The sequence below is a fragment of the Peromyscus leucopus genome, chromosome 3 (genome assembly GCF_004664715.2).
Source record: "Peromyscus leucopus breed LL Stock chromosome 3, UCI_PerLeu_2.1, whole genome shotgun sequence".
Taxonomy (NCBI): domain Eukaryota; kingdom Metazoa; phylum Chordata; class Mammalia; order Rodentia; family Cricetidae; genus Peromyscus; species Peromyscus leucopus.
In genome coordinates, this window is record NC_051065.1 from 38050422 (window position 1) to 38924877 (window position 874456).

The 874456-nt window shown below is 42.2% G+C and overlaps 13 protein-coding genes, 1 long non-coding RNA gene and 2 pseudogenes across 35 annotated transcripts; 10 read left to right on the forward strand and 6 right to left on the reverse strand.

The window, feature by feature from the left end:
• Positions 1–6238: 6238 nt before the first annotated feature.
• LOC114707975 lies at positions 6239–7792 on the forward strand (annotated as a pseudogene).
• Positions 7793–75802: 68010 nt separating this feature from the next.
• LOC114707973 (gamma-secretase activating protein) lies at positions 75803–182881 on the forward strand. 9 transcript variants are annotated; one of them, XR_005091047.1, is made up of 33 exons: positions 75815–76156; positions 85005–85081; positions 86112–86168; positions 94690–94759; positions 95044–95097; positions 103620–103708; positions 108066–108132; positions 109203–109252; positions 112763–112867; positions 113325–113384; positions 114704–114747; positions 115887–115972; positions 123230–123307; positions 124647–124724; positions 128496–128588; positions 128701–128915; positions 132184–132253; positions 132784–132866; positions 137257–137310; positions 147928–148056; positions 148731–148789; positions 149407–149438; positions 151110–151171; positions 153720–153815; positions 157142–157212; positions 157626–157720; positions 163893–164012; positions 164915–164976; positions 166110–166211; positions 166368–166467; positions 166838–166943; positions 180282–180391; positions 180978–181205. XR_005091047.1 is itself a non-coding variant. In XM_037203561.1 (32 exons), the coding sequence occupies exons 1-31, from the start codon at positions 76060–76062 to the stop codon at positions 166927–166929; spliced, it is 2547 nt and encodes an 848-aa protein (XP_037059456.1). In that variant the 5' UTR covers positions 75815–76059; the 3' UTR covers positions 166930–166943; positions 182794–182881. The 9 variants fall into 9 exon arrangements, 8 of the variants coding, with proteins under 8 accessions (XP_037059458.1, XP_037059457.1, XP_028746742.1 ...); XM_037203561.1 differs by lacking the exons at positions 180282–180391; positions 180978–181205 and adding an exon at positions 182794–182881; XM_028890907.2 differs by lacking the exon at positions 180282–180391.
• Ccdc146 (coiled-coil domain containing 146) lies at positions 169526–327188 on the reverse strand. 2 transcript variants are annotated; one of them, XM_028890906.2, is made up of 19 exons: positions 327054–327188; positions 296928–297127; positions 229172–229254; positions 226695–226904; positions 208905–208962; positions 205939–206115; positions 204352–204425; positions 202254–202481; positions 201037–201223; positions 187514–187609; positions 185964–186134; positions 182625–182713; positions 182369–182533; positions 181090–181314; positions 179203–179431; positions 174946–175074; positions 174317–174454; positions 172105–172353; positions 169526–170056 (listed from the first exon to the last, which is right to left on the reverse strand). In XM_028890906.2, exons 2-19 carry the CDS (start codon positions 297114–297116, stop codon positions 169853–169855), a joined length of 2901 nt encoding a protein of 966 aa, XP_028746739.1. In that variant the 5' UTR covers positions 297117–297127; positions 327054–327188; the 3' UTR covers positions 169526–169852. The 2 variants fall into 2 exon arrangements, with proteins under 2 accessions (XP_028746739.1, XP_037059454.1); XM_037203559.1 differs by lacking the exon at positions 327054–327188 and adding an exon at positions 300940–301037.
• Fgl2 (fibrinogen like 2) lies at positions 261529–267112 on the forward strand. Its single transcript, XM_028890913.2, has 2 exons — positions 261529–262171; positions 263973–267112. The coding sequence occupies exons 1-2, from the start codon at positions 261601–261603 to the stop codon at positions 264677–264679; spliced, it is 1278 nt and encodes a 425-aa protein (XP_028746746.1). The 5' UTR covers positions 261529–261600; the 3' UTR covers positions 264680–267112.
• A 157-nt stretch (positions 327189–327345) lies between the features above and the next one.
• On the forward strand, positions 327346–387849 carry Fam185a (family with sequence similarity 185 member A). Of its 4 annotated transcripts, XM_037203565.1 has the most exons (9): positions 327348–328027; positions 330866–330975; positions 335226–335318; positions 340117–340255; positions 348067–348108; positions 352358–352453; positions 356287–356421; positions 373905–373966; positions 387424–387849. In XM_037203565.1, the coding sequence occupies exons 1-9, from the start codon at positions 327625–327627 to the stop codon at positions 387487–387489; spliced, it is 1146 nt and encodes a 381-aa protein (XP_037059460.1). In that variant the 5' UTR covers positions 327348–327624; the 3' UTR covers positions 387490–387849. The 4 variants fall into 4 exon arrangements, with proteins under 4 accessions (XP_037059461.1, XP_037059460.1, XP_028746764.1 ...); XM_037203566.1 differs by lacking the exon at positions 348067–348108 and having other exon boundaries at positions 327346–328027; XM_028890930.2 differs by lacking the exon at positions 387424–387849 and having other exon boundaries at positions 327351–328027; positions 373905–375394.
• Positions 376565–592769, reverse strand: Fbxl13 (F-box and leucine rich repeat protein 13). Its single transcript, XM_028890932.2, has 21 exons — positions 592546–592769; positions 576261–576364; positions 575760–575850; positions 539545–539612; positions 538901–539055; positions 534914–535023; positions 532328–532490; positions 505499–505593; positions 502050–502179; positions 473291–473343; positions 467385–467485; positions 458481–458610; positions 435849–435947; positions 434998–435115; positions 434749–434911; positions 432387–432506; positions 431325–431451; positions 404453–404536; positions 387843–387977; positions 381283–381446; positions 376565–377719 (listed from the first exon to the last, which is right to left on the reverse strand). The coding sequence occupies exons 1-21, from the start codon at positions 592618–592620 to the stop codon at positions 377518–377520; spliced, it is 2487 nt and encodes an 828-aa protein (XP_028746765.1). The 5' UTR covers positions 592621–592769; the 3' UTR covers positions 376565–377517.
• On the forward strand, positions 458155–492808 carry Lrrc17 (leucine rich repeat containing 17). 2 transcript variants are annotated; one of them, XM_037203564.1, is made up of 4 exons: positions 458155–458540; positions 477280–478153; positions 486508–486663; positions 491786–491970. In XM_037203564.1, exons 2-4 carry the CDS (start codon positions 477373–477375, stop codon positions 491872–491874), a joined length of 1026 nt encoding a protein of 341 aa, XP_037059459.1. In that variant the 5' UTR covers positions 458155–458540; positions 477280–477372; the 3' UTR covers positions 491875–491970. The 2 variants fall into 2 exon arrangements, with proteins under 2 accessions (XP_037059459.1, XP_028746760.1); XM_028890927.2 differs by lacking the exon at positions 491786–491970 and adding an exon at positions 491977–492808 and having other exon boundaries at positions 458162–458540.
• On the forward strand, positions 548680–549127 carry LOC114707990 (60S ribosomal protein L31-like). The gene has a single exon (XM_037203567.1). It carries the CDS (start codon positions 548765–548767, stop codon positions 549125–549127), a length of 363 nt encoding a protein of 120 aa, XP_037059462.1. The 5' UTR covers positions 548680–548764.
• A 162-nt stretch (positions 592770–592931) lies between the features above and the next one.
• On the forward strand, positions 592932–610154 carry Armc10 (armadillo repeat containing 10). The gene is made up of 6 exons (XM_028890926.2): positions 592932–593266; positions 596080–596228; positions 598650–598784; positions 600621–600797; positions 608880–608951; positions 609767–610154. The coding sequence occupies exons 1-6, from the start codon at positions 593134–593136 to the stop codon at positions 610019–610021; spliced, it is 921 nt and encodes a 306-aa protein (XP_028746759.1). The 5' UTR covers positions 592932–593133; the 3' UTR covers positions 610022–610154.
• Positions 610155–612438: 2284 nt separating this feature from the next.
• On the reverse strand, positions 612439–663222 carry Napepld (N-acyl phosphatidylethanolamine phospholipase D). 3 transcript variants are annotated; one of them, XM_037203568.1, is made up of 6 exons: positions 663049–663221; positions 662564–662608; positions 643319–643625; positions 626155–626801; positions 621343–621457; positions 612439–614818 (listed from the first exon to the last, which is right to left on the reverse strand). In XM_037203568.1, the coding sequence occupies exons 2-6, from the start codon at positions 662587–662589 to the stop codon at positions 614684–614686; spliced, it is 1230 nt and encodes a 409-aa protein (XP_037059463.1). In that variant the 5' UTR covers positions 662590–662608; positions 663049–663221; the 3' UTR covers positions 612439–614683. The 3 variants fall into 3 exon arrangements, with proteins under 3 accessions (XP_037059463.1, XP_028746758.1, XP_037059464.1); XM_037203569.1 differs by lacking the exon at positions 612439–614818 and adding an exon at positions 620776–621109 and having other exon boundaries at positions 663049–663222; XM_028890925.2 differs by lacking the exon at positions 662564–662608.
• Positions 663223–721889: 58667 nt separating this feature from the next.
• Pmpcb (peptidase, mitochondrial processing subunit beta) lies at positions 721890–738505 on the forward strand. Of its 3 annotated transcripts, XM_037203570.1 has the most exons (15): positions 721890–722278; positions 722436–722505; positions 723556–723681; positions 724069–724209; positions 725723–725809; positions 726172–726301; positions 728023–728221; positions 728666–728745; positions 732152–732264; positions 733805–733948; positions 735312–735472; positions 737745–737830; positions 737940–738028; positions 738171–738246; positions 738329–738505. In XM_037203570.1, the coding sequence occupies exons 1-15, from the start codon at positions 721905–721907 to the stop codon at positions 738391–738393; spliced, it is 1941 nt and encodes a 646-aa protein (XP_037059465.1). In that variant the 5' UTR covers positions 721890–721904; the 3' UTR covers positions 738394–738505. The 3 variants fall into 3 exon arrangements, with proteins under 3 accessions (XP_037059465.1, XP_037059466.1, XP_028746756.1); XM_037203571.1 differs by lacking the exon at positions 723556–723681; XM_028890923.2 differs by lacking the exons at positions 722436–722505; positions 723556–723681 and having other exon boundaries at positions 722148–722278.
• LOC119087582 lies at positions 726599–734694 on the reverse strand. The gene is made up of 2 exons (XR_005091048.1): positions 734395–734694; positions 726599–727235 (listed from the first exon to the last, which is right to left on the reverse strand). It is a non-coding gene; the product is annotated as an uncharacterized LOC119087582 (long non-coding RNA).
• A 117-nt stretch (positions 738506–738622) lies between the features above and the next one.
• Positions 738623–766639, reverse strand: Dnajc2 (DnaJ heat shock protein family (Hsp40) member C2). 2 transcript variants are annotated; one of them, XM_028890921.2, is made up of 17 exons: positions 766402–766639; positions 764270–764460; positions 759760–759835; positions 756725–756823; positions 754801–754942; positions 753569–753649; positions 751967–752032; positions 748772–748863; positions 748564–748685; positions 747561–747710; positions 744238–744326; positions 743912–743981; positions 742031–742215; positions 741286–741386; positions 741067–741174; positions 739108–739262; positions 738623–738755 (listed from the first exon to the last, which is right to left on the reverse strand). In XM_028890921.2, the coding sequence occupies exons 1-17, from the start codon at positions 766463–766465 to the stop codon at positions 738681–738683; spliced, it is 1866 nt and encodes a 621-aa protein (XP_028746754.1). In that variant the 5' UTR covers positions 766466–766639; the 3' UTR covers positions 738623–738680. The 2 variants fall into 2 exon arrangements, with proteins under 2 accessions (XP_028746754.1, XP_028746755.1); XM_028890922.1 differs by lacking the exons at positions 759760–759835; positions 766402–766639 and having other exon boundaries at positions 764270–764355.
• Positions 766640–767957: 1318 nt separating this feature from the next.
• Positions 767958–787219, forward strand: Psmc2 (proteasome 26S subunit, ATPase 2). The gene is made up of 12 exons (XM_028890915.2): positions 767958–768127; positions 773404–773441; positions 774125–774206; positions 775116–775215; positions 777178–777309; positions 777688–777760; positions 778285–778380; positions 778813–778977; positions 780126–780213; positions 786502–786704; positions 786803–786899; positions 786982–787219. The coding sequence occupies exons 1-12, from the start codon at positions 768058–768060 to the stop codon at positions 787137–787139; spliced, it is 1302 nt and encodes a 433-aa protein (XP_028746748.1). The 5' UTR covers positions 767958–768057; the 3' UTR covers positions 787140–787219.
• A 576-nt stretch (positions 787220–787795) lies between these two features.
• Positions 787796–793319, forward strand: LOC114707976 (annotated as a pseudogene).
• Positions 793320–793502: 183 nt separating this feature from the next.
• Positions 793503–834166, reverse strand: Slc26a5 (solute carrier family 26 member 5). 4 transcript variants are annotated; one of them, XM_028890918.2, is made up of 18 exons: positions 833962–834166; positions 833024–833163; positions 827617–827727; positions 824695–824861; positions 824004–824168; positions 821146–821298; positions 818117–818199; positions 806923–807070; positions 805502–805615; positions 804564–804641; positions 803816–803911; positions 803532–803638; positions 799597–799666; positions 798375–798467; positions 797493–797600; positions 796442–796642; positions 795821–795875; positions 793503–793715 (listed from the first exon to the last, which is right to left on the reverse strand). In XM_028890918.2, the coding sequence occupies exons 1-18, from the start codon at positions 834111–834113 to the stop codon at positions 793522–793524; spliced, it is 2235 nt and encodes a 744-aa protein (XP_028746751.1). In that variant the 5' UTR covers positions 834114–834166; the 3' UTR covers positions 793503–793521. The 4 variants fall into 4 exon arrangements, with proteins under 4 accessions (XP_028746751.1, XP_028746752.1, XP_037059467.1 ...); XM_028890919.2 differs by having other exon boundaries at positions 797481–797600; XM_037203572.1 differs by lacking the exon at positions 827617–827727.
• Between the last annotated feature and the right edge of the window lie 40290 nt (positions 834167–874456).

Consider the following 874456-nt stretch of genomic DNA (forward strand, 5'->3'; position numbering starts at 1 on the left):
TGGTTTAACTGATAGATAACTAGAAAAAAAAATCACATGATTTCTCCCAGGACTTTTGGCATCATTCTGACAGAACAAAAACTTGAGGGTAGCTGCTACTTCCTCCTGCTTGTGTAGCAGTTTCCCCTCAGTATTCACATAAATAATTAAGCAGAAAACGATAGAACTTTAAGACTGAGGTTGGAACTTGTCTCAATACAGCAATAAAATTATCTATAGATACTTGGCCTGGTTTTATCAAAACCACAAAATTCAGGTCATTTATAGAGACATTTCTGTTTAATAACTCCTTACCAAAATATAGAATATATTTGTGTTGTTTTTATCAGTAGCATGCCAATAATAATTGAAGTAACTACATTTAGAAGTGTGTGTGTGTGTGTGTGTGTGTGTGTGTGTGTGTGTGTGTGTGTATGTGTGCGTGCAAGTAGACCAGAGGTCAACAGCAGAAGTCCTTCCACCATTTTCCACCTTATTTTCTGAAGGGGGTGGGTGTCTCTCACTGACTCTGGCTGGCCAGCTAGTCCCTGTGGTCCTCCTGTCTCCACTTCTCAGTTTTCTACACGGGTGTTGTGGATCCAAACTCAGGTTCTCACACTTGTCCTACAAGCACTATACTTAATCACTGAGCCACACCTCATTAGACCCTAGAATAACTTTTATGTAGCCCTGGCTGTTATGGACTCTCAATGTAGACCAGGCTGGCGTCAAAGCTCACAGAGATCCACCAGCCTCTGTATTCCTAGTCCCAAGTGCTGGGATTAGTGCTGTAACAACTCACGAGGCTCATAGAATACATTTTAAACATAAATCTACAGTCACAGGGACTGGATAGGGTATAATTTCAATTTATAAACTTTTATTATGATACTTAAGATGATACAGAGAGTGTCGAGAATTAAAATATAGAACAGAGTCAAACTCTTCGATGGAAGCAGAACCGAGTAGAGTTGAAGGAAAGAAGGAGAGAGAGTCCTCTCATTAAAGAGCAGCGTGTTCGTGCATTAAAACAAATGGTGGGATATCAGATCCATTAGGTAGATTTGGGAATTTTTTGGTATTTTGTTTGCTTATTTATTTGTATTTTACATACATTGGTGTTTTGCCTGCATGTATGTCTGCGTAAGGGTGTTGCATGCCCTGGATCAGAAGTTATAGACAGTTGTGAGCTGCCATGTGGGTGATGAGAATTGAACCTGGGTCCTCAAGAAAAGCAGCCAGTGCTCTTAACCACTGAGCCATCTCTCCAGCCCCTGCTTTTTTTTTAATTAGGGATTTTAAAATTCATTTTATGTACCAATCACAAATCCCCCTCTCCTTATTCAACCCACCTCTCCCCCCTCAACCCATGCCCCATTCCTTCCTCCAACAAGGCAAGGTCTCTTGGGGGGAGTCCACAGAGCCTGGTACATTCAATAGAGGCAGGCCCAAGCCCCTACCCCTGCATCAAGGCTGTGCAAGGTGTCCCACTGTAGGTAGTGGGCTCCAATAAGCCAGCTCATGCACCAGGGATGGATCCTCATCCTACTGTCAGGGGGCCCCTTAAGCTACACAACTGTCTCGCTCATGCAGAGGGCCTAGTCCAGTCCCATGAAGGCTCCACAGCTGTTGGTCTAAAGTTCATGAGTTCCCACTAGTTTGGTTTGGTTATCTCTGTAGGTTTCTTCATCATGATCCTGATGCCTCTTGCTCATAAAATCCCTCTTCCCTCTCTTCAGCTGGACTCCCAGAGCTTGGCCTGGTACTTGGATCTGGATCTCTGCATCTGCTTCCACCAGACACTGGATGAAGGCTCTATGATGACAATTAGGGTGTTCACCAATCTGATCACTGGGGTAGGCCAGTTCAGGCACGCTCTCCACTATTGCTAGTAGTCTAAGCTGGGGTCATCCTTGTGATTCCTGGGAACTTCCCTAGCACTCAGTTTCTCCTTATCCCCATGATGTCTCCCTCCATCATGGTATCTCCCTCACTGCTCCCCCACTCCGTCCCTACTCCAGCTCGACCATCTCATTTTCTCATGTTCTCACCCTCTATCTCCCACCCTCCATTTTGCATGCCCCCAAACACTGCCATCCCCAGTTTACTCATGGAGATCTACTCTATTTCCCCTTCTCAGGGTGATCTATACATTCCCTCTTTGGATCCTCCTTGTTACTTAGCTTCTCTGGAGCTGTGGGTTATTGTCTGGTTATCCTTTGCTTTACATCTAGCATCCACTTATGAGAGAGTACATACCATATTTGTCTTTCTGAGTCTGGGTTACCTAACTCAGGATGATATTTTCTAGTTCCATCCATTTGACTGCAAATTACATGATATCATTGTTTTTTACTGCTGAGTAATACTCCATTGTGTATATGTACCATGTTTTCTTAATTCATTCTTCAGTTGACGGGCATCTAGGTTCTCAGCCCCTGCTTTTTGTTTTTTGAGACAGGGTTTTTCTGTGTAGCCCTGACTGTCTTAGAACTAGGTGTGTAGGTCAGGCTGGCCTCTAACTCAGAGAACAGCCTGCTTCTGCCTCTTGAGTGCTGGGATTAAAGCATACACCACCACACCAAGCCCATTAGATCAATTCTTAAAGCATCTCAATATTTTATTTTAAAATGAAGATATTTACAGTATAAATTTGCAGTATATTAACTTGGGTTGAAAAAAATTTAAATGTCAGCTTTGAAGGAACTTTGACAAGCTTGAGTGTGGGGAGCGTGGCTCTGGCAGACCTTGCTCTTCTCACCCACTCCCTCGGCCTTGCTAAAAGCCATTAGATTACAGTCCTAAAGCCAGCCATGAAGCTCTATGCCCTTATTGTCCACTTCCTTCTTCTGAGGCTGAATACCAAGGTCCAGCTATCAAAGTACTGAAGCAATCAGAAGCCCCTTTGGCTCACCTAATTAACATGCCCAGTTAAAATTTAGCTCTTCATTCTAACATGGACTTTTCTCTTTTACCTTTATAAACCGCTATTTGTGTATTGCCACATTTGTCTCCCTCTATCCAGAGGCGGTCCTCTGTCCCTCTGTGACAAATACCTCTGCTCCCTTTCCCTGGCTCCCTTCCCCTTCTCCCTCATCCTTGATCTCCTGTTTTTGTCTCTTACTCTCTGCCCTCTGTCCCTCTGGGGCAAATAAATATCCTTTGTGCTGAGAATATGGTGATATTTTATTTGTGCTGAAATGTGATTTTATTTGTATGTTAATAAATAAAAGTGCCTGGGGGTCAGAGCTAATAGCAAGCCATTTAGCAGAAGTCCGGCGGTGGTGGCACACGCCCTTAATCCTGATCACATGACAGGCAGATCTCTGTGCGTTCAAGGATACAGCCAGCATGGAGACACATGCCTTTAATCTCAATACCAACCACAGAGACCTGGAGGTCTGTATAGACAGGCAGTGATGAGGAGATCATGTGGTTGGGTTTAGAACCAATGAGAAGGCAGAACAGAAAGTCAATAAAAAGACAGATACACAGGAAGTAGGTCTCTTTCTGAGGGGAAGGACGACAGCTACAGTGAGGGGTAAGAAGGCGGTCTTGGTCTTAGCTCTTGGCTGCTGCTCTGACCTCTCAGGCTTTTAACTCTGCATTTGGCTTTGTGTTTCTTATTTAATAAAACCGTTCAGAATTATATCTACACTGAGAACTTGGTCTTGGGGGATCCTGCACCCATAATTTTCTTTTCAAGCTTAGTAAGTTACAACAGGATTCTAAGTTTTACAAAACAAAATTCTTTTGGAAGTGGTTGCAACAAGAAGTTTGAAAACCACTGTTTTAGGAAATCTAGTTCAGGAATCAGTGTATAGAATTGACCAGAATAGGGAAGAATTGGGAGAAAATGGCTAGGACACCAGGCAGAAGACATTTGAAAATTTCCAGACCTGAAGAATTTGAACCATATTAATTTCACATGCATGGAAATGAAGAGAAACAGGCAGAGCCCAAAAGGTACTAGCAAATGAGGATTAGTGAGTGTTCTTGATTCTTCCTCTGAGGCTTTAAATGCTGTTAAAACTGAGTTTCCAGCAGACTTTGACCTGGCCTCGTTCTGAACATCTCCTTCCTTCCTTTCCCCACTGTTCACCTGACATTCTGCTAAATGCTGACTTGCGATAGTTAGGCAGGATACCTGGCCTGGGAGCATGTTTACTCCAGCAGAGCACCAACAGCTGAGTATGAGCCAAGAGACAGATGTGTGGCCCCCAAACTGCACTCCTCTTCCATGCACACTTCAGCTTCTCATGCCTGAGCAGACAACCTTTGCAAACAGATGGAAATGTGACACTTGAGCAGGAATGAGACAAAGGCAGTAGGAGGCACATGGAAACCTGGGTTGTTTGTTTGTTTGTTTATCTGTTTATTTATTTTAATAGTATGGTTGCAGAGCCTGAGGGTCTGCTGCATGCTGGTGTGAGGCCCAGGGATACTCATTTTGCTGGCATGGATCTAATATGGAAGCATTTGAACTAGTTATTTCCTTAGGCCCCAGTTTTTCTATTTCTGTGTTCTGACCACAGCTAACTTGGTACTTATAGCAATCATCTGTAGAATTTTGGAGCTCATTTTCCTAGCCTTTCCAATCATTTTGAATTGTACAAATGCTCCCTGATTTATCCTTAGGTTCCATCCCAATAAACCAATATGAGGCTGGAAATATCATTAAGACAAGAGTGCATTTAGTACACCTAACCTACTGAATGCCACAGTCACATAACCATGGCTCTAAGTACCTTTGGTTATCCTTGTGATCAATGGTTGATGTGCGTTTCTGCCTACCACAACACCAGAGGATCATGTCAGTCTGTATGATGCTTTTAGCCAGGGGCAGATGAAAATCCCCAAACTGAAGTAATATTACATTGACTATTGGTGCTTTTACATCATTGTAAAGCTGAAGAAAAGGCAATATCCTTAAGCCATCTCAAGCTGAAATGTCTCTAAGTCAGGATATCTGTATTAAACCTCTGAGTTCACAGTAGCTAGAATGGCTTCTTTCACTGGCAACCACATTCTGGCTGGCAGGCACTCATTCCTCTAAGCTTCTCTCCAGTCTCCATATTGTCTCTTCGGTCTTTTTATAATCTAGTGGTATTTGGAGCCAACCAACCTGTGCTAATTCTGGAAGGCCAAGTGGTTACTTTAGTGGTTACCTCTCTTTCAGACTAGCCCCTCGCAGGACTTTTTTTGGTTGGTTTTCCTTTTGGGGGAAAAGATCTTTCATGACCTTTCTGGCAAAAGCTATTCATGAATAGATCTGAATGTGATTTCAGCATATTGAACCTTTACATGCTGTCTACACTATTGTCTGCCTGAGTTTAACTCGTCAGTGTGGGACTCCACTGCTCTTTCTTCAGCCTGGGTGACTTACTCACCTGCTCCTTCATAGCAGGACTGTCTGAGTCATTTCCTTAGCACTGATCCTTTTTAGGTGGTTTGAAAAGTTCTCTGGAGATCTAATTTTAAAAATGCCGATTCCTCAACCAAACCTTGAATCAGTAGGCTGAGGCTCTGCTGGAAGTCTGCATTTTAAACAAACACCATGAGGCATTCTGACTCACAAGGACTTGAACTAACCCTGATGTCAGAGCCTTGCCTACGTTAATGGGTAGGGCAGAGAAATTCCAGTTCCTTCCCTCTTCCCTGGACTGTGGGATGGGAAAAGAGAGAGGTGGGAGGTGGCCTGTGGGTTGAAAGCCTGGCTGGCTGGGATTATCATTGTAATTCTGGTTCACACAGGGAAATGAGAAGGGAAACCAGTTTGTGGAGGAAGGTAATGAGCTCACCTGAGGCCAGTTGGGTTTGACATCCAAGAGAAGATGACGTCTTGGCAGCTAGTAAAATGGACTTGATGAGTCAGGTCTGGAGGTTGTTTAGTGGCTAGAGTCTCTGTTCAGGCTTCAGAGAGTCATTGCTGTATCTAATTATTCTTTAATGTGGTTCACTCATGGTTGTCTTGAAAATGAAATAAACCTACTGGTGTCATTCTCAACCTGGTATGGAATCAATAGATTTTATATTTGTACTGGGTTCTCCAAGAGGAAAAATGAAGAGGTTCATACTGGTAAAAATCATCATTATGGGCTGTCTAAGAGATGCTGAGGCTCCGCTCTTTCCCATAGACCTTACTGTCTATTTCCCACGGTCTTTCTTCCCCTTTCCCCAGCCCACAGAGAAGTGCATCATGGTTGTATAAACTGGGGAAGAAGAAAATAATGTAGAATAAGGGTAAGGGAGAATAAAGATGAAAAGTAGAACTATTTATTTTCATTATTTGTTTCAGTTGCCCACAAATCAGGCTAGGTTAAAAAGTAATGTGTCTTTATCCTCAGCAAACTTAATCTCTCCTGTAAGAAATAGAGCAGTCAGGCGCTTTGGTCAAACCAAACAGTCATTTTTCCTTCCTGGTGACCACAGATCCCCAGCTTCTGCCCAGAAGTCCTTCAGCAGGTCCACAGTCCCATTACTTATCAAGAGAAGCAGCAGTGTGCTATGTATGGTCAGAGATGCTAGACATCAGTGTGTAGGAGTCCTTGACCACCTGCGATATCAAAGGTCAGGAGGCAATGCATGAATTATCCTGAGGCAAACAGGGCTTAATCAAAGATCTCAAGCTACCACGACTCCATGTTAAAGCTGTCTACATCTCAGAAGAGGAACCCACACATGCACCTGCTGATTTGAGTGCTTACATACTCGGCATGGCATGCAGATTTGTTGACAAGAATAGAAGCAACCCAGCCTGACCGGACAGTGGGTCTGATGGGTCACATTCTCGTGAACTGGTTACCTGGCAGCAGTCTACAAAGGCTACCGTGGGTGGCCAAGGCTCTTCCGGATCAGAAAAAACAGGACCTACGAATGGAAGACTTTCTCCAGTGCTGACTGGAGTCTCCTTCACTCCAAAACTAGATCTTTGGAGTTTCCTAGATATCCCTCAAAGTCACCTAGTCAAATACCCTTTTCTGTTAAAAGGAATCCTTAAACATACTCCAAGAGACCACCCTGATGTTCAGTTTCTGGAGGAGGCAGTGTTGATAATGCAAGGAGTTTTGATAGGAACTTGAAGAAAGTGAATCTGTGTCAGTATTACATCGACAAGCTGGAGTACCTGGACGAGAAGTGTCCTGGTCCTGAGAGAGGACCCAGGATCATAGTGAGCCCAGGACTGCAGTGCCACGGGGAGCAGACTAAACGTGCCCGTGAAGTACGCATTTTCCTGTTTCAAGACATCTTGGTTTTGATCCCGCCTGTTAGACGAAATGCGCCTCTCTCCCGCTGGGTTTGCCTGCTGACCGGTCCCAGTGCAGGAGCTGGTGCTGGAAGACCTGCAGGACAGGGATGTGCAATTAAGCGGTTCCTTCCGAGGGGGTGTTGGCAACTCAGACAAAGCTAAACATATCTTTAGAGTCCACTTCCAAGACCCCTCTCCAGGCCAGTTCCACACACTGCGAGCCAATGATGTGTTCCATAGGTAGCAATGGTCCTTGTATCCATACCGCCATTGCCGCTTTCCAGCCGGCTCCCATCGCCCCAGAGCTCCAGGGCTGCCGGAGCTCCAGAAGAGGACGGAAGAGATCAACCCCTTTGCTGGAATCTCAAAGGCCAGCGAAGGCTGGCCTGGCTTCTCAGTGTTGCGCAGGTAAATGATGAACGCGCACTGGAATGTGGCTTCAGTGTATGGACAGACACCAGAAGCGTGCAGGCAGTATGGGCACAGCCTGGCTTCCCTAGGGCAAGGACAGAACCCCGTCAGGTGGCAATGGGAAAGAGCCTCTGGTATAATTGTGTGTATTAACTGGTGCGAGGACTGTTTATTTATAAATTGGGACTTTTTTTTCTTATAATGGGAGTATCCTAGGATTACTCTGTATCAGCTATAATATGTTCATGTGAGTTTCTCTCTCTGGCCCCTCTGCCATTGTCATAAATGGCAGCTAACGATATTCAGATTACTGTTAAATTACAGACTGTAAAAAGGTATTTTAATAGATTATTTGAAACATGGCAACCATGTATTTTTTAACTTTCTTTTTATTTATTCTTTGTGTCTTTCACATCATGCATCTCGATTCCATGCATTTCCCGTCCCTGTGTATCTGCCCTCTGCTCTTGCAGCCCCACTTCCAAGGTAAAATTCAAGAGAAAAAAAAAGATAAGAAAAAAAGAAAAGAAAACCTCCTCATGGAAGCTGTCCTGTGACACAGTGAGTCATGCAGCAAGTCCTTTTGTCTATACATCTTTACTTACAAGTGTTCATTGCAAAGAGTCATTGGTCTGGTTCGAGGCCTCTGGTTTCTGCCACACTATTGAAGCTGGGCCCTCACTGGGTCTCTTCTTGGATATCCTGCTGTCATCCTGTGTGGTGGAGATCCTGGAGCTTTGGGTCTGCAGGACAGGTCCCTTCATGTGCTCCAGCAGATCACAGATGGGGTGAATATTGGGGTGGACCAAATCATAACCCTGTCAACCAGGTGTTTTTAATCAATGAACTATGAATGAAATGGGTACACTCCTCACTCCTGATTCACCATGACTTTTCAGCATCTACCAAAAGTGGTATTCACAGTATTTGCCAAACTTAAGGTTTTGCAAACACTGAAATTCTACCAATGTTTGTTGTTAGACCTCAAGTGATGAATGAAACTTTAAGAAAAATGCTGTTTTTACAGTGTGTCATGCTAGGGCAGTAGAGACCCATGAAATGACTTAGTATATTCTAGACTACTGAAAGAAACCACGTCCAGGATTTTGGTGAAAGTTTTTGTGTTGTCTGAAAAGAAGACGAAGGCGGCAGGAGACTGGAACAATGACGAGAAGGGAGGGAAAGGGGAGTGGCCTAAAGAGTGTCTGGCTGTACCACAGGGTCGGAGACAGGAAAAGCCTGACCTGAGGGTGTTAGGAAGGTTCCAGAATCAGGCCAGGGTATGGACTGTATTTGCTTTGGTTTCTCATACCTGCAAATAATGAATGTGAAAAGAAACAGTGAAATGTGTTGGAAATTTGACCATCTTAGGTTAATTCTGGTTGGATTTCTTCATAAGATAGAAAAAAGCTGTTGATTCTTCACTGCGAAATCTTTCTCTAGAGATGGGGTCATGCCCTTTAAAGGGGAGGAGGACCAAACCTGTCTTTAGTTACCCCAGGTTTACTCTGGTGACCAGTCCAAGTCATTGTCAACTGTGTGTGAAATGAGCTGCTGTGGAAAGGAAAACAGGGAAAGGATGTAAACCGAGCTGGCAAATGACTTCTTTGTATAAGTGAATTATACAATTTAAGAAAAAGCCCACCTATAAAAAATGTGCCTGGCGTTGTCCCTCAGGTCTTTGTGTGAACATTCTAGGTGACCTTCCAGCCTTATTGTAAAATCTGTTTTTCTTCTCTCTAAAAATCAAAAGGCTTTAGGTTCTTTTCTCCAGTGAAATCTTATGCAGAAATAGGAAATAGGATTTTGTTAATGTAGGCTGTTGCCTGAGTTTCTTGAAATAAATGAGGTTCTTTTGGTAGAGTAAATATGTAGACTAACAGGCTGGGAATGCAACTTAGTGGCACAGTGCTGGTCTAAGGCCCTGAGTTCAGCTGTCAGCTTTGTGGTGATGGAGTGAGGTTGGGAAGGGAGAGGAGGGCAGAGGAGGAGGGGGAAGGAGAAGGAATTTAAAGTCGGATAAATGGAAGATAAGAAAGCAGATTTATTTCCAAATTTGTAATGATTGTATGATATTGACAGTATTTGACACATTCAGAAAAGTAGCTGCAAATGGAGTAATTTTTTAAATAAAATCCCACATCTTTGTAATCTTGGGATACTGAATATAAGTAGATACAACATCCATAACGTCTCACAGCATGAGCTGGACAGGATGACACCAACACATACACCAAAGTGGACAAGGGAAAGACCATGAGGCCTCAGCTCTCTACGAAGAACCACAGGCAGCCAAGAAATGCTGAGAGAGGGAAAAACGGCCTCTCCAGGGACGAGCCACCAACTGGTACCTAACAGCAAATGGTCAGCCCTGAACACGCACACATAAGTAACATTGTTCAGGCTGAGCAGTTATGTTTATGAATATATATGTTTACACATATATACATGTAGCAACAATTAATGAAAAAAGAGGCCATGAATTTGAAAGGGAGCAAGGAAAGGCATATGGGAGAGTTTGGAGAGAGAAAAGGGAAGGGAGAAATGATGTAAATAATCTCAAAATATAAAACCCACAAAATAAATAAAATATATAAATCTTAATTCTGAGACCTATGCAAAAAATATTTAACCAGTCAGGGATACCCATAGATCCATCAGTTGATATCCACTGAACCTTAGCGTGTTCTACATACTATGATAACATTAGAGAACAAAACAGACGCTTAGAATGAGAGCAAATAGATATTATTAAAAATTAGCAAATAATAATAAGCATAGACAGGAGAAACTAAGATAATGGTAAGTAATTATGAATTCATAAATTTTAAGTTGGAGAATTTTTGAGCCTGTTGTCAGTGTATAACAGGAGACCTACTCATATGAGTGGTAAAAAAATATCCTTCCTAATTATATTTCTATTGAGACATTAAAGGTGAGTACACACTGGGAAGAAGGAAGGCTGGAGGTGGCCCAAAGGTGGGAAGGAGCATGATGTATTCAGGAAGCCAAGTCAGAGTGACTTTCTCTCCATGGCACAGAGGGACTGGAGAGCTGCACAGAGATCCAATAGTACAGGGCATTTTCACTAATGCATGAAGGGTAACTCGTGAAGTATTAATTGATGTGCCTTTAATCCCACAAGTACATTAACCTTCAACCTTCCACTACTCGGGCTTCAAGCCAAAAGCTATTTCCCCAAGAGACAGACAGTGTGCCACCAAGGAAGCCCAGAAGAGAAACTTCAAGCACAGGGCTTTGAAGTGTAAACAGAGCAGGAAGCAGCTAGAGAAACTTGGAAAGTACACTTGGAGTGCAGAAGATTTGGTCCTGAGAGACCCATGGCTGTGGAAAGCAGCTATGTATTTTCCAGCCTGGCGAAAAATTGACACAAGAGCAGGCTGTCCAGGAGGGGCTGGAGGTATAAATGCTGAGGGCAGCAAGCAGTTGGAGAAGAAGCCAGGGCCAGTGTCCTGGAGTGGGGCTGGGGGTCACCACCTGATTTTATATATGTCATCTTGACATATCTGTGTTGTGTTTGTGTACTACTGAAAAACAATGGAGAGTCATTTAAAGATTTTTAAACAGAAAACTGACTCACTAATATCCTTCTGCTTGGATGTAAATAACGGTTTTAAGGAGATGGAACTGGTTTTTGGAAACTAATTGTAATAGGTTAGCCATGGTAGCACAAGCCTATAATACCATAATCCCAGTATTTAGGAGGCAGAGGGAGGAGAATCACAAGTTTTGGGTCAACCTGGGCTACATAGGGTGATTTCATCTCAAAGTGGAGAGAGAGAGAGAGAGATGGAGGGAGGAAAGGAGAGAACATGAAAATAAAAAAAGGAAAGAAGAAAAGGATTGCAATAACAATAGTCTATATCAGCTGGCAGCAGTGGCGATGAATGGAGACAGTTAGCAGGTGTCTGCCTTGGTCTTCATGGGCTACCATAACAAAGTGCCATAGACAGTGGCTTCCACAGCATTAATTTAGTTTTCATTTTTATGTAGCCTGGAAGTACTAGACCAAAGTGTGGCAGAGAGCTCAGTTCTTGGCTTTCAGAGAGCCATCATCTTGTTGTATCAAAGAGAGGGGGGAGGGAGACAGTCACACACACTCACACACACAGACAGATAGACACACACATACACACACACACACACACACACAGAGAGACAGTCAGAGACACACTCACATGCAGACAGACACACAGAGAGAATCAGACACACACACACATACACACAGAGACAGTCACACACACACAGACAGACAGACAGACACACACACATACAGAGAGAGAGAGAGTCAGAGACACACTCACACGCAGACAGACACAGAGAGAGAGTCAGAGACACACACATACACAGAGACAGTCATACACAGACAGAGAGAGAGACAGTCACACACAGACAGACAGACACACACATACAGAGAGAGAGATAGAGAGAGTCAGAGACACACTCACACGCAGACAGACACAGAGAGAGAGAGTCAGACACACACACACACATACACAGAGACAGTCATACACACACACACACAGAGAGACAGTCACACACACACAGACAGACACACACATGCAGAGAGAGAGAGAGAGAGAGAGAGAGTCAGAGACACACTCACACGCAGACAGACACAGAGAGAGAGAGTCAGAGACACACACACACATACACAGAGACAGTCATACACACACACACACACACAGAGACAGTCATACACACACACGGAGAGAGAGAGAGACAGTCACACACACACACACACACACACACACACACACACACACACACACACACAGAGGAATTGGGACCACGGGAGGTAAAGAAGATTTTTGCTGCTGCTGTTTTTGTTTTGAGACAGGATCTTATGTAGTCCAGGCTGGCCTCCAATTTGCCATGCGCCCAAGAATGACCCACACTCCTGATCTTTTTCTTTTTTCTTTTCTTTTCTTTCTTTTTTTTTTTTTTTTTTTGTTTTTTGTTTTTTGTCTTTTGTTTTTTTCGAGACAGGGTTTCTCTGTGTAGCATTGCGCCTTTCCTGGAACTCACTTGGTAGCCCAGGCTGGCCTTGAACTCACAGAGATCCGCCTGGCTCTGCCTCCTGAGTGCTGGGATTAAAGGCGTGCGCCACCACCGCCCGGCCTGATCTTCTATCTCTATTTCCAAAGTGGTACCATACCTAGTTTAAGAAGAATTTTTTTGAGGGGGAAACGTTCTCTAACATTGAATACATTTATTTTTAAGTATCTGTAAGATATCAAAACAGAAATACTGAGTGAGTGGTTGGTTATATGAGCTTGGAATTCAGAAAAATTCACCTAGGGTTCAGATATTGGTTTAGGACTCATTGGCCTAGAGACAGTGTCTTAGCAGTCCCTAAACGATGCTATATCAAACAGCACAGACTGTTCAGTTTAGAATAAAAGGAAATGCATCCTCACTGTGCTGGAGGCTGCTAGCACAAGACCAGGGCATCATCAGGTCAGTGTCTGCTGGAAGCCCAGTTTCTAGTTTATCAGCAGTGTCCTCTCACTGCAACCCCGCATGGGAGAAGGCAGAGAGTGCTCAGAGTCCTTTCAGAAAGAGAGTACCATGAGTGCTCAGCCTCTATAACCTAGTCATCCTCTAAAGACCCATCTCAAATGCCATGTAGACTTTGGGACACAGAAGCATTCATCTACAGTAGGTGGTCAGCAAGCTACAGGTGTGGGTGAAGCATCTTTAGGGCAGTGGTTCTCCAGCTGAAGCTGCAGGATTGCTTGAATGGTTTGTGAAAACAAATGGGCTTCACCCTCAGAATTCCAGATGCTACTGTGCTTTCAGAGGCAGCTGTGACTATCTTAAGGCTTTTGAAATATACTAGCAAATTACTTTGCAGAGACTGCAAAGGAATTACATTTTTACCAGCTGGGTAAGAGAACACCCATCTTTGTACATTGAATATTATAATTGGTTTTAAAAATTAGAAGCCAGGTGGTGATCTCTTTTAAAAATACCATTTTTATGTCTTTTGAGTTTTTGGTTAAAAACTTTTAATTTTTTATGTACCCACATTTTAATGCACTTATTTTGGGAGTCTTTTGATATACCATTGCATTTCATGATAGACAACTCTGGGACAATTCATACAGATATAATCTCCTGATGTGTGTGAATGTCTGTGATTGTGGCAGTGATCCTCCCCTCACTGATACTATTTCAAGTTACGGAACACGTATATAGGGAAGTGAAACCAAGACACGTCCTAGTTGACTCCAGACTGTCCTGTGGCCTTTCACAGGAGCAGGGCCCCAGAAATAATTCTTCTAAATGTAGAACATACTTGACCAGTATTGGCCAACTGGACATGACCTAACGTTCTGTGCAGTGGTTCCCATTGCCAGCCCAATGCTTACTTAGACAACAGTGAGGCTGTGGCTGACGGAACCAGAGCCTACTGGGAGCTCAGCTGTCTTGTCTCCATGGCTTTGTCAGTCAAAACTGAGCTGCTTTGCTGACAGTGTCTTTCAGTCTTCGAGGAAACTCTGCTTCAGCATACGCTTCCAACACTCTGACCTGTCCTTGACCTGAAGCCCCCTTTGCTAATCTACCATCTCATCTGACGTGGGCCTCTTTCATCATCTCCCTTGACAGCTGACAGTTTCAATGCCACAAAGCTCAGATGATTGATGTCTGGTTTGGTGGATGGTTTACATTTCTAGAACACTGAATCTAGACTGAGTTAATCATAGCTAGAGACATTTCCTAGCTCTCTTAAGTAAAAACTAGCCACAAGATTTTCCCAGTGAAATACATAAAAAGATAATATGCTGCTATAGGAAGACCCAATCTTTCCATAACCAAAGCAAAGCAGAGTTCACAATTTATTTTCTATTAAGATGTAGATTTTGGGGTCCTCTTGCAGCTTTTGGAGAAAGAGAAGAGCATGAGGAGTGAACTTGAACTCTGAGCTCAGGCAGACATGAAAGTCTGGAGCCACTGTCTTCTCGTCTCAGAGTGGGTTCCTTCATTCTGAAGTGGGCAATGTGTGCATTGCTGCATCTTTGTGAGAACGAGGAAATGTGGTGTACATAGTGCAGGGGTCAGTTTCCTTCCTCTCCTGACCAGCAAGAGCTATATTGTGAAAGAGATTTCATTAAAGGACTAGGACTCATAAGGTAGGCTCCGCATTAATAAATAGCCTACTAGGATTTAGCCACAAGGGTTTCAGTAATTGTTTTTGGCTTTGGAGTTTCCTTGGCATAGTCTCATTTAGTTTATATGAAAATGAATAGCCCTGAGCAAGCCAAATGTTCTTCAGTGGCAAGCACTCTCAAGACAAATTTGCAAAAGGCGTTTAGTGTTCCAGAATCAAGTAATTATATTTGAATGTTACACATGAAGACAGAGTGTCCGATTAGTCCAACTGTCTTTTGTATGTCATTATTAGCATGGTGACCTCTTTTCTTTCTATATTCTGTGATGAAAGGAGATGATAAGGTTGGAAGATGGGGGATAACAATACTTGAGGCTCCCTTGAAAGCCTCTGGTAGTTTTCAACTAGCTTTCCACCCTCCACCCCATGAAGATTTTTTTACAATGACTGTAACACCATAAGCAGAAGTTCCAAAAATTACAAATTGAATAGACACTGGCTGGAATTTAGATGCCATTGATGCAGAATGAGATTCCACAATTCCACTTTTTCATCATCCATATACAGTTGCTAAAATAAGATCCTTAATATCTTTGGAGGAGACAGGTCAGCTTAGGCTCATTGCTGTTGACTCCAAAGAAAAACATTACTATAATTTATTTTTAACTTAATTTTTGGTTAGTTTAGATTATGTCCCCACCCAATTTCCAAATTTTTACAGTTCAAATTTGACATATATAATTGCTTGCATATATTTTCCTTTACAAATACTGAATAGAAGTAATATTAATCAGAGTTTATAAAATACAGAGTAAGTTAGAGGCTGGTTATTAAGTTTATAAAGGAGAATTCCTTCTCTAGTGAAACTTCTCTGATTTGGTGGAGCTGATGATAAGTCATGGAAGCCACAGGCTGGGAGCTTGGGAAGAGCTCTAACCTAGATTTTTAAGGCCATTACCAACCAGTTTTGTCACCCTGGTCAAATTTGATAATTCTGTAGTCTTTGGTTTCTTAATATTGGGTAGTTAAGCAAAACAATCCCATGGTTTCTTCTCTAAATTTGATTTATAGAGACTCATCTATTGTGTAAACCTTGACCTAAATCTCTATCTTGGAAATTCTGAATCTCTTGTGGAATTTTTAGTGGAGTCAGGAATTTTCCAAAATGAGTTTCCATCATCTGTTCCTTCTACTGTTAAATAATGCTGATAGTAGAATTTCAAATTTTCATTATAGCAACAGTAATTTATCATTAAATTTAAGAACACATGATGGAAAAGAAAGGTTTAAGCTCACAACATTCCTTATAGATCTCATAGGATGACTAACTTATCCAATAAGCTTTAAAAAGTCTTAAACTAACTCACTGTTATTCTTTATAACACATCTCTATACGGCTTAAGCAATGGCTTTCCCATTTGACTTGCACAACTTGATATTAGTGAGTACACTTCAGTTTACCCCATCACAACTCATGACTTGAGTACTGACTTTAAAATCACATTGTGTTTCTTAGTATTTCCTTGCTATTTCTGACACATTGAGTAAGGTTGCTATTAGTCAATCGCTGTTTTGAACATTTAGGATAACTCTTACTATTTAAGAAAAAAACTGGAATGAAAATGCTATGTGCACTGGCTATAAAAGAGGCTAACATATTTGGCAGTCAGCTTATTGTTTTAAAATTACCTTTGAGTGGAAAATTGAGAAAGCTAAAGGCTATTAATAATGGTATGACGTGGGCGTGTGAATACATGTAGTTGATTGTGGTAGCAGATAATGTGAAGCTGTTGTATTTCTAAAGAACCACATCCCTGGTTTTATTTTGACACCTTCTCAGCATATGGTTTCATGATTCGGAAAAAGATGTAGTGAATGCTGAAATCATCAGAACTATTTTCATTTCAGAGGGTGGAAAGATTTCAATTTATGGCCTAGAACTCAAATGTAACAATGAATATTGTTGTAATTTGAATTCCACACAGTGAAGGAGATTATACATTTTTATAAGCATTTATAATGCCCATGACCAGAAAGTCCCTCACTCTTCCCAGGCAGGAAGTTGCCACTTTCTGTGCTAAGTGTCTTCAGATGCCTCCTGTTCTCAGAGTTTTCACCACTAGGGAGGTTGTCCTTGTCCCCTTTTCCCTGGGTGCTGCAGCCGCTTTCCTACTGGCCCGTGTTGGTTCTCCATTCTGCCAACAAACTCACCATCTAAAACACACAGATCTGATTATGGCTCTCTGCTGCTAACACATGCTCCATGGATTCTTACTGCCTTCAGTGTGATGCAAAGGCTCCTTTACCATCTGGCACCAACCCTGCTCCCTTATCTGCCATCACCTTTTCCATCTCTCCACCCTAACCTTTTGGTTGTGTTGAACCCTTGTGGTTCCCTAAGGCTACCTCACTTACTTAGCACACACTTCCTTCACTCCACATCACAACCCTTCATACTTTCAGTGGTTCTGCACCTCTTCACTGTGTCAGACTCAGCCGCCACATCCTTCCATTTGTGCTGTTCCTCAGTGTGCGGTCGCTCTTCCAGTGCATGCACTTTGCATGTCCCCTTTGTCTCTAGAAGACATATAGTCCCAGCGCTGTAGTTTAATTGTCTTTCTCTAGAGTGAGAGCTATGCCCTTCTCACCCTTTACCTCAGACTTGGCACATAGTAGGCATTCTGTAAATGTACAGGAAAAGAGTCAATGCATGGATAGTCAAAAAAAAAAGTGTAGAACATGGAATAACATTAAAATGGGGATATAGTTTTGAAAATTGTTGCTTCAAATTGTTTCTAATGCTACTGATATAGCCTCAACCTACAACAAAAAAGTCAAAAACAGCACTACAAAACCAAAAATTACAGGAAAGATTCTTGTAGAGACTCACACAGGTTTCCTAGTAAGAACTTACTGAGAGTCCAAGAATCTGACCTTGCTTTACCCAGCAGGGTTGCATAAGGGGATGATTTGACCATGGACGTGGTTACCAGGTGTTTGAAAGGGTCTACACTTGGATGTACAGTGTGCTTTGATCTAACAAGGGGGAGGTCTTTTGCCCCACCTCTTCGCATTGTTATAGAAAGCCTTTTTGAATAAACAGAAAAGGCCATTGGATATTGACCCAGGTCCTCCTGAAGCTATCCTGTGTTTCTATCTTTCATCTCATCAACTGGGTCTCTCTTTCTATATAATATTTTCTTATCCTTCTCTCCTCCTCATAAGAACCCTTGAAAAGAGCCTCCCACAGATGACACCAGAACAGGGACTTGGGTATAGAGGATAAGTAAGGGAGAGAAGGGGGCACCGTGGAAGCAGCTGGACATGTCCAGTTATGAATTAAGGTTAAGGCAGTGGTATCCTAGTATTTGGGAGTAAAATTGTAAATACAAAGTGGAATAGTTCAAATTAGGCTGCAGCAAGTATCTCTCTGTCTCTGTCTCTGTCTAGGTTTCTCTGTTTCTCTCTAAAGTTTTAAACAAGTTTTGGTGAAGATTGAGAAATATAGGCTTTAGGGATATGGTGAAGGTTTAAAGTTACTTATGTATGATAAGTAGTTTTCTCCGAGTACACACAGGACCTGGGACACACAAAACAGCCACTGCAAACTTAGTGGTCTGAGTGGCTTCAGAAGCTTCAGAAAGCAGCAGCAGCAGCGGAGCGTGAGCAGCTGCCCAGCCAGGTATCAGTGGCTGAGACCCATGGGGCATCATATCTTCCCAGGCAGCAGATGCCAAGAGACAGCATGAGCAGTGGGAGTCTGCAAGCTTTCTGCCCAGAAGAAGCTGAGGTGAAGAGCCAAGCAGAGATGCCAAGACAAGAGAGAAGCAAATGGCAGACAGTGGCAGTTTCTTGGAGTGCAGCAGAGAGAGCAGCCCCTGGTGGCAAGTGCCCAGCAGAGACACTGAGGGAGAGGCAGCAGCCAGTTGGGCAGTTGAGACATGGTCCTGCATGGAATGGCAGTGAGAACTGCTGAGTGAGGCAGAGCTGAGATCCAGGCTCAATGGCGGAGACATGCTGGAAGCCAGGAGCAGCCCGAGCTCCCAGTGAGCCAGAGCCATGGAGGAGCCTGAGATGGTGTTTGGCCATGCAAATGAGGCAGGACACAGGGGACTTGAAGACCACTGGTGGAGCAGGTAATGGGACCCTTGGAAGCCGCAGCTCATAGCGGCTGGGTTTCCTCCTGGACCTGGAAGGGCTGCTTGTGAACCGTAGCTCATAGCAGCAGGACAGCATTCAGCTGTGCAGCATGAGGCACAAGAGAGCCCTCAGGGCCTCAGGATGCTGGGTTCTCTAGGCAGGCAGACCCAGAGATGGGAGACACAGACAGACTGGGATGGTTAAAAAAAAAAAAAAAAAAAAAAAAAAAAAAAAAAAAAAAAAAAAAAAAAAAGCTGTGCAGCTTGTTTGCTGGCAGTTCAGGCCAGCTGTACAAAGAGGTCTTCCCAGCCAGCCAACAGCTTTTGCCCTGGAGCAGTTTTTACCTAGGGGAAAGCTAACTGAAAGTGCCTCTGTGGCTGGGAGTGAGGCTTCAGAGACACTTGTTTGATCTGAGTTGAGTTGCTGAATTCAGGGGAGTTTCAACAAATTTGGTTATGGGACTCCTCATATTGGGATCTGTTTGCTTAAGAGTTATTATGACTTGGACTGCTATACAAAGACTTCAGGGTGGCTGATGAGCCAGGCCCTGATCTTGGGCTGTCAGTTGAACTTTGGGACTGGTATTAGAACTGGCTTTGCAAACCTCAGAAATGGGACAATTTTCATTTCTATAGACTCTATCAACTGTGATGAGTTGTAAACTGTTTTGTGTATGTATATATGCTTTATTAACTGTGTTGACTTACGAACTTTGTGTAGAAATGGAACTGTTTATGGAACTGTTATATAGGAATGGGTGGAACTGGTTTTGGGTAAAAGTGGAGGTTTGGTTTTTCTACTCAGGCTCAAGATGCAGCTTAAAAAATTATAAGAAAAGGGGGAGTTAATAATTCCTCAGTCTCTTTAATTAGAAAAATTTCTTGTTCTCTGTATGGATAATGGTAACCTGTGTTAATGTACCTTATGCAAAAAGTTCTATTAAGAAATTGCTCTTGGATGTTTGCTAAAGTTTGTAAAGTGTAAATAGTTCTATTGAGAGATTGCTTTTGAATGTAAGTTTGTAAGAATTGTAAATATGTATAGTATTCATGTTAGAATTATATTAGCCTGTTGATATTGAAGAACCATGGTTTGGTGATGCTAAGGGAGTCTTTTGGTTTGATGTGTTTGCATCAGGAGTTTACTGATTTATTTGATGTGGTTACATAAAGAGTTTATTGATTTAAAAAAGGGCTTGGTACAGCTAAGGCTGCTATAGACATCTTAGACCCATTCAAAAAGGACATTCCATCTTGGTCATCCTCTACTCCTTTACTAGAGGGTGTATTAGCCATAAGAATTGCTGTGGTTGTTCCAGCTACTTGCAAGCTCTTAGTGGGGACTTGATTTAGAGCTGTATAGAGTTAAGTTCTGTTCTTTCCCCTGCCAGAGGCTGGTAGTCAGAGATGGTTAAGTCCTTCTTGCTAGCTGTCAACCTAAGATAGCGTATACTTGAAAGTGTATCTCCTTGACAGGTAAGGCTGATTAGCAAAGAAGAAGATGACCTAAGACAGACATAGTATATCTGAAGGGTCTGAATAGCTCTTTAAAATATTAAGAAGGGGGAGTTGTAGAGACCCACAGAGGTTTCCTAGTGAGAGCTTACTCAGGGTCTGAGAATCTGAGCTTGCTTTACCCATCAGGGATGCGTAAGGGGATGATTTGACCACCAGCGTGGTTACCAAGTGCTTGCAAGGGTCTATACTTGGCTGTGTGGTGTGCTTTGATCTAGCAAGGGGGGGGGTCTTTTGTATTGTCCCTTGACATTGTTATAAAAAGCCCTTTTGAATAAACAGAAAAGGCCATTGGATATTGACCCAGGTCCTCCTGAAGCTATCCTGTGTTTCTATTTTTCTTCTCATCAACTAGGTCTCTCTTTCTATATAATATTTTCTTATCCCTCTCTCCTCATAAGAACCCTTGAAAAGGTGGGAGCTGGCCTCCCATAGATTCTTTTCCACATGACTAAAATGACCACATTAAAACAACACCTATTCCCAACACATCTTAATTTTACCTGGATAGAAGAAGGAGAATTTTTTTGAACTCATGATTTCTCCTTTCAGGTTGCAGATGTCACTGGTATAGCAAAACCTTGGAAAACTTCTCAGTCACATTCAAAACAGTGATAAATACTGTTCCTATCTCTCCACCAATTTCTGTGAGAGTTTTAGAATTTGTACTTTTCATGATTTATTTTCTGGAAAAATGCAACTCCCCAGTAGCTTGGCTTTCAGAAGACAAATAACCACCAACTCAGGATGAAATTCCGTAATAAAGGTGTACAGAAAGCTCAACAGATATCCTTCTATAAGCTTGAGGTCTATGTAAGCCCTACTAGTAAGGATAAAGAACATAGAAATTTAATTTGGGTCAGTTGGTGCTTCTTCCCCTTCTAAGTCTAGAAGTTGGTCTAGTTTCTGAGTGTTGAGAGGGAGAGGGATGGGGTGCTTGCTTCTTGCTTCCATCATATCCCTAGCTATCTCTTAAGGCAGTGGTTCTCAACCTTCCTAATGCTGCCATACTTTAATACAGTTCCTCGTGTTGTGCTGACCCCCAGCCACAAAATCATTTCATTGCTACTTCATAACTCTGATTTTGCTACTGTTATGAATCATGATGTAAATATCTGATATGCAGGATATCTGATATGTGACTCCTGTGAAAGGGTTGATGCCCAAAGAGGTCAACCCACAAGTTGAGAACCACTGTTGTAAGGGTTTGGTTGTTTTTTCCAATGCAGAGATGAACAAATGATATGATACAACTGCAAGTCATCCAGTTGACAGTCATCTGAAAGTGGTTATTATAGACAGCTGAAACTCTGAAACTAAAGTGATAGGATAGTTCTCTCTACCTGAACCAAGTGATAGATTTCATTATTTCAGTTTTAAAGCTGTCCTCTAGGATGTTCAGAACAGTTTCAACTAAGTTAGAAATGTCATACAATGTGTATAATGGATTCTAAATAAATAAAAAATATGGTATAGGGCTCAGTGTACATAGCATTATATTAATAAGTGAAGTTAGAAGGATTTCTAGGAAACTGTGACTGTCAAGCAAACCTAATGGTTGTAAACATCAAGGAAAATAATAATGGCTTTGATCTGCACAAAGAAAAGGAAAGAAAGAACTAAAAAAGAAAATTAAAATAAAAAATAAATGCCTCTATACCCACACATTCACAAATTTGAATGAAATAATGGAAAAAGGAAAAAAAAACCTTTTGAGATATTAGCAATTGATTATTTCAGGCAGCAAGATCGTTGGTGGACTTTATAACTTTGTTTCATTTTATTAATTTTTTAAGTCTTCTATATTGCACATGCATGATTTTTAGAATAAAATCAATTGCCTCTGTAACTTTCTGCATTTAGAGATGGTGTTACTGGGCCAGTGTGGGGCTATGTATAGTCACGTTAAGTGTGAAGGCCACGTGAGGGCAGATAACTCCTGTGAAGATGGGTGTGGGGCAGGCAGTGTGGCAGTGTAGGTGGATCATGGAGAAAGGGTGTACTGTGTCTCCAGGGACAGCTAGGACTCATTGACAGCTGACTGTTGCAATGTCAGATTTTCACCAGAAGCAAGATAGCTAATTGCTGTTTGAAAATTGTAATGTTATAAATGAATTATTTTTTAAATCATCAACACCGTTTCTGCCAAATCAAAAGTATCTGCAGGCCACATGTAACTCCAGGAAGTGCATTTTAACTTTTGTTTAGATGTTTTGGTTTATAATTCGATAATTTGGTTTACAGTGCTGCTGTATTGATAATGGGAAATGAGTAAAAATACAGTGACATTTGTGTACCACACAGAGAGAAGCTTCTCCTTGCCTACCAATATCTAAACTCTGGCCTTCTAATGTCTAGGTCTTATCTCTTGTCCTCCAAAGGGCTAAAGCGCTGATGAGCTAAAAACTTAACTATCTCAGATATCCCTGTAATCCCACAATCTACTGCATTAGAAAGCAGGGTGTAGGCTGGAGGTGTGGCTTGTGGTAGAAACTTGCCTAGCACTTGGAAGGCCCTGGATTTAGTACTAGCCTGAAGGAGTGTTGGTAGAATGGGAACGGAATGGTAGTATGTGGAAAAGTTCCCAGAGGAAAGCAAGGAGGGAGTTGGCTGGGCTAGAGGACCTGAGACCTGATCAGCTGATGTAAGTTCTTTGAAGACTATGAGTGTGAAGGTCTTTGTATCCTTGAGGCTTGGCACAGGCCCTGATTTAGAAAAATGCCAAGAAATGTTTGTTGAATGATTAGAATGCAATCCAGAGCTCTGACTCTGGCCTCAAGTTTCTACCACTTTCTGAGAATGAAGGTGGGTTTTCCTTTCCTATTTACCATACTCCTTCCCTCTCTGACCTTCCACTCCAGGCACTGAAGAATTTCCCAACTCCAGAGGGCCACACTGTCTTCTTCCTATAACCTTCAACTCTTCTGCTTGCCTCCCTCTCTCCCTTCCTCCCTTCTCCTCCCCCTCTCCTTCTGCCCTGCACCCCCTCCCCTTCATTTCTTTCTCATTTAGGAAATGCTTATTAGTTAACTGAGAGCGCCCCAAGATCTCCAGGGCGTATGAAAGCCTAGGAGAGTTCGCCAGAGTCCTGGACTTCCGCATTCCTCCGAAGTCTTATCTGTCTTAGGCCCCTTGCAGTGTCTGCCCTCGGTGTTTTCAGCTTCCCTTGCACAATTCCCTCCCAACCACCGATGTTGGGAAACTCTCCACATTGGCAGTTAGGAAACACCAGCATTTAGCAGCCATTGCCCTCGGGGTGGAAGAAGCTCTTAACAAATAGGCAATTTATTCTACTAGTGTGAACAGTGAGAAGTAGGTGATTATAACAACTGGGTAGCAAGTCATTTAGCAACAAACTTAAAGGAGGGACTTTGAGTGGTCAGTTGGTGACTCATTAAAATATAATTTTTAGTTGTACATTACCACATACATGAGAGAGAGAGAATGTCTTACTATGTACAGCTGTGTGATTTTAGACATATAGCTCTAGAGGTGTTCAAATAATTGCAGACCATTACTACAATAAAACTCCCGTTCAACCTACTCATTTACATGGATAAGTTCTTTTCAGAACTTGCATTTAAAAAAGAGTAAAATGGATGTCTAATTATAATAATAATCAATATTAACTGTCAGATACATGAATTAATCAAAGTAGGCTTCACTATCATGTACCTGCACATGCATGTGCATGCATCATAAACACACACATGGCACGTAGAGAACAATCTTAAAAAAAAAAAAAGAATTAAAAGAAAAGCAGAGTCAGAGCTCAGAGATAAAAACTCTGCAGTGCTAATTCGAGAGAGAGCTACTTCCTGTTTGTCTGTGTTTAATAGTTTTCTGTTTTTTCATTTTCTAAACCAACCACATGATGCTCATCACTGCTTAATACTATTTAAAGATATTTAATATGGTTATTGAACACACAGAAATCTACTACTCTTTAACCACACTCTTGCTATGCTCTAATAGCTCTGACAGCAACTTTATTTATTAAATAAATTAAAATTACATTTCAGTACAAATTAAATATCACCATAGGGCACTATTCAAGCTACAACACATGTTGAAGGACAACTTGTGGGAATCTGTCCTCACCTTTCATAATGTGGGTCCCTGGACTCAAACTCAGGTTGTCGGACTTGGTAGCATGTACCTTTGTCTGCTGAGCCATCTCACTGGCTGGATTTTAAATATTTTTAAGAATCTATGATGGTAAGTATAAGCCCTGCATGGTATTTGCAATCTTTTGGTTATGTCTGAGTGATCTAGTAGTTTAACTAAAAACATGTCAGTAGTTATCCTGTGCCCCGAATCCCATGCCTTGCCATTAAGTAAGTTTCTGGTGAGGGATAGAGAAGTGGCTCAGAGGTTAAGCGTGTGTGCTACTCTTTCAGAAGAACGGAGTTCAATTCCCAGAATCCATGTCAAGTGACTCACAGTTGCCTGTAACTCCTGCACCAGATTTGATGCCTTTAGCTTCCTTGGGCAAACAAGTTCATGTACACATGCTCATACAAAGATGTGCACCCTCACATACAATTAAACAATTCAAAAATAAATCTTAAAAAAAGATGAAAATCTGAAAATGTGAGAGAATATAAAGTTTTCGAAGTTGATTTTAGGAGCTATGCAAGCGAACCTGAAGACATCTCACTCATCAGCCAGGCCTCAGACTCAGGACCACGTGGGACCTTGTTTATATTGTCTACAATAAGATAACCTCCATCTTCAGGCTTGTCCGAATCTGTTTTATCGTTTTCCTTTTTGGTAAGCAGATACCAAGGAATGCTACATGGGAATCTCCATCATTGGTCACTACTCAGGAACAAAAAAGGAAGCATCTAAAACATTTAGCTTTAAATAGCTTCTAAGTGTAGATGACTTGAAAGCCTAGAACTCTAGCCCAGGCCTCTTCTGAGCTTCAGATTTCTATTCCAAGCACAGGTGACAGGTCCACGTGGGATGCGCCTTAAACTGCCGGTATTGCAGTTCTGAAACAGTTACCTTTCCCAGCCCCCAGAGGCTTCCTTCTCAGCAACTGCCTCGTTCTCAGTCAGGCATCTGCCACCCTGCTCCTGAGTAGATAGATGGTCCTGCTACCCCTGGGTTACCTCAGAGCAGGCAGGAGACCTCCTGAGTACCTTGGGACAGGGCAGGAGAAACAGAAAAGGGAGAAGGAGATTGACGTCTACTGCTGGATTCAGACAGGGAATTCCTTTGCCTCAGCGCTCCTTCAGCTTCCAATGGAGCTCTTCGTCCTTTTCCGGTTCTGGCTTCCGGTTTCAGGAGGCCTTGAGCCCATGCTGACAACGGTGGAGGGAAAGAAAATGGGAAACTCCCTCCTTCCTGAGCATGATTTCAATTCTGATCTTCTTCAATACACTTATTACCATTTCATTTGTGTTTTATTTATTTACTTTTTAAGATTTATTTATTTTAGTCTACGTGTATGAGTGCTTGGCCTGCATGGATGTCTATGCACTACTTGAGTGACTGGGACGTGTGGGGGTCGGAAGAGGTGACAGGTCCTCTGGAACAGGATTTGCAGGTGGTTGTGAACCACCATGTAGGTGCTGGGAATTGAACCTGTATTCTCTTCAAGAGCAGTCAGGTACTCATGAGTGCTGAGCCACATTTCCAGTCCCTCGTTTTTAGTTTTTAAAATATTGCCATTTTGATTCTGGGGACTGTGTGTGTGTGTGTGTGTGTGTGTGTGTGTGTGTGTGTGTGTGTGTGTAGAAGAGAGAGAGAGAGAGAGAGAGAGAGAGAGAGAGAGAGAGAGAGAGAGAGAGAGAGAGAGAGAGAGAATGTCTTACTATGTACAGCTGGCTGGCTCGGAGTCTACTTTGTAGCCCAGGCTACCCTCAGTAGTTCTCCTGCCTCAACCTTCCAAGTGCTGGAATTCCAAGCATGCACTACCATGCTTGGAGTTAGAATTAATCTCTATATGACTAGATTTCTCTTTAGAAAGATGGTAGTGATTTATATTTCTAAAATATATGAAAACATCTATTTCTTCACACCCTTACCAGTCATTCTCACTTTTAATATGAATTAATTTGGTAGATGAGAGATGACACTTTCTTGTTTTAAACGTGCATTTTTAAAATTACTATTAAAGTGGGATGTTTTCCTTTGTCCCTGGCAGCTGCGTTTCCTCTTCTGTGATTGGTCTGCTCTCACCCACTGCCTGTCTATTTTCTTTGTGTGTGTGCTTCATTTTAAACATTTGACGTTTCATGTCAATTAGGAAAATCAGCCATGGGAATTAATTGAAGTATAATAAAACTTTATTCTTCAGTTTTGAGATGATTTCATTGTAATATTTGAGGTTTACCTAGGGAGCTTTGACAAAATAATATTAATAACTGAGATGTGGAGAGACACCAAAGCCTGAATTAAGATAATGGCCCAAGATTCCTTCTTCCAACTTATTTCATTTTTTAAATGTGTGCACAGGAGCCCGAGGAGGTTAGAAGTGTGGATCCCCTGGAAAAGGAGTTATCGATGGTTGTGACCTTCCATGTGGGTTCTGGGACCGGAACCCAGGTCCTCTGAAACAGCAGGAAGGTCTTTGGCCGCTGAGCCTCTCTAGTCCCACTTCCATCTTTTAGACAAGCATTGAAAGTGCTCTTCTTTCTGCCCTGCCTGCCCTCTGGTGGAGCTGCCTCAAGAGCAGGTCAGTCTTGGGGTCCTGTTTTCCAGGTAGCCTCCCTGGTGATGTGAGTAGCAGTCAGTCCAGTCATCCTTGTTCCACATCTAGTATCCTCCTATGAGTGAGTACATACCATGTTTGTCTTTCTGAGTCTGGGTTACCTCACTCAGGATGATTTTTTCTAGATCCATCCATTTGCCTGCAAACCTCATGATGTCATTGTTTTTCTCTGCTGAGTAGTATTCCATTGTGTATATGTGCCACAATTTATTTATCCATTCTTCAGTTGATGGACATCTAGGTTGTTTCCAGGTTTTGGCTATTACAAACAATGCTGATATAAACATAGCTGAGCAAATGCTCTTGTGGTACGATTGAGCATTTCTTGGGTATATGCCCAAGAATGGATCTTGGGGGAGATTGATTCCCAATTTTCTAAGAAAGTGCCATATTGATTTCCAAAGTGGTTGTACTAGCTTGCATTCCCACCAGCAGTGGAGGAGAGTTCCCCTAGTTCCACATCCTCTCCAGCATAAAGTGTCCTCGGTGTTTTTGATCTTAGCCATTCTGACAGGCGTAAGGTAGTATCTCAGAGTTGTTTTGATTTGCATTTCCCTGATGATTAGGGATGTTGAGCAATTCCTTAAATGTCTTTCAGCCATTGAGTTTCCTCTGTTGAGAATTCTCTGTTTAGTTCTATAGTCCATTTCTTAATTAGACTGTTGGTCGTTTTGATGTCTAATTTCTTGAGTTCCTTATATATTCTGGATATCAGTCCTCTGTCAGATGTGGGGTTGGTGAAGATCTTTTCCCATTCTGTAGGCTGTCGCTTTGACATGGGGATCACCCAATGACGGAGAAATGGATGAGATCTACATGAACAGCCTGGACATGAGTGGGGGTAATGAAGGGCGAGGGTCGAGGGAAAGAGAGTGGGAGATCCCAGCTGGATCAAGAACAGAGAGGGAGAACAAGGAATAGGAGACCATGGTAAATGAAGAAACACAGGAGAAAAGGAAGAAACAAAGTGCTAAAGAGGCCCACAGAAATCCACAAAGATACCCCCACAAAAGACTGCTGGCAATGGTGAGAGACAGCCGGGACTGACCTACTCTGGTGATGGGATGGCCAAACACCCTAATAGTTGTGCCAGAAACCCCATCCAAGGACTGAGGAATCTGTATGCAGACATCCACGGCTAGGCCCCGGTGGAGCGCTGGGAGTCTAATTAGCGAGAAAGAGGAGGGTTTATATGAGCGAGAATTGTTGAAACCAAGGTTGGATAAAGCACAGGGACAAATAACCAAATGAATGGAAACACATGAACTATGAACCAAAGGCTGAGGGGCCCCCAACTGGATCAGGCCCTCTGAATAGGTGAGACAGTTGATTGGCTTGATCTGTTTGGGAGGCATCTAGGCAGTGGTACCAGGTCCTGTGCTCATTGCATGAGTTGGCTGTTTGAAACCTGGGACTTATACAGGGACGCTTGGCTCAATCTGGTAGGAGGGGACTGGACCTGCCTGGACTGAGCCTATCAGGTCGATCTCAATCCTGGGGGGGGGGGGGGTGGCCTTGATCTGGAGGTGGTGGGAATGGGGGGTGGGCTGGGGGAAGGGGAGGGGGGCAGGAAGGGGGAGGACAAGGGAATCTGTGGCTGTTATGTAGAACTGAATAGTATTGTAAAATAAAATTAAAAAAATTAAAAAAAAAAAAAAAAAGAGCAGGTCAGTCCGCAGCTCAAACAGGCTGCCCAGGGGAGCAGAGACCCCCGAAGGCAGCAGGAACAGAGCTGCTGGCTGACTCGGAACAGCAGTGTTTCTCCCGAGACGCTTCCCAGGCTGCGAGTTTTCCGTGGGTACTTTTCTCCTGGTGGTCTTGCTGACCTGGGGATTCCGTCTGTGGAGCAGGTTGGAACGGTGTGAAAGCAGCTGAGTAGGACCTGAGGACTGGCGGAGCGCGGGCTAGCAGGGCATCCTCGAAGGCCCGCGGCTCATGCAGGCTTGCTCCCCTGTGGCAGGCTTGCTCCCCTGTGGCAGGCTTGCTCCCCTGTGGCGGGCTTGCTCCCCTGTGGCGGGCTTGCTCCCCTGTGGCGGGCTTGCTCCCCAGTGGCGGGCTTGCTCCCCTGTGGCGGCAGCCGGGGCCTGAGCGGGTCCGTAGTGAGGCTCCTGAGCGGTGAAAGCGCTTTGTGAATACTGAAGCACCGCAGGGCACCCCGTGGTGCCGACAGCTCTGCTCCGATCAACATTTAACTTCACTCAGTTGTCTGCGTGTTTTAAAATGGAAAATAATCAGTTTATCCTTTTAATCTTTAGCAAATAGTGGGAGCCTTTGGTCTCTGATCCGATCCGTAAGAAAAGCAAATTATACGTCCTGATGTGACTCAGACCTGTGCACAGCTCTCTAGATTCACTTTTATTTTTGCTTTAATTATAGCACAGGCAGAAGGGAAGGTTTAAAATTACACCTTTCAGAACCAGTCATTATTTAGTGACTCTGCATTTCAAAAATATTGCTCATGTCTTTAAAAAAAATTACCAGGTTCTATTATTATTGCTTTGGCCTAAATATAAATTTATCAACAAAGTGGTGATAACTGGCTTTTAGAGTTTTACTTTTAAATATTTTCATGAAGCTGTAATAATTTAGAAAATGTAAGTATGCAAACATATTAAATGTTCAAGTTGATTATTCCTTTAATTTTGTGTGCCTAAAGACACATGTAAAAATACACAGAATTGTGTATCTAGAGGTACAAGTTCTCCACTTCCTTTTCTCCTACACATACAATCTTTCATCTCTCCCTTCCACCTCACTTTCGGGGCATACCCTAGAGAAGGACAGCCACTGCGGCTTTCTGTTAAGATGTAAAACGGCCACGGGGGCGTGGTCCAGGCCGCCCTGCTTCGTTACCAGGTAGTTGCAATAGCCCTGTCTGACTTCCCTTTTAGTGTATTCTTTTTCTTCTTGTTGGAGACCAGGTCTCACAATGCAGCCCTGGCTGGTACTCACTCTCTGTGTAGACCAGGCTGGCCTCAAACTCACAGAAACCTGCCTACCTCTGCCTCCCGAGTGCTGGGATTAAAGGCATGTGCCACCCTACCCGACCTAAGAATGCTCTTAACAATAGCACTCACAACACTGAAATCCAAGTTAGAAAATGTCACGTAAGTGCTCAGAATCCTCAGAGGGCCTTTCCTCCTCAGCTGTCTCTCTCTTCCCCCTAAACCTCACCACCTTAGTGGCCTCACCGACCTTGGTCACGCAGGACCCCACAGCCTCAGGGTCTGGCCATGGGCTGATGCTCTTTCCTCACCTGTCTGCACTGAGGCTTTCTCTTTTCTTTTGATCTGACCTCCTCAGTGGGGTCTTTCCAGTGCTTCTTTTAAAGTGCACCGGTCCTTACATCTCCTTAATGATATTCGCTGCCATCTAACACACAGCATGCTTCCTGATAATCTGTCTCCCCTTTAGAATGTGGGCCATAGTTCCCGTGGGGGCAAGAGCTTTTGATTGCTCCATCCTCAACACCCAAGAGAGTGCTAAGTAAATGTTTACTGAATGACTGAATGAAACAAAGATAAACTGTGACCTTGTTTGATTTGAAACATTACACAAATAGCAAATTTTTCATTAAAACTTTACCAAAAAAGTCAGAAACTTTTGAATTGTTGGATGACGAGACCTGTTATTTTAATGTGAAATTAATGTCCTCTTCTTCTCTTCTCCTTCCTCAAATGACTGGCCCGCCACTGACTGACTTTCTGTTTCTCTTTCTCCTTCGTCTCCACATGTATCACCAAGACACCCTGCTTCAGTTTCTTGACCTGGTTCATACATTCTCTGTGAGCGACCTCATCCAATTCCATGGCTCCCATCGTCCCTTAGCCTTGGATCTCCCTCCAACCTAACCGCTGGTGTTGATGCTGAGCCATGATTCAAGCTCTTAAAACTCACGTTTAAAAATGGATTTATCTTTTTCCGTTTAAAACTGGATCTATTCTGCTAATGATCTTGCCCTCTTCCAAATCTGGAAACATTTTGAGGCTCATAGTCATAAAATGTTACATAATCTGTTTTCACACTGTCAAGTCTGCAGCTTATCTGTCTGGAGAAGGCCTCCTTCTCTTTCTTTATGTGAGACTATTTCAACACACTCTGAATCAGCTGTCCGCACTTGGCCCACCAGTCACACTCTGGGCTAACAGTGGTCTTCTGAAGCTAGCTTTCCCTCCCTGTTTCATGGCTGAAGACTCGATTCTCTTCCAGAAATAAAGACCCGATATGGGAGACACTTGTGTAGCTTGGTCTGTTTGAGGGGCCCATGGCAGTGGATCAGGATTTATCCCTGGTGCATGAGCAGGCTTTTGGATCCCATTACCTATGGTGGGATGACTTGATGCAGAGGGGTAGGGGCTTGGACCTGCCTCAACTGAATGTACCAGGCTTTGCTGACTCCCCAAGGGAGGTCTTACCCTTTTGGAGGAGGGAGTGGAGGGTGGGCTGGGGGAGGATAGTTGGGGGGAGCGGGAGGAGGGATGAGAGGGGATCTGTGATTGGTATGTAAAAGGAATTAAAAAATTTCCTTTAAAAAAAAGAAAAAGCTTTTTCTAGGTCATAGAAAATTCAGCTAGTCACAGACAGAAATTAAAAAGTTCAAATCAGTGCTGCTTTGATGGGTGAACGTGTTTACCATGCAAGCCCAATGACATGAGTTCAATTCCCAGAACCCCACGCACAAGCACACATCATATATACGTGTGCACACATATATACAATAATAAATAAAAATTCAAATCAGCCATATGATTAATTCATAATTGATCATTAACATTTTGATGTATAGCTTTTTAGTTTTCTTTCTTTGAATATGAATGTCTGTTCAAGTTATAGTTGTATTTTTAAAGCATAAAGGGATCATTTCTATCTTTTCTGTTGTTGTCCAGTGTGTGAATCTGCTCCCTGAGTTTGTTAGACTTCTGTACCTTTCTCACTGTGTGATGCTGTTTTTACGTGACTGCTCTTATGAGGGGACTGAGCATTTGGTGCAGCCAAGCAGATGCATCCTCTCTGGACTTTGATTGTAGAGCTGTTGACCCAGAGCAGCAGGGATGACGCAGAGTTCACTGTGGCCAGGGCACAGCAGCTATGGCAGCTGCATCCGGTTCCTGTCGAGGAAGAGACAGCTGTTGCGGGCCAGTATGCAGTGTCCTGCATCCAAGGACTTTGCAGTGAGAGCCATGGGGTCAGTCCTTGGCAGCTGGGGTGATGACTTCATGAGAGTAGCCTGGTGGAATGCTTGGGTGTGGCGCTTGCCTGGATGATTCTCCTTCCCACCTTTGCTTCTTGAATTAGCTTAAAAGTTGACTTAATTTATTGGCCACAAAACTAAGCTGTCAACAATAGCTAGCTTTTGACGGTGCTTTCTGTGTGGCAGGTGCTTGTCTGGATACCTTGTGTATATTAACTTGTCATTTTTACAACAACCCTATGAAATAGAGACAGGGATTAGCCCCATTTTGTGGATGATGAAACTGAGCTACAGGAAAACTAGGTTACCCATCTGAGGCTACACAGTTGTCAGTGGTGGCTCTGAAGCTCTGGCCTAGTTCTTAGGATCCTTGATTGATTCATACCCTGTTTTATAACTTGATTTTTTTTAATGTAACAAGATTTAATGAGCATTTTGTGTTGTTAAATATTCAGTAAAGTTGTATAGTGTTCAAAGGATGATTCATGATTTACTTAACCAACTCCCTCATGTTAAACATTAAGGATATCCTTATGGATACATTTTTTATTTTAATTTTTAGGTTGCCATACAAAGTCATGGATGGTTTCATCATGTCATTTTCACACATGTGTCATTATGCTTTGTTCTCATTTGATCCCTTTAATTCTATGTCGTAACATCTGTGACTTATTTCCTTGCAATAAAGTCCCAGAGGTGGAATGCTTGGCCAAAGGGAAATTTAATTACCTTTTAGAAAGATAATTCCAGTTTTTTATGCACAGCAGCATCTATGAGCATCCTGTCTCACTGAGTTATTGACACTGAACATCTGAGTGGGTTTTGTGTGTGTCATGGAAAATGATAGATTTCCCCTTCTAAATTTGAAATTCTTTAAACACTCAAAAGCACAATTTTAGGGGCTGAGAGATAGCTTACTTGGTTAAGTGATGGAAATGGGAATCGTCGCTAGAACACTGTCAAAGCCAGTTCTGCTGGTGTGTGCTTATATCCCAGCCCTGGGGAGTGGGAGAGGAGCCTCCCTGCAGCCTGCTGGCCAGCTCGTCTCAGTAACAGACTCTGCTTCAAAAACCCAAGTGGATGGCTTCTGAAGAATGGCACCCAAGACAGACTTCTGGCCATAGATAAGCACACATGTAAGTGTGCACACTTGATCACACGTGTGCATTCTCCCACATGAGCACATGCACACACACACATTCTGGCCACTCATTCTGTCATTTTGTAAATTGTTTTCTTCATCATCTACAAGATAAAGTTGAGACTACTTCAAGACTCTTTTTGTTTTTGTTTTTTGAGACAGATTTCTCTGTGTAGCCCTGGCTGTCCTGGAACTCTCCTTGTAGACCAAGCTGGCCTCAAATTTACAGAGATCCACCTGCCTCTGCCTCCTGAGTGCTGGGACTAAAGGCGCGCGCCACCATGCCTGACACTTCAAGACTGTTGACTTTGTTTTCAGCTACATTTCTCAGTAACTTTACAAGTAGTAAATAAACATTCACCCTACACACTTAGAGGGATGATTTTGTGTGAGATTGGATCACATGAATACGCTACTTTTGTAGGCCAGAAAGTAGTAGATTATTGACCATTTTATGTGGTGAAACTGGAGAAATCTTCACAACCTTTGTTCAGACACTGTCAAGCTTTTACAAATGCATTACCCTCTGTGCTGGGTGGCATTTGGCAAGTTGTTTACGAGGCAGAGCTTATGGGTCCAGGACTGACTCCTCAGTTTCCTTGCTCCCTCCTCCTACCCCCAGGTCTTCCTCTCACTCTTCTTGCCATTTCTGTTCTCACAGATGTAAGATGGTCTCAGGGTGTTGTCGCTGGATAACTTCAGCACTTGCTCAGCTGAGGGCAAGCCCCTGGTTTGTCGTTATCAGAAGATGTACAAATGTGTGTCGAATTGAAACTCTAGTGACTTCTAGGCATAGGAATCACCATTTAGATGAGGCTGGTTGCCCAGTGAACTCTTGGGATCTACTTCTTTCTGATTCCCTGGCTCTGGGCTTCCAGAAATGCACACTGAGCCCAGCTTCTATGTGAGTGCAGAGCTTCTGAACACAAGTCTATGCAAACAATTCTACTCACTGAGTTAGCTCCCCAACCCAAATTATAGAACTTTTGAAGATGGAAGAGAATCCCAAGGGTTTCAGAATGTGCTTTTGGTGACAAAATGCTAGATATGTGTCTATGTGTGGTCAGGGGAGGTGCTAGGGGGTGGCTCAATAATGGATAAATTGATTGCTGTGTAACCATGATGATGGGTTCAGATTCTCAGCACCCACATGAAAAACCAGGCACATTGTACATCCCTAGCCCTGGCACTGGAGGTGGATAGGCATGGGTGAGGAGGCAGGAGGGTCCTTGGGGCTTTCTGGCTAACTAATCTAGCTGGATTAATGAGCCCTAGGTTAAGTGGAAACTGTCTTAATTAAAAAGGTGGAGAGCAATGGAGGAAGACCCATGGCATTGACCTCTGACCTCTACATGTTCACCCACAGGCATGGATGCCTGCACCTGCATACACATGTGTGTACACACCATGCTTTCTCATGCATGCAACATACACACACACACACACACACACACACACACACAGAGGCACACACATACGTACACAGGTGCACACACAGGTGTACACACACACAGGCACACAAACAGGCATACACACACAGATCTATATACACACACACACACCACACACACCACACACACACACACACACACACACATACACACACACACACACACACACACACACACACACACACACACACACATGCGTTCTAGTTTCATACTCTGACCAAAATCACCATAAGGGAAGAAGAGTTCATTTGACTTACAATTCCAAATCATAGTCCATTATTATGGTAGGAACTTGAAGTAGAGTAGAGAGAAATGGATATACCATATTGTCTTCGTGCTCTATCTAGCTTTCTCCTATCATATGGTTCAAGACCCCTGCCTAGGTGATGATGCAGCCCATAGTGTCTTCAGCAATTAAGACACTCCCCGACAGGACCACCTGATCTAGATAATTCCTTAATTGAGATTTCCAAGTGAGTCTAGGTTGTATCAAGCTAAAACTCACCAGCACACATACTTTTGAAAAAGTTCCAGGTGGGAATAGAGGAAACAAGAAAGTAGTTTAAGCTTAGAATTGTCTTGTAAATTAATATGAGTAATGTCTCAAAACTGGCTCATCTTCTTTATCTACATGTTCTGTCCTAACCATTCCTGGAATGAGTTCAGATAGTGATATATTGTACATTATGAACAAGCCCAGAAAATATGGGCTGAAAGAAAGCTCAGCCAATTAAAAGCACATACTGCTCTTGCAGAGGACCGGAATTTGGTTCCTACCACTCATGGCAAGTAGTGTAGAACTGCTTGTAACTCCAGCTCAATTTGATGCCTCTGGCCTCAGAGGGTACCTGCATTAATGTGCATATAACCACACACAGACACACACATAAACACACATAATTGAAAGTAAAAATCTTTAAAAACTTGTGGTAAGTAGAAGAAATTTGTCACTAAGAATCATATTGTATGATTCCATTATATGAAATGCTCTAATTCTATAGACAGAAAATAAATGAACAATTGCCTGAAATGGCTGTTTTGGAATATTTGGTCACACCGTGAACCCCAAGATTGTGTTGTTTGCTGGAAAAACCTGCTTCTAGCTGTGGTGTGGCTCAGCCTTGGCACACATCTTTAATCCAGGAACTTTCTGCTTGAATACTGTAAACTGGATTAAATGAAGTCGACCATGGGTCAGGGGAGGCAGAACAAGCAACCAGTTGATAGAAAGGAACCATAGAGAGGGAGGGGAAGTTGGGAAGACAGGGAGAGAGAGACATACACACACAGGAAGCAGGATAGAGGGAGATCTGGTTGGAGGAGCTTTGGTTTGAGACAGTGTAGGAGAAAGGCTCTTTCTGGGATGCCGTGAAGGATGAGGAAGCAGTGGATGCTTTCTCTGCCTCTCTGAGCTAGCAGGTTTTCACCCCAGCACCTGCCTTCTGAGTTTTTATTGATAAAACAGAATATTAGGACTTAATTAAAAACAACATTTGACTAACAGGAGAACAGTTTCTTTGGGAAGTCGTTATAATACTATAAATTTAAATCTAATGAATTTTTTGTTGTTTGTCTTTTTGTTTTTGTCTTTTGAGACAGAGTTTCTTTGTGTAGTCCTGGCTGTCCTGAACTTGTTCTGCAGAGCAGCCTGGCCTCCAACTCACAGAAATCTGCCTGTCTGCCTCCCAAATGTTGGGATTAAAGGTGTGCACCACCACTGCCCAGCTTAAACTCTTAATGGTAAAGCTGCCATGTAGTCAAAGCCCTACGTAGATTGCTAACAACAAATGTGAAAAAATAATACAGGGAGAATAAGTCACTACCGTCAGCCAGTCCCCTGCCTCATTCCATCTGTACTGGCTGGGATACAGTGAGACTGCTGGGTCAACACACAGTCACTCAAACAGGCAAAAGCTCAACTTCTGTAAATTGACAAAGTCTGTAACCAAGGCATTCCCTAGCTTGTGACCTGCCTTTCTCAAAGTGTTGGCTTTGTCACCACAACCTGAAGACACATCTCCAGCACATCACATACCTGTCTGGGAGGAATGGAAAAGAGGACATGCGAAGGCCATCGTGATCATTTGAAAGAGGAATAAGATCCCTAACCAGGACAGGTGTCCAACATGGTTGAGAGTCATTAGATTTAAACAGTCCATGAGCAGTGCCAGATCTTTCTAGGGAAAATATGATCCATGTCTAAGATATCTGTTTCTTTCCTTAAGACAACCATTGAAAGAGGAAGACTGTGGTTTGTCCCCATTGGTGTGGTGTGAGTTAGAGAAGTTTGGCGGCTCACCAGGATTGAACAGGGGTCAGATGTAGATAGTCCTTTTTTTATATTTTGGTTTTTTTCCAGACAGGGTTTTTCTGTGTAGCCCTGGTTGTGCTGGAACTCAGTCTGTAGAGCAGGCTAGCTTTGGCCAGGTGAAACATGGATGATGTGATGTAATGTGACTCAGTGACGGGGAGTTGGGGTACCATGCTTGGTCCTCTCCTTTCGACCTCCTCTCTACCACCTGCCCTCTCTTCTTTAAACATTCATCCCCTGGGAGCAGAAAGGGAGCGAGCTTTCCTTCACTTGCCCTAAGGTAACACCCTACTTCCATAAACCATGAATCCTTGTATCAACATCATACAAAAAAAGCAAACAGATCACGACAGTAGACCCTGCAGATTTGATTGCAGAAGGGAAAGAAAAAAGCATTCAAAGAATAACCTGGATTTCTGCATCATTTCTATTTTGAATGCCAGAAGTTAAGCACTACTTCCATCTTTGTATCCTCTTAGGATTTGCTGATTTCCAGACCCTTCCCAGAAATGAATGCCATGACCTGACTGTGCCAAGGACCCTCTCTTCAGGGCAATAGGAGAAGAACACACTTCAGAGGACTGTGTTACCCTGTGACACAGTGACCTTTGGTATCTGCAGGGAAGTGGTTCTAGAACTACCTGCTACCCAGGATACCCAAATCTGCAGATACTCAAGCCCTTTAAATACAATGGAATAGTGTTTGCTTGTAACCTCTGACTTCACATCCTTTAAATCCTCTCTAGATTTCTTATACTGTCTAATACACCGGATGCTGTGAAGTTGCTAGTTGTTTGACTATACTGTTTAGGGAATGGTGGCAAGAGAAGAGTCTATACATGTTTGGTACATGTGATAGTTTTTTTTTTAAGATTTTTACTGATGTGTATGTGTGTGTGTCATGTATGTTGGTACCTAAGAAGGCTAAAGGAGGGCATCAGAGCTCTTGAAATTCGCGTTATGGGACTTGTGAGCTCTCCAGTGGGTTCTGGGAACTGAACTCTGGTCTTTTGGAAGAGCAGTAAGCTCTCTTAACCATTGAGCCATCTTCCCAGCCCCCGAGATAGTTTTAATTACCAACAGCCCAGTCTGTATGAACTGGCTGACTGTCATAGGAAGACCCGCCCACTGTTGGCGGCACATTCCCTGGGGTTAGATCATATACCATATCTATATAAGAGCAGGAAAGTTGAGCTGAGAGGTAAGTATGTGTGTATTCTTCTCTCTCTGTTCTTGACTGTGGATGTGATGTGACTGGCTGTGTTACGTTGTGGCCTTGGTGTCTCCACAATGACAGACTATAACTTAGAATTGTGAGCTAAAACACACTCTTTCTCCACTGAGTTGCTTTTTGTTAGGGAATTTTTATCACAGCAGTAGAAATGAAACTAGGACGGCACATAGTCAATTGTTTTTGCTGTTTCAGGTCTGAAATAGATGCAGAGCCCTTCAATACAGATCATGCAGCTATGGAGTACTCAGTACAAGGTGTACATCTTCCCTGACAGCGGATCAGCCATGGGTGCTAACAGGTCTGGAATAATGTTCATCACATGATGCCTTGGGAACTGATCATGAGTAACGGTCAGGGCCAAGCCCACAGTATCCCCTTGCACACAGCCTGTCTCGCCTGCCCTCAAAGGCACCACACTGGCAGTTTAGGTGGTAATTCCCACGTTGGCCTCCCTGCTGGTTCATTCTGGCCCATCTCTCCAGTAGCCAGGTATGTCGTACTAAAAGTGCTTGTGAAATTCACATTGAGAACTTGCTGGAAGTCTTCTCTACAGTAGAGACCTATTTTCTTTAAAGTGTGTATCTTAGTGGCCTTCACAATACCCCAGAGTGCCTGGTCACATTCCCACGGCCAGACTTGCTTCTACTGGAGTCAGGACCCACTTGAACCTTCTTGGAATCACTTCGCGTGGGCCTTACCAATAGCTTCTTGGCCTTAGCACTGGGGTCTAGCAGGTTCAGAAGCACAGCAGTGACCCTGCCCCACCACTATGACCAAGCCAAGGTCCAAGACTCCTGTGGTAATCGATGCAACCAGGTCCTTCATGTGTTAACTTTCTTTTCCCAACTCTTCATGAGGCCTATTCTTGCTTATCCTTTATTTCTTAGCTAAATGTTTCTTCATCTGAAGATCCTACTGTAACTTCAGAATTCCACCTCTGACCCTTTCCCTTCATGTCTCACATCACAATTTGTATTACTTTGGTGCTTAGTATTCTTGTCTACATTGTAAGCCCCAAACACCAGTGAGCCATCCATTTGGTTCACTCCCTGTACCTAGTGCTTGTCAATTTGCCTGTCACAGAGTAGGTGCTCAACAAACATTTGGTAATTGGATTACCAAAGAGCTTGTCATACAGCATAAAGGCATGTGCTTCTAACAGGTAAGTGACAAAGTAAGTAGCTACAGTTTAAATTATGTGACATCCTTTTGCATTTGATTTTTTAAATAAATGGGTTATGTTTCAAAATTTACAAACTGGTGACTGGATGGTCAGAATATCTTGCTGCATAGAAAACTATCTTTGCTGATCTGAGCCTGCATCTGTGGAAAGCCATGGTTACAGATCTTGTGTATAAGCTTCCATATAACTGCTAGGGTCATTGGAGTTCAGTTTCCAAGCAGCATTGCTAGCCCTGGGCTTCCATATGACTGCTAAGTAAATTTAAGATAGACATAACTTATTAAGATGATTGTTTAGCCCTTTTTCTCAGATGTCTTTTCCATGGTCTAAATTTTCCACAAGGAAAGAGAACACAGTCACAAAGTTATGCTTAGCATAAGGGGTGGCCTTAAGCATCAGACAAGTGGGCAGGGCTTCCCTGGTCTCCCACTGAGCTATCTCAGCACATCCTGGAGCACAGCATACAGTGGTGACTCTGGGAGTAGAAATGCATTTGTCTGTGTGTGGACCCAGGCAGGGTGGGTGGGGAGAGTGTGCCTGGGGGTTGTCTGCTGGTCGTTTCCTGTTTAGTCACAGTGGCAGCTGCACAGTTCTGACCACTGTTGGAATGCCCTCGTGGAAGCCCAGTCATCAGGCAGAGGGTGGCCACCCACAAATGCAGAGGTAGTTTTTAAAGAGACCAGTGCTAGCTGGGGTTATTGGCTGTAATGCCCTTTGCCTGAGGTCAGTTCAAACCACTTCCAAGTGCCTCCCCCAGATGAAGGAAAGCACACTAAGTGGACAGAGATTTCCTGGCCAGAGAAGACTTTCCTCTGCACCCTGGCAGGGCCTCCTCGAGCCTTTGTTTGCTCACCTCTTTGACCAGACACTTCCTTTTTCAAAGGTCTCACCTTTTCTTCACGGTGCTGTGAAATCTGCCTTCTGGAACTTTCCCCATTTGTTTTTGTCCCACTCCCTGAAGCTACAAAGAATGTGTCCACTGGTTCAACATGACAGTTCTTCAAACACTTGAAGACAGGCGTCATATTGCCTACCTGAATTTTTCTCTTTCTCTGGTAGAATAATTTCAGGTCCTTCTATTGAAGTTCTTACAAACAGTACACAGAAAATGTGTAAGAAACATCTCTAGGCACCTCAGACTCAGCTTAGTTGTTTAATTCAGTTTATTTTCTTGTATTGATTCCAATGAATAAATAATTATTTTATCACCATAATGATAAATGCTATAACACAGAGGCATGTAGTTGTCAGGTGCATGCACTGGGAAGCATTTGGCCCAGACTGGAACTCAAGGTGGTCTTTGGTATAAGTGACCCGAGAGGTGAGGGTAGGAAGTAGTAGGTGGCTGGATGAGAAAGAGAGGATCTACTTTCCAGGGAGAAAGAACAATGTACAGAGTAGCCAGGGGACATGGGATGGAGGTATCACTTACTCACCTGCATATTTACTTTCTGCTTATGAGAAGGAATAACTCCATCTCTCTTATTAAAAAGGTTGCATGAGACACAAATGTGCTGAGTTCTAGGGCAGTGTTCATATGAACCCCATCAGGCTTGACCCTCACTTTCTGGATTTCTACTGCACATCAAACCCTTCCAGAAAGTCTGTCTGTGCATGAGCCCAGGACATCTGAACTGTCAACAAGTGGGCCCTGCTACCTTCCTACTTCCTAAACTGGCCCCAGCAAAGATGGGCCCTCGCAACCTCCTACAAGAGCAAAAGCTCATTCATTCATCCCTGCTTTGGGTGGCAAGTAAAATGTCTTTTCAGAATGTCAGGTCCAAGGTCTTTGTAAAGATCAGTTTGCAGAACATTCCTTGCCAAAAGTCTCTTGACAATTTTAAATAATACAAACAAAATTAATTTAGAAATGACAATATTTACGTTCAGAGCTGGATGGTGGTGCACACCTTTAATCCCAGCACTGGGAGGCAGAGGCAGGCAGATCTCTGTGAGTTCAGGCAGCCTGGTGTACAGAGAGAGTTTCAGAACCACCAGAGCTGCACAGTGAGACCCTGTCTTTTTTATCTTTATACAATTTTTAAATGTTTTTAGTGTGTTTACATTCAAATGAGGTCAACTAGTTGAACCTCTAGCCCTTTGGAAGACTGCATCCGCTGGACTGCTGTGTAGATCCCAGATACTGAGTTTCCACCTGGAAAAAGAAAAGGGCTGTGTGGAATTGCTGAGGGTCTTTACACTAAGATTCTGTATGCTGACAGATCATAGACAACTGTAGTTGGATAAGTCACGTTGTCTGTCTTTCTTTCTTTCTTCCTTTCTTCCTTCCTTCCTTCCTTCCTTCCTTCCTTCCTTCCTTCCTTCCTTCCTTCCTTCCTTTCTTTCTTCCTTTCTCTCTCTCTCTCTCTCTCTCTCTCTCTCTCTCTCTTTCTTTCTTTTTCTTTCCTTTTTTGTAGAATTAAAAGAACTTGCAAAATCGAATTGAGACCAATACCGTGCTTGATTGAACCCCTGACGGCACCACCTACAAGGATTGCAGCTCACACTCCTGCCCTGCTAGCCCAGGGACCGGGAAAGACATTAATACTTGTCTACTCCTGTAATAGATACAACCCACTTAAATCACCCTTTAGAAGGTGCGGTGAAAGATCAATGTTTAGGTCTGGGGCTATCTAGTGAAATCAGACCACTGTATGATAGCCTAAGGAACATAGCACAGGTCACGGGTTACACTCAAAGAAAATCTGTTGAGAAATGGCTGAGGGAAATACTTGATTACAGGTAGTTTTGCACCCTCTTCACCCTTGGTCCTGGGATAACTCCTCTCTGCTGAGATGCAGTACTTCTTTGCCTGCTGACTGGAGTGCTGTCTGTCAGACTTCTCAGGCCTGTTTCCCTTTGTTTTTGAAATGTGGCCTCAGTCCTATCTACCTTAGTTGCTATTTTCACAGATTGTGAAACCAGAACCAATGTGCTTTCTGTGCATGGCAACTGTTCTAATTAGAGGTATTCAATGGTGGAGTGGCATACACCTTGCAGATGGATCCCTGTAAGTTTGAGGAAAGCTACAAAGAGAATTTCAAGCCAGTCAGGGCAACATACTGAAACTTTGTCTTTATAATAATAATAATAATAATAATAATAATAATAATAAGCAGACAGCAAAACTTTGTCTTTAAAATAATAATAATAATAATAATAATAATAATAATAAAGAGCAGACAGCAAAACTTTGTCTTTAAAATAATAATAATAATAATAATAATAATAATAATAATAATAAAAAATAAGAGCAGACAGCAATACATAAAATATCACTGACACACTTTGTTGGAATCCTTTGAAATGTTTAAAAGCACTATGGCCATGCATTTAATGCAGAAAGACATCACCCATCAGTTTAATGCTGACTGATGTTGGCCATTTTACTTTCTTCTGATCCATCACAATAAAAACATGCACTTTATTCCGTTCACTCTTTTTTTTTTTATCTATTTTCTTTAACTCAGTAACCTCTCTCTTTGTTCCCTTTTCCAGTTTTCTCCACTTCTAAACTCATTTTCTTCTGACAGTCCTCTTGAGTGATGGAGAGCAAGTCTACGTTCCTAACACCTTTGTTAAATTAATGTCTTTCACAAGAAGGCAGTAGTACCACAGAGCCAATGCGATCAATGGGACCTTTTTGGCCTTATCCACTTCTCTCTTACTCTTATATTTATTATTTTTCTAAATTGTTATTATCCTCTTTTTTTTCTATTATCCTTTTTTTTCTTTCTGTTTTTTTTTTTTTTTGTTTGTTTGTTTGTTTTTTTTTTTTTTTTTTGAGGCAGGGTTTCTCTGTGTAGCTTTGCGCCTTTCCTGGAACTCACTTGGTAGCCCAGGCTGGCCTCGAACTCACAGAGACCCACCTGCCTCTGCCTCCCGAGTGCTGGGATTAAAGGCGTGCGCCACCACCTTCTAGCTTGTCTTTTTTAAACTCACAAAATCTGTAGTTTTCTTTATTAAATTTTACTTTTGTTTATTTTTTAAAATTAATTTATTTATTGTATTGTGAAAGGGAGACAGACACACAGAGAGAAAGACAGACAGACAGACACACACAGACACACACACAGAGAGAGAGAGAGAGAGAGAGAGAGAGAGAGAGAGAGAGAGAGAGAGAGAGAGAGAGAGAGAAACTCTCAGGAGTTGGTTCTCTCCTGCCACCTTGTGGGAGTCAGTGATCAAACTCAGGTGGTGCCCACATACAAATGCCTCTACCTGGTAAGCCATCTTGCTGTGCACTTACATTTATTGCATGTATGTGCACATGTGTAGATCATACTTGGCACCATGCACGTGGAGGTCAGAGACAACTTCCGGGTGTTGGTTCTCTCCTTCCAACACGTAGGTCCCAAGGTCAAACTCAGGTAATCAAGCTTGGTGCCGAGTACCTTTACCTACTGAGCCATGTCAATGACTCTATTTTGTTTTTTGAAACAGGGTCTGTTTATGTAACCCAGGCTAGCCTCAGACTTGGGTTCATCCTATCTCAACCTCCTAGTCCTGGGAAGACAGGATAGTGTCACCATGCATGGCCTTAATTAATTAATTAATTTAGATTTTTCGTGACAGGGTTTCTCTGTGTAGCACTGGCTGTCCTGGAACTCCCTCTGTAGAGCAGTCTGGTCTTGAACTCAGAGTTCCCTAGAACTTGTCTCTACCTCCCAAGTGCTATGATTAAAGGCATACACCACCATGCCTGGCTGCCTTAAATTTATTTTTAAACTAATACACAAGACTGTAAAAATTGTAATATTAATGGGCTACATATAATCTTTTAATACATGTATAGTTTATGTGAAGTTTAAAACTTATCTAACTCCCATTCTTCCATGGTGGAAAGTTTCATAATCTTTTCTGCTTGCTTTTTACTTGTGTCTTCCTCTTCCTCCTCCTCCTCCTTCTCCTCTTCTTCTTCTTCTTCTTCATGATATTGGGTATCATGCATTTTCATATGATAAGAAATACAATTGAAGCCTCATTTTCTCTTTCATTTGCAATATTCTATTTTGACAAATTCCATACATATGGGAAAGTTGAAATAATTGTACAATGACCACTCTTATATTCACCTGTACATATTTTATAATTAATATCTGGCCATGTTTGATTTATTAGCCAAATGTGCTTATTCGGTCATCCATTTATTCATCCATCCATCCAATCTCTCGTTTTGGTGACATAGGTTGCAGACATTAGGAAGCTTGTCAATAAGAGCTTCAGCATGTGTATCTCTAATTAGATTTCTGTAGTGACTTTCAGTCTTCTTTTCCTTAGGTAATGTGTGCATCTGTAGGAATAGTACCAGTCACTGAGTTTTTATAACTGTCTACTGTCACCTAAACTTTCTCAATACATGAGTCATTATCACCCTAGAAAGGTCTTCATGCCTCTCTTCCAACCTCTCACTCCTCATCTCTGGCATTCAGTGTTCTAATTTGTTTTTCTACCACTGACTGCTTGCTCTAGAGAACGTGGAATCATAAAGTATGAAGTTTTGTGGATAAGACATCTATCATTTAGCATATGTTTTTTGAGATTATTTAACACATATATCAATAGTTTCTCTGTGCTGTTGACTTGTATTCTGCTATATGATGACACTACAGTTGTTTTCCTATTCTCCTATCCATGAGTATGGGTCTTCTTTGTATTATGGCTATGATGTATAAAGCCACTATGAGAATTTTAGTGTATTTTTGTGAACATATGGATATATGATAGAAAAGAATTTCTAATTGTGAATATTTGTATACTTAAGATTATAAAATATGCTAAGCCCATTTCCAAAGTGATTGTAGATGTTGTGCTACAGTAACAATGACTGAGAGTTACGGTTGCTCTGTGTACTCCAACGTTCATCCCTGTTGGTCTTTTGAATTTCCAGAGTTTGTTTTGTTGTTTGTTTTTGTATCTGTGCATAATGTCATTACTGTGGTTGTCTTACTCAGTGTTCTATTGCTGTGAAGAAACACAATGACCATGGCAATTCTTATAAGAGAAAGCATTTAATTGGGGCTAGCTTACAATTTTGAAGGTTTAGTCCATTATCCTCATGGTGGGGAAGCATGGCATCATGCAGGCAGACAGTGCTGGAGAAGGAGCTGAGTGTAACACAAATTACAGTCTCATTAATAAAAAATCTGGAGCCAGACATTGGGGTGAAAACTGAGAGATCAGAGGGGTAGCACAAGTCAAGCCCCAAGTTCTTATTGCTAGGAAACCCTCAGCCCAAGAGAGAGCCACTTCCTGTATACTCATGCCTATATTCCTTTGTATGCCCTGCCATCTTCCTCTCTCTGCCCAGCTACATCACTTCTTCTTTCTGCCAAGCTCTATCACTTTCTGTCTTGTTTGTACAGACCTCCAGACCTCTATGGTTAACTAGTGCTGGGATTAAAGGCATATACCTCCACACCTGGCTCTTTTCCCAGTGTGACCTTAAACTCACAGAGCTCAAGATAAATCTCTGCTTCCTGAATGCTATGATTAAAGGCGTGTGCTACCACTGCCTGACCTCTATGTTTAATATAGTGACTGGCTTTTTCCTCTGATCCCCAGATAAGCTTTTTTGGGGTGCACAAATAAAATATCACCATAGATAAGAGTTCTACATCCTGATCCACAGGTAGCAGGAAAAGAGAGACACTGGGCCTGGCTTGAGCATCTGAAACCCCAAGCTCACCCTCAGTGACACACTTCCTCCAACAAGGCCACACCTACTCCAACAAGGCACCTCCTAATCCCTGAAGCTTCCCAATGACCAACCATTCAAATCTATGAGCCTGTGGGGACCACTCTTATGCAAATTGTCACAATGGTTATCTGTTGACATTTGACTGCTGGTGATGTTCTATACTTTCCATGTGCTTACTAGCCAGTAGCTGACTTTCTTTGTGAAATGTTCAAAAATTTGTTGACTTTTTATCCAGTGGTATATATTATTTGTGAGTTGTGGGAATTCTTTATATATCCTAGACACCAGTCTCTAGTGAGATGTATGGTTATCAATGAGTTTCTTCTTCAGTTTCATCCATCTGTACCTCATTCTATAGCACATGTGAACTGTGACAAGCTTTATCAGCACTGTTCACCCAAAGACCCTTAGGAGTCTGTGAAATAAATGCCAACTAGTCAGTGGGAAGAGTGCTTGGTGGAGCCAGGAGGATCAGGATTTTATCCTCAGATACACAGCGAGTTGCAGGCCAGCCTGGGCTGGGTGAAACCCCTGCTAGGTCATATCTTTCTTTGAAGCTGTAGCAAGGCCAGAAACCTACTAATTGTCAGGAGCTGTGCCTCTCACTCAGGGTGGGAGGTGACGATAATGTCCCTAATTTATTGCAAAACACCAATTTCATCAAGGAGTCTGCTTTATAAGGTAAAAAGGAAAACAAATTTAAAAGTAGTAAAAAAGAAAAACCATTTTTCTGCTATGTAATTACCTAGGGAAGAAGTAGTACTGTTTAAGATGACACTCTCAGCTGTCCTTTCCTTTCTATGAGTTTCCCTATACGGTTTCCATTTATACCCAAACTGGATGACCACAACATCCCCCGGCTGGGTCACCCAGCCTAATCTTTTCCCTCGGGTCCCTGCTGCACTCTTCAGTGTCATTAGTTTTCTTATTATAGGCCTTTATCAGGCACCCTTTGCTCCTGGAGCTTTAGTGGTTTCGTTGAACTAGTACTGAGTTCCCTAGGCTCTCTAAGCCAACTGCTCTGCCTCTGCATGCCTCATATCCAGGAGGGTTCTCATGGCTGATGCCGTTACCATCTTCTTTTGAATAAATGAAAAGAATTTTATAAAATATGACAGAACACAGTTTAATATCTATCATCTTTAAGTTATCAATTTGTACACCACCTCATTTATCAGAATATTTTAGGTTTTTCTTTTTTTTTTTTTGGTTTTTCGAGACAGGGTTTCTCTGTGTAGCTTTGCGCCTTTCCTGGAACTCACTTGGTAGCCCAGGCTGGCCTCGAACTCACAGAGACCCACCTGCCTCTGCCTCCCGAGTGCTGGGATTAAAGGCATGTGCCACCACCGCCCGGTATTTCTTATGTAAAATATATGCTTTAAATAAATTCATAACCCAGTAAAAAACATTTTTGCCTGGGTGGTGGTGGTTCAGGTGAGGGTTGGGGCTGGAGAGATGCTCAGAGGCTCAGAGCACTTGAGTTTGGTTTCCAGGATCCAAGGTGGGCAGCTCACAACTGCCTGTGACTCCAGCTTCAGGGGACCTGACACCTTTTTTGGCCTCTTCTGGCACTTGCACACATGTGGCATAGACACACAGTCACACATACATACACATGAATAAAACCAAAAGATAAATCTACAAACAAACAAACACCAGGCCTGGCACATACCTGTGACCCCAGCACTTGGGAGCGGGGGGAAAAAGGAGGATCAAGAGTTTAAGGTCATCATTGATGTGCAGTGAGTTCAAGGCTACCCTGAGACTATGCTTCAAATAGAAACAAACAAACCAGAAGCTCCCTAGGAATGCCTATTGGGATTTGGAAAGTGTGGGCCCACTGCAGTACTCCCTAAACTCAACTGGGAAAAATTGCCTGTGCCGTCCGTGAGACACAGGTTTCCTCAGCTTTCTGAGTGGGTGGCCCTGAAGGCTTTCTTGTTTTGTTTTCTTTCTTTTACTATATACACTTTTTAAAATTGAAAATAGATTTTTCTCTCATATAATACATCCCAATACACAGTTTCCCCTCTTTCCACTCCTCGTAGCTTGCTCCCATTTCCCCTATCTCCCAGGTCCACTCCCCCGACACCCCGTTTTTCTTCAGAAAAGAGCAGGCCTCCAACAGATGACAAACAAAAAGGACAAAACAAGATACAATAAGACAATATCTCATACATATTGATGCTGGACAAGGCAACCCAACAGGAGGAAAAGAGTCTCAAGAGCAGGCAAAAGAGTCAGAGACACACTGGTTCCCACTATTAGGAGCCCCAGAAAAACACCAAGATAACAGCCATAACATACACAGAGGACCTGGCAAAGATGTGTGCAGGCCACGTGCTTGCCGCTTCAGTCTCTGTGAGCCCATAGGTGTCATCTTAGTTAGGGTTTTTATTGCTGTGAAGAGACACCATAACCATGGCAACTCTTTTTTTTTTTTTTTTTTTTTTTTTTGGTTTTTCAAGACAGGGTTTCTCTGTGTAGCTTTGGAGCCTGTCCTAGAACTCACTCTGTAGCCCACACTGGCCTCGAACTCACAGAGATCCGCCTGCCTCTGCCTCCCGAGTGCTGGGATTAAAGGCATGTGCCACCACCACCCGGCCTCCATGGCAACTCTTATAGATAAAAAAACATTTAATTGAGGTGGCTCACTTACAGTTTCAGAGGTTCAGTCCATTATCATTATAGCAGAGAGCATGGCAGTGTGCAGGCAGATATGGTGCTGGAGCAGCTGAGATCCTACATCTTTCAGGCAACAGGAAATCAACTGAGATACTAGGTAGTATTCTGAGTATAGGAAACCTCAAAGCCTGCCCCCACAGTGACATACTTCCTCCAACAAGGCCATACCTACTCCAACAAAGCCACACCTCCTAATAGTGCCACTCCCTATGAGATTATAGGGGCCAATTACATTCAAACCACCATAAGTTCCCTTAATTGATTCAGTAGGTCATGTTCTCCTGGTGTCCTCCATCACCTCTGACTCCTACATTTTCTTCCCCCTGTTCTTTGGGATTCCCTGAGGTTTGAGGGGAGGAACCCAAGGGAGACCTCCAATTTAGACTCTCTTTCTGCATTATGTCTGGCAGTGGGTCTCTGCACCTGCTCCCATCTACTGCCAGAGGAAACCTCTCTGATGATGACTGGACAAGGCACTGATCTCTGACTATAGAAGAATATCATTAGGAATCATTTATTCTATTTTTTATTTTATTTTATTTTTTTGCCAGTCATGTTTGGTTCTACCCTAGGTCTCTGGGCTGTCCCATTTTCAGTTCCTGACCATTCAGGTAGTGTGGCTTCCTTTCATGGAGTGGGCTTCAAGTTAAACCAGACATTGATTGGCCACTCCCACAAGTTCTGAGTCACCATTGCCTCAGCACATCTTTTAGGCAGGACAGAGTGTAGGTGGAGGGTTTCATGGCTTGGTTGACATACAGATTTCTCATTCTGTAGCCTATAGAGTACCCTCCTTGCACCAAAGGGACTAGAATATAGGGGTGAATACTCCAAGCTTGCACCAGCTTGGCCTCTCTACATTCAATGAGCCGAGTGGAAGTTGTCCTTGGCAACAGGCCCCCACTGTTAGTTTTCAGAGGGCGACCTTCTGTACTATCATCAGCTTGAGTTGTTTAGGGATCTCCACAGGACCTCCTTGGCCAACAACTCAACCGAATGCAACCCAATCTCACCTCTGGAAGCCTTGCCTGGTTAACAGAAGATGGCCACTCAGACTCCATATCCTCCATTACTAGGAGTCCTCATGAGGGTCACCCTCATAGATTATAGGAAGTTACCACTGAACTAGGTTTCCACACCATCCCCCAAGTATCTCCCAATTCCAGCCATCTCTCCCACACTCTCTCCCTTCCCCCAACACCTGCAGAATCTATTCTATTTCCTCTTCCCAGGGAGACTCATGCTTCCCCCTAAAGACATTCTCTTTACCTGACCTCTCTGTGTCTATGGATTGCAGCTTGATTATCATTTACTTAACAGCTATGGATACATGTAGATGTAACCAACTGTCTTATTAATTAAGAAACACAGAACCAATGCAAAGAAGAAAGCCAAGAGAACAGAGCTAAGAGCCTTACCGCCTGCTGCAGCTAGCCTCTTCAGCCAAGAGACCTCTCTGAAAAAAGACCTACTTCCTGTGTGTTTGTCTTTATATAGTCTTTCTCTTCTGCCTTCTCATTGGTTATAAACCCAAACACATGGCTGCCTCGTCACTGCCTGTCTGTAGAGACTTCCAGGTCTTCTATGGTTGGTATTGAGATTAAAGGCGTGTGTATCCAATGCTGGCTGTATCCTTGACCACACAGAAATCTACCTAGCTCTGCCTACCAAGTGCTGGGACTAAAGGCGTGCGCCATGAATGCCCAGCTCTGCTATGGCTTGCTATTAGCTCTGACCCCCAGGCAACTTTATTTATTAACATACAAATAAAATCACATTTCAGTACAAATAAAATATTGCCATAGATACATATCATATTTGTCTTTCTAGGTCTTGGTTGCCTCACTCAGGATGATTTTTTTTCTAGTTGCATCCATTTGCCTGAAAATTTCATGATGTCATTTTTTAAAAATAGCTGAGTAATATTCCATTGTGTAAATGTACCAACATTTCTTTATCTACTCTTAAGTTGAGGGACATTTAGGTTGTTTTCAGTTTCTGGTTGTTATAAATAAAGCCTCAATGAACATAGTTGAGCAAGGGTCCTTGTGGTAGGATGGAGCATCCTTTGGGCATATGCCCAAGAGCGGTATAGCTGGGTCTTGAGGTAGATTGATCCTTAATTTTCTGAGGAACTGCTGTTTGGGTTTGCATAGTGGCTGTACAAGTTTGCACTCCCACCAGCAATGGAGAAGTGTTCCCCTTGCTCCACATCCTCACCAGCATGAGCTGTCACTTGTATTATTGATCCTAGCCATTCTGACAGGTGTAAGATGGAATCTCAAAGTCATTTTAATTTACATTTCCCTGATGGCTAAGGATTGTTTGGGTGGGAGTTCCACCTCAGTCCCTGGCACCCTGGCATCCATATACCCAAAGAGTCTGGAATGTCCTGGTGGAAGATTCACAACTCTCCTCCCCCATCTCTTTCCCCAAATTCACCCCTTCAAATCCTGCCAAACACACCTCCTTTCCCAGAGAGGCTCAAGACTACTCCCACAGGGTATTTAAGCTGCATTTCAGAAAACAGACATGTGGTTTTCTGTTCTCTCATCCCCATCTCCTCTCTGAGGGGGCTGGAGAATCACCCAGGAATGTTTTACCCATTAAATTGGGGCTTTTCTAATCCAGTCTGATTTGGATTGCTGCATCAACAGAGAGGCCTATTGGGGTGCAAAAACTTATGATGGATGTTGAACAATTCTTTAAGTATTTCTCAGCTATTTGAGATTCCTCTGTTGAGAATTATGTTTAGATCTGTACCCCATTTTTAAATTGGATTATTATTTTTTGATATCTGGTTTCTTGAGTACTTTATGTGTTTTGGATGTTAGACCTCTATCAGATTTAGAGTTGGTAAAAATAAAATCTTTTCCCATTTTGTAGGCTGCCGTTTTGTCTGATTGATGGTGTCCTTCGCCTTACCAAAGCTTTTCACTTTCTTTTTTCCAACATCATATTTTTATTAATTATTTGAGAATTTTATACCATACACACTTACCACACTCACCTCCCATTCCCCCCAGGTCCACCCTCCCACCCTTTCCTCAAAAAAGAAGAAAAAAATTACACCAAGTCCAATTTGTGTTGCCCATATACTCACTGGAGCATGGTCAAACTCCCAGTGACCAGCCCCCTTAAAGATAACCGAGTCCTCCCCGCCCCACCCCATCCAGAAGCCATCCACTGAAGAGCGACTCTTCAGCATCTTTATCACAATGTTTAAGGACTTTCTTCAATGGCTTCCTGGCTGAACTGTTTCATTTGTGTGTGTGTGTGGTGGTGGTGGTGGTGGGGCGGGTTGGGGGGGTTGTCACAGAAGCCTTCAATGCTTCCCATTCTCAATTATGAGTCTGCAACCATCAAAACCACTGCAAAGAGATTTCCGGTAACAGCTAGTGGCAGCATGGATCATGGACTTGCACATGGTCCCCAGAGGCCACATAGACCATGGACATCCACATGGCCTCCGGCAACAGCAGCATGAAACACAGACACTAGCACAGCCCCTGGCTATAGCACGGACATCAACATCGCCTCTGGCAGTAGCACGGACCATGGCAATCTTTGAGGAGTCCCAACCATTCTCCATCTCAGACATCCTGCTGTTGCTCAGAGCCAGGGCAATCATGTGGCTAGGCTGCAGGTCCTGAGGCAGAGCCTGGGAGTGCTCCAGGCTGCTGCAGACTGCCTTGCCTGCCCTACTCGGCAGCAATGTACCCCCACATCCATCTTCTCTGCCACAGCAGCATCTCTTGTTCTGCCTCTCTCCATCAGGAGTCCCGCCGTCTTTCCTACCTTCCACTGCACATTCATTCATCAAAGCGGCATTGCAAACCGCCCTAGGGCACACAGTATTTTATTTTTTTATTTTTTGCTCAAACAGTTTTACATGCAAAAATTCACTGCAACGAGTCATTGGTCTGGTTCAAAGTTTCTGGTTTCTGGAGCACCATAAATACTGGACTGTCACTGACACTCGTCTTGGATATTCTGTTGTTGCCAGAGTCAGGGTGATCTTGCCACTGGGCAGGGCATCTGGGGCCAGGATCCTCTAGAGCTCCAGGCTGCTGCACAGCTCTCTGCCCTTGTTGTCCTGCCAACTCACCCGGTCCCACTCTCATGCTTGCAGCCTGTGGGCAGCCTGGCCCATGCCCTCCTCCCCAAAGCAGGGCAAGCATCCTGAGATGCTCCCGTACTGGTCACTGCTTTGTATCTAGTTTTGTTTCTCTCCATCAAATGCATGCCTCTGCTCTGCCATCTTTTTTTCTAAATTCATGCAACCACTTCTTTTTTCTTTTTTAAAGACTTTTTATTGATTCTTTATGGATTTTGCATCATGCACTCCAATCCCACTCATCTCCCTGTCTCTTTGTATCTGCCCTCTGCCTTGCAACCCCTGTCTTCAAATAAAATAAAATCGTTGTAAAGCTGGAGTGTGTCACAGTGAGTCAGTATACCCTTTAGTCCATACATCTTTACTTGGAAATGTTCATTGCCATGAGTCATTGGTCTGGTTCAGGGCCTCTGGGTTCTACTACACTATCAATATTGGATCCTTACTGGGATTCCTCTCGGATATCCTATTGCTGTCCTGTGTGGAGATCCCCTTCACATGCTCCAGCAGTTCATAGATGGGGTGGATGTTGTGGTGAGCCAACTCATAGCCTTGGATCTGGTCCTGGGGGGTAGCTGAGTTGGTCATCCCACCAGCTCTCCCCAGTCTTCACCATCAGGGTGAGCTCTCCAGCATTTCCCCAGTTAGCTCACCCAGTGCAGCAGGCAGCAAGGGGCATAGGCAGTTCTCCTGCTCTCATGCCCTTGGGGCTGGCTCACTGGTGCTCACCACCAGGGCCAGCTCTACCATGCTGCCCAGGTGAGGTGCAGAGCCGGCTCTCTGGCTCTCATGACCTCAGGGCCATTTGCTCACTTTTTAAAAGCACCTTTTCATAAGACCTGCCTTTCTTTCTTCCTTTTTTTTTTAGTTGCCCTGGGGATACTGCAAGTTGTGCAGACTCATCCTCGGCTGCTGCTTCTCCTTGTGGAGCTTCTGTGGGTCTCTCGGCCTCCCCAGAGCTGCTCTGTGATCCTGAGGAGTCAATGCCATCTTGACTTATCAATTACCAGCTTCTCAGTTTCACGAGGTCCCGTTTATTAATTGTTGATCTTAGTGCCTGTGCTATCAGTGTTCTGTTCAGGAAGTTGTCCCCTGTGCCAAAGAGTTCAGTGTTATTCCTCACGTTCTCTTCTATCAGGTTCAGTGTGTCTGGTTTTATGTTGAAGTCTTTGATCCACTTGGACTTGAGTTTTGTTCAGGGTGATAAATATAGATCTATTTGCATTCTTCTACATGCTGACACCCACTTTGACAGTACTACTTCTTGAGGATGCTTTCTTTTTTCCCAGTGTGTATTTCTGTCTTTATAAAAAAAAAAAAATCAGGTGTCCATAGGAGTGTGGATTTATGTCTGGGTCTTAGATTCTATTCCATTGATCAACCTGTCTGTTTTCATGTACCACATGGTTTTTATTACTGCATGTAGAGCTTGAAATCGGGGATGGTGATACCTCCGGCAGTTCTTTCATTGTACAGGGTTGTTTTTTTTTTTTTTTTTTTTTTTTTTTTTTTTTTTTTTAAGCTATCCTGGAGTTTTTGTTTTTCCATATGAAGTTGAGAATTGTCCTTTCAAAGTATATAAAGAATTGCATTGGGATTTTGATGGGGACCGCACTGACTCTGTAGACTGCTTTTGGTAGGTTGGCCATTTTTACTATGTTAATCATTCCATCTTCTGATATCCTCTCCAATTTCTTTCTTCAAAGAGTTGAAGTTTTCAATCATATGAGTCTTTCAGTTGCAGTTATCCCAAGATATTTTACATTATTTGAAGGTATCGTGAAGGGTGTTGTTTCCTCTATTACATGGTTCATTTGACCTTAGGAGTTTAAGGAAAAACTTTGTAGTGTACACAGTGACAATGAAGATATGAGAAGCATACTGACATAAACTAGTGCTGAGATTTTAGGCATGGATCACCACACCTGGTTTTTGTTTTGTTTTGCTTTTGAGAGGTTTATTTATTTATTTTTGAGTCAGTGTCTTACTGTGTTAACCTCAAGCTTCTACGTAGACATTTGTACGTGTTTGGTATAGATGCATCTTTAAAATATTTTACATATTAAGCTGGTTGAATTTGCAGATTTTAGAACCTATTGATATGAAGAGCCAAGAACTCACAACCTTATGAAAAATGGAGTCTATTGATAGACAGGCTATTTATTAATGTGGATGGTGTCAAAAGATTTTGAACAAAACAACAACAGCAACCATAACTAAAGACCTTATACAAACCCAAAGCATTACCAGAGTAGCTCATCATCATGTGGCTTAAATTGCAAGCTGGATTTGCACAGTAGAATCATTCTCCTTTTATAAAGGAGAATATATCCATTTGTTTATTATTTTAAATGTATATTTATATATGATATAATATATATTTATGTGAATGGCTGCTTTGCCTACATGTACATCTGTGCACCATGTGTATATTTGGTGTCTGTGAAAGCCAGAAGAACGCATAGGGTCCCCTGGAACTGGAGTTACAGATGGCTGTGAGCTGCCATGTAGGTGCTGGGAACCAAAGCAAGTCATCTGCTAGAGCAGCCGGTGTCCTCAGTGAGCCCCTGAGGCACCTGCTCGTGTCTTCAGTGGTCGTTGCACAGTAGGCAACCTTCTCAACCTGACAGCGTCAGGAGGAACAGCACGCTCCTAAGGAACTTATAAACCCTTCTTTGATCTTTAGGTTCTGAATTCACACCCAGCAGCTTGCCCATCCTATCATCTACCTTTTTTGAGAATTTCACTCATTTCTGTCCCATCTTTGAACTGAATTCCACATTTAAAATGTACTCTACTTGGCAAAGAACACTACTTATAGAAAGGAAAACCCTGAACCTTTACAGCTGGAGACTTCCAGCTGCCTTTTATTTCCTGCAATCTCTGGACCTTTGGCATGGGACATGTCTGGGAAGATCAGTGTTTGGGAGCCACTGTAGGTGGAAGGTAGGAGGAAGAGATGGACAGCTGTGGGCCCTTCATGGAAGCTGGAGGTCCAAAGATGGCCAAGCCTGATTATGATCTTGCTTTAGTGTCCATGACTTGAAGGTGAGGGTACTAAAATTATTTTAAAATGTGTGTTTGTATGCATGTGTAGTATGCATGTATGTACCTGTGTGCATGTGTGTACACATATGTATATGCATCAGGTGTGTATATGTGTGTTGTATGTTGTGTGTGTACGTGCATGCTCATGAGTACATGTGTGTATGTGTATGCATACACTGGGTATGTTGTGCGTGTATGTGTGAGTGTGTGTATATATGTATGTATGTGCATGTGGGGTGTGTGTGTGTGTGTATGTGTGTGTGTAGACTTGAGGCCAAAGTCAGGTATTGCTATCTCTCTACAACTTTATTCATCAAGGCAAAGACTCACACTGAGCTCAGAGAACTAGCCATTTCGGCTCATCTGGCTAGCCAACCTGGTCCTGGGATCCTCCGAGTGCCTCTCATGCACTGAGATCACAGGTTGGCCACCACACCCACCCCACACGGTCTTGAGTGCTGAGGGTCTGACCTCTGGTCCTTGCACATGTTCAGTGACCACTCTACTCACTGAACCATTTCAGCAGCCCTGAGGTTATTAAAATTAAGGAGTCATAAAGGTCCTAATTTTTGTACTATTAATCTCTTCTAAAAACCAAGGCACAGTAGCAAAGAGGGTTAATAGTGCAGGCTTTGGGCTGTGTTTCTCTTCTTCCTGGGGTCTGTGGCTTTGTTCTGTAGTATCAGTAATGTGGCATCTGACCAGCGACAGCACATTTTCTAAGCCTGCTACACTGAAAACTATTACAGTTTGGAAAAACTCCTGGTTGCATAGTCTTCCCACATGCTGAGTGCGTTCCGAGGTTTGCAGCCATGCATGTCTGTTATTTAGGACCACCCATTCTCTGTCTGCTTCTCTATCAAATAGTATGGCATGGGCTGATTACAGCTGATGGAATTTAGCTTTGGAGAGCCCTGATCATATTCTCCATAGAAATCCAATTCGGCTTCCACAGCCTGGGACTGCTGCTGCCCACATTTATTAGTCTTATCATTTCTTTGCTGCAGATGACCCCGCAGAGTTTTGTTTTTCACTGCAGCAGAAAATGGCAGAACGATGCCTTCTGAGGTTCCCACTGCACAAATAAAAGAAAACAGGCTCATATGAGAGGTGGATTGGATTGGAGCCGTTTGGGCCTTTTGTTTGATTTCCTTGTATTTGCCTGCCCATGTGTGAAGAGGACATAATTACACCTCCTCCTTATTTGCCTCAGAGGAATGTTACAGAAATACATTTCAAGAGCCTCTAATGTCCTCAGAGTGTGGAGAAGTATAATTACATGAAAACACATCATCGTTGAAACAGTGCTGCAAATCTTGGCTAATTGTGACTATCAGGATATTAATGAAGATGTATTAGTATATATTACTGTCTTCAATTTCACTAAGTATCTCTGAGCTCTGTGATTTGGAACTTTAGTGCATATGTCTAAGAGGATAGTGTGGATACTCAGCCACAAATGTAGTTTTGAAACAGGCCCATCTCCTTTAAACTCATTTGTGTTGAGGCTTAAAATGGAAAGGGATGGACTAAGAAAAGAATACATAGTGAGCAGCAACCCTAACCTTCACCATGTACACGCTAGTATTTTTCTGATTCATGACCAAAAATGGTCACTAACATCAGGAAAGATTTCTTCAATTCAGAAATGTTTGTCTCACTGGCTCCCTCACAAGGTCATGCTTACTGCCTTTCTGAAACAACCCAGGACCATTGTCTAGGGATGGTGACATCCACAGTAGGCTGGGATTACACCAGTTATAATAATCAAGATAATCCCCTGAAGACATGCCCGCATGCTACTCTGGTCTAAACAATTCCTCCATGGAGGCTTTCTGGTCAGGTGACTATAGGTTGTGTCAACTTGACAGTTACAGCAAACCAGGATTACTGAGAAAAATCAAGTTATCCGATCCCTATGGTGCAACTGTTAGTTAAGTAAACAGCAAGGCTATTACAGACACATAGTGTGTACCAGTTTCCTCCAAAGTCTCATTTTAACTATTATTAAACTTTCACAAGGAAAGCAGTGTGTGTTTCCTGGAAATTGCTGAAATAACATCAGAGGTGTGGGTAACAGTAAGGAAAAGCACAGGGAATATGTATAAGTTGGAAGTCCAGAGTGGGACAATTCCTACTTCCTTCTATCCCATAGCACTCACCCCTCACCAGAACCACTGACATGTGTGAAGTGTCTTCCCTAGACCAACAACATTAGCATCAATTTGGAACTTAGTAGAAATGCAAATCAGAAACTCTAGGGATAGAGCCCAGCAACCAGTGTTTTAACAATTTCTCCATGTCTACAAAAGGAGCCTCTTGGAATTAGAATCCTAAATTGAGGAACTGGACAGTCTGTGAGTTTGGGCTGATCACAGACCTTTCCCCTTGACTCATGAGAGGGTGCTCCTCTTTCTGGTCCAGCTCAGGACTTGTATTTAGGGACGGTAATGATTCTTCTCTCTGTCACAGTTCATTCCACATCAAATGCTCAACTGGGAGACATTCCAACTTGCTATTAAACCTGTGTGCCATGGAAACAAAGCTTCCCTCTATGGCTTTATAACACCCAGTGATGGAGCTTGAGAATCGGCCCAAGGGGAGAGAAAACAGCCCAGAGGGCCTAGGAAGGATTTGATCTCTCACATTTGTGATGCTCGTCTCTCCTACTGCTCCCAGTACACTCTCCCTCTGTGCTTTTGAGCCCTCACTGTGAGATGGGGAGCTGGAAGCACAGGCTCGAAGCCAGTGTGACTCACTCCAGGAGTGAGCTGCACCTTGCCTGGTCGTAGCTTTTTGGTATCCCACTCCCAGCTCCTCTTTCCTCAGACGAAGATCAATTTTTGGAAACAGAGTCTGTCTTTCACTTAAACGGGCTAGGACTCTTATTTCCACTGTTGGTGACCTGGCTCTTCAGATCCCCCCACTTCACTCTGTGTGCCCAGCAGTGCAGCCTGCTCCCCCAAGTTTACATTGAGTGACAGTCCCACAGACTTAGCAGTCACATTGGAGGGTGAATCATACGTAGAATCAAATGTCCCAGGGGAAACAAACCTTCTCTTAGGAAACTTTGTGGCATCTCTTTTTAATATCAAAGAGGACAGCATAGGGCAGACTTTAGTTTTCATCTACGCCTTAAAATGAATGTGAAAACTAGGGGAGGAGAACCAGGAAAGAGCAGATGGAACCACCTGAGGCATCTGGTCTTTATTCTATGTGGGGGTCCAGCTCCCACCTTTTGAAGGGTTCTTAGGTGGAGTAGAGAGGAATGAGGGAATAACAGATAGAAAGAGCCATGAGGAGAAAGACAGAAACATAGGATAGCTTCGGGAGGGCCTGGATCAATACCCAACAGCCTAAAAGGTTTTTTATAATATGCCACAGGGAAAGGCAGAAGACCTCCCCCTAGCAAGATCAAAGCACAGCCAAGTGTAGACCCTTCCAAACACCTGGTAAACACACCTGTGACCAAAGCATCTTGTTATGCAGCCCTGCTGGGTAAAGCAAGCCCAGATTCTCTGACCCTGAGTAAGTTCTCACTAGGAAGCCTCTGTGGGCTCCCACAGTTCTAATATTGATTTGTTTATGTGATAAGATGAATACCGGAAAAAGACTTGTGAGTGAAAGAGAATAAGAGGCTTGGCTTACCTCGGATGATTGCTGTTCAGGGGGAAGCTCCACCTCAGCACCCTCTCATCTGTCTCTCTCCAAACCCTGCCTCAGCTCAGAACACCCACCAAATGGTGGCTCCTCCCCCAGAGATGCCCAAGTCCACACCTACAGGGTATTTAAATTGCCCACCAGAGAACGGCCACATGTTTTTTCAGTCTCTTCTCCCCATCTCCTCTCTGGGGGCCGAAAAATTCCTCTAGGAGCATTTTACTCATTAAACCTGGACTTTTAATTCTTAATTTGGTTTGATTCAGTTTGATTTGGATTACTTCGTTGACAGAGAGTCTTAATATTGGAGTATGGAAACCTTTAAATTACCTGGAACACGTACCTTGGATGGTTATCTGGGATGCTGACCTGGGATGCTTACCTGGATACTTACCTGGGATGCTGACCTGGGATGCTTACCTAGGATGCTGACATGGATGCTTACCTGGGTTGCTGATCTGGGATTCTTTGATCCAGTACATAATGGCTCACAGAAAGAAATTTCTACCAAGGCTTTATTCTATTTATTTATTATTATTTTTGACACAGGGTCTCCTGTATTCCAGGATGTCCTCAAACTCATTATGTAGTTGAGGATACCCTTGACCTGCTGTTCCTCCTGCTTCTACTGTAGGTGTGTGACATCACATCTACCTCTTATTTTACAGACACAAAACCAAGTCCAGAAAAGTTAGGTGACATTTCCCAATATGACAGAACTAGCAGAGGCAGGTCCCTGACAAGATTCAGGCCTTAGCTTCTAGGCTATGGCTGGCTCCCCTCCCTGTCAACATTCAGTACCTGACATCCATTACCCTCCTGAGTGAGACTCAGCTGAGCATCTGGCCGCCCTGGTGTCAGTATCAGGCTTTTTTCTTAAGTGGCAAGGCTTTGACACTATGAGACAACACTCAGACAAGGAATTCCCCCAATGGCTCCCACGAGTGGATGCAGGTTAGAATGGCGTTCGGGAAGCCAGAGACTGGAGAGAAAGTGACACAGGAGAGGCTTCAGGTTGCCGTCATCCTGAGACTGGTGGTATTGTTTGTTTTTGCTCTTCTGGGGGGCCCGCCACCCAAATCACACACAGAGGCTTATTCTTAATTATAAATGCCTGGCCTTAGCTTGGCTTGTTACTTATCAGTTTTTCTTAAACTAAATTATCCCATCTATCTTTGGCCTTGGGGCTTTTATCTTTCTCTATTCCTGTATACCTTTTCTTTCCTTCTTACTCTGTGTGGCTGTGTGGCTGGCCCCTGAAGCCCTCCTCCCTCCTCTCTCATTCCTTGATCTTTCTTCCTCCAGATTTTTCCTTCTATTTATCCTCTCTCTGTCTGCCAGCCACACCTACCCTTTCTCTTGCCTCACTGTTGGCTGTTCAGTTTGTTATTAGACCATCAGGTGTTTTAGACAGGCAAAGTACCATGGCTTCACAGAGTTAAACAAATGCAACATAAGCAAGAACAACACACCTTAAAATAATGTTCTACAACAGACTGGTGATGATGCTTTAATTTCATGCAGGAGATGGAAATTTATTTCTTGTCACTATTAATTTGTCACCCTGAGCTCTCTTCCAGCAGACTGAGATGATAAAAATTTCTCTCTCTAACATGAATCTTTTATTTATTTATTTATTTATTTATTTATTTATTTATTTATAAATTACACTCATGATATTAATCACATTTGTGGTATTCATAGATTACATTCGCAGTATTCATTCAAATATATATAAAATTTTAAATGTCGTTTTGGTTTTTCAAGACAGGGTTTCTCTGTATAGCTTTGCGCCTTTCCTGGGACTCACTTGGTAGCCCAGGCTGGCCTTGAACTCACAGAGATCCTCCTGGCTCTGCCTCCCGAGTGCTGGGACTAAAGGTGTGCGCCACCACCGCCCAGCGGTCATTTCTTGAAGGGGGTAGGAGGTCTTAATTACAGGCTTACAGCACAATGGGAGGACCCCGGAGGGCAGAAGTTTGCTACTGATGTTTTACAATCTTGCATCTAAGCTGTTAACGTCCATTATAGGATACACAGACAAGGAACTTCCCTTAAGCATTCAGGAGGGTGGAACCTGGCAGGGAATTAGCATTCAGAAGATATCAAGGTCAAGGTCCGCAAGCAAAGCAACAGTTACCCAAAACGGGGTCCAGGACCCTTCAGGTCCCCCTTTTATTAAAAAATGAGCTTTTGACTTGGGTTGCGTGGGTCATCAGCAGATCACCTTACCCATCATGTAGATGCCTGCCCAGGCCACACAGGTGCTCTGTCTTAGGTTGGTGAGTACTCCCCCCCCAGGCATTACCTGAATACTCATTATCAATCGTGTGTGAGCTGCATGGTTAATTGCTGCCAAAGATCTCAAAGTGGCACTGGACTTGCAGTCTGTGTGTTCGATACAGAAAAGACCAACAGAGGTCCTATCTCACCCATAGTCAGTAGGCTAAAGGCAACTGAGCCATTCCCTTCCTTATCAAGCCATACTGTACGTTGGAGTCCTTGTAAAATAGTATCCCAAAAGCAACTGGAACTTGAGCTTATAAATTTATAATTTTCAAAGCCAATCGAGATGTATATAACTACTGAATTAAATTTATCATGCCCAATAGAATGAAAGATTAACTAACTGTGGTAGCTACTTTTGTTGCCAGGGTCTCCACTGTGCTAGCTGTAGTAAGCAATTATGAAATGTAATCCCAGAAACAGTAGCAGCAGTGTGTGCCATTGTTATAACAGCAACAGTGGCAGCAGCAATGTCAAATTCTCTTCTGGAGCGTGTGGACATCCACTGGCATGGATACAACTCCAGGAACACGAACCACCAAGGTCCGTTTTTCTTGATCTGAGCATGACTTTGGCTGGCAGCTCTTCTGGAGAATCCAATCTCATGGCTACAGTTCCTAGGCTTACATTAATGCTTGCCAAAGCTGGCCATATTGGGCTCTCAATCTCCATTGGCATCAGAAGGGTAGATTTTTTCATGATGACCCATTAGATCTCTGTCATGTTGGGCTTCAGCAGCAGCCACAGGGCGCATTCAGTGCTCAGGAATCCAAAGAAGAACCTCATTGTCCTGAGGAAAGACATAAACCAAACTCCGGGGCCACACCAACACTAGATCAGGTCTCCTCCACGTGCTAGTAGAAAGATCCTTCCATCGCTCCAGAGGGTGATTTGCAACAGGAGCCCTCCAGTACTTATCTGCATCAGATCCTCCAGCAGAATCCATTGAAAAAAAATTTTTTAAATATATAAAACAAGGGAAAGAATTGAATGTGGGGAGGAATGATGAGTCCCTAGTTCTCCCTTTTTTTAACTTTAGTAAAATGTTTGTTTGTTTAATATTTCAAATTTTTCTATTTTTAATATTTTTTATTGTTTAAACTTAATTAATTTTTCTATTATCATCTTGATAGAGTATGTATTCTTATCTTAATAGTTAGATGTTTCATTGAGGCTTGCTCAGTAATTGAGTAAAACCGAAATTTATTATAAGCCACAGTCGTCCTAGGGAACTCCATGCTATATAAATAGCCTCCACGGTTCTGTGGGTTGTGGTCTGATTGTTCTTTATTTTATATCTAGAATCCACTTATAAGTGAGTCCTGGGCTTTTTATTGGTTGGGAGACTTTTGATGACTGTTTCTCTTTCTTTAGGTGTTATTGGTCTATTTAAATGGTTTATCTGGTCTTGATTTAATTTTGGTATGTGGTATTTATCCACAAAATTGTCCATTTCTTCCTGGTTTTCCATTTTTGTGGAGTACAGGTTTTTGAAGTATGATCTGATGATTCTCTGGATTTCCTCGTTGTCTGTTGTTATGTCTCCCTTTTCATTTCTGATTTTGTTAATTTGGGTGCTCTCTCTTTGCCTTTTGGTTAATTTGGCTAGGGGTTTGTCTATCTTGTTGATTTTTTCAAAGAACCAACTCTTTGTTTCATTGATTTTTTGCATTGTTCTCTTGTTTTCTATTTCGTTGATTTCAGCCCTCAATTTGATTATTTCCTGGCGTCTATTTCTCCTGGGTGAGTTTGTTTCTTTTTGTTCTAGAGCTTTCAGTTGTGCAGTTAATTCATTGGTATGGGATTGCTCCATCTTCTTTATGTGTGCATTTAGAGCTATGAATTTTCCTCTTAGCACTGCTTTCATAGTGTCCCATAAGTTTGGGTATGTTGTACTTTCATTTTTATTGAATTCTAGGAACTCTTTAATTTCTGTCTTTATTTCTTCCTTGACCCATTGATGTTTCAAATGGGCATTATTCAGTTTCCATGAGTTTGTGGGTTTTCTATAATTTTTGTTGTTATTGAGGTCTAACTTTAAGGCATGGTGGTCTGATAAGATACAGGAAGTTATTCCAATTTTTTTTGTATCTGTTGAGATTTGTTTTGTGGCCAAGCATGTGGTCAATTTTTGAGAAGGTTCCATGGGGTGCTGAGAAGAAGGTATATTCTTTTGTGTTAGGATGGAATATTCTGTAGATATCTATTAGGTCCATTTGAGTCATAACATCTGTTAGGTCCTTTATTTCTTTGTTAAGTTTCAGTCTGGTAGATCTATCTTTTGGTGAGAGTGGTGTGTTAAAATCTCCCACTACTAATGTGTGGGGTTTGATGTGCATTTTAAACTTTAGTAGTGTTTCTTTTATGAGTGTGGGTGCTTTTGTATTTGGAGCATAAATGTTTAGAATCGAGACTTCATCTTGGTGGATTTTTCCCGTGATAAATATGTAATGTCCATCCTGGTCTCTTTTGATTGATTTTAGTTTGAAGTCTATTTTATTAGATATTAGGATAGCTACACCAGCTTGTTTCTTAGGTCCATTTGCTTGGAAAGCCTTTTCCCAGCCCTTTACTCGGAGGTAGTGTCTGTCTTTGGAGTTAAGGTGTGTTTCTTGTATGCAGCAAATGGATGGGTCCTGTTTTTTTATCCATTCTGCTAGCCTGTGTCTTTTTATAGGTGAGTTGAGACCATTGATATTGATGGATATTAATGACCAATGGTTGTTAATTCCTGTTTTTTTTTGTGGTTGTGTTGTGTTGTCCTTCTGTGGTGTATGTTGATGTGGGATTATCTATTGCTTGATTTTTCATGGATGTGTTTAGCTTCTTTGGGTTGAATTTTCCCTTCTAGTGCTTTCTGTAGGGCTGGGTTTGTGGACAGGCATTGATTAAATCTGGTTTTACCCTGGAATATTTTGTTTACTCCGCCTATGGTGATTGAGAGTTTTGCTGGGTATAATAGTCTGGGTTTGCATCCGTGGTCTCTTAGTGTCTGCATGAGGTTTGTCCATGATCTTCTAGCTTTCATAGTCTCTATTGAGTAGTCTGGTGTTATTCTGATGGGTTTGCCTTTATATGTTACTTGGTCTTTTTCTTTGCGGCTCTTAATATTTTTTCTTTGTTCTGTGTCTTTAGTGTTTTGATTATTATGTGGTGAGGGGACTCTTTTTTTGGATCCAGCCTATTCGGTGTTCTGTAAGCTTCTTGTATCTTCATAGGTATTTCTTTCTTTAGGTTAGGAAAGTTTTCTTCTATGATTTTGTTGAATATATTTTCTGTGCCTTTGAGTTGGTCTTCTTCTCCTTCTTCTATCCCTATTATTCTTATGTTTGGTCTTTTCATGGTGTCCCAAATTTCCTGGACGTTTTGTGTTACGACTTTTTTGTCTTTAGTGTTTTCTTTGACTGACGAATCTATTTTCTCTATTGTGTCTTCAGTGTCAGAGATTCTCTGTTCTATCTCTTGCAATCGGTTGGTTATGCTTGTTTCTGTAGTTCCTGTTCATTTAGTCAGGATTTCTATTTCCAGCATTCCCTCAGCATGTGTTTTCTTTATTGTCTCAAATTCATTTTTCAGATCTTGGAATGTTTCTTTCATCTGTTTAATTGCTTTTTCTTGGCTTGATTTGATTTCTTCCCATTTTTTGTTCATTTTTTCTTCCATTTCTTTAAGGGAGTTTTTTATTTCCTCTTTAATGGAGTTTTTCATTTCCTCTTTAAGGGAAGTTTTTATTTCCTCTTTAAGGGAGTTTTTCATTTCCTCTTTAAGGAAAGTTTTTATTTCCTCTTTGAGGGAATGTTTTATTTCTTCTTTAAGGGCCGCTATCATCTTCTTAAAGTCATTTTTAGGGTTGATTTCTTCTGTTTCTTCTGTCATGGTATGTTTAGGTCTTGCAGGTGTAGAATCACTAGGTTCTGATGTTGCCATATAGGTCTTTATGTTGTTGCCTGTATTTTTGCACTGGCGTCTACTCATCTCTTCCTCTGTGCAGTGCAGGTGGTTTCTGTGTCTGAGAGTGCCTCTCTTGTTCTAATTTTTAGTCTTGGTTTAGTAGGGGTTCTTGGTTAAATTGGTGCTATTGGGCTATTTCTTCAGGGGCATCTCATTTCAATCGGTGAATTATATACTTATGATTCTGGTGATCTGGTTTGGTGGCTGGGTAGCGCCTTCTTCTGTGTTCCCAGGTCATGTTTTGTTCATTTGTCAACTCCTCAGCTGATCTTGTTTCTTCAGACTTCAAACTGTAGGCATCTGAATTCTCTCCCAGATGGGTTTCAGCTGAGCAGGGTAGTCTCACCAACACCTCCAAGTTCAACAGGATCAGCAGCTGGGCCCTGGGTTGTCCTCAGACGGAGTGTTCAGATTTTTTCTGGTTCCGACCCACGGAGATAGCTTCTTCCCCAGGTGTTGGGGTTAGGAGCGTCCCTGTTCCAAGCTGCATCTGCTTGTCTCCGTCCCTGGGCCTGTCTACCTCTGCGGTCCGCTGCCGGGCCTGTATGTCCCTGTCAACTGCCGCTGGGTCTGTCTGCCTCTGCGGGCCGCCACCAGGCCTGTATGTCTCTGCCGGCTGCCGCTGGGCCTGTATGTCCCTGTCAGCCGCCGCTGCTGGGCCCGTCTACTTCTGAGGGCCGTCTCCGCGGGCCTACCTGCGTCTGCTTGTCTCCGTCACTGGGCCTGTCTACCTCTGTGGGCCTCCGCTGGGCCTGTATGTCTCTGCTGGCTGCTGCTGGGACTGAATATATTTTTACTCTTATTTGAAATGTTTATATATTGATACAAATGTAAAATTATATTGTCATACTGTATGTATGTTCTACCTCTATTTAAAATACTTTGCATATTGATACATATTTAGGATTATTGTCATATTGCATATTGTACTACACATTCCTACCTCTGCTTTAGCTATTTTGTGTATTGTCACAATTTTCAGGTCATTGTCCTTCTACTGTACTTTTGCTTACAGACTGTTTACCTTGTTTACATAAAGCCTTAGCCTTTAGGTTATCTAGGTAGATAAGACTTACAAACTTACAGTCACCTATGCTTGTCATCTCTATAGTTATGTTAGTTAGGTTCTCCAGATTTAGAGAAACATATATCAGATGGATAGGTAATCTTCAAACACTTCATAGTTGGTATTTAAGTGTTTTGATAACTTAGAATTCTGTTGATGTGGGACACAATTGCTCCTGGCAGCACCGATCTGATTCAGAGCGAATGTTGGGCTTCTGAGACATTTCCATTTGGAAGTTTGTCTTCTTCCTGGTGCACAATGGCCTGCTGGGCCAAGAATTGCCCTTGCCTTGATTGCTAACAGTACAAATGCTGTCCTTTCTGGATGAGCAGGACACAAGGAAAAGCAACTACTGAACTCTGCCAAGACAGGGTAAGATGATCTTTCAAAATTCCTGCTTCTGAAAATGGTTTGGCAAATACTCTAGGCCTGTGGCCAATTTGAATGTACCAACAATGCTGAGAAACTTTAAGTGACTGTCCAGACTGCCAGCTGTCCTCTATCTACTCTCGCACAATTCCCAAAAGCTGCTTGTGTCTATCTCCCGTTTTCCCAGGTATTACTTTGTTCCTTCTCAGGTCTTTGATGGAGTTGAAGACTAGATAGTTACAGTTACAATCTTCTCATAGAACAAATTAGTACTAGAGTCAGAATCTTCAAGATAGGACAGCTATTGTAATCTCGGCAATTTGCCATTTACCTATGTTCTGGACATTTCTGGACATTAAGCATGTCTTTCTTGTTTGATGTTATTCTTGTTAGTTGTAGTTCCATTTTTGTTTATGTTATTACCCTTTGTTTTTCCTGGACAATACTTGATAGTCATTATTATTGTATATAGTTTGCATTAAGATTAGAACCTTCTTAGACAAAAAGAGGAAATCTAGTGGTATTTGCTCTGCCCATGACTTTGGGCTATACAGCCCAAAGGAGGCAGTGTTTCCTGTTGTTGTCCGTGACCTCTTATAAGGGTTGGAGAAGGGTCATATATCCTTTTCCCTGCCTGCTTTCGAGGTGGATTCATTCCCAGTCAGATCCGAGGACAACTTCTACTCCGTTTTGTAATCGTGAGTGTATTTCTTCAACTTATATCTTAATAAATTCTGTTATCCATTTAATTAATAGACTCATGTGCATTGATTATAATAGGTGTGACTGCTCCTAGGTATGGTAGAGGAGAAGATTTACTGTGGTTAAAAGGGAGAGCATAGCCAGAGGCAGGGACATCTGGGAGAGTTCAGAATGGATGTGACCAGACTTAGCCAGGCCATGTGAGGAGATGGGGAGGGGAGAGGGGAGAACCAGGCCAAGAGGCCAGGAGGGTAAAGGGTCGATCAAAAGGGCCAAAAAAAGACAAGCATAGCAAAATGGTTGGATTATATAGGGTAGGGGAGCTGAGGCCCTGGGCTGGAGAAGTTTAGGGTAGGGGATTGGGTATGCCAGTCAGGAGGGCCCTGTAATCAGCAGAGACTGAGGGATACTGGGAGAACCTGGTGGCCAGCATCTTCTTTGATATGTTAAATGGACATCTGAGCCATTTGTCCCAGGCTTGAGGTCTAACTTGGTCACATCTGGGATTTTTTTTTAAATGGTTGCTGAGTCCTCTGCACTGAGGTCCTTATGTTTGTGCAGAAAGAATTTTACCAACTGAGCCCTCTCCCCAGCCCCACAGAATAGGTTTTTAAAGAGAAACTGTGTGACAGAGGAGGTAAGAGTGCAATGTGTGCAATGGTACAGAGTTTAGAGCATGAAGAGGCTTTAAATACACTAACACACACACACATATACATTATTATATAACAGGGAACATTAGTGAGACTGTAATAGAAACTTTTAATGATTACTCACAAATCTCATAACTTTCATGAATTATTGTCAGAAGATGATAGAGGTTTTTAGGTGAGCCGAGATGGGGCATTTTAGTGATTAACTGCTTGGGTCCTCTTTTTTATTAAGAAGAACACAGAGAAAACTCTAAAGGTTCACTTTATTGGTACAGCAAAGTCCTTCTCAAAGAAATTTTCTATGATATGGTTACTTTTTGAAAATATACCTCAGACCAGATCACATTCTTTGTACACAGTGATTCATGAGAAATAAAAAATAAACCACAATTGGAATTTTAAGAGAAGCTGTTTAAGGAGGAGTGATCTTTAGCCATTGAGTCACTGTGCACTCACAGAACTTTGACCAATGTTTGCAGGGACTATTCTGTGCTGAGAACAAAGACACCAAAGATGGGTGCTGGGAGGAATCGGGTGGGGGAGGCTCCGTGGAGAAGTGGAGTCAGGAAACATTTCCTGCTCCCATTTAGCAAAGTCAGGTGGAAGGAGGCGCAGGCACTGGTAACCACACGCAGGTGAAAACACTCAGAAGATGTGATGCTCTTTCCTTTAAGATTGTCACCACAGATTTCCACTGTCAAGTCTTTCCAAGAGAAGCGGTGGTGTGATTCAGCAGCTGCAGGGACCCTGTCATTACCCCCCCCCCCCCAGCTGACAGCCGCAAGGACACCAGATTCCCCTGCGATGGAGCGTCGTGCGGCACAATTCCAATCAAATGTCTTTCCCTAGGGCATTCAAAAGAGCACACATCTCTCTGGAGATGGGAATTTTACTTACTCAGCTTTTATTCCAGACCCTCAGTAGCTAACTGGGTTCCTGCAGAGAGAGGCTGCATGGACAATAGGCCTTCTGTGGAGGCACCCACTGGGAGAGTTCAGCTCTAGTAAAGGCAGCTTTCAGGGGAAGCTGGCGCTGGGACTTGGCTGCCAAGGTTTTAATGAATTACTTTAGATATTCTCTTGGGTGTTCAGAAATTTGAAAAAAAAATCTATGTACAGAGCACATGGCAGTTGGACATTAAAAATCTGCCTCACACACTCAAATGTCTGTTACACATTTCTTTTAAATGTCTAAGTGCTGTTTATGGAACACACAAAGAACTTTTATGAAGTCAATATATACTTCTGAATGAAAAATCTCTCTGTAACTGATATGTATTCTTTGTCATCAATTTCCCTAGGAAATAAAGTCGTATGATTGATGCATTTGGCAAAGATAAGTTTAGTGTTAAGAATTTTTTTCCCTGGAGGCTAGTTAATGGAAGTTTCCTACTCAGGAGAAAAGACAGTTAAAAAAAAAAAAAGAGGTAAAAATTTCCACTATGCTTCTTTCTGTTTTTTGACTATGAGATATTTTTAGCCAGTTTTAGAGAATGACCTTCATCCAGCAGAGGTTTATAAGGATGCAACTTTCTTTAGTGCTTTGCAGTAGGGAAATGCAATACAGTTTCAAACACTTGGGTCTACTAATAACCGAGTGTTTTGATTCAAACCACCCACATCACTGTTTTGCAAGAAAAAACAGATTATCAACTGAAGATGATAATGTCTCATAAGGAACAAAAACCAATTTACAAACCTTCTGAAACAACTATTCTGATAAAAGTTTGGTTTTAAAAATGCCTTCATTTTGAAATAATCACAAAGTTACAGAAAAAAGTTTTACTCTGAGTGACGATATTGATAGTCTGATGTCTACTTACTCCCAAATATATTAATATGTATGTATTTATTTACAAACAAGAGCATCTGGCAGTCCGATGTCCACTTACTCCCAAATACATTAAAATGTATGCATTTATTTACAAACAAGAACATTTTCTTAGCTATTGCATTAACATCAAAATCAGGAAATTAACTTCGCTACATCAACAAGGTCTAAATCCTCAGATCCACTCGAATTTATTCAGTTGGGTTACTAATGGGTTTGACCGGACAAGGCCCTGGGCTAAGGCACGAGCAACAGCTCTTGTCATGTCTTTTCAGAGTGCTCTTTCCTGTCAGCCAGTGAGCCTTTCCTCGATGTTCACAACCTTCCTGTTTCTGGAGACTACACTTCAGTTATTATGTGCATGTCTTCAGCTGGGTTTGTGTGATGTTTCCTCATGGTTAGATTATGGTTATTTATGTTTTGAGCTGATACCATCGTGTGACAACCATCTGTTCCGCACTGATAACGTTCACTCGGTATATTCCAGATTTACTAAGTATGTTGGAAGCTAGGTATCCTTTCCTCATCAAACTTTCAGTTGATCTGGTTGGTGTACCTGTATTCTTTTGACCACTGGTTTCCTGTTTTATCAAGTCACACAGTCTCTTAGTGTATTTACTCAACAGACCCATTCCCAGGTAAACAGCCAGACATCCAGCTTGGCTGCCACATCTTCTCGAAGATGTTTTCTCTGAGTGGCTTGAAATCTGATTTCCCAGCCTGACTCCTCCCTCTCTTGCCCCCCTTACCCCCTCCAGACAGCCTCTGACAGAACATCTCATGCTGAGGAACATACCCTGGCCTAGATTATCTATGCTGTTTGAACTCTGGCATCCAAATGTTGACCATCACCTGCTCTCAATTCCACCTGCACAGACACTTTTCTTGGCCTGACCTGATAGCTTTAGGGACTCATTCAGAAAAAAAAAAAAAAAAAAAAAGAGGAGGGAATAAAGGGTAGAAAGGGAAGGAGGAGGTGAACATTGTTTAAGACACAGTAGGCAGATTGGAAAATGATCTATTTTTAATAATAACCAGATCAGCAGCTTAAAAGGAAATGATAGAATATGAATACCGCTTTCTTTTTTTTTTTTTTTTTTTACTGAAAATAGATTTATTTCACTGGGCGGTGGTGGCACATGCCTATAATCTCAGCTCTTGGGAGGCAGAGGCAGACGATCTCTGTGAGTTTGAGGCCAGCCTGGTCTACAAAGCAAGTTCCAGGACAACCTGGTCTACAAAGCAAGTTCCAGGACAGCCACAGCTGGTACACAGAGAAACCCTGTCTTGAGAAACTAAGAAAAGAAAAAGAAAAAAGAAAAAAAAGGGTGTATATATGTATATATATAATAAAGTATTTATCTATAAAAATAGATTTATTTCATATAGTATATTCTGATTATGATTTCCCCTCTCTCAAACTCCTCCCAGATCCTCCCCACCTCCCTACCCACTTAAATCCATGCCCTCTCTTGCTCTCTATCATTAGAGAACAAGCAAACATCTTAAATATATATATGATTTAAAAAAAAAAACAAACAAACAAACCAGAATAGGACCAAACAAACAAAAGGGGAGGGAGAGCTAAAGAAAAGGCACAGGAAATACATTCCACAGGGACACAACATTCACACACACAGAAATTCCATAAAAACACAAAACTGGACACTTTATAATACAAGCAAAAACAGTTAAAAATGTGTAGACCTTCTGGGAGGTATCCTTTTAACCTCCATCTTCCTTTTGATTTCTAGAACGTAAGCACGATGGGTGAATTGTTACAATCACCTTGACCCTTGAGGACGAGTGTTTAGTCAAAGTCTGATGGAGCAAGAGCTAAAATGAGCCAAGGCCCTGGGGACTGCAAGAACCTGCCCTCTGAGCTTTGGACTACCCTCTCCGGGATAGGTGAGGAATAAAACCTGTGTGTTTAATTTATGGTTAATTTTGGTTTTTATTAACTTCTTGGGAACTCGGCTCTGAGTGCCATTCCTATGCCAACCACTGGCAAGAGAGCTGTTACCTCCTGACTGGGGCAAATGGGTTTTGGAAAGTCATAGTGACTATTACAGCAAATATTTATCTCTTAAACCTGTTTTTTTATTTCTATTAAAAGTAAATTGCAGCTGGACATGGTGGCACATTCCCTTAATCCCAGGACTCATGAGGCAGAAGCAGGCAGATCTCTGTGAGTTCAAGGCCAGCTTGGTCTATAGAGAGAGTTCCAGGACAGCCAGGACTATACAGAGAAAATGTCTCAGAAAAAAAAAAAAAAGTAAATTTTGTCGAGATAGCAGCATTCTTCATACCTATACAACAAACCACCTTATTGTAAAGGACTATTATATCTTTGGTATGGACCTTAATCATTTCCTAGGTGGTGCAGAGGAATTTTGTCATGACTATTCAGAATCTAATATTTTTAAATGACTTCTATGACTTTAAAGAAGCTCTTGACCATCCTTTCAAAGGCATAATTTCCCAAATGCAAAGTTTGATTTTTAGTTTATTCAGATTTATTTAATTCAACACATATGAGTTTATTTTTAAAATGTTCTTTTAGACCTACCAGGGCCTACACCCTTAAAGAAAACCGACTCTCTCTTCCCCAGAAGCCATCAACTGTCAAGAGTTCATGTTCCCTTCTCACCTCTATGCTAGGAATGTTCTATACCTGCTGATCTGCTAGAGGTCTTGTGCAGCCAACCACAGCTACTGTGAGTACAACAGTCACGCACGTCTATAAGATACTGTTTGGGTCCAGTCCTCCCGACCTCTGGCTCTTACAATCTTTCCACCGCCTCTTCCTCAATGGTCCTTAAGCCTTGGATAGAAAGGATGTGATATAGATGTCTCATTGTAGCCATGCACTCCACAGACAATGAGTGGTGAGTTTCTGCATTAATCACCATCTACTGCACAAAGAAACTTCTCTGACGAGGTGTAGGTACAGAGACATGAATTTAGAAAGCAGTTTGCTACTGTGTCCATTTAGCAAAATATAGTAGGTTCATTCCTGGGGCCCACGATCTCCTCAGCCATGGACTCTTGGTTAGATTTACTGTACCAGACCCGACTTTCCTGTGGGAGAGCCAGAAAGCCATTGCATCCCTCCATAACACTCAGGCCACTATCACACCCATGATCGGTGTCTGAAGTACAAAATTTTTGTGGTTCCTATCCCATCTTATCCTCTGATCTAAGGACCACCACAGTGTATTCTTCAGCTGCTTAAGGAGCATCCATCCAGGCATGGTGGTGCATGCAGTTTTGTGGTGCCTGGCTATATCTTTCTGCTCTCTTGGTTATTATTTTTTAGACTCTTTACTTTTTTTAAACTTAGTTATTTTCAGGAGTTTTATGCAAGCAAGAAAATCTTTTTTTTTTTTTTTTTTTTTTTTGGTTTTCCGAGACAGGGTTTCTCTGTGTAGCTTTGCGCCTTTCCTGGATCTCACTCTGTAGACCAGGCTGGCCTCAGACTCACGGAGATCCTCCTGCCTCTGCCTCCTGAGAGCTGGGATTAAAGGCATGTGCCACCACTGCCCGGCAGAAAATCTTAATTTAAGAACTTTTTCTTGGTCAGGATAGTGTAGTGGACATTTAAGTGGAGCATTCCTGTTAAATAAACTATCTTCCACACACAACCAAGCCATCTGACTTGACAAGCACAGAAACTGCAAACGTGAAGACAGAAAATTTGAAAAACAGGCAAACGTGCGTAACAAAGCTCGCAGGCTCCGCTTGTCATAAAGTCGGAGTCTCTCCTCTGTCTGCACCCGTTAGCCACAGCCAGTGGTAGCATTAGACTTCTCTGAAATCTTCATGCAAATTACAAACATATGCAAGTAGTTGTCAGCACCAACTACTCCAGCCACTGCCTCCCTCAGAGAGACTCTCAGAGGAAAATCAAGACTTCTACACTTACCAAGTAGTTTTCAGATCACAGCAAGACTTGGGTTCCAAGGCTGGGGGAAAACATTTCTGAGCCTTGTCCAACTCCAAGCCAGAAAACACCCTGCACTCTAAGACAGTTCCTCAGGGTAACTCTGGTACCCATAGCTGTGAAATCCCAACTTTGAGACACCAGTGAAAAGAGCGTTCTTTAGCTTATTAATACAACCGTTCATTTCTTCCAGGGATCCTATTCGGCCGTTGGTGGGGCAGAAGAGCTACCCTAAGACTCAAGATTGAATTTTCCTGTCTCAGAAGTCTACCTCCGGTACAATGAAATGGGTTAGCAATGCCACTCTAGGGGCACGAAGGTCACCGTGGGCTGCAGCCTGAGGAGGGGGCTCTGTGGAGCCAGGGCTGGGGGGACCTGGAAACTGTTCTAGGCAGAAGGAGGGTGGGAATGACCGGAAAGGTTCTGGGAGCCGATCAGTTGGGAGTTCACGTTCTAGGCAGAGAGGGTTCCAGGGTTGGGTAAAGACCAGGCAGTTTTTTTCTAGGGCAGTAAGTTGTTGGTCTGCCTTGAGATAGGAGACTAGCTCCGGAACTGTTTTTGACATCAAGTCTCACTCTCTAGCCTAGGCTGGACATGACCTCCAAGCTATTCCCCTGCCTCAACCTTGTAAGTGCAAGGATTATAAGCATAAGACACTGTGTAGGTTAAGGCTATTTCAGTGTTAGTAACAGTAATTGATAACTGGACACTGATGTACAGGATGGATGGCATGTCACAGGGCCAAGCTTACTAACTGTGCGTTCCTTGAGCAGAGTAAGCCAGAGTGCTAGATTATGAAAACACTGGATCTACTTGTAGAAGAATAGACGGGGTTGGGAAGGAACCCTGGAAGAACGAAAGTGCTCACAGATCTCTTCAGAGGCCACTCACTCCTAGACAAGCCAACTTCCTCAAGCCACTGTGAAGGAACTGGAATACAAAGAGAACCCAGACTGGTAAGCAAACCCTCCTCTTAACACAGTACCCTGTAGTTTACATGCTCCCTGCTGCTGTTTATTACCTAAACACTACAGCTAAAACACGCCAGCCCACTTTGTGGTAACCTTGAGTCTCCTCGGGTGACCCAGCCCTAGCTAAGAGGTGGAAATGACCTGAGGCTAAAAAAGAAACCTCGGCCTGGGCACAGGCGCAGGAAGCCGCGGGCTAAGCCACCCCGTCGGGCCCTGCGACAGCTCCCTGCCAGGGAGAGGCCTGGTCCCCCGCGTCGTCTCAGGCTGCGGCCTGGAAGGGGCGGTGCTCGGGATCCTCCTGGCTGGACCGCCCAGAACCGAAAGCAGCAGCGGGGCGGTGGGGAGGAAGGAGAGGCGGCTGCAGGGCTGGAAGGTGAGAGCCGGCCCGGAATGTCCACCCGGCCGCCGCCTGCGGGCCATGGCTCTGCGGCTGGGCGTCCACTTCGACGTGCGAGCAGACGTGCTCCCGAGTCTGCCGGCCCAGGCGGCGGCAGCGGCCGGAGGAGGCGGCGCAGGTGCGGGGCGCGCGTCCTGGAGGGGGCGGGCGGGCCGGCCGGGGCCCGGCATCCACAGAACCTCCGGGGCTCAGTGGAGCCGCGGCGTCCCCTCTGAGTAGGCGAGTGGTACCCGATCCCTCGTCACTGGGAAGGGGAGGCGGGAGGCGGCGGGATGGTTCCCCCTTGTCTGCCCCCAGGGCTCAGCTAGAGCTAGGAGCGCCTCGAAGTGTAGGTTGACAGAATCCAGAGCTGTGGTGGTCAAGAAAACGACAGTTAAAAATAGCCTGTCCCAGAGAGGATGCTGAGCGTTCCCGGCACCAATCGGCTTTTAAGAAGGGGAATTCAGAGGTTTAACTCCCCTTCTTTTTAAAAAGACGTTTGCTGTATATCTGGGGAACAGATTCTGTATTCCTGGACCGACATTGGTGGCTTGGAGGGCATGTCCCTCCAGATGTGATATATAGACAGGGCAGGGTGCCCTTTCAGGATGCACGCAGTGAACTGAGGGTCTGCAGGGCGCTAAAGGTACAGCAGCTTGCTCAAGAGCCCCCAAGCACACACCCAACACCCGCCCCACCCCACCCCTGCACCACAAGAAGCAGGGAGGCAGGGATGCTCAGCTTCCTGCCCTCGTCTATTGGCGTTCGTTCCTGATACTGAGGCTCTTCTGGTGAGGAAGTGAAAAGTGACTTTTGTGCATTTCCAGAATTAATCTATCTAAAAGAAGAGGGTCTGTAATTTCCTAAGATTTTCCTTTCTTTTTAAAGACCGTAAGTGAGGAAACATCTTCAGGGCTCACCTTGTGCATAGGAGCTGTGTGTGCCTGTGTGCTCACTTCTTTCTATCTTTGGTTTTCCTTAAACACTGTAGACTGCCAGTGGATTGTGTGTGTGTGTGGGGGGGGGGCAGACATCAAATTACCATGTCCACAATTTCTTTCCTCTGAGCTCTTATGGAAGTTTTGCCTGTGTGATTCCTTGTCTTTGTGTATTGACAGCTAGTCACACATAAACAACTTTAGAACTTACGGAAGGTTTATTCAGCTTCCGATTCACTTGCTTTGTTAATGTTTTGAAGGTTCAACTTTTTGAAATATTATAAGCAACTCCAAGTCTGTTTCCCATCACAAAAATAGTCCTTTCCCAGCTCCTACTTTATTTTGCTAAATGGCAGGTGATTGCAGATTAGAAGCTGGGTGAAATATAAAATGCCCAGTCTTATGTTTCAGTAGTGTGTGTGTGTGTGTGTGTGTGTGTGTGTGTGTGTGTGTGCGCGCGCTGTGGTTAAAAAGCTGTGTGTGGCCCAGCTGGATTTTGGCTTCCTTGCATTTTTCATTCATTTTCACTCACTTTCATTCATTGTGAAGAATTACAAACCTGTGTGTTGGTGTTTCGGTAAAATTTTACTGTTTTTTTTTTGGGGTGGGGGCATTGTATTTTAAGGTTTCTCAGAGCACTGTGGTAAGTTCTTCGTCCTGTGATTCCCATAGTCACCACTGAGTGTAGCTTAAAACAAACAAAACCAGGGGCTGGAGGCAGCTCCTTTGAAGAAGAGCGTTCAGCACAAGCGTGGGGACCCAAGCTTGAACCCCAGCTCACAGAAGGGGGTGTGCAGCACACTTGTCCTTCCAGGGCTGCTAAGACAGACAGCAGGATCCCGAGGCTTGCTGGCTGGCCAGTCTAGCTGAATTCCTGAGAGCTATGTTCAACGACTGAGGAGGATACCTGTCATCAACTTCTGGCCTACACAGGTGCATTCACCTGTGTGAGACCACACACACACACACACACACACACACACACACACACACACACACACCATCCTTTGCAGGAAAATATGAAATTAAACTTTATTTATAGTGTTACTTATACAAATTATTTTTTGAAGTTCCAGTTTTCAAAACTTAAATAGGAGTGACACTGTCAATGCCTATGTGTCTGCTTTCTGCATACCTAAACTTTTAAAATCTGAAGTGTTAATATCCCCCCAAGTTACTTCCTTTTGTTGATTTATGGTGCATTGTGTATGTGTGCATGTGTGTGACACTTAGTGACACCAAGTATTTCTCACGAAACATGACATATTCTTGCCAAAATAGCCAGTGAGCTTGGCAATGCCAGTCAGGGAACTTTGGCAGCCATGAAATAGAAAATGTGGTCAACAAAGGCTTGAGGGCTAGGAGGCCAGGTCTGATTATTGTCTACTCTTGGTTCTGTGTTGAACTTTGGGAATATGGTCTCTCTTGAAACAAAATGAGAAATCTTCACAAAACTCAGAATAGTTATATAAAATACTTTAACATACTTTACCTCTGAATAGTGATTTTAAAAAAGTCCATGTGCCTGCTATCCACCTACAAAATGAGAAGTAGCAGACCTTGAAAGGCTTGTGTGCATGCACCCTCACAGGACTCTTCATCTCAATCCCCCAGAAGTCTAAATATTTGTATTTAACATTCTTTTCATTTTATTGATAGTTTTAAGCCATTTTTAATCTAAATTTCAAGTAAATGAAAAGCATACTATACTTTCTTTTCATTTTAATCTCTTCTTAATATTGTAAGATTTATTCAAGTCAACTGGCTACACAGAAATCATTATTTTTCGCCAGGCACAATATTTCTGGGGAGGCACTGCAGCAGGGTATAAAAGGCCTGACTGTTGACTCAATGTGAGACTACTCTGGCAATCAGGTTGAGTTCTGGAGCTCCTGCCCCCTGCCCCCATCCCCCTTTTCCCCTCTCCCCTGTCCCCACCCCCCCTCCTCCCCTCCCCTCCCCCACCTCCCTCCCCAGGCTTCAGGCCCATCTGGAAGCTTGACTGCTCCTCCTTCTAGGACCGGCTTCTTTTCTCTGTCTCTTACAGGAGTGATCCCACAGGGCTAAGTGGTTTTTGGGAAACAGTGCTTCACAGGAACTCAGTTTTACTTAGCTTACAGAGAACTTTACTTAGTTCTCTGCAGAGATGGGGCTGACATGTGGGAGGTCTCTGAGTTTGCCATTCCAGTCGGTGTCTTTACTAAGTATTTTGGATTGCTTCGGCACCACTTTAAAAAAGCATACGTTGAAATGTTGTCGGGGACCATATGACCATATGCGTAATTCCAGAAAGAGCCTGAGTTTTCTTTCCTGTGCTTTGCTTAGGCTTGAAGTTGTGGCACACCAGACTGATTTTAAGTCTCATGCTCTTTCATGGACAGTGATATATTTTGCCAGGTAACTTGAAAACTAGCTTTTCTTTATTTCCTCTTTTATTTCATCTTGCAGACTGATGGGGGGCTGGAGGGTGGCCTCAGTCATGGTGTTTTCTCTTGCCACTGTCCTCCCTGTTTACTTTTCCTTCCCATGTCCCTGGTCTCCTTTTCTAATTCTCAGTTCTCTTTTTACTGATTTCCTGATGAATCATCCTGTGCTTGCTCCTTCTCATTTCATTCAGAGTGTGAGATACGTCACATCACAGTATTCCTGATTTAGGATTATAAAACCTGATCATTCTGAGCCTGATGGACTGGGGGGATTGTGTACAGACTAAGAACAGTCCTGTTTCACCATCTTTTGGCCTGTGTGTTGGGAACTGGCTCACATTTTTTTTTTTTTTTTTTGTAAGACTGTCTGATGCCCCTATCCAAGTACTGTCATTAGGAAGACAAAATTATTTCAATTCTTGTCTCATAGCAGTTTGGACTAAAGCTTATACATTTGGGGAACATCTTCCTGTGATGTGAAATCACTCTGCTTTAGCAAAGAATGGATTGAAGTGAACAAGATTGTTTGGGAAGCCAACTTCTGTTTCTTCTTACCTCAGTCATCACAATGCTTTATATGTTTCAGACTTTCTTTAGCAGGTTCACTTATGCAAGTAACTTCCTTATCAAAATGTGTTATTGTGATCCCAGAGTTTACTGAACTGTAAAATTCAACCACATTTCCTCATTTGAAATAGTTAAACTTCCTCCTCTGGACTTTCCAGAGATACTTTACTGGGGGAAGAGTCAGAATAAGTAAATAAGCAAAGATGTTACTGAATACTTCTTAGGGAAGGGTGTGTTAAAGTGTGAGCAACTCCCCCAGAGAGGAAGCGGCAAATGATTGAGGGTGTGGTGAGACATCATTCTCCATTCCCAGCATTGCCAAACACCGCATCCATTTCACACACCCTTGAAATGAAAGCCGAGAGTCCAGCTATAGCTGGTGCCAGCTGATGTGTCCACAAAGACATTTTTATTTCTTTCAGTCCTGTGTACTGTGATTGTACCATGTTCTGGCCAGGGTTCTAGCTGTGGTAGCTGATATATGTTGTGCAATGAAAAATATCTAGGGGAACCACACACACAAGAGTGGTCCCCACACCAGTCTCCTAACAATCAGAACATCTTGAGTTAGTGGGATGGCCCTGTAGGTGGAGACACTTGCTCCAAGCCTGATGATCTGAGTCCCTCAGGGTGCAAGGAGAGAACTGACTGCTACAAGGTGTCCTCTGCCACATGTGTCTCAGGGTCTCATTCTTACTCCCTCCTTCTCTATTTCTCCCCTCTCCCTTTCTCACACACCAAATAAACAACTAAATAATAATATATATATATATATTTTTTAAATATTTATTTATTATGTATACAGTGTTCTGCCTGCATATACGCTTGCATGACAGAACAGGGCACCAGATCTCACTATAGATGGTTGTGAGCCAGTGCTCTTAACCTCTGAGCCATCTCTCCAGTCCCATAATATATACTTTTTATGATGAGAGTATCTTGGTTCTTTTGAAGAGCAACAATGTTACTTAAAAAGCTCCCCTCATGTTTCTAATATGGGCAGAGATAAGTGCCCGTGGTATGTATTATGTATTTATGTATGGATATATATATTCCTGTGCATGTGTGTGTGCATGTGTGTGCATGCACACACACACACATGCACACACACACACACACACACACACACACACACACACACGATAATTATAATCTGTATTTGGTGGAGACTTTTTTAGTAATTTAAAAATAGGTGTTTTGCCAAGAATTTTTTCAAGACTTCTTGTAGAGGAATTTCTTATCTTAACTGAAACCTTTTAAGTATACTTTTGTGAAGGTCTGTCCCAGTATCCTTATACTCTTGAAAGAAAAAAAATTCTCAAAATATTGACACATTGCATTCCAGAAGCTTTACGTCATTGCAGGATGGGAATGAACTTACAGAATCCCCTGAAAGGGTAATTACTCATCTTCCTGTCAGTGGACACAGGGCACTAGCCCACTGTTCTCTTTGTCCTTTTTGGGTCTGAGATGACCCTGCACTGTTTCTTCACTGTGTGGGGTTGGCCTGGTCCTCACCTTGCTGAACTCAGTTGTCCTTTAAGTACAATGGGCCTATAACACCTGAGCCAACAAGTGATTGATGTGGAAATGAGAAGACATTGTGAGGTGCTACTTGGCAGTCAGCTGACTGAACCTTGTCTGCTTAAGATCCATTGATTATCCATATATTTTAAAATCAGTGTGAAGTGATTCTGACATCTCAATAGAAGTTTACACCTGTCTATCAAAACCACTTCTGCACCCTCTCTGCAGATCTCTGACACAATGATGTCTTGGACAGGCAGGAAGAGAGACTTCAGGGTTAAGGCCATGCCGCTGTGAAACCCGCGCTTTCTCTGAAGGGTCCCACACCAGCTCCAGCTGTGGTGTCCAGTTCTTCCGTATCCCTGCTTTTATTCTGCTCTTGTTTTCTTTTGTATTAGAAATACAAACAGGATGTGCTGTAGGATGTTTTGCATGCTTCATCTAAACATTTGAAAATTCCATAACCAATGCAATACTGTTTTAATATCTGTATACTCTATTCATAAATGAGGAATTAAGTTTAAGCAAACTGTGGACAACTTTTGAGGAAGCTAAAAATGTCAGTTACTCCTCAGTTAATGATAATCAAGAATTCTCTACAAACCTCTGTTTATTTAAGTCCTTTACCTGTAGAATCAAGACTGTCCTTGTAGATGAAGATGGGCAGTTCAATTTTAAGTTCAATGTTTTGTATAAAGGGTCTTTATGTCTTGCTCTAGAATATGATTTTGTTTATTGCAAAGCACACAAGTTGTAAGGACACACAGTTCAGTCAATTTCCCTAGAGTGAAGCCCCCAAAGGCAGCACTCAGAGAAGGAAAAAACACATTAGCTTCAATAGGTCCTCTGTGCTTCAAGGCAGTTAGTTGCTTATTTAGTTTCAGAGACTGATTTCATCAGTTTCAGAAACATACCAATCAAGTAAAGCAGTTGGTATTCAGTGGTTATGGGGATTTTGTAGTTTGCTCAAATTTTTTTTTGGTCCCTATGTGTAGACCAAGCTGGCCTCAAACTTATAGAGAACTGCCTGCCTCTGCCTCCTGAGTGCTAGGATTAAGGGCCTGCACCACCATGGCTGACTTTGCTCTGTTACTTCTATGTGTTGCTATGGTTAGTTCTTTTTCATTGTCATAGTGTATTCCGTTGTTTAGCTCTTGGTAGGCATTTTGGGGGATTCAGTTTGGGCTACTATGAACCACAGTAGCTCAGATTTGCCTTTTGCTGAACATATAGATTGCTGTTGGGATACTGGTGCAAGGGAGCTTCCTGAATCATCTGTTTTCAGCTTCAGTAGATACTGCATCATATTCTTGGGTGCCATGTAACATTAAAGCATACTGCTGAGCACCCATGCTACAAGTCTTGGTCTAACTAATAAGAGGATAGGAAAAGAGCATGTAACTGACAAGTTAGTAACCAGGAGGAGGAAATGTCAACTCCCATCTGGAAGGAGTAAATAAGGAGTCACTGAAGACAAATAGTAGTGCAAGTGTGACCCGAGAGAGCTGCTCTAAGTGAGAGTGGACTATTAATCCTGCGGAAAGCTGAGTGTCAGCTGGGGGCGGTGGGGAGGATGCAGAGGAACCAAGAGGTGATTCTGCTCACAAGTCTCATACTGTAAACATGAGTGGCAAGGGGTTAACAGTAAAGGACAGAAGAAGTTATAACACGAGAGCCATATCCAGAACATCCATTTCACTGTGTAAGGACCAAAAAAGGGTTTAAAGAGGAAAGAAAAGAAATTCTTCAATGAATAAAGTCTAATTCCTGCTTAAGACTTAGGTGTGCTTTTTCACACAGGCGTACATACAATTACAAAGCTGTACTTGGAAGGCCTCACAGGAAATTGCCCTCTCCTAGCTATATCCCTTGTAGGGAATTGCCTTCAGGACTAGGAATCTTAGGGAGGCTCCTGGCAGAGACCTCTCTGAAGCCTGGTTTTTTGTTTTTGTTTTGTTTTGTTTGGTTTGTTTTCACTCTTTGGCTCTTTGGGGGGCTTGCCACCCAGCTCCCAAGTAAATACATGGAGACTTATTCTTTCTTATGAATGCCCAGTCTTAGCTTGGCTTGTTTCTAGCCAGCTTTCCTTAACTTAAATTATCCCATCTACCCTTTGCCTCTGGACTTTTACCTTTCTCTATTCTATATATATTTCTTTCCTTCTTACTCTGTGGCTTGCTGTGTAACTGGGTGGCTGGGTGGATGGCACCTGATGTCTTCCTCTCCTTCTTTTCTTGTTCCTCAATCTTCTTTTTCCAGATTTTGCCTCCTATTTATTCTTTCTGCCTTCTAGCACTTTCTATCCTGTCTCCTGCCTAGCTATTGGCTGTTCGGCTCTTTATTAGACTATCAGGTGTTTTAGACAGGCACAGTAACACAGCTTCACAGAGTTAAACAAATGCAACATAAAAGAATGCAACACGTCTTTGCATGACTAAACAAATATTCCACAGCGTAGAAGAATGTAACACATCTTTAACAAACGTTCCACCACAGAATCCCCTTCAGTAGGGGATGGAATGTTCTTTACTCTGACCAGTACTTTTCCACTCCTATTTCCACTTCCCTCCTCTCTTTCTCCTCCTGGGTGCTCACCTCACACAAACCTTTACGGGGTGGAGGTGGTTCTTGACAGCAAGAGAAAAAACATTTTCTAAGTTAACACCAGTGCTAACTCTCAACATCGTTCATCAAAGGCAGCATCCCATGGGGAAGATGGAAGAGGGGTGTCTGTACTTTCTCTGGTTTAGCCTGTTGCTTATGACATCATATTAAGTGAGGAAGGGTTTGACTGTTTCCCCGTGTGTATGTGAGTGGAATGTATGCATGCACATGTGCATGGGTAGAGGCTAGCGGATGATGTTGGGTGTCCTCCTCTATTATATGCCATCTTTGAGGCACAGTCTCTCACTGAACCTGCTACTCACTGGCTGGCTGGCCAGCAAGCTAGAGGGTTCATCTGGATCCACTCCAGCAGCAGAGTTGCAGATGTATGTTGGCATGCCTGCTTTTGACAAGCATGGGTGCTGGGATCTGAATGCAGGTCTGTATGCTTGTTGGACTGGCACTTTGCCAACTGAGCCATCTCCTCAGTGCCCTGCTTTTACAAATCTTATTATTTTAGTTACTACTCAAACACCTGGAACTCAGCTGAGCACCTGGCAAGGGGTGAATCTAGCAGGAAAGTATAATAATTCTAAATGGTATGCCACTAATGATGTAGCCTCAGAATGCATAAAGAAAAGTTAGTATACAATTGACATGGTTAAGATACAACATATAGAAGAGTGTGTAGTCAAGAGGTCAAGAGGGTAGAGCCCAGTGAATATCTCACAAGCTTATCAGTGTGCTCAGAGTACCCCTCCCCCTGCTTTGGCTTCTAATGGGATAGATTGTTTGCCTTATTGTAAACTCTGTATAACACAATCATCAGCTTATAGTTTTGAATTTAATTTCTTTCATGAATACTCTATTTATTGGATGTGTTAAAAGCATTTTCTGAATACTAGCCTGCCATTATGTGTTCCAGGTGTTTTAGAAACAGCTCAGGAGAGCTTACATGTACTAAACATTGAAAGAAATGGAAACATTATTTATACCTATAAGGTGAGTCCATGCTGTCTTCTTATTGTACAAAGTATATACAATGTATGGTTTACTGTTTTCATCGTTTATATTATCCTTTTACAGAATTTTTTTTTGAGACAGGATCTCACTTATTAGCCATAGTAGCCTAGAATTCACCATGTAGACCACAGAAATCTGCCTGCCTCTACTCCCCCAGTGCTAAGACTAACTTTTTACAGAACCTGTACTCCACTTTATTGAAGGGCAGCACAGACTTTTCGGTACTTAACCTTTGGCATCCTTGGCTTCTGTGTAGGTGGGATTGAAGAGCGGCTGATAGTCCATCTCATGAGTATTTTCTCTTCTAAAAATCAGATGAAACTACATATCTGAAATTCACAGAATTTGAATGGATGGATAATTTCATTTTCTAGAGGAAAAAAAGGCTAAGATATTTAAACCTAACTAGTATGTTAAAATTTTGTCTTTGAGAAAATGTTAGCTATGGTTACTCTGTACATTCAGATGTAAGTATAACCATAGTCGGCACTGTGAGTGTTTAACAACATCGTCAGATGTTGGATGTCCTAAGAAAAACTCAATTTTTACTGACAAATCTGCTAATAGGGACACATGAAGGAGGAATTCCAGCAGTGAGTTCTAGACATTTATCCCACCATACTTTGTTTCCCTGTTGATTAAAAAAATTCTTACGTTATATTTAGGGATGATGCATTTAAAGATTCAGTTTTACTTACATGAATATTATGGATTTTGTTCAATCCCATTATCTGCCATATTTATTCTCTTAAGGACACAGCTGGAGGTCCATGCTAAGGCCTTCTAGCCAGTCCCCAGATTCTCTAAGCTGCTCAGTGATGACTGTTTCCTCTCCAAGTTCCAGCCACCAGCTGAACTAGGTCTGGGTCTTCTGGATAGATGTGTACAGTAGGCTTCCCTTAGAGTGCCTGCTACTAAAACTGTTAGAGTTACTTTAGGTTTGTTTAAAAACCAGTGACAACCTAATTTCCTGAACAATGACACTAATAAACATCTAATTGATTTTTAGGATAATAAGGGAAATGCTGTTTTTGGATTATATGACTGCCAAACCAGACAGAATGAGGTAATTGTAGATTTTTCACTTGGTTGTCTTTTTCTTTCTGTCTCCTCTGTTTTCTAAATACAACCTCGATTTTATTTATTTTCATTTCTTTCCTTCTCCTATTTCTTTAGTTTTTTATCCTTGTTGCCAAAAAAAAAAAAAAAAAAGAGAAGTGTAATGACCCGGAACCAAAACAACACACACAGTGTTAATTCTTTGAAATTTAACTAAAGTTGGCTCAGACTAATTTAATAATATTATGGGGAAAAAATAAAAGTAGGAAGTCCATTTCCTTCTCCAAGAGCCATGTGTGCCCCTAGGTCATTTCCACAACGGCCCTAGACCCTGAGTTCTGATTCTGGCTAACTTCCACGTCATTGTTTCTGTGCTTTTCAGTAACAATCCAGGTTTGGAGCTGTGCTCCTTAATTTTTTCCAAAGCTACTCCTGTTAGTTCCTGGTCAGTGTGGACAAGTTTTTATCTAACTGGGACATTAGGGAGGGAGGGCAGTTTGTGCTTACATAAGAATAATTGAGAAGTGACCCTTGTATATCTTTTATCCATTCTACGTTTCTCCCAGGTCACCTTTCTCTTTTGGCTTCCAATGTGGTTCATTCTCTTCTCCCGTCATCCACTCATTGTCCCCTCAGCTCTTTGTTCATTCACTCATCTGATTCCAAAACCACACCACTCAGTGTTTCCCCTGTGACAGTCCAGAGTCACATGGATGGCCAAGGCAAATCGTGTCCAAATACAGTCTGGAAAAAGAGGCAAATAAAACTCTGAGTGCTAGTACAGTCCTTTCTACAAGGTCTGAATTTTGAGAAGATGCATTTGGAAGCAGCATTATGTAAAATTTTAGTCTGATTTCAGTGGGGGCAAAGCCTTTTATGGATCCGTTTCTCTTCCCTGGGGCCATGAGCAAGGGGTGAGGGGTATTTGCATTTGATTTGTTTCTTCTTCACTGCTTTTTTGGCTTTTAAGATATGGAGATTGCTCGGGAAATAAGTTGGTTAAGGCATACATTAGTGGGAAATTTAACCAGCCTTGCTGTAATAGATGGGCGCATCTTTCTTCAGCCAAAGTTGCTGCCATGGCCATAGCCTGCTTGCTGCGGCTGCTATAACCTGTTATCACAGAGAGTCTGAGGTTTGGTGTTTTTGGTTTTTGGGTTTATTTATTTATTTTTGTTGCTGTTGTTGTTTTGTTTTTGTTTTTGTTTTGAGACAGGGTTTCTGTGTAGCCCTGGCTATCCTGGAACTTGCTTTGTAGACCAGGCTGGCCTTGAACTCATAGAGATCCGCCTGCCTCTGCATCCCAGGTGCTGAGATTAAAGATGTGCGCCACCACTGCCCAGGAAGATTTGGTAATTTGTGAAGAAAAGATGTTTAGTTCTTACAGTTCCAGATGTTGGGAAGTTGAAGCTCAAGGGTCCCAGCAAGGGCTCTCTTCCTCTGTCATGGCACAGTGGAAGTGTGAGAACAGGAGAGTAAGAGGTGTCTAGACTCACCTTGTAACACTCTCCCAGTAACTAACCCAGGCTGGTGAAACAGCAATAGTCCATTGGGAGGGCAGAGCCCTGTGACCTAACCACCCTTTTCTGGGCCTCCCCCTCCAGGACTGCTGTACTGGGATTCTGTCTCCAACCTACGAACTTGGGAGACATAGTCAAACCACAGCAGTTACTAACTAAGCCTCTTCTATCTTTTCTATATATTCAGAACACCTTACAACCCACGTTTTCCTTTGGTTTTGTTAAGGAAATGGATTTGCATATCAAGTCATCTGGACTTTAAATTTTCTTTCAAGTTCTGTATTTTTGTTTTGAAACTATGCCACCAAGAGAAAGACAATGCTTTGCTCTAGTGATAGCGCTCCAGGCTGGGTAGAAGGCTGCACAAATCTTAATGATTCCCCACCTTCCTAAGTGATTTTGTTTTCAAATGGGCAAAATTGCCAAGTTCCATGTACCCTTAGCCTAGTTTTCTTCAGTTGTTACGTCTTGTGTAACCAGAGCATGACAGTAAAGCCAGGCAGGTGACACTGGTAGAGTGTAGGTGTTAAGGTTCTGTGCCATTTCATCACCTAGGCACGCTTGTGTAGTGACCACTGCAGTCAGCATGCACACTGCTGCCATCAGAGAGCTGCTGGTGACCAGCAGTGACCACTGCAGTGAGCATGCACACACTGCTGCCATCAGAGAGCTGCTGGTGACCAGCAGTGACCACTGCAGTGAGCATGTACACACTGCTGCCATCAGAGAGCTGCTGGTGACCAGCAGTGACCACTGCAGTCAGCATGCACACACTGCTGCCATCAGAGAGCTGCTGGTGACCAGCAGTGACCACTGCAGTCAGCATGCACACTGCTGCCATCAGAGAGCTGCTGGTGACCAGCAGTGACCACGGCAGTGAGCATGCACACACTGCTGCCATCAGAGAGCTGCTGGTGACCAGCAGTGACCACTGCAGTCAGCATGCACACACTGCTGTCATCCAGAGAGCTGCTGGTGACCATTTACCAGTTTCAGTGAAACTCAGGAACCTTGCTTTTTAAGTAATTTAGTTTCCTAAACGTACAGTTGTCTCCAACATTTTGTCCCTCTTTAAACAGATTTATCTGTATATTTATTTACTTAATGTGTGTGTGTGCCTGTGTGAGTTTATGTGCGTCATGTGCAAGCAGAAGCCCACAGAGGCCAGAAGAGGGCATTGGATCTCCTAGAAGTGGACTTGTGAACTACCATGTAGGTGCTGGGAACTGAACCTGTGTCCTCTGCAAGAGCAGTAAGCACTCTCAACTGCTGTGCCAGCCCTCCAGCCACCCTCCCCTTAGAAAGACCTTGTTGGTGGTAGGCAAGTGCTGTACACTGAGCTGCGGCCTTCGCTTCTGGCAGTTTTCAAGATCACATTTGATGACATGCGTTTGCCTTTGCTGTCAAGTACGATTGAGGAAATACAAAGTAAGGAAATCCACTACGGCCTGCCTGCATTTTTCTCTTTCCATTGTTGCATCTTCCTCCCTGGTGTCCTGATTTCCTGATTCCTTTTTTAAAAAAATCACTTTCCTGGTCTTTTAAGAATTTGCTTTACTCACAGTATTTAGAGTTGGTGTGCAGGTCATACACTCAGTTTTCTTTACCTGAGCATTTCTTTCCTTTATTCATTTTGAAGGATGACTTTGTCAGGTCTAGAATTCAAGCTGACAGGTTCCTGAAAAAATGTTTCCCCTCGTCCCTCCCTTCATGGCCTCTTATGGGAAACCTGTCTTTTAAAATATTTTTCTCCCGTATTTAAGGTTTTATTTTCCCCAATCACTTTTGAAAAAGTTTTTTTTTCTCCTTTGCCCTTTATTTTCTGAAAATTTACTTGACTGTGTCCCTATGGATTTGTTTGGGTTTTCTTTCTTTTTATTTATTCTTTGAGTCTTTCACATCATGCATCTCAATCCCATTCATTTCCTGTCTCTTTGTATCCGCCCTCTGACCTTGCAACCTCCCCCAACTCAAATAAAATAAAATAAAATTTAAGAGAAAAAAATAAAGGAAAAAAGAGGGGGAAATCTCATCATGGAAGCTGTAGTATAACACAGTGAGCCACACAGTATACCCTTTAGTCCATTTATCTTTACTTGTAAATGTTCACTGCAAAGACTCATTGGTCTGGTTCGAGGCCTCTGGTTTCTGCTACACTATTGATGCTGGGCCCTCACTGGGATTCCTCTTGGACATCCTGCTGTTGTCCTGTGTCCTGGAGATCCTGTGACTTTGGGTCTGCAGGACTGGTCCTTTCATGTGCTCCAGCAGATCACAGATGGGGTGGATGTTGGGGTTGGCCAACTCATAACCCTGGTTCTGGGTCTGGGTAGCTGTAGGGTTGGTCAGCCTGCCAGCTCTCCCTTGTCCTCACTACCAGGGGGAGCTCTCCTGCATTGCCCTGGTGAGTTCACCTCTTGTAGGATGAGCAAGGGGCGAGGCCAATTCTGCTTTCACAACCCTCAGCGGTGACTCTCCCAAACCTACACCTTCATGGCCAGGCACAGGGGCCACTCTCCGGGGATCTGCAGCTGGTGAGGGGCAGGGACAGCTCTCCTGCTCTAATGACCTCAGGGCCAGCTCTCCCACCTTCCATTGTTTGGGTTTTCATTCAGCTTCTTAAATCTTTTGCCCAATTTGGGGTAATTCACTCATCAGCCACTATGTTTTCAAACACTTAAAAAAGTTCCACTTTTCTCTTTTTTTGAGCTTTAATTACATCAAATTAGTCAATCAGATATTTGTGATAGTCAGGAGTCTGTGAGGTTCAGCTCTTTGGTCCCAGTTTATTTACTTTGTATGGTTCAGATTAGGTATTTTTCCCTTCAAGTTCCTGTATTTTTTTTTTTTTTGGTATGTTGCTATCATTTGAGATTTTAAAAGTTGATTATTGTAATTTTCTGGAGTAAAATTTCTATGTATTTTTCGTTCATATGTCCTTGTTAAGATTTCCACTGTTTTTATTCAATCACATTTTAAACTTCTTACTGAAGGGTTTTGTTTTGTTTTGTTTTTTGAAACCATAGCTGCTTTAAAATCTTTGCCGCAGCATCTAGTATTTGCCACCCCAGTGCCTAACGTCTGCATTTTCTCACTCAAGCTGAAGTTTCCTGGCTCCTGGCATGACTCATAGTTTGAGCATCTCTCAAGAGACTCTAGGTCTTATTTAGTTTTCTGTTTTAGTGTCTCCTCTGATGCAGAACTTGTTGAGGAATAAAGGGTGGCACCCCACTCCTGCTGTGGTCGAAGTGAAGACTTCTGCTCCTCTGCTTGGCTTCCTCTCATGACTCCCAGCTGGGGCCAGGGGTTTGCAGCTTTTGACTAGGGTGAGGAGTCAGGGACTGATGGGTGGATGTTGGGAAAGGTGAGAGGACAAGTCTTGGCTTCCGGTTCAGCCCTTTCTGACAATGCTGCACTGTTGAAGAGCCGGGTCTCCCCAGCACTGGGTCTGGGTGGATGTCCACCATTCCTCCATAGCTTTCAGTGTGCTGCAAGGAGATAGATTTCTACCAGGTGTGATGAAAGTCTTGATTTCTACTTGATCTTTTCTGATTCCATCTAGCAGGAGTGGACCATGCTTGGGGCATCTGGATGGAGTGGGATTCTAGTCTCCCCTCTCAGCCTTGTGGATAAAGGGACAAGTGAGGTTGTGTTTTTCCCAGACTGTTTCGATAGAGTAGGTTAGGCAGCCCCCAACAGTCTCTGTCTTACTGGATTTCTTGTTTCTTTGCTTCAGGGGGTGGGGGTGTGCTTCTGTCTATTCCTGGCATCGTTTCTGTTATGGTCTCTTCTCTAGCTTCAAGTCTAGAATATATTATGCAAAAAAGTCATCACCGCCTCATTTCTCAGAACGTGGAGTCCCCAGAGAGCCTGCATACCCTCACCCCCTGGAGGTTGTAAAGCGAACCCACAGCTTTCTGCTCATGGCAGAACCATGTATCCAACCTGTGTTTTCTTCACTCCACTTCCTAGGCTCCTTAGTTTCGTTTTGTGGACAATGTTCAGGGGGTTAGCTTTCCTGAGTGGGGAGAATAGAGAGGAGTGGGTCTTTTTCATCCTGGTCTTGCTGTCTGCAGGGTTTGGCCAAACAAGAAGCAGCACATTACTTAGTCAGAAGTAGGCAAGCTCTCTCCTCCCTACCCTCTGTCTCTTCTCTCCACTTCCATCCCTGCTGGTCTACCCTCGTGCATGCCGGAGGGAATAAGACCCATACTGGGGGGATACAAGCATCTAATGGACTTTTCTGAGAATCTGAGACTATTCTTCTCTGCTTCTGCTCATATGGAATGTGAGCTTGGAACAGACATGGCTTTGGGGACCAGAACTTAGAGTTTTGTCATGTGGAGGTTGAAAACTTATTAAAGCCAGAAAATTAAGAGAATGGGTATTTCCAGTTCTGGATTAAACCATCCCTAAAGCCCAGACCTGCCTTATATTATCCAGTTCCATGAGCCACTGTGTAATGTGTTTTTGCAGAAACTAGTTTGGTAGATATTTTTGATGTTTACCATAGCTGAAGTTTTCTCCAGTCCTGCCTGGCCCACAGTCAGGACAAATCTCTCTCACCTGCCAGTCCCACAGCTGCTCAGACCCAACCGAGTAAACACAGAGACTTATACTGCTTACAAACTGTATGGCCGTGGCAGGCTTCTTGTTATCTATTCTTATATCTTAAATTAACACATTTCTACTAGTCTATAAGTTGCCACGTGGCTCCTGGCCTTCTGGTACCTTACATCTCACTTTCCATGGCGGCGGCTGGCAGCGTCTCTGACTCAGCTTTCCTGTTCCCACAATTCTTTTCTCTCCTTGTCCTGCCTATACTTCCTGCCTGGCTACTGGCCAATCAATGTTTTATTTATTAACCAATCAGAGCAACACATTTAACATACAGAACATCCCACAGCAGTTCACAATTGAAGAATTCTGTACTTATATTCCTTACGGCCCAGCAATTCTTCCATAGGCTCACAAAGATGTGTTTGAGGTTTAGAAATGTATCTCAGTAGTAGAGTACTTGCCCAACTGGTACAAGCTTCTAGGTTTGAGCCTCAGCACTGGGAAATAATATATATGAAATGCTAATTGGATAATTTTATTACCTAAAAGTGGGAGCTAAATCAAATTAATGCCCACCAATAAGTTACTTGGGAATAAATGCTGAGGTGTTAGCAGTCTATTAAGTTGGGCTATGTTAGAAGAACATATGGTGAAGCGCTTGCTGGACAGACAGAGTTCACATCCCCAGCACCTACGTGAAAAACTGCATGGTGGCGTGCGTCTGCAATCCCATGCTACAAGTGTGACAGGCAGGGCCTAGGGACCCATGGGCCGGCCTGTCTAGTCAAAATGGTGGAGCATGATAGAGGAGACACTTGACCCTGACCCCTGGCCTACTTCACAGCACAAGCAAAGGCACACACACACACACACACACACACACACACACACACACACACACTCCCCTGTAAGTGCATACTGGCACAGAAGGCTCTCCAAAACATTTTGCTACATGAAGAAAAGCATTTGATAGGACAGCACACTTCATTCATGTTGGAAAACTAAGAAACGTAAGGCACAGTCGATGTGGAAATAACTTTAGACAATCTGGAAGGCTCCTGCACAAGTCACAAACTTCCCTCTCGGAATGGAGTTGACATTGCCTGAGGTTTAGAAGGTTTGATGTTGTATTTGACAACATTTGCATCTTTTAAGCATCAAGATTATTCATGTGTGATTCCTTAGTTAAAAGAATAAAATACTAAAAACGAAGTATATAATCTATGATTTTTCTTACTTATAAATAAGACTCACTAGAGCAAAAAGTTAAAAAAGCAAAACTTCTACAGAAGTTTAGTACCTTCTTTAGAAGGGTTTATTACTAAGTGGTGTGTGTGTGTGTGTGTGTGTGTGTGTGTGTGTGTGTGTGTGTGTGTACACGTGCGCGCTCAGGAATGCCCACGGAGGTGTTGGATGCTCCTGGGTTGGATGTACATGTACATGCAATTATGGGTGGTCTTGGGAACTGAACTTGGATCCTCTGCAAGAGTAGCTCATACAGCTGAGCCATCTCTCTAGCCCCAAATTTAGTGCCTTCATATCAACTCAAAGCTCCCGTTTGGTAGCTGTTTCCCGTGGTGACGGGGTGACACACTTAAGTCCTCAGTCCTTAACATCTTCCATCTACATGACTGTTTCCATGTTCCTTAGCATCAATGAAATGGAATCTTTTGATTTTTTTCCCCGTTGTTGTTAAGACAGGGTTCTACTACATAGTCCAGGATAGCCTCCAACTTGTCACCCTTCTGCTCAGCCTCTGCATGGTTGGGGTTACTGGTGAGCACACCATGACTGGCTTCTCCTGATATTTTGAACATTTCAAACATTCATAAAAAAGGAAAGACTAAGTAATGGAAGATTTCTTAGCCACGTCTTTAAATATGAGACATACTTGTGGCACAGCCAATGGTATCATGGTCAGGTGTGTGATCTGATTAAAGCCTTTCTCCCTCATGCTTACAATCTGAGTGGCACAACACAGCCTATGTTGTGCTAAGTGCTTTGTGAGTATTGACCCTCTTCATCCTCATCATAACCCAGGAGACACTTTGGCCATACCACTCTGGTATTTCTGAGTGCTTATAATAACACAAGATGCATGTTATAGTCCTTTGCTAAGTATGATGGATAGATAAGCTGAATAACGCGTCCAAAGTCGCACAGCTGGAGAACAAGTCAGGATCTGACCGGGGGTGTTGGTGTTTTGAACCATGCTGTTTGGTTGTCTCATAGCTAAGTTTCAGTGCTAAATGTGGCATAACATATTAAACATTTTCCCTGAAAAATAATCCAGGCCATATCAGCATAGACTAGTTCACTGACGGTTCTTTAGGAATGATTCATTTAGGAAATGCTTTGCTAAACAATGTTTGGTATAAAGTTTAATAGGAATTATCTCCATACAGTTGTTATTTACCATAATCCTCCTTTTTTGGGTTGTTTTAACAGCATCTGTACACCTTTGAGAAGGACATGCAAGCTGTCAGCTGCTCTGTCAACAGCGAGAGAACCTTGCTTGGTGAGTTGAGAGCTCATGGCTGCCCATTAAAACTGCATCTTTCAAGGCGAAGCATTCTGGATTTTGCAATATTTGATTATAATGACAACTTTCCAGAAAATACATGTTCTAGGTAAATCAAGTTTGAAATTGAGAAGCTGTAGGACACAGCTATAGGAATTAATGGTTTCCGTTTGTCTACAGTGTTATAGTGACAGATCTCATGGATTCCAGGTATAAAATGATAAACTTGAACAAGCTGCCATGTGGATCAGTTGCTAACTGATTTTTTTCTTTTCCATTAGCTGCAAGTTTCATTCAGTATACTAAGGAAGGAGTAAGGAATGAGCTTCAGCCAGGTAATGAAATTATTCTTCTTTCATATGTATTGATAGATAAAGATCTGTTGGACTAAGCCAAATTTCAAGCCTTTTAGAAGTGCCTTTATCTTAGAATAGAAAGGCTGTAGCCATTTACATACAAGCAAGACTTTAAATTTTGTTTGTCAAGTAGGCAAGAAGGTGTGAAAAATAATATAATGGGAATTGTAGAAAAAATGAGATAATAATTAGCACCTGAAGACTAAATAAATGCCAAGATTATATTTGGCTTCCACGGCCAGAAGCTAATGTAAAAGTAGGGAAACTTACAGTGCTACTTAAAAAATGTCTGGTGAAATATCGATTAATCTCTAAAGCATTGTGGATAGTTCATAAATACAAAATAAAACACAGATCTGTTCATTTACACAAACCTACTTTGTAGTTTATTGGCCATGTGGAACCTTTTGCTTTTTAAATTTCAAAAGGCATTCTGTGTCATCCTCCTGCCCCACAGCTCAAGTGTTGACCGCATGTGTGTGGTCAGGCCCCTGTAAAGTACCACAGACAGAACTTCTGGAGAGTGGTGAGGTGGGTGGCTACCTTCATGGAGCCTCCAAGCTAGTACCAGGCGTCAACTACAAATGTTCACAGTGGCCAGAGGCCATATAAATAAATAGATTTGGTGGGAGGAAAATGAAGTTTTGCTGTGTGAGCATGAGCACCTGAGTGTAGCATGAATCTTAAAAGGTCTTATTAATAAAATCAAAACCAGTGCCAGTTATTGGGGTGAATGCTGGAAGACCAGAGAAGCAGAACAAGTCACAGCTACCTCACCTTGCCAATTCCTCAGCTGATCCTGTTTCCTCAGACTGGATGCCTCTGTGTCCTCATCCTGAATGAGTCTCAGCTGAACTGCTGCTCAAAAACCTAAAAGCTTATCCAGCTCTAGTTCCTGGTCCTCACGCCTTATATACCTTTCTGCTGTCTGAAATCACTTCCTGGGATTAAAGGTGTGAGTCACCTTGACTGGCTGTTTCCAGTGTGGCTTTAAACTCACAGAGATCTGGATGGATCTCTGCCTCCCAAGTGAGAGGATTAAAGGCATGAGTGCCATCATTTTTTGGCCTCTATATCTAGTGACTGTTCTGTTCTCTGACCCCAGATAAGTTTATTGGGGTGCACAATATATCAACCACACCCGAGTTCAATCTTTAAAATCCATGTAGACAGCCAGGTATGACAGTGCACTCCTGTAATCTCAGTGCTGTGGAGGTGGAGAGAGGCCATCCCTGGGGCTCACTGACCAGCCAGCTTAGCCTGCTTGACCATCCTCAGCCCAATGAGAGACCCAGTCTCACAAAACAAGCAATGGTGCCTGAGAAATAACATACAGTTTGACTTCTGGCCTTCACATGTACACATTAACATGTGTACTTGTACAGATACATACCCACATAAAAAAGAAAAATGAGGTGTTTTTATTGTTTCCATTGTTAAATATTTCCATTACATTTTGTTTATTTATTTTGTATGCCTGTATGTATATGGGCTTGTGTGTGGAGGTCAGAGGACAACTTATGGTTCTCTCCTTCCACCATACGGGTCCTGGGGTTGAATTTAGGTGGTCAGGCTCCTGCTGAACCTTCTCAATGGCCTTGTTGTTTCCAGTGTTAGCATGGAAACAGAGAAACACTTCAGCTGTTTAATGAGAGGGGCTCAACAGCTGTAAGGACTGGTGAAGGGTACAGGGTCTTGACTCCCGGAATCCAAGAGGAGCCACTTTTTTCTTTTTCTTTTTCTTTTTCTTTTTTCTTTTTCTTTTTCTTTTCTTTTTTTTTTTTTGGTTTTTCGAGACAGGGTTTCTCTGTGTAGCTTTGTACCTTTCCTGGAACTCGCTTTGGAGACCAGGCCGGCCTCGAACTCACAGAGATCTGCCTGCCTCTGCCTCCCGAGTGCTGGGATTAAAGTGTGCGACACCATCGCCTGGCAAGAGCTACTTCTTACTTAGATTTTTGTTTCTGTAAAGGGCAGTTAAGTCCACTGGGACCAGCTTTGCAATTTGTTGAGAACTCTGGACTTTTATGTAAAAATCTAATTTATAAAAGTTGGCTCAACTGGTTTTTAAGACTCTGCCCCAGCAGCAATAGCCACCTGTGGGCCGGAAGCAGCCTGTGAACTGCCAGTTTTCAAGCCTGGTCCAGAGGGCCGGACTTGGGCCCTTGCTGCCCTGCCCCAGGTGCTTTCCCTCTGCTGTCTGCTTGGCGCTTGGTTCCTTCTTTTGTTTGCACAGTTCCCATCGGATGTATTCTGTGGTCACATGTGATGGAAAAACCCTTTGTACATACTCTCCACATGAGGCTCACGAGGCTGTGCTGGCCTCTGAGGGTAACTGGAGCCAAGCCTGGGAAGAGCTTTTGTGAGACATTGGTGGGCTAGCTGTCTTCTCTGAAATCTCATTCCTCTTTACTCCGACTTTCACCTTCAGTGACATGCAGAGAGCTATGACCACTCGTCCCTCTGCCGGCCTCCTCCTCATTCCCATGCACTCTTTACTGCTGTTGGGATTTGATGCAATGCTTGCCTCAAGGGGCCGGATTGGACTGGATTATGTAGGGTGGGCTCTAGAACATTGAGATGCTGACTCCTAAACAAGGGTTTGAACGAAACGGGACACAGGGCTGATCTGATGTACTCTGTTGTCTGGGAAGGCAAGGTTACCGCTGCAGCTCCAAGCTGGTGAGAAATATCCTCACACCGTGGATGTGTGTGTGGTCTGCTGCTTCTTATTCCTTGTGACCTTGAGTCAGAGAAAAGTTCTATTCTGCCAGGAAACTCAGAGCAACTGTAGTTTTTACTTGATATTCATCATTTCTGCCTCAGTGTCATGCCTAGCAATAGTCAGCCCTGGGTGTGTTATAAAATGCACTCCCAGAGAAGATTCAAAGTTGCATCCTGTTCAGATATGCTTGCTTAGCCTTGGACTGGGCACCTGTGATGAGATTGCTTGCTTGTGTCTTTAAACACATTAGCCTGAATATTATTAGTTATCATGCCACTTACAAAGTAGCTTTGTATCCTAACTCACCTTTTATCCCTATCACTGAGGTGAGAACGAGATTTGTCCAGTATAACTCAAGAACATTCCCTCTCTGCTTCTTTAAAGCAAGAAGTTGAAACTTCTTGCTTTTGGCTCAGGATCATTGGAAGACTCTGTTGTCTACATGACAGCCTGGGAGTGTGGATGTATGCACAATAGGGCAGCCCATGACCAGTGGGCATCAGGGAGCTGAAGGGAAATTGTCCCCCATTTCCAGTCTGAAAAGGGATGATTCTGAGGTTCCCTCAAGCAGGTTCAGATTCCAGGTGGCCACTAATGTGCTAATGTTTCGTGTCTACCATGTTTATGACCTTTGGCATACGCTCCCCAGTCCTCACTCCCTCAGGCAAACTTCTCAGGGCTAGAGTGGACCTGTCCCCTGAGGTCACTTCTGGCCTTAGTTTGAATTTCACTGGAAGCAGCATCTGAGGCAGAGAATCTGGTGTTTTTAGTTTATTTGTCATGGAAATACTACTGGGACATGGTCGGACAGGCACCTGAAAGAGGAGAACGGGAATTACATTTCCGACAGAGCAAGGCTAGACTAGATTTTGTAGAGTCACTGTTTTAAGAGAGCGACAGGACCGTGAGATGAGGTGGAGGAAATGGAAGTCAGAGAGAAAAAGGAGGTGAGGTGCAGGGTGGCTGTCTTCATAGCAGAGACCGTTGGAATGACCTGACCTTCTCTATGAGCAAAGGGGAATCATGTAGACTAAGGGATGCATCTGGACACGTTTAGAAAACAGATTTGTCAAGATTAGCACATGCTAATTATCACATGTCAAGATTGGCACATGCGAAAAGGAACAAGTCGAGAATAACTCAGCTTTTTTTCCCCCAGAACAAGTGTGTGTGTGTGTGTGTGTGTGTGTGTGTGTGTGTGTGTGTGTGTGTGAACAGGAGTAGAAGGAAGTGTTTGGTTTTGTGCATTATCAGTTTGAGATGTGAGATGTAAGGTATGGATTTGAATATGAGTCAGAATTTGAGGTGAGAGGAAGCCAGGTTTGGAGAAATACTTTTGAGAATCACCAGTCATCACCTTGGAAGGTTTCTTTCTGCTCAGTTAAGATTTCAGAATCAGGCTGGGCTTGGTGGAACACCCCTTGCTGTCCCAGACCTTAAGGGTAGATGTAGGAGGATCCGGAGTTCAGAGTCATTCTCAGCTACAGAATGTCTTCAAGGCTGGCCTGGGGGCTATATGAAACCCTGTCTCAAAACACCCTTCACCCTAAGAAAGTGATTTCAGAAACGATGTAACCAGAAAGTACTATAGAATATGTCATGTTTTGTCCTTTGAACAGATATATTGGAAAGATTTCTTTTGTCTACTCATGAATGCCTACCTTATAAGTCATTTATTTAAAAAAAAGTAGTCTTTTGCAAAGTGTTATTTAACAATCTATTGTTTAAAATGAGATTTTTTTTCCCATTGCAAAAAAAACAAACTGTAACATATTTCAAGTAAAAGATTCTCTGATTTACCCACTTTACAGTCAGCTTTTATCATCAGCCTCTCTCCTTGGCTATAGTATAGCCAAGCTAACTATAGTATAGTTAATGTTTGTTTAGAAAATGACCTTCCATAGGAAGAGGCCCAGGCTGAGCTCTACATCCTCTCTTGTGGCTGCATTTACTACCAGATACAATAGATACCCCTGGGCAGCAACTGGGGTGGCCATTTGCATTGGACCTCACCATCATTGAACTTCCCAGCGCCTCCATACCATTAGGGACAGATAAGTATTCCACAGAGCTGTGGTTTGGCTCAGGAGCCTCACTGTGGAGCACATGGCACGTCCCTGAGAGACACTCCTGTCATGGTGGTTGACTCCCACCGTTATGATGGTTGTCTAGTTTAAATGCCTGGCCTATGTTGAACGGGGGTGGGGGGAGTGGGGGGGTGGTTAGTGGAGGAAGATAAAGAAACTTTAAATGACAGTTGGTTATTTTGTTTGTACATACATAAATTCATGCTGTAAAAGCCAAGTCCTCATTTTCCCTTAGAGAGTTTCCCCAAACTGGCTTTTTCATGCAGTTAGAACATGTGAATTTTATAAGAGGTAATTGGCTGTCCATTTGTATTATCTAATGTAGTATTTTGGTTCTGCATATTTAACATAGATATTAGTAGGGAAAATTGCTTTCCTTTCTTGTTTTTGTTCTGTTTTTTTTCTTGACTGTCTTTGACACCCACATCTCTCTTACTCCTGGAGCCATGTTTTAGACATCATGCAGATTTCCAGAGTACCTCACTGTCGGTGACATGGCTTGTGTCACTGAGGAAACAGTCTCAGTTGAGGGATTGTCTGAGTCAGACTGGCCTGTGGATGTGTCTGAGGGGAATTCTTTTGAACGTTCATTGTTGTAGGCAGGCCCAGCCCACTGTGGGCATCACCGCTCCCTGGGCAGTGGTTCTGGGCTGTATAAGGAAGCTATCGAGGCATGAGCCTGTGAGCAAGTCAGCAAGCAAATCTTCGGTGGTTTCTGTTTCAAGTTCTTGCTTAAGTTCCTGCTTCCTGCCTGCCCCAACTTCCCTCAATGACGGACTATGACCTAGGTGTGTAAGCCAAAACAAAGCAAAAACACACCCCCCCAATCCAACAAACAAACATAAATGCAACCCCCAAACCTTTCCTCCCTCAGGTCACTTTTGGTCACGGTATGTGTCGCAGCAACAGAATGAACTGGAACATTCACCTTTGCTTGCAGCCCAGCCGGAGAACAGCCTCTGTCAACTGAGGTCCTGTCCCGTCACTGGCTCTTTTGTTTTGTCAGAAACCCTAGTACTCATCAAACGTTTCTTTAGTTTTATACTTGTGATTCAACATAATAGCTCTCCTGCTGTCTTGCCTTCTCAAGTGATTGGTGTGTTCAGAAGGATAGGTGTGCGTGTGTGTGGAGTGTGAGCGAGTGTGGAAGACAGCATTTAGTATCAGGTGCCTTCTAATGTTGCTCTCTGTCTTGCTCTATTTGAGACAGGATCGCTCACTGAACCCAGAGCTCACTGATTGGCCAGGCTGGCTGGCCTGTGAGCCAGATGGATCTGCTTGTCTCACTCTGGAGTTACTCCAGGAGTGGTGGACACTGCCATGTCTGACTATTTTATGCAATGTTTGGAATCTGAACTCAGTTCCTCAGGTTTTCATAGCAAGTACTTTGCACACTGAACCATCTCCTCAAATCCCTCAAGGCATTTTCTTAGTTTCTAATCATACTTTTTATCAATCTGCCATTGATAGAGACGAATACCCAACTGGTGTGTAACAAGCTGTGTGAGAAAGCGTTAATAGGCAACAATAAACCTGTTGAGCTCTGGGCAAGGCGATGCAGGAAAAACTGCTTCAAAGGAGGAGAAAAAAGCCGGCTGCGGTGGCGCATGCCTTTAACCCCAGCACTCAGGGGATCTCTGTGAGGCCAGTCTGTTCCACAGAGTGAGATCCAGGACAGTACCAAAAATCTACACAGAGAAACCCTGTCTTGAAAAATGATGTTAAAAGAAAGAAAATCTCCCACAGACCTCCCCACAAACAAACAAACAAACAAAACCAATCTCACAACACTGGGTAGGTAGCCCAGCATCCTAGAAGGTGAGAGGTAGGAGTTCCAGGGCAGAATCAAAAGCGTGCCAAGTGAAACAAAGTAAACTCCTGTAATCCCAGCATTCCCAGGTACCAGCACAGGGATTAAGAATTTGAGACCATCCTCAGCAATGCTGAATTGAAGATCATCAGCCTGCTCTGACTGAGACCTCTCAGAAAAGAGAAGGAAAGAAAAGCGCAACCATCCACCTACGATGAGGAAGTCAGGCGTGGCCCCGCAGGGTCACAGGATGCCCTCCCTGTAGACTGTCTGCTTCGCCATCTCGGCTTTATTACCAGAAGTCCAGTCAGTCTCTGCAGGGCTTCCAGAGCTTCGGGGAGTCTGGCTTAGGCAGCAGACGGTGCAGCCTTGCCTGCTCCTGCAGGGTTGCAGTAAAGTAGCTGTGTTCTCTGACTTGCAAGGACCACATTGTTGGCGAGGTGACTGGCTCTCCGGCCTTGCCTCTGGCGGTGGGGGTGGAGGGTGAGGAGCCCTTGTGCCCTGAGTTTCCGCCCTTGGTCACAGGTGTGAGCGAGCTGCTCAGCTTGCTCCTCCTTCCTTCCGGCAGGACCTTGCAAGCTCTGCCTGTTAGCTCCAGGACTGCAGCTGGCCTCACAGTCACCAGAACCAGGAAGTTCCCATTTTGACTGCCGCTGGGTTCAGGAGTTTCCCCTCTGGGGATCGTTAAGACATTTTTATAAAAATACCCAGGACTCATAATTTGTTAGGTCATATCCCGGAAACTGGCTCATGTGCCCGGTTTACTCTTAAGAAATGAAAACTGGTTGATTCCAGACTGCTGTGTGATCCCCAAATTGTGCATTAATATTCCCAATACAGTAATTGAGAGAGAACCTAACTGTATTAGAGTCATAAGAACTTAACTCTTGGGAGGCGGGACCTCTGACCTAAATTTGGACATCTGTGGTAACCCCTTCCAGCCCCTGGCCACAGACTGACTCCTAATTGCTTTTATGACATTTGCTCAGCTAGGACACCAGGACCAAGCTAGCTGTTGACTGCGCGCTCCATTGCTCTTGGGGAATTGAGATTATGTGCTACTGATAGGCACTGTCAGCCATGACACATGCGCATCGGAATATCTTTATATTCTCACACACACTGGTTGCCACTGTGCTGCAGAACTGGGCAGACAATGAGTAGGGGCTTTCTGTGTTGATTTAGACTTAGAAGCCAGGGAGTCTACGGAGCTGTGCTAAAAATAGCTTCACTACAGGCACGTTGACTTCTTCTTCATTGTGGGTTCTTTATCTGATTTTTTTTCCTTTTTGGTAATGAAAACTAAGGCCTCCTGAGTCTGGTCAGTTGCCCTACCTATGGCCCCAATTTTGAGTTTGAGAAATGTCATAGTAAACCTTAGGAAAATTAAGAAATAGCTGATACAATAGGAAACACACACTTTCAAAACCCAGCTGCACCTATTTGCAAATGATGCTGTCTGGGAGGAGGGGAACCTGCTGGAGGTCAGTGTGTCAGGCACACATGCCCCTGTGGAGTCAGGGGTGCACTGTGATAGCATCCTTAGAAACCATTTGTATTGTAAATACGGTGCTTCCTGTTTAACACGGGCGGTCTGTGACTGGCTCAAAAGCAGCTTCTCTCAGGTGTGGAAGGATGTGGAAGGCAGGTCGATTGCTCCTTTAGAGCCCCTGGGCCACACATAGCCCCAAAAAAAGGAACTGGGGACTAGAATTAGTTTAACATCACCCAAGAGACATTATGATGATGGTAGAGTTGTTCTGTTAACCCACAGTTGGTGTAAGTTGAGACATCAGGCATTCTTTTTCATGGTTGCTTGAGAAAAGAGAATAATAATGTGCTATCCCAGTTGTTAGGACTGAAATCCTCCCTGTCTCTGTAGGATCAAAGTGCTTAACTTTGCTGGTTGAAATTCATCCTGTCAACAATGTGAAGGTTCTGAAAGCAGTGGAGAGCTGTATTTGGGTACAGGTAAGCAAGCCTGCCACCTATCACTTGTCTCATTAATCAGAAGGTGTGACCTCTACGGAGGAAGGTGCTTGTTTACAAAGTGCTTTCACACACGTTAGCTCATTTGACCCTCCAAGCACAGTTCCAGATGTCAAGGCTGCAGGTTCCAGATGTGAAGGCTGCAGAGTTCCAGATGTGAAGGCTGCAAACATCAATGCTTCCCTTGTAAACATGGAGACAAGAACTCAGACCCGGCTGCCTCAGCTCTGCTATACCTGTAAGGCAAGGTTTTCACATGATAAAACATCAAATATTAAAATAACTCTGTGGTAAGCTTTAGAATTGTTTATTTCACATGTTTGCCTGGTTGACAGACTAATTATCTGATTAATGATAGTAAATTCCTGACTTTAGCAACAGCATGGATTGCTACAGAAGCAGTTTGTGGATAATGTGGGTGGACAAGTCATTTTTTATTTGAAGATTCCATCCACATGCCTGCATTCTTGTGTTTATGAAGGTTTATTTGCAATTCAAAATTACCACTTCTGGCACTTGGCCAGGCATTGGCTGAGCGGGTGAGTCACTTGCTTGTACATCCCCAGCTGAGATGATGCTCTGACTTGTTTCCATGCTTACATTGTAGACAAGAGGTGTTCACTGCCTAGTGCCGTGAGTTTTTAACTTTTGTGCTTTTCTTGTGATGTGACTGAAATGACGTCCCAGTGTTGTGTTGAAGTTTTGTCTAGTGTTTCTAAGAATACAAAGGTTGTGATGTGTCTTACAGTAACGTGTGTGTTATCTAAATAAGCTTTATTCGGGTATGTTATTGATCTGTGGGCCATAAGCTCAAAGTTAATGAATCAATAAGATGTGTGACATGAGGTGTATCTCAACAGAAACACACAGACAAGAGTATATATTCATCTGTTTACAAGAGTGTGAACAGAGGTTTGTAGGGACCTAACCTATTTGGCCTGTGATCAAGTTTAGTATTCAGTACCCAGGGTCCTTGGTGATTACCAAAGCGAGGGTTGATTATACACAAATGTACTAGAGCATCATTTCCTGTGCCTAACTTCACGCTCTGCTGTCTTTTACTCTCTCTTGTGGTATCTGCTTCAGCCCCAGGCTGTAGCTGTTTTATTACTCTTTACTCTCTGGGGACCCTCCACTCAGCTCCCAAATAAACACACATGGAGGCTTATTCTTTCTCATGAATGCCCGGCCTTAGCTTGGCTTGTTTCTTCCAAGCTTTTCTTTAACTTAAATTATCCATCTACCTTTTGCCTCTGGGCTTTTTCCTTTCTCTACTTCTGTATACCTTTCTTTACTTCTTTCTCCGTGTCTGGCTGTGTAGCTGGATGGCTGGACACTGAAGTCTTCCTCCTTCATCTCTCATTCCTTGATCTCCTTCTTCTAGATTTCTCCTTAATTTTATTCTCTGCCTGCCAGCACCTCCTATCCTTTCTCCTGCCTTGCTATTGGCCGTTCAGCTCTTTATTACACCATCAGGTGTTTTAGACAGGCACAGTCACACAGCTTCTCAGCGTTAAACAAATGCAACACAGGTCTGGAGAGGTGGCTCAGTGGTTAAGAGCACTGAATGCTCTTCCAGAGGACCTGAGTTCCATTCCCAGCACCCACATGGCAGCACATGACTGTCTGTAACTCCAGTTCCAGGAACCTGACACCTTCACACAATGCACATGAAATAAATTAAAAAAAAAATGCAACACATCTTTGTGTCATTATGTTCTACAACATAAACAAATGTAACATCTTAAAATAATATTCCACAACACCAACCTGCAGCCAATGGGCTGCCTCTTCCCTCCCCTCCCTCCCCCTCCCGTCCCCTCCCCCTTCCGTTCCCCCCTCCCCTTCCCTTCCCCTCCATCCCCCTTCCCCTCTCCTCCCCCCCTTCCCCTCTCCTCCCCTCCCCTCTCCTCTCCCCTTCCCCTCCCCTCTCCTCCCCTCCCCTCTCCTCTCCCCTCCCCCTCCCCCTCCCCTCCTCCCCCCTCCTATAGGTTCATCTGACCCAGTGTTTGCCTGCCTCTCCTGTTGCTTGCAGACAGGCCCCAACCTGGAGCTTGCAAGCCTTTTCTCTCCCTCTGGGAACGACTTTATCCGCACTGCTGCAGTACGCGGGCAGCTGGGAGGCAGAGCACATTTCCCTTTCCGGCTTGGTTTTGGATTCCCAATATTTGCACCCAGGCAGGGTGAATGATCGTGACAAAATTAAAGGACGAGGACAGACCAGGGAGCTGGGACAGAAGAGAGTGCGTTGTTGTCTTTCATTGTGCTGCACCGGCTGGCCTGCAACGGCTGTGTAGACCAAGCTGGCCTTGAACTGAGAGCCATGCCTCTGCCTCAAGGATGCTGGGTTAAAAGCATATACCACCAGGTCTCACAAGAGCTTTTATAAGTATATGGTTATACAATGTTGCAAATAGATTAAAAGCTACTTTGAAATCATGAAAAGTGGTTAAAATGATGAAATTTCTGTTATATGAATTTCATCTCAGCTAGAATTAATTAAAAGTACATAATACAAAGCTATATTTATTGGCCAGAGACAAATGTCTCCACCCAAATGAAATAAACCCCATGCCCATTCCATGGGCCCACCCCAGCTCCTTGTCCTACCCCTGTTCCTAATACCCTCTCCTCTAGAGGTGAGAACTGCAAGCCTCCGCCCATGGCACATTTACCTTCTGCTCTGTCCCTCTCCCGGCAGAGATGCACCCTCCACAGTCCACCGAGTCTGGTCTGTACTGTGTTCTGTCTCCTTTTTTTTTTTTTTTTTTTTTTTTTTTTATCAGCCATCTACAGTTGTAAATTTTCCTATCTGCACTGGCAGTCTTGGTCACCAATGTCAGAGGAACTACAGTAGAAAGTCCTCACATGCCACCCTTTGAGAGTCCCCTCCTGCCGAGGTACACCAAGAGACACACCTTTCCACACACCTACACTCCATCCAACAACAGATTCTCAGCCTCGCTGCATTTGTGAAGCTGGTTCCCTAACTGCACAGCGACTGCATAGACTCTTACTGTGGATTGATTTAGAATGCCAGAGAGCCGTCCTGAACGCTTCTGTAGCTGTATTTGAAGGCTGTGTTTTAATTTCCAGGCCTTGCTCTAGGACCACCTCATAGAAGATAACTACCACGGGTCTTATAAAATCACTTCCATGGTAGCCTGTGAAGACCAGACAGGCTCACAGATCACAGCTCTATGGTCACATGTGTGGTGCTGTTCACCTCAGACCTTTCCACAGCTCCATTGTGCAGTGCATCTTATCTGTACACACTCTAGAAGTCATTAATAATTAGCTCTGTATTACTTTTGTAGCCAAATTCTATATTGCTGTCTATTGTGTAATTTTAGGGTTGCTGCTGAGAAAAATGTCATACAGCTAGTGGTTTGCTCTGCAGTTCTAGAGGGAGATTCAACAGTGGTTACTTGAAGAAATGGATCTGTCCTACTTCTGGTCTATCATGGAAAGTAAAGGCAACAATAATAGAAAATCCAGTGTCTATGAAACTGAGCCATAAACAGTTATGTCCTTTTATAATGTTTTAAGTTTTGGGTGCCAGGGAACAAAATGCTCTGTTACAACTCCTAGTAAAGCTGCCTTAATATGAAAAGGCTGACTTCTTGTCTGCCACTCTTTTGATGACGAAAGGATTGAGCGTTGGCACCATCTTGTGCCAGCTTTCCTTCATTATCACAGCCGATAGGGTCAGCCTCATGCCGTGGGCAGACACACAGCGGAGAGCGTGCTGGCAGTGTTCTGCCCAAGCTTTCTCTTCCCGGTGACAGCTAGCCTAACTTCGAGCCTTGTACATCTTTAGCCACTTGCCACATCATGACTCCCTGTTCTTTCTTGGAAAGTCCCTGGTGACTTCGTTCTTTGTGTCTCAGATGTGGAAGTCTGGAAATTGCAGCAGGGACTGTGTTTATGTGGTTCTCAATCATATACTAGGCTTAGTTTCTCAATAAATGCACTGACCCCACTTTGTCTCTGTGTGAAATAAAACATTGTATAAATGTCATTTGCATTGCTTCTGATTAGCTTTGGAATCAAATATTTCAAACAGGAACATCATTACTGGAGGAATTCCCCTCTTACGCTCAAAAGAATGGTGATAAAGTTGTACCTGGTGTCAACCTCCCCCTAGAAAACTGAGATCCTTAGGGGTTCCTTCCTCTACTTGCTTGACCTTTGACATGTCTACATATGATTCCCCTAAAATATTTTGTGGTTCTCAGTTCCTTGCATATCATGTAGCAGTAACCGTAATCAAACAACTACCGAAGGACCAGCACAAACAAAATAGTTGCTTATGTTTTTTATGATTCCCTTTCTACAGTTCCTCTACCCACATGTTGAAAGTCATCTTCTACAGAACCACCTGTTACTGATTTCAGAAGAGAAATGTAAGTGTATCTTTAGGTAACGAACAGGGGTGCATGCACACAGTCTCCTAGTGAAAGGGGAAGTCTGTTGAATCAGCTGGATATCTTTACCATTGCCAAGGGTCTGCTTACCTCTGATGTCCATTCGAGACCTAGAATTCCTGTGAGAGCTTTTCTGAACCTCTGCTCAGTTTCCTTGTCTTGGGAAAGGAATAGCTCGTGTACACATACATGTTCAGTTGTTCACTTGTAGAACAGTTACACTGTTTGTTTCCTTTAAGATGCCTATCTGTCAGAGCGGATGACTGTGATCAAGGTTAAGGGGCTTGGGTGGAGAGAAGGAAGGAAAGGCTTGGTTGCTAGAAGAATTCCGGGCAGATCTAAAGCACACAGTCGTATGACCAAACTCAAGCAGAAGTGATGCAAGAGGTTATGGCCTTCCAAGATGTTTTCAGATTTGGGAAGGAGTGCAGACAAAACCCACTGGTACTTACCAACAAGCAGGCTTTCATGTCATGAGGTGAAACTATGGGCTGACTTTCGTTTGGAAGGACAGGTTGCATTATATTTATGTTTAGTTTCTTTGTTTTGGCTCAATTTTTGGTACCACATTTTGTTTTGTAATTAGAACCAGCAGAATATAAGTGTGACTAAACCTAAATTGTTACTGTTACTACAAATTGAATTAAAGTGTTACAGATTTTGTTCATGTGATGTTGCCCCTAAAAATACCTCATATCTATATCTATCTATGTATCTATCTATGTATCTATGTACCTATGTATCTATCTATCATCTGCATTTCTACCTACATTTATATATATATATATATATATATATATATATATATATATATATATGGAAATTAGAGGTGAACCCCACTACTGAGGCTCGTGTTAGGCAGCAGAGGGCTATATGCTTCATGGATTATAACACGAAGGAGAGAAGTAAATGTGGGTCTGGGAACACTGTCAGCAGGGGAGAGTGGTGGCCTTGGAAGTGTCGCGGGATCCCTGTGTAACCGTTAGAAGAACAGCACTGATGGTTTTTCCTGAATGGTAAAATATCTTTCTTTTGGTTTATTTTTAAAGATATTGATCGGTTTCATATCCAGATCACAAGAAAAGATGGAAACAGAGTGGTAAATATTGAAATCCTTTTCCTTCAGAACTCTCTTTAGGAGGGGCTGTGTCTCTGACTTCTAAAGACAGATGGACTCCATTGACACGAAACATTTCTTTGATGTCTTTTGAATGACAGCCTTTCTGTTAGGACATGTGAAGCAGAACAAAGATGTGTGGACGGTTAGGGACCCTCCTTTCTACCGCACCCCCAGTGGACCCTGAGTCCCTCCACACTCTTGCTTGCTTGTGCAAACCTGTCCAAGGGTAGACGCACACACGGGGAAGTCAATTGTTTGTATCGAATAGATATAATATGTAATTTAATGTCTGTCTTCGTGTTTGCTGTTTTACTGAGGTTAGCAAGTAGAAAAATAACTACTCCTCTGTCTCTAACGTTTATGTATGCACACGTATCGCAGAGAGGACCATGACTTCTGTACTCTACCACCCTCCTTTGGTCTGGCATGTCCTTTCATAGTCTTCTCCATGTTTATTAGCTTATGTTTATTCCACATTTATCTCCACCTGTGATAAGCTCTGTCTTGGTTTATTATTAACTCATGTGTGTAATTATCTCTAGATGTCTCTAAGCCAGCTAGAATAGCTTCAGTTTATTTTCTGAGGAAGTGCATGGTAGTTCTTGGCAGGGTGTCTGTGATGTTTTAGCCAGTCTGCTGTGTTTGGACCTTTACATGTTGTATCTGTGTTTACACCTTTACACATCGATACCTTCATTTCTTTGGCCTTAATCCTCAGATATGAATGACTGGGTTGGTGGGATATGCATTTAACAAGTTTCAGGAGGGTCTGCTAGCTGCTTCCCCAAAACCTAGTTTTGGGAAGTGTGAGAGTATCAGGTAAATTTACCTTCAGCATTTCCCGATGTCATGGGTATGAAATCCTACCGCCAGGTTAGTCTGTATTTCTTTTACTGTTTATTGAATTTGGGCATCTTCTCTGTTTACTATTTAAATTTGCTATTAGGAAAATTTACTGATTGTATTTGTATCTGTTTTTCTACTTGGTTACCTTTACTTGAGAATTTTTATGAGCTCTGAATATATATAGATATTAAAATGGTTTATTCAATGTTCAGTCTATGAGATAACCTTCAATTTTTTACACTTATTTATGGTGATTTGTGGTATGTTTGAGAGTGTATATGTATGTGTGTGTGTGTGTGTGTGTGTGTGTGTGTGTGTGTGTATGGGCAGATCCAGATGCAGCTGTGAGGACATGGAGGGCGTTAAGCACACGTTAGATGGGAGCGAGCAGTCTAAGAACGGGTCGGGAGATGTGGAGCCAAAGGTGCTGTGGGGAGAGCGAGACAGGGTTCCTCCCACTGCCCGACAGCACCGGGACCAGGATGGCCCAGCCAGAGTCTGTCCATCCGCTTCTGCCCACACGGGGCGGCTTTGGTGGTGGCTCCTTATGGGTGTGTAATTCCCGTCTTCACCAAACATGACACGGTGCCGCCACCGCTCCCTAAGTGAGTCACCCCAGAGCGACGTGGGCATGCCAGAATCCGATGCTCATCTTGTCACATGGCTTTGGTTGAAAAGATTCCCAAGCCTGTTCCCCCGACCCAGAGTTCATACACGTAGAGACCGGTGGAGTTAGAGGGCACAGACAGGTGTCGTGGGGTCCTTGGCATCACTTCCCACGGCCCAGTGGTGTGGACCCAGGAGAGCCAGACTCCCCTGAGTTCCAGCAGCACCGACAAGTTCCTTTCGGGTTGGAGAGGGTTCAGGCCTGAAGCTGCACCACTGCAGGCTGCTCTCCAGGTCCAGCTCAGGGTCGAGGGTTTATGTTTTACCGTTTGGTGTTTGCTTGGTAGGCATTTTGAGGAAATGTCTTGGGCCTGGAATTTCACATGCTAAGTCACTGAGCCATACCCCTGCCCTTAGAAAGTAAACTCTATTTTTTTTTTCTTTTTTTTAGTTTGGCTCTTGTTTTGTCTCTCAGTCTGGCCTGGAACTTGTGATCCTCCTGCTTCAGTGTCCTGAGTGCTGGTATTATAGATGTGGACTACCATGCCCAGTTCATGAGTGCACATGTATGTAGGTGTGTGTTTTGTGTGTGTGCATCTGTGTATATGCTGATGTGTGCTTGTATGTTGGTGTGTTTGTGTGTTCATGCTGGCAAGTGTATGTGTGTTTGTGTGTTCTTGTGTGTACGTGTGTATATGCTAATGTGTGCGTGTGTGCGTGCGTGCGTGCGTGCGTGCGTGCGTGCGTGTGTGTGTGTGTGTGTGTGTGTGTGTGTAGGCCAGAGGTCAAACTTGGGTGTGATTCTTCAGATACCATCTCTTTTGAGATAGCTCACTGGCTTGGGGCTTGCTAATGAGGCTACATTGGGTAGCCAGCTAGTCCTAGGGGACATCCCGTCTGTCTGCTCACACACGGTGCCTGTTTTTCCCCATGGGATCTGAGGGTCAAGTGCAGGTTCTCAGGGTTACAGGACAGCACTTTACGGCCATCTCCCATCCCCTGGAGCACGCATTCTTAGCTCCTTCTGTGAAGTCATTGTAAAATCTGCTGATATGTAGAGAAAAGTGCCAGACGTTAGGATTCTGGGCTTCACAGCCTAATCTAACCTCTCTGGGTCTCAGTTTCCCCAAGAGTGACCGTACACTTAAGACCCTCCCACGTGCTGGGAGGATAGTCATGTGCCACAGGCCTGGCTTGTGGGGCTGGGTTAGTGCTTCCTGTGTGTTAGGCAAGGACCCCACTGAGCTATGTCCTCTGCCCTGATCCTTTGTTTTTAAATTTCTATTGTTCTTTGAGACATTTTACATTTAAAACATTATTAATGTGCTCTTATTTCATCTTCCTTCATTTCTAGAATCAGTCCTTAAGTAATATTAAGTTCTAGAAACACTTAAGATTCGGAGAGTCAGGAGGTGCTTAGGAGCATGCACGCTCACTGGGAAGGTCCTCAGGTGTAACTAAGAGAAGCACACAAAAGCCCCACGGGAATACAGAGCCAAGGAACTTTGCCTTTTTATAGGGATTCTGAGGTGAGGTTTTGTCCAAGAGGCAATCCAAGTCAGATCTTGAAGGGTGAGAGTCAAGTATTGCTGATGGATGGGAAATGCCATCCCTTTATGTGTTGTGAAACACGTAAAGGAGAGACCATGACCAAAGCCACCAGATGGTGAACAGCTCATCCGGGCTCTACAGTGTTCTCCGTTAGGCCTGGTATCATGAGCCTTTGTCTTTGGAGACCTGATCAAAGGGGTATGATTACAGCAGGAAGTTATAAACTTCTGTTAGTACACGTTTGTGGAAGGTGTGGCCTCTGCAAAACTGCCTGTTAAGCTGAGAAGAACAGAGCGTAGGGCATTAGGAAAGAGGCGATGATGCCTTAAACATTTTATAGGAAAAGCATTTATGTTGTGGATGTGGGGGAGGTGCTAATAATTAAGTAGGGGCATTTACATGTGTCACAGGGATAGGATATGTGTAAATAAAGACTTAAGATGTCATTTTTAAAAATACTTACTTATAAAATCATTTTGTCCCCAGGTGATTAGAAATTCTAGCCATCTCCCAAGAGACAGAATAGCTGAAGATTTTATTTGGGCTCAATGGGATATGTCAGAGCAGAGAGTATACTACATTGAACTGGAGGTAAGAACTAGCCCATGGGTACCTGTTTCTATAGAAACAATATAATTTTGACATCACTGCTGTGTCCTAAAAAATGTTTGAGATTATTTATTTTTATTTTATGCATATGGGTGTTTTACCTGCATGTGTGTCTATGTACCGTGTGTGTGCAGTGTTCAAAGGGGCCGGAAGAGGGCATTGGATCCTCTGGGACCAAGTTACAGGTGGCTGTGAGCCGTAATGTGTGCACCAGGAATCTAACCCAGGTCCTCTAGGAGAGCAGCCAGAGCCCTTACCCACCGAGGGGTCTCTCCAGGCTCTGCTGTAGTATTTTAATAGCTACATTACCATTAATAGGAACAGCCAATGAAGGTTTATTAAAGACAATAAACAGGTTTTGCTGTTACTGCTTCTTGACCACTTTTCTCTTCAGCTTTTTTATTCTTGGAGATAAGATATCAAGCATTTTCTTTTCTAGAAATCAAAGAGTGTCTTGAAGTGCATCCAGTTTTGGGCAGACGAAAGCTTTAATTTAATGGTAAGTACACAGAATGATCTATCTGAGGAAATTTTACTAGAGTTGAAATCATAAGCAGCATTTCTGGTATTTTGAAATTGTGCCAGTCACTTGCATGATCAAATAACTTGGTTTCTGCTGTCTTGAGATCAGATGCGCAGTTGATGCAGGTGAAGAGGATATGATGCATAGGAGAGTATGTTTTGAAAGCAGCTGCCCTAAGAGGGGCTTGGAGGAAGGCAAGTTATTGACTCAAAAGGAATCAGGAATAGAATGGTTTGAGGATGAGGAAGGAAGTCAGTTAGAGTGTATAGTTTAGTAAGCACCTAGCGTCACCCTTGGAAAAGCTGTTGGGGGTTGGTCTGTCTATGGTAAGGCACCGCGTATGTCTTTATCTGGGATGGACACCATTTCCTTTCTTAGGACCAATATTGGTATCAAGCACATATTGGTTTCACACTATTATAAGACTTTCTTATCATTTCCTGCCCCATTTTTAGCTCACCCACTCCAGAAGACATCCCAGGCTCCCTTCCTTCCCTGAATGTCTGTCTTGTAAAAGGTGTGGCTGTTAATTGTCCTACTACACAATCTGTTCATGGTATTCATTGAAGGCAGAATTAGCCTTGTAGGAAAGAAACGTGCACTGAATGTATCTGTAAACTAAGATATTCCCAGTAGACTCCCTGCCCTGTGGGTTCTGGGTCTCGCCTTTGGGGAGGATGGTTAAGTGGACTCTATCAACAGGCCAGCCGAGCACTGGCAGCTTGCTTTGCATTTCACAACCATTATCATGTAATTTTTTTTACTGAAATTTCTTTGAGATTATAATATAGTTATAAAATTTCTCCCTTCCCTTTCTTCCCTCCAAACCCTACCCATGCACCTTCCCATTCTCCTCCAAATCCATGGCCTTTCCTTTCATTCATTCTTATTGTATGCTTATATGAATATGTACAAACATGTCTCTACAATGTTACTTATTGTATGCTTATATGGATAAGTATACACATGTCTGTATAATGTTACTTATTGTATGCATATATGAATATGTATACACATGTCTGTATAATGTTACCTATTATACGCATATATGAATATGTATACACATATCTGTATAATGTTACTTATTGTATGCATATATGAATATGTATACACATGTCTGTATAATGTTATTTACTGTATGCATATATGATATGTGTATATACATGTCTGTATAGTGTTATTTGCATGATTTCAGGGCTGACCATTTGTCATTGGAAATCAGTTGATATGCTCTTCTCTAGGGAAGACCTGTAATGTCATTTTTAATGCTAATCGCCTTCTCATTTTTTTGACAGTTTGAAATGCCCTTGGACATATCATTGAGTGGCTTAGGATTTAAGTAAGTTATCCATAGAATGTTAAATTTCATAGACATTTATAGGTAGCAAAATGATGACATCTTCTTTTAATTGTGATAGGTAGATAGTGGAACAGTCTGATATTTTATGCATGTATTTTGAGATTTGTTTACTTTTGTTTTATATGTGTGGATGTTTAGCCTGCATATATGTCTATGCACCGTGTGTGTACAGTGTTTGCAGAGGCCAGAAGAGGGCGTCAGATCCCCGGGACCTGGAGTCACGGAAGGTTGTGGCCTGCCCTGTGGGTGCTGGGCATCAAACCTGGTTCCTCTGGAAGAGCAGCCAGTGCTCTTAACTGCTGAGCCATCTGCCTAGTCCCTTGTGGATCTATCATTAATATTCCTGTTCTTTACAGACTATAAGCTGATTTGTCAATGGACACAGGATTACACGTGTGAAGTCAGCTGTGTTGATTTTCTCAGCCATGCATTTCTGTAGGGTACCTGCATTTATTCTGGTGTGTGGAAGTGCTTGTCTCCCTGTGACTGACAAGAGCGTCTGTGAGTCAGCATGAATGCATTTAGAGCAAACGTCACAATGCTTCTTACTGCCAACAAGAGGTCACAGGTCAACCCACTTGTAACTCAGCCCAGTTTCTTGCTTTATTTTTTTTTCTTGTTTTCTTCTTTACACAAAAGGCAAGATTTTTCTTTTTACAGAGTATTTTATGTGAGGTAAAAAGCTACAGAATTTAAAAAGAAGTGAAACAGAACAGAGTTCCTCAAAGGTCAGAAGAAAAGAAAGTCCTCCAGAATCAGAGTGATGGCAGTCCTGGGCCATTCAGTGTTTCGCCGGCTTTAAGTAAACGTGTATGATATCTAATTGGGCCTATTTTGAACACATATGTGCATATTTTAGATAACATTTACTATAAATCACAAATATTATGAAAACATATGTTGTAAGTAATAACATTTTCTGTCTATTGCCAGGCCCATATCTTTTATGTAGCACATATATTTTTAATCACTGTTTTACATTTTTTTAAACAAAAATTTTCTGCTGAAATAGATCAGAAACATTTTTCTGCCTCTGTGAGTGTGTTGTAGTGGTTATAGCATGTATAGAGAGAATACCTTTTTAAATGCATTCAATTTCTTTTTCTTTGTAATCTTAGATTTGTCAACTTTGGATATGATTATTATCAAGACCAAGACAAGTTGTGCCGCCAGCCTTCTCTGTGCATTTTTACCAACCACACAGGTAGAGTCAGGATTCTCCTTATCAGTTTTTACTAACTTGAGTTCTATATAAATTACAGTCATTGTTCAACTATGTGAAGCCTGAAAATGAAATAAAACAGCCACATTATTTTAAAAATCATCAAATGGGCCAGGCATTGGTGGTACATGCCTTTACTCTCAGCACTCAGGAGGCAGAGCCAGGTGCATCTCTGTGAGTTTGAGGCCAGCCTGGTCTACAGAGAGAGATCCAGGACAGGCACCAAAGCTACAGAGAAAAACCCTGTCTCAAAAAACCAGAAACAAAAAAAAAATCATCAAATGGATATTTATGTACATTCATATGCCACATTATCTTCTCCACTGCAACCTTACCCTTTTGTCACTGAGCAGGGAACGTAGGGCTGACTCCTAATGGCGTAAGGTGAGTGACACCTCTGTCCTCACACTAGGATTTAATATGTATTTGTATTGATGAGAAAAGCCACCACCAACAGGGTAATTGTTCTAATAGATTTTACTGTTGTTGTTTTAATAGAGTGGGTGGATTCACATTTACTCAATGCACATTTTCCCATAGGAAATGCTTTCTATGTCAGCGTTACTGATGTGCTGTGTTCTAATTATTTATTTTTTGTTACATTGTTTTGCATGTGTTGTGTGTGTCTGTGGGCATGTGTGCCATTGCATGCATGCATGTGGAAGCCAGAAGACAAACTGTGGGAGAGAATTCTTTCACCATGTGGGCTGCAAGATTGGGTTCATGTCAGGCTTTGTGGCAAGCACTTTTACCCGTGGAGCTATCTCCTTGGCCCATGTTTGGCGTCTAAGCCCATGTACCTGGACATAAATGCTGTGTGACAGACTGCTGTTCTAGAGGCTGGAGCTTGACACATGTCTGTTTATGTAGAGAACATGGAAAGGGGGAAAGGGAACCTAAAATGAAAGAGAAATATGATTATATGTATTCAATCTTCTGAGAAAGCATATCAAATTCAATTAACATCTAAATCAACCCTGAAAACAAAGCATAATAGCCATTTTAATATATCAATCTCAGCAGATATATTCCTTCTTGAGTAATTTTTTAATTGAAATCATAGTCTCCATAAACATATACAATTATTTAAAGAAAAAATATGTGTCATCCACATATTAATCTAACATGGAGCATTACTGTGTGCTAGGGTTTTCAAAATACTTTGTTTTTAATCGAGTGTGTGTGTGCGTGTGCGCGCGCACACACATGGATGCAGGTGTTTGTGGAGGCCAGAAGAGGGCATTGGATTTCCTGAAATTAGAGTCACAGGGGGTTGTGAAGCATCTAGCGAGGACACTGGGGACCAAACTTTGGTCCTTTGCAAGAGCAGTTGACTGCCCTCAGGCACTCCTAACTGCTGAGTTGTGTCTCCAGTCTCCCAGACCAAGTTTGAGCAACACAGTGATGAGCAAACATGACCTGACCCTTAGTAGAGGCTACTGTTGGTGAAGATTCTAGACATTTTGTAAGTGCACACATACTATTCAAATAGAATCATAATAAATACTAAGAATGAGAATTACAGGAAGCTAGGAGAGTATATGGTGAATATTTAATAGAAGGTAGCAGAGTTTTGAAATATGTTCGTCTCTGTTTCTCCCTCTCTCCCAGGCATTCCAGCCCGTTCTCCTTTAGTCTTGAAAAGTACTTTTTCCTACCACACTCCTTCACAATCCATCCCATTGTTCATTCTATCAACCCAGTCTTCCTCAGCCACACGCACCCCTCCATCAACCAGTCCTGGTGAATTCAAAGACTGTGATTGTTCAGCTGGAAACTGTCTATGAACATCTCTCACTGTGAGCAGGGGTGGGGAGGAGGGGGACTGAGAGAGGAAGGTGATGATGTAGGCAGGGCTAGATGAAGTAGGGCCTTGCAGACCATAAAAGCTTTTAGGTTTTATTCTAAGATTTATGAAAAGTCATAGAAGAGTTTTTTATCACAATTATTTCATAATGCTCAAGCATATAAAATAATTAAAAATATAACGAATACTTATATGTCTTGTTTAATTATATAATTTTCAGTATTTCCTTTATCATCTTCCCATATATAAGTAAACCATTTAAGAGCAGATTGTAAGTAGGTTGACGGTACACACCTGTTGTCTCAACACTCAAGCAGCTGAGGAAGATGGGCTGTGAGTTTAAAGTCAGCTTGGGCTCAATAGTGAGACCCTGTCTGAAAAACAAAAGTAACGTTCAGACACTACACACTTGACTACCAAATAATTCAGTGTGTATCTAGTCAGATATTCTTTCAGATAACCCATGTTCCATTATCCTTAAAAGAAATCAATTACTTTAACCAATACACTTTATCTGTGGTGTCTTTTAATGTACAATTTCTTTTATACCTCTGTTCCAACTCCTTTTTCACAAATTGAACATATTGAGGAGTGATTTACCTTTGAAAGTGTCCCACATTCTGGATTTAACTCCTTGTTTCCAGGTGGAAGCCTTAAAAATTTCCCACTATTCTTTGTGTCTCCTATAAAACAGAAGTTAGGCATGGTGGCATAGTTAGACACAGGTTAAGTTTTTGTGAGACTACCTCACAATGTGTTATGAAGTTCATTTGCATCAGAGCAGGAGGTACATAATGTCAGGATGTCTTGCAACTGTTTATATAGATGCCAGATTTTGTCATGTGGCTAAGTAGCAACCATGTGTATGTGCCCTCCAAAGGTATATTTTAACCTTGGAATGAGTTAGTTTTGAATAATAATTTGGAAACACATGACTATTTCCTGACAACTTCACCTAACAGTTTTAGGATCCATTAATACTCCTTCACTAAAGTGTAATAAGCAGGCAGTGATATGACTGGATATATATTCTTAAGAGGTGCTCGCAGTAGCCAAGCTACAGAATCAGCCTCAGTGCTTGTCAACATATTATGCCTGGTTAAATGTGGTGTGTACATACAATGGATTGTTGTTCAGTCAAAGAAGAACAAAACCATGTTACCTGCAGAGAAATTGATGGAACTGAGATCATTACGTTAAGTGAAATAATCTAGACATAAAAATATATTATGTTTTCTCTTATATGTGGGAACTAGAACAAAGGAAAAAGATGGCCTGAGATCAGTAGAAGGGCTACCAGGGAAACGTAAAGAGACGGGGGAGCAGGGGAGAAGCTGGCTGGGGAGGTGGGTATGAGCAAACTATCATGTATGGCTGTATAGAAAAATGTCACAGTGAGGCCTGCTACTGTGTGTCATTAACCTGCAGTGATAATTATAATAAAAGGCCATCACTGTAGCTGCTGGATGGAGAGAGGTGTGAGGAGGAAAGAGAACTAGGAGATCAAGTTCAGATGAGATCAGAGTCACATTTGAGATGACGAGGACTTGAACTGCAATGGGCAGAAGAATATAGAGAAGTAGACGGGGGTAAGGCACATTTTGGAGATGAAGCAGAGATACCTTCCTATAAGGAGGTGGAGAGGAAAGATTCTTGGGTTTCTGGCACCAGCAAGTGAATGCTGACGGCACTTACCGAGGTGTAGGAGCCTTTGTGGACGCATGAAGGAAGATCATGGGCTCCGTTTTGAGCATGTTAATAAGAGACCTGGAGCACAGAAGAGGTGTCAGGAGCAACAGTGAATAAATATGAGAGCAGTCAGAGTGTGTCCAGCATTGAAGCCACGGAAGGAGATGAGGTGAGAAGGGAAGGTGCTTGGGAGCTCAAGTGTCAGGAGGAGCATCTAACTGAAAAGGACAAAAGGATAGCACAGGGACCAGAGGCAGAGTGAGGTCTCGCCCAGGAGAAGAGCCGGCAGTGCGGAGGGAGCCATGTTCCCAGGGGCTGGCACCGGGAGCCGCCCGTGTTGGTGTCTGGAGAGAGATCTTGATTCTGCTTAAGTTGAGCAGCACAAGGAGGAAGATAAAGCTGTAGAAGCTTGTGAGAGAGGTAGCAGCCGGAAGTGGGCATGGGATTCAGGGATTTCTTTCTTATGTGCATTGGTGTTTTGCTATGGGTGTAGGGTCCCCTAGAACTGGAGTTACAGACAGTTGTGAGCTGCCATGAGGGTGCTGGGAATTGAATCTGGGTCCTCTGGAAGAGTGGTCAATGTTCTTAATGACTGAGTCATCACTCCAGCTCCAGGATTTTTTTTAACTCCAATTATTTAAATGCTTACAGGATATATTTAGTGGGAAAGGAAAATGGGACAAGGCTAGCAGAAAGAATTTTGCTTTTGAAGATGGGATGAAATAAGATGCGGGGCTCACAGGGATGACCTGGGAGGCTCACAGGGATGACCTGGGAGGCTCACAGGGATGACCTGGGAGGCTCACAGGGATGATCTGGGAGGCTCACAGGGATGACCTGGGAGGCTCACAGGGATGACCTGGGAGGCTCACAGGGATGATCTGGGAGGCTCACAGGGATGATGAACTGGGAGGCTCACAGGGATGAACTGGGAGGCTCACAGGGATGAACTGAGCAGGCTCACAGGGATGAACTGAGCAGGCTCACAGGGATGAACTGGGAGGCTCAAGGGATGAACTGAGCAGGCTCACAGGGATGAACTGAGCAGGCTCACAGGGATGACCTGGCAGGCTCACAGGGATGAACTGGGAGGCTCACAGTGACTCTACCACTTCAGGCTTTACTTCTCTGTGGAGTTTCCCTTTTTATTTTATTCAGAGGAACTCATTATGAACAGTAGCAACCATAACTTATAAAAGGGCTACCACAACTTAACATATTGAGTTCATCTGGTACAAGATGCAGAAGTGTCTCTCTCCCTTTCTTGGCAATGTCTAGGAGGGTAGAAAATGGGCCTTATTCTTTGTAGTCAGTTTTGCAGTAGAAAAAGTAAGTCTGTGTCAAGTGAGATAAACAAGCTGCAGCAGCAATTGTTGTTGCTGTTGTTTTTGGTAGTAAGTTGCCAGTCCCCTTATTTTCCCAACTGGGTTTAAAAAAAGATTTCTTACCTCTATGGTTAAAATAAACAAGATTGTGGTGTGGCTAGGCAAGTTGGTGGAAGAATCCAATCTATAGGCCAGAGTAAATAGAAAGTGGAAGAGCAGCGGACATGGCAGCAGTAGCGGGACTGTGTGGAGAGCGCTGGGAGGCAGAGTCTGGGTTTGGGTGTGAGCCACTTCATGTGCAGTTTCTTGTGATGCAAGAGCACCTTGCAAACAGGAGAAGTTCTGTGATCTGGGGTTGCAGGTAATTTTGTTTGGCTGGGCCATTCTGCTATCCACTGTTTGGGCAGAATGGAGCCATGGTTTTTCTCTTTGGAGGAGTTTTCTGGACCAAGCCTCCCTTTCTGGTTTCCCATCATGGCCTTTCTTCCACTGAGACCTACTCCAGCAAAGTAAGATTAGAGAAAGGTCCCAACTTGCCTAATCCAAGTGTAGCTCCCCTGTGATAGTGTAGATCTGGGACTTGAAGCCTGGAAATGGGGGTTGAGAAAGGAATGCAGATAGATTCAGGGCCGACACATGCCCTTTTTACCTCTCTCTTTCCTAAACGAAGGCGACTTGAAGATGCTTGACAGCTGTCCATCATACCAAGCTAGGGCCTGGGGCCACTGTGTCTCTTCAGCATTAGTTTTACACTCTTGAAGCTTCTTTGTCCTGTATTTTCCTGCTCTAGGCAATGAAATTGGGTGCCTTCCAGGGAATGAAAGGCTGACATCTGAATGATGGGTGTGCTCCTAAGAGTTACTGGAGGGCACAGTGCTACCGCCAGTGCCAGGCCACATGTGAGTCACTTAAGATTGTGAGTTCATGCGAACATTTTTAATAAATCTATTACGGTAGGAAGGCAGACAAATCACTGAAGAGAAAATATCGCTTCTCTATCTGGTGGTCAGCTCTGACTAGGCGCTGTGGTTAGATGAGCATGGAGGATCTAAGTTGGCCACCTTCCCTTCTGTGGGAACCTGCAGGGAGGCAGTGAGTGGGGTGCTGAACCTCCCACCTCCTACTTGCATGATGGCAAGTCCTCAGAATTAGGCCAGTGTTGGAACATTTTATATATCCCTTTAATAATTGTTCCAATGAGATAATTTCCTTGGAAAACTTGTCTGTAATAGTTTTCATTGTCTAAATGGTTCCCCAAAGTGAGCCAATGTGGAGCTGTTATCTTCATCATTGATGGATATTCACTAAAAGTCTCTGGATATTACATTAAGAGCATATTTTGTTTTTTTAAACCATGACTTCCTCCAACTTAAAAATAGCAGCCAAATTATTCTGGAATAATAATAATAGCAGCTAACAGTTGGAACCAGATATAAATATTTTTGTCAGAGATTGATATAGATTATTTGATCCTCATATAAGAACTTTAAGAAGTAGTTTCTATAATTTTAAATGTACAGATGAAGAAACCGAGGCTTGGAGAAGTAACTGGCCAGAGGCAGTGTGCTCTGTAGACCAAGGGCTTGGGAGACAGGGGACAAGAGGAGGCAAAGCTGGCCCACTGTGCAGAGTGAGCTCCGGACCAGCCAGGGCTCCGCTGCCAAACTCTGCTAACACAACAGCAAGACTGGATTAGGGATGCTCGGCCAGCAAAGTTTACTTCAGAATTTGAACGCTTGTGGTCCGCACTGTTGATGAGGGATTCTTAACCAGGATCCGTTGAAGCACAGCATCTTCGTTCGTAGGTAACTGACATTAGCAACAGCTACGAGAGGTAATGCAGAGTTTTACACAGTGAGAAAGATGCAGTGGCTAGTGAAGGTCAGGGAAACCGTGCTCTGGTGTGGGCCAAAGCTCTCAGGGACCCGGCATGGGAGAGTACGGTCTCACAAATTTACTCTCACTGCTCATAGGAAAGGTCCGTAGTTTGCACTTCAATCTTCCTTTAAAATACCGGATGTCTTCTTTAAAAAGAACACAGTTTGGATAGCTGGGATCCAGAGCTCTGAGAGATGACTGAGAGGGGACAGCTAGGTAAGATGACAGTGTGTGCACATTCATCTCAGCTTCATGCAGGGGGACCTTTCCTAGAGTCCCACAGCTTCCCGTGCAGAGGAGTGTGTGTCTGTTCATTTCCCCCGCTCAGTGCCTGCCACAGTGCACTGCCTGTAACTGGATGATAAATGCTGACATGGAATTTCATAGCAACTTGTTAATACCACTCTGTAAAGACTTTAGGAATAATCTATGAAGTCAGATGGGGAAGGATATCTAAAGGAATAGAAGTAGGTGACTAATGGCTCAGGAAATTTATTATGCAGATTACTTAAATGTTACTAAATACCTTCTTTTTCCTAGGGAGTTTGTGTGTATGTTACAGTCCAAAGTGTGACTCTTGGAAAGAAATCACATATTCAGTGTTTTACCTTCATAAAGGTACTTTTTAGTTTATTCTCTTTTACTTTTTCCAAATAGTAACAAATTAGATAAATTGCAAACATCTTAACACTTAGCAAGCAGTATTATCAGTATATTTTATGATTAACTGTGTAGTTATGTTTTATGAAGAAATTAATTAATGGTAAATAGTAAGATAGGTAACTTTTATACTGCATATGTTTTTGTATCAGCATGTGGCTTGTTCTAGACTATGGACCATTTCTAATGGATGTATTTGCCAAAGTGTGTTGGTTTACCAGTTAGTCATTTCTAAATGGAACTTTAATCCACATAGTTACATAGGAATTTAGTTAAAATCTTCTTTGATCTCAAATGTAAACAGACTGTCATTCCAGAGTATGCTATACTATCAAACTAAGATATTTACTTCATTTCAACATTCTGGGGTGTGGGATGAAATGTCGGCCTCTGCCGCTTCTGTGGTCACAGCACACCCTGCAATAGTTTTAGTTTGAACCATGCCTAGGAGGATTTTTGCTTGTTTGTTAATTCCTCAAAATCTACAGTTGTGCCAAGCATGGTGGCGCACACCTTTAACTTCAGCACTCAGGAGGCGGAGGCGGGCATGTCTCCAGGTTCAAGGCCAGTCTGGCCTACACAGCAAGTTCCAGGCCAGCCAGAGCTACAGAGAGAGACTAATGTATTTGTAGAGTACATGTGTGAGTGTGGCTGAAACTTTTTAAAGATGGAATTTCTGTTCCAATACTCAATTTCTTTTATGCCAAGCCACATAAAAGTTTAGAATCCTGGAGTAGTGCTTGATATTACTAGGGTGTTAGAAATCAAGGCAGAAAAGTTTAAGAAATTTTTAATGGAACAACTAAAAGTAACTTCAGAACTAGTTGTAGACATATTCTTAAGCAGTGTAAGGTTGTGCAAGACATTTTTGTGTGTTTCTAATAATAATTCCAAGCAGCACATAGACTAAGTTAGAGGAGCAGAGTGAAGCCAACACAGTTTCATCAGCAGCTTAATCCCCTTTCTCACTAAACGTGGGACTGTGAGTTGGAGAAATCTTAGCAGGTTGGTAAAAACTGTAGAAATGAGCCCTGAGACCACTTCCATCTTAGATATTGAGCAGACCCCATTGGACCCCCTCTTTAGAGCCCCCCCACACACTCCAAGTCTAGGTTTGCCTGAACTGGCACATCTGCTCCACTGTGACTGCCTTCAGATGGTCCACGTTAGTGGGTTTTGGAGAGTGAGGACACCATGAATTCTAGAGGCCAGCAGGTGCTTGTCTGTGTTACACAGTGTGAGGTCAATACTAGCCTTGTTTCTTAACTTTCTCTGGCTTCATGTTCTTCATCTGCAGGATACAGAAAGACCTTCACTGCTGCTTCTGGGAGTGCTGACTCACACGTGGCAAAGGGCATTACTTTTCTCAACCTTGGTGGGTATCCTGGTTTGCTTCTCTGTTGCTGTGGTAAACATACCAAAAGCAACTTGGGAGAAAGACTTTATTTCAGCTTCCACTTCCAGGTAACAGTCTACCATCACCGAGGCAAGTTGGACATGAACTTAAGTAGGAAGGAAGCAGAAACAATGGCGGGATGCTGCCTGCTTACTGGTTGTTCTTCTCTCCCTCTTCTGGATCATGCTCAGCATGCTTTCTTATACCTCTCAGGCCTACTTGCCTAGGGGATGCACCTCCCACAGTGGACTGGGCCTCCCACATCAATTATTCATCAAGAAATACCCTACAGAAGACTTGTCCACAGGCCAATATGATCTAGGCAATTCTTTAGTTCTCTTCCTAGGTGACTCTCCTTTGTTGACAATAAAACTAAGGAGCACAGTGGTTATGGAGATGGGCCTCTCCCTACTCTGTTCTTCCAACATTGCTCTGCTCAATGGTCACACTCTGCCCCGAGCTTCACTTTTTTCTCCATGACTCCATTTTCTCATACCTCTGAGACACGGCTTGTGGTGACAGTCACTGACCCTTTTAAGTCTGAGGGGAGAAGGTTTTCTCTGGCACACACCCCTCTTACTCAGCTCATCAGCTTTTGGGGTTGAAGTGTATCTTCCTTTTTTAGAGATCCCAGGCTGTGAGCTTTCTTGGAAGTAGCCCTTAAAAGGCCATTTGTTAGTATACAAATGACCATGAATAGCATGTCCCCTAAGAGCCTGTGAGAAATCATAAATCATGTTGGCCCTGAATTCTAGAGGAAGAAAGGCCTTTAGACAGTTGTCTGTTCCCTCCCATTGATCATAAAGACTAGCAGAAGCCCCCATTAGTGATGTGTGGACCAGCTGAAGTGAATTGTTTTCTCTAGATACAGTGAGAGGAAACTTAGTCTTGAAGGGAGCATGTGACGGTCTCCACATGGTGAAGAGAGCACAGAAAGGGTTGCATCTCCACACCGAAAGCGCTTTCCAAGGCCACGTGGAAGGGGGGCCCAAAGTGTAAGTGATTGGTGACAGCTCTGGGACCTGCTTACATTTGGGAAGGACACAGCATTTGAAGGGGAAAAGCTTCGGGTTTACAGCTCATGATTCTTTGGTATATTTTCCTTTCCCTGCCTGCCAGTCTATTGGCTTCTATGACAAAGGTTTGACTAACTAGTGTGAGGAAACCGAGAGAAGTGGGGACTAAAAATAAGCCCCCATTTTTTTTTTTTTTATTTTGAATGATTCTATTGGTGAGGTTAAGTATCTTTTGCTGTGTGGTCCAGTGCATGGCACATTTGGACATGATAATGGACCCTGGGAACTGGCCTTGGAGAGCTTGGCTCTGCTGCTTCCTGATGCGGGAGAGATGGAGAGTCTGGCATGGCTACCATCAGCAGTGCTGCATCCACATTCATCTCAGCAGTAACGGGAACCTATCCACTAACCATGCTCTTCCAGGCCTGACCATCTTCCTTTCCTCCTCCTGGGAACAGTTAGAAAGGATGGCATGATTCAGTCCATGGTCTTGCAGAGGGCAGAAATACCAGAGTTTAAAACACAATTTGTCTCACACAGCTGTCTTTTATTCTTAAGCATTATTTATTAATAGCCATAAAGTTGTATCTAAGATTTAAACTGTTCTATTATAAAAGTTACTTTTTTGAGTAGTATGTTTTGTTATCCATTGCTTATAATTTCCATTTATTATTACTCTGCTGAAAAGGGCTTGCATTGATTGGAATACAGAGTCTTAACTTTCTTCTTCTTCTTCTGGACTCTATACATAGCTGTAGCATTATGTTTCCTGGGGAAACAGAGAAATTCCTGTTCACCCAAGACAGAGCAACAACAACCAAAGAAATTATTTTACCCAAGTCCATCTTGGTAAACCAGTGTGTTTACTGCGATTACCTACAGGAACATGGATGAGCCTCTGCCTTTCCCTCTATGAGGGAGGTTTTAACGTGGAGGCAATAGCCACACAAAAGGATGTGTATAAGTCAGGCATATAAATAAAAGACACCATTTAGTAAATAGTGCACGTTGAATATTTTACAACAGCTCTGCCTGTAGAAGATATCCCCATCACCTAGACACAGAAGCTGAGCTGAGAAAGGGTTAGGTTTGTGCCCAGGTTCCTTTCAGTGTCTTTCTTAAGAGGCATCCTACCGTTTTCCATCGCTGCATAACAAATGACCACAAAGTTCTGGGTTAGACAGCAGAAGCATTCTGTTCCCAGGCTGGAGTTCAGAATTGGAAAGGTGTGCTGAGCGACTAAGGTACTTCCTGCCTCCTCCAGCATCTAGGGGCTAGTTCCATCATCCTGGTGGCTTTGTCACTGTGTGGTCACTTCCTGCAGGCAGGTTCCTCTCTCCCTTCCTCTTAGTAACACTTTGATCACACTGAATCCTCCAGGATAGTCCAGGATTCCCTCCTCATCTCAAGGTCCTAGTCACATCTGCACCGGTTTCCTTTCCTCAGAAAGCGAATCTAGGGCAGGCAAGAAAGCTTGATGGGTAAAGGCTCTTGGTCCCAACCCTGACCTAAGTTCAGTCCCAGCATGGCTGACTCCTACAAGTTGTCCTCAACGTACACTCCCCAAACAAGTGAATAAATGTGATAAAAATGATAGAGATTGGCTCAGTGCACGAGTAAGAGCCATCATTGACCTGTCAGGCAGCGGCTGATGTATTGGATGAAGCACTGACTTTTTATGGCAGATTGTCCTGCACACTGTTGGATAGACAAGCCCTAGAGTCCACTAAAAAAATGTTAGTAGGAATCTCCTACCCCACCCCCACGACTGTGTGACTCCACAGTACCTTTCAGATGTCCTCTGGCCTGGGACAGAGCACCACCATGACGCCCGCCATGTTAGGAGCCAGCACAGATCTCTGGACTCCCTTTGTGGTGGGTCCCTCTGCACAGCTCTGTCATTTGCTCCAGCGGTGTTGCCACGGCGATAAGGGCTCTGCAGTTCTCTGCATTATGCTCTTTACGTCACTTCAGCCCGAAGGACACTTCAGTTGGCTGGAGTTTCCTGTCCTCCTTCCTTCCTTTCCACAGCCGTTTCCACAGCAGAGACCAGCGTGCTCCTCTTAGAGGAAGGAGCTCCGCTAGCTGACAGAAGTTTCTTTTATAAAACCACTCCTCTGTTTTTGTGAGACCCGAGGAGCCTATTTTTATATTGTATCTCAATTTGGGCACATATGTTCTGATTACTAGGTACACAGGGAAACCAATGACTATTGCACAGAATGCCAAGGCTCCCAGAGACACACTTGGATAAATACCAACCTTAAAATTCCCTACACAAAACGATGATGAGTCAGTACGGGAAACTGCATTTCATAGCTTCCTCAAGCCATCAAAGAGATGAAGAAAATTCCCATTACAAGCTGTTCCCAGCACAGCACATTGAGGAGTCATTCATGTTGCTTGATATTTTTATTCTAAATTTCTTCCCAGATCACTTAGATTCACATAAAAGATTCTCAGAAACAAAACCATTGGCATAAATAATAAGCCATGACTTAGTGTACAAAGAGGGTGAGCCACACACAAGGCCAGTCAGATCTGCCTGTTCGGATGACAATACTCACATCAATCACATTTGCTACTGGTAATAAATAAATAAGTAAGTAAGTAAGTTAATTAATTAATTAATTCTGCTTTGCCATATTCAAAGTAAAACATGTTGTTCTCGGGTTTATCTGCACCTAGGTAGACTTTATCACATGTGGATGACTCCAATCTCTCTTTCCTATAGGCTACCTTGTGGCTGTTTACTTCCCTGGTCATTTCCTCCATTTACTTAACATTCAGCACCCAGACTTGATCTGCCACAGTCTGTTTCTGACAGGTATGGTGTCTCTTGTGGACGCAGTCTCCTTGGGCTTGCTCTGACTTCAGCACCTGTCTGGGTCAGAGAGGCTCTCTTATTTGACGATCTGCTTTTATTTTTTGTTTGCTAGGAAACAAAATGGCTGCCGTGCTACCTCCCGGTCCTTTGCGGTCTCTGCCAGGGTCCCTGATACTGGACTGCTCTTCTGGAAAGGTCTACAGAGCAGCCCTTGACCAGTCCTACTTGATGTGGCTCCTGTGGAACGCCCGCCTGGACTGTGAGAAGATGGCCGCACTGCACTGTGTACTCTCTTGTGGTCGAGACCCAGGTTTCCAGGAAGATCAGGTGAGCAGATAGCGTGAGTTCAAACACTGGCAACAGACAACACCAAATATACTTACTTGCTGCTTCAGGAGGGTCAGAAGTTATTTTTGCTTGGTGGCAGTGTCTTTACTTGGTGCTTCCTTTCTGGTGGCTCTCTGCCAGGCCTCAGGCTGTGAGGGTACATCTATCTGGCTGTTGAGTACAATTGTTTCTTTCCCTTACCCAACATTTCACTTTCCATGACTTCAGCTAACATACATCAACCCTGGCTTAAATGGAAAATCCCCCAAAGAAGCAATTCATGTGTTTTACGCGGTATGCTCTTCTAAGTAATGTGATGAATCTTACGCCATCTCGCTCCACCTGGCCTGGGATTGTGAACTGTCACTTGGTCCAGTGTATTCATGCTGTATGTGCTACCTGCCTGTTCATATGCAGCAGTTGTCTTGGTTACCAGATCACTATGATGGTATTACGGTACTTGTGTCATATACTCATATTTTACCTAATAATGGTCATGACATTTAGATATGCCAAAGATTCACCATAAAATGTTTCCTTTAAATGAGAACTTGAAAGTTCTTGACTTCATGAGTGAATAAATGATGTCTGTCAGTGTTGCTAAGGTTTGGTGCTATCTGTGGTTTCAGAATTCACAGGGGTCTTGAGTGTACCTCCTAAGGATAAAGGGCAACTACTTACTCTATTCTCCTCTCTTCCTTTATCTGCTTTTCTGAGATGAGGTTTTGCCCTGTAGCTCAGGGTGGTCTGGTACTTACTTTGTGGTTCAAGCAGCCCTCACATTTGAAGTAGTTCTCATCAGTCTCCTAAGTGCTGGGGTATCAGGTGTGAGCCCCCAAACCCAGCACTTTACTGGCTTTTCAATACAGTAAACACAGCCCCCTCCAAGGACGCACAGAAAACAGTGAGTTTCTCAGCTACATGATTTTCTCTCTGTGTCTGTATTTGGTATAACGCATTACCAAAAGGGCCAAGCAAGCCAGGTGTAGTTAGTGTCTCACATCTGCAATCCCAAATGCTGAGACAGGAGTATTTCTGTGAGTTCAAGGCCAGCCTCGGCTACATAGTAAGTTTGATGCTATCTTGGACTATAGAATTAATTCCTGTCACAGCCTTCTCAGAACAAACAAACAAATGCCAAAGGCCTAAGCTCTTCTGATGAATATTTATTAATTTTAATAAGATAGTTTAGTTTGTATCGTGCACTGCTGCTTATGAAGCGCTGTGATCTCCTTGGTCATTTACTTTTGAAGCTATCCTGTAAGATCAGAAAACCTTGTTGTCAATAAATGATGGCCGAGGTGAGAGGTTGACTAGTTAGTTGAAAAAAAGCACACTTTAAAAAAACATAAAATATACATTTATCTGCTTACTTTTAGTGTGGAATAAGGGCTGTTCTTTGTGAATCAGCTAACTAAACCAGTCATTTTCTTCCACAAAACCAATCCTAAACATGCTATCTCTGATTTCCTGTTTCTTCCTAAAAGGCTTGTGTATGTGGATACATATTCATGTGTCTCCATGTGTATATACACACACGTGTGTGCATGCACACCTATGTGCTTGTGTGTGGAAGGCCAGAATTAACATTGTGTTTCTTCTCCAGTCATTCTCCATGTTCATTTTTGAGATGGGTCCCTCTAAACCTGGAGCTTTTCTTTCCTGCCAGGCTGGCCAGCCAGGGAGCATCCAGGATTCTTTTGTATCTGCCCCAGCGTTGGGGTTACAGACTTGTGCTGCACCCTCATTTTTATGTGGGTTCTAGGGATCAGGTCTTCATGCTTCTGTGGCAGTCACTTTACACACTGAGCCATCTGCTCAAACATCCCCTAAATATTTATTTCTAAGGAGATCAATAATTTGAGACCTTTCCAAGTAATTTGTGTAGGCATACTTTTACCTAGTTCTTAATAGCTGTTTCCTCTGCATCTATCATGTAGGGTTTTAGAATCCTCATCTAGTCTTTTCATGTTTGAGAAACATGCCCTTGAGTCTTCCCACAATATACAACTTTTATTGATGCAACAATACTCTTTTTGCATCTGCATTTCACTTGTCTATAGAATTTTTTTTATTAACTTACCTATGTTAAAATAAGTACAACTGGAGCAATAGATTTAGAATAAAGCATCCTGTTGAGAGTGAGCTGTGGCTGGGCATGCTGGACCTGTCAAGTAGGAGATGGGAACTTCCTGTTGATGTTGATTTTTACTCTTTGTTCTTTGGCTCTTTACTCTTTGGGGGCCCCGTTACCCAGCTTCCAAATAAATCACACACTTATCACCTAGCTTATTCTTAATTATAAATGCCTTGGCCATAGCTTGGCTTGTTTCTAGCAAGTTTTTCTTAACATAAATTATCTCATCTACCTTTTGCCTCTGGGCTTTTGCTTTTCTCTATTTCTGTATTTCTTTTCCTTCCTTCTTATTCTGTGTCTGGCTGTGTGATTGAGTGACTGGCCCTTCTTTACTTGCTCCTTGATCTTTCTTACTGTTTCTTTTTTTCTTCCCAGATCTCTCCTTCTATTTATTCTCTCTATCAGCCAGCCCGCATATCCTTTTTCCTGCCTTGCTATTGGCCCTTCAGTTCCTTATTAGACCATCAGGTGTTTTAGACAGGCACAGTAGCACAGCTTCACAGAGTTGAGCAAATGCAACATAAAAGAGTGCCACACATCTTTGCATCATTAAACAAATGTTCCACAGCACAAACAAATGTAACACATTTTAAAATAATATTCTGCAACAACTCTTCCTCAGGCAGTTGAACATAGGGATAGAAACCATGAAAGAGTTGCTGACATACAGGGTCATGTGTGTCAGTAACAAGGGGAGCACAGAGGTGCTCCTCATGGGGAAGTGGAGTGACAATGTTCTCAGTGAATGCTGCACTGAACTTTAAGCCCAGGTTGTTGCCTCCAAACCCTGTGTCCAGTAGCTCTCATGATGGGCACTTTGTATAATACCATCAATTCTTGGGGGGGAGGGGAATGTGTCAGATTGAAGAAGGTTTATCTGGATCCTACCCAAAGGCCCCAGTTAAAAGGGTATGTAAAAAGCACCTTATTTACAATACTGACATGCTCAGCCAGGACTATATTGGATTTTAAGCTGGAAGTTGGTGTATTTTTTCAGATCACTCCAAAATAGATGTAGAATTTTAAAAATTCATTCATGAATGTATTGTTTATTATGTGTTTTATATTGCTTTGGTGGGACTGAGTGTAGATTTAAAAGCTGACAGGGTTCTATGGTCTTTGTTTTTAAAGATTGTTCAATGGATTTGTGAGCATGTCTCTGCCTGCCATTCATTTGACCTCATTCAGGAATTTCTAATTGGTAAGTGCTGCTGATATTAAACTTTAAGCTGTATGTTTGACTCTTTTGCTTGAGAGAAATCAGTAAATTGATAATGAATGCCTCTGTCGAAGTGCTGCTTAAGAGCAGGTTTTTTTTTTTTTTTTTAACTTCATTGCAATCAGTGGCTAATTAAATTTCACTCTCTTGTGGCTTTTGCAAGAAGCTGTGGTTCTCAGAGACTGATGAGATATAAGATCAGATTTTGATTCTTTAATTAACAAAATTTTCAGTAAAATGCATCTTTCCTAGCCTAGTTTTATCTTGGTTGGCTGTGTATAAATGGTATAACGTTATCTAGGCAGAAGCAATACCAAATGGATTTTTAAAAATATTATTCTCATTGTAAAAAAAAGAGAACCTGAACATCTTAAGCTGTAGATAAAATCATAATGGTTAACCCCCAGCAGCATGAATGAGGTGATGAAAACTCGTTGGTTTATTTGGTTTGGTTAAATTACAGTGTTGATTTCTCTCTTCTTATGCCATGTCTCTTTTAAAAATCGACTCAGCTTCTTCCTATTGGAGTGTGTATCCAGAGATGAGTGACGTGGACATGCTCTTACCATACTCCTCTGTGCTGACTTGGAATGCAGTAAGTTAACAAAGTCATAGTGGATTCAGCACTGTGGGCCAGTGGTAGACCATTCCAGTTATGGTAATCAGGGCTATGATTTCACTTCTGTTTTGACTGATAAGGAACTGAATTGAAGTTTCTTGTCAGAATGCATAAACAACCCTAATTAGAAAGTCTAAAATCTAAATGCTGCAAAATCTAGAGTATTTTGAGGGTCAATATGATGCTACTGTGAAAATTTACCACATAGGCTATATGTATATATGTAAATATGGACACACACATATAGTAAAATCCTATCCTGTGTGCATACATATGTACATATACACATATGCATACATGCACACATATTCTGAAATGCAGGGGATCTCTTCCCTTGGCCAGGATTGCATAAAACAGCAGACTTGATGGGGTGGACATAAGGTCTTTCTACTTTCTACTCTTTCTACTGCCAGGCAGAACTAAACCTCCTGACAGTATTTTAGAAAATGACATTTTTACTCCTGTGTTGATCAGACTCAAGTATTTAATAGGTTTTTATGGATGAGGAGTGGCTAGACCACTGTGGTACTGCTTGGTAGATTTTGACTTTAATGACACCTTTCCCTATTTTTATAAGGATTTATGAAGACACTTAGGTAACAAAGCTTCAGGATGAGTCAAAGTCTTAAGTGCTTGCTCTCCCGCTGTTCTTCCTGTCCGTCTGGACTCCTTCCTTCACAGGGGGAAGTGATGCACCAGGGTTGTGTGGTGAGCTCAGTGTGGTATGGCCAGCAGCTTCTGCCTCATCTCCTTTCAGTTACATAGTGGAAGAGTGTGCTTGGTCCTGGAGCAGGAGCTGTATTAAAAAGAAATTTAGAGCAATACATTTAGGAAACAGGCATTGGGAATATGTACTAGGGTAAACTGTGACACTTTTCAGTTTGCATTTTTGTGTATGTCTCGATACAGTCAGTAAAGTCAATAATGAGACTGACGTGTGGCACAAGCTTGTGATTCTACTCATAAGGCAGGAAGATCTTGAGTTGGAGGTCGGCCTGGGCTATGTAGTAATAGAAATAGTACTACAAAAAAGAAATATCCAAGTGCATTTGATTTATTTAATTTTTTTCTGTTTTATCCTCTTTTTGTTTTGAGACATGGGCTCATGTTGCCCAGACTGGCCTGCCTCAAAATCTTAAATTTCTGATCCTTCTGCCTCTCCTCCCAAGTGCATGTATCAGCATTCCCAGTGAAATTTGATTAATTTCTAAATTTTTGATGCCTACAGGAGTAGCTCCCCTACCCCTGAAGGTCTCCTCTGCTTGTCTTTCGGATTGTAGTTAATGGATTTCTTTACGCCTTGGTCAGGCACCCACGCTGTTGTTTTTCTTTTAGATGACTTATGAACGTATAGGCAGATTCTGTGGTTCTGGAGCAGGAAGCCTGCAGCTTACACCATTGGGTCAGGAAATGTGCATCTCAGCTCTCTGCTTGTTAACCACGGCTGCTTTGTTTAAAGCGTCGAAAGGCAGGGTGGGAACCAGTGGTCCCTGGGCTGTGTTCTAACTGGATGTCGTGTGAGGCCACCGTCCCAGTGGGCAGTGGTTCATCTGCTCATTTCTCAAGGCTCTCTGGGGCACAGGAGAGTTGGTAAACACATACACAGTGACATTTGGACATCTCCACAAGAAAATGCAGAGAAACCCACAATTATAACCTCTATATGCTAAACCTATCTTGGGGTTTTCCGAGTTACTTTAACACTCCTTGTGGTTAGAATAAGTTATGTTAAAAGGCCTCCTCTAATCCCAAAGCTCTGTGCATTTATATTCATCTTTAGCAATGACGAATGTAAGATTTACCCTTCCCTTCCATAGTCTACAATCATCCCTAATGCTACAACCTTAAAAACTTTCCACAGTAGGAACTAGCAAGTTCACACATGTGGAGAGAAAGATTGACTTGAAATTTTTTAATTTGATACAAAGAATTCACTATGTAGCTCAGGCTAGCCTATGAGCCTCTCACTGGGACCACAGGTGTGTAACACCACACCTACTAACAACTGGATTTTAAAAACAAACACTGATTTAAAAAAAAAAAAAAAAAGGACTTGGAAAAAACAAAAAACAAAATCCACTCACTGAACTTAACCAGACCCAAAGTCTATACATTTCAATGGACTTCTTCTACACAGGTAAGTAAGATACTAGAAATTAGGATGTTCTTGCTCATAGCTAATTCTAAAGTATGTGTTATAATTATAGTTATTTTAAAATGTTACAGTTGTCCCTTTTAAAATGCTATTTAGAACTTACATAGGTTACTTTTCTAGTTGTTACAACAAAATAATGCCACAAGAAACCATTGAGGAAAGGTATTTTGCTTCCAGTTTTACAGGATACAGTCCTACAGTTTTAGGGGATACAGTCCTTCAGTCTTAGGGGACACAGTCCTTCAGTCTTAGGAGATACAGTCCTACAGTTTTAGGGGATACAGTCCTTCAGTTTTAGGGGATACAGTCCTTCAGTCTTAGGGGATACAGTCCTTCAGTCTTAGGGGACACAGTCCTTCAGTCTTAGGGGATACAGTCCTACAGTTTTAGGGGATACAGTCCTACAGTTTTAGGGATACAGTCCTTCAGTCTTAGGGATACAGTCTTCAGTCTTAGGGACACAGTCTTCAGTCTTAGGGACACAGTCCTACAGTTTTAGGGGACACAGTCCTACAGTTTTAGGGGACACAGTCCTACAGTTTTGGGGATACAGTTCTTCAGTTTTAGGGGATACACTCTTACAGTTTTAGGGAATACAGTCCTTCAGTCTTAGGGAATACAGTCCTTCAGTCTTAGGGAATACAGTCCTATAGTTTTTGGGGATGCAATCCTACAGTTTTGGGGATACAGTCCTACAGTTTTGGGGATACAGTCCTTCAGTTTTGGGGATACAGTCCTACAGTTTTGGGGATACAGTCCTTCAGTTTTGGGGATACAGTCCTTCATGATGGAGAAAGAATCCTGGCAGCAGCTGGTCATGCTGCAGCACAGCCAAGCGATAAAGACCAGCAAACACTCCTGCCCTGTTGGATTCACCCTTTGTGCAGTTCGGGACCCACATCACAGGAATGATGATCCCTGTACGTAGGGATGCTCTTCCCACCTCAATTCACCTCATTTAGATAATGCCTCACAGACATACCCAAGTGCCTGCCTCTGACCTAAACGCTACCAAGCTGAGAATCAATATTAACCGTCCCAGAACCTGGAATTGCAGGTCCATTTTGAGGTGACTCTGTTGCTGACCAGTGAAGCAATGCAGACCCTTCACACAGATGTTCTGTGTTCCTGCGGGGAACTCGATGGCTCAGACGTTCTGAAAGTTTACCTTTCGTCACAGATGACATTCCTCCCGTAAGAATGGTGTGTCAGTAAGAGCCAGCCATCCAAACTCCAACTAGGCATTTTTACAAAACACTCCTAAGCTGTTTTCTCCTTCCATTCTGCATTTGGAAGAAAATCAGAATTGACTGGCAGAAAGGCAGACTATGTAGTTAACATACAATTATGTTTTTCATAGTATCAATGAGGTTAGGGCAATTTGGGAAGTTTGTTCCTTTAAGTTACCCCCACCCCCTTTTAATCTACAGGCTTTCATATAGCCAAGGCTGGCCTCAAACTTACTATGGAGCTGAGGATGGCATTGAACTCCTGATCCTCCAGCCTCTATCTCCCTTGCCTGGGATTAGGTGTTCAAGCACCCTCAGCCCACTAAGCTTGATCCAGTGTTCACTAGTTAGCAGAATGCTGTGGTGGGTTTCCTGGCATGAATTGAGCATGTTTTAGCTTGGCTGTTAGACTGTGCAGAAACTCTTTGTGGGGTGCTCGTGTCCTGAGATCATGGTGGACCTCAGTGTGTTAGAGTCCCACTGATTCTGGTTCCCTCTAGAGAGGAAGTGAAAGGAGAGAAGGACAGAGGATGAAGGTGTACAGATAATGCAATGGTTTCATTTAATTAGGACTTTAATGGTTCAAATATAATTTGCCTCATTTGTTCTTAAGTAGAAACGTCTAGAAATACAGTATTCTATATTTTCTCACAACAATCTTCTCTCCCCTTTAGCGAACCTGTCAGCTATTATTTAAGGCACATTTCCTTTTCCAAAGGCAAGAGACACACTGTGTCCTGTTGTTTTTACACTAGGAAGTTATTTAAAGTAGAGGTTATCGCACAGGAAGCTAGCTGTCCCCGGCTCCCATCTGTGCAGAAGACACTTCCTGAAGAGGCCTGGGCGTAGGGTGGATGATATGTTGTGTGTATGCACCCCCTGCATAGGAAGAGCATGGGGTGGATGATAGGTTGTGTGTATGCCCCTCTCCCATAGGAAGAGCATGGGGTGGTTGATATCTTGTGTGTGTGTCCCTCCCTAGGAAATTCCTGGAATAACGCTTGTGACAGAAGAGCTCCCATTGCCTCTTATGAAGGTAAGCAAGTTCCTTTCAAAGAGGGTGAAGCGGTCATGCCTGAGGAGACCTCTGCTGCCCCAGAGTTGTGGTTCCAAGGTATTGCAGCCTGGCAGAGCCTGCGGCGCTCAGCACAGGGCAGGCTTGTCCTTCTGCAGCGGTGAAGAGTGTGTCAGTCCTTAGGACGCTGTTGAAGAGGGAGGCTTTCTGAAGCTTGGAGAGAGTTCCAGAGCTCACCAACACTTGCCACAAGGCCTTATTTATTGAAGGAACTCTTGGAACATCTTTAGAGGGTGGAAGCTGTTATTGCTTCATTTGTAGTTCCTCCTTCAAATGCGCACACACACACACACACACACACACACACACACACACAAGCTGTTGTTGCTTCATTTGTAGTCCCTCCTTCAAATGTACACACACTCACACACATGCACACACACATACTCACACTCACACATACTTACACATACTCTCACACACACAAGCTGTGGTTGCTTCATTTGTAGTCCCTCCTTCAAATGTACACACACACACACACACACACACACACACACACACACACACACTGGGCTGGGACTACCACATTGATTTCCAGGTAGCTCAAATCAAAGAGCAGCCTATCCATCCCTCAAAGGTGATTGGCAGTGGCTTGCTGTATGGCCTCCTTGCAATCCACTAGTTTCAGAGTACAATAGGGAGGGTGGGGTGGGGTGAGGAAAAAGAAACACATGCATAGTTAAAATGGGGGCGAGCGTGGGGGGTTGGGGAGCAGGGTGCTTTAGCTCAGTCTCCGGCAGCTGCTTTGGGCTTCTAGCAATTACAGCCTGGCCTAGCCAGGAAATCTCAGATTCTGGCAGCAACATCTGCTCCTTGTGCCGAGACCTTTTATTCCTGGTTGATTCTTTTGGGTCCTTGGGGCCAGACGGCTGGGGAGGCACAGTGTGAAGGTGGAGAGAGAGGACGGATGGAGGAGGCTTCGTGGGTCTAGCTTTTGGTCCTCAGAGGCCCTTGAAGACAGACTGGGCAGCTGTCTCCAGAAGCAAGGGTGGGGCCACTGTGAAAGCCTCCTCACTAGGAAGATGAAGGGAAAAGTCCTTTCACAGGCAGCTACAGGGCACGCTCTGTGTTACATCATGGCTAGTGTCTTTACTAGTCATTCTACCAAACCCATGACGCATTGAGCTTACAAACCAGCTCTGGAGTTGAACTCGGGTCCTGAGGTGCTAGAAAGCTGTCCTGCTCTTTTGCTGTCCTCTCAGCCTCCTGTGTGGCTGGGATTCCAGGTACACGATACCACCATGACAGCCAGAAGAGAATGTGTAGAAGAAACATAAGGCACAGTCCTATAGTTTCTAGTATAGCAACTGCCCGTTCCCTATGCTTTGTCCCCGTCCCTGGCGCAGGTGTGTATGTGCGACTTAGAAGCTGTGGTAACCTAGCACATTTGATCAAATATGAATTCATCAACACTTTTCATGTTGTCACATAAAATAATGATTTGCAATGATTCCCCTGAGCTGGTATGTCTGAATTTATTTAATCGTCTTCTGCTTTGGGCCATTTAATTATCTTGATAAGATACAAACATTTTCTAGGGAACTAACTCAGTGGTAAGGTGATTGCTTAGTATACTTGAGGCCTTGGTTTTGATCCATTGTATCACATTTTTTTCCTTTTACCCAGTTAAAGATAATATTTCAATTTTTATATTTTATGTATTTTTATATGTGCAGTTTTTCTTTTGGTTTATTCCCCTAAGGTTAAAAGTTAAGAATGTCTTATGGTAAAACACTATGCCTTTTTTTTTTCATAGCTTTTATTTATTTATTTTTACTAAACTAAAACTTAACAAAAGTTGTGTTAATTTACATGGTCAGAAAGATTTAAGGGCTGAAGAAATGACTCAGAGTTAAGAGCATTTTCTGCTCTTCCAAAAGACCCATGTCAAGTGGCTTACAATGGCCTCCAACTCCAGTTCCAGGGGATCCAGCACTCTCCTCTGGTCTCTGTTGGCACCCACATACATGTGGCACACACAGGGAGAGCCACACATACATATCCATAAATTTAAGAACAAAAGGACTCAGGAGTTTAATAGTTTTATTGCAACCTTATTAACTTTGTTTGTTTTTAAAAATAATTATAAGGAGGAAATGAAAAAGCCCTTTTTGTCTTTTTTCCTCATTGGCTTGTTGTAAGCCAATTAATATTGTCTCACAATTTTCTTACTGAATAATAGTAAGTGTACTCTGATTATACTTCCTCTCTCCTACTATAGTCAAGGGGGCAAAGTGAGACGAGATGGCCACCTTCTGCTCTGTACAAGTGTTTAATCTAGTGCTACAGTCCAGCTGGGTCACCTCAGATTTGTGTGTTGAAGTCCTGACCCCCAGTGTGATGGTTTTAAGAGCTAACAACTATGGCCTTATGATTTGGATTGGCCATTGTTGTTGTTTTTTTTAAAAGATCCATGAAATCCAATTCAATTCTTCCTACCTCATGATGTCACAATGAAGACAGGCCTGTCTAAGAAATGGGCCCTTGGCAGACATTGGATTTACTCACACCTTGATTTTGGATGGCCCAGTTTCAAGATGTAGAGGAATGTCTGTCATTTATAGTCCCTGGTTGATGATATTTCATTATAGGAGCTGAAAGCACTATGACTTGGGGACATGTGGAGGCAGGTACACCTGTCATGTTACAAGAAGATTGTCACCTGAAAGACAAAAAGCCTCTTCATTTTATAAGTGGCTTACCAAATAATCTTTTAAAATTATATAAAACATGTTGTAGGGAAGGGGCTGGAGAGATGGCTCAGTGTGGAGATCATGGCTGCTCCTGCAGAGGACCTGGGTTCAGTCCCAGCACCCATATGGTGGCTCACAACTGTCTGTAACTGCAGTTCTAAGGGCTGGCATCTCCTGGTCTCTCTAGGCAGCAGGCATGCACATGGTACTCATATACCTATATGCATACAGGCAAACATATGCACTTTAAAAATATTAAAAAGCTCTTAAGTCGGCACATGGGAACAAGGTCTGTGCTGAAAGAACTGTTGTCGAAGTGACCTTCCTAAGAATGGCTTTGATCCTTGGTGAACTATGTGCTGCTCTGGGGAAGTAGCAACCATGTAAAAGGTTTAAAATTGCACCTGACTTTATAGTGAGAAGAGAAACCATTAAAACTATTTAACCACAGGAAACCAAAGAGGAAACTATGGCTTGCTCAGATGTAAGGGTAAGGGGTGAGCATGCTTCATGTAGAGGAAATAGGTATTTTCACCAGCTTTTAAAATCAGACCCACCTCCCTCCCTCCCTTCCTTTTTTCTTCCTTCCTTCCTATTTCTGGTTGTCTGTCTTCCTTTTTTAGACAGACTTGATATGTAACCTATACTCACCTTGTTCCTCAGCCTCCTGAGGACTGAGATTGCAAGTGTGCACCAGATGCCCGGATCAAAACCAGACGTCCTTAGAGTATTTAGCCACTTGCTCACCCGTCCTTAGAGTATTTAGTCACTTGCTCACCTGTTACTCAGTACCTGACCCCAAGACTGAGACCAGTCGACTTGAAACGCCACTTGCTTCCAGCCTCTGATGTGAGTGCTGTGAGTTTCTCAGGACACAGGGTTCCTGAGCATCTGGAAAAGTGTGCTTGCCACCTGGGCTCTTCTCCATCCAAACTTTGCTTATGTGCTTCTTCATTCAAAGTGTTTTAAGGCTGCTTTACCTAGACAGAGCAAGAGAAGAATTCATGGCTTGGTGAAGCACAAAACACACTCATTTCCTTGGAGCCCCCAGTGCAGACACATGTCATCGCTGGGGTAAAAGATTTGTTAGTGATCTGAAATATCGGCATAGCCACAATATAACAGCTCTTTAGAATTGTTGCTTTGGCAAAAAAAAACAAACAAACAAACAAAAACAAAACAAACAAACAAACAAAAAAAACGAAGCACTGTTGGAAGTGTTGGCTGATTCTGGGGGAAATACCGATTTTTTCAAAGTTTGGATTGCACGTTTCTTGGGAGAGTGAGTTAAGTGAGTTCAATAATATTGTGAACATAATTTTATGATGCCACAGAGAAATATCCTTCATTATTCACAGAGCCTCAGGCTGGGGAACAGGTTTTTGCCATTTCTGTCCTAGCTATGACACCGAGAGCCAGACCCAGGCTAGAAGATTATTATTTCTGTTCCTTCTTACCAACCACTCTGGGCTGGGCTTCTCTTACCTGTACTTCTGGTTAGAGATATAATGTTCAGTTTCTAAGATTGCAAGGAGGGGAATATCTTACTCAACACTGGCTTTCTGTGGGCATATGCTCCAAGAAAGCTAAATGTGAGATAGATAGCCATAATTATCAATTACATTTAAAAAAAATCCAGCCTATTAAAAACAACACAGAGTGGCTGATAAAACTACCCAGTCAGGTCAAGGAAGTGGATTTTTTTTGCCAGATACTGGAGCAGGAGGAAGCTTATTTATATTCATGAGACTTGAATAAGACAGCTGTGTGCCTCAGGAATTCTAGTCTTTTGTTACATGGAAGGATGCTCTTACACCAAGCTCTTAGTTTAAGTATTGTGCCTTTTGTGCTTCTGTCTACAAAGACATTTTCTATTGCATTGTGTCTATGCCGGAGGCAATGCATTGCTGGATTCCTCTGGACAGTAGAAGTTAGTCCTGAGATTAGATCCACTGTAGATCCTAAGAAGACCTGCACTAGCTCTGCTCACTGAGCCTTGGAACACAGAGTAAAGGGTTCTCTCAGAGTGGGCTTCCTCCCCCAAGAAGATGATGGTTAATCAGCAAAAGTAGGACCAAGCCAGAGGGTCTCTGAGAAATGAGAGGCAGATGTTTACTCCCCAGTGACTTGCAGATGAGCCAGTACCACAGGCCCCTTTTGTTCTGTTTCTGGATCAATTGGCCATCCAAATCCTAAATGGGAAACAGTCCCTTCATGTAACTGGCCCTTTGTTTAATTAATAGTTGTGATGGGCTGCATGCGATGAGTGTTTTATGGCATCCTAAGAGACAAAGCAAGATGATTTTTGAAGAAGAGATGGAAATAATTTTCTTTCTTCCAAAGTAAAAAGTTAAACTTCCCTTTGTACAGGGAAACATGCTTTTTGGCCATTCCTTGAGACCCTGATTGCTTCTTAAACCAGATGCCAAGGACCATCTAAGCTCATAGACACTTCTTTTCACAAAGCATTTTTGTTATGTTTTTAAGGATTTATTTATTTTTGTTTATGTGAGTGCCTGCATGTTTGTGTGTGCATTTTATGTGTGCAGGTGCCCGTGGAGAGCCGTTGAGTCCCCCGGAACTGGAGTTGCAGGCAGTACTGAGTTATCCCATATGCATGCTCGAGACCAAGCCCAGGTTTTCTGCAAGAGCAGTGGGTCCTCTGGACTGCTGAGGCATTGCTCTGCTTCTCAGCTTTGTATTTTTAAAAGACCTCTATGAGGTAGCCATGCTGGTGCATGCCTTAAATCTCAGCACTCAGGAGGCAGAAATCTGTGAGTTTGAGGCCCACCTGGTCAACAAAGGGAGCTTCAGACCAGCCAGGTCTGAAGACACTGTCTCAAAACAAAAACAAGACTCTTCGGTATTCTTTTCAAAGCTGGTATGTGTGTCTTGAGACTTGTGGTTTTCACTCTGCACTGTCATTCTCCATGGCGACAATATCTGCAGCCCTCCCAATTCCCCTTTAGTCAAGTGTCCGCTGAGCGCCCGGGCCACACCCAAGCACCCTGTGAGGTGCTGAGCTGGGCTGAGCGGGTGGGCATGTGCAGGTTCCATTTTCTTTTTCTTCAAAGTATGACATCTAAAATTAAAAGTAAAATAAAAGCCTCATTTATTAAATTTATTAATAAAAGCATTAAAAGTAAAATAAAAGCCTCATTTATTCTCTGGGTCAGTGAACATGCTGGCATTAGCTAGAAGCTGTGATTCTTCGAAGATAGAGCGTAGCATTCTCTCTAAGTCATCTCCTGTTTCTCAGTGACCACAGGTCTCCACAGCTGCCTTATCAGCCTTCAGGGATGCAGTCCAAGGACTGTGTAAGGGGCAGGACTATGCTTGCATGCTCAACCCATGTTTTCAGCCGAGAATGATGATCTATAGGATCATCCCAGGAACTTGAAAAACCCACAAGGCTTCAGACCACTCCCCAAAACAATTAAATTCAGGCAGATGGTAGTGTTTCTAATGGGTATCTGAGGCTGGAAATCCACCACCAACTGTGGACAGCTATTGATCTTTTCTCAGCTTTCCAATGTCCTGACTCTGATCCAAACCCTATCTATATTCTCATCTCTGTTCACTCACTAAGAGCGTTGTTGAACATATCATCTTTAGCCTTTGTTTTCTCAAATCTGTGTCCCTGGGCCTGTGTTTCTCAGACTCCCAAACAGGCCATTCGATGGACGGTCATCTTTGAATGTTAGCAGGTTAAACATTGTACCACTGACCAAATGCTGATGGTGTTTACCAACAGTAAAGAACATGGAGATTATAATAGGCCAGTCTAAAAGACTATCAGTTCATATGAAAATATTTAGGGCACCTTTGACTAGCAGTATTTTCACTAAGTATAAGTTTTAATTTTTGTTTTGTCTAACATACAGATCTTTGTATTCTGTTGTGTGACTTTTCTTGAATAGATATGGACAAATGTCCACTCTCTTCAGATAGGACATCACAAACAGACTAAAGAATATCTACCTAAGTATAGCTTGGTAAACCAGTGAGTTTATGGGGATTGCCTGTAAGAACATGGGAAAGGGGGTTGCTTACAGGTATGTGGGTGACCCCTGGGCAGCTGCAGGTACATGAGTGACCCCCAGGCAGCTGCAGGTTTGTGGGTGACCCCCGGGCAGCTGCAGGCATGTGGATGGCCCCTGGGCAATGCAGGTATGTGAGTGGCCCCTGGGCAACTGCTGGTATGTGGATGGCCCCTGGATGGTCCCTGGGCAGCTGCAGGCATGTGGGTGACCCCTGGACAGCTGCATCAGTGGGGCTCCTGCTCCATGGAAAAGTCTCCTCTTCATCAGGAACCCAGAAAGGGTTTTTTAAGTCTTGGGAGTTTTGTTAGCTTCCTGGGGCTTTGGGCCTTCGTCCTCCCTCTAGGAGGGAGTGTTTCAGTGGAGAAGAACAGGCACACAACGCCTTTTTAACCAGTGGTTTTGAACTATTTTAAATATCTAGTGCAAGATATAAACAGCTCCAGGGAAAATTCTTGCACAAGCACACACTCTCTCTTACCATGGGCATGCTAGCACTTTTGAAGGTTGTTCACTGCCCACGATTTTTCTGTTATTCTCAATTGACTCAAGACTACGAGAAAAACAAGCTTCAAAACATATGTATTGATCTGGGTATATGGTTTGTATGTGTGGGTGTGCAGGTAGAGGTGGGCTGTGGGGGCTGATCCTGTCCTTCCACCCGTGGGCTCGGGCCGGGCCTCGGGCCATCAGTCTTACACTGAGCCATCTTCCTGGCCTCCCAATTTTTTTTTAAATAAAGAGAAGGATTTTTTTTTTTTTAAAGAAGCCGCAGTATGAGTGCAGTCTTCTGTCAGAATGAGTATTTGGCCTCAACAAGCCACAACAGGGCGACCCTAGTTCTCTTCCTGGGCAAGATTGGGGTGAATCCCATGTGGATGTCAAAGCAGGCGTGCCTGTAGCCAAACTGACCACTAGATGGCACCACAACACCAAGTAGTTTTCTGGTTTGGGCTCCGGTGTTCCAGAGCCGGATGTAGGGAACATAAGGCAGTAGAGATGAGTCTGCAGGACTTGTCCGACTTTTATTATTATTATTATTATTATTATTATTATTATTATTATTATTATTATTATTATTATTATTATTACTAACTAGGGAGAAGGATAGCTAAGATAGGTTTACTATAAATAAGGGTCACCTTGCATTCTTCCCTGAAGAAAAGTTAAGGAGAGGGCCCTGACCCTGGCATTCCCGTCTACCCTGGAAATACGTCTTAGTTTTTTACCTCTGGGAGAAGGGCCTTGGCTGTGTGGCCCTTTCTGGTTTCTAAATAAACTATAAAAGTGTCATGTAACTTGCTTAACTGCAACTCCAAAATCCATATGAAACCAATGTTGTCTTTTCAATAATAGCACATAGCCACATTTTAATGTAATATTAGAGCATTTTGTGTGTAATTGAAGTATATTTTATTTAAGTTCTCATTTATTCTTAATTTTTTTCCTTTTTAAATTTACTATTCAAAGAGTTTCATATGTGCATCGTCCTAGTTAAGTTTTTACAATAAACACCATGGCTAAAGCAGCCTGGGAGGAAAAGGTTTATTTCAGTGTACAGTTGCAGTCCATCACGAAGGGAGGTCACGGCAAACACTCAAAGCAGGAACCTGCAGACAGGAACCGGAAGAGTCCATGGAGGAGCCTACTTACTGGCTTGATTTCTTATAGACCCCAAGACTACCTGCCCAGGGACCACACCACTCATGGTGGGCTGGGCCCTTTCACATCAATCATCAAGAAAATGCCTCATAGGCTTGCTGATAGGCCAGGCTGATGATGGGGGGGCGGGCATTTTCTTAATTGAGGTTCTATCTTCTTGATGACTCTAGCATGCCAATTTGACAAACAAAACCAGCTAATATAAGCATGTAATTCGATTAAACCCACCCCATCTCCACCCCCATCTCCTCATTAACCCCCCACTGCTCTGCCCCATCTCCATGTGGTCCTTTGAAACCCACTGAAGGCCCAGTATGTTCATCAGCAGGGGTGTGGGCAGTCTCTGAGGGGCTGCATCCCTGCAGCAAACTGGCACTCTCCCTCGCCCAGCAGCTATCAATTGGCAATAGCTCTTCAGATAGGCCTGGGTTTTTGTAAGATCCTTCCCCATCCATGCTGGGATTCTGGCTGGTTCGATCTTGCACAGGTCTTGTGTGTGCAGTTCTGTGCAGTCACAAACGCTGTGAGTTCAAGTGTCCAGTGGCCCTGTCCTGGCTGGAAAGCATTGCTTTATAGTTATTCTCCTCTCCCTTTGCTCTTACAGCCTTTCTGCCCCGCTCTTCTTGGATGATCCCCAAGTATTGAGGGGTGTGTGTATGTGTTGTAGCTCACTGAGATCACAGCTGGGTAGCACTGATAAGTGTAGCTGGAGGTTTTCTTGTGTCCCGGCCGGCAGGCCGGCTGGCAGTTGGGACAAACCTCTCCCACTCGTGTCCCCCAAGTAAACTCACAGAGGCTTATATTAATTAAAACTGCTTGGCCATTAGCTCAGGCCTACCACTGACTACCTCTTACATTTAAACTCAGCCCATTTCTGTTAATCTATATGTCACCACGTGTTCCCTGGATGGTGGGATGGCATCTCCAGACTCAGCCTTCCTCTTCCCAGAATTCTCCTTGTCTGCTTATCCCACCCATACTTCCTGCTTGGCTACTGGTCAATCAGTGTTTTATTAATCCAGTGTACAAAAGCATTATCCCACAGCAGACAAACACTTTTCTCCTCTAGTAATATGCATAACACCTTCTATCACTATAAAAGCTAGCAAGTATATGCTTATAATTTGACCAGCCAGCAGGAGTCAGTGCTGGCTTGATTTATCCATGTCCTATGACTTGACTATATGGTGTCTTCAGCAATAGGGAGTCACCATTAGGTTCTGGAGGGTAACCAATAACAATGACAATAGCTTGCGTTTGAGGGAGGTCTGTGGGACCCCATTGACCATAAGTTCTCTTATTTTTTTGGATTCTATTAAGTCTGTCACCACAATAAGCAACATCTGTTAGGCTACACAAAAGGTCTTGCTGCCCACTACCACCAGGGTAGATACAGCATACGTAAGAAAGCCCATGCTGTGTGAATGACCTCATAGGCTGGGGTGAAAGTCCCAGTGTTTTGTGCAGGGTTGGCTATTGAGTTTCTAACTCCTCTCCTGGCTCAGGCTCGCTTCTTTCCTTGCATGTGTCATTCATTTAGTAAACTGCTTCTGCTGCTGCTGCTGCCCATGTGCTCAGTGGGTGGTCACCAGACTCCCATATCTACAGATATATCTCTATATTCTTCAACATTAATATACATTAGCATAGTATTTTATTATTAAAGGGTGACTATGATGATTATATTCTTCAATAACTAATAATTCAAAGATCTAAATACCAACCCATTCTCTTTGGAAGAATTTAACAACTATTGTGAAATTAGTTTATGTTATCATTTTGATTACTAGGTTAGGAATGAGTAAGCCTAGAAGAGAAGCAAGCCCATTCCAGTTGCTCTGAGTTCCAGGCACATTTCTGACAGGACATAATGTGGTGACACCACCCAAGCCAGAAGAATTACTCTCTGGGGAGGAAATGCCTCACTACAAGGCTTCCTGCCGAGCCCAACCTGACTAGGAAGTCCTTAGCTTTGGGAAATGAGCTGTAGTTCTCTGTTGTAAATGGGGAGAGGAAGAAGAGAGGTTAGGCTCCCGAGTCTCTGGATTTTCAAATTCTCATTGGGTGTGGCTGTACTATGAAAGATGTAGTGGCTCAAAAATGCCAACACCCAACGGGCGTGCAAGTGAGACACGCTGGTCACTATGCGGTATGAACTTCAGCGCCTGCTTTTTTGTCTACAGGTCTACAGCTTCAAGGGGTACTGGGCAAAGCTGAGTGCCAACCTCGAGTATATCAAGTACACGAAGCCTCACTTACACTATCACAACAGCGTTGTGAGGAGAGAATGGCACAACCTGGTCTCTGAAGAGGTGAGCACACAGCTAGCCCTAGAGACTGAGCGAGGCCAGCACAAGGCTGGCTCCTGCTGGTTGTGCTCTTCCCTGTCACCAGGCTGCCTGCCTCATGGCAGCCCAATGGGCAGCCAGCACAGCTTCTACTGTCTGTTCTTTGAGGAAGAAATTGGAGTGAGGCAAGTGAAGGGGCACGTAGCACATCTATAAGAGAAGCACAGGAACATGTCTCATGCTGTTAGATTTCTTGAGTAGCTGAAAGTTTATTTAGAAAAATGTAGCTGTTCCTCAGTATTTGCTAAAGGTTGGGGGAGAAAGAACCAGTGAGACAGACTGTAAGGGACTGACAGGGAGCTCTCTGGGGAATAGTTCTGTATTTTAATAGTACATAAAGCTATGCACATGATAAAATGGCGTAGGACTAGACACATACTATACAATATCCAATTCCTGATTTTGACATTGTAGTATAGTTGTATCAGATAGGAACATTAACAGAGGCAGGATGAAGGGTTTCCTGTGATTATATTGTTTGAGAACAAAGTTTAATTTAAAACAATAGATGTTCTCATTACATGGGAAATAATATTATTTTTGAAGACTTTAACTACATTGCTTTTTGTTCTTGCTATTAAAAAAAGCTATCCATGAAATTTTCACCTTCTGTATTCCTGACATGTTTTCTCCCCTAGAAAACAGGAAAAAGAAGGTCCACGACGTACGTGAAGAACATCCTGGACAATGCAATCAAGTCAGTACAATCAAAGGACAGCAATGGCTGGCCTGGTGGGGTGCCTCTGTGGTACACCATGGTAGAGTGCCGTCCTTGGTCTCCTCAGACCACTGGGTGCTAGAGTTTCTAGTGGGAAAAGCTTCCTGGTCAAGCCTCTGTAGATTGGTACCCTGGAATGGATGGTATAAGATGGATATAAGATGGTATAAGATGGATAAATGGTAAAGAAGGGAATACTTTTGAGGATGAAAATAGATAGCAGGCTGATTTAAGTTGTTGGTGGAGCTTGCTCTTATTTTGAGGGCATGTTTTCTGAGTAGATGAGTCATCCCAGAGTGCTGGAAGTGGAGGCCCATTCCAGCAGCTGTTCTATTTTCTGCCTCCATTATTTCCAATAACTGAGAGCTGCAATTTTTCTAAATAATTGCCGTTGCTGGCACTAAAGGGCTTTGAGATTTGTAATTGCTTAATGTGCCTTTTGGTACACTGATGTAAGTTTTTTAGTTTCCTGGTAGGCAGAGAAGAGCTTCTGCAGGGGTTTTGTGAGTCTTTAAAGAGGATATCTCTGTATGGTGTTGGGCTCTACATTTTTTAAATGATGTTTCTCTTGTAAATAACACATAATTTCTTTGCAGGGTGATTTCTAACATGGAAACGAGGACGTTGGGTAAGAAAAGACCTGCGCTAAAGTCCATGTCTTGTTTGCAATGTTGTTCTTCCTAACCAGTGGGTTGGCAAGAAAATCACTTGCAGCAGTGTAACAGGGTGTAATGGATACAGCAGCTTTTAACATCGCCCTGGCAGAGTGACCACATAGCCAGGCCCCTGTGTATCTCGGCACTAGGACCTCCAGGTCAGCTGTCGAGTTGTTTTTGCCGAGGGAGTCCCTCCGTGTTGGCCTTCTGGTTTTGCTCACATCTCCACTCAGAGCTGATCTAATTAGCATGGCCTCTGGCTGTACCGCGGGCACACTTGGCAGCTCTCGCCTGAGCAGCCTCACTGATCACATAGAGCCTTTGACTTGGATGTGCCTTTCGTTTGGTTCACGCTGGGCCATGCCCTGGGCTCGGTCCCAGGGGAGCAGTGTGGTTCTGTGGGATGGACACCAGCTTAGACTCCAGAGCTGTCACATGACGACCAGAAGTGCCTCGCACATCGTCCTCAGGGCTAGTGTGAGGGGAAAGGCAGGACGGACTGGTTCGTGTAGAGCATACCGAGCCAGTGCCTCGTGTAGGCGTAAGGGATGTGGGCAGGAAGGGACTTAATGGAGAAGAGAGAGGCGGGGGAGGCTATGTCAGCTAAATTAAGTCTTGACAGGCAAGGAGGGTTTTCTCTGTGGTAACTGAGGAGAGAGAATGGTGAATATTTTCAGGTCCAAGCCTTTGTGATATTGATCATGCTTCATGAAGGCCAGCCTTCATCAAGGAAACTTTTGATCTACTCTTGTTTTATGGGCTTGGATGTTTTCATATATGTGGGGACCATAATGAAAATTAATTTGGAGAGTGTGTAACAGCATACTCAACAGCTGTATACACAGCCCAGTGAACCATGAAGGTGACTTATCTCCTTGGGGAACTAGCCATAACCTAGGTAGCCAAACCATCCTTGCCCATAGCCAGGTACTGTGCCCTACCAGACAGGGCATAAATGTGTGAGATACAAGGTCATCTTCCTGCTGTGTGGGAAACCTTGTCGCTGTCTAAGGGAGGCTTTGGAGCCTGCTTGGTGCCAGGCCTGCCATCGTCTTGCTGGGACAGTGTCTCCCAGTGTGCTTTAAAAACTTCACTTCCTGCCCCATGCTCTGCTTCACATGAAGAATGCTGTTGCTGCCTGAAACTGAATACTTCAAACCGAGGGTTGTTAAGCTCATATTCTGGCTACTTTCATCATAATCCCGAGGGTTAAGATGGGTGGAGAAAGCATTCATCCTAAGGGGCCATAGAGCAGCCATGCCCTTTCAGAAGGAAGCATCAGCTTGTGGGTTCTGCCCTCTCACCTGCTCTGGGCCTCAGAGATCCTGAAAAACTCCTGCCTGCCTGCCCGCCTGCCCGCCCGCCCGCCGGGAAGTGACATTTGGTTTCACTGTCTCGCTGTTGCGATCTTCTCAGTCTTGCGCCCATCAGCCTTGTTTGCCCCAGTTATTGGCTGTGACATCAGTTCAATAACTCTCAAGGCCACTGAACTATGGGGTCAGGAAGTAGAAGGGAACCATGCTGCCGTCCCTAGAGTTAGGCCTCTGGAGGGTAAGAGGCTCAAGTGAAGAACTGGCCTGCGGGGTTCTAGCCCACTTCCTGAACACTGCCCTTCTGATGGCTGCTCCTCTGTTCAATTTCAGAGCCAAAGTTAATACCCCTCTTACAAGAAGAAGATAGGCACCAGAGGCTGCTCATGGGCCTGGTAAGCAGTCTGTAAGCAAGCTTCTGTGGTGCCAGCAAGTGGTCCCAAGTGGGCAGGGACCAATGGCCGCTCGTTCTGAGGACATTTTCCATTAAGTATTCATCAAGTGCTAGCACTGTAGCCCCAGGTGTCCAGTGGTGAGCAGAACATGTGTGATCTCCACCCTCTTGGCATATACAGTCTAGTAAAGGAGACAAATTAGTCACACAAATAAGCATGCATGTAATTAGTCACATGAGTAAGCATGTAATTATAAACTGTGGTAAGGAATACATTTGTATATATGCCTACATTCTGTGGTTCTGGACATATGACCCTGTTTTTAGCTTTAACGTGGGTTCTTGGGATTTGAACTCAGGTCCCCAGGCTTGTGTGACAATCTCTTCTAACCACTGAGCTCTCCTTGGCCATTTTCATTTTTTGACTATCAAGTTGACAAAAATTTACAAATCATATTAACAAATTCAGGATACAGGGAATTGGCTATCCTCATGCCACACACCAAAGATTAGAACAAACTGTTTTGGTGGTGTCTTGCAGAAGCATGAGACCCAGTCAATTTCCCTGCCAGGAACTGAATCTGACTGTAGAGTTGTGGCTGTATCAAAACACTTTTCTTCCCTTCTCTCACTTTACAATGAAACTCTGGAATGAGATGACGTTACTTCTGTGGCCAACTCTCTTGCAAACTTTTCTTTCAGGTATGTGCGTGTGTGCACATGTGCATGCTTGTGTGTAGTGTTACTAACTACTAGAACATGTACGGAGGAAATAAATCAATTTTAGTACTTTTCACAAAATTAAATACATCTAGTCATTAAAGCTAGTCTAAAATGTTTGCTGACACTAGGAAACTATCACATAGAAAGAAACATTAGAGAGTGTGGGCATAGCTGAGCAGGGGAGGCTACGATGGTCATGCACATGCAGAACTGTGAGATGCCTCTATTTTAATTTCAAATTTTATTTTGTCTATTTGTTTGAGATAGGAGATGTATTTCACATAGCCTGTCGGCCTTGAGACCACTGTGTACCTAAGAGTACCTGACATTGAATTCCTGACCCTCCTGCCTCATCCTCCCATATATCAAGATTATATAAGCATTAGGCCAGCATTAATTTTCACCTTTATAGTTATGACAGAAAAGTTAAATAGCACAAAAGTACATAGTATTTCTTAGAAGAAAACTAAGTCTAAAAGGCCAAGTGTACCAGCTCACGTGAGAGGCTGAATTGAAAGATGGTGACATTGTGTCTTGCTGAATCTTGAGGTCACACAGAATCCACTAAGATGGAAGGTTTATGCATGTGTGACGTCCCTGTACAGTCCTCACCAGTTTTCATTGCACAAAGATCTCTTTAGCTAAAACAACAACAACAACAACAACAACAACAAAAACCCTCTTGCTGAGCGGGCCTTTCAGGCCCGGAAGGACAGCAGGAGTGGAGAGCAGAAGGAAGGAAAGGAAAGACACGAAGATGGAGGGCTAGGGATGCAAACTGCGGATGGGAGGGTGAGGCTGAGAGCAGATACAGAAGCCTGGAGACACAAGAATGAATCTTCATTACCTTCGCCTGTGAGGTGGGTGGCGTGGTGCAGATGTGGTGCCTGCTGTATTTCCTTCAATGTCTGTCCTTCCAAGAGTCCCCACTGACACCCCCTCCCCGACACACACACACACACACACACACACACACACACACACACACACACAGAGTCTTTGTCTCCATGGAGCACAGTCTCTCCATGGATCACAGTCTCTCCGTGAAGCACAGTCTCTCTGTGGAGCACAGTCTCTCTGTGGATCACAGTCTCTCTGTGGATCACAGTCTCTCTATGGAGCACAGTCTCTCTATGGAGCACAGTCTCTCTGTGGATCATAGTCTCTCTGTGGATCACAGTCTCTCTGTGGATCACAGTCTCTCTGTGGAGCACAGTCTCTCTATGGAGCACAGTCTCTCTGTGGATCACAGTCTCTCCATGGAGCACAGTCTCTCTATGGAGTACAGTCTCTCTGTGGATCACAGTCTCTCTGTGGAGCACAGTCTCTCTATGGAGCACAGTCTCTCTATGGAGCACAGTCTCTCTATGGAGCACAGTCTCTCTATGGAGCACAGTCTCTCTGTGGATCACAGTCTCTCTGTGGAGCACAATCTCTCTGTGTTGGTCCTGCTATTTTCCCAGAGCTATTGGTGGCGTAGGTTTCAAACAGGTGTAGACCCCAAAGCCTGTGACCTCAAAGCTGGTGCCTTCCACCGGCTTCTTTGGAGGATTCTCATCCGGATTGAATGACTCCCAGTTGCCCCCCAGCTTTGGTTAAATCCTAAGAAGTTCTTCTGATTTGTTTCTGAAATGTTGGAGTCATCGATTTACCTCAGCAGAGGGTAGTTAAAGAGTCATGTTCCTTTGGGATGGTGAGAGAAGAAGGTTTCCCTCGGATCAAGAGTTTTTCATGTTGATATGAAATATTAATAATGGTCCTAATTAAAATCAGCCGCAGGTGTGAATGGGGCTGTTGTGACTTACCTAGTACCTGTTCTGTTTCAGATGGTATCTGAGCTAAGAGACCATCTCTTGAGACACCTACAGGGCATAGAAAAGAAGAAAATTGAACAGATGGTTCTGGACTACATTTCAAAACTGGTTGGTTTCACTTTTTTTCTCCTAATTTCAACTCTACCCTTAGCTCTATGTCTAGTTCTCTAGGTGTCGGTCAGTGATCCTGTTGGTTGTTGTTTAATGTGTGTATGTTTGTGTGTTGTATGTGTGTGCATGTGTAAAGTGGGGGTGGGAGTGCCCATGGGCCACAGGTTGACTTTAAGAATCATCCTCCATCACTTCCTGCCTTGGTTGTGGAAACAGGATCTTCCTGAACCTGGATCTCATCAATGCAGCTAGGCTGGCCAATGATTTCCAGGACTCTACTTGTCCCTCCCTGCCCCTCCACTCCCCAGCCCTGAGGCTACAAATGCTAGGTGCTCTGCCTGACTTTTTACATGGTGCTGAGGATCCAAACCCAGCTCCTCGCTTGGCATGGCAGGCAGTTTGCTGACTGAGACATCTCCCGAGCACTCACCCCCACTTTGTTTTTCAGGTTAGGTTTGGGAGATTTCCACCTTCACACTGGTATATTTGGTGCTAGAGATTGAGAAAGGGGTAAAAAGAACAGCAAACAAAGAACTTGTGGGTGGAAGTGGTTTTCTGTCCCGTGCTCGCTCATCGGAGCACAGACAATGCGGCCAGGGCAGCGGCCAAGCGGCCTCAGTTGGCAACTTCCACCTCTTTATTAAACAGTGAGTGCTGACTTCTGTAGTGAAGGTTTATACAGAGAGGAGAGAGCTTGCACTTTAACCCCCAATTAGCTCCAAAGCCAAAGGAGGCTCAGCTCTGTCTCAGCTTCCAGCTCAGCTCTGTCTCTCACTACATCTGCTAAAGAGATGATAGCTCATTGCCTGTCAGCCATGTATTGAGATGCCATTATTCAAATGAATGACACCTGTTCATATGTAAATAGAAGTAATGTGATGAGGTTGGATTTCAGCCATTTTTGCTTTTTCAAAAAACACTGAAGCTGAAGTCTGGCCCTGTATAATCTAGAAATAATATGCTTGACAAATCAAAGTATTCAACTACAAAGAAAAAGAATGTTCCATTATTTTTCCACGTTTGAGTAAGACTGGTATGCAAATGAACCAGTGTATATGTGTGTGTATGTATATATATATTTTTTGCAGTGACTTTGGAAGATTAAATTTCTTAGCTAAGATCAAGAAAATCTGCTCAATTAATTTTCAAGTATTCTACCTTTATTGTAGTCATTAGTGACTTCATATTTGAAAATCTACTGAAAGATTTGGATTTCATAATTTAAACCTTATTTATTATGCATGTGGGTGTTTTGTATGTATGTATGTATGTATATCTGTGCACCATGTGCATGCCTGGTGCTCTCAAAGGCCAGAAGAGGGTTTCAGATCCCCTACCAGAGTTATAGACAGTTGTGAGCTGCCATGTGGATGCTGGGAACCGAACCAGGGTCCTCTGGAGGAGCAGTCAGTGCTCTTAACTACTGAGCCATCTCTCCAGCCCCAGTGAAGTTTATAATCTTAATATACTAGGAAAGGCTGGGTATTGTCATATAATGATATTTGTAATCGGGCATCCAGCCTCCTCTGTCTCTCTCGATAGAACGACAGTGAGGCACACATTAAGAATATGGTACTGACCCACCCCACATCGACAGAAATGTTCTTAGTCATTTGTCTCTCTCTTCAAATAAAAGTCCTCTTTCATTCTTTTATTCAGCCTTATGTTTTAAAGCAGTTCTGTTGATGAGTGCCAATATGCAAGGCTATTTGCTAGTGTTCTGAATCTTTACAGGAAGGGTAGGTTCCCCAAAGTCTCTGGTCTTCGGTAATGATCAGGAGTTACTTGCTTGAAACCGTACCTGTCATTTTTAGTATTGCTGGTAACCCAGATAGCTCCTCCACCAAACAGCCTTGCCTCCTTATGCCACAAGGCCAGCTGTGAGCACCACTACAGCCACACCTTTGTGATTGGACAGAGTTAGACAGAGTGGGGACGAGGGAGTTTTTTTTCCACACCAGGTATTGGCAGGCAATACATGGCTCTCAGCTCAGGCTGAGACAGGGACCTTCTTGAAACTTAAGTGCATTGGCTTAAAGAACCTGTCATACTGAGGAGGCTTCCTTCTGAAACCATCACCAACAAAGCTGGCGCAGGAGCCCACCTGTCCGTGACACAGGTGCCCTTTGAAGACCTGTGTTTCCCTCTCTGTATGTCTGGTGGCTCTGTCATTTGTATTTCCTTAGTGGGGGCTGTTTATGGTGGAGCTTATCTATAGATCTCATTTGAGCCTCTCTACTTTTTTCTTTTTTTTTTCTGATGTAATCTCGATGATGTCCGTGGCATTTTTTATATAAGTCCATTTGTTCATTTGTGGTATGGTGATGGCTGCAGTCATTGGGAACAGCTTTCAGACCACGAGAAACTTACTGTACTTAGTCACATGTAAGTTTTCACGCTAGTTTGTGCCAACTCCTAGAGCCAAGAGGCCCGAAAATGGTGCCTGTGCTGACCCAGAAACACTGTGCTTCTTACCCAGCTTGCCCAGTTGCAACCAGCCATGCCCACTATGCTGGTCTAAAGAGGGTGGCTAGGCAGTCTTTCTGGAAACACGTTCAAGGAAGTTGCTTAGAGCTTGATGATATTGTCTACATGTAGCTTGCTTTCAGCCAGAGAATCCTGTACCACTGAGGCTGTGCATGGAGTTCCTTTCTTCCTTGCTTCCTGCTCCTACTCTGCATGCAGGATCACTAGTCCATGGTGGACAGCCTTGTGGAGACTGCCCTACTGCTGACAAACCTGTAAATTTAGAATAGGTTTCTAGATAAAGCCTTAATCCAAGAAGGCATCTTGTTTGGGTGATATAGTGCTGATTTCTTGAGCACTGGCTCCAGGGAGTGACTTGACTAATTTTTACAACAACCCCGTGAAAGCACTTCCTCTTATGTCACAGAAAAAGACACTGAGATTTGGAGAGGATGTGCCAGGGAGACACAGTTCCACAGAACCTGGCCCTGATGTCGTCTTTCCCCACAGCTCACATACCCACTCTATGCTACTCTGTCATCTTTCACTCAGCCCTGGCAGTGTGGCAGGCTGACAGTCAGCCATTGGCATCTGACCTTCACTGATGGGTAAGGGTCTGTGTGGATGGAGGAGCCAGTTAGCTGTGCAATGGGACATTGCCAGCATAGACAGAGGGGACTCTGTTCAGTAGGGCATGTTTCCAGTCTCTCCTTCAGAAAGGCTAGTTGTATGGTGTGCCTGGTCACAGCCTGAATGCCAACTGTCTTGGATGTGCAGTCAGAGCTGCAGAGGGACAGCTGGGAGGGCCTTGAAGGAAAGGATGCAAGCTGTGGTTCACGAAGCCTCTCTCCTTCTAGCTGAATCTCATTTGGTGCATGCTGGAAACCAGTTGGAGGAAACACAGTGTGCATCCTTGGGTTTTCCACCTGTACGCAAGTATTTTTCAGTGTCCTTTATCATGGTGTACAAAGAGCTAGTAGTAACTGCCTGTTCTAGAAAAGCCCCTTAGAAATGTTAGTCCAAAGAGGTCCTCTCCAGCCCCGCCACCATCTGTCTTAGTTTTATACTCAGAATTCAAGGGTACTTCAGCTGTCCTCTATGGCATGTGGTTGATGAGGAGGGAGAGACACACGAGCCCACTACTTCCAAGAAGGGAAGTTTCAGTTAATGTAATTTGCAATTATGAGCCCTCTGAGTGTGGTGTGAGATTCTGTGCTTTAGGCTACAGGCCAGTCTCTCATTTCTCAGGCATTTCGTAGGGATCACTGCAGGGTACTCAGAGCCACTGCTCAGGACTAACAGGGTGCGTGGCTGACATCCTACTTCTTTGTTTTTACCCAGCAATGACCATGGCAGTGCTGCAGATTTTGAAGTCTTTCATCTCATGACCAGGATTTTGGATGCTGCTAACAGCCTGTGTTGCCCTCTGCCTCCTGGTGAGTCTTGGCTCTTTGGTTGTTTGCTGTAATAGAGTGGTTTTTCACAAGGTCTCCAGATAGTAGCACCCGTGTGTCCTCAGCAGCAGGCCCTGGTGGAGGGCTCCCCGACTGCTAACTCCACTGTTACTGCCTCTCGGAAGCGGTTCCAGTCAGTGCCCATGTGCACGTCTAGCTGAACTTGCACCCATGGTGCTGTTGCAGGGAATGTGCTCCTTTGCTTCAGGCCTGCTTTACTGTATGGAGAGGCCTGAAGGTAAAAACTAAGGAGGGGTGTCTGGCTGGGTGTCAAGTGTTAGCGTGGCCCTTGAGTGCTTAGGGGCTGGGAGTTTTTTTTCAGGATTTTGAGAAAAGACCTAATCAGGCTTCAAAATACTCTTAGCATGTGTGTGTACAATTATTCATATAAGTGGTCATTAGACCAGTCCGTGAATGTGTGGAGTAACTATTTCATGTCAGGTAATACTTGAGGAATGAAAGCAGTTACAAACACTAGTGGGAGTGGAATAGGATGACGTTTGCATAAATCAGACTGATGTAAGAAATGCATAAGCTCCTGTTTGCCATAAACATCTGCCCTGTGTTTACCGTTTTCTTTCCTATAGGAAGAATATCTAACGGGAGAGCAACCCTTTTAACATTTTAGATGTGCAGTCCAGTGTTGTCTGTCGGCACAGTGTGGCATAATGCCTCTCTAGAGCGTTACCATCTCACAAACAACTTCTCACATTCCACGGACAGCAGCTTCCCTTCCTGTCTCTGGCCTGGGCCACTACCTTTCTGTTGTTTCTGTGACTCTACTTTAGACCATTCTTAAATAGACTCTTGCAGTATTTGTCTCTCCTGTGACTGGCTTATTTTAACCTTCATACTACCCTCCAGATCCATTCATTTGTCATGGATGACAAGATTTCTTTCTTTTTAAAGCTGAGTAACATTACACATTTGTGTATTTTACATATTATTTACCTGTTTATTAGTGAGCTTTTATGTATCTTGGCTAGTGTGAATAGTTTAATGAAATTAGTGTACAAATCTCTTTAAATATCTTGACTTTAATTCTTTTGGGTACTCAGAAAGATTATGGGATCATATGCTGATTCCATTTTTAGTTTCTTTGAGGAGATTCATGCAGTCTTTCGTAGTGACTGCATTATATATTCCCACCAACAGTGTATAAGGGTCTGCATTTCTCCACACTCTTTCCAGTATTTACCCCTGCTTTAGATGCTGAGAGTAGGAGGTGATATTCACTGTGGTTTTTATTTATATTTCACTGATTAGTGATATTGACTATCTCTCCATGTAACTCTTGACTAGTTGTATGGCTTCTTTAGGAAAACAAAAACAAAAAAACCCCCTCTGTTTAGGTCTTCTACATGCTTAATAAAATCAGTTGTTGTCTTGCTATCAACTTATTTATTTTTATGTTTTGGATATTAGCCCCTTATCAGATTTCTGTTTTACAAATATTTTCTCCCTCATTTTGTAGCTATTCTATTATCTGTAAATGGAGGCAGAGTTTTTCTGCCCTACTGACATGTCCCAAATAAGTACACAAAATAAGTAATTATAGAATGCTTGGTCATTAGCTCAGGCTTATTATTAACTAGCTCTTGCATTAAAATAACCCATTTCTATTAATCCATGTGTCTGTAGCTTTACCAGTTCCCTGGCATCTTGCTTCTTGGGCTTGTGTCTCTCTCAGCTCCGCCCTTCTTCATCACAGTCCTCAGTTTGATTGTCCCACCTAACTTTATCCTGCCTTGCTATTGGTCAAACAGCTTTATTATTAACCAATGAGAGTAATACATATTCACAGCATACAGAAGGATCATCTCACAGCACTTTCACCTTTCTGTCTAATCAAAAAGGAAGGTTTTAACTTTAATGTAGTAAAATTACATACAGCAAAAACAGTTATCAAACAAGAATTATAGTTACAATATCCAGTCTATTTGTATTTGGCAAAATTAAATCAATCACCTATCTTATCTTTGTGAGTCTAAAGTTTTGTATCTAATTTATCTTTTATCATAACTAAGGAAAACTATAATTATAACTATCTAGTCTTCAACTCCATCAGGCTACAGAAGGATGTAATGTTACCTAATGACAGGGACATCAAGCTGCATGGACAGTCCCCCAGAGTTCCTCTGTAATGTTGGGGCATCCAACTCTAGTCTTACAGGCCTAGCATATCTAACAGAACGAGAGTGATGTGTATTCATAGCTTATGTATTCTGTAAGGATTTTACTATCATTTTTAAATCATTTTTAAAATCTATGTTTTTCCCCTTTTTTTCTCTTCTTCCCTTTTTCTCCCAAGCCTATGCATATTTTTTAAACACACTGTGACCCATTTAGAGGCCTTTTTGTCTGAATCTGTTCTTACTCTGTATCTTTAACCCTTTTTGTCTGAGCAAAAACCTTAAATCCACCTCGCAGCATGCTGCTGGGAGCCGCCTCTTTGTACTGCAGCCCATTTGAGACTGTGGGAATCCTCCATGCTGCAGCTCAAGCCTGCACACCACAGCCAGGGGATGTGTCTCTATACCAGGGCCCACATGAGAGACATAAACTAGGAAGCTGCTCTTGGTTCCGGTTTTTGTGTGTCTAAAACCCCTGTTTTTAAAGCGTCCTCAGGCTTTATGTAGATGTATGTGAGCCATGTTGGAGCACCATTTGTAAACTGTCCCCACCACCAGATCCCAAATAAACTCACAAAAGCTTATATTAATTACAGAATTCTCGACTGTTAGCTAAGGCTTATTATTAACTAGCTCTTACATTTAAATGAACCTGTTTCTATTAATCTATGTATTGCCACGTGTCCGTGGCTTCACTGGTTCTCTGGCATCTTGCTGTTTGGGCAGGTGGCTTGTGTCTCTCTCGACTCTGCTCTTCTTCATTCCAGTCCTCAGTCTGGTTGTCCCTCCTAACTTTATCCTGCCTGGCTAGTGACCAAACAGCTTTATTATTAACCAATGAGAGCAATACATATTCACAGCATATAGAAGGATCATCCCACAGCATTTTGCTTTCCTTTACCCCTGAGGCCCCCATGCCCCCGGCTCCACTGCTCAGGTAGTTCAGGACGGCTTCAAACTTCTGCAGCCAGCACTGGCCATGAACTCCTGATCCTCTTACCGTTACTCCAAGTGCTGGGATTACAGATATGATTCACCATGCCATACATGGCTTCTCCTTTTCTATTAAATGCTATTATTTTTCATATGATAAGTGGAGAGAGGGTGAAGTGGCACTGGAGTGTGTGCGCGTGCGTGTGTGTGTGTGCGTGTGTGTGTGTGTGAGTGTGTGTGTGTGTGAGTGTGTGTGCGCGTGCGTGCGTGTGTGTGTGAGCGTGTGTGTGTACGTGTGTGTGTGTGAGTGTGTGTGTGTGTACGTGTGTGTGTGTGTGTGTGTGTGTGTGTGTGTGCAAGGGATTAATATATGCATGTGTATAAGGGTGCTTGCTTTTCAGGTTTATAGGACTAGTGAGCATTGAGTTTCAAGAGTCAAACACTTAAATAAAAGAAAGGAGTGAAGAAGTGGCAAATAGAGTTTTGTTTGGGGGTTTCTGTTTGTTCGTTCTGATATTTCTCTCCCTGGCTACAGCAGCCCTGGAGGATGAGGATTGATGGGATGGAACTGATGGCTAGTTATAGTCTATGTGCTCTGCTGAGAGATGACATACAGAGATGAGGCCATGACTAGGCCAGTGCACTTGGGACCATACCAATGGGGCAGATGAAGGGTCACTGGGACGTTCAGCATGTACACAGGATTGGAGAAGGAATTTTGAATCCTGGAATAGGATTTTATGATCTAGTTTAAATGCTTTTTCAGGAATAATTTTTGACTTTATTAGTATGGGAAAGAATTTCCAAGTCCACATGAAAACATTAGTGTTTGTTAGTAATACTATAATTTGTTTTGAACTGGGGACCTAGTGAACTCAGTCTATTTTAGCCCATTTACATCTACTTGAGGACAACATCTGCACATCATCTGACCCTTGATATTGCCAGGAATTAGGACTGTCCTGCTGCTCATGACTCATATGCTCAGAGAGAAAATGCCGTGATTTCTCAGAATGCAAACCCCGCTCACTGAACGTCATTTGTCCTGCCATATATATCCCTGAGAGCAGGCAATGGTTCTCTGTCAGCCCTGCATCCAGTCAGTTGATAAGCATGTACATATTGCCATAGAACTCTTCCTGTACTGGCTAGTTTTATGTCAACTTGACATAAGCTAGAGTCATTTGAGAGGAGGGAACCTCAGTTGAAAAATTGCCTCCATAAGATTGGGGTGTAGGCAAGTCTATAGGGCATTTTCTTAGTTAGCAGTTGATGGAGGAAGGTCCAACCCATGGTGGGTGGCGCCATCCCTAGGCTAGAGTCCTGGGTTCTATAAGAAAGCAGGTTGAACAAGAAATGAGGAACAAATCAGTAAGGAGCACTCCTCCATGGTCTCTGCATCAGCTCCTGCCTCCAGGTTCCTACCCTGTTTGAGTTCCTGTCCCTGTGACCTTTGATGATGAACTGTGATGTGGAAGTGAAAGGGGAAATAAACCCTTTCCTCCCCAAGTTGCTTTGGTTATGGTGTTTCATCACAGCATTAGAAACCCTGACTAGGACACTTGGCTTCCTCTTCATCCTTTGGTGTCCCAGTCCCTCTCGTACATGTCCAGGCCACAGTGTTCTCATGGGTCTAATCCATTCTTTGTCTGTAGGTGTAGTAACATTCCAAAAGTAAAATTCAGTTCTTCTTTTATCATACTCAAAAACTTTCAGTGTTTCCTCAAAGTTTCCTGGATTGATAAATTCCTTGGTAGCATTCAGCATTGGGTCCATGTTGTATGTACACATGGCATGGAACTGGTCACATGTAAATATGTCCTTATTCTTATGATGAATTAGTTGCTACCTCTGTCATACTGCAAAGTGAACAAGAGTGGTGATGTCACTACTACTCACCCCTGCTTAGTATATGAGAGGGTGCTGAATCAATTCACTTTGTCCAAATCTACCATTAATCATTGCTTTCTATCATCAGATTTCAACTCAAATGATCACCTCCTGTTTCTGAATGTACCCATACTCTCTCACCTTAGGTCTGTTCATATCGTTCTGTTAACTCAGCTATTAGTTACTGAGGGAGCATGATCCTCTGGTTAAGAACCACAATCCCACAGTCCATTTCAGGCGATTCAACCTTTTTCTTACTATTTATAGGATACAGGGAAGTTTCCCAGCTCCTGTGAATCTCAGTTTTCCCATCTATTGATTGCATCTGATAGTGTTGGGTGTGGAACAGGTGAGCCAATGCTCACTTAGCGTGTGTCCCGTGTTAACCATGCTGTACCGTGTGCTGGCCTCTATACACCTGCCCTATTCCTTTAATAGCCCAGAAGGAAAGGTCAGTGGCTCCATTTTAGGGATGACGGAAGGAAATTCAGAAAGGCCAGTTACTTAGAGTTGGTTACTTAAATAACAGTAGGATCCTAGCATAGGTCTGTTCTGCTGCCTCTGGCATTTTCAACACACTAAATAGAGATCTCGTCAAAGATCCCCAAGATGCTGACATTCCAAAGAGGGGTTTTCTTATTCTCACTGGGTCTGGAATCTTCTTCTGTGTATCTTGCTTTTGTTCATTGTCACTGGTAAGTGACCAGAGCTCTGGGGTTTAGCCCTACTCAGGAGACTTGGGCTTGAGAGAGAGAGCAAGGCTTCATTTCTACTGAGTTCTTACAGAGTCTGATCTGGTTATGCCATCCACATTTCTTCTTTTCTATAATTTAGTCCAAGTAGACTCCAAAAGTCTTTCTCTATGAGATGACCAGAGAATGGGCATACAAACTGTTGCCATCTGGTCCTAGGTTTTTTTTGTTTTTGTTTTTGTTTTTTCATCCTTCAGCCTAACAACCTTTTAGCTTGGGTCTATGGAGTTTCAACATCTGTTTTGAAAGATGGTAAAATAATACTGACCAGGGACTTATTCTATAACCACTATGGTACTCAGTTGTGGTTACACAGGAAGGGGACTTGGACTTTGTCTTAAGGGGTCAGCTGATCCAGAGCTCAGGCCTCATTCTCATGCCTGAGTCATTTCCTCTGGAGCCGGAAGTGCTGGCCGCTCACGTCTGCGCTTGCCCCATTCACCCTAGGTTTCCACTCTCTGCACGTGATTCTTGGTGTGCACTGTCTCCCTTTGTACAATCTGCTGCACCTCATTGACAATGGGGTCCTGTTGCTCACTGAAACAGCAGTCAGAAGACTTGTGAAAGGTAAGCAGCACTGGGGTTTACCAGAGGGTGGATTTCAGGCAGGACACCCTCAGGATTGCCTTCTGGGTATGACACTCAGAAATGTCCCATTCACCGCTTGATGGTCTGCAGTATATACTGATGTTCTTTTTTCTGAAACAAGGTTTCCCTGTGTGGCCTTGACTGTCCTGGAACTCACTCTGTAGACAAGGCTGGCCTCGAACTCACAGAGATCTACCTGCTTCTGCCTCCCAAGTGCTGGGATTAAAGCCATACACCATCACTGCCTGGAAGTTCTTTTTATTTGAACATGTATCACTTTATTTTCTCCTTTTACTGGGCCCTACAAATTCTTAGCACAGCCCCCTTCCTGGAACCATCCCCTCAGGCCAGCTGAAAATGTGTCAGCTCTTCTAGAGGTCCTGAAGAACTTGAGTCCATGCACTGTTGTTAGGTTTGTTTTCTCTCTCTGAGAGTAAAAAGAGGCTGGGAGACTATGAATTTGTTTTTTAAGAAAGTATTATGAACGCCTTACTTTCAGCTAATTAATTTTGTCATTCTCAAAATTAGACTTGAAATGCGAGAAAAACTAATGAGAGATACAGTGCTTGTGTGAACCTGACCATTATGGTCTGCTTGCAATCTTTCTCATGTAAGTCATTCATGCATGTATTTGTTAATATTGTCAAAGCGTCTGTGTTCTTCAGAGTACCTTATGCTTCAAGTTAGTGGATGAAATCCTCAGTGACTGGCAGCCTATTGCAAAATAAAAGCCCCCTTAAGTCCGAGTCACAACTAAAGCTTTCAAAACATCACTAGCTGTGAATGTAGGTTCTCGGGAGGAAACACTCAGGATTTAAAACTTTCTGAGGTATTAAAATGGATATCTCTATCTTATCTGTTAATCTCTAACTTTCTTGTAGATCTGGACAATTCAGAAAAAAATGAAAAGCTAAAATTCAGCATCATTGTGCGGCTTCCTCCGGTAATCCTGAAATTTTCTCTCCAGCCTCATCCACCCCCTCCTTCCATTTGCCTTTTGTAAGAAGATAGTTTTCTTGTAGGCTGAAATCATTAAATTATTTCACTTTTCAACCCTTTCCATGAAATCCCATCCATCTATTTATGCAGCATGTGGTTCTGGGGCGTCGTGCTGTGGGCACAGTGTATGCAGACAGTTTACCCGTCTCTTCTCTTGGGTAGCCACACTGATATTTACCTCAGTCTGGGTGGGAGGGAGGGGAAACGTGCTTTTGACATTAAGCTGATAAGACATTCAAATCCAGGTGAGGTCAAGGGTGCTCCAGAACTGCGTTTCCCCCTCCTGTTACATTCTGAGCACAGGCAGACATTACCAGGTCAAAAGAATGAAGAGCATGTGAGGAAACTGTCAGGAAGGCACTCCTTGCTCTTTTGTGGGGCTATTAGCTCTCAGAGTCAGAAATGTGAAGAAATTCCACAGCAAGGTCTTTCAACCCTCTGACTGTGCAAACTTCCTGACCCGAAGAACCTGGCCAGTGTGCTGTTTACACCAAGAGCACTGGGACCTTTGGCACCCGCCACCCTCTGCCCCTTGACTTTCTGGACCTGACGGTCTTGCCTTGTGGCTGTCACTCCTGCCACAGGCTTCCTGAGAACAAAGTACCCCCTTTCCATGGCTCTGTCTCCCTGAGGAACAGTAGTGATGTTTAGTTTGGTCTCCAAATCTGACCTTTTTTTGACCCATATTAATTAGGGTGTTTAACGTTTCTAGGGCAGATAATGGGGGAGAAACCGACCTAAGTCCATAGCATCTTTAGTTTCCCGTCAGGGCTGCCATGCTCATCTCTAACTTTGAAGGATCTCAGGTTCAACATCATCCCAGAAAAAAGGAATTTGGCAGCATTGATGTAAAAGTCGTGCTCCTCAAGTTGAGGAAAGTTGAAGGAGTATTTATGAAAACTTCAGAAGCATGTCTCAGGAGCTTGGCCTCTCTCCAACAGTCACGATTCACAAAGGTTCTACATTTTAGAGTAGCTAGCCCTTTGGGAATAACAGTTTGAAGTTAAAAGTAGGTATGTGGTCTGTTCCGTGCACTGTGACCTATACTCTCCACTGTGATTTCCAACTGCACTGCAGCTTATTGGCCGGAAGGTCTGCCGGCTCTGGGACCATCCCATGAGTTCCAACAGCATTTCACGGAACCATGTGGCGCAGCTGCTGAAGAACTACAGGAAAGAGGTAAGTCTATGTGAGACCCAGACAGTGAGTGTTCTGCGGATCCCACCTGACGTTTCTACATACCCCGATAAACACAGTTCTGTTTTTGATCATTTTATTTAAAGTTGGGTATGTCTTGGAGAAGCAATTACTATATAGGGGTGTTTTCTCTTTCAGCCTCGACACTCTATGATTGGCAAGTCATCATTCCCAGTAGAATTTCTGCCTCTGAACTACTTCATTGAAACTCTGACCAGCCTGGAGAGTTCCCACCAAGGTAGCTGTTCCTCTGCTCCTAGGACTTCCCTTGACATGTCAGTCATTCTCCAGTGACAGTCTGTATTGTTTCTTTCCCTAAACGCCCCCTTACAAGTTATGTCCTTCTAACACTGATTTTCACTAGAGAGAATACTGTACCTCCTAAATTACCCAAGGAGTACTTAACTTTGAAGACTGAAAGGGGCTTGAGATGTTTAAGGTCTGTTCTGGATGATGGGAATGCTCTTTAGTGCCAACGTTTAATGAAACTAACAACATATTCTCAGAATAACACATTTCACTAACATATAAAACTATGTTCCCAGTGGGAACAAAGTTGTAAATAGCCATGGCTCCATAGTAACACACACTCTCTCTTACTTCCCCAGCTCTGTGTGATTTTGAAGGCCATGACAATGTGGATGCAGAATTTGTAGAGGAAGCTGCTCTGAAACACACCATGGTGCTTTTGGGCTTATGAAAGCCACTATGCAGGTGGACTGCTTTCAGTGTTTTAATACTGTTTTCACCTCCTTTTCCTGGGAATTCTTCAACAGTCTTTAAAATTAATAACAGTGCTTGGGCTTCACTTGTTCAAACAGAGCCAGCTGCTACATGCCTTTCCAGTGTGAGCAGCCAGTGAACAGTCAAGAGTAATGACAGTTTCTATGTACTGTGACAGGAACAGTTCTCTTCCTGGTGGCTCAGTAGGCTGGGAACCAGTTCTGTGGCACTCCAGAATCAAATAAAAACCATAGGGAACAATGCTTAGGACAGGAAGAGCTACAGATCACTGGAAAAAACATAAAATGAGCAGAAAATGTAAATGCTGTAAAGAGTATTTGAGAAGAACCTGGATTTGGACTAAACAAGATTTGCCATCTGCAGTATTGAGTAATTGTGACAAATTATGATTTGTACACACAGGACTTAAAGCAGCCTCTGCCGTTATGGTGGTTCAGATGGATCTGTATTTAATTTTTATATTTATGGAAGTTTGAGTTAGTAATATCTTTTCAGTAAACATGACCTCAAGCCGGGTGGTGGCGGCTCATGCCTTTAATCCCAGAACTCAGGAGGCAGAGGCAGGTGAATCTCTGTGAGTTAGAGGCCAACCTGATCTACAAAGTGAGTTCCAGGACAGGATCCAAAAGCTACATAGAAAAACATTGTCTCAAAAAACCAAAACCAACCAAACAAACAAACAAAAACATGACCTCAAATGCTGAAAGCTTTGGTCTGACTCTTCCCTAATTTTTGAGCATAGCCCTTTTATTTGCACAGGGCATTTTGAGCCCATCAGCATGTTCCTGCAGGAGCCCATGACACTGACTAGGCGTTCTATCCTTTCTCATCTGTCTTCTACAGCGACGTCACCCTGACCCATAGGGCTCAGCTTCCCGGTTTGGTTCTGCTTTTCTCCTACTGCTGTTTCCCTTTCTCATGGTGAAATTTGAATGATTCTAAATGTTGTAACACAAATGCTAATTCACCTTATTTTCTGCAGGCTTCGTTGTGCTCTCAAAGCTGTCCTAGCCTATAGAAGTTCCCTTTTGTCTTCACATGGTCAGGCAGGCTCAGAATCTTGGCACCAGATCAGCAATGTGGAAATACTGTATATTTGCATTCCTTGTGTTACAAATTCCTCTGTACAGGAGACAGCAGATTTTAGTTATTTAGTTCAAATTAAATAAAAAATCCTCTTTGCAAGTTAAATTCTTACAGAATATTTAATTGTGCTTTCAACAGTTCATCTACTCTTTGCCATTCTCAGTTCATTTCCCTAGGTCTTTAGAGTATATGGATTCTCTTCCATTCATTGCTTTCATCATTTCTGTTCACACCTGCATAGTTCATGTGGTTTCCTAGTTGAATTTATTGGACACATATTTGAGATAAACATCAGTTTGACTTTGACACTGGGCTTATAATTAATTATTCAATAACTTGCTATTCATTGAAGGGTAGCATACAAACTCCTTGGCATTTACCTCTGAAATTTTGACCCTGTAAAACATGAACATTCTTTTGCAGCTAAGCCAATTCATTAGGCCTTGGAACATGAGTTTGGCTTTTTTATTTCTATGGTTGGATCAGGTTTTTTCCTCCACTTGTAATCCCTCTCTACCTCACAAATAAATAACATCATGCTCCAGGGCTAGATAAACACACACACACACACACACACACACACCTGACTGTATCCAAGACATTTCAGTACATGGTGGCATCTACCTTTTCTCAACCAGCAGCACACATTGCAGTGTTTAAGAATCCATCCCTTTCCACTCTTATGGCATTTAAACTTGCTCTGTGCATGTTTCTGAATCCCTAAAGAGCTTACTAATTCCTATGACACAGGAACTGTTTAAGTGTGTAGTATTTCTTTTACTAGCTAAATGGCTTATACAAATGAAAGCACTCACAAGCTGTTTGCTTTGCCATGGTCTTGTAAGATAATGAGCCAAATTCAGGACTCACAAAATGAGAGTAAATTTAAATTCCCATCCAATATGGCAGAATATGGCTTGGAACAGGATGTTGGATTTAGCAAAATAGAAGTATGGTATTTCTCAGTCTCCCAGAACTGGACATGAATGAAATTCATAACTGCAACCAGCACAAGAGAAATAGCTTAAGCATATTAGTGAATGTAAAAGCACAGGTCTCACATACTGGTGAATCATCATGTCCAATAAAACTACTGGAGTCAGAAAACTACATGGGTGAAATGAAAATCTGAGCAAATAAGTAGAACTATTCTTATAGAAGCTGTCAGTATAGAATTTTGGGAGAGATTTTGAAAAATCAAATATCAGAACTTAAAATGATCATGAATTTGTTTGCAGATAATGTGAAAAAAAAAAGTATTTTTAAGAAATAAATTAGGCCTAAATATTTTTGTAGCAAGAGAACCCCTACAAAGTTGAATTGCAGTAGCGTTCCTTGGGGGCAGGCTTCACCATTGCCCTTTATATGGCCTTCAAGCCCTGCTGCGAAGAGGACTGTGCCATGTGTCACGTGGGCCAGTTCCCCTCTCCGGAAGTCACATCGTGGACACATAAATGAGGACCTGCTTTCACTCTAATTTCTGTACTTCTCTGAGAAGTCATTTATTTTGTACTTTTACAGCATCTTGTGTACTGTACATTCCTGAAGCATAGTCAACATAAACAGTGAAAAAGGAACACATGAGCCACGAAAATACACTTTGAAATAACTGTAGTCTGCACCATTTCACATCAGAGAGCAGGAAGCAGTGAACGTTCGCGGAGATCGCGGCCCACTCTGTTGCTGATTGTACCTAGCTGATAGCAGAAACAGTACTAAGATGCTCATTCTCGACTGTAGGTATGAAGCCTGGCTGGAGTCTTCTCTTGAGAAGCCTGGATTGGGTCACATGTTTAGATTTCAATGGGCTTTACGGCAGGTTTCCTTATGTGCCTCCTGTTGGCTCCAGTTTCAGAGGGCTTAAATGGAGCCAGCGCACCGTACGGTTTGGGCAGAGGAAGCGTGGTTTCCGCTTCAGGCATGTAGGCATTGGGACGCTGCTCTGCAGTTGTGTAGACACCATTGGGCAGCTGCCGATAATCCGTTTCCATGTACTCCTGCAAAGGGAGATGTTTTCATTTCAGTTTTCTGAGAGCACTGAACTTATTTCGCCTTGGGTCCTAAAAGAGCAGTTTTAGGCTCTGCTGGCTGATACTCACCTGCAGTCGGTTTTTATTTTTACTCCTTGGGGGCCCACCACCCAGCTCCTAAATAAATACACGGAGGCTTATTATTACTTAACAATAGCTTGGCTTATTTCTAGCCAGCTTTTCTTAACTTAGATTATCCCGTCGACCTTTTGCCTCTGGGCTTTTTACCTCTCTTTATTCTAAATATCTTGTTTTCCTTCTTACTCTATGGCTGGCTGTGTGGCTGTGTGGTTGGTCCCTGGCATACTCCACTCCTTCTCCTTTTCTCACTCCTCCTCTTTCTTCTTCTCCTATTTATTTCCTCTGCCTGACAGCCCTGCCTGATTCTCTCTCCTGCCTAGCTACTGGCTCTTCAGCTCTTTATTGACCCATCCGGTGTTTTAGACAGGCAAAGAAACAGCTTCACAGAGTTAGACAAATGCAACACAAAGAGTGCAGCACATCTCTGCATCACCGAGCAAATGCTCCACAGTGTAACAGAATGTGAGGCGTCTTAAACTAAGACTCCGTGACACCCTGCAGAGGGAATGAGTATAGGAGTGCGAAACCCATGCCCACCTCTGCCGCCCGTCATCTGAAAGGGTGTGGGCATCGCTCAGGCATCATGCTGATGCTGGGGCTCAGTGTGGGTCAGAAACTGCTCGGTGGGTTCCATGTGCACTGCCTCTAACTGTCTGTCACTGAGCTCTTTATTATTTCCACAGTTTTGACAAAAGAAGTAATACTTTTCCTCTGTCACTGGGGAGCAAATATCAATACAGAAATGATGAGAACTGGCGTCAGAAGGACTGGCAAGCAGTGTGTTTGACCTCAGGGTCCTCAAAGTTCTGCCAGTGTTTATGGAAAACAACTGCCTACAGCACTAAAGTGAACTGTGTGGTAGAGAAAGGCAGAGGGACATGACAGGGGAGCCCGGAGTGCCTAGGAAGGATGGTCCCAGGGAGTCCAGAAGTTACAAGTCAGACCCCATGCTCAGGTGTTCCTACCATGTGTATGTACCTTTTAAAGTCTTGGATTAGAAAGTGAAACATGATCTTTGCAGAACCATTCACGTGACAGTCTAAGCAAACTGTATCTCCATGATGTGGTCGTCTATGGAAGAGATGCCTTGTTCTAACCTTAAAACTATTGAGAGATCATGGAATTAGATGGATGAACAGGAAACCAAACTTGCTGGTGGCTTCCATGACTGACCAAGACCTTGGTCGCTGGGGAGGAGAAAGGGGTAGCATGGAGGTCTATGATACATACCAGCTGTGGTTCTGTAGAAGGCTGTAGTAACCATAATATGGCTGTGGAGGCCACGATATATGGACATAGGTGTGGTGTGATGGACATGGTCTGGTGTGGTGTGAGAAAGTGTTTGAGGACAGACAAAGCCATGTTATAGGTAAAGAATGGTCATAGTCATGCTGAGGGAGGCCACAGTGTTCAGTCATGACAGTCCAGGGTATGGCTGGGATGGGACTTGATGCTTGTCGGGGTTCTTCAGAGACAAGGCAGTGCTTTGGACTACTAGTACGACATCTTTTCCACACACCAAACTCTTTTCTACTAATCATTCAGACTATGTGTGTTAGAGTGAGAAAATTTCATATACAGGTTGAACTTGCCTAATATAAAACCCTGAGATCCAAAATGTTTCAAACTTTTTGAGGATTGATATGATGTCACAAGTAGATTATTCCATACCTGATGTCATATTATGACTGCAGTCAAAATATAAATATACTAAAATATTGTATAAAAATCAGCCCATGTGTATGAGGTTTAAATGAAACGAGTGAATCTGGGATTTAGATGTGGGCCCTAAGTATCTCATGGAAATCATAGAAAGTTCAAAACATCTTTATCACCAAGCCTTTGAGATAAGGGGTCATCCACTGTATCATGAGAGGACAGACTACAAAGTCAACCTCTCCTGGTGCACTGTGCAGTATGGGGTCAACACTTACCCGAGATTTCTCAGCAGTGGCAAAGGCATACATTTCTTCATCTCGGAGCACCTTCAGCCAGTCCTTCTCGATCTCTCTGTTGAGTGGCAGGCCCTTTTCTATCCTGGAACTGCAGGAGAAGATGAATTCTTCTTTCTCTCTCACCTCCTTTTGGAGTTCAATGGTCAGGGCTTGTTTCATGGACAACTCAGCAACAAGGGCCATCATTTTCTCAGTAGCATCTTTGATCCTTTTTTGGTAGCCATTCATCTAGAATTGAAGAGCCAAAGGTTTAGTAGGTATAGATAGTCCATGAGGATGTGGAGAAAACAGCAGACTGTTGGCTACCTGGTAATGGGCAGTCTTTCCTGGAGGAATAGGAATTGACTGGAATTCATAGAAAATCCAGGGCTTGAACCTGTTCTACTCACTTTTCTGTTGCTGTGATTAAACAACAACCAAAAGAGACTTGTGGAGGAAAGGGCCTTTGGCACATACTTCCACCATTGGGGGAAGTCAGGGCCAGAATTCAAGCAAAAGCCACAGAGTAATACTGCCTATTGGCTTATTCTCTGACTCATTTATTGGGTCATGCTCAGCTAGCTTTCTTACACAGCCCACACCTAACTGTCTAGGGATGGCACCGCCCACAGAGGGCTAGGCCCCCAACATCAACGTCAGTCAAGACACGTTGATATGGCCGAGGCCCATCTGATCAGAGCAGTGGACGTTCCTTCTTCCCAAGTGACCACAGGTTGTGTCACACTGACGAGACTAACCAGGACAGAACCCAGCATGTCTGTTGTATGAAAAAGAAAAAGCAAGGACAGAAGTGAAAAGAAAGGCTTATCTCCTTCCTAGCTTCCAGGCTGGAGAGCACTGAGCGTGGCTTAGTGTTTGTCTATAAGGAGGAGAGGGGTGTTCTTGACGCCTGAGTGCTGGCCTACTTGTAAGCTCTGGCTCAAATGATAATGCAGGCTTATCAGTTTGAGCCTTTGCAGCCATTTGGGGCCTCTTCTGGCCACTCTGCTTCTCTAGTACTACAAGTAATTTCCAGAGACTCTGCTATCAGCTTTGAAAAATTGTCTCTCAATGAAAAAGCGACTTTCTCTCAAGAGAGGGACATTCCTTGTGCAAAGGAAAGGGAGGAGACATGGGAGAGGGTGTTAGTTCAGACAAAGCTCATTGGCTTAAATAGATCTTCTCATTTCTTTGTTTATGAGCCAAGTTGTATACACTACTGCCCCTGGGCTTCCCAGTGCAGAAATGCAAAGGCCACATGAAAATGGTGTTTTCAACATTTTTTAAGGTGAATTTTCACAGTAGTTTCCAATATAACTTGGCAAAACTGTCTCTAGAACAGGACTGAATGTTTACTTGTTTTCTCAAGATTGTGTTTCTAGCGTCTATTATATGCAAGACACTGAGAAACTAAAAGAGGAGGGAAGTGTCCCTACTGTCTGGAGCCTGGTCTGGGGTGTAGCAACCCTTCACCCTTATCAGACAGGACAGGTGCACTCAGGGTGGTGTGGACGTAGACCCAGTCACCTTCGCCTGTTCCCCTTTCTCACGCCGCTAAGAGAGTGTGCCCCTTCTCTCTGTGTCTGCCTCAGGAATGTGGGACAGTACACAGCAAGTATGCAGCAGCCTCTTCTGGAGAATGCTCAAAGGTCCCCCAGAAGCCGGGCCAGTGCACCATCCTCTACAGTGCATGGCATGATCCTGTCACTTTTAGTCCCCAGCCTGCCTCCTGCTAGCTGTTGCTTTTAGTAGTGCCTCTCCTAGCAGCTTCGAATCTCCAGTCAGCCTGGAATTGTGTGGCTGCTCTTCTTCAACTGTCCCGTTCCATCTGTGGGTTCTGGCTGAATTCTGCATGGGAACAATTCCTACTCAGACCACTGGAAAAGGGAGACTTTCTGCTCAGAAAGAAATAGAAAGGGTTTGTATACAAACTACAAAGATAATAACTGATCTGTTTGAGAAGTTCTCTTGCTAAATAAAACTTAAGTACTGTCCTTGAGAAGCTTAGGCTTCCTTCCGGTGAAGTGGATTTACTTAGGGACTAGACCGAAACTCTTTTAGACTAATATTTACATTTTGATATATTTCTAGACTAATAAAACTTCATCTCTCTAGTGTTTCTCAACAAATTCAGAATGAAAAATGAGAGGAGAGAGCAGAAGTTGGGGCCGGGAGAGAGGGAGGGCGGGGAGGTGGATTCCCTCAGGCAGACCTTCTTGGCTAAGAGCAGCGTGTCCTCCTTGCAAGACTGTGTTTTGCCTCTGAGCCTGTTTGTGAGCTGGGACACCTGCTCATAGATGAAATCCTTCTCCAGTAACTTCTCCTCCTTCTTGGCCAGCTGAAGTTCCAGCTACAGTTGGAAACAATTTGAGCAGGAGTTAAAAAATGATTTATGAATTCACGGTCTCTATTCTCGGTCTGTCCTCCACCCCACAATAGAGACACATTGCTCTCTTAGTTGGGAAAATACCTCTGAAAAGTCCCTGGAGCTGGACCATGTCAAGAGACACTCTGGCAGCTCTTCCGCCCTGGGTGGATATGGCCCTCTGGCTCTTTATGGTACCCACAGTGCTATTCTTTCCAGATGTTCCCACATGGCAAATTAACTTATTCATTCAAGAAGTCAAAATTGGGCTAGGAGAGAATGGTGCCTTTGAATGATCAAACTACTGAGTCTTTACTTCTTTGGGTAAATATCTGAATCAAAGTTAGGATTTAGAACTACATTAAAACTAGGAGCAGCTGTGACTAGAATAATGAAGGTTGGGTCTGTCAGCACAGGGGAGACAGTGTTGCAGTATCTGTGAGCAAACAGATGCACGTTTAAACAAGAGCACTTACCATGTCTAATTTCTTGATCATTTGTTTTTCAGTCGGGTCTTTCCCTGGAATGAAGCGGATTCTTCCCTCACTGTCAGGATTTATAAACCGTTTCTCCAGGTCTTTTATTCTATCTGCACACTGTGAAAACTATTGAACAAGAAACACACATTAGCTGTAAATTAAACTCTCTAGCTTAGTAAATCTTCAAATTATGTAGGCAGGATCTTTAGCTCATTTGTGGAACTATACAGATGGTATGTGGAATAGACCCTGCATGGGAAGGCAGTGTCTGTCTGTCTGTCTGTCTGTCTCACTAGAGAGAAGGCTGAATTCCTAGAAGCCCTTCTGTTGCTTCCAATTGTGTATGACCTTCATGGGGTACTGTGTGGTTAAGGACCGGAAGTAACTGTGCTGCTTCAAGTTGGATTCCTTTGTTGCCAGCGGCCTCAATGGCATCCCAAAGAAGGAAGTCAACTTTAGGGCCAACTCAACATGTACTCTGTGAGGAACAGTCTCAGCCACTTGTATATTTTTTGTTAAAATGCCTTTGAATAGATTCTAGCTGTTGAATCACTGAGACATGGAAGTGAATAGAGATAATAAGAACAATAGTCACACTTAGTTTTAAAAGGGGTGATGTGAGCACAGTGATAATCCAAAGGCCTTGTTTCTAGCTTCCTCACCATTGTGTGGCTGCTTTTCAGGAACTTTTGGTTCCTCAGTTGGCAGATGGCAAAGATGAGGCTTGATCCCATGAGGTGAAACAATAGACATTAGTACTGTGGTTCTCAACCTCTGGGTCATGGCCACTGGAAGACACATATTTCCAATGAGCTTAGGAACTGAGACACCGCTCAGTAGCAAAATTCCAGTTATGAAGTAGCAATGAAAATAACTTTATGGTTGGGGTCAGCACAAATGAGGAACTGTATTGAAGGGCCACAGCGTTAGGAGGGTTGAGAAGCACAGCTTTGGCGCTTTAGACCACACCTGGAGTGACACAGAAGTACAGAATTTTGATTGATAGTATTCTTCTCTACAATCAGAATTTTAACAGGTGACATTTAAAAATAGTGACAGAAATTATTAGTGATACCTCTTAATGTTTCCTTAGTTTTTTAAATTAGGAAACTAAGAAAAAAATATGATACTTTCTTATCAAAACCAGTGCCTCTAGAGGGCTGGACAGATGCCTCAGCAGTTAAGAGCACTGGGTGCGCCTGCAGAGAACCTGGGTTTGGTTCCCATGTGGCGGCTCACAACCATCTGTAACTCTAGTTCCGGGGATCTGCAGCCCTCCTCTGATCTCTGTGAGCACCAGGTGTGCGTATTGTATACACACACGTACATGCAGCCAACACGCTCAGACCTATTGAACAAAATAGATCTAAAACAAAAGCAAACTAATGCCTCCACTTTCCCACTGGGAATTTAAGTGAACATTTTCACTTTCCTTATAAAAACAATGTTCTTGTGTCTTACAATAGCTCATGAGACTTCCAGGACTCCTAAAATGGGGCTGTTCCTACAAGGTCCAGGAGAACATGACATGATTCATGATAACCCTTGGGATTCATCTGTTGGACAGTTAAAAGCTGTTTCAAAATAACCAAAAAGAAAAAGCAATCTGAAAATGATGTAAAACGGGAAAACAAGATAAATGGGGCAGTGAAAGCTGAAGCCAGGATGCAGCAAGAACCCTGGAGACAGAGCGCAAGTGTGGCCAGTCCGAGCTCGGCCTTTCACACCGTCTTCCCAGTGCAGTTTGAAAGTGAGCGGGTGGCCCTTGACACACCTGCTCCCAAGCCTGTGTATGGTCCACAGGTCTATATGCAGTCACGATGGTAAAGGCTTGCCATCAGACACAGAATTAATACATAATCGTTCCCTCTTGTTAAAACTGAATTCTTAGTTCACAGTGGGTAGCTGATTATTTCTAAGACTGAGTAATTTCTTACAATTAAAGCTTCTGAATTATGTAAATGTCAAAAACTCAGGAAAGAGAGGATACTGTGGTGACCTTTCACATGCTTGTCTCTCAGCTCTGGCAATTCCCAGCACAGCTTTCTTGTTTCATCCCCTCTGCCACTTCCTCCACGTACCTGCGGGACCACTTTATCGTCAATCCCGCACATCATCCACGTTCATCTGTGTGTCTCTGAGGAAACCGGCTTCCTTTTGTTTTTTTGTTTTTTCTCTCTCTGATACAGGGTCTTATTGTGTAGCCTCAGCTAACCACAAAGTCCTAGGAATTCTCCTACTTCACCCTCTCAGGTGCTGGGATTACAAGTACGCACCATCATACTCAATTTAACACATAAGAATTTAAGACAAAATTTAACCACAGCATCATTTCTCATATAAAATGTTCCCATCTCTTTTATATATGTCCACTGAGTTTCCAGTTTCTCCACCATTGCATAAATAGAGCATATACTAATGCCTGTAATGTGATATGTTGGACCAAGTTTCTTCAATAGATATATAAAAAATGAAAAAGAGGAAGAACTTTAGTAGGCACATCAACCAAGTACAATAAACGGTAGAAGAATGATTAGCTTTGTCTGTGGATGTCAGTCCTGATTTGCAGCTAATCTGAAAAACATGCTTATGTAATGGGGAATCGGGTCTGTTTGACAGCTTATTAAAGTCCCTTTTAGACATCCTGGAGTTCCTCATGGGCAAAGACAAACCTGAAACTGTATGTCGGGAAAGAGCTAGAGAAGGCCCAATTATTCTGTAGAACAGAGTGTGCTAAGTACAGTCATGGAGTTACACTGCAGGCCGGTGAGGCCCTGAAGCAAGTGGAAAGGGAAAGCTGGAAAGATGAGCCATGAGACACAGAGCGCATGGAGAGCCCTGTGCAATGATGGGGGGCCCCAGAGGACTTCGAGGAGTGCGTTTTTCTGAGGACTGACATGGGGTTCTTTGCATTTCTGGAATGTAGCCTCACACACTGCTCTCAAAAATATTCAGTAAAATCTGTCAGGGGCTTTGCATACATGTGTTGTGTGGACTGAGGAGAACAGCCATCTATAGTCTACCCTGACAGAGCATAGAAATGGAGCAGGTACTGTGTACAGGCTGACCATTTTTTGGAAGTCAGAGTCACGGAATAATGGGGAGATTGTTCCTGAGCCTTGGTGGGAGCAATCTAGTCAATTGATCTAAATAGGAGCAATTATGCCTAAAAATCAGGCTAGCATTGCTATAAATGACCCTGATGAAGTTGCACAAGCTGAAAGATGCTATCTGTCATCTGTATAAAGTTTAACTATCCCAATGCATTCAAGTATGGAAGCAGACCCTGCACAGTTCCACAAATCCTTTGCTTGAAGTTAAGTGAAAAACTGAAGTTAAATGTATGCTGAATGAGGAGGCTTGCTCTCAGATTTCTGACTATTTTATTAATTATTCTTGGGGAAAGATTTTTTCTTTAACATTTTGTCCCTTTTCTACTTTAATGAACTGAACACACCTCAATTTAATAACCAGAAAAAAAATCCAAAAGCAAGGGTGGTACTTTAAAGTACAGGGTAGAATTTGTTCCTGCAGCCTTGAGGCAGAGGGGAAAAGTGCAGGTCACAAATACATTGGTCCAACTTTTTATATTTCATAAAGTTATCATTCCATGTGAAGAAAGTAGGCTTCTGTCCACATTTTTGCCTTTGTTGTTGGGCACCACAGAGGTTAGTGAAGAACCTGCTGTGTGTGACTGCAGACTGAGAAGTGGTAGTTCTAGGATGCCATTCCTCCACCGAGCATCAGGCTCGCCATGGTGGCACTTCCTGTCATCTCAGCATGCTGAGGCAGGGAGGTTGCAGTGAGTCTGAAATTAGCCTGGGCTGTACAGGAGTATCAGACAACAAAGGCTATAAGAGCCCACCTCCACAAGCCAGAAAGACTGGATGTTATACCCTGGTGGTCTCCACAGCATCAATGCCCAAAGTAGGCTGCAGGTATCAAGAGCCTAGATTTCTCTGGACGGAGCTATAGGAATGATGAACTAGGGCTAAATCCTGGGATGGCCCAGATTCCAAGAAGCATGGACAATGCTTCATGCGGAAAAAAAAAAAAAAAAAAAAAAAAGCTGTATAGCTCAGATTCCCAAAACCCCATCCTGAAGGAGCAGTCAAAGCTTGTTCAAACATCCTAGAACTCATAGTAGTTACCAACAGTGGTGTAGCTTGGCTTCCATGTAAGAACCCACATCATCTACAAACTAACAAGAGGGAAAAGACAAGCCTGGGGGACGTGCCCCTGACCATCACCCACCTGGATCTGGAGCACAGCCAGGTCAGCATCAAGGGCCCTCTTGGTCGGCAGTAATTTCTGTGTCACACAAATCTGCCTTTGCTTCTCGGCAATCTTCAGTCTCAGGAATCGGATTTTTTCATCCAGGATGTGGATTTCGACATCCCCATGAAGTTTCATCTTCTCTTGGATATTTATTTTTTCATAAAAAATGCACACTTCTTCCTCACGCTCTATCAGCTGAACACCACTATGGTCAAATTCAGAGCAGGGGTTTAAGTGGGTGCTGAGGCCTCTGTTTCCTAGTTACTGTGGTTCCCTCTGGCTTTGGGCTCACAACATACATCAACACAACAGAATTTCAGAACATAGTTTCATATCCCAATGGATTGCTAGTTAAGCTCTGCACACTGGATTTTCCTGGGGATAAGAGTGTTGGCATCTCCATTCATAACCAATTGTGCAGCAGGATGGCCACAGGATGGCCACAGTGGCTTCAGGAGCTCTGAAAGTTTCCCAGGGTAGGGGAGGTCACTCCCAACATGTGAACAAAAACAAAACTCAAGCCTGATTTTCTGCACATCTTTTTTGGGGGGCCAGACTTGCCAAGCAAGGCTTAGCTAGAAGCCGCAGGCAATGGTCCAGGAACGTGATTCTGGAGTGAGCTGCCAGGCCCACAGGCTCTTTGGAAAGTGAGTGTCCCTGGTGCTGGTTCCCAGTAAGTAACCTGCCCTTTGTGACCATGCTGACAGGTGCAATGGGAATACCCCTCCTTGAGAGCAAGCCACTGGACAGAAACAAAGTGAGAATTTTTTCCTCCCAGCAGCTTGACCAGGGCCTGGGAACACTCTATTTATCTATAAGCTGTGGCTTGTGCCAGGAGCCAAATAGGGTTTGTGTGTGTGTGTGTGTGTGTGTGTGTGTGTGTGTGTGTGTGTGTGTGTGTGTCTTTGTTTTTGTTTTAACCCAGATAACATTTATTAGCCCTTTGAAAGAGTTCTGTTTGTCAGGGACCCTAATGATCTTCCCACACCTCCTGTATAATCCATTTCTGCAACTGCTACCTTTAATTTTCCTAAACCTTCCCTTCCCTCCAATAGTGTGCCTGCGGTTGAACCTGGCTGACCTTAGCACTCCATTCTGCCTGATTGGTTTTTCTGTCAAAGCTGCTTTTTATCAAATTCCCTTGATGACAAAAGCCAACAGCAAGGTATTACCACTCTGTCTCCTCAGGGGCTAGCACCCCACTACTTTACAAGAAATAACACACAGATCTCATGAAATTTGAATTATTTCTGGACTCGGTCATCCCATCTACCAGTTTCTCATAACACAAGCAATTGTGGTGGGGTGGGACTGTTGAAAGAGTAACACTGTTAATGACATGCCTGCAGGCTGGAAAGCACAGGCCTCTCTCCCAAGCCTCAGTTACTTATGGAGAGGTTAAATGCTGCCCAAATGGATAGTTGTCACCAAGACTGACTCACATCAGTTGATGCAGAAAAAAATCATTGTTATCCTAGAGCAGTGGTTCTCAACCATGCCATGACCCCTCTGGGGGTCACATTTCAGATATCCTGAATATAAAATAGCAGATGTTTGCATTATGATTCATCACAGTAGCAAAATTACAGTTATGAAGCAGCAACAAAATGATTTTCTGGTTGGGGCCAGCGCAGCATGCGTAACTGCAGTAAAGGGTCACAGTGTCAGGAAGGTTGAGAGCTGTTGTCCTCCATCTCAGAGACTCTGATCTTCAAATTCCCCAAAGCCTCCTTTTTGCTTCCCTCCCTCAGACAGCCTGTCTTGTTTTCGTGAAGAACACACAGCTCCCTCCCAGAGTAAAGAAAATGGCTCCACCTCAATGGGCTCCCTGGGCGCTCAGCCCGAGCCATTGGCGATTGGTACCTTTCGTTCCGACGCTGCACGGCCTTCTCATACTTTTTGCGCAGCTGCACCATCTCCTCTTCAATCATGGTGATCATGCTGGCCAGCCTGTCCATGCTGTTCAGCTGGGCCTCCTTCTTCTCCTTCATCTCCTGAAGTTTAGTGGTGATTTTGCACACGTCATTCTGCATGCTCTCCCTGATGGTCACGTTGTTGGAATGCTTCAGCATGGCGTTTTGCATCTTTCTTTTAAAATAATGGCACAGTGTGGAAGATCATTATTTTCTTCAAAAGTACTGAAGGTGTCTGAAAAACAGTTCTCAAAAGTGTGTCTTCTGAAATGAGATCACTACACAATGCTTTCAGGACTTCATGGGAACTGCTTTGTTGTGGGATGCCCCCTCCAGCCAGATGAGGATACTGTCATTATGTCTACCACTGTGACACACTCTTTTGTGAAAGGGGCCTTTGCTGCTGTCAGCTCAGGAGACTGTTCTGCGGACAGAGGTGTCCTATTGGCAATGCCTACCAGCCCTGAGGACTCAGACTAGGAGCAGGGGACACACTGCAGGAAATCACAGCCTGTATGTGGTATTTTAATTTCCTTTCGAGTAAGAATCTGAGTAGGAAATTTCTTTTTCAACCACGCTTTTCAAATCTTTATCAAAGTCAACTAGGCAATAATGGCCAAGAGAAAAATCCAGTTGCATAGTCTCAGGCGATCAGGGAGGTGAAAGAGTAGATTTAGGCCTGTGGTGAACATTATTCCTGGAATTATTACATAGATGGACTCATTTAGCAACAAAAGGTCCTACACAATAATGCCAAGGATTATGTATAAGGAAAGAGTCCAGAGAAGTCGAGTGGCTTGCCCAGGTCCCACAGACAGTCACTGCAGAGCTGTGAGTTTAGTCTAGAAAATGTTGCTCTTAGAATCTACCGTAGCTTCCCACATGCATTCCAACCAGGGATGCTGCCTAAGAAGTAATTTGGCTTCTGACTTCAAATGCAGATTATGAGATTCACACTTTTTTTCTTAATTGAGCAAATGAACATCATCAGATCATCATAGTAAACATAGTTTTATGTTAGAGTTCTCCATTCATTAAAATTTGTGACACTTAGATAGAAAACAAGAAGTGTGCCCAGGGCCTGTGTTGTTACCTGAGAAGCTAGGTGTGTGAATAGGCTTCCCCGTTTCTGGAAGCCTTGGCCCCTTCTATGATCAACAGGATATTCTAGAGCCCCAAAGACACCGAAGACAGGGCTTTGGGAGGACTGTGGCTGGCAGGATTCTTACCTTTCTAGAGAGACAGCACTGTTCCTCAAAATTTCCAGTTCATTTAATGACATTTTGTGTCTTTCTTTTATTTCATTTACTTTCTGATGAGCTTTGTGAAGGAGGTTAACAAACTTATTTCTTTCATTTCTAATTGTGTCATACAGCTTGGCAAATTCTTTGAGTCTGTGAAAACATGAAGTGGTTTTTTAAAATTGAAAATTAAATAACACCTTTCCCCTAACCAAATAGATAAATCATGACAAAATTCTTTTACCTCCGATGAATTTCATATTTTTTCTTCTTGTATAGTCTGATTTCAAGGTCCTTTGCTTTGATTTCCTTATTGACATTGGAATGTTTTTGCTGAAATGTAAAAAATTATGTGTGAAATAAAGAAAAACAACCAGAAAGCTAAGTGTGGTGGCTCATGTCTGTGATTCCAGCACTGGGGAAACTGAGGCAGCAGGACTGCAATGAATTCAGGATCAGCCTGGGATACATACTAAGAACCTATCTTGAAAATCCAACAACAAAATCAACAACAAAAAATACAACATAAGAGTACTCTGCTGGAGATGACCGGCCACACTAGTGGAAGCCCATGAACGGTGGACTGGTGGCCGTGGAGCCCCCATGGGACTGGAGACCGTGGAGCCCCCATGGGACTGGACTAGGCCCTCTGGATACCTAAGACGGTTGTTTGGCTCAAACTGTTTGGGGGCACCCAAGGTAGGGGCACTGGGATCCGTCCCTGGTGCATGGACAGGCTTCTGGAACCCGGTGCCTGTGGTGGGACACCTTGCTCAGCCTTGGTGCGTCTGGGAGGGGCTTGGACCTGCCTAGGCTCAGTGAGCGGGGCTCTGCTGACTCCTCATGGGAGACCTTGATTTGGGGGATGTGGGGATGTGGGGTTGGCTTGGGAGGGAGGGCTGGGGGTTGGGAGGAGGGAGGACATGGGATCTGTGGGTGGTATGTAGAGTGAGTAGAAAAATTCTTAATAAAGAAAAATGAAAAGGAAAAAAGTACTCTGCTGAACCCTGCTCCATTCACCTCTGTCCATCTTTCCTAACCTGCTGGGTTGGACAGATGGGGAGAACAGGAGAGAGCCTGGAGCTGCCTGGCCTGCTGATGTGATTCCCAGGGGTGCTTCAGATCTGGGAAGAAGCGGAGAGGAATAGGGAGCCTGCACAGACAGGGTGGGGAAGCTGGGGCTCCATGAGGGAAGAGTGACTGTACCCTGCACTGCTCAGGGAGCACGGTGCTTACAGAGGTCAATGAGGAGGAAGTTTTGACAAATGTCGTGACCTGAACCCTCGATGGCATTTTGTGAGACTGAAGCAATGGTTTAAAGTGCAGTGTGTCCTTATGTACTCCTGGGTGTATTCACCTTTACATCAGGCATCATGTCGAAGCCAGCTGTAAAGCTGTATATAAATATTTAAAAAGAAAGCAGTTATACCTTTAAGGTCCTAAAAAAACAATATACCAAGTGCTGAATGTATTAGTGATGCTCTCTAGATAGGAAAGGCCTGGTGGGTCCTTTCTCTGAGATGCAAAGCAAGAGTCTCTGTGGGGGCATTGGGTGGGGGGGGAGCAGCTTCTGTCGTCCTCCATCAGGGCAGGCAGAGCAAAATCATTTGGCCTGGTGATGCCTAGACAGTCTGGACACACAATGATTTTATTTTGTATAACTTTCACTGAAAATGGGAGTCGACAGGCTAAGCTTCAAGTACACGAAAAGAATAAAGCAGGTGTGAGATGTGGCACAAGTTCTGCTGTTTTGTGGGTGACAACAATGTCAACATGAATCCCCACCCCGGGCACCTTATTTAGTTTTTGAAAAGAGATGTAGATATTACACAAATTAATAAGATCGAATACCTTTTTGTGGAAATACAGTTAACTACAACCAGTGTTTTAAAGGGTAATTCACAATTACCCTTTGAAAATAACACTCAAGGGACAAACAATCTCCTCCCTCGTGATTTCCATATCTCAAAGAGAACTGCCTGTGCTTTATTATGAATGAGTTCATTCAGTGGTGAAGTTCAGCTCAGGCAGATCACTGCCTTGATAACACGAGGACAGACATGGATAACGTAAGGATCAGATATTGGGATCGATCAGAATTTGTCTGCTTTGTAAAACGGACCAGTTCTTTTCTTGGAATAACAAAGTACACCTCTAGCATATCCAAAATTTCTGAAAAGAAAGGAAATTTTCCAAGCAGGAAGTCTCACAGAGGCAGATGCTTCCAACCACAGCAGGTGTTTCTGAAAATGTTGTTCCGGCTAACCCCACCCCAGACCCCGACTTCGGTGGTGATGACCTCAAACCTTAGGTCATCACCCCCCCACCCCCCATGGTCATCTCTGTCTCTTCTGTGCCATCTCTTTCCAATTCCTTAGAGGCTATGCTCTTTGCCATCTGTTTTCTACGAGCCCAACGGCCCCATGGGCTCCACGGGCTTTTGCAATAGAAATCAGACACTTCAGGTGGGTTGAGGGACCTCACCGTCTGCCCTCACCTGCCCTCTGCTTCACTTGACATCTCTTCTCTTCTGTCTGCCAGTCATAAATTTCTCACTTCTCAGGTGTGAATGTGTCTACTTAAACAGTGAAAGAGGTGTCTGGGGAGTTGGTTAATTGATGGTGGTCTGTGTGGTTATAACTTTCTCCTTCCATCTTCGCTACAGAATCTATTTTATGTTAGTCCCATCAATGCTGCATAAGTATGAGTTCCTCCTAGGAATGAGAAAAAAAATCCCACCCCATATAACCTCTCAGAATGAGAAAAAAAAATTACACTTATAAACAGCCAATGCCCAGGTCAAATGACAAATGCATAAGTTCTACCTTATTAATAGTTCATATCATATTTAAATTTTTTATTATTATTAATTTTTGAAACACAGTATCACTATGTCATTCAGGCTAAACTTTAACCTGCTGTCCCCTTTGTCTACTACCTCTTCATTGCATGTCACAATGCACACTTTTATTGTTCGTTTGGCAAGAGATCAAAGCTCACACAGGCAGCCACTCAAGCCTTGAACTGTTTCCCCAGCCTTTATTTACTTTTAACAAAGAACTGGACACAGTCCTTCTGTGAACTAACTGATTCCAATGTTAAAATGTTAGCTACTGTTTTATGATGTTGTTTGTGGCCTTTGTGGGAGTCTGGGGAAATCATGGGATAAGGCCGCAGCTAAGAGTCTCCTGCACTGGTCTGCAGCATGCTCAGCTGATGACTTAGCAGACTCTGCTCTCAAGCTGTCCCAAGGCAAGTCACAGTGGAGTCTGTGGCTCTGTGACTTGCACATTCTCTCTGTGGCCTATGCACCTGGCCGCCCTGGCCCGAGAGATGCTACTTTATTCTTGGTGAAATTGTCATGTGTTCAGACCCTCTGACCGTTTGATTTTTTTTTTAACCTCTAGACTAACTATTGAAAGCTGAACCCTGAGGTTCCCCCCCCCTGTATGATTCAGTGTCCTTTAGTGTCACTGAATTTGAAGGAAATTTTGAATCATTGCTTTCTAATTAATGATGAATTGAAACGAGGCTCCCTCGAACCTTTGTGGTAATTGATGAGTGGTTATAACAAAGCAGTTACCTGGGCTTTTAGGAAATCCTTAGACTTTTGTTCTCGTTCATCAATCTTGAGCTGAGTCATTCGCCCCAGGTTGAATACCAGGTCTCGCATACTCTCTTGCTCCTTCAAGAGCTTGTTCTCGTCTGCAATCTGCTGTTCCACCAGCCTTGCCTCAGCTTCGGATAGGGTTTTCTTTTGGAAAGCACAGGATTAGAACTCATTTTCTGAAGAAGCACCAGAGTAAGGCTAGCACAAAGCACTGTCTTCCTTTCATGCTTAGCAACAGAGAGAGCGGAGTCATGAAGGATGCAAACTAGTGAGTGCGTGGGTCAGCACAACTGACGTTTTCCTTAGTGGGTTGTTAAGTGACTAGAAGAGTTTTACAAACATGCCTTAAAGTAGTTAAATGCTCAACAGCAGTTTGAATGACAAAAGTTTGAAATTTGAAAATAGACATTGATGAAACAGGTTGACTTTTAATGCAATCAATAGCCTTTTATTTGAGAAATCTTAATAGCCTGTAAAAGGATCATCATTTCAAGCACATTCTTTTTTTTTTTTCCTTAGAAAAAAAAACCAGTGGGGATTGAATTTTAAGATGAGGATAGTGCATGTGTGTGTGTACTCAGTAGGGATAGACCACTTGGCTAGATAAGGAATGAGTGTGTGTGTGTGTGTGTGTGTGTGTGTGTGTGTGTGTGTGTACTCAGTAGGGATAGTGAAGGGTTCACAACACGCCCCCACGGTCGCATATACCAGGTAGACACTTCCGCCTAGCCAATTCCAGTCAGGATAGGCATTTCCAGGTCAGGGCGTCTCTCGTAACCAGGATACCCGGCGGACCTGGACACCTCCACCTAGCCAGTTCCAGGTCAAGATAGCCATTTCCGGGTCAAGGTGTCTCGAGTAACCAGGATCCATGACATTTCATGGCCATGTAAGCGCGCAACGTGACCGACCATGTGAACTACGCACACACGTGGAGTAGTGACGTGACCTGGCCACGCCCCCAGACGGTTTTAAAGCGGAGCGCCATGTTCCTGGTTCCTTCTTCTTCTCCACGCACATGTCTCTCCCACAGGCCTGCACACTCCCTATCCCTTTATCTCTAATAAAACTCTTATAAGCGGATTCTGTCGTGCTTCGTGACACTTCCTTGCAGGGTAAGAACACAACGCAGCTAAATAACTAACAGATAGACCACTTGGCTAGATAAGGAGTGTGTGTGTGTGTGTGTGTGTGTGTACTAAGTAGGGGTAGACCACTTGGCTAGCATGTTTGAGACACTGCACTCAGTCCTCAGTAAACTTCCCCATAAAGAAGAAATAGGCCCAAGCAAGATGGTGCTCTAGCGACACATTTACATTTTAAAAACTCTTTGTACATATTATCATACACATGAATGGGTTTCACTGTGGCATTTACATACACACATTATCACAATTCGATAGTCTCTGCCTTCCCAGCTGCCCACCCCTTCCCATTCCCTACTGTCTGTCTTTGATGTGCTTTGGTAGAACATTTTAAAAACTCCATTCTGTGAGAGAAGTGTAAACGAATGCGAAGTTAACCTGCTGAATCAGATTCCTCTTAGCTAATTCCACTTCCTTGTGGAGCTCTCTCCTTCTCTCAGGCAGCAGAAGATCATCTTTAGGGATAGCTTCGATCTAGAAGTCAGAATTTAAAATAGGTATTGTAATGAAAACAGTGTTCAATACTGTACACTCAACCCCACTGTACACTTTTTGAAACAGGCAGGCAAACATGATTCCTGATCTTATAGGAATTTCCTTCTCTGACTATTTTTTCTAAAACTAACATGAAGTAAAATGTGAAGATCTACCAAAAATACACAATTCATTAGCTACAAATGTTTTATCCTTTATAAAACTAAATCTTAATATTGAGCAGCACCTAAATGTGTTGAAGGGTGTGGGGCTTGGATGCATGATCTTACTTATTCCTCACAAACACCAAGAGGCACCCAATTGTTTGGGAGAGAATGACATATGACTTGCCTCAGTGGTGTGGTAGGCACCACACCCTCCGACCACCACACTCTCCATCCACCACACCCTCCGACCACCACATCATGCTGCCTCATTAATTCAACTTGTCGGCTGCAAGAATATATTATAGAGATTCAGCTGTGTATTAAAGCTATACTTTGACTGGCCCAAGGGTCTGTCAAAAGGCAAAGCCATTTACTATGAATACTTGGTGCTATCCAGCCTTTAATATTCTAGCTGTCATCTACTATAAAATCCTTGGGTGCCCAAATATTTCCAGACCTGCTGAACTCTAGGACACTCACTTCCCTGCTGGAACCTGCCCTTGGGTAAGGTCACATAGACAAAGACAAGCTGGCAGGAGACTCATAGCTTTGTTTCTTGTGCAAATGAAGCTCAGACCATCCCCTCACCTGGAGGCCTAGTGGCTCTCCAGAGCAATTGACTGAGAACAAAAGAGGTCTTTACATATCAAGGTGGAAGGTAGGGTGGAGCAACATTACTGAGGAGGCAGAGAACCCAGTGGCCCCTGAGAGGAAGACAGGCATTTTTTTGAGAAATGGCATGGCAAGAGAAAAGAGAGAAAGACTGAGGTTCCATAGAGGGTAGGCAGATCTCGGGGAGAGTTTTCTGAGGGCCAGAAGTAGAGAGTAGTGGGAATGGAGAACGAGGAAACAGAGGACGAAGGTGAGGCTGGAAGCGTAAGAGCTTAGTGTTAGTTATTTAGCTGCGTTGTTTTCTTACCCTGCAAGGAAACGTCACAAAACACGACAGAATCCGCTTATAAGAGTTTATTAGAGATAAAGGGATAGGGAGTGTGCAGGCCTGTGGGAGAGACACGTGCGTGAAGAAGAGGGACTGGGAAGCATGGCGCTCCACTTTAAAACCGGCTGGGGGCGTGGCCAGGTCACATCACTACTCCACGCGTGTGCGTAGATCACATGGTCACGTTGCGCGCTTATGTAGCCATGTGGCGTCACGGATTCTGGTCACGCAAGATGCGTTGGCCGGAACTTGCTAGGCGGAGGTGTCCGGCCTGACCGGAATTGGCTAGGCGGAAGTGTCCGCCTAGTAAATGGGACCGTGGGGGGCGTGTTGTAAACCTTTCACTTAGTTGTTAGCTGGACTATGAGAGGGAACTGGACAGAAATGAAGCTATGGAGACAGGATCTCACCCCAGAGAAATAGAATAGACAGATAAGGAGCTTGGTGCATCTAGATTTATTCTCGTCCTGAATGCCTGGTGGAGCTGTAGCTGTATTGATAGAATTTTGTCCTAGAGGAATAAATTTAACAGACATAAGAGCATAGTGTACGTAGATTTTTTTCCCCTCAGATATCCCACACTGGGCCAAAGAAAAGCAGTTATTAGTTAACAGTGAGAATAACTTGCTACTTAAATGTGATCATTTGATGAGTAAATGGAAAATTCTTACTTAAAAGAAAAGTTTCTTAATCTTTTTATTGAAACCTACATTTTTGTCATTATACTTTCGCTGTGTTAGTTTGTACTTTTGTCCTGTGTTAAAATACTTTGGGGAAAGTATCTGATGAGGAATCACATGGTAGCTAATGAGGGAAGGGGGCATCCAAGGCTGTGGAAGGGTCACCTTGGGGTGATAATACCCTACTTGACAATGTGGGAAGCCAGCAAGTCCAGCCTGATGCAGTTCCTCTCCTCCAGTGACAACAGATTTTGAGTCACCAGACGTGTACACCAGCCATAATACACAACAAGAAGGGAAGGCCATGCTGTTCAGTGGGTTAAAGGTCACCAAACAGAATCTTTCTGAGGTTCAAGATGTTCTTATAAAGTAACTCATATGTATTTTTGGGTGCCCCATCTGTCTCTGTAAGCCAATGCTTCTCCAGTACCACCATCTATACCCTCAGGTGCCCAGTGCTTCCCGATTCTCATGGCTTCAGCTACCATGGACAGCCCTTGGGTGCCTGGTGCTTCCTGGTTCTCATGACCTTGCCTGCCATGGACAGCCCTCAGATGCCCAGTGCTTCCCAATTCTCATGGCCTACCATGGACAGCTAACTGTCAAGTAGCACAGTCTGGACTTCAGAAAATGTGACATGGTATTGTGAAATTCATATAATGATATAAAGACTCATGTTTTTAATGAACAGATGATGCTACAGCAGATCAAAGCAAAGGGAAAGCCTTGATAATTGGGAAGGCTTCATGGGCAGGATGAGATGACCATGAGCAAGAGCTCCACCTCTCCTCTGGGAGAGCCCTGCATCCCCGAAACAAGCGTCCTCTGCTGCAGTTGGGCCTAAAATGGGCTGTTTCCTATTCTCTACTCCCAAGGGCTGGGAGTCTGGTCCTCAGTGCCACCTGGGACCAGGAAATCTTGTAAAAATGACAGAAAATCAGAAGAGTTTACTTAATTTTTCTGCTAAAAGCTCCCAGATGATTTTCCTGGTTTGAGGTCTCAGACATTTTGATTCTTTCCACTGTTTTGAAGTATAAACAACATTATTATGAATTACACTCAATTTTTGATTTTTGGCTTGTGCTTTTCCAACACTGTATGTGTGTGTGTGTGTGTGTGTGTGTGTTTATTTTCTTCATTGACCATTTCATACATGTATGTTGCATTCTGGTTAAATTGTCTATAAAACTCAGCCTCCAGTTTCTGCAGAATTGCATACAACATGGTTTGTATAAGATGCACAGCAGAGCCTTATCTAGCAGAGTCCAGTGGATGTCAACTTTGACCTTATTAGCTGCTTCATTGTTGCTCCAAGTTGCAAGTATCTAGGAGTCCTCAGACTTCTTTGCTACAGGGGTGACTATACAAGCCAGAGAGAACCAGTGAAGTGGAGAAGGCTCCCGTAGGGCTGCTGGGAAAGTAACTATTTTCATGTTAAAAGACCAAGTGACATAACTGAGACCCGGAAAGGCAATACCACATGTTCTTTCTTATGTGTAGTTCCTACCTCAGAATCTTGGAGAAATGCAGATATCAGGAAAGTAAAAAACAGGCCATGGAGAGAGGCTGGGGTAGCTGTGGGTAACAGAGGCTCTGGAGAGGGCAATAGCAGGACACAGTCACTGTGGAAGGGGAAATGGGAAAAACTGGGGGAGACTCACCTGGGGACGGGGAGGCGGCGACACAGGGAGAAAGGGAAGGAAGAGGGGGAGGACACTGCTGGTGTTTGAAAAATCCATAGAGAATCATATTATTTTATAAAGCTACGTATCGTGTGTGTGTGTGTTGTGAGACCAAAATGAGCCATCTTAGAATAAGACCAAAATGCTTTCACCATAAAACTAAGGCCTAAGATTTCTCCTTTTGGGAATAAGCCATGAGTTACTGAAACCAGTCAGTTCAGATTCCAGAAACCAGGAAGTGTAAAAGTACAGAGTCACAAGGTAGTCACGAGGTAATGACTGCCAGACGATGGAATGTCTTCTCCCTGGTTCCCTAGGTAACTGACCATAGAAATACCCCCACCTGAGGGCAGCCAATGAGAAATGGTGGTGGGCAACCACTCCCTTAGAAGTAAGATTAAGCCATGATTTCTAGAAAGTCCCTAGAAGTGAGCCAATCAGAATTGTACCTGTACTAGCACCCCTAAATGATGTAACCTTGTGGTTTTTGCCTTTAAAAACTGAGCTTGCAGAGAGGTGGGCACTTCCTCCAGCCTCCACTGCGTTGGATCTGTTGGACGAAGTCCCTGCCTAGGCTTGTATTGCTTTTGGATATCCAGAATTAAACCCTGCTTTTGCATTCTGGCATGCTCATCTTCAGTGGTCTCTCTGGGGTCCATGATCTGGGCACAACATAGATTATCTAGTAAAAACCCCAGTGTCAGACATGGGAAAGCTTTTGAGTTACTGGTCAGAGAAGTTCAAGAGATTCCCACAAAATGATATAGGCCATTGTTGTTACCTTGGCTGCCTTTCAGAAGAATGGGGGTAAGACCCTCTTGTTGTAGAATATTATTTAAGATGTGTCACATTTGTTTATGCTCTGGAACATTTTCCTTAATGATGCAAAGATGTGTTGCATTCTTTTATGTTGTATTTGTTTAACCCTGTGAAGCTGGGTTACTTTGCCTGTCTAAAACACCCAATTGTCTAATAAAGAGCTGAATGGCCAATAGAGAGGCAGGAGAAAGGGTAGACAGGGCTAGCAGGCAGAGAGAACAAATAGAAAGAACAGAAAGAGGAAGGAGGAATGAGAAAAGAAGGGGCCAGTCACCCAGCCAGCCACAGAGCAAGAGTGAAAGTGAGATTACAGAAGTAAGAAGGGGAAAAGCTCAGAGGCAAAAGGTAGATGGGATAAGTTAAGTTGAGAAAAGCTGGCTAGAAACAAGCCAAGCTAGGGCCAGGTGTTTATGGTTAAGAATAGGCCTCTGTGTGTGATTTATTTGGGAGCTGGATGGTGGGCCCCCCAAAAGAACAAAAACAACCAACAACACTGGATTGTTGAATACCCCACACACATCAGACACAGGATTTGGAAGAATCAAGCTGGAACTGACCTGGAAGCCTCCTCACTGAGGACCAGTTCTCACAGTAACAAAAGGAGCTATAAAAGCTGCCAGTGGAGAAAAGCAATCAATAGTCTTATCCTGCTGTAATGCCTGTGAACTAGACAATGACCAGAATGTCAGGATATTATGAGCGGTGCAATAGTGGCATTTATATCCCAGGGATGTAGTCTTAGCCACCCGATTAGACTTAACCCCTCAGTAGGAGGGGATTCATTCCTGGTGTTATAAACACATGGCTACTCATGACTGATGAGGTCATGGAACCTAGATGAGAACCTACTGCTGCCACCTTCCTAAGTCAGTATAATTTCTAACTACACACAACATACTCTCCCACAGAGAAGTGCAGCTCTCACCTGATCAAGAAGCTCTTCTTAGAGCAGACAGAGACCATCACGGAAAGCGTCAGTTGGTCAGAGTGCAGAGAACAGTTGAGTGAGGAGTGCCCAGCCCCAGCCCATAATCTACAACCTACAGCTGAGGCTCAGAGAAGGTTGTAAATATCAGAGGCCCAGGATATCTGCTGCAGGACAGGGGCTTCTACAAAGACTGTACACAGAGGACACAAAGCAGAGGGAGGAGGGAGGAGGATGAGTGGCACTGGAGGGAAGAGTGGAGGTGAATATGATCAAAATATATAGCATGAAATTCTCCAAGAAGTAATATGAATATTATATTTAAAAAAATGACAAAGCCAGCCAAGCTGGTGGTCACTTTCTTGTGACTGTAAAGAAGAAATACAGTAAGGATGATCAAAAGAGAGCTAAAAGAATTCTGGGTTTTTTTTGTGATGTGAAATTACTTGATGTACCCATGTCTGGGCCTTTTATTATGTGAATAAAATGTTCCCTTGTTTAGTCAAGCTACACTAATCTGGTACTCACTGAAACCAGGCTGCAAATCTATCTGATTTGTCTTTTGAAAGGAAATCTTCTGAAAGTCATCTCCAAAACATGCTGAAGTCCCCATGAAAACATGCTAGAGCCATGCTGAAGTCCCCAGTGAAACATGCTAGAGCCATGCTGAAGTCCCCAGTGACGGGGCAGAAAAATGTCTGTCAATTATAGAATTGAAGATGACTTAAGGAACTTCTGATTAATTTTGAGGCCCAAATTGCATGTCATCAAGTTTTATAAGATTGCATATATTTAATTCTTAGACTTGATTTTATTTCATGTTTTAAAAATATATTCATCATAGACAAACAATAGACATGTGTAAAATAAAAAAAAAAAAAGGTTTCCCTATCTGACCTTTGCCACCAATGCTGCTCCCTAGAAAGTGTTGTTAATGACTGGGTAATGTTCTTCCAGATATTTTCAGTGCATGAGAACTAGCCATAGCTACAGTAAAAGGACGTTAGACATTTTCTCTGGAGTGAACATCCTGGTTGAGACCAGTGAACCTTGGCATATAGTGTAATAGTTGGACATTTATCTGAAACCTTCCCAGTATTTGTGAGACTGTCTTGAGTTGGTGAGAGGATCTTGAGTTGGTGAGGTTGTCTTGAGTTGGTGAGAGGGTCTTGAGTTGGTGAGAGGGTCTTGAGTTGGTGAGAGGGTCTTGAGTTGGTGAGAGGGTCTTGAGTTGGTGAGAGGGTCTTGAGTTGGTGAGAGGGTCTTGAGTTGGTGAGAGGGTCTTGAGTTGGTGAGAGGGTCTTGAGTTGGTGAGAGGGTCTTGAGTTGGTGAGAGGGTCTTGAATTGGTGAGAGGGTCTTGAGTTGGTGAGAGGGTCTTGAGTTGGTGAGAGAGTCTTGAGTTGGTGAAAGGGTCTTGCCACACAATAAGATACTATGGGGACTGGGCGTGGTGCTGCATGCACTCGGGAGGCAGAGGCAGGTGGGTCTCTGTGAATTTGATGCCAGCCTGGGCTACAGAGAGAGATCCAGGATAGCCTGGGCTGTTACAGAGAAAACCTGTCCCCCCAAAAAAAGATACCACAGGGGACTCAGATAATTGGGGAAACAAAGTCTAAAGACTAGCTGGAGCTTCCTGGTCACTTTCAGTACCCTTTACTCTCCTTTCTGGATTAAATGTAATTATGACATGTCCAGTTGGGAGTGGCCAGCCCAATGCTCCTCCCTGTTTCCCAGCTGTGGGCAGTGGCCATCAGGTCGTCAGGTCACAGATGAACGTAAGTGTCACTCACACTGTAGTAACAGAGTTTGGAATCAGTGAGAGAAGATTCGAATGCACTTAAATTTCTTTGAGTTTTATATCCAATGGGTGCTATATTTTGAATTTGACAGGTAGTTGTATCATTATAGAAATAGCTTTCAAATTTTTATAATGCAACAGTTGGAGTATTCCACTGCAAGCCCACTTAGTCCAGAGCATTTCCTCAAGTTTGGTGTATTCCCAGCTCAATGTCATGAAAAGCCTCACCAGAGGAAGACAGTTCCCAGTTAGCTTTACAGTGCTCTGCTCTGAGATATGAGCAGATCACCAAGGGTTGTAGTATATCAGAAGGCAGTTTCTAATGAGAAAGAGACAAAACAAACAAAATGAAACAAAACACAAGCACCAAAATCCAGGAAAAGGGAATTTGAAAAAAATAAACTATTTAGGAAGAAGGAAGTATGATTATGTCTTTGATGAGATAACAAAAGACAGGAAATGCACATAGTAACAGTACAGAAAAAGAGCTGGAGCTGGTGGCTCTTGCCTGTAATCCCAGCACTCTGGAGGCCGATGCAGGAAGATCACTGGTTTAGGCCAGGTCTGACTCCATAGTGAACCTCTGTCTCAAAAAAATACTGTGGAAAAGAAACCTTCAGGGATGGAGCTACAGTTGGCCAAGCAAAGCTTATTGTCTAGCATGTGTGAGCCCCAAGTTCAACCCCAGGTACTGAAAACAACAGCAACCACGAAGAGTCTACCAGAGGACAGAGGTCATGGGAAGATTTGCTATGATGGCAAGATGAAAGACAAGAGCCAGAAGGGAAAGTTGAGGCGACTGACCGTGCAGTGAATCAAAATGACAAAAAATGAATGCAGAAGAAATACAAGGGAATTAGAGAACTCATTCAAAAGGCCCAACATTTACATAATAGGGCCCCAGGAATGACAGAACAGAGAAAATGGAGTGCATAAAATCAAAGAACTGAATGACATTAGAATCTACTGAGTCCTCAACTTGAGTAAAGATAAAAGATCTACTTGTGAAAATATCATTGCAAAATTTAAAAATTCTATAGGTAAGGAAAAGAGACTATAAAATTCCAGCATGAGAAAGAAAGGTGTTGGGAAAGAAAGGTGTTGCAGAATATTACTGTAACTATGTAATGGTGTGCTACATTTGTTTATGTTGTGGAATATCACTTTAACTGTGTAAAGGTATGTTACATTTGTTTATGCTGTATTTGTTTAATGATATAAAGATGAGTTACATTTATTTATGCTGCATTTGTTTAATTATGTAAAGATGTGTTGCTGTTTTGCCTTGCCTGCCTAAGGCACCTGATTGGTCTAATAAAAAGCTGAACCACCATAGCTAGGCAGTAGAGAGATAGGTGGGGCTAATGGGCAAAGAGAATGAGGAGGAGGAGAAGCAGGAGGAGGAGGAGCAGGAGGAGGAGGAGTGGAGGGAGAAAGAGAGGAGATGCCTGGGGCCATCCAGCCAGACAGCCACCAGACAGACAGACATGGAGGAAGCAGTGAAAGTAGGACATACAGAATGAAAGAAAGGTAAAAAGCCCCAAGGCAAAACATAGATGAAGAGAAACATGTTAATTTAAGTTATAAGAGCTAGTGGGACAAGCATAAGATAAAGGTGAGCATATATAGCTAATATTAAGTCTTTGTGTCATGACTTGGGAGCTGATTGGTTGTCCAAAAGAAAGCCTGTTACATAAAAGTTTTAAAACAGAGGACCAAGAATCATAATGACATCGAACTCTCTTTAATAGTGACTCAACAAGCTAGAAGATAACTGATCAATCCCTTGGTCTGAAGGCAATTATTTTTCATCTAAGATTCCACATCCAGTTAAATATTAATTATGTATGCTGCTAGTGAAGGGAAAATATTTTCTATTATGCATTTTCTAACTCACAAAGTTATTTTCCACCCTCCATAACTTCCCACTCCTTCTCCCAGAAAGCTACTAGGAAACACGCTTTCCCCATAGGTAGGAAGCAATCTAACAGAAAATGCATGGAATAAGAGATCCAAGAAAGGAGAGGAGGAGAGCATCACAGAGGGAGATGGCGCAGTAAGGGTTGAGAATGGGGTATGCAGTACTTAAAGACAGGAGACTAGTCCGGAACAGGCCAGAGGCTGCAACACAGAGGCAGACATCTGGTACACCATAGCTGGCTTGCCACTCACAGCTAGTTCTTGGTGTTCTGTTCAACATCAACAATTTCACGGAACATCAGTGCCAGAGAAAGCCACTCTGTGATTTTGATGGGACCAGATGAAAGCAAGACCACCCATAATTGTTTGATTACAAACAAAAATATGAACATTGTCCAAGCCACAAAAATGCTATACATTTTCCATTTAAGTATTCTCTACCAATTACAGCTTTCCTCCATCTAGTCTTTCCTCTTTTGATTACTGTATTATGATTTAATACAGTCAATCAATCAGAATTGCTCTCATTTCCTGGCAACATGCAAACTCATGACAGAGTCCCCTTTCCACAAACTGCCTCCCCAACATATACCATAAGCCCAAATGCTATAAGTCCTTTCCAATGCTCTCTACGGAGACTTCCATAGTCCATTCTCCTTTGTTGAAATGTGAAATAAACAACCTATTCAACTGCTGGTGTGCTCCTTTGGTTCTTTTCTTCAAGAACATTAAATGAATAGATTTTCAAATGTGCTTTAATAACTGAGGAAATATGTGCAGTTTGAGGAGAGCTTGGAGTTAAATTAATGAACACATATAAAATATGAAAATGAGAATCAGGATGTTCATTGTACTGGGTGGTTTTGTGTGTCAACTTGACACAAGCTAGTCATCAGAGGAAGGAGCCTCTGTTGAGGAAATGCCTCCTTGAGATCAGCTATAAGACATTTTCTCACTTAGTGATAGATGGGGGATGGCCCCGCCTACAGTGAGTGGTGCCATCCCTGGTCTGCTGGTCCTGGGTTCTATAAGAAGGTGGGCTGACAAATGAATGGAAACACATGAACTATGAACCAAAGGCTGAGGGGCTCCCAGCTGGATCAGGCCCTCTGAATAGGTGAGACAGTTGATTGGCTTGATCAGTTTGGGAGGCATCTAGGCAGTGGTACCAGGTACTGGGCTCATTGTATGAGTTGGCTGTCTGAAACCTGGAACTTATGCAGGGACACTTGGCTCAGTCTGGGAGGAAGGGACTGGACCTGCCTGGACTGAGTCTACCAAGTTGATCGCAGTCCTCGGGGAGGACTTGTCCTGGAGGAGGTGGGAATGGAGGGTGGGCTGGGGTAAGGGGAGGGCGTGGGAGGGGGGAGAATAGGGGAACCCATGGCTGATATGTAGAACTGAATGATATTGTAAAATAAAAAATGTATATCACAAAAAAAGGAAAAAAAAATAAAAGCTCAAACTGTAAAAAAAAAAAAAGAAGGTGGGCTGAGCAAGCCAGGGGAAGCAAGCCAGTAAGCACCCCTCCATGGCTTCTGCATCAGCTCCTACCTCCGGAATCCTGTCCTATTTTGAGTTCCTGTCTTGACTTCCTTCAGTGATGAACAAAAATGCTGAAGTGGGGCTGGAGAGATGGCTCAGAGGTTAAGAGCACTGACTGCTCTTCCAGAGGTCCTGAGTTCAATTCCCAGCAACCACATGGTGGCTCACAACCATCTGTAATGAGATCTGGTGCCCTCTTCTGGCCTGCAGTCATACATGCTGTATACCTAATAAATAAACAAATAAATAAATCTTTAAAAAAAATATGGGTTTATTTGTTATAAGAGCTAATTGGGATGAAGCCTAAGCTAAGGCTGAGCTAAAAAAAAAATGCTGAAGTGTAAGCCTAATAAACCCTTTCCTCCCCAACTTGCTCTTTGGTCATGGTGTTGGTTGCAGCAATAGAAACCCTAACTAAGACAGTTATAAAGCCCCAGAAACATACCATTTGTAGAACAGCCAACTATGCGTTTACTGTCTGATTCAGGTACCTAATGTGTTCATAGCAGTGTAACTACCAAATTCCGAGGTATCTAAAATTACAAGAGAATATTTGGTGTGTGGAGGAGCAGACAATTGTGTGGTGTGGATGGGGATCTAAGAGAGCCAAATCCTTATCCTTACAGTAAAAATTACAAGATCAGTTGTCAAAATTGATTCTACATCTAATTAAACATTATTTATCTGTGCTTTTCATGAGGAGAAAGTATTTTCTGACACACAAGTTATTTTCCAGTCTCGTTTCTCAGGGACCTACTAACAGGTGCTCTTTCCCTCAAACAGGCGGTTGGATATAAGAATGTCACATAGTATATGAAGAGATCTCAAAAGATTCAGCTGAAGCAATAGCATTGGATTAAAAGGAGGATGTGATTGGGGACAGGGCTTCTTTCTTTCTGAGTCCGTGTGTACAGAGATCCAACTTCACATTCTGGTGGGCTGTGCTGAGGCTAAGGAGTAGCTTGTAATTAGTCAACCTTTAATAAGAATAACTTGCAAAGTGACATTAAAAGTGTGTTTGGAAGAATTAGACTTACAAAGGCAAACAGAGTGAAGGTCTTCAAGGGTTCTAGCACCATCTGGGGATGGTAAAAGTATTCATCCACACTGGGCCCCACTAAGGCCAGAATGACTATTCTACTCAATATGGTAAGCATTGAAAAGGCAAGGACAGTGCAAACCCAACTAGTGAGTATCCAAAATGTGAAAACCAGAACAGTGAATACTGGTGAATCTAAAAGAAAAAAATAAAGGAGAGAAGATAGAACATAGGCAAATGGGACAGAGGAACAGTTACTGTATGGCCATTGTCCAAGTCCACCCACAATTACATTAAATATTAATATTTGAGCTAAATACAAGAGTGCAAAGGTTTTATCTTCTCTGGCAAGAGTTTAAAGGTATGTGCTGTGTACGACGACACACATAAATAAGGACACAGAGAGACTGAAAGAAAATGGACTTCCAGAACTGGAGCTATGGACGGCTGTAAAGCATCATGTGGGTATTGAGAACCAATCCCTTGTCCCCTTGTCCTCTAGAAGAGCAGCTATTGCTCTTAACCCATCATCGCTGAATCATCATCACTGGAGCCCAAAGATGAGACTTCTGTGGCTCAGTATTTCTGGTTGCTCCCACCTTACAGCACCTCCATTCTGTAACATCTCCCAGAGTTACCACAAGAGAGAAATAAAGAGCCAGAAGATTTCACACTGGCAATGAAATACCCTAAGTTAAAAATGGCATGTCACTTTTCCCCACAATCCACTGACCTGAACTAGTTATGTGATTTTTTTAAGATTTATTTATTTATTATGTATACAGTGCTCTGTCTGCATAAATGCTTGCATTCCAGAAGAGGGCACCAGATCTCATTATACATGGTTGTGAGCCACCATGTGGTTTCTGGGAATTGAACTCAGGACCTCTGAAGCACAGCTGTTAAGCACAGCTCTTAACCTCTGAGCCATCATCTCTCCAGCCCATTTTGTGATTTCTTAAATGCAAAGGACATGAGCAATGTAAACTTTCCATGAACCCAAAAGAAGAGAACCAGGCACAGGTTAGGTTCAGACATGTCTAGAAGAATTGGAAATGGTTGTTTACTTCTGAGGTCATGAACATCCACAAGGTCCTGGAACATGACAGTCCAGAAAAGAACAGGTTCTGTGAAAATCTGCTATCTCACCTCAGAGACCTGATCCCATTTTCACCAAAGAATGCACCAACACAGCCTTCAGCATAAGAAGGCAGTTTCTCAAGGACCCTCTGCTTTTCCATGAGCATGGAGTCATTCAGTACAGCAGATGCTGTCTGAAAGAAAGGAGACTCTAGGGTAACAGAGTCAAACTCCTCAGCCCTCAGAGTAGAGACAGTCAGATAACATTATTTCAAGCATCCTCTGACTGGAGACCACTTCTCATGATGCACAAAACTATCCAGGCAGGCCAACCTTGGGTACTGGGCTACCTTTGGCTAGCAGCCCAACCTTGGGTACTGGGCTACCTTTGGCTAGCAGTCTAACCTTGGGTACTGGGCTACCTTTGGCTAACAGCCCAACCTTGGGTACTGGGCTACCTTTGGCTAACAGCCCAACCTTGGGTACTGGGCTACCTATGGCTAACAGCCCAACCTTGGGTTCTGGGTTATCTTTGGCTAGCAGTGGAACTTGTGTTCTGGGTTACCTTTGTGCTGTATACCACAAGTCTAGGCCCTTCCCAAACTGGCTGATCCAATTACTTCCCTGCCCAATCAAAGCAAAACATTCTGCTAGTCTTGGGCTAGAAAAAGAGGTGGAAAATACTACACCAGGAGTCTAACAGGATGCTGCATCCTCGAATTGCTCTCCCACTGTCACCTTCCCTTCTTTTACTATTGATAGCAAAATCCTAATGCCATTTGAAAGAGATCCCTAAGTTTAAAAGCCTAGACGGTGTTTCTCATACCCACCTCAAGTAGAAGTCTTTGATTCAGGGCTTGTGTCTGAGTGAGCGCATCCAAGGACACCTTCAGGAGCAGCTCTGTCTTCTTCAGGTTCCGAAAATCTCGTTCTTTCTCCCTTTGCTTACGAGAAAGTTCATCATGGTAGTTCTGTTTGTCAATGAGGCAGTTTCGTAGGTTGAGATCCAAGATCCCTCTGTCCGGGTCAAGGGTAAAGATGAAAGTGATGTCACCCACTGTCTTTCACACTTTTCTAAGCTTATCAAAGACAGCACTCTCAAGGATATACACAGAATTTTCCTTACATTACAACCATAAATCATAAACAATGCCCAAGCCAGCCAGTTTTGTGTATTGCTATCATTTAGAAATACAATCCAATAAACTCCCCAAATGAAATGATAGGCCAGAGAGACACAGTTCTCAAGTTTCCTTGATTTTTTACTGAAATGTAAGAAGTAAGGCTGAGAGTAAAGTTCAGTGGTAGAGCGCTGGCACCTCAGGAGTGAAGCCCTGGGTTAAAACTCTGGCCTTAAGCAAAGTCAGTGACTCGGGATATTCTGCCATTGGTAAAGGGCTTGCCTCACACACATAGGGATTGAGGCCCCCGTGTCCATGTAACTAACTAGCTGTGAGTGGTAGAACCCACTTGTAATCCCAGTGTGGGGAGGTGAAGACAGCCAGTCCCCTGGAGCTCACTATCCAGCTAGGATAGCCTAGTCAGGCAGTCCAAGGTGCCAGTGAGACTGTCTCAAAAGACAAGGTAGACAACAGAGGTTGTGACCTCTGGTCCCTGTACTCTAGTGAAAACATTGTGTGTGCACACCCCACTCCCACACGTACACAAACTCAGAAGTAAAATGCTCCAATGTGGGATCACACATTGACATCTCCCTCATCCAGAAAAGGTTGGGATTAGATCAGAAATACCACTCATTGGTTGGCAAATTTCTGGACTCCGTAGCACATTCCAGTGATACAATCCCCCACAAACTTAAAGCAAACAATGGATTTTATTCTTAAATTTCGAATCATAGAACTGAGGAAAATTGTGACTGAAGAATAGAAAAACATGCTTCAAAATGTTTTGATGGTACATTTAATTAATGGTAAAAATGGGTTTAAAATTCTACAACTTGCTATTGAATTGCATACAATTAATTGATAATGTTTTGAAGCTTTGAGACTACACTGATTAAAATGAAGATGACAGAAATAGAAGTGACCTTTCTGCTAGTGAGGAAGCTTCGTTCTCTTTGGTTAACTCCAGCAGCTTAAGTAGTTGGTTATATTCTCGTTCTTTGACTTCCAGCAAGGCTCGCTTGCCCTCAACTTCCTTTATGACGTCATCCTTCTCTTCCACAAGAGCATTGACTTTGTTTTCAAGCTTCTTTAAAGACTCATTCAGCTCTTTGACTTCTTGCTCCAAGATGATATTTTTCTTTTCCATTTCTCTGTAAGAACACAGACAGAAGTAAGAGGACTTATTTTGAGTTCATGCTGTCTCTACCTATTATCAGGCAAAAATACACTTATCATAAGTTCATTGAGCTTAGAAGTTTGTGAAGGTCAAAGGTGAGAGGGACTTGGGAGGTGTGATGGTTAGCTTTCATCATCAACTTGAATCATTTGGGAAGAGAGTCTCAATGGGGAACTGTCTATATTGGATTGGTCTATGGCAGTGGTACTCAACCTTCCTAACGCTGTGACCCTTTACTACAGTTCCTCATGTTGTGGTGACCCCCAACCATAAAATTATTTCATTGATACTTCATAACTGTAATTTTGCTGTTATGAATCATAATGTAAATATCTGATATGTGACCCCCAAGTGGGTCATAACCCACAGGGATGTCTGTGGGAGATTGTCTTAATTAAGTAAATGGATGTGGGAAGACACAGTCCCTTGTGAGTGGCACCATTCCTTAGGCAGGGAGGTCCCAAACTGTATAAGAGGGAGAAATAGAGCTGAGTACCAGCAAGCTAGTGAGCACACATTTTTCTCTGCTCTTGACTCTGGCTGTGTTGTGGTTAGCTGCTGGGAATTCCTGTCTTGACTTCCACATGATGAGAGACTGTAGCCTGGAATTGTCAGCTGAAATAAACTCCTTTCTTCCCTATGTTGTTGTCTGTCAGGGTATTCTATCACATAAAAAATGGAAGTAGGATGGGGGATAACTTCCCAGATGCCCCCGAGGACAGGCATGTGCCCATTCTCTCTTCTCCTCATCCCAGCCTCTGTCTCCTGTGCTTTCTGCCCTCATCCTGACTGACCAGCTTCCGGGACCAGTCCTGACTTTTTCAGCTTTACTTCTGGTGATCTTGGATTTTAGAATCATACTGCCCCATTTTCTGGTATTCTTTTAAGACTGGTTACTAGAGTAATCATATTTTTTCTCTAGAATATTTTTATATGCACTAACCTGCAATGAGTACTTCTCTGTCCCACTAGTCAGCTCCGAAATAATAACACAGAGATTTATATTAATTGTGAAACTCAGCCTTTACCTTAGGCTTGTCTCAACTAGCTCTTATAACTTAAATTAACCTTTTTGTATTAATCTATGTTAAATGTTGTGGCATGTTTGTACACTGTGTGAAGATATATTACTTTATTGGTTTAATAAAGAGCTGAATGGCCAATAGCTATGCAGGAGGTATAGGTGGGACTTCCAGGAAGAGAGAAAGGAAGTAGGAGATGAATCCAGGAACATGTCAGATGCCAATATGACATGAAGGAAGTCAGACATACAGAATGAAAGAAAGGTAAAAAGCTACAAGGCAGAACATAGATTAATATATATATTAATCTATAGCTTAATATATAGCTAAGGCCGAGCTTTCATAATAAGAAGTCTCTGTGTCATTATTTGTGAGCAGGTGGCTGACAACAAAGCTTGCTACACTAACCTTTTATTTTCTTTTTGATCACTGAAATATTGAGAATTTCCCAATGATCTTTACATCCAAATCTACTCCGAATGTCTGAGGGTAAACAGGTACACAGTGAGAAGTTGCTATCTTTTGGGCTGCTGGCTGCCTGAGCATTTTTCAGGACAATGACATTCTAAGTTAAAATGGTTAATCTCCAGTCCTAAAGAAGTTGCTGAAGGTCTCCATAGAAATATGATTTGAAAATTGGAACAGAACCAATCATTATCATTTGCTGTATTACTTCCTTTTAAACACCAAATACACAAAGCCCAGGTGGCACCAGAGTCAGATAGTTCCAAGATTATAATTTCCAAAACTTATAGCATGCACACACATTATTTGGGAGAGGGTGGCCTAGGAGGGATTCAGAATAAAAGTATTGAGTCATACATTTTTTTGCGTGTCATTTTTTCTATCTCCTTTGTAATTTGTACAGGAATACTTTGATGGTGGACCACGTCATCCTAGTAAAGAAATACAAGCATGTTATGTAGTCAATTAAGCAAGCAAATTAAATGAGAGGAAAATTAAATTTTGTAGAACTTTTACCGTCTACCCTGTATACTTTATTTCCCCCAATATTCACACTGGCCTTATAAGGTCATTATACTTGTTACTGTCTCAAAAAGAAGACAAAGTGAGGCAACTGCTGTTGGTGCCCTGCTAAGAGTCCCCTTTTCCCTGGGGTGGGAGAAGTATGGAGGAGGCTGTAGCCAGGGCTAGCTCATGCAATGAGATAATACCCCATGCTCCTTGGCTCAGGAGAACAGTCTGTGATTCAACTCAAGATCCAGGGTTCTCTCTGAGACTAGAGTTCTACAGAAAGCCTGTGTCCAGCCTGTCTCCTTCTCTAGCTCTACCCTGCTTCCCTCTGAGCCATATAGGCTTCTCCTGCACTGACTGCCTCAGACGCTGCCTCTGGGGAGCCCTGCCTAAGACTGACAGGAGACACGAAAAACACTGCCTGTAGTCACACATGTGAGCACACATGCAGGGCCAAGGTCAGAAGCTAAACCTGTGGACACTTAGATTCTGCCAGCTGTGTGAATTCATGGACGGTTCAGCTCAGGCATTGCGTTAGCGGTGATGAAAGGGACCCTTTGTATCCAGGGTGTTCACCAGATTTTGGGGTCTGGAGCCACATGTGAGCACAAAGTTAAACCCAGCACTGCACTGACAGGGTGGAATGCTTCTCTGCAGGGTCTTGCTCAGTCCTGGAGCAGACCCAGGTTTATAGGGCTGAAGCTTCGCAATATGGAAGTCCCTCTTCAAGCAAAAAAGTTACAGTTGCTAACTTAGTCCAAACCCTTGAGAGGTTCATGCAGGCGATGGGCCTGAAGCCGCACAGGGCTCTTGATGTCAAAGGACTCTCTTCTTAGAGCCTGTTTCCCAGAGAAGATGGGCGTGCACTGAGAGCTTAGGGAAATGGCCAGAGTAAATCTCAAGTGTTTTCTAAGCCAGTGAATTTTGGGAGCTCTCCCTTAAGTAACTCGAGGTTCTTTAACTTGTCTTGAGAATTATTATATATTTTTCAAAATGAAATTCATTTTGATTCATTATTTCCTAAAACATTAACATAGGCTTCTTGTCACTTTTCCAGTAAAAGGAAGAGTGGAATCGAGCACACAAGGATAAGGCAACAGAGACAAACAGGAAGACTGAACATTCGGTTTCTCACAGGGAATCACGTGTGTCTGTGATGCTCACTTCAGATGCTGGCGGCCAGTTCTCCAGGGGCAGGCCTGCACGTTACGACAGTGTCATCAGGATTTCTCACGTCTTTTCCTATCAAACACCCTCACGCCATTGGTAAATTCCTAGAATTTAGGTTGTCTTTGGCAGGGTCCTTCATGATGCACAACCACTCAGTTAGTGTGACAGCTCTTTTGGTCACAAGCAAGTAGCTAACCTCATCCCGTGGGCTTCAACGCCCACACAGGCACATGTTTAAACAGTCACGGATTGTCCACAGCATACCTTCAGCCCAACCTGGCATTCGTTCAGCTCGTCCAGCTCCTTCTGCTCCTTTAGAAGCTGCTTCTGCTTGGACATCACGTCTTCCCGCAGGATTTTGATTTCCAGTCTCTTCTGTATCACTTCCTTGCGCAGCTCTTCGGTGCTTTCTCTCAGGATTTTCATCTTCTTCTCCATTTCCTGTAAAAGTCATGGAAATGGCCAGTTAGAAAGTCCAGGTGAGTGCTTCTCTACTTAAAGCTAAACTGAAAGTAGGTCCACTTACCATATTGTTGGCACATGTTTGAAGACTCATAAGTGATTCCCAGGAAGGGGGTAACTTACGCCTGGCACCTTCAGTCACAGCATGCCAATTATACCACATCAACTAAGGATGTGACAGTTTTGAAGTACTTTTTAGCTCAGTGGTTCATGTTTTAAATGTTTTCTTCTCTATGTTAATTTATATTTCATACCAAAAAGCACTGTGAAAATGTACATTCTGTTTTCTTGTAGTACTGGGATTTGACAAAATCAGATGCAAACAATCTTTGAATGCCTGCCTGTGGTTAACCTGAGTCATACATGGCAACTGGCCATGAGGAGGCTCACATTTCCACACAGTAGCACCCACATTTATTAATATTACCTCTGTGCATTCTGTTCCTCAGTGTCCTCCCCAGGCTCAGGAGATTGTGCTCCTGTCCTTACTACTGTACTCAGAAAGGCTATCTGCTAAGAATGGCCACGTAGATAGATTTATTAGCCTGTGCTGAGCTTTCTTATTCCCTTCTACTGCCAAAAGAAAGTAAAATAAGTCACCAAAACCACCCCCTCTCTTTCTCTCTTGTGTGTGTGGTGTGACTATGTGTGAGTATGTGTGTGTGTGTGACTGTATGTGAGTCTGTGGTGTGTGTGAGTGTCTGTGGCTTGTGTGTGGTGTGACTATGTGTGTGTGTGTGTGTGACTGTATGTGAGAGAGTCTGTGGTGTGTGTGAGTGTCTGTGGCTTGTGTGTGGTGTGACTATGTGTGAGTGTGTGTGTGTGTGTGTGTGTGTGACTGTATGTGAGAGAGTCTGTGGTGTGTGTGAGTGTCTGTGGCTTGTGTGTGGTGTGACTATGTGTGAGTGTGTGTGTGTGTGTGTGTGTGTGTGTGTGTGACTGTATGTGAGAGAGTCTGTGGTGTGTGTGAGTGTCTGTGGCTTGTGTGTGGTGTGACTATGTCTGAGTGTGTGTGTGTGTGTGTGTGTGTGTGTGTGTGTGACTGTATGTGAGAGAGTCTGTGGTGTGTGTGAGTGTCTGTGGCTTGTGTGTGGTGTGTTGTAAATGGTGGTTAGATGTTATCTCGTTGTGGTTATTAAATACCCCGACAAGAACAATGAAGGGAAGGGAGGCTTTGCTTTGATGAAGGTGTAGTAGGGGAGTCCTGGCAGCATGAGCTTGAACTGGTTGCTCATCCCAGTCAAGAAGCACATAACAGTGAATGCTAGTGCTCAGCTGGCATTCTCCTTTTTATTCGGTGCAGGACTCCGGTCCATGCAACGACGCCACCCCTGTTAAGGTGGTTCTTCCCATCTCCATTAGCCAATATTCCTCATAGTCATGCCCAGAGACTAACCTAATCTAGATGATCCCCAAAAGAATGCTGAGACTTGTCTGCTGGGAGAGTCTACGTCTTGCTAAGTTTACAATCAATATTAACCATCACAGATGTACTTATATAGAATTAACAATATCTTACTAAAAGTTCAGCAGATTTGTGAGCTGGCCATGGAAGTGAACCATTGACAACACATTTTAAAAGCAACGTCCTGAAAGTAGAAACAATGTTTTCTGTTGTAGGTCTCAAAACTTGGCCATACTTTCCTCCTGCTCCCCAGGGTATTCCTGGACCCCAAATGTGTCTTTGTTATTCTTTCCATGGAGAGGGCAAATCTAGCTTCTGTGGACATGATCCTAGCCACTGTTTTGACTAACAGAAGAATATGACCAGAATTTACTCAAATAGAAACTTCAAAAGTTCTTGTATATTGTGATTTGCATGTCTTCAGGCTGGAAACCCTCTCACTATCATGTGATCAACAAGTGATGTGGGACCTTAGATAACTAACCTGCCAATGTAGCTGACCCTGCCCAACTAAGCCAGCTCAGACCAGAAGAACACAGAACTGTAGTAGAAATGCTTATTGTGTTAAGCCTCCAGCTTTTGAGATGGCTTGTTATGCAGGAATAGGTAAGTATTGTGGGGGTTGAATGAGAACGGCCCCACAGGCTCATCTATTTGAATCCTGGGTGCCTAGTTGGTGAGACTGTTTGAGAAGGATTGGGAAACTGTTGAGGAGGTGTGCCACTGGGGTGGGTGGGCTCTGAGGTTTCAAAAGCTCGCACTTTTCTGCTAACCTGCTAACTCTCTCCTCTCTCTCTCTCCTCTCTCTCTCTCTCTGTCTCTCTGTCTCTCTGTCTCTCTGTCTCTCTCTCTCTCTCTCTCTCTCACACACACACACACACACACACACACACACACACACACATTCTGCCTTTCTGGATCCACATACGTTCTCAGTTACTGCTCCGGCACCACACCTGTCTGCCTGCCACGGTGCTTCCCCCATGATGGGCAGAGACTATACTACCCTGTGTAACTGTGAGCTCTAAGTTAAATGCTTTCTTGTATACGTTGCTTGATCACGGTATGACATCATATGACCAAACTCTGAATGCTCAGAAAGTTTGGGTGTGGTAACTACAGAGGAGATGTAACCTACTTTCTTCATAAATGAAGCAGAACTGTCTGACTACGCAGCCTGATGTGATCCTCAACACAGAAAGCTTTTCACCTGCCTCACTCATTATCACTCATGAGGATGCAGATATTCCTCTCCGAATCTGCAATGAGTGTGGATTTTTGGTATTTCAAATGTTTCAGGGTGTGGTGTTATTTTTAAAGGGACGTCTGAATTCAGCTGCATTTAATAAACTCTAATACTTACCCCTGGCTTAGGTATCTTTTCAAATTCCTTTAGTATGAGACTCTTTTCTTCCGTTAAGCTGCCAAAAGAAAATATCATGTTTGACAAAAAGCACAAAAGAGCAAGCGCCTTCTGCACCAGGGCCTTCCTATTTTCTCTTTCAGCTGCGTTCCCAGGCTCTCTTGGCTCTGACTCCCACTACCCACTTCGGTACTTCTCCTGCCCAGTGCTCCAGCAACACCATGTGCACATATCTAATACAGCAGCTCTCTGGGCATGTTAATTGTAACTGTACTAGGGCACAGACCTCCCTGCGGACTGAGACTCCTTCCAGGCAAGCTCAGAGCCTTTTCCTCTCTGCTACCTCCCTAAATTACTACCGGGTCTTCCCAAAGAATCTGCCTTGCCTGCCTCCATCTTTGCCCCGATAGTCAACCCTGTACTTTCAGTGCAGTCATTTTTAGCAACATATAGGAGATTCTATCACTCTTCTGCTCAACAAGATCCCATCAAACCTGGACCAGCCTGAAACTCTGTGTCATCAGCCTCTCTAGTCTCACTGCTTGCCACTAGTGGCTCTGGCCAATTTGGCCTTCTTGCTAACCCTGTTCCAGCCCCAGGGACTCTGGGTCATCCTACTAAAACAGTGCCGACATTTCCCACCAGTCTTGTTTCACTTTTCTGTAGCACGTTGCTTGCTGCCTGGTGTTCTGTTGTGTGCATTAGCTCCACGAGGACAGAGACTGCTGTGTTTACATGGTGCTGCCCTTGCCAGCAGAGAGGTGGTACTCAATAATTAGTAACAGGAGTACACTGGATGACTGAAGTTGGTTGAATTCCTATTTTCATGATTTGAAATACATAATTTATGTACTAAATGAGGATAAAGAGATACATAAAGAAATACAGTTGCCCTTAGAGTGACTGTTGCTTCACTTTATTTACACCTGGATTGGAAACTTTCCATGGAAATCATGAAGGGAAGAGTCCGCAGATGTTCACAGGTGAGAAGTGTCCTTCCAATAGCTCCCCAATTTTACATGACATTTGCATTCCTCAGAGCACCACAGAAAGAGTCATAGAACCCTGGAGCAGAAGAAACTTAGTGGAGATTAGTTGGAGAATATTATTTTAAGGTGAGTTATTTTTGTTTATGCTCTGGAACATTTGTTTACTGATGGAAAGATGTGTTTGATTAAATAAAATTCACCTACAGTCGGGAGACTGAGTCAGCAACTAGCTGACAGGAAGTGGTAGGGAGGAGCCCGGTGGAGAAGGGTTTATAAAAAGGGGCGAGGAGAACCATGAGGGCTTTTGGGAGGTCATGAGTAAGGAGAGGAGGTGAGCTATTTGCTATTCAGCCTCTGAAGAGCAGAATTCCACTTTAACCTTTGAATCTGAGTTCTTTAGAGGGCAGAGGTTTAGGTAGGTTCCCTTCTAAGCTTTGCAAGGGTTGGAGCTGAGGGAACAGAACTCCCTCTGGTTGCGGCCCTTGCGGCCTAACTGCTGCTGGAGGTGGCAGAGCTGCAGTTGCTGATTCAGACAGATGTGGAAGAAAAAAAAAAAAAAAAGAGGACAGCAGAGATCCTTGGAACATGGACACTCAAGCAAGGAAGGGAGTGTTTCAGGTGAAAGACAAGTTTAGACCAGGAACCAAGCTTAAAGAAATATTATCTGGGGGTGTTTGAGAATAATTCTTTCCAATATTGTTTCTTCTCCAAATTATTGAGAACTGTATACGAAATTATGAGAACAGTGGGCATGCTTGTCTACGCTGCTATCTCACAGTCATAGCTCATGGTCATTCAGCCAAGTGCAGCATTTGCCTTTAGCCTCTGTGACAGACACCCTGAGTCTGTCATATCCCTCCCGCTTCCTGAATGCACAGGAAGACTGCGTTTCCTCGCTTCCCTTGCGTTTGCACCAGGGACAATGGGGTGGAAGTAAGCGCCACCTGTCCCCCCAGCCACACCAAATGGATGCACACAGGATGGAGGCTGTGTGACTTTCCCTAAACTATGTCATCCAGAAACACTTTTTACCCCCCCCCCTTAATAAATTTGTTTATTTTACATTCTGGCTGCAGTTTCCCCTCCTTCCTCTCCTCCCAGTTCCTCCTCCCTACCCATCCACTCTGTTCCCACCCCACCCTCAATCCTCTCCTCCTCCATGTCTATTCAGAAAAGGACAGGCCTCCCATGCATATCAACAAAACATGACATATCAAGTTGCAGTAAGACTAAGCACCTTCCCATGTATTAAGGCTGAGCAAGGTGACCCAGTATGGGGAGTAGGGTCCCAAAAGCCAATAAATGAGTCAGGGGAGAGAGCCCCTGTTCCCACTGTTAAGAGTCCTACAAGAGGACCAAGCTACACAATTGTCACATACATATATGCGGAGGGCCTAGGTCAGTCTCATACAGGCTCCCTGGTTGTTGGTTCCATCTCTGTGAGCCCCTACGAACCCAGGTTAGTTGATTCTGTAGTTTTCTAGTGGTGTCCTTGACCCCTCTGGCTCCTACAATCCTTTCTCCCCCTCTTCTGTTGGATCCCCCAAACTCTGCCTAATGTTTGGCTGTGGGTCTGCATCTATTTCCATCAGTTACTGGATGAAGTCTCCCTGATGATAACTGGGCTAGGCACCAATCTGGTCACAGGAGATGGCCAGTTTAGGCTACATATCTGCCATTACTAGGGTCTAAGCTGGGGTCATCCTTGTAGATTCCGGGAGATTCCATTGCACCAGGTTTTTAACCTGACTGTGAAATGCCCTTCTTTCCAGTAATTTCTTTCAGTACTCTCCCCCTCCACACCCCCCAACCTGATCACTCATGTTTCCATCCCCACCTGCCTTCAGTCCACTCATGAAATTTCTTCTATTTCTCCTTCCTGGTGATCCGGGCATGCCCCCATGAATCATCCTTGTTACCTAATCTCTCTGGGTCTGTGGATTGTAGCATGGTTATCCTTTGTTTAGAGCTAATATCCACTTATGAGTAAGTATATACCATGTTTGTCTTTTTCAGTCTGGGTTACCTCACTCAGGATGATTTTTTTCTAGTTGCATCCATTTGCCTGCAAATTTCTTGTGTCTTTTGCTGCGAGCGTAGAAATATGATGTAGGAATTCAGCTGGAGCTGACAAGGCTAAAACCTAACAGAGCCAAGGGCTCTGGTGGAGAGAAGCCAAAATTCAAGGAGTCTTGGTGATATTGGCTTTGGAATGTATCAGCCATTTCCTGCAGTGAATTTCCTGTGTGCTGTTGTAGCTTTCCTGTTTGATTCTTTTCCCAACAACTTCTAACAGTGTGACTGATTATTTATTGGGCATGATTTACCCTACAAGTTTGGAGCCTATGGATGACATCCCTTTGACTATGTGTAAAAACAACCACACAAACAAAGACCCTTTTCCCACAATCGGGCCTTTGTTCCTCTTATTCTAGCATAGAGTCTGCTTTTCTGTAATTATCTTCATTTGCAGACATCTGGCCAGTGCCATCTCTCGGCAAAAGTTATTTCATTTGAGATACTTCTCAGACATTCAAGGGCAGACTGTAGATAAACGAGCACTAGTGTGCCCTGAGCTCATCTTGCCACAGACAAGAGAAGCGAACCTTAAATCCTTAACTCCTTACCTTCACCCCGGTTTATTAACACAAGACACTAATTAAAGAGATTTACACTTGTAATTACTGGGAGTAATCAGCCATCTGCTAGTTACTGATATAAGGTAAACATTCCCACTGATCCAATGAGACAGCCACCGAGGCCAGGTGGATGCAGGTGGATGATAGGTGCCAAGCTTTGTTTCTTGTGCAAATTAAGCTTAAATCCTCCTCCTCTTTATTTTACTTTATTTTTTTTATTTTTGGTTTTCTGAGACAGGGTTTCTCTGTGTAGCCTTGTGCCTTTCCTGGACTCGCTTGGTAGTCCACCGGCGGTGGTGGTGCACACCTTTAATCCCAGCACTTGGGAGGCAGAGGCAGGCGAATCTGCAAATCTTTTTCTTTTATCTCATAGCCTAGGTATTATCCTTAGATCTAAAAGTTCCCTTTAGCAACTGACTCAGAGCAAAAGTGCTTTTATGAACCAAATGCTCCATGTTGTTATGAAGGTTGCCCAGTGACCAAGGACACTTCCCCCACCCTGCTGGAAAATGGCGCTGTCGAGATAGCTGAGCCAGAAGCAGCGCTGAAGGAAGAAAAGACAGTTTTACCTTACTTGTGACTTGTACTAACATACAGACTCCTAACCTTTTACCTAGCTACTTCTAAGAACACAGGCTGAGCACATAAATTTCTTTTTAGATTCCCTAATTGATTTTAGCCCTTAGTTGACTCTACCAGAGAACTTCCATTAGTCATTCCCCTTTGGGTTTGTAAATTGAGAATGCTAGAAAATAAATAAATACTAAAAGTGTTGATTCTTTCAATTCTAAAAGTCACTTGACTCCAGCCAAAACATCAGTACAAGCAGGAGTATTCCCCTTGTTCCACATCCTCTCCAGCATGAGCTGTCACTTGTGTTTTCATCTTTGTATTTGTATGTTTTTTTTGTTATTTTAGCCATACTGATCAGTGTGTAAGTTATAGCATGAGTTCTTGCTTACATTCTGATTCATTGTTTGATTCTGAAGTATTCTTCTCATTTTGATTCGCATTTCCCTGATAGCTAAGGATGTTGAACATCTCCTTAAGTGTTTCTCAGCCATTTGAGAGTCTTCTGTTGAGAATTTGCTGTTTAGATCTGCACCTCATTTTTTGATTGGATTATTTGGTTTTTTGATGTCTAGTTTCCTGAATTCTTTATATATTTTGGAAATCAGCCCCTCTGTCAGATGTGGGGTTTTCCCATTTTATATTTTGTCATATTGACAATGTCCTTTGCCTTACAGAAGCTTTTCAGTTTCAGGAGGTCCCATTTATATTAATTTTTGCTCAGTGTCTGTGCTATTGGTGTTCTATTCAGGAAGTTGTCTCCTGTGCCAGTGCATTCAAGGCTACTCCCCACTTTCTCTTCTATCAAGTTCAGTGTATCTGGATTCATGTTGAGGTCTTTGATTTACTTGGACATGAATTTTGTGCAGGGTGATAGATATGGATCTATTTGCATTCTTCTACATGCAGACATTCAGTTAGACCAGCACCATTTGTTGAAGATGCTTTCTTTTTTCCATTGTGTAATTTTGGCTTCTTTGTCAAAAATCAGGTGTTCATAGATGTGCAGATTTATATCTGGGTCTTCAATCTGATTCCATTGATCCACCTGTCTGTTTTTATGCCAATACCATGCTGTTTTTATTACTGTATAACTCTGTAGTAGATCTTGAAATCAGGGATAGCGATACCTCTAGACATTCTCATATTGTACAGGATTGTTTTAGCTATCCATCTGTGGCTCCTCTTCTTCCTTCAATCTTTGGTATATTGGTCCATGAGGGTAGAGGAACAGGATTGCCTCCATAAGCTGGGAACAGGGTTCTGATGGCTGTGGGTATGATGGAGACAGCCCTCTGGGATATGACTTCAGTGAATCAGCTCAACTTTATTTCAGAATATAAGGAATATATAGGATTGGGAAGCCTGGGGATAAACCCTAATTTGCATTAAGTGACACATTCCTATCATAAGGCTTCCTATGTGGCAGCAGGGTCCTATAGCAAAGCTCCTAGAACAAGTCTCAGTTACCATATCTGCAGCAGGGGAAAGGCTTTAGCAGGAGACTGTGCCAAGAGTCACTCTAGAGATAAATCAGGCATCCAGGCTTAGAGACAGCTTTCAGATAAGGTCTGTGCTCCATGCCCAGAGACATTCTCTAGATAAGGGCAGAGAGTAGGAAGTCTCAATGGGAGGAGGGAGTCCTCATGTTGTCTAGCTTTGGAGAAAGCTGCCAGGCCATGACCAGCAACCTCTGACCAGCAAGGCCTTCCAACATCCTAGGGTTTTTGATTTTCCATATGAAGTTGAAAGTTGAGTATTGTTATTTCAAGGTTGGCAAAGAATTGTGTTGGGATTTTAATGGGGATTTCATGGAACTTGTAGATTGTTATTGGTTGGATGCCATTTTTACTGTTTTGATCCTAGTGATCCATGAGCATGGGAGATCTTTCCATCTTCTGATATCTTCTCCAATTTCTTTCTTTGAAGACTTGAAGTTCTCGTCATATAGGTCTTTGACTTGATTGGCTAGAGTTATGCCAAGATATTTTATAATATTTGTGGGCTATTGTGAAGGGTGTTTTTTTTTTTAAATGATTTCTTTCTCAGACTATGTATTGTTTGTATATAGGAGGGCTACTGATTTTTCTTTTTTCTTTTTCTTTTTTGGCTTTATCTTGTATCCAGGTTACAGAGGCGTTTATCAGCTGTAGGAGTTCCCTAGTAGAATTTTTTATGTATACTATCATATCCTCTGTGAGTAGTGATACTTTGAATTCTTCTTTACTGATTTATAGCCTCTTGATCTCCTTTAGATGTGTTTATTGCTCTATCTAGAACTTTAAATACTATATTGAATAGATATGAAGAGAGTGGACAGCTTTATCTTATTCCTGATTTCAGTGGAATTGCTTTGAGTTTCTATCCATTTAATTTGATGATGGCTATTGGCTTGCTGTATATTGCTTTTATTATGTTTATGTCCCTTGAATCCCTGATCTATCCAAGACTTTTATCCTGAAGAGGTGTTGGATTTTGTCAAAGATGTTTTGAGCATCTAATGAGATGATTGTGTGTGTTATTTTCTTTCAATTTGTTTATATGGTAGATTACACAGACAGATTTTTATATGTTAAACCATCCCTGCATCTATGGAATGAAACCTACTTGATCATGGTGGATGATCATTTTGATGTGTTCTTGATTTGGTTTGCAAATATTTTATTGAGTATTTTTGCATCAATGTTCACAAGGGAAATTGGTCTGTAATTCTCTTTCTTTGTTGATCTTTGTGTGATTTGGGTATCATGGTGACTATGACCTCATAAAATGAACTTGGCAATGTTCCTTCTGTTTCTATTTTGTGGAATAATCTGAGGAGTATTGGTATTAGGTTTTCTTTGAAAGTCTGGTAGAACTCTGCACTTAAACAGTCTGGCCCTGGGCTTTCTTTTGGTTGGGAGGCTTTTAATGACTGTTTCTATTTCCTTAGGGGTTATTGGTCTATTTAAGTTGTTTATCTCATCTTGATTTGACTTTGGTAAGTGATATCTATCAAAAAATTTGTCCATTCTTTTAGATTTTTCAATTTTGTGGAGTACAGGTTTTTGAAGTATGACTTAATGATTCTCTGGATTTCCTTGGAGTTTGTTGTTAGGTCCCCGTTTTCATTTCTGATTTTGATTTGGATATCTCTCTGCTTTTTAGTTAGTTTGGATAAGAGTTAGTATAGTTTAAGGTTTAGTCAATTTGGATTTATCTATTTTGTTGATTTTCTGGAAGAACCAACTCTCTGTTTCCTTGATTCTTTGTGTTGTTCTCTTTGCTTCTATTCTGTTGATCTCAGTTTGATCATTTCCTGTCATCTACTCCTCTAGGTGGATTTGCTTCCTTTTGTTCTAGACCTTTCAGTGTGCTGTCAAGTGACAAGTTGTGGTGATGTTGTGTTCCCCAAAATATTGTGCACCCTAATAAGCTTATCTGGGGTCAGAGAACAGAACAGCCACAATATTAAACATAGAGGTTAGGCAATGGTAGCACATGCTTTTAATTCTAGCATTCCAGAGGCAGAGATATGCCTGGATCTCTGAGTTCAAAGCCACACTGGAAAGAGCCAAGCATGGTGACTCACGCCTTTAATCCCAGGAAGTGATAGCAGAAAGCAGAAAGGCATATAAAGCGTGAAAACCAAGAACTAGAGCTGGTTAAGCTTTTAGGCTTTTGAGCAACAGTTCAGCTGAGATTCATTCAGATGAGGACTGAGAGGCTTCCAGTCTGAGGAAACAGGATCAGCTGAAGAATTGGCAAGGTGAGGTGGCTGTGGCTTGTTCTGCTTCTCTGATCTTCCAGCGTTGACCGCAGTACCTGGCTCCAGGTTTGTTTTTATTAAAAAGACCTTTTAAGATTCTTGCTACAAGTATGAGATCTCTTCAAATTCTTCATGAAGGCATTAGTGCTGTGAACTTTCTGCTTAGCACCACTTTCACTGTGTCTCATAAATTTGGGTTTGTTGTACTTTCATTTTCAATGAATTCTAGGAAGTCTTTAACTTCTTTCTTTCCTTCTTCCTTGACCCAGTGGTGACTCAGTAGGGAGTTGTTCAGTTTCCATGAGTTTGTAGGCTTTCTGTTGTTTCTGTTGTTGAAATCTGGTTTTAATCAATGGTGGTCTGGTAAGATAAGGGGGTTATTTCAAATTTTTCTTTTATCTGTTGAGACTTGCTCTGTGGCACAATATATAATCAGTTTTGGAGAAGGTTCCATGAAGTGCTGAGAAGAAGGTATATTCTTCTGTGTTTGGATGAAATGTTTTGTAGGTATCTGTTAGGTCCATTTGAATCATAACATGTTAGTTCTATTATTTCTTTGTTTAGTTTCTGTGTGGATGACCTGTCCCTTGGTGATAGCGGGGTGTTAGATTCTCCCACTATTATTTTGTGGGGTTCTATAAGTGATTTAAGCTTAAGTAATGTTTCTTTTACAAATGTGGGTGCCCTTACATTTGGGGCATAGATGTTTGGAATTGATCCATCATCCTGGTGGTTTTCCTTTGATGAATATAAAATGCCCTTCTCTATCCCTCTGATTAATTTTGGTTGGAAGCCTATTTTGTTAGATACTAGGATAGCTATACTAGCTTTCTTCTTAGGTCCATTTGATTGGAAAATCTTTTTCCAACCGTTTACTGTGAGGTAATGTTTATCTTTGATGTTGAGTGTGTTTCTTGTATGCAGCAAAATGATGGATCGTTTTTTGTATCCATTCCATTAGCCTATGTCTTTTTATTGGTGAATTGAGTCCATTGATATTGAGGTATATAAATGATCATTGATTGTTAATTCCTGTTGTTTTGTCTTTTGTGGTGGTTGTGTGTGTGTGTGTGTGTGTGTGTGTGTGTGTGTGTGTGTGTGTGTGTGTCTGTGTGTTTGTTTCCCTTCTTTGGGTTTTGCTGGTATGAGATTAACTATTGCCTGTATTTTTATGGGTGTAGTTATCTTCCTGGGATTGGAGCTTTCCTTCTAGTACCTTCTGTAGAACTGGGTTTTTGGATAGATATTGTTTAAATTTGACTTTATTGGGGCTGGAGAGATGGCTCAGAGGTTAAGAGCACCAACTGCTCTTCCAGAGGTCCTGAGTTCAATTCCCAGCAACCACATGGCAGCTCACAACCATCTGTAATGGGATCTGGCGCCCTCTTCTGTATACATAATAAATAAATAAATCTTTTAAAAAAAATTGACTTTGTCCTGAAATATTTTGCTTTCTCCATCTATGGTAACTAACAGTTTTGCTGGGTATAGTAGTCTAGGCTGGCATCTATGGTCTCTTAGAGTCTGCAAAATATCAGTCCAGGCCCTTCTGGATTTTAGTGTCTCCATTGAGAAGTCAGGTGTGATTCTAATAGGTCTGCCCTTATATGTTACTTGGCCTTTTCCCCTTGCTGCTTTTAATATTCTTTCTTTGCTCTGTATTTTTAGTATTTTGATTATTATGTGGCAAGGAGACTTTCTTTTCTGATCCAATCTATTTGGTGTTCTGTAAGCTTCTTGTACCTTTATAGGCATGTCCTTCTTTAGGTTAGGAAAATTTTCTTCTATGGTTTTGTTAAATATATTCTCTGTGTTTCTGAGCTGGGTTTCTTCTCCTGTGTTCCTATTAGTCTTATGTTCAATCTTTTCATAGTGTCCCAGATTTTCTGGATGTTTTGTCTTAGGAAGTTTTTAGACATAACATTTTCTTTGATTTATGATTCTATTTCCTCTATTGTGCCTTCAATGCCTGAGATTCTCTTTTCAATCTCTCACATTCAGTTGATGTAGTTCCTGTTTGCTTACCCAGATTTTCCATTTCCAAGATTCCCTCCATTTCTGTTTTCTAATTGCTTCATTTTCCATTTTCAGGTCTTGAACAGTTTCCTTCATTTGTTTGTTTGTTTTTTCTTGGCTTTTAGGGATTTATTGATTTCTTCCAATTTTTTGTTTTGTCTTTTCCTCAATTTCTTTAAGGGAGTTTTACATAACCTCTTTAAAGACTTCTGTCATCTTCATAAATTCATTTTAAGGTTGTTTTCTTGTGATTCATCTGTGTTGGAATGTTCATATCTTACTGTTGTAGTATTGTTGGACTCTGGTGATTACATATTGCTTTTTCTGTTATTGATTGTGTTCTTACACTGGTATTTAGGCATCTGGATTTGGGATGATTATAGGTCTAGGTGTTTATTTCTGCATTTGTCTTTGTTAGATGGGTGTTTTATTCCTTGGTTTCTCTTTCCTCTTTGGTCTTCTGGCCTTTGGTAAAGCTGAAGTCTTCTTCCAAAGTTGTAGACCAAGATATGGGGCCCAGGGTAGGGGGTGCAGTCTGTGGTCCCTAGATCTGGTTTGGCCTCTGGGGTCCCTATGCCTAGCCTGGCCTCTAGTATAGCTGCCAAGGCTGGGGTCCCTAGATCTGACCTGTGCTCTGGTAAAGCTGAAGTCTGCTTCTGAGTTTGTAGGCCTGGGGTCCCGAGATCCAGGCATGGCCTCTGATAAAGCCAAAGACTTCTTCCAAAGTAGTAGGCAGGGATATGGAGTCCTGGGGAGGGTGTTCAGTTTGGGCTTGTTGAAGAGGCTTAAGGGGGTTTAGCAGGAGGTGAAGTGTCTTCTCTGGGGTCTCTAGGGACCACTCTGGCCTCCATTAAATCTGCCAGGGCTGTAGGCCCTAGTGTGGAACCCGGGGGTGGGGTGGGGTGCATTCTCCTCATTTTTTGTTTTGTTTTGTTTTTGTTTTTTAAAGATAGGGTCTCCCTATACTCTGGCTGTCCAGGAATGTGCTACACAGGCCAGGCTAGCCTTGAACTCACAGAGATCCACCTGCATCTGCCTCCTGTGTGATGGGCCCCCCAAACTACCCAAATTACAGAAAAATTAAAGATAAGAGGAAAATAAGATTATATAAAATTGGAGGAAATCATGTGGTATCTACAGAGAAGCAAGGGCCAGAACCCTTTTAAAAATTATTCAGGCACCTTTCAGGAAACACCATCACAGACATGGTGTGTCTTGAGGCGATTCTGAATGATTCAAGCTGACAATGAAGATCACAAATGTTAACTCAGTCATATCAACTGTCACCTTAATGACAATTAAAACACTGATTGTAAGAATGGATAGGAAATTAGTCCTGCTATAGGTTGTCTATAAGAAACTCACTTTAAATATTCATTTTAATTTATGTATATGTACTTGTCTCTCTCTGTGTGTACACATATGTGTGCATGGGTGCCCATAGAAGCAAGAAGAGGGTGTCAGATCCCCTAGAACTGGAGTCACAGGTAGTTGTGAGTGACCCAATATGGGTACTGGGAACTCAACTTGGGTCCTCTGGAAGAGCATCCAGTACTCTTAACCAGGAAGTACTCTCCAGCCATAGAAACCCATTCTACATACTCATAAATTAAAATGAAATGATGGATAGGCCACACCAATGCTAATAAAAAGCCATGGCCACCACCCAAGTTTGAGTATCTTTAATCTGAAAGTCCAACTTCTGAAATGTTCCAAATTCATAAACTTTTTGAGAGCTGACATGACCCCCAAGAGTTACTAACTTAAGATTTTGGATTCAAAGAGATAATCCCCAATTACAGTTGAAGACTCAACACTTATCTCTCCAGAATTGACAGACAAAAGCAGAAAGTCAGCAAGGACCTCACTGATTTCCAATAGAGCATAGCTCACCTGTCAAGAGATTAACAAACAAAAAAGCAATAAAATCATTAACAAGTATAGATGGTGAATGAGAACAAGCAGTTGCTTGTTCTGTTGATAAGAATAATACAGAAAATGAGAGCACTTGTATTTTTTATTTTAGCTGTTGGGATGAGGTGACATGGTACAAAAATGAGATTTTGGAAATTGCTTTAGTTAGGCTTAGCCCAGACATTCTAAATTAAATAACAACAGCAGGTTTGATATAATCATTTGCTCACTTTCTTCCCTCCACAACCATGTTTTGAGCTCTATTTTGCACAGATTCTTTTATTTTTTTGCATTTAATGATCAAGTAATTTGCCTTAAGATTTTCCAAATTTTTTATCATGAACTTTAAAACATTTCAGAAGACTTAACTATATGATGAGGTTTTGGGGTGAATTTAGTATTAGGGGCACTGGTCCTACTGTATCAAGCAGATCCTACCAGTCAATAGAACAAGGAGGTATACATCTGCACATCAGGTTTTATTTCTAGGACATTTCATTGCAATGATATAAATTAATGATAGTTTCACAATGCATCTTATACTGAACCTAATAGAAATTAGTTGTTCCAAGCACAGATTCAAGCTGAATTTTTCAGTTTTGAGTAGTTATGACTTGGCTTCTAGAATTTCCTTCCCCCTACATTGCTACTATACTTTGGGCACACTGCCACCAGGGGGTGGTCGAGTGCTGCCAGCTATTGCTGATAAAGGCAACAGTGGTGACATGACATTGTAGTCTTCTTTTTGATAAATATAAAATAGCATTTTCTTTGAGAAAACATAGAATGGTTAATTTTCTAGGACTGTTAAAACTAATTGTATTTCTACTATGGAATTACCCCATTGAGAAGCATGGACTTTTATTTCCTTTAAGAGGTATATGCTTCTATTCTCGAAGATCATAACCTTAACGTCTCACACCATGGATGGTCATTTCATTTTTCATATACCGTTAGTAAAATTATATTAACTATGTAGGCATGGCTAAGTTTATTTTCATATAAGTTACTATAATGCTTTCCTAGTTGCTAAACAGATCCCACAACTAGTAATTGAATAATTATTTTCAAGGGTTTCTATTGGGATTAAGTAATACAATAAAATAATTCTAAATATTATTTACCACACACTGGGTCTACTATGTGCAGGAATCTTCACACACATTTCTACACTCCACAGTCTTGCTATAATGGTTTTATATTTGTTGTACAAATGAAAAAATGAACATAAGTATTCTTTCCCAAGTCCAGTCAGGGACTCCAGAGCTTTTTGGTGCCAGGCACCTCTAGAATGCAATATGCTGAAAGACTCTACTGTTTTTCAAAAATTCAGAAGACTTCTAAATTTTCATATTTATTAATAATGTCACAATGTTGAAAAAATTATATTTCATCAGTCTTTCTCCTTTTAGATTTTCATTTTTGCATGGCATTACTAGGACAAGACTTTTGATTTTGGTATGATAATATATGCCGTACATTATGGTATATATTAACTCTTAACCTTTTACACTCACATTCAAATTTCAATCTGATTTTTTTTCTCAGCTTCCCCACTGAAGGAGGCTTCTGCATCAAAGCTCTTTAGGATTAAAGCTCAGCATCAAAACAGTCCTGACAGAAACCATGTCATGGAGGTTTGTGGTCCTAAGGGGTACAGCTCAGAGACGAAGTAGGGAGCCCAACAGTGCAGTCGGTGAGTGAGGGCAATCACCCACGGAAGAACGGCAGGCCTGAGTGGGAAAGCAGGTTTCTGAACTGGTCCCATAATCATCTCACTGTGTGGGCTTTCCAAAGCTGGAGTGGGTCGCTGTGAGAGGCCAGGCCTTGGGGTGTTTAAGCACAGACTGATTGATCTTGAGGGAATCCTTGGGTCAGTCTAGCATTCAGCCAGGGCTAAGACTAACTTTGAGACCAAACGTTTTTGTTTTATTTTGTTCTTTTGAATGGTATAAGGTACATTTAAAAAAATTTTTTTTCCAAACATAATATTTTTATTAATTATTTGGGGATTTCATACAGTGTAACCTGATCACACTTGCTTCCCATTCCTTCCAAGCCCACCCTTCCACCCTTGTTCCCATCCAAACCCCCAAAAAAGAAAAGAAAGAGAACACCAAGTTTAGTTTGTGTTGCCCATACACTCATTGGAGCATGGTCAAACTCCCAGTGGCCAGACCCTTAAAGAAAACTGAGATGTCCCTGTCCCACACCTTCCAGAAGCCATCAACTGTGAAGAGCTACACATCATCATCATTAACAGAACTTTTAAGGACTCTCTTCAGTAGCTTCATGTCTGGACTGTTTCTTTTTCCTTTTGGGAGGGAGGAGGGAGGTTGGTACACAATGTCTCCCATCCATACAAAAGAAGCTTCCCTGTTCATAGCAGTTGGTTGCAGTCAGGATCACATCAACACGGTTTCCAGCAGATCACAAATGTACCTCACCCCAGGTCTGCATAAATCCTTTAAAAGCCTCCAGACTGGCAGCTTGATGGCCTCCTAGTTCCTGGAAGCCTCCTGCTACACAAGAGCTCTGCTCTGCCCCTCTTAAGTTCCCACCTGTGAATCTATGAATTTAATCCGTGAATTGTAAGACAAAAACCCACAGGCTGCTGACGCATTGAAAGTTCATGTGGCCATGAGCTCCTGGCACCCTGACATCTGAGCTGAGCCCACTGAAGAACCAAGAGGCTGGAGCACTCTGGAAGACACCCCAACATTCCTGTATCACATTCTTACTGATGGGTTCACTCCTGGGTTTTTACTTTGATGTCTTTATTGGATCAAGAACAGGAAGTGTGTGAAGGGTCTCTGTGGGCAGCAACGGGGGTTAGAAGAAGCAGTCCCCGAGAGTCAACAAGGACATCCCTGCACATGCTAAGCAGGAGTGTCACCACTCTCTGTGTCCAGACCATGACAGGTGACACTAACCACGGCCTGGTTCCCCAGCTGACCAAGGCTTGTCAGGATATGTCAGAGTTAGCCCAAGAGACACAAGATACTTGTGTCCAAATTTTGGGAATTAGTGGAAAACAGGGAAACCATGAAAACATAACAGGAAAGGCAAAGACTAAAGAGAATATTGAGAAGCCTTTATCAGAGAAAGCTTTCAGAAAAATAATGACTTCCTTGGTGACAAAATAAGTTCCCTGACTATGCATCTAACTACTTCATTATTTAATCTATATTTACTTAGCTTACTTAAATATGTTCCACATTTTCTTCTGAGGTATATATTTATCAAGAGATTATCAGTGAGTATGAGCCCTAAACTAAAACTGTGGAACACATATTCAGTTGTTAACTAATCAAATAAATTTTACAGACCATTAGAATCTATTAAAAACCTTATTTTGTGTGACAACAGAAGTTGCTGGGTGTGGTGGCACATGCCTTTAGTTTAATTTACCTGGGAGGCAGAGGCAGATCTCTGGGAGGAGGAGGGAGGGGGGAGAGAGAACCAGATCTCTGGGAGGAGGAGGAGGGGGGAGAGGCAGATCTCTGGAGGAGAGGGAGGGGGGAGGAGACCGGGGAGGGGAGGGGGAGGGGTTGGGAGGAGGGGGGGGGGGAGGGGGGGGGGGGGGGGAGAGAGACTGGGAGGAGGAGGAGGGAGAGGCAGATCTGGGAGGGGAGGGGGGAGGAGGGGAGGGGGGAGAGGAGATCTGGGAGGAGGGGGGGGGAGAGAGACGGATCTTGGAGGAGGAGGGGGGAGAGAGAACCAGATCTCTGGGAGGAGGAGGAGGAGGAGGGAGAGGCAGATCTCTGGGAGGGGGGGGGGGGAGGGGGGAGGAGGAGGGAGAGGCAGATCTCTGGGAGGAGTTGGGGAGGGGAGGCAATGGCAGCAGCAAACAGGAGACCAGCCAAATTAAAAGGAACTTGATGATGTTCTTGCCAGTCACCAGTGATTCAGAAGTTCCTGAAGACGCTGGGGTGGAGGGTGTTGACAACTTGGGCTTCTATTATTTAGGCACTGGATACAATGAGAGTTTACTGTGTTGTACTGACAAATATCATCTGTATATTTGGATGAATAGCTTTCTCTCATTGGCTTCATTTATTTTTATCAGTGGATGGAAATCCCTACTTTGCCCCCTGGGAGTACTGATTGGATTTATTTCTGTACCATGGAATATCAAACGTGTGAAGGCAATGAAATGCAAAACCCATTATTCCTCCCTGGAATCCCTTTGGTAGCAAAATGAATTTTTATAAAAATGAGTGAATTAATTCCTGAGCTCTTGATATTTGAGGATGGGATACAGTGTAAAGTGTCCCATGCTTTTGATTGTTCTCATTTGGTGTAAGTCGCCACACACTGCCCCTTCCCTATCCTCGGGAACTTGGTGAACAATTTGCCTGTCTATACCTAAAAGGCAAGAGTTCTCCCCCCACCCTGTCCCTTCTTCTTTCTTGGCAAGAATACTTGGAAATTTTAAACAATTTAAAAATCAGCTGACTTATGTGCTTCATACCCTTTCACAAAATGTCACAAATTCCTATTTGCAACACTAACGAACAACCACCAATTGTTTTAATTTCATTATTGTTTTCAGCTGAAAGAACGAGTGCGTACAGAAATAGCTGGGCTTTCTTTCTTTTTATAGCTCTCTGGAGAGTCTGAAATGACTTTAGACTGAAAGACACATGGAAAAAGCTGCCTGACTTTTCTTCTCTCTGAATAGAATTCTCTTCATTAAACTGCCTTCTTTATCTATTCCTCAGCTGAAAAAAAAAATAAGCCACAAGGGACGATCTCAAGACCCAGGGGCCACATGGTTTTCCGGAGGCCGCTCAGGCATTTGTCGTCTTTGGGCAGGGTTGAATTATGTTCGCACTGTCTGAATTCTACATACTGCTAAAAATGCCAAAGCCCTCCCACCTCGATAACAGAGTCGAGGAGGACAGGTTTGGCTTTTTCCCAGGATCCAGGCACAGCACACCACACCTCAAAACTACAATCACATGCAGCCCTAGACAGGCTGAACTTCCACAGGGAACAGGGGAGACAGGGAAATGACTTCCCTCCTGACAGTACCTGCTTGGCTTCACTAAGTGAGTCCTGAAGAAGAGAAAGAATCTGTGAAGCTTTTTCTTTGGTAACAGGACAAAGGTTGAATACACGGTTCTGTTCCCGCTGTGTTAGAAGAAAGAAGTGAGGGAGATGTGCCAGGCAACATGATGTGGGCTGTCAGGAACCACAGGGTGAGAGGAGAGGGGATGAGAAAGAGAGAGCAGAGGAAGGACAGGGGAGCAAAAGAAGCCACCAAGTCCTTGCTCTGTGAAGGAGACAGAAGAGGCCACCAAGTCCTTGCTCTGTGTAGTGTGTTTTTTTGCAGCAGCCTCCAAAGCTCTGGAGTCCCTGACACTCAGAAAACACGGCAGGGATTTCTGTCACCAGACTTATTTTTGCAGCACTTGTGTGATCTTTTAGTGCTGAGAATCAAGGGGGAAACTGCGCGGGGGGTGGGGGGGCACTTATAGTTATTAGGTCATCCTCCTTGTACCTGAACACCTTCCCATCTTAACTGGTCATGTGCAAACAGCCTGCATCACTGTGAAACTGTCTCCAGGATGCCGGGATCTCACCTAGTGGGCCCGCACCTCTGTGGACCTCCCGCGGCGGGCTCGCACCTCTGTGGACCTCACCTCCCGTGGCCGCACCTCTGTGGACCTCACCAGTGGGCCCGCACCTCTGTGGACCTCACGCAGTGGGCCCGCACCTCTGTGGACCTCACCAGTGGGCCCGCACCTCTGTGGACCTCGCCTAGTCAGCCCGCACCTCTGTGGACCTCACCCAGCAGGCCCGCACCTCTGTGGACCTCGCCGGCGGGCCCGCACCTCTGTGGACCTGCCGTGCTTACACCCGTGGCTCACCGCACCTCTGTGGAACCGGCTCCAGGCGGGGAGCTCACCTGTTCAGCCTGTACTGGTTGTGGTACTCCCTTTCTTGTACTGCGGCATATTCATTCTGGTACTTGAGCAGTTGCTCCCTCAGTTTGCAGACCTCAGTGGAGAAGACGTTGGGGAAGTCATCCGCTTGCTGCAGACGGACCAGTTGCTGCTGGATCTGCTCGGTGAAGTTCTTGGCGTTCTCCAGCAGCTGCACCTCTGACTCTTGTGTGCTGGGTTACAGGGAACGACATTGACAGAGAGGGAGTGCACATCCTCAGGACCCCCTTATTCCTGAGAGGGTTTGGGGGTAGGGTGGGAGCATGTCACACTTGGTCCCCATTCCAGAGCCAAGTCTCAGCGCAGTAATGAATGAGGCTGCCCACCCTCTAGCAGGGAGACGGGATATACTCAGCCAGCTGCAGGGCCTGGTCACCAGTACTTCCAGAGGTGTCTAGATCCAGACACTGGGGACAACGGAGAAAGCACGTGATTCCAAGGGAACAGGATATCCCCTCTGACTTTGAAGAAAGACCAGGACTTCCAAGGAAGGGGAAATGAAGAGAGGAAAGCAGGCCCCCCAACAGCCCCAGCAACCTATTTTTCTTGGTGTCTTTACTTTTCTAAATGTGACTACGCCAAGATCTTCTCCCCTAAGACATCAAGCACTCCTCTAATGACCACTACTGGGAAACCAGGAACATTCTCCTATAAAATTATGGACATTAATTAATCAGTTTTAAATTCCACCCTGATGCCTATCTAGAACTAGACTTAAACACCACAGAAAGGAGGAGTCCTACATCCCCAGTTGTATTCTGGGGGCTGTCTAGTGACGTGGTTGCCCCTCTGCTACAGGCAGATCTGGATAGACACAGGAAGTGGACTTGAAATATCCCCAAGAATATTCTAGAACTCGTGCATGCTACGAGCTAGCACTGGCTCAACTTCTCCTAGCCATGACGTATCTGTCCAGATGCCCTCACATTAGCGACCCCCACCCTGAATTCAGAGGCAAGCCTTTGCTATTTGCCAGCGCTGTGTGTGTGTGTGTACTCCACTCCATTTCCTTACCAAGAAAAGCCTCTGGGTTTTAGCTCATTTGCAGAGATGCCCATAACCCGGTCAAGCCTGTCTCAGATGAGGTGACTGGCTCCCCTACATTCCCAGGCTTTACTGTGTCATGTGTTCAGTGGCATCCAGCCACACATTTATTGGAACATAATACGTTCCAGGAACTACAGTAGGTGCCAGAGAGCAAGCAGAGTGATGCTGATGTGAACACCTCCAATTTCCAGGAATGGAAATGGGAGCTATCCTCTTATGCTTCAGTGTTCTTGTATGTTAACAAGCTCGCTGTTCATCTGGCATGAGCTGTCAGTGTTGGATCAGGCCACAGTGCCCCTTCACACAGAAAGGAGGCAGTTCAGCAGTTAGCTCCCAGTCAGAACGTAAGTGCAGTTTACACAAATGCTCTGGACATACAGTGTCAGTAACTTCCCATGTAGTTTTTGTGGAAGACTCAGTCAATGTCAGTTCAGCACCTCCAACCCACATCTGCCTGCCTGCAGCATCAAGAGCGAAAGTATGGAGTCTGCTTCTTCAAGCTTCCCTGTGGGCTTGAGGCAGAGTGGTGGGTTTTGTAATGGGTAGAGAAGGAAGTAAGGAGTCAAGATGAGATAAAACGTGACTAGCAGAAGGGAAGTGGCTCTTTCACAACACAACCTGGAAGCAGAAGATATCACTGGCATTTGTTTCTGAGTAGATCAGAGTTCCTCAGATGGCTTCAATTCCCAGTGGCAAACAGACTCTGGGCAAAGCCGCTGACTTATTCTGTGGACACCTAGTCTGCCGGCCTGGACTCAGCTGCAGAGAGTAGGGTGGGATAGGAGGAGGTAGTGAGCAGTACAGATGGAAGTCTTAGGTCCAAGTCTGAGCTGTCACAGAAACTATAGTTCTGAGTGACAGCTGGGGAGGGGTCCTGCAGGAATGCACATGCCTTCAGTGTTCCACCAAACCCTCTTCTCCCAAGTGTCTTCAATAGATAGTCACCACACATAAATCAGCACCCAGGTCCCTCTGCCTGAGAACTCCTGGCCCTACACACATGCTTGTCATTTGGAAGTTCAAGAGCTAATTTCTCCAGGAGCAATTCTTAAGGAGGGATGGAGACAAGCGGACAAATACCCCACCTTTGGCACTTCTTGGTGGCAGAGCTAAGATTGTTCCAAATACTCAGTCCGTAAATCCCTAAGACTGGGCCCCTGCTGCCCACAGCATGAACCACAGATGAACCCACCCCATCTGGATTCTTCCTTTTCAGTATCACGTCCCTACTCACTCACAGTGTCTTCCCTAATCATCTCTAAAGCCACCTGAACTCTGATCCTTGCCTCAGACTCCACATTTGGAGGGAACAAAAGTAAAGAGAAGTCCCATTCATTATACATGGGAAACAAGGAGACGACATAAGGTGTCTCTGCGCTGGCGGATAGCATACCTCACCACCATGTCGTGCAGCAAGGTGTACTTGGCTTTCAACTCTGCCATTCTGGTTCCAGGAAGCTTTCCCATAGAATGCAACTAGGAAAGAGAACATAGGCTTCTGTTAGCCGTCACTGTCCTTATGCCTACCTATGGAGGAGGTAAAAGGTCTCATGTGTTCTTCTAAAATCTTCCAGCTAAGCATTAGAACGGTTACATGTGCAGCGGTGTGGCACTTTTGTCAGCTGCTGGGTATTCACAGCAGCCCCAGTCTGCCTCTTGTAAGCTCTTTGCTCTTGAACAGGTCTTTAAACTTCTCTAGGCTATGGTTTCTTTATCCAGAAACACAAAGAATCAAATATCTTGTTATTCTAAAAAATTATTTCTGGGCTAAGCAATCATTTTGAATAGTGTAGACTACCAGGACAGCCACCTGTAAGTCGAGAGAAGATAACCACTGTGCATCTTCTGAGAAAGGGTCATCCATCAGTCACTCCATTCTCAGAAATGTCCTAACATCTGAAACCAAAGCTTAGCAAAAGAACCTCTCCAGGGTTTTAGTTAAAACCATCAGGACTGACACTTCTGTAGTCCAGTTTAAAAAATAATCCAAGGTCACACCCCTTGCCTAATGTCCTTGAAGGCAAAGTTTACTATCTATATAATGGGGTATCATTTGTTCCTTTTTTTCTGCAAGCTGTTTTTTAATGTCTATATATGCATGTATATATAAATAAACAAGTATAAAAAATAGAAATGCATTCACTCTGTTTTCATGTAGTAATCCCACAAACTCTCTTGTTAAAGCTAACAGCATATCTTCTTTTACAATTTCTGTGAACACACATAAATCACTTGAGTGTTACCTCTTCTCCTATTTCTGCAGATAGGCTCCTCCCCTTCTTTTCCCTTCCCCCATTTCTCCTTCCTTCCTTCCTTCCTTCCTTCCTTCCTTCCTTCCTTTCCTTTCCTTTCTCTTTCTTTTTATTTATTCTTCTCTCAATACAACACATCCCAACCACAGCCTCCCCTCCCTCCATCCCTCCCCCATCCCCTCTTTTCCCCAGATCCACTGCTCCTCACCAAATATAACAAGATGCAACAAGACTAGGTACAAACCCATATCAAGGCTGGGCAAGGCAACCCAGTAGGAAGAAAAGGTCCCAAGAGTAGGCAAAAGAGTCAGTTTTGGCAACATTCCCACAGTTAGGAGTCCCACAAAAACTCCAAGCTAAACAACCATAATATATATAAACATATTATATATATATATATATATATATATATATATACATACATATATATACATAATATATATAAACTAAACAACCATAATATATATCTATACACACACACACAGAGGACCTAGTGCAGGCTCATGCAGGCTGTATGATTGCTATTTCAGTCTCTGTGAGGCCTGCTTAGTTGATTCTGTGGGCCATGTTCTCCTGGTGTCCTCCCCTCCTATGGCTCCTACAATCCTTCATCCCCCTCTTCCATGGGGTTCCATGAGCTCTATTTGTTCTTTTTTATTTCTCATAAAACATATCTGATTTAATCTCTGAGAAGAGGAATAATTAGTTAATAAATATCATAATAAAATATCAATTACTTAAGCTTTATCTTGTTAAAATCTTAACGCAATGAGAAATTTGGTGATTGAATTATAGATGTTAATAATTCGGTACCATAGAGTAGAAATAGAGATTTATGTTTTTTAGTCCACCCACTTTCCTCTTTCCTTATTCTACTAGGCCAAGTCACACCATCTCTTAGCTGGATGACTACAAAACCTTTTACTTGCCTCTTCTTCCTCTTGCTCTCCCTCTCCTGGTCCCACTAGGGGTTCCCACCTGATTATCTTTCCTAGTCATTCTTTTCAAAAGTTAAACAAAGTCATGTTGTGCTGGGTGCTCAAAATCATGTAGAATGACTTAGTTGGTTTTCTATTACTGTGATAAAATATCATGACCAAAAGCAATGTGGGGGTCTGTAGTTCAGCTTACACTTCTAGGTAATAGTCCATCACTGAGGGAAGTCAGGGCAGGAACTCAAGCAGGACGGAAACCTGGGGGCAGGAGCTGGTGCAGAGGCTATGGAGTATGCTGCTAACTGGCTTGCTCAGCATGATTTCCTATAAAATCCAGGACCACCAGACCAGAAGTGATAACTTCCATAATGGGTTGGGCCCTACCCCTTCAATCACTAGTTTAAAATGTCCTAAAGCAGCAGTTCTCAATCTGTGAGTTACAACCCCTTGAGGGGTGGAATGACCCTTTCACAGGGGTTGCCTAAAATCATTGGAAAACACAAATATTTACATTATGATTCACAACAGTAGCAAAATTACAGTTATGAAGTAGCAACAAAAATGATTTTATGGTTGGGGGTCAGCACAGCATGAGGAACTGTACTAAAGGGTCAAAGCATTAGGAAGGTTGAGAACCACTGCCCTGCAGGCTGACCTACCAAAAGCATTTTCTCAGTTGGGGTTACTTCCTCTCAGATGACTCTAGTTTGTGTCAAGTTGACATAAGTTGACTAATCAGCACACAGAATAAAATTCAAGATCCATGAGATTCAAGATCCAGAGGTCCTACATGGCCCTGCTTTTCTTCCAGGCTGTTTCTCAGCATCTTTTCAAGCTTCTAGTCTTCTGGCACACTGGCTGCCTTTAATTTCCATAATCTCTGTATTAGTTATGGTTCTATTGCTATGAAGAGACACCATGACCATGGCAACTCTTATAAAGGAAAATATTTAATTGGAGTCTTGCTTACAGTTTCAGAAGGTGAGTCCACTATTATCATGGTGGGAAGCAGACAGGCCTGGTGCTATAGCAGTAGCTGAGAGCTTTATATCCTGATCCACAGGCAGCAAGCAAGAGATGACAGACAGACAGAGAAACAGAAAGAGAGACAGAGACAGACAGACAGACTAGGTCTGGCATGGACTTTTGAATCCTAGAAGCCAAGTCCTAATGACATACCTCCTCCAACAAGGTCACACCTCCTAATCCTTCCCAAACAGTTCATCAACTGGTGACTCAGCATGCAAAGATAAGAGCCTCCAGGGGCCGTTTTCATTCAGACCATCACTGCCTCACAGATCTAGTTCCTTTTCCATGGGGTCTCTTTGACCATTGTTCACTCCCTTTCTTCACTCCAACTCTTTCTCATACCTTGGTCTAAACACTGCTTTATGAAAGGCACTCTTGACTCACCAATCCTCCTGCATCCAGAACTCTGCATTTGATCAAATGCAACACACTGTGATCTGTAATACAGCTGTGTGATTGATTTTTGTCTTCCCTGACTAGTGTGTAAGTCTCCACAAGGGCTACAGGAGGAGGCTGAGAACTCTGTGATACCAGTAGAGGCAGAAAAGGACCCTGAAGAATTACAGTGGACACTGATATATCCACACACTTCATGAGGCTGCTAAAAGTCAAAGATAAAGAGGAAAGTCTTGAAAGCAACAAGAAAAGCAACAAATTTAAATGTAACTCATTGTGAATGGGTGATTTCTCACAACAGAAACCAGTGAATAGTAGAGATGGCATAGTCAGAGTGATTTTAAAAAAGAAAGAAAGCAACCATTGGTCGATTAAGCTCTCCGTCAAAAGTAAAGAGAGCACAAAGACATGCCAAGATAACCCACAAAAGAGAGAATAATTGTAGGAGATCTGCTGCACATGAAATGCAGGTCTCCAGGCTGGAAAGGTCATGCTATCAGACAAAAACTCAAAAAGCACAGGAAAGAGTGAAAGTGTGCCCAAGCAAATGGAAAGCACAGGCTCATGTAAAAACTTGGACACAAATGTTTACAGCAGCATCATTTAAAGCAGTTTTAGAAGAAACGATTCAGGGGCTGGGAAGATGTCTCAGCTGTTAAAAACACTTGCTGCTTTTGTGAGAGGACTCAGATTCAGTTCATAGCACCTCCTCCATCACACAAAATAAGCTTTAACCCCAGTTCCTGGAAACCCAAAATTCGTTTCTGGCCTCTGTGAGCACTGAATACATGTGGTGCACACATAAACATGCAGGCAAATACTCATACATACAAAATTTAAAAAGACCTTTATAAAAAACACTTACACCCATCAATTGATGAATGAATGGAAAAACAAAATGAACGTCCATACAATGCAGTATTATTCTACAGTTTAAAAGGAAAGGGGTCCTGACACTTGTTACAGCAAGGATGAGCTTGCACTCATTAAAATCATGAATGCTCAGACACAAAAGACTACATTCTGTGTTTGTCTTACATAGGCAAATCTACTCAAACAAAACAGATTTAGTGATTGTGTAGATATGGCAGCCAAGAGGAATAGTGTATAAAGAAAGATTATTTATTTTTGGTATAGTGGAAATATTTTAAAATTAGAACCTGCTGATAATACAACTGTGTATATATAATAAAATTCACTGGAGTACATTTATGCTATGTGTATTCTGATTGAATAAAACAAAAACACAAGTGGGAATTCAAGATTTCCAATATGAAAGAAAGATGTGCAACTGTAAAAGCCCAAGAAATTAGTACAATTTAATAAAAAAAATTACTATTAGTTTTAAATCCTAACTTTGTACATTAACAAGGTCTAGCTAGTATCAATGCCACATTAGCAACAAGTTCTTCCTAACATCTACAACCTATTCTTTAATGTTACTTCCACTAAAAGAAGCAAGTAAATGTCAAGAAAATGGCCGATTTCAGGCCTGGTGTGTGTGTGTGTGTGTGTGTGTGTGTGTGTGTGTGTGTGTGTGTGTCGGTGGGTGGGGGGGGGGGGTGGGGGACACACGACACAAAGTGAAGCCAAGAATCTCAGCGGGAAGGTAAGTTCTTCACGTGGAACAGGATCTGATTTTACATTTGAGTGTATGACAGAGCCCAAACCAAGATGCTGAAATGGTCTCTGGGTTGTAAGTCTGTACCACTTTCCTATTTCTATTTCTGTTTGCCTGTATACATTCTCTCTGTCTCTGTCTGTCTATCCATCTGTCCCTCCTTCCCCTTCTTCCCTTCTTTCTTTCCTTTCTTGCATTGCCCAGCTACATTTTTAGTAATTAAAGGCTATTAAAATATGCTAGACATGATTGCTATAAACAATGGGACTCAGAGCAGAATTTCAAGCTGGAGCAAGGTGGGTCAGATCTGAGAAGAGACAGCTGGATTACAGCTCTGGCAGAGCTTGGCTGTGGCCTCTGAACACAGGGCCATCCTTGGCAGCAAGCTGTCGGGAGCCTAATGGCAGGTGGGCCAAGGATGCATGTTGGCAGGTTTTATGGCCACAGATGAATCAGGAAAGCTAGAGAGGTTTGCCTCTTAGCCATCTTTATCTCTCCACTGGTCCTTGGTACCTTATGAACTCATAAAAGCTCAGTGGAAAAAAATATTTTATTTGTCTTTGTAGTTTCTGTATAAATCAAAAGTTAAAGTCACAGGTGTCCACGAAGAAATAAAACCTTTTTCATCTCCTGTAGATGTAACCAACCGTCTTATTAAATAAGAAACACAGAGCCAATACATAGATAAAAGCCAAGAGGTCAGAGCAACAGCTAAGAGCTAAAAACCTTACCCTTCACTGTCGCTGTTGTCCTACCTCTCTGAAAGAGACCTACTTCCTGTGTTTTTGTCTTTATAGACTTTCTGTTCTGCCTTCTCATTGGTTGTAAACCCAACCACATGACGGCCTTGTCACTGCCTGTCTGTACAGACCTCCAGGTCTTCTATGGTTGGTATTGAGATTAAAGGCGTATGTCTCCAATGCTGGATGTATCCTTGAACACACAGAGATCTACCTAGCTCTGCCTACCAAGTGCTGGGATTAAAGGCATGCACCACCACCGCTCAGCTTTCGCTACGGCTTGCTAATAGCTCTGACCCCTGGGCAACTTTATTTATTAACATACAAATAAAATCACATTTCAGTACAAATAAAATATCACCATAATCTCACCTACTGAAAACAAATCTCTTTTATAAAGAAAACAATCACAGTATGAAAAAGATATTTGCTTCCTTCAAATCAAGCTGTCAGGGCTGAGGAGAAGGTTCAGTCAGTAAAGTTCATGGCAAACAAGCATGAAGACTTGAGTTTGGACCTACAGTTTCAATGTAAAAAGCCACATGCATGTACCTGTAATCCCAGCGCCGAGGAGGCTGAGACACACAGAACTACTGACCTGTGGTCTTCACATGCATCTGCACACACACACACACACACACACACACACACACACAGAGAGAGAGAGAGAGAGAGAGAGAAGAGAGAGAGAGAGAGAGAGAGAATGAGAGAGAGAATAAATAAGCCATAACGTGGATGCTTATACTCAGCAAAGCTTCCTTTTCTGTGAAGTTGCAGACTGTTTCTTTAAGGTGCTCCATCCGTGGCTAGGAACTTTGGACTCAGTTCTAGTGGATAAAACTGTTTTATTCATGCACAGTATCAGATGTGGGAAAAAATGGTTGCATTTTCACATTGCATGGTACAAGTGGGTCCAGAAACCAAGTGTGTCATGTTTTAAAAATGCAGAATCAAAGAAATACAGCTCGAAAGGCCAATGCTAAACTGTTAGAGAGTACACACATGAAAGGTTAGATAGAATGTCACGAGTTCACAAACATGACTTCACAATAGGAGCTTGTGTTACTGAACTGCCTACTTGGTAATTGTGACCTGAAGGAAACATTTACTCTGTAGCTAAAAGTTTAATGAGAGTTCACGATTTGTGGATGACATGGAATAATATGGAAAAAATTCAAAATGTTAGAACATTCCAAGGAAAGTAACAGCTCAGTAAGATCTTGTACCAAGTGACCTTATCTAAAAGAGGGTCAGCATGAGGAAACAATTAGAGTTTGTGTGGGTGTGCAAGGGACCCGGGTGTGTCCAAGGTGTTCTGGCCTTGCTGAAAGTATCTGGCTTCCCTTAAAAATGCCTAGCATGCTTCTGGATGGCGCTAAAGTGTACATCTTTCCACTTCTACACCTCTCCTGCTCATCTCTCTTTCGCAGCTGGAAATCAGTAGCACAGACATTTGAAGCGATTCCCAAATGCATGCACGCCCTCAGTTACACTGCTTCCCTACCCCGTGGTTGACATTTCTAACCAGACATTAACTGTATCAGCCTTCAGTTTCCCCACCGACCTGAACTCATCTCTGTATCAACAGGTTTATCGCTGTCCACTCCTCACTGATTTCCCAGTTTTTTCTTGGTCAAGTCCAATCCATCTCCCTGTGCTGTCACATGACCCCAGGTCTTCCTGGGCATGAAGCCATCAGCTAGGGCATCTGCCTTACCTTAATAACCTCTCCCTTCATGTTGGCTCAGCACCACATACATAACACATGGGCTTTGGCTTGGATTCCAGCTCTGCTACTTTTAAAATATGTAATGTGGAATATTTTTAGTCAGTCCATAACTCAGTTTATTCAGCTGTAAAAGACAGGAAAAAATAGTCCTCCTGTCTCTGTCAACTTGACACAAACCTAGAGGAACCTGGGAAGAGAGAACCTCAGCTGAAGAATTTGCTAGGATCAGACTGACTTGTACTAATTGATATAGGCAGGTATAGCCCAGTGGGTAGTGCCAGTCCCTATGGAGGTAGGCTGCACTGTATAAGAAAGATAGCTGAACAAGCCAGTAAGCAGTTCTCCATGCATTCTGCTTCTTTTCCTGCCTCCGGGCTCCCATATTCAATTCTTGCCCTGACTTCCCTTTATGATGAATTGTAACCTGTAAGGTGAAATAAACCCTTCCCACCCCCAAGGTGCTTGTGGTCCTACTGTTTATCACAGCAACAGAAAGCACACTGGGGCAATCCTCATCTTTCAAGGTTACAAAGGCCAAGACTGAATGGATGAAGATATCACATACTATCTAGTATTTCGGTTCACAAATCAAGGCTTAATCAAAGACAGCCATTTTATTGTCATTATCCTCAACCCACAAATCTGTTCACTGTTCTCACATAGAAACAAACAAGAACCACCACCACAGATGTTCGGCTCCCACATAATGAACCTACTTTTCTTCCATTTTTCGTCTCTTCTGCTCCTCGCCCCAGTCTCTCTCCTTCCACACACAGGACATACCGCCTGCTCAGCACGCCAGTAGCCTGACTGGGACTTCTTATTCTTCTGTTGTTAGAAGATCTTTCTGTTCATCTCGACTTTTCAGGCTTGGATTGGGACAGTACTTGCTACAGCTGTTCACTCACCTTTTCCTCCAAGTCTTATTTGCTGATTCTGTTCAGTGACTTCTTCATTCCGAGACTGGATGTTTGTCTTCACAAATCTGATTTGGGAATTTTAAAAATTTCTGCTTCCCTTGTTATATGGAGGCTTTCTTCTCCCTTTCCCCAACATATAAAGCATTTATAATAGCGGTTCTCAACCCTTAGCTATCAGTGCTACTATGTCTCTCTCATGGGACACTTTTTCTTGTGGTAGGCAAAATTTTCTTGCTATTTTGCATGCCTAGAAATTTGTGGGGGGAGTGGATAGATTTTTATTTTGAGAATTTCATATATAAACACAATGTATTTTGATTATATCTGCCTCTCCCTGCCTCACCAACTCCTCCTATGTCTCCCCACATCCCTTTCTCAAAGTCATATACTCTTCTTATATAACCTACTGAGTCCAGTTAGTGTTGCCCGTGTGTATATGGGTGTAGGGCTGGCCACTGGAGTGCGGACAACCTGCTGGGGGCTTGTTCCTGATGAGAACTGATGCTCCCTTCCTCAGCAGCCATTGACTGCCCGTAGCACCTCACCTAGGAATGGTACCTCATGGGCCTTCCCCCAGCTCCTGCTGGAGTGCTGACGGTGTGTCTTGTGCAGGCAGCCTTTTGGTTGAGAGCTCATGGATGCAACATTCCTGCGTGTTAAGAAGGTACTGTCTCACTGCAATCCTCCCAGTCTTCTGGTTCTTACAATCTTTCCACTGCCTCTTCCTGGATGTTCCTTGGGCATAGGGGTTGTGCTACTCTTGCTTCCTTCAGTGGCCCTCACTTTAAAAGTTGGTTTCCTCAGGATTTGGCCCTCACCCTATAGAAAACAATGCCATCTGGTATTATGGACATTTCTTCTATAGAGTCTGTTGAATTATGTTCTTCTAGATAGCTTCATAGAATGGATAATCTAGGGTGTGGCACACACAAATCTCCTCACTTCTCATTGAGATGTTGGCAATAACCAACTTTCTCTGCTTTAGGTCTTAACTACCTTGAGTCTGTCCTACAGGCTACCAGCCAACATAGCTCTCACCCTGCTTTAATGGGCTTCAGGATGCAGCCCGGTTCCATCACATGGTGTCCTGGGCCTTCATTACCCAACAGCTACCACTCATCTAAACTTCTCTCCTCCGTCTCTGATGTCCACTGGCCATTTCAGGCCCACAAAACAGTTCCTGTATTAGGTACATTAATGCTCCCACCAAGATGTCCATGTCTTAATTCTGGGACATGCATATTTGTTACTTTCCAGGACCAAGAGAATTCTGCAGATTAAGAACATGGACCCTGATGTAGAGGGGTACTGTGGATTATACAAGTGCGCCCAATCTCCTCACCAGAGTTTTCATCATCAGACAATATTTCCTGACCATGTTAGAAAGATGAAAAGGAAGGAAGAAGGAAAGTTTGGAAAGTAGGCAGGCCTTTACTCCAAACATGGAGGAAGGTGGTCAGGAGCCAAATAGTACAAGAGGCCAAAAACTCCCCTACGCCTCCCTTAAAGAACACAGCCTAAGAAATGATCCAATTTTGGTCATAAGTTGGACTTATGACCTTCAGAGTTCCAAGATGGTAAAACTGTGTTTAAACCACAAATGTGTGGTGATTTGTTATGGCAGTAATAGAAATCAGTACAGTCCCCAAACTGTTGGATTCTCTCCTCTGTGATTTCTTCTCTCTTTTTTACTCTCTACTTTCTTAAAATATCCCAGGAATCAAGCCAAGACACATGCCTGGAATCCAAGCACTTGGAAGATGGAGACAGAACAATCAGGAGTTCAAGGCCAATCTAGTCTGCATGAGACCCTGTCTCAGAAAACAGGCAGCTAAAAAAGTAAATGAATCAATCTCAGTGGCCCCATCTATGGCTCCTTTCAGGTAAAACTTGCCGGCAAAATCCCTTCTTTCTCTCCACTGTACACCTGTGATAGTACACCTTAGCCCTGTTAGCAAGATTTCAACCATGTCTCCGACTGCGCCCGCCTTGAGGACAGCAGGAACAGCACTGTTCTCATCTTTGACTTCTAGCACAGTTTGGCATCTTGTAACTTCTCATTAATTTTGATTAAACTGTTGTTGACTTAAGTTTTTCTTAAAATCAGCAATGTACTTGGGAGATCTTGGGTTCATCCATTTGCTTCTACTCCAACTTCTCTGTCACAGAAGGCAGACGTGAGAGGAGAAATAGAGAACAGAGTTTGACCTAAAATGGGACGAGGAAAGCAGAGATGTGGGGGCAAACTGGCCGGCTTGCCCAGGCTTCTCTTTTTCCTTCTTTGTGGCTGGCAAGGCTCACAGAAGGAGGAGAGCCTGGACTGTGTTCACCCAGCTGTCTGGTTTCTCCTTTGGTGGCCCGCCACAGGAATGTGAGGGGGAGAGAGAAGAGACAAACAGGACCTCCCAGGCATTAAGGTATCAAACGAGATGGACATTGAATAGTTTAGGTGCCTAGCTATATGCATGGTCTCACAGTTAGATGAAAATCATGTAAAGGTAAACACACAGCAAAATTCATTGAATGCATATCTAGCACACACATGCCAATACGTGCTGCATTCTTTAAGCTTCCACAACTGTCCTGGTTAAATTGTAATTATCTGGGATTCTAACAATTCCATTGTATTGGACTGGACAAGTCATTTATTTTTATTAAATTTATTTCCAGGTATTTTAATCTATTATGAATGGGATTTTCTTCTTAATTTCATTTATGGGTAAGTTATTGCTAGTATGTAGAAGCTGTTTGAAAGACCTGTACCACCTCCCAGGGTCCTTGGGAGGGACGGCAGCAGGAGCAGTGGCCCTGAGAGGTAGGACATGAGACAACCCAGACACTTCTTGAAGACCTTCATAGCATGAACCAAATGGTTATCAGCAGAAAACTCAAAGGGTCTCGCATCACCAAAAACAATCACATCATGTCAGATCACAATCGGTCAATTTGGGAAACAGTTAGATTAAAACAAAACCACAGAAGAGCAGGGTAGAGGCAGGTGACAACAGGCGTCCCAGGAGGAATTCTGTTTATGTGACTCTGACCAGTTAGCTTTGAGTCCTGCACACACTGGGGCTTCCACTCCTCTGCACCTGCAAAGGCCTTGAGTGATGTGGGCAGCAAATCTTGCAGGACAGCCAGTGCTCTCTGGCTGGCCAGAGCGCTGCTCATGGAAGGACACAAATGTGTGAGGATGCGCACAGCTGGCTGTTCATTCACTTTGCTGTTCAGATGAAAGCCACCGCCAGACTGCGCTGGGGGCTGTCCTGTAAACACGGATGAGCCCAGGGAAAAACAGACCATATCTCTGGATGTGGGTGCTTCCTGTGCTGTGGAGCAGCCTGGGTGCCCGGCTTTCAGAACCCCCTTGTGTGCTGAGAGTCTCTCCTCTCTCAGCTGTCTGTCAGTCAGTGTATTCCAGTTCTAGGCTGAGGGCTCAGGGAGGGCAGAGGTGCCCCACACAAGAAAGGAAGTCTAGGCCCTCTGCTGCCCACCTTCAAATGTGGAAGATGCTTTTGCCCAGAGAGAGTTTGGCCTGGAAGGCAACTTGGAATACCCTCACTTCCCCTCCCAGAAGGGAGACTGGGATGGACAATGATACCTTTAACTGCTAACCGCGGGCACACTCTTTAAAAAGAACAAAAACCTCAGCTAGGCGTGGGCATGCTCATCATAAAGAACAAAGCCCTCAGAGCTGCAGCTTCTGCACTACTACCATAAAATGGAACCTGAGGGCCTGTGAGTTCCTTCTTGCTGGAGCTGGTAAGGGGTTTTACATCCTGGCATCATTTGGATGAGCAATTTATTTTAATTAAATTTATTCTCAGGTACCTTGCTTGTTTTGAATCTACTGTGAATGGAATTTTCTTCTCAATTTCAGCTTTTGTTAGCTTATGCTACTATAGAGAAGCCGTTCGGTTTTGTTCACTATATTTGTCACATAAGCTGGGGCCTGAACTCATGGCTCCAGCGTGAGGCTTTTCAGGGGCTCTACAGATGTTTTAGTCATTTGTAGAACCCCTGAAAAGCAGCAAGAAAATCTCTGCAAGTATGAAGTGTTATATCTGAAGCCTGGGGAGACACACTCATACAGCCTGATCCTCCGGCAGGTCTAACAGTGAGCAAGGAGACAAGGACGGGCCCAAGGAATGGCCTCCCTGTGGTGGTATTGTGTTTCCCAAAATATTGTGTACCCTAATAAACTTATCTGGGGTCAGAGAAGAGAAAAGCCACTAGATGCTTAGGATAGGCAGTGGTAGCACATGCCTTTAATCCTAGCATTCCAGAGGCAGAAATCCATCTGTTCAAGGATACAGCCAGGCATGGTGACTCACGCCTTTAATCCCAGAAAGTGAGCCTTCAATACCAGGGAGTGGTGGTAGAAAGCAGAAAAGTATATAAGACATGAGGACCAGAAACTAGAAGCATTTGGCTGGTTAAGCTTTCAGGCTTCTAGCAGCAGTTCAGCTGAGACCCATTCTGGATGAGGACTCAGAGGCCTCCAGTCTGAGGAAACAAGACCAGCTGAGGATCTGGTGAGGTGAGGTAGCTGTGGCTTGTTCTGGCTCTCTGATCTTCCAGTGTTCACCCCAATACCTGGCTCAGGTCTGATTTTATTAATAAGACTCTTTAAGATTCATGCTATACCTCCCCAAAGCTCCCACACCAGTTTAGAAGCTGGGCCTTTTTTCAATCAGTTGAATGGCATTTTAAAGGGGTTGGGTGGGTGAATGGGTGGGAATGGATCTGGCACATTTGTTTATTTGGTATCTGCTATTTTAGAATACAGCCTGACACTAAAGTTCTGAAAATGTGTGAGAGATGACATCTATTCTCGGTGAGAGCTCTTATCCCATTGTACAGAATCCATGCTCATCAGAGGGGAAGTGGTGATATTTTATTTGTGCTGAAATGTGGTGATGTTTTATTTGTATGTTAATAAATAAAGTTTGCCTGGAGATCAGAGGACATAGATAACCAGCTATAAACAAAAATCAGGGGGTGGTAGCACACACCCTTAATCCCGATTATGTGGCAGGCAGAGTCTCTGTGTGTTCAAAGACACAGCCAAGTCTTTAATCTCAGTACCAACTATAGAGACCTGGAGGTTTGTACAGACAGGCAGTGACGAGGAAGTAAGGTGGCTGGGTTAAGAGCCAATGAGAAGGCAGAACAAGCAAGGCAATAAAGGTGCAGGTTAGATAGGAAGAAGCTGGTTCTCTTGGGAAGCTACAGTGGCATGGTGAGCTAAGGTTATCCCTATTTCTCTGATCTCTATGACTTTTACCCCTGTATTTGGCTCTGTGTTTCTTATTTAATAAGACTGTTTAGAAATTCATCTACAGGAGAAGCTCTGAGAAGGCAGGGATCATATACCATCTAGGACCCATAGTGCATGCTCAGCACATGTCTGCAGAGTCTGTTGGAATGCTTAGGGGTTGTGGGATGGCTGGAGGGGTCAAGCATACCTGAAGGAAGTCACAATGTGTGGCTTTCTCTTTCTATATACACATGTGAATTGGGCCAAAATGTTCATGTTCATTGAGGGTGTGTGTGTGTGTGTGTGTGTGTGTGTGTGTGTGTGTGTGTGCATGTTTGTATGCAAAGGAAAAAAGGCTATCAACTTGATATCAGTTATGGATTAGTTGATTGTACATAGACTGTATACTCTCTCCATAGCTCAGAATGGAAGAGCCTTTGAATAAAAACTTACCAAATGTTTTGTCCTGACAACTTGCCCCCAGGAAAAGTCCTCAACTCAACATGATCTACCTCTGGAATATATGACTAAGAGTTAGTTAAAACAAACAACTTCAGTAGATCAGTGGACCAAACAAGAAAGTCAAAAAAAGGCAATCGCTGAATGTTTCTATTCAAATAAACACTCCTGGGGTCGGGGTAGAAGGCGAAATAAAAATGAATCTTTACTAACTCAATGGATGTCATAAAGTATTACATTTAAGAAGTTAAAAACTTTTTACTACACTAATATGAACCATTTAGCTGCCTTATAAATTTCTTAAAACACTACAATTAACTTGTGACCAAAAATGGCTATAATTCTTGGCAATTACATAACAAATTATTCTGGAATGTCCCTGGAAAAGCATGGATATTAAAAAATTAACACAGTTTTCCAAGAAATTTAGTTTTTATGATAGAGACCTAGTTATTTAGTTTGTCTTAGTTTTTGAAAAAGCAGAGAAAACTGTATCATATCATTAAGATAACCATAGCTTTCCTTATTTAATACCAACTTTCAAAAACAAAGTAATAAAACTAAATGAAAAAAATTTAAATAGATTCTAGTGAACACTTCTCCAAAGACATCTGTTTCTAGTTCACTAAGTTGACTATTACAAAAAATTTTGATGTGTTTTCTGGCAATCATAAATAGCCTCACTTCAAGGAAGTAACATATTTCCAGTTACTACAAACTGCTTGTAAGTTTAAGGATAAATTAACTATTTATAAATTTCCATATAAAAAATAAAGTAAAACAGCATCTATAATTTTCAAAATATTTAAGGTAGACCTAAATCCATGTCATAATGGTATGATTTGTGCCAGAGATTACAAACTAGCAGCCAACAGTATAAACACACTGGGAGTTAGTGTGTGTGTGTGTGTCTCTGTGTGTGTGTGTGTGTGTGTGTGTGTGTGTGAGAGAGAGAGAGAGAGAGAGAGAGAGAGAGTGAGTGTGTGAGTGTGTGTGAGTGTGTGTGTGTGTGAGAGTGTGTGTGAGTGTGGAGTGTGTGTGTGAGTGCGGAGTGTGTGTGTGAGTGTGTGAGTGTGTGTGAAGATCAGAGGTTGACACCTGTGTCTTCCTAAACATTTTCCACCTTAGTTTTTGAGACAGAGTCTCTCACTGACCCAGAGCTCACCAATTTGGCTAGCCTGACTGGCCAGTGTGCCCCAAGGATCTTCCCGTCTCCCCCTCTCCTGTGCTGGGGTTATAGGTATGCTCTACGCCATACCCCACTTTTTATGGAGGTGCTGGGGATCTGAACTCAGGTCCTCATGCTGTGTAGCAAGTGCTTTGCTGATGACTAAGCCATCTCCTCAGCCAGTACATGTATTTTTAATGTGCATGGTGTTTTTGAAAAATGAGAAAATTAATTGTCAACATTAAAAAATTTTTAGATTTTTCCATCAAAACCTGAGTTTTCAGCTATCTGTGAAAATTTTATTAAATTCAATGACTCCGGGTTCACATTTCAATATTGTACCAAACAACTGCTATTTAAAAGAAACTGACTTTGTGGGTACTAGATGAGGTTGCCCGTTTATAAGGAGTACCATCTGCTCCTTTTGTTCAACATATGTGCCATGCACTAAGTCTCAGGCCGTTTCTATCATTTTGTTATTTTTATGGATCATGTAGATATTTGGTATTGAAACCACCCATCCACCCACCCATCCCCTTTAAAATGCCATTCAACTGATTGAAAAAAAGGCCCAGCTTCTAAACTGGTGTGGGAGTTTTGGGGAGGCCATTTCTTGGGCCTGTCCTTGTCTCCTTGCTCACTGTTAGACCTGTCTGAGGATCAGGCTGTATGAGTCTGTCTCCCCAGGCTTCAGATCTAACACTTCATACTTGCAGAGATTTTCTTGCTGCTTTTCTATAATTTTATGAAAAAATAGCATAAACCTAAATCTGATGCTTTGTTGATGAATTCAAATGTCATAAAAATTATATTTAAAATAGGTTTTGATGTGGACCTTGCTGTTTAGTTTCAGTGGAATAAAACAGAGATGGACCAACAGACAGGCTCAAAATGGTTATAAAGACATGGGAGCAGTCAGTCAGCTAAGTTCTGTTGGGGCTGAAAAACAGGAAACACTCAGTTGACATGAAGAACTTTCCTCTGTTGTAAATGTTATCCTGAAGCTAATGATCTTCTGGGAAGTATAGTTTACGGGTTTTAAAGCCAAACTGTAGTCTGTAAGGGAAATACAGAGAAGTTCTGAACAATCCCCCAGCAGTTTTCATTTGAGTAGAGGTTTGAATAAAGCAGGGACTGAGCAGCACCCAGTAAGGTGGGCAAACGGGATCATTCTTTGCAGGGCGTCAAGCACCAGGGAACTGGAAACAGCAAAGGGGACTTCTCGGAGCAAAGCTGCTGGCTTAGAAATGGCTTTTAGTAAGACAGAAGATGAAAAATTCCGTTGAGGTTGGGACCTTGTCCATCTCTTCCACCACTGTATCACTAAGACCTAACTCATGCAGACTCAAAATCTTGTTCATTAGGAAGTACTTAGGAAATATTATTCATAAATATTCAAAAAGTAAATGAATAATGAAAAAATGGATTTAATAAATATTTACTACATGAATACCCACATAAAAATTATGAATCACCTCTTATAAATTGTTTAAATTGATCAACATTTTATTTACTGAAATATTGCTGCATTATCACATATTATATTATATCACATATTATATATATTCAATACTTATGACATCATTATGAAACTGACATTATAACCCAAAGTTTATACAAAGAAAACTCAAGTAATGGTTGAAAATCCTGGGCAGGGTCACAAAGCTGGTGAGAAACTTTCTGGGGACTTAACCACTGTTCTATTCTGTGGAACAGAAAAATGCAGAAATGAATAACCTTGAGATGGATGGAGACAGTACAAGACAGAGAAACCAGTGGTGTCCAGGTGGAGAGGTGTGAAGACCACAAGGATGCTCAGTGTCTGAAGAAGGAGATGCCATCTAATTAATTCTAGATATAAAGGAAAGGTGGAAGAGGGTACAGTGGACAAAGGCATTAAATGGTCTTATGATAAAAATAACCATTATAAGAAAACTATAAAATTCAGAAGACACCTATGAGTAACAAAAAGGCATTTACAAATATGAAGGAAAGAAAGGCCTTAAAACAGCGTTATGAAAGGAAATGGAGGAAACAGCATGCATGAGCTCTAGGCAGAAGCTTAAATTCTTACAATACTTTCTGTTTTGTGGATATAAAGTTGAATAACACAATGGTTTAACTACAAAATTTAAAAGCGATCACTGAAATTTAAAAAAATGAACATATCCGTTTTGAGCTGGTGCAGAGCCCATCACAATTCTAGTAGAAATCGTGACTAGGTTGTTCCCTAAGGAAAAAGACCCACATCAGTTTCACCGTCACTTTGTTGGTAGAGTTATTCTGAAACAACTATGTCCATTGTGTGATGGTGAATGAGGAATTAAAGCCGGGTAATTGTAAGACGGGGTTTGGGTGGATAACAAGATAAATCTATAAGAATGAAGAGGTTGTGTAAATTTGCTGTGTTACTGACTTAAAATTGATAGTAACATGATGTATTTTTATCTTAAAATATTTATCTTTTCCAGCTCTTTCTACTGAAAAGCATAGAAACAAGTCAATATAGCAGCAACATTTTGAGAGCTGCAGTGCTTGCCTTTTCGATTTGAGTGCTAGTTTCTTGGGCACTGATCTAATCATATATATATGGTTTGGTTTTGGTTTTTCAAGACAGGGTTTCTCTGTGTAGTTTTGGTGCCTGTCCTGGAACTCACTCTGCAGCCCAGACTGGCCTTGAACTCACAGAGATCCACCTGGCTCTGCCTCCTGGGTGCTGGGATTAAAGGTGTGCGTCACCACCTCTCAGCTTCAGCTTTTAATCATATTTTTATACTGTGGAGATTTTAGTGTCTGTATCATAATTCACAATTTCAAATAGTGAAAACTATTAAAAGATATTCTAATTTTTATGAGACCACACAATATGAATGAATGTTTGCATATAAAATTATACCCACAATTACAAATATGCATGTGAATATACAGAATGCACTTATGTTATTTATATTTATAAATAGTTATTAAAATATTATAAAATGACATAGGCAAATTTAACATTCAACAATAAAAGTAAGAAACAAGCAATGTAATTGCAAATGGGCAAAGGAATAAGATATCTATCTCTCTGTGTGTGTGTGTATCCAACAAACATGAAAAAGCTCTGCATCCCTGGTCATTTGAAAATGATGATCAGAAGCCTGGTAAAAACGCACTGGCCGTCAAGAGGAACACACAGAGGTCACCGTGACAGTAAGGATGGAGAGAGGCTCAGCAGCGTCCACTGAAACATAAACTGATCCAGCTGTGCCCAGCTGGTAAAGTGCCTTTGGAGAAAGCACTAGGACCTGAGTTAAGACCCCTAGTACCACATAAAACTCAGTCCAGCCAATGGGTGAGCTCCAGGTTCAGTGAGAAACTCTGTCTCAAAAATAATGTGGAGAACAGTAGAGAGGAACATGTGAGATCAGCCTCTGGCCTCCACACACATGTGCATGTCCACCCATCCACACACATCCACACACAACCACACCCAGATACTAATGATGCAATTGTGGAAACAGTATGGTAGTATGATAGATTTTTTTTTAAATGAAACATGGGATCACTATATTATCTAGAAATTTCACTTCTGAGTATACACTATATACAAAAGACTTAAAAGTCGAGATTTGAACAGGCAGTTGTACACTAAGGGTGTGGATGCCTTATTCACAGTAGTGTTTTTTGGAAAAAAGAAAATGACGCCAAATGACTGTCAATCACCGAATGGATAAATAAGAGACCCATACAGAAGACTGAAACTTGGTCTCTCAAGTACTTCTGTACAAAATCTTGGTACTCCTATATAAAAGTCCATTCAGAACAGATTTAAAAAAAAAAAAAAAAAAAAAAAAAAAAAAAAACTTAATAAGCCCTGAAAGAACTGGGAGAAACCAGGGGAAAGATTTATTGGCACTGCTACAGTGATTTTCCCCCACCCCCACAAAAAACAGGAAGCAAAAGCAAGAATTGAAGTTGGATTACGTCAAGTTAAAAACACTGCATTACAAAGGAACCAATCCGCCGAGTGGAGATAGCCTACAGAAAGGTGGGAAATACTGACCAATGTTTGTCTGGTAAGTGACTTGTATCCAGGATATATAAGAAACGGAAGGAGCAGCAAAATACATGATCTAGGCCGGGCGGTGGTGGCGCATGCCTTTAATCCCAGCACTCGGGAGGCAGAGGCAGGAGGATCTCTGTGAGTTCGAGGCCAGCCTGGGCTACCAAGTGAGTTCCAGGAAAGGCGCAAAGCTACACAAGAGAAACCCTGTCTCGGAAAACCAAAAAAAAAACCAAAAAAACAAAAAACAAAAAACAAAAAAAACAACAACACGTGATCCAATAAAAGTGAGCAAGTGATTGAATATATACTCCTCAAAAAATGAATATATGAAAAGGTGCTCAATGTCATTAAACATCAGGGAAATGCAAACTATAACCATCTGTGTCAGTGAGAATGACTGTTAGCAAAAATCCAAATAGCGAACATTACAGAGGGTTCAAAAAAGATTCACTGTTGTATGTTCTTGGAGGAAATGTAAATGAGCATAGCAACTATGGCTAAAAGCACAGAGGCTCCTCAAAAACTAAAAAATTCCATCAAACTGGAATATGTCAGTGATGGTTAATATTAACTGTCAACTCTACAGCTAGAATCACCTGGGAAATGGGCCCCAGCAAGCGGGTGGGGGATTACCTTCACTCTGTTAACTGAGGCAGGAAGCCCTACCCACTGTGAGTATCTCTACTGCCTGGCAGCCATCCTGGATGGGAAGAGGGAGCTGAGCAACCGTGTGCAGTCTTTGTCCTCTGCTTCCTGACTGTGACTGCTGCCCAAGCTCCCACTGCCTTGATTTCCCAAATGACAGGCTGTATAGCCTTGAACTGTGAGCCAGAATGCATAAACTGTGTCTCCTTTCAGCTTCCGTTGTCAGAGTGTTTTATTACAGCACCAGGAAAAGAAACTAAGACAGTATCCAAAGGTTGCCGGGGTTTATATCCACAGGAAACGACATCACTGTACTAAAGAGATACCTGTGTGCCAGTGTTTAGGGCAGCGCTATTCAGAGTAGCTAACATATGCGTCCGCTTAGGTGCCCGCTCATCAACAGATAATGTGACCTATACACACTGGAGTTTATTCAGCCACAGAGAGAAATGAAATCTCAACAACTGCAGCAGAATCAACGACAGTGCAAGGCATGGCTAAGACCGACAAGCTTGTCAGAGACAAACCAGTGCCCACATCATCCATCTCACATGTGGGGGCCAAAAGCAATGTTGACCAGTGAGTACAATAGTAAGTACTAGAGATTTGGGGTGGGAAGATGGATAGAGACTGGGAAAACCATGGTTGGATTAATGTGCATTGTACATGTATAGAAGAATCACAATGAACCCTATTAAGATGTACAATTTGTAAGTCTTTTTTTAAAAATAAATATTTTTATTTTATAATTAATTTTACATATCAGCCACGGATTCCCCTGTCCTCCTTCCTCCCACCCCCCAGCCTTTCCCTCCAATCCACTCCCCATTCTCACCTCTTCCAAGGCAAGGTCTCCCCTGGGGATTCAGCCCAGCTTGGTAGATTCAGTTGAGGCAGGTCCAGTCCCCCCACATCATAGGCCCTAGGTTCCAAAAAGCCAGCTCATGCACCAAGGATAGGTCCTGGTCCCACTCTCTGGGGGCCTCCTAAACAGTTTGAGCTTGAACAATTTGTAAGTCTTAACAAAGATTTTTTTTAAAAGCACCTATAAGCTGGGTGAATATAATTAACTGCAATGCATTATACAACTCGACTAAAGGCTCTGTCATCCCTCCCTCATCCCCTCCCTCCATCCCTCCCTCCCTCTTTCCCTCCCTCCTCATCCCCTCCCTCCCTCCCTGCATCCCTCCCTTCCTCCCCCACCCAGGCAGAATTTTGCTCTTAGCACAGGGCTGTCTCAAGCTCATGACCCCCATCCCGAGTTACAGGCATCACCACCATACCTGGCTGCAAAAGCAGATTCTGAATGTATTCATCACAAAACATAAATTAAATGAAAAATTTAAGGTCATGGATATGTTAATTATCCCATATTGGTTAATATCCAGTACACAATATAAGTGTGTGCAAATATTAACAAAATTAATTTTAAAAGAATCTAAACACAAAAAAATTGAGATGCACAATGTAGCATAACTCAGCTTTCATAAAATAACAAAACCCTTGATACAAACCAACAACATGGATAGAATGTGAAGACATTATGTTAAAGGAAGTGAGCCAGACACAAATGTAATTATTATACAACTGCAGTTATGTAAGGGTCATTGCTATTTGATGCTTGGGAGAATAAAGAATGGGAAGTTATCTAGATATGGAGTTTCAGTTGAGATGCAGAGGAGACCTGGAGATGAACTGGGTAATGGCTGTAAAGCAGTGTGAATGTACTTAATGGGCCTTAGGTACTATATACCAACAGTCATTAAAATGGTAAGTTTTACCAGAACAAAGAAAGTAGTAGGATTTTTGTTGTCACATCTGCCCCCCATCCCTATTCCTTTCCCCCCCATCTCTCTTTTTGCAGTACTGGGAATTGAACCAGGGCTTCACACTTGCTAGAATTTTTGTGTTTTTCTGTTTTTTTGTAAAATGCACAAGAGGCCAGCCAAATGTCTCAGCTGGTAAAGGCACTTATCACCATACTTGACTTGGGAACCCATACGGTGGGAGGAGTCAAGTTTTAATTGGATTCAAGGCTCACTCCGTGAGTTAGAACATGGCACTGATAAAGTAGCCAAGAACCTCAGATTATGCAGGTCACGGGCGCTAGGGAAAAATCTACTATTGTTCTGCTAAATGCACATAGCAATGAAATGACTCCTAATGATGAACTGCTACAGCCCTGGATCGGTGCATTGCTCAGCCCTCATTAGAGAAACTTCCTGCAGCAGACGTAATTAGTATGGAGACCCACACTGAGCAATGTGAAGAGAATGAGAAACACTGGAGCACTCAGCTCTAAGTGGGATATTCTGTCAATTCTTGCTCCCAGCCAGACTCAGGGATCTATATATGACAGGAGGTGGAAAGATTAAAAAAACCAAAGGTGGTGGATGGCTCCAAGGAAGCAGCGCTTCCAGACACAACAGGGCTGGTGCACGTTCGAACTCAGACTTTGACAGCACACACAGGGCCTACACAGGCTCCAACTAGACAGATCCCAGCGCTGGGAGGGGAGGGGGGCGTGCACACAAAGCCCCACCCCTAACCAAGAACGGTCTGCAATTGCTATCTGCTGGGAGAGGGAACATCAGTTTTGTCTAACGGATGCTGCTGAGTGTAACACACCTGAGGTCAGCCCCTTTGCCCAGGAGGTGCTGGCTGACACAAAATGGACTCCATTATTTTTGTGCACTATTTGTAGTGTTTTGTTATTTTTTATTTACCAGGTTTCTTGTTCTTTGTTTTTTCTTTTTGAGAGCTGAGTAGGTGGAGACAGTGAGGATCCTGGAGGAGTTGAGGGAGGGGAGGAATAGGATCAAAATATATTGAATGAAAATGTTCTAATGTAAGACAAGACAGATAGGAAAACATTTCAGCCTGTTAGTACAGGCTGGTGAAACTGAACCTCCTATCCAGTGAAGTATGTGACTAGCACTTTTAGGAACTCTCAATTACTTTTGAAAGACGTAAAGAAGTGATATCACTTCACATTCTTAAATCTCAGAAGCACTGCACTTAACTTAGATGTGAAGAAACCCTATTTTGTAGATTTTTTTTAGATTTTATAACATTAAAGGCACAATCTAGATGAAATAGTATAAAAATTAGGACACCGCCTCAGTCGGGCTGGTGGCTTCTGGAGTCCCCTTGGCTGTGAGGAATTGATGCTGCCGGATGAGCAGCCCATCCCAAGGCTGTAGATCTGTGAAAAGGCAGCTTAAAGTTCAAGGTGCTGAATAAACTCTACTGGCTACTTGTTCTACTTTATGTTACTTTTTATTTTATTTTATTCTGCTCCTACCTGACAATGTTTTTTTTTTTCCAATTTTTTACACTAATAGAGCTTTCAAGTACAGAAAGCTCAAGAATTCTAATGTATTGTTATGACAGCAAACAATTTCACAGCAGTATTCCTTTCAACATTTGGGGATTGTGTCTGTTGGCTAAAAATGTGCAGTTTGTAAAGTTGAGCTATTTGGAACTTGCACACTCTAGAAGTTTATTTAATTTTGTCAATGACATTATCACATAAGCCAAAGCAGCTGTTACCAAGACTGGCCACTGTCAAGATGGAGAGGATATTTATATTTGATGCCAAAGTCGCTAATTCTATTCATGTCTCCTAATCCTGCTCACTCCTTACATGTTCTGAAAAAAATCCACTTCATGTATGGACTTAATATCTTCATTAAATAAGAGTATAATAAGGCTACCCCTCCCCCATTCAGTTTCTCTTTCTTCTCCCTGTTGCTCCTGTTTCTCTATCATCTTTCCCATTTCTTCATCCCTCTGGGATCAGCTTCATCCCATTCCACCCTCGTCTGCTGTGTCTGGGTGGGAATGGGAGGAAAAATTAGAAAAGACAGACCACATAATGAAGAGCACATGCTGGGATTTGTGGTGCAGTGAGGAGCAACCTACATGGCCTACCAGGCTAGGCAAAGGAGAGTCCCCACGCACACGATATACACATGCCTTTTACTTGCTAAAAGCAACTATTTCTCTACTTTCGCCTAATGCAGAAGCAAAAACCCAACAAGGTGAGAACATAAGGAAAAGCAGCAGAGATAAAAAGATAAAACATAACCCCAAGCCAAGAAACTCAGTATCCATAAAACTGTACTTTTGGGAGGTTTTGTTTGTTTGTTTGTTTGTTTGTGACAGGATCTCACTATGTAGCCCCGGCTGTGCTGGGAACTCACTCTAGATGAGGCTGGCCTGTAACTCACAGTGATCTGCCTGCCGCCTCCTGAGTACTGGGATTAAAGGCATGCACCACTACACCCAGCTAAAACTGTAACTTTGTCCTGCGTATTCTGCAGAGTCCTTCATTTGTGCACTTAAGCCCTGCACTCACTAAATTCTAGACTTTAACATGCCACTTGTATGGAAAATGACTCTCCTTTAAGAACCTTTTCATTCTAAAGAAAAGGTTCATTCTAAAGAATTTCCTTCTGCTTTGTGAATGAGGGGTCTGGGCGACTGCGAGTTAGGGACCAGTGGAGGAGTGGACAGGGGTTCCCTTCTGCTCTGGCAACATAGTCTAACCCAGTGGTGGTTTTAAACACCTGCTGCCAGTCTGTGGTTTAATTTACAGAAAATGATTCTAAAATTTTCCATTTCATGGACAGCAGGGGGGAAAAAGGCCAAATCTTTTAATCCCCATGCTCAGGAGGCCAAGGCAGGTAGATCTTTGTGAGTTCAAGGCTACCCTGCTCTACACAGAAAGACCCTGCCACAAGCAAAGCAAAGCAAAACAAACAACAATAACAAAAATAACTGGGCTGGCACAGTGGTTAGTAGCATATACTGCTCTTGCAGAGGACCTGAGTTCAGTTCCCAGTACCCACATCAGGTGGATCGCAAGTACCTGCAATTCCAGCTCCAGAGGTTCTGACAGTGTCTTCTGGATTCCAAGAGCACCTGCATTCATATGTGCACATAACATATACATACATACATACATACATACAGAATGAAAACAAATAATTATCTAAAAAGTGGGACAATGCAGTGACGCAGTGGATGGACCAGAGGCATTCAGGAAGGTGTGCTCAGTGAACCCCACTTAAAGGGCAAATAGTTCTGCCCAAGGCTGACTCAGGCTTGAAAATCATTGCTCCCAAGTTAAAGACCCCTCCCCGCCCGCCATGAAGTCAGCACGCCCCCATTTTTATTTGTTTTGTCTTGTTTTTTAAAGTCCTTATTGTCTCCAAGATTAGTGCACAGCCTGGGCGAAGTGGAGGGGATGACCAGCTGGAAATCCACAGGCCTTCAGCATTTCTATTGGAACCAATGTTTGGGTAACGTTCAGAATCACAAAATGCTCCACCTGTAAAGGACATCACGGATCTCTAATCTGATCTCCACACGGGTCAGAGGACAATATCAAGCCCTAGCTGCCTAGGGGCATGAGAGTCAGCAGAAGGCTCCTCACCAAGGCTCCCTGGCTGCAGTCCCAATGCTCTTTGAATTCTCACATCTTGGTATCTTTTGAGATGATCATGGTAACAAGTTGAATATTTATTTTAAAATTATATGTGACTGATAAATCACATATAATTGTTACTGTATCATCTTTTTGTATACATTAGCCATCATCGCAAATGATTTGTATCAACTGTCAAAATACACATTAAACCCTTAAACATGCAAACATGATCAAAACAGTTCCGTTAAATGTAGAGGCAGAAGAGGTGGTGACAAGCAGCAGTGGTTCAGCTAGGAGGAGGTGAGGGCCGAGGGGGAGGGGAGGGCCGAGGGGAGGGGAGAGCTGAGGAGGAGGAGGGGAGGGCTGAGGGGGAGAGGAGGGGAGGGGAGGTGAGGGGAGAGGAGGGGCGAGGGGGAGGTGAGGGCGAGGAGGAGGGGAGGGCTGAGGAGGAGGAGGAGGGAGGGCGAGGGGGAGGGAGGGCGAGGGGAGGGGAGGGCGAGGAGGAGGAGGGAGGGCGAGGGGGAGGGGGGAGGGGAGGGGGGGGAGGGAGGGGGAGGGCTGAGGAGGAGGGGAGGGCGAGGGGAGGGAGGGCGAGGAGGGGGGGGGGGGGGGGGAGGGGAGGGCGAGGGGAGAGGGGAGGGCTGAGGGGGGGGGGGGGGGGGGGGGGGGGGGGGGAGGGGAGGGCGAGGGGGAGGGGAGGGCCGAGGAGGAGGGGAGGGCTGAGGAGGGAGGGGAGGGGGGGGGGAGGGGGAGGGGGGGGGGAGGGGGAGGGAGGGCCGAGGAGGAGGGGAGGGCTGAGGAGGAGGAGGGGAGGGCTGAGGAGAGGAGGGGAGGGCCGAGGGGGAGGGAGGGCCGAGGAGGAGGGAGGGCCGAGGGGGGGGGGGGAGGGGAGGGGAGGAGGAGGGGAGGGCTGAGGGGAGGGGAGGGCGAGGAGGAGGGGGGAGGGGAGGGGGGGGGAGGGGGGGGGGAGGGAGGGCGAGGGGGAGGGAGGGCTGAGGAGGAGGAGGGGAGGGCGAGGAGGAGGGGAGGGCTGAGGGGGGAGGGGAGGGCGAGGGGGAGGGGAGGGCGAGGGGAGGGGAGGGCGAGGGGGGGGGAGGGGAGGGGGAGGGGAGGGCGAGGAGGGAGGAGGAGGGAGGGCCGAGGAGGAGGAGGGAGGGCCGAGGGGAGGGGAGGGCGAGGAGGAGGGAGGGCGGGGGGAGGGAGGGCTGAGGAGGAGGGAGGGCGAGGAGGGGAGGGGAGGGAGGAGGGGAGGGGAGGGGGAGGGAGGGCGAGGAGGAGGGAGGGCGGAGGGGGAGGGGAGGGGAGGGGGGGGGGGGAGGGCGAGGAGGAGGGGAGGCCGAGGGGAGGGGAGGGCTGAGGGGGAGGGGAGGGGAGGAGGAGGAGGGGCCGAGGAGGAGGGAGGGCCGAGGAGGAGGGGAGGGCGAGGGGGAGGGGAGGGCGAGGAGGAGGGAGGGCCGAGGAGGAGGGAGGGCGAGGGGAGGGAGGGCGAGGAGGGAGGGGAGGGGAGGGAGGAGGAGGGGGAGGGCGAGGGGGAGGGAGGGCCGAGGGGAGGAGGGGGGGGAGGGGGGAGGGGGGGGAGGGGAGGAGGGAGGGGAGGGCCGAGGAGGAGGGGAGGCGAGGAGGAGGGAGCGAGGAAGGGAGGGCGAGGAGGAGGAGGGCGAGGGGGAGGGAGGGCGAGGAGGGAGGGGAGGGCTGAGGAGGAGGGAGGGCCGAGGGGGAGGGAGGGCTGAGGAGGAGGAAGGGAGGGCGAGGGGAGGGGAGGGCTGAGGAGGAGAAGAGGGCCGAGGGGGAGGGGAGGGCGAGGAGGAGGGGGAGGGCCGAGGGGGAGGGAGGGCCGAAGGGGAGGAGGGGAGGGCGAGGGGAGGGGAGGGCCGAGGAGGAGGGGAGGGCCGAGGGGGAGCTGTTTCACAGCTTTCGATAACCATCATCAGTGGTGTCTTCTCTCTGCCACCCTAAGTAACAGGAAAGAGCCCCAATTACAGATAACATCAAAGCAGAAACAGATAGGTTAATGCTTCATCTCAGAATGTTACATTAAAAAAACCTTTAAAAAAGGATTCAGGTGGGACGCTATCAATGTGTTTCAACACTGGTTATTAGAAGTACATTATTTACTCCAGTTCAGATATTTTCTTAGCTATCAGCAACAGTGGACATGACCTTTTCAAATTATTAAAGGTTTACATGCTGATGTGTATTTCAGGAGATAAACTTTGAAGTCTTTTAAAAGTCAATTTCTAAGAGTATAAGGACAGGCCTTCAAAAGAGGTGTGTGTTGAATAAATTATTCACTAGAACAGAATTAGTTTGGTATTTTTATTTTCCATAACTGAGCAATGAACTAAAAAACTGAAAGAATGTTTTAAGCTAAATTCTACAATTGGAATTACATAGATTATATGACAAACACATTGCATATTATATATAATATACAATGTACCTATATCTTATATACTATATAAATTCATATTAATATATTATTCAAAATGCCAAATGTAGACAAAACAAACCCTTAGGGATGCAAGTTATAAAACAGGTAAAATCAATTTAATCATCTCAGCTTAAAATGTATTTTAAAAAGATGTATAGTCCTCAGTTATTCATGAATTCCACTTTGAAAGTTACTCATCAAAATTTATTTGTGAGGCTAGAAGAATGTCTCCGTGGTTAAGAGTACTGGCTGCTCTTCCAGAGGACCTGGGTTCAATTTCCAGCACCCACATGGAGACTCACACCATCCATAACTCTAGTTCCAGGGGATCTGATGCCCCCTTCTGACCTCCAAGGGCACCAGGTACACCCGTGGTGCACAGACATACATGCAGGCAAAACACTCATAACACATAAAATAAATAAATAAAATTAATTTGCAATCTGTGCTAGTGTTCCACAACTATGATAAATCCCTGACATAATCAACTTGTCATTTTGGGGTTTCAGTCCTTTTACTGATGGAACATAGGGTGGAGAAAACTATCCACCTTATGGCTGGAAGTGAAAAGCTTGGGGTCCCACAATCCTCATCAACAGCAAGCCTTCAAACACCTGCAGCATTCTTCAGGTGACCTTTGCCCAGGACCACCTCTTAAAGATTCCATAGCATCCCAGAAATACCAATCTGAGGACCAAACATATAACTCACAGCATTTCAGATCTACACTAAACAACTCTAAAATCTCTGGGGCCATTTAGGGCCAAATACAGAATAGCACATTATTTTTGAGTTACCTAACACTATATTCCTAGCTCAAGTGAAAGATAATGCTCTGCCTTCTTTTAGGCTAATGCCATGTTTTTACCACCTGTGTGAGTTTTGTTGACAGCAGAGTGCTGAAGGGTTGTCTGCAATGTGCCTGATGGAGAGGATAAGGATTGCTGCAAGCTTCTGTCAGGAATTTACCACATAGTTCTCTTAGCCATGAGTTCATCAACCATATATGCTTAATAAGGTGTCTTTGCAGAGAAACACAATAAAAACAAGATTATATTTTGATTAGTTGAAAAAAATTACAAGGCCAGTCTTCCAGAAACCTAGACCTCAGGGCCCTGGTTCAACACAACATTCGCTGGTTGAGCACTTGTGATGCCTTTAGGATGCATTTACCACAACTAGCAGGGATGAAGGTGAGGCCATAAGCCATACTTCACTGTTGGTAATTTCTTTATTATATTTTATTGTTTGTCTTGTTTCAAGAATATAAAAAAGAAACCAAGATTAATTTCCAATGTAAGACATACATACATATGTCTTGTTTCTTCAATGTTGGTTACATCAACTTCTCCAAGTCTCTGGAAATTTAACTGGCTGACAACAAAATGAGATGCCACAGCCCATGAATCTCCAGGATCCCTCACCTGCCTTCGTTTGGCGCAGAGTTTATAAGAAGGCATTGTGGTGATAAGTACTGGCTAACGGACATCTCAAGGCTCCTGTGGAATATTCCAGTTCTGTTAACATCTAACCTGAGATTCAGGTTATATGAATGAGCAGATGGCTATATATGTCCTGTAGGCTATTGAACAGCAGATTTTGGGCTATTTCCGGTCTATACTTTCTTTTTTGGTTAGAATCCTTAAAATGATCCTAGAGGAGGAGGAATCTGTGTCTTTGTTCAAAGACTTGCCCTGGTTCCCACCTGATCTAAGCACTGATATCAGCACCAGGCTGTTCTCATTAAGGCTCCAGGGTGTTGCCATTCTCTCTGTGGGGCACAGGAGAAAAGCATTAATTTCCAGCTACCCCTTCTCAAAACCATCAACCCACTGGCTCATTACTGCTCAGGTCCCTTCTGTGCTTAACTGCATGGGCAGGTGGTCACAGCCGGACAGCACTGTGGCGGGCCTGGCACAGCTGTGGCACAGCACTCTGCCCCAGGGGTTAGAACTCCAGGGGTGGACTGGGCCTCATTCTTGCGGTAGCTGCTTAGTGTCTGCCTTGTCATTAGGGACTGACGATTTGCTTTATTTTAAGACAGAGTCTTGCTGTGTAGCTCAGGCTGTTCTTGAATTCCTGATCCTCCTGCCTCAGCCTCCTGTGTGGAGATTAGAGGGGAATATCACCACACCCATTTGGGGACAATGATTTTTTTTTTTAAGTTGAGAATCCTGAAGATCACATATCAGTGCCCAGAAAACTGATAAACAAAGCAATTTTCTACTTTCACTTTAAGAATTTCCAGTGGCCCCTGGATAGGCAGCAGCCTGTTTCCAAAGGTACACAGCCTTTTAGGTAGAGCTAGGACATGAGGCCTTGACTAGGTGGATGTAGAGAACTGAAGAGTCAACAGCTGCCCCCAGAGAACAAATCCCTCATTCAAACAGATGAATGATGAGCCATGTCCAGATCAGAAAGCTGTGCTTCTGTCATACTTAGAAAGTTAGAAATGTTTAGGATTTCATTAGAAAGTCCTCCGTCCACACGGGGAGATGACATGAAGAAGAGGCCTTCAGTGTCTCCAAGAAAGGGAAGGTGGTTTTGTTTGTTTGTTTTGTTTTGATTTGTTTATTAGTGTAGCCCAAGTTCTCAGGAGGGTGGTGTGTATTCAGAGAGTATTGTGGTGATATTGTGTCCTCCAATATACTGTGCACCCTAATAAACTTATCTGGGGTCAGAGGACAGAACAGTCACTAGATAGACATAGAGGCCAGAAAATGGTGGCACTCACACCTTTAATCCTATCACTTGGCAAGCAGGGATCTGTCTGGATCTCTTGAGTTCAAGGCCACACTGGAAAACAGAGCCAGGCGTGGTGGCACACACCTTAAATTCCAACACTAGTTAATCATGGACAGGAAGTGACAGAGCTGGGCAGGAAGAGGAAGTGATGCCGCTGGACAGAAAGCAAATCAGATGGCAGAACAGCAAGGCATATAGGTGTGCATAGACAGGAAGTAGCTTGCCTTTGGAAGCTGTGGAGTTGGCAAGGTGAGGTTAGCTATGGCTTTCTCTATTTCCCTGATCTCTCAGGTTTTCACCCCTATATCTGGCTCCATGTTTTTTATTAATAAGACCATTTAGCACGTCGTCTATAGAGTATCATTAGAATATTATTAATAAATAGATCAGCAAGGTTTTGGCAAGCATGTTGTGTATACGGTCTAGCATCATATTGACTAAACAATGATTGAATATGTTCTTGGCTGGTAAACATAGATTTGCGCTCTCGCTTGTTAATGTCCCAGAATCTCATCCTATGTAGGCCCACTTTACAAGGTAACTTCTAATATGTTATTCTTTCTCTTTAAAATTATCCATTCATTTCTCCCTTGCAGCACGGGATGCCATGACTTGAGTGAAGGAGGAGAAATGAAATTGGATATTTTTAAGGGGGAGCTAAATTTTTGGTTTAAAATTTGTTTGAATACATCGAATGGAACAAAAAGGAAAGAAATTTGAAGGCTGGAAGAAGTTGGAAGACAACAAGGCGTAAGGTGTATTTGACAATGTTTTTATATACCACATTTCTCCCTTGTACACGCTATTTCTATATGAGGAAAGAACCTTAATCCCTCCTGCTCTGTAACAGGAATGGGGCCCAGCAAAGCTAATGATCATTATGCCCTGTTGAGGTAGCGCCAGGTCTGGCATCAGAAATAAACACAGTCTTGGGCACAGAGAGTGAGCCTGCCATGTTTTGAGAATTTGAATAGGGTAGTTTAGCTAGAATTAAGAGGTTGTAGAGAAATGTCTTAGGAAATTTGGCTTGAGAAATAAATGAGAGTTGGATGTGGTGGCACATACCTGTCACCCAGCACTTAGGAGACAGCGGTAAGAAAATCAAAGAGTTCAAGGCCACCTGAGCTATATGATACCTAGTTTAATAAATAAGAGATAGATTACAGAGTGCCCTAACTAGTACAAATAAAAAATGGGTTTATCTGTGTCTGTAATGTTGAATAAAATCCTTTTTTAGAAATCTTACGAGAGGTCAATATGCACAATAACTTAATGGAAGCAATCTTCTGCCCCGGCTCCTGGGCAGAATGATGAGGACCGGACAGCAGCTGGCTGTGAGAAAGACTGATGCCCTTCCAAGTGTTTTAGGCACCGACAATTATATATCCTATGCTGTCAGAGGAGAAAAGCCAGCATCATTTCCCTCTTCCAGTTTTCTTCCCTTTTACAAACAGATGAAAGAGGGAAAGAAAATATTCTTTTAAAGAGCTGCCCCTTGTTCTGATCAGAAGCAATTGAAAGCACGTAAGAATTCACGGAAAGTCTAGTCTTCAAGGACAGGAGGTCTTTGGTGCCCCAAACTAGTGAGGAAACGGTGTTTTCCATTTCAAGTCACATTTAGTGGGAAGAAACTCACAGACATTTAGACTTTTAAATCCTTTCCCCACTAGTGGAGGTCGGTATAATTAAGTGCTGTACTTCGAACATTGGTATTACAATTGTTTTTTAAACAGAAGACTTTACTTGTGCTTTACTAAAAACCAAGACGGTGAATCTTGAATAGCAGACGTGCCACCCACGGCAGGCATTCTGTTGTGTGTGGTTTTGACTGAGGAGGGATGACGGCGGCTTTTGGCCAGCTGCATTTGCGGACCCTCTCCTCCTCCTGTGCGGCTTCTGTCACTGGTGATGCAAATGCGCCCGCCCTTTTCTGGGAACACAGAAAGCCTGAGTCAGGCGGGCCCTGGCTATTAAAGCACTGGGTCGGGCGGGGCAGCAGGCACTTCAAGGATGAGGCTTCCCGGCTGGTTCTGGCTGAGCTCCGCGGTCCTCGCTGCCTGCAGAGCAGGGCAGGTGCACAACCTGACTGAGGGGCTGGAGGATGCGAGCGCCCAGGCCGCCTGCCCTGCGAGGCTGGAGGGCAGCGGGAAGTGCGAGGGGAGCCAGTGCCCCTTCCAGCTCACCCTGCCCACGCTGACCCTCCAGCTCCCGCAGCAGTTCGGCAGCATGGAGGAGGTGCTCAAAGAAGTACGGACCCTCAAGGAAGCCGTGGACGGTCTGAGGAAATCCTGCCAGGACTGCAAGTTGCAGGCTGACGACCATCGAGACCCGGGCGGGATGGCCTCCGACAGCAGAGTCCAGGAACTGGAGAGTCAGGTGAACAAGTTGTCCTCAGAGCTCAAGAATGCAAAGGACGAGATCCAGGGGCTGCAGGGGCGACTGGAGACGCTCCATCTTGTAAATATGAACAACATCGAGACCTACGTTGACGACAAAGTGGCAAATCTAACGTTTGTGGTCAACAGTTTGGACGGCAAATGTTCCAAGTGTCCCAGCCAAGAGTTAAGCCAGCCACAGCCGGGTAGGTGTAATGAGGTTCTTACCATTTGTTCGTGAATGCTGTATAGAGAGATAGTGGCCATAAACATTAACCCGAGGGAGTAAGTTAATAAGCCTTTCATCTATTGGTTACAGAAGAAGAAACAAGTATTTTCTCAAGTGAGAAGTGGTAAAGGATCTAATTACGAAAATCCTATTAGTTGTATCCATTTATAGAAACACTTTCAGTCAGTCTCGAGACCTACACAGGAGCAGAAGCAGATTCCTCCCGGGGTTGGTGCATTTAGCCTGTCTCAGTGTCTCAAGACAGATATTGCAAAGTTCCTGGTTATGTTTACTTAGGTCACGAAAATGAGGTGTTGGGTGGCGGCGGGCCACTTCTCAGAGCAGCAGGTGGTTTTGAAAGGCTTTCACAAACAATCTGCTGTGCTCTCAAATACCTAGTGAGAATGGGAGATTTTATACATAGAATAAAAGCAGCTTCATGTGTATGCCTAACTTTTTGGTTTAAGACTTAGTGGCACATCCAGCCTCAACCATCCCAATAATACTATTTTTAAAGACCACAGACTGACGGCCTACTGTGCCCATGGCATTGTCGACTGTGATTCCTGAATTCCCAGGACCTTTGCTGATGGTCTTGCCACACCCTAGCAGGCCACTTCTATGTTAGGATCTGTGCTCATCCTGACTGTGAGGTTAATGGGACATAGTAGAGATCACTTTCATGTGGAATCTCCTGGAGGTCATGGTGTCAAGGACCACTGTCACCAATGACCCTGGTAGCCTGGATGGAATTCACCCTGCATATCACCAGGTAGATGCTGATGTTTTAAGTGATTATCACAAGGTGTATATTAGGTATGGCACTGCACAGTGATTTGTAATGATAAAAAAAAAAGATTCTATTACTTACTTTTCTCCTAAAAGTTTTAGAAAATGAAATATTATGAGTTAGAAATATACATAGATTTTTGTGCCTCACAAGTATCTTACATTAAACTTACTTTACTTGACTCAAATTTTTATAAAAATTGACTGGGAATGAATAGTTAGTCTCTGATCTCTACAAAACCCTGTTGACTGATTATACTGCGCACAATCACCCTGATGCTTCATCTAGAAATCAAACTGTGAAGCATTGGTTGACTATGCCTTCCTGAATAATAAATTCAGAATAATATTGGTATATTATTGGGGAAAGCATTTTTTTTTTTTACTTGAACCTCTTTATATAGTTGTCAGGTAAAATGAAAGTGAGTTTCTGAGCAATGTTGCAGCAGGAAGGTTGACCCTTCATTTGGAACTATCCTAGAACATTTTCTGATTGTGTCTAGAGTGCAGTCCCAGGAGACTTAGACTCATCTCAGCTTTAGGACTGTGGAAAGTGATGGTTATGAGAACAAGTTCTCTGTCAGGCAGATTTGACTTTATGTCCTAGCTCTTCACACTTGTTTGAAGTGGGAAAAATCATCGATCTTCTCTGAGGCTAATGACCTTGTAAACAAGCTGGCAGTAACACCTACCGCACAAGGCTGATGTGTGGATTCAACCCCAAACGTCACAGTGCTTGGCCGAGCTTCTGGAGGTAGTTGGTCATCGTTAAACCTTGTTATAGTTGTTCTACTGTTGTTTGTCGTTAGCATTGTCACTGTTACTACCAACCATGACAGTCCTGTTAACCAGGTCCTGGTGAGAGTATCAGAGCCAAGTTCCATTATCACTGTTAACTAACTTATCAAATTGTTTTTGAGTCTAAGAATTCTTCAGATGAATAACTTTTATTAACAAAATTCCATGCTTTTCTCTCTTCCTTCTTTTAGTTCAACATCTAATATACAAAGATTGCTCTGACTACTATGCAATAGGAAAGAGAAGCAGTGAGACCTACAGAGTCACACCTGATCCCAGACACAGTAGCTTTGAGGTGTACTGTGACATGGAGACCATGGGGGGAGGCTGGACGGTGCTGCAGGCTCGCCTTGATGGAAGTACCAACTTCACCAGAGAATGGAAAGACTACAAAGTAGGCTTTGGAAACCTTGACCGAGAATTTTGGCTGGGTAATGATAAAATTCATCTGCTGACCAAGAGTAAGGAAATGATTTTGAGAATAGATCTTGAAGACTTTAATGGTGTCACACTGTATGCCTTGTATGATCAGTTTTATGTGGCTAATGAATTTCTCAAATACCGATTACATATCGGCAACTACAATGGCACAGCGGGAGATGCCTTACGTTTCAGTAAACATTACAACCATGATCTGAAGTTTTTCACCACCCCAGACAGAGACAATGACAGGTATCCCTCTGGGAACTGCGGGCTTTACTACAGCTCAGGCTGGTGGTTTGATGCATGTCTCTCTGCAAACTTAAATGGCAAATATTATCACCAGAAATACAAAGGTGTCCGCAACGGAATTTTCTGGGGCACCTGGCCAGGTATAAGCCAAGCACAGCCTGGTGGCTACAAGTCCTCCTTTAAGCAGGCCAAGATGATGATTAGACCCAAGAATTTCAAGCCATAAATTGCTAGTGTTCATCTCTCCAGGCACTCACTATCTAAAGGCAATGAATTCCTTCTGACCTTTATCATATGCTTGAGTTTATATTCCTTTCCTATGGCTGAAACACTTCCTTTTAAACTTCACAGCTTTTAAATAAAGCTAAAAATAGCTAAAAAGACCACTTTGTTGCTGTTATACAAGGAATGCTTGAAAGCTCTAGAAATATTGACAATTATACATTATATTTTCAAACCCTTTAATTTTTATTAGTTGAAAAGGTTTCCTACTATAATTATTATTTTTTACAATTAGAAAACTAAATTATTCAGCAAGCTAAATTCTATATAAGCAACTTTTATTTTTACTAGAGCTAAACATGCATATTTGAAAATATATCAGTCTTTTCAGGCCAAAGTTATTCGTGTATCTGTAGCCAAGAACTGTAGTATTTTGTTTGAGCCAAGAAGACCTTAAAGCATTTTATTTCTCAAAAAAGAAGTGGGGTGTGGGGGTGTGGAGGGGAGTAATATGTGTAGCTAAAATTATTCATGTAATATTCATGAAATGTATAATATGGCATTAAAATACCTTAAAATTCGGTAAAATAATGTCTCGTCCCCATCCAAACTGGAAACTGATGGAACCCTGAAGACTTTGGTTTAGAGGTAATTCATTCACTGTCTACAGCCTGTCAGAACCTGATGCAAATGCTGCTTTGTTGTCAGCCTCTGCTCTACATGCACAATAGTTTCTAATGTAAGGTGCTAGACTACTGTAAGGCTTCCTCGGGGGAAAGGCATAGGAGGGTGAAAACATCTATTTATACTTTGAAAGCCAATCCTATACCCTAAGCAATACTATTGTTGAGGGATCAATTTCCTAGGAAGCTGACTTTTCTAGAATAACTTTATTTATTTAAGATGAATTTTGAAATAGTTCAAATGTTATACATTTTAATCCTAGTCAATTGCTTATTTCACTTTCAGAAATTCAAAGAAAAAAGTATACACACACACACACACACACACACACACACACACACTCCAAACATAAGTTCCTAGAACTTTGAGAATTCCTTAATTGTGTAATGCCAAAGATCATATCACAAGGCTTTAGGAGCAGTTTCATTTTTATCATTCTGAAAAGGGACCCCTTCAGAGAGAAACAACCAGCTGCACATTTTAAAATGCTTTTGAGTGGAATGTGAAGTGCTGTATGTGGTCAGTCTTATGAAGTAACTGACTGTACAGTATGCAACATGTAAGCAACAACTATGATCTTTAAAGTTTTGGTGTGGTTTCCAATATACTAACCAAGCTTTAAAATATATTTGTGAAGATTCAATTTCACTTATTCTTTGCATACAATTAGGGAGAACAGTTACTGACTTTACTACTTAAATTTTTGAATATGTAGCCATTGTAGAAAAATCTTTAAAAGGTATAAGATATTATTTTAAAAATATGAAACATGAAGTTTTAGGTAAATACAATGAAAATGAATCTATTGTTAATATAATTAAATTACTAGAATAATGTAAATACATGCTAATTAAGTGACCAAAATATAAAATGTAGATTTCAAAGACTGTTTACCTACTTGGTAGAATATTGAATGTAAGTGGCATAATTGACTTTATTTTTTCTTTTAAAAAAAAGACCAAGAAGATTTTGATATTATACAATATACATGTTTCCAATCTGTCTACTCTATATAACTGTATAGGTCTAAGGATGTTTCAGAAAAGTATACACACATGTGCAGTGTGTCTTTTTCAGGGAAGTTTGGTGAATAACATGTAAATTATCTTTGCACATGCCATGGATCAAAATGTTGTTTTCTGTTATACTCTTATGATGTTTTTCTAATGAGCTCTTTAACACAGAAATTTATTTTTGAAATCATTTTCTGTCACTCATTAAAAAATATATTGTAGATTTTGATAATCTTTAAACTGTTTACTGAAATAGTCCTTTGTCTTAATTGTTCACTAATATATGCCAATGCTCATAAATGTATACTTTTTGCAAATATATATTTCTACAGTCTTGGTTTCATTTGGGTGATTAACACCGATTTTAATTATTACTTTATTGCTGAACATTATTATCCTTTAAAAATGCTGAGTAAAACTAATTTCTTAGGAATTTGGCTGATTCATATATCACTAAATAAAAACGTAATTTTGCTAATAAGTAGTAATGCACCAAATGTATTCATGTATCTGATGAATAGAGCTTGTATATGCAGAACATAAGAAGCATATGAACCACAATACTGGCTGGTCTTCACAATATTGGTAGCTTCCCCTCACCCCTCAAAAAGTTTTAAAGATAAAAATGGATGTATGTAGCTGCAATAAACTCTTGTCTAAAAATTCTCTTCACTGATGTATAATTAAGGTTATGTTTCATGTCTCTTTAAAGCCTGGAAAAATAAAATACTTAATCTTCATATCTATCCTTCAATATGGAAACATGGCTTGTAAAGTGACATTTACATATCTATTATTATCTGAAAAGTTGAATTGTATTTACCTAATCTAGAGAATATCCTGCGTCTTTAAAAAGTACTGAGTATTATTTCTTTAAAAGGAAGTGAGGCAGATAGAGGAACATTGTTATCTATTTCCTTTTAAACGCTGTTAACACACCCTCAATACAGAATTTTCAGTTTGTGGCATTTAGCTCTCTCTCCTCTTTGCTCTCATTCATGTTACTGACAGGTTTAGCACTCCTTTCCTTATGATGCAGACTCTTAGCAAGGTCTTCCTTAATGACTGTGAAGAGCCAGAAATGAGAAAACAGGTTCACTTGGAGAACCTGGCAAACAGCACTCCCCAACATGATTGAGTCTCCCTCCCTTAGTGTTTGTTTGCTTGGAAGACACTGTTGCTTTCTTTGCTAAAGGAATGGTTTAATTTCTCCAAGCTCCCCCATTCTACACAAATCTTTAACAAGGGCATGCTCTGATATCAAGCATAAAACCACACAGGTGGTAAGGTCTTTGCACACCCTTGCCAGTTTAGCAAGAATGTGAAGGAAGATGTATTTACACAGATTTTGAGGTAGTGTGACAAGGAAGAAGAAATTTTAGAAGTGGTTGAGTTTGTTGGTGTATGTACATTCAACAAAATTATCCATTCAAAGATGAGTCAAGGAGAAATGTTTTGCTCTAATAGTTTGCCTACCTAATTAACATAAACCTATATTCAATGTCAGCTTATGTTAATAAAGCTGAGAAGCCAGAAATGTCTTAAAACTCTAAGACGTTTTGGAGGTAAGAAGTCTGTGTGGAGTTTGCCTTAATTAATTTAACAGATACTTGCACGTGTTCCAGAAAGTCTCCTTGGAGAGTAGGGTGTACCATTGATCAACACAGATAAGCCCTGCACTCTGAGTTTAAACCAGGAGAAACTTTCGTGAGGAAAGAGCAGGCAGATGTGAGAGAGTTAGAGGAGGTGCTAATTAGTACAGGGTATGCAGGGGAGACCTCTCTGTGGTGATGACATGCTAACAGATGTAGAGAAAGGACTAAGAAAGATGAGAAAATATCTGAGAAGAGCAAGTTCCAAGCCAAGGGAGCAAGAAGCATCAACGTTTGGAGTCTGGAGAGCAGTTGACACATTTGAGAGTCAGCAAAGGGACCCATGTGTGAAAAGCAGAGTCTAGCCTGCTGGGGTTAAGAAAGCAAGACAAGAGAGAATCATAAAGGGCTGTGGGTGAACAGAGGGGAGCGCCACTGTGCCTTGTGAACAAGGATGCTTCTCATGCTGAATAGATAGAAAGTGATGTTTTGAACAGAGGAGGGACATCATCTCCTCCAGTTCAAAAAGGATGGCTCTCTTGCTGTGGATACAGGGCTTTTCCAGTATGATAGTGTGCTGTGGGATGGTCTGTATGTCAAATTGCTCTGATTGGTCAATAAATAAAACACTGATTGGCCAGTGGCCAGGCAGGAAGTAGGTGGGACAAGGAGAGAGGAGAATTCTGGGAAGCAGAAGGCTGAGGCAGAGAGACACTGCCAGCCGCTGCCATGACCAGCAGCATGTGAAGATGCCAGTAAGCCACCAGCCACATGGCAAGGCATAGATTTATGGAAATGGATTAATTTAAGCTATAAGAACAGTTAGCAAGAAGCCTGCCATGGCCATACAGTTTGTAAGCAATGTAAGTCTCCGTGTTTACTTGGTTGGGTCTGAGCGGCTGTGGGACTGGCGGGTGACAAAGATTTGTACTGACTGTGGGCCAGGCAGGAAAACTCTAGCTACAATAGTGCTTACACTACGTTGCTGAGGAATGACAAAAGCACAGACTTCGGTGTTTATGGTGAAGTCCATCTGTTTTGAGGTGGATCTGACAAGATTTGATGGTCAAAGTCAGTTGTGGATAGCAAAATAGATAAATGAAATAAAAAAAAATAGAGGTGTCACCTCAAACCTCTACTTCAGACTGAGTAACTTTGGAAGATGGAGCTGTCATTAACTGAAACAAGGAAGTCATCTGCAGAGGGAATCTGTATGATGAGTGGCTAAGAGTCAAGTGAGGGTAGGTAGCCACAGTTTAGAACTTGTGAACTTCAAACACCTCCAGGTGGAATTCAGGAAGAACACCTCAGGTTTAGAAATGCATTTGAGAGTTGCTCAGTTACAGATGTGATGAATCCATGGGACCAGAAAAGATAACCCAGTAAATAAGTGGACACGGAACACAGATTTTTCTGCAGGAGACTGGACCAATTCACCTTGCAAAGAGGTTGGAGGTAAAGAGTAACCAGGATCCAGCCATCCTGTGATTGCACCAGAGAGGTCTCAGGGATGTCTCCATCAGAGGGAGGATTTCACTCCCACAGGACGGCGTATGGGTTCTAGATCATTTTAGATTTTCTTTTCATGCTAACAAAAAAGTACTTTTTTGCTGAGTCTTGTTGTATGTCTTAGATAACATTATGGTGTTAGCAATGTTCTTCTGTTGAATTAATTGCTGTCTTAAAAACAAGTGTGGTGTTACACATTGGAAAATACTTATTTTGACTTGGAAAATCATCCACCATAAAAGAAGGAGTCAATGACCTTTCAGAGCCTCAGATTCTGTCCCTCTGGGACTCCAAGTTTGTTGACAGCATACTATCTAGTTTGACAAATCATTTAATATCATTAGGGTACAACATTGTCATGATTATGAATAGTTTAACACATACCAATTTTAGTCCCCCTTTTTTTTTTTTAAGAGATATCACTGATGTTGAATTATTTCTTTCACAAGCATTTTATAAGAATTACCCAAGTTAGAGGTGGCCTGAACTCAAATTCCGAGTCCTTCTCATCATATTAGCCCTGGATGAGGATGACGGCAATGTGCACCAACCCTGCATGGGACACGCTCCCAGGACTCTTCCAGCATTTGCTGTTCACGGTGGTAAAGCTGCACAGGAGGCAATGTCTTCCATCTCACACACAGAAGCTTCCCGGGAGGGAAGCTGTCTACCACTGTCCGCCATTTGTGGGCCATCATCCATTTCCAGCTTTCCTGACATTCTTGGTGTATTTCTAAGAAGGACTAATTTCTACAGAAATGCTCCAACAGTGACCTTCATTATCATTCCTCCTTGACTTTCTTTTAAATCTTAGAAAATGGAAAATAACTCCAAATTATATCTTGTTTGAGCTGAAATTATATCTTATTAAAACAATTATATAATTTTTTGGACAGGAGACATTTTTAAATTAATGTATTTTCAAGGGTGTTAATGTCCTACTTAACCTCGTGTTTAAAAACTGTCCTCCTGAAGCTAAGTCAGATTTGTAACAGTGCTGACAGAAAGGGCAGACAGGTCCTCATGCTGTCCAAACACTACTTGCTCCATGGTTACAAGGCAGGATTCACTGCTAGATACATTTTGCTCAAACACAAAGTACTTTGCAAGTTATCTGAAAGCTGAACAACTTCTTGTGGAAATGTCAAAGTTCTTATTTTCATTTGTTAAAGAAAACAATTTTTATAAAGCTTATCACTTGAAAATAAGTGATATTAGTGAGGGTTACTTTAAAAAAAATTCTATCCTATCTGAGCAAATGTTTAAAATTTTTTGAGATTTCATTTATTTGTATTTTATGTGTATGAGTGTTTGCCTGAATGTGTGTGTGTGTGTGTGTGTGTGTGTATGTGTGTGTGTGTGTGCAACGTGCATGCAGTGCTCTTCGTGGCCAGAAGAGTGTGTTGGATCTCTTGGACTAGAATTACAGAGGATTGTGAGCCTACACATGGGTGCTAGGAACTAAATCCAGGTCCCCTGGAAGGGCAGCCAGTGCTCTTAACTGCTGAGCCATTGCTCTGGCCATTTGGACAAGTTTTAAAACCCAATTAAGCCAACTATTAGATCTCCCCCTCTGAGGGACCCAGACAGTGGGGAATTGTGGAAGTGTGGGGAACAGGACAGATACCTTCATTGTAATTATGGGGTTGGTGTTTAACAGGCTGAACTTCAGGTAGAGATTCTCAACCTGTTTGCAGTGGCTCCACACCTCTATAGACATGTCAGGGTTGTCAAAGAAAGCAGGCCTGGAGAAGTTGAGATGATCTGTAGCCTGAAACACTCTCCCAACTAAAAGAGCTCAGCTTTTCTAGATCTTCAGGTCTTTTACTGAAAGAAACATTTGATAATCACTCCTTCTCTGCCACATGTCCCTTGAGGCTTCAGTTGTGAAATAAAATAGGATAGTTGCATGATGGTTCTAATACGTAAATATGGAATATGAAAATACCAAGAACTCAGGTTGACTTTATATGAAAACCGCATTCAGAAACACAGAAGCCTCTTTTTTACATTTGCTTTTAAAAGTGATGATCATGTGTATCCACTCTTTTGAAAACCCATCACAGCAGGGGCGAGGTTACATAAGAAGTGAGCAAGCGCTGCTTGGAAGTGAGAGGAGTCAGTACAGTAGAGCAGGGGTGAGGTTACAGAAGGAGACACCAGTGGAAGTGAGATCCTTTGAGAAAACGCTGGGACCCCAGCTGGCCTTGGAAAATGGCTAGAATTCTGAAGCACAGCACACTCCCTCCTGGGTACAGAAAGAGCGCAAAGGCGCCAGCAGAGAGGAAAATCCAGGAACTAATTTGGCTGTAGCACGTGGGTTCTGGCAGGAAGCAAGAACAAAAGGAATGGTGGATTCGATTGCTGAGGGATTTGACTGTTGGGGACGAGGAAGTGGCAATGATCAAGCCAGGGGAACTTCAAATCTGAGTGTTTATAATTTCCTCCTGCTGACTGTAGCGATGCTGGGTGGGAAGCATCTGGAAAGAAGTCTGAACACTGCTTCATAAAACAATGAAAGGGCCAAAGATGTCAAGAAGAAAGTGGGTGGAGACGCAAAGAAAAGCACAGCCTGAGGGTGGGGCGGCCAGCGTCTGGAGCTCTTTAGGGTCTGGGAGGCATGTGAAGTTTCCCCTGCTGATAGGAATTTTAGGCAGTTTTGCACTGGATGAGCCATGAAACTCACGCCTCCTTTTCCTGAGAGGACACCTTAGCAGTGCCAAGTGGCTTCTCAAGGCTTTCTGCAGGGAATCTACATTTCCTGCTGGTCAAGGCAGTGAAGGAAAAAGTTTTATTCTACTCACACATAGGTAGCCCATTGAAGGGCTCCTCCAGTGGTCTCTCTGGAGTGAGGGAGGGGGCTGCTGGTGATGTGAATACAGAGTTCCTGTGTATGGATTCTAGGGGTAGGAGAGAAAAGACCAAAACAATCCTGAAATAATGTGAGGCCACCACAGTAAGCAGAGCTGAAATGAGCTGAAAACAATGCTCTGTCAGTAATCTAAGTCAATCCTCAGAGAACTAGCAGCTAGCACACAGCTAGAACTAGGGACTGTTTTGTTCAGTCATTCCCACACCACCTACTGATCTTTTCCATCAAGTTATTAAGATTTAAGCTATCCAAAGCCTGTTTATGCCCATCACAGGTAGTAAAACTGTCTTTAATTCTGAGGACTAATAAAGCTAATTCTTGTACCCCCCCCCATTCACGTTTCTGGCTCTACCCAGGTGTCCCTGTTTGCTTCAGTTTGGTTCATGTGGGTGAGAATATGAAAAGTACTTTTGTGACAAAAGACAATGGACTTGGAATTGGGTTCTAAACTCGTTGCTGGTGTCTCTTTCCCATTTTCCTTCATACTAACTGTAGCAGATGGAGCAAAGGTTAAAATGACTCAAATCATCAAGGTCCTATGAGAAAACACAAGAAACAAATTTATAGCCTCCGAGTAACAAAGGTCTTTCAAAGTGTAACAAAACCCTGGAGCAGCAAAGCAACCATTGATTCAAGTACATAGAAAGATAAATTTCCACACAGGGAACAAACCCTGAGAGCAAACTAAAAAATTAGTCGATAAACTAAAAGGCTTTTATAAAGTATAATATATAAAGAATTTCTATGGGTTTATAAGAGAAAAGTCAAGCCACCTAGTGAAAAATAGTTGTTAAGAAAGGAGGTGGTTGCCGGGCGTTGGTGGCGCACGCCTTTAATCCCAGCACTCGGGAGGCAGAGCCAGGAGGATCTCTGTGAGTTCGAGGCCAGCCTGGGCTACCAAGTGAGCTCCAGGAAAGGCGCAAAGCTGCACAGAGAAACCCTGTCTCGAAAAACCAAAAAAAAAAAAAAAAAAAAAGAAAGGATGTGGTGGTACACGCCTTTAATTCCAGCACTTGGGAGGCAGAGGCAGGCGGATCTCTGTGAGTTCGAGGCCAGCCTGGTCTACAGAGCAAGTTCCAGGACAGGCACCAAAGCTACACAGAGAAACCTTGTCTTGAATGAAAAAAAAAAAAGAGAAAAAAGAAAGAAAAGAAAAGACATGCATACACAAAGGAAGCACAAAGGGACCTCTGCATTAACCACACGCCTAGTTTCTACAAAGCTGATGCATTCCATCTGCCCTGCAAGCATGAGCTAGCTACACCTTGTTCTGTACAACCCGATAACGTGATATGTATGAGTCACCTAGCTTTAGTTTCCTGCTTCTCAACTCATCCTTCCTTTGACCTCTCCAGCTACACCTTTCAAATACAAGCTAACCAATCCAGAGTGCATACTCCATCTGCTTTAAGCACCTCGGAGCCAGGCACTAGACAACCAGCCCCCTGCACATAACACCCCAGAAACCACAGGAATTATTCAGACTGGCTGTTCCTAGAAGCCTGCTTACCCTGTCTCACCTGCTCGTCAGCTCAGACACCACAGTAAAGTTTCCTCTCCAGTCTTTCCTTCCTGTCTGCCTGCTCATCTACTCTAGTACTTTGCCCCTGGCCCCTACCCCATGGTATCATCCTCTCAGGAACTGTGAGTAATAAAATATTTCTGTGGTGATCATCTCCTGACTTGTCGGCCTTCCCATACTTCAAATTTTCTATTACTATGTTATCTTTGTGTGTGTGTGTGTGTGTGTGTGTGTGTGTGTGTGTGTGTGTGTGTGTTTGCCATGGGTTCTCATGTAGCCTAGGCTGGCTTTGGGTTTTCTATGTAGCAGAGGACACCTTAAATTCCTGACCCCCCTGCCTCCACCTCCCAAGTGCTGTGCCACTGTGCAGACTTACCCAGTGCTGGGAACTCTGAACCCAGGGTTTTGTGCATGTTAGGCAACCACTCTGCTAGCTGAGCTACACCCCTAGCCCAGTATGCTGCCGTTTAGAGTAGTCTGATATATAAATAGAAGCTCCTCTCTACTCATTTCAAGGTAAATATAAGGGCTATGGTAAAATAACACCACCCCCACATAACAACGGTCAAAACAATACAGGACATATAACGACAATGAAAGAAGAGGCCATGAATTGGAAAGAGAGCAAGGAGGAATATATAGGAGAGCTTGGAGGGGGGAAGGGAGAAATGATGTAAATATATTATAATCTCAAAAATAAAAATTATTAAAAAACATTACGTGGCATGCAGAGCTGGTTGGAAAAAGGGAGACCCATTTATGGTTGTAAATTGTTACAATCTCTAGGGAAGGCATTGTAACAATGGAGACACATTTTAAATACACAGACTATGTTCCAGCAATTCCATTTCTGGATATATAACTATGTTTTAAAAACAGGATCTGGAAGAGATATTTGCATATCATGTTGAGAGAAGCTAAGAAATGGATGCAGCTAAAGTGTTCACTGACATGAGAGTGGGTAGTCACAACAGGCATCATTAATCTCAGGGTGAAAGTCTGACCTGTGCTCCAGCATGGGGAACCTTGATGACACCATGCTAAGCGAAATAAGTCAGCTACCAAAAGAAAAAAGATCTGTGGTCACACTTACAGGGGTGATGTGGAGCAGCCACACACAGGGAGATGGCGGGAAGAGGTGGTTTCCAGGATCTCCAGGAACGGGAAGTGGGTACTATTTAATGAACTTGAAGTTTCGGTTTTGCTGGTGGGAATGTTCAGGAGAATGTCGGAATGAAGCAATAGGATGCTCAGCTTCACTATAAACTTAAAAATTAATACATTTTATCATAAAGATCCAGCAACCCCACTGTTAGGAATTTGTCTCTTTAATCTGATAATCCCAGTGTGAAATGGTGCATAAAAGGCTATTCAATCTATCATTGTTTCTAGTTGAAACATAAGATTAGAAATGACCAAAACTCTCAGGACAGAGAATTACTTAAAATGTGTTATACAAAATATTATGTGAACCATAAAATAATATAAAAATAATTTGTATGTGTAAAATGCAAGTGTGTATATTGTAATACCACTTCCTTGTTTGTGCATAGACTTCATGTTATGCTACATAAAAGATGGTTCATAACCATTGCTCTGAGGGGTGGACTTCAGACAGTGGAATGGGATAGGAGGCTAACTTTCATTGTATATGGTTTTGTGCCCTTTGAATTCTATGCTACATGCATATTTTACAAATTAAAGATTAGCTTTACTTTAGAAGTTAACCTCATGGTGGAATCAAACTCTGCTGTGAAACTTTTGAACTTCCCAGCCTGGGCGCATCTCACTGCTCAGCACTGACAACTTGATCTTGCTGTGAGAGTGACTGATGGTGTTATATTCTCTTCCTTTCTGGTCCGACTCATTAACTAGTGTCCTCTGCAAATCTGCTTCCCAAATGGTCCAATTCCCAGTCCAATTCTGCTTTGTTTATTGCCCAGGGCTCTACCTATGGATGTCGATACCTTCTGACCATACATTCATACATAATTGAAAAGGGTATTCTTGATTTCAATACTTAAGCATCCAGTTTCAGTTCCCAATATGAGTAGTTCTTCAAATGCTAATGGTACACAAGACATACAATTTCAGAGAGTCACAGCTTTCCAAAGACAACTTATTTCCCTGCAAGGAATTTTCTTTCTTGAAATATTTCTCCTAGTCCTTATTTTCAAAACCAGTATCTGTTCACAATAACTACTAAAACCAAACAACAACAACAACAAAAGAAAACCAGCATCCAATTTTAAAGTCCTCTCCTCCAACCCTGAGGATGGAACCCAGGGCCTCACACAATCATGCATCCTAACACTGAGCCTACACCACCAGCCATTTTATAATACTTTGAGACAGGATTTCCATAAATTGGCTAGGATCGCCTTGAACATGATCTTCCTGTCTCTACCTCCATAGCTGAGAGTATTACACCACCATGTAATGTTTAATCGCTTTCTTATAACAGATAAAATATCAATGAAAAATAGAAGCAACAAAAACTATTGAACTTGAAAACACACACACCAGTGTACACGCTCACACCCCATGGGAGGCCCACATTATGTCAGGAAACATGAAGACACAGATAAAGCAAAAGGGAGGAAAAGAATCCATGTAGATGAGGGTCACATGGTGGTTACTCCATTTTCCTGCATCTTACCCTTGGGCCTGATGAACTGTAGATGTTCAGGGAAGATGTTGAGCATGAGAAGGTAAGAGCCCTTCAGGTAGGAAGGGGTGAGAGGGGAAGAAGCCCTTCAGGTAGGAAGGGGTGAGAAGGTAAGAGCCCTTCAGGTAGGAAGGAGGGAAATGCTAAGTCTTGCCTGCCCTGGTTTTTACTGTTCTTTTGACTCCCACTTGCTCCTTTTTAATCAGTTTTTTTTTTTTTTTCCCAGACCATTTTTCCTGACAGCAACCTAGATTCCGGGCCAGAACCAGCCTTCCTGTCTGGTGAGAGTGAGGCCACCTCACAAAGGACCCTCTCTTCGCTGGCCCTGTTCTGCAGTGTACACTTCATTGGCAGGACTCAGAAGTAGTGATCTGCTCTAGAACAAGCAATAGGGCCCATATAATGGTGATGCAAATAATCTTTATGAATGGACACAAGCCATGTAGATATCTAAATATTGAAGTGCATCCCTGGTTCATCTCAAGTTCTCCTTCCATAATGAAAATCATTTAAAATCTCCATCCTACAGCCAGAGTGAAAGCTACATCAATCAATCAATCCATCCATGAAAATAAATAAAGCCACCTTTATGAGAGTGGTGTGAGACCTGTCAACACTGTTTAGTAAACTATGAGTTTCTTTAAAATTTCTTAGCAGCCACACAAAATCTTACAGTACTTTTGTAAGGCTGCCTGGATGTTTGAAGAAAAAGTGAAAACATGCCAGCAGTACTAAGATTTATAGGAAAATTTTAAAAACCATTAAAAAAGCCCACATCCTCCAAGTGTACCTATTAATGAAGTATGGAAACTAAAAAGGGAAAGGAATGAAAGCTATATGACAAGAACATTACATATTTATCTTTCCCATTTATATATAGTATTTATCTTAAAGGTCAATGTATAAAATCCTAAGTGCTTAAATGTGTGAATCATGAGTGATGTCATGTTCAGTAAGAGTGAAGGTAAGACATGGAAGACAGGTTTCCTTCCTCCTTCTGTGCAGGTATATAATCCAGGGGAAGCCTCCAGGATTGAAGAAATGATGTCAGAATCCCTTCTCCTCACAGAATCCATAGGAAAAGTAATCCTATATCCAAAGCTCCTTTGATAATAAGCTCCTTGTGGTTGGGAATCATATCTGTATCTGTTGTAGCTAGCAAATTTATTAGTTAAGGCATAAAACAAGTAAAAGATATTTTAGTTCTTTAAAAATGATTTTAAATCTCATTAGGGACTGTCTCAGAATCTCACCAGTAGAGCTACAGAATGTCAAACCCAGAAAAACAGTCAAGCTTTGGTAGCACCAGAAAGCCCCAGTATATTTTCAGAAACCAGTGAACACTCCCAATGTATTTATCTGGAACAAGCCCTAGGAGGACAAAATGCATAAAAACTATCCTTTGGATGTGTGAGTATGTAAAGGCAATGGCTTGTAAATCACACAACCAAGTACACAATGGCAATATCATTTTATACACAGTGCCACTGGGTTGTTAGACTCACTGAAGTAGCAAGTTGTGGTCCTCTATGGAGTAATCTGAAAACAATCAAGACCTAACTCTGTTGCTCTAGCCAAGGACTTCTGCAAGCTCCAATCCACATGCTAGACATTCCTCTTAGATCTGCTGTTCTTCTTAACTCTGTCACTTCTGTTACAATAATTTATCCAGTTTCCTAATTCTAAACGTCAAGTTAGATTCCTTCCCTCACCCCATCTATCCAGACAATAAGTCCAGAATTTTCCCTTCTTCACGTCTCTCCTAAACGTGCTCATTCCTCTTACTCACCATGCCTGCCTTAGGGCAGTCCCTTTGTCTTCGTCCTGTCTCAGTGGCCAGGGGGGAATAGAGCCAAAGTCAGGAGACATTTACACGAGAAACAAAGGACAGAACACAAGGGAATCTGCTTGGGAGAATACTGGAGGTGCTCTAAGAAATTTACCTTGGACCCTGAAGATATGCCAAGTACATGTGTGATCAGTGAGGGCAAAATTCAAAGATAGGTCTGGAGCTGTATCTCCTCTTGTTTTAGACTTACTGACTTCAAAACCCTTTCCACATCATCTCTTCCCATGGTGACTGGCTCTCTTTTTCAGTTCTAGTAACACTGTACGTTCTAGGTCTGCAATCATGAATTATCCTTCCTTGACATTTAACATTTCAAGCCACTTTTCCCAAATAAAACTTCTAAAGAACAGAATATTTCCTATGTTTTATCTATGAATCCGTACGGTACCTAGGGATACCACATAGGATCTGTTTAAAAGAAAGGAAGGAGGTTAGAGATTTAGCTCAGTGGCAGAGCACTTGCCAAGCAAGCTCAAGACCCTGGATTCATCTCTAGCACCAGAAAGAAAAAAAGACAGAATTGAAACAAAGGAGTGGGGCTGGAGATTCAGTTCAGTGGTAGAGCACTTGCCTGGCAATCATAAGGAAAAAGACAAAATTAAAACAAAGGAGGGGGGCTGAGAGGTGGCTCAGTAGTTGAGAGTGCTTTCTGCTCTCCCAGAGGATCCAGGTCCCAGCACTCATGTTAGGCTGCTCACAGCTACTTTTATTTAACTCCAGCTCCATGTGATCTGATCCCCTCTTAGTGAACTCAAATAGATGTGGCATACATATACACAAACATGCATGCATACACACGAATACTTTTTTAAATCCTTAAAAGGGGGGAACTGGAAGAATAAGTTTGGTTTCTGTAGCTTTAATAATAACAGTGACAAACATTTCTTAGCATCATGCTGGCATACACTGGGCACTGTATAAATATTTCCGAAGTAGATTAAGATATATAGATTAAGTTTTATAATCTCAATTCTTATCCAATGTAGCACTCAACTAAAATTGTTATACTGAAAAGCTTCTGTATGCCAAAGGACAACATCATTTGGACAAAGTAGCAGCCAACAGAATGGGAAAAGATTTTTAGCAACTGCACATCTGATAGAGGGCTAATATCCAAAATATATAAAGAACTCAAGATATTTGATATCAAAAAAACCAAATAACCCAATTTAAATAATGGGTACAGATCTAAACAGAATTCTCAATAGAGGAAATTCAAATGGCTGAGAACACAAAGAAATGTTCAACATCCTTAGCCATCAGGGAAATGCAAATCAAAACTACTTTGAGATTCCATCTTACACCTATAAAAATGGCTAAGACCAATAATACAAGTGACAGCTCATGCTGGTGAGGATGTGGAGCAAGGGGGAACACTCCTCTATTGCTGGTGGGAGTGCAAACTTGTACAGCCAATTTGGAAATCAATATGGCAGTTCCTCAGAAAGGTGGGACTCAATCTAGTTCAAGATCCACCTATACCACTCTTGGGCACACACCCAAGGGTGCTCAATCCTACCACAAGGGCACATGCTCAACCATGTTCATTGCTGCTCTATTCATAATAGTCAGAAATTGGAAACAACCTAGATGCCCCCCAACAGAAGAATGGATAAAGAAAATGTGGTACATTTACACAATGGAGTACTTACTAGGCTCTTTAAAAATAGTATCACGAAATTTGTAGGCAAATAGATGAAACTAGAAAAAAAAATCATCCTGAGTGAGGTAAATCAGACCCACAAAGACAAATATGTTATGCATTTGCTTATATCTGGATATGAGCCATTAAATAAACGATAACCAAACTATAATCCATAGACTCCTAGAGGTTAGGCTTAGAAGAAGGTACTGGGGGGAACCTGGGTCTCCGTGGGAGAGGGAAATAGAATAGATTTTATGGGGGGTTGATAATGGGAAGGGAAGGTGGAGGGAAATGGGATTGAGGAGAGAGACAGCTAGAACTGAGGGGCATTTGAGAGGCAGTATGGAAACCTCGTCCAGGGGAAACTCCCTATATTATATGAAGGCAATCCTAATGAAGTCTCCAAATAATGGGAGAGATGGAACCCCAACTGGCCATCTCTTGTCACCAAATAAAGCTTCCATTACCAGGACTGGGTTTCATTTAATGGAGTTGTTGGCTGAAAGGGTCCCCTGGGAACCCAGGCTGTTGCCAAGACAATAGGTTCCTTCCCACAAGCAAGGCCCCATTGCTGAAGGCAACACCCACACAACTCATTGAACATAGAGAGGTTGAGCTGGTGCCTACATAGAACTATGTTCTGGTGTTTATGACATGGAAAGTTTCCTCTGTGGGCCACCAAAACAGAAACATAAAAAATACCAACCCAACCTCAAAATCTTTGATCTACAATCTGTCTTGACTGCAAAATATGCTAGGGCAATGGTGGTACAAGCCATGTGGGAGTAACCAACTGATGTCTGATTTGACTTAAGGCACATTCCATGACATAGAACCCATACCTGACACTGCTTGGGTAAACATGAACCAGAGTCTAGACAGCCCAGGGACCTAGGGTAAAACCAAATACTCTTAGTCTAAAAAAAAGTAACAATAAAATGACTTCTAATGATATTCTACTAGACCCATAGGTCAGCATTTATTCAGCTATCATCAGAGAGAGTGCTTCCTGTAGCAAACAGGAACAAATACAGAGAGAACAAATATACCAGGGGAACAGTGTCCTCTCAATCAAGTGCATAAAGCTCGTGAACTCACAGAGACTCAGCAGTGATCGAAGGCCTACACAGGTCTGCACCAGGTCTCTGCATACATACTACAGATTCCAGTTTAATTCCTTGGTGGGACTCCTGAATGTATAAACGAATGGGTCGCTGATTCTGTGCCTTCTCTTGGGGCTCTTTTATTTTTCCGTTGGCTTGGCTTGTCCAACTTTGATATGATGGTTTTTCTTTTGCCTTATTGTCAGGGACAAGGACAGAATCTCTAGTTAGTGGAAAAATACAGACACCCCCCCCCATAAGACAGGGAACTAGATCATCTTACAGTGAGGTTGCCTAGCAACAGGACATTGAGTCAGAGCCCTTGACCCTCTCACCCTGTAAACATCCTATACAAACATCCTGTTAGCTTGCCCCACTTTATGCAGATGACAGCTTCTTGCTCCCCCCCACCCTGCAGGAACTATATAAACCTTTCTGCAAGAGAAATAAAGTGGCACCTTGATCAGAATCTAGACTTGGTGTCTTTCCTTTGTATCTCCTGTCCCTACATTCCCTCCTTAGGATGGTGGAGAACCTGTTGTAGCCCTGCAGGTGCCAACGTGGATGAAACCACCTCTTAAGGTTTGGAACGTCGTCTCCCGGAGGAAGACCAAGGCCTTGGTGAAGTTGTTAGGTCCCCCTGAAATCACCCGGTTCAGGATGTGATCCTGGAGGAGAGCGGAGACGACGCAGGTAAGAAAGTGACGAGCCATGGGACAGGCAACATCGTCACAGGATTTATTCATTTCTGGCCTAAATGAGCCCCTCAAGATACAAGGAACTAGGGTTAAAAAAAAAAGACCTTAAAGCCTTTTTTATTAACGACATTCTTAGGGTCTATAAATATTCCCCTGACATGCAAGAGCTTATTAATATAAGAAAAAAAATCTTCAAAGAAGCCTTTCACTCTCCTTCTACCTGCCCTAAGATCCCCGGAGCACTTTCTCGAGTGCCTTTGGTCTGTCCCTCAGATCAAGACCTCTGCTCAATGGAAGAGGGGATGATCATGACTTTTAAACCTAGGAATCCTCAGGAGTCTGCCCCTGCCCATCTTTATCCCTCTCTTAACAATTTTACTTCTAACTTCCCTCTAGACCCTGCCCAGGAGGCCTCCCTAGAGGGTTGGTCCGAGGGTAGTGATGTTTACAATTGATTGATCACAACTAGTTGCAGATTTCTTTGTTCCTTCTCCACTCCCACTACTTCACTTGAACAGCCGTCCTCAAAAACTTGGATGCTAAAGAAACTTCTCGGTAACTCTCCCTATGATACAAATACAACACAGGCAAAATTCCCTCCGGCCGAGAGACTATTCGGGCCGGACAAGAACAAAAGTACCTTCCTTAAACACTTGACCTTTGAAAACGCAAACCCTGCCTGCCAGGAACTAGGGCTTGGGGTAGCTACTGGTGCTTTTGGGATTTGCCAGGCAACCATGAGTCCCCTGGGTGTCTAGAGGGGACAGGGGACATTTTGTCTCTGGATGGGCATTCGCCTGGTGTGCAGGATGGGGCCGTCTCTGTGATCATGTTTCTGCTCCAACAGAGTAAGGCTGGTCTGGAGGGGGTGATGGTAGAGGATCTCAAAGTGTAGGAGATATTGGCAATGGTTTGTCTTTATGGGGGTGGGGCCAGAGCCGGCCTTGGAGGTCGTTCCTGGGACTGGGGTGCTGATGGGGTCGGATGCTTGTTGTTGTGGAGGGTCAGGTCTTAATGGCACAGGGGTGGGGGTGGGGGAACTTGTGGTACCGTGGAGGGGGGAGGGGAGGGCCTTTTCACCTTGGCACCTGCCGGCTCCTTCATTCATGGGGAGAGAGTCACAGGGGCCAGCAGGGGGAGGGGGAGTCTGGGGGAGCCAGCATCCTTCTGATTCTCATGATGTGAGGTAGGAGAACATTCAGCATTAACACCATTGCTAATCATCACAGAAAGACTAAATCCTGTTAATGGTGCCATAAAAGAGATACACTCTGCTCCCAGATGGTTGCTGGAAGGCCTGGTTAGAGCTCTAAATATACCTGGTCTGCCCAGGAGAGATAGCCCCTCTCCTGAGGAAACTTCTTCTGTTTAAATGCTGTCCCTCCGGCAAGCAATCCAGGCTGTGGTCCTCACCTACAGCAACCCCCACCAGCCCTTTAGCTCTGTTATCACTCTGCTCAGAGTTCCTGTGGTGGGGACAGCGGAAACTTTACAGCAAACTGTGTTTGAGACCTTTCACACAGTATACAAGTCCCATAGTCAATCACATTCTGGGCTGAGCAGAGACATTGCTTGTCACAAATCCAGTCTAACAGCAGGGGTCATGTTTCCAAGGGCAGTGCTGAACTTTCATCCAAAGTGTCAGAAAGGCTTGTTGGACTTGCTGGCCTTGGTGTCACAGGTGGTCATAGCCATGTTGGGCCAGCTTGACACAGCCTGTGGCTGGCAGGTAGCACAGCAAACAGGGCAGCACCAGAGATGCCACTCAGGGCACTTAGGTCCCTTCCACCTAGACTAACCTATTATTCCTCAGATCAATTCCTAGATCTCTAGGAAGAGAAGCCACACTGAGACGACTGCCTTGACGGGAGCCTGTTACTGCCATCACCTTAGCAGTCCTTCTGGGGGTTGGAGCAGCGGAAACAGGCAAGAAAATTGCCTCTCTGGTCCTGTCCAACCAACATTACTCTGAGCTTAATTGTCCATAGATGAGGATATTGCCCAATTTGAACAGGGAATTTCTGCCCTCGAGTCATCCCTTTTCTCCCTAGCTGAGATAGTTTTACAGAACAGGAGAGGCCTGGATCTCCTCTTTTTACAACAGGGTGGCCTTTGTACTGTGCTCAAAGAGGAATGTTGCTTCTTTACAGACCACACCGGGGTAGTCAGAGATAGTATAGTAAAGGTTAGAAAAGGACTAAAAAAAGAGAGAAAAAGGAGAACAAGAGCTTGGGTGGTTCTAGAATTGGTTTTCCAACTCCCCTTGGCTAACAACCCTTCTTTCCTCCCTCCTAGGGCCTGTTGTAGGCCTGCTCCTGGTCCTTGCCTTTGGGCCTTGGGCACTTTCCTGGCTCACTCGGTTCCAAATAACAGACCAGCTGGCCAGACAGATCCAGGTTCATTCCCACTGCTTTGATATGCCGGACTGCAGGGTTGAAATTTCCCCTGAGGAGAGATGCCCCACACAGACCCCTTCACTCGGGGAGGCTGCACCTCTGTGTGGGAAAAAGGCTCACTCAAGGCATGATTGGAGTGCATTTGGGACTGCACAGGCTGGGGACCATGGTATCCCAAAATCCCGAGAGCCTGGATTATATGCCCTGTTGCATAGTGGTTGTGCAGTAACAGCCATGCGCTTACCCATTTCTGCTCCCTCAAAAAACTGCACGGTCCATTGATTCCCGCACTATGGGGATGCCTGTGGTGCTTGAGTCTGGAGAGACATTCCCTCTCGGACCTTTTCACAACCTTTAGAGGGATAGGGCCTCTGTAATCCTCCATGCAAAGCCTCTTTCAGAGCCCTCCTTATAGACCATTCGAACCTGGTTTATGTTGGCCCTTAGATTTATTACTAAGAAGGGGGAGATGTCAGGGACAAGGATAGAATCTCTAGTTAGTGGAAAAACACAGACCCCCAATAAGACAGGGAACTAGATCATCTTACAGTCAGGTTGCCTAGCAACAGGACATTGAGTCAGAGCCCTTGACCCTTTCACCCTGTAAACATCCTATACAAACATCCTGTTAGCTTGCCCCACTTTATGCAGATGACAGCTTCTTGCTCCCCCCACCCTGCAGGAACTATATAAACCTTTCTGGAAGAAAATAAAGGGCACCTTGATCAGAATCTAGACTTGGTGTCTTTTCCTTTGTATCTCCTGTCCCTACATTCCCTCCTTAGGGTGGTGGAGAACCTGTTGAAGCCCTGCAGGCGGGGCACCTTATTATATTTTATTCTGTTTTAAAAAGTTAACAGTAAAGAAAAATTTAAAAGCAGCCAGAAAAGAGACGGCCCACACACTCAGTAGCAAGACTATGACAGTGGATTTCTTGTCAAGAAGTGTCTGCTCCCGAAGACAGCTGCGCAAACGATTTTTTCCCACTGTGATAAATAAAAAGTTTAGAGGATGAGATGCTTTTAAAAACCTTGTTATAAAACCTTATTTATGACAAGTTTTCTAAACACAGCCATGCATAGCTTGACACCCATTGCTTTAGTGAGGGTCATTCTAACAACACGCTAAAACGCTTTATCAACTTAACCCACAGTGACAGGATTCTGGGTGCCATCCTGACTCACACGTGTCCCCGTGACAGGATTCCATGTGCTGTCCTGACTCACACGTGTCCCCGTGACAGGATTCCGTGTGCTGTCCTGACTACTCACACGTGTCCCCGTAACAGGATTCCGTGTGCTGTCCTGACTCACACGTGTCCCCGTGACAGGATTCCGTGTGCTGTCCTGACTACTCACACATGTCCCCGTGACAGGATTCCGTGTGCTGTCCTGACTACTCACACGTGTCACCGTGACAGGATTCCGTGTGCTGTCCTGAGTACTCACACGTGTCACCGTGACAGGATTCCGTGTGCCGTCCTGACTCACACGTGTCACCGTGACAGGATTCCATGTGCTGTCCTGACTACTCACACGTGTCACCGTGACAGGATTCCGTGTGCTGTCCTGACTCACACGTGTCCCCGTGACAGGATTCCGTGTGCTGTCCTGACTACTCACACGTGTCCCTGTGACAGGATTCCGTGTGCCGTCCTGACTACTCACACGTGTCCCCGTGACAGGATTCCATGTGCCGTCCTGACTCACACGTGTCCCCGTGACAGGATTCCGTGTGCCGTCCTGACTACTCACACGTGTCACCGTGACAGGATTCCATGTGCTGTCCTGAGTACTCACACGTGTCACCGTGACAGGATTCCGTGTGCCGTCCTGACTACTCACACGTGTCCCTGTGACAGGATTCCGTGTGCCGTCCTGACTACTCACACGTGTCACCGTGACAGGATTCCGTGTGCCGTCCTGACTCACATGTGTCACCGTGACAGGATTCCGTGTGCCGTCCTGACTACTCACACGTGTCACCGTGACAGGATTCCGTGTGCCGTCCTGACTACTCACATGTGTCCCCGTGACAGGATTCCATGTGCCGTCCTGACTCACACGTGTCACCGTGACAGGATTCCGTGTGCTGTCCTGAGTACTCACACGTGTCACCGTGACAGGATTCCGTGTGCTGTCCTGACTACTCACACGTGTACCCGTGACAGGATTCCGTGTGCCGTCCTGACTACTCACACGTGTCCCTGTGACAGGATTCCGTGTGCCGTCCTGACTACTCACACGTGTCACCGTGACAGGATTCCGTGTGCCGTCCTGACTCACACGTGGCCACAGCACACACGTTCTCCCCTGGCCCTCCATGGCGTCAGTGCTCCCTGTTCTCCAGCACCCACCCAGCCATGTCCAAATGAAACAATCCATTGTTTGTGCTCACGGCACTAAGACAAGTGACTTCATAGCTTCTGTATTGGGCAGAAACAGCACCTGGCACACGTAAAGTCAGTGCGACTTGCACACAGACGGGGCAGCACTGACCCCGCACGTGTATCAGCGTCTACCACGAGGCCATCCAGGGGCAGCACTGCTAAGCCTGATTCCAGACCTCCATTACGACATGGCGGCCTCACTCTTAGGTACATACCATGATAAATGAGTTCATATGTAGAAACCTGTGTAAAACAGTGAGATACTGTGCAGCAGTGAAAACAACCACACGGTTCTTAGACAACGGGTCATTAATGAATCTCACTGATACAATGACAAAGAGAGGATGTGTGGACAAAATCGTGCCACGTGATTTCACGTACACAATGTTGTCAAGTCAGAACAGGGGTTACCTTTGGTGGGGGCAACAACTGGGAAGGGCCCCAGAGAAACTTCTAGGTTACTAGAAATATATTTTGATTTGATTGAGGACATGATAGGAAAAATGATCAATTCAAGGACATTTAAAATGCATATTTAACTCTCAAACTGACAAAGAGAACACAGAAGGAGAAACAAAATCTGAAGAATGACAAATTCAACTCTCCATGTGCTAGTCATAAGCAGTGTGAAGATTTAAGGAGCAGCACACCTAATATTTATGAGTTTTACTTCATATATGTTATAGATGAAAAATTTTAAAACAGAAGTTTTCAACAGGGCAAGAAAAGTCTGTAGAGTACCAGATGCTTAGGCATCAGTGGACAAGTGGATGAGCAGAACTCCACACTAGCCCATAGTCCACTGATGGACTCACACGGGTCAGCTCCCAAGCATTGTTTGGAACAGTTCCTGCCTTGATGGTCTTAGGTAGTCATAATGATGCCTTAGGTAGTCATAATATCAGCAAGGAACTTTGAAGTTTTTTTGTGCAGTATCTTATGAGAAGATAGTCAGTAAATATTGGTTATTGACTGTGTACCAAGTCATGTCCATTTATAAATGCCATGAGAGTGAGAGTTGGGAGACCTGAGAAATTCCTGCAGTGTCCTGAAGGAAGGGGAAGTTCAGTGAGGTTCCGGAAGGTTGGGGATACCTGCAAGAGTTGCAGAGTGTGGTCCATGGAAGGACATCATTGGAATTTAAGTTGAAATGGCACAGATTTTATGTGACAATGTGAGTAGGCAGAATTTTGGAAAACCACCTTATATCACATATTTTAATACATGGAGTTTTCCCCAGGCTTCTGAATGTATCACCTCTAAATTTAGGAAAGTCTCTGATGATTGGACCAATGTCACGAGAACATTAGGGCCTAACTGAATAATTAGATTGAAAAGTTGTCAAGGCCTAAATAGCAGGGGACCATGAATGTCACACTAAACACACTTGAGTCTATGTCTGATGATGGGATCACACCTACACTCTGCCCCCCACAGAGCAAACACTAAACACACTTGACACACGTCTGATGACAGGATCACACCTATACTCTGCCACCCACAGAGCAGATCAACTAACTGTACAACTAGCATTAGCAACAGCACACACCGTGGGTGTGTCTGCTTTAATGTAACATAATTGTGGGTGTTTGGAAGTGGGCTCCTGGTAGATTTCCTTCAGCTGTCATCTGAACTCTGCCTATCTTCAGACACAGCTTCTACCTAAACAACTGAAGGAAAACCAGATACAAAACTTTAAAATCCTCACAGTCTTAGAAAATGATAAAATAATTGTAACAGTTCAGTTATATTGAACTACATCTCTATCTATCTATCTATCTATCTATCTATCTATCTATCTATTCAGAATTTTTTTTCTTATTGAGGAAGGAACCCAGAGTCTCACAAATGCAGAGTGAGTACTCTATAAATTAGCTGTACCCAGGCTCCTTGGTGGTGTTTATTATACAAGTAAAGTAGTGTTCAGCCAATAATTTGTTCTGCAAGACTTTGCACCTTTGAGGAATAACTCATAGGCAGTGGAGTTGCTAATGTTGACACTATACAGTGAGACAGTAAGATGGTTGGCACAGTGGTTGAGACCTCCTAAATGCCCCCCTGGATCAGACTTGACATACCTGTGGTTGTCAATCTCAGTTTTTAACTTGATGAAACCTAGAATTACCTGTGAGATGGGCTTTGGGGCATGCTATTAGGTTAACTGAGGCAAGAAGAGACATGCATTTTGAGTGGCACCATTCCCTGGGCTGAGATCTTGGACTGCATAAAAAGGAAAAAGTGAGTTGGACCCAAGCATTTGCTGCTCTCTGCTTCCTGATCATGGGTGTGATGTGACCAACCACCTCACATCCATCCTAGCTTGACCCCCACTATCACAGACAGCACCTTTGAATGTGGGCCAGATTAAACCCTTTTCCATTAAATTGTTTTGTCAGAGTTTATCTCAGCAACTGGAAAAGAAACCAAGGCTCTTCGTGACAAATAACTTGTACAACAATATGTATCCAGAGATTTATTTATTTATTTTTTTTTTTTGGTTTTTCGAGACAGGGTTTCTCTGTGTAGTTTTGTGCCTTTCCTGGAACTTACATTGTAGACCAGGCTGGCCTCGAACTCACAGAGATCCACCTAGCTCTGCCTCCCGAGTGCTGGGATTGAAGGCGTGCACCACTACCGCCTGGCCGAGATTTTTAAAGTTGTTAAAAATTGTTATGTTGAAGATAAATATGAAAGAGCTATCCCAAATTTTCTTTTGATTTTACAAAACACCTCTTTCGTGTTTCATCTTTGGATTAAAAAAATTCGCTGAGTATTTTACTACTAACATCATATAGCTATTGTCTTAGTTAGAATTTCTATTACTGTGATAAACACTATGACCAAAAGCAAGTTAGGGAGGAAAGGTTTTATTTTGCTTACACTTCCACATCACTGTTCATAACTGAAAGAAGTCAAGTCAGGAACTCAAACAGGGCAGGATCCTAGAGGCAGGAGCTGATACAGAGGCTATAGAAGGATGCTGCTTACTGGCTTGCTCAGTCTGCTTTCTTACAGAACCCAGGACCACCATACCAGGGGTGGCCCCATTCACAATGGGCTGAATGGGCTGGGCCCTCCCCCATCAATCACCAATGAAGAAAATGCCTTACAGCTGGATCTTAAAGAGGCATCATTTCTCAATTAGGGTTCCTTCCTTTCAGATAACTCTAGCTTGTGTCCAGCCAGCACAAATGACCCAGCACAGATGTGTGTGTATGTGTGTGTGTGTGTGTAAATTCAAGTTGTGATGTTATAGTTTTTAATATGATCTTGAGATCTCTCAGCAGAAAGTGACCATAAGCCAAGTGAGATGCTGTGTAAGACACACCTGACCTGGAGCCAAGGTGGAAAGGGGTGTCAGAAAGGTGTGTAGTTACAAGAGTGAAACAGAATAAATGCTTTACCTAACTATCCCAGAGTTAGATATATCAATGAGTGTATCTAACTAAGGTTTCTTTTGCCAGTGGAGACTTTAAATTTATGACAAAAGCTTAGGTTTAGTTCTGATCTCATTATATTATTAAGGGTAAACTACAAAATGTAAAGTTGCGTATATGATGGAGTTTAGTAGGAACAGTGAACTCTGGTCAGATATGAACTGATTTTAAACATACCAAGAGAGGATAAAAATAGATGCAGTTACAAATCTTCATGCAGTTATTTTAACTTTGTCCACAGAGTCAAACAAGCACACGCTGAATGACACATCAGTAGTGACAGTCTCATTTACCACTGAGATACTAATTTCCAAATGTCCATCCCCAGGAAATAACTAGTGATCTCCCAAGAAAGGGCTGATACCAAGCCAGGAGAATGGGGGTGCTGCTGTAGATATCACTCTGTATAAATAAAATGCTGATTGGCCAGTCGCCAGGCAGGACGTATAGGCGAAAAAGCAGAGAAGAGAATTCTGGGAAGTGGAGGCTGAGGCAGACACTGCCAGCCTCCATGAGAAGAAGCAACATGTTAAGATACCAGTAAGCCACAAGCCACATGGCAACTTATAGATTAATAGAAATGGGTTAATATAAGATATAAGAGCCAGGCAGTGGTGGTGCACGCCTTTAATCCCAGCACTTGGGAGGCTGAGCCAGGCGGATCTCTGTGAGTTTGAGGCCAGCCTGCACTACCAAGTGTGTTCCAGGAAAGGTGCAAAGATACACAGAGAAACCCTGTCTCGAAAAAACAAAAACAAACAAACAAACAAAAAAACAAAAAACAACAAAAAAAAGATATAAGTACAGTTAGCAAGAAGCCTGCCACGGTCATACAATTTGTAAGCAATATAAGCATCTGTGTATTTATTTTATAAGTGAGCTGTCAGACTGCTGGGGCTTGGCGGGACCCGGAGAGAAAACTCAAGCTACAGGGTGCAGAAAAACATGGAATACATTTTCATAAAGTAAGAAAGTATACAAACAAACACACACACACACACACACACACACACACACACACACACACACAAAGAAAAATCATGGAGATGGGCCAAAAGGAACCTACTTAAAGCATGAACATTGGACAAATCTGGAAATAAAAATAAACGACAGGAATGGATTACACCCCACTGACTAAAATAAAAATTCGCCAGGCCACACTATTAAATACAGACAAAGAAGTAAATCAGAAAGTGGAGAGGGATCTTTATAGCATACAGGAAGCAACCTAATACAATTGTTGAAGTAGTAGGCACAGTGGCATGCATGTGTAGTCCCAGAACTCAGGAGACTGATACAGAAGAGTCAGTTCAATCCAGAGGTTTCAGACCAGTCTGGGCAATATAAGGAGACCTATCTCAAATTTTAAAAAGAGTGTTTGAGTTGGGGGTATGGGAGAATGTGTGGCTAGCATGTGAGACATCTGGATTCAATCCACTGCACTTCAATACCAAAAGATATTCTGAGCTACAGAAAGGATGACGGAATCAGAAACTATGATTGAGCAACTAGTAGAAGAGTAATTGGTTTTTGTATGAATCCTAAACTGATGTCAAAAATAGGTCAAAATTTTAGGAGGACTAAAATACATATATAGTCTTTAGTATTTCCATATTAGGTGTTTGTTAATATCAAAAAGAAAAACAATTATAATAAATAGAAGAGAAACCTAAAGGTACCGCCTTCACCAGGTGACTAAGATCAGCAACACATCAATGCTCAGGTCATCATCTCATGCTCTGATGTGAAATACTTGGGAAGAGTACAGCATTCTGATATTCCTTCCTAGCCTGCGTAACTTGAACCTAATAATGAAAAAATCAGAAAACCCACACAGAAAGAGAGTCTACAGAATAGCTAGCTTTTCTTCAACAGTATCATGTTATGGAAATTAGAGAAATCACAGAAGCTACTCCAAGTCAGATTTTCTTGACTGGACCTTTTGAGATGAGAATACACACTTTAAATCTGGATCATTTAATATCAGAAGGCCATACCTTCTTGTGGGAGCCTACACAAAAGGCTATTAAAGTAGAAAGCTTTTGTTTTTTGCCTGCTTGCCCTCATTCTCACTAGCAAGTTCATCCATTCTCCTGCTGGTATTCCTTCACTGGCATTAGAACCTACTTCTTTGAAATTCCAACATACACTATAGACAGATGAGACATCCAGCCTCATGGACTAAACAGCTACTGGATTTGTGAACTTTCCATCAGTATACAGACACTGTTGACTCGCTGGGCCACACCCCATAAGCCACTCTTATAAATTCCATATATTTATACATATATTCATCCTATTAGCTCTGTTCCTCTAGAGAGCCCTAATACAGAAGCTTCTGATTTGGTGTGTTAATTTTGTATCCTGTTATTTTGCTGATGGTGTTTAATCATCTCTAGAAGTTTCCCAGTGGAGGTTTTTGGGTCTTTTATGTTTAAATCATATCATCAGCAAATATACTTTAAGTTCTTTTCCTACTTGCGTCCTCTTGCTCTACTGTGGAGCAATCCTTTTCTACACTATGAATATGTATTACTCTCAATGGTTAATAAAAAGCTGACAAGCCAGTAGGTGGGCAGGAAGTTAGGCAGCAAAGCCAAACTGAGAATCATGGGAAGAAGGAGGGCAGAGTCAGGAGAGATACCAGCCAGCTGCCTAGGAAGCAAGACATGCTGGAGGACAGGTAAAGCCACAAGCCACATTGCAATACATAGATTAATAGAAGTGAGTTAACTTAAGTTGTAAGAGCTAGTTAGTAATAAGCTTGAGCTATTGGCCAAGCATTTATAAATAATATAAGCCTCTGTGTGGCAATTTGGGAAGCAGCTGCTAGGTATTTGGGAGCAGGCAGGTGGAAGAGAAACATCCATCCACATTGATCTCCTTCAGTTGTCTCATTGCTCTAGCTAAGGTACAGAGAGAGTAGGCATCCTTGTCTTGTTACTGATTTTGGTGGAAATGCTTTGAGTTTCTCTCCTTTAGAATGGAGTTGGCCATGGGCTTGCTGTAAATTATCTTTATTATTTTGAGGTATATCCCTTGTATATCTAGTCTCTCTAGGACTTTTATCACAAAGATGTTGGATTTTTGTCTCAGACATTTTCTGTATCTAATACGATGACTGTGTGGTTTTTGTCTTTTAGTCTACTAATGTGGTGGATTATGTTTATTGTTTTACATTTGTTGAACCACCCCAGCATCCCTGGAATGAAACCAACTTGATCATGGTGGATTGCAACACAAATCTTAAAAGGTCTTATTGATTAAAAAAAAAACAAAAACAAGCCCAGTGCCAGGTATTGTGGTGAATGCTGGAAGATCAGAGAAACATAACAAGCCACAGCTTCCTCATCTCACCAACTTCTCAGCTGATCCTGTTTCCTCAGACTGGAAGCCTCTGAGTCCTCATCCAAATGGATCTCAGCTGAACTGTTGCTCAAAGCCTAAAAGCTTAAACGGGCTCTAGTTCCTGGTCCTCACACCTTATATACCTTTCTGCCATCACTTCCTGGGATTAAAGTCATGTATCACCATGCCTGGCTGTTTCTAGTGTGGCTTTGAACTCACAGAGATCCAGATGGATCTTTGCCTTAAGAATGCTAGGATTAAAGGTGTGTGTGCCACCATTTTCTGGCCTCTATATCTAGTGGCTGTTCTGTTCTCTAACCCCAGATAAGTTTATTAGAGTGCACAATATATTGGGGAACACAATATCACCATAGTGGATAATCTTTTTGATGTGTTCTTGGATTCATTTTGTGAATATTTTATTGGGAATTTTTACATCTATGGTTATAAAGGGATATTGGTCTATAATTTTCCCTTTTTGTTGACTCTTTGTGTGGGTTTGGTATCAGGGTAAAGGCCACTTCAGAAAAAGAACTAGTAAATATTCCTTCAGTTTCTATGTTGTTATTTCTTTGGAAGTCTATTAGAATTGACACTGAATCCACCTTGTCCTGGGCTTTTACTGGTTGGGAGATTTTTAATGACTGTTTCTATTTCACTAGCGGTTATATGTCCATTTAAATTGTTTATTTCATCTTGATTTAAGTTTGGTAGGTTGTATATGTCATGAAATCCATCAATTTCTTTTAGGCTTTCCAGTTTGGTGGAATAGAAATTATTAAAAATGTGTGTCCTTGTGATTCTCTGAATTTCTTCGCTATCTGTTATAGTGTTCTCCTTTTCACTTCTCTCTATATATTTTGGTTAAGCTGGTTAAAAGTTTGTCAATATTACTGATTTTTTCAAAGAATCAACTGTTTCATTGAGTCTTTGGAATTTTTTTTTCCATTTCAGCTCTGCGTTGATTATTTCTTTCCATCTACTCTTTCAGGGTAGTTTTGTTGTTTTGTTTTTCTAGAGCTTCAATTATTAAGTTAGTAATATGAAATTTCTTCAGTTTTTTTTTAATGTAGTCACTTAGTGCTATGACATTGCCTCTTGGAACTGCTTTCTGCATTCATCATGTCTTATAGGTTTGGTATGTCATGTTTTCATTTTTGTTCAACTCTAAAAAGTTTTTGTTTCTTTCTTGATTTTTTGTCTTGACCCAACTCATTAGTGAGTTATTCAGCTTCCAGCGAGTTTGTAGACTTTCTACCATTTCTATTGTTATTGACATCTAGCTGTAATCCATGATGGTCACATAGCATATAGGGTACTCTTTCAAATTTTTTAGATCTGTTAAGACTTAGTTTGTATTTGAATATGGGGTAAATTTTGGAGAAAGTTCTATAGGCTGCTGAGAAGAAGATATATTCGGAGTGTTTATGTGAAACATTCTATAGATGTCTGTTAGAATCATTTGATTTCTGATGTTATTTAACTCCAGTATTTCTCTATTCACTTTTAATCTGGATGACCTGTGTATTGGTGGGCATGGGGAACTGAAGTTGCCCACTATCGCTGTGTGAGGGTCAGCGTGGGATTTTAGCTGCAGTAGTGTTTCTTTTATGACCTTGGTGCCTTCGTGCTTGGTGCATAGATGTTTAGAATTGTGAGTCCTCTTGGTGGGTTTTCCCTTTAATAAATAGGTGGTGTTCGTTCCTGTCTCTTCTGAATGGTCTGGGGTTGATGTTTATTTATTTTTTTAATATTAAAATAGGTCCATTTGCCCGATTCTTGGTTACATTTGTTTGGAATACCTTTTTCCATTCTTTTACTCTAAGGTGATGTCTGTCCTTGGTGGTGAGGTATTGTTTCTTGGATGAAGCAGAAAGGTGGATCCTGTTTTATAATTCAATGTTTTTTTTTTTAATTGGGGAATTGATACCATTGAGTTAAAAATAAACAGTATTTATTAATTCATGTTATTTTGTGGTTTGTTTGGGTTTTCTCCTCACTTTTGGCTAACTGTTCTGGGATTATTTCTGGTGGCCTGTTGTGTGTAATAAATGTCTTTTCTGTAGAGCTGAACTGGTGGACAGAATTATTTAAATTTGTTTTTGTTATGAAACTTTTTCTTTCTCTGTTGATTCTGACTGATAATCTTGCTGGGTGTATAGGCTGACCTGGCATCCCTAGAGCTTACAGAACATCTGTCCAGGCCTTTCCAGCTTACCTTATATGTGACTTGGTCTTTTTTTTTTTTTTTCCACATTTTAAAATCCTTTCTTTGCTTTGTACATTTAATGTTTTACATGGGTAGTTTCTTTTCTGGGCCTGTCTCTTTGGTGTTCTGTATATCTATTGATAGGCATCTCTCTTTAGATTGGAGACACTTTCTTCTATGATTTTGTTCAAAATATTTTCCATGACTTTGACTTTGATTCTTCTCCTTCTTTTATAGTTATTATTCATAGGTTTGGTTTTTTTTTCATAGTGTTCCATTTCCTGGATTTTTATTTATTTAATGTTTCTTTTGTCTAGACTAGCAATTCTTCTGTCTTGTCTTTAAAACTTGAAATTCTTCCTTCTATGTTTTCTAATCTGTGGGTGGGACTTACCTCTAAGGTTTTTGTTTGTTTTTCATTTCCAGTTTTATTTCAGTTTAGGTTTCTTTAGTGATTCTTTTTCTTTGTTAAATTCTACTTTCATATACCTTGAATTGTTTTCACTATTTCATTCAACTGTTTGTGTTTTCCCAGACTTTATTACGGCATGTATTTACATCCTCTTTAGGTCTTTGAACATATTCATAATTGCTATTTTGAAGTCCTCATCTTATGCTTCAGCTAAATTGCTTTTCTCAGGACTTCTTACACTAGAATTGCAGACTTCTGAGGGAAGCATACTCTTGTGGTTGTTCATATTTGGAATTTTTACACTGGGATCTAGACATCTGGAATCTTAGCATCTGAAGTGTTTCTTGGTATAGGGATCTGGTTTTATCTTTGCTGGTTGAGTGTTCCATTCTTTGGTTGTTCTGCCCACTCTGGGTCCTAGTCAAGTATGGCAGCTGTGGGGTCCTTGGGGATCCCTAGTAGAGCAAGGTTCTGTGGGTCAGCAAAGTCTGAAAGGACTGGAGATCATCTAGAAGGGAAGGCTAGAAGGAGATGCCAGGAAGAACCAGTTGGAGCCTGGGTCTCTGGGGATGAGTGTTGTGACTAGATTTCTTATCTTTGTTTTATGAAAGTTAACGGGTATATAATATACAATAATTAAAGAAAAATTTAGATGTCATGCACCAACTTCTGAAATGCACTTAATGGACAATATGTATGTAAATATTATACTTTAAAGGAGCCTACATACTGTGTTAGCCTAGGGGAAAAGCAGGATCCATTTTGTTTTTAAGACTTTCAGCCTGTGCATATGATTACAGCCTATATGAGCTATGTAACCCAGAGTTTTGAAAATGACATAGATTTGAATTTTTAAGTGGGCAAAGATTAGGTTTTACTCTAGTAATAACATACAAAGAAACATACCTCATTCAGACAGCGGAAAGCTGGTGTTTCAGCTAAATTGACAAGCCTCTCCTCTCGAATGTTAATTGTGGGCATTATGACAGAAGGGTGCTCCTTCTGGTCCTTTTTATTTTCCTCCTCTTCTGTTTCTTCTGCTTCCTCCTTGTCATCTTCATTTTCTTTTTCTGGGTCTGTGCTATCGTCTTCCATTTTTCACAATTCTAAAATAAAACCAGTTCATATTTAACTATTTAAGCATGTCTTCACTTACAAAGTAATAGAAAATTGTACAAAGTAAGCAAAGGTTAACTAAAATAAGTTAGTCTCTGTCTGCTCTCTCTCTCTGGAACAAAACCCAGGCCTTGAGCATGCTATGTAAGTTCTCTACTACCTCCATATGCCCTCAGCCCCAGATGCTATCTACAATACATTCAGGCTATCGATGCACTGAGAAAAATGTATAACTAGATGACAAACAAGCTAGCTATGAGAGACTAACCAATCAGTGAACTCTGGATTTGATTAAGAGACCCTGCCCCAAAGGCTAAGGTGAAAAATCAATCAAAGAAGATTCTGGACATCAACCTGGGGCCTCCACATGCACAGTGCCCCCTAAAATGTAAACGTACATACATGCAAACTGTACATACACATATATCCTAAAATTATTAGCAGTGACTCTGGAAAATATAAACCAGCAGCCATCTTGAGATCCAGGCATGGGAAGGGTGAAGGGAGGCAGAAACAGGCTCTTAGGAAGCCAAGCAGAGAACAGGCAGCAGTCTGTTGGAACATGCTATACTTATCCATTCAAACCCCATTCTTATCCACCCAATAAATAATATGCAGCAGGGTTGGAACATGTCTAATCTTAAGCAGCAGACCCTTTCCCCCATTTAATTCCTAGTAGCAAAAGGGTTACAATAAGAACATGAGTCAAATATGACCACATATGACAGTGACAGGACCTCTCTAGCTACCTACTAGGCTAATCACACTTTGCTTTCTGATACTTCTATAGCACGTAGCTTGTCCATGCTTTTGTAGCCACACTTAAAAATACTGTATGATAATTTATTATTTTTCATACTGTTTCCTGTTGGAGAATATTAGTTTAAGATGTGTTACATTCATTTATGCTGTGAAACATTTGTTGAATAATGCAATGATGCATTACATTCTTTTATGTTGCATTTGTTTAACTCTGCAAAGTTGTGTTACTTTGTCTGTGCAAAACTGTGCCTTCCTAAAACACCTGATTGGTCTAATAAAGAGATAAATGGCCAATAGCTAGTCAGGAGAGGGATAGGTGGAGCTGCCAGGCAGAAAGAATAAAAAAGAGGATAAATCTAGGGAAGGGAGCAAGGAGCAAGAAAAGGAGGAGAGGAGGAACCAGAGGCCAGCCACATAGCTAGACACAGAGTAAGAAGGAAAGAAAGATATAGAATAAATAAAGGCAAAAGCCCAGAGGCAAAACATAGTTAAAGAGAAATGGGATACGTTAAGTTAGAAAAGCTAGTTAGAAACAAGCCAAGCTAAGGCCAGGCATTCATAAGTAAGAATAAGTATCTGTGTATTTATTTGGGAGCTGAGTGGCAGACCTCCAAAGAGTAAAACAAGAACCAACTACAATCTCCCTAATTATACTTCTTAAAAAGGAAACTGCATTTGTGTAGGTATCTTCAACACCCAGCAAGTAATACATATAATAGAATGTGTACCAAGAATATTTGCCAATAGAGCGAACAATTTCAGCTACTCCTCTCATTTTACAACTGCAAATAATTTGCTGGGATTTCAGGCATGAAGTGCTAACGCCAAACCGATGAAGTGACAATAACCTAGTCAACGTGTTAGAACATTAACCCGTCCAAGCAGAAGTTCCGGAGAGCAACACCAAAGCCCCGCCCCCCTTCTGTCACCAGCTTGGAAAATCCTCTGCCCCAGGCCATGCCAGCAGGCTCCCTGAGAAGCTGCCTAATCCAGTGGAAAAGGAGGGAAAAAGCAAGAAAAATTTATGATGAAAATTACCCAAAATAAAAAATTTACCCCTTAAGATGTTTTATTGTTTATGAAATACAATAAATTTTATGATGATACATGAAAACAAAATAAATACAGACTATATAAATTACAAGAAAAAGTTTTATAATAATTTTATATAATAAAATAAATAATAGTGCAGTGACATCTTGCCTGGTCATAAGATTTTTCTGACTTATTTTTTCTGCAAAATAATTTATTAGGTTATCAAAATTTATACTTTTGCAATTTCATTTTTAATTGACATGATTGAAAATGATGTCAGCTGCTCTTGGGAACTATAAAATCACAAGTAATTTTTGGCCATGTTTAATGGAGAAGAAGGTTGATAACATCAAGATAAATTTCTAAAGAGTCATTTTAAAATATAATATCTAGAGTCAATGAGCCTCTTTTGTAGAACACTTTTTCAAGAATAATGGTTATTGCATTCTTTAAAACAATTTTGAAAATTTTATATGCATGGTGTTTTGCATGTATGTTGGTCTCTATGTCTGTACATCACATGCATGCAGTAAGTACTCTCAGAGGCCAGAGGAGGGCATCAGATCCCCTAGAACTAGAGTTACAGAGAGCTGTGAGCCACCGTATGGCTGCTAGGAATTGAACCAGGGTCCTCTGGAAGAGCAGTCAGTGCTCCTAACCACTGAGCCATCTTCCCAACTCTAATTATATTCATGCATGAACTGAATTTCAAGTGCAAAATCATTTAATATTCATCTTAGTGTTTCCTGGCACATTTGTGCAGCTGTGGCGACTACCAGACTCTAAGCAAGGCTTTAGGCTTAGTATTGACACCAAAACACTTCCTTATTGTCTTAGTGAGCCTGTCTATTGCTATGATGAAACACCAGGACTAAAATGCAAGTTGGGAAGGAAAGGGTTTATTAGGCTTACATTTCAGCATTGCTGTTCATCACTGAAGGAAGTTAGGACAGGAACTCAAACAGGGCAAAATCCTGGAGGCAGTAGTTGATGCACAGGCCATGGAGGGGAGCTGCTTACTGGCTTGCTTCCCATGGCTTGCTCAGCCCATCTTATAGAACAGAGAACCACCAGCTGGGGCATCGCCCCACCCACTATGGGCTGAGCCCTTCCCCATTGATCACTAATTGAGAAAATGCCTTACAGCTGGATCTCATGGAAGCATTTCTTCAGCTGAGGCTCCTTTCTCTGATGACTCTAGCTTCTGTCAAGTTGATACACAAAACTACCCAGTATAGTATGTAACCTGTTCCTATAAGTTTATTGCCTTAGTTAAGGTGACTATTGCTGTGATGAAACACTGTGACCAAAGCAATTTTGGGAGAAAGGGTTTGTTTGGCTTACACTTTATAGTACTGCTCGCTGAAAGAAGTCAGGACAGGAACTCAAAACAGGGCAGGAACCTGGAGGCAGGAGCTGGTGCAAAGGCCATGGAGGAGTGCTGCTTACTGGTTTGCTCCTTACAGATGGCTTGTTCAACCTGCTTTCTTATAGAACCCAGGACCACCAGCCCAGGGATGGCACCACCCACAATGGGCTGGGCCCTCTCTCATTGATCACTAATTAAGAAAATGCCCTACAAGCTTGTCTACAGCCTGATCTTATGAAGGTGTTTTCTTAGTTGAGGTTCCCTCCTCTCAGATGACTTTAGCTTATACCAAGTTGACATAAAACTATCCAGTACATTCATTTACAAAGAAAGAACACAATGACAATTGTTCTTCCCTATTAGTTCTTAGTTTAATGAAAAACCTCATATGAAAATATTCATTTCTGTCAAATGCAACAATATTTACATTTAATTTGTATGTTCAAGACTGTGTAATACTGTAGTAGTTTTCAAAACTGGAGCTATTGAAACCCTGAGGAATTGTTAACTCCAATACTGTTTATTGTAGTCTTTGTGTTTCCTTCAATTTTGTAATAATTTACTAAAATGTTTCCAAACTAAAACGTTTTCTGCATGAGTGTCAGCAGTTCTGCCCTTAATGATGCCAATTTGTACCTGAGTCCTGGCCTAACTGCCTTAGGTCTCCACAGTGTCTGAAACCACACTCAAGCAGGCAGCTGAGACCAGGCCACAGGGTCAATGGCTCAACACCCACACTGCTGGCCACAGTTCTTCGCTTGTGTCCACTGCTGCATGGCCTGCCTGCTTGTCCAGTTCAAGTAGAAGCTTGATTGTTCCAATGAAACACAACCTAAAAAAGACAATCATCAAACAGATGCTGACACGTGGCATCAAGCCAGGGATCTTCTGCTCTACAACATACACAACTACCTGGATCACCAATCTACCAAGGCAGGTGTACATTGTAGCTGCTGGTTTGTTCTAAGCAGAGCACAGAGCAGTCTCTAGGAGGGTTTCTACAAGGTGCCGTTGGCCCCATTTAGATGGAGAAGGTGCCTCTCCTGAATGAAAGGATGCCAGTCTTATTATCTGCTCCTTTTGATCTCAGAATTGCATGAATCTGCTCTTAGCTAAAGAAACAGTCCATACTTCATACTCCTTTCAGGAAAGACACTGCCATTGTCTTCCTTTTGAGGTCTGGCCATTGCTGCAGTCTGTACTGCCTCATGTCTGTCTTATGAGGTTTGCTGTTCCTTGATGGCAATGGCACTAGTCTCAAATGGAATGCATGTTGTTAAATGAACCAGAAAGGTTGGGTGGGTTCTGTTCTTGAATTTACTGCTCAAGTGCCCACAGACATATCATTGTCCATTGAATTTTTTCCTCTATCAAATGAGAATACCCGTAGCTAACTCATCTTATTTCAGAAAATCACAGCTTATAGCTTCCACCTGGCCATTCTAATTCCCTCCAGTCATGAGTTATTCATTTCCTTTCTCTGGCTACTGCAAGTTTCCTCATAGTTGGTGACATGTGTTTTCATCAGGAACACCAGATTATCTGTTTTTATGTGATGTTAGTGGCTTCTGATATCATTTAGACACCCCCCTTAAGCACACATATTTGTTCATTGTTTACAGTGCCACAAACCACTCCTTTCATAGCTGTACAATGGGGTATTCAACATATGGGATGTTTCCAGCTTTTTGCCATTACAAAAGCATTATAAAGTATAGCAAACTACTTATTTTATAAGCCCCTAATTATAATGGCACTAAGATTGAGGAAACCTTCCCAAAACATTGTACCCTTGATGTGGTACAGTTTGTGTAGGTAACAGACGAGTAGTGGGGCTGGATTCCGGGGTTAAGGACACTTGCTGCTCTTGTAGAGGACCTGGTTTTGATTCCCAAGACCTACTTGACAGATAACAACTATAGTTCCAGGGCATCCTTCACTAGGCATGCATGTGGTGTACATACATGCATGTAAACACTTACATTCATAATTTTTTAATTAAAAATATTTTTAAAAGATGAATACTATGCTCATATGGACAAATTTCCCCATTTACTGAAAATCTCCATCTTTATTCTCTTAAACATTGTAAATATTTGAATGCAAGCAAAGCATTTCACATCATATAGTTACACTATAACAGAGTTCTAGGAGACATTACCAGACAAAATTCAACATACAAATGCTGTGGATATTGCTCTATATAAATAAAACACTGATGGCCAGTGACCAGGCAGGAAGTAGGTTGCCAGGCAGGAAATAGGTGGGACAAGGAGAGAGGAGAATTCTGGGAAGCGGAAGGCTGAGGGGGGAGACACTGCAGCCACTGCTAGGACAAGCAGCATGTAAAGACGCTGGTAAGCCACCAGCCACGTGGCAAGGTATAGATTTATAAAAATGGGTTAATTTAAGATATAAGAACAGTTAGCAAGAAGCCTGCCACGGCCATACAGTTTATAATAATATAAGTGTCTGAGTGATTATTTTATACTTGGATTGTGGGACTGCGGGGCTTGGGGAAACCTGGAGAGAAGCCCTCCAGCAACAAATGGCGCCAATGGCTCGAGTTTCACCTTAAACCTGAGAATATTTAATAACCAATTCTAAACAGAGCCAAAACCAGGTTCCTGCTTCTTGTCTCATTCGGCAGCTAGACACCGCAAAACGCAGGTTTGAACTACTGGCGGGTTCCTGGCGTGTGTGTTTGACCGGCAGTATGGTGGAAATGAGGTGTCTGCCAGCAGCACATTAAGCTGTGTGGTAGATTTAGTCTTTACTAGTATTTAAAAAAAAAAAAAGAGAGATTTCTGGGCTACACGCTGCTTTGATAAAAGCTTAGACCCACTATTTCTGAGACTTGATGACTCCCAGAGCTGGCGAAAAAACGTACCACTGCCATGTTGGGAAGCTGAAGTGGGCGGAGCCAGCAGACACAGCACCATTTCAGTCTTTTTAAAGTTTAAAACAATAGGTTCAAGGTAATATAAAAAATAAGCCACGTAAAGATGGCTACCACACAGAGAATCTGGATTATGTTGTCTTTGATATTTGTAACTAAAGAAAAACATTTGATTACAAAAGCTGTTAAATTATGCCAAAATGTATATTTTAAAGGTACCTTGACTTCAAAATTTGGATTTAAGGATATGTTGCTTTGGAAAAGAGGTTCTGCTTTTGTTTCCACAGAAAGCCAGAGACTGTGGATTTGTTCCAGATTAAGATACATCAGGTTTCACCAGCCAAGACCCCCTAAAAGATCTCCAATGACACCATGGCCCAGATGATCCAACATCCATAACGGTTTCAAAGCAACTGGCTCCCACAATACAACCTCAAGGACTACCCCATAGGCCTAAAATTTTCTTTGCGTCCCCATAAGATACAGCACCCTCCTCCAGCAGGAAGTAGTAAGAAATGCCACGCCCAAATTCCCAAATATACCAAGCTGGCTTTAGAGATGGAATTGGCTCACTCCCCCTCTAAACCCAGACATATTGCTTTAAAACAAATGGTTAAGAGATTCTTGTGTCCCAAATCAAAAGGGCCCTCTGGTGTGGGACAGAGAAAAAACCAATATTTTTATTTAAAACAGGTTGATTATAAATGTGATCTCTTTCTAAAAAAGAAAAGGGGATATGATATAGATATATAGGAGGATATGGAGATAATAAGATAAAAGGGTAGATTAATGAACCTACTTTTAAAGAACAACTTGTTTAAAATGTTTTACATTGGTATAGATTTTAGTTTATGTTTAAAATGTTTTACATTGGTATAAATTTTAGTTTATTGATACAAACTTGAAGTTAATTTTGTTATACTGTATATATATATATATTTCTATTCTTGTTTGAGGTACTATGTTTATGTAACTCATTTAAAATTGTAATGGATAATTAAAAATAGATTAATAATTAGTCATCTATGATAATCATATCTGTAGCCATGTTAGTTAAGTCTTCTAGGTATACATAGATATATTTCAGATAGACAGGTAATCTTCAAACACTTCATAGACCTAGAGAATATGGTATTTAAATAATTTAAAATTCTGTTGACGTGAGACACAATTGTTCCTGGCTGCACCAATTGATCCCGAGAGAATGTTGGGCTTCTAAGACATTTCCATTTGGAAGTTTGTCTTTTTGGCACAAAATGGCCTACTGGCAAAGAACTGCCCTTGCCTTGATGGCTGACAGTACAAATACAATGCTGTCCTTTCTGGACAAGTGGGACACAAGGAAAGCGACCACTGTATTCTGCCAAGACAGGGTAAGATGGTCTCTCAGAATTCCTGCTTCTAAAAATGGTCTGTCAGATACTCTAGGCCTGTAGCCAATTTGAATGCACCAACAATGCTGAGAACATTAGGTGACTGTCCAGGCTCCCAGCTGTCTTGGTCTACTTTTGCAAGATTCCTGAAAGTTGCTTACATCCATCTACCATTTCTCAGGTACCATTATGTTCCTTCTCTGGTCTTTGATGTGGTTGAAAACTAGATAGTTGTAATTTCCTCAGTTATGATAAAAGATAAGTTAGATATAAAACCTTAAACTCACAAATATAAGATAGATAGGACATCTTCTTTAATATTGTAACTATAATTCTTGCTCGGTAATTGTTTTGTTATATGTAATTTTACCATGTTAAAGTTAAAACCTTCCTTTTTAAAAAAAGAAAAAAAGGGCAAGTGCTGTGGATATTGCTCTATATAAATAAAACACTGATGGCCAGTGACCAGGCAGGAAGTAGGTTGCCAGGCAGGAAGTAGGTGGGACAAGGAGAGAGGAGAATTCTGGGAAGCGGAAGGCTGAGGGGGGAGACACTGCAGCCACTGCCAGGACAAGCAGCATGTAAAGACGCTGGTAAGCCACCAGCCACGTGGCAAGGTATAGATTTATAAAAATGGGTTAATTTAAGATATAAGAACAGTTAGCAAGAAGCCTGCCACGGCCATACAGTTTATAATAATATAAGTGTCTGAGTGATTATTTTATACTTGGATTGTGGGACTGCGGGGCTTAGGGAACCTGGAGAGAAGCCCTCCAGCAACATACAAATTTCCCTCAGGTATATGAAAAGGTGTTCAACATTTTAAATTATGAGGAAGATTCAAATCAAAAGCACAGTGAGCACCACACACCCATGAGGAGGCCTACTGTAAACCAAAGTAAAAGCTAACAGGGGTTGAAGAAGATACGAACTAAATCTTTGTACACTCTTAGCAGAAATCTAAATTAGTAAAATAATTACCAAATTGTGGGGGCCAAGCTCCCACATTTATTTACTCCAGCGACTTTTGAGGAGTGAGGGATTTAGATAGAAATATAGAAGAGAGAGACAGAAACATAGGATAGCCTCTGGAAGGCCTGGGTCAAAAGCCACCAGTCCCTTCTGTCTTTTCTAAAGAGCTTTTAAAGGAATGCCAAGGGGTGGAGCAAAAGACCTCCCACAGCACAGCCAAGTACAGACCATCCCAAATGCCTAGTAACCACGCATGTGGTCAAGCCATCCCCTAATGCAGCCCTGCTGTGTAAAGCAAGCTCAGATCTCACTAGGAAGCTTTTGTGGGCTCCCACATCAATTACATTATGTGGACTTAATAAATCACAAAGCAAATGGCCTTAGATTCAATGGTATAACTTCTGATATATCCCCGAAGAACTGAAATCATGATCTCAAAGATTTATCAGCACTTTCATATTCATTGACAGTCCAGTGTCACTCACAAGAACTGAGTTATAGAATCAATGCAGTGTCATAATAGATGAATGATAAAGGAAGTATAATCTGTTTAAACAATGGACACCAGTCAGCCTTCAAAAGAAAGGGGATTCTGATGTTAGGGTTTCTATTGTGAAGAAACATCATGACCACAGCAACTCTAATAAAGGAAAACATTTAATTGGGGCTGGCTTACAGTTCAGAGGTTTAGTCCATTATCATCATGGCAAGAAGCATGGTGGTATGCAGGCAGACATGGTGCTGGAGAGGTAGCTGAGAGTTCTACATCCAGATTGGCAGGCAGCAGAGAGAAAGTGTCACTGGGCCCAGCATAAGATTCTGAGAACTCAAAGCCCATTCTCAGGGACACACGTCCTCCAGCAAGGTCACACCTACTCCAACAAGACCACACTTCCTAATAGTGCCACTCCCTAAGAGCCTATGGGGCCATTTTCATTCAAACCACCACAGTGATATTATGGATAGACCCAGAGAAATGAAATGAAATAAACTGAAAAGGGAGATGGGGTTACTGTATTCTATATACTCATAGAAACAGAGTTGGGTGGTGGTTGTGAGCAATTATGGGGAATGTGGAGGGTTGGCTACAGGTATAAAGTTAAAGTTATTCTATGAAAATAAGATCTGGAAATTTATATAACACGGTGCCCACAACTAATAATCTAGGTCTACTTAAATCTACTTAAAGTTACCCAGGAAATTCGTAGGTAAGTGTTTGTTTTTGTTTTTGAGACAGTGTCTCTCTGTGTACTCTGGCTGGCTTGAAACTCATAGATCTGCCTGCTTCTGCCTCCCAAGTACTGAGATTAAAGGCTTGTACCACTACACATGGCTGGTAAGTATTCTTAAAACTCAACAACATGATAGTAAAAGAGGAAGAAAGTAACTTTGGAAGTAACAGATATTTCTATGACTTTGATGATGATGTTGATGATGATGATGATAGTGTTATGGGCATATAAAATTTAAATGCTTTTTTCATAAGTTACCTTGGCCATGGTGTTTTGTCATGACAATAGAAAATTAACTAGGACAAACACTCTTTATGAAGGTAGGTAAGATTGTAAAAGCCACTAACTGCCTGAATGCGGACTCTTATCTACAGATACTGGAGAATGGCTGCATTTTCACAACCACCTCCCGTGTCCTGAAGGAACGGCTTGGAAAGAACATGAATTTGGTGACTCAGAAGCACCACAGTGTCATGGTTAGAAACCAGACACCATGGTGAGCAAACAAGGTAGACAGCAATTTGATTTCAGGTGGTTCATAAACGGGCAGCAAGACCAATTAACAAAAGAATCATAAGCACACATTTGAAAACACTCTAACAGAAAGAGGCTCCACACGGCCTGAGCTGCAGCAGCAGGGGGCTGGCTGCACTGCACACTTCCAGGGGCACCGTTGGCACAGCAAGCTCACAAGCATAGCTGTCCTCCGGAAAGCTGGAGGGTTGCAGCCCGCGCAGCTCTTCACTGCAAGGGTCTGAAGGGCGCTTACACGGGCACAGCACAAGCTTCTGATTCACAGAGAAGCAAAAGGCTGCGAGGAAGAAGGGAAGTGAAACGGAAAGGCTTCAGTCCTATCTTAGAGGAGCAGCTTGCTCTGTTTTTCTCACTTCATGTGTGGTGCGGTTAAGATCAAACCCCAAACAGGAAGCTTCACAAAGAAAAGAAATGAAGCAATGAACTCCTCAGCAGGGTCTGCCCCATTTTGTAAGACATGCCACTTCCTCCTCTTTCAAACCTAACATAGATGGTCAGCATTTTGTTTTGATTTTAAACTATTAAGGAAAAATTTCTCGACTTTCAAGGAGCATGTGTAAAAATTAAGTAGCCCATGTTCCAGCAGAGACTGGAGCTGAGAGGGGCTCTCTGGGGTAAGATGGCAAAGCTCCGGGAAAGATACCCTAAGGAACCATGTTCTCTTTCACTATCAGCAGCCACAGGACACATAAGTTTTGGTCACTTTAGAAACAGCATGCTATAACACGTAAGTCACACATGTTGTTTTTCCCTCCTGGGCCCACATACTCTGATCATTCTGTTTTGTGTAACTGAATTCTTCCGATTGGCAGTGCAACATGATCACATGTTCCCTTTCCCAGAAGCCCAGTGCTGTGGGGTACCGGGTGTTTGTTTCTACAGTAACTTGGAGCCAAACATCCTGGAGGAAGGAGGAACTTTGAGAAACTTCCATTCATTTATTTTTGTTTCGGTTTCTAAATTTTTTTCTTAAATCACAGAAATGTCAAATGGCTAGTAAGAAAACAATAGTAAACAGTTGTAAGAAAAGTGCCCCTCAATTTTGACACAACAGCTCTGTGGTCTTATGTATATTTCTTTTAGGGAACACATTGAATATCTTACTGAAAGTCCATCCTAAGGAAGTCCATTTGGTCTGCAAGATGACTGGCTTGGAACACTGGGCAGCCCATCTCAAACGAGGCACACTTGGATTCATTTAATGGACAACAGCAGTATCAGACACTACCAACTTGGCAACTCTAAATGCAACAGGTAAAATAATTGCTTTTTCATGCATAGATCTTTTATTCTGTGTACAATTACCCAAGATTCATTATTATAAAGGCTATGTTAGACTTGAAACATTTTTATAAAGCTATAGAGAGGATTTTAAGAAAATGGGGTAAAAAGCTTTGTCATCCAAAGACCTAGAAAAGCAAGCCACAACTTCTTTCTGTTTCTACAAACAACACAAAAGAAAAAGAAACTAAAAAAAGGTTGTGGTTGGCAGAATCCTATTTTAGTACATATACAGAAGGAGAGAGAGAGAGGAAGAGAGGAAAGAAAAAGAAAGAAAGAAAGAAAGAAAGAAAGAAAGGAAGGAAGGAAGGAAGGAAGGAAGGAAGGAAGGAAGAAAGGAGGGAGGGAGGGAAAGAGAGAGGGAGGAGGTTGTTTCTGAGCGGCAGCTCCAAGTGCACACGGTGGCTGTTAAAGTTCCACACACATCACACAGTTAGCTCTTAAACTATGTGCGTGTGTAATCAATGATGAATCTTCTACTTCCCAGGATCATAGAGAACCCAAGGCCATGGTCCAAATATGGACGGCTGTGCTAGATCCTTTCCATTCACCGTATTACTCTCTGTCTCCCTCTCTCCACATCCACTGTGTTCCAAGCACAGATCTGGGACAACACCTTGCAATCCCTTCAAAGCTTCTTGGGTGTTTCCCCCTTTCTTAGAGTTCATGACAGAACCGCCACAGAAAGAGACATGATTTTTGTCTCCACATACAAGCCTGGTTGCTCTTGTCAGCATGAAGGCACTCTTGCACAGTGGCCATTCACTGTGTACTACCCTCAGAGAGGGTCGAAGATGTGCCCAAGATCAGCATTAATAAACAACACGAGTCATTAAAACTATCTCCAGGCTCACAGTCCTTACACATTCATACTATATTATATTTAAGACATTATCCATAGGCCTGGAGTGACAGGCTGGCAGTTAGGAGCACTTATTGCTATTGCAGAGGAGCCAGAACCCCCTGTAATTCCAGGCTCAAGGGATCCATCACCTTCTGGCCTCTAGGCACCTGCATGCATGTGGTACCCATAAACTCACATAGGTACACACACAGACATAATTTAAAAAAATAATAAATCTTTAAAGGTTTCCCCATGGTATTGGCAAAGAGCCTTATTCTTGGGCCTTCCCTCCTCTGCTTCCTCTTCTCCCTCACCTTACCAAGCCTGGGTTTACCACTTTAAATTAGTCTCCCAGGATGGAAACTGTGATTTGAAGTTCATCAGTTTAGACTTCGGTTTCAATTCTTCCTTCCTGTGTGACCCAGGGCAGAATATGCACCCTCTAGTTACTCCATTAGCTACAAAATGATTTGACAGCACCGACAAAGAAATGGAGTGATGTCTGTGAAGCCTCAGCACAAAGCACAGCAGGTCCTCCGCAGTGTTAGTGTCCACCCACTACTGTTTGGTTCTTTTTTCTTTTGTATATGATGTACTTTAATTGTTTTGACAATTGGACCAAACATTTCAATGGTATATAAGCTACATGAACTGGTCCAGAGTGAGCTGAATCCAGAACTCCAGTCAGATACTGGTGTGAAAGCACAGCACAAGTTACAATGGTGGTCTGCTCTTCAAACTACATTCTAAAGTCTTAAACATAGGATTAGAATTGTGTAGAATGTTGGGTATGGAGAAACAGAAAGTGAGCAACACAGCATTTAAAAAGTCCTTAGTCAACTCCAAGTCAGGAAAGAGCCACCTTACATAGTAAGCGCTGTAGGTCAAGTTCCCTCTGCATGTCTATGTGTTTCATAGCCTCCCTTTGTGGTTAAGTAGTACTCCCCATTTCTAAGCACCCTAAGTGGACCTCTACATCAATCTTCCTCCTCTGAGTAGCATCTCTTACCCAATCTAGTTCCTTCCTCTAGAGGACAAAGGACTATCAATTACAGGGTTAGAAGAACATTTACCAACCAAAATTTTCTACCTTTGCATTGGAAGAAGACATCAAAACTAAAAATAAATTTCTGAGTTAATGATGAGAAAACAATTTCACATGGCCCCTATGAACCCAGAACCTCATCTTAAGAAAGGAAAAGGTTTAGAACTCAAGCATTCAAGAATATCAGGGAGCAGACTTTGTTGTGGCCTCCATGTGCTTCCATTATGATGGCTGGTGGAGGTCTAGAAGTCATGGAGTATCGTGGAATATTATTTTAAGATGTGTTACATTCATTTATGCTGTGGAATATTTGTTTAATGATGCAAAGATGTGTTGCAATCTTTTATGTTGCAATTGTTTAACTCTGTGAAGCTGTGTTACTTTGTACTGTCTAAAACACCTGATTGGTCTAACAAAGAGCTGAATGGCCAATAAGTAGGCAGGAGAGAGGGACAGGTGGTACGGCCAAGTAGAGAGAATAAATAGAAGAGAGAGAAGGAGGGAGGAGCGAGAAAAGGAGGAGAGAAGATGCCAAGGGCCAGCCACTCAGCAACACAGCCAGATATGAAATAAGAAGGAAAGAAAAGACACAGAAATAGAAAAAGGTAAAAGCCTAGAGGCAAAAGGTACATGAGATAATTTAAGAAAAGCTGGCTAGCAATAAGCCAAGCTAAGGCCAGACATTCATAAGAAAAAAAAAGTCTCAATGTGGTTATTTGGGAGCTGGGTGGTGAGCTCCCAAAGAACAAAGACTAAAATAAAAAAAAAAAAAAAAAAAAAAAAAACCTACATTTTGGCATTCCAACATGGGCCCATATTTCCATGTAGGGCCTGAGAAAGCTGGAGAAAAAAGGACAGGGCTCCTTTAAGAAGTTCTGCCATACTGCAGAGCATTTAAACAGCCTTTTCCATGCTAAGTAATGCCTTCCACAGTTCAGGGCACTGGCATTCCAGAACTGGGGGGTTGAATGCATTTCCTGATCAAAAGTACCTCTGACCAGGCTAAGAGCTTTAGGTTTGGCTTTCATGATCCAAGAAGTGGATGGAGCTAGCCATCAAAGCCACTTGGAGGTCCCAGCCATGCTGCTTAGCAGTTTTTTGCTCACACAGAACAAAAAAAAAAAAAAAAAAAAACTATAGATATGAAGATGAAAATAAAACCTCTAAATGGCTTAAGAAGAAAGAAAGAGTATAGACAGTCACAGAACAAAATGAATAGTTTAAAAATAATAAAGTCTTTCCAGAGAGAAGTAAAGTAATAAAAAAAATAAGCCATGTAGATAGAGATGGGAAATACACAAGGAGTTTAAATCCTGCATGTTGCTGTATTGATATTGAATTTTTTGATTGCTGATAAACCAACGACAGTGGCTAAGAGACATGGGATTAAAAGAGGGATTGATGAAATAAACCAGCCCAGATATTTTAAGAATGATTTAACTTTAAAATGGAACTCAAAAAATGCTTTGGAGAAGAGGTTTTGCTTTTGTTCCCATAGGAAACCAAAGGTTGTGGATTCCTTCAGAATTGATATGAATTAGATTTGATCAAGGGAGACTTCCTGAATCCTGACAAGTGATATATATCAACAAAGGTTATAGCTGGTCTTCCCAGGACTTGGCCATTATCTCAATTTTCCCAGGGACCCATAAAGATGCCTTTGCCCACAGACAACAGGAAGCAATCTAGACAAGACAATGCCTACATTCCCAAGAATTGGGGTGTGGGTGGTTTTTGGTTATTTGGTGGGTTATGGATATCTGTTATAATTTAGGGGAATACAGGAATATAGGTTAAAAAGACAACTATTAATCCCAGATATTTTGCATTGGCATGGATTTTAGTATATTGATACAAATTTAAAGTTATTTTGTTACACTGTATATATGTTTCTAATCCTGTTTGGGGTATTGTGCTTATGCAGCTCATTTAAAAATAGAATGTATAATTAAGAAATGAGGTGAGTAGTTAATCTATAATAATCAAATTTGTAGTCATATTAGGTATGTTTTCATGGTTAAATATATATGTTTAGATAATCTTCAAACACTTCAAAGACCTACAGAATATGGCATTTAAAATGTTTAATAACCTGAGACTTTTTATGACAGTGAGACATGTCTGCTCCTGGCAGCACCAATCTACCTCATAAAAGGATGATGGGCATCAAAGAAACTCCATATGAGTTTGCTTTCAATGTGGCAAGGCTAGCTATTTGGGCAAGAAACTGCTCTTGCATTAACTGCCTGACAGTGTGCTGTACAAACCGGACATGCAAGACACATAAGAAAGTGACTGTTGAACTTTGCCAAAACAAGACAGGACAGTCCTTCAAAATTCCTGCTTCATAGAAGAGTCTGGCAGATACTCTAGGCCTGTAGGCTGAAGATGGATGCCCCAATGTTGTAGAGGAACTTTGGGTGACTGTCCAGGCAGCCAGATGTCTTTGTTGTTAGGTAATATTACTTCCTAATGGGGTCTTTTATGGAGTTAGAAACTAAATGGTTAAAGTTATAGTTTTCCTTAGTTATGATAAAAAGTAAATTAGGTATAAAACTTTAGAATCACTAAGATATGATAGACAATGGAGTATTTACTCTAAATTTGCTAAATACAAATAGACTGAATATTGTAAATGTAATTTTTACTTGATAACTGTTTTTGTTGTATATAGTTTTACTATGTTAAAGTTAAAACCTTTCATTTTTGTCTAGACAAGAAGGAGGAAATGTGGAATATTATTTAAGATGTGTTACATTTGTGTATGCTGTGGAATATTTGTTTAACTCTGTGAAGCGGTGTTACTTTGCCTGTCTAAAACACCTGATTGGTCTAATAAAGAGCTGAATGGCTCATAACTAGCAGGAGAAAGGATAGGAAGGGCTGGCAGGCAGAGAGAATAAATAGAAGGAGAAAAGAGAAGAAAAGATCAAGGAACAAGAGAAGGAGAGGAGGACTCCAGGGGCCAGTCATCCAACCACCCGGCCAGACACAGAATAAGAAGGAGGAAAAACAGATACACAGAAATAGAAAAAGGTAAAAGCCCAGAGGCAAAAGGTAGATGGGATAATTTTTAAAAAGCTGCCTAGAAACAAGTCAAGCTAAGGCCAGGCATTCATAAGAAAGAGTAAGTCTCCATGTGATTATTTGGGAGCTGGGTGGTGGGCCCCCAAAGAGCAAAGAGTAAAATAATAATAATAATAATAATAATAATAATAATAATAATAATATATAAAAATTACAATGGGGCCAACTGGTCATGGGCTAAACTCTCAAAATTGTGAGTCAAAACAGCCCTTTTCTTTTTATCAAATATTACCTATAGTGACAGGAAATTGATTAACAGAGCAGGAAACAGAGATAGTCAGAGGCCACAGTGAGCACTTTGCTTCAAATCTGAGATACATATAGAGGAGAAGTGGAGATGAAGTTAGAGATGTAGACTGAGGTTTGTGTAGCAAAGGCCTTGAGATCAAGTATATCAGTCTCCTATTGCTAAACAACAGAGAAATAACATGCTTAGTGTCATAGAACAATCGGCCTTGGATTCAAGATGGTGGCTGCTGCCGCGGCGCCTAAGGGACCTCAAAGCAGCCTCAAGGAGCCTGAGAGACCCACAGATATTCCGAGGGAAGACAAGGCCACAGAGGATGAGTATTCAGAGCACAAAGTATTCCCAGAACAACTAAAAAAAAAGGCAGGTCTTATGGGAAGATGCTGTTAAAAAATGTTCTCATGAAACTGGAAAAAAGGGTGGTGGAAGGGAGCCATGCCCGGTCCTCAGTCCACCTGGAGCCTGGCCCACAGCATGGAGGGCAGCTACTGCAGCTAGAGCTGCTTGCCCTGCTGCAGGAAGGAGAGTCCAAGGTCAACATACTGCCCTTGAACAGAGAGGTGTGCATTGGCTGGAGCTCTCATGGACCCTGCCTCAAGATGGCCTGCCCAGCAGCAAGATCACCCTGACTCTGGGCAACAACAGGATGTCTGAAACATCTCCAGTATTTATGGTGCTTCAGAAACCAGAAACTTTGAACCAGACTAAAGACTCCTTTCAATAAGTATTTGCATGTAAAGTTGTTCGGGCAAAAATATATACGGTGTGACACCCAGCAGTTTGCAGTGCCACCTTGAAGGATACATGTGCAATGGACAGTGGAAAGATGTAGAAGTGGCCAGCAGGGTGGTGTGCAGCAGCCTGGACTGGCAAAGGTTCTGCCCCTCCCCACCCCCCAATGCACAGCAGGATATCAAAGATGGAGAACAGTTCATTTTCTGGATTGGGCCTCCTTGAAAGACCAGATGTCCGTGGTCCATGCTGAAGTGGGGGGTTGGGATGGAAGGCACTCATGGTCTGTGCTGCTGCTTGAGACCAGGTTGATGTTCATAGTCCATAGTGTTGCTATTACTGCCAGAGGACATGTGGATGTCTGTGGCCCAGGTCGCCACCTGAGGTCATCTTGATATCTGTGGTCTGTGCTCCTGCTGGAGGTCATGTGGACATCCATGGCCTATGCTGCTGCCTGAGGACATGTTGATGTCCATGATCAAGGGTGCCACAGGAAACTATGTTGATGTCTATCCTCTGTGCTACCACTGGCTGTTATGGGCAAGGAAGCTTCTTTTGTTACCAATAAGTGCAGACTCATAATTGAGAATGAGAGGCATTGAGGCTTCTATGACCCCCCCCCCAAAAAAAAAGCAGTCTAGACAGAAAGCCATTGAAGAGAGTCCTTAAAAACTGTGATAAAGATGTTGAAGTGTAGCTGTTCACAGTTGATGGCTTCTGGACTGGGGTGGGTGGGAAGGACTCAGTTTTCTTTAGGGGGCTGGCTGCTGGGAGTTTAACCACGATCCAATGAGTATATAGGCAACACAAATTGGACTTTGTGATTTTTTTTCTTTTTGGGGGGCAGGCAAAAGGGTGGGAGGGTAGACCTTGGAGGATGGGGAAATGAGTGTGATTGGGGTGTATTGTATGAAATTCCCAAATAATCAATGAAAATGGGAGAAAAAGAATATCAAAAGACTGATGGGGAACTTGGAGTCAGCAACAAGGTTCCAGAGCTATCACCACTCTTACCCTTTCATATGATAAAGAGGGTTATACATGTCCAGAGCCCTGGAGAGGTCATAGAGTGGTAGGAGACACGTATTGAGTGTGGTAGTGAAAAATGAAACCCTAAGAGTCCTTGAAGGTGTGATATGAGACTGTTACTTCAAGGAGCTTTTGGAACTATACATTTGAGACCAGATGGGGATGCAGAATTCTCAGAGGAAGACAGAGACCATGCCCAAGACTCAGGTAGATGTACATCTCTGGAGGGACCAGTGTGGTCAGACACCAAATACTGACCACACAACCAAAATGTTAATGACCAAAAACTGAGGTATTGTGCCCAGAAACATGAGTGGTAAAAGAAATCAGGACTTAGAATTTATATTCAGTTTTATTGAAATGTAACTTATGCACAATAAAAGTCACAATCATAAGTGTACAATTTGATGAGCTCTTACAACCTGATCACTACCAAAACCTTTTCCATTGTTCTAAAATTGTCCTTTGTGTTCCTTTACTGTCTGTGGTAGTCTGAATGTAATTGGCCCCCATAATCTCATAGGCAGTGGTGCTATTAGGAGGTGTGGCTTTGTTAAAGTAGGATGGCCTTGTTAGAGGAAGTGTGTCATTGTGGGGGTGGGCTTTGAGGTCTCATATATGGTCAAGCCATGCCCAGTGAGATAGACCACTTCCTGTTACCTGCAAGATGAAGGACTCTCAGCTGCAGCATCAGGTCTGCCTGCACACTGTCATGCTCCCCATCATGATGATAATGAACTTTGAACTGTAATTGAAATGTTTTCCTCTATAGGAGTTGCCATGGTCATGGTGTCTCTTCATAGAATAGAAACCCTAACTAAGTCACTGTTCCTCATCCCACTTGCTTTTACACTCCACACCCACCATCCTTGGAGCATCTGAGAATGGCCAGTTACTTTGCCTTTTTTAAAACTTCATATAATAAGCTATGAAGTATATGCTTGTGTTTCATGCACACCCCCATTCATGTTAAAAGCTAATCCTAATTGGTGGTATTGCAGGCATGGCCAGTTGGAATAACGGGTCCTATGAATGAAGCTCTCATAAACAGGACTAGTGCCTTAGAGCCAGCAGAGAAGAGGACAGGGTGCTATTTAGCTCTCTTTCTGGCATACAAGGACACAATAAGTTGGCAGCCTGCAGCTCAGAAGTGGGTCCTTATCTGAACATGACTATGCTGGCACTCTGATCTTAGACTTCCAGCCTTCAGGACCAAAAGAAATCCCTTCTGTTGTTTATAAGTCACCATGTCTACAAGACTTTGTTATGGTATCCCAAAGTAAGACAGAATCATAGACATTTTTGGCTTCTCTCATTTAGTACAAGGGTTATGAGATTCATCTACACTGTTGTTCACCCATATTAATTCCCTTTCTTGTTGAATTCAATTCCATTGTAGATGTACACTACAGTTTACTCATCATTCATCAGTTGGCAGACATTTCACTTGTTTCCAGGTTTGGGTGATTATGAATAAAGTTACTAACACATTAGAGGGCAAGTCCTCTTCATGTGACTATATACTTCTACATCATGAGTAATAAGGTAAATGTTTATTTAATTTTCCAGGAAACTGCAAATTGGCCTCTAAAATACTGCACCTTGTTACATTCATATTTAGCAACATGCAAGATTCCTACGATGCTGCATCCTTGTCAGCATTAGGTATTGTCAATATCTTTAATTGTAAACATTCTAGGGACTGCAGAAGTAGCTCATGGTTTTAATTTACATTTCTATAATGATTTCTTTATTCTGTGCATATTTTCATCTCAGTATTTTTTGTTTTTTGTTTTGGTTTTTCTGAGACAGGGTTTCTCTGTATAGCTTTGGAGCCTGTCCTGGAACTTGCTCTGTAGACCAGGCTGGTCTCGAACTCACAGAGATCTGCCTGCCTCTGCATCTCAAGTGCTGGGATAAAAGGCACGAGCCACCACTACCTGGCTCATCTCAGTATTTTTTTTTTTTATCTTTATATCTTCCTTAGTTAGATGTCTGTTAAGGATATTGGGTTGCTTTTTAAATCTGTTACTGAGTTTTAAGTCTTCTGTATGTTTTGGAAAATAGTCCTTTATGTGTCTTTTGCAATTTTTTTTTCTGTGTTAGTAGCTTTACTTTTTATTCTTTTGGTATTGCCTTTCAAAGTTCAGAAGTTTTAATTTTAATGATGTATAGATTATTTCTTTTATGTATCATGTATTTAGAGTGGTATCTAAGACATCTTCACCATCTCACGCATTTGGATAGTCTCCCACACCACCTAAAAGCATCATCGTTTCCTGGGGCACCACATCCTTTTCATCGTGATGCTGTGTGGTAGTGCACATAGCCAGACACAACAAACCAAGTGACTGCGGGGTGAGACCCTTGAAGCCAGAGTCAAGAGCAATCTTTCCTCCTCGGGTTCTTTTTGTCGGGTATTTTTCTAACAATCTAAAAACGTCTTACCTCACGTTTTGTTGCCTTGGCTTGTTTCCATGTACATGAGGAATACTGTTCAGCAGAGGTTTTTGTTCTGTTTTATTTCTGACAATATCTCTGTCTGGTTTTGTTAGCAAGACAATGCAGGTGAGTAGGTTGTGGGTACACACTTTTAGTCCTGCAAACACAAGTGCGTCTCTGTGACCTGTGGGTTTGAGGCCAGCCTGGTCTACATAGTGAGTTCCAGGCCAGCCAAGACCATACAGAGAAAGACCCTGTCTCAAACCCCACCTCTCCCCCTAAAAGATAATGCAGACGCCATAAAATGAGTTTGGAAGCATTCTCTTCTAACTTTCGGAAGCATTTATGTAGAACTGATTTTTTTTCTTAGAATCTTCAACAGAATTCACCTGCCAAGCCATCTGCTTCAAGATGGGATTCTCTCTGGGTGATTCCTAGAACTCATTTCTGACCTTTACATAGAGCAAACCACTTTTGACCTCTAGTTCTCTGTAGAAATCACGATGCAGACAGATCTCTATTCTCAACACTGAGCTCTCCTGTACCACTCACACTCATGCCCACACTAACCCCAGTGAGAACCCATCTGTTCCTCAGCATCTACATGTTGCCTTTTCTAGAAGGTCATGAGTATAACCACATAGTATGTGATCATTTGAATATGGCTTCTTTTGCTTATTACAATGTTTTTGACATTTATGTTTCATTGTCACCTTTTTATATGGATGCAAGACAATTTGTTTTTCCACTCACATTTAAGAGACATTTGGGTTGTTTCAAAGCTTTCTGGACACCGTAAAGAAAATTTTCTGTTATAAAGTTGGGTCTGTTGATTGTTTTTTGCTCATTGAGAACTGGCCAGACTCTATTCCTGATATGTTGGACATGTTGGGTGATTTTTGCTAGGATGCTGGATATTTTAAATGTGATTGTCTAAAGCGCCAGGTCTCCATCAGACCTACTAATTTTATTTATTCATTTGTTTGTTTTTCATAGGTGAGCAGTCCAGTTATACTCAGACCACAATTATCTGCCTTCCGTAGCAGATAATGGCTGCAATGTTTTTCTTCTGAAAGCTTTTGTTATGCTGTGTGCAAAAGTGAGTTGTCCTGAGAACTTGGTGTTTTATTGTCATCAGTTTCTCCAAGTCTTAATTAATCTTTTGGCTGTCTTCCATGTTTATGCAGGAGTGGAGCCCACTTTTGTTTTGGGTGTTTTGGTGTTTTTTGTTTGTTTGTTTTGTTTTGTTTTGTTTTTTGTAGCAGTCAAAACAAAATGAAGAATCGTTTTCTCGAGCCTTCTCTCGTGTGAATTTCCCCTATACTTTCTAGTTTCATGTGTCCTCTTCATCATGGCCCGAGACTGGGTTCTCTTATCTCTTATAGTCTTTCCTTATGATGTCACTTAGAACCACATAATTCAGGCTGTCCACACCACTAAGAAGCAAGAAAAAGGAGACGAGCATGGGTATCCACTCCATCCTCACCCACTCCCAGTTTCTCTATTAAAGGTTCAGTGTTCTCCAACTCCTGGGTATCTTCATGACCCGATGATGCCAGTACAAACTGGTTTGGAGCCAACCTTGGGGCTGGACCAACAGAACAAGAGCTGACGGGGATTTCCCCTCACTCTCTGTATTTGAGAAGCCTCTTTTCTTCCTCATAGCTCTCAATTCAGCCCTTCACAAAGTGAAGGCCACAAGATAAATAGGGAAAAAATACAGTGGAAGCATCTTAATTCTTAAATTGGATATTTGACAAAAATATGTTCATTTCATTGTATGATTCTTTGTACCTTATACTTTACATTTATTTTCTATATGAATGAATTATTTTATTTAAAAAAGACAAAATTTAAAGACAAATAAAATGATTAAAATTTAAAACTTTCCCATGACCACAAAAATTGAAAGGCTCTGAAAGAGGCTAATTCCTCACCATCCTGGAAGGAAATCATCATAACTTAGCACTGAAAGGATTTTCACAACAGACAACTTCCATTGGCAATGAGAGACTAATCATAATTTTAAAAATCTAGAGGTCATGACAGGAAATAAAGCACCATGAGCGGGAGACCACCTAAGCAGAAACAGCAACCTGCAAACAATATGCACTGTAGTAACTGAATTTCAAAACAGTTAAAGGAGGCAAAACTGAGGCTAAAAATGTGCAGGGAAAAGGGAAAAGCAGAGTTGTGGAAGAACCAACTCAATCCTCTAAAGATGAAGACACAGCCGTTCGGAAGGAAAGGCAGGGCTGGAGAGATGGCTCCGCATAAAGAGACCCACTGCTTTTGCAGAGGACTTTAATTCCAGCTTCAGGGGATTTGACACCCTCTTTTAACCTCTGCAGGTGCCAGGCACTCTTATGGCACACACGTGCATTCAAGAAAAACATTTGTACACGTAAAATAAACTAAATAAATCTTATTTAAAAAAATAAGAAAACACAATAGGGACATTAACTACAAGATTAGCTAAGATCAGGGAAGAATTAGCAGATTTGAACACAGACTTGAGGACATCATCCAGAATGGTGTACAAAGAATGAAAGCATGAACAGCCTGCAAACACAGCCAATGTGCATAAATGAGAGAATGCAAATTTTACAAATATTGAAATAAGAGCTCCACAAACTAGATAGAAAACAGGGAAAGACTAATGGTTTATAAATTGAAGATTTCACATAAAGAAAGCACATTTATTTTTGAGTAAGGCAAATAAAACTAAATCACAATACCAACTAATTCTCTATAATTCTCTCAGCAAAAGAAAAGCTACAACACTTACCTCCTAATTTACCATAACACCTAAAGGATAAAAGACATCAAAGAAAATTTCAGACTAATTAACTCATATAAACATGAAATACAAAAATTCTCATAAGCCATTAGTTGAATCTACTAACTCATATAGAAAAGATAGCAACATGATCAAATGAAGTTTATGCAGGGAATGAAAAATGGTTCAACATTTAAAGGATTAATTATTGTGAGATACCACAGCAATATATTTCAAAAAAACTGATCATCTCAATGCATGCAGAAAAATAATTTAAAATACAATACTGATAGAAAATTAGGAATTACACTTCTTCCAAGGGCCATCTGAAAAATTAGCATCGAACTTCATGATTGCCTGTGAAATGTCAATGCTTCCCCTGAGGTTCCAAGTTGGAGTGGTTCAGTCTTACCACACAGCACAGCACAGCAGGCTGTGGCCAGTGCCCTCACCACACTGCACAGCAGGCTGTTGGCCAGTGCCCTCATCTTCACCACACAGCCCAGCAGGCTGTGGCCAGTGCCCTCACCACACTGCACAGCAGGCTGTGGCCAGTGCCCTCACCACACTGCACAGCAGGCTGTGGCCAGTGCCCTCACCACACTGCACAGCAGGCTGTTGGCCAGTGCCCTCACCACACAGCCCAGCAGGCTGTGGCCAGTGCCCTCACCACACTGCACAGCAGGCTGTGGCCAGTGCCCTCACCACACAGCCCAGCAGGCTGTGGCCAGTGCCCTCACCACACAGCCCAGCAGGCTGTTGGCCAGTGCCCTCACCATACAGCCCAGCAGGCTGTGGCCAGTGCCCTCACCACACTGCACAGCAGGCTGTTGGCCAGTGCCCTCACAACACTGCACAGCAGGCTGTGGCCAGTGCCCTCACCCTCACCACACTGCACAGCAGGCTGTGGCCAGTGCCCTCACCACACTGCACAGCAGGCTGTGGCTAGTGCCCTCACCACACTGCACAGCAGGCTGTTGGCCAGTGCCCTCACCACACTGCACAGCAGGCTGTTGGCCAGTGCCCTCACCACACTGCACAGCAGGCTGTTGGCCAGTGCCCTCACCACACAGCCCAGCAGGCTGTGGCCAGTGCCCTCACCACACTTCACAGCAGGCTGTTGGCCAGTGCCCTCACCACACAGCCCAGCAGGCTGTTGGCCAGTGCCCTCACCACACTGCACAGCAGGCTGTGGCCAGTGCCCTCACCACACTGCACAGCAGGCTGTGGCCAGTGCCCTCACCACACTGCACAGCAGGCTGTTGGCCAGTGCCCTCACCACACTGCACAGCAGGCTGTTGGCCCTCACCTTCACCACACAGCCCAGCAGGCTGTCGCTGTGGCCAGCTCAGCAGCACAAACAAACAGTACAAAGGCAGAATCAAAGTGTCTCTATTTGGAGTTTCATATGGAGATTTCAAATGGCTTTACCTACAGATCCATTAAATACTTCTCAGAAGCAATAGTTATTAGTTTTCTTGAGTGTGTTAATATAAGAATAACAAATCACAAGAGGTATTTGTTTTAAAGTAGTTTATAATTCAGAACATGAGTACAGTCCCACGGCCCTTTCACTGAATTACTAAATCAATGGTCTGGTTACTATTTCTCCTGAAAACTCTCATGCCCTCTGCTGTTCATGAATTGAACATAAAGCAATAATAAAACAGTCACTACCATTCACATTTACTTGGCAAAAAACACTCTACCCACTTGCATATTTAGATGCTAAGAAATTTCTTGAATTTCTGAGACAGCCTTAGGTGTCAGTACAGTCCAAGAAGTCCTTACTTTTTTCCTTATTAAAATGTAAAACATGTTCACTACTGATAACATGATGAATCATTCAATCTCATTGCTTAGAGATAACTACCATTATAAAGTGTTGTACATCCCTCTGGAATTGTTTCTATGAATATAATTCTATATTAAATATATTACTGTTATTACAGAATTGACAGTGAACTATATATAAAGGTTAGTATGCAAAATTTTACCCAACATTGCAGATTATTTCCTATATGATTGACCAACCTTCAAAATATAATTTTTAAATTGCTTTATAATATTACAAATATATAGTCAATTTAACTATCACTCTCTTATTTGGGGTCATTTAGATTATTAAATTATTTCTAACTATAAGTAGCCTAATAAGACCAAAATTCTTGTACATTATGCTTTTATCACTCAAGCCCACAATTTCTGGATTATATTGGCATCATCTTATGTTTCTGAATCTGTTTCCTCACCTGTCATTCAGGGAGAATAATAGCCATCCTTCTTAACAACATTTTGAGAGGATACAGGGAGATGATGCACATTAGCATGTTTTGAAAATTGTATTTGTTAGTCACTATTTACATATAGGTAAATGTAATACTTTTTAGATTGTTAGTTTACTTTAATATCTTACATCAATCTTAACAGCAATCACAGTCTCAATTTTCAACCTCATAAAATCAGAAAGGTAATTTTTCAGTAAGTTTTAGTTCCTTTATTTGAAAGTAATGAAATAATGATTGTATCATATATATATCTCAGTTGTATATACAAAATATGATTGTATCATATATATATGGCTCAGTTGACAATTCCATTAATTTAATTTTTCTCAGAAAAGGGAAAATTACTACAGAAACAGGATAATTTATATTTATTTATTTATTTATTTATTTATTTATTTGGTTTTTTTTTTTTTTTTTTTTTTTTTTTTTTTTTTTTTTTTTCGAGACAGGGTTTCTCTGTGTAGCTTTGCGCCTTTCCTGGAACTCACTTGGTAGCTCAGGCTGGCCTCGAACTCACAGAGATCCGCCTAGCTCTGCCTCCCGAGTGCTGGGATTAAAGGCGTGCGCCACCATCGCCTGGCCAGGATAATTTATTAAGGATGCATATGTAGTCTAACTATATCTAACAATTTTACACAGCAACTCTGAGTTCATTCTCAACTTGCTTGTGCCTTTTCCAAATTCTCAAAAATATGCCTATGGGTTTTCATAAAACAGATAATTTGAAGACTAATCCGAGTAATTATGTCCACATAAAACACAAAGCCAAGGACGTTATTAATGGTGGGCTCTTGCTTAGCATAAAATCTATTTTATATCCTACTGAGGCAAGATAGAAACACAGAAATGATGGAGACATGGGAAAGAAATGGCGCCTTTAGTCTAGAATCTGACCAGTGTCTCTTAACAGCTAAAAACGAAGAATTCTAACACAGTTAACAACATTATCGATAGATAGTCAACAGAAAGATAGTTTTTCCCGCTGGATCAGCTCGCCCCAGCTGAGAAGCCCCATTCCCCGCCTCCAAACCCCGCCCTCTCAGAGAAACCACCAAAGTCAAGTTCCACCCAGTTTGTGGCAGACCCATCATTGCCCTGTGCCTACAGCTTGCTCCACTCCTCCCCCTCAAACCCCGCCCTCTCAGAGAAACACTCCCAGCCCCCAAGCCCAGTTCCATGGTGGCTGCCCAAGCCCTGGCTCAAAAACTTACCATAGCACAAACCTACCTTGGGGCATGCCATTACCCTGCACCCTACAGGGTATTTAAACCATCCCCTTCAGACAAGCCATTGATTTCTCTCCTGCTCCCATTCCCGAGAGTGCTTTGCTCAGATTAAACCTGGCCCTTTGTCTTAATTCGGCTTGATTTGGCTTACTGCCTTGTTGGTGAAGAAACCTACTAGGGTTACAAAAAGAACTATCAACTTGGAGCGGAAACTGGGTAGAGTTGAGTCTTTCCTGCCAACATGTGGGAAGCCAGCCACTCTCCCATGGCTCTGTGCCTTTCTGTCTACCTCAGGCTCAGTTGGATGTATGAATGTATGTGGCCACTGCATGTTTGCTTCTGACCGGTCATAGATGCCCGAGTTTACATGTTCATGACAGAGAAAGTTATTATTTTTTGTTTTGTTTGGTTTTTCAAGACCGGGGTTCTCTGTGTAGTTTTGGTGCCTGTCCGGATCTCACTCTGTATTCCAGGCTGGCCTCAAACTCACAGAGATCCGCCTGGCTCTGCCTCCCGAATGCTGGGATTAAAGGTGTGTGCCACCAATGTCCAACCAGAGAAAGTTATTTTATGCTGTTCTACCTAGCTAATAAACAAACAGCTAAGGAATTGGGAATGGCTAAAAATCTATAACAAAAATTTATCTTAAAACTTGTAACTCCAAGTTGGAACTGCTCTGGAAAACAACACTTGGTCCGCCACCACCTTAATTAAGTACAGCCCCATGAGCAGCCACCATCTAAACTAAGGATGGAGGGAGGTCATATGACTTCACTGCCATCTTAGATAGAGGTGACCGCATGGAATGGGCCCACTAAGGAGACTTCAGGTCTCCAAGATATTTTGGATTAGAATAGATTTATGTATGATAATTCCTGTTCTATCCTAAAAACAGGTTTGTGAAAGATAGGATTTAAAAACAATGCTGGTTTACTGAGGTTTTAAAGCTGTGCTTCCATGCATTCATGTATAGGGATGTATCTTGCTGGCAGCCAGATTTTGTAACCTAAGAGTAATCCCCTTAGTATTGATTTTAGAAACTTTAAATTGTCTACAATGCCAAAACTGAGTTTTGCCTTCTAGAGGTACTAAACTGCTTATACCTAACAGATAATGACTCTTGATCCTCAAATGCTTCAGAGATCTAAGAATATGGCATTTAATAAAAAAGCATTTCATAGCCGGGCGGTGGTGGCGCACTCGGAGGCAGAGCCAGGTGGATCTCTGTGAGTTCAAGGCCAGCCTGGGCTACCAAGTGAGTTCCAGGAAAGGCGCAAAGCTACACAGAGAAACCCTGTCTCGAAAAACCAAAAAAAAAAAAAAAAAAAAAAAAAAAAAAAAAAAAAAAGCATTTCATAATGGAGACATGCCAGCTCATGGCAGCATCCTGTATCTCCTCCAAGGAAGATGAATGGCCACAGAAGAACTTCCACCTGGAGCTTGCTTTAAATGTAGCAAAGCCAGCCACGGAGCAGAAAACTGCTTTGTACCTTAACTGCTGCTAAGACCCTGTCCAGACTGTGGACAAGCAGGATACTGGGGAATTGATTGCCTGCTTTGCCAAGACAAGGTAGGCTGGTCCCCCCAGATTAAATTTTTTCTTCTCAGATCTGATAGTGTTTGATGACTAGGGTACTGATAGATTTAACAGTTTAATAGTTCTCCTACCAACCCTCCAAGGCGATGACCACCTTGGCAGCTCATTAGTTAAGTTTCTTGTTAAAAATACATCCAAGCTTTGAGGTGAGGGCTTCAATCTTTAAAGGTACCATTTTGTTTTAGTTTTTGAGACAGAGTTCTCACTATGTAGCCCAGGTTGACCTCAGATTTGAGATCCTCAGTTTCAGCTTCCCAAATGCTGAAGGATTACAAGTGAATGCCACCACACAGGACATGCATTCTACTAAACCTACTATCTGTATGTAAGGAATTTAGGGAATTATGTGTAGACAGTGGAGAAAGAGGAGAAACTAGGAAAGCACGGCTGAAATAATGCCTGCACCCCACACTTTCCATTATTTTTACTGCCTACTTAATAATAAAGAAGGATAAAAGCCTTATAGAGTTATTTAGTAATCCTATCTTTATATCAAAACTGAAGGAACAGGTCCTGGTGACACAGATAAACCAACAGGGACAGGAAAGTAATCTGACATCACCTCACAAGTCTTATGGCCTAAAAGAAAGAAAAAAAGAAAAAGATTTTATTTTACCACTAAGGCCGAGGATCATTTGTAGTGAAAGAGATCTATGCAGTTCTATAAAATGTTCAAATGTCTCAAAATTTCCTGGCAGCTTAGAAACAATGCTATTCCTAAAACACTACTCTAATTATTTTGTACACTGTGCACCGCTTTGCCAAGCGTTATTTCATTTGATCTTTGTAAAAAACCCTTCCACACAAGGCAAGAAAGATATTGTTGTCGTCATTTTACAAGCAAATCGTAAAACCCAAAGGCACAGAATGACTGACCTAAGGTTATTTACAGTTAGGAGCCAGGATTCTAACACTTTTTCTATCTAGTGCTTTCTAGCTGAGAGGGAGTTCTCTTAAAGGGCAGAGGAGAAGGGAGAGATGGGGCAACAGAATGGGTCTCTTCTCTCCTGCTAAGTAAGGTCTCTCGCTGAGGGATTCTCTGTTCCCAGGGGACTCATCGTTAGTTTGGTAAAGTTTGCTTCTAACAACCTACAGAGGGTAACTTTGCATCTAATCCCCATCTGTAAACACGCTGTTTCTTACCCTTTCTCTTGGTCCTGATCGTTATTTAGACTCTTATTTTTCTCTGTGGGTTTTGGTCTCTGGGGTCTCACTCCCAAACGCCACTCTCTCCAAACAAGTCGCGTCCTTGGTATCCAAGGTAACCACAAAGCTGAGTCTGTCCTGTCCCTTCCACTCTTTCCATTGGTCAGTTGGATTAAGTTCCCCTCCCCTCCGGTCCCTTGGCCAATGGACTTGAAGCAACGACAAGGCTCCTCTACCAATCGGCTCTTGTCTCGCTATCTATTCGGCGCACTGCCTCCTGGGATATGTAGTTCCAAAGCCGCCAGAGTACTTTGATGTCTGGCTCCTCTAGAACTACATATCCCGGCGGCCTCCGCCAAAGGGGCGGAAATAGGCAAAGAGTCAGGATCGCCGTTTCAACAAGGCGCTTTGAAGTTACAATTTGTTACCGGGTTGGTTTTGCAGCTGGGATTTAAATCCTTCAGTTCTGTGCTGAGCCTTGCTGGCTCTTCGTGACTGACCTGAGGCAGCCTCGTGGTGCGGGCGCTCGCGCGACCGGGAAGCCGGGACTGAGGCGTTCGGAGAGGACATGCTCGGCCGCCTCCCGCCTCGCGCGCTCCGCCGGCGGGCGGGCGCCTGGCTCGCGGCTCTCGGTGCTCGGACGCGCGGCTCCGACGGGACGCGGCGGGGAGCAGCGGACGACCCTCGGGCCGGCCTGGCGCGCGCCGCTCTGAGGGAGTGGACGCTGCCGGTGAGCCCGTTCGGGCGGCTGAGGGCGCGGCTCCCGTGCCACCTGGTCGTGAGGCCCCTGGATCCCCTGGCGTACCCCGACGGCGACCGCGTGCAGGTGGCGGTGTGCGGGCCGGGGCGCGCGGCGCGCGGCCTGGACAGCCTGCAGGTCCAGTACGACGCTGCTCGGCAGGAGATGGCCATTCTGTCAGACGACATCGACCCCCAGGCGTCGGTGGAGGTGAACGCACCCGTCAAGTTTGGCAAGTGACGTGAAAACGGGAGTGGGTCGCAGCACTGCTGACTAGGTTCTCTCCACTCTACTTTCTAACCTAATCGGCCCACGCAGGAGCCCTCTTTCCTGAAGCGACACTCTTGGATTCCCGAGTAGTATTTAAGAGTCAGGGTCCCAGTTAAGGAGAAAAAATTAAAACCGAATGGAAGCATGGACTGGAATAACCTGTGTCTTATTACATTATGCTCCATTGCTTCTCAACTTGTAACTAGCCTAGATGGAAGAGGCTGTGCCCTGCAAATGTAATAATCCGAAGGTGCTGGTGAGGCTTTACCATGATACAGGTTAAGGTGGTGTGTTGGTTGAAATATTAAGGCAACTCCACGTAGTTAAAAGTTTATTTTGTGGGGTAACTTACAAGTGAAGGGATAGGCTACAGGGTCTGGGAAAGATGTGGTGCAGTCCGGCTGTGTTCTCTGGAGAACTCTGCTCGGTCTACCTCCAGTGTCCAGGGTCCAGGAAGCAAGAGAGCCCGCCTGGGGTCTTCAGTGTCCTCTCTCGGCTCTGTCTACACTTGTAGGCGTGACCATTACCGAAGCCTCAAAGGGGATGGCACTGCCAGGTCAAAGCTAGACTGGCTACCCACTACAGAGGTGTCTTAGGGTTTCTGTTGCTGTGAAGAGACACCATGACGACAACTCTTACAAAGGTAAACATTTAATTGGGTGGCTTACTGTTCAGAGGTTCAGTCATTATCATCATGGTGGGACTTGGCGTACAGGCAGACACAGTGCTGGAGAGGTAGCTGAGAGTTTTACATCTTGTGCAGGCGACAAGAAGTGGTCTGTTTCACTAGGTGTAACTTGAGCATAGGAGACCTCAAAGCCCACCTTCCTCAGTGACGCACTTCCTCCAACAAGGCCACACCTCCTACCAGGGCCACTCCATTTGGGGGACATTTTCCTTCACACCACCATAGGTGGGTATCAATGGAGGGCTAAACAAAACTTAAAACAGCATCTATGAAAAATTGATGCTACATCTGCTGGCGTTCCGAAAAATCTCGTTACTTCTAACCAGAAACCTGTTTCCGATGTACTATCTCCATGCCTCTGCACCACAGGCCTCTCAAATCTATATAGTTAGTTTTATTATTTGTTACTCCAACTTGTGAAAGAGTGACTCAGTGGAGTAGCATTACTACTGCTGTCTTAGTCCCTCTGACTTCCCGAAGCAGAATGTGTTTAGCATCCCATTCCTCATCTGTATAGTTGTCAGGCCTGCCTGAGCTCTTGCTATGTGACTAGATTCAGTTGGGAAGTAAGCTGTGCAGCTCTGTTTGTATCGATATTCGGCTTTTTATGTGTCCTCACTTCCTCTCACTCAATGTATTGTTGCTAATTTAAACCATTGCCATGCAACTGAGGACATCTGTCCTGTAACTATTGAAATTGTGGCATTGGGTCCCAATAACTTGCTTTAGGGAAACATAGTTGTGCCGGCTATTTATTTATTTTTTATCAGCTTGACACAAGCTAGAGCCACCTGGAAGAGGGAGTCTCAGTTGAAAAAAAAAAAAAAGGCTTAATCAGGCCTGGAGGCAAGTCTGTGAAGCATTAATTAATTAATGATTGAACCCACTGTGATTGTCCTGAGTTGTATAAAAAAAAAAAGTATGCTGGAGAGTCATGGAGAGCAAGGCAGTGTTCCTCTGTGATCTATGTTCCAGTTCCTGTCCTGAGTTTGTCCTGACTGTCCTTCATGATGGGCTGTAAGCTATAAGATAAACCCTTTCCTTCCCCACATGGTTTGGTCAGTGTTTTTCACAGCAACAGTGACTAAGACAGTAGTATTTGTCTCTATACCTGGAAATCACTAATATTAGTGTGAACTGCATAGTCATTATCACTGTTTACAATTGTGTTGTTTTGTTGTTTGTCTTTGAGACAGAATCTCTCTCGAAGCCCTGGCTGTCCTGGAACTCACTATGTGGACCAGGCTGGCTTTGTACAGCTGAGCATGCCACCTGTGATTCCCTATTTTTCATACTTTCTTCAAAAACATTCTTATTTATCCACAGTATTGTAGCTTTGATTCTTTTTTTTTTTTCTTTTTTTTTTTTTTCTAAGACAGGGTTTCTCTGTGTAGCTTTGCGCTTTCTGGATCACTTGTAGTCCAGCTGCCTCGAACTCACAGAGATCCACCTGCTCTGCCCCGATGCTGGATTAAGGCGTGCCCCACCGCCTGGCTTGTAGCTTTGATTCTTATCACTAGGTTTTTAAAGGTGATTCTGGTTATTAAAAATTATTTCGAGTACCCTGTGCTACAGCTATATGGCAATATTCCCATTTGCGGGTTGTGAAAGGCTAGAGTAGAATTTGAAAGCCTAGGTCATAATCACATACACTGATCCATGCTATTTTAATATGCTCTTAATTAGGTGATCAGTGTTTCAAATCTTCTGGAGTATAAGTCAAGGCTAAACAGCTTCTTTGACATTTGATGACTTGTTAATTCACTGTCATATCCTTATTCATTTGTGTGCGTTCTTTTCATAGGATAGGAGCTAAGCTATTCTACATGAGACATGAGTACCTACCTATAAGAATGGCCGACTCAGCTCCTTTATTCCCATCTGTGGCCTTTCCTCTCTTTAGATGATACAAGCCAGGAGATATAATCTCTAATAACTGTTAGAAAGGCTCTGCATTTGATCCTGCTGCTTTGGTAAAGACCTCTTGCTTTCAGGGAGAAACCTTGCTGCTCTCTGACCCAGCACTGCAGTGAGTCCCTGAAGACCTAGGGGATGTTAAAATGCTCTGAGGCTAGGCACTGACTTTTTCCTTTTTTCTGCTTTTGCTTCTAGATTTGAATATTGAGTCATCAGGGTCTGGCTCTGTAAAGGTGCAGAATATTGAATGTGATAGCTGTAAAATTGACACTGCAGAGGGGACCAGCATCTTGCAGTCTGTGAAGGTATGAGCATTTCTCTCTCTTTGTTCCAGTGTCAAAATTATCTTAAACTGTAAATCACAGAATCAAACTACAAGGCTTAATTTGTTATTCAGATTATTATCATTCATCATTTAGAAAGTCTTCAAAAAAGTTTGCCTTAAAAGCACAAATGTTACAGCAACTTTGAAAGTTTTGCTTGCTTCTTTCTTTTCTTCTTTTCTTTTTTTTTTTTTTTTTTTTTTTTTTTTTTCTTTCTTTCTTTCTTTCTTTCTTTCTTCTCTCTCTCTCTCTTTCTTCTCTCTCTTTCTCTCTCTCTTTCTTTCATTCTCTCTTTCTTTCTTATTATTATTTTTAGTTGTCATTTCAAAGTGTAGTTAAACTCCAAAGTATATTTTTAGGATTTTGAGATACTACTATTACTAAAAAAAAATTAATTTTCGCACCATTTTTGTCTACTTACTAAAGAATAAAGAAAGTCTTTATGGACTATAACTGTGCTTTAAAATGTATGACTGTTTCACTCATTTTTAATATTCCAGAAGCTCTTTATAGAGTACTAGGCAGCCAGTTTTGCAGAACAGATGATTCAGCTTATTTATAATTAACAATTTTACATTCCATTTATCTTAAAATGAGATTGGTCTTAGCCATATATGTTTTATATTATACCTCTGTTAGGGAGTTTGCTGTTATTTCTGTAGCAGGCTTTCTTTTTTGGGCCACCAACCAGCTTCCAAATCGTGACATGGAGACTTATGAGTTATGAATGCTTGGTCTTAGCTTAGGCTCATTTCTTGCTAGCCCTTATAACTTAACCTGTTTCTTTTCATCTACGTTTTGCCTCAGGGCTTTTTACTTTTCTTTCCTTCTGTCTGTCTGTCTTTCACTGCTTCTCCTGTCTGTCTGGAGACTGCTGGCTTCCTGCCCGGCGTGTGTCCCTCTCTGTCTCCCTGTTCTCTTCTCTTTTGAGCACCCCCATTCTTCTCCTGCCTAGCTATGGGCCATTTAGCTTTCAGTCAGGTGCCTTAGGCAGGCAAGGTGCAACAAATGCGACGCATCTTTACATAATTGAACAAATGCAGCACAAACAAATGTGACATACCTTTGCCTAGTTAGAGTAATATTCCACAGCATAAACAAAAGTAACACATCTTTGCCCAGTTACAATAATATTCCATAGCAATTTCTAATTGTTCTAGCATTTGCAGGGTCAAGACCCAATCCTTTGACACGTTTCATTGAACTAGGACATCTGTGTTGCAGTTGCAATGCTTTCACTTTGAAAACATTAATTAGAATGATGTATGCATCTGTCTTTACCTCATTCATTGGTTTGTCCATCTTTATCTGGGTACCTGTGTTGTGGAATATTATTTTAAGATGTGTTACATTTGTGTATGCTGTGGAACATTTGTTTAGTCATGCAAAGATGTGCTGCGTTCTTTTATGTTGCATTTATTTAACTCTGTGAAGCTTGTTACTCTGTCTGTCCAAAACACCAAATTGGTTTAATAAAGAGCTGAATGGCCAATAGCGAGGCAGGAAAGAGAAATAGGTGGGACTGGTAGGCAGAGAGAATAAATAGAAGGAGAAGAACATTAAAAAGGAAGAGAAGGAGCAAGAAAAGGAGGAGAGGAAGACTCCAGGAGCCAGGAGCCAGCCGCCCAGCTACACCGCAAGCCATGGAGTAAGAAGTAAAGAAAAGTATACAGCAGTGAGAAAGATAAAAGCCCAGAGGCAAAAGGTAGATGGGTTAATTTAAGAAAAGCTGGCTAGAAATAAGCCAAGCTAAGTCCAGGCATTTCATAAGTAAGAAGCCTCTGTATTATTTATTTGGGAGCTGGGTGGTAGGCCCCCCAAAGAGCTAAGAATTAAAAAAGAACCAACTACACACCTCCTTTTCATACTTGTCTACATATGAGACAGTTTAAAAGAATTTAGTTGTACAAATGTCATAAAAGACAGTATACAAAAGCATTAAATAGACTAGATACTGTAACTGTAATTCTTGCTTGATAACTATTTTGTTATATATAATTTTACTATGTTAAAGTTAAAACTTTCATTTTAATTAAACAGAAAAGGGGAAATGCTGTGGGATAATGCTTTTGTACTCTGGTTTAATAAAACACTGATTGGCCAGTAGCCAGGCAGAAAGTATAGGTGGGATAAGCAGACAAGGAGAAAGCTGGGAAGAAGAAGGCTGAGTCAGGAGATGCCAGCATGTAATGGCACACAGGTAAAGCCATGGGACACATGGGGACATATTGATTAACAGAAATGGGCTGAGTTTAAGTGTAAGAGCTAGTCAGTGGTAGATCTGAGCCAAGCAGTTTTAATGAATATAAGCCTCTGTGTGTTTATTTGGGGAACGCGAGTGGGGAAGATTTATCCCAACCGTGGACCAGGCGGCACACAGCAAAACTTCAGCTACACTTCAGAGAGGCTGAAGAGCAAGTAGCTCACCTCCTTTCCTTCCTTGTGTTTCCAAAAAGCCCTCCTGCTTCTCCTCATCCCTCCTTATAAACCTTTCTCCACCTGGTTCCTCCCTCCAGTTCCTGTCAGCTAGTTGCTGACTCAGCCTCCTGACTGCAGGTGAATTTTATTTAATCAAACACATCTTTCCACCATTAAACAGATGTTCCAGAGCATAAACAAAAGTAACACACCTTAAAATAATATTCTACAACATTATTCCTTTTTAACTTTAAATTTTCAAGAATTTTATGGACTAATACAGAAATTTCAAGATAGATTTAATCCTGTTTTTAAGTACATTTTGTATTTGTTCCATGGAAGACTTGTTAAGAAAGAAAAAAAGCTATGAACTAGCAGTCTTTACAAATAAAATAGATAAAAAAAGAACTAGAACGAAAGCTGATACTAGTGGTGCTGGTTAGTTTGTGGCAACTTAACACAAACTAGAGCCACCTGTCAAGAGGGAGACTTAATTGAGGAGCTGAGTATCAGACTGGCCTATAGGCAAGGCTGTGGGGGTATTTGCTTGACTAATGGTTGATGTGGGAGGGCCCAGCCCACTGTGGGCAGTGCCACCCCTGAGCAAGTGGTCCTGTGCTATATAAGAAAGTACACTGAGCAAGCCAACAAGCAGCACTGCTCAATGGTCTCTGCTTAAATTCTGGCATCCAGGTTCTTGCCTCAGCTTCCCTGGATGATGGACTGTAAGTCTGTAATTCAAGTAAACTCTTTCTTCCCCAACATTGGTTTTGGTCAGTACTTTATCATAGCAACAGAGAAACAAGGACACTAGTCTTGTACTAAAAGAATTATTCTTGCAATGTTAGCCTTAACTAACTCACATTCATAAATGCAGGCACTTTTGTAAAATATCTGGCTTAGGTTTTTAAAAATATGGTACAATATGATCTTGAATTAGTGGTCATCTGTTAATATGTCTACCTTTTACTTATTTCACACCACACATAGAGTTCTGTATATATAAATAGCATTTTAGTAACTAATTAATGCTGATGAATTGTTAGTGTGTACTGAGAATCTCAGCTAAGCCTTGTTAATCTTTGGAACATCTTCATTTATCAAGAATGGAACTCAGAGGCACCAAAAGACTGAGGAACTTACTCACTCCAGCTCACAAAGCTAAAGTAGTTGAGTTTGTTGTTTCCAAGCTTAAATTCTTCCCAGCTCTCTTTATTAGCTAAGGAAGACATATGGTAATGTTGCATTTATTCAGCATCCGAAGTAATAAAGTAAGTGAATGTCACACATCTGCATTTTAAAAAAATGTAGCACAATCATTTTCCTCAATTTCTGACTCATTTTCACTTTTTAAAAATTTCAACATTGTATGGGAGTCAGGTGAGCTTCAGATTACAATAGCTCAGTGTCTTTAAACCTTAGGCCTCTTCAAAAAAAAATCTCATGATTGTTTCTCTCTAAAGAAAAAATTGAATATGTATATGAAAGTTTACTTACAACTTCATAAATTTCAGAGACACTTCAGAAATTCACTTAATTTCAGTTAAGAGCTTTGGATATGAAAACAGAGTTACTTTGGAAATAGATCTTTCTAAAACTTCATTAATACTTGGATTTTAGGTTCACATCTGTGACTATGAGGAAGTTAATCACAGTGTAAGACAAATCCTTGTGAGAACAATTGTTTTGCTCTTCTCCAAACTTTCCTGAAAACTGATTCCTGGGTTATTTTATGGACATGCACAGAAGAAAATGTTTCCTTAGTGTCATGTGAGTTTATTCTCTCTACCTTCTGTGGTCTTTTTGTTTTTCAGAGCCAAGAATTGCATGTTCAAACAAAAGGAGGCAATGTGATCTGTCTGGGAACAATTTGCGGAAATATAGATATTCATGCATCACATCACAGTGTAAGATTAAAACCCTCGAAGTAGCTTCAGCTTTGCTGTTGGTTTCTTGAAAACAGTAGCTTCTATAAAATTTGTTGTGTTTTCTTTTTAGTGATTTAGTTCCTTAATAAGCTCATGTTTGGAACTGAAGTGGTTAAATGCTTATAAATTTTAGTGTGTGATTTAGTACTTTTGATAGTTATTTAGTTTGTTACAACCAGTAAACACTTCATATTTAATTCTGACTTGTCTAAAGAGACTTTTATTTTGATAGTCATGAATTAAAATACCAAATTAAGTACTACCACCAGTGTGGGAATTTGGTTTTTCGTGGGTGCTGGATTTAACTTGAATACAGTGTTCTCCTAGGCCTGCTGCTTTTTGACTAATTGAAGGATAAATTCTGAAATGCTCATGGGTTTTGAAAGAGGACGTGATGTTGGGAGAGGGAATAAGGCAAAGGGGCTCTGGGATGAACCAGATGGGGAATGAGCAGTTGATAAGCTCAAATCCATTGTAGACTCAGAGGATTAATATTAAAACTGAAAAACCACCTGAAAGTTGGCTTCTTTAGTGTTTCCACAAGGTGGCAGTGTGATACAGAGCTACTGTTCTCCAAATCCTCCACCCCCATGTTGCCTCAGATTTGTGTTACAGAAAGATGGTTTGTATTTTAAATCAGCTATTTACTGCTTCCAATTATTTATTGTGCTGTTAATAGTAATTGTGATACATAGTGTTTTAAATCTTACATGAAAAATCTAAATTTGATGGTGAAGGTTATAAGCATATCCTGTAGCATATTGCTGTCATAACTTTTATAATTATATTACATTTTATTTATTTGTGTGTGTGTACACAATGCATTGTGTGTGTCAAGATGCACATGTGGAGGAGGTCAGAGGAACACTTGTAGGAGTCGGTTCTCTCCTTCTACCATGTGGGTCTTGGTGATCACACTGAGGTTGTTGGGCTTAGCAACAGAGACTTCCACTGCCCGTTGCTGGTAAAATTAAGAAAGGTGGAGTGTAGCATTGTTTCTACTGTTGTTAATTTCCTATCACGTTTTTCTTAGAATCTGTGGGAAGCTGTTTAAAACAAATATTTAAATATATAATAAACATTTCAAATTAAACTAGGAAAGTTTTTCAAGAGCCTGTAGACTTCAGCCACTGCTCTTGGAGATGATCTTTAGTTTTTTTTCAGTCAGATTACTATCTACTTAGAGGTACAAACAGGCAAATCGAACAACTTTTCAGTTCCTTCACATTCAACCTTGCATTAATGGATAATACAATAAGATTACAAGTTCTTGGGGGTATGGTGCATGTAGGCTTGGAGGTCAGTGGTCAACACAGGGTGTCTTTCTCAATTGCTTGTCACCTTGTTTTTTGAGCCAGTGCTTCTCACTGAACTTGGAGCTCGTGGATGTTGGCTAGGCTGGCCAGTCAATAAGCTCCAGGGATCTGCCTGTCTTCACCGTCCCAGAACTGGAGTTATAAACTTGTGGCACTAGGTCTTCACATGGGTGCTGGGGATCCCAGCTCGGAGCCCATGCTTGACTGGCAAGCATTGTACTAATGAACTATATCCCCAGCCCCAGGATCATATGCTTTCAATCAGATATGAGTATCAGAAATTTAAATCATGCTATTTTGAATAAATTGACCACATTAGTTTTTAATTTGTTCCAAATGACACATGGGTAATCAATCAAACATTTCTTTACTCCTACTTCCTGTTAAACTTTTCTTTCCTGAGTTTTGTGATGTGCTAAAGACTCAGTATAGAATTTTTTCTAATTTTCCTGCATAGTATTAACTTTTAAAACATTTGAAAGTTTATTTAAAAACATAAAAATATACTTACTGGGTAAGAGCACATGTTGAGAATTAAATTTCCTGGCTCAGCCACTTACTAATTTTTGTGACTTCAGACAAGTTACATAACATTTGTGTGTCTCAATTTTCTGAAAAACGGGGTCATTAGTAATGGACCTATCTCAGAACGTTCACAGGAAGATTCAGGCATCAGTACAAGTAAAGTGCTTAAAATGGGCTCTCGCGTGAGGCTGACTCTGACACAGGACTTGCTCACAGCGAGGGTGAAGGAAAAAGAACCACAGAAGAGATCACGGCACCTTACTTCCCTGAGCCTGCGTCTCCTTGTTCACTTAACAAGATAATGGAAGTAAAAAGACATCATGAACAGTAGCAATGTCAGCTGTGGCTGTTCTAAATGATACTGTGAATTTCAGAATCAGCCTCTATAACTTCACAAGAACATCGACATCCCAGGATGATTGATGACACAGTTGTCACTTTCCTTTCTGTCTGGACTACAGAGTCACAGTACTTCCTGAAGACTTGATTTTTGTTACTTGTAAACATTGTATTATAATAAAGTAGCCAAGTGTAGGGAAAAATCCCTCCTTATATTAAAATTAATTTCAGCGATACCTCTCTCAGGAAGGTATTTATCTTCTGATCTACCTTTTGTCCTCTCTTTAAATAATTTCTGTTAAAAATCAGAGTATACAGTTTAATCTAGAGAGTCTACATGTGACACTTTTATCTAGTAATATTACTGACTAAAAATAAGATTTTGTCAATATTTTGTCAACTGAGCTAACCCAAATTTAATTTTTTGAGTTATTATCTGACATTGTTCAGGTGATATCGTTTAGGTTATGTAGCCCTTGGAGAATTTAGAATTTCTGAGAACTTGCATGAATGATTGGCAGTTATACTGTGTTGGTGATGTGTGCTGGGATTTTACTTGCTTTCATTTGCTTTGGTAGTGCAGGGTGTTTTCTGGCTTCTTAGGGATGTATTTAGTTTTTAACGAACAGTACAGATCCTTGGCCTTTTCCAGATACTCATAAAGAGTGTAGAAACCCAGCTTTATTTCACATGGTGATGGGCAGTATCTCGGTAGAAGTGCTCCTTAGCTAGTTCAAGATGTTTCAAATGTTCCATTAAATGTCCCTCTTTTGGTGTGAAACAGCCCCATTCCCTGTTGAAAGGCTGGAATATTCCATTTTGTTGCTTGTTTTATGGAAATTCTTGGAGAGTGTGAAACCATGAACACTAAGCAAGTTTTCATGAGTAGAGTTTGTAGGTAAAGACTTTCTTGTCAGGAGTTCTATGCCTTTATTGTAAGCCTGTGGAAGATAAAACATTTATGTTCTGGTAAATCCCTTTATAAGTAAAGTACTTGCATTTTTATATTTTTGTTTGTTTGTTTTTTGATTTGTTGAAACTAGATTTAAAGTAAAAGTTTCTGTTAGTCTGTAATCAACTGAAGATAAACAAGTAGTTAAAAATCAGTGTTATCATATACTTTCTAAAAAGTACAGGAAGTTATGTACTTTGAATCCAGAGGGGAAGTAGTTTTACCTCTGCCCCACAAGACCACTGAGTACTTTTTTATACTGTTGTCTATAGTAGTTTGTTCTTGAAACTCAGTCTTGTTTGGTGACATTTGTTAACATTTGTAACAGTTTTTGGAAAACTTGTGAGGAGGGTGATGCTGATAACAGTGTACTACTTGAAATTGTTTGGGGGCAGAATTGTGGCAAGCCATCCTAGTAATTGAGTGTGTAGTGCCAACATTTTCATATTAACACACATTCGTTCATAACATGTTAGAGATGGTGTGAATTCTTAACTGTCTTTGTTTTACAGGGTGAACAATATTTGAAACACAAATACATACTGAATTTTGTTAGGGAAATTTAAGGATGAGTAAGAATTCCTTTCATTTTGTTCACTGGAAAGCTACCTTATTAACTGTAAAGTGGAAAAGTTTTAGAAGGTTATAGTTACTACATCAACATATGATAAAAATCATGTAGCTCAGCAGCATCAAAGCATGTGAAACTCAAAACGCATTAATGAATTCAATATAGAAATGACAATACATTGATTATTTAATCAGATAAAAGATACATACAAAACATCTTCTGTAACAAGCATCATACTCCCTGCTGAGATGTAGTACACTTCCCCTCTGAGAAAAACAGGAAGATAAGGTAGACTGCTCTTCATCTAGTTGCCACTATTCATTGTTGAATTGGAAAATGGATCCAGATATAAGAAAAAGAATGAAAAAGCACAGAGAATGTGATTAGTATGACTATATAATAGAAGGGAAGAAATAGAGTGATCATTTGGAAATAATATAATTATACATGTGGAATTTTTTTCTAATGCAAATAAATTATTGGAATTAGTGAGTTTATTGTGGTTGCTAGATTAAGTTCAAATATAAAAGTCAAGATAACATGAACTTTTAAGAGATACATTGTGTAATAGCACTTTAAAAATAACTAGTAGGAATAAACTAATAAGATAAATTCTACAAAGAAAGCATAAAATGTTAAGAGAAACTAAAGAAGGCATAAATAAATGGAGGAATCTGGTGTTGGCTCTCTTTCACATTCTGCAGAGAATGCATGTTGCCCACAGTCTTGGCAGCTAGAGCTAGGGAGTCAGTTGTCAAGCTGATTGTGTATGTCTTATGGAGTTGGTCATCATTCTATCATTCTAGATAAGCAGTTCTCAACCTTCCTAATGCCTTCAATACAGATCCTCATGTTATGGTGACCCCCAATCATAAAATTATTTCATTGCTACTTCATAACTGTGATTTTGCTACTGTTATAAATCATAATGTAAATATCTGATATGCAGGTTATCTGATAGGCGACCCCCTGGGGGTCGTAACTCACAGATCAAGAACCACTATTCTAGATGGACTGTTTTGGTTGTTTACAGTTTATTTTATAATGAACTGATTACAGTCTCTCTTTTACTAGACTGTGACCGTAGATAAACTTCAGGGAAGTTGTGTAAATATATCTACAGAGGATGGTTTGCTGAAAGTCAAGTATCTTTATACAGAATCTTCATTGTTGTCTTCTGCTGCTGGGGATATTGCATTAGGAAATGTTCATGGTAAGCTGACAAAGACCTAGTGTATCTCAGACATTTCCACATAACATAAATTAAAGAGATGACTGTCACAGGAAGGGTCAGGGAAGTGGCCTTCTAGATAACTTAACTACAAACTAGCTATCTTTTTAAAATCTGTGAAAATAAACTTACAAGCTAACTTAATTTTATTTTGACAAGAATTTGAAAATTATGCTGTTATATCTGAAGCTAATATAGTTCTGATTTTTTAAAAAGATTTTTATTATTTTACAATGTGTGTGTGTGTGTGTGTGTGTATGCATGTGTGTGCAGCATGTGCATGCCATCTTTCCAGTCCCAGTAGTTGTGGTATTTAAATATATTTTTATAAGAAGAAACAATATCCAAGAGATGAAATAAAAGCAGTATTAATAAAGATGGGATTCTTAGTGGTAACCTTTCATGATAGGAGAGGTAACAGTTAAGTGAATTAAACGTTTGAGTAGATCAAATTATAGAAACTCTCTGACACTAATTTTGGGTACAATGCATTAATGTATATTTGTACTGGCAGAGGTCCTCTTAGCAGTGTGCTATTTCAGTTATCTTTTAAGTGTCTTCTTGTGATGTCCTAAATGTATATCTACAGAGAGCAGCGTTACTTAGTTAACGTTTGTATTATGGAAAGAAAAAGAGAGAACATAAAGGTGAGATAGTATGACCAAAGACCTGTTGGTGGTCAGTGTCATTCTGCCTCTTACATTTCCACCGAGCAGATGATTCAAATCCAGGTGTATTCTCTGAAATACACATGAGTAGTATTAAGACCTACTTAGTCCTTGAAAGAAGTGCATTCAGTATGTGCACATCTGCTAAATGTCTGTTGGGCCATCTTCCAGGAAGTGTGGGCTTGAACATTTTCCCATAGATGGTCCACTCATTTCATGTCTTAGTAAGGCTGAATATTGGTGTCTATACATTTTGCAGCACTCCCACATTTTAGTAGTGAGCACAAATTAAGTTGTATTAGAATTGGCTAGTGCTAGTCATGCTAACCATGCTAGCCATGCTAGCCATGCTAGCAAGTAACAAATCGGCAGGTGGTCTTCTGTTAGAGAAAAAGTGCTTAGGTGATTAGAATAACCTTTGTACCTTAGTTTATTGACTAAGCTCAACAATCCCTACACTGATTACATTACTAAAATAAAGCAGAGCTATATCCAAATAAAACAAATGGTTTTCTTACCGTTTTTGTTGTTGTTCAGTGTGCATTTAGTTCTAGGTAGTAGTAATGCAGTAGTGAAATAGTAATAACTTATAATTTCATATTTTAAATTGCTTCTAATAAGGATTGCATTTCTATGATCATAATTAAGGCATTATACCTAATGCACCAAGTAGGTTTCAATGTAAAACAGTCCTTACCAAGTCATATATTGATTGACAAACACTACAGGAAAAACAGTGTGACTGAAATAAATATTGATAGGGACAAGAGTCCAGCCTTTTGTAAAGCCTTTGAATGTTATTGACTTTAATATGAAACCAAGTACGCTTCCTCACGTGGCTTAAGTATAGGTCTCTTCTGCACTGCTGTCTCTAGTAGGTTCTCCCTGAGTAGAACACTGAGAATGCAATGTGTTTACTGCAGAGACCTCTTGGGGCCTGTGCCTTGCCAAGGAAAGGAGAAGCCAGGCTGTGGTAGACCTTCTGCAGCCCCAAGTACAGCTCTGAAGCTGGCGTGGCTCTTCACCCTTGCCTCAAGTTATAGTGATGGAAGCTGGAGCTTTATTTCCTGGGCCATGAGATCCCAGCTGCTCCAGGAAGGAGTGTGATCTTGGGCCAAGATGGCTGGCTTCAGTTGAGGCAGTTTCCAAAGAAGGCTGTCAATGGAGGGCTGTCTGCCAGCAATCCTCTCAGCATCTAAGAAAATAAGCCCTTTAGGTATGACGGGGGCTCTGCATGAGGAATCATAGCCTCTGCTACACTTAAATTTATTCATTCAGCACAGTTATTGACTGACTACGGTGTGCCAGATTTCAGGGTGCCAAGAGTGCAGAACTGGGCAAGAAATGATACCTACCTTTAAAGAACACAGTTGAATGAAAGGACTTCTGTCTCACTTCCTCAGTCTTCCTCCCACCCATCTCCAGTTGTCCCTTGTCACTCAGTGTCAAAGCAACTTTCTCACAACTCCTTTTGCACTCTGTGCATCAGTCAGCAGGAGTAGGGAGGGGAAATTTGATTCAGTTGTCTCACCCTCTATTCTTTGGTCCTCGGTTTGCTTTGGTTGTTTCAGTGCAGACAAGAGAGAAGTTAGAAAGGAACCCTTACCCATCCCTTATGCTCAGTGCTTTGACTATTTTAAATCACTTAGGTAAGCCAAAGTTTTTTGCACCTCTTCTCTGTTGCCTATCCTCCAGCCTTGTTCCAAGAGCTTGTGGGAATGTGCTGTTGAAGCTTGGAGTGTGAAGGTAGTAGGATGGAGATAGAAAAGCAGGGAAGGTTCCACACCCTAGGAAGATCCTGAACATATATTTCAGTGAACCCTTTGTTTTAACCCTGTCAGCAGGTAGTTGTGTAACACAAACTATGTGTGTGTGTTTGTGTATATGTATATGTATATGTGTATATGTATATATGTAATATACACATATATACACACACATATATATATATATGTGCTATATTTAAACAAGCTAGCTTAGGATCCTATAACTTCTTTTTTTCCTTTTTTAAGTTTTTTTTTATTTTTATTTTATGTGCATTGGTGTTTTGCCATGGGTGTTGGGTCACCTGGAACTGGGGCTACAGACAGTTGTGAGCTGCCATGTAGGTGCTGGGAGTTGAACCCGGGTCCTCTGGGAGAGCAGTCAGTGCTCTTAACCACTGAGCCATCGCTCTAGCCCCCATAATTTGTTTTTATGAGAAAATATGTTGCTATTTCTGAGCATCTTTTAAATATAAATAATAAACTTTTAAATATATTCTAAGACCAGCCTGTTTGGGATTTATTTAGTGTGTCTACTTTTTTCTTATGGTTTAAACTGATTTCTCCTTCCAGTTAGAGCTGAAAAAAATCCAACATACAGTTGTTCTAAAAAGCCTTTCTATACAACTCTGAGTGAAAACTGCCTTTTTTTGAGTTCAATTAAGTATGTGTCTATTACCTCTTCCCATATGCCTCTAGACAGAGTGTTTAGAGATGTGGTCTAATTGCAGAGGTAGTGTAGATAGTCCAACATGTTCTATGGAGGGAGGAGAGAAGCATACAGAAATCTATGGACACTGGCAGTCTGTCATGTCTTTAGTTGTTATTCTCCAGGATTGTGTATATCTCTGTTCCACTGGTCATTTATGTACTCTGAGTCTTAACTACTGCTTGCTGTATCTGATGATGCAGTGACTCCAATCATGACCTCCAGTGTGCACATCTCACTACCTGGTACACATAGCCATTGAACTTTCACAGGCATCTCAAATTCGACATTTCTGACGTTTTCCCCACTCCTTCTCCAGCTTCCTGAACTCATCCATATTGTCTCCTTTATTTACAGTTGCAAGTTGTGAGGTTACCATGTACCTCACTCCCCATGCTATGAATCCATGACTTAGACTTACCTTTAATTCTCTCATCTCCTCTTTCTACTCAGTCACTATGATTCTTTAGTCTACCCCATCTTTTTCCTTCTGATTTCTGTCCTTCCTCAGATTCTGCTGCCTTTTGTTGAGGAGTAGTTCTGCCTCTTGCCTTGCCTTCTTCAAGCCCATTATCCTCATGTGGCAATAGTGGTTCATCAGAAACACACATTGAACATACTCTTCTGAAGCCCTCTAACTTACCTCCTGGGATTCTGCCATCTCTTCCAGAGTGATATGAATTCTCATTTTTTCTATTTACACATCAGAGCCTTTGATCATAATGGCCTGCCTTTTATATTCTACGTGAAATGCTTTTCCCAGCTTTTTAAGTCTCTCTCTCTCTCTCTTCTCTCTCTCTCTCTTCTCTCTCTCTCTCTCTCTCTCTCTCTCTCTCTCTCTCTCTCTCATCTTTTTATACTTAGATAAAATATTCTTCCATTATCTGTTTTTCCATTATCTATAAATTGTTGCTTAGTTATAAATCCCTCAAGAGAAAGGATCATATTTTGTTTGCAAATTCTTAGCATTTGTGGCTTGCGGTAGCAAGGGCCGTTCTTCCCATCTCTCCCTTGTACTACCCCCTCAAAACCATCCAAAGGTGTGGTGGTTTGAAAGAAAATGGCCTCCAAAGGGAGTGGTACTGTTAGGAGGTGTGGCCTTGTTGGAGCAGGTGTGGTCTTGTTGGGGGAAGTATGTCACGGTGGAGGTGGGCTTTGAGGTCTCATATATGCTCAAAATACTGCCCAGTGTCTCAGACCACTTCCTGTTGCCTGCAAGATGTAGAACTCTCAACTAGTTTTTCAGCATCATGTCTGCCTGCATGCTGCCATGTCCTGCCATGATCATAATGGACTAAACCAATGAAAATGTAAGCCACTCCAATTAAATGTTTTTCTTTATAAGAGTTGCCAAGGACATGGTGTTTCTTCACAGCAATAGAAACCTTAACTAAGACAAAAGGGCTTTAATTTGAAGGGTCTGTCTAGATCATGAACATGTATGTGCTATTTAACCATGATCATATTCTTTTGCTGAAGAAAATAGTGTTTATACCTTTTAATTGATTCATTTGTTTTCTCTAATCATACTAAAATGAAGGGTTCTGAGATGATAAAAACTGTGTGTTCTTAAATACTGGAATTGTGGAAAAGTTGTGCAACTTGAGAGTATTGGAAAACACATAGTTACCATAGGCCATATGCTTCTGACTTCATGGGGAATGAAACTATTTCACTAAATTTGACTCAAATAGTTGATTCATTTATTCTTTCAGTGATCAATATGAAATAGATGAAACTAAAATGTGGATAATTATGCTAATAATGCCCATTGTTGAGTTGCATACTTTTATGTATTCTGTTTTATTCCACAAAATAGCTAAGACAGAAGTTCATTTTGTATATTCTGATGACTTTGGAATATTTCTGTTTAAGGTAGAGATTTTCTAAATATTTTGGTGTGAATTGAAAATATTTTTGTGTCTTTTAATATATTTTAATTAATATTTAATTATATCACCTTCCACTAACTTTTCCTCCCTTCAACCCCTTATGTTCCCCCATCTCAAATTAATGGCCTACTTTTCTTTATTATTGGTGTGTGTGTGTGTGTGTGTGTGTGTGTGTGTGTGTGTGTGTACATACACATTTTTGTTGTTTGTTCATTATTGAAAACAATTTTTTTTTTTGTTTATTTTTTTTGAGACAGGGTTTCTCTGTGTACCCATGGTTGTAGACCAGGCTGGCCTCAAACTCACAGAGATCCACCTGCCTCTGCCTCCTGAGTGCTGGGATTAAAGGCGTGCGCCACCACCTATTTTTGAAATGTTCTTTATAACTATTCTTTAGTTCACAGTTTTTTGTTTCATTATGTTTTTTACTGTATAGTAGAATTCTAATATTCAAGAGGGAAGTTATTAGATACATGTCACTATAACGAGAAGTAGTTTTCATTCTATGTGGATCTTAAGCTTTTGTTTTATAGCTGTAATAATCATTTCCTCAAGGCTTCCATATCACAACCAATTTTGAAAGGATTGTATTTTCATTTAAAAATAATATTTTGCTACAGTAATTTAAGACTATTTTAAGTGTATAGGGCTCAATTTTCTTGTGTATGGGTGACTGGACTCAGTAGCTATGTGGCTATAAAACTCTTAGTTCTAGAGTAGCCTAGCTGAGTTTCTAATTTAAGATCTCTTATAGGATTATGATCATGATGTCATCCTGGGCTGTGAGCTCTTGTCAGTGTTCAGCAAGGGTAAATATGGCTCCATGCCTACTCATGACTGTTGTCAGACCAGCTCATCCTGTTAGCCAGAGGCCTGTAGCATGAATCTTAACAAGTCTTATTAATAAAATCAAACCTGAGGCCAGTTATTGGAGTGAATGCTGGAGGATTAGAGAAACAGAACAGGCCACAGCTAACCTCACCTTGCCAACTTCTCAGCTGATCCTGTTTCCTCAGACTGGAAGCCTCTGAGTCCTCATCCAAATGGATCTCAGCTGAACTGCTGCTCAAAAGCCTAAAAGCTTAACCAGCTCTAGTTCCTGGTTTTCATGCCTTATATACCTTTCTGCTTTCTGCCATCACTTCCTGGGATTAAAGGTTCACTTCCTGGGATTAAAGGCATGAGTCACCATGCCTGGCTGTTTCCAGTGTGGCTTTAAACTCACAGAGATCTGGATGGATCTCTGCCTCCCAAGTGATAGGATTAAAAGCATGTATGCCACCATTTTCTGGCCTCTATATCTAGTGGCTGTTCTGTTCTCTGACCCCAGATAAGTTTATTAAGTTACACAATATTTTGGGGAACACAATATCACCACAGAGGCCTCTTGAAAGGGCAATTGACAGTGTTACAGCTGACTTCCATGAGAATCGCAGGAGACTAGAAATATAGAATTGTAGTCTTTTTATAACCTAATCATGGAAATGACAGCCCAGCACTTTTCTCCTCCTCTCTTTGTTAAAGCAAGCTACTGAGGTCTGGCCTGCACATGATGGAAGGTCATACAAAGGCATGAATGCTAGGAGGAAGGAATAGTGGGAGCCATTTTAGAGCTGTATGCTTTTGGCTACTGTTCGCATGTGATGGTGAGACTATATTTACTGGGTTTGAAAATTGGAAGAGAGTATATAGAGCAAACCAATGAAGTAATATTTACCTAACACGTTTAACAAGATATCCAAAGCCTTGTAATATCCTAAGACATAAAAATAATTTTATGGGCTTCTCCATTTAAACCATGTTCTTATCCCTACATAATGTACCCCTTGTTCTTGGACTCACATGAAGTGTAGTGGAATGTTAGACCTTTACAACTATTTTTGCCATCACGCATGTCTGAGTATTGGGCAAATGAATCGTGTCTTTCTTTTTACTTTTTCCAGAAGTTGGCATACTATTATTTACAAAATATATGAAATAATTTTGAATTAAAATTGAATTGACTAATTTTGAATTCAAGTTATTCCTTGTTTTCTGTAGTTTTAGATGATATTAGAAGAGATGATGTTATTGTATACATTTTGGGGCGAGAAGCTCTGAATTTCTGACTCTAGGAGTACTTGTACCCACAGACACACATGTGAATAACAGTCCTGTTTTTAAACTAAGGGGCTGAGAAGAACAGATGCAACACCCTATTGTAATTCTGGAAATAGATTCTCATTGCATGGTGGAAAGCTTTTAAGCTTTTTTCTTTGTTAGTTATACATGTGTGTATTCATTATTTTATTGTTATCCTAAACCACTTTAACACTTGGCTCAGAAACTACTTTAATCCAACAGATGTGGCAACTGGCCTGGAAAAAAAAAGACATTTCCGTGAAACATTTGTGTTCCTTGGCTAAAACTTGGTTTTGTGTGGTCTAATTAATGACCTGATGCTGATGTTTTAGGTTGAAAATGCTTGGGAGTACGTTTGTCAGGGTGTCATTTCCTTTTCTCCGTGTATAAGTATGGTTGTTTTGTAACTATTCTATAAACCTTCGGTGTGGGGAGAGGTGGAGGTTATAGGCCCACAGACATTTGTTTCAGAACTGCAAAGAAACCTGTGACTGGATCTCTGATAGTGACAGAAATGACCGCAACAGTAGTAGTACTAAATGACATTGTGGATATGTAGCCTGTGCATTAGGATTCTTACTAACAGTTCCTTCCACATCATCCCTAGTAATTTCAAACTCTGATTTTCTCTCTTTTGCAGGAAATATCATATTACAAAGCAAGATGGGTAACATTACAGTGGGTATGTGTCAAGATGCTGGTTGGTAATGGCTTACAACATCTATAGTTGTGATGCTTTATTAAAATCTATAGTTTGTCTCTCAAACCTCACTTAGGTCATGTGTAGACAGGCCAGTATGAATGTGTCTGCTCAAAGAAAATGCCCTGGATCTAGTATTAAGAAAGAAAATCATATAAATTTTCTCAAGTTCTTTAAATAGCTACATTAACTCTTTGAAAGAAAGGATTACTCTGTGTGTGTGTTTGTGTGTATGAATTGTTTCCAACACTGTTATTATTTGAAGTCAACTATTAGTACGCCAATACCTTTTCCATTTGTGTTTATGAGTGTCTGCTATACGTCAGGAATTCTTTTACTATTAAAGAGAGTATATTAGTCAACAAGGCTACTCATTTTGTCTAGGAGCTGTCCCCTGAGTACCAGGAAGAAAAAGAACAGACATGTAAATAACAAAAGGTGGTTTCAGATCACCATAAGTGCAATGAGGAAATAGGATGATAGCATAGAGATTGCTTATGGAAAAGAGAGTGATTGCAGTTAGGCCATCAGGGAAGAAGAGGGACATTTTAATTGAGGTTACCATAATAACAACTAAAAGGCTTATAAAATCATGCGTACAGAACTCCCACACAGAGGAATGGCAAGAACAAGCCTTAGAAAGGGAAACGGTTTACTATTCTTGAGGATATAGTGGGAGTGATGAGAGATGAGGTGGAACTAGATCTTAGAACCTTGTGTGTGTTGCTTACATCACAAGAAGGTTCAGATGGTGGATAGCATATGTTCAAGTTCAAGACAAGACCATCCCACAGTTAAAATGAGTGAGCAGGAGAAAGCAGGGCCAGCGTGCTGGTGGTGGGATGCCAGTGGTGGCAGATTGCTTGTCCACCTCTGCTTTGTCTCCTCCCTGTTACCTCTTCAAGGCGTTACCAAAACTGTGTTTCATCTTTTAAAAATTGAACGGAGTTTGCCTCCCACATCTCCTAGAGACCTGTTTACCCCTTTCTTACTTATGGAGTATCTAGAGGGGACCTTGTTGTTCAAATCTTAGCTGGTCTTTTAATAAAAAACCCAGAGCCAGGTATTAGGGTTAAGCTGAACGATCAGAGAAGCAGAGCAAGCCACAGCCAACCTCACCTCACCAACTCCTCAGCTGATCCTGTTTCCTCAGACTGAAAGCTTCTTGAGTCCTCACCTGAAAGGGTCTCAGCTGAACTGCTGCTCAGTTCCTGTTTCCTCAGGCCTATATACCTTTCTCCGCCCAGCCATGTCACTTCTGGGATTAAAGGTGTGTGTGCTTCCCAGTACTGGGATTAAAGGCATGTGCCACCACTGCCTGGCTCTGTTTTCCAGCATATCCTTGAACTCACAGAGATCTAGATGGATCCCTGCTTCCCAAGTGATAGGACTAAGTGTATGTGCCACCAGAGTCTGGACTCTATGTCTAATCCAGTGGCTGGCTCTGTCCTCTGATCCTCAGGCAAGTTTATTAGGGTACACAATATTTCACCACAGGACCTCTTAAAATTCTACCTTTTCAAACTCTTATGTCCTGTGTATAAAAGCTGCCTGCTCTTGTACTTTATATAGCTTTAAGAGCATATGAATCAGTCAGAAAACAACTTACTCCTCCTTTATAACTTAAAAGTTGAAATTTAAAAATATTAAAAACTTGCTTTGAACATGCTTATCCAATTTTGAGGAAGTTTTCCATTTATCTAAAAGAAAACAACACATTTAAAATGTTAGTTTTTCAAGCTTAGTTGTTTCCTCCTGTCAACAAAACACGTTATAAATACATGTGTCTTTGCTTGAGTATGGTGTTAAACTGCTAGTTGACATCAGTATTTCTCTTTTGAGTAATTAAAAATAAGACAACTCTATGGTCTCTGTCAGACAACCGGATCTTGGTCCAGAATTCTAACAACAGATAATTCTATGTGAGAGTCTACGTATCTGCCTGTCTGCTCTATATTTTCTGTTCTCTTGCCTACTCTCTTAAGACATCTCCAAGAGCTATAGAACTTCTTCACATAACCTTTAAAGTATGGAATTCTTGTGGATAAAGCCTTCATTTTACTCTTGGTGATTAATTTTCATTTCAGTAATTTGTATTATAGAAAGTTTGTTTTGCTGCATAACTTTTTAAAATGCAAACTATCAGGTTTTTTTGAGTTTCATACATGAGTACTTGTATTTACATCATTCCTACCCCATTCTCTTACCCTAAGAACTCCTCCAGTGCCCCCCTCAAATTCATGACTTCCTCCTCTTTATTTTACACACCACCACACACATATATATGTATGTATAAATACAGCCTGCTGAGTGCACTTGGGTGTGTGTGTGTGTGTGTATGCATGTTTAGGTTTGACTGGGATCAGACAGCTGACTATGGACTCATTCCTGCAGAAGATTTATTGCCCTGTCAGCAGCCATTTATTGCCTACATGTAGGGGTGGGACCCTGTGAGATTTGCCCACCCACATTGGAACATCAGCTGGTGTTGTTATTGTGCAGGTCTTACATAAGCAAACTTAGGTTTGAGATTTCATGTTTGCTACATAGGTTTTAAATATCACATGTCTTCTCTTTATAAAACTCATCTTGAGTCTTTTGACAGCTTTAGAAATGAGACATTAACAAAGCTCAAGACTGATAACGTTCAAACTTTGTAACTTCTCATTATTTCCCCATGGTGAAGGGAATGAAAGCATTGTTTGTAGATCACCTAATATTCTTGTAGAGTCCCTCTTCACCAGAGAAAGAAAGTCAAACAAGTTTTCAAACACTTTGTTCCAGCCGGGATGATACATGTACACGTTAGGTAGCCTACATGTTTGTTGTTACCATAATACATTTTTACATGGCTTCTTTTAAGGTTAATAAGAGGTTTTTAGTGAAGTTTCTCTTGGTACTCACCTAGCAATGATGTAGCCAGTCTCTGTCTCTTATCATTTACCTAATGTCTTCATTTACTTACATTGGTATTTACTTTGACACTTGAAAACTAATAATTGGAGTCTGATAAAGGACATTTTGGTATTGATTGGAGACAAATTATTCTAAATAATCTTTGTGCCAGATCTTGAATAATTCACTTCAAAGTCTGATTGAAGTTATTTAAAAATTTTAAGGAAAAATTTTTGCCTTTGTTGATAATATATTTTCTCTCCATATTTTATAAAACATTATTTCTCACATAATTTTCACCACAATTCCTAGTTTGCTTCTCAATTAAAGTAGTAAATGCTCTTGATAAGTTATACTTTTAAGAGAGGCTCCTGAAAAGAATGTGCTCTGGCCTTCTCAGTACAGTCAGGCTGAATATTACCTTAAAGTTTTGGTGGCGATGGCGGTAGGGAAGACGACCCTTTGCACTGATACTTCAAGTCATTCTCCAGTTTCCTTGTCTCTGACTTTGTTTCCCCTTGACCTAAAACTGTTGTTTTACTGAAAACAGGAGTCATTGACAACATCGGAAGTTTGAATCCGTGTAAGGACTAACTTAGTTATGACTTCCATATCCTGACTTGAAGATACTGATTCAAATCAGGAACTTGTAAAGAAATATTAGATGAAAACAGAAAACAGCCTTCCTTCCCTCTTCCTGTGATGGCTCCACACCCTTGCTGCCCTCCAAGAAGTGCAGTAAAACCTCATGCAGACAACTTGTTACTCTTACTACAGCAGGTTTGCGGAAATAAAAGAATGTGAAATGTCTTGATTTCTCACTAACTTTGCTCCTGTTTATAGAGACTGAACACAGGATAAATGTCTTTTTGGCTAATCCTGGAAGTTTTATTAAATTTGCCAATTTGAGAATAAACGAAATACTTAAGTGATGCTTTCTGGTCTTGGCATTGGCTGCCAGTTGTTACATGTCATCCTTCCTACAATCAGGTTTTAAGAGATGAGCTCTGGGTCAGGAGAGATGGCTCAGTGGTTAAGAGCATTGGCTGCTCTTCCAGGACCTGGGTTTGATTCCTAGCACCCATGTGGTGGCTTACAACTGTCTGTAACTCCAATTCAGGGGACCCAGTACCCTCTTCTGGCTTCTGTGGGTACCCAGCATGCAAATACTTGTTTACATTTTGATAAAAATAATGATATAGTTCTGAGGAAAATACAGAACTTCGCAAGGTTTATAGATTCTTACCCATATGTCAAAGCAGGGCCTTTTATTTCAAGTTTATAATTCCATTTATTCCATTAAGAATAATCATGGGTACAATTTTCTATCTCCCAGATTCGTCCTCTGGATGTCTAAAAGCCTCAAGCCATCAGGGTGCCATAGATGTTTATGTCAGCCAACTCGGGGAAGTGGCACTGACATCACAGGAAGGTGAGCCACTGTCACCACGTGATGTGTCCTGGGAGGAGAGAATGACGACGGACTGTTTGGGGAACAGGTGGTCGGATTATCTGCAGTGACTTCAAGAAATTTTCTTCTATTAGATCCTAATGTAAACACTGGTTATTGAGCTCTCTAAGCCAATCAGAAATCTTTATGTTTAGAACAGCTGGCCATGAAGACAAACTTTCTTTTTGTAGGACAAAGAATTGTTGTGTTATATTTTGACTGATACTGTAGAATTTCTAATGTTCTGTGTGGATTTTTCAGTTTTGTCATGTAGGAAATAGAATATTCTTTGTAGGGGAAAGAATCTCTAAATTAAGGCTTTCTTGCCAGCCTGTGGAGACCCTCCTGCTGTCACTGTAGAACAGTAGTCTTCAAGTGTGGTCCTCAAGTGTTCCCATAAAGGTCCGCAAAGCAGACTTCTGATGTACTTGTCTATATAATTCCCCATCAGGTAACTTAGTTTGAGTTCACATATTTTATTTAAAAATGTACACTTGTTATTCACTGGAAAGCTGAATAGAGTTGTATGCATCTAAATAGTCATCTTAAATATACTTTTTATTCCTCTAAAATCTAACTCTCTCTTTAGGCATGCACATGTGCATGGTAACAAGTGACAGCATAGCTTAGCAATGTGGACTGAAGTACCGAACATTAGGAACTATACTTCTGTATAAAAGACTTAGAAAGATTAAAAACAATAGAGAACCTTTTCCATATTGGCTAGGATGGGACTGTGTATTACAAGGATGATATTTCCTCTCAGAAATTAGTTCCTGCTATTGTTCATTTCTATGTCACGTAACAGGCCTCTGTCCAATCAGGGTTCTTTACCAGCATCAGTGGAGAGCTGCTGAGCACAGGGTAGAACTGAAACCGCTGCTGACACAGGCAGAATTTCTCAGGAGTCTGGCTCGTTGTCTTTCAAATAGGATATGATCTTTGTCTTAGTCAGGGTTTCTACTGCTGCAACCAAACACCATGACCAAAAACCAAGTTGGGGAGGAAAGGGTTTATTAGGCTTACACTTCCACATTGCTGTTCATTACTGAAGGAAGTCAGAACAGGAACTCACATAGGGCAGGATCCTGGAGACAGGAGCTGATGCAGAGGCCATGGAGAGGAGCTGCTTTATTGGCTTGCTTCCCATGGCTTGCTCAGCCCACCTTATAGAACCCAGGACCACCAGCCAGGGATGGCCTCATCCACCATGGGCTGGGCCCTTCTCCACTGATCACTAAATGAGAAAATGCTGGATCCTATGGATTTTCTCAACTGAAGCTCCTCTCTCTAGTAACTCTAGCTGGTGTCAAGTTGACACACAAAACCAGCCCATACAATCTTGTCCTCAAAAAATTGCTAACTTTGTCTCAGTTACTTTTCTGTTGCTGTGGTAAAATACTCTGACGAAGGCAACTGATTAAAGCAGCCATTTATTTGGGGCTCACAGTTGGACAGGGCCAGAGTCCATGATCATCACGGTGGAGAGCATGGCAGCAGGTGGGAGACCTGGCCCTGCAGCAGCTGGGGCTTCACATCTTGATCATGAGCAGAGAGGGGCTACCTGGGAAAGGTGTGGGCTTCTGAAGCCTCACAGCCTGCCTGCAGTGACACACCTCCTCAACAAGGCACACCTCCTAATCCTTCCCACAGTTCCACCAGCTGGGGACCAGGTACTCAAACTTAGGGCCCCATATACAGGGCATTCTCAGTTAAAGTCTTAGCCATATAATTTTACTCTCTTATGAAGACCCAAGAGGGAAACTGTTAACCGTGAATGTAACTAGTAGCAGAATAAAAAAAAAAAGCAGTTTTGAATAAACAGCTCTTCTGTGAAAGATTTTTCTTGCATTGTGCAGTAGATAAAAAATCAAAACAAACTGCTTTTTTTAAACTTTGAAGTTTATCACTCTTCACTCAAAATATTTTTTTTAGTATTAATTATAGCATTGTTCCAACAACATATTGAAAGAGCATTTCAATATGAAATATTGAAATGAGATATTGCAACACTTGATTAGGATTGTAATTTTGTGTTTTCCTACTGTAACCATGTTCCTGGCAGCTTGGAGATAACTAGAAACAGCAGCCTCTATCTCATCTTCAGGGTTCATTTGCTCAGTGTTGGTTAAGGACCTTGGCGATCTGTTCCAGCTTTGCTGTCTACTGTCTTGCTGTGGCTTCAGGGCCAGCTACTTGAGTGTCTGAGGTCTGCACCATTTGCCATGGGGTCTGAGGACACATGTTAGAATGCTTATTTATTGTCCTTGTGAGAGTGAACATGATGGATGACCTTATTTATCCCTTCAGAAAGTCTGTGTTTGAGCTTGGGAGTCAGCTTTGCCTGTGAGTACTGAGATTTCCACTGCACATGTCCTAAAGAAGATGAATAACCCTCACATAGTATGCTTTCAGTTTGTGGCATTATTAGAATTAATTCACTTCTGAATTTTTTGAGAGAATAGTGTCGGCTGGTGATGATACAGAAGTTTATCTACCTGGCTCTCTTCTTTGTATGAATGAGAGTTCGTAAATCTTGTGTGTGTGGTGTGTGTGCACACATGTGTGAATGGAGGCCAGAGGAGGATGTTGGTTGTCTGCCCTGTTGCTCTCCACCCTTTGAGACATGGTCTTTCACTGAACGTAAAGCTAAGCTAGCAGCCAGTGAGATTTCTCAGCAGTCCTGCCTCCCACCCTTTCCCCCAACAGTGGGTTACAGCACACATGGGCATGCCCAGCTTAATAAATGAGTTCTGGGATTTGAACTCAAGTCCTCATGCTGTTCAGAAAGGAGTCTTACCCATTGAGCCATCTCTTCAGCCCCAGGAAATCCATCTTAACCCAAACTTCCTGCTGCCATAAGTGCAAAGCTGGTATCAGTTCAGCAGACTGGAGGGAAACTGTGAGCCTGATGTAAGTGGGTTCTAGAAGGAAGGCGCAGAGTGTCTGCCATCCTGTCTTTGTTCCAGAGGTGAGCTGATACTGTATGGCAGAAGGCTCTAGATTTGATGAGAACAGAAGGAAGCTGGTGAAATAGGAGTGTGCTGGTGAACTTGCACTGAGATTGTCTTGACAGGGATTTCACAACTGATGGAGTACTTTTTCTGACTTATTCCTTTAGAATCTTAAAATCGTCCTTTAGGACAGCGAGCAGACTACACTAAAATAAAGCTGAGTGTGTTTGGCCATCAGTACTTAAACATCTGACTCTAAAGGAACATTAGTCACTGGAATCCAAACCTTGTTTTTTCTCCTTACACTCCAGGCACAACTGAGCATACAGGACCTTGTGGTTGATACGGCATAGTGCCCAGTGAGGACATGGTCCTGCTGGGCAAGGAGGTCGTGGTGTGTGAAACACCAGTGACTGGAAGCACAGGCCTCACATTGCACTAAACCCACATTCTGACAGCAGCTGTAGTGGGAACCTGAACAAACCCTCCACTCTAAAGTTGGAGTGATAATGGTACTTCCTGAAGTTGAGATGGTGGTGATTGGCTGGCTCTTGGCAAATGCTCACTGACAGCATATCCTATTTGTACTACGTGTGTGGTAAATTACTACTCCTTTTTGGTATGGATGAGTGGGTAGGGATGTTAGCAAAAGAAGAGCCAGTAGTTCATAATGTTCTGGTGTCCAAACTCTTGACAGAGTTATGGTGAATGTTTTCAGAGGATACTTTGCCTGGGAGAAAGAAAATCCACTGTTGTTTAAATCAATATGCTGAGGAGGGAAAACAGTAGAGCAGGAGCAATATTTTCAATTAAATTTATAATTTGATTTATTTGTATTGTTTTACTCTAAATTTACCACAGGCTCTATTACTGTCAAGGCCCCATCTTCTCTACGAGCTTATTTACAGTTGTCAGGGAGAGAGGTGATTGTGGACGAAGAAGCTCATGTTGAGGAAGTGGCCAAAGATCAGAAAGGTGGCGGTGTGACGGTCACAGGTAAGGAGACTTGTGATCGTGGATGGGTGGTCCTGGTAAGTGGCAGTGTTAACTGCAGTTTCGTCCTTTTCTGTTCTCGCTCTGCAGTGTTTGACATTGTTCTCCCGGTGATTGTCAATAACATACCGCAAACACTGTGTTAAAAGACCTCCTTCAATCATTTAGGGTCACTCAGTACTTCTGTCCTTATATAAAATGCACTTAAATCCTTTTCCTGGGGGAAAAGTCTAATTCTTGAACTTGAAAATTAGCATGTATTATTACACAAGCCTTAAATTTACTGCATGATTAGACAGGAGTCTTGTTTGCTATGCACACTGTAAATTTGCTCTTTTGGTATGGCAAATTCTCAGTTCCACAACTTAAATAATTCTTGTACATTTTTCATTACATCTAGCTGCAGTAATGGCTATACTATCTTTAAGTATTAATTTTAATGGCTACTGAAATTAATGCTGACATTTCCCTTTAAATTGTAACACAATGTCATCAGGGAGGACCTTGAAATAAACTGCATGTGTACATATGCTACAGACTTACCCATGAGATAATGGCTAAAGAAAGAATATGAGAGAATGTTCTTCATAAAGTCAAATTTCAGTTTTAAAAGTTCTTTTTCTAGGTCATGAGAACTAAGAGTGCAATCTGCTTAAAAAAGAAAAAAAGGATATCGACTAATAAAAACATTACCAGGTCTGACTCAGTGCCTAGTAGGCAGAATCATAATTACAAGATAAAAATGTGATTAATGTCAGAGTATGTTAATTGTGCTAAGAATCAACTTGAGACTTGGGGTAGTTTGTGTCTTTTAGGTAAGGTCTCCCTGAGTAGTCCAGGATGGCCAGAATTTATATCCTGCTTTAGCCCACCAAATACTGCCACCTTGTGTAGCCTAACTTCTTGAGTTCATAAAGAGCCAAGAGTCATCTAGTGCTACCTCAAACTTTATATAGATACAGTTATCTTTCTCTAGCCTAGCTCTTTGGACAGTCACTCAACAAACATTTCTGGAGTCAGACACTGCTAGAAGCTAGGAATGCAGAAGCCATACACAGCTGACCTGCTTCCTGAGGAACTTGTAGTAGGAAAGACACCAGTGCCAGCCAGGTATATGTTAGAGAGCTGTGTGGTGTGAGTGCTGTGTACTATGTGGATACAGCATCTAAAGCAGATGGCATGAGTCGGAGAAAACAGAGTTAAATATGGCTAGAATATAAGAGGACAGAGGGGAAAGTAGATTAAAAGGTGGCTGAAAATTTGAGTGAAGTCAGCTGATTTGGATTTTATATTGAGGGTATTGAAAAGCTTTACCTTGGGATTCACATAATCAGGTTTGTAGACGAGAATGATCAGTTCCTTGTGGGGAAAGGTTAGAGAGAACAATGGTGGGTGAAAGCGGAGCTTGGAGCTCGTCAGAGGTTACAGTGGATTCGGTGGGTAGCCTGGCCTCCACAGTAGCTGCCTCGTGTTACAATAGGTCTTTCACAATTTGGTGGAAGGAAGAGGCCAGTGAATGCTATGAGGACACAGACTATCGATTGATTTTAAAAGCTTATTCGTCCCTTTGTCTTTTTCATGTGTGTGTAGCTCCTGAACTCTAGCTCTGCTTCCTGACCAGAAGAGGTTCACTAGCGAAGAAAGAGCCCTTCTTTGCTCACTGCCACAGTCAGGGCCAGCAGGGTCGTCCTGCCGTGCTGAAGGGTAATCCTACAAGGCTGGCCCCTGGTTAATCTGGCGCTGCCTCTGCCAAGTGCGTTAGAGTGACAGGACAGAGGGCCTCCAGTGAAGCAGGAGCAGTCTCTCTCAGAGCTGTGTGAACAAAACCTCTCAGACTATACTTATACTCATGCTTTGATTCTTAAACTGATACGTTCCCAAGGCCAGAGGCTTTGTTTATGAAGTGCAGAAAATAAAGAGCCTGACTCAAGACATCAAATCACATTATTCTTTTCCACACAGATGTCTAGTTGGAAACCTAATTTTGGAAATAATAAGTAGCTTTACATGTAGCTTATGTTATAAACAGCTGAACTCAGCTCATCTGGGCCTTCTGCATGGCCTATGAGGTAGAGAAACAGAAATACTACCCTTATTTCTAAGAGTTCTGGAATGTATTTGCAGCCTGACTTCTGGATAATTTCTGTAAGAAGCCTTTCCAGTCAGATTAGCCCCTCAGGCTCTGACTTTGCTCAGGGTTTTTATGTGTCACCTGTAATTTGGAGTTCCTGTTGTATGGTTTCCCTCACTCTAGCTGTCACTGAAAAATTATTCTAGGTTGTATAACTGCCATAGTGATTTCTAAGTATCACATGCCTTTCTGAGGTCAAAAGGAAGCTCAGGCTGAAGTGCTGCCGACTGGGTGGTATGGTGAGCATTCTTAGGAGTGCATACTCTGATCTTCATGAGAATTTTGATTCTGCTTTGTGAGCTGTCCATATAATGGCATGTTGAATAAGTTGTAAATGACTTTGGTAATGTCTTTTAAATAAGTTGATTTCTCTATTGAGTGTTAGAATTCAGTTTCATCAATTTAGACATGAAACTTGATTGTGGTATATATAGCCTCCAAGCCCTCAGATGCCTGTGGTACAATAAAGAATGTTAAAGGAAAGTATATTCTGGATTAAAAACTGACGTTTGTCCTGCTTGTCTCATAGGGAAGCCAGCACTACTGCTCAACTATACCTCAGTCAGACTGCAGGATAAAACATAAAAGCCACCCACTTAGAGCCCTCGGAGTATTACCATCTAGAAGGGAAAACTGGGCCTAGAGAAGAGGCTCAGCCGATAAAAGGCTTGCCTTGTAATCATGAGTACTTAAGTTTGATTTTAGATTCCACACCCACATATTTAAATCAAACCAAAAACATGGTAGGTAGCAATCTGCTTATAATTGTAGCCCTGGGGAGGTAGTGACAGGCCGGTTCCTGTGCTCTCTGGCCAGCCAGTCCAGCCGACTCAGTGAGTTCCAGGCCATTTGAGAAAACCCGTTTGAAAATACGAGGTGGATAGGACCCAAGGAACAATTCAGAGGTTGTCCTCTAGCCTCCACACACTAGAGAATCAGGCCAGAGGTTAGAAAGAAGTTGAAATGTGATGTTAAGTCCTTAGGTTATATTTTGTAAAAATCTAAGGATAGATTCTATTGCTCCAAAAGTACAGTCTTTTGACATGACTTTTAGAAATAACTACGGCTTTTAGAATACACAGAAGTAATTTGTTAGTGACATATGTATATTTAGATTATATGGGGGAAATTCAGTAACTGAAAACAATATTATCAGGTTTATGTATGTAAGGCTTTTTTTTTTTTTTAATATTTGCTGGTGTTTTGCCTGTATGTTATGTCTATATGAGGGGTACTAGGATTATAGGCAGGTATGAGCTGCCATATGGGTGCTGGGAATTGGACCTGGTTCCTCTATAAGAGCAGCCAGTTCTCTTAATTGCTGAGCCACCTCTCCAGCCTGTATGGTTTTTAAAGCATTTACTTAAATATGCTGATGGAAAGTTAATGTAGGAACTGTTTTCATATCACTTGTAGTCTTGTTTTATTTCCTTAACAAAGTGTGAGATTTTGGAAGTACCAGGGTAATGGGACAGTTTCTTTGTTGATGTCTACCAAAAGGATCAGGTTTTGCTTCTGTTCATTGTAAGCTTTGTCTGTAAAGGCTGATAGTATTTATATAACATTTTTGAAAAGACAAATCTCCCAGGCAGGATGCAGTTACAGGGATTATCCCTCTTACCTGAAACAATGACCGAGGAATAATAAAATACGTTTTTCATTGGTTTTCAAGACACTGACATCAGGCACTTAAGAAGTGGTCACTGAGTGGTAGAAACAAAGGAGAAGAGTGCTGATTATGGCTTTGATGAGTCATCAGGCTGCCACTGGGAGAAGGAGCTGCTGTGGACTCTGGCCGACTCTGAGCTGAGTTGGCAGCCATGGTCTTTTAGAACTTGGAGTACGTTCTTCTAAAATTTCCATTGAGAAGCCAGCCTCTGGTAGGTTTCCCTTTGTGTAGGACTTGTGTTCTTTCTTTGGCAGCTTCCAGTACTGGGTGTTTTCACTATGCTGTGCTGTGAGGAGTTTCTTTTCTGGTCTTGTCTGTTTGGTGTGCTGTGTGCTGCTTTGTCTGTGTGGGTCTGTCTTTCCTTAATTTTGGAAATTTTTCTTCTATGATCTTATTGAAGAGGTGGTCAGTGACATTCCTGAGGAGTCTTTGTTTTCATCTATGCCTATAATTCAAAGACATGGTCTCTTCTGATGTTCCCTAGTCCCTGCATGTTCTTTTTGTGTATTTTAATTTTTTTCATATGCTTGCTTGTATGGTCTAATTCCTCTACTTTGTCTTCAGGTCTTGATAGTCTTTGTTCTCACTTGGTCCATTCTAATTGTAAGGCTTTTTCCCTAGTTTTCCAGTTCCATTTTGGCGTGCATTTTCTTTGGTATTTCTTTTCTGGGTCAATTTTCAAATCTTACATTTCCTTCCTTATTTCATTCAGTATGTTTGTGTTTTCTTAGGCATCACTCTGGCATTTATTGCTATTCTCATTAAGTCCATTAAAGTTTTTTTTTGTGGGAGGGAGTCTTCTTTAAACTTCTTGAGTTCTTTCAAGTTTATGATTGTTCTTTTTAAGTTGTGTTCTTCTAGATAATTTTCACTGGAGAAAAACCTCTATATGAGTGACGGATTTAGGGGGATACACTGTCTTGTCCTGTCATGTTATGTGTGTTTTTTGTTTGTTTTACTTTTTTCCTTCACAGAATATATTCTTATTACAGTTTCACTTCTCTCTACTCCACCCAGTTCCTTCCCAGCTCTCCTCCCATCCAGATCCACTCCCTGTCTCTCAGAAAACAAAGAGACTTCTAAGGGATAATAATAAAATATAATATGAAAAGATAAAAACTATATCAGAATTGGACAAAACCAACAGAATGAAAAGAGCCCAAGAAAAGCCAAAAGAATCAAGAGACCCACTCATTCGCACATTTAGGAATTCCATAAAAACACTAAACTTGAAGCTTTAGGAGACACAGAGGACCTCGAGCCGACCCTTGTAGACCCTGTGCATGCTGCCTCAGTCTCTGAGTTCATACGAGCTTTGATCATATTGATTTAGAGGGCCTTGTTTTCTTGGTGTCCTCCATCCCTTCGGCACTTACACTCTTTCTGCCTCCTCTTTCACAGGGTACCCTAAGTCCTGAAGGGAGGGATTTGATGGAGACATCACATTTCGGGATGAGTGTTCCAAAATCTCTTACTCTCTCTGTAATGTCTGTGGGTCTCTATATTTGTTCCCTTCTGTTGCAGGACGAAGCTTCTATGAGTATAGCAGAATGTCATTACGAGTCATTTTATTGCTCTTTAAAAAAACAAACAAAACATAGTATCTGGTTTTACCCTAGGTTCCCTGGGCTGTCTAGTCTCAAGTTCCTGGTTACTTAAGCACTATTAGATATGTGTTCCATCTCATGGAGTGGGCCTTAAGTCAAATCAGAAATTAGTTGGTTACTCCCATAAGGTTTGTGCTACCATTGTCCTAGCATATTTTGCAGGCAGGACATCATTGTAGATCAAAGGTTTGTGGCCAGGTTGGTGTTTACATTTCTCCTTTGGTAGCATGCATAGTACCTTTCTGTGCCAAAGACTCCAGATCAGGGGTGAAGGTTCTATGTAGGCAGCAGCTTGACTTCTCCATGTTCAATGAGTTCTGTAGGTGTTGTCTTCAGCAGTGGGGCCTTGCCATCAGTTTGTGGAAAGCAGCCTATAGTCTTGGCAACAACCTGGGTTGTTTGAGGGTTCCTATGGGACCCCTTGAGCCAACACCTCAATTAGATGTAACCCAGTCTGGGTTCATTTGGTGACAAGAGATGCCTAGTTGGGTATCTGTCCTCCCAGACAGATTTTGCAATTTCATTTTGGTGATTATTTGGCCATTTATATTTGGATTTAATTTAAATTGCCTTCAAATAAGTGCATATTTTAGGAAGCTTCTACTATAGTTTCTATACTCCTCCTGTAGTCCTTAATTTTAGCTGTTTCTCCCTGTATCTACTCCTTCATCTTCCTTTCCCCTCCCACTTCCCACTTGATCCTCCTGTTCCAGCCCCTCCCTCATCTATCCTTAACTGTTTTCCCCTTCCTAATGAGATCTATCTGTTTCACCTTGTCTCTTACTCCATACCTAATCTCTATGGATGGTTATCACTGACTTAACAGCAGATATCTACATATAAATGTATACATACCAAATTTGTCTTTCTGGGTTTGGGCTAATTCATTCAGGATGATTTTCCTCCCTAGTTCCATCCATTTACCTGTGAATTTCTTTTTTTTAACAGCTGAGTAATAACTCCATTGTGTAAGTGTACCACATTTACTTTATCCATTCTTCTGTTGAGGGATATCTAGATTGTTTCCAATTTCTATTATGAATAGAGCAGCAATGAACATGGTTGAGCAAGTGTCTCTGTGGCAGGATGAAATGTCCTTTGGGTATATGCCCAAAGTCTTGAGATAGATAATTCCCATCTTCCCGAGGAACCGCCACACTTATTTCCATAGTGGCTGTATAGGTTTGCACTCCCACCAGCAATGAATAAGTGTTCCTCTTACTCTACATTCTCATAAGCATTAGCTGTCACTTGTGTTATTGATCTTAGCCATTCTGACAACTGTAAGATGAAATTTCAATAGTTTTGATTTGCATTTCCTTGATGGCTAAGGATGTTGAACATTTCTCTAAATGTTTCTCAACAATTTGACTTTCCTATTTTTGAGAATTCTATTTTAAATTGGGTTGTTTTCTTGATATTTAGCTTTTTAAATTTTTTTTCTAATTTAACTTTTTATTGATCCTTTGTGGTTTTTACATCATGCATCTTGATCCCACTCATCTCCCTGTCCCTTCCCATCCATCCTCTACCCTTGCAACCTCCCACCAGGATACAACAAAATAAAATTTAAAAGAAAAAAGAAAAACAAATCCCATTGTGGAAGCTGCAGTGTGACACAGTGAGTCACACAGTTTACCCTTTAGTCCATATATCATTACTTGTTAGTGTTCATTGCAATGAGTCATTGGTCTTGTTCGAGGACTCTAGTTTTTGCTACACTGTCAGTACTGGGCACTTACTGGGGCTCCTCTTGGATATCCTGTTGTTGACCTTTGTCATGGAGACCCTACAGCTTTGGATCTGCAGGACTGGCCCCTTCGTGTACTCCAGCAGATCATAGATGGGATGGATGACGGGATGAGCCAATTTATGGCCCTGGGTCTGGGTCTGGGTAGTTGCTGGGTTGGTCAGCCTGCCAGCTGTCCCTCATCCTCAATACCAGGGTGAGCTCTCCCATACCACCTGGGCTTGCTCACCCTATGTAGTAAACAGCAAGGGGTGGGGCCGGTTCTCTTGCTCTCAGGTCCTCAGGGCCAGTTTGCTCACACCTAAACCACCAGGGCCAGTTTTACTGTGTTGCCCAGGTGAAGTATAGGGAACACTCTGCCCAGTGCTGCAGCTGATGAGAGGCAGGGTCAGCTCTCTCCCTCTTGTGACCTCAGGAACAGTTCTCCCACCTGCCATAGGCCTTGAGGGGCACATGGGGGTGGGCACTGTTCTCTCACTTGCCCATGTGCCCATATTGCAGATGAGGTTCAGGGCCAGATCTCTCATGCTCACACCCACAGGGCTGGCTCACCCTTGCCCCTGTCATGGGGTCAGCTCTGTAATGTTGCTGAAGTGAGGTGCAGGGTCAGCTCTCTAATCCACCACAAATGGCAAGGGGTAAGATGTGGAGGGCATCTTTTCCTCGCTCTTGCCACACATAGCAGAAGAGGGGTGCAGAGCCAGCTCTCCCACTCTAACCACCTCAGGGCAGGCTCACCCACACCCTGCTGGCAGGATTAGCACTGCTGTGCTGCCCAGGTGAGGTGCAGGGCCTGTTCTTCCTAGTGCTGCAGCTTCACTCACCCATGTCATCCCATGACGGACAAGGGGGGCAGGACCAGCCCTCCTACTCTCTCACTCTCAGGGCCAGCTCACCTGTGCCCCCACAAACAGGGTCAGCTCTGTCATTCTACAAGGTGCAGACCTGCTCTCTCTTGAGTGCTGCCACCAGTGAGGGCAGGGCCACAGTTCTCCTTAATGCTACAGCCAGTAAGGTGTAGGTCTGACTGTGCAGCCCTATCCTCTTGGTATTTAGTGGTGACAGGAGCCACAGACCACAGACATCAGCATAGACCATGGCCATGTCAGAGGCTGGGCTTGGCAGCAGCCCAGCCCCTGACAACACTGGCCCTGGTGGCAAGAAGACCACCCACCTCAGCCCACTCCTCACCGCCTTCACTTTTGGATCTGCCTCTCTCCACAGGACATGAATCACTCTGTTTCTCTCTCTCTTCATACCCCACCATATATTTGCTCACCATAATATGCTTTGGGATGTTCTGTATGCTGTGAATGTGTTGCTCTGATTGGTTGATAAATAAAATGCTGATTGGCCGGTAGTCAGGCAGGAAGTATAGGCTGGATAGACAAGGAGAATTCTGGGAGTGGAAGGCTGGGTCAAGAGACACCAGCCCGCTGTCCAGGGAGCAGCATGTAATGGCACACAGGTAAAGCCATGGAACATGTGGCAACATAGATTAACAGAAATGGGCTGAGTTTAAATGTAAGAGCTAGTCAGTAGTTAGCCTGAGCTAATGGCCAAGCAGTTTTAGTTAATATAAACCTCTGTGTGTTTACTTGGGTCTGAGCAGCTGCAGACCAGTTGGGACAAAGGAAAACTTTCAACTACAATAATAGAGCCCAAGGCTCCTGGCGATCCTGTTTTTTCCTCAGGATCTGGGGCAAAGAACCCCAGAACAGCATGTAGATCTTTGTCTCCCACTCTGATATCTAGTTTTATTAGTTCTTTATATATTCTGGATATTAGCCCTCTATCAGATGTGTAGTTGGTAAAAATCTTTTCCCATTCTGTAGGCTGCCACATTGTCTGAATGACAGTGTCCTTTGCCATGCAGAAGCTTTTCAGTTTCATGAGGTCCCATTTATTAATTGTTGATCTTAGTGCCTGTGCTGTTGGTGCTCTGTTCAGGAAGTTGTCTCCTGTGCCAATGTGTTCAAGGCTAGTTCTCACTTTCTCTTCCATCAGGTTCAGGGTATCTGGTTTTATGTTGAGGTCTTTGATCCATGTGGAGTCTTCTGTGCTGGTTGCTAAGTATGAATCTATTTGTATTCTTGTACATTCAACCATCCAGCTTGACTAGCTCCATTTATTGAAGATTCTGTCTTTTTTCCTGACTTCTTTATCACAAATCAGATATTTGTAGGTGTGTGGATTTATGTCTGGGTATTCAATTTGATTCCATTGATCAGCATGTCTGTTTTTGTGCCAATACCATACTGTTTTTTATTATTATATCTCTGTAATACAACTTGAAATCACAGATAGTAATACCTCCAGAAGTTCTTTTATTATTCAGGATTGTTTAGCTATCCTGGGTTTTTGTGTGTGTGTGTGTGTGTTGTGTGTGTGTGTGTGTGTGTGTGTGTTTCCATATAAAGCTGAAAAATGTCCTTTCAAGATCTGTGAAGAATTGTGTTGATTGCATTGAATCTGTAAATTGCTTTGGCAGGATGGCAGTTTTTACTATATTAATCCTTTGGATCCAGGAGTATGGGAGAACTTTCTGTCTTCTGATATCTTCTTCAGTTTCTTTCTTCACCATCATTTATATCATATAAGCCTTTCATTTGCTTGGTTAGATTACTCAAGATTTTTATATTATTTGAGGTTATTGTGAAAGGTGTGTTTCCCTGATTTTTTTCTCAATCCATTTGTCATTTGTATATAGGAGGGCTACTGAGTTTTGTGAGTTAATTTGTATCCAGCTACTTTGCAGAAAGTGTTTATCAGGGGTAGGAGTTACCTGGTGCAATTTTTAGGGTCACTTATGTATACTATCTTATCATCTGCAAATAAAGATACTTTGACTTATTCCTTTTGATTTGTATTCCCTTGATTTCTTTCAGTTGTCTTATTGCTCCACCTAGCTAAGACTTCACATACTATATTGAATAGATATGAAGGGAGTGGACATTCCTGTCTTTTTCCTGATTTTTCTGGAATTACTTTGAGTTTCTTCACCATTTAAGTTGGTGCTGGCTCTAAGCTTGCTGTTGGTTTTGCCTTTATTGTGTACCCCTGTTGTCTCCAGGACTTTTCATGAAGGGGTATTCGATTTTGTCAAAGGCCTTTTCTGCATCTAATGAGATGATCCCATGGTTTTTGTCTTTCACTTTGCTTATATGATAGATTACATTATGTATGTTGAACCATCTCTGGGATGAAGTCTACTTGATCATGGTGGATGATCTTTTTGATGTGTTCTTGGATTCAGTTTGCAAATATTTTTTTGAGGTTTTTTTTTTTTTTTTGCATCTATGTTCATAAGGGAAATTGCTTTGAAATTCTCTTTCTTTTGTGTCTTTGTGGTTTGAATATCAGGATGACTGTAGACTCATAAAATGAATTGAAAATAGTCTTTCTGTTTCAGTTTTGTAGAATAATTTGAGGAGTATTAGTGTCAATTCTTCTTTGAAAGTTTGGTAGAATTCTGTGCTAAAACCATCTGGTCTTGAACTTTTTTGGGGGCATCCATCTTCAGCCTACAGGCCTAGAGTCTATAAAAGACTTTAGTGAAGCAAGAAATTTGAAGGATTGTCTCACCTATTGGCAAAGTTCATCAGTCGCTTCTCCCTGTGTCCTGCAGAATGTCTGGCAGTCACCTCTGCAAAGCAGGAACCTGAAGGACAGTCTCTCCTTGCAAAGTTCAGTGGTCATTTTCCTATGGGTCCTGCATGTCCAGTTTATACAACATACTATCAGGCAGTCCAGGCAAGAGCAGTTTCTTGCCCAAATGGCTAACTTTTGCCATAAAGAAAACAAACTCCATATGGAGTTTCTTCAATGCCCATCATCTTTTCTGAAGTAGATTGGTTCTGCCAGGAGCAGGCATGTCTCAATGTCCAGAAAAGTCTAAGTTCTTAAAACATTTTTAAATGCCATATTCTGTAGGTCTTTGAAGTGTTTGAAGATTACCTACTTAATTGAAGTATATCAATTTATACCTAGAAAACTTAACAAATATGACTATAAGTTTGATTATTCTAGAGGACTAATTATTAATCTGTATTTCTTAATTATACATTTCAATTTTAAATGAGTTGCATAAACACAATACCTTAAACAAGAATAGAAATATATATACAGTATAACAAAATTAACTTTAAATTTGTGTCACTAAACTAAAATCCATAGCAGTGTAATATTTTAAAGAAGTTGTTGCTCTTTAAAAGTAGATTCAATAATCTACCCTTTTATCGTATCATATCTATGTCCTATGTTTCTATATCATATCCCCCTTTCTTCTTTTAGAAAGAGATTGACTATTATGGCCAATAACAATTTCTAACTAACTCCCTAAACAAAGACAAATGTCCATAGTCTATTTTTTTTTTTGGGTTGGGGGAATGTGGGCATAGTCCTCTAGGCTACTTCCTGCTGATTGGGGATGTTGTTAATCTTATGGGGATCCTGAGAAAATTTAAGATAATGGTCAAGTCCTGGGAAGACCATCTATAACCTTTGCTGATAGATATCATCTGTCAAGATTCAGGAGATCTCGCTTGATCAAATCTGACCCATCTTAACCTGGAACAAATCCACAGCTTCTTGCTTCCTGTGGAAACAAAAGCAGAGCCTCCTTTCCAAAGCAACATATCCTTAGACCCAAATTTTGAAGTCAAGATACCTTTAAAATATATATATTGGTTTAACTCAGGAGCCTTTACAATCAAATGTCTCTCTCCAGTTAAAAATCCCAAAGACAACATAATCCAGACTCTCTATGTAATTATTTCCATCTTTACATGGCCTATTATATTCTTTATATATTATTTTATTTTTAAGACTTTATTTTTATGACTATCTATATCCTTTCTCTTCTCTCTCTAAAGTTTGTGTACCTTTTTATATACAATGTAAACCATTTAGAGTTTTATTCCATCTGAATCTGTCTCTTTGTGAATCTATAATTCTTCTCTGACCAGGAGAGATTTTAAACTGCTAAACTGCATGGCTAGTACTACCACAGCAGCCTTGGCTGCTGACTCCTCCCCTTTCAGCTTCCCAACATGGTGGAGGTACCCAGGAGAGTCATGCTTACCCTGCCAACTCTAGGGTCCATGCTGCTACCAGGTAGTGTGCAGCTGGCTACAAACCTTTTTTGTCTGTATAAGTAAAAGCTAAATCTACCATGCAGCATGCTGCAAAGCTTGGAGACACCTCTGTATACTGAGTTGGAATTCAAGCCCAAATGCTGTGGTGTCTCTGTACTATGGCCCACATGAGAGACACAAGTAGGAAGCTGGTTTTGGCTGTTATTATGTGTAGAAGCCCTTTTAAAGCTCTTTTAGGCCTTATGGAAATTCAAGAGCAACCAAGTTGGTACGCCAAATGTAGCCAGATGTTTCTCTGGTCCTGTCTGGCCCCTGTCTGGATGAATCTCTCCCACCCTGTCCTGAAGCTGCTTGGTCCCAAGTAAACACACAGAGACTTATATTATTTACAAACTGTATGGCCTATGGCTCAAGCTTCTGGCTAACTAGCTCTTTCATCTTAAATTAACCCATTCCTATTAATCTATATGTTGCCACATGGCTGTGGCATTACTAGACTGCTGGCATCTTGTTGTTCCTTTGGCGGCAGGCTGGCATCTCCTTTTTGCCTCTGCCTTTCTTCTCCCTGGCTCTCTTGGATTTCCTGTCTGGCTATAACCTTATTCAACATAGGCCAGAGCAGCTTCTTTATTAACCAGTCATAGCAACACATATTCACAGCATACAAAAGCACATCCCACAGCAGTTTCTTCTCCTTCTTCTATTCCTGTTATTTTTAGATTTACTCTCTTCATGGTGTCTCAGACTCCTTCGATGTTTTGTGCCAGGAATTTTTTAGATTTAGCGTTTTCTTTAGCCAAGGTATCTATTTCTTCTTTTTGTGTCTTCAATGCCTGAGATTCTATCTCTTGCTGTTGGTGAGGCTTGCCTCTGAGGTTCCTGTTCAAGTTTCCAAATTTTTCATTGTCATATTTCCCTCAATTTCGGTTTTCTTTATTGATTCTGTTTCCACTTTTAGGTCTTCAGTGGTTTTATTCATTTCCTTCCTCTGTTTATGTTCTCATAGATTTCTTTAAGGGACTTATTCATTTCCTCTTTGAGGACCTTTATCATATTCACAAAGGCTACTTTAAGGTCTTTTTCTTGTGTTTCAGCTGTGTTGCAGTACCCAGGGTCTGCTGTGGTAGGGTTGGTGAGTTCTAGTGGAGAAAAATTGTCCTGTTTGTTACTCTGTTTTTACGCTGGCATCTAGGCATCTGGATTTGGGATGATTCTAGGTGCTGAAATCTGGCCTTGTCTTTGTTGGGTGAGTATTTTGTTCCTTGGCTTCTGTTGTCCTCTCTGGTTCTTAGGAGAGTGTGGTATCTGTGTGTTGCCTGGTATGAAATTTCTCCTGGGATCTTGATAGGTGTGGCCACTGGAGGTTCCAGGTAAAATGTGTTTCTAGTTATTGGTAGATATGATGTGGGCAGCTTGAGTGTAGGAGAAGGGGAAAGCCCCGAGGTAGCCTACCTAGGTCTGTGTTACAGTGGTGGCTACTGGGCTCCAAAGGAAGGGAAACAGGCTGAGAGGAAGAGGCTATCCATGGCAAGCAGCCACTGGACAAGGGCTATCAGAATGGAAAGCAGGAGGGGAGAGTGCAGGAAGCCCATCACACCACGTGTGGTGGCTACCACACTGGCCTGTTTCACCCGCCAGACTAGAAAGAAAAGTCTTCACAGAAGCCTTCAGTAAATGGAAGACTTAGTAGTGGGAGCAGATAGGTCTTAGGCTGGCTATAGCTTAGAACTGGCTCACATCGTAAACACAGGTACTTCATCTAAGTGTAGCCTTATAACACTGCAGTTACAGAAGTAAGGCATTTGGCACTCAACAGCTGTAGTGTTCCTGCTGGTATCTGCTTGGGATTATCAGACATTCAAAGAGAAGAGAAAGCGTGATTGTGGTGTCTATACTATACCCCAGCACTAGGGAGGCAGAGACAAGAGGGAAAACATGACCTGTAAGAAGAAAATAAGCCACTGCAGATTTGACATATGTTAGAATTAGCAGGAAAGGACAACAAAAGCATAGCCATTTTCCTCATCTTCAAAAGGTTAAGACCTGCCAAGTATAAAAAAAAAAAGACCAAAATTACATCTTTAGAAACAAAAGCTACAGTGTCTGAGATGAAAAGTGCAATAGGCAGAATTGGATGTTGCAGAGGAAGAGGCCTGAGGAAGAGTCTCTGTGGGGATATTTCTTTCTATGTCTCTTTGTTACTCCGAGTAACTGATGGATAATTTAATAGATGGGGTACCATTTGGACTAGCTCAAAAAATATTTTCTTTTGTAATGACTTCTTGTTAAAATATCTTTGGTTATACTTTGGTTGAGAGAAGATTAAAATGCTTCTAACAGAATTAAAGTTACTTTAGAGTAGAATGTATGTGTTGTTAGGTTTTGTGTTGAAATGTGTATGTTAAAAATGATAAAAGTTTAGAATAATGATTGTACATTGCTTCATAGGTGCAAGATTTATTTCCTAGCCAGCTAATAAATTTTGTGAGGGAACTGAGTTGTCATTTACATTTCTGAATTTCCCTAACATACTTTGTGTGGTGCATCTGCCAGTGTGTGGTTAGTGGCACTTCTGTATGACAGCAGCGTCCTCTGCCCCAGTGCACTACACTTAGTCTGCTGTCTGAGGTAGGAATGCTACCCTGGTGCAAAAGTAAACAACTTCCCGGAGCCTGTCTTAGTCTGTTAGCTTGTGCATGTTAAATCAGTATGTTCTGAATTAACAAGAAAGGACTTGGAAATGACATATTTGGGAAGCTCTGAGTAGGAGGCTAGAGACTAAATGGCAAGGTTAAACATGATGTAGAAAACTGTTCTTCCCACTTATTGAAAGGCATGGGAATTCTTCCATTTCTTAGCCACAGGAAAATTGTCTCCATTTTTAGGCAGACATATAAGGATGAGGCTTTGGACCCAGGTTCCAGTGTGCTGCATGACATTCATCTGAAGGTCCTGTAAGCCGTACAAGCTAGAATGGCCTCTGCACAGACCCAGGCCAGAGGACCAGGAGCTTTAGTGATGTCCTTATTGACAAGACAGGATGATTGCAGCCTATAGGAAGTCTGTAAACTGTCTGGACTTGAGCATGGAGGCTAAACCGAAGTCACTCATCTATCTGTGTGTGTTCCCAGCAGCCTTGCTCTTAGCTTCTCTTGCTGCAGAAGGAGATGAGTAGATCAGCTTCTCACTCCGTAAGACAGACACTTACTGAAGCAGTGATGAGAGATGTATATTAAGGATAAGGCCCAAGAAAGTCTTCCTTTCGTTGATGTTTTATTATCAGTGCTAAACGATGTTCAACAACAAAAAAGTTAAGGATTTCCAGTCTTTTCTCCATGTTTATTTGAATAACAAGAAAAAGAAATTCTGTATTGTAGAAAAAACATCAGTGCAAGGTCACTCAACATACCTACCAACTGTGGCACAAGCACAGCAAAGAGCAGTGTGGAGCTGAAGCCGAGCCTCACTGAAGAGTTGGAGGGACAACTCCAACACGGGTTCACTCCATGCAGTGAGAGGCACTTACTCCAGGATAGCAAAGGGAAGGAGTGGAGGCTTGGTTATATGGAAAACATAGCAAGAAAAGCACACATGAAACTGCACAGGAAGTGGCTGAATACTCCTCTGCAATCTGCAACAGGTGCAGGGAGTTCAAGGACAGACTCAGAACTGTGGCTCAGGGGGAAGGGAAGCAAGAATATAGAGAATTTGCAGTATGGTATAAAGATCATCTATCAAAAGGAACATTTCCTCAGCTGAGAGTATCTTATGGTACTAACAGGGAAACCACTGTAGAAAAAAGAAAATGTTGATGGTGGAGTGAGGAACGTGTTCACAACTCCCTTTGGTTCCGTAGTGACTTTCTTAAGTCCACACTGCAGTGGATCTCAGGAGAGAGACTCCACTGGGTGTTTCGATAGCGGAGGTAATGTACAGCTAGAACACCAATGAGATGAGAAAGAAAGTGTCAGCCTGTGGCTGCCACCCAGTTCCCAGGCTTCAGGACAGGAGAGGAAACAGACAGGGCCCAGCAGAATCCCAGAATGAAGACTAAGCTGAAGCACCAGGGACAATGGGGACCAGGAGGAGTTGTCCCAGAAGTTCTATAGATGCCACCCTTGAACACTCAACAAGTATTGATGCTTTTGGGGAAGCTGCATGGTACAATGTGAAAAATGATACAGCCTCAATTCATTGAAAAAGAGATTTTTTTTTTTTTTTTTTTTTTTTGTTTTTCGAGACAGGGTTTCTCTGTGTAGCTTTGTGCCTTTCCTGGAACTCTCTTTGGAGACCAGGCTGGCCTCAAACTCACAGAGATCCACCTGCCTCTGCCTCCTGAGTGCTGGGATTAAAGGCGTGTGCCACCACCGACCGGCTGAAAAAGAGATTTTTAACAGTACAGTTCCATTTATGTAAAGATTCAGGAAGCACAAATAATCCACAGTGACAAAGGAGACAATCAGTGATTGCTAGGTTGTGAGGTGAGGAGGGATAACAGGCAGGGAAAGGATACTAGTCAGCTCTCTGTTCCCCTCACAAATATCAGAGCTAATCAGCTTACAGTGAGGACAATTGGCTCACGGTTGGGGTGCTCCAGTCTCTGGCCAGCAGGCCCCTTTACCTGTGGGCTTATGCTGAGGCATCACAGCCAGGCACAGCAAGTGGTACCACCCAGCTGCTCACCTCAGGGCTGCAAAGAGAGAAGAGGATGAAGAGGGCTGGGGCCTCACTGTCCCCCTAAGGGCACACTTCAGTGACCACAAGACCTACCCCTGGGCCCACCTCAGAAAGTTCTACCTTTCCATAGTGTGATGAAGCCTTCACCACATAGGCCTCCGGGGAACAGGGAACGAGTGAAAGATCAGAGTGTAAGGAACTGTGGGAGTGGCTGATGTGCCTACTGTCTTGTGGAGAGTTGACTCCCCAGACCAATACACTTGTCAGACTTGACTGTGTTGTAGACCTCAGATGCAGTGGTTTAATTATCAGTAGAAGTCTCTCTTTTAACCTATACTAGAACCAGTACAGACATAACAGCTCATCTCCGTTCTAACGAAGCAAAAGAAGAGGAGCGAACCCACATGACCTCTTTACAGCTTTCCTGATTGAAACTTTGTTTACAAAGGTGCTCTTTTTAGGCATTTCTTCCTTTTTGAGGTACACTAGTAAGATTAGTGTGCTTAAATATTGTTCTTAGCCACTAAACTGAACTTGGTGCAATTTTGTATTTCAGGACTCCTGAATCAAGCAAGCAGACATGAAAGGTGGATAAACGCCGTTGCCCCCAAAGGCACTGTAAGTTATAAACATCAGAGCTGGTTTCAGTCTCTGAAACTGCAGGACTAAGAATGGCTTCAGCTGTATTTATTCATTTTCATGTGGAATAACAGATCTGTGAGTATAAAAATGCAGACACCAGTGTTCCTATAAACATCGATAACAACAGCATTAGCGGGAAATACTGGTGAATGGTCTCGGAGACTTTTGCAAAACGTGTGCTTAGCTGTAGAATTGGTTTTCTATTGCTGTGTTCCAAATTACAGAAGCCCCCCAAATATGTTCTAAGACCTCTGGTGATTCTTGAAACCACAGACAGTGTCAACCACTATACACTTGTTTTTTATAAACACATAAGCCAGCTGAATGCCTTTTCTGTTCAACTAAGCTGTTATATACTCTGGCTAAAACACTTAAACCATTGTAGTTCCAGTAGCAAAGAGACGGCTTTCTTTTTCCTCCTTTACAATTTCACACATGGTATGTCTACCCTGACTGTAGGGCCTAGCAGCCTCAGCATATAATTTTGTTTTGTTTTGTTTTCTAACTAAGTTGAGAACTTTTACCTTTTTCCTTAAAGCATTTGTGGCTTTTTGTCAGACCCAATTGCAAATATCACTGTAATTGTACTTTAGAGCCATTACTAAGATAAAGACTTCTTGAACTCTGGCACTATGACTACCGTGATGGTTGGATGGACAAGATGGCCACTGAGTGACTAACAGATAGATATTATACACATGTAGCATGCATGTGCATGACAAAAGAATGACTCGCATCCTGAGTAGAACAGCATAAGATTTCTTCATGCTACTTCAGGTGACATAATTTAAAACTTATGCATTATTTATATCTGGAATTTATCAACTACAAGTTACTGAAGAGATAAAAAAAAAAAAAGCCAGTCCTTGGATGGGGCAAGAGAACAGTTCTACCACAGTAATGACCTCAGATCACAGTCTTGGTAGCCTTGTGCTTAGTGTGTCACGTGGCTAGAATAAAGGTGTTAACCAGGCTGAGGATATTATCTCCCACATTCACTCACATTATAGGAAAAATGGAATTCCTTATGCCTATATAACATCATTTCCTTCTGCCTTCCACAAATAATCACTCTTTATAAACACTACCCACATGCCCATCTTTTTCCTCGTGTGGACACTCTGTCTTCAAGCAAAACACACGGAATTCTTCTTATGCTCTGAATATCTGACTTTCTTGTAAGCTGGAGAAATCTCTGCTTTTTGGCCAAGATATTTAACATGATTATGGGAATATCACATCACATCCACAGCTCCCACTCAAGAGATGACTATGTAAAGGCACCAATTGTTGGAGTCACCTCAGGATTGTTGGTATTGTAATGCTCATGTGACAGATTTCCTTCTTAATACCTTCTATGGCATTGTCTTAAGTTGTGAATAAAACATTTAACATGTAGATGAAGCAGGTGCTTCTGACTTTAGTGTATCTTGTGTAGGTTATGTTGTACCTCACTATGGGGAAGAATGGTTGGTTTTATCACCACATGTATGAAGATGCAATTACACTTTTATAAGCTGTGCTTTATAGAGTTACTTCATGAATTCCATTTCTTTAGAAATGTCTATATAACATTAAAAACTATACTATACTGAGCAGGTCAATTTGTTGGATTATGAATTTTGATTTGGATAAATCAGTGATTAAACACTGATTTCAAATAAACTTCTAAATATTATTTATAGTAAGTCTTCTTTTACTAATGTTCCATATATGTACATTCTTTCGAATGTCTTATTTGTGAAATAAAGTTAGCCTTGTTGGTCTGTGACTGTTCCCTTAGAATTCACTCTTAATTAAATCAGAATTTATATAAGATGGAATGTCTGACATACTGGGATATTTGTTTGGTGATTGTGTGTTACGCTGTTAAGCAAAGGAAATGGTGAGGCAGCAAGGCAATTTTTATGATATTTTTTCACTCTCAGGCAATTAGAAAAACATTTCATGACTAAAAATAAAGTTGATAAAAGTAGCCAACAATAGCCTAAAAGGTCATGAATTAGTAGAATTCAGCTAAGAATGCTTAAAGTTATTAGTGGAATTGTACATAATGACCTCCTTGCATAGTTTGCTTTTCTAATTCTTACCCTGTCCAATCCATTTCTGTAGCTCTGAAGTTTACCTCCTCAAGATTAATGAACAGTCTCACATTCTTGGTTTTAAAAAGACATTAAGAGTTTGGAACAAGCTTTGGCCATAAAGCCACCTGCTGAGTTTCTCGATAGTATAGCAGGGTATGTTTTTCCTTGGCCTGTTATTCCCCGTGCAGATGTTACTCTTTGAGAAGCCAGCTGCCTCTTTTATGTCTCCCTGGTTGTAGACATGAAACACCCAGGGGTCAGACTTCTGAAGCCAACTTTCATGCAGCTGCCACAAACCTCAGATTTCGTTAAAAGTCTCACTCTTACCATAGTCATTTGGCTCAGATCTTAAAACTTGCTGTTTAACAGATTCCCGTGCTCTTGACTCCCATGAGCCTTTCTGCCACTGATTTCAAAAACATTCAAAAAGAGGGAGGGAAATTATTTAAAAGCATTTAACCAATTCAGAATATCCAATAATAATACGGTGTAGAGGCCTTTTAAAACTTTTTAATATCCTTTAAATTGTTTAACTTTCTTTCAAATTTGTAGGTAAATAGGCTAACCTCATTCAAGAGATAGGTGACTGCTCTCATGTCACAGACACTGCTTGTGTGTAGCAGTCAGAAAAGACCCCTCCTGTTCTGGCAACATCAAATCCTATCATGGTGAAGATAATGGATCGAATAATGGTAAAAACCCATGATAGAAGCATATTAAATTAGTTTTTAGACATGAAATTAAAGGCCATTTCTTCATAGAAGATTGAAAGGTGTTTTGTTTTTGTCTTTTGGCATTTCATAGTTAACATTCTTGTGTAGCCCAGACATGATAAAAAGAGCTGAGATGGTACAGGAGCACCCTTTCTGGTCTTGTTTCTCTTTAATTTACTTCTGTTGGGTATTGAATCTAGGGCTGACTTTTAGCTCTCCTCCTTTGAAAATGTATGTCCCTATCATTTATAGTAAATCTTTGCAAATCCTCAGAGTCATCCATCACCTATCAGGAAAGCAATTCCTACTTGTTAAAAAAAAAAAAAAAAAAAATGTCTTTCCAAGCTGTTTCCTACATTGTAACCTTGGATCTGATCATCTCATCTAAATTTAGTTTGCTCAGAGCTGGCTTGGTGGATAAAAGTCTTTACTGGCCTTGAAGACCCAGGTTCAGTTCCCAGCACCTACATAGCTCTCATAGAATTCTGTAACACCAGTTCCAGGCCTTTGTGGACTCCTGCACACACACAGACACATATACATTAAATAAATAGATGTTTGAAAATAACTTGATCAGGTTACCTTGGGATCTCATTAGATAAAGGTGACATTTGCCATTGAAGTAAGAAGCAGAGTCATGCTGCTTTTTTGTGCTGTTATTGGGAGCCAGCAACTAACAATATTAACATCAAATGAAGAAACATTGTCAGTTCCAGATGTTTTGTTTTTCCTATATGAGGTTGGCGTCTGGACTTTCCTCATCACTGCTGAATGACTCTTTGACTATCAGTTCCGAGTAATTTCTAGTTTGTATTCTACTTTGAGTCTCTTCAAGAGGATTTCCTTCAGAGTCGTAGCCAAACCAACTTGGAGGGTCGTCAGAGCTGTACTCCTGATGCTGGACCACAGAGGACATCCTGTGAGCTGCTGCCCTGCAACAACAGTGCTGAACGTTAGTGAGCTACAGAAGGAATCCCTACAGTTTTCACATTTGACCGAATTTGGAATTGAAAACTTACTGTCACTAGTCACATTTTTTTTTTTTGAATGCCGAATGCCGTTTATTGAAGGAGGGAGGAGGCCTTAAATACAGGCTTACAGCACAATGGAAGAACCCCAGAGGGCAGAAGTTCACTACCGATGTTTTGTAATCTTGCATCTAAGCTGTTAACACCCAATATGCAGGATACACAGACAAGGAACTTCCCTTAAGCATTCAGGAGGGTGGAACCTGGCAGGGATTTAGCATAGGGAGGACGCCAAGGTCATCAAGCAAGGCAACAGCTACCCAAAATGGGGGCCAGGGCCCTGCAGGTCCCCCCTTTTACTAAAAAATGAGCTTCTGACATGGGACATCAGCAGGTCACCTTACCCGTCATGGAGACACCTGCCCAGGCCACACAGGCGCTCTGTCTTAGGTTGGTGAGCGCCCCCCCAGGCATTACCCGTCCTGAATACTCATTATCATACAGGCTCAATCGTTAACTGCAGAGTTAACTACTGCCAAAGATCTCAAAGTGGCGCTGGGCTTGCAATCTGTGTGTTCGACACAGAAAAGACCAACAGAAGTCCTAAGCCACCCATTGCCAGTAGACTAAAGGTAACTGAGCCATTCCCTTCCTTAACGAGCCTTACTGCAAATTGAAGTCCTTGTAAGATGGTATCCCAAAAGCAAATGGAACTTGAGTCTGTAAATTTATAATTTTCAAAGCCAATCGAGATGTATATAACTATTGAATTAAATTTATCATGCCCAATAGAATGAAAGATTAACTAACTGTGGTGGCTGCTTTTGCTGCCAGGGTCTCCACTGTGCTAGCTGTAGTAACCTATTATGAAATGGCAATCCCAGAAACAGTAGCAGTGGCCACTGCTTATAACAGCAACAACGGCAGCAGCGATGTCAAATTCTCTTCTGGAGCATGTGGGCATCCACTGGCATGGACACAACTCCAGGAACACGAACCACCAAGGCCCATTTTTCTTGATCCCAGCATGACTTAAGCTGGCAGCTCTGCCCTCTCCAGACCAGCAGATCAGGTGTCTAGTCCCTAGGCCCTACCCATCAGAGTCCCAGCGACCAGACAGCTACCTTTCCCTGCTCCCCCACCAAAAAAAAAAAAAAAAAAAAAAAAAAAAAAAAAACTAGTCACATTTAATACACAGCTTCACTTGCTGTGAGAGAAAGTTGGGAATTGTACAAAAAAAAAAAAGTCTGGCACCCCAGGCAAAAGTATCTGTAGTTCAACCAATTCAGGGTTTACCAGGCAGTGAGTATGTCCTTACAGGTGCCAAGGAGCAGGAACACCAAAGTCACTTACAGTACTTTTGTGTAAGTGCTCAGCCTGATGTATCTCCAGTTTCTTTGATGAAGTAACAGCCTGGCCCACCCTTCCTGTGAAGGCTAACATGTCAAAAAGGACCTCGTCACCAGAGTTCACAGACCCCTGTGGATGCATGATGGACTCTAGAAAGGTTCATGAGCTTGCTAAAAATCTATATAGTTTTGTCTCCAGTATATATTTTTCTTGGAAGGTTGTGACTCAAAGAGGTTCATAGCCAAATGATTAAAAATAGTGTTAGACTTTCTTAGGAAGAAATAAGGAAGCAAAGAACACATATATGCATGCACGTGCATACACATAGACATACACACATTTCCTGATTCTTAAACAGAGATGCAAAAATTCTCAACAGAATACTTCCAGTCAATTGCAGCAACATGTTAGATCATATACTATGATCAAGGTGGCTTCATTGCAGTGATGTAAAGATGGTATAATACATGCAAACCAATAAATGTAATACAGGGCATCAAGAGATTCAGAAATCACATGATTATTTCAGTAGCCGCAGAAATGGCCTTTAACAACATTAATAACCACTTATGATAAAGCTCAAAAACAAAAACTACTAAGGATAGAAGTAGCATACCTCAATACAATAAGGACTATATATGACAACCTATAACACACACACTAATTGGAGGAAAGCATTTCTTCTAAAATCAGAAGTGAGTCAAGAGTGTTCACTCCCTTCGCTCTTACTCAATACCATGCTTATATTCTTAGCCAAAGCAAGAAAAAGAGATGAAAGGAATACAAGGAGAAAAGGAGAATTCAAATTATCTGTAGACAATATGATCATGTATTAAAAGACACTAATGACTCTTCTCAAAAATTCTTAAATCTGATAAACACTTTTCAGTAAAATATCCAGTTCCAAAAACATCCAAAGCCCAGCAGCTTTATTTATACCAATAACATACTCAGAAGAAAATTAGGGGATGATCTCATTCACGATAACTGAAAATAAAAAGCAAAACCACACATGCACATGTGTGCAGGCATGTGCACACACAGCCTCGGAATAAACTTCACTAAGCAGATAGAAGATGTGTGCAATGAAAACTGAAGTAGTGGAGAAAAATGCGCCAAGGCCGCTGGTGTTGACATTGATAAGGACATTATATTCAGAGACAGCAGTGTCCTTGACTTCCAGGGAAAGAAAATGCGTGTTTAGGGAGCAAAGGACTTGAAAGGTGACCAAATTATATGTTACTTATGGTTTCTGAAAGCACTGGTTTTAAAGAATTGTAGCTAGTTGATAGAGGCTAAGTACTCATTGCTAAGTTTGGGAATATGTAAATAGTGGGTTGTGTAGTACAGTTCTTCAGTCAGCTACAAGCTAGAGTAAATTAAGCGCTTAATTTTTTTTTTTTTTACATTTTAGATTCTATAAAAGTTATGATGAGTACATTATGCAATGTATTGGTTATCCATCTTGTCACATGACAGGAGGTTCTATAAGAATTGAGGCATTAAAAACTTAACAAATAGTAGGGGACTGAGAACAATCTTAAGGAAGTTGCTGTCGACTCAGTACAGAGAAGAGAAATGGACTGGGTTTAGTCACTGCTTGTGGCTGCAGTGTCACAGGAAAGAGTGATAGTAAGCCAAGCATTTATGCACAGCCACAGGCAGTACATGAGAACGTGCATTTCTGTGCTTGCTCTTGTGTGTGTGTGGGGGGGGGGCTTCTGGTCCCCTCACCTCAGCTCTTCCACCATTCCACGCACAGACAGCTTCAATGAAACAACTGCTTAGTGGGTCCCTGGCCCAAACAGCAAGCAGGAAGGCTTCAGAAAGAGGCCCACTCCCCTACTTCCAAGTTCTTCCAGTCCTGGGTAAGGGAGCTGCTTTACTCAGGGAGATGAACCAAGTGGACTGCATTTCACCAGCAGAGCTAAGTGACAAGGAGCAGAATTAACTTTGGTTGTCTGCTTGACCATAGAGAGGAAGGGACTGAAAGTAAAAGTCTTCTGTGAAAGGAATATAAGACCATGAAGTTAATTTTAGAAGGGCATCCCAGGTTCAACTCAGAATGTTGGTTTCAGTCAATCAAAATATAAATTGTTGCATATTATGAATGGCACAGCCACACGCCATGCTGTCCTGGCATTTCCGAGCCCTTTCATATCCAGCTGCCTACTTACACGGTGATGGACCTGCAGAATCGCATCTTGAGGATCCGGAGTTGTTTGCAGCCCATTTGAAGGTCCTGAAGGATCTGGTCTGTAAGTAGGATACAGCCAGAGATATCCAAAATGTGCAGATAATGGCACTTTGCAGATAAGGTCTCCAACCCTCCATCAGTAATCTGAACACACAGCCAAAGTAAGTAGCAGTTACTGAGCGATTCTGTCCCACAGGAGAACAGTATTTTAATTTAGGGTGCTGTAATAAAATATGATAGATTAGGTGGCTCAAACAACAGGCACTTATTTCTTACCATGAAGCCTGGGAATTCCAAGAACAAGATGACTGCACACATGGTATCTGGTGAGGTACAGGTTTGCAGATGTCTGCCTCGTATCATGCTCTTAGTGGGTAGAGAGCTCCAGCCTCTGCCTCTTCTTACAAGGACGTGACCCCATAATAGCGGTGCCCCTTTCATGACCTCTTCTAAACCTCTTTATCTCCCAAAGTCCCCGCTTTGTGACACTGTTACATGGGTAGTTAGAGTCTGAGCATTGGTAGCCAGTGGCAGGGGAGGGGGACAAGCACTCTTGCCATGGCAAACAAATTAAGACCTGGCAGGCTTTCTTTCACCGAGTTTATTCCATGATAAGCCAAGTTTGTGGCTTAACTACTTCCAAATGAGAATGATAAAATACCTGCCTCAAGTGACACCAAGAGGATTTGTGATTTTGTTGTTTTCACTTAAGCATCCTCTGGTCTGCATGAGAAAGAAACACTGTCAAATTTTCTCTTAATTAATAACTGTTGTGTCATTATGAGGAACTTAGGAAATGCTACAGCAATGGGGCTGTCCATGCTTCAAATCCTCTGTAAAGCTTTACCAGTTTGGAAAAGTATGCTTAATAACATTATATCTTGCAGAATTACAAACATACCCTGAAGTCCATCTCCATCCAGGATCAGCTGTCCATGAGAAAGATCTGATCATCTCCAATAGGTCATATGCAAGAATGAGTGGACGGCAGTAGGTGGGAGGCAAGAGGGAGATGGGCAGAAGCCACAGATAGTTCAAGTCCCACTCAGACAAATCTTAGCCAGTGTTCCACAATCATACAAATCTGTCCAGCTGTCCTGCAGAGGTAGTTCAACTCTGTCACTAGTGTATTTCACTGACTGGGGTCTGGCTTTTGAATTATGGATGAGCTGAAACTTGCTGCAGAGTAAACTAGATTCCTCTCCCCAAAGGAATCTTTCAGCTGGATTTAATTTTCTACTTTATATATGAACATTTAGAAAAACATACACTATGAGGCTTAGCTCATTGTTTTTTAACATAAAGTTAAGAGAATTATGCAGGAAAGCCCTTTGGTTTGAAATGTATACTTTTTAAGTATGGGAAAATAGATGCTGTCATTGTCTAGGCATTCCCTGTTTCTGGAACATGCTTGGAACCAAGTCTCAGAATTTTAACTGGTTCTCAGAAAAATTCCTCAGACATCTCTTCCATGCTCTATGAGTCTCTATGGATCTGTTGTCATTGAAAAAAGAATCCTGTAGCATTATAGGACAATGAGGTGACAGGACAGTTCAGGCAGATGGAACTTAGAGTGGAAGGGTTTGACAAGGAGCCCTCATCTGTAGTTTGGAAGCTCCATGTGTTGAATAGGGAGGTGATGGCTGGGGGGTTGTGACTCAAGGGCTGGAAACTGGGGGCGGAGATGAGTTGGCTAATATTCCCAACTTTCAAATACAAGATCCTGGCCTTGGCATACTGGACAGATTGTTATTCCCAACACGGTTCCCTTTGAGTCTTGGAAAACTCTTTTGGTTTTTTTTTAAATAAATTCATTTCCTATTTTGGAAGAAATATAAGTACATTACCTTAACAATTAGCAAAGGAGAAACAATTACAAATGTGTCACCTTAAAACATAACTACTTTTGTACATGCTAAATAACACTCAACATCGTCTGCTTTGACCTCTTGTTTCTTGGGATGCATTGCTGTCTAGAAGCAGCTCAGGGAGCCTGTGGGAGGGCAACACCATGTCCAGTCAAAGAACTAACTCCCTCTCAGCGGAGGACGCATATACAGGCAGCTCTGAGTGGAGCCAGCAGGGGGCTGCAGCTCTGTGAACAATGCTGTAGCCCCTAGTGGGCGTCCACCCAACTGACATGGCCCAACTGCTGGCCCATTGGATTGTGAGCAAATCAGATGGAAGAGGGTGGGCTGGAGAGATGTCTCAGGGGTTGAGAGTGTACTGCTCTTGCAAAAGACCTGAGTTTGGTTCCCAGCACCCATACCAGGCTGCTCACAACTGCCTGTAACTAGTTCCAGTGGGAATCCAACACCTGTGGGCACTGCACTCAAGTTGCACACACCTACATGCTGACACATGTATGTATACGTAATTAAAACTAAAATTTTTACTAAGGTTTAAAAAGATGTGAGTTGTCCAAGTCATCAATTTCAGGAGGTGATTGACTGCATATACATTATCCAACATCACATGTTAGCCATCCCATGCTGATAGATGGTTTAAAAAAAAAATCCATCGATCGTTTTTTATAACTATTATAAAACCTCTGACTGGCTTATGACCATGTTGAAATCTCTTAATGGAAAGAATTTCCAAGATTCCACTTACTAAAGGTTCCATAACTTTTTAAAATAGCACAGGTGGCCACGACCAGCTAGGGACGCACTCACGAGAGTGTTCAAAATGCACTAACAACCTGTACCAGGGGATATTCCATATTGAAACCATAACTTCTCCAATGTATTCACATGCCTATCAGTCTCCCAGTTGGTGTTGGATTCATCCAGGTCCCATCTTTTTCTCAGTTGTTAGTTCTAAGAAGTACCTAGACTACTGGAGCACAGCATCCTGACCCTGAGGGACTGGTTGGATACCCTGGGTTCTGTTCCAGCCCCCCTGCAAACAGGATGACCCTCAGTGATTTATCTTAGCATGTCATTGTCCCCCTTGGGTATAAAATCCATAGTTGGGGCTAAGTAGCTGCTTTCTGGAATCCCTTAGCTACAGTATGAGGGAAATGTCTGGTGGAGACTTCTTCCACTATGGCAGCTGTCCTGTACTGACCCCATTTGCCCTTTGCTATCTATCTGCAAATCATACTTCATGTCACTTGTTGTATATGAATACATTTTTGTCCCAGACAAGTCAGTAACCACTATACAGAGTCTGCTATCCATTGCCTATACCCCCAATACAAATGCAGTTACTAAGTTAACAGTTATCCCCTTGCCTACTTGAGATTTCTTTCCCTCAAAGATAAGTTGTATCAATATCTCATTATTGTCACTGATTTCTTTCTTTTCTCCTTATTCTTCCTTTGTAATTATTACTAACTCCTACCTAAAGCCAATGTTAAAGTCATCATCAAAGGTGACAGCAGAATCACACTGCTAAGAACCCTGCTAAGGCCTGTGCATTAGGCCCATGGCAACCAACTTTCTTCCTGGTCTCAGGGGCATTTTCTTTCCTTGGCATCTCAGTGCCATAAAGATGAGGGCCCAGCACTACTGACTGACCTGAAGATGAGCAGGCTGCTGGAAAAAGCTAGCCTTCCCAGAAACATGTTAAACAGATCTCACAGTTCAACTGTGGGCAGCTGGAATGATGAGGTAGACTCTTAACATATTTTATGGCCTCTCAAAAGCAATGTAAGTAGAATAAATTAGGCAAAGTGAAGCAAGTAAGCTACCAGATTGGCCCAAATAAGTATCCCTACCTCTTCTGAATCAGACACATTTGTGACTTAACTGGTACAACCTGGATGGGAAAGCCAAGCCTGATTTCTTAATGTTCTGAGGAAATCTACTCCACTTCCCTTTTCTTCCCCTACTTGTAAAGTACAGAATGATGCATTTGATGTTAATTCATCTATGTCAAAGCTTCTTTACTATAGGGGAGGGGAGAATCCGTAGGCTTATAGAGGAGCTCTTTCTTTAAAAAAGGAATCCTTTTCTCTCTTTCCTCTGCTCTTTAGATCCTTTTCTTCATGCAGGCTCTTCCTGCTTGCCTTTGTTCACAAAGCCACCAGAAAGCCTGCCTCATCTTCCATCTGCCCTGTGCACTAGCCAGAGTAGTTCCCAGTGAGCCGTGCTGTGAGCGCTCATGGTCCACATGCAGAGTCAGGTGGCCACTGCAGCTGATGTACAAGCTTTTTCATGTAGCTTACTTCCAGAGCCAGGTGACATGGACCAGAAAAAACCATCCACTTTCCCTTGTTCTAACCAAATACATTAGTAAAAGAACTCACATAGCTGGGCATGGTGGTACACACCTGTAATCTCATCACTTGGGAAGCTGAGGTAGGAGAATGGCATCTAGTTCAGGGACAGCCTGGTCTACTGATAAGGTCCAGGCTAGCCTGGGCTAAGTGTAAAACCCTGTCTCAAAAAAAAAAAAAGTTTTTACTGTAAACTTTCTGGCTTTAGTTTGTCCTGGCTTATCACATCTTTCCCCCTCCTGCCTCCTCTTCTTTATCTGATACATTAGTGTAGAATATTCAGGAGGTTCCAGAATCACCCTCAGTCCACTCAAGCCAACAGTAAAGCAGCTGAATTTGTAGCCCAGCATGGGTGCATAGGCCCTGAGAACTGGGGTGATGCCATTCAAATAAAATCCAGTGGATGTGCGCAGCAGAACAAGCTTTTAACAGCTTGCCATTCCCAAGCACTTTTAAGGTTTATATTCTCTTCTGCATCTTTTGCCAACTCCAGGTTCTCCCTGATAACATGTTTGGATTTTTAATCTTCTGTTTAGAGACTTCCTTGCTAATCTTGACTGGCCATTTGTTGTTATCAGTGGAGGGCTAGCCCCTGAGCAGAAGCTAAGTGAACAGTGTGAGCTCTCCTGCAGACCTGAGCGAAGGGTGATTTAGGAGGGTGTGTGAGAGTTTTCACTCTAGAGAATCAGCATCTAATCTCCTGCCTGAAGGAAAGTTCTGGCAACCACATTGTGGATGCCAAAGTGTCTGCTTTCCATGTCAGGGGCCCCACTACCCCCTTCTCTTTTGTTCCCAAACTCACAGTCAAACATGGCATTTCCCCACACAGACACCCTCCTCGGCTTTACTGTGTCTAGACAATGACAATTTTACTCTCCAGGGGACATTTGGCAGTATCTGGAGACATTCTTGGTTTCAAGATGGAAATACAGGGGTCAGGTACTAGCAGCCCAGTGCCTAGAGGGCAGGGTGCTAGATACCCAGTGGTGATAGGTCAACACTCCCTCGTGCAAAGAACTGCCTTTTCAGGGCTTCAGGGCTATCAGGTTTGAGAAAGCTGCATGGAGGAAATGAATGCCCATGCTTCTGGTTTGGTGGGGAGGTCCACCCAGAGGTGTGGGGCAGAGATACCTGGGCCTCTGCTCCTCTAGAATGCTTAATTAGGACTCTAGTCCCCTTCCAACACAGTCCCAGCAGTCTATGGAGCTGCCAAGCTTACAGCCATTGTATGGATGAGATGTTCCCAGCTTCCTCTGCTGTGTCATGGGTTCAGAGCTGCCTCGGGTCACCTAAAATTGTTCACCTGTTTTCAAGTTCCCACAATTTCGTTGCTTGTTTCCTTTCCTGATTTTCTTTTCCAAATGGGCCCTCACTGTTCAGCTGCAATTGTGATGGGGTTTCAAGAAATTATATGTGTATATTTGATCTGCCATATTACCAGACTCAGGTTTCTACAAGACGAAAGAAAGTAGGTTATATTGTACTTTGAAAGTGTTAGTCCATCTTTTAAAAACGAACAAAACACAAACCTATAACCATTCCTGACCTTTTTGTACAAAGAAAAAAAAATCTGAAAAACTAAGTATTAAGTGCCAGCAATTTGTATTTTCTGGTGTATGGCAGTGGGTGCTTCACTTCCCCTGTAAGCATTAGTATAGCCAATGTTTATTATAATACACATTATTTCTTTTATGCATAAGTGTCAGGAAAGTTGTTGAAATTAAGACTGAAGATAATTCCGTGTCCTTTTGTTGGAAACAGAGACATGTCTACCCCACTGAGGAAGTGCCTAGAGACTTCAGCCTTTACTTCACATACTGTTTATTGTTTACTAAGGTCTGGTCCAAAGTCAGTGAAGTTGTGTGTTAACACTAGTTTTTTTTTTTTTTTCCTGTCCAGGAGACATGCAAATTATTTTTGCTGGTAGAAACTCTAACCCAAGATTCTGGCTGTATTGCACTGTAGGATATCAACCAATCTTAGACCAACCTGAGACCCATAATCCAGTGTTCATTCTTCAGTTCTTACCCAGTTTTTTCTAATGCTCTGTGCCATGACTTCATTATTTTGCTGGTTCTCTCATTAATGAATTAAATGAATCTCTAGCACATAATTATGTTTGCATGAGAATAATGTTTTGGATGTTTTTAAATTCTACTTTGGCACAAATAAAATGCTAGAACTATTTCCAATTTGAAGATGTGAAAAAGCATCCAGTGATTCCACCAGCCATGCCAAGCCCAGTCCGACTACTGCCCCGCCCGGCTCCGCTGTCAGTGCTGCCCTTTGACTTGCTACACTCCAGCTGCCATACACACCTTTGGACATCCTGCGATGTTGAGAGATGTGATGTGCGTGCAGAAAATGGCTACTGTTTTTATAATGTCATCTGACAGTTGGCGACAGTAGGAGATATCCAAGTGTTCCAAGAACAGCGAGGTCTTACAGTAGGCCTGGAAGAGATTTCCAAGGTCAAAGGTTTGTTTTGTTTCCCCTTTTAAAATTTTCCCCCTTACTTTCCCTTAGTCTTTGTGGATCTAAATGCTGTGTCTGTCTGAAGCCACCTCACCTGCAGTAGTTTATTTAGTATAGATGTGGGTCCCTTAAATATAGATCTTGCATAAACAAAACAAACAATAAAACATTACATCCAAAATCAGTATAGCTGGAGGGTTGCTTGGGAGGGAAGGCTGGGGGTGGGAAGAGGGAAGAGGTGGGATCTGTGGTTGGTATGTAAAGTGAATAGAAAACTTCTTAATAAAGAAAATAAAAGGGAAAAAGTGAGAATAGAAAAAAAAACAGTATAGCAAAAATTAACAGTTAATCAATACTCAAATTCCTGCTAGCAAAATCCAGTTTTTCTGAAGTTCCCACTGGTGAAATGTGATTGGTGTATCAGTAATTAATAGGGTTCTATTCATCAATGAGTGGAGGGAAGGGGTGTGGATGCGAGATGACAGTGGAAAGAACACATTCTTTTTACTTTCTTTCCATTAGTACAACCTATGAAAACTTACAAACGTGTTCATCTCTTTGGAGCCCCAGTTCCTCTTCTAATCAGGACAATTCATACCTAGAGTGTAGCATTATTCTGAAATGCCAGTGTGGTCATCTGTCACAGAGCTGTTCACTGCTTCCCTATCGCAATAGCAAGGCCATGGAGCCAGCCTGGACAGCCATCAGCAGGAAATGGATAGTGAAAGCATGGTACACAGACACAGGGATTTTGTTGAGCTATAAAGAAAACTGACATCACAAGATTTCCAGGGAAATGGATGAAGCTAGGAGGTATTATATTGAGCACGATAACCCAGACTTAAAAAGACAAAACCCACACATCTCATCTGTACATCCTCGTTTATATGTCTGTCTGTATTTAATGAGTTGCAGTAACTCGAGCAGAAAGGAGCCTGGGGGTGGGTGGGTAGGACAATCCAAGGGGGCTGGGGGGAGAATCCACAAAAAAAAATTTTGCTTAAAAGTCCTATACTGGAGATGGCCTGGCGGTGGAGACAAGCAGACGCAGGTAGGCCCGAGGAGGTGGCCCGCAGAGGTAGACAGGCCCAGCTGCGGCAGTGGCCGACAGGGACATGCAGGCCCTGCGGCAGCCGGCAGAGACATACAGGCCCAGCAGCAGCCCACAGAGGTAGACAAGCCCAGCGGCAGAGACAAGCAGACGCAGGTAGGCCCGTGGAGGCGGCCCGCAGAGGTAGACGGGCCGGCAGCGGCGGCCAACAGGGACATACAGGCCCGGCGGCGGACCACAGAGGTAGACAGGCCCAGGGACAGAGACAAGCAGACTCAGCTTGGAACAGGGACGCCCCTAACCCCAACACCTGGGGAAGAAGCTATCTCCGTGGGTCAGAACCAGAACGAATCTGAACACTCCATCTGAGGACAACCCAGGGCCCAGCTGCTGATCCTGTGAAACTCAACAACTTGGAGGTGTTGGTGAGACTACCCTGCTCAGCTGAAACCCGTCTGGGAGAGGATTCAGATGCCTACAGTTTGAAGTCTGAAGAAACAAGATCAACTGAGGAGTTGACAAATGAACAAAACGTGACCTGGGAACACAGAAGAAGGTGCTGCCCAGCCACCAAACCAGATCACCAGAACCATAAGTATATAATTCACCGACTGAAATCAGCTGCCCCTGAAGAAATAGCCCAATAGCACCAATTTAACCAAGAATCCCTACTAAACCAAGACTAAAAATTAGAACGAGAGGTACTCTCAGACACAGACACCACCTGCACCGCACAGAGGAAGAGATGAGTAAACGCCAGTGCAAAAATACAGGCAACAACATAAAGACCTATATGGCAACATCAGAACCTAGTGATTCTACACCTGCAAGACCTAAACGTACAATGACAGAAGAAACAGAAGAAATCAACCCTAAAAATGACTTTAAGAAGATGATAGAGGCCCTTAAAGAAGAAATAAAACATTCCCTCAAAGAGGAAATAAAAACTCTCCTTAAAGAGGAAATGAAAAACTCCCTTAAAGAGGAAATAAAAATTTCCCTTAAAGAGGAAATGAAAAACTCCATTAAAGAGGAAATAAAAAACTCCCTTAAAGAAATGGAAGAAAAAACGAACAAAAAATGGGAAGAAATCAAATCAAGCCAAGAAAAAGTAATTAAACAGATGAAAGAAACATTCCAAGATCTGAAAAATGAATTTGAGACAATAAAGAAAACACATGGAATGCTAGAAATAGAAACCCTGACTAAACGAACAGGAACTACAGAAACAAGCATAACCAACCGATTGCAAGAGATGGAACAGAGAATCTCTGACACTGAAGACACGATAGAGAAAATAGATTCGTCAGTCAAAGAAAACACTAAAGACAAAAAAGTCGTAACACAAAACGTCCAGGAAATTTGGGACACCATGTAAAGACCAAACCTAAGAATAATAGGGGTAGAAGAAGGAGAAGAATACCAACTCAAAGGCACAGAAAATATATTCAACAAAATCATAGAAGAAAACTTTCCTAACCTAAAGAAAGAAATACCTATGAAGATACAAGAAGCTTACAGAACACCGAATAGGCTGGATCCAAAAAAAAAGTCCCCTCGCCACATAATAATCAAAACACTAAACACACAGAACAAAGAAAAAATAATAAGAGTCGCAAAGGAAAAAGACCAAGTAACATATAAAGGCAAACCCATCAGAATAACACCAGACTACTCAATAGAAATTATGAAAGCTAGAAGATCATGGACAAACCTCATGCAGACACTAAGAGACCACGGATGCCAACCCAGACTGTTAAACCCAGCAAAACTCTCAATCACCATAGGCGGAGTAAACAAAATATTCCAGGATAAAACCAGATTTAATCAATACCTGTCCACAAACCCAGCCCTAGAGAAAGCACTAGAAGGGAAAATTCAACCCAAAGAAGCTAAACACATCCATGAAAAATCAAGGAATAGATAATCCCATACCAACATACACCACGGAAGGACAACAAAACACAACCAAAAAAAAAATAACAGGAATTAACAATCACTGGTCATTAATATCCATCAATATCAATGGTCTCAACTCACCTATAAAAAGACACAGGCTAACAGAATGGATAAGAAAACAGGACCCATCCATTTGCTGCATACAAGAAACACACCTTAACTCCAAAGACAGACACTACCTCCGAGTAAAGGGCTGGGAAAAGCCTTTCCAAGCAAATGGACCTAAGAAACAAGCTGGTGTAGCTATCCTAATATCTAATAAAATAGACTTCAAACTAAAATCAATCAAAAGAGACCAGGATGGACATTACATATTTATCACAGGAAAAATCCACCAAGATGAAGTCTCGATTCTAAACATTTATGCTCCAAATACAAAAGCACCCACATTCATAATAGAAACACTACTAAAATTTAAAATGCACATCAAACCCCACACATTAGTAGTGGGAGATTTTAACACACCACTCTCACCAAAAGATAGATCTACCAGACTGAAACTTAACAAAGAAATAAAGGACCTAACAGATGTTATGACTCAAATGGACCTAATAGATATCTACAGAATATTCCATCCTAACACAAAAGAATATACCTTCTTCTCAGCACCCCATGGAACCTTCTCAAAAATTGACCACATGCTTGGACACAAAACAAATCTCAACAGATACAAAAAAATTGGAATAACCTCCTGTATCTTATCAGACCACCATGCTTAAAGTTAGACCTCCACAACAACAAAAATTATAGAAAACCCACAAACTCATGGAAACTGAATAATGCCCACTTGAAACATCAATGGGTCAAGGAAGAAATAAAGACAGAAATTAAAGAGTTCCTAGAATTCAATGAAAATGAAAGTACAACATACCCAAACTTATGGGACACTATGAAAGCAGTGCTAAGAGGAAAATTCATAGCTCTAAATGCACACATAAAGAAGATGGAGCAATCCCATACCAATGAATTAACAGCACAACTGAAAGCTCTAGAACAAAAAGAAACAAACTCACCCAGGAGAAATAGACGCCAGGAAATAATCAAATTGAGGGCTGAAATCAACGAAATAGAAAACAAGAGAACAATACAAAAAATGAAATAAAGAGTTGGTTCTTTGAAAAAATCAACAAGATAGACAAACCCCTAGCCAAATTAACCAAAAGGCAAAGAGAGAGCACCCAAATTCACAAAATCAGAAATGAAAAGGGAGACATAACAACAGACAACGAGGAAATCCAGAGAATCATCAGATCATACTTCAAAAACCTGTACTCCACAAAAATGGAAAACCAGGAAGAAATGGACAATTTTCTGGATAAATACCACATACCAAAATTAAATCAAGGCCAGATAAACCATTTAAATAGACCAATAACCCCTAAAGAAATAGAAACAGTCATCAAAAGTCTCCCAACCAAAAAAAGCCAGGACCAGATGGTTTCAGTGCAGAATTCTACCAGACTTTCAAAGAAGAACTAATACCATTCCTCTTCAAAGTGTTCCACACAATAGAAACAGAAGGAACAGTACCAAACTCTTTTTATGAGGCTACAATTATCCTGATACCCAAACCACACAAAGATGTAACAAAGAAAGAGAACTACAGACCAATCTCCCTCATGAACATTGATGCAAAAATACTCAACAAAATATTGGCAAACCGAATCCAAGAATACATCAAAACAATCATCCATCATGACCAAGTAGGATTCATCCCAGGGATGCAAGGATGGTTCAACATACGAAAATCAGTCAATGTAATACACCATATAAACAAACTGAAAGAAAAAAAACCACATGATCATCTCCTTAGATGCTGAAAAAGCCTTTGACAAAATCCAACACCCCTTCATGATAAAGGTCTTAGAAAGATCAGGAATACAAGGAACATTTCTAAACATAATAAAAGCAATTTATAGCAAGCCAACAGCAAACATCAAATTAAATGGAGAGAAACTCAAAGTGATACCACTAAATTCAGGAACAAGACAAGGCTGTCCACTCTCCTCATATTTATTCAATATAGTACTAGAAGTTCTAGCTAGAGCAATAAGACAACAAAAGGAGATCAAAGGGATACAAATTGGCAAGGAAGAAGTCAAACTTTCACTATTAGCAGATGATATGATAGTATACATAAGTGACCCCAAAAACTCTACCAGGGAACTCCTACAGCTGATAAACTCCTTCAGAAAAGTGGAAGGATACAAGATCAACTCAAAAAAATCAGTAGCCCTCCTATACACAAATGATAAAAGGGCTGAGAAAGAAGTCAGAGAAACATTAACCTTTACAATAGCCACAAATAATATAAAATACCTTGGGATAACACTAACTAAACAAGTGAAGGACCTTTTTGATAAGAACTTTAAATCTCTAAAGAAAGAAATTGAAGAAGATATCAGAAAATGGAAGGATCTCCCATGCTCATGGATAGGTAGGATTAACATAGTAAAAATGGCAATCTTACCAAAAGCAATCTACAGATTCAATGCAATCCCCATCAAAATCCCAACACAACTCTTCATAGACTTGGAAAGAAAAACACTCAACTTTATATGGAAAAACAAAAGACCCAGTATAGCTAAAAGAATCCTATATGATAAAGCAACCCTTCAGGCATTACCATCCCTGACCTCAAACTCTACTATAGAGCTATAGTAATAAAAACAGCTTGGTACTGGTATAAAAACCGACATACGGACCAATGGAATGGAATTGAAGACCCTGACATTAATCCATGCACATATGAACACCTGGTTTTTGACAAAGGAGCCAAAACTATACAATGGAACAAAGAAAGTATCTTCAACAAATGGTGCTGGCATAACTGGATGTCAATTTGTAAAAGATTACAAATAGATCCATATCTGTCACCATGCACAAAACTCAAGTCCAAGTGGATCAAAGACCTAAACATAAATTCAGTTACACTAAACTTAATAGAAAAGAAAATAGGAAGCACTCTTGAACGCATTGGCACCAGAGACCATTTCCTAAATAAAACACCAACAGCACAGACCCTGAGCACAACAATTAATAAATGGGACCTCTCGAAACTGAGAAGCTTTTGCAGGGCAAAAGACACAGTCAATAAGACAAAAAGACAGCCAACAGATTGGGAAAAGATCTTCACCAACCCCACATCTGACAGAGGATTGATCTCCACAATATATAAACGAACTCAAGAAACTAGACATCAAAGTACTGAACAATCCAATTAAACAATGGGCTAAAGAGCTAAACAGAGAATTCACAAAACAAGAATCACAAATGGCTGAAAGACATTTAAAGAAATGCTTAATCATCAGAGAAATGCAAATCAAAACGACTCTGAGATACCACCTTACACCTGTTAGAATGGCTACGATCAAAAACACCAATGACAGTCAATGTTGGAGAGGATGCGGAGCAAAGGGAACACTCCTCCACTGTTGGTGGGAATGTAAACTTGTACAACCACTGTGGAAATCAGTATGGCGGTTTCTCAGAAAATTAGGAATCGAACTACCTCAAGACCCAGCCATCCCACTCTTGGGCATATACCCAAGGAATGCTGATTCATACCATAAATATACATGCTCAGCTATGTTCATAGCAGCACTATTTGTAATAGCCAGAACCTGGAAACAACTTAGATGCCCATCAACGGAAGAATGGATGAAAAAAATGTGGTACATATACACAATGGAGTACTACTCAGCAGAGAAAAACAATGAAAGCATGAAATTTGCAGGCAAATGGATGGAACTAGAAAAAATCATCTTGAGTGAGGTAACCCAAACCCAGAAAGACAGTTATGGTATGTACTCACTCATAGGTGGATTCTAGATATAAAATAAAGAACAATCAGACCACAACCCATAGAACCATAGAGGCTATATATATAGCATGGAGGTCCCTAGGACGACTGTGGCTTATAATAAATTTCAGTTTTACTCAATTATTGAAAAAAATAGGCAAATGAATGGAAACACATGAACTATGAACCAAAGGCTGAGGGGTCCCCAGCTGGATCAGGCCCTCTGAATAGGTGAGACAGTTGATTGGCTTGATCAGTTTGGGAGGCAACTAGGCAGTGGGACCAAGTCCTGTGCTCATTGCATGAGATAGCTGTTTGAAACCTGGAGCTTATGCATGGACACTTGGCTCAGTCTGGGAGGAAGGGACTGGACCTCCCTGGACTGAGTCTACCAGGTTGATCGCAGTCCTCGGGGGAGGACTTGTCCTGGAGGAGGTGGGAATGGAGGGTTAGCCTGGAGGTAAGGGGAGGGGGTGGGAGGGGGGAGAATAGGGGAACCCATGGCTGATATGTAGAACTGAATGGTATTGTAAAATAAAATATATATTATTAAAAAAAAAGTCCTATACTGAAACCTAATACCATCTATGCTAATTTACTGATTTAGAAAGACTTTCTAACTCTGTAGATATTATATAAAAACAAAATGAGGAGCTGCAGAGATGGCTTAGTGGTTACAAGTGCAGAGGACCAGAGTCTGGTTCACAGTACCCAGGCCAAGCAGTTTGCAACCTCAGGAACTCCAGGTCTAGGGGATCTGATGCCCTCTTTTGGCTTCTGTGGGCACCCAAACACACACACACACACACACACACACACACACACACACACACACACACAATGAAGGGAATAAAAATAAAATAATAAAATCTTTAAAATAAAAATGATATTTAAAGGACAAAATGATCCACAATAATAAAACTAAACTTGTGACTGTAAAAATATAATAATAAATCAAGACAAGTAGAAATCAGATGCCATGACTAATTCAAAGTAATACAAGAGAAGTCTTTCCTCACCAGTGTAACCATGGCAACCATCAGTCACTCCCAGGGTTTTGCATCACTGTGAAGAGGCTCAGGTGCTTAGTATACCAAATCAGAGTCCTCTGTACACGACACCTTGCCATTAACTTTACTTTGAGCATTAGACTGGGAACACTACTGGGTTCTGAGTGAGAGCTCTTATTTCTATGAAAACAGGTGCCGACTGGGCTACATGCCAGTTCTGCTCTCAGGACTGAGGAAGGACGTGAGTGTCAGGTCAGCTCATGGCCACCAGGCTGACTCTTAACATAAGTGTGCCTCTCTCCCTCTGCTTCTGCCATTTGTTTAGAGCTGATGATGAAAAAGATCTAGTACACAGTTATAGAGAAGGGAGGATTTACAGGAGATACAGTCTAGCAAAGAACCCAGGACTGTGGCATCACTTGCAGGGCCAGAACCTAGCTCTGATGCTGTATGGATCTCTGTGGGGGTGGTGCGAGGAGGGGTAGGACCCATCCTAAAGGATGGTTACACAGATTATATGTGTATGTGTGTTTGTATGTATGGTATGGCTCCTATCAAAATCAATCACTTCTTAAGTTCATACTGCCCACAGTATTATCTGAGAGGTACTATACAGGAAGTGCTAGTATGTGGCACATGGTGCCTCATAAAGTTTACTACATGCTTTAGCTACATATGTGCTGAAATTGGAAGCACCCAGACAGGAGTAACTTGATCCATTGTTGAGGATGGCATGCAAAGTTTTTGTATGTAGAAGGAAAAGGGTCAAGCAGTGATACTAGAGTTAATGGTGATGTCATTGTGTTAGTTTGCTTTCTGTTGCTGTGATAAAACACTGGCCAAAACCAGCCTGAAGGAGGAAAGGGTCATCTCATCTTACAACTTCCAGACCAAGTCCATCCCTATAGCAACGCTGACTACTTGCTTACTTTCCACAGCTTCCTCGGCCAGGACCACTACCCCCGGGGTGGCACTGTGCACAGTGGGAGGGGCCCTCCCACATCGATCATTAATCAAGAAAATGCCCCACAGACTTGGCCTATAGGCCAATCTGATGAAGACATTTTCTCAATTGAGGTTCCCTCTCCTGAAATGACCCAAGCTCATGAGAAGCTGACAAAAACCTAAGCAACACAGTCATATAAACTTGAAAATTACAAGTAGATTTAAAAAATTCTCACCACAAAGTAATGAGGGGTTGGATGCTAATGAGCTTCAAGTAGCCGCTCCACAGTGTATACATACATCCATAGACTGTGACGTACTATAGCTCTTGACAACTGAAGCTTTTTAAATCCATTGAAAAAGGCTCAATGTTAGCTGCTGCTCATTTTTGAGTGGCACCACTGTTAATGAATGTATACTTACAGAGAGGACGCGGTCTTGGCAGTTGTCCTTTCCTGACCACAGCAGCCAACAGTGATGACAGCGCCCATGCAGATCATGGATTTTCCACAGGGCTCAGCTCTTTCTGTGCCTGACTCACCCTGGGTTGTGACTAACTTTACACAGAAATCTGTCATGTCTAGAACCAAGTAATGCCAGAAATGGGAAGGAGTCACTGTTCAGGGATAGAAGGGTCGCTGTCACTGGAGATAAGCAAGCTCAGGGGCACACCCGGGGTGGTACATTGACTGGCACCAATGGCTTTGTCTCTCAGCTCCCTTGCCATTAAAGTGCAGTGACTCTCTTGGGGTCCTTTCTGAACTGCTGGTTTTTATATGCTCTCACAAGCATCACATTTAGAACACAGTACATTCTCAGTAAATACTAGGATGTCGATTGGTCCTATGTAAGTGTCTTCCAGAACATTAAGTCTGTTTTAATAATACAAAAATTCTGATGTTGCAAGGTGTGGTTACTATTGTTTCCTCTTAGAGAATGGGCAGAGAGCAAGCACAAGAGACAAGTCCTAGTGAGGGCTGATGGGATGACAATAGTAAAGGTGCTGGCTGTGTAAGCCTAATGGGCGGCGTTCAACAGCGAGGACCATAGTGGAAGGAGAGAGCAGATTCTGAAAGTTGACCTCTGACCGCACACATGCTGTGGCACACCAGGTACACACACAGGATAATAATCATTAATAAAAATTAGAAGCTTGAGAGCTGGCTAGCTTTAAAGGGAGATGCAAGGCACCTCTTCAGCTTCAACTGCCAGTGTCTTTGGACTGCCTGAATCAGTTCCTGCAGTTGTGTGCTTATGAAGACTCTGCTAGTATTTGAAGATGAAATTTTTAGAGGTTTTTAAATTCAATAACTTGAAAAGTAATTTTAAGGTCTCTGATACATTCATAGCTGCATTCTCAGACATGGAAATCCTGAGACAAAAGAGCCATGTAAGTCCCCTGAGGTAAAGTCCATACTTCATCTCTTCTTTAGAGCCGTGTAAGTCCCCTGAGGCCCCAAGTCTGCAGGTGTGACTGAGCTCGGTCACTCATGAAGTCCTCTCTTCTCTAGAGACAACTGCCAGGTGCCCTGCCGCCTCCAGAGCTGCCCCAGTCCCTCACATGGCAGCCTTGGAAAATGCTACTCTATGCTCCTCCCTAGTCGGTCCCTTACAGCAAAGATGGAAAGCGAATGAGATGTCACAGCGATTGGCTCTGTTCCAGTGTATCATCCAATCTTGCCGTGCGTTAACACTTTTATGGAAAATGTCCATGTCTTCTGCACTGAGTCACAGTGTGGGGGCCAATAACCACATTCCTAATTTGGGTATGTAGCTGGGACCGAGTTTCACTCATATTTCTTCGTTTTTAGAGTAGTGTTCTTTCACTCATATCCTGGTTAATCCATCTCAACAGGTGGCAGCTCTTTGTCCAAACCCCGGCCTCTGCCATCCATTCTCACGACTCTCTCTTGACAGCGTGCCTCATTGGGGCCCCATTAGTTGTCCTGCAAAGTTGGAATTTTTCATTTTGTTTTGTTTTTCTCTCTGTTGATAATTGTGGAAAAACCCATTGTGCTCTCGGGAACTAACTTCTGTAATAAAGATGAGTTGAAGTGGCTCAAAGTTAAAAATACAATTTCCACAATTATAAACGATACACTAAATGTAAAACTTCAGTTTCTTAGGCCTCACACAGTCGTGAGATGTGGAGGTCCATTTCCTCAAAGACTGCCTTCTTCCCATCGGGCATCAGAGCAGGTGGGGTGGTCCTGGCTTGGTGCACCCCGTGGAGCCTGGAGCCCTGTTTCCTGACCTCCCTAGCTAGGGTTCCTGTGCACAAGAAGGGAAGGGAAATTAACTATGCTCTAATCCTCAGGCAGGAAGGGCTGCTGGTTCCTATTGAGCCACTCTCTGTATTTTTTTGTCCTTTTTAAAAAATTGTCTCAAAAAAATGGCAACTGAGACCACTGGTTAACTAAGTCCAGCCTCTTGCATTTCAGGATCTCTAAGAAACTTTGTTCAGGGACTGTCAGTACTGCTTCGACCCTTCATTTAGGATATAGTAGAACCAAAGGTGATCTAGTCAAGGAAGGCTTCCAGCCTTGTAGAAAAGCTCAGAGCTAGAATCTGTTGGGTCTATATGACCCTGACACATTTTTAACCTTAACTTTCCTTATCTGTGATATATATATGCATATGTATATCACAGACTTTGGGAAGACAGAAAGAGTATGTTTTCTCTTGGCAGAAACAACACCTATCTTAAAAGCTGTTTTGTCTGTCAGCAGTTGACTGAGGAATCATGGACTGACGGTCTCTGCCTGGGATACTACCTTTAACCCGTAATGCCATGAGGGCTTTAGAAAGGAAATAGAGAAGGAAATTCTAAATGGGCCTGACAGAAATGACCAGTGAACTACAGCTCTTCTGAGCCATGCTGCAGGCACCCTGCTCACATCAGACATGACACACTGGACAAGTCCTGGGTGTGTCACAGAGGGATCAAAAACAGCCATAAACTTGTACTATCATGGGGAAATGGGGGCCCTACACTTGCTTTCCTTGCCTTTTAGCTTTGCCTGCAGGCAATCTGACAGGTTTTGTTCAACTTTAGGCAAATTTCATCTTATATGTAATAAACACGTATTCTGGGGGAGCTTAGAGCAGAAAAGGCCTCCTAAGGATTATCTTGCTTTTAACATGCTCTGCTATAGTTCTTCTCTGTGGACATTTGACATGAAAATAACAGATGTTTGGGTCAATTAGGAAGTACAGAAAGACTTCAGCTGTCCACTGGTTCTCACAGTGGGGGTGGGCAGGAAGCCAGCACTGGTGTGGTAGTTACTCAGCTTCACCTGATTTCTTGCCAAGAAAACATGGTGCCCAATACTCCAGAATCCCTTAGAACCATCTAAGCTATGGGACTCTGAGAAGCTGTTGAATCCCACGTCCTTTGAAGTCTGGCAAGTTTCAAATCCTGTTGGACTGCTTATAATTGGAAACACATTAGCATCAATGAGCAGCAGAATGCTGAGCTCTCTGCCTTTGCTCCTGGCCATTGAAGAAACAATAGTACCCTGATATCTGTGCCCCCAGTTGAATGCACATCCCTGGAGTCTCCTGGCATTTGCTGTTTTATTGTAAAGATCAGGAGACTGTTCTTAGCATGGATGATCGATGCAACAGGGATTTCTAAAATGAAGCTCTTTATTGTTCCAGGTTTTGTGGCTGTTGCCTTTTCAACAAGTACCAAATGACCACCCTTTTAAATCTACCAAGAAATTAATTAGTTCCTCTTCTCAGACACATTTAAAAAATCTACAGCCTGAGTCCTCTGGGAGCTCCATACTTCCCAACAATAACTGGAGTGAAAGATGCCAGCATTAGAGCCAGGTGCTAAAAGAGCCGAATGTCTCCTGTTCTCCTTCCCCACACAGGACAGCTTGGAGCCTCTGCTGCACCAAAGGCCATGATTGAAGCCAACGTGACTAGGAGTCTTGATTGTTTCCCTTTCAACCCATGAACACAACTTTATCCCTGGAGACTAGGTGTAGTATCAAAATCTCATACTTTGATAACTTTTGCATGAGTTAATCCTAGAAACTAAATAGAAATGAGTGTTGATTTTTTTTTTAATAGTTGCTAAGGGGAGCTGACTCATCTAGCCCATCTTTGGCATTGTAAGTCAGGATGTATCAAAGGCTACCAAAATCAATTATAGTTTAGCAGTGGAGGGTGGGGCTATCAATGGATAAAAATTATTGATGAAAATCTTGCATAAACAATATTTTGGAACTAGTTAAAAGTTAATGAATCCAAGTATTTTAAATGAGGAAAGAGTCACAGGAGAGTGGCGCAACTTTGCTGTTAGGGTCCATGAATAAACCCTTCTTAAACTCCAGACATGTCTGCAACAGGCTGGCCAGAGGCCAGTCTAGGGGAAGAGGACAGTTGTTGAACAAGGTAGATGCTTAGACTGTGGAAAAGCCAACACACACACACACACACACACACACACACACACACACACACACACGGAGGAAGTGGAAAAATGGAAGGAAAAATGAAGGAAAGATGATAAGAAAGAAAAGTTTTTCCTGAATAGAACATCTGATCTTGTGCAACTAATAATGAAATAATTCTGCATCCCATGCTTCTTTAAAAAGATACTTTAGATTGCAGAAAATAAAGAACAATTTTGAAAGTTTAAACTGTTTAAAAAGACATGCCAGCATTTCACTGTGTGATGATATAATTAACACATGAGGACACACTTTCACCTAGACTCCTAGCATCTGAAAACAGTATAAACTTAGGCCCCGTAGAAGAGTGGGGAAAGATGCCTGGAGCCAATAGATAAAAAACAAACTGCAGAACGTGATGCTTTACCGATTCTCAGCCTTGTCCCAAGAAGCATCTTTTAAGTGTTGGATATTTAAAGGCTGACATCCCAGCACTGCATAGGATACGTGTGAAAGGTTTAGTTCCTGCTCAAATACAACTGCCTCCTCTCTATGAATGTAACTCAGTATTAGAAATGTCAATATTTTTAACTTTTATTTGGGGCCTTCATTCAGTCAGTAAATGCTAATTTAACATCTATAATTACCTACAACTGAAGTACTACTACTACTACTACTACTACTACTACTACTACTACTAGCTACTAGTTCAAAGAATCAGACTTTTTTGCCAAGCAAACTAGGATCATGGTACAGAGTCTGGCTTCCCAGCTAGAGAATTTAGGTCAAATTGTCCTTTGCTTGGGCTCTGCCATGTACTTTAGGATATGAATCTTACTCCTGGCCCATGGATGAATGTATAAAGGAGTGATTAGGTGGATGGTTAAGTAGATGGGTTCACACTGTATATAAACATTATTAAAATATGGCATTGTATCTCAAATACATGCAAAAATTATTAACAGAGGGAGGGGTGTGTGTGTGTATGTGTGTGTGTGTGTGTGTGTGTGTGTGTGTGTGTGTGTGTGTGTACTGATTTAGGAGCAAGACTTGTCAAGAACAATGTAAGACATTCATAATAATAAAATGTTACATTAATACTGAGTCCTCTTAATGTCATACTTATTTAATATGATGCTTAACTGTTTGGTTTTTTCAAATCTCTGATCTGTCTGTCACCTTTTCAATTTTTTTGAAAGCCTGACTATATCATGCTAATGGATAAGGCTTTGTGTAACTGCATGTTTAACCATACAATTAAACCACAATTTACACTTACACACATCTTTTGGCTTCTTTTCATAGCAGATTATGTGTATCTAAGCATCTATAATTCCTTTTATTATAGAGTTATAATTTTGTCCCATATGAAAGTTTTCAATTCTTTCTGGGCTCTTCATCTTGAAGCAGTATTTTGTTTTCTGAATAACTCTCTATACTAGGCAGAGTTGGTGCCAGGGACTACAATTAGAAGAAACAAACCTTGCTTCACATCACAGCTTTTAAAGAATCTTAATAGTGTTACACTTTGCTCTTATATTACTCCACTGTCCAGACACAATGCGATAAAACAAAGCAAAGCTGAACGGCACAGTGGGGACTGATCCACGTTGCCCAACAGCCGTTCAGAAGAGTGACTCCCCATTTCCATGCTTCATTTCCATAAAACGGACCTGAAGCTGGTTTCCTGAGAAAGTATGAAACCTTGGTCAGTTGTAACCTCTCAGCCCTTAGCTTATCTGTAAACTCAGAAAATTGGTTTACATGTTTCTAAGCTTCCTTCAGCCCCCAAAGTCTGTAATTCTATGCTAAGGTCTACGCATGAGCTGACCAGTCCTCCACTTTGTACATTATTCCAACACTGCTCAATTAGTCATTTAAAATTTCATAATTCATCTTCAAATTTGTCATGCCCAAACAACCCTACTTTCTTTGGACTTCTCAGCCTGCTCTTGCATTATCCGAATGCTTGTGAGATTCATTCTTATATCCCTATGAGAAAATGTTTCTCCATCCTTCCCTCCGATGCTTTTGCTTTGGCGCCTGTCCTGTATCTTGCTCTATAGACCAGGCTGGCCTTGAACTCACAGAGATCCGCCTGGCTCTGCCTCCTGACTGCTGGATTAAGGTGTTTGGACCACCATTTGATGCTTTTCTTTCTTCCTACTCAGTCTAATGTTTTCCTGCATGTTGAAGGTTAACTCCCAACATGCTCTTATGTGATGCTTCCAATGGCTTAGCAGTTTCCATGTCCTAATTTTCAGTTCTTTCTTATTCAGTAATGCTCAAAACATAATTTTGGGTGATGGTCAGTCTCCTTCTCTCTCTCTCTCTCTCTCTCTCTCTCTCTCTCTCTCTCTCTCTCTCTCTCTCTCTCTCATTAAGATGCTTATGGTGCTAAAAAAATTTTCATTGTGGCTTACATGTAATGTGCACTTTATGGCTTCCTGCATGGTACTTGGGCCATCCTTCTCAAGAATTCCTCAAGTATCAGCTGAGCACATAATTCTTCTTACTCATTCACTCACCTCACACTGTCCATTCTATTGAAGTACACTACAAACTATGTTTGGATAACTTAAACTCCCAACTGTTAGAAACCTGGTGTAGTCTGTAAATTTCTCCAATTTTCATGATTATATAGTACTTTAATTTTCCATTTTATAAACTATTTTCTCTATATGTAAAGACTTTGGGCTACATAGAAGTTTATCATCCTCCAAATAGATGCCCTGTCAATCCTATGAGTCTGACACAAAGATGGAAGCAAATAGATGGGGAAAAGATGAGGACACCGCAGTACCTTCAGTACTGCAGGCCCTAGAGGCCTGGCCGAGAGCCCGGGCAGTGCACTGATGACCTTTGTGTCACAGTGACCAAAGACGCTGGCAAAAGCAGTTTAAGGGGAAGGCAGGCGCTGGCTCGCGGGTCCACAGTGGTGGGAAGTCCAGCAGCATCCACCATGGCCACAGTGTGAGGCAGAGGCTGCTCTTCACGTGGAGTCTAACCTGAGAGCCGATGAAGGTCTACTCCACCAGGCTGTGTCTCCCAAGGGCTCCATGCCTTCAAAATGGTGCTGTAAGCTAAGGACTGTGTTTACATGGGAGCTGTGGGCAGCATTTTCGCTTCAAATCATGACACCCAGAGTTGACCTGTGGCTGAGTCCCAGCCCCTTATGTATTGTGAGTTGGCTCCTGTTCTTTCTATTGTGACTTACAAAGTTTATTGAATTTGAACTTAATTTTTAATCTTAACTCTTTAGTGGAAACCCTAATCATCTTACCCGAATTCCAATGTCAGTGATGTTGGCACACTCAGACAGAGAAAGTTCCCTCAGTTTCCTGTGTCTGGAGAGTATGTTCAAGCTCTAAAAATATAAAGACCATTTTGTGATTACAATTTAGTATGGGATGTGTCCAAGAGCCATTTGTACAACTATTGGCTTAAAAGAGCAATCATTTAAGCAAGCTAAATAGAACTACCTACCTTATGGGTCATACTTCTTTATATCTAACAAAGCTGAGCTTAACTTTGGCAATATTGGTCACTATTAAACTATTAAACACAATTTTTCAGTTGTCTCTAATACTTTGCAAAAAAAAAAAAAACAAAAAAAAAAACCAAAACAACAACAACAAAACAAAAACAAAAACAAAAAAAGTCCCAAAGCTAGAAATCACCTGTTGCTACTGTGTCCAGACAAATGCTATCGGAACCAATGGGAACTGCTTTGAGTTACTTGAAGACAATTGGTGCAGTTAATGAATTTGCCAGGTTCTTATTCATTCCTAACCTAAAAAACTCAAAATCTTTAGTTCATTTCATGAGTCTAGTTTCTGAAAGAGAAAGGGAACAGATCTTTATAAAGGTCAGTAGTCCACTTTTTTTCGGGTTTAAAGACAAGACAGCAGATTGCTCTCCTGGCCCTTACATTGTGGTGCACATGGCCATGCTGTGCCGCTTCTCAGCAGCTTCCCCAGAACTGACTGCATGGCCCTCCGACCTGATGAACTGGCTTACAGTCATATCCTGCTGAGTATGTGTGCTTGTTTGCTGGTGCTGAGGATAAGCCTGGGGCCTCGGCATGCTGGGCAAGTGCTCTCCTGAGACACAGCCTCAGGCTCTCTGTCTTGTTTTGTATTAAAGATCATCTCAGAATCTCACAGGATATGCTTCCTACCCAGCCGACATGAGCAGAATTTATTCTCAGTCAGTGAGCTCAAGAAACATTAACGGAGCAGTGTCAGAAATGGCTAGGGATTTGTCTTTTTATTTATTTATTTATTTATAAATTTTCTATTTATCCTCATGGCTAGTTTATATTTTGTTGATCTTAAGTGCAGTGTTTGAGCCATAATGGAAAATAACTATGAAAATGTAAGATCTTGTTTTTTCCCCTTAAATAACTTTCCTTTAAAGAGATTTTATTTTTAAATCCAGTGCTGTCTCAGTTTGTTTAATGATCCTGTACACTGTCTCCAAGTGAAATGACTCTGCTGGGTCCCTTCATGTCATTGTGACTGTGGAGCCTTTTCTAAACCACGTTATCTTTCCCACCTCCTCCTTTCAGAGTAAAGAATCCACCCATGGAGCAGTTGCACACAGACTGCATTCCAGATGCAGATGTTCTTCTCTTCATGCCAGAACAACTGGAGGGGTGGAGCTGTTCCCCCAAAGAAACCAAGTTCTTTGAACAAAAACACCAAGACATGTGGAGTTATCTCTGTGTCCTACCCTTGAAAATAGAAAAAATATAGGACCTTGTGAGACTCTTCTTTCTAAATGACCCCTGAAGCAGTTAGGTTTCACTGCTGTAGCCAAGTCAGAATTTGTAAAGCTTAGCCACAGAAGTTCAGGAGCTAAATACAACGCTTGTCAGTCTGTTTGCTCCTTACCGCTTCACCAAAGAAACCACTGAAAGTTAAGACAGAGGCTTGGAAACATGATTCAGCTGGTTAAAGCCGTTGTCATGCAAGCCTGATAACCAGAGTTCACATAAGCCACAGAAAGGGAAACAGAAACAAACACCACACATGAACTTTGGCACATGCATCCCCATCATATACATCCAGGAACAATAATGAAAATTGCATTAATAATTTTAAAATTAAAATATGAACATGGAATGCTGTGTTTAATACTATAATTACTCATCCATGAACTCAACAGCGATTGAAGATCAGTAGCTGTCACTTAAGTATATAATGAGATACCACACTAATTTACTAAGATGTCTATACTGAAGAAGAGAGACAATAAAACGTGACAGTGAGGAGATGCGAAAACTGACAGGCAAATAATGCTGCAGGAAAGCGAGTGGACCAGCTATTCTGGAAAACATGACTCTGTCTCAGAAAGCAAAGCAGAGTCAGCACATGGCCCAGCAATTAGACTCTTCTAGAGGTTTATAACTAAGAGTAAAACATCCACATGAAAAAATTATGTGTAAGCATTCTTAACAATGGTATTCAGAAATGACCCAAATATCTACCAAGGGATGGAAATGTAAATAAGATACATTTTATTCCTATAATACAATGCTAGTTGATAAGAAAAAGAAGTGTTGGTGCATGCCATTGTATGAAGAGCCTTGAAAACATTGTTCTAGTACAAGAAGCCAGACCCCAAACACCAGACATGATTTCATTGACGTATAAAGTCCAAATAGGCAAATATACAGAAAAGATCTGTGCTTGCCTGAGGCCGCTGGAGGGTGTGACAAGCATAGGAAAGGGGTCTCGTTAGGAGTGATGAAAACATTCTGGGATTAGGCTGTGGTGGTAGTTCCACAGCTCCATAAATAACCCAACAAAATGAAACGTACTGAGGGCCTCAAATCTCAATGACGATTTTGGTAATTGACAATTGTTTGATAAAAACTATAAAATTTTCCTGTCATTCTTCTGTCCAAGATGGATGAAGACATTGCCTATGTGTCACGTATTTTTGTTAGACTCAGACCTGTGCCCATGCTGACACGTTACCATGCAGCCTTGCTGCTGAGTAAACATAACACTAACGGAGAACCAGGAAGTGGAAAGGAGACCAGTCAGTCCTCTGTAAGCACCACCTGCGGGCAATTGGGTTCAGCAAGAGAAATGCACTGTTCCAGCCAACGAGATGTGTTCTGATTTGACTTAGGACCTCTCAGAGAGCTGACCTAATGAACACCTGTGCCAGCTAGGTAAATGTTCTGTTCAGCTCTATGAGATTCAGAAATGCTCCAAAGCAGGAGGGATTCTCTAAAAGAACTGACAGTTATCTTCTGCAATTTTTATTTTGATACTTCAGCATTTCCTAAGACCATGTATAGTTGGGACAGGTTATGTATAGCACAAGGAGGGAGTGGCTGGGATCTCAGGTGAAGGCTTAATAACCAACCCTCCGCCTCCCACTGTGAAAGAATGTCAATAAGCCTGATCTTGTGGGTCTCCTATGCAGCTGCTCTGATTAAAACAGTAGTTGGCTGCTGTATTCGAAGGACATGGTCCATAACAGCATGAAACAGAACGACAAGGTGTAGAACTGTACAGCACAGTGTAAGTGAATTTATAATGGCATTTGAAGATTTTTCTGAACACTGGTCATCAAACTGCTCCAAAGGAGAAATTTCTGGACTTGGTGGTATTACTGCTTGATTTGGTTTAATATCGTCAAGTAAACGTGCTGGGGGTTGGCTGGGTCCAAGGTTTAATTGGGAAGCTGGGGGAGAAGCCAGTAAGATGGGGTTGCTGGGCCGCAGTCAGCAAAGGGCTGTCGGGCCTCCTTCCAGTGAAGTCTGGCAGTATTGCTATGAAAGGTCTTCCTTGTTCGCCCAAAGTCTGCCAAATGCATGAGTCCCTTTGCAGGACAGAGGTCAGGGTTTGTTTCTCCAAAGTATAAACAGAGGCTAAATTCATCATCAGAGAAGCTTCGTCCTGCAGCAAAGTGAACAAATACAGAGACCCACAGCTAGACATTATGTAGAGTGAGAGACCTTGGGACACTCAGTCCTCAGTGGGATGTCTCCAGCAAATCCTTCCCCTCAGGGCTCAAGGAACCCTGCAGAAGAGGAGGCAGAAAGAATGTGAGAGCCAGAGGGATGGAGGACACCAAGAAAACTAGGATCAACAGGATCAATGCACATGTGAACTCAGAGACTGAGGCAGCATGCACAGGTCTGCATGGTCTGCTCAAGGTTCTCTGTGTATGTTATCGCTTCCAATTTAGTGTTTTTATGGGATTCCCAAGTGTGTGAATGAGTGAGTCTGGTTCTGGTGCCTTCTCTTGGGCTCTTTTCCTTTTGTTTGTTTGTCCTGTCCAACTTCGATGTGATTGTTTTGGTTTTATTTTGTTATATGTTATTATTATCCCTTAGAAGCCTGTGTTTTTCTAATAAGAGTCAGGAAAGGAGTAGATCTGGATGGAAGGGGAGGTGGGGAGAAACTGGAAGGAGTAGAGAGAAGGGAAACCATAATTGAAATCTATTATGTGAGAAAAGAATCTGTTTTCAATAAAAGGAAAAAATTAAATTTTTAAAAAGAGACTCAATTGTTTAATCAGGTAACACACGGGGGAAACAGCTGGTGTGAAGGTGGGTGAATTATCAGCAGAACTGCAGGCCGCGTGAGAATTTAAGACTCCAGGTTCCCAGCAAGCACTTTGCTTCTCCATAGCCCACAAAATTGAAGGACATGGATCCAAGATGCCTAGGAATCCATAGGGGAACGTGGCTTACACTACAGTATCATGTTAACTGAAGGATGTGGTCTCAAGACATAAGATTCAAAAGAAAGCAGGCATCAAGTCATCCTAACAAATCTGCATGTCACCCAGTGTGGCAGAGGTAAACAGAGCTCTCCTGGTGTGGGGAACACACTGTTACATCTTACATCAAGAACAAAACGCAAGAAAAACAGGACTTGTGTTTTAAGAGACGTGTGAGGACCACCCAGTATGTGCGACTGCTTCCTACTGGAAGGCAAGGGGGTGGTCTAGCAGAGCTTTCAAAGAGGAAGAAAACTCTGAATTAAGCCTAAAGATTGTGATTTTGACACGCAGTATATATAACAGGGACAGCCTTTCAGTCGAGGAAATGGTATAAGCTGAGACTTTGTTTGGAAAGTGAGTTGCTTGGAAGTAGTTCAGTGGGAGGGAAGACAGAACACTGCCGGGGACAGATGCATGCACACAAGACCTTTGGGAGCTGAAGATTTCTTGAACATTTCTCCCAGTTTTACATCTGGATTTGTTTAGCTAATGTAGATAGACATCGGCAATGAACTGGTTACTGAATGTTAGGATGGGGAGCGTGTTGGGGTGGGGGTGCCTGCTCTGGCCAAGTCATGCTATCCCTGGCTTGGAACACCACCAACATAAATATAAAACATCTTCTTCCAACTCTATATTGAAAACATTCACATTTCCAGAAAACTTCAAAGAAAATTAGAAGGAATACCTTTATGTCCTTTACCTAAATCCTTCAGTTAGCATGTGCGTGCGTAGGCCACAGGACAACCTCAGGTGTCATTGTCCTTAGGTGCTGTTCATTTTTATTTTTGTTGTTGTTGTCATTGTTTGTTTGCTGGCAGGGGGTGGGGGGTGGGGGGCATGTCTCTGATTAGACTGTGGCCTCTGAGCCTCAGGGATCTGCCTGTCTCTACTTCTCCAGAGCTGGGATTTTACAAGTTCATGCCACCGCACCTGGCTTTCCACATGGGTTCTGAGGGGTGAACTTGGGCCCTCATGGGACTGAGCTCTCTCCCCAGCCCAGGATGCTTTTGGAAGCACCCTTGCCAGTTCTTGAATGTCTCATAATCTGTGGGCGCCATGGGCCCTGACCCCCGACTGTGAGTGGCTGCAGCCTTGCTTGCTGACCAGGTGTCCTCCCTATTCAGATTCCCTGCCGGTGTCCTTCTCACCTTAGGATCATCGGAGAGCTTACCCGGAGGTTCTTTGTTCCTACATCCTGCTTGTGGTGTAAACAACTTAGGTGCATCCTGTATTTGGTGTAAACAACTTAGATGCAAGAATGCAGAACATTTGGGTCTAGATTGTAGACCATTGGTAGCGAACTTCTGCCCTCAGGGGATCCTCCATTTGTGCTGTAAGCCTGTATTTAAGGTTTCTTCCCTCTTTCAATAAACGGCATTCGACATCCAATCGTACGAATGACTCGCTGTCTCTTGTCTCTATTTTTTAATCCGCAGCCCTTCGCTCGGACATGGTGAATGGGTATTGGTAACGCGGGCGTTACCGCTACAATAATCTGCATTGTCGGCTTATGCTTTGGCTTGTTTTTGAATGCTGCCACATCCCCCTGGGAGTCTCTGTCAGGCTGTTGCACAACCAGGGATGTCACTGGGTCACTTGATTTAGGGCTGACTGCTACACCACTTCATTAGATACATAGTTTCCTTGAGTTCATAAATCTATAGTGTGGCTCTTTCAGGATGTTAGCATACAGTTGGACAATAACCTTCTGCTCTATGATTTTAGTATTTCTTCCTGGTCCTTGTCTAAGTAAGTTATTAAATGCACCTTTTAATTTCTGTCCTTCATTTTTAGATTCCTTAGCTGGACCTTATTTAAACTTTCCTTTTCTTACTGAACTTTCCCTTTAATTCTGCTAAAATGTTGGGGGGCGCTTTGAATAAATGAAAGCTCTTAGACCTAGTACTGTCCCAAGTCATGTGTGGTGTTACGCAGTCATTGTTTTACATCCTGAGGACTGAACACTGGGCCTCACAGATCTGAGTACACAGCTTTACCAGTGAGCTGTGCTCTCAGCCACTTATAAATACGAGCTTAACTTGCTTAAATTCTTGTTAAACATATTTAGGAGAGAAAATCACTGTCTTTCCTGGTGGAATTATGCTATCTGAGGGAAGTGTTCATGTTCTGCTGATCTCTCAGAATGAGTAGCCAACAATGATTTCTTAAACCATGTCCTGCATGTGAAAATGAGGCAGATGAAAACTGCCTAAACAGATCAGCAGTATGATGATGAGGTTTAGATTTTCATAACTCACATGGCTTTTCTTCTGAGATACTGAATTTTTATAAAGGGCCTGGAAAATAGCCAAGGCATTATGGAATGTGAGCATTAGAGCAAATATAGTGTGGTAATTTATCTGGCAACCACGATGCTATAAATCATCCTTATGAATGGTTTGTTTTAGCTTAGAAACTCACTTTCATTTTTAGATTTTATTTATTTATTTATTCATTATTTATTTTGAGACAAGTCTCAAAATTTTGAGACTGTATAACTGAGGAAGCCTCAAGCTCCAGACCCTCCTGTTCCAGCCTCTTGAATGCCGGGGTTACAAGTATAAGACACCAGGCCTGTCTTAGCAATACATGTTAATATAAGCATGCCAGAACAGTGAGCATGGAGATTTTTAAAATCCATAACATTGCATAAGGTTTCATAGTTTGCCCAGCTTTTAAGTCACTTTTTAGTGGTCTCTAGAAAAGGTAAGTAAGCCCACAGACTCTATGATAAACATGCTAAAACAGAGATCTCATTCACAGCTGCAAACAAAGAGAAAATAGGACATTTTACTCAGGAGTCTGGTGGCTTGATGATGCACCTTGCAAAGATATCCATGGCTGAGCCACAGCATGGTAAGCAGAGAGAGAGAAATCCTTGCATACAGAAGATGTCAAGGCCTGGAGAGGCCTCGTTCTGCAGCAGCCCCTCTCCTGACATAGCACTAGTCTGTTTGTGAGGGTGGCTCCCGATGATGGAACTGCTACCCACTGGACACCATGGTTACAGGCTGCATGACCTCAACACAGCCACAACAGTGTGAAAGTCCCAGAACTCGGTCTTTTGGAAGAATACACCACTTCAAACTCATGGGGCAACAAGCAGCCAAAACACAACAAAATGTTTTGTTCAACAGATGGAGAAACTGAGGGGGGACAATTCTGACTAGAAGACCTTGACAGTAGCAGGAACTAGAGAGGATTAAGAAAATAATGAATTAATGGATACGTTTCTCAAGAAGAGAATAGCTGAGGCTATGGTATATTTGGAATAGTCCACAAACACAAAATGATTGTTGTAAATAATAGTGCACAACATGCTTAGGTTTAAATAGCAAGGTATAAAGTTGCATTTGTGCATATGTACATGCAGTGTGTACATACACAGCACAGTCAAAGAACACTCCTAGAAATATTTTAACATTTAGGAGTCGGCAAACATTTTAATGCGTTTTTCTGTAGCCCACATTTCTTTTGGTGCTGTTAGAATGTTCATGAAAAATAATTTAGAATAATTTGTAGGGAAAATACAACACAAAAATCATTATTACATTTTTTAATCAACAAAGAATTCTATGAAGTATTAACTCTGGGCTCTATTCTTCACAGAATCACACAGTTCTGGTTCTAAACTATACCATACAAATATATCAATAGTTAAGGGAAGTACTAAGCTAGGAACAGAAACACACATCATTTTTCAAAAAAACAAAAATCTTTTTTATAAAAATGGATGAGTGCTTCCTAACTTCAGATTGCGCAGTCCGTCTTGTGAAGCATGACCCTGCTGACCAGCCCTCACTGTCTGAGGCTCCACCTCCCTTGCATCCATGGCATTGTTCTGACCTCCTCTCCCACCTACTTCTTTAGATATTCTTTGGATCTCTGCACACTGCCGTTCTGAGGTCTGCCTTGCCGTTCTCCCTTCTCGCACCCAGGCTTCGGCAGCTCCTCCGCCATGGCTCTTGCTCACATATTCACTAATTGCTGACTCGGCCGCAGCGTGCCCTAAGTACCTCAAAGCAGCACATGACTTTCAGAAGTCTGGTAGCACACCGGGAAGCCGTGGGCTTTCATGAGCTCTTCCTTCTGGTCTGCTAGCTGGTCAGGATCTGTTAAAAGAACTTCCTTTAAGAACTTTGCCCCTCCTCAGCTGTGCTTTCATGGCCTTGCCCATGGGGGCTTCCCTGCAGGGGAAATCTGTGTAACACAGAAAGTTTGGTAGTTACATATAATCTCACTGAATGTGAACTCTGAAATAAAATGGACCGGGTAGCAAGAAGTCTAGGATGACTGAGAAGCCTCTACGAGGGTGTAGAAGAACACGGAGTCTGAAAGAACCCTCAAGTGAAAATGCAGGAAGCCCCACTTCCCAGTGCTGAAGATAAAGAAAACACTTGGTAACTCTCCTGCTTTGATATTCTGGAATTTGAATGCATATAAATCCTGGAACTCCAGACAACCCAAGGAAAACAGCAAAGCCAAACAAAGCAACAGCAGATATTCCAAAAATCAGGCAAGTGTCTGTCTTCTGTCTATTTTTTGTCATCTGGTACCAAAGGAGCCCATGGTAACTGGGATCAAATATGTCCAAAACAGAATTTGGAATCTTGCCTCCAAGTCTCCACCTCTCTCCTAGGTTCTTTTCCTGATTAGTGAGACCTATTATGCCTACACCTGGACAAATAAAAATCCCGAGTACTGCCTGGGATGACTCTCAACACTCCCCACAGCATTTCCCACTCTCCACTCCCAGCTATCTGTCGGTAGCTATCTGCTCCCTGCCATTGTAGCAGCTGCCGTTCTGTAAGAGACCTCCTCTGGGGCCGGACGGACTCTGCATGCAGAGCTGCGTGTGGCTCCCATTGCTTATGTTCTCGCTCTGTTGGTCACCAGAGTACAGGGAAACAGGCAGCATTACAATCATTGCTTGAAAAGGAAGGAAATGGAGACACACTCGCCCAAGTTCTCACAGTGTGGTAGCATCAGTGGGGACACCAGCGAGGACGCTCTAAAGCGTGCTGTTCATAACTTGTAATCACCTGGCCCTATTTTCCTCTTGGTTTGACACTGGGTTGTACCTCGACATAGGGCTGCACCTTTCTGTTTAGTACTTCAGAACTGACAGACAGTTGATAGTGAATAAATAATACTTGTTGGATGAATGGGGAGCTAGTGTAATAATGATTGTGTGTGTCTGCGTCTGTGTGTGTGGTCAGAGGTTGATGGCAGCTGTCTCCTCAGTTGCTCTCCACCTTATTTTCTGAGACAAGGTCTTTTTCTGGAAGCTGGAGCTTGCTGATTAGACTGGCTAGCCAGCCAGTCCCAGAGGTTGTCATGCCCTGACACCCCAGAGCTGGGCTTACAGACATGTGGCACCTTGTCTTGTACACAGTTCTAGGATCTGAACTTGGGTCATCTCCCCGGCCCTGCTGTGTGGACTGTGTTGATTAGCTCTTGTTTTGCTGACACTCTCCGATTCATGACTGGAATACACTTTCTTTTCAATTGTTTGAACTGAGAAGGATTTCTTTTTCCTGGTACTACTTGCAGTCTATTCGCAATAGTGAATCAAACTTGTTCTTGGACTGTGCACCATCTCAGCAAGCCTCCTCCTGAAGCCATAACACCACCCTGTACAAACTGCCAAACTACTTTCCCTTCTATAGTCTAATTAGAAATTACGATTTTAGAAAGAGACTTACCCCTCAACTAATTTTTTTTTTGCTTCTACTCACTTCATTGTTAGTATTAATCATGTGATCATATTACTTTTAGTTGCTTTTTTTTTTTCCTCTCTCTCTCTGAGACTGTCTTACATTGTAACTCAAGTTTCCCTGGAACTCACTATGTAACACAGGCTAGCCTCAAACTCATGGCAATCTTTCTGCCTCAACCTCCTAAATTGCTGAAACTAAAGCTTGAGCCACTACAGACAGCTCTGAGGTAACTTCTTTGTGAGATGTTATCAGCCTTTTTGACTGATTGACAATGAGAAGGCCTGAAGGGACACAGACTCTGCCCAGCACTTAGAAATGTAGACTATATGGGAAGACCAGCATCTCTGCTAGCTGGGCTCATGGCAGTACCCCCTCCAGGGCGGAGGAGAGAGGTTCTGCCCAGGATTCTCTGAGGGAATGGCAGACAGCGCCCCTACTTCTCTTTATAGATTTAGTGGGCACTTCACTGGTCATAGGAGACAAGGCCCTGTGACCTCTGTGAGAGAAACCCAGGTTACCGGTCACAGGATCTGCAAATTTACATCCTATCCTGGCTGGAGAGAAGGACGAGAGGCCCGTCTCCCTGTGGAAGTCACAGCTGGCTTCTTGTTCTGTTTTTGAAAATTCAAGGCCAATTCATTTGTCGCTGAGTTCTCTGCTTCCTTTTAACGCTCATCTTTTCCTATATCCCGAGTCCCAAGTGAATTCCGGGTTTCCTGTTTGGAAGGTTGTGTGTCCCTGAACCTTGAGCTTTATTTGTGTGTGTTCCATGCTGATGGGTGGTCTCCAGCAGCATGTCATCAGATGAAGACATGCAGCTGTGAGTACTCCCACGCTGGCTCAGAGCATTGCTGAGAAAAGGTGGAATTTAAAGAAGCCTTGAGTGCTTGGTGGAGAAAGGAAATGGTGCCAGATCCATTCACTCACTCGCTCATGGATAAAACATCCTGTGCTTCCTATGAAGTAGGCATTAGTACCAGGCAGCTTAAAGATGAGATGGCCCAGCCTCTAGCCTCCCAGAGCCTAGAGTGCATAGGAAGGGGGCTTAGAACAAATATTAAGAATAATGGGCCAATTGTCTTTTAACATAATTTCTTTACTGAATCTTTGAGAATTTTGCTGCAGGCTGCAGGAAAATGTGTGGAATTCAGCTGCTATGACAAAAGCTATGACCTGGAAAGTCAAAGACTTTTCCAGCTGGTCATTCCAGGCCACTGGGGCTGCCTGCCTTAGGTGAGAGAGTGAAGCCAGGTCCCCTAGGCCCATGCCATTAGGGTCAGTTCTCCCTCTCCCATGATGAGGGCTGGGGCACTGAGTGTGGGGGCCAGCTCTCCTGTGAGGGTAGTGGCCAGCTCTCCTGATGTGGTGTCCAGGTAGGGGCAGGGCCAGCAGAGGTCGGGGCTGGCTCAGTGTGGCCCTCTGATTTCATCATGCATTGTTTCTATGACACCCTGAGGTGACACAGGCCACAGACATCAACACAGAACCCAGCTGAGGTAGGACCATAGACCCAGACATGGCCCTCAGCTACAGCTCAGAACAGTTGTCTTTGACTGAGGCCTAGAGACTACTCAGTGGGAATGTGGAGGAAGTCCTAAGCCTCTAGCCATCCTGGGCAAGAAGGAAGATATTCTATCAGACTACCCAGACAATGCATCCTGTAGAACTGGAATTTCCCCCGGAAAGGCGGGGGCCCTGATGTCTACTGCAGTGGGAGCTTATCTCCTGGACAAGAGTTCACACAGTCCTGACAACTTGGTGGATGGTTTTGCAGAAGAGGCCACAGCATGAACAATGGTGGTGGGGACCACACCCCAACCAGACATGTTAACTATTCACCTCTGGCCCTTCATTTAAACCTAAACCTCATGTCAGGACCCTGAAAATGGACTTGGGAGTAGGGTAGGGGATGTCATTGTACTTCTTGGTTACTCGTCCTCCCAATGCAGACAAATTGAATAAATTTCCTTTTTCTGCTTTTCACACTTACTTGTTGGTGTAATTGGCCTATTGTGAATGGTGGCCAAGCATGGCTTCTTGGGGGCTGCCAGGGCCCAGGCTCTGACCTAACAACTCTGTAACAAGCCTACTCAAAAGTGTCCACAGAGCCACTCAGAGCTGAAACTTAAAGACATATCAGAGTGGATTGGGTGGGCAAGGAAGGGGAGACATGGCTGACAGGGGGAATTGTTTATGCAGATGAAGAACGAACGCGGTACATTTGGGGAGACAGGTGGGTCGGTGCCTCTGGAACAGAGGTCGAAGGTGTGAGGAAGCTGCAAGGGGGACAGCAGAAGGAGCAGTGCACACACACACACACACACACACACACACACACACACACACACACCCAAGAGCACAGGCCACCTGCTGCTTAGGCTTTGGGAGACAGCAGTCAGTAAAATACTTCATCGTAGTCATGTTGTTGGCCTTTGTTTTGATTAAAAATATCTTAAACTAGATAGCCTGTGGCTTACAATTCAAATTAACATGGAAAGTGGATTGAATTAGATCTGGATTTTGTGCAATTCTGGTTGAAAATGATTTGTGTCTTCCAAAAGTTTTAAGAAGGTATCTAAGTAGGTAACAAGCACAAGGAAGCGGCACTGTAAAGGGACATCAGGAACTGAACAACACTTCCCTAACAGCTGGACTTACCTCACCGCACAGTTTGTTTTCCTAAAGAAAGAATGTATCACCAGGCCTGGCGGTGTGTGCCTATACCACAGCTCTTCAGGAGCCTGGAGCAGGAGCCTCAAATGTCAAGGCTACGAGGTGAGCTCAAGGCCAGCCTGGGAAATCCAGTGAGACCCTGCCTCAAAATGAAAAATAAAAAGAGGGTTGGAGTGTAACTTGATGGAGCTAGAGAGCTTGCTTGGCCTGAACCAGGCCCTCAGTTTACTCCCTGGCACTGAAAAAAACATTAAGCAAGCATGCAAGGAAGGGAGGGAGGGGGAGCAGAGGGGAGGAGAGGGGAGGGGAGGGGGGAGGGAGGGAGGAAACATAAAAACCCATTTGATATTATCTAGATAGAGAAGTGATTTTCTGTCATTATGGACAGTGTGACCAATGCTTATTATAGAAAAATTATCTCAAAATATTAACAGGCCATCTAGCTCTGTCAAGATCCCCTAATTACCTATCCAGGCACATGTATAAAGAACCTGCATCCCAGGCACATCTGTACAGATCCTGCATCCCAGGTGAATGTTTACAGATCCTGCATCCCAGGTGCATATGTACAGATCCTGCATCCCAGGCCAAGTTTACAGATCCCACATCCCAGGACATGTTTACAGAACCTGCATCCCAAACACATGTATAAATCTTCCTGTTCTACAACTGGTCAATCACCAACATCTTTCAGTTTTACCTACACCTACCAAATATTGTTTAGAGTCCTTTCCATACTAGCTCTAGACTGGTTCAAGGACTCCTTTTCCTTTAATTCCTAAAACACTAATTGGTTCTGTTCCCATAGTCCTTCTCCTAAACACCCACTGTGGTGGTTTGAATGAGAATGGCCCCTACAGGCTCCTATACTTGGTCACCAGGGACTGGGACTGTTTGAAAGGATTAGGAGGTGTGCCCTTGTTGGAGGAAGTGTCACTGAAGGTGGGCTCTGATGTTTCAAAAGCCCATGCCAGCCCTCTCCCCCACAACCCCCAGATCAGGATCTAGTTCTCAGCTCCTGCTCCAGCACCAGGTGTGATGCTCCCACCAGGTGTGATGCTCCCACCATGACGATACTAGACTAAAGCTCTGAAACTGTAAGCCAGCCCCAATTAAATATATCCTTTATAAGAATTGCCATGGTCATGGTGTCTCTTCACAGCAATTGAACAGTGACTAAGGCACCCCCTTTCCAGCTTCCCAAGGATCCACTTAATGTGGCGCGCGCGGGGGTGGAGGGTGGGGGGCGGAGGGGGGGCACCTGTGACTGCTCCAAGTGCTACTGTGGTTCAAGTCGATACTTCTCAGCACAGCATTAGGTTTCCTTCAACACCCCTTTCACGGTACATTCCAGCAAGACTCAACTGCATGGAGTTCCTTGAACAAGCATGCATTTCTTTGTACTATGCTGAATAGGCCAAATTAGGACGTCATTGTGCCTGTCTGCCAGACTACATTAAAATAACCCACATCTTCTCTTTCAACTGAAGCTGCAGAGAACAGGGCTTCTTGTTAGAAACCACATCACCAACCACGTGTTCTTCATCCCACACGTACATATCAAGGCCTGCTGTTCCCGAAGGGTCTAGGAAGCAGCAGAAGGAACCAGTTCTCAGTCCTAGAGATCTCAGTTTGTGGGGCGTTCTAGCAGGTTTCCCACTGAAAAAGCACTCACAGTCTAGGACTCATGAAAATTCTTTTAAATTTGTGCAAATGAAAGAGTCTTCATAAACCACTGTCTGAGGAGCCCGTCTGGAACACTGCTCTGACTCATTTTTCCTTTAAACAGCAAGCATGGCAGTGACCGAGGCAGCTGCAGCAGTGGCCTGGGCTGCCCCAGTTATGGGTCCTGTGGTCTTCGGGAAAGTATAGCTCTTCTAACTAGTAGAAACCTTTTTATATACTCGGAGATAAAGTTATACCCAAGTAATCCAAATTAAATTAAGGACATAATTTGGTTAGATGTTTACAAAGTTATAGAAGATTAAAGATGACTAGAGATACCTGGCCTCTGTCTGCCACACACAGAGCATCCCTTGATACTCTTCTCAGAATCAAGCCACAGCCACACGTGCAGCTGGCCTGATTCCCCCAATACTAACCCCCCATGGCCTTGTCTGCCTGTCCCTGCTCACATGCCCTTTCTCCTCTGCATAGAAATTGAGACATTCCCACACACTCTGAGCCACAGGAGGCCTCTCTTTCCTCATGTCCTATACCCTTTGAGCCTTACAATATGGCCTCACAGAATGTAAGTGCTCGGAGGAGGGGCCAGGGCTGGTGTCCCTAGCACCAGACACAAAGTCACAACAAATACGTGTTAACTGAGTACTAGTGAAATTCTAACTGAAAACTTACTCAGGAGAATTTAAAATGGATTATATTAATAGAAAACGAACTTTGTCCAAAGGCACAACTGGTCACATTTCACCTCTGATGAATATCTGTAGCATCCAGGATTGGAATTCTGAGTGCCAGGGTGCAGGCTAGTGTACCCTCGACCAGACCTGCAGTCCAGGACGGTGTCACCTGCTCTGACACAGGTGACATCGACTCACCTGAGCTCGGCTGAGTTAGCTCCCACAACTGCTGTACCCTTGTCCTGTTTACAGGCTCCAGCTTAGGGAAAGGGCCACCATCTCAGGCCACCTGCTGTACTCAGTTCCAGGAAGGACCTCAGGAGTGTGCCATGACAACTCCAAAGGATACAGAGCAGAATGCTCCTGCGGACATCCTGTCTGCAGTTTATGGCCCTTGAAGATATCTAGATAATCCTGCTGAGCAGTCCAGATAATCCTGTTCACCTGGTTGTGGTTCCCCTCCAAAAGTCTAACCCAATGGTTTCAAATGTGGTTTTGCCCAAGGTCTAGACCAATAGTTTAAAAAAATCACCTTGCCCCATATCCTCTATACCCAACCCCAAGTTACCAATTCCCGACTTGTGGTTTTTCCTATAAAAACCCTCTAACCTGGGCTCGTGGCTGCCGCCACATTTCCTTCCACCTGCCATTCGGTGGCCTAGGTTGAACCTGAATAAAATCACCCTTATGTGCTTGCATCGAAACCGGCTCCTTGGTGTCTGGGGTTTTCGAGAAATGGGTACAACAGTCCTCGTCAACCACTTGCCTTTTAGACGAGTTTGACACAGAGGAAGAAAAAAACTTCAGAAGATTTTCAACCATTTAGTGTTATTTTTAGTTTGGCACATGGACAGCTCTACAGCTGACAGGCTTTCTTCAGGGGAAATAAAAATAAAGAGAACAGAGCGTCAGACCACATTCTTAAGTTTTTCACTTGCTCTTGGTAAGTAAAATTTTAACACATGGTCTTTGGAAATTAAAACTGAGTTCCCTCTAAATGCTAAAGACCCATTTAGTCACTGTTGTTAGCATGCAGACTGTCCTTGGGGACCCGCCCAGCACCCTGACAAAGCACCCTCCCCCTTCTCTCTCTCACCACGAGGTAGTGCACACCTCCTCGCTTCCTTTTCTTTCTCTTCTTCTCCTCTCCTCAGACCCTGCCCGTTTTCTGTTTCTAACCCCCTCCCTTAATAAAGCTGTCCACACAGGGCCGTGTCTGCACGGTGTGACTTTCCACCGTTGCCCCTGGTCCATGCCCTGTGTCTGCATTGCATGTCTCCCTCACCTGTTGTGGGGCACCTTGGCTCCACCCACCAAGGCCTCTCTCCTGCCATTTCACAAAATTGGTGCCATGCTGGCAGAGGCCCTCTTGGCACTTTCTCCTGCCTGCTGGCAGTCCGAGACACACTAGGACCCCTGGAACCTTCAACACGCACTTCATCCAACAGTGGTATAATTGGTAAGGCCCCTCTTCGGGCCATTTTCCATGAGTTACGAGTCGTCTTGTCTTGACTATGGTTTCTCACCTCTCTGCCCCATTCATAAGTCTGGGTACCAGGCAACCTCGTGTCTCTCTGGCCCAGCACTCTTTGCTCCCTGTTCTCTGACAGAACACTGCAGCAGCCTGTGCCATCTCATCTCTCGGACTCAGCTTCCTTGGGCCCCCTGCTCTGTGTTTGAGGAATCGCTCAGCAGCTTGAGTCCTAATCATTCTGCATCACTGTGGACATTAAGTCTACCGCCAAATCTCTACGCTTAATACCCTATTCAACGGCTTCTAAACTTATCTGCCTTCACAGACTTGGTCCCATACCCCGCAACTTTGCAACTTCCACCAGTGATCCAATAGACCCCATCCCTTCCTCCCTCCCTCCCTTCCACCTGCTGCTGGCACCACCACACCCCCCAACCTATCCACGGCTTGGTCTGTCTTGTTCTTCTGTTGTGTCTCTGTCTGCTCCCCCACTCTCGAGGCTGGCAGAATTGGAAGACCTGGGCTTGACTGCTCTGCTTTCAGTCTGCAGGGCCAGCTGCTTCTCTATGTCCCAACTCCTCCTTCCTCCTGGGGCCACCGCTGATTTGCGTTCTCACTCCCCGCTGCTGCCAGCCGCCATCGCCGCCTCCTGTACCTTCTCCCTCAGGTACAAGAAGTGTGAAAGTTTCCCAGGAAGTTTTGTCCATTCTGTTAAAAAAGTCTATTTCATATGTATGTATGGAAATGTGTGACTGAGATGGCCACATGAATGTGTTTCTGACTGATTTTTGAATGCTTGATTTTATATGTTCCATATATGCTCTATTTGTCTTGTTTAAAAAACAAAACAAAACCCCATGTGACCACATGGGCAGGCGCCATCTTGACTGAGGTCAAAGACAGACAGGTCAGGTCACCACCATATTTGATGAGGTCAGAACACATTGGCAGGTGCCATTTTGACTAAGGTTAAAAAGAGTCATAGGACTCCACCACCATCTTTAGTAAGGATGACTGCGTAAATTGGATAGATTTCTGTATGATAGCTCATCTCTTGCCTCTTCTCTCTCACTTAACTTCTGTTGCATGTGGTGTGCTTGTTTAGTGGCACACCCTGACAGGGCCCACTTATCCACATCATACCAGGACCTCACTCCCTGCTCTTTTCTGCCTGTAACAAATCTGCTTTCTCGTTTACCAGCGGCTCCGCCTTCCAAATGTCTCTTGGATACAGACAAGGTTAAAATTGCCCTATGCTGCCTCCAGGGTTGGGTTATGGCTCTTCCCTCACTAGACCCAGGCATGCTTATTTAAAAGTCTCCTCTATGTCACTCTGTCAGTCTGAGCCCTGGCACAGTGACAGGAAGAAGAAAAACACAACAGTCCAGATATTAAACTTTGGAATTGTTTGCACTATTAGAGCTTGGTGTTTTCTCCCTCTTAAAATAAGAGGGTACTTTATTTTTGATATTACAGGAAGATATTTGAGAAATTTTAAACCTTTTCTTAAGAACAGTTTTTAAGATATTTAAATTTGTAAGGCTATGGCCAACTTGTCAGCTCATTTTTATATAAAAATCAAGCCTGACTTTTCTAAAGCTACTAAGTCTCTTGATTAAAAAATTTTCTAAGATATAAAAGTCTATGCAAGATTTATAGAGCTATAGTAATAAAAACAGCTTGGTACTGGTATAAAAACCGACATACGGACCAATGGAATCAAATTGAAGACCCTGACATTAATCCATGCACATATGAACACCTGGTTTTTGACAAAGGAGCCAAAACTATACAATGGAACAAAGAAAGTATCTTCAACAAATGGTGCTGGCATAACTGGATGTCAATATGTAAAAGATTACAAATAGATCCATATCTGTCACCATGCACAAAACTCAAGTCCAAGTGGATCAAAGACCTAAACATAAATCCAGTTACACTAAACTTAATAGAAAAGAAAATAGGAAGCACTCTTGAACGCATTGGCACCAGAGACCATTTCCTAAATAAAACACCGACAGCACAGACCCTGAGCACAACCATTAATAAATGGGACCTCTCGAAACTGAGAAGCTTTTGCAGGGCAAAAGACACAGTCAATAAGACAAAAAGACAGCCAACAGATTGGGAAAAGATCTTCACCAACCCCACATCTGACAGAGGATTGATCTCCACAATATATAAAGAACTCAAGAAACTAGACATCAAAGCACTGAACAGTCCAATTAAAAAATGGGGCTAAAGAGCTAAACAGAGAATTCACAAAACAAGAACTACAAATGGCTGAAAGACATTTAAAGAAATGCTCAACATCCTTAATCATCAGAGAAATGCAAATCAAAACGACTCTGAGATACCACCTTACACCTGTTAGAATGGCTAAGATCAAAAACACCAATGACAGTCAATGTTGGAGAGGATGTGGAGCAAAGGGAACACTCCTCCACTGTTGGTGGGAATGTAAACTTGTACAACCACTGTGGAAATCAGTATGGCGGTTTCTCAGAAAATTAGGAATCGAACTACCTCAAGACCCAGCCATCCCACTCTTGGGCATATACCCAAAGAATGCTGATTCATACCATAAAGATACATGCTCAGCTATGTTCATAGCAGCACTATTTGTAATAGCCAGAACCTGGAAACAACCTAGATGCCCATCAACGGAAGAATGGATGGAAAAAATGTGGTACATATACACAATGGAGTACTACTCAGCAGAGAAAAACAATGAAAGCATGAAATTTGCAGGCAAATGGATGGAACTAGAAAAAATCATCCTGAGTGAGGTAACCCAAACCCAGAAAGACAGTTATGGTATGTACTCACTCATTGGTGGATTCTAGATATAAAATGAACAATCAGACCACAACCCATAGAACCATAGAGGCTATATATATAGCATGGAGGTCCCTAGGACGACTGTGGCATATAATAAATTTCAGTTTTACTCAATTATTGAAAAAAAATAGGCAAATGAATGGAAACACATGAACTATGAACCAAAGGCTGAGGGGCTCCCAGCTGGATCAGGCCCTCTGAATAGGTGAGACAGTTGATTGGCTTGATCAGTTTGGGAGGCATCTAGGCAGTGGGACCAAGTCCTGTGCTCATTCCATGAGTTGGCTGTCTGAAACCTGGAACTTATGCAGGGACACTTGGCTTAGTCTGGGAGGAAGGGACTGGACCTCCCTGGACTGAGTCTACCAAGTTGATCACAGTCCTCGGGGGAAGACTTGTCCTGGAGGAGGTGGGAATGGAGGGTGGGCTGGGGGTAAGGGGAGGGCGTGGGAGGGGGAGAATAGGGGAACCCATGGCTGATATGTAGAACTGAATGATATTGTAAAATAAAAAATATATATCAAAAAAAAAAGTCTATGCAAGATTTGAGGGTCTCAAAAATGATTTAAGATATAAATACTAGTTACAAAAATATAAATAGATGATTTAAATGCTTCAGATTAATTTTTCCTACTATATAATTGTTATATTAAGATTTCAAAAGTTCAGAGTTTAACATTAACAGAATTCTGATACTGTTTGAGTCACAAGCTCAAGACTTTAGATTTTCCTTGGCTGTCTTCTAAATATAAACTTATAGGTAAGAGTCTACTGCTCTTCTACAGATATCCATTAACTGCTTTTTCTATTATCTGAATTTTAATACTGATTGCTAATACTAATATATCTAAAACTTTTATATCCTTTTGTAAAATAAAAATTCATATAAAGTTCAGAGGATCAAAAGAAGTCATAAAATTTGGATCTACTTAACAGAGGTCAAAAGGACTCCAGATAAGTACAGCCTGAGTTTTCCCCACCTGTTTATTCCTGAAGATGGTATTTTTCTCTCTCTTTGTCTTGGAACTCCTCCCCTTCCCAATTACTAAAACTATGAGCCTGAACGTTCCAAATAAGTTCATAAATTTTAACTTCTGTTCCTACTTTGAACTTGTCTCAACAGGTTTCCATTTGACTGGCAAACATATCCAAGCACTGGTTGCTGACTGCAACCCACTCCAAACAACGATGGCTCTGGACTTGCTAAAGGCTAATATGTACCAGCCTAGCCAATGTGACTGTTCCTTGTCTCTACAGCTGGGTCAGATAACCACATACTTCTGACAAATACCCCATCGCCTAAATTCCTTCCTTCCCTTTGACTAGCCTTTCAGTCTTCCTGGGCCCGGATCATCTATATGCCATTTCAGCTTGTAGTGACTATAAAAGAGAGTACATCGTCCCTGCCCCAAAACAGGCTAAAAAGGCTAAGTCAAAGTGAAACTCCCTGGCATAGGGGACACAATGTCTACTATAATACCCATTGACATACTAGGAAACTGGGCTCAGAGCTGTCAATTGATAGATTTATTAACTAAAATGGTTCTGCAATAAGATAAGACACTTGACTTTCTTTATGCAAAACTCAAGAGGTATTATATGGCCTTAAGAAATTATTATTTCTATATAAATCATTCAGGATTATAATCTGGCTGTACTTGAAGATCAGAACTACAGGGCCTTAAAAATGACAGTAGATACAGATATCGCTGCCCTAGAAAAACCTGTTTCACATTTAGAGGAATTGCTCTCCTCTCTAGCTGAAATAGTTCTCCAAGACAGAAGGGGCCTTCCCCTAAAATTTGTTCAATTGGTCCCCCTGGTTATCATTCTTTCAACAAGGGGACCTATGCAAGGCCTTAGGATAGCAATGCTGTTTTTATGTTAACTATTTAGGGGTCATTAGAAACTCCATGGCCCTGATGAAAAAGTGGATCCATGACAGAGAAAGGCAGCAGCAACAAGGAAACCACCCTGGTGTCTGGTGTCTGCCTTAGCCAGCCCCATAATGATCTTGCTTCTTTTGAGCCTTTTTCACAGGGGTAGCCTAGGACCACCTGCATGTCAGATGTTTGCATTGAGATTCACAATAACGACAAAACTGCAGTTGTGAAATAACAACAAGCCTCAAATATTTTGGACTGGTATGGACTTTTTGTATGATGATACAAGTGTAAAGCTATATTTGATTCAAGTCTGGTTTAGAATATACTCTATGTAATAATAGAAATTGAAAGTTATAAAGGTGTATTCAGATTAACAAAAGCTAACTTAAAGATTTACACCTGTATCTTTGCCAAGTGTTCAACACCAAGTTTCTAGAGAATTTAAATACACAATGGCATAGGTTTGATAAATAAGGTATCTAAGAAACAAGATATGTATTCTATAATGGAGTTTCTGGTCCCTTGATAGGACCCTTTTCTCAGAGTTGGGCCACACCCCAACTCACAAGCCCCTTTTCTCCTGTTCTCATTTGGCCCTGGATCTTTCCTCTGTCACTCTTCTTTGCCTTCTCAGGAGACAGTGAGTCCTAGTCTCATGAAAGCAGATAACATATTGGAGCCGTAGGGAACACAAGTTGATAGTCAGTCATTCATACCTGATAGACAGTCCTCAAATGCTCAGAGATCTGCAGAATACGGCATTTAAAATGTTTAATTAAAAAGCTTTTCATGATAGAGCACATGGTGGCTCCTGGAAGCACCCCTATTTCCTCCAAAGAAGATGGATGGGCACAGAAGAACCTCCACCCAGAACTTGCTCCAGAGTGGCAGCACCAGCCACTGAGCAAAAACTGCCTTCCACCTCAACTACTGCCTTTTGCCTCGACTGCTGCCAGGGCCTTCTTCAGACCACGGACAACAGGACTCTGGGGACCCATTGCCTCACTTTTGCCTAGACAAGGAAGGCTGGTCCTCCCCACAAGTTCCTACCCCACAACTGTCGGATCTTCTGAGGCCTGGCAGGCCTAGAACTGGCAGCCGAAGACTGATGTTGCTGCCCCAAGACCTCTGCCCTCAATGACCATGGAGGACCCTGGGGTGGCTGTCTAGGTAGCCAGCAGGTAAGTCTCTGTCACTTTCAATCACTAACTCAGGTAAAATTTGTCCTTCTCAGATCTCTGATGCCATTTGATGACCAGGCTTTGTCAGTTCAACAGCAGCAACCAAGGCTCCAGCTGCTGCCCAGTTCTCTGTGTAAAACCCACGGCCTCACTCTCCTAGAGCTGATACGAAGTCTAGACACAGCTCACCTAGCTACTAGACTCAAAAAGGGATAAACTCACTTTGCAATGACTGCTCTCAGTCTCCTGGTGAATTAGATAAAAAGAAGGTGCCGGGCGGTGGTGGCGCACGCCTTTAATCCCAGCACTCGGGAGGCAGAGCCAGGAGGATCTCTGTGAGTTCAAGGCTAGCCTGGGCTACCAAGTGAGTTCCAGGAAAGGTGCAAAGCTACACAGAGAAACCCTGTCTCGAAAAACCAAAAAAAAAAAAAATTATAAAATTAGATAAAAAGAAGGTGCTTTAAGGTTTGTTTATGTGAAGATGGAAAGCTGTCTCACTTATGCTCATTACTTATCTGTCTCAGATCTGATGGTGTTTGATGACCAGGGTATTAATGGATCTTTGACAATTAACCGCTCTTTCCCTCAACCCCAACCCCAAAGCTACAAGCACCTTGGCAGCTCATTAGTAAGTTTCCTATTAAAAGTACAGACAGGTGTGCCTCATTCACAGACGTCATGATACAGGATAAACTGGCTTCAGATATAACTTCAGAGGTTCAGAGTTTTAACACTGGTAAATGCAGTTTTGATAACCTGATAGAGCTCTGACCACAGACGGTCTTGGGAGTCCTTAAACTTCTATGGACTTTACTGGTCCCAGCTTTTAGAGACAGGCTAGCATTAGAGAGGGTATGGAAGCCTCCCTCCTCCTCCTTCACTCACTCAACCCCTTCCATTCAGTAAATTTCCCCTGGTTAGAGATTGGGCTGAAACCAGGCCCTAAAAAATGTTTATACCTTTTATACCTTTTAACACAAAGCCATAGTTTTTGCTATGACATCAAGATGTAAATCTATTTCAGTTGTTTTACAAATACTTGCAGGTTTCTGCACAAATCCACCTTTCCTGCCAGACTTGTGCCAAGGCCAGACCTTCAAAGACCCTCCAGATACACCACTAACCGTTGCACCAACCAGGCAAATACTGACCGGTTAACTTCAACCACATCTTCACTCATGAAAAGTTCTGTTACCTCTTCCCTCTGACTGACACCTTTACAGGATGGATGCCCTCCCTACTCCAGGGGAACAGCAGAAGTGACGGCTCCTGTACTCCTGGAACACATCATCCCTCGATTTCCCGAGCTCCTGGACCGTCACTGCTGGTACCACCTCTCCAGACTCAAGGGCATGTCTGCTCTTGTGTCTGACTCATCCACTCTTGCCTCTTCTGTACAACCAGGGCACCTTTTCTCCATCCCATTCTTTCTATCAGTTATCACTCTCTCCATGGCTAGCCCCACTCATGAGGCCTGCCTTCTCAGCTCCCTCAAGGAACAGATGCCTGAGGTCTCCACGATGACAGCTGACTGAATGCTCCTTCACTCACACCTCCCGCTGTGCGTGACCCCAACTCCCAACTCCCCCTCCCCCCACACACACTTTGCCCTAAAATCAGGAGGAAGCAGTGGTGAGAATTTGGTGCCTTCATCCCCCCTTGCTATCCATAACTCACCTTTTTATAATAATCAAATAGGGAGGAATGTTAGCATTCAGGCCCACCGCTCGGGGGCCGCCCAGCATCCTGATGTCATCTTACATAAAATCCCCTTTAAGAGGGAACTCCTCCCCCTTCTCTCTCCCTTCCTCTCTCACCACCTCCTCCTTCCTTTTCTTTCCTTTTTTCTTCCTCTTCTCCTCTCTTCAGACCCTGCCTGTTTTCTCTTTCTTCCACTCTCCCACTCTTAATAAAACTTTCCGTGTGTGTGCCGTGTCTGCATGGTGTGAGTTATTTTCTGCTGTGCCCCCCGGGTTGCTGCCCACCATGTCTGTATGGCATGTCTCCCTCACCCACTGTGGGGCACCTGCCAAGCCCTCTCTCCCCCTGTTTTACAAAAACTGTACTGTGCCTTCACTTAGCAGACCTTTCCTGGCATGTGGAGAGAAGAGAGGACAGAAGGGAAGGAAGGGCAGGGAGGGGGAGGGAGGGGAGCAGGGAGGAGAAGAGAGGACAGGAGAGCAGGAGGGAGAGGAGGGGAGAAGAGGGAAGAGCCAGAGGGAGTAAAAGAATGTGGTGCTGGGGGATTCTTTATCATGGGGAGCCTGTCTAGACCACCTCAGATCGGATCAGCTGCCGAGGAAGACAGAGCCTCCGGACAGGTCAGGGAACCCAACCATTCCTTGTAGATCTGGTGGAAGTAAAAAGACACCAGAGTTTCTCTGTGTTCATTATTGTATCTGTTACAATCCAAGGAAACAAACAACCACTAAGTATTCAAAACTAAGGAAACGGGCTAGAGAGATGGCTTAGTGGTTAAGAGTTCTCTTTCAGAGGACCCAGGTTCAGTTCTTACATGGCAGTTCACAAACAGCCCTGGGAGATCCAGTGCCCTCTTCTGGCTTCCGTGGGCACCAGGCATCTACGTGGTGGACAGATGTATATACAGACAAATATCCATACACAAAAAATAAAATTTAAAAACCAGAGGAGAGTTAATGTTAACAGAGAACTCGATGAGTAGATGGTACAGACACTGAGAAGATAAGTAAGTGGGTAGGTGTTACAACCAGACACTAAGAGCCATGGAAGCCATCACTCATGGTCCTGTGCTGGGACAAGGGGAAGAAATGATGTTATTGGAGCTCAGAGGTCAAGGTAATCCAGGGAACTGAGACCATAGCAGGGATGTTCCAAAGGAATTAGAGCATACAGGACACACAGGTGATGGCAATGTGAAGGAGGAGGAGGAAACCCTGGCCTTCCCTTCATGGACCTCCTAGTCACTCTCAAGTGTCTCACTATAAGCAACTCAACTGGACTCTAGCTTACTTGAGGTCAGTCACTCTGCAGAAAAGCAAGAGAAGGCTGAAGCGTGGGTCTCTGTGCAAACAACTGCATGATGAGGAAGCAGAATGTCTGTGGGGTTGTCTGGGACAGTGGCCCTGAGACAGCCTCACAGGGTCACCATGCTCTAGCAGGATCCAGAGGAGCCCTGAGAAGTGGTCCTGGAGCTGAGGTGAAACAGACATTGGAGATCTGCCCAGACATCAATTCCTGCATGCACAGAAGACACCGCAGAGAAGACCAAACAGGAACTGCACCACAAGGAACCGCTCCACACCCCCCTGCACCACAAGGAACCGCTCCACACACCCCCTGCATGTGACACTCCAGAGAAGGAGGAGACCGGCCTACAGAGTGAAGGTCGGACCTAGGTGCGCTCCTAAGAAAGGAACCCAGACCAACGGCGGGCATGTCCTCCATCTAAAGCAGCTGGCTGAAGGCTGGGGAAGGATGTCCGCGGTGCAGTGAGAAACAGATCATGCTAATGATGTCCTGGGGCTGGAGATGTGTGGAGTTCCAGGGCTTGCTTTCCAAATGCAGGGCTTCTCAGAGAAGGTCTCCGACAGGTGACACTTGGCTTTGGTCTTTAAATAAGGATTTAGCAAGCAGCTGGGGGTGGAGCCCTCAGGGCTGCTGCCTTTCTCTCCCATGACATCAAATTTTGAAAGGAATTCCTGCTTACGTATACCATATACCGGTAAGGTCTTTGGGAACGTGCCCATCTCTCAGCAGCTTCCTCCATGGGTGAGGAAACGAGGCAGGGCTGGGGTGGCAGGATGGCCTTGGTCTTTGAAGAGCAGCATCAACTGCATTGGGGAAATCCAAGTCTCCTGGGGCTCTTCCTAGACTTCAGTTTCCATCTCAAAGCTCTGCAGCACTTTACAGGGTGTGACGTTCCCAGGGAAGTGTTATACTCCGCCATCTAGAGCATATTATTGCCACACAACCAAACATCTACGGTCAAAACCAATTTCAGACTGCTTGGTCTGCCGTGCCTTTCCTCAAAATACTAGACTTTGCTGATTTTTTAAACAAAGAAACATGACAATTTACAAATAACATCATTTATTACTATTCTAGGAACAATATTCCTAAATTTTCTACTTGTAATCTAATAACTTAAGAAAGAAAAATATTGTTCTCTCCATTTTCTTGCATACCAGAAAATGATATTACAAAAAAAGAAGACTATTTAAAATATGTGTATATATATATATATATATGTATATATATGATATATATCATTATATTTTTTTATTTACCTCATTTGAGATGAGTGTTCCAGAAAGATCTATTGATACCAATGATAGCATACCGGAAATACATTCAATTGCCAGGTCAGTCAAATGTTCACAGTTTCGTAAACTCAAATAGTGTAAATTAGGGCAGCTGAAAGAAAAGGCCATGGAGGTTAACCTCAGCTCTCAGACCCTCAGCAATGCCAGTTCTTCCATAAAAACTGGGGAGAACAGGTGGTGTAGAAGAAAGGATTTGCCTTTTCCAGCCTAAATGGAAGCCAGAAAACAGGCCGGCTGTTTTGTCTGGTTGATCCAGGGTCTAATTCTATGCCTTAAGCTGGCCTGGAACTCCTTACGTAGTTCTAGGCTGGCCTGGAACTCCTTACGTAGTTCTAGGCTGGCCTGGAACTCCTTACGTAGTTCTAGGCTGGCCTGGAACTTCTTACGTAGTTCTAGGCTGGCCTGGAACTCATAGGAGTGCTCTCTCCTCTGAAGTACTGGGATTTCAGGGTGTGAGTCACCACATCTGGCTAATATTTTGGCATTATAAAGTTGGGGGGACAGAAGGTAGATGAATGTGATGCTTTCTTTAATTTCGTTTCACACAGTAATTTATAACAATGCAAGAAAAGCATTTATCACAGTCAAGTGTGATAAGTCAAGAGCTCAGTCAAGGCTGAGCTCTACACTTGTCTCTCAGGGGTTTGTAACAGGAGCTGAGCCTCCCTTAGTGAAGGGAAGGCCATCACCAAGTCAGGAGGGTCAAGATTACACCAATCAGCCAGAATAGCCCTCAGGAAACCTGGAGCAAGGTTTATACTAGGGATAATATCCTTGGAAAGTGCACAGAAGTCACACTATCTACATATCCATCTCTCCATTCAGAAACAAGCCTAGGTAACAATAAGAGGAAGCAGTACAATGAGATTAGGTTAGTTCAGTCTAATGACTCAATTCTTGAGGGCTATTCCAGCTTCTGGGTGTGCCTAAGGTGATGAAAAGGGCGTGGGCTCTTGGCTTTTAGGTCTATCGCTGATCACTCCTATTACAGCCAATGTTCGAATGCAGAGTGCCCCTTTGTCCTACCGCTCTGACAGTCTAACAATGGAGGCGTCGCCCAGGAGGGAGCAGTTAGTCAAATTGAGCTCTCTTATCCTCACACTTGCAGGACCATCAAGAAATTGCCTCAGGCCAATATCACTAATCCTGTAGAAAAGAAAGAAGCATCACATATGATCTGATTTACAAACATGTGGGCTGGTGGTAACATCAGTTTTTACATCAAATATATTCCCAAGTAGGAAATATCTACATACTGGTATTTTGTCAAATTAAAAAAAAGATTGCATAGTTCATAATATAACAAAAAATGGATAGATGATAGTAATAGGAGGGATATTCACAACATGTTATTTGTGTTCACTTGTTTAATTAGGTGGCATGACTATTAATAACATAGATGTTCTCTTTCTTCCAGTTTAAAATGTATGAAGGCTAAGAAATTCCTGACAGGATATGCAAAAAGCTAAGGCCAAATTTTAGAACAGGGAGAAGCAAGACTCAAGATCCCAGATAGATTTCCATTGCGTTCAAGGTCACCTAGGCTGGACTACAAACACAAGAGGTGACCTATGGAACTCTAGACCAGAGAAAACTTGCATCTGGAAGGAGACCTTGACCTCAGCCTGTCCTCGTTAGAAGTACCTTCGGGGCCAGCACCATCTCCCCGTGGTGTTACTCCTGCATTAACTTAGGAAGCAGTGGACTCATCATCCTCTCTCTTCCAATGTGGTTTTTATTTCTAATTCCACTTGAAGACCACCAGTTCCATTCTTAGAAAGCCTTTCAGCCAGTGAAACAGGACAGGGGATTGTATCAGCTCACGCCACAGAAGAACATTCACACACAGCCAGTCTACAGGAGGGTGTGCAAACAGGAAGAGTACTGAGGGCGATCCAAGATGGCTGCACTCTCCCTTTGTGCCCACCATTTGGTCAGATTTGCAAAGAGCAGAGCAGAAAAGGTAAAAGGCGATTGCCTGTCTGCTGTAATGAAATGCTGTGAGCCAATCAGCTTCTGAGAAGGAGGGTGTATTTGACTTACAGTTTATGGTGACAGTCCATCATTGAAGGAGGTCAAGATAGGAACTCAAAGTAGATAGTCACTTCACATCCAGTCAAAAGCAGAGAAAGCTGAGGGTTACCCAAGGCACCCGAGCTGCCTGCTGGGTATCTTGCTCTCAACTAGCTTTCCATCTCATACTACTCAAGGCCTGTGCTGGTTTCCTTTGCTGTGAGAAAGCACTAACCAAAACCAACTTGAGGAGGAAAGCATTTATTTACCACATCTTACAGCTTAGAGATTAGCCATCACAGGACCCCCAAACCAGGGCATGGTATTGCCCACATTCAGGGTGGGTCTTTCCATGTCAATTAACAAGGCATCCCCTATATACACACAGAGAAGGCCAACGTGACATAGACAATTCCTTAATTGAAACTCCTTTCAGGTGATTCTAGGTTGTGACAAAGTTGACATTAAAAACTACCATAACATAGTGTTCCAGCAAATGGACTAGTTTAGTGAATCCCATGATGCATCTCACCCAGCCACATACCTGGGCTGCTGTACCAGCAGCTAGGAATGCAGTCCAGAGGCTGGTGGGGTGGGAAATGAGGCATGATGAAGCAGAGGGTCCAAACCCAATCAACTTGGTGAACATCAGACTGGAGTGAGTAATGTTTTCATTAACAAGAAAAGAAAATATAGCACCCAACGTGTAAGACAGAGAAATATATCTCTGGAAAAAGATTTGTACACGGAAGCAGAAAAACAGCACTGTGGGCAAGAAAACAGGAGTGAGAGTTTGCAAAGGGAGAACTCGAAGCAGGGGACAGTGTAGTAACCTGAGACTCTCTTTAGCTTGAATTAGCCTAGCTCCTTTACCCGCACGTGTGTGCACACATATCTCCCCGCACACAATGTACCTAGCAACCCCAGACCCCACTCACACTGAGCTATTTGTGCACCTCTCTCTGAAAAACAATGTAAGTTGCTTTTCCCCCAACAACAATCAAACCTAGACAGTTTCCATTCAAACAGAAACCCAGAATGAAAAATAGGCGGGGCCACCTCAACAGGTTTTGGGAGTATATGCAATAAGGCAGAATTGTGTTTTCAATGAACTTTTAGGGAAAATCCTCTGTTTACTATTTTGGGTCTATGCATAATTGGGCATACATATGATTAAAATCAGATGCATTATGAGAAATGACATGTGCAGTGGAAAAATGATTATATAATTATCAGTCAAAATAGAAAACTTACACAGTAAGACTTGGACCCCTGCCTTTCCTAATTCCCTCATTAACATTGTGGAGAGAACCTGGCTCCCTGATAATCTATGTTTCTTGAACACTGAGTTGACACACCCTGAATGATTTCTTACCTTACACAATTGGTCAAGTTCAATACGGTCAATTGCTTCAAAACTGACATTGACTTAAGGCTGCTGTCTGTTAGTGCCTTGCAGTCCACCATGTAAATGTGATTGATACCTGGATAATTCTTGTCTATATATTTGAAGCATGCATCAGTAATCCTTTTGTTTCCTGTTGAAAAGAAGAAAATACAAGTCCTATATTTAAATGTCTAGGGAATAAAATTTAAAAATAAGGTTAAATTTAATATCACAGACCTTCAAATCGGATCTTTTTGAGGTTACAGGAAGAAAGAGCTTTGAAAGCACAATCAGAGAGGTGTGGCGAGCCAATGAAAACCACCGTTGAAATACGGGGACACTTCTCAACCAATACCTTTGGGAAAGGAAGAAATGGAGACAGGCTAACTACTACAGAGAACCAACAGTGAGGGGATACTGTCATTTCCCCCTCAAGATCTTCAGAAACAGACATACTACTACATTTTCCTAATTTTGAGACAAAGAGGACTGTTTTCATATTTTATTAAATCCATGTGCTCATGTTTCAGTAATGCAGAGAAATGAAATTAAATCATGTTACAAGAGCATGGGAACACACGAGGAAATGAAATACTGAAGAAGTCAATTGGCAGTTTGACATGGGGGAATCAGATTTAAGCCAAGCAGAGATGGGTCTGGGTCATAACTAACAGGGAAAATTACAATTGTGCTTTGGCCATAACATCATTAAGTAATTTAAGCATTCAAATGTTTTTGTTTGTTTGTTTGTTTTTAATAGGCATTGGTGTTTATCCTGCATGCATGCCTATGTGAGGGTGTCGAGTCCCCTGGAACTGGAGTTACAGACAGTTGTGAGCTGCCATGTGGGTGCTGGGAATAAGCCCAGGTCATCTGGAAGAGCAGCCAGTGCTTTTAACCACTGAACCATGTCTATAGCCTGTCAAATGTTTTTTAAGGTGCATGCATGTGTGTATGTGTAAACATTTAAGTGATTTTCTAGCTATTAATCAATTCAAATAGAAAGTCAATTCCCATTTCTCCACAGCCCAGGCCATTAGAATACATACTCATATAAACCAAGGGAAAGGCTCTTTCTCACTACCTACTTTTACACAGTTGTCTGTAAGGGTTGGCATGTCATTGATGGTCAGGTGCATGATTCCTGTGCAGCTGCTCGCAATGTTCCTGAAGCCTTGCACTGAGATCTGAATCACAGAGGAGAAAATCATTGGAAAATTTATTAGCTGGGCCACTCATGAAATGCAAGGAAGGATTACCAAGGGCAGCCATGAAATTTTTGCATGTTTTAAAGCTAAAACCATGTGCTGGTGAGATAGCTCAGTGAGGGAGGGTGCTATTGGCAGCCAGACAACCTGGATTCAATCCCCAGAGTTCACATGCTAGAAGATAGAACTGACCCCAGCATGCTATGTTCTGACCCCTCAAGCTCCATATAGCCCATGCACTGAGGCATATTTGCACACACACCCCAAACAAGTAAACAAATAAATGTAATTTTCAAATAAATAAAATAAAATTGAGATAATAAAATAGGACTGACACAAGATGGAAGAATCCAGTTTCTGAATTTTTGTCATTAGACGATGTCTTAATGAAGTAAAAACTCATATAATATAAACATTAACCATTTAAATAACTATTCAATGTTTTATAGTCATCACCTGCATCAAGTTTCAAAACAACTTCATAAGTCAAATGAGCAACCAGGTGCCTGCTCACCATACCTGCCCCTCAGCCCTGGGCATCACTCATATGTGTTCTGCCTCTTTGGACCAACTTATGTGGAATATTTAATACAAATGCAGCTACACAGTGTGAAGCCTTTTGTACCTATCCTTTTCACTTAGCATTTTGTTTATCCACTGTGTTAGCCAGGTTCTCTAGAAGAACAGAACTAATACACACACACACACACACACACACACACACACACACACATTTAACATTATATATATATATATATCCAATTCCCAAATAACCTCACTGAGATTTATTCTTAATTATAAATGATTGGCCTATAGCTTAGGCTTGTCTCCAACCAGCTCTTAGAACTTAAATAAATCCATTTCTATTAATCTTTGTGCTTCCCTGAGGCTTGTTTACTTCATCTATGAACTTCCCATGTTGCTTCTTCTGCATCTGGCTTGCAACTCCTCAGACTCCACCCATCTTCTCCCCAGCATTGTCTGCCCCCAAAATCCTACCTAGCCATCTATCAATCAGCTTTTTTTTTTAAAAAGATTTATTTATTTATTTATTTATTATGTATACAGTGTTCTGTCTGCACATATGCCTGAAGGAAGAGGGCACCAGCTCTCATTACAGATGGTTGTGAGTCACCATGTGGTTGCTGGGAATTGAACAGTCAGAGACACTCCAGAATCAGCAACAGCCAGCTTGCTTTCTTAACCTCTGAGCCATCTCTCCAGCCCCTCAATCAGCTTTTTATTAACAACGAATCTAATCTCCTTTGTTCAGCTTTTCTTTTATTTTTTTAACCATTACCAATACAACTTGTAACCAACTACCCTAGCCAATAACAAATATCCATAACCCATTGAAAGAACAAAAAAACCACCCACCCTACCTCTTAGGAATGTGGGTGTTGTGTTCTTAAATTTACTTCCTGCTGTCTGAGGGCAAAAGCCTCTTTAGGAGATACCGAAAAGAAAATTTTGGGTTAATTGTCAAGTCCTGGGAGAGGCAGCTGCATCATTTGTTGTCCAGTCTCTGCCTAATGGGAAAATGCAGGGCTTGTCTCATGTCCTGGCTATAGCAGTCTGTGAGACCGGACCATCTCAGCTAGCCATCCTGGAATTGTCCTGAGCAGCTTGTAGTCCAAAGCCAATCTTTGGGTGGTGTTGTCAGCTTAGTGGCATTGTCCATGTGCAATCATCACTGTGGGATCCCATCATCTTTTTGGGGACTTCAGAGACCCCATTAGGTCAGATTATTGCTTTTCTTGGTAATTTTTTCAGGGTAGTTCTCCCTTCTTTGGATGTTTTTCTATCCAAGGGTCTTTAAATTCTTTAAGATCGTTGTTTTTATTTTCTTGGAATGACAAAAACAAAATCCTGCCCCAACCCTAGCTTTGGGGAGATTCCAAATCTAATCTTTATCAATTTTGATTTATGGTTTCTCTTGATTTTTTTGTTCTCTCTTCTATTTTTGTTCTATCATCCAGAGCAGTCTGGTTTCTTACAATAGGCATTAGGTTCTTTAATTGCTCTAGGAAGGAGTTTCTTCCACAATGACAGGAAAGGACTGAATGGAATTTGACAAGGGGGCCTGTACGAGGCACCCCAGGGCATTTCCTGATGGCAAAGGCAAGGGATTACCTTGTTGATCTACGTTTGTTAGTCCAGTGCCCACCTTTGTCACCTTCTGCATAATCCAGAAGGGAGGGGCATTTTGTTGGGATTATGTTTTGAAAAAACATTGTTTCTAGGAACGCCCTGTTTACAGTCCCTTTTTAGGTGACCTTGTTTACCACATTTGAAACATTTGACATTATGTTTTTTCTTCAAACCTCTGGTAACCACCTCTCCTATCTAAGCATCATCATGATCATGAGATTCAATATTGATTATATCTTGGATCCATTCCTCCAAGGGTGCTGATCTTGCCTTTTATGACCTAAGTACCCTTCTGCATTGTGTGTTTGCATTTTCAAAAGTCAGAGATTCAATTATTACTTGTCTAGCTTCTGAATTTGGTGTCATTCTATTTACTGCTGAAGTCAATTTTGTAAGAAATCAGTGAAGGTTTCTTTTGGGCCCTGTATAACTTCAGTAAATGACTCAGTTTTCTTTCCTGCTTCTTAAATTCTGTCCCAAGCATTCAAGAATGCTGTTCAGCATAAAGCCAGAGTGTGGTTATCATATAAAGATTGTTTTTGTATATCAGCATAATCTCCCTCTCCAAGAAGTTGATCTTAGGAAATTTCCATACCTCTATCCCTACTCCATTGTTCAATGATCTTAACCTCATTCTCCCACCAGGTCCTCCATTGTAACTGGGGACCAAGACAGCTGTAACCAAATTCCTCCAGTCTTGAGGGATAATTCTATTACAAGTTGACCATGAGTTTAACATCTGCTTCACAAAACGTGAGTGCATGCCATATGAGACTATCACTTCCTTGAATTTCCTCAAATCTGGCATTTGTACAGGAGTCCATTCAGCTCTTACACAGTCTTGGGGGATAACTATCATTTGGTAGTTCCTATAAGATTACTGGACAGATTAAGGTTGGCTATTTGAAAGCCTCAGGTTGTTTCTCTGTAACCTTATAATGCAATGCTGAGATTGGTTCTCCTTTGAATTCCTCTGTCTGGGTCTGAATATCTCTATGATCTGTTTTGACAAGTTTTTCTAGAATTTTTATCTTGGTGCTCATATTAGCCAACTTTTTAAATGATAAAACAGAAATGACCAAACAAGTAATATGTAAATTGATGTTACATAAATCCCATTAACATTAATTATCTCTTATTTAATTGTTCCATTTAGAGACCATCTAATGTGTTATCAGAGACCAAACTCCCTCCATTATATTGTTTCCCATTTTTTTTTTAATGTGGGAAATAAACTCTATTTTAACTAATTCCTCCCTTTAAGAGATCCCAGTTGACTCACCCAGTCTGCTGACAGTGACAGTTCAAATGACAGTGTGGCAGCAGCGGGGGAGGGGACCCAGAGAAAGCCACAGCCCACCAGGAGAGCAAAGAAGAGAGAGCCAGCTGTTGGCACAGGGGAACATGGGAAATGGCTAACTCCTGTGGCTTTTGGAGCCCAATAGTCTATGGAGTTTGCTGCAGAGAAGCTGCAACAAAAATTTAGCTGGTAGGCTAGGAACTCCAGTGTCCAGGCGGGGTAGAGACTCCAGCTGCATGCAGCTCCAGCCTGAGCCGGGGGCTGCAAAGCTACAGGCAAGCAGCTTTTTCATGAATTTGTGCCACACATTGGGTGCCAGATGTTGCATGAATCCTAAATGGTCTTATAATAAAAACTTGGAGCCAGATTATCAGGGTGAAAGCTGAAAGATCAGAGAAGAGAGAAGCAGAGCAAGCCACAGTCACTGCCTCTTACAGCACCAATTCCTCGGCCTAAAAGAGAGTAAGTTCCTCTCTCCTTCTGTCTCATATTCCTTTCTCTGCCCAGCCATATCATTTCCTGTCTCAACTTTCCTAGTCCTGAGATTAAAGATGTGTGATCCAAAGTGCTAGGATTAAAGGTGTGTGCTACCACTGCCTGATCTCTGTGGATAACTCTGTTGCTGGCTCTGTCCTCTGAAAATGACTTCAGGTTATGTTAAGCCACCAGCCACAGGAATATGAGGTAGGAATTCAGCTGATATTGGCAAAGCTATTACCTGGAAAAAGTTATGGGCTTTTCCAGAGGAAAACCAAGACTTAGGGAGTCTTGGTGATATTGGCTTTTGAAGGGATTAGCTGTATCCTGCAATGAATTTCTTGTGTGCTATTGGAATTTCCCCCATTTAACTTTTCCTTCAGGAACTTGTAACAGTGTGATTGATCATTAATTGGGTGCAACTCTACTTATACATTTGGGGTAACTGGATAAATTTTGCCATCTGAATTTATTCTTTATTAGCTTACATCTGGCCAGGGCCATTCCCCAGACAGAAGTATTTCAACAAATACACCTTTTTTACCCAAGGACAAACTGCCCATAGATAAACATTAGCTCATCTCATTTACAGATAAGAGAAAATAACCATTAAATCCTCAGTTTCTTACCTTCTTCCCAGTTTATTTGCACAAGACTTTTTAGCATTCCCTAATTGATCTTAGCCTTTAGTTGACCTTACCAGAGAATCCCCCTTTAGTCACTCCCCCTTTTGGGTTGTAACTGGAAGCTGAAAATTACTGCTTTATGTGTAGATCCTTATCACCTCTCACTGGGACCCTGAAGCTTCAAGCCTTGAATTGCTTTGCCAAAGAATTACAGCTTGTGTATATATACTGGTTCTCTGAGAGCACTGGAGAGAATCGATTTAGAAGAACAAAGATGAGGACAAAGATGGAAAGAACTAGGTAGACATGAGAGAACAGCAGAAAGGACTGAGAGCAGGAGGGACTGAGAGAAGCTAAGAATGAGAACAGAAAAGAAGCTGTGAAGATAGAATTGATTTAGAAGAATAAAGTAAATGAACTAAAGAACTCAGTGTTCTTAGATTCATTTTATAATTAGAATCCTCAGCTGATTGTTAGGATCTTCCATGGACCCTGGGAGAGAACAATAAAAGCAGGACCTTTATTGTTTTCAGTAATGTTAAGATGTTTTGATAATAGCTTTGAAGTGAAAAAAACCTTAGAAGACAATCTAAAGTTCACAAGGACACATAGCTGAGTGATAGATTCATTAAGGTTAGGGAACAAAAACAAAGCAGCCCAATTGTTACTAGAGGTTGTACCTTCCTTTCTAGGATTGGTTATTGATCAAAGATGATGATTAATTCCTTGACCCATTTCTGCCCTCAACTTCCTGATATAAAAAATTGTTGATGAGTGGGTATGCACCCTAAAGATTTAAATGATTATTATATATATAATGTTTAGGATTGTGATTCTTTCAAGATTCCTTATAAGGTTACCTTTCAAGATAAATAATAAAGTGGTTGATTCCTTCTTTGTAACCAAAATATGCAGCCTACCAGTAAAAGAACTGGTTGATAAAAATACCCTGCTTGCTCACACTCTGTTAATTTGTAACAAGTTACTTAGATGTGAATGCATGTAGATTCTTGGGATGACTTTGTTTAATCCTGTAAGGGAAATGGAAACATGTTTTTTTTTTTTTTTAACCTGTATTCATTATAATCATTCACTTGAAAAATAGAATGTAACCACATTGTAATTTTTATATTACTTGAAAGATTCTACTGGAGTATATAAGCTGTAAGGGAAAAAAATAAAGTTAGTTAGAAGTAAAACATCAAGAATAAGAGTTAGAAGAAAAACATCAAGAAAGAGAGAAGGAAAATCCAGCAAAGATGTAGAGAAAAAATAAGAATACAGAAGAATAAAGAAAAAGTCAGAAGAAAACCACCAAGAGAGAGTGTGTCTTTTCCCTCATTCCCTCAGATAAAAAAGTCTTTGTACATTGACTCTGTGGATCCCCACTGAGCTCTGTGCTGCTGGAGGCTTGTGCTCATGGCAGCAGCACCGAGGCAATGCTGCTTTGATAGAGATGTAGCCTCTGCTCAGCTGCTCAACCCATGAAAGGGGAATAGAAAACAAGTCTGTGTGTCTTCGGGGTTCTGGAAACTTGGCCCCTTTGCTAGGCCCTGGGGATCACCCAGACACAGGATTAGCCATTGTCCCCATAACAGAATCCTGTATAGGATAAGGAGTTCAGCCCACACATGATACACACACACACACACTCACACTCACACAGATACACACACATACACACACTCACACATACATACTCACACTCACACACACACTCACACTCACACAGATACACACACATACACACACACACTCACACACAGATACACACACATACACACACACACTCACACTCACACAGATACACACATATTTTTAAATAAAAATACATCTTTAAAGAATCAGTTGGCTGTGAACATATGGACTCGAGGATCCTCACTTTTATTGGCTTACATCTGTCTATTTTTATGCTAATACCACACTCTTGGTAGCTTTATAGCATGGTTTACTTTTCAACTGTTATAAATCTATATTAATGGAAGCAACAGTGGTGGAGGGTGCTCAAAATAATGTCCACATGATAAAATACCTTAAAACAATTAGTTCTTTAGGACGGGAAGCACTTAATGTTCAGCTTTATCAGTGGGAAAATGAGGCCATCAAGGAGCAGATGGATGCCAGTGTGTGTGTGGGGTCATTTCTACAACAGCACAGTGTGGAAAATTGTCACATCTACAATAGACTTCTTACAAGACCTTCAGAGACTTCCCACGTGGGAGACCTCTCATCAGAGCCTCACCTGATAGTAGAGGACTAACCAACAGTTACAGGAATGAAAGTCACATCTTCAAATGTCACTTCTTCAGGAAAAGCCCTGACCCTTAGACTAGACCAGATTCCTACAATGCACCTAAAACACCATGTAATGTCATAAACTAATTGATGATTAGCTATTGAACTAATTCTACTCAGCTTCTGGCAGGCCATCTATGGTATCAAGTAGAAAGATAATCAAGTAATATTATTATATGAGCAGACATGTGAATATATGAATAATTGCTGAGAATGCTCTTTTAGATGCTCCTTAGCAGCAAATTTTGGCAATGTCAAAAACCCATGTGTTATGGGGTAATTGTACACTGTGTGAAGATGTATTTGCTGTGATTGGTGTAATAAAAAGCTGAATGGCCAATAGCTAGGCAGGAGGCATAGGTGGAATTTCTGGGGAAAGAAATGAAGAGGAGATGAATCTAGGCACATAGGAGATGCCAGTGGGACTCTAAAGAAGTCAGACATACAGTACAGATCAGAGGTAACCAAGTCACATGGCAGAATATAGATTAAAATAAATGGGTTAATTTAAGTTATAAGAACTAGTGGGACAAGTCTAAGATAAGACCAAGCTTTCTTAATTAATAATAATATCTTGTCATTAGACAAGACAAGAAAAAGACTCATTACATCATGGAAACCTGGAATCCAGGGCTGAATACACAGAAGCCATGACTTTGGGCGTGAGTGTATTTGGATAATCTTTTTAAGGAAACTTTCTCACTGAGCTGGCGATTACTTTACTTTACAGCTGGTGATTGCTGATCCTTTAGCACCTCCATCCTGAGTGCTAGGGTTACATACATGTCTACCATGTCCCACTATGCAGTGCTAGGGACTGAACCCGCAGCTTTATGCACATTAGGCTAAGCACTCTATCACCTGAGCTACAGCCTCAGCTGAGGAATAGAATATCTGAACAATATACGTACACTGGGTCAAGAGTTTTTCTTGTGGGCTAGAGAGATGGCTCAGAGGTTATGAGCACTGAGTGCTCTTCCAGAGGACTGGGGTTCGATTCCCAGCACCCATATGGCAGCTCACAACTGTCTGTAAGTCCAAGATCTGACACTCTCACACAGACATACATGTAGGCAAAACACTAATGTACATAAAATAAAAATATATAAATTATTTTAAAAATTTAAAAATCATTATACTCATTAAAAAAAGAACTCTTCTTGAACAAAATTATCCTAATGAAATAGAGTTGCATGCTGAGATTTCTGTACATACAAGGATATAGTTATATATGATAGATTCTGAGAAATGTGTTGTTAGATCATCTTGCCATTATGTGAACATCAGAGAGTGTTTTTTATACAAAATAAGATGTAGTAGTTGTTGTTTTTTTTATTCTCTAGGGCCCCAACACCAGCTCCCCAATAAAAACACAGATACTTATTCTTATTTATGAATGCCTGGCCTTAGCTTGGCTTGTTTCTAGCCAGCTTTTCTAACAACTTAAATTATCTCATTTATTTTTAAATATGTTTTGCCTCTAGGATTTTTACCTTTCTTTATTCTCAATACCTTTCTTTCCTTCTTACTCCATGGCTGGCTGTGTGGCTGTGTGGCTGTGTGGCTGGCTGTGTGGCTGGCTGTGTGGCTGGCTGTGTGGCTAGCTGTGTGGCTGTATGGCTGGCTGTGTGGCTGTGTGGCTGTGTGGCTGGCTGTGTGGCTGGCTGTGTGGCTGTGTGGCTGTCTGTGTGGCTGGCTGTGTGGCTGTGTGGCTGGCTGTGTGGCTGTGTGGCTAGCTGTGTGGCTGGCTGTGTGGCTGTGTGGCTGGCTGTGTGGCTGTGTGGCTGTGTGGCTGGCTGTGTGGCTGTGTGGGCTGTGTGGCTGTGTGGCTGTGTGGCTGGCTGTGTGGCTGTGTGGCTGTGTGGCTAGCTGTGTGGCTGGCTGGCCATGTGGCTGGCCCCTCATGTCCTCCTCTCCTCTTTTTCTCGATCCTCACTCTTCTTTCCTACACTTCTTTATTTATCCTCTCTGCCCACCAGCCCCACCTATCCCTCTTTTCTGCCTAGCTATTGACCATTCAGCTCCTTATTAGACTAATCAGGTGTTTTAGACAGGCAAAGTAGCACAGCTTTACAGAGTTAAACAAATGCAACATATCTTTTCATCATTAAACAAATAGTCCACAACACAAATGAATATAAAACATCTTAAACTAATATTCCACAACACAAATGAACATAAAACATCTTAAACTAATATTCCACAACACTAAGATACCTGCAGCCTTACCAGGCACTGTAGCTATAGCTCGAAAGGTTGGCTACGTAGTTTTCCTGTTGAGACTCTGGTCCACAGGGAACAGGCTCAGTGCCTCCTGGGAGCATATTGGAGATATAGATCCACTTAGAACCTAGAACTGAACAAATTCTAGACTTTCCAGGGCATTCCCAAGTGCATTATTGTCAGAGAAATGAGTAATACCAAGATGTGTTCATCAGTTGTTCAAGAAATTACGATGGTGTCTATCCAAGTCTATTTCTAAAGAGAAAGAGATTGATTTTTAAGGATTCAGATCATGCCTGGGTGGTGGCATGTGCCTTTAATCCCAGCACTCAGGAGGCAGAGGCAGGTAGATCTCTGTGAGTTTGAGACCAGCCTGGTCTCTATGGTGACTTGTAGAAAGCCAGGGCTGTGTATATAGTGATGCAGGTTTTTTTGTTTTGTTTTGTTTTGTTTTGTTTTTTTTTTTTTTTTTTTTTTAAGAAAAGAAATCATGTCACATCATTCTAAGGACTGGCTAGTCTGAAATCTATAAACCAAAGCCAGGAAGCTGAAATTCCAGGAAGAGTAGATATTGTGATATTGAATCAAAAATCAAGAAAGGCCTCCATGTTGTAGTCTTCAGGCAGAATTCTGTTTGCTGGGACAAAGCCTGGTCTTCCTCTTGAGCAGACTTCACCATGCGAGGTTCACCCACATGATGAAAGGTAGCACAAGCAAAAAGCACAGCAGTCTGGATGCTGCCAGGGAGGGGTTCTGCCTGCCTGTTTCCGGAAACATGTCAGGAAGCGGTGTGGGAGTGTGCTGCTCTCGGCTCCAGTGGCAAGAAGCTTAGAAGATGAAAGGGGAGGGAAAGCAATAAAGTGAGAGGGAGGCACTTTGTCTTGTTGCCACGGGTTCCTGAGGGAAATTCTCATGACTTTTCTTCCAGGAAAAAGTCCAGGGGAGATGAATGATGAATGGATGGGTAAACACACAGAGGGCAGAGAGGTGAAGAATGATTCTAGACTTGGTCAGCAAAGCTGGGCTCTCTGGCCGTACCCCTTTCACACACAGTAGTGTCTATAGCTTGGCTCACACAGTGCCAACCACACACCATCAGACATAGTCTTGTTGGTCTCTGGACACGTTACTCCTGTAGAAAACAGAGGCCTCAAAACTCCCCTTCTCCCCACAGTGCGTTCCTCACATGGCAAATACAAAAAAAGGCGTGGTGTTTTGAAGACTGGGTTCCTTGTCCACTCCTCACAGCTGTCTCCAGCGCTGAGTAGTGTCTGACACAGATTGGATGAGCCAGAGGAGTCAGTGAAAGAAAGTTCTTCAGTAGATTGTCAACATAAGAGCCTGGTCCAAGGCCACCTCTCCATGTGACCCCCGCAGGCGACAACTGTTGTTTTTGACAGTTCTGACTCCACTCCCTTCATCTCAGCGCCCAGCACTGCTATCTCGAGTTCTGGCTTCTACAGAGCAGCCGCTTCTAGGGGCAAATCAACAACCTTCTCCCTCTTGTCTTGGAAACACGTTTGTGACAAGGTCTCTGGGAAGGGAAGAAGAGCAACTGAGCCACCCCCAGCCCACCGCCCTGGCCGGGCAACCCCTGCAGCAGAGCCAGAAGCTTGGTGCTTCCCACCCAAGGGCCAGTCAGTCCCTCCAGGAGGGGTGGGAGGAGCCTCCGAAGAGAAAGTTTCAGCTTTGTCCTGGCACCAGGCACTTAGTTCTCCAAAAAGTTTATATTACAATAGCCAAAAAGATGTTTGACTATTTTATGGCTCAAATATTTCTGCCAGAATCTTTTAGGCCTGACAATTATTAGTTACTTTCTCTTCACTGAAATAATGGGAGTATAAATCTGAAACTGGTATTTTCTCTCTAAAATAAGGAGAAAATAGAACACACTTTACCATCTCCAAATCCATGGCTTCCTCACAGCTGATAACTTCTGTCCTGTGTAGGGAACTGGGATTTGGTCTCTGCTTAGCTGAGAGGTGGTGGCTCCCCTGCCTCCATGCCCTTGGCTGGTTAGGAAGTTGGGGAGACTGGCCCCACCATGCACTCCAAGCTCATGTCCCAGAAGACACTATGGCTGTTTGTGGTGTTATTGTGTTCCCCAAAATATTGTGTACCCTAATAAATTTATCTGGGGTCAGAGAACAGAACAGCCACTAGATACAGAGGCCAGAAAATGGTGGCACTCACACCTTTAATCCTAGCATTCCAGAGACAGAAATCCCTCAATCTCTGTGAGTTCCAGACCACACTGGAAACAGCCAGGCATGGTGACCCACGCCTTTAATGATGTGATGGAAGGGAGTGATGTAGAAAGGAAAGATATATAAGGTGTGAAGATCAGAAACAAGAAGCATTTGGCTGGTTAAGCTTTTAGGTTTTGAGCAGCACAGTTCAGCTGAGAGCCATTCGGATATGAGGACACAGAGGCTTCCAGTCTGAGGAAACAAGACCAGCTGAGAAGTTGGCCAGGTGAGGTTAGCTGTGGCTTGTTCTGTTTCTCTGACCATCCAGCATTTCACCCCGATAACTGGCCCCAGGTTTGATTTTATTAATAAGAACTGTTAAGATTCCTGCTCCAGCTGTTGACAAGAAGATTCTTCCCAGCTGCTAATGGAGCAGGGCCAGTTACATGGCAAGACCACTTGCACATATAAAGGGCCGTGTGTGGAGAAAGAGTGGCCATGTGAATGAAGGCCAGAGTGCAGCCCAGAGCATGGTTGGGTAGAGGTCAGGCTGACCACACTGTGATAACTTCTCACCAAGCTTCCATTTGCCGCTCCTTCTATAAATGCCTCTGCATTAGTCTGCTCAGGGCACAGATGAATGTGCAGGACCAGACCCTCTGTGACAGACATATCCGGCTTAAAGCAGTTGTGGTACAAACCATGTTCCTGTACCATTTCCAGCTGTTTCTCTCATTCTAGAAGCACTGTGGCCAATGACTAAGAAGTAACGTAATGACTTTGGTCAGACTCATATATCCTTCACAATCTCTCAGTGACCCCAAAGGAACATTGCTTAGATAGAATAAATTGGAGAAAAAAAGCAGAGATTCCCCCCAAAACACTATGGAGCATTCTACTTCACTCATTCAGCTGAAGCTCTCAGCTCTCACTCTGCCTTGTGTGGTACTCACCCCCACACATTTATTAACCTGTCTGAGAAACACAGACAGGGTCTTAGCCATCAGTGTATCCTATCCTATAAAATATAACATACTGGATATATAGAATGTAGAATATGGCCCAACAAAAGCTTTTTAATGGGCCAAGTGATTGCTGAATGAATTGTTTATACAATGTAAATTATAATGGGGGAGTGTCAATATGGCCAGTTAAAAATTGCCATATTTATGAAAACATTTGGATAACCAAGCATTTTTTAAAATAGCTTTATTTTTCCAGTGAGAGTGAAGAACTAAGACACAAGCAGAGGGAGCCTGCAGATGCCAGGAAAGCAAGCATGCTCCGCCAGCTTCACATTCATTCTACAATGACTCAGAGCTCTGATCAGCCAGAAACAGGCTGGCTGGTCTTGAACGTGTGTCCTTGTTGTTGAGCAGTTTCTTCTTCTTTTCCTCATCCAGTGGCCACATCAATCACAGCTTCCCCTGGGCTATAATGGGGCACTCCTCCCTTAATGATTGAGAGAACATGGTGCTTCCTTCTCACAGCACAGTGATGCTCAGAGCTTCTTGGCTCTCCCACACTAATTAACTAGACAGTAGCTTCTAGCTCGAGCTTAAGCTTTGTGCTTTATTCTTATCCAAAGACCAAACCAGAGTTTCTGAATAACTTGTGAACTCTGTGTGTGATAAAGAGTGGAGGAGAAATGTCAGTTAAGTGTGGTTTCCAAAATGCGTGAAACTTTTTAAAAAAAAATTTTTTTTTTCAGGAATGGGAAGCATGATGGACTCTCATCTGATTGAGAATTGTCGCCAGATGTTTCATTTTCACTACCTAAAGTCCTTTATACATTTCACCTGCAAGAACCTTATATTAAACAGTAGACATTAAAAAGCATGCATTCTTATCTTTTTTCCTCTTCACTATGGCCAAGATAGTTATGTGAAACAGCTAACCATATGAGCACCATTTAAGTGTTACGTGCCTGATTTAGAAGATAAATGAAAAGATTTCTATAACCCTGCATTTTTTTTTTTTTTTTGGTACAATTGAGCTATAGTTCTGGAAGGACTAGGTTAAATTACTTCTCCTAAGGGCTGAACTATGAGAAGCAATAACTCGACAGTTTTTCTGACTTACGGTTCTCCTGGAAGTCAGTCCTCCCTGTCAAATGACACTTAAGACCATATGAAATTGTTTTCAAATCCTAAAGGCAAATTTAAAAAATTACAACCCAAGTTTCACTTCAAGTTTTATAAATGATAGATTGCCATCTAAGGGTCCGGTCTTTAGTTCCTGTAACCGTGGCTTTGCTCAGCCACCATAGACAGGGAAGCCTGCAGAAATACTGCTCAGTTAAAGGACAAACGAGAAGAAGGCCAGGAAGCCTGTCTCCCACCCGGCACTCTCCTGTGCACAGGAGGAGAGCTTGGCCCTTTAGAACCCTAATCTACACATATTTTCCATTTTGAAATTTTGACAGAACTGAGAACATATCTGTAAGAGCTCTGAAATGAACTGGGAACTAAATGCTTTAAAGATCCTTTTACTCACCTATTAGTCATTTATGAGGATATTTGAGAAAGACTTAGAGGAAGTTAACCATATGGATAGCTGCAGAAACAGCATTCTAAGCAAGGAGAACAGCCAGTGCAAACCCCAAGGGCCGGAGCTCAGTTTTAAAGAACAGTGAGGAGGCCTGTTGTTGGGGCAGAATTGGCAGGACGGACAGTCAGGAAGATGCTGTCAGAGAGGCAGCTGGAGGACAAAGCGATTACACAGGCCTTCACTCTCCCGAGGCTTTGTTTTCCTGAGCCAGTAAGAAGCAGAGGAAGGATACTGGCTTTGTTTTTAAAGGTGACTCTAGACCCTGTGTTGAGAACAGCCATGTAGAAGGTGGGGTGAGAACACGGAGAGCAGCGTGGAGGAGACAACACTGACACCCAGGGAGGAAATGGGACAGGCCCTTGCAGACCCGGTGACTTCACACATCACAGGGGGCGGGCTCAAGGGCGCCATCCCAGTTTGGTAGGTCTGCCGTAACAAAACAGTACAAACAGCTAAGTTACAAACAGAACATACCCTTTCCAGTTCTAGAGGCTGAAGCGTGAACCAAGTGTCCACAGGCCTGAGACCTGAGGCTGTGAAGGCAGGATCCACTCCAGTTCTTTCTCTTTGGCCCCCTGGTCGCGCCCATCTTACTAGTGTTCTTCCTGTCTCTGTGTCCATACCCAATTTTTCATTTCTTATAAGGACACCAGTCATGCTAGCCCAGGGCCCACCCCAATGACTTCATCCTAATTATACTTGTAATGATACTATTCCTAGATAAGGAATGTCTAGGGTGCTTGTGGTTGGGACTTCAATATATAAATTTGCTGGTCACCTAATTCAATCCATAACAAATGACACCAACATTCTCAACCTAAATAGAGAAAACTGTCACTGACTGAAATAAGGGACAGTGAGGGATTACTTTTAGAGCAGGAATATTTTCCTTAAGAGATAAGAATCCAAGCTAGGAGTGTTAGCTCATGCCTGTAATCCTAACACTTGTGAGGCTGAGGCAGAAAGATTACCCTGAGTTCAAGGACAGCCTGAGCTACAGAGTAAGACTCTGTCTCAAAAGCAAAACAAAATAAGTAAATAAAAAGCTTATGAGTACAAAATTTGGGAGAAAATCGGCTCTGAGACTTATTCATATATAAAATATACATACAGCTTTATAGATACAAAACATAAATACTCCTATATACATGGTTACAAGTATGTATGTACAGTGTGTGTGTGTGTGTGTGAAATATCCATATGTACATATCCATGTGTAATATCAAGTTATGAGATGAGGTCACCAAGGCTCTAGGTGAGGCCTGAGAAGGAAGGGGGAGCCAGAACTGGACCCTGGACTTTCAGTGACTAGTGTCAGAGAGAAAAGTGACTTATGCCGGGCAGTGGTGGCACACACCTTTAATCCCAGCATTTGGGAGGCTGAGGCAGGAGGATCTCTGTGAGTTTGAGGACAGCCTGGTCTACAGTGAGGTCCAGGCAGCCAGGGCTACACAGAGAAACCCTGTCTCCAAACAAAAAGCAAACAACAAAAGAAAGTGGCTTAGACAGGAAATATGGTCAGAAAGCAGCTCAGCAGCATAACCTTGTTTCTGCGTGTGAAGCTGAACATGCACGGGACCACACCGTAAGGACGTACAAGCACGCGGAGGCTTAAGGAACCAGACAGTGTTGGGAGGTGGCTTGGAGGGAGGGAGGCAGCGGAGTAAATGGTGTGAGTCCCAGTAGAGGGCCGTGGACAGCAGACGAGGGAAGGGGCCAGGGCCCGAGGAATGGGACCAAATCAGCTCTTGCTATCTGAGTTCCAAAATAAGCAAAATAAGGGAAAATCAAGCTAATATGAAATAAAAATAGAAATCCTTGCTTATGTTTCTTCCCCTGGGTGTTTTTTCTTCGCTGCACAAAGCTAGAGAACAAACATTGGAAACTCATCCTTTTAATGAGAGTAGTCACAGTCACAAAATTATTGACTTCTGACAGTTTGATATGAGTCCCTGAAAAGACAAGGATTTCATGAAACCTTCTTACCATGGCTGGAAATAAAAGACTGAAATATTTCCTGTCAAATTCTAAAGACAAAGGATTACTTAACAAAGAAACCCACTCTCCTCCACCTCTCATAAGACACTTAATGATAGCGTTACTATGGAAATAAGCACCGAGAGGAACTGGGGACCATAACCTCAGCCTCACTGCAGAAACCACATCTCTGGCTTTTCTAGGGAAAAAAAAAGTCACTGAGATTGGCCCAAACAATTCAGAACAATAACAATATCAAATATCAAATATCAAAACATTAACAATATCACCTAAAGCTAAGCATGCCAGCCTTTGACTCCTCCTTACACACTCATCAGAATGTGTTGTAATATGCATACGTGCACATGCACATCATATACACACACACATCAAATACACATATGTGCACGTACACATGTAAATATGCATATACATGTACACTCACACACTCGCACACACGCATGCCCACACGAACACACAGGCACACACACAGCCATTAGAGCATTCCTCTATTTTATCCAGTTCAAGTCTTAGCACTGGCAAAGCAGGAAGCCAACTCAATTCAGCTTCTGGAGCGTTCGGGACTGCATTGTGGGCGTCACGTCAGTGGCTCCTCTTCTTGGTATCAGAGACCAAATGCCTAGCAAGAAGCAACCTGGCAGAGGAAAGGTTGCGGCCATCCTCGGGGGAGGTGGGGTGGCGGGTCACTCAGTGGCACCAGAGTATGTGGCAATGCTTGCTCACATTTCGGTGGAGGCAACTATGGGACATTGGCAGCTGGGCGGTACAAACCCCAAGGCCAGCCCACCTCACCCTCAGAGACCCACTTCCTCCTATCTCCCAACCATCCCACAGCCTTCCAAAAACAGTGGCCTCCAGCTGCGAACTGAAACACACAAGGCCGTGGGAGACATTTTATATTCAAACAGTAGCAGTCACAGATACGTTCAAAGCAAATTTAGGTAGGTGATAGAGGATGAGCCTTTCTCTTCAGCCTTGGAAATAGAGAGATCTTATTCTTTTACCAAAAGAAAACCTGCATTCAGGCTCAAAACAAAATGAATTTGGTCACTGCTTTGGTGACGGCATTGCCATTTAACAGATACGTTCGTGCCTATGATGGCACTGTACAGCATCTGTGAATGATAATTCCTGGACAGAAGCTGGGTCCCAAAGGTTGACTGACCAGAATTTCAGTGAAATTGACAGGTTGGAACGGTGCGGAACCCAATGACATTCTCTCCTGGGCTGTCCTTAGTCTCCTAAAGAGCCATCCTTTGCCCGCCTCTGTCAGACCTAACATCCCAATAAAGAGATAAAAACGTTACGAATATATTAACCTAACAAATCCTATTCTCTACCACCAACAGGCCAAGACTGCCCTCGGACAGCACCCGAAGCCCAGAGCTGAGTGTTCTCCACTGCACTGGATTGTGCCTGTTTCTTCTCTTGTTACTGTATGAACAGCACAACACTGCTTCTACATTGGAACATTGAATCGGGATAGCCTAAATCTGTATTTCTGGGCCATCATCACTAATATTTGGCTTCAGAATAAATGATCTCTTTGTCCCTTTGGGTGAGAGCTATGTTTTTGGGGTGGACACATTTAACCTTAAAATGATAAAGAAAACACAAATTAAAAATACAAAGTGCCTTGTTTAATGCCAAGCTGACAAAACACTGGGTATATTTACGACACTAATAAGCACATGTTGATGTTGAGTGCAAGCTGGCAACCTTTGCAGAGTAGGGATGGTCTTAAACAGAAATGCATCCTTTCATTAACTTCCACATTCCCAGAAGCTTATGACATGTGCAAAGATGTGGCCGTAAGGAACTTCACCACAGGCTTTATGTTTATAAATTTTGACAGGCTAGTAATGAATGGTTAAGTAAATAAATAAAAATTAGAAGAGAGCACTAGTTCTACTGAGGTCACCACTAAATATTTAATGAAGAAAGCTGTGTTCTTTATGGGATATTGAATGAAAGGTATGCACTCTGTACCACACATTTTAATAAAAGAATGTAGACATCTGTAGAGTGAATACCAGAAAGCTATACCATGAGATGTTGGTAAAATTTGCTATTTGAGTGGTGAAGTTTCAAGTGGTTTAAAAACATTTCTTCTTTTTCTTTATATATTTTCACATTTTTATGTATCTAATAAGAAAAGTCTCCCTTGAGTGGCTGGCTCAGCAGGTAAAGGTGCACGGCACGCAAGCCTGGCCACCCGGGTTCCAATGCTGGAACCCACATGGTAGAAACAGAGAACTGCCTTCACCAAATTATCCTCCGACCCCCACACACACTGTGTGTGGCATGTGTGCACCCACCCCCACACCTCACAACACACACACACACACACACACACACACACACATACAAAAAAAAACAACACACACACACACACACACACACATACAGGGTGGCATGTGTGTACCCATACCCACATCTCACAACACACATACACACACAACACACATACACACACACACACACAACACAACAACAACACACACACACACACACACACACACACACACACACAGAGGCGTTCGTGCACTCCCACATCTCACAACACACACACACACACACACACACACACACACACACACACTGGAGTGTGTGTACTCCCCCACATTTTACAATACACATAATTTAAATGACAAGGTAAGGCTAGAGATTTGCCCTAGTTAATAAAAAAGAGCAGAGGGTTCCCCCTGATTTGGCGCTGGCCATGAGGAGAGACTTTTTAGAGAGGAAGCTAAGTTAAGGCAGAAGGCAGGTGTGTGGACAATCCTGGTACCATTAGAAGAGCAGTCACGTCTCCTCAGCATCTGGACTGCTTACCCATCACAGAGAATGAAGACTGTCCCTAAAACATATGGAATTGATTTCCACGCTGCACTACAGCTCTCCACTATAGATTTATTTTTTCTAACACACATGGCTAAAATTCCTTAATACCTTTTTTGGGGCAGTGGTGACCAGATTTAAGCTTCATCCTTGGCATACTTACATCAGTCCTAAGTTCCCGAAAGAAAAGCATGCTCTCTACCCTTTGCCATGCCTGCCATGCAGCAGACACTTGGCAACCACCAGAGAAAATCACCCAGTGTCTCTTTTGTCTTATTAGGATCTTTCCTCTTGGTATATGTTCACATATAACTTTTTAGGGCAAAAATTCCAAACATAGGAAACACATTCTAGTTTCCAGAACTGTCCTGGTTGGTGTTTTTATTAACTTGGCACAAGCTAGAGTTATCTGAGAAAGAGAAGCACAGTCGAGAAAATGCCTCGGTAAGGCTGGGCTGTAGGAAGTCTGTGGGGCATTTTCTTCAGTAGTAGTTGATGGGGAGGGCCCAGCCCATGGTGGGTGGGGACACCCCTGGGCTGGTCCTGGGTTCTCCAAGAAAGCAGGCTGAGCAAGCCATGGGGAGCAAGCCAGTAAGCAGCACCCCTCCATGGCCTCTGCATCAGCTCCTGCCTCCAGGTTCCTGCCCTGCTTCCCTCAGCGATGGGCTGTGCTGTGGGTCTGTAAGCGAAGGTAAACCCTTTTCTCCCCAACTTGTTTTTGGTCACAATATTTTATCACGGCACTAGAAACCCTAAGCCAGAGACAGAACCTCCTTCAATGGGGAAATTGTTAAGATGGTGGGTGACCAGATTCCTTATTTGAATTCAGAGGAGGCAGACCTACCCCTGGGGGTGGAAGCGGCTGCCCAGAAGCACAGATATGAAGCTTGCAGGGTCCTTTGCAAGGCTACACAGCGACTCCCCGAGACCTGCACCTGGTGAATCGCCCCTTTCTCACTCCCAGTGGCCTCAGATGCCTCTAGTGCTGACACCAAGAACTAAATCTCTTTTGGATTCTCAAAGAAATAGAAATGGAGAAAGGACAAAAAGAAGAGACAAACACTTGTAGTTTGAATTCACAAAACAAAGAAAATTAGGAAGACAGTTTCAATCTCATGTGTATGTGTATGAGTGTGTGCATTTGTGTTCATGTGTGCACGTTTATGTGTGTGTGTGCATGTGCACATGTGTGTGCATGTGGAGGCAAGAGGTCAGCCTTGAGAATCATTCTTCAGCAGCCACTTGTTTCTTCTCTTTTCTTCTTTTCTTTTGGAGATTGACTGGCTTGATGCTCTCCTTGTAGGTCGGTTAGGGTTACTTGGTGGCTAGGGTAGAAGGCAGGCTGCCCAGCAAGCCCTACGGACTCCCTCTCCTGCCTCCCGGTGGGATTATGTGTAAAACACACTCATGCTGGCTTCTGAAGAGGTGTGGTTCTGGGGAATGAACTCAGGTGCAAGGCCTTCTGTTGAGCTTTCTCCCCAGCCGAGTTTTATTCTTACGTGTCCAGTCCAAATTTAAATAGCAGCTGAGGCCAACAGGCACTGAATTACAGGAGTCACTGTGCGTGCAAATACACACACTCAGGGACGTTATCAACAGAGGACGAGAACCTGCCCCATCCCGAAGGGAGGAGGCTGACAGCTCCAGCTTGCCGCTGCCATGCTGGAGTGCACCCCTACTTGGATAGTTCTAGCCTTTGATTGTGCATGCTTATTTTTTAATCCAGGTGATTATGTGTGTAAAAAACCCTACAATTTTAAACATTGGCTCCATTTTCAGTGACAAACCAGGCATGTTCAGTGGTAGAACATAGATTTAAACTTACTCTGACTCTACTGTATCTGAAAAAACTGCCTTTGAGAGTGTATGTGTGTGTGTGTGCATGAGTGTGTGTACAACTGTGTGTGCATGAGTGTGTGAGTGTGCATGACTGTGTATCCATGAGTGTGTGTGCATGAGTATGTGTACAACTGTGTGTGCATGAGTGTGCGAGTGTGCATGACTGTATCTATGAGTGTGTGTACATGAGTGTGTGAGTGTGCATGTCTGTGTATCTATGAGTGTGTGTACATGAGTGTGTGAGTGTGCATGACTGTGTATCTATGTGTGTGTGTGCACATAAGTATGTACACATGTGCATGAGTGTGTGAGTGTACATGACTGTGTATCTATGTGTGTGTGTGTGTACATAAAAGTATGTACACAAGTGTGTGTGTGCATGAGTGTGTGAGTGTACATGACTGTGTATCCATGATTGTGTGTGTGCATGTGTGTGTGTGTTATTGTGTGTTGTGGCTACATGGAAACTATCAAGAACAAGGGGGTCAGGCCCACTGGCGGGGTTGAGACCCAGAATGAGTGGCTAGAAAAGGACTCGAGGATTTACAACTAGGGAGTTTGGCCATGGAATTTGCCGAGCACATGAAGTTATCTCTGTATTTGGAAATACTTTTCTCTGTGATAGGAGTGTCTGTGTTTCCTAATTGGCACTCATCTAAGTTGGGGTTCTACCTCCCTCAGAACCTGGGAGATGAGACACTATCTTCTTTAATGTGATTATGTCACAGGGACAGCTCCCAGATCCTGGACGAAGACATTCCTAGGCTGTAAAACTATCACAAAGATTTTTCAAAAGCTTTTGATCTCAAAGGAGGAAGAGAAAGAATACAGTCCCTGCAGTTCCCTGTTTTCTGAATAAGTAAGTGCTCTAGAAAAAGAGACATCAGAGGGCCAGGGAAGAGAAGCCATCTGAGGTTTAGGCAAACTGAGGTAGATAAAGGTGCCTCCATCATAGGGCCTTGCTAGGGGTGACGCACATCGCAGGCCAGTTTCATGAAGTATCCATTCTCCACATTTCCAACCTTAGCGAGTCCTTGTGCCTTCCTTCTCCCACCTAGAACACTCAAAAAGCACGTCAGGCAGCGTGTGTGTGCCTGTGTGAGAAGTCTATCCATTTGCTGTCCCCACGGTCCCCACCTCCAGGGCTCACCACTTGACCTACACCATAGACTTCTATCAGATGTGTGATACTGGTCAATTTATTCGACCACCTGGAACCTTGGTAAGTGAGCAAAAAACCCACACAAGCAATCCACTGCATGAGGGCTAAGTCTGATATAATACAAAGCAAGTCAATAAATGGTGTCTACAGCTAGTTATGGTTAGACATGCATTTTAGCTAGTTCTCACCCATATTGTATTATAAAGAACGTAGTAGGGCATTAATATCTAAACATACACAGAGACATGTTAGGAAATTAGTTATAAGAAGTACAGCTGGAATCTATGGAAACTATGGAGAGCAGAAGAAACTATGCATGAGGGGGTAAATGCTTCTGCAGGCTATGTGCCCAGTCCTCCACAGCTTTACCTGGCTTTCTGCCCAACTTCCCTAATCCCAGTTCCTTCATCTTAAAGCATTTTCCCACATAGACCTTGAATCTTCATGGTATTTAGCACATGAGTGTAACACAGTTTTAAACATGCACAGTCCTGTCACGAGGTCCTGACTGACTCGTCAGGAGTCCTGTGCTCCACCCCATTTGTCTGTATCTTAGCAGCTCTACAAAGTTCTGGAGATTTGGACTCTGCCCTCTAACTATGCTCAGAAGTGGTCTGTTTCATCATCCAATGAGCTCTGCCTGTTTGTTGATGTGACGCGCCTGTGGACAGAAGCCAGGCGCCTATAGTAGCAATCCTGGAGAAAATTTAAGCAGCTGTGGCCATGTAATTTAAAACCTCAGCAGAGTGTGCTGTGCTCTATGCACAGGGTTAGTGCAACATGAGGGCTGGATGCAGCTGGCTCTCAGGAGGACGTCCTCGCCCGCTGCAAGACAGAGAAGACAGAGACTGAGAGGCAAACCTGGGTGCAGCCGGAAAGGTCCAGATAGATGAGCTTGTGGCATCCGTTCCCCAAGTTCAGGTACTGTAAGCCTTTGTCCGTGAACTTTCGGCAGTAAGCCAGACTGAGATTCTGTAGATTGTGGAAGTACCTGGAGCGATGGGGCAGAGAGGGAGAAGGAAAGCCAAACGCTTCAGCTTTTCTTACATCTTTCCCGAGCCACTGTGACAAAGAGAACTAAAGCCGTGCTCAGCCTGCCCTCTCCTCACAAATGGTCAGCTCTTTAACAGCTGCTGCCCCTCTTCCTGTTAAGTGAAGGAGATTTTAGTGCTAGACCAGATAGTGCATGATTGCATTTCAAAGGAAAAGAAAGAATAGCTGGCTAGGTTTTAAGAAACTTGATGGGATAAGACTTTGTCTGGGGGTAGGAGGAGCCTTGCATGCATATTATTTGGAAGTTAGTTTGTTGCTGAAACCCAAGTTAGAGTTTACTTTCTTGTTTTCAGCTCTTTACCTCTGCCAAACTAATATTTGAAATGTTGTGGAAAAAAACCTTTTATAACATCTAATAGATATTAACTGTTCCATCCTGGTGAAGATTTGGGATAGAGACAAGACAGACCTAATGTGGCAGGCTCTTAAAATGGGTCTGATAAGAAAATGATTTAAAAACCAGAGATTTCAACATGCACAATTTTGTGGGTAATCGTTTCCTTATGATAGTTAAAAATAATTAAGAAAAAACTGATATGCATTCAGGGCTTAAGCATGGGCTAAAAATAGTGAATAACTAAGTGGGCAACACTTGAGAAGAATGAAAATTACCCAGGAGAAGTCAATCTCACTGGAGTTGAAACAGAGGCAATATGCCATTGCCACAAGGGCCAAAAGGAGACCTTCCAGAAGAGTTAGGATGCGTCTGTTATGCCGTGGAAGGACCAGCATTGTGAGGACACTGTGGACAAGCCTCCAAGCTCTCCAAAGCATGGTATTCTTTAACAATGTGAGGACTCTTGTTGCTGGCTCTCAGTTTGGAATCTGCAACAGCATAGCAGCAAATGAGGATGCTAGAAGATGGGGGGAGAAAATGCCTCCTTGCCTCTTATAAAGCTTGCAAATCAGGTTGATTTTCACAAAACGGGAAGTAAAATATGCAAATATTGTCTTTAAAATAGATTTAGCTCTAAATTTGAAACCCACGTCTATATGGCTTAATGGTTCTATTCCATGGTGAATTACTGATTGAGAACACACGTTCCCCTCTGGGAATGGCTGTGTGCATGGGATTCCACAGAAGAGCCAAGGAAGTCTTTGGACCACAGTGTCAGTGGGCTGGACCTGGAAAGAGAAAACTCTCTAACATCCAAAGACACGCCCCCTCCTCAGCCCCACAGTGGGTTGAGAAATGCTTTCTCTTTCTCTCCTTGAGCAGAGCTTGAGATTTCAGTCCTAACAGCTCTCTAATGTGGAGACAGGAGCTATGAGATAGGCAGTACAACACCATGGAAAATAGACAAGAATTTGGACTCAGACCAAACCGAGTTAGAATTGTAGCCTTGATGCTTACTACAGCTCCCTATTCTGTGGCGGACTGTTTTCCTAGCTGCTAAGTGAAGATGATAGCGCCTTCTATTTAGGAGTCCTCCTTTGGAGCCCCCTTAGCAAACGATGGGCTTATAGCTTTCCTGACCCTCAGTTTTCTAATCTGGATTGGATCCCATCTACTCTTGGCTTTGAGAAGTATGAGAAAATTAAATGAGTATTCAGATCTAATAGTATTATCAAGAGGGTTATTTCTGATCATTGAAAACATCAGGAACATGGTAGACTTTAAGAATTTATGCCTTGTTGTTATTGCTACTGCTATCTACAATACACTTCTCTTTTAGTTTACTGTATGTATGTGTGTACTCATGCATGTCTGTGTGTATTTGTGTGTACTCATGCATGTCTGTGTATATCTGTCAGTGTTTGTGTACATGTGCCTGTACCCACACGTACCAAAGGACAACTTCAGCTGTTATTCCTAAGTTGATGTCTACCTTGCCAAGCATGCCCAGGGAATCTCTCTCTCTCTCACTCACACCCCCCCCCCCCCCCCCCCCCCCCCGCAGCGCTGGGATCACAAATGCAATGACCACACTGGCTTTTTTCTTTTTTTGAACATAGTTTCTAGTGGATCAAACTCAGGCCTCAGGCTTGCAAGGCAAGCACTTTATCAACCAAGCTAGGACCCTAGGCCAACATCTTCATGTTTCTATGGTTTGTACCATCCTCTCTCATTGAATGGAGTGGATTCTCTGTAGTGAGTCTTTGTCTGTCCCACCAACCAGCTCCCAAATCATGACATGGAGACTTACTATTAATTATGAAAGCTTGGCCAATAACTCAGGCTTGTTTTTAGTAGCTCTTTTTATTCAACCAATCCAAGTGACACATCTTCACAGTGTACAAAAAGATTATTCCACAACATTGCTCATCTGCCAAGAGTGTGGAGGACATCATACAAGGTCTGTATCTTACGTGAACCTATTACTCCAACTCCTTAAATCCATATGATCAATTAGTAAATATCAAAAATGACAATTAAGTAAGGAACTTACTAGACTATTTTTATAATTCAGATAGTTTCAGTGATCTATAAGATTTATAGATCCTTCCAGTGTTAAAAAATTTTTACTGACTGTGTGTGTGTGTGTATGTGTGTGTGTGCGCGCGCGCGCACATGTGTATTTCTCAGCACCCAAGTGTAGGTCAGAAGACAGCCTTTGGAAGCTGGTTCTTTCTTTCTGCCATGTTGATCCCAGGATTGACCTCAGGTGGCTTGGAGGGCAGTGTCTTTACTCACTGAGCCAGCTCTTTCGTTCCCCTGGCTTTCGGTGAAAGCAGAGAGGATTTCCACACCGTCAAAACCCACAAATGGGCTGGAGAGATGGTTCAGTGGTCAAGAACACTCATTGCTCTTCCAGAGGACTGGAGGCCAGTTCTCAGCACCTGTGTCAGGTGACTCACACACACCTGTAACTCCAGCTCCAGGAAATCAGACACTCTAGCCTTTTGAGGGCACCTGCACTCACATGCTTATACCCATATGCACACATGCACACACACTACACACACACACACACACACACACACACACACACACACACCTCATAGATATCTGAATTCTTGCATTTGGGGGTAGGGGCTACTGGCTGAAAGTTAAGAGCCTCTGCTGTGGACAAGGGCTAAATGGCTCCATGGCTCCCAGGCTGAAGATCTAGAGATCTTCCCTTCGAAGTGAGAACCCAGGGGACTCATCCTGAGTACATAAGGAAGGCATGGGAATCTTAGCAGCCCCATGCACTTTCTAGGGATTCTCAGTGCTGCAGACAGAAAGATGCTAGAGTGTGGACATGTGCTGGCTACAGTGAGACAGTGTGGCAGACTTGGGCATCACTGATATTTAGTTTAGAGCTGGGCAAAGAAATGTTTCTCCTTTTGAGCAAGATCAGGTTCACCACCTTCCCAGCACAGGGAACTGATAATTCCATTTCTGCTTTGAGAAAGACTACTTATGGTGTGTTTTATCTTTCCCTAATTATTTGATAACTTTTTATTGAGGATATGAGTTTCCTTTTTATTTTTCTGCTACTAGTGTAATCTTTAAGAAAACACAGAAATTGTTTTTTGTTCTTTCTTTTAACTTTGTTTCCACTGAAGAACTGATGTATTTTATGTTTCATCTTCAATACCAGAGGTAGTCTACTAGAAAGAGTTAAATGCTATGTATTCAAATGGAAATTTCTTTGAAAACCACCAAGACAAGGCCTAGTCTAGGAAGAGGAGAATTTTGTAGGTAGATTCTGTAAGTTTGGGACTCTGACTTCAAAAAGCAGAATTCTCTAGGATAGGAAGACGTGGCCTCATAATGAGAGTGAACTTGAAGTTGTCCAGTGAGCATGCCAGCCGGCCACGGCTGCTCCTCTTTGATGGACATTGGTGAGACTCCATAACAGATAACCCGGGTATATAAGAAAATCAAATGCCAAAAAGGGGCAATTAATCTATATAAAAATGAATACACACCATTCACTACAGCATGTAAGGCTCCATTAGGAACAAGGTTCAAGCCACACAGTGATGTGGCCCTGGAGTGCCAGCTATTTGGGAGGCTGAGGCAGAAGAATCACTTGAGCTCCAAAGTTCAAGATCAGCCTGAGTAATCATAGCAAGACACACAGGTCTTCTTAAAAAAAATAGTCTTGTTCCTGACTGTGTATCCAGAAGGTTTTGTGCATTATCAAATACCTGTTATCACCACAGGGTAAGTGAGTGAGTGCCTCTGCTGGGATGCAGGAAAAGGAGAACTCGCTGGTCTTCTGGGATGGCTTGGCTTAAGGAGGCTGAGAATTAGGCAGGAAAGGAAAGGCTTTCTCACTGCAAGGAAGGCAACCATGGAGAAAGCTAGCCAGGGCTCAGGGCAACCCACACAGTGTGTTCAACAAGCTGATGTCAGGGACGGCAGGGGGGAGCCAGACAAGACATGACTGCTCCAGGATGCCTTCCCGCGCCATGAGTCAGAGCAGACTGGAGGAAGGGGACCAGAGGCAGGACAGGCAGGACGCTGCGCAAAGAAGAACTGGAGAGTGCTGCCAAGGCTATGGTAACAGAAATGACTAGACAGGATTAAATTCAGAAAATGGTATAAAGGCTGGGTCTGTGAGATGGCTCAGCAGGTAAAGGTGTTTTCTACCAGCAAAGCCTGATGACCCGAGTTCTAGCCTGACAAGTCACTGGTGGAAACGGGGTCGTTCAAGCGGCCCGAACCTTCACAGGCACATGTGGCACAACCCCCAACACCACCAAAAAACAAACAAACAAACAAACAAAAAAAACCCCACAAATGAATAATGAGAAAGAGCTGTGGGCAGCCCTCATTTTTAACTCTAGAAAACTAAGTCTCCAAAGAAGTAGGGAAAAACTTTCAAATAAAACTGTCAAATCAATGCTGCCATTAATGGCAACCATCATTTTGTTTTCTTTCTGGCAAGTGATTTCTTTGGAAAGAAGCACTAAAGGCAGTGAAGAGGTGGGACAAGCAGCAACAGCTGGCACTTCTCTGGCTATTTACAGCTGAAAGAATTCTGCATACCCAAGCATGTTTGAAACAATGGGAAACACAGCAAAAATAGACAATCACTATGAAATGCATTTTTATCGTAGATAATTTACCGCATGTCTTTTTCATATGACAAAAGGCAACAGTGTCAAGAAACTTTATTCTGAATGTTGACTGAATGGAAAAAACTAGAAATTAAAACCAAAACAAAATTCTTATTTGGAACTCAACTTTTCTATCTTTCCCACTAAATTATATATTTGTTTGTAAAATAAATATCCCCCCAAACAGCACTGACTCATAGCAAACCTAATATACTTAGTCACCTAATGGGGAAGGAGCAGCTTAACATATTGCTAGCAAGCATGTTTTAAGTTTAAAAATTGGAAGAGGGAGCCATCTATGGTGGCTCACATTTGGAATTCCTGGATATGGAAGGCTGAGACCGGAAGATGAGCACAGGTTCAAGCCAATCTAAGCTACATAGTGAGTTCCAAGTCACCCTAGGCTATACAGTAAGACCTAGCTTAAAAAAAAAAAAAAAAAAAAAAAAAAAGGAAGAAGAAGAAAGAAAGAAGATAAAACAATTCGTAAAGTGATATAAACTACTTTCAAATCATCTACTTTGTAAATTCAGATTTTAACATATAAATTTTGTATTTTATAATCTTTAAAAAATAAATATTAATCTTTTGAACTTCCCTCTTCAATAGACACAAAGGATAAGCATATCTAAAAATAGAAGCTAGTGGCCAGACAGTGGTGCACACCTTTAATCCCAGCACTAGGGAGGCAGATGCAGGTGGATCTGAGTTCAAGGCTAGCCTGGACTACGGTGTGGTGGGTTGTAGGATAGCCAGGGCTACAAAGAGAAACCCTGTCTCAAAAAACCAAAAATACAGTGGAAGCCAGCTACATGCTACACATAAAACACAACTAAAAACCAGTAACACAAAGGCTTAAGAGACGGGGATTCATAGTTATTCTACAAAAAGCATAAACAAGGGAAGCAAAGGTGAGGGTGTTAGCAGCAGAGTTTTAAAGATTCAGCTGCCTGTAATCACAACACTCAGAAGGCTGAAGCAGGAGGATTGCACGTTTGAAAGCAGCCTGGGCCAATCAGGGAGAGCCTGTCTCCAAAAACAACACAAATCACAAGGAAACATTAACCAGGAAAAAGATATCATTTTATGTGGGGAAAATGCTGTAGTCTATGATAAAGCATGATACTTTATCTTCATACATAAACTAAAAATAAACTATAAGCTTGGTTATAGTCAGTGACAAACACATCACTATTATATTATGACATGTCAAGAAGATCTATGTATAAACATACATTTACACATGGAAGTTTGTTCTCTTAAGCAAATTCTCTTCACTTTAAACATTCTTGGGTATGCTGAAACTAATTACAAACTAGTCCTTGAAGAAATCTGAATTCCAAAAAGCAGAAATAATTCAGTCCATGTTTCTTCTACAATTAAAGACAGAAGTTTAAACATTGAAGCACCAACCACTTTAAACAAAGAATTCTTCTCCAAGTATTCAGTCAAAAAGGAAATAAAATATAGGCTACTTGTTTGAAAAGTGGAAATAATATGTAACAAGTCTGATACACCTTCCCCAAATTCTTATTCAGAAATAATTACCTAGCTCAGTTTGTGTCATTTTTAAAGAAAAGTTTAAAAAGACACTTGCCTCTCACATTCCAACCCAAAAAGGACCATTTGGCAAATAAAGTTAGAAAATACAGTCAGAAAGTCTTCCACTAATGATGACAACTGAAAAGACATCTATAAATAACTTAAAACATTTTTCTGACCAAAACAAAATTCTATTAAGAGATTTATGAACTTTGAAAAATGTAAAAATACTCTGTTCCTAAGAGGATGATTACATATAAATCACTATTTTATCTTTAATTATTAATATAGTGATAAATGTTTAACTACTTCTCCAAAACTGTGTGTAAATATGTTTACTATATTTTTTTTAAATCTTACTACTTCATAGATACAAAGGTTAGGTATCATATGATTTAAAAATAATAAACTACACAATATTAATTATAGTCAATTCCATGTAGTCAATTGGTTCTCACACAATACTTTCATTGACTTTTGCCAAATTCTTACAGAGGTAGCCATCCCAACTGATCACTGCCGTTGAGGCATGAGCAGAGTTCCATGAGTTATGTTACACTTATTTTTCTCAAACATTACATCCATTTATGTCATAGAATGAGTTAGTCAAACTGAGACATGTGACCAGAATGCATACACCTGTCAATAGCATGAGGCTTTTGCTGCTGAATCAGATCATTTTAAGGGACTGAAAAAAAAAAAAGATATTGCCTCAAATTTTGTGCTATTTACAATGTGCTGGCTGCAGGCAAGACAAACACTTGAACTTAATCTGCTTTATAAAATGCCTTTTGCATTCGTTTAATTCTGAACAATTGTCAAAACAATAATTCAAGTCTTGGTTTGTCATTTTCCATGGTGTGAAAGACTCCCATCAGCCCCTTCTAAGTCACTGGGGATGGGTTGCTGAAGCTCCTCCTCCTTCAGCGACTGATCCTCACAGATACTAGGAATGAAAGTGTTTTAAGTACTTATTGCTTTTCTAAAATTCTTAAATATATGAGAAAGAACCACACAGAACTATGGTCAATAGATAATGTTGGACGGAGAATGCAAAACTGTGGCTGATGGGCTACACAGAAACAAGCTTTGGACCACATGGGCATAGTTTGTTGACCTCCAGTCTGGCTCATTGCTTCTTTTATCACCAAAGGAAATTCTACATGGATTATCTGCCTGAGTTTAAAAAAGATACAGTAATAAAAAGCAAATGGTTGCTAAGTGCCTGGCTGGGCGAAGATTCCGTGTGTTTTAAAGGATCTGGAGGACTTCTAAACGGAAGGATTTGCGGAAGTGACTAAAGCTGGAGGGGCTGTGCCACTTTCTGAGGTTTACGCACCTGTGGGAGACTGCTAGAGTTAGAACATAAAGAAGATTGTCACCCAGAACTGTTTCTGTTTAAGTTTTTCCAAATGTCTTATTGTTAATTTTCAAAAGCTCTCAAAAAGTTATAGTCTCAAAAAAGTTTCAGTCTTCCACAATGGTTTGAGGAATGCTTTACCAGTCACATTTCAACAGCTCCCTAGGACCAGATACACTACCTGGTTGGTTTTTCCACAGTAAACACAGAGTAACTGAATAAGAAAAGTTTATGTAAAGCTGAAGATCCTGTGCTTTCCGGATGCTGTGCTTTCCTGTGCCTTCGCCAGAGCTGTGCTGGCTAAGGAACAGCAGCTGCCACATACCAGGACATCAAAGCCGACAGACATCAATCTCAGCAGTGTATGCTCCTGGAAGCAGTGGCCTCTCAGTGAGACACAGGGTACCTGGGACCTGAACAACAGTCTCGGGAGGAGGCATGTTGGAGTTCTCTTAGAGAAAGTTCTCAGACACTAGAAAGGAGTCGGGGGCAGGCTCCACTGCCCAGGAAGGTCTATCTCAAGTTACTGGGTACACTGTTACAAGAGTGACAAAAACACTGGCCAGGACAGAAGGAAGGAGAGACAGACACCAGCTCAGGGTCAGAAAACAGTTATGCCATTATCGTGCTGTCGTGGTTGGGTGCTGATGTTGGCGGATCATCTTTGAGGACAACTACAACAAGCCAAAGCTTAGGAGAATACAATATTCTCAAAACAAGCAGTGTCAGGTGGAGGACAGAGAAGCATGAGTTCAAGGCCAGCCTGGAGCACATAAGAGACCCTATTTCAATCTCACACACAACCACAGCATTACCTGGGCAGGAGTCTCATAGTCCTATTGGTGATAGTTGTATTGGACAGATTGAGATACAGGACCCCAGGACATCCCTCGGAAATGTGTCTCATTGATTCATCCTGCATAACAAAAGACAAACAAAAATCATATCAAACCCTCACAGGCCTCTCAGGTGCTCCATTATCTCTCATTTCTCATCCTGTCCCAGAAAAACATGCACAGAAAAACATGCACATAATACCACGCACATACAACTTGTTCCTTCCTAGTCTTTGATTAAAAAGTAGAAACCAGTCGTTTTGTTTGACGCTTCAGTGCTTCCTCCCTTCATTACACCACAATGGCATTTCATTAAAAAGTGAACCCTTGCAAATTCCAGCATGTGACACAAATATCACAGTGTGACTTCTGATGTCCAGATACAGAAATGTGGTCACAAACTGGCCTGTTCTAAAGTTATTCTGAAAGACTGGAATAGTGAACTTTCTTAACAACTGGACTTCATTGAAAGCAAGGCCATGTTTAGTCCAGGCATGTCATCTGTCTCTGTGACTGAATTTCTGTGGTTCTGATAATGATACATCTAAAAAGCTAAACAAATTTTCACCAACTTTATGATAACTCTTAGAGGGTCTCAATATCTATATTTGAAAAGTAAAATGTGGTGGTTTGAAAGAAAATGGACCCCATAGGGAGTCCATTAGGACTCTATTAGGAGGTGTAGCCTTGTTGGAGGAAGTGTGTCACTGTGGGGGTAGGCTTTGAAGTCTCCTGTGCTCAAGCTACACCCAGTGACACAGTTCACTTAGTGTTACCTGAGGATCAAGATGTAGAACTCTCAGCTCCCTCTCCAGCACCCTGTCTGCCTGCACACCACTATGTCCTGCCATGATGATAATGGACTGAACCTCTGACACTGTGAGCCATTCCATTAAATGTTTTCCTTTGTAAGAGCTGCTGTGGTCATGGTGTCTCTTCACAGCAACAGACCCCCTAACTAAGACATAAAATACACAAGATGCATTGAGGGCACGAGCTCCAGTTGGGACTGGGGTTGGAGAGAGAGGGACTGAAGCCAAAGTGAGCGAAGGCTGTGGATGATGTCAACTGAGAGGCAGTGGTGTCGAGTGGTGGTCTGGAACTGAAGGTGAAAAAGGCCAGATGAGTGTCAAGCTTTGACTGCAATGAACTACTTTGCATATAAAAGATACAGAAAATACAGAAATTACAAATCTGTCAGACATAATGGTGCATGGTTATAATCCCAGCACTGGGAATACTGAGGCAGGAGGATCACCTCAAGTTAAATGACAACCTGGGCTGCATAATGAGTTTCGGTCCAGCTTGGGCTTACAGAGTGAGAACCTGTAAAAACAAAAGGAAAGAGAGAAAGGGGAGGAGAAATCGAGTTAACAATATGGTTCTATTTATTCAGTGATGGTTGCTGGATTTCCCTGGAAGACCACCAGGTATCAGCTAGTTTTAAATAACTGCTTTGAGCACATTTCAGGACACTCTGTCCAGAGAAGGACAGCCTACTGCTAGTATCTGTCTGGAGGAGGTGAATTTTCACTAGCTCTGAGAAGTGGTTTGGAGAATTCAGATGGGCAGGACAGCGGAGACACCACTAGGGACGGAAGCGTTGATTTTCAGTGGCATTGGGGTCCATCCGACATTCCACTCTTCATAGTTTCCAGGATGCATGCATATTTACCACACCAAAACCCTGGGGCACGGTGGCTGGTGGTTGGTCATCCAATGAAGGATTTACTGGGCATCAAATCCTGTCTTAAACAAGACCCAGGGGCTCTGCACAGGGAAGCTTCTTCCAGCTGGTGCTTCATGTGGACAAGTGGGGCCTTTGAAAGCACTGTGTTCTTGGCACTGCACTCAAGCTGTTAGTATTTTTTCTAGTCATTCGATCACCAAGTGTAGAATTCAGATATGTGTAGATAAATACAGTAAATATAGTACAAGTTTCCCTCAAAGCTCAAAGACAGCCATCATCACATGTGGCACCATACTTTAACAGGTTCGAAACTAGTCTTTGAAAATATTAACAGTACCAGTTGCTCACAGAGACTGTGCACTTGTTAAAACAGGTAGGTGAGGATGTGAGTGAGGTGGGACAGGACCGTGAGAGAGCTGGCCTAGCCACCTTTAGAGAGGCCTCAGAAGAAATGGGGCCAAGAAGAGGATAGTGTGTGCTTTGTGTGCAGTGGAAGGTGACTCCCCTGAGCTGAGTCAGCAACCCCTTCTCTACCTTCACCTTTCTCGAGGTGCTTGGCAACCCAAACAAGTTCAGAACACTCCCATTCTCATTAAAGAGAATGCAAGACTCACTATTGAAATGTTTGAACATAAAATGCAAAACTATTTGAGTATGAATACTGCTGAATGGCTCATGAATTTGTCTACAACACATGGGACTCAAATTCTTCAGTGTGATATATTTTGCAAGACAAAATTAGATATAGCCAAGCTCTTTGAATAAATGTTACCCACATCTTTAAATGTAATCCTGTCTCCAGCCTCTGTCTTGAAGGGTAAAACAGCAGTAAAATGGAGCTGGATAAAATTACTAGCCCTTTGTAGATCCCAAACTTGGACAAGACTTTGATGTTCACAAACTCGATGCAGATGGCTTTGTGTTGGCTTTCCTATTTAGAAGGCCAAATTCAAAGAATGCAGTTTTGTATTCATACACAGAACTAATGCTCCCGAGGCAAGAACTGAGAATTAACTCACATTAAAATTCCTTCTAAGCCGGGCGGTGGTGGCTCACGCCTTTAATCCCAGCACTCGGGAGGCAGAGGCAGGCGGATCTTTGTGAGTTGGAGGCCAGCCTGGTCTCCAAAGCGAGTTCCAGGAAAGGCGCAAAGCTACACAGAGAAACCCTGTCTCGAAAAACAAAACAACAACAACAAAAAAAAAAAATTCCTTCTAACACCTAATGGGATAGTTTTAACATAGCAGGTGTTAAAAGTATCTATAGAAAGAATGAATCCATTTCACAACAACCCCATTTTAATCGTCATCAGAGATCTGAAGAATATGCTAGCGAAGATCACCATTTCTCTTGACGAAGGAGCCTTTATGCTCTTTGCTGGTACACAAACAGTCCAACCAGACAGGAAGTAAAATTTTTTTTCTCTTACGGGTTCTATGGCCTGCATGTCTGTCCCTAAAGTAGCAGCTTGTCATGCTGAGGCATGAGCCACTGAGAGCTGAGAGCAGTGGCCTGGTGGAGCAGACAACCAATTTAAAGGCTTCAGTTTTGTATTAGGAGAAAAGAGTTGCAGTGGTCTTTGGGTCTTAGTACTTTTATGTTTATATTTTATTTACTCATAAAATGTCTTCCATCTTTGGGGAAAATAAATGTTCTGCTCTGAAAATGAGAGGAAAACCTTCATGGAAAAAATATGAGAAGAGGATTTTCAAAGCAGTCCTTGTTCTAAAAAAGGAGCTACAATGTAATCATAAATATAAGGGCAGAAAGTATAAATGCTGAGGGACTAAGACCACAGTGCCAACTGGGAAGAGAAGTAAATTAATCCTCTCAGAAGAAAGAGGAGTTGCAAGGTGCTAAAGAGTCGGGATAAAATGAGAGGCGATTTAATGGATGTGATTTCTCTTAAGGATGAAGAAAATGTTCTAAAATTATTGGGGCTATGGTTCCATAATTCTATGCATATACCACAAATTATTAAAGTGTTCATTTTGAGTAAGTGGTAACATCAATTTGTTTTTATTTCTACAATGCTATTTTTAAAGAGTTACTTTTTCTAAAGTGTATGGAAAAACCCAGTGAAGATAAAGCATTTCAAAGGAGGAACAGATGTAGCCAGGGTGTGGTTGTGGGGTTGGAGGGAAGGCATCATTCAGGCAGAGAGAAAAACTGGTTCAAGGACAGATGAAATGGCATTGTGGACTTCAAGTGACTTGATGTGAAAACAGGGCATCTGAGAAGGAACAACTGTGGCCACGAGGCACACTGCTGTGCACATTGCTGGGTCAACACTGAGGAGCCAGTGTAAGATGTCTTGCCACCTGTGCCAAGGGCCTTGGCCTCTGCCTGGTGTTGATGCTTGCTGAGGCCATTACACCATCAGGCTTTTCTACTCTTCTCTGTCTCCACTGGCTTCTGTATACCTGTTGGCCTTTTCCTGACCCTGCTCCTCCTACCCGCTCAGCCATTTTTCTGGAAACAGTAGTTTTTAACTCATGTTTACTTTCTTGTATCTTGTCCATTTCGCAGCTCACTACCATTATACCTCTGCCCCAATGTCCCATTGGAACGGCTTCAGCAGAAGTTAGTGGCCCTAACTCTTGAGTCTGGGCTGCCATGTTCAGTGCATTTCTAACCTACCTTTTTGGGCCACTTCTTCCTAAATGTCTTCCAGCCCACTTTCATTCACATTCAAACCTATTCCCTTCTCTTCCTTCGAGATTCTTCAACCTGGTCCTTAGGGTCAGTGAGACACAGCCCCATGTCTTCCTCCCTGCTCACCCCTCCTCTCTAGATTAACCTCCTTCACTCTTACAGTGTCAAGTACGGCACCCGCACATAGCAACACAGACGGGTTTTCAAGTTCTACCTTCATTGCCCACTATGCATTACCACAAAGTGGTATTGGATATTAAATGGTGTTGAAACCTTATGGTTTTTTTAAGCTAAGGCTTGCACCCAGGTCTTCTCTGCCACTGACGGACATCAGCAGCCTTTACCCCCAGCCCACTTTTGATTTTAAAACAAGCTCTCAATAAGTTACTCAGACTTACCTTAAAGTACTCATAGCTCAGCAGTCTTTGAACCTGCAAACTTCCTGTCTCAGCCTCCTGAATAGTCAAAATTACAGACTTGTATCATTGGCCACTGGGCCCATCAAAGGCGTACTGTGTGTCAAAGTCTGACTGTCACACAAATAAGACACAACCGTGCCCTTATTGTCTCAAGTTTGTGGAGGAGGCAGAACACTACAGTTAGTAGCTCCTTCTGCTGATAGGAAGATAGAGGAGCAGCTATGAAGACAGTCCTGAGAGATGACGGCTTAGAGGAAGTAGCATAATCGCTAAGCCATACCAAACCACAAACCCTGCTTGAGGGCAAGGGTAAGAGCCGAAGCCAGGTGCGGCAGTGCACACCTTTAACCCCAGCACCCAAGAGGCAAAGGCTGGTGGACCTCTCTGAGCTGGAGGCCAGCCTGGTCTACATAGTGAGATCCTGTCTCACAAAAGAAAAACGAGACAGTAGTGCATGAGCAAAACCAAGAGACTGCTCTGGGTAGCCTGGCACATGGTCACTAGAACTTGCTGTATACACAAGAGTGGAACAAGATGAGGCTGCAAAGGGAGGCAGAGGCTACAGAGAGTCTCCAGAGTGCACTAATGCTAAGGTGGTTTGATTCTTTCCCAGTAGTATATGGATGATGGAAGATGGAGTGAGTTGGTCAGACCTGTCTGTAGAAAGGGTATTGTGTACTCACAGCATGGACGACAGATTTGGGGCAGAGAGAAAGATAAGGGGCCAGGGCCAGGAAGGAGGAACCTGGGGTTGTGTGTTCATGTCCATCTTCTTTGGTATAGTTGCTAATTGCCATGAAAACCACCAAAATAAGCCTATCAACCTTGCTGCGACCCAGTATTTCCTGTCTCATATACATACACATGAAACATAAACACAGTTCATCTTTATGTAACCATTGAAGAGCTTCCCTTTGCCAGAGGCTCCAACACTGAGCACATATCCACAAGATTAATGATAGCATTGTGCAGAGGGTAAATGTTTTTGCCAACATTTAATATAGTTTTCTTTTTCCATATTCAACCCCAAATGCACACAAAGTATGTGCTCTGCCCACTGGCTCTCCAGTGTGAGAAGTTTGGACCTACATAAACAACAGCAGAAAATCTGTCTTACTCACTGTGAGAGACTGGCAGTCTGAGACGTTCAACTCTTGCAGGTTTTTACAGTGGCCTAAATCAAACAAGCAGACATCACTAAGCAACACACTGCAAACATTTCGTTTTTCCATCCTACATTCAATGCAACATTTTCATTAGAAAGTAGATAGAAACCTTGGCAAGAAATACGTTCTAAGTATGTGGGTTTCTCCGCTTGGGCAAATGCTTTCTTTAAAAACTCATATATATGTGTGCTTTTTATTGTTTGTAGGGTATAGGAAGAAGGTGGAAAGGAAAAAGAATCACTATTTTGATTTTAAAAAATACTGTATCCTTGGGGCTTTTAGCTTGAAAGTACTTGAGGAAAATAAATTTGATTGTTTTGTTAGTTTTTGTTTTGATTTTTTGACTTTTTTGGTACAAGGTTTTTAACTCTTGTGAATGTGTGCTCATGTGTGGTATACAGGTGTCTGTACACACGCATGTGAGTGACCAAGTTGACACCCAGTGTTTCCTCGTGCTATTGTTTGGGTCTCTGTGTAAACTTGGAGAGCACCCAGGAAGACTTGGTGTCCAGGGAGCCCCAGGGAGCCTCCTGTCTCTCTCTGCCTGTAGTAGTGTGACTGGAATTACAGACACACGACTACATTCAGCTTTTATGGGGGTGTTGGGAACCAGCCTCGAGTCCTTATGTTTGTGTGATCAGTACCCTGCTGACACACTGATGAAGCCATCTCTGCAGACCCATCTTTTAGTGCTAAAATATTTTATTACATCTATTTTTTGCACATATACAAAAATTGAGAGGACTACACCATGAGCACCTATATCTCTGCCACCTGGATTTTATACTGGTTTTATTACATGCCCATTCACCCATCTCTCTCAATTGGTCCTACATTCTGCATTTTTTGATGCATTTCGAAACATGTTGCAGATACCAGCACACTTCCTCCCCAATAGTTAACATGCATAATAATTGAAATAAACTATTTGTTATGACTTTTCAAGTTATATTTACATAGAAATCACAATAAATTGCAGAAAGTGAAGGTTGAGAAAAGTGATGTGTCTTAATAGCTCTTGCAGTACAGACGTTGCATGGCTCGGGGAAGACGAAGCAGGTACAGACAGCTGGACAACACAGTAAGCACCGTGAGAGACACTGGGTGGGGGACACTCAAGTGGGGAGTGTGAGGACCGCTTGACCCAAAGCAGTGGGCAGGAAAGGATGAAGGCATAGAATAGGTAAGGATGCAGGTAAGGAAGGCCCTGGCATTCAAACTAGGATGAACCACATCTAGATGAAGCACATTCGACACTCATAACCATACAGCCCAACACTAATAACAGACACGTTACTCGTTATAAATCTACTGTGGATATTTCTTCCCTTGCTAAGAGTGGACTCTGTCCTTAGTGATAGATACAAACAAGAAATATTTCCAGAACATTTTTACAAAAAAAAAAAAAAAAAAAAGGCAGAAAAGCTCTTGAAACATGCAGATGTTGGCTAGGGTATCACTCTGTCAGGAAAGTGCTTGCCCGGCACATGCAGTGCATCACATTAAGTAAGCAGGGTGGCACATGCCTGCAGCCCTAGCATTCTGGGTCATCCTTGGCTACATAGTGACCCTGTCTCAAAAGAAAAAAAAAGCAGATCTTAGGCATCCCCAGTAGAGTCCCAAATAATATTAGTTTGTGTGTGGTAAATCTTTAGGATAGAATGGCTACAGATATTTAAAAAAAAATATTTGCCATGGAAACATAGTAGCAATAAAATGGACAAAAGTCATTGCCCTTGGGGAAATTGATTTCTAGTTAAGGAAACTGGACAGAACAGTACACAAAGAAGTAAAATGTTTGCTTAGACAGAGGCTGATGACCACTGTGGGGAAAATGAAATAGGAAAGGCAGACGAGGGCAACAGAGAAGACTTCACGTCACCTTCTCAAATAGTGACATTGAGACCAGACCTATATGGGACTAGGACAGGGCCATTTACTCTGAACATTTCTGTGTCCAAATTCAACCTGAATGGTTGGATGACAATGAGGACCTGATGCTCCTAGGCATAGTAGAGGAGAAGAGTTTTATTATATATGAGAGTGGAGCCAGAGGCACCTGGAAGGGTCCGGACTGAACATGACCAGCCGAGTAGACCTGGCCATGAGAGGATGGGGATGGGGAGGGAGGGAGAGAAGGGCGAGAGAGGGGACCAGGAACCAAGAGGACAAAGAGCACCAAGGGAGCGCATGGCCTAAATGGCTGAGGTTGTGTACAAAAGAGAAGCTGGAGGAAGAGAAGTGATGTGCAGGGGCCGGAGCCAGGGGTGAGGAGTGCGGAGGGGAGCAGGACTCTGGAGCAGGTACCTGCGATACAGAGACAGCCTGGCAGCCAGTGGCCAGCATCCGCTTTGATACATTCACAGGTACCTCAGCCATTTGTCCAGGGTTCCTTTGGGACCTGACGGTGGTGATAGGAGAGAGTAGAAGAAAAGGAAGGTCACACCGACATGGCTGTGTGTCTCAGGGCCACAAGAGAACTCCTTTAAGTTCTGTGTTTGCCAGGCTGAGTCTGAACAGTTGAGAGCTTCCTACCGGCCAGGCACTGAGCCCCTTTCATCTGCCCAGGGACCAGGAAACATCATAAGCCCCATTTTACAGACAATGAAGATGAGGCTGTGACCTGGTCCATGGCATATTACAGCAGATGGCAACTAATAATTCAGATGTCATCCCACCAGATGAATAACTCTCTGATGGAGGAACCTGTTTCAAGCAAGGCTTACAGAGCCACAGACTCTGAAAGCTGGTTACTTTTTTGTTATTTCACATGTGCAAAACCAGCTGTGGAATCTCCCATTGCTCTGTATTTTCATGTAATGTGTCCATGTAATCTCAGGATTACATCCCAATTTTATGGGCATTTATTCTGTGGACTGTCTAAAAATGATTTCTTCTTAAGCTGTATAATTTTGATGAATAGAAATAATACTAGGATATTTTTCATAGCTCAGGCTGACATAGGAAAATAACAGTCTTCTCAGCTACAAAGAGCTTTTTACACATTTATCTGACTTAAGACCTCAGAGCAAATTCAAAGTAGACTAGTTGCCCCTGCAAATGACTTGCACAAGGACAGATTCCCAGGTATCTGGTTGTTAAATCAAGGTCAGGCAAGAGGCAATTTTAGTGCCAGTTCTTCCCTTGCAAAATTCTGGCTGATCACATTAAAGACATTACCCCCTGCACAGATTCTCTCAGCAAGTCTTAGTTTTATGATACAAGACTCAAGGTTCAGCCAACTAACTATTTATGTTTAGGTCCCAGGATGCTTTTAAGGTGCTGTCCCTCGAAAAGGTATGGCATACTCAGGCGTTACAGACCTCCTCCTGCTCACCAAGGAGCTTGGCTGACCGCCACTCCTACCCATGCCAGTGACCCGGTCAGCGTAACATTCCAAGTCTGAGAGAAACCATGTGATTTCATGTGTGTTATCAGAATGGCTCCATTTCTTGTTTGCTCAAGAAATGTAATGTGACCCTCAAAATATAACTCATATTGTCTAGTGCTTTCTGTTGGGAATATATAGATATATAACTATGTAAAGACAAATTTTTCAAGAAGAGAGATTTCAAAGTGGAGTAATAAAGAAAGTTAGCATAGGAATGCACATGTTCTTTCCCTGCCCCTTAGTTTGGTTCTTGCTGACATCGTGGGTTTTTTTTTTTTTTTTTTTTTTTTTCCATATCCTAGGTGCAGTCTTGAGCAGGCTCTCTAAAGACCATAAATCTCACAAAAGGAGAGCCTTGATTCAAACTTAGGGCCAAGCTTATGTCTACTAACTAAACTAGGCAAGTAGAAGGGGAAAGAACCTTCTACAGCAGTTTTTACCCACTTAAATTAGGAGACTAGATCAAATGAAATAAATCTGCTGTTTCTGTTATACATTGCTCAAGATAGTACTTAGCTGTTTGTTTTTTCTTTCTTTCTTCTGGTCCACCTAGGAACTCTGAACCCCTCCACTGGGACTTAATCTCCCTGACCTGTGTTTGTCTGCTGCTCCACCTGCCGTGGGCAGGGACCAGCTGGACGTCGGAATGCACATAGTGGCCATCTTGATCCTGCTCTGCCTTTGCAGAGCTGCTGAGCTTCGCAAGGCCAGCCCTGGTGCTTTGAGAAGCCAGGCCAACCCCAGCCGCAGCCGCAGCCAGGCAGGTGGCGGCAGGAGAGGCAGCCCCGCCAAACGCTACGCACCAGGCCTCCCCTGCGATGTATATACTTACCTCCATGAGAAATACCTAGACTGCCAAGAAAGAAAATTAGTTTACGTGTTACCTGACTGGCCTCAAGACCTGCTGCACATGCTGTTAGCGAGAAACAAAATCCGTGTGTTGAAGAACAACATGTTTTCTAAGTTTAAAAGGCTGAAGAGCCTGGACTTGCAACAGAACGAGATCTCCAAAATTGAGAACGACGCCTTCTTTGGTTTAAATAAGCTGACCACCCTCCTGCTGCAGCACAACCAGATCAAGGTGCTGACGGAGGAGGTGTTCATTTACACCCCCCTCCTGAGCTACCTGCGCCTTTATGACAACCCCTGGCACTGTACCTGTGAGTTAGAAACACTTGTTTCAATGCTGCAGATTCCACGGAACCGGAATTTGGGCAACTATGCCAAGTGCGAAAGCCCAGTAGCACTGAGAAATAAAAAACTGCTGCAGCTAAAGACTGATGAGTTATGTGATGAAGAGGATAAGGAGCAACTGGACCCCAAACCCCAAGTATCAGGGAGACCCCCAGTCATCAGGCCTGAAGCAGACTCCACTCTGTGCCACAATTACGTGTTTCCCATCCAAACACTGGACTGCAAGAGGAAAGGTGTGTGTGCATCTCCCTTCTTGTTTCTGCAGGCTGTTAGGAAGGTATCTAGTCTTAGTCCCCTTCCTGTATCTCAGGTGCCTGGAGCTGTCAGGTAGCATTCTCCAACAATAGTGGAATCTATGGAGTCCGATTCAAGGCAGCTGGTAAGCAGGGAACAGGAGAAGAGGACATATGTACCCAAGTTGGTAAGGCACCTGGCTAGCATGTGACAAACCCTGGGTTCAATCCCCAGACCCACATAAACTGGGCAGAGTGGCACACACCTGTAATCCCAGCACTTGAGAAGTAAAGACAAGGGGATCCAAAATTCAAAATTATCCTTGACTACATGATGAGTTTAAGAATAGCCTGGGTTACATGTGACACTGCTTCAAAACACATACTCCTAAAAAATTCACACCCCCGAACAAAACAAAGAATAAGCAAATGAAAACAAGTTCAAGGTCCTCCTCAGTTACCTGGGAGGCTGGAGGCCAGCCTGGGCTTCGTGAGGCCCTGTCTCACATCAGGGGTCTGTGCTGGGCAGATGGCTTAAGAGCACGTAGTGCTTTTCAGAAGACCCAAATTTAATGCCCAGCACCTCTACCAGGCGGCTCACAACAACCCAATGCCTCTGGCCTTGATGGGTGCCTACCCACATGTGCTGTACACATACATAGTAAAACATTTTGTAAATATTTACATACAAAGAAAACAGCAGGGCTAGCCATGAGAGCCGGTTCTTTGGTTCAGGGGAAGCTACAGCAGCTAGGAATTCCTTCCATCGTGATTCTAATATATCTTGGCTACAAGTGCAGATGTCCTCTACACAATCTGACCTATACCAAATAAGTAAAATCCATGCATCTATGGGGAGACAATGTCCAGGGAAGAAAACTCACAGCTCAGGCCAGGGGGGAACACTGAGACGGAGGCCAGCAGAGTGTGGGCTAGGGGGGAACACTGAGACGGAAGCCAGCAGAGTGTGATGACGCTTCTGTACTCCAGCCCCTTAGTCTCAAGGTTCTCATGAATGCTGATAGAACCAGACATCTTAATTCTTCTCAAGTTATCCAGAGTGAACAAAATTAAGTCATTTCCAAGTACTTAGTCTAGGATTTATGAGACTGGGGAACTTTCTAGACTATTACCTACTGTCTGTAAATCGATGGTAGGCTTTATATCCTACACAATCTTGTGCAGTGCTGTGCGAGGTCTCCACATATAAAGTCATAAACTAAGAAAACAGATGGGAAATTTCAGAAACGCTTATGATGTGACAGCAAAGACTGGCACTGTCGCAGAGTCATCCAAGAACTGCTAATCTCTTTATGATAACAGCCCATATGACAATGTGGATGTGCTTTGCTTTTGGCATGCTGTAATCATTTATCTGTAGCATTAAGTTACAGCCAGATGTCCTTGGATTAGAGTCAGTTTGAGCATATTAAAATTGTTTTCTGTCTATCTTAGGAGGTTTTGTTTCAGGGCAAAAGATTAGGACAGTTGAAAGGAATCCTGGCAGATCCTCTCAAGAAGGCTAAAAGCAGGAATTCATTAGTGTTCAAGATTAGACAGCTGGATCCAAGAATAAATTTGTTCACTTTTGGCAAAGCTGTGGTCAGAGCTTGCCACTTTCTTCTTGACTCTGAAATGGCATCTGGTCAAATCAGCCTGAGCCAGGTAGCATGGAGAGGTGCACTCACAGGAGTCATGGCGGAGTCGTGATAATAACTGGGGCTGGCCAGGCTGGCCTCCTCTAGTTTGGGAGAAAGTGCTCACTAATTGAAAACCTACCAACTACCAGGTACCCTCCCTTGCACCCATGCAGTCAGCTTTCAGGCTGGTATCCCCATTTAAGAGATGAGGAAAATGAAGCTCGGGAGGTCCCATCAATCGGCCAAGGTCTCACAGTTAAAGAAAAAGCAAAGAACCTTGGTCTCCCAAGCCAGTGCTTGCAGTCTTCCAGAATTCATCTGACCACATGCAAACGAGCCACCACTACCACCACCACCACCACCACAGGAACACACTAGAGAACTCTCCAGCACTCGGTGGGTGCAGTCTTGCTGTACCAAGGTTGGGTGGACTGTCTGTGGTATCTTTACAGTGAGCACGGGGCTGGTGCCTTCTTTTGCACTGCTTAGATTACAGGTTGGCGAGAGTACCTGGTATTCCTGAGGTTCTGCCCTCAGGGTTGTTAAATCTGCTCTTGCTACACTGGGTGTCAAAGAGTAAGTAGGATCGAGCCCACCAGTCATCTGAGAAAAATACCACCCACATAAAAGACACATGGGACTTCTACAGCAAGACTACACTGTGCTCTAAGAGGGAAGAGTTAAGCTGGGTGTGGGTTCACACACCTTTGATCCCAGCATTCCATAGGCAGAGGCAGGTGGACCTCTATGAGTTTGAGACCAGCCTGGTCTCTAGGGCTATGTAGAGAGACCCTGTCTCCTTTCTTTCTTTTTCTTTCTTCCTTTCTTTCTTTCTTCCTTCCTTTCTTTCTTTCTTCCTTTTTTTTTTTTTTTGGTTTTTCAAGACAGGGTTTCTCTGTGTAGTTTTGGGTGCCTGTCCTGGATCTCGCTCTGTAGACCAGGCTAGTCTCAAACCCATAGAGATCCTCCTGGCTCTGCCTCCTGAGTGCTGGGATTAAAGGCCTGCACCACCACTGCCTGAGAGACCCTGTCTCAAAAAAAAAAAAAAAAAAAAGAGGTGAGAGATAAAGATGCCATGCTCCGTTTTTACTTTACTTGCTTCTGACTCTTGGGCTGCCACCACTACCAACCCCACCAATGAGCAAGGTTCTTATTTTGTCTTTTTTTCCCATAAAATATTTCTCTTGGCAAATATCAGCTATAAAACATATTTTATTGCTTTCCTTTTGCAACTTATTGTTGCCTAAATATAATCTTCCAAAAATACCCCACAAATTAATCCTCTTTGCTACAAAACTGCAGGGAACCAATATGAACAAAGTTTCATTACACATAAATTTAGCACCTAGAACACTGAGTCATACATTAAAGGACAACCCAAGTCCCTCTAATGACTATGTAAAATTCAGAGCCCATACTTTCATTTTTTTTAAATGTTTAATTGCCATGAGGTAGTAATTCTACGTGTTTGTGAGATACAATGCAATATTTTAATTCATGACTATGATGTTTAGTGATCTGTTCAGAGTAACTGATTTATCCACCACCTTCGAATGCATCATTTATGCTGGAAACATTCAATATTCTCTCTGCTAGCTACATGAAATGTACAATGACAGTCTTGCTTATGCTACAATCTAGCACATCAGAGCAATTCCTCCCATTCATCTTTACCTCTGTATCTGTTGACTACCTTCTCCATCCCCAACACCAGGCAGAGCCTCTAATTCTAGATTATAAAATAAAGGCTAATTAAGTCTTCTCATAATTAAGTACAAATGCCTCTCCCTATGGTTTACATAAATCTATCAATTCCATTCATTGTTTATTTTTCATTTTTTCTTTATTATACATTCCTGTTTTAAGTTACTTTTTTTTTTTTTTTTTTTTTTTTTTTGGTTTTTCGAGACAGGGTTTCTCTGTGTAGCTTTGCGCCTTTTCCTGGAACTCACTTGGTAGCCCAGGCTGGCCTCGAACTCACAGAGATCCGCCTGGCTCTGCCTCCCGAGTGCTGGGATTAAAGGCGTGCGCCACCACCGCCCGGCAAGTTACATTCTTATAAGGAAAAGCCTATTAAACTCCTATTTTAGTGTCCAGCATTGGGCACTGGGTGATAATATTCTTTGCTCCTTCAAAGCAGTAACTTAATCAACTTCAGCCACAGAAGTGCACAGCAGTTGAAAATCGTGGTTAGAATTCAAATATGACAACCTTTATCTACTCTAGTTCTTTGTTTTGTTCTATATATGGATAACAAATCTCAAGTACTACAAATGCTCAGTAATGTCTGTTTCTAGGCCCCTGCTGGAGTGTGCCGATGCCTTTGATGACTATACTATACATGTTACACACAACATAGACTCTCAAGAGATTTAAAGCATGCCACCAAGGGGGGACCTAGCAGTGACATTCGTGACCAAGAGCCACTGGTTAAACACACAGTCACTTATTCCTCACAGCCCTAAAGTAGTGCTGCCATAATCGACATGATGAATGTCATGTCATAAACGACAAAGCTGGGTACATCGAAGCTGTCCTTAGAGATCACCAAGACAGCAATAATGCACCATTTCAGCCATGCAGCACCATGCAATACTCTCCCTTCCTTCAAGAAGGGGTGCATCCTCTACACCAAGATTTCACTCATGCTCCCTCCCAGTACTGATGCCTCCTCCTGAGCTCTACACAAGAACACCACATGGTGAATGCAAGCAGGGAACCTGTGTCGTGGATCCTTGCAGTGAGGGAATTCAGCCTTCCCAACAGACCAGCAGTGACTCAGATGATTTGTGCAGGATACTGACTTGTGCCAATTCAACCACATAGACCTCAAAGATCACTGGTTTTGCTTAAACATCTGACAGCAAAAAAAAAAGGAAAAATAAAATAAATAATAGCTTTATTCACTGAGTGACAGGCACTTTGCCAAAAAGCTCAGCCTTTCAAAGGGAATGAGAGTGGGACTGGTTGAAAGGCACATTATGCCATATTGACATAGCTGGATTTGCCAAGAACACAGAGTGTGAGCTCTAAAACTACTTTTAGCTCTGCTTTTACCAAAATAATTTGCCAATTTTACTTTGAGGGCTGGGAAGAATTATATAGGTAAATTGCCTTCAGGTGCTTCTGACATTAGGGCCACAATACTGCCCCTGATTTCAATAATAACTAAGAAATTTTAATTCCTAATAAACAAGCTAATGCATGTCTCTTTAACTACTACCAAGTCTTCGAATTAGTTCTGAGGTTGCTGACAACCAAAAGCCTACTGAATGGGGAAAATGATGTGGAGAAAATTTCTCAATTTCCTCTGCATGGTAAGGTTTGGTTGGAGGAGGGGCAGAGCTCATAAGAGCTGATGGTAGATACAGCATCTATTGAAGTGTTTATCAAGAATGTGACCCCAGTTGCAAACCCAGCACTCAGAGATGGAAACACAGAGATCAGTTGCTCAAAACCTTCCTTGCTCAAGTCACATTGCAAGTTCAAAGCCAGACCCTACCTTAAGCCTTCTCCCTCGCCAACCTCAAAATGTTTTGATTAGTGGCAAATGTGAAATATGGGTGCCATATGGTCCTCCAGAAGTGTCGTCTAGAAAGGAGACATTGATGAAATTTGGCTTTGGTGTGAGGAACTGTGTATTTGTCTGCTCTCTATCAAAGTCACATATTTTGCATCAAATTTGTAATCCTCATTCACGTTCAAGGCAAAAGAAGGATCTGCTTTCCCTCGTCACCATAACCAACGCAATTTTCCTGTTTGTTTCTAGGTCATGGTAGGAAAACTCTTGGTTTGCATTTCCTGCTACTTGTGGATGCTATTTTTATCCAGGAGTTTGCTGACAACTCCAAAGTTAATTCTACAATTTGTATTCTTCTTCTAACACCCACAAACCATTGCTTAAGTGGGGCTTCGGGGTATTTTTATAAACGTCTTTCCTGCCCGTTGATTTGTGGCTAACCCACTTTAGCTTGTTTCCTGAGGTTCTTCTGTGATCTGCCCTCAAGTCCGGTCCAGTAGATAGGAGTTCAGCAGGCAAGTTCTTTCTAGAACTGAGGAAGTGCTGCCTCTGGTGACAAGGACACGGTCTGTGCTTTCCTGACTCCGCCTGTTAGCGCTTCCTCCCCCACATACATGTGTGTTACACGGGGGATTCTGGCCAGGTATCAGTACAGATGAAACAGAAGGCTAGCACAGATAGACAGCAGAGCAGCCGTGGCTTAAGTGCTAGGTTAGCATGTTTAGATTGTGACCATGTAACTATGGGCAAATGATCTAACTATTTTGTTCTTCCATTTTCACATATGTAAAATGAGGATAATAATGGCACTTGTACAATTCTCCTCATTTAATTTTATTAAGAGTACCTAGATCAAGAACAGATAGTAAGAGCCCAACAAGAAGGGGAAAGAAATTTCAGGAAGTAAGACTCCAAGGGGTGCATTAAGGAATCTAGGAATGAACTTCCAATAACATCCCATTAAAGACCAGGATGGGAACATAGATCAGTCAGGAAAGTGCTTGCCACAAAGCATAAGGTCCTGAGTTCAATCCTCAGCTGCCATGTAAAAAGTTGGGTATGGTTGCACATGCCTGGAATCCCGGCTCTAAGGAAGCAGAAACAGGCAGATCCCAGCCAACCTAGGCTAATCAGAGAGCCCAAGTTCTAGTGACAAACCCTGCCTCAAAACAAAAGATGTGGACACCACCTGAGGAAGAACAGCTGAGGGAGACTTCTAACTTTCACGGGCATAAGTATGTACACTCGGAGAACATGCGCGCGCGCCCACGCGCACACACACACACACATGCACACAAAGGCCATGCCATCTGGGCCATTAAGAGGAAAATAAAAACAAGGTCCAAGTCACTATGATTGTAAATATGCCTGAGGCTAAGAAATCATAAATCCCAGAGTTGTTGTGTTTAATTAATATTTCTTTGGAACTATTCACAACTCAACTATTCTGTACCAAAAGAGGCAGTGTGGATAAGGGAAAACCACATTTCATAAATGTGGCTTACAGTTTCTGGTTCTAAGAATTTCTGTTTTCTCAGAAAGCCCTTGAGCCACCCTACTCTGCAGAAGTCAGTCAGTCTGGACATTTTATTGCTGCTTCCGATTTTCCTTCATGAAAACAAGTCTCTCTCCCTCCATAGGCTATAGATACCCTAATGAAAACTAATCCAGGCCTCTTCAGTCTTGCAAAAGACCAAGAGGAAGGGCAAGTCTCATGGCAATTGTAATGTCAGTGTGATTAACAAATTCTGAAAAGCATGAGAGAAACATAAGGAGCAGAAGCTAAGATGAGGCAAGCCTTGATTTCCTATTGCCTTTGAGAAGATGACCCACTCCTGCTGGCATGCTGCTGCGGCTAGCTTGCTCTTCTGAGAATCTGGTTACCGCTGGAGCAGGAAGCTTTGGGGGTGCCAGAGTGAACCCCATCGCAAGGACTTGGGAACCATGTGGGTGAAAAGGGAGTCAGAGTGGCAAAGCAAGCATGAATTTTACAGCATCTAACGAAATCAGAAATCAGACACAGAGCCTCCTTTCCCTGTGTTATTTTTTCTTCTTTTTAAATTTAAGTTTACATATGGTCAGCCAGGAACTGAAAATATTAAGTAGAAAATTCTAGAAATAAACAACTTGTAAGGTTTTAGCAACTTATTAAAGCAAACTTGTAATTGCTCTATTTTCCTGTGTGACATTGTTGCTGATCCCTTACTGTGCCTAGTTCACAGAGTAAATGTTCCCACAGGCATGTGTGTACAGGATTTGGTGCTATCTGTTGTTTTAGGCATCCACTGGGGGCCTTGGGTTTTTCTCCTGGAAAACTAGGGGCCTGTTGCCATGGTTTGAAAGATCAGAAGGTCATGAGTGTGGTATTTATGAGAGTAGAGCCTGAGATCACTTGTTGGCAGGGGATGCCTAAAATGATGGATAACATGAATCCGGGACAGAACGGCAACTCCTTAGGAGAGAAAGAACAAGAGGGAGACAGCAGCTTCCCTGAGAGCTCCCCCAGCCCTGACCAAAAGCAAGGAGAGAGTTTATCCATTATCGAGGAAAGTCAACCTGGAGGCAGCAGCGGAAGCAGAGACTGTGGAGGAACACTGCTTGTTGGCTTGCTTTCCATGGCTTGCCCAGCTTGCTTTTTCAAGCAACCCAGGACCACCTGCCCAGGAGTGGCACCACCCCCAGTTTGTTGGGCCCCTCCACATCAGTCATTAATCTATATTAATTTCTATGCACAGACATGCATTTAGACCAATCTTATGGAAGCAATTCCTCATCAAGGCCCCTCTCCCAGGTGACTCATTTGTGTAAAAGTGATAGAAACTGGCCAGCACACTCTCTTTTTACTTTCCGCCTGGTCTTATTCTGCAGCTCTCTGCTGGCCTGAAACCCACTGTGTCCTGTGCAGCCTCGAATGTGCGCCAATCTTCCGGCCCCTGTCCCCCACGTGCACTGCCAGGCCCAGCCTTTCAAAATGTTTCCTGATGGGCATCTCGGGTCACCAGGATGGAGTCTCTTTGCTTCCCAAATGACTCAGCAGCCTCAGCTGTGACCTGGGGGGTCTTCCGCGTCTCTGACCCTCCCCCTGGGGATTGCCTCCCGCTCTCTCTTCCCCCACTAAGCTGGCACTGCAGCTTTATGGCCTTAATAGAAAATAGGAGCCAAAAACTTGTAACCTAAACACTTCATTTTTCCAGAGTTGAAGAAAGTTCCAAGCAACATCCCTCCAGACATTGTTAAGCTTGACTTGTCATACAACAAAATCAGCCAGCTCCGAGCCAAGGAATTTGAAGATGTTCATGAACTAAAGAAATTAAACCTGAGCAGCAACGGCATTGGATTCATAGATCCTGGTAAGTCCCACGGCGTGCCCCTGGTAATTGTGCTGAGAGTGTTCTTCTACGGCAACGTCTATAGTAACACCATCTAGTTACAAAAACTAAGTTCAAAAAGCATGAGTTTTAATTAAGCATGATACTAAAATAGGACTTGTTTGGCACTCAGAAGTATGTGCCAAAATATTGCCTTTCAAAGGGTGTAGTACTATCTAGTCATCCCTTGGTGTCCAGGGTCATGGTTCCAAGACTTTAGTTAATCACTTGTTGATAATACTTAGTATAACAAAATGCCATATAAAGCGTTGTTATACTATATTGTGTAAGGAATAATAAGAGAAGTCTAGTGAGAACACACTACATATTCAGAACAGATACATTTTTGTCAGCTATTTTTATCTGTGGTTGGTTGAATCTGCAAATATAGAATCTGACAGATGCAGGGCACTGACTACATAGTACTAATCAATGTTTACTCCGTCAGCTCAGATAACAAAAGCATTGTAGAGTAGATATATATACAGAGCAGGAGTGGAGGGATTCTCACAATGTAGCCCAGACTGGTCATGAATTCTTCTTCTCCTGCCCTGGCTCCTCAGGAGCTCCTATTACAGGTGCACACTCCCACACCCGGCTCCTATTACAGGTGCACACTCTCACACCCGGCTCCTATTACAGGTGCACACTCCCACACCCGGCTCCTATTACAGGAGCACACTCCCACACCCGGCTCCTATTACAGGTGCACACTCTCACACCCGGCTCCTATTACAGGTGCACACTCCCACACCCGGCTCCTATTACAGGAGCACACTCTCACACCCGACTCCTCAGATGCTCCTATTACAGGTGCACACTCTCGCACCTGACTCCTCAGATGCTCCTATTACAGGTGCACACTCTCACACCTGGCTCCTATTACAGATGCACACTCCCACACCCGGCTCCTATTACAGGTACACACTCTCACACCCGGCTCCTATTACAGGAGCACACTCTCACACCCGACTCCTCAGATGCTCCTATTACAGGTGCACACTCTCGCACCTGTGTAGATTTTTAGAAGTAGAATATGGCTGAAGAGATGCCCCCTGGTAAAGTGACTGCTGCATAGCACAAAGACCTGAGTTCAGATCCCAGCATCTACATCAAAGCTGGGTGCAGTGGCACACGTGTATAACCACAGCATGAGGAGGGGAGGCCAACAGCTCGAGCCAAATAAGTGTGTCTCCGTTCAGTGAGAATCTCTGTTTCAAAAACAAGACAGAGCCTGAGGAAGGCATCTGATGTTGGCCTTTGCCTCCAGACACATACACACATGTGCATACACCCACATGAACATGTACATACATCACACACACACACACACACACACACACACACACACAGAGTGGAAAATATAATAAAATTAAAGACAGGCATATGTGGCAAGGGGTCATTCACACACTGAACATGTAATGGTTTTAAAAATGGAAATTCAGGCTGGGCAGTGGTGGTGGCACACGCCTTTAATCCCAGCACTCGGGAGGCAGAGGCAGGCGGATCTCTGTGAGTTCAAGGCCAGCCTGGGTGACAGAGTGAGTTCCAGGAATAGGTGCAAAGCTACACAGAGAAACCCTGTCTCGAAAAACAAAGAAAAAGAAAAAGAAAAAAAAATAGAGAAAATGGAAATTCATATTTGACTTTTGGGGACATTTGTTAAGCCCCAACTTGTTTAGTATAAATTCAAAACTAATTGCAAAATGCCGGGTTCATAAATTCAGATAAGACGTGCTCAGATCAGGGCAGGACACACTGGCCATGCTCCTAGATCGAGATCAGTTCGCTTTTCTGCCCTTTGAATCTCTTCTCTTCTCCCTTGCCAAGCAAAGCCTCTGGAGAAAAATGAACGCAGCAAATTAAGTGAACACTAGACCTGGACAGGCCAGGGCTGCTGAGACACTGACTAGGTAGAACACACCTGTGCCTTTGCAGTGTGCTTTCTATCTAAAAAGCCCAGCTTTAAAATGATCCTTTATAAATATAATATTTATTATAATAATGCAGCATAATACTAGAAACATTTTGAGTACAATAGTTTCTCCTATGTAAATAAACTAACTAGAGCACTTGCTTTGTGTCTGTGTGGGTATGCGTGTGTGTACAGGCAGACTTTGACAGCAGCGTCTTTTTCAGTCACTCTGCCCTTTGTTTTTTGAGACACAGTCTGTCAACTGAATCTCAAGCTCATCAGTCGGATAAACTGGCTGGCCTGGCGAGCCCCAGAGACCCTCTGTCTCCAGCTCCCCAGCACTGGAACTACAGGCCTACATCACCCTGCCCAGGCTTTTACATAGGTTCTGAGGAGCCAGCTCAGGTCCTCATGCCTGGCGAGCAAGCGCTTTCGCCTCTGGGCTGTCTCCTCAGCCCCTCTGCTTCCCTTAGTAATAACACAAGCACTAGTAGAACTCCACGATTCAAATGTGATCCAAGTGAAAGCTGAAGATGAGCATCCTGGGGGCACAAAGGCATATTTCAGAATTAATACATTGTTTAAATATTACAAAATTATAACTTAAATTTTTAAAGGAACAACAGTTGCAACACTTACCTTAGCCTGTACACAAATTGCACTTTGAATGGCAAGATTAAAAGCAATTTCCTCTTCATAGTAAATAAAGAAACATTTCTTTCCTACAGTCATTATATTAATGTTCATATCAGACACTGGTATACAGTCTCTACAAAGTCAGGCCACAGGTTGAGGAACCCAGAGGTAGAGACCCTCTTGTGGCCCATGAGAACCATAGATCCACAGAACAAGGATCCCTGTGCAAGCATCTAATTCCTTTCTAATGCTGTCATCCAAAGCTCTAGCTGACAATGCCAATGGCAGGATGCCGGGCGGAGCTTAGTGGTGGAGCACTTGCATAACAAGTGCAAGACCCCGGGTTCAACTCCCAGCAACACACAGACACAAATGCGCACATGCACACAAAGGACGCAGATGACTCTTTTGTTAAAATCGTTTGCTAAACAAAAATGCCAGGTATGATGCAGCCTTGGTTAAATTTGTTAAGGCAGTGAACGCTGTGCTATAGCAGTGGGGCAATCACAACAGAACTATGGGATACAAAGAGCACTCCTCTCTCCCTCCTTCCATCTTCCCTTTGTTTATTCAGCACAAGGGAAGCGTTCTCATTAACAGGTATGTATTGAACCAAGTGCCAAGTACTTTTATTGCTAAGTCCTTTAGAACAAGAGAAAATGGGTCTTAGAACTTGAATAGGACAAAATGAACTACACCCGTTTTTAAAGTAAAAGACCTGCTGTGTTTTGGGATGCTTGGAATGAGGCAGTACCCATTGACTTCCTTAAGAATTAAGGCTGCCTAGTGAGCAAATGTGGGGCAGCAGATGATGGTCCAGTAAAGTGCAGGCAGGGCAACAGTAGCGAAAAGGAGAGAAATCACCCTACTGGGGTATTATTTCCTTCAATAAACAGAACTAGCTCTCCCAGGGGCCCCACATGCATACGCTTTAACAACAACTATAGCTTGTTTGAAATAGAACGTAGGAATATTCATCTGCATGTGCTTTCAGTCCAGAGCACTGACTAGTTTCAAGAGAACTGAATTTGTGACAGTCTGATATTAGAATGCCAGCAGATGATCCTCAAAATGCCTGGTTTTCAGAACTATCATCTCAAGAACTGATCTGTCTCCTGGTCCCTACTCCTCAGTCCTTGCTCTGTCCAAAAATAGAAAGTGGCCTGTTTGGGTTTTGTCTAAGAAAATGTGATATGAAAATAGTTAATAGTATTGGAATGAAGCGTATTTCCAGATTCAAAATAAGGAAACTATGTTCTAACAAGGACATTTTGAAAGAGTAATGTGAAATGCTCAAAATAGAAACAAAACGTTTGAAGTCAGGAGTGACCTGTAAATTCTAGAATATGTGGTTAATCTTTATGTGTACATTTCTTTGTTTTTGGAAAGTTGTTTTATTTTGTTATGTGTTATCTTGTTCTAATTACTCAGCATCCAGCTAAATCAAATGCGTATGAATTCTGATAGCTACCACCACTTACCAAATTCAACCAGATGTTTTTAAAATGTTGGTAGAAATTATTTGGTTTGGGACTCTACAAAAACAGACTCTCACCACTAAACTGGAAAAGATCATTTTGTAGGCATTTAGAATCTACCAGTAACTGGGAGCTGTGGCGGCTTCTGCTCTCCTGCACTAAGGTCTTACCTTAGTGCACCCCCTTACAGTGCAGCACGCCCCGCCCCTCTGCAGCATCTTCCCGGTGAGCACAGAAAATGTACACCAGAAAAATGAATTTTTCTGGAACATTCAGAGCACTGGGCAGAAATGGCACGGTATCAACACCTCTTGCAGGCCTTCCCCAGGCTCCAGAAAAATCAACTGTAAAGACTAGCTTAAAACTGACTTTTTCAAATAAAATATCACACACTGTTCTACATAATCCAGGAAAAGCTTTGTTTAAATAAAGTTATATTTCATTTTTTGAATTTCTTCATATGTTTAGTAGGGAGACACACTAAGAATCAAAAACTCCCAACCCAGAAATCCTCTCCACAGAAGTAGTGTGGAAGATAGCACTTTTCTTACTGAATGAACATTACAACAGAATATGATACAAATCACAGGCAAAGACACAAATGACAAAGTCAGAGAGCAGTTGCACCCTCGTCTACATTTGGACCTGGTGGACTCTGCTCATGGTGCTCATGTTTTCATAATAAGAACAGCTAGTCCTCAAGTAGGAGGCCCTCACAGTGCATTTTGGGGGGTGTTTGTTTTTTGAGGGTTTCTCAGTGTAGCACTGGCTGTCCTGGATCTCACTCTGTAGACCAGACTGGCCTCGAACTCACAGAGATCCACCTGCCTCTGCCTCCTGAGTGCTGGGATTAAAGGCGTGCGCCACCACTGCCTGGCCACAGTGCATTTTTTAATCACATAATTTCACCTGTTAGTAGGGTGACTATGTGGTTTAGCTCAGGGTCTTTATGCAAACAATGCTATTCCTCCTTATTTATGACAGGAAGTAGTCTGTAACTAGAAGCAAAGTCCCGGCAAAGTTAGTTTCCTGTCCTCACACTAGCATCACGATGAAAAGTACTATCCCTTGATAGGCCCTGTCCAGTCTTCAGAAGGACTTCAAGACAGTTCAAGGAGTGGAGAAAGCCCTTGGAGTTGCGCGTGTACTGGAGAGCAGCTGTGACAGCGAGGGCTGAGCCTCTGACCGAAATCTGTGGCTGCCCTTACGGCACATGGGGTACACGTGTACACTCCCCTTGCTCACTGGCTAACACTCTGTTTCTAGCTGCCTTTTTAGGGCTCACACACCTAGAAGAGCTTGACTTATCAAACAACAGCCTACAGAACTTTGACTACGGAGTGTTAGAAGATTTATACTTTCTGAAACTCCTGTGGCTCAGAGATAACCCTTGGAGATGCGACTACAGTATCCACTACCTCTACTACTGGTTAAAGCATCACTACAATGTCCATTATAATGGTCTGGAGTGCAAAACACCGGAAGAATACAAAGGGTGGTCCGTGGGGAAATACGTTCGGAGTTACTATGAAGAATGTCCCAAAGACAAGCTGCCAGTGTACCCTGAGACTTTTGACCAGGACACAGAGGACGATGAATGGGAAAAAATACACAGAGATCACACAGCAAAGAAGCATAGAGTGAGAATCACCATAGTGGGATAGTTGGGACTAGCCTCCCAGTGCTTTGCTGGTGTTGGAAAACCGTATGTTTACATTTTGATCAATTGTGATGCCTATTTATACAGGGTTACCCAGCTACAAAAGCTTCTTTTGATTAGTTCCTAATTGTTACTACGCTGTGGTAATTTTAGTTATCTAGGGAAATCTGTATTCTGCTTATATACCCCTCTGTGGGCAGACTCTGATTACAGGATTCCACAGTGGGCCAGGACTAGTAATTACATGCCTGTAATTCCAACCCTCAAGCTGAGGCAGGAGGATGATGATGCCCACCTGTGCTACATCACCAGAAACACTCTCAAAATAACCAAACTATTCCACACTGGTGACCTGAGGGACTTAGATCTTAATATGATATTAGAATTTCATAGTGTCTTGCATATGTTTTTAATGGCTTTTTGAAATAAAAGTTAAGAAAAAAAAAACAAGTTTCTTTTTTTTTTTTTTTTTTTCGTTTTTTCAAGACAGGGTTTCTCTATGTAGTTTTGCGCCTTTCCTGGAACTCACTTGGTAGCCCAGGCTGGCCTTGAACTCACAGAGATCCGCCTGCCTCTGCCTCCCAAGTGCTGGGATTAAAGGCGTGTGCCACCACCGCCGGCCACAAGTTTCATTTTTACATGTCTTTCTGTAACTCCTTATACAATCTGAAAAGTGATCAAAAGGAAAAGTCACAATGAACTGTCTCCCCCAAATCCTATCAACCCTCTGCTGTTATTAATGCTTAAGACAACATAACTGTCAAGTAGATTGGCATTTTGGATTCCCATATGCTCTAGAGTAAGGTTCTGGCAAACCCAGCTCTCAATCATTTCTCATTGATTAAATAAAACTGCCACAATACGCAACAGAGAATATGACACTTATAGTATGAGAGATTGTTCAGAACAGCTCTGAGAAGCCTGGGTAGATGGTGAGAGTCATAAGCCCTGAAGACCTAGATCCACCAGTAAATGTGGAAACAACACTGCTCACTTGTCCTCATCCATGTCTGGCAGCCACTTGTCTGTCACCCAAGTACTTCCTCCTAAGGTAACAGGGCAAGGACCATAAAATTAGGATTTAGGGTCAAAATCTGGAGTGAAAAAGAGAGCAAAAAAATATACTATCCGTGACAATTGAAGGGAGGATGGGTAGTCAAGAGATCCCTGCAGTCTGGGCCTTTAGTTAAAATTAGATCACCTAGAAAACAGCCAGTAAAAGAGGCTGTGCGCAGAGAAAATAAATCTGACTTCATCAAATGGCACACCAGTGACCAGTGATACTCCACACACCAGGCAAACCACACCGAGGATGTGCATGGACCCTGAGTGAATTTCCTCCCACACAGAACATAGTTTCATTTCTCTTTCAAGACAATGGGTACAAAGTTTAGCAAGTGGTCATTCTTAATTCTTACACAAACTGCACAAGCACAAAAGATGGCATACGATAAATAGTTCTGAGTACTGTACACAGTGCCAATAGATTCTGAGCACTGCACTAAAAGTTTCTCATATTCTTCTTGTAATGATCCCCCTGAGGACCATAATGTTATCTGCCCTTCAAAGATGAGAAATCCACAGCTCAGGGGGGTCGGGTAACTTGGACAAAACCATACAGCTGGCAGGAGGCAGCTATGCAAACTCTTTCTATTGTGCAAGGAAATATGGCCCTTGCCCTTGACTACCCGCATCAGAATTTCCAGAACCAGATCCTGCCCTCACCCCCAAAAAAATAGCAGATGTGAGGGAAATTAAGCCTTCACTTCCAACAACACCAATGAGAGTAGCTGGCAAGAGAGACATTTGAATCTATATTAATATGCATAGGAAAGCAATATTTGGAAAGCCAGAGTAGCTACCAGTGGTGCTGGTTTGGTTTGGGGCATCTGTGTGGCTGTGAGGGTCTGAACACCTTACCAAATTTACCAGTGGTTTGGTTATAGGAAATGCAAATCCCACATTACACACTAGGAGTCATCAAAGACATCTGTTAGCTTTACAACATTGCCCAAGAGATTCAATGGATTTATTCATTGTTGTCCATGGGCCTCCAGGTAGAGCAGTAAGGATGAGGACCCCAAGTAGTCAAGATCTGGTGTTAGAGAACCCAGGTGTTACCTCACTGGCTGGCAGGAGGATTGAAAGGAGGGGAACAGATTGAGTATGATTCAGAAAAGGGTCCAAATTGTTCCCTGCTTCAATTTTTAGAGGCTAGTAGGGGATTTTATTGGTTGACTTTCATAGCCAACATCATCCCTTGGGATGTATTTGGAAATAGGCTCTGGAACACATTATAATAGAAATTAGTCTCAAACATCTCAAAGCTAAGTGAGTTGGAATGTTGGTATTGCTCAAAGCCTTAACTGAAGTTATATTTTTGAAAGCATAAGGTTTGCTCATTTCCAAGTCAGAGCTTCAAGGAACCACAGTCAATTCTTGTACTACCAAGTTCTTACTTAACAGTTACCCCATAGACTGACTTTGGATGTTCCTTTATGTTCAGGATATATATATATATATATATATATACTCAAGGTTACTGGTTTTATTAAATCATTGGTGACAAATTAAAAAAATCACAATAATTGAGACAGGTTGCTTCCTTAAAAATAATATAAAGATTTGGTCAGATTTGCCTATTTAATTATTGCTACAATAAAGATATTTGGGCCAAGAATTACTATATTTTAAAAATATACACAAACATCCCTTAAATTAAGAAAATGTGCTTGGGCGATCTTGATCCCAACACAGGCATCAGCTTCATATATTCTAGTCATCATTTGATATAATGAACACAGTCAATACACCCACTGCAGAGGAGAGAATTTGGCCCAAGAATTTTTATTATCTGAAGATCTCTGGACTCTACATAATCATGTTAACAATGTAGCTTATTTTCTCTCCATCCCAAACTGCTCAGTGGGCCTGTCCTAAACACCAGAAAGCCTTTACATGGAAGTAAGTTTCAAAAATCAAGAGAGGATTATAGCTGTGTCTGTGTTTAAAAAGATAAATAGAAGGAAAGGCCAGTCACACCATGGGATAGTGTATTTACATGACACATTAGAAAATGAACCATCATCTGAAACATCCAATAAGAAAACAAGCTGATTTTAAAACGGGCCCAAAACCTTAACAGAGCTAGATGTGGTGGTATATGCCTGTAATTCCAGTACTCAAGAGGCAGAGACAAGAGGATCACCAAAAGATCAAGGCCAACCTAGCAAGATCCAGTCTCCAAAAGTCAACAAATAAACACAACACCTTAATAGACACCTCACCAAAAAGATGCAAATGTAAGCATACAAAAAGAGTCTAAGCCATCAAGGAAACAGAACCGCAGTGGGATGCCATCGCACACCTACGAGAATGACCAAACTCCAGGACAGTGATGGCACCCTTGTTCACGGTCCTAGGAATGCAAAGGAGTGTTGACACCCTGGAAAACAGTTCAGTGATTTCTTACCAAGTTAAATATACTCTCACTATACAATTACCAATTATACTTCTTAGTACCTAACCAAAAGAGTTGAAAACTTTTAGTTTGGCTCTTCAATATTTCCGAAAGGCCAATTATAAAGGTCTGATTTCCAGCACGTGGCACCCCTGGGAGGTGGGAGAACTTCCAGCCAAACCCAGACACCATGAGTGAAAATAAGCATTTTCTTCTTTTAATTTATTCACCTCAGGAATTTTGTACCGGCAACAGAAAACTAACATGATTTATGTCTACAACAATAGCTAAGCACCTCATGTGCATGTACACAGCTGTAACCCAGGGTGAAGCTTGAAAACATTATGCTAATGAGCTAGTCACCAGACTCTAACTATTCCGTTATTACACTCACATGGAGTACTGAGTCAGCACATCCGTAGAGACAGAAAGCAGGGTGATAGTCAGGAGCTGGGGGAAGGAGAAGTGAAGAGTCGGGGGTTAATGGGTGATGAGATCCAGCTTTCTCTCACAGAATAGTTCTAGGGACAGGTGGTCATGGCTGCACAATGTGAGGATACTTAATTCCACAGAACTGATACATATAGGGGTTAAATTGGTAATTTATATGTTATGTGTATCTTTAAAACCCAAAAATTGGTTGCTTGAAACAACAAAATTAACAACATATAAACTAGCCTTACCAAGAAAAAACACAAACAAGAAAATAGTATTGCTAAAAACAAGACATGAAAGAGAACTTGTTAGTGCCAACTTTATAGAAATAAAAAGGATTTTAAGATAATACTATCAACAGTTATACCCCATTTATAGGAAATGCTATCAACAGTTATACCCCAACTACAGGAAGTGCTATCAACAGTTATACCCCAACTACAGGAAGTGCTATCAACAGTTATACCCCAACTACAGGAAGTGCTATCAACAGTTATACCCCAACTACAGGAAGTGCTATCAACAGTTATACCCCAATTATAGGAAATGCTATCAACAGTTATACCCCAATTACAGGAAATGCTATCAACAGTTATACCCCAACTACAGGAAGTTGACAAATTTTCAGACATTTAAACTATCAAAACTGACTCAAGAAATAAAGTCTAAATAGGTCTATAGTAACCAAAGACTGGCAATAAATAACAAGGAGCCTCCAACAAAGAAGAGCCCAGGACCAAATGGATTCATTGGCAGGTTCTACCAGACATTTAAAGGATAAGTGACACTAACCCTTCTCATAGTCTTTAAGGAGAGAGAGAGAGAATTCCTCCTGAACTCATTCTTTAACACCAGTATTATCCAAACAAGGACACCAAATAGATATCACAAGAAAGAAAGCAAAAGACTAATATTCCTCTAAAAATGTACATGCAAACACCCATTAGAAAATGTTAGAAAATAAAAGGCAACAGTATATTAAAAGGAAAATACATGATGTGTGAATAAGATTGGTCCTAGAAAAGCAGCTGTGGGGAAGGGAGGACATGAGCATAGAAGCAGATTGACTAGGAAGAGGAAGGGGATCACTGGGCAAGAGGTGATGGGGGTAACTATGATCAAAGTAGATCATATGCACATATAAAATGCTATTGTGAGGCCCATTACCATGTGTAATTGGCATGTGCTAATAAAAACAATAAACATTAAAATCTGTAGCAGTGACACCCCACTTTGTTGCAACCAGCCTACCTGATTTCTCTACTAACGTGCCTCAATTTATGGCTTTCTTTTGTTCAATGATTATAAAATTTCAGGTAACCAATTCCAGGGAACATGTTATTTGGGGCAACTCATACCTGTGTTCCTGGTCCACAGTCATTCTTATTTGAATAAAAATAAACTAGCTCTTATTTCCTTTGAGGTGGGGAAAAAGGAAATGCAAAGTAGTCGGTGTACAAACAGCACTCGGTGTGATCTGTGCTGTGTTAACAGAGCGGAGGTGGACAGCAAGTGACAGAGGTGACGCCTTTGATAAACCTAGCACACTCACGGGAAAACTGGTCGAGAACATCAGGCGCACGCCACAGATAATGATCTTACTTATTAGGAAAGTCTGAAACTTTCCTCTGAGACCAGAACAAAACAAAAATGTGAACTTCTAGAGCTTTATCCTCACATTCCTCGGAAACTCATTACTGTGTTCACTACCGCTGTCATCAAAATCGAAAGTCAAACTGAAACTGGAAATATTACTCCCTGATTCTGCCTTCTTTATTCAAAAATTACAGATTTCATAAACAGTATATTTCAATGTGTATTTCTTTCTTTCCTTTCTCTCTTTCATTCTTTCTTTCCCTTTTTTCTTTCATTCATTCTTTCTTTCTTTCTTTTTTTGGAGGGGGGAGGTTTTCAAGACAGGGTTTCTCTGTGTAGCTCTGACAGTCCCAGAACTAACTCTGTAGACCAGGCTGGCCATGAACTCACAGAAATCCACCTGCCTCTGCCTCCCAAGTGCTAGGATTAAAGGCGTGTGCCACCAACACCCAGTTCAATATATATTTCTTATATGTGTATGTATAGAGATATATGTGGAGGGATATAGTAAGACAGAAACAGAGGCAGAGAGAGTAAGGTTTATAATTATTTTATATATTTTTAAGACTATAAAAAGGCCAGGCATTTTGGAAATCAATGTGGTGTTTCTCAGAAAATTGGGAATCAATCTACCTCAAGACCCAGTGATATAACTCTTGGGCATATACCCAAGGAATGTTCAATCATACCACAAGGACACTTGCTCAACTATGTTCATAGCAGCTTTATTTGTAATAGTCTGAATCTGATGCCCCTCAACCAAAGAATGGATAAAGAAAATGTGATATATTTACACAATGGAGTATTACTAAGCTATTAAAACAATGATATCAAGAAAATTTGAAGGCAAATGGATGGAACTAAAAAAAGTGGTATGTATTCACTCATAAGTGGATATTAGTTGTAAAGTAAAGGATAACCATGCTACAATCCACAGACCCAGAGAGGCTCGGTAGCAAGGAGGGCCCAAGGGGGGACTCATGGATCTCCCTGGGAAGGGGAAGTAGAAGAGATCTCCTGGGTGGACTGGGGACAGGTGGGCATGGGAACTTGAGGGATCGGGTTGGGGAGGAGGAGGAGAGTACTGAAAGAGATGGTTGGTTGGAAATGGGGCTTTTCGGGGTGGGGTAGAAACTGGATACAAGCGAAACTTGCACGAATCTACAAGAATGACCCCAGCTGAGACTCTTGGCAACAGTGGATAGGTAGCCTGAACTGGACATCGCCTGTGGTCAGATTGGTGACTACCCCAATTGTTATCAGAGAGCCTCCATCCAGTAACTGATGGAACAGATGAAGTGACCCACAGGCAAACACCAGGATGAGCTCAGGGAATCCTGATAAAGGGGTGGGGATATCACAAGAAAACCCACACAAACAACTAACCTGGGCTCAAAAGAACTCACAGAGTCTGAACCAACCAGTCTGAGACAACCAGGAAGCCTGCTGGGACTGACCTAGGCCTTCTGCATACATGTGACAGTTGTGCAGCTTGATTTATTTGGATTCCTAATAGTGGGAGTAGGGGCTGTCCCTAATGCTTTCGCTGGCTCTTGGGAACCTGTTCCTCATCCTGGATTGCCTTAGCCCAGCCTAAATGCAAGGGGAGAAGCTTAGTCTTATGGCAACCTGATAAGCCATGCTTTGCTGACACCCATGGGAGACCTGCCCCTTTCTAAGTAGAAACAGAGGAGGAGTGGATTTGTGGGGGAGAATGGGAGAACAGGAGGGAGGGGGAATTGTGGTTGGGATGTAAAATGTATAAACCAATTTCTTAAAAGACTACAAAAAGCAATCAATTCAAACGGTGGAATAAAGAGATGTTCAATCTCTCTCTCCAGCCTAAACTCTAAAATAATGAACTTTTCCCAAAAATCTGTAATATGAACCAGGCTTGGTGGTACATGCTTTTAATCCCAGCAACCAGGAGGCAGAGGCACGTGAATCTCTTTGAGTTTGAGGCCAGTCTGGTGTTTATGGCAAGTTCCAGGACTGCCAGGGCTACACAGAGAAACCCTGTCTCAAAGAAACAAGAAACAAAATCTAGACTATAATCAGAAAGGGTTTTGGTGCATCAAAAATTAGTGATTGTAGTGGGTAGCTGTTCCAGCTTTGACCTGGAAGTACTACCCCCAGTGAGACTTCCGGTAACTGTCATGCCTACCTATAGCCTGCCCCTGAGGCGGGGCTGAGACAGGAGCCCTTAAGACCTGAGATACAGATGTGCCAGCTCTCTTGGTTTCTGGTAATCCTGGATGTTGGGTGGTAGACCGATCAGAGTTCTCTGGAGAACACCACTGGACTGCTTCACCTCTCCCAGACCCTGTAACCTATTTCTCTACTTGTTGTAAGTTATCCCTCAAAATAAATCTTCGTTTTAACCATGTGGAATTGCCTTAATATATCCCTCAATAAGTGGTTCCTTAAGAACCAGAGGTTGGCCAGGCAGTGGCACATGCTGTTAATCCTAGTACTTGGGAGGCAGAGGCAGGTGGATCTCTGAGTTCAAGACCAGCCTAGTCTACAGAGTGAGTCCAGGGACATCTAGGAATACACAGAGAAACCCTGTCTCAGAAAACCAAAAATAAATAAATAAAAATTTAAAAAGAACCAGAGACTGATGTGACCAGATGGAATGAGAAGCAAACGTGGGAATGGCTTCTGTGGGAGCAAGGATAACATATTCTTACACGGGCATAGCCTGGAATGCTATGGCTTAGTATGGGCATATCATACAGAGTGTGATAATATTAATATTATTCTCATTAAAAGTATAAGAAAGGGTGCTAAGTATCAGGCCAGATAGCTGCATATCTGTGCTCATTTTCAACACTTCAAAGCGGGGTTCTAAGCAACAAAATTAAAATAGGGGGAAAGACACAAGAATAGGAATGAACAGACATAGTAATAACACGTGATTGTCTACCTGGGCACCGAAGGGAATAAATGATGGACATGAAAACAGGAAGACATTTAGCACGTTCCAGTACAATCCAACTGTCCACAGGGCTACAGTTGTCCTCAGCACCAGCAGCAAGCCAATCTAATGAGTTATTTTTCTACTTATGTCTTTATTTATATAAAAAAAAAATAATGTAGAGATACAGCTGAACTCCTATGCATTTCCTCTGCTTCACCTGTTTGCTCCACACATCCTGCCCCTCCCCCCTCTCCCCTCCCCCATCATGTATTTGGAGCGTTCTATTCCCATGCATGCCTTTTATGTTACTACATGTGTATATGTCCTTAAAACATATATACATCATTGCAATTGTCTCAAAATAAGAATTAAGATATATATATTTTTTTCACATTGAAATTCTTCATATATATTTATGTTATATACAGGGTACAAATGTGTGTGTTTGTCACTGTAACTTGACTCACTCTCTTACTATTGTCATACTTTTCCAAAGTAAGATGTTAAATACATATATGTAATTTTTTTTCTCACTATCTGGAATCAGTTGGCTAAATAGTTTTAAAATCTATTGTTTTCTCTGGGAATATATATGGGGAGTAAAAACCTGAATCTCAAAGAACATGTAGATTAAAGACAAAGAGCACAGCGCAAGCACAGAGTGGCCTTGGAAAACTGGCATGACTTCAATGCCCTCAACAAGAAAGCAGGTAAGGAAATTACGACACATCTATCACACAAAGATTATTTTACAGTCAGTGAAAAGAATTTAGTAAATCTATATGCAGTGAGTGACACAGAAAAATTTTGAAGATAAAGGAAAATGCAAACAGCATGATCTTCTTTATGTTGCAAGATGAACCTATTTTAAGACCTCCAGGGTTAACAGTGGGAGAAAATGGGGACCAGAAGAGTGTGATGCCAATGCTATTCACGTTTAAATTGCATGTCAAGGTAATTTTTGAAAAACTGACAAAGTAGGGAACCTTTCCATAAGTGAATGATGGTCTGAAGAGGAGGGTAGGCAATGCTGTTCCTGCCTAGTGTCGGGCTTTGTTACAGTGGGGATATACGCTTACAGTTTTAGCAGACAAACTGATCATACAGACATGAAGTCTAGACAAAAGAAAAAAGTGATCAAGAAGAATGGACAAAGGTCAAATTCCCAGAACATACAACCTAACAACACTGAAGTCTCCCCTTAATGCTTTTCTCGCTTTGATTGGGCACAGCAGAGCAAGGCAGGCCACTGGTGTGAGCATACTTACTGACAGCTTTCAGAGTTTTTGTTCGGAAGAGACAGCCTCGAAAGTTCAGGCGTAGCACGGTTAGACGCCACCTCTGCAAAGTACTCACTACGCATTTATCTGCAATGTTTTTCGTTGTGGAGAAATCAATCTAAAAGGGATAAATAAAATGCATTAAGAAATCAGATCTATTTCATATAAAACTTTTAAACATTTTAAAGCATCAAATACTAGAAGCTCTTCATGGAGTCATTTCCAAATAGAAAAGGAGTCTAAAATGTTTAGAGTTCTCTAAAACTCAAATTTCACAAAATAAAGACTATACTTGTAAAACACATTTCCAAAAGTATTGGATTTGGCCAATGAAAAACAAAGTGCACTCAAATAAAAATTTTAAACACGTTTCTTCAAGTTGGGGATCAAACCCCCATACATGCTAGACAGGCACTCTATCACTGAACTCAATGTACATACAGCATTCGGTCTCTTTGTGAGTTAAGACATACAAAGTGGAAAACAGTGAAATCTCATATATCAAAAAGCTGGGAGAGCCCAGAAAATTTGTAACAGAAAGTACTCTTTAAGTCTCTTTTGTGGTTATCAGTCAACCCAGTATTTACCCTGACCTGTAAGAATTTACAATAACATGCATATATAAAAGAATGAAGAGCAGAATTTTATTAGCAAGAGGAGATGACCTCATGACTTCCGATGAGACTGACTGAATAAATGGAGAGACTGCATGCAGCAGAACACTAGGCAGGAGGTGAACTTGGGGCAAAAGAACATAATACAGCAAAAGAATGCCTAAACCAATGCAGCCCAACTACGCTACATTCTAACTCAGTCCAGGGACAAAATCATTTACTTAGGAATTTAATGATAAACTGTTTTCATGAATGTTACCTGATGTCATTCTTTTGATGAGAGTTGATTCTCAGACAGAACTCAAGGTTCCATTTTAAAAGAAGCTGGAGAGCAGACGGCGGGTGACAGGTTTCTCCTTCATGTTTAGTAATTAAGGGCACACTTTGTGGTCAACCAGATGACAGTTGTAATTCTAAGCCAGCCACTTACTAATGCGAGCGATTATATAGCTAACTCATTTTCTCCCCTGTCAAATGAGAACAAGGGCAACACCTGTGCCGTGGGTAAAGCGCCTGCTCAGCACCCAGAGTACAGGCTGCGCTGAAATTGCAGCTGTTTGTTACTAGTGCAAAAACTATGATCAATCATCACAAAGCGTGAAGTAAAACACCTTTTCAAAGTGTGCAAGGCACATAAAAAAGCTGCTTGGTCTGTCAGTGCGTCTGCATGCACACAAGACGCCCTTACACACAGCCCAGCGTTTTCTAATGTGCACTTCTAGGCTAATGATTCCCACTGTCATGGTCCTAGTCTTTACATGGTCTGTACTCTTTATAGCTGGAAATGAGGAGTCTTGTGGCCACAATAAAAATGAGGCATATACTGTCCCTTGGTGACTTCTCATGTCTCTTGGATGACACTGTAATCTCAACAACTGGGATCGCTTATGCCATCCGTCCAGCTTCAGAGGCCATTACTTCCCTGCTGTCTAAAGTTAGTTCATAGCTGACTTCATCGCTTTCCCTCATGAGTAATGACTAGAGGACAGATGACACCATGCACTCAGACTGACCTGTGATGGTGGCCAGGCAGTAGGTGCAAAATCTGCTAAACGTTCTTATAGAAGCTAAGAGGAGTGGATGGGGTGCCAGCAACTACAGACCAAAGTCACCTCCACACCCATACACCCGTCAGGACACCATCCAGTCCTGACCAGACTGCTCTGCTCTCCTTCTGTGCAGTGCTGCCAAGGAGCTAACAAATCAGAAGTGCCTGTCATGGGCTTTAGTTTAAGAAAGTGATTCGAAAGCCGACCCCGAAGGGATGGTCTGGGAGAATTATAAAGACCCGCTGCTGAGTGAGCCAGTGGGGAGGCCTAAGAATTTCTATCTCCCACAAGCTCTCCTGTGGTGCTGATGCTCTTGGTGTCAGGACCACACTCTGAGAACAGATGGTTTAAAGAAATAAATCTCTTGTTTATGTGACAGCTGTTAGGGGGTGTTCCTTTTAACTTTGGAAAACTCAAAGAAGAAAAGTGAATACAAATGCTCTGGAGGGGAAAAAATGGCACACTGCTCTTAAAGACTGACCCTGCATAAGCCTGGCAGGCATTAGAAAAGCCAGCACTTCCTCTCAGAGACCTGTTGGATACAGGTGTAGAAAATACCAGCCCATGGCAGGGAAGAACAAAGTCAGAGTCGAGAGTGTTCTTGGGTTCTCCTTCCTCTTATTTCTGCTTTTCCCTGTGAGTGTTCAAGTGTGGCATATTATAAGGAAGCAATGAGATCTTCTTGTTTATCAGTCAGCCCTGGTAACCCAGAGTCCATATCAACCCCTGCTCCCACCAGTTCCACATGCTGTCAGTCACGTACAGTAAGGAAATACCCTCTCTTTTTCAGAACTAGCCTTACAGTTATGAGCTATGAAATGGTCATTACAGATCATACACCCCAAAAGTGCCCCTGGGGGTATGGAGAGATGGTTCAGTAGTTAAGAGCACTTGCTGCTCTTCCAGAGGACCTGGGTTCAGTTCCCAGCACCAACATGGCAACTCACAACCTTCTCTAACTCCAATCCCAAAGGATATAATGCCCTCTTCCTGAAGGTTCCAGGCATGTTGTGGTGCATAGACACACATGCAGGCAAAACACACATACACATAGAATAATTATAAAAACTAATAATAAAGAAAACAATTTTCTTTCTTTTCATTTTTCCCCCCAGGCCAGAAGTGGAGGATGTTAAGACAGGGTTTCACCATGTAGCTCTGGCTGTCCTGGAACCCACAGAGATTCGCCTACATCTGCCTCCTGAGTGCTGGGATTAAAGGCTTGCACCATCGTGCCCAGTTCAAATTTTTCTTTCTTAAAAGTTTCCTTTCTCATGGTCAAGAGCTCATGGAGTCTGTGCTCATCAACCAGAATAAGAACACAAATAATGAAGCCGGACAGTGGTGGCTTTAATCCCAACACTCAGAAGGCAGAGAGGCAGGCAGATCTCTGTGAGTTAGAGGCCAGTCTGGGCTACAGAGTGAGATCCAGAAAAGGCGCAAAGCTACACAGAGAAACCCTGTCTCAAAAAACCAAAACCAAAAAAAAAGCAAAGGACACAAATAATGAAATAAGGATGAGGTACAACTTATCCAGCAAAATGGGTCTTTGCTTTATTCTAAAAATAATATTCAACATACATATCCCACCATTTAAAATTTAAAATATAGATATATCTCTTAAGATAATGTTTTTCTCTATCCTTAGCTATTCCTCCAGGTTTGTGCTAACCAAACTCAATCAACCAACAAACCAAAAACACAAACAAAAAGTACTTACTGCTGGTGGCCACAGGGAAGGGAGAGAATCACGCCTTCCCACATGTCTACTTACGGCATTCCACAAGAAGCCTCTCTGTGTCATCGCCATCCAGGAGCGGTTGACTTGACCACACATGATTGTATCTCTAAAACTGAGGTACAAAAAATCTAAATGCAGAGAAAAGAAACAGATGATTTTGAATGATATATGAATTTTGGTATAGATCTTCCATTGTGTGTGTTAGTGATGACAACATCATCCATATATTAGAAAAGTAGACAAATACACACAATCCTAGAGACCTATACAAGACAATCTCACCAAGTACGGTATGGTCAATAGACTGGATATGATGGCACATATCTGTTATCCCATTACTTTCAGATACAGGAGGATTGTGAGTTCAGGGCCTGGAATGTATATTGAGACACCCCTCTTTCAATAAATAAATAAATGAATGAAGAAATAAACCTTCTCTTTTCTCCCATAAAAGTCACATGGCTACCCTGTAGGAAGCGCCCTACAGACGTAGCCATATATCTATGTCATAAAAAATCAGAGCTCCGAGTCTCACCCAGCCCTTGGAGAGGAATATTACAAGAAACCCAGACTTTCTCTTTCATTTATAAGGACCCTGAAATTTCAAGGGGGATGTCCTGGTAGTCCAGGGTAAATGCCCCATCTCAAGACCCTTAATCACATCTGAAAAAAGTTATTTCGCCATGTAAGGTAGCACATTCAAAGGTTCTTGAGACTAGGAAGGTGATATATTTGGGAGGTTCTGCCTATTGTGCTATGTAATAACAAACACTAAATTTAAAAGAGCAGTGAAGAAAATGCACTTGAGGACACTGTAATTATATTTGTTGTACTTTACTGACTAAACTGGGTGGTGAGCACATGGCTGCTCATTATATTTCTTTGCATGTCTGGAATACCTTATGATCTCACTTTTGAATAAAATACATAGGAATAAATTCAAGTAAGGATGTGAAAGGGTGGTCAGTAAACTGAAAATAATGAAACACTGAAAACTGAGGATGATTAAATAAATAGAACAATAAATTGAAAGATACAATAATAACATAAAAGGAACTAAATCATATGTTTATACCTGCCCATGACATAAACACTAAATACATACAATCCTAGAGACCTATACCAGACAATCTCACCAAGTATCCAAAGAACAGATAGTACGAACAGTAAAAATATCAAGATGTCAAATCTATCTCAAGTCTACAGATTCATTAAATAATGTCAACTTTCCAAAGGCTCCTTTTGTAGAAATGGAAGCCAATCCCGCTGGACTACACCTCACCTCTCCCGGATCCTGTAACCAATCCCTTTACTGGCTGTAAGTTACCCCCAAATAAACTTCCTTTTTAACTACATGGAGTTGCCTTCTTAAATTCCCCACACTTAGGGGGCTCCACATTTCAATGTAGAATAAGCCACTTCAGACCTACACTCTATCATAAATCTCTATTTTCTCCTAAGGAATGGGGCCGTATTACATAATATATAAGGAATTTTCAAATGTTCGTATGCAATAACCTTTGGAAATACTAGAAATTAATTCCATGTGCAATACTGGCTGTTGCCAATATAGTTCACGGGAGGAACACTGGGGTGAGGAACTAGACTTTCCAACTTAATTTCATAGATAATCACCAGTTGGATTATTTTGTCTAAATCAGAAAAGTGACAAGATGAGGCACAGAGAAAAAGAGGAGTTTTAAGAAAACTGTACACCAGTAAAGTCTACAAGATAAGAGGTTATCGATTCTGTTAATATCTCAGTTCCCACTCTATGCCTGAGAACTGGGGGGTCTCAGGAGACAAAAGAGCATCCAGAGATCCATCAATAATGTAGCGAGAAAGGGGAATGGAAGGGCCCACCTCAAGAGAAATAGAGGGATGTAACAAGAAAACAAAAGCTGAAAGGGGAAACTCCAGAGCCTCTAGCAGGGTGAGAACAACAAAGAACCCATGGGTACAAGGAAGCCAGCACACCAGGAGACTGAAGTGGATCGAGTGCTGTCGGATCCAAGTCAAGGTAACAGAGGCAGCTGCAAGAGTCACCCAAAGATCTAAGACTCTTTGAGCCTGTAGCCCCCTCCTCCCCTTCTGGACTTGCGTGGAGAAGAGTGAAGCCCCCAGAAGATCATCAGAACACACTGGGGAGGGCAGTTTGTAGAATGTGAGCAGTACACCAAAGCACCAGAAGTACACCAGGTAACTGACCTTAAATGACAAAATCAGGGTCAAATTTCAGCTTTCTGTTGAGAAAGACCTCTAGATCAGGAGCTCTATGATTTTAAGATTCTATGATTCTTTGCTACCTAAAAGATGCAATACTCTTCATGTAGAAAAGGATGTGCAATGTTCATAAGGACTAATTCTCTTCTCCCATACTCTGGGACTAGCTTGGTATCAGGGTATCAGCATGTGTTCCTCCACATGAGACCAGCAAGAACTGGGGAGAAGCTGAGCAGTCACCACGCACTGTCGTTGTAGAAGCCAGCTCACTAGAGAAGGACTTCAGGACACAGATGTGTCCTCTGGCAGTGCCAGAACCCCTCCGTATTGTTAGACTGCCTGGTTACTAATGCACAGCATGTGAGAAGTCTTGCTTGTGAACACAATAAAAGACAAACAAACAAATCCAAATGCAACTGGATGGAGAAAACATACAGCATAAATCTTTAAAATTCGGCATAATTCATCCATCTCGGAATTAAAGGACTGTGGGCACCAACGAACAATAGTTGCAACATCTCCTCAGTGCAGAACCATCTGCCACGTCTGCTCCCCATTGCTGCCATACAATGAACAGAGCCTTTAGGAGGAGTTTGACTTAATTGTCCTATCACAGACCATCACTGACAAGCCGATGGGAACTGAAGCAGAGACCACGGAGGAACACTGCTGACTGGCTGGCGCCCCATAGTTTGCTCAGTCTGCTTTCTTACACTGGGAGAGTCAGTGCCCAAGGGCGGCTCCACCCACAGTGGGCGGGGCCCTCCCACATCAATCACTAATCAAGAAAATGCCCCACAGACTTGCCTACAGACAGCCCCTCGACAAGCACTCCTTCTCCTCAGATGACTCTAGCTCATGCCATGGTGACAAACTAGCCAGCAGGGTACACAGACCCACACCAGTCAAGGCATTCCACGGGAGCCCAGCGCTCCAGCTACTCAGTCAGATTGATGAAGAATTCCCATCCATTTCTTAAATCTTGTAAAATATGAAGAGGAAGAGATGAAAAATGAAAAAAAAAATCCTATGTAAATCCTTTTGCCAAGCAGGAAGTTCCTTTGACAGCTGGATCCAATGACTGACTGGGTAGGTGGGCCTATGAGTGACTTCTGCCACCAAGAAACTCAAAGGGAAAGAAAGCAAAATGTAACAAAACATTAAAATGTCAGTTTGGGCCCACAGCCTATCAGGGGCCACAGCCTGAATCACTATACCTGGGGATACCAGGATGGAAACAATGATGGCAGGGAGGGACCTGAGTCCCTGCCCCTTCCTAGAGCCGTTAGGTGGAGCTGGGCAAAGAGGCACTGGCATGTGTGTGTGTGTGTGTGTGTGTGTGTGTGTGTGTGTGTGTGTGTGTGTGTGATGGACCAAGGTGTCAAGGCCCAAGCAAAGTGAGGAGACTCTAAGTGTCCCTTGGGAGACTGTACTATTAATGGCTGCCTTTCAGAGGAAGGAGGTGGGTCCACCCTAGATGGTAAGGGCATGGTATGGAATGTGGGAGGCCAAACTGCATGAGGGGATGATCTGGCAGGGGGGTTAGAGGGGAGGTGTGAGGGATGATCTGGCAGGGGGGTTAGAGGTTAAGTAAATAGAAAAGTGATCTTATCAAAAAGAGGGGAGGCCAGGGACCGCAGAAAGAGTATAAAGCAAGAGGAAGGATGGTGGAGTTTGGCAGGGTGAGGATAAATGCCCTTGTGTCATGAGGGGCTAGCTTATACTGTATGCCAGGAAGAGATCATGACGAGGGGAACATTTGCCTAGCAAATGTAACAGGAAATGAATGGTTGGTATCTATGTGGTAGAAATCACCTGAGTAAATGCATCAGAAAGTTGGGAGGAGGTTTCATTCCCTAGGGAGCATTTCAAAGTATGAAAAAGAATACTAGAAAGCACCTTGATGTACTACACTAGAATTGGGTATAGCCAGAACTTTAATATATAAAGCACTGCTTCTGATCAAGAAATTTACTTTACAGAAAAAAAAAAAGCACTTTCACCACTTTTTATTAGGATTTTTAATTTTACATATTAAAGAGTAAACATACTCAATATTTTATCTACTTTTTCTAGAAAGAAGTTATATTTCCATTTACATATAGGTTAATTGTGTCATCTTAGGAAGATTTATTACCTTGCTATTGCCTATAATTAGAGATAAGGAGATTTATATGGATTATCAGTTGTCAGAGGTGGATTTATGATGGTTAATTCTATGTGACAATTGAGTCGGTCATGGGGTAAACATTATTTCTGGGTATGTCTGTGTAGGTGTTCTAAATGAGATTAACATTTAAATCAGGCTGGGGAAAAAAAGATTTCCTTTCAGAATGCCAATGAGTTTCACCCAAGCCACTGTAGGCTGATCAGACTCACCCCTCCTTCTCCCCTTCTCTCTCCCTCACTCTCTCCCTTCCCCTCTCTCTTCTAAGCTATGATATGAGCCTTGCCCTGCCTTTGGACTCACATTTGTGTGGAGTTTACAACATGAATACTCTTGGTTCTCAAGCCTCCAGACTTACGCTGTAATGGTATCACTGGTTCTCTTGGGTTTCCACCTAGACAAATGAAAGGTCTTAGGACTCATAGCTTTCCCAGTTACATGAGCGGCCTCTTCAGAGAGCATGCGTGCACACACACACTCACCAGTCATTGGTTTGTGTACCTAAAAAAATGTCAACTTGAAGGAAACATTTATTTTAACTCAGAGGAAAGATTTATTATAACTCATAGCTACAGCCCATAGTCATTTGACTGTGTTGCTTCTGGCCTGTGGTGAGGCAAAGGAAACATGCTTTGCTTCATGATGGCAGGAGAGGGAGAGCAAGAAGGATGGAGAGAGGAGAGAGAGAGAGAGAGAGAGACAACACCAAATGTACCCTTTGAAGGTATGTTTCCAATGCACCTCTATCAACTAGGTCTCAATTCCGAACAGCTCATTAAGATTAATCCATTGGTAAAGTTAGAGTCCTCGTGATCCAGTCACCTTCTGAAAACTGCATTGAGGTCCAAGCCTCCAATAAACAAGTCTTTGAGCAGTATCTCCTATCCCAAGCACAACATTCTTTCTGGGAAGAACCCAGATTAACATAGGATCAAAATATACAGAATAAACAAACATGAAGGAGGAGCTTTAAAAATAAAAAAGGCCTGGGAAAAGTAAAGTGGCATCTTAAAGCTGGGAACATAATTTTAAAAGGGGGGTGGAGGGGATCCTAGAGAAAAGGGGGAGGGGTCCTAGAGACATACACAGATAATTTCTTTCTGGGGGATAAAAGAGAGTCTTAAAGAAAAATATCTCTGAATGTAATTTCAAAAATGGTGATAGTATTTATTAAATATGATTAATGTGTATTAATTCATATTGATTGCTATCCTTGATCTTTGATTTATTAGCCCTTAGAACTGTGAGAAATAAATTTCTGTTATTTCTAAGCCCTCCAGTCTATGAGCCTGTAGATCTATAGTGGGCCAAATGGACCAAGTTTTGGAAACTGTCTTCTAGGTACAGTACGTCTCTGAGAATAAACTTAAATTAGAGAAGTGGGGGGAGACTGGAAAGTTAGGCATTAATCCATTCACCAGTTTTTCTGTTTGATACCATAAACATGAGAAGTGCATGCTAGTTAGTGTCCTTGTTAGAGCTACTGTTGCTTCAGTGAAACACCATGACCACAGCAAGTTGGAGAGGAAAGAGTTTATTCAGCTTATACTTCTACATCATTGTCATTATTGAAGAAAGTCAGGACAGTCACATAGGGTAGGATCTTGGAGGCAGGGGCTGATGCAGAGGCCATGAAGGGATGCTGATTACTGGCTTGCTCCTCATGGCTTCTTAGGCCTGCTTTTTTATAGAACCCAGAACCACCAGCCCAGGGATGGTACCACCCACAATGGGCTGGCCCTCCCCCTATCAGTCACTAATTAAGAAAATGCCTTCCAGCCCGATCTTATGGTGGAATTTCCTCAATGAGATTCCCTCCTTTCCAGTAACTCTAACTTGTTAAGTTAGATATGAAACTAGCTGTGTCAAGTTGATATGAAACTAGCCAGCACAGTTACATTATTTTATTTTATTTTTGAAACAGGGTCTCACCATGTTGCCGTGGTTGGTATGGAAAATTGCATGCATTCTTAGAATACTATTTCTGTATCAGAAATAGAACATTAAACAATAGCCTCTATATAATATCCTAGTTTGGGCAAGCAGAACAAGATAATGGCTAAGAATAGAGCAGGTGCTATATCAGTATTTAACACTTTACAAGATTAAGCTTAAATAGAATGCACAATTAATCCATGGTGGCAGATTGTTTAACCATTAAGCATTTTATCCTTGGAAGTTTTATTTCTTTGAGATATTGTTAAAATCCCCTCTTAAGTTTCTGGAAGTCAAGGTGTTGTTATATTTTTTTGGCATTAGATACTGTTAGAAATAGTTACTTTAAGCAGAAAACTTTTGACTTTATACTGGTCAAAGTCATTTTAATTTTGAAAAAAAAAAAAGAAGGGTTCCAATAACCCACCAAGGTTTACTTTTTTTGAGCAAAATTTTATTTCAAATAAATGAGTGTTTGTAGACCTTGAACACAAATACCTCCTAGAAGAGTTTGTTATATGAAGTGAATGAACCTGTTGTGATGGAATATGCTAGAAGGATACACTGAAGAGATGTAGGCAGGGGTCACAAGTTCTAACCCATCCTGGGCTATGGCTTTGGAGCCAGTGAGATGGTGCAGCAGGTGAAGGCTCCTGCTGCCAAGCCTGACACCTGAGTTCCATCCCTGGACCCAGATGGTGGAAGAAGAGAACCAACTCCTGCACATTGTCCACTGGCCCTCACATGCTGTGGCACACATGACTCCCCCACCACTGGGGTATGAAGTACTGCTTGGAAGAGGAATGAAGTTTAGTGATGGAACTGGAAGATAAATTAGAAAATGAAACAGGTCAGCAACATTGTAGGAAAGAGGAAACCAAAACAAAGAGGAAGAGAGCTGAAAAGTACCATGGTATGCATTCACTCAGCCACAGAGACAAGCAGCCCAAGAACACAGTGGGCACTCCATGGGACTCAGATCCCAAGGACTTGGGGGTCTCAGCACAGTGTACTCTCCACCCAGCATTGTTTTGACCAAGAACCTCATTTTGGAAACAGCATTATGAGGCAATCCTCCACAAGAAAGCAAACCAGAACTGATGCTACAACTTAAGTGGTCTGGGTATCTCCAGCTGAGAGAATGTGCTTCCCACACAAGAGGATTAACTTGAATCTTGGTACCCAAGAGACACCCAAGGATGCTGTTCCTCCCATTGATTCTGACTCTGTGTTGAGTAATAAATCATATGGTTACATGTTTCTGTGTCGTGTATAGTTTCCTCTCACAACAGGACCAGAACACAGGGAGATTTCAGTTGTAAGTGCATACATAATCCAGGTAAGCTATCATCTAGAGATCATCTCCCCTGTCCTTCAGAAGGTTTGGCCAGCTCAGAATGGGGGATAAACATGGCCCAACCAACATGAGGAACCAACACATTCCAAATTCTTAAAAGGTGGCAAGTGAGAGAACGTAAGGGATGGAGACACAGGAATGAGACTAGAAACTATCACAGAACAATGGAATGACCTGGGAACTAGTGAGTAAAAGAAACTAGAAAGTAAGATAGTAACCATGCTTAAATTCCATGAGTGCAGCAAAAAGAACCAGGGACAAAACACACTGAGGAAGCACTTTATTTGCTTTGATATAAAAACAACTTTCTAATTATCTAATCCTCCCCCAAATGGAACAGAATGTCTTTCAGTTAACAGTCTCCCCAGCATAGAAAGCACTAGATCAGAGCTGCATAAACATTACTTTTAATGGAGACTCTTCATTCCTTGGCCTCCTCTGTACATCTGGAAACAGTTCGGTAACCCTGTGCATCTGTCTCTCCATCCCCAACTCCTCCCCTAAAAGGAAGATACCCAATTATAAACTATGGGGGGAAGAACCAGGACACCAGCTCTGGTCCTGCTCCATGCTACTCTAATCGGAATGCAGGATGAATGCATCCGGTCTGCGCTGGGGGAGTCTACAGGTATTCAGCTGTGCAGTGACCAAAGGGTGAAATTTTCCTGATCTGTGAATGTAGGAATAAAGTCCCAGTCCTGGTCACTGGGCCTATGCTACCATCTTGTAGCAACTGGATCTGCCCATTTTCCAGCTTTCTACTCCATGCTTGGCTCCAGACTCAGATGAAAAGAGCTCTATATTGCTTTCTAAAACTTAAAGAATATCTATAAAGATACTGTCCTGGCAGAGAGATTGGACATGTAGCTCTAAATATGTTCTTTATGTATAATTCTGCAACCCTATAAATTTTCAGCTATTTCTGGGACTTCCTAACTTAATTCTTCATTGTGATTTAAAATTCAATGATTCCAAAATTATATTCCTCTATTCCCCAAATCAGTTTACTTATCAAATATTGCTGTACCTCAGATGTATCTCGAACCTCACATTCTAGATTTAAATACTTAAAATTCCAAAGTGCTTGTGGAGTTAGAAATCAATATCATCATTATAAGTATTAAAAAAGCCTCACTGTCATAACTGAAGTTTTTCTGTGTCCCACCCTATAGCATGAATCTTAAAGGTCTTATTAATAAAAACAAACCCGGAACCAAGTATTGGAGTGACGCTGGAAGATCAGAAAAGCAGAACAAGCCACAGCCACCTCACCTTGCCAATTCCTCAGCTGATCCTGTTCCCTCAGGATGGAAGCTTCTGAGTCCTCATCCAAAATGGATCTCAGATGAACTGTGCTGCTCAAAGCCTAAAAGCTTAACCAGCTTAGTTCCTGGTTTTTCACGCCTTATATACCTTTCTGCTTTCTGCCCTCACTTCCTGGGATTAAAGGTTCACTTCCTGGGATTAAAGGCGTGAATCACCATGCCTGGCTGTTTCCAGTGTGGCTTTAAACTCACAGAGATCCAGATGGATCTCTGCCTTCCAAGTGATAGGATTAAAGGCGTGTGTGCCATCATTTTCTGTCCTCTGTATTAGTAGATCTTCTGTTCTCTGACCCCAGATAAGTTTATTAGGGTACACAATATTTTGGGGAACACAATACCACCATACCACCCAGTCTGCAGCTGCTCAGACCCAAGTGAACACACAGAGGCTTATATTAATTAAAACTGCTCAGCCATTAGCTCAGGGTTTCCACTGACTAGCTCTTACATTTAAACTCAGCCCATTTCTGTTAATCTATATGTTGCCGCGTGTTCCATGGCTTTACCTGTGTGCCATTACATGCTGCTCCCTGGACAGCAGGCTGGCGTCTCCTGACTCAGCCTTCCACTTCCCAGACACTGTGACTACTATGATCTAATGAGAATATAGAGGGAAGCACCATGGTCAACATCTGGAGACAGTACAGACAGCTCAAGTGTGCTGGGGTTGGGAGCATGAACTATCAGGAAGAGAAGAGAATTTCCAGAGATTAGAACTGGACATTTTCATGGCAAAACAAATAAAAAAGGACTTTTCAAGAAAGGAGCATAATCAAAGATGAATAAATAGGCAATGAACATCTAACCATTGTGCACTCAAAGCAACTAAAACTCTGTCTCCAAGCCCAGCAGTACAGATACCAAGAATTACCTCCTGACTCTGGGGCACACAAACTGAGGGAGAGAACAGATCAAAGGAAGACCCCATCTGGAAGAAATCACATCCAAGCTGGGTCTAAGCAGGACCAAGGTTGATGAGGAAGGGGCAGAAGGGGAGTCCTACACACAGAAGTAATGGTGGGCAAAGCCATACAGCCAGAGAATATATCTTCTCCTTGGATAACTGAGGGGCACAGCCGGACGACAGCCAAGGGTTCTAGTGGGGAAGCAACGAGAATGGACCTCAGAGGCAGTCAGGGGCTAAAACAGACCAGCCTCATGCAAGGAGAGCAGAAGACACTCTTACTGTTTCATTTATTTCTTTTAGAGAGGTGCGTGTATGGCGATCACAGGACAACTTGCAGGAGTAAGTCCTCTACTTCCATGAGTCCTCTGAGATCTAACTCAGGTAGTCAGACTGAGAGGCAAGTGCCTTTACCCATGGAGCTATCATCTTGTTGGTGCCAGAAGACACTCTTAACCAGGGAAGCGATGGGAACAAATTTGAAGAACTTTGGTGGGCAAATGAAAAAGGTAGATGTTGAAAAACCAATGAAAGAGTCCCAATAATACCAATGAGTAAGAGGCAATGAAGAGGAAAAAAAGAAAGTAAGATTAAAAAGAAAAGAAAATGTAACAAGGAACACAGAGCAGAAGCCAAAGACCATTTCCAAATACTTGCTGAGTTAGGTGAGTAGACAAGGGTGCCACTCTCTACAAACAGGATGAATGAGAGAGAGGAGAGAGAGCACTGGACAGGATACAGGAGAAAGGAAAGGATGCTTTCCATTTCAGAAACGAGTGGTGCCGCTGGAACACCCAGACAGAGGCTGTTCACCGCAGCCTTTGAGTGAGTCTGTGGGCAGCTGGGAGGTGCTGTCGAGAAGTTGACAGCATACAAGCCTGAGAAATGTTTTTTTTTTTTTTTTTTTTTTTTTTTTTTTTTTTTTTTTTTAAGGAAAAGAGTCAGTTAAACACATTTACAGCACTGGAGGAAAAATTCATAGAAACAAACTGAAGCTGATGGGCCAGGGAAGGTGTGGGAAGTGGTGTTAGCAATTCAACTACAGTACAATCAAAGAATAACCTTCTGAACATAAAGCATGGACTTGGGAGTTAATTAATAAATTGCTTCAGTACAGATCACAAGGCAACTAAAACAGATGGTAAACTGCTAAAGTGAACTAATTTCCATCAGCCATTTAAATGTAACACTGTATAGTGTGGAAAGAAAGTCACGGAGTGAGGCTTCAGGAAGTGAGTCAGGCACTAGGGGCAAGCCATGCCTGTAAGGTCAGTGGAGAAGCTGGTCCTGACTCCTTCCTTCCTGGGCAGGCCATGCTCCACTCACGCCTGAGTGCCTCACTCACCCTTCTGCTCCATCTGGTCTGGGATTCTCTCCACACTTTGTTTCATACCCAAGTGTGGTGGTATTGTGTTCCCCAAAATATTGTGTACTCTAATAAATTTATCTGGGGTCAGAGAACAGACAGCCACTAGATACAAAGGCTAGAAAATGGTGGCACTCACACCTTTAATCCTAGCATTTCAGAGATAGAAATCCCTCTGGATCTCTGTGAGTTCAAGGCCACATTGGAAATAGCAAGCATGGTGACACACGCCTTTAATCCCAGAAAGCCAGCCTTTAATCCCAGGGAGTGGTGGTAGAAAACAGAAAGATATATAAGGCGTGAGGACCAGAAACTAGAAGCATTTGGCTGGTTAAACATGTGGCTGGTTAAGCTTCAGGCTTTCCAGCAGCAGTTCAGCTGAGAGCCATTGAGATGAGGACTCAGAGGCCTCCAGTCTGAGGAGACAAGACCAGCTGAGGATCCGGCGAGATTGTTGGTTACATCTACATCTGGTGCGCCCAACGTTCGTGTTACGAATTCATGAAAAAGCTGTTTGCCTGTGGCCTTGTGAGCCCCCGCTCAGGCCCAAGCTACACTCAGCCGGTTGTGGCGGCGCACGCCAGTTGGATTTGCTGAAGGAGGCAGAGGCAGGAGGATCGAAGTTTGAGGCCGGCCTAGGAGGTTTGGGAGAAGCTTTGGCCCAGACTGAACCACAAACAGTGGTGGGACCATGGAAGCAGTGGCTACTGCTCCACGTTGCCAGCTCCTTCTCATCATGTTGGTGACTGCGGTGATGCTGCTACCTGGAACAAAGGGTTTACTGCTGCTGGTTCAGAGAAGAATTGCCAGGACCATCATATTACAAGAAAGCATCGGCAAAGGTCAGTTTGGAAAAGTTTGGCAAGACAAATGGTGGGGAAAAATTGCTGTGAAGATTTTCTGTTCTAGGGAAGAATGTTCATGGTTCCCAGAGACAGACATTTATCAGACTGTGATTGTTCCAAACCACAGAGGAGGCACAAAAAAAAAAAAAAAAAAATCTGCATGGAACCATGACCGCACCTAACAGCAACTTTGAAATCTTCAAAAGGACTATGGTAAAGCCATTAAGCTAATTAACACCACGGAAAGATCTGCTTTGGACTACAAACTGCTTAGGACAATTTTGAGATGGCTAGCTGAGATGATCCAGCCTGACAGACTACTTGAACAAGGACTTGAAACAAGCCCTGAACTTTCCTATTATGCAGAGACTGGACAAACGATACAGGACTTGATGATTAACCCCAAAATTTTCTTTTCAAGATTCCCTAAAGATATCTTCACCCCTAGAAAGCAAAAAGAAAAAGAGAATATAGATATGAGATAGATCATCGAATCTACTCTGAGAAAAAAGATAAAGAAATAATAGGATAAATAGGTAGATCATTGAATCTACACTGAAGAAAAAGGGGAAGATATAAAAATGACAAAAGGTAGACTAATGAATCTATTATGAAAAGAAAAGAGAAAGAATATGGATATGATAAGATAAAAAGGGAGATTATGGAATCTACTTTTTAAAAGGAACTACTTGTTTTAAATAAGATAAATAATGAAAATTTTTTGGTCTGAGTTTATCAGATGTTACTGGACTGGACATTGTTAATATATATAATGGAGTTTTTATCTGAATCTGTCAAATGTTAATGGACTAGACATCATTAATGTAATTTTTGGCTGTATATATTGTATATACTTATTGGATAGTTTTTTTGTATTAGTTATAAGTTTTTTTAATTTTAGACAAAAAGAGAGGAAATGTGGTGGTATTGTGTTCCCCAAAATATTGTGTACTCTAATAAATTTATCTGGGGTCAGAGAACAGACAGCCACTAGATACAAAGGCTAGAAAATGGTGGCACTCACACCTTTAATCCTAGCATTCCAGAGATAGAAATCCCTCTGGATCTCTGTGAGTTCAAGGCCACATTGGAAATAGCAAGCATGGTGACACACGCCTTTAATCCCAGAAAGCCAGCCTTTAATCCCAGGGAGTGGTGGTAGAAAACAGAAAGATATATAAGGCGTGAGGACCAGAAACTAGAAGCTTTTGGCTGGTTAAACATGTGACTGGTTAAGCTTCAGGCTTTCCAGCAGCAGTTCAGCTGAGAGCCATTGAGATGAGGACTCAGAGGCCTCCAGTCTGAGGAGACAAGACCAGCTGAGGATTCGGCGAGGTGAGATAGCTGTGGCTTGTTCTGTCTCTCTGATCTACCAGCATTGACCCCAATAACTGGCCTCAGGTTTGATTTTATTAATAAGAACTTTTAAGATTCTTGCTACACCCAAGTCCTTTCCTTGGCATGCCCACTGGCACTGCCCTCCCACTGGTTCCTACAGAAATGCCCTGCCTCCAGACTTCATCCACTTGCCCTCTACATGGCAGGTAAAACTGTCCAGGTGGACTGGCCCAAATCATGAGGTCCAGGTTTGGTATGGGACCTTGTCTCAACAAATAGTGATCAAGGAAGACATCCAATGTCAACTTGAGGCCTACACATGCACACACACACACAAGCACACACACACATATACACACCAGCACACATATAGGTCCACATACACATGCACACACAAAACACAACACATATGCACTGACACATGGGTGAACAAGCATATACACATACATACACAACATACACACACACAAAAACTTTAATTCTCAGTGGCATGTTTTTGTGTGCTTGTTGATATGTTTGCTACTTGACTCATCTCAAAATATAAATGCACAGGAGCAAAGCTGTTTTCCCTAACCTGCTGTTTTTTCTCAGCATCCAAAAGAAAGCCCTATGTACTGTGTGCATCCTTAGATAGTTACAAGTAAATGATCAGATCTTCATTGCTTGTGACAGTCTCCTGGGTACTAAAAGTAAAGAAGCAATAAGTGGGAAAAAAAAAATGCCAAGGAGAATACACAGGCTTGCTTTCAGCACCAGGCAGTTGGGCTCTTATGATGAGCAAATGTATGGTGTGACATGGGAGAGAGACAAAATGGTTCCTGTCCTGTGGACAGAGACCTATCTGAAGAGGTGAAAGCAGTGAGGAGCGGGCTGAGGTGGGTGGCTTCATTGCCACCCAGGGCCATGGGCTGCTGCATCGCTCATGTCTGGGTTTATGGCGCTGCTGCTATTGCAGCGAAGGTCTGTGCTGATGTTCGTAGCTCCTGAGAGCACCAAAGGCCAAGAGGAAAAGGATGTTGAGTTGGCCCAGCTCCTCACTGGCTGCAATACTAGGGAGAACTGGTCCTGCCCTCAGCAGCTGCAGCACTCAGAAGAGCAGGCCTGCACTTCACCTGGGCAGCATAGTAGAGCCGACCCTGTTGCAGGGTGCAGCTGAGCCAGCACCAAAGGCGTGAGAGTGGGAGAACGGGCCCCACTTCTGTCTGTCATGTGGAGGTGTGGGCGGGAGAGATGTGCCCTCCTTACCCTCACCCCTCGATGCTATGGCAGATGAGGGACCTGACCCTCCCCTTTATCATTTGCAGCACTCAGGAGAGTAGCCCCTCACCTTGCCTAGGCAACACAGCAGAGCTGGCCCTGATAGTAGAGGAGTGGGACAGCCGACCCTGAGAGCATGAAAGCAGGAGAACCAGCCCAACCCCTTGCTCGTTGCTGCATAGGGTGAGCTAGCTGGGGCAATGCTGAAGAGCTCACCCTGGTGGTGAGGATGGGATAGCTAGCAGGCTGACCAACTATCCAGGCCCAGAACTAGGGTTATGAGTTGGCCCACCCCAACATCCACCCCATCTGTGATCTGCTGGAGTACACGAAGGGACCAGCCCTGCAGACCCAAAGCTGTAGGATCTCCATGACACAGGGCAACGGCAGGATAAACAAGAGGAGTCCTAGTGAGGGCCCAGTATCAACAGTGTAGCAGAAACCAGAGGCCTTGAACCAGACCAATGACTCTTTGCAATGAACACTGGCAAGTAAAGATACACAGACAAAAGAATTTGCTGCATGACTCACTGTGTCACACTGCAGCTTCCATGATGAGATTTTTTTCCTTTTTAAGAAATATTTTCAATTCTTATTTTCTTTTCAATTTTAGTTTATTTTATTGGGGGAGGGGTTGGGATCAAGATGCATGATGTAAAAACCATAAAGAAGATCCCTACCCCAGTTGCCAGTCAGCAGGGAAGACTCCTGCAGGCAGGCTTCCCACCAAAACCCCCCATCGGACCCAGCAATCTACAAGACCCATACCCTACCCCAATACCCATCCCCTTGCAACACCAGTGGCTTCCTGAGACATAGAATCTGCCAGCTCTGACTGGACCAAGAGCCCTGATAAGTCCAAGAGTGGCTCCCTGAGCCATAGAATCGGCTAGCTTAGATTGGACCAACAGCAACTCCCTGAGACACAGAATCTGGCAGCTCCAATTAGACCAAGAGCTAAGATTAGACCCAGAGGGGGCCCCCTTGCTCAGACACAGGTACCTCATGCACCTATTGGAGGAAGAAGATGGGTAGATGCCAGCGCAAAAATGCATACAACAACATAAAGAGCAATATGGCATCACTAGAACCTAGTGGTTCTACAATAGAAAGACCTGAACATCACAATGTAGAAGAAGCAGAAGAAAGCTATCTTAAAAATAACTTCATGAAGATGCTAGAGGTCTTTAAAGAGGAAACCCCTCCCCCTATTTTGTTTTTTGCAAAAATCAAGGTATATTCTAGGGTTTCCTGGTTGACCTCAACAGATAAACTGAGATGATAGTCTTAGTTCAGAAATGATCTGAATGTAGATTTACAGTCTACGTGTACAGCTGGCTAAGTGAGATCGCTTTCACAGTTCTGCATGTATCCCATCGGCTCCCCATTAGTCACTGAACTCTTAAAACTGGTATTGTAACATTATCACAATGTTTTGCACCAATTTTATAAACTTTACAGTACAATATGTGTTCCTTTCCTGAGGCAAACCATAGGTATATTTCTCAAGGTTCTGCTGCTATCAGCAGCGTTGATGGAGGATTTTTTATACATTTGTAATAGATAGAAATAAACCAGAAAAAAAAAGAAGAAAAAAAAAGTGGTGGAGGAAAAGGTGAACACTGCAAGAATACTCAAAAGGGCTGAGAGTTGCAAACGCCAAGAATGGCTTTGCATAGTAAATGGAATAGAACAGCTCTGAACTATAGCTTACTTTTCCTGGTTTGGTCTGACAGAATGATTGAATGCTTTTGTACAAAAATCAGAGCCTTAAAAACAAGGATTTGGTGAGAATGTAAAATGGTGTGCCACTTTGGCAAAACAGTTTGGTGGTTGGTCAAAATGCAAAACATTGTTACTCTGTTATTCAACAATTCTACCCTTAGGAATATATCCTCAAACTACTGAAAATGTGCACCTATGAAACATGTACATGAAGGTTTACAGCAGTGTGTTGCTAATAGTAAAAAAGTTAAAACAACTCAAATAGCTATCAAATACTGGAGAGAAATAAAATGTGGCTTATTCATACAATAGAATGTTATTGAGACATAAAAATGAATGAGAAACTGACAGATTAAATGACTTTGGTGAACCTTCATAATTTCATTTGTAGATCTTTCCATTTCTAATTTATAAATACATTTGGGGTTATAAATTATAAATGTACTGCCTCCTGTCAACATTGTATACTTCTATTTGATGATTTCTGTGTCAAACATTATATGGAAATGTTTCCAAGTATTTTCTGTATTAACTGTGAATGAATAGAACAAAATAAATTGCCTGTGATGGAAAAAAAATAAAATAAAGCACTATGCAGTCTATTTCTAGGAAAAAAAAAGAGGAAATGAAAACTTCCCTTAAAGAAATTGATGACAAGACAAAAAAAACATGGAAGAAATCAATAAATCCCTTAAAGAAAGCCATGAAAAAGCTATTACACATGTGAAGGAAACAGTTCAAGACCTGAAAAGTAAAATAGAAACAATGAAGAAGACACAAACAGAGGGAATGCTGGAAATAGAAAATCTGAGAAAATGAAAACAAGAAACACGGATGCAAGCATACCAACATAATACAAGTGATGGAAGAGAGAATGTCTGGTGTATAGGATACAATAGAGGAAATAGATTTGTCAGTCAAAGAAAATACCAAAGCCAAAAAAGTCATAACACAAAATGTCCAGGAAATCATGGACACCATGAAAAGGCCAAACCTAAGAATAATAGGGATAGAAGAAGGAGAAGAATACCAACTCAAAGGCACAGAAAATATATTCAACAAAATCATGGAAGAAAACTTTCCCAACTTAAAGAAGAAAATACCTATGAAGATACAAGAAGCTTATAGAATACCAAATAGACTAGACCCCCAAGGAAAGTCCCCTTGCCACATAATAATTAAACCACTAAATGTACAGAATAAAGAAAGAATATTAAGAGCATCAAAGGAAAAAGCCCAAGTGACTTGTAAAGGCAGACCCATCAGAATAATACCTTACTTCTCAATGGAGACTTTGAAAGCCAAAAGGTCCTGGACAGATATAATGCAGACACAAAGAGACCATGGATGCCAGCCTAGAATAATATACCCAGCAAAACTTTCAATCACCATAGATGGAGTGAACAAGACATTCCAATACAAAACCAAATTAAACAATACCTATCCACAAATCCAGCCCTACAGAAAGCATTAGAAGGAAAATTCCAACCTAAGGAAGTCAGATACACCCACAAAAACACAGGCAATAGATAACCCCACAGCAGTAAATCCCAAAGAAGGGAAATATACACACACTACCACCAAAAGATAACAGAAATTAACAATCACTAGTCATTAATATCCCTTAACATCAATGGACTCAATTCATCTATAAAAAGACAGAGGCTAACAGAATGGATATGAAATCAGGATCCATCCTTCTGCTGCATACAAGAAACACACCTCATCTTCAAAGACAGACACTACCGCAAAGTAAAAGGCTGGGAAAAGTCTTTCCAATCAAATGGACTTAAGCAAGATGGCATAGCTACCCTAATATCTAACAAAATAGACTTCCAACTAAAATCAATTAAAAGAGATCAGGAAGGACATTGCATCCTCATTACAGATCCACCAGGATGAAATTTCAATTCTGGAATTCATGCCCCCAATACAAGGGCACCCACATTTGTAAAAGAAACATTACTAAAGTTTAAATCACACATCAAACCCTACACATTAATAGCGGGAGACTTCAACACCCCACTCTCACCACTGGACAGATCTGCCAGCTCGAAACTTAACAGAGAAATAAGGGACCTAACAGATGTTATGACTCAAATGAGGTTGATAGATATCTACAGAACATTCCACCCTAACAAAAAAGAATATACCTGCTTCTCGGCACTGCACTTTTCTAACATCGAACACACACTCAGTCACAAAGCAAATCTCAACAGATACAAAAAAAAAAAAAATTGAAATAACCTTCTGTATTCTATGAGACCACCATGGCTTAAAGTTAGATTTCAACAGCAACAAAAATTACAGAAAGCCTACAATCTCATGGAAACTGAATAACACTCAACTCAATCACAAATGAGTCAAGGAAGAAATAAAAAAAGAAATTAAAGACTTCCTAGAATTCAATGAAAATGAATGTACTACATATCCAAACTTATGGGACACTATGAAAGCAGCACTAAAATGAAAATTTATAGCACTAAATGCCCACATAAAGAAGCTGGAGAAATCTCACACTAGTGACTTAACAGCACACCTGAAAGCTCTAGAACAAAAAGAAGCAAAGTCACCCAGGAGGAATAGATGACAGGAAATAATCAAATTGAGAGCTGAAATCAATAAAATAGAAACAAAGAGAACAATATAAAGAATCAATAAAACAAAGACTTGGTTCTTTGAGAAAATCAACAAGATAGACAAGCCCTTATCTAAACTAACCAAAAGGCAGAGAGAGAGAGCATCCAAATTAACAAAATCAGAAATGAAAAGGGAGACATAATAACAGACAATGAGGAAATTCAAAGAATCATCAGGTCATACTTCAAAAACCCGTACTCCACAAAACTGGAAAATTTAAAAGAAATGGGACATGTGCAGCCTTGAGGCAGGGGAAGGGGCTTGGACCTGCCTCTACTGGCTGGGAGGCCTTGCCTTCTTGTGGGGAGGAGTGGGGGGTGGGTTGGGAGGGAGAAGCTAGGGAGACGGGAGGAGGGAAGAGGGGGATCTTTGATTGATGTGTAAAATGAATGGGAAAATTTTCTTAATTAGAAAAAAGAAAAACACAAAAAATAAATAAAAAGAAAGTTAAAAGAATTATTTATAAATGTGACACTGGAATCCAAAGAACATATGATTTGACAGGAGAAACAGACAAAAAAACGAGGATATTTAAAAGAATTAGAAACTGTTCATAATGATAACTGTTAGGTCTCAAACCTTGAACAAAGGTTAACTAAGGTGCTTATTAACATATCAAAGCTGACACTGGCCCCCAGGTTCTCCCAACACCCCTCAGGCCCTACCTGTTAAGGGGTCTTTCTTGATTGGCATACCCCACCTTCTCCCTTAACTTCTCCAGCTCAGGGTCTGGGCGGCCCTTGCCCATGTGTTCTTCCCTGTATAACCCAGTCAGTTTGGCTACATGGTCCTTTCGGCCCTTCTGCCTCTCGCCCTCTCAGCCAGTCTTTTGTTCGTTGGCTCCTCTCTTGCTGTCCACCCCCATCTCCTCACATGGACCAGCTCAGTCTGACCACATCCACTCTGGACTCTTCCAGATATCTGCCTCTGGCTGTGCTCTCCCTCACAATAAACCTTCACCTCAACCCCTTAGAAGCAGTCCTGTCCTCCTTTTATTTCCTTTTTTCATTCAGTAACTATTTCCAAGAATACCAGGCCTCCACAACACAGATGATTTCAGTCATCATAGTCAGGAGAAACCTCTTGGATGGAGCCATGGAAGCCGACACATGGAAAGAACCCCAGCTAAGCTATCAGTGTGGCGCAGCAGCACTCGGGGCAAGAGTGAGCACACACATGAAGCCCCCTCCATGCTTTTTTTCTGAATGTCCTCCCAGTATTTTCCTCTTGTGTGTTTCATGTTTCCATCTCGGGTTTATAGGCACATATAGACACCATGCAGCCCACTCTCATTTTACAGTGGAAAATACAAGTGTATACTCTTTTTGCTAGGAATTCTCAATCTTCAGACTGAGGAGTCGGTGAGCTAAGAGAACCAGCAGAGCTGTGTTTGGGATCCAGTCTTCCTGACTTTCGACCTGATGGCTTCAACTCAGCAGTTAGTTTGCTGTATGCCAGGCATTGTTCCAACCCTTCCTAAATGCTGACTGGTCTTACGAGAACAAATGCAAAGGGTATCCTTCTGCACTTCCACCACTATGAGACACCCTAGAAATAAGAAGATAAGCAGCCCAGGATCACACGGCCAACTACACAGTCAGCCACCCAACTACAGAACACATCCTTCCAATTTCCACCCAGCTGCCTCCCGCTGTGGTGCAGTTTTTCATCTCTCAGATGATATATCACTTTTGAAAGCATGGTTCCTGATGAAATTAATGGAGCTGTAAAACTCTTGAACACTTTGGATTAAAATCAAGTGTAAAGTTGCTAGCATCACTGAAGCAATGAAAACAGTCTGGGGTAGGCAACTCTTACCATTCCTAAAAGCAATTCTGAAATGCTTTGTATCTCCAGCTCTTTCATTCGCACCACAAATCAAGCCAACAAACACATAGTTCCTTGATAGAGCAGTGCAGTTTGGAAACTCTAGTCTGAAGTTCATTCGATACAGAGCCACGGAACTTTCAATCACTTTCTGCTTGGTTAGTTAAGGTCAGACTGACCCATGGGGTTATCAAAACATGGATTTGAGAAGTCATTGAGCATACGCTTTGATTTTACAATTCCAAGTAATTTAACTCAACAAGCCTGAATTATCTGGTTCTTCCCCAGTCTGGCCATGCTTTAATAGCTATCCAGGTTTTAGGGGATTTTTTTCCCAAGTGAGATGAGTCAGCCATGCTGTAACAATCTGAAGGTGTTTTTTAAACTGTTTTTGCAAGTCCATGTGCTTTGCATCTTTTACAAACAAAAAGTCACAGCTACTTAAAGTCATAAGGCAAGATTTATATTGTTAGCTAATCAAACAACTGCATTACTTAGAAACATTTTTCAAACTCCAAATTCATCAACATAAGGCTTTTTTCTGTGTTGTGTGTATTTTCATGGAAAGCTGTCTTTGCCAACACAGTTAATATTCTGATACCACTCTTTGGTGCCACCCTGTGCCCTGACGTCAAAGCCTATTCTTAAGGGAAAACTCCACCCATTTCTCTCTTCTCTCCTGCTTTCCTCTCACAAGGCATGCACCTTGTGAACCCCTTGCCCTTCTTCTCTCGATCTCTCTTTCCCTCTTTCTCTTCCTCCTCCTCTCTCCCCCTACCAAATAAAACTCTTCACTGAGTGCTGTCTGCATGGCATCTCTGTTGCTCAGCCACCATGGAGCACCTAGGCTCTATCCACCTGCACATGTAATATCATAACAAACCCTCCCACCAGCCTTGAGTTTGCCTAGCAGTTTGACTGATAGTATATGAGCACGACCATCTGTTAAGGAAGCAGCATTCCTTAACGAGCAAAAATGATACTAAAGAAATGATCGCAAAAACAGTAACCTGAATTGTTTTCAGTTGGTAGAACCAGACCTAAAAACTGCATATTTTCAACAGTACACACAATTCTGAAGAAATGGTGAATGATCTGCTTGCCAACCAAACTGCACCATTTTGTGTTTTGTTCCTAGGACCCATCCTGAGGTCCTCCTTCTCCTACCCCATCACCAGCACCCCAATGGGCCTTGCCCACAAATGCAGGGTAAGTCCACTGCCCTGTTGCAAGCCACAACAGTTGGAGGAGAGGGTAAGTGACCCGCCTAGCAGCTGGATTGTCCCCACTGCCTAGAACCAATTTCCCCAAGACCCATTGCACTGCCCAACCTCCCCCACCTGATGATCCTCCCTGAGGCCAGCTCTTCCCCCCAACTCTGGCAGACTTCAGTGACTCAGGTAGAGGCCATACCAGTCTGAAAAACAGCACCACTTCTGGGCCATTGCTTGTCCCAGATTTCCAACTCTGTTGGAATCCTACTGCTGGGGTGCACAGTCTGAGGAGGGACTTCAGGAGGGACCACACCAGGGATAGATCACACTCAGGTATAGACCACACCAATTGAAAGAATAGGTGCAGACCACAGCAGCCAGAAAAATACCCCGTGCCAGTTACCAGAAGAGAGACCCCTTCCCCTGCTGCACAACAGGCCAAGCTAAGCACCAGAAGGCCAACTCCCGACTTAAACAGAGACTCCTTACTAGAGCAGAGGTCACACTAGCCACCAGAAATCCAGACCACAAAGACTAGAAGACCAAAAAAGAAACAGAAATCAAGGAATAAAACACCCATCAAACAAAGACAAACTAAAAAATCAGGACCTAGACCTATGATCAACCCCAAGCCAGATGTCTAAACACAGTGTAAGAACACGATCAACAACAGCCAGGGCAATATGGCACCACCAGATCCCAGCTATCCTATTGCAAGACCTGACTATTCCATCACAGTTGAAGAACAAGAAAACAACTTTAAAAACAACTTTATAAAGGTGATAGAAGTCCTTAAAGAGGAAATGAAAGAAAGCCCTTACAGAAACTTAGGAAAAGAAAAAAAATGGATGAAATCAATAAATCCCTAAAAGAAAGCCAAGAAAAAAATGAACAAACAGATGAAGGAAACAGTTCAAGATCTGAAAATGAAAATAGAAGCAATATAGAAAACACAAATGGAGGGAATCCTGGAAATGGAAAATTGGGGTAAGCAAACAGGAACAAACAGATGCAAATATCACCAACAGAATACAAGAGATGAAAAAGAGAATCTTAGGTGTTGAAGACATGATAGAGGATAATAGATTCATAGGTCAAAGAAAATGTTAAATCTAAAAAAAAAAATTTTAACACAAAACATCCAGGGAATCTGGGACACTATGGAAAGACCAAACGTAAGAATAATAGGAATAGAAGGAGGAGGAGCATCCCAGCTCAAAAACCCAGACAATATATTTAACAAAACCATAGAAGAAAATTTTTCTAACCTAAAGAAGGACATGCCTATAAAGGTACAAGAAGCCTACAGAACACCAAATAGACTGGAGCAGAAAAGAAAGTCCCCTCGCCTAATAATAATCAAAACACTAAACATACAGAGCAAAGAAAGAATATTAAAAGCAACAAGGGGGGAAAGGCTAAGTAACATAAAGGCAGACCTATTAGAATCACACCTGACTTCTCAACAGAGACCCCAAAATCCAGAAGGGCATGGACTGATGTCTTGCAGACTCTAAGAGACCATGGATGTCAGTCCAGACTATAATACCTAGCAAAACTGTCAATCACCATAGATGATAATCACTGTAGATAAAATAAGGTAGTTTATGACAAAATCAAATTTGAACAACATCTATCCACAAATCCATCCCTACAGAAGGTAATAGAAGGAAAACTTCAACCCCAGGTAGTTAACTACACCCACAAAAACACAGGAAATAGATAATCTTATACCAGCAAAACCCAAAGAAGGGAAAGATATACACAAACACACTCACACTACCACCACTACCACCAACAAAAATAACAGGAATGAACAATCAATGGTCATTAATATCCCTCAATATCAATGGATTCAACTCACCAATAAAAGCCAGAAGTTAACAGAATGGATACAAAAAAAAAAAAAAAAAGGATCCATCCATCTGCTGCATACAAAAAACACACCTCAACATCAAAGACAGACATTACCTCAGAGTAAAGGATTGGAAAAAGATTTTCCAATCAAATGGACCTAAGAAGCAAAGTGATGTAGCTATCATAATATCTAACAAAATAGAATTCCAACCAAAATTAATTAAAAGAGATAGAGAAGGGCATTTCATATTTATCAAAGGAAAAGTCTACCAAGATGATGTCTCATCTATGCCCCACATGTAAGGGTACTCACAATTGTAAATGAAACATTACTAAAGCTTAAGTTACACATAGAACCTCACACATTAATAGTGGAAGACTTTAACACCCCACTCTCACCAATGGAGAGGTTATCTAGACAGAAGATAAACAGAGAAATAATGGAACTAACATGTTATGACGCAAATGAACCTAACATATCTACAGAACATTCCACCCAAACACAAAAGAACATACCTTCTTCTCAGTACCACATGGAACCTTCCCCAAAATTGACCATATACTTGGCCACAAAGCAAGTCTCAACAGATACAAAAAAATTTGAAATAACCCCCTGTATCTTATCAGATCATTGTGGATTAAAGCTGGATTTCAACAACAGAAAGCCTAAAAACTCATGGAAATTGAACTCTACTAAGTTACCACTGGGTCAAGGAAGAAATTAAAGACTTCCTAGAATTCAATGAAAATGAATGTTCAACAAACTCAAACTTACGGGACACAATGAAAGTGGTGCTAAGTAGAAAGTTCACAGCACTAATGCCTTCATGAAGAATTTGGAGAGATCATATACTAGCAGTTTAAGAGCACACCTGAAAGCTCTTGAACAAAAAGAAGTAGATACACCCAAGAGGAATAGACAGCAAGAAATAATCAAACTGAGGGCTGAACTCAATAAAATAGAAACAAAGAGAACAATACAAAGAATCAATGAAACAAAGAGTTGTTTCTTCCAGAAAATCAACAAGACAGACCATCCCTTATTCAAATTAACTAAAAGGCAGAGAGAGAATATCCAAATTAATAAAAAGAAACAAAAAAGGGGACATAACAACAGACTCCGAAAAATCCAGAGTATCATTAGGTCACACTTAAAACCCTGTACTCCACAATATTGGAAAATCTAAATGAAATGGACAATTTTCTGGATAGATACCACATACCAAAGTTAAATCAAGAACAGATAGACAAGTTAAATAGACCTATAACCCCTAAGAAAATAGAAGCAGCCATTAAAAGTCTCCCAACCAAAAAAAAGCCCAGGGCCAGATGGTTTTAATACAAAATTCTACCAGATTTTCAAAGAAGAGCTAATACCAATAGTCCTCAAATTATTCTACACAATAGAAACAGAAGGAACATTGCCAAATTCTTTCTATGAAGCCACAGTCACTGATGCACAAAGACAACAAAAAAAGAGAGAATTACAGACCAATCTCCCTTATGAACATTGATGCAAAAATACTCAATAAAATACTGGCTGACTGAATCCAAGAACACATCAGAAAAGTATCCACCATGATCAAGCGGGATTCATCCCAGGGATGCAGGGATGGTTCAACATAAAAAAAATCTGTCAATGTAATCCACCACACAAACAAACTGAAAGAAAAAAAAACATGACCATCTCATTAGAAAAAGTCTTTGACAAAAATCTAACACCCCTTCATGATAAAGGTCTTGGAGAGACAAGGGATACAAGGGACATTCCTAAACATAATAAGAGCAATATACAGCAAATCGGTGGAGGGATCTATTGTGGAGTCCAGGGCAATTAGAGGCCAAGGAGAGCACAGCCACCTAAACTAAACCCTTTGCTACAGAGAGGATGAAAAGAAAATAACACAAGACAGTCATGTCTGTGTATTCTAATGAAAAAACATAGCATTCATTAACTCATGAGGAAATTTAAAACAAGCCAAATTTGAGAGATGCTCTATAATAAAGCATGCCTAATTTTCCTTTCAAAGGACCCAAAATTAAAGACTGTGGAATTGTTCTGGATTAAAGGAAATCAAGGAGACATAGACCAACTACAACATGCAATCTGGACTGGTCTCTTAGGCTAGAACGTTATTGGAAAACCAAGAGTCTGACGATCTTGATGGCTAACTGTAAGAGAATGCCCTGGCTACAGCTCTTCAGGAAAAATAACTCTTTGTACCTGAAACTTCTCTGTAAGTCCTAGGTTATCACAAATGAAATATGCTGGAGAGTGATAATGTTTAAAGCAAATGTAATTTTAAAATTGTAGAGCTATGAATACATAGAACCAGACCTACTTCAACAGTGACTAAAACCATAAAAGGGAAAACAAAAGCATGCTGTCATAGGTTCTTACAGTATATGCAAAGGAGCATGAAATTATTTGAAGGTCTTAAAATGTGTAACATAAGCCCTGATAAACAAGGAAGTATTAGCAAAGACAGAAAAAAGTCACGGAAAAAAAAAAAAAGCTATATATGTGTCAACAGTATGGAATCACTCAGACAAACCACTGAGAGTGGTGTACTGATGTGGCATAAAGAGAAGTTACTAGGGTGAGAGTGATAGATTTTATTAACTAAAGCTTTAAATTTCTTGACATCAAAATACCCTAGAGGCAAAAGAGATAATGTTAAGTGTGGTGGAGGGAAATACTCAAATATATTCTAGATAAAGGGTTAATGTTGCCAAAATATATAAAGAACAAGTGTGAATTACAATAAAAAGAGAGGACATGAGCAGGTAATTTATAAAGGAGGAAATCACAGGCAAAACATACTTACCCTAACTCCAGGCCACACACAAATCGCAAGGCCTACCATATTTAACAGCCCTACCCACCTGCATTATCGCTTGTTCTGGTAGTGCTGAGACGTCAAATTCCACAGGCGCAGCCGCGGCAGCAGTGTCAGAGGAACTCCGCTCAGGGCTAAGGAGCTTTTCCTCGGGTACTTTGGATTTCAGCTTCCATTTTCTCAACTGAAGTTCATGTTTTAAAATCTGTAATGAAGATAACTTATAAATTCCATGGAATTGTCCTAAGGGTCAAATGCAATGATCCACAGGAAACACGTATTGGCCTAATACAGCACCAGCTACACATTGTTGATTATAATTATGACCTAAATGATGATTTTCCAAGGGAACACAACATTCTCTGGACTCCCTCAGCTTTTACAGACCTTTTCCATTAGCTGTCATAAATATTGGCACAGGCCACCCCCTGAAAGACCTGGTGTCATCTCCTCTTTTAGAGATAAGAGAATTGTGGGCCATAAAGTGGAGTTTCCAGCAATGGAATCCACTAGTGTTTAAGGACACAGGAGAAAAGTGTTAACAAGGAGATGATTAAAAGAGAGGAGTCAAGGAAAAGTTTCGGAAACCTGTCTGATTTATCACCACAGCAAGTCCCACTTGAATGTGACACATTTCCTGAAAATTGTAATGAGAAAGCACTTCCATGGACCAATGAGGATTTTGTACACACAATTATAGTATGAGGTATTTACCATACAACCTCAGGAAGGGTACATATTGGAAAGCCAGCATGCACAGGTATCATCAGCACATACCTGTTATCTTCACTCACTGATTGCAGAATGACTGTTGGCCAAGAAATTGTACTGCTCGTGGGGAATGAATTCCTAAGCACTCATCTAACTACAATTTATAAAGGATAGTAGAATATTGCTAATCCACACTCTATATACCAATCAGGGTATGCCGAACATCAGGCCCAACAGGACGCCGACTTTTCTTGGGTTGGTTGGAGTTGACTATCTCACTGTTAGACCATCAGTCATCAGCAAAGGGCAGTGGTCACAACACTAGCTTAGTGCACAAAGTGGTTGCAAGCGTGGCGTGAGCAGAGATGCCCAGTGGTGTCCAAGCAAAGATATCTAACTTGTAATTATGAAATGGTTTCCACAATAGGGAAAATAGAGGGCAGCATGCAACAAAGCCAATTCAATGTCTGTACGTTGTACACATCTAGAAAGCAGGAACTATGCTTTGTGCACCGCAGACTCTAGTGTTTACCAAGCTTCGCACACGCTCTGCCTGCACACGAGGGACTGACCTCCAACAGCTTAACAGACTGCGAGTGAGTGGGACTGTTGACCCCGCCCTTGGAGGGCAAGGGTTTAATTTCAACTTCTTTTTTTCTTTCCTACTTGTCTCAACTTTGTATTTTAAAGACCACTCACAAAGTATTGCTTACTAAGTAATGTAACTACAAAAATCTCAAGCATAGCTCTGCTGTGAGATGTTCTGTATGTCCTGTGGGAGCCTGTTCTCGGGTTCCTCGTGGCTTTACCCAGAAGGTCCGCATAGAGAATGATTAGGACCGCGGGCCTGAGTGCAGGTGTCTGAGATGGTCTGCACTTGGCTGTGCTGGGGGATGGTCTGTATGTCAAGTTGCTCTGATTGGTCAATAAATAAAACAATGATTGGCCCGTGGCTAGGCAGGAAGTATAGGCAGGACTAACAGAGAGGAGAAATAAAAGAACAGGAAGGCAGAAGGAGTCACTGCCAGCTGCCACCCTGACAAGCAGCATGTAAAGATGCCAGTAAGCCACGAGCCACATGGCAAGATATAGATTTATAGAAATGGATTCATTTAAGATATTAGAACAGCCAGCAAGAAGCCCGCCACGGCCATACAGTTTGTAAGCAATATAAGTCTCTGTGTTTACTTGGTTGGGTCTGAGCGGCTGTGGGACTGGTGGGTGACAAAGATTTGTCCTGACTGTGGGCAAGGCAGGAAAACTCTAGCTACATAGCTCTGTATCTGATTCAAGTACTCTAACATTCTAAAACAATTGATGCAGTAAAATAGTGAAATAATGTAAGCAAAAGAAGGTAGTTTTAAGTTTGCAGGTGGTTCCTTAGGTCCTCCCTTTTAATTGCTTAAATTATGGGTGAATGTTTTAGTTATAAATAATCCTTCAATATTAGTAATTAGTAATTACTAATTTAATCAGTAATTTAAAAACATTAGTAATTTAAAGAAAACATTTACTATTGAAACTGTGACATTAAATATTAGAAAAGAAAAGCAATTTAATCTCATTTAGAAAAGGAACAGGCCAGGTGGTGGTGGCTCACGCCTTTAATCCCAGCACTAGGGAGGCAGAGTCAGGTGAATCTCTGTGAGTTCAAGGCCAGCCTGGTCTACACATCAAGATCCAGGACCAGCACCAAAACTACACAGAGAAATCCTGTCTTGTTAAAAAAAAAAAAAGAAAAGGAACAAATTTACTGAGTCCTTATCATTCTTTATTTTATCCATATCAGAGACTCTTGTAGTTTAGACATCTAACATCTCAATTGATTAAACAGAACTTTTAGTGTCTTCATCAATATCTTTAAGCAAAATATTAAAATATTTCCTTCTTTTAAACAAATAGTGTCTAATATCATACCAACTCATCTTCTCTCGTCTTACTCTTGTGTCTGGCTTTCTCCTTCCATTTTGCTAGGATAATTTTTTGCCTTTGGACATAGAACATCTGTCGCAACCGTAACAGTGAAACTGCAGGAAATGTACTAGGTTATTGCATGTAGTGAAAGCTGCTTCTAAAAATACTATAAACTAATATATCTGACAGTTTCTGCTTCATTTTAATCACACTAAAATTAATTACCACTGATAGCATTAGATAATGCTCTAGAGACTTTTTTAAACCTGTGAATATCCCCTTTGCCCTTAGAGATTTTATATATATATATATATATATATATTTCTTTTCTGAAAAACAAATTTATCTTTTACAAAACTGGAACTTCTAAGCATTTCATACCAATCATAATCACCACATAGTATTGAGATCCAATGTCTTTGAATTATGTGTTCTAGAATTAAGTAGATTGCCTGACACATGTAAACTAGAGGTCCATAACTCAAACATAGAAACCAGAAAAAGCAAACAGGCTGGGGAGCAGGAAGCCTCCTCAAGTTCACCTGGCTGCGCTGGCTGCACTGGCTACACTGGCTGTGCTGGCTGCACCTGGCTGCACACTGGCTGCACTGGCTGCACACTGGATGCACACTGGATGCACTGGCTGTGCTGGCTGCACCTGGCTGCACACTGGCTGCACCTGGTTGCACACTGGCTGCACCCTGACTGCACACTGGCTGCACTGGCTGTGCTGGCTGCACCTGGCTGCACACTGGATGCACTGGCTGCACACTGGATGCACACTGGATGCACTGGCTGTGCTGGCTGCACCTGGCTGCACACTGGCTGCACCTGGCTGCACACTGGCTGCACCTGGCTGCACACTGGCTGCACACTGACTGCACCTGACTGCACACTGGCTGCACCTGGCTGCACACTGGCTGCACCTGGCTGCACACTGGCTGCACCTGGCTACACTGGCTGTACCACCTGGCTGCAGGCTCCCCTATTTTCTCTCAGAAATTAAGGTTCAGTGTTTTCTCTTTATCTTTGGTTTGGGTTTTCACTTTCAACTGAAAATAGATATCTGAATTGTATGTGAATACTTCTGATATTTAAACTTTGGCAATGTTGTTTTTCATTTGAATGCTGTGCAAACAGAACAAAACATGACAGCAAGCAGTTTCCAGCACCACAGGTGAAAGTCTAAAGTCTCTGTTCTTTGGTTCTGCCTGTCAACCTCACTGAACATCATTGAGCATCTCCCTGGAGTCTCACTGAACATCAGTTTTGTCCTAAGATCTTCTCTTTGAGAAGGCAGAACTCAGCTAGGTCAGCTAATGACCAGTTCCCCCACTGGGCAGTTGTCACCAACTGAGAACTGGATGTGCGTTCACAATGCCACATCTGCTGTGTTCTCATTAATTCCCCAGGCTCTGCTTCTTCCTTGCACTGAAGCCATCTCAGTTATCAGAAGAGCTCAGCACCAAGACTAAGTTCAGCTCCCGACAGAATGGCAAAGCCAGGTCTGTCCACCTAATATAATGTCTTTTCAAGGACAAATTAGCTTACAAATATCAATGCTTTCAGACTGAAACACAAATGGATGGTTTCTGTAAGACAGTAATTTCTTCTATTCATTTTCAGTTAAATACTTCTTACTTGAGTTGTTATCTATCAAAATTATGTTTCTATACATGTAAAGGCTAACGTTGATTTCAGCTTGTATCGCTTAAATTGTAACAAGTATATTCTGGGAGGTATTAGCATATTTTTTCAAAACCTCATTTTTATATCAATTGATATTACTATATTATATATCTTCTAAACTAGATTAGAATATTTATTAGACATTTAAGACATTGCATGACGTAAGAATATAATAAAACACTTCTAATGGTACTACTTTGATAATCACAGGTTAGGCTTATTATTTAGAATTTTTGACAATAATCAAAACTTTAAGTTTTTCATAATCAAGAGTTGTATAGAACATAACTTGACTTGAGGGTAGAAAAAGAGGAACAGTGTCCATGAACTGTGACCATACAAATGTAACTTGGGTCTTTTTGAGAGATTATGTAACTTTGGGGTTTCTATTTTCATGGATATTAAATGTATGTGTGTTTTGCCTGCATATGTATGTCTGTGGACCAGGTGCATGTCTGGTACTCATGGAAGTCAAAAAAGGAAATCAAATCCCCTGGCCATGGAGTTATGGACAGTTTTGGGTGCTAGGAATTGAGCTCCCATCCTCTGGAAGAGCAGCCAGTGCTCTTACCTGGCTGAGCCATCTCTCCAGCCCCAAAAGATGATGTAACTTTGGTGACTTGGTTTAAATTACAAACAGGAATATAAATCTTGACAGTATAATATCTGCTTTATAAATATGTGACTATTTTGCATTGTGAGTTAGGGAGGCATAAGATGACACAGAGTATATAATGACACAGGGCAGAGTCAGGAGGATGTGAACCATAGAAAAGAGGAGGCTGGAATTAAGGAATTGGAGAGCAGAAAGGGGGACAAAAGAAAGAGGACCATTGACACCATGTAGTTCCACCTGAGTGTGCATGGGAGCTGTGGAAAGAAAGGCAAAGCAGAGAAGAGATGGAGCTAAAGAGAAGGGAAGGGCAGACATAGGAAAAGGCTTGGGAAAAAGAAAAGTCACCAGGTAACAGAGCAAGAAGCCACAAAAGATGGGAGGAAGGTGCTGAGAGCCAAGGAGAACCTAGAGGGGCAGAAAAGTCAAGAAACTGGTGCAAGGCATCCTGACTCTCTCAAGAGCTTGCAGTTCATTCAGGATTTTGAAGAGCATCATTCCCTACTATGACAACCTTGTGACATGCTAGCCAGTTAACCAGTCGCTAACCCTTCATCATGTTTATGTTAAAACCTTCACAGTCCACTTTGAGGCAGGGACAGACAACAATGCTCAAAAGGAAGTGATTTTTCAGCTGGGTGTGGTAACTCACACCTGTAATCTCAGAATACCAGGGCTGAAGCAGGAGGATTGTCTTCAATTCAAGGCCTCCTAGGCTACATAGTAAGACCTTGTCACAAGAGCAAGAGTAAGATCACTGATTTTTCTGGTTGGTCACAACCTCAGGTATAAGTTAGTATCCAGAACTGCAACAAAAAGGCTGGGTCCTCTGACCCTGCTAAGATCACATATGTGTTGTCCATGCATCACATTCCAAGAAAATGGTTTCTTTAAGCTTCTCCACATGGACATTAAAGGAAATATGGATAAGGAATGCAGACTGTAGTCAACTGGTCTCTAACAAGAACTAACTAGCACTGTATTATGCATAAAAGCTTGAAGTAACTAGGCCTAGTAGTCCAGGCCTGTGATCTCAGCTACCAGGGAGGTAGAGGATTGCAAGTTCAAGGACCACCTAGGCAACTTAGCAAGACTTTGTCTCAAATTGAAAAGGAAAAAGGGGTCTGTGGATATAGCTCCATGGAGGAGTGCTTGCTTGGTATGTACAAGGCCCTAGGTTCAGTACCACACAAAAAAGCTAACGGTAGTTCCTTATTTATATAAACACAATAAAAGTATATGTATATATAAGCATATGTATATATACTTGTATGTATGTATGTATAAATGTATGTACAAGTGTATGTATGTACACACAAGTATATGTATGTGTGTATATATAAATGTATGTACATGTGATTTGATGTTAACTGTGAGTACTTTACATTGCAATCAAATATTTAAAAATGAATCTAACAAAAATGATTAAGTTTTGTTACTGTTTTGTTATGACAAGGTCTCCCTCTGTAGCCCAGGCTGGCCTGGAAGTCCCTGCTTTTGTCACAGTGTTCTAAGTGCTGTTAGGTATGTGCCACCACACCTAGCCTTACAGTAAGTACTTTTAATTAGTTCATTTAATGACAATTCTCTACACACAAAAGTTACATGTTCTCTAGGTTTAACTATCAGGTTGTTGATTCATTGCATAATTGAACACCAGAACTAAGTGCTACGGTGTAGACATTTACCTATAAGCCTTTCTCTACAGGTTATCACATAAGACAGCCAGTGATAAAAAAATACTTTTTGACATCTAAAATTGTCATGTGTTATTGCTCTGTCCATTTTTTCAGCCAAGATAGCCTCCTGATTTGCACGAGGTATTGCAAGTTCCCTCCAACCACTGCAGGCAAAAGATACAGAAAATCATTATTTTCAAAATATTACTTTGAAGCTAGGATAATATAGTAGTAAATAAATTAAGGGGAATAAGAAATGAGATGCCTTTTAACCCCTCAAAATCACAGCACGCACACACAAAACCTGTAAATTGGTGTCCTGAAGAATTCCTGGCAGTTAATATGCTGTATGGCAGTCATATTTCTTTTTTAATAAAATAAGCACATCTTGAGATAACATCATTATTATAACTTCAATTTACCCAGAGAATTGCCTTAATGATGATTTAAAAAAGAGATTTAAGTTCCCAAGCACATCCAATTCCAAGGATTTTAGACAAGCTGTATTTCAAAAAGGTGGTATTTTAACTAAATATAAACTCATCAACTATAAGAAAAGCACAGATGGCAAAGAGTGAGCTTTCCTATGTGTGGATAATAGCAGGGATAAAAAAGCAAAGACAAAGAAATGATATGGGAAAACACATTCTTACCCAAAATGATTCTTTACTAAACGTCCAGTGTAAAATGTACATGCTTTTATCATCAACTCTGGAGTCACCTAAAATAAATAAATAAATGAACTGCACATCAGAAATAAATAGGACAAAGCTGGGCATGACTGTGCACACCTTTAGTCCTAGCACTGGGGAGGCTGAGGCAGGCAGTTGTCTGTGAGTTCAAGGCCAGCCTGGTCTATGTAGTGAGTTCCAGACAGTCAGAACTACATAGTGAGACCCTGTCAAGAAAGAAAAGAGAGGCTGCCTCACAAGACTGATAAGGAGCTGGGACAACATTTGCCTCTGGTGAGAAGAGGGGAAGAATTAATACCACTTACATATTTAGAAATTATATTATATATGTCTATCACCTATTTTTATTGAAGTCATCTTTTTCATATACTTTTATAAATTCTTTGAAAACCCCATACATGCATCCAGTGCATCTTGGTCACATTTGCCTTCTATTCCTTCCACTAACTTCTCCAGGACTCACCCTATAACTCCACCCCTTCCACTAACTTCTCCCAGACTCACCCATAACTCCACCCCTTCCACTAACTTCTCCCAGACTCACCCATAACTCCATCCCTTCCACTAACTTCTCCCAGACTCACCCATAACTCCATCCCTTCCACTAACTTCTCCCAGACTCACCCATAACTCCATCCCTTCCACTAACTTCTCCCAGACTCACCCCATAACTCCACACACACACACACACCCAGCTTTATGCACTATTGGATCCAGTTTGCACTGCTCACATACACATGGCTGTGGGACCAACTGGAACACGGCCAACCTATCGGTGTAGTTTTTTTGTTTTTGTTTTTTTTTTTCTCTTTGAGGGCCCACCACCCAGGTCCCAAATAAATACACAGACCCTTGTTCTTACTTATGAATTACCAGCCTTAGCTTGACTTGATTTTAGTCAGCTTTTCTTAAATTACCTGTTTCTCTTTAACTACATTTTGCCTCTGGGCTTTTTACCTTTTTATATTCTGCATATCTTTTGTTCCTTCTTACTCTGTGGCTGGTTGTGTGGCTGGGTGGCTGGCCCCTGGTGTTCTCCTCTCCTCCTTTTCTCACTCCTCTCTTCACTAGATTTCTCCTCCTATTTATTCTCTCTGCCTGGCAGCCCCACCTATCCTTTCTCCTGCCTAGCTATTGGCCATTCAGCTTTTTATTAGACCAACCAGGTGTTTTAAACAGGCAAAGTAACACAGCTTCACAGAGTTAAACAAATGCAACATAAAAGAATGCAACACATCTTTGTATCACTAACTAATGTTCCACAGCATAAATGAATTAACACATCTTAAACTAATATTCCACAACATACCGGGGTTCACATCTCTAAAGAAAACTAACTTCTTCTCAATGATATAAAGCTGACGGACTTGATTTTGCTCAGGTCTTATGCAGGCAACACAGCTGCTGTGAGTTCATGAGTGCAGCAGATCTGCCTTGTTCAGGAGACAGTTTCACCCTGCTCTTTCTCCACCTCTGGCTCTTACAATCCCTTCCTCCCCCTCTTATGCAATGTTCCCTGAGTAGAGTCACATTTTAAATGACCTCATTACATCCCACTTACTCTAGACTAAAACACTTAAAGATAAGCAGTTATGACATTTTATTGTTGGCTATATTTATGAGCATTTAATTGCAGAATTGAGGATATGATTCAGTTGGTAGACTGCTAGCCCAGCACGCATAAAGTCCTGGGTTTGAATTCCAATGATACATGCCTGAAAACCCCTAATTCTCCTGGTAGTGCATGCCTGCAATCCCAACACAAGTTCAACATCATTCCCAGCTACACAGAAGGTTTAAAGACAGCCTGAGCTACATGATACCTTGGCTCAAAGAGAAAAGAAAAAGCAACTGTAGTCTGTTGGTCACTATCAAGACTGGGTTTTGCCTGTCAGTGCTATAAAATGATATTCTCTCCTCTAAACAAGAAGGATAAAGAAAACCACAAAAATAAAAGTATAAACCATGGAGTCTGCTTAAAGTGAAATAAACTTATTCCATACAACTATTCATAATAAACATAGGGACAGCTAAAGACAGTTTGAACTGACTGGCCTCTGTACGTTCTTTGAAGAATAAACATGACAGTAACATATTTACTCTGTGCACATGCCTACTGTTAAAGACCGAGAATGTTTCTGTCTGTTTTGTTGTTGTTGTTGTTGTTGTTTTGCATGTGTATGTGAGGGTGTGGTATATGCTCACTTCTGTGCACAAAATACAGTGTCAACAAAGTTCATGTGACTTTAAATTTTGTAATTTTGAACTAATATAATATTTTAAAAAATCACAAGGTCTTATGTAATGCCAAAATTTGAAATACTGCAAAGCTCCTAATCAAAATTGTATTGAACAGCTCTTCTTTTCAGAGCTAAGGAAAATGAATTGAAAGTGTTATCTGAGTCCTTGCTACACAGCGGTTGCACAATGGCAGGTAAAGAAAAGTCTCAGCATTAAAAGTACAAGTTTGACTTGCTAGAGTAGAGAGTATTGTCACCTAGGATACCTTCAGCAAGGCGAGGAGCTCAGGGGATGAAGGACCACTTTGGATCTTAAGGATTTGCAGGTGTAGACACATGAAACACCACCTCAACCAGACACCAGGCTCTCAGAAAAAGAACCAGGCTAGTATCCCCTTCAGATGGCCTCTCAAGCTCAAGACACACAGAAACAACAGCAAAATGCATCTTTGAAACAGAGCAAACAGCGGTTTGTGCATACAGTGCCATGACAGGGTTTGAAGGACTAGGGAATTAGAGTTTCACCGTGAGTCATTCTCCTTCATCTTCTGCAGTTTACTGAAAGGCACCTTGATAACTAAAGGATTTTGTGTGTGAAGGAATGCTCATTGTCACTTGATTTTCAGTGCTCTACTTAATAAACACATTTAAATAAATACAACTTTGGAAAAATATTTTTCATAAACTTGTAGATGTTTATTAACAACTTTATTAAGCAAAGTCACTGAAACAATTCAGACTAATTACAAATATTGCTTTTGAGGAAGAGTCTTGCTATATAGATCAGGTTGACATGGAATATCTGCCTCCAACTTATGAGTTCTGGTAAAGGCATTCTTTACATCTCAGATGCCATAAATAACAGGAAATAGTACACACAAGTACCACAGAATTGATATTATTCTTCTACGTTACATTTAAATTTACAGAAAACATTAATCTAACTCAAACCATTATTCCCATACTTTGTTCAAGATTATAGAAATATTTAAGTTTGATGCCTTCTCAGGAGTAATTATCCAGTCAGTCACTCTCTCTCTCTCTCTCTCTCTCTCTCTCTCTCTCTCTCTCTCTCTCTTGTTGTTGTTGTTTTTAATTAATTTTTTTTGAGCCAGGGTTTCTCTGTGTAACCCTGGCTGTCCTGGAACTCACTCTGTAGACCAGGCTAGCTTCGAACTCACAGAGATCCACCCGCCTCTGCCTCCCGATGCTGGAATTAAAGGGGTGTGCCATTATGCCTGCCTCTGTCCAGTCTCAAAAGAAAAGGAATACTATGACAGATAGCAAGGTTCAGGATTTAGTTTCCAAAACTTCTTGTCTACAGCACAGGACGTACCTTTCCCAGACTGTTAAAGCCAAGCCCAATGGTCCTAAGGTTCACTTTCCTTTTCTGAGATGAGCTTTATTTACATCTGTGAGACTATTTAAAGCCCATGTTTTTTCATTTTGATTTTAGGTTTTTGTTAAATGGCACTCCTGGTGACAGCACCATTTTAAAAGCTGTGTATACCATATACAAAATTCTCAAATATAAATTAAAAGATTCAGTTTTTAAAGTTGTATATATGAATATATCTCCTGGAGATATTTAAGGAGGAAATATATAGAAGATTATAGATAGGTTTGTGCTGTGTTTATGTGTGCAGTGTGTGTGTGTGTGTGTGCACAGTGTGCACAGTGTGTGCTGTGTGTATGCAGTGTGTTGTATAGTGTGTACAGTGTGCACATGCAGTGTGTGCATTGTGGTGTACAAAGTGTGTGCAGTGTGTGTGGAGTATGTGCAGTGTGTGTACTGTGTGTGTTGTGTAGTGTGTGCAGTGTATATGTTGTATGTGCAGTGTGTTTACAGTATGTATATGTACATGCAGTTTGTGCAGTGTGTGAACTATGTGTGTGCAGTGTGTATGTGCAGGGTGTATGCTGTGTCTGTGTGTGTATGTAAGAAGTCACAGAGGAGAGGAAGACAATATTATTTCTCATGTTTTAAAGAAACACTAAAATTGGTTACCTAAAGGGAGGGATAGATTAGCCCTTAATGTAATTCTATATTTTGTAATGTTACATATAACTGGAAAAGCATAATTATATCAAAAAGAAAAGTAGGTGACATCAACATTGAGCAATAATTACTTTAGGTAACAAAAAAAGTGTATTACTTTTATTGGCTGTTCCACCACCACCTCCACCCATTGGACCCTGTAAACTACAAGACTCACTCTGCTATTCAAACCCACAGAACCCATCATCCTCCCCCTGGCCAACCATCCCCCACAAAATCAGCAGCCTCTAGAGGCACAAGCACTACCTGCACAAACTGGAAGAAGAGCCCCTAAAAGCCCAAGCACCACTGGCACCAGCTGGAAGAAGAGCAGCCCCCACCCCATGAACAGCCCTCTCCAGCAACATCAGCAGATCCTATAGGCACAAGCGCCACCCACATCACTTGGAAGAACAGACACAGGCAAAACCTACATCAGCTGGAAGAACAGACCCCATAGACACAGGTGCAACCCAAACCAGTTGGAAGAACAGACGCCATAGGCATAAGTAAAGCCCACACTAGCAAGAAGAACCAGATGATACTCTGGATCTAAGCACCCAAACCCCCACAAACCTCAGCTGAGACAACCATACTCAACCTGACAACCAGACAATCACCAGAATCCTTGGTCATTCAGGGTGAAAGAGAATAAATGAAACAGACAATAAAGGAACAAAAGACCCATCCAACAAAGACATCACAAGAATCAACACCTGTTCCTATCATTATCCCAAACCCACTTGGGTAAATGGTAGTGTAAGAATACATTCAACAACATAAAGAGCAATGTGGCACCACCAGAACCTAGTGATTCTGTAACAGCAAGACCTGAACATCCCAATACAGATGAAACAGAAGAAAATGACCTTAAAAATAACTTTATGAAGATGATAGAGGCCCTTAAAGAGGAAATAAAAAATTCCCTTAAAGAAATCAAGGAAAGACAAACAAAAAATTGGAAGAGACCAATAAATCCTTAAAGAAAGTCAAGAAAAAACAATCAAACAGGTGAAGAAAACAGTTCAACACTTGAAAATTGAAACAGAGGCAATAAGGAAAACACAAACCAAGGGAATTCTGGAAATGGAAAATCTGGCTAATGAACAGGAACTACAGATGCAAGCAAAACCAACAGAATACAAGAGATGGAAGAAAGACTCTCAGGCATTGAAGACACATTAGAGGAAATAGATTCATCAGTCAAAAAAAATGTTAAATAGAACAAATTCTTAACACAAAACATCCAGGAAATCTGGGACACCATGAAAAGACCAAATCTAAGAATAATAGGGATAGAAGAAGGAGAAAAATTCCAGCTTAAAGGCACAGAAAATATATTCCACAAAATCATAGAAGAAAACTTTCCCAACCTAAAGAAGGACATGCCTATGAAGATACAAGAAGCTTACAGAGCACCAAATAGACTGGACCAAAAAAAAAATTCCCTAGCCACATAATAATCAAAACACTTAACATACAGAATAAAGAAAAATATTAAGAGCTGCAAAGAAAAAAGACCAAGTAATATATAAAAGCAGACCTATCAGAATTACACCCAAATCTTCAATGGAGACTCTGAAAGCCAGAAGGTCCTGGACAGATGTTCCACAGACATTAAGAGACCAAGTATGGCAGCCCAGACTACTATACCCAGCAAAACTTTCAATCACCATAGACCAAGAAAACAAGATATTCCATAACAAAACCAGATTTAGACAACGCCTATACACAAATCTAGCCCTACAGAAAGTACTAGAAGGAAAACTCCAACCCAAGGATGTTAGCTGAACCCATGAAAACATAGCCAATAGATAATCTCACACCAGCAAATTCCAAAGAAGGGAAACACACACATGCTATCACCAACAACAAAACCAAAAAATAACGGGAATGAAAAATCACTGGTCATTAATATCTCTTAATACCAATGGACTCAATTCACCTACAAAAAGACAGACACTAACAGAATGGATATGAAAACAGGATCCATCCTTTCGCTGCATACAAGAAACACACCTCAACTTCAAAGATAGACATTACCTCAGAGTAAAGGGTTGGGAAAAGGTTTCCCAATCAAATGGACCTAAGACACAAGCTGGTGTAGCTATCCTAATCTATAACAAAATAGACTTCAAACCAAAATTAATCGAAAGAAATGGAGAAGGACATTTCATATTCATCACAGTAAAAATCCATCAAGATGATGTCTCAATTCTGAACATTTATACCCCAAATACAAGGGCAACCACATTTGTAAAGGAAACATTACTAAAGCTTAAATCGACATATCAAAGCCCACACATTAATAGTGGAAGACTTCAACACCCCACTCTCACCAATGAACAGGTCTGCCAGATAGAAACTGAGAAATAAGGAAACTAACGGATATTATGTGAAGTGTTAATCTGTTTAGTCTTAATCATAAAAACCCAGAGTCAGATATTAGGATGAAAGCTGAAATATCTGAGAAGCAGAGCAGCCATCCACTAGAGACTTCTTACCTCTAGAAATCCTCAGACTGAATGGGCCCAAAATCCTCTCTCCACCCACCTTATATTGTGCTGCTATCAAGGGCATGAGATCTCAAGTGCTAGGATTCAAGGCATGAGATTCAAAGTACTGGGATCAAAGGTATAAATGATCACCACCTGGCTCTGTTTTTCTTTTAGACTGGTTCAATCTTGTGTAGCCCAGAGTAGCCTTGAACTCCTGATCTTCCTGCTTCTTCTTCCTAAGTGCTGAGATTAAAGGTGTGTGTCACCATTGCCTGGCCTCTATGGTTAACTAGTGGATAGCTCTGTCCTCTGATCTCCAGGCAAGCTTTATTTGTCAGAACACAAACAATATCACACAACATTTACCCCTTTTTGTCTAAAATAAAAAGTGAAGGTTTCAACTAACATTGAAAGATATATACAATAAGTACAATAACTATATAAAATATATAAAGACAATAATTACTATAGTGGGAATTCATTCCACCCATGACCTAGGGCTATCTGGCCTGATGGAGGTGATGCTTCTTATCTTCCTATGTGACCACTTAAAAGGGAGGAGAAAGGGGGTCATGCTGAAGGATGTCTTTTTGTATGCTGTGAATATATATTGTTCCCATTAGTTAATAAATAAGCTGCTTTGGCCTATGACAAGGCAGCTTAGAGGCGGGTGGGAAATCCAAGGAGAGAGACAAGAAAGAGAAAGGCAGAGTCTGGAGAGACACCAGCCTGCCGCCCAAGGAGAAACATGCCAACAGACTGGTAAAGCCATGGAACATATGGCAAAACATAGATTAATAGAAGGGGGGGGCAGGCGGTGGTGGCGCATGCCTTTAATCCCAGCACTCGGGAGGCAGAGGCAGGTGGATCTTTGTGAGTTCGAGGCCAGCCTGGGCTACCAAGTGAGTTCCAGGAAAGGCACAAAGCTACTCAGAGAAACCCTGTCTCGAAAAACCAAAAAAAAAAAAAAAAAAAAAAAAAAAAAAAGGGTTAGTTTAAGATATACGAGCTAGCTAGCAAGAGTCCTGCCATAGGTCATACAGTTTACAAATAATATTAAGCCTCTGAATGATTATTTTATAAGCAGCTGCAGGACCATGGGGCCAGGTGGGACAGGAGAAAACCTTCTGGCACAGGGCCATGCTCTCTTGGATGGTGAAGCAATGTGTGATCAGTCCTCAGCTTTCCAAGGACTCTGCAACTGTATTTACCTTATCCTATATCAGTGAGTTTGTTTTCCCCATAGAACCACTTAATAAATTGATATATATATAGACCATTAAGGCTCTTGTTACAAATTACATTAACAATGTCTAGTTCATTAGCATTTGACAAATTCAAAGAAAATACTCTGTCCTACCTTGGTGAGTCCAAAGTGTTGTACCTAATTCACTTTCTATCCTAACTTGCGTTACCAACCCAAAACTAATTTTTGATGTCTCTCAACCTTATACACTTTACACCTCTTTTATGAGTCTTTTTTAAATCTGGTAACAAGGAAAACTAAAACTATAACTATCTAGTCTTCAACTCCATTCAGAGACCTAAGAAGGCTATAATGTTACCTGAGTAAACAGGAAGTGTAGAGCAAACAACTTCCAAAAATAAGAAATGACAGAAACAACTGGCTGCTTGGACAATCACCCAAGGCTCCTCTGCAACATTGGGGCATCCATCTTTGACCTACAGGTATAGCATATCTGATAGACTTTTCTGTGAAGCAGAATTTTTGAAGAACTGTCTGACACTGTCTTGACAAAGTTCTGCAGTCACTTTCTTTTCTGTCCTGCTTGTCCCATTTAGACAGCATACTTTCAGAATTGAGGCAAGGGCATTTTCTTGCCTAGCATCTAACAAAGAAAGCAGACTCCATAGGGAGTTTCTTCAATGCCCACAGTCTTCTCTGAAGTAGATTGGTGCTGCCAGGAGCAGACATGTCTCATTGTCATAAAAAATAAAATAAAAAAGAACCTTATGTTATTAAAACATCTTAAATGCCATATTCTGTAGGTCTCTGAAGTGTTTGAAGACCACCTGCCTATCTAAAATATATGTTTGATCTTGAAAACATACCTAACATGACTATAAGTTTGATTGTAATAGGTGACTAACTACTAACCTGCATTTCTTTATTATCCTAAATAATTTGTAAAAACAACTTTCAAGGACTAGAAATGTGTATTACATTGCTGGATGAGCTGTATGGGTACAATATCTTGAACAATAGTAGAAACATATGTAATGAATGTTCTAACCAGAATAACCTTAAATTTGTATTAATATACAGAGTAAGTATGACTACAGGTCCTGGCTCTGAAATCCAGCTTCATCCTCTCTAGGCACATGGCAGGCTGGCTTGCTGGGATTTGTTCCTATGCTAACCCAAGGATCTATGATCAAGGGTGATGGCTCACACAAACAAGGGTGGTGAGAAGAAGAAGGGCTGTTCTGCCATCAACAAGGTGGTGACCCAAAAATACACCATCAACATTCGTAACATTCACAAGCACATCAATGGAGTGGGCTTCAAAGAAATCCAGAAATTTGCCATGAAGGAGATGGAGACTCTAGTTGTGCACATTGATACTGGGCTCAATAAAGCCATCTGGGCCAAAGGAATAAGGAATGTTCCATACCATATCCATGTAAGTTTGTCCAGAAAACCTAATGAGGATGTGGACTCACCAAACAAGCTCTACACATTGGTAACTTACTTACCTGTTACCACATTTAAAAATCTACAGACAGTCAATGTGGATGAGAACTAAGCTGCTGAGTGTCAAATAAAGTTAGAGAACTGCCCTCAAAATTTTTTTTTATCAATAGACAAAAATTCATATCAGTGTAAGATATTTGAAACTAGTAGTGGTGCCGGGGCAGTGGTGGTGCATGCCTTTAATCCCAGCACTTGGGAGACAGAGCCAGGCGGATCTCTGTGAGTTCAAGGCCAGCTTGGTCTACAGAGCAAGATCCAGGACAGGCACCAAAGCTACACAGAGAAACCCTGTCTCAGAAAAAAAAAAAAAAAAAAAAAGAAAGAAAAGAAAAGAAACTAGTAGTTGCATTTTGGGTTTAAAAATAGATTCAATAATATACTTTTTATCCTATCGTTTCTATAACATACATTAGGTATAACAAAAACAACCTCAAATTTGTATCCATATACAAAAATCCAAGCCAATGTAAATATTTAAAACTAGTAGTTTCTTTTTAAAAGTAGATTAATTTATCTACCTTTTATTCCCCCATTTTTAGAATGAGATCTCTGAGTCTAATCTCCTTTGTTCAGCATTTTTCCTGCTCATTACCAATAACAACTTGTAACCAACCCCCTAAATGATGAAAAATATTCATAACCTACTGAATGACCCAAAACCACCCACCCCACATCTTGGGAATGTGGACATCATGTTCTTAAAATTACTTCCTGATGTCTGGGGGTGATGGCATCTTTAGGGGATCCTTAAAACAAATTGGGACAATTGTCAAGTCCTGGGAGAGGTAGCTGTATCATTTGTTGTCCAGTCTCTGCATAATGGGAAAGGGTAGGGCTTATCCCAAGTGTTGGCTAGAGTAGTCTGTGAGGCTGGACCATCTCAGCTAGTCACCATGAAATTGTCCTGAGCAGTTTGTAGTGTAAAGCCGATTTTTAGGTAGTGTTTGTTAGCTCAGTGGTGTTACCATAGTCCAGGTGGAATCATCATTGTAGGGCCCCATCATCTTTTTGGACACTTGGGAGATCACATTAGGCCAGATTATTCCTTTTCTGGGTAATTTTTTCTAGGTAGTATTCCTTTTTTATCTGGATGCTTATTTGTCCAAAAGTCTTTAAGTTTCTCAAAATGGTTGTTTTTGTTTTTGTTTTGTTTTGTTTTGTTTTTTCTAGGAAAGACAAAAAACAAAACCTGTCCCAAGCCTAACTTTGGGGAGTTTCCCTTTTGGCAAGTTATATCTGATCCAATGAAAAGCATTTGTTAGTTTTATTAGTTAGTTTAGAGTGAATGGTCATGATGGTTGACAAACTATCACCCCTTCTGATCAAGAAGTCTCTCTTGTTCAAATTGAATCTTTATTAATTTTGATGGTATAGCTTTTCTTCTTCTGTGGAAGCAAAAGCAAAACCTCTTCCCCAATATAACACAATCCTGGTTTCCATTCTAAGGTCAACACACCTTTAAAGTAAACAGGCTAATGTAATTCAGGTTTTTTTTTTTTTCTATTATCCAATGTCTCTCATTAGTATTTAGAAAATTTAAAGTTAATAGAGCATTATGCAATCTATTTCTAGGAGTATTTATAACCCCTTTCTATTTATTTAGCATTTCTTTTAGAGTTCAGTTAGATCATTCTATAACTGCTTGTCCTCTAGGATTGTGTGGTATCCCTATAATATACTTTATGTTGTAATATGCAAAAAAAACTGTTTCATTTACTAGAGATATATGCGGAGCATTGTCAGTCTTAATTTGTATACCCATTAATGTGGTTGATATATTGTGCACCCCAATAAACTTATCTGGGGGTCCGAGAAAAGAACAGCCATAATATTAAACATGGAGGTTAGGCAGTGATAGCACATGCCTTTAATCCTAGCATTCCAGAGGCAGAGATCCATCTGGATCTCTGTGAGTTCAAAGCCACACTGAAACCAGCCAGTCATGATGACTTACAACTTTAATCCCAGGAAATGATGGCAGAAAGGTATATAAAGCATGAGGACCAGGAACTAGAGCTGGTTAAGCTTTTAGGCTTTTAGCAGCAGTTCAGCAGAGATTCATTCCAGATGAGGACTCAGAGGCTTCCAGTCTGAGGAAATAGGATCAGCTGAGGAATTGGCAAGGTGAGGAAGCTGTGGCTTGTTCTGCTTCTCTGATCTTCCAGCATTCACCCCAATATCTGGCTCTGGGTTTGTTTTTATTCAGATTATTTAAGATCCATGCTACACATTATGGCTGTGACTTCTAATAAATGTGTAATTACAGAATCAGCCTTTTCAGAACTCAAAGCAGTTGCCCATTGAAATACTGAATATGTATCTATAGTGTGGTGTACCTATTTTAATTTTCCAAACTCTGCAAAATGAAACATGTCCATTTACCAAATTTCATTTCCTTGAGTACCCTTTGGGTTACTTCCTGCAGGTAGTGGAATTTGATTATACAACGAACAAGTATGACATTTTCTCATAATTTCCTTGGCTTGTTGCCAAGTGATGGAAAAACCTTTTCAAACTCTTGCTATTGACATGGTGGGTTTTTTTTTTATATATAAAATTTTGAGGCCTCTAGCACATTTCCTATTAATAACTGATCTATTTTATTATTACCTTATGCTAGAGGGCCTGGCAGACCCACATGGGATCTGATATGGGATATATATGGGATAATCCCTATTCCTGATTAGTTTCTGTAATCATATAAATAACAAAGCTAATCCTGACTCATCATGAATAAGTTAAGCAGTTTCAGTGTGTAAAACAACTCTCTCTGCATATCAAGAGTCAGTAACTATACTAAGAGGTTCTGTAAAATCTATTAATATTATGAGAATAGCATATAATTCTGACTTTTGGGCAGAATCATAAGGGCTTTGAGCCACTTTACTTAAATTTCCTGATTTATAACCTGCCTTTCCTGATTTATTTGCATCAGTATAGAATGTAGGGGCTCCAGAAATTGATGTTCCCCATACAATGTAAGGAAGAATCCAGTTAATGCTCTTTATAAATTGAATTCTCTTGCTTTTGGGATATTTGTTGCTAATCCCTCCTAAAAATTACTGCAAGCTCTTTGCCAGTTTTCATTTTCTGCCCATAAAGAAGATATTTTAACATTAGTAAAAGATATTACAATTTCTGATGGGTCTGTTCCTGTCAATTGATGAAGCCTTAATTTTTCTTTTAGAATCAACTCAGAAACCCTTTTCCATGTATGTCTTTAATTTTTTATTCTGTGTGGTAAAAATATCCATTCTAAGATAATATCTTCCTCTGCATTAAAATCCCTGTATGGGAATGTATAGAGGGTAAAATAACCAGGATGCAATCAAGCTCTGGATCCAAACGATCAACATGTGCATCCTGTAATTTCTTTTCCCCCAAAGCCAATTCTCTCTCAGTTTCTGCTGATAATTCTCTGGGACTATTTAAGTCCTTGTCACCTTTTAAGATTTGAAACAAATTACTCAGTTCTGGGGTTGTTACTCAAATAGTGGGCCATCAATGGGCAATGTCTCCCACCAATTTTTGAAAGTCACTAAGAGTCCACATTCAATCTCTCTGGATTTGTACCTTTTGGGGTTGAATTTTTGTAGGCCTATTTTGTATTTTGTATTTAATTACTATTTTGTAAGTAATTAATAGAATCTCCTCCTTGCATTTTTTCAGGAGTAATTTGTAATCCTCAAAAAGGCAAAATTTTCTTTACTTCTTCAAACATTTTCTCTAAAGCACCTAAATTTGAATCAGCTAATAAAATGTCATCCATATAATTGTAAATTATAGATTGAGGGAAATGTACATGAATGATTACCAAAGGCTGTTGTGTAAAATATTGGCATATTGGCATAGGGTAGGGCTGTTTAGTATCCCTTGTGGGAGAACATTCCATTGATTTTCTTGTGAAGGTATATGGGAAAAAGTCTTTTAAATCAATAACTATAATAGGCCATCCCTTATTAATAGAGAGGGTAGGGCAATTCTAGGTTGTAAAGAGCCCATTGGATGAATCACCTTATTAACAGCTCTTAGATCTGTTACCATTCTCCATTTTCCAGATTTCTTTTTAATAACAAATACAGGAGAATTCCAAGGACTGGTCAGTTCCTCAATATGTTGAGCATTTAGCTGCTCCTGTACCAGCTGTTCTAAGGCCTGTAATTCTTTATGTCAATGGCCATTGTTCAACCCAGACAAATGGTCAGCCAACCATTTTGAAAGTAGGGTTGTTGGTACCTTTGGAAGATCAACAGCTGTTGTGCCCTGTTTTTGTACAACCTAAATGGTCAGTGACTGTTCTTTATAATACCATTTAATATTTTTCCCAGAAATATATGTCAGTTTATGGTTTGTTTCTGAGATTGGAGGAATGTTAATCTGGGTATTCCATTGCTGTAACAAATCACATCCCCATAAATTCATTGCTATATTAGCCACATATGACTTTAATTTTCCTCTCTGTCCTTCTGGCCATATACATTAGACCCATCTCATGTTTTGTTTTGCCTGAGATAAAGTTCCAATCCCTAAATGCTAAACATCTACCTCCTGAAGAGGCTAGTTTCAATGCTAAGATTGTGGGGCAATTATTGTTACATCTGCCCTTGTGTTTACAAGATCTTCAGTTACAATGTCATTTATTTGTAAACCTTTAGCTTTGTTCTTTGATCATTTATAGATATTTGCCAAAATATTTGCTTCATAGTTTCTCCTGAAATTTTTGTTTTATCCTCTAAATCTCTTCTATCATCCAGAGCTGTATGGTTTTTTTTACCTTAGGCATTAAGTCCTTTAATTTCTTGGGGAAGGAGTTTCCCCCACAGTAACAGGGAATGACTGAACTAGGTTTGATATAGGGACCTGTAAGAGGCCTCCCAAGGCATTTCTCAATGGCCAAGGGTTACCCTGCCTACCCCTTGTTGATCTGCATTCATTGGTTCAATGTCTGCCTTTGCTACACCTTCTGCATACTCCAGAAGGGAGGGGTCTTCTGTTTGGATTATTTGTGAAAAAACATTGTTTCTAGGAATGTCCTGTTTACAATCCCTTTTTAGGTGACCTTGTTTACCACAATTAAACCACCTGACATCTTGATTTTTTTTTCAAGACTCTGGAAATTATCTCTCCTATTCAAGAGTCACCATGGTTATGAGATTCAATATTGACTATATCTCAGATCCATTTCTCTATAGGTGCTGATCTTGCCTTTAAAGGACTAATCACCCTTTTACATTGTGAATTAGCATTTTCAAAAGTCAAAGATTTAATCATTATTTGTCTAGCTTCTGATTTTGGTATCATTCTATTTACTGCTGAAGTCAATCTTTGTAAAAAAAAAAATTAGTGAAGATTTCATTTGGGCCCTGTATAACTTTATTTAGTAAATGACTGGATTCTCTTTCCAACTTCTTCAATTCTGTCCCAAGCATTCAAAGCTACTGCACTGCATAAAGCCAGGGTGTGGTCATCATATAGAGACTGTCTTTGTACACCAGCAAAAATGTTCTCTCCAAGAAGTTGGTCTTGGGAGATTTCAATGCCTCTAGCCATACTTTATGTTCAATGATCCTAGCCTCATCTTTCTACCAGGTCCTCCACTCTAATTGAGGACCAGGTTCCAATACTGCTGTAACCAAGTCTCTCCAGTCTTGTGGGACAATTCTGTTCCTAGCTGACCATGAATTTAACATCTGCTTCACAAAAGGCAAATGTATATCATATGAGACTATCACTTCCATAAATCTCCTCAAATCTAACATTTCCACAGGAATCTAGTCAGCTCTTACAGAGCCTTAGAGATACCTATCATTTGGCAGTTGTTCCTGTAAGGTGACTGGATAAATTAAGGTTGTTTGTTTGAAAACTTTGGGCTGTTCATACTTAATTTTATAATGTAATTGTAATGTTGCTTCTTCTTTAAATTTCTCTGTCTGGGTCTGAATATCTCTATGATCTGTTTTAATAAGTTTTCCAAGGCTTTTATCTTGGCATGCATATCAACCAACTTTTTTAGGGATAAACTGAGAATTATCAAATTGACAGTAAGAATTATCAAAATGATAATTAACATTATGTCAATCCCAGTTAAGTTGATCATCCCTTCATTTAATTGTTCCATTTTTTCAATCATCTATTGTGTTATCTTACAGAGATCTAATGCTTTCCATCATAATAGTGTTTCCCATTTTTTAATGTGAGAAAAAACTCTCTCTTTTAATTAATTCTTCCCTTTAAGAATTCCAAATTGTCTTACCAAATCTGCTGACAATGACAGTGAAATGTGAGGCTGACTGCTGCCATATGAAATCTCAGACCAAATGGGAATGATCCTGTCTCTATAAATCCTAAAACTGAATGGGCCCAAGATCCTGTCTCCACCCACCTTATATTTCTGTCTCCACCTCCTGATTGTTCTGGGATTAAAGGCATGAGATCCAAAGTGCTGGGATCAAAGGTGTGAACCACCACCACCTGGTTCTGTTTCTCTTTTAGACTGGTTCAATCTCCTGTAGCCCAGGGTGGCCTTGAACTTCTGATCTTCCTGCTTCCTCTTCCCAAGTGCTGGGATTAAAGGTGTGTGCCCCCACTGCTTGGTCTCTATGATTAACTAGTAGCTAGCTCTGCCCTCTGATCTCCAGGCAAGTTTTATTTGTTAGAACACAAACAAAATATCATACAACAGTTATAACTCAAGTGAACTTAACAGCCATCTATAGAACATTTCGCCCAAATACAAAAGAATATATCTTCTTTTCAGCACTGCATGGAACCTTCTCTAAAACTGACCACATACTTAGTCACAAAGCAAATCTCAGCAGATACAAAAAAAATATTGGGATAACCCCCTGTATGTTATCAGATCACCATGGCTTAACGTTAGAATTCAGCAACAACACAAATTACAGAAAGCCTACAAACTCATGGAAACTGAACAACTCTCAACTGAATCACCACTGAGTCAAGGAAGAAAGAAAGAAAGAAATTAAAGACTTCCTAGAATTCAATGATAATGAATGCACAACATAAACTTATGGGACACTATGAAAGCAGTGCTAAGAGGAAAGTTCATACCTCTAAATGCCTACATAAAGAAGTTGGAGAGATCTCACGGTAGTGACTTAACAGCACACCTGAAAGCTCTAGAACAAAAAGAACCAAACTCACCCAGGAGGAATAGATGCCAGGAAATAAATCAAATTGAAGGCTGAAATCAATAAAATAGAAACAAAGAGAACAATACAAAGAATCAATGAAACAAAGAGCTGGTTCTTTGAGAAAATCAACAAGATAGACAAATCCTTATCCAAACTAACCAAAAGGCAGAGAGCGAGCATCCAAATTAACAAAATCAGAAATGAAAAGGGAGACATAACAACAGGCACTGCAGAAATCCAGTGAATCATCAGGTCATACTTTGGAAACCTGTACTCCACAAAATTGGAAAATCTAAAAGAAATGGACAGTTTTCTGGATAGGTACAACATACCAAAATTAAATCAAAACCAGATAAACAATTTAAATAGACCTATAACCCCTAAGGAAATAGAAGCAATCATTAAGTCTCCCAACCAAAAAAAACCCAGGGCCAGATGGTTTCAGCACAGACTTCTACCAGAATTTCAAAGAAGAGCTAATACCAATACTCCTCAAATTTTTCACATGATAGAAACAGAAGGAAAACTGTCAAACTTTTTTTATGAGCCTACAATTACCCTGATACTCAAACCACACAAAGATGTCACAAAGAAAGAGAATTACAGACCAATCTTCCTCATGAACATTGAGGCTAAAATACTGGTAAACTGAATCCCAGAACACATAAAAAAATTATCCACCATGATCAAGCAGGCTTCATCAGAGATGCAGGTGTGTTTCAACATACAAAAATCTATCAATGTAATACACCATATAAACAAACTGATGTAGCATGAATCTTAAAAGAGTCTTATTAATCTACATGAATAACCTGGACATGAATGGGAGTAATGAAGGGCGAGGGTCGAGGGAAAGAGAGCCTGTGGGAGCGGGAGATCCCAGCTGGATCAAGAACAGAGAGGGAGAACAAGTAATAGGAGACCATGGTAAATGAAGACCACATGAGAAAAGGAAGAAACAAAGTGCTAGAGAGGCCCACAGAAATCCACAAAGATACCCCCACAATAGACTGCTGGCAATGGTCGAGAGACAGCCGGAACTGATCTACTCTGGTGATGGGATGGTCAAACACCCTAATAATCGTGCTAGTAACCCCATCCAATGACTGAGGGATCTGGATGCAGAGATCCATGCCTAGGCCCGAGGTGGAGCTCCGGGAGTCTAATTAGCAAGAAAGAGGAGGGTTTATATGAGCAAGAATTGTTGAAACCAAGGTTGGATAAAGCACAGGGACAAACAGCCAAACAAATGGAAACATATGAACTATGAACCAAAGGCTGAGGGGCCCCCAACTGGATCAGGCTCTCTGAATAGGTGAGACAGTTGATTGGCTTGATCTGTTTGGGAGGCATCTAGGCAGTGGTACTGGGTCCTGTTCTCATTGTATGAGTTGGCTGTTTGAAAACTGAGGCTTATGCAGGGACGCTTGGCTCAGTCTGGAAGGAGGGGACTGGACCTGCCTGGACTGAGTCTACCAAGTTGATCTCAGTCCTCGGGGAGGCTTTGTCCTGGAGAAGGTGGGAATAGGGGGTGGGCTCGGGGAAAGGAGAGGGGGGTAGGAGGGGGGAGAAAAAGGGAATCCGTGGCTGATATGTAGAACTGAATGGTATTGTAAAAGAAAAGAAAAGAAAAAAAAAGTCTTATTAATAAAATAAACCTGAAGCCCGGTATTGGAGTCAATGCTGGAAGATCAGAGAAGCAGAACAAGCCACAGCCACCTCACCTGGCCAATTCCTCAGCTGATCCTGTTTCCTCAGACTGGAAGCCTCTGAGTCCTCATCTGGAATGAATCTCAGCTGAACTGCTGCTAAAAGCCTAAAAGCTTAACCACCTCTAGTTCCTGGTTTTTCACACCTTATATACCTTTCTGCTTTCTGCCATCACTTCCTGGGATTAAAGGCAAGAGTCACCATGCCTGGACGTTTCCAGTGTGGCCTTGAACTCAGAGATCCAGATAGATCTCTGCCTCTGGAATGCTAGGATTAGAGGCGTGTGTGCCACTATTTTCTGGCCTCTATATCTAGTGACTGTTCTGTTCTCTGACCCCAGATAAGTTTATTAGGGTGCACAATATTTTGGGGAACACAATACCACCATAAACTGAAAGACAAAAAAAAAAAACCCACATGATCATCTCATTAGATACTGAAAAGGCCTTTGACAAAATCCAACACTCCTTTATAATAAAGGTCTTGGAGAGATCAGGAATACAAGGAACATGCCTAAGCATAATAAAGGCAATTTACAGCAACCTGACAACCAACATCAAATTAAATGGAGAGAAACTCAAAGCAATTCCAACTAAAATCAGGAACAAGACAAGGCTGTCCACTCTCTCCATATCTATTCAATATAGTACTCAAAGGTTCTAGCTAGAGCAATAAGACAACAAAAGGAGATCAAGGGGATACAAATTGGAAAGGAAGAATTCAGACTTTCAGTATTTGCAGATGATAAAATAGTATACGTAAGTGACCACCAGAAAACTCCTACAGCTGATGAACACTTCAGTAATGTGGTAGGATACAAGATTAACTCAAAAAACATCAGTAGCCCTTTCTATATACAACTGATAAATGGGCTGAGAAAGAAATCAGAGAAAACAACACCCTTTACAATAGCCACAAATATTAATATAAAATATCTTGGTGTAACTCTAACCAAACAAGTGAAAAACCTGTATGACAGAACTTTAAGTCTTTGAGTAAGGAAATTGAAGAAGATAACAGAAAATTGAAAGATCTCCTATGTTCTTGGAGAGATAGGATTAACATAGTAAAAATGGCAATCTACAGATTCAATGCAATCCCCATCAAAATCCCAACATAATTCTTAACAAACCTTAAAAGAACAATACTCAACTTCATATGAAAAAACAAAAAAACCCAGGATAGTCAAAACAATCCTGTACAATAAAGAAATTTCCAAAGGTATCACCATCCCTGACTTCAAGCTCTACTATAGAGCTATAGTAATAAAAGCAGCTTGGTATTGGTATAAAAATAAACACATGGATCAATGGGATTGAATTGAAGATACTGACATAAATATAAACACTTACAAACACTTAATTTTGCCCAAAGAAGCCAAAACTGTACAATGTAAAAAAGAAAGCATCTTCAACAAATGGTGATGGCCTAACTGGATGTCAACATGTAGAAGAATGGAAATAGATCCAGATCTGTCACCATGCACAAAACTCAAGTCCAAGTGGATCAAAGACTTCAATATAAATCCATTTACACTGAACCTGATAAAAGAGAAAGTAGGGAGTAGCCTTGAACACATTGGCACAGGAGATCTCTTCCTAAATATAACACCAGTAGCACAGACACTGAGAGCAAAAATTAATAAATGGGACCTCCTGAAACTGAGAAGCTTCTGTAAGGGAAAGGACATGGTAAATAAGACAAAACATCAGCCTACAGAATGGGAAAACATCTTCGCCAACCCCACATCTGACAGAGGACTGATCTCCAAAATATATAAAGAACTGTAGAAATTAGACATCAAAATACAAAAATAATCCAATTAAACAATGGGGTACAGATCTAAACAGAGGATTCTCAACAGAAGAATCTCAAATGGCTGAAAGTCATCTAAGGAATGGCTCAGCATCCTTAGTCATCAGGGAAACGCAAATCAAAACGACTCTGATCTTACACCTGTCAGAATGGCTAAGATCAAAAACACTGAGGACAGCTTATGTTGGAGAGGATGTGGAGCAAGGGGAACATTTCTCCACTGTTGGTGGGAGTGTAATCTTGTGCAGCCACTCTGGAAATTAGTATGGCAGTTTCTCAGAAAATTGGGAATCAAACTACCTCAAGAACCAGTGATACCACTCTTGGGCGTATACCCAAAGGCTGCTCAATAATATCACAAGGACACTTGTTCAACTATGTTCATAGCAGCATTATTCATAATAGCAAGAACCTGGAAACAACCTAAATGTCCCTCAACCAAAGAATGGATAAAGAAAATGTGGTACATTTACACAATGGAGTATTATTCAGTGGTTTAAAAAGTGGCATCATGAAATTTGCAGGCAAATGGATAGAACTAGAAAAAAATCACCCAGACCCAGAAATACAAACATGCTATGTTACTCACTCATAAGTAATAGTAGATGTAAAGCAAAGGATAACCAGAGTACAACCCATAGCCCTAGAGAAACGAGGTAACAAGGAGAACACTAAAAGGGATGTATTAGTCACCCTGGGAAGGTAAAATAGATGAGATCTCCTAGGTGAACTGGGGGCAGGGGTGGAATAAAGAGGAGGGGGTGGGAGATGGGAACATGAGGGATCTGGATGGTCCAGTTGGGGAAGGGATGGAGAGGGAGAGTAACAAAAGAGATATCTTGATAGAGGGAGCCATCGTTGGGTTAGGGAGAAACCTGGTGCTAGGGAAATCCCCAGGAACCCACAAGGATGACTCCAGCTAAGACTACTAGCAATAGTGGAGTGGTGTGGAGCCGAACTAGCCTCCTCCTGTAATCAGATTGGTGACTACCCTAATTGTCATCATAGAATTTTCATCCAGTAACTGATAGAAACAGATGCAGAGATCCACAGGCAAGCACTGTGTTTAGCTCCAGGAGTCCAGTTGAAGAGAGGGAGGAGGGATTATATAAGCAAGGGGGGTCAAGATCATGACAGGAAAACCCACAGAAATAGTTGACCTGAGCTCTCACCAACTCTAGACCAACAGCTAGGAAGCCTACATGGGACTGACCTAGGCCCTCTGCACGTGGGTGACAGTTGTATAGCTTGGTCTGTTTGTGGTGGCACTAGCAGTGGGACCAGGATCTGTCCTGGTACATGAGCTGGCTTTTTGGAACCTACTCCCTATGGTGGGATGCCTTGCTCAGCCTTGATGCAGAGGGGAGGAGCTTGGTCTGGCCTCAACTTACCCTTTCTGAGGAGTAGAAAGGTGGTGGTAGAAAGGAGGTAAGGGAAGGGAATGGGATGAGAGGAGGGAGGGGAAACTGTGTTGGTATGTAAAAAAAATTTTAAAATTAAAAAAAATAGAAGGAAAATATTTATTTTTCTGTGTCTAAGTATTGGCCTAAATGTATACCATGTGAAAGCTTGGTGCACATAGAAGCCAGAAGCGGGTATCAGATCCCCTGGAAGTAGTATTACAGACTATTGTGAGTTGCCATGATGGTGTGAGAAACACAACCATTGTCCTATACAAGATTAGCCAGTGCTTTTAACCATCGAACCATCTCTCTAGCACCCATATTCTTTTTTTTTTTTTTTTTTTTTTTTTTTTTTTTTTTTTTTTTTGAGACATGGTCTCTCTACATAGTCCTGGCTGTTCTGGAACTCACTATATAGACCAGGCTGGCCTCAAACTCAGAAAACCAGCTCCCTCTACCGCCCAAGTACTGGAATTAAAGGTGTGTGCATGCCACCATCATGCCTGGCTGCACATTCAGTGTTCGTAATGACAGTAGTACTCTGGTGCTGTTACTCTGAAACTGTGTAGAATACAATACAATTGAAATGAAGTGTAGAATACAATTACTCTGTGATTATACTATTGCCTACAGGACATTTAATCATTCAAGTTCAAGTTGTCAGTTGTGAGCAGTAATTCTGATCACTGTTAATTAACTTTTATGTTAAAATTTCTAAAGACTTATGATGCATTAATTAAGTCAGTCAACCAGACCATATGGGCCTCCAAGGTTGATAAAGCATTAGCATGCAAAAAGAAAAATGCAAAGGACTAGAGAGATGGTTCAGCAGTTAGAAACACTGTCTGATTTTGCAGAGGACCTGGGCTTGATTTCCAGTACCTACACAACATTTCACAACCATCTGTAACTCTACTTCCAAGGTATTCTGTGCCCTTTTTTGGTCTCCTTGGGAACTGCATACAGGAGGTACCTGGATATGCATGCAGGCAAAACACCCCTACATATAGAATCATTTTTAAAGGCTTTTTAATTTTTTTTTTAAAAAAAAGAAGGAAAGGAACCTTATTGACATCAAATTTCTTCAGTAAATGTAGAAAATCTAGCAACAAAAATGACTAGAACAAAGAATGAAAATGTAGTTTATAAGACACTTAATAGAAACAAGACAGGAGAACTGTTGTCAATTACAGAAGAATCAGATACACGCAACCAAGTACAATATGAGGACTCTGAATTCTGACTTTAACAGACATTAAATAAGAAGACATTTTTGAGACTTTGGGAAACTCTGAAATGGAATAATTATGCCTGAATATAATTAGCACTCGGAAATATTCAACAATTGTTGCAATTATGTAAAACAATGGCACTGTTTTTGTCTTGTTTTTCTTTTTTACAATTATTTCAAGAGACACATACAAATGAAAAGTATAGATATTAATGAGACACTATGTAATGTCTTGCTTAATAAACACTGGGTGATGTTTAGGTCCAATTAAATGTATCTCCTCAAGCATCTACCACTTCTTTATGGTAATAACTTCCAAAAACCTTTCTTCTAGCTTTTTAAAATTATTTTATTGCATTTTTATTTATTTATGCTGTGGTGTGTGTGTGTGTGTGTGTGTGTGTGTGTGTGTGTGCGCGCGCGCGCGCGCGCCACAGCTCATATGTGAAGGTCAAAGGATAGCTTGCAGGAGACAGAAAGTTCTCTCCCACCATGTAGATCCCATCCTACCAACACTTCTTCTGTCTTTGTTAAATGCTTGGTACATCACTAGCTGTAATCACTTCTACAGCTGGAACATCTCACTCCTACCTAACTATAACTGGACCACTAACAATTCTGTCTCCACTGTTTCCTCCAGCCCCAGTCTCCCAGGCCTCTGATAACCACCATTCTAATCTCAACTTTTATGAGATCAACTTTTTTTTTTTAGATTCTACCAGTGAGATCCCAAGACACTGATCTTTCCCAGCCTGGCTTGTTTCCCTTAATGTTATCTCTGTTCATGTTTCTGGAAATGAGAGAATTCCATTTTTTCATGGTTGCATTATTCTGCTGTGTGTATGTACACGTTCTTTAGTCATTCATCTCCAGATAGAAATGTTACTATTCTTTGGCTACTGTGACCAGTATGAAATTAGTGTGGGATTACAGACATCTGTAGCTTTTTTGGAGACAGTCCCATGATCTTGCCCTGGCTGCATGTCAACTCATGATCCTCCTGCCTCAGTCTCTCAAGTGTTATAATTAGAGGCTCTCCAGATGTCTATTCAATATACTGACTTCAGAAGTAGACAGGCCACTGGGCGGAAACGGGCGGACGCAGGTGGGTCCGTGGCGGCGACTCGCGAAGGTGGAAGGGCCCGGTGGCAGCGGCCGACAGGGACATACAGGCCCAGCCACCGGCAACCGGCAGAGACATACACGCCTGGTGGCAGTTCGCAGAGGTGGATGGGCCCGGCAGCAGTGACAAGCAGAGGTAGGTAGGCCCGCGGTGGCAGCCGGCAGAGACATTCAGGCCCGTTGGCCGCCCGCAGAGGTGGACAGACCCAGCGGCAGTTGACAGGGACATACAGGCCCTGCGGCGGAGACAAGTGGACCCAGGTGGGCCTGTGGCGGCGGGCCACAGGGGTGGACAGGCCCAGGGACGGAGAGGGGCGGACGCAGCTTGGAACGGGGACGCCCCTAGCCCCAACACCTGGGGAAGAGGTTATCTCCGTGGGTCAGAACCAGGGCGAGTCTGGGCACTCCGTTTGGGGACAACCCAGGGCCCAACTGCTGATCCTGTGAAACCCAACAACTTGGAGGTGTTGGTGAGACTACCCTGCTCAGCTGAAACCCATCTGGGAGAGGATTCAGATGCCTACAGTTTGAAGTCTGAAGAAACAAGATCAGCTGAGGAGTTGACAAATGAACAAAACGTGACCTGGGAACACAGAAGAAGGCGCTACCCAGCCACTAAACCAGATCACCAGAATCATAAGTATATAATTCACCGACTGAAATCAGCTGTCCCTGAAGAAACAGCCCAATAGCACCAATTTAACCAAGAACCCCTACTAAACCAAGACTAAAAATTAGAACAAGAGAGGCACTCTCAGACACAGACACCACCTGCACCGCACAGAGGAAAAGATGAGTAGACGCCAGTGCAAAAATACAGGCAACAACATAAAGACCTATATGGCAACATTAGAACCTAGTGATTCTACACCTGCAAGACCTAAACATACCATGACAGAAGAAACAGAAGAGATCAACCCTAAAAATGACTTTAAGAAGATGATAGAGGCCTAAAGAAGAAATAAAACATTCCCTCAATGAGGAAATAAAAACTTTCCTTAAAGAGGAAATGAAAAACTACCTTAAAGAGGAAATAAAAACTTTCCTTAAAGAGGAAATGAAGCACTCTCTTAAAGAGAAATAAGAACTTCCCTTAAAGAGGAAATGAAAAACTCTCTTAAAGAGGAAATAAAAAACTCCTTAAAGAAATGGAAGAAAAAACGAACAAAAAATGGGAAGAAATCAAATCAAGCCAAGAAAAAGCAATTAAACAGATGAAAGAAACATTCCAAGATCTGAAAAATGAATTTGAGACAATAAAGAAAACACATGCTGAGGGAATGCTGGAAATAGAAATCCTGACAAAACAAACAGGAACTATAGAAACAAGCATAACCAACCGATTGCAAGAGATGGAACAGAGAATCTCTGACACTGAAGACATGATAGAGAAAATAGATTCGTCAGTCAAAGAAAATACTAAAGACAAAAAAGTTGTAACACAAAACATCCAGGAAATTTGGGACACCATGAAAAGACCAAACCTAAGAATAATAGGGATAGAAGAAGGAGAAGAATACCAACTCAAAGGCACAGAAAATATATTCAACAAAATCATAGAAGAAAACTTTCCTAACCTAAAGAAAGAAATACCTATGAAGATACAAGAAGCTTACAGAACACCGAATAGGCTGGATCCAAAAAAAAAGTCCCCTCGCCACATAATAATCAAAACACTAAACACACAGAACAAAGAAAAAATATTAAGAGCCGCAAAGGAAAAAGACCAAGTAACATATAAAGGTAAACCCATCAGAATAACACCAGACTACTCAATAGAGACTATGAAAGCGAGAAGATCATGGACAAATCTCATGCAGACACTAAGAGACCACGGATGCCAACCCAGACTATTATACCCAGCAAAACTCTTAATCACCATAGGCGGAATAAACAAAATATTCCAGGATAAAACCAGATTTAATCAATACCTGTCTACAAACCCAGCCCTACAGAAAGCACTAGAAGGGAAAATTCAACCCAAAGAAGCTAAACACATCCATGAAAAATCAAGCAATAGCTAATCCCACACCAACATACACCACAGAAGAAACAAGCTGGCGTAGCTATCCTAATATCTAGAGAAAAAGGATGTTTCAAAAGAGAAGAAGTCTTGTGGCAATGCCTCAGTGGTCCAGGTAACTACCAGAACTCGGAAAAGTTGGTTGAACTTGGGATTGACTGGGAGGCCAAAGATTTAAAAAGCAGAAGATTCTCTCAAGACATAAGTTGTGTGATAATAGTGTGGTTTGTGTGTGTGAATGAGAATTTGTAAATGTTGAATTCTAGGCTTCGACAATCATTGTCAGTGCAGATTAAGCTGCAAGTATTTATGTTCTAAAACTTAAATTATAAAGCTAGTTATGTCTTTCTAACAACTAGTTTTAATGTTCATGAGCATATTTTACCTACATTACTTTTTCAGGATGTTGAGAAAGCACAGGCTGGAGGCTGGGGCTAGATGGTTTTGAGAAAGAGGTCTTGGTGGACTCTTTCATAGAGCAAAGGGAAGCAATGCCTTCTGGGAAATGAGCTAAGTTTTAATCTAGTCTTTAAGATTAGAAGTCAAAAACAAAAATATTAAGGAAAGGAAAACTTAATTGATCTTTGAAGTATTGTTATGTGGAATTGAGTGGGACTTTTGAGGCCTTTCTTCCAGAAAACAAGGACTTGGTTGTCAGGCCTATATTAGGCCTAAACCTTGGTGCCATGTAGTTGTACTTAAATCATTTCAATGGAAAGTGTCTTAGTGATTGGATCTTCTAGTGCAGTTTGGAGTTCTTCCATTTGAAAAATGTGATATTTACATGGGATTGTTTGAATCTTGTTTTCTAGTCCCTCCCCATCACCACCCTCATAATCTGAAGGTAGATTTTTCTCTTGATAAAGGAATAAAAAAGGTGAACATCTTGTTTGTAAATAGGTATCTAGTAACTAGTGGTAAACTTGAAATGGTAGAATTCTTTAAAGCCTAATTCTAGGTAGCCTTAAGAAAATGTATCTTAATTATTTTTGAACCTGTATTCACCTTGTTTTTTTCAAATATCTTAAGTTATATTTTCTTTTTCAGAGCTGCTTCTTATTTGGGGCTACTTTTTTTTTTTAATTGGGGCGTAATTCATAAAAGGTATATTGTTTTGATGAGACTTTTTACAACTATGGCTGGATGTCTTTCTTTAGTCTTCCAAGAAGGGCCATTTTACTTTTTTAGAGTTACTTTTTAAAGTCATGAGGTCAACAACTTGGACTACTATGCATGTAAGTGCTAATGCAAATTAAAGCCCAAGTTGACCTCCAGCAGCAGTTTATTCTATGTTGACAGTGAGAGAACACTTTGCCTGTTAGGATACTGTTACTCGTGGACTGAAATGCTGAAAAAACCCCTCCCCCTATTTTGTTTTTTGCAAAAATCAAGGTATATTCTAGGGTTTCCTGGTTGACCTCAACAGATAAACTGAGATGATAGTCTTAGATCAGAAATGATCTGAATGTTGATTTACAGTCTACGTGTACAGCTGGCTAAGTGAGATCGCTTTCACAGTTCTGCATGTATCCCATCGGCTCCCCATTAGTCACTGAACTCTTAAAACTGGTATTGTAATATTATCACAATGTTTTGCGCTAATTTTATAAACTTTACAGTACAATATGTGTTCCTTTTCTGAGGCAAACCAAAGGTATATTTCTCAAGGTTCTGCTGTTATCAGCAGCGTTGATGGAGGATTTTTATACATTTGTAATAGATAGGAATAAACCAGGAAAAAAGAAGAAAAAAAAAGTGGTGGAGGAAAAGGTGAACACTGCAAGAATACTCAAAAGGCTGGGAGTTGCAAACGCCAAGAATGGCTTTGCATAGTAAATGGAATAGAACAGCTCTGAACTATAGCTTACTTTTCCTGGTTTGGTCTGAGAGAATGATTGAATGCTTTTGTGCAAAAATCAGAGCCTTAAAAGCAAGGATTTGGTGAGATTGTAAAATAGTGTGCCACTTTGGCAAAACAGTTTGGTGGTTGGTCAAAATGCAAAACATTGTTACTCTGTTACTCAACAATTCTACCTTAGGAATATATCCTCAAACTACTGAAAATGTGCACCTATGAAACATGTACATGAAGGTTTACAGCAGTGTGTTGCTAATAGTAAAAAAGTTAAAACAACTCAAATAGCTATCAAATACTGGAGAGAAATAAAATGTGGCTTATTCATACAATAGAATATTATTAAGACATAAAAATGAATGAGAAACTGACAGATTAAATGACTTTGGTGAACCTTCATAATTTCATTTGTAGATCTTTCCATTTCTAATTTATAAATACATTTGGGGTTATAAATTATAAATGTACTGCTCCTGTCAACATTGTATACTTTTATTTGATGATTTCTGTGTCAAACATTATATGGAAATGTTTCCAAGTATTTTCTGTATTAACTGTGAATGAATAGAACAAAATAAATTGCCTGTGATGGAAAAAAAAGAAATTAAAAAATAAAAAAAAAAAAAAGAAAAAAAAAATATATACTGACTTCATTTCCTTTTAATGTATACGAAGAGGCAGGACAATATGGTAGCTCCCTTTTCTGTGCATCCTCATCAAAATGTATCAGTCATTCTTCCTGGAGTAGGCATCACTGTGCTTTGATGTATTTCCGTGAGAATGATGTTGAACATTTTTCATAGACCTGTTGGTCATTTATGTGTCTTCTTTTGAAAAATGTCAATTTGCCTCAATAGCCTGCTTTTGAATCAGGTAATTTGAGGGTTGGGCTATTAAGGTTTTACAGTTCCTTATACATGCTGGATACCAACCCAACTATATAGTCTTTATAGTTTCTCCCATTTTGTAGGCTGCATTTCACTTCCATAACCAATTCTTTTCCTAAATACAAACTTCTGAGTTTCATAGAACCCCACTACTTTTGCTAACCTCTATTTTTGGGGTCTTCTCAAACATAAAACCTTGTCCATTCTACTTTCCTGTTTTCTTCTAGTAGTTTCACAGTTTGGGATCTTACATTTAAGTCTTTAATCCATTCTGAGCTGATACTTGGTGTTCCTGGTGAGAGACAGGGGTCTAACTTCATTCTGCATGTTAATTCCCAACTTTCCCAATAACATTTATTGACAAATTGTCCTTTCTCCAGCACACTCTCACACAGCTTCCTTGACAATCTGTTGGCTGTATATATACCAGTTTCTAGGCTCTCCGTTCTGTTTCATGTTTTCCTGTGTACTACAGCTGTGTGGAGTGTTTTCAAGTCAGATAATACAATGCCTCCTGATTTGTTCTTTTTGCACAAAGTAGCTTTGGCTACTCAGGATTGTGTGTGTGTGTGTGTGTGTGTGTGTGTGTGTGTGTGTGTGTGTGTGTGTGTTAGCATATGTATTTTAGGATTATTTTCTCTGATTTTGTAAAAGGGGACGGGGGAGTCACTGATATTTCCATAGGGGTTACAGTGAATCTCTCCCATCATCTTGGACAGTATATTTGAACTGACTTTTAAGACTTTGTTGCTTTTTATAGTATTGAAACATTTGTGTTTTTCTTTAAGCTCACTGAGATTGTAAAAGCCGTTGTTTCAAATTCTCTAAGAGTTCTCCCATACTAGACATCTGGTGGGTTTCTGGCACCTCATTTAGGTGAGGCCATGGCTTCCTCAAAGCTATTGGTGCCTGCTGGTGTGAGGCATTGTGAAGGGGTAGGCACTTCCCTCCCCTTCCTAGTCTGGTTTCGTTTACTTGCCAAACCTAGATTTCTAAGCAGCTGCTGTTTTCTGTCTATCTCTCTGCAGTCATCTCACTCTTTCAGCACAGGATAGTGCCATGGTCCAAACGTTCCAAAGAGCTGCAGCTAACACTACTGTGGTGGTTTGAAAGAACATGCCCCCCAAAGGGAGTGGCACTATTAGGAGGTATGGATTGATCAGAGGAAGTGTGTCACTGTGGGGGTGGGCTTTGAGGTATTTTTCTCAAGCTTCACTCAGTGTGTTAATCAAGATGTAGGACTCTCAGCTCCGGTACCACATCTGCCTGCACACCACTAAGGCAAGCCATCCCAATTAAATGTTTTCTTTATAAGAGTTGCTATGGTCATGGTGTCTCTTCATAGCAATAAAAAACCCTGACTAAAACGACCATTGCTCCAATACTAAAGAGAGGTCCAATCTCAGAACACTGTCTGAATACACATTGATGTGTTGTTCAAAAAGATCCAGGAGAGTACCTCAAGAGCACCCCCGTCTACAGTCTCTTCTTGGGGCTGAGGTAGCCTGGATGCCACAGTTAACACATGCTCAGACACTATTCCTAGGATTCTGTTCAGCTCTGGGAAGAAAGACTGTGGACAGCCTACCCTGAGGCTCCAATGCTGCACCAGTGGCCACTAAAGGCACTGAGCTCTCACCAGCAGTCTTAGTTAGGGCTCCTGTCCTGTGATGAAACACCATGACCAAGAGCAAATTGAGCGTGTAGCCAGAAGGTTTTCTCCAGTCCCACCCAGCCCTGTGGTGATTATAAAATAATCACTCACAGGCTTAATATTATTTATAAACTGTATGACTTATGGTAGGCTTCTTGCTAGCTAGCTCTTATAACTTAACTCAACCCATAACTATTAATCTGTGTATGGCCACGTGCTCTGTGGCTTTATCTGCATCCCATTACATGTTGCTCCTTTGGCAGCTGGCTCGCATCTCTCTAGACTCTACCTGTCTCTTTCCTGTCTCTCTTGGATTTCCCACCTGCCTCTAAGCTGCCTTGTCATAGGTCAAAGGAGCATATTTATTAACCAATGGGAACAACATATATTCACAGTGTACAGAAAGGCATCCCCCAGGAGGGGAGAAAAAGGATTTGTTTGGTTTACACTTCCACATCTTAGTCCATTGTTGAAGGCAGTCAGGATAGGAACTCAAAGAAGACAGGATCCTTGAGGTAAGAGCTGATGCAGAGGCCATGAAGGAGTGCTGCTTACTGGCTTGCTTCCTTGTGGTTTGAATAAGAATGGTCATATATTTGAATGCTTAGTCACAAGGGAGTGAAACTATTTGAGAAGGATTAGAAGGATTATGAGTCCTTATTGGAGGTGGGATTGGGAGTTTCAAATAGAACACACCATGCCCAGTGTTTCTTTCTCTCTGTCTGCTGCCTATGGATCAGAATGTAGTGCTCAGCTACATCTCTAGTGCCAGAGTGCTACCATGCTCCCACAGTACTCCGACCATGATGATAACAAACTCACCCTCTGAAACTGTAATGCAGGCCCTAATTAAATGATTTCTTTCATAAGAGTTGCCTTAGTCATGATGTCTCTTCACAGCAATAGAACAGTAACTAAGACAGTCCTCATGGCTTCCTTGGCCTGCTTTCTTATAAAAAGCAGGACTACTCCCCCAGGGATGGCACCACCCACAGTGGTGGTACCACACACAGTAAGCTGGGCCCTCCCACATCAATCACTAATTAAGAAAATGCCCTACAGGATTGCCTACAGCCCAATCTTATAGAAGCATTTTCTTAATTAAGAGTCTTTTCTCTCAGATGACTTTAGCTTGTGTCAAATTGACATAAAACTAGCTAGCACACCACCTGAGCCAACTGCCTGACAAGAATGCACAACTCTGGGGAGGAACCAATACTTACACTGCTCTGGGTAGATGTGGTCCAAAGTCAGGGCTACAGCAACAAGCCAGAAGTGGCTTTAGCCAGTACAGAATTCAACAGGCTGGGTAGCTTTTCTTCTTCCAATACCAAAGCAGTTAGAGAAGCCCTATGTACAGGAAGGCCTGGTGGTGAGAGCCACAAGAATCTGTCCACTGTTAGGTTCATCCAGCCTGGAACTAAGTTCTAGGGAAAAGTGTTGCATTGACTACCATGTCCCACACCCAGGAAACAGTCAGGGATCAGTGCTGAAGCCATGATGCAGCTGTCAGTGATCCATGCCAAAGCACTTATGCAAACCAGAGGTGAGCACTCTGTCTGTTCCCTCGGGAACTCCAGACTCCAGCTGGTGAGCACTGGCTTGGCAACAGCTGTTCCGCCAGACGTTAGGAGACGATGAAAGAAACAGCCCTTCCTAGTCCACAGCTTCAGAGAACCTCCGAGTCTCTGGAGGATGCATGTGCCCCAGGTTCATTTCAAGGCTGGAAATGGTGAAGGGCCAAACTACAGTTGGTCCCACTGTCACTAAAATTCCTTCCCAGGGGAGATATCAATAATGTCTACCCATTCTCCTAAGGTCTCAACAACAAAGTGCAACATAAGTCTGCCAAAGTTCACGCTGAGGAACTGCTGAGTTTATCAGGCTTCCTTACAAAGCACAGGTGAGGATTACTTACAGAGTGTGGGTGCTCCTACCCCCAGGTTGCACCCAAAAAGCCTTTGCTCAGCAGGGATGAGGGCATCCTCACGGCTGCATAGAGTCTATATATTCCAGTCATGTGCAATTACACAGAGTCATTTTAACAGGAGATAGGAGCAGGTGGACACTCAGGTAAGGGTGCCATGACTCTCCCCACTCATGCATAAAGGGAGTGTAAACAGTCAACAAGCAAAGCTGGGGTGCTCTTCTTGCAAGGGGGTACAGCTGAACTACCCCAGATAGCAATTATTTGGCTCAGAGGACTGTCACTCACAACACTCACTAACACACAAGTTTCTAGCAAAGGCCAGGGCCTGTCCTGGGTATAGGGCCTCCAGTGTATGTGGAGGGCTGGGTCTCACTATGGTGGACCTGGCACTGACCTCTAAGGCTGAGCCTGTCCCAGAGGAGGGACAGGGGAGTCCTGTTCCCTGCTGTACTGCCCTAGGTTGAGGGAGGACGGTTGCTCTCATCACCCAGCCTGTCTGCAGGAACCGGCAGGGCATTAGGGGTTGTAGGGTTTTCCAAACACTGGCTTGCACTGAGGCAGACCTAGTACTGACTGTCCAGTCTAAAGCCTGAACTTTAGCCTCTGTCCTCTGGCAAAGGGGGTGGTGTAGCACAAATCTTCAAAGGTCTTACTAATAAAAACAAACCCAGAGCCAGTATTGGGGTGAACACTGAAAGATCAGAGAAGTAGAACAAGCTACATACAACCTCACCTGGCCAACTTCTCAGCTGATCTTGTTTCCTCAAACTGAAAGCTGAACTGCTGCTAAAAGCTTAACCAGGCTCTAGTTCCTGGTCCTCAGGCCTTATATACCTTTCTGCTTCCTGCCATCACTTCCTGGGATTAAAGGTGTGTGTCACCATGCCTGGCTGCTTTCCAGTGTGGCTTTGAACTCACAGAGATCCAGACTGATCTCTGCCTCCCAAGTCATAGGATTAAAGGTGTGTGTGCCACCATTTTCTGGCCTCTATGTCTGTCTAATGGCTGTTCTGTTCTCTGACCCCAGATAAGTTTACTAGGGTGCACAATATATTGGGGGACACAATATCACCACAGGATGGTATCTCCCTGGATGCTGAGCTGCTTGAGGTTAGGGGACCGGTTAGATAGGCAACTGTGTCCTTCCTGCCTTCAGTGACCCTTTGTTACACTGAAAGCCGGCTCCATGGTCCCTCACTTGGCTTCCCCAGCATTTGGGCAGGCAAACGTGTGTAGTCTGAAGGATGTTTGACGTGGTATGTCTGTGGGACCACCACTAGAGCGCTTCCTTGGCTGCCACCATGCTCTACCCTAGTATTGCATTTATGTTCTCTACAGCCATCTTTTCCTGTCAGGGACACACACCTAAGGATTTTTAAAAAATTAAGTGTAACTGAAGATTTCCTGTGTCCTGGTTGAGAGATTCTTCTGTCCCATATCAGAAATAAGTCCTAAGATTGGTCTTCCAATACTCTGACGAGAACAGAAGGGAAATAAACTAGACATGCAATGGGATAGCTGTCGTTCAGACTGGATTGCAGCATTAACTGTGACAGTCTCTCACTTTCCTGTATGTTTCAACTTTTCCATCGTGAGAAGTTTCCAAGTATCCTCTCTTGTCGTTAGTAGGCACATATGGAGGGGTTTTTTTTTTTTTCCCTAAGAAATGGGAATTGAGTCCATGGGGTTACTCTATTCCTCACAAAGGTTGAGTCTCTCATCTTGGGTTGCATAATTAAACTGTCTTTCTGTCTGTGGTTATGAAAGCAATTTCAGCTTTTTAAGAGCATCTTTTTGGCTTGCCCAGTTCCCTATGTCCAGTCTTCTAAGTGACAAGACACATTATATTTTATGAACAGGCAGATATAGGTAGCCCTACTGTGTAAAACTGTACAGTGTGAGATTGTAAAATCCTGCAAAGCAACCTTAAGCAATGTGAGATGTAATAGTTTGTGACCTTTAAATTTTTGTGAAAATCAGCCAGGTGTGGCAGCACATGCCTTTAATCCCAACACTCGGGAGGCATAAGCAAACAGATCTCTGTGAGTTCAAGGCCTACCTGGTCTACAAAGCAGGTTCTAGAACAGCCAGAGCTATTACACAGAGAAATCATGTCTTGAAAAAAAAAAGTAAAATCAGTAAAATAAAGCTAATAAATCATTTTAATAAAATCATTTCAAATAAAGCTAATATTACTATACAATGATTTGAAATGTCAAATTCACTGAGGATTAATGTTCATTCTTCAATGTTGTTATTTTTAATATTTTTTTTCTGAGTGTAAAAGAGTGAATTAATCTACATCCAACCTAGGCTGAGCTCTCTAATTAAGCAACCCAGAGCACCTGGAGACTCACATTTTTATATCTAAGACATTTTCTTCAGTGTTGCTAAAAGGTCAAATCTCATAGTTACTTTTGTGTCAATTTATTATAGCATGTGTTCTATACCTTGGCAAATTACCACACTCCTACCAAGGTCTGAATCAGCTTCCATCAGTTTTTTCCTTTGTGCTTTAATATCACAAAGCATATCTATTTTCCAGTAGAACTTTAGGTTTGAACTGTTGATGCCTCTTGGAATTCTTCCCAGTAGTTTAAAGATTCCATAAGGACTTCTACAGACATTGGTGCAACCTGATTTCATGTCTTCTGTGATCCTTGTCAACAAGAAGTTTACTCACTCTCTCTCTCTCTCTCTCCACCATCAGTGTTTTCAAACATGTTAGCCTGTTTACAGCAATGGGTTGGTTTTTTTTTTCAATCAAAATAACATTGAAAGCAAACTTACTCTAGAGAGAAAAGATGGAAATGGAGAGCCCAGAATCCTGTCCTCTGCACCTCTCTTTTAGTCCCTGAGGTTGCCCCCAAATATCTCCAAGAACATAGCATGCAGATATCTGCACTCTGTAGTAGATCAAAGCTCTGTAGTTGATGAAGTGTTACTTAATCTACACGCCATAATGCACATCAGTTCTGATCAAATGCATGGGTTCTAGCCCATGCACTGGTGCCTCCAGCTAATCCCAGACTTGGCAGAACATCCCAGTCCTCTGCATCTGTTTCTCTGTTGCAGAACACTGAGGATTAAGGCTAACCACAACCCATCCTTGTGTTCTGGGGTCTCAGCACTTACTTTGAATATGACTTTGATTGCAATTTTCAATGTCCAACTTTACTGAGAGCCCCCAAGTTTTACTTGGACTTACATGGGCCATATCCCTGGCATTACCAAATGCCATACACTGTCCTAAGCATATCTAATTTTTGTTTACATTTCTCTCTCCATGTAATTTTTGCCAACACACACACTGCTCTAAAAATCTCCAACTCCTCTATTATTCCCATTTCTCTTTAGAGGAGTTGCTGGAGCAGGCTCCTCATTTCAGGGACAACCAGAACTGGTTTTCAAGTTCAATCTCATTAACATTTTGGTTATAACTTTATAAGCATGATTCCCTGTATCCTCCTTCATTGGGGCCACCAGCAGACAGTGGAGGGAACACAAAAGGGAGTAACTAGGAAGGAAAGAGACTATCCCGCTTTAAGGATTCCTCTAAGGCTTTTGCTTTGTTTTTGAGAGGATCTTGCCAAGGAGCCCGAGTTGCCCCTCAATCTCTCCATCCTCCTGCCTCAGCCTCCTGAGATTACAGGGTGTGCTGTTAAACCCAACTTTCGGAATGCTATTTCTGCCCATGAGAGGAAGAGAGGAAGAGAGGGAGAATGGCAGACAGTCAGAATGGACAAGTTTGGTTCTGTGTGTGTTGTTATTACTTTTCCTGAATGGCCTCAATTCAAAGGAGATTCTGACCTCATGCATCTGGCCCCCTGTAAAACCTAAAATCTGTTTGGGTATTTCCATCGGAACTTAGGAAGTGTTTTGAAGTGCTTGATTAATTACCAGCTGGTCATCCAGTCCAAAAAGTTGTTCCAGGTAAGTTTCAGAAAGTCTTCGAATTTTTGGTTTCAGTGATGGATCAATGCACATGTCCCTTTAATAAAATTACAAAGCAAGGTCAAAATTAATTCCATTTTGAAGTAATTCTCTAACCGAGTCACTGATTCTCGTGTGTGTATGAGGAGTGGGAGGGTGCTTCCCCTGAGGAGGCAGGTCAGCATCACCAGAATTTGCCAAGTTCCTGAGAACAGTGTGCCACCTTTTCTCATCCTCACCTTGAAACATTCTGTCCTAGGAGCACAAATGGGAGCTTACTCTGTTCTCACACTGAGAAAATCAGTCAATATATTGTTCACATTAAATCTTGGGAACCTAATAGCCTATGGAGGGATTCTTTAACAAGCCCCTGATTTGAAACGTTTATTGGCAAGATCTTATCATGATACTATACAAAGTTCTTGGCCTTCAAAATACTTCCCTAACACACAACAAAACAACACTTACCAGAGAAGGTTTTCCAGACCATTTTGAATGATGACTATGATCATGTGCTCTAAATACCTCAGTGGATCCTCAGGACATGTCACAAGTAAACCACATAACAGAGCCTGGTAAGAAAAGGAGAGGAGATGGAGCCGGTGTTTCTGCTTTCACTCGGGTGTCTCTTCGTATTGACTGTGTGGACATGCTGCTCAGTCAAATCAAAATTCAGTACGCCTCACCTGTCCAGAAACCCCACAGTAACACAGGAGAAGTTGCTGCACAGTATTTTGTGTTACGTGAGAAATTTTTTGTACAACTCCAAAGATAGTTACAATGTTTAGATCCGTAGTTTCTACCCTTTTTAAGAATGAGGAGCCAGTCAGTGGTGGCCTTTAATCTCAGCACTTGGGAGGCAGAGGCAGGTGGATCTCTGTGAGTTTGAGGTCAGCCTGGCCAAAAAAAAAAGAAACCATTTATTTTTTATTGATTCTTTGGGAATTTCACATCATCCACCCCATCCCACTCATTTCTAAGTCCTTCCCTGTCTGCCCTCCTCCCTTGGGGCCTCCTCCCAAAAGAAAAGTGAAAAAAAACAGAAATAAAATTTTTTTAAAAAAATCACTTGATTCCTCTGTCTTGCCCGCCTCTCTATCACATATCCATTCATTGTAGTGGCACTGGGAGCTGCAGTATGTCACACAGCACACCCTTTTGTCCACTCAATTTTACTTGCAAATGTTCATTGCAATTAGTCATTGGTCTGGTAAGGAACCTTTTTTAAGTTAAAAAAAAATTACTCAAGTCAAATCATAAGATGACTGATAAAACCCATGGTCAAAATCTATTGTGGAGATAAATGCAGGCCTCGCCCCTCATCAAGGAAACTTCTCTTTGCAACAGACAGAGACCACTAAAGAAAACCACAACCAATCAAAATGTAGTATTGTGGAGCCCAGTACCAATGGATACATCGATAAAACACTCTCATGCCTAAGGCTCAGGGAACATTGCAGAAGAGGGTCAGAAAGACTGTAAGGGACAGAGAAGCAGGCAGTTTGCTGTGGGAGTGTGTTTCTTAGTAACATCAGAAGCTACATCCATAAAGCCTCACCAACATGAGCTGAACAAGGAGACACCAATGGACATGCCCAGCTGCTTAGGGGAAAGCACACAAGGCCTTGACCCTTCACAAAGAACTACAGCCAACTGAGAAACAATGGGAGCAGGAGAGGTGGTCCTCCAGGGAAGAGGACACCAAATGGTTGTCCAGTGCTAGATGACCAGCCCTGAAAACATACATGCAAGCAACATTATACAGACTGAACAGATTGCATTTAGGAATAAATACACATATAGTACAGATACATATATGCATGCAATAACAATTAGAACAAAAGGCCACGAATTTGAAGGAGAGTAGGGAGGGGTATATGGCAGGGTTCGAAAGGAAGAAAGGGAAGGCAGAAATGTTGTAATTATATTATAATCTCAAAAATAAAAAAAAAAGAAGAAAAAAATTTAAATCTACTATGGGGCTATGGCGGGGTTCAATGGCAGAGCCCTTTGCTAGAGCGTGGTAAGGCCATGGATCTAGTTCACAGCAGTGGGGGTGGGGGGTCTAGTGTAGATTGGAAAAAACATTAAAATGCATTTGTATTTTACCATCCATGATACTTATAGAGAATATATATATATATATATATATATGTATATATATTATAGCATACATAATATATATATTGGGGAAATGTGCACACAGGTCGGCAACAAATAACTTAATAGATAATTAAGCTAGTAATTGTTTATTATTAATAGATAATGTTCTTTAAAGCACATATGTAGAACACAGAAAGCTGCTGCAGTGTTATTTTCCCGTAGGAGATCCCTGTGAGAAAAAAACTTCCCATTAAAATAATATCAACGAGACACAGAATTACTGAACATCTCTGCACTTAGGGCAGAAAAAAAGGCTCACATTGCACAGGCAACAGAAACCACCTGGAAATTTATCTTGTTTTTCCTGGTTCCCTGTCTCCCTTTAGGGTCTGCTGTGTGTGTCTCAGCAGGAGGGAGATTTTTTTCCCTTTCCCTGACCCAGAGGCCACTCTTGTTGGCTTTCTCCTACTTCTTCATTTCAGAAACAAAATACCCCACACCTTAGAGTTACACAGAGCAGTTGTTCCCACAGTCATGGGCCAAGCGCCAACAAACATGATCTAGGGACTTGGCAGCTCTCACAGTGTCCCTCCAACCAACAGACAAAGAGAAGCAGAAACCCAGGAAATGTCCTGACTGAACTCTGTGTAATGTAATCCTCCCTTTGCAACAGCTCCAACTCCCTCTTGGTGTGCAGCCTGGTAGGACCCTACCAGCAGGATAAAGGCAAAATGCCTCAGCTTAGACACAGATCCCTTCCCCCTCTCCCTCCTGTTGGAAATAAGATAATAAATTCAAGAGACTGTGAAAACAAAGCAATTTTAAAATACACAATTCAGCAGAAAAGGACACCAACATAGAGAAAAGGCCAAAACTGCCACCCAGTAGCAGCTTTTAAACCCCTTTGACTGCCCTCTGTTCCTATTGGCAGGAGCACGCACCCTTCACAAACTCCAGAGACAAAAGGAGGGTGTGGCACTGAACAGAGTTCTTAAAAAAAAAAAAAAAAAAAAAAAAAAAAAAAAAAAAAAAAAAATCCAGGGCTAGTGAGATGGCTCAGCAGCTAAGAGTGCCCTGCTCTGTAGAGGACTCAAGTCTGTTTCCTAGAACTCACTTAGGGGTGCTGACTTCTTCAGTTCTGGGGAGCTAGCCCACTCTTACAGCCTTGGTGGGCACCGAGCATGCAGGAAAAACACACACACACAGAAAAATAAATCTTTTTTTTTTTTTTTCTTTTTTTAAGAAAATGGACCATAACAACCTCTTAGGCTCCTCCTCGACCTTCTCAGGAGAAGTTCAGCTACTTGTAGACTAAATACACAAGGCACCCTTGGTTCCCACCACAGCTGCAAGCTAAATTTTAAAAGGTGGCTACTACCCAAAAGGCAGCAAAGGACCTAATAATGGGGCTAAATCCTTCTACTCCATCAGCTTCCTGAATGGCTGTGCTGAAAAGCCCATCTCTTTAGCACTTCGCTGTACGGGTCTACAGAGCTCACGGCTCCTGCCCTCCCCACTCCACAACCCCCCTCCTCCTTCATATTTTGGTGTCTAGAGGATATTTACATCCCAAGTATTTGAATCTGTTACCTAAGGCTCTGTATTTTTAGCAAGCTCCTTGAGAAGTTCCCAGGCACACAGAAGTCTGGTAGTTAGTGGAATTTAGTTTTACAGGAATTAAGAAAGTTAGGGACTGCGCTAAGAAATATCAGAAACTGCATGTTACCTTGTATTTCCAAGCTGTACAGATAAAAAAGCTGCTTTCCTAAAAATTTATCCTGCAGAAGCCTAGTCAAATTTGGAGGGTCTTTGAAATGGCAATATAGGCATATGGAGCTAGCAGAGTTGGAAAGTTTTTTTGCAAAGAAATATGACTGTTCATTTATTCCTTGTTGTTGGATCTTCTTTTAATCTTTTGGGGACCCCACCACCCAGCTCCCAAATAAATCACACATGGAGGCTTATTATTACTTATAAATGTCTGGCCTTAGTTTGGCTTGTTTCTTGGCAGCTTTTCTTAACTTAATTCGCCCTGTCTACCTTTTGCCTCTGTGCTTTTCCCATTCTCTTACTTCTATAAATCTTACTCTTATTCTGTGACTTGCTGTGTAGCTGGGTGTCTGGCCCCTGGAGTTCTCCTCCTTCTCTAGCTACTTCTTTTTTTCCCAGATTTCTCCTTCTATTTATCCTCTCTGCCTGACAGCCTCACCTATTTCTCTCCCTGTCTCACTATTAGCCGTTCAGTTCTTTATTAGAGCGTCCGGTGTTTTAGACAGGCAAAGTAACACAGCTTCACAGAGTTAAACAAATGCAGCATAAACAAAAGTAACATACCTTAAAATAATATTCCACAACAGTTCCTAATGGACAAAATAACACAGCATGCAGTTTAAAAATTAATGAGTGGATGGCACACAGCAGCACGCCAATGAGGCAGCGTGAAGAGTGAGTAAAAAAGTCTTTTTTGGTTGCTTGTTTTGAAGTGCTAGGGACGGAAGCCAGGGCCTTAGAGAAGGTAAGCGAGGACCACAGAAGCTAACTCCTCAATGCCATCAACGCAAAGGTCTGGGGAGACGGTTCAGCAGACAAACGCACTTGCTATACGAGAATGAGGGTTACCTCTGCTCTTGTTTCCTTATGTGGGACAATGAGATGTGTATGTCATAGGACCCTCATGAGCATTAAATGTATTAATATGCACAAACAGCTCTGAAGTACATCTAGAACAGAATCAGTGCTTAGATAACGCAGCACGCGATCATTGGTATCTTTAACTATCCACTGCTGTTTACACCCTCCACTAAAGGAAAAGGCCAAAGAAAAGAAACTCAGGAGAGTCCTGCACATCACTGAAAGTACAATGTGACAACAAGGAAAAACCTTGAGTGACAGATTGTTCACCAAGCTAAATGGAAAAAGTTTGAGGGGAAAAACATGTTTAGGAAAAAATGGCAAGGAAAGAGAATGTCCTTGAACAATATATATATTGTTCAGATATAAGCAACAAGATAGTTAGCTGCCTAGCATAGCTCTGGGTGGAGGGCGGCAGGGTAGGAACAGAGACTGACTAACTTGTGAAAATTAATCATGTTTATTATGTCAGACACCCAGATAGCAGCACAGTGAATGTGTTAACCGCCTCAATGGTAACAAAAACAACTGCTCTCAGAATGCAGCAATGAAAGCAGTTCTTGGATGCTTGTGCAGCCTGTTAGAGAAATTTCCAAGTGGCAAGAAGAGAAGAAAGAGCTTATGAGTGGGGAAGCAGGAAAAGCCAAGCCCAGCAGCACAGGCAAAGTCACGGATGGAGGCAGGAAGTGGCAGACAGGGTCACTCTGTGAAGACTGATGAATTCTCCTCCAGACCCAATAGATCCCTGTCTCCTTTTATATCCTGCTGCAATAATAGAATATCACAGACTGGGTGAGTTACAAAGTCCCTCATGGCTTATGGTCTGCAGGCTGCAAAGTCCAAGAGCATGGGGCCAGCACTTAGTGAGGACCTTTGTGCTTAGCCGCAGCATGCCCAAGGCTAGAGGGGACTTGGGGAGCAGAATTTGCTTGTATAACAACCTGTCCTGTGATAACTCAGTCATCCTGAGATCAGTCCATCTGTTAGGCTCATGGTCCATGGCCACAGCTGCTGTAAGAAGTCCCACTACCCCTCCACACTGCTGCATTGGGAGCTGACATTCTAACACATGAGCCTTGTAGGGACACATTCAAACCAGAGTCATTTGCGATGAAACCCTTGTCCTTGTGCTCCTTGCCCACACCATGTACTCACACAAAAGTATGCACATGTGTAGCTTCCTACAGAACTGACTATCATCTATTTGGAAATGGTTTGTTCACATATAAACACAGAAATATATCTTTAAACAGACAATAGAACAAACAGTATAGATGTGTATACCCTTTGAAAAGAAAAGGAAAAAAGGAGGTTGCTTTAAAAAGAAAAAGTGCCACTTGAGAATCAGAGTTCCAGAAAGCCTTTTACTTTGCAATTAAAAAAAAAAAATCTGAACATTGTTGAAAGCTTTTCCTACCCCTTCCCCAAGCCCCATGAAAAGAGCCAAAGTGACACCCCTCACCTCTGAGGTGGATGTGGAGCTACTATAACATTACTTCAGTGTATGTTTCATTTTATAATTCAGTAATGAACATTTGAAAATAAATCAGCTATGTGTACCAACATTTAAACAGATGGCATGACCTTCTAACTTAGAAGCTTTATAAACATAAGTGTCCCGAGACTCTTAAAGGGAACCAACTGCTTTGACCACACAGAAGGAAACTTGGGGAATAGAAAACACCTTTTGGGACCAACATGAGGGGTCTATTTGAGCCAGAGTCCGACTGTGTTATCTAGCTGGTCTGAAACTTGTAAGACCAAGCAACTCTCCTGCCTCTGTCTCCCAAGGAGCCAGGACTGCAAGAATCCCACCATGCCCAGATCAGACTGCACAGGGGGAAGCAGCAGCCACTGGGATGGAAGAGAAGGACAATTATTTGAACACCTGAAGTCTGTGCCACCAGTGGAGGGACCATCATGTGGCTAAGCCCTAGGTAAAATAACTCCTGCAGAAATAACGAATTGGCAGCATTCTGTATCTTTAGTGTGGATTCTCCTTAGAACGACATCTGTGAACTGGCTGGCTGGGCGACAACTCAGCAAAGATTTGTCCCTGCCCCAGCCAAGAAGCTATCAACTTCTAACCGAAAAGTCCAGCAAAGCAAGTTAGTGAAGCGGTCCCTCCTCGCCCAAATCAGCAAACTGTCCCTAGCCACATTCAAATTCCTGATTCTTGTATCTCTGGAAAATGTTTATTCCGTGTTCCAAGGCAGGGTTTTGCTGTGTTCCCCAGTCTGGTGTCCGGGCTCAAGCGGTTTTCTTTCTTAACCCCTCAAGTATCCTGAAAGAGCTTCCCCTGTGCCTCTCCTTTGCACCCGAGGGGTATCTCGCCTTAAAACAAATACTCAATAACAGGATCCATGTAGCTTTTAAATAAATGCATTTCTTTCGAGCACAAATTGACAAGTGAATCTTGAAAGAAATGTAAACCATAAAAACTGTATAAAAAAAAATCAAGAAAAATTCAAGTGGCTTTAGTCCTGATTTGCAACTGAAGTTCGCCCTCTGCTGGAAAGAGCCAGATTTGCATGTTTCTAAACATTAGATTGAAATCCAACTTTACAATTTGAAATGTCGTTATTTACTCTGATACAATTGCTATGTTTATTTGTTTAATAATTTTGTAGACAGTGTATCCATAATACATAGCTCATAGATGGTCTCTCTGAAGCAGGCCTGTTTGTCAATAGGTAACATACCTAGTTCTACCAAGTAGAAAGTGAGAAATACATACCTATCTCTAATTTTTTTATGTATGCAAATCCTTCCAAAAGGGTATAATAGCATGGGCTCCTATTTTAATAATCTGCTTAAGGATATAGTGCCTTTCAGAGTCCCTCCAAAAGACAAAGAGTGGGATGCTGACACAGCAGGCACAGTATCTGTATTCTGAGAGAAAAGATGACTACAGTGACCCAGAAGAAACCACAAGTATTCACGTTTCCCACAATTCCTTGTAGGTACAGCCCCTAAGTGTTGCCATTATGCATTTTTTCTATTTGGAGTTTCTAAAATATATAGTTCCTGGACCATAAAATAATTTATACAAAGTAAACATTTTATTGCCCAAATATCTAAGTATCTGACTATTTACTTCATTTGCTTAATATATAAAACAAACACTTAAAAATATCTAGCTCTGGACTGAGAAATAGCTCAGTGGGTAAAGCACTTGCCTCACAAGATTTAGGGCTGAGTTTGAATCCCCAGGACCCATGTAAAGGCAGGTAAGTAGCACACACCTGGGATGGGGGTGAAGACAGAAGAATCCCCAAAACTCAAGGACCAATAAGCCTTGCCTCAAAAAACAAAGAGACCCTGTTTCAAACAAGGTAGAAGGCAAAAACTGATGCCCAAGCTTTCCACTGATGCACCATGACATGCATGTGCCACCCCTTATATACATGAACAAACACGCCCAAAATATTTTAAAATATTCAGTCCCAAGATCTTTTTTAAAAGGTTATCACTATATTTTATGTTCATATCTTTTGTGTAGACAACATACTTAGATGGCAAGAACATCTCACTAGATTCTAATGATGGGAAAGACTAGCTTGGTGCAAACATGAGAGACACAGAGACAGAGAAAAAGAAATTATAACCTGACAGAATTGTATTACTTTTTATTTTATACTTTTAACATTTATTTATTCATTGATTGAGTGATTCACTTATTTACTGTGTGTGTGCATACTTTCAGGAGAGCAATTGACTAAGGTACCTGTAGTTGAACTATGGCCTCAACATGGGTGCATGCATCCTAGTGCAAATGCAAGTAAGACACTGGAGAGCAGTGAAATTCCACAGGAGGAAGAATCTTCTTCAGTGAACTGCCAAAGGTCAGCACTCTTTCCTAGCTCTGGGTCTAGAATGAGGACCAGGCTGTGTCCGGCTACAAGATGCTCTGCCAGCAGTAAAAAGGGAGCTGCAGGTTGCAATTGAAGTTCATGGTGTCAGCCCACCAGGAGGAAACTCCCTGATGGGTAAATCTCAGACAGGCAAGGCCCCGAGACCCCAGGCCCCAGAATGTCTTTTCTTTCTTGTGGGAGGCCAGCTTCCAAATTTACAATGGTTCTTATGAGGAGGAGAGAGAAATAAGAATATATTAGATAGAAAGACAGCAAAGAGGAGAAAGACAGAAACATGGGATAGCTTCAGGAGGACCTGGATCAATACCCAACAGCCTTTTCCATTTATTCAAAAGGGCTTTTTATAACAATGCCAAGGAGTGGGGCAAAAGACCTCCCCGTTGCTAGATCAAAGCACATGGCAAAGCCAAGTGTAGACCCTTCCAAACACCTGGTAACCAAACCCATGATCAAATCATCCCCTTATGCAGCCCTGCTCGGTAAAGAAAGCTCAGATTCTCAGACCCTGAGTAAGTTCTCACTAGGAAACCTCTCTGGGTCTCCACAACTCCCTCTTCTTAATATTTTAAAGGGTCCCTTGTACCCCTCAGAAAGACTGTGCCTGTCTTAGGTCATCTTCTTCTTTACTAATCAGCCTTACCCATCATGGAGATACACATTCTGTCTAGTGTACTCTGTCTTAAGTTGGCAGCTAGCAAGGACTTACCCATCTCTGACTATCAGCTGCTGGCAAGGGAAAGTACAGAGCTTAATTCTTTGCAGGTCTAAATCAGGTCCCCACTAAGTGCATGCAAGTAGCTGGAATAACCACAGCAATCCCTATGGCTACCATACTCCCCAGTAAAGGATTAGAGGATGATGAAGATGAATGTCCTTTTTGAATGGGTCAAGATGTCTATAGCAGCCTCAGCTGCACCAAGTCCATTTTTAAATCAATAAACTCTTGATGCACTGCATCAAATAAATCAGTAAACTCCTGATGCAACCACATCAAACCTAAAGACTCCCTTAGCTTCACCAAACCATGGTTCATTAATATCAACAGGTTAACATAATTCTAGCATGAATATTACTATACATGTTTACAATTCTTACAAACTTACATCCAAAAGCAAACTCTCAATAGGACTATTTATACTTTACAAACTTTAGCAAACATCTAAAGTGATCTCTTAACAGAACTATTTACATTTTCCTCTAACAAGACAGAGGGTCCATGAATCATGAGTCACCATAGTTAAAATTATAGGTGAAATAAAAAACTGTTGCATCTCTGGAGTTTGAAGTTCAAAGTCAATTCTGAGACCAGTTTTAAAGTTCCCCCTGAAAGTTTGAAATCAGAGCCTAACTCGTTAGTGGCTCTCGAGTCTTTGTCTAGTGGTCCCATTACCAAAACTTGTTCCAGTGCAGCAACCAAGTCCAAACAAGTCTCTGCATTTTCCGGTAGCCTTCCCTAGGATAGCTGCCCTAGGGTGAAGGTGGAATTACCATACTGAGCTGCTGTAAAACTCTTCAAAAATCTTTCTGCTCAGCTAGGGGAATCAGGAACCTGTCTCTTAAAGGAGCCATGCATTGGTTTGTCGCTAACAACCAGAAACTGTGTGGCTCTGGGCTCCATTTCTTTCCAGCTTTCACAGACTCAGTATTATCCTGGGTATCTGTCTGTTCAGTTACGGGAACATTTAAAATCCTTGCACCTCCTGCCCTCTGCCAGCTACTTCTCTAATACTTGCTTGAAGGGGAGACATAGGACTAGCAGCAAGGGTTTGCCATGCTCTGGGAAGTTTGTGCACCAGGGCAATTATGAGCAACTTTATCATTCTGATAGATGACTCCCGAGGTGAGTCTAATTCTGCCACTACAGAAGGAAGATGAGTACCCTTCTGAAAGGAAAGACCTGAAGAGCCTACAATTTTTGAGAAAGAGAAATTACTAAGTCTCTCGTGCCCTTCAATTCCTCCCTTGTCTTATCCCAAGACTTCTGTTCCTTAAACTGAGCTTCATGGTCAAGAGAGGATGGACCCTGAGTGATTGATTTTGTAAAAGTATTCCCATTCAACAGCAGCTCTGGTGGAGTGGAGTGTTTTGTTCTGCCCATATCTGCCTCAGGGAAAATTCCCCCCTGCCACTCAGAACTCAGATCCAAACTGTCCCAAATTAGTGCCCACAGTCCAAAAGCTTCCACTGTGATCTTTTCCATCCCATGCTCCTCATAATGTTGTTGCATTTTGACTCCAGGTTCTCCCCCATGAGTCTGCGTCCAGAGTTCCATAGTCAGAAAACCAAGGACAGAGTTCCTCTACAAACTCCAAGAACCTCTGTACTTGGTCCTGTTCTACCTTAACTTCTCTGGTTTTCAAACTCTCTATAAGTGATTATTCAAATATCTATTATATTTCCCTGCCCCAAATCAGCTTCTCTTTCTCAGACTGCTAAGTCCACAGTGTCTGCTCATTCCTGGATGCTGTTTTCTGTGCACCAGGTCCAGCACTAGGGAAATTCTAATCTTTCCCTAAGTTTCTTCCTATGTAATATCCCTATACCTAAGCCTATATTTTTACCTAATTTAGTAGACAGAGATTAAGAAAGAGAGAAATAGAGACAGTGATACTTTTTTAAGATTTATTTATTCATTTTATGTATATGAGTGCTCTATCTGCATGTACACCTTTATTCCAGAAAAGGCCATCAAATCCTACTATAGATGGTTCTATGGTTGCTTGGAATTGAACTCAGAACCTCTGGAAGAGCAGTCAGCATTCTTAGCTGCTGAGCCATCTCACCAGCCCCCGACAGAGAGATACTTGCTGCAGCCTATCTTTTACTACTTGCTTCAGCTTAACTTTTAACTGCTCTGCTTTATTTATATACAGTTTTACTCCCAAAGAACAGAATACCACCACCTGATCCTTAATTCAAATCCAGACATGTCCACCTGCTTCTACAGTGCCCCCTTCTCTCCCTTACTTATTTCCTCTGTATCTAAGTCCCAAGTTCTGGTTTTATCTGTGGGAGGCCAGCTCCCACCTTTCCAAGGGTTCTGATGAGGAGGAGAGAGGGATAAGAAAATATTAGATAGAAAGATAGCAAAGAGGAGACAGACAGTCACAAGATAGCTTTGGGAGGGCCTCGGTCAATACCCAACAGCCTTTTCCATTTATTCAAAAGGGCTTTTTATAGCAATGCCAAAGCAAAAGACCTCCCACCTGCTAGATCAAAGCACACTGTACATCCAAGTGTAGACCCTTCCAAACACCTGGTAACCACGTCCATGGTCAAATCATCCCCTTATGCAGCCCTGCTGGGTAAAGCAAGCTCAGATTCTTGGACCCTAAGTAACTCACTAGGAAACCTCTGTGGGTCTCCACAGCTTCTGCTGTGCCTTTACATGTTTGCTGCTGCTATCTTTCTCTGGTATCTGGCATGGTGTGATTGGGTGTGGGGAGATCCCTACTGTTGTAATGTAGTGTATTTATTTCATGGAAACATCCCATTCTACTGAGCATTTTTACCTGTGGATTGTTATGAAGATGATTCCTCTCTAAGCTGTACTGTCGAATTAATAATAATAATAATGTTAGCTTATACAGAGTTTTGATGAATAAAAATAAATACAAGGAAATGTTATACAGCTAGGGCCTATGCATATTACCTAAGGAGCTGCATAGCTTGCAGTTCAGGTTAATGATTACAAAAAAAATTGAGTCCCACTTAGCCCAGCTAGCTTATATTCTTTTAACCATAATGTTGAGAAATGTGTTCACAGGTTTCAGAGTGCATCACAGCTGAAACAAAGCCTTGGAAATAACTTAAAGTTATACTATGGTGTTTTCATGAAACAGCTTTGAGGTGAAAAACCCAAGAAGACAATCTAAAATTTTAGAAAGGCATATAGTTGAATGAAGAACTCTTTCAGGTCAGGGAACAAGAACAAAGCAGCCCAGTTATTACTACCTGACACACTTTTCTTGCTAGGATTGGTTGATGACCAAAGGTGATGATTAATTTCTTATATCTCCTCATTTAAAAAAGAAAAACTATTGATGAGTAGGTATGTATCCTAAAGATTTAAAGTAGAGCTGACTGATTCTTTTTCATATATAAAAGTTTAAGTTTGTGATTCCTTTAAGATTCCTTATAAAGATTACCTTTCAAGGTAAGTAGTAAAGTAATTAGCCTTTTCTTTGCCACTGCAAAATGCAGCCTGCCAGTGAAAGACCTGACAGAAGAATACCTTGCTTGCCCAATTGGTTAATCTATAACAAGCTACTTGGGTGTGAATGTATGTGAGCTCTTGGGATAATGTTGTTGTTGGCATTTTACTCTTTTTGGGGGGCCCACCACCCAGCTCCCAGATAAATTTGCACAGAGGCTTATTATTACTTATGAATTCCTGTCATTAGTTTGGCTTAGTTTCTAGCCAACTTTTCTTAACTTATCCTGACTATCTTTTGCCTCTGGGCTTTTCCCATTCTCTTACTTCTGTAAATCTTACTCTTACTCTGTGGCTTGCTGTGTAGCTGGGTGACTGGCCCCTGATGTCCTCCTCCTTCTCTCACTCCTGGATCTCTCTCCCCAGATTTCTCCTTCTATATATTCTCTCTGCCTGACAGCCCCACCTATCCATTTTCCTGTCTTGCCATTGGTTGTTCAGGTCTTTATTAGACCATCAGATGTTTTAGACAGGCACAGTAACACAGCTTCACAGAGTTAAACAAATGTAACATAAACAAAAGTAATACACCTTAAAATAATATTCTACAATTTTTTTGTTTCTCACCTACAATACCTAAAATGTTAAACATGTAAGGGATATGGGGGAAAATGCTGTTTTTAACTGTTTGTTTTGTATTCATTGTAATCATTCACTTGAAAAACAGAATGTAGCCACGTTGTAATTTTTATATTGCCTAAAAGATTTTGCTGGGTTATATAAGCTGTAAGAAAAAGAATAAATATAGAGTTAAAATGGGCTAGAAGAAAAACATCAAGAATGAGAGAAGGAAAACATCAATAATGGGAGAATTAGAAGGGAAACATCAAGAGTAAAGCTAGAGTTAGAAATAAAACATCAAGGATGAGAGAAGGAATAGAGAATGCAAAAGAAGAATAAAGAAAAGGTTTGAAGGAAATCTTCAAGAGAGTGTGTGAGTATCTTTTTCCCTAACCCCTTCAGATAGAAAAGTCTTAGTACATGCCTACGCTGTGGATTCCTTTTGAGCCCGTCACTGCTGGGGCCCCTAGGCAGCAATAAGCCAGCTTTTGGTGGTTGCATGGAGCTGAAAGAATAAGAGGTGCCCAAATGTGGCCATTTGTTCAATAACAAATATGTCTGGTCTAGGGTGTTCATAAAGGAGCCAGCACAACTACATTTAAGAGGATATTCACAGGAAAGAGAGAGGAACCTGCAGTCTAGCTTCAAGCCAGCTTCATCTGCCTAGACTGAGTGACCTCTTCACTCTATAGAGAGGAAAGGGGAACCCTCTATGGTGAAAGAATGTATTGTGTAGAATGTCTACTATTCCTTTTTACTTGATATCCAACAAAACAAATCATTCAATATGTGTGTGAGGAAACATGATAGTCAGTGGAAGAAAAGAAACAACAGACCCCCAAAATAATTCATATATTGAAGGTACTAGTATTTCTTTTTGTCTTTGTTTTAGACAGGCTCTCTTGCTAAATTTCCTATGCTTGCCTTGAACTCAATATGTAACCCAGGCTAGCCTAAAGCCATCCTTCTGTCCTAGCTTCCTGAGTCTTGGGATTACAGACATGTACCATCAGTTTTCCAGATAATTATTTTATAAAATAATCACTAACATGTTAAAGAAAGCAGGAAATGATAGCAAAATAAATGAAAAGATATTTTCATAATTTAAAAAAATTTTAAAAAAAATTAATGCCATTAACAGGAATCAATGAGCATTCCAGGCCTGAAAAATATATTGTCCACAATTAAGATTTAATTTAATCTATTCAACAGATGGGATGGGTCACAACATAAAACAAAATTAGTAAATTTAGCAATCCATTAGATTAATCAGTGAAAAAGATCCAAAATTGCACCCAGAAGAAAAAACAGTTGACAGAACAAAGGTAAAATTTTTAATTATATTCACGATTGGATTCCTATAGGAGAAGATAATTGGGTAGAAATAACAATATATTCAAGTGATTGGTTGCAAAACTAAGGAAAACTAAGTGTTAGTCAACAGATTCAGTAAGTCTAGTATATCAGGCAGGTTTTTGTTTTGTTTTATTTGCTTTTTTTTTCTTTTTGAGTATTACTATGCCTGGGCTCAAGCAATCCTTAGCAGGTAGAACTACACCTACCAGTGGCATGAGTAACTTTTTGGTTTTGGTTTTGGTTTTCATTTAGTCAGAATGTACACAAGTTTGTAGAGAAATGGCATTGTAGGTAAACAACTAGGTTTTACTTAGAACACACAGATGATGTTCAGAAGAGGTCAAATAACCATGGATGTCTAAAAATAAAAGATTAAGTGTTACACATATTGCAGGTGGCTTTTAGAAGAGTAAAAGTCCTGGGAAATAGAGAGCTGGCAGAATTAAGTTCACTTTAATGGCCTCCACGGGAAAGTGAATGGGTGGGACCCAAGACTTCTGTTTCACCTGCTGTTAATGCATGAGCAGAGGTGACTGAAGGGTTTCTCAGGATAAAATCATGGGGCATACCCCTATTTAACATGTTAATAAATACTTCAAAATTACCACCCTAGAAGGAAGAGTTGTACCAAATTGCCCTGGAAGTTGAATGCTTTGCCTCTTCCCTTCCCTGAAGCACTCATCTCCCCTGGAAGTTGAGTGGCTCTCCCCTTCCCTCCCCTGTGCTCTCATTCTCCCCAAGATGTTATCTGCTCGAAACTCCTACTGTATCACCCACAATACACACCTACCATTTACAGACAAAATAGAAGTTACCAGAACTTTCTCAGCTCCCTACTCCAAGGAGAATAAAACTTTGCATTCAGCACCATACTGTTCTCCAGAGGCAGGGCAAAATGGGGGAATATGAGGGTGAGAAGGAAACCCTGCTCCCTGCTCCTGCAGCTCTGATCTGCTCTGTCAGAAGGGACCTATGGGACCACACAGGGAACGTGTTTTTCCAAACGGTACCCTAATAAAGACAGGAAGTAAACTGATTGCTCAGGGTTAGATGTTGTACTTCCAAACGCCCTAGTCAAGAATGCCAAGGCCAGTGATTAGGCTGTGCTTACATAAGGCCAAATGACAGATAACCTTCAATTCTGGTCTCCTCTCTCCCAGACCTAAATGAAGCCCCTTAGGCCATAAATCCCAAATAAATCCACTATACAACTTTAGTTACTGAGAGAAAAAGAAACTTGTACTTTTAATCTAACCTGTGACAAACTACACTCTCTGGGTAATGTTAGGGGGGAAGTGTGTGTGTTTAGGGGGTGGGAATTAGCAACACTTAAAGATGTAATTTTGAAAGCCACAAGAAAAAAAAAAACACACATACCTACAACTCCACTGTAGAGCCACTGAAGCACGAGTGTCCCTCCCTTCAGAAGCCCACAGCTGATAGTGTTTGACTCTCTCTATTGCAGCACCTGTGTTTCTGCTTCTAATAAATCCAGTTTTGCTTCATACAGATTCGCCCTGAAACTCACTTGCTGAAACCAAAAGCAGGTTTTGCCTGGGTGTCGATCTCTGAAAAGGTGTCGTGTGAAGCTGTGTCGAACAGCAGTGACTCTTATTCCCTCTTGCTAAAAGCAGGAAGAGGCAATTCTTAGCCACAGAATCCTGAAGTCTCTTGTTCTCGGCTCACTGCCCACTTCTTGCTCAAGATGCTCTTCATAATGCAACGCTCTCTTTTCCTCAGTGTGTGTCTGACACTCTTCCCTTTTTCGTCTTGTCTAAAGGTTGACACATGGGGATTCCCCAGGGCCCTGTGCTCTTCCTCTCTGGAAAATGTCACTTTTTCTCTCCCCTTCTTTCTCATCCCCATCCCTGCTTTGGCCACCATCACCACCCGTCGGGCGTCTCTAACCTTCCCCTTCAACCTCTCCCATCCCACTCCTTCCCAGCTGCAGCTCCGGGCATCTCCTTGCCTCTCCCGCGCCCTCTGTGTGTGCGAGGCCGCGTGGCTCCAGTACCTCACAGATTTGAGGAATGTAGTTGTCCCTGAAGTAGTTCCTCAGTTTGGGGGTGGCACTGCGTAGTGAAGCCATGGTCAAGGGCAAGACTGAGAAACTTCCCTCTGCGGGCTACTGGTGTCCACGCTGCCGAGGCCGGCCGCGTCGGGGCGTTGCCCGGCAACCACGGGGGAGGAGCCGTACAGTCTCCGCCAATCTGGAGGCGGAAAAGAGAGCTTGAGAGAGGGGCGGGGCAGAGTGGAAAGGGGGCGGGACAGGACGGGCTGGGGCGGGGCAAACGGGGGGCTGGGCATAGCTGGGCAGGGGAGGTTGGGGCGGGGCTGGGGGCGGGACTCAGGCGGGGAGATCTGGGCCCCGGAAGAGGCTGCAGTCGGGGTTCAGCGGGAGCGGCGCCTCCGGCGAGCCCCTCCCGCTCGCCGGGGCACAGGCGCTCGCCGCCGCGCGCTGGGTGGGAGGGCTTCCGAGTTCAGCAGGGCGGCTTCCGGAAGGCGGAGCTCCAACCCCATTTCCTTTCTCTGGGCCTGAGCTGGTTCTGGCCCTGCTGCACCTGCCTGTGGTCCTGGCTTCCCGGCTTCCTGCGGCAGCGGCATGGGCGGCGCGCGGGACGTGGGCTGGGTGGCGGCGGGGCTGGTCCTCGGCGCCGGCGCCTGCTACTGCATCTACCGGCTGACTCAGGGCCCGCGGCGAGGCGGGCGCCGGCTGCGCCCCTCGCGGTCCGCAGGTGAGGCGATGGGCCAGGTGGACAGGTTCGGGGCTCCAGGGCCACCCCGGGCTGGGCTGGGCCGGAGGTGCCCTAAGCACTCGCGACTCCCTGTTGTCGCAGTAAAACTAGGTCTGAGTGGGAGGACATGGGGCAGGGCGTGGAGGGAGGCTGGAGGTAGACGAGTCAGGAAGCCTAGGTTGCCTTGGGTGGGTCCTGAGCCGCTTCCCTGCCCCCGCTTCTTTGTTTAAAATAAGGGCTGAAAACATTGCCTGAAGTTTTCTGTTGCTTCCTCAGGCTTCACAGCCGAGAACTAAGGTTTCTCCACGCCATTGTAGATAACCTGTCACTGTAAAGTTTGTCCTGGGCCTTTGTGTTACCAAAGAGATGCCCCTGACGGCGAGACAGTTAGTGCAGGTCCTTGAGCCCAGGTTGAAACTTGCACGTAGCTGTGTGAAGAAGAGATCCCTAAGGTGCAGTTCTGCCAGCACTTCACGGGACCTGTTCAGGGCCTTGAAGCCCTCCATAGCATCCTGAAATTCGGGGTGTGTATTGGAAATAACCTCAGCCTACAGGAGGTACTCCCTTCTGGCAGACAAGGCTTGTAGGTTCAGTCCTATGGTGATTGGGACATTGAGAGGTCCAACAATTTGCTGCACATAAAGGGATCGTTTAGGTCGTGAAAACTGTTGGGCAAACAATTTGAAATAAAATCTGCCCACCAAAAACCTGCCTTCCTCAGAGGTAGAGAAACGTGTAGCTGGGCATATGCAAAATAAATAGTAGCTTGTCCTTAAAATAAGACGACTTGACAATACCATCTTCTTTTTTTTTTTTTTTAAAGATTTATTTATTTATTTTTTTTTAAAGATTTATTTATTTATTTATTATGTATACAGCACGTATGACTGCAGGCCAGAAGAGGTCACCAGATCTCGTTACAGATGGTTGTGAGCCACCATGTGGTTGCTGGGAATTGAACTCAGGACCTCTGGAGGAGCAGTCAGTGCTCTTAACCTCTGAGCCATCTCTCCAGCCCGACAATACCATCTTCTACACATAGTTCATCTCAAATTCACTGAGAGTTCAGGCAGTTAGAGGTGAGAGTAAAGGCAATATAGATAATAATTGCCTTTCCCTAAAGAGAAAATAAAGCACCTTTATAGGCAGGTAGAAAAGTATTTTCGGGTTGTACAACTTTGGCATTTACTTTTCAAAATTTGCACTTACCTGAAGGGACCAGGACCAACTTGACAAAGATAGTACAAATCTCCCTCAATCATGAATAAAGAAAATCTATCAGAGAGTTGAGGAAATGATATACTGAGGCCAGATGGACATATAAGAAGAATTCATAGGAGTATATGTTATTTATTGCACTAATATATTTTTAAACAACATAGTAATGTATAAAAGTCATTAAAATAGTATTTCTGATAACTTGCAACATTAGGAATAGAAGGAAATGTTCTTAAATTGATGGATAATACTCATCAAAAAAAAACACAAAGATGCTTTAATTAAAGGTATTTAATATTAAAACATTAGTTTCATCTTTACTAAGTTCAAGACTAAGAGACGTGCTATCACAACTATTTAGCATTGTCCTGGAGTCCCAGGCATCTTGACAGGAAAAATCATAAGCAAAATTATAGAAAAAGAAATTCTGATTTGTAAATGACTTAATTTGAGTCAGAAAAGTGCCAGAGAATTAGCTGAACACTAGAAGGGGGGGTTCCATTGGTAAAATGGAACACAACACAGATATACTTAGTAATTTCTTATATCTAAGCACTATGTGCAAGTTTTCAGTATAAATTTAATTGAAAAGATTTCATTTATAATAACTTCTAAAACTAGGAGAATATCAAGCAGGAAGCCTCTATGTAGATAAACTACACAATGGCACACTGAAAACATAATTGTGGTATTTCCATAGGCTTCCTGCCTGATGGACTCTTAAAAGGGTAATGAGTCCCTCCCTTATCTACTTAGCACAAACCTATCATCGTTGCTCTTTAGGCAGATGTCCCATCAGATCTGTATACCTAATGTTAAAGTAGGAGACAAAATGCTGTCAACATCAGGGGTCCCTGTTATTTACATGCACTACCTTACTAATAGACATAGATTATGGGACCACTGGCTGATACTTGATGGCTATGAACCTTTGTTTCCTATATAAATTCAGAGTAATAATAGTATCTTTTTCCCTAGGAATACCTGAGAATCAAATGATGTAAACCATGTAAAGTGCTTCAGACAAGCAATGCCAGGCAGCCATCTACAGAACCTTGGAAGTTTGGGCTGCCCACTCAGAAGAGGCTTGCTGCTCCCTTTCCTTTTTCTTCATCTTTTTTGACTCTGACCAAAAGCCTAAGCATGCTTTCCCACACACTTACTTCCTCACTCTTCAGTACTTTCCTTCTTCCATGTGCCAGCCTCCACTGCTGAAGCGGCATGTGTTCTTGAAGCTGTGACCTTCTTTCTTCATCTTCCTCTTGCCCACAGATGCCAGCATTTACACCTTGCTTGCCTTTTGCTTTCTCTCAAACATGATGAAAATTGTCCCCAGACTTTAAAAAACAAAACACTTAGGCTGGGCAGTGGTGGCACACACCTTTCATCCCAGCACTCAGGAGGCAGAGGCAGGTGGATCGTTGTGAGTTTGAGGCCAGCCTGGGCTACAGAGTGAGTTCCAGGACAGGCTCCAAAACTACACAGAGAAACCCTGTCTCGAAAAACCAGAAAAAAAAAAAAAAAAAAAACAAAAAAAAAAAAAACACTTCATTGATGACTTTTAATGACCTTTCAATGGCTTTCCTCTTATGCAGAAGACTTAACCGATCGTTCCTATGATGAGATCTTAAATGCTGAACAACTTGAAAAACTTCTATACCTGCTGGAGTCAACCAATGATCCTATAATTGTTGAAAAAGCCTTGGTCACTCTGGGTAATAATGCAGCCTTCTCAGCTAATCAAGTAAGCCTCCTCTTTTTACACACAGTAGTAGTTATGATTCTAGGCACTTAACTCTCAGAGTCTCTGTATCCTCATATGTACTTATGCTCACACATTATTTGCTTTTTTTGCATCAGAAAATCACAGCCAAATAATGACACAGGAAGTACTGTCTGAGAAGCTGGATACTAGCATCACATTTGTACTAGTTCCTATTCATCAAAAGGCAGAGCTTCCATAAAATAGAAAAAGCACCTAACATTTAAGTATGTGTTTTCATTGGGTAGCTGACCTTGCTGGCATGGTCCTGATGTAGGTGGTCCCTCAGCCAGCGATAACCACCAAATCAGCGTGAATGGCTAAGACTGAAGAGTTCAATGTGAATGCTTCTTTCTCCCTTCCCCCACAGAGAACAAGGAAAAAGGTTTTTTTTTCCAACAATGCTTCTTGTTAACATTGGCACCAATACAGATTTATTTTGAGCTAAAAAAAGAATTTTGAATGTTTTGCCATTAAAAAGTAATACATGCTTGAGGAAATATATGCATTTAAGGTGGTTATGCAATGTGTGCATGTATCAAAACTTAAACTATATATATATATATAGTATATATATATATATAAGTCTGTCAGCTAAAACAAAGAGAGATAGATGAATGGGTAAAAGTGGGCCCATATGAAAACCAGGCATGGTACCATGCACTTATAATCCCAGCACTGAGGAGGCAGGGAGTCCCTGGGGCTCATTCGCCTAATCACCAAGCTCTGATCCTAATGAGAGACCCTGTCTCAAAAAATAAGACAGCTACTGAGAAACAATACTCAAGGTTGACCTCTGGCTCACACTTAGGAACATGTCTCCACATACATAAATATGTTCATCCCCGCCCCCCCATGCATGAAAAGTAAAGTAAGTAAATAAATAGAAAATTAAGGCCGAGGAGAAGCTCAGTAGGCAAAGTGGTTCACCTTACAAGCCTGAGGACCTATGTTCAGTCTTCAGAACTCAAACTAAAACAGCCAAAGCAGGTGTAGCACACACTTGTAAGCCCAGCACTAGCAAGCAGGGACAGAAAGCTGATCCCTGAGGCTCCCTGGCTGGCCGGCCAGGTCTACTTGGTTGCACTGATTGTACACATTAGTGATGAACTCCGGGTCACCAGTAATGCGTTCGTGTCACATTGAGGAAATAAAAGCACTTCCCCTTGGAGTCATTTAACCGAGAGTGAGTCCACTGCACTCCTTGCTCCCTGTGTCTTTTGTCCTCTGTCTGTCTGTTATTTGAGTCTGAATCTGTGCCTGTCTGTGTGTCTGCCTGGTGTATGTCTGTCTGCGAGTGATATAACTGGCTGTGCCTACAAAGGGCTTCACTTTATTGAACGGTGTCTCAGTCAGGGTTCTATTGCTTGAAGAGACACCGTGACCACAGCAGCTCTTAGAAAACATTTAACTGGGGCCGGCTTACAGTTCAGAGGTTTAGTCCATTATTGTCATGGTGAGATGCATGTCAGCATATAGGCAGATGTGCTGGAGGGTGGCTGAGAATTCTGCATCTGGATTAGGGAGCAGGAAGGGAGTCACACAGGGCCTGGCTTGAGCATCTGAAACCTGAAAGCCCACTCCCAGTGACACACTTCCTCCAGCAAGGCCACACCTCCTAATAGTGCCACTCCTTAGGAGCCTGTAGGGACCATTTTTATTCAGACCTCCACAAACAGCATAGAAAACATCATGTGGGGAAGGATGGGACACTTTACAGAAATCTTTAATAGTTTTACAAGGGATTAAATTACTGGCCCCAGCTGATCCCAAATGACCCAGATAATAAACATTGTTTTTAACCAATATCCATAGTTAGTTTCAACTTCTGTATTTGCTGCTTTCAGCAATAATGATACACATGCATTATTCTGGTTCAGGGGCAAGAAAGAGTTTGTTACTTAAGATTGTCACTGTGCATTAGTTTAGGTTGAAAAAGTTAATTGCTTTGGAAATCCAAGGCAAGGTTAATAGTTACGTTATTCTCTTAAAGGCAGGTAAAACAGTTTGAGTACATGGTAGGCTAGCAATCTTAAGTGACTTCAAGATTTATTATTAACTTTGGCTATGAGGTCCAGCAAAAAATTCCAGTCTTAGAATATATTTCAGAATATTACATCTCCACACTTGTTTAGTCCCAGCCAATGAAAGAACTGTCTAAAAAAAAAAAAGTGAATGGCATTTTGATGAATGACAGCTGAGGTTGCCCTCTGCAGGCACATAGATACACAGACACTCACATAAATACAATTTTTTTAAGTAATAAAATTTTCTAACAGGAAGGTTTGTTTATGAGAATAGCATTTCTCTAAAGTGATTAATTTTAGTTGCATTTTTAGATGTATAGAATTCAGTTAAATGGCTGCATATTGAAGTTACAGTCCATTTTTTCCCCTCTCTTAGGCCATTATTCGTGAGTTGGGTGGTATCCCAATTGTTGGAAACAAAATCAACTCTCTGAACCACAGTATTAAAGAGAAAGCTTTAAATGCACTAAATAACCTGAGTGTGAATGTTGAAAATCAAATCAAGATAAAGGTGAGTTGTTTGAAATAAAAATGCATCGGGTTGTCCTTTCAAAAGAAGTGATTAAAGGTGAGTAACGGAACGTAACAGGGTGTCCCTTATAACTTTATAGCCAACCATTACCTTTAAAGAAAGAAACTAAAGCAGAGCTATCCCCTAGGCTTTTCTAGTTGGGTTTCAGTTTAATTCAGGAATGCTCAAAGAACAAAGCCAGCATCCAGGAACACAGGCCTGCAGAAAGACTCGGCATCCAGGAACACAGGCCTGCAGAAAGACTCGGCATCCAGGAACACAGGCCTGCAGAAAGACTCAGCATCCAGGAACACAGGCCTGCGGAAAGACTCAGCATCCAGGAACACAGGCCTGCAGAAAGACTCAGCATCCAGGAACACAGGCCTGCGGAAAGACTCAGCATCCAGGAACACAGGCCTGCAGAAAGACTCAGCATCCAGGAACACACGCCTGCAGAAAGACTCAGCATCCAGGAACACACGCCTGCAGGCAGACTCAGCATCCAGGAACACAGGCCTGTAGAAAGACTCAGCATCCAGGAACACAGGCCTGCAGAAAGACTCAGCATCCAGGAACACACGCCTGCAGAAAGACTCAGCATCCAGGAACACAGGCCTGCAGAAAGACTTCCAGTCAGAAGACTCAGCATCCAGGAACACACGCCTGCGGAAAGACTCGGCATCCAGGAACACAGGCCTGCAGAAAGACTCAGCATCCAGGAACATAGGCCTGCAGAAAGACTCAACATCCAGGAACACACGCCTGCAGACTCAGCATCCAGGAACACACAACTGTGGAAAGACTCAGCATCCAGGAACACAGGCCTGTGGAAAGACTCAATAAACTCAAAAACCAAGTGGGTGCAGCAGAGTGTTTTAAACTGTTCTGTCATCCTCAGATATCCAGGACACCTGTCTGTGGAGCCCTCCTCACCATTACCTCAGATACCCAGTACACTGTCTGTGGAGCCCTCCTCACCATCACCTCAGATATCCAGGACACCCACCTGTGGAGCCCTCCTCACCATCACCTCAGATATCCAGGACTACCACACATCCGACCTGTGGAGCCCTCCTCACCATCACCTCAGATATCCAGGACACCCACCTGTGGAGCCCTCCTCACCATCACCTCAGATATCCAGGACACCCACCTGTGGAGCCCTCCTCACCATCACCTCAAATATCCAGGACACCCACCTGTGGAGCCCTCCTCACCATCAAGGGGAGTTGTTGATGTTAGTGTTTTAAAAGTTGGAGATGTAATGAAATTGTGACCAAAGAAACAGTTGGCTTCCAAGTGTAATTTAGAGCTTATAACTTCATCTCTGCTTCCTTATTGTTACATTGCCACATCTATGACAGCGTGGATACATTTGGAGTTTCTCACAAATGTTAATAAAGCTGTGTTGGGTGGTTAGTTGATCATTTCTTAGAACTTCAAATAAGGAACATTTTCTTATAAGTTTGCAATTTTTGATGGCATTCAGATTGATAAATTTTCCAGTCTGGAAACTCATGCATGATACCTAGTACGACCAGTGCTTCATTGCATTTCACCAGTGAAAGGGAGCAGTAATGTGGAAACTCTCATACGTGCATCTGCATAAGTAAGAACAATCTTGAGCTGAATTTAATTTTTCTTTGCTTGCTTTTGATTCTCAGCACAATGCCAGGTCGTTAAACAAAGGCAGCTCAACTAAAATAGTCACCAGAGCTGGAGGGCAGACATAAATGTCCCCTTTTCTGAAGAACCAGTTCATCCTGAGGTCTACTCAGCCATTCAGTAGACATTTCTAGAAAGTCTGGGTTGCTCAGTCTTTCTTTTTGCCTTCAGGTGTATGTCCAGCGAGTCTGTGAGGATGTCTTTGCGGATCCCTTGAACTCCGCTGTGCAGCTGGCTGGACTGAGGCTGCTCACAAACATGACCGTCACCAATGACTACCAGCACCTGCTCAGCAGCTACATCGCAGGCCTGCTCCACCTGTTACTTATCGGAAATGGAAGCACCAAGGTAGGAGTGCCACGGTCAGTGTTGCAGGTTGAGAGCTGTTGCATCAAACTGAGTAAGACTGAATTTGCAGTCTGTGTGGTAACACACAGCTTTAATCTCAGCACTCTGGGATGCAGAGGCAGGCAGAGTTTGGAGAGTTCTATCTAGACTACAGAAAAAGTTCCAGTGAGGAAAAAAAAAGACTGAAATTCCACACCATCTATTTCAACCCTGGGATGTCTCAGCACTCGAGAGTCAGAGGCAGGTGGATCTGTGTGAGTTCATGGCCAACCTGATCTATACAGCAAATTGCAGGGCCACATAAAGAAACCCTGTATCAAAAAGTAAAAGAGATAGTCCACTCAAAGTTTACGAAAAATACTCAGAAGCCCAAGAAAGCACATTACTTTTATCTTCTGACACTTAACTGCAGAATCAGTGTGTGTAGATCATGTGACCTTCACCTCAAGTGGGTGGTCATTTGATTTTCTGACATCAGTAAACCATGTTCTACTGGGATCCCTAGCATCCTTAACCAGAAATAGGAACACTGAGTAAAGGGACTCAGAAATAGTGACCATAAGTTGCAGCTTTTACCTTAGGATTGACTAGTTTTTAAAATTAGCATACAAAGTAATGGGTTTCATTGTTTCATTTTTATGTATAGCTTTTGTTACTCACAGTCTTAGTTAGAAACCCTAACATGGTGAAGAGACACCATGACCATGGCAATTCTTATAAAGGAAAACATTTAATTGGAGTAGCAGCATACAGTTTCAGAGGTTCAGTCCATTATCATCTTGGCGGAGAGCATGGTGCTGCTACATCTTGATCAGAAGGCAACAGAAAGTGGACTCAGACACTGGGCGGTATCCTGAGCATAGGAAACCTCAGAGCCCACCCCCACAGGGACACACTTCCTCCAGTAAGGCCACAACCACTCCAACAAAGCCACCCCTCCTAATAGTGCCACTCCCTGTGAGATTATGGAGGCAGTTACATTCAGACTACCACACTCCACCCCTGACTGCTATAAGCTTTTAATATCATAATACAAAATGCATTTAGTCCAACTCCAAAAGTTCCCATAGTCTATTACAGTCTCAACAATGTTGAAAAGTACAAAGTTCAAAGTCTTCTTTTGAGATTCATGCAATCTCTTAACTCGAATGCCCTATAAAATCAAAATCAAAAACCAGATCACATACTTCCAGCATATAATGGCACAGGATATACATTACCATTCCAAAACATAGGGAAGGGAGCATAATGAGGAAATACTGGACCAAAACAGGACGGAAAACCAGCTGGGCACACCCCAAACTCTGCATCTGAATGTCTGATGTCAAAACGCTCTTCAGATCTCCCAACTCCTTTCAGCTTTGTTGACTGTAACACATCACATCCTTCCTTTTGAGCTGGTTCCACTCCCTGTTAGCAGCTCTCCTCAGCAGGTATCCCACAGCTCTGGCATCCCTAACATCTTGGATTCTCCAAGGCAATCCAGGTTAAACTTCACAACTTCACACAGTGGCCTCTCTAGGCCTCCATTCAGGGATGCCCTGACATCTGCCTGGCCTCAGTGGCTTTCCTTAGTCTCAGGCAAATTCTATAATCCCTTTTATCCTTAAGTCCAGAACCACTTGGCCAAAGCTACAAGTTCTGCTGCTTACTGGGACTGGAACATGGCCTCCTTGTTCAATTACATCTTCACCAGCTTTCTGTCCTTCACTTACCTAAGCTTGCTCTGTAGACCAGGCTGGCCTCAAACTCAGAGATCCGCCAGCCTCTGCCTTCCCAGTGCTGGGATTAAAAGTGTGTGCCACCACACCTGGCTCTAAGCTTTTCTTTAGTTCCTTTTCACAAGTTGGAAACAGCTGGGTGGGATCTTGCCCTGAGGTCACCACTTCCTTTATTTCTTAATCCCTTTTTCTCCTTGAGCACAGGAGTTAACTCTATTCCACTTCCTGGTGCCCCTTTTCTCAGTTTGTGCCTTTTGTACTTTCATTTGCTTAGCTTCTTTTCATTGTAAATCTTCATCAGAGTTACCATTAATAACTACACAACACAGTCTGTACTAGGCTGTTTTGAGATTTCCTCTGCCAAATCCAAATCTCTTTACTTTTGCCTCCAGCAGACTCTTCAGATAAGGGCAAAAAAAGCAGCCACATTCTTCACCAAAATATCACAGGAATGATCTCCAGGCAACATATTAAACCTCTTGAGGTAGCCTCCCACCCATACACCCAGTTCATCAAATCACACACAGCACCACTGTCTTCCATGCTCCTGCTAGTGTGGCCCATTAAGCAGTGCTTAAAGCATTCTACCGCTTTCCTAACCTCAAGTATCAAAGTCCATTTTACTCCAAACAAAAATGGTCCAGCCTATCACAGCAGTACCCCAGTCCCTGGTACCAACTTCTGTTCTGTCTTAGTTAGGGTTTCTAAGACTGTGAAGAGACACCATGACCATGGCAATTCTTATAAAGGAAAACATTTAACTGAGGTGGCAGCTTACAGTTTCAGAGTTTCAGTCCATTATCATCATGGCAGGGAGCATGACAGCACACAAGCAGACATGGTGCCGGAGGAGCTGAGAGCCCTACATCTTGTAGGCAACAGGAAGTCAACTGAGACACTGGGCAGTAGCCTGAGCATAAGAAACCCCAAAGCCAGCCCCACAGTGACACACCTCCTAATAGTGCCTATGGGTTTATGGGGGCCAATTACATCCAAACTACCACATTCTTCCTTCCCAACTTCCCTCCTTCTTAACCCTGCCTGCCCCCATCCTCCTTCCCAGTGTCCCTTTCCATTTTCATGTCACATGTGACAGTCTGTCATCATCATCATCACTACACTTATAGGAAAGAGGAACCCACACGTCACGGTGTACATACCCTGGGTCAGATCTCTCCTTCCAACATGTGGGTTCCAGTGACTGAGCTTTGGTTTTCAGGCTTGGTGGCAGGCCTTTTGCCCACTGAGCCTCCCACCAACCCTGTTTTGTTTTTTTATGTTTTATTTATTTGTTTGTTTGTTTGTTTGTGTATGTGTGTTATGAAGCATGTGTGGAAGTCAGAGGGAAGCTGTGGAATTGGTTTTCTCTTTCCTCCTTTAAGTGGATTTGGGGCTCGGACTCAGGTCCCAGGGCTTACACAGGTGCCTTATCTGCTGAGCCCTTCATGGCCCTTATTGAGTTTTGAGGTGGGGTCTCACTGTGCAGCAGAGGATGATCCTGGATTCTCATCCAGCCTTCACCTTCTGAGTGCTGGGATGACAGGCATGCACACCTTCCCTGGTTTTATATCCTGCTGAAAATGGAACCCAGGTGTGCACTCAACAACTGCAATATGTCCCCAGCCCTCCATTACTCTCTTAACAAAATGGTTCATTTGTTTGGTTTTTGTTTTTGGTTTTTTGGTTCAGCCATTATTTGTTGAGGTCCTCCTACTCCACGTTTTTGCAGTGTTAACAGTGAGGGGGATCATGCAGAAAGCTTCCTTTGTCCGTTGTACAAATGGAGGAGGCAGCAGAGGTGACGACGGCAGATAGGACCACAGGAGACACCTGAAAGTCCGAGTGAATCTCCTGTATTAAAGTCTTCCTGCTATTCTTTTTAAAGCAATCGATAGAATGTAGATTGACTAGTTGTAATGGTAGGTCTATTATTTATCAGGGTTGTTTTAGCCATGTAGATGTGTGTTCTCTCAGACAACTGAAAGCAAAATGCATGGGTGTTTGATTGTGCTGGATATGATTTTATTTTTAATTTTTATTTATGACTTGTGTGTATGATAGAGGAAGGGTATGTGTCACAGTGTGCACTTGGAGATCAGAGGAGAGCCTTGTAAAGTCAGTTCTTTTCTTCACCTTTACCTGGATTTGGGGAACTTGAACTCTAGTTCTAAGGCTTTACTACAAGGACCCTTCCTACTGAGCCATCTAGCTGGCCCCAAGCTGGATTTTGTTGAGACAGTTTCACTATGTGTCCTTGACTAGTCTTGAGCTCTTGACTCTCCTGTTTCAGCCTCCCAAGTGCTCAGATTTATAGGTTAGTGCCACTATACTTGGCTGCATTAGTATTTAGGAAGGATCAATGTGAAGATATACCCCAAGTATCTGATATTATTTCAGTGCTTCTGGGGTTCTCAGGGTACAGTCACCTCACTGTAGTCCAGTGCTTCTGAGGTATTTATATGGGTTTTCCATATTTCCTATAGCCCAGCTTATCTGGGGCTGGTCCAGGACATACCCAGACATTCAGAATCCAACACAGGTGTAAAGCGTCCTTCTGCAGTACTGCTATAGCTGCTGGTTATTTCCAGCCCAGTGGAAGATGACTTCCAGCCATCTGGGGCCCAGGAGGATACCTCCCTCTGTGTTTAATGTGACTGCTCTAGGAAAAACCTTGCCCTTGACTGTCTCTGCAGCTGCCTTACCCAGAATCCAGGAGGAACTCTTACTTCAGAGCCAAGCAAATCTCTCTGGACCTGTATATATCTGTCTCAGATCTGGTTGACTCACATTGTTTTGTCGTATTTTTCCATTGCATTGCCTACAATTTTTCTAGGATAGAAAATTAAAATTTTGATGGAAACCTGGCCATCATTATGGCATTGTTTCTCCATAAAAACTGAGTGTAAAGTTCTAACTCAAAAGTGCATTATTGTATAGTCATCCATTTTTACGTGTCCGTCATGGATAGGTATTTCCTCAGGAAGTGTCCAGCAGAGTGACTATTAAAGATTTTATTTAGTCTGTGGTGGTGCTCTCCTGAGCGCAGTGATCTGTGGTGGTACTCTCCTGCACGCAGTGATCTGTGGTGGTGCTCCCTGAGCACAGTGATCTGTGGTGGTGCTCCCTGAGCGCAGTGATCTGTGGTGGTGCTCTCCCTGAACACAGTGATCTGTGGTGGTGCTCTCCCTGAGCACAGTGATCTGTGGTGGTGCTCTCCCTGAGCGCAGTGATCTGTGGTGGTGCTCCCTGAGCGCAGTGATCTGTGGTGGTGCTCTCCCTGAGCACAGTGATCTGTGGTGGTGCTCTCCCTGCATGCAGTGATCTGTGGTGGTGCTCCCTGAGCACAGTGATCTGTGGTGGTGCTCTCCTGCATGCAGTGATCTGTTGGTTCTTGCAGTGATCTGTGGTGGTGCTCTCCCTGCATGCAGTGATCTGTGGTGGTGCTCTCCCTGAACGCAGTGATCTGTGGTGGTGCTCTCCCTGCATGCAGTGATCTGTGGTGGTGCTCTTGCACAGTGATCTGTGTGGTGCTTTGCTGCGTGATCTGTGGTGGTGCTCCCTGAGCGCAGTGATCTGTGGTGGTGCTCTCCTGAGCACAGTGATCTGTGGTGGTGCTCTCCCTGAGCGCAGTGATCTGTGGTGGTGCTCTCCCTGCACGCAGTGATCTGTGGTGGTGCTCTCCCTGAGCACAGTGATCTGTGGTGGTGCTCTCCCTGCACCCTGTGATCTGTGGCTGCCACTGATTCACAGCAAATCCAAATACTAGAAAGTGTTTGTTATCTGCATTGACAAGAGAGAGCCAACAACTTAAGTGTCCTGGATCACCACAAGGTGTTGCACGTAACAAGAAAGGAAAAAGAACTTTAAACTGTGTTTAACCTATAGAAGACAGCAAGGTCGCATTTCAGATACTTAGTAGCTGTTTCTTACTATTTCTGGTTGCCAGTGAGTGGACCTTCACAAAGTTCACCCAGGTTCATCTCATAGGTCAAGGCAATCTATTGCACAACTTTTATTCCTGTTACCCTGCTCCAAGCTTCATTGACATTACAGCCAGGCACTTTATTCCTTAGACCTGTTACTGGTGTTGCCAACAGCATCAGGCCAGCTGAGATCTCACAGTAGCTCTCAGGGAGTGCACTAGAAGGTCAGAAGTCACTCTTGCTTTCTTACCTTTAACAGTCCATCATTTTCTTAAGAAACACCTGTGTGAAAAGTATGAGCCCCACTTTAGGGCAGGACGGGCCACTAGCATATGCTTTTGTCTTCACCTTGTTCTCTTCTGCATTGTTTGACATTTGATCATGACCATGTATTAATTTCCAAATTTTTAACTTTGGGGGGTGGGGGGTTGGCTTTTAGAGACAGGTTTCTCTGTGTAGCCCTGACTGTCCTGGAACTCGCTCTGTAGACCAGGTGGACTGGAACTCACACATATCCACCTGCCTTTGCCTCCTGAGTGCTGGGACTAAAGGTGTGCACCTCCACACCTTGCAAAAATTTAAAAGATGATAAAAAGGAGGTTGCTGTGGGATATTCTGTATGCTGTGAATATGTGTTGATCTGATTGGTTGATAAATAAAAAGGTGATTGGCCAGTAGCCAGGCAGAAAGTATAGGCGGGAGAAGCAGACAAGGAGAATTCTGGGAAGAGGAAGGCTGAGTCAGGAGATGACAACCTGCCATCCAGGGAGCAGCATGTAATGGCACACAGGTAAAGCCACAGAACATGTAGCAATATACAGATTAACAGAAATGGGCTGAGTTTAAGTGTAAGATCTAGTCAGTCATAAGCCTGAGCTAATGGCTGAGCAGTTTAATTAAATATAAACTTCTGAGTGATTATTTTATAAGCGGGCCGTGGGGCTGGGCCTGGTGGGACCAGAAAAACCTTCTAACTACAGGAGGTTAAGCAAAGTTTTATCACCTTTAATTCATAAGTAGGTTGACATGTGACCAAAGGAATTGTAAAATGATGTGGAAACTTCCTTTTTCTTTGTTGTCCTGTATTTGGAAATGGTTTAGGGCTAAGGTCGACTTTGGTAGGGTAGTGCTTGCCTAGCCCAGGAGACCCAGGTTTGAGCCCCATCGCCCTCTCCCCTCTAAGTTCTAAAGTCAGTATCTGTTGCTGGTTTAATCAGTTATAAAAATGGACATCCAGGTTCCTCCCTGATCTAGTGAAAAGTGGAGGGTTTGTTGTTGTTGTTGTTTGACCTGGCTTTAGTACCCTCCTCCTTCTCATTTTAATTTCAACTGTCTTGTGGGAAATGTGGGTTAGTGTTTTTCAAAGATATTCTAGGGCTGGAAAGATGACTCAGTACTTAAGAGCATGTGTTGCTCTTGCAAAGGACCCAGGTTTGGTTCCAAGCACCCACATAACTATTGGTAACTCCAGCTCCTGAGGCTCCAATGCCCGCTTCTGACCTCTGCAGGCACCACACACATGGTACATATACATACATACAGGCAAAAACGTTTATATACATAAACACATAAAATAAGTCTAAACATTTTTAAGACATCTTATTTAATTATTGATTTTTCAGAAATAAGTAATAGGAATGCTAACATTTTAATTAGCTATTAAATCACTTTAATATCACTTCCCATCTAAATGATCATTAAACATTGTTCACATTTTTAGAAGATAAGCTCCAAGATTCATAATAACCTTTTAGAAGGAAAGGATTCTAGTATCTGGTTGTGGTGACCAAACCTATAGAATTTTGATAACTTTCTTGAGAAATAAACTAAGCTTTGAGAGATTTCTGTTGTTCAAAGATCAGAGTATCCTTACCAGGACTCATAATAAAATTGACTTAAGAGCTGGGGGAATAACCAGTTCCATAGTTAAATTGTTCATTGTGCGAGCATGAGATCAGGCGTTCAGATCCCAGTACCCATGTAAATGCTGGGTGGGTAGCCTGCCTGTAATCCTAGCACAGGGGGCATGAGATGGGACCCCTGGAACAAGCTGGTAGACTAGCCCAATAGGTGAGTTCTGGGTTCAAGTCTAACCACTGTCTAACCACTGACCTCAGCCTCTGGCCTCCTCATGTACAAACACGGGAGAAAAGAGGTGATTCAACACAGAGCAGACTTATGGTATTGGAAGACATTTGCTGAGTTTTTTCTGTCTCCCCAGCAGTTGAGACAGAGAAGTGAGGTATACACGGCACATACATAGCTGCTCTGAATGTGGTGCTGAGGGTCAGAGGAGCTGAGCAGAGACTTCACAGAGAGAACTGGAGCCAGGCCTGGAGGTGCAAACAGGAGTTTACCGGTGGCGGGGAGGGAGAGGCCGGCATCCTAGGGAGAGGGTCGTGCTTGCTGATCCAGTAAACCCAGCCTTCCGCCCACAGGTTCAGGTTTTGAAGCTGCTTTTGAACTTGTCGGAGAATCCAGCCATGACAGAAGGACTACTGAGTGCCCAAGTAAGTCCATCACCTCCCTGGTTTGTAAATGCACACAGACATAGATTTTGACAAATAGATCTAGGAAGGCCTGCCAAAAACATTGACAGGGATTATCTCTGAAGAGCAGAACTAAGGTGTTAGCTTATTATTCCTTGTATACATGAATTTATGTTTACTGAAACAAGCATATTTGACTTTTTAAAACCCCCTTTAAAAATTCTCTGTATCAAGTGAACTTTCCATCTCTGCTCCTTTTGCAGTGCACAGTGTCATTACATTTTTAAGTTTGGTTTGCTTTACGCATGTGGACCTCAGCCTTTGCTGAAATAGCAGTGTTGAGTCACCGGTATGTGCTTGATGCTGGGCAGAGTGCCCGAACCAGCAAGTACATAGTGTTTGTTCTCATGGAACTTAGAAGGCACAAACATGTAACAAATAAGCAAGATCCTTGAAAACTGTCCCCATGTTCTGAAGCAAGTCAGAGTGGTGCAGAGATGGACTGGAATTCCCTGCCTGCAGAAATAGAACAATCCACTCAGCCATGTTCCCCGTGCTGTGTGTGGATGGTAATATTGGTTGAATTGATGAGTTCTTACAAAAACTGGATGGATCCTAAAATGGTTGGTTTTCTAAATGTCTACACTCTGGGGTTCCAAAGAAATCTTACTTGTTAGCTAACAAACAAAACCTCATTTTCATTTGTAACAAACATGGGGATAAAAATTGTACAGGTTAAGTTAGCAGTTAGGTACCTTGCCTGTGGTCAGACCTTTAAATGTAAACTAGTCGATGTTTTGAAATACAAAAATGACACTCAGTATTTCCTCTTTCAGGTGGATTCTTCATTTCTTTCCCTTTATGATGGCCAAATAGCAAATGAGATTCTTCTTCGGGCGCTTACACTGTTTCAGAATATAAACAATTGCCTCAGAGTAGAAGGCTGCCTAGCTAGTCAGCCTCCCTTTGCTAAGGGGTCATTGTTCTCCCTGTTGTATGGAGAAGACTGTGCCCAGAAAATGAGAGCTCTGGTTTATCACCATGATGTGGATGTCAAAGAGAAGGTTTTAGCAATAATGCCAAAATTCTGATGGGTTGCTCCTACTTTTTCTAAGAGTAATGCAATCAAGTCAGCACACAGGAACTTATTTTCTACCTTCCTTTAAAAGGATTGTTTCAGCTGATGGAGTTAAACAATAAAAGTCGCATTTTGTTTTTAACACAGTTCAGGGCGAGCAGCTGTACTCCAAGATGATTTTTAAAATTTGGGATTTTTTTTTTTTTTTTTTTTTTGAGACAGGTTTTCTCTGTATAGCCCTTGGCTGTCCTGGAACCTGCTCTAGACCAGGCTGGCCTCAAACTGACAGAGATCTACCAGCCTTTGCCTCCCGAGTGCTGGGATTAAAGGCATGCACCACCACCAACCTGGCAAAAGTTTGGATTTTGGAGTAGTTCAGATTTGGAGTTTGGGGATTAGGTATGATCAGCAGGTGAAGTCTTCAAATACTCCAGTCAAACACTCAGAAGTGACTCACTTCTGGGACAAACATTTAGTTAGGGTTATTTTGAATGATCTTACTGGTATCAAATGAATATGGAGATTGTGCTGGACATATTTATGGAGATATTCAATAGTTCCCTCACATGGAATGAGTGGCCTTTCTCTGTACAATCCTAACTCCTAGAAATGGTTCGCAGTTGCTCATCAGGCGGCTTTAGGTGCTGGGTTGAAGACTAGAACTGCCACAGCAAGGACCCTGTGCTTCAGCGATACCCAAGCTCAAGTATCCTTGCCAACCCACCTACTGCCTGCAGGTCTTTGTTCATCGTCAGAATCTTCCCTCACTTCTGATCAGTGAAACTATTTCCATTTACAGGGAAAATGTTTTCTCAGTACTCACCCCCATGTATAAGGATGTGTAAAATACTGGAGAGCAATCCAAGTTTGCGCCCACAGGTAGCTGGGTAAACCAAGTAGCTGCCTTTTAAAAAAATGGACCTGAGTGAGTCTGACTGTACTCATATCAAACGAAATACACCCATGAAATGGATGTTTTTAAAAGCATGTTGTAAAACAATGTATTATGGTCCTGTGTATTTTTTTTTAACAATGAGAAATACATATATACATGGACAGAACATTTCTAGAAGGATATGTAAAACTTCTGGGCATAGGACTGAGAGGTGGGTACATTGGATTTTCTGTGTGTACCCATTTCTACTGTTTGAATTTTTTACTGAGCATAAATGTATAATTTTTTTAATAAAAACAAAAATGCAAGGGTGTACAAAAATTTCTTCCCCCATTGACATTATTTTACTAATCTCCATCCACATTTTACTTGACTAAACTTACAATATATAATTTTTTTTTCAAATTTATTTGTATGAGTGCTTTGCCTGCATGTATGTACAGGTACAAGGTCAGAAGGCATTGGAACTGGAGTAGTGTGGTTGTAAGTCACCATATGGAAACTGAACCCAAGTCCTCTACAAGAGCAACAAGTGCTTTTAGCAACTGAGCCATCTCTCTAAGCCCCTATAAATCTTTTCAAATGTTTCCTTCCCAGGAGGTTTAAGTTCAATATCTTTGAATTCAGCCAGGTTGTACTGTATGAGTCCATTCTGTCTTTGTGCTTAGCATTGTGTGTGCAAACAGGCAAACAGAAGTGTCACTGTATGTTAGACAAAACTTTAGGAGTACTTCAGAACACACTGTAAAGATGTGAGTACTAGAGTGTTTGCATGAATCACAAATCCTCAACCTGAAAAATGTGTTCTCAGGCCTGATAAAGACATCAGCATGGAAGAATCTCTTTGAAACAGGGAAAACCTTTAAGGTGAGACTAGAAATCTGCAGTGTGCTGGAGGAGCATTAAGCCAGGATGGTTAACAATACTTTAACTTGCTGATGGCACAACATTCAAGGTATTCTCCAAAAGGCACATTTCTTCATAACAATATTTTTTTTTTTTTTTTTTTTTTTTTTGAGACAGGGTTTCTCTGTGTAGCTTTGCGTTTCTGAGCTCATTTAGCAGCTGGCTCGAATACAGAGATCGCTGGCTCTGCTCCAAGTGTGGATTAAGGCGTGCGCACAACGCCGCATAACAATTTTTTAAACCTGCCTTTTTAATAAAAGTGGGTGTTGAAAGGTTGTACAGGAGCTAGGGTGTTTGCAGTTTCTGGGTTTCACAATTCTGGGTCTAGAAGCTCCTTGCCACCCTTATCTCCTCCATCAGTCTGAAGAACCATACTTGCCAGCAGCTAGCTGATTCTGATGTGTCAGGGGGCTGAGTGGGTTGTCACATAGCTACCAAGGAATAGTGAAACATACAAATGGGCTTCTCTTATGCAGATCATAGCATACCAAAGAAGGAACCACCCTCAAAGGCAGTTAGCCATATCAAAGGATTTCTCAGGGATGATACTCATCAAAAAGGAACATGAAATTGACCTAGACGATAGATTAGATAGTATTTACAATGTATGTTAGACTGACAAAAGAGAATACATTTTTCAAAATTTATTTTCACTTTACACATACATCCTTTGAAATGTAGATTAGAAAAATAAAGTGAAAATAGGGTGCTTGTGTTAAAGAGATATGTGATGTACTTCATAATGAATGGGCTTATACAGAGAAAGAAACAAATCATGAGGAAGCCTAGAACAAGGAGGTGGGCCCAGTTCAAGTGACTAGAAAGCAAAGCACCTGGAGAGCCTCAAACAGTGCCTGTGGAGACAAAAGCAATGTTAAGGCCATTCATGGAGAAGTACTTGAGCAAGTTTATCAATGGCTGAAGTAAGAGAAGTTTGAGTATGACAAGATGGCTGCAAGGGTGCCACGTGGAGCACTGTCCCCCAGGCTGCATCCAGAGCCCTACTGTCTGGATACATAGCCATTTGCAGCGGGAGATTACTGAAGCTGATTCTAATGGTATCTTGGGCTTTGGACTCCAAGTCACTGTCACTGTACACACAATATTACAATACACATTTCCCCTTGACTGATATGAATATTTTATATAAAAATATTAAATTCTGATGATCGTTTATATTGGCTACTTCCCTCTAAAGTCAGTCTCCAGTTTGGTGTTTGCAACAAAAACAATGTATTATCAAAAGCATTGCTTGCTTTCCATGTACCTGTCAGTTTCAGACAGTCATATCTTAAAATGTTTTCTCCCTTAGATTTCTAAAGTGCTGTTTAAAAAAAATATATATCACTTTCCCCTCGAGGTAGGTTGACATTGTCCTCTTGTTGTACATAATGAGATCGGGGCTGAACACAAGTCATTTGTTTTGGGGTAATGACAGAAGGGTGAAATTCTGATGAGAGGCCAAGGTGTGGCATGCAAATGCCCATGCAAATACATCAGAGTATTGAGTACTCCCTGCATATTTGATATCTAGAGAAAGTCTACTGTATTTTGTGCCAAGGAAGTTGATTTCATTGGTCTGAGTCAGAAGCACCCTCACTAACACCTGGGCAGCTCACTTCCTGAAGGTTCACAACAAACCTGCGGATGCAGAGGCATACTGGCCAAAGACTCTGGTCAGCAGACACTCAGAAGCTTTAAAAACTACTGTAATTTCACAATGGTTTACTAAAAAGTACAATTGTGCTTATAGGTCATTTAATATAAAAATATATAACACGTCCAAGCCATGTAAAACATACTTATTGTTATATTTGGGGTTAGAGCTTAGAGAACAGGAAAAAGTGTGTGTGTGTGTGTGTGTGTGTGTGTGTGTGTGTGTGTGTGTGTGTGTATGTGTGTGTGTGTGTGTGTGTGTACAGAAAATGGAAAGTAAAAAAAATAAAAATTCTAAGTGCATGATGTATTCACATTTTGGTGTGTGAGATACTTCACTGTAATTACAGTTGTGCTTAGCAGAATGTCTGACTTTGAAATTTAAACTTCCCCTATGTCTCAACCCCACACTGTTCTCTTCTCTGACCATCAGCTTTAAACTTGGGGTGCAGCTCTGTAGATATTGCCCTCTTAGAAACTTAAGATGTGCATGGATGCAGAAGAATGTGAATTGTTAATGCCAAGGAGCTTTTCACTATAGTTGAAATTATAGTTTTATACAATGTATATTTAGCCACAATAAAAAAAATTTAAATGATAATTTAGCCCAAACACCTACATTCTTATGCTTAACAAAATAAATCACTTAACATTTGGCATGTAAGTTAATGTTTCCTCCTGAGACAGGGTCTTAGCTCTGGTTGACCATGAACTTGTAATCTATCTGCCTCATCCTCTGGAGTGCTGGGATTGAAGATATGCATCACCATGACCAGCAGCTCATCCTGACAGTAAAACCTGAAGCGTTTACTCAGCATGTGGAAATCATGTTCATCATTATAATATGAATATAAGAAAGGTGTGTGTGTCTGAAAACTAAGTAGGGCTTTGTAGAAAGCCCTGAATAACAGAAAAAGAAATGAAACTTTTATGTCAGCTTTTTACAACCTCAAAAATTCTACCACCACTAAAATGTAGTGTTTTCATTATATATATAACATATATATATAATGTTTGTGTCATTGGTATTTTTTTAAGTCTACATTGACAGTTCCTTAACCCTCCCTGGACTCTCAGTTTATGTAAATGAGGCTTATCGATTGGCAAGTTACAATGCAAAACAAAACACACACTTGCAGAAGTTGTTTCCGCGAGAAAAATGTCAATATTTGTGAATTTCTTAATCTTCTCTTTTGTTTTCACTGAAAATTTCCATTTTCATGTTTCTTCAAAAGCTTTATCATCAGTATTCAAGTATCTTGATTCTCCATGCTTTAGGACAAAGAAATCTTCACTTTTAAGTCCGTATCTCTCTAGAGCTTCATTCAGTTTCACTGGAGGCTCTAAGTAATGCTGGCAAGTAACAGGAAAAAAATGAAAATATACAGTACAAATACTTGAGGGCTATTTCAAATAAGCACTCAAACTAAAAATAAATTTAAAACACCAAAAGTTGCCTACATACATTCTATTAAATGAACCATTATCAAGTTTGTCTTCTTACACAATTTAAGTCACTAATTATAAAGTCATTAAACTTGTCTACTACAAGAAAGATGTAAGTCCATCCAAATGTCTGTATGTACACTGTGGTGCCTCCTTACATCACACAAAACTGGATCCTGATCTCACACGATACAATTTCAGTGTAGCTGGAATCAATACTAAGAAATGATAATAGAAGATTGGATGATAATGCATTTAAGCATGTGGGACTCTGCATCTGTGTTTGTGTGGACAAGCAAATGTTTTTGGCTGAAGAAAGCTGTTACCCACAAAGCCCCCCATGAACAAACCATGTCAGAAGATGAAGGGGGGCCCAAGAACAGACAATGCAATGCAATCCCAACTCCCTTTATTGCCTTAGTGCTCTGTAATAAAACAACACACAGCATGCTCCAGAATGTTTCTGCACACTTGAATATTTTCTTAAAAAGTTCTAACTGGATTAGCAAGATGGCTTAGTGGACGAAGATACTTGATGCTAAACCTGAGGCCCTGAGTTAGATCCCTAGACCCACTGGTATAAAAGTGGTGGTGCTGCTGGCGCACGCCTTTAATCCCAGCACTGAGGAGACAGAGGCAGGCGGATCTCAGGAGTTTGAGTCCAGCCTGGTCTACAGAGTGAGTTCCAGGATAGCCAGGGCAACACAGAGAAACCCTGTCTCAAAAAAACAAAATAAAACAAAACAAAACAAAAGGATAAAACTGACTTCTACATTCCTGCTATGGTGCACATGCTCCATACACATACACAATGTAAATTATAAAAGTGCAGATCACTTGAATGTAGAATAAAATTATTTATAAAGAAATTTAAAGTATGAAAGTAAACAATTTCATTAGTTATTTACCTTTTTAAATATTTAAAGGGGCTGTGAGAGATAGCTCATAGGTTAAGAGCATGGCTGCTCTTCTAGAGGACCCAGTTCAATTCTTAGCACCCCATGGCTGTTCACAACTGTTTGTAACTCCAATCCCAATGAATCAGGTGCCCTCTTCTGGATTCCTTGGGCACCAGGCACACATGTGGTAGTACACAGACACACATGCAGGAAAAACACTCAAGCACATAAAAACAAATTTAAAAAACCAAACAGAAAACTAGAGAGTCATTGTGATGTGGTAAAAAGAACAAATTAATAAATGTATAGGTACAGCTCCAGAGGTACTAATTAATATTTAATTAAATTAATATTTTTAATTAATTTTAATTAACTTTAATAAATAAATAATATTTGTGTTATTTATTGGAGAATTTCATACAATCTATTTAATCATACTCACTTCCTATTCCCTCCCCCAACTCCTCCCAGGTGCATCCCCTCTCCAGGCCCCATTCCAACTTCATCTTTTTTTTTTTATTTCCCTTTGACCTAAATCTCTATGCTGTATAATAGCTTTTTTAAAAAATTCATTCAAAGGTTTTTGTTTTGTTTTTTGTTGTTGTAACCTAATTAGAAAGGCTGTAACATTTGGAAATTAAAAAAAAAAAACAAAAGTAAATTATGAACTAATGTCAGTGGGGAGTCTGTCTCCCCTTCGATGACACCCATCTCCTATGCATCTACAGAGTATGTCAGGCTAGTGAACAAACAAAAGTCTTTATCCTTGTAATGCAGAGACAGAAAAGGAAATAAGATATCCGAGGAGTCAATATGTTCTGGGAAGAAGAAAGTGCTGGGAATAAGGTTTATTTTAAGTATAATCATCTTGGAGGCCCTTCCACGAAAATACCCTCTAAACACACCCTCGAAGGGCTGGGTTACTCAAGTGATACAGGGGCTCATCAGAGCTGAGGTTTTCACCCCAGACATGATGCTCCCAAGCTACTTTAAAGATGTGGCGATTTGATTCCAACGGAGAAGGTTTTCTATAGTGCTGAGGACTGTAGGGACAGTGTGTGGCAGTGAAGGCTGAGCCGTCTGGGAAGGCGGGAGGGAGGGGGAGACAGCTCCCATGGAAATGTGACTGGAGAAGAGGACCTGGGCTGGAAAGGTGGAAGGAGAACACAAAGTAGGAATGCTAAGGGGACGTGAGAAAGGGAAAGAGTTCTTTCACTAATACCCACTTTATTTTCCCAGTGACTGAGTTAAAACTCTAGACACAACTAATGAATCCACAGAAAAGGCTGCTTGCACAGCAATGACACCCTCCTTCCTCAGCAACATCCCAGACTGAGTAAAACAGCTAATGAACCAAGGATAAAGCCAAAAGCATGTTCTAATACCGCTGAGCCATCTGTACAGCCCCAGGCACATCTCTTTCTTAACTGCCCTCAAAATCTGCCCTTTGTGTTTACTGTTTGCTTCTTAATACTGAGTTGTCTAAATTCTCACTTAACCTTAAATTCTTTTCTGTGGCGTAAGAACCCAGTTACACATAAGTGGAGGTCTCTAGGAGAAACACGGGTTGCCTGGTCAGCGCTAGGCAGCATCTCCTTATCGCAGGCCTGTGAGACAGGCAGGGCTGCTGCTGCCTGCAGCACTCAGTGCTTAGAGGAGAGACAGAGTTAGCGTAGTGAGGACAGATAACCAACGGGATCTCAAAGCCAGGACGCATCTCCTGGGGTTTAAATGTACATGTGGGTTTTGTCCTCCTTGCTTACTACCACAGTTTTGGTTACATTTAAAGGATCACTAACAACATTCAACTAACTGCTAAATAACTCAGGTTTTAACTAAGCCTTATTTATACTGTATTCTTAGAGAGAGCCATTTATTAATGGATGGCAAACAGCAGGAATCTATTGCTTGTCTAATATATATATATATATTATTACATATATATTATGTTATATACCATAACACATATAGCACAAAAATAAATGTAATTAATTTTTAAAATATTTCAAGCCAGGTGGTGGTGGCGGCGGCGGCGGCGGCGGCGGCGGCACACGCCTTTAATCCCAGCACTCAGGAGGCAGAGCCAGGTGGATCTCTGAGTTCGAGGCCAGCCGGGCTACCAAGTGAGTCCCAGGAAAGGCGCAAAGCTACACAGAGAAACCCTGTCTCGAAAAACCAAAAAAAAAAAAAAAAAAAAAAAAAAAAAAATAGATCCTTTTGCTAAGTTCTTATCACCCATGTTTTCCAAGGTTTTGGTCAACAAAGTAGATACACAATCAATCTACACCAATAACTTCTTTGCTAGCTCTAACTTTATAGTGTCAGGCATGATGCCATTAAGGACTTAGTATAGTTTTTATAATGTTGTAGGTGGTAGGAGACCTTCTTTCTTTAATCTATCTACATTTTGCAACATCCGAGTTTTTTCCATCGGTTAATTCTTGGCTATTCTAACCATATAGCCTTTGAATTATGTAAGAAAAGCTTCTGGGTGACTTAGATTTAGTATCTCAGAATCCAAGCACAAAGGAGAAAAAAAAAATGCTCACAGTCACGGAAGCAAACACCTATGGAATATCAAGTCAGTAAGTCAGAAAATACAAGTAAGGAACGAGAGAAGAGCCCCTGAATTCGAGGTCCATCAAATGCCAGGCAGCCAGCCCTGGACAACTGCATTCCTAAAGGGTCAACTGATTAACAATCCACTTTCAACAGAATCTAGTAATGATACAACCCGGTCAGCTAACATGCTAGCTTGTGTGATTACAGAATGCTACATCAAAAATAGGGGTTTATTTTAGAAAATTAGCTATTAATAGACACATACCATGCACATACAGAACTGTAGGGTGCAGTCGAGGTACAGACACCTGTATCCTGCTTATATCATAATGAGCAACTACTTCAAGTGCTTATACAAAGCACCAAATATTTAGAAACTTCAGGCTAAACACGTCTGAAAATCCCATAGACTTTTACACCTTTGTGTTAGTTGAGTAAACTGGTAACTACAAAACAGTCAAAGGAAAAATGCATCTTTATTAAGAGTCTCAGAAAGAAAGATGGAGGTACAGCAAGAACAAATCTCCCTTTGGTGTTTTGTTTTATTTTGAGATTTTTGGTACTGACATATCTGCTGTATTCAAGTAGCCCAGGATGGCTTGCCACTACTTGCGGTCCTCCTGCTGCCACCTCCTGAGACCAACTGGGCATAATTCTTGAAGACTAAACAGTGATGCAGTGGTTTGAATAGAACTGGCCCCCAGAGACTAATGTGTTTGAATGCTTGACCCATTAGGAGGGTGGCCTGCTGGAGTAGGTATGGTCTTGTTGGAGGAAGTATGTCACTATGGGGTGGGCTTTGAGGTCTCATATGCTCAAGCTACACCCAGTGTGGCACATAGTCTCTTTCTGCTGCCTGCAGATCTGCTGTAGAATTCTCAGTTAAACCTTCTCCAGCACCATGTCTGCCTGCACACCACCATGTTTCCCACCACGACAATAATGGACTAAACCTGTAAAACTGTAAGCCAGCCCCAATTAATGCTTCCTTTTACAGACACTTGCATGACCATGGTATCAGTTCACAGCAATAGAAAACCTAACTAAAACAACTGAAATGATTCTTTTTGTTTGTTTGTTTTTTGAGACAGAGTTTCTCTATTTAGCTATGGCTGTCCTAAAAATCGCTCTGTAGAGCAAGCTGGCCTCAAACTCACAGAGATCCATCTGCCTCTCTTTTCCAAGTGCTGGGATTAAAGGTGTGTGCCACCACTGCCTGGATGTGAAATGATTCTTGAAGTCTGAGGTTTTGGTCCTCTCCTAATCTCCCTGTCTAAGGAAAGAGCACTACTGTAGTTAAGAGTTTTTTTTGTCTGGCCCAAAGTTAGGACAACTCTCTCTTACCTGTCAGTCCTGTAGTCACTTAGACCCAACCAAGTAAACACAGAGACTTATATTGTTTATAAACTATATAGCCATGGTAGGCTTCTTGTTAACTGTTTTTATTTCTTAAATTAACCCATTTTTATTAATCTATAAGGTGTCACGTGGCTCGTGGCTTACCGGTACCTTACATCTTTTCATGGCAGTGGCTGGCAGCATTTCTCTCACTTAGCCTTCCACTTCCCAGAATTCCTTTCCTCCCTTGTCCCACCTATACTTCCTCTTGCCTGGCTACTGGCCAATCAGTGTTCCATTCATCAACCAATCTGAGCAACACATTTGACATATAGAACATCCCACAGCACACTACTGTCTGCCCACTCACTCAAGCTGAGTCTTCATGCCTTCTTTTACAAAGGTTTAATAACACACTATATTCCATCTATGGCACTACAGAAAATATGTATGGAACATTCATACATACAAACAGGTAGAAACATTATAAGAAACATCCATCAAACAGCATATGCAAATATGACAGTGTGCCCTTTCCCAAGTCCACACATGTACTTCAGATGAGCACGCCTTCCTCCCAGCTCTGTAGATTTTCATTCATTACTCCATCCCACTTCTAGCAGCATGGTTACCGATCTGCTGCATTACTCACGGTTATTTCAAAATAAGACAGACATTTTAATTAGGAGATAGGGAAATGAGCACTGCATGTATTAGGTAACTGTGGAACAAGCTCTATCTTAGGAAGAGGTCACACTAGAAACAAAGCAGAGTAAGAGGGCTAAAAACACAAGAGGCCCCGGGAGACCGAAGGGTCACCCAGAGCCAAGCAAGGGAAGTTAACTTCTAACCCTTCTCAACGTTGCTTGGGCTTAGATCCAGGAATGAAGAGAAGATTTCATTAGACTTCCTGATTCCAGAACCCATGCCAGCAGAGTTTGGGGATCAGTTCCCAAGGAAGAATCAGCTCTTCTGATCTAGTCTAAATATACCATATTTATGCCAGTATCTGGAGACAGCAACCACTGAATGGAAGAGCTCTCTTCCCCCACTGCCCTCCAAATCACCCACTCCCTGCTGAACAGACTCCTCCCTTCCCCCATGTCTGCTGCCCCCAGACGATGCTCTTCCCTTTCCTCCTCTGGAAATAAGTACCATCCTTCATGCCTGTGGCCAAGTTAAAAATCTCTTTCTTCCATGAGGTGATTCCTGATCCCTCCCTGTCTTTGAGACCAATTTTTCTGTCCCATATTTTAGTACCTCCACCTTCCAGTACACAATGTACGTTCTAGCTTCTACTAGAACATAAGCCATCTGGAGTATGGAGGCACGATGGTTCATTTTCTACACCACACACAGATTTTGGATAAGCAGATGCTTCATTAACTATGAAATCAGCCTAAAAAAAAAAAACAGCACACCGTGGGGGTTTTATTCCTTTTCAAGTATTTTACTAGAAAGTATGCTTTGCCCCTCCAATTTATGTGGTGGTTATGATATGTAGAGTTTGATTCCACAGTGTGGTCTCTGAAAGCCAGGTCACAGAGATACTAAATCCCACCAACAGTCAACACACAATCAAAGCTGAGGTTTGTGTTTGTTTGTTTGTTTGTTTGTTTAAGTAAAACTTACCTCATTAGTTAAGGCAAAAGTTCCCCAGTGAATTGCCACAGATCTCTTCGTTTGAACATCAATGTGAATTCTTACAGCATCTTCTGGGTCAACATGCTGGTATTTCATAAACCACCTGATGAGACACAGCTATTGATTAATTTACTCTTTGCAAATAGCTTAAATTCAAATGGCTATTTAATCTAATCAATATTTAATAGTCTGCATATCTGGAAAGACAGATGTGCAGTTAAAAGCATGTACTACCTTTGCAGACCTGAATTCAGTTCCCGGTTCCCACATCAGGCAGTTCACAATTGCCTGTAACCCCAGCTCCAGGAGATCCAATGTCCTTGTCTGGCCTCCTTGGACATTTACACTCACACACACAAACACACACACACACACACACACACACACACAGTTAAAAATAAAATTTAAAACAAAAGGATTCTTCACAGGACTATGAATGTTTGAAAACTCACTGTGGCTATTCTTATGGCCTCTCCCTAAACCTTCATTTGACTTTATGTCAGTATACCTAGGAATTTCACCAAATCAGCAGTAGATGCAGCAACAAGCAATAGTGTTGTTTCCAACCACTTTTCAGCCATCAAATTCACACGGAACTCATCCAGAAAATTTATAATAAAAAGTTACTCCATGATTTTGATGTTGGGACACCAGCATTAGATTTGTGCAGCCAGAAGTGAGACTCTCAGGGAAGAGACACAAGCAGCGATGAATGAGCCAGGCACTAAGTCTGGAGGCAGGCCAAGACTGTAAGAAAACAAGCAATATGGAGAGACGGCTCTGCTGCCCTTCCTGAAGATCTGAGATCAGTTCCCAGTACCCTCATGGAGTGGCTCAAAATGGCTTATAACTCCAGCTCTAAGGGAGCTAACACCCTCTTCTATTATGGGCACCCAAACACATGGCATTCACTCACACAGACACACAAATACCCATAATATTAAAAGTGAAATCTTATGCCAGGCATGATAGCGCATGCCTTTAATCCCAGCACTTAGGAGGGAGAGGCAGGCAGATCTCTGAGTTGGAGGCCAGCCTGGTCTACCAGGATACCCAGAGATACACAGAGAAATGCTACCTCAAAAAAAATCATAAACAAATAAATAATAAATAAAATCTCAAAATATATATGTAAACAAATAAACAAGATTCTAAACAGAAGCAAAATCCATGCACAGTTGGTAAAACCATTTCCCCTTAGTCCACTTTTCTCTGGGGGCAAAAAAGCAAAACTCTTATCTCATGTGTAAAAATTGCTAAAAAGTGAGGTTCAAGCTTTATTTCATATTTATTTTGATTTTTACTGATGCTGTATTTTAAAATATGACTTATTATTTTACTCTGCAATTTTACGGATGAATCAAAGAAATATAATAATGGGTAAAGAATTGGAAACCATGTCGGGTGGTGGTGGTACATGCCTTTAATCCCAGCACTCAGCAGGCAGAGGCAGGAGGACTGCTGTGAGTTCAAGACCAGCATGGTCTACAAACGAGTTCCAGGACAGCCAGGGCTATAAAAAAAAAAAAAAGAATTGGAAAACAAACCAGTTACAGTAGAACACACCATCAGGATATCCCACAGGCACGAAAACACACCAGTTACAGTAGAACACACCACACACCATAAGGATATCCCACAGGCACTAACCAAATGGAAAGCAAGCCAAGAGTTAGTGTAAAGCCAGGTGCTATGGCACACACACCTATAACCCTTCCACTCCACACAGGAGGATCCTAAACTCATGGCTAGACTACAATATCATGACTTTTTCTCAAAAATAAATAGTATACAGTGTAAAGTATTTAAAGATAAGGGGGGAAAAGTCCCACTGCCAGTCAAGGTATTTTATTTAAAACACCATAAAACTGAACAAGTGACTACAGATAGCAAAGTCCTGGAAGACTGACTAACACCTTGGAGCCCCCCAGGCTCCAGAAGGAGAGCCTGAGTCCTGACTCGTGCAGGGGTTGGAAAGCCTTTGGAAAGGACTCTCAAATCCCTGAGCTTCTACTTCCATGTCTGTGAAGTATAAACTTTGATCCAGACAGTTTGTGAAAACATTAAATGCAGCACCTATTCGTAGACCCCTCACACAAATTAATTATTATTAACAAAACATGTTAATTATTATTAACAAAACATGTTAATTATTATTAACAAAACATGACCTTCAGAAAAAAATGAATTATTTTTTATGCAAAGGATGCACACGTTTTACTTTCCAAGCCACTGGTTTAGCTGAGGAGAAACATTTCTTCATATTCTTTGCATCTTAGTCTGCCACTACCTAGCAATACTAGAAAGACTAAGGGGTATGGGCTGTACCCAGGTGTTCTGCCCTTTCCGGAACTCATCACCTAGAGTTCATCCATCTACAACAACAAAAGGGTGATTTGACTGTCTTCTGGAAACCCCAAAACAAAACCACTGTGCTCAGAAGAGACTACAGCAGCAGTGTTCTACCTATGTCCTGACAATCAGGAGCCAAGGCAGAACGGAAACAGTCTTGGTGTGTCCCCTCGTCTAACAGTCCTTTTGCAAATGCTACTTCTTTTCTAACTTCTATTTACCTGAAATAAATTTACTTTTTTTTTTTTACTCTAGCCATTACAATGAAAATGTCAGTGCTAAGGTTGACAGACCACTTGACCCAGCTGGTTCAGGGCTCCGGACTCAATCCCCAGCACTGTAAGTGGAAAGTAAATGCTAAACTCCAGCTACGTCTGGGGATGAGAGACCCCAGAAGCAGGAATCAAATATTCCCAGCACACAACTGAAAGCCATTTTTCACTATAATCAGCTTACATGTGTACAGGATTCCTAAGTTTTATTTTATTTATAAATCAGCTAGGATCAACAAAACAAAACCAGATTCTACAGTCCATGTGAACTACATTTAATGCTCTTAAAGCAAGCCATGGCCCCACCCCCAGACGAAGGCACTGTAGAGAAGGGGCAAGGCTGTGGCCATGCAGTTTGTGCCGTCACCACAGACACAGACATTAAACATGGGATGCCACCCATGAAGGCTTGTTTGTATAACAGTAAAGAGATACTCTTTATGTAGGGAGTAAAAGTCAACACCATGTGAAAATGATTTGTGACCATTTTTTAAAGCCATGTCAATTGATATTTTCAGGAGTTTCATGAGAACTAGAATAATTTGAATGGAAAATGTAAAATTTAAACACTAATACTGACTTACAATAATTTCTGTTGTGGTCTGTAATGGTGGTGGCTTTTTGGAACAGATTCTCCTGCCTCAACTTCTCAGTTTTGGGGTTAGAGGCATGTGCTGCCTCATCTGGCAAGTTATGATAGTTTCAATAATTACTAAGAACCCAAAACAGGTAAAAGTATCTAAACGCACCCACAACAAGGAAATAAGTAAAGCTAAATAAATAAATAAAAGAATAAGAATAAGAAAAATGGTTTGGTGAACTTAAAGGTTAACAAATGAATTTGACAGGGATGGGGATATAGCTCTGTGATGCCTCAGGCCCTGGATTCAATCCCCAGTTACAAGAAAGAAAGAAGGAAAACTGATGAATGAATGGATAGATACAGGGTGAAAACAAAAAACTGGATTTACCCAATCTGTCACCATGTGTACAAACAGCTACGTAAGTAAGTCTAAGCTCTGTTGAGATTATATATACTGCTTGTATTTGAGATTCAATGCTTGTAGGGTTGCCTAATAACAAACATGTATGTGCATGCTGTGAAAAGTAAAGCAAAACCTGGTATGTGTTCATGTATGTGCACATGTGTGTGTGGGCATGTGCAGCCCAGAGGTCAACATCAGGTGTTTCTCCCTATCACTCTCCACCTTTTTAAGAAACAAAAATGACTACATTCATTCTTTGCCTGTGACACACACAAGTGGGTGAAGAGAACTTGAGTGTAGGTGGATTCTCTGCTTCAAACTTGCAGGTCCTAGGGATCAAACTTGGGTCTGCTTACCCTGAATAGGAGGTGCCCCGCCACTCCATTTCACCAGCCCTCCCTCCACCTTGTTTTAAAGACAGCTTCTCTCACTGAACCTGGACCTCATTGATTGGCTACACTGTCTGACCAGTGAACACCCAGGATCCTCCCATCTGCCTCCCCAGCTCTGGAATTACAGGAATGTGCTGTCAAGCAGGGTTTTTTAATGTGGGTTCTGAGGAACCAAATCTGCACCTCCATGCTTGCATAAGCACTCATTTTATTACCAGTAAGCCAACTTCCTAGACCACTTTATTACAATCAGTTTTGCTTCACTTGTACATCTGTTTGACTGAGTTCTTCTGGGTCTTCAGTGACAGTGTGGCCCTTAACTGCTCTCAAAATAGGTGAGGAGCACACAGTGGTGAGAGCATGTCAGGACCAGATTCTTCGTCCACATCACACAGACTATGGGCCAACTCCTTGCTTTCTCGATCTGCTAAACAGAAAATCTGCAGGACAGGGATTGGAAATTCCCAATCACAGAGTCAAAGCCAGTCATCTGCAGAAGAATCATCCATGTGAAGAGGAAGAATAAAAGTTGGTTCTAGGTACTGGCTAGTAAGCAGGAAGGTATGTGGGCTCTGGCAAGAATCTAGAAATTGTTTTGTTTTTTTTCCCCCGGTTAGTTTCAAACTCACAGAGATTAAAGGTGTGAGCCACCACCGCCCAGCTGAATTCTTTACACCTTAATATAAAATTAAATTTGAATCTAACTTCAACCTCCATCAATGTGTATCAAGCCCACCACTAAAATCACAAATTATATAGCATCAAGAATCATAACGTGTGAAGTACACATTTACAAACCTTGGTTCATAAGCTCCAATGGGAATAGCTGCAAGGTCAAAGGGACCAAACCTCTTTCCTATCTCTTCAAAAGCAGGGCAGTAACCAGTATCCCCAGTGAAGAAGAATCGATTCCAAGGCCCCAACACAGACCAACTGCCCCACAGAACCTTGTTGTCATCCATGAGGGTCCTTTTACACCAGTGTTGGGAAGGCGTGAAGACAAAAGTGACCTTATCATGGCCAGGGACGCAATTCTCCTCCCACCAGTCCAGCTCAATCACGTTCTCACAGCCACATTTCTGCATCCAGTCGAGAAGACCCAAAGGCACAAACCATCTCAACTCACTGCCAAATCGCTCATTCAAAGCGAGGACAGAGCCATAGTCCAGGTGGTCATAGTGGTTGTGACTAATAAGGACAGCATCGATTCTGGGAAGTTCACTTATTGTACACGGGGGACGGCGAAATCGCTTTGGACCCATGTACTGTGAGGGAGAAGCGCGGGAGCTGAACATGGGGTCTGTAAGGAATATGAGCTCATCCATTTCCACCATCAGCGTTGCGTGTCCCAGCCATGTGACTCTTAAGCCAGCCTCTCGCACTCCAGCTTCTTCAGGGTCACTGATAAAATACGGCTTAAGCACTGGGAGTTCTTTGTCAAGTTCCTGTATATATAAAGAGGGAAAAGGCAGTATTTAGGAGGTGGAAAGGCATTATATCATCACAGAAAACACTGTGACCTGCATTTCAGTGAGGAGCTATTTGGGAATAACTAAAGTCATCCAGTACACCTGCCACTGCTGCGCTTCCCTGAAACAGGTGCACTCGCTTCCTTCTGGATGGGACTTAATCACCACAGGTTAGTAATCTGCTTAGTCCTGAATGCAAGAGGGGAGGAAAACCCAGTGGAAAACCCTCGGTCCCGCTCAGTTTGTATGTTAACGGCTGTCTTCAGAAACGCCAGCAGCAGACTGTCATACACACAGTCACTCTGCTGCTGTCCCCTCCCTGAGCTGATGGTGTATTTGCTGCCTAAAGACAGCCTCAGAAGCAGGCCAGTCCTTGGAACTCACAAGGTAAGCGGCCAGCAACTGACATTTAACACTTGGATCTTATATACCTCACTTTCTGAGCACATAAAATTCAAAGCAAAACACTATAATGATTCCTGGGGGCGGATCACATTCATAAATGATTCTCCTCATTCCTACCTTTACAAGGCAGGCTGACACAATAGGGCAAAGGCAGGAGACAATGGTGAAGGAAAGCTAAGAAGTCACGGAGAGTCTGAATGAGAAGGCCTGGCCAGGAGAGGAAAGGCAGAGGATCGCAGTGATGGCTCTTAAGCCCTCCAAGCTCAAGTTCCCATCTGGAAGATGGGTACAACAATCTGCATTGCCATGAGAACTGAATTAGAAATGGCTAGCTCATAATACATGCTCTGTAAGTATTCCAATGAAGACAGCATGTCCCAACCCTGATGACCAAGTATGCACCAGGATTGTCAATTTCTTGTATTTCTGCACAGCCAGTAACCTATACTTAAGATCCTAAGCAGCAGCTAGACACATCAAAGTACTCATGACTGTTCAGCTGTCTCCGTGCCCACTCCATCCATATACAAGAGTCATAACAGTCCTCAACAGTATACCAACACAGACATGGTAGGTAGCACTTGGGAAGCAGAGGAAGAAAAACCAAGAGTTCAAGGCTATCCTGGGTTTATATAGTAAGATCTGTCTATAAATAAATAATCCAACAAAAACAGTGTGCCTATGGTTAAGATATAACTCCTTCTCTGCTGTAAAGTGTTCACTGCTCTCTACTCCCTGACAAACCCCATCTCAGTCCCTTGCCCAACAGTAAGTAAGGATGCCCAGTCCTCTCCAGCTGTGCTTCATGCTATTGACTGCCATACACACACTCTCTATCACATACTCAGGAAAATACTTCCCATTCCTGGACCGAGTTTCAGAACTCTGCATGATTCTGACCCATTTTTCAGATTGCCTTCACCCTCTCAGACCTTGGAGACTATAATTAAATTGTGCATCCTCCAGGGCCACCCCACCCCCAAGTCTCTGCAGATGGAATCCCTCCCTACAACTCCTGGACATGTATGCTTCTATGAACACAAGGCTCCCACAGATATTCTGGTCTAAAATTAGACGATATCTCTTGTCTTATGCAGCTTGGAATCATTCTAAGTGCTTTGCCCAGTGCTTGCAACTGAGAACATGATCAATAAAAAATTTTGGATAAATTAATAAAAAAAATGATGTTAGTTTTTTTTTCAATCAATTCTCAAATTTTACAATTAGGGTTAGAAAAAAAAGTCACATTGTAAATTTACCAAGAATTAAGAAGAAAATTAAAAAGATAGAGGCAAAAGAAGAAGAGAAGTAGGGTGCTTGAGAGATGGCTCAGCAGTTAAGGGCACTTCCTGAACTTTCAGAGGACCTGGGTTCTATTCCCAGTGCCCACATTAGGCTGCTCACAACCACCCACAACTCCAGGAGATCCAATACCCTCTTCTAGCCTCTTCAGGCACTTACAAGCATGTGGTCCACATACTCAGGCACAAACATTCACATAAAATAAACAAGGTTTTTAAGAAAGGAAAGAAATGAATGTAAATTTAACATAATGTAATTATGTGTTAGGTATAATAGTAGTCATACAATAATAATGATGACAAAATATCATATATCAAGTACTTTACTAAAATATAGCATAAAATAGCATTAGCAATAGCTACCATTTATATAGATTTTTACCATTTGGACATTGTACTAATTCACAAAAAAATTTAGATTTAACACAGATCAAAACACCAAAGGTAAAAACTCCTTCCATCTTACAGATGAAAAAGCAGAGAGTTATAGAGTTACCTTTACACAGGTCAGCCAGCTGGTCTCTTGTAGCTAGAGTTTTCCTGCCTGGCCCACAGTCAGGACAAATCTCTCCTACCCACCAGTCCCACAGCCGCTCAGACCCAACCAAGTAAACACACAGAGACTTATATTGCTTACAAACTGTATGGCTATGGCAGGCTTCTTGCTAACTGTTCTTATATCTTAAATTAACCCATTTCTATTAATCTATAAGTTGCCACATGGCTTGTGGCTTATCAATATCTTACATGTTGGTACTCATGGTGGCGGCTGGAAGCGTCTCCTCCTCTCTGCTAGTCCCGTCTATACTTCCTGCCTGGCACAGCACTCCCCCCTTTTTTTTTTCAAAAAGGAAGGCTTTAAATTTCACATAGTAAAATTATAGATAACAAAACAATTATCAAGCCAGAATTATAGTTACGAGAGACATACAGGCCCTGCGGCAGCCGGCAGAGACATACAGGCCGACAGAGGCCCACAGAGACAGACAGGCCTGGCGGCAGCGACAAACAAACACAAGTAGGCCTGGCGGCGGTGGCTGACAGAGACATACAGGTCCGGCGGGGGCCGGCAGAGACATACAGGCCCAACGGCGGCGACAAGCAGAGGCAGGTAGACCCGCAGCGGCGGCCGGCAGAGGTAGACTGGCCTGGCAGAGGCAGGCAGGCCTGGTGCAGAGGCAGGCAGGGCCAGGAGGCGGCGGGCCAAAACACAGTCACAATAAAGACCAGAAATAGAGCTATTACCCGCTGAAGAGCTAGTGAAAACAAACTCTTAATCAAAAGCTTGGAACAGGAACGCCTCTAACCCCAACACCCAGGGAAGAAGCTATCTCTGTGGGACGGAACTAGAACGAATCTGAACACTCCGTCTGAGGACAACCCAGGGCCCAGCTGCTGATCCTGCAAAACCCAACAACTTGGAGGTGTTGGTAAGACTACCCTGCTCAGCTGAAATCTATCCGAGAGAGGATTCAGATCCCTACAGTTTGAAGTCTGAAGAAACAAGATCAGCTAAGGAGTTGATGAATGAACAAAACGTGACCTGGGAACACAGAAGAAGGTGCTGCCCAGCCACAAAACCAGATCACCAGAATCATAAGTATATACTTCACCGACTGAGATCAGCTGCTCCTGAAGAAACAGCCCAATAGCACCAATTTAACCAAGAACTCCTAGTGAGCCAAGACTAAAAATTAGAACAAGAGAGGCACTCTCAGACACAGACACCACCTGCACCGAGCAGAGGAAGAGAGAAGTAGACACCAGTGCAAAACTACAGGCAACAACATAAAGACCTATATGGCAACATCAGAACCCAGTGATTCTACACCTGCAAGACCTGAACATGCCAAGACAGAAGAAACAGAAGAAATCAACCCTAAAAATGACTTTAAGAAGATGATAGAGGCCCTTAAAGAAGAAATAAAAAATTCCCTTAAAGAGGAAATAAAAACTTCCCTTAAAGAGGAAATGAAAAACTCCATTAAAGAGGAAATAAAAAACTCCCTTAAAGAAATGGAAGAAGAAAACGAACAAAAAATGGGAAGAAAGCCAAGAAAAAGCAATTAAACAGATGAAAGAAACATTCCAAAATCTGAAAAATGAATTTGAGACAATAAAGAAAACACATGCTGAGGGAATGCTGGAAATAGAAATCCTGACTAAACAAACAGGAACTACAGAAAAAAGCATAACCAACCGATTGCAAGAGATGGAACAGAGAATCTCTGATACTGAAGACACAATAGAGAAAATAGATTCATCAGTCAAAGAAAACACTAAAGACAAAAAAGTCGTAACACAAAATGTCCAAGAAATTTGGGACACCATGAAAAGACCAAACCTAAGAATAATAGGGATAGAAGAAGGAGAAGAATACCAACTCAAAGGCACAGAAAATATATTCAACAAAATCATAGAAGAAAACTTTCCTAACCTAAAGAAAGAAATACCTATGAAGATACAAGAAGCTTACAGAACACTGAATAGGCTGGATCAAAAAAAAAGTCCCCTCGCCACATAATAATCAAAACACTAAACACACAGAACAAAGAAAAAGTATTAAGAGCCGCAAAGGAAAAAGACTAAGTAACATATAAAGGCAAACCCATCAGAATAACACCAGACTACTCAATAGAGACTATGAAAGCTAGAAGATCATAGACAAATCTCATGCAGACACTAAGAGACCACGGATGCCAACCCAGACTATTATACCCAGCAAAACTCTCAATCACCATAGGTGGAGTAAACAAAACATTCCGGGATAAAACCAGATTTAATCAATACCTGTCCACAAACCCAGCCCTACAGAAAGCACTAGAAGGGAAAATCCAACCCAAAGAAGCTAAACACATTCATGAAAAATCAAGCAATAGATAATCCCACACCAACATACACCAAAGAAAGACAACACAACACAACCACAAAAAAATAACAGGAATTAATAATCACTGGTCATTAATATCCATCAATATCAATGGTCTCAACTCACCTATAAAAAGACACAGGCTAACAGAATGGATAAGAAAACAGGACCCATCCATCTGCTGCATACAAGAAACACACCTTAACTACAAAGACAGACACTACCTCCGAGTAAAAGGCTGGGAAAAGGCTTTCCAAGCAAATGGACCTAAGAAACAAGCTGGTGTAGCTATCCTAGTATCTAATAAAATAGACTTCAAACTAAAATCAATCAAAAGAGATCAGGATGACATTACGTATTTATCACGGGAAAAATCCACCAAGATGAAGTCTCGATTCTAAACATTTATGCTCCAAATACAAAAGCACCCACATTCATAAAAGAAACACTACTAAAGTTTAAAACACACATCAAACCCCACACATTAGTAGTGGGAGATTTTAACACACCACTCTCACCAAAAGACAGATCTACCAGACTGAAACTTAACAAAGAAATAAAGGACCTAACAGATGTTAAGACTCAAATGGACCTAATAGATATCTATGGAACATTCCATCCTAACACAAAAGAAAATACCTTCTTCTCAGCACCCCATGGAACCTTCTCAAAAATTGACCACATGCTTGGACACAAAACAAATCTCAACAGATACAAAAAAACTGGAATAACCTCCTGTATCTTATCAGACCACCATGCCTTAAAGTTAGACCTCAACAACAACAAAAATTATAGAAAACCCACAAACTCATGGAAACTGAATAATGCCCACCTGAAACATCAATGGGTCAAGGAAGAAATAAAGAAATTAAAGATTTCCTAAAATTCAATGAAAATAAAAGTACAACATACCCAAACTTATGGGACACTATGAAAGCAGTGCTAAGAGGAAAATGCATAGCTCTAAATGCATACATAAAGAAGATGGAGCGAGCCGGGCGTGTGGGCACGCCTTAATCCAGCACTCGGAGCAGAGCCAGCGATCTCTGTATTCGAGCCAGCTGGCTACCAAGTGAGCCAGGAAAGCGCAAAGCTACACAGAGAAACCTGTCTCGAAAAAACCAAAAAAAAAAAAAAAAGAAGAAGATGGAGCAATCCCATACCAATGAATTAACAGCACAACTGAAAGCTCTAGAACGAAAAGAAACAAACTCACCCAGGAGAAATAGACGCCAGGAAATAATCAAATTGAGGTCTGAAATCAACAAAATAGAAAACAAGAGAACAATACAAAAAATCAATGAAACAAAGAGTTGGTTCTTTGAAAAAATCAACAAGATAAACAAGCCCCTAGCCAAATTAACCACAAGGCAAAGAGAGAGCACCAAAATTCACAAAATCAGAAATGAAAAGGGAGACATAACAACAGACAACGAGGAAATCCAGAGAATCATCAGATCATACTTCAAAAACCTGTACTCCACAAAAATGGAAAACCAGGAAGAAATGGACAATTTTCTGGATAAATACCACATACCAAAATTAAATCAAGACCAGATAAACCATTTAAATAGACCAATAACCCCTAAAGAAATAGAAACAGTCATCAAAAGTCTCCCAACTAAAAAAAGCCCAGGACCAGATGGTTTCAGTGCAGAATTCTACCAGACTTTGAAAGAAGAACTAATACCAATACTCTTCAAAGTGTTCCACACAATAGAAACAGAAGGAACACTACCAAACACTTTTTATGAGGCTACAATTACCCTGATACCCAAACCACACAAAGATGCACCAAAGAAGGAGAACTACAGACCAATCTCCCTCATGAACATTGATGCAAAAATACTCAACAAAATATTGGCAAACCAAATCCAAGAATACATCAAAACAATCATCCATCACAACCAAGTAGGATTCATCCCAGGGATGCAAGGATGGTTCAACATATGAAAACCAGTCAATGTAATACACCATATAAACAAAATGAAAGAAAAAAAAACCATATGATCATCTCCTTAGATGCTGAAAAAGCCTTTGACAAAATCCAACACCCCTTCATGATAAAGGTCTTAGAAAGATCAGGAATACAAGGAACATTTCTAAACATAATAAAAGCAATTTATAGCAAGCCAACAGCAAACATCAAATTGAATGGAGAGAAACTCAAAGCAATACCACTAAATTCAGGAACAAGACAAGGCTGTCCACTCTCCCCATATTTATTCAATATAGTACTAGAAGTTCTAGCTAGAGCAATAAGACAACAAAAGGAGATCAAAGGGATACAAATTGGCAAGGAAGAAGTCAAACTTTCACTATTTGCAGATGATATGATAGTATACATAAGTGACCCCAAAAACTCTACTAGGGAACTCCTACAGCTGATAAACTCCTTCAGTAAAGTGGCAGGATACAAGATCAACTCAAAAAAATCAGTAGCCCTCCTATACACAAATGATAAAGGGGCTGAGAAAGAAGTCAGAGAAACATCACCCTTTACAATAGCCACAAATAATATAAAATACCTTGGGATAACACTAACTAAACAAGTGAAGGACCTTTTTGATAAGAACTTTAAATCTCTAAAGAAAGAAATTGAAGAAGATATCAGAAAATGGAAGGCTCTACCATGCCCATGGATAGGTAGGATTAACATAGTAAAAATGGCAATCTTACCAAAAGCAATCTACAGATTCAATGCAATCCCCATCAAAATACCAACACAATTCTTCACAGACTTGGAAAGAAAAATACTGAACTTCATATGGAAAAACAAAAGACCCAGGAGAGCTAAAAGAATCCTATATGATAAAGCAACCTCTGGAGGCATCACCATCCCTGACCTCAAACTCTACTATAAAGCTATAGTAATAAAAACAGCTTGGTACTGGTATAAAAACTGACATACGTACCAATGGAATCAAATTGAAGACCCTGACATTAATCCATGCACATATGAACACCTGGTTTTTGACAAAGGAGCCAAAACTATACAATGGAAAAAAGAAAGTATCTTCAACAAATGGTGCTGGCATAACTGGATGTCAATATGTAAAAGATTACAAATAGATCCATATCTGTCACCATGCACAAAACTCAAGTCCAAGTGGATCAAAGACCTGAACATAAATCAGTTACACTAAACTTAATAGAAAAGAAAGTAGGAAGCACTCTTGAACGCATTGGCACCAGAGACCATTTCCTAATGCTCAGCACAGACCCTGAGCACAACAATTAATAAATGGGACCTCTCGAAATTGAGAAGCTTTTGCAGGGCAAAAGACACAGTCAATAAGACAAAAAGACAGCCAACAGACTGGGAAAAGATCTTCACCAACCCCACATCTGACAGAGGATTGATCTCCACAGTATATAAAGAACTCAAGAAACTAGATATCAAAATACTGAACAGTCCAATTAAAAATGGGCTAAAGAGCTAAACAGAGAATTCACAAAACAAGAACTACAAATGGCTGAAAGACATTTAAAGAAATGCTCAACATCCTTAATCATCAGAGAAATGCAAATCAAAATGACTCTGAGATACCACCTTACACCTGTCAGAATGGCTATGATCAAAAACACCAATGACAGCCAATGTTGGAGAGGATGTGGAGCAAAGGGAACACTCCTCCACTGTTGGTGGGAATGTAAACTTGTACAACCATTGGGAAATCAGTATGGCGGTTTCTCAGAAAATTAGGAATCGAACTACCTCAAGACCCAGCCATCCCACTCTTGGGCATATACCCAAGGAATGCTGATTCATACCATAAAGATACATCCTCAGCTATGTTTATAGCAGCACTATTTGTAATAGCCAGAACCTGGAATCAACCTAGATGCCCGTCAACGGAAGAATGGATGGAAAAAATGTGGTACATATACACAATGGACTACTACTCAGCAGAGAAAAACAATGAAAGCATGAAATTTGCAGGCAAATGGATAGAACTAGAAAAAATCATCCTGAGTGAGGTAACCCAAACCCAGAAAGACAGTCATGGTATGTACTCGCTCATAAGTGGATTCTATCGAAAAAAAAAAAAAATAAAAAATAAAAAAAATAAAAAAAAAAATAAGTGGATTCTAGATATAAAATAAAGAACAATCAGACCACACACAACCCATAGAACCATAGAGGCTATATATATATAGCATGGAGGTCCCTAGGACGACTGTGGCTTATAATAAATTTTGGTTTTACTCAATTATTGAAAAAAAAATAGGCAAACGAATGGAAACACATGAACTATGAACCAAAGGCTGAGGGGTCCCCAGCTAGATCAGGCCTCTGAATAGGTGAGACAGTTGATTGGCTTGATCAGTTTGGGAGGCAACTAGGCAGTGGGACCAAGTCCTGTGCTCATTGCATGAGTTGGCTGTTTGAAACCTGGAGCTTATGCAGGGATACTTGGCTTAGTCTGGGAGGAAGGGCCTGGACTGAGTTTACCAGATTGATTGCAGTCCTCGGGGGAGGATTTGCCCTGGAGGAGGTGGGAATGGGGGGTAGGCTGGGGGTAAGGGGAGGGTGTGGGAGGGGGGAGAATAGGGGAACCCGTGTCTGATATGTAGAACTGAATGGTATTGTAAAATAAAATAAAAAGAACTAAGCCTTAGTTCCTGCCTCTTGAAGCAGTTTCTGAGGAAGCCATGAACAAAGGACAATCAATCTTCAACACCTTTGACAGCAGGGACAAGGGAGATAGCACATACCAAGCCTGGACCACTGAGCCAGCCCCACAGTCAGCAGCTCAAGGTAATAACCAAATAAGAACAAAGCCTGGGACTTGTCCAGGCCTGCCCAAAAATGGAAAAGCTATAGCCTTAACCAGCCCAGTTAGCCCTAGCCAATAGAATGTACTAATATGATTGCCACTTGATTAAGCCAATCATATCCAAGATGACCTAACTGCCCTACAAACTCTTAGCTCCTCTTAAAAGGAGCTTGCGAGCTTCTCCTGGAGTCATCACATTTTGCCTTTGTGTAAGATGGTCAGCCCCAGAATGCCAGAATACTAAATGCTCTTACTGATTCTATATGTGGATGGTGGTCTTTTGTGGGACTTCTCCAGGACTCTTAACATCTAATATGCAAAGTGTTGCCAATAAAGCTTTTTGGGTGGTGCATACCTTTAATCCTAGCACTTAAGAGGCAATGGCAGGAAGATATCTGGGGGTTTGAGGTTAGCATAGTCTACAGAGTGAGTTCTAGGATAGCCAGGACCACACAGAGAAATCCTGTCTACAAAACAAAACAAACAAAAGATAGTGAATTGAGATCTGAACACTTTTCTTTGTTGTGGTAGCTTGAATGAAATGTCATCCATAGGTTCAGGTGTCTGAACACTTGGTTCCCAGATGGTGGCACTATTTGGGTAGGTTTAGGAGATGTGGCCTTGCTGAAGGGAGTGTGTCTCTGGAAGTGGGCTTTGAAGTTTCAAAGCCAGGCATTCCTAGTTCTCTCTCTCTCTGCTTCCTGCCTGTAGTTGACAATGTAAGCTCTCAGGTGTTCCTGCGGCCAAGCCTGCCTGCGACCATGTTTCTCCACTATGATGGAACCTCTGGAACCACAGGCCCAAACAAACCTGTCCTTGTGTAAGCTGCCTGGTCCTGGTGCTGTATCACAGCAAAACAGCAGCTGACACATCTGCGTACCATTCTGCATGCTCAGCTTCTTCTCACTACAAAGTAAGCTTATCTTCACGGATTTACTCTTTGGCAGCTTCCTCAGGAACTCAAACAACATAACCTACTACTGAACAACAAAAAAGAAAAAAATCAGGGATTTGGGGAGAAAACTGCATTGGTAAAGCACCTGCTACACAAGTGTGAAATCTGAGTTCAGATCCCACCATCCACAAGGAAGTTGGGCATGGCATAGCTGTAACCCCAGCACTATATGGGAGAAAGGGGGATTCCTGAAGCTCACTAGCCAGCCAGCCTACCAAAGCAGGCTCAAGGATAAAAACTAAGGTAGATATCCAATGTCAATCTCCGGCCTCCACACACATATGCATATATGCAGACACACAGGTACACAGTCAAGTGACACAGAAAAGGAAGGAATGTTTTATAAACATTCTATCCCAATCACCAGAGTTTGAAAAAACATGTGGAAGAGGAGGGAGAGAGGAAAGGGATTCTTCATTTCTTAAAGAAAGTAAGGTTTGTTTGTTGGTTTGTTTGTTGGGCTAGATTACGATTGTCTTGGCTAATTTTCCTTCATGAAAACTGCAAAAGGAAAAATCATAAGGCCCATAATTAAAAAGCAGATTAGTTAATGCTTTGCTTTTCTTGAGAAAAGAGAAAAATCCAAATGTTTGCTGTGCCAGGTTATGTTCATCTTCAGTGAGTTGATGCTGAGTACACTGTCTTTCTTACTGCCATGACAAAACACCATGACCAAAGCAACTTAAAGAAGAAAGAGTTTATTGGGCTTGCAGTGTTCAGAGGGTGAGTCCATGACCATCATGGAGAGCATGGCAGCAGATAGGCAGGAGTGACATCGGAGCAGTAACTGAGAGTTTACATCCTGATCAGCAAGATTAAGACAGAGATGGAGAGATAACTGGAAATGGCTGAGCTTTTAAAACCTCAAAGCTCTCCTCCAGTAGCACACCTCCTCCAACAAGGCCATAACTCCCACTCCTTCCCAAACAGTTCCTACTGTGGAATAATGCTCTTGTACATTATAAAGATTTATCACTCAAAGTGGTTTAATAAAATGTTAATTGGCCTATAGCCAGACAGGAAGTGTAGGTGGGGCAACCAAACTAAGAATGCAGGGAAGAGGAAGGAAAGAGTCAGGAGTCACCAGCCAGACACACAGGAAGCAAGATGAAAATGCCACACTGAGAAAAGGTACCAAGCTATGTGGCTAAACATAGATAAGAACTGTGGGTTAATTTAAGTATAAGAGCTGATTAGTAATAAGCCTGAGCTACCAGCTGAGCATTTATAATTAATATAAGTCTCTGAGTGATTATTTGGAAGCCCACTGTGGGACAGGGCAGGACACAGAAAAGCTTCTCACTTCAAGTTCCACTAACTGGGGACAAAGCATTTAAATATATTGAACCTATGGGAGCTATTCTCATTCAAACCAGCACATACACTATGTGAGTTAATACTGTGACAAGTATTTCTGTCATCTTAGTGGTAAACAGACCACAGCAGAGAGGGGGCACTAAACTTGCAGCTCATACAACAGATAGGTGCTCTACTAAAGCAGTCAGGTCTTCCTCACTTAAGTCACTTCTTTTCACTAAACCTTTACCTCCTTGGAATAAATTATATTAACTCACATTAAAAGTAAATAAAATGTTACACTGAAATTGTGCTTTCAGGTCAAATTATCTACTCTCCCATCCTCCCCAAGACTACAACATAGTCATTGTGAGGTCTACAGATGTCTTTGATCCTGGGCGGTGGCAATAAGCTGCAGGTTGTTTTGAAAGGAGTACAAATCACCAAGTGATTTGGCGATTGTTGGTGAAAGAAAATACTGTTCTCATCATCCTCTTTCATGGGAACCTTCTATGGTCCAAAATACTTTTTAGACCATGTACCATTTTAAACATCCTGGCCAAATCCTATTATAAGCAACTCTTGGGATCCATAGTCTTTGGTTGTACTGGAATTTTGTTTTTTTTTCCTATACCCATTGAATACAGAGGCTACCTAGTGATGTTCAAACAGAAAGATGGAATTTTCCAGTGAGTAGATAAAGAAATTTCCTACAGCTGAAGAAAGTATATTTTCAGACTGAAAACACCTACTAGGTGCTGACTACAGGATTAAATAAAAACCAGATGCCATGGTGAAATTAGAAAATAGGTACCAAAGAGATGGTTGGGTTTGCTCAGTTTAGGAAGTTTCAATCACAGTCAAGTGGTTCTGTTGCTCTGGGGTCTGTAGGGGGCAGCACATCATGGCAGGGAACTTACAATACAGCAAGGCCCTTATCTCCCTGCCCAGAAAGGAAAATGAGGAGAAAAGGATGAGAGTTCCACTATTACTTCAAGGGCACGCCAGCAATGGGCAGAAGACCTTCCCACTCAGCCCTACCTCTTAATGTTTCTACCACTTCCCATAGCATCAGGCTGAGGAATAAATCTAGAACACCTGATGGTCTAATAAAGAGCTGAATGGCCAATGGCAAGGCAGGAGAAAGGATAGACGGAGCTGTCAGGCAGAAAGAGTTAATAGAAGGAGAAATCTGGGAGAAGAGAGATCTAGGAGCAAGAGAAGGAGGAAGACATCAAGGGCCAGCCACCCAACTACACAGCAGCAATGGAGTAAGAAAGAATGGTATACAAAAACAGAGAAAGGTAAAAGCACAGAGGCAAAAGACAGACGGGTTAATTTAAGAAAAGCTGGCAAGAAACAAGCCAAGCTAAGGCCAGGCATTCCTAATTAAGAATAAGCCTCTGTGTGTGATTTATTTGGGAGCTGGGAGATGGGTCCCCGAAAAGAGCAAAAGCAACTAACAACATCCCTCCCACCTTAAAATGTTATTAAAGTGTTATTTTTTTTCTCCCCTCTATTGGTGACTATGAGTCATTAGTCACACTAACAATGAGACAAGGTTATGGAGGCAACAACAGTGCAAAGCAACAACATCCCCTGAACAATGTGTGGCCTGTGAGCTGACACACTGCCCTAATGTTCCAGAACAGACAGGGACCAGCAATGGACCAGGAAAGAAACTCTTTCTCACCAGGCAACTAAACTATGCTTCCTGCTTATGCCCAACCCATTAATGTATAGATTAATCATATGTTTCTTCTACAGCACTTTCATATATGTAGGTAAACAAATACAATGTAGTATAATGATATAAATAGCATAATATATAATCTATGCAAATATTATTTTCTTTTCAAAGTAATGACTTGAGGCTATAATCTTCTCATTAATGCTAGCCTCCCAATATCTAACAAAACAACTTCCAGAAATCTGATTAAATTGGAGTTGACCTCCAGTCTTGGTTCTTCACCTACTTCCCCATGGTTTTATTTTAAGATTTGGGAAACTGTAACTCTGCCATACTTGGGTAAAGCTCAATCTTTCAGCAACTGTTTAAATATGTTTAAACACAAAGTTATAATCAACCCTGAAATAAGAGAAGCCAGCATATATTTGATCTAAATTTGGGCTTTCACTGAAGACAAGGAAGAAATAAGGCAGGGAAGAGGTGAAAAATGAAAATGCAAACTAGAGCCAGGTGATGAAGGTGGTGAACACTTTTAATCCCAGCACTCAGGAGGCTGAGGCAGGAGGATCTCTGTGAGTTCAAGGCCAGCCTAGTCTACAGAGTGAGTTCCAGGACAGCCAGGACTACATAGAGATACTCTGTCTCAGGAAAAGCCTTAAAAAAAAATAAAAAATAAGGAAACACAAACTGGAATAGTGCAAAGATGTTTTTCTTTCAGATTGTACTGATGGCATATTCAAAGATCTGAGCCCCTTGGCATCTTTCTTTATCTGCCTTTGAAAAGAAAAGCTTCACTGAGGACGCAGCCACACTTCACCACCCTCACTCCCCTGCCCTAGTCACTGTTGCACTTACGGTTTGATTTTGTTTGTTTGGTTGGTTAGTTGGTTTGGTTTGGTTTGTTTTTTCTCCAGATAGGGTTTGTCTGTGTAGCCCTGGCTGTCTTGGAACTCAAGAGATTCACCTGCCTCCTCCTCCCAAGTGCTGGGATTAAAGATGTGTGCAACCACCACCACACTTACATTTAAAACTCCACAGAAGTGCCTTACTGACTGTTTATTCACTCTTTAGCACATAACAGAGTGTGCCAAGCACATAGCACGTGCTCAGTAAATACTAGCTAAATAAATGAGTGAATGGACAGACTTGAGTTTGTAAGATCCACGATGATATAGCCAATAGCAATGTACTTATTTACATGTATGTATTCCTCTACAGCTTTTATTAGTTTCTCAAAGGGACAAACAGTCCCTTAAAAACCACTGGCCTGGCAGGTCCTCAGAGAGTCAACCCAATTTTTAGAATCTCTCAAATTGTTAGAATGAAGAGATATAATTCTACCTTCATCCAGCCACTTACTCTTTGAAATGAAACAATACTGAACCTATCATCACTAACCCCTATTTTTAGAAGCTGTGGAGAGAAATTTACAAACACACACACAAAAAAAAACCAGATAGCTCACCTATCTTGACCTTATACCCCTAATCCCTCCTAATCCCTCTCTTCCTAGTTTCTCCTCAGAAGTTCATTGAGGAGGGGGGGAAGCCAGGTGTGGTGGTGCACATCTGTAATCCCAGCACTCAGGAAATGAGGCTGGAAGAGCACAAGTTCATGGCTAGTGCAGGTGATAAGCAGCTTCCAGGGCAGACTGAATTACATAGGGAACCTGAGCCTCAAAAACAAATGAACAAGACACTCTCCTTGTTCCTTTGCCTCATCCTAAAATGTTCCAAATACTAATGTTATATATTAATGTCTAACCTAATTCTAAAAGGTCCTTAAAAAAACAATATTGAGGCCAGGGTCCTTAAAAAAACAATATTGAGGCCAGGCATGATGAAACATACCTATAATCCTAGCACTAGAGTTTACAAGTTTGAGGTCAACCTGGGCTACAGAGTAAAACCCTATCTCAATAAACAAAACAAAACAAAACAATTTATTGGGATCGAGGTTTAATCTCTAGCACAGCAAATATATGCATATAATGTATGTATGTACATACATACAGATAGATATACTATATATAGATTACTATGAATATTTCTAGCATGAAAGTGATAGAAGGTTTCTTTTCTTCCCTACTCCCACTCCCCTTTTTTGAGACTGTCTTTCTGTATAGCCCTGGATGTCCCAGAACTCACTAAGTGGATCAAGCTGCCCTTGAACTCACAGATATCCACTAGCCACTGCTGCCTAAGTACTGGGATTAAAGGTGTGCACTACCATACCCAACATGATGTATGATTTTCAATCCTATATCCTTTAAAGAAAAACAGGCAACATTACCAAGTAGATCTAACACCAAAATCCACCTCTCTACCCACAGCCCCTTACCTCTTCCCATTGTAGATCCAAGTCTTCAGGCATGCCCCTAGTCTTTTCATATCATCCCTCTACTCACAAAGTCAGATACCCTGCCCCTAACTCCCCAACAGCCAGGCAGGATCGGAGTTCAAGGAAGATGATAGGAAGTATAGGGGAAACTAAGAAAGAATCTGAAAGGAAAAGAAGATGCCACTATAATGGGAACCATCACCTACTCATCCAGCCCTGCCAAAACACATCTTACTCTTCTAGTATTCTCTATGCTAAAGGATAACAAATTACATCCTTAGTGAAGCTACTGTAGTTGGAGGCAATAAATTGTAGTCAACCTTCACAGCTCTGCAAGGGATATCAAAAGATTTTTATAGCATTGGTGGCTGAGTCCAAGGATTAAAGGGACACTCTACGTCATGCCTTACTTTGCAGAATCCATATTCCAAATTCTTATCAGCCTGTTACTTTCTAGAACACACCATGCACTTTCTCACCTTCATAACATGGTTCATGTGATCACCTGACCTAGAAAACCACTGCAAAATAGCTTTCTAGGACCAGCACACATACTCCTGACAACCCCTACCAGTCAAAATTGACCACTTCCACCCCTCTGTTTCTAAAGCACTTTACCCCAGCCTCTGGCTACATATGAGAAGGGATTATTTACACATGTACTGTGCTGCTAAACTAGGAACTTGAGGATAAGGGTCATAGGATTCATTTATCTCTTCAAACTTACCATTATGTCTTACCATACAGAAACAGCTCAAATCGATAAACAGAGGGTCATAACTCACAGAAAAACTAAATCATATATATGTATTTAAAGTATACACAAAGCATTCAGAAATAGCTAAACATTGCCTACCTCTTTGGAACCTGGAACACTGCTGTGGTCCTTCTCCATTATCAGCCATCTAAGAACATTTGGGATAGAGATGTTTTTCCATGTTGGCCATGGGTTAACAAATCTCCCATCTTTTCCTTTCTTCGATTTAGTTACATCTTCCTCTAGTCTATAATCCAGTTTGAAGCTTTTCCTGGAAAACCTGGAAGACACATTTCCTCCTGAATTCTGTACTGAATTTTGGCGCTTCCTTACTGTTTCTTTAGGATATTGGTAGCTTGTCATTGGAGACTGGCTGTTTTCATTTTCATCCATGTCCTTTGGTGAGCTTTAAAAAGGAAAATACAAAGGGAGATTAACAAATTTAACAAAGTCATTGTAGTAGTTTAAATGTAATTGGCTCCCATAATAAGGGATGGCATTATTAGGAGGTATGGCTTTGTTGGAGCAGGTATGGCCTTGTTGGAGGAAGTGTGTCACTGTGGGGGTAGGTTCAAGCCACGCCCAGTGTCTCAGACCACTTCCTGTTACCTGCAAGTAAAGATGCAGGACTCTCAGCTCCTTCTCCAGCACCATATCTACCTGCATGCCACCATGTGGTATCATGATGATAATGGACTAAACCTCTGAAACTGTAAGCTGCCACCCCAGTTAAATGTTTTCCTTTATAAGAGCTGCTGTGGTCATGGTGTCTCTTCACAGGAATAAAAACCCTAAGTTAGTCATTAAAGCATATTAGTATCATTCTCAGACAATAATACCCAGCCTTATAAGAATATTGTTTGTATTAACTCAAATGTTCTTGCTGCAAAATACAATTTTAAAATCCAGTATTACTACTTGCTAAAAAGAAAAGATGTTTGCCTTCCAGAAAAACATGCCAGCCAAGTCTTTCAAAAATCCCTTCACTGTTGTAACCTAAAACAACATTATTTCCCTAGCCAGCATTTAGACATAAAACTGTCTGTTCCAATGACATTCTACAGAGTAAACAGAAGCACTATTATGATTTGGGTACAAAACACCCCTCAAAAAATGCCATGTGTTAAAGGCTTGGTTCCCAGCAAAGCTATTCTCAGAGGTGGCACTTCTGACAAGATCATGGGGGCTCTGCCTTCATCAATGAAGTGATCAACAGAAGGATTCAAAATCTAATTCACCATTGGGAGGTGTAGGAATTATGAAAGCTGGGGTCTGCTTTGATGGAGGATGCACACTGAAAAAGAGACATGTTCCTACCTTTCCCTAGACTCCCACAGGCCCATGTCCTTCTGCCTCTGTGTCAGCCTCCCACAGGCCCATGTCCTGCCTCTGTGTCAGCCTCCACAGGCCATGTCTGCTCTGTCAGCCTCCCACAGGCCCATGTCCTGCCTCTGTGTCAGCCTCCCACAGGCCCATGTCCTGCCTCAGTGTCAGCCTCCCACAGGCCCAGAAACACAGAGCCCTCTACTATCTACAGAAACCTCTGTGAACCACAACAAATACTTGTTCTTTTTAAATTGCTTCCCTCAAGCACATATCACAAAAAAAAACAAAACTAATACAAGCACCTTTCTGTATCCATAATTACAAATGTTCTTAACAATAAGGAAAGACCTGCTTAGTTTCTTAATGATGCCACAGTAATTCAAGTGACTTACATATAACCCTACTAAGCTTAGTCATTCTCATACTGATGATAATCTACAACTTCTCCCCTAGAGAATATGAGTCCACCTGCCGAGGACAGAAACAGCACATTAATTAACCTAGTAACAACATAAATTTTAAGTAATTCAGACTTAAAACTGCCAAGACACTGCAGCATCCTAACTTCGAATAAATTTCCCACTTTTTCTTCATCTTGATTTTTTTCCCATCTATAAATGGGCACAAAGACATTATTGGTTCCTGGGGTTACTGAGAAGATTAAAGCACCTGAGTCAATGAACACACCTGCTCAGACAACCTTAGTTGCTACCCCTGACCTTGTCATCCACATTCAAGACACTGAAATCCTTGATTGTGAATCATGCAGGAGCAAAGCTATTTAGAAGAGGAAAAATAACACATCAAAAGTATGAAGTGACCTGCTATGAAGAACTTCATCTCCTTCCTATTGACTGTATTAAGCAGACACTTGCTTTCTAATTGTTTAGAATCAATGCATACACAATTACACACCTTATAGCCCTTAAAAAAAATAACAAGCACAAATTACAGAAAACCAAGTGTTATTTTCATGGCCACAGGGGTGTGAGAGAAAGAAAGGAAAAGAACACAGACCCCAAGAGGAACGGCCCCCAATCTTGTTTCTCTAATGTGAGGGGAAACAGTCAACCATCTGGGGAACACCACCGATGAAAAGAAACCGAAGCTAACAGAAGCCTCAGCAAACACTGCTGCCCGGACACCACTCTCAGGGGCAGTGCCTGGCAGCGAGAGGGTTCACAGGCTTCACATCCTAGGCAGATAACCTTTCTAATCCTCCTTCTTCTCACCTACAAAACACCTACCTACCTACCCTGGAGAGGTTCCAGAGGACCACACGATATAGTGTACGTTAAGGACTTGGTACACACAAATGCTAATTCTTTTTTTCTCTGACCGGTTAACTGACCAAACATTTAAATTCTTTATGTTCTAAGGCTTAAGTGTTCTGGGCAAGGTGCCTCAGTTCCCACAGACTCACTTTTTGTCTTCAAATTTAAGCCTAGACTAAAGCCTTTACAAAGACACAGACAGTGACTATCATTTAAGTTCAGCTCGTATCAGATGAGACAGTGAGTTTAGATAAGCTTACATTACTATGTAAACAGATAATATATCTCATAGGAAGAGCTTACTGCATGCTACCTTTTGTGATAATGAATAGCTTCTGAGATATATGTGCTTGTTACATATATACTTACATGTCTATATATTTACACACCTTTTAATATGGACATAGATTGTAATTGTACTTACTAATTAAATTTTGGCATGGATGCAAAAAAAAAAAATCAGGAAAAAAGAAAAACAAGTATTTTGCTTCAAAGACCAAAACACTACATCAAAATAAGGTTTGGGGGCAATATTTAACAGTCTCCTATAGCTAGGACATACAAAGCTAGAAAGATGTATTCAAAGAAGGAGGCCACCCTTGCACCTGGCCAGCCACATCAGGAAAGCCTGTCTATACTGTGAGCAAATGCAGAACACTGAAGATGCTTAAAAAGGGTCCTTAGGGGGCTGGAGAGATGGCTCAGTGGTTAAGAGCACTGGCTGTTCTTCCAGAGGTCCTGAGTTCAATTCCCAGCAACCACATGGTGGCTCACAACCATCTACAATGAGATCTGGCTCCCTCTTCTGGTCTGCAGACAGAACACTCACTGTATACATAATAAATAAATAAATCTTAAAAAAAAAAAAAAAAAAAAAAAAGGTCCTTAGGAAAGACAACTCTAGTAACAGGATAAAAAAATGAAAAGAACAGTGTAGAAACTAGAACCAGGGAGCTGGGTGTGGTGGCACACTTCTTTAACCCCAGCACTTAGGAGGAAGAAACAGGTGGATATCTGTGAGTTCCAGGACAGCCAGGGCTACATAAGAGACCCTTCTCAAAACAAACAAACAAACAAAAGCCAACTTAACCCTAGAGCCAGGGAGCTGGATTACTGAGTATAAAAGAGAAGCCTGGAACATCCACTAACCACAAATCACTGACTACATGTTCATACATTTCATTTAAATTAGAGCTGTCAGGAAGCCCTGAAGTTAAGGATCATAATCTCCAGTTTTTAATTGACATACCAAAAGCAGATAGCCCAATCAATAGAAAATGAGACAACAGCAAAGAGGAAAAAAAATCATTAAAATAAATCCTAGAGTTGAGTTGATAAAGAAGCTGAAGTCAGTAAGATATGAAAGCATTTGGATGGTTAGAAATTTTGGAAGCTTGTGGATGAGGTAGTAAAGTGGAAGGAGTTAGACCTGGCAGAACCCGAGTCAAGGTAGATTTATGACATACTGAAATAGGGTCTAATGTCACGGGGAAGCAAGACTCCAAGTACAAAAGCCAATGTGCCCAAATGGAAATGAACAATCATGGGATCCAAGCTACTAGGAGGCTGCTCAGAATAACAGTGAGAGCACAGAGAGAGGTCTGGAGAGTGAAACACATTGAGTGATGCTTGTTCCCTAGACAACACAGTTTTCCCCAGTGCCTACTCATTTTCCTACCTCTGATTCCCTCAGGCTTTCATTCTAATCAATCTAAAATAAGTCTGCACACCACATGACCACCTTCACTTTATACCTCCTATGACTCCTACACAAACACACATGTAATCTTCAGGGGTGGTCTTTGACAGGCCACCTCATGCAAACAAGACAAAAGAGAAAGGCCCCAGGGCTTCTGCAAAAGTCAGTAAGATGGTTCAGAAAGGCTTAGGCTTCTGGTCCTGCTCATGTTCCTCTTGCCTCCAAACACCAGCCCTTAACCTGTGTTCCTCAGATGTGTTAGTTCCTACCTTGAGACCACCAAGTGCCTCCATAGAGATTGTACATGTGATTTCCTAGCATCTGTGGGATGGGAAAGGGGGTGCATGAAAATTAGTAGTTACAGGATTATCTAGTACTTCCATGAAAGATGTCATGCAATACTAATGATGACACTACATGCATGCAGTTCTCTGCAAGAGAATGATGAGAAAGATGAGAAGAACTGAACCATGACAATCTGGAATGATGCTTTTGGAGGCAAAGTCCTGAAAGGCCATTCAGTGAATGTGAAAAATGACAACCTGAGCCCAATACCATGGGGACATAGAGAGCCTGCCTGAGAGCTGAGTCATGAGGTGAGAGGGCCTCTCACTCATCAATGCCAGCCTCTGGTCACTCCGTTAGTGTCTATAGCAACAATCTTACAAAGGGCATCATTAAACACCAGATGGGATGACAATAAAATTAGAAATGAAGTGTATGTATTCAAAAGCTCCATATTTGAGCCTTTCAAGTACAAATCTGTTACAAAAAATATGACAATTTCATATTAAATAAACACTGAGTATTAATTGCTTATTTAATAGCAGAAGGAAACATCCCCTACATCTCTAACCAAAGGGAGGTCTGAACCATGACATTTGGTAAAGAAAAGCCAGCCAAGTACAAATATTTTACTTCAATAACTGCACACATGGGTAAAATGCTTTCTAAAAACAAAAAATTCTTTATTTCAGAGTTGTTTCATACATTTGACATTTAAAACATGCCAACTCCAAGAATTGAATGTACTGCTTTATCATTTGAAAAGTTTGAAAAAAACACAACAGTACAACCTATGTTTGGGGCTTCAACATTCGCAAAAAATAAGGAAGCAGCAGATTAGAATTCCAACAACAGACATTTAATAAATACCGTGACTAGCCTTTAATCCCAGCACTCGGGAGGCAGAGCCAGGCGGATCTCTGTGAGTTTGAGGCCAGCCTGGGCTGCCAAGTGAGCTCCAGGAAAGGCGCAAAGCTACAGAGAGAAACCCTATCTCAAAAAAAAAAAAAAAAAAAAAAAAAAAAATACCGTGACTATTACACAACAATAATGCTGATGTTACATCTGGAATATTCAGAACTATTTTTCATATATCTGACTGAATAAAGCTACCCTTACAATTTTATATTTGTTCACCTTTTCTTTATTTGAAGAGAAGGGTCATTTTATTACAATGCTAGATAGCATAGGTTAAAAAATAACAGCATCCCAATTCTCTGAAATAGTGATAAAAATTTTCAGAAGAGTCGAATGAATACTACCCATCCTTGACATTCAGTTAAGACTCCAGGAGAGACCTCCGATAGATGCTAAGAAAGTTGATGTGTGGGTGAATATGCCCACGCCTGGGACTAAGATGCTAAGAAAGTTGATGTGTGGGTGAATATGCCCATGCCTGGGACTACACTATATAACAAAAGGAGAAATGTTCTGTGTGCAGAGTCCTCACTACACCACATACATCGACCTAGAAAGCAGGACATTATCTGTCAATTACATTTTTAACTTATTCTTTCAACTTAATCAGTTTTGCTGAGAAACTACAGGAAACCAAAGCAAATAGGACGTTTATACAGCATGTAGAAACACACCTTATGTGAGGTATAACAACACTTAAACAGTTATTGAGTCAAAAACATACCAGAGTCATTATACATGTACAATATATATTTAAATATAAATATATATACACATATACCATGCATCTACACATCTGTCAAGCAATGTCTTAACAAAAAACAAGAACCCAGGATCCTTGTTTAAACATAATGGCCTCTTTGTAGTACGAAAATGAACAAATGACACCATGGCTTAGTATGCTGAAGTGCCAGACAAGCACAAGTTGTTATCTGTACTAGGATTTATATTCAGTAAAAGCGTGAAAAAATATGACATTTTTGCCTCATCAAGATGCTTCCCAGATGAAGACAGTCTCAAAATATAAGACAAATTTGCTGAAATTCTTCCATTTCTTCCTTGATAATTTTATGTAACAAAAAACTATGAAAATATTTGTTTTCTTACATCTTATAGAAATCATAGTATTTGTTTGTATTTAAAAAATTCAAATCTGTCTCATAAAATTCTAATCTAGTTATAGACAAAAACTACTTGGACAAATATCTGACAAAAGAATATTAAACAAAAGTATGTAAGATTCAATAGTAAATTCTGAGAGGAATAAATGCAAATATAATTCAACTCTTTGGAATACAAATTTGACAACACATTTTCTTTGCAAAAGTAGTTAAGGACAGTGGGTGCCCTGACAACTGGTGTCCCTGACAACAGGTGTCCCAACAGTGGGTGTCCTGACTGCACATTGCCAAAGGCTTTAAATATTCTTAACTATAAGACTAATTCAGTAAATTGAATTAAAAGTCACTTCACAGCCTATTAAAAGATTTTTAAATTACTAAAATATATGAACACTCTAGATGACTCCTCTACACATTTTTCCTTTTATGTAAGTAAGAAAGTAAAGATTTGATAACAATTAGAAGCAACAAAACAAAATAAATAGCCAGTTTAAGAACAAAGCCCCTGGGGAGTCAGAGCACCTGTTGCTCTTCCACAGGACCCAGGTGTGATTCCCAGCATCCAGATAGTGGCTCACAACCATACTTAACTCCAGTTCCAGGGGCTCCCACACCCTCCTCGAGCATGAGACATGCACATGGTGCACATACATACCTGCAGGCAAAACACTCATATGCATAAAATGCATAAATCTTTTTTAAAAAACTTGTAAAACACTACTTAACACAACTGGACAATTCAGGATAATTATGTTATGGCAAATTTAGAAAATATGCATAAAGTTTCTCAAAATGACATAATTATTCTTCCTTTAATACTTTTAAATAATACTAACCACAAAATGTAGATTTGTTCCTGGTAGTAATAATACCTAAATGCAATACAGAATTACAGTTACATAGTTGAAGAGGTTGGTGTATGAAGGAAGAGACTAAGCTGATACTTAGTGGAACCTGAAACCAAGCTCAAAATATGCTAATGATCTTAAAGGTTTCTCCACTTTTCCTTAAGCCAATGTGGGTATTCTTTACCTCTGTTGACTCTCACAACTACACTAAAACTTTCTGTGCAAACGCAACCCATGAAAAGAAATGGAGAATGGGTGTCTTTGTAGCTCCTGACAGAAAAGAGAGAGCAGCAGTGCATAGCTTGGTTTGACTTTGGTCATTGCTCCAACCTTGACTGAGCCAAATTCTGTAGCCTTTAAAAAGTCACCTAACTTTTCTGGGACTCCCTTTCTTTCATTCACCTATAAAATTAGATGACTGGGTCATAGCGCTAAAGTCCCTTCTACCTCTGGAACTATAACAACTTTTAGCTATGCCAAGACTCAGCTTAGCCTACCAAGCACCTGTCTCCTCTGACTGAGGCTTGCCCTAGCCAGCCCCTCCCACTTCCCCAAGCCTGAGGAAGCTCTCCATGCAGCCACTTCCCCAAGCTGACTGGAAAGAGCTTCACAAAGGACTGTTATCTGAGGACAGATATTGGAAATGTAATGTCATGGGTTTACAGATAGGCCAGTGGTCTTTCAGAGCACAAGGAGGCATTTCAGAAGAGGCTGTATGGCAAATGTGACACTGACACTAAGATCTAAATAGAGAGTGACTGTGCTAAAGTACCTGTCATGTCGTATTTAACAAACACTGTTTGAAAGACCACTTAAGATCTAGTTTTCTAAGTATTAAGGGAAGGGGGAATGGGTAGAGTTCAGGGGGTAAGCTTAAGCTCCAACCCGAAGCAGCTATACAGGTGTTGGCTTGCTGCCTATAACGTTTATGGAAGTCAGCTTTAGAGGATGAAAATGGTAGTCTTTAGAACAAAGCATTTCCAAAACCAGTGACTCAAGTTCACAGAACTGTGAGGAATCCTAATCTGGCTACAGCTCACATTGATGGTCATGTGATATACAGGGTCAGTGATGTTGAAAAGACTCATAACCTCCTGAATGTATGGCCAACAAGGGACTTTATCTGTGTTGGACATGAGGGGTGGGGTATAAAGCATGCAAGTCACTGAAGGTTGCTAGAGCCCAGAATTTACTTTCTGAAGTGGCAGGATGTCAGATTTGTTATTCTGTTCAAGATGCCATGTGTGTCACATCCTTTCAAAAAAAGGAGAAAAAGAAAAAGGCACTACTGGGTCAGACCCTGCCCAACCATCCCCTGCCTCTTCAGAACAGACCAAGCATCAGAGGGCGGCCTTGAGGCAGTTTCAGGTCAACTAATAAAACCACAAGGTTCAAACAGGCAGATACCCTTAAGTTCAACTCAGTACACTCTGCTAATAAACAGAGAGCATGTGGCAAATTATAAAAGCATATTTTAAAACAGAACATAATTAAAAAGAATTGACTATCAGAAAAAAATCACAAATATTTAAAAATAAATAACTTCAACTGGGTAGAGGTGGAACAATCCTTTAACCCCAGTACTCTGGAGGCAGAGGCAGGTAGATCTCTGAGTTCAAGGCCAGCCTGTTCTACAGAGTGAGTTCCAGGACAGACACAGAGATTCTCTGTTACACAGAGAATCCCTGTCTCAAAAAATCAAAAGAAATAATTAACTAATTAATCAATTAATTAAATACTTCCAAACTTTGCCACTTATATTTCTTTCTATGCTTTAGTTTCATAATTCTTAACCCAGTATCTGGCACACAATAAATCTTCAATAACTATAAACCACTGTTTTATCACATTCTAAAACACTGATATACATGGACTAAAGACAATGGCATAAATAAATGGAAAAGGAATCAACTACAAAATGCTGTCTTCACTTTTATATCTGAATAATGGAGATCTTAGTATTCTTGGAATTCACACCAATCTTAAAAATAAGAAGACCATTGTGCCCAAGATTCCTACCAGCTCCAGAGCCCCTTCTGAATTCATGTGGAGGCTCTTATAAGCCTTGAAAGTCTCTTAGTTTTGAAAATAATCATCTTCTCTACCTTCATTTCCCTTCACTTTCCGCTAGAAGCAAAGACTGCACACTTCCAATACTAACATTGACCCAGCACTTCCCACAGGGTTTGGAGCCCCATCTAAAATTTCCACAATGGGAACAGCACAAAGGGCAAGCAATGTCAGCTCTAAATAAATCATGCCTACAGCATTTCAGTGTCCTGACTCTTCATTCAAAGAGTGCTTATCTCAGTACTTCCCAACTCCTCTCAATGGTCAAATCAAGTTGACAAGAAAGGATCTTGTGGGGCAGGAGAGATGGCTCAGAGGTTGAGAGCACTGGCTGATCTTCCAGAGGTCCTGAGTTCAATTCCCAGGAAACATATGGTGGCTCACAACCATCTATAATGTGTTCCAGTGTTCTCCTCTGCCCTGAAGTACAGGTATACATGCAGACAGAACACTGTATACTGTAGTGGGTAGCCATTCCAGCTTGGTTCTGGAAGTTCCAACCCCCATTGAGACTCTGGCAACTGTCACGCCTACGAGGCGGGGCGAGGGGAGGCGCCTGGGGACCCGAGAGCTGGATGGGCCAGCGCTCTCTCTGGGCGCTGGCTCGGTGCTGGGACGCTGACCGGTGGAGATTGACTGTGCAGAGCTCCGGAGAACACCGCTGGACTGCATTACACCTTCCCCAGACCCTGCGACCTACCCATTACTTAATTTGTGAGTTACGCCATTAAATAAATATCCTTTTAACTACGTGGAGTGGCCAAAATAATTTCTCCAATATCTGGCGCCCAACGTGGGGCTCGAACCCACGACCCTGAGATTAAGAGTCTCATGCTCTCCAATAGTATACACAATAAATAAGTAAATCTTTTTAAAAACAAAACCAAAAACAAGGATCTGATTACCAGCATGTGACTGATAAGCTTTCTCAGAATATGTCTTGTCCAGCTTGGAACAAAGTCTTTTTTTTTTTTTTTTGGTTTTTTTTTTCGAGACAGGGTTTCTCTGTATAGCTTTGCGCCTTTCCTGGAGCTCACTTGGTAGCCCAGGCTGGCCTCGAACTCACAAAGATCCGCCTGCCTCTGCCTCCCCAGTGCTGGGATTAAAGGCATGCGCCACCACGCCCGGCCTGGAACAAAGTCTTATGCCTCTGATTCTCAGTGCTGGCTGCACATCAGAATTGACTGTAGAGATGTTTGTTTGTTTGTTTGTTTGTTTGTTTGTTTGTTTGTTTGTTTTTGGAGACAGGGTTTCTCTGTATTGCCCTGGCTGTCCTGGAACTTGCTTTGTAGCCCAAGCTAACCTAGAAATCACAGAGATCATCCAGCCTCTGCCTCCCTCATTGAGTGCTGGGGTTAAAGGCATGTGCCACCACCACTGAAGATTTTTAAACTGTGGCTGAGGCTACTGAGTGAAAACTTTGAAAAGGGGGAACTTACTCAGGGTCCAAGAATCTGAGCTTGCTTTAGCCAGCAGGGCTGCATAAGGGGATGATTTGACCACAGGCGTAATTACCAGGTTTTGGAAGGGTCTACACTTAGCTGTACAGTGTGCTTTGATCTAGCAGGTGGGAGATCTTTTGCCTTGACATTGTTATAAAAAGCCCTTTTGAATAAATGGAAAAGGCCATTGGCTATAGACCCAGGTCCTCCTGAAGCTATCCTGTGTTTCTGTCTTTCTCCTCTTTGCTATCTTTCTACCTAATATTTTCTTATCCCTCTCTCCTCCTCATCAAAAGCCTTGAAAAGGTAGAAGCTGGCTTCCCACATATGGCACCAGAACTTGGGACTTGGGTACAGAGCAGATAAGTAAAGGAGAGAAGGAGGTGCTGCAGAAGCAGCTGGACATATCCAGTTATGAATTAAAGCTTATGTGATGGTATTCTACTCTTTGGGAGTAAAACGTATATAGATAAAGCAGAGTGGCTAAAAGTTAAGCCAAAGCAAGCAGTAAAAGTTAGGCTGCAGCAACATCTCTCTCTCTATCCGGGTTTCTCTCTCTCTCAATTTCTACCTACTAAATTAGGTAAAAATATAGGATTTCGGTATAGGGATATTGTGTAGGAGGAAACTTAAGGTAAGAGTAGAATTTCCCTAGTGCCAGACCTGATGCACAGAAAACAGTATCCAGGAACAAGCAGCCACTGCAGACTTAGCAGTCTGAGAAAGAGAAGCCAATATAGAGCAGGGAAATAGTAACCAGATGTTTGTATATTCACTTGCAGAGAGTTTGAAAACTAGGGGAGTCAAGGTAGAACAGGAACAAGTACAGAAGTTCTTAGTGTTTGTAGAGGAGCTGTGTCCTTGGTTTTCTGACTATGGGACTCTGGACATACACTCATGGGGGAGAATCAGAGTCAAAATGTAACAACATTATGAAGAACATGGGATGGAAAAGATCACAGTGGAAGCTTTTGGACTGTGGGCACTAATTTTGGACAGTTTAAATCTGAGTCCTGAGTGGCAGGGGGGAATTTTCCCTGTGGTAGACACAGGCAAAACAAAACCTTTCACTCCACCAGAGCTGCTTTAAATGGGGATGCTTTTACAAAATCGTTCAATCAAGGTCTGTCCCCTCTTGACCATGAAGCAGAGTAAAAGAAACAGAGATAAGACAAGGGAGGAATGGGAGGGCTTGAGAGACTTAGTAATTTCTCTTTCTCAAAAATTGTAGGCTCTTCAGGTCTCTCCTTCTCAGAAGGGTACTCATCTTCCTTCTGCAGTGGTAGAATTAGACTCACTTGGGGGATCATCTATCTGAATGGAAAAGTTGCCCATAGTTGTCCTGGTGCAAAAAACTCCCAGATTATAGCAAACCCTTGCTGCTAGTCCTATGTCTCCCCCTTCAAGCCAGTATTAGAGAAGTAGCTGGCAGAGGGGAGAAGGTACAAGGATTTTAAATGTTCCCGTAACTGAACAGACAGATGCCCAGGATAATACTGAGTCTGTGAAAGCTGGAAGGAAACGGAGCCCAGAGCCACACAGTTTCTGGTTGTTAGCGGCAAACCAATGCATGGCTCCTTTAAGAGACAGGTTCCTGATTTCCACTAGCTGAGCAGAAAGATTTTTGAAGAGTTTTACAGCAGCTCAGTACGGTAATTCCACCTTCACCCTAGGGCAGCGATCCTAGGGAAGGCTACCGGAAAATGCAGAGACTTGTTTGGACTTGGTTGCTGCACTGGAACAAGTTTTGGTAATGGGACCACTAGACAAAGACTCCAGAGCCACTAACGAGTTAGGCTCTGATTTCAAACTTTCAGGGGGAACTTTAAAAACTGGTCTCAGAATTGACTTTGAACTTCAAACTTCAGAAATGGAACAGTTTTGAGTTCACCTATAATTTTAACTATAGTGATTCATGATTCATGTGCTGTCTTGTTAAAGGAAAATGTAAATAGTTCTGTTAAGAGATCACTTTAGATGTTTGCTAAAGTTTGTAAAGTGTAAATAATCCTATTGAGAGTTTGCTTTTGTGTGTAAGTTTGTAAGAATTGTAAATATGTATAGTAATATTCATGCTAGAATTATGTTAACCTGCTGATATTAATGAACCATGGTTTAGTGAAGCTAAGGGAGTCTTAAGGTTTGATGCAGTTACATCAGGAGTTTACTGATTTATTTGATGCAGTTGCATCAGGAGTTTATTGATTTAAAGAAGGGCTTGGTGCAGCTGAGGCTGCTATGGACATCTTAGACTCATTCAAAAAGGACATTCCATCTTGGTCATCCTCTACTCCATTACTGAGGGGTATGGCAGCCATAGAGATTGTTGTGGTTGTTCCAGCTCCTTTCAAGCTCTTAGTGGGGACCTGATTTAGACCTGCATAGAGTTAAGCTCTGTACTTTCCACTGCCAGAGGCTGGAAGTAAGAAACAGGTAAACCCTTCTTGCTAGTTGCCAATCTCCATGACAGGTAAAGCTGATTAGTGAAGAAGACGATGACCTAGGACAGGAACAGTCTATCTGAGGAATCTGAGGGGCCCTTTAAAATATTAAGAGGGGGGAGCTGTGGAAACCCACAGAGGTTTCCTAGTGAGAACTTACTCAGGATCCAAGAATCTGAGCTTGCTTTACCCAGTAGGACTGCATAAGGGAATAATTTGACCACCGGTGTGGTTGCCAGGTGTTTGGAAGGGTCTACACTTGGCTGTGTAGTGTGCTTTGATCTAGCAAGGAAAAGGTCTTTTGAAAAGGTGGGAGCTGGCCTCCCACAGAGGACCCATGGTTGGTTCGGATGGATGTTATGGGTGAGAACCACTATCTTACTTTGTCATTAATCATCAGCACAAAGGGGTTCAGGCATTTAGGAAGGTCCCAAGGGTCTCTCTGGTTGGGGAATTTTTTTTTTTTTTTTTTTTTTTTTTGGTTTTTCAAGACAGGGTTTCTCTGTGTAGCTTTGCGCCTTTCCTGGAACTCACTTGGTAGCCCAGGCTGGCCTCGAACTCACAGAGATCCGCCTGCTCTGCCTCCCGAGTGCTGGGATTAAAGGCGTGCGCCGCCGCCCGCCGCCGCCGCCCGCCGCCGCCGCCGCCGCCGCCACCACCACCCGGCCTGATTGGGGAATTCTAAATTAGGGTAGTTTGGCAGGTGCCTACCATGAGTCGCCTCTTCTACAGTCACATACTCTGCCCTACAAAAGTGTCATAATCCTGAGACAGATATTTGCAGTACTAGAGTAGTAAGGCCACCTTGCCACCTATAAAGTTTGATGAGTCACAGACTTATATTCAGTTCACCTCAGTTTCTAATTTGGCTCCCAGGGAGCAAGCCAAGGAAAACTTTACAATCAGGAATAATTCACACTACTTATAACAATACCTAGCAACAATATACAAGTGCTATGTGTTTAACAAATACTTGTGGAATGAACAAATGAAGAACAGGGCGTAAACTTTGAATTGCTTTCCGAGGAGGATGAAGTGAGAATGGAATTTTTTTTGTTTTGTTTTGTTTTTTTTTTTTTTTTTTAGATCACCTGCTGGAAATCAAGAAAAAGAGAAGCAAAAGTAAAGGACAAAGAGACTTAAGTCAACAAAGGGCACCCCCACTAACTCTACTAATTATGGATAAGTCTTGGGGAATAGCTGAAAGATTAGAGTCTACAGTTGTATAGGGTAAAGAGATCTACCATAAAATCCCATCTCCCTTGTTCTGCTTAGGGTATAACACCAGCTGAGTGACTACATCTCCAGCCTTTCAGCAAGGGATGGCCATGCTCGTCATATTCTGATCAATCCAATACAACCATAAGTCACATATGGGGCTGCCAGTGGTCTCCTTAAGAGAAAGGAAATCAGTCTCCAGCTTCCTCCTGCATCTTGCTATGTGAAGCCATTTGCAGCCCACAAATGCTCACCACACTGTCAAAACAGTCCAGTTTTGTACTTCTTCCACATGGAGGAGAAATACATTTAAACAATTTTCCAAACTGCCCCAATACAACTGCCATAACTGGAAATTTTAAGAGAGATTTAAAAACAACAACAACTAAAGGTAGGGCTTGTATAAAGTCAAAAAGTAACAGTTGACTCCCAGGATTCTACCCATGCTGATCAAACCCCAAAGTCCATGCTTTCCATTAGTTAAACTGAATCCAGTAGAACCAACAGTTCAAAAATTACCATAGTGACATAGAGACAAAGTTAACCTTATTTTGTTTTCCATAATGTGATTTTTTTTCTTTTCAAAATAAGAAGCTCGATGGGCGGTGGTGGCACACGCCTTTAATCCCAGCACTCGGGAGGCAAAGCCAGGCGGATCTCTGTGAGTTCGAGGCCAGCCTGGTCTACAGAGTGAGATCCTGAGATCCAGGAAAGGCACAAAGCTACACAGAGAAACTCTGTCTCGAAAAACCAAAAAAATAAATAAATAAAAATAAGAAGCTCGCCGGGAGTTGGTGGCGCACGCCTTTAATCCCAGCACTCGGGAGGCAGAGCCAGGCGGATCTCTGTGAGTTCGAGGCCAGCCTGGGCTACCAAGTGAGCTCCAGGAAAGGCGCAAAGCTACACAGAGAAACCCTGTCTCGAAAAAACTAAAAAAAAAAAAAAAAAATAAGAAGCTCTTGGTAGACACTAAAAAGCACTAGTTCCTTGAAAAAAAATTACTCAGGGAATGCAGAGATGGTTCAGTAGTTATAGCACTGGCTACCCTTCCAGAGGATCTGGATTCAATTCCCAGCACCCACATGTCAGCTCACACCTGTCTGTAACTCAGCTCCTGGGAATCTGACACCCTCACACAAATGCACATAAAATAAAATTAAATAAATTATTTTTAAAAAAGAAAAAAAAAAATTACTCTTTTAATCTTACATGGTTTTCAAATTGCACTACTTTAATTACTTAATTGTTCTGACTTGAAATTATTCAAAGACCTATCAACAGATAATCAATGATTAATTAACAAATTAATAATAACATTCTATGTTTCAGTCATATGAAAAGAAAACGTACATGGTGCCTTGAAGATCTTTCCTTGCTTTGGAAGGTGTCATAAGTTCAGCTGGCATTTTATACTTCTATAAAGAGACATCTCCAGGTAGGGAGTCAATATTTCGTTTGGGGAAACTTCCTATTATTCACATTGAAAGTCCTGAATTCTGGGAAGCCCTGGTCCTTCACATGCTTATGCCTACTTCTAAATAACACAAAATGCATTCTTGTAGCCAACAAAATTTATGAAGTATGGCAGCTTACACTAAATTGAAGGTAAACAATGTCTTAAAAGTGTGAGTTGAAAATATCTGAATGGGGCCAGGTGGTGGTGGAATATGCCTTTAATCCTAGCACTCGGGAGGCAGAGGCAGATGGATCTCTATCAGTTCGTGTCCAATTTGGTCTACAGAGCAACCTCCAGGATAGGCTCCAAAGCTACACAGAGAAACCCTGTCTCAAAAAAAAAAAAAAAAGAAAAGAAAAAGAAAAAAGAAAAAAAAGAAAGAAAAGAACAAAAAGAAAAGAAAGAAAAAATATCTGAATGGTCATACAAAAAGAAATTACAAAGCTGTACATAACCATGCTTAGCCAAGAGAATGCTGCTGAGAACATCAGAAGTTTATTAGGTGAAATTCATTATTGGAAGGATACTTAACATATGCAATTCAGCAAATTCCATTTAAAAAAACAGGCTACAAACAGCACACATATACATACAATAAATAAAATGTTTACATAGAAAATGAAGCTGAGATGAAGGAATCAACATCCCCTCAGCAATAGCAAAAGGTTATCACCTCTGTGAAATGGTAATAACACAGTTTTGAGATGTCACGATAAGCTAAACTTTTATGAGAGAAGTAGATCTGGAAGCTAAGAGTCTCTTCCCATTTGAAGATCTACCTCATGATAAAAGCCATCACATATGTGACCTCTTTACAGGCAGAGCAAGTCTGACTGCGGATTTACACGATGTTGCCAGGAAGTGGATCTGGCCAGAGGAGTCTAGACTGTCTATTAACCATGTTTGCCCCTTAATTATCCTTAGATAATTAAGATTAGAGCTCACCTAAAAATCCTTAGAACATTCAAGGAACATGGTCAGTACAGGGAAGAGAAAAGACATATTCTACCTCATGTTCAGGACTTTGTTTAGTTTAACAAAAAAAAAAAAAAAAAAAAAAAAAAAAAGGAATTTAAATCCAGTAACTTGAACCTTTTATTAGTTACTTTAACTATAGAAGAAGGGAAACAGCTTTCCATGAGCTCTCCAAGCAAACTAAAAAGACACACTTAAAAAGGGAACAAATATCTTTGTAGGGTGAGAAAAGGGACTTCAAAATCAGAAAATAACTTCCAAAACAAATTACTGTGGTTATCATATATCGCTGTAGGCCAAGGGTCTGATAAGCAAAACAGACAAGAACCAGCTTAAGGACTGTTAATAACAATAAGAAAGCCAAGTGTCTCTTTACCCTCCTAACTTTATTCTTATAACTGAGGGGGACCACAAAATCACACATAAGTCATCAGACACTTATTCTTTGATCAGCATGTTAGTGTTCCTTGATATGGGAAGGTCCCAACTACATAAACACAAAAACCTGCTCTATTCAACGACCAGGCAGAATTCCTTCTTCCTTCTCCCTTTTCTTTTTCTCATATAGTCTTGCTAGGTATCCCAAGTTGGCCTGGAACTTTCTATGTAACCAAGACTAGCCTCCTCCTCACAATCCCTGGCCTGTCTCTGCCTCCTAAATGCTGGGATTTCAAGCATGCACTCCCACACCCAGCATTAAGAATTGTTTTTCAATCGTACTTTTGAATTATGCTGATCCATCTAACTATAGTCCTGCATCTCGGTATCCAATGATAATGACTGTCCCCAAGTTTTTATCGGTTTAGGGTGCAGTCTATATTGTGTTGGCAACCTATACTGTGGTATCCTGGCTTGGCTGCTTCATCTGTTTAGCATGAACTAGAGTTGTTAGCCTAAAGCACCTTGAAAGCGCTTGAAAAATGACTAAGTTAGAATACATTATTTATGGTATGACTACTATATTTGTAGTACTCTTGCAGCTATCCAAGAATATGTATAATCTGTTGTAAAAGTTGATTAATAAAATAATACATAATCAATAGTTACTAAATTCAAAAAGACATGTCAAGTAAAGCACTAAGTTATAGACATGTAGAATTCTTCAGTGCTACAGGAATTAGAATGAACAAATACTTGAACCTTATGGTAGAAATCAATGGAAATGATTTTTATGCCAATTTTATTCTTGCCTTTATAGGTTTTCAGAATGAAAATGTTCTTTAACAAATGTGCACAGTGCATCTCCTTAATAATACTTCAATTAAAACAGATTTTACTTATATGCATTTTAACCTAGAACACCGAGATACACAGGGCACGCCATGAAGCCACATTCTCCCTCATACAGAACAGAAAAGAATGGAAAACCCCACCATAGCTGTAGCTGTTTAACACTGAGAGAGAGAGAGAAAACACTAAGAGAAAACAAAAGTCAAATGTTAATTCCAAATATAAACTTCTTTCAAACAGATAGGGATGACGAACCAATGAAAGCATAACCAAAACCTTATCAAATAAAACAACCCAGACCTTATGTCGGAATGCTTGTGTTAAAATGTTTTTCAAACACTCATACTGGACAAATTTTAAGACTCAGTTTTGGTATGTAGAATCTGTCCAATCCGATTTGGAATTGTGAATGGAAATAAAGGCATGAGACATACACTAAGAACTTTAGTTTCTTGGACACTTGCTATATAATTCATGAAGCCAGCAAGTCTGCAAAAAGGTTAACAAAACAAAACCTCTGAAAATTATGGCTGTATTTCCAGTTGACTTAAATCCGTTTTAAACCCTCGATTCCTCTTGGATTCTGATTTTAAACACACATACTTGCCCTAAAATTCTTTAACAGAGCTAATATTTTCTTAGAACAAAAATCAGACTATTTTAAAATACAGACTGTTGTAAGATCCAGGTAATCATTCTTTTAAATATTATGTAACTTCTTTCTACCCAATGTGACGAAATAGAAAGGGAACTGTTATACCTCTATCTGTTAATAAAGGTGAAAGTTATTTCTTAATTTACAGAAAAGTGTGTCGCAAGAGTGACTTTCTGACTTTATGCTAAGCCAAAACTACCCAAGCAAGTCATGGTATAACAATTTATAAAGCACCCCACAGTAAGGGCAAAACAAGAAGCCCCGCTTTTTAGAGGCTGTTGACTTTTCTCTTTCCCTTAATGTTTTCTGGGTACAACTGAGTGTCACACATCACCCAGGTTCTACTGGAGACCGTGAAAGCATATTCACAATTACCCGGATCATACCGCGTTCCTTGGGAAGGGGAGTCCATCCGAAACACCTTCAGTAACCTAAGAAGCAAGCACAGGACGGCGAGAAAAAATCAACTTGCCCCCCTCCCCATCCTGCCTCCTGCTTTTGCTCATTCGGTGGTTAAACAAGTTAGTTACTTTAAGAGAAAAGGCAAGGATGCTTTGGGGGTGGGTTCAAGAAGATAAATACTACAGATGAAGAGGAAATAAGTTGCTCTGAGTAAGTTGTGGACCCCACTCACTTACATACAACCAAACCAATACAATACATCCACTTGTATTCTATCGTGAAGCTGCAACCTCGGAATCCCAAATACAGCTACTCTCCCCCTAGACGACTAAAATTACGCTGGCTCTTCACCCAGGCGGCTACAGAGATGCACGCTCCGCAACTCCTGAGGTGCGGTAATTCAAGAAGCCTGCCACTCACAAGACCAGCATCTCCAGGAGGAGGCAGGGCTTTGGGAGAGGAAACCTACTCGCAGCCCGCTGTACTTGAGATGTCCAAACAGCCCGGCTGCTCCACACGACGCGAAGGAGCAAACCCGCGAAGGACAACCGCGGCTGCGGAAACCGCCTCCCGCGAGGGTCCCGGATAACTGCAGGGAGGCTCTCAGGCGGCTGCTCAGGTTCGCCCGGAGGCGGTGCTCGGCTCGGGGGCGGGGCCACCGCGGGGGCGGGGCTGGGAAGGGCGGGGTTAGAGGGGACCGAGGTTAGAGGGCGGGATGGAGTGAGGGCGCGGAAGGCGGCGACGCCTTGAGGGGCGGAGCCGGCTCGCGAGGGGCGGAGCGAAGGGCGGCTCACCTTGTGCTGAGGCGGTCGGGCGCGCGCCGCGTCGCGCCGCCTCGGCTGAGGCCCCCAGCGCGGCGGGCCAACTGGCCCCGGGGCCGCGGGAGGGGCCGGGGCGCCCTCCGCCCGCGTCCCTCCGCCCTCGGCCCCGCCGCCCCTGCTCCGCCGAGGGCGCTAACAGCTGCACGCAGCGCCTCAGCGCGCGCCGCCCCGCCATCTTTGGTGTTGGCCCGGGTCCCGGCCCGCGTGGCCCCAGGCCGCAGCCAGGAAACACCCCGCCTGCCCGCCCGGCCTTTACCAAGATGGCCGCCCGCGGGCGGGCGGGCGGGACGCCGAAGCCTCGAGGCCATCTTGGTAAAGTCAGCCCAGCGAGTACAGCACATAGCGCGGGGCCTCGGACCAGCGCCAGGTTGGCTCTGAGCCTGGCACAGGAGGTCAGGGCACCTCCAAGTCACGTGAACACATTCCTGGACACCACAGACAGTTGCTAAAACCAGTGGAATCTGGTTGACCAGTTGCATGGCCCACTCTACATAGGACAGCATGGACACTGAGCCTTTGACTTACAGGGCGTGGTTACAGAGACACTAACTTTAGTTTTCTATAGTAAGTACTGAGTGTTAATGGCTCCTACCTTGTGTGCTCAGTTTCGTTTAAAATCATGTCTGCCTTCTGGTACATGCAGCTCATTTCTCAGAATAAGACCCAAACATTATAAAATTGTGATTCCGAATTTCTTAACTGATTGAATTCATTTCAAGAAGTAACTTACAAAGGCATATAGAATTCAATAATGAGTAGATGGGTTTAAAAAAAAAAAAAAAAACTCTGAAAGCGTTTCTGGGATACTATGCACAGACCAGAACCAAATAGGCTGTCTGAGAGTGTATTGTCAAAAAATGAAAAAGAAAAACCAAGCATTAATATGAAAATGTAAGCCAAGCTATAATGCCTTTAGAAAGTGAATATACAACCATATAATACTGCAGAACATTATGTGGCTCTATACTTTATTTCTCTGGGTAGCTTGCTGTTGTAACTGATTTTTTTTTTTTTGCTTTGTTTTAAGTTTAGTATGCTTATCTCCTTTGCATGATATGGGTGGGGCTAAATAACGCTTGGCATGCATCAGCAAAAAAAAAAAAAAAAGTAACAGCACTACAACCCCAAAGGAAAAATTGAAATTACTGCTCCAATGTTCTTATTAGTGTTCTTTGCTAGGGGACTTCAAACATTCCATTTCTTGCCTTTATTCCATCAGTCATTATGAAAACATTTCATATACACAAAAAATGAATATGCATTTTTATGCTGTATGAAGAAGTTTCAGACATCAAAATACTTAAATCATTTTGATGACTCTTCTAAGAAGAAAGATTCTGGTTTCATAACCACAATAGCATTTTCAAACCTAAGAAAACAGTTGCCTCCTGTCACAAACTACTCAGACCATATCCAAGTTTCATGATCAGACCAGTCTTGTAGCTCTTTGCAGGGTAGTTGATTGTTCATGCATTTGCTTGTTGGCTTGTTTTTCTGAGCTTACTAATATAATACCCAACCTCACAACTTACAGTTACTTGCTTAATTAAGAACCAACTGGAATATTTACTTGATACTTTCAATATATATTTCCATCCAAAGAAAGCAAATGAGGTTTTAAGGTTTTTTTTTTTTTAAGTGTTTATTGCAATTCAAGAGGCACAGATGGCAGTAAATCTATAATGTGTCCCATTTGGAAAGGGTTTGAAAATCTTTTTAAGGGTTAAAAAGAGAAAATCTAAGTGAATTACAGGGGTTTGTCAAGCATTATTTGAAAGAACAATTTACATCTATGGCTCATTAGTCCAGTACAGCACAGCATAGACCATACCAGTATTCCAGAAAGGGTTTAGTTCACATCATCACATTCATGAGTGGTCACCTCAGGACAAGATGGGAGTCTGGGTCAGAACACTGGAGTGAGCCTTACAGCTAGGATGGAGAGACAAGTCCTCCTTAGAGGGTGTTTTCCTTTGGAGCTGATGTTTTAGATAAGCAAGTTCATTGTGCATATCAGGAAAACCTAGTTCGAATGATGACTATTAGCACACAGTATTCAGTGAATTTGTTTTCCCACCTCATTAAATATTCCAGAAGTTTTAGAACTATGTGAGAATCAGTTATTTTCAGCAGACAAATGAAAGAAGCCAATCAGTACAACAAATTCTGTCATGCAAGGCAAAGCTTCTCTAGCTTGCTTTCCTGAACTCAGAGCAAAGTGAACATTGCACCCTAAGCATTTTACTCAGGGTTTAATTTTAGCCTCTAGTCTGCTGATCTGAGTGAGCTTTGTCTTTCCTATTTATACCACTATTAGCAAGTGAAACACTCAGAACACAACGGTAACTGTTTGCTTTCTAAGTTGCTAATTTTTAAATGTTAATGTCACAAAGAGGAGTAAATTAATACAAGTCCCTAAAAGTAGCTAATAGCCGATGTAATTTTTTTTTTCTGGAGTTTAACACTAGAGAACTATTTCTAGAAGACTTTAATTTAGTCTGTATTTATGAAACAACACACTCAAAGCTTTTAACTTTTAACAAATATGAGCAAGGAAAAAAAAGTCTCAAAGTTGAGTGGGAAGGAATAGGAAAGTGGAGAGGGTGGTTATGGCAAGAGTTGGGGAATGGAGGCAGTGAATATATTCAAAATATGTTGTATGAAATTCTCAAAGAATTAATAAAAATGTTTAAGATATGCAAAACATATACATACTGCCAAGTGACAACAGGAAGGCACTTGGACAGCTAAATTCTATTCACTGCTTTTCCATTAACTGTCTTTGACCTGAGAAAAGATCCTTTCTATCTCCCTAGTATGCTTAGTCCAATCCTCCATTGTAGTTATAACATTCTGTTTGCTTTTAAAAATGGGAGGGATTGATACATGAAGGCAGGGTGCTGATAACAACAGAGAGTTGTACTGTTGTGGACTATTAGTCAGCAATTATTGGCAAGCCCATAGGATGGCTATTTGTTTCAAGCTTTTTTTTAAAGATTTATTTATTTTTATTATGTATACGGTGTTCTGTCTGCATGTATGGCTGTTCTGCAAGCCAGAAGAGAGCACCAGAATGCATTATAGATAGTTGTGAGTCACCATGTGGTTGCTGGGAATTGAACTCAGGACCTCTGGAAGAACAGCCAGTGCTCTTAACCTCTGAGCCATCTCTCCAGCCCCTTGTTTGAAGCATTTTTAAAGAACAGTTTCAATACTCATAGCAATGATTTTTTTTCTTTGTGTTGTGAAAAAGGCTTATGGAAATTCACTATTCTAATCTCCTGAAATGTACAGTTCAATAGTATTGAGGGCAGCAAGAAGACTCAGCAGGCAAGGGTGTTGACATGCAAGTCTGCCAACCTAAATTCAACCCCTGGAATTCAAGTAAAGGTGGAAGGAGAAAACCAATGCCACAGAGTTCTCTGTCCTCCACAAACATACCATGACACACATGCCCATACACATTTCATGCACACACCAATAATAATTTTTTAAAGTATTATTGAAGCATTTACTATGAGCACATGGAGACTAAACTGTAGTTTTCTTCCCTACCAAGATCAGACTAGACCAAACCTTTCAGGTGTATCTGATTCTCCATAAACAGAGCCACTAAGGAGTGTTTCTTGTCTTGACTCTTTTCATCTGACATGTGTTTCTGTGTCTCCAGACACACATTGGTACATATCTTCCCATGCTTCCAATGCAGAGTCAAGGATATTCTATGTAGCAAATGGAATAATTCCCATCACCACCAATAACCCAAGATACTTACTTCTTGACTCCTGAAGTCTATGAATATTACCTTATTGTGGGGCGTTTACCCACCACCCCCACAGCTTCCCAGAGTTTTCTTGAGTGCGAGCAGCAGGAAATATTAGATAGAAGGATTTATAGCGGAGAATCTTGCGGAGATAAACAGATAGAAAATAAAGGATAGCCTCGAGAGGGCCTGGAACCTATTCCAACGGGCCCGGACTGTCTCTGGTCCAGGGTTTTTATAGAGACGCCAAGGGGTGGAGCAAAAGACCTCCTCCCCCAGCACAGCCAAGTGCAGGCCATCTCAGACACCTGCACTCAGGCCGTGGTCCTGATCATCCTCTATTCAGACCTGCTGGGTAAAGCCACGAGGAACCCAAAAAAGGGCTCCACAGGTCCCCCTTTCTTAATATATAAAAAATAATTATTAATGGCTGACAGCAATCTCCATAGCCATTACACCTCCCAGTATGGGAGTAGAGGATGATATAGATGGCATTTCTCTTTTGAATTAGGTCCAAGGTGACTACAGCAGTCTTAGCTGCCTCAAGCCCTTTCTAAACCAAAAACTCTTAAGGCAACTACAAACTTAAAGAATCCCTTAGCTTCATCATTACCATTAACAGGTTAACATAAATATTGCTATACATAGTCACAATTCTCCCAGCCTTACAACTCAAAGCAAACTCTTAACAGAACATTTGAATTAGCATATATGGTGCTATATATAGTTAACAATTTTCTCCATCTTACAACTTTCATTTGAATTTTCTTGTTAACAGAACATAGGAAAAACTTCGATGTATTTACATCAAACTTAAACATTTCCTCAATTCCACAAAGCCAGGGTGCATTAATATCAATAGGTTTCTGCGAACATAATTTAATCTCATAGCTCCTCCTTTTCTTATAATTTTTAAGCAAAATCTCAAGCCTAGTTAGAAAACCCAAACTTTTCTGTTTAAACAGTTCCATTTGTAACACAAAACCAGTTCCATAAGTAATTTCATTTTTACATAAACAGTTCCACAAAACAATTCATAAATCACCAGTTAATAAAGCATATATGCATACACAAAATTGCATCTCGATTCTAAGTAGAAATACATTTCTTCATTTAAACAGTTCCATTTTTAACCCAATTCCAGTAAACCGTTCCTAGGTCATTACTATAAGTAAGCTCAAAATTGTCCCATTGCAATGAAATCTCTATTGTTCATTTCACTTAAGTACCAAAATTCAAATGATAAATATTGGTACTAGCCTTCCAAATATGAGAAATCCATAACCAAAATGTTTTTGTAATTTTATCTCATTTTAAGTTCAAAAAGTTCAAACAAGAAAAATTTTGGTATCAGGCTTTCACTTCCAAATACGAAGAGATGTTCTTCAACCAAAACTTTTTGCAGTTAATAATTTTTGTTCAAACAAGCATCTCTGCAACTTTTGTTCTCAGACAGACCTTTTTAGTTATAGTAATATTTTAAACCGCACCGTTTTTGCTGTTAGCTCAGGTTTTTCTGTGCTGCGTTGATATTCCACAGATCTCAGCTGCAGATGCCTTGTGCTGGTTCTGGCGTCCGCCATTCTTAGCTTCTTAGCTGCTTCTGGAGCTTTTGAAATCATTTAGACTGCCTACCTTGCAGTCTACTAGGACACTATCTCCTGTGTCTCAGGTGTTTTTACCATATACATTAAGAATAGACTCACATTTAACATTTACATTTTACAAACCCACATAACATGTGCTTAAGCATAAACTCACTCAACATTTACACATTTTTACAAACTCACATATAACATTAACATCTAAGGAAACTATAGAACTACTTTAGCAAATATATTTCTTATTAATTCTTATATACTTATATTCATTCTATCTTATTTTTTATTTAAACTTACAACTAGCATCTTACAAGCTTATTACTACATGTCTTAAGACTACCTTAGATACTTCTTACAAGCTTATATTCTTTAAGGAACTCTATAGATCTATTTTACAAACTTATATAGGCTACCATTAGCTTATATCTAACTTAGCAAACACCTAAAGATTTCTTAACACAGATCTAACAAGACAGAATTTTACAAACTCACATATCTTATTTTTGTCTTTCTACTTTTTACTATTATTATCACCATCTCTATCAGAAAGATTCTCTTAACTAGACAGGAAGTATGTACATCATTTCTAAAGTTTACAGTTTATAGTTAGCTTTGTTATAAAGCACTGGGATTTAGTGAGTGTTGTCATTATAGAATTGTGATACTTGTTGCTAGGGGGCTGTAACATTCTCAGGACGAAGCCACACTCCAAAGTTGCCAGTTCTCTCAGCCGTTCCGGACCGGCAGAGATGCACTGTCAGCGGTAGACAGTTTTTAACTAGAGGCTGTCCCTTCACCCAAATTCATAATAACTCCCCTAAGTACTTCAATTCAGACAAACGTTTCTATTACAGCAGCACTTTTGGTTTGCTCTACCAAAAAACTTTACTTCACACTGAGGGTGAAATTACCATATTTAATTGCTGTAAAGCTCTTCGCCAAAAACTGCACAGCTATTAGGTGGTATTTTAAGGATTTTAAAGTGACTTGTTTGCTCTTATAGGTAGCTTTTTTGTCATCCAACTGCCGTAAAAAGTTTGCACAGCTATTAGGGTAAATAAGGCACTTTACCAACGGAGCCCCAAACCACCAAGCACCTAGTTCCGTATCCTTTTAATTTTTCATTGGAACTGACACTTAAACTCTTAGATGATTTTCCTCCTTATTCTTTTAAAAGCTGCATTTTAAGTTTACCATAAACATATTTTCGAGCTGACAAAAGTGTTTTAGGGCAATTCCGCCATCTTTAGTGGAAAAACTACCTTTCCCAGAATGCATTTCCCTTATATCAGTCCATAATAACATCAGTTCCATATCAGTCCCTTATATCATTCATTTCTCATAGTTCTTTTTGGGTCTGAGAGTCAACGGGTTCTCTTTTACTAGACTTGCCCGGGGGGTTTGAACAAAGTCTCTTGCCTTTGCAACCGGAGATTTGAACGAGCATTTTACATTTTCAATTATGGGACATTGGGAGGTTTCTATTCGCTCCTCAGCTGGCTTCAACAGGTGTCTCTCCTTCACTTGACACTGGCCCCCGAATCAGAACCGCACCTGCCTCGTTAGCGCGCATTGAGGCTGGCATTTCTGATAGCAACTTTTCTCGGGGCTTGTGTTTGCTTTAGCCAGTCAGTGAAAAACAAGATCATTTACAACAGCTTTTCCATAGCTCCTTCAGAGAGATTTTCTCCCACTGATCTTATTCTCATTTTGCTTGTTCCTTCCCCCCCAGATGCAGAGCTTCAGGGTATCTGTCTGCAGCTCTGTTCCTCTGCTAGCTGCCTTTGGAGGTAGGGGCTTTTTTTCTCCCCCGAATCTGCCTCCAATTCTAGCAGCTTTTTCAGGCCATACATTTTCTGGGGAGGAATTATGTCCCTTCTCTGTTTCTTCAGAATCTTTTCCCAGACAGTTCCCGGTTTGGTCTCAGTTTATCCCCTCTACCCCAGAAACAGTTTCCGACACTAGAGCGGCGGCTTTCCCTGCTACTGAAGGTAGGGGCTTTAGTCCGTTTCTTTTTTTTGGGTCTGTGTGGTTTGCATACAGACTGAAAAATTTAACAAGGGAGGTTTTTGCCATTTCTAAACTTCCATTAGGACAGGTATTTTGTCTCATCAGGCCTTCACCTGGCCCAGTCCTCCAGTGGGTTGTGTTTGCTTGTCTGGGTGCTCAAGGACAGAGCTTATGCCAGAGGCAATCACCCCTCAGGGCTACACTCCCTCATCTCAGGGAGTCAGTTGAAACAAAGCTTTTTTTCAAAGAGGTGCTTTCTCTGACAGAAAGAAAGCTTTACTCCTGGATAGTTCTGTTCTGCCCTGGCTGGGCTCTTTCCCCAGCCACAGTTCAGATTTACTGTTTTCCCAGAAAGGTCCTTTCTCTGATAGGAAGCTTTTTCTCAGATTTCTTTTTGCAGCTGTGGACCTATGAACCCCGGGACTTGTAGGAAAGTGGACAACTGTGCCATTCCCACTGGCTTAGCTTGCTTTGTTCATTAGCAATCTTCCCTCGGGTCCTGCACCTTCCTGCCTCAGCTCTGTGCTCCAGGAAGTTTACCACTGCAGGAACCCTAGTATCGCCGAAATGCAATCCAACTCAGAGATGCTGGCCAGTCACCTCTGGGTTTTTGGTCACAAGCGAGGATACAAAGCTAACAGTTTGCATTGCTTCAGGGGATCTTTGCATTAGGGCGATTAGGAGCACCTCTTCATTCTGAAATGCTCACTCCGAAACAAAGCACTTGATGCCTCAGCTAGGCTGTAACTGAAAAGCTTGGCTTTGCTTTTCTCAGGTAAAGTTTCCTGCCTTTGGGGCTCTCTGTAGCTCTTCACCCTTGCTCTTCCCAAGCGTTTCCCTCAGGGTACTCTGACCCACTGTCTTTTACTAGCTTGAAGAGACAGAGCTTAGAAGAGGTTTTTAGAAACTTGTTCCAGCCTCCTGCATTGCAGGGAGGATTGTTAAAGCTTGAAAGAGAACTTAGAGGTTTTGCTGTCTTAAGTTTGTTGTTTTCCCTTAGAGCTAATCACACGTGGTCCCCATACTAATATCTTCAGGTGATTCTACTCGCCTCTTTCTGAGAGAGGTTAGAGGCTTTAGTTTTTAAGTTCTTAAGAGAGAAAGATTAAGGGTTTTTAGAGAGATTCTTCCCCCAAAATTTTCCAAGAAGAGCTTTATAGTTTAAGAGAAAGTTTTTTTCTTCCCCAGGAGAAACACCAACTTTTCCCAAAACTTCCCAACTTTAAACTTTGACTTCTTACACCCCCATTTTTGCCTCAGGGAGAAAACACTTTCTCCTGCCGCTTGGACTTAACATTTCAGCTGTCCCCAGGTCAAAAGCTTCCATAGGAAACTTTTTCTTCCCCATAAGTTCAAAGAAGAGTTTTTTTACTACCCGTAAAGCCCAAAGAAAGATTTTTTTTCCCCAGTTTGCTTTCAAAGCCCCCAAAGTTAGAAAATTGAAGAGTTTTTTTGTCTAGTTGCCTTACTTATTTTTTCCTATAGTCTTACACTTTTAAGTTTTTCCTAAACTATATTACTACCCTATACCTTATACTTATCACCGACAGAAATTGAGAAAGGGATAGAAGATAGAAAATTTTGACAGAAGAGAATTTCGCTGCAGCATCGGACATCCTTCCAGTCCGCTTTCCTTTTCTCTCGAGGATAAAACCCCTGCCTTCCCAAAAAATATATATAAAAAATATATTTTTTTTCATAACACCGGCATGCCTTTCCACTGGCAGGGCTGACTCAGCACTTTCACCAAAACTCTGTAATAAAACTATTATTTTCCTTTATCTTTAGTCCCTATTACTTTGTAGTCCCCCCTTTTTTGTTCCCTTTTCTTCAGTCCCTTTTTTCCCCTTTCTTTAGTCCCTTTTCCCCCTTTCTTTAGTCCCTTTTTTCCCCTTTCTTTAGTCCCTTTTCCCCCTTTCTTTAGTCCCTTTTTTTTCCCTTTTTCTTTAGTCCCTTTTTTTCTTTAGTCCCTGTTCACGGCGCCATTCTGTGGGGCGTTTACCCACCACCCCCACAGCTTCCCAGAGTTTTCTTGAGTGCGAGCAGCAGGAAATATTAGATAGAAGGATTTATAGCAGAGAATCTTGCGGAGATAAACAGATAGAAAATAAAGGATAGCCTCGAGAGGGCCTGGAACCTATTCCAACGGGCCCGGACTGTCTCTGGTCCAGGGTTTTTATAGAGACGCCAAGGGGTGGAGCAAAAGACCTCCTCCCCCAGCACAGCCAAGTGCAGACCATCTTAGACACCTGCACTCAGGCCCGTGGTCCTGATCATCCTCTATTCGGACCTGCTGGGTAAAGCCACGAGGAACCCCAGAACGGGCTCCCACACCTTATACAGAAATTTTGCTTTGTTTTGGTTTGGTCTTGCTTGGTTTGGTTTTTTGATGCAGGGTTTCTCTGTGTAACAGCTCTGGCTGTCCTGGAATTCACTTTGTAGACCAGGCCGGCCTTAAACTCACAGAGATCTGCATGATTCTACCTGCCAAGTGCTGGGGTGTACACCATCACACCAGGGTTGAAAGAAATGTTTAATGCAGTTGAAGACCATACCTTACATGGGCAGTGAATTACCCAGGTGGGCCCTAAAGGTAATCACGAGGATAATTATGAGAGAGGTAAGAAGGTAAGTAGGACAAGGAGACAGTGGGGCAACACAGAGACTAGAGTGATGCAGCCACAGCCAAGGAAGCCCCTAGCAGCTTCTACAAAGAGAACCATCTCTTCTACAAAAGAACCATCCTCCTGACAACTTGGCAAGAGCCCTGAAAACCTGTCTTCAGAGATTGGCCTTCACAACTGTTGTGTTGTTTTATGTCACCAAGTTCATGGTAATTTGTTTGAGCAGCATTCAAAACTCAGTGTATTCTTCTTTAAGCAGTGTTTAAATCTACCAATGGATGTATTAAAAACACTGCCAACTGTGAGGCTGAGGGGTAGCTCAGTGGTATAGTATTTGTTTTGTATGTGCAAGGCCCACATCACCACAGCACACAAAAGGTACAGCATATACATAAATCTATAAAACATACATCAAGTTAACGTAAGGAGTAGACATAGGGCTAGAGATCTAAACTTTATGCAGTGATTTGTGTATTGAGCTCAGAGAGACCTAGGCTTTTGGGGACCAATTTTATTAAGTGAATACTAGGAACCATAGTTGGATTAGTGGCCACAGAGAAAGGAACAGAAGAGTAAAATTGGAGATTACCTTTATTCCTGCTCTGAAAAAGTTAACTGCCCTAAGTCTCAGTTTCTTTCTCTTATAAAAGAATGAGATTAATTTACATGACCTCTAAAATTCCATAGAGTTCTAAAATACAAGTCTGTTGCAAAAAATGTTTTGCTCAGGATTTTATGTCCACATTTTATTGCAATTCCAGTCCCTCTCTAGTTTCCCTGCCCACCATGAAGCCTATTTGTTAACCACATACATATCCCAGCTTGTGCAGATGTCACTTTTATTTGGAACTTTCTTCCCAGGTTTTACATATTCAACATTCAAGAATTGCTGCCTTCCAGAAACTTACACTTTCCCAAAGGAGAATGTCATTTCTACTGCAGCCTGTTCACAGATCTTTTAAGGTAGCTATCAAATGATAGTGTGACTATTTCCATTTCTGTTTCTCTGACCACAATGTGAGATGCTCATATGCAAATATTCTGATCCATATTTATCCCTCTAGCACCTACTTCTGTACTTGGCACAGACAATTATGAATGTGTACTGAATAGATGAATGATTACAGAAGAGCCTACTTGGGAGTGAGAAGAGTGAAAAGTACTGAGGAATGAATGTGAATGACAAGTGGATGGGAAATATATGGCTCAACAAGACATCCACAGTCCTGGAGAAAAAGAGGAAGCTGATTTGGGTGGTGATTTAATTCAAAGCTATCCTCAGATACTCATTGTATATGCAATTTAGCATCTCTCTTGACCTTGCTTCAAAGTCAGTTTCTAAGTGGAGTTAACAGTATGAGCTACCTCTTAGAGCAATCTGCTGTTTAGAAGCTCTTCACTGGGATGGATGGCAAGCAGCCCTATATGATTTGTCAACCCTGCATCCCTGCACAGCTCTAGGCAGAGCCTAACAACTTAAGAATGTTATAGTAGCTAGTTAATGATTCTGTCCTTGTAGATCTTTCTGGATACAACTCATAAAACTGTATAATTCATTTTATTCCTTAGGCATTAAAAATACCCTTCAAACCCCTTAATAAACTCAGACATATATTCCTTTTTCTTGAGACAAGGGACATGGAGAACCCTGTGCTGAAAATCTCCATCTAGTAGAAACAAGGTTGTAAACACCTAGAAAACCTTTGAAATCATACTTTTTATATTTGCTGTTTTGTTTGAGACAGGGTCTTGGCTGGCCTAGAAGGTGGTAGACCAGGCTGACCTCTGACTCAGAGATCCATTTACCTCTGCCTCCCAAGTGCTGGGGTTAAAGTCATGGACCGCCATGACCACTTTTCACAACATATAAACTGATATTAATTTACATATACATCATTCTTTGTGGTATAATTAGCTTTGTATGTTCTTTCAATTCTATCAATACTATCTCCCTGTACTGGTTTAGAATTTTACATTTGAATCTAGATTATTGTTTATAAAACCAATTTTATTTTTATAAATAAGATTATTTTGTATCAGTACTCACTATTTTCCAGATACATTAGCTAAATTCAGAACTCCAAATTCTACAAATAATATTTTTACCATATACAACTGCCTTTTCCTCAGCATTTCACTGAAAGCAGACCCCTTCACTAATAGAAAATCATAAATAACAGAGTAAATGACATACAGAATTTTGAATAAAGTAAAACACACCCTAGTGATTAACTAATGACTAGGTTAACATAGACTTGCTAGTCTCTTTTCCTTGAATGAGAGATTTTTGTCATATCCAAAATTTGAATTGAAATGATTGACATTATTTTTCAATAAATGTTGACCACATCCTTGAGTGTTTGGTGTTGTTTAGCTGAATACATTAGCACTTATTTAAAGCACTTATTAATCTAGCTTATTTTAAGGTTTTACTTATTGAGTATTTTTCTGGCACTATGTTAAGTAGTATGCAATTCTCATTTAATGCTCAATGACTTCAGGCACTGAGCATAATTCCACACTTTCCTTAGAGGAAGAAGCAGGGGTTAGTAAAATGAACTGACTTTCCTGAGGATAGCAGGCTATACAATGGAGAATTGAGAGGTCCTATAATTAGATGACCTTTATTTTTCACAACCCTTATGTGACATTGTATCATTTGAGAAATCCATTATAGAAATTAACTATAGCTTTTGAGGGGAAAATGAAATGAACTATATCTCCACAGTCAAACTATCTGCAATTTCCATTGAAAAAGTGATATAGACCAAATTATGTCCCCATACCCAAATGCGTATATAAAAGCCCTGTGGTAGTTTCTATGAGAATAGCCCCCATGGGCTCATATGTTTGAATAATTAACCTCAAGTTGGTAGAAATGTCTGGGAAGGATGAGAAGGTGTGGCCTTGTTGGAGGAGGTATGTCACTGTGTTGTAGGATATTATTTTAAGATGTGTTACATTTGTTTATGCTGTGGGACATTTGTTTAATGATGCAAAGATGTGTTGCATTCTTTTCTATTGCATTTGTTTAACTCTGTGAAGCCGTGTTACTTTGCCTGTCTAAAACACCTGATTGGTCTAATAAAGAGGTGAACAGCCAATAGCAAGGCAGGAGAAAGGATAGGTGCTGGCAGGCAGAGAGAATAAATAGGAGAAAAAGAGGGATCAGGAAGCAAAAGGGGATGGAGGAGTAGAAAAGAAGGAGCCAGCCATCCAGCCACACAGCCATCCATGGATTAAGAGTGAGAGTAAGATATACAGAAGTAAGAAAAGGAAAAAGCTCAGAGGGAAAAGGTAGATGGGATAAGTTAAGAAAAGCTGTCAAGAAGCAAGCCAAGCTAAGGCCAGGAATTTATAACTAAGAATAAGCCTCTGTGTATGATTTATTTGGGAGCAGGGTGGCAAGTCCTCCAAAAGAGCAAAGAGTGAAAATAGCAAAAATTGGGCTGGAGAGATGGCTCAGAGGTTAAGAGCACCGACTGCTCTTCAAGAGGTCCTGAGTTCAATTCACAGCACCCACATGATGGCTCACAACCATCTATAATGAGAGCTGGCAACCTCTTCTGTATACATAATAAATAAATAAATATTTTTAAAAAATAGCAAAAACAATCAACTAGATTTTAGTGTTCCAATGTGGGCCAAATTTCCATGTAAGTCCTGAGAAAGCTAAAAAAAGAAAGAGGACATAGCTCCTTTAAGAGGCCCTGCTGTTCAACTGGCAGTGCTAAGAACTGCTTGTGGCAACACAGGTACCGGCTTCCAATAGGTAGGAGGGTTGAATGTGGTTCCGGGTCAAATAAACCTCTAAACAGTCTGCAAGCTTTAGGCTTGACTTCATGAACCTAGAAGCAGGCAGAGCCAGCCAAGAGAGCAGCATGGAGGATCCTAGTGTAGCTTAGCAGTTTAAAGTTTGCTCGTGTAGTCATAAAAGACTAGAAGTATGCAGTAAAAGAAGTCCAGACAGAAAAAAAACCTCTAAACAGGTTCCAGTGTGGTTTACAATGTGTTTAAGCTTAAGAAAGAAAAAGGGTATGGACAGTTATAGAAAGAAATAGTTTAGAAACATTAAAGTGAAGTCTTTAGAGAGAGAGAGAGTAAAAGTAGTATGAAAGAAAACAAGCACATAAGATGGGAAATACAAAGAGAGTCTGGATCCTGTATGTTATTATGTTGATTTTGAATTTTTTGAATGTTCACAAGCAAAAAATAGTTGCTAAGAGACATGGGATTGTGAACTGGACTGCAAAATTGAATCAATCTAGATACTTTAGGAATGCCTTAACTTTAAAAAATAAGTCAAAAAAATATTTGTCAAATGGAAATCAAAAATACTTTGGAGTTTTGTTCCCATAGGCTATGGATTTCTTCAGGAGTGATATTGATCAGATGTGATCAGGGGAGAACTCCTGATTCTTGACAGGTAACATCTATCAACAGAGGCTATATAGCTGGTCTTCCCAGGACTTGGCCATTATCTCAGATTTTCTCAGGAACCCTAAAGATACTTTGTCCACAGATAACAGGAAGCAGTTTGGAGAACACCACACTCCCAAGCAGGATGTGGGAAAATTTTGGTTAATTGGTAGGTTATGGGTGTTTGTTATCATTATGGGGATTATAGTATATTGATACAAATTTAAACTTATTTTTGGTACAGTGTATATATGTTTATACTCTTGTTTAAGATATTTTTTGTATATTGGTACAAATTTAAACTTATTTTTGTTAAAACATATTTTGTGTGTGTGTGTGTGTTTCTATTCTTGTTTAAAGTATTGTACCTATGCAGTTATTTAAAAATGTAAAGTAAAATTCTAGTTTTTGAAAGCTATTATTATGAACTATTTAGGATAATCAAGAAACATAGGTCAGTAGTTAGTCATCTATAACAATCAAATTTGTAGATATGTTAGGTATGCTTTCAAGATCATATAGAGATATATTCTAGATAGATAAATGGTTTTCAAACACTTCAAAGACCTACTGAATATGGCATTTAAAATGTTTTGTTAACCTAAGGTTTTTCATGACAATGAGACACATCTGCTCCTAGCATCACCAATTTACTTCAGAGAAGATGATGGACATTGAAGAAATTCCTTATGGAGTTTGCTTTCATTGTGGCAAGGTTAGCCACTAGGCAAAGAAACTGCTCTTGCCTTTGACTGTTGACAATGTGCTGTGCAGACTGGACATGCAGGACACACAGGAAAAAGACAGATGAAGTTTGCCAAAACAAGGCAGAATAGTCCTTCAAAATTCCTGCTTCACAGATGAGTCTCCCAGTGGAAATATTTACACCACAGAGATCAGCAAACACTAGAAACTAGGGCTTGTTTTTTTTTCCTCAAGCCTGCTGGTAGCTGAACATTTGCCAGCATGCCTCTGGATTTGTATCATGATCTTTATTTCAAACCACCTGCTGGCTACACTGTATCAAGCACATTTTTAAAACTCCCTAAATCTCCATGATCTCTTTTGTAAAATGGGAGAACAGAGACCTTTGATGATATGGCTCAGCCAGTAAAGGCGTTTGTTGTACAACCCTGGCTACCAGAGTCTCAAATATTATTAAAGGACCAGCCTTAAACAATATTCTTCTGAGGGACCCAGAAGAGAAGCTACAAATGATGAGAATTATTTTGGGGAAATGAATCTAAATACACCAAGCTCTTTGTCCGTCTACTTTATTCCTCTGGGATAAAATTCTATCTACACAACTTCAGTTCTGTTTTCATGCCCAGCTCCTTTCTTGCCTGATTTCTCTCTACCTTTATCTGCTGTCCCCTCTAAGTTATGCTTAATTCTCTCATCTTAATTCTGCCTCATCTAGGTTCTTCTCATTTCATTCTTACCCATCTAGTACTTCCCCATCTGGCTTTTCCTCATCTTCCATCTCCTCCTCAAGTTCTCTAGTCAAAAATCCTCCTTAACCCTCTCAGTTCTCTCCAAGTCTCTGAGGTATTCAGTTGTAAACCCAAGCAATAGCAATCCTCCCCCTCCAGCCAGATCACCAGGTTTGAATTCCTACAGGGTCATAAAGGCAGATAAGAGTTTTCCTCAGGCAGTGACTGTCAAGCTTTCTTTTACAATCCAAAAATGGAGTGGTTAAAGGAGGAGGTCAACTGAGAGCTAATATCAGAAAAAGGGAATTTATGTGCTCAAACTACATTCCTAGAAGTGGTTAGGTAAGTTAGGAGTCTATAATGTTAGTAAGGTTGTACAAGAAAGGAGGGTCTCAGTTAAAATTGCACAAGAAATAAAGATATCCGCCTAACCTAGGAGACAGGCATTGTTTCCATAAGGGTGTTACCTTAGTTCAGGAGATGTTTTGACCTTGGATGCTTGATAGTTATTTTAGATAAATACATTGTTAGAAGTTCTTGGAACCACATATAGCATACAAGAAAATCATTGTAGGAACCAGCTAATATATATACAAAAGCTAAAATATCACCAAGTCTTCTTAAGCCATGGCTTGACCTTTGGAAAAGTCCTTGACTTTTCCAAGCAGTAGCTTTTATGATAGTAGCTGGATTCCATTACATTTTCCTGCAGCTGGCAGCACCAGAGCTCAATCAGCGAAGGCACACATGACCTCCACATGCATTTGAGTGTGTGTGCACGCACACACACAAACACACACAGTAGTAGTTTAAAAAAAAAAACCAATAACAATAGAGACCAAATTAATAAATAGGGGAGTAATCTGGAATTATGAAGAGAGAGGAAGAGCAGGCACTTCAAATATATTTTTCTTTTTACTTCCCTGTTGTTCCCACAAACAGCTTTCATTTATTTCCCTTGTCTTCTTTTTTTTCCAAGCTTAAATTTAGTTCTTTTGTTATAGTGTTTCTGGTACCTTTTTCATAGTTCATATAATGTCATAGATCATTATCCCAGACACTTTGGGGTAGGGAACACTTTGGTGAGTTCTCTGAGTTCACAATGGGATCTCTCTTGTACTCTGTGTTTCGCTGCAGTCCTATTCCAGCTCTGTTCTCTGGTCTCATCATTCTTTGAAGTTCTGCAGCATGTGTCAGGTACTTCTCTACTTTTGGGTACCATTCCTGGTGTACCATAGCCTCTATCAGATCACAGCTCTGTGGCAAAGTCTGAAAATGACTCTTGTGCCCATATTATCAACCATTTATTGAAAGTACCAAGGCCTGAATGTTAGAATTCTGCCCTTACTCCAACTACACATGTGTAGTGGGCACTAGCGACTATGTGTACATGGCCTGGTCACACAATCTTCGCCTTAAAAAAGCCAGACACAGACCCCACCCCCTCTCTCTCTCTCTGCTCTGCTCTGCTCCCCCGCACCACCACATGCTCTTTCCCAGGCCTGGTCCTCCCCCTTCCTCCTAATAAATCTATAAAACTAATACTGGTTTCTGCCATGACCGTGACCTTTTCTGCTGGTAACCAGCATTGCCACCATTTTACTGAATCTTAATGATTTTTAGGGAAATTGTTGTTTTGATTTGTTTTACTCCCATCCTTCAGAGTAACGAGGTGTGGATTTCTAGAAAAATAAGGGAAGGAAATACTGAAGAATGAATAATGTATAAAGGAAAGAATTCTGGACGCTGGGCGGTGGTGGCACATGCCTTTAATCCCAGCACTTGGGAGGCAGAGGCAAGTGGATCTCTGTGAGTTTGAGGCCAGCCTGGTCTCCAAAGAGAGTTACAGGACAGGCACAAAGCTACACAGAGAAATCCTGTCTCAAAAAAAAAAAGAAAGAAAGAAAGACAGAAAGAAAGAAAGAAAGAAAGAAAGAAAGAAAGAAAGAAAGAAAGAAAGAAAGAAGAGAGAAAAGAATCCCTGAGGATTTGTGTGTAGACAAGGGTTGATGGAGGAAGGAGAGACATTATCATCAGGGGTACAGCTACTAAAAATGTGCACATGCTCCTGTAAACAAACTCCTGCCCATGCTTCTGTAAACAACCCTAATAAAACTCACTGGTCACACACACACACACACACACACACACACACACACACACACACACACACGTATGTTATAATGAAACCCATTATTATGTTTAATATATGCTAACAAAACATTAAAATAAATACCATTTAATAAAAAGTTTAAAAAGTTGTTTATTAAGTTTATGTTTCTCAAACCTGGGAAGTTTAAGAGCATGGTGCTAGCATCTAGTAAAGGCCTTTGTCACAATACGGCGGAACGAAGAGGGGGCCACTCTCAAAACAGATCTCTTTTTAAGGGATTCTTAAATTCATATTCTTCCCACAAAGTAGAACATTTATCCCATTTCAATAATCCCAAAAGTCTTAACTCATTCCAGTGTCAACTCACAAATCTGAAGTTCAGAACCTCATCAAACTCAGTTATAGATGAGACATGATGCCTCCTGAGGCAAATTTCACCAGCTGTTAGCCTGTGAAATAAAAACAAGTTATATCTACTTACAAAATACAGTGGTGGGCAGACATGGAATAGATGTTTCTTTTCCAAAGGTAGACTCAGGCAAAAAGAAAGGAGTGACTGAACCAAATGGACTAGCAAAAAAAAAAAAAAAAAACACCTCAAAATCATCACAGTGAGATGCTGCTCACTATAGTGAAGTGGCAGAATACTTGTTTATCATGCACAAAGTCACAATTCATCCCCCAGCACCACAGAACAAAAACTCCAACACAGATCCACAGATAGAGGAAGAGAGGAGGGAGTTGTGAATCAGAAGATAATGAGTCAGGCAAAATGTATGCCAGCTCCTTCCTGCTCTCAACAATTAGGGCTTTATAGCCAGGCCAAGTGTAGCTGCTTGACTTGTTTCTAGTTGGCATGTCTCCTGGGAGGTTCATATGTCCATAGACCAGTCAAACACAGGTCTCACAGGTGAAGCAAATGACACTTAAAATCTGTACTTGGCTGAGCACTGTACCTGGATGTCTAGATGTGCAGGATGGAGAGAACCTCTACTCCAGCAGAGAAGACTGTAGTTTGAAATTGCTCAAGATGGATGTTTCTTTTTGTTGATTTATTTCTATGCACTAAATCTGTAGTTGCCTTTAGGCTTCTGTCTAAGCCTGTCTTCCATACTCATATGTCTACAACTAGTTCTTTAGACATAATGAAGAACTTTTTTTAAATAGCTAGTACCTATGAAACCTCCTCCCCTCCTTAAGACATATATATATATATATATATATATATATATATATATATATATATATATCTCAACACTGGATGTCCTGAATATCACTCTAAGACCAACTGTGACATATATTGAGCATAGGAGACTTCAAAGCCTGCTTCTATGTGACACACTTCCTCTAACAAGACTACACCTCCTAATGGTGTCACTCCTCCCTATGGGGACCATTTTCTTTCACATCACCATAATCATGGTTAGGCACTCAGGTAATTTTGATTCTGATCTACTTAAAATCTGAAACTGCAAACAGTGAGAAGGGATAGTGAGAAACATTTATCCCTTCTTGTCTTCATCTTTTATGCTATTGAGCTAGAGGAGCAGGCAGTAATATTATTTTTTGAGAGAGAATGGGGCTAAGTCTTGCTTCTCAGAAGCCCATGACCTCAAATTTCCCTACCAGAACTCCAGTTTGTATTGATAATTTGCCTCTTACTGGCTTTTGGTTTTTGAAGTCCTGAGGATCAAACCCAAGGCATCACATATGCTGAACTTTTTATCACAGAGCTACACCCCCAGCCTCAGTCCTTTCTTTAAGTATTCTAATTTCATATGATACACTCCAATGACTACCAACTGATGATAGGACTGAGCAGACACCATAACAGGCTGCTCAGTCTTCTCTCAGAGATGAGGCCTCAATTTTGTAGGGAAAAAAGGGGAAAGGGGGCTGGCTAAAGAAACCCACCCTGACCGTAGAGCCCAGAAAAAGGGAAAGATGGCTCAGATAAGGCCAGTGAAAGAAACACAGTTTGGCTCAAATCAGAGCCATCTCTGCCCTTGGCCAACTGACTTGTAGAACCAACCAATCATAGAGCAGGACAGTAGCACCCTGGCCCTGGAGCCCAGGACCAGTGAAAGAAACAAAGCCTGGGTTTGGGACCTGAGCTAGAGAAATGCACCAAGGAAACATGCCCTGACTCTGAAACCAGTACCAAAGAAACACTCTTGGTCCCTAGAATCAGAGTTAGTGAAAGAACAGTGCCCAGGCCTTAGAATTAGTGTCAAAAAGCTAAGTAAGGCCAGTGAGAGAAACACAGTTTGGCTCAAATCAAAGCCATATCTGCCCCTGGCCAACTGACTTGTGAAACCAACCAATCACAGAGCAGTACCCTGGCCTTGACCTCAGTGAGATCAGAGCCATCTCTGTCCCTGGCCAACTGACTTGTGAAACCAATCACAGAGCAGAACAGTATCACCCTGGCCCTGGGCCCAAGGCCAGGGAAAGAAACACAACCTAAGTTTGGGACCTGAGCCAGAGAAATTAACACGTTATCCAGAACCAAGGAAACATGCCATGACTCTGAAACTAGTGCCAAAATAATATTCTTGGTCCCTAGAATCAGAGACAGTGAAAGAAATGTGCCCTAGCCTTAGAGGCAGTGTCAAAAAGCTAAGAAAGGCCAGTGAAAGAAGCACAGTTTGGCTATGAAACCAGGGCCATCCCTGTCCCTAGCCAACAAAACTGGCAAATCTGGGGGCTGGAGAGATGGCTCAGTGGTTAAGAACATCTGTTAACCTCTTCCAGAGGTCCTGAGTTCAATTCCCATCAACCACATGCTGGCTCACAACCATCTGTAATGAGATCTGGTGCCCTCTTCTGGCCTGCAGGCATACATGGAGACAAAACCCTATATACATAATAAATAAATAAACTTTAAGCCGGGCAGTGGTGGCACACACCTTCAATCCCAGCCCTCATGAGGCAGAGGCAGGCAGATCTCTGTGAGTTTGAGGCTAGCCTGGTCTACAGAGCAAGATCCAGGAAAGGCGCAAAGCTACACAGAGAAACCCTGTCTTGAAAAACAAAAAACAAAAAAAAAAAAACAAACAAAAAACCTGGCGAATCCCTGGGCAGAAAAAACTAACGAACCACTGGCTAACTCCACCTCCAACTCATTCTATATAAACCACCCTGCCTGGTCAATTGTGGTCTGTTCTCTCCATCCTGGTAGAGGCTACTCTTCTGGACTCCTTCCCAAATAAATCTCTTTCTCAAAAGAGTATTGGGTGTGAAAATCTTCATTTACTGGCATAGAGAAGATCCTTGCTAAGATGTCCCTCAGTGGACAGAGCAAGGAGAAGCTGAACAGAAGATCCTTGCTGAGACATCCCTCAGTACAGGCAGTGTCAAAAAGCTAAGAAAGGCCAGTGAAAGAAGCAAGGGAGAGCTGAAAGAGCTGAAAAAGTAACACTTTTCTCTGGAGCCAGAGAAGAGTGCTACATTTCTGCAATTTCTTAGGCCAGAGAAGCAAAGCTCTGCTAGGAAGCCCCTTAAGTGGAGCTGAGCAAAGCTCAGCTGAAGCAGCTCTCCAGGAGATTGTAATATTCTGTGGGGAGACCATCCCCCATCACACCAGGTATAGCCTGACTCTCCAGAACAATCAGGATACCCTTCCCTACAGAGCTGTTCTGGCAGCTCCAGGCCTGACTCTCCCAAGCAGTCAGAAAAACTTCCCTTCCAGGGCAGAGCTGTCTCTTTGCAGCTCCAGTCATCAGAGCTGTCCTAAGCAGTTCCAGGTATCCAGGACACCTCCAGGGCAGAGCTGTACTGAGCAGCAAAAGGTGTCTGGGATAACTTGCCCTCCAGGTTGAGCTTTTTCTTTGCAGCTCCAGCTGTCAGAGCTGTCCTAAGCAGCTCAAGGTGTTGTCTCACTCTCCTTTCCCCAGAGTTGCAAAACTCACATTTTGGTGCCCAAACCCGGGACCAAACCCACAGAGTTGCAACAAATTTCACTTTCCTGAGACTGAACAAGCAGTTTCTGAAAGAGCCACAAAGAAAGGGCAATTAATCACTGGTGCCCCTGACCACAGGGACAAGGGAGATCGGACACACCAAGCCTGGGCCACTGAGCCAACAATACAGTCAGTACATACTAGGTCAACCATTCTCCACAGCAGCTTGAGGACAAAGCCTGGGACTTGTCCAGGCTTGCCCCAAAATGGAAAAGCTATAGCCTTAATCAGCCCATGACTAGGCCCAGCCAATTAGAACATACTCTTATGATTGCCATTTGCTTAAGTCAATCATATCTAAAGTGATCTAATTACCCTAGGAACTCCCCTTGGCTGTGCTTAAAAGGAACCTGCATGTTCCTCTCGGGGTCTTCACCATTTTGCATTTGTATGGGATGGCAAGGCCCCATCATGCTGGAATAAAAACACTCTTGTTGATTGCATACATGGATAGTGGTCTTTTGTGGGACTTCTCCAGGACCCTAACAGCTGACATTTATAATTATAATTTATAGGACACCCACAGAGTTACCAAAATGGTCAGCAAAAAATATGAAAAATTTTCCCTCCAAGAATATTCATACTTTCTTAAGGTAATGACAGATTTCATAGCTACCTACAGTTGCAAACATATGTTATACTGACAGTCTGAAGATTAAGCTTCCTCTTCCTTGAATAAAAAGTGTTAATGCTTGTCCTGATTGGTTTTGTTGTTGTTGTTATTGTTGTTGTTTTCAAGACAGGGTTTCTCTATGTAGCCTTGGCTGTCCTAGAACTTGCTTTGTAGACCAGGCTGGCTTCAAATTCATAGAGATCTGCTGCCTCTGCCTCCTAAGTGTTGGGATTAAAGGCATGTGCCACCACTGCCTGGCTGCCCTGATTATTTTTTCATTGTCAACTACCTAGAGTCACATGGGATGGCTTAATTAAGATGAATTTAATAAAGAATTGCCTCAATTAGATTGGCCTGTCTTAATGTCTGTGAGAATTTGCCTTGATGGATTACTGATATGAGAGTACTCAGCTCACCACAGGAAGGTGGGCCTAGGCTATATAATAAGAATAGCCAAGCCGGGCGGTGGTGGCGCGCCTTTAATCCCAGCACTTCGGGAGGCAGAGCCAGGCGGATCTCTGTGAGTTCGAGGCCAGCCTGGTCTACAGATCGAGATCCAGGAAAGGCACAAACCTACACAGAGAAACCCTGTCTCAAAAAAACAAATAAATAAATAAATAAATAAAATAAAAAATAAAAATAAAAAATAAATAAAAAAAAAAAAGAATAGCCAAACAGGAGCTAGAGAGTGTACCAGTAAGCAGAATTTCTCCATGGTTTCTGCTTCAGTTCTTACTTGAATTCCTGCCCAAAATTCCTTCAAGGGGTAGATTGTGACCTGAAAGTGTAAGCTAAAAATAAACCCTTTCCTCCCTAAGTTGTTTTTGGTCATGGTGTTTACCACCACAACAAAAAACAATCCAGAACACACTCTCATTACAGCTGGCTTCCATGGTGTTACCCTTAAGGGAAAAGCTGATGAGGATCTGCTATGCTCACTTACAGAAAGGGATACATGTGCTTATAGAACAAAAAAGAAACATTGAGGTTGGAGTTGGGCGAGTGCTACTCTAACTCTATGAGTGTGGGCTATTATCCTCTTTGAGCCCCTCTTCTTCCTCCCATCTCATTTATGAAATAGAATAATAATACCTACTTTGCATGGGTCAATGTGGTTATCTATTGTATACCCCGATAAAGCTTACCTTGGAATCAGAGGACAGAGATAGCCACTAAATTAGACATAGAGGTCAGGCAGTGGTGGCACACACCTTTAATCCTATTACTTGGGAGGCAGAGATCCATCTGGATCTCTGTGAGTTCAAGGCCACACTGGGCTACATGAGAGAAATAGAACCAGGCAGTGGTGACACATGCCTTTAATCTCAGGAAGTAATATGGCAGGACACAGGAAGATATAAAAGGCATGAGGAAAGAGGAACTCACTCTCTTGAGGCTGAAGATTTCATAGAGCTAAGCTAGTGGCTGGCTGTTCTGCTTCTCTGATCTTTCAGCTTTCTTCCCAATATCTGGCTCTGGGTTTCTTTTTATTATAAGACCTTTTAAGATTTGTATTACATCTGGTGCCCAACATTTGTGGCACAAATTCACAAAAAAAGTCACTTGCCTGTGGCCTTGCTCAGTCCTGAGCTGCATGTGGCTGGAGTCTCCTCCCCACATGGGCTAGAGTCTCTAATCAACTGGATCCAGATGGCTGGATCTTTTACTTTATCTCTCCTGGTGGGTTGTTGGCTCTCCCTGGATCCCCATCTTGGGCTGTTACCATACCAGGTAGTTGCCTTGAAATCTGCTTGGGCTTCTACTGTTCTACACAGTCATCAGAGCAGGTGAGTCAATTAAGATTTCTTAAGAGGAGAAATTAGTTAATAGAGAGTTTTCCCCCCACATTAAAAAATGGAAAACATTTTTACAATGGAGGGTGTCTGGTCTCTGTTTGATAACACATTAGGCAGTCTGAAAATGGAACAACTAAATGAGAGAAAAATTAATGTTCCAGAGGTTTGAAGAAAAATAGCAATGTCAGGTGTTTTAATTGCAGTAAACAAGGTCACATAAAAAGGGACTGTAATCAGAGTGTTCCTACACACAATGTTTTTTCAAGGGGCAATGGTAACAGAATGTCCCTCCCTTCTGGATTATGCAGAAGGTGTGGTGAAGGCAAAATTGGACTAATGAATGTAGATCAACAAGGAACAGACAAGGTAATCCTTTGCCTTTGCCATCAGGAAACTCCCTGAGGGGCCTCTTGCAGGCCCCCATGACAAATTCAGTTCAGTTTTCCTGTGATCATAAAAGAAACCCCCTCTCAGAGCAATTGAAGAACCTAATGCCTATTGTAAAAAACATACTGCTTGGGGTAATAGAACAGCTATTGAAGAAAGAACAAAAAAATCAGGAGAAACCATAAAGTGAATTTGTTGGCAAACTTCTATAAATGAACAAAGACCAAAATTAAAAATAAGAAAAAATGACATGCTCTTTGAAGGTCTTATAGACATAGGTGCAGACATAACAATAGCACCAGAATCTTGGCATCCAAATTGGTATCCTCAGTAGGTAAATGTTCAGCTTTTAGGGATTGGAACATTATCTCAAGTGAAACAGAGCATGAGATGGGTCGAATGTATAGGCCAGAACAACAGAGAGGAAAATTAAAGCCATATGTGGTTAATATAGCTATGAATCCATAGGGACATGATTTATTACAATAATGAAATACTCAGATTAGCATTCCTCCAATCTCAAAAACAAACCATAAACTATCACATGTTTCTGAGAAACATATTAGAAGGTATTATAAAGAACAGTCACTGACCATTCAGATTGTACAAGAATAGGGCACAACAGCTGCTATCTTTCAAAGACACCAACAGCCCTAGCTTAATGGTTAACAGACAAGCCTGTATGGGTTCAGCAATGGCCTTTAACAAAAGAGAATCTACAGGTCTTAGAACAGCTGGTACAAGAGCAGTTAAATGCTCAGCATATTGAAGAATCAACCAGGCCTTGGAATTTTCCTGTATTTGTTATTAAAAAGAAATCTGGTAAGTATAGAATGGTAACAGCTATTAACAAGGAAATTCAGCCAATGGGCTCTCTACAATCTGGAATTCGTTTGCCTACCCTGTTACCTAAAGGACGGCCTCTTACAGTTATTGATTTAAAAGACTTTCTTCTCAATACCCTTACAAGAAAAAGACAAAGGAAAATTTGGCTTCAGGGTACCTACTTAAAATAATTCCCAGCCAGTCAAGAGATATCAATGGAAGGTACTCCCAATAGGGAATGTTAAATAGCTCAACCTTGTGCCAATATTTTGTATGACAGCCATTGGAAGTAATATGTAAACAATTTCCTAAATTTATAATTTATCATTACATCGACAACATTTTACTAGCTGATTCAAATGTTGATACTTTAGTTGTTTAAAGTATCAAATATTTAAGGAAGTAAAGAAAATTTTACCTTGTTTGGGATTACAAATTGCTCTTGAAAAGATACAAAGAGGAGATTCTATTAATTATTTAGGATATAAAATAGGTCTACACAAACTTAGACCCCAAAAGGTGTAAATTGGGAGAGATCGATTGTAGACTCTTAATGACTTTCAAAGATTATTCAGAGACATTTCCAATCTATGGACCCCTATTGGGGTAAAAAAAAAATGATGAACTGAGTAATTTGTTCCAAACCTTAGAGGGTGACAAGGACTTAAGTAATCCAAGAGAATTATCAGCTGAAGCTAAAAAAGAATTGGCTTTGGCAGAAAAGAAAATACAAGATGCACATGTGGATCACATGGATCCAAAGCTTGATTGCATTTTTGTTATTTTACCCTCTAAGCATTCTCCTACAGGAATTTTAATGCAGAATGAAGATATTATATTAGAATGGATATTTCTACCAAATAAACAGCGTAAAAAAATTAAAACTTATGTGGAAAAGATCTCTGAGTTTATTTTAAAAGGAAAATTAAGACTTCATCAATTAGCAGTAATAGACCCAGCAGAAGTTGTAGTACCTTTTACTAATGATGAAATTGACAAATTATGAGCAGAAAGTAAACTTTGGCAAAGAGTTAGAAGTAGTTTTTTGGGAAAGATTAACAACAAATATCCAAAAGCAATAGAATTAAATTTATAAGGAGAGCTAACTAGATCCTGCCTTGCATTGTATAGGAAATACTAATATCTGGAGCCTGTACATTTTATTCAGACTCAAACAAAGAAGGAAAAGCATGTTACACATCAGAAAATTTAGGTAAAGTGGTGCAAAGTCCTTATAATTCTGACCAAATTTGGGATTATATGCCATTCTGATATTAATGAATTTTTTTGAACCTCTCAACACAGTTACTAACTCTCAATATGCTGAAAGGGTGGTCTTACATATTCAAACTGCTGAATTTATCCCTGCTGGGTCAGAATTAACTTTGTTATTTATTTAGTTACAAGAAATAATCAGGAATAGGAATCATCCCTTATATATAACATATCAGATTCCATACAGGTCTGCCAAGCCCTCTAGCACAAGGAAATGATGAGATCAATCAACTATTAATAGGAAGTGTGCTGGAGGCCTCAGAATTTCATTAAAAACATCATGTCAATAGTAAGGATTTTAAAAAAGGATTTTTCTATAGCCTGGCAACAAGCCAAGGAAATTATAAGGAAATGTCCTACTTGCTCTTTATACAAATCAAACTCCAGTACCAGCAGGATGTAACCCAAAGGGTACTCAGAGGAATGAAATCTGGCAAATGGAAATGTTTCATTTTGTAGAATTTGTAAAATTGAAATATGTACACCATACCATTGATACTTATTCAGGATTTCAATGGACAACTTCTCTGACTCTGTAACCATGCATTTGCTAGAAGTTATGGCCATCGTGGGTATACTTGTACAAATTAAAACTGACAATGTTCCAGCATATGTCTCTGGAAAAATGAAACAGGTTTTTGCTATTGCAATATAAAGCATATTACAGGTATACCAGTCAGAATCCTACAGGCCAAGCAGTCATAAAAAGGTCAAATCAAACTTTAAAGGATATGCTAAATAAACAGAAAGGGGTAACAAAGAGATTATATAATGCTCTATTAAATTTGAATTTTCTCAATACTAACAAGAAAGGAACAACAGAAAAGTTTTAAAGAGTCAAAATAAAACCAAAGAATTATGATATTAGTGACAATAGAATAGTCTCTTAATTTTGGTTTTTCTTCTGTCCCATATCAGGTGGCTCTTCTGACATGATAAAGAGATTTTACATTTTCTTTTAACAAGCATGCTTGGGTTTAGAGAAGGAGAGAGCCACACTCCAACTCCAAAGCCAGCTTTAATTTTAAATTGAACTGGGACTACATAAAGACCATTTGTGTTATATGTCTGTAGATGATAGACCCCAGACCCAGGGTACTACCTTCTCGAGGGGGTGCCCCAAGAACCCAGACTCCAGTCCAGTTGATGGAACAGCACAAGGTTTTTATTGAAGTGACTGTACAGATGGGCAAACTCGGCTCCTAAAAGCAAGGGCCGCATCTTACTGCAGCCCCATGGGGGCTTTTAAAGGAAAAACCCACAAAAGCCATAAGATTACAATTCCCATACAATTTCGTTTCACAAGATCATGGTCTGATCACAGTTTTATTTTGACTCTTTAAAACTTTTTTTAAGATATGAATTTTATATCAAAATTTATAAGATTAATATATATATTAAACTTTTGTCATGATGTTAATGGTCTTATAGAGTACTAACTAATTCTAGAAAAAAAGGCTTCATCTAGCTTCCCGTACATGATTTTGGGTTTGAGTCTCTATCATTTTTCTGCAGTGAACCATGACCATGCCTAACAGCCTCCAACAGATGTTGCAGGCCCACAACGATGATTCAATCATGATGATGATAACACCACTAAGCTGACAAACACCACCCAAAGATCAGTTTTGGACTACAAACTGCTCAGGACAAATTTGAGATGGTTTGCTGAAATGATCCAGCCTCACAGCCTACTCAAGCAAGGACTTGAGACAAGCCCTGCATTTCCCCATTATGCAGAGACTGGACAAAAATGATATGGCTACCTTTCCCAGGACAAATACAAATATATACAAATGGAGAGGTGAGTGTAGAAATCAGGCTGGGACTGAACTGGTAGCTCCCTCCTGCTGCCTGGTTTTTGTAACTCTAGAAGACACTGTGCAGGCTGCTGGAGAAGAATTGCGCTAAACATCCTACTCAGCTGTGGACCCTGCATGCCGCACGATCAAGATGCAAACAATATGTGACTGTGGGTACAGTGGTGACACAAGGGTTTTTTTGGGCACAAGCAACAGCATTTTGATTAAATTTAAGTCCTGATGCACAAGAGGGAATTCATGTCTGGTACTATAAGCCAGGACAAAAGCCTGTGGCTGATGGGGCCCAGAGTGAAAACAGCTCCTGTTATTAAGTAGATATGATATTTGTCAGATTGTCTTATTGCTATCAGCTATGCTCTGCCATGCAAGGAAACTTCCTTTTGTAAATGATGATATCCTTCAGACTCAGGCACCAGTGAAGTTTCTGAGAACAAATATGATTGTCGTGGCATGTCTTTAATCCCAGCACACAGAGACAGGTGGATCACAACAAGTTCAATGCCTGGTTAACACAGTGAGTTCCAAGCTAGCCAGGACTGCACAGTAAGGCCATGTCTCAAAACAAACAAACAAAAAAAACACCTCAGGAAGTAAATAACTCACAAGTTTCAGGAAATCCATGATTCACAAAGGTCTCTCTCTCTCTCTCTCTCTCTCTCTCTCTCTCTCTCTCTCTCTCTCCCCCCCTCCCCCAAGGTTGTATAAGCAGTACATGTCTGAGGAGGAAAACTCTCCCACGTGTTGATCTGCCTGCAAGTTGTTCATGAAGCCCCAGGGCTCCAGCTTTCATGATTCATTACCCATGCTGGGGCAGCTCTTGGTGATAGAGCTGTTTTGAGTTATCCGTGCTCCCATAAGTATCCCCTCACCCATACCCCTGTAAGTAACTCCAGTAAACTCATTGGTTAACTAAGTTAGGCCTTAGTGGCATGTCACTTCATTCTGTCATTGGTTCCATATCTGGGATGAGTAGATGTTTGTTGATGTTTCCCCATGAATAGCCTTATCACAAAACAGTAAGTGCTCTGTAAACATAAATGTCTTACATTTGTTGTGCTTTGGGGGTTATTTCCTCCCTCAGCTAACTAGTCCACTCCTATTCTTGGGTGTTTTCTCTTTCTTAATGAATTGTCTTTTTCCACAATCCTCTGGACATTTCCACTCTTTTTCTGAAGCCTCCCCGCTTCCACCACGCAGCTGCTTGCTGGCCCCCACTACTGAACCTACCTGTGCTCTTGGACCATACAAAGACCTGACTTTCTTCTCCTCCATCCTCACCCTCTGGCAGCAGCTGAGATTGACAGGGCTCTGTTGTTTTCCTCTCTGAACTCTAACCAAGCGGCCCTCTAGATTACTTTTGAGTCCACCTTAAAATTCTTGATTAACAAGATTAGGAACTATGAAAGGGAACCCCACATTCCAAGCAACAAAACCTCCTGAATGGCTGGATTTCTTGTCCACTCAATTCTCCTGGAGAATCAGACCCCTGCCCTCCTCCTGTGGGCCTGAGTCTTTGTGCCTTGTACAGCATCAAGTCTTTCTCTTCGTGGTCCTCTTGTCAAATCTCTCAACCTCCACAGAAAACAAGGAAGGTCTAGGGCAGCAGTCTTGTTCATGACATCAGTTCAGTAATGTGATCCTATCACTAGCTCATAGCCACCATCCCCTTACCCCATTCCACCACCTAGCTTTCCAAGTAGTGCCTACTCTGGACTTCCAAGCCATTCCTTAGCAACTGGGATATCCCAGTTACTTCTAGTTAGATCTCCCTGCACTAAGCTTGACCAGTGTCCCACCTCCCTTACTGAGGCCCCTCTTGGCATCTGTCCTCTGAACAGCTCCTAACCTAGCTATGGAATCTAAATCATGAACGCTGCTTACTCCTATCAGTAGAAGTGTCAGGAAGGCACAGCTATCCTATGAAAGCCTTTAATTGAAGGTCATGTTAAGGTGTATAAAATCTGACTAACCTTTGATCTGTCTATCCTGTAAATGATAATAAAGGCTGCAAGTACAAATTAAAATACTTTGGGTTCTAGGCCATTCATTGCTTCTGTGGAACTTTTAAATTAATCTGGAATGTTCACATATTACAGAGCTGGAGTTCAGCAGTGCCTTGCATTAAACAGTTCACATAAGGCAGAGTTTCAGTTTAGACTATAGAATAGTGTTGCAATGCTGCCAATTGTCAGAAAACACAGCTGTCACCTTCGTGTTGACTAGGTCTGCATGCTAATGGGGAGAAGCAGGTAGGGCTGGGACTATTCTGTCAACACCAACCTTGAAGAAAAAACCCAACCCAAACCAGCAACTTGTCGGACTCAATCACCCTTCTTACTGACGAGGAATCTCAGAAGCTTAAGTACCATGTTGTGGTTTGAATATGGAATGGCTCTTACAGAGGTGAGAGCCATAACTACCTTTTTGGAATATTAAATTTACATTCATTTATGAAACAGGGTTGATAAGTAATAAAACTCCTAAGAATTCTCTTGAAAAATATTAAGATAATTCAGTGAAGAAAGTATACCTCCTAAAGACCACTTAGAGGGGCTAGAGAGCTCAGTGCTTAATTATGTTGAATTCATTATGCAGAATGCTTGGTCCCCAGCTACCGGCACTGTTTGGGAAGTTGTAGAAACTTCAGAAGTTTAGCAGGAATAAATAGAACCCTGGAGAATGTTCTTGGCAGTTACATGTCATCCTGAGTGCCTCTTCCTGTATGCTTCTGGGCCAACATGAAGGACTCATGTGCTCTGCCCTGCCTTCCCTGCTACAATGGAGTGAAACCCCTGAAACTCAGAGCTGGAACTGTTCTTCCCTGGGAGTGGTCTCTTTCGGGCATGTTGGCCACACTGGAACAAATGTTAACAACAGGCAGGTATTATTTTTGGAATTCTTATTCCTGCTCGCTGGCAATAATTCAAACAGGGAAGAAGACATTTGAAAAGTGTTGGGAGATATTTGTACACTGTGTGAAAGTGTATCGCTGTGATTGATGTAATAAAAAGCTGAAAGGCCAATAGCTAGGAGGTATAGGTAGGAGGTATAGGCAGGACTTCAGGGCAGAGAGAGAACTCTGGAAAGAAGAAGGCAGAGTCACCAGCCAGACACAGAGGAAGCATCAAGAGCAGTACAGAGAGATGAGGTAACAAGCCATGTAACAACATAGATTAAGATAAATGGGTTAATTTAAGTTATAAGAGCTAGTGGGACAAGCCTAAGCATAGGCCGAGCTTTCATAATTAATAAAAAGTGTCAGCATTGTTCTTTGTGGGCTGGTGGTCCCAATGAAACAGTGTTGCTGCAAACGACACCAACATGGGGCCATGTATATCCACACAGGGCCTGAGAAAGCTAAAAACATAATAATAAAATAAAAGGTTCTGAGTAGGCTCAGTGCTTGTTTTTAAGAGGCCCTGCTACTGAGCACTTGAATGGGGTTTATGAGCAGTGGGCAGCATGCCACTTGGTGGCAGAAGACTAGGCAGAAATACCTACTGCAGCATGGATCCATAAACTTCCCAGAGCTGGGGTGGTCTCTCAGAAACCAAAGGGGCAGAGTCAGCCACCAGCATGCCATATGCTAAGCAAGAGCCTTGTGGCTGTAGCCTAGCAGTTTAAGATTTAGCTCATACCAGGCAGTGGTGATGCATGCCTTTAATCCCAGCACTCGGGAGACAGAGCCAGCTCACACTGTCAGAGGAGGCTGCGGTGAAGAAAAAAAAAAGCCAGGTCCAGGCCAACAAAAACTCTGAACATGTTACAGTGTGTTTAAAAATGTACTTAGATGCTAAATAAAGAAAAAGAAAATGGGTATAGACAACCACAGAAAAAAAGTTTAAAAATAATAAAGTTTTTAAAGAAAGAGTAAAATAATATAAAAAAGAATAAGCCATGTAAAGATGGGAAATATACAGGGTGTCTGGATCTTGTGTGGTGCTTTGTTGACTTTGAATTTTTTAAATGCTAATGTACAAAAAACAATAGATGCTGAGAGACATTGGATTATAGAAACTGCTAAATTAAACATATATATATATATACATATATATATATATATATTTAAAATGTCTTAATTTCAAAATGGAGGTCAGAAAATATGTTGCATTGGGGAAGAGATTATGCCTTTGTTTCCATGGGAAACAAAAAGTTATGATTCTCTTCAAAATTAATGAATATCAGCTCTGCTTGGAGGAGACCTCTTAAAAATCTTGGCCACAGACAAAGAAGGCAAGAAAGACTACAGGACAGGTGGTGTACATGCTGATCCCTCTGCATGGGAGCAGCTCTGAGACTGGAGGAGACATGGTAAACCATGTTGGTTACAGAGTCCTCATGACTTATTATTACATGCCACCCTTTCATATGACATGGATAGAGGTTTGGTTATACAATCTAAACAAACTTATAAAGTTAACAGATGCCTTTTACCTGATCAAACATAAAACAAAAAAATCATCTTTAACTGATTTGTGTACACTGCACATTCCATACTTGTCTTAGTACAGATATATATGTTACCTTTAAAAGTTCATGTTCTGTATTTTCAGAACAAAAGGACCAGATGCCAATAAATATAAGCAGCCCAGGTGATCCAGCCTCTCATAATGCCTTTGTTGTAGTTTCCTCAAAATTTTGCATCCAGAACAGCTTCAAAGCTGCTAGCTGAGATGGTCCACCCCACAGACTATCCAACCAGGAGTTCAAATAAGCTCTACACTTTCTCATCACACAGAGACTAAACAACAACAAAAAATACAGGACTTGATCATTATCCCAATTTTCTCAGGGTCCCCTAAAGATGCCATTATCCCCAAACAACAGGACACAGTCTACAGAATATGACGCCCACATCTCCAAGAGGAGGGTAGATGTTTTTTTGTCATTTGATGGATTGTGAATGTTTGTCATCATTTAGGGGGGTTGGTTACAAATTGTTATTGGTAATGGTCAGAAAAAAACTAAACAAAGGAGATTAGATTCAGGGATCTGTTTCTGAATGGAAAAAGGGGGGGTATAGTATAGAAATGATGGGAGAAAGGGTAGATTGTTGAGTCTATTTTTAACAATGACTAGTCTCAAATATTTTATATAAATTTGTATACTGATACAAATTCAAAATTATTTTTATTAGAACATATTGTACATGCATCTCTGTTCTTTTTTAAGGTATTGTACCTATGCAGCTATTTAACAATGTAATGTAAATTTCTAGTCCCTGAAAATTATTATTACAAGCTATTTAGGATATAAAGAAATGCAGGTTAGTAGTTAGTCACCTATAACAATCAAACTTGTAGTAATGTTATGTATGTTCTCAAGGTAAAACACATATATTTTAGATTGACAAGTGGTCTTCAAACATTTTAGAGATGTACAAAATATGGCATTTAAGATGTTTTAATAACATAAGGCTTTTCATGACAGTGCAGTGAGATACATCTGCTACTGGCATCACCAATCTACTTCAAAAAAGATGATGGGCATTGAAGAAACTCCATATCAAGTTTCCTTTCTTTGTGGCAAAAGTTAGCTACTGGGCAAGAAACTGCCCTTGCCTTGACTGCTGACAGTACGCTCTCTAAATTGGACAAGGAGGAGAAAACAAAAGAAAGTTACTGCTAAACTTTACCAAGACAAAGAGGGACAGTCCTTCAAAATTCCTGCTTCATAGAAAAGTCTGTCAGATATTCTAGGCCTGTGGGTTGACGATGGATGGTCTGATGTTGCAGAAGAACCTTGGATGACGGTCCAGGCAGCCAGATGTTTCTCTCATTTCTAGTTTTGGCATTTGTTTGCTCTGCACTTTCTTCTTACTCAGGTAATGTTATATCCTTCTCAGGTCTCAGAAAATCCTGTTCATATTATATAGAGTTTTACTATGTTAGAGTTAAAACCTTTCCTTTTTATTTAGACAAAGGGGGAATGTTGTGAGATATTTGTACACTGCTGAGAATATGAGAATTCTGGGAAGAAGAAGGCAGAGTCGTCAGTCAGATGCGGAGGAAGCAGCATGAGCAGTACAGAGAGATGAGGTAACAAGCCACGTGATAGAGCATAGAGTAAAATAAATGGGCTAATTTAAGTTATAAGAGCTAGTGGGACAAGCCTAAGCTAAGGCTAAGCTTTCATAATTAATAAAAAGTCTCAGTGTTGTTCTTTGTGGGCTGGTGGTCCCAATAAAAAAGTACTGCTGCAGAAAAGAACATTATATATGACGAGGTAATATCTTTACTCTAAAAACTTTTAAAAAATCCGTTGAATATAAAATTACCATGTATCCCAACATACTGAGATAAGCCCTACTAGCACCTTCATGGTGATTGTACTTGTAGTTTGAAAATAACTTAGTGAGCCTGGCGATGGTGGAGCATACTTTTAATCCCAGTACTTGGGAAGCAGAGGCAGGCAGACCTCTGTGAGTTCAAGGACAGCCTGGTCTACAAAGTGAGTTCCAGGATAGCCAGGGCTACACAGAGAAACCCTGTCATAGAAGACCAAAACAAACAAACAAACAAAACACCCATAAGATCAATTTGCATGTAATGTATTTATCAGAAAACAACATTTTGGAGAAAATGATAGTAAAAAATAATGAGCAACATTTTTGAACACTTATATGCCAGACACTGGGTGAGGAACTGCCTGTGCCGAGGCTATGACAGCAGATCTATTGTAGCAGGAATCTTAAAAGTCCTTATTAATAAAATCAAACCTGAGGCCAGTTATTGGGGTCCATGCTGGTAGATCAGAGAGACAGAACAAGCCACAGCTATCTCACCTTGCCAATTCCTCAGCTGGTCTTGTTTCCTCAGACTGGAAGCTTCTGTGTCCTCATCCCAATGAATCTCAGCTGAACTTTGTTGCTCCAAAGCCTGAAGCTTAACCAGTCAAAATCATCTAGTTTCTGGTCCTCACGCCTTATATATCTTTCTGCTTTCTACCATCACTCCCTGGGATTAAAGGCTGGCTTTCTGGGATTAAAGGTGTGTGTCACCATGCTTGGCTATTTCCAATGTGGCCTTGAACTCACAGAGATCCAGAGGGATTTCTATCTCTAGAATGCTAGGATTAAAGGTGTGAGTGCCACCATTTTCTAGCCTTTGTATTTAGTGGCTGTCTGTTCTCTGACCCCAGATAAATTTATTAGAGTACACAATATTTTGGGGAACACAATACCACAACATTTCCTCTCTTTTTGTCTAAAATTAAAGAAAGCTTATAACTAACACAAGAAAAACTATCCAATAAGTATATACAATATATACAGCCAAAAATTACATTAATGATGTCTAGTCCATTAACATTTGACAGATCCAGACAAAAAACTCCATTATATGTATTAACAATGTCCAGTCCAGTAACATCTGATAAACTCAGACCAAAAAATTTTCATTACTTATCTTATTTAAAACAAGTAGTTCCTTTTAAAAAGTAGATTCCATAATCTCCCTTTTTATCTTATCATATCCATATTCTCTTTTTTCTTTCATAATACATTCAGTAGTCTACCTTTTGTCATTTTTATATCTTCCCCTTTTGTTCAGTGTAGATTCAATGATCTACCTATTTATCCTATTATTTCTTTATCTTTTTTCTCAGATTAGATTCGATGATCTATCTCATATCTTATTCTCTTTTTCTTTTTGCTTTCTAGGGGTGAAGATATCTTTAGGGAATCTTGAAAAGAAAATTTTTGGGTTAATCATCAAGTCTGGTATCATTTGTCCAGTCTCTGCATAATAGGAAAGTTCAGGGCTTGTTTCAAGTCCTTGTTCGAGTAGTCTGTCAGGCTGGATCATCTCAACTAGTCTTCTCGAACTTGTCCTGACCAGTTTGTAGTCCAAAGTCAATTTATCCATGGTGTTAATTGGCTTAATGGCTTTATCATAGTCCATGTGGAATCATCGTTGTAGGATCCTGTCATCTTTTTGAAGATTTCAAAGTCACTGTTAGGCATGGTCATGGTTTCCTGCAGACTTTTTTTTTTTTTTTTTGCCTCCTCTGTGGTTTGGAGCAATCACAGTCTGATAAATGTCTCTCTCTCGGAACCATGAACATTCTTCCCTAGTACAGGAAATCTTCACAGCAATTTCTCCCCACCATTTTTCTTGCCAAACTTTTCCAAACTGACCTTTGCCGATGCTTTCTTGTAACATGATGGTCCTGGCAATTCTTCTCTGAACCAGCAGCAGTAAATCCTTCGTCCCAGGTAGCAGCATCACCGTAGTCACCAACATGATGAGAAGGAGCTGGCAACGTGGAGCAGTAGCCACTGCTTCCATGGTCCCAACACTGTTTGTGGCTCAGTCCGGGCCAAAGCTTCTCCCAAGCCTCCTAGGCCGGCTCAAACTCAGGATCCTACTGCCTCTGTCTCCTTCAGCAAATCCTCCCAGCGTGCGCCACCACAACCGGCTGAGTGTAGCTTGGGCCTGAGCTAGGGCTCACAAGGCCACAGGCAAACAGCTTTTTCATGAGTTTGTAACACGAACGTTGGGCGCCAGATGTAGCAGGAATCTTAAAAGTTCTTATTAATAAAATCAAACCTGAGGCCAGTTATTGGGGTCCATGCTGGTAGATCAGAGAGACAGAACAAGCCACTGCTATCTCACCTTGCCAATTCCTCAGCTGGTCTTGTTTCCTCAGACTGGAAGCTTCTGTGTCCTCATCCCAGTGAATCTCAGCTGAACTGTGTTGCTCCAAAGCCTGAAGCTTAACCAGCCAAAATCATCTAGTTTCTGGTCCTCACGCCTTATATATCTTTCTGTTTTCTACCATCACTCCCTGGGATTAAAGGCTGGCCCTCTGGGATTAAAGGTGTGTGTCACCATGCTTGGCTATTTCCAATGTGGCCTTGAACTCACAGAGATCCAGAGGGATTTCTATCTCTGGAATGCTAGGATTAAAGGTGTGAGTGCCACCATTTTCTAGCCTTTGTATTTAGTGGCTGTCTGTTCTCTGACCCCAGATAAATTTATTAGAGTACACAATATTTTGGGGAACACAATACCACAACAATCTATTTTTAAAAAAAAGCAGGTCTTGGGTCAGAGAGATGACTCAGCTGTTAAAGGCTAGGCTCACAACTCCTCCCCCGCCCCCCAAAAAAAACAGGTCTGGTGGGACTCCAGCAGATCAATAAAGACATCACCAACTGCTGTCATTAGATTTGGAGCCGCTCAATGGCTTATCAAGACTGAGGAGGAAGGAACCAAAAAAGCCAGCTTCCTGGTACCTGGCAGAGGGTAAGCAGTAAAGAGGGTAATGTTGTAGAATATTATTGTGTGTGTTACTTTTGTTTATGTTGCATTTGTTTAACTCTGTGAAGTTGTGTTACTGTGCCTGTGTAAAACACCTGATGGTCTAATAAAGAACAACCAATGGTAAGGCATGAGAAAGGATAGGAAAGGTTGGCAGGCAGAGAGAAGGAGAAAACTGGGAGGAGAAAGGAGTAGCCAGAGAAAGAGGAGGACATCAGGGGCCAGCTACTCAGCTACACAGCAAGCCACAGAGTAAGAGTAAGATTTACAGAAGTAAGAGAACAAGAAAAGCCCAGAGGCAAAAGATAGATTGGATAAGTTAAGGAAAGCTGGCAAGAAACAAGCCAAACTATAGCCAGGGATTTATAATTAAGAATAAGCCTCCATGTGTCATTTATTTGGGAGTTGGGTGGTACACCCCCTCAAAAGAGCAAAAACAACCAACAACATTTTGGCACCCAGCATGGGCCTCTCAAATTTCCATTTAGTGCTTAAGAAAGCTGAAAACAAAACAAAAAACTGGACATGGCTCCTTTAAGAGTTTCTGCCTTAAGGCAAGCCCTTGAGCAGTCAGTAGTTAGGTAGCAACAAAAAAACTAAGTAAAACACTCCTGTCACAGCACAAGCATTAGCATTCTAGAGCTCTAGGAAGGTTGAATGCAGTTCCTAGTCAGAAGAACTTCTAACTGAGCCATGAGCTTTAGGCCTGGCTTTCATGACCCAAGAAGTGGGCAGAGGTCCCAAGCCACTCTGCTTAGCAGCTGTTCTTTTTTTTTTTTTTTTTTTTTTTTTTTTTTTTTTTTTGCTCATGCAAATAAAAAAGGCAAAAAGATACACAGTAAAAGGGGCCCAGACAGAAAAAAAACTCTAAAAAGGTTCCAGAGTGTTTAACAATGGCATAGGATTAAGAAAGAAAAGAAAATGGGTATAAACAGTCATAGAAAGAAGTTTTAAAAAATAAAGAAATCTTTAAAGAGACAGTAACAAGAACAAAGGAAAAAAATGCCATGTAAAGATGGCAAATACACAGAGAGTCTAGGTGCTATATGTTACTGTGTTGATTTTGATTGTTTTTTTAATTGGCTGATGGGCAAGAAACAGCTGCTGGCAGACACGGGTTTGTGAAAAGGACTGCTAAATTGAACCAATCTAGATACTTTAGGAATGCCTTAATTTTAAAAAAGAAGTCAAAAAATCTATTTGTCAACTGGAAATAAAAAATGCTTTGGAGTTTTGTTCCCACAGGAGAAAAGATTGTGGATTCCTTCAGAGTTAATATGGATCAGGTTTGATCAGGAGAGTCTTCCTGAATCTTGACAGGTGATATCTACAGAACTTGGCCATTATCTCAAAATTTTCTTTCTGGGACCCTAAAGATACTTCATCCACAGACAGCAGGAAGCAGTTTGGAGAACATAATGCCCACATTCCCAAGAGGGATGTAGGAGGCCTTTGGTTATTTGGTGGTTTATGGATGTTTGTTATCATTTATGGGAATGTAGTATATTGCTACAAATTAAGTTATTTTTTACTCTGTATATATGTTTATACTATTGTTTATAATGTCTTTGTACAGTGATAAAAATTTAAGGTTATTTTTGTTACAGCATATTGTATATATGTTTCTATTCTTGTTAAGGTATTATACCTATGCAGTTTATTTTAAAATGTAAGGTAAAATTCTAGTTCTTGAAAGCTGTTATTATAAACTACATAGGATAATCAGAAAACATAGGTTAGTGGTTAGTCATTTATAACAATCAAATTTGTAGATATGTTAGGTATGCTTTCCAGATCATATAGAGATATATTCTAGATAGAAAGATGGTCTTCAAATCTTTCAAAGACCTACAGAATATGGCATTTAAAATGTTTTGTTAACTTAAAATTTCTCATGATAATGAGATACATCTGCTCCTGGCAGCACCAATTTACTTCAGAGAAGATGATAGACATTCCTAGTGGAGTTTGCTTTCATTGTGGCAAGGTTAGCCACTCAGCAAAGAAACTGCTCTTGCCTTTGACTGTTGACAATGTGCTGTACAGACTGGACATCCAGGACACTCAGGAAAAAGACTAATGTACTTTGCCAAAACAAGGCAGGACAGTCCTTCAAAATTCCTGCTTCACAGAAGAGTCTCCCAGATATTTTACAGGACACGGAGAAAAGCAACTCATGAACTTTGCCAAAACAAGGCAGGACAGTCCTTCAAGTTTCCTGCTTCACTGAGAAGTCTGCCTGATATTCTGTGTCTGTAGGCTGAAAATTGATGCCCCAATGTTGCAGAAGGAACTTTGGGTGACTGGCCAGGCAGTCAGATGTCTCTGTCATTGCTAGAGTTTTGGAAGTTGTTTACTGTGCACTTTTTGTTTATTCAAATAATGTTATCCTTCTGGGTCTTTGATGGACTTTAAGACTAGACAGTTAGAGTTGCAGTTTTCCTTAGTTATGATAGAAAGTAAATTAGGTGTAAAACTTTGGATTCACTAAGATATAATAGATATTGAAGTATGTTCTTTAAATTTGCCAGACAAAAATAAACTGGACATTGTGAATATTATCCTTGCTTGATGATTGTTACTGTATATAGTTTTAGTATATTTAAGTTAAAACCTTTGTTTTTATTTAGACAAAAGGGGGAAATGTTGTAGAATATTATTTTGTGTGTTACTTTTGTTTATGTTGCATTTGTTTAACTCTGTGAAGTTGTGTTACTGTGCCTGTGTAAAACACCTGATGGTCTAATAAAGAACAGCCAATGTCAAGGCAGGAGAAAGGATAGGAAAGGCTGTCAGACATAGAGAATCTATAGGAGAAATCTGGGAGGAGAAAGGAGTAGCCAGAGAAGGAGGAGGATATCAGGGGCCAGCCACCCAGCTACACAGCAAGCCATGGAGTAAGAGTAAGATTTACAGAAGTAAGAGAACAGGAAAAGCCCCAAGGCAAAAGATACTTGAGATAAGTTAAGGAAAGCTGGCAAGAAATAAGCCAAGCTAAGGCCAGGCATTTATAATTAAGACTAAGCCTCCATGTGTGATGTACTTGGGAGCTAGGTGGTGGGCCCCTCAAGAGAGCAAAAACAACCAACTACAGAGTAAGCCAAAGATTAATTTAATTTTCTCCTAGACAGTTCACGAGCTTCTATTTTTAAAGTCTATTCTGATTTGCTTTATTGTGGTGGTAATAACAACAACTCCTATGTGAAACAGTAAGCACTGAGCTGATTTTACATTCCAACAGGGAACAGAAAGCTGAGGCAACAGGGAAGGCAAGTGGGCTGAAGCCTCGGGGAAGGGAACTGATGGGGTTTCAAGGCCAAATCCATAAATGGTTGATAGATTTCCCAACACAATCCAGAGAATCCAGTCACAGTGTGACATTTCACCAGACGCTCCTCTGCCGGTTCTAGCCCGCCTTGAGTCAGACTGCCCGGCCTCCCTTCTGCAGCCTTTGCTGTTTCTGTCTTATCAGGGTTTTGCAAACCCCTCACTCATAAAACAAAGCTTCCTTGTTTTTACTTTTTTGGGATAAAAAAATGTTTACAAGTAGAAGTTTTTCTGATTCCAGAGTTTTATGGAATTTGAATCTATGCAGGGACACAATGATGTGTCTTAGAGAGGCCGGCATGTAACCATGAAAGCCATGCATGCTTCACTATACTTCTTGCATACAGTCTGAGGAAGTATGTACAAATGTGTTAGCTACTCTTATCGTCACTGTGACAAATCAGTGAGAAATACCAGTTTAAAGGAGGAATTCCTTCTTTTGGATCACAGTCCATAATGGGGGAGAGGGCATGGCAGAATACTAGCAGTAACATCCTGGCAGACAGGACCCAGAGAGAAGAGAGGAAGGGGTTGGTTAGGCACAAGGACATGCTCCCAGTGACCTGCCTCCTCCAACAGGGCCCACACCTCCTTCCATCACCTCCCAGTAGTGTCATCAAACTATGACTCCATCGAGGGAGTTAATCCATTGATTAGATTAGAGCCAATGGGATCTATGAGCTGTAGAAAACCCTCATGGACATGTGTGGAGGTGTTGGTAAGACTGACCAGTCATCACAATGACTTTTTAGTACGAAATGTCACCTGATGTCAGATGTAGAATTTTCAATTTGAGGTGTCATGCTGATACTCAAAACTTTTCATATTTTAGGGCATTTGAGATTTAGGACTTGGGGATTAATAATGTTCAGCCTTTATTAGCCTCATTCCTAGATGCTGTGAGAACTGAAAGACAAAAGTATCATGGGAAACTAAATGGCTGTATCAGTTGTGTAACTACTCTATGTACTGGATGTTTGTGTTCTCCCTAAGATTCACCAGTCGAAATTCTAATTCCCACTGAGATGGTCTTCAGAGGTGGAACCTTTGGGAGATAGTTAGATTGAGATGAGGTCACGAGGACCAGACCTTTGTACAGGGACTAGTGTCCTTTAAGGAACAGACAGGAGCAGGCAAGCCTGACAACCTGAGTGGATCCCCAGGACCCACACGGTAGAAAAAGAGAACTGACTCCCCCAAACTGTCCTCTGACCTCCACACATGAGCTGTGCCATGTGCGTACACACACAATTAGTAAAGAAAAAATGTGGAAAATCCTTCTTATAAAGAGAAGAAGCAGAAGAGAGCTAGTTCTCCCTATGTTTCTGTGCGGATACAAGGAGATAACTGTCTGCAACTCAGAGTGTGAGCCCTCACCATACCTGCTGACCCCTCATCTTGGACTTCTCAGCCTCTAGTCCTAGAAGAAATAAATGTTTGTGCAGCCATTTCTAGGAGAGACTGCCTCACAGCAGACTCTCTGGTATTCTGGCTCTTAAAATCTAATGGCAATATCAACGGACATGTTAACATGCACAGGGGGAAATTTTGTGGGGTCCCATACCTAGATAAAGAGCTACAGGCAACTAATAACTGCTCTGAGAAGAAAAATCAGCCTCTCCCCAAACAGGCTATCAACTTGAGAATGAGGAATCATGGGAGGGATTCAAAGGAGGATATCAGGGAGGTGCTGGGGGAAAAGAGAGATGGGAAAGTGATGTAATTCTACTTCAATTAAGAACAAGAGGCCTGGGGAAGGCAGGATCAACCAATCTTAGCCTTCGGGAGCCAAACTCAAGCCTGGCCTCTGGCACTGAGCAGTTGGGCACCATTATGGTGACTAAGTACAGGGTGGGGAAATGGGAGAGAGAGAGGCAGAACAAATCATGTGCTGGGGAGAGAGGCAGATCTGAAGAGGCCAGGGCAGTGAGAAACAGCCTGACATAGATGGTCTGCTTGCCACCCTGGGGCCATGGTTATGTCCAGGCCTGGGCTGCTGCCAAGGGCCATGCCTTGGTCTGTAGCCCTGATGTAGCCATGGGGGTCTGTGTTGATGTCTGTGGCTCCTGTTTTACCACCAAGGGCCCTGTGGACACCTGAAGTCTAGGTCATCACCTGTGACCAAGTCAGTGTCCGAGGGATGTGCCCCCACAGGGGCCATGTTGATGTAAGAGGCCACTCGAGACCATAGTGACTTCTGGCTGGACTACTGCCAGGGGACATGTCTCAATCTGTGGCTCTGCTGTAGCTGGGCTCTGAACTGATGTCCCTGGCTACTGTTGCTATGGAGGTCCATGCAGAGGCCAGCAGTCTAGGCTGACACCTGAGGTCTTCAAGTCACTGCTGGGGCCATATATGTCAAGGACCATGTCTGGGTCTGGTCCTACTGCAGCTTGAGTCTGTGCTGATGTCTGTGGCCTGTGTTGCCATCAAAGGCCACATGGAGGCCCAGGATCTGGGGCAACACCTATGGCCCAGATCATATGAGAAGCACAGAAGAGTTGTCCCTGTTGGCAGTGTGTGTGTGTGTGTGTGTGTGTGTGTGTGTGTGTGTGTGTGCAGGTGAGCCAGCCCTGAAGGCATGAGAATGGGAGAGCTAGCCCCTCTGTTTGCCACAAAATACCCCTCTCACTTCTCATCCCTTGCCACCTACTGCAGGTGGGAAAAGCTGGTTCAGGGATCATGGAAGTGGGAGAGCTGCCCCTGCCTCTCACTGGCTTCAGCACTTGGAAGAGCAGGCCCTGACAGGTGGGAGAGCTGGCCCTGAGGTCATGAGACTGGGAGAACTGGCACTGTCCCTCACTGGCAGCAGCACTCAACACAGCAGGTCCTGCACCTCACCTGGGCAGCACAATAGAGCTGCTCCTGCTGGCAGGGGCACAGGTGAGCTGGCCTGGAGGGCATGAGAGCAGGAGAGCTGATCCTGCTGTCTTCATCTGTCATGGAGTGGGATGGGTTAGGAAAAGATGCACCCCTCCTCCCCCTCCTGCAGCAGTCAGGAATGCTGGCCCAGAGTCACAAGAGCAGGAGAGCTGGCCCTGACCATCAGCGGCTGTAGCACATAGGAGAGCAGGCCCTGTACTTCATCTGGAGAGCACACTAGAGCTGACTCTGTTGTCAGGGGCACAGGGGAGCTGGTCTTGTAGGCATGAGAGCAGGAGAATGGCCCCTGCCCCTCACCAACTGCAGCAATAGAGATAGAGGGCCGTGCACTGTGCCTGGGCAAAACAGTAAAGCTGGACCAGAGGGTGTGAGAACAGAACTGCCATCCCCACTCCTGACTGTCTGCTGCATCAGGTAAGCTAGCCAATGCAGTGCTGGAGAGCTCACCCTGGGATGAAAATGAGGGAAAGCTGGCTAGCTGAAACCCAGGCCCAGAACCAGGACCATGAGTTGGCCCATCCCAACATCCACTGAAACCATGAACTGTCCGAGCATGTGAAGGAGCCAGATCTGCAGATCCAAAACAGCAGAATCTCCAGGACATAGTATAATGATAAGATGTCCAAGAGGAACCAAGTGAAGGCCCAGCATCAATAGTGTAGCAGAAACCAGAGGCCTTAAGCCAGAGCAGTGACTCATTGTAATGAACACTTACAAGTAAAGATGTATGTAGTAAAAGGTATATTGTGTGACACACTGGGCCACACTACAGCTTCCAAGATGAGATTTATTTTTGCTTTCACTTTTAAATTTTGTTTTGTTCTGGGGGCAGGTTTCAAGGGCAGAGGCCAGGGAGATGAGAGGGAACAGGATGCATGATGTAAAATCCACAAAAAAATCAATAAAAAGCTAAAAAAATAAACAAACAAAAAACACATTTAAGATGGGCATGGTGGCGCACGCCTTTAATCCCAGCACTCAGGAGGCAGAGGCAGGCGGATCTCTGTGAGTTCGAGGCCAGCCTGGTGTACAGATGGAGTTCCAGGACAGCTAGGTGTGGTGGTATTGTGTTTCTCCAAAATATTGTGTACTCTAATAAATTTATCTGGGGTCAAAGAACAGACAGCCACTAGATACAAAGGCTAGAAAATGGTGGCACTCACACCTTTAATCCTAGCATTCCAGAGATAGAAATCCCTCTGGATCTCTGTGAGTTCAAGGTCACATTGGAAATAGCCAAGAATGGTGACACACGCCTTTAATCCCAGAAAGCCAGCCTTTAATCCCAGGGAGTGGTGGTAGAAAACAGAAAGATATATAAGGCGTGAGGACCAGAAACTAGAAGCATTTGGCTGGTTAAGCATTTGGCTGGTTAAGATTTTGGCTGGTTAAGCATTCAGGCTTTTGAGCAGTAATTCAGCTGAAACCCATTCTGGATGAGGACTCAGAGGCCTCCAGTCTGAGGAGACAAGACCAGCTGAGGATCCGGCGAGGTGAGATAGCTGTGGCTTGTTCTGTCTCTCTGATCTACCAGCATGGACCCCAATAACTCGCCTCAGGTTTGATTTTATTAATAAGAACTTTTAAGTTTCCTGCTACAGCTAGGGCTGTGTAGTAGAGAGATCCTGTCAGAGAGAGAGAGAGAGAGAACAGTAGCAGGTACTAAGACACACTTCAGTAATATGGGTGTTATGTCAGTGCAATCCCAAAGGAAATATTATTTTATTGGAAATACTTTATTTTATTTTATTTTACTTTATGTGTATTGATGTTTTGCCTGCATGCATGTCTAAATGTGCCTGATGTCCTTGGTGGCCAGAAGAAGGAAGAGTAACCAGTACTCTTAACCACTAAGCCATCTCTCCAGCCCCCAGATGGAATATTTTAAAGAAAAATAGATACATAAGATTCAAACAAATTGTCTGAAACAAATGATGTGATACTAAATCTAATCCAACGTATTTATTTTTTGCTTATTGGCTGGTTGGTTTGCAGGATCTGAGACATAGTCTTGCTATCTAGCTGGCATTGAACTCGCTATGTAGATGCTTCAAAGGCTGGTGTTCCTCCTGCCTTTGCCTCAAGTGCTGGGATTATAGGTACTCACCACCACACCTGCCTCGAATATTGATTTAAAGAAAGTATTTGCATTATCTTGCATGCACACATACATAAATGTACACACACACACACACACACACACACACACACACACACACACAGTGTATATCCCCAAAAGAATTTCTATTTATGTGCTGCAAATAAATGAATCATTTTGTTCAACATTCCTCCATCCCTTCATTTTTAATGTGTGGGAAGGATCCCATGAATCATTCAAGACTTCTTTTCATGCCTGAGAAAGGCCTGCTTATGTCAGAAGCTGAATGATTTGAGACAAAGTGACAGACCCATTTTTTTGTCTCTTCTAATATTCTTCATAACTAGTGTCTAAAAGCGGAAACTGTGCGGACCTTGCAGTATGATCCTCCCTGAAGAAAAATCTAAGCACCAGTTTCAAAAGCAGGAGCTTTGCTAATGAGCAACACAGCAATTTGCAGCCATTAGGTTTCACTTTAAACCAGATTTCCTTACAGTTCAAAATTACAAGAAAAAAAAAATCCATTTCAGTGCCCTGAAGACTCTTCAGGATAGTGCCCAGTGATTTATCATGGAGTTAGAGAAAACACACACACACACACACACACACACACACACACACACACACACACATTTCAACTTGGTTGGAAGACAACCTATGGATATAAAAAAATGCATTTCACAGCCCACTAATGAACAGCTCCACAAGAGAAGCACTGTTGGTGTACATTATAAAGAATGCAGAAAGCAGGGGACGGCTCAGTTCACACAGGACCTTTCCTGTCCTGTTTATTTGCCGTCTTTTCAGTTTCTATCTGCTGCTTCACTGGGTGAAAAGAACCTCTGGGCAGAGCCACTGAAGCACTCTTAAGCCTTGTCGTGCATTTTTGTTAAACATTCCAGGGCAAATTCCAGACGCTGCTGCTGGCACAATGGTCTGAGTGGAGCAAGGGTAACGTCAGACAGCTTGTCTTCCCAAGTCTTTGTTGCCATTGTCAGAATCGGTCTGGGCTTGGCTGCCTGTGCGGCTAGCTTTTGTTACATTCTAAAATGCATTTGGGAAACTCTGTACCAAGATTTAGAATGGTTCAGAAAGGACACTACAAAGGGGGGTGCTGGCAGAGACAAAACAGTTGTGATCAACTCGAAACAACTGAGCCAGCAGGAAATCTAGTTGTTTGCTATAAATAGACACAAGGGACAATTCCTTAAGAACACGTCTTAATACTTTTAATTTTTTAAATCACTAGGATTCACATACTATAAATTCATTCATTTTGACATTTTTTAGAAGAGAGTTTCTCAAGAAACACATTCTCTCAGGGTATGGTATCATATATCTGTGACCCCAGAGCTCAGCATGAACAAGCAGCAGATTACCACAAGTTTGAGGCCAGCTTGATCCACAGAGCAGGCAGGACCCTGTCTCAAAAACATAAGAAAAAAGATTTTCTCAACTAGCTTAGGTATGGGTTGGGAAAATGCTTCTGCTAATTTCAGGACCAAGTATGTGGTTAACCCAGCTGCTCTTCTTGAACAGTGTAGGATAAGGGCCACAGATCCTGTCCACCCCACATCTTCTGTACCTCCACCAGTGGCTGGGAGAGAAGGAACCACCTAGCCTCAGGACAAACCTCCCATCCACTACAGCACTGTTCCTGATCAAAAGAAGGCGGTAAAACATCACTGAGTTTACAGTCTTGTCTTTAACATCTACACAACTATGAGCAAGCTTATACACAGATGTACTGCAGGAACAAACAGAAATGATGTGTATAAATGTGTTATAAGAACAAGACGGCATGAAACATAGTTTCTACTGCTGGTAAAAAGAAAATAAATACCCCTATGACTTTGTCCCACAAAAAAAAAAAAAAAAAAAAAAAAAAAAAAAAAAACACAGACCTTCAAGTTCATAAGTCCTGACTTATTACATCATCTATCAACCAAAACCAAAATGAGTATGGCAACATGGCTCAGCAGACAAAGGTGTTTGCCTTCACACCTGACAACCTGATTTTGGCACCCCACCCACACATGGTAGAAGAAGAGATTTCTACAAAGTGTCCGCTGACCACCACTTACATGCCATGGCATACATGCCCCCCAAATAATAAGTGAATACATATTTTTAAAAGTAAAATAAAACAAAACATTGCAATCAATTTCATTTTGTTTATGGAAGATCAACGTGTTATATCAATGTGCTACATAGACCAACATGTACATTATAAAACATTCAACAAAACACCAGTGATTGACTAATGGTTCATAAGACTGACAGAATTTAAGATTTATAAAAGTCTACTTAAGGTCTGGGCATGGTGGCATATGCCTTTAATCCCAGCACTCAGGAGGCAGAGGTTGGTGGACCTCTGTGAGTTTGAGGCCAGCCTGGTCTACAAAGGATACCCAGAATTATTACACAGAAAAACCCTGTCTTGAAAAACAATACAAAACAAACAAAAAAGTCCACTTAAGATTTTTAGTGGAAGATAATCAAATGAAGCTAGTACTTTAAAAGAAAAAAATTAAATGTAATTCAAGAAAAGAAATGTACTTTAGGGCTGGAGCGGTGGCTCAGAGGTTAAGAGCAGTGGCTGTTCTTCCAGAGGTCCTGAGTTCAATTCCCAGCAACCACATGGTGGCTCACAACCATCTACAATGAGATCTGGTGCCCTCTTCTGGCCTGCAGGCAACATACAGGAGGAATATTGTATACATAATAAATAAATAAATCTTTAAAAAAAAAAAGAAAAGGCCGGGCAGTGGTGGCACATGCCTTTAATCCCAGCACTCAGGAGGCAGAGCAGTCGGATATCTGTGAGTTCGAGGCCAGCCTGGGCTACCAAGTGAGTCCCAGGAAAGGCGCAAAGCTACACAGAGAAACCCTGTCTCGAAAAACCAAAAAAAAAAAAAAAAAAAAAAAAAAAAAAAAAAAAAAAAAAAGAAATGTATTTTAGAGTCAGAAAACTATTGACTACATTCACAGTTCAATCTCTCTCTCTCTCTCTCTCTCTCTCTCTCTCTCTCTCTCTCTCTCTCTCTCTCTCTCTTTTGGTTTTTCGAAACAGGGTTTTTCTGTATAGCTTTGGAGCCTGTCCTGGAACTCACTCTGTAGCCCAGGCTGGCCTCAAACTCACAGAAATCCATCTGCCTCTGCCTCCTGAGTGCTGGGATTAAAGGCATGAGCCACCACCACCCGGCTCAGTTCAGACTCTTGATTTTGGACCTTGGGCAAGAGCCTAATGCCCTGAACTTCAGTTTTCTCAACCTCCTATTGTTTTTTTTTTTTTTTCCTTGTCCCCCTCAGAAGCAATGGCAACTGGCTTCCCAAGTGCTTCTGGTAGAAATACACAGAAAAAGAATGACTATTGTAATATTATATTGCTACAGACTGGCCCATAGTTATGTGCCACTGATTCAAATGAGGCTTAGTTAAGTCTCTCCATGCTGTCTAACAGAGAATGACTACACGCTGTCCTTCTGGGCTTGGGAGGTGAGGGCTGTTGTATACATGGGAGAACATAACATGCCATGGTGTGCATGTTGTGATCAGAAGGCAACTCCCAGTTCTTGCCTTCCAACTTGTTGAGGAGAGTTTCTTGTTTTGGCACCATGCTACATACTCCAGGCTGGCTGGATCACAAACTTCTGGAAGAGTCTCCTGTCTCTACATTCTATCCCACCCACCTTAGGAGTGCTGTGATTACAGATGTGCCGTGCCACATCTGGCTTGTGTGACAAACTTTGTTACTTTAGTTTTGTTTTGCTTTTTTGAGTTGGGAGTCTCCTTACATTATGTAGCCCAGACTTGTCCTGAATTCATGGCAATCCTTATGCTTTGACTTCCGAGTGATGGAGTTAAAGCCTGAGCCACCATGCCCAGCTCCCTTACCCTTCTTCTCAAGGCACTTATCACTTCCTGTCATATTCTGTTTTTTAGCTCACCATTACTCTCCAGTGGGCTCCAAGTGTCATTTGAGTGAGGAGCCTATATGTCATTGGGAGTAAGAGCCATAGCAACCAAAACAATGACTGTACCTGGGATAGACACAAGCATATTAATTTATTGGGTATTATTGCAGTGCAAAGGGGATTTTTGTTTTCTGAGAGAGAAGACACCTAGTTTGATGCTAATGGACAGGAGCAAGTTGGCAGGCAAGTTGGGATTACTAGAAGATTCAGCCTCAGCCAGGGACCCATTGAAGCTTCATAAAAGTCATGATCCATGAGAATATATAAGCCTCACATTCATTACCAGATATACTCATCCTGACAAGAGATATCATATTCACAAAAGATATCATCCCACAGTTCGTGAGTTCCTGCATGTACTGTGGCTAGTGTTTGTTGTGGGAACATGGGTGGATGAAGCAGGCATGCCTCTGCCCTCACAGAGCTCAGGGCACATCAAACCAGTTCATGGCTAATAAGGCATGAATCCATAAACAGATATAAACCTTCTGTTTTTGAAAAGTAGAATGAAGGAAACGGGTATATGAGGAAATGCTGGGCCATCTTAGTGTGGCTTCTCCAGAAGCCTGGCCTGAAGTAGGGATCCTTGTGCAAGTGATTTAGTGAGAGAATGTTCACAGGGGAGTAAAATAATGGTGGCAAGGTCATGCAGAGGTAGAGTCCTGGTAAATGTGTGAGTTCAGAAGAACCCTAGGCTTTGCCAGATTCCACCATAACTTCTGAAGCTTGACTTGCCCATCTGTCTCACTCTAAGGAAAGGAGCTAAAGCCAACTCCCCTATCCGTTGGTTCAGGTCATCCTCTGAGAGGAGGCTTTAGTAATCTTTCCGCAAGCCAGTTCCCATGATCTGCAGTGCTTAGCTGTGTACACACACACACACACACACACACACACACACACACACACACACACAAGAGAGAGAGAGAGAGAGAGAAGAGAAGAGAGAGAGAGAGAGAGAGTCTTTATATAAAAATACTTTATGTATATATATATTATATACATAAAGACTAGCAGAGCAAGCCAGTAAGCCCTTACAACTGTGGGCCACCATATCCAGTTTTTTTTGTTTTTGTTTTTGTTTTTTGTTTTTCGAAACAGGGTTTCTCTGTGTAGCTTTGCGCCTTTCCTGGAACTCACTTGGTAGCCCAGGCTGGCCTCGAACTCACAGAGATCCGCCTGCCTCTGCCTCCCGAGTGCTGGAATTAAAGGCATGTGCCACCACCGCGCGGCCCATATCCAGTTTTTACACAGGTACAAGGGATCTGAACTCAGGTCCCCGTGCTTGCCAGGCACACACCTTACCCACTGAACCATTTCCTCAACCCCCATGTTCTTTTTGAGGCAAGGTCTTATGTATACCAGCCTGGATGGAACTCAATGAGTTCTTCTGTAACAATCCCATTTTTCTTTAATTGTTTTTGAGACAAGGCCTCATGTATCTCAGGGTGGGAAGAGCTATGTAGCCGAGAATGATCTTGAACTTCAGATCTCCCGACCTCCATCTCCAGAGCATCACGTCTGCCTCCAGAGTCCCCTTGGAGAGTGTGTGGAGCAACTGGAAGCTGGAGCAGAGGCTGTCAGCACACAACAATCCAGTGAAAATCATGAATACCAACTGGAGGGCAAAGTGAGAGAGAATTCAATTCATGTACCCCGGAAAGACCACCAGGCATAGAAAGAGCTTTATAATTTGGGGTCATTTATACCAATGAAATGAAAATGAAGACAAAAAATCAGATTTTACTGTCATCATAGATATCGGGCCAAGGTTCGTGTGGAGGGCATTTGGTGGCTTGCTTGAGATAGGCTGGAGTTTTTCTTTCATTGTACTTCATTTCAGGTGATTCGTAGATGATAGGTACAAAGCAGCAGCATGGAGAATGAGACGAGTCTGTGTAAACTGACACTCAAGGACACGTCTGCACATATAGACTGGGTAACACATACACGCTCGCTCAAATGTAACCACTTAGAACACAGAAAAGTATGCAAGAGGTACTTTGACTAGGCATGTGGGGGCCCCGGGACACATTCCCAGGGACTGATTGTAGCCTCAGTTCCCATGGTGATTACACATTCAGCTCATGGCCTGCTGCCCACTCAGTACTCCATTAGGAGGCCAGAGACAAAAGGGAATCAAGCCGCACACTGAGTCCAGACTGCACAGAGGCTGCCAGCATCACACATCTCATAGCACACTGATGGTTCCCTTGTCACCGGGGGCCACTCAGAAAAGGCTGGATCAGGGAGGCTTTATGAGATTTTTTTGCTCCAATTCGTTTGTCGTTTCCTTTATTACCTTATTAATTATGGCCCAATTCACAACTCTCAAATTCTCTTCCTATTCCAATTTATCTAAGAAGCTTCATGACTAACGTGTGCGTGTGGTTGTGTGTGTGTATGTGTGTGCACACACACGTGTGCATTTGAATGTGTGACTGTATTACATAATGACCAATAGGGAGGAAGCAGTATTCTTTTTCTTTTCCCTTCCCATAACAAAGTGACTTGGTGGAAATGCAACCTCTTTTTTCTTTTAATTATTTAAATTTTTTTTGTACTGTAAGAATTACAGGTTCACCTGAAGCCTTAACAAATTTTATGTTTTGTATTGTTTTGTTTCAAGACAGGGTTTCTCTGTGTATCAGCCCTGGCTGTCCTGGAACTCACTCTGTGGACCAGGCTGGCCTTGAACTCACACAGATCTTCCTGCCTCTGCCTCCTGGGTGCTGGGATTAAGTGCATGCACCACCATGCCTGGCCAAATTTTATGTATTTTAAAAATCTAGGCTGCCCCATGGTAACATCACATATAACTATAATACAGTATCATAATCAAGAAATTGACCATAATGTGATCCACTTATATTTATGTTTCTCTAGTTTTCTATGGACTTGTTTGCATATATTTAACAATACACAGGCTCTTCCCCTCCAGATTTTGTGTGTGTGTGTGTGTGTGTGTGTGTGTGTGTGTGTGTGAGTGTGAGCGCGCGCGCGCACGCTTATGAGCCTGTGGAGGTCAGAGGGCAACACCAGGTATCTTCCACTGCTCTCCACTTTGTGCTCTGAGACAGTCTCTTACATGACCTGGAGCCCATCACTGGGCAAGATTGGCTGGTACTAAGTCCCCCACGGGGGATGTACATGTCTCTGCACCCTCAGTGCTGGGTTACAGCTATGTGCCACCACACTCAGCTTTCCCGTGGGCATGAGGGACCCAAACACACTTGTGCAGCGAGCACTCTACCCCTGAGCCATCCCCCAGCCTTGCAGACCCATGCTACCACCACTTCAGTTAAGATGGAGAACCGCTTCATGGCCTCAAGGACGTCTCCCTTCCCTACAGGCATACTCTCCTCCCTATTCCAATCACTGGAAGCCACCAATCTGTTCATAAATTTGTTATTTCAAAAACGTTATGTGAGTGAAATCATATGTATGTATGCCCTGTTAAGATTGGTATACTTCCTCTGAAATACACTCAACACATTTACCAATGGTTCGTTCCCTTTTTAGTGCCGAATATGAATTGATTTGTCCATTATGTGTTGTTTAACTATTTACATATTGAAAGACATTTGAGTTATTTCCAGTTTGGGCTTTCATGAATCAAACTGCTATGAATATTCAAGTAGATATTTTTCTGTCATCATAACTCCTCACCTCCCTGAAACAAATGCCCAAGACTACAATTGCAGGGTTGTAGCATGAGTATCTATACCACTCTGGAATGTTACATTTTCCAGCCGTCTATGGTGAGCTCATTTCTCTGCATCCTTCCAGCACAGAGTGCTATTGCTGGTCTCAGTTGGCCATTCTGCTATATGAGTAGGGGCAGTTCATTTCTCTGATTCTCATTTTTCTAAGGGCCAATTAATCAGTTTTATCAGCACTATGACCAAAATACCCAAGAGAGCAACTTACAAGAGGCAGGGTTCATTGCATGGTGACTTAGTTCCTCACACTTGGGCAGGATATTTTGGCAGTAGGCATACGAGGCAGAAGAGCTCCTTTCTTTCATGGCAGACAGGAAGCAGAGAGTATGACAGGAAGTACTCACAAACAGAGGAATCAGCAAATGTCTGTCTGCGATAAGGTTAAATGTAAGTCACTTAACCCATTAATAAAAAGGTGCAAGATTAGTGGACTGAACTGAAAAATAAGATCTGGTGTTGGGAACCTAGGCCGGTTGGTACACCGCTTACCTACATTCATGAAGTCCTGGGTTCAATTCCCAGCACCACATAAACTGAACACAGTAGCATATACCTGTAATCCATCAGAAATTTAAGGCCATTCTTGTTGTAGAGTGACTCCAAGACCAACCTGTAATACATAAAACAAGTACTAATGGGCATCAAAGATCAGATAGGTACAGAAACAATTATAGTGGATGACTTCAATATGCCACTCATTTTAAAACAAATTATCCAAACCAAAAATAAGCAAAGAAGTCATAAACTACCCTAGAAATCAAATGTCTACAGACTATTTCACCCAAAAGGCACAATACAGATTTTTTTTCTCAGAAGTGCTCATGGATCTGTCCTAAAACAGATTCCATTTGGGCAGTAGGAATGGCCAGTGGGCACTTGCCACCAAGCCTGACAACTAGTTCAAGCCCCAGGATGCACGTGGTGGAAGGTGAGAAACAACTCCTGACAGTTGTCCTCTGACCTCCTCATCAGGCCGTGGAACATGAGGCACATTGATGCCTACATACATAGAAAAATAAGGAAACACATGCAATTTACAAGTAGAACTAATGGTTATCCTAACAAGTCAAATGACATCAAAAGAGCTCACTGCAGCTCACCAGACTGCAGTGGAGTGAAAGTAGACACACCCAGAAAGAGAAACACTTGAAAACTGAACACAAAATAATAAAGCTGGAGGTGATAAGGGGGACCTTATAACAAATTCCAATGAAATCCACCGTTTGAAAATTATATTTCAAGCCGGCGGTGGTGGCGCACGCCTTTAATCCCAGCACTCGGGAGGCAGAGGCAGGTGGATCTCTGTGAGTTCGAGGCCAGCCTGGTCTACAAAGCGAGTTCCAGGAAAGGTGCAAAGCTACACAGAGAAACTCTGTCTCGAAAAACCAAAAAAAAAAAAAAAAAAAAAAAAAAAGAAAATTATATTTCAAAACTTTGGAAAACTAGAAACAGACAAATTCCTTGATGTGCATGACCTACCAAAAGTAAATGGGGAGGAGCTAAACAATTGAAGCAGATCTAGAACAAGCAACAAGGTCACAGCCATAATAGTCCTTTAGCAAAGAAAAGCTCATCGCTATATAGGTTTACTTCTCTCTCTCTTTCTTTCTTTCTTTCTTTCTTTCTTTCTTTCTTTCTTTCTTTCTTTCTCTCTCTCTCTCTCTCTCTCTCTCTCTCTCTCTCCCTTCCTTCCTTCCTTCTTTTCTTTTCTTCCTTCCTTCCTTTCTTTCTCCTTTTATAATATTAGAGGGACCAGCCTTAATATTATACATACCAGGGGCTCAGGAGAGAGAACTACTAACGGCGAGGACTATTTTTGGGAAAATAGAATCTCAGCACATCAAGCTCTTTAGTCCACCTGCTTTAATTCCTCTGGGATAACATCCTGTTTACACAGCTTCAGTTCTGTTATCGTGCCTAGCTCCTTTCTTGCCTGATTTCTCTCTATATTTATCTACTGCTCCCTCTAAGTTCTATCTTAATTCTCTTATCTTAATTCCCTTTCTTTCTTTCTTTCTTTCTTTCTTTCTTTCTTTTTTTCTTTCTTTCTTGTTTTGTTTTTGAGATATGATTTCTCTGTATAGCCCTGGCTGTCCTGGAACTAGCTTTGTAGACCAGGCTGACCTTGAACTCATGGAGATCCACCTGCCTTTGCCTCCTCAGTGCTGGGATTAAAGGCATGCACCATCACTGCCCAGCTTACCGCTGAATTCTACTAACCTCTTAAAGGAGAGGTAACATCAATGTGCCTTAAACTAGTCAATAAAATATAGAAAGAGAAGGAACACTATCAGATGTATTGTATGAGCATTATCTTGGTGCTAAAACTGGCTTAGGACAAAAATAACAACAAAAATTATAGAAAAAATCCTTAATAAACATAAATGCAAAGTTTTCAAGAAAACACTGGCAAACTGAATTCAGGAACATGTTAAATCATATTCCATAACCAATTGGTTTCATCTCATAGATACCAGGATGTTTCAAATCTATAAATGTAATACCATATAAAGACAATAAATATGATGGAAATCACATTACCGTGTCAATAGACGAATCCCCTTCATGATGAAATATTTGGAGAAACTAGGAATAGAAGGAGCATACCTCAAAATTAATAGAGGCTATATACAATAAACCTATAGCTAACAATATACTAAATGGAGAAAAACTGAAAGCATTTCCTTTAAAATCAGAAATGCAGAGCAGGGAGATGGCTCAGTGGTTAACATATTTGCTATACAAGTGTGAGGACCAGAGTTCAAATTCCTAGAACCCAAGGAAATGCAGTGAAGCTTGGTGGCTGCCTGTTCTTCCAGCCTTGGAAGGCAGAGGCAGGGAATCTCCAGAACAAGTTGGCCCGAGAAGCCAGCCACATCAGTGAACTCAACAGACTCTGACTATATGAACAAGGTAGGAGAGCAGTCAATGATTGTTTGGAAGAAGTCTGGTGAAGACCCACCTCAACTCCTCTCCCCCATCTCTTTCCCTAAACCTGCCCCTTCAAAGCCTGCCAAACACAGCTCCTCCCCCAGAGAGGCTCAAGACCACTCCCACAGGGGATTTAAGTGGCATCTCGAAAACAGACACCCAGGAAGGCTTTACCCATTAAACCTGGGCTTTCCAATTTGGTCTGATTCAGTTTGCTGCATTGGCAGAGAGGCCTTCAGGAGGCCTAAAACTTATTAATGATGACCCCAAATTGTTTGGTTGAAACCTCCAGCTCACTCCTGCAGGGTCTGGGAAGCCCCATATCTATCTATCTATCTATCTATCTCTCTCTCTCTCTCTCTCTCTCTCTCTCTCTCTCTCTCTCTCTCCTGCATCCTTGGCGGCTCTGTGAGCTCCTCCCCTGAAGTCGCCTAAAGTACTGTTTTCGACCAGCTTGAGACACGTCATCACCCCTCCCCTACAGGCTATATAACCTCCCTGCTTTAGTTCTGGCACATGACCTCTCCTGCCTCCATCTCTGCAACTGGAGAACTCACCGGGAGTCGCTTTGCTCAAATAAACCTGTTCTTTTACTTTTTCAATTTGGCTTGATATGACTTACTAAATCAGTGGAGAAACGTTTTATCACAATACAGAAAATCTATTACCAAATGTCACCTTTGGGCCTCCACACATAAGCATGTGCTACACCCACACATGGACACATACGTCCTCCCACCAAAAATACGCATACCACACATACATAAAAATGGAAAAAGAATTGTAAATGAAAGTACAAATGCCCACTAAATATTTAAAATAAAAATGCTCACTACCCTTAGCTTTCGGAGGAATGCAAATCCAAGCCATGCTGAGAGGCGTCTGTTCTAGTTCCCTTTACTATTACTGCGATAAAGCAACCTGCAATTCCAGAGGGCTTGCGTCCATGGTGACACGCTGCATCACAACTTAGAAGCGGGGAGATGAAGAAGTGGACAGGCTACAGATCCTCAAGAGGCTGCCCCCAGTGGCACACTTCTACCTCGAGGCTCTACTATCAGAGCTTCCACAACCTCGTCAAACAGCAAGACCAGCTGGTGACCAACACTGTAAAATTAGCGTAGTAATAGTCTCTGCCTCACAGAAAAGAGCTTGCTGGGGGCCTGCAAGGTGGCTCAGCAGGTAAAGTGGCCACTTGCAGGGCTAGCCTGACCCTCTGAGTTTCACTAGCAGAATTCATGTAAAGGTTCTATCTATATGGAGATGATGGACTGCATAAAGTTTTCTTCTGACCTCCACGTGTGTGCAGTAGCATGCACTCACTCACTCCCCATAATAATAAATTAAATTAAAAATTTTAATTTAAAAAGTGCTTGCTAAGTCTAGTTTCATTAGTCTGTGGATAAGGAGGCGCTCAGGAACGTGAAAAGGTGAAGATTGTTAGGTAAAGCTCTAAGATGTACTGAGAGACTTGGAGGCAAACATTAAATCCTGCTAACAGAATGTAAGATTAGGTTTTTCAGGTGTGTCTCTTTCAGTAGCGACCTCGCCAGAGGTATTTCTAGGGATTGGGATAAACAAGGCTACAAACAGTAGTAACGGGACCAGCATGATTACATCCTTTCCTCACACTTCCTGTTCCTCCAGCAGTCCTTCTTTCCGATGAAGTCCAACCGCCTCAGGGACACAGGTTACATTCATTTTGTCACATGTGTGCCTTGTACATCGTTTCTACTGACCTTCCGATTCGGATTATTTGGTATGAACTGGAGCGGGAGCTGGGGGGAGGGATTGGAGGAACTAGGTCCCGAAGCAGCATCCTTCCAGGACAGCGTCAGAGGCTGTACTTCCCGTGGCTGCCACACGGTGGGGCCAGCCTCCTGCTGGGGGCCTGGAGTCACGACCCGGAAGTGCTTCTCCACTCCTCCCCAGCCGACATGGCGGCCGCCGCGGTGTGCCGATCGCTGTTGCCCGTGGCCCGACGGCGGCTCTGGGGGTTTGCCCGAAGGCTCCCAGTCCGCGGCGCCGCCGCTCAGGTAAGCCTCGCTCCGCCGCGCCCGGGCGGATCCCGCTGCGCTCTGGTAGGCCGGGCTCCGGATCCCGACCCCGGGGCGCGGGCCCACAGGCCGCAGAAGGGGGCGGGGCGGCTGCCGGGGTGGAGGACCGAGCACGCACTGACCGCAGGAAACTTAGTGTTTGCAGATTGGAGGACGTCAGTGAGGAATGCTACCCGTTTTTCTGCTTAAGACACGCTTCATCCTCAGTTGAGCAAAATTTTATCTCTGCGTTTTTATTTGAAAGCTCCCTTGCTCCAAAAGGTGTGTGTGTGTGTGTGTGTGTGTGTGTGTGTGTGTGTGTGTAAGGGGTGTGTGTAAGGGGTGTGTGTAAGGGGTGTGTGTGTGTTTATCGATGTTGTTGTAGTCGGGTTGTTCTCACCCAAGACGAGGAGACCAGGATGAATGTGAAGTTTTTATTTGAGCCACACCGACTGGACCTAGAGCATGCAGACTTGGGGACTACAAGTCTAAAGAGGCAGCAGAGCCCACAGGTTTGGTACATCTCATTGGCAGCTGTGATGTCTGTTAGCAATCATGACAGGGTATGAACTTTTTTTTTAAACCTGAGACAAGGTTTCTCTGTGTAACCAACTGCCCTGGCTGACCTGGTTAGAACTCACTCTGTAGACCAGGCTGGCCTTGAACTCACAGAGATCCACCTGCCTCTGCCTCCCAAGTGCTGGGATTAAAGGCGTGCGCCACCATCACCTGGCCCAGGATATGAACTTTTAATCAGAATAGGGCTCACATGTCACCATGGTATTTGTTTGATCAGGGAGCAGAAGCAGGACAATGCAGGTTAGCAAAAGTTCCTTAAGTACCTGTCTTAGGGTTTCTATCGTGACGAAACACTGTAACCATGGCAACTCTTAAAAAAGGAAAACATTATTTGGGGCAGGTTTACAGTTCAGAGATTCAGTCCATTATCGTCATGGCCGGGAGCAAGGTGGTATGCAGGCAGACATGGTGCTGGGGAAGGAGCTGACAGTCTACATCTGCATCCGCAGGCAACAGGAAAAGAGAGACACTGGGCCTGGCCTGAGCAGTTGAAACGTCAAGGCCCACCCCCAGTATAGACTTGCTCCAACGAGGCCACACCTCCTAAGAGTTCCTCTTCCTGGTGACCAAGCTTTCAAGTCTGAGCCTATGGGGCCATTCCTGTTCAAACCACTACAGTACATGCCTGCTGATTAAGCTGACCTCGTTATTTGGGTCAGGATTTAGCAAATATGTTTTTCTTATTTCACCATGAAAAGAAAAAGCGGCTGAAAGGTGAAGCGTCTACAGTCAAACCAGTTGGCAAAGTGTACTCAGGACATCTTCCTGTGTCTGTCCGGTGTCTACCCACATTTCCTTTTGTGAAGTCATTTTTATATGTTTATGTGAGTTTCTTTTTTTGATAGTGAATGTGAAACATTGAATCGGGTCTGTGTCTGGGTAATGGTAGTAACTGCTCATGTTCCTGGAGAGAAGGGCATGTTTTCAGTAGTATTGCTTGTTTGAGAGAGCAGTTGGTTAAGTTAAGGAACATTTCCTAGGCTAGCGGTGGATCCCAGTGGAACCAAAGCTGAGAGAGGTTTGTTTTGTTGAGAACTGGGGCCTCATTCTCCATGCTCTATGCCCCCCCCTCCACCCCTGGACACACACACACTTGCACCCTTGCGCAGTCTAGGAAGGTGTCTTACGGGATGAGTCTGAGGTTTTTTTCTGACTGACATTGAATACTGGAGTAGTAATGTTTGCTGTCTTCCTCCCACTGTGCCCACCAGCCATTGTGTTTTGGAGGGAGCAGACTAAGAAGTACACAGGCTGCTACACAAGTTGTTTTGAATGTTCCTGAGACTCGAGTAACATGTTTGGAAAATGGACTCAGAGTAGCTTCGGAAAACTCTGGGCTCTCAACGTGCACAGTAAGTGACTGCAACTGCTTTTAGTCATGTTGTTGCCTCATTGGGGAGGGAGCAGACCCAGCCACAGCTCTTTGGTTGGCCAGAGGTTGGTTGATTATTTTGCCTTGGCAAGTTTCTCTGAGCTGGACCCTTTAGGTGCATATGAACCTCTCTCACTGTTTACATCTGTTTTTATTGACAGAGCATATTTGTGGGGTTAGTCCACTTTTGCATATACAGGACTGTACCAGGCTTTTTCTTTTGGGGTGACCAGCCAGCTCCCAAATCATGACACAGACTTACTAGTTTTGAATGCTCAGCCTAGCTTACTTAGGCACGTTTCTGACTAGCTCTTTTAACTTAAATTAACCTGTTTGTCTTTGCCTACCTTTTGCCTCGGGGCTTATTCCCTTCCTTACGTCTGTACGTCTCACTCTCATGCTTCTCTGTGCTTGGCTGGCATCTGCCTGGCTTCTTGCCTCAGGCATGTCCCTCATTTTCGCCTCCTCCTTCTCTCGTTCTTCTCGTTCTTCTTAGCCTACATTTCTCCTATTTTCTGCCACTAGCCCCCCCTTATCCTTTCTCTGCCGAGCTAATGGCTGTTCAGCTCTTTATTAGACGAATCAGGTGCCTTAGGCAGGCAAGGTGAAACAGATGCAACACATCTTTAAGTGATTAAACAAATGCAACATAAACAAAAGTAACACATCTTTACATAGATAAAGTGATATTCTGCAGCCTATACAAATGTAACACATCTTTGTCTAGTTAAAATAATATTCCACAACACAGTACTTAAAACTCATCTCACATATTTTACTGACAAGTTCAGAGGAGTTAAATGGTTGTGTCTGACATTATAAAGCTTATACATGAATTTTAATCTGACTTTCTGACAATTCCTGATGTTGTTTATGCCATAGTTATTAATTGGATGTACTAATGAGCTATGTTAAGAATTTGAGTCCAATGTCTGTTTGTTTATTTGCTTAGTTGGTTGGTTAGTGTTGGTTAGTTTTTCCAGGCATGGTTTTTCTGTGTAGCTAAGGACCAGACTGGCCTTGAACTCAGAGATCTGCTTGCCTCTGCCTCCTGAGTGCTGGCATTAAAGGTGTGTGCACCACTGTCCCATGTTTGTAACAGTTGCCAGTAGAATGGTGGTGAAAATTTCTAGTCCCACATTATATGAATGAACTGTCAGTTCATTTGTGGTCAGAGGAAACTTAAGTGGAAGATTGGAAAACATTTGCCAGAAAAAGCAATGACATTAACTTCTGTCTCCAAAAACCTAATTTTTTTATTTTTAGTAACATGTGTCTGTGTATGGGAATGCACGTGTGAGTGCAGGTGCCTAAAGAGGCCGGAAGAGGGTCTCATATACTGTGGAGCTGGAGTTAATAGATGGCTGTGAACTGCCTAACTGGGTGCTGGGAACCAAACTCAGATCCTTTGTTAGAACAGTGAATGTTATTAACTACTGAGCCATCTCTCCAGCTGCAGGGAATTTGCCTAATTATTCTTTGATTTCATTAAGGTTGGGCTGTGGATTGATGCTGGAAGTCGATATGAAAATGAGAAGAATAATGGAACAGCTCACTTTCTGGAGCATATGGCTTTCAAGGCAAGTTGTGAGACTTTACTAAAATGCATTCTGTATGAAAGGAAGTAAGCATACAATACTGTATTTTAAGGACAGGAACTATTTCAATAACATTCCATGTGCTGTTTTTATTTTTCTAGTGTTGTTTCTGAAATAATTACTGATAATTGCTTTCTAACTTTGAAAGAAGGGTTCTCCCTTGGGATACAGGGATGCAAAAGCTATCTTTAATGGCTATTTTTTGAAACCTGATATAGTTTACAAACTTGTCCTTGCATGACTGGCATTGGCCTTTGTCGTATATTTATTGTCTAATGTGTTTAGAATAGATGAAGGATAGAAGGGAAGTGTCATAATGGTATTTTTTTTCCCTTTATTTCAAGGGCACCAAAAAGAGGTCCCAGTTAGACCTTGAACTTGAGATTGAAAATATGGGTGCTCATCTTAACGCCTATACCTCCAGAGAACAGACCGTGTACTATGCCAAAGCTTTCTCTAAAGATTTGCCAAGAGGTATTGTTATCCATACGGCAAAAAATATAGTTTCCATGAGGGTTTAGATATAATTTAGCATTGTGGTTTTTGTGTGTCTATTATAAAAAAGAACCCAGAGGGTGTCTGCTCTTATTTATCCTCCAAATACAGACTGAGTATGTGTACAAGAAGGACTCTGCCTGACCTCAACAGAGTTCTTCCGAGTCTCGCCTGCGAAGTGCAATATTTTCAATCACTTTCATTCCTAGTTTAATACAAAACTATGGCTCCTGAGCAAGATTAACAAATGTTTACTTATACGATGATTATTCATGGTTATCTTAGCAAAATAGAAAATTTTATTTTGTAAAAATAAAACATTTGTTTTGACATGATAGCACAGCCTTTTGTATGGTGCTTTGAATATGTTAATCACACAAAACATTTTTCCAGTGGAAGAATTAAAAACAAAATAGCATTCCAGAGCTATTTAATGAAATCATTAACTTTTATGGTTGCACAGTTGTAATCGATTTTATTACTCTAAACTCTCAGTTATTGTAGAGTTTGTCACTGTCACTTGAGTGGTCATCTACACAAGTTCTCTTTGTGCTGTTCGTAGCCAGTGATCGGCATCAGTTGCTCACCCAGATTTGTCTGGACTGCTGGTGAGCAGGTTTCATGGCTGCTCCTGTCTGCACTGGGTGATAGGTGCTCTTGGCTTTTTAAATGTGGGTCTGGGAGGATTGAACTCAGGTCCAGATGGGTGTGTGGCAAGCATGTTGTTGTTGAGCATCTCCACCACTGCCAGCTCCTATCTGGGTTTTATTGGGAATTATACAAAATGAAAAGAGTTTCATGGTAATTTCCCCCATTTCATGATCATCTCAGTATGAGCTTTCTCCAACAGCCTGTTTTATTCTGTTCGTCATATTTGAAGTTAATTGGTTCAGACAAGGCCCCATAAAGTGAACTGAAACAAGAAAGAGAAATTTACATTAGAACAAAGCAATGAAACTTAGGGTTATAAGTTTATTTTACCATTAATAAAAATCTATATTGCTATAGCAAGGAGGGTATCTTTTTTTTTTTTTTTTTTTTGAGATGTAATTTTTCCCATAAAGTTCACTTCACCTTTGGCTTTTTACCAAGTGAGGACCTGAGCAGACACAGTTCTGTAAGCAGCTCCTGAGGGCAGATTTTGTGTTATAGTAATTTTTTTCTTTGTTACATTACAGCTTCATTGCTATGTGAATATGGTAGAAGTGTTTCTACCCATGTATCTATGTGCATACCTGTTTTCTCTCTAACAGATCATTTTCTATTTCATACTCTTTTGGGGGGTGAGGGGCGGTTTCGAAATCAGGGTTTCTCTGTGTAGTGTTGACTTATCTGGACCTCAAACTCACAGAGGTCGCCTGCCTCTGCCTCCTGAGTGCTGGAATTAAAGGCGTGCGCTGCCGCCGCCGCCACCGCCACCACCACCTCCAGGCTGTTTTATACTTTTTGTTTAGAATCATCTGTATTAACTGGCAGATTTCTGTGGATGTCTTACCTAGAATTGATATAAAGTGGTAACATTTAGGATTTTTCCCAAGGTCTTCTGTACTACAGAGTTTCTGTTCCACATTCATTTTAATGTGCTAATTAGGCGAGTATTCTAATTAATCATACTGAATAATGATTAGTGTCGTGGTTTCTGATGCTGGTTTAAGAGGTTTTAATCCTTGTGTTTCTTCCATTGTTTTCATTTCAATTAGCTGTAGAAATTCTTGCTGATATAATTCAGAACAGCACATTGGGAGAAGCAGAGATTGAACGTGAACGAGGAGTAATCCTTAGAGAGATGCAGGAGGTTGAAACCAACTTGCAAGAAGTTGTTTTTGACTATCTTCATGCCACAGCATATCAGAACACTGCCCTTGGGCGGACAATCCTGGGACCAACTGAAAATATCAAGTCGGTATAGTTCTCACTTGAAAATTTTGCACAAAAATTATGACATATACAAACTCAAAATGCATGTTTCAGAGAGTCATTTTTACCATGATAATTTAAAATTGTGGCTGGTTATACTGTAATGATACTCATAGAAACTTGGGAACTAGACAAGTAATGTTGGTCAATGTCTTTCATGATACAAAAGGCAGAATTTTTTGCTACTTGTAGCCTCTATTTGTGACTGCTTTCAGCATTTAGAATGCCTTTAGGTTCTATTCATTTTAGATATATTGTGTGAGGGTCCATGCTTTTGATTTCCTTTCAAAGTTGCTTTACTTTCAGGTGTGGTGGCCTGTGAGACAGGAAGATTGCTGTGAGTTCTAGGTCAGCCTAGGCTGCAGAATGAGACCCTGTCTATAACAGAGTGAAACAAGGAAATCTCATTACTTACTCTGTTTCCAGATCTATAAATCGGAAGGACTTAGTGGATTATATAACCACACATTATAAAGGACCAAGAATCGTGCTGGCTGCTGCTGGAGGTTAGTCAAGTTTTTCTGACTGTGTTAGACATGGTTGTGGGATGGATCCTTGTGGGACACACGCATCCTGAAAGTGTTTAAGTGTGTGTATTAGGAGAATGAGGAGCACTGGACCAGACTCCCTCTGTTTTCTTTGTAGTAGGTTTCATTTACAGAAAGCTTAATGATCCATTCAGTACCTGAGTGTACATACACAGTGGAATTTTCTTAGAAGACAAAGGCTAATGGATGAAATGGGAGACAGTTAACTTGGAAGATAGTGTTGTATAATTAGAGTCTTGAGATTTTTTAGTTGAGAAATAGCTTCATCCTTGGTCAAACCTGGAAGGGATGTATCTACTTATGTGCTTAGTCATTCACTCAGTAAACCAACTAGTCCTGCAGAGGGAGCCAGCCATGAGAGTGTGTAATGTGAGTCAAAACATGGGTGGTGTCGGACTTCCTCAGGGACATGTGAAGTCTGTAAATTTAAGACAGTTCACTTGAGCCGGGCGTTGGTGGCGCACGCCTTTAATCCCAGCACTCGGGAGGCAGAGCCAGGAGGATCTCTGTGAGTTCGAGGCCAGCCTGGGCTACCAAGTGAGCTCCAGGAAAGGCGCAAAGCTACACAGAGAAACCCTGCCTCGAAAAACCAAAAAAAAAAAAAAAATCACTTGAGATTCTGCTAGATTTCCTGGCAGCCTGAATTTGGGGGTGCAATCATTTTAATTGATTTACCCTTTTTCAATATTGGAGTACATTGAAGACATTAATTTTGTGTGTGTGTGTGTGTGTGTGTGTGAGAGAGAGAGAGAGAGAGAGAATTTAACTTCTCTTTTTAGGAAATACCACAAATTAAAATGAGTTGATCTAATCGACTTTTGAGTTACATGTGTGGGCACTGGAGATAAAGGTGAGGTGGGTACTGCCCTCAGTCATTGTGTGCACACTGTCTCTAAAATGGCTGGCATGCACAGGGCTGAGGTGCTAGGACCTGCCCTGGACAGTTGGGGCTTTATTAACAGCATATGGATACAAATTTTATTTGGTCCATAGGTTCATTTGGACATTGCCGAAGTTGGAAGATCCTAAAGTTAATGGTGTGTCCTAGACTGTTAGCATTTTGTCTTACTAAGTCATACATTTTTTGTTGTTTTGAAACAGACTTGCTATGTTGCCAGATTGGCCTTGCACTTGAAGCCATCCTCCTGCCTCAGTCTTCTAAGTGCTGGTACAGCTGAATTCACCATGCCTGATGATTTATAAATGTTGTAACTTATAAGTGTTTGTGTTTTAAATGCAATAGGCCAGTTTAAGCCTCTCTTGACCTTTTCTGATTTCTTGTCTCCGCTTCTATTTAGTCCTTAATCATCAGAAATAACAGCTGTAATATACCAAATACATGTTCTCATCTCTACCTCCTCAAAAACAATTATAGGTCCCTTGCCTTTTAGTTTGAGCTGTTAGAGTAGGAGCTGTACATCTGGCTTGTTTAATCAAGACAGTTACTAGTTCTAAAGGCAAAAAAATGATGGGCGAGATGGTCAGGTATGAGGACTGTGTTTCGTGGTTTCTCACTGTTCCTGGCATCCTTATCCTGCCATGATTTTGTGTTCTTACCCTCTGGATTGATATCCAAGGTAACTTTCTTACATGGCAATTCAAAAAACTGTACTGTCTTACTGCCATGTTTTACATCACCGGTTTTTTTTGTTTGTTTGTTTGTTTTTTTGAGATAGGGTTTCACTCTACTCCAGGCTGGCCTCGAACTCAGAGATCGGCCTGCCTCTGCCTTCAAAGTGCTGGAATTAAAGATGTGTACATTGCTGCTTGGCTACATCACAGATTTATTTGGATACTGGGTATAAGCTGTGTTAATAGGTTTTCATTTAGAAAAATCTTTTTTAATTTGTTTTTATGGGGGTGGGAGAGATTGCTCAGTGGTTAAGAGCACTGACTGCTCTTCCAGCGGACTCAGATTCAATTCCCAATACCCACATGGCAGCTTACAACTGTCTGTAACTCCAGTTCCAAGGGTCCTGACATCCTCACACAGAAATATATGCAGGCAAAACACCAATGCACATAAAATAAAAATAAATTATTAAAAAATTGTCTTTCTTGCCAGGCGGTGGTGGTGCACGCCTTTAATCCCAGCACTCAGGAGGCAGAGCCAGGCAGATCTCTGTGAGTTCGAGGCCAGCCTGGGCTACCAAGTGAGCTCCAGGAAAGGCGCCAAGCTACACAGAGAAACCCTGTCTCGAAAAACCAAAAAAAAAAAAAAAAAAAAATTGTCTTTCTGTGTGTGTTTTGCTTGCATATGTGCATGTACCTAATGCCTGCAGAGGTCAGAAGAAGGCATTGGATCACCTGGATCTGGAGTTCCAGATGCTTGGGAGCCGTCATGTGGGTCCTCTGGAAGAGCAGCCAGTGCTCTTATTCTCTGAGCCATCTCTCCAGCCCCCATTTAAATAAATCTTAATGGTAATATCTTTAAAGCCTTTGCATATGCCTAGGTATGTGGCACATACTTAGAATTCCAGCGTTCTAGAGGCTGAGGCAGGAGGATTACAAGATCAAGGCCAGCCTGGGCTGCATAGCCAGGCTTGTCTCAAATACATAATCACAATGTCTAGAATTTTAAGCTGATGCTTGTGTTCTAGGACTTTACTGACTGCCCATGTTTGGGTCCCATGTTGAGATAATAAGGAATTCCTTATAGTAAGTGATTCCTCTGAGGTTTGGATGTCAAGCCATGAACATATGGGAAAATAGGAATGTGTTCAAAATTCAGAATTGGTTTTGGATCCAGAGTTCTGGCGGCAGAACTCTGAGAATGAAGCACATCTATATATCCAACTCGTAAAGACTGAGCCATACTTCTGTTCCTGCCTACTTAAAGGAAACTTACGAAATGGATGTTCTACTAGAGTACACACTGAACTCTTATAACTTAACATGATTTTCTATAGAAATTGGGTTTTTTGAGAGTTGAAATTTTTAAAAATGTGATGAAAATTACAATTTCTCACTCTCTTGAACTGGCTTGGTGTTCTTTGCCCAGAGATTTGTACTCCTGGAAACTTATATGAAGTTGTAATGCCTAGAAAACTCACAGAAACCAATAAAAAAAATCCTAGCAGAACAAAAGAAGAAGAAGAAAGTGGGGTTTTCAGACTTGTCTTCTTTCCTTTATCTCTGAGTACATGTGTATGTTGAACACCAGCTGCTCAGGGAAAGCTTTGCAGCCCAGATCTTACAAACTAAGGAAAGTGGTCACTTTAAATGAACGCAAGTTCTTCGTGTGTAATGTACTTCACATTCTTCTATGTCAATCTTACTGTAAAGCATACTGCTGGCCGTTGACTATCTTGAGTTGATTGTATTGCTGTTAGATAATGTAAGAAAATAATTTTCTTCAATTTAGGTGTTTGCCATGACGAACTGCTTGAGCTCGCAAAGTATCATTTTGGTGACTCTTTGGGCACACACAAAGGAGAAATACCAGCTCTGCCTCCCTGCAAATTCACTGGAAGTGAGGTAGGGCAAGCTCTTACTTAGAATTTGGCTTCTGGAAGTCTTTTATGTTATACTTAAAATGAGGATATAGGGCCTGAAGACGCGGCTCAACAGTTTGAGCATGCTTGCTGCACTTGTAGAGGACCATAGTTTACCTTATTGCGCAGCTCACAGCCACCCGTAACTTCAGTTCCAGGGAAGCTGACACCCTCTTTTGGTCTCTCTGGTCTCCAAAACACACACACACACACATTAAAAATCTTAAAAAAAAAAATAGGAGTGTATAAAAATCTGTTTCAGGCTGGAGAGTTAGCTCAAAGGTGCTGGCTGCCCAGCTGGTAACCTAAGTTTGATCTTGAGTTCAATCCTTAGGACTCACATGGTAGAAAGAGAGAACATATTCCCATGGATTATCTTCTGACCTCAACATACTGCCCATCCTCCCCACACCAAATAAAATGTAAACTTTTTTTTTAATGTGTGTATTTCTAGTAGGAAAAAGTGTAAACTGAAATACAAGAAGGGAAAAGGATGGACTCATTTGATTACCTTCCTGTTCCATATTAGTGACTTGCTTTTCTTTCCTGAGGAGGCGGGGTCTAAGAGTAGTGTATACACTTGCTCATTTTGTGTTTTTCTTTTGCACAGTGCATATTTATATGTGCCGGGGTATAAATGCAACTTTGTAATAAAAAAGATTGAATTTTGACTTTTGCTTTGGGTGTGTTCTTGGCTTCATTTCTGCCCAAGTATAGTTATGGAGATTGCTATCAAAGCCAGAACTTGCAGAGGATCTACTTCTTAGCTACAGTGTTATGCATCCAGCCTAGTTTGCCACATTATGATGTTCACAGTAGTATGTGGAAAGAGGTCTGATGTTGGCAGTTACAGATTTGTACCATTAGTGCTGATTTAAATTGGATTAAAAATCATATTAGTAGATATAAAATAATAGTGAAATAAGGCAACTCCTTTTGGCCAGGTGGTACTTCAAATGAAATGTTCTGGTGAAAGAAACTATTCTGTAACTTAAATAGTTAAATTTTATTTAACTAGTTATCTGTAGCAGGCTTTCTCTGAGTCTCCAACCAGCTCCCAAATAAAGACACGGAGACTTACAATATTAGTTATGAATGCTCGGCCTTATCCTATGCATGTCCCACTAGCTCTTATAACTTAAATGAACCTGTTTCTCTTCATCTATGTTTTGCCCTTGGGCTTTTTACCTTTCTCTCATTCTGTATGTCCTGCTTTCACTGCTTCTTCTATGTCTGGTTGGCGGCTGCCTGGCTGACTGGCCAGTCCCCGGTGTCTCGCTCTTTTTCTCCCTTGTTCTCTTCTCTTGAGCCTAGATTCCTTCCTCCTTATTCTCTCTGCTCGCCAGCACTGCCTATCTCTCTACTGCCTAGCTATTGGCCATTTAGCTTTTTATTAAACCAATCAGGAGCCTTAGGCAAGCAACACACCTTTACATTATTAAAGAAATCTAAGAAACAAATGTAACACATCTCTACATAGTTAAAGTAATATTCCACAAGTTATTTTGCTTATTCCTACCTAGATTCGAGTGAGGGATGACAAGATGCCTTTGGCACACCTTGCAATAGCTGTTGAAGCAGTTGGTTGGGCACATCCAGACACAATCTGTCTCATGGTTGCAAACACACTGATTGGCAACTGGGATCGCTCTTTCGGAGGAGGAATGGTAAGTGACTTTTGAAGTCACTTTTCATGATAAATGGAAGATTGTCATGTTTTTCTAAATGTAAGTTCCTTGGGCTGGAGAGATGGCTCAGCCGTTAAAGGCTAGGCTCACAACCAAAAATCTAAATGTAAGTTCCTTCTAAGACTGCCCATTTTTGAAATGGCAAAAATAGGTTACTAGTACCATGACTTTGACTTAAATATTAATTTATCTTGGATTGCACCTGAGCCAGGAAAAAAAGTCTTGTCATACTGTTTGTAAGTGGGACAGTTGATGAAATAAGGGGAGAATAGTTCATTTTTACTGTTACAGTAGTAGTATTAGGTTCTGCGGTAACCACAGTCGTTAATATATCCGTGTCAATGTTAATGTCCTAACTTTCTGGGAAACTCTACTTTCATTAGTACACACTGAAGAATACAGAGGCAAAGAAATCTATAGCTAACCTGAAATTGTTGAGCCTTTATAAAGTTTAGCTTGTAGTTCAGTGGTGTGCTTTCCTCACATGCTTGAGCCCTAGGTTCAATCACAGACAAAACAAGGATCAACATGTCTAAAGAAAGCAGACATGGTAAAATGTTGTTAAAGAGGTAGAAGCGACAGGCATCTTTGTACTATTTTTACAACTTTTCTAAAAACATTTAAATATCAAAATACAGTATATAGATTTGTTTAAAAGATCCAAAATACAGCCGGGCGGTGGTAGCGCACGCCTTTAATCCCAGCACTCGGGAGGCAGAGGCAGGCGGATCTCTGTGAGTTCGAGGCCAGCCTGGGCTACCAAGTGAGTACCAGGAAAGGTGCAAAGCTACACAGAGAAACCCTGTCTCAAAAAATCAAAAAAAAAAAAAAAAAAAAAAAAGATCCAAAATACATTTCATGTGAATATCTTAGATTTCAGTACAGTATCACTTCAGTATGTGTAATCAGAGCCTCACATGGCCAAGGAACAGCACTGTATTCTTACGAATAGTGCAGCTTCTAAACCAGTTGCAAGAACTCATTGTTTTTATACTCTATATTGAGCCAGATAAGCGTAATACCTCCTTGAAATTGCAAAGCTATTGTTGAGGTGTTGCTGGATGAAACTGGCACCTTGAGCAGAGCACAGTGGTACATGCCTTTAATCCCAGCACTCAGGAGGAAAACACCAGTGGGTCTCTAAGCTTGAGGCTAACCTGATCTACACAGTGTGTTCTAAGCCAGCCAGGGCTACGTAATGAGACCTTGTCTCTAAAAACAACCCCCAAACTGTTAACCAAGTAGGGTTAGCACTCACTAACAGCCACAGAACTCATTTCTTTGTGGGGACTTGGATCCATGTGCCCAGTTTATAAACCAAGTTGGATTGTTTCCTTTACAGAATTTATCTAGCAAGCTAGCCCAGCTCACTTGTCATGGCAGTCTCTGCCACAGCTTCCAGTCCTTCAACACTTCCTACACAGACACAGGACTATGGGGGCTCTATATGGTTTGTGAACAAGCCACCGTTGCTGACATGCTGCATGTTGTGCAAAAAGAATGGTGAGAAAACTCCTTTAAATAGTTTTACCAGAATTTATTATTTTAGGCCAGTTTCCTAATGGTGGTACATCACAGCCCAAGAAGAACCAGCTTCCAGGCTGCAGACAGGGCTCCAAGGAAAGTCCACAGAGTAGCAAAACTTAGACTTTTTTATCAGAGGGGGTTAGGGAAAAATAATGTCACTCTCTTGGTTTCATTTCTTATTCTCTCATCTTGTTCTCTTATTGCTCCATTGTTCCCTTCCTCTCCACCACTTCAATCCTCTCACAGAACCTCTTACAGCTAGGTACTATATATCTTGTAATATCTGCTTAGCTGGGCACTATCCACAAAACTAATCACCAAAATGAGTGTACTTTCTGTCCTGTGTATAACTTCTAATTATCCAAGAACACCTGCAGCCCTCATTAGGCGCTACAGAGTCATAATTTTCTGTAGCCTTGACTAGTCAGAATTTATTTTCTCAAACTGAGGTCAGGAATGGGTGCAAGGACTTAATCATTTGCCAGCTAGCAATAATTAGGCTGTTTTTGTATTTATGACCTAGCCAGACAGTACAGCTGTGTGTCCTTGTAAAATAAAAGTTGGAAACATTTATCTAAAAAACCATTAACAGCTGGGCGGTAGTGGCTCATGCCTTTAATCCCAGCACTCAGGAAGCAGAGCCAGGCAGATCTCTGTGAGTTTGAGGCTAGCCTGGTCTACAAAGCGAGTTCTAGGACAGGCTCCAAAGCTACAGAGAAACCCTGTCTCGAACCCCCCCCCCAAAAAAAAAAAAAACAAAAACCATTAGCAAGGCATCTGGTCTAATCTAAAGCTCTTTGAAGCTTTATATCAGTTAATAATCTTGGCAGCAGGAGAAATTCAACTATTTTCCTATGTCAGCCTGAGCTATGATCTAAAGCAGGTCCTAAGTGTCTCACAGTCCTTGTGGAACAATAGGCCTTAGTTATGAAACATATCCTAGTAGTATTTTTATTCATCAAAACTGTGTCAACAGACACAATACAGCTTAAGGAGAAATCATCTTTCTGACAATTCCCAGTTAAATGCACAGTAAATTGAGATGTAATCTTGAGATGGACACACTACAATACAGGCAATGGGGGACTCCCCACCATATACATTGTAGCAGCAAGCATGCAGGGACACAACAGAAGCAAAATACATTCTGGAGGCTGTATTCTCCCAAGCCTTGCTTAAGCGAGACATACCCATCAGAACTTTTCTTCTGGTGGGCTCACACCTGAACTTCAGTTGCCACGTGCTGTTCTTCTGACCCATCTATTGGCTACCAGCAGTGTTAACTTTAGCTTTTAAAGTCGTGGTTGTAATGTTTTTAAGAACAGATATTTCTTTGAAACCACATGTGAAGCTGATTATACTAAAAAATATTTATAAGTCAACTAGAAATTCAGAAAACATCTCTAAAAAGTGTGAGGGGTGGAAACGTAGCTCAGTGGTAGACCACTTGCTTAGCATGCCCAGAACACTGGTTTGAACCCCTATAGTACTTCCCCCCAAAAAAGGAAAGGCAAGTTAGGAAAGTGAATGTTAACTTAGCATCACCTAGAGCAGTGGTTCTCACCCTCCCTAACACTGCGACCCTTTATTACAGTTCCTTGTGTTGTGCCGACCCCAGTCATAACATTTTTTTTCATTGCTACTTCGTAACTAATTTTGCTAGTTATAAATCATAATGTAAATATCTGGTATGTGATCCACAGGTTGAGAACCTCTGACCAAAAGGGTTAGTAAGCCAAGGCAGAAAAATCTGCAGTGCTTCCTAGAAATGTTTCCTTCATTATTAAGGGCCTTAAATCTCTAACTTTAGTTAACTGGCACGTATTTGATTCTTAACTTAAATACTGGGCTGTCAGACTCAGCTGATTGTCTTGAGAAACCAAGGGTGACCCATTGACATTTCTCTCCCTTAGTTTATGTATCTTAACTTCACAGAGGGGTATTTGTGAGGCCTCAAGAAGACTGTTTTCACAATGTGGTCATTCTGTTTTTACATTGTATTACTGTGTCTGCTAATTAGCAATTAGACAAAGTTAGAATTTTTGAGATGTTAATGGTACTTGGAAAAATAACTAGTATTTTAGCTTTAGTTTTAGTATTAGTAATTTCAGCTTTTTACTCAATTGAAATGTAATCCTTTGTATGTTGTGGTATAAGATATCAAATACACCGTCTTGCTCTCTAGGTCATTAAGTTAGATCTAATAACATTTTCCAGGTACTTATGGCCATTTCCAAATGTGTTTTAGGATGCGACTCTGTACAAGTGTTACTGAGAGTGAAGTAGCACGAGCAAGAAATCTTCTGAAAACAAACATGTTGCTGCAGCTTGATGGTAAGCCTTTAGAAGACAGGCTGGGAGGTGCTCAGCGGTCAGGCCCGGCTTTGACTTTGTCTTCATGGCCGATGTCTACCTGGGTACTTAGACTTCCTTCTCTAAACAGGCTCAACTCCAATTTGTGAAGACATTGGTAGGCAGATGCTATGCTATAATAGGAGAATTCCCATCCCTGAGCTTGAAGCAAGAATTGATGTAAGTAATCCTTAGGTTTTGGGTGAAAGGGTCAGTTACAAAGGCTCAGGTTACCTAACTCTTGATTCAGTTTAGAAAAGTCACGCATGTAGAATCTGTCTTCACTCCAAAAGTCCTGACGATAGTGTCACCCCTGTCTCAGGCTGTGAATGCGGAGATGGTTCGAGAAGTATGTACCAAGTACATTTATGACAAAAGCCCAGCTATTGCTGCCCTCGGTAAGCCTGGCTCCTCTCCTTGTGTACACACTTGGCTAAGGACTTGGAACTCTGCTCTCACTGTCTTCTTTTGTATCCACAGGTCCTATTGAGCGGTTACCAGATTTTAACCAGATTTGTAATAACATGCGCTGGACTCGTGACTAATTTTTGTGATCAAATATTCTGCACATATATCTGTTTATAAAACTGGAGATCTTGAAGTTTTAAAAAGCTGTCAGTCTTCAAATGAAATAAATAAAAATGTATTTGGAAATTCTGCAATAGTCTGTTCTATACTTTTAGAGGCTAAGACAACAACCCTGATGACTGTTTAGTGTAGTGGTTGAAGTGTGTTGGGAGCAGCACACTTAAATGACGACTGTATTCCAAGGGAACATGTGTACAGTATTTCCGTTTTATTACAAAAGTGCACACAGTTAACATTTCCTGTGTCATTTCCTGGCTCTGCTTGCATTCAGCACCTGCTCCTGAGCAGCTTTCTTGGCTTTTACCATCTCGACGAGTTCCTAGGAGGAAATAAGGTTGTTGAATCAGGACTCTGTCACTTGAACACAGTACTGTACCTGAGTGATGTGGAGGCACACCTATAATTACAGTGCTCAGGAGAGTAAGGCTAAGGCCATCCTAGGCTACACAATGAGATCTTGTCCCTCAGACCAACAGACAGAAGCACCGTAGCTGCTGAGTTCACCAACTGCCAGGGATAAAGTTTCTAAGGTTGGTCTTATTTCTCTAATAATTTTGGCCCCCCAACTACTATGATACTAAAGTCAGCACTGTTATCACTCAATTAGTAGACAAATCAGAACGCTAACTCAATTGAAATTTCAATGACAACAGTCTATTAATGCCCACAACCTTGTATCGTCTCATGCAGTCCTTCTTCGTCCTGCCAGGAACTGCTTCAGCTATCTTTTCCCACCTTTCAGGAGTGTTGACTGGGTATGTTTTCAAAGCTTGTTCTAATAGCTTCTGCTCTTCTGTGGTCCAAGGGGTGAAATCTGTGCAGGGACCTGTTTAAGACAAAAAACTGTTTTAAAATTCACAGCCTGAATAGTAGAAGATGATCCTGGAGCATCTTCTCAGTGCCCCATACAAGATGTGTAATTTGAATATATATAGGATTGTCCTTATAGGACCAGGAAGAGCTACATCACAAATGTAAACCCTTTTTTGCTGAATAGAACCTGGAAAACATTTGAAGGATGTTTTCACACTGGAAGGAATTGCTCATGGAAACTAAGCCAACAATCCAAGCTTTCCTGACACAAAGACAAGCTCCTGTTAGGTCAGTGCTAGGGTTCTGTGGTCTCACGAAACTGCTAACCATCACCTCCAATAACCACTAATTTCCTTTTTCAGATAAACCTTTGGATTTGACTAAAGAGCTAGCAGATGTGTGGGAGGGGAAGGATGCTAGGTATTAGTACCCTTCTGCAGGTGAAAAGAGTGTCAGAAGTCAGATGGTCACTAACAGTTGACCACAGTGAAAAGGCAGGAAAAGCACCCAAGTTCTCAATTAAGAAATGAGGACACCTGCTCCAAACACGACAGACCCTGCATCTTGATGTGAGGCACCGTGAATGAAGTCACTTGGGTGAGTTCGGGAAGTGTTTAGAGGTCCACGCTCTTACTTCACAACATGACATAGGTCTGAGTCATTTTCTTGGGACACAGATGGGGTGACGGCACAGACGGGGTGACACAGACGGGGTAACGTGATGTTCTAAGATTCCTGTGAGAATCACTGTTCAAACTATAGTTCAAAAAGCTGTGCCAGAGCTGTGGCTAAGTCAGTGACATGGTGCCTGCCCAGCCCAGGCGGTGAATGCCTGCACCTGATGGCCAGCGCTGCAAAAGACACCCCCAGTGGATGGCTTTCATCTATGATGATAAGCCAAAGAACAGTTAATCCAAGACCATTTGGGACCATATCTGGAAAGCATGCTGAGAAAAATTAGCTTAAGGATTGGTAGCTCACAAACACATTAAGTGAAACAATTTTTTACAGAGAAAATTTTCAAACATTGACAACTAAGGACAAATGATTGCCTGGCAGAGTGGTGGTGTGGTCTGGAAAGTAATAGTTCAGAGTTATCCAATTAACTAGAGCATCCAAAAGGTAATAGCTATGTAACCGTTTTAAACTTTGTATTTTGAGATACTCTAGATTTCCCAAATATGAACATTTCATAGTATTTGCTTATTCCCTTTCTACACAGAGACATTCACTGTTCTGAACCACTTGAGATTTATAGACACACAATAACCTGTGTTCCAATAACTCAGTATGTTTTTCTTTAAAAAGGCATTCTCACAAATTTAAATTTTCAAAAAAATAACTACATTTATTTATTTGTGTGTTTGCATTGTGTGCCACTACATACACACAGAGGTCAGAGAACTACCTGTGGGCAGTTCTCTTCTTCCTCCATGTGGGTCCTCAGGCATGAACACAGGTTGTAGGCTTGACATCCAATTGGGCGATCTTGCTAGCCCTACCGTACATCCTTCAAAGCTAGGAAATACGCTTTGATATATATATGTTTACTTGTTCATATGTCCCAATAATTTCCTGTAACTCGTTAACAGTATCCATTGAACAATCGGTCCTTTCTCTAATGGAACCCCTGAAGAGCTGCCATTCCCAATCGATGGGTAGTTAACCTGTTACTGCATTAGAAACATTTGCTTTATCCCTCTCAGACTGTTAAATGTCACTTTCCAGTCATTCTAGATCCAGATCCCAGGCCTTACATACTTTGGGGTGGCCTAGAATCATGATCAGCTTTCTCTACTTAGAGAAACACACTTTACCTTCAAATCGTTCTGATGGTGCTGCACTGTCAGCCTGAGGGGCCACTCCATGTTCTTTTTTAAACTTATCAAAAGCCTTTTTGTTAATGTCATCTTTTTGATGAGGGTCTAAGAAATGGAAAAACAAAATAAACTACATTAATAGATCAATCTAATCTTTGATTATTACTTTAAAAAATGTATCCAAGGTAACAAACTGATTTCTCAAAACTAACTTACCAAGTTTTTGGAGGCTTTTAGCCTTGCCAATAACATCTTTGGCAGTTCTTTTGATGCCAGAAGAAGAATGTATATTCATATAATTAGCAATAACTTCCCATCTAAAGAAATCAGTATAAAAGTTTAATAAGGAAAAACAAGAACTATTACATTTTTAGTGTAGAGGTTAGTTCTATAGTCTTAAAATCTACAGAAGGAGCTCTGAATTAGTTTAATGATGCTATCAGTTACCACTGTTTGGATTTTCTTAATAGGTTCACATCAAGCATCTGTAATCTTGTTTGTTTGTAAATAAAGCCCCGTACAAACAACACACTTGCACTGCAGGGTTAGCACACTCATGAAAAGGAGAGCTCACTCTAGAACGAGAGAGACTCAGTTTGCTTGTATGGAATGAGGCAGTCTGCGGCTCTAAGGCTGGAATTGAATCCCAGACTTTGAAATAAGCTCTGGTTTGAGGTAAAAAGAAAGAATTAGACTGCCAAGGGGAAACTATAAGATACACACTGTAGCCCCTACTACAAGCCATGATGAAGAGGCCATGGAGCAGTTAAAGCCCTGGGAAACGGTGATGCACCATACTGTATGCATGGTGGTACACCTGGTTCTCACATTTGCTATGGAGACAGAACTGACTGAGAGGGCATCTTTCTACACTCAGCGCATCTCTACCCATTTCTGATGAAGCTGCTTCTTGGACTGCACTATTATCTCCAGAGCCTGAAAATTTTCACGAAGCAAGTACCTTGAGTTTGTCCCAGCAGGAAAGAGGTTGACAGCTTTAATTAATAACTGCAGATCATCTTCTGACCAGTTTTTACTGCCACTCCCACTTCCACCAGTTGACTTCTCTGCATTCTTAGATGCTTGCCGCACCCGAGCGTCAGCTTCCTCCTTCTCTTTCCTCATCTGCTCATTTACTTCTTCTATCTACGTAAATACAGGTAGGTCAGTCTTCAAGAGCATTTTGTGACCTCACCCTTTCTGATTGAGGCACTGTGGTCCTCAATGCCAATCTCATTCCACCCTACACTCCATAGGTGAAACCCCAAGGCAAGCATCAGCTTTTCACCTGGCCTTCCTCACTCCACCTTCCAAGCTGCATAGGTCAAGGAATGAAAAGCCACCACAGCTTGAACTGCCCTTAGACTCACTGGCAAGCTGACAGGTCTGTGTTATGCACATACAAGGCCACCTCAAGTCTCTTAAGCTCATACAGGAAAGTGGTCTGTCTTACTTGGAGCTCTATCCTTTACAATGTTCTTCCTACTTTACCCCTAAATATGCACAAACAAAACCTTTATGTGACTTGAAGCTCCAGGAGGCTGCTGCCTTGGGGTCACCTGTCACTTATGCCTCCTCTTCAATCCCTCAGAACCAGTCAAGTCCCTATAATTCTAAATTTGAAACATTTTCCTGATTCCTGCCTTTCTTACAGAAAAATTACAGTTGCTTTTTATCTGTCTATGCATCCTGTTGACTAACACCAGATAATTAGTGCAACACTGAACCTTCTGCTAACTGAAAGATCTTACGTGAATGGAAACTGATCGTGTTAACATTTAAAATTTAGCCGGGCAGTGGTGCGCACGCCTTTAATCCCAGCACTCAGGAGGCAGAGCCAGGCGAATCTCTGTAAGTTCCAGGAAAGGCGCAAAGCTACACAGAGAAACCCTGTCTCGAAAAAACAAACAAACAAAAAATTCAATTTTGCTCTGTTTTTCCTAATCAACTTTATTTTCCTGTCTTCCTTTCCATAATTGTCTCCTACTGCTATTCATGTTCATGTCCTTTGTCAACCTTTTTCAAAGTTGGTTCAAACCTTTCACTGAGCCTTCCCTCACTATTCAGACTTTGACTTCAGCTTTTTAGCATTTATTGTGTGCGCTCCATCCTTTGTGCTACAGGCTTTTTATTTTGGCATAACTGTTCTATGACTTCCTTTGTGACAATGATAGCATTAGGTATTCCCCAAAAGCACCCAGACTGACTACTACCACCTACACAAAATACTATATCATAGGACTATATGATTTTATATTTAGTATAGTAGGTACAATACTTGTTAAAGTGAGTTCAGTTTCTGGGCCTGCCTAATTGCTTATCTATATAAAATAAAAGGCATAGATTAGATAGAACAAAGATTTTTGTTGTTGTTTTGCTTATAAATGTTATCCCATGAAATAATCTGGGAATAATCAAAACAATTTTTCATTAATACTTAACAATTAATGTGTGAAAGACTGCAAATTAAATACCACATGATTGAAAAAAGCATTATCAGCCGGGTGGTGGTGGCACACACCTTTAATCTCAGCACTTGGGAGGCAGAGGCAGGTGGATCTACATGAGTTCAAGGCCAGTCTGGTCTAAAGAGTGAGTTCCAGGACAGTGAGGGCTACACAGAGAAACTCTCAACACCCCACCCCCACAAAAGCATAAATGATTTATGTAAATTCAATTTAAATCAGCAAGGCATTTGATATAAACAATATACACAAAATATAGTGGAAAACCCACACAAAAGAATCTGATTTCTCTTCGCCTTTTGTAAACTATGTATCAAGTCAAGAAATAGGTTGAACAATTAAATGGGAAATAAGAGCAGAAGTGATATGTCCTGTACCTGTTTTTCAAGTGCAGCTTTTCCTACTTCTCTTGTAGATGATGTCAGTATTTCATTCAAGCACTGTAAGCTACAGAAAAGAGTGAGTGCTGGGTGTAGCTCCATGGCATAACCTTTATCTGGCACATACAAGTGCGGCGCGCGCGCGCACGCACACACACACACACACACACACACACACACCACAGAGAGAGAGAGAGAGAGAGAGAGTGTGTGTGTGTGTGTGTGTGTGTGTGTGTGTGTGTGTGTGTGTGTTGGGGGCAAGGGGTGGATGAAATTTATCTGGAACCTACAAGAAGACTCCAGTAGCAGTTCCTCAGATATACCTTGTTAGTTCAAGCCGATCACAAAGTTTTTCCACTTCTTCCATCATTTTAACGCGGTCTGCCTCATTGTCTGAAAAGTGATTCCAGCTCTAGAAGTACAAACGCAAATGCGTCCACCTTACATCTATCATATTAAAAACACTCAAGTACATTATCAGCTCTAGCACAAAGCATACACTCCCAAGAGGTTGGTTGTGGACTTGAATGGACACAGTCTTTGTCCGTCACCAGCTGTGTTCTCAGTTTCCCTCATCAGCTAGCAATACAAGGCACTATACCAATTGTGAGTAGGGAAGCAAGTCAGCAGAGATAGTGCAGAACACCCATGGATGCAGAGCACTTTCAGGATCAGGAGACAGACAGTCCTCCTGTGGGAGCCCACAAGAGCTTCCTAGTGAGGTCTGAGTTTGCTTTATACACCAGGGCTGCATTAGGGGATAGCTTGACCGCATACATGGTCACCAGGTGTCTGGGATGGTCTGCACTTGGCTGTGCTAGGGGGAGGTCTTTTGCCCCACCCCTTGGCATTCCTTTAGAAGCCCTTTAGTAGAGACAGAAGGGGCCAGTGGATAAGGATCCAGGCCCACCCAAGGCTCTATCCTGTGTTTCTAACTGTCTCTCTCCTCTATATTTCTATCTAAGTCTCTTAGCCATCAGACCTCAAGAGTCCCTGGTGTAAATAAATGTGGGAGCTGGTCTCCCACACTCCCCGCTCCCAGCTTCTGCTGCCTGGCTATCTAATGTGCTGAATGGGAAAATATACTGGAAAACATAAACACAAAATTTTAAAAAGGGGTTCTAATATAGTATGCTAAAAAACAGAAGCTATTAGCAAAAAATCTGATTAACTGAAGATCACACTCATAATGGAACAGATTAATATATGTGAGTGTACAAAGAATTACCTGGAAAACCCTTCCCAGGTAAGTAAGTTGCTACCAACAGTCATGTCTTCCATTTCTCACTTCCTGCTTTTTTTAACTCATGGGCTTTGTTTCTCACTGAAGTCCCAAGGCTACTTTTACTGGGGACACACGGGCTTCCCCAAGCACCACTAACATATTTCTCTGTCAGGTCATTCCTCAGGCTTATCTTTGATCTCTTTGATCAGTCTAGCACCTTAAGTACTGCTGCTTTCTAGGTTGTTCCCCAACCCCCATATTCCATGCTTTCCTCGGCTGTGGCCATCTGAATGTAATTGGCCCCCATAAGTTCATAGGGAATGGCACTATTAGGAAGTGTGGCCTTGTTGGAGGAAGTGTGTCAATGTGTGTGTGGGGGGGGGGGGCGGCAGCTTTGAGGTCTCCTTTGCTCAAGCCATGCTATGTCTCAGTGCACTTCCTGTTGCCTGCAGATAAAGAGGCAGGACTCTCAGCTCCATCTCTAGTACCATATCTGCCTGCATGCCATCATGTCCCACCATTATAATTGCCTAAACTTATTCTGAACTGTAAGCAAGCCACCCCAAATAAATGTTTTCCTTTATAGGAATTGCCATGGTCATGGTGTCTCTTCACAGCAACAGAAACCCTAAGACAGAGTGATCTCATCTACTTGGATGGTTTCTAGTGCTCTCAAGATGTTTAATGAGTCTGTAGTGATCCTGCTCTCAAAACTCTACACTTGTGCATGCAAGGCTCCAGCACACTGTTCCAGGCACTCAATATGACATACACCAGAGCCACAGCTCTTCCTCAGTCCTTTGTCTTCCACATCAGTAAGTCATCCTCCCAGCACTGTATGCAAGAAACTAAGGCAAATGTAAAGGTCGCTCTTCTGTTAGCTGCATCACACAATCTGAGCCAACAGACAGTAGCCTATTCCGCTTTAGAAATCTCTCTCCTTTTGTCTACCCTTTTCCATCCCTGTCTTGTCTAAACCTTAGACCAGGCAGAATACTTTCTGACCTGGGCTGTAACAGGAGTCCCAATTACTCTTCCTGCTGAGTCAGGATAAGACTTCTACCCTTTGATGAGACATCCGAAACCCCCCACACATCTGGCTCCTCCTCTCTGAGCCTCCTTAGTCAGCGTTCTCTGAACAGTCTCTGTCTCTTATCTCTCGTTCCACAGGCTAAGTCCTACTAGAAATGGGGCGCCTTCCTTCATTACTGCCTTTCTGGTATCTTCATACTTTCGAGACTCACCTGGAAGTATGAATGTCTGCTCACTTATCAGTGGACTCCTCGAGGATAAGGAAACAATTCTAACTGCCTGGTCTACACGCAGTACTGTCTGGTCGTTTAATGAAGGACTAAGTCAGCTCTCACTGGAAAGGGCAATGAGACGGGTACCAAGGACCAGAAGTTCTGCTCTACGTCGCTCTCTAAGCACTGCTCACCATCTTAGTCCCTAAGTGGCCTTTCAAGGGTTTTTAATCGAAGTCTCATTACGTGCTGCTGTGCACTGACTGTCGTCTTCCACACCACTTAACTGCGTCTTAGGGAGCTCAGGATTATCTCGGCTGGGCTTGTTGACTGTTTACATCTCTTCCTGGAGGGGTGGGAGGGTCACAAGACTCTCACCTGAGTATCCATCCACTCCCTACCACCTGCTATATGTAATTCTTCTTTAACTGCATGTAGCCACAGGGAGGGGCTAGAGTAAATAGGTCCAGGATGATCTGTCCATCTGTGTGGCTGTGGCAAAGCCCTCACGCCTGACGGGTAACAGCTTTCCAGGGGTAGTCTATAGGAGAGGAGCACTCACACCACTAGTAACTTCTCACCTGTGCTCTGTAAGGAAGCCTGATAAACTCATCCGGAGTGACCCTGGGTGAAATTGTACCTCACTCAGTTTGTTGCTGGACCTTAGAAGATGGGGCAGATGGGTTTACATCTCCCCCCAGCACAGAATTTGAGCCAAAACTTGCTGAATGTGCCAAGTACTGCTTGTGAATTTTCTCATTAACTGTCTTAGCTCCATGATTAGGTTATTACTTTGGCCATAGGTACAGCTGAGGCACATGATAACCAAGGTATAGAGGTTACCTCCCTAGGGCCCCATAGCTACACAACTCAAGGTCAGAATGGTGAAATAGCCCTCTAGTTAAAGTCCTTATCCCAAGCCTGACAACCAAGTTCAATCCTTAGGACTAGAATGGTCCAGGAGAGAACTGACTGATCCACACACATGGACATCCCTTGTGTGTACCCCCCACACACACACCCGTAGAAAATAAATGTAATAAAAACAAGACCCTGCCTCAAAAAACAATAACCAAATAAAAACAGCAAAACCCCAAATCTGCATTTCAAGATAAAATGTGTCCATGTGTCTGTATGTGGTGGTCACGTGGGTAGCAACCCCAGAAGCCTGGCATACCTTACATGAGTTGCGAAGTTTCTGCCTTTCCTTTTTAATGGCCTTTTTCTGGATATCCTTTTCCTTCTTTGCCAACAGAGCTTGCTGTCTAACTTCCTCCTCTTCTTTCTCCTTAGCCAACCGAGCAGCTTCTAATTCTGCTTGTCTTTGCTTTAAAAAGGCAAATAAAATGATTTTAATAAAGAAACCAGGGCTTCTAAATGCTTTATGATCTTATTTAAAAGTTCAGTCTTTTGATGAATGAGAAATAAGATGACATCAAGTTAGTGATGAATTAAAGTTAAGCACAGCTGGCAAAATTCTACAAATTATACAATTCAACTTATTAGAAAATATTTGACATTAAAAAAATAAACCAGGGGCTAAAGAGATGGCGCAGCAGTTAAGAGCCCACTAGAGAAGCCAAGTCTGGTCCCCAGTACCCAACTGCCTCAATTCCTTGTTCAGGGCGTTCAATGCCCCTTCTCCTTCATCAGACACCAGTACACATGTGGTGTATGCGAACACAGACACTCACACATATACAAATAAAAATAAACCCTAAGGCTGGGTGTAGTGGGGCACAACTTCAATCCCAGCACTCGGGAGGCAGAGGCAGGCAGATCTCTGAGTTCCAGGCCAGCCTGGTCTACACAGTGAGTTCCAGACCAGCCAAGGCTGTATCAAACAAAACAAAACAGTTTTAAAAAAGAAATAAAAAGAAATTTGGAGAATTTTTTAAGTGACACATTTTGGTTTTTCATACAGTAAGGATATGTTATAAGAGACCTAAGCACCTCGTTAAAACTCACTCACAAGCTGGGCCTAAGTGGCTCCTGCCTGGGCTGCAGAGGGAGACCTTGTCTCAAAAAGTCTGAAAGAGGTTGGGAATAGTGGCACACAGCTTTCCCTACCTCAGAACAAATAAATAAAAACCAAACCAACCTTTAAAGTCCGTCACTCACAGTGGCACCCGATTCTGTTTCTAGATTCTTCCACCTGCAGGCAGCACACACCGCCTTACCTTTTCCTTGGCTTCCTGCTCCTTCCGCCTGGCCTCTGCCTTTGCTTTCTTTTCTGCTTCCTTCTTGGCCTTTTCTTCTTCCTTAAACTTTTTTATCCTTGGGTCACAACTGTAAGCATTATCTACCCCAAAAATAAGTTAATCTTCTCAATGTCTAACATTTAAAGAACGTTAAACAAACAGACAGACATTAAGCAAGCTCACTCACCAACTAATGCTCTGATCCTGTTCATCTCCTCCTTTTTCCTCTGCGCCCTTGCTGCTCTGTTCTGCTTCTCTATCCATCTCCTCTCATCACGACTGAAAGTCACACAACATTAGAATCAGACTAAGGCCTCAGATGACTGGAAAACACGTTTTTAAGTTCATATGTAGATAATGTTGAAGGAGATGAAGCCAGGACACCTCATTCCTATTATTTACAAGGTGGCTGTATTTACTATTAATTTTGTTTTTCCTGATATTTATTTCAAAAGATTTTCTCAGCACATTAATTAAAGAAAAAATAAATAAATAAAACTAGCTTCAGCAGCCAAGAGAAGAATTTATGGAACTGAGCTATTTTGATATTTTTCTTGATAATTTCTTAAATGTATTCTAACCTAATACTGACTTGGCTTCCTAGCTTGTGAGAAGGGATTTTTAAAATGATGGATCAGGGCTGGAGAAGGCTCAGAGGTCAACAGCACTGGCTGCTGTTGCAGAGGACCTGGGTTTGGTGCCCAGCACTCACACTGGGCAGTTTAAAACTGCCTGCAACTCCAGTTCCACAGGAATGTGATGTTCTCTTCTGGCTTCTTGAGGCACCAGGCATACATGTGGTACATATATTCATACATGCAGGTACTCACAAATATACATAAATTAAAAATAGGGCTGGGTGGTGGTGGTACGTGCCTTTAATCCCAGCACTTGGGAGGCAGAGGTAGGCGGATTTCAGTGAGTTTGAGGCCAGCCTGGTCTACAAAGAGTTTCAGGACAGCCAAGACTGTTATATAGAGAAACCCTGTCTCAAATAAATAAATAAATAAATAAATAAATAAATAAATAAATAAATAGATAGATAGATAGATAGATAATAAATAGATAGATAGATAGATAGATAGATAATAAATAAATAAGTAAGTAAGTAAGTAAAAATAAACACAAACCCAACCAATTACCAAAATGTGCTCAACTGGTGTAAAAGCGGCCATGACTCAGTTATGGGTAACCACCCACTTTATGGTTAGATTTGAGGTCTGCTCCAAAGGACAGAATTCTTGCCTGGTAATGTAAACCTGGTCAAAAGCTCATGGATGGAAAGGCCATAGTGGGGAATCTACTATTACTGCTTTGCTAACTGGAATGCCATCAGACTGCCTTCTGAATATTTTATATTTATACCCACAGATCAGTGCAACTTTCCATCTTAGTCTGAAGGTTCTTTTACAGCAAGAAGCGGACGTAGACTCCTAACTTGTCAACATGCTGAGCATCGACAGCATGACCCTCCCTCCCTGACACCCAAGGCTTGGGGACAGTCACAGAACAGGAAGAAGAGTGTGGCAGCTGCAGGATGGGGGGAGCTGTGAAATATCTTCTGGACATGTTGTGGCCACTGATGAATGCACAGAAACTGTGGTTCCTGCACAAGATTAAGTCTGTCAACATTCCATTATGGATAGAGGAGGCCATGAGGGGCCACCCCTAACTGAGGAGCTGTTGACAGTTGTTGAGGCAGGGGAGTAATTTTTCCTCAGGGGTACAGCCACTGGTAAGTTGCCCATGACCCAGGAAATAATTCCACACCCAAGCAAATGCAAACAACCCTAATTAAATTCAGTGGGTTATTTAAAAAAAGGAGACAAGAAACAGGAGCATGTGTGGCCAGAACCCTTCCCCAGAGAGGGGGTAAGAGGATGAACGATCAAGACACATTCCAGACATGGATGAAACTGTGAAGATTAAACATTTTTTAAAAGGTTAGAGTGGCAAGATGGTGACAGTGCTTGCCTTCAAGCCTGAGGATAGGAATTTGTGTTGTAGATGCTCAACCACTTAAAGATGTGCTGCATCTGTTTGTGCTGCATCTGTCTAATAATGTAAAGATGTGCTGCATCTGTCTAATGACGTAAAGATGCGCTGCATCTATTTGTGCTGCATCTGTCTAATGACAGAAAGATGTGCTGCATCTGTCTAATGATGTAAAGATGTGCTGCATCTGTCTAATGATGTAAAGATGTGCTGCATCTGTTTGTGCTGCATCTGTCTAATGACATAAAGATGTGCTGCATGTCTAATGATGTAAAGATGTGCTGCATCTGTTTGTGCTGCATCTGTCTAATAATGTAAAGATGTGCTGCATCTGTCTAATGATGTAAAGATGTGCTGCATCTGTTTTGTTTTTTTTTTTTTTTTTTTTTTTGTGCTGCATCTGTTTGTGCTGCATCTGTCTAATAATGTAAAGATGTGCTGCATCTGTTTGTGCTGCATCTGTCTAATGATGTAAAGATGTGCTGCATCTGTTTCACCTTGCCTGCCTAAGGCACCTGACTGGTCTAATAAAAAGCTGAATGGCCAATAGCTAAGCAGAGAAAGGACAGGTGGGGCTGCCAGGCAGAGAGACTAGGAGGAGAAATCTAGGCTCGGGAAAAGAACAAAAGAAGAAAGAAGAGAAGGAGAACCAGGCGGTGGTGGCTCATGCCTTTAATCCCAGCACTCGGGAGGCAGAGCCAGGTGGATCTCTGTGAGTTCGAGGCCAGCCTGGGCTATAGAGTGAGTTCCAGGAAAGGTGCAAAGCTACACAGAGAAACCCTGTCTCAAAAAAAAAAAGAAGAGAAGGAGAAGGAGAGGGACATGCACAGGGCAAGAAGCCAGGCAGCCGCCAGCCAGCCAGACATAAATAGTGAAAGTAAGACATACAGAAGGAAAGAAAAGTAAAAAGCCCTGAGGCAAAAGGTAGATAAAGAGAAACAGGTTAAAAGAGCTAGCCAGAAACAGGTCTAATCTAGGCCAAGCATTCATAACTAATAAGAAGTCTCCATGTCATGATTTGGGAGTTTGTTGGTGGCCCAAAAGAAAAGCCTGGTACAAATTTGACCCTTAGGACCAGGGTCAGAGAGAACTAAGTCCATAAAGTTGTTCTCTGATCTCCACACCTAGGCTATGACAAATTTGTGTCTCCCACAATAAATAAATAACCAAATATAAAGTGGCTGGGATGTGGCTAAGGGTAAAATACTTGCCTACCTTATACAGCGTCTTAAAACTCATCTCTAGCACATACACTTTTTTTTCCTTTGAAGAAAAGGTTGGATGTATGACCCAGCGACAGCATCTACCTAATATTCATGAGACCCTGGAGTTGATGCTCTGCACCACCGTGTGCACGTGTTCCTTTATTAAGAACTGACATACATACCATTCTGCTTTTTCTTTCTCTTCTTCATCTAAATAAGAAAATTCTCTCCAAGAATCAAAATTATACCTAATATAGACAAGAAAGAAATCAAGATGGAATTGGAAAAACGAATTCTTTTAAAATTACATTAGATGCACATTACTTTCAAAGCTAGTGGTAAGCTGGTCAGCTGTCTACACGGATCCTTCCCTCCCTTTTGCTATTAAACATGATGCTCAAGTCCTCAATGTCAGCAGCTCTTTGCATCTCTTCTGTCTCAGAGTTCTCACTTCCCTAGAATGGTTTTTGAGATTTCTCCTGTCTTCGTGCTAACTACTGTCAAGTCTAGTAATTGGTTATTTTACTTCTAGTTTGTCATCTGAATGTAAAAGCTAACTGACAAAACTAGATCTTTTCTCTCAAGTGTCTTTATTTCTGTGTTTATTAGCCAGTTAGTGAAAAGACCTATCATGAGGCTGGAGTGATGGCTCACCCCACTTCAATGCCTAGCACCCACCTGGTGGCTCACAACCGGTGCCCTCTTCTACCCTCCACAGGTCCCAGGGGACAGACATAAATGCCAGCAAAACACCCACACACATATTCTTAAAAACACACTACAAATAAAATGCACTAAATATTATGTTTACTAATAATTAGTGAATTAGAAGTGAAAAGTACCATCTACTCCAAGAACTCAACTTTTCCCCCACTGACACAGGGTCTCATTCTGTATCCTGATTAGCCTCAAATTCATAGAGATCCACCTGCCTCTGCCTCAGAAACTAAAGGCATGAATCATCAGGCCTGGTCCCCAAACTCAAAGGCTTTTTTTTTTTTTTTTTTTTTAGTTTTCGAGACAGGGTTTCTCTGTGTAGCTTTGCGCCTTTCCTGGGACTCACTTGGTAGTCCAGGCTGGCCTCGAACTCACAGAGATCCGCCTGGCTCTGCCTCCCGAGTGCTGGGATTAAAGGCTTGCGCCACTACCGCCCAGTTTCAAATGCTTTTAAGATTGCTCAATAAGGTAGGGGTAATGGTACACATCTTTACTCACAGTACTAGGGAGGCAAAGGCAGATGGATCTCTGTGAGTGTGAGGCCAGCCAAGGCTATATAGTGAGGCCCTGATTTAAACAAAAACAAAAATCACCAAAGATGGTACCATGAATATGTGTTTAATATGTGTTAATTCTCAATTTTCTTTTTTTTTTTTTTTTTTTCTTCTTTCTTTTTTTGTTTTTTTGAGACAGGGTTTCTCTGTGTAGTCCTAGCTGTCCTGGAACTTACTCTGTAGACCAGGCTGTCCTGGAACTCACTCTGTAGACCAGGCTGGCCTTGAACTTACAGATCAGCTTGTCTCTGCCTCCCAAGTGCTGGGACAGCCTTTAGGCGTCTGCCACTACTGCCCAGCTCAATTTTCATTTTTACTGCAATCAAGTACTTGATATCTAGATCTCATTGATATATTAATGGAAAACAGACTAAAAGAAGTCCTAAAAGGCAACTACAGAAGACACAGAGCATTTCATTTGTTCAGTAAAGGCTCTGCTATTCAAATGTGAACCGACAGACTTAATGTACATCCTTAAAAGATGATACGTCCGATAGACATGTCTTTGCTTACCAGAAAGAATAAAATGCATCTACATCTTCAAATGAGGAGTTCATGTCACCAAGTGTGGGAACATTTTTTTTATTTGACCATCTGAAATATTAAAACAAAAATTTGACTCAAATGAAAGATTTTGAACAAGAGCTCAACGTACATTTAGTTCTTTAAAAAACAACAGCTTTTACTAACTAATCCCTTCCAACACTTACAACTAAAAGGTGCAACTCTCAGAAGTAGTGTGTGAAGCAATGCAGGGGAGGACAGGTTGGGAAACGGTGAGCTACAATCCAACTATCTCCAGGTCCAGTACAGTAATATACTGTACTGTATTAGTACAGTAATAATAGACTAGTAATGTGGCAGCTGCCAGGCATGCTGACTAGGAAAAAGGGCAACTGGTCTCTTCCCAAGCCCACTTACTGCTGTCCTTTAAAAAGGCAGCATAGAAGTAAACTGTAGGCCAATAGGGTCCGGCAATGCAGATGGACTTCCACCCCCGTCATCCTTTACATCTGAAAAGGATCAGGAGATGAGGAGCTGCACTGTTCTATCTACTGAACAACACAGAGTCGTCCACACCACCTCCAGGAGAGTGGCTGTGGTCAAACAGCACTGTCACAGATTGAGCAGTCACTGGGAGCATTAGCATGTTAGCGTAAGGCCGAGTACTCCAGGGACGGGCATCTCAAGCGCTGCTCGTGCTCTCTGGGTGACTCCATGTGCCAGTGGAGATGGAACCAAGAACGTAGAAACCACTAATACTGCATACTATTTTAAGACTCATGTTAATGCCATAAAGTATGTATTAATCTTAAAGATTCAATAATTTACCCTTTGCCAGAGAACCCTTATGAAAAGAAGATGCCCAATAAAAGGATCTAGGGCTGCAGATGCAGCTCAGTGTGAGCACATGCGCAGCACGTAACCATACCCAGGGTTTCACCCCCAACATCAAAAAGCAAGGATTAACAGCTTCCCTCGACTGCTAATGCTGATGCGGGCGCAGTCACTGGTAAAGGGGAAACAAAGCAGAGGGGTGTGCTGTTGCCTAGACATCAGCATCACAGGCTAGCTATTAAGGCAGACAGACTGCTTGTGATTGGGGCTCAGATAGCAGAGAAGAAAGGAAGAGAGTCTGTGGATATATTTTATGACAAGCTATTACTCAAGACAGCAGAACCCTGGAGCAATACACAAGGTGAGCCATTTGAGCATCCCAAAGGGGATCTTGTGCTTTAACTCACCTGGAATTCCTTTCAAACACTGGAGAAAACACTTGAAAAAAATTGTCCTTTGCTTCACTTTTAGAAGGAACCGAGTTGTCAAAAGTAGGATCTACACTGTTAAATGCCCGTCTTTTCACTGGATCAGACAACATTTCATAAGCTGAGAACAAAGTAACATGACACCAGCATGAGGCTAACAATTCTTTTCTATCAGAAAATAAATACTGGCCTAGGGATGTGGCTCTGTAGAGTAGTCTGGGTCTGACCACCAACATCACGACAAAACAAAGATGGAAGAAAGAAAACAAAAATATCTTTCTGTTAAAAAGTTATTTTTATATTTTCGAATTTTGGATGGGAGAGTGCTTAATTTAGGCTTTAAGTGGTCTGACGTCATGTGATATAAAATGATGCAATTGCTCTATGTAGACAAGTGTCAAGACACTATTGTCCCCTCGAGGGCTTGGACTAAAGCTTTGCACAAGTCAGGCCGTCACTGAACAGTTCAAGACAATAACCCTAAGCTGAAGAGGATGCTAGGCAGGCTGGCTCACCTAGAATCCTACCACCTAGGGGGGACCAGAAGCAGAAAGTTGCTTTGCATTTAAGGCCAGCCAGGGTGTAGTGAGTTCTACCCAAGCCCAGGCTAGAGTACGTGAGACCCTGCCTCCAAACCAACACTGCTGCAGAAGGCAGACGGACTGAGGAGTGGGGGAGATAACTAGAAACACAGCCATTAGATTTCAAGGTTCTAAAAGGCTTCTAAGCACGGTGTAAGAGTGGCTAGAGAGAAGAAATCTGAAGGGTGCACACATGTGTCATTGTTTGTAAAGGAGCATCACATCATGTGGTGGCACATTCCTACAATCCTAGCACCGAGGAGGCAGGGACAGAAAGAGCTTAAGTCTGAGGTCAGTCTGGGCTGCATAGACTATCTAAAAACAAAAGCACTACCCAGATATAAAATCACACGTAAGGAAACATATAGTTAGAAATTGTAGTTATCTGTACTGGTTTGCACAATGGGCCATGGCTATGTAAACAGCTGTAAATAACTGTGTGACCTATTACATAATTAACATTTTTTTTTTCAGTATTGGGGGCTGTGCACTTACACACGCCAGGCAAACGTTCTGCTATTGAGCGTCACCTCTATCCAAATCAATTTAAAATTAGTAAAATCTCTGAGTAACAGCTTAGTCCACAACAATCTAAAATAGCCAAAGAACTTACAATGAACTATTAAACTGAACACTCATGCCAGGCCCAACAATGCAGGCTTGTAAATCCCAGCTACCAGGAAGGGAGAGGTAGGATTGGAAATTCAAGGCCTGACTGGACTATAGTGACTTCAAGGACAGCTGGGCAATTAATTTAGTGAGACCCAGTTTTCTCAAAAAAAAAGGGGGGGGGGCGCTAAGCTGTAGTTCAGTGGTAAGGTGGTTTGATGCCTAGTACTACACAAACATACCAATATGTTTATACATGTACAGGTATGTATGTATATAAACGTATTTATATGATCAACTACTGGATGAGCGATAAGCGTGGTTAAGAATCACCTGGGAGTTAGGTTCAGCAATGAATGCTTGCAATCACAGCAATGAGAGGTTGAGGCAGGAAAATGGAGAATTTAAGGTCAGTCTGGGCTAGGCTTAAAACAAAGCAAAGCCTGTTACCTAGGATCCTGACAGAATGAAGACTGTAACCAGGGCAGGGCCTGAGGTCTTGCATTTCTAAAAGATTGCTAGGTGCTGGGGTTAAAGTCAAGGCAACCTCACTGTGCAGAAGCTCCAGGGAAACCAGCAGCAATAAAGACACAGCTGTGATGTTTTCAAATGTTACCAGGTAGTTAAATGAAATGCAGTGTGCACAGCAACTCAGTCCCTGCAAACAGGAGACAGTGCTCTAAGAAATCCTTGTGTGTGAAGTGTTGGCTTACCTTTAGTTATACAAGTAAAGTAGTCATTGTCTCCTTCCTTGATTGGTTCCCCAGCTGCTTTCCGTTTGTCTGGGTGATGTTTTAGGACCATTGCTTTATCTGCAGAATCAATCAGTTATTGATTTTAGGGGTAATTCTTTAGTAACTTGAAACTTTCCTTCTCTAATTTTAAAAGTTAATTTTAATTGACATTTTCAAATCCATTGCACGTCATAAATTCAACCAAAATAATAAACAGCCTATGACCTTTTTTGTTTGTTTGTTTTGGTTTTTTGAGACAGAGTTTCTCTGTGTATTCCTGGCTGTCCTGGAACTTGCTCTGTAGCCCAGACTGGGCTTGAACTCACAGAGATTTCTGCCTCTGCCTCCTGAGTGCTGGAATTAAAGGTGTACACCACCACCTTCCAGCTCAGCCTCTAATTTTTTAGCCTTTACTGTTTTCCTCCTTAAATCTCATTTGGGGGCTATCATCCTGTCTTGTCTACTTCCGTCCTCCACTCTACTTAGTGATACCTCTCTCAAACAAGCAAACTAAATACCTATCTTAGCCATTATTTTTTTAAAACAATATATTAAGGCAATGAGCTTGCTTAGGATACTGCTCTAGTTCTCAACCTTTTAAGCTTTATAGTAATGATTCTACTTTAAAAAAGGAATCTGGTCATCTTCTGGGAACCCAGAGATGGACCTGCCCAAAGAATCCATCAATCTGGCCAGTATTTAATTAAAGCTTGCTTCAAATTTGGCAAAAAAAAAAAAAAAAAAAAAAAATCTATTAACAGAGTTTTCATTTCTGTTATTTCCAGTGTGACTGTTTCTTTAGGTTGTTAGAATCTTATCTATTTCATTCACCTGAGATAATTTTTTCAGCTGTAAATTCTAAGAATGCTCACATTTTGGGTGTACAGTTCAATGACTCTACAAGTGTGTATATTGCAGCCAGCCACACAACACTCAAAGAGACAGAGAGGGTACTTGGTTACACATTTCCTTCCCAGGTAACCTTTCCTAGGCAACTCCCATTCCTACTAAGTTGGGCAGCAGTTTTCTGACTTGTGTGTGTGTTCTGGAACCTTATATAGATCTAGGTCAGCAGGCCTCCATGCCAGGCTTCTTTCTCAATATTGTGGTTTGAGATTCATCCACATTTCAGGAGGGTGTCCTGGTGGTTTGTTCTTATTTTGTATTGCTGAGTAGTATTCAGCTATACCCAAATGCACTAGTTTGTGTATTTATTTTCCTGTTAGTGAACATTTGAGTGGTCTCCCATTTGTGGACAAGTTGATAACACTATTATGAACATTTCTCTAGAAATCTTCTCCTGGGCACATCCGATCTGGCTATTTCTATATATTCTGCATATATAGGGTTCAGCACTGTGAGATACATTTGTTTTCTGACGGCCAAGATTTTCTTTCAGCTTGGATATAATAGCCACTTCTCCATCTGTGCTGGTGAAGAGGCATTTCACTCTATCTAGTTCAAGTAGAAAGTACTAAAGAGAGGCTGGAGAGATGGCTCAGAGGTTAAGAGCACTAGCTGTTCTTCCACAGGTCCTGAGTTCATTTCCCAGCAACCACATGATGGCTCACAGCCATCTGTAATGAGATCTGGTGCCCTCTTCTGGCCTGCAGGCATATATGCAAGCAGAATAGTGGATGCATAATAAATAAATAAATCTTTTTTTTAAAAAAAAGAAAGTACTAAAGATTATTAGGTTGCTCACAGAAACTCTAAAAACCTATGAACCAAGCTATCTTGGAATCCCAAGAATCAAACATTAGACAATTCAGCAGTACATGTTCCTGAGTGCTGTTTCCAATAATCACTTGGTCTCACATTGCAGAGTACCAGCTATGACCACATCATTCAGCCAGTGAAAGCTTTGGGCTTCTCTCTTCCATTCTCCTCTATCCTGGCCAGCAGGAAGATTCTGTGTAACTTATGTTGATCTCTGAAATATGTGCTTATTAGTAAATCTAAGTCACAAGATCCACTAGCCAGTCTTAAGACATAAATACTGTCAGGTGTGTGGCGGCATACACCTGTAATCCCAGCACTTCACAGGCTAAGGCAGGAGGATCACCAATTTGAGGCCAGTGTGGCCTACACAGTGAAATATTGTATTAAAAAGCAAAAACAGGGTTGGAGAGATGGCTTAGCAGTTAAAAGTACAATTACTCTTGCAAAGAACTTGAATTTGATTTTTAGCACTCACAAAGGATGGCTTACAACTTCCTGTAACTCCATCTCCAGGGGATCTGATAATCTCTTCTATCCTTTGAGGATGCCTGCACTCATGTGCGCATATCCACATACAGATACATCATCTAAGTTTTGAAAATTAAAATCTTTTTAAAGCAAAACTAAGACAGGCATAATTTTTTAATCAGACCTGAATATGGTGATGTATACCCATAACCCCTGAAATTCCAGCATCTGGAAGGCAGATTCAGAAGGATATAAGGTATGAGCCAGCAAGACCTTGTCCCTCTCTCACCTGAAAAAAAAAAACCCTCAAAGCAAAAATGGACTACATGGAAAAAAAAAAGGACTAGATTGTGAAGCTCAATGGCAGAGAAATGGCCTATGACTTAGGGCCTCAGTTTTGATCCCCAGCCACAACCAAAACCCCAAACAAATCTGTCCATGGTGGACGATTATTGTTACAGTGATTCGATCTCTTCTTTCAGGAATTCATCTCTTTGTTCTTTCTACCTGAACTGTCTGAGAACACTCAAGGTTCCCACCACCTTCCTTTTCTTTCTTTTTTTCCCCCCCAGAGACAGGGTTTTTCTGTGTAGCTTTGGAGCCCGTCCTAGAACTTGCTCTGTAGACCAAGGTGGCCTTGAACTCACAGAGATCTGCCTGCCTCTGTCTCCCAAGCACTGGGATTAAAGGTGTGCGCCACCACTGCCCAGCTCCACCTTCCTTTTCTAAGGCAGGGTCTCATGTACTTGAGGCTGCTCCATTCCCTGAGTCTGGGATTACATTTCCTGTATTAAATATCCAACTATTTCAAAACAAGTACTTACGAGCTGCTTTGATCTGTCTCTGTGTGGCTTTGTATCTGACGTGGCCAAGTCCAAGAACTGCATAATGATCTTGATTCTGATGAACACACAAAAGGGAGTTAAAGCTGAACAGAGTACATTTAACCCTTTGTGTTCTATTACCTTAAAAACTATTTTCCAAAGTGAAATTTCTGGGCTGCAGCCACAGAGCACGAGTTTAGAATGTATAGCCTGAGCTCAATCTCTAACATCACAAACAAGTAACAAACAAACAAATGAAAGTGAAACTTTCATAGCAGAATCCAGTGAGGTTCTGTATAAAATGGGCTCTGCATTCATGTAAGTTAAGGAGAAGCAGATGACTATACAGCCTTCCTGATGTTTTATGCACATGAGCCTAGTGAACTGAATGTTCTGAGATTTTTCTGAGATTAAAAAAAAAAGTCAGGCAGTGGTGGTGAACACCTTTAATCCCAGCAGAGGCAGGTGGATCTCTGTGAGTTTGAGGCCAGCCTGGTCTACAGAGTGAGTTCCAGGAAACCCTGTCTCAAAACAACAACAACAACAAACTAAACACGAACAAGCAAGCAGACCTGGGATGCCTAGCATCTTCTAACATACATCTAAAGACCCCTTTCTCTATTAAAACCTTGCCTCCTTAATTCTAGTTCATAGAGACTATTCCAGAATCCAGGTGAGAATGATACTAGGCCTGGCGGGCTGGGCCCATGGATAATGATAGCACAGAACCAGGAAATGTGAGGGAGACTGGGGGATGCAGCTTCTTTGGAGACAGTACCTGCTTTCATTTCTGCTTCCGTTAACATCCTAGTGAATTTACAAGTTGACAAAGCAGCAGTAGTAAGGTCACATAACCCAAACTGTGCAGTTTGTCTTGGAGAATGAGCCAGCTATCACAAGAGAAGGTGAGGGCATACAGCCTGGGAGAAAACAGCCAAGCAGCCCACTGGGGACGACGCTATCCGAGCCTACGGTCCTACATGGTACAAGAGAGCAGGTGAGCAAGGCACAAGCAGCCAATCAGTAAGCAGGTTTTTCCATTGCTTCAGCTCCAGTCCCTGCCTCCAGGCCTGAGCTCCTGTCCTGACCTCTTCTGTGATGGACTGTTACCTCAAGTGTAAGAAAAGCAAACCCTTTCCTCCCCATTTGCTTTTGGTCACAGTCTTTAGGAATAACAAGAGAAACCCAACTAGGACAGCCATTATCTTTTATCTTTGAAGAGTGGTCCTAAGAGCAAGTTTCCAGTCCAGAACTCTACTGCTCGTCAAGTCTCCTGAGAAACTCTCCATACCATGTTCTTACAGCACTTCAACCATTTTCCAAACTACTCCAAAATGGTTCTGTTCGGTCCATTCCCACTGCAGGTGCTATGAGTTCCTAATACTTCCTTAACTATCACCTTCCACCGGATCTGATTGGCAACCTAGCAGATTCCATCCGCAAACAGTCTCTCTCCTTCCATTCCCTCTTTCCTACAGCCACAGTCAGTCACCCTACATGCTTCCTAATGATCTTCAAAGGTCAGTCTTGGTGTTTCTTTTTATCTCATTGTACATTTAATCTTCAGAGATCACACCCAATCAGGGGGTACAGGTGAGTCCTGTTTATGCTATCAATGTCCCAAATAACTCCAGTAAAACCTTTTCCTAAGCCTCAAAGAACCATAGCATCTGTCCAACCTCCCAGCATATTCCTTTTTGCCTCTGACATCCATTTCCAAACTTAAGCCTGGTGCTCCTGTTCACTGAAGGTACCACTCTTCACTGAAGATGCTCATGTGCTTTCTCTCTGATGGCTTTTCCCCTTCACTGGCTGCCAGTTTTTTAGCCATCAGGTCACTGTTTAAAGTTATCACCTTACTTAAAGGATTTTTCTTAATCTCAATGCACAGGCCTTACCCATCTACTCAATGAGAAGTAGCCACCTGGACATCTGTCCCATCACCCTCTCCATATGCTTGTCCAGCATTGCCAGCCATGCGCTCTGACTTGCTGTTACCTCTCTGGAATGTAAGCTACGGTCCAGTGACGTCCCACCCTTGGCATATAGCAAGTGCTTGATTCACACTTTGAATGATGCCAACTGGGCATGTGAGTAGACCCAGTTGCTTTGCTCAGATGTCTCCTCTATTCTCTACCTAAGATTCCCCACTCTTCTTCCTTCTCTTATAAATCTTAAGATTCAATTTAACCTTCTGTTAAGTCTGCCTTGACCTCAAGTTACCACTTCTCTCGTGTTTTAAAGTTTGAAACAGTATTTCACACTTAGTGTCTCTATTTCGTCATCTCCTAATTACTGCACAGACCTGCAACCTTACATTTTCAACCTTTTTATTAGTGACGAGTCCACTTAAATATGCCCACCAAATCTACTCTTCATCATTTTTCAAGGTGTAGGCTGACACATCTTTGGATCAGTGATATTGGTAACTGCCTTTTCCCCCTTGAGAATTCTCACAACCTTAGTTTCTAGAAGACTGTAGTGCTTGGTATTTTGTAAACCTCTGCTGAACTAATAACTTTTTTTCCCTTTACTTTTAAATATAGGATCTCATATATCCCAGACTGACCTGAAAATCCTCCTCCTCCTGGTTTGCCTCCTGAGAGCTGAGATTACAGGTATTTCAATGTGTCTGGCTTACAGAGTGCTGGGAACTGAACCACATCTCCAGCCCACCCCCTCCTTTCTTACAGCCTTCTTAGTATCCTTTACTCTCCCTACCTCTGAAAACTCCATCTCCCTTAATATTCAGGCTTCTTTTTTTTTTTTTTTGGTTTTTCGAGACAGGGTTTCTCTGCGTAGCTTTGCGCCTTTCCTGGAGCTCACTTGGTAGCCCAGGCTGGCCTCGATCTCACAGAGATCCGCCTGGCTCTGCCTCCCGAGTGCTGGGATTAAAGGCGTGCGCCACCACCGCCCGGCTCAGGCTTCTTCTTTTGAAGAGCACGAGGACTAGAGGTTTGCCCCCCATGCTCAGCCCAGGAACCATTACTGTCCACTACTTAGTATTCACCAGGCACCAAGCAGTGACATGCTTCCTACACATCATCTTCATTATAATCCTCTGAGCTGTTCACGAACACTGTACCAACAAGGGTTGGTGGCCACCAACTTTTCCAAGGGTCGGTGCACTAGCCAATTAAAGTTCAGGCACTTCAGTTCCACAGTATACACATGTGATACTTGTTTGTCTATACTTATATGCACGTCTGGCTGATGATGTCATTCATTTCTCACAACCTCAACGGCTGTGCTTCAAAGTAGACCTAATCTCTTACTGAGTCACAGCCCGATGTTCAACCATCTTTAAGACAACTTTACTAAAATTTGGACACAAAACTGCCTGCAAAGTTCCTCAGCCTTCATCCCAGCACTGGCTACTGTCTGGTGTGCTCTACCAAACTTCTCCTGCCATCAGTGTATCCCCTTTCCTCAAAACCTGGCTCTATGTGTTTCACATCTTCACCAACAGGCCTCGCCTATGTGTGAGCCTTGTAGCAGAAAGTTACTCACTTTCCTCGAGGTCTGCCCCACACTTCAGACATTTTCCATACTGCTAACAGAATTGTTTTTCTAAACTTATATTAAGAACATGTGTTTATGTGTGTGAAGGCATGTGGAGGCCAGAGACAACCTCGGGTGTTATTTCTCATGTACGGTCCACCTTTCTTTCCCTCCCAGACAGGCTTCTTATTAGCCTGGAGCTGACTTAATATCTAGGCTGGCTGGCCAGTAAGCACCATACACCTGTTTCTTCCACCCCAGGGCTGGGACTATGTAACGTACTTTGATCAAACCCTCACAACCCCTTATTCTCTTTCCTCTTTTTTAGAGTGGGTTCTGGGGATTGAACCAAGGTAGGCTTGCAAGTACTTCACTATCTCCCCAGCCCTAGCCTGGAAACTTTTGATGACTTGTCTTGAAAATAAGATTTGAATTAATTCCGAAATGACAACTGAGTTTGAAACAGACTGGAGTTTTTTCTGGGCCTAATTTCCCACAGCCATCCCCTATGTACTCTACTTTATTCCCTCATGAAGTGGTAGGTACTCTTTATTCCTGTCTCCATTATCTCATCCTTCTATCCAGAATGCCTTTTCTCCCTTCTCTACTACATTAACTGCCACTCATCTTTTAAAGATCAGCTGGATTTTGTTGTTTCTTTTTTTTAAAGCTAGGGCCTTATATATCTCTGGCTGGCCTCTAAATTCTATGCAGTCACAGATGACCCTGAACTTCTAACCTTCTGTCTCTATTTCTCAAGTACTAGGATTACGGGTGAATGGTACCACTTCCATAGAAACATTACTTTTGCTCTGAAACATTCCTGGATGCCTATGGCTGAGACAGTATACTATGGTCAGTGCTATTCCAACTCTGGGCTCAGCAATAACAGTGCTTACTTATGCCTATCATTTGAACTGCCTTAAAATACAGTCTAGTAATGGGAACACTGGAAATGTGACTGATGTCTAGATGCTCTGAACTATCGAAGGCTCTGCATAGTAAATACCTTCCAATCTTTGGGGTCAAGTGTTTTCAGCATGGGGAACTCTTCTAACTGTAACTCTTCATCTTCTGATTCCTCTGACAACTCTTTCTTATCCTCCAGTTCCTGAAAGGAGGTAGAAGCATTTCTGTTTCTCCTCTTGACAAAAGCTTCAAACCATCTTCCCACAGGTTCAACTTGACAGAGTGCAGAGGCTGTGAGGGGGAAAAGTAAGACTTCAATCTATTGCAAGGAACACATCTATTTCAGGGAAACATGATTTCTTAGGAAGAGCAAAAAATGACATCAGAATATAATTTTCAAACCATCAACTATAAAAATAATTGCAGAATCCAATTGCATCATGGGTAGCAAATTATCCTTGGTAACATTTATTAATTATTTCAGAAACCTCTTCCAGTTAACATTCCATTAAGGGTGATGACCTGGATTCAATGCCAAGAACCCACATAACTGTAGGTGAGAACTGACTCCATAAGTTTTTCTTTGACCTCTGCATGCATGCTGTGGCATTCAAAAACACCCCATAACTTTTGTTAAAGCAAAAGAAAAGAAACTCAGCAGCTAATTAATATTTCCCTAAGAGTGTGAGAAAGGAAGGTGAGGATCCAGTAACAATAATAAAACTAAATGATAAAATGCCACCAAGAACTAGCTTCAAAACACAAACAAAAACTGTATACTCAAGTGATCTTAATTATTAATGGTTTAATTACTAAAATGGTTAATAATTCTAAGGAGTCCCTAGCAATAATCTGTTCAAATAGATAGTTTTCCAAGCCAACGCTGGGGACTTACTATTGCATCTCTGTCCTAGTGATGCAGGCTGGACTTGAATCCAGAATCCCTGGGTTTCAGTTTAGGGCCACAAGTTTCTTGAAATGTGAATCATTTCTGGATAGAAATAATACCTATCTCATTAAGTTCCTAGATTATTCGAATGAAGTTTAAAAACTACAAACTGTTGTAGAGAAGGCATTACAGAATAAATCACTGTACATATGTACAACAGAAATTAAAAAATGGGCCCGGCGTTGGTGGCGCACGCCTTTAATCCCAGCACTCGGGAAGCAGAGCCAGTGGATCTCTGTGAGTCGAGTCAGCTGGCTACCAAGTGAGCTCAGAAAGGCGCAAAGCTGCACAGAGAAACCCTGTCTCGAAAAACCAAAAAAAAAAAAAAGAAATTAAAAAATGGTAATCTGGGTCAGGAAAAAAGTGAGATCATAGTTTTAATTTCATAAAAAATCAAAGTGCATTTTTTGTGCACGGTTTTAGGGCAACATTTTCTAAAAACGTTTCCCACGTTTGAATTGGCTTCTGATATTAAGATTTTCTCCACCTAATACAGGAGAGGATTCAAACGCCAAAATAAACCAGCAGTGTAATGGGGGCGTGGCTTTCCAAACAGCCTTTGGAGCTGTTCTCGCTAGTATAGGATTACACCGAGACACACAAACGCAACATGTGCCGTGGGAAATATTTAAAAATCACATTCAACAAGTGCCCACGGTAAGTGGCTACGGGAATGAATGCAGAGCACTAAAATCGGAGACCTGACGCTTGCAATACCTTCCTGCGTGCTGGGCTATAAACCAAAATACCTACAGCTGGAGACTAAGTTGCTCTTTCAACCTTTTCTCAGAGTACTCCAAGCTTCTAGGCGCGCCCGAAAGGGCTTCCAATGGTATGAGGAAGTTATCTGAGCCCCAACACTTAAAACCCAGAGCCGGGAGCAAAGGTAGCGGGGAAGTGCTTAACAGCGTTTACAGGGCTTTGTACAAATCCCGGCACGTGGGTGCATGCAGCGGGGTCTTCCCGCCGTGGGCAACGGGGTGCTTTGGAGGATCTTTCAGGGTGCCGGGGGGCTCGGTCCTCAACTGCTCAGCCCGCTCCATGAGTCAGCAGTCCCAAGAGAAAGGAGGACCCACAGGTGCAGAAGGAAGACGCCCCCACCCTCCTATCCAATAAACCAGGGACTCTTCCAATTACAGCGCGGAGCAACAGGGGCTCGTCACGGCCCTGCACGGCCCGGAGCAGGTCGCGGGGCTCAAGGGGACCGACACTGGGGTTGCCAGGGAGAGGGCTGAGGCAGGGGCGCCCGAGGCAGGACGGAAACCGGGCTGGTGGGCACGTACCGGAGGTCAGAGCGCGGGTGATGGCGGTGCCCTGGCCCTCCGCGGCGCTCGGCAGGAGCAGCATGGTGGCTGGGGCTAGTCCCGCGGGCGCCGCGGCTCACGTCCAGCAGGGAAGGCCCTCTCGGTCCGCTCTACCTCCTAGTCTGAGCCGCGCGCCTAGGCTGGACGCCCAGGAACCGGCGCGTGGAGACGGCCGGTAAGCACTTCCGGGATAGGCTTGCGCTGTGCGCACGCCAAGCCCACCCCCACCTACTCGCGCCAATGTGCGGGGCCGCCTACTTCCTCTAATGACTGTAAGCCGGCTGGAACCAGGGAGCCCGAAGGAACAGTTCCTAAACTTTCAGTTCCTGCCTGGAGAAAGAGTCCTTTACTTGCGCGCGCGAGAGCGAGACGTGGAAAATAATTTTGAAAAAGAACTTTACGCACTATGTCACCCAGGCCGCCTCTAACTCTGTGACAATCTTGTCTCACTCTCCAGAGTGCTAAGCCTTCAGTCAGAAATCGCTGCTCCCTAGGCACCTCATACAACTGGAATTACATAACTTTTGTATTATGTTATTAAACATTGTCTCTATGTGAGTATAATGGCCCACAGATTTTTTTTAAAGGCTGGATAATACTGTATTAATATGCCACATTTTTGTTTATCCATTTGTCTGCAGATGGATGCTTGGGCTGTTCATTTGGCCTATTGCTTAATGCAGCTATGAACATGGCTGTACACGTATCTCTTTGAAATTCCACTTTCAACTATTTGTCATTATATATCCAGAAATGGGATAACTAGCTTATACAGGTTATATTTTAGTTATTTTCAATTTTCAGCAACCATTGCACCATTTTACCCACCAACAGTACACAATAGTTCTATTTTTTTCCCCTACATCCTCAAACTTTTATTTCCTTTTAAAAAACAGTAACAGTCATTAAAAAAAAAATAGCCATCCATGGGTCAGGCATGGTGGTGCACACCTTTCGTCCCAGTACTCAGGGAGGCAAATCTCTGTAAACTTGAGGCCTAAAAAAAATAAAATGCCTTTTATTTGCATTTTCCCAGGGTTGAACATTCTGTCATGTGTCAGTTGGCATTTGTGTATATGCTTTAGAGAAATGATTGTCCAAGTTCTTTACCCATCGTTCTTTTCCCATCATAAAAGCCGGATTGCTCTTGTTGAGCTGCAGTTCTTTGCATATCCCAGAGACATATTCCCTACCAGAAATGTGTTATATTCGTTCTATTTGTAGACCTGGTCACCAATTAACTGTGTCTAAAATGCCAGCCATTTTACAAACGCTGTTATTTAGTGCTTCCCCAATCTTGTGAGGTAAAGGAGAAATTAAAATTTAGAGATTTAATAAGTTACCCCTGACGGCGTGTATTACTAATGGCTAAATCGAGACTTAAATTCACCCACTGAGCCAGGGTTAATCTTGGAAGTTGCTGTTCCGGTACATAAAAAGACCAGACCTGGCGAGGGGTAGGGAGAAGTCTGGGCCTGCGCACAACACGGGGCCAGTCTCTTCAGCCCGGGGACGCTCTGTGAATGAGCGCCAGAGCCTTCCACTTCCGGTGGGGAAGAGAAAGGGAAGACCCCGCCGGAAGCGAGGAAGGTGCTGTGTAATCACCAAGACGCTGAGGCGCTTGCGACCCCGAAAATGCCTGACTACTTAGGTGCGGACCAGCGGAAAACCAAAGAGGATGAGAAGGACGACAAGCCCATCCGAGGTGAGCGGACACGGGCTCGAGCTCCCAGCCGGGAGGGACCTGTGCAGGCCCTGCAGAGGCGCGGAATCCCGCCGCCTCGGTGCTCCGTGCGCTTTGGTCCGGAGTGGTGACAGGCCTGGGCTCAGTCACTGCCTGCCCTCTGTCTCCCTTGCTCACTGCAGGCTCTGGATTCTTCTCTACTGACCGAGTTTTTAAATCAGGTGTTTTTATTTATTTTTACCGAATATTTTGTCAGGCATTGAAGTTCCAAACCCAGTGTGGCCTTGCAGGCCTTCAAAAGGTGGCCAGCCAGGCGGGGATTGAGTTCTTCCGCCCGGCCCCATCCTCTCCTCCCCAGGTGTGGCAGCGACGGTTTAAAATTCGATCAAGTCTCGCATTCTTGTCCCCAGATTCTAACCAGTGCTGATTCCAGCCATTTTACGTTTCCTTCTGGACATTTTTAATACACACTGAAGCACGACTGTGTGTATGCAGGTGTGTGTGTGTGTGTGTGTGTCTATCATAATGTATCTTGATGTAGACCAGCATCTTACATTTAGAGATTTCATGATCACAAGTGCTTGTCTCTCTGCAAAATGTCCCATATTATTAGATTTTTGGATGTAGTTTCTTCTTTTTTTTTCTAGTCTCCATGCTTTATTTTCAACTTCTTTAATCTTAAAAATAACTATTTTTCAATGTTGTGGTGTCTGACTCTTTCTTACAATCTCAACTTCTCCTCCACCATTTATGCCTCTTCTGGGCGTAAATACTATGTATACTCTTTTTTTTTTTCCTTTTTCTTTTTAATCTTCACTCAATCTGCGGCTCTCCTTAAAGTGTTTACACCATTGAAAGTTTCAGAGGTAAGTAAGTACTGATAAGGTTATTTTGGAGCTCAAGTATGACTAAAGTGCGTATCTTATATGATCTTTACAGAAACACTGTGAAGGTAAAATTCTCTGAGTTAGATGTTGGAATTAATGCTAGGGAAATTAAATGATTTTCCTAAGGTAACCTAACAGATACATTACCTTATTTTATTTAAGCCTGTCCTGGAGGTTGCTGCAGTTTTAAACCCCATTGTTTTTTGGCCCCTGGGTTGGTTCTGTGGCATCATTTTGAGTGTCATCAGCAGTTGTGATACCCTGGGATCTCCTCCATTCTGGTGACTTTAATTCCCATCTGAGTCTCCAAAGGTGATGACTAGTAAACTCCAATTTCACGTCTAAAATGGCAAATTTCCCATTAGGCTTTTGCTCTTCCTTTTGAAATTCTGGGAACTTCATTGTTTGTGTCTTTTTCTGCACATAGGCTGTCAACATCGTTCAAGCCAGTTTAACCTTGTTGATGACATGCTTCAGGCTTTCAGTCACTCAACCTCCTGCTGGTTATTGTCTTGTGACTGTGAACCCCACTTTGCTGGCCAGAGTGGTCTGTTTTTCAAGCCCACAGTGTGGTTCCTGTGTTCCTCGGTGATGACTTTCCTCTCCTCCCCCAGGAGTTCTCGTCTGTGTTATCCTTCGTTCAGCTCTGCCTGCAGGACTCAGTGACAGTTTCAAACCTAACCTCATCTCTGTTCCTGGTCTTAGTTCTCCCTTTCTCCTCTGGGACTTTGTTACTGCTCCTGTTGTGTTTGTACAAAATTTCCTCCTTTGGTTCTGTAAATATACTAACACCTACTTTGTCTTAAAAACATACAGTTGAGGCCAGAAAGTGGTGGTGTACGCCTTTAATCCCAGCACTTGGGAGGCAGAGGAAGGTGGATCTCTGTGAGTTCAAGGACAGCTTGGTCTACAGCGTGAGATCCAGGACAGCCAGGGCTACATAGGGGAACTTTGTCTCAAAAAATAAAAAACAAACAAAAAACATACGGTTGAAGCAATCTATTCTCCCTTTTCAATTTACAACTCGTTTTCTTTTTCATTTTTTTTCCTCCCCTCCCTTCATTCCTTTCTTTCTTTCTCCTTTTATTGCCTAAACACCTGAAAGGATAAGCTTGGTATTAGGAGGAGCTAGATTTAATGTTGGTGTTAGTTCTTACTAGTTGGCCTCAGTGTAGTTTGGAAATAACTGTATTTGTAGCATGAAATAGTATATCTGTAGTATACAGTACATTTATACATAATCACTGTTTCTCATACAGCAACTCTTTGGTCTGTTGTCCTGACTGTCCGATGCTTTCCCAGGTAACCCTGGGCCTTATTAAACTTCTCTAAATGAACTTCATTGCTTATTTTTCTTCTTCTTTGCTGTTTCTTTTTCCTTCATTTGGGTCCTGTAATAGTTTCTCTAAAATTTCCTTCCTGGTGATTTCATCCATTCACATCTTGAACTGTCTCTTCTCAAATACAATTCTCAGTTAACCTTTTTTTCTCTCTCCAGTTTATAAAGGTTTATTGTGGGAGGTGGCAAGCAGGGTAGGGTCAGTCCTTCTTGTCAGCCGCTTTCCTCATGGTCACTAGTAGGTTGCTCTGCTCCTCACTGCTTCCTCTTGGTACATTCCCCTTCTTGATGAACTTGAGCTCCATTTGTTCTTGAGACCCCGAGGAACAATAGTTCGTAAAAGCCACACACCTCCTGGATCATCAAAGAACTTAGTGTGTTTAGTGAGGCCTAGACACCTGTGGTCTTTGTTGAGGCCCATGGCTGCTGCTCTCCAGTGGCAGCCAAGACTGGAAAGACTGTTGATTGTTTTGACTTCTTGTTGGCACTAAAACTCTACTGTCTAATTTCTCTGCCTTCTGGATTACCACATTAGGATGTGCTAGTGTGTTGAGGATTCTTAGACTGCCATTAGATTCTGAAATTTATAGGACATGTCATGGGACTTATTTATAGCTGTGAGTGACTTTATTGTGACAAAATCTACAAAAGGGACAGAGGACGTGAGATAACATCCAGGGAACAGGAATAAGAATTGCACAAATGCTCCTGTTTGTCTCAACAAGAAGATACCATTGCGTGATTAAAATAATTACCAGTCAGGGCAGATTGTTGGAGACTTAGTACCAGTGCCCAGTTTTTTTTAACTAGGGGTTGGATAGATAGGCACCAAATTTCAGACTCTCAAAAGGAAAGTTGGTATTCTACATGAACTGTTTATTTGTGCAAATAGCTTGGCCTAGTGAACTGGAATGATCGGAACTCTCCCCAAATCCAAGTTTTCAGACAGCAGCCAAAGGCCAGCTTGTAAGCAGGCTTCCAGAGGGTAGCAGTCCAGCCTGTTCTGCTAACTCTTCACAGGGAGAGCTATACATATACCCGATGCTTAGGAGATTGAGGTGGGACTAGTCTCTGGATATTTCTGTGCACTGAGTTCCCATCAAATTTAGTCTGCTGCCCTGTGTTGCAGATTCTTATTCTCCAGGCTTTTCTAACCCTGGATTTTCTTTCTTTTTCCTTTGTTTTGTGCAGTGCTGGGGATTGAACCTCCGACCTCTTACATGCTAGCCCCAACTTAGTGTTATGGTTTGCACCAATGTAAGAGTCTTGGGACCTCTGATGTACTCTACTTTGTTGCTAAGCCAGTTCTTCCTAAGGTACAGTTTTGTGGGTTGTTTTGTTTTGTTTTGTTTTTACTTTTTTGAGGCAGAGTTTCACCATGTAGCTCTAGCTGGCCTGGAGCTTAATATGTAGACCTGGCTGGCCTCAAACTCACAGAAATTCTTCCTGCCTCTGCCTCCTAGTGCTGGGATTAAAGGCGTGTGCCACCATGGGTAAGGTACAGTTTTTTAATGTTAAGGTGTGCTGTGGTCCTTAGGAACTCATCCTGGTGCTCATGGACTGCCTTACCAGTAGTACCCTAAAGCTCCACTGCTCAAGCTCTCTTACCCTCAGCAAGAACACTTCCTCACCAAGACTGCTCTAGTTGGTTGTTAACTAAGTATCCTTGCATATGTAAAAAAGAGGCTATCCTTCCCTGTGGAAATTGTCTTTCTAGGTTGAAAAAAAAAAAAAAAAAAACTACTTCAAACTATGTACAGTTGATTTAAAAAGTGATTTGTTTATGGGTGTTTTGCTTGTGTGTGCCTGGTACTTGCAGAGGCCAGAGAGAGTGTTAGATGCCCTGGAACTGGAGTTACAGATGATCGTGAGTTGTCATGTTTGTGCTGGGAATCCAGCCTCAGTACTCTGGAAGAGAACCAGTGCTCTTAAACCCTGAGACATCTTGTCAGCCCCTGCAGTTGTTTTGATATTCATAGAAAATATATTCTGTATAGTTCTTACAAATGGTGAATTAACAAATACTGAACCATTACTTGTAGAAGGAAAAATTCTCTTACACTCTAACACACACACACACAACACGCACGCACGCACGCACGCACGCACGCACGCACGTATCTCTTACATAGATTCTAATGTTATATTCTAGAAATGACTGATCTGGTAGGTATTTATTCTTTATTTACATAAGTGAAAAGAGTTCAGAAGTGATGTTACTTGCCTGAGGCTATCCCACTAACAGATTTCAGAATTAGATTCATTTCTGTCAGACTGGTGGCTGAGCTTCTTACACTATACTACATTTTCTCCTACCTGTCACATCACCTCTGTGTGAGAGCCTCAAGGCAGGAGGGCTCTCTCTGCACACGACTATTGACTGAGAATCATAGTTAAATTTTAGTTACTAGGCCAATTCATAATACACAATGTACCATTAAAGAAGTATAGACTGTGTATCATTTACAGATAGACTATAAACCATTTATAATACCAGATAACCACTGATAACATTTAGGTAATCACCATCTTAGACTCCTTGTTACATATTTTTAAAAGATTTTCTGTATAAAGAAAAATTATATGCACACTCAATGTTTTTAACCTGCCTATTTGACTTAATACTTGAATATCTTTGTACAAGAACTTATCATTTTAATTACTGCTTTGCATTTCTTTTTAGTTTGTTTCTTTGGGTTTCTCTGTGTAACCACCCTGGCTGTCCTGGAACCCTAAACCAGGCTGGCCTTGAACTCAGATATCCACCTGCCTCCGCCTCCCAAGTGCTTGGATTAAAGGTGTGCACCATCATCCCGACTGGCTGCCTTGTATTTCATTGTATCAATATAGCATGATTACTTAACTAAGCGCCATAATGGGTATGTTTTATATGTGCAGTACATAAAGTATATAAAGTAGTAATCGACTATGTAATACTATAATTCATTCCCTGTCCCCATTTTTACTCAGTTTTGGAACTGGGTTAGAACACTTTGATTTGAACAGAAAGGTTGACCAGCTGCCTGCTCTTGTTGAACCTCACGTCATGCATTGTTTCTGTTTTGTTTTAGCTCTGGATGAGGGGGATATTGCCTTACTGAAAACTTACGTGAGTCTTTTTGTGTTTAAACAAAAATTGTTTTGTCTTTCTAAACTGATTAGAAGGAAGTGTCTGAGAGTTCACACTAATTGAGAAGAGTTAGCTGCCCAAAGTTTCTGTTTAGATGACAACAGAGAGTCTGTATGCAGCGTGCTTAAACTAACTCATGATCTTTATACAACCTCTAATAGTGAGGGCATTATATTGAAAGATATTTGAAATGGCTTATGTAAATATTTACTGTATTTAAAGTGTATGTGACAAAATTAGATTTGAAATGGATTTTTTTTTTTTTTTAATGTATACAGAAGAGGGTGCCAGATCTCAATACAGATGGTTGTGAGACCATGTGGTTGCTGGGAATTGAACTCAGGACCTCTGGAAGAGCAGTCAGTGCTCTTAACCTCTGAGCCATCTCTCCAGCCCAGAAATGGAAATTTTAAGTGCATGGAAATAGGCTACTTTTCAGTGAGATGTGGTGGCTCATGCCTCTCAGCACTCAGGATTGCCGTAAGTGTGAGGCCAGCCTGGTGCAGATCAACTACAGGTCAGAAAATACAGAACTGCCTTAGGAAAATGTCTGCAAATGTTCCCCCTCCTGTTCTTACTCCCAGGCTCTGATACAATTAAGGCTAGTAAGAGTAAGTTGTTTATATTTAGGTGCTCTAATTAAACTGACCTTTCTCACCCAGGGGCAGAGTACTTACTCCAGGCAGATCAAGCAGGTTGAGGATGACATTCAACAACTTCTCAAAAAAATTAATGAGCTTACTGGTATGTATTATCTCTATTTCCTTTCTTTAAAAGAATTGTTGATTGTGCTATACTGGTGTGTATTTATTATCCTGCTTCCTTTAAATGAATTGTTGATTGTGCTAATTTTTTTTTTAATGTGTATTAGTGTATGTATGTCTGTGAGGGTGTTGAGTACCCTGGAACTGGAGTTACAGACAGTTGTGAGCTGCCATGTGGGTACTGGGAATTGAACCTGGGTCTCTGGAAGAGCATTCAGTGCTCTTAACCGCTGAGCTATCTCTCCAGCCCTGTGCTAAATTTTTTAAAATACAAATTTGAAATAAATTTTGAAGTAAAATCATCAGTTACAGATTTTTTTAAAAACTTAAGAAATTTGACTTCATTTAACACCCTTTTTTACAAATGTGTTTAATCCTTATGCAGTTAAGTAGCATCATCTTTTACACAAGTAATATTTCTGCTGATCAAAGCCTAGTTCAGTACACTCTAATATATCAAAGTTTTATATTGAATAAAAACATGATTTTACCCATTATGCCTATTGCCTGGTTTTTTTGGCACTTGGGAATTTAAATAGTGAAGTCTGTAATACAAAAAACAAAAACAAAATGTCAAGTAGTCATTACATTTTTGGTTTTGTTGCTTTAGGGTAGTGGTTTTGGGTGGGGGTTGTAGGGTAATGGTTCTGTCTGAAGGCATTAGGCAGTACCTGAAGGCAACTTGATCCCTGTGATATGCAGAAAGGTATATTACTGGTGATGTGTAGTATCTAGAAGGGGATATTGCTAAGCATTCTACAAAATATACAGGACAGTCCTTGGAAGTGGGGATATTCAATATAGAATGCCAGTCATGCTAGGGTTGAGAAGGTTAGTTTTGGAGTGATGCACTACAATTTGCTGAGTTTTGCCACCTTCCTCTCTGTAGGTATCAAAGAGTCGGACACCGGCCTGGCACCACCAGCCCTCTGGGACCTGGCTGCAGACAAACAGACACTTCAGAGTGAACAGCCGCTCCAGGTGGCAAGGTACACTCAGTGCTCTGTAGGACTTTGTTTCCAAGACATTTTAGAGTTTGGGGTCTAATACAGTAGTTTAAATTTGTTTGTTTGTTTCTCATTTCATAAAGCTTTCTACAAATATCTGGGGTTAAAATTCTGTGCTTTAAGTAATTATGAAGAACACTCAGAAAGTACAGAACACAGTATGAAAGCTCCAATTCTCGTGCTCCAGTGATCCTTCTTGTCCTCTTATGTGTATCCTTGTGTCTGAATGCAAAGAAGTAAATCTGGGGGTCTTTAAAAAGTGTGTGTGAGCACTCCCCTGTGTACAGTATGGGTGTGGGGGTCAGAGGACGACTTTTGGGAGTTCTCTCCTTTGCCATGTGGATTCCAGGGAGCAGACTCAAGACATCAGGTTTGGTGGCAAGCCCCTTTACCTGCTGAGCCTTCTTACCAGCCCCTTGAGGGTTTAATTAAAGACCTAACTACCTTGTTTGGAATTTTTTTTTTTATTAAGAAAATTTTTTCATTTATTTTATACACCAATCAAAGATTATTGGGGAATTCTGTATTGCTTTTAGTACAGCTATACCTCTTGGCTTCCTTTTAATTTTTAAAGAAAATGTGTTCAATTCACAGATGTAAACTGTTAAAGCTCCTTATTTAGCCATTCTTGAAGAAAAGTTTCTGTATATTTGCTTCTTTCTTTTTTTAAAGATAGGATCTTACTTACTCTGTAGCCTAGGCTGGTCTCAAACTTGCAGTGATCCTGCTGCCTCTGCCTCCCAAGTGTGGGATTACAGGTGTGGGAAAACTACCCAGCCTACTTTTTAAACCATGGATTGACTAGCCAGACAGGGTGGTAGCACATGGTGGTCCACACCTATAACCCCAGCACTCGGGAGGCTGCATCAGGGGTTTGGCACGTTTGATGCCAGCCTTAGCTACATATCAAGACCATGTCTTAAACAAACAAACAAAATGTACAATTCCACCTTGTCGTTCACCCCCCACCCCCAATTAAAAAAACAAAATCTACCCCTGTGTCTATAGAGCAACATGTCTGTCAGCTAAAGTAATAATACATTTAATTCTCCCTTAGACCTTGGCTGGCAACAGAAGACAATCTTGTTACATATGATGCAGACACAAAACACTCATGCCATCAGCCTACATGCCCACTGCGGGCTGTTGTGTATTTCTCTGTATTTGTTGCTATGCAATAGCTGCTGAATATGAATTATAGATTCTACTTTTTATTTTATTTTTTTTTTTTTATTTTTTTCAGAGCTGAGGACCAAACCCAGGGCCTTGCGCTTGCTAGGCAAGCACTCTACCACTGAGCTAAATCTCCAACCTGCTATTTTCTTTGTTAGATACTTTGACACATGTGGTATTATATATTAACTTTTACCAGATCTCTCAGAGAGTGAACACTTTCAAATTAAAAATAACAACAAAAAATGGATTTAAAATGTGAACCCAAACCGGGCGGTGGTGGCGCACGCCTTTAATCCCAGCACTTGGGAGGCAGAGGCAGGCGAATCTCTGTGAGTTCGAGGCCAGCCTGGGCTACCAAGTGAGCTCCAGGAAAGGCGCAAAGCTACACAGAGAAACCCTGTCTTGAAAAACCAAAATAAATAAATAAATAAAAATGTGAACCCAGGAAAAAATGAAAACATATAAGTTACTGAATTTGAAATAAGACACACAGCTATATTCTTACAAGGGAAAAGGAAAAGGAAAGTCACCTAAGATGAAAAGATGTCCCTGATAATAAAGGGAATGAGGGTCACACCTGGAAACCACTAATAACACTCTTGGGTTTGGTCTTTCTGGGGAAGGGATCATCTGAAAATTCTATGGCTCAGCTAAGGTTGAGTGGACCCTTGGAGTGAGCGCAGAGGGGTCTTGAGCAGTGGCCCACTTATTGAGCTCACTGTTGGTGGCTTGGGTTCCTTACTCTCATGAAGCCCTTTTCTGTGCTAGGTGTACGAAGATAATCAATGCTGATTCAGAGGACCCCAAATACATCATCAATGTGAAGCAGTTTGCCAAGTTTGTGGTGGATCTCAGTGATCAGGTGGCACCTACTGACATTGAAGAAGGGATGAGAGTTGGGTGAGTTCATGCTGTGGCTCTGTTGTGAAGGAGTAAACAGAATGCCATGGAGTGTGAGAAGTGGTTAGTAAGACTCATAGTCTTTCCTTCTCTGTGAGCTTCCTGACTTCACACCAGTGTAGCCTTCCCACTCCCAATGCATGGCTTTATGGGTCCTAATTAAAGGCGTGTGGCTAACGTGGAGCAGTACTTGCTTGAGAATAGTTAATGTCTGTAGAATACATAATAACTTACTCTTCACAACTTTTTTCTCTTCCTAACTTCTGGGACTGTATCTCTTTTGCTTACTTATAATGTGATTTTAAAGATAAATACTAGCCAGAAAGAGTTCTCTGAAAACTTAAAGAGCATCTATTCTGTTTTTGTTTACTTCCTTAGCGTGGACAGAAATAAATACCAAATTCACATTCCACTACCTCCTAAGATTGACCCAACAGTTACCATGATGCAGGTAAGAAACTCTGGGAAAGAGATTGACATGCTTTAATATAATTGCCAGCCAGGCATAGTGGCTCATATCTGTAATCCCAGCATTTGGGGGCTTAGGCAGAAGGATTGCCATGAATTAAATCCAGCCTCGGCTACAGAATGAGTTTTAGGCTAGCCTGGGCTACGGGGTGAAAGCCTATCTCATAAAAACAAACAAAACCCAAAAGCAACAAGGATTGTATCTATTCCAAAAAAGTTTGAAGCTTTTAAACAGCTAATGTAGGTTATGTACCAAAAAGTTACCAGAAAATAAAAAAAATATTTAGAAAGTCTTTATTAGTATTTGTCACCTATTAATGTCAAATGTAGCTCAACAAATAGTTCTAGGACACTGGAATTAATTATTGTCCTAACATGTAGGAAGCAGTTTTAACTCCCGTTTTATGAACATTCTTGTTACAGAATGGTTTTTATGGTATTAAGTCTCCTGTGGAGGGTATGGTCAGCACTCAAAAGCCTATGAGTGTGTTGTCTACTCTTTCTTAGGTGGAAGAAAAACCTGATGTCACGTACAGTGATGTTGGTGGCTGTAAGGAACAGATTGAGAAACTGCGCGAGGTAGTTGAAACCCCTCTACTCCATGTAAGTGCTGACTGTCTCCTGTGTGTAAAGTTGTCCCGAGCTGCTGTGCACTGAGCACCAGCATTGCTGCTTGTGTATTACATAGCTTTTGAATGGTTTGTCTTCCTTAGTGGAAACTTGTGATGGGGTGGAGGTGTGGAAAGAGGGTTCAATTTCAGAAGAGAACAAACAAGAACTGAGTGGCCAGATGTATTTAAAAGGCAGAGCTGCTACTTAGATTGATAAAGGAAATTAATCTGTTAAGAATATTACTGTTACTGTAGAAGAAAATAGTTGTTCCAGTGACATCAAGAGAAAACAGTTAAACCTTGGAGGATAACGGAACACATAATATCAGATAATTGATTTTTAAAGTGAAAAATTTATTTTTATATCATTTTATATTTTTGTTATACCAAAGTTGTAAGTGTAAAATTTGTGTCTTTGTCACAGCCAGAGAGATTTGTTAACCTTGGGATTGAGCCTCCGAAGGGTGTGCTGCTGTTTGGTCCCCCGGGCACAGGCAAGACACTCTGTGCTAGGGCAGTTGCCAACAGAACTGACGCTTGCTTCATCCGAGTCATTGGGTCTGAGCTCGTGCAGAAATACGTCGGGGAGGTAAAGTGAATTTGTCAACATTAAAGCGTCATTGCTCTGTGAGAAATTTGTGATATATGCATAAGATTAAAAAACAATTCCAAATGAGCTACCGTATAAAATTCTGATCAACATGTTTCCTCCCCAGAAGAATGGCACTTAGTGCAGTTTTGGTGTGTGGGGTAAAAACCCCAGAAGTGCTAGGTAAATGAAATTTATCTCAGGGACAGTGGTCAGTAGTTTGATGAAGAATAAAAAGCATGGATTGTCTGTATGTGTGGGCATAGGTATCTGTACACACACTCGTAAATATTTAGCTAAGTACATGCATTTAGGTATAGGGTTGTATATATTATATCTAAGACATACTGTTTAGTATACTTAAGGATTATCAAAAGGGCTATATGACTTAGTATTTTAATTTTAATATTTTGATCAAAATGTAATCAAATTCAGTGATCATTAATTCCAAGTGACAGATCAAATACTTTTATTTCTTCAAGTTTTGCTTATCTTCACTTAAGAATGTTAATTTGGGGTTGGCGATTTAGCTCAGTGGTAAAGCGTTTGCTTAGCAAGCACAAGGCCCTGGGCTCAATCCTCAGCTTAAAAAAAAAAAATATTAATTTGATTGCTTCTAGTCTTAACCTTAGTGCTGTTGAATAGCTAGAGAATTGTGAATATTATACTGTATTGAGGCTAACAAGATTAATTTGATAATATAGATAGCAAACTTCGGTATAGCTAGAGAATTGTGAAAATTATACTGTATTGAGGCTAACAAGATTAATTTGATAATATAGATAGCAAACTTCGGTATTTTTTTGTTTGTTTTATTTTATTTATTTATTTATTTATTTATTTTTTATTTTTTTTTTTTTTTTTGAGATAGGGTTTCTCTGTGAATCTCTGGCTGTCCTGGAACTCTCTGTAGACCAGGCTGGCCTTGAACTCAGAGATCCACCTGCCCCTGCCTCCCAAGTGCTGGGATTAGAGGTGTGCACTACCACCGCCTGGCTCAAACTTCAATCTTTTTAAAAAAGCTTAGGTGATAATGGTTGAGAATGCTGTTAGAAAAATTGTTGAAAACTGTGCAGTATAGTTTGTTTATTTATTGTACTTTAAAAGATTTTAAAATTAACTCTGTAATAATCAAATTTTCTCATTAGGGGGCTCGAATGGTCCGTGAGCTTTTTGAAATGGCAAGAACAAAAAAAGCCTGCCTTATTTTCTTTGATGAAATTGATGCCATTGGAGGTATGAATGATAAATTTTACTGATTCAGTTAGTTTTTATTACGCGTGTGTGTGAGTGTGTGTATGTAGAGTGAGAGTGCTATAGTGTCTTGGGGTTTCTATTGCTGTGCAGAGACACCAGGATATAGCAACTCTTATAAAGGAAAACATTTATTTGGGGCTAGTTTACAGTTCAGAGGTTCAGTCCATTATTGTCATGGCGGGAAGTGTGGCAACACACAGGCAGACGTGGTGCTGGAGAAGGAGCTGAGAGTTCTACATTTGGATTGGCAGGCAGCAGGAAGAGAATTGAGACACGCTGACCCGGCTTAAGCATCTGAGACTTCAAAGCTCACTCCCAGTGACACACTTCCTCCAACAATGCCACACCTACTCCAACAAGGCCACACCTCCTAAAGTGACAGTTCCCATGAGCTTATGGGGCCATTTTCATTCAAACCACCACATGTAGTGTGCATGTAGTCAAAGGACAACCTATAGGGTCACTTCTCTCCTACCATGTGGGCCCCAGGGATCCAGTTCAGGTTGTCAGACTTGGTAGCAGGCACCTTTGCCCCCTGAGCCATCTCATCATCCCTGAATGATATTTTAAAGAATTAGTGTAGGATTGAGTTTCATAGAAGCTGAAAGTGATTTGTAGTAGAGTTCTGACATGTTAATCTTCTATAAAATTTTAACTCCAGGTTGCAGCTCTGGTACATCAGAGCTGCAGATTTAAGCAACAGTATGGCTATGAAGGAAAAAATACTACATAGCATTGATAGCTTGTGTTTGTGCTGGTTCATTTCATTGTGGGCATAAATGTCCATACTCTGAACAACTCATAGGTTGAAATGATACATCATCCCTTACTGTAAAGAAGGCACTGGACAGAAATGGTAGCAGTTTATCTTTCTTTACATAAAATAATAATATTGGCTTCCCAGATTGGATATAATACAGTGTTAGCCCTGTGACCTACTCTATTTACTTTAACTAACAGTGAAGCCTCAGTTTACTGAACTCCACAAAAGGAATGATAATCCCTGCCTTGCTTGTTTTTTGGTTAGACTGAAAACATTGAACTGTCCTGCGGTGTTGGCTGTGGCTTTAGAATGCTAATCCCTAGGAGCTGCAGATGTCTGTCACTGTCTCCAGTAACAGCTGACAACATGGTGCTCCACCGTGTACATACATGGTGTTTCCTCTGTTACCTTCTCTGTTGGTGGACATCTAAGTTGGTTCCTTGAGTGTGACTAATGCTGCAGTGAACGTTGATGTGCAGGTGTGTCTGTGATGTGTCCGTAGTCCTCTGGGTAGATATCCAGTAGTGGTATAGCTGGGTCATACGGAAGATGTATTGTTAGGGTGGTTGTTTTTTGTTTTGCTTGGTTTTTTGGTTTTTTTGAGAAATTTTCATAGTGAGTAAACCAGTTTACACTCCCACCATCAGTGTATAAGGGATTCTTCTTGTCCACATCCTTCAGAAACTGTTACTTGTCTTATTTCTTTCTTTTCCTCAGCCAATTTAATTTAGTGATTGCGTGTCTGTCTGTCTGTGTCTGTCTGTGTGCCACAGCACACACGTGGAAGTCTAAGGGTAACTTGCCAGAGTCAGTTTTCTCTTTTTTCTGTGTGGGTTCTGGGTATCGAACACAGGTCAAAGGAGCTTGGCAAAATCACCTTTACCCACTGAACCATCTTGCTGTCCTCTATTTGTTTTCTTAGTGAATGGCATTGTGACTGGGAGAAGGGAGGTTCTCAATGTAGGGTTTTTTGGTTTTTGTTTTGTTTTGTTTTTTGGGTTTTTTTTTTGTTTGTTTTTTTTTTTTGGTTTTTTTTTTTACTGTGTATGGATGCTTTGCCTACATACATGTGTAGCTAGAGTTTTCCTGCCTGGCCCACAGTCAGGACAAATCTCTGTCTACCACCAATCCCACAGCCGCTCAGACCCAACCAAGTAAACACAGAGACTTATATTGCTTACAAACTGTATGGCCATGGCATGCTTCTTGCTAACTGTTCTTACAGCTTAAATTAATCCATTTCCACAAATCCATACCCTGCCACACAGCTTGTAGCTTACCAGCATATTTTCATGCTGCTTGTTAGGGTGGCGGCTGGCAGTGACTCCTTCTGCCTTACTCTTCTTTTATTTCTCCTCTCTGTTAGTCCCGCCTATACTTCCTGCCTAGCCACGGCCAATCAGGTTTTACTTATTGACCAATCAGAGTAACTTGACATACAGACCATCCCCCAGCACAGCCAAGTGCAGACCATCTCAGACACCTGCACTCAGGCCCGTGGTCCTAATCATCCTCTACGCGGACCTGCTGGGTAAAGCCACGAGGAACCCAAGAACGGGCTCCCACAGGACATACAGAACATCCCACAGCATACATGTATGTGTACCACATGTGTGCCCTGTGCTTGTGGAGCTCAGAAGAGGGTGTGGGATCCCCTGGAACTGATGTTATAGGTGGTCATGAGCCACTACGTGGGTGCTGGGATCTGAACCCTGGTCTTCTGCAAGAGAATAAATGTTCTTAACCGCTGAGCCATCTCTCCAGTGTCTCCCCCCCGTCCCCCGTCCCCCCCCCCCCCCCGTCCCCCCCCCCGTCCCCGCATTGTAGTTTTGATTTGTGTGTCTATTATGACTAGTAAAGTTGAACACTTTCATATGCTCTTTGGTCATTTGTATTTCTTAAGAACTGTCACTTATACTCAAATCATTAACACATTTATTAATTGGGCTTTTCTTCTTTGATTTTCTGGTTAGTGGTTTGAGTTCTTTGTTTTCTACACATTAATTCTCTGTCAGGTGTATAGAATGTCTCTTTGTTCAGTTAACTGTTACTTTGCCATACACAAGCTTTTTCATCTCAGGAGGTTCACTTTTTGGTTATTGGCCTTCAGTAACACCTGCTGTTCCTAATTTTATTTATTTTTTTGGAGCACCTTTCCATCCTTTTATCCTGTCACCGGAGAAGCAACAAACAGATGGGTCCTGTTTTAATCCAGTCCTCTACCCTGTCTTTTGACCGGGGAATTAGTGTTTAAGGATGCACATGCACGTGTGTGCGCACGTGTGTGCAGACCAGAGGGTGGCATTGTTTTCTTCGGTGTCTTTCCACCTTATCTTTTCTTCAGTGTCTTTCCACCTTATCTGTAGAGATAGGGCCTCTCACTGGGTCAGAGCTCACCAGTTTGGCTAGACTGGCTGGCAGATAAACTCCAAGGACCCTCCTGTCCACCCGCCTCCCCAGCACTGGGGTTACAGTGCACTTCTGTGCCCCAGCTTTGACACGTGTGCCAAGGGGCACATGGGTCCTCACAACTGCACGGCAGGCACTTTACCAGCTGAGCCATTCCCTGACCCTTGGGTCTTGATTTGTGCGAGTGTGTGTGTGTGTGATATGTGTATGTGTGTATGTGTGTGCGTGTGTGCGTGGGCGCGCGCTCTCTTTGAGACAGGGTCTCACTGTGTGTCCCTGGCTGACATGGAACCTCACTCCATAGACTAGGACTGCTTGAGCCCACAGAGATAGTGTTGAAGATGTGCATTGGTTCCTGTTATTTTTGCTGCTTTTGTAGTGTTTGATGTTTTCTCAACACTCATTTGTGTAACCACTGTCCGAGCATTGCTTGTTTTTTCCTGTGGCTTCACAGATGCACTTGTTCTTTTTAGTCTAAAAATGTGTTTTCATTATCCTCTGTGGAACTGAGTTAGTGGTCATAAATTCTTTAAGATTGCTTTTATCATGGAAAGTTTCCTTCTTAGTTCTTCATCATCATCAGTATGTCTTCCAGTTACTATTGTGGTTAGCTGGGTTAACAGATAATGCAAGAACTGGTCCATCTCTTAGGCCCCAGAGCCTCTGCAAACCAGGGCAAGTTACGTACTTTGGGAATAGAAAATGAAAAAAATGCAAAAGAAAAGAAAAGAGTGATTAGGGCAAGGAATATACAGGCAAGAACAGCTAAGCTGGCTTGCTTAATTGACTTTGGGGATTGAATAAGGAGGCATGCATGTAGAGGAGATACAGGGGACAGAGACTATGAACATAGTCATGCTCACATTTCAGATCTAGTGTCTCTCGTCTTAGAGTGATTCCGATGCACACGGATATAGAGCATGGAAACTGGACTCAGAGTCTCAGTGTGCCTGTCTTAGCTTTGGGAGCTCCTCTGTGATACGAGGCTGCTCTAGTCTTTCCTTTTTAGATACTAGATTACAGATGCTGTTCCAGTCTTTGGGTGGGACTTCAACAGATGGAGTCTCAGATGCCCAAAACATCTCTGCCTTCCTTCAGGGTTCCTCAGAACGAATGCTAGCCCCACCCTTGTGCAATTCCCAGTGCCCCAGCCTGAGTCGACACTCTGCTGTGTCCCAGGTTTTTAGCTTGTTGAATGCTGCACAGATCTGATTCAAAGTGTAGTCTCCACAGGCTAGCACTGTTCTTTTGGCCAGGTTTTAGCATTTGGTTTTGCGTCACTTGCTGAGTTTCTCAAATGTGGTTCATAGGGGCTCTTGGGCTGCCAAGCCACCAACATAGCAGAAGCCTTTTTCAAATGGTGTCTTGCTTTCTCAGTTGCCCAGTGCTGAACACACAGTGCTGAGGAAGCTGCTAATGCTGTTGCTGTCCTGGGTATCACCTTTTTTCTAGTTGTTTAGAATGTCTGATAACATCTGTGGGTATGTGCGTGCGTGAGTACAGTGCCTGTAGAGGCCTGGTGTCACATTGCTGTGGAGCTGGGGTTATAGGCAGTTGTGACTGTGAGCGGTGGATGCTAGGAAACTGACTCAGAGGGTCTTCTGCAAGAGCAGTTTATGCTCTTAACCCCTGAGTTATCTTTCCAGCCCATTTTTCTTTATTCAAAAAATGTGTGTGTCTTGAGTACATGTATGCCATTCATAGGTGCATGTGTACATGTATGACCACGCCTGCAGAGGTCAGAAGAGTTTGTCAGATGATTGAGAGCTAGAGTCAGGCAGTTGTGAGCAGTCTGCAGGATTTGGGGAATGGAGCTGGGGTCTTCTGTAAGAACAGCAAGTACTCTTAACTGCTGAGCCATCTCTATTCTCCTAATACTTTTTGGATAGCTTTTTTCCAGCTTTCTCCAGATTATTAGTACCTGGAGACTCTAGCCAAGGTAATAGCTGCCATCTTGAAACTCCCTGAAGGGGACCCACACACAGTGGGGGCTTCCTCCCGGACCTCAGGTTAGGCGCAAACCACACCCAAGCATCTATTTTCACAGAAATCCTTTATTAAGCAGGAAGAAAAATTAAAGTGGCTGTTTTCTGATTCAGAAAACAGCAGCAAATGACCTTGCAGGTACAGTTTTAAGAGGAAAAGGGGAGCTCTGTGTTAGAATGGGCTAGGATGCAGTGGTAAAGGAGATAGAGAGGGAAAGGGGCAGGGGTATTTGTCCTGGAGGAACAACGGACCGCCTCTGGCTTGAGAGGAGACAGGCGTGGCACATAGACAAATGGTAAAGGTAAAGGGGAAACCCTGTGTTAGGATGAGGTGTTTAATTTTGATTGGGCAGGTTAATTAGGTGAGCCAAAGGGGGCTTTTGATTGGTTGCTGGACTTCAGTACTTTGATAGCTGGACCTTAGTAGTCAGCTTTAGGAGGAGGAAGTGGCCAAATAAGGGAATAGACCTGGTGGCTAGCTTCAGGAATGTCATCTAAGGTTTTTAGCAAGGCAGAATGAATGGGAGAAAAGGGCAGTGCTTGCCAGAGCTCCATGTTTGAGCGGGCCAGCGTCCCTCCACTCCCTACAGAAGAGTTCTTGATTAGTTTGCAAAACAAAATGTCCTGCAGGAGTAACTTCAAAGATACTTTAAAGAAAGCTGTTAAGTAAACTTATGGTGAATTCTTTCTAAATCAGAGATTTGCCCAGGTTCAATTCAGGCAAATTCCACCACTGAGAAGGGAAATGGTTGCAAAAATCTCATCCCTAACCAAGAAACTGTTTGCAGTTGCTCCCTGCTGGGAAAGGAGGAGTCACTATTCTCCAGTGGAGTGTCTCTGGGTATATCAATTACACTCTAGGGCTGGCCCCAGCCTCAGAGTAGTTGGCCAGCACAAAATAGACTCCATATTTTTTGTGTGATTTTTTTTGTTTGTTTGTTTGTTTCATTTTGTTTTGTTTTGGTATATTTTGCTTTTTAGTTAGTTTTATAACTTCAGAGTAGGGTGTGTACTTTGCTGCAAGGGAGGCTGTGAGCCAAGGCCTTCTGTTTTCGGGTCCTGAGTAGAGCTGCTCTAAATGGGCATGGGATGATTCTGTTGTCTTCTCAGGGGCTCGGTTTGATGATGGTGCTGGGGGCGACAACGAAGTGCAGAGAACAATGTTGGAACTGATCAACCAGCTGGATGGTTTTGATCCTCGAGGCAACATCAAAGTCCTGATGGCCACTAACCGACCTGATACTCTGGATCCAGCACTGATGAGGCCGGGGAGATTGGACAGAAAGATTGAGTTTAGCCTACCTGATCTAGAGGTAGAAAAGAAAGTTCATTTTAGAAAAAAAAATTCTTGAAATTTTGTCTTTTTGTGATATATTTTCACTTTAATACATGTAAATTCCTTCATTTTTAGGGTCGGACTCATATCTTTAAGATTCACGCTCGCTCAATGAGTGTTGAGAGAGACATTAGGTTTGAGCTGTTAGCCCGACTGTGTCCTAACAGCACTGGTAAGTGCTGGTCCTGTTCATCTGCCAGTCAGGCTTTTGGGTGGCTGTAACTAAACCATTCTGTTTTCTCTTTGTTGGACAGGAGCGGAGATCAGAAGTGTTTGCACAGAAGCGGGCATGTTTGCAATCCGAGCACGGCGGAAAATTGCTACAGAGAAGGATTTCTTGGAAGCTGTGAATAAGGTCATCAAGTCTTACGCCAAATTCAGCGCTACTCCCCGCTACATGACATACAATTGAGCTCCAGGGGCTCTGGCAACTTCCTGCGCTCGAGTAACTTGTTGACACCTTACAAAAATAAAAGATTTCAAAATTAGTAAGTGCTTCCAGCTCACTGTTCCCTGTGGTGTGGTATTAGTCAGAACAGCACTCCGGGGTGCTGTTGGTGGGCTGGCCCTGTCATCTGAAGAACTAACGCACAGCACTTCTTAGCCACCAGTAACTCCTGCTCTGCTTGTGCTGGCTGCTACTGTGCATGGATGACCTCACTGTCTCTCATGTGGGTCCTCAGTAGCCCAAAAGTCCAGAGTGTGTGAAGCTCTGGACTCTTCAGCTGTCATCAAAATAGTTCACATTTAGGTCACATGTGTCTAACTTTTGACACTTTTGCTGGTGGGGTTTGAAGTGTTTCTTTTTAGTTGGCTATGTATTTGGAGAATTAGATAATACATTATCAGTTCTCAAGCTTTTATCAGCATTCAAAACATTGTCAAGAATCTCAATATACTGAATCCTATGGTTTTTCACCCATAGTGAGGGTTTTGTGTGGTAAGGTTTTTGTTTTGTTTTGGTGGTGGTACTGAGTACTGGGTTTTTGAATGCTAGGCAAGCACTCTACCACTGAACTGTATACCAGCAGCTTGGACCAAGAGTTTTTAAATTGAAAGAAGCGTTTAATGCATTTCCCACTACCATTTGACCAGCTTCAGATCAGTCAAGAACTGGTGATTTTAATGAACAGTGAAATGGTAGCAGGTAAAGAAGAAGGTAAAGTGTGAGGATTTAGGAAATCCAGAACTGGGGTACACTTATTAAAAAAAAATATTTTTTAGTACTTGAGAGTTGGTAAGACTGGTTAGACTTCTCATCTGTGGTGCGTTATTTTTATTTTTACTCATTTATTTATCTTGAGATAGGGTTACTCTGTGAACCCTGGCTATCTTGGAACTCATTGTGTAGATAGGCTGGTCTTGAACTCAGATCTGCCTGCCTCTCTGTCTCTGCCTCCTTAGTGCTAAGATTAAAGGTGTGCACCTCCAGGCCCAACTAAAAAAGGTATGTTGGAATCCTCAACAGGTCTCTTGAAAATGATTTCTTGTGTAACTACCAGCGAGTCATTTTTGTGTGTGTAGAGGACAGAGGTCAACCCCAGAATGTGCCTGTTTCTTTGACTTGGTTCTTTCCAGGGAGGCCCCGATCTCTCTACACCTAGCTGTAAAATGGATTCTGTAGATCAGATTGGAATCATCATGCTTACAGAGCAAATTCTTTATGGAATGAGCTGCCTCCCCAGTCCCCAAATCTTACCCTCCTAAATACTGAAGCAAAAGCACAATAAACAGTATTTTATTGAAGAGTAATATTCACAAATAAATTTCAAACTAGCAAGAACTATGTGCATTTTTAAGTCAGAAGTTGAGACCAGAGAAAAGTTGCTGTGTTACACTGAAATTTTAAGCTTATGAAAGTTTTCAAGTAGAAAGAGCCTTTCATTCATAAAATACAATCAGTGTGGATTTTTTTCCTTAATTTTGATTAGAAAAAGTGTTTTTTATAACCCCACTGTAGCCTAGCTCACAAGAAAGCTAACTCAAGTTAGTGATTGGAGATGTGTATCATTAAGATGTTCAAACTTGATTCAGTCCAAATCAGTATACAGCCATGGTGCAATGCTAACTTTTGACAGTTTTGCTGGTGGGGTTTGAAGTTTTTTTGTTTTAAGTTGGCTATGTATTTGAATAATTAGATGATACATTATCAGTTCTCAAACTTTTATCAGCATTCAAAACATTGTCAAGAATCTCAGTATACTGAATCCTATAAAAGTATTCCTGAAATACTAAAAAAGGCAGCAGCATTTTGCACTTGTGGAAGCATACAGGCTCAAGGAAGTTGTTTCGTTTTAGAATTTAAGTTGATTTACTATCTTTAAAGTAGTCGATAGTTAAGGACTTCCCCACCTATCCTTCCCTCTCTGATCCCCACCTAAGGGCACCCTGCTACCACTGCCATCACATAGAAAGCACACCTCTGTCATTCCAGGGAAGATTCATGTACACAGGAGGAGGACAGACTCACTTCCTCCAAGTGCTCACTGGGAGACAGGTGCCTCCTTTACTAAACGGGTAAGCATGCTGCATGAGGTCACATGGATAGACATTTTAGACACTGAAAACTACAGAGTGAGTATCTCCTAGGCCTTGGAGAGGATCCATATCATCAACTTTTTCTGGGTTCGACTCCAGATGACATTGGCAGTTGGGGTCTCACCATCAGCTGCCACAGGCTTATACAGATTCAGTCAGTGTCTGTGACCATGATTGGAGTGTCCTTGGCCCTCATCTTTGGTTTTAAAAATACATTCCATCCGTTCCTGAAGTGTACTATACAGGATTTGAGCACAACAATTTATGAGACCTTCCTGAAAACAGCCTTCCTGGACTGCCATGAAACAAGGCTGGTTTAAGTCTTAAGTCCTAGATTTGTCATTGCCTGTAATGCCCATTTATTTTCACAATTTAAAAAAATTCTATTTTATGTCATTGGTGTTTTGCCTGCAAGTATGTCTGCATGAGGATGTCAGGTCCCCTGGAACTGGGATTGCAGACAGTTAGGAGCTGCCATGTGTGTGCTGAACCCAGGTCCTCTAGAAGAGTAGCCAGTGCTCTTAACCACTAAGCCATCTCTCCAGCCCCTACTTTTACTATTTTAAAAGTTGTGTGTGTGTGTGTGTGTGTGTGTGTGTGTGCGTGTGCCATAACCCATGTGAAGGCCAGAGGGGGAGAAGTTGGTTCTGGGGATTGAACTTGAGTCATCGGGTTTGGCTTGTACCTTTACCCACTGAGCCCCTGCCAGCTTTATGATGTGGGTGATGTGGGTAAGGGCGGAAAAGCATTGGAAGAGATGCAGTAGTGGTTACTAAGGCCCACAGAGAACAGGCAGGTTTATACATTGACTTCCTGGAAGAGGGAAGAGTTAAAACTAAAAAAGAATAAAATCGGAATTTCCATGTGGAACAATTCTGAGTAAAATACTTGGGTGTATTTACATACAGATGGAATGTTAAACATTTAACGTTTTCAGATGCATAATAAAACAAAACTATTTTCCAACCTTGGGGAAAAATTGTTCTTTATATACATGATAGGATTCTACTTTTTAAAAGTTACAAATGGAAGAACTGGAGTAAAATAAAAGCAGGTGAAATGTAGAACATTACTTTTATCAGCCACTAGGACTTCAAACTGGTGCTAAGGAATACACAGTTTTGTAATATTTCTTAAAGCTTTAGATTCTACTTAAATGGCCAAAATAATGTAGGCTCTTTTACAAAGGTTTCTACCGTAAGCTTAAGTTCTGTAACTATGTGCTCTTTCAGAAGGCAGTCTGTCAGAATGAAGATGTATCTGATCTTGTGCGTGATGCCTGCAAAGAAATACCTGGTTGTAAATCTGTTTCATGCAGGCCAGGGTAAAGGACTAGAAGGAAGTGGTCTACATTGAATATTAATGAAGTTACTGAGGAACTCAGCATACTATGTTAATACACTTCTACTGGGGTCTGCACATTTTCCTTCGGACAGTATCTTCATGAAAACCAACAAAGTGACAATAAGAAACAACAACAACAAAGTCAAAATGACAAACTCATAACGGCAACTCTTAGCTGGGTGTGGTGGCCCATGCATCTAATTCTAGCACTAGTTAAGCAGGAAGATCATGAGTTCAAGGTCATCCTCAGCTACATAGTGAGTCCTAGAGACCCAACTAAAAACAAAACACACACAACAAACAAAACCCCAACAGCTCTTAAGCAGAAAGAACTTCAGACAGGTTGGCCTATGCTTTCTTTGATTTATTGAGAATAAACTGATGTTAGAAAGAAGTGTAAGAAAGCCAGGTATGATGGCATATACTAGAACCCCAGTGCTCGTGGAGCCGAAGGAGGAGGATCATGAGTTTATAGTGAATTTGAGGTCCCAACAACAACAAAAACCAAGATGAAATCAGCTTAAAGGCCCCCTTAACCTCCAAACATCACAGGCTGTTTGATAAATCGTTAACATAACATACAGGCTTTTGAGGAAGATAGCTAACTATACCTGGGAGGTTGGCTTTCAAAGACCTTAAATGTTTTTAAGGCTATTTCACTATCAACAACAAAAGCACAATGCATAGTGAAGCTTTCTGGCCACAACTGTGACACTTTGAGCATCAAAAGAATATAATGTTATGAAGCACATTAAAATTATAAAGATTAGCAAGTCTACTTTGAAAATGATAATTAAATGGACATGGGACATTCAGCCTGCCTTGCCAGTAAGATCTATGTTTAAGGATGACCAAATCATTTAAGTTGTGGAGGGAAAACTAGAGTGTACACAGATTGACAAGCTAATAAATGCAAGAGAAATGAGAGGGCTAGACAGAAATGGACAAACTTTAATAAAATCACTCACTTCAGCAAGGACTGTCACCCAGTGTTATAATTTCTGGTTCAATGGCTAATGAGCAATGACATCCATTTAATGTCAAAGAAGCATCATATGGATAATATGCAAAGCAGAAAACTAATGTAAGGATCAGACTGCCGTGTGGATTGGCTAGTTCATCTGCACACTGTAAATGGTAGGCAAGCTACCATTTACCATTTCTGAGTGGCGCAATAGAAAGCATCCATGTGTCTTGAACTATGACTTCTGGATGGCAGGTAATGTGGGGAATAGCAGAGCAAGCCCAACAACACCGGGAGAAGCAGCCAGACACATTGACAAACTGGAATTCTTCAGTGCAACTGTCCAAGTCAGGTTTGTGTTTGTCAAAAAACAGAAGAACTGTATAAATTGAAATAGACGTAAGGCACATGACCAATTACAATGTAAAGTCATTAATACCTTAGACAAACCAACTGCAAATTTGAGTACAGTAGGAAACCTGAATACTGCATGAGGAAATACTCTGGAATGAGAAAGTGGAGAATGCCAACTAAAAGGATGAACTATAAAACACTTTGCAGACCTGAGCTTATTTTTGTTAGAAAATAAATATACACAGGGAAAAATCTAGAGGGATATTCAGTAAAGTGCCAGTGGTGGTCATCTCTGAGCAGGGAGTATATGTTTTATTTTCTTATTCTTTTATGTCTCATCCATAATGCACTTAGATCAATTATGTAATAACAAGTTATTTTAAAACCAGAACTTCTAGAACATTGTTTATATCCTCTTGCTAGAAAACTGATTATAGACAGTCTGTCCTCAAGTACAAAACTAAGGAGACACTAACATCTGGTGACAGCATATTCTAAGTAAAATGTTTAAGTGCTTGTCTTACAAAGATAACAAACACCGAGTGTGGAGGCAGCGGTGGGGAAGAGGGTGGACAGAAGGTGAGAGAGAGGCCTGGCAAGCTGCAGTGAGCCAGAACCACTGCAGGACCCAAAGAAACAAGAACCTGTGAAAACTAAGACTGTAAACATTTCTTCCAGTAATGGAGGGGAAAGTTCCAGTCACAGCGCTGAAAAGCTGAAGAAACTGCTGCAGACCTCCCAAGGACGCTCGCAAAGATCTCCAAGTTTGGATTTGCCATGGGTGGTCAGAAGACAAAGGAAGCATCAGCCATCTCCATCAAACGTGGATCAAATAAGCCTAAGGGAACAGTTCTACCTCCCTCCAAAAACCCTTTCCATAGCAACAGCCTTCAATGACGATGAAGATCGTGAACCAGAAGAAATGCCTCCAGAGGCAAAGATGAGAGATGAAGATGAAGACTATTGGAGGGAACACCATCAGCCAGGCCGAACTCCTTTAGCAAAAGAAAGCAGGGCTTTTCTATAACCAGAAGCTGTGAGAGTGAAATGTAATACTCGGAACTGTACATGACGAAGACAGTGAAATGTTTTGAGATTGGCGTGTGGGTGGGTGTGCTCCTGCAGTCTAGCAGGGACAGACTCCCTTTGTAAAGAGTGATGTAAGACTAACCTGGAGCCATTTCTTTTTTCTCTTTCTTCTTTTTTCTCTCTTTCTTTAAATTAAGTAGTACACTAATAAATGAGAGTTTGAAATTAGAGGTAATTTATGTTTTATCCACAGATTTTAAGACATTTGCTAATTTTGTAGTTTCATGTGATTAGTTTCAAACGATTACAGATGATAAATCAGAAATGAGAATAAAACAAAAATAACACTAAGATATAATAGATATGTCACCCCCTAAGTGCAGAAGGCCAGTTAATCTCTGAAATATCCAATTTAAACAACACAAGTATGAGATACATCTTGGTACGCATCATTCACCCTCCAAATCAAGCCTTCCCGGTGGCGAGGAGAAAAAAAGCTGCAGTCTAGTATTTAAAGTGCGTAAGTTCAGAACGCAGGAGAGGGGCACAACCCCGTGCAGGTCCTTTATGCCTCGGGTGTGGTGGGTGTGGCATTGGGCTCCATCTCATCCTGGGGAGCTGGAGCAGAGGTTTCTCGTTCAGCCATTGCCTCTCGGACTTGGCTGCCTAAGACTGCATCATGGATGCTGTAGAACAGAAGTTCTTTTAAGGCAGGATTTTCAAAAAACCGGTTGCGGGTGAGGTCATTCACAACTTGTGCTATACAAAGAAAAGAAACATACTTCACATTCTATGTTTTGATCTCAAACATTGAAAAAAGTAATCTGTTATAGTTTACAAAACTAATTTGTTATTTAGAGACAGGTTCTCGTGTAACCTAGGCTGGCCTTGAGCTCTTGATTCATCTCCTTCTCCCTTTCCCAAATGCTGGGGTTTACACCTGGCATTTGGCATTACATAGTATCTACATGTGGACATATATGTGAACACACACACACACACACACAGGTGTTACTATGTATCCCTGACTAACCTAGAACTCATATGCAGTCCAGACTCTCCTCAAATTTACAGAAATCTGCCTGCTTCTGTCACTCAAGTGCTGGGATTAGAGGTAGGCACCACCACACCCTGTACACCACATAGTTTTAAATATCCAAAAGCTATGTAAGTCTTTCTCTGTGTAGCTTTGCGCCTTTCCTGGGACTCACTTGGTAGACCAGGCTGGCCTCGAACTCACAGAGATCCGCCTGCCTCTGCCTCCCGAGTGCTGGGATTAAAGGCGTGCGCCACCACCGCCCGGCCGCTATGTAAGTCTTATTCCAGTCTATCTCAACCCTCTCATAGTTCCAATCTCAGGAAATGACTGTATTTCATTCTAGTATATTCTTCCATGATTTCTCTACAAAAATATAAACCTAAGTGTATGTTCTGGCCAGGCACAGTGGTACATGCCTATAATCTTGTCTCTAGGAAGGCTGAAGCAAAGAAGATTATAAATTTGAGGAGAGCCTGAGCTATATAACAAGCCTGTTGGAAAAAGAAAGTTCTTATTTTCCCTCTTCCCTTGCCGGAAATACAACACACACTTGTTCTCTGTAATTCTGAACTGTGTTTACATTTATTTTCATTTCTGCTGGTGATTGAACCCAGATCCTTCTGCATGCAGGCAAACACTCTTCCAAATGAGCTATATCCCCAGATCTACTTATTACTTACTTTTTATGATTGTCTGATAGTATATTATATAGTTGTGCTTTCATTTATTCATTGGGTTCTATCCCCTTTTTTAAAAGATGGGCTCTTTACATACCCCTGGCTGTCCCAGGACTCACTCTGCAGACCAGGCTGGCCTCAAACTCACAGAGATCCATTTGCCTCTGCCTCTTGAGGGACAGGATTAAAGACATGTGCCTCCATGCCCTCCCCCTATGGGTTCCTTTTCTTTTGACACTTGAGATTTTTCTAGCCTTTTGTTTTTATAGCCGATGATGTAATGGACAAATGCCATGTGTCATTTTGTACGTATGCAGTAAGATGTGGATCTGCTGAATTTGTACCTTGGAAAGCTGTTGTCTGTTTTCCTTCCACAGGGGCTGCTGCATTGCACAGCCACTATTCCATCTGTGACAACCTGTTCTCTACCAGGTGCCTTTGGAATGTGCTGCTGACGTTTGGGTTTTCACCAACCTAACAGATGAATAATTATGTCTCTTTGTGGATTTTGTTTTTAAGCACCATCTTAACTGAAATATAATATAAAACAAAAGTAGCAGCAAAGCTATTCCATTGGATGGAAATCCTAACAAGCAGAATGATTTATAGAATTATGGCTTATGTGTAGTAGCTACTAAAATAGTAAACTCTGACCAGTTCCTGCCCTCCAACTCCAGGCCAGAAGGCCATCTCAATGCCCGCAACTAACTGATTTCAAAACTGGCTTTACAGTGATTTTTTTCAGAGGAGTAAATTTTTTATTCTATAAAAAAGCTTAAATTATAGGAAAAAACTACAAGTGCAGTTAATTCTAAAAACAAAACAAAACAAAACAAAAAACCAGCCAATCAAACAACAAACAAAAACCTAGAATATTAAAACTTTCTCCATCCAGGGGCTGGAGAGATAGATCAGCAGTTACGAACACTTGTTACTTTTTCAGAGGACTCAGGTTTGGATTTCAGCATCAATACAATGTTCACAACAATTCGTAATTCCCGTTCTAGTGGCTCTGATCCCTCCTCTGACCCCTGCAGGCACCCCGGCATGCCCATGGTATATGTACATACATGCAGGCAAAACACTAATACACATTAAAATGAATAAATCTAAAATAAAAAGGCTTTCTCATCCTAAGGTGTACTCACCACTGCATCCCGCTAAGTACACATAAATACCAACATCTCCATACTCCTTCACAATCTGTAACAATATTGAAACAAAGTTTAACTTTTCTTGACCCTGTGCCATGTGCAAGTCATTTTCTACCAATATGTATTAAAGATATGAGACACTTAAATTCATTTTCTTGTGCTACTTAGCTTTAGCAGTTATGCACCTTTAAGCTAATAAGCTAAAAGTAATTTTGTACTTATTTGGTTTCCATACCAACAATGACAACTAGAAGTATCAAAACATTATTAAATTTTATTTTTGTGTAATAAAGATGTTATGACAATGATTTTTAAATAAATATTATAGAGATAGATACTAAGATATGTACAGATAATGTGACATCTAGGACGTGCTTCACAATAAGAGAAAGTAGTGTTGGGAATTCATGAAGTCAGACCAGCAATAAACTGTTAATTGCTGAAGCTGAGGATCATTATACTATACTCTATATTAAAAAATGTCCATAACCAAAAGTTGCAAAAACAACAACAACAAAGTAAGAATTGACATGGGACTCTGGTCCCTGTCCCTGAGGGGACTGGTGCTAATGCTGGCGTCCAGACACTGAATGACTCGCTCCAGGTGGTACTTACCCCAGCCAGAGTTTTTACTCCAACAGAATCGATAAAATTGACTTGTGTAAAGTCAAGAATGACAGTGTGAACATTCTCCCCCTGGGGCATGAATCTCTGCATCTCTTCAGGAAATGTTGTTTTGATGACTATTGGGGGATATTTTACTTCATCATCCTCTTCTTCAGGCTTCGTAGCATCTTCTCCATCTACTTCTGCATCCTATGTCAAAAATGAGACAATGAATTTTCTCTTTTTAAAAATTAATTTTATGTGTATGAGTGATGTGTCTGCATTTACGTTTGTGCACCATGTGCATGCAGTGCCCATGGGGGCCAGAAGAGGGCAGCAGATCCCCTGGGACTGGAGTTAAAGTTATGAGCCACCATGTGGGTACTAGAGTTGAACCCAGGTCATCTGGAAGAGTGGCTAATGCTTGTAACTTCTGAGCCACCTCTTCAGCACCATAAGTCATGAATTTTCTATACAAATCACTTTTTTTTTCTATGAGAAAGATTCATAATGGAAAATAAGCCCATATGTTCTCAAAAATCAATATATGTATTTATTTAGCTAAGTTTCTTCAGGCATACACATTCCCCTCTATTTTAGTCCAGCACAGTTTATATTTCTTACTCATTGTCCCCACTATTTTAGAAAATAGTCCTATTAACTTCAGCCTGAAGGGTCACAAGTTACCAGAAGTCTAAACAGCAAAAACCAGCCTTTGAGTTTTTAATTATCAGCTAAATAACAAAGTATAGTAGTCAAATTTCTTAAGGTACTATGTTATTTTAATTTTTTAAAACTGCTTTCACTGCTTATTTCATAAGTATCCTCACAACTGACTTTATCACATTCTTGTTTCTCTTGTTTTTGAGACAGGATCTCAATTATCCCAGACTGGGGCCTCCTGATATGCCCAGCACACCCAGCTGTCTCACATTTATAACACAAAGAGGAAACTAGAGCCTTCCATATGCGCAGCTTCATGCTGTGTTTAGATTTTAACATGGTTAAAGATGGAGGACATGCAGATTAAGAGGAAAAGAGAAATTACAAGACCATTTACCACTTTGACAACAGTCGCATTGGCCACATTGGCATTTCCGACTTCCTTCGCATACTTCCTCATGGCCTTTCTTCTTGCTCCCATTATGAGTGCTGGGTTCACACCAGTCTGTACAAAGACAATGGATGCAACGTCACTTCACAGTTCCCAAGGACCCACCCAAATGCCACTAAATCTCCAGCTCTCCCTGGCCAATCACTTTCTGTACCAGGTTATCACCCTACCCGTGTTCTACCTTTCCCTCGGATGCCCTGAACTGAGTCACAGCTATTAGTTGTTTTTCTCAGGCTGAGTCTTCATTCAAGACTAGCAGACACTGAATAACTGAAAAACTGTGCAATGGTATTTACTAAATGTAGAATTCTTAGATTTCTAAACTTCTCTGTGTGGGTAGTGGAGGTTGAGTCTTAATCACGGCCCACAGGAGTCTTAGAGTAAGATTGCCTTTCCATTTCTTTAAATATGTAATGCATGCACATGACAAAGGAATGTTTGCTTAGCCATGGGAGTGAATTTAATGCCAGACACTGGATGGTACACATAAAATTTTTTAAATAGCTGGGCAGTGGTGGCACGCACCTTTAATCCCAGCAGAGGTGGAGGCAGGTGGATCTCTGTGAGTTCAAGGCCACCCTGGTCTACATAGTGAGTTCCAGGACAGCCAGGGTTACACAGAGAAACCCTGTCTTGAAAAACAACAACAACAAAATACTCCAAAAGTTTAAAATAGTGAATATTTTACTCTAGTAGGCAGAGAAATAATCCCTTAATCTCTTCCAACCCACAATGTCCTCCTCAGAAAGAATCAACTTTTAATTTCTAATTAAAAAATTAAAATTTTTGTTTTTATTTATTACTCTTAATAAATAAAAAGTAGCTCACCTTTCTTTTTAACGCGTTGCTATACAAGTCACTATTTGCATAGTAAATTGGGGCATTTATTTGGAATATTTTTATTCCAGGAATTTCTTTCACCTGAAAGGTAAAACATAATGATTTCAACACCTGGGTATATTTCAGAATCGAAATTGCAGTCATCTCCCTCCTCCAACATGAAGATGAACACAGAAAGTGTGAAGGGCCCTCTTACCATGTTTAGAAAAAATTATGTCGCTCAACTAAAACTCTGAGAGGGAGAGTTATGAAGGAAAGGTTTTGTTCTTTGAGACTCTGTTGCCTAGGCCAGTCCTAACTCCTGAAGGGAAGCAGTGCTCCCCCTAACCACGTGAGGAGCCGGGAACACAGGATTGACAGCCACACCTCATTTGAAAGCTTAGAGAACACACATCCTCCTGTTTATTTTACAATATAGTCTTTGCTTCATTTTTTTTTAAACCACTAAACACAAGGAAGAGCTGGAAAAAGACCCAAAGGAGAAAAGAGAATGGAGAAGAAAGGCTAGACCGTTGCCAGACCGACCGGGACCACAGGCAAATGAGGTAACACAGATTTACCTGGTTTGATCCACAATTCAACACAAATAAAGCAGGGTGAATATTTTCCTGAGAAGTCTCATAGAACCCAAAGGTCCTATTTAGAGTTTAGTAATTTAATAGAAAGACATCTATGCTAACACTAGGCTCATTTCCCAATAATTTATAGTGAGTCTCTCCAAGCAGAAAACAAAGGAAATAGTTTTCAAAGGTTTTGTAAAGTCTTTGAAGATTCTGTAGATGACAAGAACATTAAAATCAAGGAACTCTGAGGCTGTAATTTTAGCTATTAAAGATGAAGTGGGAGAGCACCATCGTCCCACCACCTAGATCTTAACATGATTAAAACTGGTATTTCCCCACTGGTTTAGACTCATCAAAAGAAAACCTTGCACATACAAAGCATCCTCAGCTTCAGTGTTTTTACAATGTATACTCTTATACCCATTCTCATTGAAACAAACATTAGGAAATAGGGGAATTAATATACCCTCGGTATATTAGGTATTAATAAAGTACAAAACTTTGTCCAGGCAGTGAATGGAAGCTACGTCTTTCACATTGCTCACTAGGTCTCTCTTCCTCTCTCTCCTTCACCATGGGTAGAAACATTACTCAGCCATGTCCAGCACATGCTTACACTCATTTAAGGTATCAGAAAAAGGTCCTACCTCCTCATATGCATCTATGTCAATGTACACATCAGTGTCGGGGAGCTGCCCCAGGACTTTGTAGCTCGGACTGTAGAGAGAAGGAAGAAGCAGTTCAATAGGCAGATGAGGAAAGGACTGCCCTGCCCCCCTGGAGTGCTTGGGCACCGTTTCTCTACAGGTCTAGATCCTACTAATCAATCCCAGCAGAGCTCAGCCTCATTACTGCCCATGGATGCAGGAGCAAAGAGGTCTCTTTTTGTAAATATCCATTGGTTTTATTTGCTGATCGTCACAGCCTGTCACACCTTGCAGTGTGCATAGCTATACGTTCTAATTTTATGAAGATGATAAAATCCCAAGAATCAGTCTCTAAAGCCAAGTGGTGGTGGTTCACGGCACTTGGGAGGCAGAGGCAGGTGGATCTCTGAGTTAGAGGTCAGCCTGGTCTACAGAGTGAGTTTCAGGACAGCCAGGGCTACACAGAGAAACCATGTCTCAAACAATAACAAAACAAACAAGAAGAACCAGCCTCTAGATCCATAAAAAACCACATTTAAATCATTTTTTCATCACATGCTGTGACTTGAGTAAGTCCCCAGTCACCCTAGGACTGAATTTTTACATGTGTGGAATGGGGGTGCTAATACTCATTGAGTTGTGAGGATGGAATGACATAAAGTATTGATCTTTACAAAGAGCTAAGCATGTAAGTAATTCCCATCACTTACTGCCACCCTTAACTTTATTATCATTGTCTACACTAGTATTATCATTGTTCTATGTCTGTCACCCTCAAGGGAGACCAACGTGTAGAAGGGAAGGACAATGTCTTGTTGATTACACAGCTTGAGAGTCTGGTCTCTCCGTGGAAGCATAGCAGAACCTCAACAAATATCAACTCAAGGAAGAGTATAATTACTTTGTTATGTTTGACAAGGCAGACTAAACTCTGATCTTGTGGTTGAAGGAAGAACTCCATTGCATCAATAGCAGCTACAGTTCATGGAAAAGATGCTTAGGAATGATCGGTTGAATGAGTTCTCCTCTGAGCTATGTGCTCTGAGGGAACCTGAGTGCTTGGAACATGACTGTGATGGATAGTTTTAAGTAAACTTGATAGTCTTGTGTCCTTTCAGAGTCGTCTGAAAGGAGCGAACATCAATTGAGAAAATGCCTCTATGAGATCAAGTTGTAGACAAATCATTTTTTTTTTTTTTTTTTTTTTTTTTTTGGTTTTTCGAGACAGGGTTTCTCTGTGTAGCTTTGCGCCTTTCCTGGAACTCACTTGGTAGCCCAGGCTGGCCTCGAACTCACAGAGATCCGCCTGACTCTGCCTCCCGAGTGCTGGGATTAAAGACGTGCGCCACCACCGCCGGGCTGACAAATCATTTTCTTAAATAGTGATAGATCAGTGAGTGCCCAGCCCATTGTGGGAGGGGCCATCTCTAGCCTGGTGGCCTGGGTTCTATAAGAAAGCAGTCTGAGCAAGCCATGGGGATCAAGCCAGTAAGCAGCACTCTTCCATGTCCTCTTCCAGCTCCTGCCTGCAGGTCCCTGCCCTGTTTGAGTTCCTATCCTGACTTCCTTCAGTGATTAACAGCAATGCTGAAGTGTAAGTCAAATATACCCTTTCCTCCCCAGTTTGCTTTTTGGTTATGGTATTTTATCACAGTAATAGAAACTGTAACTAAGACAACATGGAAACTAATGTAGCTGACTCATGGAAGTGTGTCCTAATTATAGAATAGGAAGCAACTGAGAATATAAACAGTTTTTTGAGTGATAGTCTCCCAAATGCCAACCTGCAAAATTACAGGAAAACCAGAAAGGACAGGACTCAAGTCTAATTATTTGAGGAAGACAGAGAAGTATATCATTAGAGAAACAAAGCAAAAATCAACCCTTGATAATTTTACTCAGTGAAGAAACAAGCTGTTTGCATCTCAGATTCTATCCTGTGGTTTGTCAGAGGACATAGATGTTGTTTGTTTTGGAGGTGAGGGTTGAGCTGGGGCCTCGTGTCTGGAAAGCACATGCTCTACCCTAAGCTACACCCTCGACTCCCTGGGTATCTTTAAGCACATCATTTACCAGAACTCTAAGATAGAGAACTCCTCTATATTCTAATAAGAGCATGTATAACAACAGGGAAAACTTCCTTAAGAAAAGATGGACACCAGGGGTCTGGAGAGATGGCTCAGCGGTTAAGAGCACTGGCTGCTCTTCCAGAGGACCCAGTTCATTTCCCAGCACCCACAGGGCAGGTCACAACTGTCTGCAATTCCAGTTCCAGGAGATCCAACACCCTTCTCTGCTCTCCATAGGTACTGTGCATGCACACAGTGCACAGACATACATGGAGGCAAAAACACTTGTACACAGAAAATAAAATAAAAAAGATGAAAAACAGTGTTAAAATTTGTTAATAAAAGTAGTTAATTCCATTCTCAACTTAGACCACTCAAAAACTTAACATTTTCTTTTTTTTTTTTTTTTTTTTTTTTTTTTTTTTTTTTTTTTTTTTTTGGTTTTTCGAGACAGGGTTTCTCTGTGTAGCTTTGTGCCTCTCCTGGAACTCACTTGGTATCCCAGGCTGGCCTCGAACTCACAGAGATCCACCTGGCTCTGCCTCCCGAGTGCTGGGATTAAAGGCGTGTGCCACCACCGCCCGGCTTAACATTTTCTTTTATGTTACTTCAATGAAGAAAATGTTCACTTCCTACCTAGAATACCCACCATTCTGCACGTAAAGGGTTAACATCCCTCAATACTCCCACCCAAAGGGCCTTTCAAACTTAAAGGACCATTATGTGACTTGTAACTACGGGTAGACTGACCAGTGTATTACAGGTGAAGGGCACCACCCTAAGTTGAATGTATGGTACCACCACAGCATGCCTACATCTCTGCACTCCTTATTCTTATGTAGAGTTCTTGTTTTGAAAGATTATTTCATGCCTTCCCAATGGACTCAGTTTCCCACCAGGAAGAAGGGATAGGGCACAGTGGCTCAAAGTGGAGGGGCAGCCTGAAACCTGTAAAACTAGGTGTCGGGGTTTGCACCATGTTGTTACTAAAGCATGATTGACTTGGAAGAGGGCAAACAAGCCGGTGCATGCCTGCACCAGACCCAGCAGTGTCGAGGGCAGGAAGCATGCTCTGAGGACAAGACCATTGCCGGGCCTCCAACTGTGATGTGGCAGAGCATCGGACAAAACTGTATGGAATTATTTTTATCCCTTACCCCACCCCTTTCCAGGTGTTGGGGCTTGAATTCAGGGCCTTGAACATGCCAGGCATGTGTCCTACCATGAGGCTCTTCTTCCAGTCATACTGTACTGTAACTTCAGCTGGGATGCTGTTTGGAATGTTATTTTAAGACATGCTACTTTTGTTTATGTTGTGGAACATTTGTTTAATGATGCAAAGATGTGTCGCATTCTTTTATGTTGCATTTGTTTAACTCCATGAAGTTGTGTTACTTTGCCTGTCTAAAATGCCTGATGGTCTGATAAAGAGCTGAATGGCCAATAGCAAGGCAGGAGAAAGGATAGGAGGAGCTGGTGGGCAGAGAGAATAAATGGGAGGAGAAAAAGAGAGAAAGAAGATCAAGGAGAAAGAAAAGGAGAGGAGAAGAGAACTTTGGGGGCCAGCCACCCAGCTACACAGCCAGCCATGGGGTAAGAAGTAAAGAAAGATATACAGAAACAGAAAAAGGTAAAAGCCAAGAGGCAAAAGGTAGATGGGATAATTTAAGAAAAACTGACTAGAAATAAGCCAAGCTAAGGCCAGGCATTTATAAGTAATAATAAGTCTCTGTGTGTATTTATTTGGGAGCTGAGTGGAAGGCCCCAAAAAGGGTAAAAGTAAAAACAAAACAAAACAACAACAACAAAAAAACAAAAAACAAAAAACCACCCAGGACACTTGCACCATTTCAGCAAGGCACTCACCTCTGTGTTCTGTAAATCACAGTCAGTAGAGCAATGATCACAGCAGTAATCAGTCCATAGTCCAACCCCAGAAACAGGGAGGACACAAAGGTAGTAAGCCAGATGGTCTAAAGGAAAGTCAAAGAGCGTCTAGAGGATCATGTTGATAATTCCATAAGAAATACACACGTGCATGCGCGCCTCGCCAGAATAACACAACGATTAACTACATTAATATCTTTCTCACATTTGTATTCACACCACTGGTAGCTGCTGGCCTGTAACTAACAGCCACCTTTACTTACCAGCTCTATTTTGCTGGTTCTCCAGAAGAAGGGCAGATCTGAGAACTGCATAAACATTCCCTTCAGGTTGACGATCACAATGGCTGAAAGCACAGCCTGTAACACAACACAGCCGCCCATGCCTCTCCAGTTGTGGCCACACAGCCTCCTTCGCTGGCCACACTGTCTTTCTCCTGCCTTTCCCACCCCCTTTCTCCACATGTCCTTATGGAGCACTCAGGACACCTTTGAAGTTATGGGCATCAAGACTTTTTCAGCATTTGGTCACTTAAAGCTGGCCATAGAGAACCAGGTGTATGTCCTACCAGGAAATTTGCACGGCAGCTAAGAGGTCCAGGATAAAATTTGTGGGTACAGGAATTATTTCATCTATGGTCTTTCTCCTTAGGACTTCATTTCCTTTCTGATTTCTCTTAGATTAAATATAATCAGCAAATCAATGTCCTGTTGTAGGTCATCTCAGAATTTTAATGAAAATGGAAGGTCAAAGAGAGAGGGTGTCTTGAGGTCAGCTGGCCCAAACATAACTTTGCAGAAAAGGAAACTGTGAGCAGGAGGTCGAGGATGTGCAGCTGCCAGTAGGTGATGGATAGGATCTGGTCATCACCGTGGCCCTTTCTCATACTACCCTGCTGAAGTTACAGTAAAAAAAAAAAAAAAAAAAAAAAAAAACAACAACCCTCTAAGACAGCCACAAAAACATGAACAGAATAGCATGAACCCCTCCCATCAAGCCCACAGTACACACCTGGGGCAGTGACTCAAAGAGGAATCCAGTGGCTAAGATGACCAGGAGAATCATTAATGAGGCCAAACAACCTGCAAGCTGGATGAGAAAAGACACATGGAAGGGTCTTTTAGACCAGAGTCAAAAATAGGCATAGGCTGATCTTATTTTGCCCATTTTCACAGTGGGAAAAATCAAGAACATACAGGTTTAAAGAAGTCTTCCAAAGCATTACATAAACTCACAACTCTAGCTCATTACCTCCAGCCTACACCTCTTGCCTCCTCCTTGATAGTGAGTTCCTCTTACAGCTTTTAAGCAGAACTAAACTGCTTAAACATCCTGGCCAAATGCTCTTGTCAGAGGTGGAGAATGACATTGGGTGCCAACCTGAGACCCAGGAACAGATGAGTTCAGACTAGCATTTGCTGTCCAATGGCAAGTCCAACCACATGTCATGATTTCAGTTTTTAAAAATTAAAATGAAAGGTCTTGGTTGCATAGCCACATTTCAGGCACTCAAGAGCCACATGCTGCTAATGGCAGCCATGTTGGACGGTGCAAAGAATAAAGACCTCCATCATTGTGTGGATGTTCTGTTGCATGGAGCTAGCCTCATGAGGGTCATACTCAGTCTCAGGCTTCCAGAAAAAGCTCATGTCTGAACATTTAAGGTTTACTGTAGCAAGTGGAGTGTCATATAACTTCCAATTTAACTGGAGAATGTACCTCTTTCCTATAGATCCAGGTTTTGTGTGTGTGTATGTGTGTGTGTGTGTGTATGTGTGTGTGTGTGTGTGATTTGCTTCACCCAATCATGCCTTTCTCTGATTTGCTGCACAGCTTACTGAAGCATGGACCTGCAGGCAGAGTGGCTTACTTTGGATGCAGGACAGAATCAAGAGATGGACATTTAATCCCAGCCAGATCACCAGTTCTTAGAGGACTGTTGTACGTACCTGGGTTTTTCCTCCTGTTCCCTCCTGAACAAGGCTTCGAGACAAGGAGCAAGAAATTGAAAAGGTCTGGAAGAGCGATCCGATGGAGTTGCAGATCCCCAAGGCAATGAGCTCCTTTCCCATGTGGGAACAAAACAAAGGTGACAGACAGGTCACTCTTAGGGAGGAGCACAGAAGTGCATTAGACACACACCTTCAGTGGTGCAGGCTTTCCTGCCTTCACTTTGCAAAAGCTGTTTCTTTACCGTGAGTTCAAAATTGGGATTAGAGCATATTGCATAGTGGGAGGAAAACTGGATTTTTATTGTGTTGGAAATAAATGCTGTGATTCCTACTTGCTCCATTTCCCAAACTCTATACAAACAGTGCTTTTATAAAAGACTGAAAAAAAAAAAAAAAAAAAAAACAAACCTGAGAAAATACTTCTCAAAAGAGAAAGTTCTGGATGCATGAGTACTGGCATCTTTTACATGTCTGGCCTGTTGCTCATGAAGAAATGCATATCAGTGCCTTCTTAGGACCTGTGAGTCCTTTTCTAAGTGCTACTTTGGAATTTCTAGGTTGATTTTATATAAATGTGGAACATCTGGTTCATGCCCAGCAATTCCAGCACTCTGGAGGCTGAGGCAGGATACTACCACAAGTTTGAGTCTTAGCTACAGAGTGAGACCATGCCTCTAAAATAATCAATATGTCATTGTGTAATGAAAAAGTATCTGCTAGCTGGGTGTAGTGGTTCACACCTTTAATCCTAGTGCTTGGGGGACAGAGGCAGGTGGATCTCTGAGTTCAAGGCCAGCCTGGTCTATAGGGAGAGTTCCAGCATCCAGAGCCACATAATGAGACTCTATCTCAAAAAAAAAAAAAAAAAAAAAAAAAAAAAAAAAGAAATAAAATAAAAAATAAATATTTGCTTGACTTTTCTCAGAAAGGATTCTCATTCTATGCTAAGATTTGCTATTTTGTAACATATGAAAAGAATCTGCCATAAAATGTGAAATAATGTAGTGAGCTAAAAGAGACACTGTAACAAGATTACAGATCATGACATTTGGATTAAATACCCACCCACAGCTATGTTATAAAAGAAGGCAGCAAAGAGAAAACGAAGTCCCAGCAGTCAGAAAACTGGAGCAGGAGGAGTGTTTTGACTTTGAGGCGAGCATGGGCCACACAGTGAATTCCAGGTCATTAGCCACAGTGTGAGACCTTGTGTGCAATAGTGGTGGAAGGAGAGGGAGAAGAGGAGGGGTGGGATGAAAGGACGAGGGAGGAGTATACCGTAGTGTCACATAAATACCTTCTTCCATTATGTCCACCACCAGAATAGCTTTCCTCCTCTGCTACTCCCTTTGCCGTCTCCAGCAGAACTTGGTGCTTGCACCCCAGTGAAATACCCATGTGAAACTGGTGTTTTTTACCTGATTGCCATCAACCTGGTAGCCATGCTTATTTGCCAAGGTTTTGGCCATGGAGATTGTCACTGAAAATCCAACGATGGCTATGGCAATGGCATCCACGTACACGAGATGGAAGAGGCTGGTGTCTGGGTTGGCGGGAGGAAGTAGCCTGAAAAGCCAAGACAACTTTAACTCAAGAGCTATGACCATTGGTGTAAACACTCAGAGTGGGGCAGAAATGGGAGAGCGGCATTATCTGCAAACGAGAAGACAGGTGCTCAAGTACGTGTTGCTTCTTATGTGGCAACAAGAGGGGCCCTCCTGCTGCCCAAGTTCTTTCCTGGTCCATGCTGCAGAGTGGCTTTCTATGGGATGGATTGTCTGTATAGATCAGGTGCTGAGGTATGCATAGCAGAGTAACGTCATACCTGACGGCAGGTGCACGTAAGACTATGATGAAGACAGGGTGGAGACATCTGAGCCAGGCTGGGGTGGAGAGAGATTTGGACAAGCACTGCTTCAGTGGACAATTGCTGCCCTGCTTACACACTCGCTTCTCCCCTCTGCTCTTCCTGTGCCACTGTCCCTTGAGTTCTAACATGGAAAAGAGAAGGTACTACTCCGTGGGCCTCACAGGGGAACTGGAGGAGCCAAGGTGTGAGACTTCTGCAACCATGCAGCTTTTTCCGATATTGTAGTTTGGAACTCCTGTCCTAAAAGTAATCTGACAGTGGGGATTTGCAGAGGCATCTTGCTCAGTTCCAGGCATTGGGTTAAATAACTGTAGCATTCACTTACTTGCTATATAAGCCAATTACCACATTCTTGTGTGTGAAGTCCTCTGGGCTGGTTTCTATGCTTGCTTAACTGTCTCTCAATGACTGCGAATGAAGCATCACCACAGCCCCAAGTTTACAGATGCGCAAATGAAGCACCAGGTTACACAGCTGTGCAAGCCCAACCAGTTCTTCCATGAAGAACACAAAAGCATGAATAACTTGCCTTTTGGGGGGGGTGTTGGAGATTTAGCTCAATGGTAGAGTGCTTGCCTAGCAAGCACAAGGCCTAGGTTCGGTCCTCAGCTACAGGAAAAAAAAAAAAAAACCTTTTTCCCCAATGTTTTCACACTGTGTCGAAGTGCAAGGGCAGAAGGGCATTTCAAACCCCGAGGTAAGGAAAGGGAGACATGGAAGGGCACAATGCCTGATAAGCCTAGTTTATTTTTTACATAACCCCTCTCTCTCAACAACAGGCCTATTTCACAGGCTCCACCAATATTCCAGATTATAGGTAAAAAAGGGATACTTTCAGGTATGAAGTGATTTTCCCAAGACAGAACAGAAAGACAAACCTAGAGGCCTGACTACGAAGAGGGACGTGACAGTTGGTTTCCGCTGGAAATATGGGATACTAGAACAGAATATGTTTTGAAATGAGTTCAAGAAAGTGACCCTGGGATTTTTACCAGTCAGCTGCCACTTTCTGGGCCCTTCAGCATCTCTCGTTGGTGAGTCCATATTGATAGCGCAGTGGTTAGCTTCAAACTCCGCCTCCAGCCATTCCTCACACTTGCAGACACAACCTCCATCTGGATTGGGCTCTTTTACTGAAGCCAGGCTGGCCTCCAGGTGGGCTGTTAGGTCTTGTGTTTGCAACACTCGTGCCCCATTTGTGGCTCTATTTTGAATGCTGCGGTGTCTTTAGGGGTGAGGCCTGGCCAGCAGAGGTAGATCGGGAGGGGCAGGCTTTTGAAAGCTATCTCTACCCCTGGTTCTGGCCTGGCCAAAAGGCTCCCTCATCCACGATGTGAGAAGTCACTGTGTCATGCTCCTGCTGCTGTGGATGGAGCCACTCCTGTCCCACTATGATGGACAGAAAGGGACAAAACAATTCTCTCCTTCCTTACATTGTTTCTGCCGGGTAATCTGGTCACAGTTATAGAGTGTGCAAGAAATGGGGTCATCGCTGTGACAGAGCTAATCCGTACTTCTCAGATGGTTAGAACTGACTTTGAGGAGAAATGAGGAAGAGTTTGAAGCTGTGGGCTTGATTAAATCCTAGAACGATAACAAGAGCCTCCTGATTGGTTCTGCTGGGAGTTTGGAAGTCCAAAATGTGGATAGAAATGTGAACGTGAAGGCTGAACTCATAAGAACTGGGCTAGAGGTGATTTGTGTTACTTTTGTCCAAGAATCTGGATACTTGGGTCCAGGTCCTGAAAAGATGACTGAGGAGGAGTGAGGAAATAATCGGCTAGTTGATTTGGTGGAGGAAACTTCAACAAGACATGTACCATTTCAGCTGTGGCTTAGTTATTACTTGCTTTTAGCCAGGTAGTGAGAGTTTAGATAAACAAATGAGCAGACTGGACAGGAAAGGACAGAGAGCACATTTAGAGCCGTTCCAGACAAAGCAGGTTGGTAAAGAGATTCATGCCATTAAAGAGAAGCCAGGGACCATGCAGTGGAACAACAGGAAAGATGCCTTGCTGAGGAGACCCCTTTCTCTGAAGGCCTCAGAATATAAGAATGCAAATTTATTTGAAACTTCCATTTCAAAAGAGAGAGATGAAGGAGTGCCCTGCAGAAAAAGTGATGCCTAGAGAAGTGTTTGGCCAAGTCCAGCTGTGCAGGCACTCACAGGCTACTGTTGCTGTGGGCTATTTGGCCCCAGCTATTACGACTTGGTGTAATGTATATGGTGCTGGTTTTGCAGGCATGCAGAATGCAATAGTAACAGATCACTGGGGTTTTCACCAGTGTTCTAGAGGAAACCTCATGATGTCAAGCAATGCTTAGCCAGGTCAGTTCCCTGCACGAGGCCTCTGAGCCGAACGTGCAAGAAGCTGTGATGGTTTGACTCTGCAATGTCCCCATGTTTTGAACCCTCAGTCCCCAGCTCCTGGCATGTCTTTGAAGGCCATGAGCCTTTAAGAGGTTGGCCTGCATAGAGGAAGCAGGTTAACAGGGGAAGGACCTTGAAGGTCATCTGTTCTCCTGGCTCCCTGCTGGGCTCTCAGCCTCCAGCTTGCTGCCACCTGTGGAGTTAATGCCTGCTCCTGCTGCCATCCCTGACAATGCTGCTCCTCCACCACACCTTAGCTGCTAAGAGGACCAAATCTCTCTGGAACTCTGAGCAACATGGACCTGTGCTACTTTATTTCTGTTTCTTGTTCTTTTGTTGCCTACTAGGTGTTTCGGTCATAGTGATCCAAAAAGAAGTTATTACACCCTTGAGCAGCAGAAACGCAGAGAAAGTGATGCCCTCAAGCTTCACACAGCCTGGGAAATCCTCTGCTTTCCCAGACTCTGAGGAAACCACATTAAAAGAATTGGCTGTTCTGCTGGAGGTGTCATGAGGAAAGAAGATGCCAGCCAGCCCCAGCTGTTAGCCCAGGCTGGCTCCAGCTCACTGTGTAGCCCAGGCTGGCCTCACATATGCCTTCCCTTTACCACACCTTCCCATATGGTAGGAGTACAGGTGCATGCCACCACATTTGAACACCTGCTTGGTTTTGAGGAAGTTTCAAGAGGTAAAGTTTTCTGGGTAGACAAGCTTCAGAAGGTAAAATCATTGTCTCGTTCTTAAAGTTTAGGCACATGTCCCACAGACGGAGGGTGGGCAGCACAGCTGGCTCAGTGGCTCAGTGGTTCAGTGGCTCAGTGGCTCAGTGGCTCAGTGGTATAGTGGCTCAGTGGCTCAGTGACTCAGTGGCTCAGTGGCTCAGTGGCTCAGTGCCTTAGGGGAGGGAGGCATCAAGGACCAGTCAAGGGGACACAGATGTTAACCTACCAGCGGTTTTTTGTTTTGTTTATTTAAAGGAAAAATCTAAACGTTAGACTTTCTCATTTAATTAAATTATTTGTAGCTAGTAACAGAATAGGATTATCTACTGGATCTAATCAAAGACTGATGGTTATCACAGTACTCACTGTTAGAGAGTCTGAGTGAGGTAGTGGAAAGAATACGAAATGGGCATCAGAGGACCAACTCCGGGCAAGTCCCTGAGGCAGCTCACTTAGGTCTCTGAAATATCACCTTCCCTGGCACCCTTCTGACACAGCAGCCTGCGCTCTCCCTTCCCTGGCCCCCTTCCTACTCAGCTCTCTCACTGCCTGTTGCTGTTGATCGGCTGTTTGTGCCAGCAGGTCACAAAGCTCTCAGGGGTCAAGAGAAGTTTTTGTTCATGTGTTTGTTTTGTTTGTGACTGCCATGTCCCTGGCACATGGTCAGCATTCAGTAAACAACAGCTGAATGAATGAGGGTAACTTTTGTCCCTATTTTTTTAACAGGGACAATGACATGTATATATTGTCAATAGGGTGACTACAGCCTCATTTGGGATGGTGAGTATGGAAATAGTTTACAAATCTCAGTCTAAATTGAAAACAAAATGATTGCCTTGTTATGGTTTTGTTCTGAGTCATTATTAAAACACATGTTCATGAAACCGACTTTCTGTTTTGATGTTTACAGTTGGAAGCTTTCCCTGAAGTGGAGGGAGGTCTCTGTGTGAGAGCGAGCACTCTGCGCCTCTCTGCCTCCCTGGAGACTCCTGGTCCGGCATAGCATGATGGAACAGGACAGCTTCTCTCAGTGTCCAACATCTGGGCAGATATTTGGATTTTGGAGAAGAGAGAGAAGAGAAGAGAAGAGAAGAGAAGAGAAGAGAAGAAAAGAGAAGAGAAGAGGAGAGAAGAGAAGAAAGAGAAGAGAAGAGGAGGGGAGGGGAGGGGAGGGGGAGGGGAGGGGGGAGGGGGGGGGGGGGGGGGGGGGGGGGGGGGGGGGGGGGGGGGGGGGGGGGGGGGGGGGGGGGGGGGGGGGGGGGGGGGGGGGGGGGGGGAGGGGAGGGGAGGGGAGGGGAGGGAAGGGAAGGGAAGGGGAAGGGAAGGGAAGGGAAGGGAAGAGAAGAGAGAGAGGAAGAGAAGAGAGAGAGAGGAGAGGAGAGAAGAGAAGAGAGAGGAGAGGAGAGGAGAGGAGAGAAGAGCCACAGCTAGAGGTGCAGTGAGAGAGATGGTCAGGGTCAGGGAGAGTCAGCCAGAGGTGATGGCTCCCTCTCTCCTTTAAATGTAAGTGTGATAACTCATGTTGAAATGTGGAATTGGCTAATATAGAGGAAACAAAGAAGTAACCAGCATGTAAACTAAAACTGGAAAACCCACTGGGATGAGCCCTGGATGCCTGCTGCACACGCTGTCACACACACACACACACACACACACACACACACACACACACACACACACCGCCCTGAGTGTCACAGCTATAGTAGGAACAAGTGTGGACCACCACACTCACACAGCAGATGAGAAGCGTGGGCTTTCAGAGGAGATGCCATTTGCACAAGGATGCACAACTAAAAGGCTCAGGCTAGAGTTGACTCCTTTTTGCTTTTTAATCCCTGTGTCACTCATGCAGAGGTTTAAAAGAAGGTTTACAGAAAAGAAAATCCCTATTCCACACTGTTAGAAATCAGGTGTTCCCACAGCCTGCCACCAGCGACTCAGTACCAGTAGCCAAGTCATCAGCAGCAGCCATACCCTTTAAAAGACCCCCTGACATCACAGCCCACTCTCCTGTTCTCTCGCTCTTGCTCTCTCACCCGTGTCTCCCTGTCTCTGTCTCTGTCTCTCTCTCTCATGTGCCCACTCAGAGACAGCCTTTCCCTCCCCTCAATAAATCTCTTGCATGAGATCTGTTGTGTTGTGTGATCTTTGCAGCATACCTTGGCCCCAACTCACCAAGGTACCTCTGCCACATAAATCATTGGTGCCGATGACTCAGGTGGCTCTCCTGGTGTCTGCACACTTGCCCTTGTGGGGTCTAAGCCACACTGGGACCCCAATGCTTATCTCCAGTCCACCTATAACAGATTCACTTTCCGGCTCACTGATCCGCTGTACATGATGTCCAAAACTGGCAATATCTAAGTTTTCCCTCTCAGTCAGAGTAAATGCTTCTCTGAATATGAAAAAATGACAATTGAACATCTGGCACTTCTCTGGTATTCTTGGAGGTGGAGGTACCCTCAGCCACATTCTAAGGCTATAGGTGACCTTCTTCACTGACCTCACTTCTGACCATTTCCCTTGGGTGAGGCTCCATTTTTGAGCTCGATTTTCACCTTTTGGCTTCATTTGAAAGTCCTGTTACCAGGCACCAAGTCTTTCCTCAAGTTCAGCCAGGCTAATCCCCTGGCCCTGTATGGTGAGGTGATGACCCACCATATAGCTGTGGCTTCTTCATTTGGTCCTCCTGAGTCCTGGAGATGTCTTGGACTTCAGGCCTTAGAGCCTCTCCTCCTCATCCATGAGAACGGCATCATCTGTATCTCCTGGCTCTCCATTGGGATTCTCTTAAGAACCCCCGACTCCACCTAGCATCCAACTTAAAGGCCTCTAAACTCATCTGCTTTCCCAGTCAGATCTGGCCTCAACATCCCTTAGATAATCAATCCACATGTAGCTGACCGAGCAATCCCGGGACACAGAGGATTCCTCACTCCCTAGTTCTTCCTTCTCTGCTCCAGGCCTTATCTGTTTTTGTCTGACCTACCTCCACCCACACTGTGTAAACGTTGGGTCTTTAAATTGTGTAAGTTTATTGCAAAGTGGGAGCCAGAGGCGGGCCGAGCAGGAACAGGGGAAGCAAAGGAGCAGGCCAGCTGCAGGCGGACACACCTGCTCGCGCACACACCTGCTCTCGCAGTAGCATCTGCTCCAAAGCAAGCTGCTGCTCTAACTCTCCTAAGGTATGTACTGATCATTTGTTTGTGAATTTGATTCCAAATTCTAGACTCCAGTTCTTCGGCCTGCTGCACCTCTGGCCTGCTGTGCCCTCCACATGGGCACCTATGTGCTTCTCTGCCTTCTGCAGCCTGCTGAACCCACATGGACATCTCCCTTCTCTCCTGCTCTTTCCTTGCTATCTCTGGCTCTAGCCTGCATCCCACAGCACCCTCTTGGAGCTTATAGGAACACACCTGCACATGTTCTGTTTTGTGACCCTCTCTTCTTCCTCCATGGACTCAGATTTTCTTATGACAGCTTAGGCTCAGTACAGAAAGTTGGCAAACTTGATTTCCAAATTCTCACAAATCGTAACAATGCTACTGCACAGACAAATGATCCCCAAATATCTTATATCTAAACTTGCTCTGCTCTATACTTTCTCTACTTTCCACTCTTAAAATTCATTTCTCTCTATGAATTCTTTGTGCTCTGCTCTCAAAAAAACAATCTCTTAAGATTATGCTATAAACTCTTATCTCAGAATTCATAAATTCATTGGGTATGGTTTAAATCTATGAAATCTGTAACAAATGTTGGCTTCAAATGTATAACAAAGGCTTATAACTAAAAATCTGGACATGGGTATATGTATGTGATTCAACTCTTGTTTAGGATGTGTGTGTGTGTGTGTGTGTGTGTGTGTGTGTGTGTGTAACAATGATTCAACGCCTTATGTGTGTGTATGCAACTTGGATTCAACCCTGTGTGCATATGTGTATGTAACTTAGATTCCATTCACACTTATTAGGAGGTATGGCTTTGTTGGAGTAGGTATGGCCTTGTGTCACTGTGGAGGTGGGCTTTGAGGTCTCATATATGCTCAAGCCATGCCTAGTGTCTCAGACCACTTCTTGTTGCTTGTGAGTCAAGATATAGGACTCTCAGTTCTTTCTCCAGTACCATGTCTGTCTGCACTCCATGTCACACCGTGATAATAATGGACTAAACCTCTGAAAATGTAAGCCATCCCAGTTAATGCTTTTCCTTTATAAGAGTTGCCATGGTCATGGTGTCTCTTCACAGCAATAGAAACCCTAACTAAGACAGGAAGCAACAAGTCTTAAATATTTTGGATAGGTATGGGTTTTTTAAAATGATACAAATTTAAGGTTATATTTAATATAATATACTATATATGTGATTTGTGTCTGGTATAGAATATAATGTATATGATTATAAAACTTTAAGGTTGGGCGCTAGAGAGATGGCTCAGAGATTAAGAGCATTGGCTGCTCATCCAGAGGTCCTGAATTCAATTCCCAGCAACCACATGGTGGCTCACAACCATCTATAATGAGATCTGGTGTCCTCTTCTGGCATGTAGGCATACATGCTGACAGAATCTGTATGCATAATAAATAAATAAATCTTAAAAAAAAAACCTTTAAGGTTATAAAGGTCTACTCAGATTAACAAATGCTGATTTAAGGCTTATGCTTATCTACTTATATCTTTGCTAACTGTTTAACACCAAGCTACTAGAAAATTTAGATAAGTAACAACATATGTTTGATTAATAAGGTATATTTGATAATCAAGATTTATAAACTCAGGCTCGCAGCAATATTGGTCAAATTTCTTTGTCTTTCAAGCTTTAGCTATTTAGACAAACTAAGTCATAAAAAACTGCAATATTCCATAATGGTGCACTATAAAAGGATCAGTAAAGTTGCCAGTCTTTCTATGGACTTCTACGATTAGAAGTTTTATTTTGGCCAGGCGGTGGTGGGTCATGCCTTTAATCCCAGCACTTGGGAGGCAGAGCCAAACAGATCTTTATGAGTTTGGGCCAGCCTGGACTACAGAGTGAGATCCAGGAAAGGTACAAAGCTACACAGAGAAACCCTGTCTCAAAAACCAAAAAAAAAAAAAAAAAGTTTTATTTTGATATTAAAAGAACTTTCATTCAAAAATTATTTTTTTAAATAATTTATTTAAATTTAGTTTAATGTACATTGGTGTGAAGGTGTCAAATCCCCTGGAACTGGAGTTATAGACCGTTGTGAGCTATCATGTGGGTGCTGGAAATTGAACCCTGGTCCTATGGAAGAGCAGCCAGTGCTCCTAACCACCTCTCCAGCTCCCCCGCAAATTGATATTTTTTAAGGCTGAACCTAACAGGTATGAAATGTAAAGTCCTACTCTCATAAAAGCTACTAACATTGCAAATTGTTAAGGATAATTAAGACATGCAAGTTAATGGACAGTCACCTTATAAAGGATCAAATTCTTCAATGTGTCTAGATTAATGTAATTAATTACAGGAATAGCCTTATATAGCCTCCTGTATATGCTTCAAAGTTAAGCCTAAAGCAAATAACTAAATCAGGTATACTTAATAGATAATGGTCTTAAAGTCTTCAGAGATCTGCTGAATAGGGTATTTAAAATGTTCCATAAAAAAAGCTTTTTGTGATAGAGAGAAGTGCCAGCTCCTGGAAGCACCCCCTCATCTTCTCCAAAGAAAATGATGGGGCACAGAAGAACCTCTACCTGGAGCTTGCTTTAAATGTGGCAAAGCTGACCACTGGGTGAAAACCTGCCTTCACCTTGCCTGCTGCCAGACCCTGTCCAGGCTCTGGACAAGCAGGACACTGGGGAATTGATTGCCCCACTTTCTCTAGATCATCAAGTTCCTCCTCCACAGAAAGTCTGTTGGATCTTCTGGGCCTGGCAGCTGAAGACTGATGCTTCTCCAGGATCTCTGTTCACAGTGACCACAGAGGAACCTAAGGGGATTATCCAGGTAGCCAGTAAGTCTTGTCATTTTTAATAGATTCAGAAGCTGCTTGGTCTGTTCTACCTGCTTACTCAGGTAAGATTTCCCTTCTCTGGTCTCTGATGGCCCTGATGACTTGGCTAGTGACAGCTTTGTCAGTTTAACAGCAGCAACCAAGGCTTCAGCTGCCTCCTCAGTTCTCTTCACGTGTGAAAATCAGGCCTCAGGCCTCACTTTCCTAGAGCTACTAATAGGTCTAGGAAACTGTCTAGACACAGTTTACCTGCTACCAGACTCTAAAAAGAGAGAAACTCCCAAAACAGATTTCAGTTTCAATGTAACTTTTTTTTTTTTTTGTTTTTTCGAGACAGGGTTTCTCTGTGTAGCTTTGCGCCTTTCTGGACTCACTTGTACCAGCTGCCTCGAACTCACGAGATCTGCTGCTCTGCTCCGAGTGCTGGGATTAAAGGCGTGCGCCACCACCGCCCGGCTTCAATGTAACTTTTTATTATTCCTTTTTTTAAAGAAACTCACTTGACAATGACTGCTCTTAGTAATCAACCACCTGTGTCTTGTGGTGTAGAGTTTATGTGAGGTCTGAGGATATGAAAGCTTAAGTTGTGAGAATTTAAAAAAATGCTTTAGGATCTAAGAAGGTGTGTAAATGCAAGTTATAAAGATCTGAGGACATGAACGCTTAAGTTGTGATAAGTGACTTAAGATATTTAAAAGAAAATGAAGCTGGGCATGGTGGTATGTGCCTTTAATCCCGGCACTTGGGAGGCAGAGGCAGGTGGATCTCTGTGAGTTTGAGGCCAGACTGGTCTACACAGCTAGTTTCGCAACAGCCAAGGCTACACAGAGAAACCCTTTCTCAAAAAGCCAAAACCAAAACCAATCAAATAAAAAGTTTCAGATTTCTTTCCCTCTTTATGCAAACCAATCAGCAAAAGATAAATATTGTATGATTCATTGCAGAAAGGTACTAAGAATAGTCAAATTTATAGAACAGAAAACTGAATTGCAGTCACCAGGGCCTGAGGGATGAAGAATGAAGGTGTGGCTGTTAATGACCATGAGTTCAGATTTGCAGGTGAAAGTGCCCCAGAGACCTGTTTACAGTGTGAAGGAACTCAGCACTACTGGACTGCATATTTAGAAGAGGTTGATGAGGTGGAGAGACGGCTCAGTGGTCGCCAGTGCTTGATGCCCCTGCAGAGGCCTGAGTTCAGTTCCCAGCACCCATGTCAAGTGGCTGGCAACCTCCTGCCACACCAGCTCCAGGCCCTCTCCTGGCCTCGGTAGGCATCTGAACATGTACACATGCAAATAAAAACAAAATCTTTAAAAATGGTTAAAAATGAAATCTTAATTTTTTTTCCTGCTATGCCCCTCCCCACCAGACAGGGTCTCACAATATAGTTCTGGCTTCCTGGGACCTCCTATGAAGATCAAGATGGCCTTGAACTCACAGAGATATGCCTACCTCTGCCTCCTAAGTTTTGGGATTAAAGGTATATGCTACCACATCCAGCTGCTATGTCTTTTTAACCAACAACAACAACAACAACACACACACACACACACAAACTCAAGCCTTTAAAATCTTCAGCTATCTGATATGTAGAAAAGATGTTTTTCATGCAGAGTTGGAGATAGTAGATCCCTTGAGTATTCAACCACTCTTCTTAAACTATTTTCTTACCCTAGAGGAAGTGTTCCAACGACATCCACGCTGTAGGACTCTTGCAAGTTAAACCCTGCAGAAATGCCAGTTCCCATCACCACCTTCAACAGACACAAAACCAAAAAGACTTTAGAGCCAAGTCCTGACACACCACAAAATCAAGGCTCAAAGAATGTGCTGACAGGGAAATCTGTTCTCACTTCTCAGGGTTAGGAGGGGATCTTCAGCTGCTGTTGACTCCTCTCAGTGACTTTACCCCACAGAGAGCCCCACAGCCTGAGGCCTGAGGCCTGAGGCCATGCCATTTATTTGTGCTCTGTTCCCAGCTGAGGTGTCCGGGTAGCTAACTGCAGCAGGAGGCCATCACTGGGGTTGACCTTGAGTTTGGGACAGGTAGGCGACATTATATGTGAGGTGAGGCTGGTAATGTCAGCCTGTCACCATGGAACCCACATTTGGCTTAAGAATTCTGCTGCTACTGTCCCTCAACATGGTCTCTCAGAGTAGCACATAGTTTCCCCCAGGTCCAGAGTACACAGAATGTCATCCAGAGCGGTGTTCCCAAGGCCTAGATTTATGTGAGGTACAAAGCTAGACCCTCCGAGCAGAAGAGCCTCACAGGAGGTGTGATAGCTACTTGTTTTATCCCCAAGAACTGCTGTTTCCAGAGCTTTTGGAAGGGGCTATTCAGGAGAGAAGGAAGGCGAGCTCTAGGGATGGGCGGCTCCTACAGCAGTAGTCTCTGTATGATGGCTAGTGACGTCAGCCTGCTGTCAGCCACAGCAGGCTCAGAGGCACCAGTGTCTGCGGCTCCCTTCAGTGAAATGGCTCTATGATGTTTGTAGCAGTTATGTCTGTGGACTTTAATGGAATCTGGTATGTGTCTCAAAGTGGAGGAATGTCTAGAATAGTAAACTCACAAAACAAATATGGTTTAAGTACATAGAGGTTCAATTTTATGTGGTGGTAACTAATTACTAAACCATTGTTTTCCTATTGACATGAAGAGATGTACTACAGAATGCAAAATTAAAAACAAATTTATATTAAAAAATAAAGTTCATGCTTAAAAGGAATCATGAAGACACTGTCGTCAAACTTTTCAGGAGAACTTTTTCTTCTCTTTTCTCTGTGGACTGCATAGGTAAGAAGTTTATTTGCTTCAGGTTGCTTTTGGGGGAGGGGGTTCAGGAGAGGTTACATTTTATTGATAATTGAGTGTGTGTCTCTCTGTGCAAGTGCATGTCACACTTCATGTGAGGTCAGAGGACAACTTTTGGGAGTCAGTTTTCTCTTCCATCACGTGGGTCCTGGGGATGGAACTCATTGTTGGGCTTGGCTGCAAGTGTCCTCATCCACTGAGCTATCCACTGCCCAGGCAAGAGGTTTTTAAAGCATGTGGAAGGTATTATTGAAAGACTGCAATTTCAATGACACTTGTAGAGAACCACTCCCTGGGGAGGCATGAAGGGATCTTTAAAGAGACTCTGGGTAGTGGGCAGAACTGGTACCCAAGGCAGGAAAGGCCTCCTGCATCATTTATTTCCCCAGCAGGCTCTGCTGCCCTTCGCTGGGCAAAGCTGCCTTACACCTCTTGCTGTTCCAAGCAGAAACTGGTATTCTGCACCGAGTCCTAGCTAGAGAGGATTCTGAAATTGTTAGAGATGGTCTTTTTTGCCTTCTCTTGTTCTGAGACAGGGCCAGGATGTGGCTCAGGGGCAGACACAGTCCTAGCATTCAGGAAGCTCCTAAGCAGATTCCAAGCATAGAATAAGAGGGGAAAAAAGTAACTGGTGGGGTGTTGCCAAGACCAAGGCGAGGACGAGGGCGGAAGGGGTCGAGCTCTCTGTGCACTTACTAGACAGGTGTTTTTGCAGCTGGAGCTTCTCTCTTTGGATCCACAATGATTTTGTTGCTCTTTTCTTTCTTTTAAAAAACAAGTTCTCCCTACGTACCCCAGACTGGCCTTGAAATCATAACCCTCTGGAGTCAGCTTCACAAGAGCTGGGATCCTAGACACGTGTGGCTGACATTTGTTATTTTTTTGAAAAAAGTCTTTGTGAGGTCCAAACTTTCTACTTGGGAATCCACTGGGGCTGTGATTTTAAGGGCTATGGGAAACAGTGTCACAGTGCAGACTTCTGGTTGGAGGTAGCTCATGGTCTGAACATCAATTCAGACCACGTCCTTCTGATAATGTCTCATCTTTGCAAAAACTGGGTATTCTGGGGTTGCTCTCTGTGAAGAGGCGTGAGGGAGCAGGGTTCACTCTGACTCCAAGGCTAAGGGCTATATAATGTCCACTCCATGTACACATCCATGAATAAATAATTGTGGTCACTTATGAACATAGTATGGTTTATCTCAATATGTATGCATGTTTTTACAAAACACTACTAACTTTTCAGCCATGAATATGTTGTGAGATATTTGGACTTGACTGATGTGAGACTGTGAGGTATTTTTCTCAGCTTAGAAGTACCAGAAAACAGAAAGTGGGGGAAATTTTGTCTTTTCAAAATGGAAGCCACTTTATTAAAGTAAGTAAAGCTATTGAAGTTATTAAAGGGGTTATTAAAGTAATGTGTGGTTTTTGTTTTGTTTTGTTTTGTTTTTTGAGACAGGGTTTCTCTGTGTAGTTCTGGCTGTCCTGGAACTCTCTTTGTAGACCACACTGGCCTCAAACTCACAGAGCTCTACCTGCCTCTGCCTCCCGAGTGCTGGGATTAAAGGTGTGGGTTACCGCCACCCAGCATAATGTGTGATCTTTAAAAAGTAAGCAGGTAATGGAAAAAACTTAAGGAAAACAGATTCCTGCAAATCCCATCTCTCATAGATAACCAAGGTTAACATCTTCACTTAGGTTTTAAAAGTCATCTATCTCTATGTTTAATGCATTTTTTAAAAACTATTTTGTTAGTTGTTCTGCAGAATGGGGGAGGACCCTCCAGCTCCCAGTCCCTCCATCACCCACTTCAGAATCCCTTGCAGGAGCAGGTGCATGCGATAGCAGGGGCTGAACAGGCCACCATCTTGCATGTACTTACAGCAAAGAACTCTAGAGGAATGGGCGCTGGCAATTTTTCTTTAAATCTCTCATTAAACTCCTTGCCACCCAACAGCAAACCAAAAACCATGAGGCCAACGCCTAGGGAACACACGTTGAGGTTTTTGACATTCTGCAACACAGCAACTGTACTCTGCAACACAGTGAACACTGCAGGTTTACGTCAAGCCGCGGCTCCCGGTCTGCACGACAGCAGCACACGAGGTACCTAGACAGGCAGCTCCCAGAGACAGTGTGACAGAGGCTGGCTGAGCGGAGAGGAGGGGAGATCGCTCTGCGAGTGCAAGGCTCCCATCTGAGTTGCTGAAAAGGTTCTAGACACGGAGGGTTACCACAGTTGCATGGCAGAATGGACGCCCTGAATTCTACTGTACTATACATTTAAAAATGTGAACAGTGAGATACATTCGTTATGTGTCTTTAAAATATTTGATTTTTTTGATCAGTCTGCATGTGTGCCTGAGTGTATGTATTTGAGCAACATGCATAGAGGAGCCCATGAAGGTCAGAAGGATCAGATCCCCTGGCACTGGAGTTACAGGCGAGTGTGAGGTTCCACGTGGGTGCTGGGAGAAACCCAGGTCTCGTGCAGGGGCAGCAAGCACTCACAGCTGAAGCGCCGCTCCGGCCAAGCTTCTTGTTGAATATATTTTACCATAGTAAAAGAGTCTCCAAAAAATTCAGCTGAGCCTCAACTGAAAAGAGAGGTGGGTGGAGGAGAGCTAGTGTAAAATTCAGTGGTGGAGTATGTATTGGGCATGCCCAGGCCCTGGGTTCAACCCTCAGCACACAGTCCAAAGGTTTCAATCTGAAGCATCTCTCTGTATCTTCTACAGATTAGAGAGGTATTTTCTTTAACCTAACCACACAACTTTATACTCACAATTTTTACCCAACAACATTATGGCTTTGTTGTTCTGTTTTGCTTGAGACAGGATCTCACTAGGAGTCCTTGAACTCATGTTCCTCTGCAGTGTTAGTACTGGCGTGCTCCACTATGCAAGGATTATGGTGCTTTTCATATGCTGATATCAAAATGTAGCTCATATAAAATTCAGAAAAATACCTCTGGGGCTGAGTTGTGAATGTTATGGAAGAATCAGGGTCAACCCCACAAAATACAGCAGAAGTCAATACCTAGCAAAGCTTTAGAAATCTGACTTAGCAATTGTCGTGGGAAGGTGACAGTGAAGCCAGGCAGGCTTTGGAGCCAGGAGAATGGTGTCTAGAAAGAAGCCCAGGAGAGCTCGAGAAGAAAGCCAGCCTCTTAGGGCTATTGTCTGGATACCCCAAATACAATCATTTCATTTGAACCCAACACAGCAGAGAGCCCACCACACCTGCCCTGCACAGCCTAGTGTTCATGCAGGCACAGACTGCATTTCCTCTAATGCTGAGTCATTCTGAGAAGTCTTAGAGTATGAGGTGTATTTCTAGCTATCACAAGAAATTAATAATTTGCGGGATATCCTTACAGTTTGATTCCAGTATTATCAATTGCGGAATTCAATTTAAATGCCCAGAATTGTCCCAGAACCCTAATCTAAAGGTGTCTGTACTCAACTCTCAGAGCATCCCGTTCCCTTCTTATAGCACTTAAGACAGTCTGTGATGCACATTTGTACAATCATGGTTCACCATGACTGTCTTCCCATTGGACTGTCAGCCCCAAGGTCAACACTGTGTCCGCTCAGCTTGTCACTCATCTCAGTGCCCAGTGAATGCCTGGCAGAGAAACACCTGCAAAGGCTACAGACAAGGAGCTGAAAATGTCCTCTGCAGTATTTCACTGTCAACTGGCTATAATTACTTCAGGGGCCATTTAGAAATGCTTTTATTGTTTTGTTTCATTTTTGTTTGTTTGTTTTTGTTGTTGGATTCTAAAAATAGGTTTTGTAGTAGTTGTTATTATTTTGTTTTTAAGTATTTGATCTGTGTGTGCCCCCAATGAAGCCAGAAGGGGGTGCTGGGTCTTCTGGAGCTAGAGACACAGGCAAGTATAAGCTGCCTGACGTGGGTGAGAGGAGGTCACTCTGGCACCCTGCAACGGCAGCAAGCACTCTTAACAGCTGAGATGTCTCTCCAGTCCCCATTCAGGATTTGGGAAACTATTTTGTTAATGATTTCTAGCTTTATTGTATTGTGTGAGAAAACATTGAATTTTCAGGATTTGTCATTAACTTCCTATAATTAGCTTTGGCTCGATCAGTTGTTTTTACGGTGCCCTTGCAAACAGCTTCCACTTTCTGTATTGTGTATTGTCTAGACACATTTCACTATATTAAGCTGATTACTTATCTGACTTAAGCCATTTATAGCTCTTTTTTTTTGCCTGCTTGAATAAGCAGCTTTTAAAAGAGATGCCTTTCTTATTATATCTTCTATTTGTTTGTTTTTTGAGGCAGGGTCTCACTATGTAGCCCTGGCTGGCCAGGAGCTCACTATGTAGACCAGGCTAGCCCCAAACTCACAGAAATCTGCCTATTCCTGCCTCCAAAGGTGCTAGGATTAAACATGCATGCCACTACACCCAGCTTTCTATGATATCTCCAAGTTATTTATTAGTGTCCAAAAACAAAAAACAAAACCCACCCACTATAATTTGGTCTTAAAGGCTGTCTCTTCAGCTAATTAGAGTGAGGGCTGCAGGCACCAGCAGAGCCTTAATAACAAACTCCTTCTGAAGCAGGGAGAACCACACCCACAACGTGGGCTTCAGGCTTTAACCTTTGTCCTAGCCCTCTTCTCAGAAAGCCTTAGAGGAAGAAGGTGAAAGACAAACAGAAGCACACGGGGCAGGGGTGTGGGGAGCCAGTGAGTCAGGAGTCTCTTACTTACATACACCACTGAAAAGATCCCACTGTACCGCTTTGTTTTAACTCCAAACAGGTATTTTAGCATGGAGGTGAACACATGCACAGCAGCTGCAGTGGTAAACCCTCGCACCAAAGGCTCCGTGAGGTATATGGCCACAAATCCAAACCTACAGACACCTAGGCAAAACTATAGTTTTAAAATGACAAAGAAACAAACAAATAGCACGGTGAGTCAGAAAATGGCAATCAGCAGAAAACATGTGATTCCTTTCTAGGTTATTTCCTCTTCCTGTAGACTTGTAACTGTGGCAGCTAACAGATCACTAGTTATAAATAATGCTAAACCTGCAATGGCTTGAGTCCCTCAGAACCTTGGCCACGCTTATCCTCTGCCGGTGAAGGGCTCGTTCATGCAGGCAATACACACGCCATTCCCCCTAAGCTCATAAAGGAGGCCTCTTCCCCAAACTACCACCCACTCCATCAAACTTATTTTGCTTTTGGAATATCTGGAACACTCAAGGGAAGCTTGCTAGTCATTTTTAGTAGTAGCTAAGGTATCCACTGGGCAGCTGTTCTCAGCATCTTGAGCCCTCAGCTTTGGAGTTTTGCTGTCGGGCACTGCCCACACAGAGTGAGACCAGCTAAGAGAATTCAAAAGGCATTTCACAGACGAACAAACTGGAGTCCATCTCCTCACACTGGAGTCTCACCTGAATGATTCCTGAAAGTAAGGTCACAGACATGGCAACTTTCACTCGTAATGCATCTCTGGCTTCCGTACCATTGGTTGCGTTTACTCCTCCTGGGATGACTATATCATCTGGTACTAACCGAACAGCCACACCACCAATCATCAAGCTAATAACAGCAAAAGGACCTGGAACAGAGGCGCATGAAGGAGCACTGTTCAGAAACTCAGAAGTTAACCCAGTAGCTCTGACGTGATGACCTGCTCAGGGGCTCATAACTTAATTTTAACCAAAAGAACGACCCTGAGTCATTTTATCAAAAAGCAGGGAACCCAAGCCGGGCGGTGGTGGCGCACGCCTTTAATCCCAGCACTCAGGAGGCAGAGGCAGGCGGATCTCTGTGAGTTCGAGGCCAGCCTGGTCTACCAAGTGAGTTCCAGGAGAGGCGCAAAGCTACACAAGAGAAACCCTGTCTTGGAAAACCAAAAAAAAAAAAAAAAAAAAAAAAAAAAAAGCAGGGAACCTGAGTGACTTCTGAGGTCTATGGTGATATTTTATTTGTACTGAAATGTGATTTTATTTGTATGTTAATAAATAAAGTTGCCTGGGGGTCAGAGCTAATAGCAAGCCATAGCAGAAGCTGGGCGGCGGCGGCGGCGGCGGCGGCGGCAGCGCACGCCTTTAATCCCAGCACTTGGGAGGCAGAGTTAGGTAGATCTCTGTGTGTTCAAGGATACAGCCAGCATGGAGACACAAGCCTTTAATCTCAATACCAACCATCGACCTATCTGTACAGACAGGCAGTGACGAGGAGGTCATGTGATTGGGTTTACACCAATGAGAAGGCAGAACAGAAAGTCAATAAAAAGGACAAACACACAGGAAGTAGGAAGGACAGCAGCGGCAGTGAAGGGTAAGGTTTTTAGCTCTTAGCTATTGCTCTGACCTCTTGGGCTATTAACTCTGTATTTGGCTCTGTGTTTCTTATTTAATAAGACCGTTCATCTACGGAGGTCCTCCTGCTCACAGATAAGAACCAGGGAAAACAGGGAATATGAAGTACACAGGCTTATCTCTTCAACAGAAGGGATATGCCTGTTTTCCACCCAGGAGACTGGGAGTGAATGCAGTTAAAAGCCTGGTGGCCTGTGCTATCTATAGGGATGGGCCACACCTGAATCCCCCAGACTATTATGTTTACCCCAAATTCTTCTCCCCAAGACCTTTACCCTGAGCATTGCTTCTCAGTGAACAGTTAAGAGAGATATAATACGGACTTTGAGGCCTGCTGACCTCTATGCTATCTAAATGACTGAGAACATACCAGATCCTAGGTCCTTAAGCTATAGAACCCATCTTCATGGTAGAGGCCATGTGTACTTTGCAAAGGAGCTTGAATATAGTCATGTCTTAAGCTTTATTGTGCACATGGGATTGAGATAATTGTTACAAAAATTGTACTATACTTAAATATGTCTAAAATAGACTTCCTGGTGTTAGACTCTAGAAATCTGAACCAGCACCGGCTAACTAAGTCACGCTGAACTGGATTTCTTTTCTCAGCAGGCCGGCTGTAGCCTTTGCAGGGACCTCCACAGTGAAGCTGCGGGGCTGCAGGGTAGCTCTGTCGGGAAAGTGCCTGCTCTGCCAGCTTGAGGATCTGAGCTAGGATCTATAGCGCCCACATAAAATCTGGTGTGGTAGTGCGTGTCTGTAACCCTAGTGCTGGGGGAAGAGGGTGGTATAGAGAAGTGAATCGTTGGAGCTCAGTTGTCAACCAGTCTAGCCAATCAGCGACCTCTGGGTTCAGTGAGAGACTTTATCTCAAGACATGAGGAGGAGTGTGATAGCAGAAGACACCTGACATTCACCTCTGGCCTCCACATGTGTGTACACATGCATACATGTGCATTTATACACGCACACACACAGATGCATGCACACTACACACATGTGGGAGAAAGAAGTGGGCATTTTACCTCATAGCTCATGTGTGGTAATCACAGGTCAACTTATGGGAGTCAGTTCTTTCCTCTTGATGGGTCACAGGGATTGAACTCAGGTCATCAGTTTTGGACACAGGCTCCTTGACCAGCTGAGCCATCTTACCAGCTCAAGAGCTTCAGACTTCTGCTGGAGCCTAGGAAAAGCTCTGGCAAGGCCATGGGCAATTCCTGGGACCACATGGACAAGAGATGAAGGGGAGGAGAGGGGGGAGAAAGGGAGGAAGTAGGAAGAGAGGTAGAATTGCCTACGTAAGTCCTTCTGAGATGCTGACCTCTCAGGACTGGAAGAGATGGTGAAATGATTGTTTTTCATGAATCCTATTTATTTTTAAAAGTGATGTACAATATAAGCCTCTAAGTTGGGTGGCATTTGTTACCAAACAATAGATATCTGAAACACTGTATGAGTTTGTTTGCAGCTGGCGGCCTTACAAAGTTCTAGCATTATAATTAAATTTACCTGCATCTGTTCCTAAATGTACCGAAGAGAGAACATGTATAAATCAGCGCTCAAAGTATGATGAAGATGCTATACATGCAAGGTGATTAGGAGCCCTGAGTATCACTATTAAAATAAATAAGGAAAACCAAACACAGGCCAAGTGTATTGGGAAATAAAGCATTAGTCTCATTTTACAACTTTCAACAATCATTCTTTCATGCAAGAAAATTGCCCATTTAATTAACCCAAGATTATAAGAAAGCTATTAATTTTAGAAATCATGGAGAAGTGGGGGAAGGAAGAAGAGGAGGAAGAAGAGGGAACATGCACGTGCTTTTCTGTTGCTGGGAAATGAACCCACAGTTTCACACAGGCTAGCGCTCAACTGCTGACATACATCCTCAGGAGTGTGCAGTAGCATTTGTAAAGCAGTTAATGGGTATGCAGCCAACAAAAGTTCTGTTAAGCAATAATAACAAGCATATAGGTTTTTACCTATAGATATGTGTCTGGAGGTTCCAAAGAAACAGTACATGATAACAGGATAAAATGAAGAGTACAAGCCAAACACCGGAGGTACAGCTGCCAGCATCGCGAAGGCCAGGCCTGCAGGATCGGAAGGCACAGACAGGGCCACGGTTAGCCAACAGCAGGGTGTGTTCCTCTTTACCGCTTGGTCTCTGATGAACAGGTGATAAGTGGATCTGACGTAAGTGGGTGGGTCTAGCCTGCCTTCCCTCTGCCCTAAGCCCACGAACAATCTGCTGTCCACATAGTCCAGGCAATATATTGGCTAATCTTGATTATAAACTTGACAGAATCTAGCATCACTGCAGAGAAACTTCCTGGCTGGCCTGTGAGGGATTCTGTGGATGAGGTTAACTGAAGTGGGAAAGCCATTCTAAATGTGGCCTGTGCCATCCCCCGGGTTTAAGTCCTTCTCTGGCTGCTTCCTGACTGCAGATGCATGTGACCAGCGAGTGGCGTCACGCCCCTGCTGCTCTGCCTCCCTCATATGACGGACCGTGCCCTAGGGCTGAGCAGAAAGGGACCTTCTTCAAGTCACTTTGTCCCATATTTTGTCACAATAGTGAAGCAGGTGACTGACACAGGCCCTTGGCCTGTCGCCTCCCTTTTGCTAGTGGATGGAGTTTTTGCCTCTGTCTGTCACAGATAAGAGTAGAAAATTTTCTCTTGACGGGTAGAGTCTGGTATTGATTTACCCAGATGGTGCTCTCTCGAATGGGATGCTTGAGTCTCTGTGATATCAGCATCCTCCAAAGTACCATTTCCTGGCCCACCCACGCCCCCCTACACCTGACTCCTAGGCTCCATTACTTGTCCTGCATCAGAAGTTATGCTCTCCCAGCCTCCTCTGTTGCCATATGCTCATTCTGTAGACAGTCTTCTTGGACAGCTATCTTCCAAGTGAGTCAAGCCTGGTTCACTTTTGGGTTTGCAGTTTTCCAACCAGAACACTTGATATTTTATTTCAAGAGACTTTAAAAATGCAAGTTGCAACCTTCAGGGTTGTTGATAAAATTACTTTCCTTGGGGAGAGAAGTGAATAATATCTATTTCCTCCTATGGTCCCAACAATAAAGAGAGGTATGATTCAACCAAAGTGCACTCAGAGAAAGCAATGAACTTACAGAGTAATGAATGGGTGACCTTAAGGCAGCCACACCGGAAGCTCTGCACCCAGCATGGATGATGTCTTCCTTGTGCTTCTGTAGATGGAATCCCTTCCCCATTTCTAACTTTTAGCCCAGTGGTTCTTAATCTTCCTAATGCTGTGACCCTTTAATACAGTTCCTCATGTCCAACTATAAAATTATTTTGTTGCTATTTCCTAAGTGTGATTTTGCTACTTTTATGAATTGTAATGGAAATATCTGATCTGCAGGATCAACACCCACAGGTTGAGAACTGCCGCTCTAGCCTCTCCAGGGACTCTGGAGTCATGTGCAGTTAGGGCAGAATTTGTACATGACTGGGTAGGAGGGGCAGCTGGATACACAAGTGAGGGTCTCATGACCCTCCCTGCCCCTCCTCCCAAGAGGAACAGCAACAGTGAGAAAGAGAAAGAAAGAGAGAGAGAGAGAGAGAGAGAGAGAGAGAGAGAGAGAGAGAGAGAAGCCGCAGGAAATCCTCAAGGGATGTTCCTAGCAGCCTTGTTCATATGGCCAAACCTTAGAAACAAGATGTCCTTGAATAGGTAATAGAGTCTGTTTTTTAGAGCCGTTAGGCTGTTTTTCACTCAAGAGTTAGATGGCAGTCTCTACAAACTCCAGGGGACATGGCCTGTGCTCTGAACTGCTCTCTTGCACTCTGCTTACTTGTTCTAAGTGGAAAGGAAATGCATAAGGTGTTACTTCTTTCTAGAAAATTCTTATTCCAAATTGTGTCTCAGTCTCCTGCGTTCTGCTGGAGTGATGCATGGAAGAGGGAGTCTGGAGATCATCACTCATAGCTCTGCATTGGTCTTGGCATTCCTGCATTATGTAGATGATAAGCACTGTGTCCTTAGCTTTGAGATCTCAGTGAAATTTCTGGGACACCTGGAAAATGCATTTTCTGCATTTTAATGCTCTAAAGGAAAATAGCAAACGAAGAGTTGGAAAGCATCCCTGCTTCATATGCAATGATGCAGTCACTCTAGTATTGCCTTTTGGAAAAGTTATTCTAGCAAAAATAAATTTTAAAAAAGCACGTGCACTGTTCAGAGAGCCAAGTGATGTTCCAGGGCTCCTGCTGGGAACACGCCATCCACAGGGCAATCATCCTAACGCCGAAACTTGTTTTTCTGCTCTTCTCTCCATTTTCCCAAACCAGGGCTTCTCAACAGACGGCAATCTTGTCCCCTCCAGGTGACATCTGGCACACTCTAGAGACATTTTGTCATGATGGCAGTGCTACTGCCGGCTGGGATCAGAGGTCAGGAAGCTGCCAGTGTTCTACACCACGTGGCAGTCCCTGTTGTGATATGCATTTCCTCATTTAACAATTCTGAATAGAAACCACTGGCTTTCTAGTGTTTCAGCTTCTCCTTATACAGTGACATCCCTTTTTTCATTGCCGATAAGTTTTGTTTCCCTGGTATTCACATGGTTTCCTACGTGTGTCTTGCTTTCATTGTTTTCCGTTTAGTCTGATTCCTTGCAGAATTCCTCCTGGACAGCTCTTTGTTGTTTGCGCTCTGCCTTCTGGATGCCTGACTTGATGAAAGATGGTACATGGAGACTGATCATTGGTGTTATCTTCTTTTTATCATTACCTATTTATGTTTCCAGAAGATTTCCCCTACCTTAATTTCCAACCCTTCCATCTAATGTTACTCTAGGAACCGTCTCAGGTTTGGTTTTGGTGAGCTCTGTCTGATTCTCTGATGCTCGTTTTAATAACAGCAACCCATGATTATTTCATAGATACAGTGGGATTTTTTTTTGTCTCTTTAAAGATTTACCCTCTCCATTATTTCTGTTTCTGATGAGTTTTTTGTATTTATTATTATTATTATTATTATTATTATTATTATTATTATTATTGTAAGTGTGTGTGCATGCCTGAATGTGCATGCTTGTGCCTTGGCGCACACTTGGAGTCCGGGGGGCAACTCTATCACATCAGTTTTCCCTCCACATTTATGTGGGTCCTGGGACTGAATTTGGGTCACCAGGCTCTTGCAGTTAGGGTCTTTATCCACCACGCCACCTTGTCAAACCCAGCTCCTCCTCCTTCTTCCTTTCTTCTCTCCACTGTGATTGAACCGCAGACCTTGCTGTGGTCTACCACTGAGCTACGCACCCCAGCGTATTTTTACTTTTTATTTTGAGGCAGGATTTTGCTCCATTCCTCAGGCTGAGTTGAGACTTCTTTGTAGCCTAGGGAGACTATGAACATATAATCCTTCTGCCTCAGCCTGTGAACACCAGGTCAGGTTAACCTCTGTCTTTCTTAAAGCTTCATGAGAAATATCACTTAGTTTGTTGATGGGTTTTATTCTAGGGCAACTCAGAGTTCAGCCAGCATCTTCATTAGAGGACTTCCAGTCGTCACTGTTTCCTGTGTACTACACAGGAAATACAGCAGCGTCTTCTTAGATTCGTTCTTTTTTATAAGAGGACTTCCTAGTCGTCTCACTGTCTATTTCCTGTGTACTACACAGGAAGTACAGCAGCGTCTTCCTTAGAGGACTTCCAGTCCTCACTGTCTATTTCCTGTGTACTACACAGGAAGTACAGCAGCGTCTTCCTTAGAGGACTTCCAGTCCTCACTGTCTGCTGCCTACACTCCTGGTACACTGCCTTCCTCTTAACCTTTAACTACGCCCAGCTCTTTTCCTGGCCACACCTTAACTCCTATTGTTCTTTCTGTCAGTGCAGTGGTATTTGCTCCGCCCATGACCTTGGGCTATATGGCCCAAAGAAAGCAGTGCTTCCTGCCATCCTACATGACCATTTAAAAGGAGAGGGAGAAGGGTCACATGCGCCTCCTCCCTGCTCCTGCCTTCGAAGTGGATTCGCTCCCAGTCAGATCAGAAGATGACTTCAGTGGTCTACTCCGTTCTGTATTGGTGAGTGTATTTCCTCAGTTTATATCTTACTAAATCCCTTATTACCCATTAAATAGACTCACATGGATTGATCATATGTCTGAAATGCTTTTCTCAGCTCACATAAAAAAATATTTTTGATTTTTTTTTTACAATTTCACGACATGCCTATACTAAATTTGATCCTTTCTCCCTCTCTTACCTTTCCATCCCCTCCCTCTCCTTTTCCAATCCTTCTTTATAGCAACTCCTTCCCACCTTGACCTCTTCCTTTTCTTTGTGTGAGCTGCCGAGCTGCTTGCACCAACGCACACTGAGTCCACTTTTCCAAAGAACTTTTCATTACTTCTTTACTTAAACTAGTTCCCCAATAATGTCTCAGTGTCCTGTCTTTTCCTTTATGATGTTTACAATTTAAAAATGTGTATGTTCCTTTGTTTCTTGTCTCAGTCCCTAATTGGATAATTAGTTAGCTCTCTAGAGATGAGGGGAACCAGTCACGTGCTTGATGAGCATGTATTGGTCAGGATGGACAGACTGGTTTTTTTTTGAACAGGGTTTTACTGTGTAGCCCTGGCTGTCCCAGAACTTGATACTTGGACTAACTTGGCCTTGAAATCACAGTGTCCCATCTGTGTTAGGATGGAGGACATGTGCCACCTTGCCTGGTCCACAGATTGATATTTTCTAATGTTCTTATATGACAGCTAAACCATAGGGTTGTAACGAAAAGTCAGGATATCATAATCCCTTTCAGTTATGCCATGGTTAGAAGCAAGAACTACACACAACTACAACAAAATGTTGACTGAGCAACTGACTGGTCTTCAAATCAGCACCACCACTTTCTACTGTGAATGATCCCAAGGCTTCTTACGTTTTTGAAAAAAATTGTTTAGAAAGGCAAAAGTTACTAGAATAATAATGGCAAAATCTGCAACCATGATAAACACCAGCTAAATAATTATTTGAAGGGATGGAAGTGAGGGAAACATAATGAAAGACACCACACATACACACACACAGAGACAGAAACAGACACATCTCACACACACACACACACACAGACACACACATACACCACACACACAGAGACAGAAACAGACACACACCACACACACACACACAGATGGAGACACACACACACCACACACACACACCGAGACAGACAGACACACACACTACACACACACACACACACCACAGAGAGACAGACACACACACACACCACACACACAGACACACAGACAGACAGACACACTACACACACACACACACACCACAAATACATACACACACACACACCACACACACACACACAGAAAGAGTACGATGTATTGTACTAACCTTGGGGGAGCTGAAGCACCCCGGTGCTTATGCCGGAGACCAAGTCCCCCAACACGTACTCCTTGAATTTATATGCTGGCAACCACTTAGTGATGGGCAAGAACATGTAAATGATGTTCCTTACTTTTTTAGGAGTACATCTAAGAAGACAAAGACACAACGTTGTAAGAGACATCTCCATAGAACCCACACTGGGGTGTTCTCTATTCTTCAGTTCCATGGATGATAAGGAGCAAATCACAATCAGTGATTAAGATGCTACTGAACGGGGTGGGGACACACAGGAACCCAAGACAGGGAGGCTGGACCATCCCTGGGGTAACGGGGGAGGTAGATATTTTAGAGTATGTGGAGAATTTGAGAACAGCTATGTGAACCTTTACATAGATGTAAAGCAGAATAGAAAACCAATAAACATGGTGTGCTGGTTAGTTTACTTAAACCAACATAACTTAGAGTCAGCTGGGAAGAGAGTCTTAATGAGGAATTGTCCAGAACAAATTGGTCTGTGGGGAATCGTCTTGATTGTTAACTGTATAAAGGGGTAATTCACCAAGCGGGGACCTGAATCGTGTTAAGAGAGGAGATAGCTATCAGGGGTCCACCAGTATATTCTCCCCCTGCTCTTGACTGGCTATGACGCTTTAGGTTCCTACCTTGCCTGCCTGCAATGATGGAACCGTGAACTAAATAAATCCTTCCTCCCTCTGCTGCTTCTTGTCAGGCTGTTTTATCAGAGCAATGGAAATGAAACTAAGGCACATGATGAAATGCATGATGGTGACATGACCAATCAAAAGGCTGACAGCAGCTGAACCACCAGGAGTGGCTCTATAAGCTAGGAGTGCCCACTATTCATTCTTTCTCCATTTCCTCAGAGAGATCTCCTTTACACAGGCGACCTTGCAACTCTTGCAGAAGAGGAAATGGCTACGTACGTGAATGCCTGTTTCAGCTTATCCCCGATGGAATCTGAGACCTTGTCCTTGACATGCAGCCTCTCCTGAAGGACGGGATGACTAAAGATAGGCCTTTCCACGTAGTACTTCTGGGTTGCCGCAGGGATTTCATTTTCTTCAGCATGATCCATGGTCTGCAGTTATTCACCAACAGCAGGAGACAAGCATTTCTGAATGGTCACTAAGGGAGAAAATAAAAACCCATTTAGATGGTAAAAGCCATCTCTTCCTCAGGGTGTTCTAGGCTGTGAGGACTTCTCAGAAACCCCAGAACACTTCCCATGATGTTGTGTAGAGTAGGCACTAATAAATATAGTGAACAAAAATGAATTTAAAAACCCATACAACCTGTTTATTTCCCCTTAAAACAATAAATAGGTAACATGTAAATGTTCAACAAGAGCTCATGTGTAGTTTAGAGACTGTTTCACAGCCCCATTGCCTCTAGCTCCGTATTAGCGGAAGTGGGAGTCAGGGGAACTCTGATCAGCTGTCTGTCAAACTAACAGAAAAGATGGCAAGGTTGGTCCTTATTCTGACCACACACCTTGTGAAGGTATTTTACCATCTTTCTCTGTGTTTCACTAATACTTGCTATTCTGTTCAGGGCTAAGGTAACTTGGTGACTTTTGCAGTAGCCCTGAGTTAAAATTGTCAGTGCACTATGGTATTGTTTCAAAGTTGGCTACATTTGGAGTAGTGTTGATACCTTTCCCTTGATGCATACTGAAAATTACTTATATAAGTAAAATAAATATTTACAGAATAAAAACCCAACATGGTTGGACATATGGAGGTATATACATACATACATGGGAAAACTACAATAGTAATTAGAAAAATGCAAATATGCACTTGTATGTAATAAAAATATGTAGCATGAATCTTAAAGAGTCTTATTAATAAAACCAAACCCAAGACCAGTTATTGGGGGTGAACGCTGGAAGATCAGAGAAGCAGAACAAGCCACAGCTTCCTCACCTCACAATTCCTCAGCTGATCTTGTTTCCTCGGACTGGATGCCTCTGAGTCCTCATCCGAATGGATCTCAGCTGAACTGCTTCTCGAAAGCCTAAAAGCTTAACCAGCTAAAAGCTTCTAGTTTCTGGTCCTCAAGCCTTATATACCTTTCTGCTTTCTGCCATCACCTTCTGGGATTAAAGGTATGAGTCACCATGCCTGGCTGTTTCCAGTGTGGCCTTGAACTCACAGAGATCCAAATGGATCTCTGCCTCTGGAATGCTAGGATTAAAGGTGTGAGTGCCACCATTTTCTGGCCTCTAGTGGCTGTTCTGTTCTCTGACCCAGATAAATTTATTAGGGTGCGCAATATATTGGGGAACACAATACCACAAAAATACACATTGTATAATAAATGGAACAAGACATAATAGCTAAAAGAAACAAAGTAACTATACATGTATTAGTATCAATAAATCTCAAGGACTTAATTTTTCATAAGAAATGAGACATAAATGGGCATGTGTATGTAATAAAAGTGAAAAGGTTGTGGGACCTGAGCAGCTGATGCAGGAAAATTGAAAACTCAAGTCTAGCCTGAGCTGCATGAAGTGATCCCACCTTTCATAAAGTCATTCACAACAACGACAAAACAATCAACACAAAGACCAAGGTGGAGAAAAGGGGAGTAAAACAGGAAAAGGGTAGTCCCCCTCCCTTTCTTAAACAAGCTGCACCTGCAATGTTTTAGGCCCTGAGCAGGGGTGGGCCTGTGCAGTAAGACTTGGTAGTGAGCTGTTAGCCAGACTAGGTCCCCGCCATCAAACCTTGGAGCAAACAGCTTAAGGAGGAATTGTTTTTAAATTTATAGCTTCAGTCCATTTTAGCAGTGGGGTATGGTAAAAGAGAGCTGCTCACTTTATGACAGCCAGGAAGAGAGAGAAAAGGAGTGGGGTGGGGGAAGAGAGGGAGAAACTGAGCCCTTTGAAATCCTCAAAGGCATGCCCGGGGTCTTCCTCCAGCACTTCCTAAAGTCTCCAGAGGGATCAAGGATTCAATAGATGAACCTGCGGGAGATATCTCCTGTTCAAACTATGACGCTGTGCTTGTTACCTGAGGGTCAGTGCTTGTTCTTACATTTGGATCATATAATACACTGTATGGAAAGGTAAGTGCACACCAACTAAACCCAGTGTTCCCCAAGTAAGCTGAGTTGGGGTTAAATAAGTACATGGTTGTAAGGATTCTGTCCTTAATTGCATCATCAGCCTGCATCCCAGCCTAAAAAGTGGGTGGGCCCTCTGTGTGTCCCCTCTCTTTCCTTTCTGCTCCTTTCTGTCTGTCCTCTCTCTCCCTCCCTCCCCCCCCCAATAAAGCTCTAAAAAGGTAACCAGGGCTGTGATTCTTCCAATCAGCAGCTTGCCAGTTAACCAACATTGGTCACATGTGGACAGCCCTGGGATTGTGGCTTGATAATTTTGGTCAGCACAGCCCCCTCATGGCAAGAAGTCAGGCTTTGAGCTTTTATGAAACTGCAATCACATCCAATGAGGGGCGTGCTTAAAACATCAAACCAAACCAAGTTCATCCAAGGAGACTGAAACTTCAAAAGCCTAGAATAAAGTGGAATGTTGGCAGGAAATATGAATACAACAAGGGTGATAGGAAAATACTACAGTTTTAATATTTTTGTTGCTTTTAAAATTTGTGATGAAATGTACTTGCCCATTCAAAAGCACAAGGCTGCAGGGCTGTTACGGGTGAGCTACAGGATCTGCCCTCATAGACGGGATTTGGTGTCCTTTGCCATCTGCCAGCTGAGGACATGGTTGGTGGTGGTTTTTTTTTTTTATAGCAGCACAAATGAGCAAGACAAGAGTTAAAACTCCAGCAAAGGAGGATTTTGCAGCAAAATCTGTAATAATCATTGTTCAGCTGGAGTCTCTGGTTGGTTCTCTCTGCATGGTTCTCTCTCTCCAAACCCCACCAGCTCAGAGTCTCCAAACAAATGAAAGGTGACAAAAGCCCAGTTCTGAATTCTTGGTGACCACTGCAGCTTCCTCCCCAACGCCACCAGCCACCCAAGTCCCTGCCTAAGTGCTCAGCTTTTGACCAAACTTGGGCACAAACCCAGCTTGTGGTAGACATGTCATCACCCCTCACCTACAATGTATAAAATTCCCTGCTTTAGTTTGGGGGCACAACTTTTCTGGCCTTGATCTCTGGTACGAGGAGTTGCTTTGTTCAAATAAACTTGTTAAACTTTTTCAGTTCTGCTTGATCTGGCTTACTGCCTCAGAGGAGAAACCTATTATGGGGGAGGGAAGCAGAAAACCTATTAATCACATCTTTCATCTTGGGTTAGCAAAGCTCACTGGTGGCCTGGCCCTGAGGTGTGTGTGTGTGTGTGTGTGTGTTGTGTGTGTGTGTGTGTGTGTGTGTGTGTGTGTGGTCACCCGAGAGATCACTATGATGACAGCAAGATGCAGCAGAGGGAACAACGCAAGACACTTGCCTCTCACCTCCTATTCTTGACATTGCTTCACTGTAGTGCAGCCCAGGCTGACCTTAGGCTCTGGATCACCCTGCCTCAGTCACCCTAGTTCTGGGACACAGACCTGTCACCACACCCAATGACATCCCTATGGTTTCTGCTAAAGTCCTTAGTCTACCTTAACCTCAGGAATTCTACAATACAAAATACTGAAACCTGACTTCACAAAGACAACTTAAAGACTCTCTCTCTCTCTCTCTCTCTCTCTCTCTCTCTCTCTCTCTCTCTCTCTCTCTCTCTCTCTCTGTGTGTGTGTGTGTGTGTGTGTCTTATTCAGGTACATGTATGTGCCAGGCTTTATGATTATTTATTTTAAAGCATCCTAAGATGATTCAGAGAGTCAAAGTTGTAAACCACTAATTTACAACTTAAGACAGAGAAATAGCTATGGAAAAGACTCAAGAAAATGATAAAGCAACTGTTTGATTGGAGCTTCCGGCTCATCCCTGCATGGTCTGGGAAGCTATGTTCCTCCTCCTCCTCCTCCTCCTCCTCCTCCTCCTCCTCCTCCTCCTCCTCCTCCTCCTTCTTCTCTCTCTCTCTCTCTCTCTCTCTCTCTCTCTCTCTCTCTCTCTCTCTCTCTCTCTCTCAAACGAAGGAAAGGTGCCAAAAAGCCCAGTTCTGCATTCTTTGCAGCTATTGCAAATTAGCTGCCCAAGTCTCTGTCACAAGCTGGGTTTGTGCCCAGATACAGTCAAAGGCTGAGCACTTAGGCAGAGAGTTGGGCACCTAATTTGCAATAGCTGCAAAGAATGCAGAACTGGGCTCCTACAACCTATAAAACCTCCCTGCCTAGCCTGGGTGCATAACTTCTCTGGCCTTGATCAGTGTACCCATCTAGGCGTTTTGTTCAATATACCTGTTGTTATACTTTTTCAATCCTGCTTGATTTGGCTTACTGTGTCTCAGCAGAGAAACTTATTATGGTGTGTGTGTGCGTGCGTGCGTGCGAGCACGCGCGCAGAAAACCTATCAGGAACAATTCTAGACTTTCCAGTAATTAATAATGAAACTTAAACCCAAATGAGATTATTTATAAATGGAAGCATTATAGTATACCATACAATATAACCAATATATTATTGTGTAAAATAGCATGATTGCTAAAAGTAATTGAAACCAGTGTTGGGGAATTTCAAATACAGTAAGGACACATTGTAAGGATTCTGTCCTTATTACATCATCAGCCTAAAAAGCGGACACGCCCTCCCATGCACTCTCTCTGTGTATTCTCTCTGTACTTCCCCTCCAGCGGTCTCTCTGTCTCTCTCTGTCTCTGTCTGTCTGTCTGTCTCTCTCTCCTTCCTAATAAAGCTCTAACATGGCTCATGATTCTTCTGCCACCATGGGAGGCAGTCAGCCACTATTGCCACCATATACCCGCGGTATTCAGCACTGACCAAACCTCGGCCACAGCCATAGCCTCGGCCAGCCACGAGCGCTGCGGCACCACCCCTTCATTGGGGCCGTTCAGACTCGGGGAGATCACTGAGGACCTACCAATGTTGTCTTGGTCTACCGGGAGGACCACCTGCGGCACACACTGCAACCCTTAGCCCTCCCTTGACAAGAGGAAGGCTAACCTGAGCTGATCCATAGATGTTTCTTCTCTCCTTGGGGACGCCTGAGATTGAAATCTGATCCCCATTTGTTATTTTAATTTTTTGTTTTCCTCTCAGCTACAGCCATGGGACAAAGGGGCAGATACATTTACCACTTACTTTGGCATATACCGGTAAATCTGGCCGCATACCAGCTTCGCAGGAACTTCTGCCAGCGAATGGGCAAATAAAAGAGTCAGTTACTTTATCTCCAAGCTTTCTGCTGAAGCTCTGAACCCTTCTCTCTTTCCATTTCTGATGTTTTCTTTTCCTCTGCCACGTGTCTGACTTCTGCCGGCAGTGGGCTTGGGCGGCTTCTACTGACTCTCGCCCTAACTCACCTTAGCTCCACCCACTCATTCTCAAACTGCCTTAAGAAACACAGATGGGTCTGGTAGTGGCTAAGATCCATACAAATAAGTTTACAGTAGTCAGGATGGCTCTTAAGCCAAAAATCAGCTTATAGCTTCAGGCAAGTCTTCCAAAGGGATCGGTTTATAGTCTGCCTCCTGGCAGATCTTCCAAAAGCTGTCCTTAAGTCACCAATCATCAGGAAAAAAAAATTCAGGACGCGGAATGAAATCCATCTCTTGTTCCCCAGACCTCCCCAACTAAAACTTAAACATCTGGAGAGCAAGGCTCCTAACCCCACAGACAAAAGAGTCATCTGTGGCATTTAAGGTGTGCCAGGGAAGAGATCAAAAGCCCAAAAACAAAATTGCCAAGTGCTGGCACTCACTGACTCCCAAAAGCTTTTGGGTCCCTGTTTTAAGTGAGGAAAAGGCCACGGGCTAGCAAGTGCCCTGCCAGGCCATCAACAGCCTTGTTAAAAGTGCTGCTCAGAAAGACAACCAGTCAGCTGACTGCCCCCAGGCACCAAGATGCATGGGTATATCAAGCTAAGACCTCCAGCAGACCTAGGCTTGGCTACAGACATGTCAGGAAACCCAGAATGCAGCAGGGAAGTGATCCATTTCTTTCCTTCTGGACACCAAAACTACTGACTCAGTCCTGGGAGTTTTGGGATGTGACCGCACCTTTATCATCCGGTAGAGAGGACAGCCTTACCACCTCACCAGATTTAATTGCACTTTCAGAGTTACTTAATGGAAAAGATTTCCAGCTAAGATAAAGAGCTCATTGTCTCACTCCCGATCTACTGCCCGTGTTTCTCACATGTACACAGACAGGGTCCTGATCTTTGCCTTGTCCCTAATTCCAAAAAAATAAGTTCTCATGCACCACAAGCTTTTCTCTTCCCAGTTCCCTGTTCTAACTCACTGTTCAGGACCACCACAGAACCAGAGTCCAGAGGTCATCAAATAAACTGTAACAGCTAAAAGGTATTTACACTCCCAGACCAAAAAGCATCTGGGTGCTACAAAAAGACTTTAATGTAAACATCTATTACTGTAACAACTTTCAACAATTGTAACTTTCAACAATTGATCACCTGTCTTCTGGATGCCAAACTAGTAAAGGAAACAGGTGCTTTAAAATAATCTGTCTCTGATAAAGTTTAACATGTTTCAAAACCAGCTTAAATTCATCTGGACAGGCCAGATCTACCTCAGATAAGTGCCAATTCCCCTGGTCTGGGAACACTCCAAAAAATATAAAATAATAATGATTTTTTTCTCTCTAAGCTTTTTTCTGTGTCACCAGCATCTTGTCAGACAAAAGGTTCCCAGCCACAAGGTTCCCAGCCACAGCCAAGAGGGATGCACATCTCCAGAGCAACGCCTGTCTACCTCGGAAGACCTCCCTTCCCCATTCCCTCAAGAGCCAACCCGTTGGTTAAGCTGTGGCGCTTGTGGCTGGCCACCGCCTGCGGAGGCCATGCGGAAAGAGCTGGTTGTATAGGTGACGAAAAAGTCACGAGCCATGGTTACTTTTCTGGAGCTTTATTGAGAGAGAGATGGAGAGAGGGAAAGAGAGAGAGGGAGAGAGAGAGAGAGAGAGGGAGAGGGAGAGAGAGATGGAGAGAGGGAGAGAGGGAGAGGGAGAGGGAGAGAGAGAGAGAGAGAGAGAGAGAGAGAGAGAGAGAGAGAGAGAGAGAGAACCACTCGGAGAGGGGAATATGGAAGGAGAGAGTGTGGAAAGAAAGAGGGCACAGAGGGCACGCCCACTTTTTAGGCTGGGCCACAGGCTGGTGACGTAATTAAGGACATAATCCTTACACAACCAATGTCCAATAGTCAGCTGGAAGCAGCTTTTGAGAGAAATGATGCCCCTATTCCCATCTACCTACTTTTTTTTTTATATAATAAGCAAACATGGTGATATTTTATTTTGTACTAAAATGTTATTTGTATGTTAATAAATAAAGTTGCCTGGGGGGTCAGAGCTATTAGCAAGCCATAGCAGAAGCTGGGTGGTGGTGGCGGCGGCGGCGGTGGTGGCGGCGGCGGCTGCTGCGGACCACCGCAGGAGGAAGGGTAAGGTTTTAGCTCTTAGCTCTGACCTCTTGGCTTTCTTCTTTGCATTGGTTCTGTGTTTTTTATTTAATAAGACAGTTGGTTACATCTACAAGCAAAAGTCCGGGACATAAGGATTCTGTCCTTATTATGTCATCAGTCTGCAATGGCATCCCAGCCTAATAAGCAGACATGCCGTCCCACACACTCTCCATATTCTCTCTGTACTTCCCCTCCACGTGGTCTCTCTCTCTCTCTCTCTCTCTCTCTCTCTCTCTCTCTCTCTCTCTCTCTCTCTCTCTCTCTGTCTCTCTCTTCTTCCTCCTAATAAAGCTCTAACATGGCTTATGATTTTTCTGCCACTGTGGGCAGCAGCCAGCCACCAGTGCCGCCATATACCCGCGGTATTCAGCGCTGACCAAACCTTGGCCACTGCCATAGCTGCGGCCAGCCACGAGCACCATTCCACACCCCTTTGCACATGTTAGTAGCAAACACACTTCTGAACCTGCCATTTAATACTGGGTACTGGTGTTTAGCCCTGGCTGTGTGTTGGAGTCATCTGGGCAGTTTTAACTACATTTGATACCTGACTCCATTGCCACGGATTCTGATTTAATTGTTTTGGGAATCAGCTAGGGATGGAGAGTTTTAGAAGCTCTCAGGTGTTCTCGTGTGCAGTCAGCCAAGATAGAAAACCATAGACTGAAGCTGGGTGTGGTGGCTCATGTGTATAATCTTGGGAGGCGGAGACAGAAGGACTGCTGAGAGTTCCAAGGTCAGCCTGGGCTACAGAGTGAGACCTTATCTCAGAAAGAAACAGTAACAACAAAAGTAACACAAAATCATTGACTAGGAGATGGGAAAACCTGCCTACCTGCCTGTCTACCTACCTACCATCTACCCATCCACTTGCCTGGCTGCTCATCCACTTATCTACCCACCACCTTCTACCTAAAAATAAAAAAGGAAACATCTGAGTAGGATGTAACAAGCAAGTTGTGCAAATACATTACACTTTTCTTTTTTGTCTTTCAAATATTTAATGCACATTATAAAAGAAATATGTAACTTAGGTTCAGATTCTACTTTCAAGAGTTATAAAGCAAAGAATTTTGAATAATTTACAATATCTTTTATTCCAGATTTTTAGATCTGGAATGGCTTTGGAGATTGTTCACTGTAACTTTCTAAGGTAAGAAAATAAATTCATCTACATCCACTCAGGGGGAAGTGACTTATCCAAAACCATTTAAAAATTAACTCTATTTCCTAGTCAAAGTCATCAAGCTTTAAAGACACAGATCTTTGTAAATAAAAGTTTCAAAATTATTAGCTTTCAGTTAGGAGCTGAAGTTAACTGTTGGGCGACAGAGATGCAGTATGGTATAATGGATGATATTCAGCACTGGGCCTCAGACTTGGGGTCCCCTCTTGCATTTGTTCTGAATACTTCAGTGTGTGTGCACGTGCACTTGTTTATGTACATATAGGAGTTCGGGGAGGAGGGCAGAGGTCAACCCAGGTGTGGCCTCTAATGAGCTGTCCGTTTTAGTCTCTCACTGGGAACTGGACCTCACCAGTTAGGCTAGTCTGGCTGACCAGTGAGCTCTGGGCATCACTTGTCACTGGCCTCCCAGCACTGGGATTACAGAGCAAGCTACCATGCCTGGCTTTTTAATTTGGGTGCTGGGGACCGAATTCAGGTCCCTCGTGCTTATGTGGCAAGCACTTTGCCAGCAGAGGTATCTCCCCAAGTCCTGGAATTTGCTACTTCTTAAAGTACATGGAGTGAGAACTATGTTGGCAGAATAGACTGAGCTTCATGATAGGACAACCTGGAATGGCTAATCTTGCTTGTCAACTTGACACACCCAGGGAGAGGAGCCCTCAACTGAAGAATTACCTCCATCAAAGTGACCCATGGACATGTCTGTTGGGCATTTTCTTGATTGCTAAGTGGCGTGGGTGGACCTGGGCTGTGTGGGAAAGCAAGCAGAGCAAGCCAGTTCACAGCATTCCTCCCTGGTCTGTACTGCAGTTCCTGCTTCCAGCCTCCTGCTTGAGCTCCTGCCCAACTTCCCTTCATGACGGACCGTGCTGTAGAAGAAAGAGAAACGAATCCTTCCCTTCCCAAATTGCTTTTGGTCATAGTGTTTATCACAGCAGAAGAAAGCAAAGAGAACAGCACCCATGCATCTTTTCAAAGTAGCCAAGTACTGAAGGGCCCAGGAGCTTGAATAACACATATATTAACCTCTTAATTCCAAGTATGTGAGCCCATACCCAAGCTTACTGTGTTTTCTGCATGTCTTCTGTCTGTACACTGCCATAAACAATTAATAAAAGTAAATGTTATTCGTTATTATTTTTTAAACATTGCCCAGAGCAGGACTCTAGCTTTTGAAATCAGTATGTAAAGCAAAGGCCTTGTTTGTGATAATTTTCTGAGAGCAATGGCGGTGTGCTCTAGCTCGGGGCTGCACATTGCTCCTGTACCTAATGATGTGTCCTGGTGCTCTTTCTGCAAGAAAACAGCTGCAGAGCCTGTGTGGGGCGATATGTTCCTCAGTGTGTTTAAGTTGTCCTGACAATGCTGCATTGAAGTTAAATATAAAATTCAAAGGACTTAGAATACAGTCTTTATAATTCAGTAGTACTTGTTATCTCACTAGATAACACATCTATATTTTAGGTGAAGGCTTACTATATTGCCTTGGGTGGTCTTAAACTCTTGGGCTCAAGAAATCCTTTTGCCTTGGTCTGCCACACAGCTGGTACCATAGGCTTGTGCCATTGTACAGCTCTATATATCAACCTTTTAATTTCCTAATTATTTTTTTTACCTGCTCAACTTCGTAAGGGCTGAGACACTGATTTATGTATTCATTTAAATAAAATCTAGGGCTGGAGAGGTGGCTCAGAGGTTAAGAGCACTGGCTGTTCTTCCAGAGGTGCCGAGTTCAATCCCCAGCAACCACATGGTGGCTCACAACCATCTATAGTGAGATCTGGTGCCCTCTTCTGGCATGTAGACAGAATACTATATGTGTAATAAAAAAATAAATCTTTAAATGAAATCTATTGCATTTCTGTTTACATATTAGGCTGTAACATAGAAGTTAGCTATATTTAGAGACAAGTAAATTATCATTCATTGCCTTAGGACACATGTTATCTGATATCGGCTGCAATCTGTTTCCTTTAAGCACTTCTTCCAGGTAGGTAGGCTCATGGGAAGTGATGGAGCACACAGGGAAGACCAGAAGTTTGGGGGATGAGACCGGGAGATTGTTGGTGAGGAAATGCCAAGGTTCAGGAAGTGAAATTGAGTCTTCAATATATAAAATGTGTTTCCTTTGTTATTATGCCCACTGTAAAAAGTTGGAAACTTATACTTTGTCCATAAATTATACATATTGGGTGTATATTATAAATGTACATATATGCACAATACCTACAGTGGTATATTTACATGACTGAGAGACCATTTCAGCAGTTTTTATTTCTATCTTAACACTGTATTAAAGTCATTTTGCTACACCATTATGCAGTTTCATGGGCATAGATTTTGCTTATGATGTGTATAGTATTATCTAATATATTTAGTTAATCACTCCAGTATTCATATCTCTTTAGGCTTCTTTCACTACTTTGCTATTACAAATGGGGATATATATTTAAACAATGTTGATACTAGTTGTAAGTCACACTTTATATGAGCACATAAAATAGACTGACTTAAGATAATATGGACAGTCTGTGAATCACAATAGTCAAAACCAGTTACAGTTCTGTGGTGGTTTGAATAGGTATGGTCCCAGAGACTCCTGTGTTGGAATGTTTGGCCCATTGGGAGTGGCACTATTAGGAGGTGTGGCCTTTTGGAGGAAATGTGTCACTGTGGAGGTGGGCTTTGAGATTTTATAAGCTCAAGTCTGCTCATTGTGATGCAGACTCCTTCTGCTGCCTGTGGATCAAGATGTAGAACTCTCAGCTCCTTCTCCAGCACCATGTCTGCCTGCATGCCATCTACCATGACAATAATGGACTGAACTATAAGCCAGCTCCAATTAAATCTTTTCCCTTATAACAGTTACCTTGGTAATAGTGTCTCTTTACAGCAATAGAAACCCTAAGTAAGACACAGTTGTTAGCTGTTGTGAAACTTCAGGGAAAGAATTTCAGCATCCATGTTGGTAAGAATTGTCCACAAATTCAGATGAAGTACCTCAGGCTCTGATGGAATCATGACAGCTGGCATTGAATTAGTTTTGTCCCACTTCAGAGACCATGTTCTTGTCCTAGCTGCCTCATTGAGTGTGTATTAGATTGATTATGACAATGTTTATCTAACTTTGTTTAAGTTATATTGATTATGAGCATATATTCCCACTTGTCATGATTTATTGTTTATAAAGAAAAATGATTTAAGCCAAATTAGAAGCCAGGCTCAAGAAAAACCTCAGAAAGGGTTGGATTTTAAGGGATTCTTTAATAACATATAATGCAGAGGAGTAGGTATGAGATACTGCTCAAGATGATGAAGTAAGCATTGAGAGGTGATGTTCATGAGATTTCTACTGAAGACACTGGTAGAAATGACTCTTGGGTGTGAAAGGACCACCCAGACACCATGACAGGCTGCTCAGTCTTCTCTCAGAGATCAGGCCTCAATTTCAGTTTCCTGAGACTTGAGCAACCAGCTTCTGAGAGGGCCACGAACAAAAGACTAATTAATCACTGATGCTTTTGCTAGCAGGGACAGGGAGATAGGACACACCAAGTCTGGGCCACCGAGCCAGCCCCCACAGTCAGTACATGCTAGGCTAGCCAGCCTCCAAGGCAGCTCAAGGACAAAGCCTGGGACTTGTCCAGGCCTGCCCTAAATGGATAACTGTAATCTCCAACTAACCCTAGCCAGTTAAAAGTTGCTAACATGATTGCCACTCACATAAGCCAATCCTGAGTCTGTTCCTATGTAGTCTGTAGACCCCAAACCCCCCTTACTTTAAAAACCCTGCCCCCTTGCTACTCAGGGTCTCTCTGCTGCTGCGTCAGATGGACGGAGAGGCCAGTAAAGACTCTTTGCTTTTGCATCAGATTCAGTCTCTTGGTGGTCGTTGGGAGCCTCTGGGCACAACAGGGTGGTTACAGAAAAGGAGACCGAGTGAGAAGGATCAGATCTTAGAGGGCCTACAAGGCAGAGTGCAGGTTCCAGTCTGAACTTCAGGCTCTTGCTGTTTACCTACACTCCATCCTCATTGTCTCCCTCAGTCAGCAGTGACTCCTGGTCAACACCACTCTGCCAAGGAGAAATCACTCAGCTGTGCTAAAGAAATCGAATCCCTTCAAGCACAGATTAGCTAAGACTACATAAGTTGATACATTGCAAGATTTATCCTCCAACCAAGAAACTTGAAATATCATTAATCTTAACAACATGGCTTCCAGAATCTTTGCAGGAATGGCCTAGTGATTCAAACTGGGGCTGAAATTTGAATGTCAGACACTTTAATAAGAAAACATTCTTCAAGTGAAAATGGAAGGAGACTCTGCTGGCTAACCCACTAAAATGATGACATTTGGTCAAAATAATATAGACCTAATAAAGCTGAAAGCCTTGTGGAAGAGCTAAGGATAAAATATCGAACTATTCCACATCTCCATAGCTGTTGTTCTAGTCCCTAACATAACCACTTTCTTTACTATTTTTCTGATCAGTTTATTTGTATTCTTATTTGTGGTATTGGGGATTGAACATGCCTTGGGCTTTTTACACGCTTTTTATTTTGCATATATATGTATGTATGTATGTATGTATGTATGTATGTATCTATCTATCTATCTATCTATCTATCTATCTATCTATCTGTCTATCATCTATTTATTTATTTTCCAGACAGGGTTTCTCTGTGTAACTCTGGCTGTTCTGAAACTCACTCTATAGACCAGGCTGGCCTCAAACTCAGAGATCCGACTGCCTCTTCCTCCAAAGTGCTGGGATTAAAGGGTTGGGCCACCTCCACCTGGCTTTGCCTTTTATTTTGAGGTGAGGTCTAGCTATATTGCCCAGGCTGGCCTTGAATTTGTGATCGCCCTATCTCAGCTTCCCAAGTAGCTGGCATTACTGGCCCTCATTGCTAGACTTGTCTCTGGTAGGTTCATTTTTGGTATATAGAGTGAGAATTAGGTGAGGTGGTTTTGTGTATTTAGTTCTCTCTCCTTTCTTTTTCTTAGGGGTAGATTGTAGTCTAGGCTGGCCTCAAACTCACTCTATAGCAAGGATGACCTTGGCTTTCTTATCCTCATGCCTCCACTTCACCCCACCCCAAGTGCTGTGATGATAGGCATGAGTCATCATGCCTGGTTTGTGTGTTGCTGGGGGACCAAACTCAGGGCCTCATGCAAGCTAGGCAAGCACGCTCCCAATTGAGCTACAACACTTCCCAGGCTCTGTGTTCTTGATATTACATCCTATTAGCACCCTCCCAACCACTATGACTAATTTCCAAATCTCTATAGTTGGGTATGATGGTGTATACCTATGGATCCAATTAGTTGAGAGGATCAGCAAGAGATTTCTTGAGCCCAGGAATTAGAGGCAAGCTCAGACAACACAGTGAGACTTTATTTCAGAAAGTAAACAGTCTCTAGAATCATGAACCACTACTCTAAACAGTAAAATTGTATCTATCTTACAAATTTATCAAATTTAGATATTATCTATGAATGCTTATCATGAAAAAATGAACATTTAAATGTCTTTATGCACTCCCATTTTTATTAAGTTACATCTCTATGTTTAATTTATTCACCTATGAAACCAATTAGGCTAATTCAGTCTTTCTGTTATCTTTTCTCTAACTTCTATTAGACACTTGTTGAAGAATCTTATATCAGTATGTCTTGTTTTTTGTGTGTGTACACAGAATATGTGTGTGTATACAAGTACATGTGCACACATGTGGAGGCCAGAGCAGGACATTGGTGCCTTCTTTTGCTCCCCACCTTATTACCTTGAGCAGAGGCTCTCACTGAACACAAGCTCTCCTCCATTTTCCCTGGGCTGGCTGACCTGTCTCTGACCCCTAATGCTGGGGCTGCAGGAGTACCCAGCTTTTTGATGTGGGTGCTGGGGATTCAAACTCAGGTCTCCATGCTTGCAAAGTCAATGTTCTTTCCCAGTGAGCCCCAGCCCTTCACTGTGTCTTTGTACCTTTCACATTTCCAGCTTTTTATGTTGTTGAGTTAATTCTAGTTAGTTTTCTCAGATTCAGCTTCTGTTTCACTAATATATCTTTGGCTATAATATGTTATTTAGATAGTTACATTAATTAAAACAATTCTGGGCCACCAAGATGGCTTAGTAGATAAAGGTGTTTGCCTGCATAGCCTGAGTTTGATCCTAGAACTCACAGCAGAAGGAAAGAACTGATTTCACAAAGTTGTCTTCTGATCTCCACGTGTTGTGGCATGCATGCTCCTAGCACCCCACAATACTAACACAGTTTAAATATTTTAAATTAAATCTCTATATGGTCATTATTATACCTTTTTGAAACAGGCTTATTTAATTATCATAGCATACAATTTCCTTCCTTGCTATTTTATTTTATTGTTTTAAGACAAGGTCTCTCTATATAGCTCTGGTTGTCCTAGAACCCGTTATATAGACCAAGCTGGTCTTGAACTTAACAAAGATCCTCTAACCTCTGCCTCCCAGTGCTGGGATTAAAGGTACCACCACCACACCTGGCCTTCTCTTGCTTTTTTATTCATTCAATATTTTTTTAACACACTTATCATCTTGTTCTTGAATTTCAATTTTTTTTTTTATTTTTTTGAGAAAAAGTTTCTGTAGCCTAGGCTGGCCTTGAACTCACTGAGGAGGACCTGAAACTTATGATCTTCTTGCCTCTACCTTCCAAGTGCTGGGAATACAGGTATATACCACTATACCAGTTTTACGTCATGCTGGTATCAAACCCAGGATTTCACACGTCTTAGGTTAGTACTACACCAAAAGAGCTATATCCCAGCCTTTTGTATTGTTATGTATCTCAGGCTGGCCTTGAACTCTTAGTCTTCCTCCCTTAGTCTCCTAAGGGATGGAATTAAAGCCATTTACTACTATGCCCAGCCTTCCTAATGTTAACTTTTCTGCCATTGGTGGCTATGTCAGAAGAGCACCAGGTGGCAATTGATTTCTAGAGACAGGCCCACCAGAATGGGCACTTATGGGTGAATCTCAGACAGGCAGGACAAGGGCTTCAGCTCCAGAGTACCTCTTGCTACTGCTGTGTCTTTACATGTTTACTGCTGCCATCTTTCTCTGGTATCTGGCATGGTGTGAATAGGTGTAGGGGAGATCTCCACTGCCTTAAATGTAGTGTGATTATCTCATGGAAATATCCCATTCTACAAAGAACCCAAACACCCCCATTTCAAGCAAGTTCCTCACCCCAGCTTGAAATAGGCCTGAGTTTTGAAATTCTCAGAACTGCTGACATTGGTCCCAGGAACTCAAAAGTACAAAGTCAGGATGTTTGAAGGACTATCTGGTAGCAACTGATTAACCACAGAATGCCCCAATGCTGGAGATAGTCTATAAAGTTTTTGACAAACAACTGGTCAAACTGCAAAACAAGATAAAACAGAAATTTTGGAAAGCCCCTAAAACTTTAGCCAATCAGAATTGTACCCATACTAGCACCCCTAACCGATGTAACCTTGTGATTTTTGCCTTTAAAAACTGAGCTTGCAGAGGGGCGGGTACCTCCTCCAGCCTCTGCTGCATCAGGGTCCCTGGTGCATGGCTTGAACTGCTCCAATAAACTTTGCTTTTGCATTTCAGTGAGTTCATGTCTCTGGTGGTCTCTTTGTGGGTCTTGAGCCAGGGCACAACATTCTACTGGGCATTTTTACCTGCAGATTATTATGAAGATGATTTCCTCTTAAGCAGTACTGTTTAACTAAAGCAATGATTTTATACAATAATAGTATTAACTTAAATAGAATTTTGATGATTGGGGGTTTTTAATACATAGAGTAAGGGATTGAGATAGAGGTTAGCTTAGTGGGAAAATTAATATAGGGAAAGGCAGGATATAGTGTTGCCCCCACCCCTGATGAAGCAGGGGCTGCAGAGGGTAGAAAATAGGACCAAGGAAGTGTCATCAGCTGGGACTTACGAGTTTCTCTTGAGGAGCCTATAGACTGCGATTTAGGAAAACAATTGTGTCCCAGAAGCTAGACTAGCTTAAGTTCTAATCTTTTTTTTTTTTGTTTTTTGTTTTTTGTTTTTCGAGACAGGGTTTCTCTGTGTAGCTTTGCGCCTTTGCTGGAGCTCACTTGGTAGCCCAGGCTGGCCTCGAACTCACAGAGATCCGCCTGGCTCTGCCTCCCGAGTGCTGGGAATAAAGGCGTGCGCCACCAACGCCCGGCTTAAGTTCTAATCTTAATGTTAAGAGATGTATTCACAGGTTTTGGTGTGAATCATAGCTAAACAAAGCTTTAAGTAATGACAAGGTTAGGTTAAGATGTTTTCGTTAATGGCTTTGAGGTAGAAAATCTTGGGGAACAATTTAAAGTTTAGGAAAGGCACGTAGTGAGGGACTTGTTGAGGTCAGGGAACAAGAACAAAGACAGCTTGGTCATTATTATCCGACTTGCTTTTCTTGCTAGGATGGGTTGGTGATCAAAGATGATGATTAATTCCTTGTATCCATTTCTGCTCTTAACTTCCTAATATATAAAAAACTGTTGATGAGTGGGTGTGCATCCTGAGGATTTAAAATAGAGCTGACTGATTGTTTTTAATTTATGAAAGTTTAGATTTATGATTCTTTTAAATTTTTTTGTAAGGTTACTTTTTGAGATAAATAATAAAGTGATTGATCCTTTCTCTGTAACTGCAAAATGCAGTCTGCCACTGAAAGAACTGGTTGAGAAAAATACCTTGTTTCTTACATACACTCTGTTAATCTATAAGAAGTTGCTTGGACATGAATATATGTGAGTTCTTGGAGACAATTTGTTTTTCACTTTTAATACGTAAAATGTTTAATCGTGTAAAGGATATGGAAAACATGTTATTTTTCACCTGTATTCATTGTAATCATTCACTTGAAAAACAGAATGTAACCACATTGTAATTTTTTATATTGTTTGAAAGATTTTGCTGGGGTATATAAGCTGTAAGGGAAAAAATAAAGTTAGCTAGAAGGAAGACATCAAGAGAGGTACAGAAGGTATACACCTGGATAGAGGTTAAAAAAAGAAATAAAGAAGAGAGAAGATGATAGAGACCCGAAAGGGGTGTGTGTGTGTGTGTGTGTGTGTGTGTGTGTGTGTGTGTGTGTGTGTGTTTTCCCTTTTTTGCTGGTTCCAGAGAATTAAGTTTTACTCCCTTAGATAGAAAGTCAAGTTGAGTGATTATTAGTTCGTCGACCCTGTGGATTCCTCCCAATCCCTGAGCTGCTGAAGGCTAGTCCTCACTGCAACAATTCTTTTTTTCTTTTCTTTTCCTTTCCTTCTCTCCTCTTTCTTTCTTACTTGCTTTCTTTTTGAGGCAGGGCCTCTTTACATAGCCCTGGCTGTCCTGGAACTCACTCTGTAGACCAGGCTGGCCTCAAATTTACAGAGGTCCACCTGCCTCTGCCTCCGAGTGTTGGGATTAAAGGCGTGCGCCACCACACTTTAACTTTTCTTATGAATGCTTTGTTAGCTGACATTCCCTTATGGGAGTTGATTGGTTTTTCAAATTGTGAACACATATGAAATAAGAAAAGGAGTGTGTTTCTGTGTGCTTACAGTTTGAAAGCATCCCTGGACTTTATGTCTACCCTGCCAGGGCTCTGGAGGCTTCATTGGCTGCTATGGTTTGGATATCAAGCATTTCCTCTAGCAAAGGCTCATGCGTTGAGGGGTTTGGTCCTCAGATGGTGGATCCAAACATCAGGATTTGTGGGTATAATATAATCAGTTGAGTAATATGCTGCTAGATTAATAACTTCACTGTATTAGTGGAGGTGCTGGAAACTTTCAGGGGTGATAGAAGGAAGTAAGTTACTGAGGGCGTGTCTTTGGGGGGCTATGTCTTATCTTGGAACTCTGCTGCTCTCCCTCAGCTTTCTGTCCACCAAGGGGTGAGCCACATTACTTTGCATATGTTCCTGCCGTGATGTTCTGCCTCACCATGCACATGTCTAGGAGCAACAGAACCAAGTGACGATGAATCAAAGCCTCAGAAACAGCAAGCTGACATAAATCCATCCTCCTTTAGATGGTTTCTCTTAACTATTAATCATAATGGTTCTAAACTAAGGCAGTTTGTATTGAACCTCTATGCTACATTATGACTTGAGGTTTCTGAACTATAGTAAGAGTGCCATTTTGAAGTCAACTTTATGTGTAGCACAGTCCTAGTTTGCTTGTTCAAGAGTGACTTTGTTTTTTAAGTGTCACTTACGACCTGGAAGATGTGCTTCCTTGTGTAGCCGCTCAGTTTCCTAGTTCTCTGGTAATGGACTAGGTAGGTCACTGGGCTGCAGGCAGACTCCCTGTCTCCTGTTTGTGCGTTCACCTTACAACACCCTGTATCCCAGAGAGACCCCTCTCTGTGGTGCTGAGTACCGGTTTGCACTTACTGTTCTTTTCATACAGTTTTCTGCATTCTTCTAGCATTATTCCAAGATTACTTAAATACTTTGCTATATGTCATCACTTTCTTGTGTCTGTATGGGATGGGGAACTAAAGGAGTCAGCTGGACCTGATGCTCCTAGCACTTCCATTACTATGACTGTGATGACTGTCCATTACTAGTTCTATCTATTTAATGTGATATACATAATTCCCAGTCATTCATCTTGCAGGCTTATAGCCTATCTGCCATAATTTTTCTAAGTTGGGTATTTATTATTTTGGTTTTGAGGCAGGATCTGGCTATTCTGCCTTAGCTGGACTTGAATTGAATTCTCTTGTTCTAGCCTTTTGAGTAGCTGGGATTCCTGGTGTACACCACAGTGTCCAACACCTGAACCTGGGAACCAATGTCAGCATAGAATATACTTTCATTATATTTTGGGGTTAGTTCCACCATTTTTTTTTTTTATAAATTTCTTTTTTTTAAAAGGTTTATTTATTTATTATGTATACAGTGTTCTGCCTGCATGTGTCCCTGCAGGTCAGAAGAGGGCACCAGATCTCATTACAAGTGGTTGTGAGCCACCATGTGGTTGCTGGGAATTGAACTCAGGACCTCTGGAAGAGCAGTCGGTGCTCTTAACCACTGAGCCATCTCTCCAGCCCTAGTTCCACCATTTTTAATCCCATATCTTCCTCCTTGCTTTCACCCTCATTTTGCTGGAGCCCATGTTCAGGCGACTGTTTCAGGAAGTGCTGCCAGAAGTGGGCAAACTGTGCCTCTGAACGTCTGAAAATGTTTCCATTTCATCTCATCATACATATACATGATGATTTTACTGGCAATAGATTTCTATGTATGAAATCATGGCCCCCAACTGAAAGAATTACTCCCATAGTATCTAATCCATTCCTGAGAAGCTTTCTGCCAATCTTCAGTACATAAGTTTGACTTCCTCTTCTGAAGGCTCCCAGAGTCTGTGCCTTTGACTTTGAAACTTTTATCTCTGGATGTTTATTCTTTTGATAGACTCCTGTTTACATTAAAATTCTAAATTAAAATATAGTTACATCCCTTCCCCTTCCATTTTCTTCCTCTATCCCCTTGTATGTTCCCCATTCCCTCTGAAATTGATGGCCTCTTTTCTGTCTGTCTATCTATCTATCTATCCATCCATCCATCTATCTATCTATCTCTTTCTCTATCATCTGTCTGTCTACACACACACACACACACACACACACACACACACACACACACACACACCCTGCTGAGTCCATTTTACTATAGGATTTTTTCTATAATTCCTTAGTCAACTTCTTCCTCTTTATTTCTTCTCTCCTAAAGTTCTAGTAGATTGACTGAACTGTTTTCATTTAGCTTTATTCTTAGGCCTCTTGGAGATTTAGATTTTTATTTGGCTGGAGAGATGGTGCAGATGTAAAGGTACTTGCTGATAAGCTCAAGGACCAGGGTTTGATTCCTTGAACCCACATGGTAAAAAGAGGGAATCAGCCCCTGCAGATTGATTCAGTCAGTCCTCTACAGGTATCACGGCACACATGTATGTGCACACACATATACATACAAAATAAATAGCAATGAATGATTTAAAAACTTTACTTTTTAACCTAAGAAATATCCATTATTACTACAATGAGATGGGTCTTGCTATGTTGAGTAAGGGTAATAAAATGCTATTTTTATCAATATGTATAAATTTCTTGTAATGCTTTGTTTATTTTTAGTTTATCCTTACTAGTATTCTGTGTTGTTGTTTTTCATTTTTCTAACGGTACCCGGATTTTTAAAACTAGTTTTCTTCCCCTTGAATTGTCTCCCCGCTGGCAATGGCACTGTTTGCTTTGTTGTGTCTTTCCATGCTTTATTGTACACAGGCTCTTCTTGGCTCTATATCTTCTTTACAAGTTAAGTCCTTCATAAGCTTTTTTGCCTAATTTGTGCTGCCTTCCTCTACTGTCTTGTTTATACATATTCTACAAGTAGGTTTTCCACCTCCTAAAAAGTGGAGAAGTCTTTGTGCACCAGAGTGCACCTTGTGGGTAGATTCCTTCACTTTGGGGTAAGGAGTGTGAGCCAGCCTCCAGGACAGGGCTCACTCTCTTCTTGAATGTTAGAGAAATGAGGTACAGTTGACTCTTTGTATCTGGGAGTTCTATGCTCAACAGATTCAACCAACCACAGATAGAACATATGTGGATGACAACTATGTCCACCCTGCATAGGATTTTTTTCTTATCATTTTCTCCAACTTTCTAAACAACATTGGCATTCATTATATTATGTATTATAAATAATTTATAGATGAATACTCAAGGTACACTGGAGGATTGTGCAGATTATATACAAATACTATACTATCTTGCATAAGTAGCTTGGGTGTCTGTGGATTTTGGTAACTAAGGAGGGCACTAGATTGAATCTCCATAAATGCTGAGGGCTGACTGTACCCTGCTGTGCCCACACCCACATGAGAAACTGTAGTTCACTACAGCTGATCCATACACACTTTAATACATCCCTTTGCTTCCAGACACTCCAACTCATGCATGTTTTCCATCTCGATGGGTCCATGCTCACATTTTCACTGTGTGTTTTCCTTGAGAATCACTGGCTTCTTTGTGGTTGTTCTTACATTAATTCTTTTTAAAAATATCTTTAGTCTGGGGCTGGAGAAGATGGCTCAGCATTTAAGAGCACTGACTGCTCTTGCAGAAGACCTGGATTTGATTCCCAGCACCCACATTGGCTCACATTACTCCACTTCCAGGAGATCTAAGACTCTCCACAGGCACTGTATGCACACACAGTGCATAGACATACATGAAGTCAAAACACCCATACACATAAAATAATAGATCTTTAAAAAAACTTTAGTGTTTGAGATTTTCATATATGCATACAATATATTTTGCAGACTTCCCTAGAAGTCCCGACCCTCCTTCTAACTTTGTATGCTTTTACCCTGTGTGATCTATCTATCTATCTATCTATCTATCTATCTATCTATCTATCACCTATCTTAAAATTCACCGTGTCCAATTTATGCTGATTATACACGTTATGAGGGAGACCACTTACTGGACCATACTTGACCCTCCAGAGGCCATACCTTTAAAGAAAAATACTTCTCCCTTTAGCTAGGGGTAGGATTTTATGACCTCTTTCTCCACTCCTGATGGAATGCTGACTGGCTTGATCATGTGCAGCCAAGCACAGCTACTGTGAGATCATGAGTGGATTGGTTCAGTCATGTCCAGAGGACACTGTTCTACCCTAGTCCTCCCAACCTACAATGCTAATTCTTGGTTCTGTTTTATTACTAACTTACTGCCAGACACTTGCCATGTAATTCTCTTCAAAGATTTCCCTCCATACATAATTTTATAGCCATTGAAATGGAGTTCTGGGAGAAAGAAAAACAAATACCTGTGCTTACTCTATGAACTTTGATTTATTACTGTCTATTTTACAATTATCATCACTTATTAATACCAATTAACAATTAATTAATTAATCATTTATTAATATAAATCATTATTATCATAAAATATATACACATACATACAGGGAAGGTTGGAAAATATTTCCATAAAATGGCAAAGGAGGGCCATGCTTTTATTTATTTTATTGTATTTGTGCATCTTCTAGCTTTTTCATAGTAGACACTATTGTTTAGTTAATGACAGGTATGACATGTGAGGGCAGGTACAGCAAGTGCTCTCTGTTTTCCTTCTAGGGAAGTCTGCATGTACAGGATCTTTGGGCACCTGACATCCAATGCAGGAGTTAAATACAGATTCTGCTGAGGACACCAAGACTTCATGATATGACAAATTGACAGTGGGGCTCAGGTAAGCTGCTTGACTGAGTCATTGCAGCTTAGAGTTTCCTTATTCTTTCTAGAGGACTTTCACAAAGGAAAGGCGGGAAACAAGAATTGGTGAGGAAGTGAAGACTAGGGAAATCGTGTATAATGTTAGTGTGAAAGTCAATTAGGACATTATAGTGGTCCCTCCAAAAACTATAATTAGAACTACCATATGCTCTAGCAGTTGTCTTACACAATTACCCAAAGAAACTTGGATCATGTCATTGTAGTACTAACAGCCAAGAAATGGAAACAACTGGATGTCCATTAAGAAATGAATGGACAAAGAAAATATGGTATGTATACACAATGGAATATTACTATTCAAAAAGAAAGAAATATTGTCATTAATGACAATGTGGATTACTCTGGAGGACATTAAGCTAGATAAAATGTTCCAGCACAGAAAGGCAAATGCAGCATGATTTTGGTTATATGTGGACTGTAAAAATGCTCAACTCAGGACAGTTATCCGAGGCAGTGGGGAGGGGTGGAGGAGGGGACGGTGAACGGTTGATCACAGGGCAGATTTCACTCAAAACCAGGATGCACTCACTGTACAGCAGGATGACTACTGCCAACAACCATACCTCTGCGTTTCAAAACGAGCAAATATAAAATCGTGCCAATGATAGGCAAGACAACAACTGCTAGCTTGATACAGTCATTCACAATGTAGACACATATCAAAACATCATAGTGACTATAATTTGATTTGTCAACTAAAATCTTAATTTGAAAATTGAAACATTCTTTATGTTGAGGCTCAACTTTTATTTAGTGAACTATATAGGGTGACATCAACGTGGTTTATCATATATTATATAAATCAAAACTTGCTTTCTAGAAATTTCCCTGTCACATCAGGAACCATAGTTCTGATTTCTATCCTTCTAGAATATTAGTTTTAAGCCCATTCTCAAATATTACAGAATATTCCATTTTTAAAAAGAACTTGAAGCTACATTTTTACAAGAATTTTCTTAATTTTGTTTTCAAAATGAATATCAGTGTTTAAAAGTGAATCAGTACACAGACCCAACAAAACACAAAGGCTCATCTTAGCCCAGTAGAAGCATAACCACTTTTTGTTTAATCTACAGTATAAATTACTAATAAGTTTTGTTCAAATTTATTAAGATTACTCTTATGACTATCAGTTCTGTTTGTCTGACAGTTTTTATTCTTCACAAGTTAGCGTATTTCCTGAACTATGAGGGGCCAGACTAGATTTGCCGGTACAGATCTATAATCCTAGCACTTGGAGAGCTGAAGCTGAAGGACCCAGAGTTTGAGGCCAACCTGGGTGACTTAGCGAGCCTGGATAGTTTAGTGAGACCCTGTCAAAAAACCAAGCCAAATTAACGAAATAAAACTGGAAGAGCCCTCTTATTTCCGGGGCAGCCAGGAAGAGAGATTGAAGCCTATAATGCAGTCAGCCTTAGGGAGACAGGGACCAAACAGGAAGAGAAAAGAGCCTCACCTGGGGTGTCAGATGGAGGAACATGAGGATGCTGTGACTTAGACTTAACTACAGGAACTGCCATTTTCATTCCACCTTAAAGAACCCCCACAGAAATGGGCAGGGCAGGCATTCTGTGCTCCTCACACCTTCTCAAACTCTTGTCTACTATGGGGGGTTTTGTTGTTGTTTTTCCTCAGATCACCTTATTTGAGAAGCTGTACAGCTCCCCTACAGTTTTCTCTCCAGCTATTTCCCCTCTGTAGTGCTTATTGCCATCTATCCTATGTTATACTTCCTTTTCTTTTTTATCTTCTTCCTTCATGAAAATATAGCTACATGAGGATGAGTGTATAGTAGGCATTCATTAGAAGTCTGTTGGACAACTAAGTGAATTTATGAGGAAGAAATAAAAACCACTGCTACTTTTGGAGATTGACATTAAAAGACATGAAGGGAGTTGGAAGCAGGGGCTGGAGGAGGAAAGGGAAGGGGCAAGCGATGTAATCACAGTTTAATTCAATATATTTATACATAAATGTTCAACTAGGTGTGGTGATATTGTGTTCCCCAAAATATTGTGCACCCTAATAAACTTATCTGGGGTCAGAGGACAGAATAGCCACTAAATAGTCATAGAGGCCAGAAAATGGTGGCACACAGCTTTAATCCTATCACTTGGGAGGCAGAGATCCATCTAGATCTCTGCGAGTTTAAAGCCACACTGGAAACAGCCAGGCATGGTGACTCACACCTTTAATCCCAGGAAGTGAGCCTTTAATCCCAGGAAGTGATGGCAGAAAGCAGAATGGTATATAAGACGTGAGAACCAGGAACTGGGGCTGGTTAAGCTTTTAGGCTTTTGAGCAGCACAGTTCAGCTGAGATTCATTCTGGATGAGGACTCAGAAGCTTCCAGTCTGAGGAAACAGGATCAGCTGAGGAATTGGCAAGGTGAGGTGACTGTGGCTTGTTCTACTTCTCTGATCTTCCAGCATTTCACCCCAATACCTGGCTTTAGGTTTGTTTTTATTAATAAGACCTGTTAAGATTTATGCTACTACTAGGGACTAGTTGAGAAATTCCATCATTTCAAATTGTTTCACAGCATTTTATTATTTTGAATAAAAAATTAAAAAGTAAAGATTACCTTATGAGCCAAGACAACCAAATTGTTCATACAATGTTAGACACATTAAATGTATGAGAGGACAAATGCTTGTATATAACCATATGAATATGCTTTTGAGTTTAATAATTATAACGTTTCCATTAAAGTTATGGTGACAAATCCATCTTTTTCTAGTGCCTTTGTTCTTATCTTGATTCACTGTAAGCAGTTTGTAAAGAATCAATTATGAAATAGTAAAACAGCCTATTCCCCATACTATGACATCTTATGATTAGAAATAATGAATCCAATCCTGGGCTTGTCTTTTATGGTGGCTGGAGGGGTTGGGAGGGACGGTCCTGTAGGCCTTAGGATTCTGGTATCAGTTAAGGAACTTGAGTGCAAATAAAATTCCCACTCCAGGAAAAAGAATCCTCTAATCCAAGACATTCTCAAGAATTAAATAAGACCCTGGGATTGGCCATCTGGGTCAGATCAGGCATGCCAGTTTACCCATGGAGCTCCACTCCCACACTGTGCATGGAAGCCCATAGGGAACCCAAGAATCATGAGTCCTAAGCTCACCTGTACCCACACAGGCGGGACAGGCAGCACAGAGCAAACCAAAGCGGGTGGGGTGGGGGAGTTAAACGCAGTTCCTTGCCACACGCCTGCCTCTTACCTGGGTGCTCTTTCCTCCTGGAAAACCTGAAAGTCTTTTCTTTTGTATTCTACGTAACTTAGGATATAAAGAAAGGAGTAAGGAGAACAAAGAGTAGAATAAATGATAACGGATCACATTTTAATTAGTATCTCCAAATCAAAGAATAACTTTTCAAGTGAGAAAATTACAGGAATTACAATGTAATGGCAGGAAGATCAAGTCCCAACAAGAAACCGAGGTAAGCAATGTGTTCTTGTTTCCCTCTCCTGGTCTGGTAATCCAATAGTCTTTGGCTACTTGAGAAAGGTGTGAGGATCACTTTTTATCTCAACTTGGCCACAGAAACTCACATTTCACTACAATCGAGGTGATTATCTTTATTCCTTCTGACACCTTACTTCCCCACCCCACCATCGCAGATCACGTCTAGGCAATTTCAAGAGGCTATTAAACACTGGCATGGATACCCAGAGAAGAGATGTTATCATCCCTGGGGGCCTTTCAGAACAGCTGATCAACTCAGATAGGCAGCGTTTCACCCATCAAGAGAGATGGGGAGCTGAGAACTCAGCAAAGCATTGTGGGAGTAGAGAGGGAGAAGGCCTAGCCCTGTGCCTTGATACAGCGAAGCCCGGCTTGGACCACGAGTCTGAAATGCATGTGTACGCATGGTGAGCACTTGGTGGGTGCTGTGCTGGTGCAGGCTGTGTATGATGGGGATTTTGAGGCTTGCTTCTGTAAATAGGGACAGGGCCTTAGGTCAGTTTTTGGTGATCTTCTGTCTTGACTGGACATTAGTATTTCTTAAAAAACAAACAAACAAACAAACAAACAAAACAAAAAACCTAGAGATACCTGGGGTACCAGGCCAATAAAATGAGAATATTTGCTTCAAAAATAATATTTTAAAGTAAACTCCTAGGCAATCCAAACGCAATGGAATTCTACACAGTGTTTGAGAGCCACTGGTCTTTACACTATCCTACTGTTCCATCCAGCATGACAATTTACCCAAATGAATGTGCCTAGTTAGATTAAAGCCATGACCTCCATGGGTTTACTCATCCAGTGACTTCTACATGTTAGAGTTGACCATTAGTTGTTTACCTGCCATTAAGGACAGTGTGAGATCAAAGCCGATGGATCTCTAAAAATAGTTAGTCTGAGCCTGATCTAAGTTAAAAGGTGAGAGTAAGCTCTGGTATGCTCTCACGCTTCTCTTCCAAGGTGGTGTGCGGTCCTGGCCTACAGGAAATGCAAGGATTCCTTTGGTTCAGGCACAATCTGTTGCTACCTAAGACCTGCTTGTAAGTATTTCCAGGAGGTCTTTACTCACCCAGATCCAATGTATAGCACAAGGGGCAGGGGATGACAATCCAGCTGGGAACTCCAGGCACAGGACAGTAGACTGTGGTCCGGGCTGAGGGCTGGAAAAGGGACAGTACACCGTCCCCTGCGCAAAGAAGAAAGGAAAATTAAGCTAGAATTCTCCAGTTTGTTCTATGAAGGGAACTATGCACAGGATATTTTGTACTCTTTTTATCTATGATTTCTTCTTAAACTTTATTTATTTGTTTTAAAATGTATTTATTTTGTGTGTATGTGGGGGTGGGGCATGCCATGGTATACACCTAGAAGTGAGAGGGCAACCTGAGGGAGTTGGTTCTCTCTCTCTACCACACAAACTCCAGGGATCAAATTTGGCTAGCAGGCTTTGGTGGCAATTATCTTTACCTGCTGCACCATCTCTTCAGCCTTATTCATTCACAATTAACCCATTCCCTTCTAAGACAGACAGTACAGTGGTTTATGTGGCACATAATACTTAAAGAGATAAGAAACCAGAATGAATCTTTCTTTTTTCTTTTCTTTTTGGTTTTTCGAGACAGGATTTCTCCATGTAGTTTTGGTGCCTGTCCTGGATCTTGCTCTGTAGACCAGGCTGGCCTTGAACTCACAGAGATCCACCTGGCTCTGCCTCCTAAGTGCTGGGATTAAAGGCGTGTGCCACCACTGCCCAGCATGAATATTTTTCTTAAAGAGAAACTGTGAGGGTGTGTGAGACAAAGTTCGGTGAGTGTGTGTGTGTGTGTGTGTGTGTATTATTGTGTATCAAATGTAGAGCTTTACACTGTTTAGAGAAGTACTCTATCACACACTTACATCCCTAAGTTCCCTTTCTTTAGTTCTCCTAAATTATCCAGGGTAGCCTCAAACTTGTGATACTTTTGCCTCAGCTTCCAGAGTATCTGGGCTTACAGGCTTGAGCTACCAGGCTGAAATTCAGTTTTTCAACTCGATCATTCTTACATTCATAAGGACAGAGCTGTGTGAGAGAAACTGTTCTCAATTGGGGCATCAGTACCAGGAACAAATCTTCTAGGAAGCATTTTTTTTTTTTCTTGAGGAGAGCAATAGAAATAGAAGAATGAGAGAGTTGGTTGTGGTGGCCCACACTTGTAATACCAGCACTTGGGAGCTGGAGCGAGGATAATAATTTCCAGATCTGTCTCAGTTACATAGTGAATTCAAGGCTAGCCTAGGATACATGAGATCTGGTGGTGGGGGGATATTTTTAACATAAAAAGTGATCTTGCTCAATTACCAAATTAGTCATCCTTTTTAGTCTGACAGACCGTATGACTGGTATACCCCATTCATAGAAGACTACTCCAGGGTCAGACTGTTCTGTTTGACAGTGCATTAACTTGTGTCTGTCTATTCAGTTGTGGAGTTTTACTTACATCCTAGCTTCATGTCTATTTTCCTCCACCCATCTGCCCTGTTTGATGTTCCATAATGTGGGCACCAGGAATTTTCTGGAAGGTATGCAATACTTTGAATGAGTGCACAGTTTCCTAGAGATGAAATCCTGAGCATTGCCAGACTTTGAAAAAGGATTGCCACCACTGGTTTTCAAGGGTGACTCTGGTGATTGTTAGTGTCTATATCAAAAGATTTTATGTTAAATAGACTTAAAAGAATCCAGAAGGGGCTGAGGTCATAGCTCAATAGAGTGCTTACTTAACATACAGGAAACTCTGGGTTCAATCCCCAAAGCTACAAAAGCTGGGCATGGTGGTGTACCCCTTTAATCCCAGCATTAGAAAGGTATAAGTGAGTGATTCTTGGCTACATGTTGGAAATCGGTCTTGGCTGCACTAGACTGTGTCTCAAAAAATAAAATAAAGCATCTCATGAGATTGGGACTTACACAAAAGTATAGTGTGGAGACCCTGGAAGAGTAAATGTATCCGTTTTGATTTTGTTTCAAGAGTTCACTAGTTGGAAAGCAAAGAAAAGGCATAATTTCCTCACTTTCCACATGGATTTTAACTGTATTAATGGCAATGCAAACATCAGTGTATATCCTAGAAAACTGTTTTCTTTGGAATCATTGACACATGCAAGGGCAAAAAAAAAAAAAAAAAAAAAATTACAGGATGTCAGGGACAAGGATAGAATCTGTAGTTAGTGGAAAATTACAGACCCCCAATAAGACAGGGAACTAGATCAGCTTACAGTCAGGTTGCCTAGCAACAGGACATTGAGTCAGAGCCCTTGACCCTCTCACCCTGTAAACATCCTATACAAACATCCTGTTAGCTTGCCCCACCTTATGCAGATGACAGCTTCTTGCTCCCCCCACCCTGTGGAACTATATAAACCTTTCTGAAAGAAAAACAAAGTGGCACCTTGATCAGAATCTAGACTTGGTGTCTTTTCCTTTGTATCTCCTGTCCCTACATTCCCTCCTTAGGGTGGTGGAGAACCCGTTGAAGCCCTGCAGACAGGGCAACAGGATACATTAGAATATCCAGAAGACATTGCAAATGAGCTGGAAACCTATTTGGACTGTCAATCAAATAGACCATGCAAGCTTGCATCAACACCTTCCTACTCAGCCAAGAAGGAAGTTGCCCAGTCTTCACCCCTCAACTCTTAGCAGAGCACCTATATACAGAAGACATTGAAATACTTGGATTGAGTCAATTCTTTGGTATCACTCATAAATTAATGAGACCGTGTAACTCTGTCTAGTTTCAGAGTAGTTAAAGAGAGAACAAGGCCGTGCTGTGCGACAGAATGGGACTCCTGGTGTTACTTAACAACCCAGAAACCTGTCCAGCAGTGCACTTAAGCTATCATCAGTCAGGGCAACCTTACCCAGGAATCCTTTACCTGTAATTCATTTCCTCCACTTGCTAAGGTCTTCTGATGCAAGGCGATTCTCTGCTCCCATAGTTAGAAGTGTGTTTCAGCCGGGGCTGCAGCTCATGTGTGCAGCATGCCCTCAGTTTGGCTTCCCAGCCCCCGCCTCCCCCACAAATTCACATTTTATTTTTTTTAATGACTAGACTTTCTATTGCATGTTTCAGAGTCTCCTCCATTTCTACACCCTGTTAGTACCCTAAACCTGCCAGTGCATTTAACCTACATCCTGCATCCCAGGGAAACAATGAATGAGGCCCAACCCATTTGTAGATGTCAATGTCATAATCATAACATCAAAGTGTTGGACTCTCCTGGTAGAGAATACATTGATATCCAATGCATACAATCCCCAGTTTCCCCATAGGAAACAGCTGAATCTTCCCCCCAAACTGCCCTTTTTGGTTGTTGTTGACTCTCCATTGTTATTACTGTTTACTTCTAGTTCCAGTGGCGCCGAAAGACCCCACTTCATGGCTGACTGGGGACCTGCCGGCAGATCCTGGCAGTCTTCCTATCTTAGCCTGCTAAATTCACCAAGAATGTCCAGCTTGTGTTCTGGACAAAGACTGGCCCATGGGCAAGCTAAAGGAGGCAGAGTTACTACCAGTAACGTTTGTTTTACACTAAGGGCTCCTACCAACTACGAACACAGCCAAGCCACTACCGCAGAGCACCTGCTGTCTGTGATTTGGTGAGCAAGGAGACCAACACCACATTTCAGGGTAGGAAAGCTCATAGCAACCCACTTTGCTAACTGGGAAGTGGAAGGCAGAGGTCCATGCTTTATTTAGTGCCTAGCAGAGGGGCCCACTCCTGGAACCCAGGAACCCAGAATAGGCAGATGCTAGCAGAGTCTACCCGGTTAAACTGGAGGTAGCCGGTCTCCAGAGAGGATACGAGGCTTTGCTTTGTTAAGTTTTATGTGTATACAAACAGGCTAAAGCTAAGAGAGTCCCTGGATGCTGGCCACAGCGAGGCAAGCACAAGACAAAGCCAGCATCAAGGAGGCCTCAAAAGGTCCCTCCTGACAAAGCATCCCGAAGCAGCTGAGAAGGGAAGTGGGCGGTTGTAGATGAAAGCGCTTCTTCATAACCTTACCCTGCAGGGGTTGGGAACATGAGGCACACAGGCAAGTCAGATGAACTGGCCATTAGTGGGAAAAGAGAACAAGAGTCAGGCAGAGGGACAGATCTGTAGGAGTGGCGGTGACAGGCAGAGTCCCGGGTCTGGTGGGTCCGAGGTCCCCTCCGGAGCGCCCGGGACCCTGGTCACCCGCGTACTCACCGGCGCTGCCCGGGGCTGCGCTGGGCGGAGCCGCCAATGCGGTGCACACCACTCTGCTGCCTGGTGCGAGCTCTCGGAGAAGGCGCGGGTGGCCCGCCGTAGTGCAGCGGTAACTCGAGCCCGCCCCGCCTCGGAGCCCAGGATCCGGGCTTCCCTGCTCTCCACAGGCCTCCCCGCAAACACCCAGAACTTTCTAAGATGCTCTGGGAAACTTAGACCTGGGTAAAATTACCCACAGACACACGATTACTGGGCCGACGCTCGCTTTCATGCCACACGGCGAGATTGTCAGTGAAGGTTTTGAATAGGTTTGAGGAGGCTGCAGGGGCATTCGATAGAAAGCGTGGCTTGGTATTGTGTAAGTGAAAAAAAGTATACTCATTTGCTGACTCGGGCATTGGACCATTCTAAATTTTAGGGAATGCTGAATGACAATTGAAGTTGATTTTCTTTAAGCTTTGATGGACACTTGATTTGCAAATAGTGATTCTGGTGTACCGGGGTAGCAGGTGGTTGTTTTGCAGGCACTGGAGTCAAAATTTACAAACCAGCTGTTAGGTTTCAACATGATATTGGTACAAAGAAAGAGGATGAAGGGAAAGGAGGGACGGAAGAGAACGGCGGGAGAAGTAAGCGGTCTGTTTAGTTTACAACAGCTAGGATTTGCGAGCCCAGGCGAATGCCAGTATCCAACACCGGGAGGGGAGGAAGTGATTTCTATATACAGCTCGCTCCGCTTCTGTGGTTTAGCAAAGCTTACGATTGGTTCATCGGGAACACTTTTTTTTTTTTTTTTTTTTTTGACTTGTGCATTTCTGCGGTCGCATGTTGTAGCGGCATGTGATGAGCCAACTGTCTGGCAGCCCTTTTAAAGCTGAAAAGAGCACTCGGAGACATCAGTTGCTGCTCACAAGAAAACCAGCATGCCCAGCCGAGGCCTGGAGTAGCTGAAGGCTGGGATCCTGTATCAGAGGAAGGGCTGCAAATCCCTGTTCCACAGGAGGGCGCTCCACTCAAGCTCACCAGGGCTACGCGCCGCCAGCTAGTGGGTGCTCCTGGAATCTGGGAATGCTGTAAAACAGGGTTTTCCCTCAGGCTTTTGGCCACTTCAGAGCAAATCCATGGGGAAAAGTTTTCCAAAGAGAAATTGGCTGTTGGGACATTCATTCTTGCTGTCAACTGTTTGGAATTCGGCCTTTGTCATTTTGAGTTTGCCTTGTCCCATATATGCCCTGTAACTTAATGCTTCTGAAGCTATCACTGCATACGGAGCACCTATGGCCCTAGTTAATGAAGCTGGGTTGGATTCAGTGGGTCTGTAGGGAAACCTAAGGGGAGCATGTCTACACCCTACCCCACCCCACTTCGATACATCCGGGCTGTTAGCCAAATTTGTGTAGGCACTGTTGTAGATGGATGGGTTAAAAACTGCTTCTGGGGACAGCACCCAGGAACCTAAAATAATCATTAACAATAGTGATACCATTCACCATAATGCAGGTATATATTTGGTTCAGAGATGTTTGTAGTTAGTTTTAGGCACTGCTCTCTCCCATCTTTGAGGGCTTGCTTTTTAAATAAAAGATTTATATTCTATTTTTATTTAAGGGTATGCATGTGTGTCTTGTGTGTGCACATATGCTTACTTGTGAGGGCCAGAAGAGGGCATTGATCTCCTGGAACTGAAATTACAGTCAGTTGGGACCTTCTCTGAGCCCTCTCTCCAGTCACTTATTTTTTATTCTTTGATTGTAGAAGGTTCGTGAAAGCGGCACACAGATTTAGAAGTGCCCCCACTTTCCCTTTCTGCCTGAGTAAACAATCTCAGGACTTTTTGACCTATTCTCCCTGTGTTCCTTTTATTTCTTCTTTTTTTCCTCCAGAGCTGAGGACCGAACCCAGGGCCTTGTGCTTGCTAGGCAAGCGCTCTACCACTGAGCTAAATCCCCAACCCCTTGTGTTCCTTTTTTTGCAAAGTGATAAGACACAGAAAGTGAGATGCTCTCTATGCTCTTACGAGAGTAACATCTTTTACATACCTGAATCTTAGGGAAGTCACTCCATATCACCTCACAGAGATCTTCCTCATTCTCCTTTATAGCTACGTGACTCACTGTGTATACATTCCATAGTGTGTATGTACCACGAGGTATTCAAATAATCATCTATGTTTGGACATTCAAGTAGTTGCCAGCATTTTGCAGTTACAAATGATGCTGTAATCAGTAATCTGCACATATAGAATTTCATGTCTTTGAAGGTGTTTCTATTTCCTGGGTTACCAGATCAAATCCATATGCAGTTTTTAAAAACTACTCCCACACTCCTCTCCTTGTAGATGTGCCCACTGTGGCCTGGCCTGTGGGCAGCATGCTGCTGCAGGTGGCTGAGGACAGCTACGGATTCAGCTCAACACCACATTATAAACTTAACCATTTTGAGGCTTGTTTTGTGTGTGTGTGTGTGTGTGTGTGTGTGTGGTGTGTGTGTGTGTGTGTGTATGGGTGTGTGTGTGTGTATATGGGTGTGTGTGTGTATGGCGGTGTGTGTGTGTGTGTATGGCGGGGTGTGTGTGTGTGTATGTGTGTGGGGGGGGGGGGGGGGGGGGGGGGGTGTGTGTGTGGGTGTATGTATGGGGGTGTGTGTGTGTGTGTGTGTGGATGGATGTGTGTGTGTGTGTATGGGTGTGTGTGTGTATGGGTGTGTGTGTGTGTGTGTGTGTGTGTGTGTGTGTGTGTGTATATGTGTGTATGGGTGTGTGTGTATGGGTGTATGGGTGTGTGTGTGTGTATGGGTGTGTGTGTGTGTGTGTGTGTATGGGTGTGTGTGTCTGTGGTTAGTTCTGTAACTTGGTTGAGCAGTTCTTGGGAGCAGTGACCTTTAGATGGCCTGTGACAATGTCAAAAGGTTGGACACGCCTACAAGTTAGGTCTTCTGTCACTTTGCTTTCTCACCAGCCGGGAATAAAGGGCTCTCTGCATAATAGCCCCTCCAAGTTCAAGTTCGTATTGTTCTGCTTTTGAATTTTGCTGATTCCTTAAAGTTTTTATCCACTTCTTGCTTTCAGTTTTTTGTTTTTATTTTTTAATTTAATACAATATATTTTGATCCTATTCTTTTCCCTTCTCTAACTCTTCCCATATTGCTCCCCCTCAACTTCATGCTGTTTCTCTCTCTCTCTCTCTCTCTCTCTCAGTCAGCTGTCATTAGTTCAAACTTTAAGAGTCTAATAGCAGTTCTTTTATTTTAGTCATATTATGTACAACACAATTTTGGAAAATTTTTTGATAACAATTAAGTCAGTCCCAAGTGTACAACAAATTTCAGACATGTTTACACTGAGATTCTTTACAACATATACTTGGCTTCTTTTATAAAGATGGATACTGTTGACTCAGAGGTAGTGCTCAATATCCAGGGTCTGGGGAGAATGACTGAGGTAAACGTACGCCTGTGGGTGTCAGGATTGGCCTGGCCCTAACATAACACAGATGTCACTTAGGCTGTTGTAAAGCGCAAGTGACATCACTCATAATGATGGGTTTTATGGCCTAGAAGCAATGCTCAGGATTTAGATAGAAAAGGTCTGGGTAAGCAAAACAAATTCTGGGGGATACAGGCAGAGTCAGCATAACCAGGTTATAAACTACATTCTTCCCCAGAATTCTGGGAGATCCTCTTCCTTTGAAGAGATAAGTTACATGTTTAACTTTCCCTGGATTCTCCAGTGTTTTTCTGTGTGCACAAGGGCATTTTGCTCTCTACACAGTACTTCACTGCTTGCACATACCAGACATCCAGCACTGCTTCCATGAAGGTGCATGATATTCACATTTGCTTACTGTGTGTCATGAATTTCATGACTTCTTCCCTGGGCATGTACATGACATCCTATACTTCTTCCTATGAAGGTACCAGTGTCCAGGGATGCTTCCCATACATCTACATGAGACTCAAAATTGCTTCCCATGTGGATGCGTGGTATTTCAGACTTCTTCCTTTAGGGTACATGATATCTTGTACTTCTTCCCATGTGAGTGCTAATATCTAGGGCTGCTTAAAACCAAAACCAAATGTAAAAGAAAACAGAAACAAAAACCAACTATTCCTAAGCACAGGGCCTGCCCTGGAATGTAGTTGATATACCCACTGTCACGTCCTGGAAGAAAACTGATGTTCCCTCTCCCAGCAGCTACCAGTTGCAGACAGCTTCTTGGTAGGGGACAGGGCTTTGTGCCTACTTCCCTTCTCCACACGGGGCTTTGCCTGGCTCAGATCTGTGTAGTTCTCACGCAGTTGTCACAATCTCTGAGTTCACACTTGCATCTGCTCTGCCGTGTTGGGAAAACACTGTTTCCTTGGAGTCAGCTGTGGCCCTTACAAATCTTTCCACCCTCTGCTCCTCACAGATGCCTGAACCTTGAGAAAATGAGTGTGATAAAGACATGTCACTCAGGGCTGAGCACTTCCAAGTCTTACTCTCTGAATGCTGTTCAATTGTAAGTCTCTGTTAATTCCTGCAAGAAGAGGCTTCAATGATGGGCTTGAGTAATGCACTCAGTGATCAGTGCGTAGAGTAATATGTCATTAGGAGTCATGGGTTGCTATGTTTCTTTATTGCTATATTTATTTAGCAGAATAAAAGTAGTTTGTTTCCCCCTAAGGTCCATTCATGACCTACCTATCTGCTCAAGGTTCTTACCTTCATTAACAGTGTCAAGTATGGGTTCTATCTCATGGAGTAGGCCTTAAATCCAAAGTGTTATTCCCCTAACATTCATGCTGATATTTTTGCTTTCAATTGTAAAAGACTTTGACATATTAAGATATTTTCCCAATAATAATTTGTGCTTTAAATTTAGAGAATTTTGTTTTGTTTTTTAAATAGGAACCACAAGTATTTAAAAGTATATTTATTTTGGAGCTGGAGAGGTGGCTCAGTGAGAGGGAGACCAAGTTCAGATTCCCAGTACCCACGTAGAAGCTAGGCAAGGCCCTGTGGTACCTGTGACCTAGAAGTGGGGAATCTGATCCTTACAATCTCTTTTATGAGCACATGCTATTTCTCCTAAATTACAAACAGACTATTATTGAATGATTTGTCCAAGGATATAAGGCTTATGAATAGTTTAATTTTTTTGGAAGAACTTATACATTCATTTGTTGTTCTAACAACTGTCAATGTTTCAAACATTGTATGGAGGTCATGGAGGCTATACTGGTGAATTGTTCTCATTGCCTTTGCAGCCCAACCAAGGAGAGGACCCAGTTTGGTTAGGCAATCCCATTTGTGAAAGTGCTATGGTAAACTTGGGTAAGTGCTCTAAAAGAAAGTAATATATATATGAACATTTGCAAATCTCTCCCAGACCAGGAAGGGGTGTGGAGCATCAGGCAAGCAGTGTGGCTGGAAGCCAGGCTCACACATATGCTACAAGAAAAATTAGCATAAGCATGCATGGTGGAGGGAAAAGGGAGGAGGAAGGTGTTAGTTAATTGGCTGCGGCTGTGTTGTGCTCTTACCCTGCTAATACAGTATGTAGATGATATTTTACTCTGTAGCCCATCTTTACAGGTTAGCCAGACTAACACTTCTGCTCTCCTAAATTTCTTATGCAGCTGGGGTTACAGGGTATCTCCTTCTAAAGTTCAGCTGTCAGCTCCCCAGGTCACCTATCTAGGTCTATCCATTACTCCAACTCACAAGGCTATTACTGTAGACAGGAAACGTCTAATCCAGTCCCTTACAGTCCCTTCCACTAAACAGGAAATCCTGTCTTTCCTAGGAATAGCGGGCTTTCTACGGTCCTGGGTTCCGTCTTTCTCTCTCCTTGCCCGCCCCTTATATGAGGCAGCTCAGGGCTCACCACACGAGCCCCTTCTTCATCCTGTTACTAGACCTTTCCAAAGGCTTCAGCAGGCTCTTCTTCAGGCTCCAGCGCTCCATCTCCCAGACTTAACTCGTCCGTTCTCCCTTTATGTAGCAGAAAAAGGAGGATTCGCCCTGGGAGTTCTAGGGCATCAGCTGGGACCCTCCTTTGCACCTGTAGCTTATCTGTCAAAGAAGCTAGACCTTACCAGTCAGGGCTGGGCACCTTGTATCCGTGCCTTAGCAGCTGCAGAGCTCCTTATTCGGGAATCAAAGAAGCTAAGTTTTGGGTCATCCATTACTGTTTTCTCTCACCATAACCTGTCCCATCTTTTAACTTATAAAGGCTTACAAACTTTACCTCCTTCCCGAGTTCTTTCTCTCCAGGTGGCATTACTAGAGGATGCCACACTTACTTTCCGGACTTGTCCACCTCTTAACATTTCAAGCCTCCTTCCTCAACCTAACGCTGACTATTCTCCTTCTCATTCCTGCACTGAAACCTTAGAAGAGCTGTTACCTCACCCTTCACACATACAGGAGGGCACATTGCCTCAGGCTACTTATACCTGGTACACAGATGGCAGCTCCTTCCTATATGAAGAGACCCGTAAGGCGGGCTATGCCATAGTGTCAGACACTCAGGTGGTAGAAGCACAGGCATTGCCCACACACACCACTAACCAACAGGCTGAGCTGATAGCTCTCACCTGTGCCTTCCAATTGGCAAAGGGACAATCTCTAAACGTTTATACCAATTCAAAATATGCTTTTCATATCCTCCTGTCCCATGCTGCTATTTGGAGGGAGTGCAGACTTCTTACAGCAAAAGGAGGATCCATATCTAACTCAGGTCAAATTATGGCCATGTTGGAGGCTTCCCACCTCCCCGGGGCTATAGGAATTGTCCACTGCCGGTCTCATCAGACTGACAGCTCCATCATCTCTAGGGGAAACAACCGGGTTGACCAGGCAGCCAGAACAGCGGCCCTCCAGGGCCAAGTCTCACCTCACCCACCACAGGGAATCCATACAGTACAGCCTACACCCTCACAGGAAACTCCGGACACCAGACAAATTCTTTCCTATCTACACCAACTCTTTCATCCTAATAATCTTGCTCTGTCTCAATTCGTAAAAGCTCACCTGCAGCCCACCTCTGAGGACCTACAGTTTTTAAGAACAATTACTGCCTCGTGTGAGATCTGCCAGAAAACAGATCCCAATACCAAGTACAGGAGTCAGCCTTTTCCCACCCACCAGGCTAGAGGTTCCCTTCCAGGGGCTGACTGGCAGCTTGATTTTACCCATATGCCCACTGTCAGGAAAGCTAAATATCTCCTCGTGATGGTGGACTCATTTTCAAACTGGGTGGAGGGATTTCCTGTGTCTAATAAGCGGGCCCAGACAGTTGCAGACCTCCTTCTCCGAGAGATTATTCCTCGGTTTGGAGTCCCTGCTTCTCTCCAGTCTGATAATGGTCCAGAGTTCACTTCCCAGATTTCTCAGACAGTAGCTAAGGCCCTTAATATCTCATGGAATTTCCATATTCCATACCGCCCCCAGTCCTCAGGAAAGGTGGAGCGTACCAACCGGTCTTTAAAAACTATTCTTACCAAGATGTCACAGGAACTTCATCTCGACTGGGTAAGATTATTGCCTCTAGCTCTCCTCAGGCTCAGGGCTCTTCCTAAAAAGCCTCTTTCCATCTCTCTGTTTGAACTAATGTATGGAAGGCCAGTTCTAACACCAGGTCTTTTTTCCAAGCCTCCAGCTGTTCCAGACAGCCTGTTAACCCCTCTTTTATGTCATCTAAGGTATATTCTATGGAGCTATGCGGACTGTTCACTGCCTCAGCCATGTGACAATCCTTGCCCATCTCCAATACACACTGGAGATCAGGTTCTTCTTTCCTCTCTGGGTCAGCGTCTTTCACCCCTTTCCCCTAAGTGGCAGGGACCCTTCAAAGTAATTCTTGTAACCCCTACAGCTGCTAAACTCGAGGGCTTTCCTCGCTGGGTCCACCTGTCTCACCTAAAACCTTTTATCTCACCTCCATCCCAGAAAAATCTCTCTTCATATACAGTGAAACAAACAGGGCCTCTCACTCTCAAGCTCCAGAGGACATCAGGATCCCCTGCTTTGCCGCCAATTCCAGAGGAATAAGGTACCACCCCTTCCTTTTCCAACCAGGGCCACACAGAGCCGGAGGCAAAAGGACCATCAAAAATATCCAGGCGTATCCTGTTAAATGGGAGGACTCCAGCTACAGCATGGATGGACAGCCGAGGAACGTCATTCCAGGACCTCCACCATCATTCCCGGACTTCACAAGATACCCCTCACCCCCCCCCCCAAGAGCCAACCGACGCCCACTATTCAGCTGGAAGCAGTCTTTGAGAGAAACGTCGCCCCTGTACCCAGTCAACCAAGGGGTCTCACGTGATCAGAGTCCGTGACATTGCATGGTCATGTAAGCGCGCAACGTGACCATGTGATCTACGCACACGCTTAGAGTAGTGACGTGACCTGGCCACGCCCCCAGCCGGTTTTAAAAGTCCAGCGTGATATTCCCCACTCTCTTCTCCACACACGTGTCTCTCCCACAGGCCTGCACTCTCTGTCCCTTTGTTTTCTAATAAACTCTCATAAGCGGATTCTGTTGTGTTTCGTGACGTTTCCTTACAGGGTAAGAACACAACGCAGCCAGAAAACTAACAATGTTGGTTACGAAGTTTTGGGAGGAAGTACTCCATGGGCCATACACATCTCTGTACATACTGTGACAGCTTTGCTCT

Coding starts and splice junctions, on each gene's coding strand:
- LOC114707973 (XM_037203561.1), top strand. CDS start 76,060: ATGGCTCTGCGGCTGGGCGTCCACTTCGACGTGCGAGCAGACGTGCTC. Junction 151,172..153,719: donor AGAGGCTGCTCATGGGCCTG/GTAAGCAGTCTG, acceptor GTTCTGTTTCAG/ATGGTATCTGAGCTAAGAGA. Junction 166,212..166,367: donor TGAAGAACTACAGGAAAGAG/GTAAGTCTATGT, acceptor TTTCTCTTTCAG/CCTCGACACTCTATGATTGG.
- Fgl2 (XM_028890913.2), top strand. CDS start 261,601: ATGAGGCTTCCCGGCTGGTTCTGGCTGAGCTCCGCGGTCCTCGCTGCC. Junction 262,172..263,972: donor GTTAAGCCAGCCACAGCCGG/GTAGGTGTAATG, acceptor TCCTTCTTTTAG/TTCAACATCTAATATACAAA.
- Ccdc146 (XM_028890906.2), bottom strand. CDS start 297,116: ATGGAAGACGATAGCACAGACCCAGAAAAAGAAAATGAAGATGACAAG. Junction 201,224..202,253: donor GCTTCCTCACTAGCAGAAAG/GTCACTTCTATT, acceptor TGACCCGGACAG/AGGGATCTTGGATCTCAACC. Junction 186,135..187,513: donor AGAGGAATCTGATTCAGCAG/GTTAACTTCGCA, acceptor GCTTTCCAAAAG/AAAACCCTATCCGAAGCTGA.
- Fam185a (XM_037203565.1), top strand. CDS start 327,625: ATGCTCGGCCGCCTCCCGCCTCGCGCGCTCCGCCGGCGGGCGGGCGCC. Junction 330,976..335,225: donor GCATCTTGCAGTCTGTGAAG/GTATGAGCATTT, acceptor TTTGTTTTTCAG/AGCCAAGAATTGCATGTTCA. Junction 348,109..352,357: donor GATGGGTAACATTACAGTGG/GTATGTGTCAAG, acceptor TCTATCTCCCAG/ATTCGTCCTCTGGATGTCTA.
- Lrrc17 (XM_028890927.2), top strand. CDS start 477,373: ATGCACATAGTGGCCATCTTGATCCTGCTCTGCCTTTGCAGAGCTGCT. Junction 478,154..486,507: donor ACTGGACTGCAAGAGGAAAG/GTGTGTGTGCAT, acceptor TCATTTTTCCAG/AGTTGAAGAAAGTTCCAAGC. Junction 486,664..491,976: donor CATTGGATTCATAGATCCTG/GTAAGTCCCACG, acceptor CTCTGTTTCTAG/CTGCCTTTTTAGGGCTCACA.
- LOC114707990 (XM_037203567.1), top strand. CDS start 548,765: ATGGCTCACACAAACAAGGGTGGTGAGAAGAAGAAGGGCTGTTCTGCC.
- Fbxl13 (XM_028890932.2), bottom strand. CDS start 592,620: ATGGCTTCACTACGCAGTGCCACCCCCAAACTGAGGAACTACTTCAGG. Junction 381,447..387,842: donor ACATCGCAGGATGTCCAAAG/GTGTGTATGGCA, acceptor CTGTGTGTTCAG/ATTACTGATGGAGGGTTGGA. Junction 377,720..381,282: donor TTCTGCAGGTCCATCACCGT/GTAAGTAGGCAG, acceptor CTGTTGTTGCAG/GGCAGCAGCTCACAGGATGT.
- Armc10 (XM_028890926.2), top strand. CDS start 593,134: ATGGGCGGCGCGCGGGACGTGGGCTGGGTGGCGGCGGGGCTGGTCCTC. Junction 600,798..608,879: donor TCGGAAATGGAAGCACCAAG/GTAGGAGTGCCA, acceptor TTCCGCCCACAG/GTTCAGGTTTTGAAGCTGCT. Junction 608,952..609,766: donor AAGGACTACTGAGTGCCCAA/GTAAGTCCATCA, acceptor TTCCTCTTTCAG/GTGGATTCTTCATTTCTTTC.
- Napepld (XM_037203568.1), bottom strand. CDS start 662,589: ATGGACTCCCCTTCCCAAGGAACGCG. Junction 643,626..662,563: donor TCCCCTTCCCAAGGAACGCG/GTATGATCCGGG, acceptor TCCTTTTTAAAG/CTCACCAAAGGACATGGATG. Junction 621,458..626,154: donor ATTGGAGCTTATGAACCAAG/GTTTGTAAATGT, acceptor GTGTCTCATCAG/GTGGTTTATGAAATACCAGC.
- Pmpcb (XM_037203570.1), top strand. CDS start 721,905: ATGAAGTCCAACCGCCTCAGGGACACAGGTTACATTCATTTTGTCACA. Junction 722,279..722,435: donor TCCGCGGCGCCGCCGCTCAG/GTAAGCCTCGCT, acceptor CAGGAAACTTAG/TGTTTGCAGATTGGAGGACG. Junction 726,302..728,022: donor CTCTAAAGATTTGCCAAGAG/GTATTGTTATCC, acceptor CATTTCAATTAG/CTGTAGAAATTCTTGCTGAT.
- Dnajc2 (XM_028890921.2), bottom strand. CDS start 766,465: ATGCTGCTCCTGCCGAGCGCCGCGGAGGGCCAGGGCACCGCCATCACC. Junction 739,263..741,066: donor ACCATCAGAACGATTTGAAG/GTAAAGTGTGTT, acceptor TGTCTTAAACAG/GTCCCTGCACAGATTTCACC. Junction 738,756..739,107: donor ACTGCATGAGACGATACAAG/GTTGTGGGCATT, acceptor ATTTCCTCCTAG/GAACTCGTCGAGATGGTAAA.
- Psmc2 (XM_028890915.2), top strand. CDS start 768,058: ATGCCTGACTACTTAGGTGCGGACCAGCGGAAAACCAAAGAGGATGAG. Junction 780,214..786,501: donor TGAAATTGATGCCATTGGAG/GTATGAATGATA, acceptor TTGTCTTCTCAG/GGGCTCGGTTTGATGATGGT. Junction 786,705..786,802: donor TTAGCCTACCTGATCTAGAG/GTAGAAAAGAAA, acceptor CTTCATTTTTAG/GGTCGGACTCATATCTTTAA.
- Slc26a5 (XM_028890919.2), bottom strand. CDS start 834,113: ATGGATCATGCTGAAGAAAATGAAATCCCTGCGGCAACCCAGAAGTAC. Junction 824,169..824,694: donor TACTTTCAGGAATCATTCAG/GTGAGACTCCAG, acceptor TTAAAACTATAG/TTTTGCCTAGGTGTCTGTAG. Junction 805,616..806,922: donor ACCAGGTTGATGGCAATCAG/GTAAAAAACACC, acceptor CACATGGGAAAG/GAGCTCATTGCCTTGGGGAT.